This window comes from Apis cerana, linkage group LG6 (genome assembly GCF_029169275.1).
Source record: "Apis cerana isolate GH-2021 linkage group LG6, AcerK_1.0, whole genome shotgun sequence".
Classification (NCBI taxonomy): Eukaryota; Metazoa; Arthropoda; class Insecta; order Hymenoptera; family Apidae; genus Apis; species Apis cerana.
This window is the reverse complement of record NC_083857.1, coordinates 11262822-12416254: the sequence shown is the minus strand read 5'-3', so window position 1 is coordinate 12416254 and position 1153433 is coordinate 11262822. Positions and strand designations below refer to the sequence as shown.

Below are 1153433 nucleotides of genomic sequence, written 5' to 3'. Positions count from 1 at the left end.
CCAAAGGCGCGGGAAACCGCGAAAGTGACGAAAAGCCGGGTACAAAAGAATCGGTCCGGCCATGTTGGTACTAGGGGAAACTGTGTAACCGACCGAGAGCAAAAAGAGTACAATTCGATGGAAAGTGGCAACGATTCTCAACTTCTCGCGTCTTCGTTTTCTTCCTGTTTTGTACTATTTTATTAATGTTATAGTTGATTATTGAAATTCAAATGTTTAAAAGATAAGAGGAGTTTCAAGTTGTATAAAGATTGATTAAGTAAAGTGAAGAAAAAGAGATTAGAATTTGCATCAACAAGTGCGCGTTGATCAATAAATAATTATTGGAATTCAAGTTAATTATTATGAATTCTTCGAAGAATTACTTACAGTGACACGTCAGACTGGTGGTCAGAATCTGTTTATTGGGATCCGCGTACTCGGTAGAACTGAAAATAAAAATAAACACGTTACATAACATGCCTGTTGTTACAAAATATTCAATCGTGTACTTATTTTCAATTCATATTAATTCATTTCGTACAAAGGAAATCTTCCTATACTAATACTTATCTTTCGCATTACGTCATTATTAGTTCAAAAGTTTTTTTAAAAAATTCTTCGTTATATTTTTTTTCCAATTACATGCAGTGTGTACCTAACGTAAATAACCAATAACGCTCTATAATCGAAACCAAATTGACAAATCTACGAATCTTCTCTTCTCGAGTCAACAAAACGGACCTTCGTTAAATTTATATCCCGAGCTTAACAAATTTACGAACGGTATCGCCTCACCGGATATCCAAGCCTCGCGTATCTGCTTGCACGAACCACTCTGTTGGCGCTCGGTTAATGAAGAATTAAAGTCGGCCTCCGTGTACCTATTACGGAACGGGGGGTGGAACGATACACGGCCAAGCCGTGCAGGAGACTCCGTGGATTCCGAGGATCCGCGAGCGGTGCATGTTTGATGCCGGAAGTGCTTCGAGGCCCGGGCCTACCATCCTCTGGCTGCGGTTTCCGCAACCTCCGTAGGGTCATTAGCCAACCATTCATTATGCAAGTGCGAGGCAGTATTGCGTCAATATAGGGGGGAGAGGAAGAGGGGCAGATTGTTGGCCCAATCGATAACAATGCTCCCTGTTTACCGGACGGATAATCAACAAACGCAGTTTCTGCTGCCTCTGAAGACCAAGCAAGTGGGAATTACCCAGTCTGCCTCGTTCCCAATGATATTGCGTCCCGGAAGTATTCGGTGTCCCCGCCATCCCCCTTGCCACCCTGCTGTCGTCCCGTTCGTGTCTCTGTGTGCATTCGTCAACATCCCTCGATTTTGACGCTATATGCGTGACATACGCGGTGTTAGGTGGAGATTTGGGAACCGGAGGGTGTTTTTGGCGATTCGCGATTAATTTGGATGATTATAGAGGGGATGGAGAGCGGTGTTTGGATGGTGGTTTCGGGAACAATTGTCTTTGGAGCTTGTGGTCTTGTTAGAGGGTGTGAATGTTGTACATGCTACAAGTTGTCAATATTAGTGGTAAGAGTGTCGCTTGCCATCTTCTCACGAAAGAACGATAATTTCTCATGCATCGAGGACAATGGATACTTATAAATCTAGTACGTTTCGAATAAAAAACTTCAGCAAAGGAATACCCGCAATTTTGGTATTCACATATTCTATATTCTTCTTCTATATTCCCCATTTTGAATAATTGTCTTCTTGTTAAAGGATGTTATGCGAATGTTCTACATACTATTCGCCCACGAATTATATGTTTAAGCATTATATCGATACCAATAATAAGATAAAATTATAGTATATTCTTTCTTTCATTTCACTTGCCACCTTTTCACGAAAAAAAAAAAGAGAACAACACGTCAATGAATACTTATAAAACACCCTCCCTTCGAATAAAAACCTTAGAAGAAATACCCGCAATCTCGATTTTCCTTTCTCCTCCCTCCAATCCAAACTTCCAAAAAATAACAAAGATATCACGCATATCGTAACGATACCGTGCACCAACCAGATTTCCCTCGACCACCTGATATCGTCCCACAAACCTTAGTCACGCAACAAAAACAGTCGGCCAACCCTCCAATCCTATCCTTCCCCAACCGAAACAAGGGTTGCGTAACCTGTTACTCAGCCTGCTGCTGCATCGAAACCCCGCCTCATCCCATTCCAGATGGGCCACGTACGTTCGTAGACACGTAGGAAGGGAGAAGGGGGGAGGTTAAGGAGCACACTAGCCACCGGTCACGCAGCCAGAATTCGATATTCGTCGGGTGCGACAGACAGGGCGGAAGTATGAAACGCGGGGATGAAAGGGGCGATATTTCGAAACAGGGGGCGCGGGGAAGGGGCCAGCGGCGTTTGGTTGGTGAGGAAGGGATGGTGGAAGGGAAAATGGCCGTCCCTTTGATCTAAGTTTCTGGGAATGCAGGCCGAAGGGACACCGTGCGTGGAGGTGGCGCCCAGGAAGTTGCCGGTAATTTGCTTAGTTGAATTAGATTGGTGAATTTTGCACCACAGTGTTTGAGACCATCGCGTTCGTCTTCCCTCGGCCACTGCAACCCCCTCCCTCCCCCTCGCGCCGTTTTCGCCGCCGACCTTATAATTACTGTTCCATCTTCAGAGAGAAGTTTGCCAATTCGTTGCCGGCGACGGCGGGGATTCGCGCTTTGATCCGCCAAGAAGCGGGCGCCTCCTCTCCCTCCTCCACCCGCTCGCTGGTCGGGGAGAGGGGGAGGGGGAAGGGGACACTCGCGGGCGGCGATTATGCCGGCGTGATTTCCGTCGCTTTGATCCGCTGAAACGGGAAAGATGATCTCGAAACCGGGGGATGAAATTATCCGGCGTGAACCGAGCCGATGGGATCGCACTTGTGTCGCACGAGTGTGCCTCTTTGCCTCACGGATCTCGCTACGCCGCTTTGATGATTCATAATTCCTCGGATAAATACGAGAATCCCTGAAGAGAGGGGAGGGAGGAAGAAGAAGGGATAGAAAATGTGTACAAAATACGCGATGATAGTTTTCCGTTTGATGTCGCGTTTCATTTATAATCGCCGCTAATGAGAAAATCCCTTCAAATCGATCCCCTCTCCTGTACAAACGAGTAAGGAGATCTAGATCGTTGCCAATGGGTTCACAAGGCAGCCATTACCATCGAGTCGAAATCTTTCCTTATCTTCTCGAGTTCATCGCTACACCCTACATCTACTTGCTCTACCGACAAAATAAACCGAAACCAAAACCCAAGGAGATTAGGAAACAGAATAAAAAAGGAAAGAAAGGAAAGAAAAGAAACGAAAGAGAGAAGATATGACCCAAATTCCATGGTCGAATACACGGAGGCCTCGGTGATTCGCGTGCGGATCGCGATATTGGCAGACGCGGCTGCATACCGGGAGAAGGAAGACGTAGGGGAGGGGGTAAATATGTATATACACACGTATACACGCGGGTATATCGTTGCACGCACCGGTCGTACGGGATATAATCCCGTGGAAAGCAAGGCCGGGGTGTGTGCACGGGTTGCGTGCACGTGTGCGGGAGGGGGCCACGCGGCGTGCGAATCCTATACGGTGGGTTTCAGGCACGAATGGGGGATCAATGTTTTATCGATATTGCAGCAGACGCGCCGCTGATACGTCTCGAGTCGGCCGTCGCGCATATATAGCGCGTGCTTTCTCCCGTTTGCTCCAGGATTTATGGATTAGCGTGTGTTTATCGCCGAGCCTCTCGTGCCCCGCTCCCGTGCCCCAGGGATCATTTTTCTACGGAGGACTGCCGCGAGGGGACGCGTCGAGGCGAGGCGGGTGAGGAGGTGAAAGAAAGAGATTTTTTTTCGACTTTTCTCTTTCGCTTTTGCTGTGCGACCCGGCAGTTTAATTGGGGAGGTGAATATATATTGGTTGCAGTGGCTTGTTGTTGGAAGGTATTTTTTTGAAGGTAATTTAATATCTCGTTGAGTGACTTCAATGATTACAATCTCAAGAAAGTTGTATTGCTCGAGAATCAAACAACGAGCGGAATATCTAACGATGAAAATTCTTCAGCAATCGTGAAGATGCGTGATTTTAATCTCAAGAAACTTTGAATCTCTAACATATTTATCTGTCTCATCTTAAAAATAAAATAAATAATAAAATAATAAAATAAAAATAAAATATAATAATTTGTTAATTAATAATAAAGAAGCATGGTACTTTTAAAAAATGTATGCAATTTTAATTTTAATCAAGAAACTTGCATTGCTCAAAAACAAAACAATAAAAATTTTACAACAATAAAAATCCTTAAAACAGTATAATAAACAATAAACCGATTCCAAGAAGCGTGATACTTTTCAAAAATATTTGTGCAAATGTGACGCCACTTGCGTTGCCAAATTTTATGGCTTCTGTTCCACGGAATATCTAACGATGAAAATTCTTCAACAATCGTGAAGATGCGTGATTTTAATCTCAAGAGACCTTCCATATGGACCTCTAACATACCTATCTGTATCATTAAAAATAAAATAAATAATAAAATGAAAATAAAATATAATAATTTGTTAATTAATAATAAAGAAGCATGATATTTTTCAAAAATATGCAATTTTAATCAAGAAATTTGCATTGCTCAAAAACAAAACAATAGATTTTACACAAAAATCCGTAAAAAACAGTATAATAAACAATAAACCGATTCCAAGAAGCGTGATACTTTTCAAAAATACTTATGCAAATTCCGAATTTCTAATTTTTACGGCTTCTGTTCTATGAAACGTCTGTTTAAGGACAAAAAATTCTCCAACCACGCGCGTTTCTTTCAAGCGGAATCGTCGAAACGCCTCTGCATAAAGCATCGATCAACGCGTCTGACTAAGCGCCGCCTAAACGCTCAAAGGAGCATCCTCGCGAAGCCTTGGTCTCCCCGGAGGCAGATTTAAAAGACGAGCGCAATTTTATCGCTTGGCCGGCGTATCGAACACCTCGTGGAAGCGGCGAAAAAATTCCAGCGATTAGGGGATGAGGTTGTAAACAAAATAGCGTTGTAGAGGAGACTTTGCTGCTCCCCGACGCGAAGCTAAAGAATCCGCGATGTCGACCGCGCGAAACGAAAAGAAAAAAGGAAGGAAGGAAGGAAGGAAGAAAGGAAGGAAGGAAGGAAAATGATGGTGTAATTCGAGGGAGGAATAGAGGGGCGAGATATGGAAAATGGGGTGAAAGAGGGGGATGGAGGGGAGAGGAAAAGAAAGCAGAGAGATTGCCGCCGTCAGGAAACTTTTGTTTAAAATTGGAATTCCTTTGCGGCTCGTTGGGACTAGGAATGCAGATAGGAGGCGGAGGCGACGAAAACGGTGAGAGTGGATGAGAGGCGAGAAGGGGTGGCTTTTGGGAAGGGAAAAGGCGAACGCGAGGCGAGGGTATCCAAAAAAGAAGAAGAAAAAAAAATGGCAACGATACGATATCCCGTTCCGTCATAAAGGGAAGATTCTTACCAGGATACGAGTATGAGCATGATCGAAGAGTAGAGAGACTAGATATAAACGTTTATATATTCTGATTTTATAAAGGATTTTATAAAAGAACATTTTTAGAGGTTGTCAAGTATTCGCGTTTAAATAAGTGATCCCGTCATTTTAAAATACTTTTCTAATTTAAACTTCCTCCTCCTCCTCTTTTCTCTACGTTTCAAGTATCGACAATCCGACTCAAAGAAACGAGATACTTTTTTAAACACTTATATTTATATATTTTATAGTTCATTGTGCAATATTTTGCACAAAATTTCGCTGAAAAATTTGAAGTTTCCTTAATTCTCCTCCTAAGGTTATTTCTTCTCAAGAAAAATATATATATAAAGGGGAGGGAGGGGGAAATCTTTCGTAACGTCAATTTGTTGGGATATGTGGCGCAATTACTAACATGCGGACGGTTCACGAAACTGTCGAGCAGCCAGGAACGCCGATAAATTCCGCGGGCCGCAATGTTCTTCGACTAGAGGCAAGATCTACATGCCGAGGCTCGAGCCACCGATAAACACATACTATTCGGCAAACCATGGCAGCCGCTTAATTAATTTGCAGCTATCTTACGAGGAGGTTGGATTCGTGGTACATATGTAGCCGCAGCTAAACGCATTAACCCGTAATTATCCGAAATTACAGAATCGCCATGTCATCTCCAAGACGTTTCCCGTCTTCCTCTCTCCCTTTGCATTTATCTTTCTCTCATTCGGTCGCGTCATCTCGCGACCTACTGCGAACAAGCGTTCTTTCATCTTGCTAATTATTCGAACGTGGCCAATCCGTTGGCCCTGCTCTCCTCGTGACCAGACCTCGAAGATCGAGATCGAGAAATGAAATCGGTTTTAAAAAATTGAAATTCGATCCGATCTGGAGAGTTAATTAATAAAGTATTAATAATTTAATTGATAATCTGAAGAATTTGTGAAAATATCAATGGAAAAATACATTCTGGGAAATCGTGAATGGCGGAGATCTTATTTTTTTGAAAAATTTGATCACGTTAAATTTTTTTTGAATAAATAAATGTGATTACTTGAATTTGAATTGAAATAGATATATTTTCGGGAATATTTTTAATAAAGGATTGAATTAAGTGAAAGATTTAACTTGTTCGAAGATTATTGCGATAAGTTTAGGATTGTCGCAATGGCAATTAAGAAAAAAATGGAATTCAAAACCGAAAGGAAAAGAAAGATGAAATAAAAATTATGAAATGGGAACAAAAGACGGGGGAGTAAAATAGAACAAAGGATAGTTATGGACACTTTCCAGGGAAAATGGCACCACGCGGTGGAATCTTCTTTAATTTGTAGTGGGAGTGGCGAGTGAACAGGCTCGGAATCTCGTATCGGGATTGATCGTCCGGAACTATGAAATATCGTCGCAACCGATGACGTATTTCATTTCGCCCGTCACTCATTTTTTCCTTCCCTCGTTTTTTCTTTCCACCCTTTTTTTAAGACACCCATCACGAATATCGATCGGCTTTCAATCGGCTAACAGATGTCCGTGAAGAAAAATCTATGCGAGCCGTCAATTCTCAACGTTTAATCGAATGATTCTTAACTCAAAATAATGTTCATTTTCATCATTTTCTCTTCGCACACAGCGCGAGAAAAATATTCGTCTTCGTAATTAATTATGATTCTTTTGGGATTCGAAATTTTTTCATTTTTAATCCAGGGAAAAAAAATGTTTTTCATCAAAAAGAGTCAATCGAAACTTATTCGTTAAGTTATGAATAATTTAGATTATAATAGATACGAGAATTTGAACAGATATAAACAGATAATATAAATTTTACATAGATACATTTCGATCAAAAATTCCAAGGATTCAAAGGACGAGAGAATCTTGAATAGAAAAATTCATTTTTCGCGTATTAACAAAATGAAATAGAAACAGAGACGAGTTAATTTTTATCTATATTTCCAATGGAATCCATTTAACCATTTCTGTCTTCCCGCACTTTTATCCTGATGAGTTCTAGACAGGGTGTGGCTGATTCTGTCAAGAAAATTTAGTGGCGATTCTGGAGACCAGCAATTAGAGAAAGTAGGTGCGCATAAAGTTCGTTCGACTGGTAATGGAGCGGGGAAGGCTTTACGATCGCCGTTTATCCGCCTGTATAGCGAAGGTTAGAGAAACTGTCTTAATTTGAAACGTTCGAGCTTCATTTACGGTGAATTTCAATTCGAACATGGGAAACGGGCTTCCCCTTAATCGGGCGATAAACTTAGCACGCACCAATTATTTGCACAAAAACCACGCGACGATCTTGCATCGTTGTATCGCAACACGTGGAATTTCCATATCAAGTTGGCCAAAAACCATTTAATTTCCACTGAATTTTATGTTTTACAGTATATTTTACGAGCCCATTAATAAGCACAGCACACTTTTTCTTGTTCTATCACTTTCTATCAAACTCTTTTCCGATTATTTCAATACTTCCAAAGCTGCTAACCTAACCTCTTTCTATTCATCGATTATTATCAGAAAATATAAACAGAAAAAAAAGAACGTCTAAAAACAATAATATCCCAAAATAAACGAAAAATATATCGTTACATTCGAAATGAGCCATTTCCCAAGCACCAATTTAATATTTCACGAGACACGATCGACCTTCTGTTTCCAGCTGCAGATTTGCGAACAGTAACCTGCAACACGAACGGAATACAAGGAGAGAACGGATTCGAACACAGCAGGAGGGAATCGATTACACGACCTCGTCCCCGATCATTCGGGCAATTAAAGCGAGGATCGAGCAGATAGTCGCGTGCATTATTTGTACGCTAATGCTCGACTCGATAGGAACGATCAAGCTCCAAGCCGACAATAATAACCTCGGCTCGGGGTCTGCTCGAAGCAGATTACGCAGGAAGGCACGCGATGGCGCTCGTGTGCGTGCACGTGTAGACATGCGGCCTGTCTGCTACGACGACGACGACGACGACGAAGTTGTTCACGACGAGAACGAAGCCAAGGGGTTTGGCTGGTGCCCTGGCGTCACAACTCATCCTAATTACATCTACCCTCGTTTCCGGATTCGGGAGAGAGCTTTCCCATCAACACAGAGGGTACACTAGGCACTTAATTAGTATTGCCAACCGGACTTGGCGGCGCGGAGATCGCTGCAATTGAGACGTTTAACTATATTTCCGCTTCCAAACACTATTACACACTTTGATTTACGAGCTAACAGCGAAGAAAGAGAGAAAAAGAAGGAAAATGAAGGTTTCTTCTTAGCTAGGGTTAATTGTATCGCGAGGACAATCGTGACGTTTTAATCTGTTCGATTTAAAAGACTTGGTGTTTTCCATTGTGCTAGGTTGATGTGCTGCCCTCAAGTTGCGCGAATGCGAATTTGCGGTCCAGTAATCCGATAAGAGAAGGAAACGTGATCTCGTGAACGGAGAAAAAGGAAAGTTTTTTTTAAAATAAGCTCCAAAATGTTTTGAATGATTTTTAGTTTGATACAGATTATTGATAAATTTTTATCAATGGCCCCAATCAATAGGTGATAGGAATAATTTTATGAAATTGCATTTTTAGGTTAATTGATATTCATCGATTAACAGACGCAGTTTAATTTATCGAAATTAGAAAGAAATTTTAACGATTTCTATAAAAGGAAATGTTCTCTTTCAAGAAATTTTTCCCAAACCATTCGCACTGTTAATGAAGCATCGGGAAGAGTGATTTAATTGAAACGAATTCAACGTGACTAATGAGGCGATGGTTGGCGTAGTTCTTGCGATGTGGATATACACGACAGTTTAAAGTGGGGCGCTCCGGTTTCGCGAATCATTTATAACCGGGCTCGGCTAAAAGATCTTAACGCTCGCATGGCGTAAAAAATGAATCAGTCCACCAACTCGAGCCCACCGGCGATTTCATCCCGCTGCTACATTATTTCTAATTACCAGAGATTTATTAACGCGGTCCCCATGAGATCTCCGCTTCTTTCTGGTAGCCGTGCCACGTACAAAACCTATCATGTTTTGTATCGCGAAACAATCTTTCTCGAGCGTGTATTTCGCGCGTGTAATCCCATTTGGCGCCACTTCTCGATCCTTCGAATAGCCGTTGTGACAGTGATGAGAAAAATGGCGTGTAGAAATGAATGTACCGTGATGTTAAATGGTTTGTCCGTATTTTTACCTGTTGCTATGTGAATGAATTGTCGAAAGATATTATTAGCGATAATATATTTTACTTTCCTTTGTAAATATAATTTTATAAAGTAAAATATACTCTTCATCTTCGTTTTTATACCTGCATACGCACCTTTCTTTCTTTGATAAATAAGTACAGTTTTGTAAATATTTTTAAAAAGAATTGTTAATTTTCATCAATCAAAATTTCTATCGATTCTTACGTATAATATATATCTAACCTAACTTAATCCAGACTTTTTCTCTTCGATTATAAAAAGTAATAGAAAGTTCCATTATTTATTCGAACTTCGTGACAACAATGATTTCCCCACTATATTTTCATTTTGTTTTTTGCTGCGCTACTTCAGGGTCTCGTAAATTCAAATTATCCGCGCATTTATTGCTTTCTCCACGACCAACTTCGCACCGAGCAAATAGTTGAGAGTAACGCTTATAAGGAATACCAGAGTGCGTGGCGATCGCGTATAAAGGAAGCCTCCTACAATTTGTCGCACGCATGAACGAATTCTGTGCAAATAAATTCCACGTTATAACGCGTTTCCCATAATAACATTCGCGGACTCCTCTGTCCAATGGCGGTCCACAATACGCGTTGATGATGAAACATCTCTCTGTTATCGTGACCGTCGAAAATGAGATACATTCAAATGCTTACCTCGCGTGTCCAAAATTACCAGTGAAATTGCAAACAAGCGGCTTGTTATTCTACGTACGGTGCCTACGGTGATGCAAATCATTACTTAGGTTAAGGTATCAACGGATGGTGTTAGAAAATGTTGGATAAATATTTACGAAAAGATATCAATCTCGATGATTTTTTTAATGTATCGTCGAGATCGTTAGATTGAATATTATAAACAATTTTACTTGGCATTGTTTGTTATAAATTCAAATTTTTGCATTGTATTTGAATCTAATCTAAATTATTTCGAAGTAAAATCTTCATAATGATACTACTTCATAATGATCTTGATATAGTATTAAAATTATTTATTCTAATCTTATAAATATTTTCTGTTTATTTATCGCATAAAATATATATTTTAGTTTTAACGTGTGATTCCATCCTGACAATTTAATAACTATTTTCACGATGTGGATCCTGAACATTTAGAATTTCAATAATTTTTAATAATTTCGAGGCATTTTAGTGCTCGTTCATGCTCCAGTTTATTACGCTTCGTCACCGACCCCGTTCCTCAAAAATAAAAGAGAATTCTTTGCATCATCGAGCTCGAAGTTTATACTCGTGGCTGGATATAGGGTTGGCTCAAATGACGGAGAAGAACGAGCTGTAATTCAGGGGGCAGTTGTCAAAGGAGGGATAAATGGAAAGTAAGAAAGTCGAATTGTTGAGCTCGATCTTGAAAATTAGGGATGAATCGAAGCCGAACAACGAGGAGAAATTCGTCGAGAGCAAGAAGAAGATGTCCTCTGTGACGGTTCGCTGTATTGCGAATCGAAATAACAAGTTCATTGAATTAATTTCACTCGAATTTTAATCCAAATATACTACGTGTAAACGATATATTATACGTGTTAACTATAACACGTGAAACTGATTAATTAATTTAATATGCTTGCGCGCATCCGATAATCCTTTCATCTGATGAATAATTTTCCGAGTTCATTCGATTCATTTTCGAGATTTATTTCACGAATCGAGTTCCCGCATATTTTCTAATATTAATATTAATCTCGATTCGATCAATAATTTCGTTTCAATAATCATTCCACATATTGGAGATAATTACTTCTCCGAAGAAAAAATGGTTCCTTTCGGTTTCACAGTTAATCTATTCGTGAAAAGATTTTATATATCCTGGGATAGATGTATTCGGAACAATAAAAGATATTTTAGAAATTCTCGACGAGTCAACAATCGCTTTTTCCAATTCTGTCCAAAAAATTATGATTAAAATTTTCACAACTTGGTTTTTGTGAACTTATCCAGGAAATTTTAATTATCTGTTATAAAATATATATATATATATAAAACTCGGCATTCGAGCAAATTGGCGGATGAAATTCGCAGATAGCAGCCTTCAATGATTAAAAAATTACCTGTCAGTCTCACTTGCGCGATTCATTTCGCGTTTCAACTTATTTCTCGTCCGCTTCACTCCATTGGATCCCATGTCCTCTTCATCCCTCGCTTACTACCCCTATCTTAGAAGGTGACTGATTAAAGAAATCCACGTCAGATGTTCTCATCTCGAGGCGGGACGTCTGTCAAAAGGTCGCGTTAATTGCAACGTGCCTGATTGATTAAGGTCTCAATCCTATTAACAACCGAAGAAGATTAGGCCACCTGTATTTGAAGCAGAGATCGAGGATCTGATAATGACGTTGAACGAATTTACCCCTTGTCTCATACTTTCATCTTATCGATAAATCCTCCCTCCTCCAACTTTTTAATTTTCAACGTTAACTCGCACGACAATTTTGTCCCGATTGTAAAGAAACTTAGTAAGTACAGAATAACGGGTTACGTTTTGAAAACAATTTTTTTTATTAACGAAATAACATATCTATTCCAATGAAACGTAATATTCTTTCGTGTAAAAACAAAACTCGAATTATATTATATATTTTCACTAATTCTGGATTAGAAAAAAAATAAATCTTTTCTAGTTACATTTAAAACACGAAAAAAAAATGTTAAAACTTTGATGAGGTAAACTTCTTTTTCTTAGAGGAAAAATTTTCCATCCAAAAAAAAATTGTATCCCACATACCTACTTAAAAATTTTCATTAGAACGAGAATTTTCGAGTTAGGTGAATTTCCTCGCGGAACAATGCGCGAAGAATTTTCAGCTGACCGAGCTGCCACGTGTGCGCCACGATGAATAATCACGGGCACAGTTGGAAAGATACGGGAAGACGCAAAACGGCGCGCAATAACAATTACACGGAGGACGCCGTAATTGGAGATATAGAGGGAAGCCCAGGGGCATAATGGGCGACATATTTTGCATGAGAATACAATCAGCGCGATTCAGTGGCCGCAAATACGGAGCGTATCAGTGTGAAATGTGTCCCCTGCATACGTAACGATAAGTCAAACCTGTGATCGAGAGGCAAGCCCTGCGCATGCGCACACGCTCCTGCGGAAGAGCAACCGCGGTTGAATAGGGCTAATTTATCTTATTAATGCGCGTGCCTCCTCTCCCTTCCCCAATCACGGTTATTAGCGGCTTCCTTTCTTTTTTTTTTCAGATGGACCTGAAAGTCGCGCCCACGCCTCGACACACAACCTTCTTTTCATTGCGGGTTGATGGACCGGAATGAATCCGCCATTTGTGACGGGTTGAAAAAAACGCGAACGGCGCCCTCTCGACCCACTTACGACCGTTTCCTTTTCAACCGGCTCCTACGACGCTCGTGTAGATTCCTCGAATAATTGGACGAAGATTTATCCAAGCTGTGACGAGATTTTGAAATGTTTGCGACGAACGATTCTCTTTGAATTAAAAAATTTATTATTATTCCAAGATTTGATTGATAGTGCATTTTTGTACAATTAAATTTTTATTGTAATTAAATTATTGTCACATTCCAGAGAGATATTAATATTAATCAACTCACTACTAGCGATTAATTTTTAAAATTTTCTTTAAACGTGTAACATCAACAAATTACCAAATAAAAACCGTAGCAAAACTCTATTTTTAAAATATTCGATACTCCGATTATTTATTTCGCTTCATCATTTATCGTTACCACTTCATTATTTATTCCATCCATCGAATACCCACTCAATCGTTGTTTATTCCCGATCCACTCTCAAAATTGCATTGCATAAAATAAAACAAAATAAAAAAAAAGAGAAAGGAAAAACCTACCCTCCCTTTATCGCGGACCGTTTATGGAATAATTTTCAACCGAAAAACTAAAGCGGCGCGCATTTACGGCCCGCCGTGGACAGTTTTAAGCCCCGTTGTAAAATATCGATGGCGGTGGCGTCGAAACTCGAGCATCGTTGAAAAACGTTTTTACATCGTCGATATTAACGGCGAATATTGTTGCCGGTAATCCACGTATTAATAGACATGGGCAATTAAAACTTGGCCAACGGAACGCCCGTTGACGCGAGAGAAGGAGGGAGGAACTTGTGTCTGTCTCCGTGTGTCTAACCTCGAATTCGCTTGCGTATCGCGCCAGTTATGCGAATTGATACCGGCAATTAAAACTTTCGCCCCGATCGTGCCATGATTTCGCCCCGTAATTACGGCCCCGCGTTCTGAAGGGACATTGGCCAGGTTGAAGGGGCATCTTCGTTAATTCCTCTGCGTGATTTCGACGGTTTTAATCCTTCCGATCCCAATACTGCGAACATTCTGATTCCGACGTGAATGGTAATTGAACGAGAAGGCACGAACGAGGATATTTAAATAATTCAGCGAGTTGAAAATATATTTTCGAGGAAAGTAACGAGCGATTGAAGAAATAATATAAATGGATAGATAAACGTATATTTTATTTTTACTAGTGCTAGCTAATAGTCGCGTCGTTGTTCGCGTTAAAACGATTAATGCTATAAATATCAAAATCGTTAAAAGTTGTTTTTTTTTATAAGCTAATAATAATATTCTAAAGTAAATAATGTGTGGTATTTTTACGTTCATTTCACTTTTCATAAGTGAACTTACGATTTACGTGTATATTTATAGTTAATAGTCACGTGGCGCTAGTGTCACGTCACTGATCGTTAAAAATAGTAAAGCCATAAATATAAAAATATTAAAAGTTGTTTTTTTATAGCGTAAGATGTCAAATAAGTTAATAATAATACTCTAAAGTAAATAATGTATGGTATTTTTATGTTCATTTCACTTTTCATAAGTGAACTTACGATTTACGTGTATATTTATAGTTAATAGTCATGTGGCGCTAGTGTCGCGTCACTGATCGTTAAAAATAAAGCCATAAATATCAAAATCGTTAAAAGTTGTTTTTTTATAGCGTAAGATTTCAAATAAGTTAATAATAATACCCTAAAGTAAATAATGTATAATATTTTTACGTTTATTTCACTTTTCATGAGTGAACTAATTCGTTAAAATTTATATATTTTATAGTAATTTTCAAATAAGTTAATAATAATATTCTAATTTATTTTTATCTTTTTCTTTCACTTTTCATGAATGAACTAACTACGAAGAAGGATTTACGCGTATATTATTACGAATCGCGGTAGGTTACGCCATCTGTCGCGTTCCTATCTCCCCAAAGCCAAACCTAAAACGCTGTCAACAAGTAGCCGTAACCTTTTCGCGAGCAACCTCTCGCGATAACCGCGTGTCGACACTTTGACGTGTCGCTCTGCTTAAGTATCCACGACAAAAGAATACTTGTGAAAAGGGACGAAGGGAAAGGCAGGCAGTGACTGGGTAAGTGTGAAACGAGGGAAATCATTCTTCCAGAAGGGTGTTACTTGCTCGTTTCAAAGAGAGTGAGAGGGTGAGAGATGAAGGGAAATGGATTGATAGACTGCGATGTGGACAATGATAATTGTTTCGCGGTAAACACACGTAACAATAATATTATCACGTGATAAATTGAAGAACATAGCTTCCTTTTTTTTTATACAAATCGAAGCATCGTGCAAATTATCGTGAGATCTATAATATCATTTTCTCTTAAATATATATATATAAATGGAATTTTTGTCCAAGATCATTTAGTCAATATATATTATATATTCTATCCTGTGCATGAGAACCACAGGGGAAATCACGATGGAATTTTTTTTCCAGGAAAACATTTTTAAAATTCAATACGTTTTCAACCAATCTCGTATTTTCAACTCCGTATTTTCATGTTATAATTTCAAGATTGAACAACTTATGTATCTTCGTGTCAAAAATTCAAGGAAAATCACGCTCATCGCTTTCACTAATAAAAGTAAAATCAACAGCATATCGAAATGAAAATTCTCTCGAGAATAAATAGCACAATACTTCTTCTTAGGCGTTCGTTCCGTCCGAATTTCGAACATTCGATTATAACGGCCATTATAACGGGACAGTGCGTCGATAGGGGAAAAAATGGCCACGCGTTATACACGCGGCGGAATCGGCAAGCGTATAAAGTATAATCGGTCCGGTTATTAAAGCGAGCGACGAATACTTCATTAAAGTGCTCATCGAAATTATCATATTAGAGTGGACTTAATTACGGGATCACGGGGGAACGCAATTAACGCACCATCGGTGACGATCGCGATTCCCACTCCCACCACTTTCCACCACTTTCGTCCCCAATGGCCAGCGGGATCTCGAAAATTATTTCCCCGATAGATCAAGCGTTGATCACGTCGCTCCCCCTCGTTCGTGGGCAAAAATGGGATGGCGTTAGCCCAGAGAGAGAGAGAGAGAGAGAGAAATACAAAACGGTCGATGGCACGAAATATCGCAAATTGGTATTAGCGGGCAATCGAGCACGAAATAAACAATCGCGTTTTAAACGTAGATCTCTGCCACGAGTCGCCATCGTCCATTTGTCAGGGAATATCACATTTTTCTCCACACCCATCCCACTTATACACAGAGCGAAATAAATCGCGGCGAATAAAGAAACCACCAAGGTATGGCTTTTCTCTACCATTCCAGCCTCGTCTAGCCTTCCTCCCCTTTCCTCCTCCTCCTCCTCCTCCTCCTTCTCTTTTATCGCTCACCGCCTCGACTATTTCTTTCTCCACCATTTTATTTTACTTTCTCCCCACCTTCGACGCCTTCGCTCTTCTAAGAACGCTCTTCCGCTCCTCGCCGAGACTCCTCTCGTTGTCTCTCCGCAGGAAAGCCTACACCTCTCGCTGCAGGATGCCGGGCCACGACGGGTGAAACGACGACGTCGAGGAGGGTTCGAGGAATGAGGGTGAACCTACCTACCTACCTACCTACCTACCTACCTACCGTACCTCCGCGTCCTTACTTCTTTTACTTCTCGAGCTAGCTGGTATTGTACTCTCTTTTGGTATTTCTAATAACTTCTTCTCTTCCTCCTCCTTCTTTCTCCCCCTCCTCTTCCTTCCCTGCCGCCCCTTCGTCCTTACCCCCTCGGGCCACCTCCGAGAAGTCTTCCAACCTTTCCCATCCTGGGGAACCACACCGACGTCGCAGACGTTTTCTTCTTTCTTCCCTATCTACCTTACCCCCTCCCCTCCGCGTCTCGACTTCACAATACCGGCAGTAATCCGACACTATCGGACCTTCTTCCTTCTCTCTCTCTCTCTCTCTCTCTCTCCTCAAGCTTCACCGGTCCTACCCTCGACTCTACCCTCTGAACAACAATTACTCCGCCATATTGTCCGCTCTCCTATATCGTAAACGAAAGAAGGCGGCCTTTCGCTGGAAGTCGAAAGACGAAGAGGGCGGATGGACGGGCGTATAAAGATGGAGGCGCGGTGGGATCAAGTTTTTAATCACTCTCCAATGTCAGTGGGAAAAAAGAAATGCGAGAGATGCAGCAGCAGCAGGGAAGAGGCCTCCTGGCTGCCCGTTTTCTTTTCTCTTCTTCTTCTTTTTCTTTTTTTTCTTTCTTCCCCTACTTTTCTCCTCTCTCTACTTCTTTTTCTTTCTCGTATGTCAGCGAAGGCGTAAGTGTCACCGCCTCTGGATGGAGGGCTTTCTCTTTCTCTCCCTGTTTCTTCTTCTTTTTTTTTTTTTCTCCACGTGGAAGTCTCCCTTTCCCGCGTTTTGTGCACGCAGTACTGGGGAAAGAAGGCGTTTATGCAGATGAAACAAGTTTGCGCCCGCGGGTCAATGACGCGCTAACGATCGTCACCTGCGCTTCGAAACTTTCCACGTGCTGATAATCGACGGCTATATATATATATATATATATACTTGTTACTAGATGCGATGAGATTGCATGATTTATCGGTGTTGTATTTTGGTTCTTTTTTCTTTTTTGGAATCAAAACGATCACTTTTGTAACGCTTAAAGTATTCTTGAAAGTTTTTTTAAAGAGTATTTACTCTGAACTTGAATAGAAGAATAGTAAGAATATATGTTAGGAATTATAAAAGAAAATATGAAAAAAGGGTATAAATTTTGTTAATTTATATTCTATTATGAAATGCTTTTGTAAATGGCAGACTATTATTGAATTTATCGTAATTATTTTCTTTTTCGAATCAAAGTCTTCGTTTTTTTAAAGAATATCTACTCTGAATTTAGATAGAAGAATATATGTTAGGAATTATAAGAGAAAAATATGAAAAAAGGGTATAAATTTTGTTAATTTATATTCTATTATGAAATGCTTTTGTAAATACGAGTTCAATATGGCAGACTATTATTGAATTTATCGTAATTATTTTTTTTTTCGAATCAAAGTCTTCGTTTTTTTAAAGGGTATTTACTCTGAACTTAAATAGATGAATTGTAAGAATATGTGTTAGGAGTTATAAGAGAAAATATGAAAAAAGGGTATAAAGTTAATATTTCTATTATGAAATGCCTTTATAAATACGAGTTCAATATGGCGGATTATTATTGAATTTATCGTAATTATTCAACGAGGAATATAATATTACGTGTGCTTTATTTTTAAATCGATGTCTTAACATTTTTAATAAAATGTGCATATGAACATTTTGTTACATGATGTTGTAAAGAAAAATATTCTTTCAGTCGATCACAAATGTTTTTCAAATGTTTTCTGTCGCATGAAAATGAATTTTCGAGTAATTATTTTCATTTTTAATGAGAGAGAGAAAAAGGGGACTCTCGGATGAAACGTTTTAAACAAGAAATATTGATTCTCAGCCAAAGATGTACAGATTAACGTGTACATATGCATTGTATCAATTAATATAATCGCACAAGAAGTTGCGTTTAATCCACGACCGAGACGAGCCAATTTTTTCCCTCCAACCTTATACATCGTTAAATATCGTAATTTTTACAACATAATAACAACAATAACGTTAACTTCATTGTGAGTTCTATGCATTGCGACAATAACGATCGTTTAACGCCACATTTATGCTGTAACGAACTAATAACTTACGACCGACGTTATCGCTTTATTCGCCTGATTAACTTCATGCTTGAGCCCAATTCTCCGCTAAACTGTTACACCTTCCATCGTGTTTACATCCTATTACTTGAAATAGAAGATCCTTGTATTATTCTTCAATCAAAAAGTGTCGATGATCGTAAAAAAAATCAATGTCTTATCATGATTTTGATTTTCGTAAATCGGTTCACGAAAAGGATCACGAAGAAATTATAATTAATGATTTTTATTATTCTTTTCGGAAATATCAGGATAATTCTAGTCTCTGGTTAATTCAAAAGCGATCATTCCATGATGAGAAAATTAATTTGTTGAATTTCTTATATTGAAATAATCCAAAAATATAATATATTAATATATATAGTTACGTTTTTGGAAATGATTAAAATTTAAAGTATTTAAAGTATTTTTTTATAATACATATAAATATTTTACATATACAATACGTGTATAAAAATCATGGGGTTAAATTCGAAAACGAAGTTGGAAACGGGGAATTGATCGAATCACCATCAGATGTCACTAGTGATCAGACTGCAGCGGCTTGATTGCTAGCCCATTGCTAGCGCACGTTTCCCGTTTCTGTGTACGAAAGGAATGCAAGATATTTTTCCATCGTGTTTAGATTTCAAAACAATTTGAGCAAATCGTTCGGGTGAAATATTCATTTGTCACATTCATACGTAAATAAAATATGAAAAATTTATCATAAGTATTGTGATATTGTTATTGCTTACACTTAAACAAAGTTTCACATTTATATTCCACGTGACAATATGGTCGAATAAGTTGATACTGGTCGGGCAGATTAATCTCTCTATAGGGATTTCGTGATACGTAGATTCGATTTTGAAATATTTCATCTGCAAAAATGATTTTTGCACAATTTGTATAAAAAACTTTATCGATATCAATTATTTATTATTTATTAAAATTTTCCAAATGAGTTTAGATGAAAGATTAGAAATAATTTTTGCTGTCACAGAACTTCTTTTTTTTTTTTTTATAAAAAATAAAAGCAAACGTAAATATAAATGAAAAATCCAATTTTCTCTAGACTTTCGTTTCAACCGGCTCTCGCAATCAATGATACAATTATGCAAATTCCTTAAAATAGATTTACATTCGCATCCTCCACTGCAAGTCCTCGGCTAATTTGCTCTTCAACGACTGCTAGAGGCCAAGCGCTTTCGTCGTTCGATCCTCGGCTTGTCCGTTTAATCCGGAATGACTTCGTTAGTATTTCTCTCTTTCTCTCTCTCTCTCTCTCTCTCTCTCTCTCTCTCTTCACGAGCAAGATCAAGTGGCGGGGAATATGATTTTCATCGTGGACTCGACGTAGCCAAGGCCTCTTTACACGAGTGGTATGTAATTACAATTCCTTAAGAGCACCAACTTTTTAATAACTACTTTTACGTTCCACGTTGCTTGTCATTTCGTCAAATGAAACGAACCGGCGGATAATAATACAAACTAGGAAATATGAAACAGTTGACGATTAAACGCGAATGAAATGGAGAGTTACGCGAAAGCTGGAGAAAAATGTTAAGGGTTTTCTTTATTTTTATTCTTTTATTGAAGGTAATACTCGAGTCATTAACGATGCTTGCTTTCTCGTTGTAACAAGTGAGATCAGAGATTGCAACGATTGCAAAAATTGTAGAATTTTAATAAATGTATTATTTCAACGATCCGGTATCTTTCGTAATATCTTGCTTTGCCACACAGAGATATGAGAGAAAGAATTGAGTACATTTTTAATTTTGAGAAACATACATAAGTATAACTTCTAGCACATTTTTTTTCATTATGATAATATCCAATATTAACGAAGATTCATAATAGAATACACGAATTAAAAATTCGTAAAATTAATTTTGTAGAAAAGAAATAAGAGAAATTCGATAAAAATGGCGAAGAATATATTAAAAGACAATCATTTTCACGGTATATCGTCTTCCATTACGTAGAGGTGGGTACGCGAACAGTGTGTCCTCGAGCATCGATGACAATCCCATCGATCACTTGACGAGAATCCCCCTGCCTCATCGACGCACAACTTTTCATACCGTGTTCAAACTATCCGACGTCCCCCCCCTTCCCTCTCGTCGATTGTCGCATGCATATTCTATCCTACGTTTACGTCGAGACGCGGCAAAGATAGCCACGACTCAACGACTGTTCGTCGTCGCCGGCGACGCCGTCCGCCCTATAGATAATTCAGAACGTAGGTGAAGACAGAACGATAATGATAATGCAAGGGCAAGGTACAAACAGGATTCGCCTATAGACAGCTACATTCCGTGTTTGTTGCGGCCACACTTGTCAGCGCCATCGATTTCTATTATATTTCCCTCACACTTTGTTTTATACGTCTACCTTTCCAATTATTATTATTATTATTATTCAAAAATATTGAAATTTCCTATTAATTTTTGCATTGTAAATTTTTGTGAACATTTATCACTTCGTTCTTATTGTCATGATAATATTGATTTTATGATATCAATAGTTATACCGATTATTATATTATTGTCATATTATGGTATTAAAGTTTTCAATTATATTTTTAACTCTATGTAATTTATGTTTCCTCGATTACACAAGATTTCAAAGAGAGAAAAGCGTAAAAAAAAATTTCAAAGAAAGAATTGGAAGTTTCTATGATGATAGAAAAGAAACAAGTAGAAGAGGGAGAACATAACCAGACCTATGTCTGACTCGACGCTGGTTGCTTCCACTACGAGCCGCGTTTACGACGCGAGACACGTGCAAGAATATCTGCAACCGCGAACGAGATCGATACCGCGGAACGACGGTGTTCGTATTCAAGCTCCTTTATGACCACACTAAAAGGCACCACGTGAAATCAGCCCCGTTGACTTTCACCGTGGCTCCACTGATCCGGTTACGTTGCACACTATCGCTTTATCGATACGGAAGAGAATCCGAGCTGCTATCTACTTCGCTGGTTAAACGCAAACGTGTTCTTTCAACGGGAAAGTATGTCGTATTTTGTGCTGCTTTTAAAGCAAAATTTCGAGAAAAAACAAAGTATCTCTATTTCTTTTTATTTAGTATAAATAGATAGAAAAAAAAATGTTACGTTTTTGTTGTTTTGTTACTATTTGTTTTCAATTCTCTGTCTTATTTGTACATTATTTTTCCTTTATATTAGAAAATTAATCCTCGTCCAATAAACTTCTGTTTTTTATCGAATATCGTAGATACTATTAATTTACAAATATTATAAAAGCATTATTACCATATTAATTAATTCTATTTATTGTATAAATATATAAGCAAGATATATTTCTATTCTTAGTACCACCAGCCCCATCCTGTGACCATTTTTAATCCTTCGAAATGCCTTTCAAAGTTCTCGATCGATAATAATAGTGTTCCCTATACCTTTCCCTTCCTTACCGACTATATTCATCAAAACTACCCTCTGCAATATCAACCCTCGCTCGGCAACTCATCAACAGCTTTTTCTCTGTTTTACCCTCTCAGTTTACCATGCAATAATAAAAAGATATCCTTCCTAGACTGATATACATAAAAAAAAATTCTATTTCAACAAAATATTTCACACTTTTTAATAAAATTATTAGTTTCTTTCGTCTCAATTATTCAAAATGATCTACTTTCTAAATGTTATAAAACAGTTTAATAGAAAGCAAGCTTATTTAAATAAAATAATATAAATAATCTTAACTTTTTTTGAAAATTATTTTACAGAGATTCAGAAACATAAATCACGATTGACGACATTAAAAACGTAAATGCGCAGCAAAGCTGCAAATAAATTACACTCGTATGACATGTTTCGTAATCACACGTACCGTACGAAGTGCCGTTTTGAACTTTCCAGGTCAAGAAAACTCGATGCCAAGCTAGAGTGGCCAATTCAACTGCTGATGAGCTGCTACGTGAGATGGGCCTCTAATACCACGAATTTCACCCAGTTGTAGGCCAAACCCACCCCTTTATCGAAGATCTATCCGGCAAGCCTTTGATTGCTGTCCATGTAATTCTAATTCGAAGCTATCGAGAGAAATTTACCGTGTCTTTTATTCTAGACAATGATCTATGCCTCAAGTATCGTACCAATTGCATCAATTTTACTTGACCTGATAAATTTAATATGATATTCTAAATTTCTTAAAAGTAAAGAAGGAACTTCAAAATCATTTGAAATTCATGTCAAACTTCGATTCAATCGCTTTAAAAACGTTTGAATATTTACTCAAAAATATCATATAGTCTCGATTTATATATATATTTCTTTTCAATGAAAATTTTAACTTGAATATCAATATTACAAGAGCAAAATATATTTTTAATTAATTATTAAACGTTTATAATATGGCAATATTAACGATACAAACACACTGTGGAATTGTGTAAATAAAAATTGTAATTAAAATTTATTGATTTCATAATAATGCAATCGATATTTGCTATCCGATTAAATTAAACCTGTAATATTTAACTTTTTAAATAACTTGACAAACGTAATAAAAATATTTCCTTCACATTATAACGTCAACAATATAACGTACATAAAATTGACGTTAAAATACTCGCACACACAAAAATTCCAATTTATATTTTATCCTTAAATCAACCAATTTTAATACAGATTTTTCTTCCTCCTCGCATAAATTAAATACACACAAAATTATCACTCCTACATTGAATCTTTATTGATTATTTCTCAATTATTCTCTTTATTTCTCTAAACAAAATACACCGATTTTATTTTAATAATTTTATATCTAGTTACATAAAATATTCTAAAACCACTTGAATTATCCATTTCGTCCGTTTATCAATCACAAATACACGACTGTATTTTTATCTCTCCCGACTGTATCCCTTATTTCCCATCCCTTAAAACCATTCCGTTCCCAACACAGCTACAACCCAATAACGGTCGAACAGTCATATTAAATCCCTATTACCCTTTTTTTCAACTACCATATTCTTGCAAATACAGAGGGTACGTAGATCGTTCGAAAACGAGAATTTGAATTCTTCGAAGCGTACGCCATAACCGTTAGTGAAAAACGGCTGAACACGGTGGGCCATGGCCCCACGTGATATTTACGGGGCGGGGGGGCAAAAGTCGAACGTGGTTTTTCACCACGCGGCTTCGCTGTAATGGGCGAATTATTTGCATACTCGCGCCGAGTACACACCGCCCACGTGGATTTACGGGGTATGCGCGGGCATTAAAGAGTTATTATCTCTTTCGCGACCGTGGCATTCCTCGCCTCGCCCTTTACAAATGTGACGTTATTTATCACCAATTTAGAGGGATGTATCGCGGATCGTTTGTACAACGAACGAGTACTATTACCGGTTTTGCCACATCCCAATCTCGTCCTTGTTTAACAATTGCTGTGCCGACGAAATTGTGCCATTTATAAATTAATGGCCCGCGTTAAGAGCATCCTTGCTACATGAAAATTTCGTAGAGATTCTTCCGCCATTTCCGTTTTGGCTATCCTTCTCTTTTTTCGCTTCCTCTTCTCCTCCTCTTTTTTTTGAATTTTTTATCCTCCCCCCTCCCCTCCCCTCTCCTTTTCTTCTTCAATTTTTTATTTTCCCAGGCTACCTTCGTGCTTTCGCTCGGTTCGTTTACGCTGGAAAAACACGGTTGCGGTTTAAGCGTGTTTCTGTGCGAATGCTTTGGGAAATAAGGAGAGATTTATCTGTTTAGCGTGTTTGCGCGAAAAACAGTGGAGGAGAGGGGGGAGAGAGCAGAAAAAGGAATTATTTAAAAAATTCAACTTTTTTTTTATTATTTATGCAATACTGTACTGATAACGATAGTCTCGAATTATAACCCAAGACGAAGAAAAAAAAGACAAATTAATTTTAAATTTCTCTCTTAGGTAAAAATAATTCCGTCGAAATCTTTCTCTCTTCGCTTTCTTTGAAACAATTATATTCTTGCTAAAAAATAAAAAAAATAAAAAAAGAAAGGCATTCCAATTAAATCACGTTCTCCTTACATCGCTCGATCGCGTTTCAATCCTTTTCCCAGTCCTCATTATCCTCATCTCGAGCATCAAGACGCCTCGGCAACAGACAGGAATTTTTTCCTTTAAAAGCATCTCCTTCCATCACGTTCCTTCCTGATCTATAACGAATCGTTCATCGATGTGAAGACGTTCGTAAACATCCTCACGGTTCTCTTCTAGATTTCGTTCTCCGGTCCAACTCTCCAGAATTGTTTTTATCCGTCCTCGTGATCCAATGGAAAAGGCGCGCAGACTCGACACACGGTCGTGCGCGCCATATTGAAATTTCCATAGGTATCAGTTGCGTGTAGTTGTACGGGTTACGTACACTCGGACGCGGCCCCATACACGTATACACACGTGTGCAACGACGATGGGACGGGAAAGGTCTTAGGGTCTCTATTGGATTACAGAACAAGCGGCTAGCACTCAAGCCTCCGTAACCCCTGCCACGCTCGGGGCAAAGTAGTTTAGCTTTCGAGTATAGCCTTACCTATCTAGCCTTAGCTTGCCTGTCCATCCGTTACGTTATGTATCCAGGATACAACCTAACCTCGCCTTACCTCGAGACGTTGGGTCTCGCGTTATCCCCCACTCCCATCTATTCTTCGCTCTCTTTCTTTTCGGCTGCGTCGCCGTCCCACGCGCAGCTAAAAGAAAAATAAAGGAGTGGTTCCACCTTTCGGCCCAATCTGCAACCTCGCGATTTATGCGTGTGTATTAGGGTTAGGGAAGGCGAGACGCGACGCCACCCACTTTTTCATTTATCTTCCTCTCCGATGTGTCGTCTTTGCGGGATCGATTGGTACAGAGTGGATTCGAAGAGTGGAGCGGAAAACGTACGTACGAGGAGGACTGTGGATTGAATTCATTCGATGTAGCAGCTATATTAAATGTGGTTCTGTGTGTATGTGGGGGAAGGGGTTTGTCGAGTATGAGTTAATGTTGATGGATTAGTCGGGAAGATGGAAGATAAATTGTAGTGATGTAATATAAAGACATCCTTTGTTCCTTTTTCCTATTCATTTATATCTGTGTAATTTTAGATCTTACAATTTCATTGACATTCACATGTTCCTCACTTGAGGAATATGTTCAAATTATATTCTCATTAGTATTTTTGTTTCAACGTCCGGGTTATTATTCTGAATAATCTTATTTCTATACATTCATACCATACCCATTCAAGCTTAAATTAAATTCGATTCTCATTTGTCTCTTTAACGTTACTGAACATTCGTTGGAAAATGGACAGTGTGCATCGACCTTTTAAATTAACGGGATGGACATATCGAGATAGATATGATAATAATAGAATAATTTCATAGGATTGACTTCCCAATTAAAATGCCAATAATAAACAAACAAAATTTCTTTGATTAATTATATCAATTCTAATAATAAAGTCGTCCTTCTATTTTACTTTATTTATTTATAGTCTTCTTGATCTTTATCTGTCTTGAATCGATACAGTGGAGAAAAAGAAATTGAAATAGAGTGAAAGCGCATATGTTCTGCCTAGCCATCTTCTTTTACAAGACGAACGCATTGTAACAATAGTTTTCTGTCATCGGAAGTCAGTCGCCAGTTGTATATCGCAAAACGCCATCCAGAAAGCAATTGTGTTGTGCCTGAAGAAATATCATTAGCACCGGTTGGAATGACACGTATCATATTACACTGTTAAATTAGCACTGTTACTTTCCCGGCATATATACCTCGCGGATTTACGTCTCGCGCATGCGCACACACAGACACAACAAGCAACTTGACCCAAATACACGAAATCGTTTCTGTTTGTCGGACACTGGCTGTTGGCAAGTTGTAGGAGCGCGCGTCGCGTGGCCACCTATGCATAAGAGTGTAACGTGTGTTGCACACCCGGAAGACCATGTTATTAAAGTAGTAAATTTCAACGCTGCTATGATATGGATTAGACTTTGTCGACTCGAAAACTTTGTGTAATCGAAGCGGGAGTTGTGTCACCGGCTGAATTTCGTCTTACGAGTGAAATTGCTGGTGTGATTTTGGGGAGTTCGAGAATGTCTATTCATGATCTAACAACGTTCTATGTACGTTGTAATTGAGATAGTACTTAGAGACTTAGGTTTGCTGATTATTTTAACGATTTGATTTAATCTTCTTGTTTTAACGTAACGTTTTTTGTTTTCATTATTGTTGTAGATTGTTTAAAATCTCGACAAAATTATATTCTTCTTGAGAATGAAAAGAATTGATAGATAAGAGAAAAAAGCTTGAAATTGGAATTTTTATAAAAGAAAATTTTCATTCTCATTATAACGTAAGATCAATTTTGTCTAATTTTATGACTCAACTAGCTAGGAATTTGTAAGAAGAAAAATAATATTATGTTTTTTCGAGGATAAATTTATGTAGTAAGGGAATATTGAATTCAGAGCATAGTATGAAAGTAGTAAATTCTATTCGCCCTAGGTTACAATATGGGTTGCAAGTGACCCACTTTAACGTATTCTAACTAATTTAAAAAGTGTAAAATTAAAATACCTTCTTGTGTTACAAAGTGTAGAATAATTTGTCATTAAAGACTGAAATTATTGACAAAATCGCTTTACAAAGAATTTTAGCGTGAAATTATTAATCTATTAACAAGGATATTTCTTGATTAAAAACTCCTTTGAACTCAAAATTAAGAAGTTGTATATATAATTAAAACAAAGACTCACTGCTTAAATCTCTTAATTATCTTATTAAATGTATCAAAATAAATATCTTAATATATGATACAATGCAGGACCATACTTACAAAAATATTAAAATTTATTCAGAAAACATTTAGAGAAAAATTTATATAATACATCAAACTCTATCAAATCTCTGTGTCGAAGTCAAGAAAACTTTATTAACACAGTAAAATCGGCTGTGGCATGTCGGTTAGACTTGCACTTGTTATGCGCTTGTTAGCGTAAAGCGACAGGATTAAAGTTAGTTTCAATTCACTATATCAGGGTCTTCCATGAGAACTGAAACTATGTCATGCGCAGTTCAACGTCGAACGAAAACTTTCGAAAAATATTTTTAATCCATTATTCAAACAGGAATAGAATTCAATTTCAACTTTTATCATATACGAATATAAATCTGTATGAATTAAAGTCAGCAACGATTTGGAATTTTTATCGTGTGCTCGCTAACCTAGAATAGCGATATCTCGAGTAAAAGGGTCATTCCTAACCTTGCTATAGTTGTGTCAGCTGTGACGTACTGTTCAGTTCCGGAACAGTGTGAAATATCTGTAATCTGTCGTCAGAAATGGGTTAAGTTTAACACGAAGTTATTGTAGCAGTTAAATATCATCTTGATATAATAATAAATTTAGCATCTCTTGCTGCGTTAGCTATATAATGACAAGAATCACAATAAACTTTTTACTCCATCATAATATGATTCTCAAAGTTAACAAATCAACGTAACATAATTCTATTTTTTAAAATAATTTTAAAATATGAATTGACAGTTGGAGATTGTCAAAATCGCAATTAAAGTCGCGAAGAGAGATTTCATAGCGATTGAAGAAGTCACGATTCGTCATGAGAATTGTATTAAGTTCACCACGACGTTATTAAACCAGTAAATTTCGTTCTCTCGTGGGACAAGGATTAGACTGTAGCTGGCTCAAAACTTCGAGGATGCCAAAGCTGCATCCCTTGTCTGTTTCACGAGACAAATGAGTTATCTTCTCTATCAATATAACTGTTTTGCCATTCTCAAAAATCTTCGATCTTCGAATGAACGTGTCGAAAGTATCGAATCGTGTATCGAATACTATTTCAATTTGCACATTCTATTCTTTCATACAATCTTCTTCTTTTATTTTACATTATTCTTTTTCTCAACACACATTATAACCTTATTTAAAGATTACACTTCTCGACTACGTCAATTTTTTTCAAAAATTCGGCTTTTCCAACGTGAAAAGTGATCTCTGAACTCCTCTTCACCGATTTAAGTCTTCTACAATAAAATACTCGATTAATAATTATTATCGAGGAACAACTCCACGTGCGTGCGTGTATCGAGGCGCAAAACATTCCCTCTGCCTTAGAATCCGGAGAAACGGTCAAAGAAACGTGTTAACGAGATACACGAACGGAAAACTTTTTCGAGTCCGCACAGAAAGCACGAAAATCGGAATTTCCACTGGCGGATCGTCACAGCTGGAGCCTGGATCGCGGTTAGAGACAATTTCGAGGTGAGGGAGGGGAGGAGGAGGGCAGAGAGCCGCCAGTCGTTACCCTGGAAATAAGCGGAAATCGAAATTGACGCAGAGAATTTGCCCGCGGACCAAGTTGCCCCGGCAAATGGAACGCGAGGCGGAACCATGTTGACGAAATAAAACGCGGAATAAAGTTACGCCCCTCCCCTCCTTCCTTCCTCTTCCTGAAACCAGATTTATGGGTTCCGCCCTCGATTTGATTTACAATTGATTCTATCCGAGCCTTCTCGCTCAACCGAACTTGTCCTCGTAATGGACATCGCTCGTCGATCCGTGAATTATTAAGATGATTTATTGCTCCCGATTTGCCACGTTGCGCTCGATTGATTTTTTTAATTTTTTTCTTTCTTTTTTCCCAAAAATTCTCTCTTTTTTTTTTCGATCGATGCGTTCGATTCGAATATATATATGGTTTATAAACGAACGAAATTTTATTTTGGAAAAAATGATGGAAGGAAAGAAATATGGCGTATTATATTTTACATATTTATATGGGTAACAAATATTTTATATATATATGTACATTTTTTTAGCTGAAAATTATATAATATCATGAATCGATGAGTACGTATGCAGATGCAATTTATATGGAGAAGGTTAGGTTAATATGGGTTAGCAAATTAATTTTGGAAATTAATTTTCCGTTGTTAATATTACATGAATAGTATGAAAATTCTCTAAATGCGATTCAATGAATTATCGAAATTATTGTAGAATGATGTATCTAATTAATTGAATAACAATTTAATCTAATTTGATCTGTAATTCGAAATATATACTTCTCGCGAAATTTGGGAAAAAATATGTTCAGTTTCGACTTTACGAATGAATTTTTAATTTTCCGATCTCGCAGTAAACGCTAATGCATTTGAGATTTAAAATTTTAAGTGAGTACCAAAATAGTTTCCTAATAAGTGCTAAACTTATATTTCCTTAAATTTCGATCTTTTTCCTCTTTCTTCAATGGATAACTTCACAATACATTGAAACGAAAGCAATGAATGAACAGATTGAAGAAATAGAACGGTGTCACGAGTTGGGAAAACTGTTAACGAGGAGCTGGCAGTCGGCCAGTTAATTAAAACCAACATGTTTCTTAACTAGATTCTCCGAAGTATTATTTTAATCCACTCTGGATATATTTAAACTCGTAATCGCATCTACTATAACTGCATCCTATACTTTTCGAAAAGAATGAAAAATTCAATCAGCTTAAATTTAAAAACAAAGAAAAAGTAACTTTGTTTAATTTTTATTAATCTAAATTTATTGATTTAATTTTTTATAGTATCAACCTTTCAGTATCTTCTAAATATTATTTTTCCCACTTCATTCTCTTTTAAATACTCTTTGTATCATTTACAATTCTTGAAATATCAAATGCAACAGACATAGTCGTTTATTAATTTTAGGCATGTGTCGCCCTCTATTCTATGTTTCACTACTCAAGGGAAACGTGCAAGTGCAAAAATTGCACTCCCGAATTTCCAGCGACACGTAGAACAGTCTTCTGGGTGTCTCTCTCCCATTCTCGTCGACCATCATGCAATACTTGACTCAATGTACGTGGACAGCCTAAAGGTACGTCGTGAAAGAAACAAAAGGAACGAGCAATAAAAGTTGACCTCATCGCGGCCGCATCGTCGATTCTCAAGGTAAGATTAACGTGAATCTTTCAATAGGCCAAGCTTATCAAACTTTCAATGCGAATTCACTCTAGCGTCTTTCAATGGAAATAAATTCAAAAATCTTTAAATTAAACATCATTTAATCCTGGCTCGTTCTATTTTCCCGATTCATTGTTCGATCAAATGCGACTTTTAAAAGAATCTGATCTGAAGTTTTCACTAATAGGTATTCGGTGTACGAAGGTAATAACTGTTTATTGGAACCTATTTTTATTTTTAGTTTTATAAAATTCTCGACAAAGGTAATATCGCGCGAAAGGGAGTTACTTCCGGTAGATTGACGATCGAGGAAGAGAAAGGTTCTAAAACGAAAGCATTCCAGTTGGGGCAGTGTTAAAGGCGGTTGGAAGTTGTTCGTTCGATTTCATCGTTATCGCGAGTTGACTTCACTTTGCTTAATGAACCAAAGAGACCTCGGATCGGTGTTAGTGACTCGCCGTGGGTGACGCCGGTAGCGATCCATTATGCTGAACTTGTAACGCGTTTAAAGTACACTTACTAGGTGAACTGTGAATCATCTATGTCTCGAGTTCGAGTTATGGCTCAAATATTCGCTTTTGACTTTAATTCCTCGATTGTTAATATGCGAAGTTAATTGCGGTTAAAATATCCCATCAATAATAAAGTTGAACAAAATAGAGCGTAAATATTGTAGAATGATTGAAATAATAGAAAAATTTACGAAAATTTTTAAATACATATTTTCAGAAATAATCGAAATACTTAAACACAATAAATCGTCCCAAAAGAAAATAATCACGGTCAAAAGCGCTATTAAAATCGAAAATCTTAACAATCATATCACGTTACCTCGATCTTCAAGAGGAATACGTTTCCAAACTTCCACAAGAGTATATACTTAACGCCAAACAAGGACAGCTAGTTGCACAGAGTTTAGGAGAAGAGCTAGGACTCGGTTGGGGCGTTACTCGTAATTGGAAACTGGCGCATAATTATCCTCGCAGCTGGCTGCCGCTCTTCTTGTCCGGTTCGTACACACACGCCTAACGGATTCTCGCACGGCTGCCGGCAAAACACCGTCATTAACGTGCCTCGGCTCGTCAGTGAACGATGCTTCAAGTGTCTTCGCCCCACTTGTCGGCCGAAACTCACCGCGGTTAGATGCATTTGGGCCAAAGCGCCTTTGCGGTCCGGACACAGCATAATCGTTGCCGCGAAATCCGATTGCGGTTGTTCCGTTGGATTAAATGGCGTCTGAATGCTGCACGATCGTCGTCGAATCCACCGTCAGGGGCGGTGTAATCGCCGCGTTCTTAAACACGCTTCGAAGCGTCGCAAAAATATTCGGCCGCGTGCACATGTGAATTCGTTTGTTCGGGCATTGTTAGCGCGGTGGCGCGAGAAACCGATTCTTGCTGACTCGAGAGAGAGATTTCGATCTATGCCATTGAATCTTTGTACTCGTTTTTAATTTAGGTTATGCTAGTGCTTTAAATTCATGGTTGAATATTTTTTTATTTTTTTAAGATTAATGGAGGAAAAGGAAAAGAAAGAAATGGAATATTTGTGTAAGTTTATACGAGTATTGTTTTGTGCGATGTTTAAATAAAAAGAATATATTTGTGGAATCGTTAGGTATGATTTTATTCTCATGCTACACGTTTCGCTGATTAATTAAGTTAGTTTATGGCTCTGTACCTATTCTCTTTTGTATTTTTTTCGAAATAATAGTGAATATTAGACCTTTAAACTTTCAACTTCGATGTTATAAGAGTACTTTGGATGTATTATGTGACATTTATTTATATACTCGACCTACTTTAAAAGTTCCATTACCTTCGTCAATAAACTTTTCCTCTTATTCGAACTTCTGGACAGAAAAAGAGATTCGATTGTACTGCTATTGAATTTAGCTTCTTTATTAATCAAGATTTTCTTCTTTAATTGGTCTAAAATTAACGCCTCATTACACGATTGGAAATTCATCGATAATCCATATATTTGAAACGAAACACCGTTTCCATATAAAACGTGTAATTTCAGTCTTCATTCATTTCACACTCGTGTGTCAAGTGAAAAAGAGAAAATAAAAAAAAAATCCATTTATTAAAATGTCATCGAATTGAACGAACGAATGTGAGATTCGCTATTAATGATACAATTTTTTCTTAAATTAATTAACATTATTCATTGGATCAAATTTCTTGATTTATTTGATAATAATCCACGTTGAAACAGAATAAAATTCTCCATCATATATGATTACTGCTAAACGATTCATTTGAACGCATAAATTGAAAGAAAACGAGGAAACTTTTATCTTTCTTCCGCTGTTCATCGACCGTTTTTTTTTTCAACATATGTCACTGATATTTCTCCAACTTCCTCGATTCTCTCGTCAAATCAACATTATTTATCGCTATTCCTTTTCTCTTGGTTTATCTTTTTATCGTCGTAATGGTGAACGTGACAAGGAATCAAGCACGTTTCAATTGATCGTTGGAAAATTTTTTCCGATTGTGGATACAGAGTCGTTAACGAGTTCTTTAACATTTCAAATGTTTTGAAGATAAAATCTCTGCGAGGTTAAAGATGAAATTATTTACATGAATTCACGATGGGACGAAATAATTATAATTCTATAAATTTTTTACAATTGTGACAACGTGAATTATTATTGTATAATTTAAATATTGTTTTTTTGTTTTTTTTATAATTCAGCAATTTAATCCTTCGATATTGTTTCTATGCAGAAATAATATTATTATATTAATGCAAATTATTAATTTAATTACAAATAGCAAGAATCACATGTAGAAAATTGATACAACACCATAGTGTCAATAAAATTATTAATACCACTGTTGTTTAATTAAAATAAATTTAACAAGATATTATCACTCTAGTGTAATAACTATATAATTGTATTCCTAAATTATTCAATAATTTACATCGTATATGATTGTATATTTTATTTCCCATATAATATTTTTAGATTCACCAACTTTACAAAATATCTATCTTTTACTTATAAAGAATACTAACTTATCATCCTTCCAAGAAAGACTCTGACTTGCTACAATGCAAACGATGGAATCAAGTTTTTGCGACTCGGAATCAAATTTACCATCGCATAGATCGCTGAAACGAACTTTTGTTACAAATATACCACGATTTCCATTTTAGATGTAAATGTAACCAGAGCTATGCACCGTCTCCCTCTGGCTGAGAAGCTACAGACTATATGTATAAGCGGTTCACTGCTAAATGGATAGAATGGGAAGGACCAATTGCTTGGGCTGCGCAATCCCCGGATCTGAATCCATTCCATTATTAATTACGGAGGCATCTAAAATCCATCGTTTACGCAACATCCATTAATAGTGGCGAAATGCTTCGCGAAAGCGCGGACTATAGTTGCCAATAAATTTGAACAGTGGTTGCATAGCGGGATCGTGTGCACGGCAAGTTTCTAATCCCGCCATTACTTAGAGAATATACCCAGTGCTGTTCGAAAGATTATAGGTTAGGTTTTCTAAAATTTTACATCGGACTGTTTCTTTTCTTTCTCTCTCTCTCTCTCTCTCTCTCTCTCTCTCTCTCTCTCTCTCTCTCTCTCTCTCTCTCTCTTTGCTTGACGGAAGCAAAAGTACGAAAAGTTCTTCTGAGGGCAAGAAAACACTATATACATTTTGCACAGTTATTGTTCACTGCATCGAAGTTTTCTTTTCGTTCTAGTTTCGAAACTCTTCTTATTTCGACATGGCGCTATATATGAAAAATAAAATGCAGCGAGAGAGCACGCGAGGAAAATCAGGAAAGTCGTGGGAAAAGGCGAGATGGGCGAAAATTAAGAAAAAAAATCAATCTTTGCAAATTTGAAAGATATTTCATCGATCATTTTTATTTCATACCATCGATCGTAAACCTGAAACTGAAAAAAATTTATTTCTCGTATTTTTCTTTTTTTTTTTTTTCCTTTACAACGGTTCGACTATTATCCATCGGACGTGACTCGACATTGCAAGACAAGGGGCCACACAAACGAATAACGACTTTCATCCCCATCTTGTACGCAGTCCAGACCACGCACCTGTTTCTAATAGTACCGTCCACCCTTCTCCATTCGCAGTCTCTTCACGTAACAGACACGACATCCTCCCTCGTCCCAAGTTTTCGCTCGTTTGCACGATCTGTCCAACGATCAACTTCACATAACCTTACATCAAACCTTCTTCTCGCTTCACTGCCCTCGCTATCCTTCGAACCGAGCTTCCATTCGAGCTCGTCGAATGGACCCCTTATCGAGATCACTTGACGCCCTGTATCTTCGAGGAAGCTTTTTAATATTAAATCGCATCAATCTTTTCCTCCCGTATCAACCCTCCGTCACTTCGCGTTCTTCAACAATGCGAGGAAGAAGGAATCTAGGGAAAAACGGGGCCACGCCGTGTTTGCATCTCCACGATGTTGTAAGTTGTGATCTCTCAACGAAACAAGTGTAATGACGCGTTTTATTTCGTAATTTTTACGCAATTATCTTTTTTTTTTTATCTTTTATGTAGATCTATTTAATATAAAGGTATAAAAGTTAATAAAAGATATTGGGATCTGTTTCTTCGGTTATAGGCAATTTCTCGATTCCTTGTACAAATTCGTATCAACTTCGATTTCTTATAATTTAATAAATAAATCCGTTAATATCGAAGAATTATTTACCGTATCGAGGAATATTTCATTTTTTCCACGAAATAATTCTAACTCAATCTCTCGTGAAATCCACGGAAGGGAGTTTAATATCGGTTATTAGAAGCGGCAATTTTCGAACCAGGCCAATATTGCTTTTCCTGATCGTCCGTTCCCTTTGTTCCCTTCCCGCTCGATAAATACGTAGGCGGCGCTAGTGAGTTATTTCTCAAGAGAAGACAGGACAAGCGGAAAAATTCTCTTCTCCGACCGTTAATTCCATTATCTTTCCGATCATGGGATATATCTTCTTTGTTTCCCCCCAGAGAAGAATCTTCGAATCTTCGAGCCTCGACCCGTGCATCAAATTAGTCGTTGAATTCTGCTTCGCTCGACCAATGTTAACGAATATGACCAGAAATTGCAAGAATCTCGTAAATACTGCATCCTACTCGAGCAAATGTGGTTGCCGCATGTTGACCCTAATTTTACACCCAGATTTCTAACCCACTCGGTCTCTGTCGCTGCTCTTCGAAAGCACCGAGAAACGGATCGTAAAATTTAAAAATTAATTTGAAGGAAAAAAAAGGCTGTTACTTTTGGGCTATTATTAAGGAATGTATAATAGTGCTTCGAACACTTTAATCTCGAACAGCAGGGTTATCGAACAAGCTCTGCGTTACCCTCGATTTCCTCTTTTCGAAAGTTATACCGATTCTCATGGCGGCCCCATTTGAATAATAAGGAAGGGAACGACCGTCTTCATTCTTCTCAATTAAGCCGATTTAGACGGTATAGGAATCGAGAAGGGGTCGAAAGGAATTCTTCCACGTTACTTCGAAGAATTCTTTTAAGGTCCTTTAAATATTGACTGAGCACAATCGAAGGGATCTAAAAGATGGAGGAGCCACTTAATTCTATCGCGTGATCTTTTGCGTTTTCATATATTCTTATTAAGCTTCTTTAATTAACTATTAATTATTATAAATAATTAATTGTTCCTTTAATTAATATGTTTTTCTTGGTCGAAAGTTTGTCAGAATGTCTTATTATTAAACGCACGTCGATTCTAAAATTATTAAGTTTGAATCATTGTAATTAATTTGTTATCAGGATATTACGTTATATCTGTGCATCGTACATTTAATTTTGCGACTTTTATTTTTTTCTGCTCAGATTTATTTTCAATCATTGATTTCCAGATTTCAAAGATCTGAATTATAAAATGTCCGAGTTTTTTAAATTTCTTTTATAAATATAAATATATCTCTAATTTGTTACAATCTTTATCGTTCTCATAGAAATTCATTCGTAAAAAGATAACTGACAAGAAAATAATTTTTGATTTTTACTTAGATATATAATAAAATATAATATTCGCTTCGTATCTTATTTTACTCTTCTTCAACAAGCATCAAATTTTCTGAATCTTTTCGAAACAAAAATACACGAATTCATGAATTATTGCAACGAAATAATTTGGCTTATTAAGTCATGATTTATCATAACCATTTTAAAAAATGCTTAAAAAAAATTAGACGAGTCATACCATGCCTCCACACGATTCTCTCCCTCTATCAATCCTTACTCAACCAGGGTTTATAATGAACTTTTTTCCGTTCTACCATTTACGCGCCCCCTTTGTCTCCCACCGCCCTTGAATATTTATCGAAGTTAAACCGAGACGAATTTAATAAATACGTTATGATTTAATCGGGAGGAACCCGAGTCAAGGGGCTCGAGATTACGCGCCCAAGGGATTGGACGAGGGGTGGGAGAGAGGGTGGAACAACCGTGGCATATAAAAAAAAGAGAGAGAGAGAGAGAGAAAAAAAAGAACGAAAGGAATCCCGGTTAAAAGGCTGATGAAGGATCCTGTTGCCCCGTGGGATATGGACGTAATGCAAGGAGAGAGAGAAAGAAAGAGAAAGAGAGGGGAAGGGGTGTTATGATATCGTTTAAATATTAATCGTGTCGCGGGTGAAATTTGTCCCTTGACGTGTTGAATTAAAAGAAATTTCGCGTACAAATTTATGGTATTAAACAGTGACGAGATATTTTTATGATGTCGTCCACAATTTTCTTTCTTTCTTTTCTTTTTTTCGTTAGAATGAAAAATAAAAAGGTCTTATTTTAAGTCGAATCGCGAGAAACAAGGGGATAATCTAGCAATATAAGCAAATCTGGTAAATCGTTATTATAGATTTCTTTCTCAACGTATAGATGAGAAGATACTCCTCGTTAGTTTGTTTTTGAATATAAAATTATTTATTCGTAACGCAATCGCTGATCGGAATCGTTTCATTTTTTTCAATTTTTCAATTTTTCATTGTTTTTCGTAGAACGTAGAAGACGAATAAATTATAATGGACGGAGGAGATATTTACGAGCGAATCGGAATTGGAAAGCATTGAATTAACTTGCTTTCGACAAGTTTCCAAGCTTCATTAGTAAATTACACTAATCCGGGACAAGCATATCTCTTGGCTTTTTTAGTATTCCGTGTTCCTATTTCTTTTTTTCTTTTTTCTTTTTTTAACAGGTATTTGCATTGCAAATTAACCTTTATTTGCCACGATTCGTTCTGTCCGTAATCCATTTTCTTTGATTCTTTTACACGGTTTTACAGATGTACTCCCATTACCACGGGGGACTGCATTTGTTTAACACTGCTTGAGAGCAGCGCCATTGAATTAACGAAACTTTCGTTCCATCGTACCCACGAGTCAATCCCCTAATTCGCGCCAATTTTATCCCCCCCCTCCCTCCCCCTTTCCCAATTTTCCCCACCCTCCTCGAATTGTCCGACGGAATTTTCGAAACAAACAACGAATCCGTTCCGAAATCCAACTCATCTCTGCGAAACTTGCAATCGAGATAACGAGTCAAAAAATCGTCGAGGTTTGAGGGAGAGAGAAAGGACAACGATAAAAAAAAGGGGAGGAAAAAATAAATAAATAAATAAATATAACAGAATCTAATAAAGAGTTTGTAAAACTCCACTTTACAAACTTCATCCTTAGATATTCAAGCAAACGAGCATAGAAACTTTCGCCGACTCGTTTAAAAACGCCCCACTCCCCTTCTCCCCCTCCCCTCCGCCGAAGAAACAAGTAACCTCAAATGTGTTCACACACCGACACCGATCCCCCTAATTAGACCACCTCGAAGCTAAAAACACCAGGACTCCGAATCCCGATATAACCTCCCGCGTGGGCAACCCTTAAGCCTGGAACTACCACCAAGAATCGCGGCCTCTGAACACTCCAGATCTCCAGGTCGAAACGATAATTGCTCAAAGTGAGACGAGCCAGGTTCGGATTTCTCTCTGGTCGCGGGGCTACTACTACCCCCTTATCTCTCGTCGTTCCGCCGGGTTATCAGGGAAAACTGGCGCGCGGTTAACTGGCGGTGTTCCCGGGCGAATCCCTAGGCCGAGTCGGAGGAGAATGGCCGCCTCGAAAGAAGGGCGGCGCTGCGGTCGACGCGCTCCAAGAGATAATGTTAATATCCCCGGCTCCGGTTTTCTAATTGCCAATTATTTCGGTTTGTTCGAGTCTTTGTTCGGCCACCTTATCCTGGACACGAGTGCCAGGACGCCAGGATCCAAGATCATTGGCTTGGTTACGCTTGGTTTTACGCGATAGCCCTGGGAAGGGAGCTCGGGGGAGAGCTGGTTCTGTGTCTGACATTTTTTTCGTAATTGTGTTTTCCACGGTTTCGGAGAGGATTGGAGAAATGAATCAATTTATCGAGAAATCGGTGTTTCTGGAAATTTCAGACAGGAATATTATCAATTTCTATTTTTAATTTTATTAATAGACGAATAACATCATCTTTTTCATTTGTTCGAATATGATTTCTTTTTGAATTCGGAGAATTGCATTTTTAGAATTAGAAGATTAATTCGTCGCTGCATTGCATGATGAATGATTTTCCGTGATTAATAAGATGTTTCGAATTAAATTCTTCCTTATATATACGTTGAAACATTTATGTTGATTAAATCAATAATGGATTGGAAATATTCGATGAAAATTATAAAAAAATATTTTGAGTAATCCTGCTCTATTCCATTTCTTCCGAAATTTCATTTAACGCTCGCTTTCTCGATACACGATTCACCGATACTATGATACTCTAACAAGACTTCGCGCGTTCGTTCGAAAATAGTCGTTAATCATTAACAACACGCTTCGTGTATCCGGCCAATCTATCAGACAACAGTACCACGTCGTATCCCATCGAGCATTCTCGAGCGGAAGACAGGCCTTTTTTAAAATTCTCCGCCAATTTTCAACCGAACTGTGTACATTTTTGTCCGGTCACGCGATATCACGACCGCCACTTTTTACCATGTTAAAGAATAATCGCTCGCTCGAGGTCTCGCGTACCAGTTCGGCCGAGCTAGAAAAGGAAGGGAGACCACGTGAAACGGTGGGCGGGATTGGAGAGTAAAAATCCCTGGATGGAGGGCATAGGGCCTAGATTAAACGCGATAATACACCGTCCTGATACCTTTTTGGCCCCGACGCAGCAAGCCTCGTTATCCGCTTTCCCTCGGCAACGTTCGCCACGCCACTCGCAAGCGGTGGCTCCACAAATTTTGCAAAACACCGATATAAATCGTTTGATAACGCGTCTGGCCCTGGGCGTCGATATATACGCTTGGAAAAAGGCTGGCGCGCGGGCAGAGGAAGGGGACGGGGGGAAGGGAGAAAGGGAAACAGAGATAGGAGTGGGATGGAGGAGGTGGCGCGGTGGAAATTTGGCGAAACGCCAACCCGAAGCCGTTTCGAAGGCGAGTATAAACAACGATCAACGACGCGTCGGGCTGATATCGTTAATTGCAAAAACTATACGCTCTTGGTCGGCTATCGTCCTCTGCCTGTTGTTGGCGAAACGGGTTGGAGAGAGTGATTGGAGAGAGTAGAAGTTTGATCTTGTAGTGGACGTGTGATGGTGACGTAATAGTATTTGCAAGCCAAACATTGAGATTAGTCAATTTGAATTCAAGTTTTTGGTTTATACGTGATGTTAATACATATTTTGAGAATCGAATTTAGAGATCAATGCAAGTACAAAAATTGGTAGATTATTTATTACGTTATAAGAAGTCGAAGTTTATGTTGGATGAGACGGAGATAGAGCGAGATAGCTCTAGCTTCCTCACATGGCGGCGCCACTGTTTCAATGTCTCCGTTTCATTTCTAGCGGAAATTTAATTTACTTATAACTTCTTAAATATATAGCAACCGACACTTTTATAGTGCCAATTTTGTTTCGATTTCTAGAATCGATTTTTCGAAAGTAATGCATATTGGATTGAAAAAGTAAATCGAGTTACTATAATTCGTAATTTTTTTCCTATTTTAACCTATACACAAAAAAACAATCTACATTACTCTGTTGAAATTATTAATTTCAAAATAAAACGTAGAATCGAAAAAACGCTAAACTGTTGACAAATATTTGAATATTTGTCACCTGTTGTATAGTGGAGTTATTTTTTTCAACTAAATGAATATTTAACAAGCTGGAAGCTGCAATATGTCGTACGTGTCGGACATTTCTTTTGTCCAGAGTTATATTTGCTCATTACATTATTCAAAGCCTTTGTTCTCCTAATCGTTTTTGATCTTGACCAACGAAACTATATTATGTTTCAAAGAATATAAATGATCTTGATACCTCGATCTTAAATTAATAGATATATTATACGCAAATTCTGATGGATAATTTATGTAATTCGTTAACTGCTTCACTCGCAATCAACGATTCACCGCAAATATTCCACGTCAACCTTTCGCTAACTACTTTCTCTTAAGACCGGAAAGACGATACTTTAGGCCGGGTAACAACACGCTTAAAGTTCCCTTTCCCGAAACTCATGAATTAAACACACACGAAATTTCACGATATTGCATAATGAAGAACCTAACTACCCCTTTGGGATTTTTCAGGACTGACGTGAGTCATGCGGCGTGACCTTGCGGTGTTTTAATATCAGGTTGACGCATATAAAATGATGTTCCCTCAAATGGAACTTTGAGGGAGCACGTGTACCTTCTAAGAATTGTTATATTGTTATAAATGGCCGAGAATTAAAGAATGATTAATAAAATTAGATATAGTAGATATACAAAATTTCATAATGAAACAATTTTTACAATATTGTAATTTGAATATTTCACAAATATCTGATTTGGATTTCAATTTTCACATGCTTCGATTCATTTTACTGTGGTTTACTGTGATTAAAAAGCGAGATAATAAATTAAACAATTGAAATCGAATCAACTCTATTCCCTTTTAAAATTTCCAAATCCTTACCCGATTCCAACTCTCTAAAAGCCTTGATTCGCGTTATTATTATTTCAAATTCGATTGATTTTACAATCTCGTCGTCTGGCGAAGATCTAAAAATCTAACCTCTTCTCCCTGAGAAAATATTTTTACACACAGAACTTTTAAATCGAACAATTAAAACTCGATATCGACTCGTACGACATCAATCGCTATAAATATAAAAAAAATTCGCAAAATCTTTGACAAAAATCCTCTACGTTATCATCATCATCGTTATTATTATTATTATTTCAAATTCGATTTCACGATATCTCGCAAATATTGGGCAAAAAATCGAGGCGCAATCTCCTCCTCGAGGAAATATTTTTAAAAGGCGGGCAACGATGCGCGGGTAATTAAGCATCTCTGCGTTGCACGGCCGCTCCACAAACCGGGCAGTAAAAACTAAATAAATAGGGGACGTCCGGCGTAGAGTCTGGCCACGGCGAAACACGCCCGGCTGGATCAGCCCTGGAGTCTGCACGCGGGCAGAGAGCTTGCGCAAACACAAAAGCTCACGAGAGAGGAAGGGGAGGGGGGGAGGTGAAGAACAAACAGCAGTGACTGTAAGCTGCAACGTGGCCCGGGGCGCTGCGGCCTGTGTGCTGTTGAGAAAGGAAGGAAGGAAGGAAGGAAGGAAAAGACGAGCAGGTGGGGGGGCATGGAGTGGAAAGGAGGGGACGGCGGACAAAGACGGGGAAACTTGGCCGCGACGGAGTGAAAAGGTGAGACAGAGGCAGGTGCGGAACTGGTCGGAACGCCGTATACCCCCGAGTAGCTTCCTCTTTTCGAAGGCATGACCTCATCGCGTTGCTGAACGCTGCCGTTCTCGAAGATGTCGGCCCCCGATAGCGGGATGAGCGCATGTGGGGAACGCATGAAGATCCGCGGACGTATGCGAATGAAAATGAAAAGTTTCACAACGTTTTATCACTGTGCTACAATAATTTTGTTGAAGTTGGATAACGAATCGGTATCCATTCATCAGATGCAGATGATAATATTGCGTTAAGAGGGGAAAATTAAGATTGGTGGAACAATAATTGAGAGGTATTATGATTGGATAGAAAAGTGATGGAAGTTTCTTTCAACTTCGAAAGTGCATTACTACACGTATATCCATAATGAAAACAGAGCTCCCTCGGTCACATTGGTTCAACGTCACGAGTTATACGCGTTTCCAACTTTCCAGTCATGTCGGTTCCATCGATATTTTTCCAACTTTCCAGTCATGTCGGTTCGCGGTGTCTAAACACAGATCTTACCTCGTTTCTTTCGAAACAGAAACTTTCCGCTTCTCTCTCTCTCTCTCTCTCTTCTCCCCGAACTCTACGATTCATCCCGAATAATTACTTTCGACCGCACGCAATCGATTTCGTATCAAGCCTTAAAACCACAACGTAAGTTCGCATAATTGTCCAAAAACAATGGAAGCGGATATATTATTCCGAGCAGCCAAGTGTGCAACTTTCGCGCTTATCTATTACCAAGTATGCGAGGCTCGAAACATGTGCTCGTTCGCAAACGGATTGTACGCTCGTGGCGCCTCTATTTCGAGCGCGTTCCGCGACAAAATGTCGGAGCCCGTGTAAACCCGCCCTAACAGCCTACGTCACTTTCCTGAACTGTACTGAACTGAACCGTGCATGCCGGTTTTAATACACCGAGTTGCACCGCGGCGGTTTCTCTGCAGTATAGGTGGGTACACATTATTTTCGACGGAGGGAAGATCCTCTCTACGTTTCAAGCCGGAAATACATTCCACGGTGCAAGAAATCGGTCGGATCTTGAAATCCTTTCAGGCGTAGACGATGCTCTCTCCGTTTGAATACCGTTTCTACGGAGGCTCGACTCCTCGAGCATTTGAAGCATTCCATGGCAATTCTCGATTCGATAAACTGGAGATCATCCCGGGATCGGAATTATTTTGTATTTCTACCTAAATTTCAACCGTGGTTTTAATTGGTTTCTGGATGAGGATAAAATGCCACTCTTGTTGCAACAGTTTTGTTGGAAATTTATAATTTTTTAAATAATTCTTCTTATATCTATAATTCCATAAATTCTCAGTCTCGATTAATTAATGATAAATTGAATAAAATCTTTGTCGTTTGATAAAAATTCTGTTTTTTTTTGTGATTTTTCATCACCGATATTTATTATCAAATTTTCTTACATCGAAAGTTATACGTGAGTCTTGCCGTGATGCAGATGGCGCAAAGAGCAGCGTTTGAGAAGTAACGACGATGGATGAAAATTTCAGGATTTTAGATTGATTTTCCAGCATCTATATATAATGGTCTACGTCTTGGAAATGCTTTTCAACTTCTGAAAGTATTATATTTAATTACATAATAAACCACATTGTAACTTCATTCTCTCCCGAGATATATTTTCATAACTTCAAAAAGTGTATTAACTTTTTTAAGAAAATTACACTGGACTCTGATAATATCCCACGCCATTATAATATTCTCTTAGCCTTTTGTCTATCAAGAGATAAATTTAATATAAATTTCTTTTTCAAAGTTTTCATTCATCATACTTAAATATTTTGTCAACAATAGTTTGTCAATCATCTACGATTCACATATTTTGATCTGATTGATCGAAGTAAAAAAATGTTTTATATTTCTTTCCCATATCGAACAATTTATGATATAATTAATTTAAAGAGAAGAATTCCAACAGGCAATTCATGTCACAATTATTATCACGTTGCTGCTGAACGAAATAAAAAAAAAAAATCCTTAATTGCGAATGAACCGATTTTTGCATTTTAGAAAATCCCGAGATTTTTCACGGTTTGCGTTGAACTTTAAGCGCTTTGATCGTTCAACGTTGATAGTTGCAATGGCGGCGATATCAGCGATATTCGATTTTCCGGGGCAGCGGTCGTCGGGTCGTTTCCGGTCGTTTCTAAAAAAAATATACGCCGCATGATGGAGCGCGATTTTTGTTCGAAGCGGGAGCGAACAGGTGGCCTGTGTCTCGAAAGCTAATCGAAACGCTGGTTTTCGAAACGTGTAAAAAAAAAAAAAAAAAAAAAAAATATCGTCACTGTGTACACATAGTATAGAAGAGCACGATTGATTTTTCAAATTTATTTGCATCAATTATTGCGAAGATTATTTGTTATTTGTATTTTCGTTTAAAAAAAATGGATTTGAAATTGAACTAACTGAAAGTAATATTTCAATATTCTTTTTTTTTTTCTCCCCCTATCTTTGGTGATGGTTCGATTATAACTATGTTAGAATTTGTATGATAGATTAATGGAGTTCAGTGGAGGTTAACTCACCTATTATTTTTGGCGTTGGAGAGGTCAGCGATCGTTCTGTAACAAAAATACATACATTCGGTTTTAACTTCTTTTTTAACTTCTTCATAATTATTGTAACGTATGATATTACGATTTATTTATTGAATTTTATATTTCTTTTATAAATGTAAAGAGAAGTAACTATCTATATCAGCGACAATTAAATACGCCATATATTATATTAAATTATTAATTTATCCTCTAATTAATTATATAATCAATGTTTCAAATTATTGTCAATTCCATTTCATAATAATCGATAATATTAATTTTCATTATATTTTCATTCGCTGTAATATTTATTTATTTTTAGTATCTAATGTATATATGATAACGAGCAAATAAACATAATAATAATAATAATAATAATTATAAAAACAATTTTATATCGATACAATATTTATTTATTTATTTTTTATTTCGTTAAAATATTTCAAAATTTATCTAATTATCGCGAGTATCAATTATTTCTACCAGATCAGAATAGTTCAAAGCTGGCCAAGTATAACTTATTGCATCTAATCTAGCTTCATCACTTAGCTTGCAACTAGGTTAGTGGACGCGAGCTCATCATCCACAGGAAGCCTTGTACTTTCCAACTACGTGGGGGTAACTTAATTTGCGATATTTCCATCCCGAAAACCAATGTGTCCGATAATGAACGAACGGGCGAATGTTGCGTATCCAGTGTTCGTTCCAAAGATACTGGAATGCTGAGAATAGTTGTATAATAGATCGAGTGGCGGCGCTGTCATCGTTGACAAAAATCGAACACACGTATTATACGAAACGATTTCGATCTTGAATTTTTGTTGTCTGAATTGGATAGCAATGTACGTAGCAATTAATATTCTTTAGTGATTACACAACGATAAAATTAGGTGTTTATCGATGAAACGTTGTAAGAGATAATAACGGGTTTAATTGTTTCCAATTTGGCAAATTGAAACTGAAGTTGAGATTAAAATGAAATTTCATGGCGCACGAGGCCAATACGTGTTTGTTGTTGTCCAACTATTGTTTGTATTTTAACTCGATATTGCAAGACAGTAAAGTGATTGTTTCACGATGTAGTGGCACGATCAATTATCTGGTCGAATGTAACGATTGAATTAATAAATTGATACATTTACGAAAGTTTTTTTTTTATGATTAATTTCAGATTCAGATGTAAAATTAATTTGAATCGTTGAATTAAATATCTCGAATTAAAAAATTCTATCTTTCCTCCTTTGGATAATATTTAAACCAAATTTTAATCACGAAAATAAATTATTATATAATGTAAATATTTCGAGAGAGAAAGGATATTTAATATGGATTAAAGATTCTAAAAATTTCATGATAAATTTCAATTTGAATTCAATGTTTAAACAACCAATGTTCTTTTTATACGTTTCAGAATTATTTGAATAATAATTTTGTCCAGCATCTAACGCTTTATTCGTGGCCTGTCCCAAGGTTCGTTAACTCGTGGTCTCGTTTTAAGACGTTATTACTACGATGATCGAATACCGCCTTATTACTGACTCGTACCACTTCACGTCGTCTTCCATCAAAATGGAGTCGAGTCTAACGTAAGCTACACGTTAAGGAGGGGAAGATGGACGAGTGTTTCACTTGCATTTTATTAACGTCACATTTTAGACCGTTCATTACTTAATATGCCCTTCCTTTCTCTCTCTCTCTCTCTCTCTATATATATATATATATTATTTTTATAATATAAACACGCATGTATTAAATTTCAAGAGTTCAAATTCAGAATTGAAGTTCTTCAAAATAACACACAAGAATTAAATACACGATACATTGTATAGAATTATGCCATGACATTATTTAGTTACACGGTATTATACCCGCATCACTTCATCTAACGTAAACTTAAATTGCTCATAACTCATCCATAAATAATCCGACCAAATAATCTACCTTCAAAGCCACGGACATAAAGCTTTGAACCCGTATATACGTAACTTTCAACTATTTACACGTCGCGTCATCTCTTCCATAATGGAATTCTCCGAATTCTCGTGCAACCTGCATAAATCGAAAAATTGACGCGTTCTTTCAGAACGAAAGGCGAGAAAAAGAAATAAATAAACGAATAAAGAAAGAGGATGAAAAATGGTACGGTTGTTGTTTCGTGGTGTGCGTGTACACGGGACACGCAACAGAGCGTTAACGTATGGCCGTGTGCTTTTTTATGCGTCTGAGGATGAACGGCATTTTTCGCCAAGTGACGATAAATTACAGCGGTCGTGGCGACGTGTGCAGTCATCCGCGCGAGATATGCGCGCGATAAATTCGATGGATAATCGGTCGGAATGGCGCCGTCCTGGAGGAGGGGGGAGGCACAGTCGAAGGAATTATCCAGTCCCTCTTGTTCGATCGTGGTCTCCATCCATTTCGAAGCGAATCGGATGAATGGGGGGAAAAAATGCGTTTTCGTTCGTGGCATTCTAATTATTATTAATATCTGATTCATTATATTTGATATTTCGTCTCGAGTGATCTGTTAAAGTCGAAACTGAACTGACTTTTGAATATTGCACGATGTGATGCCTGACTGATGCTGCTGCTCGAAGCGCCACCTACTGCCGTACGAGTGTATAATCGTTTGTATTACGGGAAAAGAGGAGTTTGCTTCTCGTTCGTGGCATTCTAATTATTATTAATATTCGTTCATTATATTTGCTATTTCGAATTGTATAATCTGTTAAAGTCGAAACTGAACTGACTTTTGAATATTGCACAAATTGGTGGTGCTTGAACTAATGCTATTGCTCGAAACGCCATCTATTGTCGTACGACGTAATCGTTTATATTACGAGCTTCGAGCGAACGAATGGTGATATTTCAACTGCTTTGCAGTCAACTGTAATGATTCTAAGTATATTTCTTAAGCAAATTGTATCGCGGAATTCTATCTCTGTATTTTATTTCTATTCTAACTGATCTAGAAGACTGTCGTTTGATTTTTCTTCCAATCCTTATTTTTCATGAAAATACTAAAAGAAAAGGAAGTTATTTCTCATTCTCTGATTCGTAGACATAGAAGTGTGACTTATGAGATAGTACATCTCTATCTAATTCGAGGGTTAGGAAACTATACTCTTGTGAATTATTATTAGTCCATTGAAGACACTCGAGTTGTTAAAAAGTAAAGCCTTTAACCTCTCCTTCATAAACAAATCTTCAAAATCTTTGCATATATATATTAAATTTGAAGGAAATTAGGGGAAAAAACCTGTATCTAAAGAATAGAAAAAAAAAAATAGAATACTTGCAATACATAATCCAAATCTAAAGATTAAATATCAGTGATCTCTCTATATCTTCTTCTAAATTGACTTCCAACTTACAGGTTGGAAAAGACCTATTCTAATAAATCAAGGCTTCTAGAGCAGACAACGAGCTCCCTGTCTTATAAGACGAGAAATTTCTTCGTTCTCTTGAGAGACGAGAGTGCGGATCGATTTTATATCGCTCGATTGTCCGAGCAATCGTTTCCTTCGAATCTCTTCACCGTGATAACGTATTGCTCCTCGCGCAAAAGTATCCTTGGCCGCAAAAAAAGATCGAGAGGAGGGGGAAAGAGAGAGAAAGAGAGCGAGAAAGGGACGAGAAGGACGGAAGTCGCGGCGAGATAACGGTCTACCGTAAGTTCCGGACAATGTGTTCGATAGACGGACGCTTTTGTCGTAGATTAGCAGCACGATTCGAGTCCTTGAAAATCTAAAGAAAGACGGAGGGACGGGATATTGTTTTCTCGCTATCTAAACGGCATTGACCGTCAGGAAAGGGTGAAAAAAAGGAAGGAATCATGGAAATTGATCAGTCTTTACGTTGGATCGTCGATTCGATGAAATGGTTTTTGACTTTTTCGTGAAGCTGAAGGAAACCCAATTCGAAAGAGTGTATTTTCGTTTCGTTTGGAGGGAGAATCGATCCCGTTTCTGCGATTTCGTTCGTTCATTTTATCATCTTTCCGTCAATTATTTCCTTTTTCGTAATTTTTTCACGATTTTTATTGGACAAAAGAATACGTAAAAATAAGAAAAGATTATACGTAGCTCTGCAAAAGGTTTATAAAATAGTTGTAATAAAAGGTAATATGAAATGTATCCTTCAATTCATCTTTCAATTCAATAAAAAAATTAATAGAATTAATAATGCATTCATTGGATTAAAAATAAAGGTGAAATTTAAAGAAGAATAAATAAATTTCTCTAAGATATCAAGCATGAATTTCTTTTCAATGTAATGAAGCATGATAATAAAAGACCTATATTTATAGAAATATATTCTTTTTTATTTTTACTGATCCTTATTCGATCCTGTATAAGTGTAATGTGTAATAATGGAGTGATTGGAATTTAAGACAGGTGGAAACTTAAAAAATCTCGCGTTTTCCTTTCGATCCTTTGAAAATCGTTTAAGAAAAAAGAACCAATCGGATTAGAAAAAAAGGCAAAAGCCTGTAATCGCAATCGAAACTTGCGTTTCATTTAAAATAAATACCGATCCCCTCCACTTCCAGTAGTTTCACCCATTTAGAGAGTTAAATATATTTGACAATATCATGGAAAGTAGCAAAGTAAGACTTTTTTCCACATTTTCGGCCGAGTATAAAGCTATTTACGTATCCCATTTTTCGCAAAAGGTTTCTTTCCCCCTTTTTCTTCTTTTCGCTTCTATTCCTACCCGAACAGTCCGCCCTTTCCATCGCCCTTCTGTCGTGTATATAACAGGATGAGCCGCTTTCAACGTGAGTCGAAAGACGTTCGAGAAATTCGCGATGCTCGACTCACAATGAAATGGTTGGCCACGGACGTAGTTGAAGTTCCACGGCAATGAGATTAAGGCCTGATGCAACTACGCCATCGCGATTTCGTGGAGCTGACTTGTGCTATTTTAACCGGCTCGTGTTTTTAATGAAAACAATATGCATAATTATAGTATCCCAGTTATGTATATAGTTATATATATATATATATATATAAAATATAAAGTTTCTTTGAAACGAAAGTCTTAATTTTATTTTTTCGAGATTTGATTGTCGAATGAATGATTATCTTTTTTATATCGTTTTATTCGATTATAAATTTTTGAAAAAGTATTTCCCAGATAAATTCTGACCCCGTTATGTTAATATTAATGGTATTCGACGAATATCGAAAACGAAAATCAACAAATATATCGTTTTTGGCAAAATTTCATTCGGGTTAAATAAATTTTATGATTTTTCTTTTTTTTTTTTTTTAGCATACAAATTGTAATAAATTTTGATGAACTGCTTGTTCAAATATTATGAATGAAAAATCAATTGCAAAATCATATTTTAACGATAACCGATAATTATGAGTTTAATTTTATAAATGAATATATAACAGGTAATATAAAATTTTCGATAAAATTAATATCGTATTATTTAATATTTTACGTAATCTACCATCATTTTCAATATATTAAATTAATAATTTTTAATAACAGCTCAAATCCGCACGAGTTATTAATGTAAATGTAATAACTCGAAAAAGAAAAAAAAAATATTTGCATAACGATATTGCTCAAATCGCGATTGTTTTTTTTAAAAGTATAATAATTTTTATAATAACTCTGACGAGGAGAAAAATTGTCATGTCGAGATGGAACGAGAAGAATGTCTATAAATATTTTTTCTATTTTACAAAGAGTTTCAAACATTTAATCAGTTATACAAATATTATTAAAAATATATATTTATCAATGTTCAACAAAATTTTTTTCTTTAAAATTTACTTTGAAAATAAGCGATTCATAATATTATTTTCCCACCGATTATTTAACGAAATTTTAAACAATTGAAATACGATCGCAATGCGTGTAATTATGTTACCACGGTCGATAAAATATTATTAGATAATGTGGGAATATTTCACAATGAGAAAGAAAAAGAAGTTGAATTATTTTCACTCGAAATAAAAATCAAAACATTATGAATTATCACGAAACAGATTTCACGCATACAAATATAAAATTAATTTTAAATTTTTAATTTGGAAAATGGACAAAAATTGTACTATTTATATTTCGCTCTTAATTTAATGAGCGACCTCAATTTCAAGCGAATTTATTAATTTTGTACAAAAGTTCTCGAAATTTCGTATGGAAATAATAAAATTGCGAAAAAAAAATCGTAAAAAAAAAAACTTAGAAATGCGACCTACTTTTTAACACGCGAATACATAATCGAGCATATAATAATATATTCCCTTTTGCATTTTTCGATATATCATCCCCTTTCGCAACCCCCTGGCGCAAAAATTATTTCAAAGAAATATTAATAAACGTTATTAACGAAGCGCCTCGTTTAATTTCCACATGCGAAGATTTCATTACAACAAGCTTTGTTGACTCGCAAACAAAAACCCTACAACTTGAGAATTATGAATGATAGATCGAGGCAGCAATTGTAAAAATGCATTTTTCAAATTTTTCTCTTTTTTTTTTTTTCTAACTGATGCAAATTGGACGTTCTAATGAATAATCGACAGGATTTTGTCACAGTGGCCTGAGAGGTTGTTCACTAACAAGATGTCAATGCTTCGAATATATACGTTCTCATATACAATGCAATTTTGCATGTATGCATACGTGTATGTATATGGACAAGTTGTATCAGAAACAGAAGACGAAACAAGTTTTCTAATTTTTCTTCAATAGTAATTCGATAGAATTACGAGAGAAAAATAGTAGGATGGGGATACATAGTCCCATAAATATCAATCTGAATTGATTTAAGTATCGTGTCGGATTATACGTAAAATGTGGGAACAGTGAAATTTTGTTTAAGCATCGATGAAATATCGAAACACATTTGCTTGCATAATGCTCCAAAAGATAGATACACGTACAAGTTAGATACGTTGGAAACTAATTATACAGGATTAAAGTAAATGTATGATGTAAATTTTTATGAACACCCACATATCGTGTTTATATGTGTTTATATTCGTGTATGTTTTATATGGATATATATGTATCTATAAAACAAGCTATCCTTGTGACAAGTGGAGATTATTTCAGAGGCAGATTTAAAGTGAATATCTTGTTTATTGGTATCGCAAAAAATTTAATAAATATTTACAAAAAGTTATCACTCCGAAGAAAAATAGAATTACGAAGATTTTACTTCGGCGATCGTTGTTGTTACCAAACAAAAAAAGTTTGACGTTAAAATTTTTGTTTAATCGTCAATTGATTTACGTTAATTAATTAATTTTAAGTTTGTCTTTAAAGCGTAAAAATTGATTAAAAAATAACTTGATTTAAACCGACCTTGCTTCGAAGAAAATTAAAATTTGTTGATAACTTTTCAACGAACGCCAAATAAAAACAAGAGGATAACGATCTCGATAATATATTTGAAAAAATCAACAGCCTCGAATATCTTCCTTTTCTTCCTTTTTTTTTTCTCTTGCAAATAATTACTAAGAATTTTTACAAATTTCAAAATTAAAAATATTTACACATGTTATATTTTATTTTAAAATATTACGTAATCTTTTAATTACCATTTTTCGCGAATGTAAATTTTATTTATCTCTGTACGTATTTATACTTCTGTAAGCCACACAGGCAGTCACAGTGTTATTTAAGACTGCGCCCACAGCTAAGGAAACTCCGGACTAAACTTATTTCTAAAGAACGGCGCACTTTAAAACCTTTTTCCCAGAGCCTATGTCTCTAGACCGGGCAGCAATAAAGCCCCACGATAGTGCACGAGCGCTTTATAATTACTGGTTTTAATCTCGCAACATTATTTCTGAGGAAAAATACACCAGGAGAAATTTTGCCACCGAAACAGGGGAAGGGAGGGGAGGGGGGGGGGTTAACAAGAGTTATTCATCGCGAGGCATTCTTTTTGTTTATTCCATTTTACGCTTGAACTCACTCTCGTATACTTGGACAAAAAAAAAAAAAGAAAAACAAAACAGAAGGAATGCAACAGTCTACATTTATTAAATCTTCAAGATTGTAAAAAATTGACATTGAAACTTGGATAATGTAATTTCTTTCTCATTTTGTTTTTTTTTTTTCAGTATTATAAGAATATTTTTGAACGAATATTTTTGAAAGTTTTCAGAGATTCGTTTTTGAAATTTAGGACAAAATTCCACAATGGATTGTAGTTTATCATTGTTGGTCGCTAATTGGCATAGAATTGGGGAGCGAACAGTTAAATGGAAAACAGATATTACCTTCAAAAGATGATGACTTCACTTTGACTTTTTGATTCTCGGATATTTAATCCTTAACGAAATAGTTAACAGACATCAGTTAACAATTGGCGATCAAGTCAGCAAATAGAATACGTTTGTGTTAATTGAAACAGTTCAGAAATAGAGATGTCTAATTAACGCGACATTGGCGAATTTCTCTTCCAGGAATTCTCGTCCAGGAATAGATCTTATCGTCCAACATGATATCAACAGCATTGACTTTAATTGCAAAAAGTAGCCGAGATGACTTTGCTTAAATTAACGAGATACTTTACTGTGTAATTAATATAATAGTGGTAACATAATAATTATATAACTAATAATCAGTTATCCAATTATGAATATGAAAAAAAGAACAACATATTCCTGATATTAAAAAAAATAAGTTTAATTTTAACAATAAAAAGAGAAAGAAACAGAACGATATTTATTTATTATCTCAGAAATAACCGAGATCATAATTACGATCAAAATTAGATAATTCATAATTAAAACTGAAATGAATTCCCAAGACATAAACTAAACCTGTTGTGATTAAACGATTGTGATTATTCTTCCACATCATTAAAACCAAAATTCAAGAAATGCGTTAAAAAGTACAAAAGTTAAGATTAAACAACCTCACTTTTCGATCACAATCAATATTATTTCAAAATATCGACTCGTTGCCTAAACAATCGTTCCATCTTCTTTCCAAATATTCGACCTCTCACAAGATGAACCCGTTCTTTTTCCATTGACGTGGCAGCGTAATGGCGGTAAAGCACGAAAAGCCGAATTAATTGGGTCAAAATCATTATCAGCCCTTCTCGCTGGTTTAATGATCTCGACCCTGGCCGTTCAACTTGAATTACATGTACCATGCATCCAGTACCATGCATTCGTTGTCTCGCGGATATCTGCGCGCATGCACGAACACGAAACGTCCGTGTGTGGATGCGAGAGTGAGCGGAGAGGTGATCGTGTTCGAAGCTAGGACGCGTCGTTCCAGATAATACGTCAACAAGATCGAGTCGAATTGATATAGGACGCGCCAGGACCGTTAATTCCGCGTGAAACGGCAGGAAGATACGAAAGGAAGGAAGCATAATCCAATATCCGATTAAGGCGACTTCGGTGAATACGATCGAGCCACTCGTACATCTTCCAACAACTCGCAAAACTGTGCGCTTCTAGAATTTGGATAACATCGTTGTCGTCTTTGCATCGCGTTGTTTTCGCCATTTATTTTTATTCCTCGAATACAATTGCAAATTTATCGACCGCGTCGCTTCTCCGCTCGCTGTTCTCTATTTTGTGTTTCGAAAGTCCATTTCTAATCTTTAAAAAGAATATTCGTGTATATATTGTCATATATTCATCTGATTATTTTAATTGTCATGATTATCCTATCCTAGTATTTCTGATTAAGATTGAAATACTCGGGGAGTATAATAAGAAAAATGACGTTCCAGCATCGTGTTCTATATCTAACGTTGATCAACTAAACATTAGACTAGTGACATTTTTCTCATACATCAAACGACATCGGTAACATTCCACGCGTCACGGAAAAAACGGTTCGAACAGCTCTCGTTTAAAAGCCTGACAATCATCTCGTTTCCACGAAAACGTCTCACCAGCCCATTAAACGTGAAAAACGAACTTTCCACTTCTTCCTAACCTATCTATCAATCATACACCTTACCCACCGCCAACAATTCAAACCTCATCACCGTTCACGATCCAATAAATATTAAAATCGAGCCGCACGCGCAACGACTTCGAGCCACGCTCATTAATGATTCATTTTTTACGGACAATACGTCGACGAATAATTTCGCACGCCACTAAATCGTCATTTGTCCCCTCGTTTTTCGCCTCTCGTTTCCACCATGCGTACAAGCGCGCCATCTACCCGCACCGGCGTTAATCGGTCGGAATTTTTTCTCGCGAGCCACCACGCGTGGCCATAACGCTCGTCACGAAACATCCGCTCAGCGATCCGTTCAATTTCTGTTGAGCGTAATAATAGCCGGCCAGTATTAGTTAGGTTCACAGGCATTGGACCGCGACCACCGTACGTTTCCAGGGACAAACGATCGTCGGATCCGGCATCGACGGGACAAAAGACACGCGTAAATAGGCGGATATCGATGCGTGCACCGAGCAGATTTACCAGCGGTAATCGGCCGTGCGTATTAATGAAAGTGTCGAGGTTATTGTTTCGAGCGGTGAGGCGCGAGCGTATTCAGCGATGGAGTAGGTGGCGCTGGTGTGTCATTCGAATTAATTCGGTTTATCGGGAAACCGTAACACGCACCAAACGACACGGCGGGCTGCACTTTGGAAAAAATTGCCCGGCTACCAACTACCGTAAAAGTGATCATGCGTGTATTCGATGAGGGAGAATAATCTGCGAATGGTCGGTGCCCGATGCGATGTCTGTTTCGGAATTGGAACGGCGAATCGTGCGGTAAAATTGTATCGAATGATTGTTTGTTCGATAGAAAATAGAAGACTTTTTTTCCATAGATTTATATTATCGATGTTACAACGTAAATTATGTCTACAAAAGGATAAAAATGTAAAATTTAAAAATAGATAAAAGTACAACCATATCTTGTTTCTAACAATTACTTGTAACTTTATAAATAAATTTTTGTATTCGTTTCAGCCTCTCCTATTTGACAAATTTTATTGGTATTGTACATTCATTTTAATTATTATTTAAAGTAAAATGATAGAATTTCTTTTATGACATATCTATGTAGACATGGTAAACCAAACCACGGTTATATTTCGCGAGTGTGATTTCACAGGATGGGGAGGGGAAGAAGACACAGGGACAAGTCGGTGCCGGGTTCCAACAACTTGAACAAGTTCGCAATGCCCGCTACCTTTTGCATGAAATAAACTTCCATCCGCCGTAAGTTTAAAATTGATGATCTTGGTCGTCTTACACGTAAGCCTATACGGTTGCACACGAACTCACCTGTCGAGGTTTATCGTGGCCCAGGGAGATGCTGCTTGCCCCGCCAAAGAATTTATTTCGATTGGCCGTTTAGCCGCACGGTAATTATGCCTCGTGGGGTGGGGAGGAGAGAAACGTTCGCGTGTCACGCATCCACGCTATTGAAATATTACCGAGAAACGTGCAACCGGGATGTATCTTGGTGAAATAGAACTCTACGTTCACGTTATTTACAGTCAGGTGGAATTTGAATTTTTTCTTGTCTATATTATTTTATTTAAATCAAACAACAGAAGAGAAGAGTACAGATTCATTTTTGACAAGTATGATAGAATTGGGACTATGATAGAATCGTAAATTTGCACATTATATTCAAAGTTGTATATATAAACATTTTAAAAATTCAAGCAATAATATAACTCGAATTCGCGATATTTCACTTATCTACGTGACATCCAATCTTCGAGAATAAATAATCTCGACGTACACAATATGACACACGTAATCCACACAAACTGTCAACACAATAATATCTAAACATCATCCGGGAACACTTGTGAGATAAGAGCTGGACAAAGTATCGTATTCGCAAGTCAGTTGCCATCAACAAGAGATAAGCCTGTGTACATGGCGGGTTGTCGGGACGTCAAATCGGCGAGTAATCTCCATTATCGTGGTCTCTCGTATATGAGAATCTTCAGCTGGACGTCCGCGAGGATAATGTTTACAAGGCTCGAAATGCTCGCGTGTACAGGTTAAGAGAAACGAACGATCGTCCAATTATTATCGATCGGAAATTCTCTAGTGCGCGACTGTAAATTCGCGTATGTAGCTACGATAGAAAAATTCCACATCTTGTGGAAATCGTCCGGTATTCGAGTGTAACGTGGCGAAAGTCGATACGAGAACACTTCGTTTACGGACCACTGGCTTGTCCAATCGAACAGTGAACTTCTAACCTAAGTTTCCCATTTACTGAAATATTCTGATGGTGGACTGCGCTTGGTCGTCGAATTTCTCTTTTCGATCGATGTACGTGGGCAAATAATCTTGAGATTTATTTAGAAAAAAAATTCTTCGGATATGTGTTCATCTCTGAATTGATTAAAATTATAGAGTAGTATCAGTCGGAAATAAATAACCTTAAAAAAAGAGGAATCAGTCATTCATGGTGAAATAAGTGTAGATATAAGAAAAATATAGTTGAACAGCTAGAATATGATATTATTGTTCAGATAAATAGAGGAAATTATTATAATTATAGTATTGAAGAATACAAGAAAAAAAAAGGAAGAGAAAAACGCAATCAAAAGAGCATACGTAATTAAATCTGTATCGTTGTAAAACGCGTTGGAAGTAAAGATGGAAGTAAATTAAAGAGTTGTCGCATAATAAAACAAAGCATCCGGCTTAATTTCGCTTTTGTCCTCAATTTCTCTGCTTCACGTGCATCGCCCTAGACTGTTGAAAATATCGGGTATAAAAAAACATTCGTAGCTAGCACGTCGCAATTACGCCGCAATTCCATTCAGCGTACGAGAGATCGTAGTCAAAGATAGTGGTGTTCGATTGAAATTACACGTTCAAAGCTTACGACCATTTTTACACTGCAAGTGTTGGGATTTATAGCGACGAGCTATTACACGAGCTTATCCACTAGCAATTATGGGAGCAATTAACGAACGAATTTTGCCCATTTATTTAAATTAACCTACCATCGGTTGATAATTTAATTCGTGCAAAAACTTCATTGTTGTTCCACGATCCAAAGGGTGAAGGAAACAAAAAGACGCATAAACGCGTTGTTATTTCATTGAATCTCCGATTGAAATGATTAAAAACGGGGAAATAATTACGAAGGGATACAAAATATCAATTCGAAAATGGAGGGGAAGAAAATTAACGAGAACATGGGACCATCGTTCTAACTTAATATTCCTAATGGAGTTCGAAAATTAACGAAATATCATGGACGATCGATCAAAGCGGCGTGCGTATGTGTTTACTTCCTTTTTTTTTTTTTTTTTTATTAATACGAGATTATTTTGTATCTTTCGCGTTTAAATTTTACCAGAAATCAACATCGCACCGATTTACAGGTGTAATTTCAAACAGAATTTTGATTGGAAATGAAAGTGTTTACGCTTTGGTTATATATCCTTGGCGAGATAAAATAATTTTATTAGCTTTTAGTAGTTTATATTGCTTTAATAAATAGCTCGATAAATTTTCGCGTAAAATATCAGCTTGGATACACATCCGTTAATTGTGCAAATTATTATTCCTTTCGTTTATTGATATTATTCAAACTTTTGCATTTACCATAAAAATAAAATTTCACCTCACTCATTCAGAAATTCATTTCTTTTTATTACACTTCTCACATTAAATTAACACGCATATTTTTGTTTCCCGGAACTATTCACAAATAATCCTTTCGAGGAGCTAATCCTCCACCCTGGTGACTCATCAGAATCGCAAAGAAATCTCTTGTCGCGATTCAAATTAATTTCCAAGATTAAAGCTGCCGGTATCCCGCGTGGTGCGCGCCTCGTAAACAAGATGGTGCACGCGGGAACTCGACTCGAACACGCGCGCGCGCGCTCACTTGCAAGAAAATCCAACGACGTTGTAACACTGCGTCGCAAGTTGACCTCGTCCCAAGTTTGCCTCGAGACCGAGATAATTGTCGGTGAGTAACGTCAGCCTCGCCTAAGTAAGATTTAACTCGGCGCAACACGGTATGATTCGGTTATAACTCGATATTAACTGTAACGAAGCACGTCTTGCCTCACTCCAACGGGGCTTAAGCGCCATCGTGTTAACGAAGAACCTATGTGCGTCTATATCGAGTCATGCTCGACCCGCTAACTGACCTACACGCGTACACTTCTGTATAAACGTATATAGGCTGGTCCATAGTATCTATACTTTGAAAGAGTGAATCTGATTTAATTGAAATAAGTAAAACTTTCAAGAGTTACCGATGGTCGAAGAAATATCTGTGTTGAAGCGTTATTATTATTGACGTTGAAGTTCATTTTGTAAAATTCTTTTCTTATTAATCAAGGGGTAATGGAATAAAACAAAAGTGACAAGCAGAATAAAAAAATCATAGACAAAGTGGAATAATTTAATTACCAATAGATAAAATAAACCAGGCATAAGACGATCATTATCAATCGAATAAGATAAATAGAATAAGGAAACCAAAGTATGATAATTCAATCATGAACAGGCAGAGAATCATTAGGATAATGACAAAGAGAATAAAAAGAGAAGATAATCGTGGCGAGATTAAAGAGAAATAGAAATGATCAAAATAAATAAATAATTAGAGATAAAAATAGGCCATACGTTTTATATAACACTTTTTACTCAGTTTTATTTCATTCAGATTCATCCTTTCAAGCGTGCATATATGAATCGTCCTGTACACCGCACACAAGAGCGCATACATAGAGACACAGCTTGATTCAAACACTTACACACGAACACGTGTCAGAGGATGGACGATATAGACAACAAACGGGGGAGGGCGTAGAGAGAGAGTAACAGTTACGGCATACGGTAACGCGCCAGTATTGACAAACATCTTCATTAGCTGCCGCTGCTGCTTGTGCGCTATCTGCCTACAAACGACCTATATATACCCCCGCGCCGCTACTCCACCTGCGTCGTTGGCCGCATACCACCAATACCTTCAGACACGCTACCGATTCCGAGCCAAGATTGCCGTTTCATTCGAATTAAAACGACACGTTCAGGTGATGGCCACGTATGCGCTCATTGTCGAACTTAGTTTGGATACGGTTCGTTTCTCTCTGTTGTCGTGGGAAAAGTTCGACCTATGTTTGGATACGAGAGATGAGTTACGAAATTTCTGCGTTTCGTGCATGGTACGGTGATTACTTGGCCGTGGAGTTTCCTAAATACTTGTCATTCACACTTAATGCTTAGGGGGGCGCTCGCATCGGACGTGTTTAGTGGAAAGTTTAGTTCTAGAGAATCTGGGGATATGCATTGTTGGTATGAATTGAATTATTAAGTTATCGCTTTTCCACAGCTTAGAGAAAAATTAAAAAGACGATATTTAATGAAGTATAATTTAAATTATTAATTTACCGTGAGATGTATGATTATATAATTAGAAAGTTTTATTAATGGATTAATAAAATTCAAAAATAATAAGATTCTTTAAAATTAACAAGATTGTAGAAGTAAAATTTTTCAGAAAAAAAAAAATATTCAAAAGGAAACTTGATTGTGAAAACAATACGTATTTTAAAGAACAATTTGCTTTAACGATGGATTGACAAGAACAATAAAGAGTCACAAATGTTCTATAGCTTGAAATATGTAGAAAATATGTCCCGAATAATTATTAACGAAAAGAAGATATTTAAATCCATTCGTGTTATTAAATTTTCCATTATCGAAACAACTTCCGTTCGAAAATTTTCCATGCACGTCGATAATTTCGTTCGAACATCTCGAATAATGATGCATCTGACAAACCTGTCTCCTGTAAAATTTATCCAGGTATTCGACGATAAAGTGGAAATAGTATAGTAGAATCCATAGATTTTTCCCCAGGCAAAAAAAGATACAAGAATGAGTTCGATTGCAATTCGGCGAGTTAGTTTACGAACACAGATTAAATGGACGAATCGTTCACATCCAAAAGAGAGAGAGAGAGAGAGAGAGGATTAGTATACGCGGCCAAGTAATGAGCGAAAAGCCGTAGTATTTAACGAGTTCTTAATTCGTGGACTTTGTGACTCTGAATTTCTCTTCGAAGCGAAACAATCACGCTTGAATCGGATAAGCTAATGAAGTTTCGATATTCTTGTAAAGCGAGAATATCGTTTCACTCGCCTGTTCGAAAAATAGAGAGAAGACTTTTCAAAGAGATGTTCCTTCAACTAAAGAAAGCTGAACTCTATCGCCATTAAAAAACGTGGCTTCTTTTCCCAACCGAGACGATGTTTTTCCGTTTTCTTCATTTTTTCTTCCCCTTCGTTTTTACGCTCTTTCTCTTCGCGTTCATTCAAATTATAAATACTCTCTCGGCGAAAATCCGCTCGTTGGAATATCGAAAATTCGTTAATTAAACTGCATGCCTAAAAGGCGAATATTTCGTTGACTGTGAAATATGATACGAAGCGCGGGAAAATTGAAAGGTAGAGCGAGTTTAACGTCATGCGTGTACCTACGCTTTGAAAATGTAATTCTTTTTTTCAGAATATATATTAAAAATTGTTCAATCTGACTTTTTTTCTTTTTTCTTTTTTTTTTTTTAAGGAAAGTTAAAATTTACATATGCGAATTTTTAGAGGAAAACTGACGACGTCAGATAAATACGATACACTCGAAGCGATTACGAGAACCGGTAAATCAATTTGTTGCGCGAGCATCGTGTCGAAACATGGTAAATGGTTTTCTGTATATTTTGTACAGGGTACTTATTCGCGAATCCTTGCGATGATTTATGAATGAAAATTTACTTTGTAAGCTAAACGATGTGTGAGCGATTATATTCGAGCTATAATAAGGAAATAAAACGAGGTATTCCGTGCTACGAGATGAAATATTTACGTTTATTATATTTTATACTTAACCTATTTAGGAAGATTATTTATAGTAGCAAGATTTGTTGCTTCACGTACAATATTTTTCTAATTTTAATTTTTATAACAATGATATCGAACACTATATTATTTTACATATTATCGTACAATTTATCCACGAATTTTCCTCTTAAAAAAGTTAAGTGCAAGCGTAACCTAAAAACAATACTCTTGAAGCAATTCATTTAAACCAACTTTCACTTCGCAACGAATAACATATTCTTATCTATCGTTCATTAAAAAATAAAAAACATAATCTCACTCACTAGCAAAGAGAATTTTCTGAAGTAAAAGAAATTATAACGAAATTATTTAAAATCGAGTTGACAACGATCATTCACTGCGTCGAACGTACAAAGAACGGTAGCGACAGTGGCGACAGATGCAATAACGGCGACATTAACAGAAAGCAAGCGACGCACGAGCGACAAGGCAACGGTGTTGCGATGCAAAGAGGTAATGGTCATAATCCTGTTACCAATTCCATTTGTCGAAACAAACGAACTCCGACCAGTACGTGCCGCCATCCAGCATATCTACCCCATTGTGACTAATACAGTTTCTATCCTTCTTCAAATTGGTCCCCTCTCTATTGTCGATAATTAGAATGCCGGTGCAATAGGGCGCGCCACTGTCAGACTTCACCAACCTTTCACGTCAAAGCAGACGTGTATCAGACGTGACCGAACAACGGTGATTGGGTCAGTTTCGTTCGACCAACTACTGCTTTTATATTTGTCGAAACTGTACGGCTACGTGTGGATATATAGAGGTGGCTTATTTTGATCACGTGCTATTAGCTTTGATATTATGTCCCCAGAGAGAGGAGTTTAGCGTGATTAGGGCGCCTGGAGGTTAGGGCTTTGATTTATCGCCATAGCGGCATTTGTTGAGAATATATGGGTCACCAGTGATATTTGGTGCTGGTTGAAATTAATTGAGTAAATTTCGCGGTATAATTGAGAAGGTATGCATGATATTATGAAAAGAGTATTTTTCTCATAATTTCGAAGACGTTAAAACGATGAGTGATATTTAATTATTTATTTTGTTATATCAAAAAGGCTATATGAAAATACACAATTCCAATTAAATCACAATAGATATAAAAAATATTATAATTAATTTAGATATAATAATTCTCCAAGTATTTATCTTGATAAAGTTGTAGCACTCTGATAAATTTTCTTGTATCTCCAACAATCTACGGGAACGAATCACTATGTTCAGTGCAAAGAAACATACAGTACAAGCGCATAATAGGTGACGTTATCACTTTCCAGTGATATGAAGACACGACCACTTGAACGACCGTACCAGGAAACAATGTTGCTTAATGTGTTTCTTTCTTGGAAAGGTGGATCCACGAGTAATTGTCGTTAAAAGTGTACGTCGAGGCTGAAAGTTGGCGACGCCCTACGATTGGATGGTAGGAAACGCGCGACTGTGCCATTATTTCCGAGAATAGAATCATTTTCGATGCTATTATCCTGAGTATAGCCGCACTGCAGTTCAACAGATAGACACAATGGCGATGTTTGCACCGTACGGGCATGCATATAGCCAGGCAAGTAGATTAGCTTGATAGGTGGTACAGGCTAGGACTGCTCAGCCACGATATGCTTACTAGATTGATAATACTGGCACGGCGGGGATCGAACGGCCGATAGATAAGTAGAAGCTTCCCCGTATAGATGATGTTCCTGCTTGGCTATATACTACTCGGTTCATCTAATTGCTCGTAAATGACGGATCGTGGTGTCAGCTAGAGAGCTGAGGAATCGACTTGACGATCCCTCGGTCTAACTTGTAACTGTCAGTTGGATTATATTTTACGATGATGTTTTGGGAATGTTGGATTTGCCAATTTACGACAGTCGATTTATTTTATTAATGGATATTGATTTTTTTGGTGGGGGAAGGAAGAAGAAAAGGAGTTTGAATGTTTTTTAATCCGATCGATTTAAGATTTATATCCGTCTGTGCCAGGTATGCTGATTTACAACATTTGAAGTTTCTAACCTGCAAATATTTTTATTTTGGAAAATATTATAAAGTTGTTCGTTGCTTGTATCGTGTTCCCATAAAATGTTTCGCGTATAATTTATGTTTAAACTACGTCAAGAGAATTTTCTTCCTAATAACACTATGCTAAAACACGGCGCTCGATATTAATCACTAGCCGAGAAAATACGGGAACGAAAGTTAGTGGAACAACAGAGGACGCCGATTCCGTGCTCATGGCCCCTAAATTTCACGGGGACGCGATTTTATCCGGTATTAATCCCGTGGATGGCAAGCTGTCGCACTCTTCACGCAGCTTCCCGCGCTCCGTTTGCAACATATTGCAAATCCATTACGAGCGGCGTGCTTCGGCTCGTAAAGTTTATCGCGTTATCCATGGTCAGCCGTGTCCGAAATGCACGCGCAATATTCCTGTCGTGGAGTGCATTTCTATGCAGTCGTCCGCCATAAAAGTGAAAAACTTCCCTTTCAAAGTATCCGTAAAATTCTACGGCCATTATATACTGGCCGGTGAACAAGCGATGGCCAGCGCCATCGCCGATTTTGTTTCGCTTCGTTGCCGCCAGAGGTCTCGATTGTCCACTTTTTACATAAATTACGTAGCCATCCATATTTAACTCGATTCCGTTGGATATAAATTTCAACGATTCGTCGTAATTTTAATTAAAAAATAATGATCTTATTCAGGCTTTAATAAAAAAAAATTATTTTTTAATTCTTTGTTTAAAAATTCTGAAAAAAAATATATATATATATATAAATCGCAAAAATACGATTTAACTTCGCGAGTTAAAAAAAAAGACATCTTAACAATATCTCATTGTTCGGCTTCGATCTGGAACGCGCGATAAACGCGCTCGATCTAATCCATTAGCGGCAACGTGAAACTAGTACGCGCATTCGTAAAATAAGACTGTCTTTCCAGTCGAGCGTTACTGGGTCGAATTCGGTTTTCTTCTCTCTCTCTCTCTTTTTCTATTTACTTTTTTCCTCTTTCTTTTTTCTTCTTCGGTCTTTCTTTTTTTTTTTCGAGCCTCGGGAAAGACCGATCTGCGGTGATTCGGTTGACCTACTTCTAAATCCCAGTTACGACAGTGACAGAGAGATACGGAATCGTCAAAGAGCATCGGGAATATCCGAAGATTTGAAATCCAGATGGATGGACACGCAGATAGGCGGATCGAACGCGATGGATCACAAAGAGAGAGATCGCGTTGACCGGCTGATGGAGAGAGAGAGAGAGAGAGAGTAGTGGACAGAAGGAAGAGGGAAGACAAAGGAGGAGAAAGAAGAAAGAGTAGGGATCGTTGGGATATGGGAGCAGGGAGAAGGTGTTCTGAATTTTGTCTCGATAGATGGAGTGGCTTAGGATGGAGGAAGATACTTGAGTGGTCGGTCGGTGAGTATCAGCATAAAAAATAAAGTGAAGATTTTGTAGAAAATAAAGTAGAAGTTTTTTCACGCGGAGAAACAAGAATTTTAATGGATTGATTCTGTAACAATGATTCTAAATTTTATTGGAGAGAAGTGATTCTACGAGCAGTTTTTAATTTTTAAAATATTAATTGTTTTTGAATTTTAAACGTTTTTTTTAAATACGTTTATTTTAAAAAATATAGATATACAATATAGATTTTCTTACGAACTATTTTAGGGAACTGAAGGTTTTCCAATATTTCTGACAATGTAATCTACCACGGAAACATTTCTCTAGGGTGAACTGTAGTTAGGCGTTCCTAGACCTTTGAGGTCATTCGTATTACGCTGTCTACACTCCATGAGTTCTGTCCGCGAACGATGAAGCGAACAATTTAACGGCATACCGACAGATCTTGATTCAGGAAATTCCAAACTATTAATCCACGAACTATTAAAGTTATTCTTGCCTGTCCATTAAAAATAATTGCCATTCGCCGGGAAATTGTCAAATTTCTCATAATTATTCCTCCTCGAATTAATATTCCGAATGAATAATATTATTATTCGCCTATTCAAAAATTTTCCGTGTTTTTAATAATCATATCATTACTTTAGCACAAACAATTACATCGTGTCACGAGCGTACATTTCCTATTTTCGCGCCAACTAAAATTGTGTTAATTAAACCTTTGTAAAATTTTCACCCCGCGTCCAAAGTTTCTGATATAATGTATTTCGCGTCGAACTTTCAAGTCGCATATTTTCCATTTAATCCCGCGTAAAATATTTCGTGATACCAATTACACAAAATATTCCATTTTAATTCTTATGTAATAAAATTCTCTACGTAATAAAATTATCTTTCAAACTCGATATTAAAATTAAAATTGCATGATATATTTTTCACTACACTGTGAGACAAAAAATAAATTTTATGCATTTTATCGCGAAAAATATAAATTTTATAAAATTGTCCTCCAAATATCACAAACTGATTTAGTATAATTTGCACGACCAGTCGTATATCATACACATACAAGCTGCGAGATCGATACGTTTGATCGATACATCGCAAGATTATGAACGTTTTATGCGTTTATCGTGATGCCCACCAAATTTCGAGACCCTTCCACCGCCATTCTCACGCGGCCATTGAATTGAATCCATCTATCAAGTTCAACCATCGCGATTGGTGCTTAAGGTCGGTTTGTATCCCAGCTTAGAACAAGATACGTTGATTGAATAGCGGTTGATGTACGAGCGGGGCGATATCGAGAAAGGAGACCGTATCAATCCGCTCGTGCGGCCGCGCCATCTGGCAAAAAATAAAAAAAAAAAAAACTTCAACGGATAAATAACCTTTAACGAGGCGCCTCCTCCTCCACAGGATGCCGTCTTTAATTCGACGCTGTACGTTTCGAGAATTTTCACATTTTCGAATATTTATTTTTTATTTTTTTTTTTTATTTGGTTTTATTAGATCGGTTTAATTCGTTCTTAACGTTCGATTTAATTAAAGAGGCTTTAAAGTATATAACTCTAACTAAGTTTTTTTCTATTCTGTAATTTTACAATGTTGTAACTTGTAGATCATCAAAACACAATTGAATTATACGTTTAGTCCGTACTCCGTGGCACCTTTTCCGATGAGCGTTTGCCAAGTTCAATTAAAATCTTCATCTAAGACAATTATAAAGCGATAATATTATCTGCTGATGACCATTGACCACCCACCACGTTTACCGTTCAAGAGGGTTAATATGGGTAATAAACCATTGATTATAGGATGAATTCAATGCGCCGTTATTGATTGATCTCTAATACCGGTAATTCAACACGTAGGCGATCGATCGATCGACCGATCGATAATATCCACGTTCGTAAATTACTTATCGCAGCCGGTGATGATTCGATATTCATATCAATTCGGGATGAAATAGTCGAATTACGTACCTAAGTCTGATTAATTTCGTTACTTAATACCTGCCACTCTCTTTCTCTCTCTCTCTCTCTCTCTCTTCTCCGTGAATTAAACTCGATCCCGCTCTTCCTCCTCCTCCTCCATCATCTTCTTCCCGGCTGCAGCGTCGAGCTCATCGAGAGATGAATTATTGAAAACAAATTTTAAATGAATCGAAGAGAGGGGGGAGAGGTCTCTGTTCCACGACCCTGTCAAGAAGATCTCATTTCAGCAAAGTAATTGACGAACGAATTTTTTCTCCTTTCTTTTTTTTTTTGTAATTAATAATTCCAAGTTTCAAATCGAATTTGTTCGAAAAAAAATTCTTCTTTATTAACAATACACGTGAAATAATGCGAAAGTTACAGACGGCGGATCTCTAATTTTCAATTTTGTAACAGGATTCGACGACTCCTTTCCCCTCTCCCCTCTAGAGACGACTGTATAATTTCAAAATTGATATCTACCTCAGAGGCAGTTACCATTTTAGAGAGAGAGAGAGATTGGGGAAGACTATCTTCTTCCTATCTTCTCTTTGTGAATGGTACGGATCCTTGTACCATCTACTTGAAAAGAACCGCCATTGTGCCAAAGAATATTCAATTGGTACGTAGAATTCGCGGGGAAGAGGGCTTAATTTGATTTCTCTGCAATAAAAGATTATGGAGCCCCTCCTACCTCCCCTCCTCCTCGTGGAAAGAACCCACAGTTTTAACTGTTTTATCGCTCTATTACCTTCCTTTATGACGAGAGCACGATAAAACTTGCACTACAAATTTAAAAACTTTCTTTCTGGATACTGTGATGAAACGAAACTAACGATTTATAAATGAGATACCGATAAATTTTTTTTAAATCGTCACAATTTTATTATACAAATGGGATTAATCATCAAGAATTGATTTACGTTACAACCGATGGAAGGATTATTATGTATGTGCGATTTGAAGTGATTCGAATATCTCCTGCGAATATTGATATTAGAATTATATCATGTTTATGATCGTCGAATCTATTATTTCGTTATTTTAGTTAAAATAATCGTTCAAGATTGGAATTTGAAATATTTTCAAAACTATTAATTATTTTGATGTAACATTAACATATCCTAACTTGTGAGTCCAACTGAATTTAGAATTGTATCATAATTTCACGTTATTTTTAGATTAAATGATTCTCAGTCCCCCATATAAATATAAAATATTATATATTAAATAGACTATTAACTCTAGCATCGACGAGCTCGAACAATACATAGAGTAACAATTGCCTCTTTCCAATCTAAATTAAAAAAAAAAAAAACTCGCCTGAATATCTCCCTTTTCGCATTTACACGAGAATCAAGCTGAATTAAAATAATTCGACATTTTTGCCCAACCCGGACCGACAACAAAGTACGGCATTTGTTTTCTGCATTTTCGATCGGGTATTTTCAGTGACGGAGGCCGGTTAAATCGAAAATTTCGACGCGTTTAAAAATTCTTGCCGGCGATTGGCCTCCACTTTCAAAGCGTAACAAACTCGAAAAAAAAAAAAGCGAAACGGAGAAATCGGGGAAATTGTTGCATCGACAATTAAACCCATCGCGCATTCGCGAACGGCTTCAATTAATACCACCGTTTCGGTTTCGCCCATTTGAAAAGCGGCACGCGGTAATTATCGAAAACCGAAATCCCGATGTCAAAACTGCCACCATCCCCCTCGAGCTTCCTCCCGCGCAGGGGGAGCTAAAAATTAAAAACCGGGGAACCGTTTCGACAGCTGCGAATCATAATCGGAATCATCCTTGGAAACAATTCGTCCCGTTCCATGTTTTATTTAGACACTGGGAAATTGTTTTATATTCTGAAAGTTTAAAATGGAGTTAGAAAGAGAAAATAAGAGAATCGATAACCGGGAAACTGGTAACGTTCGAAAATTCGAGTTGATGTTTTCAGTGGATAATTCTTCTCTTTTTATTTCGGCGAATTTATGAATTTTAATGTCGAGCCTGTTCTTTTGCATAATTGATATTGTTGGTGAAATTTTATAATTGTTACGATAGTGATCAAATTTTAGAAAAATATCTACAAGTGATTCGAAATTGGAAAGCTCGGTATTGCAACTTGGATATAATTGTGAAAAGTATATAAACGATAGATTTCTTAGCACGGCGAAATTAGTCAACGAACTCGTCGAGAATCTGTCAAATGTTTAAATGTTAATATCAATCTCACCGTTAAGTTATGCCCCATTATTTCTCACACGGGTAATTTTCATTTGCTTTCTATGAAAAACGAAGCGCGTTAGAAGAATTACGTTGAAAAATTACAGATACACGAGACATAAATTTCGAGTTTTTATAAATACTCCTCATTATTCAACGTCACTCAATTTCCTTAACCTCATCTACGCTCTGCCATTTCTGAAATCACGTAGACCATCTGTGGCGGTACACATTTACCTTGCTTGAGAACGCCCTTTAAAATACTTCGCCACTTTGTATACGTGTATACAATCTACGGTTTCCAAAACCATTGTCGAAACTTTCACGAATCGGTGATGGAATATCGTTGCAAGAAATTCGCCATTAATCTAACGCCAGCTATGTACAACTATATACAGTCACGAGGTTAATTCATTCGTGATATTAACGACAGGTAACGGTCCAAAACTTCATAATTTATTAATAAAATGATTTTAATATTCATTAATCTTGTATCTCACCAAGTATTTATTCTTCGATCGAACAGTTTTAATCAAAACATTTCACAAAATCAAGACTGTTTCTAACATTCATATTTATACATTTTATTTTATAAAAAATTAAGACACCAGTTTGATCTAAAAAAAAAAAAAAAAAATAATGAAAGTAACATTAAATACAATTTTCATTAAACTAGATATCCTATTCGATAAGTGAAATATAAAAGCAAAATTAGACAAATACAGCAGCTGTAGTAAGAAGTTTTATCCATCGAAAAATAATTATTTTATATTTATTTTAAAAAACTATATTCTCCAAATCGAATTTCTTCAATCTTAAGCTAAAATTATTATTCTCTGTCCCATGTTAAAATAAATGATAAATTTTATCTATCGAAAAATTCTCGAATCTTAAACTGAGATATAATTCGTCTAAACGAAGCAACGAGCCACAATCGTTTCGTCCTATTGATCTTATTTACAACGAGAATTATTTTCTCTTTCGCGTTAGAATAAATATTATCTATCGAAAAAGTTCTCGAATCCTAAGCTAAAATTCATATGGAAACGATTGCGAGTTATTGTTTGTCTCGCGTTAAAATAAATAACAAGTTTTTATCCATCCAGAAAATTCTCCAAATCGAGTGAATTAAAACCCACTCGCGTCGAAAGGAAACAACGTCCTCTTGCGACGTTAGCGACGCATGCGCGTAGCATTATCCTTTGTCCCGCGTTAGAATACGGTGATCTCTCGGCGGCGGGCCGAGGTGCTGCATACGTCATTGTCCAGCCGGCGTTCTGCGGTGGTAATTGTCATTTGATCCCTGCTAACTCCCCACCTAGTAGTACATACATGTAGCGTCCGCGGGTTCCAGGCCCGCCTTCGGGACATTCATCATTTACAGACAATTGCCTCAACTTGCCTCGCGCGACGCGTTTCCTCATCCTTGCCCCGCCGTGCCCGTACTCCGCTCGCTGTTCATCGACGCCATATATATTCCGCACACAACGAGCGCTAAGTACACGCGTCACGCGAGGCTAAGACGGGCCGGATGCTTGCCCGATAGATGCGAGATTAAACGTGGCGAGCTCTTCTTCGAGTTCTCCTCTCTACACGCGTTTCACATTTTTGGAATTCGTTTCGTATGGAGAGAGGAGGGAGAATCATTTTTTAAGAACTTTATGCGGTAATTGAATAATTTTTATATTTTTAATATTCTTGTTATAACTTGTTTATTCCGTGTTAGCTCAAAGATTGTATATTGGATATAGGTTTGACATTCGATTTAACGGTGTTTGTGATCGGGAAGAAAATTTAAAGGAGATATGCAAGAGAATGTAATTTTCATTTCAAGAAATGGAATTTTGATGGATGAGATGATTGTTATAGACCCGTGTTGGTACGATTTTACATTACAGTGGAACGAATCGTTTTATAACTGGACAAGTGAAATAGCAAGTGGAATAGGCCTGTCGGGTAAATGGAATAAAAGGTACAATCTGTGTAATAAGCTTAACCATGTAGCTGAAACGAACGAGAGTAATCAAACCCAATGGAACGAGACAATCGTTGAACAACACAGAATAAACAACGGGATCAGTTAAAATTATAATTTCGATCGAGATCACGATTAACGAGAAAACGATTAACGAAAATGTTAAGATAATTTTATAGAAGATATCTTTATTAAAGAATCTGTTTAATAAATTGAAAAAAAAGAAAAAAATATTCGAGTGAACATCTCCATCCGTGTAATATTATATACATCGTACAATAACGTGGAGGGATTGGTTGGAAACGCTGTCTGTCGCGCTCTATCGATTATTCATGGTGCAAAATCTCGTAAGTCGTTTCGTTGCGTTCGCAATATTCGGCCGGAGCCGCGATATTCATGAGGCGGGGGGAGGTGGGGAAGGTGGCTGAAAATTTTCTCGGCGCAGGTTGCGATAGTTTTAGAATATTAGGCTTACGGAGAAGTATTCGTCGATGGCCTGGATAGATCCGGCTTTGTAACCCGGTCAGGCAATCTGATAGGCGGATTCTTCCTCCCTCTTTCCCCTCCCGTAAAATCTGTTTCAAGCAGCTCGATTTTAATACCGTGAAATTGTTTCCGATTTTGAAAATTCCTAATTCGTTGTCAGCTTAGGTTTTACGAGGTTTTCTTTTATTGGGTTTTAAAAACGATAAAAAAACATTACACTCGACGAATCAATCGAAACGAATCTGTGAAACAAAAACGATACGCGAAACAATCGTTAAATATTCCATGAATTTAAAATGATTTTTTTTTAAATATCTCGTCGAGATATTTTGTTATACGGTAACAATAAAAAACAAAAAAAAAAGGAAAAAATGCATTTTCATGCATTGTCGGATCGGTCGATATCCCATTTTTCAAGGATCAATAGCGAAATTCGTAATTCGAAATTGTCCTTTCGTTGACACGAATTATTTTATTATTCGACGCGAATCGTTCCCTTCCATTTTCATTTATTTATTTATTTATTAATTTTCCAGTATTTTCTCATCGCGCTCCGAAACGAAAACAATCAAAATCCGAAACGATCGTTCCGATCTCATAATCGTCATTATTTTTACACAAATCGAATGGAAATCGTAGATGAAAAAGGGGAAAAAAAAAAAAAAAAAGAAAAAATGAAAGAATCATTTCGAAGGTCTCGATTGGTCCCCCAACGTCGAACTCGGATTATTTGACTTCCGATCGAAACGATACAAAGGGATATGAACATTTCAATTCATATCTGGGTCATATCGTTTTGTTTAATTACAAGCCTGAATTCTTTATCGGGAGGGTTGCACGTGAAAATTACGAAAATTACAAGTACTTGTTCTCAGATCGATAACTCGAGCTCATGCTCGATTAAAAATAAAAATAACAACTATACATATATGCATATACGTGTATGCGACGTGCTCTTTCCGCTGGATACGATTTTTATTGCGGAAAAAAAAAATGATTTTTATGACGCGAACAATGCTATCTTTCGATAAAATACTGCCGATAAAACGACCAAGAGTGAAATAAATTTTCTCATCATCGAATATTGTTATGCATTTTTTTTTATATTTTTATTTTTTTTATTTATTTTTTTTTTCCACTCTGCATCCACACCATTTGTTCCTACGTTGCGAAAAATAAAAATCACAAATTTCCTCGTGGAATCCGGTTTTACGAAGCACCGATTTTTTATTAACTCTTTCGATAATATGAAACGGTTTTCGTATCATTGAATTGTCATAAACATTTTTGCACGAACATTATAATCGTTCGTCATCAAAATTGTTGCACGCAATAAATTTCGTTTAATAATTGTTGAAACGAACGATCAGTCTGATTTTTGTTTAATTCATTGCGAGTTTAAACTGTGACGAGCTTAAAAATTGAACTTAAAAGGAAAAAATGGATTTTTCTTTATTAAAAAAAAAAAAAAATTGCATATTTTAACATCAATAGCAGTATTAATATGTAGAGGCAAAATGGAATTGATATAACGATAATGACAATCAATGATGTAATGACAATCGTACAATAGCATAGTCGATGATATTGTAGGTATCCTAAATATAGAATCTCGATTATACATAACCTCTCGTATCTCCTTGCCATTCGATAATATTATCCAAATTTAAAGAAGTTGATCTTATACATGTTATACAATTTTATACGTATTATAAATTAAAATTTCATCTATGTTAAACTTATTCGTTATCACATCCACTAATTAACAAAACATTCTCCATCAAAAATCCGAATCCATCTAAATCTATATCTTTCATCGTCGATACATTTTTCAGTTTGTTTCGTGCAACAAAAATTTTATTTTTAAAAAATCTCCCAAGTATCGTGGATTATTTATCCAATACGAGTGTTGAAAAAAAAGGAAAAGGGAAAAAAAGAAATAAAGAAAACAGTCCCACGAGTACAGATGGCGCGCAACGTCATCGATAATGTTTGTTCTTTAATTCCAGGTTATAACACCTCGTGCCGCGTCGCCATGGTCGCGATTCTGGCTAGCCATAACAAGGTTGGCATACTACGTTAATTAATTCATCGTTACATAAATAAATAAGCCATCCATTATTCATGCGAACCCGAGCCAGGCCCAAGCGCCTTTATTATTCAAAATCGAAGCAACAACTTTGTTTTTATCGAGTTCTATTCTGTGCTCCGGGAATAATAAAGTATCGGGCATTTTCGAAGTGTACGTTGGTTAATCGCACGTAAAAGTGCGGGGAGGGAGAGGTTGAAAATATGAGGCGAAAACTTCCTCCCTCCTTGTTAAAATTTAACGTCTTCCGGCCAATTTCGAAGTTTTGTTGATCATCAATATTGATACAGATTGCGGCGAGCAAAATGGCGGACGTTGCAACAAGATATCGTTGAGGGAATTTTTGTTATTGTTTGTTCTGGATGAAAATAATTATTTAAATGGGAAACGAACCGATAAAGTTTTCCTTTTCCTCTCTTTCCTCTCTTTCTTAGTGGAAATATATTTCTGGATAATTTTAACGGATTAATCATGAATTTCTTCCTTTTTCCGAGAACAGAAAAATATTTATCATCATACGTGTCGATCATTAACGTAACCTTGTTTTATGAGATAAAAGTTTTTAGAAATATTTATTCGTATAAAACGCGATATCAAAATTCGAGCAAAAATCTGAGGAACATGCGTGAAAATTTGTTTAAAAGAAAACTAAAATCAAAAGCTGTAACTCCATATCGTGAAAATACTCGTGGCATAATAAAAATTCTACGAGTACTCTTAAAACGCAGAATATATATCATGTTTACATTGAGCGAAGCGAAAGAAATTCAGGGAAAATGTTTTTTGAATTTGCACGAAAATCTAACGCAAACTCTCGATTGATATCTATATTTAATAAAAACGGATAGAGAGAGCACGAACAATAAAAATGTTCTATTTATGAGATTGAACTTTTAAAAAATTCAACATCGCGATGAAAAATTAAAGCGAACTTTTTTTTTTTTCAAAAAAAACAAACATACAAAAATCGTTTCCATAGATTGCATCATTTTTTTTTTTGCACTTATTTAAATCGAAGAAATGTGCAATCATCCTTTATAAATTGGTCAAATTTAACGTATTTCAATAAAATAATAGAAAATAAAAGAATATACATATTACGTGCTTCCACGAAAATTTTTTTTGTAATTGATCGAAAAATTTTCATATTAAGGACGAATTTTTACACTTTTGAATTTTTAATAACGTTAAAAACGGGTGAACTATGCGAATCGGCAGAGTTTCGAAACTATAGGGACTTTTGAATTACGCTGATTGAAATGCCTGAACTTTGAAACTGGACCTTCCCGGGGAAAAGTTCGGGACTTTAGAACTAGCAACGTGAGAAACATTTAATCCCTATACGCTCTTCAACTTTTGAATTCAACTATACAGCATATAGAACTCTTCTCCCCGCCAATGAATGACCAATGAATTTTCTCCCAAAATCACCGAACTAAATTTACCCAATTTAACCTTTTCTTTTTCGAAACTTTTATAAAGATATAAATCTTTTAAATGGTTGAAATATTAAATAGAACTAAATAATTTAACGATATTAAATCGGGATTCCTGAATAGAATCAGAAATTTAGAATCGATTAAAAATTAATACGATGAAAATTAATTATATAACCATTAATATTAAAGAATTTTAAATATCCTTGAATGAAATTAAAATAATTCCTCTTTTTTACTTTTTTCTAAAACTCAAAACTTATTAATTTCTTCGATCAAGCAAACCTCTCAATTTCCATTCAAATTATTTTTCAACATTCTTTTTAATCGAAAGTCGAGAGAAAATATCTCTCTTTAAATAAGAAAAAAAAAAAAAGAAAAGAATCAAAAAATCACCTCAAACATTTTACAAACACAATTACGTTATTGCAATATTATCTCCATTAATTTTTTCAACTTCTACTCGATTAACAGACTTGCAACGACTCATCCTCTCCAACCCAACAGAGAAATAGAGAGAGAGAGACACGAGAGAACAATTAGCATGGCAGGAGATTCGGCGCGCCATCAAAGATAATTACAGCGTCGAGGGGTCGTGGGTACGAATGCCGCGATAGCATACATTTCAACGGTGGATCCGGCTTATGAGATGTCGGACATCCGTGCCAATTTCGAACCGGGGATGCAAGCATTTCACCGGAGGGGGAGTTCGATTCGATCGTTTGGCATTTCTAGTATTAATCCCGGTATCGGGGTCTCCAGAGTTCGATAGCTATGCACTCGAAAACGATCCTTACCCTCCTTACTCCCTCCCCCCTCTCCCTATCCTCCTTCGCCATGGACAAAAGCTAACTAATTTTCCCGGCCCATATTTCACGGTTCGCTTATGCCAGTCGCTTATATGCCAATCGTGAAACGATACCTTTTGTTGGCTCAAAACGACGTCAGTCGAGTCTCGAATCCGGTTCGAGAAATTCGTGAGAATGTTCGCGATACCGCGTGATCTGTGTGGAATTGTACAGGTTATAGGTTATGAATAGGTTAGATAATAATTAAATTAGAGTTTGTGTTTTTGTGTAGATCGTTGGAAAGGGAATAAATTCTACGAATCGATTGATGATCGTTGTTCGATGATATTTCTTTGTCACTGTAGCAACGATATCCTTGCTGTCCGTTTTGCGAATCTGTTAATTAAGGACAAGGTTGATGATCGGCGTTAACGCTGGATACCTCGAAACGGATTATGAATATTTATCGGCCTGCTACGGGAAGATGATAATTATTTGAAAACTTGTTACGTATAATTTATCCCTTCGTTTGTAATAATATGTTGATAAAAATATCGCCATCAATGATCCATAAACCATGTAATAAAATCGATTTAAGAAATAAAATATATATTAAGTTACCTAACCTAACCTAAAATTCAATTTTAGAATTTAAAAATTTTTCTTTTTCTTTTCTTTAAAATCAAAATTTATTTGGAACCAAATTTATTTGTCACGAGTCATTTTATACACAGTGGAAAAACACACATAATGTGCATAAACTAGGCAGTCACACGAGAGTTCGAGCCGGAGAGTGGAAGTACTCCGGAAGGCGACACGCTGAATCTATTGCGGTTCCGCCATGAATCTTCGAGGTAACAAACCGAGAAACTCTGTTTACGGCTTCGAGGATCGCGAAATTCAGAATTCTCATTTCCTTCAGATCGGGCGCGACGGGTGATTTAATGAATTCCCTAGATCTAGGGGAAATGTGGCATGGTTCGACGGTTGAGTCATTGCACGAGATCGACAGAGAAACCTGCGGTTCCCTAATGTACAGGCTTGTAATTGGTGGTGAAAAAACGAGATGGCAGATTTTATGATTCCAAGTACGGTAAAATTAAAATTACTGTTTGAAATTATTGATTCTTTTTTTTTTCATAAAAAAATAGAAATCGAGATAAATTGAGATTGCACTGTTATCATAAATTTTCTTTGAAACGAATTGTCAGAGATAATATTTGACTAGGATGAATTGGAAGGTAAAAAAATACGGTAAATTTAAATTTTCGAATTAAACGATATATATGTACATAAATGGATAAAATAGAGAAGGAATATTTAATGTCTAAAAGATGGATAACGATCTTTTCAAATAAAAGTATGAAACTCAATAAAGGAAACTTATTTTTAAATCGATATCTGTAAATATCTCGTTTTCGTTATAAAATTATACATTTATAAATTATCATAAATTACGCGATTACGCGTTATTTCGAGGAGCGTTTAACGATATGTATGAAGCGTATCTTGGAGGAATAAACTCATCAGACATCTTTATGCATATCACCCATTTTGAAAATTGTAATTACCTTATTTGTTTGCGCAAATTCTTGGCTAATTAATACCGAAACTTGCAAATTAAAAACGGTATATCTGCTATAGTGGCGGCCGATGAAGCGGATGATACATGTAAAATTAAATTAATTTCGGATTCAAATAATTATTCATTAGATGCATAAACAATCAACCGGTGGATGATAAACTCCCTCCCCCTACGCGTGATCAATAAACAAATTGACCTGCTGATATATTCCATTAGCGAAATCTTCTCTTCCCCCCCTCCTCCATTGTGTGGACGGCCGAATTTATTTTGCTGCACGTTGCGAAAAATAGGTTAAGTAAAAAAAAAAAAAAAAAAAAATTATTCAAGTTAATATAAAAATTGATTCTACATTCCGAAAGAAAAAATATTAATATAGATAATTAATGTTAGATAAGTAATGTTAAAGATATTTTTGGAGGTTGAAACAAATACAAAAATTGATATGCAAAAATATTTAATTAGCAGAGAAGCTAATTTTATGTACCAACGTGATTATTTACAGATCAAAATGAACAATGATGCTTTCGAATCACATTTCTACGTCATCTTCAGAAAATGTTGTTCCTTTCGGTTCGTTTGAGATGAAAGGGGGGATAAGAGAAATTTTTCCAACTATTTTATCCGATGTTTAAATCATTTCCCAAGATATATTCGAGTTTAAATGGATCATTGGAACGATGAGAATAATCCCGAATCCGGGATTGCTGATCCAGTATTCCCGAGCCATGATATTCGGCTTGGAAGACTGAGCTATTTCAGACCATCGACAAATTCTTTCTCCCCCATCCCTGAACACTCGAGAAATGGGCAGCTATATAATTTCCCGGAGATAGTTGCATAAATCTAACTGCTATAGAGTCGGCGATTATGCGAATGAAACATCGCTCGCATTAAAAAACAATCCCTCCCTCTACGCCATACCAACCCTCTCTCTATATCAACTCCCATTATATCGACATCAAACCTATCCACAATGCAAATCTTTTATATATATATAAAAATACAATCTTCAATAAAACAGAACCATCACTTTTAAAGATCCTGCATAGACCAATTTAAAAATCCTCTATCCAAAATTTCTATCATTCTTTTCTCAATTTCCTTCTTCTTTTCTTCTATCCTTCGTATATCCAAGTCAAAAAATATTCGATTTCGTTAATCGCAGCCCTCTCCTCCTCCCAAAGAGTCCAAGGATCGAAGCAAGAAGGACAAAAAGGGAGGGACGATTTGTCACTGGATCGCGCATTGTTGCACGGACAACGCGTTACAATTAACGCGTTATTCGACCACTTAACGCGGCCTGTTCGCTCTGTCGCGGCCGGCTCCCGCCAAATGAAGTTTCAACGCAATTACGGGCGACGCGGAGGATAGCCAAGGATTCCGGTGGAAGGATTCTCGTTCTCATACATTTACGCTTGGTTTCATTTCGCGTTACCGCGACGTTATCGTTTCCCCGACGATTCTCGCCGACCTCTCTCTCTCTCTCTCGCTTTTTTCCTCTTTCGCCCGTCGCGCCATGAAATAAACATAAAATTAAATTGGACCCGAGGCCGACAGGGATTTCTTGGACCTGGAGAGTAAAAGAGAAAGGGGGAAGGAAGGAAGCCACGATAACAATTTCAACACGGACGCGACCGCGAAAAATTATCGCGACGATCAAATTTCTGGGACGATTTACTCGTTAATTGGCGGAGGAGCTGGATGGAGGAGCGAGGGAAATGTGTATGGCGAGGGATTTCTCAGGTGAAAAGGAGTTAGTCACGTTTTTCTTGTTGGGATTGTTCGAAATTGTTGCTTCTCGTTGGGGATTATTAATTATTAATCCTATATATATATAGGACTGATGAAATTGCAATAATAGATGTATTATTAAATTATCATACTGAGATAAACATATTAACCTTAAAATTAAAATTCAAAATGAATTAATTATAATTAAAATTTTTTGTATAAAAATAAATTCATTGTTAAGAATTGTTATCAATCATAATATTCCATATCCTCTTAATTTCAATATAATTGAAGCTAAAATTATTAATCCATAATAAGATGCTTCAATATGAGTCTTTATAATCATGATGAATTTTTTGAAGAAGGGGGAGAGGAGAATGTGTAACAAACGTGTGGCGAGATGAAAATTTGATTGGGGGAGGAGGGAAGGGTGAGGATGAGAAATGATTAGATTATTTTATATGCGGGAAAATTTGGTTATAAAATTGGATATAAATGAAATATGAGAGGTATCTTCGAAAGGAGGGACGAATTATAAAATTTTGGATATTCGTAATTTATAGGTGGTTGATCAAGTTGAGAAGATAGTTGAGAAAACTCGTTGGATTTGGAATTAGAGTGAAATTAGAGCGATCGAGAGAGTATAATTTTATTAATAATAATATGTTCATAATAGGATAGAATGATAGAAATCTAGCAATGCTAGATTATCAGATTAAACAGTAATCTGAATTTACAATTTTTCCACTATGATTAAAAAAAAAATTTTTGCTCGGTTTATTAAACAAATGTAATATAAGTTTGGCGAAAAATGCAATTAGTTAACTGTATTTTACTGTTCGTATCAACTTTTCTGATTACTTCACAATTCACTTACCAACGAACTCGATTTCATCTTCGTCGTACGATAACTTGCATAGAGTACAAAAATTGATGTACATTACTACGTGAATTAATTATCTAAATAATACCCTGAATAATTTTGAAAATTGATTAAAAATATACACTTACTGTATCGAATTAAAAATCTCACTGTATTCACATGAATCTCTAGCTTATCCTTATTCCTTTTCTCTCCTCTCCACGATCTTTATTGTATCACAATAGTACAATATAATACAACATAGTATATATATATATATCGTACAGTATTTCAAATAATTGTGAATTACTTAATAAAAAAGTTCAATTTCACAAAGAGTTTGAAAAAAAAATTTTCACACAAGTTTCTCTTTTTATCTGCCCAACAAACAAGTATCAAAGCTGCTAAACAATACGTATATCTGCCGATTGATTCGAAACGAGAAAACGTTCTAAAACTTTTCGATACCTCTCGTTCTTCTCGTTTCCAAGGCGGAAAACTCGAAGATTGAAATTCCGTCTGCGCGTTGTTGTTTGAACGATATCGAGGCCGTTGAAACGGCTGACTTATGACTTCGTGGGCTGTACACACGATCCGGGCACACGTTTCAAGATATTCCCCGACACGGTCCGTCGTTGTTTACACTTTGGCTAGGAAATTTGAAACATTCCAACTGGACCGAGGAGAAACACATGTACGATACCGTTTCATACCGATGCTCTTTCTTTCTTTCTTTTCATTTCTTTTCTTTCTTTATTTTTTTTCACGTCGAAGGCCACATCTCGATCTGTCAAAGTCGTATTTACGCCCGAGCAATCCTCCAAAACAAAGGATTCCAACGTTAGCTTGTTTAGCTTTCGCTTTATTAGATATATGGTGGACACGGGCGAGATGAATATGAGAGTTGGTTGACGAACAATTTTATAGAAAATAGTCTCATAAATTGATCGAGTTCTTTTTTTTTTTACAATAATTATATTTTCTATGAAATATTTGTGGCTCACCGTTATAAAATAACGTGTTAAGTGACCACGTGTGAAAAGATGAAAAGATCGTGAAATCGTTTATTTCTTATATTCTAAATATTTTGAAACTTGAACAACGAAAATATTTTCTAAAAATATGTTTTGCCATAATGTTGGTCCGATCGATAGCGAGTCAACATTAATAACTAGTCGTCTAAAAATCGTTGACCGCATCAAAGAAACTCTCTTTATCTCTCTCTCTCTCTTTCTCTCTCTTGTTCTTTACAAACCATTATTTCGATCGCAAGTAAATACGAAGAGGGAAGGTCGCGAACAAAAGCCGGCAGGCTGCCTATCCTCGTTTCTTATTAAACTCGGTGGCTGCACGAAAGAAAGCGGGAGGTTATTGCGCCCCTCCCCCTCCCATACTTCCGCGTACGAAACTAATAAATTGCATCAAAGGGGGCGAAATTAATTTCTTTCCAGAACGAGAAACTTTTTCGCGTTCATTTTGATTACCACTTTGAGCCCCGCTATCTCAAAGGTGGAACTGCATTGTTTCTTCAGTTTCACCTTCCCCCACTCTCTGGTGTCCAAAAAGGTGGATGGAGAAGAAAAAATAACAAGGATGGAAGAGAAGATAGTGGAGGAGGCATCCTAACGAGCACTTTAATCTTCGTGGAATCCTGAATAAATAACTGAAGCAAAATTCGTTAGTCGAATTAAAAATGTTGTTATTGCTTTTCCAGCGGGCTATGCCCTGGAGGGGGCACAAAACGGTCCATTTTCTTCTATTCCCTTCGTTCGTACCATTTCCTTCCGTTTCCTCTGGCTGGACAGAGGACAGAGTCTTCCCCTTCCTTTTGCGATCCTTCGTTCTGCTGTTCGCGGATGTGGTTGGTCATCTAAATCAATGCGCGAACAAAACTTTGAATAAAAGAGATTTTTTTCATTCTTGTATTTCCTTCTTTTTTCTTTTCTTTTTTTTTTAAAGAGGAAAAGAAAGGAATAATATGAAAAAATTCACTCTTCAATTTACCGTTAGTTTGTGACATGAAAATTTTTTTAAAAATGTGTAAAAATTCTTCGATCAAATTTTGTGAATTTTATTAATTTTTATGAATTGAAACTTTTTGATTACTTTTTAATTCGGTCGTGAATGTAGATACGTGTTTACAGTTGTTATATGTATATAGTTGCATTCAGAATGTATTGAAACCGTCCGTGCGTGTGGACCCTGTTTCGTGTCTACGGGGTCTACCACGCTTAGAACAAGGAAATGCACTTGTATATTAGAATTTTACATAAGAAATTCTTTTCGAAGAATATAAATCGCGCTCCAAAATCGAATAAAATTTTTATTTTGTCAAATAAAAATAATTACGATTATTTGAGCATCTATATGGAAAAAAATTCTAGAAGTGAAATTAATTTGAATCTTTAAATGTATAAATGACACAGAATCATAGAGTAAAACCAACCATTTTCCTGCGAAATAAGCATACAACGACACAGGGACACTAACTTTTCGGCCAACAGTAACACACGACTCTTCCAATTGCATTCTTCTAATATTTATCGCTGAAAGGGATTCCAATACCGAATCCGCCCTACACAACGTGCATTCAGACACGGTTGTCGCGTGTTTAAAATATTTCAAGCGCACGCGAGATCGAAAGAGAGAGTGAGAGTGTGCATCGTCGAGGAAGGGGAAGTGTAACGTTGAAGAATTTACGCGGCCGCGAAAGCGGCATTCATTTTGCCGCATTGTAAAGGAGATAGTGGGTCTCCAGCGCGAAAATATGAATTCCAGCGTTAACAACTTGCCGCCTTCTGTACTTCGTAAATCTTTGAAAAATGTCCAAAAGAAATGAACCGACCGTTGTTACGCGCCTTTCCAACGACAGCAATTTTCGTTTATTTTTCGGACGTGTCTTTGGTCGAATTATTGTTAACTTTAATTTAACAGAGGTAAAAATAATTCGGGAAATTCTTATCCATCGAAAATTTCAATTGATGCATTAAAAATTTGATACGATTCGATCAGCAAAAATATAGTTGTAGAAATAATGGCATTTATTCCATCGCAATTTAGTAATTATTTCCATGAGTTACGATAAATATAAGCCGATAGATTTTGCACGGTTTTAAATATTTGAGAGCAATGGAGAGCGTGTGGAAAAATAGTGATCCGGGAATTTATAGTATCTATTATATTAATCAGCGAGATCAAATTAAAAATGCAAGATGAGCTTAAAAATAAGCGAACGAACTTAAAGAAAAACTTAAATAAAAAAATATAATATTTATATAATAACAATAAAAAACAAAATACAAATAAACAAATCATTCCACGAAGTCACGATATTTCGATTTAATTTTACCCCGCTAATCTCCACGCGATTTCCTCCCCTTCCTTCTCCTTTTCCTCCTACCAAACGAGAGAGAGAAAAGAAGAAGAACACAAAAAGGAAGGCGGAAGGAGAAGGGAGGGAGAGAACGGCGCGGATGGAGGAGCTCGATGAAAAAGCATCGAATTTCAGCGAGCGACGCAAAAGGATCTTAGCAGCGGGTCCCGGCGGAGCGTATTCTCGAGTCGGGTCGCCAGGCAAAATCGATTATGCCCGAGCTTGAGGTGGGAGGAGGGGGAGGAGAGGTGGTCGGACACTCGTTTCCGGGGGAGCAAACAAAAAAAAAGAAAAAGTCGCTGAAACCGTCGGCGGTGGGCTTCTGTCTCTCTGATATGCAAACGTAAGCTTCGCCCAGGTGTACGTGTACGTATTATGCATGTATGTGTGTATAATAAGAGGGTCCAGGGTCGGATGCTGGATTATTGTGCCGCCTGCACCCGGCCCTCAGTCACCCAAACTGTATACACACGTACGTGGCGTGGACGTACGCGTGTGGATAGGGATGCGGGAAGGAGGGAGGGGAGGGGAGGGGTGTGCAGTTCCGAAAACGGTTCGGTTCGTGGAACAGAGCCGCGAGTGAGTGTGGGGTAGTTTCAAGGGAGGAAGAAGCAGAAGAGAAGGAGGAAAGTGGAGAGTACGAGTTTCACCCGAATGCATCGATAGCACTGTGCCCCAGTTTCTCTCCCTCTTTCTCTCGCTTTTCTCATCACCCTCCGCCAGCAGCCCTTCCGCCCTCCAGCCCTTCTCCCCTCCTTCTTCCTCCTCTCTTTTTCCTGGGTCGCGATCCACCTCCACGCGCCCTTCCTCCATCCGTCCATCCCTCCCCCTCCAGTCCTCGCCTCGTCTCCCCTCGTCTCGCGGATTTATAGGCAGCCTTATCGCTGCATCCGTATCCCTCGATAGACTTACCACGTATGTGGACGCGATTTTCAAAATCCTTCGAAATACGTGTCCATGTGTGGTAAGGAGAGACGATGATCAGGGAGACGAGCTTCTTCTGGGTCTGATGGTTCTCGAGATAGGATTCGTGAGAGATGTGCGAGGTGGTGGATTGATACTATTTTTTTTCTTTCTCTCTTTCTCTTGTTGGAAGGTATAGAAAAATAATACTGGGAGGATAGATATGTGTGTACATTTGAATTTCGTTTCTTCTAATTCCGTTGATAAATTTGCATATCTGTCTATTATTTTCGTGCATTTTATCGTTATTAATGTATTATGTGCCATTATAACTCGGGTCCTTTGGTGACCCCATTTCGGTGTATTTTAGGGTTGAAACATTAACGCGTTCATAATGGCCACAGTGAACTTTCCTTTTGAAGCTGTTGATGTTTCCAGGGCGTATAATAGAGGTGTGCAACCAATGTCAGAATATCTTCTGGAAATCTCTGTATCGAGTGAAGGGGATAGAAAGGGATATAGGGAGGGAAAGAGACAGAGGAATCGTATATGCTCGAGTAGTTGAGTTGAGGTCAGAGTTCAGAATTCGAAGAGGTGGAAGTGAGCAATTGAGAAAGTCAAAGTTTTGGGATTAGAAAGATGGAAATCGATAATGGAATTATTTTTAATTCTTTTAATCGAAAGGTGCAATTTAAAAGATTCTATACTTTTTCCATTCAAGTATTTTTTTTTATTAAATTCATAATATAAATATGTAATTGAATTAAATAATTAAATATTAATAATATATTTATTTTTGGATTAGTTAGAATATAAATGAAAATTGAGATGAGATGCCAAAGTGAAATGAGTTTGGAATATTTAAGTTATTGAAGCAGGTTAGAAACAGGTTTAAAATGTTTGAAGTTTAAGTCTCTGAAACAGAAGAGGTCTCGAAACTTTTTGCAGACCTCTGTGACTAGTAGTCTCGTACAAGCCTGCAAATTTTGCCAAGTCTCGAAGGTGTCGAAAGTTTGAAATTTTTTGGCCCGCAACTTTCAAGATTTTGAAACTCCTTTCAGCTTTGAGACAAGTTTAACTTGCCTGTGAACTCTATTTATTTATCGTACGACGCTAAAATTTATCATTTCTTGTTCGAAAATAACTTGCCCATCTTTGATAAATAATAAAATAAATTAAATTCCAAAGGATAACAATTTCTTCTTTCAATTTTCTTTAAAAGATCCTTTTTTAAATCGTTCAATATCATATCTCAACTTATCCACCGAGAAATAAATAAAAACAAATCAAAGTATACCCGACCTAACTCATCGAATCGATATAACCTCAACTTTTATGGAAGGGAACCGAGTACCGACTTGAAGATTTCAGCCACTCTGAAATTCAAATAACTTTCGTTAACCCCGGATTCATTTTATCCATATTGCGTTTCGTCGTCGACTTATAGCGCAATTTGCATTGTAGCACTTGGCTTCGCTTATCAACGATCTGGCGAACACACTAAACCTGTCACAGTGGCGGTAACGAGTTCTCGAATCCGAAGCCGAGAAGTTCGCACCTTAACCTCAAGAAATAATCCGCGCTCGAGACGCCATCTCTCGACGCGATTCTGCCGCGATAATTGGGACATATAACGATTCTTGTTAAATCGGTTATAACGATTGAATGAATTTTTATTTAATTTTAACCTAACGTGAGATTAAACTCGTGAGATTAAATTCATTGACGTCAAGCAAAAATTTATTTAATTTCTTCTAATACTTTTAATATTGAGTTTAGATTTTTTTTTTGTTAATAAACCAGTATAAATAAAATCTTTTTAATGCGATGATCTTATGACAGCTATATTAAAAAATCGTTGAGATCAGAGGTGTCTTTTTTTGTAATATTCGTCTTTTTTCTATTTCGTTTGTAAAAAATCATTAATAATAGGCAAAGTTAATATCCACGAGCCGTATCTGAACAGTGTTTCAGTGTACGGACACCGGTTTCAAACGACTGACATTTATAGGAGATCTCACTATGGACGACAGTTCAAACTGCCCGATTTCGTCGCGCAATTAAAGGAATTCCGTGACCGTTTTCCGATGCGAGAACCAAATCGATTCCTCAGGTATTCTGCGCGCCACCTGACCAAATATAACGCGCACATCCAACCGAACTGCCCGATTACAATGAACTAATAGCATTTGTGATTAAAGCGCGGATCACTCGGTGTTACGTAAACACGGGCCAAGTGATTACTGGATTGGTCAACAATTAATTTCTTGCTACGTTTGCCCGACAATCTCCGTCGCGTTATCGAGTATTCTTATTGGTGAAAATATCCTCATTATCAATATTTGATAGAATTCGCTAGTATGAATTAGCGTGGAAATTAATTATTTGATTGAATTTGGGAAATTATATTAAATTCTGATAGAATATTTGCAATGATTTGAGAATTTTATATGAATTGGGAATAAATTATATAGGTATAATTCTTGATATTTCAGATTATTATTGGTTTTGTAGAAAGAAACATGTGAATCGAGTTCAATTATTTTAAAAAAGTTTGTATTGTTTATAGGTTTCAGATTCTATTCTTATATTTATGCTTATTTTTTAATAAAATTCGATTAAGAATTTATGAAAGTGTGATTATTAAAATACATCATAATTTACATAGAAAATATTATACTAGTTTTAAATTATTTTAATCAAGTTAGTAAAGTCTATTTCGATAAAAATTACATTATTTTTCGTTGGATCCGACATAAATGAGGGAAAAAAAGGGAGTTTTATTATTCTATGATAATTATCTCGTTCTATGTCGGTGTTCTAGTTTAACGATAATATCAGTTTCAATTCGAATAATTCTTGGAGAAAAAAGATTCTTTGAAGGAAAAAAAAAATCTTGTTAACTCGACATCAGATAATATAATGTAATAAATTAAATTAAAACATTTTCAACTATTTTCAGTTATTATTTCACACAAGAAAGACAATATTAATATTAAAATATAAAAATATCTCAATTTCAAGCTCATAAATTATTCTTCATAAGACTTATCTTTAAAATAGCATCCAAATCCCACTGTCACAACCATTAATTTTTCTTTGCAATGCATTCAATCTCTAAATAATTTTATGCGGAAAGATCTTCTGTAGCTAGAGTATCGCTATAATTAACCATCGTGAGGACTAGACTCCCCGATATATTTTCCGTCAAAAGGGATCGTCTCGAGAAGCTGCATTAAACTACTAAAACGAGATAAAAAGGATCTCTATATGCAATGCAAAAATGGATAATTCCTTTGGACAGTCCTATAATCTGTTTCTGTTAATACTTATTTCAACAAGTACTCGTTTCATAAAAGTCTCAAGAGCGAACGAGGGTCATCCATCGTGTTACGAGAAATGCCATTTTACTTCTGTTTGACAAAAATGTCCCTGGTGTAACTTCAAAGCTGCCTACTGTAATAAAATAAAGAAAATTGTACGTATTCTGCTCAACTAACGCTTTTTATATTAATGTCACGTCTCGAATACTTTTAGTCGTCTCTTAAATATTATTTTCTCTTTGCTTCCTCCTCCGTCTAGGGTTCCCTAGAATTGAAGAATTTCGAGAGAATCGGAATACATGTCGACTAAATAAAAAAAAACGAAAGGACAAAAACAAGAAACAATGTTCTTATATTATAAATGTACTTCCTGATATAGATAAAAGATTTTTATAGATAGAAGATATATAAAGTAGTTGTGAGAATCGTAGCCCTCTGTTGGTGATAAAACAAAGTACTAGCAATCTACATATCCGAGAACGTAATTAGAACGTAATTGTGCAGATTTACATTTTCAATTTACATTTTCTAGTCGTTCTATATTTACCACCAGAGAAATATACTTGTACAAAAGAACATACTAGCGTTTCTTTTACATTATCTATTAAATCTTAATGTATTATTCAACACGCGATAATAAAATGCTCTTTTCTTCAATGAGATTAGTCACTGAAGAGGAATAAAATTATTTCAGAAAATTATTTCGTTTTCAAATGAAAATTATACTGTGGAATCATTTTTGTTAAAATTTAGAAAGATATCTATCGGAAAAATACACGACTTAAAGATCGATAAGTCTAGCATCTCTTTGACATCGATCTACATTGGATGCATTCGAGATTCGCAGCATGCAAATCGCTTCCAATTATCATGAGTGGTGCTCTCTTTAGTCACCGAGCAGGACAAGCTTTCATTTTGGTATCGTTTCCGAATCACCATCGTGACGATCGATCAACGTTCATTATGAGCTGATCGCGACATTAACGAGGCATTAATTAAAAATCGACTGAAGACTTCTGAAGAATTGAAGAGATAATTATTTTCTTTATTTTTTTTTAATATTGAATTTATAAAATTGTCAATATCGAAACGTGATTCTGTCTTGTCTCATCACTTTTATTACCCTCGATAGATGGTGCATTGTATTCAATGAATTCTCGAGTATCTGATTGAATGTTGAAAATTTATATACATGTTTTCATCTGAAAGTTTGGAACCCGGAAATTTCAAGAAAAATGTCACACTGGATTATGAGTATAAAGGATTTATTATAGGAAATACAATAAAATAGGAAATAAAATAAATAAAATAGGAATAAAATAAACAATTTTCCAAATAATGTTTCAATGAAACAAGCAAACAATTTATTATATTTAACCAAAATATTGATCTGTTTTCATTTATATTCCATTACATTGCAAACAATAATAGTAACTCATTATACGTTAATAATATATTCAACTGCCATCAAATTGTTGATCATTTCCAGACAGGTCAAGAATACATTTGTATAATAGAACTAGAAATTCAAGAGAGTCTATACTTCTCTCTAATACTAGGTTATGTAGGAATAACAAGTGATTCAGCCTCAATTTGCGAACTATAATCGCGCCAAACCCGACATTCGTCACAGACAAGTGCAATTAATGTGCAATGTATTCATGCGACACCGTTTTTTCCATCGATCAACAGCCCCTTTCTTAAACTGGAACGACTCAAAAATCATATGCATTCAAATTGATTTCTTCTCCTTGTTCGATTCGCGAGAAAGCAATCTTTATAATTGTCACTGTTCTATCGTTTCTTTTATTCTAGGTTAATTAAATTTAACTTCTTCAGGAACACTATGAGATATCAAAGACATCGTTACGATTATTTTCAATTATTTCACTAATAATTCTCAAATAAAATAAAATATCATCCGTGCTTCGAGTTTTTTGTTTTTATTATTAAATTCTGCAATGAAAAATTTTTCAACAAATTTTAATTTTTTTCTCTCTCTTTTAGAATAATTTTAATTTTAATAAAAAAAACTAAACGTATACAATGCATATACATGTGCATTGTCTTTCAAAAGGTTCTCGATGATCAGCAATTCTCTGTTTGAACAACCTATTTTCGATTCGTGATAATCGCACGATAGAAAAGAAGAGATGGAAAGGAAAGAGAAAACATCTGTACAGAAAGAGTGGGGGAAATGAAGCGTCGTATTTCCTGGCGCGCGACATCGAGCACCATAGAACGAATCGGCTGGGGCTCGTAGCGCATCCTGAGGAAAGTAAAGCTTTACCTGGTGTCGAGTTTAATGGTTGTACCGAGTGAAGTTGCTGGTCGACCCGAAGAAACGACCCGCTTTACTATAAATTCCAGATAAGCCAAGGTTTACGGTAGCGGCGTATAGTTAAGACGTAGTTGCATCGTGGAAAATAAACAGTCCGCGAAATTACTATCTTCCTTTTGTTTGTCAATGCCGGATTAAAATCGTGCACCTATCGATCTGTTTATAGAGAAGGTTAGATTGTATAAGTCGAGATGAAAATACGATACGAAGAAGTGAAATTTGATGTGCGATTGGCGCAAACGATGAAGTGAGGTTATGAAATGGTTCAGGTGTTCGAGTTTATATATTTCGGAACGCGAGTAATTTATAAGTCTGAATAAAAAGTTCACCACGTATAATCCAATATATCATATGTTGATGTTGAAAACTATAACTTTATTACGTGACATTCTACGTGCATGTTCGTTAAAGATATGTTCTTTATCTGATTTATAATGCAAAGATTGTCATATCGAATGTGTCATCAAAACGCATTATTAATTTTTTTTTTTACGACTATTTCGTGTGAATAGATCTTTAAGGAACAATATCTATCTTTCTAAAACTATCTGTAATATTATATGATTGCATTATATGATCAATTATGTGGTTAATTATGAACTATGTTTTAAAATTAAAATTATACTGATAAATATGAGTGTGGAAAGTTTTTTTCACTTCACTTTTACATTCGTTATTACAGATTAGTATCTTATCTGCAATCTACAACTGTACACTTGTCAAATAAACCTCTCGACTGACGTTCCAGAGATATTAATGCAAGCAGGTAGGTACTAGTGCTCTGCATAAAGGCAACTCGACGTTGTGATTACAGTTGAATAGCGGCATCGTGATCGTCACATGGAATATCTTAGCAAACTCGAATGAACCTACACACCGAGTAATCCACGAATTTAGTAACTGTTCCATTTGCCATACTAAGCAGCTACCGATGGTTGTCAGAATTTCGATACGTAGAAATGAAAGTCAATAGATGCAGAGATAAAGATATTGTAAAGATATACATAACCATTATTTTACATATATATCCACTAGCGACACTAGCGCCAAGATGTAAATCCAACAAAGTAAAAAAAGGAATTTTAAAAACAACGTAGAAATCGATTCGTTCATCATTCACGAATAATTAATATTTTTCATACATCATTAATAATTTTTTCCATCATTAATATATCAGTAGAAGATCAAATATATATCTCCATGCGACAAAAAATGAATATAAGAAAAAAAAAAAGAAAAAGAGACTCTATTATCATTATAAAAAAAAAGTATCAATAACCTTATCTTCGAAGTTCGATAAGAAGCAAGCATATGATTTTTCGCATGTAATCGAATGGCGTCGAAGATAAAGTCATGGCCTGCCTGCTAAGATCACGACGATAAAAATAAACGGGCCGCGTGTGTTATTAGATGAAATTTAACGCGGCGAAAATACGGAACGATTCGTGTGAGTTCGCTCGTAACTAATTCGGCTTAAATGAGACAAGGATAATGATATACGAGCGGCGGAGTGTGACATCAAGGTCGGCGGCAACCGACCGTGAAATATCACTGGGATGAAAGTATTTTGTTGCTTCTCTTTGTGGATACTATTTTTTGGAAAGGAATAGCGCACGTGTATAAATGCGCGCATATGAATGCGTGGATAGATGCGGTACACATGCGTGAACGTTGTGAAGATATTGAATGGATAAGAGTTTATAGGACATACACAGTGTTGCCGCTTTGTTGTGTTTCAGAATACGGAGATTTACGAGGATATAAAGAGAACTATGCATCGGAACAATGGATAAGGAAGAAATATTTTTGAAAATTTTTCTTTCTTCGTAATAACGATTCGCGTTTCACGCTTTGAGTTTTGAAATAGTTAGATTTCCAATCGTAAGAACAATAACAGAGTTACATTGTATCATCGTTATTAATTTTCTTTAACATGTAATTATAGATTCAAGGATATCAATTAAAACTTTTGCTTTTATGATATTTTATCATAATATTGTAAATCGTATACTGTAGATCTTTCGATGCAATTTCGTTGAGAAACCTAAAGCAAACTTAAAGCTGCAAACGAAGAATCTTCGTTCCCAGATATCTGAGATATCTTCGTTAAAATAACCAACAATTTTGGAGATAATTTTGTGGTGTGAATAAGTGCACTTTCTTATATAGTTATATATACACATATATACATATATACAGAATTACTATTATGGCAGAAGTCCACGTTCCATAAAACGTGACCCAAATTTAATCCAAGAAAACAGTTGTTCCCTGGATATACGGTAATATAAAATACGGAATTATCAATTATGTAAATGATAAATATGTACAACGAAGAAATAACATTCTTTTTAAAATATAAATTTACAATATAAAATTAATATTATATCAAGCAAAGAATATTATAATTATCATATACCTTATATATAATAACAATAATATACGAGTATAAAAAATATTTATTCGATGTTGATAAACATTTATCATAGATGACAACAATTATTGAAGAAAAAAAATGCAAGAAGAGAGTTGGAAATACTTTTCTCGTGTCTATATTCCACATTCATCAATCCAGCCGTAACATCTTCGACAGATTTTCATCAGTGACATTTTGCAATTCCAGAGTTCAATTTTTCGCTGAATATCAAACGGGACGAGGCAATTTCTACGAAGATTAAACATTAGGAAAGGAACGAGGCGAGCAACTAACGGATAAGTTCTGCTAAGAGACGAATGGTTGTAGAGAGAAGAAACACGATACTCGACGAGGAAAAGCGTTTAGAGAGTTAGGGTAGTTCTACCAGCGAAAGTGATGATTTACTGGACGATATAAATAATTATTTTACGAGATAAAGAAAGTTACAACAATTATCGAACTCGTTATGTTTCAAATGTTCTGTGAAAAATGATTGAATTTATTGAAATGTATAATATAATACGATTCAATGTTAATTTATTTTATATTTATACTTTTGTCTCATATAAATTTTTGTTTTGTCTACAGTTGTTTATGCAAATTTTCGTATACTTTATAAAAAGTATACTTTTATTGAAGTTATTTGGTACGTATGAGTTATGTAGTGGCGCTAGTGTCGATGAACCGTCTAATACACGATAGCTATAAGTGGTTAATTTTAAACGAAGTTGAAATTTAATTTTTATTCATTATTTTTTTTATTCATTCTTTTAAACTCTGTATCTAAATAGATAATAAAGTGTGGAAAAATCTTTAAAATTAATAATTTCACATTTTGTTTTTTCACAATCTTTTTTTCTTTTTCATACCATTTTTTGATCGTAAAACTTAAATTTACACCATTTTCTTTAAAAAAGAAAAAAAATAACTTTCGGATCTATTTGGAAAAATAAATATAGATATGTAATATATGATAATTTCGTGCATCTAGGTCGTGAGACGTCCAGAATTGATCACATAAAGACTCGATTAATTAAACCGGTTCAATGGTACATATTTCATGGCCACGTATTTCCTGTCAGTCGTGTCCATTAATTTACAAGCTGGCCTGCATTGTTTTTGCTGACACGCGGTCATTCATCAACTTTTATTGAAAATTTTTCACCCTCGCGTGAAAAACTTAACGACGAATATCGTGTTTCAGATTACAAGATCACGAATCGGTCAACGAATCCGTAATAAAACGTTGACAAGTTTTCATAAATTCAATAATTGAAAGAATCTAATATCATCTGTGAAGATTTTCTTCTTAGATAATTTCAAAGTTTTTTGCTCATCGAGTTTATAAAAGAGTCAACTTGTTACGAAAAGAAGTATTATTAAAATCAGATATTAGAAAGTTTTGCAAGCTTGTTTACAAATTTTATTAAATATCGAGGTCAAGATAATAAAGTACAATTCACTTGAGTTTAACTCAGTTCCTCGTGAAATAATACATTTAACTATACGTAATATTAAAAACAGGATGAAATCAAAGTTTCATTTCATTTAAAATTATAAAATTTATAAGATTGTTGCATTAAGTTCAGAAACTTCATCTGATGCTTAAAATAATAATTTTCATAAAAATTTAAAAAAAATTTTTTTACTATTAAATTGTTCCATATTTGAATCTATTCATGAATTGTGAACAATACTACCATTCAACTGTTACTAAATACCATTGTTTTTTCAATATGGTTCATAGTTCTCTTCCATAGTATTTTTGCGAATGATCAATGAGAGCTAGAAAAGTCATGCTCGTTTAATGTACGGTTCCGCCTCGAAATCGAATTGCAAAACGAAAACCATTATTCCAATGCGCATGGGATAATGCAAACGATTTTGTTTATATATCGAGAATTGATTCAATAAATCGCCGCTTTGCGACACTTTATAGTTCCTATCTACAACAAATTACGAGCATCAAAATGGTCGAATAAAACTAAATAACATTGTTTAACGTATAATTAATGAGCATGAGGATTTTATATTAGAAAATTTTTACTAGTCAAATTTAACTGACGAAATATTTGTCACGTAAAATATTTAAGTGAAATTGTCGATTTGATAATATAGTGCAAGTTAAAAATTTAAAAGAGATTAAAAAATTATTGGAATTCTATTTTATAAATTTAATATTCTATTGTATTCGTAATACAAATATTTCTAAATTATTTTCGAATAACGTATGTTAATGGCCCATTAACATATTGATTAGTCAATAAATCGTTTACTAGTGCAGCCAAAATTGGATACTATCAAATTCGAAGCAAATGCTAAACTAACCTCTAATTTCCCATTACCACTCCCTCTAATCTACCCAACTTCACCTAAATCACGTATACCTAATCGTTTGTCCAAACAAATTCCATCAAAACCACCGAATCTTCCACTTCATCTAACCTCGAACCGTACTACACAGTTTAATATTTCACCACTTCTCTGAACATTCGGAATTTACAATACGTCACAGTGAATTTCAACGAAATTTTCTTCCAAATAATAAATCAACATTCTCTTTTTATCCTAGAACAGTAAAGTATAGAAGAGCTAACAAAATGAAAATACTTAATTCTTTCTTTTGTAATTTATCCACTTATCATAACATAACGTAACATAACCTCAAACTAAAACTATTAATTATTTCACCACTTTTGAATCCGCAAATCATCACACACGAGTCACATCGAAATAGGAGCCAACGAATCATCGTGCACGAGTGTGTTTCAGTCACGCAGAACGGTGGCGCTCACGTCGTAAAACGAAAAGAAAAAAGTCGGGACCCGTCGTTGTGCCACTCGAACGGAGGGATAGTGTGTGGGTGCGCGAAGCATCGATAAATCGGCGGCGAAAATCGGTGTGGGCCGAAGTTGACCGAGATTGCACCCGGCGGAGCACAATAACTCGCTGCATCAGGCGGCAGGATTTTTGCCGGCGAATAACTCGTGTATGCGCAAATACCGTCCACGAGCGTTTTCACGCTCCGGTAAACTCTGTCCTATTGAGTCGAGAGGAGACCGTACGCTGCTGGCCCGTTCTCGCCGCGTAAATGCGCGCGATCGTTCGATAACGCGAGTGTGCCGTATGCTCTCCCTCTCTCTCTCTTTCTCTCTGTCTGTTTCTCTCTCTCTTTCTGCATTTCTGTCCGTAATTATAGCGGCTCCTGCAATACACGCCTGGATCAGTATAGCTGGCCTCCTTCCATTTGCCTTTTCCCGCGCTTATTTGATCAGAGGTAACATGGCAGAGGTATTTGAAAGCGGATATAGGGACATGGTGGATATAGAATGATATCTAACTTAAAGTGATCTAATTAATGATTTAATTAATATAGTTACTAATGGATCGATTTTTTTTTATGAACGATGGAATATAGAAGTTGAAGATTACACAGAGTGATGATATTTGACTTTTTTTTTTTTTAATTAGAAAAAATGGAATGTTAGCGAATTGGACGATGAAATAAAAATTGGACGATCGAAAATCGAATTATAAATACATATTTGAAAAGGGATTGACAAAGACGAAAAGATATTCTCAGTAACGTATGAGATTGAAAAATTAAAAAAAAAAAAAAAACGATGTATAAAAAAAAAGGAAAAACGACGGGGAAGCAAAAATGTAGCAAGTGTAAGCGGCAGCAGTTATTTGTACTGGGTGGAGATGGATCAATACATTTTTCGAATAGAAAGGCGAAAGATATTAAATTCCTGAAACGTTGTGTCCTTATCCAATATCGTGCAAAAAAAAAAAAATGTTCGTATTATACGAGAAAAAAATCGTGTAATTTTACAGACACCGTCCTCTTGGAAATTTCAATCGATTCTGATTTTGTTATTGCATAAAAAATATTGTTTAACATTTCGAAATGTTTTTCAGAAGAAAAAAAAGTATCGGTATCGATCCAATTTTTTGTTGAAGTTATTTAAATATATAATAAAGGAAGTGGTTCGGGCATAATTGCTTTTGATTTCAATTAAGTTCATCGAGAGTGGATTGCTTATGAATAATATTTGTCCGTTTGATACGAATCCGTGTTTTCAATATCGTTGCTCCCAGAGAGAAGCAGTTTTATTAATTCTGTTAAAAGAATCTGATCGCAAGAATATTAATAATATCGATATGATCTTTTCAATTTGTTAAATATCACTGCACGAGGAAATACTTGATTTTTATGCAAAAAAAAAAAATTTTACACGTGTTGGAAATATCAATTTATTCAAAAATTCGCAATTATTGTAAAAAAAAAAAGGGAAGAAATAATTTTTAATTGCTTCTCAATTGTTTGAAGAACAATTCAAACAGTGTTTTAAGATAATTATACAACATTCTCGAACAAATGACAAAACTCGATCTAAGTTTAATTACCATAGTTTTAAGTTAATTAATTCGCAACTAGTAATTACGAACTTCTGATCTCATTTCCCAAGGAATAAACATTGACGAATGATCTTTATTTTTCGCTTTCGAAAATTACCATGTCCTTAATCTCATCTTTAAAACACGGAAATATTATGGGTTGTGAAAAGAAGTGGAACAGAAAAGTGGAATAACACATCACGGTCAAACAAGTGGATCAACCAGTTTAAAGATCGACACATGTATTATATTATAATAATATCTCGAAATTAGTTTTAGAATAATCGATAATGATTAAATATATCAATATAAACTCGTGAATGCAGTTAATTTCTATGCATTTCCATGTACATATAAATAATTCCTGAGATAAAATTAATATTCGACGATGATTTACTTTTTTGAAAAAATTTGCTTAAAAATATGGGAATATCTATGAAAACATGCACGATAAATATTAATTCTCAGAGTTTTTAATAGTCTGTGGAAATAGTCTAGGAAAAAGAATAAATGCTAATAGAAATTTTGTCCATTCAGGGACGAGATGCATAAAGATAATATCCATAGAAGAATAATAAAAAATTATTCCCGACACCTACCGCTTTTGATGAAGAGTTGCTGAAGCGTAGGGTCATAAACTTTTATTAACAGAGGATTCGGAATAAATAAGAATTTTTTAGGAGCAATTTCATTCGAAACGTGTACAATGAGTAATAAAGTTAATTTGTGCAATAAAAAAAAGTGAAAATTGTTAAATAAATACAACATTTTTATAAAAATAAATTAAAATAAATTGAACAGAATTTCCTGTATTTATTTTTAAAATTAAACATCTTAAATTGAATTTTGGACTTGGTGTTTATTTATCAAAAAAAAAAAAAAATGATAAAAATTATCACGATAATAGCAGAAAAATAAGAAAGAAACCACTTTTTTTTTACTTCTAGATCTTAAATCCTTTAGTTCTTAAATCAATTCGGACACTTTTATGGTTAACCTCGAGAGTTATCCTAGCCACATTCGTAAAAAGAGGTTGGGCTTCAACGACTCTATCGTTGAAAAAGACTCGAAAGCTAGAAATCGTATTTAACGAAATTAAAGCGATAAATTCGAAGAATTCAACGATACAAAGCCTCTGTATAAAAAAATAACGTAAATTTTTCTATAAAACGATTAAATTATCAAATTTTGAGAACAGAATCGCCTAACCTTCTAACGAAGTTGGATAAAATTATTTTTGAGGTTAGGTTGTCCCAACTTTTCCATGTTGCAAAATCACGATATTTCTAAAACTGGAATTCAAACGTTATCGAACGTTACAAAGCTCGGCGAAATTTTCGCAAAATAATGGCGCGCATGTTCCAATTTCCCTGCTTCGTTTGAGCATAATGGCGGAATTTGGTTCGCATCATTATCGGTTCCGCTCCTACGCGGTTAATCGCGCTTTTTAATTTTCCACTGATTCTTTCGATACTGTCAATGGTCAATGGATATATCTGTTGATATTTTAATAGCCAGAGCTCCGGTTTCGATTTTACAGATTGTTTTCGAGTCGCGATTGAAAAGCACGAGTTGCGTTATCCAGTTGGATCACTTTATACGCTTGCTGCGCGTTTAATCAACAATCTCTTTTTTATTTTTATTCTTTTTTGTTTTTCTTTTTGTTTTGTTTTTTTTATCTTTTCTGCATCGAACATCTGCAACGATCCGTTCGCTTTGACGGTTCGATTCCGCTATCTAATAACAAAGTGAGCAAGCGAATAATAATCGAGGTTAATAATCGATGTTTGATCGATCATTTCCCTTTGTAAAAAAGATCTATCGTCGTTTCACAATGCTTTTCGTACTCGAAACTGCGGTTTTCCTCCGTTTTTGTTTCCTTTCCTTTAAAAAAAAAATAAGACGATTTCAAATTGATTGCTTTTATTTCAATCGTCCAACTATAGGTCTTACTTAAACAAGAACGAAGAACGAAGAAACAAATCAAATTCTATACAACAAAGAAGAATATTTTTTAAAACACATTCGCTCGAAAATCTGGTTAAACGGATTATAAAAGTTCCCTAAAAAAAATTGGATCATCGAAATATGCTTTCTAAATTAAATACTCCTTTCTTTCGTAACGCATTTTATCGAAATACGCAACACTGTATACTTCCTATCCCGAAACCCGAAAAGACACAAAATTGAATTAGATGCACGCCACTCGTGTGCGCATAGTGGGAAGAGGTAACAAACTCTGGAAAACTGGATGGACTTTGTTCGTGAAACGAGTGACGATCGGTCACCCAGCGATAAATCACCAGATATCTGTATTAGGTATGAAGGTACGCGTGGAAACGACAAATCCACGTTGAGCACGTGGGCCGAGCAGATGGCGATCGACGTGCACAAGCTTCATTGGTTGGTCACCGTTCAAGAGTGTATGTGTATTGGAAGGGATACTCGGCTGAAAACGCGCTATAAATTCGTCGAGTTTCGTCGTCATCCGAGCCGAGACCGTGCACCGACTGATGATGAAAAGCATGCTCTCGAGGAATATAGGTCGCTAGAGAAAAAGAGAGAGAGAAAGAGAGAGAAAGAAAGATAGGAGAAAAAGGATAAACTCGACTACGTATACAAATAGAAAGCGGAATTCCTCTGGTTTTTCTTTCTTTCTTTCTTTCTTTCTTTTTTCCTCGATTTCTTTTTAACCTTACGGTACGGTAGGGAATGTAATTCGTGATAATGAAAGAGAAATCTGGGAGATTTCTTTTATCGATATTTTTTTTGCGGGTAAATTCTCTGCGTAGATTAATACACTCGTTTCAATTGGACAGACGCAGAATTGTATTCGGGGAAAATGGGAAGTAATTTGGAAATTTTCGCGCCGATAAAGTATTATTCGCAATTTCTTTTCCCTTTTCGATTGGTGAAGAAATAGGGAGAAAAGGATATCGAAGAAATATTTCTCCGCTTTATGTTTCATATTTTTCTCTCTCTCTCTCTTTTTTTTTCATATCTATCTCTATTTGAGGATATATTCCCTGCGCGAGAATCAACGAGATTCCTCTCCGAGGGGGTTGAACTCCTCGTCGTGCATTCTTTGCACTTAAAAGACGTGTATCCTAGTCACGAAAAGACACGTACACTTTTCCTATATCCAATCTACTTTGGATCTCGTGCATTCCACGAATTCATTCTCACATTCCAATTCCAGTGCGTCTTCGATTTTAAATAATCAAAATTCACGCTTGAAGGGAAAGGAGGGGAGTGGGGGGTGGAGGAACGATCGATAAATCCCCACCACTTCGCGTTGAAAAATAAATTCGTACACCAACAACGAAATAAAAGCAATATTTTCTACGGTTGTTCGTTATCGAGATTATCGAATCATATCGAATCATATCAGTTATTAAATTCTAGAGCGTGTTAATCGACTGCGTATAACTTTAACAAATCGAATTTAAATAGCGCTTCATTCGACAAATATTCGAATACGTGGTCTTCAACTTTTGTCCGATAACATGTACCCAAAATATTTTCCAAAACAACTATCCAATCCAAGATTACAACAATTCAAATTTTCCAAACGCGTTGTTATTTATTCATTTATTTCAATACCGAGTCTCAAAAATAAAATAAAGTTTCAATTTCGTCGAGGATCTCGAAAAAATTTCGAGTACAATCGAAAAAACCTAAAATAAGACAGATATAAAGAGGAATATTTTCAGAGACACGAAAGAAAAATCGCGTAGCCGTTAAATTAAATAAGATTAAGACGAAAGAAATTTCCTCCTCTCTCTCTCTCTCTCCCCCCTTTTTATTCGAAATTTGTTGGAACTGACAGATTATACCAAAACCATTACGTAGTCTGGAAGAAATTTTCGGTGACCTGAACGTTAAACTTTAATAAATGATGAAGAGTGGAAGACAGGGGCCGGCCGACTTGGCGGGCAGAGATAATTCCGGACGATTTTTCACACGAAGGGGGTTAAAAAGCGGCGGGACGTGTCAAAAGTGGGTAGAAAAGCGGAAGGAGGAAAGGTCGCTCGGTCGCATTCTTCATCAAGTGTCAAAACCACGAGGACAGCTCGAAGAGGAGGAGGATCACTTTGTTATCCGACTTACATCCGATTAATTAGCAACAAAGAAATCCCCCATACCCCGCCATTCTAATACCCGCTTCATCATTTCGGCCTCGGTTTATAAACCGCCTCCCTCAAATCGTCCCATAAAACCGTTTAATAGAACGTTTACTCCCCCTCTTATTCTCCCCCACTTTCCACTTTCTCCCACGAATTTTCACGCATTGCCATTGCGTGATAATAAAAACTCTGAATAGAAACGTTCTTCGTTTCTACAATTTTTCAAAAAAATTATAAAAATTCGCCTCGTGAATGCACGTACGTGCACGCACACCAAAATACGAGTTCACGTTTTAACGAGCATCGAAGCGGAACGAGGGAGAGAGAGAGAGAGAAAGAGAGAGTAAAAAGAAGGAGAAAAGAGGAGGAAAAGCGAGAGGAGGAGAGGATGCGCGCAGCGCAGCGACACAATTTACCATGGCTCGCCATGGAACGATCTATTCGCCAGAGGCAGCAACATTTTTTCGAATATCCACTACGACATCCGGGACCATGATCGCTTCACCTAAGCACACATACACACACACATACACACACATACATATACACATGCTCGCGAAACGTTTTTCCAGGGAGTCGTTTCTCTCTATCGTGGAACGAACGAAGTTCCAGCGCCATCGGCCGGACGAAAGAAGGATAACGGGCGAAAGGAGTGGGGATCGATCAGCTGATTCCTCCAGGGTGTGCTAAACTGCCGCTTACCCGTGTTGGCGGCGCACCACCGCGGCGGCGTGTATGCGCCGCGTGTTCCGTTAACGTGTGTGCCCGGCCCGCAACAGGCAATATAACTTTCTCGTCGATTAATTTCTGGCCGAGCGAGCGAGTGTGCGAAGCGATCTCAACGCGCATCCGGAAAACGATAATGAGGTTGGACGGGGCGGGGAAAAGGGAGAGGAGCATTAAGAGTTCTGGGGAGCGGTGGGGAAGGATGGAGAAGTTTTTGCGCTTGGGAGATGTACACGGTTGGAGGGAGGGGAGTGTTGGGCGTGTGTTGAAGTTTGGATCGCTAGACGGTTGACGATGGATGTATAATAGAGGAGAGGAGAGTTAAATATTTTAGACGTTGGGGATTAGTGATAGGGAGGAAGGGATGATCGATTAAGAAGGGATATGAGAGTGAATATTTTAGGTATTAGAAGAGGATTTTAAGGATTGGGATTAGGGTGTAAGATTTAGGGTTTATCGTTTTGAACGCTTTGAAGATTTAGATTTTGCGGTTAGGGGATTGTTCGCGATGCGATGGGGATTGCCGTGCGGATTAATAGATAGATAATACTCTGTCAGAGGGAATATTTTAAATATTGAGGATCTGCTATACTCGATTGCGGTATATTGTGAGCCAGTAGTGTAAAATAACAGTGTAGGAGTCGAGTGATCGGGAAATAATCGATGAGGGATAGTTATAATCGACAAAATCATTTCCGCGCTCGCCTTGAATGGAAGAATAAAATTCGTGAAACGGAATGATCGAAGAGATCAAAGTGGAGATCTCAAACGATTAATTAAGCGGAAACGAGTTCCTTTACGCTTTAAATGCTTGCGGAAAAACGCTTGTAGAGAAAGTTTCAAAGAAACTGGGAATCTTCTCAAAGCTTATAAAACTTAAAACGTACGTATTGTGACATTGTAATTACCTTTTATGCGACTCTTAAACATAATTACAATTAATCAAAGAGACTCGTTCACCCGCCAAACACTCGTACAATGCGACGCCTTGCCTTTCTCCTACATCTTTCTCCCTTTCTCGCCAACTTCTCTTGCTCTCTTTTTTCCTTTCTTTCTTTCTTTCCTTCTTTTCTTTTTTCAAATCACCCTACCTCCCCCTCCTCGCAACGTTTCCACAACCGTCGAGCTTTTGTTCTACCCTTTTTCTCTCTTTCTGTTCGCCCGACTGGTTACCGGTGCTCGGCGCTTTTACCTCGCTACTCCGCCCGCTTCATACTTTCTGTCGTCCAGACCTACTTTCGGACTCATCGCCATTCCAACCACTCCCCCTCCCCTCCTTTCCCCTTTACCTAACCAACGGCCGTGCTGCTGTGTTCCATTAATCAACTCGCACAACCCCTTCCTTACAAAGAAACGTTACGAGTTTAAGGAAGCAAAAGTTGGCGGTGCATCCGTTTCTCGATACGATTCCGTATTTCCCTTTATCGACGCTTGTATCGTTCGAGCAAATTTTGTGAACAATTCAAAAGTGTTTCTTTCATTATAGGGAACGGATTGTGAAATGGAAATGATTTGTTCAAAATAAAGAATGTATTTAGAACAAAGGAATAAACTATGTTATACAGATGTGGGTCGTGCCTTTGTTCTCGTTCCGCCGTGTCGCATGGCACACAGTGGTTCGAATAATGTATATTAATGTATATATTAAATAATGGAGAAAATTTATTTTTAAATATTTTTGTAAATTTAAAAGCTAAGTAATCACTTTGCAGAATGTATTAATGATTTGCGAGTAAGAGTCGAGTGTACGAAAAATAGAAATTTTCTACTTTTTCCTTTTTTAATTTAACGAATAAAAATTGATATTTTTAACCTTGATGGATGGAAGCAATATTATATTCGAACAATGATCTATAAATAACAAAAATAAAGATTTTATTAAAAAAGAAAAACCAATTCAATATTCTAGAAAAAATTGAAAACATATAAATTTAACTTAATTCGGTATTTTTTAATTTCTCTCATATTTCGTGTAATAATTCAAATAAAGAATATTAAAAAAAAAAAAAAAGAGCAAATACAAGAAGTGGAAACTATTCGTCATTCTCATCAGATTTATTACCCTCCCCTTTAACGTATATTTCACCGCCACTTTCTCTTCCTTTCGAGGTCACACAGTCTTCCCCCCATTTCGTAAAAACGTGAAATTCGCTGGAAACTTTTCCCGCAGTCGACGACGCACGTTTCGAAAATTCATAGGACGCAGGATTGGTTTACCGGTTTATCACGCAGGCGACCGGATAACCGGGACACGAATTGGGAGAAAGGTCGAGGGATGAAGGTGAAAGGGCATTGACATTAGGGGGAGGAAGAGGGAGGAACGTTTGAGGGAGCGAATTTAAGGGAACAGTCCTCGGGAAAGGAATTATAATCGCGGGTAAAATGCTCGAATTACAGAGATAGTTGAATAGATTAAAAGAGATTAACGAAACTCCGAGATAGATGTTGGACACGTGTATTTGGAAGCGCGTTCTTGCATATATGGCCCACTTTCGACCGCTTACTTTTGACTGTGAAATAGAAAATGTTAAACTTTTTAATGGAGTTTCCTGGTATCGTTATAAAAAAGTTTAAATTCGAATTTATAAATTATGATGAAATAGAAAATTTCAACTTTCCAACGAGGTATCGTTGTAAAATAATTTTTGAAATTAAATTTGCAAGTTATAATTATGGGATCTAATTGAAAAACGTCGAAATGGCATTGTTTATAATGTGGACAGAAACGTAACGGTTCAAAAGTTCAACGGGTTTAAATTTCAATTAATGTTAGAAATTATATAGTATCAAGTGGATTAAGTGTTGCGAGTTACGGAGTTAAGTATTCTTGCGTATCTGTGTCCAATTATTTTTTTTTTTGTAATTAAGTTCTTGAATCATTTTATCACGAGCGATTAAATATCACGTTTCTTTTGGTTATTGTGCATTATTTTGTATATCGAAATTGCGCATGAAATTAACAAATGTTTAATTGTTACATATAGTATGCAAGTTATTCGAGCTATTGATAAACATGGTTCTAAAAGCACCGATCGTAACAGCTTTCAATTTAGTCCTTTGATGGTATCACGATCGCTATTATCGTAGTTACACGCTGCTATTATCGCTATTTTACACTGCTTTTACTAACAAAATTATTGTTAGTGTTACCACTATTCCTATTATTGTTATTGTTATTACACTATTTAACTTATTATCGAGATTTATTCATTTCCATTATCGTGTGTACTTTGCCGTCCCGAAACTGCTACTGCGTCCTTAGAAGAAATATTATTATCACATTTTGCATAACATTAAAATTAGCGTTACGTTATTTTTATGCTTTTAAATTTTATTTCGAAATTTAAACGACTTATAAATTCAAAACAGTAGTTTTGTTAAAATAAAAATCAGGACTAAATAAATATTTTATGATATATGTTCAATGGATTAAACACGAGGGAAAAACTTTTATAATAATTCATTTATGCGTGTGCATATAGATTTTCAATGGAAAATGGAAATAAATTTCGTCCGAACGTTATTTATTATACGATAAAGATAATAAAAATTTTGATCAGCGTGTTAAATTAATCACTTTCAAACACGTCAATCACGTAATTTTTATAGACAAGTAAAAAAAGTGCAGGATTTATCATAAAGGAATCAAAATTTAACACGTTCGCGTTGTACAAAAATTTTTAATTATTTTCCACGAGTCGATTTTAATTTTAATTTTAATTTACGAAACTTTAATTTCATTAAAATTAAATTTAAAAACCGATATTATTAAGGAATAATGTAATTTCCTTCCTTCTTCATCTTTCTTCCAATACGCTTTTAAATTAAAGATTAAAGATATTTCTGATTCGAATTAATTAATTAATTTAGGTATATTGGATATGTTTAACTTAGATTTCTCTTAGAATAATGAAAAGAAATAGCTTTGATCATCATTATCTTCAATAACTAAAAAAAAAAAAACTATTCGCTATAAAATTATCACATCTTTTTCCAAACATTCAAAAACTTTATTTCTCCACTTTCTTCGCCTCAATAAAAATCCAAAACAATCAGAAAAATAAAAAAGCAATTTCAAGAAAGATCCTAACGAACGTTATACTGTTTACTGCTAGAAAGTCTCGCAGGCACAAGAAGCACAAGAGGAGTCCTTCGCTAAAACTTATCGTTTATCTTCAGACGCTTTGTTGACATCACACATTACGTAATAATAGAATACTTATAATTTGAATATTTAAAATCGTGAAAATTATTTTCGTTTATAAAATTGGAATAATCATTTAAAACTGCAATATTTTCAAAACTATTAATTATTCTATATTTATATATACATAAATATGCTTAGCTTATTCGTATACATATAATTATTATCTTAATTATTACATTAAAAAATTACATTTACAGATTAAACTATCGTTAAAAATCATAATCAGCCTACGCATACTACGAGAGGTAAAAAAATTTTATATTAGAATTTTCTGGATTCTACTGATGCATCGAGGTTTAGATACAAATTACCGTTTTGAATTAGTATACGTGAAAAATACCGTGGTAGAAAGAAAATTGCGTGTGAAAATAGCCGTTTCCTTCCAATTCAACCTGCATTTCTTCTGCGAGACTTTTTTCCACCAGAGATCAACATCGTACGACAAAAAACCACGCGTGTCTCTATCCGCCGCATCTCAACGTTCACGCTCTCTGCTCTCTCCTCGCTCCCCCATCGCGAAAACTGTTCGGCCTCGAATAGCGTTGCTAACGCGTTGCTCGGTCGGTAAAAAAGAAAAAGAAGAAAGAGAGCGAGAAAGAGGGATAAAAAAGAGAGAAATCCTTTTAAACCGCGCGAAGCGGAAGCGGCTGGCGGAGGAAATTGGCCAAGCACACGAGGTCAGCGTGAAACGATCCCTGAGAGCTGTTCGCGAGGGGACGACGATCAAAGCTCAAGCTCGGTCAAAGTTATCTGCGGGAAATTATCTTCGCCTGCCCGACCGAGTTCCCACTCACGCTTTTTTCGCGCGCGCCTCGTGCTCGTTGAAAAAAACGCTGGCGCTGCAATCACGCGCTTAGCGTTTCTTTATTTTTATACACTTAAGAATAGAAAGGAAACGTTTGTTATTTATTTTTCTTTTTTTCTTTTCTTTTTTGCACTTTTTTCGAAGCACAACTTTTCCCTTGATTAGCCTTAACTGATTTTTAGTTTCAAATTATTCGATTTATGTCTTCGAAGATGAGCGATGTTCAAGCTACGTTTTAATTGGCATACGTTAAGAAACGAATAATTATATTTCTATCTCAGCAAAAGTGTATTGTATTCTCGATGTATGGAATGTTATATATAAATAAATTCGCAAATTCTTAAAATTTGTTTTTTCTCTAGAAAAAATCAATATTATATTTACAACTACCTTTACCACATAATACATAAGACCTTTTTTCACAAAAATCGACACCGCAGCACATATTCCCTCTCTCGACCCAATAAAACAGAAATTTCAAGATCGCAGCAGGGTCAATAATCCCTTGTCTTTCATCGACGTGGGCAGAAAAAAAGGTTAACAATCCTCCCAGTATCCTCCAAATCCGGAAAGATATTCTCGCGTTTTATCGCGACATCGATCGTGGACCTTGCGATGTAAAAAGGCGAGAGAAGGGAGGGAAAAAGAAGAAGGAGAAGAAGGACGAAAGACCGAAGACATTTTTATGCATGTATTCACACGACTCCCTCGATGCGCCATCTTCCTTCTTGAATGGGTGCAAGCGCGCGCACCCACCAGGCTGATGCTCAAGTGTGCCGCATCTCTGGTTGCACGCACACCAAGCTTGTCAGCTTGCACGGGCCTCGATACTCCCCGATAAATATTTGCACATGGGGCTACAGGGAAATTTCTTGAAAACGCGCCGCCCATCCCTTCTTCCCACGCTTTCTCGATCAGATCCCGTTATCTCGTTCTCGTATATTGGTACTCTATGGTGTATGTATAACCCCTTTCGTTCGAATGTGCGCCTGGGGATCGTATAATCGGGGGAGGGGGAGAGGGATGTTGGAGTATTTGCGTTGGCCAAGGAAAATTTGATATTCGGGAGGGGGAATCGTAGGGATGGTCTTTGACCGGAATTTTACTGAAACTAATGCAAGTTGGGTAGGTGAGAGGGGGTTAATTGCACAGATGGGGAAAATTTGAGATAAGTTGGAACGAATTGGTTGGAGAAGTGAATTATTGGGCGAATGGATGCGGAGGAGACGTTAAAGTTCGTTTTTTTTATAATATGATCGCTATTTTTATTTAGTTTATTATTTAGTTTCGTTCGATTGGAAAGCAAGCAGAGGAGAAGATGGTTGATTAATTTTAAACTTGAAAATAGATGGTATCTTTATGGTTGATTTGGATTGAAATTTTTTTTAACTTCTTTCTCTGATATCAAATTAATTTCTTGCTTCGAAGAAATACTCGTCACGATTTTCTGAACCTAAAAAGGGATTTTTAATTTCGATTAGATGTAGAAATCTTATTAATAACAGTGGATACGCGAGAAATCTATGTGTAAGTCGAAAAAAATCGATCGCCTCGCTCAATAATTCGTTCATTAAATACACGATTAATCTTTTCGCAGAACGAAAAGCTGTACCGTTGGTCGCGACTGCATCATATTAGCATTGCGATCAATATTGCCATTTAAAAACGTTTCAACGTTGCAAATGCAGGTAAAAGCAATTAAAGCATAAAGGGAGAAACAAAGAATATCGCGAAACAATTTTATTGAAAATAGAGGGAAAAAAATCAATTTTAAATTCTTTACTCCATTGTATTTAAAAAACAAAAAAACAAAAACACAAAGTTCGATGAATTCACTTCTATTGTTCACGACGCGAGGTCCGTGCTATTATACGATTAATTATTTTAATTTTTTTGTTCCTATACAAGATGAAAAATATTTACTCTTATTTAAGATTAATAATTCTTTTTATTAATTTTAAATTCAGATATTTCGAACCTTATCACAGATTTTTATCCCAAATGGAATAGAATTTTCCTTCGAAATTATTTGAAAGCAAAGTAACGAAAATAGAAAATTATAAGTTTAATTTATAATTTATAAATAAAATTTCCAATAAGAAACCAGAATTAGAAATGATACAGACACAGAAACAAAGCAGAAGTAGATTGCAAATTCAATGAATAGACTACCAACAAAATAATATTCGTTTAATTCTCACTATTTCCTTCAACAAGAAGGCGTCGTCTGGTAAACGGAAAAGGAAGATTAAAAATTGTTTCAACGACACTTCCATCGGCACATTGGATCATAGTGGGAAAAAATGGATGTCTCTGATGCTCAGAGAGGGGGAACGACGTTTCTTTTCGCGCATAAACGCGAGTGCATGTCGTCTCCGCGACAACTTGGGAAAATACGTGCAAGCGAGCACGGGTTTCCACGATGGGATTCTTGGAAATTCGAAACGAACGTTCCCCTTCGACACGCGATTGCGCCGACTTTCGATATAATTTTCCCCCTTCGACGAAATCAATGGATTCGAATGCGGAATATTCCCATTTTCTATTCTTCAAATTCTCGAATAGAAAAGCTACAATACAGAATCTTAAATTTATCTTAAATTTTCATTCTTCTTCCAACAGAACCTTTACCTTTAGAGCAGAATTTTCTTTCTAATTCTTTTCTCTCTATAATCCGTAAAATACTCACGTCGAAAATTGCGCAAAATTTTTCCCACGAAATTTCACGACTTTCGTGAAACCAACGAAACGATTGCTTCAACGAATGAAAATATTCTGAATCTTCCCTTCGCCTAAAATAAAATCAATCGAACGTTGCGCCGATTGTCCATCTCGATTCACGATAAGACCCATGGATCGGATATAAATAATTGTACAAAACGGTGGCGCGCGAATCGGTATGGCGGCGTGGCGCGATAAGTGAAAGTCACGCAATAAAATCATTCACCGGCGAGAAATAATTTTCGCGGAACTTGTTGATCGCGTAGATGCACGAATTGGAGATAAAAAGGGGGAGCGGGGCGAGGGAAACACGCTAATTACCATAATGTTATTTATATATTTCTTTAATGCTCGATAACAGGCGACTTTCGCGCCCCTTGTTGAACACCCGAGAACGAGCCACCATTCTCCTCCTCCTTCTCTCGTTTGCAAATGGAATTGCGAGGACAGCGAACGAATATGAAAGCGGATGGTCTAAGTTGTCGATGTTATTTCTTAAACTTTAAGATTTTCTGAATTGAAAAATTCGTAAATAATTATTTTTGATTCATTTAGATTCCCAAATGAGATAATTTTAATTCTCAATAATAGGACAATAGTTGGAGATGTTACGTTTATTGAATATATCGCGAGTAACTTGTTTTAGGGGAAGAAATTAATACGAAAATTAGTGAAAAGATAGGTTTCAAGGATAATTTTTCGAAAACGAGATACGTTGATTCCGTGTGACGCGCATTAACAATGATTGCGCCAATGAACTGCGACGTTATACAAAATGCAGCGTAATCATTATAAGTGGGTTAACAGATGACAACGGACAAACCGCTGGAAAATTGCATTACAGTGGTTCGTCGCATTCGATTCAATTGAATGGGTCGAAACTACTGTTGCAAAGTGTCAACCCGTGGACGTCAATTTATTCATAAAGAGGGGGGCAAAGTTTCGATCCAATTACTTTCCGCGCCGTCTTTCAGGCCGCGAGTCAATAATACAATTCAACTTACAGAGAATTTGCAGAATCGATCTCGAAAACTTAACTTACGAATCGACAGGTTAAAGGTACCGGGTATTTATTCATCTCCTCCCCCTCTCTCAACCTTCCCCTCCCCAAAAAATTAAAAAGTTTTGGGAATATCAGATAATTCTAAAAAAGATCCTCGAAAAGTAAAATAACAATATATATTTCGATCCTCTCTTCAGCTTTCCATACCAACTTTACAAACTTCCTCCCATTTATTCCACGATCAATTCTCCAAAAATAACATTAATCCCTCCGTAACACTATCCATAATGCCATTTAAAGAAAGAAGATAAAATTGCAAAATAAATCGAATATTGAAAACAATATATACGAACCACTCCGAAAAAAGAAAAAGAAAAATTAAAATACGACTCGAGTCACAAAATTATAAATCAATCAATTGTAGCTACGCGCACGCGCAACACGAAAAAACCCTCTTCTCCATTATTAAATCCCTCTTCTCTCGTTCGTCGACCGCCATCAATCGGCCGACCGCGCAATAATTCGCGTCCAGTAGTAATAACGGGGCCGGACAGAGATTTTACAAAAACGGTGTATCGAGGAAGCCGCAGAATGGAATGGAATCCGGCGGTGGCGAACTTTTAAAATGACACATGCACCCGTATTCGATGCACGTGACCCACGTGCAACGGCTCGAATCGGGGGGCGGGGAGGGAAACCGATCGGGAAACGATCCACGCGCGCGTTACGTATTGACCCACTTCCCGATATGAATCTTGTTCTTTGCTCTCGGAATCAACGCCACGTCGAGGCGATAAACTTCTTTGGTAAACCGACGAATCGTCACCGTCACAAATTGTGCGTCAGGGTATTTTTTGCTCCATTGGAGAAGAAATTTTTGGGTGGAATTTTTAAACGATTTTTCGGAACGGGGAATAGAGGAAGTGTTATTATTACGATGGAATTGGAAAAATTGTGCCAAGATTTAATAGAAATTAATTGCTTGGTTTGTATGGTTTATATTGTTTTAAATTTTTATAGAAGATAGAAGGGGAAGAGAAATTCTGGGTTAAGCGAGTGATAGAAAATATAATTGAAAATAGGAAAATTATCAAAAGATGGAATTAAAATTGTTCGAATTTATAGGAACAATTTTAATAATCTTCGTAAAAAGAAAAGGGAGAGAGTGTAATTAATGGAAAATGTGAAAAGAATGTGATTAAAAGAATAGAAGTATTATTAGAAAGATCAAATTAAAAAGCTATTCGCGATGAGCACTATGCGTATTATGCTTTAGGTTCTTTATAAAAAGAGAGAAATAAGATGAAGATCTAGCTACGTAATAAGAGAAAAAAAATAAGGGAATCATTATAAGGATGAAAAATTAAAAAATAATTATTCAAGAAAAAGTTTAAAAGCATTCAACGAAGCATCTAGCAAACAGTAGGCAATAGTAGATATGCCAGCTACGTGAACAATACCGTTCCATCAGCGTTAAATTAAGAAGACGTAGAACTTTCTATCGAGTAGAAGCTTTTGTTCGCGGCAGAATGGAGAAATCATATCGTCGAACGAATTGCGACATCCCATAAATCCAACTTGCGCGACGCAATAACATCTAATTGCATCCGAATTAGGGCAGGGACGAAATTAGCTAAGGTTACGAGGAATCCCAAGGAACGTACGAGGGATCTAGGTTAAACGCTTGATTGCTCTTCATCTTTGTATTCTCTTATCACCGATCCCTACGAAATATTGGATTTTCCCTTGTTTCGAATTTTCACGATTGACTTCAAACATCAGTGGCTGACGCGTATTGCGCGATCCATCCTCTTAAAAAAAATCTCTTTGGGAATTTTAGAACGTTGAAAGGGTAAATGACTATCGTAAATTACTCCATTGCAATTATTTTTCCCATCTTCTTAAATTTTAACATCGATCGAATAAATAACAACATGTTATTTACGCCAATTTTAATTTTAACTTTACAATTTTTTATCGAATTAAATTCTTCCTTATAAAATTCGTACCAAAAATAGTTTTCGATATGGATTAAGCCTATCGAACTGACAGACCAGCACCATCTAGCGGTTTGAAAATTAGAGTTATTATTCGGTCTGTGCGCAATATAGGAGAATGCACTCGGTTCACTTTGCCCGATCTTGCTTACCAGCAACGCGAGCTTTAGTGGGATTAAAGCGTATCGAGGGATCGTATCTATGAACGGGCCGGATGTAGTATATGACATTGTGGCACAGTTGAGACCATTTGTTTTGAGCCGCAAGTTGTTCGAGGCGCTAGCGATAAGGCTGTACCTACATAAGTCAATTTCAAGTTTCCACGGCGCCTCGATCGACTTCCCCTCCCTTCCCCCCTTGCCTTTCTTCTCCGCCCACTTCAGTCGCCGTCGCAACAAGGAACTGCAAATCACGCGTTTACGTTTACGAGAAACTTCGACATCGATCGCGCGAAATTCGATGAGCTCGATCAAAGGTGAACGATCGACGCGATGATCGATAAATACGCGAATTAAAATAACTTTTCTTCGGCGGAAAGGGGAATTGTGTTTTCCCAGAGATGGAAAAGTGAGGTTACGCGATTATTCACAGAATTGTAATTTTATTATCGTTCGAAATTTCATATTGAAATTTCGTATTGAATATTTATATACATAAAACTGTAAAATTATACACTTATTCGTAATCGTATTATATTTCGGATCGAATATTTTTAGAACGTAATAACTCGAGTTCAAAAATGTTGATTCGGTTGTTTCAACAATTTTTTTTAAAATAAAAAGGACTTCACGTAGCATTTCAATTAATAACTAAAATTACAAACTCTGTTCATTTTCTCGTAAAGAATAACCAACATTATTTCTCGGCGTTCAATTTTACAAGTAAACTCAAACTCATAATATTATCTTAATAAATAATGTTGTTATAAACCATCGTTTGAGAGCGATCCATTACATTCCATTCACTCGTAACTTTATCAACTTTCCTCGCAGCATGAAATTTATTTTTGAGAGGAATACGTTTAACGGGTAAATCGATGATACAACGTATCCAATTTCTTGTATTTCCTATTAATAACTTGGCGAGTATCTGACTCGCGAATAACGACGCTAATTTGAGGGTGGTGCGCGGTCTGTAACGATAAATTGAATCGTAAGCCGCACTCGGGAGTCATAAATCATTCATCGTCGGTGTAACTCGAATCGATAATTTCTGGCCGTCCTCAGGCCTAAACGTATTGTTTCTTTTTCATACATTTTCCAAATGGCGATCGATAAACCCATAATTTGAATATTCGAAAAAATAAAAACGGCAAATAATTAAAGAAGAATTAAAGAAATTCATAAATAAGCACATTGGATAGTTAATAGTTACGTGGCGCTAGTGTCGCGTCATAACTGTATTATTAACACATTGTGACAATCAAATTTTTACGATTCTTTAGTAAAATTTAATAATAATACAATCATTTTTTTTTTAATTTCAATAAATTCAATTTCAATTCAATTATTTCCCAGAGAAAATGGAATCTATAGAGCCCTTAACGAAACCTCTTTTGTATCGAAGCAGGAACGTTAACGTATCTTGTTCGTCTCGTAAGAATATTTGCGGTACGCGTATTGGAAATCGCTTTTAACCCTCGAGCTTTCACTTGAAGCAAGAAAGGCGCGTTTTCGAGGCCGGCTGCCTTCTTTTCCCATCCCTTGTTTAGTTCTTCACACCCGCTTCATCCCTGAACTCCTGACACGGTCGAGACGCGATCGATAACTCTCGATGCCTTATACGCAAACATTTTAATTCATCGAGCACGGTTCAACAGCAACGCCGGCTTGTAAATTTCAATTTGAATTTCACGAGGTTCGCGAAAACCTTTGTGCGCGATTCGTGACTACTTTAAAGGAAACGTTATCCGATTTCAATTTGAATGAAAGGTGGATTCGTTGCGGTAACGAGTTGAAACGGAGTTTCGTGTAATAAGAAACGTACACCGTTATACTTATTAACTGCGCGAACCTCTCTCTCTCCTCGAAATTTAAAGAGAAATATATAATTTAAACAGAGAATCCTATCGAGATCTCGAGCGAATTGAGAATAGTGCAAATCGAATTGAGTGTGCAACAATCACTGTCTACGTCTCGTCCCAAAATTGAGATCTGAATTTGAAGGTGACGAACAAAAGGCATTTTATTTGCACGAATTTTATTAAACTTGCAATTATGTATTATGCGTGTCAATACAATACACATATGTATCAACTTTCTTTTTCTTCTTCGTCGAATAGTTGGCAAGCGAAGAAAATTTATAATAATATGATTCAATTTATAAAATCATCAACAATTGGCAAGAAAAAAATGTATAATTCAATTTTTAAAATGAAGATATTTATTTTAAATTACGCTGTGAAAATTTATATTGAACAATGTCTGAATTAAATTGCACGTTTCCAGAATATATTCTTTGTTGTTGCGCGAGGACTGTTTCTAGTTGAAGCGGCTTCTAGGAAAAATCTGTTTGCAAAAGGTCGGCGAGTGCCGAAGCACTTCCTCTTAATTAACTCGAGTCGTTAATGAAAGTCGAAAAGTTACCGCCTTGAGTGGCGAGCACACATCTCATAAACTCGCGGCGGAAATCCTTTTAGATAAGGCTGACGCCTCGAACTTTCCTCTTTGTTTGGGAAACGAGCGTAGCGAAATTTGTACAACCTTGCACCGCCGGCTAAATTGTTTGGACGTGTATTATACGCAATTTGGCGCAATAACGTATATTACGTCCACCATTTTGCCATATATTTATCGCTCTTTTGGAAAATGTTTCGTTGAACAACCGGTTGAAATGAATATCGTGTTTTCTTACGCTTAATTGATAATAATTTTGAAAGTTTCATCGATAATCAAGAAAATAGATCGTAAAATTTGCAAGTGTAGCAACGTGAAGCAACAGGAGGAGGGATATATTGTATTGGATTTAAGTAATTTTTCGTATTTCGTAATAAAAAAGTTTTTTCAATATTCAACAATTTCTTTTTTGTTCATAATTCCAAAGTTTTAACTCGTTTGATCTCGATGTTTGATAATCTTTTCATTTTTGCAAAAAGTACGTGAAATTTCATTAAAATATTTCAAGCAAATCTTTTAATAATTCTGTAATGAAACTTCTTTTATCAAAGTAAAGTTTAAATTCTTTTAAAAATTTCAATTATAAATATAATGCATGCCAGTTTCAAAGAACTCTTCTGAATTGTTCAATTGTATTACAATCTTATAAATATTATAATATTATTTCTAAATCAGAATTTTTCTTTTAACAATTTAAAGAATATTAAACTATTGAATATAACGATATCTAAATTTATAATAAAATCAACATTAAATTCCTTCAATTGTGTTGAATATGTCTTACTTATTTTTCAAAACATCAATTTATAGTGAATAATATTAATTTATTCACTATAATTTCATCGCGAAAACGTGTATCGAGAAGAGAACGTGAAACTATGTCTGAAAGAACAAAGCAGGGAGCAAGCATAAAGTTGAACGAGTTCAAATTGAAGTCAAATAACATGATCTAAGTAAATATTCCGGTATCCTCTGCGTTCTTCATCACAAGCTTCCCATCGTTCTCTCTAAATCTTTGTTTTTCAAATGCTTTTTTTCTTTATTTATTTATTTTTCCCTTTCCAATGAAACGGAAAATTGCATTTCTTTTCTTGGAAATAATGTTGGTCGTTAGAAAAACAGAATAACACGCGATAATTCTATAAAATTATGCGCACTTAAAATTTAATATTTCGATATAATAATATTATTTAATTTACTCTTGCTAATTAATCCCAGGTTCGAATAGCGAGGTTCTTTTGTGTCCAAGCAAATATACATTGAATCGAGGAGAGACTGTATAAATTTCTTTTTTGTCCCGTATCGTAGCTTTGTCGAAGAATATATTTCACAATGAGAAAATCCACCTTTCTTCCTTCCACCGCGAAGGTAATGCGTGTCAGCTGTCATCGCGCGACGAAACTTTCGAAATGATCGAACGTTTTCTCTCTTCCTCTCTCTCTATATATATGAACGGATCTGTCCGGCTATTTTTCTTCTATCCCTCGTCAAATTTTATCCTCGCGAGAAGCACGTGGTTCCATGTCGAACAAATGTTGAACGAATGTTGAACGAGAGTTTGGGACCGACTTTCGGCCGAGATGAAGACGATCGTGGTTTCCTTTCGAAAAAGAATCTTTGTCACGAGTTTGTTTCGACTTGGATCAGTGAAATAAAAATTTACTGATATCTTTTTTCTGGAATAAAAGTTGCAAATTACGAATAGAATGCTTTTACAGTCATCGAGTCGTTAAATTTATATGAATAAATAACAAGGAGAATATTCGCAAATATCTAATTTAATGCATGTTACGGCTTATTGGGATATCGTTATGAAACACACAGAGGAATAAACAAACAAGTAGACGCGCTGAGTTATCTAACAACAAACGGATAATCGAAACATCAACAGACGGAGGGAAGCGCGTTCTCGGTTCATCAGGTGAATAACAAATTTGTGGAAAGCCGTCGAACTCATCCGCCTAAGAGAATCTGGTATGCGTATCGCGATCGTAACAATGATATTCGTGGGAATAATAGAAAATGAAGCATTTTCCAATAACAACGAGCACGCTAATGCCCCGTTCCCTTTAATGGGCAATGCTCTCTTTATACTATTCCTTTGTCCTGTCCGCCAGGACGACACAAAGCATTAACATCCGGCGACACGAGCAGCGGAAGGAGGACGGTTAAAGTTGATACGCTTCGTTCTCCGTAATTGGTTCTATCCAGCGGATTCGCTTTGTCTCGGTTGTAAGAAGAAGAGAAACTGGGAAAGAAAAGAACAAAGAAAGAAAGGAAGGGAAGGAAAGAAGAGAGAGAGACAAACGAAGCATGCTGTTTATTCCCCGTTATAAGCTTTCCGTTCCGGAGAACGCGCGAGAAACGCCGCGGAAAACGCGAGTCGCGAAAACTGCAAGGTAAATACTTAAAGAAATGTAATATCTACGAGAGCGTGCCGATGTAAGAGTCGACGTTGAAATAACGAAAACGCAGCCAGCGAATACCAACGTTTTATGCCTCGGGCTATGCTTTGCAGAAGCACACACATATAGGTATGTATACACAGGTGTGTGTACGTATACACTATGTATGCGTGACTGGCGCAAGCGCATGCGCATGAATCCATTACGTTGCTTTCTATGGCCTGCTTTGATTCAAAGTAGCTAAACCTCACAGCGCCACCGTCACGGTTAATAACCGTAACGTGGTGATTAAAACCATAAAATATATTAGAAACGGACGGTAGACTCTCCTTTCTGAAAATTCACGGTCAACCTCATTCTTTCGAGTGAAAATAATCGTTTCAAACGAAATAACATGTTTTTCATGCGTCGCTTCTCTGAGAAAGAAGTAGCGAGATTAATTTTCTTTTTCTTTTTTTTCGGGAATATTTTCGCGACGAATCTGATCTGTTTTCGATCAAACCCGATATAGGGTTAGAAAGGGCAACAGAAAAATATTCGGCCATTGTTCTGCTTGAGGAGAAAGTGGAAACAATTCAGCTTGCTTTCGACACTGAATCTACATATATGTCGATTTTTATAGCTTTATATGGAGAGATTAAGCGGAATAATATACGGATGAGTTCTAATTGATTGGTTAAATGATTATGCGATTATAGTTACTGTTATTCGTGGCAACGTATGTAATAGGATTGTAAATTGAGGTTAGAAATAATTTAATCGGATGTTTAGAAGATTTCATGATTTGTATCGATTCTAATTTATTGACCAAATGATTATATGGTTTGCCATTTATTGGGACAAACAATGGAGACTGTGATCACGAATTAAGATTAGGTAATTGAGACGGAGAATTTTTAAAAAAATTTGATTCACAATTATCTTTATGTTGAAGAGTAAATAATTTTAAGAGGGAGATTTATAAGGTGATTTAAACGAAATCCTTTGTGTCAAAATATATCGGTAGTTATAATTCAACAATCCTGTTATCTTATCAGTTATAACGATCGTTATGTATCATTTTAATCGTTTACAATTAGAATTAAAATTTAGTTGAGCGTGATATTTTACATAGAAAATAACTCATTGTAAGTTTTAATACAATCGTAAACTTTTCTGACGTATAACAGCAATACATATTTTACAACTTTTTTCTTTTTACGACTGATACGTACTCATCTGCGATAAATTATCCTTCAACGTAACATTATTGCCTTAAAATATATTTAACGTAAAACACACGAATATACAAAATATAACCTCAAAATAAACAATAGTTGCGCTTTAAAATTTAAAAAAAATTTAAAAAAAGTTCATTACTTTTAATTTTCCTGATATTAATACAATCTTCATCGAGCTATAAATCATAATGTTCAATAGATAATTAATGTACTTAATAATGCTGTGAACACGTCACGCCGTATTGCCGATTCGTGGCATAATGCGTGAATCGACCCGATAAATTTACAATGGAAACGAGCATTCACGGAGAGGGCAGCACTGTAGCTTCGAAACAGTCGGCCATGACGTTTAGCTTCGAAACGTGTCGCATTATAATGGAACTTTAATATCAATTTATGGTAAGCGTTCCGTGATGGCTTAATCTCTAGTTATACCGGGCCACACGGTCTACCTAAGGGGCTTACAGTTGCTTCGCTTTATTACTGATGTATGCGTGTTCACGATCGCTGTTGCGCAGAGGGCGCTTATAGACAGTCCGAAGGGGGCGCCATAGCCATGTGCCAACCACGTTTCATCCATTTTGCCGAGAATTTCCGTATAAACAGCATCGATATTTATTCCGAGCATCGTTCATGGTTTTAAACGGTGCTACTCCTCGCTCTCTAACATTTTTCACTAGTTTTGTTTCGCAACCGACGACCATTTAGAGTCATTTGTCACTCCGGACCCGATCTCTTCGGAAGACACCACTTAGCCGAGTAGATTCAATAATGAAAGCACACCTTAACGCTATTTATTCATTCGACGTACTTTTTTCTCTCTTTCTTTTTCTCTCTCTCTCTTTCTCTCTCTTCTTTTGCTTCCCCGACGTAATTAAAATAACGACGAAAGCAACGCCTCCCATAAATTGAATTCCAACGAGGAGCCGATAACAATTTCTCGCCTCAATTAATAAAAATTGCTCTGTATCGATGCGCTACGAGATTTTATTGGATACTCAGGTTTTTCTGTTTTATGCCCTTATCGATCTTGCATATACTCGTGGTCAGCAAGTGATGAAACTTTACCGTGGGATTTCCAGATATCGATGTATCATATGAATCGTACTACACGTGAGCTTTAATCTTGTTTCACGTATTTTTTTCCAAATAATATCTTTATTTCGCGAGAATTGATGAATAAAATTAAGAAGATTCTCATTCTAACCTATATCCATTAACATTATAAAATTATTTACTCGTTTATTTCTATAAATTAAAACAACATTGTAATAATTAAATAAAGTCACTATCATCATTAATCCAAATTTCAATATTCATTTCAATAACAGGCACGTAACGTAATCACGATCTAACCTATATATATATATATCTCTCTCTCACCATCATATTTCTTTTACCGGTGACCAGTGGTTTCCAGTGACATAAATAACACGTTCACACGGCTTGTATTCAAGTTTTAACAGAAGGCACAATTGCGAACAATGGAATTACATATCTCTACCCTTCCCCGTGGTTAACGGTGTATGGCACGGTGGGGAACACACGTACGTACATTGTTAATAGATACTGGCGTACGAGTGTGTGGAACCGGTATAATTCGTCGGCAGACCCTCTAGACCAAGCTCACGGCCCCGTTCCGCTTTTTGTCGGCGAATTTATTCGTCGCCAGCTACAAATTAGTCATCAGCGGGAACAATGTTATCGGGGACGCGCGACATAGATGGCGTTGCGAAATTCGGTCGGCGGGGAGGAAAAAAAAGAGGGAAATTGAATCGTGGAGAGGAATGAACGTCCTCGTTGAAGAGTAGATTGTGCATGTGGCAAGTAGTTTCGCCCTCTCTTCGTATATTAGATATTTGATTTTTGAGATTATTATCTTCTTTCATTGTAATTTTTTTTTTGTATTATAAATTTTTGTTGATTCCCTTTTTTTTTTTAAGTTTGAAAAAAATTATGAATTAACGCTACGTGACGTAATTTACTGTTATCAAAACATCGAAAGATACGACGTTTGTATTTTAAGTGAATTATAATCCTTTTCTACGAATCGCGACATTTATGTCTTTATTCCGTTAATTTTTCGAGACACGGAAAAAGTGATGAAATCATAAAAAAAAATAAATAAATGAATAAAAAAAGAAACGTTGACAAATTCAGCGTTACCGTCGACACGGCTTATCAACGAATCGAACATTACCGGCAATCAGAAAATTAAATCAAGCCGCATGACCACCATCAATAAACACGAACTTCCGCTCGCGTTGCACGTTTTACGTCTATATTTTTCCGCCGAGTGCATTAAAATAAAAAACAAAAGATAAAATAATTTGTATCATATTTGATTCTTGTTTTCAAATAAAATTTCATTTACACCCTTTATCTCGATTAACTGACGCATCCTTTCAATTATATTCTACTCAACCATGACGCTCTCACATATTACAATTTTAACTCGTAATATTTTTTTTTCTTCTTTAGACGCTTTTTGAAAGTTTCTTTATTTGTTAAAAAAACAAGAGCAAAACTTGGGGCGAAAAAGTCACAGCGTGGCGGGTTAAATTATTGACCGACCCTCGTGTATTACACCTTGGATGCTCGTTTCGTTCTGTTTTTGTTACCATCGCGAGTAAAAGGTAAGGTTAAAAAAAAAAAAAAAAAAAAAAAAAAAGAAGAAGAAAAGAAAAAGGAAAGGAAAAAAAAAAAAATTTCTTAAGGGCGTGTCATCTACTCGACTCGAATCCGGCGACACTCGTAACTCGTGCGAAGTTTTTTTCATTCACCTTAATTCCTGTAAGTTTCATACGTTCCTTTAGGGCCTTTCTCATGTTTAGTTAAAGTAAATAGAGGGAAATGCCGTCTGAAAATTGCTGGAGGGCCGGGGTGTACAGATAAAAATGTCACACTCGTGTCTCCGGGGAATAAGTGAACCCAAGAGTAACCTGTGAGCGAGATGTAGATAGAAATAGGAGAGGAGAGAGGTGTGCTCGCGTGTTACTCGAGAAAACTGTACACGTTCTTTGCTCGCCGGCGCTCGCATCGGTGTTAGCTTTATCCTTCATCTATCTCCTGCTCCTCTCTGTTGCTCTCCACGGGCTTCGGTCTGTCAACTGTTTTCAAATTAGCGGCCACCACAGACAGGAAGCTAATGCCATCTCCCTTTCTCGTTCAACAATTTTTAAAGAGTTAAAGAATTTCAATTTCGCGTGATATAATTTTCTTTTTCTGAATAGAGCAATATTATTTTTTCTAGTTGTTTGATTATAGGTTATTATTTTTAAGTTAGAAAAAAGTCATCTTGCTTGTGTTTTTATTAAAAAAAAAAAAAGAAGAAAACGAATCGAAGAATTTAAGATCTGAAAGATAGGAAAGAATCAAATATTATGAAATATTTTTAATTTTTTTTTTTCTGAATGGAGATTATTTTCAGGTTATGAATTTTTATTGCTCTCTTATGGTTATATTTTTGTTTTATATTTTCATCTAAGTCTCTAACAAAAAGTTAAAAAGGATGAGATTTATGGGAATATTTAGTTATATATTTTTTCTTTCTTCTTGATATTTTTTGAATAGAGATCGTTATATATATTATTTCATTGAAACAATCATTGATAGGAGCTAAAAAATAAATTTGTAAAAAATATATTTGTAAAAAATTTCAACTCTCTCTGTATTGTTCAAGTAAATTTTTATGTTTAAAAAAAAATTGTTGCATATATATATATATATATCGTTTCCTATCGACCAATTGAAAATATGAATTTTCCATTCGAATCAACTTGAGTTTTCCATTTACGAGCTTTTAGCTTTTCGAAACAGATTTTTGACGATTTTTAGATCATTTTGGATTGTAGTTGCATTTCCTACAATTTATTGTAACTTTCAAATTACATGGACCAAACGTGTGAAGAAAAAAATTTTCACATTAAAAAAAATAACAAAAATACTATGCGATCTCAAAATTGAATAAGAAGATTAAGAGCAAATAATTTCACTTAATACAATTTACATTCAATCTCTCTCGCAGTCTTACAAACGAGCGACGAAAAGTAAAATTACGAACTAAAACTATTTTTCAGAATTTAAAATAATCGAATTTAATTTAAGATCACGTTAAATCTGTTGTCCTTCATTAACTTTCATTAGAGAATGGAAATTATTCGGAGTGTGACAATTTCGAACAGATCGCGAAATTCTTTTTATCGTTAAACAACAACTCTTAAAGATCAACTCGCGAAGAGGCAAGAAAATAATTGGGTTGAAAAATTGAAGGGATCCGGCACTTGGATAACGTGGCATATTAAACGACGCGCATCTTATTATCGGCCATTATCCGCATTTTATTATCGGTTCAACCAGAGCGTCAAAATATACAATTATCGAAATATCGATTATCGTCGATAATTGCAGCCGTATAACGACGATCTCGTTAACGACTGCCGTCCCTCGTTGTCGTTTTATATCTATTTTACGTTTCTACCATTAAAATCGAGACGCCACAAAAAAAAATGGAAAGAGGAAAAAGAGATAGGAGGGAAAAAAATTAAAAAGAAAAAAAAAGAGAAGACGAGAGAGAGAAAGAGAAAGAGAAAGAGAGAGAGGAGAAATAGGGAGAGAAAAAATAAAAGGGGAGAAAGAAGAGAGAAGTGGTGATCACTGGTCGCGAGATAATCCGTGGATAACAAGATCAAATGGCGCGCCATATTCATTTTCAAGTCTATTCAATCGAACAAACGAATAACCCGACCCATTGTATTCGACTCGCTAAACTTAATTGCAGCATCGCCCAAGGGGCAGGGGAAAAAACGTGGTTTTTCATTCGGTTTACAACTGGCGGAACTCCAGATTAAAATCGGCTCCTCTTTGCACGCATTACGTCAAAGGTTAATTAGATTAGTTCGTTTCCGGAACATTTCGTATCGCGGAGGCAACGCATTATCACTACATTTTTCCGTAATTAAACGAGAGAATGGGAAAGGAATAAAATAAATTCAAAAATAAAATCTTCTAAATATTGATAAAATAATATCGAATTTTTTATATTAGAATTGTAATATGTAAAAATTGAATGAATAAAAATGATAATTTGATTTTGAATATTTTCTATGTGATAAATGTCTAATAATACGAGTATTTCGTAACAATTTAATTTATTAATTAGAATTAAAATGGATTAAATTAAGAATTTAATGATTTATATTTGAGAAATTGTGATTTGGCAGGTATATCAATTGATCAAGATATGTCGTAAATTACTATCACGTCGACCTCGTAATTTATCGTATTAATACATATTAATACACCACATAAATTTATACATCAATCATTATTGCGAAACTGGTTTAAACTACTAGTTCTAATTAGAATTTGCTGAATTCTCTACACGTATGTATATATATATATATATATATACCAAATGTTTAGTTATTCTCTCCTTCTCAATGAGAGGAGAATTTTAAACGATATATCTATTGACTTTAAAATTGATTCGTATTAAAATTACAAAGTATTTAGAATGAATAATACGATTAAATATAATAGCACTCAAACTAAAAATTTCTTTTCCTACACAACACATTTACTTTACTTTTACTACTGTATCGAGACTAGTGCTCTCTCGCGGTCACTTTTGTTATTTCAACAGTATTAAAACGTTCGTTTCGCGAGACAAGGTTAATTCCCAATGAACGAGCAAATATCCGAAAGAGGTTAGACATTATATCGGCCTATAAGACGGGGAGAAGGTGTGAAAAGTAACTTAAGAGCTTTCATGACGAACGAATCCACGCTCGACAGAGTTTCGAAGAAGGAGAATCGCGTGTCGAGACGACCCCTCTCACTTCTCGTTCCGACTTGCACTTCGGTAATCCCCTCTCCGATCCATGAATGCTGGCCACGAATGCGCCTCCTGTTCGGTGTATTACCGTTCATGAAGGCTGTAATTACCGATAATACCCGAAGAAGTGGATACCATCCGACCACTGATCCCTATATGCCTCTTTTCTTCGCGATTTTTACGTGCGTGAAATATCAAGCTCGATAATTTCGGCTGTAACGAGAAAAAGAACGAGATTACTTTCTTGTTTGCCATGCGATACGTTCGAGCGGAAAAATATGATTCCTGGGGGGGAATAATTTTCAAGATAATTCTCGATTATTTTTTCTTTTTCAATTTTTTGAGAAATTTTGATTTGAATTTAATCATATATAAAAGTATATTCGTAATTAACTTTGCATGATTCTGAATGTCTGTTCTGAATTTGTATAAAATTCTGTGAATTTTTAGAATGAAGTTTTTATAGCGATTTAACAGAAGAGGGGAGTGGAAAAAAGGAAAAGAAAGTGAGCGTGACGAAATTTTAAGTTAAATTTGAAAAAAAAAAGTGTAAATTACTGTAAGTGTAAGTGTAAATTTTTTATGAATAAAATCAAATTTAGATTGACATTATTACGTACAAATAGTATTTGAATTTGAATAATTAAAAATTTCTTATTGTGAGTATTGATCGAAGTAAGAAATTGATTAATAAGTAGCAAGAAAAATTTTTTTTACTGGCAAAATTATATCAATCGACTCAAAGATTTTCCACACAAAAGGATAATTAATTACCTCTTAGTGAGAGGAATTATAGCGAACAACGACATCGTTGCTCGAGATTTTCAGATACTTTCAAGCACGTCACAGTAAAATGGCTTACAAGTTGGTACTTGTTCAACAACCTCGGTCGTTAAAATATTTATTGGTTCTTTAAGGCTTCCAGTTGTTCAACAACCTTGGTTGTTAGAATATTTATTGCTTCTTTAAGCTGATTGCGTCTTACATCTCAGACTTCTTTGACCCGTGAATTTTTCTTTGTAAATAACATATAAGCTCCCTATTCTATTAAAAAATTCAAGGAAAGAAGATGCAAGAAGATGCAGATAAGAATTTTTTATAAGTATAGGGATCAGTTTTTAGCCTATTGAAATATATTATATGAAAACAACTTCACTTTGGATTCCAAATGGAATAACTTGGATCCTGCACGAAATGAATATTTTACAGTCATTTTTTTATGTAAATATATCGACAATTTCATTTCTCCGTTTCCGTTATTTATCAATTTTTTGTTCAAGATTCATTGATCTCACTATAGTTTTTTTAAGTATTTTTGGTTCATCAAAAATTCTAAATCTTAGAATGGAACAAAAAATAGAGAAATTTTAAACAATTCTTAAGAGTTTAGGGATTTTGTCTGGGGATCCCTAGTGTCTCCGCTTGACTACTTACGTAGATTTCCCTAAGGATTAAATGAACAAAATTTAGATTTCTTTTTACAATCGATAAGAAAACGCATTTTCACATTTTCAACATTTTTATTCCGTAAATAATAATATTCTTAGTTATTCCCTAAATAAAGAGGAGGCACGAATCTTATGACAAGGAATAAATCATATTTGATGTCCATCGTGGTTCGAATTTTGAGACAGGTGGGGCAGTAGGGACAATAGAAACCGTGTATCGGTCCAGTTGTTTTCAACTTGGAAGTTGCAACTGTCGCGGAAAAGCGACGCGCGACAATTGTTTCCATACTCGGTGGCGCCACGTACCTCGCGAGACCTTTAAATCTAACTAGATTAATTGTTGCTTGAATACCTCGTTCATTACGGATACCGTAACATTGCGCTGAATTCGTATCGAGTTCTCAGCCTGTTACATTTAGAGCTGCAATTGCAACGTGGCCTTCCTATCCGAGGATAGCATAACCCCGTGTGTTTAATTACACGTGCCAGATCGTACAGGTTAAATAATACAAATGGGTTTCGAGATAGACCGAGTTCAAACGACGTGAATTTCCAGTGGCTTGATATTTTTTTCTCAATCGTGCGTGCAATTTAACGATGCTCATATTTATTTAAAGAGACTCTTCGATAACTTTAGAAACATAACCTAAAAATAAAAATATTCTACACTTTTTAGAATTTGATTAACCCCGGTTTCTGAGAATCGATTTATTGCATAACTGGTTAAAAATACGGAATGGAATAGATTCGGGTAATTTTCAGAACTTTTCACGTTTCTTTTCTCTTGTTTTATGTACGAGACAGGTGTATTTACGTGTTTATTTGCCCCAATTCGAGATAACTTTCGAACTATTTTTTAGTTCTCGATATCAGTTATACGTATATATCTTAAGTTTTACAACAGTTTATTTCGAAACTACATTTTCATTCATTCTTAAACAGATTGCCTGTGCAGAAAGAATGAAATTGAACGACAGTGTAACAAGTTCGTCGAAATCGATCGCGGGGCCAGAAATTAATTACGAATATGAATTTCCCAGAAGCAAACCGATCTCTCGAATACGTCAATCTCTTCGCTATTACCGGAACACGTTTTCTCCTTCGATTAATTACCATAGATACCTGCATAGGGTTTGACTAACATACACGCATAGAGATCAATCACCGTCGAGAGTATAACTGTGATCGTTTGGCGCTGTTGTAGAGAATTTCGCAAAATGGGAAACGTTTTCGATCGCCTTGTCGTTGTAAATCATACGGATCCGGTATCTAGTCTCCTTATCACGCTCGTTCCGCTGGTCGCAGCGTAAAAATTTCCAGTCATTCGCTAATAAAACGCTTGGCCAGATGGCGTTGCTGCTCGCTCAGGCGAGAAATGGTCGTCCTTCGTGCCTCTGTTTTTTCGGGGGATCGGAACATGAATTAAATACTCGAGATACGTACGTGTTTACGACGAGCAAAATATCCCAATGTTGGATAAAATATTATTTTATTCAGTTAAAAGAACATGAAAAATATATATTAACTAGAAGATGAATATCTATTAAAAATATAAACAAGTTTTAACTCGATGTTTAATTGCTTCTTCTTCTCAATTTCTTTTTTTCGCCTCAATGAAGTTCTACTCGAGAAAAAAAAAATAGATATACTATTCTCGCAACTGCAGCATCTTTTGATCCCTGATGAAGTGAATTGAGGCAATTCTCGTTGGAAACAGACGTACGTCCAAAAAGAAGAAAAGAAAAAAAAATAAAAGGCATCAATGCCATCAAAGAATCACTCAAAGTATTCCATCCGTGTATTATAACCAACACTGGTATAAAGGTCAAAAGTAACTGGCTGGCGTAACGAGCGCCATTGTGCGTCCTATAACAACAGTCCTCGGCCGTTCTTGCATTTCCATCTTCCCTTAAAAATACATACACCGACCTTCTGAAATAACGTTCACCTCGTACGAGGCTCAACTTCTCGTGATAGCGTGTTAACGGATGGTTAACGCATTCTCCCATATCTGAACGACAGATCGGAGGAGAAAGAGAGGGGGAAAGAGAAAGAGAGAGAGAGAGAGAGAGACGGCGGTGCCTTTCTATTCTTGGAAAGCCTTCGGTGGGGGAGAAGGGGGCAGGTAAAGCCGTGGAAACCTTTCCCCCTTCCCTCTCCCCTCTCCCTCGTTGATTCTATCGACGAATCGTAATTTTCCAAAGGTGTTATTCACGTAAACGTGATGGCCGTCCGAATACGTTGGCCGTTAAAAAGTTATGAAAAATAGTGGGTCCGGGAATGGCGCTTTGCCATGCTCGGATGAAAAACCGGGAACTGGGCTATAACTTACGAGTTAAAGCGATTTCGAAATCTAGTGGAGCTAGGTTTTTGCCGTGTTTTTTCTTCTCTCTAGTTTTCTTTTTTTTTTTTTTTTGCGAAAAAGATGAAAATGGAACTGGTGGAAAAGTTTCGGTAGATTTTGTTCGATTCGTGGCGATGAATTTTTGAAAGGAAACGAATAAAAATGGAATGAACATTTATATACCAATAATATAACGATTAAATGTATATATATATATTTGTATTATATTTCTTTTTTATCAAATGAAGCAACTGCGCTTGAAATATAATATAAGACTACGAATTCGTTGACTCACCATAAGAAACGTAAAATGTGATGAAAATAAAATTGGTGTCGTTTGTGACTCACCTGAAACAGAAAAAGTTTATTTTCGTTTTTTTTCACTGCAGGAGGAAACAGGATATATTCATGAAGAATTATGCAGAAACGGTTTGACACGCGTTATATAATGGATATTCTTGAAACGAAATTCAGATGCACGATATATGGAAGGGTGATGTTGCTCAAGGTCCGCATTTGCATGGCCGTGTCTCGTGGGTCAATTTTCCGAAGCTCTCTCTATGTTTCACGGTTCACTTCCAACCTTTTCAGAAATGCATACCGTCACCTATCCTAGCCAGCATGCACGCACGCGCGTACGCGTTTAAAATTAAACACGCGTCCTGGATGCCTGGAGGGCGTGAAACTTCAATTTGCAAAAATAACGCGATCCGTACGCTTATTTTTAAATTTACACCCCGCCACGCGAAGAAGAAAGCCGTTGTTTTTGCCGTGGGAGTGATAATTTGTTTCGTGGAAAGATTATTAGCCGTGAAAAAAAAAAAAATAAAAAACTCTCCGCTTTGATTAAATCGCCCTGTGACCAATGCGGCGTCGATAATCAACAGAGTGGAAGTTTTTATAAAATTTAACTAATAAAATTACCACCGTTTAATAATTTTCCAAAATTTTCCCAAAAAACGATCAGACGAACAAAAATTTCTTCTTTCTCGTCACGAATTCTCCAAATTAGACAGCAATGATTAAAATTAAAACAGCTCCAATTCTTCCATTGTTATATTTCTCGTTCATCACGAGTCCCGCATCGAATACAATTCCGAATCGCGAGAATCATTGATATCTCAAAGAATCCCCCTCCTCTTGTAAACCGGATGGAATAATAATCGACGTCGGTCTCGAAGATTAAAAAAAAGAGTCTCTTCTTTTCTTTTTCTTTCTTCCTTTTTTATCCACCGAAATAATACAACTCGATCGTCGTTCGTCGAGGCGTAATTTAATATTTTCACGGAACGAGAGGAGATATCGGCATCCCACCTCTCCCCTCCCCCTTATCCAAGCGGCATTCGACGCAGAGGATTTTTCTGCTCGGTGCCGCGCGGCGACGAACCGAAAGCACGTCAAAATACATCGGGGCTCGGGCACGAACGAGCACCCTTCGAACGTTTCATCAAATTCTAACGCGATACAAGAACGTGACAGAATTCCCGGCCCAACTTCCACTCACGTTGCTCCTCCGTACGTACGTACGTACGTACGTACTCACCCCAACCCTGTTCACCAACGAATCGCGTCGAGCATAAAAATATTTCTCTAACCGTTCCGCGGCAACGACGAAGGGGCGAGAACCTATCAAGACAAAATACACTTGTCAGTTGTGACCGATGTGTGCCACTGCCATCCGCTTTGCCGATCGCGGAATATTCCTCCAAGGCAACGAGAGACAGAGAGAGAGATTTGGATCGATAAAAATATTAGGCGATCTCTCATTTCTGGAGAGATATAATATAAAGTATAGCAAGAAAATCGGAATTATTGGACAAAAGATTCGTTATTGTATACACTATTTTTTTGGAGGGCTGGAAAATGCTTCGAGGCGATAAAACAATTTTATTACATTTTTCGATGATGAATTTAATTCAGAAGATCACCCCAAAACTCAAAATTTGGTTAATTTATGAAGATTTAAATGTTCTTAGGTATTTTAAGAAAATAGAGAATGGAAAAATTTGGAAACACGATTGCTTTTGAATTTTTGATTAATTTAAAGAGGGTTAAAATTAAATAAAAGAGATTTATTGACTTGGGATAGAATTTTAAAGATTATTTCTTATCTCGGATTAATTTTCAACATTCTCTCTGGAATTAAAAATGAGATACTCGATATTCCGGATAGAAAAAAGAAAAAAAAAAAAGAAGGAAAGAAGAAAATTTCCCGAAAAATCCTAATAAATCTGCTCATTCGCGTAAAGTAAAAATTTTAATCCATCTCGAATCCCTCTATCAACCAACGCTTATAATCGAACCAAATCCTTTCACCACCGCGCCCAAAAGAAGATTATATTTTAATCCCCCCCTCCCCTGTTTTTTAAAACAATATTACTTCATCGAGCACTGCGATTCCCCTCACCGAATCGATCAAAACCCTGACCTATCCAAAATTCCATCTCGATCCCCCACCCTTTCCATCCCTATCTTCACCCACTTAACGACCCGACATCGACCCCCAAATTATCCCAAATATTCGTTCCAATCCTTTCGAAACAAGGCCTCCGCGTCCTCTCTCGAGTCACGATTCATCCCAACGCCGAAGGGATTACACACGCCTTCGCTCGTGTCGTGGTCCAGCACGGAACGAAGTCACGTTCGACAGCAGAGCGACGGGATAAAGTGTATCCCGGTTTCCGTATTCTGAATGGGATTGAAAAAATTAATCGGTCGGAAAATTTGGAAGAGAGAGAGAGAGAGAGAGTTGGAGTCAAATAACTTAAAACGAACTCGAGCTTTCGTTCGAAATAAACGTTTACTCGACGCTGCTCTTCCGTATAATACGAATTGTTAGGTAATGGTGAATAATCCTGGCGAGTAACGAATCATTCGACGTAAGAATTATCGATTTCGATTATATTCTATTAACTTGGACCGAACGAAGTTTCAATATCGATTCGCCAACTGGCGAAGAAGCCTTGACTCGAAGACCGTGGACCGTGCCATCCAAGAGAGTAGGGCATGAAACGGACGACTGTCGAGGGAGGGGGAAACACGTGGGAGAAGCTTAGCCGCCCTACTTGCCGCCACTAATGTCTCCTCATACTAACTACCTTCTTATCCTCGATGGCGAGGGCACCGGCTAACGGAATGGAGTCAGGTCGGGCTGAGTCGAGAGAAACCATCACGGATAAGATAAGATGGATCCTGTTCTTAGTCTCGATTTTTCTATCTCCTTGAACCATCTTCCGTGACACTCGCGATTAACCTGTTCTGGTATTATACTGGCAATAACTGCTAGTGGTAACATTGGCTTCGTTTCTTCGATGAAATCTTCTTTGAAATCTTTATTTTAAAAAATTTTATCTTTCTTTGTTGGATTAATTTCCGATTTTATCGATTCTTATATACAAACTCTTTCTCTTCGATCGAATCAAAATAATTAAAAAAAGAAAAAATCATTTCTCATATTCTTTCTTCATCTCTCTTCATTCGCATATTCAACTCAAATTCAAATTTGAGAACAAACAAATCTCGATCGAATTTAATTTTCCAAAAATCCTTTTTTACATCCAAAGTACAACCCTCTCATCCCCTTATTCATGAACGTTAAGTACGGGTTAATTTCAGGACACGAACAAACAAAAACAAAAGAAAAAAGAAAAGAAGGGGAAAAGAAATCCGCGCGGCAAATTTCTTCCAGGTCGAAGGAACCTGGAAGATAAGCGAGTAGAATGGGAAAAACAGCTGCATGATGAAGATTGGTCGGAGTCCGGATAATCAAGCTTGGCTATCTCCTGTTCCGTGTCCCCTCCCCTCCTCTTTTCCGCCCCATAACGTTCCCTCTCCGTCCCTCTTCGCATCCTTAAGCCCCCTCTCCCCCTCAAATGCAGCCCGCGGATCAGCTCGTGGCAAATTGCTCCACTTTGCCGTTTATAATACTTTATACTCCCCTAATCTTTATCGGCTGGCCGACTGGACTGAAGAGAGAGAGGCTAATGGATAATAATCTCGTGATATCTTATTCCAGGAGGGTGATATCGTCGCCAAGTCGAGGCCAAGGAACAGAATAATGGCGGCGAGGCGAGGGGCAGACAGAGGGACACCGAGACACACTCGTAAAGGGAAGTTACGCGGATTCTTCGAGCTGTATCCCGGCCGAGTGCACGCCAACTCTCCCGCAACTTCAACCCAGTGTAACTTTATCCAGAGGTGAGGCGGCGCTCCTCTCCCGCACTTCCGTCCAAAGTTTATCGCCCGGTGTGTATATTAGTTTTAGAGCGTCCGGCTGGAATTTGATATTAGGATTCCTTCCTATTTAAGGGGGCGGCTGGCAAGGGTGGATCAAGGGTGATCGGTGTTTTGGTATGCGAGCAATGGATCTCTTTCCAAGTATTTGTCAAGGGGCACTTGTTGATAAAGGGTGGGAGAGGGAAGGGAATTTTGAGATTGGTTTTTCTAAATTTGAATAATTTGGAAGAAGTTTCGCAAGCAAGTTAATCCTTTGCACTCGATCGTATTGTTATTGGGAAATAATAATAATAATTGTTGACCGAGCAGTGAAAACAATAAATGTAAACGTACGAATTTTGCTGAAGGAATATGTAATTATATATGATTGCTCGTACACAAAACGATTGATCTATAACGTATCTAAGAAAAACAAAAAAAAGGTGCCAACTATGAAGTAATGGCGTTGCTAGCAACGTTGAATAATAAAACCAATAAATAAAGTTTCAGTCAACTTTAAATTCTATAAGAATAATGATGATGATCGTGGAAGGAGACGGAGGTTACATGAAAAGCGGATCAATTATATAATAATTATTGCGAATACGTAACTGGTTATTCGAGCATTTTAACATTTAAGTACGATTACTTTTGAAGTAATGAGCAACTTTCGAAATTTTTAACGCGTTCCCCCAACACTGTTCCATTCTATTTTTGACTAGATTTCAGAAATATGAGATTGAGGTATAATATATGCACAAGCGTTATTAGGGTGAAAGGGTGAAGGGATCTAAGGAAATCTTCGATTTGGAAATAAATGAAAACGCATATTGTGTGTCGATGTTACGCATCGATTCTCATATTACGTATTTCGCATTACGAGGAATCGTATTTCGATCGGGGCAGAGCTCGAAACGAACACCTTTCAGCGGGTGAAAAAGGAATAACGGGACAAATAATCGATACGAGTTTGATCTACCGCCTGTTATAAATGCATAACAGCAACGTACGAGAGGCTTGCACTTTTAATATGTCGCGAAACCGTTAAATCGAACCGCTTTATGTTGTACGTACACAGTGTCTCTCCATCTTTTTCGAGTTACGACCTCCTTTCATAAAAATATTCAAATAACCTGAATCTGTATAAGATGATGGAAAATTTAAAACGAAAATTTATTTTATGCGTATGAAAGAATATTTATTATATTTTCTCAGCCATTGTTATTTTCCAAGTAGTACTTTTCAAATTATTTTTCATGCCTTCAAATTTCTAAAAGTTAAATAACTGCGCGAAAATCGAGCTTTGGATGTAAAGTAGTGGATATAGATTGAAAAAAACTCGGAATTTCCTTCGTCAATTTTGCCGAACATAGAGAAGAATAGAAAGAGAACTTTCAACGTATCAAGAAAAATCGTATGACTTGCTCGACCGACGAATAAATACAAAAAAGAAACCATCGAAAAAAGCAACGAAATCTCTGAAGAAAAATTTCGCGACTTAAAATTCGCGGATCCACCGGTTGAGAAGCACTGTTCGATGGAAACCGTATGCATACAGAAGAGAGATAGAATTATTCGATCAACGAAACGCATTAACCCGATCGGTTAGAATTTCATCCGTTAAATCGCGTTAACGATATCCCTTGTTTTTATTATATCGTTGCAATTAGATTAAAAGGATTCGATTACTTATTATTCAACGTGAAATCGGTCGGAGAGATCGAGCGGGGGTTGAGTGGTTCCTATCCCGATTCCTTCCTTCCTTCCGCGGGATCCCGGCGAAATTGATTTCAATAAGACCGACCGATCAAGCAGATTAATCACATTTCCATGCTGGCTTGCTTGAGTCGACTTCTTTGGCATTTTAAGGTCGGTGAGCAAAGATCGGGTATATCTGCTTCTTCTTCTCTCTCCCCCTCTCTCTCTTTCTTTTGCGAGTTAACCCCTGCGCGAATTGATTCGAAGAATGGGGCATTACCGATTGTGGAGATGTTTAACGTTGACATTTTTAGGAAATGGGGGTGAATCGGGATTGTTTGAGATATCGAATGGGTATATCGAGTGGATCGAATTGATAAAAGGAGAGATTCGAGAGAAATGGAACCTTAGGATTGGATAGATTGAATTGATTGCGTCACAAGTGTTTATACGAAGATTTTTGAGGTATTTGTTTATATTAATTATAATTGAATTATTTTTTGTTTTCGATTTTTTCTTTTCGATCGTTAATTTATTCCAAGAGAATATTTTATTTATTTCTCTATCGAAATTTTGACAATTTCCTATTAACTATATGGATCATGAATAATTTATAAAATTCTAGTGCGAAATTCGATGAATAATGCATTGCGCAAAATTAATTCTATCCTAAATAAAAGTAAGAAAAGAGAGGAGAGTATATTTTTATTAAACTTGAAAAGTGATGCTACTATTTTTGTCACTTTTCAAAGATGTATGTTTTTATTTCTCGTTTGAATAAATATTTGTACCAACATTTTGCAAATACAAGCAGAAATTTTATCTTTATATAAAAAAAAAAAAAACGAAAAAAAAAAAAGGAGAGGAAGGATGCTCCACGATAATAACAAATATCAACTCAATCAAGGTAATGGTATAAAATGAAGGAAGGGAAAAAAATGAAAAACGAACAAAAAGTGCAAACAGAAAAATGCAGTGCGTCAGCAAAAAGCCTATCGATTCCCAATACAGTATTACGTATCAAGCCTCGAGTAATCCCCCCCCGCATTTCCATTTATCAAAATCTAAATATCAAATATCTTCGCAAATAATTCATTTCCATACAAACCGTTCGAATATTACACTTGTTATTCGAATTTTTGACCCAAATTGGCCATAAAAATATTCCGTTGAAATTTGAACGAATATATCCGGGTCGAAAATTTAACGAAGGTTAAAAAGAGAAATTTGAATTTAAAGCCTATTTATATTCAATTTAATCATGTCGAAATCGATAGTGCGAGCGTACGAAGAGAATTCTATTTTTTGAGAATTTTTTTATCGTAATATATAATAAAAAAGTAGTTTAAAGAGGATTTTCGAAACAAATATTATTTAATTTCGAATATTATTTAATATAATTTTTAACTTGCAAAAAAGTGTGTAAATTTTTTAATTTTTTGTTACTTTTTTTTTATTTTTGCAAAATGATAATTTAAATATAGATATAAAAAGAAAATTGAAAAAATAACACGCGATACGCGACAGAACCGTATATATTTACGATCGGTAAAGTTCGTGTGTTATCGTACGACCTTCCGAAGCCGGCGGTCCCCATTTATATAAGGACGATGAAATCGCAACGGAAGCTCATTTACCGCTCTGATCTTGTATCGGACGGATCTAGAATTTAACGGAGTGGTTTCGTAAATAGTACAAGGACTCTCCACCAATGTTCTCGACGTCTTTTAAACATTGCTTCGTTAAATATCATTTCGTGTTTAAAATTCTACATTTAAAAAAATTTTTTTTTTTATTTTTTTTTTTAATCGTCTAATTTGAATTATACATACATACATCTCACTGTAGAAATCTTCTTGAAACATCAAGAAATATTTTCCTTCGACGAACAATGTTATTAAATTAGATTTAAATTAGACAATTATTATTAAATTTCTTTCATTCTCAAAATTGATTTTAAATATCCGAATCGAATAATTTCCCCTAATATTTACTCAATCTTACAGCTCTCTCTCTCTCTCCTTTCGTTCGCTGAAACTCTATCCACAAATAAGGGTAATTAAAAGTAATAAAGGTAATTAAATTTATTATACACGCCCTATCCAACGTCAACTTCTCAACGTTGAGCGATTACAATCAGAGGAGAGGTACATACAATATAGCGAACGCTGTGTACCACGCGACTATAGCACTCGTCCACACCCATTATATGCCATTATATCGTCGTAAACAAAACACACGCGCACAAAGTACTGCAGCGGGCCAACAAACTGTAGACACGGCGCAGAGAAGAAGGATCGAGGCAGCGGCGGGGAATAATTTCGCGTTATAGTTCATTTATGAAATCATACGTTTCACGCGTTCATTGGTAATTCGCCACGCATACCGGTCATGTTACGCTCGTCGCGGCCTAAATGCCGCATTGTAAGCCCGCCACCTACGCAATTCCGTTTAAGTGGCGAATAATTGATCCGTACAATGTGACCGTGGCGTGTTCCATTGTGCTGCGCCGAGCTGCCCTACTTTCGATCAACAATGCTCTGCCCGCTATTGGAAACACAGAACAATTTCGCGGTGTTGATTATCGAGACTTACGCGCTTGCACACATATGTGCGTTGTCGTAACACGGCTGTACCCAAGCGAAGGCATCTAATAATAGTTAGCCCAGAATCCTTATAATACCGCGGCAATCGTGGCCCGTGCGTTAATTAACAATACAAGCCCGAGGCACCCTGCGTGGACCGTGCTTAAAGCGTGATATTTCGTTTTATCGAGCCCGTACAAATTCCCTCTAATTGTTGCACAATGCTGAATTCGGTGGTATTAAGTGGCGCGGAGAGACTACGGCCGTTAAGGGTTGTTCTGTTTAACCAGTGTGTTTTTGGGAACTGATGTTGGGCTTTCGAGTACCTTGGTTCACGATGGAAATTATCAAGTTCGATATTATACAATAGAGAACGAAATACAGGATCAACATGCCCTTTTATTTTGTTCGTGACGTGTAATAACGGACAATTGTTGCTTTCTACGAAGTATTCACGGTTTTCGATCGCCGATGAGTGATGGGGAATTTGATTTTAAACGAAATTAATTAATGAAATTAATTAACGAAGTAATCCAAATTCTTGTACGATATTTACCCTTCAAACGTGCGAATTCCATGATTTAACGAAGATTTATGAAAGAAACTATGATTCAAGAATTCTTTATCATTTGTTTTCTTCTATAAAACGTTTTATGTATGTTATCTTTCTTCTTAAAATTCTATGCGACAAGAAATTGGTTATCAGCCGATTTGTCGTCCGACATAGTTCGAAAACGAGAACACGTTTCAGTCCGAACGGGAAGATTGAAAGGAGAAAATAGGGGCAACTCGCACCAGAAGAATGAATAGTCTTCTGCGTCGTCTTCGTTCCTCTCTCTCTCTCTTTCTCTCAACTGTTATCCGAGAAGCGACCACAAAGCAGAGAACTAACGACGAACAATTACCGTTTGAAATTCTCTCGAAATAAGGTCAGCCTCGACAATATCCTAGGAGCAATGTCGCTGTGTTTTTCCGCCTCTGGATTTATTGAATATCGTCGGCTGGATGTATTTTTGTCTTCGAAAGAACCGCGATATATATTCGAGTTGTTTCGAATCGCGTATATTTTCATTGTACTCTTATTCCTCTAATCCTTCTTCTCCAGTTTCCTTCTTTTTATCTTTTAAATCTTATGAATCTATGTCACAATACGAGGCTTTAATTTCTTAGTTAGAACCGAGTATTAATATGTCAACATTTGGTTTGAACGATGCTTTAGATTTGCTTTGGATTACGCTTAAAATATTAGGTTAATTTTAAGTATTAAAACGAGAGATTAAATTATACTTGCGAGAAAATTTTTAAATTAGAAATATATTATTTTTGAAATTAAAAAATTTAATATGATGTTAACAGGCATTGTGTATGAAAAATTGAGAAGCCATATTCTATAATCCATCGAAGAATGAAATTTTCTTCGCACAATATTTGAAGGATATCCAATTGACAAAGTGAAGCACGATCGTCGCGCCTCATCGCGGTCTCGACTTAAGAATTCCATAACCTAAAAGCTGTAGCAAAAACACACCATGTTTGTCGCGACAGTTTATGGTTCCATCATGCATTTAACGTAGAGGATCTTCGAGTCGAAGATCCCAAGGGTGTGTGCCTTTCTTATATTTCAAAATCAACGCCACCCAAGACCAAGGTATGACAAATAGAATAAATTATATCGTTGTCTATTAACTCTCTGTTCGAACCGTGTTTGAAATTTTATCGTGATCAGTTTTGTTACTCCTAGCAAATGTTAAGAAAAATATTTAATGAAACTTGTTTCCACGAAAATGTGCTATATTTATGAACTTTAACTAGAAAATTAAATTCGCTTTCTTTAAATTAAAAAATTTAATATAATCTAGTATTATTTTTTAAGTGTACAGTCACATTTAATTTAATTCAATAACTTAACAACTTCAAAAAAAAAAAAATAAAATTAACTAATAAATTTCGATTTTATGAAAATGATGCTCTATAAATTTTTACCTCACTTTTCAAATTTTTTAATGTAAAAAAATTTAACGTAATCTAGTAATATTTTACCTATGTTCTCCTAGAGTTTGACCACGTGATTCATTTGCATCATATGATTCAATTGAATTAATATTCCTCAATAGGATATATATATATCCTTCAAAAAAAATATTTCAAGAATTTTTATCTTTTTTTCTAAGTGCATTTTTTCGATGCACAGTCATGTTTCCTCTAGAGATTACTAGAGATCACGCACTTTTATTTACATCGCGTGACTCAACTTGTCGAATCATTTCGCGAAGCAGACAGAAGGCAACGAAGTCTCTTTTTCCTTACCGATTGTAACCATGTATCGAAAACCGCATCGCTAGGTCTTTGCGCGTCGCTCGTAGACAAACGAAGCAATTTAATTAGCATTATCAATGCAATTTCCGCGGCGGCGTCGGAACTAATATTGGAGGCGACGAGGCTCGCCAATGTACGTACGTAATGTACACGATATTGGACAGAACGAGAGACGAACGGCCAGGGCATGTAGTAATTCTGTAATATTGCGGGTGACGGTGGTTAGCCTTAGGGAATGGGCAAACAATGACGTCCGACCGCTGTGGCTCGATTGCCGCGCCGTTTCCCACTGTCGAACGATGACAACGTAAATACGTTGTAGGGAATTATTTGACCGACGCTTTGCAAATTATCGCCGCATCTAATGTCGATGCGCGTTTCCGCCATAGTGAACGGGGCGAAGAAAAGTTGGCAGCAAGTTGGATTGCGATCGAGAAGGTTAGCGATGCGTTTCCTAACCTCTTTTGAGATGCGACCTCTTTTCGTAAGTTGAGAATGACTTATTATATAGGAATATATTTTCGATAGATACAAAGGTATTAGATATTATTTTTAAAATTAAAAATTTTGGTAGGAATAGGATAATATGAGAATGGATATGGACGAAAAAAGCAAGTTTATAAAATTGAAATATTTTTTTCAGAAAAATTAAAAAATTCGATCTCGATAAATTTCGTATAACTTCATACTCTCGTTGGAAAAAAATTGAATTCGTATAAAGTAGAAATATGGATTCTCTTTCTGAAAAATTGTTGAAATTTTTAAATTTCGATAAATGTATGTCAACATCATCATGTTGGCATATATTATTTTGAGTAAACATGTACCTATTCAATTTTATTTTCGTTTATAAACGTAATGGAAAGATTCTACGGATTCAATGGAAGATTGTCTATTGTCATTGTCTCGAATGGAGTTGGTTTCGTTTTATGAAGGCAGTTGTAATACAGGGTGCATCCGCATCAAAACGAATACACAGTCGCATCTATATAACTGCGGAAATAGGAGCGGTACACGAGCCATAATATATTGTAAACATTTACTTTACTCCATGCTGTCGCTCATATTTGTCAACAGCTCAGCAACGCTAAGTAGCAATATCTAATTCGTTCTACGTTCGATCTCTCTCTCTCTCTCTCTCTCTCGAATTTTCTTCGACAATGTGATCTAATATGAAGAGTGAATATAAAAAAGATATACATTCCTTGGTATAAAAATTTAACTAAAATTTTATAAGAAAATATTTATATATAAGCAAATATACAACGTAGATATTTATTTTAATATTTATCTTTTAACAAAAATAGAAAGATTCGTTTCGATTCTCAATTGTTATTGCTTACAAAGTGAAATTTGTTTGGTCGTAAAATCAGAATTTCATTGGATCTATTACATCATATTTCTGTATTATTGAAAATGAATTTCAAGACGAATGTACGTCGAAAAATTTAATTGTATATTCCGCGATGAATTAATACCCTTCGTTCGATAGTATTATGAATCAATATATATCATCGATTTATGAAATGTCGATAATAGATAAAGTATAACATCCATTCGTTTGTCCGCGAAACAATAATAATTTAAAAGGATTTAACACTTTTCAAAAAATGAAACCACCTCCTATAATTTTCCTCAAAAATCATATCCCATCCAACGAATAATAAAAATCAAACAAACAAAAAGAGAGAGAGAGAGAAAATTAACACACACATTGATCACCTAATCAATATTAATCACGATCTAGAAAAGAAGAGAAAAAAGTCTGATCTTGAAATGAAACTTTAACGAAACTGATCGATCTTCAAAGGTCCCCTTGTTTCTTGCCACTTGGCCGGCTGGATTAATCTTCATAGGAAAAATCTCAAATATTAAATTTCATTCGGTGGCCGCGGCCAAAGGGATGGCCGGTGCACAATCGACGAAACCAATACCGACGTTTCTCGTCGAGCGGGCGAAAAAAAAGGAATGCGTATGACGTTACACTCGAATAAACTAATTTTGCCCGAGCATACCGCCAATTTATCGAGAGAGAGAGAGACAAAGAGAACGAAGAAAAGAAGGAGCCAGAAATCCGGGCGATTCTCAGCGCGTGGTGTGCAGAGAGGTGGAGTGGTTGCATACAGAGGAGGAAGGGCGGTGGAAGTCCGCTGACCACGGTTTTAATTTCCTTTCGATATCCACAGCTCCCGAAGGTTTTTCCCCTCTCTTGCTCTATTAATTCTGGATACCCTTGCGGCCGCGTTATTTTATACCTGGAGATTCTTCGATTCGGCTCGCATATGTATACTCTTACACCCGTGTGTGTGTGTGTGTGTGTGTGTGTGTGGATGATCTCGTAGATGGACGAAAAAAAAGAGGAGGGGGAAAAAAAATGAATTCATCGAAACGAACCAGGTCCGACAGATTTCGGGGAATCGAACTTTTGTACCCCCCATCCCTCCGTTCGTTGATTTTGGTTTCAAATGTATTTTTATATTTTTCATTAGGGGCGAGCTATATCTCGCGCGAGAGCTCGGATCGAGTCACGTTGTGATCGAGCATGTGTTCTCTTGTTGCACCGATTATATAACCGGTTAATGTTTGCGCTTACGTATTAATATTTACCTTTGTAATTTCGCCAATACATACGGGAAAAATAAAATCAACGAATTTCGACGAACGAGAATCATATTGGAGGGTATCTGTCTCGGCTCGAGAGTGGAAATTTTTTTTTTTTTTTTTTGGAACAAGGGAGAAAAATAACCGGAGAAAAATGATATCTCTCTTCTTTGACGATGTTCGACGATAGATGAAAGAGATGAAAGATTTTTCCGCGTGGTTAGGTATGGAAGAATATGTATGGAGGAATATTGAATCGAATTCGGTTTATGATTTTTGTCTCGCGCTCCAATATCACTTTCTTTGAAACGAGAAAATTTCTGAAAGTTTCGTGGAAGATGGTGTGACGTTGAAATTGGTGTGCAGGTCGAATAAAGTTTATCATTATTATTGTAAAGTGTTTTCGAAAATGATTTTGCGCGTATCATTAAATATCATCTCGAAGAAGAAATAAACATGGAAGGAAGTGAAGTCGATACGCAAGATAAACAAGATGATCGTCGACAGAGTTTTGTTGAAGGGAGGGAGACATGAATATGCGCGTTGCGGTCGAAGATCGAGATTAAATCGATCGATCGGATGCGTTACGTAGGAGAAATCGCCACGTAGGTTAGGTTAATGCAAACGTTTACACAAGAGTCCGTCGTAGAAAGGAAGGGTTGCATGCGCCTCAAGTGTTTGAGGGAGGGTGAATGTCTGAGAGTATGATAACTAATACATAACCTCGACGTCGCTTGATCAGATGAAAAGTTAGTACACGGGAAATATTCGACAATCGCGTCAATTTGGCGCGTCTTCTTTCTTGGAAATGGAACGTGTCAATCTATACCTGGCATACCGGATGTCTTTGCGTAAAGTGGATGAACTTATGCATAATATTCGATAGATCATTCCTTTGAAAGAATTTTTCGGTTATGGATGATTCTTTCTTGTAGATGTTGATTTTTTTGTAAAAACAAATAATCTACTTTTTCATTCTTATTCGATCGGTCAAAGATATTGATATTTTTATTAAGTTAAACTAAGGATTTTAATACGATACGAAACAATGTGGTAATAACGAAAAGATTTAATATATCGATAAAATGTCGCGTTGAAATATTAGAAGGCGGAATGGATGCAGACATGAATTTTAATTGCTCATCTAAAAAAAAAAATGAGCAAACTTTTCAAGATAAAATGATTGAGAGAAGGTAAGCATTATGATGATAAATTTTTATTTTTAAATCGAATTACAATTCAATTTCAATTCAAATTTCGATTGGTTAAATATTAAATAAATATTCCGCTGTTATCATTAAAATATTATTTTTATTATTTCTAATAATAAACTTTGATGTGTACAAATCTCTTGATTGTTGGAATTCTCGCAATTAATATGGATTTTTTTCCATCCAAGATTTTCAGCTCGGAATTTACAATTTTCGAGCGAACTGGAATAAGCATGATTATTCCTTCGAATATCTAATTCTCGAGTTAATTTTATCATCGAGTCGAAAATACAAAATTTATTCCAGATAAAATATTTATATCGTGAACAATCGAATCAAGTTAAAATACTTTCTTAAAGTTGAGCGACGAAATTAGAAATAAATGAATGATACTGTCGATAATTGACATTTAATCGACAGATGTTACGCGGATATCTCATTTTTAACGAAATAGATTTTTTGGAAAATAAATTAATTTTAAATCTAAATCTTGAAATTTTTTATTAATTTCAAAAGATTCATGTAACATTAAGAATAGTGGAAATATTATTGAAAATTATCGAAAATATTATTAAATTACTCACAATATGCATATATATTTAAATTTTACTATACTTTTTTAATAATTTTTATTAATCATTATTTATATCTTTTTTTCAAATTTTATTCAAAAAAGAAAGCTCTACTCCCAATAAACTTTTCAAAATTCGAATTCAAGATTTAGAAAAATCAACAAAAGTATAAAAACTAATGTCTCGCAAAGCGAAGCCTCAATTCCCCAAGAAACGTGCAAGGAATATCCATTAGAAAAATACATTACAACACTTTCGTACAAAATTCATCTCGAATCGAATCAAGAAACTAGCGCACGAAGAAATAACAAAATTCCCTCCCAAAAAATATCTAAATTCTTTGTAGAAACGTAGCAAAACTTTTTAAAAATCTAATGTCCAAAAACTGGAATTCAGGATATAAAAAGAAGATACAAGAATCAAACCAACAATAGACAAAGCCTCAATTCGCTCAAGAAACGTGCAACGTATATCCATTACTTAAAGAAGCCACTGTCCCGTACATAATTCATCCCCAACCAGACAATCGGCCAAAGATCAAGAGAACCAGAGAGCGAAAGAACAAAATAAAAAGAAATATTAACAAAAATTTCTATATTCCTCGCAGAAACGCAGCCATATTCTCACAATTCTCATATTTCCAAAACTTTTTTAAAAATCTAATATCGGAATTTAGGAATTCTAAAAAGATATAAAGCGAATATACAAGAATTCAATTCCTCGAGAACGAATATATCCACTATACATTCCAAACCGTACACAATCGGACAAAGATCAAGAGAACTAGAGCGCGAAGGAACAACGAAAAAAAAAAAAAAAGAAAAGAAAGCCCGTTAACAAAGTTCCCTTAAAAAAAAAAATCTTCAAATTCCCCGCAGAAACGCAACCGAGCCAGCGTATCCGGTTGCGCGAGGGCGTTCGCCCCACCAAAAGTTTCACTTTACCTGTCCGCCGGAACAAACGCATAATTTCGGGTCAGGGGTGGAAGTGGCGTTATACGAAAAGTTTCCTGGGGAATAAAGGGGCTGGAAGGTGCAGCTGGCCCACCGTGCAACATTCCACCAGCAATAATTCCCGTTTCACCCGATTATTCGCGAGGTGTTTACGAGGTAACCGAACCGAGGTGCCACGCGCGCACAATAATGAAACGGGAAAGGAATTTCTTCTCTCTCTCTCTTTCCCTCTCTCTCTACGACTATTCGTTACATTCATTTACACCAGGGTGCACCAGTAAGTTGTAAGTTCTTTTTTTCGCCGATAGGGGCACGAGCTCGCGCTTAGCCGCGAGGAAAGGGATCGAGGAGGAGGTAAAAGGCTGGTCACGTGCACTTTGAGGACCCTCGAGCCATGGAAACGAGCGACAGACCATAACAAATTGCCAATCTCGAGGTATGGATTCGTTTCATTCTACTTTCCACGAGACTATTTCGATATTTCGAGGATCGTGTCAGATTTTATGTATGCGAATTATAAGAGCGGTTAGAAGATACGGAAGTGGCTTTGAATGTTTTAGGAGAAACTAGATTTTTCTCGAAATTTCGAGGAATTGGATTTGAAGAATTTTTTTCGAGATTGAATGCGTTGATAAAGTTAAAAGGTTGAGGATAAGTATCTTTTTGGTAATTTTTGTTCGATAAATTTCAATTTTCTTTAAAAAGTAAGAAAAATAGTGAAATTGAATCTTGGAAAGTAAAAAAAATAAGACGAATATTAATAAAAGAGATACTTTGATTGCATTAGACGCGAGTGTAAAAATGTAATGAAAAAATATAATTAGCCATTTTTAATTAATACGCAACACGATAAAATTTCCAAAAATTAATAATCAGTCATAAAGGCTAAGATATCGTTACAGCGAACGTTATGTTAATTAAGAAAGATAGAATAGATATTATGAATAATATTCATATTTAACTTCTGTACGGTTCATTTATGATAAATTTTTTTCTACAATTTTTTTTTTTTTTAATGCCCAGTTATCGGTTAAGTCAAGCTGTCCTCCAACTCGTTCCTCAGGAGGGTAAGAATGGAATTGAATCAGGAACGTGGTAGAGAGGAAATCACAGAGGAGCAAGGTAAACGGTCGCAAGAACCTGGGAAGAATTTAATCGAGAAGCCTGTAATGAATACGGCGTGCTGCCGATGCAGAATTTAAGAGGTAATTAAGTGAGAGCTATGGAGAAGGAAGAGGCTGCGAAAGCGATAGGAATGTTGTCGATATCGATGACTAAAGGAACTATTTATTGCAATACATCGCCTGTAATGGAGATTTCGGTTCATCTTACAATTAATTAATAAAATACTAGTTCTAATATGATATACCATGCAATATAATATTTTAATTAGTATCACGTAACAAGCAAATTTAATTAAATTAATTACAATAGTTAAGTACATTGCAAAATTTTATTAAAATTGCAAGCTTGAAGTAAACAAAGATGAGAAAGAATAAAGCATAAGATAAAATCAATTGTTAATGATTTATCAAATTATCTTTAAAATTTTTGTCGTATATTATTTATATATAAAATATTGAAGATCTATAATAAAAAAATGGAATTTTAATAGATATCCCCAATTACGATTCGTTGTCACTTCACGATATTAAATGATCGTAGAGCATTTTTAAGATTTTTATGTCTGCGTTTATTTCGCTAATTTTCATTTAAGCGTGCTCGAAATGAACGACAGAATCGATCGAGATCTATAAATGTGGAAAACACGGAACCACGAGGCGACAGGGGAATATTTTTTGATCACGAATCATATCTTTCAAATATTACAAATAAAGTAGCAGTAATTGTGCCGCGTAGAGGCTCGATGGAGGTGAATTTTCAACTGTGCGGCAATAAAACGCATTTTACAATGCTCCATACACCAAATAGAATTTCACCGATTGTCTCGCCAAGCGGGGACAACGATTCGAATGCAGAGGCTAATAATTCAAAAAATGTTTCGGGCAATATCGAGCGGCAAACGATACGGGGAGCTTACGGTTTGTTTTTGCCAATGTAAGTGATCTAGCCATTCTGTCGATTCTTTATTGCTTTTTTCATATTGCCGCGTGAACTTTTATTGCCACGGATGTTACGATTATCCTTATTTACGATAATCCCTTTGTTTGTCCAACCATACATTTTCCCCCAAAATTATATCGAATCATCGTCGAATCTCGTTTGTTTAAAAAATTATATAATAAGAATTTTAAATCTCTCTCTCATAATATTATATGATTTTGTATCGATACATTTCATTTATCTGAGAACGAAAAAGATAATTTCGATTTGGAAAAAGAAAAATGCCAGATGATCATATAACAAATTTTTAAATTAATTCACAATTATAAGAAGCAAGCATTATCCGCTTAAATAAATTTAAATCCCAAAAGTAATCGACTAGATCAGACACTGTCTCTTTCAAAAAATTTCAAAGTCTCTGGTGGTCGACGATCAATTTTTCAACGGCGTCCTCGATCGTGATTTTCCAGCCAGTCCAGTATCCGGTCATCGGCCCTTCGCTTGAAAGCACAAGCACCCACCCCTCTTTCCACACGCGAGTTGGCCGGACTTGTATTCAGATTGAAATGTATGTAAAAGGGCCTATAGGTACATAGTCGAGGATCCTACGTCTTGGCCACCTTTTACTTTCCCCGGTGGTCCATCTTCTCCGTTAAGTAGAGTGTCCACTATCCAACCAGATGCTTTCAGCGCTCGAGAGTCGGAAGGAGGACAAGTGTAGACACACCGTGGCACGCGGACGAGCTACGTTATATATCCATGTTGACTATCGATTACCACTACGTTCTATTTCTCTTCGCAGCCTCTCTTTCCCTTACAAAGACGCGAAATTTGATGCGCGCTCGTGAAACAATCGCGGAAAAGCGATTGTTTGCGATGGATCTTCGCGAAATGCTTTCAATATAACGTTCCAGCGAAAGAAGATTTTGTGGGTGTTTGTTAACGAAATGTGGAACGAGTATGTGATCGTTTAAAGAAGGATTATTATTAATTGTAACATTGATTCGATAATTTTGCAAGGGTGGATTCTTTTAGCGAGTAAGAGCATTGACGTAAAATTTAAATAATATCCTTAGCTTTGACAAATGTAACAATAATCCGAAATCCAAGTGCACAAGACCGAAACAATTACAATACAATTACTATACAACTAATCAACGTATCTTTATTAGCATTTTGCATCCCCTTGATAAATTAAATGCACAATTAAATTTCTCCGTAGCGAAGCAATAGCGAAGTGAAAAAGATCAGGAACGTTTAATCGCGTTCTGCACGACTCACGACCATTACACGAGAATCCACAAGTGAGAAAAAACAGTTAGCAAGAAATTGGCGGTGGCGCCATCGTAGCCGATTCACGCGTAATTGACAATCGTGAGAAAATTTTGGAATAATTCAAGAACAACGAAGCGCGGAAAATTCAAACGATAAGCCGTAATTGCATTTTTTCCTATCTCCGTATTTCTGTGTCTGTCTACTCACTATTTCCCTATCTCCGTTGTAACTGTCATCACCACCAACTTTCTTTTCTTTCTCGACGGATTTCACTGAATAGCAACGATGAAACATGCTCGCGCGAATTTGACACATTTTCATTGCACGAAAAGCACGCTGACAACATATTTCCACATTTTTTTCCCTCCTCTTATAGCTCGCTCCCTCTCTCTCGTTTTCTATTTCTTTCTCTTTCTCTCGAGCTTTTCACTTCGTTACAACAGTTTGTCCTTTGCCAGTTATTTCCCTTTCCACCATTTCTCTCGGTATTCGTTCTTTCTCTCGTCCCAGTATCTCTTTCTCCTTTTCTATCTTTATACGCACGTACATTCGCGCGTATCCCATCCAGTATATCCCCACTCCTCTTCGTGTCCCTTTATTCTTGTCCCTCAATTTCCTCTCTCTCCGTCCACTCGATATGTTTGGTCCATTCGCAAACAATGCCGCGACCGTTCTCGCGCCTCCGCGCTATTTTCGCTGAATAAATTTAATTTAAATTTTCCTGCCGTTCGGAGCGTTTATTAAGTAAATATATCACGCAGGACAGCGGTTTATACACTCGGATATTTTCCGCGGGACGCGGCCGTTCTACGCCTTTTCATCTCTTTCCCTCTAACCTACAATATATATATATATCTCGCGTCCTGTTGCAACTGGCACGCGTACGCATGCGCGAGCGCGTTCCACCGCGTGACATATGGCTCGGGCGAAACGTCGAAACAGGCTGGTCTCGATGTTTACGCTATTAATTTATTAAGTTTCGTTCTGTCGCTTCCGACTTTCCCCCAAGCGGGTTCCCCGTGCGACGTGCAACGGTGACTCGTAAAAATCGTTGGTTAAATTCATTGCCCCGCGTGACCATACTTCTCTGCTCGCTCTGTGACTAATCGAGGATCTCGGTGTGACGTTTTGCGGGATAAATCTTGTTGTTTCTCTTTTGCTCCCTTTTTCGTTCCATTAATGAAACGAACGGACGAAGGTAATCGAGCAAATGTATATTATGTTATATCTCCTGAAAAATATTATCACGCAACGGATAAGGCGAATTAATTGAGAGGCCAGTTTATGGAATAATCTAATCTTTGAGGTTATGATGCGTTTGTACGTTGAAATTAATAAATTTATTTGTCGAGAGTAAAAGTATTAATCTTTTTAATACTTTTACCATATATCATGTATCTTATATACACTATATATGTTTTTCAATACCAAATATATATTAATTTGGTAATGGATAACTTTAAAAATATGATTATATTCTGTACTATCTGTCTGTTATCGATGATTAATCTGTTTTACTCGATGTCTAGCTTAAATATAATATCGTTATCATCATCATACAATATTTTTCGAGAAAATTTTTCGAAACAACTGTAGCAAATATTCTTTAATTCCAATCTTGATTAATGCGATGTCGATCTCAAAGAAACGTATCCTTTCCACAAACAAGCGACGAATGATTTATACGTCAAAGGATAACGCATCGACAAGAAAATGGATTTGCGACGTTGCAAAACCAAGGCAACGATTGTCGATCGGCAACATGCGGCTGTTGATCGGTTTGTCTACTGTACAACATAATACCGCCATTAAGCTGTTAGGCGAGGCATCGAACGTTGGTGAAATGGCGCAATGTTAGAAGCCGTGTGCAGACAGACGGACAAAGGGAAGGGAGGGCGAGAGGTAATATTTGCAGCCATTAGGAAGCAATTAGCCAAACGTGAGCAGCCCTTTCATCTTCAACGAGCTAAATCCGATACTTACGGGTAGAATGTTTAACGTAATACGAGCCCTGGACTTTCACCGTGGTTAGAGAAAACGAAACGACGAGCGGACACGAGAATGAACTATCCTCTCTTCCTCTCTCCGCTGAATTCGAATTCTGTACGTTAATTTCGAATAAACGTTCGATCAAAATTAAGCGTTTCGTGTTACGGTTAATTTAGTGAATTTCGTTGATGGAACTTCACTTTGGTTATAGTTCAGGGAGGAAAAATTTTCGTAATTTGGATGAAACGAATTTTAAATAAATTTATCTCTTCTTTTTATAAGAGATAATTCGACAATTTCGAATTTCCAAATGATCATTTGGATAATTTTCGAGGTAATAAATAAATGGTAAATGGAAAAGGCGAAGCAATATTCAGATTCATCGTACGATTTTTTATTAAACTTTTTTAAAGGTATTGTGGAAAAATCCCCAATTTGAATAAAATTTCGGTATTATTCCATTACGTGTCAAATAAAGTCCTGTTTAAGGATAATCTTCGTTTAAAAATACTTTCAATATTCCGAGGATAAAAATTCTAACAATTCTTCGAACGAAAGGATATTCCATCCTTCGAAGAGTATCTTTCAAATTCTCCAAAAAAAAAACTCGAAATCCACGAATATGAAGGAACGAAAATTTAAACTCGACGACACCCGATCCACGTGAATAAATTCGATCGAATCGATATTAAACGTTCGTCCAAAATTAATCGTCTCCTCCTCGAAACGACGTAAAAATTTCATCGTGAAAATATCCTCGGTCCGAATTCTATATCTTCTGTATAATTCCGAGATCCTCTCTCGTGCTCGAATTTCACCGACCCATCTCCTCTCTCTGCCCCTCTTCGCCCATCGACCGCTCCTACAGCTACTATTTGCCCATTAAAAGCTCCAAGATCCGCGGACGCCGGTATGGGGGCACTTTTAAAATTCCGTTTGTAACAGTGGACCGGCGTTAACTCGTCGTCGCACAGGTGCAAGCTGCTCGAAAACTCTAGGACACGTTCACCGATGTCACAGTCTTCTCCCTCCCCCCTTCTCTCTCTTTCTCTTTATCCACTCGATCCTTTCTCGTTGACGAAAAAAAAGATTGGTCACGGTGCAACAAAAAGAGCGAAAAGGAGGGAGGAAAGAGAGAAGAAAGGATGGAATAAAAAGAGAGAGAGAGAAGTGGGAGGGATTAAAAGCGAAGTGGGGAGTGGTACGAAATAAAAAGAAAGAAGAGAAGGGCTAGATACGCGTGGACAAAAGAGCGATCCGATAGAAATTGCCTCATCATCGGACACCTGGCGAAACAGTAGCCGGGGAAGATTGCACGTCGACCTTGGATTTAAACTATTGCAGAATGAATTTTTAACCGTTGCGGTATAGCGAATAGTTAGAAAAAGAGAGAGAGAGAGAGGGCCACTCTCTTCCATCGAGGCGGTCGACCCTTTTGATTTGAATGTAAGAGCGACTTTCCGTGCAAGAAGCTTGAAAATGTAAAAGCCATCCGCTCGAGAGTTACCGAGCCGAGAGAAGAAAAGGATGGAAAGAGCGAGAGCGGCTGGGGATGGAAGAAGAGAGGAAGGGAGGAGTGATGGAACGCGGCGGATGAGAAGGAAGAGAAAGAGAGAGAGAGAAAGAGAAACGTATTGCCAGGAAGAGGAATAGCGAGGAGATAAGCGAAGGAGAGAGGGAGAAAGAGAAGGAGAGAGAGAAAAAGAGAGGGGCAGAGTAGGAGTAACATAATTGCTTTTGCAAAGGAGGTCGCAAATTTACCGTTCACAGTCGGTCAGCGCGGCTGAAAGTGTCTTCTCGAGCGTAAGCTTTTTAATACGAATCCGGGAACTACTTCTGGTTTTGAAAGCGTCGAAGAAGATCGCTTCCAATCCTCCCTTCCTCCCCTCTCCCCCAACCTATCCCTACGTTTAGCCCCACGTTCCTTCTCACTTCCATTTTTTCTCTCTCTTTTTCACTCTCTATTCCCCTCTCTTCTTCCCTTCTCTTTCTTCCTCCTCTTCCTCCTCCTGCTCCTCCTCCATCGAGCAGAATCGGTACGACGGTATACCAATCGCTTTCTTCTCCCATCCGGTTATCGATTATCGATATTTATTGCCACCCGGTCAGCCCTTTTCACCTATATATCCCTTCCCTCCCTCCCCCTCCCCTCTGCCAAGTTTCGAAGCCGATCGAACACACCATGGACCGGTGCACACGATTTTCTAAACGGCTTACAAATCGGCCGGGTATCCCCCGCCCAGAGCCGTGGAAACGAGCTTTTCGAGCCGTCCAGCTCGCGTGTGATGGAAAGAGAGGGGGGACAGACAGAGAGAGAGAGATATCGCGTTATGATCGTCGCGATAGACTGAAGACAAGTGACGGAGGTGTCGTTAGAATAGAATCCGTGTTCACGAATTTTGCATTTTACGTCACGTTTGCACGTTCACAGCTGATGTTGGATATCTGTAAGGTAAGAACGGAACGGCTACTCTTCTCGAGCGTGATGTATTAATGTATTCGAATAGAAATTAATTAATTTCTTTTGCTCGAACTTTTAGTTCCTTTTAGTTCCTTTCATTCGTAGATGCTCGACAAATTTGTATTCGCCTGACTAACGATTGATCTGTGTTCTATCCTCTGTTTGACCTACAGTGGGTAAATAGGAAAGTATTCGTATTAGTTTGCATTTGCAATTTTCGATGAACGAAATGTATATACGTTATTTATGCAATATTATTTAACATTGATATCTTGTTGGACCACTTTCGTCGATGGTGGTAATAATTTCTCTCAGTTCCATACACAGTGATTCTGTAAAATTGCGTGCTAATTTTAAACATCCGACAAAAATTCAACGACTCTTGCACGTACAATTTTTTTCAATTGTTGTGACTGGCAAGGATCCACCATTTGAAGATGTTAACGTTAGCAACAACGTGTTGAGCAACGTGATTTCGGAAGGGAGGGGATGGAGGAGCGAATTTAATTACACGATTGCGCATTTATCGGGAAAAGGTTATTATTTTCCATGGATTATAATCTTGTAATTAAATTTGTTGCCGCGTTGCCTCACTCGTTTGTTGTTCTCCCGTTGATTATTTTCGAGCATTATTACGCGGCCACGCGTTTGTCATTAATCGGCAGGATTATTATTTTATATCTCGGAATCGAGTTTCCGTTTATTTATCCATCGTGGAAGAGTAAATTTTGGGTAATTGTTCGTAGTAGGTGGATTGCCAGCTACGGGGTGATGTAACGCGTGTTGGCAAAGTTTCTCGAGGAGGTTTAAAACATAGTTTAGCAGGATATCTTTCTATTTAAACAGGTTTAGTTCCCCGGAGTTTCTTTGGTCTCCCCGTGTTGGAAAGTTTAGTTTCGCCTAGAAGAGCTACGTATGTGTATGTGTGTGTGTCTTAAGAATACTTTAGTTTGAAAGCAGAGGAGGAAGGGTGATCCGGAGACCGTTGCAGTTGTAGCTCTCGAGATGTAAAAGGCCCTGTTTCGAGGAAATTAACCTATTAATGTGCGAATAATTTTCTTCTTATTCCATCGCTCTTGCTCCTCGAAATTTCTCGTCGATGGAAACGTTTCTAATAAAATGGTCGACTTCAGGAAAGCAAGTGTATACGTTTCTAATTGAATTCCAATTCGATCCTTCTCCCTTCGAAAATAAGGAGAAGGGGAACCTGGAAAATTAATTCCTGAAGAGAATCCAGAGACAAACTGTTCTCGTTCATCTCGAAACCGTTCACGCGGGAAAATTCGTCGAGCGTGACGACGAACGTACGCACGTAAATCGACCCTCTGAAACTATAAACAATCCCCTCAACGACCCCGGAAAAAAAGAAAAGAGACGAACGAGGAGAAAGAAGAAGAGGGAAGAAAGAAAACCTTAACTCCGGGCGCATAAATACCAAGACTAAGACCAGAAACCTTTAAAGGAGAAGGAAGTCAGTCGCGAATCGATGGACAAACGGGAGCAGCGGCGCAGATTTTTCATCGCTTCCGCTTCCAAAGAAGAGGATACGAATGTTTACGAGCGGCCACAAATGTAAGAAGCGATAAGATTTACCGTGTTCGCGTGTTCCGTGGTCTGGAAACAGTTCTTCTTGCGGGAAAAAATATATATATATATATATACACGAATACGTTTTCCATTCGCTTTTCCATCCATTCGTGGTTGACGCGTTCGAAAATGTTCGAAAAATGGCGGCTGAGGTCGCGGTGAACGTAATATTCGGGTTATGGAAAGGAGTGGGGGGAAGGGGGGGGGGGAAGATCGTTAGAAGTGGCGCGATAATCGTAAGCTTCGACAGAGCTGACGCTTCTTTTAGGGGTGGAAAGTTGGAAGGGTGAGTTCTACGTGTTATTCGCGAACTTTCTCAACCTCGTTTCAGAGGTGTCTCCTCTCTCTCTCTCTCTCTCTCTCTCTCTCTCTCTCTCTCTCTCTCTCTCTCCTCTCTCTCTCTCTCTCTCTCTCTCTCTCTCTCTCGTCCTGATATTTAATCAGGGAGTTTGAAACTCGATAATAATGATTGCGTTAGTCGCGACGATTTTATCTCTCCACGGTGAGGAGAGGGAGGAGAGTTTTGCTGGATAAGGGGACGATGGAAGTTATAGGAGAAGGATTTAAAGGATGTGTGGTTGTTCGGGAGTTGGATGGTAAATTTAATTCGTTGTGGAAGGGGGCGATTATTTTTTTTAATTTTTATCCTTCGTTGATAAATTTCGATTAAGTTATTTATATATATATATATGTTTGGTTATGATATAAAATTAGTCTATAAAATTAGTCGAATTCTTTCTTTCGATTTTTCGTTCGTTGGATGGAAAAGAATTAATAATTAATTGCGATCCTTTCTCATTGGATGGACGGAGAAAAATAACGGGCGACGAATATTAGTGGAATAAAATAAATTGTAATTACATATTAAATTCGATAATATCGATAAAATAATTTTCCATCGCATTCAACAAGTATTTTACCACGAACACGCGTCTAATTATCCGGATGTAATTATTTCGTAATTTAAAATATAGCGGGATATAAAAGTAGGATGTATTTGAAGAACGAGTTTATAAACGGAAAAAAAGCGTTCCCTGTTGTAACAGCATGATAATTTACATCGTACGTGTACATTCTCGGAACAAATATCGCGATAAATACGGGCGCGCATTTGATATGCAAGAAGAACACTTCAAACACTTGGCTATGCGCGTTTCCGCAATGATATCTTTTAACCGATTTCGCTAACGTTTCGTTCACGTTTCCTCGCGTGAAGAAAGACGATGAATGAAGAAGAATAACCGTGTTTTCTCGTCCCCGATGTATCCATAAACACGAAATAAATACGCCCTCCTACCTTGATTTAAATAAATTGCACCATTCGAAATTTTATTCCTTTCTCGCGTGAGCAAATTCTTCCATTTTCCATTTGCTTAGCTCAGGATTGATCGTGACATCGGAACGTTGCGAATTTTCGAATCGATGAAGTGACAACCATCGATAATAAGACGGACGAGTATAATACTTGAGCTGACAAGTAGAATAAAACGGTCCTGATCAGACAGATTATTCATTTTATATCGATATAAATCAATGATTCACAATAGTGATTCACTGATTAAAAAAAAATGATCATAATCACAAAAGTAACATTCGCGTTCAAACGAATGGAGTAGGTCAATCATAAATCAGACAAGTACTTATTATATTATAATACACGTTTAAAAACCATTGAAATTTTTAAATTAAATATATATATACTTAGAAGGAGCGAAGTACTCAATTCGATTCACAACAATGATTCACTGATTAAAAAAAAAATCATAATCAATCAGAAGTAACAATTGAATCGAAGTTCAAACGAATGGAGTAGGTCAATCATAAATCAGACAAGTAGCTATTATATTATAATACACGTTTAAAAAACAAATCATTGAAATTTTTAAATTAAATATATATATACTTAAAAGAATATACTTAAAAGAAGCGAAGTATTCAATTCGATTCACAACAATGATTCACTGATTGAAAAAAAAAATCATAATCAATCAGAAGTAACAATCGCGTTCAAACGAATGGAGTGGGTCAATCATAAATCAGTCAAGTACCTATTATATTATAATACACGTTTAAAAAACAAATCATTGAAATTTTTAAATTAAATATATATATACTTAAAAGAATATACTTAAAAGAAGCGAAGTACTCAATTCGATTCACAACAATGATTCATTGATTAAAAAAAAAATGATCATAATCACAAAAGTAACAGTCGCGTTCAAACGAATGGTGTGGGTCAGTCATAAATCAGACAAGTAGTGTAGCTATTATATTATAATACACGTTTAAGAAACAAACCATTGAAATTTTTATAACCATTGAAATATATGTATGTATATGTACATAGAACTTAAAAGGGGCAAAGTTTAAGTACCCAATTCGAGCAGTACAGCACAGCAGGGCGGACAATTTGCAAACATTTCGCAAGAAAGCATGCGCACCGGTTCCCCAGGCGCTCACAACGAAACCGCACACCGTTTCTATGGCATTAGAGAGTAACCAAACACTATTCCGGCCAGTATCCCGCAACATGAACGAACCGCAATTAAAAAGGACGACCCAAAGGAGACTCACGGATAGACCGCTCGAGGAGATGTGGTTAACCGAATCTCGCCTCGGAGAGGCGCATCTCGTTATTCGTTTATTCGGCCACTCGCTTCTTCTCGGGAAACGAACACCGTGTCGAGGCGTTCGAAAACGCATCCGGTAAGACGTTGGTCCCTCGAGGGACCGATGGGGAGGGGAGGAGGGGAGGAGAGTCCTCGATAATTGACTCTGTCCTCGGCTCTCCAGCCTCGTTTCCAATCCACCTAATTTATTTCCCCTACGTGGATCTGTATTTTTCGCGCTTGCCTCGCTTGTCGACAAACAACCGAGAAGGAGGACACGGGAGTTGTAAATTGGACCAACCGATTCAGGTATCGCGTGTGTTGCTCTCTTTCTCTTTCCCTCCCCTCTTCTCCCTCTTTTTCAAGGAACAAGGAAATTTTGGAAATTGAATTTTATCGAATCTGTGTGCGACTGAGTAATAATATATTCGTTATTTTTATTTTTCATTAAGAAATTGAATTAAGTTGCAAAAAAATTGGACCAATCTATATGCAAGTGTATATTATATATTTCTCTCTTTTTTCAAGGAATAAGTAAATATATTCGTTATTCTTGTTTTTATTATCGTGGATTAAGAAATTATATTGAATTAATAAAAATTGCAATTTCGATATTGAATTCGACACAGTTTCTGTTGCGTGTTTTCATACGGTCACGGTTTGTTTCGATGTGTGTGTGTGTGTGTGCCATCAAATTTTCGTTATTTCGGAAAAAAATGAATGGAGGTATGTCCCGCGGATTTCTATCGCGGTATATCGATATTATCAAGCGCGGGGGCGAACGAGATCCTCCTGAAACGACTCGTCTGAGGAGGCCCCATTGACCGCAGATGCCTTTAGAATCGGTTTTCAGAGAAAACCGGAATCGCCGACGAAACCGACGATTTAAGGGGTCGAAACGCTCGACAAAATCCAAGTTATCTATCGAATTTCATTGATCGGTGGTCGATCGTAACCACTCGTTTGAGTGTAACCAGAGATGTAGCCAGATGCGATGTCAAAGTGGCATGGAAGAAACAAAAGTATCGTGTTATTTTTCTTTTTTTTTCTTTTCTTTCTTCAATATATATATATCCACGATTGAACAGTCGAGAAAAAGAATAAGAGAAGGAAAAAGAAGAAGCAATACATTATTCTACTTATCTCGTTGTTAAATTAATTGCGAATCGTGATACGTATAGCATTCCATTCATCTGTGGATAATAATAATTGATTCGAACTACTTATTCGAACCGCTTGAAAAATATCTCTTCAAAATTTTATTTAACGAGAGAAAGAAAAATTAATTTTCACGTAATAACGACGCGTTTACAACGAAAAGTTTACAGTTGATTAATAATTAACAATTACCGATGTCGCTTCGTCAATATATCCGAATCAAAAAACGGATAAAAACAACAAAGTGAAATATTTTCATCTCTACCTAATGAACAAACATATCGCGCGTTACAGCCGTACACGGCAGTTTCATCTGCAAGATTACATAAACATCTTGTTTGCCGAATCGATATCGCGCTAAAACCACGGTCCAACTTCGCAATCAGCACGAGGAGGAGGGGGAAAGGGGGGGGGGGCTGCGCGCAACTGTAAAGCATTCGTTAACGATTAACGCGCGGTGTGGGGTTATCCACGGGTCACGGCGAGTTAAGGCGATATAAATTAAATTTATCAAGGAAAAAGCGTTTCCGTGTCGAAGTCGAGAGTGCAGTTGCGCGGAGTAATCGGGGCTGAAAGAATGCGCTTTGATAGAATCTCTATTCGTGTACTCGAATCAATCTCGGGGAGATCGCTCCCCTTTCGTCCTTGTTTACCTCGATCTCTGTTTCCTCTATCATCATCTGTATCTGTTGTTTTTATATCGTGCGCCATATTTTTAATTTATTATACGAAATTTTTAATATCGTATATAATAGTGTTACATAGCACATCTGTACCGACATCTGTACCGTAGATCAATAATTGGTCAGACGAGTGCATTGATCAAACAAGTGTAATTAATAAACTGCAAATTGATGTATTAAAGGGATTAATGTACCAAGCGATTCAGTCGATAAATTAACAATGGAGTAACAACAAATTTTTCTTCAAATTTCCTTTTTACGGATGAATCATTAATGTGTTAATTCGAGCATTCTTCACGCCACTACGTATACCAATCGTATTCTGCGCAGTGATTCCCTAGTGAATTCTTTTAGATTACGAAAATCACCTACGGGATTCGCTCATGGCAGCGAACTGACCCGTGTAACGAAACGGTCTACGAAATCGGATAAGGAGCGAGTTGATCGGTGGCCTACTTTACCGACCCACTGTTTGCATAGCAGTAGAGATGCGCTTTAAATATATAATACCATCACCTGGAGGCTAAACTGTCATGGCCACGTGTTGTAACTAGCCTGCAGAGTGCGCTGCTTAAACGCCTTGTTATTTTTCCACGTGTCGTTTCGAGAATTCCGCTTCGGGAGAAGACGGCGCAAGTGTATGTATATGTGTGTGTTGGGTGATGATTATTTAAATTAAGGAATATGATTAACCGAGATGAGTAAGAGAGATAAGGGGAAGGTCAAGTAGCTGCTGTTGTCGCTGCGTAATTTCCTTCCTGCGAAACAAGGTTAAGTATAGGGCGGACTTGTGAGAAAATAACATGGTGGCAACATGAGCATAACCTATTAATCCACAAATATTTGTAATTGCAGTAGGATTTTCTTTTTTATATATATTCGATATATATAAAAAGTGAAAATATAAGTACGAAGGATAAAATGTATGAGCATAAAGGTTAGAAAAATGGTGTAGGCCAATTATTAATCGGACATTGTTGGAACAAGCAGAACGACGAGACGAATAATACGAAATAATTCATGGATCATTTAATCGCACCCTAAACTATTATTAATGCATATGGTTTTTAAAAAAAAATGTATCAACGATTTTAAAATGGAAATCCAATTTCATCGATTGTTAAACCGATTCAACGAATTAATTTCTTTTTCTCTCGCTCGTATGAAATTGATGCATATCGTTGTACCACACACTTCTGACCAGTTTTTTTTTAACGAGCCAAATCGTTACGTAAGCGACTATTAACGTAAACGATGAATTATATTTAAATTTAATATTTAATACGAGATATAATACGTTCATTCCATTCAATAGCGTTAAAATAATATTAAAACACAAACGCGCACGATATTACATTCATATTTAATACGAAACGTAATACGGTGGCGTGTCATAATTATCGTCGCTCGAGCGACACAACTATCGGCGCGACACATTTACAATCCATAAAGCGTTCATTCCATGGAACGCTTTCAAACGATTATTCAAACGATTTTGATAAAAAGACGATAGACGAGGGAGGAATTTTAACAATCTTTGTTCCCACGAAAATGTAAAACAATAAGCCAAATAATATGGAAAATGTTAACGCCTTCAATCTTCGAAGGCCAATAACGCTATCACGAAACGAAACAGCGTTTGTGCTTCTCGAATCGTTTAAAGACTCGATTTGCTGAAACATTCGTTGTCACATGTAGCGATTCGCGATGTTTTATGCTTTTTTATAACACTCTTACAGCTCACCTGTACTTTATTCTTCCTGTAAATTCACTTCACGTTGCAATTTATTCTTTTTTATCGTACACTTTTTATACACGGTTTATTCAAAAAGTACTTCGATCATCCACCAACTGTATTGAAAATACGGAAAAACGTAGAAACTTGGAGAAAAAAAAAACATTTTAAATTCGTGAATACGTAGAGAAATTTTATTTCTTTAAAAGTTAGATTACTCAAATTTGTGAGAATGATCAATTTATCGATGATGAAATAAGACTTAAAAATAATACTCTACTGGTGTATTTTCTAATTTTCTTTTTCAATCCAAGAACGAAGATCCCGGCAAAAAATCAGAATCGCGTAAAGTTTGATATTCTATTCTAATTTAATAGTCGAAACGGTGCACAGGGATTAGGTCAAGAATTTAAATCCTCGAAACAACTAGGACCATCTGCGGACCGTTTCTCTTCGATCGTACGTACCATTCTCGGCGACCAAGTGATACATTTTTCAGCGCGCGCGAAGGCAAAAAGAAAAAGGGAGTTAATTGGTTCCTTTGGAACGTTGTATATTTCACGTGGAGGCTCGAATAAATGTGTATCGCGGAGAGTGTAACATGTGAGGGTAATAACCGTTTCGCCGCGACTGGCGGAGCGTTGCCCGTTGGCGAATCGGGAATTGAAAATAATTTCCACCATAAGGCCGGGAAACACGATTTAATTAGCTGTGAAATGACATTTTTTTAGGTTCATTAAGCGGTAATTGGCAGGGGCTGCGTCCCAGGGGTTCGAACCCTGGAGACTTTTTTTTTTTTTTCTTTCCAAGGAACCTATCTCTTCCGGTGTGAACAGGCCTGTTGAACTACGATCACGGCGTACGACTACACGGCGTAGTGTGTCACGTAAATTAGCGTGTGTCGTAACAACCGAGATAACGAATTGCGATTACGAACGAAGGAAGTTGGTAATAATGGTCGCAAGCTAATTTCTACTCATAAACAATTTGAGTTAATTTTCAGAAATTTTCATTCATAAAAAATAATATAGGAGATTTAAGCGGGATGTGATAATTCCTCTTTTCGATCGAAAGTTCGTTTTACGTATTAAAAATTAACGCGGGAAGTATGAACGACGGAAAATAAACACCGAGATCGACGAAGCAAAATATCATCGATTATTCCATCTCGTCCATTACGATGTATCCCCTCGCACGCTATAAAACAAAGGCCCAACTACCTCTCCCTCACCCAGCCTAACCCCAATTTCTAACTCCAACTTTATAACTCGCCTTACTTGACGCATCTCTCCCTTCCGTGTTTACCACGATACACGGCGCTTGTTAATGCGCGATCGACGCGGCCTGTTTTCGTTTCGCGGAAACTTTCACGATTCTACCGGTCCCCCTCCGTCGGTAAATCAGAAAATAACCGCGATACGGGTGCGCCGGCGATGGCAACACACCGTTTAACCGTGCAATTACCCTCGTAGCTTCCCCTCCTCCTTCCTTCCCCCTCCCTCTCCCATCATCGCCGCGTATCCGTCTCACGACCGAACTCACGCCCGTCGTTTTATGCTATCCGTTCCGCGGCTTTTACGCCAGTTTTCAAAACAGGAAGCACAAAGTTTTCATAATAACGCATCCTCTTCGCTAGATAGGGAGACCCAATTGCTTCAGGATGCACACAAGAAGGGTGCTCTGCCTACAAAGGTTCGATCTTTTTTTCCTGCCTCGGTCGCATCAACACGGAACAACGAACACACCGTGCAGCCGTGGAGAGCGAGCATGCGATGTACGGTGTCGCGCATGCGCAATCGGGAAACCTTTCCCCGAGTTGAGAGGTTAATTTTAGAGATTTCCTCGTTCAAAGGATACGGTGGATACATGGGGGAGGGGAGGAGGGAGTTTGGACACACTTTTCGATGGGGGAGAAAGGGGTAACTATCGTATTCGCTGTAGAATAGTACGCGTAACTGGTTTTAGAGCGAGTTACGATCGCGTGGCGTCGCCCCTCACTTTGAATCGAATCGTGTTCCAGTTTCTTCTTTTTCCCCGTTTTTCTGTTTCGACCTCCTACCACCGGGGGACGCTCGAACTTTGGAGGGTGTGCGTTTATCAAACGGGATAAACGGTGTTGGGGAAAATAAATTTTAAATCGCGGTGATACGATTTAAGGGAGCGTGAACCCGATGGTTTCTGGTGAGAAGAATTGTGAGATAGAGCGTTAAATTGAAAAGGATGGAATAATAGTATTCCGGTATTTCTTTCGGATTATAATATTAACGTTTGATTAATAAAATAATAATATTACAATTCTATGAGAGTAGAAAGAAACAAAAAATTTTATCCAAAAGTTTAAATTATAAGATTTTCTATATTTCGTGGCAACAACTTTATCCTTTGATTAACTTTTTTCCTCTCGTTTAACGCTCTCGTAAACGAAAACTTTTCTCGTTTATCGCGAACCGCGACATATCTCGTGCATTTAATTCGTCTCATTTCGCATCTCGTGCATGCGCGCCAAAATTAAATACCGGAAAAGCGGACCAAGTATCAGCTTCGAGAAAAATCTTTTCAAAATAGCGCATGTTATTTTCTGCGCTTAAAAATCCACGCGTATACCGAGTTATACCTATATTTAAATCGATCCTCGAACATTTCGAAAAAACTACAGGCCGTAAACGATATTGAAAAATATCTTGGAAAAAAGTCGAAAGATTTGAAAAAGCGTGCCATTTATTCTAAAAAATTTTTCCCTATATCAATGCATAATTAAAATTTGTAAATCAACTTCAAGAGTGGCAAGTAATAGCGGAATAGCATTGAATGGACAAGTAGTGTAATTCAGTTATGGTCAGGCAAGTAGAATAGATCGAAAAAGTGGAGTGGAAGAATTAATTTACGAAACTTTTCAACTTTTGGTCAATTTATCGTATCAAAAAAAATAAAAACCTACACTTGAAGAAATTTTTTACATTAAATTTATATTATTTCTCGCCCAAAATATTTTTTCACTTCCATCGATAATTTCCAATATTTAAATATTTAAATATAATATTTATATAATATATAAATATATATAATATTTAAATAGATCAAACGAAGCGTCCTGCGCATTTCTCATAGATCGTTCACGCAAAATCTCGCGATATCTAGATGGAAAACGCGCGTTGATTGTAAAAATCTTGGACAATCGAGCTAACTCCTGTTTTTACAGGAGCGTAAGCTAGCCCAGCCGAGGGAGGAAAGCATGGCTGTTAGGGTTTGCCTCTGTTTGCCATCAAATACTCGATCTGCACAGGCCGTAAACGATTAATGGCTTCCCGGACCGTGTCCTGTCCTCCATCGATTCCGCGAAAAAAAAAAAAAGAACAACAGAGCGTTTTTTCGTCGCCACACGCGGCTACGAATTTTTGGCCATACGCCCGTCGAGTTATGGGAGTAATCCATCGGTGGAAATTATTCAATTTTCTGGGTTATTTGATGGTCATAAAATGGCGTTCGATCGTGGCTACCAGTTTGAAAAGAATGATCGAAATTCGGGGCGTGAAAACGTTGATATCATATTTCTGTGATTTGTTACTGTCCGTTTTTTTTTCCTCCTCCTCCCCTCCCTGTGACCAAATGTATCGAAATTTGTTTTATTTTCACGCGTTCGATATTTATTGATGAACGATGGTACAGAAGAATACAACGTAACAATTTTTCGTGTTTTTAAGTACGATGATTAATGAAATTCTTTTTTTTTTTTTTTTTTTAGTAAGCAGTAATTTATTTCACAAATTACTTTTTTCAAAATTTTTTCAAAGATTCTTTTTCTAGCCAACCTTTTATTATTTTCCGGTTCTTGAAATATTGAAATTGTTAAGTTATCGATTACGTTATCGTAAATTAACTCACGTTAATATAGATCAAATTCGAATTAACACTTTGGCAACACCGCCGAAATATATTTGAACTGGATTTAGTTTATGTAAACGATAGATCGCACTAGATTGAACTCACATTTACATTAAGTTTGCATTAGGTCGAATTAGCTCGAACGTAGTATTCGATTATGTACAGATTTAGGTTAGGTCTGAGCGAGGTTTGATTTAGGTCAAAACTAGATTGAATTATGTTTGACTTATATCTTGCATTACGTTTGGATTGGATCGAGCTGGTTTACGTTAAGTATTCGGTAATGTGTGGATTAAATTTTCGTGTGATTCAGAACCATCTCCAATTAGAATCGAAATATACGAATATCGCCCAATATTCCTCCTCCTTCCATTATTATTATTATTATTATTGTTGTTATCATATATACACTTTATTTCTCAAAGATTTATAATCATCCCTAAAAATTTTCACTATCGCATGCTATCTGCTTACTATTATTATTATTATTATTAATCCCGAAAATTTCCACTATCGAATCAATATTCTTTTAATCATCGAAGGCACAATCGATCCTTTCATCTTTGACAAGTTGTACGCCTAATTAAATTGCTCCTCGAGACAAAGTTCAAAGATTTACTAATTCATTCTTCTCTCCAAATGCAAGAAGGTGGAGGACGGATCATAATTCGATTCGTAAAAGTAGATAGGATGGATCCAGGCCAACGTAGATTTTCGTTCGCGATTTTCACTCAAGATTGAAATTCTTCTTTGTGACTTTCGAATTTTTACTTTTCGAGTTTTCACCGCAACTCCACTCGGGAACTCGATCAGCTGTTTCCTTTTTCCCTTTGATTTCATCCAATGGTCCTTTCATCCGAAGAACAATGGGAAACATTGTTTTTGACACGACAATTTTTCCAAACGTGTCACGTCCCCCCGTAGAGAGTCACTAGGAGCGTTGAAAATTCGTTTGCTCTCGTATCAGTCAGTTTTATTTATTATTTTTTTATTTTTTTTTTTTTTTTATTTTTTACCGTGTCCCGTTTATAACACAGAGGCGACGAGCCTGGAGGAATTTTACTTTCGCCAAACGATTCGAATTCTCGCTTTCGAAAACCGAGGGGAAAACCGGTTTTATATAAACGAGATAATTTTATTCGGCCAATTGCGCTTCCAATTAATATAAATAAATTTCGTTTTAATAAGAGGAACTCGAAGTGGAACTCGATACAAACTAGTGGAAAACGGTGCGTCGTTTTTATAAATAAAGTTTAATTTCTATGAATTTATTCATTTTGTGTTTTCCTCGTGACGAGTTATTATGGGACTTTTCGTTCTTTTTTTCTTTTTTTTTTCAACATCAAAGAGGTTAAAAGCACGAATGAGACACGGTTAACGAACTCTAATGGCTAATTGATAATTATTTATTTATGATAAGCGGATTTTTATTTCATGAAAAGAAGAGATCACGAAATATATAGACAGATGTTACGTATAACGTTTAAAATGATTTTCACGTTAAACGTAATATTTAGAGGATAGGAACAAATCGAATCGAGCTTTGTTTCGATTAAAATGCTTACATTTGCGAGAATAATTAAAGACTTACTAAATTTTTTCAAAGATTTGTAAAGCGAAAATGAAAATATATCGATACCTATTCGAATCGGCAACAAATTCTAATATTTGCCAATCTACGTTATCAACAGTAGCTATTGCAGTTTCGCTGCTGCATTTTCTGGACGAGATTTGCAAATTTTCTTCCATAAAAAGAGAAAAAGAGAAGAAATACCATCGTTCTTTTTTAAAAGCGACGAAACGAAAGTCTGGCCCTCCGAATCGAGCCGAGCCACGATGTTTACCCCGATGGTGGCACGTTCCACTTGCATAATGTTCGCAGAAAAGTAGCAGAAAAAGAATCGAGAAAAACAACGTGGTGTACAGCGCAGGAAGGAACAGTTTGCAGGAACTGGAAAACATCCAGTTGATGGAAAAAGAATCGAGCACGGTTGTACTACTCATGTATACTATTCGACAGATTATGCTAATAATCCGGCCAGTTTCGTGGATTATCAGCTTCGAAATATTCAACATCGAGATGCCAGGGAAAATATTCGATGCGATATATTCGTTGGAATTGTTCAGGTAGTAATAATTTTAAACGAGAATTTATATAATAAATTTTCCTTCCATATTTCCAATTTTACACTCTTATTTAGATTAGAAAAAAATCAATTATCGAATATCACCAAAAACTCACCAGTGCAAGTATATATAATATATCTATACACCTTTTCATTCCTTTCATCCTGATGAATTAATCTTTGTGCATCGATGAAACACAGATATCACCCCTCCTTTCTATCCTATGAATGTTAATCAGGAGTGACAAGTAACGAGAAAAAAGAAAAAAGTTAATCAATCCATTTTATTAGTAGCAACAAGTGCGATCCTCAACGGCGTAACTATTACCGACGAGCGTTTCAATCCGAAGCATGCACTAACGCCGAGCCTTTAATCGTAGAATTTCGCGGTAAATCCAATAAGGGGGATCCTTCTCGCATATTACACCGTTCGACCAGCTAAATCTCGTTACCGATATATTCCCATAAACCGTGGAAGCACAGGTAAGACTCTTTATGCACCGCTGCTAATCACAGTTCGACAGAATGGGTTGTCGATAGAATTATACCGCGAATTATACCGCGTCTTCGATCGATCCTGCGATAGATAGGGGCGATATCCGAGCTTGAACCAAAGACCGTTTCGACCGTGTTACGCTCTCTCTCTGTTATTCGTAGATTATTTAGTATGCGGTATCGATAATGTTTATCGTAATGAATTAATTAAATATCATTTAAAACATTGTTAAAAAAGATGAAAAATCGTATAAAAATTTGTTCGTACGTTCATATTCCTGAGGAGGATTTTAGAGGGTAAAATGAGATTGAAGATCAATTTTTTATCCATATCTGAATTAAATATCACTGCTAAAAAGACGAGGGTTAATTTAATAAGCTAATTGTAACGGGTTGAAATGATATAAATATCGAATGCGATCGAATGATGAGACGATAAAGTTCTTCGTTTACCTATTTACTTTTAATCGTGCACGTGGAGAGAAGTAATAGTTTTTACAAATTGAAACTGGAACGCGATCAACGCGATAATCGATTCGTATCCCGTGGAATGCGCGGGATTAATTAAACGATCCGCAGCGTTTATTATTCGGTTCGCGGGAAATTATTGCGAGAACGTAAATTGGGAGGATGGGGTAAAGGTAAAGAACGAAACTTGCTGAAATAATCCATGAAAAATGGCATTCGGCCGAAACGATAAACACGTGACAAAAACATAATTTTGTTTGTCATAATGCTAAGGATATATATATATGTATATTCCCAACAGCTTGAAAACACACCGTCGTCCTTGCGCATACGTTGTTTGTAAACAGACAAAATTAGTCAAATACTCGCGAGTTTATAAGCTCTCCCTCGAATATCTGTTGTCCATCGTGTTACATTGTAATTGTAACCTGCACAGATATTAAAACGCACGGATGATAATACAGTTACACGAAGAGAAAAAAAAAATTTGATCGAATTGTCCCGAAAAGTGGCCATTAGCAGCTGTCGGGCGTACAATGAAGCATTGTATCGCGCTGTGGAAAGAATTGCCAACTATATCCGTCCATCTGAAAATAAACGAATTGTTCGAAAAAGACCGTGACTTTTATCGAAGAGGAGGAGGGGGATTTAACACGATATTTTTATCGTTGAGTCGAAATGAAATTTTATTCGTTACGTTCTTTTGGCGTTATTAAAAAAAGGACGATTATTATTTTCTATCCTCTCTTTTTTTTCTTCTTTTCCTTAATTTTCTTCTGTCTCGATTCTTTTCCTCTGTCTCGATTTCGAGATTTCCAATCGAAAACGGTTGCATCGTGGAAATAATCGATTAAAATGGACGGAGATGTAAGCGTTTCAAAAAGGAAACGATCGACAAACGTCGCGATAAACGTTATCCGTTTCGTCGTTTGATCGAGTTTCGTGCAACTTGATCGATAGATTTATGATATTATGGACAATATCGCCAAGTCCAGATTTTCGATACGACATTGAACGTGTTAATACTCGAGGGACCCTTACAAGCCGTAGTATTTGCTCGATCCTCGATTCAGTGTGTACTTGGGAAACTGGGTTGAAGGAAGTGAAAAACTTGAAACAGAAGGAAATTATACGAGTTGTGGCGTAAAAACTTGAAATTTTTAACTTTCTTAACATAGTTTCCAACGCGATATTGGTTTAAAAAACACAGAGAGAAGTTCTCGATTTCTCTCTCTCTCTCTCTCTCTCTTTCTCTCTCTCTCTCTCTCTCTTTCTCTCTCTCTCTCTCTCTCTCTCTCTCTCTTTCTCTCCTCCCTCCCCTTCATAAATTTGCATTTTCGAATAGTAATAGTAGTAGTGCAAGTTTCGTGGAATTTTGAGGAGAAGAAAGCGAAAACTTCGTGATTTTTTAAATGTGCCAAACGCGTCGCGAAACAGGATCATTTTTAATCTTTTGTGTAAGTTTTGTCAAGATAGAGATAACTCGCCGACGAAAGAATTTTCTCCAATGAGATCTTTTTTGTACGTGTATAATGGATATGATGTAGTAATGGAGAATTTTTCAAGTTTTATAAGAAACTTTTAACGATGTCTCTACGTGGATGTCTCTCTGTTGCGTAATAACTAATTAAATATCCTTTATAATATCTTTGAAAAAGAATTTTATTTGACGAATCGATCTTGAAAACAAGTTAACTAATTTGTATTATCATTTCTTTATTTTAATAATATCTTTGAAAATGTGATGCCAAATAATTGATTTAAGATTAATTATTGTATACTACTGTACCATAAATTAATTAATTAATACAAATGATAGAAAAGGACAACGCTTTTGTTCAATAAATAAATATATATATATATGTGAACGTCATTTGGTTTCATTTTCTTTAATAACACAGATTTGAAGATGTAGACTTGGACTCCTGCCAACAAGCTTTTCCCTGCATTGTCTAGTCTTCTAATATTATTCCTCCATCTAGTTAACTCTCTTTCTCTCTCTCTCTCTTTTTCACAAAAGTTAAATTCCAAAAGTTCTCAAAATGCATTTTTTCATATAAATTCTTCAAAATCTTTCGGTATTGTTAATACTTTAATTGTTTAAACGTGTAATATTGAAGAATGAATTAAATTTCCACATATAACTCAATTAAAGGAAACGAATTATCTTGTTATCCAGCTTATTTGTTATTTTAAACGACAATCGACAATTTATTTATAATCTTCAACACGATTGTACAAGCACCAAAAACACACTTTTAAAATTGAAAGGATTAATACGAACAAATCCCCTTTTCGTCAATCTTTAACTCGACCGAAATATTCCAGAAATAAGAAAAGTGCAGGAGAACATTTTTCGCCAAGTAATTTCAAGCAGTCCATTTCTACTTCCACACTTCCACCATCACGAGCTTGTTATCATAACTGGAGTCCTACATTGCTGAAAAGAAAAGATCGACGAAATTCCGAAGATTCGCCACACTGAAGGAACTGAAGGAATACTGGCAGTGAAATTATTTTCAATAAAAGACGAAACTTGGCTCCCATTTCCTTCGTGCCATCCCCTCTCTCTGTCTAAATCACTTTGCCACTTTACAAGTGTCAACAATACCTAGAATACCTAGATTTTCCAAAAACAAAACAAAAATTCGTATCAAAAGAAACATCAACAAGGAAGAAATCTCCGAAAAAACGAGCAAAGATCTTAACGTTCGACAACGGCGGAGTCGAAAGTAAAGAAACTATGGAAGACAAGAAGGAAGACCACGGCTCAAAATGTGGAAGGCTACGGCTTCGGTTGCCTCGATGATCGATAGATGTCACGTTGTATAACGTTCGAGTGCCACGCGTTCCACGCGTTCCATTCTTCATATTTCTCTTGCTCGAAGGAAGGAGGGAGGGATAACGCGGGGGTTTCATTGAATCCACGACGGTCCGCGATAATTTCCGGCGAAAGAAGCCGGGAGACGAAGCGTAACCGACCGAGATAAGTACGCGACGACGTGCTGTGTGTAGGAGGATGATGGTGGTGGTCAGAGCTGGCAACGCCGTGGCGATGACAGGGCGATATGTCAAACCATTGTCCCTCGTTGCTTCTCCCGCCGCCGGTTCCTTCTCTCTCGCCACCTTGCTTTTTGTCTACGCCGCGCAAAAACCGGCCGACGGCCAACGGCGGTCGATGCATAAAACAGCCGCCAGTCCTTTTCAAAGGATCTTTCACGGAGGGGGGAGTCAAGCTGTGCGTGAACTGGGCGGAGAGGCCTCTTCCCCTCCTACCCGTGAAATTGTATATTTCAACCTGTGTTTCGCTTACCGCTTCGGTTTTATATTGCTCTGTTTGCACTTTTGACTTTTGAAGATGTTCAATGCCTGGTATTTTTACTTTTATTGGAATTAAAGAGAAGAGAGAAAGGAATATGGAAAGCTGTGAAAAAAGAATTGAGAGTATTTTGTAGCTGCGTTTGATGTTGCTTTGTATTTGGAGGTTGGATTTTGAAGATGTTTGACGCTATATTTTTATTATGGGAGAAGAAGGATATATAGTTCTGGAAAATGGAAAGAAGAGCAAGAATTGAATATATTTAGTATAGAAGAAGAAGAATATAAAAGCTTTGAGAAATAGAGAGAAGAGGAAGAATTGAGATTATTTTGTAACTGCATTTTGGTAATTTGAGTTACATTTGGATGTTGGTCTGGGATATTTTTTTTATTAGAATTATGGAAGAAGAAGGATATAGAAAGCTGTGAAAAAAGAATTGAGAGTATTTTGAAAGCTGCCTTTGATATCGCTTTGAATTACATTTGGACATGAGTTTTGAAAGTATTCGTTTGATATACTTTTATTAGAATTATGAGAGAAGAAGAATATAGAAAGCTCTGAAAAGAATTGAGAATAGAAAAATTTTCTAGCTGCATTTTGTAATTTGAATTACATTTAAACATGTGTTTTCAAGATATTCAGTTTGATATATTTTTTATTGGAATTATGGGATTTTTGCTGGTGTTGTATGTTGCGAGAGAAGAAAAATATTCGGAAGTTCTGAAAAAGTTAAATAGAAAGAAGAAAAAGAAATTTAGGTAGAATTGAAACTATCTCGTGCTGAATTTTGTTAATACTTTTTGCTTCGGATTTACATTCGGATATGAGATTTATTTGCGGTGTACTTTTATTGAAATTCTAGATGGTATTGTATTTTCTGTTGCAGGCGGGAAAAAAAAATATATATATATGGAACTCCGAAGAAGTTGAATAGAAAAAAGATTGACAATAAATTTTGTCCTTATCTTTTTGAACCAAAGGCAAAATTTTTGAAAATATTTATTTCCAATCCGTGTATTGAATTTCACCCGATACAACAGAAAAATAAGAGAAGATGGAGAAAATTTTTCATCGACGATAAATATATTTACTCTTATTTTATTTATATCGTTAATTAACCCTCTAATTAATCTTCAATCTTTTAACAATAATATTTTTAACAAATAAAATTGCTCCACTCCCCAAAGTCGCCAGATATTGCACCGTTGATATTAAACGACGAAAAAGACACGCAAGGATCGTCCCCTAAACTCAATCCTTTAATCGTTTATGAACGTCGGGAACCGTCTTGTTCAGTTGTAAGGATGGACCAAGTTCTAGCCGGCCACGTCCTGACAAGTCTCGAGCCAGGGAAAAGAAAAAAAAAAAAAAAAATATTGTAATTTTAACGAGGGCGGGCCCGTGCACTCGAAAACACGGTATTTAATCGACTACACCCGAGACCGTAAAAGTCGGTGGCGATCCCCCGTCGGTTGGAAACAAAAGTTGGATCGAACAAAGCAATTATAGTCTTGAAGTTGCTTCCGCGCTACCTGAAACTTCTAACCGCATCTGGTATTCATCCGAGGGACTGTAATAAAGGAGAGGACAAGACGGAAAGCGTGCTCCAAAGAGTTGGGAGAAACTTTCCAACACCCCACCATCGGCCAGATTCGAAAAGTCGTCCATTGACGAAATCCAATTTATCGTTTTCACGTTCGATAATTTTTACTTCGACAAAAAAAAAAAAATACTTGATCTTTCGAATGAGAAATTTTTAAATTTTATGAAACAGATCGATTGATGGAAATTATTCGAGTTATCTCAAGTAAAACAATTAATGGATCATTTTTGGATTGGCTGCAAACGAAATTTTTCCGAAAACTTCTGATCCGATCACGCTTTATTAATCTTTATCGATGGAAGGTAAATGTATTTTATTTGAAAAAAAAAAAAAAGAAAAAAAAACGTTCAACAATCCTATAAATCCGAGCACCTCGTCACCGTGTACGTGGCCAAACACCGTTAAACGGGATCCCGTCGAAGCATCCCGACGAAATCTCGTCGCAATATGTTTAAGTGCTCCGCTACAAGCACTTGCGTTTATTTCCCAAACCGCCAACCTCTGGATATATATATATATATATATATATATATATATATATATATATACACCTTCAGTGCCTTCTAATTATATTTTCCATCGGTAACCTCAAAGTAAATGAAACTCGAATCAAAGTCTTGGCCCGGGTGCGGCGTAGAACACAGAAGAAGAAGAGAGACGGAGAGAGAGAAAAAGAGAAGAAGAAGGGAGGCCATGCACCTTCACGAAGACCCATGTTTGCGTATATTGGTGGCGAAGTAATCTGAAAGAAATCGGGGCAAGAAGAGGGGAGGCTTCAACTTTTTCCTCGATAAAAGCAATTATTGCGCGAGCATCGTTGTTCGAACAATAGTACGAGAAACTTGCACGCGTAGGAAATATATATATAGAGAGTTTTCTTGAGCGTTCTACGTACGTTGTTAAATTAGTTGTGTGGACAAAATGCACGAGGAGAGCAAGTTTTCAGAATGAGAGAGGGGAGGGGGACTCTTGATGGAAATATTTGATGCGTTTGTTTGACGAATAAGTGGAAGTTTCTCGTATTTTCCTACGTAGTGCTTTTGTAGTTCCTTTGATTTCAAGTTTATAGGAAACGTGATTCGATCTTTGGATTCTTGTTTGTCTCCCTAACCTGCTCGATTAAATGACCTACTTAACAGTATCTCGATCTCTTCAGTTTCTTCCAATGGAAGTTTCGAACATGGAATTGTCGATGATTCGTAGAATAGAAATAGTTTTTTATTTATTTGGAATCGATATTCCAATCGTTGATTTCTTGGTATGGATTTTTCAATTTTGTTTCTCTTTGTCGAGGTTGATAAAAAAAAAACATGCTTCGAAATAACTTTTATATAGCTTGTATAATTTTTCTCGTATTGTAAGAAAATTTTTTAAACGTGTAGAAAAACTTTGGCAAAGAAATCGGTGTTATAAAAGAATACATTTTTACCGTGATAATGATTGAGCATACATAGTGAGAAGAGAAAGTTAAACAATGTAACTTAAAATTCTCTTGACTTTGCACCAACGGATTATCATCTACATCGTTCATTAATAGAACTTTCTCAAAGGGTAAAAATGATAAAAGAATATATCGTTTAAAATTAACATTAAATCAGTTTTTAATTAAAGAGATAAAACGTACATATTTTTGAAAAATGATTCTCCGTTACCAATTATCTATCAATATCCTTAAACCTAACCAAACATTCTATATCAACGCATACACTCATTTTTCAAAAGGAGTTGATCAAACAGAAAGGAAATCGTTAGCTCCCCTTTTAATCCAAATTTCGGTGGACAAAATTCCCGACATCGGCAAAATTTCAACATAGACATCTTTATAAACACTCGACAAACGAACGGAACAAGCAACGCTGATTAAAAACGACGCGCGCCCGGAACACTACTACTACTTCTCGTTGAAATTCAGAAAAAAAAAAAAAACCAAAAAACGGAATTTATTTCACTACCAACTCGTTCCATCCACCTTTAACATCACCATTCCAGTCATGTTCCACACGTACACGTATACACACTCGAAGTGACTACAAGCCCCCCTCTCTTCTCTCCTAGGCGCTAGGCAGGTCGGTGATAAATTCTCGAGCAAACTGCGGCATGACATCGAAGGAGACGTGGTATAATATCGGTATAAATACAAAACTGCGGCCCCTAAACGTTGCAAGAAATCTCCACCCGTGTCTCGCGAAGGCTTGGTCCCCTAAGAAGGCCTCGACAAGGAAGGCGTGAAGGTGGTCGGTGGAGGAAGGCGGAAGCAACGGATAAAAGAGGTTGTTTGTTACAATTAGGGCCACTCTTGCGGACAACTCGACGCCTCCGTGCTCTAACCTCACCGACCACTTCTCGCGCGAGCGCCCTCAGGATACGTTCAGTCATCAGCGCCACCTAGACCGGCATTATGCGTAATGGCGGTCGCAATGTTCGAGGGATCTACCGCGTCCTTGTTCCGTGAAGCGAGACAGGCCTATTGTGCGTGATTACCGAGGTAGCTCGTCTAAGTGCTGGTACGAGTACGTGCGCGTAATTGTAAACTGGGAACACCCAAAGCTATTGTGTCTCTGGATGGAACCGTTTTGTTAATTCGATCGGTGTAAAGTGTTGAGGGATCGATCTTAAAGGCGAAAATGTATCGGTATCGCGTTACGTTTTAATATTAGAACGTGTTCGATATCGTTTATTCTAAATATTTTATCCTGTTTTTAGTGTAGTGCAAGAATTTTTGATATATATATATAAATTTATGTTTATTGATTCTCTAAGCGAGAAATATTTTATTTCTATTCTATGTACATTGGAAGATATTTATTATAGCTTTTGGTTTTATTAATTCTCGATTACTCAAACAAATTTCCTCCCGCTATGCACACAATCGTTAATCTCAAAGACAATTTTTTACTTTAATAACTCAATTTTAATAAACTTCCCTCTAAACGATCTTGAAAATAATTTCTTCTCTTCATTACACGTATAATCTAACTAGTCTCGAAGATAATTTCATTATTCTGATCCTTTAACTCGATTAACTCTCTATATCTTTCTAAAAAAAAAAAAAAAAAAAAAGATATCTTCCTTCCACTGTGCACACAACCACTTTATCTCATTACTCTCTAATTTTATTACCTCTTCCTCGCTTTATTCATACCATCCGGATCAAAACGAAACCGGTTTTATCACCTAAAACCGAAACATCCACGTCTCGTACTAAATTCAACTCGCTTACACCGAGTAACCGAGAAACACTGGTTGGTAATACAATCCCCCTAAGCCGGTACATTGGCCATCAACTCGACAAAGAAGCAGATACGAATATATATATATATATATACGAAACAATATTCAAGATATTCTGGAGAGAGAGAGAGAATAGCCAATAACACGGCGGGATTCCTCGAAACAAAGGCGGTAGAGATCGCGTGTATCCAAAAGTCCCTTTCATCGATGGCAGGTCATCGAGGTGAGTGGACACCTTTCTGATGACGAAGGCATATTGACTCCACGGCACAAAGGACGATGCTAACGCCAAAGCATTCCGAGACGGGGATCATATCTGTCTATATTCATGAGCAATACGTATACCGGGGACGGTGCGCGGAGGGGGTGGTGGAAATGCAAATGTCGTGCCTTTCCGGCCGAAGATCCGGGTACAATTTTCACGGAACCCAAGGGAGGACATACGTTTCCCGCTCGCTCCACGTCCGAATATATATTATAATAGAACGTAAAGAACGATTCCCCAGTTCCACGGATTGCTTTCCTTCACGGCCCTGCTATTTTATCCGCTCCCTGTTTTTGGCCAACTTATATTCTTCCAAATAACTACTCTCTCTCTTTCTCTCTTTTTATATACATATACATATATACATATGTTTCGTCGTTATGGATTTTTCGGGATGAGATATTGAATCGAGACTCAAAATTTTCAAGATTTTTCATGGTTTTTGGTGAAATTTGATTCTTCCCTTTATGGCTTACCTTATTTTATTCCCTCCCTATTTTTCGGTCAAGTTATATTCTTCAGATAGCTGTATTCTTTATATATATGTATATCAAAATTTTACCAAGGAAATATAAAATAATATATAATTTATCTCTTTAGAAAAATATAGATGAATATCAATAATTTGTCTTTCGATTAACCTGATTACAGCTTGGAATAATGATTTTCATTACAATCTATTTTAGAATAATTTGTACACTCTACTAACTGTAACATTCGAAAGTTATTTTTATGGTAATCAACGATCAGTAAAAATTAGATGATTCAATAGCGGTTAATAATACATAATTTTTTCACGACGTAGAATTACAACGAGAGAAATGAAACGTTTTGTACGTGGTTGTAATTCAATGGCCGGTGACTATAGTTGATCGACTGACGAGAAATTCGTTTCAATTATAACGGTTGAAGATCGACGTCCGTGCAAATATGAGGATGGGTTTGGAACTGAAGGGATAGTTGGAAACGAGGCGATGGAGTAGAAAATATAGGTCGCGTGGAAGAATAGGTTGGCCAGGTTTTACTTTGGAAAGTTAAGATCGAAATTGGATATTTAATTGGGATCGATTGTGGCTTCTACGAATAAACGTCTCCCTTCTTTTAAAGATTTTCTTTTTGATTTTTTTTTTTTTTACGTGATTGACGAAAGAATTTTAGTAATATACGATATGATTTAAAAAAATTTATCAGCATTTTTTCCCTTCAATTTTGCATATAAAAATATCGCGATAAAAAAAGTATCAATTTACTCATCGAAACTTCGTATTCGTTTCAATATTTTCATACGTTCCTTTTCCCAATAACAAGCTTTCTATCTTTTCAATCTAATTCTATTTTTTTCTTTCTTTCTTTCTTTCTTTCTTTTTTACCAACTGTGTAGATCTAATTAATTTCCGAGAGGCGCTCTACATCATACCACTAGAGAATTTAAGTCTCCAATAAAAACTGTGATCCCATACACGAAGAAAATACTTATTTCCCCAGAATCAGGTCATCTGATTACCTGTTTTTATTACCTCGCCAATACGAAAAAACATATCTCTCGTTGAATATATTCTTCGAAACGAAGAAAGAAGGAATTTCTTTCGAAATTCTTCGCAGAAAAATTCGTGGGATAGGAAAGAAGGAAGAGGAAAAAATAACAAATCGGAAATCCTCGTTTTCGAATATATCGATTTCGAATATGGCGGCTTTCCTATGCATTCGCTATTTCAATAACAATTCTAACGATCATCTTTTAATTCCTTTTTGGAGATAAAAATCTTCCCCCTTTTTCCACCGACGATAATAATCAGTCTGCAGGTTTTTATACACTATCCTTCCATGTATTTGAATATTTGGGGATTCGACAACGATCGAAAAGTCATCGCGGAGAAAATGTGACGCTCTTTCGAAAATTTCGAAAATTCTCGCGATAATTCATCGCGTTCGGGATAAGGAGGAGGGGGGCTCGAGATATGGAATAAGATTCTCGATACGGGTTATTCGAAAATTGAAAAATCAACAGAACGATTGGGGGGATCGATACCGGGTGGCAAGGAGGCACGCAAATAGAAGTTAGCCTCCGGTGTTTGTTGGCCGTTTGTGTGTGCTCCACGCTCGATAGATTGGAACACACGATGGAATGGCTCACGGGATTCGAGCTCACGGTGAATCGTTTCTCTCGAGTACGTTTGGCAATGACACCGAGAAGAAGGCTAGACGTCGTCGCCGGGAAAAATATCCGGTTCCGCTGATGCAGCAGAGTCGAGGAAAAAATAAGCTAAAAATTTCGAATAATATTACTTTAAGTAGATTAAGTAACTTTATGTGACAAGTGTGACAATTATCTACGATTATTGTTGAGAAGTTTATCCTTAACTTGATTAAATTTCCCTCATCACCTGGACCATGCCTCTTTGTAATTTTCGTGATTATTTTTCCAATTAAGAATTAAGAGGGTTCGAAGGTACTTTATTTAGCGTTTCAATTGTTACAGTTCGAGATATAACACGTATATCTTTGGATAACGAATCTAAATTTCACTTCATAGATGTTAATACGTAAGTCGAGGTTAATAATATTTCGCTCCTTAAATGTCAATGTGTCAATACACTTGATATCTATCGTTGCGAATAAACGATAATTTAATGGGTATCGAATCGGAAGACGCATCTACCCAGCTGTTATTTTCCAATACTTTTCATAGAACAATCGATAAGGACACGCTCGATCGATTTACTTTCGTCGGGAAAGAATTTACCTATTTTTTTTTTTTACCTCACGAATTTATATCACATTTACATATATATTTAACTATTACCAAATCCTTCGATTTTTCGAACTTTGCACGCTAAAAAAATCCTCTCTAAATCGAGGAGATAATAGAACTTGTGGAGGATATTTCCATCCAAAGGGAATGAAATATAAATTGTTGACTGGACAGTGAAAACAATAAATAAAATGTATTGGTATATTTAATTATATAATTGTGTTTATAAAGAACGAATGGCAACATCGAGTGGTGAAAACCGCAAATAAAATTGAACTTTAAATTCTGTAACATAAATATATCTAAAAGAACGAGAGAGCAGCAAGAGATGACGTTTGAGAAGATGTTTTCACACGCGTGATGGAAACGTGTGAGGCCGCCACGACAGGCCGGTGTCGGCCATTATAGCCTCGAGAAGTGGAAACTGGTATCGGGGGTGGTAATCTCCTGTTCGGGAAATTTATCCGCCATCCAGCCAGCTTCCGGCTACATCGCTCTTTCCAACTCCTCGTTTCGACCTTCTCCACGATTAATATCCCACCCAAGATTCGCTACTAGGATAAGCTTGTTCCCGCGCGCTCTCTTTCGGCCTCATCCCCTTTCAGGATTTAAACTGTAATCCTTGGCGCATCCGCGAAAGAGGTTCCTCTCAATTTTTTTCTAGGGATCGAGAATACTTATTTGTTGTGTATGCAAATTGTGCGAACATTAGAACTATTTTCAATTTCATTCTTTTTGGTAAAAAGAGAATCTGAACGGGTTCAAAACGATTAATAATAATAACTGCATAATTATTAAAAGAACGGCCGTGTAATAGCATTTTAAATTGCTCGAAGTGATCGTTTTGATTGAGTTAATAACCTGATTCTCGCCTTCGATGAGCTCGATAATTGAGGCAGGTACAATCGTGACAATGTTCGAACGATCTCGAAACCTTTGTGTATCAATTTTTTTTCTCTGATCCAACTCGAGATTTTTCACAAGTTAAACGGAACAAAATATCGTTGGAGTGGAATCGGGGAGTGGACGTCGACTTTCAAATGGTGCGCAGCCTCGTCGAGCGCAAAAAAAAGGGCGTCGATTCGAAGAACGATCTGGGGGAGGGAAAAAAAACTTGGACAAGTGTCACTTTCAAAAACTTGACTTCGAAAAAAAAATCGGATCGATGTGTCTTTCGAGAGAGAGAGAGAGAGAGGGAGAATAGATTTGTTTCGAACGACCGCCAAACTACTTTCCAAGGTCTTTTTTAACGAGGAAAATTCAATTGACGAGCCGATTCATCGAAATCTATGTCGCGCTTTAATAGAAGCGAACAAGTGAAAACGGAGGAGGGACGTACGTGCACACAGCGCGTATTGCATGTACGGCAAAGCCTTTTGAAAACGTTTCGCCACCGAAAAGTCTGTTTCAACGAGGGAAAAAAGTGCAATTAGTTGGAGGGTAATCGAATGGAGAATGGAAATAACACTTTCTGATAAAAACGGCCGTCCAACTTGGGTTGAAAAAAAGGGGTGATTTTTATTTTCATCGAGTTTCACAAGAACAACCCTCTCTCTCGATGCGCAAAAGGGGAAATATGTTGCCAACGTGAAAAAAAAAATATATATATATATAAAAAGCCATCCTTAAAATTGTTGGTTCGTCCCCCTTTCTACAATCGATCCAGTGACGATTCCAGAGCGATCCGTAAAAGTTTTAGGAAGCACTCCGATAAACTGCATTATTCAGTTAAAGAAACTATCGGTAACCTTTCGCGGCACGAAACCCCTCGAGTTTAATTAAAACCTGATCCTTTTCCCGCGCGAAGGATGAACCGATCACGAAACTCTTTCTTTCCTTTTTTTACTTTCTCCCCCTCATAAAAATGTGACGAAACGTATACAAATGATGGCAATGCAACGCACGAATAAATTAAGAAAAAACCTTGAGAACGAGTGAACTTCGAATTTTTCCTGGAAAAGCGTCGAAATAATCGAGTGTCATTTTTAAAAAACTTGTAGCGTTAAACGACGAAAATTATTTATCCCCTTGGAAAAATAACCGTTCGGTTATTCTTACGCGAGAGATAAGAAGAAAGAAAAATTCTCGTAATGTGTAACTTATCCACTGTTTACCAAGCAACGATTTTATTTAGAGCAAACGGTGGAACCGCTAAAACAAATTTCACCAGCGGTCACCGAAACAAGTGGAGAAGAGCTGCGCGGTATCGCGGAAATAGTGGCGATCGTTGGGGCAATCAAAGCGACGAAAAAGGGGAGCACGATCGGCCATTTTTCCCATCGTAACGACGAAACTTCGAAAACACGTTAACTGGTTTCGAATAGCATCACCGTTTTCGGGGTTAACGACACGATCGTGTCTCGCAACGCGGATTATGTTAATGCGATATTGGGACAGAGAACCAAACACTGATTTGCTTGATTTCATCAGAATTGTAACTTTTGCATATTGAATCGATGGTGATACGCTTTTGATGTTAATTAGGAAAAGAACGTTCATTGGGGAGAGGTCGTTTTGAGTTGGAAAACATTTGGTCGATTCTAAGGGAAAAGGAAGGAGAAAAAATTGTGGAATGAAATTTATTGGCAAGTTGTAAAATTGTTCCGTTGGAATTTAGACAGAGGGAAGGGAATTTTAGAAATTTACGCAAAATGAGATGAAAATTTAAATATTATGGAGGGAAGGTGAAGCAGCTTTGAGAGCACCTTTCTCGAAGGAAGAAATTATGTGGTGGAACTATGTTCGAAACATATTTTGAAGGGAATAGCTGCGAAGAGAAATTGAACTCTTCGAAATTATCGGCTCTTAGAAGGATCGAATGGTTCCCTTTAGAATTTTCTTTTTCCTTTTTTTTCTCTCCACTTTTTTTTTTTTGATATTGGAAATTAATAGATGTCGAAGAATTATCGAGGGAGAAATCGACGAGAGAGAGCCAACTTTTTTTGAATAATTTTAGAATTAATATTCCGAAAATATTAAAAAATTGGAGGAAAGAGTCCTCCAGATCCGAGTCTGAAACGTTGTTCGATTAGCAATCGGAAACTCTTGTCGAACACCTTTAATTTAATCGAGAGTTAAAGAGAGAGAGAGGATCGAAGGCAAATAAATAAAAAAAGTAAGGGAATGAGATTTAAAATGCTGGCAAAAATTACAACGAAATTCTTTTTCTTGTTAACATTGATCAACAATGATTAAATTTTTGATTAAGAAAAATTTTTTTATTAAAACTCGTATTTTAACATTTTCTAAAATTTTCTTTCTACGATGCATCATCACACATCATCTTATCAATTCAACCTTCTCTATTTATGACAATTATCACCAAGACACGATAAATTTTCTACCAGAATTCTTCCTTCAAGACATCGATTAAAACACCGTGTTCCTTATATTAATATAAACATTCCTTTTATATTTTCTCGTTCGTTTATTTTAAAGCGTCGAGTTATAATGAACCAAACCTTTTTTGATCCGTTTTACGTAACGTTAGTTCCCCTCTTTCCCAATAGATTCATCAGCTTTAAAATCCGCTTACCGCTTTATAATCCACTCCTGCGAGAGAAATTTCTTTTTATTCCAAAATCATCGGCATCTTGTTTACATTTTACATACGTCTATATATGTAATACGGAATTAGAGCTTGAAACTTAGCTTCTTCCGAACAAATTTACCTGAACGCGAAAAACTCCTTCCAGTTCCACCGAGTCGTTAACAACGGGTCACCCGCCGAACTAATGAATTCGTAATGGAGGGGAGGAAGAAAGCAGGGACGGTTATTTCAATCCGTTCGACCGTTTTTGCGGCGGAGAGAAGGGGATGGGTTTGAAGAATTTCTAAATGTGCACGAAATTCCATTCGTCTCGATCCTTTCGTCTCTCGACCTCTGAAAAATCTTGTGCGAGCGAATATATATATATAAAGCGAGTATGTAAAGGAGAGAGATAAAAGGGAAGAAAGGAAAGTTGCAATTTTTTGATAAATAGCGTCTATCGTTTTTTATTTATTTATTTTCTTAAATTTCACTCGTTGAAGGGAAGTAAACCTAAACATAAAGAGAGAATGTGAAAATATAATTGAAAGGAGTAAAGCTAGTATATATGTGTCCAATGTGCAAACAAACTGAAAATGTATAATAAATAGAGAAATCGAAGAGATATAAATCGACAAGGGATATGGATAAGGTGGAGATGATAAATAAATAAGCTAGACGATCTAAATAACGGAAAATCCAATTATGTTTCGATTTTCTAATCTGAAAATATAATTTAGCATTAAGTGTATTCGAAATTCCTTAAATAGATATAAAATTATCATGTACAATATTGTATACACGTTTGGAATAAGCTAAGCTTCAGAGCAAGTAGTGCGGATCAGTGATTGAATATCCAGTGGCATAAGTCAACGTTTGTTCAGACAAATGGAACGAGACATCATCATGATCGTATTGGTATTATAATATCACGTCATTCATCACACAAATAGAACGAATCAGTCATATCCAAATGCTAAATCAGCGATTGCTCGGTCGAATAAGAGAGAAATGAACGGGAATTTTAATGGCTCTGGACTTAAGAATAAAGTTACTTCGAATAATTTATTATTCAAAGCATCGAATAACCGCAGTTAACTGTATTTGGCGAACAATTCGAGAAAAGCGATCAACTATAGTAACGAATAAATACTCGAGCGTATTTAAATAAACTTACTATTTAAAGTAACTACTTCGATATTTCAATTTAATTTCTCATCACATTGATTAATCCTTCAATCCGGATCATATATAAATCACACCGATTATTGATATTACAGTTCGTTTAATTTAAAACGAACTATTTTTCAAAAAAGTAAAGCCTTTTAAAGACACGAGGATCTTACGAATACACATATTCTTCGTATGCAAACTCGACATCCCTTTAATTCCTTTTTTTTTCGTCGATAACCACTCCGCTGTTAGAGCGCGATTAACGCAGATCTGAAAGACCTAATCCAGGCATTCCGCTTATCCATATAGAAGGAAGACGCATAGGCCAACATAAGAACAACCTATCCTCCTCTGAAAGCGATCCACCGAAACATCGCATTAACATAATCCCGGTGTATCCTGTAAAGTCGTTAACTTCCAAATCGTCCGCTGCTGCTCGGTTATCTACTCTCGAGGTGGCGAAGAAACGAGAGAGAGAGAGAGAGAAAGAGAGGAAAAAAAATCTGGCGGCGTATCCGCGGCTCTAAGCCACTCGCGTTCGCGTTAACGCTCACTGCCGCGCTTTTTGCGACCGACTATAGTCTCACCATGCCGGTGATATTTAACCGTTAATCCGCTTGCTGCGCAGTTAGGTCGGAGAAATCGTAATTCCTCGGCCGTGGAACGAAGTTGGCCGAAGACGGAGGAGAAGAATGGAGATCCGTCTGTGCGGATGCGATGTGAGTTGAGATAAGAGCATCGGTTAAAATTTTATTCAAAATTGCTCTTCCGTGCTTTGTATAGTACACGGAGAAAAAGTTAAAGTTAAAGTTTCGATCACTTTAGTTATGTAATTTTATAACGAGCCGCGATAAAGAAAGTATCAGAAAGTGGATTTTAAAGAGGATGCAGCCATAAAAACATTCGATCGATTTCGAATTGTAACCGAGTTATATAGTTTCGTTAGCACGCATAATCGATGTATATATATATATATATTCGCTCGAAAAAGATTCTCATTTATGAAGGCACGGTCGGTAACGATGCGATTTGTTTTGCGGTGATTACCATCGATCGATACGCCCGGTTCGAAGGATCGATACTTTTACGGAATCCGTGAATATCCGTGGATTCGTCGTTTTTCGGATTGTCGAGCGCGTGATTAATGGGCCGTGGGTCCCTATTATCGGTGGACACGGTGTGCTCGTTTCCGCGCGTCACACACGGCCGACATAAGTACCGTTCTGACAGGATAACTCATTTCGGCCCTAGCCGCTACGTTAGGGGAGCCGTGTCCGCTAACGAACATTCATCCCAATATCCACGTACCGAGCCAAACATTGGCAATTAATTCTAACCGTGTGCCACGAATGCGCAGTATCTGTCCACTATCAGTTCCCAGCTCCGGGGAGTACGTGTATGTGACAGCCGAACCCATTTCCCTACCGTACTCCCGCCTCCTCCATCCTCCTGATATTTCCCTCTGTCCCTCAACGTTGCTACCGCCGATCCTCTTTCCCCTCTGTGTACTGTCCCTCTGTCTCTTTGTCCCTTCCTACCTCACTCCCAATAGCTCTGTGACTCTATCAAGTTTGATCCCAGCGACCGGTCCGTTTGGCGCAACGTCATTGCCTCTCTCTCTCTCTCTCTCTCTCTTTCTTGCACACACATTCTATCCTTGCTCGAGATTTCCATGTCTGGAAGTTGCGCCGTACCGGTTTACCGGTAGATCAGTATCGGTACAGGTATTACTCGAGGGTGAAACGAGTGTCCCTTATTTATTCCGGTATTATTTTCGATGATGGAGGTCGAAGAAGAGGTATGTTTTATATATATATATCTGAATTTATTGGAGTCTCTTTTTTTCTTGTTATTCTATTTTAAAGGTATTCTTTCGAGATGCTACGTGGTAGAATTTGCGAGGACGAAATGGAAATGAGAAACTTAATAGAAAAATTGTAATTTGGATTCGTAAGAGTTAATTAGGAAGTTTATTGAGTTGTTTATTGAGTTGTTACTCGATAGTTTAATCGTGAGAATATTCATAAGGGAAGAGATGTTGTAAAATCATTGTAGCTGTGGATAAGATAAGGTTGGAGAAATAAGATTCTTTACGATTTGATTTTTATTAGAAATTCGATAAATATATTCAACGATATTAAAAAAATAGAAGCGTTTCTCCCCCTTGATATTCTCTATCTCTCTACCAACTTTTATCGAACTGATATGGAACGAGGGAGAATAAAAAAGCTCCCTTTACGCATTATTCGCAAGTGTTACGATCAACGACCCAGAGTTAATGATCTATCCGGATACGTATAGCAGATTAATGCAAAGAGGATCTTTAATATTGCCAGTCGTGCGAATATTTCTGGGTCTAAACTGCGATTTAGATTCGTTGATAAAATAATTTATCTCGTATTTTAAAAATCGACGAAAAATGAGAGAAATTTATAATAAATAAATTCGCGATTTTTGTTCTTCGATTAATTTTTTTTATCCGATAACATCCGATTGATAGTAACACGAAGATACACGCGTTCGTTAAAAGGATATCATCTTTAAATAAAAAGTTACAACATAAAATTTAAGTACTTCTTAATAAATTTATCAAATACTTCTCGACTATTGAAATATGATCGATTATCGATTAATTCTCTATATGCCTATATACGCATCTCTTGTTTACTCTTGTTAAATATTTAAAAAAAGGATTTAAAATTTAACACATAAGATCATATTAATGATTATGATTATTATACATTGAAACAATTCTCTTTTATACATTTTGTCCAATCATTTATCGTGGGTCATAACATCTCATCCACTTTTACATTTACTTTAAAAGTATAAAATTAAGTCCAATTATGCGTAAGTCTAACAACTTACAATGTGGCAACGTGGCTCGTCTATCCCCAGCCTCGTCACACCGTTTTATCTCTCGATATTTTTATTTTTACTCGATAGTCTTTTTTTTTTTTTTTTTTTTTTAGTTTTTCACGCGATTCACGCGAGGCACGAGGTTAAAAGTCGTTGTATCGCCCACGATTATGACACTGGGGGAAGGGAGGGGGGATGATCGAAGAGTGGGACGGTTACAGCGTTTCGCAGTGTAAATTGAAAAGAATGGCGGGCGCGGATCCATCGATCGCTCCGCGCCCTGTCGCGTTTTTCGACGGGTCGCGTTTTGCCAGCCGTTAGAAAGGATGGGTTTCGTTAGCAGAGTTTATGATTGATCAGCCGGGGCCACTTGACTCCAATGAAAGTGGATGAAGAAGCGTGGGAAATTGATGGGTGAAATGTTCTGTCCCCGTGAACGTTGCACCACCGGTGATTCATGCCGTGAGGTGTGAGCTGTAATTTTGTGACCTCTTTTTTTTCTTTTTTTTTTTTTTTTTCAGAGAAAAATGCGTCTGTTTCGGAAACATCGCGATGGTATATGGCTACTATACGAGTATAGTATTATTGCTCGTAACAGGTTCCCATTTTTTACGAAAAAGCCACGCTACGCGTAATTTTATTAAAAACTCATTTTACGCTCGACATTACATTTTCCGTTAAGTAAAAAATAAAAGTGAGGATGGAGTGACGAAAAGGAGATAAATGTTTCAGATTGTTCGGCTGAAATTTATTACACGAATTATTACGCGTCGTTTTATTATTGTCGTTATAAATCTTTGAGCAAAATTAAATGGTATCTCTAATGGTCCGTTTCAAAGTGAAAAATAAAAAATTGAAAAAAAAATATTTAGAGTAGAAAACTTTCGATTGGCAATCACGTTTCAGATTGTTCAGTTCAAATTGGAAAATTTATTACACCCCGCAAAAGTATCATTTTACCGTTGTCATAAAAGTCGGGAAATATTTGAGCAAAATTAAATAACATTTCTTGGTCCGCTTCAAAAATAATAATTCAAAAATAAAAAATCGAGAGAAAGAAATAATTAGATTTCAAAAATCTTCGATTAGTCTCTTTGGCAATAGTACACCCTTTCTTTCTTATTAAATGCATTAAATGCAGACAGTTAACAGTAGCATAGAAGAGATCGTATCTAATTTTATTATTCATTCATTTTACTATTTCTCAGCTTGTCAAATTAAAAATATTTATTATATTTAACATTAACTCTAATAAACTTTCGAATGTCCAGTTTAGCTTTTATATAATAATCAAATTAACAGTTGCACGATAAAAGATAAGAGAAGCAAAGGAAAAAATAATAAGATCCATAAATAATAACGTAACGTTTTTCACGAAATTCAAAGACGAAGCCAAGAAACTTGAGCCATGAAACTGCTTCTCCCTCCCTCCTTCCCCCCTCCCCGATTATTATGCGCGGATTACGCCGCAATTAGCGCAGGAGAACGTCCAAGGAGGGTCGCGTGGTGAGAGCACTCTCTCTCTCTCTCTCGTCAAACACACACCTTTAACCGGGGATCACGTAACAAGAAATCACATTGCGCCTGTGGCGGCTTTATTTTAAAACAGGCGGTTGCCCCCTTGTTGGACTTCATTCACTTACCATTATCCCCCTCGGGGTTTCGGGTAGGGTGACTACAACAAAACTGTCGCGCTTTGCGGAAGGAAGTAGTTACGTTTTATAACCCCGCGCAATAATCGTTTCCACGGTCTAGAGGGCGCTCGATGTGCTCGCGTATCGCACGTGCATATCCATTTCATGGGTGTACGTACACCACGGTGCCAAACGATACAACGTGTCTCCTGCTGGATAATATTTGCGGACAATTTCGTAATCGTCGAGGCGTCGATTATCGGATTATTCGAAATTTCGATGATTTCAATTTTTTTTCACCTGATTTTCTCTCAAAATTTGATGTTTTGAATTTGGTGCTGTTAGATTTCTTTTCTTTTCCTTCAATACAAATTCTGGAATGAGAAACCATTCGTTTGAAAATAAGAAGTGAAATGTGTATAACTTCGGTATTATTTCAATGTATATATTTGGAGAAAGATAGAAGAAATACACGCGTCTCTGTTTGAGGCTTGCTCGTATCAAGTTACAGGCAATTAAGATCCGCGTCAACTTTGTATTTTCGTCTTGAGAGAATCAATCCTCTTGAGAAATTCTACCGAAATATACACCGACCTGTTGTACATATTTCTATAATTTCCAATCTACCAAATTCTCTCTTTTAATAAACTACACATTTTCCTGACCCCTATAGAGCGAGTAAGATAGAACTATCTCGCTCAAATAACAATTTCTTTGTTTCCAATCTTCGCAATCAATTTCTTTCACTTCTTTTTCCTTTTCTAAATTAAATTAAATTTCCTTTTTGTACATTCTTCTCTACTTTTCTTCAAACACTAGCATCGCTTATACAAAATCTTTGCATTACCTTGCGCAGAAAGAAAAAAGAACCCTCTTTCTTCCGATATTCATTACACATTCTTTCACCGGTGTTCAACAATTATTATCTATCCGTGTGCAACGATGAAAGGGATCAAAGGGAGCGACACGCGAATCGAAATTACCTTTTTGCCGTTCCTTTGTTTCGCTTCGATCATCGGTCGATGCTCAATCAGAAATATATCGAGTGCCTCTCTCCTTCGAAACGCCCCCGTCAGCCCCGGGGAACAACGAGCCGGGGTGCACCTTCTGATCCTTACGCGATCCAATTGCCAGTTTGCCCTGTTATCCCGCGGTGCTGTCAAAACAATACGCGCCTCTCGCCGCCTGTTTGCGAATAAACCGCGAGCACGCGCCTTTATTTCACCCCCGGGAGGCAACCCCTTCCCCCTCTTCGTTCAAAGCTCTCGATCGAAAGCTTTCAAGGTTATCTCTGTGAATTGGCGCGAAAAAAATTGGCCCATTGTCGACGATACGATAGGCCTCGTATCGACGGTGGGTACGGTTTATCGACCAGGTTCACGATCGCGGAACCGGTCGCGGAATCGGTTACGCGGAAATTGCGCCGTCACTGTTCGGGGATGATGGACTTAATGGGAAGCGGTTCGATATTAAAGGGATAAAATTTAATCGTAAGAACAATATTATCACTTTCATTCTATATTCTTTAATAATATATATATATATTGGTAGTAATTAAAATTATTTTATAATAAATTTAATTTATGTAAAAGTGGATTTTATTTAAAGATGTGAGAATATTAATTGTAATGATTTTTAAGAATAATTTATTAAAAGAATTAATATTTGATAAATTTTTTTAATTTGTATGGTTTAAATTATTTTGGTTTATAAATTATAGGTTATATAATTTTTTTAATTATATATCAAGAAATAATAAATTTGGAGTTTAAATTTGGAATTTTTTGGCGTTGATAAATAAAATATTCAGAGATTAATTTTTTTAATACTAATTGGAAAGTCGTATAGTTTTTCAAAACGTTAATCTTTTATTATTCGAAGCAACAATACGATTGTTCAGTGAATTTCTCACGACTAATCTAAAATTTTTTGTGATTCTTCTAAAAGCTTAGGAATTTATTCATAAATAATATCAGAAAATACAACTTTTATCATCGTTGCAAGTTTGAATCAACAGGATCGATCTAACCTAACCTCATCAAAATTCATAAAAAGCATCTAAAAAGCAGCTCGAATTAACTGCTATCGCTTTCACGTTCGTTCGATAAACAAATGGCATGGGTTAAGGGCATCTCGAACATCTTATGTTACGAGAAATTCCATTAAAGCGGCCCATAAACGTGGAAAATTCATTTTTGCATGGGGAGTGTGACGGGTATTCGAGGCTATTCTCCAAGAATAAAAGCAACCCCCCCTCCTTCACGGGCTTGAGACGCCACCTAGAAGGAAGCAGAACGTCACGTATTACGGGGAGACGGCCGTGCACGATAGCCAATAGACCGGCGTCGTAAACCCATAGAGCACAGAAGTATGTGTATGTGTGTATAAGCGACAATCTCATTGGATAAATGCACAATGCACGATAGGTGGGTCCTTACGAACTTTATCGATGCCTGCAGCGGTATCAATTTCTCGAGTATCCTATTCGTCCTCTCTCCCCTTCTCTTCCCATTATGGAAATATTTCGAACGAAGGGAGAGGTATGATCCAGGCTGGGAGGACCAATCGATGGTAATTGTATCTTGTGCATTGTGATACCTCGATAAGTGTTAAGGAAAAAATTTTTTTCGAGTCGTTTCCTATTCGAAAAGATTAGACCAATTTGTTAACCGTGAAATTTTCAGGATATTGGAACTATCGTTTCGTTCTACCTTTCGAACGATCATCCGTCATTAAAGAAAAAAGGAACAAAGGGCCAATTTTCTCTTCGATCCACTCCAAGAAGAAGAGTTGAAACGATAGAATTTTGAGCATGAAAAAATACTAATAATCGACGTGTCTTTGTTGGTTTTGTAACGGGTTCGATCGAGAAAATGCGAAGAAATGAATAAATAAGTAAGAAAAAAAGGAAATAAACGAGTTGTTCGACCCAGTCATGGTAAAAATTGAATAGAGAGGGAAGTTGGAAGATAGGTAGATGTGGAAAAACGTGGATAATATAATAATAATAATAACAATAAAACCGAGCAAAGTGTGAAAGAGCAGCCGTAAAGATGTCGCGAATAATGGTCGGAAATAAATTCAGTTGCGGCGCGGCGTCAAAGAGGTGGAAGGAAGAATGGACGAAACGATACAACCGAATGACTGGCTTGGATATTCCCAGTTATCGTGAAAAGTACGAGGATAATTTTTAAACTTGCACATTTTTCTTCGAACAAGTTACTATAAATTCATATATATATTAAATGTATATATATTAAATGTATAAATCAAACTTGAAAAATTTAAATCGATGGACGAGTTATTAAGAGTTATAATATTTCTTTAAAACTCGATCAAATATACATATTTGCATATGTATTTAAAATTAATTCGAGGCTTATCGAGGAACGTTCGAAACTTTATATTATTTCTACTTTTACATCCCGAAGTCTTTGAAACTCCTTAAACTCCGATTCCCTCGAGACGTCTCTTTCCTCCTTCAACAATTTCCCTCCTTATTCTTTCACTTTGTTTGACTTTGAACAGTTAATTCGCTCCTCGACTCTGACGTATTTATATTTTATATCGCGAAATATAATAGTATTCCGATAACACAATTGCACCGTATCGATATATCCATGCGTTGCATCTTTCATCCTATTCTACACGCGAGAATCATATTGTAATATATATATATATATATTGTATATTAATTTCAGAATAAAAGGGAATTTTGATAGTTCGCGATTAATCCAATTGACGGCCAATTCCATCTATTTTAATCGTTAATTGCGAATTTGCGGTCTACGATTAAATGCAACGTTTCAATTATGATCGCTACTGGTTAATTACATTTCATGTGATCTCTCTTTCTCTCTCTCTCTCTCTTGTTATTTTCCCAATAAAGTTAAATTCGATGTAGAATATCCAAATTCTGCACTCTCTATATTCGCGACTTCTCTGGCAACAACGCAACGCGTTTAAGAGTTGCATCAAGTTCCCTTCCCTTCTCTCCGCCCCCCACTCCTCCACGCAGATGAATTTTGCCGACCTCCGCCTCCTCCAGGAGGAGGAAACGAGGAGATTTTCGACTAATGCCCGAAGGGAGACGAAGTTGGAGCGCAAACTTGCCGCCACTTGAATTTTGATCGTGTTTACGGAACACCCTTTGTTCCCATAGATTCGAGAGACGAATATTCGTCGGACGGACGAATTGGCGGCGATCTAACGCGTTGTAAAAGTGGAAGGAGAGGGAGAGAAACGGAAAGAAGGCGACAAATACGATGATACGCGAGGTGGGGGGGATGGCTTGCCGCTTAAAACTTGGCCTGTGTTCAGTTTATTGAGATCAAAGCCGAGGTTAGGAGGCGAGTGTTGCCATCTAGTAGCGATAATGATGAATTTGTAATTTGTCAGCTTTGCGTTTTAGATGTAACTGGTCAAATTTATCGAGATATTATAAGAAATTTGTACTAAAGATCGACATAACACTGAATTTATAATTAGATTAATAGATACACGAGGTTTTATATTTTTAATCGAAGAAGAAACAAAAAGATATGAAATAAATATTTCTCATATTTTTCATTTCAATTTTCGAGTATGTTTTGCACGAGGATTAAACAATACGATATTCATGAACGTGAATAGATAAAAATTGCTCGATATGTAATTGAGGATCTTAAAGCCAATAAATAACGATGTATATATCAATGTGCGATCGTCTCGTGTGTACCTTATGTTTGCATAGGATCGTAAACTGAACTTACGTAACTTTGAACAAACCCATCCCAGTTGGCGAATTAGACGCCTCCAAACTTTCGTTTAAACACCATGGTTCCATTCGCACCAAGTTTAATCGTCACGTGCAGTGCACACAAATAAAAGTTGCACGCGTAATATTTTCCACTAATATAATAATCAATCTCGCTTACTTACACGAATTGCGTTTATATCACGAGGGACACAGGCTTACCTGAAACAGAAATTAATCACTTTGAATCTTTCCCATTCTACCATCCTTCTAACTACAAAAAACTACTACAAAAAAAAAGTGTCAAATCATTTCTGTCAAATTTCGTGTTAAAGAGATACATTTTTCATCTAGGAATTTTTAACATATATAACGAAGTCGATAAAATGAATTACTGAAGGAACTTCCTTCGTCCCAAAGCGGCATTTCCGAAACAATAACACCTTGTAAAGCGAACAACTGGAGCGCAGGGGCATAAAATCGAGCAAGAGGAACCAGGAAAAGAACGTCAAACGTCAAAAGAGGAAAGTTACGATCCGGCAAGAGACAAAGAGGCCTTCGATATATATATATATATATATATATAGAGAGAGAGAGAGACTCGTAGGCAAAGAGCGAATCGCTTAATGCCGGTGAAATTCGCAGTATTCAGTGGCGCCGCTTCCGCCGGCGGCGCTTCCGTCGCGGTTATGACGTCGTCGTCGAAGCGACAGAGAATTGAAAGGTGGTATGTACGGTTACACGGCTGAAATACGCTCTCGCTCTCTCTCTCTCTCTTGTCGGTTTTCATCCGGCCGCGGAAGAAAAGGGGGGCTCGAGCGCAAACTGCACGGAGATACTACCGTGGAATCTATTTCAAATTACTTGGACGAGAGTTCTCTCCCCTGATGGACTTATGGAGGCCATTTGTTTTATCACTGTTGAAAAGAGCTGGAGCGCGGACAATGGGGCCAAAAGGTTCAATGAATACTCCCCTCTGTCCCCTCTCCAGCAAGCGCAATCATGGATGGAATAATAATAAGAGAGATTGGCGCGGATATTTTCAAATTTCGCGCCATTTTCTCGCGAAAAAAGAAATAAGAAATTGGAACGAGCGTTTATCCTGTTCCGCGTTTCAGAAAACGTTCAAATATCTTTTTTTATGTTCAATCTTTTTCGCCGGCTGTATTCTTAAATTCGAGTTGATTAAAAATAAAGATCGAATCATAGGTATTTATAATCATCTTGTGTGAGTGGTTCGACGATTGAACGATATATTTTTTCGGGTATTAATTAGAAATCAAAGAGCATGGAATGTAAATAACGATTGAAATTTGTAAAATAAGAGGATTGAATTAAGCGTTTATTCATTTGGTATACAAATTGTACGATCATTGACAACAAGTCGATCTTCATTTATTTTTCTTTCTGCTTTCCTAAGGATTCTTTTTCTAGATCTAACAAGTTATCGCACAGAATGTTTTGTGATGTTTTGAACAATTCTTATTTAAATAAAACTCGAAATTTTCTCTTGTCAACAAAAAAAATTGTACATAAAAATTTCTCGGTGTCTATCAACGTATAGAATTAAAGAATTTTTAGAATTTCCGCAAAATTTAAAATAACACGCGACTACATCAAAGCAAACACGAGCAAAAGTACAACTGGACGGTACAAAACAAACAATTTCAAGAATACCATTTTCTTAAAAAAAAAAAAAATAGGAAAAAACCGATCTGACAGAATCTTCGACAACTTCTTCCAAACTCTCATCCCTCGACAAAACCCAAAAACACACGCTGGCCCATCAAGCGAGCGCAAGCAAACCGACGGGATTACACAACGCCAAACAAACTCGAAAACAAACACATCAAGAAGAAGAAAAGCAAACCGTGACCGAGCACAACTCTCTATTCCTCCCTGTCGCCTTTCCGCGCCTCTTTGTTCCCCCAATATTTTCACTTTGAAAAGTAAACCCAACTCCCAATCCTCAAAGAACCAAAAACCTAAAAAGAGAGGGAAGAAGAAATAAAAAAAAAGCGGAATCGAAAATAAAGGGGAAAAAGGAGAAGAGAGGAAAAAAGGAAGAGAGAAGTATAGATCGGTAATACACTCGTTAGGCAGGCGGCAACGTTCATTCGGAGAGCAAATTGCCGGCCACCGTCCCGAACTGGTGTTCAATCGGAGAAAAAGCGACAGCCGAAAATTGGCATCGATGAAAGAGAGGAGGGTCGCCCTCCTCCTCCGTCTCTCTTTTCGCTTCTCTCGCCAGCGATCGGCCTAATTAGTCGGACACGCGCAGCTTGTCGTTTCGCCGATTCTGGTTGCTCGTTTCAGGGGCGCTGGTGTTAACTCGTATCGCCGCCAGAGCGCGCACGCGAGTACTGACGCGTACACGTGGCATAATTGGAAGGCTTATCCGACCAATTTCTCGCATCTTTTTATTATCTTCCCTTGCGCCATGTCATCGATCGTTCTCGAAAACTTTGATCGTTGAAGATATTTGAAGATTCGGGGTAATTTTATAATTTTGTAATTTTATTATATTCGATATTGCGAATTGGGAAATGACAAAGTTGAATATTCGAATGTATTGTGAAAATATCTTTCTTATTTACTAAAATGCTAATCTTTGGAGGATCAAACATCTTTGAAATGTCGTTTTTTATCAATAATTTCAGTAATTTCGATAATCCTTGAATATTCCCAACAATTTTAGCTTCTTAAATATTTTGTATTTCTTTTCTACTTTAACGATAGAAGAAATAAAAATATTCGACACAACTGTAGCGACGTGTATGTCAAATAAAACTTTTGGAAAATTTTGAACTAGATTGTTGAACCAGAGTCCACAGTCTGGAATTCAACGCGCGAAACCATCACTTTCTGTGTGACACAGAACTTTCGCGAAGAATTGTGAGAGAAAGAGGAACACGATACGAAATAAATTATAAGTCTAATTCAATCTTCCCTCCATGTCACGAAACGTTTTTATGTCACGATAATTACTACCATTGTTGTCACTTGGTTATTTATGAGTAATTTCCCGGATCTCTCTACGAGTTGGAAATATAAACGGGCCAATGGTTACGTTTGTAAGTTTGCAGTAGAATGAATCTTGCATGAAATGCATTCTGAACATTCCCCTCCTCTCCCTCCCCCAAAGATAGGCAAACAGAAGTTACCGTGTGGCGTAAAACTTTTTTACAATTCGCAGGTGAGATTAAACCAGACAGTTGTGTAAACTTATTTCATCGGAGTCCGGTCTTATTTCTTTTATTTAGATTAGGTTAGGTTTGCGTTGAGAATTAATTTATATTAGCATACTAAGCTACGAGTGCAAAATTTTTTTCTATTATTGTCTTATCTTATCGTTCTAAGAAACCGAATAGGTTTCTTGCATTTAGGTTAAGTTTAGAATAATATTTTTCGTTTCATCGTCTATTCTCAAAGGAGCAAATCAGTTTCTTGAATTTAGATTAGCTTTAATTCTAACCTAAGTTACGACCTAAGTTACAACAAGTTATCCGTTGGAATCTCTAATTTCATGTAACCCTTTACATCACACCCTGATGGAAGGGTTAATATATTATTGGAAAGGATCTAATCCAACGTGGATAAATCGTGGACCGTGAAGGTAGGTGTGAATTTCACTGCACGCGACCACGGCCGTGTTATAATTCCTGTAAATTGGGCGGAGCCACGACGGCGATAAAAATGCAAATTGTGGCCACGTGTCCGGTCAACGGGGGCGGCATCTTGCTTTGCGATCGTCGCTCGCAACGCAGGGAACGCTTGATACAATTTGAATAACGAAATTAAGAGGATTATAAATAATTTGAATTCATTAAATTATAAATAAGAAACTCGTAGCTTTACGACGAATAACGTTGATAGATTAATCTTAAATCTATCAAATCGAATAATTTTTTGAGAATAGATCGTGATAGAGATATTATATGGATGAAGAATTAATCAAATTTATCGAATCGAACAATTGCGATATTATATGGATAGAGCATAGATAATTGGTTCAATGCTAAATCGTGATTTATTTTCTAACTCCATGATCTTTAACTTTTAATCCATCTAAATAAGAAACTTATAGCTCGACGAATAACATTAATTATAACCTCAAATTTATCGAATCGAACAGATTCCGATACAAATATTACATGGATAGATAATTGGTTCAATGCTGATTTGTTTTCTAAATCCATGATCTTTAATTTTTAATCCATCTAAATAAGAAACTTGTAACTCGACGAATAACGTTAATCATAACCTCAAATTTATCGAATCGAACAGATTGCGATACAAATATTATATGGATAGATCATAGATAATTGGTTCAATGCTGATTTTCTAAATCCATGATCTTTAATTTTTAATCCATCTAAATAAGAAACTTTTAACTCAACGAATAACGTTAATCATAACCTCAAATTTGTCGAATCGAACAATTCCTCGAGGACGAATTACGATACAAATATTATATGGATGGAGCAGATAATTCATAAATCAATCGCAATAAGAGGTATGATTTGCTCTTTAAATCCATGGTATCGTTATAGAAAAAAATCTTTAACTCATCTCTTCTATAAGCGCGTTTGCGTCGTAGCAATTTCCACTCGGCTTCCTTTCACCCTCGAGTCACCCCATTGACCCGAGAGGGTATTCCCTCCGGTGTTGCCTCGTGCTGACCGACTCGTGTTTTTTCCCACCCTTAACCCGAGCCAGGCGTGAGGTTAACCATAGGGGTGGGCGGGGAACGGCAAAAGGGGGATGATCGGCCGAGGCGTAAATTCGGAAAAGAATTGAAGGTAACGCCGGAAAAATACCTCTATCACGATCGAGGCGAAAATTCCATCGATTCACGGGAGCCGCCTGTCTGGCGAGATGATAAGAAATACACCGGTTTTTGATTCTCTTCTTCTCCATTTTTTAGAAATAGAAATCGCTATTACGTGTTTTTATCTCGCCCCCCCCCTCTCTCTCTCTCTCTCTATTTAAACCGTTGGCTCAAAATTTTGCTTACGTATTATTAACGACACCATCAAAGAGGCTTATTTTTAGCGGGTCGTTGATTTCATTTTTAAAGTGATTATCGGATATCGATAAAGAAAATATAGGATCGCTCGAGAGAAGAAAAAGAAGTTGACCTTCGTATCTCATTAACCTTACGAGAAGGATAAATTCTATTCTCGCGATCGTGCCGCAAAATTGCGCAATTTTTATAGGAAATATTTTTATGAAACTTTATACGTGGCAGTGGTGATATTAAAATATCATTATTCTCTCTCTCTCTCTCTCTCTCTACAATAAAGTTATATCGCAACATTTTGTATAACGGTATAAAAAGTAATTCTTCAAAATGTAGATCTCCTTGTCGTTCGTTTTCCCAGAAATTTAACCAAGCATTTAACCAAGCGTTTGATAAACATTCAACGGGAAAATATAGGAAAAAGTTGAAAAACACGGCGGACAGTGCACATTTTTCTTTATTCCACGTGTCCGACTTAAGCTTAAGCGATGATTTATCGTCACGCGTAATTTCGTCAACTTCTTTCTCCCTGTTTCCCTGTGGCGAAAAATGTGACGCAATGTGCATACAAGTTGATGCTTTGCAATATTGCAATTTTTGCTCGTACATTAGCGGCCGGATTAGAAAATCGCCGTTTTCACTGATCTCTTTCAAAATATCTTTTCTTTTATATCCGTTTATATACAAAAGAATTTGTCTTAAAAAATAAAAATTAATTAACCTCTAAAAAGAAAAAAGAAAATAATTACTTTGCCCCTGAATTGCACTTTTTAAAAAGTTTAAACACACTTATTGTTTAAATTAAATAAAAACTAAATACACTGTGCTTCTCTCAAAACGCACACCTATATGAATACAAATATACGAATTCAAGATTAAATTCAATCAAAATATCTCTCGTGTTGCGTGTCATTTCTTCTTCCATCCTATCCCATTTACGCGGAGTATCTTACATAACCTCAACAACGATTCGTTGTTCGAGAAATGATCGAAACCAATGTGATCCAACGATCGAGCAGGATACATTGGTCGAGAGAATTTTGTTTGTGACAGCCGCTCGAGGGGAACAGCTTTTATCCAAGCCAAGAATGATTAGCCATTACGCTAATACGTTGGCGATCGCTTTAATACGGATAAACCTTCCGAGCGTTTCGATCGAATTGATACCCGTTGACAAATACGTTTAAGAAACCGGTCTGCTCCGCTCCAATCGAGCCATTAATTTATTCCTCGCCCCCTTCCCTCCTCCCTTCCCTCCTTCCTACGTCGAACGACGATTTTCCGGCAAGGTGAATTTTCAAATAAAAATACTACGCGAACTGGAAAAAAAAATAGAGAGGAACGAAGAGAACGGGAAAAGAGGAAGAGAGGAAAGAGGAGAAAAAAGAAGGAAGGGAAGGAGAGGAAAAATAGGAAAGGAAAATACGCGGGACAAAACGTCCATTGTGCCGTATGAATGTACATGTACGTTGCGTCGTGCATCGATTACTTTTTACACGTACGCGTACCTTCTGCATAACATTTCGCGTATAGCGCACGCGAAACCATTTAAAAGCGAATGCAAATAAAAACCGGGCTTGATTGTAGCGCGAAACCGTTTCGCCCCCGTGTTTTCTTTACACCCCTCCCCCTTCCTCTCCCTTTGTTGCAAACCTTGCTTTGCGACACAACGGGGGAGCGACGCGAACTTGGAGGTGGAGCAGGTTTTTTTCAAAATGGCCGCTGCTCCTGCCGATCATTTCCATTTCTAATCACCACCAACTATGATAAAAGAAACTGACGATTCCACGGAGATTTGAATTTTAAACCGCCGAGTTGCGCTCGGGATGAAAGAGATGTATTGTTTGCGATCGAAGGGTTTGATCAATTTTTTTTGGAGGAAGAGGAGGAGGAGGAGGAGGAGGATGGTTGTGAGAGAGTATTTTTTTTTTAATTAAGGGAGTATCTGATTTCGGTAAAGATCGATAGTTGCGTAAAATAATATTAATGAAAAATGTTGGAAAATTATCGAAAATTGTTAAGCGATTAGCGTGTAAAATATTTTTACCAGATTCTTTTTTTTTCAACAAATTTTAGTAGAAATAGTAGAATTTCGTCGGGAACGTATGAAATATAAAATTGGAAAAATTGTCGAGAGGATTGTTGAACTGAAATACGAATTTCGGGGATTAAACCTTGAACTATCGGGTTTAGGAATGAATTTTTCTTTTTTTGGATATATGGAGTGTATTTTTATATCATATATATGTGTGTATATATACTTATATATTTATTTTGTAATTTTATAACATCGGAATCGAGCGAGACCTGAGCAAGCACGATAATTCCACGCCATATGCGATGTTTGAAATAAAAGGATTTGAAATAAACTGGAAATAAAATCCTCTCATCGTATTCATAAAAACGGGATTTATATATTGACAATCGACTGATCTTTGCAAATCCGCTATTTGAAAATGAAAGTTTCAATTAGCCTGTCAAACGTAAACATGCGCGTATGGATTTCACAAACATGAAACCGTTTTATGTAACTTCAATTGCACAACTGAACAATCAACGTCACATATATCCAAATATTTCAAGACATTTATTATTATACCTGCAAAAATTAAATAGCTATTAACAGATATCTATCAATTTTATATTTTAAAATTCCATTAAAATTCCAAGTTCCAAGAAAACCAAAAAAAAAAAAAGAAAAGAAAAGAAGAGAAACAGCCACATTTATAGATACCGAGCCATACGTACAAGAAACCAATAAAACAAGGGAAACGAGAAAGAAACGAGACCCAACAACCCTCGTCGCCGTCCAAAAGCAATGACGTTTCCATTCCTTCGACCATAAGTACCCCGGTATCGTTTCGCATCCAACTTTCGTCCGCATAATGATATCTGGCCGTTTTTCTCCCTCGGCGAAATTTATAGCGTGGTAATAGAGGGTAAATTAGAACCACATGACTGGCCCCGCGCCATCAATCTCCTAGCCGCGACCACTCTGCCCCCTTCCGGCCAATAAACCGAACTTGTCGCGTGCCTATAACGCGCGACACACGGCGAATTCCTCCGCGGCCAAGATTAAAATCTTCCTCCCGGCAACCCTTCGTTATCTAATTATCCTGCCAACGTTATCTACACGCCCGTGGAAATCACCGCCTGTACCTCATAACTGCGCGATGTAATATTTTTCTTTTTTTTTCGCGGCTTACTTCCGCGAGATTTATCGTTTCTTCGACGAGGAACGCGCCCTTCGTTGTTTATTACTCGCAATTTCTTCCTTTCTACGTCCTTCGTTTCTTTCTTTCTTTCTCTTTTTCGAATAATATTATTATTAAAATTGTAACAATGGTGTAACAATGTGAAGATCGTTGAAAGTAATCCGTTGTGATGATCAAGGTTATCATGGATGTGTCTCAAGGCTGCGTCAAGTTTGAGACAGATTTTAATACTCCATTGAATTATTAAGTGTCCTCTTTGCACGGATTGATCGTATTGGAGGCACGTATACGGGGAGAGGGGTAAGTAGTTATCTACCGTATAGATTCTGCCTGTTGAGCGCTGTTATCGAGGTACAATATCGATATAGAACGAGTCAATTGTTCGGCCAAGTTCGCAATGACGAGGATCAAAGTTAAGGCCGCCAACCCAAATAAAGGACTTAACCGATTTACATTGTTTCCATCGTATTCTTATTTTCAATACGATTCAATTTGTGACTCGAATCGTTTTTTTTTTCCACGAATCAAAAATCAATCTCATTTCGCAAGGAAATATACACGGAACGTGTTCGAGATAGGACACACGTGGTTGTTGCCACATCCCGGCACCACGAAATCCGATTACGAGCGGGCTTAACTGGCTCACGCGTGGAAAAACTAATTTCACGGTTCGTTAGGTATGCGCAAAAATTGCGATGCACCACACAGAGACGCGTCGCCGCGTAAGCAGTAATTCACTCCTTACCGCGGCGGCGTGACGGGCCGCAAGAAAGAATACGCAACAACGAGACGAAAAAAGATAGGTGGAAAGAGAGAGAGAGAGAAGAAAAAAGAAGAAACATCTAACAAGGCATGCGGTTCCAGACGAACGCCAGAAGCGAAGCGAGAGGGCGCATTGTCCCGAGTCGAAACGGTCATAACGAATCGGCCAAAGAAAATCGTGAAAATGTTCTAAGAGCAAGATGTCTTTCGACCGCAAGATTCCTCTCTTCCGCTGGCCGCGAGACAGGGCAAAAAGATCCAAAGCGCGAGAGATGGAAACGGGCCGTGCCGGAAGAAAACAGAACAGAACGGCCGGAAACCGGCCACAAAGACCATGGTTGCTAATTAGCAAGATTACAGCGGCGCCGTGCCCTCGCCACGGCTTACTTTTTTAAATTCCAGATGCGCCCGTACGAAAATTTCGAGACGTCTGGCTCTCTAACAGAGAAAGGAACAAAAAAGGAAGGATCCGAAAAAACGTTGTTCGCGATCGATGGAACGGTTAGCTATTACGTACAATCGTGTCGTTTACTTGCTAACAACAGCGTGGTTGCTTATACGTGAGTAGGAGTTTCGGTTTTTACGTGAGAATCCAGCGTACACGTGTTTCTACTGTGGTATACTGCTGCTGGTAGACTGACCGCATATATATGAAAACGGGGTCTACACGCACGGACGTTTCGTAAACTGGCCGCCTGGACGCGAAAAAGGGGTTTACACGCACGGACGTCCCGCAGAATGTAAATCCAGAGTGCAACGATGCTCGTGTACTTCGTGCATCGTACGAGCGTGTATTTTTTTAACAATGAATTATTTAAATTTTTCGACATACGTATTTAATGCGACAAGTTGCAAATTATTTTATTATTACACGCCTCGTGTAATCTCGTTCGCAATCTATTCGATACATCACGTTCGCAGAAACAAATAGACGTCGAGGCTTCGATAGAAGGAACGATCGTAGTTTCTCTCGGTCGAGCGTATCGACTATGGAAATCTTGAGATAGATGGGCGACCATTTCTCGAAAGTTTCATGGTGACAAGACACGATGAGAAAGTGAGTGGAAGGAAGGAGTTTATCGGTCGGAGGGATCTGAACGGTACGAGGACGAATTTTAACTTCGCCGATGACGGAAGTGGCAAACGTTACGCGGGGAACAATCCTGTAATCCCATGCAAATGGTCGAGACTGATAAGCAAGCGGAGAGTTGACGGGTCCCCTCGAAACAATCGTTGCTCCGTTTACTTATCCTATTTAACGAACTTGAGTCTTTCTTGGTACAATTTTTTTTTCTTTTTCACCAATTTCAACGACTGTTAACTTGTTTCTCGTTAATTTTATCGTAAATCAAAAATTGATTTAACGATAATTTTACTTAATGATAATTTTAATCGATCTTTGACGAAAGTTTAAAAATCGAAAATAAGTAAGCAAGACATCTAAAACAAATTATAAATAATATCGTAAATAAATCCTATAGGAAACTGCATTTGTGTATGTCTATTAACACTTTTCGATCGATTAAAACACGAGTTTATTACTTTATGCGAAATTTCTTTATAAACTAAAATTGTGTACGTGCGCGCAATATTTTTTAATTCCTCGATTTTTAAATGTTCGTAGTTCTTTTTTAAACTTCCATTTTGTTTATACACAAAACAAATGAACTAGTCAGCCATTCTGTTTCCTTCTTTTTTTTTTTTTTTTTTTTTTTTTTTATTCCATTGATTTGCCATCGAACCTTGTTAACGCGGGTTTTAACCGAGGCTCGTATAATTCCTCGTTTCGGTTACAAAAGAGCTAGCCGTACTTTTACTGTAAAAATAAAGGTTTTCGGTTATAAATTACCGGTACCCGTGTATATTTTGTGTATAAAACACGATAGAGATGTGTAGAGAGATCCATTGAACCGTGTTCCAGTCAAGTGCGCGCGCACCCGCACGTACGTATATTTCAAAATCGATTTTCACGAGAGAGCAATGGCTCGCATGGAAAAAATTGCATTCGGCATTTTTCGATTGAATTTTTTAAAAACAGTTCAACCTGTTTCAAATTTTAACACGCATTTAATAACGCACGCAATTTCGATTCGTCGTAAACTATTGGCCGTTTTCAATACCATTTTATCATTATAAACATTATTTTTCCAAATGTTTGTACATATATCGTTGATGATTCGTACGCGTGATTTAAAATTTAATTTTAAAATTGCAAACGCAAAACGGATTTTGTATTATTAAAATATTTCACGATATAATATCGCATATTTTTTCCCCTTTATTCAAATTAAAATAGATATAGTTTTTTCAATCGAAATAAATTAAAATAAAAGACAAAAAATAATTATGCATTAATTTGACAAGAAAGAATTTACGTATATACGTATATCTCATCTCAACGAATTTGTCATTATTTTGACACACTCTGAATTTTCCACTCAATTCCCACTCTTTTATTAACTTAATTTTAATAAAAAGAGGCGAGCTAATTAACCAATGTACAATTCGTATCCGGTTGATCAATCCGCTCGAAAGCGGTTCGAATCCATCGCTACCTTCTACTGTAAACCTTCATTTACCAAAGCGAATATTCGACGAAACCGGAGAACGCGACTTAAATTAGCGATAACACCGCACTTCCGGAAATCTAATGCAGCCGCGTGCTTCGTATTTATTAACGGAGGCATTCCACTCTAACCGTGAAGAGTGAACGAAACCATCACAACACGCACACCAACGTTACAAGCGGACGAACGCTGCGTTCCACTGCTCCTATTTTTCTACGATACTTCGTTTTATCCGAACTGACTGCACCACAGATTTGGCCACGAGAACCGTACGCGAAAACACCACATTTCCCTTCGCGCCTGCTTCGTGTGATGACAGACCAGTGTGGATTAATGTAGGTTAGGATACGACCCTGCCTCGAAAGTATCAAAGACGAGAAAGCTGGATGAACTCGTATTTCCTTCGTAATCGCGTCACTATGGTGTTCGTGGCGAAAGAGAAGGTGGTGTATGTGGTGACATGGGACACGGAGGAATATAAATTTTCTCGAAATTTGGAACTATGGTTTTTGAAACCGAGAGAGAGAGAGAAAGGAAAGAGTTGCAGTGCGACGGAATTGTAACGTGAAATGGGTCAAGATTTGAAATGTCGCGAGGAACGTTTTCAATGTGTTCGTGGTCGTGGATGAATGTACGATGAAAGTAAAAGTTTCTCGTGGATTTTTTGAAAAAGAAGAATGGAAAATACGTAATACAATCTCTGATCAAAAAAATTAGGATCAATACTTTTCTTAGTGCTTTTCAATATTTTCTTTTTAATCAAATTTAAATTTAAGTTTATTTTGAATGTTAATATATTTCATACGTACTTATAAATAATATGTTATTACTATAAATAAAGCGTGAATGACTGTGACAAGCGATTGAGTGAATGTTTATGTTACTTATATAAAACACTTTATATATATATCATCGAAGAAAAAAATAAAACAATGCAATAATAATTAATGAAAAAAAATAACCTAATAAAGTACAATAATAAAAAAGAAACTTTTAAATTTGACCGAAAATTGGAAACGCGAAAATCGCTGACAGAAAATGTACGATGATATCGCATGAACGCAAAATATCATGTTGAAAGAAAATCACCAAACACGATACTCGCGTCTTTCTTCCACTGCAATTTACGATCACTAATACCCGTGACAATCCCGCCCCCTAGACCTTATTCCGAGACAAGACAGACCAATGTTTATGCTCTTCCACGATGGCGCCACCGTCGCGGCACGCGAAACCGGAAATCTGCATGATATTTGACGATTCATAAATTCCCATGCGGAACGACTGTGTCGTACAAAGCACTTATTTCCACGTGACGGTATCACGTTTAAGCGGTTCCCGTGAAATTTCGAGGCCCTGCCGCGCGTGCATGCACGCGTGCCCACGCCAACAACTGAGTAATGAAATATGCTTTCCCGATATTCCAATATTGCCGAGGAACAATTTATCTCCTTACGAGTGGCCAAAACGAGTTGGATCGTAATACGATAATGAAAAAAATCCTCCGAATAACTGCTGAATATTGTTTTCCGTCTGAACGGGTACCCGCCTAGCGGGCTGGTAATTGAAAGTCTAAGGCTGATTTATCGATACATCCTGAACACCGATGTAAATAACATTTGGAATAACTCTCCTCCTCCTCCTCCTCCTCTTCTTCCTTCGTTTTCTTGCCTATTCGATGAATTCGAGGAATAATTTTTAGTCGTCGCGACACGGCACGATGAACCTTTTAGAAATTCGCGTTTCTCTGGATTTAATCCAGTGGTTCTCAATCGCACGTGTTATTTTTTTCGAGTATTATTTTATTATGTTTATGTATCGTGATATGATGAGATTTTTAGAATTTTTCTGGATTTAATAAATGGTTTTCAATCGCAGGTGATATTTTTTTTCGATTTTACGCGACACGATGAGGCTTTTAGAATTCGCATTTCTTTGGATTTTATCCAGTGGTTCTCAATTGCATATTGTGATATTTTTCTCGAGTATTATTTTATTATATTTATCGTGGTATGATAAAAGTTTTTAGAATTTCTCTGGATTTAATTAGTCCAGTGATTCTCAATCTATGGATCGTGGCCTCGAAATATCGCAAATGATATTTTTTTCTCGAATATATGACGATATTGTTTTTTAAAAATTAATGAAATGCTGGAATCGATTGAATTTTTTCATTTTCTTCAATGAAATCTAATTATAAAACGCTTAATCCGCTTGGAACGATTATGGCCAATAATTAAATATATCTTTCAATTTCTTAATCGAGGATTATTTGGAGAAATTTCAACGAGGATTACAGAAGAATTTTAAATGAAAGTATCGCGAGTATTTAAAATTAATTATTCTAAGTAATCTGAGGAAAGGAATCATGAATTTTGATTATTTATTTATTTATTTTTGATAGTTGATTAAATACGAGAATTATATCGAAAAGCTTGTTTACTTTACTCGTAATTTTTTTGTAAATTCGATACGAATTTAAAATCATAAATCAATTTCGTTTCAATTATTTTCGATGTAATAATTTCATTTCATATTTTATTTTATTTTAATTTTTCTTTTTTTTTTTTATTTGATTACATTTGAATATTTCGATTATGTACGAGCATTGCATAATATTCAGTTCCAATTAAACATCAACGATACGACTTTCGATGACAACGTCGCCAATTACGATCATAGTTGAATCAATTACTACTATTGACAAAGAGACATTAATTATTCCGCTAATGTCAATAGATTAAAATAGATTAATATTACTCATATCTGCGAGTAATTATATTATTCAATGGAATTTCACACTTTATAACCCAACAAAGAATCTTGTTTCGAATCGAGGAGAAGATTCAATTTAAAATCAACTCACAAATATACAAAAATTATACAATTTCAACGATTTTTTTTTCAATTACATTAACACATTCCCTAACACTAATAATAAATTTAAAAATATTTAATAACCGATCACCAACCTAACAATCTAACCCGAAAATAGACAAATTTTTCTATTTTTTAAAATCGGTCAAAAATTAATAAATAAAATAATTTTGATTTTATAATAAAATTAACTTGATATCTTTATTTCTATAATAAAAACTAATTCAATTGTAACACTAATATTTTTCATTTCATCCCTTACGGATATTACGGATCGGAAATAATTAAATAATTAAATAAGCATGGAAAAGTTGCACGATCTCATTGTTTCAAAATATATTTCAAATATGTTCCGCGCACGAAAATTTCATTTTCTGAAAATATTAAATTCCAATTTCAATCTATTCTCGCGCAAGTATTATCCCCTCCTTTCCCCCTCCTTCTGCGCTCCTTCCATTTTCACCGAAACCAAGAATAAATTTTCGAACTCGACGCTTTATCGTATCCCCCCTCCCCCCTCCAAAAATATCTCTCATATATCGGCGAAATTACTTCTCTTAAAATAAAAAGAAAGGAAACCGAACTCGGCGAACGAACGAGAAATAATTCGATCCGTCTCGTTTCTATAACTAATCCACGACAAATGCACGAATGTCGGCCTCGAATAAAGCCTCGCCTTTAAATAAGAATTTTGGAGAAGGATTTTGAAGAAAATTTATAACGATGTGGTTGCCACGTATCTTTCGAACGAATCGTCACGATTATTTTATACCTTTTCTTTCAATCTCAATTTCAATTACTTTCGAAAGTAGCCTCGTTGTGGAAAAATTCATTACAAAGATTCTTTTTTTATTAAATCTCATATAGCTATTCATTTATTTTGAAATATACAAGGGTATATCGTGGAACAGATTTTTTAGAGGCTCGATTCTCGAGATAAATATACAATTTTCGTACAAGAATGCAATTGAGATCATTTTCAACGAGATTAATTATTATTTCTTCCAACTATATATATATATAATGAGATCATGCTTCGAGAAAGAAATGAAAAATAAAAAAAATTGGTATTACTCGAGTGGTACGCCATCTCAGAAATTCCATCAATTTCATTATTAACGCACAAAAAAAAAAAAAAGAAAACATCGTTTCACGAAGAGCGACACGAAGAGACACAAATATGATCGATAACAGAACGTGAAACAAAAGTACGTAAAAAAATGATCATAAAAAGAAGGATATTATATAACGTTTAAAGAAATCAAGCAAGAGAAAGAAAGAAAAAAAAGGGAGAAAGTATTCTCTCGAGAATAAATGGACATGGAAAAGAAGAGAAAGAAATTGAGAAACCGTGTTCGAAACGAGGCGCCCCGTTTCGAGGAAGAAGTTCGTTTCAAAAGCTCTTGGCAACGATTCTCCCGATGAAGGATCCACTTCATCCATTCTCGACGTGAAGAATTTTTCGAATTCTATCGATCCCGAAAGTGGGACGAATAGGTGAGGAGAAGAGGAGGCGAGGATTCCATTAAGAAAGAAAAAAAATATATATATATATATATATTTCTAAGAGATAAATGTTTTGGATTTCGGAACGGGATGGCTTTTTCCTTGTTGGTGTATCGATATCAAGTTTCACAACGTTGGAAGAGAAAGTCGTGAGAGGGGGGATGGGTGGAACGGCGGGCCAAGGACACGCGAGGGAGGAAGGGGCATCCAACGACGAAGGCATCCAAGGAGTGGAACAGACGAGCGCACTCAGCAAGGGATACCTAGCTGTCTCCGATCTGACACGTCGGGATTACCGACGAAAGAGGAAAAACGCGTACCACTCATCCACCACGAATAGAGCAAAAATAGGGTCTCTCTAGACTCTCCTCGCGCCGGACGCGAGAAGAAAATGGTGTAGGTACGTAAGTAGGCGTGTGTTATAAAGTTGTAAGGATTGATATTTTTCTGTTTTGGATAATTTGGAATGTTATTCAAGTGGAAATTTGTTTTCAATGATCTCAAAGATGATTTTATCGGTGTTTAAAATATAATATATACAATGTCTTTGGTTAATAATTTCTGGAAATTTGTCGAAGATGACTAATATAATTAGAATTGAATTGAAATGAAAAAATACTTATTGCGAAGCGTGGATTTAACAAATATGAAATTAAGTTATCAATGACTATGTTAAATAATTTATACCAGAGGATATCAGTAGGATCAAATTGTACCAATATATATAAACATTTTTGTGAAATATCGTTTGGCTCTCCAGATTTTTGGGACAAGAACTAATAGAAAGGATTAATAACACGTTCAATGAACTGAAGCATGACAAAGAACGAGACTCGAACAACGATCAATTCAATTATCAACCGATTTAACGTAACATCCTTTCCTTATTATTTCACTATTCATCCAATTCGTTTAATCCAAGGGGGACACTTTCCCGTGTGAAAACTTTCCATTCTCGTTCATCGTCGCATCTCAATGATATCACAGCTAATAATTAATTCCCGAATGAATTCGAAGAATTTTAACGAATAATAACGAATCTTCTTCTTCCTCGAGACTCGTCAGATCAAAACTCGTAGAATCATTTTTATAAAATTTTAGGGAAATATATACATAAATAATAATAAACAATGATAAAATAATACAAAGAGCAATCGTAAGAGATAATTCCAAGTTACGCGCCAGTCCCAGATTGGAATAAGAAAAATAAGCGCGGTCGAAATTATTCAATTATCGTCGGCCATATTTGAAGAGGTTGCCCTCCTCCGTTCCCGGATGTATACAATACGCGAGATCGAATACGAGGCGAAATACGTTTCTGCCGTTCTTCCGTGGCGGATTAATACTCGGGATTAATTAACCGTGATTTATAAAAGTCCCCTCCACCCTGGTGGACGTGTATGTGGGATCGACAACGCGAGAGAAAGAGAGGGAAGGAGGGGCAGGAGATGGCGAGAAAGAGAAAGAGAGAGATTTCGGGCTAAATTAACCTATTAAATCGTTTGCGAAACGGGTTTCGTCGGATTTCCGATTGAATCCGGCCCCGCCGCGGTTTAATTACCCGGCCATTATCTTCTCCTCATTATCCGGATTAATCGGCTATCTGTAGATTACACGTGACAGGCGCAGCGTTGTTGAAAAGTTTTTTCCCCCGCGGAGAAGACTCTCCTTTATTCGATCTCTTTCCTTCTTTCTTTCTTTTTTTCTTTCTTTCTTTCTTCGCCGAAGTGAAATGATAAAAATGAGAGAACTAACGGAGTCAATCGGCGACTTTGGCGCTTTGGCGTCCGCTTATCTCCCTTCCTCTCCTCTCCCTGCACGAGTGGGCTGCTTTTGATCAAAGTTCCGCGGGTGGAAAAAAAAATTTTCAATTAAACGTATCCCGTATCCCTTCTTCCGATGAAAGAGGGGAAAACGGAGGAAAATGAGGGATAGAGAGTGCGTAAGCGTTCTAAGTTATTCCCTTTGAAATCCGTTCGAGAATATAATATGTATCTCTCAACTATCAGTGATTCGAGAAAAGAGGGTAGTCGATGATTCGAAACTATGTGGCTAATTTGTGCGAAATTTCTGTTATATTCAACGAAAAATCGTATGGATTATATACACGATAAATTTCGTTGATAATTATTTGAAAAGAAAGTCGTTCACATAATAATGATACGTTTAAATCTATTTGTAACTACTTGACCGATTGCTACACGGATAAAGAAGCTTTTAATTGTTCCTAGAAATGAAGAGATGATATTGGAAAAAAAAGAAAGATTGGACAAATCTTGTCGAATGTTAAAAGAACGTAACGGATAATTCGTATACCTTTCGTACCCACGCGACAAAAGTTTTAAATATCCCAATTTACACGATCGAGAAGGGGAATGGACTCGTTTAACTGCCAAAAAAAAAAAGAAGGAAAAAAAATCCTATTAACATCCAGCTGTTGCGTCGGTCTCGCCTTTGATTTCATTATTCCTCCCATTCCCGGCCTCCAATAATAAGCTTCTCGCGAGCAAGCCTCTCCACAAGCAGGAGAACCACATGACCACACGCACGTGCGGTCGAACGAGAGAGTTACAGAGGTGGCCGATCGTTAATAGGGAATATACGAAACGGGCCAACTTTTTATTGAGATCGCGTGCTAAACCCGGGCGCCATCTGTGCCATCCGAGCGTAAAGTAAAATACGGTGTTTAATATAAAATGGCGGCGCAAACAGGCGGCCGTGTTAAGCCGCGTTTAAAACCCGCGTTTGTCCCCGCAACCTTTTCCCCCCCGCCCCCCCTCTTCACGTTTAATATTCGATGCAATTTAACCAGCGACTGATTAATCCGTGACTTTTTCAATAATTCACGCTTAATAATCACCGCGCGCGACTAATCCCCGTTACCCATGTGTTATCGATTATTAATTGCTAATTATTCCCTCATTATTACCACGTTACCCGAGGCGTTACCGACCGACCGCGTATAAATCACTCCTCCTTCCCACTCCGGGTTCCGTGTTCTTCTCCTCTTTCTTTCTTTCTTTCTTTTTCTTTTTCTCGAAAGAAATAGCATCAAAATTGGAGAGGGAGGGGGAAGAGCAGGAGTAAATCTCGTGGAAGGGAACGGATTGGATTAACAAATCGATGCGGCTCGAAACTCTCGAATCTCGTTGTTCCACGCTGGTAAGTCGAAAATCCGGAAAGCAGCGGCGTACGCGTGCAAATCGACCTCGTTTTCGCGAATGAAAATTATAGCGGGTTCGCCGGTTTCGTTTATTCGATGTGGGTGGTCGCTGGGAACGGGAGCATAAAGTGGGCCGCTTTAATCTCGAACGTCGATAACAACCGTGTTGAAAATAAGAGAGGGAGGGAAAGGGAAAAAAGAAAAAGAAAAGAGAATAAAACTCGAAGCGGGGATCATTGGTGTGGGCTGGTACTTGGCTTGTGAACAACTAGCGCCACCACCATGGTTCCGTACTCCGAGGACCAATTAGAGGTAATAATTTCGTGGCGACGTCTGCTTACTTCGTGTCGTAAAACATAACCGCGTTTAGTGACTCGTAAATGTCGCGTAGATATTGCACACAAACGCGCGATAAGGGTTATGTGTCGTTTGGCAAACTGTATCTTAGTCGTAACTGCTTGCATACGTGGGATATTTAAACTTATAGAGAAGACTAACATGAAAAGTAAAGATATTTTATTTTTCTTTTAGGAATAGTCATATTATATTTTAATCTTAGATCTTTATTTTATATATATTTTATATATATATATTAAAATTGCAATTTGGTTTTGTACCTAACAATTAACCTAAAATGACTACCTCCTTATCACAAATATTTTTTATTATTCCATCAAAAATCTTTCCTACCATTTTTGGATATAAGACAACAACTATCCAAAATAACTAGATAATTTCTCAATAACCTTATCTTGGCTTTGAAATTAAAAAATTTTTCACAAAGAGAACTTAAATCTTTTTACTATTTCATCAAAAATCTCTCCCATCTCTTTTGTTCGACGATACAACGTAAACATACGGCAACAACTATCGTACACAAAATAACTAGATAATTTCTCAAAAACCCTATATTTTGACTCTTAGAAGTTAGAAGATTTTTCACGAGGAAAAACTTTCTTCTTGCCGCAAACAAATATGTTAGTCCAATTTCTGACTCGCACAGGTTGGAGGAGAAGGACGATCTTAACGGATCGTCGCCTCCTCGAAATTTGTCAGGGAGGCCACCTTTTGTCACGAGAAACTCTATTCTCCTCTTTCCACCGCCGTTCGCCATTCGCCGCAACAAGGTTTAATCTGCTTAGTCGCATTTAGACTGCGTGGGAAACTGCACTCGTGTAACTAGATCTAGTGAAATCTAGTATGTCCCTAAAATCGAGGCCGTGTTCCTGTCCGCGGTGAACTATGGCGGGCCACCCGCCCACGGTGTGTCTACAAGCCCGCGTTACAGATTTAAATAGTTCTCTCGCGCGTCCTGTACACGCGAGCGAGGGGACGGCTGCCGTCCCCCCACCCTGACCCCTCGACCACCACCCCTCCACCGAGCCTGTGATCGGAAGCTTTTGTAATTTCATGGTCCCGCGCGCGCCGCGTGTTTTTGCCCCGATAAAGATTATTGGAGGGGACTCGACGTTAATCGAACGACGACGACGACGGCGACGACTCGGGTCTAATGAAACGATTCGCTGAATTCCAGAGCTTAATCGTGCTTATTCCAACCAATCCACGTGTATTTTAAAAACGTTTTTGCGATATATTTCTGTACTTTTTTGTTCGAAAAATTCTTCGTGGAATTACATCGATGAAATTTTCAATCTCGAATGGATACGTTTTTTTAGTTGCATTTTCAGTGTTGGAAATTCTCAAGGATAAATAATATTTCTCGTCCAATCAGATAAAAGGTCATAGAGGTTTTGTCGAATGAAAAAAAATTATTCTATTTTTCGAACTTATTCTGTTTCTGTTTTTTTTTTTTTTTTGAAAGTCTTGTAATGGATAAATAACTTGAAACGAATTTCTCCTCGTGTCAGGATGAAGGAAAGATAATATTTTATTTCTAGGAAGTGTATGTGTGTGTGTGAGCCAATGAAGAAGAAATGTCATAAGCGTGATAGAAAATATGAAAGGAATATATATATTTGATCAAGATGTGGAATAAAATTCGAGAGATATTTCGTTGAAAACGAATAATATATTTCATATATTGACTACGTTATTTTTAATATCATTCACATTATTTTGGATTGCTGGATTTGACATAGTCATTCACCGTTTCTTTGCGACGCTTGCCCCCGAAACGTGGCTAAAAATGTGACACCATCGTGTTCTGAGTATTCATCGGGAGACATTTGTTAGGTAACGGTCTCTAAATCTGCAGCTTCATATATAAACTGCATATTTTATCGACAGAAAGAGGTCGTGTTGATACGGCGCAAGATGTTCCAGTAGATATTCCGATAAATGCTGTTCGTTTCCTAGAAAATCTGTCAAGAAAACTCTTCTATCCGTCTTAAAAGAAGATACGATCTCGAGGATAACTTATAACCCTATATAAGAAAATATATATATATCGAAAACGAATAAAATTTTCGAAAATCGTTTAGGATATTACATTAGAATGATTCATCATTCGTTTTTAAATTATTCTCTTCGAAATATTTCAGCTTTCATTCTTTTATCATCTCGAAACAACCATTTCTTTCTTTTAAAGTTCAACAAAATAACCTTTTTCTCAATTTAAATATCACGAAAATATATCCGTTGACTTGCATGAGATGATACAGTAAACGGTCACGTCCATTCTCGTATCCAATCCACTCTAAAACACCACGTCTCACATATCCCGAATATTTCATTCACATCCATCGCTCGCGAATCCATTCACGTTCCAAAGTAGCCTGCCCCTCTCTCCAAATTCTGATCGTCATTCCTCGAATTCCCTTCTTGAAATATCCCCCCATTTCAACACGAAGTGCGAAAATACTTATATCGATGTCATATCAATATCACTAATCCATTTGATAAAGCCATTCATTTTTTTCATCGTTAAATACGTACGTATTACAACAAATTCCACCAATTTAATCAATGCAAAACATGGTGATATTATAACCAAATTCAAACTCGAAAGAATGACATTCAATATGTACCGATCTGATATTATTATTGTTGCATCGACGTTAATGACTTGCATAACTCTACTTAATAATTATAAAAATTAAAAGAAAAATTAGGATAAAAGAAATACAATAATCTTAACAATCGTGTCCAACTGCAAAATCATATTTATTCTACAATTCTGACGAATAAAAACTAACCTAAAAGCACTAACGAGTTCTCTAGATGACATATACATTTTTGAAGATTTTAAGACACTTGAAATCTAAACGTATCTCCAAAAGCTTCGATTGCTCGAAGCCATGACATAAGTAATATATATTCCGATCGATTCGATATCAATCGCGTATCCGTTTGAAAATTCGTTAAAGCAACACGATGGTAGATAGCGAGCAACATGTTGTGTCGCCTCCTATCGGCTGTTTCCCGTCTTCTCCATTTCCCTTCCTCCCCACCCCTTCATTCCTTGGTCGCTTTGGTCGATTGCAGTTTTTTTACACGAGGCAAAACCACGATGTTGGCAACGTAGAAAGAGAAACATAATACCGGATACAGCTTATCCGAATGCTGATAGAGCCCATGAGAATCCGGCGTAAGCGCGGCCCTAGTAGGCTTACCACGGCTTAAGGCTCGCTTCTCTTCGTCGCTCTTTCGCGTTCGTTTCTCCTTTTTCCTCCATTTCTCGTTGGTAAGCTATCGTCTGAGCGGGCCTCGCCTCTTCTCTCGTGAAATACGCCGCATTCAGAAAGGTTATCCGAAGGCAGAAAAATGTTTTTCCAGATTATGAAATAATACCCTCTTCGAGCTTCCCTCTCCCGATGTTTCACTTTTGTCTCTTTCCGTTTATTGGCTCTGCTTCGAAGAAATATCGCTTATTTTCACTTAGAATTGAATAAGCTTGTGAGCTTTAAGGTTTTTGAGGAAAGTGTCGATGCGTTTTTTAATATTGTGAATTTTATCGCGAAAACCACGGAAGAATGTTGTTATCGATCTCAATTTCGAAGTGTTTGTATTTTATACGAACGGATGATAAATTTTTGAAATATTTTCGTACTTGGATCCTGATTAATTTGGATTATTATTTACGGATTATTATTATTTGATAATAAATAATCAAAGTTTCTTTCGTATTTAAAACTAGTGACCATACGTTGTGAATTATTTTCACTGTAACTAATATATGGCATCTGGCATATTTATGCCATAATATATGTAAACATATGTGTGTTACGTTAATGTTTTTATATCGATTGTTTATCATAACGTTATTGTTAATTAATGCATGAGATGATTTGTCAAAAAATATATATTGGCATAATATGTTGACGGAATTCAAAATATTTATTCTAAATTTATTCTAATATAAAATATCTATTCTTGTTCTTTTATTGTCACTGAAATGTAAAATGGAAGGGTAAATTGAATCGGAAAAATCGAACGCCCGATGATTGAAGGGTTACACAAAGAAAAAGCAGTAGGAGGAGATGCTAAAAATGCCATTTTATTTTTACTCTATAAGACGAGTTCAAACACCTATCACATAAGGTTATTCAAGTTCGTATCGAAACGAAATAATCTATAACGTAAAAATTATATTAATTTCTTTCTGATCCATCGATACAATCAATATATAATTTCGTAATTTTATTTTATTTCCAATTGTTTGTATTGCACCAAAAAAAAAAAAAAGAAAAAATAATTTTACACTGAAAATTAAATTGACTTTGAAATAAATTCAACGTATCCACTCGTTTATCTACGAAATAAATCGTCAATTATCTTTCTTTCCGTACAGCTTTAATGAATCTGTTGTCCCACTTCGAGCTCTATATTTTCTTATAGATTAAAACAAGACATACATTCGTATATCTAAACTAAATTAACATATAGAGACGTGTAAAATATGTTCCGTTTTATTTTGCAATGTTGTGCAAATATCTACTATGAATGGGCTCGTACTTTAATTTCACGAGATTTATAAATATTCAAGATAGAAACAGTAATAATATTTTTCATTCTGATAATACTATGATTTAGTAATTTTACTATGGAAACAAAAAAAACTTAATCTAACCTAAATACAATCCAATCACAAACAACAAACTAGCACAGGCAAAAACCCTAGGAAGAGAAGTTCCTTACACCAATCGAGCGCCCCCTTTAGAACTCTGTCTCTATATACATAAAGATTAATTATATTTAGTCTCGTTTCCTTCTCGTACAGTTCGAGAATTTCAACGAATCTTCGACTTAAAGGATCTCAACGAAATCCGTCTTCCCAACAAAATTCGTTTATGATCGACTCGGAAGATTCAAACATGGAGTGCGGTTAAAAATCAATTACAGGAACGCAGAGAACGCACGGTGGCGTAACTGTTTCCATTAAGACCCGGTACGCGTCACGTTGATTGTGTTATTTCTGTTTCGAATGGAAATGGCGTAACGCGGCCGATTAACGACGCATTTAAACGAAGTTGAGAACCGAACATAGAAACATTGAAAGAAAAAACATAGTTCACGGATGCGTTGCACATTCAAAAGAATCAGAGGAAGGGAGAAAGATTATAAAGATTGATTGCCGTTTCTTGGTCGTTCGTGATGGTTTACGATGTACAGTGTCTGATAAAAATCTTAAATCTCGAAAATACAGGAATTAAAGAAATGAAAATCGTGAAAGTTGATCACGGAATCCTTTCTGTTACGAATAATAAAATGGTTTGTGATACAGTGCAATATCATGCAAGAGTTTTTCAAACCTCGAAAATATAAGAATGTCCATCTTTCATTCGATGACGATATTCTTTCGAGATCGAGGCGAGGAACGAATGGGAGACGAACGAGCGCGAAACTGGCACACGTTTGCCGTCGAATTCGTCGCAGATCAACCCCAGAAAGGAAAGATTAATGACCGGAAGAAACACGCGCTTTAGCAGCTCGAGTTCACACTCGATAAAATTTGCAAAGCTTCGTCGATTCGTAGTGAAAATATAACGCGATACACACACCGTGGTAAATACGTATGCATATATCCAACCACGATATTGGAAAGCATCTTTGGGAGGGGATTTTCCATTTCCATCGAAGAATCGGCGCAGACGGGACATCTTTCGCGGAAATCGTAAAATTCCTCTTTCAAAAAAAGTCCTCTTTCAACACCTCTTGCACACGATCACAGATTTATCGACCAAACCTTAACTGAGACTTAAAGCCTCACAATCGATTTACAGTAGATTTTAAATTCTATTTTTTCAAATTGCCAAAGCAAAGAAATGTACATTTTCTTATCAATTGATCCTAATCCAATTATAATTTTTTAGCATTAACCTTAATTGGTTTGCTCAAGACTTGTTATACATCTATTATCTTTAATCTTTATCCAATATATGGTGTCGAGACACCAACTATGATTGGTATTTCCATGAAGCGTAAATAGCGACCTCTAATTCTAAGGAACGCCAAGTTTTTATGTATGCGCCGAGTTATGCCGATTGCGGAACGTGAAACATTGCGCGCCCCCACACGTCCGCTGATCGTGAATTTCTCCGTTGAGCACAAGAGGAATTTCAAGAATGCTCGATCAGATTTGGACGCAGCGGATGTGCCGTCGTATCGTATCGTCCTTCTTTATACGAATTCCATAAAATTGCCGACGATATTCTTCGGTGTAAAACAGAGGGTCGAAGATATTTCTGTAATATTACGACGATTTGCGGACATTCGTAAATCCTAGAGAGCGACACTTGCACTTTACGACACTCTGTGTTTAATTTCATTTTACGTTGTTTCATTATTCGGGGTTCGAGAAATTGGAAACATCATTGAAAGGTACAGAAAAATTCCAGATTTCTAGATAAAGTGGTGAAAAATATTGATACTCAATGGCAATATTACTATTTTAAGATGAGCGTATAATATTTTATAGTTTTTGAAAAAAAAAAGGGAACTTTTTACGGTAGAGATATAATTCCTTTATGAGTATCGTTAAATTTTAAATCTTTAATATTTTTTTATGTTTTTACATTTTAAAATAATCGTAAAGTAAGTGTGCATATTTTACATATAAAATATAATTCCTCAACTTATTTCCTCCAAATATCTCTGAGAAGCGACTTGTTTCAGAAGCGACTTGTGTCAGATGTCTATCCCATAAACTGGACTTTCAAAAGTCCCGACAACTTTCAAGCACAGAAATCACAACTAGTTCTCGTATTGTCGCTAACAACTCTCATACCATCTAACAAATTTACGTTCGCATCGAATCAAGTTGATATTATCAACGTGAAATAAAATGGATATTTTAAAGAATATCCCCACTTTTTCTATAATATAAATAATCAAGACTACTTGACGAACAAGTTGATCAAAGCATTCACAATCTCCTAATTATATTTGTATCATATATCTTAATAAATTTCATAAAAGAAAGAATAACGTCTACTAAGAAGAAAAATGTCATACTTTCTCAACTACACCGTATCCATATTCTAACCTAACCTAAGCCATATCAAACTCGCCTATCGATTACACTTTCCGTATAATCGTCCTCTCTTCTATGTCACCAACATTCCACAAAGTCACGACACGCCAGGACCGATAATCATGAAGAATGGAGGAAAGTTTAAAGTGAGGAATCCATGAATGATCACCGACAACCCAGCTTTTCATGGTTCCCTTTAAAATCTGCGTCACGTAGACCGTAACACGCGGCACTGTACTTGCAAGCTCGGTTAATGGCCGTATTATTAGCGACAATCGCATTAAGGATAATTGCGAGCGTCATAGCGCGCATAGAAATCTATACCGATTCGTTGTGAGCACACCGGTTGCGCCACCAAACTACACGAAACACGTTTAATATGCCTTCTTGAGCACAGAAACTTATGGCAGTTTGGCAATAGTATGCTCGTTCGAAGATTTAGCAGCGCCCTTTGCTCGGATACCGTGAACGATTAAACGGTTCTGTCGGTAAAATAGTTGGCAGCTTATTCGGGAATGGCTGTCGCGAGTTTTTACTCGGTTTCCATCGTTCGCTCAAGTTTTCAAACGACTCGTGGCGAATCGGTACTTGGCTAAGCTTTCAAGGAGTAATGTGGTTCGCGCGTAAAAGACAATGTTCTCGTCGCCAATGTACTGGAACGACTGCTTGCTACAGAGTTTCGCCCTGCCATGCCGTTTCCTTTTTCGCCCATGTACACGACCGGCGTAACGGTTATTCTACGTTGTATCGAGACGATGAGGTTAAGCGTAATGTGGTATTTTACTCGAGTTGATGAGTCGAAGTCTGGTGCGTGGAAATTTTAGACGATGTGTTCTTCGTGATAATGAATTTCAAGGGGAACGAGGGGATGATGTTGCCATAAACGGTTAAGAGGTTATGTTACTCGGATGATTAAGGATATATATCGGAACTTATATAATAGGGAGGAGGGAGGGAAGGATTGATTTTTTAAATATTAAGTAAACTTGTAAATTAAGTATGTAAAGATAAAGATGATGCGAGAATCGAAGGTACAATAGAGAAGCAAAGAAGATATGAAATGTGACACGATAATGGCGAATGGTTCGACAAAATTTCCAATAGAAGATCCATCTTAACAACTTTATAACCTTTCTAAAACACAAATTACGAAAAGGAATTGGTTTTTAAAATATAATCTGGTTAATACTACTGAAAGAAAATAGTTTATTTCTACTAAGAAACAAATAAATCGAAAGAGGAAAAAAAACATTTGGATGATAATTTCCGTTATTTATTGCCAAGCACTCTCGAGGGATCCAATCGACACGAGGAACGATGAAAAGACGAATATATATTTTTCCGTGAGTTCAGTGCCGATAATCGAATTGTCAGAATAATTGTAGCGGCAGCGATCCAATCACTCAATTAGAGAATAATAATACATGCCTATATATATATATGCACATATGTATGTGTATGTGCGTGTGTATTGGCATAGGCAGCGACGAGCAGCGACAGTTTTCTGTCAGTTTGTTTGTGAAAGCCTCCAACATCGAACAAAGGATGCCGTTTTGCGAAAGCTACCGATAACAGGACAAAAGATCGAATAGGATACAGATGTCGGCCGAATGAATACTCTTGCAAACAGTTGTTTGTCCTGCACGACGATTGAAGTATAATTATACATGAAGGAAAGTAATTGACGAATGCTGTCCTCTTTGATATTCGTTACGCAACGATGATCTTCTCTTTTTCTTTTTTTTTTTTTTGTGATCGTTAAATTAATTAACGCTATATTCTTCCGTCCCGTTTCTTTTATCCTTTTCCTTTTATCTATTCCATTATGATAGAGATCGTAATTTTACGGAATTTTTAGAAAAATTCATTGTTGAATATTATAAATAATAATCTATTGTCAGACACGTTATAAAGCTCGGTAATAATAACCGATATATAATATTTTCCCAAGATTAAGTGACATATTTTAAATGAAAAATAATGTGCGTGTGTGTCATTGTCTTCAAAATAAGACACTTTCGTTCGGGGAGAGGGTGGGGGGAATCGTACAATGACAATTAAACTAAAACCTTTTTAGAGAAGATTCCGCCAACGTAATCCTATGCTCATTTTTCTTCCCGTAGCGATTCACTTCTTCTTTTTTTCCCGTCCTCCTCCTTTCATTTTTATATTTACTTTTCTTCCCGGGGAAAAATTTTTATTCTCCCCGTGTCGTGGCCAAGGTAAATTAAACACAGAGCGAATATACGAAAGAGGAGTATACAAGAAAATATCGATCGGTATACCGGAGGATTGAGAATATCACCTTATATATAAACCATATTCACCCGCCTTATATCCCAAGCTTTTCAAATAAACCTCCGCTAATGAAGTTCACTAATGAAGTTACACCCTAATGATCCTCAAACCCTTCGAAAATCTCGAACTTTATGGATCCAAATACCGGAACGGTATGTGTTCCATAAAGCTTATAACGTATTACTGTCTAAACCCATCCAAAATATCTTTTCAATCGCCACGCTCGATCGTACAATTCTCTCGTTCAATGATACGAAGTAATTACGAAGATACGAAGGAAAAATCGACTCGCCATCGCGATACGATTTTACCGACCGGGCAATTATATTATCAAACCGTGTTATTAAATTTGAAATTACCATCCGCGACACACGACACGATAATCGATGAGTTGCTAGGCGTTCCATTTCGCTCGTTGCCCCCCGTTAACATCCTGAAAGACTATCCTCCCTCCCCCTCCTTCATTTTCCAATCCTTGAAATTCAACGCGAATTCCTGGCAAGGAAAGTAGAAATACGGCACCGCGTGTATTTCTTATTCGAGATCGAATATGTATATATGTATGTATATATGTATATAGAATATTCGAGACGCGAGCACGGTTTCCTTTGACTTCACGTTTATTAGAGGCGCGCTCGTCGATCTGTTACGCGCGTCGCGATAATCCACGATGTCACAATCTGGCTTAATATCCAATGCGACTGTATTGTAACTGTATCTGGAAACACAGTGGAAACACAGGGGCGAATTATTTGGGATTCGTTGGATCGGCGAAAAATATTTATTCCGATTGTGATGTATATGGATTGTATATAAGCCTATAATGTAATTTAATTTGAACTTTTGAATAAAATATTCTCTTATATAGAAATAATAAATATATATATATATTTTCAAGAGTTTTGTATCATCAATGAAATGATAATTTCGATTGAATATTTTTAATATTGAAACGGTGATATTTAAGTTATGTAAATATTGTGATTATTCGTGAGACAGGAGAGGTTTTAATCTTTTTATCGATTCATAAATATTTCGTCATTTTGATATAGCACTTGTTAATATGACGATCGTAAGACGAGGTTATAACAGTAGCTCGTGTAATTTTGAAAAAAAAATATTTCACGTCAATTTTTCGTTTTCGAGCAATTCTTTACGATTTACGTAGTCCGATCCCTTTGGAAATTTGGAGCCGAATTACTATAATTTATTAAAATGCGCTTACAGTTAGCCGGATATTAATGAAAACCGCGAGAGTGAGCGTGAGATTTGCATTGGTTAGCGTGTGACGCTAATTAAAAGAGACTTACCTGCACGTTGCATTAAAATGTAAATCAGTTCTCGAGGTTTGCGCCCGTTGCGTTCGGGCTGACCGATTTCAACCAGTGGAAACTTGTGATTTCGTGATTGTGTAGGGGTTAGATATATTTGCATATTTCGGCCAATTTTATTCACAAGTTATTTTCTCTACTAAACGTGATTTAAACTTTGATAAATGATACGATATTTCTAAATAATACTTCAAAACCTCGCCTCGCTTTGATTAAAATCGAATAAAAATTTAAGTTACTTAAAAAATTACGCGATTTCGAATTTTAAGCGTTTAAAATTCTAATATTTAAATTTTTAATTCAAAAAAATCTCGAATTTCGCGTTTAAACTTATACCAATAATTTCTGATTAATTTCTAATTCGCAAATTGGAATTATATTGATGATAAATATCGAATATGCGAAATTAATTCTCGTATCTGAGATAAAGGTGTCTTTTTAAATTATCCAACTCAAAATTCGAGACGAATCAAATTAATCCATGAACGGAATTGAAAGAATTAAATAATGAGGACGAGATTGAAGTGATCCACGTATCATTAAAATCTGTTTCCTGTTTCCAACCGTCAAATCATCGAATTGGAACACGGAGAATTACGCGCTTTTCAAAAAAAAAAAGAAAAATGAAATTCGTCATAGAGATCCATTGAAGTGACACACTGGTAAAGAAACCCTTTTCGCTTTGGTTCAAAGGAAAAATTATAATGCGAAAACATAGAGACTATCTAACGAGGTATAATTTTTATCTGAAAAATAATTTACCAGGAAAAACGAAAACGAATGGGTCGGTTGATCTGGCTCTTTATCCGTGATCCGTTCTCTGTGAAATTCGAAATTTTTTTCCAAGAAAATGACATTTTTAGCCATGGAAACTTCTCTTTTCTGTATTATAATCCTGAACGAGTGAAAATGTTACGAATAGCGATTTGAAAGAGTGATGAGTTTTACGGAAATAAAAATATGAAAATTAAAAAAAAATGTTATCACGCAATTTTTGTTATCTTGCAGATAGAAAAATATCTTGTAATTGAAGAAGTTTAAAAATTTATTTATTTATTTAGAAAGAGAGAAAAAACTCGAAATATTTCATCACTTATATATTTCTACATTTTTTGCAATAATTACCACAACTCATCATTCAATACTGTATTCCTCCTTTGCTAAAATTTTCATCAAAAGCTACGATATTACTAAAACAAATATCATATAAACAACTACAACTCGCTTACTAAATATCTTTTTATCCCCAAACAATTTTCAAATTTATTAAAACCCTTCTTATTCAAAAATTTCTGTAACTCAAAGAATACAGAAATTAAACTTCTATCATTCACCTTTATTCTTTTCATTTTTTGCCGCACTTTATTTTTTATTTCTCCTTAAAAAAATTCGAGTCACCCAAATTCCACTATTTACAAACGATATCGCTCGGTATTTGTAAAAAAAAAAAAAAATAAAACCACCTGTACAACAACCTATCCATAAAATCAGAACAAACAGAAAAAAAGGATCGTTCTATCAATTAAACAAAATCCAGGCTCGCGTAAACTGATGCAAATATTTTCGTGAACGCGTGTACATTATACTTTCGCACGAAGCCAGGTTTGCGCGCAATATTGTCCTTCGAACAAACGAGATACCGATCTCGAAACCGCGATTAACCCGCCCCACTTTGCTGTAACGTTATCATTATGGCTTCGTGTACGCGAGCAATGTATTGTGCTCGTCCCAAAGTTTTTTTTTTTTTTTTTGAATATCGCGGGGAGAGTATGAAAAATATCCCCCACGGGCTACTCCGCACAACCGTCGAGGATTCATCGTATTTTATAAAGCATCCCCTTTTTTGATTAATATCGAATAAAAATTTAAGTTATTTAAAAATTGCGCGATCTCGAATTTTAAGCGTTTCTAATATTTAAATTTTTAATTTAAAATCTCGAATTTCTAAATTTTGGCCAATAATTAGTTTCGTTATATATATATATATGTATATATATATTTGTTACTTTTTTTTCGATAATTAATAAATTGTTATTTCGATTCTCTTTTTTTTCTTGATTCTTTCATTCCTGGTTATTTTATTATTCTTCTATTTGTTTAATCGATCAGTCAATAGTAGCACGCGACTGTCATTAAATACAATAGCTTGTTGAATGAAATTTAGTGTAATGGCACTAGTTTACAATTTAGTGTAGTTTATTATCGATTGGAAAACTGGTAAGATTGTTTTTTTTTTCTTTTTCTTTGATGTAACGAAAAAAAGAGACAAACGTTAGAGAAAATCGCCATCTTTCGATTCAAAAAAAAAAAGTCGCTCTTCTAAAAAAAAATCCAAATTTCGAATGTTCGTCTTCCATCAAACGTACAACCTGCTAAATTTATTATCGAAGCGATAGTTGCAATTTATTCGCCCTTCGTAACGAAAGGGTTGAACAGCGACGAGGGGACACAAGGAATAGGTGGATATAAAAGGTCGTCGTAGCGGAACGAAATATTCGCAATAAGTCGTCCGATAAAATGAAATATTTTCGTAACATGCGTCGAGGGCGCATTAATTCGTTCCGCCTGGGGAGGGGGAGGGGGAGGAGGAAGAAATTAATTAGAGCCGGCCGAATAAATTAAAAGCTGCACTCGCCGCGGCCGTGACGAAAATTTATTTATCGAATGAAAATTTATGAAAATTTATTCCGATACTTAATGAACGGAAATTTCTTCGCGATTTAGCATCGCTAATATTTGTCGGCCGATAATTCCGTGATCGTGTTGTTCCGTCCCTCGTCGTGTCGTCCCTTCCTCCTCCTCCTTTCCACCCCCTCCCTTTCCCTTTCCCTAAATGACGAAACAGAAAAATCAAATTCGCTTGTTTATTCCCGCCTCTTCTTCCATCGAATCTCTGTCTCCAAAGGCGGGGAGGGGAGAGAAAAAGAAGAGAAACTTTTAATATTCAACGCCCGACAGGAAATCCGATTTTTTCCTTTATTTCTTTTCAATGAAAGGATTCTCCAATGAGTCTGTGTACACGGGGAAAGGGGAAAGGGGAGGAGATACATACGTATATATATATACATACATGAGATTCCCTCCATCCCTTTTCGCGAAATACGCGAGGGATCAGGAAGAGAGTAAGAAGAGAGTAAGAGAAAGAAAGGGAAAGAGAGAGAAGATAACTTGCTTGATCGGAATTCGATTAAGATTGTTCGATTATTCGATCAAGAGAACGACACAATTTCTGACGACGAAAAGTGTTTATTTTCTTTGGACCATGCAAGCTTCGCTCAAGTTTATTCCGAGGCAACTGGCGAGAGCACTGATTTGATTTCGAATAAACTCGTAGATGCAGCGTTGCATCGAATCGATCATTGTTGTCTTAAACTTTCTAGATAGAGTGAGTACGCAAGGAAGATGGGGAATATATATAAATTTTCGCGAACGTTTAAAACTCCTCGACTCTATCTGCGAAATTATAATCTCTTTGATACATCGAATGTATATATTTGCTCCATTGAGTCAAAAATTTTTCGTCCGCCATTTTCAAGAAAAGAATAGAAAATTATCCCCGTTAATTCTCTTGAAAATCAACTTTCTTGGATATTCGAAAGTCAAACTTCAACCTTAAACTTCTATCTCGGCCGAGCTATTGTGCTCGGGCTCTATTTGGATCGGATATTCATGGATTGGGTATAATCGCCCTTCAAACTTAATTCGAGACAGATCGAGTCTCAAAATCCGGCGTCTAAATGAAGCGATCCGACGAGCAATCTTGCATACATTCGTTACTCTCTTGATACTTTTAGTTCGAAATATCGTCGATAGATGGCGAGCGTGAGTTGTTGCCAAACTAAGACCTTGACAATTATTTTTAAATCGTTTGAACTTTGCATTAATTTTCTATTTTATATATGACTCGTGAGCAAAAGAGAATTAAAAATTCGAATAATCCATTCGACATGAAATAATTAAATATACAAACAAGGCACAAATACTCCAGAGAAAGAAAATAAGAAAATAAATATCACCGGTATATCGGCTCATTAATTTCAAGAGCATCGCGAACGATTTCGAGGATCTTCTCTTCGAAACAGCAAAGGAGAAAGGAGGAGGATAGAGAGAAATTATCGTTCCAATTGACGTTAAAAATTCCGAATAAGAATTCGATCGTGAAGAACGACAAGAAAATGGCCACCGGTGCAAAGTTTTTAGGGAGGTTTTCGCGATTTTATACTTGGTGTGCCGGTTTATTCCCTGGTGGATCGAGATAAAACGGGGCGCTCGTTGGAATTTCCGGGACAAAAAGCCCAAGTTGTCCCAATGCAAACACCCCTTATATCCCTCCTTCCCGTTTCGATGATTTTCTTTCTCCAGTTTTCCAGTAACCAACAACGTAAACTCCGGTGTTATTACGTCCGTGCATGCGGGGTTTCTATCGCGTCATGGGTTGAATGGGCGAGCGCCGACAAGGGCTAATGAAAATTTGCACCGCGCTCGGTTGAAACGTTGAATTGAATTAGTTATGAGTTTGCGATACGGCCGCTCACATAACTCGGCTGTTTTTTGGAGCTCGTGAAACTTTATGCGTTTAAAAAAAAATAATTATCGTCCTTACAATAAGACTTTGCTCCCTCAACAACCGATGAAATTTGATTCCTCGTTTTTCCCTCTTAGTTTGTTGTGGTCCTTTGAAATTTTTTCTTCACAATTTTTTATTAGGATTTTTTTTTTATTATATAATAAAATTATACGTTTCCAAAAATTATCAGATACATACGATCAGAGTCAAATCCGGAGATGAACGTTGAAAATTCTAAATTGCATCACGTTTCTGAATTAAAATTCACTTGCAACAAGACTTTACTGTCTCGAATCAGCTCGAAATTCGACTCTTCGTTTCTTTCGATTCTTGGAAATTTTATTATTTTCACGTACCACGATTTTTTGTTAGAAGATTAAGACTCGCTAATAAAATTGTACGTTCCAGTTCAAAAATTATACACATACAAGATTGCAACCAGAATGAAATTTAATCAAATCCTGAATCGAACGTTGAAAATCCTAAACCGACGATTGCGTACTGCATCACGTTTCTCCACGATCTCGACGAGGCAGATGTTTGCGGTTTAAGAGTTAAAAAAGAAAAAAAAAAAAACAGATAACTCGATTGCAGTGAAAAGCGAATTTATCGCAAACTCGACGCTCCGGTTCAGACCAACTGTGAAAAATAGCGACGGTGATTGATCCACCAGGCCGCCCCATCCACCGGTCGTTTCGTAATTATGCAAATCTGCTTTCCTCCCCTCCCCTCTCCAACCCTCTCCCGCGCTCGCATTTTTCTTCGTTGCACAGAAACGCGGGCATTCGCGGTGTCCGCGTTTCCCAATGCCTCTGATTGTCCCTCTGAATCGCAAAAACAAAAAGAGAGAGAGAGAGAGAGAGAGGAAAAAATGGCCGAGACCGAGATGAATCAACGCATGAATATATGCGTCATCGATGCTGCCTGAAAAATGGATCGAAAAAATATCCAACTGTCGAATGTTTTCGATGTTAACGCTTGAAGAATCGAAAGTTCAGAAGGCGTTGGATCGTGGTTGCTATATTTTCAGTTGGAAAACGAACTGGGAAAACTTTATGGAAAATATTAATTCTCCAACGGAGCTTATACGTAAAGCGTAAGTTGAAATAGTCGTGACAAAATTTCGTGAAATTAATTGGACGGAAGTAACGGAAGTATAATTGTTGGAAATTACTGGAAAAGAAGACTTTATCCAGGATAGATATATAGATGTTGATTATTAGATGTTAATTAAAGTTTCGAGTGCTTTAAAAAGTATCTATCGGTAATATTTTTTTCTTAAATGTAATTTCTATATTAATTCAAATGGAATTATTTCTTGGATGCAACAAAAGTGCGTCCAACGCGTCGATATTTCTATAAAGAGAGAGAGAGAGAGAGAGAGAAAACAATTATTTCGAGAAGAATTGGGAAATTTCGCCTGGGGACGGAGATAAATCCAGCCCAGTCATCGCACGTTTTTAATTAACACGTCCAGCGTGGCGTGGCTTGGCGGTAGGTCACGACATCGCGTTGCCACGAACCGTGTAACTCATCGATGATTGAAAACAGCTTCACGCCGACTGGTCGCAACTATTCAACCAACTATCGCTATGCTCTTTTGTTTAATTTGCACGTCGATACCAGAATTTTGCATTCCGGTTATAATTTCATATTCTTTTTTTTTTTTTTTTTTTTTTTTCTACTAGCGTAATCGTCGAAAATAAAGGTAATGACGCGTGATAACGTGGATATCGCAAACTCTCGTGTAGTCCATCATTGAATAGAATATTCATGTATTCATACAGTATCAAAAACATATGTCGAATTGAATATATCGGGTATGAAATATGTATACGTACAATTCGAATGAAATATTTTATCAGTTTTGGAGACGAAGGATGATCGAAACTAACCTGGAATAAAATGAACGCGGATAAAGTTTTCGTTTGGTATTTTAGTTTCGATTAATCTACAATCTTAAATAATAATGATCGTTATTTGGATTAGTTTTAGGTTAAGTTTCGTTTTAAAAAATAACAATTCGAAATTCATTTGATGAAACAGTCAAGTTGGAAAAAAAAAACTAGAAATCGATTCCACGAATTGATTCTCCGCATAGAGTACAGGCACTCTACCACAGAGATCTAAATAAAATTCGTTTCCATCGAACATTTGCATTTCTTTTTCCCGACCAGTTTAAAAAATTTTAAATTTTTATTACGCTAAATATTGTTTCCTCAAACTAATTTCCATACACGTTCGTCATTCCATGGAAGTTCTGGAATTTAAAAAATTCTTTATTCGTTAGAAATTGCCCTTATCGCCTGGACTGTTCAATTGTATTTTTATCTCGAAAAAAAAAATAATAATACTTCACATAGCGTACAACCTGCTAATTTCCAAACGCCCTATCACAGATCTAAACACCTCTAATTGCATCGAGCAATACATTTGCAGCATATTTCTTCCTCGCCACTTATCCTCGAGAACAGGCAACACGCATTTCCTCGCCAATTGGCTACAACCTGTAATCCACAGCTCGACCGGTCATAATTTTCCTCGGATGAGGCCGAAGTAGATGGCGTTGGCGGTGTGACGAAATAGTCTTAACGTTTCCTCGCCTAACCTCGCGTATCTCCGAGCTCGATCTCCGAAATGAATGAATTTCAATTTAAAACGCAACGGCTTCCTTTAAAGGAGAAACGTTCGAAGTGATTAAAATTTTCAAAGTCGAGAACGAGTCCAGTTTTCTCGATTCAATCATATGACGCGATGACTTGACTCGAGGACCGTAATTCGAAACTTCGTTTCTCGAAAAACGTCCGGGAATCGTGCGTTACCGACGTGAACTTAACGTTTAACCGGCCGAGCACGAAACTCAATTTACGAGCTCAAGCTTTGTCTTGGCGCGTATTTATGAATATGGAGAGATATCATAGAGGATCTTCGCAACTCGAAGATCATTTTGTTGGCGGCAGATTCGAAATGCATTTGTCTGGATGTTTTATTTTTCGAACTTATTAATTCGTTACGTCGATAAAGTGTTTGTCAATTTCTAAATAAAAGACGATAAACGATTTCTTCTAAGGAAATCATTTAAGTAGTTAATTTGATAATAGAAATGACAGAATATCGATAATGGCGTAATCGTAGAGTGATAAATGCGACAGATTGCTATTTCTCGAGAACATTGTTCGTGAGATTTCCGCGCTGCCGGCGCTTACAAGGGGAAACTTATAAATGGCGGGCAGATAAACAACACAAATCTCGATGACCAAACATATTAGTATCTTTTGCTTGGAAGATTGCATTATATCGGTCCAAATATATTTTCCTTTGTCGATTCGCCGATTGCTTTTCCTCGAGGACGGGATAAAATGAAATTGCGTGATAAAGTAAGAATAATGAAAAGAAATAGATGTTGATACGAAACATCTGTGATGAGTAGATAAGAAAAAAGTAGACGCTCGAATCAGATCATTTCGATAGAAATTTCATATATTTCTTCGTCCAACGAATCTCTGATGATTAAATGGCAATCTTTGTCGTAAAAAGTTTATTTAAAATTCGAAAAGTATGACGTCGATTTTCGTTTGGAAGGATAATTCAGAGATCTAATTTATAAAAAGTAATAACTGGAATGAAAAATTATGGTTAACAAAACATTTTGCAGGTAATCAAAGTTAACGAGGATATAAAACCAGATGAGAATATGCAAGAAGGAATCTAGCGCAACTCACGATTTAATAAACCAACAACCAACTCAAGATCGAAATTATTCTGTATCTCCATCCCATCCAAAATTCAAACTCGGCTCTGCAACATTAATTTGAAATAGATATAGCATAACAGATACGGGAGCCGTCTTATAACTACGATCCAGGGCGAAAACGAATTTACAACTCGTTAGTCTAAATGGCACGCCCAACGATCCTTTGCCAACTTGTTCATAATACCATTCTCTATTAAATATCCTTGCCGATAGAAACTGATTAAATTGTAAAATTAAATTTAATTCAACTTTCTACTTTTCGTACAACGATTCAGTTATTATTCGGGGAAATTTAATTGCGGTTTTTGACCCCGAGTAAAATAATTTAATCGAAATAAACACTTTTGCGATTCTTAATTTCAATTACACTCTAAACTACTACTAAATCCCTAATATATATCGAAAACAAAATTTTATTTCCAAAGCAAAATATTATACAGAGAATCGAATTTTAAAACGATTATTATAAACATCGCACCGATATTTATCAAAACGTTTCTCGCACAAGCCCCAACAAGATTCTGCCATAAATAACGAGAGGTCAACAATAAACAACCTTCCACGACCTTCCATCACAAGAATCGGGCCGCCACACTTCCGCCACAGCGTGTCATGCATCTTCACCTTCTCGTGGCAAGGCGGATTGTACAACAAGAGTCGTAATTAATTGATCGGCGCTGGCGGTTCTAATGTTAATGGCGCGAAACACACCGGTGTCGTGTATTTTCAGTTTGCCCCTAATGCATTCGCACGGACGGTTCATGCGTATCTTTTGATCTCGCCAACCGCTCACCACCGCCATCTGTGTGCACGCGTATCCGTGTGCACAGAGGTACGTATACCGTCTCTGTGAGCACGGTTCGGTATAAAGGATTGTTATTTACGGCACGGTTTATATTTCATCGGAATATAATGGAAAATGGACCCAACGTTATGCGCGGCGTATAGTCTATACGCTCCCCATTCCCCCTCTCCTTCCCTCTCTCCCCGCGCATATACTATATCCTTGCCGTCCTCGCTTTGGCGCGCGCCCAGCGATGCATTTTGACATTTGTTCAACGTTGAAATATGCACCTATAAGCATCTCTGTAATTATTCGAACGGTTATATTCACGCCGTGACTATCTGAAATTATTAATCCATCCGAGGAGGGTGGGAAAGAGGGGAAAGAGAGAGAGAGAGAGAGTCGATTTACGTGCCACCGATTACGGCCTGTTAGTGGCCTGGCGCGTTTTAAGTTGAAACCAGTTAACTGGACACTGTTTCATTTTTCGATCGGGATTTTATTTTGATAGGCGTGTTTTTGACTATTATTTTTCTTTTTTTTTTTTTTTTTGAGCAAATATAAAATGCGGATCGAAAACACGAGAATACTCGATATATGCACAAATATTTTAGGAGAAATTATTTATATATTCAATACGTGTTGAAAATCGAGCGATTAGCGGTGATGATTCGGAAAACGAGAAGTTTTGGAGGATATTTTAATTTTTTTTTTTTTTTTCCTGAGAAACTCGCTCGGATTATATTATCCAAAAAGTTGCCAACCTCGCCGCGCGAGCTGGATCCTCCAACTTAAAACTTTCTCAAACTTCAAAAATTGACGAGATTCAAACGAGCTACCGCTCGCTTTTCCGTGCAAAAAACGAAATCCTGCCCAAGAACATCCTTTGAAATTTCCGCCACAATTACAGAATGAAAAAGAAGAGGAAAAATCATGGCGTCTATACGAGCTTTCAAGAGAAATTTCCCGGGAAAAAAACGCGATGTTGCGGAGACGAAGGAGCGCGCATTTCCGGACTCGCTCGTTTCTTTTTCTCTCTAGGCTCGCACGCGACTATCAAAGAGCGCAATTTCCCAGTCGTGGCGAGAGGGCGCCACGGAAGTTCCGCCAGAGACGCGCTCTGACGGCGTGCACGCGCGTGAACACTTCGCATGTTCCAACTCAACTTTCTCGTTTCCCTTTCCTCTGCCGCGCAGTTCGCGTGTCCGACCGCAACGCTCGTTGCTTTTCATCTTACGATACTTTCGACGAAGTTGCGACCGGTTGGTGATGCGGAGAAGGCTGGCAGGAAACGGAACGGAAGACGGAGAGGCGAGGGCGAGACGGAGATGGAAACGAGGAGAGCAACGGATTGTTCCAACCGGGTTTACGAGGTCCCTGTGGACAGGAAAGCGAGGGGACACGTCGCGAGGAAGAGGGGGAAAGGCGTTATCTTACCGTGTGTGACTCGAATAACGAGGGCAGCCTTGAAGTCCACTCGACGGACGTTTTATCGTGGGCAAAGTTAATGCGATTCCTGTTTCTACAATTTCGGTGCTTCGTGCTCGATCCCGTTCTTACCTCGTCTCCTTGAACGCCGAAAGTAACTTTTCTTTTTGTGACAGAAATAACGGAGGAGAATATTGAATGCATGTGTGGCTAAAAATGAATGGTTTTTAAAGGAAGAAGAAAAGTCGATTTGACAGAAGCGGATCATCGTTGCTTTCGATTATCGTCAGGCGTGGAGATTTTTGGTATATTTATCGTATTTCTACGATTTCGTCTTTGCCTCGCCTCGTCCTTGATCGACAAAAGTAATTTTTTTTTGTGGCAGGAATGACGGAGAAGAATGTTGAATGCATACTGGTTATTCGGTAAAAAATGAATGGTTTTTAAAGGAAGAAGAAAAGTCGATTTGACAGAAGCGGATCATCGTTGCTTTCGATTATCGTCAGACGTGGAGATTTTTGGAGTATTTATGGTAGCCACGTAGTCTTGATATACGGTGGCCCTTGGGGCAATGGAATTCGCGAAAGTAGGTTAATATATAGGTTGCCTCATAAATCAGCCTCAAGTATGCCAAACCCTTACGATAGAATTCGCTCCTTATAAATCAATAGCTCACTCGTTGAAGAGGATCCTCCTCCGATTCTTCGGTTCTTCCTTCCTCCCAAACATTTTCCGACTCATCGATAAATTTGATCGACGAGGCGACGTATATCATCGTATATCTCTTCTCTAAGAAAAAAGCCAACACTTTCCATTTCTATTACACCATTTTTATATATAAAACATCGTACCTCAATATACAGAAAATTTCCATCGATCGAGATCGCGCGATTCGACGCCGTCAACGAAAATAAAAATTCGGGATGCTCGCTTCGCCGACAATAATAATAATAATAATAAAGTTACACGAGGATGGAAGAATATCGGAATCAAATGAGCGGAACTTAATTGGGAAGGAACGTAATTGGATCGGGCGGATATCGAGGACGAGGAATGTCGAGGATGACACGGTGAACCGTCACGGTGGAGAACGTCAGAAATGAGAAAGTTTTGGCCGGGGTAAATCTTCCGTTCCGGGCCGACTCGCGTTCCCAATAGGCGTTATATAGTCTCTCGACCACGTTGGACAGGCTCGCCCATTAATTCAAACTCTAATCTCCAACGTAGTTTCCATACTTTTACACTGATCCTCAATTTGGCGATTACTTCCCGCCGTGTACACCAATGGTGGTGGCGGCGGTGGTGGTGGTGGCGCGCCGTTTATACCGCGAGATTCGCCCTGCGGAACGCGAATTTGTCACGACATCTATTTTATATCATGGCTCGCCGTTACGGGCCACCGTTTAAAAATCATCTATAAATTATGCAGGCGGGGGAGGTGAGCACGTGATATTAAAACGCCCGTTCGCCGGCATAATGTCTTCATACATATGCAACGGGCATGGAAAAATTCTGAAACAGAGAGGAGGAGGAGGAGAAGGGGGGGCCCGGTCCTTAAGGATGCGCCAACAAACCATCGAGAAGTAGACGTTTGATGGCGCTCTCTCGAAACGTAGACGCGTCTCGAGAACATGATAATGGGTTCGAGAGATATCCGAAGGGTTGCGACGAGGATGTATTCGAAAGAAAAAGTGAATTATAAATTTGTAATACACTTTTTGAAAACAGTACGATTATTTGAGCGTAAAGAAGAATTTAGTGCAAGATCACGTTCGATTTTCCTCTGACGATTTACATATCCTCTAATCTATTATTCAAAGATGCTTAAAAAATCTTCAAGGTAATCCTCGAAAACGATACGTTTCGAGCCGAAGCAAATACATTCTCCCTCGCAATTATCGATAAATAAAACTGTCAAACTATTGAAAAAAATCAATCAAGCGCTATTTTGTGTACGTAGAATAAAATCTATAAAGCAGTTCCCCGTCGAAAACGTTTCGAATATCCCCGAATCGTGCGCCGATAATTAGCCCGCGTTTTAATTTTTGCCTAAAACCCGATCCCGTTTTCCCCGATAAACAGATTTTGCCGCGCCCCCCTACAATCAACGCAATTTATACAAGAAAATCGACAGCTAACCGATAATTAACAACCACGATTACACGTTGGGTATACTAATCAACGCGGTATAGGGGGAACACGGTGATCCCACTGAATAAACTGGGTAACAGTATTACCGGTGTGTACACAACAAGCAACGACGAATGCGCCCAGACAACTAATGCCAAATCGAAATAAATTACCCCTGCGTGTCTTCAGTTGGCCCGCGATTAATCGTTATTGAATAGTTGCGCTTCGAAAAATGGCGGCGATTGAAAAATTGGCCACGTTTCGAAGGGATTCGTCAACACTTGTCTCGTCGGAGGGCGGAAGCACAACTCTGAATTCCATGCTCAAAACGAAGGAAAATTGTAATGGAATTGACGATTCACTCGATTAATACACCGTGTATCAAAAATTTGTTCCATTCAAAAATCGTATTAAGCTCGTATACACGATTTGATATACGAGTTCCTCTGAGCTCAAAATGGAGGAAAATTGTACGGGCCCGTCGTGGAATCGATAATGGGGTCGCGACGACGATTCACTCGACGATTAATACGCCGTGTATCTGGGAAAAATTTATTCGATTCGAAAATTGTGTATTAAGCTGTTTCGTTTATGGGAACGCAGCGTCGTAATTAAACGCTGTTTTGCGGATTCAATATCTTTTCGACGTTCGGTAAAATGAACAGCGGTTAATATTATATATATGTATATGTATATTTTTTTTTGGGTGTGGGAGATGGTTGTTAAGAGAATTTGTGGGAAATATTCGCGAACCATTGTCCGGGATATTATGCTATCGCGCAAACTGTTATGGATGACAATGGTTGGTCGGTGTTGTAATTTGCGTGCAGATTTTGCAGAGTGAACGAAGAACATTTGAACGTTTATTATGCGATATTTCGATGATATAAAATTATTGAAAGGGGAAATGGTTGATAATCAACTATCTCGTTCCCTATGCTCGACGCCATTAGAATTTTTCTCTCTGAATCGTTTAATATTATCGTTTTTAATATATAATAAAAATATATAATTTAACATCGAATACTACGAAGAAAGAGGCTCTTATAATTATTACATCATCTTTCATTATCTTTCCACTCGAAATATAAAATCTATATTGATCTATAAATCTATACATGTCATTTCAATATATTTCGTTATCGATGTAGAATACAGAGCAAACAATCTTCGTATATGTATATATGTACATATATATATATATATACACGCAAATATTTACAATACACGTAACTACATACCAATCACGTGACTTAATCACACTCATCGATCCATCAATCCCCAAAAGGGTTAAACTACATTACCAAGTCCCAAATTACAACGCCTATTAGACGCCCCTAACCCGATCGAGAATCACGAAGCGAGCACAAATCTTCTTCGAAAGGAACCTTCCATCCCCCCTTTCCTCCCTTATCCCCCCCTCGAATCGATCAGGTGCCGATAACGGTGGCCAAATACGAGAAAAATGGGTCGACCGCCGCCACTTCGAAAATGAGTCGAAAACTATTCGGCCATTTTACGGATGGATGCGAGCACCGGTTTTTGGTCTTATCGCGCGCATCGAGCGGTGATTTATCCCTCCGGAAGCGTTCCTCGTCGTACACACACGTTGCCCTACATACATATGAATAGGAAGGAGAGTTATGCCTCGTGGAGCGCGGTGTCATACGGGTAAACAGGCGACGTGCGAGGATATAGGAGCATCACCTTCCTACCGAGTATCGGCGGAAATATCTCGGACAAGATCGGACAACGGCCGAGGCAATCGATCGATCCAAGGCTCGACGATAAAATTCGCCCTCTGATAAAGTGCTCGACGACGTCAACTCGGCGATTCATCCGGGTTTTACGATCGGGAGAATTTTTCCTTTTTTTTTTCTCTGTTTTTAGGGGTACGTTCGAGGAGATTTCCGAGACGAGAAGGTGAAAAGTAAAGACGCGATCATAGTGGGGAGAAGTTGAAAAATGTGCTTTGGGAAATATTGTATAATCGACGATAAATAGATAGATCATGGAATTGGGGACGTACGAATCGAGGAAAAAGTGATAGTTTCGATCCAATTTTAATATTCGAAGGATCGATCGAGCTAGGCGACCCTTTTCTTCGAAGAAAAGAAACTATGCGTTCCTGTGGACGGAGGGCGAGTAGCTCGATTTGCTGGTGGATTTGGATATTGAAAAATGAGTTGATAATTCGCTAATGAGATTCGAGTACAGTCGTTGGACACGAGAGAGTTGTTAAGTTGAAGAATTTACCCTTAAAAATTTCAAACGTGCTAGATTTTTTTTTTTTTTGAGAAGAAGGGGCGAATTTGAAAATAATCATAGATCTAGAATTATACGCTTTCGTATAATGTGCAGAATTCAGAGTTCGCTTATAGTTATTCGAGGCATGCTTGCATGCCAGATAACTTTGATTAAGGGTGGCAATATTAATGCCGTAAGGGAAATTTACGATCGTGTTCTTTTTTTTTCTTTTTTTCTTTTTTTCTTTTCGTCTGATATCAAGATATTTAACGTGACAAAATATATCTAGCACAAGTTATAGAAAGGAGAGAGAAGTAGAATTACGATATTTACGTACAATATTTCAATAATTCTTCATAATTTCTCGTACGCGACATTTATTTGCATTTCGCTCAACGTTCGACTCTTCAGATTCTTGAGGCGAGTAAAAAAGAAAAAAGAGGAAAGAAAAAACAGTAAGAAGGAAATTGAAATAGACATTGATCGAGAATCGAAGTGGAAATATCGGCGGTTTCCTCGAGAAAATGCGTCGAGCATTTAAGGTCATCAAGCGGAAAAGGAAGGATAATAAGTTAGAACGAAAATATACGAGATAATTCGGGTCACTGGCTCGGTCCCACAAAAGCCAGTGTAATCCTTTTCACGAGCATTGCGAGGTAAATGACTAGAGCAACGGTCGATCGAGTCCAAGACCGTCTGTTTATCTCCTCGCTAGGTGAGGCAAGGTTTTCCACCACTTGCTTCTGCTACCTTGGTGAATCTAATCTACCAAGTTTGCTTTAGACAGCCAAGTTATACAGGTCTCTCTACATTAGCTGGTTTTAAATAGGGTTTTTAATTCACGTTACATTTAAATTCTAACCTAAACTTAACATTAACTTTGTAGCCTGAATACCAAATTCCACGTATCAATTCTCTATAAATACAATTAATAAATCTTGTTACACGTAAGTGTATCAATTTATTATTATAATTTAATATGAAAAATTATGATTTACTTGATAAAAATACCTAACTTGACTTAAACTCAATAATGACTTCATAATCTGGATACCAAATGCCATATATAAATTCTCCACAAATAATAAATCTTGTTACATGTAAGTGTATCAATTTATTATTATAATTTAACATGAAAAAATATGAAAAGGCGATTTACTTGATAAAAATATCCCTAACTTAACCTAACCTAAACTCAATATTAATTTCATAACCTGGATACCAAATTCCACAATTCTGCAGCTAATAAATTTAATTAATTTAATAATTAATAAATAATTATAATTATAATAAATAAAATTAATTAATAAATTTTATTACATGTATTTATTATTATAATTTATTATTATAATTTATTATTATAATTTCCCATCAAGAAAATTAGAAAAAAGCGATTTACTTGATAAAAATATCGACTTAACCTAACCTAAACTCAATATTAATTTCATAATCTACCAAATTCCACATATAAATTCTCTACAAATACAATTAATAAATCTTGTTACATATAAGTACGTCAATTTATTATTATAATTTAACATGAAAAATTATGAAATGGTGATTTATTTGATAAAAATACCGATCTAACTTAACCTAAATTCAATATTAACTTCATAATCTGGATATCAAATTTCACATATAAATTCCCCACAAATATAATTAATAAATCTTGTTACATGTCAATTTATTATTATAATTTAACATGAAAAATTATGAAAAGGCGATTTACTTAATAAAAATATCGACCTAACTTAACCTAACTTAATATTAACTTCATAATCTGGATACCAAATTCCACATATAAATTCTTTACAAATACAATTAATAAATTTTATATGTGAACATATCAATTATTATAATTTTAAAAAATTAGAAACGATTCACTTGATAAATATCGATGCCCTTTTCGACTTAAAACAACCATATAATCTCATATAAATCAAAACGATTTTCATTTCCAAATATTTGACAACTAAAAAAGGATTGATACCAATACAAACTTCAAACGATACCAAACGATTCGACTGTTCATCTCGTAAAATATTTATCGCAATCTTTCTCATTAATAATTAAACTTAAACGTGCAAAACTTATTCCGAAATAAAAAAAAAACTTACTCAAAATTCAAATTCCAAAGTATCGAGAAATGGAAACGTTCGATTCGTGGAATCCATCCAAAAAAGAAAACAAAAAATCGCATACGCACACAGGCAAACAGACGAACTTCCTTCCGCCACATCCACGGGATTATAATACAATTCGTGGAACTTTAACAATCCGGGGCGCAACTAGCTAAACTAAACAGATTTCGTTGTACGTCGGAAAACGTCAATTCTGACGTATGCGTTTGATTTTAACAACTTGTATACACACCGATACCACAGGTACCCGTGACTTGCTCGTAACTGACGGCTTGACGTTTGCACGCTGATGTGTACTGATTTTGGATTTCCATCCCGGCCTGGGCGGGGATAAAAGGGTATTACGTGTATTCGCCGCGCCACGGGTAATGAGGAAATCATCCCCTATACAATTAATCCCGGTCGAGTTGAAATCGTTTCTGCCGAGCATCTCCTACCGAAGACAATCGAAGCTACATCCTTAACACGATCTTGTAATCTAAAGAAGATTCAAATACATATTTATAATGGGATAAATTGGATCTGAAAATTATTTCGGAAAAATCGTGTTAAAGATACCCTTCTATACTTTAAGTTGGGGGCGTAATTCATATCGTTTCGATTCTTTATTATTTCGAAATCATAATGCGTAATGTAAAATAATTGGAAACTTTATAGAAACGCGGTATTCGAGTATAATTTTTCTTAGTACAAAAAAAATATACAATCTTGGTCAAACATCGGACGTGTCGCTTGCAATTGATCTCGAAAAAAAGAAGCTTCATCGAGTAAAATTAAAATAGGATACGATGCAAAAGTAAGGTAAACGAAATGAAGAAGAAAAAAAGAAATTGTGTCCCCATTGACCGGATAACAGGGGGTTGTATCCTGATCGCGCATCAGAACGATATCGCGTTTCCTAACTGCAATAACGTGCATGTGTATGTGTATGTGCACGGATGTAACGCAAAGAAGGGAGGCGGGTGGATAGGCAGCCGGGGGTGTAACAAATAACGCCCGCACTTATCTGAGTCATGCACTTTTCAGTGACAAGGGCGTATGATTTATTGCCTACAACCTTGCTACAATGAGTCCAGGACGTGTTAAACTGACCGCGTTCATCATTAAAATTAATGGGTATTGGATACCAACGGCACGCCTGTAGGCGAAAGGGAGGCAGGGGATAAGCGAGACAGATAGAGAGGATCCAGCGAATAAAAAGTATCCTCTCGCGATTATTTAGTTGTTCTCAATTGTATCTCCCGCAAAAATAGGATAGTACAATTTGAATCGATGCGGGATTAAGATTAAAAGAGAAATTTAACATTAGAATTTGTAAACTATAGAGAAAGGGGAAGGGTTCGTGCGTTTCGAGCTTTTGAAGGGTGAGTTGGCAAATTAAGGGTCGGGGAATAAATTGAGGGGAGCCTCTTGTATTGGTAACGGAGGGTTTGAACAGTATTTGATAATAAAGTTTGTAATTAGGTTGTAATTAGGTTGTAACGCTTAAATGATAAATATTTTTTTAAAAAACGTGGAACTTCCAAGAAGCGTTTTATAAGATAAACGTCTTCAATTTTACTGATAAAAAAAAACAGTAACAATCGTAATCCATGAAAAAATTAATTTAGAAAAATTTCCATCGCAGACAATAAACGAATAAAATTCGAATTTAAAAAAAAGAAAGAAGGAAAGAAAAAAAAAACGAAAGAGGCGGCGAATTGAAATTCGTAATACACGGCGGCGGATGTAAAACCCGTGGAAGGTTCGCGTAAAAAGCACTTCCGGGCGCTGAAGTCGTGGAATGCGCCGGCAATTTGCGCGGAGAAGGGCGTCGCCACGAATTCCGCCACACGACTGATCCAATCGTACGTACCTACGAGTGCACACGCACTCGTCTCAGGTGTTTAACCGTTCACCGTCGGCGAAATTGTCCCGGAAGCGGCAGACGTCCATTGTGCGGGGCGAATATGAAACGTGTTAAACTAACCGCCAACATCCATTAAAATTAATGGGTATTGAATAGCGGAGATGGTCCGCGCGAGATGGGGCGCGCCGGGAAGTCGAATGAAGTGGTGCCATCGTCCCTGGCCAGACGCCTGGCTAGATGGCGAATCGTTGAAACCTTTCAGTCGGCGATCACCGAGCTAGCTGTGATCGGAGAAAAAAACTTCGCTGCCAGGATCGTGAAAGAGAAAAGTTGAGAGACTCTAGGAATTATGGATTTTTTCAGTTGTTTTCTTCTCTCTCTTATTATTGCGTAGTTATTATCGAAGATATCGTCTGAATTGACGTAGAAATAAATTCTTGTTTCTTGAAATTACGTATAAATATATCAAATTGAAAGGAATTAATCTCTCTTATTTCGAGCAATTAAATCGTAATTATTATTTCGATGAAGTTAAATTAGTCAAAATTAGTTGATCCCAAAAAAAAAAAAAAAAGAAACAACGACTACCGAGAGAATCTATATTTCCGTCGATTCGTTGAATTACATGTATGTAATGCGCACGGTTCACCCGTGTGTTATCGCATCGATTCGCATTAATTGACACGCGATTAAGGATCGCCGCGTTATGTCCGCGCGGCTTATCTATCCGAATACAGAATCACCGCTTGTATCGAAGAGATTTCTCCCCGTTAATAACGGCGATAATAAACGCGGTACAAAAACATCCGTAAATTCCCCGCTACGATTCGAGAGAGGCGGAATTCCATTTGAATAATAAAAGAACGCTGAGGGGGAGAGGGGGTGGGATATGCGAACGGGAGAATCCCTCGAAAGAGAACGCTAATTCAAGGGAGAAAAGAAATCCCCGCCCCACGGTTAACAACCGCTTTCGCGTTTCGCTTCGAGTTATACTTGACCCAGTGGCACCGGGTAATCACTTTTCTTTTCCGATGAATTCCATCCTCGATATTCCCGGAAGTTATGCCGCGACATCGGGACAGTAGAACGTCCCGCCTTGTACGAAACTTCCGAGAAACGGAAGCTCGATAATATAACAAAGCGGTCGATCGTGCGAAAAAAAAACGAACGGCTGATTCTGTATAACAAGAGAGGAATTTATCAATTTTGTAACGCCGTTCTAACCCGTGTTCTTTGCGAAAAAGATTTTATAGATTTCCTTTCTCCTTTTACGCTTTGACGTTCAATGAATTCGTTTGTATTTGATATATAGGTATATAGTTCGTGCAACTGGGTCAAGTTGGCTTTGAAACCATAGAAGATGGAAAATTGAAATTTTGTTAGGTCACGTTGAACGGTTTATGAATACGATTTCGTATTGCACGTGTTGCGGAAGCGGGAAGGAGAAATTATTTTAATTTCACGGAATGAAATTTATCCGTATCTTTTATCGTTTCAAAAGCTTCGTGCTGTTACGCGAGGCCATATCGATTAATAAATATGAGAAATTTGGAAGTCGAAATTCAAAAAATATGTTTTTTGGTATTTTTTATCAAAAATATATTATACCTGTTTTATATGTACTGATGCAGCTTATTTAACAATGATTGCGCATTTTATTCACTTTTATATTTATTTCCCTATTGTGCGCGTTGGAATTCGCTCGATAAGCTGCGTAAAATGTGTAAATGAGAAAGCAATATCGTTTAAAGTCAGAAGTTTCTGTTTCCAATTCAACTTCCATAAATTTCGTTACAAAACCAACTAACGAGCCCCGCGGAATACGCAGCGAATTTCCTGGATTAAAAGGGAGGCGTTGTTTCGTTAAAAATTTTGATGCAAAAAACGATACCTACATTGTTTTCCAAGTACAAAGATTCCAATGATTATGTTACGTATAGCGAGAAATAATGTTATTCAATGTGGGAATCCCTGCCAGCTTTTTAACGAAGCTAATTGCAATACTGTGGAAATTTATTCGTATATTATAAATAATACGAGTAATATAAACATTACAATGCAAAACTGTATATTTAAATGGTCAACGAAACACGTAGAAAAGAATAACGAACTTTCGCATAAACATATTTCATCGCTAATATTATACATTTTAAATTAATTTCATGTTTTTTCAATATAATTTTCCTTGAATCATGAATTTAATATTTCTAAACGTTCATTTCACTTTAGCAACGTTATAAATTTAAGTCAAAAATATTATTATGATTGTTATTGTTGTTATTAATATTTTTAATAATTTTACTTGTATACTGTATATATTTTTATAATATTCTCTCGAGGAGAAATGCGAAAAAGAATAAATTATGCTTACTATATGATTTGCATTTATCCAAACAAGATAGAAAGATTATATTTTAAATTTCTATGCATATATTTTGAATGTAAATTTTTTTGGTTACATCCTTTCTTTCAAATTGATTGTGAATTGAGCAAATTATTATCTTTTATGTTATGTCATATAAGTTTCAAAAACATTAAAAATTGCCTCGATCGTTACGAAAAACAATTACCAGATAAAAAAAACAGAGAACATTTTCACTATATGTCACTACGTGAATGATTGCATATAACGTTTTAGCGAAAACGAATTCAATCTATTAAACAAACCATAGTGTGATCGTTCAAACGAATCCAGTGAATAAGAAAAAAAAATGAACCGAGCATCAAAAAATATATCACAATATATCATCTAATGCGAACTAGGTGAACTCTCAATATAATTCAGAAACAAGAACATTCCATTTCGTAATATCAACATAACAAAACATACCTTTATTTCAAACACATCATGTTTCGAACCATTTTCATTATCACACATTCATCCACACATACATATAGTCCACTGCATACATCAATGTGAAACTAGAAAGAAAACAAATCGTTGAATCAATCAAATTCTTTTAACGAATTCTAATATATAGATATTCCTTCTTCTAAAATTAACCTTGCACTCGAAACACATTTAATGGTTGCCATTAACACACGCGCATCATTTCAAATCTTTCTTGCATAACCTCACAAACGAATTCGACGAACGAGAAAAGAAATATACCGCACAAACATCGAAAAGTCTCTAAACATCTCTCGAAAGCAAGTATCCCATCTCGTAATACGAACTCTTTACCGAAATCTTCCTTAAAACCTTTCCATTAGCGCGCATACTCCTCGAAATTCGTCTCCATCGCTAATGATCCACGTTGCAACAATGAAATTTCGCGGACAGGTCGGAGATCGTAGCGCTCAAGCGGGAACGACAGCAAACCAGAGAAACACAGTGGTGAAGAAGGATAGAGAGTGGGACAAGAGGAAAGGCAAAGCGCGGCGAGGAGGTAGCACAGGTAAATCGATCTGTCGGCGCACGTAACACGCGGTTAAGTAGCGCGTTAAAACTCCGCGAACGTTCCGGGTATGCTTTCAGCATATTTGCATAGGACTCTACTTTGTGGCGCGTACACGCACATATACGGTTGCATTGCATTCATGGTTACAAGAATGGATGTTTGTGTGGTCATACGAAACGACAAGGGAATCGAGATGCACAGAATCAGTCGAAAAATTGTTTATACTTACTGAATATTACTCTTTGAAAAAAACAGATTTTATAATTATTGATTATCTCGTTAACGATCAACGATGATCACGTATTCCGCGAAATGAAATTAAAAATTTGTGTTGAAATGACTTGCTTCCTTTTACTAATTTCGAGTAATCGATGCGTCACACCGCAGCGTTCGATTATAAAAATCGATATGAGATAAATGTATAGCAAAGCGACAGAGGGCAGTGATAGTTACATTACGAAGTAATATCGCTTTTCGACTTTAATGGAGGATTTTCTTTTTTACAGAGTGATATGTGAATAATTTAATGTGTCAAGTTTTTTGTGTTTTGTTGTCAACGTTATGTAAGATGAGAATATGATGACTGAGAGAAAATATTGGAGAATCGAAAATATGTGAGTACAGGTTATAAATATCAGAAACATTGCATTCCACAATGATTTTGAAGGAAACTTTCAATTATTAGTTTCTATATAATAAAATTTATTGTAATTGTTATTTATTGATAGATATTAAATATTTTCAATATTTAAAAATATTTCATATATGATTAATAAAAAAGATGGGAAAAAAAGTCAAATTAATTTTACGACTTGTAAGAGGTTAGAAAATGTTATGGAAATGTTATTTTCTTGTTCGTATAATATTCTTATCTCTTTTCCATAATTTTCTTTTCACAAAATCTAATTATATACTTATATACGTATATAATCAGCAAAAGAAATCGAAACAGAAACAATCTTCATTAAAAAAGATATTAAGAAAATATTTAGAACATTTAAAACGGAATATTCTACTTTTCTTTCCGTTTCTCTTTATCTCTCTAATACTTGCTCGCGATTCGCTGGCAATTTAAAATAGTGCTGTTTGCATTTCCCTTTCAATTATGGAAATATCAGCAGAAACGCCGAGAACTTCAAGTATCCTGAGCATAGTTAATTTCTATTACATTTGTATATTTAATCTTCTCTCCCGAAGGAATAATCGCCTCGACGGGGCAGAGATTCCGAAACTTTTGATAAAACTGTAAATAACGATGACGCGGTCGGAGTTTGAACTTCGACAAGAGTTCTCTAACCTCTTCAATTAGCGACATTTGTTGAAAAAATTATCAAAATCGAATCAAAAGTGTATTAATAGTCCACACAATATTATATAAACTCGAATATATTTTCGTTTATTTTTTAGAATAGAAAATTAGAATATCACGACTATTAATAAATTCATCATTTAAAATAATATGAAAAATTTGTTCTTTAGATTATTCAATTCTTTTTAGCGAATTTTAATTTCGCATTTCGATAAAATTCGCTACAAAAATACAGAGAAGAGAAAGCAGAACAATTTTGGTTATACTCTAAATTAATTCGAGCGATTCGAATTCTCGATCCCGAATATTTCTCATTTTCTACGAATTATTTTCCATATTATAATCTTAAAAACAAAACGTCGTCCGATTTCTTGCGTCTCTTGTTACAGCAACATGAAGGAATCGGGAGATAAATAAAACGCAGTGAAACGCAGCATTAAAAACCCGTTTCCTCTTTCTAAACATCGCTTTCAACATTGCACGACCTCAAAAAAAAAAAAAAAGAAAGGAAGGAAAAAAAGAAAAAAATGAGAGAGGAGATGGAAGAAAAAAATAGAGTTCGCCTTTTTGCAGAGCACAAGTCAAGCAATAAAGCGACGTATCGTTCCACATTTTTCTTTCTTTTTTCTTTTTTTTTTTTTTTCCCCTCCCCTACATCACCGTCAGCTTCTAGATCACTGTTAATGTTATATATCGGGCCGCAGTACCAAGAAGAATTATGCGTTCTCTCTCCCTCTCTCTCTCTCTCTCTCTCTCTCTCTCTCTCTCTCTTCTACCCGCCATTTAAAAACGTCATCGAGTCGATATTAATAGTAGTTAAAAGCGAGGGTGCGCTTGTAATCGCGTGAAATCGAGTTATGCCGCGAAAATTGGCCGCATACGCTGTAATAAAAGCGATTACTCGAATAACTCGCGGTTACCGGCATTGTCACGTGACCGGATCATTTATGACCGGATCATTGGCGATGCGCGGATAAAAGTTCGTGTAACGAGCGGGCTCCGTGGCGGTTCGCCGCTTTGTAAAAGCGACCAACTTAATTTAATCGGCTACCTTCGGCCTCGGAAACGCGCACGCGCATACTATCCATCGATTTAATCGGCAATTAAGCTTAACGAATATCGCGCCGCGGTATTGGCGGGTTTTCCAAAACGCGGATCACGCGGTCCTGTTTGACAAACTATTTACGAGGGTTAGTGACAAACATTATTTTCATTTATTATTTTCGAACCATTGGAGTGAATGAATATATAATAAAATCATTCTATACAGGTGGCAATTGTTTCTATTTTTTTCCCTTTTCGAAAACGAAGGGTTTGTATCGCTGCTTCGGCATTGATAAAATGACGCAAAAAATGTAAATTTCAAAAGAGAAGAGAGTGTTTTTACTTATTTTTTAGTATTTTTGAAAATGCTAAATAATTATTGTATAAATTTATAGAATATTTTTATAAAAATAATATCTTATTTTTTATTCTCGATTGTATCACTCTCGCGCAATTTTGTGGTAAAATAGATGAAAGCACTTTAGCATTACAAATAAGGCATATAAAATTCGTACGACGGTCGACGTGTTAAGGGAAGATTTTTCTTCGATATACACTTTTGATTAAGTAAAATGGATGTAGAACAGAGTCAAAGTTTTTTTGTCATTCTACTAAAGTAAATATAATGGTATAGAGCGGCAAAGTTGAACGTCATTTGAATTAAAAATTGCAGTGTAAGAAAGTAAGAGAAAAGTGTCAGACACGTTGAACATATCTTATGCTTTTCCAGATATTTTAAATATTTGCCATGGGCAAAGATCTTTTTTATCACGTCGTTAATAATACAAGATTTTTACTATGAGTTTTTCCTCAATCGAAATATTTTCCACGATATTATGGAGTCTTGCATTACCTTTCTACTCAGTTTTAGAAGCTTTATCGCGGGAAATGGATATTACTTTCGCGAGTAACGAAATTATCGATGAATATTTAAACGTCTTCAAAGATTATAAACTGCTTTCCTCTTAATGAATACTTTCCTAGAAAATTTCCTCGTTCGAGAATGGATATGTATAACTGCTTAAAATATCGTTACTTTCAATTTCATTCTAATTTCTTAATCGTTTCAAAAACAAAAACCGATTCATTGATATAATACGAATTTATAAGAGTAATCCATAATCTAATTACAAAATATATTACAAAGCATATTACAAATACTTTTTACAAAAACCATCTTCTTATTGCATCCCAGAAATAACATTAATAAAATTAACATTCAAAAGCGAATGATCTTCGTTACGTGATTTTTAATATCGCTTTATTCTAATTTTTTCTATTGCTGCACGTGCATGAAACACGGTTGCAAAAATCTCTATCCGCGAGAGACTCGTAGAATAATCGTTGAAAAATGTTTGCGCGCGAAACGAATAAATTAGGCCGCGAAATACCGAGATTTATCCGCGAGAAAAGGGTGAGAAACGAGGAGGGCTGTACCTCGTATCGGTACAGCCGCGTGGGAAAGTTCGCGCAATTTCCGAAGAATTCGCAAGAAGAGAGAGAGAAAGAGAAAGAGAGAGCATCCCTCCTTTAGTTTCGAGGTTGTAAGAATGCGGGAGGATGATCTGAAAAATGGGTCGAATCGTTTTAAAACTGTATAACGCTCGTAAAAATAGACAAGCCGGGTGGAAGGGGAGGAGGGAGACGGGTTAACGTAAGTCCACGAATCTGTTTTAATATACTTTGCAGACATTGAGAAATAACTTTATTTGCGAGGAGGGATTCCGAAAGATACAACGGAACATTTTTCTAAATCGCGAAAGATTCGGCATAAGCAATTTTTAAAAATGGAAATAATCCCACGTATCGAATCGTAGTTCCAATCTTTATTTTCAAGGGATATATGAACACGTAGAAACTTTATCGCGAAAACGATCCGATGTTTAAGTAGCGTGGTCTTAAATTGTTCCGATACCTCGAATAATTGCGTAAGATTATTTCTTGTCGTGAAAATATTTTTTTCAAAATTCGAATATCACTGTACAATTGAACGTATTTTTGAATTTATTTTAAAGGAGTAAATGAATACGTAGAAAGTTTATTGTGAAAACGATCCGATGTTTAAGTAGCGTGGCCTTAAATTGTTCCGACACTTCGTGCAATGTTGCGTAAGATTATTTCTTATTGCGAAAAGATCTTTTCGAAATTCGAATATCACTGTACAATTAAACGTGTTTTTGAATTTATTTTAAAGGGGTAGATGAACACATAGAAACTTTATCGCGAAAAATGACGATCCGATGTTTAAGTAGCGTGGCCTTAAATTGTTCCGACACTTCGTGCAATGTTGCGTAAGATTATTTCTTATTGCGAAAAGATCTTTTCGAAATTCGAATATCACTGTACAATTGAACGTGTTTTTGAATTTATTTTAAAAGAGTAGATGCACACGTAGAAACTTTATCGCGAAAAGTGACGATCCGATGTTTAAGTAGCGTGGCCTTAAATTGTTCGGGCACTTCGAGTATCGTGCAATGTTGCGTAAGATTATTTCTTATCGCGAAAAGATCTTTTCGAAATTCGAATATCTTTGTACGATTGAACGTGTTGTCGGAATTAGTTTGAAGTAATAGATAGAAAGTTTAACGAGAATGTAAACGAAACACGTTGTAGCGTTAATTCCACTACTGGCTGAACCCTTTAAGTAGAATACTCTTAAATAGGGTAGACGCTTATAACGCTTCGCAGCGTACAGTTGCGTTTCGAAACGAACGACAACAAAGAAAAGACTCAAATATATATTTTTAATATCAATTTTTAATTTGCAACGTGTAAAATTCAATCGAATTCGATGTCTTATTATATCCAATATCGAGAGATTAATAATTTTTTATTAATAAAAAATACTTCTTCCCGCTTATTCCATCTACAAACGTATATAATTTCTCCGGAATCATCCTTCCAATCCCCTTTTGAAACAAGTCTTCTTGCACTCTCTACCTTCCACGATTGAGATGTTTCGAAACGATTCAACCGACCGTGTGAAAAAGCGCACATCCACGCGTGCACATCCACGGTTCGTAGGCAGAAATAGAAGAAACACAGGAAATATAAAGATCATAACGAGCATCGCTTCTCCCCTTTTAATACGCGATTCAGATACCCATGATGTTCAAAGCACTCCGTCGTTTAATTAAACGGAACGTTTACAGGAGCGAACGTCCCGCTCCTTCGCGCGGCAATGAACACGAAGAGGATTAATCGACGTCGAAAAACATTTTCCCAAGAACACCGAGTGCACGTGTGTATGCACGCGCGTTAGATACACGTAGTGTGAAAATCCACCAGCGCAAAGGGGAACAAAAGAAGCGGAGAACAATCGAGCACGATCGTATAAGCTCGTCTAATTCACGATAGTATAACTCTCTCTCTCTCTCTCTTTGATCGTAATTTCATTCTCCGAAATTTCTGCCGATTAATACCCGTATGTATACCTAATTCTCTCTCTCTCTCTCTCTCTCTATAATTAAATAGGAGCCACGAATAGAAGCACGAATAATTCACGTATGCCGGAATCAATCGAATCCTCGCGACAAAGAGATCGCCATCCATCGGTATCCATCCACGTACGCGAGTTAACAAGCACGAGAGAGAGGACTCACCTCAGTTCGATGCTCTGATTCCGTTTATCATTGATGCTGACGATCACGTCGCGAGGCTGTATGGTGTTGTCGTCGTTGCACTTTGAGGAGGTCACTTTGCCGCACAACGGTTCACCAAAAAAAACGAATCGGATCTCCCCTCCCTCACGCGACGATGCTCGCCGTGTCGCGCGCGCTACCACGACGAGTCGTTAACGATGGCATTTAGCGCGCGCCACCACGCCGGACGAAGGAGGACAAAGGTGTCCCGTTCTTGGACGGACGCGCGGTTCCAATCCTGCGGGAGGGAGCGGCGCGCACACTTTGGTCGTTCGAGGAAGATCGAGGCTCAGAAAGACGGGCGGACAGTCTTTCTCATTTCACCGCACTCGAATCGAACAAGATACGAAATGAATTCGTATAAATTTGAACTTTCTTCGCACACGCGAGGAGCAAGTGTTGCCTTCTTCACGTTGTTTGAACACGATTAAACGCGGGGAAAGGAAAAAAAATCTGATTGATTCACTGATTAACGAGACATTCACGCCGAGACTACGATTACGTAGGTGTCGCGTGTTAGACACGAGGTTAGACACAGTTCGAAACGCAGCACAGAATATCACCCAGCTGGTCACCAGCTTAACCGATAACCTGTTACCGATCGATCGGCAGGGGATCGAGGAACAAACGCGCGGCAACGCGAGAGAGAGAACGAACGAAGCGAAGACGAAGACGAATATATATATATTTATATATAATAATCGACGATAAACGAATACGATGTCGATACGAGGGAAGCGCACGAAGTAAGAAGTAGAAGCACACGAAAAACGGGGACAGCGAGCAACGTGTATGTTTGGCCGCGCGACGAAGTAAACACTTCGCACGAAAGCTCTCGACTGGCAGGGATGACCGAGCGGCACAGTTCAGTGGTTCGCGCAAGTAGCTCGGTAACGCGGCGTAACAGTGCGCAAGCTGTGCTTTTGTGCGCCAGATGCAGCAGCCCCCCGTACAATCGGTAAGCTGACAATTACTCTCTCCCTTTCCGCCTGGCTGCAACCAACCTCGCCTCTCCCGCCTTTCTTCTTCACTCGACGCCTCCGATATCCTTGTTTCCCCTTCTCCCGTTTCCAACCAGTCGCATTAACGATAAATATCACGCGACCATGTCGTCGCTCGATCCTTCCTTCCCGCGTTGCGTCGATCCGAGCAAGATATACGCGAGGCAAATTCTCGGGAGAGAGCGAGAGAGATATAAAGAGAGAGAGAGAGCGGATGGTACGAGAGATCGCGCGAACACTGCGTTCTCCCCCTTTGCCAATCCGTGGTCGGACTGACGAACTCCGTGGCGAGACTGACCGCCCGACCTGTGTGTACCTGCGCCGCGGCAGAGCGGCCACGGTGGATCGCGAAAAGTAACTGGCGAGCCGACCGACCCCGATTGCCTCGAGTCTGCGCCCTGGCGACATTTCTCGTGTACCGGATATAAAATATAGACGCCAAGCTACCGTGTACGTGTACCCTACGCGTCCCGTTCTGCTCCATTCTGCCTTCACTCTAGCCTCATCCACTCCTCTCCTTTCCACTCTTTCCACTCGTTCTCTCTCCATCTTTTTCTTCTCCTCTGTTCTACGTAGTATTCGCTTCTCTCGCTCTTTCGTTCGTTCGTTTTACCACGCGTGCCTTCCACTATCTCGTCGACTACGGCTTGAAAAGGAAGAAATCTTCCTTTCTCGTGCTCTTTCCCTCTCCGTTGCACACCTTTCGCACTCCTTCCCGCCAACACTCTCCACTTTGTTTGCCTGTTTTCCGCTTTCTTTCTATCGCTTTCTATCCCTTCCTCGCCATCTGATCTCGCGCCACATGCTCGCGTGTCCGTCACATGGATGCCTTATCTTTTTTTTTCTTCTTTCATCGCTTCGCTTTGCTGCAGTTTCGATTACTAACGGCGCTAGTGAGTTTTATATATATATATATATATATCGAAGCGTCGCCAGTGATAGGAACGGTTCAAGCTTTCTCTCGCGTGTCGGATCAACTTTCTCAATTGATTCGCGGTTTGGTCCCGGGTCGATCTGGTTAAGTAGAATCCCTGGTTTCGAGGTGCAGTTCGAATCGAAGTCGTTGTTTCTTCTGAAAATCAAAGTGGATCGAGTTTGAAACAAAAGTTGAGCTGGAACGTATCGGGAGTTTGCATCACGAGAGAGGTTATATTATTTGTATTAATCTCAAAAATAGAATCTTAAATTTTCGTCGAGTTTTATTACATTTATTACATTTCGATAAAATATTTTTCTTCAACGATAGTATTATCGATTTCTGTGTAGTATATCGATTTCTAAGTTCTAAATTTGTCCTAAGTTTTTGAATTATTATTCGCCCGAATTTCAGGTGAATTTCTATAGATAAAATCCACGGTTCAAACGTTTCATCCCCCTGATACGTCAGCCAAGTTTCTCAGTTGTCGCCGGTCGTTAGGCCTGAATTGGATCTGATTTAGGAGCTCGCTAGGTCGAGGTTAGACGTAGTCTACCTGCCTGGGCCCGGACTGGGTTAGGCTCGGATGAAATACTGCTCCCGTACACGTTGCCAGGATCCCCCCCTCCCCGAAATAGAGTTGTCATTTCCTTAGGAGGCAGAGTTTGAGTTATGTCTAGATTAGGTCCCGGGTTAAGCAAACTTCCCCGTGAAGCTCGTCGAAGTTTCTTTTCGAATTCAACCCGGTCATTTTCCCCGGGATCAGGAAACTCGTCGAGTTTTCACAAAGTGATTCTCGATCGTGGAGAATCTGCGATATCGACGTTTTAAATTAAAAAAAAAATCGAAAATTCGGCCTCTCTTTCGACTCGAAGTCGAAAATTAATCTTCTTTCCTTTTCGACAGTTTCCAAATTAATTCAAAATCCTCCTTTCTTGACTCGAGTTAAATCAGGGAACGTGCTTTTTTCGTAATACCATTAATTTTTTTGTTCACGGTTGAAATTAAAAATTCCATTTTTCGGCTCGAATTAAATTTAGGAAACGCCATTTGAAACTTACGTTTTAACCTCTCTTCGCGGAATTATTCTATAACTTTTATTTTTTTCTCTTTTCTTCTTCCTTTTCTTCTTCTTTCGAACCGAGCACACGCTAATTTTTCAAATTTCCGAGGACGCTGGTTTCGCGGAATATTTTTTTTTTTTTGTGAACGATTTTACCCGACATGGTTATGCGAAATTTCACCACGTTAACCGTCTAACGCGATGAAATATTTTAACATCGTTTGCACACGAACTAATTCCACGGCCATTTTTTCCCCCCCTCTTTCCCTGTTTCGCGTGCATCAATTTCTTGCGAATATTATGAATTCGCCCACGCTTTACCCACGAAAAAGGGGCGGTCCTGATGTAATTATGTTTATCACTGACTTTAATACGCGTATTTATCAGCGCGTTTTAAAGGGTGATTCAGAAGGGGGTAAACGTTTTAGCAAAGAGATACGAATATGAATCGAACGTGTTCTCTTCCTTTTCTTCTCCTTTCTTCGCCGACCTCTAACGTGCAAGAGAAAAACGACATATAAACGAGCTGTAGAATTAACATTAACGTTTCTCGTGTAAATTGGTCCCGTTTCCTTTTTCTGTTTCTCGTTTCGCGTAGATAGCGCATTGAAAAGATGAAATTACCATGTCACGTAGATTAAACACGTAGATTCGCTCGTTTCATATTCTTTTATTTGGCGAAACCGTTTCTTTTTTCTTCTTAATCATCGTCAATTTAATAAACCAAGCTGATCTTAATTACACGTTATATATTTCTTCTCCTCGGATAGCCCCGATTAATTTTAACCAATCACCCCTTTCATTTTCGTTCCTTATTCGATTAATATGCAACGATTTTCGGAGAATATACAGAACATACACTCGCCACCTTTCCGCGAAATAAAATAAAAGCTTTTCTCGGGGGCTCGTTAATTCAACACCGTTGTCCAATTAACGAGGGTCCACACAGGTAACGATACTCGAAACGTGAAAACGAGATTTCCAGCGTTTCGATAAAACACCGGCCACATACTTGCACAAATTTCCACGCTACACGCGTCTCCGTTATCAACCGTGATACGGAAGGGTTGACGCGCGGCAACGACGCCGTCTTTCTCCCTCTCCCTGCCGCCGAAACGTCCGAGCAAGCAAGAGCAAGCAATGGATACGAACAGCGTAACAAGCCACGCCTGCGTGGAATACATTAACGCATCGGACGTTTGTTTCTTTCGGGGCCGGGGCAAACAACGGCGTGTAGTGCACGCTCAACGCAAACACGATCCAACGCGTCCAATTTGCAAGCGTTACCTTGAACATCGCGCGTATTAGCGAGACAGTAGGTCAAATAAAGTTGGCTGGGCGGGAGGGGGAGGAGGCTCCCGTGGCTTAATTTCCTGTCGTTAACGGGGATGATTTAAATCTCGCTTTGTTCGCAGTTTCAACTTCGTAACAATCCCGCTTCGTGCCGCCGATTACGAAATTTCGAACGAATTTTAGAACGAATTCGAAGGATTACAACGGTCGCGAATTTTAAACGGTTAAGGTTGGATTATTATTATATTCTTTTTTTAAAATTTTATATTTCATTCGAATACTTTCGAACGAGAAACGCGCTGAATGCTGCACGTGTTTTAAGTAGTCTTTTTTTAATCTTGTGATGTAACGTACCGTTTGTATAACTGATAATCGAGTTTACTCGAGGAAGAAAGCGAAATCGATAGTCGATACTGATAAATAAAAGAAAAGAAATCTGTTCTCGTAAATTGAAATAGCTTTCTGTGATAATTAATAATATATCCACTCGTTTAAATATCACGCGATTTAAAAATCAATCAAAATTATATTAATCTTTCCCAAAAGATATATATATATATATATATGTTCCGAACCGTTAACGTTCGACGATATTATGTTTACACGATGTTTATCCAATATCATTTCCTCCATCGACAAATAAATTTTCTCCATACACACGCCATGAAACACACATACTCTAAGTACATAAACCGCCGCTCACGGGTGAATTTTGATGGACTCCTCTTGAATCTATACCCCCTCGAATGCTCTCTCGATGCTCTCTCTGATTTCGTCTAAATTATTCGGCATATTATATCGACCGAGTTGGCATTACACAGTTTGTTGGAGGACAAAGTGAATGCGAGATACCATTTCTGTCGGGTCATTACATTTCGTTAATGCACGAGACCCCTCCCCTCATTGCGGAATTCATAGCTCGACGGATTCATGGATTTACGTCCTATACTCTTTCCTCTACACTCTATTCATATCTCTCTCTCTCTCTCTTTCTCGTTTTCTCTTCGTGCCACGAGAACACATAACCTGTAATTCGACGTCGAATTTCACACTGCCATCGTCTTTTTAAACATTGATCGTCGGTCACTTATCCTATGGTCGCGCAGATTCGTCGGAATTCAGAGGAAAAATATCTTGCGAATCGAAACGGCGAGCATTTCGAACATATCTCTACTCGGAACGTTTCATCGTACGAAACTCGAAGCTACATTTTCGTTGCTTCGCGTTTTAAACATTATTAAACATAAGCAGTTTAATAGAGGGCGTCGGTCATTAGCTTAGCAATTACTTAATTAGCACGACAAAACAAAACGCGTCAAAGGTATATGATTTACAATACAGATCGTTAGTTAAATTTCTCTCTGTAGATGGCACTGAATACGCTCCGCGTAACGCGTATAGGTTAATTGGAACGCGTCGCGTCGCGTCGTGCACACGTGTTAACGAACGCTTCGTGACTTTCGCGGAATCATGTTGTATTTCGCGTTATATGCACCCTGTATAATATATTTCATGTTATTTCACCACTGTCGTGGAAAACAAAGTTCTAATTCGGGAAATTCCACGTTTATATATATTTATCGCGGTGCGTTAGATGGTAAAGTGACAAAAGTGTCGTGAGTGGGGAAAGGGAAGGGGGGGCCGTGCTCGTTCCCTGCTCGAAAGTTGACAATTTTAGATCTTAAAGTTCGAGAGTAAATCTTAACTTCGAGGGGTTGAAAGTGGAATCAAAGTTTTAAGTTTTGCCTACAAGTTTTATCTTACTAGCGTCATTTACACGCCGCGCGGCAAGAAAAAAGGAGAACGCGCAAACAACGGGACTGATTTTACCGTTTCACTTGATATCCACGTGATTGTATTTGTTACTTTTTTTCTGGATGTATGTAACATGTGAGAAAGTAACTCGAATTTTATGGGACAGATTTTACGAAATAACGAATATTGTAAAAATAATAAAATTGGATTGGATGCGATATATTATCATCATTTTTTCCTCGTTTTCTTATCAAATATCTTTTTATAAAATTCTGCTATATTTTCTAGTTCCATTTCTAACCGTAAATTTTCAACTACTATGCCATATTTCTGACTTCTAGATCGTTCTCAGAATTTCTCAAAGTTACATACTACGTTTTGGACTTGCTGCCAAGAATGTATGAATAATGTAAGGAAGTAGGCGAAGTCCATTCAAATGAGCAGTGGGGAAATATGATTATTATTACAATACAAATGACGAAGAAGAAAATTTTCCCGTTTCTTCGTGGCACATCTTTCTTTACTTTGTACGCGTTACTTTTCTACCTCTAATTCCGCTAAAAGCTAAACTCACTGAACACATGTCTTTCTAAAGTACCGAAACTTCTTGTGTTTCTTCACGTTGCGAAACTCGAGGGTTCAAAAAGTCCCTAGAAGTTGCTAAACAGTTATCACATATCACCAACACACAAGACTATATATATATACATATATATATACATATATTCAAGAAATTATTTAAAATTGATCCTATAATTTTCCTTAATAATGAAAAAAAAAGTTCTAGAATATTATATTACACATGAAGTAAAACTTCATTAATCGTGCAACGTCCAAAACTTTAAGAAGTTTGTTACTTCAATCAACTTTCATCAAAATTCTCACATATCAAAATTATTCAAACCAAAATTAGATCTAAAAATTTTCAAAGAAATCCGATTAACTATCAAAACTACGTATAAAATACGTACCAATTCTTCGTCTGACAAATTACAAACCTTGACTACTTACTACTTACTACTCTTCCAATAATTATATTCTTCTTTATTCCGGCACGATTCGTCAAACAAACGTCTATCTATATATAATCACGAGATAAAGACGAATCACGTATCAAGATTAAACAACGTCTCTCAAAAAAAAAACGCTTTCATGTTTGCCATATGTAACGAAAGAGCATTACAAGTTTTAATAATCGCGAGCAGAAAAGTGAAAATGAAATCGTCACCGATGAAACGGTGTGGAAATTAATCAACGATTAACGTTCTTGGACGCGTATCTGATGGCGCGTGCATGACGTAACGTGGAAACGTTAATTCCTGCCGGATGTACACGTCGAGAGATATGTGTCTGTGTATATATGTGCGTGCGTGTGTGCACCTTCGCCGTTTCACCAAACCGTGGCACGCTTCGGAATGGAGGGCAGCAAAGGGGGAGGGCCTGGCATCATTCTAATGCATCAAGCCACGTGCACGTGTATCGAACAGACTTCGTGCGTAACGAGACAGCCACGTTCATCGTGATAATCTGGCTTCGAGTTGCAAGGAATTGTTCCGTGGAGTCACGTAGCCCGGTTCAAACCCCCGGTAATTTTCTGGAAAGAAAAGAATTCACGGTTAATTGGTGAATCGATCTGTGCGATCGATCTTCGATTTCATCGAAAAGAGGAAAAATCGAGAATCGATGATTTTTAGAAACAGTAGATAGAAGATAATTTTATTCGAGATAGAGATTCTTTTTTTTTTTTTAAAGAATTGGAACGACAAGAAGCGATTATCTGGGGGAAATTAAGAGCTTCTGTTACTTCGTAAGAGAAATCGTGTACGGTGTTGATGAATCGTGTAGTCAAAGTTTACCAGAATGCTTAGGTAAATTGTATCGTTGCAGATACGAAAGCGAAGAGTTCTGGTTAAAAAAAAGTGTGAGTGAAGTTCTTCTGGGAAGATTTATGGTTGAAAGTTTATCTTCTATGAATACGGAAATCTTCTAATGAAATGAACTCGTAAGTGTTTGAAAATTGCATCGCGTACGCAAAAAAAGAAGTTTAAAATTTAAAAACGAATTAAAATTAACATTTCGTTTGAGGGGGGGGGAGGAATTCAAGGAATAAACGTAAAACATAAGAAAAGAAGAAAAAGTATTCTAGATTTAAAAAGGTCTAATTACTTTATACATATTTTACTACCTCTTTGTCACATTTCATAGACTATAACCACGGTACGGATTTAACAAGTACGCTTTATATACCAGGAAACAAAAAAACTATGTCAAAAAATGCAGGAACTCGTGAAACGCAAACCCCTTGAAAGTGCAAAGCCCCTTTGAAAGCTAAAAAGCAACCAACGAGAACATTTTCACTACAATTAATTGGTCGAAAAGTAAGCGCAGCTTCATCCGTTCCTGTCACAAAATTTACAAACTTATATTGATAACGCTTTACAATTTACAAGAAAAAAAATAATGAAAAATCCTCAAAAATATTTTATTTACCTAGCCTTATTTACCTTCGAAAGCAAATTCAACGTTTCGTCATAACAAACCGGTCTTAACCTCAAACCTCCGCATCTTCTTCTATCCGTTACCTCTTAACTCCCGACAAGCGTTCCCAAAGTCGCGTCCTAAGTCACCAGGATTAACCGCGATTGGCCGGTGGCCGATACGACTTCGACGAACGAAGATGGCCGACGCCGAACTTGGATTCCCATCGGGAATCGGCCAGACCAACACAAATCGGGCGGAACAGTCTCCGATACCGGTCAGATAGGCGAAACTCGGGGCTAAAGCAGGCTGGCTGGGTGAACAGGCGTCCATATTGGTAGGTCGACCATCTCTGGATTCGATCGATGCTTATCCTCCCAACCGGGATCTCGATACGATCTCGATACTCGTTGGATGTTGTTGGCCGACAGTTTCAATGAGTCGGTTCGAACATCGATTCGAAATAGATTCCTGCGATTCAGCCACGTTTAATCATGTATTCGATCAACGTCCAAACGATTCGATGACTGACAGTAATTGATCAGACGCTAAAATAAGATCAATCAGTTCTGTTCGTCGAATAGACGAACGTCTGGTTATGTTAAATTCGATCGTTCCGTGTTAAATCGTATCGTATCGAGCAACATATTTCGAGAGGAAATATGGCGAGTTTATTCCTAAATTTCTCTCTGCGTCGTATATTTGCTGAGGAGAATGGAAAATTTGTGTTAAAAAATTTCCTACATCCTAGGTTGATATTACGGTAGAATTGAGTGTTGGGTTTCCTAGGGTTAACTAGGATATCTAGGGATTCCTAGAATCTTATTATCAGAGTTTGAATTTCTTTCGTTTGAAATATTTTGGCTACAAACCGAATCTCTAACCTCCATTTTCCTCTTTACACAAATTCTGGAAGCTCGAATCCTCGAGGATTAAGCAAGATAAAAGTAGTTACATTCATATAATCGCGGATCCAAGCCGAACAGGCAGCCAAGTAATAATTGTCGCGCCGTTTAATGGTGCAGCTTGTCGAGTGAAATTGCCAGTCGTAAATAACGCTCATCTACGCTCTCTTTCTTCCCACTTTCCTGTCTTCGGGTTCTTGAACGTTTATCGTCTGCCAAAGCGATATTTTCAAGCAAAGCGGTCCCAGAACGAGGCATTGATACAGAAAAATTGGCCTCGCCAAAAGAGAACCAGTTTTTCTAATATAAGAGATATCTTCATGTAAGAAATATGATTCTGATTGTGTCTGCGCGGATAACATCCCTTAGACAGCTCGTGCATGGCATGCAGTCAGCCTAGTCACTTGTTATGCATGATATATTGCGGCGTGCTTTCTACGTGTCTTCGTTATACCGCTGTTCATATCTCATCATCCCGTGATAGCTGGCTCTATTATGCGAATTTTCAAAATAACGTGCCAATTATCCGCGCAGAATCCGTAACGCCCTCCACGTATCAAATTGAACGTCGGCGTTACGCAATACCGTATGAAAGGATGTGTAAAAGATGTAACAAGAAATCGAAACGATACACGTATACGTTTGCACTCCTTCGAACGAATGATTTAACAGGAAGAAACTTCTAATGATAATTTCTTTCTTTTTTTTTTTAATACGTGAAGATAAATTTATCCAAGATTATTAACAATTATAACAATTATTTTTTATTTTCACTTGAAAAGGAATGGATTCACGAATCGATTTCATTCGTGTTACAGTTCCTGATCGATCATCGGTAAATTATTTTTAATTCATCTTTTATTTGATTTGAGTAGAAGGATTAACAACTATTGTCGAAATAGTTCGACAGACACTTTTCCATCTAATTTCGTCTTCCAGATGTCTTCACGAAAAATTATAGAGAGAAACAAATGAAAGGTAAGCTCGCGAAATATATAATATTGATAATTCAATTTCATCGAAAATTATTAATCTTCCTCCTTTATCTCGTCTAATGAACGATTATAAGCTTCGATATAATATCGAGAAATTATATCGGGCATCAGAAAGTCCCGTTAGTGAAATAACCTGTATTAAAGTTTCATACGAAGTAGCAAGATAACAAGCTTTTAATTCCTTTTCGATAACAGGTACGTTTATGAATAAATAAATAAATAAATGGAATAATATAAAATATTTCGTAGCGCATTTAATGAATTCACAAAAATCCACGATATTAAAGTGTTTAAATAGAATTGAAATATGCCAATCTTAATTACAGGGATTAAAATCTTTAAACGAAGTGGATAGGCTTTAATCAACTTTTTAATCAAAATAAAATCCATTTTGCAAATCGAATAAAAATTTCTAAAATTACATATCCACTCTGATTCAACGGAAAAAATTGTGCGTTTATTATTATTACAAATACGAAAGAAAAATATTTTTATCCTTCTCAATCTTTATAATTTTTCCTTTATTTGTATTTATTATTCCTCTCCCGAGATATTTATTACATGTGTACATTCAAAGAGAATCGACTTCAATTTAAACCGTCGAAAACATCGATCCACATATTACACCGTGAATGAATACTCGTGTTTCATTGGCTTTTTTTTTTTTTCATCACGCCGGTAATAAAATCGTCGCGATAACTGTGGAGTGGCAACCACTTATTGCTACTCGGGTAACATCGATATATTTAAATGCTGAAACGCTTCGTTTCACGCTTCTTCTCCAGCCTGTACAACTAGAGGCTGGAGTTGCCTCGTTATCAACCCTTATCCTTCTTCTCTCTTTCATTGTTTTTTTTTTCTGGCTCTGGATAAGCTCGTTTTTAGGTATAGATAGAACAGTTATGAAAGTTGTAATGAATTGACAAAGGTCCACGGTGATTTTTAGAATACTTTATATAAAAGTTCGTGTATAAAACTTGTGAAATTGTGATCCATGGAAAATACGTTGTTCGAATCGTTGCTCGATGTTAAAGAATGTGTTACGAAAATCTGTGTCGTTATATTAAATTGTTGGTTATCAAGTTATATATATAATAATTTTACAGTTTTGGGAAGAAACAATGGAGAGAGTCAAACGAAAGAGGAAAAAAATAATACGCTTCCATAATTTTATAGGAATAGGATATATATGTGTATAATAATGTGTTTTAATTATTTATTTAAATTTTATCATTTTAATTTGTGTACAGGTTGTGCGAAGAAAATTTAATATTCCCCAAATTAATATTTTAGGATAATTCAGGAGAGTAGAGAATGTTGTAGGGTGATGGAGGGATTAAATGGAAGAGCTGTGGCGGGGATTTATTTTTAAATTGTGGTCATTTTCAAAAAAAAAAAAAAAAGTAAAATGAAAATAAACGTGTTAACAAAAGAGGAGGGATTAAACGATGAAAATTTAGCAATTGTTGCAATTGTTACATCGATACGATCATTATTGAATTTTGTTCATATACGTAATATAATACTTTCAGGAGGAGCATTTTTATTTTATTAATTCATTGATTAATAAATTGAATTTCGTGAACAAAACTGCCTAAGAAGTAATATGCAAGTTGTAAAAAAACGACTGTAATGAAAATTTTTTCATACCTTCAAGTTGATTTATCCGATTCATCACTTCATTCCTCTATCGTTACACTTCACTAAATTTTAATATACGGCATAAACATTGCAGTACAGCCTTTTAAATTCTACGGCTATACAGGTTGGGAACAGGTTGTTAAAACGTAGTAAATTCTTTTAATTATACACAGTACACATTTTATGTTCCGCTTCCTTTTTCTTTAAAGTATTACGATTATAATAAAATATAAAAGGGGGCAGCGCGGTTTCCATAAAGCCCCGGGTTTTTTGTTCCAACGTGTGTGTATCAAGCGTATGCAACTTGAAAATTAAAATAAAAAAGAAAAAAACGTTAACGTAAAAAAGAAAAAAAACAAACGGGTCTATAAATATTTTATGCGAAATTTTACTTACTACCACAACGCGAACCGCAAATCGATAATTAAACATCCAATAAATTAGAAAAGAAAATATGAAATGAAATATAAATGGAGGATAAAAGTGAACGGATCACGGAATTCGTTCAACACTGTGAATTAATTCTGAATCGTTTAAAAAATAACTCCTTCCTTCCTTTCTTCTCTATTTTTTTTTAAATTAAATTTCTTTATACACGAGCATCAATTATTACACAAAATCTAATCCGAATTTCAAAATCTACTATAACGATACTATTATTATCGATATCACTGATTGTTTTTTTTAAAATTCTATTTGCTTTCGTTCAAGCAAAGCGAACCGTGGAATATTTTCACTTATAAACATTTTCGTTTATCATAGAAAATTATCAGGATTCAATGGAACGTTCATTAGATTTTCCCGGGCTGATGATTTTGCTCCATCTTCCAGGATTGAGGAAAGAGGGGGAGCTCCACCCTTCCCCCTCCGCTCTCTATTTCTCCGCGGAGTTTGAAGTTTATGTTTACCCTAACTTCGGCAAAGAATGTATCAAGTGTGTACTATCCGTCTCGAGAGTTTTACAGTTGCCATGAAGCCACCGGCGCGCACGAAATATTCCTGATTAAACGCCGGGCAGAACGACGCGGCAACTCTCTCTCTCTCTCTCCTCCGACTGCAAACAATAAACATTTCCGACTTGATGAAAATTCTATTGTACGATGAATATCTTCCGCGGTTTCGCCTCTCCGCAAAATTATTATACCATAATTAAAAAGGACAAGAATGCGACGATGCGGCTCGCGACATAAACGAACGGCGCACGCCCAGATAAAATTAAATATTTCGCGAAATATTTAGCACGGATGCGTGTATAAATCCCTCGTTTTGATAAGTCGTTTTTGATTCAACGGAAGATCGATCCACGGTGAATCGAATAAATAAACGACAGGGGGAGGGTTAAGCGGTTAAGCTACTTTATTTTTTGCGGATATTATCGTGCAATTTTTCGCAAGACGAAATATTTGTCGATGTGAAAAAGTAGAAGAAAAGTAGATTCAAAATTATTGTAAAAATTAAGGAATATTAATGAAATATTCGTTTATTTTTGAAAAGGAATTGGTTAATATCTTGGTGTATAATCGAAACGTGTTTAGGAAGAAAAATTATTATTTGTACAAAATTATGGAAAGGAATAAAGGAGATTTTATATATATATATAAGATCCTTCCTTGTCCAATAATCTTAAACGTCGACAGGACAACGGGGGGATACTTTTTACTCGTCGATAAGAGGAGGGAGTAACTCCTTTCATATTCAATAATAACGTCACGCCGCAACGTAGAGACGCAACTTTGAATACGTATATAACAAAAGTTGGAAACTTATAAGATGTCAAGAACTTTCTAAGATAATACAACAAGACGTGAACGCGTTCTGGCAGCGGAACCATCCCTCCCTCCCTTCCGCCGCCGGCCTCCAACAACTTTCCCAATTTGCTATCTATGACTGCGGCTACAGATTCTAACTCGATACTCGCGGCTCTCCTTTTAATATTCATTAAATCTTAGCCGGCTGTCTTCCAGGAGGAGTCGACACTTCGTTGTCGGATTAACTCGTCCGCGTTGCCCGAGTTGAAAACGACGAAAGCAGCGTGTCTCTCCCCCTCACCTCTCCTTCGAAACGACGAAATAAACGATCAAAAGGTGTTCGCCGTTTTTTAAAGCGATACGCAATCATCAACTAGGTAAATAGAGGGGGAGGAGAAGGAGGAGGAAGATCTTTTTTTCGAGAAGAAGATTTATGAAACGTTTACCCGAGGCCGAGGAAAAAGGGCGAAGAGAAATAATTTTGTAACGGTGCTCGTTGGAAAATATTTTCTTCGGCGGCGTTTTCTTTTTAAAATTATCTTTCTCTCTCTCTCTCTCTTTCTCTCTCTCTTTTAAGTTGTTTTTGAAATTAAAAATTGCACGCGTATTTTTCGAAATAGTTTTATATCGGGAGATATATCGTTGAAAAGTATTTACGAAATTTTCGAGTGATTTTTGAACGATGTATTTAAGGGATTGACGAAAAATCGATTTCCCATCCCTCCCCTCCTCTTAGTAAGTAAACAATTGATGGACGTGTTTATTTTCGTATCGAAAAAATAAAAAATACGCGAGTTTTTCTAGTTAATTTTTTTAGTACCCTCGATCCTTCCAATGATAAAAATTTTTTATTCAAAAAAATAAATATTTGGAAGATATACTGGTAAAAACTATTCCCGCGTTCAACACTCAATTTTCCATCCGACCATTCATTTTCTTTAAATCCAATAACAAGATTCTTCCCTCGTTTAATAACAAAATACAAATTATTCGCTGATATTTTGTGAGAATAAAAAAAATATGAGTGAAACTGGTAACACAGAAATTAATAGAAAAATTTTAATAAGGGTAGAGAAATAATCAGAGAAGATAAGTGAATTTTCGATTCGACTTCCATAGTGGGAGGATTCCAAGTAAAGGGATGTTCGTTAAGGCCTCGACTGAAAGAAAGCAAGCACGCGTTTTTAACACACTATTGCGGGGCACACTATGAATGCATAAAGCGGGCCGGTTCTACCATGAAATTTTCATAACTCACGCCACTTACCGTGAATTTATGCTCGGTCTGGCCGCATTGCCGACATTACCCTTCGCTTTGCGCGACATTTTATCCAACATTTATGATCGCTATAAGCTAAGATCGTTACCCCTGTTACTCGTATTTTTCACCATTATCGACTAATAGGGCCATAAGTCTCGGTACGACACAAATGAAAAACCGCGCCGACCACGCATCCTTATAATGATCCACACCGTCGCGATACGTCGGACAATTTGGCTTAAAAGGCAGCGTATCGAATGACACGCCGTTGATGAAACGAGTTTCGAAGAAAATCAATTTATCGATGAAAAAATTAGATCATTAAAAATATGCCTTCTTTGGAAAGGATTGTGAACATTCTCGTTGGATGTAAATGTCGTGATTTACCGTGATATTAACAATATTAGCGTTGATTTATTTATTGTAAAGATACAAGCCACACGATTTTCATATTCAAAACACGGTAAAGATGTAAGCCACAAAATTCACAATGATTTCTCTCCATAAATCCTGGTGTATACGGTAAATTTCGCATAATTCATATTCACAATTCAAATCCCCCTTCACGGCACAAACATCCACCGTCTACCACCAACTCCCCCAAGAAAAATCCAACGACGTAACGAAACACGCTCCCTCTGAATAAAATTAAGATTTAGAAGAGAAATCCCCCCGTTGCCTCAACCATCGACAATATCTTTAGCATATCGCGGGCGTAACAACCGCGCGAAAATAATATAAGCAGCTTAATCCCACTCCCCCCTTCCTCGTGCGATCTTGATCGTTGTCGATCGTAACGGATCGCAGATAGAGGACCGCGTGCTTTGTCCCGTAAATAGGAGAACCACGAACCACGTTGCTCCGGGCCAATGGCGCGGGATTCTGCGCGTAGCAGCCCGCTCTGACAAGTTTACGGCGTTTAACGGCGATGCAAATGCCGTGGGGCCGACTGTATACGCGCGCGGCCACCGCCGAACCGGCGATAAAGAGTAGAATACACGGACGTAATTACACAGCGCACGGTAATCCTCGTATAACAGGACAACGGGGAGTGGAAAGAGCAAGGGGAGGGGAGGAACGTGGACACTCGAAACCGGGTGTCGACCACGGGACTGGCTGCATGCCAGCTGCTATAGACGTTAGGAAGTGCCGTTTTCGAACCAGTCGTCTGCGCGCCCCTCCCTCCTCGCGAGACTCGATGCGTGTGCACGCCATCCCCTCCTTTCCCCGTGTAGACGCGCGAACATAAGTACTAACGGCCACCAGTTGCCTGCTCTTTATGTCGACAGGGGTGTGTACGCGTGTGTATAAAGGGGGAGAGTATGTATAGGGAGGAGGTTGATAGAAGGGCGATTTTGATTATTTGTTGAATTGGAGGGAGTTCCAGGCATTGGTGATACGATTTAGATATCAGTCGTTTCAATGTTTCGTAATGATGTATAGAGCGAGGATTGTTGAATCTTCAGATTTCAAAGATTTGTATTGTTGGAGGTAAATGTAATTCCACAAACAGATTCATTTTATTTACCAGTTGTCGGTATTTTGTTTTAATCACGTCGTGGCGCTGTAGTCGATCGTACAATGAGCTCAGAGACGATATTGTTTTAACCTTTTCGAACTTTGAGATTTATAATCATTAAGTTTGCTCTTCTTGACGTTTTCGTCTTTTCCATTAATCTAGAGTCTAAAAAATTCGTTCCTTCCGTATTTTAGCAAAAAAAAAAAATCAACGATATAAATCTTTTTATTATAAAATCATTGTCAAAAACAACTCATCGGTGTTCTTCGTAGACTGCTCGTCGTCGAAGTAGAATAAAGCTCGAAACTTTTAGCGAAAGATTGTTGATGGTGCAGCGAAGCAATACGGATGAAAATTGCCCGAAGCGCATCATCCACGACGTTTTGATGGATCTACATTGAGCTCGTGGCGAGTTGACGCGACTCCTTGATCGATTAAGTTGCTGCCAATTCGACGTAATCTTTCTCCCTTTTTAATTTTCCTATCTCCATCATCCGTGCATGAGTTGTCAAGAGTTTCACTCTTTAAAATTTTCGAACGAAGCCCTTCAACCGAACGACTTGGATAATGCGGCTTTAACGAGTTAACGAGCAGTGTCATCATCACTATATTAAACTTTTAATTATTGCAAATTTTCATAAAACATATGTATTTTTATTGTGTGTGTATATATATATACGAAATATGATAATATCAATTTATTTAATTTATAATTTGTAAGTTACTTCATATTTGTTTTAATAAAAAATTACGAGCATAAAATTAGCGTAAAAATAACAGTAAGATATTAATATAAGATAAGAACCTTGAAAGAAAAAGAGATACCTTCTTCTTCACCTTGTATATTAATAAAATTCTCCACACTTTTCTATTTGTGACTTAATCTTAAAGTTTAAAAATAATAATAGCTATTATACGTAAATAACAACTACGCAATCACAGTAAAAATTATATATTTCATATAAACATCTTTCAACTTATATATAGATAAATAACTTCCCTTTAAACTTTATCTTTATTGATGGATCAAAATTTACGTAATATCAATAAAAATAAATAAGCAATGAAATCTTTCTAAAAAAAATTATTTCATCATCAGTTTCAAACGTACATTCAATTTTCTTTTTCCGATTTCACTTTGATTTTTCACAATGCTTAAATACAATCACATTCTAACCTAACAAAAAGATCATAAAAGAACAATGTTTCGTCTTATACATTAACACCTTACAAAAGCATTATCGTAATTCAATGATCTTCCTTTCACCATCACGATACAACCCCATTCCTGTTTTATCAAAATGAAAAAACAGAAAAGAGAAAAACGATCACTTTTTTTCGCACACGCATCACACGCTAGTTTTCCCCGTAGCGAAACGAAATTTAAGTGCGTTCTCGCATGTTTATTCGTCGTTATACGGTTACGCCGCGGGAATAATTGCTCGAAGTGTAATTTTTAGAAACGGTAGCAGCGCTGGCAATAGATATCTAGCCCGTATAAATTGAAACGGCGGCATGCCGCGGCCGGCAACGACGGGGAAAAATTTTAATTTCGTTTCTGCGAGCGGAGAATTATTCTCTCTTCTGTGTACATATATTTGCCTAGATGGCGCCCGTGTATGTGAGCCCGCTTGTCTGCGGGCGCCATGATCGCGCGGACCAACTGTAAATTACGATCAGGTTTCAACTTGGTTAGACATCCAAGAGAGATAAGATGGCCACGGTATACACGGAGATTCGAAAGATCTATCTAGTGGCTTAATGAGAAGTGAAACGCGACACTTACCAGTAATGAAATCAATGTTCGTACCTGTAAGTACTTAATAAAAATCATACAATTCATTTAACAGATAAATTGATTCTCGTAAATTGATTCTCTCAAAGGTATTCTGCCGGTAATTGCCAAATTCTTTTTATATTTACGCGAACAATATCGTGAATTTACATTTGTATTTTATAGATTATATATATTATAGTTTTCTCTAAAAGTAGATAAAATAAATATTAATTAAAATTGTTATATAATTATTTCAATAAGTTTATAAGTTAATAGAATACTCACTTATTTTATTAATTAATTTTATATTTCGTCTCGACATAAAAGTATATATATAAAATATAAAATTCCTTAACTAATACATAATTAAAAAATAATTTCAAGAGTTTAGCATTGACATCGCAACTATTGCGTAAAAAAAAAAAGAAAAAAATAAAAAAGAACTAATTCTACACCATCCGTAATACATAACTACACGATCGAAAATTCGTTCGATACTATCCAAAGAGGGAACCGATATCCCTCTATTTCCATTTTTGCTCGATACAACTAGCATTATCCTATTTGCATGGTGGAAAGCGGCGAGCATAAAACGGGCCGAATTCGGGGGAAAATCGAGCAACTTGTCGCCAATTTCCAACAACCGATAATTGTCTTCGAAGTCGAACCTTCTCGTCCCTCGTACACTCGACTATCGATTATCTATATATATATATATACACACACACATACATACACGTCCCGCCAATTCGATCCCCTTCTATTTTGAAATTACGATTATCATCGTAAACGAGCAGATGGCGCGATATACACTGGTATATGGAAGATTACAATTTCGCTTGCACGGCCAGTCGCGAGGACTAGTAGTCCCGTTTTTATTTCCATCGTAGCTTCTAACGAGATATTGATACAGTCGGATGGGCCGAATACAGCTGTAACTTTCTACTTCTCTCTAGATCTCTCTCTCTTTCTCTCTCTTTCTTTTTCTCGAGTATAGACTCGTCCGCAGTGAGTCGTCGTTACGCGGCAGGATGGGCTCGATAAATCCACGTTAGTATGTGCGGAGGGTTGCCTGTGTGTAACCACCCTTCTTGTTCTCGAGCATCGTCCATAACATCGTTCCAGAGTTCCACGACGCCGGCGGACGACTCGAAAATTTATTATCGAGTTGCGGAGGGGAAAAAGGTGAACACACAGACGTAGACGAATCTCGGCCCGGTGTCCTCGACTCTCGAGTCGAATTCCTTTTTCCGGTACGGGACGAGCGGCGACTTCTGATCACGCGTTACCGCCGAACCAATCGATTTAAAGGGAACGGATTCGAAGCGATTTCCGACGATAAAACTAGTCGTCCAAGCGATGAAAAATTATTGTATTGTGAATTAATGGTGGATATGTTTTGTTCGATATATCAATTAGAAAAGAATACATTTCAGTGAAAAATCGTGAAATACGATTTAAGCTACGATATTGAAAATTTTTAATAAAAATATTCTGAAATAGATGAACTAATAGATGTCTGAGGTTTCAAAATGCTTTGTGCGATTATTTAGAAATTATTTTTTATACAGAAAATATTTCGAGAAGAATATAGAATAATATTTAATAAAATGTGTTAAATGATTTGAAGCAGAAAATGTTAAAAGGGATAATGGATGAAAGTAAGAAGCTTGTCTGAAAATAACGTATTACAAAATGAGTTGTAAGAAGGATCGATATTAACGCAATATTGCTGTATACACGATACGCGCATATTCATCTTTGATCTTGACCAATCGAGCAATATGGAAATAATACATTATTTCAAACTAAAAAGTCGTATTTAATTTATTATATGCAATTATTTGTATTCCGTTTGTTTTATAATCCTGAACGAAAATGATTTGACAGAAATTGAATTTTCAGTAAATGTTTAATCGAATTTATTATTTGTTAAACGAAATTTGACGATATTTTTCGTAAATTAATCTCGTTAATTCAGAATACAATATTTATTTTTGTTCTATGTAACAAGCGTTCATCTTAACCTTATGGTTTCCTGTTATTTTTATATAAAATAATTTAATATTTTATTATTTTAATTTAAAAACTTCTTTAATATGTCACATAAATTTCGAATCCTACAAACATTTATTCTGGAATCTGAAGTCAATTATTTGTAGAATTCAAATCGGAATATAAAATAAATCTTATATTAGATTTACATTGAAAATAATCCCATCTCTAATTTCATGTATCAAATACATCACTCTTTATCAAGAATTTATCATTTACCAAAAAATCTCTCTTTTTTTTTCATCATTATCAGATCATATCAAACACGTTTAATTTTTTTCTATGGCGCTCGACGCCGCATCAGAAGCAACGCCGACGAGGCAAGCAGAAGCCATATTCGTATAATAATTCGAGATTTGAGAGTTCACCGCTGGTGAAGAGAATTATTTTTCACATGAACGTTACCCACACAAGGAAGTCACGATCAGTGATAATATCACGTGCAACGAGAGCCTTGAAATTTTTAACATCGCAGTAACGTAATGATATCTCGAAAACACGGTTGAACTTCATTGTCTTCGTTGACACGCGAGCATTAATTAAACGAACTTATGTCGATATTTGTTCAAAAAAGAAAAAAAGAAAAAGGAGAAAAAATAAGAGGAATCATAGGATATATATAAATAAAAAGAAAGAGAAAAAAAAAATCGTTGGCGGAACAGCTGAATTCCTAACGAGTACACGTTTTACGGCTGGTACGCAATATCGCTGAGAATATAATAAATACCTCTCTGAAAATACGTTCATACACGGTGAACAAATAAAATTGTCCATAAAACCTCGTCGTTACGTTGGAGAATTCGCTGTGCCGTCTCAATGCGTACCTGGAAAAATTTCGTTCTTATGCGGTGCACGCAACCGAGCCGTTCGCAAAGCCAACTTGTATATGACGTCGCTTAAATGTACCATCGTGCAAGGCCATCCATCCATCTTAGGATCGTCGATCCCCGATTTTCGCGTGCAAATGTGGGAAAGGTTTCGTCGGTGCGCGAGAAATAATTCTGTGGAAAGTGTTCAAACGAGATCGATGGAGTGCAGACAATGGCGATCGAAACGCGGGAATAGAGAGAGCGGAAGGATGTGAACGCAAATAGCGTCGAAGGAAATCAAACATGGCCGATGCGCGTAATGGCGTGACGTGACAAACGAGAGAGAGAGGCGAAGGAACTACATACAGGAAATTTACATATCGTTATTTACGCAGACCTTATTCACACACGATTAGAGCGCACTTTGAGGTGTGCTCGGCTCTCTGTATACGTAGAGGAGTATAACGATTTTCGTAGAAATTGATTTATGTACAAAATAAAGGATTTTACGTACGTAAGTATTTGTTTTCCTTTTGGCCGTAGTTTAATCTGTACTTATTGCACGTTGTAGACCATTTGCGTGGTCAAATGGATTTATGATAATTTTGAAAGTTTGAGGATAATAAGGAAAAAGCTATAAATTCTGGCGGATTCATTGGTTTAATTGAATAACGACAAAGGGGAGGAAGTGCTGCCTCCAAAGGAGCGGAAGTTGCAAATCAAAGTATGAAACTTTATGGATAGAAGTGAAATATTTTTTTTTATAAAATATCTAATACGCGTTTTAATTCAAAAAAATAATTAATCGATCGAAAATATCGTTATTTTTATGAATTTTTAAAATCATTTACGATTGTCGACGATATAAAAATATAAAATTATGATAGTAAAATTTTATTTTCATTTTTTACAGTATCATTTTTTTTATTGTCAGTAGATCATAAAATTAATAAATTATTAATATAATAATGAAAATTTTTAACATTTAAATATTATGATATATTAAAATATTCAGTGAAATCTGTAGGTAATTGTTTCTTTATGATATCAATGCGCGTGATCTTCTATGCCGAGTTACGGTTACCAAATGAGAAAAGATAAAGTTAATTTCGTTTCTATTGTCATACTGTTTAGATGTGTCGAAGCTACGCACATTTAATTTTAATATATAATTTAAAATTGCGAATTTTATAATTAATTACATTTTTTATTCACGAGTAAAAAAAATACGTACATTTTATTTGTAACTGTCGGTACATTTCATCTATTATGGAAAAAGTTTGCTTATTGGTGTATTATCTACGAATGATAAGTTATATACTTTTTAATTCAGGTGATTGGTTTATTTTTTAAATAAAATAAATAAATCAACAAATCAACTATAAAGCTTGAACTAAATTTTAAAAATATGAAAAATAAATTTTAAACATTTATTCGCTAATAATATTAATTCTAAATTATTTATATTTAATTGTTATAAATATTATTACTCTACAAAAAAGTATTGCAAATTATTATTATTCAATTTTTATACGCTTTTAAACAATAATATAAATACGATATAAAAATCATTATTCATCCTATCAATAAAGATTGTGTATTGATCATTATATTTTTTATTAGTCTAATAAATTATAAAATAAATTAACAATAAAAATCTAAAAATTGGTAAATTATTTTCACTATAAATTTATTTTATAATCATTTCTCATTTAAGATAGCAATTAGAATATTTTATTAACACATATATAAGTTAAAAACTAATAAAACAGTAAATCTAATTATTATTTTAATTTAATTTGTAAAAATATATATTATATATATATTTACTTTTATAATAAATAATAAAACATAATAATTAATAATAAAAGTCTAAAAAATATAAAATTACTAACAATTTATTCCCAAAAATTAATTTTGAAGCAATCTACAAAGTACATATATATTCGCCAGCGATCGTCTATAAATGCAAGGAAAGATGCGAGAGAACGAACAGTTTTTCACTTAAGCTTGACATAATAGATAGTTTGAAATTATAATATTTTAATTAAATTCTGGCTAATTATTTATTTTTTATCATTTATTCTTAAAATATTTAATATTATTGTATATAATATATTATTTATTCATTTTATTTTTTAATTAGTATTTATTTTCTCTTACACTTACTTTTTCATTTATATATTCATTTATTTATTTTTTTATTTATTCATACACTTATTTATTCATATATTTATATTTTTATTTTTTTATTCATTTACACTTTTATTTATACATTTATTTCTTTTTATTTATATATTTAATTTTATATTTATTTATTTATTTATATATTTTATATATTTCATTATACATATTTTTAATTTTTTTTTAATTTTTATTTTTTAATTTTTATTCATTTATTAATTTATATTATAATTTATTTATTTATAGATTTATTTATTCATTCTAATATAAATAATAAAATAACTTTAATAATTTATTTATATTATATATTTTATTTTATGTGGGTCTCGATGCGTAGTCACCTCCTCGTCGGTGAGACTCGGTAATTGACATCTCTTCCCAAATTTTTTTTTTCAATTTAAAAAATATTATTACAAATATTTCACTAGAAAATTTTCAAAATATTTTAATATAAAATATATTTCATTAATAATTTTCGGAAAGTGATAGCAAGCCAAGAACTATGCACACCTGCAATCCAATCTAAACATTTGCATTTTTCGTTTGATTTCGTTCAATTATTTATATATTTCCCTATCAATCATATAGACTGGATTGCAGATATTAATATAATAAGATATTAATAAATCATATCATTTAGATTAAATTTTAAGTGCATTTCGTATCAAGATACACTCTCTAACTTAAAGCGAAAAATAAATATTCTCAATTCTTTTATTCTCTCTTTCGTTATTTTTCATCTCGAGTTTCTTATAATTATTCGATTCGTTTCTTACTTTCTTCCTCAATTCATTATATATTTATTTTTTAGTTTAATTTGTCATTTCTTTGTCACTTATTTCAACTCACCGTCAACCATTTGTCACGCAACGGTGGCAGAAGTGATCGGACTGCTGCTCTACTTCCGGTGGCCAATCGAGAATCCACGCTCTGATTGCTGGCTTTTGATGCTTGATTAAAGTTAGATCTTGCGGTTGAATTCGGTTATTCTCGGCTAAATCGGCTCCAGTGATCGAAGATCTAGTATCTCTTGCTCCTTCTGAACCGTAAGTCCAGATTGTAAGTCATTCTTCTACCAGACCATTGTCGTAATCCTCGATTGATCACGATTGATAAGCATCTTCTCCAGCGATACTTATAAATTCATTGACTTGAGTCGTAATAAAATGATGACATGAATTTTCGTTTTCTTTATTTTTTCTTTCTTTTTTATATTTTTTCGTTTCTTCTTCGCCTTTTATTTATTCCCTTTCTTTTCGAACTCTTCTTTAATAGTTTTAATGGTTAGAAGTATTAATTGGAAATATAAAAAATTGAATGATTAGCTGTTTTTTTTTTTTTAGTTTTTTTTATTTTGCTTTAAGCGAAACGAGCATATGTTTGATAGTACTAGTAAGTTGTTATGTTAGATTTTAGTTCTGATATTAAGATCTAGATTAAGTTAGTTAAAAACCTCATCGTTGAACGACGTTGAACAACATTGGACGATCTAGAATATAATTTTAAGGCGTAAAATATTTGTTATTTGTATTTTATATTTTGGTATAATATTTTCATTAAATTTTTTTCCTATATTCTATTGCTTCTTAAATTATTTAACATTTGTATTAAATTTCTTTTCTAAATTTCTGATTTTTTTAATTTATATATATTGAATTGCATTCAATTGCAGATCATTTTATTAAATTTTTTATGTTATTTATGTTTTTTACATTTTATGTTTTTTACAGGTTTCGATGCATAATCATCTCTTCGTGATAAGATCTGTTAAATAGTTTAATCTTTGAAAAATTCTCAAATATATTTCGTTTGAAAATTTTCCAAAAATTATTATTTAGCTTGATATTAAATAATATCAAGCTAAGAATTACACAATCCTTTAGATTTTTGAATTTCAAATACTATTATATTTCACTTATCGTGAGATATCAAGAGATTGATTGACATGATCATTTTCTTATAGTAAAACTTAATAATTGGTATTGCTTTCCAAAACATAATTTTGATTGAAATTTTCTGATCAAAAAATTTTTAATAAAAAATTAAAAAATATTAATAAAAATAAAAATTTAAAAAAAAATAATTAATTATAAGCTAAAAATAAATATTCTTAATACGAGAAATAATGTCTCTATTTTTTTTACATTAAAAATCAAAATATATTTTTATGTACTTTTGACATAAAAACGGTGAATATGTTCAATTGACATTTCGACCTCTATGATTGTATACTAAAAGTATTGTAACAGAAAAAAATAGTGTAAAAAGACAATAAAAATTTGAAAATTAGAGCCATCTCAGAATGTCACAAATAAAATAGACACAAAGAAAGAATAACAAAAAAAAAATAAAGATATAATAAGAATTGATTGTTAATCATTTTTTAAATATTTTGATTTTTTAGAGATATTTTTACTCAAGAAATGACGCTGACAATTACTTCTCTTACTCTATCCTTCTCTTATTGTTTCTTGTCTTTTTTGTATCATTTGCAAAATTTAACAAATAATGCTGATTTTAATATTTTTTAATCTTTCTCTGTTTATTTCTAATTATTTATTTTTTTTATTTTGAAATAAAAAAAAATATGAAAATATAAAAAATATTATTTATTAAAACAATATATATTTTTATAATACACTTGTAACAAAAATACAAGTAACATAAAAATTATATGGATTGAAGTTTAATTTTATTTGTTATATGAATATACATGTTATATTGTTATATTTAAATATAAGTTGCAAGATAGGAATCTTTAATATATCGTCGAACATCATGAAATCTTTATAAAATATTATAGATATCATATTCTTCCATTTGATTTCTTTTTCTAAATCATACAACTTATTTTACTTATCCGAGCATGGTCATTTTGTTATTTACATACCCATAATCAATTTATTCTACTTTTCTGAACAAAACTATTGTAGATTTTTTAAAAGAATTTAATTTATTATTATTCGCGCTATTATTTTAACAATAATAAATAAATCCCCTTCGTTATCAATGCCTATTTTAAAAAATTATTTTTGATTTAAGAATTATTCATCTATTTATATTTAAATTTCAAACAATTTCTTAATAATTACATAATAATTAAATCTAAGATTTTATTTTGAATAAATATTTTGTTTGTGAAAATTTCATTTGTTAATTGCATAAAACTTCAGAATTATTAAAAAAAAATTTATACACATTATTTAATTCTGCCAAAGTCGCAAAATCTTATCCTTTCCACCTGATACGACACGGCATCCATCTGGAGACCAATCCACTGCATAAATTTCGTCTGCATGACCAGGTAAATCTTGACAAAGTTTTTTCGTTTTTAAACTCCATACTATAACAAGAATAAAAAATAATTTTATTATAAAATGATTCTAATTAAATTATGTAATGATTATGTTTATACTATCATTAATCTATTTTTTTAAAAATTAATTTAGAGATTCATTAGAAATAGAATACAATAAATAATAATAATAATATTTTATCAAATTTTTTATCAAATAAAATCTTCATTTGTATCATCTAATTATTTTTTATAAAATAAAATAAAAATATATTGATACATATTTATATATATTAAAATAATATAAAAATATTTATTATTTTTATTTACCTTTTAAAGTAGAATCTGCACTGCCACTAACAAGTAAACGAGAATCTGCACTCCATGAAATTGAATATACAGCTTGTACATGGCCTCTTAATGAAGTTATATATTTTCCTGTATTTGATTCCCATAATTTTATTGATTTATCAAATGAAGCAGATGCAATTATACGACCATTTGGCGAGAATTTTACATCGTTAATCAATTGCTGATGTCCTGTCAATCTTGCTAAAAATTTAGAGAGAAAAATATTTATATTTTTATTTTATGAAAATACTTATATCTACTTATATACTTGTGTGTGTGTTATAATAAATAATACCAATGAATTTTTTTTCCTTTTCTGGTCTCCATAGATATAATGTAAAATCATCAGAACCAGAAACAAGTATTTCTTCGCCTACAGATTCATAACATTTTTTTGCATATTCTACACGAGTTTCAGTTTTATTTTGCTCTGTTCCAAAATGAAAAGGACCAGTTCTGAGTACATAGTCGACATTTAATGCTAAAGTATTCACCCAATGTGCATGACCTTCTAAAGTTCTACATAAAATTCCCTATATATATTCAATTAATTTAATTATATGAATATCTTATAATGAATTTTATATATATATTTGCTGTTTTTTAATAATTTAATATATATTTGCTGTTTTTTATCTAGTATGTTTTTTCTATTATAACTTACATCTTCAGCTCTCCACACTTTTATAGTTCTATCTTGTGAAGCAGAATAGATAAGATCATTTCCACCCCATTTAACACATGTTACACTTTTTGTATGACCAGAAAGAATACGAACTGTTTGTGAACGTATTGTGTCCCATATTCTTAAATCACAATCTTTTGAAGCACTAACTAAATACTGGCATTCGGAATTTTTGTGATATGGTTCCCAACATAGAGAAGTAATCCACATTTTGTGACCTAACATAGCTTTTCCTAAAAATGCATAAATATAAATTATATTATTTGTATTTTAAAAAATTAGTTTATTTTTCATTTTTTTATGAGTAAATTTAAATTTTTCTAATAGTTACCTATCTGTTTTCCTGTTTTTGGATTCCATAATAATATGGTACCATTTTTACATGCAGATGCTAGTTTAGTTCCACATGGAGACCATGATATACATAATACCCAATGTTTATGTCCTTCACATGTATAATATGGAGTTTGTGTATATATATCCCAAAATCTAACTGTTGTATCTCCAGAACCACTAGCTAAACATGTTCCATTAGGTGAAAAAGCAACTGATATTACTGCCTCTTTATGTCCTATGTTTCAATAAATGTTTGTTTTTATTTAATATATATAAAATTTTATAATTGTATATAATAAAATATAAACCTTCTAAAGATCCAGTACATCGTGTAATTGCTTTCACTTTAAAAATTGCTTGTGGTTGATATATAACTTCAATTATATCCTCACTAACACTAAAATTTTCTTTGATATTATTTTCCAAACTATCTGTGATCTCAATATTATTTACATAAAAAGCAAAAGGTATAGGTTCTTCATTTTGTAAAAGTGTATTACAAATTGTTTGTAATTTATCAACTGTAATATTTATAGGTAAGTCTAATAAACCACCAGGTAATATTTCACCCTTATCTGATTTAAAACGTGATAAAATCCGTTTAACTTTTATTGTTTCTGTTGAAGAATTTCCATTATTTTGTTTATTTTCATTTTCCTCTTCAAATTTTCTTTTATTCATGTTTGAATAATTATTATTTAGATATTTCTTAAAACGATAACAGTATAAGAATTTATATAAATTATATTTGCATTAATAAAATCGTATTAATTTTAATATTATTCATATTAGAAAATAAAAAAAAACTTTTAAATTCATATAAAAATAATTAATTATTTATATAAAAAAATTTTATGCACGTGATCAGAAAAAAATTCACAAACAAAACTTAAAAGTTATGATTTTGATTATAATATGTGATTCTAACCTATTTATTTATAAATGAAATAAAAATTGGTCAAATTTTCAATGAAAATTTGAATTTAATTTAATCGTTGAAAAACTTTTTAATGCAAAATATTTGTTTTAATTATCAAGATTTTTTAATATATTTTATTAAATAATTATAATGTATTTATTTAATATTTATGTTTTATCTATTATATTTTATCTAATATTTTTTAATAAATATTCATTAATAAGAATTTATTTTTGTATTTCTTTTATTTTTATAAAAAAAATATAATTTATATAATATAATATAATATAAAAGTATATAAAAGTATAATTTATATAATAAAAATATCAATAATCAAATCAAAAATATAATAACAATAAATAAAAAGTTATATAAAATTTATTTATAATTATTATTCTTTGATATTGATAATTTTAGAAATATACAATTTCAATTTAATTAAAAATTATTTTTTTAAAGCCGCTCTTTCATGTAAATATATGTATATCTAATTTCTTTATAGGATTAAAAAAAAGAGTTATGCCTCTTACTTATCTACTATTCATAGATGTAAAAATACGTTGACAACTATAATAATAAAATGGCGAGTTAATATGTGTTGATGGTTATTTTAAGATTATTTATAATCTGAGTGTAGGAAGATTTTTAATTTAACAAATTAATAATTCATACGTGTTATTTGGTTTTTACATTTATATGCCATGAATTCATTTGATTCGATTGAATTTACTCAATGTGTTTCTAAACTTCCCGATGAAGATCGCAATTGTACTGCTATTGATGAAACTACCGGGGAATTTTGCGGTGAAACTGAGACTTTAAAAATTATCGATGAATTTCAAAAATTGTATGAGACACGTATTGAAAATGTTGATCGCGAATTTGAAAATAAATTTGATCAAGTTTGCGTAAGTTCTTTCTAATATAAAGTTAATTTAATATATTGTCATTCTATTTGTATAATTTAATTATTATTTATTTAAATTTAAAAAAATTAATATATATATTTTTAAAATAATAAATACAATTATATTCTTCTAACATTGAGTAATTTAAATATAAATTTTTCAAAGTTTTTTTTTTTGTATATTTTTTGTATTTAACAATTTCAAATTCAACTTAATAAATAATAAGTTATATTATTTATTAATAAAAACAATTAAAGTTATATCAAACTATATACTAGAATATCTTTAAAAGATTTTATTTTTTTTAATATACATTAAAAATATTAAGAATTTTGAAATTAATATTAAGAATATTAAAAAATTTATAATTTTATAGAAAATTTTTAATTATATAAAAAATATATTTTATATATTATATTTAATGAAAGAAACAGAAATAAATTAATTGTTAATATGGAAAAATATATGTTTATATTTTAATTTTTATTAATATTTAATAATTTATAGATGAAATTAGAAATTTCAAAAGAATGGATTAAAAATTTAAAAGAACAAAACATTATGCTAGTACAAGTAGTAGAGGATTTAGAACAAGCTGCTTGTAACAGAGTTAAATTATTAGAAGAAAAATTGAAACATTCATCAATGCTAGTTTCTGGAAATATGAAAAAGTCAACGAATACAGAAAAGGTATGTTATTTAAAATCTTTTTTCTCAAATTATTAAAATAGTATAATGTAAATTTATAATATAAGACAATTGTTATTATAGACTATAAGTACACTTTTAAATCGTGTAAGTAATTTAGAAAAAGATGAGGAATGTATGCAACAAAAAATTGAGTTTCTTCAAAGTGATATTAGAGGATTATTAGAATTAATACGGCGTGCTGCACAAGAAAATCATTGGACTTTAGATGATATAAAATTCTTTGAAATTCAACCTAGTGATATACCTGTTCCTACTAAGTAAGTTCTCTTAATCAAATATCTTTCATATTATATGTATATTTTTCATATAACTTATTATTAATGATTATTTTTAATATTTGTAAATTTGTATGAATTTGAAAATTTTTTCTTATTAAAATTAAGTAACAGTTTCTTTTATACTTTTGCAGTTGTACCTGTGATCAGGTAAATATAAACATAGATGGTGATAAGAAATTCAAACTTAGAATACAAATTAGTCATGACTTCATGAATAAATCAAATTATCCATTAGACAGAAGTATTTGCATGATACATCCTTCCTATTCAACAACTCTTTAATTAAGCTTTTATTTTTTGCTATATATGTACATATATATTTTATATTTTTATTTTATATTTTAATTTCCTACACTCTTTTTATTAAATCCTTTGTTACATATACTATATAATTTTTATGCAAAATAAATGGTGGGTATGTAACATAATTATGTATAAATTGTCGTTTTTATTATATTTGAATTTTCTATAATATATATTAATAATAGTATATTAATTTTTTGAAATTAATTTTCTGATTTTAAAATTAGGAAGATATAAATCACAAAAAAGTACAATCTTTAAAATTGCAAATAAAAAATTTTGAAGAAAATGAAAAAAAAATGATTGTGTAAGTAAAAATGAAAAACGAATTTAAATATTGAGAATTTGATATCATACATATAATTATAAATAATAAATTTTTTATTTTTCTAGACACCAAAAAGAATTAGAGGATAAATTAATTGATCTTAATGCAAAATTACAAATAAAGGAAGATACCATTAAAACATATGCTTTTCAGTTTCAAAATCTTAGTGATAATCTTAGAAGACGTGTTAAATTTACAGATCAAATTGCATGCAGTACATTTGTAGAAAATAATCAAGAAACTTTTGATGTAAGTTAACATCTTTTAAGTAAAATAATTAATATAGATTGAAATTTAGAATATCTATCCATATATGCATCTGTGCATAATTTTAATAAAATAAAATAATTAAATATTAAATATATATTAAATAATAAATAATAAGGCAATCATATTGAAATATTTTCAAATATATGAGATTTTCTAAATTGATAATGATAAATTATTTTTTAAATTTTTATTGCCATCCAGATTATGTTAATGGCTGATATTGTGGAAAATCTATTGCTTGAAAAAGATGTAGAAATAAAAATTTTGCACGAACGTTTACGCGACGCGAAATCTAATTTGGCAATAACAGTTCGCGATAGCGATATAAATTTGAATAATTTAAAGATTCAGTTGAGTGAAAAATACAAGACAGTTCAAGACATAGAGCAACAGATGGCTAATCTTCAAAAAGTTTGTGTTAAAACTTTTTGCTTGCGTGTGTATTTTATTTCAAAATAACAATTTAGTTATAATTTTATTTGTATTAACTATCAGGAATCAGTAGAGAAGCAAAGTGTTTTAACAGCTGAAGTGATGGAAAAAAATGAAATAGTAACTTCTCTTCAAAAAAAAATGACTATATTGCAAGAGCAATGTCATTATGCAAATATGCAAATTCATTTTAAAGAGGGCATCATTAAAAAAATGCGAAAAGAACTAAGACGAATAGCTAAGGTATAAATTATAAATCGTGCATTTGTACATGAATAATAATGATACTTTTTATTTTCAGTGTCTATATTCTAGTTTCTTTTCTTCTACTCATAATTGTTATAACAAAATTACTATTGATAATCAAGAGATGGAATTTTTTTGTAAATTATGTGAAAAAATTATTGTATCAAAAATGATGCAAACATCTGCAAAGCATAAAAATAATTCTATTTTACAAACTTATATTGAAAATATTTTGGATTGTAATAAATTAACAAAAAATATACCTACAATGAAAACAAAAGAAAATAATTTAGCAAATAAAACAATAGATTATTGTGCAAACACTGAGTTTAGTAAAATTAATATGTATACAAAATTTCATAACATTGATAAAAAAATTTTGAAATACAGCAAAAAATTGCCACCTTTTAATATATGTAAACAATCTTTGGACAACAAAAATGTTTTTATTTCTGAAAATTAAAATATATTGTATATACATATATACTAATCAATTGATATAATAATGAAAATATTAAGTTCTTATATTAATATTAAATATATATATAATTTATAAATTTAAAATCTTCAATATTATATTTCAATATGATTGCCATTTATATAAAAATATATATATATTTCATTTATTTAACATAAAAATATATATATTTCATTCTTTTAACATGCACATTGAAATCAATACTTTATTCATATATTTATTATTTAACATATTTTTTGTTTATATTTCAAAATAAAATTTCAGGAAATTCATAATATATAGATTGATTATGTTGATATAAGAAACTTTATATAAACTTTTCAAGAGGTTGGTAAAATTATATATATAATAATTTTATTTCTTTTTTCTTATATCTAAAAAAAATGATATTTTAATAAAATAATAAAAATAGTATTTCTAAATTTCATATATAACTTAAATTTAAAAATTTAAAAATAACTATAATTTAAAAATTTTAAATTTAATTTAAATTTAAAATTTTATTTTTCCTTAGGATATTAAAAATCCAAGGAATTCTATAAATCAACAGGTAATATAGATATTGTAAATTTCAATATTTAATAATTTATAATTGCTATTACATGTTATTATATAGATTATAATTTTTAGAATCAAATTGTATCATATTTGAATAAAGTAAAATCATTGATGGAACAAGAAAAGGAAGATCTTTCTAAGTTAAAAGTAGAACTGGAAAAAACTGTAGAAAAATTATGCTGTGAGAAAGATGAAGTTGGTAACTTTAAATATAATTAATATTTTAATTAAATTTCAAAATTATATATTTGTATAAATTTCTATGAAATATTCAGTTAAAAATTTTGAATAAAATGGTGTATAATTTTTTAATTCAGCAATTAGAAAAAACAGTTTATTCAAATGCTTGATATGCATTATATGTCTTGTAAAGTATGCATACATGGAACTGTTTTTAATTTGGAATCTTATTGATAAACATTTTTCAATTATTTGTACTATTGATTATAAAAAAAATTGTAAAATATAATTAAATTTAATAGAAATTTCAGTATTTATAGAAACAGGAACGATTCTTGTCAATTAATTCTAAATTTATTTTTCAATTGTAACAAAATATAAAATAAAAATTGTATATTATTAGTTTAATTGTGTTGACAGTGATATTCTCTGAAAAATGTTTATTAATATTAATTTTATAAATAGTTATTTTAATATTTATAAATTTATTGTAAAATTAATTTTTTGTAAAATAATTCTTTTTAACAATAGTATTAAAAATTTTATATAATTACTATATTATTAAAAAATAATATATATACATATTTTGATATTTTTAATTGAACAGGAATATAAAATTAATAATGAATCTAATATGGATAACATAAAATATAAATTAGCTAGAAATATTGAATATGTAAACAAAATATACTCAAAAAAGGATGAATTAATTGAAATAATTAATTCTTTAGTATGTATAATTATTTATTTATTTATTTATTAAACAATCATATATAAATATTGATTATTTATTAAATTTTATTTTATATTGCTATAGCTTCAAATAGAAAATGATGATCTTTTTCATACAGAAAATTTAAATTTATTAGTAAGTATTAGCTAATATTTAAATTTTATTTTACTTTAAAAAATAATATATTTTAAGGAAAATAAATTTTTATTTAAATGTAAATCAAATAATTAAAATGTAAATTTTATATAATATTTTATAAAATAATAAATTAATTATATATTATAGCCAAATACAGATATTAATCAATTTAAGTTAATGGATATATTTAGAGAATGTGCTGTTGAAGCACAAATTACTATGGAAGATATCAAAGATGAAATAAATATGATTGTTTCTTCCTTTAAATGTAGACATCAAAAGGTATATTATATGTTAATATATATATATATATATAATTTTATATTATTAATAACATTAATCATATTAATATTATATAATATAATATAATAATAATATTTTATTATTATTTTATTATATATATTTTATTATATGTTAATAATATTAAAAATATTTTTATAGTATATCGATTTAAATAAAGAAGTTTTGAATGTACAAAATCAATTAATAAAATGTCGAGAAAAGATAGCAAATGTGGTTAATAAATTACAATTACAAGTAAGAATGATTAAATATAATTATATTTAATATTATCATTTATTATATCATTTTATAATTGATACATATTTTTTTTTATCATAGGAAGAAGAAAGAGTAAGACATAATGATAGAATTATTTCAGGAGAGAATAAATTGAAAGATATAAAAAATGAAATAAATATTACTCAATCTCAATTAAGTCATGTCAATGAAATGCAGTCTAATGTATGATTCATATTTTTTTTTAATTATTTTATTTTATTAATCATGATTTAAAAATATTATTTAAAAATCATGATATTATAATTTTATGATTATTTCAAAATTTTAGGAAAATATGTCATATTATGTAGAAGACATATCTAACTGTACAAATATATCTAATTATGACTTATTATGTTCAATAATTGAAGAAATAGAACAAACATCATCTAGTTTGCAAATATTTCAAGTTCAAGTAATTTTTAAATTTCTTTGTTATTTAAATGGTGTTAAAATATTAATATTAAATAAATAATATTTAAATTATTTCAGGGGTGTTGTATAGTAAAAGATCTTGAGAAATTGAAGAATCAATTTTGTGAAGTAGATTTATCCACAAAAAAGTTACATGACAAAATAGATGAAACAGTTAGTATAGTAATTGTTATAAATTTGATTAATTATTATTTATTAATTTCAATTCATTAGTTAGTAAATAAATAATTATTTATTTCCATATCATTACTTAATTTGTGCGTTATTATTTATAGTTGACAGAACATGATATAGTAGAAATAACATTATCACAAAAAGAACAAAAATTACAAAAATTAGAGGAAGAGGTTGATACAATTCATTTAAAAGTACAAGATGTATTAGAAACATTCTTTTCTTCAAAAGAACATGTATGTATTTATTTATATTTCAATTAAATAAAATTTTATTTAATTTTTAATACTATAATATAGATATATTTTTTAATATAAATATATGTATTTTTTTTATTTTAGATTTTGCATGAGGTGTTGCAAACTAAACAAAGTGTGAACAAATTAAGAAAAGAATATGATGATTTAAAATATAAACTATCACAAGTAAGAAATTTATATACATATATATATATATATTTATAATATATATAAAAATTATTTTATAATATATATTATAAAATAATTTTTTTATTTATAATAATTGTTTTACAGAAATCACTTAATTCAGAATGCGATAAAAAAACATGTTTATGGAAATATAGAGTAACTGATTTACAAGATCAAGTTAAAATATTACAACATGAGGTATTTAATAGATTATTATTAGATATTTAATGTTTATTACTTATTAATTTATCAGCTTATTATATTTATTTTTATATTTGTCTCTTGTAGGCCAAATGCAATGAAGAAGCAAATAATTTTTTAAGAAATAATATTCAGTCATTAGAAGAAGAGCTTCATATAATACATGGAAAAGCAGACAATTATAGACGATCTCATTCTATAAACAATATGAAATTAAAAAAAAAAATTATAGAATTAGAAAATACTGTAAATATTACTTACATACAATATTTATTTAATATTATTAAATAAAATTATTTATACATATCTATAATTTTAGCTTAAATTTCAAAAAGAAATTGAATGTACTCTTAGACGTGAATTAAACGATATCGAAATTGAATTAAAAAAATCTAAGGAATTATTAAATTCTTCTGTAAGTTTATTTTTTATGAATCATTTTTTTTTTTAATATAATATAATGTTAATAATAGAAATTTAAAATTATAAGGTATATATGTAAATTAATATAAGTTATATTTTTCATATTCTTTATGTCTAAATAAAAGCACAATGAATATAATATGGAAGAAACTTTGTTGCAATGTAATTGTTATCAATTTAGACATGATACAATGGTAAATATTATTGATAATTTATATAAAATAAATATAATTACATTAAATTAAAATTAATAAATTTATTTGTTTTTATAGACTGCACATCAGTTATTTAAAAAATTAAAAAATAGCATAAAATGTACAAAAATTGGTCTTCAAGAACTTAAAACAGAACTTAAAAAATTGGTTTGTATAAATTTCTTATTTTATTTAATTTTACGTTTATAATGAATGTATAAAATTTTAAATAAAAATTATATATTATAATATAAATGCATGAATTATAAATTTCATTTATTTTAAAATAATCTTACAGATTTGTGAAGATTCTAATTGTTGTTCCTCTGCAAGATCATTAATGAATTTATTGGAAATATTACAAAAACATGAAAGTGAATTAGACAATTGCTTTCAAGAAATTGAAGAACTCAAAAATGCATTATATTCCAAAGATAAACTTGTAAGTATTATTGAATTTTGAACAAAATTTAAATATGAATAAAAATATTAATAATATATAATCACAATTATATTTATAGATAGAAAATATGAAGGAAATTATTGGTATTCAAAAAGATTCTATTGTAATGACACAAACTGAATTGAAAGAACTTCACCAAAAGTATCAGGAAAAGGTATGTTGATATTAAGTCTTCTATTTCAAAAAGGAATTATTTTATAATATTTAATATTAATAATTCATTGTATAAAATATTTAAAATTATAAAAAAAACAATCTTCATAACAAAAGAAATTAAAAATTTTTTTTTATTTTATAATTTGGAATTTTAAAAATTTCACTTTTTTAACTTATAAGATAAATTGCTCAATTTTTTAATATTCAAATAATAAAAAATAATAAGAAAATATAAAAAAGAAATAATATATATATATATATATCCAAAGATATATGCAATTCTCATATTTCAAAAACAAATCTAGATCTATATAAAATACTAATAAAAACACGGATCTTTTTTGTTATGAAAAATTAACAATTTTATTATTGTATAATTATATTATTTATCCCAAGAAATTTAAAATTAGAATTTAGAACAAAAGATTATAACATTAATATAATGTTTATGTTATTTATTTAATTCTTAAACTATATAATTTGTTAAAATATTTATTACTTCAATAATCTTTCTAAATTGTTTCATCAAAAATGTGATTATTAATTTAAAACTATCAAGATTAGTCAAAGGTATGTCAGTTACAAATATTTTAATATATCATATAATGTATATATTTTTAGATCGATAATCAAAATCAAATAATTTCTCAATATGAGAAGGAAAAAAAAGATTTATCAAAACAGGTTTGTATTAATTTTATATAAATAAAAATTATATAAGAAATTTTTATTTTTATATATGAAATGTTATTTGTTTCTATCAAATAATAAAAATATACTTTGTTCTTTAGAATGAACTTCAAATTCAAACTATTGGTCACTTACAAAATGCTGTAGTGGAAGCTAAAAAATGTATAGATCAAATGGGAAATAGAACAGTGAGTGATATGAGTGAACAGTGGTCTGCAATTCCGTCTGTAACATTCAATCAAAGGAATGTGCATGATGTTTAAACATTAATTTATAATAATTAAATATGTGCAATTAACTTATATAGATTATTTATATAAAATAATTATTCAATATATAAATAAGATAGTAATCTATAATGTAATTTTTATATTTTAATAGTTTCTAATATATAAAATAATTGAATTTTTTTTTAATTTTTTTACATTATATTTTATATTTTTAGATTCACAATAATTATATATTATATATTATATATTATATATTATATATTATATATTATCTAAAATATTTAAAATTCTGTAAATTTGTATACAATATTTAAAATTTTATTTTTATAATTATTGTTGACAATTAAAATTGTTAAAAATGTTTATTAAGAAAATCTATTTTATCGTTTTAAGATAAAAATAAATATATTTCTTTAAAAAAAAATCATTTCTAAATAATAAATTTTATTATCATTGTTATAATAAATAATTTAATAAATAACATGCATGTATTTGTTCCATTTTAATTAATGTTTTAATTAAATATCAATAATTATAAATTAATTAAATTAATATTACTTTTTTAATTTCAAATATATAGTATAAAAATTAAGTGTGATAAAATTTTATACATAAAAACAATGTTTGTGTAAGTGGTGTTATCGTTATTATATAAATATTATTTTTAAATATTATTTCTAGAAAAAAATCTAACTACCTATTATTTGCAGTCTGAAGGAAAAATTGAAACTATTCGCTTATTGATGATATATGTAGAAGAAATTCAAAGTCAATATAATGAATGTTTTGCAGAGGTATTATAAATCTTTTCTTTATAATTAATTTGATAGACATTCTAATATAAATGATATTAGTTGTTTATAAAATTTTTATTATTATATTTATAATAATAATATAATTCAATTTATATAGGCAGCTAAACAGGACAAATTATTAGAGCTTCAACGAAATGCAATTCAAGATCTTCAACAAAAAATTATTTTCATGGAATACAATAATTTCTTAGCTATTAATTTTATTCATATTACACATTATTTCATTTTAAAAACAATACAGGTAGAGAAATATAAAATATTGTAACAAATAATGTGGTGGAAATGTTTGATTTATTTGTTTTGATAATAAAAAATATTTATTTTCATCAAAGTTTTATTATATTTTGAGTTAAAATTTATATTAGTTATTAAAATAATTATAAAAATAATTATTGTTAAATATCATAAATATAGTATAAAATATTAAAAATTAATTTTAAAAATTAAAGATATTTTTTTTATTAATATATTAATAATTGGATATTTTCTAGGAACAATTGGAAATTCGTGTAAATGATATTCAATCTCTAAAAAATGAGGTATAACAATTATTATAGTAAATTATACATTATATATATATATTTTTTTTACTATTTATATCATATAAAATATATTAATTTCATTTCAGATAGATACTCTGATACAATCAAAATGCTATTTGGAGAATAAGTATTTAAATACAAAAAAACTATGGCAAGAAGCAGAAGAAAAATTACAAGAATTAAGGTATTTTAATATAAAATTTTATTCATAAAAATATATAAAATATTTTAAAAATTATTATTAATTGACTTAGAAAACAAACATTAAAAACTGAATATAAAATAAAGATTGGAGAAGATAAAGAATGTCAATATAAAATAGAAGTTAAAGATAAAAGCTGTATTACTCAAAATATATTTGATTGTGAAAATATAACATATGACAATAGGAAACAATGTACAAATTATTCATATGAACATGATTTACAAACAGAAATTGAAATTTTAATTAGAGAAAATGAAGATATGAAAAAGCAACTACAAAAATATAAATTAGATTTTGACATAATTGACAAGGAATTGAAAACAGAAAGAGAAAACGATATTTATATTCAACAAATTTCATTTGAATTACAGAAATTAAGAGATACAGAGTGTTGTTTACAATATGAAAATGAACAACTTAAATCTGACTTAAAAAAACAAACAAAAAATACAGAAGATTTATTGGAAAAGTTACAGTCTACTCAAGAAAGTAGCACGAAATTTGAAAAGTTATTAAAAAAATTAGAAGACAAACAAATACAGGTTTTTTTATTCTATTATATTTTAATAAAATAATTAAGTAATTTTTAAAATTATAATTAAATAATAATTTATAAAAATGTTTTTATTTCATTATATTTAGATTAATGATTTATGCAGTCAAATTTCGAATAATGAAATTGTTATAAAAAAACAAACAGAAATTATTGAAGAATTTGAAAAAAAACTAGATGTAAAGAATCAACAGATCAAAGCATATTTATCTGAATTAAATGAAGCAGAAGAAGAAATGTCAACTTTACATGAAAGAATACAATCTCTAAAAACAATGTTAAAAGAAAAATCTGATAATATGGCTAAACTTCAAGCAGATTATGAAGTGATAAAGGTACGTTTTAATATTTTAGATGATTTCTTATAAAATAAATTATAATTTTTATTATATTATGTAAAAATATAATATTAAAAATGTAATTATAAATAATTATAGAATGATAATTCTATATTGAAAATGGAGAATAGCAACTTTGAAGATAAAACTAAAGAAGATATTTGTCAATTAAAAATCATGGTAAATATTTTAAAATATCTTAATGTACATATGTCCTTTCTCTCTCTCTCTCTCTCTCTCTCTCTCTCTCTCTCTCTCTCTCTCTCTCTCTCTCTCTCTCTCTCTTTCTATATATATATATATATATATATATTTATGCATACTTATATATATCTAATATTATCTATATTTAATTATTATTATAATTTCAAAATTATAAATTCTTTAAGATAACACCTATATTATCTTTTTTTTTCAGTTAAAAGACCTTCAAATGCAATTATGCTTTACTGAAAATAATTATTGTAGAGTTACAGAAGACTTTAATAAAGCACAAGAACAATTAATCATAATGACAAAACGAGAAGCTGATTTACAAGAATGTTTAACAAATATGGTATAGTATTATTATTTTTAAATGTTTTAACATTATTTATTTATTTTAAATGTTTAATTTATATAATTTAATAATAAGAATATTTTTTTATCTTTTTATTTAATTATTTTAGGAAAGAGATTATTGTTTAAAATTATCAAGTATAGAGAAAGAAAAAGTTATGCTTGGAAATTGTTTAGATAAGCTCAGAGATGAATTAGAAGAAATTCAAACAAGTTATTCATCAAAAAGTACTGAACATTGCAATCTGCAAGATATTTGCAAATCTTATGTAGAACAATTAGATATTTTACAACAACAGGTGAAATTAATTTAATTTTTGTTTTTATTTTTTTTTTACGTTTTTATTTTTTAAATAATATTAATTTCAAATGTTTTTTATATTTTTAGATTGAAAAAGAAAGAGAAAAATTTAAACAAATAGAAGAATCAAATCGCTGTATAATACAGCAATTACAAGAATACAAAGAACAAAATAATGATCTTGTTAAGGAAAAATCTATAATAGAACAAAATAATTGTGAAATTATTTCAGAGGTGAATATTAAATTATTTTTAAAACAAAATATTTTAATATATAATTTCAATAAAAATTATTTATAAATTTTCTTTAGTTACGAGAGACGCACAAATCTTTATTGGAATTAAAAAGGGAATGTCAATTGAAAAATAAATCTTTGGCTTGTATATCAGCAGAATTAACAGAAACAGCAATGAGTAGATCAGAACTTTGTAATCAATCGCAATATGTTGTTTCTTGTATACGTATTTGGATGGAAGAACAACGAGAATATGTAAACAAACTTAGTGCAAAATTAAAATCTCAACAACAGGAATTAGTTCAAGTTGGATTTGAGAAAAAGTATGTATTTTCAGAATTCTCAAAATCAGATTAATATATATTTTTAAAGCTTTATAGTTACTAAAGTTTATAGTTATTAAAAAATTGTGAATAAATAATTTACAGAGTATTAATAGATGAAACAAAGCGCCTAAGACATATCAATCATGTATTAATGCAAAGATTAAAAAGAGTATATCGATATAGTAATAAGAATGTTAGAAATGTTTGTGTAGGATGTCAAATATTACCAAAAAATATTGATACACGTTTTCCTGTAAACTCCAAATATTTATCATCACAGAAGGTAATTAACATTAAAAAAAATATGATCTTTTACTTTTCTTTTTTATTACATTTTTATTATAGTACATTTAATATTCAATACTTTTGATTTATTCATATTTGAAAAAAAACTAAAACTATTAAGAATAATTCGATTTTTAATTTTAAATATTTTATGATTCATATTGTTAAAGATTTTATAATTCATGATATAATTAAGAAAAACAATATTTACCTATATATTTAATTTTAACTTATAAAAAATATTAAATATTAATAAATTAATTCCTAATAATTTAATTTTTTTTATATTCATTTTCTAAAACTATTTATATTGATATTCAATCATTCATTTAATTATTATACTAAAAATTCAATTATTAAAATATTTTTTTAAATATTTAATAAAATTATATTTTGATTTATGATTGGATTTATATATATATATTATGAATTATAAGTTCTTTTTATGTATTTTTCATTATCTCTAATTAAAATATTTTTTTTATTTAGAAATTAAATTTCATGAAGGCAACACGACGTATTTCAGTGTGCAATAATGGTTGGTTATTTCCTAAAATGAAATATTTAGTAAATGAATTACAAAAAAATAATATAGAATGTAGTGAAAACTGTTTTAACAGGATGAATACAGATGTAAGATTAGAAGAAAATCATGATTGCGGTTATCAATCATCTACGAGTAAATGATATGTAGAATTGCTATTATATCTATTAAAATGAAAAAGAATTGTATTTTGTAATACACATACAAATGATTAAATTATTAATTTATCAGACTATTTTATACTATTTTCTATACAATAGAATTTCTTTTTATTTATCGATTCGAATCAATTCGAAAATGTAAATATATATTGAGTAAATAATATCATTATTAAATGCTTTTGTGTTTTAATTTTTTATAATTAAATTTTTTTTGAAGCATTTAATTTTATAGTAAAGTGATAATTTGTATGACAAAGAATATGGATTAATACAAGATTTTTAATATATAATTTATGAAATAATTTAAGCAAAAGTTTGCATTCTGTTATGGTAAATACTTCCAGTCCTTTTGGAGGATACTAAAAATGACATATTGTAAATTTTAAAAACGTTTACTTATTAAATAATATTACGATAAAAATGAAAATACAAATATACAATACAAAAATACAAACATTATCTAATTCATATGCATTGATAAATTGCATATAAATTTCACTTAAATGTTATTTCTTTCTTTTAAATGATAATTTTTTTTAAACTTTTTATTTTTTTATATTAGTATTTGCTATTTTATACTACATAAACTATATAAACTATATAAATTTGCTTTTTAATTACAATATATTATTTAAAAACATAAAATAGAATTATACATTTGTTCATGTAAGTAAGATTCATTATTTTTTAACATATGTATTTAGTTACAATTTTTTGATAGGTATATTATAGGAATATTATAAGAAAATAATTATATTATTTAATAAATAAAAATTAATCAAAAATTTAAATATAATTTTATCTTTTATTTATATCTAAAAAAAGAATATAATGCAAATTATCAAAAATTATTAAATTAAGAAAATGCATATGAAAAGAATTTGTTTGTATGTTTCCAAAAATCATAGCATTCATTGAAAAACAAATTAAAAATATAAAACTGAATAATTTGATAAAAATTTGATAATATACAAACCAAAACAACATGTAATAAAATAGTTTTATTAAAAAATTGATAGACTTCTTGAATTGTCAACCATGGATGTGAAAGAAAAAATAAATGTGTTAAATATACAATACCCAAACATGCAGAAATGCTTTTCTCAGTGAATAAATTTAATCTAAAATATAATTTATAAATATTGATTTATAGATCATGATTAATTTTTTAAATATTTAATTAAAAAAAGAAGATATATAATATAAATATGAAACTATTATATAAATTAAAAAAATAAAGTTTTTATTTTCAATCTATAATTTATATTATATACCAGTGACATTATTATATACCAATAACAACTTTTAAATAAAATAAATTTTTTATAACTTTAATATTCAAATACCTAGCAAATTTAAAGAATTCCCATAATACATTTGAAACAACAGTATTATTTTTTACTGTAGTTTCATTTAACAATTTATTCTCTGGAAAAAAAATTATATTAATTTATTTTACATACATATTTATCAAAGAAATATATATATTTATTTACCAAAAAAAGAAATTATCATATTTTTATTTTCTTGATTTTTTTTTAGATAAGTTATGTCCTCTTCTGTAAAATATTTCCAAATACACAAACTTGGACACGGTATATCATTATACTGACTATAAAGAGGATTTTTTGGGTATATCCACGGTCCGCACAAATCGTCATAATTTACATCTGAAACGATTTGAATTTCTGAACAGATTTTTCGTGAAATTGTTCGAATATGTGATATTGCATATTCTGATAAAGTTGAGCGTTTAATATTTATAATCGGTTTTAATTGCTCTTTTTGATCATTAATTTCGATATGATCTTTTATTGTAAATTGATTTGACATTATTAAATATTTTCTATTAAAGAACAAGCTATATATATATATATATATATTTAAAAATTAGATATATGTAAAGATTAAATTGTGGACATTCAAATTGATACAGAAAATGGAATAATAATTAACGGTTTGTGTTGATCGTGTTTTTTAAAATATATTAATATATATATATATATATATATTAACATATTTTAGCATAAAATATATACAATATATAGAATAATACATATAAATGTTGATATCTATAATTTCAGGTAATATTTTTAATATTGTTAAAATATTGTTAAAATATCGGTGCAAACGCCATTAAGCTTCATATACATTTTTTACGATAGAATGAAATAGCATAGAAATTATTTTCACATACACTTAATTAATGTAATAGAGAATATTATTATAATTTTCGAAATCATAATTATATTTACTATGAGAATTAGTATAATTATAAAATATTAATATATCATTATTAAATATTATATTTAAAACTAAAAATATGAAATAAAATATTACATTATTCGCTTTTTGAATTATATAAAGATTATAAAATGCATAATTTATATTATTTAAAAAGATATAATATTTCGATAAAAATTTAAAACTCTTTACAATTCAAAAGGCAAAATAAATAAAATTTCAAATTTTTTTAATTTCTTCGAATTTAAATGCATATTTTCTGAACATATAATATATCTTTCAAATATTGTACAATGATGAAATATGAACAAATTCATATTTACAGAAATGCAAATATTTTGTTTATTGTATTTTACATAATAATTTAATAATGATTTTTATACAAATATCAAATTTTATTTTCGTTATTCTATCTCAGTTTAAAAATTCAGATTTATTTTTATTTCAGTTTATATAATGATATTTGATAGTATTTAGATAAATTTTTAAAAATTATTTTAATTTAATAAAATGCATAATTTATATTTATATTTATAATTTTTAATGTAGATTATTTATTAAACAAATTTTTATTTAAAATATTATTTGAAAATAAAAATCTAAAATCAAATATAAAGATCACAGAAATATTTTGTATGTATGAAAAAACATAATTTAAAGAAAACATAATTTTTAATAATTTAATGAATTTAAAAAATACTAATATTATTATTAAAAACAATTTCCATTTTTTGCTATTATTTCACGACAAATATTAAATAATTTTGGATGAAATTAAATTAATTGGTGAATTTGACGAAATCCTTAGTAATATTCACAAGTTTATTTTTTCTTGCGTAATCATTTATAATTTATCATGAATTATTATATAATAAAATTAATATACAATATATTTCGGAGCAAAAATTTGTTATACATGTTTACAAACTAAGAAAGTAAATACATAGGTAATCATAGCAGCAGGAATGGCCTACTATCTTACAAGATGTTTCGCGTGCCAAAATTTCATCATACATTGTATGTTTTAAATGTATATTATTATTACTAATATTAATGTTATTATTATTTATATATCAATATTACCATTAATATTATTATTACTTATTACCATTAACATTACTTATTACATAAATCATATTTATTATATATGATTTATATTATAATTGTATTTATATATGAATATATATATAAATACAATTTATATATATATATTTATATATTTATAACGAACACCGCCCATTACTACTAGCATTACAAATGGGAGCTTCATCTGTTTCTGTCTTTCTCTTTTTCTTCTTTTTTGATAGATCTGATACTCAAAATAGATGATATATCGTCGAATGTAATGTGATACACGCATTTTTTATTAATCACTCAAGAAAAATGTTTATCTTGCACAGTTCACCTCCCATTCCATTATAGTGGTATTTTCCATTGTTTTATTTTCCATTCAAATATATATTCATTGCAGACACACTCATGGTGTATTTATATTTGTAGATTATAGTACAGATCTGTAAGCAAAAAATGTGTTTTCTACAATAATTCAGAAAAATTTCAGAAAAATTACAAATTTCATAAATAAAGATAAATACTTTTTTAAATTAATATATTAATACAATATTAATACAAAAATATATTTATTTTAAAACATTTATTTTATCTTATATATTATATTATCCTCTTACTTATTTTATCCTTTATATTATATATAATATGAAACTAATATCAATTGAATATTTAATTCTTTATAATTTGAACTTAATCATTTAAAAAAAAATTAATATATATTAAATTAAATGAATAAATTAATATATTTAATAAATATTAAAAATATTTGTAATTTAAATAAAAATAATTTAAAATATATTAATATACATTTTATGATTTTTTTTATATTTATAGATTATTTAATTATCTTGTGGATAACTTATACTATAAAGATTACTGATAATTTTGTTTATCTTCAATTCAAATATTATAAAGAATTATTTTTATAATTTATATTAATTATAATATTAATATCAGAATATTTTAATATAAAATAATAATTATATAATATTTAATACAAATATAAAACAAAATATAGAAATAGAAGATATTTTAAATAATTTTATTTTTAAGATATTTTTAATTAAATATTTTATAAAAAAATATTTTGAACATTTATTTTTACAAAATAAATTAATTAATACTACTATTATAATAATAATTATAATAATATAATTATAATTAAATAATTATATTATAATAATACTATAATAATAATAAATAATTTTTTTAGATAAACAATAAAATTAACAATAATTAATATTTGAGTAAAAATATTTATTAAATTTATTTATTGTTGTGTTGATTAAATTAATAAATTCAATTTTTAAATAAAAAATTAATATTTTCTTTAATGTCATTTTATGATTTACAGTAAATCTACAACAAGATTGTAAATATATTACAAGATTATTCTCTCTTGTATATAACAATATAATTAATATTGTAAAATATATCATTCACATTATTAATTAAATAATAAATATAAAAATAAACGAAATAAGAATAATATATAACACTATTAATGATTCTATATGTAACATTATATAATAGAATTTGTAAAATTCAACAAGAAATATATAAAAATTACTTTCAATTAAATGTAATATATATATGCATATTCTGTAATGCAACTAAAAAGCAACAGATTCATTAGAAATATAGCAAAAAGAGAAAAAAATATAACATTTAGATAGATTGCGCATTATTACTTTTTTCAATATTAAATCTACAAAATTATATATAATACATAAAAATTATGCAAAAATATATTTATATAAGTACAATTTTATGTTCTAAAGTAGTTATTTATTAAATGCCAAAATATTTGGAATTTATAAGTATTTATCTCAAAATAAATATAAAGATAATGAAAATTTATAGTAGATAAAAATATTAATGTAAAAAAAATTATGGTTAAACAATTTTTAATTTTTGATAAAATTAACATAAAATTCATTTACTATGCATTAAAAATTCTGGTTTTATGTAAGAAAACACTTTTTTAATGTAAAACATCGATTATTTTATGCAATGATTCAAATAAGGGAATATTAATTTAGATTTTTATATTTGCGTGTCTTTTTTACTTATTTAATAAATATTAAAAATAAGTCAAAGTACATGCAATGAAAATATTAAACATAACAAAAAATATGTTGTGACAATGTGTACTCAAATAAGACTAATACAAAATTTTGTATAGAACATGTAAATTTTGCATAAAATATTTAAATTTTAACTTAATTGATATCTAATTATTTTTATCATTGAAAAATGATCTATCAATATCTCAATTCATTATATATTTTAACATTACAAAAATATATAAACATAATATACTACTATATCAAATGCTAAATCCATATCTGATGCATATATCAATTATTTTATGATTTTTTTAGATATATTCTTTCATCATTGATGACAATAAGTGTCAAATTTTAATTAACGTAAAAATATATACCAACATAATATTTGACACGTACAGATTTGGATAATCACTTGCAACAATTGCCAGTTGCTGCCTTTTGTCCTTCTGTTTCAACCAATCGACGACCTTGACCACTTGTACTTGCACTTCCTGATTGTTCATTCTTTGGAAGTTTTTTAGCTGTAATATGATAATTTTAATTTAATAATTTTAATTTAGATTAAAATATTATATATTATATATATAATAAATTCAAAGAGATTTTAGAAATTAATATACATTTTATTTTATGAATATAAAATATATATATGCTATATAATATTAGCTTAATAATAAACATATTTTATTTACATTCGGAATTGTATTGCATTTAATAGCAAAAATTTAGGCATTTGAAAATAATTGATTAATATTACTTTTTGATTTGTGATTCATTCTTTAAATATCTTAAAGGGAATAATGAAAACCAGAATGAAATAGAAAAAGATTTGATTATTATGTGACCATATATCACAAAGATACATTTACATAATTTACATAATTATAATAAATAATTAAATAGATGATAAAAAATGATGATTTTAAATTTACTATTGAGATAAAAATCATATTTTTATCAAGGCAATATTATATATGATTATTATACTGTATAAAATTTAATAAGAGATGTTATTTCAGATTATTTTTCTTTATTAATTATAAATAGATTATAAATAAAATAATTAAATATAATTAAATATAAAATATAAATACTATAAATTTATGTAAAACTTATTTGTCAGATTTCATTCATTAATATCATTAATAAATATTTAATATTAAAAATATTAAATATTTCATAATAAAAAATATAATCTTACCAATTGCCAAAAATATATCATTAACATTCATTGCTGTTTTAGCTGAAGTTTCCATGAAAAGAAGGCCATTTTCATCAGCATAAGTTTGAGCTTCATCAAATTCTACAATTCTTTTATTTGCAAGATCAGCTTTATTTCCAGCTAATGCTATAACTATACTTGGACTGGCTTGTCGTTGCAATTCCTTCACCCACGTTTGGGCACGTACAAATGTGTCCTGCAATTTTATATAATTAAAAAATATATAAATTTAAGAATAAATATAAAAATTAGAAAATAATTCATAATAATTATCAGAAAAATAATGATAGATATCATATTAATATTTTTATTATTATTACAATTGATTTGAATTTTTTTTGACATTTTTTATTATTTTATGGTTTATAAATATTGTTTTTAGAAATATTGTTAACTCTTTAAAGTCGTAAGTTACAACAAAATATTTTTATAAAAAAAAATTAGGCTAATATGACATTTTTATCAGAAATTATTTCAAAAATTCTATTCTATTAAAACAAAATTCGAAACATAAATTTAAAATATATCATAAAATTGAATGTAATTATTTGCTAATCTTTTAATCATATATTTTATAATTATATATAATATTATATATAGTTTTTAACATATATGAAATTATATTTATACTTATAATTTATATATTTAAATACTAAATTTGATAAATCCATACTCACTTGATTTGTTATATCATATACAACAATAGCTGCTTGTGCACCACGATAATACATTGGTGCAAGACTATGATAACGTTCCTGCCCTGCTGTATCCCAAATCTCAAATTTTACAGTTGTATCATCCAAACATACAGTTTGTGTTAAAAAAGCAGCTAAAATATTATAATATAAATATTAATATAATATAATATATATAATTATTATAATATATAATATATATAATTATTATATATCATTCAATTAGATGCTCATTAATTATAATTTATTTTATTTTTATGTGATTAATATTATAATTAATATTTAAAAATATTGAAATTCATACCTCCAATAGTACTTTCTTGATATTCATGAAACTGTCCTTTAACAAACCTCAAAACAAGACTCGATTTTCCCACAGCAGATTCTCCAAGTAATACCAGCTTAAATTGACAAATCTTTCCTTGTGTCGAACCATTCGGCCTCTGGGCTGTACCCCGATTAGCCATGATCACCTATGTAAAAAATTTACAAAAACAATAAAAAAAAATAACTTAATAAAATTAAATGTAAATTTCTTAATATTGATCTCATTTTAAATATTAAAAGATTAAAAAATTTCTGTTTATAGTTCTGTTTAAAAATTTGTTTATATACAATATATATATATATATATATATATATGTATAATATATTATATATTATATTATATATATATTATATATAATTCTCTTTGCAACATTTGTAATAAGGCTAAAATTATATTATAATAATTTAAAAATAATTAAAATATTAATTTTATTATTTTTAATAATTTCCATTATGCTCCATAAACAAACAGCAACACAAATTATATTATTTTTTTTCATTTTATTTTCTTTTTTTTTACAATATAAAAAATTTTCTATAAAATATTTAAAATTTATTCACAGCTTTGTTACAATTTTCAAAAATATTAAAAACACAGTTCTATATTCACAAAAATCCTAATATCTATATGAATATAAAATTTATATTATTTTATATATATTTAATTGTTTATGATTTTTTATGATAATAAAATTTTGTATAAATTGTTAGAATAATTTTCAAATTAGATTTTAAATTATAATATTATTTAATTTTAAAATAATTTATAATTTTTAATATTTAAATAAACTCTAAATCAGTAGATAAATGTCTAATTATAGTGAAAGTCCATATAAATAGATAAGACTTTCATTTATATACTCAGTAATCAACATTTAACTAAATCTTTTAAGTTGAATAATATGAATTGACAAATGTGTAATAAATCATGAATTTCTTTTATAAAATTTAAAATTTTCAATGAAATATATAAAAATTTATAAAATTTTTTTAATATAAAATTTACATATAAAGTTTTTAAAAAATTAAATTTATATTTATAAAAAATAAAAATTTTAAGAATATAGATATTAATATAATATTTTCATAAGAATAAAAAATTAAAAAAAAATTATATTATAAAAAAAGAAAATAAAAAATATATTTTTATAATTGTAAAACTGATCAGATTTTTAAGACAAATATCAGAAATATTAAATAGTAAAATTTTTTGTATTATAAAAAAGGAAATTATTGTTAAAATAAAGCATAAATAAATTAAATACTTCATCAATTTCTAATTTTGTAATTTAACTTCCTATTATTCTATATAAAACAATTTAAAATTATTCAAAAGAATTGATATAAATTATAAAAAATTAACTTTATATGTATTACACATAAATTCGTTTAAAAAAAACTCAAAGAAGAAACGCTAAAATAAAATAAAAAAAATAATATTTTATAATGAAAATAAATTATATATTTTGTAATGAAAATAAATTGATAAGTATTAAGTCGCGATCACATTGTGTGAAACATATGAAACTTTGATGAATTTAATAAAAAGTAGATAATTGACTTGCAGAAATGCGTATGTAAAATTTGATAGCTACTCTATTGCAATTATTTTCTATGAGTCACTTACAAACGAAAAACACAATAAGTAAACCAACGAAAAATAATAGTATATGTAGTTTAACCCATTAAAACGAAGACTTTGTTAATTACATTATCCAATTAGTCGCGAAGCGAGTTTTGACGAATTAAACAGTCTGGTGTTGTTTTGCGATAATGTTACGATTGATAAAACCAAATAAACTCTCTAAATGATAATGTGTAGTCTGTTTTAATGAAGAATGAACAGTGAGAATTGGTAACACGATGACTAAACGCAGCAACTTCACGGTAATCATGAGATTCGCGTAACTTGCGGCGATGAAAAGGAAACAGGTCCGCATCGCGCGAGCCCGTCCGGGTACAGGCTATCAAAAAAATGTTCTTAGAACAAACTAAATGAAAAAGCATATACATATATACACAATGTATTCTTATACTTAAAACAAAATGAAGCTACGTCAAACTTGCATACTTACAAACTCACCCCAAACTTATCTACGTAACCAACACCTCATAACCTTCGACAAAATAGCATTATTGAAAAATCACAAGAAACCGTTAAAGCGGTGCATAGGGACTGAGAAAGAAAGAAACCAATAAGGACAGACAGAATTCTGTGTACGCGCGCGCAAATTCTCTTTCTCTTTTTCTCTCATGGACACACATGTAGATGTTCACATAGATGTCTCTTTCTTTGTTGCGCTTATTAATACTCTATCTTTTTTTCTCTTATTTACTTATTTGCTTAATTTACGTTTCGTTAGTTCGCTTACCACTATCCCACCCTCTTACTCTATCTCTTTCTCATTCATTTATTCATTTGCATTTATTTCTTTCACTCACTCTTACTTTATCTTTCTCTCTTGAACTCGTTCATTCATACTATATCTTTTTCTTTCCCTTTGCCTCTCTCTTCAGATAGATGGAGAGAGAGGGAGGGGAAGAGAAGCAAATAAAGGGTGTAAGCGATGCGCCACGATAGTTACAGTTCTGAGTACTTGTCACCGCCCGTGAAACGTCAGCAAGATCTGAAATATCAAGAAGCCAAAGCAATCTACGAACTGAATAAAACGACAAAAAGAATGCACAGTTTAAAAGAATTGCATGTCCTAGCATATCAAAAATTTTGTCATTATTCGTGCAATAAAATACACGAGAGAAAACGAATAATATAGACACAGCATTAAGCACATTCTGCGCTTCTCTAGATGACACTATTCATAAACATAATTCTTTCACCCGCGACGGGTTATAAAAAAGAACATTAAAAATGCGTTTCAGCGGTAGCAAGGAAAGGGACACTTGGCAAGATTGAAAACTCAAATTTTCAATGCTTAACCTGCTACGTAAGGAAGCTCGCCGTCGAATAAGAATGCGGCACTAGCTCTTTAGACGGTCGATGAGCGCACAACACCGCGCGACGATGATTAATGTCAATTCACTGCCGCGCGTCAAATACGATCACTTGTCTTCAGTAAATCGGCCCACTAACCGAGCATAGATCGTGCAATCTATATAGAATGTGTACATTTATGACAGCTCCGGTTGGTACACACAGGCAGATACACGACTCTACGAAGCTTGTTGATTTTTTCACATTCCCCTTTTTTCTGTTTAAAGAATATATTTTTACCACTTTTCGTAAAATAATAACTGTTCCAAATGACACTTTTTTTGATAAAATGAATGGTATTAATGTTTTTGTAACCTAATATAACTAAATTTTAAATTAAAGTTGATCGCACTAAAAAGAATTAAGATTTAGATCCGAATCACGCACACGGTACACACAGTACTGCGACACTTTCTTTTACAACGTCAAATCCAACAGTCACGATCACGCAAAACTTTACCACTGATCAATCAATGAGTCAGTCAATTACCAGCTATCGTACGTGAAATTAAGAAGAAATGTTGAACAGATTTCAATCTCAGAAGATCCTTTGAGAGTACCTTTCTTCAATGTCGTTTTCTTTTTCCTCGAATCGGAAATGGCGCATTTCAATGAACACTACAAGAGAACGGCGCCACTGCTGACCAATAATTTTATTTTAATTTTATAATACATTCTTCTATATATAGTTAAAAAAAGCACTTATTTATAATTTTAATAATGTGATAATTCTTTGTTTTATTACGATAAATCTTAATAAAATAATATGTATATTATTTTTAAAATAATTTTTATTTCAAATTTTATGCATTATAATATTTAAAATATTTAATTATTAAAAATTAATAAATATCATTTATCAAATTATTGAACATTCAATACAGAAAATAATTTATAAATTTATAAAATTTTATAAAAAATTTAAATATACTATAAGAAATATATTTTTCAATTTGACGTTATATTTAAGATTGTTTGGTTAAATTGTCATAAAAATTTGTTATAGATCTAGTAGATTTCTATATATCTAGTAAATTTTTATGTCTAATAAATTTATTATTTCTATTTTTTACAATTATGCATAATATTCATTTGTATAAATTTTTTTATAAATAATTATTAAATATAGAATAAATTTTAATTATATAAGTTTTAAATAATACAGTTTAATTATAATATTAATAAATTTTTAAATAAAAAATATAAGTATAGGAATTTTATATATAACTATTAGCTACTCTGATTAACTCTCATATAATTGGTTAATTTTGAATATAAAGTTTAGAAATGGCCGCCAAATACTGGTTTTTCGTGAAATGCTATTTCTTATTTATAACTTTGTGAATGTGTTTATATGTGTCAAAAAAACGTGTATGCTTAATATTTTTGGGATGTACGAATAAGAATTATTTACATTGCATATGTATACATATATACATTATTTTATTTTATAAAATATTTCATTGATAAGATAATAAATTAAAATTATATTTGTAATTTACATATAAAAATTTCCTTTTTTTGTCAATTTTAATGTTAATTAGATTTATATTAAAATTCAAAATTATACAATTATTAAATTAAATTAAATACAATGGACAAGTATCAACATATAAGAACATTTATATCGGCGGTTTTGGAATATACTAAACATCCTAGTGAAACAACAGCTTCAATTTTACAAAGAAATCTTGGTGTAAGTAATTATTATAAATTATTATTTTAAATTTTAAAATTCTGTTTTTCATATTTCTAATCTGTATGATAAAAATAAATTTTAATTATTAAATAAAATAGTAAATTTTAATAATTTTGATAAAATATTTTAATATATTTAATATTACATAAAATATTGGAACAAAAAGATTTAATTAATGTAAAATATTTTTTTACAAAATTTATTTGAAAGGTAATAAGCACATCATTAGATTTGAGTATCTTTGATCCTGGAACCAGCATAGCAGCAGAATTTTATGTTAGTTTGCATGAGCTTATGAATTCTTTAGTATCTAGAACTACTTTAATTTGGAGTACTGTTGATGTTTTACAAAATGCTTGTCGCAATGCTGCAGCAAGACAAGCTCTTATTCATACATATAAATTTGCACCTATATTGGCAAGATTATTAGAGGTATATATTTTTATTTATATATTAAATGATAAATGAAATATAATACAATAATATAATAGAAAATATAGAAATATATTTATTTTATTTTTTTTATTTGAGGTTCATATTTTTCATTTATAAAATTTTTTTATTTCAATAATTAGAAATATTAAATTTTTTTTAATTTTTATATTTTAAATATTTTATTTTATGAAATTCTAATATAAAACATCAAAATTTTAAACATATTAATATCTTAATATTTATATAATATATTTTTGTATAATAATTTTATAGGCAAATTTAACAAGTGAAAAAAGAATACGAGTATTAAAATTACTTCAAGAATTAACATATGGTATAAAAATTTCATGGCAAGAAGCTCATTTACCTTATTTGATATCAATATTAACACAATGGGTGACACAATCTAAAGAAGAAAATATTATTGCACTTTCATTAGGTGTATTAGTGAATCTTTGTTATAAAAATCTTCCAGCTGTATATGTACTAATGAGAACAATTGATACAAAAGCATTTATACGTACTTTGTTAAAATTGCAACATTGTAATGTTAATACGAGTGTACAATGTTGTAAACTATTAATTATATTAGAACATACAAATACAAATATTTCAGAAAAATATATTTTGGATTTTGCTGCTGTCACATTCAGCAGTCTTATTACTGCAATGAAACAAAAAGATGTTTTATTGCTAAAACACATTATAGACTTTTTTGATGATGTTGGACAAAATGAGCATTCTCATGCTGTATTACTTACATATTCACAGTAAGTTATTTTATAATTTTCAATTCAATATTATTTGATATAAAATATTTCATTCAATAATTTCATTTCATTTTTTTATTGTGTTAATTAGTTATGACAGAGATGTAGAAAATGTATTGGCTACATTAGAAGATAATGCAGATCCTGAATGTGTTGCTCTCATGATGGAATTTTTATCATCTCTAGTAAAATTAAAATTATCTGCTTTAGTGTCTTTGTATCCTTTATGTGTAAAAACTGCTATGACCTGGGTTCCTGTAGAACAGGTATATTTTCATTTGAAATAAAGATAAGAATTATTATAGATTGTAATAATTATTTCTAAATTAGGTATGTTCTAAAGCATTAGCTTTGATAAGAGTTACTGTAATTGATGCACGACGCACTAAATCATCCTCTGAGGTCTTAGCAGAATTAGATGCTTCTGTTTTAATGCTTATAATAAATTCAGAAAATGATGAAGTTCAGGAAAAATGTGAATTAACTTTAGAAAGAGAAATAAAATTAGCAGAATTAATGCAATTATTTCAAGAAATGGTTAAAACTTCTACACTAAGGACAAAAGTAATGCAGTCCTTGAATGAACAAATGATACGTAAATTATTAAGTGCAATGTTAGATTCTGAAACATACGCAACTAATGATTGGCCAGGGAATTTTATTCAAGTATTAAATTTTTAATTCTTAAATTATAACTATAATTTTTTAATAAACATAATATGGTATTATGTTTTCTAGAATCCTACTACAAGTTTATGTATTCATGCATTAGCATTGACTGCTGATTTAGCAGCTCATAATTCAAATTGGTTAACATTATATTCTGAGTTGCTTAGAAAAAAACAAATTCAAATGATTATGGCTCATGCATTATTTATTGGTGATGCAGATGTTAAACAAAAAGTCCTACAATTGACATCTACTGTAGGATTTCCTCAGGAATGGTAAGTTTCTACCATACTTTTTAATCACTTATCAAAGCACAAAGATTTTAACAGATACTGTCACTCAAATAAAACATTACTCTGTCTTCACTATTAAAATTAAATACTTTAGCAACATATTATTTTAATTTTTATTGATGACAACTCTAGACAAATTCACTATCACACGCAAATTGTATCCCATGTTTTTGTGTGACAAGTGTTTCCGCGGTGGCGCTTTGTATGAAGCAACTGGAGCCTTTGATATTGGTACAAAGTACTCCTGGAATGGTAACAAATATTGGAAGTAAAATGACTATAAATGCAAATAATGAAATGGCTCCACTGTTTTCTTTCGCACAAGAAGAACGGCTTGATGCATTTTTAGCAAAATTGAAAAGAACTTATGAATCAAATCAAATCAATGATATTACTACATCAGCAGTAATGGAATTATATGAATATAAGGTATATTTTTGTTATAATATATTTTATTATAAGCATAAAATAATAAATAATTTTATATTTTTATAAAATAAAAGTTAGCAGCTATGAGACATGCAGAACGGGCTATGCAATCTAGTTTAGAAGCAGCAAGTAATCATGGAACCAGTTTACAGCATAGATTGGCACAAGTAGTAGCTGAATCAAGCCGTTTACATCAAATGCTATTTGACACACAACAATGTTTAGAAGGAGTAAAATCTACATTAACTGTAAAACTTGCTGAAGCAGAAGAGCAAAGTAAAAAAGCAGTTGCTATAAAAAAACAGGTTAATATCATAATGAATTTATAAAATAAAAATTTAAATTAAAACTTCAAAATAGAAAAATTATGTTCATAGGAAATCGAAGGTTTAAAAAAGATAGTAACAGAAAAATCTGCTAATATTGATCATTTAAATGTAGTGCTTGTGCAACATAAACATGAATTAGAAAGTAGTATTAATAGAATTGAAATATTAACTAAAAAAATAAAGGAATTGGAAGTTGAATGTTCAAATGCAGATGCAAAAACTACAGAAATGACTAATAAAAATCATGAATTAAGTAAATTACTTCTTAAAATGCAAGATCAATTAAATAAAAAAGATCAGGTATGTTCATAAAGATTTGATTCTTATAATAGAATTGCTAATATATAACATATTCAATATCAAATAGGTAATAGAACTAAAAACTGCGGAAATTCAATCGAATCAAAAAGATATATCTGCACTCAAACAAGAAACTCAACAATTATCACAATTAGTAAATACATATGAAAAGAATATTGCTGAAAAGGAGGAAACAATTAAAAAAATGAAAGCAGAATTGATGGATTTAAGTCGCATGCGAGATATGATTTTTGAACTTACTGCTAAAAAAAAAGAAGATTTAAGCACAAGCTAATATTATATTTTTATATTATAAAATTCATTTTCAAATTATCAAACAATTTGATAGTAATTTTAAAAAAATTTTGTTATTTAAAATTTTGTTATACTTTTTTCTTACATTTTTAATAAGTAATTGAAAAATAAATAACATACATGCACATATACATTAAGGACCAACTAGATTGCATAATTTATTTTGTAAATATAATTTTGTTCTTTATTATCATTATTTAAATATTTTACATTTCTATATGTGTGTGTGTATATCTGTAAAATTCAAAAAGTAAGATATTTTTCATTCATTTTTAACATGAATTATCATAATGCATGCATTAATCATTTTATTTTTGACGTGAAAAATAATTAAAACTAAAAATACAAAAATTAATGCTTATATAAATTAAATAGTTATTGTTGCTTTTTTTTTTTTTTTTTTGCTTGTCAAATATGATATAATAATCATTACATGCATATCAAATATGAACAAATTTTGTATAAATTTTTTACTTTTCTTTTTTAATTAAATATTATTTGTGTAAACATTTTTATCGAATAATTTCTATAATTAATTTATATGTATTACAAAACTAGTTACAATATGATACATAGTAACATAGTATTTTATATCAAAAATTATTTGCAATAATTATTTTTTTTATGACATTTTATGTATAAATAAATATATTTATGATTTACTTTAAATTTTATTAATTTTTGTAAAGAAAATAACAATGTCTAAATTACTATATTATTATCTTATCGTGTCATAAGAATTAGATTAGGATTACATTATAATTATATATAATTTAAAATCCAATAAAATAGATAAAAACAATTTAGAATATCAAAAATATTCTGTCCATTTCTCCGTTTTATAAATTTTCATCTATATATATCGAAGTAATCAAATTGCAATGATACATTTAAGGAAATAAAGATCAATATTTAATATCTCAAACTTTTTCAATTTAATTTAATTCAGTGAACTAAAATTCTTTATAATAATTTATACTGCTTTGATCTCTATGTAATCCTAATTATATTCGTATTCAGACACAACAATTTTTTAATTATATTTATTATTTTACTAATAAATTTTACTAATAAATCTAATTATAAAAATTATCTTTATAAAGCTTTTTGTATTCTTAATATAGAAGATTTTATTATAGATATAATATTATTTTTGTTAATATTTTTATAATTTTCATATCGAAATTTGTTTTTTATTTATAAATTTTTTTATTTATAAATCATTTTATCATTACACTATCATAAGAAATATAAAGACAATTTACATCTTGCATTTTGATTGCACAAAAGTTGTGCATGTTTATCATTTTTTTAATTATAAAATAAAAATTCAATTATCCATTTAAAAATTATTAAATCCTGTTCTATATCATATATTCTCTATATCAATCATTTTAAATGAATGATTGTTTTTATGTACATATAAAACTCTTACATATAAACAAGAATATAGACTCTTCAATATTTTTCATTTTATAAATATAAAAAATATTTTGATAATTTACATTTTTTGATGAGATTAAAATAAATTAAATTATTTCTAAATTAGAAATAAATTTTAGATTATATCCATTTTTTTTTAAACCTAGTTATTATTATATTAAATTAAAAATCAAAAATAAAAGCTTTAAAAGTCATATTGTCATGTGAACAGTTTCATTGGAATGATACACAAAGTTCAATATTTGAACTTCATTAATATAATATTTAATACTGATGCAAATAAATTTTTACTAATTACTAATTTAGCTAATGTAATATATTATTTTGCCAAAATAATATAATAACTCATTGATTGAAATATTTCATTCAATAAGAAATTATTAATATATCAAACTTGAAATTAAAAAAAAAACTTTGTGCCTAAATGACAGAAGCAGTCAATATTATAAAAATTAACTAAAATGAACTAAGCGCAATTCGATCCAATGATAAATTATTTTCCATATTAAATATTTCGTGTGTAACGAAATTTTGTCATCAACTACTACCTCTACTCCATGGTTGTTCTGTGGCAGATGCAAAAATTAAATAAAAACAATTAGTTGCCATGTTTATTCCTGCTGCTAACCAGAATACTGTATGCCAACGTGCCAATGTTTCCTGTAATACATATCAAATATACATATAAATCAAATATATATATAATATATATAATAAATTTAATATTTTTATAACACAAAAATATATAAATATATAATCACATATACTTATACTAACATGTCCTTGAACAATCATTCCAATAACATATGGAGCTAAAAATCCACAAGCATTTGCAGCAGCATTTGTAAGTCCATAAAGAGTTCCCGCAAATCGAGGTGCTAATGCAATATGATTCATTTGATTTCCTGCATAAACTGCACCTTGTAGAGATCCTAATCCAGCAAGCATCATCATAACCATCATACGATCACATTCAGCCCAAATAGCACCAATAAAACTGAGACTGGGTCCTAATGAAGCCACTGTGTTCCATAACTTGAACGATGTTAAAGGAGATAAAAGCTGACGGGCAAGGAGAGCATCTGCGAAACTTGAAATACCGAGACCGACTAACCAAGAACTTAAATAAGGCAGTGCTGAAAAGAATGCATCCTGTTGTACATCGAAATGCAAAATTTTATCCATATATGTTGGTAATTCTGTCAAAAGTGTATAAAATGCCCATGATTGTCCACATTGTGTAATAGCTATAGCCCACATGGGCAATGATGTAAATATTGATAACCAAGGAACTCCTGTATCATTCTCCTGTTATAAAATATATTAATTTAAATTTTATCCATTATAATAAAAGTATAAATTTAATTTATTAAAATTGAAATAAACCTCATCCTTCTTTTCTACAGTAGCTTCAATATATGCTCTTTCTAAAGGATCAATTTTTGTATGTTGTGCAGGTGTATCAAACACAAAAATTAGCCAAAATGCATACCATATAATACCAAGCCCTCCAAATAAATAAAATGCAAGAGGCCATCCACCCCAAAATTCTAATGAACAAAGCCATCCACTTACTGGTAAAGATATGACAGTTCCAAAATTTGCACCTACATAAAACAAATATGATAAATCAAATTTATTATATAATAAAAAAAGAAATAATTACCTGCATATACTACAGCAGCAAATTTGCTTCTTTCTAAAGGAGGTACCCAGCATGCTAACATGCTATGCATTGCAGGGAATGTAACACCCTATTTATAAAAAAAAAACAAAATTTTTAAGTTTTTCAAATGTATTAATTTATAATATAGTTACCTCTGTAAATCCTTCTGCTACCCGTACAGCTAAGAATGGTATCAATCCTAAATAAGCTGCAAAAGGACTAATTACAGTCAATACAGCAGTCAGAAATACTCCTAATCCATATATGAGTTTTCCACCAAATTTTTCCGCCATTCTACCACCAGGAACATTTGTAGTTACATAACCAATGAAAAAAGCACCCAATATAATACCTTGTATTTTTTCATCCCAATTAAATTCTCCTGCACTCTTTGAAAATTTATATTACTTTTTAACATAATTGCAATTATCAACTTTCTTTTTTAAAATTCAAAATTAATTTTGTTTATATTAGATTCTTATAAAATTTTTATAAATTAAAATATTATTTTCAAAATATATTAGAAACATATAATATTAAAATATCTTGACAAAATATTTAAAGAATATAGTACATAATAAGATAAAAGCAAAAAATGTAGGCGTTAAAAAACATGTTGATCTGTTTAGGTCATACTAAAAATGATAAGTTTGTATGAATAATATGATGATAAAGGCAAAACTAATGTTAACATTTGATTTGCATCAGTATTATGTATATAGAATATTATACATATTACATATATAGAATATATCAAATTATAACTTAGTACTTATTTAATAATCATTTAATTTTATTATATTATATATATTATTATTTATATTATATATATAGAATATATGTTTAAATACTATGTTAAAAATATATTTGATATGAATAATATTAAAAATATGATTAATATAAATAAAAAAATATTGTAACATATTAAAATACTAGCTAAAAATAATTTTTTAATTAAAGTTATAAACCAATAAATTTATTAAATAAACTTACTGGTATAAATGTTCCATTAATTGGTTTTTCTTTAGGACAAACATCTGTGGTATCATTATCATCATTATGTGGTACTGCTGTTTGATTAACCATTGAAACAATAGCCACAGATAAATTCACTCTCATGGCATACACAAGTGCAAATCCTAGAAATCCTAAAAAACCTAATGTATGCCTTGCTTTTATGCATGATTTTGTATCAGGTGGAATATCTGGTGTAGTAACTAAAAATAAAATTTTATATAATTAAATTTATTAAGATTTTGATTATTTGATAATTGAAAATATACAAAATTTATATTTTTTCATAAATTCTTAATTATTTTAAATTTAAAAATCTAAATAAATTTTAAAATCTATATAATATTTTAATCATTATCTTTTTTTGTAACTGTTAATTCAATTTTTACATAATATAACTTTCTTTCTTTTTTAAAATATGATTAAAATTATAATATTATATATATTTATATAATATATATATTTTTTAATATTAAATAATATATGTTTATATTAAAATATTTAGAAATTTATGAATGCTAACAAACTTGTAGAATTAAATTTTTCAAATATTTAAGATTTAAATATCCTTTTCTGTATTCTATTTTAAATAGTAAAATTTAACTTAATTTTTAACAATTATAATGCTATTTTGAGTTAACCTGGTATATCTTCTGATAATTTTTTATAAAATTTTTGATTCTTTCTCTTTCTTGACATTTGTTATTATGTGTTTTTAGTATATTTGTATACTTAATTGCAAAATTTTTATTTATATATTATAAATATATTAAAAATAAATAAAAATTTAAAGCATAATCATAACATACATTCTTAAAAGAAAAATAATCATTAAAAAGTTTTCAGAATATCCGATCTATGATCCACATAAAATAACATTTAAAAATTGCTTGACAGCTGACAGTATTTACAGACGAATAATTTATGTGCCACCCTATCAATTCTTTGTTTCCAAACAATGCCTTCCCACGCTACGAGGTCTTTGGAAATCTTAAATATCTTCAAAATACAATAATATAAACATACTCATTAAAAAAAAATATTTATATATAAATGAAAATAAATTGTACAATTAATATAATAGTAAAATATTAAAAACATACCTTTTTCCAAAAAATCATTAACACACAAAGGCTGATCATCTCTCGAGATACTGGGATCTAATACTTCCATGTTGTGCGCTTTTTTTTAACACTTAATACTTTCACAAAGAATTTGTCAAATTTTAACCATTAAAGATATATTTTATTTATATATAATTATGTTTTTTTTCATTTATAGCATTGATATGATAGCAGAATGATATGTAATTTAATAATGAAATTGTGTAAAATTTTAACAGTGATATGATGCGTATCAAGTAAATTGTCGTCTGCTGTCATCATCGCTGGCGCGAATTGCTGCGCGCTCACGTCATTTAATACATACATACTTAATACATACATACTTAAACTAGATTGTATATAAGTATTTACTTATATGATACTTGCGCAAGCGCTTTCCTTTTGTAAAACTTTTCATGCTTAATAAAATTAATTAAAATATAAATTAAAATGTAATTATTATGTTAGATGTTAAAATGTATTCAATTGTAATAAAATTATATTGTATAAAAATTGTAAATTTTGCTATATTTTAGTAAATAAAATATAATTTTATCTATATATTGCAATGTATTTTGTACAACTACAAAATTACAATAAATTTTTGTAACTGCAATAGAAAAAATTGATTACGTAAGTAACTTATTATCTACAATAACTTAATTTATTATCTATAATACTTATTATATAAATCGCATTATTGATATTAAATTATTTAATAAAATTTATTATATATACTTCAGAGAAAATTAGATAAAAAGAATTATTTTATAAATGATGTTGATATGATTGTAATATTTTATTATATTCAATTATTGAAATAAACTTATTTTTTCTATTTGATTTCATTATAAGATAAATTAACATATATTATTATAGGATATATAATAGAAAGAATTTATTAAATTGTTCAGAATTTTATAAAAAAAATTATTTATAATTTAATTAAAATAATTGTTTATATGCAAAATATAATATTGCAATAATAATTATAAATCCAGTAATTTTATAAATTAACTAAAATTAATAGATATTTTTCTTCAAAAAAAAAATAGTACTGATTATAATATAATCACATTTTTCTTATTAATTGTTATGCTTCAAGATTACTATGACAGCATGTGTATTTAGAATATTTGAAAAAATATAAAAAAATATGAAGATCAATCACAATTCAAGAATTTCAACGATAATATTAATTCATGAAAAACATATACAAGAATTTTAGTAAATTGCAATTTCCATTCCAATAATGAAAGATTAAAAAAGTTTATGTTTAATGCTATTTTCGTTAGCTAAGATTAACAATTATATATAATATTTAATAAATTTTTTTCATACATTTTATAATTATGTGAACTCTAATTTTTAAAAATTATGTTGTTTGGCATAATACTATTCTATTATTATATCATTTCACTACTTAGTTAGTAATTTTTCTTATTTATTGGAATTTTATAAACATGAAAAATATATAAATATAAATTATAATTATATTAATTATACAAATAATTAATACCCTGCAATAAGAATAATATACTATTATGTATTGTAATTTCTAATATTGTAAAAATTTTGTCTTTCCTAAATAATAAATTTTTTATTATTTCTAAATTCAAAATATTTAAAATTACATATAAGTATATTATTTTTCTTAAATATAATATAATATACATATGTATACATATGTGTGAAATATCTACATATACTGATTTTTTTTTATTAAATATTATATACATAATTATAATAATTAAAAATTATATTATAAATTATAAATTTTTTTATATTTAATAATTTTCAAATTAAAAAAAAAAATAAATTGCAGAAAATAAATATACTGAATTATTTTATAATAATCATTTAAGTACTGTTTTATATTTCATGTCACATATTTAATATATTATATATTATAAACAAAATATTATTTATATATAATAAAATAATATAAATAAATTGAAATTATAAACTTTTAATACCTAATACCACAGCACTTATAAATTTATAAATTTATAACATTTCATTATTCTTATTTTACATATAAATAAATAAAATAAAATAATTACATTTAATTTGTGATTTATCCAATAATATTTCTATAATATAACGCATAAATTTTAATTGATAATATTAAAAACAATAATTAAAATTTTTGCATTTTAAGAAAAAAATACTTTATAATTTATCCTTATATAATAGAATTCTTAATTCATACATGATTACTTTGATCAATTAATATAGTAAAGTATTTATCATTCAAATATATAATTAGAAATAAGTAATAATCATTAATTTTTATTGAGTTATATGGAAAATAAATAAAAATAAATATAAATTTAAATTATTTCACTTGTTTATATATATTATATTAATAAGAGAACATAAATAAAAAAAATGTAGATAGAAAACAAATAAAAAAAAAATTTTAATGTAAAACTATATATTGATTCATTAAAAAATAAAATAATATTTAAAAAATAGAATAAAAATGTTCCACTTAACTCAATATAACAATTGCTTTTAACATTAAAAACTGGTATTTTTTTAATATAATAATATTAAAAATTTTATAAATTGGCTATTTTTTAATTATATATAAATAATAATCAATATTAATTAGTTAATTAATTGATCAATATTAATTAATTAAAGAATAATTAATAACTAATGCTAATCTAATACTATTTCAAATATCTATATACAAATACATAGATATAGTATGATGAAAGGAACATCATACCATAATAATGTATATTTTATTATTTTATAATGTATTTTCTTTGGTAAATAAAATAAATAATTCATTAAAATAATAAAATTGGATACATAAAATAATTAAAGTTAACAATTTTAAATTCATTTATATTTTCTTGAAAACAAAAAATTAAAATCTAATAAAAAAAGAATTATTATAGTATTCTAAAAAATCACAGGAAATATGATAAACCTAATTTTTAATTATTTCATGTTTAATTAATTCAATAAAAAATTATTAGAAAAAATCCAGAAATAGATTGACATAATTAATTAGTAAAATATTTAATAAATGACAATAAGTCTCAGATCTTGTATTAATATACAAGATTTTATTTTGCATAAAATATGCTAGGTAAAATTTATTTTTCTAAATTAATATATTTTAATATTAATGTTATATTTAATGTTAATATTAATGTTTCCAGAACGAAATTTCATTTATAAAAACGAAATTTATTAAAAATGCTACCAGAGCATTAAATGAGATATTCTAATATATATATAGAACTAGTTTTTACATTAATGATTATTTAAATATATTTTTATTACCAACTCACTGTAGAAGGAACATGAGAACCAACTGTAAAATCTTTGTATTGGGAAAAAACACAAATCTAAAAAATATGATAAATAAGAAGATTTAATATTATATCAAAAAACATAAATAAACTAACCTTATCTTTTAATCGTTGGCAAAGTTGTAATGCTATAGTAAGCAATACTAAAGCATCATTTAACCATGGAACACTACATTCTGCTTGCTGTGTTTCATATTTAACACTTCCATGTGCATTTTCCAATTGATATATTGCTAAAACTAATTTATAACTTTGGATATAAAAACTAATAGCCAAATTCTCTGGAAGATTAGGATTTAATGATTTCTGCAATAAAAAAATTCAATTTATGATATATGAATTATATAAATATCTTATAATTAAAATTAATATTGAGTATAATTTTTTGAAAATTTTGAAATAAAATTTGTATTTTATTTGTTCCAAATGTTTTATATTATTTAATCATTTTTATGTATTTAAAAATGATAATAAATACTTGAAATATCACACTGTAATTAATCATTATAATATTTACTAAAAACATTCACTCACCATATTACGACTTTTAATCAGATCATCAATGGTTTTCTTTCTAGGAACAATTAAACTAGTACGACTGCGTTGAAGACAACCAAGAATATTTCCTAATACATGCATAACTTCATCAGATGTTTTAAAAGGATAATGTCGATCAACATTATCTATGTGAGCAATTGCTTGTTGTAAATGATTAGCAGCATCTTGTATTTGTTGTAATTTCCAAGGATGTTCTGTTTGTATACTTGTCCTCATATTAATATTTTGCTGACGTTGTATTTTAAAATTAACTTCCTATAAATATATTTTTTTAAATTATGAAATATAATTAATTGTATTAATTAATTACTATACAATATAATAATAATTATATTAATATTAAATAATATTAGTTACAAAATAGAAAAATAATTTATACTTACTGCATTTGTAATACTGTCACCGGTTAAAACAGCTACACATTTTACTTGATCATGTGGTGCAGCAAATACAAATCTGTCCGTTTTATTATGTTGATCATTGCCAAATAATGCTAATGGAAATCTTTGTGCACATTCCTGCAGTATCAAATAAAATAATTAATAAAAAATATAAATTGTTTAATTATTTTATTAATAATTCCAGTTATATTTCTTTAACATACCATTAAAATATTTCTTAATTGCGATAATGAAGAATGAACTTCTTCATGAAGTACCCATTCAAATTCCATTTGCTAAAAAATTATATATTTTATATATAAGATGACATAAACATTAATTCAGTAAATTAATTAACATTTAATTTATGTAATTTATGTATTAATTTATGTACATATATTATAAAGAATATATCATGTATATAAATTTTAAATTATTAGTTTTTTTTATTTGTTATTATAAGATGATAAGATAAATTTAAAAATTATATAAATGTTAATACAATTGTCATTTATGATAATAATATAAATAATTTATATTTTATTAATAAATATTCTTTAATTATTATATATGAAAATATTATAAGAATTAATATTTTATTTTATACTTTCTTTTATACTTCAAGTTTTCATTTAAATTTTGTGTGTTATAAAATTTATCTTGCAAATATCTATATGTTTGAGTAAATTAATATTTTGTAAAAATTTTGATATTTTATAATTATGTAATTTATTAAAATATATTTATTATATATATTATGTTATATATATATATATATAACTTTTAAATTTTTGAAATAGAACTATTAAATTACATATTTATATATGTAAATAAGAAATAAACGTGATATTAAAATTCATTGGCACGAACATAACCACAAACAGCATGTTTTAACAAGAACAGCAAGAATAAATTGATTAGTTCGACGATAGATAAGGTAACACTATTATCACAAACCGCGAGACGATGAGGTCGTCTAAGTGATTAGATAAACGGTAGACAAAGGCAAATAGCTTACGAGATTGTGAGCCTCCTCCTTCTCGCAGTCAGCCATTTTCTCTATCGGATGATAGTTCCAGTTGTTTCCTAGTTACAAATTACAACGTTCTAAGTACATATGTGCCTAATCTTTAAGTTTTTTTCATTAATTTCTATTTTTTTCTTCATGTATTTCATTTGTCACTCATTCCGCAATCAAAGATTATCGTCACATTAAAGACAGGAGATAAATCTGATCATCTACTCTGATGTGAAATTTTGCAATCTGAAATAGATAAATCGTTATCATTATAAGATATTTTTTCATTCTAGAATTAGTAATTAAAGAAATTGACTTATTGATAAATAAATATCAACGAATATAAATAAAACACCTGTATCACTTTACATAAAAAATATCTTGTTATATAACTTTTTATATATCTTATAATCAAGTTCATAATATATGATTTTTAAATATGTAAATCAGTATCAAAATCAATTATATTATTTTTTATACACTTAATATATTAATATATTTTATATATTCATATTTATATATTCATATTATATATTCATATTTCTATATATTTATATATTTATATAGTATAAAAATTTTATTATATTAAAAGAATATTTTAAAATTATAAATATATGTATAATATGAGTATAGAAATATTAAATATATATAACTGATATATATTAACAATCTTAAATTTCAAATAAGATATATATTTTATAAAATAATAAAATTTATTAAATAGGAAAAAAGAATATTTTTTTATTTATTATGTATATTTATTATATTATATTTATTATAAGTAAAATTTATATAAAATAATTTTTTTGACAAAGTTTTATATAAATATTTGAATTTTTATATCATTTTCAGGAATTTATTTTATTTTATTCAGTTTTATAATATTTTTTATATAATTATAAAATTATCTTTATAAATTTAATTTTCTACAAAGAATCATGAGTCTTAAATTGTATTATGATTTATTATCACAACCAAGTAGAACACTTTATATATTTTTAAAAATTTGTGATATACCATTTGAAGCAAAATTAATAAATTTAGCAAAAGGTGAACAATTTATATCAAAGTATCAAAATATTCATCCCTTTCAAAAAGTACCAGCTATTGAACACAATGATTTTAATATGATAGAAAGGTATAATTATTTTATATAATATATATTATAATTAATAACAAATTATAATAAAAATTATTATAAATAAATTTAATTCTTAGTTAAATATAAATTATAATTCATAATTATATATTTGTATATATTTATACAAATATAATGGCTTATTTTATTTTTTATTAAGATTATCATTATTATTGTATTAAAAGAAATATAAATTATGTTTAATATTTTAAAAAGTATGAAAATAAATTAAACTTAATAAAATAAATTAAAATTATAAATTAATATTTCTAGCTTACATAAGAAATAGAATTACTATTTTATAATTTTTATATTATATATATTATTATTATGCTGATAACTTATTATTAATATTTTATGATAATTTTTTATCTTTAATTTTTGAGTAATGAAATAAATAATAATAGAATATTATAGAATAGAATATAAAATAATTTTTTAAAAATAAAATATTAGCATTAACATTATAAAAAATATTATTTATAATAAAATTTATTTATATATCAATATCATATAAAATTAATTTTTTATTATAATACTTTATTTTAATTTTATTTTTTAATTTTATTTGTTTTTATTTTAATTTTTATAAAACCATTAATTATTTTTAAATTATAATTAAAAAAATTTATAAATTATAAATTTAAATAATTTTATAATTTATTTTAAAATTTAAAAAAATATTGAATTTTACAGTGTTGCAATTTTGAGATATATCTGTAGAGAATTTAAGGTAGCTGATCATTGGTATCCTAAAGACTCAAAACTTCAACTTAGAGTTGATGAATATCTTGAATGGCATCATTTAAATACCAGACTACATTGTAGTATGTATTTTTCTATGAAGGTAAGAATATTTTTATATATATATATATAAGTAATATATAAAATGATGTTAGAAATTTTATATTCTTTCAAATTTAAATAATTATATATATTAGTTTAAGTATACAAATTTTATGCTAGTATTTTTTCATTGAAAATTAATTTTTTTTTATAGTATTTGATGCCAAAATTAAATGGACAACCAGTGACACAAGAAAAAATTATGAAATATGAAAAAAATATGATTGAAATACTTGATGTTTTAGAAAATGTTTGGTTAAAAGACAAAATTTTTTTAACTGGTTCTGAAATTAGTATTGCTGATATTCTTGGAGCATGTGAATTGGAGCAAGTTCGTAAGTAATAATACATATATTTGTTAAAAGTAATAGTAAAAATAGAAAAGATTATCTGAGATAATGTTTAATTAATTTATATATACATTATTATAGATTGTAAATAAAAAAATTCATACATTATATATATAATATTTCAATATTTCATCATTTATTATAATGTAAAGAAATAATAATTGTTAAAAAAAAAATTTTTAAATACAATATAAATTTAAGAAATAATTGTTGATTATAGGAATAGTTGGATATAATCCTCAAGAAAATCGACCTCGTATAGCTGCATGGATGAAATGTGTTGAAAATAAAACAAGTCCTTATTATCAAGAAGCACATATATTTTTAAACAAACTTGCAACTAAGACAAAACAAGATATATTAAAGAGCAAGATTTAAGATTTTAATCATCATATATGTATAAGATGGGTATAAGAATTTAATTGATTTTATACAATATAATATTTTTAATATTTTCATTTTTTTTATTTATATTTTATATTTTTATATTTTATATTTTTTTATATTTAATTTATATTTCATTTAACAGTATCATTTACATAAAGATTTATATCATTTGAGTATAATGATATATAAAATATTATATATAAATATAATAACTAATAATATAATATAATATAATATAATATAATATAACTAAAAATATAATAACTAATACTGATTCTGATACGTGAAATGAATACAGCACAATTATATATAAATGAACTTTAATTTTATAAATTTTTATATATATATATATATGTTTGTAATAATTGTTTTTATTTGTGCTTAAGAAGTTATTATATTATACTATATTCATATGATCGTTTAAATTTTAAATTTGTATACATATATAGTGAAAAGATAAGGGTTTTAAACAATAGAACGGATATGATGATTTATATTTTATTTTAAATTCATTTATATTTTTATTTATTATGCAATTATATTTTTAAATAATTATATAAATAAATAACAATATTTTTTTTTTAATTGAAATTTAATTCAATCAAGTTGTATAGATTGTTAAATACATAAAAAAATATAAATATAATGTAAATAATTAAATAAATAATTTTTACATAATAATATAAATATAATATAAAAATGTATTAATAAGAAGTTTTGCAAAATGGTAAAAATACAAAAAGAGAACTTTGTTTATCATTTTTAATTATTAATAAGTGAAAATTTATTAAATTTTCATATTTATATAAATAGTTTCAAAAAAAGTTTTGGTTACGCAATTGTTCTTCGAGCAATTTATTACAAAAGTAAAATCTTGAACATTCATATCTTTTTTTGTTAAACATATTATTAAAGCTAAAATCACAATAATATTATTGTCATTAATTAATATTTATTATCTATAGTCTTTAATATTATATTTAATATTATAAACTTAGTATTATAAAATATTTTTTATGCTAAATAATAATTTTAAGTGAGTTTTTTTAATTTTGGCATTTTTTTGGGACATCTTTGAACGTGAATATACCAATGTTTTTCTTGGCATCGTTCATCACAATAAAATGCCATTTCACATCCTAAGCATTTAAATTTTGGCCCGATAATACCACAATTCGAACACGTAAAATTATGCAAACTATTTGGACTACGATTCATTTTACCAAGATGTGGTGTTTCGCAATCTCTAGGTTCATTTGTTGATACATTTTTTGATAATTGAGCATGTGATGAGATTAATGGCATCCGATACGATGCTGGAGGAATAATAGACGTCATTGTTTGAGAATCAATAGCTGAATTTGTTTGTGCAAAATTGTCTGTATTTTTTACGAGTCCTAATCGATCAAATAGAAAATTTTGCATTTGTTGATACTTTGTATTTTCATGATTTTCTTCGTTAAAATTATTATCTTGAGTTTGATTAGTCACATCGCGATTAATTGATTTGGCGCCATTTGATACGTGAGGCGATTCTGTATCAATTATATTTGTAATGCCAGCAGTCGATAATGTATCTGTATCAGTTCTATTGTAAGTTAATGTATCGCGTTGTCTATCAAAAGAAGCAGCAGCGGCAACAGCAGCGGCTGCAGCAGCAGCAACAACATCCGGGATCATTCTATTACGAGAAAATTGATTATTTGTTGAATATCCGATTAGAGGATTTCGAGCCAGAGTCTGATGCGAAGAAGATAAAGATGGTGATGATAAAAACAACGATGGTAAACAGGTTGAAGTGGCAATGTTATTAGTAGTAGAGTTTCCTCGAAGACGATCAAATTCCAAATTATTCGAATGTTGTAAAGTGTTTGTCGATGGAGAGGAATATCTCACAATTGGATCTTGTATCAAAGGAAAACGTTTATCCATATGTTGCATTGATCGTAGATTTTCTTGTATAGGAAAATGATACCCTGGTAAAGAACTCGAATGTAAACGCGGATGATATGGATAAGTACCATAAGGACAAATTGTTGGTTGATAACTTAAGGTAGCAGTATTGTAAGGATCAATCTATAATTAAAAAATTTATATAATTATATAATTATATAGTGTTATAAAAATACTTATTTAATTCTTTTTAATGAATATTTATAAACTGTATCAATTTACAAACAATTATATATATTTTAATCTATTAATTATATAATTTAAAAGATTTGAAAGATTTTTAATTTGTCAAAAAATAATTAAAATGCATTTATTTTAATTTTACTTACTGTATAATTGTTTGGATAAAATTGTGTCATAGAAATTGGCGGACAAATACCAGGGCGTAAAGGTGGAACTGCTGCGATAGGTTGTGAAAGAGTTACAGATGTTCCAATATGTAATTGTTGTGGTTGATGATGGCATTGCAATTTTTCTGCATTACGTTGAGATGCTACATTCATTATATTGTTATTTATATTAGGACCTATCATTTTTGGTATTTCGGTCCCAGAAACTTGCTACGGTATGTTATAAAATTATGAGAATAAATTCGAAAAATTTCAAAGAATATTAAAAAATTATAATAAAATAAATGATAAAAAAAAAATAATTCTTACTCTTGTAGTATTCTCTGCTGTTGTAAATGAGGCATTTCCTGAGGTTTGTAATTTGGATTTGCTTATTGAAGCTTGTTTTTTTGATATTCGGGCCAACCAGTTACCAAGAGTCGGAAACTGTTCAGTTATAGAATGATTTCCGCCATTCCTTTGTACAGAATCAATCGGAATTTCTTCTCCTTTATAATTTTGTCGTAATCTGCTATTCATATAAATATTCATATATGTAAAATATAAAAGTTTGCATAATAAAATATTTTTTTTTTTTTAATAAACTTACGTAGAATATTTCTGATTTAATACTGTCCGTGGAATATCAAATTGAGTTTGTTGAACGGAACTTGATGAAACCTGAAACAAATTCAAACAACATTTTTTTTTTTCAAAATTTCTTTCTCTTCATTGTGTTATTATGTGTATTAATATGATTATTTTTTACAAACCTTTTGCGCATTTAGAGGACCTTGACGGATTTTCGAAAATAAAACTTCCTCTTGATTGGATTCATAAAAATTAGATTGTAATATATGCTTTCTTGATGGAGAAGGTTGTTTGTCAGGCATTATCTCGAACGTCTCATTCTCTTGAACAGATGTCGGTACATCTACACAACTGGTTATCGAACTTATTATCGGTCCGGTATCAGAAAATTCAAGACATTTGATCTTTTCTGATTCCTGTGTTACAAGACGACATTGAGAGAATCCTTCCATCGATTTACTCCTTTCGTCTTTTTTTTCTTGAGTCACACGATTATTCTTTGGAAATTGAGGAATGTTTTTACAATTATTTAATGTTTTTTTATCGACATCACGATCTGAATTTTCAATATCAACGTTGATATTGTTCCCCATAGGCGGAGTTCGTGCGTGTTTTTCAAGATCCGAAGGATCTTTGTCTACAGAATCAGCCTGAAGAGGATCCATAGAAAACGTTGGCTTCATCAACTCTTCGTCAATAGGCCAAACTTTCTTCTCTGCGACTTGTAGCTCCTCCTCCACCGAATCTTGATTCGATGGTACAGTTAGACACACCCTCGGCAAAATTGGTGGGCTATTTCGAATTTCTTCCGGCAATATACAATCCAAAGATGATCGTGGTGACAATTTTGGCGGCTCGGGTGACGACGTTGGAGAAATGTTGTTCACTGAAATATCCATGTCTGAACTTCTCTCGTTCAAATTCATACACGGATATTTGTTATCACTAGTATTAATACTATCCTCATTTACATCGATCACTTCCCTCGAAACTGAAAGCGCTGCGGACAGTTTGCCATGCAACTTCGACAGATTTTCTATTTGCTTCTCGTAACGATTCATCACCTGCCTCAGTCTGGTACTTTGCTGATTATTCGAGTCGTTTGCCATTTCCTTGGCTAACTCCGAGGCTTTGCCACGTAGTTCGCGAAGCTTCTGTTTCAATCTATTCCGCCGATATTTCAGCTTGTAGCTATCGCTACTTAAAGATGCTAGATTTGTGTCTTTTTCATAAAGCATATCATTCCAATTAGGATTTGGACTTGTTGGCGATTCAGATGTCGTGTCTGTGATGATTCTATAATTTGACTCGCGTTCTGATCCCGGAATGATTCGAGAATTGTCGTATCCCTCCATCTCTGTTGCCAGATATGTAATATTTACTTATTTCAATTTTAATGTGTTTATATAAGATCATGAATAGTATAATAAAAAAAAAAAGAAGAAAAAAAAATTACAATTTTACAACAACATTATTGTGAATTTTAATATATCAAATTAAAAGTGATTTTCAATTTTTATTTTTAAAATTGTTTTTCTTTTTTAATGAAATTATACGAAAGATCGTAAAATATAAAAGTTTTCTAATCGTTATCAATCACTGTTATGTTACCTGTATGCACAACTTTTTTCAGTCTCAATGGAGGCACTTTATTACCACTATTTTCTTTCGTCGTCGAAGTAGCTTTGACACATTTATCGGTGCATAAATTCTGTATTCCTTCAGCCGCGTTCGATCCGCAGAAATTAGTCAAAAACTCTTTGATCGAACTTTCCACATTATCCTCTCCACCTTGGCTAGAATTCCCTCCTTGCGATCTCTTCTTCTTTCTATTTTCTTTAACATTATCCTTCTCGTGTTCCATGTCGTTATTATTTCTCCTCGTTATCATACTCAGACTTCCAACACTTGAAATTTGAGGAACAACGTAATTCATTGAGCTCACATAATCTTTCGATGCTATTCGCTCTTCGCAATTAATATTTCCTTCCTTATGAAGTTCCTCGTTTAACAACGTACCGATTGGTTTTACAGATTCTATTTCCTCTATGTCTGCGCTGCTAGATTTTGGTAACACGAACGATGACGAATAATCCTTACGAAAGAATCTCGTAGGCACTGATGGTGCTGGACGAATAGGTAATGAACGATTCGGTTGTACTGGTATCATACATGGTCCACGATCTCGTAAAGCAGTTGCTAAGCTGCCATTTCCATTGTAATTTAATTTACTTGAACTATCTGCTATTATAATTCGAGGTTCTGGAATACAATGAGAAGTAGTGCAAGGGAAGCAAAACTTTCTGATATCTAATAATTAATAAAAGAAGTGCAAGGAAAGAAAAATAAAATGTTTATAATATGCAGGTATTCTATGATTTCATAAGAAATTTAAATAAATTTTGATTCGTAAAGAAATTAGATCAATAAACGTGTGAAGATTAAAAATATAAATAATAATTTATTTATTTTTTATAATAAATTTTTTAAATTTCGTATAGTGTTTATTATTATTAATATTATTACTAAGAAATAATAATTACGATATTTAAATATATATTTAGTAAGGGAAGACATTTATTTATCGATTTTATGAAGAAACTTAAACTTAATTATTCATTATCATTATTCATTATATTAATTTTTAATTTTCAAATTGCAATGTTTTATATCCACGTATCTTCATTTTTTTTTAAAAAAACAAATTGAAAATAAGCTTTTGCATCTTCATTTTAATATCTCTCGGATAGTAAATGCATATTTGAAATGTTCAGAAAAATTTATTGATATTCATCACGTATAATATATATTAAATTTTAAAAAAGATATTATATTTCATAAATAAAACAATTTTTTTTAAATAAGTATCTCCCTCTTTAAAGTAGATTTAATTATCGTCAAATTAATCAAATAATTGATCAATTAATAAATTCTTCAATCTGATTGATATTACTAATCTTTTGTACCTAGCACAACGCCTGTAGAACACTTCTCGTTTCCGTTTTCCATTTCATTAAATGTGCTCGTCTTCACATCGCAGAATTGCTTCAAAATTGTTTGTTTCCACGTGTTCTTCTCATCGGTCGTTAGATCAACGAAAATGGGCCTCTGCTGATCATACTTATCTCTCGGCAAACAACCGAATTCACTTTCGATCAATCCATCAGGTTTCGAATTCTTTCTGATTTTTCTCAAAATATCACGTAGTTCGAAACTTTTTTGAATTTCGCTGGAACTACTAATTAGACAAACATCTTGTTCCTCCTCGAAATTCGTCCCGTTTTCGCAATACAAATGTTCACAGCTGTTTTTTTCTTCTTTGCCACGGGAATCACTCGAAGATTCTTCGATAAATGACAAACTTGAACTTCTGGAGGAATCTTTGATCTTCTTGTAAACGATATTATCGCGAGATATCATTACCTTTGGCCAGCAGTCCTTTGTGAATAATTTATACGTAGATTTCTGCTTCTTCGATCTTTCTCTTTGTTTTTTCGGTGAGTTATTCGATTGATAACTATCAAGTTCTTTCATTTTCTTTCTTCAAAGTATAGTGGAAGTAATAGTGGTTTGTTCGTGACAGAACAAGAGGGATACGTCCTTCGTATCGATTATTTAAGTCGATATGAGACAGATTAATGATTACTTTTTAAATATATTCGACTCTTGGATGAGTATGTTTTATATGAATAAAATGATGTTCTTATTTAATGTGATTTTGATGGTATTATGAAATTAATAATGTGAAATAATAATGTAAAATAATGAAACAAATAAACTGATAGTCGAGTTTAATGATAAAGAATAAATAAATTGCATCCATTTTCAATGAATCTTGTAAAAGTTTCTTGAAAACATCAATATATTTATAATGTATGTTTTGTATAATATTAAATATTTATCAAAATTGAGGAATAATTATAAAGTTATAAATTTTAAATAAAAAGCAATTAAAATTTAAATTAAAACTTAATATTTTAAATTAATATGTCTAATTTTCTGATTCATTATAAATCATCATTCGTTTTTTTTCCACTATTTTTGCATGATAAATTTGTCATCTTAAATCAAATTGTTTTAAGAATCATTTATCACATGAAAAATGTAAATATTACATATTATGTGCTTTTTTTTCTCATTTCTTCATACATTCATTATATTAGATTTATAATATTTAACATGAACCATTATTATATTTTATTTTATGTAGATAAAGAATAAAGAAAAAGTTCATAAAAATTATAAATTATAAAAAATTTTTATAATTTATAACAAGCTAATTCAAAATAAACAAGTATATTATATTTGTTTTTTTATTTTGTTTTGTATAATTTTAAGAAATATTATTCAAAAAATAAAAAATATCTTCCGAAAAATATTTTCTATTATATAATTCTTTTTTTTTGGAACGATTATATTGAAATCAATTTTTTATTTATATCAAAATAAAATTTTAAATATTTTTAATAGTTTTAATTCAATAAGATATCAATTAAATATCAATTATATAAATTTTTTGTTCAATAATTAATTTTTATCATAGCACATGGTTTAATATTGTGTGTGTTTATTTACATATTATTTACATATTATTTTTCATGTGTAATTCTTAATTTTCTTCATACTCACGATTCACCAAATATATGTACATATCATATAATTAAATAACGTATTATTTAATTATTTCATCTTCATCTATTCATCATTTCTAATCCTGTGAAATAATTTTTTTTTTTTATGTAAAACACGCGCGCACTAATATTAAATATCACAGTAATATCATTCGCAATTCACAAAATTGTATAATATATTATATTTCACAATTTTTAATCACATATTCAAAGAATTAAATTAAAGAATGAAAATATAAAAAAAGATACAATGATACTCAAAGATACAAATTTATTATAATTTAATGAATTATTAATTCAATTTTTTATAAACGAATAATTCAAAATGAAAAGAAAACGGATGCAATTTGATTCTTTTATTTCTTTAAATTCAAACTCATATTCGATTAAAAATGAAAAAAAAACACACAAGAAAGAACACTCTTGTGTGCGTTTTAATGCAAACAAAATGCAATAATTCTGAAAAAGTTAAAAATCGAATAAATTGTTAATTGAAAAATAAATATTATCGTGCAATTGAAAAGAAAAATTGTATTTTCTTCAATGAGAATGTGATTTTATCTAATAATAAGTATAATAAAATCATTAAATTGAACTAATTCAGGTGGCACGTGTATCAAAGTAGAGCGAGACGATGTCGCGCGAAAAGTGAAGGCAGAAAGCATGGAATCTTACACGTACGCTCATGTTTCCCACTTCTAGAAAAATTCTTATTAGGGAAACCCTTCGCAATTGGTCGACTAGAACGCAATCGTTTGGCGCAGCTTGGAAATATAATGTTTACTGGCAAGACATGCAGGAAAAAGGACAATAAATATTTCTCTGCCCTTACTTCGAAAGCTATTTTTCGTTCTTAGATACATATGTACTATCTTTGTTCATCACAGATTGAAGAGTGGTTGGAACTTGATGCACGTGGTAGTTACAGATTGGTTTACTTTTCCCTCTTCTTTCTTTTTTGTATAATACATACATACAAGAATGTACATTTACCAAAAGGAAAGATTTAAACATGATACGTGATTCAAAAAAAAAAAATATTTTATAACAGCAACATGTGCTATAATATATACTACTTTGAAATTATAATACCAGTTTTGATATATTTCTTAAAAAGTTAGTTCGTTTTATCATCTTATTTTTAGCCTATTATCATTAATTATTTTATATGACTATCTCTTGTTGTTATTATCAAATTATTAGAGTCATTTAATTTTTTTTAACAAAAATTATTTCTTAAATTAAATATTTTTTTTTTATTACTTTTTGTACACATAATACATATAAAAATTTTACGATACACATATAAATATATTATGTTATTTATTATAATAAATAAATTTTAGTATTAATTATACAATCATACATATATATATTTACAATTAAAAGAAAAATATATTCGTTGAAAGTTTTCATCGAATATCATATCATTATTATTGAATCCGAAAATAAAATAACTCAGCGCTATATACTATATAGTGTAATTATTGCATTTCTATAGTTGCAAGTTCATCGGTTACATACTTACTATATATAGTCTAACCATTAACATTGTTGCTATATTTACTGTATTTCTTATTATAAATAACGCGTCTAAGATACGAATTGAAAAAAAATATCTTTTTTGATTATATCGAGATAGTATCATCTCAATACGTGTAACTTGCTACGTGTAAAATGATCATTGTATGATATTGATCGACTTTTTTTATTCTTCAGACACTATTTAATGCTTAAATGTAAAAGTTCCCCTTGCAAAATCGATTCGCCAAATAATCGTGTGTTGTATATTTCCCACGAGAACTCATCGGAGGACAGTTATTACTAACTATATAAAACATGATAACGCTTTGCTTTAAAAGGTTTTACTTTTAAAAGTATGAAATAGAAATATTGAATAATATTTCAAAACTTATATTATATGTAATATATAAAGTGTTTGTTTTTATCATAATGCAGAATATATTTTATTTGATATTTTTGATTATTATAATTCTTTAATATTTGTAATAAATTTATTATTAATTAATATTCTTTCGATTTGAAAATTTAATTAATAATAAATTACAAAGATCAATTTATATTGTGATATTAATTATATTCATTATTAACATTGATCTTTTAAAAATCCTCAGATTTTAAATACGTAAAAAGTAAATTTTCTTTTATCGATGAAACTTTATTTCAAGCTGTATTTCAAAATCCAATAAATAATAAATATCCTTTATATTTCGAATATTCTAAAAATATAAATTGTATATTTTGTCTGCAATATGAACACTTAACAAACGACATGTAGTCATATGTGCATTTTCCCACCTAGAGGAAAGTCGACGACATAGGGAAACTCGGCAACGAATATATATATGAATAAAAGGGGTGAATCACCCCATCATACTTCTTCTTGTGGGTTTTCTATTTTTTTATTCGAGTAATAAAATCAAATCAATGCAAATTGAATATGCCATTCATGAAACTAATCTTACGTTAAAATAAAAATTTACGATTTTTTGCTTTTTCTTTTTTTTGTATTTTATTTTGTTATCTTTCTTGTCTTCTTTTTATATTATTACACTATTCGAAATATTATTATTTACTATTTAACTTTTTTTTTTAGCATTTAGATAAATATAATTATTGTAATAACTATATTATATTTATTATATATATATATATATATACACTAAAATAAAAAAAGTTTTTTTAAAAATAAAATTAAATCAGTTTATATAAAATTTTCTTCTTTTATATCAATCAAAATTTTATTTGATCATTTTGATAAAATTAATTACATTTTAATAAAAAAAAGAAAAGATATTCTTTGTGTAACAAAATTGAATTATGTTGTCATATTACTATTGATCAAACAAACGATGCAATCGTCAGTTTACCATTTGTAAACAATGAAGAAACTTGTTTCATATCAATCCTTGGAATCAATTCTTTCTGGTTAATCTATTTCTATTTTTATTTGATCAATATTTGTAACAATAATATAAATATCTTCAGTTATAAATCATTGAAATAAACTGCAAGAATATTTCAAATTGATACTTTGTGATAATTATTTGTTCAAAGAAAAAACGGGAAGAAGATTTACATATTTTATCACAAGAATAAATCAATATTTGGTTAAAAAATTGTCTTTAATAATATTTAAGAATTAATTTTTTTCTAACTTTTTAAACAACGAGTGCAGAAGATATTATTTTAACAAAATAAAAAAGAAATTTCAAAAATTTAAAATGGTACAAAGAGTGGGAAATAATGCGTCAAAAACAACTTATACACAATCATTTGGAAATCCAACAAATCGAAATAAATCGAAATTTAACGTTCAAGTTTGTTCAAATCGCAGTCCTTGTGCGAAAACTGCAGAATGTAGGGATTCAGTAGAAGAGGAGAAGGTAAATTTTTCTTTTGAACTTAATATGTTATTTGTGTCTTTTTCGTTACTTTCTTTTTTTTTTATAACTGAATTATAAGTTAAATTTATTACTAAATTTAATTACTAAATTTAAATACTATGTATATTAATAAATTATGTATATATATAATACTAATTATGTACAATATATAATATATATATAATATTAAATAAATTAAGTAAAATTAAATTAAAATATCATAAAATATATAAAAATTGTTATATTTCAACAATAATAATGTATTTATGAATATTTTAATAATTAATAATAATTTACAATTAATATTTTGATCGTATATATTATAATAATTTGTAATAATAATAAACTATTGTATTTAGTTAGGTAAAGAAAAAACTAAAGTTAAAATGAAAATACAAGTTCATGCTATGAAGAAAAAAAGACCAGCACCTGCAAAAACTTTGACACAAAAAGAGTATGACGAATATCAAAAATATAATCGTTTGACAAAGGAAGAACAAGAAGCAGCTCTTAAAGCAGAAAAAGAAGAAAAGGAAAGACTTATAAAAGAAAGTATAGAGAGAAAAGAAGAATTTCGTAAATTAGATCAAGAAAGGCCTCGAGAAAAATGTCCGCAATTGATCGAAATTGAAGAAGAAGCCAGAAGAAGAGCGAAGTATGTTCTTGAAAGAGCAGAAAACATGAGACTTGAACAGGAGGAAGAAATTCAAAAATGCAATAGAATCATCTTAGAAACTAAATGTCGAGCCATTCGAGATGCCCAGGTAAAACTTATAATTTTATTTGAAAAAAATTGATAAAAAAGTATAATAATTTTCTAATTATTTAATTATTAAAACATATTATAGAGAAATAAAAAATATATTATAATAAATTCTGATAAATTAAATATATTTATTAAATTATTGAAACAATTATTATGTTCGTATAACAAACAGATTTATTTGTATAAATTTTTGCATAATGTTTATTTAATAATTTTTTAGATAGAAGAAAAGAAGTTAATTAAACATGAGATGGAGGAGGAAGAAAAACGCCTAAACGATATGATGGAAAACGAAAGAAGATGGGCGATTAAAGAAGAAATTAGAAAGGAGCAAGAAGAAGCAATAAAACGACAAAAATTTGCTAGTAGTTTAATGGATCAAATAAAAGAAAATGAAGAAAATAGGATATTAGAATTTGAAAAAAAGCAAGAAGAAAGTCGATTAATTAATTTAAGCAATATTAATTGGCAACAAGAAGAAATTTCAAAACTACGAAATAAAGAAATTGAAAACGCGCTAATTCGACAACAACTTGCTGAAGGGAATGAGCAATTGAAACACTTGAAAGCTATGGAAGAACAAGAAAATAAAATCATTGATCTTAGGTAAAATTAGGTATATTAAATTATTAAGTTTTTAATTAACTGTTAATAATATTATTATAGTATAATATATATACATGTAATATCATTATATATCATTTTATAGAATAAAAGAATATCAACGCTATAAAGATGAAAGAGAAGCAAAACTGAAAGAAGAACAAAGATTGGAAAAGTTAAAAAAAGAAAAAACCAAAGAAACTCTTGCAACACAAAAGTTGCAAGAAAAAGATATTCAAGTATATAATAATTTAATTTTTAAATATGATTATTTAATTATTTAATTATCTTTCTATTTTTTTAACTATCTTTCTTTCTATCTAAACTATCTTTTAATTTTACAATTTATGTTATATAGTTCTTACCCCTATTTTGATATTAAAATTTAAGACAATTTTTTTTAAATTATTAAATATATGTAGTAGAATTATTGTTTCCATTTGAGTAAAAGTTTGCTATGTTTAACATTTTATTTTTTACTTATAACATGAACAAATATATATATAATATTATATATATAAATTTATTTATATTTATTATATTTATATATTATATATATAAATTTATTTAAAATATTTTTATTGTATTTTAAATATTAGTAATTTCAAATTTAAATATTTACATTAAAATATTATTATATTAATAAATAATTATATTTATATATAATTATATAATTATTTATTAATAAATAAAAAATTCTATGTATAATTCTATTTAAACTTTAATAATAATTTTTTTTATTTTTAGGAACGACTCGATGAGTTAACTGCTGCAAGAATTCAAGAAGAAGTGGAGAGACGATGGAGACAAAAAGAAAAAGAAGAAGCTTTAAAAAAAGCAGAAGCACAGAAATTACTTATCAAAGAAAGAGAGAAACAAATAAATAATAAACGAACAATGGAAGCAATTGAACTCGAGAGGGAACGACGTGAATTTGAAAAAATTGTACGCGTTCAAAGGGAAGCTTTCTGTCGAGAACAAAAAGAACTTGAAAAAAAACAGAGACAAGCATTAATTCATAGAAGCGAAATACTAAAACAGGTTTGTATGTAAACATGATTAATTTATTTTTATTTTTGTATATTTTATAATAAAACAAATAAATTTAAATATGCTTGCGTTAGAATTTAAAATTAATAAATATATTATATTATATTATTATATTATTATTATTATTATTAGGTAAATAATAAAGAAAGAGAACGTATCGAAGCAAGACAAAGAATGTTTGAAGAAGGTTTAGCAATTCGTACAGAAGCCGAGATGCGTAAGAAAAAATTGCGCGAAACAATGGATAAAAAATGTGATGAAATGAGAAAGAACAAAGTGCCTGAAATGTATATCAGTGAAGTGAAACGATTGATCAGTAATATACAATAAATTTACAACTATAACTATTTATAACTATTTATCTATCATTGATTATAAATTATATATATATATCCTGCATGTTATCATATTTCTGCTTATATGAATGAATTTTATTACATTAAAATTATAAAAATCAAATTTCACAAAATACTCTTCTTAAATATTACTTCCATAACATAATAACATTTGGATCGCGTTCAACAATATCTTCAAGTTGCGCAGCTGATTGACCTGTACTGCAGCAAATTTCATCAAGACTATATGCTCCTGTAAAGTATTTATAAACTGGATTGTTCTTCGTTTCTTCATTACAAGGAGAGCCTGATAAATATATTGGATACTACAAATTAAAAAAATTGTATGTAGTAATTAAAGATAAATAATTTTTAAAATTGACATAAAGATTTCAAAGAACAGAAATAAGAATAGTTTTAACCAACCTTATATACTCTACGAATAAAACCTTCAATAAGACCAAATTGTACTAATCGCCTTTCATTAATTCTTAAATTCTGAGGATTAAGACGTTGACACAAATCTCTCATACTGCTACCATGTGTCATACTTGCATACATTCGATATATATCTCTAAGATATGCAGGTTGTCTAGCTAAAAATAAATTTTTGTAAAATATTTTTTTTATTATAAATTTATTATAAAACTTACGAAATTTTGAAGTATAAGTTATACATCGTTCTTGTAACTTCGTATTTTCGGCTAATTCTCTTAATTTTGGAGTAGCAGCATAAACATTGCTATATTGAAATATTGGAATTAAAGTTACAACACCATAATAACTAAAAATTGAAATAATATTAATATTGAAAATATATCATTTAAAAAAATAAAATTTTATATTTATATATTTACATAAGATTCTGTACACAGCTTTTAACCAGATTGTTTTCAACATCTGCTTCAGCTGCTATTCGTGCAACATGATTGAATCCATCTATATATGGCAATACTTGTTGAGTAGTTAAATCCCACTGATCAGTCTGAAATGTTTCTCGGCCTTCCAAAAATATTGGTACCTGATGATCAAGAACTGGTTTCGGTTCAGGTGCTAATTTTATAACTTTCAAATGAGATGTCATTGTCCCTTCTATTAAAATAATTTATTCTATTTAATTCATTTTATATTATAATGTTTTTATTTAAAACTATTATTTATAACACATTTTAACTTACCTGTTAATGTACACATCTTATGTAAATTTAAATCGTGCATTACCTGTTGTAGCATTTCTGCTAACCTTGTTTTATCCTCTGAAGCAGATAAAAAACAATTTTCCTCTTCAAGAGCCATCTAAAAAATTGAGTTAACTTCAAAAAAATTAATAAAAATAATTATTATCTAGATGTAAAATCTTACTAGAAAATCAGACATTTTTTTTACAACAGGTTCATAATGCACAGTACGTGCTTCTGCATCACATACAAAGCATAAATTAAAATAAAATGCATTTCTTGCATATTTTTTGTCATCAATTTTCACTGGAAATCCTAGTATTTTATAATCTTTTAATGTTCTGTAAAAATATAAATAACTTAATGACTTAAATAATTATATACTTTTTGAATTAAACTTACACTGTAATAGTACTGCGTTGTAACTTTGCTTTTGGTATTATATAAACACTGACAGTATCAAATATATCCTTTGAAATAAAATTATCTGGAACCTAATTAAGAAAATATCATTATAAATAATAATTTTAATAAATTATAGATAAAAGAATAATTTAAAACAAAAAAAAAAAAAATACCCAAATAATATTTAAAATTATAGATTATATGTAGCATCTGTTAACCTGACAAGTAATCATTGGACCCACAATATGATGAAATTCCGAAAAGAATATACATCTAATTGGATCTTCTTGTCCCTTGTCCTTTGTATTTTCTGTTACTGATGTCATTTTTATTTATCAAATTTATTAACCTATTGTAATGAAACAGATAAAAAACTATTAACCTATTATAATGAAACAAATAAAGAAAGTATGTTATTGTAATATATATTTATATTATCGATTAATAACCTAATTTATTTTTTATTTTATAATTTTATAGAATTTGATAATATTTTCATGTTGAATAATAAAATTGAACAATGAATACTTTAATCTCAATGTTTATGTCCATATTTATTACTTCTTGAAATTTTAAATTAAAAAATTTTTTGTATTAAATATTTTGAATTTATATAAATGAAGAATAGATTATTAATTTATAATTTATTTATTAATCAATGTAACAGATACGTCAAAATACATTTCATTTCAAATAACATGTACAATAAATTTTTATAGATTCATATTTATAGAAGTAAATATTCTCTAAATTACAATTTTACAAAACTTCATTATTATATAATATTTATATATATCATATATATTTGTATTTATATATACATACTAAAAAAAAAAGATGTTCATATCATAAAAAGAAATAAAAACATGAATGAAAAAAAGAAAAAATAGATATAAATGTATTTCTTAATAAATTGATAAAAGATAAGTTCAAATAATGATAATTATATAAGTGAATAAAAAAAATAAATAAAAATAAAGATTAGATTAATGATAGAAACATATAATATATAACGAATGAAGTAGAAAATGAAGGAGAAGTACTAAGAAAAATAGAAAGAGAAAGAGAGAGAGAGAGAGAGCGCAATTCAATGAATAGGTAAGAACAAGTGCCTGTGTAACAAAGAGAGGAAGAATATTGAACCTTCTTTGTTATAATATTGGTATGTAATACTATAGACATTTAATTAAAAATTTATAAATTCTTTCATTATATTTATCATATTTTACTTTTAATATATTAATACTTTAATAATACATAAATTAAAATCTATAACCATATGTTTCTATTTGAATTTTTTATGTACAATATGTATATATATATTTTTTAAATACAATATTTAATATATATTGTAATTTTATAAATATATCTTAAAAAGTCAATTTTATTGTAAATATATTCTTCTAGAATTATATTACAATAATAAAATATATTTTATTTATAATATTATTAATATATTTTTTCTAGATTTTTAAAAAATTATTAATAATTATAAATTGTTAATTTATATTTTAGAATTATTATTACTATTATAAAATATATCTAAATGATACTTGTCAAATTTTGGGTCTTTTAATACAATATATTTCCAATATAAGATTTCACCTATTAAAATCATAAAAGCTAATAAATAACCAGAAATAATAGCAAAAAATGCACCTTGTAACTTATGAAGATTAACTAATGCTTTTTCTGATTCTGCCTCTTGTCTTATTTCCATAATTTTTGGCCATTCCATAACATCATTTAACCATTTTTGAACTAATCCAATTTCTATCATGCGCCTTATCTAAGAACATACATATTATATAAGATATATTATTATGAGATGTCTTTTTTTAATAGCTTAATAATAATTTATAAAAAACAATATGTACCAAAATATCAACTTTTGGCTTCAATGGTGAATTTTTTTCCATACCAAGAGCTATTGGCATATTTATAATACATTCCTCCATGATGTGTAAATTATGTTTTGATGATATATTGTTTGCAGTTTCATTTCTTTTTTTTTCTTTTTCGAATATCTGTCTTTTCACACGGGCATATTGAAGAAAATAAGAATTCTCATAATAACAAAAAGAACCATTTGCCACTTTTTCAATAGCTTCATCTTCATGTTTAATTATTATAAATTTATTACCAATTTCTTGGCTGCTGAGATCTGATGATTTCAAGAAAAAATTTTTGCTTTCTTCATTCAATCCCCCAACTTCCATAGAACTTTTTGCCAATTGTGCTAATGTATCAATAGTAACTCTATATTCAAATTATATAAATAATATAATATAAAATATAATAGAAATATTTCAATATATAAAATACTAAATTTTATAATTATAATTTTAATAAATATTAAAGTATTAAATATTTATAATGAAATATATTAATAATAAGTTGTTAAAATTTAAATACAAATTAAATTATATGCATATTATATTTATATATGAATTAATTCTATTAAATAATATTATTAATTTTTACCTGGCAACTGGATTTGCTAGAGTTGCAGTCATGCTAGCTCGATAAGCAACTGCAACTAAAATACTATAAATCCACCACCATCCAATTAATATTCGTACAGCCCAAGGGCTTGGTAAATGTGGCAATGAAACTTGAAATAACATACTATAAGTATATAAAATACTATTTCCTATTTCAGTAAATAAATATAATCCTTTCGTTTCATTTTTTATAGATGTATTTTGACTTTTATATGAACTTATGTGCTTCTTATAAGATAATGATAAAAAATAAAATACACTACTTCCTAGAATCAAAGTGAGAATAAGTGCAATCCAAGTATAAAATCTAAAAACAAAAATATATATATATTATTTACTTGTTAATTATGTTTCTTGATTTATTTATTGTGAATTATATTTTTTTATTTTATACTTGCTTAAATGGAAGTATTAACAACTTCCATGAATTCTCAGTTAATGATTCTGGTGTCAAAAAAGTAAGACATTCAATATTATATGGAATAGTGAGATCAAGATAATTCAGATTTTGCAATGTATAATGTAAATCACCCAAATAAAATGCAGCATTTTGTTCTATGGCTTTGCTTATTAGCCCAGTATCAGTTTGATTACTTCCTTCAATGTCCTTTTGTTTCAATGGAATATTTTGATGTATATAATATTTTGGTTTGAAATTCATTGCTTTTGATATGATTTGTATTAACTGAAAGAATGAAATAATACAAATATAAAATAATGTATTTTATATATATCTTATTTTGTATATATATGTATATATGTTATACTATATTTTGTACATAATACATACTTCAAATTCTATTCCTAAACCTTGTATTATGTTATTTGGTTGTTTGTTATAATATAGTTTTGATTTTTCTGTTACTGCTGGAATATGTTCAAATACAGCAATTCTAAAATATATCAGAATTGTTATTAAAATGTTTTAAAAGTAATAAGTATAATTATAGTCATATATAATTTTTTTATACAAACTGTAAGTGCTTTTTTTGTAAATTATTAGTTTTTTCTGTAAAATGATTGGTACCATAACGCAATTTGCCTTGATACCACGTATCTATATATCTTGTCGCAGTAAGCCTTCTTTTACGAGGAGGAAAATAGACGGTATTCAAATCAATTCTTTCTTTGAATGATATTTCACCAGAACGATGTTTGTATGCATTATATTGACGGATAAAAACTACATTAATTATTTTTTTCCAAAGATAATACAAATTTAATTGGAATAAACGTAAATCATATAACAATAAAAATAAACCACGAGTATTAATTAGACGTTTTCTAAAAATAAAAAATTAGAAATATTTTAGATGTTTTGAAATATAAAATTTATGAATAAAATATAAAATATATGAATATGAATGAAAAAAATAGATAAAAATTATTAATGTTAATATATTTATGGTAATTATAATAATAATGTATAAATTCATAATTGAAGAGATATAATATTTAAAATATATATTATTAGCACATTATCAGCATACATTAATACATATTGATATATATTAATATATATATATATTTGTAAAAAACTATGATGGAAGCATAAGCAAAGTTTAGTTGAATGTTCCCTACTGTTACGTTCCGTTGTTCCATATTATTTATTTTTAATATTTTATTTATTTGCTAGTATTTTATATTAAAAAAAAATTATGAAGATAATTGATGCCAATTAGTGCAAAAAGTGAAAAAATTACAACAGAAGAATAAAACAATTATAATTAAATTCTATTCAGATGATATATCACTTCGTGAAATTGAATATACGGTAGGTATATAATATAGATAGAAGATATTGTTTAATACATCATAAAAGAGTATATTATTGTAAATAATTATTCGAACTCAAAATGTAAATTAAAGAAAAATTTCAATTCATTTATTCAAATTTAAATTTAATTATTTAATTAGACATAAAATATATGCCATTTCTAACTATACATTTAACACTTTGACATAATTATGTTTATTAAAAATATTCGTAATCTAAATAACATGCTATTGATAACTCTTTAAAATGATGATTTCTTAATTTTTTTTTTTACAATTATTCTTATCATCAACTTATATATAATTATAGTAATAATTATAGTAATTATAGTAATTATAGTAATAATTTAAAAAGCATTACAATGATGCAATTATTCAATGTTAATTATTGAACAACTAAATAATATAATTTCAAAAAGTTTAAAAAAAATAAAAAATGTTTAAAATATAAAAATGAATTTGAATATCTATTTTAAATTTTCAAAAATGAAATATCTTATAATGTAAAAATAATTCAAAGAATCAATTTATACATAAAACTCATATGGTTATATTTAAAAAAAAATATATTTACACAAGATAATAGAGGTTGTTTCACAATTTTAATTTACGAGATTTTCTAATTAGATTTGTCTGAGACAAAAATATAATTTAATCAAATTTATAGATTTAATTTATATTAGAAAGTTCGCAAAATTTTCGAATATCATATTATTCAAATATATTTTTCAATTACTTAAAAATAATCAGAAAAAAAGATTAGAATTTACAATGAAAGTGAACATAATGTAATATATACATATTTCTGTATAAAATTTGTAAAAAATATTGCATAAAATTATTTTAACAATATTTTAAGTAATATTTATTTATTATAATTTTATTTATATATTTACCTTTCTGTATATTGTAAAAATTCTGCTGTCAAATAACCATTACTGATTAGCATAATATATGCGTTACAGTCAACTGTTCTACCGTCGACTAAAATTCTTTGTATTCGTCGTCTTGGCCGTGAAAATTGTTCGTTATCACGTAATAGGATCTGCAATGCATATAATGAATAATTATATGAAAATAACTAAAAATAAATTTGAATCTTTATATTACCTCATATTTTGACACATTCGAAGAACCTTTAATATTTTTAATATCTATAAGATTTTGATAAATTGAATCGGTAATAAAAATAATGCAATTTGTTTGTTCAATGATTTCCTCCACGATTTCTTCAGCAAGAGATTTTAAATTTGCTTCATTATTCTCGCATTGATGTAATTTATAAAATACTCTATGCATTTTTATTAATATTTGATGATTAATTATTCCTCACAAATTATAAATTGATTAATTTAAATTGAAATTAAATTAAATAAAAATTAGTTTAAATAAAAATATCAATACCTTTTACTGGATACTAATATGATTTGAAGAAACAACGTAACAAGTAACATTGCTTGACGATTCTACTATCGAAATGGAAATGTTATATGCTGATTTAACTCTATCGGTCTTTTTAATTTGCTCTTTCGATCACAAGAAATCAAATATTTAGAGACCTCATTTACTAAGGAATTAAGTTGGATAAACAATGCAATCGATAATGCAAATGCAAGTTAGCAAACGGCAATTTTGAATAAGGTCACGGTGGATTCAGTTTATTTTTATTTTAAGTCAGAAAATAATTGTGTAATTGTACATGTATAGAATATATAGTTACAATACACTACAATAGCTACAGTTGTAATTTATATTATAAAAATTTTTTCTAACGATGTAAAATATTTTTTACTTAATTATATATATGATTAATTATTTGTATTAAATTCATATAAATTAATTATAAAATTTAAATGTAAATATCTAAATATATATATATATATATATACATATAATTATATATATATATATATATCATTAAACTATGTAATTTTAATCTACTTAATCTATTATTTTTTCATGAAAAAATTTTTTTTAATTATATTGATTATTTTTAAGTTATATTAATACAATATTTATCATTACAATGTAACTGATATTCATTACTAAATAAATTAAGTATTATGTATATGATGTTCTATATATATGATAATTTTTTCATTCCTTAAAAATTTATCTACTATTTAATTTAATCGAGAATTTTTGCGAATTCTTCGACCAACTTAGTTGATATTTTCCCATTTGAAAGTTAATGAAATCATATTTTACATATTATTAATATACAAGTAGGCCTCTATTACAATATAAATCAACGTTCGCAAAATATATTAAGTTTTTCGATGAATTGTTGATTACAATTTCTACTTGTTTTTTGTGAAAAAAATGTATTATATGTATTATATTTCTTAATGCAAACGTAAATTTTGTTAATTAGAAATTTTTGTTTATAAGAAAATATAACAAAATAATAATAATGATAAGTTCATATTTAAATAATGTATATACAATAATATAAAGAGTGTTTATAAAATTATTATCTATGATTATTTTTGTAAATGGTAAGTATATAGATAAAATAAAAAAAAAATTTTATTATTTTTTATATAATTTTTATAATACCGATGTGTATATATCAATTTTTTGCTTGAATTTTTTTCGAAAAATAAATATAAATATTTTATTATATATTTTGTATGAAAAACAAATTCAATTACATTTGAAATTATAATTTTTAAAGTCATATAAAATCGATTGTAGACAACATTTTAGAATTCATAATTAATTTTTGCTATAATGTTTATTTCTATTTTTAACATTCGATGAATATATTTATGCAATGTATATTCAATAAAGCACTAAAAATAAAAAATGCATCAATTTAAATTCGGCAGAATATTCAAACAAAGTATAATGATATGGGAACAAAATATAAAAAAAGAAAACAATAAAACATCGAAAGCTAATGAAAAATATGCACATACTAGTAAATATTTAATTATTTCTTTTATTCTTGGCTCTATAATTATATAATTTTCAAGATTATTGCATCTTAAATAATGAAAATCGTTTCGATATATAGCTTTATGCAACAAAATATATAGCATTTTATTTAAAAAAATTAAATGTCACATATTAACATTATGTAAATGAAATGTAAATCATAAAAACTTATCGATAAAACTTTTTTTTTAATTTTTTTTATATACTTACCATTTAAAGAAAAAAGTAATTATTAAAGATGATATTAATGGATTTTCTTTCGATTAAAAATAAATTCAAATTTACATTAATAATATATTAATATTATGTTAATATAATAATATGTTATATATTATAGATAATTATAGATATAAATGTTTGTTAATTGATTAATTATTAATTACAAAAGCTAATTCGATTTGCATTGTATTTTTCATATTAATTTCCTTCATTTAATCGAAAGAATCTTGACAATCCATTGTACTATCTTTAAAAAAGTATAAATTATAAAAAGTGAAATTTTCTTTATTGCATTATTACTTTTTTTTCGTGACATTCTTTTTAACTACTTTACGTTTTGCATCTATGTATCTTGCTTGCTCTAATTATGTCTATTCTCTTATTTTATCGAATTGTGTCAGCATTGAAACTTGAAACATTAATAATGAATGGCGGGAGAAGAGTGAAGATAAGTTGCAGATTTTAATGAAATATATTTGAGCATTATTAATGTTAAATCTTTTTATCTTATCTGCCCTAGTATCTTCTTGTACTATTTCCATTCTCGTTTATTTCTAAATTTGATATGCTTGTTAATATATTTTCGGTTATAATTTGAATATTTTTTAATAACTTAGAACAAAACATTGAATTAAAAAAATTTAAGTATCTTATAGAATAATTAAAATTTTCTGTAAAAAAGTAAATAAGATTCATAATTTTAAATTGAAATGATTAAATGATATATTCTTCACTATAAAAAAAATTTCTCTTGTTCTGTGTTAATAAAAAAATAATTGTAAAATTGTAAAATCGTGTATACGTTTATATTAATAATAATGTATCGATACTATTAAATATTTTTGCACGAATTTATTGATATTATTCATGAATTATATAGCATCCGCAAAAATTTATGTCGCTTCTTTATCATGGTGACATGTTAATAAATAAAACAGTGTTGAATCATTCTTTTATCATATAGGTATTTTAATTAAAAAGTTAAAATGAAGGATATAATAGCTGACTTACCAAAAGGACCTTTAGATCCTTATAGAAAATGTGCAACTTTCGATTGGAAATTATTGAAATTCAACTTAGAAGGAGAGGATTTTGTAAAGTTTCAGGTATTTGGGAAGAAATTTCATTATAGTAATATATTTAATAATTTATCTTTGAATTTTCATATAAGAAAGATATAAATAGTGCTTTTCAAATATTTTTATCATTTCAGAAAACTTTGTGGGATTTTATAAAAACGTCACCAGTGTTTCAAAACCATGTCTGTGATACATTAGATGAACAACGAAAACTTTGTAATTCTCGTGTTCGGGCATTAAAGGATAATAATATTGCAGTATATATTATTAACAATGAAAAATAGAAAAAAGAAATTAAGTTTTACCTATATGTCACCTATAATTTTTTTATAGAATCCATTAATCCATAGACATTGGTTTACTATAATATATCAATATGAAGCTTCTATACCAATAAAAATGGGTGTGATGGATGGTATGGTTCCAATTACAATTCTTGCTTTAGGCACAGAAGATCATTATGACACAGTAACAAAAATTCAAAATGGACAAGTAAGTATTTTATGAGATATGTTTTATACTTTTAAATATTTAATTATTTAAATTTTTAAAATTTAATACCGATTTTAACAAAGGATTCAATCAATACAATTTAAAAATATATAAAATTGTATTTTAGTTATAATTTGAATTTCTATTAAGAATTTTAAAATATTTTGCTTAGAAACATTATTCATATAGCATAATTTTTTAGTACACATGTTGTTTTGCACTGACGGAAATATCGCATGGGACAAATGCGAAAGGAATAAGAACTACAGCTACGTATGATGTGAAATCGAAGAGTTTCGTCTTGAATACTCCCGACTTTGAAGCTGCAAAATGTTGGGTTGGTGGTTTAGGTAATGTAGTAAAAAATATATACCTTATAAATTATAAATTAAAATTCTTAAATAAAATAAAATAAATATTTATGCTCTTTTAGGAAAAACTGCAACTCATGCTATTGTATTTGCTCAATTAATTACACCAGATAGACAAAATCATGGACTTCATACATTTATCGTACCCATCAGAGATCCAGATACTCATATACCTTACCCAAATATTAACGTTGGAGACATGGGCGAAAAAATTGCGTTAAATGGAGTAGACAATGGATTTATGATATTTCATAATTATTACATTTCTCGAACATGTTTATTAAATAAAACAGCAAATGTTACTGAAGATGGAAATTATACGGCATCTGTAAAGGATAAAAGCAAACGATTTGGTGAGAGTTTAAAAAAATAATACTTTTAATTCGATTTCAATAATAATTTGAATACTAATTGTATATTTGAATTTGCGTAGGTGCATCCTTGGGTGCATTATCTTCGGGACGTATTACTATTACATCATTATGCTCAAACTTTACATCTGTTGCAATAACCATTGCTATACGATATTGTGCCGTAAGAAAACAATTCGGACCATCGGAATTTGAGGAATGGCCAGTTATAGAATATCAAGCGCAGGTATTTAAATGAGTCGAATGAAAATCTACAAAATATAAAATTGTCGTACAATTAAAATTTAACATAAACATGTAGCAATGGCGATTGTTTCCTCACTTGGCAGCAACATATGCTATAAAAATATTTTCTGTTGCATTTGTAAATCAAATGTTCGAATTTAATTTGAAACTTATTACAATAAATGCAAAAAATCAAGATAATATCGATAGTGAAGGTATGGAAATACATGCACTATCTTCTGCAACAAAGCCGGTGTGTTCATGGACTAGTCGAGATATTATTCAGGATTGTAGAGAATCTTGTGGGGGACACGGTTATCTTAAAAGTATGCTTTAATTATAATGAAATCATTTTTATTTCACTTTTGTATTATTTAATTTTTATTTTCAATTATTAGTTTCTCGTTTGGGTGATCTAAGAGCTGAGAATGACGTAACTTGTACATTTGAGGGCGAAAATAATGTACTAATTCAGCAAGCAAGCAATTGGTTATTAAATCAATGGTCAAATGTACTCAGTGGAAAATCTATTAATTCTCCATTAAAAACGGCAGATTTCATGAAAGATGCCAATAATATTTTAATACAAAAATTTTCTTATACAACAGTTGATGATATATTAAAACCAGAAAGTATGAAGATAATTTAAATACAATTCAAAATTTACGATTTATGATTTTATTTGACACTTACTTTTTACAGATTTATTTTTATGCTTTACATGGTTATTATGTTATTACTTAAAAAGAACATATGAACAAACACAAAACTTAAAACGTAAAGGTTGTGATGATTTTGATATAAGAAATAATACACAAGTATTTTTTGCACAAACATTATCTATATTGTATGGACAGGTAATATTTTATTTTTAATGATTGCAAAATAATTATTGAAATATTAAATAAAAATTAAATTAATTTTGTTAATATTTTTATATAGCATGTGATAATGAAGTATTTTATAGAATGTATACAAAATCCTTTGTGGAGATCAGAAGAACGTAATGTATTGACAAAATTATGTTCGCTTTATGGAGCAGTTATTTTAGAAAAAAGATTAGGAGACTTTTACGCTGGTGGTTATGCATCGACTAAAAGTAATATGGATAGATTATTACGAGAAGGTATTATAATTTTATGTAAGCAATTAGTTCGAGAAGCAGTAGCGTTAGTCGATGTTTTAGCACCGCCGGATTTTATCTTAAAGTCTCCATTAGGAATGGCTGATGGTCAAGTATGTTTATTTTATTTTTAGAATCCAATCTATAATATTTTATTATTATTTATATTATTATTATTATTTTCTATATATGTGTACATAGGTATACAAACATATTAAAGAAGAAATATTCAAGCATAAAGAAAACTTCGAACGACCATCATGGTGGAGAGAAATAGTGCGATCAAAATTATGATATGTACATAGCATGTAATTAATTTTATTGTTATATTTTTAATATTTTCTATTATGAAAATTATACATTTCCGGACAATAAAAATTTATTATAAAATTTATACAAAATGTATCTATATTCAATTAATTTTATTCTAAAAAAAATTCTATCGAAATTCTAAATCGAAAAAATTCATTGTATCTTTATAATTTTTTTTAATTTAAATTATATGTAAGATGTCCCATAATTGATACAATCAAATAATTCAATATAAAAAAATTAATCGAAAATATAAAATAAAATTTTTAATAAAATATAAAATGAAATTTCATTTTCAAATAAATTAAGTTTTTAAAAGTTTGAAAACTTTTTAAGTATAAATAAAAAGTTTTTTGATTATTTCCTAATTAGATACGAATAAATTATTGATAGAAAATAATTTAATATGTAATAATAAGAAAAAATATAAATATAAAATTTTTTTTTCATTTAAAAATTAGTTTTTGAAAAATATATTTTCAAAAAATATTATTCTTTACTATATATAAATCTTTTTGTTTCTAATTAATTACTATGCAGAATAAATATAATAAATATATTTTTTTAAATAAAAATTTGGATACTAACATATTATAATATTACATTAACTAATTTTTTTTTATCATTAATAAATATTTATGAACTGAGTATAAGTTATAATAATGTTATAATTCCATATGTTTTTTAACTGTAATTAATGACTTGTCTGCTTCTGCAAACCATTCATCATAAACTAGTTGAGGATCAATCATCCAAAATTTATGGAATGATATGGGATCTTGTGAAGCAAGATATGCGGTAGCATAATCCATAGGTCGTGCCTATAATAAAAACATTATATTTTAAAATTATACTCATCTTCATGTAAATAATATTTAAAATTATATACCCTTTAAATTAATAATTAAATTAAATATTAATAATTAAATATATTTAAATTAATACAAATTTTATCAATCATTTTCTTAGTTAATAACGAAAAATTTTTTTATTTTGCTATATTATTTTTTTCTAATATTATTTATATTTTCTAAATAATTCTTGAAAATTTCTTACTTTGGAACATTTAGAATATTTTTAAACATCGTAAAAATAAATAATTCTATATGAAATCTCTATATTTTTTTTATAAAATATTGACAAAATATTCTATATATATATATATATATATATATATATATATATATATATATACAAAAAGAGTAAATCAAAAAAAGACATAAATTAAACAAAAAAAAAAAAATAAATCAAAGAAAAGACAAAGAGACCAATATTGTTTGAGAAGAAATATATTATTAATGCTTTAACAGTCATCAGAATCTAAATATCTATGAAATAGCACTATGAATAAATTTTTCAATTTGTTTTCTTTGTATAACTTATAAACAAAAACTTTGTTTTTATATATAATATTAAATTATATATATTTTTATATCATATATATGTATAATTCATATGACATCTCAAAAATCTAAGAAAAATTGTAAATTGTATATGTATCAAGAATGGAGATTTTTAAATCTTATTAATATCTTATTAATACATGTTATATATATTTCATATAATATATATTTAAAATCACTAATTTAACTGTTGAAACACTTTGGATTTTATTTTTAATATATTTTTATATAAATTCCATATATAAATTAGAAATTATATTTAAAAATCTTCTAAAATAAATTTTTCTAATATTAAAAATAAATAATTTAATATAACATACTTGATGAAACATTGATGAATGTATAGGTTGTATTCCAATTCGTGCTAGACATATACCAAAAAGATACATGTCGTCGGGAGTTGTAGGTGATGGACAATCACATTTACCCAATTTTATCATTTCATGTACTAAAGGCGCAGATAAGGCAACACCAGCTCCACCAGTTAAGTATTCATATCCGTGAAAACTGTTCCACAATTGAAAACCATATCGTTCTCCAATAGCAAGTGGAATATTTGGATTGTAGCATGTTAAGAAACGTATTAAACGTGCCACGCTTTAAATAATAATATATTAATATTTCTTATATTTTAAATTATACATAATATATTACATGTAACAAATAGAAATATACCTAAAAAGTGTATCATCATCACTAATAATTAGCCAATTTAGATTTTTTTTTTTTAAAATTTTACTTGCTTCAACTAAAATATTATAGGTCTTCGCACAATGTCCTTGTGTTGTATTTGATACAATAAAAGCATCAGTTAAATATTTATCTATACTAAAAAAAATATGCTACTTCACTAATATTTAATATATATATATATATATATAGTAATTAATTAATTAATTATATAAAATGATCATACCAGCAATATCACTAAAGTAACCAATATTTATAGCATACTTTGCCCATGTTTTTTTAATTACAGGAATTCTTTCAATATGAAATTTTGCACAAGTTTTTACAGCAAAGTATATATTTTTAGAAGTTATAGATGAATCCTTTATTATTTAAAATTATGTAAGTACAAATAAAAATATAATAAATAAAACAAAATAGTACAAATAATATAAATATAAATAATATACACTTACACATGGATGAAAAAATCTTGGATATGTAGCACATTCAGAACTAGATATGACACATATTTGAGGTACATGTGTTAATCGTATTCCTTTATCAATCTTTAAAACAAAAGATGCAAATTCATATGATGCATCAATTGAAAAATCATCCTTTGGTCCTTCATCTTTAATAATTTTATGTACCAAACTAAGAAAACAAAAATTATATAATAAGAAATAATAAAATTTATATAAATTAAATAAAATTATATTTTGAAATAAAATCTTCTTAACAAAATTAAGTTATATATTTAAATAATACCTTGTTAACAAAACTGATGTTATTGCAAAACCTGAAGCTATGTGTGGATATTTAAATTTCTTATTATGTTCTGCAAAATGATGTATAATAGTTGGTTCATGATCATATAATGCATGACCAATCCATGTATTCTAAAACAAACACTTATTAACAAACATATAATATATTTTTTAATAATAGAAATACATACTTTATTTTCTTTGAATTTGGAAAGAATACTTAATAGTTTATTTAATTTAATTACAGTATTTTCTAGACAAAAAAAAAACCATTTTGAAGTAGTATATGTATTTGATAAATAATTTAGAAGTGGTATTATTGTCCAAGATCCATTAATATTTAATTTATGAGATAAAACAATTTTGGGAGGATCCTAAAAAAAAAATTGATTATATATTATTATATTAACATTATAGAATAATAATTCTTAAATATATAGCAGTATTTAATTATAAATATACTTTATCAAGAGCATCTGCTTGTTCAAAAATGTTTTCTTCTAACATTTTAGCATGTGCTATATGATAGCCTTCTTTTTGATCTAATATTACGATAACTATTTCATTGGGATCTGTAAATATATTTCATTTATATTTTGTATTTTCATGTGAGAAAAAACTATTGTTTTATTATTATTATATAACTATTATTTATATATAACTTACCTATACTATTTACATTAGCCTTATTCAAGAATAATAATAAAAATATCAAATACATGGAATATATGAAAAACATTATGATTTTTAACAATTTAAATTAATTGATCCACTCCTTAAAGAAAAAAATTAAATATTTTAAAATATAAAAATATTAAAATTTATATTTAATCGAAAATTTATATAATTTTATATATAAATATAAAAAATATATAAAAAAATTTATTGAATTTCAAAACAGTATTAATTATATACATTAATGTTTTTTTATTCTATAATTTTTAAATTTAAAATTATAGAAACTTATAAATAGTATATAATATTTAATGAATTTAAAAATATTATAAAAAATAATATCTTTAACATTAACACGATTAGTAAAAGATACAAAATATTTAATTTTGAATAGAATATATATTTTATATTTTAACTTATTTATATATATAATTTAGAACGTATATAATATCTAATATCTTTCTAAAATATAAAAAGTAAAAAATATTTTTTATAATATAAAAAATGATTTTTATTATATTAAATATTAAATAAATAAAAATTTTTCATGTGTATTATACATACATATATATCCTTAAATAAAGTTTACTATTGAATTTTTTTTATTTGAATATTTTTCATTATGAAATTTATATACTTATATAGATATACATTTATATATATAGTCTTGTATAGGGTTTTTAATTTTAATAGGAATAAAAAATAAATTACTAAAGAATATAAGAATTTTATTTTAAATTTTAAATATTTTTTTTAAGATACAAAATTTTGCAAATATTATGATTATATTTCAAGTTTATAGACTATATGAATTACATATAAATATTTTTATAATATAACCTTAAAATAAAAATTTTATGCTTTCGATTTTTTTTGATAAAATGTTTTTATTATCATATTTGATCACAAATTTAATAAAAAATAATTACTTGAGCAATTTAATATTACAAAAATCAATATATATTTTGAATATTTTTAAATTTTTGTATTATTTTAAAATCACTCTCTCTATCCCTTTCTAAATATATTTCTTTTTAAAAAATAAAAATTTATTTTTTTATAAAAATCTTTTTGTACCATAATACCATTATATATAAAAATATTATATCGCCATTTATTAAAAAAAGTTTTTTATTATTTAGTGAAAAAAAATAATATTTACTAAGAAAAAATACTTTAATTAAATATAAAATAATATTTTATTTAATGATATAGTAATATTCTTTTTTATAATTAATATCAATCTATTTTAATTATCAAGGACAATTTATTTTCGCAATTTTTATATTATTTATCATAATACAATGTTCTTTTTGGATAAAACAATTACATTGTTTTTTATTTACAATTCTAAATATTTATAAAATTTATATGCACTAAAAATTATTTTAGTATTTTTAATAAAGTTTTATTATATTTTTCATTTTTCTTTGATATTATATAAATTTTTTAAATGATCAATTTTATATTTGAAGTTGCTTTATATGTGTATATATTTAATATTAAGAAATTATATTTAATATTATAAATAATTTAATATTTAATATTACAAATAATATTACAAACATATAAACATTAAATTTCTAAATTTCTAAATAATAATGTTAGATTTATTATTATACAAACTTTAAATATAAAATATAATAATAAATACTCAGGATGATAAATATTTTCTGCCATATAATTGTGCCTTTTTCTCAAAACCAATAGATTTAATAGGTGTGTTTAATTTATAAAATGGATTCATAGAATACTACAAAGAAAATAAAACATAATTATTAAATAATTTTATAAAAATATCAAATATTTAAGTAATCTTTCTTACCTTTATATACATTTCATACATTTCATTAAAAAAATTTTTTATACCATCTTCATTTTTACTATCATGTACCATAACAAATCGTATATGAGTTGCAGTAACAAAAGCACTTACAAACCATTGATTAAATTTATCTACAACTTTTAAATGCATATTTGTTGTTTTCCAAGTATGTTCATCTACAAGATCTAGAGCAGCATGTGCAATAAATTGATTTAAATGTGTATAATCTTCTTTCTATAAAAAACGCAAAAATATAAATGTTATTCTTGTTAATTATTATATATTGCTTAAACATAACCTTTAAAAAAATGAACCTTCGTATCTTTTCCAGAATTATTGAATTCAATTTCAAATAAAGGATTGTCCGTATGTCCGACAATTGCAAAATAATAATTCGCTGTCATTGTGTTGATGTAATATATTTTAATTTTGACATTGATATTTTAATTACAATATCTATCTTTCTATCAAGCGTCATATACTTACAAATGTATCATACTATACGTAACTAATAGTTATATATAAGAAAAACAATTTGGATATATAATAAACTTCAAAATAGATGTAATGTTTTATTTATAATTATATGTACATAAGACAGCTTCGAATTATCGTATTTATATAATATATTAATTATTAAAAAATATTTGAATTTTAATAAAATTTGAATTTTACTTTATGCCCATTGGTGATTTTATCAATCGAATTAAATAAAAAATGTAATAAAAATGCATATAAATAATTTTTGCAATTGATAATTAAAATTTTAATTTTGGTCAAAATGAAAATACAACATTTTTTTTAAAATTTTAATATCTAAATTAAAATTTAATAAGATTTTTAATTTCGCTTTATTTATTAAAGTATTTGCAAATAATTAAATAATTAAACACTGCAAAAATATTAATTCTTTATAAAATATAAAACTTTCCAACATATTCATAATAACTAAATATAATTTTATAATTTCTTATTTATTTATTTAAAATAATTCGATATTCGTATTTGCAAAAATCAAACAATATTTTTACTCATATATATATTTCATATTTTAATAACGAATAATAATTAAAATTCTAGCAATAAATTTTAAAAATTAAAATTTTTAGTTATATATATAGTATATATATATATATATATATATATATAAATTTTTTTTATGATAATTTATATAGAATATTCAGTTATAAAACAAATTATATAAATTACTGACAAACTATATTATATTTATAAAAAAATGATTCAAATAAAAATACTTTCAAAAAAGACATGATATTATTAGCTTTTTATATATGATTAGATAGAAATCATATTTTTATAAACATTTATAATATATTGAAGTTGTATGAAATTATGTTTTGAATAATTAATTTTTAAATAATCGATCAACATTTTCTATTAAAAAATCTATTTATGCTATAATTAAAAATTATTAAATCAATCAAATTAAAAATCATCAAATTAAAAAATTAAAAAATATTCTAATTTAAAGTTTGCATAATATGGAAAATAAAAAAAGTGAAATGATATTTCATTATGTTTTCTATGATTTTATGTAACAAAGTTTGACACAATTAAAATTACAATATCTTTTAAACTAATAATTTTTCAATATAAGTATATACTTTTGTACGATTTGTATTTTTTAAAAAATGTCAAGACAGATTGATTATTATATTTAAAAATATAAACTATTTACTATTTTAAAAATATGACTTCTTTTTATTCATTTACAAAAAAATTAACTGCAACAAATTATGTTATTTGAAATCATTTTTTATTTAAACTTTTTCACACAAATAATTAAATAATTTTTTGATAATTTGCATATTTTATTTATAACCAGATAAATGTACGTTATAAATCATTGTAAAAATTATAAATATATTTGAATATCCTAATAATAAAACTATATTTTATTCTAAATTTATTATAAATTTATGTTATATTTATAATAAATATTATTAAATGTAATAAATATGTATTATATTTATAATACATATTTGCTGATACAAATAAAGTTAGGTTGTGTAGAAATTTGCAATATATCTATATATGTATACTGAGTTGAGTAAAAGATTTAGTTATTATTGAATTATTAGAACACAAAAAAAATATCATGTGAATTAGAATTTTCTTGAAATATTTAAATCAACTTTTTTGCAAAATATCATTTTATTCTGAGATTATCATAATCATGAATTCTTTCGCGTTATCTGGCACGTGCGAAATTTTTTACGTATTTGCTGATGTAAGTAGATAAAAAGAATATGTGAATATATATAAAATGTATAAAAAATGATATAGATAAAATATTTATAAGATATAAAATAAATAAAATTTATAAAATTGTAATATTTTTTTATATAGTTTATATAGATATAGATAATCTTTTTCAGTGTTAATTGTAATTTATTATTAAACATATCTTTAAAATTACTTAAATATAAATATAAATAATAATTTGTTAATTAATACTATTATTTAGAATTATAATCTAAATATTAAATATTATTTTGTGTTAATAAATTGATATTATAATTGATAATATAATCAGAAGAATTTTTTATATTAATATAATTAATTGAAAATATAATATAATATAATTTATTTAAATATAAAACTTTTTCATCAGTTTATAAATCCTAATTTTTTTCTTGATATACTTTTGTTTTCATATTATGTCTTTATATTATATGTATATTTTTTAATATTATTTTATATTTTTTCTTGTACAATAAATCTAATTATTGTAATTTTTATATATTATTTTTTAATAATATATTAAATATATATAAAGTATATTTGTTTTATATAAATCTAAAATCATTAATTGTAAACATAAAAGTAAAAATATTTTTTACGCTGTGAAAATAAGTTAAAGATATAAAATATTTTATTTATTAACATGATAATAATAAATATTTTTATAAAATAATATTCTTATAAATGAAATAAATAAAAAATTTTTTTTCAGAAGCAATATTTTAAATTAAAAAAAATATTAATATAAGGAATTTTAAATTGATAAATAATGTTTGATTACATAATAAATAGTTCATTTTAAAAATGACTAAAATAATTTTAAATTTTTATTTATATCTACAAAAATTTATAGGTATGTATGTATTTATAGGTATGTTGATATAATTATAATATTATTATTAAAGATATGATAAAAATTTTTAAAAATTTATAGTATCTTAACTTTGATTTATTTATAACTTCTTTTATTTCATTTAAATATATAAGAAAGTAATCCTTTTTAATTAATAAAAATCATTAATAAGCTAAAAAAATACATTTTATTACAATAATTTGATATAATTAAATCTTTTAGCTGGATTAAAGTTGTTTACTTTTATATATCATGATTCAAAGGTTTTTAAATGTTAATGATAAATTAATATTTTAAAATGATTGATTTTCATTATTAAATTATAAATTATAAATAATGTAACATTAGCTATATATCTTTTTATTAGTAAATTTTATTTTTTATATAGGTATTAGAAGTGGTAAGCATTTTATATTAACTCTTCTTACTGGTATAATTTTTGGATTTATCTCAGCATGCCTTTTAATAACTTCTACAAGAAATGTGCCATATATGTTTAATTGGTTTTCTGGTGGTTTTACACTTTCAAGAGATCCACATCACTATTCAGAATTGGAATCAGAAGTAATTATTTTATATTATTTGTTTGTAATCTCTTTATATTCAATTTTGTTATCTTATTAATAAATGTAATAGATTGGTCCTGAAATAGAGGTAAAATTTCATAGTGCAGATGAGGATTTTCATAAAGATGAAGATAAAGTTGCACAAGATCTTGCAAAAAAAGTACGTATCTTGTGTTGGATCATGACTGGTCCAAAAAATCACCAAAGTAAAGCTCAACATGTGAAAGCAACATGGGGTAAACGTTGCAATATTCTTTTATTTATGAGTTCTGCTGAAGGTAAAATATTATAATAATAAATAATAATTTAAATTATTATTTTAAAATATACTATTAAATTTCCAGATACAAATTTGCCTACAGTTGTTTTATCAGTAAAAGAAGGAAGAGATAATTTATGGGCAAAAACCAAAGAAGCTTTTAAATATGCTTATGAAAAGTACAAAGATAAAGTTGATTGGTTTATGAAAGCTGATGATGATACGTAAATAATTTATTGCAATTACAAATTTTAAATAATAAGATTTAATAAGGAAGATTTAAAATTCAAAGTTTTTTTTTTAATATAAGTATTTTTATTTTATGATTAATATTATTTAAAAATTATTAAATTTTCAGATATGTGGTGGTAGAAAATTTACGATATATGTTATCATCTTATGACTCAAATTCGCCATTATATTTTGGCTGTAGATTTAAACCATTTGTGAAACAAGGATACATGAGTGGTGGTGCAGGATATGTACTTAGTAAAGAAGCTTTGCGTAAATTTGTGGAAGAGGCTTTGCCTGATAAAACAAAGTGTCGTTCAGACAATGGAGGTGCAGAAGATGTAGAAATGGGAAAGTGCCTGGAAAAAGTAAATGTCAAAGCGATGGATACTCGAGATCCGCATGGTCGTGGAAGATTTTTCCCCTTTGTACCAGAACATCATTTAATTCCTAATCATATGGATAAAAATTTCTGGTACTGGAAGTATATTTATTATGATACCAAAGATGGTCTCAATTGTTGTTCCGATAGTGCGATTTCATTTCACTATGTGTCACCTAATATGATGTATGTTCTTGAGTACTTAATTTATCACTTAAGACCGTATGGTATCACACATAGTATAGAAAAACTTACTACAGATCAGTCAATTACTGTATTGACTGAATACTAGTCTTTATACTTATCACATTTTAATCTATAATGAATCTTTGTTTTTTATAAATTTTTAAGCAAATATAGAAATTAAAAAAAAATATTTTGAAATTTAATAATTAAAATAAAAATAAAAATTTTGCAACTGATGAAATTTGCAATTAAGCTTTTTCCTTTTTAAATTATTTTTTGTATAAATTGTTTTATATATATATATTATAATTATATATATATAAATAATTTTAATTATTCAAAAATAATTTTTTTTTTATTTTCATGAATATAACTAGTCCATTCAGGTCAATGAATTAGATGTTAACATCACTGAAAAATAAAAATTTGTCATATATGTGATATTTGTGTCATTTTCTCTTATATCCGTAATAGATATATATGATGTTTATACGTACCTATATGTGAATGATGAAAAATTTATAAATTCATCATAAGAATAAAACAAGGTATGCACTCTTATAAATGTTACAAGCATATTAGAATATTATTAATTATTAATTATAAATTATTATTTAGTAATTTTTATTAATTATTTTTAATAATTGTATTGTACATATATAAATTTATACAATAAAATTTAATTTTTTCATCAAATATTTAATCGAAATTATTCTTGAAGTATGAAAATACAATTTAAAGATATATTTTGATAAACTTTTATTATAAATTATTTATTTTTTAAGTTATTTTTTTAATTTTAAGTTTTTTTGTAATTAATCATTTTTTAAAAAAGAAAAAAATTATTCTGTAGTGATTTGATCTATTATCATTAATTTGCAGCAATTTATATTTTCTTTTTCTGTACATATTGAGATTTTTTATTTCTTTAAATGATATGATATATGATTAATTTTACATTAATAATAAGTTTTGCAGAAATAAAGACATTATACCATTTCTATTATGCTTGCAACATCAAAGCTGTAAGATACACACATATTTTGTGTGAAATGAGGTATGTAATTATATATACACATAAAACTGTATTTCGTAATATTAATATAATAATGGTAATGGTAATAATAATAATAATAATAATTAATAATAATAATCCCAATAATGATGTTCTACCCAGATAATAAATACTATAGATACAGTGTGAGTGTGGTGTGTGAGTAAATTAACCAATTAACTTTATAAGGGGGAGAGGATTAGGGATTGCTATGTACAAGTCATATTTGTACTATGCGACTGACGCAATTAGCCACCATTGGCTTCCATTCAGACGCGCCCTGTATTCTCTTCTCTTGTCTTTTTATTTATTTCTTATATATCTTTTTCGCTTTGTTTGCGCGCTCATTTATTTGTTTATGAAATCATTTTTTTTTCCTAAATTTCAGGGAACAAACCTCTCTGTGCCCTTTTTTCATTTTCTTTTATTCTTGCTCTTTTTCCGCTCATTTTCAATTATCTAATATCTCGGCGATGTTTCTCACTTCATAAATTATTTAAAAACAATATTTTACACTATTAATGTATGTATAATATATAGAGGTCACCTAATTTGAATAAAATTTGTCAAACAGCATCGAAAAATTGCGCTAATGGGTCCAGGAAACATGATAACAGTGACCCAGTGCCGCGCGAGCATAATATAATATAATATATAATTGTCGTACTTATCTCACACCAGGGGCTTGTACGAGGCATTTTACTTGTAAAAAAGAAGTATCACCTCCCTTTCCGTTCTTCTTTTTTTCATTTATATCATCTATATAAAATTAAAAAACAACGTAATATTATTTATATTACTTCGTCGTTATTAATAATAAAAGCTTTGTACAAAATTCAATTTACAATTAAAAACGTTTTGGTTATGAAATTTTCTAGAGATTCTGATTTGTAATTGAACTATCTACCGACAGAGAGGCAATTGTTTAACTTCTTATGGCGCGTTCTCTTTTTTTCCTCTTTTCTTCCATTTATACACGCGCACTCGTTCTTCCCTCTTTCCTCTCTTTCACACTTTCTTGTATTCATTCTCTTTCGTTCTCTTACAAGTTCATTCGTTCTATCAATCTCTCGCACACATAAAATTCTACCTTCCATTCATTAGATTCCATTTGGTATACGGCAATATACGGTCATCATAATATTTCGTGTTATCTTATTTTCGTTTGTCGCGATTATTGAAAAACATAAAATACATTCTATTTATTTTTTTCGGATATCGAATTACACGAATAGAAAAATGTTAAAAAGAATTACTGTGCATTGATAATCATCAAGTTTACGCTACAATCACGATGTATTATCGCATTAATTTAAAAAAGAATCGAGTACAAAAAAAAGTCGGTTTCGCATTGGAGATTCGACTAATGGTCGAAAGATCGTTCTCCCAGTTATCCAGAAGAATCTCAAAGTCTCTAAAAAACAGTTGAAGACGGACGTAGGAAACCAGTTGCTCTCGTAAAGCCCCAAGTGACGGTATGGTAAAGAAGTGCATGAAAGAGGTGCACATACTGCACTACGAAGGGAGAGGGTGTGGGTCAGACGAGAGCTGCTGCTGCATGGTAGAGCTGCATGAGCGCTTGTACGTGCACTGGCAGGCAGGATAGACGATCTTTCGTATTCGCATCCACTGCGAGCCATGATAGGGCATTATATCCCTCCAGTACATATCTGAAATATATTGGTAATAATAATAAATATATTATTAAGAATTTAGCAAATATATAGATTGTTGATATATAAATATATTATATTTTAAATTAAATTTTAATAAAATATATATATATGTATATATATCATAAATTGTAAGTTATTAAATTAAGTATTAAATAAAATCTTAAAATACTATAGTAAAATTTTTTGATTTAAAATATATAATACTGTCTTTGACGTAATTAAAAGTCATTTTCAGAATATTTAAATTATTAATCATAATAATATTTCTAATAATTTTAAATAATTAAAAGAAAAAATATATAATCAATAAAAACAATAATATTAACCTGAGCACATCGGTGGTATATTGTGAATCTAATGGATGAGCAGTGAGTGCACTTTGTTGTTGTAACAGATCATCACTATTCTGCTGAATTGCTGGACTATGCAAGTGTAAGGCATTCTTTAAAAATACTGGGCAAACTCCCTCTAGATGGGGACAAGCTGACCAAAACCATGGTGGCATTCGACCAGTTGGTGCAGTAGATACCAAATAACCAAGAGCAAGAGGTTGTTGTAATAGTGTTCCTACTTCTTCTGCTTGTTCAGCAACTGCAACCTATCAAATGTGAATTAATTTTTTTTTGTTAATTTCACATATAAATAATTACATATAATTTATGTACATATTTATTATATATAATTTAATTATAATTAAAATATTTATTTTGTTATATTTATTTCAATTAAAATTTTAGTTAAAATATTAGTAATCTTATTATTTTATTTAATTTCTTTATGATAAAATTATTTTTTATAATATAATAAATAATAAATATATAAAATATTATAAATAAAAAATTATTATATATTATATATCATATTCAACAATATTCATAAATATAATTATATTTATTAACATCAAAAGTTTAAATAAAAATGAATTGAATCTTTTAAACTATATTTAATTTTTGAAATTTGAATAATCTATATTAACTTACTCTTGGTGTGTTACTACATGGAAATGGACTACCAGGCCCATCATGATTCCCTAAACCTGAACCACCACCGTCTCCACCCATTGGAGATCCTTCAGGACGATGTGGACTACCTCCAGGACTTTGCCCTCCACCAGCACCAGCTTCTGGCCATACATTGAAAATATCATTGAAATCTCCCATGCCTTCCATACCTTCTGGCATATCATCATTTAGTGCAGAAAATAGTTCATCATCTCCTAATTCTGGTCCATTAATATGTTGCTCTTGAAATGCAGTCTGTGACGACTATAGCAAAAAAATTATCATTCTTAGATATTTAAAAATTATAAATATTGAATAAAAGAGAATTTTATTGAAATTTTATAAAAAATAATTTTTGATAAATATATTAATTTTTAAAAATATATTTATTTTTTAATTTATATAAAAATGTATAAGATATGATGCAGAATATACTTTATTTATTATTTTTATTTATTAATATATTTTAAAATTATATAGAATATAATTTCCAAAGAATAATAAATTGAAAGTTTTTTTTAAGTAAATTCATGAAAAAATTCTATTATTAAATTAATGTTTTGAAAAAAATATGTTTTCTTTTAATAAAAAAAAATTGTAATTCTATGTATTTTTTTTAATGAATATTCAAATGATTTTTGTTAATGAATTTTTCAAATGATTTTTTTTTAATGTTTTATTTATATTTTAAAATAAAATTTAAACAAAAAGTTACCTGTGTAGTAGCAGATGTAGGAAAGACGAGAATATGAGTGCACGTAACATCTTGTGGTGTAGACAATTGGCAGTTTACCGATGCTTGACTAAATCTTTCATCAGGTGTAAACTGATCAGCCATAAGCCTGAGAGTCGAATCTGGTTCAAGGGAGACTAAACAGGCGCTGAGCACACAAGGTGCTGCTGACGGATATAGAAGACTGCATTGACCACATATTTCTTTAAGATGTTTAGAGGCTTTAAGAAGCGCTTTTCTCGATAATAACCAACTCCAACCTTTTAATTCACCGTGTCCAATACGGCCTACACGACCTACTACTAATCTCCAAGGTTGTACCTAAATGAATGAATATAGAAGTATTTATTTTAATAAAATATTTATAATTATTTAAATATTAAATATAATAATTTATTGCTATTTTTCGTTTCTTATCATTAATTATATTTTAATTACTTTTTTTGATATTTTAAAATAACTGAATATTAATATTAAATGATTTTATTTTTCTATTGAATGAATTTATTACTTTTTAAATATATTTAAAAATATTTTTATAGCTTTTCCATTAAACTTATTGACTAAAATTATATATAGTATATAATCATAAGTGTTTTATGAATACAAAATAAAAATTAAATATAAAAAAATTTGTTTAATTTTTTTATGTTATATAAATTACTTACACCTTGAGACATTACACTCAGTATAAAATCCATCAATTTTTGTAATCCAATTCGTCTGGCTGAGGCGCGTTTTCTTCTTTTCCTATTGGGTATATCAATATTGATAGTAGCTGTTTCAAATATTTCGCCACGATCATCAGTTGCAACCGCAAGTAGCCAAGATTGATCTTCGCTTAGGCAGTAACTAAGGTACAGAACTGCACACTCTTCTGGTCCAGCAATGCCAAAAGACTCCGGTGCTTCACTTTTCGCCCGTAGAGGAGCCAGGACGTAGGCTGGTGAGTATAACCGGTACGGAGCTCTGTTTCGTTCCTGATGTATAGTTGCAAGAGTATTACTATAAGACTGAAAATGATCGAGTCATGGCCTGTTTATCTTTTACTATTTTTATCATTTTAATAGGCACACGGGCAACACAATTGATTTATTTTAAAAAATTAACATAATTAAACACAAGATATATAAAATAGGCTCTTACATCTTTACTTTTAAGGAAAAGATCTGCTGCCGCAGCAGTACCGAATCCAGTGAGACTTTTTACTGTGGAATTATGATTTAATAATCGACGACCTTGTAGAAATACATTTAATGCTAAAGCTCTCATCTCATCTTGTATCTTGCGCCTTTCTCTAGCTCGTCCTAATTCCATTATACTTTCCAAAGATATTATCTGAAGAAAACATAAATTACAAATTAATTATTTACAATTAGTTATTTATATGCAATTATATGCAACGCATCATTACATATTAAAATATATTGGAAATATATATATTGGATTAAATATTGATCTTTTGATATATAAATCTAATTTTTATTTATTTTTTATCTTTTTTTAAATTAATCAAATTATTTAAATATAAGAAAAATTATAATTTAATCTCACCTGAACATTTATATTAGATCTAATGTTTTCAGGCATGCTATTAATTGCTGTTGAATATGCACGTAACAAAGCTAAAATAGCAAGTCTTCGACGATCAGAATCTTCAGGACCTCCCAATGAGAAAGGTTCTACTAAATAAACAACTATAGCTGGAGGCTCAACTTCCTCTTCATCTGGACCCGATGTGGTACTAGAGTGTACTGTGGCAGTTTGTGAAGTTGGTGTTGTATTACCAGTATTAGAATTAGTATTTGTTGTGTTTGACGATGGAGTTTCACTTCTAGGATTTTCTCCCTCTAAAAATTTACAAATTTTATATAATTTTTTTATAAACAAATATATAAAATACATTAAATTTTAGTAATATATTTCGATTAAAAAAAAAAGTTTAATGGCATTATTCGTATATAAAATGTTAATATATTTATGGAGATTCTTATATCTTATACAATTTTGTATACTAACTTTTGTATTTATTTTGATCTCTAGAATCGTTCTTTAAAAATATATTTCAATGAATATAAATATATATATATTATATATTGTGCAATGAAATTCGAAGATGATCAAGAAAAATATTAAAACATACCAATAGATTCAGGTTTACTTGACATTACATCAGGCGTAGCTGGCATTGTATCGGTAACGGGAATAGTTGTTTGTGGCTGCTGTTGCTGTTGTTGCTTATTAGATTGCGAATCTCCGGGATCTAATAAACTTCGATCTTGAATAACTTGCGTTAAATATGGAGCTAATCGATGATTACAAACTTGGGCATATAATCTTAACAATTCTCCTAATTGGTTCTCTCCTAAAAGTTTAAACCAATCGTCTATTGGTTGTTTGATTTGTTTCTGTACAGACGATTTTCCAACTCGAAGAATACCATCACGCAATGCTTTTGAAATAGGTGTATGCCTTCCTAGCCGACAAATCTGATAAAAAATTATAATTTTATAATCTAAAATAAAAATATGTTTAATGAAAAATATGTTAAATATGAAAAATCTATTTACTTACTTCATATGTAGTTGATAATTCACGGAAAAATGATTTTACTTTATTAACAACACAATCGCTATCAGGTGCTACCACTACATAGGCAACATCTCTCGGTCCAGCATATGGTTCCAATAGCAATTTTTCCCAGTAACTTAAAGCATAAGGTGACAAAGATAGCCAATCTCGATCATATCCAACAACAAGTGCAGGTATTGGTTGAGGTTCACAACGATCATCTGTTCCACGACCAGCTAAACGATGAAATTGTCTCCAAGTTAAAGGACCTGCGACAGTATATGGTGCTTCCCACATTCGAGTGGTACATTTTTTTTGTACTGCATCTTGTAATAATGGTTGTAAAGCTCTCATCATTCGCACAATATCACCACTGCATTGAGGACCTTTTGCTCTAAGAAACACCCATCGATGCACTCCAATTATACGATTAGTCCTTTCATTGTGCGTACCGTTAATTTTACCCTGATCAAGAGCTGCTAGCGAAACTTCGTTTCCATCATTAAATTCCAACATATTTATGGTAGGCGTGAGCATTGGATAACTCTTCATTGTAGCATAGATCCTCGATGCTCTGTAAAGACTACTTGCAGAACTCTGTATGATCAGGCACTGTTCTCTAAGCAATTCTAACACACTAGGTGGTATCACATCTAAACCTTCTGTTGGTTTACTCCCTCCACAGGCTACAGCAACCAAAGACGCTTTTTTCTTTTCCGCTGGATCTTCTGCAATACCAGTGATTTCCATTTCATCTTCATAGAACAAACCAGCTTGATGAGCCAATCGCCGATTTACAACTGCACTAAAACCACAACTACACCTGATCTGATCATCATCTTGAAACAGAGCTCCGCTTGACCATGAGTGTGTAAGATACACACCAGCATCTGCACCTTTAATATTACCAACAACTTTTGGACCTGCATTGCACACGCAGAGACTGCAACTGTCGAAATTATGATCACGAAAGATATTAAGCACAGTGTCACCTAAAAGGATGTTCACTATGAGAGAGTTCGATTCTGGTGCACGAGTAGGACCTGGTGTATCCGCCTCGATACTATTCAAATTTTTGTTTAGATACGATGAAGTAGTAGATGTGGCAGGACTCGGTTGATCATATGGTGGCGGTGGTGGTCTTCCGGAAATAGTTGCTGAGCGATATGGTGCTCCCAATGGTGCTGGACTTGGAGGACAAGGTTGTTGTTGGACTGAACCAGGTCTAGTTGGTGGAAGTGGTTTATCTGGGTTGTTGGAAGTAGGATTGCACTGCCAAGAAGGTCTATATACGCAGTGCGATGGCAGTGTAACAGGAGGTAATGATTGGCTGGGCAGATTTGTGAGTGGAGCATATTTGGAAGAACCAACCATCTTACAGATGGGCGCAGGTTTGAACACGTAAGACCAATCATCGATTGGCTCTTCTTGAGGAGATCCCATATTTGGATATATATCAGGTAGATGCCTAAGTGGTCGTTGAGGTACAGAGAGTTCCGTCTGGTCCATTAAAGAGTCATTTAACTGACAAGGAGAAGCAACTGGATTATGCTCTAAGGATGGTGGTGTTGGAAACATTTTGGAAAGTTCTTCTGGTCGTAACACACCTACTCCTCTATTACTATGTCTGTTATTGGCATCTACTCTGGTTTCTTCATGAAGTCCACCAGATCTATTTGATTCTGGTGGAGTTTGTACTTGAAGCTGGTTCAAATTCTATAAGAAGTGTTATATAATTTATTTTAATTACAAAAATTATTAAATAATAATAAAAAAAAAGAAAAATAAAAACTTACGGTTTCATCACTGGAAGTATCTGGATCAGAATTATCAAAAATTTGGTCTAAATCTTTATAAGATGCTTGAAGACCTTCGCTAGTAAATAAGGATCCTGGTTTAGAAGGATCATCTCTTTGCCGTCGAAGTCCGTCAACGCTTGTACCGTTTTCTTCACCTGCTGCATCAAACTCATACGGATCTGTTCTTCTTCCAATGCAATCTCCCTATTAAACATTAATAGATATAATTTATAATTTATAATGTAATAATATTACATATAACTGGAAAAAATCACTTACAACATTGACATTTGGTTCTTGTTTAATTTCTATTTTGGGTGTTTGAGATTGAGGAATTTGAGAATTTATTGGTGGATATAATGTGTTATTCCGCACATTAACTGGACTATTAGTAGACTCCTTAAAACGTTTTACAGGATGATTGAGCCATGCTTCTTGTATTGAATAATCATAGAGACAACGTAATGACTGTTCGTTTTCTAAATAAATCTCCTCACATTCTCTAGAAACTAGGACTGGTCGTTTTAATGTTGGTCCAGGAACTGGACTATGTACTTGATTATTGCATGCAGAGGAAGTTGATTTTGGGCCTTGAGAAGGAGTTAGTGGTGGGGCAGTGTTTGCATGACTTGGTGGTGGTTGAGGGCTGAGTGTAGGCATTGTCGGTTCTGCTGGTGGAACTGATGCTGGCTCGGAATGTGGAGTTGGAAGAGGTGAAGGTGCAGGAGATCCTGGTGAGCCAACAGATGGAACTGGTAAACAATCTCCTCCTGTTGGTGGTCCTCTTGAATAAGAAGGAGGTCCGCCTGGTGGTGTACTCGGCGCTTCTGTTCTGTTCAATACAGACCTATTCCAATTAAGGAACATAATCATAAATTAAGATTCTTTTAGAAGATAAATGTTATATAAAGATTAATAATATATTTAATATTTTAAGTGTAATGATTTATAAGTAATGTTGAAAAAAGCTGATTCATGCGAAATAAAAAATGATGATTTTTTAAAATAAATATTTATATGAACAAAATTTTACAATAAAATTATAATCATTCCATTAAAAATTATTGTAAAAAAATAAATTTAAAATTGTTAAGAATACAAGTATATTTTTAAATATAATCAAAAATAAAATTATAAATTCAATTAATATAATATTAATATAATAAATATAGCAAAAGAAATATAATAAATACAAAAATCATGCTGAAATTGTGAACAATACTGCAAAGCATTCTTTAACAACAACATACATGCAAAGCATCCTTTAACAATAATTACCCGAAATAAAAAAAGCAAAATTTCAAAAAGAAAGAAAAAGAAAAACAAAACATAAATATTTAAATAATATTTTATAAGAATATGTATTTTTCTCTATTAAATTATTGTAATATTTTATACAATTTTAAAAATAGAAATTAATTGTATAATAACACATGAAATAAGAAATAAAAAAATTAATTTTATTTAAGAGAAATATATTTATGTAAGGTTTTTAGTTTTATGATATATCTCAGCACTATTTATATTATAACATCATATATACAATATATATTGATTTACCAATTTTGCATGAATATACTTATATATAATATTTATAATACTTACTTATAATATTTATAAATATATATAAAACAGCTTTCATTTAAAGTATATATAAAATGTGTATATTAAATGTGTATATACAAAATATATTATTTTTCTTTAATAATATCAAAGATAAGATTTATACTATATAATATATCTTGTATGTTATTTATTATAATATATAATTATAATAATAAATGATTTTTCTTGTTTATACTTTATCACAATTAATATTTATAATTCTTTCAGAAATGAGACTTCCCACATACAAAAAGAAAACATGATATAATATTGATTAATGCATTATTCGTGCAATTAGGTTTAGTTACTCCTGATTAAATAAGTAGCGGAGCTTTCATAAGCAATGTGAATTAAAAGATGACGTTATGGTATTATAACGATCAAACGATATTTGCATTATTGCGGTGATTAATTAAGATATGAAAAAAAAAAAATGATTTTTTCATTGATATCGGGGCAGAAATTACCCACCTGGGGGCATTAGCAGGGACAGAGGGACAAGCATCCCACTGGGTGGTAGAGCGTCGATGAAACGGTACGACCCTCCGTCCACCTTTATCCCTCTGAACCTGAGAGGAGGCCAGGCTCTTCCAACCCCCGGGGGTGGCAGACCTGCAACCGATGTATTTAATATCTTGTTTTTTATATTTCTATTTGTATTATTTATTGGACAGCAATATATGGAGCAAAAATAGATACAGTAATGTCTTGCATTCTGATTGCATTTTGTTCTCCAAATTGACCATTGCTATCATCATTTCTTAGTCATATCTTCGTGAATAAAACTATTAAATAAATCTTTTAATGGGCCTATCTAACTAAAACATAAATAATACCGTCTCACTTTATTCCTTATTCATTCCTGGTACAAATTTTCCTTACAAGTTACCCAGTTTTAGTTCCAACCTGTAGTCAAAATGCAAAGTATTACTGTAAACTAATATCAACTTTTAATTATTTTTACAATTTTTCAAACCTTTTACTTTTGATGTAAAAATATATATAACATTTTTTTTAGAATTTAAAAATATACATATTTTTTATTTTAAAATTATGAGACTTTTAATTATTTATTTAAAATATGAAGAAAATAAATAAAATTTTAGTAATGATAGTATTTTTAGCCTCACATTTATTATTTTATTTAGTTTTTATAATTTTTTATTTTAATATTTAATATTTTGATTTCTATTTACTATTATTCAGTTTTATTATAGTATAGATTTTATAATTTAAAAAAAATAAAAAATTTATAATATTCTTTACTAAACTTTTTGATACAGGATAGTTTTGTTGTCATAAAGAGTACTAATTTAAAGAAATAATTGCACTTTAGCCATTCTCAAGAACTAAATTTACATGCATATATTGCAGCAGCCATTAAAAAAATTATCTATATTGTAATATTTTAAATAATCTACATTTTATAAATTGTGCTAAAACATGCAGACAGAATCAATAACAACATTACGAACATTATACTATATATTTTAAATATTATCAGATAAACATAGAATGCAGTCAAAAGAAGTATATGTTTATTGCTACACATAATAAATATGCAAAGAAAATAATAGTTAAAAATCTAACAATAATTTCATAAATGCATTCTTTACATGTACTTTCATATAATATTATAAATTGAATAAAAGTTATTATTATTACAATTACTGTTACCGCATTGTAATTTTTAATTATATTGGATATATAACACAAAACAATTAAATTTTAATACTATTTAATGAAATTTCTGAGATAAACATTTTTTGAGTGAAATTTTTAAAAAATTTTTAATCTTTTAAATTACAAATAAAATTATGAAATATATTAATTTTACAATGCAGTAAAATTTAAATTCATAATTTAAAATATTATGAAAATTACTTACTTTGAACAGATACAGGAAGACTTTTGTGTTGGATCAATAAAGGTCCAAGTTCCAAGTTCTGTGGAAGATTCTGTCTTGGAAGCAGAAATTGGTGAACTCAAAGTACATTCTGCCCATACACGTTCTGGTAATTCTGTAGCTGCTTGTAATTCCTGCTGACTCAAGAGAGGATGTTCACAACTAGCAGGACTACTTGGTGGAGAAAGAGGAGTATCAGGTGGACTATCATCCATATCTGTGACCAGGACATAACAAGAAGGATAACGCATGCGGACACCACCAACAAGTACTTCTACTAGAGGTGGAAGTCCTGCTTCTATGTTACTGCTATTGATTGGATAAAAATGTTTCCACTCTTCAAGAAGTTGACTATCTATACGTCCCACTGGACCAATTAATGTGCCTGCTAGTCCGTAAGGAGCTAGAATCACTGCAATAGAATTAGTAAATATATCAAATAATTATATAATCATAATTTATATTAATTATATACAAAATATAATTTATACTAATTATTATATACTATATATATATATATATATATATATATATATATATATAATATATACTATATATTATATTAAGTTGAATAATTTATTATACCTTTAACACCAGATTGGGAAGTTTGGGTACGTTGTAAGCAAGTCCTTGTAAGATGTCGCACAGCAGGATGCTGCCTGACATCCACACTTGCACATACAGTGCTTTCTCCATGCACAAAGAATGCAAATGAGAATGACAAGTGACTACTGTAAATAATAAAATTATTTAAATTAGATTTTATAAGGAAGTTAATATTTAATTATTTCATAATAGTAGAAGATTGTTTATTTTAATATAATAAAAGATATTACTAATAATAATATAAGAACATACCTACTGCAACGGTGTTTTTCGAATCCATCATAAGGTTGTACAAACCACTTTCCTAGGCGAACAAAATCACGAGATAGTAAGCACCGTTCAATCAAGTTATGCAAAGCTTTGAAAAGAAGTGATCGACACTCGTATGATAATCCGCTTTCCCAAGAACCTTGCTCACTTTCTGTAATAATAATAAGTGTTTATATTATAAAACAATTAATCTTATTTATTATAATGTAATAATTCTTATTATTTTATATAATATTTAAAGATTTATAATTTTAATACAATTGATATATATCGATTGTTGAATATCTTAAATAATAATTAAAAAATATTATTAAATAATTTTATATGCAATTTGTTATAACAATTACGTGTTTATATATAATTGAGATTATTAAAAAAATTAAATTAAATATATGATTCATCGTAATTTTTTTTCGTAGATAGCGAAATTTTGTTTTAGAAACAAATACGTTTTGTTATTTTTCTGTGATCTACTTTCCTCTATGATCTACAATTCTTACTGGCGGAAAGAAACGGCTGATTCCACTGTGAAAGTAATGCAATTCGTGTATAAAATTACAGCGAGTCACGTCGACACTGAGCAATTCATGGAAAACAAAAGAGAGTTTGACCAAGAAAATAAAATTCTAGAATTTTATATTGATAAATTAAAATCAAATTGTTTCCTTTTTATATTTTTGTTTTTGTATGATAGATCTAATTTTTTCGCGTTTCGCGTTTTAACATATTTTTACTTTACTCGTGAAATAGTAATGAACTTTACGCTTTATGAACATCAATTCTGTAAATGTGATTGTGAAGGTATATTCTCTTTCACTTTCTAAAACGAATTAAAATTATAATAATAATACAAATTATAATACAAATTACATATTATCTTGCAATATAATTTTTATGCAAATTATAAGGTAATCTTTATCTTAAAATCTTTACACATTTAAAATATTGTTTAAAACTGTAAAAAATAAAAATAATATAAATAAAAAAAATAATTATAAAAATCTATCAAAATTATTCTAATCTTAAGAATTGTGTATATTTTGCAACAATATTAATCAATATAAAAAAAATAATTTTATTCTTGATAATTTTTAAAACACATTTTTAAAACAATTTTTAATTTTTAATTTTTTCAAATTTTACTTTCTTATCATATTTTTTAAAAAGATATTAATTATTGAGAATATATTTTTATCTATCTATGTTTATCAATGATTCATTCAAATCTTTAATACAACATATATGTTTTCTGGTCCATGATACTCAAAAATTGGATTCATCCAAGACTAACGGTTTATCAGTTCGTTCCGCAATTGGTGTACTTCTTGCGATATACAATAATGGAACCTTGCGTTGCATCGCACTGAGTTGCAGACAAGTACATGGTTCAGCGACCCTATGCAGAGAAACACGGTCTAGCCAACATTACCGCTTCGCTCGCTTTGCACACCTTCTTTCTTCGAAACAAAAGCATACGGGATTTCCTACAATAATGTCCACTAGAATTTGCGATGTACTACTTTTGAAGTATTATTGTTTTTCATAAAACTATTTAATCATTATTTTCTTTTCCGTAACAAATATATTTATATTTTTTCATTTTTTGAATTGAATTTCTAGTATCGAATCTTAGAATAATTTAAAAATAAATACATATATAAAGAATACATATGAATACATATGTAAAAAAACATACATATTAATATTCTTGAGATTAATATTAATTAGAAATAGAATAAATAAAGATATTTTTTCATTTTGTTTCATGATGAATATTCATTATTTTTAAACAATATTTTTTCATTAAATCTTGAAATAATAAAATTTTATCGATATTTTATTTTAATTTGAAAATTCTTTCTTTTTATATTTTACTGTTATGAAATCATATCAATATTATATCTATTACAATCTGATTTAACACAAAAATTAGATGGACATAAAATTAAATAGTCATTTAAATATATTTTTATTGTATATAAATTTATTTTTAATTATAGATTTCAATCTGCTTTAATAAATAAAATTTAATAAAGAAAATAGAAATATCTATGTCTTTGTTACGAATAAATCCGATTTAATCCATATTACTTATTCATACCATATTGATGAAACCATTATTTGATCACACGAATACGTTTTGCCACAACATATTGCAATAATTCCAGAAAATTCTTGAAATTGCAGAATATCAGAAGATATACAATCTAACGAAGAATATTTAAAATACGAAATTTGGTTATTTATTATGCCATTTAATATCGAATCATTAAAGAATAAATATTATATTAAATTATATTCTGAATTTTAGCTAATACTCTTATGAGGAAAATATTGTTTTTAAAACTTATTAACACCTTGTTTTATCATTAATTATTTATATACATAAAGCCTATCCGATGGAAAGATAAACATCCAATCCCTGTGTCTATTGAGAATCGAAGTGATCCATAGGAGAATACATAATACACAGGAGCTTCATTACTCACCACATGCGATGAGTTCCGGTGACACGAGACCAGAGAGATCAGGTTCCTCGCCATACCAGAAAATCCAGAGTTCCTTGGCGGCGGTAAGGGAGAGGGGTGGTGGTGCGGGCGAGGGTGCGATGCCCAGGTCGAAGATGCCAGCTCCGGTTGCCGAGGCGGTTGCCGGGCCGGAGGTGGCCGGCGTAGCGGCGACCCGCCGCCACACGCAGAGAATGTCACCCGCGAGGCACCGCGAGAAGCTCGACAACACCGGGTCCTCGAGGGGAGTACCCCCGAAATCGCCGGCTACTTCGCCCCACACGAGCTTCTTCCATTTGATACCGCAGAGGTCCGTCTACCAATAAAACGATAATGAAATCATCTGTTATCTTTATAATTTCAACTAATTTTTTTGCATATAAAATTTATCTTATATATCTCATTACAGATTAGTTTGATTATATTCGATTTTTTAAATTTATTTTATAAATTTTGTTGGATATATTTGTTTGCAATAATAAAAGTTATATTCAATATAGATTGAACAAGATGTTTTAATTATAAATTTAAAAAAAAAAGAATGCACGAGATGAATATCATAAGTGTTTTCATTTTGCATCGATTAATGTTATGTCAAAGTTGCACGTCAAATTATACTGTTATTTACTTATGAAGTGAATATATTTGCTAATTAAAAAATTAAAATTATTGATTTATTAATATATAATCTAATTATGAAGAAGAAATATCTTTTTTTATTGCATCGAACATTGAAGAAAAATGGATTTATTGACATTTTTATATCATTAATTATTTTGTATTGAATATTGTATTCATATATTTATAAAAATTTATATAATGAAATTTATTAAATCAAATAAATATTTATAGTGAAAAATGTATTTTAAATTAATATTTTTGATTATAAATATTAGAATAATTAAAATATTGTTATCATTAGTTATATGTTAACAATTGTTATTTATGTATTAACAATAATTAAATATATAATTCATGTGAATAATATGACACTTGCGCAAACTTCCCCAATTAGCGAAGATAAGTTAGAGATTATAGGGAATATATCGGAACATTGGTTGACTGTTGAGAAAGGTCGGTCCTTGAACTTTCGCCGCATTCTATTTCCATTTGTCACGCAACGTAACAAATCGTTGATTTAACCGTGAACAATAAGATTCTCCTTTAATGTACACATATAAATACACATCGAATATGAATTTAAAAATATATTGTAAATATAACAAATAATAATAATGAAATTATACCAAAATCATCTATTAAAAGACATTAGATAAAAAATAAAAACGATGAATAAAACATAAATATTCATATAAATATTCATAATCAAATGTATAATTCTCTACATTAAATTTGTATTAAATTTTCCGAAAATATTAATGAATTTGTATTGTCTGATAGAAACAAAAAAAATGATAAATAATACATTAGCTAAAATTTAATTATATTCAAAGTCGATATTTAAAATAAAATATCTTATCATTGTTAGTTAGAGTTCATTCACTGATCCGATAACTAATACACCTGATTCATACACTTTTTATTGACTTACATATATATGACTAATTAATATTTTTGTAAATTACTGATATCCAGTTTACACAGTTAATTGTATACATTTACTTTAACTATATTATAATTGGTGTATGCATGATATTTATAAATTAATTACATTCAATAACAAAAATATAGCAAAAATAATTATATAAGTATTTTACATATAAAATTATGTTATATTGAAACAATTTTATATATTTATTATATAATTTCATTTATATTTAAAATTTATTATAATTTAAATATAGCTTGTAAGTAATATTTTCTTTTTATTTCAAGCATTAGAAATTAGCAAATGAATTAATATTATTGTAATTATAAAATACATAATTGACATATTTAAGAGATTATTAATTTATAAATCTTTTGCATATTTTATTATTTAAAAGTTTTAATTGAATATTATGTTTTAATAAAATTTAATTTATTTAAAAAGTTATCAGTTTTAGATTGTTATTATTTATTTAGCAATTATGTGTCATCATTTTTGATATATTAACACAAAACGAAAAAGAATTTCTCACAAAATTTTCTCATTATTTACTATAATCTATCTATATAAATCCTGATGATCGTAAACATGTCTTTTTATCGTGGCGCCACAACCAAGTGATAAAGGCACGCGCAGTCGCAAGCAGGTCGCGCGCTTCTCAACCAATCAAATGCGTGCCTTTTCTTACGTCACATTGTCAGCTGACATAATCGGAATAATTCAAATAAGAGTGGAAATTTATTTTAAATAAGATAAGATATTTTAATAAGATATAAATTTAATAATTTTTAATTATTTCTCATTAATATTGTATATTATATTATTGTGTATTATAAAAATTATTTTTTTATTTTATACTTAAAATTGTAAATTTTTTTATTGCATATACAAATCAAATAATTTCACAAACACTAATTTAAAAATTTATGGATATATTGATAAATTAGATAAATATAGTTTATATATATATATATATATATATATATATATATATATATATATATATATATATATATATGATATTATAAACATATATATGATATAAGAAATGTTTATAATTGTAAATGAAGAAATAATACATCAATTATTAAAAAAATTATTATGAAACATGTTAAAAAAAATAATTAATAAATTTCTCAAAATTTTCATTTTAATTAGAATAGTATTAACATCTTGCATTGACATTTATTTTTTATCGATGATAGTATTAAATTAATTTTAATATTAATTTAAATATTTCAATATATTTTATAATAACATAAATATAATAATGATATAAATGATATTTTCTTATAATAGATCTAATTCTATTATGTTTTAAAGAAAAAATATTAAAAAAAGATCGATTCGGAAGTTAAGAGCGCGCAGTGGCGCCTATCGTGTCGACGCGACGAAATAATCGGTAAGCAAAGGCGCCCATCGTAACGCTACGGGACTGTCAAGCTTACTGATCAATACAAGCAAGGCGACGTGCAAGGCCGCCCGCGTGGATTCAACTCGCGAGTCTGCCACATTCCCTCGTTCCATTCTGCCATACGCGCCTCTATTCGTATTCCTTTTCTCCCACGGTATCATTTCACAGCCTCTTTCCCTCTTTTTTCTTTTTGATTTTTTTTTACATATAAAAAAAATTTTTTTTTTAAGAATTAGTCTAATTTTTTGTTATAATTTTTAAAATAATGTATAATATAATGATAGTTTTTAAATTTATATTAATTATTTATATATTATTTAAATTTATATTAATATTATATTAATATTAATTCAATATTCTTAAAACTGAAATGTTTATGTATTAAAATTTTAATAATTTTATATTTTTATAGAATCTTTATTAGATTTGATAAACACTACAATTAATTGTAATTTTTTTTAATAATTTTAAAAAAATTGAAATTTTGTATAAAATTTTAAATATTTACATTTGAAAATGATATCTAAATGAATAAAAATGAAATTTATCTTTCAAAAAAAATAAAAATGATTTTAAATAATTCTCATCTTTTACTGTTAAGTAATACATTTAAAAACCGGTTTAAAAATGATCTTATATCAAAGATACTTTAATGTTTCGTTGTATCATCAAAATATCTTTAAACATTGATAATTTATAATATTTGACTTTAATTTTATTTGATTCGTTAATTAAAATATTAAAAACAACGTATGGAATATACGACAATAGAACAATCATGGACAATTTACTAATACAGCCTTCGTCGATTATAATTTCCAATGCAACCGATTGCAATCCACGTACTTCGAGTCAAAAATACACAGTAGCATATCGAATTATTGATCGTGTAGTGAGGGGAATAATGCCGAATATCAATGAAGATATAGAAGAAACTATACAATCTTATTTTTATAGCAATAGAGAATGTTTTGGTGCGCATAGAACGCAGCTACAGCTGTAAATTCCCATTTACTGCCCTCCTTATACGCTTGCCGTTAAAGCAGCACGAACATTACATTCACGTGCGTAACGAAGCGGAATTCTCTTGCGTACAAGCCACTCGAAAGTGGATAGAGTATACATATACCCTACGATGCCACTGACGTTCGTCTTTCTTTTTTCTATGAAATCGTACTTCCTGCGTCAATTCTTTTAATTTTATTTGAATTATTATTTTAATAATAATATATATAATTATTTTTTTAATATTTCAATTTTTTTAAGATTATAAATAATATTTATTAAATTTTAAATTTTAATATTTATAAAATTTTAATAAATAATATTTATTAAAATCTTAACTAAGTAAAATTTATGAAGATTTATAAATATTATTCGAAAATATTTATTAGTTTTTTTAAATAAAAAAAATTTTTTAAAATATAAAAATATTATTTAAGAATAATTTTTTATCGATATTTTATACTCATTTTAAAATAAATTTTTTTTGGATGTTGAATTTGATTGTGAGTGTCATCCAAGATAAAATTAAATATATATTCATAATTATATGCATTATGATTTATAATTATTAATTATTCATTACAATTTTTTTAAACTAAAATAAAGATTTACAAGTATAATTAAAAAATTTGTCTTTTTGAAATTTTAATAAAATATAATATAATTCTTAAAGAAAAATCTATATCTTCTTATATATATATATAGGACAAGTAAAGAAAATCTTAAAAAAAAAAAATAGAATTTCATTGTTTAAACGATTTTTTATAAATATTCAATGTGCAATTAAAATTGCAAATATGTTATTTAAAAAAGTTATTTCGTAATTGTATGTATAATCAATTAGCTTAATATGATAAGTATCTAATATAAAACATAATATTAAAGAATCTCTGATAATGAATGCAATGAATGCAATGTTCAATATATATTTCAATTAGTAAACATATGATTGCAAATTCAATATCTCACCAAAATAGTAACGAAAAATCAATTCAATAATTTTTCAGAAAAATCTTTAAAATAATATTATATATTATATAGTACAAAAAATGCAAACTTATTTTTATCTAACTATTTATGGCAAAAATTATCAATTACTAATTATCAATTTTATTAAAACTAAAGATAACAACAATAATTTTTTTAATTTTCATGGATTCATAGATTATAGAATATTTCATATATGTTTAATTCGTTGTGATTATATAAAACATATTTTGATATATATGAACAAAATACATACATTATATATTAGAATAATTGATTTTATTATATGTATAAAAAAAAGAAAGAAATAATAATTATTTATTAATCAAACAAAATGTAAAAATAAAATAACATGCTTAAGATTATGTTATGTACTTTTATCATTAAAAGAATTAATTATTTTAATTGTTTCTTTGTAAAAAATTATATATTCCATTATTTAAATTTATTATAATACATTTCTATGATTAAAAATATGAGATTCTTTCCATTGAGATTCTATGTCTTACCACGATTTAATATCTTCTATTTCTTCGTTCTTTTTTATTATTTTTTTTTACTTGTTATTTTCATATATTTTACAATTTTCATATATTTATTTATAAATAAATAGCGAATTAATTATCAATTTTGAAATAGATAATATAAATGAATAGGAATTTATATTAAATTTAAATATATCTAAATTAATTAAATACAATATTATGTTATAATTTAAAATTTTTTAAATCGTACTTTAAATATTTAACTTATTTTCTATTACAAAAAAATCAATATCGATAAATATTATAATCTAATATTGATTTGTTTTATAACACAACTCTGTTTTTAAAATTAGTATGTAAGTCTAATAAATATTTAATTAAACTTGTCTCATTGACAAATTAACCAGCAAGTTTTATACTATCAATCGCACTATCATCCTTGTTATTTTTTTTTCGCTCATTTTTCTATTATAATTCTTTAAAAAAATTGAAAATATGTATAATTTGATTTCTTTTTCTATTTCTAAATTTTTTTGTTCATTTCAAAAATAGTTTATTATTTTGAATTTAATTTAATAATACATGTAAAAAATATTTAATACTATGAATTCCGAAATCCATAAATTAATTATTCATTATTTTATAATATTTATATTATGACATGATTCACAAATAATTGTTTAAAAATTAAAAAAAAATGGACAAAATATTTGTAATCTATAATGAACATAAATAAAAAATTAATCAAATTCAGTACTTAAATTATATTTAACTGTTCATTTACATTCCTTTTATTTTGCATATTCTGAATAAAATCAGACAAGAAAAAATGTTCACATTCAGAGAAGAATTAGAGAGTCACTGGGTATTCTCTATTTCAGTGTTTCCCAACTTGTGACCTCTGAGAAAAGGCCGTCAAGTGATTTTTAGAAGATTACAATAATTATTTATTTGCTATTATTTATATAAAAAATTTTATAATAAAAATTTTCAGCATTTATTTATTTCAATATAGTTATCTGATAATAAATTATATTATAATATATAATGATAGTGAATACTAAAAATAATATTAAAAATTTATCGCAATTATATAATAATAAATAATTAAATATTTCAATTTGCTATATAGATTTTCAATATTAATTTAATATGTACTTAATTATTTAATTATACTTAATTAAATAATTAAATAATTATATTTAATTATACTTAATAGATGTGATTCACTCGTAAAAATGAAATATTATATTTATTTTATCCTATTTAAATATGTATTTTTATGTAATTTTGAAAAAAGATAAGAATAGCAGGTTATTTGACTATTACAACAAAGGGATATATTCCAAAAATGTTGGGAAACACTGCTCTATTATATATCAGTCCGTTCTGGTGATTTCTCGAGCGAGATACGCGAGGCACGCGGCTTCTTCGTCGACGAAGTCACTCGGCTAGATTATGCTGAAACTGGTGCTCCGTGGAGAGAAACAGGAGAAGCCGAAGGGGGCTTGACCAGCCTAGGTGAAAGCCTTGCACCGCGAGGACGTCACGTGTTAAGACTACAAGAGAGTTTACACATCGCCCGATTTTGAGCTCGCCACTTTTGTTTCGTGCTGACCTCGGAATACCGTTTTTTCCCCTCATTTTTCGAACCCTCATTTTTAAATGAATAAAATTTGATGTAATTAAAGTTCAACGATCACATATAAAACTTGTATACTATATTTTATATAATATAATAAACTAATACGTGCGTGCGTGTGTAAACAGTAAATTTTAAATTATTTATTTAATTCAGAATATTTAAAAATAAAAAAAAAATAATAATAAGAGCAGTTATAATAATCATTTCTAGAATTCTAATATTAATTTTCAATTGGTTTTGTTGAGCTGAGATACTAAACTAATGATCATAACAGTTTAGTTATTTAACCTTTCAATACCTAAATTATGAAAACAAAAATTTCACGATAGAGGTGAAAAATATAGCTAAATAAAAAAAAAAAATATTTGTAACAAATATATAATAAAATTTTACTTGAACGTAATATATAAATATTATATGAATATGATACAATTGTTAGTTAGGATTACAAATTATTTAAAAATTTTTTACAAAGTAGATATTATCAATTTTAATATATTTCATTGTAATTGTATTCTACATTTTAAATAATAATATTATTAAGTAATCTAATCAAAATCTAACTCAAACTGTTGTGGTAATTTATAATACCAATTTAAAAAAATTCTAATTATTTTGATTTGATGGCAGATGAAGATCTTACAATTATCGGAAAATTTGTGTTAACAAAGATAGATTTTAAGATTTTGATTTACTTTTTGTAATAAATTATCAATATGAAAATTATCATTTTCATTTATTCCTTGTTTCAAAATGATATTGCAAATAAAGATTAAATTAGATTAAAATTAAAAAATAATAATTAATAAGTACTTTTTAAATATTTTTAATTAATTGCCAATCATAACTGAGAAATTATTGATTTTTTTCTTTCATCCGTGCAATTTATAACGGTAATGAAAAATTTTGACACAATTAAATATATGTTAAATATAAAATAATTTGTATTTATCTACTTTCATTCAATTAAAAGTTTTTTTTTAAATATTTATATACACAAAATAATAAATTTAATCATAAAATAAATTTATGATCATATTTGAATCTATTTTTGTTTTTAAAAATTTATTTTTAATTATATTATTATTATTTCTGATATATTTAATTATGTTTATTATATATTAAAATTATTATATAAATTATTATATAATATTTAATATATTAAAATTGTTTTTTAACGAAAAATATATATTAAATATATTTTAGTTTTTTTTACTAATATTTATATAAAAAGTATATTCTATTGTATTTTCCATCGAAAATATATATTAATAATTTACTAAAATAATTTACTAATAAATAATTATATATAAATAATATTTTTTAATAAATTTATAATTCATTCAAATAAATAACCTTTTATAACTATTTGAATAATAATTAACAATTAAAATATTAAAATTTTAACCGTTTTAACAACGAAGAAGTAAATTCACGCTCTTGTTATTTTATTAATACAAGTCCTATAATCTGTATTAATGATTTTTCAAGTAATATACACATTTTATTTGTGTAACAAAAAAAAGTATTTATTTTATTTAAAAATTATTAATAAGTACAATTTTTGTGTAATAAAGCAAATAAAATTATTAAATAAATATAATCTTATATACAACTACGTTTTGATATATATTTTTATTGATAAAAATCAATGCTTATCAATGTTTCAGATTAATTATATTGTACATTCGAATAATCTCTTTAGATAATAAAGATGAACGCGCTTCTATATATTTTTGATTGAGAACCACTGTCTCGAGCATTGCTCCTATCTGACCGTTGCAGTTCAAATTTTACTATGAATACAAATTATAAAATTGTATATATACAAAAGTCGTCTTAAAGTTATTTTGTTTGAAACATCTCAAAATTTCTCCAAACAAAATATTATATATATTACATTATTCGAAGTATTTATGTAACTTTTGATAAATCTTAAACACATTATAAAAATTAATAAATTAATTTTTCAATTAAAATATATTTAAAATAATTTATAATTTATTTAATATCTAAAAATTTTTTAAACTTTATAAAAATAATTAAAAATTCAACGATATCACAATCATGATATTTCGTAATATTGATAAAAATACTGCGTGAATATACTGTACTTCGAAATCATGCCACGTTACGAAGTTGTTTGAAAAAAATTTCGAAATAATTTCTTAAATCGAATTCATGCGGAACAGTGAAGGGCGACGAACTGTCGTTAGAAGTAAACGAATTTCATCGGGGAAAGCTACGAGGGGAGTCAAAACGAAAGCATAGTTCTTGCAACCGACAGAGATAGAAATGACACGACACTAAACTTCCTCAAATTTTAATGCAACTCAATAAAAACGTATCATGAAATGTAAAAGAAAATATAAAAATAATCAAAATTATGACTGAAATATTAATGATTTGATGAATTTTTTGAATTTCAATTTCTTTAGATTTTGTTTCGATATCTCTTATCGCGATTTTTGTTATATGTGTTATTTCAATGATACTTTAGATGAAAAATTGTTTAAAATAATTTTCAAAAAAATTTTTCAATTTATATTTACGAAAACATAACCATAAATTTAACGGAATAAGAAAAAAAGAAGAGAATAAATGAAACGATCTACAATCTCATTTAAAGGTAGATGTTTTGATCGACTGTTCATGGGAATGCGGTGCGCTACGAATGTAACAGAAAAATGTGTCTGTCTCGCCGTTATACGCGCGATAAGTATGTGTATACACGAGTCGCGCGCATACTGCATGGTCAAAATGGAAAGAGAAAGAGGAAGAGACAGCCTAGAGGCCTTGCATACAGGCCGTTTCTAAAATAGGTGGTTAAACTTTAGACACGTATACTGCCAGTCTTACAAATAAAAGATATTTTAACTATAATGATGTTTTGTTTTGTTAAATTACTAGCTATTCTTTTACTTGTAATTCCTTAAATTAATATATTATATCATCATACATTCAATATATTATGCATTTTAAAATTTCTTGAACATAAACGAAGATTAAAAATATTTTTTTATATTATAAAATTTTCAATAATTTTATTGATGTATATAAATTATTATCATATTGATATATTTAAATATTTATATATTGTGTCGTTTAATAGAATCTATACACTCAAAATATTTTTATTATTAATATTTATTCATAATTTAAAAACGAATTATAGAAAATTCTTTTACCATATGTTTGAAAAATAACTATATTAAAAACCAATAAAAAGAAAAAATTTATTAAAACGCAAAATTTTTTTTAATAATATACATGTAATTTATTATCTTAATATAATAATAATGATTATATATTATATTAAAAAAAAATTAAATTGATTTGAATCATAAGTCATAAAAAAGAAAATATTTCATTAAAAATATAAATTTGATTCTATCTTCATTTTTCAACTCAAGATAAAATATATCATCATCGGTAATATAAGAATAAAATATAATTAAATTTCGTCATATATGAATTATGTTTAATCACATATAATCACGTATCACCACCAAAAACAATATTTAATCGCAATAATCACAGATTGTCAAATATTTTTAAGAACTTTAAAAAAACAAACTAAATCAATTGTAATTCGAGAAAAAACTATTTTCACAAAAATTATTCTATTCACAAAAGGAAAAGGAGCAATATACACTCCTGATATTGGAGCACCTATTTTCGAAACGTCCTGTAGACAAGTAGAAGTATACGAAGAATCCATATACATCAATAGATTGGTATGTATCACATAAGCACGTTTGAGGTTCGTCGAGTTCAACGAAAAGGAGTTCCTAGACTCGCCGGACCAGAGCAGACGAGGACTTTCAAGTGGTGCAAACAATGTCTGACACAGTTTTGTGGCTTTGTTGAAAGGCGAAAGGAATGTTACGAGAGACGATCTTGTTATCTGTTGTAAAAAGATCGCGTTTTCGACCACAAGTTTATCGAAAGATCACTAATAGAACACCAACTACACAGCACAACAAATTAACAATATTCACTGCGATAACCAAAGGATACATGCAACAGTCTTCGGACAGCCCTGCTGCAACCTCCTTAATTCTTTCACGAGTGGAAAACTCAGGGCCGACATGAATCAGGCATGACATTGGGTCGCATAAACTTCAAATCCCACTGACGCGCACATACACGCTTGCGCATATATATAACTACTTATGTATGTACATATGTACATATATAGATGTATATATAGGCATATGTACATGCAACTATGTACGTATATGTATGTATACACACATATATATATATATATATTATATACACAGTAATGGAAGGGAGGGGAGGGGAGTGCCGCGATACACAACACCGACGTCGACACGAACGATCGAGTACTGCCCACGGGAATACTCCAATATATAGGTTAACCCGGACGACTTCTGCTCGCAACATTACACGGTACCGTTAAACAGCCGTTGGACAACTGGTTTCCGTCCTGTGAAGCCAAAGTCTCGTTCTTCCGAATCTCCAAACACAGAGTAGATATGTGCTCCGACTCTTACGAAGAGTGGGCTCACTGATCACTCACCAGTGCGAAGAAATTCGTGTGGCAGTCCTCCAGGCTAGCGCCGTTTGTTTGATGCGACGGATGCGTCATGGCTTCTCCATCGTACGCCGTACACTCATTAGCAACACTTCTCGCGGCGGCGCGCCTCTCTCAGCCCCGAAAATCACACGGCGAGGCCGCTATTATTCGAGAACATTTAGGAGGGTTTTCACTTCTCAATGGCGACCGTAAAATGGCGGACGATGGGAAACAACAAGCGCAGCCGCCCGAGGCGCCCCCTACTGCTCACTCGTGCAGTTCGGTTCGACGACGAGGAAGAAGATGGCGGCGCTCATCAGGCATGGTTTTAATTCCTTAAAAAGTTCATCCACTTTTCTTGCCGTAAACACGGTTAGTATAAACACTTCACGTACACTTTTTAATCACCATCATCACACAGTACTCCCAACAGGGAGTGAACAAATTTAATTTGTATACTACGTGCACTAACGAAACCACCGTCATTTTACAGACGAGTCTACGATATGATATAACTCGTTTTAAGAGCAAGAAACGTCCCCAAGTGAAGACTAACAGACTTGAAGATGAAAAGACGTCTCTCTCTTGCAAAGGGTAAGAATTTAATCAATTTATACACAATTTAATCGAAATATTCGCGTTACGTCGCGCTGCTGGCTAACAGGCAAAGGACACACTGTGGCCATATTGCCGTTTACCACCTCTCTTTTACACACCAACCAATAAACTGCTGGATTTGACAGCTTCTCAGGGCAGACGAACGTATGCTTAGCACCCTTGCATTTCACTAGTTCTTGTGTAATTTCTTTTTATACACACGTGTGACATGAAATGACATTAAAATTGAACATTATTAAAATTTAACAAAATATATTTCATTTTTATTATTATTTGATTTATGATATTTTGATAAATGAAATTAATTTTAATAAAATATATCAAAATTTTTTATTTTAATTTGTCGAAAAAATATTTAGATTTGAAGAAATTATATTCTTAAAAATTTTATAAATATAACGAAAGAAATTATATTTTATAAATAATAGGATATAAAATTTGAACATATATAAATTGCTAAAAGATAGATATATAATTATAAATACGTCAAAATCATAAATTTTAAAAAATGACTAAGATTAATAATTGAATTATTCAATTGAAATATTCAATTTAAAATAGTATTCTTATGTTATATGCAAATATTTCGATGTAAATTTATACGTAAATTTTCATATCGATTATATCTTATTAAATATTATGTATGTATATTAAATAAAATATAAATCTTTTCGGAATATCACAAATTTAAATTAAATAATGTTTTAATATATTAAATTGATTCAGATTCATAGATATCTATATCTATAAGCAAGCTGAATTTGTTTCCACTTTTATATGTGACGTAACAACTATAGTGATATACCCTTTTATGCCTTACTACAAGAAGTTTACAGTTAATTATAAGAATTCTAATTCATTGTGATAATTTAGGATGTATACATTTTTTAATTGTTTTTTTTTAAATATATCAATATTAAATTATATTTGTTTATTCATTATAATTTGTTAAACGAAAAAATTTTTTATAAACATATATAATATAAGATTTTTAAATTATTGTTTTTTAGAAAATATACATATATATATAATATGACATCAATATTTATATTTAATAAGTGACAACATACTTAAAGTGACAAAAAAAAAATGAAAAACAGTTTACATAGTTCTGGATATTTTAGTTCTCTGGATATGCCAGTTTTTATTGAGAACACCTGTTTCGAAGACCAAGTTTCTCCGTCCTTGTAATTAACATTGACGAACTATTGTCCGTCTCCTGCTACATAGATCAAGATTTATGAGTAACAAAAGAAGATTGAAATTGCTTTTTATTTTCCGTGAACAAATAATTTTAATAGTTATTAAAAATGATATGTATAAAATTAAAATACATATTATTAATTTATGCGCATAAACTAATTGTAATAATAGTTATAGAATTAATCAGTTTTTAAATTTAATTAAATAATTGTGATAATTGTGAAATCTTGATATAAACTATATTTTTAGTCGAATACAAAAAATTTTCCTTGTCACAGGGTTTTTCCATATTTTGTTTCGTTCCTGGCCAATATTAGCCATAACTATATTCTGAGAAAATACAACTGAGGGCACCACTGTACGGTAGTTGGACATCGATCTTGTCCCCTCTCCTCCTCCATCGCTCCATTGCCCACTTCTTCTAAGGGAAACCTCCCTTACCGCGCTTCGTCCGGTAACCAAACTCTTTTGCACAATACGAAAAGTTTGGCGCGAGTCGTGTCGGGATAATCTAGAAGAGACGATATTGATTTTTAACATGCGAAATCAATGGCTATTGGCAACGATAATCTTTGCAAAAATATGTGTGGTACCATAGGTTTATGTTTGAGAAGAAAAATGTGAAATACAAATTGTGTTACTCATAATATACTTTCTATTATTAAGATGTGAATTCATTTACATTTTCATTTACATTTTAAGAGTAATACTTTTACGAGTTATTTTTTTGCAAGTATATTGAAAGTGTTATCTGAGAGTAATTGTCGCTTTCAATATAATGTTCATTCGAGAATCTAACGAGAAATGATTTTCAAGACTAATTTTCAAAAATTCTCAAATTCGCATTCTTAGACATAATTTTTAACAAATTATTTTTTAACAAATATTACAAATATAATAAAAAATTAATTCAACATTAATTAAATATCTATCGATTTTTCTTATATGAAATTTATTTTATAATAAGATACATAATATGATTGTGTGAATAACAACAAAATTATTTTGACGTTTGATTTTAAACTTGATTCATGACTGATTCATATTTATTATTTATTAATAAATTATATTAATATGAACAATAAATTAATTATTTGTTCGAATTCTAATGTAACAAAAAAGGAAGAAGAAAGAATCAGAAAATATATTGAAATTTTTTCGAGAAAAAAATAATTCATTGATTAGAATCATTTATCGAGAGAAGATTGCTCATAGCTTTCAATTTGTTTCATTTTGTTGCTTTTGCATCATATCTATTAGGGAAAGAAATAGTGTATGGAGAAATAAAGCACTTCGAAATTAGCTTATGTAACGATTTGATTTACTAGAGCACTTTTACAAATTGTGAGAGCATTGTTTAGTATCCTTGAGGTAATTAATTGAACTCAATAAAATCGGCAACAATAACAAATCTTAAATTTCGCAAACAGCTATATATAAATACAATGGGTGATAAAATAAATTTTATATGACTTTCAAATAGATATCGTTCTATTTTTTTAGACATTAAATCTATTAAAAACTGTTGGAAAAATTTTTTATTTTTAAATATTTTAATTTTAATATATTACACAATACATTATATTTTATTAAAAAAAATATTTTTCTAAATAAATAATTTTTTTAAATAATCCTTGATAAAGGACGTAAGTTATGTTTTTTATTTCCCTTATTTATTCCTCAATCCTTTATATTATGATTTACAAAACAAAGTATCTGTATTCAAAATTTCATATAATTATATAAATATATATCCACTGCGATAATCACTTAATTATAGTATAAATGAAATCGAAATTTATATTAAATAAAAAAAGAGCAATAATATCGAAAAAAGAAAGAAGCATTTTAGTGAAAGATATAAATCTGTTACCAAATTTTCGATTTGGGAATTCCAGATTTAAATTTAGTATAAGATTTTCCTATATTTTTCTTAGTTTATACATTTGTTTATCAAAAGTCTATCCAATAATTTTTAAAATTGGTTTAATTTTTAAAATAATTTGTTTTAAAAATAAAGTTAGATAACTAAAAGTTGGAATTGATTGATTTTTATTAATTCTTTAATATTTTAAAAGTTTAATAAAGGTTTGAATGATAATTTTTAATCTAAAATGTAAATATAATATAATATTCAAATATCTATCTTTGAATACCTATTCATTAATATTTTTATATTTTACTATAAAAAATTGATCCAATTATTACAGATATTTGATTGTTACAGATTTTTGAGATATCAGAAGGAATATAATCCGCCAGAAGATGTATGTAATAGGATAAATAAAATTTGTGAAAAACAACAAATTTCAACGGTTGATGAAACAAAAATCGAGGATCCATTACAACGTTTCAATCTTTTTTTAGCATGTGAAGAAGAACTTCAACATCCAATAACGAATGCTGTATTATGTCACATTGAAACAATCGGTAAATTTTAGATAAAAAATTTTAATAGTATAAATTATAATTAAATTATAATTAATAAACTTTTTTCACTAAATTACAAAGGTATATTATGTTTCAGGTGATTTGAAGAATTACTATAAAACCCCAGTCGGTAATGTAACTCCATTAGATGCTATGCGTTCAATGGATTTACCAAAGAATTTACATATTAATTATGAATATATTCGATTCCATCCTGGTAAGTAATTTTTATAATTCTTTAATTAAATTATCGATATGATTGATATATTCATTTAACAATACAACTTGTTTCATTTGTGTATTTTTCATCATTTTATAAATTTATGCATATAAGCTGTAAAAGAAAATTTTAAATCTGAATGAAACTTTAATATAAAAAAATTCTTAATCTTAAAAATCTTAATACAAAAATCTAAATAATGTTTCGTATTTTTTAATAATTAATTTAAATAATATAAATACGTATATTTGAGAAAGAAAGAAAGAAAAAAAATAAAAAAATTCTTAATTCTTATAATTATATAATGGGAATTTATATTTCTTATGATATTTTATTGTTTATTTTTTATTGAAATATAAAATTTTGTATAAATTAAAACAATATTATTTCAGATACGGATACATTGTTCAATGGTCAGACAGCATTCCCGAAGAGTTCTACTCTTGTAACTGGATTAAAATATAAGAAAAAATATCCTGGACATTATCAAGATAATCCTTTCTTAGATAATATGCTTAAAGTTTAAATTGTTAATATTTTACAATTAGACTATACAAGAAATAAATAATTGTTTAACAATGACCAATTATCTAATATTATTGTAATATTAAATATTTTTCAATTTGATTTCATATTATTTAATAATTTATTATAAGTATTTAGTAATAAAAAATTTTCATATTGTTTCATTATTGTTTACAAGTTTGAATAGATCTTTTTAAATACTATTCTCTAGATTAATTAATAAAAATTATTATATAATTGTATTATTAGAAAAATTAGAATAAAAGGAAAACTTAATATATTGAGAATATTTTTTTTATAATGCAATCTTTAATTTTATTTATTAATAAAATGTATCATTTTCTTTTTTATTAATAATAAAATAAATTTAAAAATGTAAATTAAGATTCAAATACAGAAATTTTTAAACACTTGCATGTATAATATTTGCCATAAAATTAAACCTAATAGAATAATAATTTTAAGAATTTTTGAACCGTAAACGATTCAGATAACAATTTTTGTGGAACTTTTCTTCTTTATATAATAATTAACGAAATGTTAAAAATAAAAAAGTAATCTAATATTTTCTTCATTAATCGATCCATCAAACTCACGTTAGCAACGGACCTCCAAGGTGATCAACTACTGATTTGTTATCGCCTTGATAAAGAATCCTATGATACTGTGTTATTATAACAATCTAATATAAAATAATGCCAGGAATCGCAAGTGCAACAGGACTTTTAGAAGCACGTATTCGACCAACTTATCGACCTAAATCGAAGGTATTTATTGAAAAAAATTGGTAATAAATTAACGAATTAATTACAATGAAATACAGTTTAGCATAAATGCAAGTATAAATAACGATATGAGTCAATTATAATTTTTCGTAATATAATATTTTACAGAATATAGAATTATATGTCGCTGAATATAATACTGAATTACTGTTTACAAAAAAAATTAAATTATAATATAATATTAAAATTTCATTGTAATCATAATCGTATTTTATGATTATGTATGTAAAAATGAATAATCAAATTACGAATATTTTATTTATTGTAGAATATAGAACTTACAGGTTTTATTAAACCAGCACCTTTTATTCTTCGTCCTTTTTCTGGTCTCTTTAATCCTTATCCTTATGGCTGTTCTATACTGTGTAATCATCCAGCAGATTGTGAAGCAAGAGAAGTTCTCAGACGAGCTAAAGAATCATGGGTAAAGTTTGTTTCTTTAATGCATTATTAAAAAAAAAAAATTCTTGCATCTGGACAAACAAGAAATTTTTAAAAACTTCGATACATCGAAATGTTCTAAACAGAGATAATGAGAGATAATAAAAAATAATTTTAATAATTTTTCTTCTATATATTAGGCAAATGAAGGAAAGACATTATTATTACCAGAAGAAATGGAAATGATTAGAGCGAATTTAGTAACTGTAGGCAATACTGCCGATGTAAGTGGAAACACTGGAGCTGAAATAACTAATGATTCTAATACCGTTCCCGAGGAATTATTTCGAAAATATACTGAGACTGATTCGAGACCTTTGACTCCTGCACCCACACTCGCTAGCGGTCCTCCTCTGACAAATAGAGCGACTCAGGAAGAATTTCCGGTGGCTTGCAATTTACGAGAACGAACTACGTTGATTCTAGATCTTAGAACGAATCCACAAAAACGGATGGTTTGTAATTTTCCTTAATTCTGTTGAATTAAAAATTTTAAGTTTTTTTATGATTATTAATTTTTCTTTAGTCGTTAATTATATAATTGTGTGTTATATTATTAATATTTAAAAAAAGTAAAATTCGTTTACTTATAGGAAAATGAAACTTTTAGTTGGCATGCATTGACTTTAGAACCACCGCCAACCCATCGAAAAAATGAGATTGTTATATCTAAACCGATTTCAAGACGTGCGATAGAAAATTCGATTCATACTGCAGATTCGACGATCGATATTCAAAATGTAGATGCTTCTAATGAATCGGTAATTAAATCAATTTAATATGCATAAAAAAATTCAATATTAAATATTTTGTAGAATAACATAGAAAATGTTAATAAACATGTATGCTAATAAACATTTAATATAGTTTTGAAATGATTTTTTAAAATTTTATTAAAGATTATAAAAAAATATGTATAACGTTTATGATATAAAATATCATTTTTTAAAAACATTAAATACTTGTATATTAAGGAGAAAAAAAATCACATTGTATAATATACCATCTTAAAAAAAATTTGTTCCAATTATTCTAACTAATAACTTTGAAAATTATCGTTTGAAATTATAATTTATTAAATAATATTAATGATAATAAATATTTTCGTATTTACATGCTATATAATTCTGAAAACTCATCATATTTTAAAATCTTTTTTAGAATTCTAATAGAAACGTGACAGAAGAAGAAACAGAAAAATCAAATAAGGAAGTGACAATTGTACGTAGAAGAGGAAAACGATTACGAAAAAGAAAGCATAGAAGAGGATCAGGGTATGGACAACAAACAGAAGTTCGTGACTTATTTGAAACAACAGAAACTCAAATTTCACATATAGGAGATGGATCTAGAAGAACATCGTTAGTAAAAATAATTTACTATGATATTTTAAATTGTATCTTTTTTATTTACATAATTTATGAAATTTAATTGTATGTATTCTTTTTTTTCTATTTTTTTTTTTTTTTTTTTTTTATAATAGAATTCATACAAATAACGATGATGTGGAAAATGTAACAAGCACTCCTAAGAAAACTTCTCCAATAAATAATAAATTTTCTACAATGCTTCCTAGTTTTATTGATACAGATATCTTAAAGCATTTATGCAGAGAATTAGACAGCGATAAAGTGGAAGCAGAGTTTTCAATTCGAGTGAGATATTAAATTAAATTTTAATTTTCTAATATTTTAATTTATACTATATTTGAATTTTATAATTTTAGAGAAAAATTGCATATGAGGAAGCTTTGCGTGTAAAAGGTGAAAATTATTTACATTCAAAACAATCTCAAATATTTTTAAATCCTGTACTAATAAATACACCACGAGCATTTTCGCGCCAAACAGCTCGATTTGAAATTCTTGATAGTGAAAGCTTACGTGGTAAGTAATTATAATATTTTTTTTTTAAATTATTATTAATAATTTTTTTAATCTAAATCTCGCACAATATATTTAAAATTAGGTGTAACAATCTTGGAATATCTTAGCAGACATGTATTTGTTTCCTCGGGAAGAAAACTTATTTTTGCTAGAGTTTTCAACAAATTTCAAAAAGATATGATACAAAATAATAAATATGTTTTACCAAATGACATCCATGAAGCTCTTCAAGATATAATTGGAAAACCTATAACTCAAGAACAAGAAACATATTTAAAACTTATAATTGGCGAAATTAAAAAACCCTTAAATTTTAGAAGTTGGTGTGGTTTGTGTGCCGCGGTGGAACGATTATTATGTTCTCTTCCTCTGAAAGAAATCGATCCACCTACATGGCTTGAAAGAGTGGATTTTGAAACATTAGAACGAAGACTTAAGGCTATTAATGTAGATCCTAAATTAGCACAATTTTTAAGAGAGATTCGTGACAAATAAAATGTTGAAATGAAATTTTAATTGAATGTTTTACATATTTTTGATTTAATATTAATTAATGCACTTTTAATTTATTATAAATATTTCATATCATGAATCAGTATTATATTCGATTTTAATTATATTCGAGTCAATTTTATATTTATTCTATAATTATTTTTCTCATAAAAATGGCATTTAAAATATTTTAACAAAAAATATTTTAACAAAAAATAAATCGTAATTAATACTAGAACTATAAATCTGATTTTAATTTGAAAAGATCAATTATTAATTAAAATAAAATTAATAAAAATAAATTATAGAAAGTTGAGAAATTTAAAAAATTATAAATCATAAATTAATATATTATATCAATAAATTATTTAAATTATTAATAAAAGTGTTAATAACAAATAAAGTATTGATATAATATTAAACATTTCATATTTTCAAATATTCGTTTGTAATGTAAATAGAGTCAATACTTTCTCCGCGTTTGACTTTGTCCTCAAATTATGGTTACCAAATGGAGATAAGTCATTTATGTTTCGACTGCCGTATCGATAAGACGCGTCAAAGTTTGTTCGATTTTAAATATAATTTAAATATAGATAAGGTACAGAAAAAATTTTAATATTATAAATTTTAATATTATAACTTTAATGTTACATGCTAATAGCAATTATAGACAAGTAACAAACAAATTGTGGAAAAAGATAAAGTAAAAATTAGAAAATCAGCGCCATCTTTAGAGTATCATAAATGAAACATATATAAATAAGAAAATCAAATAATAGAAGAAGGATAAAGATAAAATAAGAATAAACTATCATCGCCATTTCTTAATTTTTCAAAGAAATTTCTTTAAAAACAGAAGAATTGAAAATTAGTTCTATCTTAAATATTTTTAATATTTTTATTTTTATCATTCAAAAGATGGAGTTGATAGTCAATTCTTATCCTATTTCTATTTTTCTCCTATTATTTTATGTACTCTTCTTGATTGAATTTTTACTTTTTGTCTTTATTCCACTATTCTCTTTTTATTTTATTCTCTCTTTTTACTTGCTTTGCAAAATATATTAAAAAATGATTTTGATATGTAATTAACTTTATTTTTTTTTGTTTAATCTATTAATTAAAAATCTTAACTAATCTATTACATGTTATATATATATTTTATAATATATATGTATATATATTTATATAATATATATTTATATATATATATATATTTCAATATATGGTAATTAATATTTATTTGCAAAATATTAAAAAAAAATATAGAAAAAATTATTCTTTTAGAAACGATATTAAATATATCTATAACTCAATTATATTTTGCAAGATTTCTTTTGAATATTTTGATTAATTTAAACTGTAAATTCCATTATATACACACTCATGGTGGGATATAATGAAAGAAAATTAAATACAGATTATGGCATATAAATTTGTTTATTATTATTATCTGTATAATATATTTGAAACAATATCATTCTACAACATTGCATAAAAATATACAAAGACATGACAAAATGTCTTGACTCTCATTCGATAAAACATGTTTATGAGTAATTTGATCAGCGTTGCACCGCTATCAGTTTTAACTAAATTTATTCAATAGGTCACTTTCGAATTACGTTATATTAAAACGCTATTTATTTATTTATTTTTTTCTTTTTTTAATGTCCTCGCACAAAGAATTCATTAAAGGGATTGAGACAAAAATTAAGTAATTACTCATTTTTGAATCTTGGAGTGTATTAACAGAAAAATAATAAAAATGGGAGTTTTCAATTTTTAAATAAACATGTTTCTTATCTATCTGATAAAAACTTATAAAAAACTTTATGTAAACGGGATTTATATCGATACAATAGCTATTTATCCTGTTCATGTTCTTTCTTATGCAATGAAAGAATGCATGGTTCGATAAAAAAAAGGAACGTTCATTCTTTGATGCGTTCATTTAACACGTTCCTGAAGCCAGAAGAAGTCTGAGTGATTCAAAACATATTGAAACGAAGAAAAGAATATAAAAATCGCACGTTTGCCACTTTTTCGAATACGCGCGTATGAGAAATGTAACGAAATTCATAACCGGAAACAAAGCGCAACTGTAGACGAAGAATTCGTTTCGAGTGCGTCATAAACATGTTTAGAGAGTACATAGGCCAGAAATAAAAATAAAAAGAAGGAAGGAATGAACATATAAAGAAAAGGAAAAACGGAAATAATGAAAATAGAAAAAGAGAAAACGATGAAAAAGTAAAATTTATGTTGAATATATGAAACGATAATAATTTTTCCATTGTGGCCTTTGATAAAAATTGAAATCGGCTCAGATTTAGTAACACTCTTATCCAAACACAATTACTATCTTTCTTTTGAGATCATTGGCCGAAGAATAACAATGATAATTATAATATTAAGCCTCCAATGGCATACTATTCTTTCGGTTCATTGATATTAAGATCTTTCAAATTTAGCAAGTCTTTTACTCTATATCAAAAAATTATAAAGAAAATTCATTCATATAATTTTAAATATATATTTTTAAATTATATAAATATTAAAAAAAAATTATATAAAATTTATATTTGCAACAATTTTGCGATATAATAGAGAAAATGCGTATTCTATTAAAATAACAAAAAATCTTGGTATGCCATTGCAAGATTAATAATGACAATAATAATAAGTAATAATAATAATAGCAATAGCAATAATAATAATAATAAGAAGAAGAAGAAGAAAAGAATAAGAATAATAATAATAAAAATAAGAATAATATTAATAATAATAATAATAATGATAATAACATTAATAATAATAATAATAATAATAATAATAATAATAATAGTAATAATAATAGTAATAATAATAATAGTAGTAATAGTAATAGTAGTAGTAATAGTAGTAGTAGTAGTGGTAGTAATAGTAATAGTAGTAGTAATAGTTGCAATAGTAGTAATAATAATAGTAGTAGTAGTAGTAATAATAATAATAATAATAATAATGACAATAATAATAATATAATAATAATAATAGTTACTTAGAAATAATAATAATAATAATTACTTAGAAATAATAATAATAATAATAATAATAATAATAATAATAATTGTAATAAAAATAACTATTCGTAAACTATCCTTTACCAAGGGAGATATTACCCATTAGCTTATGTACATAATCTGTGTATATGATTTCTCATTTCCCTTCCTCCGTACTTCGTGTTAAATTACGAATTATTACAATAATTCACTCTCGAATTCGCTTCGATTTGAACATAAATAATTATAACGCAACATTGTTTTCTTTCTTTCATTTTTTTCCGTTTTGTTCGTTTATTTACAGGCATTATTTCCCTCGCGTCTCTATCCAATCAACGTATGTCACTCATTCTATCACTATCTCTATCTCTTTTTATTTCTTTTTTTCTTCTCTTTCCTTTGTTTCACTATTATTTTATTGCTTGCTCATCTCGTCTTTCTCGGTGACCCGATCTGCTTTCATGTATTCGCGAACGGAAAGAAACGGCGAGGCGTAAGTTTCACGGCACGGATCATCGAAAATCATATCGGCGAGCTCGCGAAAAATCCGTTTCATTTGAGTCTCCGGGATGACTGCTTGCTGCGCCCCCTTTTTGACTAAAACGTCCGCGCGACGAACAATGCGCCCTCTATATGTACGCGCTCTAATTATCGTTATAGCGTTAACAATATATATATCACAATCTCGTTGAGAACAATAGCATGAAGGGAGTATTGATTCTGCGTCGATGGATCTGCGATGAAGGCGCTAGCATGCTTATCCCGTTCACATACGTTTCTTCTTTGTTTTTTTTTTCTGTTCCTTAATTTCGTAATTCGAAAGATCGATTTTAATTGAAATCGATATTATTTGTTTTTAATTGTATATTTTTTTCTTATTGTTTATATCAATTTGATCATTCATAAGATGGAAAACTTTAACAATGTAACTAATTTTCGAATTGTATGAATATCTAATTACTTCATTTTTTTTTTATTTTTTCAAGATTGTCACTGTGCACGCCCGTTACGTATCGCCACAGACCGTATCCTATGACCTGTTCGAAGCGATTTCTCGCCGAGAAGGGAGAGAAACGGCTTTCGTTTGCATTCTCAATCCCCTCTCGTCCGCAATTCGGTCGAAGAAGAAAACATCAAGACTCCGTGGCACGGCGATGTTCGCCGATTATCCGTCAGCCGCAAAAATTACAGTCACGTGCTTCGCTCGCTTTCTCTTTGTCTCTATCTACTTCTTTCCAACCGTACTCTGCTTACACACACTATACGCTATTTACAATATACGACGAAGGAAAAAAGAAACCGATACGTTGCTATGCTTCTGTCGCCGTGATTCTGAATTGTCGTCGTAGTCATCGTGTTGGTCAAATATTATTTTTATTTATTTATCGAAACCTCTTCACGTTGTTATAAATACTGATCCCATAAGCGTTGTTCTGAACTTTAATATAATAATACTAATTATATCGATAAAAATTATCGATTAATGTCACAATGGGAAGAATCATCGAGAAAAAGATACTATATATATATATATATAATTATTACATTTTCAAAGTTGAGTTATATTCTGTCTTTTCTCGTTTCTTCCTATTGTAGAATTTATTTCATTTATCCAAAGGCGATCTATTTTAATTAAAAATTCGTGAAAGACTACTAAAAAAAAGAGTTTTTAATAATTAAATATTTGTTTTTAAATTGCAATATAATTTTTAAAAAGTGTACAAAATAATAGATAAAAGTCGATTTTTTTCAAAATATAAATCAAAAAAAAAAAGTAAAATTTTCAAAAATTAAAAACTATTTTTACAGATCGGCCTTGGAAGAAACGAAATTCACCAGACGACGCTATATGAGTAAGGTGTTTCAAAAGAGGTTTTGATTTCATGTTCGCGACGACCTCGACGATTGTTTTTCGTATTCTTGTAAAGAGAGGATCAGTAGAAAATCATCTAGTCGACGCTCTACACACAAGGCAAGCGAGTATAAAATAAACTGGATACAAGAACCACGAGTTTGGTTTTATATAACCTTGAAATATATATCGCCCAATTTTTCGTATTTTTATTTTCTTTTTTCATTTTTTTTCATTTTTTTTATTTATTTATTTATTTAATTTTTTTTTTTTTAGTTTCACGCAGGAGAATGAAATTTTATGTGTGTGTATATATTCTTTGTCGAACAAGAGCTTAGAAAAGATCTCGCTGACCTTTACGACAAAGGATGATTGACATTTCAAATCCGTTGTTGTTTTAGGAAAAAAATATTTGTGAATTACGAAATATATTCATAATACATTTCTATTATTTTATTAAAAATATATTTCTATTAATAAATATTAATCAAAATATTATCTTGTAAACAAAAATTATATTTCTCGTTTATTTTAACAAATAATTCAAGAGATATTTATTATTTAATGTTTTTTTTTATTGTATTTAAAATTTCTACATAATTTAAGATTTAAATAATTTGTAGAAGCTAGAAATTGTAATTTTAAAATAAGAATAAATTCTAATTAAAAATGATTACGTCTTTTTCTATCGCAAAGGTCAGTTAATGGTTTTATAACGGATTTTCATGAGCCATTTTCGGTGTTGTGTTTATAGTGGAATATTGTATGCTTAGTCGATGTCGGTCGCTGGTGGATCGCCATTGTGCTTTATAGTTTTGTCAATTAAATTTTTGAACTAGAAAAAAGAAATATTATTTCATTTCAAATTTCTCAGTTATTTTTAGTTGTTGTTATAACCTATTATCATGAAAAATATAACGATGAGATTATAATAATTTAATTTTCTTTTATCATTTATTATACAACATGTTATCAACGAATTTTTAACAAAGAATATTAGTGAAAAATAATCGATTTATTTAAAATTGCATAAAAGAATAGATTTTTTTTAATCACAATGCAAAATGCATGATCTTTAATCAAAAAAATTATCATTAAAACAATCAGATTATAAATTAAATAATCTTGATTATGTAAAATATGTATAACTTTTATTGTATACTAATGTTATGGGACTCTAAATTGATTCGAACATTTTAAACATTATGCGTATATAACGCACGATGAATTTTTTTATAAGAATTTCTTTTTATAAAACTTTGGTTAACAAATTTTGATAAGATTCAAATCAATTAAAGATTCTAGATCAAATTATCAAATTGACATGATAAGATAAAAAATCGATAAAATTATATAAAAAAATATAAAATATATAAATTATAAAATTTCGAATTAACAAAATAATATTGAAAAATCAAGAGTACAATTATATTAATCATCACGATTATATATAAATGCGATCGTATATATAATCGTATATATAATCGTAATTCTATGAGAAATTTAAATCGATCAACGAAAAAATACGATTTAAAAACAAATTGTGAATTTTCACATCTATGATCCTTCTTAACCTAAAATTCAATTTTGAATTAAAATAATATTCAGAAAAATATTTCTTCATCATCATAAATATTTGTTCTACGGACTAAAATTTTCCAGTAAAACAATAAGAGCCTATTTAAATCGGCCACGAGCCATCCTTGTCACAATTGTAATTTTACGAAGAATCAAGGCCGACGAATTGACATTTTCGGGTTGGCTTCTCTCCTTTTTTCTTCTCCCTCTCCTCTTGTAATCCTTATCCCTCATCGCTGCTTTTACACTCGCTCCTATTTTCAGTCTGGTCTCTCCCTAACCATGATATTGATCCTCCTCCCCTTCCCGCGCGCGCGTTCGTCGCGACTATATACGTTAGACCACCACTGTTCGACCTAGTGCTGGAACATCGTAGCGCAGATGCTATCTTTCTGCGACTGTGTATCAAATTTTCGCGTCAACTAGTTGATTCACGAGAAAACACCAAGAGATTTCTTCGCATGAAGCCTAATACCATGTATTATGATTAATAGAAATATTCGATGAAGAATAGAGATTAGCACAAAGCGCGAATCCGCTTAGCAACAACAACTTCGAAGGAATCGATAATGAACAAAGTTTCATTACGATTATCGCGCGAGCAATGTGGATACACTTTGCGTGCGCCATCATTTCATCGCCTAGAGTTCGCTCTTTTCGCTTCTCTTTCTCTTTTTCGCCGTGTTAATCGATGGGCGCTACTGTAAATTCTACACGATTGCCATATTCTCAAACAGAGATCTACTTGCAAAAAGAATCGATAAAAATGTATTTCGAAAATCAAATTCAATTAAAAGGAATAGCTGTGAAAATAGTTTAATATGAGAAATGTGTAAAGATTAGGAAGTATTTATGTATATATATATATATATATATATATACCGTGAAAGTGAATGGAAGATACCATCATGGACAAATCAATGAAACTGGTTGGTCCTATTCTCTCTCTTTCTAACAATTGTTCTGCGAAATTATGTTTTGATTAGTTTTGTCGTGTAAATAATCGACGTTAAAACACATTGAACGATTTGTTGCGAGTTTAATGCGAGTCGACAATTAGCGAAATTACGAGATTCGACAAACAGCAACGTGGCCGATTCGACGTTTTATGGTGTGTTCTATATGTATTGTTTATCATTCACTTGAACGAATGAAAATATAATCTCGACGAGTTGCACGATCAATTTTTCTCTTTATTTTTCTTTGGTTTTTTTATTGCATGGAAAATGGAAAATCGATTTGGAAACTTTCAATTTGTGATATGAGACAATAATTATCCAGAAGCGAAGTAAAGAAACCATTGTAGGAACTCAACGCTTTTTATTAATAACAGTTCGAAATTCAACATGAAATTTATTCTATGCGAAATGCCCGTGTATCATATAAAGTTATAAATATTATAAATAATTAGATATATTTATCCAGCACGAGACTCCTCGATAAAGATGATTTACACGAGAGCCTTTTTTTTTTTTTATATCTTTTTCGGCTGAATATCGTTTAACCATCATTGACTGTCGACAGTGCAAGAAAGAAACAGCACGATTGTTATTTATTTTTCAATTTTTATACCCATTTCTCTCTTTTTTTTTTTTTAAAAAAAGCATGGAAGATCGAATATTCGCGAAAACCGAAAACGACATGTTTTATACATATCGCATGATGTTCCCGTAAGAATGATACAGGTTAAGTTATTAATTCGGTATTCGGTCGCGAAATAAGTCGAGGCACTGATGTCTCACTTTCTCCATTGTTTTTTTTTTTTGTTTTAATGTGTATATAAAAAAGAAAAACGATCCACCGCGACAATCGACACCATTGCACGCCATTTTTTTCTCTCTTTTTGGTTGGTCCCTAATGCTCTCTCTTTCTCTCTCTCTCATTCTCTCTCATTCTCTCTCATTCTCTCTCTTTCGCTCTCTCTCTCTCACAACAAATTATCTCGTTTCTGTTTTTCGTGCTTGATTTTATTTCAATTTCTTAATTTCGCTCACACTTCCTTTCTTGCAATCCTCTTCTCTTTCACTTTCGTTCATTCATAAAAAAACATATGTAAACATATGTATGTATATTATAATTCTATTAAGAATTTAAAAAAAAAAAAAAAACAAAGAAAACAGAACAATCACCGTGGCGACTGATATCTCATCATCTCATCACCATACTTGATTCTCTCGATTTACATTATACGTTCTTAAATCAACGTAATACGATCAGAGCAACTGTCTTCTTCATTCCCTCCTCTTTTAAATTATTATTCTTTCTTCCCTTCTTTTATTTTTTTTATGTCGTTTTTTCATTCTTTAGATTATGTTTCGTGGCCCCAATATTTTACAAGACAATAATAACATCATTCCGATCGATTTAAGGAATTTCTTTTCTTTCTTTTTTTATTTTTTTATTTTTTATTTATTTATTTATTTATTACTTTTTTTTTTTTTACTTCTTTACTTTAGTTAGTAGTTTAAAAAAACGACTCATATTTTATTTTTGTTGCTAATTTTCGTGACACGTGGAACACTCGACATATGGTACACTCAAGATCGGAAATATGATCTCTTTTGGAGCGTCGAGTATAACTATGAGTAACGAGCGAAACTCCGATCGGAAGGTGCGCATTTCTTGGCGAACGGTCGAGGATTACTTTTCTTTCATTACTATTTTTTTCTCTAGTTTCTACCGGGTGTGTTCATTATATTCACTCGGTGTTCTTGAATTCTCGCGCGTCTATCTTATCTCGATGTTTCCTCGTTAATTTCGTTTTTATCTATTTCGACCTCTCTCTTTTTTTTTTTTTTTAGAAACAATAGTTTTGATTAGACGAACTGTGAATTTCTATTCAATTTCCTTTATCTATGGAATGTATCACTATTTGGAAGATTAGTCACGAATCCGCCATCTGATCACGATGAACTGTAGCTCAATGTATCTCATAAATTATTTTCTCGATATTTTCGTAAGAATTCCGACTAAAAATAATGAAATTATATCGAACAATAAATATTAATGTTGCCTTGTAATAACTTCTCCGTGTATGCAGAGACGTGAGCCGAAAAGAAACGGGGAAATTCGCGAAGAGAGCATTCGGTTCATCGTACCAAGAACGGTGGTCGTAGCTGACCGTGATTATTTCATGTGCAACTTGAATTCGGCGACACAGCACATTCTGTGGAACTAAAACTCAATAAATATGCTCGAATTGAGGAAATGTGCTTTATCGCCGCGCGAACACATATACACTATTCACATGACATCTCATTCTTCCTCTTTGATTCATCCGTCTCACTTTTTCATTTCACTAATATTCACCTTTCTTTCGTTTCTTCAAACTTTCTATCTTTTTCTAACTTTTTATTTTTCTTTCTTTCTCTCCCCCTCATTCGCTCTCAACTCACATACCATCATCATCAATTACTATTATCTCATTATATTTGTTTATATATATATATATATATTGTTTATATATATATATTATATATATATATATATATAATATTCACCTATATCGTAGGGCTCTTATATTTTAATCGGCTAAAGTTTGCGAACTTATCGTCCTGAATTTTCTTCTAACTCTTACATGTATCTGTGTATGTATGTGTGTATGTGTATATGTTGCGTTTACGTGGCTGTATATGTTTATGTACAGTCAAGATTGTAATTTATTCTGTAGCAACACTAACACTGCGTTCTTAGGAAAGATTTCTTCATTCTCTCTTTCTCTTCCATTCTAACTCGCTCCTTCTCTTTTTCTTCTCATTATCAAACGCGATGCGAACCCTGCGAGACGTGGACCGAAACATTAGCCCGTCGTCGCAGGCAACGATGAATTCATCGTGAATCGAATAATATATCTCATAATTGACTTTCTGTTAATTGTAGAATACGCGACGTCATTCGCGGCATCATTCGTTTAAATACGCTACTAACTCTAGCAATTATCATTATCATAATAATGCAATTAACTGTAAATTGAAATTCAGCGACGGTCGAATGCCGATTTGCCCGAGAAAACCAGCGGCCAAAAGTCTTTTCAATCGTTGATCCAAGGAATGGATATTCAATTACCGATTGTTGTAATTAAAAATTACAAAATGATCGATCGTGAATAGACGATGTAACAGTGTGATTTCTTTTGTCTGTTTAACGGTTGATAATTCTCGATCGCGAATCGTTACATGAAAAATCAAGAGAAAAAAATTTTATTTTATCATTGGTCGTTTCGCGTGGAGTGCGCGTCGAAGTCATCGTGCAGTGTCGTCGACGCGTGCACTCGAGAGAGAAAGATCGATCGATCCTCATTCTCAAGTCAAAACGGAGCGACCGTTTTAACTTTAAAAGAAAATACGGCGAGGAACGAAATAAAGGATACGAATGATCGAATACACGGCGACTAAATGTGTTATTGCGTATATAATATAAAACGTTCGCGGAGCAACGAAACGAATATTACGGATCCCTCTTGATTTCCCACGCTGTCGACCGTCCACTGGTTTTATCTTGCTCTATTTACCTCTTGTCTCTGTTGCTTCTTCGCGTTATTATTTAAGAAATAAAATTTTACTAAAAGATGATTGCCTAGAAGAATAGTCGCCAGCCAGAAGGTTAGCTGCCGAAAATACACTATGACCGGTTTCCATGCACGCGACGTCGAACCGGATGCCATCTGACGAACGAATTTTTAAACTCGCGCATCCTTTACCATCTATAAGCCGAACAACCCGAGGAAATTTACTATACGTATGTATAGTATCATATACACATATCATATACGCGAGATTTTCGTCCGGTTCGACTAGATCAAATCACCCCGTGCGTTTGAGGTTATATCAATCGATGAACGGATCATTAGGACGCGCGTTTCAGGGAAACGTGATCGTCGCGGTTCGAGTGCTCCGAGTCACAACACGGAAATCAATAATTTTATTCTCGTTGCCCCTTCACTTCATTTGGTTTACTTTCGACTAATTTATAGTCCATTCACCGCGCTCTTATAATTCCTTTCTTACCATAGAAAGTAAGAAATGACACACGATCAGATTCCACGAATCGGCGAGTTTGCTAACCTTTGCTAATTATTTTTTCTTCCTTTCAACGCGACGATTACGTCCCATCGTTATTCATCGATCTCGAGGAACTGTTAATCGAATCATCGGCACAGCACGCGACGAAGATTATAGCTGCACTGACACGAAGCGAGTCTGTTTATGGACGTTGTATCTGTTTTCGAGGGGGTGATCGATCCTAAAGCGTGAACGAATCATCGTTATTGTTTCATTTTCACTTTTTTTTCCTTTTTTTCATTTTTTATGTTTCAAACCGGTCTCTGAGTGAATAAAAATCCGATTTTCCGAATAGACCGCGATAGGCGTGGTCTTACAGAATATCGAGGTTGAAGCCCCCCGTGGAGTCAAGGGAATTCAGCAGTTCCTGAGCGCTGAAGTTCGACGTGTCTCCGGTCGGAAGATTCTCTAGAAATTCGAGGCTAAAGTCCGCCGCGGTTACGGATGGATCCGTGGTAGTGGTGACTGGCGGTTGCGCATGCTGCTGCTGCTGTTGTGGCAAACTGCGCACTCCTGGACTGCCAGCGCCGTATTGTTGATGCGGGTGTAGAGGGGAACCTGGAAGGAATTAATTCGAACATGATTGATGACAACATAAGGATTTTGTGATACGTGTAATGAGAGCGAATGTAATAATATATTAATAGGAAAGAGTAATATTTTTATAGTTTAATAAAAAAAATGGAGAATGTAAATGATAACAAAGGAGATAGTTTAAAATATTTGTATCATATTGAAGTGCTATTTTCCATATATAATGGATATAATTAAGCATCTTTGATAGGAAAAATATATCATATTCTATTGTAATTATTGTAAAATTCTATTGTAAAATCGTAAGTATTTAATAATAAATAAATTTTAATTATTCATCAATGTTTTAATTGGGACAAGGAATTTTATTGACTGCTTTTATTCAATTACATACATACTTGATTAAGAATCAGCGATATTAAGAAATTTAAATATAGAGTAATAAAATATTATACGCAAATATTGATATATTATTAGAATACGATTAAAATCAAATATTTCTCAACAATAGAAATTCGATTTCTAAAAACATTATTAAAATGATTAATTATATTATTGTGTACATATATATCTTGATTATTACAAAATCATTAACAAATCAGTAACACTATAATTATTATTTGTAATTATAGATAATCATTATTATATATTTTATAATTCATCATCTAAATTTTTACAATATTTCGCGGTAAACTTATTTAATTAAAATAAAATCATTTAAATAAATCATACTATCATTAAATTATTATCAATATTAGTAATATTATTATTATTGATGTAATTATCAGTTGATATTAACTCATAAAATTATCAAGTTGATCGATCGAATTATCAAGATGATTGAAATAAATTAAATTGGGATAACTTTTTTTTACTCGTTATCCCTCGATTATTATTTCTCACATTATGAGAATCAGGGAATGATCATCGTCCAAGACTCACCAGTTCCAGTACTGCTGACAGAGTTGACTGATGAGGACTGCGACATTTGCATCTGCAGTGACATCTGATTATTACTCTGCTGCATGGCTAATGTCTGCTGCTGGTGTTGCTGCGACAGTAGCTGCTGCATTTGAGTGCTGTTGCCCATACCGGATCCGGCGATACCTCCACTCTGTGAGCGAATCAACTGTTGATGCTGCATTTGCGCGGCGTTCATCTGCATGCCACCCGTTCCACCCATACCGAATCCACCTGGAAGATAAGGATAAGTGAAACGATTTAACACAATTATTTATACGCTTATTTCATAATAACTAGTTAAAGAAAAATAATAATTCAATTTCCATTTGTCATAAACAAGTTTCTTACGTCTGAATTTTTAAACCATAATTAACCACATTCCTATTAAATCTTTTCTAAGAAAAGATACAACTATAAATTTCATAAAATTTAACTCGCATTCTACGCAATATCGTCAATATCTCGTCGTAACATTCAACTACAAACGGAAATAACATCCATTTCGTACGATCCTTCCAATATTCCATTTTCCGTGGAAATTAATTCTTAAACTCGAAGATAATAAAATAATCTAATAACCGATTAACTAAACAAAAAAAAAGATATCCACTAATTATTGCTTAGAACCGCGATTCCTCGAGTTTACGAGTAATGTTACTGGTTTACCGGGGAGAAGCTTACCTTGGTGACCTTGCTGATTAAATTGCGATCGCATTTGCGCCTGAAAGCCCTGCTGCTGCATGAGAACGTGTCGCCACTCCTGCTGCGCGCCACGGCCAGCGATGCTATTTCCAAGGCCATCGGGCGGGCCAACGCTGACGTTAGGCGGCCGTTGATTGTTGGTCCTAGGATATCCAAGACGCTGATGCATTTGATGCATGCCGCCAATCGCCGCCATACTACCACCGCCCATGTACATATTGCCACCGGCAGCGTGCAATGCCTGTTGTTGTTGCTGCGCCATTTGCGGCCTCATCATCGGACCTACGGTGAAAACAAGAGATAAAAATTATATTGTTAATAATTTCAAAAATTATTTCTGCGAAGAGATAATTTTCCTTCTTTTTCTTCTTTTATTTTATTATCGTCGAACAGCATCGATTTCCATTTCGCGAGAGTTTTGTTTATTACGAATTTGCTCTTCCAAATTGGAATTCAAAAAAATTATGGAAATAAATGGCCGCACGAACGATTCTGTATTTATAGTCCGCGTCGAATGGAAAGGAAGAATATCCTTCTCGTTAAATTTAGTTTGTATGGAAAAATTTTATGCAAGTTTAACGGGAATCGAAAACACACGAAGAGGAGGAGAGTGTGTGATCGATCTCGGAGAAACGTCTCTTCTTTCTGGCCCAGCCAGATACGTAACGAAGATTACACGTATTGCGATGGAAACGTGGAGCCTTAATGCTCCGTGGATTTTCGTTTGGATAGAATCTTATGAAAGTAGCTTCGAGCCGGATCGATAGAGGGAACCTCGGTACGTGTATAAGAATATTTACGATCCCCCTTTCCACCCCCATCTTCGCCACTATCTCGTTTTTTTTAGCCTGGAGCGGAAAGATCAGGTTCATTTTCCACGAATACTTATCTAATGGCTTACCAAGAAGTAAGTGTAAATATTATTCGAATGGACGCCTCGGATTAATCGAATATTTTTCCGCCATTATTTTCACCGTTTAATTTTTACCCATGCTTCTGTGTAATCGAAATAATTCGGTTGATCGAGAGAAAGAGAAAAAAATTGCAAGTTTTTATTACGTTTTGTTCCGCTTTATATATTTTTTTTTAATACATGATTGCCGCTAGTTGTCTTTTCTTAGTTCACAACTGAGAAATGTCATCGTAAATATATATATTTTTCGTCGAATATTTTTAAATTAAATTTCACGATTCTAAAAACTTTCATTACAATTTAATTTTCTTTCCACAGTTTAAAGTTTTTAAACATATTTTATTATATACCGTAATTTTCATACTTCTGTAATTTATGTTATTTTATTTCAAAATAGTTTTATAGTTTTCGGTATTGCAATTTGCAATAAAGATAAAATAGAAAGGTAAATGTGTACACACGCGTATCTTTCTTTCTTTCTTTCTTTTTTTTCTTTTTTATTTTTTTTCAATAAAATTTCGAAAGTAAATGAAAATCCACCGCTGAATAATTCCACGCATCGAAAGAACATTCGCCGTTTCGACGAAAAGAATCGATACTAAGCGCCCAGATTCTCATTACCCTAAGTGCCTTCCGACTTCCAGTGCATATGAAAATGACGTAACCGTCACTACTGTCAGCGTAAAAAAATTAACAGAGGAGCGGATCTTGCCGATGTGGTTGATTTCCACTTCTACGAACATACATATACTAGTTACTCCCTCGATCGTTTATACTCGTCGCGCATTTTTTGCGTTGTTATTTCTTTCATTTCTTTTTTTTCCTCCTTTCGTCACTTAACGCGGATATATATATATATTTTTTTCTATTTCAATATACCGATGTAATTATCCAATAATTTGTCCAATATTTAACAATCGGTACGAACAGCTTTTCTATATTTAGATTTTTAGTTGGAGTTTCTTTAAGAAATTTTTATTGATCGATGCTAATGAAACTATTTCAATTTCAATTTTCCACTCACCTGAAGGTGGCATAGGTTGTTGCGTAACCCTGCGCATAGGGCCGGTATTGGGAAACCTAGCCTGTTGAGCCATACCGATACCAGCGTGCATCATTTGGGCCTGAGCCGCTTTGTATTCGGGTGGTGGCGGTCTCACGCCACCCATTCCTCCGGCCATGTGTTGTTGTTGTTGCATCACCTGAAAGACCAACCAAACAATGGATTTCAATTACATTATTAAATCACGTGTTTCTGGATACTTGTGACTTTGAAACTCGACGCTGTATCTCCATTGTATTATTATAACAATAACGCCTAACCTTAGGGTTACACGTATTTTCGTAAACAGTAGTGATGGAATTACTCTCCATACGAGAGTTAAAAAATTGTAAAAGATTAATAACAATCGTTAATAACAATATTCCTATTTTTTTAAAGTATATCTTTACTCCTTAAGCAGGATTAGAATTAACATCAAAAAGGATTACAAGATTTCCATCGTAAATAAAAATATTCGAATTTGTACACGTAGAAATTAAAATTCACTTGCGAGAAAGCGACGAGAGACATCTGACGGCAAAGAAAGGAAACATCGCCATGCTAGCTCAAGTATACCAAATCGTTCGAACGATAATTTTAATGTTCGATTGGAATACATCTTACATGTAAGGATTATAAAAGATATTCGTACCATCGTAACACTATTCTCAACGATTTTCACGACGATTCACTGATTGTGAACGTATAACATCAAAATATTGGAATCAGCGAGCGAAATGGAAATTCGACGATTCGAACAACGATGCTTTGACCAACGATACAACGAACGAGTTAGAAAGCTGGCCGACAGATTCCACGAGGGAATAATTGCGAGTCCGCTCACGGCACGCATCGATGACTCGTTACGAGTCGTATTGTCGTCGAGGCTGGTTAGCACGGAAGTTGCTAGCATCGGTGTCGTTGCACAAGCCCTCGTGGATTGCGTTTCCACTTCCTGGTGTTACGCCGTGGCCGCCGACGACGAAAGCTCTCGCGTACACGAGCGACGACAATGAAGACAGAAAGGCGACCAGAGACAGTGTGGCCGCGCATTTTCCTCGTTACCAACCGAGATATACATTCACTGTATATGTTTCTCGACATTTTCTCCTCGCCTTTCTCCCTTTATGCTCTTTTCTGTCCGCATTTTTCCATTTCTTTTGACACATGGCGAGCCAGAAGTGAGAACATTATCTATCTTAATTGTTAATCCTCCGAGGTGAGCTTCCATTTTACGTTGAATTCTCGTTTCCTTTCTTTTTTTTTTTTTTTGATAATACCATGAATTGAAAGTATATGGAATTATTCTTTCTCGTAGAAAATAGTTCAATTAACGTAAATTTTTTCCATTTGTCGTTATTTTTAAAAAAATATATTTTGCAACGTGTTTAATAGTTTTCATTTCGTTCCCAAACTTTCTATCTACGCTGTGTACAGATACACAAATGTGCAAAAATGGAGCACTCTCTCCGACAGATAGAAGCATTTATTCGACGTGCACAACCTACGATTAGTCGAGCACCGCCCTCATGCTCTCACAAACAGTTTTCTGGTGAACGGAGGAAGTGTTCTTAAAATCAGCATGTAACAATTTCACGCGTGTTTACCCGATCGACTGGAAAGAAGGAAGTGAAATGCTTCTCTCGTAAATTAATTTCAAACTAGATCAACATTTCAATAATCAATATTTTTTTCAAAAATTGAAAAGCATTAAAAATTCGTATTTCGAGCTCGATATCGAAGATCTCTTGAAATATGGAATAGAAATGATTAAAAATTTTTTGAACATCTTTAAAAATCGATACGATATTACGCGTATAATAAATTTACGATTCATTAACAATTATCGTTAACCCCCTTAAGACTCCTATCTCGAGGTGACTCGACGTTATATACGAGCTTCTAAAATAATTTAAAATATTTTCTTTTTCTTCAAATACTTTGCATTACTTTACACTTTGTAATATTTTATCTCGAGACCCTCTTTCTAAATCCCTTTTTTATAAATAAATTAAAGATTAGAAAACATAGAATCTCTCGAGAAACGTTCATTCTTCGACAAAATCTTTCAAATTGGATCGATCGAGGAAACGAAATGCCACACCATGGTCGTTCTCACGGTAATTAGAAACTCGATTGCTCTTCGATTGTGTAGAAAGTATAGACGTCTGCAATCTCAAAAACTCCCTTTCTTTTTCTCTCGTAACTCTCAATTTCAATCGAGCCTCGATCGAAACGATCCGGTGTTTATCTTATCAAACCGTTTGTTTTATCGTGCGAGGAGGAAGAGGTAAGCTGCGTTCTTCATCAGGCTTTCTTTATCGAGAGAGGAGAGGGAAGGGATGACTAACCAATTGCGTGAAACCTGCAATTAGTAACTGGAGCACGATCGAAGAGTCGCCTTCGATATCTTAACATCGTCGATTGCTCGGTATTACAAACTGAGTCATCCGTTAATAAATCGTGTCCACGAGTGGAAAACGTGAGAACTCGAACAGAACTCTGAATTTCATTTCGAATCGATTTATTATCAATATTTTTCAATTAATGTTTTATCACTCTATCGATATTTTCGATATTTATTTGCTCTGAACCTAACTTTTCCCTTTCTCTTTTCTAGTTAGAAATTGAATTCTTTTGAAGGAAATTTGAATCACCGTTATGGGAGTAAATATAAGACGAGAAGAATAAAATCGTGAAAAATTCAAAAGTTTGTAAATTTAATCTTAAAGAACGATAAACGCGATCCCATCGGGCTCAAATTTGCGTTAAATAATCCTGGAATCGACAGAGTGGGTTAAAGCTTGGACAGGTGTCGTGACAACAACGTGCAATTTTACATTCAATGTTTTAGCGATTTTTCAATAGGCCGAGCGTTCAAGCAAGGATAATCTCTTGGTGGAAGAATAAGAATAAGAAGAGGGAGAAGAAGACGATTCAGTGACAGTAATTGAGCTCGTGGACACAGTTTCTTCGGATGCAAATTGGAAATGCATAAAAGATGAAGAACACGGTGCCGGACAAGATGTAAATGACTGCATGCAAATGTTGTCTGATTGCAAACTTGCCGACGTTATATTATACCCGTACGTGTAACTAGAACAGACGACCCGATACAGTCGAGCACTGTCTCTCTCTCTCTCTCTCTCTCCCCCATCCCCTTTCCCTTCTCTTCTTTTTCTTTCTTTCCTCCTTTCTTTGTCTCCCCTTTGCCACACAAAGAGCAATAACTTAACGGATACGGATAAAAATTGCAAATTGTAAACAGTCAGCTTAACGGCTCGAAATCATGTTAAACTAACGCGTTTACTTGTAATTTAAATCCTCTAATAAGGCGTAAGGTAATAACGTGTGCATTTATTATACCCGAAGAACTCATTATTACGACGTATGTATCTTTACGACAATCGTCATTTTTTTCTTTTTCTTTTTTTTCATCCATTATACTTCGTTTATACTTAGACTGACTAAATAAGCGTCTCTCTCTCTCTCTGTCTCTGAGAGAAGAGGAATTGACGCGCGAGACATTTCGTTCATTTTAGGGGGGGAAAAGTGGAATCGAATGTTTCCAAAAAGAGAGAAAAGAAAAGATAAATAAATCGCGAAGCGTGTGTTTTGGCACGATGATACATAGAGACGTTATATCTCGAATCGAAAGGCGTATCGTCAAAAGAAAGGGGAGCCGCGCGAATATAAAACGAAAAGGAAAACAATGAATAAGAAACCGCAACAATTTTACTTGGATCGGACTCCCTCGAGCAAGGCAAACCGCATCCGTAAACATCCATAAGAAAGGCAAGAGATCTCGTTTGGTCACGATAACACCGGGCATTACTACTACGTTTTCTCCAGGAAGTGCGCGTGAACGCAGATTTCCCGGTTACGGAAAAAGTTTCTATTCATTGTTCCGTGGCTTCCAAGACGGTTGTCCTATTTGCGCCGTTTCTTTCAACAACAGTTGGAGAATGGAGAGGAGTTAGTCGCGAAGAACCTGGCGGTACCTGTTGCACGAACGCCATCCCCGGATGCGAACTTAATGTTTCGAATAACGCGCCACGTCACGGCTTCCCTTCCACTTAAAAGGAAAAAGTTTGCAAGATAACGACTCGAGAGAGAGAGTTTTTATCGATTTGTATCCCATTTATAACGTCTCAATTTACATCTCATTTGCATTTATATTTTAATTCTAACGTTTCTAACGTGTCTCTCCGTCGAATTTCAAAATTTGCTTACACTCTTCGTCTCCTCCCCCCTCGTTCAATCTTTCGAAAAATTACATCACCGACGAAAATTAAAACCCTCAGATCAAACTAAACCTCCATCGAATTATCTCCCTCTCCTACTGGTAACACCGTTTCTATTACCATAGATAAACATCGCGAGTTGCCATTAGATAATTAAACCATAAACCAGTCTACGAGGTTTCACACCCTTCCAGGTTATCGCTATCGCGCGATAATCCTCGGAAATCCTTGGATCGATCGAAGAGGGAGAGGGAGGGAGGGACGCACGTACCTGCTGGGCGCGCATCAGCTGCTGCTGTTGAAGAATTTTCGCGTGTTGGTGCTGGTCCACCTGATTGGGTTGCACTTGCTGGGGATGGCTGCGTGCCGGCGCAGCGCCGGCAGGTTGGGGGACGCCGCCCGCAGCCGCGGCCGCAGCCCTCTGTCTCAGGCTCTGCTGCGTGAAGTTGATCGTCTGGGACTGCGACACCGAGCAGTAGGTGTCCGTCTGACCGGCCGACTGATTTTGCGTTTGCTGCTGGCTGAAGTACATGCCTTGCTGCGCCGCCACCGATACCCCCGGCTTCAGGTCGCCTGTTAGCTGCATGTGCTGACCCGCGGACACCTGTGACAGAGATCCGGAAATTTATCATTATCTAGTTATTCCGGCGATCATTTCTTTTCTACTTCGAGCTTTTAAATCTAAGAGTTTTTTGGACTCTTGATGAGTGAATAAATGTTTATATTAAAAGTTATATTAGATCGACTTATTGAAATGTGAATGTTCTGTTTATTTGTTATATAGATTTAATATTTCGACTCTTCTTTCTTGAAAGTATATAATTCGATTGCAATAGAAATTGGGGAATTTAGAAAAATATTCTTATTCGTAAACAAGTGTCTCGATGCCTATTTTACGGAAATCGAACAATTTTTCAATTTATTTTCTCATTGCAGAAATAAATCTCACGCTGATTTGGATCCACGATCGGATCGAGAGAGGAAGAAAGAGGCACAAACAAGAGGCTTCGCCACAGGCGGGCTGGAATTTGATTTTTAGCAAAAAAGCTAAGGTGGACAAGTGGCGACGACTATTGTCCTGTCTCGTTGCTAGGTCAATGATACAAAATGGCTACCGTTCTTCAATATCTCATCCACATCCGGACATGGATAAAGGATCGAGAGAGAGAGAAAGAGAGAGAGACAAGTATAAGGCACGAGCGTTGTCCTGTTCGATTGACCCTTGACCCCGACAATCGAGTCGTGTTAATCTAGTCCAACTTCGAACTTCTCTTCCCCCCTGGTGCACTTGTGATAACGAAACAACTATCGTTTCTCAAGTAAATACTTTATAAATATTCTTCTATCGATCTTATAAATTAGAAATTAGTAACAACCAATTTTTGTTTTATTAATTTTAACTAATTTTATAATTATCGCAATGAGTGTAATAAATTACGTATTCGTAGATCCAATTTTTATCTCTATTCAAAGCCTGGATATTGCAAATTTTTAGGAATATATTTGAAAATATATGCACGATGCGCAGGCGTCGCCGAACGGATTGCGCGCGAATTTCAAACGCGAGTGATCGAACAAAGAGGATAATAACATTTCTCTTTGGTTTCGAGACGTTTGTTGTTTGTTGACCGATCAATATGTAAATTGCTCCCTCTCGATATCTCGTCACAGTATATTTTATTATAGCGTGACTAACGTGATCTGTGACACAAGGTCTTGGACACGTGTACGTATAATCGAACCAAGCCTCGATCGTCCTCTACAGATATCAAATTTTCACTTAATAATAATTCTATTCTGAATAACATATGTGAGAGAATCTAAATTTTTGTTTTTTTAAAATCTCCAAACAACTACCTCGATATATTTTCGATATTCTAATTGCTTCGAGTATTATTGGATATCGAGTATATATTTGAACGTATATTCCTTCTTTTTTTTAAATAAATCTCATTGGATGGTGGACAGATTAAATTTATCAATGCAGTCATTTTTAACATTTGGATAATATATTGTTAAGAATGTTTTCTTACTTTTGTTGGTATCTTGAAAAGTATACCATGAAATAAACAGATGCGATAAAAACATTCTTCGCCATTGCTGATATGACAATTATCGCGTTTAGTTGCTATATAAACAAGTAATTTTTGGAAACTCTGATAATTTAATAGTCTATGAATATACATACACGACCGAATGTTTATATACCGTTGTTGTCGAGTGATTTAAAATAATTAAAATTTTCTTTAAATTATTGTTGAAAAAAAATATACGCACATATAATATATAATCCAAAAAAGAAAAATAATATATTATTCAAATTAGAAAACGAGAAAGGGGAATTCTAATTTGCCTTTTTTTTTTTTTTTTTTGATAAAATCCTTAGCCAGCCAGAATTGATAGATATTATAGAGAAATAAAGTTCGTTTTTACTATGATTCAAAAATTGAAATTTGAATAAAGGAATATAAATTGAATCGAGCGAATCAATTATGCATACGTAATTAAATGAATAAAAATATATGTGTTTATATAATTCTCTCATAATTGCGATGTTTCCTTAATTCTAACGATTAAACGACTCTTGTTTATAATCCTTCATTGTAAAGTCATGAACGACTTTTTTTCATTTTCTACACGACACGTATTATTCTCAATACGTGTATCTAATTTATATTCTTAGAATCGATGTTTATTATTCTGGAATATTTAATATTTAATACTCGTTGTGCGTGTGTACGTGTACACGTGTAATCCTTTTCACACACACCGACCGTGCGCATACATTATTCCGTTCGGATCTTAACTTTTATTACACGTTTCTTTAATTAAAAAAAAAAAAAAAGGAAAAAAAACCTGCAAAAGTTCTCTCCTTCTCTTTTAATTCGAGATCGATCGAGAGGAGACCGGCATCAATTTTAAAGAAAAATTCCACTTGACATTTGTGTATCGCTAATTCTCGTAACTCGGCAAAATATTTGTAAATCAAAAGATGGGAGGAGCTATTGTAACTGAATTTCTGCACGGCCGTTTTACCGAGACAACGGCGCACCCTTTTACGCGAACCGCGCTGCGAATAATCTTCATTATGGCAATTAACAACGGGCCGACGTGCACGGTCCTCCTCTGTTTTCGACGCGCTCTGCTCGTGCTACTACTAACCACCATTGTGTCGGGTGGCAGATAAATTCGTAAATAATTCGAGAGGAATTTCTCCAGTAATTGGATAAGTTGCCTTCTTTTTCTGTTCCATTTCGTCGATCGGTTAATTTTCGTTTAATAATTCTAAAAAAGAGAGAATAGAGGAGGAAAACTTATCGGGGGAATTCAATTGTTGATTATTGGAATTTTAGTTTGGTTAGAAATTTGAGAAAGTTTTTGGGAAAAAGCTTATATGAAATTTATTAAGCAATTCATTTCGTGTAGAGAAAAATTGGTTATGGACGGAATGTATGGATATTGAGATATATAAATATATCGACAATAAGCCATCTAAAAGCCACAATTCAAACGGACTGTTGTTCTCGTGATGATCATGGCGAGCAGGTCGACTATCTCAAGGTCGACAGGCCAACCTGTTTCAGCAGACTATTTTATTACACTCGCCATTCTCGTTCCTAATTATAGACCAGCCTTTATCCCGATCGATTAAATCTCCCTCGTATGATCTATACCCCGACCTATCGATTCTCCAAACAGCCACAAATCATCAGCCGTCTGCGTATCTGTCTGCGCGTGAAGCATCGTATACCATCTTTCCAGATCTTCCAGATTGGGATCTGGGGCTGAGCACAAGTAATAACGAAAATATCGGTATCGATGATCATATTTCGACGTATATTTTATTATTATGGATTATCCTTATTATGTTATTTCACAAAGAAGTTTGAGAGATTGCAAAAGGATTGTTGATTCTAATATTTCCTCGCGATAAAAAAACTGCAAACGTTTAAAAATTCTTCCTATTTTTACGTTATTACCAAACTATCCAATTTTCCAAAACGAACATTCTTTATTTACCATGAATCGTTCTTCATCTATGGAAAGAAAGACGTGGCAAAGGAGTGTTTAAATTTCTCGAAACCACAGTGTGATCCAGATTCTGGCGAAAAATTAATAAAAATATTCTTATAATTATGTTATGCGTTTCACTTGAGGAGAAAATGATATAAAGATAAAGTCTTTTCGAACAATATCCCCCATTTACCATTACACAATCGTAATGGTAAAAATTAGAAAGATGCGGCAAAGGAGTATTTAAATTCCTCGAGAGATCACAGATTCTAGCCTGGAAACTAAAATATTATTATAGTTAGATAGTAAGATAATTCCAACATTTAAAAATTCCAATTCTTCCTAATACTATCAAACTATCCAATTATTAATTTTAACTTTTCGAGCAACGAACATCACACAATCGTAATGGAAAGAAAAGTGACAAAAGGGTGTTTAAATTCCTCGAGAGATCACAGATTCTAGCCTGGAAACTAAAATATTATTATTTCACAAAGAATTTGAGAAAAAAATAATAAAGTTAATTCCAATTAAAGTTTAAAAATTCCTAATACTATCCAATTATTAATTTTAACTTTTCGAGCAACGAACATCCCCCATTTACCATCACACAATCGTAATGGAAAGAAAAGTGACAAAAGGGTGTTTAAATTCCTCGAGAGATCACAGATTCTAGCCTGGAAACTAAAATATTATTATTCACAAAGAATTTGAGAAAAAAATAATAAAGATAATTCCAACATTTAAAAATTCCAATTCTTCCTAATACTATCAAACTATCCAATTATTAATTTTAACTTTTCGAGCAACGAACATCCCCCATTTACCATCACACAATCGTAATGGTAAAAATCGTAATGGAAAGAAAGACGTGTTTCAAAGAGGTGTTTAAATTCCTCGAGAGACCACCGCGTACGTAATCCAGATTCAACGAGCGGCCGTGGCTGGGCGGAACCACCGTAGGCTTTTAGTTATAACGCCATAGAGGAGGAACACCTCCCCTCCCTACTACTGCTCTAGGGTCGCGCATAATTAGCCTAAATCACGACGGGGTGTCCCGACGGGATCTGCTGGCCGCGACATCTGCATAGCACGTGTCTTGTTATCCTCCGCTTACCGGGGAGGAATTTTGGTTGGAAACTGTCGTATAGCTTCCGTGGACAAGAACGAGCAGACCATTCAGAATACTATACACGGTGAGGAAGAGTTTAAGGGCACAGGACACATTTGGACACCTTAAATCTGCTCGAGGTATAAGGATGCCTAGTCTCGTTCTATCTACGATTATCGTTGGAAGATCGAGGCTTGACAGCTTCGTGTCGTTCGGGCAAATAATTGTTTGGACTATTTCCTTTGCATAGTGGTGATCTGAATAAGAGCATCTATTTTTGTTGTTTATCCTGGATTCAAAATTTGGAATTTTCTTCTTTTCTGTCTCTTTGGAAAATTTGGTAAATAAATTATTATTCTACTTCATCCGTATTTTTTGCAACAAGAACAATTATATGATCGTTGGAAAATATCTTAAGAAAAGATAAATTATCGATTCGTTCGAAAAATTGCCCCCCTTTTCGATCCCTTCATAAAATTGTCAATGAAAATCCTCACGTGTTTCCGTTCCATCCGGATGATGAAATGGCACTGTGGTGGTCGGTGCTCGATGCGCTCGATGGTGGTGGAGATCGAGAGGGATCGAAAGAGAGTTTAATGGTGTTGAAACGGGTTGATGAATGTGGCGTGAAATTGATGCGATGAAGTAGCGATGAGAGAGGTTTGATTTCGAATTCGAGGGAGGGAGAGTGTTGTTTAGAGATTCTGCGCCGAAGAAACAATTAATCTCACGTTTCGGTCGATCGTTCGCCGAAAAAGACATATATAATCGATCCTAGATATTTGCCCCTCCCTTTCCACACACACACACTCTTTCAATCTTTCCCTGAAAAAAAAATTCCTAAACACAGTTCCATTTTCCTCCTCCATTAACACACCCTTTATAAAATACGATTTTAAAAACAATCGGATTACAGAGCGATTATTACATATTCACGCTGCTCGAGCAATCAGAGAACGAATATAATAGACGCAGAGACACAAGAAGAGAAAAAAAGAAGACGTGTATACATATATCATACCATTTTCCAATCCTCGCTAGAACCGAACGCGATCGAGCAACCGTCGTTTAACGACGATGCCCAGTGGTTTAACCATTAACGATCCACGGCATCGTTCCTCGAATCCACTTTGGTGCATACCCAACACGCCGAACGTGTTTATCGATCGATGGATGGGCTTCGTGGAGGGGATAGCCATAAGCAACGGTTGCATACGTACAAGCGCGGACCGTACGTACTTCTTCCATTTCTGTTTCGCGTAATCGACGTCGTCTTCTAATGCCTGTCCCGTATATTATTACCACCGTCGCGCTGCTTCGTATACGCCGTGTATATCCGTGACTCGCGGGTGGAGGGGGAAGGAGGGAGTCAAGTGACGATCGACGAGGGAGGGGGAACTATGCTCGCGCTCACACACGTCGCAAAGGGGCGCAAGGTATCCCGAGTATCCCGAAATTAGAGGTTGTCCCCGCTATTAGTTATTAATTACGGCGAACGGTTAGCGCCGTCTCGTGTAATTAATAATATCCATTCGAGCCGGTGATTGCGACTGAGTGAGCGGCGCGTTATCGATCTGAGGAACGCGCGTGTGTGTATATATATATATATATATATATATATATGTATATATATATATAGGGTTCGCCTGATATTGGGGACAGTCGAGAGAAAGAAAGAAAGAGGATGAAGTTTTGGATTTTAGAGATTTAAGAATTTTTATTCTTTTTGAGATTTGAATTTGGTTTGATTGCAGATACACGAGTGAATGCTCTTGTCAGATGATTATGGAAGAAGATGCGGAGAGAGAGAAAGAGAGAGAGTTTCGAAATTCGTTTCGAGGCTACCGTATTTTGCAAGATTTCAAGGTTATCGATGTTATTTTAACCGGGATTATAAATTTTTATCGTCGTGACTGGACCACGGCTTCTATCGTGACCTTTACCTGACATCCAGAGAAGTTTCCTTGAGAAATGATCGAGAAGTTGTTTCAACAAGTGTTCGAATTAATTCTAACGAAATTCTAACGCGTTGAATATAAATATCGAGATAAGAACAATATTTCATCTCGATGAGAGAAAATCATTGGGAAGATCATATTGAGAGCGCGTTAAAGCGGGTAATATGAAAATCTGTCGAGTCTAGCGTTAAATAACTCCAATTATCCCCTCAGAATCGTATCACACAATTGAAAATACTGAAGCTGATTTGCGACGCGAGAGAAAATCATCAAACAAACGATGTTAATCACGATTATGGAGCACAAATAACATAGAAATAACACAGATTTGGGCAGATCCCTTCATCGTGGATGGATTTACACGGGTGATACATGATCTGTCATCGTTTCATGGAACTTTTGAACTTATCATCGAGTGATTCACGATTGAATCACGAATAAGAATCGTCTTTTCATATGCTTATCAATGCTTATCAATTGCTAATCGTAGCAAGTTTCTTGGATCTACGATTTACGATTTCGAAATGAATTAGATCTTTCTTTTATGCTTGCACGATTTGATTCATCATTTACGATCAATGGAAATTGTAGATCTCGTCGAGGTGAATAATTTTTTCGTATTGGAACGATTGTTGAACGTTTTCAATCAATTTTGATAATTAAACCTCTCGTTGTAAATGGAAATGTTATATATTGAAGATTATTGTTTATTTTAAAAAAACGATACTCTAATACATCTTTGTCATCATCACGATCGTGTTAACGATCTCATGTTGCGCTCTCAACAATATATTTATCGAAAAGAACTCCATTTACAATGGACAGCGCCATCTGGATAGAGCTAAACAGCAAGTCGATCGCCGCGAAAACATGGCGTCACCGGAAACTAAACATCCCGCTGCGAGAAAACACTTGGCAAGCTCAACACTCAAAGCAACCAGTCCACAGGAATCCGAGTGCTAACAACAAACACCGATGTCTAATGATCCAACAAAACCATAATAAGAGCTACGCAAAGGAAATTCTATATATCTTGCTGTAAAACACCTCACATTAAAACTCGCAATTTATCATTCTCAAAAAAAATATCAGAGAAATATTTCCTTATCTTGATATTCTGGAGAATTCCGCTCTACAATAAATCTTTGAAGAGGAATAATCACAAAGTGAAAACAACTCGAAATAACTTCCACCTAATACTTGATGCCGCGCATTCGTCTCGACTTTCGTAACGGGGAATCCCTGGTCACAACGAAAAATCCAAACTGCGCTCGAGTGCTAGGAGTAATCCTCCGCTTACGCCGGCGGAGGCGCGCTGGAACTGGCCATTCGAGAAGATAGAGGAAGGAAAGAGGATCCCAATGACCTCCAGCAACCACCGTGCATCCAGCGTGATGATCCATCTATCAGATCGAGAATCCGACGGACAATTTGTCGAGGCTCGATTCGAAAACAGATCGTGAACTGGCGATAAGACCGCTTTAGGGGAGGAAAGAATATTTTTTTTCTCGATAATTTTTTTCTCGAGAATTCGGGCGAAATTATTTTACGATTACTCGCTTTTTTACTGTTATGAAAATTTGCAACGCACAATTAAAAAAACATTTCGAAGCGTCGTGACCCGAAATTATCGAGCTCAGTCGATAAAAAGGTTCGATTTTTATCGAACCGCATCTCGACACGGGTGAAATAATTGATCCGGGGGATTAAGGCGAAACTGAAATACAGCGTGGGGCAAATTGAAACGGGGCCAGAGCGTGCAATTTGTGGGCCGCGGATTCGTGAAAACGTGCCGCAACCACGGCGCGCTCTCCTCGCGCGCTTTTCCACCACCTACCTCTGGATTAAACTCGAATCGATTTTATCGATTAGGCATCATTTGCGTTTGTTATCGGGTTTCTATTATACCCAACAGGGTATATACTTTTCTCTGTTTATCCTTTAATTAACTGCTCACAGAATCGTATATATATACATGTATTTATACATATTTATCTCTCGACTTAATCTTCCCTTCATATCATATCGATAGACTATATAAGATTATATTGTGTACCAAATTGAACATACAAAAATATATCAATTTGATAACTTTCCACATTTATAATTTTCGCATCGAAAGCTGAATTCTTTCGAGCAAATCTATCTTCCGGTTTTCTTTTTTCTCCATCATTGAGAGGATATCTTCGTTCGCGAGAAGTTAATAACGCGTTGGTCATATTTGTACGGTTAAAAGGAGCGGCGGAAGCCGTATTAGAAAAGGGCCGGTTGTTAAACTCGTGGTGGCTGATAAAGAGGATCCTTCTGGTCGCAGTTTCTTTCCACGAGAGGGATTACGTAGAAACCTCCATTGTTCCACGGTGTTAACTTTTTCGACCGGATTATTCTTACCACCATGTTTTCCCTCCTCCATCCTCGCCGTCAGGGCGGCCATTTTGACCGTCTGCGAAATTTTCAACGAAACACCAATATTTTCGTTCCTTCATTATTTGCAGATATATATACTTGAAAAATATTGATTATTTTTGTTATTATTGTTATTGGCAATATCGGTGATAATTAAAAAAACGAGTGGAGAAGCTTCTCTTCACGAACATATGAAGAGTTAAGAAAGTATCGTAGAGATGTATAGTCGAGAGATTTGTGTGATAATTTCTTTTTTTAGGAGAAAGAACGAAGAAGGGAATAAACGAATATAGGTTTCTTTTATTTTTCACCATAGATATATCATGGTAGATCGTGTTTGAAGCAAATATTTCATTGACTTGCAAAATTCCTTCCATTTCCTCGCATATTTGCTTCCTTTTCATTATCTTCATTGTTTTCATTAATCTCTTTACACGAAACACGAGACTTTCGTCCTCTTTAAAATTGAATTTATAATTCTTTCATCTTTTTATTCTCTCGTTCCAAAATTTAATCAATACGTCTATAATTAATTCGATATTACTTCACTGTAACATGCACGCATTAAACTTACGAATTAACTCTATGTACATTCACATATGTTAAAACAATACTTTTACCCAAATATTATAAATATACATTAAGATTTCCATATTTTCATATATAATCTTAGATACAACGTATTTACCTTACAAATCGATCCAAATTGCCCTGCGTTTCCTTCGAGAAAGTAAAATCTCAAACCTTCCCCCTCCCCACTCCTCGTGTCTCGATTTCTTCGATTCGTCTTTCCTTTAAATCGGCGAGCACAGATCGGTAGAATAGCAGCCGAAGTACACGAGAGGAGGCTTTTCAGTAGTACAAGCGTACCTATTGTCGGACAGACCTTTCTCCTAACCGGGCTGGCTACTTGATAATCCAGATCGGTTCTGCTCTGCTAAACGATCGGCGAGAGAAAGAAGGAGGAAGCTCGCTTTTATCCTCCACCGTTTACAAATTGGAATTAAACCGATCGCTTTGCCGTATTTTTGAAGCTATAAGTATATACAATTGCAAATAATATTCACGATCAATTATAATACTCCAATATATGAAATTATAACGCGTTATAACGCTTGGGATGAAGTATAAAAGTATAAAAGTGGTATTAAAGTGATTTGTGCTAGATTTCGTTATCTCCTATTAATAAGAGAGTATTAAATTGGTTTCTTAGATCTTTATTACTTCTTTGTTTAGAATCGTTTTATATCGAGATACTTGCCACATATGCGAGAAATTATCTCGAGTCGAAAACACTTTTATTTTAACAACGGTAACAACTTTATAACACGATCAAATGCCGCTTCAATTTTAAATTGCCATATAAGAACCGTACTTTTAATTTTAGGCGTGTCCTTCTATGGTGGGGAATAAACGTTGCCGTAACAGGTGTGCCTGGCATCGATCTAACCATTATTTAACACTTCTATTTCGTCATCAGCTGGGCGAAAAGACGAACGAGCCACCGACGCGATAAAAATGTTTCAACACCGCGGTTAGGAAGAAATTACATCGATTCCGGAGAGAAACGGAAGAAGGAAACGCGTAAACGACAGCCGCGAGCGGTTGAAAGGTGAAATACAGTGGGGTGTTTTCCGGCACACGCAAGGGTGTGGTCACGTGACTGTGACAGAGCCGCTGGATAAAACGAGTAGAGGGAGGGGGGTGTGCGAGCCAAGTTCCGTGAAGAATTCGAAGGCCACACGCGACTCGAGAGCCTCCGCACACGAAACTTGAACTTTTTCTTTCTCTATCTTTTTCTTCTCCCCCCTCCATAGCTACAGCATTCACCAATCTACTATTTCCTCCTCCTCCTCCTCCTCCTCCTCTTGGGTGCGTTCCACACCCAACTCTGCTATCTCTCTCTCTCTCTCTCTTTCTTGTTTCACCTTCTCCCTCCAGTCGTCTTCCTTCCTCTCGTATATACTATATTCCCTTCGTTCCCTTTGCCACTCGAACGGAGTACACGTTCGGATTGCACACGGTTGATTCGAGGAACTGCCATTCCCGCCGCCTCTGGAACTCGCCCTCTCTCTCTCTCTCTCGCGAGAGAGCGCGCGCGCAAGAGAACCAACAGGCGAACGCATCGACGTTCCCGATATAACCTCTTGAATACGTCGGGGAAATCACCGGGATGCTGATAAATTTATGTACCGCGAGATGTACTCAGGCATGCCCTCTCGCGGACTAGTGCAATCGAGCTGGATCGATCCGCTTAATCGGTAGCATGCTACTATTGATCCACACGGCCTCTTTGCAAATATTTCGAACACATATTTGAAATATTGTAGGAAATTTTGTGGAAAAATTTTTTCTCTCAACAACTCTTTAAATACAATCATCTTCATTGATATTTCTATTTAAATAATTATAGCGTTAGATGCTTCGATCGTCGGTTTCTAATATTTGATAATATTGGATATTTTAGGAAAAACAAGTATTCGTCGGTTAATAGTGATTTATAAAACGTATTTTGAATAGCGAAGTAATTCGTACGATATTTAAAAAATCGAAATTATTTCTATAAGAAACTCGAAAGCAGCGCCATCTACGTGTAATGCGATACGTATTGTCACAGAGTCGGACTTTCTCGTCGATTCTATCGCTGCAATTTTTGTTGGAGTGCTCGTTATCGCGGATCCACGTTAGTGCAGCATCCAAAGCGACGAAATGCCGTCGGAGACGCGATAATTTTAATTTCGCTGCGCTCGATCCGTCGCCGCATCTGCGCATCGCGGATGGAAACGAGCAACGAGAATACACGGGAGAGTATGCGGAGGCGAAAGAGTGGGGAAGAAACGCATTACGCGTTCACGTGCTGGGAAGAATGCGATTCATCGAGCGGCCGTGGTGGCGCCACCCTGAAGGACGAGAAACGCACGTTTCAAGTGGCTAATTATCGCGCGGGACGATGCTTGGTAAAAAACGAAACCGACTGCTACACCGCTGTTGAAGGGAGTTTGTAGTAGCTGTTATTAAATGACGTAAAAATATCAAATAATATTTTCTTCTCTCGGAGATTTAAAGAAGCAAACAATTTCGAATATTCTACCGTATTTTAATAATATAAAGACAAAATAACTTACAAATCCATATCGTACAAATATTTTACTTTCGAAACTTTACACCTTACGTATAATTTTGTTGTAAACCCAAACTCGACCACATTTTCTCTCCGATTCCTTCGCAGCGTCCGTCGAGGTAAAAATACCACGAAACGACCATTTAAGTAGAACCAGTCGGAGGTTCGAAAACGTTCGAAACGTTTACACGCGCGCGGCCAGCACTTGTTCTATTATTATGATTCACACTGCGCACGATCGCCGGTGTTAAACGGCCATGCTCGTGAACCCTTACAGCGGTCAATTAGTCGCCGTGCATTAACCGGCTCACGTTGTCCGGCACTTTCGAGCGGAAGGTAATTAAGCTGATTACCAGCAGGAATCTTTCGCGTATGTCTGTCGCTCTCTGCATTCCATCATCATCGCTGTACGAGGGCTTCCTACCGCTTCCTGTACAAGCCTTCTCGAAACTGCTCTCTCGGTCCGCGAGACTCCTAGTCTCCTACTGCAATTAATTTTTGGAAATACAATTTTATCTCAACCATGGATTTCGATGCGCGCGATCGAAAGCGTGCGATGCAAATATAAAAATTGATCGCAAAGCCCTCGTGTACCGTATTACGTCGAGACCTCCCCTTCCAGGGGATAGTTGTGACAAAAGGGGCGGCCATCTCCCCGAAAAAATTCACCGCGCTGAATCCTCCGCTCCTCCCTCCGGATATTTTACGCACAACTCGATCGTGAAAAAGCCGGTATGCACATGGAAGCGGTATCGAATCGATTTGCACACGCTCTCGTGATGGCGGTCAACAAACCTGCTCGAGGGTGGTGGTGACAAATTTTCGGCCAGCTCGGAGAGCGTGTACGCGCGATAGAGAGAGAGGGTAGAATTTAACGCGTGGTTAATGACTCGTGGAAAGGGCGAGCAAGAATGTAGCGAAGCGAGGAGGAAGGAGAGAGAGAGAGAGAGGAAGATAGAGGTCGGGTTACGTGAAAGGGAAACGGTTGAACACGGTTCAAGCGGGGGGTGGCGCGTATAAGCCGAGAAGTCGAGGGCCCCGGTTCGCAATATTCTCGGACACTTTCCGCGTAGGTTGAGCCGCACACACGGCTTCCTGGGTCGATATCGGGTGCACCGTCGACGCGGATATCGCGTAACTCGATGATCAACCAACCCCCGGGACAAACCGACGTGCCGAAGGGCCCGTGTACGCGTCCAAAGCTCCTGACCCACCACGGATAGACACGGTTCAACCCGGCTGCGATCACACGGGGCGCATACTCCGCCCGGATCGATCCGGGGATATAGTGTGTACCCTTTAAATTTCGCAGTGACGCCTCGCGCGACTAATTGGTCGACGGATCGATCCTGAGTCGCCACCGTTGATAAGGACGTATACGTAACGTGGATTATGGCGTTTTAATAAGCAGCTCGATAATTTCGAAAACGGTTTATCTGAGCTGGTAGCGATTTTGAGATTATTTTCTTTTTCGGATTGTTAGGAAGGGTCAACCTTGAGTAATCACAAGGAGTAGAGTTATTTTTAGAGTTGTATTAGGTCATGTATTAGGCGTGAATAAAACTGAGTCAGAGTTAGAGTTATTTTGACAAGGTGAAGTCGAGAGTTGTCCGAATTAAGGTGTAATCTTTTTAGTCAACTCTTGAGTTGGAGTTATTATTAGGTTTCGGGTGACTCGAGAGTACTGATTTCGAGACTCTTTTGACATTACTTGTTTTGGATTATTAGGAAGAATTAAATCTCTTACAAATTATCATAAGGATTAATAAAACTTAGAATTAAAGTTATTTTTATAAAGTGAAGTTGAGAGTTGTCGAATTGTTAAGAAGGATCGATCTCTTGAATTAGAGTTATTTTTAAAAGTATAAGTTTGACTTGAGAGTACTGATTTGGATTATTAGGAAGAATTAAACCTCTTACAAATAATCACAAGCATTAATAAAACTTAGAATTAAAGTTATTTTTATAAGGTGAAGTTGAGAGTTGTCGAATTGTTAAGGATCGATCTCTTGAATTAGAGTTATTTTTAAAAGTATAAGTTTGACTTGAGAGTACTGATTTGGATTATTAGGAAGAATTAAACCTCTTACAAATAATCACAAGCATTAAACTTATTTTTATAAGGTGAAGTTGAGAGTTGTCGAATTGTTAAGAAGGATCGATCTCTTGAATTAGAGTTATTTTTAAAAGTATTAGGTTTGACTTGAGAATACTGCTTTGGATTATTAGGAAGAATTAAACCTCTTACAAATAATCACAAGCATTAAACTTATTTTTATAAGGTGAAGTTGAGAGTTGTCGAATTGTTAAGAAGGATCGATCTCTTGAATTAGAGTTATTTTTAAAAGTATTAGGTTTGAGGTGTCTGAATTAAAGTTATTTTTATAACTCGTCAAATTGTTAAGTTGTAATCTCTTTAGTTAACTCTTGAGTTAGAGTTATATCATTAGATTCGGTTGCCTTCTGAGCTGAAGATAATGATTCCTTCGACGTTACTTTCTCTCGAATCGTTACGAAGAATTAACCTCTTCGTCTTACAAATAATAATAATCGCGGGGAAGATGCTTAATAAAACTGAAATAAAATTTATAAACTGAAGTTACTTTGTTTCAGAGAGTACACATATCTCGCCGAGTGGGCACGGTTGATAAGGAGATACCGTGGACTATGGTGTTTTAATAAGGCGGCCCAATTGGGAGAGGATAAGGAAGAAAAGCGAAACGAAATAATTTAACGAAATGAATCCCTATAGGGAGTTTCTTTCCTCCCGCGGATAGAGCTACGTACCCGCAGCGATGCAAAGTTTAGTTACGAAATTAATGCATCCTAATTTTAGCGAGCGGGGGGAGGGAGGAAGCCCGGTTTAATCGAATTTAGTTGCGCAAGGATACATAAATAACCGCCGCGAAAACTTCCCCGCTTTCTGTCACGCGAACCATAAATTGCACGGTTCAAAGGAAGGCGGTTAGCGCTTTGAGAGGCATGGCGACGAATCGTAGAGAGAGAGAGAGAGTATTGTAGCCGCGTGGACATTGCGGAATGGGACACGCGCGGGACGTGATCGACATCTCCCTTCCTGCTTTCGAACAAACGGATATTAACACGTTGCAAAAACTGTGGGTGAATGCGCGGGAAATGCTTCGCTCGAAGCAAACTTTCCACCCGCTCCTCCTCCGTTCCTCATTTCTGAATTAAAAATGACACGTCATCGCCCCTCAAATTTTTCTGAAACGCGTTATGCATCTAATTTTATTGTTACTGATTACGATGTATTGATAATGATGTATAAGTGTAAAAAATGATACGTAATCGTCCCTCAAATGTATCTAATTTTATTGATTACGATATATTGATAATGATTTATTTATCTATGACAGTAAAAATGATACGTGATCGTATCTAATTTTATTGTTACTGATTATAATACGTTGATCGTCCCTCAAATTTTTCTAAAATGATACGCGTTATGTATCTAATTTTATTGATTACGATATATTGATAACGATTCAACGTAATCTATAAGGAAATCTGTAAGGAAATTTTAATAAATGCTCCCTGGATGATAAAAGAGAAGGTGTACCGAAGTGAAGAGTAAGTTTCGAACGTTCTTTTTTATTAATTTCGTCATTGTTAATGGAAATTTATATACAAAAATGGGAAAACTATGATTCCATTCACTTTTAGATAATTATCACCGAGTCATGTATGACTGAAGGAAGAGGGAAAATTATGGTGGATCAAAAATATATAATTTATCATATTTTCCCCTCACAGGGGATGATCAAAGGTGAATCCGGCTGGAACGATTAATTAAGTAAGTTTCTTTCGCTGTAAATTCGTATTAATTTCGCGCGTGTTTATCTTCGCGAGCGAAATCCACTCGTCGCTCGATACAGTAATTCAGTTTTTTTTTCTTTCTTTTTTTTTTTTTTAAATTCGACGGGAATCCGCAAAAGTTGCAAGCTTTTTAATTAGAACCGTGTGTTCTCGCGCGATGGGCATTTAAATCTCCGCGCGGTCGCGAATCTATTTGCGTTTTCCATCGTTTCTGAAGTGTTGGTTAATTAAATTTGATCATTTTATCCAAGTGGAACGTAGCGATTCCAAGCGTATTGGATGCGCCACGTGGAGGTCGAGGAGAAAACGGATCTTCCCCTCTGCTGGTGATGCGAATAAATTCTTTCTTTCACATCACTCAAAGAAATATCCCATTCTTTTCGGTTACTCGATTATTAAACTACGATTATTCGTATATTTGTATGAGAAAATTCGATAAGTTAATTTCCATCTGCTTGCCTGCCTGTTTGGATAACCTGTTTCGACGATCTCGTTCTCGAAGTTATAAGGAAGTTCGTAGATTTGCATCTTTTATCCTCGAGGAGGCTAACAATGAGAATAGAAAAGGTGAAATAGCAGTGGAACAATCGTTGACAGTCTTTGTCTTTCGAGAATGTAATTCACTTCTGCCACGATATCAATCATCATCGCCATTTTTCTCCTTCGATTATTAAAATCATCACTCCACGCGTATAAAATTATACAAAATCGATCAAAATTTAAATCTTGCTCCCAATGTACTCTTCCGGAAATAAGTCTTCATTGGACATCGATAATTTAATTACGTTTCATCCTACGAAACTGCGGCAAGATCTTCCGCGAACTGGAAGGAAGTAAATAATTTTATTCGAAATTTTTATCCACTCTTCCGAAGAATTACGTTACGAAAGAGGCGAGGAAAAATTCGAAACATTCTTTAAATCGAGGAGGATTCGCGCCAAGTGCGATCGCCCAGGAATTAAAAAGCTCGGCCGGGCGAAATTCGCGTCTCAAAGCGCGTTACACCGCGTTACTCCGTTTAATGTAACAGGAGGAACACGCGTCTGCACCCTATTTTCTCTGTGATTTTGAGCTCTCCAACCCTCGTTTCCCATACAACGACGCGCCACCCTCCTCCTCCTCCATTTCTCTTTACCTTTGAGACCCTTTTTCATACGCGAGCACACGCGAAAATAAGCGTTTACCGAGAAGAAGGGTTGCGCTCTCTCTCTCCTCCGGTTGTGATCGATACACTGTTTAACTAAGTATTCGTGGAGGATTTCTTAATCCCACGAAGAAAAAGGATGAAAGTATGCTCGAGATTAAATTATTGCCAATGATTAGATTAACTCCTAACGTTTGGAATAAATGAATAAGTAGATTCGGAATGGAAAGGAATATTTTTTGAAAAAATTGAACCGTCGAAAGAGAGGGGAGAATCCGAGAAATACGATAACGAGCGTCGTGAGCGCACGGTTGGTTTCGAGCCGTTTGAAAAATTCCGGCCGAAAATTCGGAGTAAAGGGTGAGGAGGCCGTGGAAAGTAAGGCGACCTAATGAAATTGCGAGGAAAAGAAGAAAGGAGGGAGATGGGTCGTAGGTGGAAGGAAAGTGAAAGAGGGGCTCGAGAGGAGAGGGACTATGCGAAGAGTGGCTGCTGCCTGTGGCTCCTACGATATCGATTTCCGATACCGGCATTTAGTGCTCCGTATATTCTGTCTACTCCCATACGTGTCTGATATGGGGACGATGCGGAGGCCATCACAGGTATACGCTGTGATGAGCGGTGCTGCTACTACTGGAGGGTGCGCCTCTGGCCGATGTTGGCCGATGCGAGATACAGAGAAAGAGAGGGAGAGAGAGAGAACGTCGAGACGAAGTTTGACGTTTTGCTACTTTGACCCGGGTAAACCGGCTCTCTTTGCGCGCTTATCCAAGTGACGAGTGAAAAGGTATCGTTGACCATTCGAGTACAATAGGATGCGTGAGAATGGATATGGAAAATCGAGAGAGGTGGTGGGTTGAGTTTGATAGAGTTATTGATATCCAATTAATAAAAGAAACTTCAAATTCGGTAAAAGGAATAGTTGTTCGCTAGAAGAGCTCGAAAAATGGTAAATGGTGTACCATTGATAGAAGGAAAATCCAGAGATCGAGTTTGGTTAAATTATTGTTGCATTGATAAAGGGATTGGTAGATCAGATTGTTGAAATAATTCTTATTAGAAAATGGTACCATTGGTGTACCATTGATAGAAGGAAAATCCAGAGATCGAGTTTGGTTAAATTATTGTTGCATTGATAAAGGGATTGGTAGATCAGATTAAAGTAATTCTTATTAGAAGAATGGTAAATTGTGTACCATTGATACAAGGAAAATCCAGAGATCGAGTTTGGTTAAATTATTGCATTGATTGTAGATCAGATTAAAGTAATTCTTATTAGAAAAGCTCGTAAAATGGTAAATGGTGTACCATTGACACAAAGAAAATCCAGAAATCGAGTTTGGTTAAATTATTGCATTGATAAAGGGATTGATAAATCAGATCGTTGAAATAATTCTTATTAGAAAATGGTAAATGGTGTACCATTGATACAAGGAAAATCCAGAAATCGAATTTGGTTAAATTATTGTTGCATTGATAAAAGGATTGGTAAATCAGATCGTTGAAATAATTCTTATTAGAAAATGGTACCATTGGTGTACCATTCATACAAGGAAAATCCAGAGATCGAGTTTGGTTAAATTATTGCATTGATAAAAGGATTGGTAAATCAGATCGTTGAAATAATTCTTATTAGAAAATGGTAAATGGTGTACCATTGATAGAAGGAAAATCCAGAAATCGAGTTTGGTTAAATTATTGCATTGATAAAGGGATTGATAGATCAAATTAAAGTAATTCTTATTAGAAGAGCTCGAAAAAGAGAACGATAGATTTGATCAAGTTACCGTTGCATTGACAAAGCGATTGATATTAAATCGTTAAAGTAATCGTTTATTGCAACAACTCGAAAAAGGTAAATGGTGTACCATTGATCATTGGAGTGATCGATGCAATAGGATATGGATATGGAAAATTTAGAGTTTGATAAAATTATTGTTGCATCGATAAAACGATCGATATCATATCGTTAAGGTAATCCTTCTTTATTAAAACAGCTCCAAATCCATTGTCACCCTAATTACACCCTGTAAATCAATTCGAACGATCAAAAAACGATCTTCTTCTTCGAAAAAAAACAAACAAACAAACAAAAGTGACGAGACGAGTTTTAAATGCTAGTCATTTCTTAATGGCCTCGTATCCCAGAGTTCATTTGCGTCCATAGGTTTCCACACGGAGAGGGTTTCTGACCGTTCGATAGGAACATAATTAGTCGGCACAATGGCTGGAAGAAGGCCGGTAAACTCGTCATTAATCACTCGGTTTCCACCTCGGCCATCTTCGACCGCGTATTAATTATCGCGTAGAGGCGTTGCTGTTGCTCTCTGCGCTTTCGCGGCAGCCACCCTCTCCACGCTTTCGCCTGTGCTAGCCCCCTCGATATCGATGATTTTTTTCCACGGCGCAGTCTTCGAGCGCAGAATCTCTTCACTCTCGGAGCGGATCACGATCACGAATAAGAAAGTCGCCTCGTTCCGGCTTCAACCGCATCTATCTCGCTCCGAGTAACCCTCTAACGACTGCAGTCTCGATGGGCGGGCAAACTTGTCCCAGTTTTGACGCCTGTCACCCTCCCACCCCTCCCCAGCGCGACAATGAAGCCGAGATGAAGCGTATTTCTGGGTGCACAGGGCAGGTAACTGGCTTCGTAACCAGTTTCTTGAGAACATCGTAGGTAAAAAAAACCTCGTATCACGGCAAAATTTCAAGACGAGTACGAGATATCGAATGAGAGAAGCAAATTTTCAGAGATTTATAGATTAATCGTTGACCGGGCGGTGAAAGCAATAAATAAAATGTACGGGTTGAATGAATATATTTAATTATCCTGTTTTGAAGTATGTGTATCGGAGAAGAAAGTGTTATCGACAACCACAAGTAAAATTTCAACGAACTTTAAATTCTGCAAAATTAATAAATCACCACACAGGCTTCTTATCGATCTTCTTTTCGGGGAGGGAAAATTTCCCCGAACGAGAGAAAGCAAATTTCTCGTCTAATCAATTGAACGAGCGTATCTCCTCTTATTCTCTCCACAACCTGGAAATGTCCAAAACCGTGTCTACAAAACACAAACGTATTACGTAACGGAATGGAAATCGATCGAGTCAGAAATTGTCCTTCCTCCTCCTCCTCCTCCTCCTCCTCCTCTGTTCACCAAACCACTCCGCGTGATTGCATACACGTAACGATAATATTCGAAAAGGATTTTTACGAAGCGGCACGTATCCTTAAAACAAGTATTACCGATATTATCGATTGTTATTCAACAAGATATTATCCGTATGGCGAGCATAGCATAAGGGCGAGGAGGCGCAGGAAGGTGGATAAGGAATATGGCCGAGAAATTGAAGAGGGAACGCGGTGCATCGACACGGGAGGAGACGGCGAGGGGGAAAGGTGGTTGGTAATCGATGCTCAGCACCAATTAGTAAAACCACCCTGCGTCGAACTGCTTTAAACCGGTTCACGGAGCGACGCACGGCGGAGGAGGGACGGGGAGGCCTGATCGATTTTCTGAAACTCCTTCGAGCCGATCCTCCCGTGATTCCTCCTAGCGCGGATTAACGAGTCCTGAAACGATCACCGCCTGGAATTAACGCTGTCTATACGAGATCTATCTTGTCCCCCTCGATCTGGGTCTGTCACCAGCCTAGCCAGGCTACGTAGACTACTCTTTATCTTGGCAAAAAATTGGATCTAGGATCTCAAAATAAGGAATTCTAATTCAAAATTTCCTTTCTTCCTTCTTGGATCAGTTGTTTGTTCAAAAGTCTCATCTTTCGTTTGCTCTCGAGTCGTTCGTTTTATGTAACGAAGGATAAAAGGTTTGTGCAACTTGTGTAATTCAATTTTGTACTGCAAAAAAAAATATGCGAATTTTGATTTATTTAGATGCCGCGCCAAATGAGCATTTCGTCGAATTCGCGAATATAAACACGGGGGAATTAATTAATCGCGTTACATCACGGAATCGGGTGTCGGAGGAGGATCGATTCGATTGAAACAATGGAGCGGCGATACGTCGAAGCGATTTTAATTTATTCGTTAAGCGTAGCACGGTTCCAATAATGCGAGACTTCATCGCGAATGGAAACGTTGGCGTGTTCTTTTCCGACTCTGACGTTGGAAAAATCCACGCCGCCTTCCCTCTGCCCTGTCTCGCTCGCGGCGAGAATCCTTCTTCGCTGTCCTACTTTGGAGAGACTGGTAGAGAGTAGGGTAGGCCGAATGAGATTTCTACCTTACCGAGTAGATCAAAAACCAATATGAAACTGATATTCTATCTCTCATAAAGCTTCCTAGTATGGTAGTAGAACATTGGTGAAGTGAAGAGACTATTCAACTAAATTCACTCACCTCAACTTGCTCCTGGGTACTGTCTGGACGGGATCTCTACGAAAGAACGAGTCGAGTCAAAAATTTGATCCACTTTGAAAAGGTGCTTTACCGCCAAAATTATATTTTCCAGATGATTAAACCTCAACGAAGACAATTACGTAACCAACGAAATTCTCGGTGCGATTTGTAATAAAAAATCTTGTAGAACGATTTTTCATAATTCAAATGTGAATTTTCGTGTGAATTTTCTTCTTGCGAAGTCAAAAAAAAATTTTAGAATTCACGAGATGCGAATAATTTATCATCGAATCCAATTACCATCTCCTGTACGATAAATCCCCGAAATTCTTAAATTCAATCGTCAATTTCGAAGAATGAATGCATTGCGAGTCTCGGTATTCGTGAGTGTGTTTCGCATTAATTGTCTTACTCTTTGGAATTACACGTGTATATGCATGGAGATGGCAGAGATGCGCGCGCGCGCGCTACGCAGCACATGCGGAAAATGTATCCTTGGTAAGTTTCGTCGTCCTCCTGGTCAACGTTCTTCCATCGGGCAGAGAGTTGGATATCGACCGGTAGCCCGGAGGATGAGACGCGATTTAATCCTACGGGAGAGGAACGAGTGCACGGAAGGGGCAAGCAAGTCTGTCTAACGGTCGCTATCGGTTCGCGCGAAAGCGGATTGCCTCGTGAAATAGTCAGGCGACGGATGAAAAAGCCGGCAGAGCCCGACTCGCTTTTAAGCAAATAGACAGATTCATTTTTGAAGAGGAACGATCAAGCGAGGCCTCCTCCTCTTTCGTGGGGCCGTGTTTTCGTTGGCCGAGTAAAGGAATAATTTCTTTCTTTTTTACCGATGGTTTCATATCGGGTGTAGGGAAAATATATGTCTCGAATTTTTACCATCCGAGTTATTTAAAATTTAAACCGTTCGATTGTAATATTTTTGCAAAAGAGGAGCGAACTTTGTTTCGTGAATCGATATTTTGAGTTATTTCGTGGCTTCGAGTAGAGAGAAAGATAGAGATTTGATGGGATTGCTTCGTGTTCACGGTTTTATTTTTCCGGAAATACTTATCGATCGGTGCTTTACTTAACTCCGAAGTCACCGAACCGGCCTCATTACGTTTATACCGTTAACTATATGGCGAATTGATTAATCGAAATCAATTTATTTTTACCTTACTAAATATTGAAGAAGAAAAGAGATCTTAAAAAAATTTTCCGCGTCATTTTGTATCGTTTTCTATTTTAAGTAAGAAACCCAAGCGTTTCCTCGATCCAGCAACGTGACTTTGAATTCTTTCGAATCTCTCCAATTCATATGCTTTAGTATTCAATTTCATAGATTCGCCGCGACTTGGTTCGCCACGAAATAATCCTCTCAGGAATATTTCTACCGGCTGGTAGCCGTAGTCGGCGTCGTCGTTATCGCGGTACGGTAACGATCGTTGGCGTTAAAGTTGCTAGAACGAAAAGGATAGAGCGAGAGCGAGACAGAACGCTAGAGATGGAAAGCGAAAGATGTATATAGAATGAGAGAGAGAGAGAGAGAGAGAGAGGAACAGGAGCGAGAGTAGTAGCAGTGGAGAGTAAGTACGCCGGTGTAAGTTGATCGCGTTTGAGGGAAAGAGACAACTATATGCAATCCAAGAGAAACGGTATACGAAGGCAAAAGGGGCAAGAAGGGAAGGGAGAATAGCGCTAACCGTGGCAGAACGAAGAGAAAGGGCGCTTTCCTCTCTCGCGTATAGGTGTGTCTACCAGAGACCTCTTCCGCGAGGGAATGTTAATTAATTAGCGTTGCGGCATTGATCACGCCGTTACTTTGCACCGGTGCGCCCTACGCCGACGCCGGCAGCATCGTTCTCGTCGTCGACACCGGTGCCGCCTTCATTACCCGAGAGGCAGTGCGGTAATGGCAGACTATTCGGCACTACTCTGACTCCTCGTCGCAAAACCACTCGTCTTCGAGGACTCTGCTTCCTCTTTCCCCCACTCTTCATTCTCGTTTCGCTTGTTTCTCGCTGTGCACACCGTGTCGCTTGTATCGACGAAACTGGTGCGCGCGTACACGTGGTCGTTTGCACCTGTGGTGTAAAACTTCGTGGATTTTGGCAAACGAGAGCTTGTTAAAAACAGAGAATTCAATTGTTGACACTGGAGATTGAGTGGATTCTCGGTATTTCGTGAAAATCTACGTTGTTTTAAGAGTTTGGATATCAGTGGTTGCACATTTACGAGGTTAGGTTAGATTGAATTATTTCGGATTAAAAGAACAATGGAAAAATGAATAGCCGTGATTCTAAACTCTCGAGATTTGATTAAATGTATTCACATTCTACAATGAATTTTTCAATCGGAAGTCTGTGAAATTACGATTATCTTTTTCGTTGGGAGAAAGAATCAGTTTGCTAAAAATTTCATAGTATATCGATTATCTATACGGAGAATAGAATACGGATTAGTTTTCCGATTTTATCTACTCGTTCAGCTTTGCTGAAATCAGTTCGCGATATCACGTATAATGCTGCTATCGGAAAAGATTTGAATTTCGAAATTTGGAAGTATAAAATTACAGCACGATGGATTAGTCATGCTATCTAAATCGTCAAAAAAGAATTTGAAACATCTTTATTCTATTATTCTTACTTGTTGATTTATTTCATTTTTCGACACTTAACCTAAAAACTAAAAAACCTTAAACTATCCAAAATTTCGCTCGTGCAAATATCATCCTTCGCTATTCGCTTCGAACTGAACATCATCGATTTATGAAGAGGTATACCTATTTGGAAGATTGAACGTGGAGCACTGTTACCTTCGAGAAGTAGGTAGGTAACTTGTTTAACGACCACCCTTAACGGTAATCGATAAGCAACGCTATCGCGACTACGGATCCCAGGTCATCCAGAAGCCTGGCAGACGATCGATTCTACCTTTTCCTCTCTCTTTCTCCCTCGTCCCATTAATGGCAAAAGGAATACACCGATAATCTCGAAGGTGCATAACGAACGGGGACGCAACCAACTTATCGATTCTGCAACTACGGGGCGGTATCGATGGATTCTGTAACCGTCGAATGGTATCGAAGTTCCGAACGTTCTGTTAGGTTAGAATTCTAAATACGCCGTATGGACGAAATAATTGGCGGATTTCCCGTACAAACGGATCGGTATTTCCCTGAGAATCCGTTCCCTTAAACGGGAATATGGCGGTAATAGTGAACGAGACCTATAACTAACTTTCCAAATGATAATTTCTAACTTTTTAGTCGTTTTTTCTGTAAATATTTTTAATAAGAAATTATTTTAACTCTAACTCTTTTTCTATCGCGTTAAGACCACCCGTTAGCATCCAACAGTTGAAAAGTACCTTTTTTTCCAGGAGTTTCTCAAGGACCTCACCTTGGCAATATCCAAAGCGAAGAGGAGTTAAGGTCAAGAGAGCATCCTCAGCGGGAAAGAGAATGAGATATTAGTCCTTCGAGTCCCTCGAAATTACAAACGAGAAGGCTGCGTCTGGAATAGGTCGGGCCTTCGACTAGAAGAATCGTTTTTTCCCGCGGAGAGATTTGTGTCGGCCAAGAGTTTGGTATCTGGGACTCGAAGCTACCCACGTCTTATCCTATCCGCCTACACGTAAAACACTCCCCTTCCGTATCTGCGTTTCGAGATCCTGCACACCAAGGCTGGAAACCATCTAACCTCTTGGACGAGACGAGGCTGTTACGGGAGAGAAGAAGGGTAGGCAGAGTCCTTCCTCACCAGAGACAGGTCTCGTGGTATCCAAGAGTGGTAATATCTTAAGGAAAGTCAATAGCTTCGGGCCAAGATCGCACTTTTTTCCATCGCCTATCACTTCGTTTTTCCATCCTATTCTTCCCCCCAAGCTTGACAGATTCGTTCTTCCAAGCGCTTTTGTGGCGTCGAATAAAAATTCAGATTAGGGGATCCTCTCCTCCTGAGTCTGTTTCTCTTTTTGAGTATCTAATCGAATATTTTATTCGCACAATTTGACGACAATCAATTATTTAACTCTATCGTTTTGATTCTATGAAAGAGAGATTAGTCGAATTGAAGATGGCTTTAATTAATCAGGATAAATAATTCATATATAATTAGAAAATTGTTTAATAACAATTTCTAACGAATCAAATTGATTACGACTGTATATTCCGACTATGACTCGAGTTAAGAGATGGGTTATTACGATGCAAGATTGAATCGATGTCAAAAGTGATAGAAGAGGTTATGTTATTTGCGCAAGTGAGACACATGGTTGATTTGCAATGTAGAATATACGATGTTTGCGAAACAGTTGCAGGTAAACCGTGAATTTTTCAAAACGTCCATGGTTCTTTCCATACACAAATACGAAATTTACATCGAAATAGAGAAACTGGAATAGAATACGTATCTTCTGTACATCATTGAAGCGAAACTTCAAAATTTGAATTTTACGTTCCCGTTTACATTTAAAAATCTTGAAAAACACTCTTGAAACGAAATTATTCATTCCGAAATTTTGTCAAAAATATGATAAATGTCTCAAGACTTGATTTGCAACGTGAAAATACGTGTAATTTGATATATCTAACGTTTCTTAATTATCCTATTTTTATAATTTAATTTCAAGCCTCTCTTTCCAAACTTGCAATCTTTCTTTGTTAAACAAGTAGCTCCTTGCAAGCACATATTTCGAAATGTATCGAAATACGAGCTGCTCAGGATCAATATTTGAAGATATTCTAGCCTCTCTAGCAACACTAGAAGACAATAATATTAAAAATCAGAACCCTCGACATCATTTGACTCTCTTTTGAATCTCGACTTCTCCCTCTCTTTACAGATCAAAAAATCCCTTAAACACATACACATTTTCCATTTCATCCAAGATTATTCATCGAAATACTCTCGACCATCGATACCAATCATCATCCTAAGGCGAAACGAAAATTTAAACGAATTATTGCAAATGAAAAATCTTGAACTCGTTTTAAATTAATTCCTCCCCCAACGGTAGACAATCTTCCAAGGAAAGAAGGGGGCAGAACGAGAAAACGAGAGAGAGAGAGAAGTGGACAAATATAAGCCGGACGAAATCCCGGAATAAACGCGGGGAGAAAATCGATCAGGCCGGAAATACCGAGCGCAGACGGTTTAAGGATGAAAAGGAAAGGGGGTTGGTGCGAAGGGGTTGGCGCGCGAACGAGGCCTTCGAGCGAAGCAGAGCGAAACGCGGTTACAGAAGTAGAACGAAGGACGCGTGCATATAGGGCGAGGGGGAGGAGTTCGAGGCGGGGGAAACGGGTCGTCGGGGGACGGCACAGGACGTGGAAATGGAAGAAGCCCCGAGGACGATGGCGTGTGCCGCCTCGCCGCCTCTCTAATGCAACATGACGCGATACCGGACTTATGCTTCTGCTGAAGGCTTGGAAAACTGGGAAGAGGTTCCTGAAACGATCGATCGATCCATTTTCCTTTCCAAATAATCGCGATCGTCGAGGAGATACTGCAAAATCGGATCGAAGCTTGATTTAAAAGTGTATATATATACTGAAAATTCGAAGTTCAACGCGTCCTTGTCCGTGGCTCAAAGGTAACTAGTTGGGAAGGTGGAGGGACTGCAAGCTCCGCTATTAGGTAGATCAAAAACCAATATGGAACGTTCTACTTTCGAGTACAGAGCCACTTGTCCATTAGCGGCGAAAAGGAATCTATCTATCGGTAAAGTCTTGGATTACCAATTTCTGACTAATAAAATCACCCGAGAGCTAAGATTTGAAAATGGCTCTTGAATTACCTCCTTTATTCGTTAATGAACTACTCCTAGATAGCTCGAAGGCCCGATTAACCGATTAAAAGATATCGTTGTTCTCTCGAGAACAACCCTGATCGCCCCTTCCCCGACCTTCTCAACACCCAAATCCTCGAGGAGAGGAAAGCAATCGACTTTAAATTACGCGCGATGAAATTTACCGCAGGATTCGCAGGAAAACGTCGCGCGCTTCCCTCTCCTCCCGTCGTGTCGCGTTTCCACGAGGGATACGAAGGAGAAGGGGAGGAGAGGGGGCGAGGAAGAGGCGAAGATGAGAAGAACAGGAGAGAAGGACGAGGGATAAACGCGGGAGGAGCTCGGCTGGGGGAGGGTGATCACGTGAGGGATGGCGTGTTGCCTCTGTGCGCCGCTGGTTATATCGCGGACCCTGGATCCAGGGGCGAGGGAGGGCAAAGAATTATACTACGTGCCTGGAGTGTCAAGTCGCGGGGGTGCTTTATGGTGGAACCAGCCGTTCGAGCTTGTGCATCCACCGCCATCGCGAATTGCTCCGTCTCTCCCTCTCTCTCTCCTGCGTCTTCGAGCCTGTTAATGGCCGCCTACCCCTTTGAATACATCGCTTCAGGTATTCGAACGATTTTCGAATTCCCTTCTACTTTTCCCCAGATTTGTTGTAACGTGTCGCGTGCAAAGAGAAAAGTAACCGTAAAAGATGAATAAGAAATGATTTTTCTTCCGAGGGTAAATTCGAATTATTATTAGGAATTTAATTTAAAGCTATCCCGACGAATAACCTTCCAATGATCTTCAACTCCTCCTTTCTTGTATTTTTGGAATTTTCCGGTGAAGGGAGGGCACGATTGAACGGAGCGAGGTAGAAAACGTTCGCTAATTAAAATTCGATTCTTCGCCGGTGTTTTCTCTTTCTCTTTTTTTCTTTTCGCGAATAATAAAGCAAAGGGGGGGGGGATCTATAATGAATCGAGGCAAGCTTGCGACGTGTTTGGTTTTGCTTTAGAAGGAGTGCGGAAATATACCGCATCCTCGCGGGGCAAAGAAAAACAATGAGGAGCCGAGCGCGTTGGAAAAGGTAAACTGAAAACTAAACTTGAAAAGCTATTGCCTGTATACCCTCTCAAACACGGCTTCGGGATCGGTGTCAAGTGTCCGTGGACAAATATTTACAGGCTACGTTTGCCCTAATCTTTGAACCTTTTAAATCGCCGTACGGGAAGGACAAAGATTCCTCCTCGACGATGATGGAAAATCCTTAAACTCTTTCTCTCTTTTTTTTTTTTTCTTCACTCGCGTTATTTCATCAAACTGTCCACCTTCTTGACAGTTTCGTTCTATCGATTGGAATTTAACTTTTGTACAACTGCCTGCCAATCAACTTCCTTCTTCCTCATCGATCTTAACGAGCTCGATACGAGATAATATGATCGTTCTTTGGAAAAAAAAATAATATCTCACGAGCCTGTAGATATTAATCTCTCGACTCGTGCTCGAATATATTTTTTTTTTTATGTCTAGGATACATCTTTAAAAACGAATCGCATGATTCCAAGTAGAAAAACGTGTCAATGACCAATTTTGTTTCAAAAATTACTAAATACAAATACTTCTCCTTCGTCTTCTCCTCCCAAAATCCCGATCAATATTCTCATTCGCATTCCTTCGAGACGACCCTTTAACCAAGATTACGCCTTATCCAGATTATCTAATTGGCAAAAAGGGGTTGATCCGCGTAAGGGTAAATTAACCGCGCTATCGTGATTCCGTGGAATGGAAACCGTGGAGAGAAACGTCACCGTCGTTTGATCGAAACGTTTCGTACACACCGTCGAAGGGAACCCCGTTCTATTTTCAGCAAAAACACGAATCGTAAGCAAAGGGAGGAAACGGAGACAGAGAGGGAGGGAGGGAAAGAGAGAGAGAGACAGGGAATGCGCTTTCGTGCACAGCAAACGTTGAAACAATGGAGGAAGAATAGGGACCAGGACGAGGGATATGATGAAAATGGATGGCAAATTTTTTTTTTTTTTTTTTGACGAGCGAAACACACGGTGCAGTGTGTAGTTTTAAAAGCGTGTTTCTATTAGACGCCGGCCACCCCCAAAGCTTGGAGCAGCATTTTGCGCGCAACCTTCACCGGAAGTAAATGGAAAATTCCATGAAGGCAAAGCCAGCTCTACTTAACCGGGGACAAAATGAGAGGGGGAGGGAAAAATTTTCGCCAACACGCGGGGGGGGATTTTTAATTTGAATTTCCACGGTTTAAATCGCGTTAATTGCGTGTGTCCGTTACGCGCCATTTTTAATAAAAATTCAAAATTTATTTACAGGATCGGATCATTAATTCCATTGTTGGAACAAGCTTCGTTAAAGGGAGAGGGAGGGGAAGAAAGAAAGGAAACTTCGTAGAATTTATTTTGCGTTTATGAATCTTTCAGAATGTCGGGTTACGTGTAAATTGTTGTATTAATATTAATGATAATGCGCACAGCAGTTTGGTAAAACGATATCGTACATGCAACACCCGTGCAAATAAATCTTTCGTGGCACATTATCCGTTATAGGAAGGAATTTTTTCGATCGTCGAATCGAAAGTAAAAATAATGGAAATGGAAAAACATTTCGACTCGAGAGAATAATCATTTTTCTATAGAATAAAAAATGATAATCCTCCCCTCGAATTACTCTTTCGATGACACGACCAGCCTCCTTAAAACCGTTAAATTTATTCACCTCTCATTTCGTGCTCCGTTCAAAATCCTTATTTCGAAAGTTCTCGAGCCTGATTTCACACCCAATCCTTCTTCTTCATCCCTCGTGAACGTGTCATCCCCCGCCAACTTGCCCCCTCCTCTCAAAACATAAATCCAACGTGACCCTAACTCCAACAGTGCCAAAGTTGTAAAATCTCGAGACTCACCGCTACATCGATGATCGCCAACTTTATCATTCTAATCGAGAAGAGGGGGCTACGATCAATGACGACAATTTAATTGCGTAAATGACGCTTTTAATTCCAGATAAATCAGGATATTTCTTCTTCCATGTCGCATAATTCTTCGTGGACGATCGGAGTGTCGTTTGTTTCTTAAGAATATTCTTAAGAGATGCTCAAAAGTCTCTGCTTTTAACGAAATAATAATTATAAGGTTTATAAAACGAAAATCTCTTTGAAGGGATAAAATTTTACTCTTAGACGCAAACAGAGGGACGCAGAGAGTATTAATAAACGCATCTCATTTCATCAGAGCTCGTGTTAATTTCTTTGATTTTTCTTATTAATTTATATATATATAAAAAAAAATTACTCGAATATCGCGAACAAATATCAAAAACAATTGAAGAAAAAAAGAAAAAAAGGAAGTAAACGAGAACGCAAATCTTCGAATTCGAAACTTTCCACTTCGATGATGCACTCGCTTCCCAAGTCGAAATCAGTTTCGCGCGAAAATACACCCAGATCGTAACTTAACGTTTAGCATTCCGATTCCACGGAATATTGGATTACGATATAGTGTGGTGATATCAGGGTTTGATTCGATCTTCGATCAACTTCAATTCTGGAACTCGTTTGTCCTTTGATGGCGAGTTCCGGTTGCCGGATCGATCCAGCCGGGAGGGGAACGAACGCGATATCGTTGGATTTTGGCCGTTTATGAATTTTCTTGTTAAAGGGAGTGTGGGTATTTGGTCTGGTTTGCGAATTGAATGAATAATCGATATGGCGAGGGGTGTTGGTGTTTCCACGGGAAATGGAAGTTTGAAGTGGCGATCGGTTGGCAAAACCTTACTATTGCTGTTCGTGGTGGATGGGCATTTGAAAAAGCTTGTTGTTTTTCAAATTAAGGAACGTTTTGACTTGTAAATGAAATAAAACGGAGATGTTTTTAAAAAAATAATAAGTTTGAAACTATTATATCCCCTAGCGTGTCATTTAGGGACCCCTAGAATTCGGGATTTGTAACGAAAAAGTAAAATCCTCGCAGGAACATAATTTCACGTGATCATTAATACAAGATCTTTTGCATTCTTTCAGAGTTTCCATGAAAACGTGAAAGACTCGTTAAAGTTGACGATAGATAGATAGAAAGATCGAAGAAATACAAAATGAAATCTGTAACGATTGGATTAAATTTCTATCACCGAGAAAAAGGCCAGATAAAAGTTGTTGCTGTTGCTTTTAAGTTGGAATTGTAAATAGAAATGTTTTTAAAAAATAATTTTGGGCGTGAAACTACTTGATTATATCCTTAACGATCTAGGGATCCCTAGAATTCGAGATTTGAAACGAAAATGCAGAATCTCCGTAGGAACATAATTTCACGTGATCATTAACGTAAGATCCTTTGCATTTCTCTTTCAGAGTTTCCGTGAACGACTCATTAAAGTTGACGATAGATAGAAATACAAAATGAAATCTGTAACGATTCGATTAAATTTTTATCATCAAGAAGAAAAGCCACGTGAGAGTTGCTTTTAAGTTGGAATTGTAAATAGAAATGTTTTTAAAAAATAATTTTGGGCGTGAAACTACTTGATTATATCCTTAACGATCTAGGGATCCCTAGAATTCGAGATTTGAAACGAAAATGCAAAATTTCCGTAAGGAACATAATTTCACGCGATCATTAACAGATCCTTTGCACTCTTTCAGAGTTTTAGACGTTTCCATGAAAACGTGAACGACTCGTTAAAATTGCCTAGATAGATAGGAAGGTAGTGACAAGATCGGAGGGATGCAAAGTGGGATCCGCGGTGATTCGATATTCGCGGAGACGATGCCGCGATTCGATTAAACTTTTATCACCGAGGGCGAGAAGAAGGGCCACGTGAGAATTCCAATCGAGGAATCTACAGCGCTCTCATTTAGCTCTCTTAGAGCGCGAGAATTATCTTCCGATAGATTGTTCCAGGCCTGAATCTGAAGAGACACGAATAACGATCGATTTGTTCGATTCGATTTTCATTATCATGAACGTGTAAACGTTGGATTTTTAAATTCTCGCTCTTTCGAATGTTTACAATACGCTTTTCGAAAATTTGAAAGTTTTTAAATTTTTCGCCATCGAAAAGTCCAATCGAAAATTTACAAACATATGGGCAATTTCGTTAATTAGTGATAAAGGAATATAGGTAATATGGATGCGGAGGGGGGACGACGACGCGAGGATTTCGACCCCACGAGAGTTATTTTTCGGGTCAAATCGAACCGCTTATATTCGTGAAATCGGGTGGAAAAAAATGGCATCAATGTTTAAACACTTGTTTGTCAGTGACAAGTGTCAACTGGTATACCGTCTTCAACTTTCATAACGATTCCGATGATTGGATACGACATTTATTTGTCCACCATGTCGAAAACACTCGTATCGTTCATCTATTTCCGTCTCAACGAAAAGAAGCATAGAACACAATTTTTTTTTAAATCTCGATCCCTATTTATCAAGATTTCCCTAAATCGATACAAAAAATCTCCAAAATTCCCAAATTCGCCCATGAGATTTAACCATATTCCGCTTTCCCATGAATTCCCACGAATCCAAAAATCCTCTTTCTCTCCCAGCCTCGAGAGCGACAACGATCCATCCTCCCTCGAATCCAAAAAAAAAGAAAAAAAAGGAAACTTCAAAAGACCCCTTTCTCTCTCTCTCTTCGTTAAATCCGAAGAACAAAGCCCAAAGAAATAGAAAGAAAAAAAAAAGAAATAAAATAAAAACTACAAATACAAAAAGGGAGGGCAAAGAGGCAAAAGAATTTAGAATCTCTCCCAGGAACGCGTCCAGGTGCCCATGAACATCGCCGATGAAAAGAGACCAGGGACCTCAGCTCCCCCTCAGCTCCAACGTGGGCAATATTCGAGGGTGGTAATAAAATAGAGAAAAAAAAAAGAGAGAAAACAGTGACTGTGGGCACGGATATGGGATCGGTAGATGGGAGGAGGGTGCAGGTCGGTAAAAAAGGACGCGGCGCGATGAAGACGGGAAAGCGGATAAACGCGGCGGCGTGCGGTTCGCGTGGGCCGGCCACGTTGTGCACATAACGCGCGCGACGCCGACGCCGACGCCGACGCCGACTGCTGCAATGCGGCGATGTCGGCATTTTAATTGAAAACGCCGCCTCGGCTCGCGATACCTCCTCCTCGCCCCCCCTCCCTCCTTCTCCGCCAACCGACACCCCCAGCAGCTTCTCGCTTCCTTCGCTCATCCATTCGTGGTTTATTAATGAACGTTAATGTCGTGTAGGTGCACGCCGCGGCTCTCGTTCCTTTTAATTGCGCCCCTAAATTATTCACCGTTGGACGTTGTTACCGTAGGCGTCGCGGTGTGACGTGGTCTCGAATATCTTTGCCGATTCCTCGCGGGGAAAAAGAGGGAAAATTCAAATTCGAGGAGGGGAAGCAGGGAGGCGAGTGTAAAAATCGTTCTCCAAATTTCCACCGTTTGCCTTTCGTTTCGTTTGCTCGAAACAATCGAGACAAGCGGGTGTATAAATTTTGTTACGATGCACTCCTACTCGACGACGCCTACTCGCTGTTCATTATCATTGGACACTGTAAATTCCCTTTATACTCCGTCATAATCCGTCCCACGTATATATTAAAGGTCAAGCGAAGTTTACATATACACCCACCCATCCACCTTCTGCCCCTGGAGATCGTGACACGTGTCAAATTCGAAGATCAATTCTCCGCGATTAAGAGATATCCGATCGAAAGAGAGAAAAATTAAAAAGTCCGTTTCGAGTAACAAATAACCTAAAAAAATATATCGTAAAACCAAATCACGAAGATCCAGAGTCGTAAAGATTGCCTGTAAAATCTCCAAAGGTAGTTTTAAAAAGAGCCTCTCCTCTGCTGGAGATGGTTACTCTCTGAAATGCGTATACCGGTGTCGAATGATAACCGAGCTCGGTGGATCGGGCAGACGAGATGGAATGGCGTCGACTGACGAGCGAACGAGAGAAAAAGAGAGACAGAAAGAGAGAGTGAGAGGCCGGACGCAAAGGGAGACGCATTGTTTACAGTAATGAAGGCGTAAATAAGTGATGAGCCGCGCGACGCATCGATCTCGGCCGGGCCAGGCATTCGTTTGATACGGCACTGCACCCGAGGGTGGCCATCCCCGCTCCTCCACCCACTCCCCACCCGCCCTCCAACTCCGCGCAGATGTCGACCAGCTCTTTTCCCGCCTGCTCCACCTTTCTTTCTCGTACTCTTACTCTCTCTCTCTCGCTCGCTCGCTCGCTCTCCCTTCAACGTTCTCAACCCGTATCTCTTTTCTCCGTCTCGCTCCTAGGCACTACTAGGTTTAATAACCTCATTCCGCGAAGGGAGAGAGCGATGCAAGCGAGATCGCGCCGTTTCGCGGATCATCGAAAATCGAGAGATGGTAATTAATGATTGAAAATTTTTTAAAGCGAAAAAGTATGAGTGTTTATTTAAAAAAAAAAGAGAGAATGGGAATTAGTGACTGTATTGGATCAATTAAAGAGACGAAACTGATGCTTCCCACTATGATGATTAATTTGTTCGACTACTTCCGCTCAAGTTTTTTTCGATTCGATTTTCTTCCCGTTGATCCGATTTTATTATTTCTTTTCAACGTTCCAATTTTGTATAATTATTGGATTTTTAATGATTTTCGTAATATCTTAATTATCGATATACATTCTCTTTTATTATATCTTTGCGGATGATGTTTTCACGAAACTGAGACCGTTCTGGCGAATCGATGGTAAAATACGATATGCCCAATCACAATCGCTCCTCGTCTTCCGTTTTCCTTTCTAGGATTCATGTTAATAGGAAACGTTTATTATATGTTTATTGTACGAGCATCCGGTGTGCTATTTTTTCCACTAGCTTGATTCCTATCGTATCATATTCCATTTAAACCAACGATTTACCGAGCGGTGAGTCTGCATTATCTGATCAAAGAAGAAGAACGCATAGGAAGAGATAATAAACGTTGACTAATAACGGACATGTTTATATTAATTTGCAATATTAAGCGTGACCATGAACAACGATACAAATTCACGAATGTCTTTTCGATATTCGCGATCCTTACTCGATAAACCGTAAAATAAAATAATCGATCCAAATTTTTTTTTCATAAATTTTATTTATTTGCAAAAAAAAAGAACACACAAAAAAAATAGAATAATAAAAAAGTTATATATTTTTCGATACGAAACCATATATATATATATACGAAACTTTTTCAAACGTGATCAGAGATCGACGGCGAATAAACGAAGCGATTAAATAACGGATGTATCTAGTACGAGAATATCAGATATTATATTTCACCAATCTCTAATTTCTATATAAATTCATTTGCTCTGGACACAGGCGACACGAAATTCTCTTCGAAAACAACTTTAATTACCCATACGTGCACGTATGCATACGTATATATCGTTCCACATCTCTGCTTACGGATAAACGTCGAACGTGGATGAATCGTTCCATTCAGTTCAACAACGAAACGTACGACAAAAACGTAAATCACAATTTCCATTCATCACTTCACACATCCTAATCGGTTTCCACACGAAAAAATCGATCCCATTTTCGAGAATCCACCTTTCCCTCGATTAATTAATTAATTGGTTAATTAGGGAGACGAGAAGGGGAAAAATTCGATAAGAGTCGAAACGAGAGGCCGTTATTACGCAATATCGACGCAACTGTACACCTCGAGATAACGTGCAATCGACCTTGCCCATACGTTTCAGAAAGCGGCGACAAACAGCGTGTCAGGTTTCGCGTTGGGCTGCTAGACGAGTAACCTAATTATTCAAGAAGTGGACTAATTTGGATGGTGCCGCGGACGTGGATTAATTTCTGCGGCTCGAACAAGGAAGAGCGCAATTATGAATCGCGTTTCTAGAGGATGTTGGCTTGGGTTTCGAAGCGTTTCGCGTTGCTTGGAAACAGGCCGCGTTGTTGGAAAATCGAGCGGTTCCTCGAAAGTGAAAATTTGAAATGAGAAACGAAAAGAAGAAAAGAAAATTGGGATAATTTTTATCTCGGTCCATAAATTATATCGCGGATTCGAATTTTATTGCTAGTTTCAATTTCTGTAAATTTTAACGTAATATTCTTCGGAATGAAACTTGTTTAAATTAATACAGAGAAAACGTGAAAAATGGACATCCACATACATATATATCTTTCAATTATTATTATTCTGTTATTTTATTATTCTTTATTAGATAAAAAGAATATTTAAATTCGCATATAAATTTTTAAATAAAACTTTGATCGATATAAAAAGATCGTTCAACGATAGCTAAAAACTTCATGAAATCTTTTTATTTTAAGAATCGTAACAAATTCAAATAGGTGGAAAATTATTTAATAAAGGGAGATAATTGTATTAAAGTTTCGAATGGTGGAGCGAGAAATAATTCGGATATGTTAAAATTCTCTAAAATATTAGATTTTCATACAGTTATACGTTCAATTAAAATATGGAACGGAAGCGTCTAAGAAAAGAAGAATTATTCGATGCAACGAAACTTTTTCCTTCCCATCCATCTCTGATCGCAAATTAAGAGTTCCTTTTTATGCAAATTAACGCATTACGTTTTTATGCAAGTTAACACAATAAGAAATTGTGTATCGAATAATAATCCTGAACCCTCTGCGCAATTTTCTGAATTGAAATTCGAATCCGCGTATCGCGATTTTTCGCCTGTTGCCGTTTCATAAAAATTTTGTCGAATTCGAAATAAAAATTTTCGAACTTTCAGAAACGCGATAAATCGATTTTCGTTGAAAAGTTGAAAACGCGCGCTGAATACAGAAGATTAAAAAAAAAAAAAAAGAAAGAAAAACGGAAACGAAATTAAATGTCACGATTAGATTAATGATTAATGATTAATCGACTCGATGATACGACGGCTTTCAATAATACTGACTCGAACAAATCGATTTGATCAACAACATGTTTATGCGCGTACGATTAAATTACGATTAAAGAAAAAAAAAAAAAAAAAAAAAGTCCGTTCTAATAATATTTCATATTTCTGGAAATTAAATCCTCTTTCTTATTTAAATCTCTGCTAAATGTCAAATTAATTTGCGAATCGAAAATTGCATTTCTTAATATTTATTATAATTATTCGAATCAATAATTTTCGTATTAATTTATAATTAATGGTCGATGAAACAAATACAATCTATCCTCTTCTACATCAAGTGACGTCATTCGTTCGTAACTAATCAACAACACGCTATCTATACAGATACGAGACAAAAGAAGCTCAATTGACGTTCAATCCTTTCCTCTCCAACAGATTACCGTTTATAATAATCTGTCATTTTTATTTTAATAATTCCAAAACAATTACGTCAAAATCACGTCAAATAAATCGTAATTATAAACAATCATTTTTCACATCCTTCATTGACATATATATATATATATATATAAGCTCAACGTCATGCTTTCATTGAATTTACTTTTCAATGAAAGATTAATTCGATCTCGTTACTTTATTCATTCAACTTCCTGTTATAACGTACAACGCTTAACACTCTAACACAGCCTTTGGTTCATTAAATTTTCTTTCCCTCGTCCACGCGTATTTATAATCCCTTCACGAAGCTCTTTAATTTTTTAATAAAACTCCTTTTACACAAACAAACGACTTTTTCACATATTTTTCCGATTCGTGAAACATGGTGGGAAAAATTTTCCAAATAAGCGACATTCATCGCGTATAAAAATATCGGGCACAATATCTATCCGATTCGCGAGGAGTTTTCGAAAAAACGCCCGTCTGGACCACACCCTTGGGCGATTCCGTCCGCTTTAATCGAGCAATGCAATAAATCACGAGTCGGTGAACTCGAAGGGGATCACGCTTACGTCATCGCGCGTACGAGAAGAAGACACCGATTCGATGTATCGTTAGAAACAACTCTTCTTCGTCACTTCTCGCCGCCACTCTAATTATCATTCCTCGCGCACGAGCGAGCGAGGGATATCTGTTCGGTTATCGGCTCGAACGGTGATTTTCCTCCGCCATTTTTTTCTTTAATCCAATCCGAAAACATCTTTTATCGTAATTTTCCTTGAAAGTATTCTCTCCGCTGGAAAGGGATCAAAGGGAGAAAAGGGAGAAGAGGAAGGAAAGAGGTTCGTTCGAACGTTTCGAAAATAATGGAAGAGTGTATTAGCACTTGGCGGTGGAGAAATGACACTGTGCGCTAAATTCGTGATTTACAAGTGGAACGGAAGTGGCTATCGCACAAAGCCGTGCACGCGGACCTAATACACTCGTAAACGAATTTTATTGTCGCGTGGTTGCGCAAACAAGTAGCCAGAGGTTGGAAAATATAGAGCGATACACGGCTAACAAGCTATAACCAACTTGTCGAGAGCTCGTTAGAATCCGAATTTCGACTCGAATTTTTCTTCCCCCTTTTTAAATTCCACCACTCGAAGAATTCTTCCCGTCCCATTTTACCAAGTTCTCGAGCAAGATATATAAGCTTATTTGATTGAAAAATTATATTATATATTATCCACGGTGAGAAAAAAGAAAAGGGATTTCATAGACTTAACGATGAAACAATAATAACAATATCCAAAAATTAGTGTATCAAGCATGGATATTCCTTTATAAAATTATTTGCAGAAATTTCTCCAAGGTAGAAATGCCAGAGAGCGTTCTTCAACCGTTCGAGATCGAACGAGATGGGATTTATCGTGAACAAGCAAGAGGCAAGAGAAGCTTCCGTTCGATTCGAGGAGTGTGTTTACAGCTTCGTCGCGTCCCACGTCGGCCAGAAGCCGAGTTATTTGCAGTTGCGCGATTGCACCCGGATCATGGTCTGTTTTTGCGCCAAAATGCGTAGAGGGAGAGGGGAGAAGGAAAGAGGAGAGAGAGAGAAACGGTTGAGCAGCGTGTCGAGGACCAGATTATCGTATACTTTATGTCACACGTTTTATAATTCTGTGTTCAATGTCGCGGCAAAAACATGGAACAACGAGGCAGCGCTTCAAAATGACGCACTTTAGATTTATATTATTATTATTATTATATTATTCTTGTTACTATAATACCGTCAAATTTCTTCGTGAATCGAATATGCAATATGAGATAATTTCTAAGCTTGTAAATAAATTGTGCCTTGTCTCTCTCTCAGTTCTTACCTCCCCATACTGATGATGGAAGGGTGCGAAGAAATGCATGGAGGAGGAGGAGGAAGAAGGAGAAGAGGAAGAAGAGAACCTTTTAGAGGCCAAAAATAATCGGACGCCGGCCGGTTTATCGATAATGGCGGCATAATACGAAACGCGTGTAGAACAAACCGCCTCTATCTTTAGAGGCGAGCCATCTCGGCCCGTGGAAAGAAACGCACGAAGAGATCGAACGAGCAGATGAGAGATTTCGAGCGCATGACCCGCCTGCAACTTCGCCAGCTAACAAGAGCCTGGCTGGAGCACGTGGAGCTGCTTTTTTAATCTCTCCATCTTGAAATTTAAAAAATTTGCTATATTTCCAGGAAAGAAGAAATGTTCAAATGGAATCTTGATAAAATAATCAATTAATAATAAATTATCGTGGCGACGAGTTAATTGGAATCAGAGAAACGTGGGTTATATTAACTCGAGAGAAAAGAACGAAATCGAGTGAATATTCTAGCAAAGAAGTTAAACCGTGTTGGTAAATTTTGGATAGCGGTAGACCGAAGCGATGCAACAATGAGATTCGAAGCGAGTTTAAATCTCCATAATCGATGCGAAATTCTGGCGTGTCGCCGAACCACGCAAAATCCAATCCTCCTCTCTCTCTCTCTCAGAAGACAAGTGCGACTAAGCGTATTTTTGGTCGGTCCTCCGCGTAAGCCCTGCTAATAATGACCGGTTCGAGGAACTATCGACCGCCTTCTGGAACTCATAACTATATATTTGATCCGGGCCAGATAAACATTGCTCTCGAAAATAGTAACCGCGTGCTTGTACCCGTGTTCACCGGCCCGATACATCTTTCTATAAGTGGTTTGTCGCATCCTTCCACGCTTTTTTTGGTCTTTCTCTTTTTTTCGCGAGGAAAAATTTGCCGGCGCAACTTTTCGAGAGAAGAAGAAGAAGAAGAAGAAGAAAAAAAGAGAGAATTATTTTAAGAATTATTTCAAGAATTGCGTATATTTAATTATCGACTTCTCTCTTTCTCCCGAGAGAGGATCGGGCAAATAAAAATATTGCAAAATATTCAAAGCGGTCGAAGATGAAATTGTAAAACGCCGAAACGACTATAAAAGTTTTCAAAGAAAATTGTGTAACAGGATTTAACATTTGAAATTCATTTGTCAATGTATTTTTCCCTTGTTGCTCCATCTGATCGTAAAGTTAACATTTATGAAGCAATTGAAAAAAAAAAAAAAAAAAAAGAAACGAACCCACTTTGCATCTCGCACGCACAGCGGGTTATATTTACGTGTCTTAAACGTGAATTAAAGAATTACTATAAACGCTACCGTGTATACTCTTACCTAATACCAACACGAGATAATCAAATCAAAAACTATGCCTTCCTCCCTCCCTTCCTCACCACTCCCCTTCCAACATTCCAGAACGAGATTTGTTGCAATAGAGTCGGTGCCAATAGATTTCTTAAGAAACGTCCTTCTTTGTTTTTCAACGTAATGATCGTAACATCAGTTGCGAAATTCTTCATACCTTTCCTGTACTTCAACTGAGAAATTGATTACTCATTTCGAACATTCGTTATGAATTAATTCGTTGTGAATAAACGACTTGTTGTTATCGAGAACAATTTTTTTAATAGGAGAAATATTATCATCATGATCATATCGATATGTATTTACATTGTACGAAAGAGTAGAATACTTTTTTTTTTAAATTTTACAAGACAAATTAGAGGAAATTGCGAGTATATTAAAAAAACAAATTCACAAATTAACTTAATATCAATATTAAATTTAAATTTAATTTATTATTTATTGACAAGTCGATAAACTTACGTTTAAAATTAGACCGAGTCCGTACACGTACAATCAATTCTAAATATATCGTCCAACTCCACTACTAACTCGGCCATTTTTACCATGTCTCTAAACTTAAAAGCTCTAAACACCATCCAACACTCTTTATGAACTATAAAAAAAAAAAAAGAAAAAGAAAAAAGAAAACACAAACATTAAATAAACAAAATCTCCGCAACCAGACAGCACGTGGCCGAAACGAGAAAATCGCGGTACAACGAAAATCGACCGGTAATTTCCGCGAGAGAGGTTCTAAAATTCGTGCGAGCACCATGGAAACGTGGGCCGGAAAAATGAGCCGGTTAAAGGTTTGATATTTGTTGCATGTCCCGCCTCGTCGCCAGACAAACAATATCCCCCCCCCTCCTCTCGATTGCACGCGTTGTTTGTATCGCCTCGATTAATTACGATTGTCACCCCGGTCTGCGCATTCTCGCGTTCCAATTACAATTTTCGCCGAATGTACCGAAAACTTCTCTTCTCGCACGGTAAAGTAGATGCGCAGGCGCGTTAACCGGCCGACAACATCGCTAGATAATTAACCGACAGGTTTAATTAACCTCAAATTTTTCTTCTTTTTCTTCTTTTTTCGTTTTTTTTTCTTTTTTTCTTTCGTTACGCGTTTGAAAATCGCGAATATAGGAGAAAACCGCATTGGCTCTCTTCGCACGATGTCACGGTCGAGTTAAAATTAGCGAGTGAATCGGATTCTGGGAGATGTGCAGCCCGATGCGAATTCGACAAAACTGGTATGCGCGCTCGCCTTGTTCCTTGGCTATTGTTTTCCCTCGAATATCGACGAGATGAAACTAAATGAGTGTTTTTTAGCGAATCAAGTTTTTTCAAGTAGGGGATTCGATAAATGTAAAATTCGATAGAGAGATCGATCGTGTTTGGTTTTCCTATCCGTCCTAACCTTTCGAAATACAGATATCTTGGAATGCAATTAATAACCTCTATATATATATATATATATATATATCAAAATTGTCGATATCTTTTGATTTCATTACAATTCTAAATTCGAACATCGAATATCGAAACGTAACTGAAACAATTATCTTTAAATGATAAATTTTGAAATATAACGTAAGAATTCCATCGTCGGTGTTCTGCGGAAGAGCACCATCCTCGAACGTTCCTCCACGATTCCCAACGGGAACCCGGTCGACGGAACCGTGTCCACGAGGCGTGTTTCCCAGGAAAGGACCGTGTTCGCGGTTTTGCCAGGCAGGCCGCGACGAACGTTAGAAGGTGTGCATTCCACAACGGTGCCGCATACCGCGCTGAAATCGATACTCGCGTCTCTCTCCGTTCGTAACCTACATCGTGTCGTGTGTCGAGGCTCTCGTACAGTCGATGGCAAAACGCATTGTCTCGCGGCTCGTCCATTCCTCCGAATCGGGCGTCGCTCGCTATCAGTGGCACGGATGAAGCCGGCATACATTCGATTTGTCCTCACGCCGCTTCCAATTTCGAGGCCATCGCGTTTGCGGCGCTCGCGATATATAACCATTTCGAACCGCTCGATTCTGGACTCGCGGTTCTTACTCCTATTTTTTTCTCTCTCTTTCTTTTCGGTCTTTTTTTTTTTTCATCCTTTTTCACTTGCGGTGAAATGGAAGTCTCTCTCTCTCTCTCTCTCTGTCTCTCCCGGTTTTTTCATCAGCGGTCCGTTGTTAGTGGATGGAACGCGTTGTCTGGTTCTTTTATGGATTTTTGAAGACTCGTGGTATCGAAGAATTTCTAGTTTTCAATGGAAGATTTTGGGAAGAATTATCGTTCCCATACGCGAATTTGGAAATTTTATAACGCAGTATTTTAAATAACAGATTAGGGAAAGATCGGTATCGATTCGGTTGACGGCAATTATCAATTTAAAGTTATTTGATATTCTTGATAATTAAAAATCAGCATTTCGATCGAGACAAGAATAATAATCGAATTGTCCTTGAGAATCCCAACGTTCTCAACGTTACTTTACGAATATATATATATATATATTTTTTAATAAAATTTCGACGAAATCTTCGCGACAAAACCTCGTCGATTATGATTAAGAAACGTGATGATCGTTCGTTTTTTTTCCCCGGATCATCGAAATCACCGATAATTAACCGACGATTATATTTTCGAGCGATAAAATGGTTCGTTTCATTTTCGAGGGGGTCGACGAGCGCCAACTTAAAACCCGTATCGATTACGCGAGTTTTCGCGCTTGTTGTGCGTACGCACGCACACCGACCGCCATTCATTACCCGGTTTTATACCCGATACAATATAAATCACGCATGGGCCGCTTGAATTTTTACGCTGGCGCAGTGACACCTCCCCGCCCCTCCTTTTCTTTCTTCCTTTTTTCGCCTCCTTTCCCTCCCTCTCCCGCCGCCAGCCAACCCCCCGACGCTTTCAACCATCGTGCGTATTTGCATGTAAAACACCAACGGTGCGTGCAGTGTAACGCATAAATATTAACCGCGAGCAAAGTATGCGCGCGTAACTAGTTTCATCGAGAGCTTTTGGAAGAAAACTGTCTTTCTTCAAACTTGTTAAGATTTCCTCTCTCTCTCTCTCCTTTTAAGAAGATATTGGCAACGGTTTAAAATACGGGCAATTTTTTGTCGTCGTTCTAGCGTTCGTTATTCACTTAAATACAATTTATGAATGATTTTGTCCGCAAAGAGAGAAGAGTAAAGTTTGCAAAAAAGTTGCGGGTGACGTTTTTATTAAAAAAAAAAAAATACTGGCCAATCATAGAGCGCGTAGTCTACAGTAGTCGACAGTAGCGTTGGCTACGTGCCGTTGACGAGCACGAACAAATTCAAGTATACGAATACGTCGAATACAGATATCTTATCGAGTTATACCACTCGAAAGAAATTATAATGTTCAACACACCTTCTACGATATATATTCCTTGTATTTGTTAACAAAGGAAATGTTGCTTGAAATTACCCCATACGTTCTCAGTTTACCAAATATCTTTAAAATCTTTATTATCTCGTGTTTCTCGTTCGAATGAAAATGAATGAAAATGTTTAAAATGTTTATTATGCGAGAGACACCATCTCGACTCGTACTATACCGTGTACAATTTTATCTTTATTCTATTCCAGCGTATTTGATACACATCTATTCTCCCCCATCCCTCAACCAACCATGCTTCGACACGACAGGTTTATTAAAATATCGCGTAAAACGGTTTAAAATAACTGTTCAATAAATCGAGGAAACACGTGGAGAAGCGCAATATGGAAAATTACTACTCGGGATAAATATAAGAATCTCCAATTTGCACGTTAAGATACTTGATCATCGAGCAATTTCTTGCGAGAGCACAACGAAGAGAGTGATTAATCGAAAACACTGTCAAGCAGCTTCTCGTGCTTCACGAGAGGCTGTCGCGAACGGCCCGCGTTAATATCTGGACCACACACCATTCCCTGACGTTTGGAAAACAGTTCTCTCTCTCTCTCGAACGAACGAAAGTGTTCAGCTCGACGAGTGTTGTTCCATTATCAAATCGTGCTTCGAGTGGTGTACGAGCGACAGAAGAGGTGAACGGAGCGTTAAAACGCAGAGTTACGAATCAAACATGCCAGAGAATAAACCATCCGTTGGATAAATGAATTTTTTTTTCCCCTTTTTCTTTTTTACTCTACAGAAAGGAGAAAAATTAAAAAAGCATTTACGACTTTAATCGAAATGCAATCTCGACTGAAAATTTATGTATATATATATATATATAAGTGTATGCAGTATAGAAAATTAACATTAAAAAAGACGTGTCTCAAGATGATTATACATGGGATGGTAGAAAACGATAATCGATAAATATTTGATTGATTGTAAACAAGATAATCAAGTGTTTAATCAAAATATATAATCCATGAAATACCATCGAAGAAAGTATTGTGAATAAGAACGGAACGCCAAAATTCCTCCATCCAAAGGAACAAAGAGCAGAAACCAGTTCAAAGGTCAAGCTCTTTCAAACCGAGTTTCCTGCTCGCTCCGCGTAACAATAATAATTCCAAGCAATTTATATTTAACACGAGACCACGTGTATAGATCTCGCCACGAAGGGGTCAAGATGAAGGTCACTCGAAAAGGAAACGCGTCCTTGTTGGCCGCCATTACGAATATGTAGATCGACGGCTCGGGTCGATCGATAACCCTTCGACGTGAAACACGTACCTCACAAACGATCACTGCTATGCATATCTTCGTCAAATCTAAAACCAACGCTCTCTCTCCTGTACGTTTCAGAAATCTCCCCCTCCTTCTTATATCTCTTACATCTTCTATATCCTCTAAATTCTCTCCTCGTGCAAACAAAAACAATAGAAACACGATTCGTCGAACATTTCGAATAAAACTCTTCACTTACTCATCACTTTTTGCACCGCGAAGAAAGTGTCAACTGGCAAGATCCATCGAGCGATCTTTTCGTTAAAAGGAAAGAAGACAAAATGGGGGAAAATTTATCTAAGCCACCCTGTATACGCGCCAACAGCCTCCAAAGGGAAGAGGGAACGGAAGAGAGAGAAGAAAGAGAGAAGGTTAGGCGAAAGGATGGAAAAGCTCTCGGCGAAGGAGCTTAGTCATTATCATTCGAATGCTCGAAGCATCCCGACGATTTGAATATTTCGTCAATTAAGCCGGTTGCCCGATTTGCATAGGTGAGGACAGGGTCGCCAACCGACGATTTATTTCCATGCGTGAAACGTGGCGGCCGATCGATACCGATTCTCCGCCAAGAGGAGAGAAAGAGAGAGAGAGAGAGAGAGATAACATCTCTGGACGGATGGAAGAAACCATCTCCTTTTCCTTTCCCCCCTCCCTCCCCGTTAACCTCGATTTTTCGACCGCGGAAATTGCTTCGAGGCCGAAAGAAAAAAGGGGGAGGGGTGGAAAAAAGGCATCCCCCCTCCTCGAGGGATGCCTAGTGACACGGATAAAATTGCAGAGGAGCGTTCGAAAACGGGAAACTCGTTCCTGTTAGTTAATTCCAGGCTCTGAATCCATATTCGTGGTTAAGTTGGGAAATTATCGATCCTTTTTTTTAATCGGAGATAGCCAGAATTTTTAAAATTTGTCGTGGAACGCAGGCAAGATTTTTGATTCGATCGTTCGAGGCCGAATACGAATTTTAATAGGATTAGAAACGTTTAATATTTTAAAATGAAATTAGATTTGGCGACCAATTGAATACAAATTCAACGTGGTTACGAAATAGCGGTCTAATTTCTATGCGCTTGTATTAACGCATTCGATTCGAACGCGGCGTTGTAATCGTAACGTTTGATACCTTAACACGCGACGGAGATGTAACGTTGAAAGCCCTCAGCAACGATGAAAAGCATTTATCGCTCGAAACGACATTAATGTTCGATGAATCGCGCTCGATTTCTCAATGGCCAAATATCGGTATTCATTTTCGGGAAATTATTTAACCGTTCGAAATTAAATCGATCTTTGACGAATTATTTCATTATTCGGTAAATATTATTCCACGACTTTACACGCCGAAATATAATATATACTACTTCGTACCACTATTTACAAATTCTTCCAGCAAGAAACAACAACTCGACACACTTGATAAAAATTTATGCGTTAATTCTTCGTAAAATATCTGCTATCGACCGAACTCATTGCGTTCTTTTTTTGCAAAAACTTCATAAGAATTCAAACGACCACCAAGTGTAACGCTTCTATTGGAGAAGGAGAAAAAAAAATTGCTCATCGTTTTAAATTTCCTCGTAAAATAAATAAATAAATAAAAACTACTTCTCCGCAAAGAAAGGAAGAGACGCGACAAAACAACGAAGTGTGATAAAAATAAAAGTAAAAATAAAAAAAAATGGAAGGAAAATAACGCGTCTCTAAATATAGTATCAATGACACCGCATGCGTGTCGCGTGCGTTCGAAACGCGTACACGATCGAACGTTTACGTAACCTTTGAACCCGAACGGTAGGCGCATGCGCGCACGCTCAATTTCCGGTAATACTCGAGTGTCCGCTTATTAACGCGGCCGACGTGGAAAACACTCGTACTTGGATATACCGACGCGACGACGACGGGCGGTGGTTGGAAACGGTCCAAGAGAGCGGAGAGGTGAGAGGAGGAAGGGAGGGGAGGAGGGGATCAGGGAAAACGTCCAACGAGAACTCTCCTTATTTCGTAACTCCCCGTTTGGATCGTTCGAGAATAAAATACCAATCGCACGCACGATTTGATACGAGAGGTTACGATCGATGCACGTTGTTCGCTCGTCTAATTCTTGCGAGCAAGAATTTTGCGTAACGCGAATCGTTTAATACGTTCTTTTTCAATTTTCAGTTCAATGTAATTATATATATATATATATCTACGATTTGGAAATATTAATTATTTATATAATGGTTTATTCGTGTCTTTTTCCATAAAAGATTTAAATTCTGGAAAAAATTCCGGAATAAATACGGAATAATATCGTGTAATTACGTAAGTAAATGTTATTCATCAAACAGGAAGAAACGTGGATCGGAAGATTATATATAGGAGATTATACTAACGAGGGACATACGTATCTATAATTATTCCCGGGTTAATTATTTCTCATATTAATATTTAACAGAATTCAAGCAGGATACATAATTTCTTTTGACATTCTCCGGCGGAATCCTCTTCACTTTCCCTCCCAAAAAAAAAAAAAAACTCGTTTCCACCGTGAAATCACCCGTGAACACCGCACTCCGGCGGAACCTCCAACTGTGACCCAAATTAAATCATTTAAATTCCGCGCGTTACAACTTCGATAACGTTTCATTACGTTCTTTTTATTTACATATCCCCGCTGCGTTTTATCACGTTGAACGTTTTACGCATCGAGCTCGATAAACGCTGCGACGAAGAAGGAGCCAACGAGGAAAGGCAGCAAGGACTCGAACGAGATAACAGAGCGTTAGAGAGGAACGGCGTTTCGGCACCTTTTCCGCCGTGATAAATGGGCGTCCGATTCCTGGCCCGGAAAAAGGGGGGAAACGGTTAGTTTCTTGGGTGCCACGAGGAAATGTATATGTAAATTCGAGGAGAGATAACATTCTTCGATATCGTTGTTTTGAAATTTTCAACGTGTCCCGCGGAGCGGACGCGTGCGGGCGCTTTGACCGAGCGCATACAAATTGCCTTTCTCGTGTCTTCGATAGGTTCGAGAATCGTGAGATTCTGGTTAAAAATTCAAGGAAGCATTTTCACTTCCTTTTTTCCTTTTTCAACGTTTGAAAATTTATAGCTGTATGCGCCGCGGATAGATCCAAGTTGATCGGAATATATTTTTCCGATTATGTTTTGAAATAACAATGGATTCGAATTAACTTATCTTTCGAATAATATCTTTCGAAATATTAATGCGTGTAAATACGTATAAATAGCTACGTTTAGCAGAGGTTGGATTAAATTTTACCAGATTTCGATCGATAATACAGGGTGCAAAATTCAAGAAAGAATTTTTACTTGCTTTTTTTGAAAATTGACCAAAAATATTTTTCCGTCATATTTCCGTTAGATTTATAATAACGGATATTCTTAGAATTGACTTATTTTTCAAAGTGCTGCTAATATGTATCAAAATGTATTTAAAATTTAAATTTCTCAAAGCGTTATATATTTAGCAAGAGAAAGAGAAATAAGATTATATTTTACTTACAGACTTGGATCGATAATAGAAAAATTTAATTAAAAAACTTGACGATCTTTTCTACAAAATTTTTTTTTCGCCACGAATCTTAAACGGTGAAAATCTGCGAGTCGACGAAAGATCGTAGTGTAACGAAAGTACATCAAGAAATAATAACGATAAATAGACAAGATGGGGATGGAAGAAGTTGAGGTGGTTGTGGAGAAAAACACGGAAGACGGGAATGAAAAAGGGCCGAGAAGGCATCGTTCGCATTGAGATGCAAATGCGCGCGGTGGCTCGCGTGATTTACGAAGGGCAGACGTGTCCATACGCGATCGGGACGAGGAGAAGACGTTCGAGGGAAACAAGCAAGATAAGATCTGCTCGAGCGAGACGTCTACAATGGACATAGCGGAGCGTTTCGAAAAAGATTTGTTTAAGGCTGTCGAAAAATTGATGGCATTCCTTCTTTCACGTATCTCGTAAATAATGAATGAATTGGATCAAAGCGACGCGTAAAACAAATAAAATTAGAAATATGTGGAATACGTGATAAACCATAGAAATGAAACGTGGCACAGCACGTTGTTATCGCCATTTCAATTACTTCTACGCGAATTCTTTAAAAAAAAAAGTTATTTGCCCATTCATCTCGTTCGTTTCGAAACGAACGACAGTTGTTCAACGCAATTTCTTCAAAAATTCCACGCTCGTAAAGTAAGTACTTCGCTTCTCCGCAATGGATCAATAAAATAAATCTATTAGCGCGTAAAAGGGATCCAAGACCACCTGCAGAGGTTAGACTAACAGTGAACGAGATCGAGCGAGGATCGTTGGACGGAAGATTTATACAGGCAATATCACAATTCCTTTTTCCCTTTTTTTTACATCCCCACAAATATTCCGCATCAGCCTATCATTGAATCCAACGAAACCCCTCCTACTTACTCGATCGATAATAATCATAAAATCGTCGACTTTCGATCCCATATTTCATCGATTCACGAATCGAGAGAATCGTTCCTCCTTCGATGCTCTTTAAAAAAAGAAAAAGAAAAAACAGGACCGCTCGTACAACGAAATCCAATTCCCCCGCAAAAAATCGTACGAGCTCGCCCGTCGCGTGCACTCTCGCGACTACCAAGCCGCGGTGCGTATTGACGCGGATTGCAGGCGCGGCTTAAATCGAGCAGACGGTGGTGGCGTCGCGACGTCGGCTGCGCACGGCCATGCAGCCCTCCCTCCCTCCCCGCCGCCCGAGGGTGGGGGTAAACGGCGAGGGGGAAAATTTACAAAGAGGGAAACGGTGGGGGTAGACTACTTGTTGCGCTTCGGGCCGCCCTCGTGACGCCGACGTACCCCTTTTCCTCGACTACTACTACTATTACTACTACTACTACTACTACTACTACTAGTACTACTACTACTACTATTACTACCGATGGCGGTGCACAACGTTGAGCGCCCCTTCGCTGGCGACGCCAGCGACGACGACGTCGCTACCACCACCACCACCTCCACCACCACTACCGTCGCCACCACCGACTCGTGATGCCGCCGACAAAAATAGACGTGTCGTCGCGACGCAACAGATATCATTCGGCCGAGGTTGACGCGCGCGCGAGATACTTTGTTGACTCGTTCTCCGTCGCGATCTTTTTATTATTATTGTTGTTGTTGTTGTTGTTTTATCGGCGATATTTTTAATTTAGATCGTTGCGCGATCGATCTGCGGTGAGTAATTTTTGGGGCAATTTTAGTTTCTTTCTTTTTTTTTTTAATCGTTTACGTAGGTAGGATAATTTGTATTTCGGGAATAACGGAATTTCGTTGGGAAATTGGACGCGAAGTACGTTGAAATTTTGAATCTACGGAAGAAAAGTTACTTTCGACAATACGGTAGTTGCGTTAAATACATCGGCGGTATCCGATTTCGGTATTGTACACCGATAATCGTTACAATAATACCGTAAACAATATTAATCGCGATTGGTCACGAATTTAATATAATCGGGCGAGCGATACACAGGAACAGTAACAATTTATCGAAAGCATTTGTCACACAATTACCGTAATTGATAATGCAGAATCACAACGTCACCGCGAACAGCGAGAATGTCGAAACGTGAAGCAAACGCGGGACAAAGAGATAAAAGAAAGAGGATCCACTAACCTGAATCTGATGGCCGGGGTTGTTAATATGCAACTGCTGCGCCTGGTTGATCTGCAAGGTGGACGTTCCGGGTCCCGAGGGAGGCCTCGGCGGCGTGGAGCTGGTGAAGGATCCCTGGGATCCGGTTTGATTGGGTCCGCCGCCCTGGGATCCCCTGGGCGGAAGCGGATAACCAGGGCTGCCGTGATTCGGCATCGATCCCGGGCTGCCGTACGGCGAATACTGCTGCTTGTAACCGGCGCTCGGCCCGAGCATGCTCGGCTTCCCGCCGCTGCTCGGCTGCGGTCTCTTCATGTCCGCAAGCCCGGCGGCGAACTGCGTCTGAGATCCTACGAACATGTCGCCCGCCTGCTGCCCCTGGAACCCGCCCGCCCCGTTGTTCTTGTGATACGACCCCGTCCCGGCCGCCCCCTGGCCCTGTGCGCCCGGCCCGGGGCCGGCGCCGCTCCCGGGGCTGCCCAGGTAGTCCGACGTGCCGCCGAACTGGGGGAACTCGGCGTAGGGCGAGCGGGCGGCGGGCCCCCTGGCCGCGGCGGCCGCCGCCCCCGGGTTGAACCCGCCCAGGCCCAGCTGCTGGCTCTTGTGCTGGTGCTGCTCGGCCATCTGCTTCAGCGTTTGGGCGGCGGGGCTCATCTCCGACTTGAAGTCGAGGCCGGAGTAGGGCAGCCTGGCGGGGGAGTACTGGGCGGAGGCGAGGGCGCCGGGGCTCGAGTTGGCAGCCACGCTCCCCGCGCCGTTGTTCGCGCCCCCCGCCTGCCCGTTGTTCACCACGCCGTTCCCGTTGTTCACGCTCCCGTGTTGCTGAGCTTGCTGCTGCTGCTGCTGCTGCTGGTGTAGCCCGTCCTTGTCGTCCTCGATCTTGATCTGGCCGTTGTTGGTCCCGGCGCTGGTGCCGTTGGTGGTGGCGACGGCGGCGGCGGCGGCCGCGGCCGCCGCCACGGCCGCGTTGCTCGCCGCCAACGCCTCGACCGGGATCTTCTCCTCGAAATCGAAATCCTTCATGAACTCGGGGTGCAGGTCGGATATCTCGGAGATGAGGTCCTTGAACGCGTCCGAGGTGATGATCTCGTCGCCGGTGTCGTCCCCCATGAAGTCGGAGAAGCCCGGGAACCCGGCGCCGTTCGCCGCCGCGTCCTTCTCCAGGGCAGCGGCGCACTGCTCCAGGTCGACGAACTCGTTGTCCGGCTCCTGCTTGCACTCCACCAGGTTCCCTATGTCCACGCACCCGATCCCCCCGCCGGCGGCGGGCCCCGCGCCTGGGCCTGCGCCGCCCGCCCCGCCCCCGCCCCCAGCGTTGCCGGCGCCCGGCCTCGACCCGGCCGGCGCAGGGCCGGCGTCCGGCCCCGACTTCGGGGACGAGGACGCGTTCAACAGGTCGCTCTTCACCGAGGCGTTGGTCAGCGCCTTCACGGTCACGTTGGTCGAGATCTGCTGGGCCTGCGAGTTGGCCGCCGACGTGGTGAACTCGAGCTGCTGCACTATCTCCACCGAGAACTTGGTCAACCCCTCGTTACCCGCGCCGCCCCCGCCGCCCCCGCCCGCCGGCCCCGTCGCGCTCGCCCCGTTCCCGGCCGGGTGCTGCCCGTGCCCGTGGTGGGGCCCGCCCCCGCCGCCGGCCCCCGGCCCCTGCTGGTGCTGATGCTGCGCCTGCGTGCATTGCAGCTTCACGGGGGGCTCGCCGAAGCCACCGTCTCCGCTACCGCCGCCGGCTGGCTCCAACTCCTCGGCCGTCCTCTTCACGAATTTTTGCTGCTGAAACGAGAAAGAGAGCACGATCGTTGGATTGCTGTTTTGCGTCGTGGATTAACCTCCCGCCACTCTCCCGATTCTTGGCAAAATGATTTCGATTGTCTTAACGAATAGGAGTAATTTAACGGGAAAAATCGAACTCGTTCCACTCTCTCAGAACTCGGAAATTTTTAAAATAACATTTGGACTAACGCCGAAAGTTCGATCGCGGGCTAATTCGATGGATTATTCTTTAGAAGTCTTTCGATATTTTAGATGCTTCTCAGAAGCTTTACATCAAATCGTGAATATCGAGCTGCTTCGATAAAAAGGTTTCTCTATTTCTTCGTTGCGTGTAAAATCATTTTACGCACGCGCAGAGGGTGAAAAGTGGCTCGATATGGAAGCGCGTCGAACGAAGGAAACGTTGGAGAAGAGAAGAGGAGAATATGCGTCCCGTTTTTCCCCGATCTCTCTCGACAGGCTAACCGGTACCGCAGGATATTTAACGTGGTGGCACGGCCGTTTCTTTCGCAATTAACCCGGCAATTTCTCACCGTGCCTGTCAATACGCGTCGACACGCTTTTTCTCCCGAAACATCTACGGCACAGGATCGTGGAATCTGCTGCCTCGGGTTCGTCGTCGACAATATAAATCTCCGTGTACAATCGAAAGAAATCGTATCGTTTACGCGGTTCTGATTCGAAACGTTGGTGGAGAAATTTCGATTGAAATGGAAGCGCGATTCTGGTAAATAGTGGACTGATTGCGTTATTCGAGAACGATGGGATGATTATTCGCTGCGCGTCATCATTTTATGGATACGTAAACCAGACTTTTCAATGGATTCGTGGATGGGTTACTTTGGAGTTAAATAACTCAATCGACTCATTCCTTTTTTTCTTTCTTAACAAAATAAAGTTTTCGTAAATAAAAAAGATTTTCTAAAACAGATTTTATATAATTATCTGTAACGTAAAAATGACATTACAAGGTATTTCCAGACCGTTCTTAATAACGAAAGAAATCTACGTGTCTTCGAACGATTCCAAAGCGCGCGAATAGATTTAAAATAAAATAAATTGGATCGAACGAGGAGGGACGAGAGCAACCGATCCTGGAATCAAGATCTCGTGTAACGCGCGAGTTACACGATGGGAGGGAAAGGAGTGGAAAAAGTTTTTCCAGGGTGAGGCACACGCGCCGCATTTGTCACGATTTGAACCGGGGGATAACCCGCGTTTCGTTTCAAAATCGATAATAGGTATTATCCCTCTAATGGGGACCGCACGCTCATCCTTCCAGTTTCCTTTCTCTCTCTTTCTCTCTTTGCCTTCGCCTCTTTTGCTAGGATCCACGTCTCTGCAACGAGATATCGCGTTGAATTCGCGGTTGATCCGGGCAGGAAATGGTTTCTCGAGGAGATCAATCGAGGAAGATCGCTCTTTCTTCTCCTTTGTTTGTTTCTTTCTTTTTTTTCGTTTGTTGTTATTGCGACGCTGCTCGATTAAAAACGAAAGTTTTTGATGGAAAATTTTTATTCGAACTCGAATTTCGTGGAAATTGGCTGGAAATGTTGTTTTCATACTTTTTTTTTATCGTTATTCCAAGTGAAAAAGTACGTATGGCATTGATTTGAATCGAATATTAACACGTTTCTACTTTTTAAAGCATCGATTCTTAAAGATTGAAGCAAACACAAAATTGATGTGATTCTTCATCTAACCTCAATTACACGTAACTGAGCAACTGACACTTTTGTATTTTGACTTTTAAAATTGGCTCTCCCGTATATATTAAAGTTAAATATCTATTTCAATTAGATCCCTCCAATTTGAATCAAAAAATCAATTTCCTCCAATTTTTCTCCACATTCCCGAATCGAGGTAAAAACTCAACAAAAAGGTAGCCATTTTAGTATCAGCGGATTCATAATATATAATCTCATTAAAATACATTTTAATCGAACTTTTCCCAATTTGAATCTTTTCTTCCAAAATAATTGCGAATTCTCGAATTAAGATTTGAAAAAGAGCCATTTTAAAATGAATTCGATCTATATCCTTTGCATTGATCTTTAAAATCGAACTATATATCTCACATAATCCTCACAAAATAGCAGCCAATCCTCGTAACAACTGCCAATTCTCGAATTAAAACTCAAAAAAGAGAGTCATTTTGGTATTAAAATGAATTCGATCTATATTCTTTGCATTGCATTTAAAATCGAACTATATATCTCACATAATCCTCACAAAATAGCTGCCAACTCTCGAATTAAAACTCAAAAAAAAGGTAGCCATTTTGACATTAAAATAGCTGCCAATTCTCGAATTAAAATTCGAAAAAGAGATAATCATTTTGATATTAAAATAGCTGCCAATTCTTGAATAAAAATTCGAAAAGAAGTAGCCATTTTGGTATCAAAATGAATTAAACATATATCCTTTGCATCGATTTCTAAAATCGAGCTATATATCTCACATAATCCTCACAAAATAGCTGCCAATTCTCGAATAAAAATTCGAAAAGAAGTAGCCATTTTGGTATCAAAATGAATTAAACATATATACTTTGCATCGATTTCTAAAATCGACATATATCTCTCGATAATATATATCTCACACAATCCTCACAAAATAATTGCCAATTCTGAAATTAAAACTCAAAAAAGAGATAGCCATTTTGGTATCAAAATGAATTAAACATATATCCTTTGCATCGATTTCTAAAATCGAGCTATATATCTCACATAATCCTCACAAAATAGCTACCAACTCTCGAATTAAAACTCGAAAAAGAGGTAGCCATTTTATCAAAATAGCTATCATTTCTCGAATTAAGACGCGAAAAAGAGGTAGCCATTTTGGTATCCAAACGAATTAAACATATATCCTTTGCATCGATTTCTAAAATCAACATATATCTCTCCATAATATATATCTCACACAATCCTCACAAAATAATTGCCAATTCTGAAATTGAAACTCAAAAAAGAGATAGTCATTTTGATATTCGAAAAAGAGATATCACTATTTCGCTCGTTAATACAATCCCTCAAACCCCTCCAAACTCGAAGAAACTCGATTTCCCTTAACCGATTCACTAATTCTCGAGTCTCTCATAACTCAAAAAAAAAAAGGTGATAACCTAGAGTATTTTGTTATCGAGGCGCGTTGCGATAAATCTGGACGTAACACGGTCCTTTCCCGGCCGTGGCCCCAAGCGGCTGATGGCGGCCCGCGAGGAAATTGCGGAGAAAGCGCGCGGTAATGCAGACATTTCCGTCGCGTAGCGGAACCGGAACGCCCGTATTTTTCGCCCGGGAAAAACGAGAAAGCCCCGGGTCGAGCGCACGAACCTGTAATAGACGCGAGAGGCGGGGGGAGCGGTAGTTTCGCCGCCTTCAACGGGACCAATTTCACGAGGCGAAAAGTGCACGGATAACGCGGGGATCCGAGGGCGTCGATATTCGTCGGTGCGGTCGGAGAGGAGGATTTTAAATATTCTTCTTCTTCTTCTTCTTCTTCTTGTTTGTCTTGTATTGTTTGATTTCCGTGTTCGTTCGTGTTATAATTGTGCGCTCTGCTGGATTTGGTTTACTTACTCGAATATTGGAATTCTTTTTTGCGCAGCGTCGAAATCATAAATTCGAGATCGAATTGAAAAGTAATGGATATGGGATTATTGCGGATGGAATGTGAAGAAGGTTAATATTTTAACAAGATTATATATCCTTGGACAATTTGTTGTTGAAGAAAGAAATTTCTTTTTATTGTATGCTTTCTACGATTTTTTCCCCTTTCTTCCTTTTTTCCCCCTCTTTCGAGCAATTCTTTCGAGACTTTCCAACCGTCGCAAATCATTTCGATACAGAAGTTGGCGGGAAACGGGAGATGGATTAGAAAAATCTAAGAGTCCATTATCGGCCTCCTTATATTAGATACATTCGGTCCATAAGTTCTCGGAACGGGAAATGGAAGTTTCAACCGTCGCTTCGAACTTCCAGGAAAGCGATTCTTTAAGCCGCGCGCAAAGAATTCGTAGAATCTTTCTTCGATCGATCTTTCCGCGTCCTACCTCTTCCTCGAAACTTACCTCCACCGTTTCTAATTAACTCGCGTTATAATAAGGCGCGTGTCCCCCAATGTCGAACCTTCAACAAACTTTGCCCGACTATCTCCTCTGCATACGCAATTCTCGATTAATTTTTTTGAAAGAAAATACCCTCTTTTTCAAATTGTGAACAGACCAATCGTTGAATACGAAAAAAGTTTAAAAAGAGAACGATAATAATAACAATGATAAATAATTTCACGAGAAAGTATATCCTCGTATCAGGGACGAACAATATACAACTATATAATTCATTCGAAAGCACGAGCAACGACAATACACGTCCCATGTTCGTCAAACTTGTTCAAATTGCTCGCTTTCCTCGCATTAGTCTGAGAAAAATGGTTAATGATAATCTCGGCCGCGTAGAACGCTGCTGTAAGAAGGAGACACACTTTCGAAGCGAGAAAGTAAAAAAAAAAAAGGAGGAACACGATCGATATCCCGCGAAACTTGATTATTAAAACGGGCATAAATCTTGGCTTTCGTTTCATCAACCTCCACTCGCCACCTCTTCCTGTGTCAAAAGCTGTATCCATATACTTTATTAACCTTCGAGGAATTTCCACGAGTGATTTTCTTTTTATATTTTACTTTATTTAAATCGTAACAAGACGTGAAGTTTCGAATTATTTATTGTTAGTATTATTATTATGGAATGTTCCAATGTCAATGAAAATTTTCGTATCATCTGATGAAACGAAAAATATATATATATATATAGATTCAGAAAGTAGGAAATCGGTAAACGATTGCATCCTCGGCAAGTTTACTGAAATTGAGGGCCGTGTTATGCCACTTCGACTGGAAGTAACAGTTTACTACCAGTTTGTGCACAAAACAGTAACTTGTAACGTGTAATCGAGTATATTAAAGTGAAAAACTTTATTCGAGATTATTGAATCATTTCCAAAAAAAAAAAAAAAAAATTGCTTCGAAAGTTTATGGGAAAGATTTCTCAAGTTGAGTTCGTTCGGCCTTAAGAAAAGATTATTTCGAAAAGATAAAATAGTTTTAAAGGATGATAGAAGGAAAATAAAAAAAAAAAAAGAGAGAAAAAAAAACTTTACGCCAATGAAATTTATTATTATTAACTCTTTCTCTCGGTATATTTTTATTTCTATTTTATTTTACCATCGTTGCACACGTTTTCACGTTTTTCTTCCTCCGTTGGGTATTTACACATCGATAATTTAACGACCGATATTAAAAAAAACAATTATTAATCAGAGTCGAGAGGAGGAATCGATTAAGAAAAATCGATCTTTTCGAGAAAATGAAAAATCCCCTTTTGCGGATGCGATGGAGACGACATTTGAAGCGCGACTATATTTTCCACCCGATTGTATCTCCCTTCATTCTCGATGTATCCGATAATAATAATAAAAGAAACCGTTCGAGCAATCGAGCAATCTGTTGAATCTCGAGCAACGTGTTCCGCCGAGTGAACGAAAAGATAAGAAGCGTGTCAGCGAGTAACCTTGAGGAGTGTGCGCGCGCGCGTGATCGAGTTCCCTCCTGCGTGGGAGGATACACCACGTCTATTGAGCGTTACACGTTTCGTTAACGACGCCAGCACTTCGTTGGCGAAACTGTTAACACGACCTAAATATCACTCGACCCAATGCCCGTCTCCCCGCGAGTACTTCGATCGTCGAAATACGACCGGGATTCCTTTTCTTTTTCTTCTTTTTCCTGAAAGCGAAAATGAAATTTTCCGCCTCTCTCGTATCTTTTACGCCACAGGTATTGTTGTCGGGAGGAGAATAAAGGACAGGGTGTATTTTTTTTGGAATAATACGGAATAATTATTGTAAATTGTAATAATATTGTTGATGAATACGTGGGGATAATTTTAAAGCGAATATATTATAGGAAATATTTTTAAAATGTGTTTGGAGCGTAAAGAGAATATCTTTTTTGAAACGTTTCCACGTGAATAGAATTTTAGGAGAAAATTAGTGGAAACTAGTTGTAGTATTCTAGAGGCTGAGAGAGTAGACTATTATTATTGGAGCATTAACTTGTTCCCTGTGAGGAGAGCGTGTCTGTGACTACAGAGAGAATGAATCTAGTTATCTGCCATGACGGAACGATTTTGAGAATCGCTGTCGTTGTTGTTGTTTCTGTGCAATACATATACTTGGCGTCGAAAAAACGACTTGTACGTATATAATATACTTCTTCTCTGAATCGTATCTCGCCATTCGAACTGGCAACAAGAGCAACAATTATAATATTGAATTAGACGAAATTATGTATATTGACGGTAACTATACGCGTGACGTCACAGACGCGAATAGAGCAAGCGTTTCATCGACTAATGACCATCATCGTCGTCGTTCGCAATAGAAACGGAGCTAAAAGCTGGTTAACCGTGCGCTTTCCAGCCTTTATGGGGGAGCCATCTATTCTTATGGGGAAACAAATTGCAACAAACAATTCCCTAGAAAGTTTTACTTATCCTTACGAACGAAAGTTGAGGAATTATTACAAGCCTGAATATCGTATTATTTCTACCATTTTTCAATCAGAATACATACAATAGTAAAATCCTTTCTTTTCCAAGGAGAATCGGTATCGAAACACAAAGGAAATCAAATTTCAAGTATCGTTCGAAGAGGGGAGAGAGAAACACTTGTTCAATTTCCCTCCCCGATATTATAACGTAACTCTTCTTGTTTATTCACCAAACTCGACATCTCTAACGTTTATATACATATTCAGAGTGGAAATCGGCTAGTTCCTGGCCGAGGAACGTGACACGCGGGGATCGTAATCTTCTTAACCGATGATCGCCTCTCGTGCAAGGACGAGACGCGTTTCCGTTATCCTTGTTATCGCCATAATCCACCCTCACAATTTATTCGATGCTCCATATTGGATATCTCACTATCCAATTTTCTCGAATTGTCTCGAATTTTTATTATTTCATCAGAGATGACGAGAGAACAATAATTCGAAAATGAATATCGAAGAATAATAATTTAGAAGCGACTGAGTAAACTTTTAACGTTTCTTCCAGATAAAAATATATAGTAGAATTTTTATTACTTCATCCAACAGTGATAACAATGATTCGAAAATGATATGAATTTATTAATATAATAAATAAGTTAAAAATTAATAAATATATAAAATAAATTATGAATCATTTTATTGGTATTATTTGAGGAATAAAATTTCATTAGAAGCATATTATATACTTATATTTGATTTTTAAAAGATCAACTCTTAAAATTTAGACGTCTAATGAAATTTTAAAAAATAATTTATATAAATTTATTTTAGTTCGACAAACTAATGTTATATATTATTAACTAATTTTTTTTAATAATTAATTATTTCGTTTATTACTCAATTTAGAAAATGTTTAAACGATGTAGATTATAATTGGTATAAATCTATGATTTATTCCACAAATTTCTGAACATTGTCCAAAAAAAATTCCTTTTCTAATTAAATTTAATTGATTAATCCGTCCTGGAACTGCATCAACTTTAATTCCTAAAGATGGAACAGTTCATGAATGTATATATATATTATAATAATAATTTAGAAGCGACTGAATAAACTTTTAATCTTTCTCCAATATAAAATATATATATATATAATTAGAATTGAAATTTATTCGATGCTCCATATCTCACTATCCAATTTTCTCGAATTTTTATTATTTTATTCAACAATGATGACGAAAGAATAATTCGAAAATGATATCGAACAATAATAATTAAGAAGCGACTGAGTAAACTTTTAATGTTTCTTCCATATATAATATATATAATATATATAATATTATATATAATATATATAATATTAGAATTTTTATTATTTCATCCAACAGTGATAACGTAATAATAATTCGAAAATGATATCGAACAATAATAATTTAAAAATGACTGAGTAAACTTTTAATGTTTCTTCCATATAAAAATATATACAATTATATATATATATATATATATATATATATATAATATTAGAATTATTATCGAATTTTTATTATTTCATCCAACAGTGATAACGCAACAATAATTCGAAAATGATATCGAACAATAATAATTAAGGAGCGACTGAGTAAACTTTTAATGTTTCTTCCATATAAAAATATATATAATAATATATATATAATATTAGAATTTTTATTATTTCATCCAACAGTGATGACGTAATAATAATTCGAAAGTGATATCGAACAATAATAATTTAAAAATGACTGAATAAACTTTTAATGTTTCTTTCATATAAAAATATATATAATTATATATATATACATATATATAATATTAGAATTATTATCGAATTTTTATTATTTCATCCAACAGTGATAACGTAACAATAATTCGAAAATGATATCGAACAATAATAATTTAAAAATGACTGAGTAAACTTTTAATGTTTCTTCTATATATAAAAATATATATAATAATATATATAATATTAGAATTATTATCGAATTTTTATTATTTCATCCAACAGTGATAACGCAACAATAATTCGAAAATGATATCGAACAATAATAATTAAGGAGCGACTGAGTAAACTTTTAATGTTTCTTCTATATATAAAAATATATATAATCAGAATTGAAATTTATTCGATGTCCCGTATCTCACTATCCAATTTTCTTCTCAATTTTTATTATTTTATGCAATAACAGAGATGACGTAACAAAGTAAATTCGAAAATGATAAATAGACGAAATCCACTTGCAATTAATAATTTGGAAGCGACTGAGTAATCTTTCGATATTTTTTCCATATAAAAATATATATAATCAGAATTGAAACAATCATTCGTTAATTCGTTGGAATTAATGAATTTTTTTAAGGCGATGAAATTGTAGGCGGATCTCTCGTTTAACGAGTTTCTAAAATTTCAACCGATACACGTTTCAGAGGAGAGGGTTTAAATTGGAAAAGCGTATATAACGACGAATTCTGTTCGTTATATTTCAAAGGGTAAACAGTAAATAATAAACAGCGGCAGGAGTATGAAGTGCATCTCATGTGGTTGCACGTGTCGTGATGCCACGCTATTTGCGGCCCGGATATTTATAAGCCGTTCTAATTCGGTCGCAGACGTATAAATATCAATTTAGCATGCGGTCGGTGTATGCGATTACGTTACAATTAACCGTTAAAACGCTTTTAACCAAATCGATCGATTTACGTTTAATTTGTTTTCATCGGGGGAGCCATGTTCAAAATCGTTCTCGTTCAATGATCATTTTGTTGTCATTGGGATAGACTTTCGCGCGAGATGACGATTATTTATACAAATTCGACTTTTCCTTTCTCTCCTTCGTCACATGATCTTTCGAATGAGAAATTTAAGCGGAAATTTTGGAAAAATTAGAGGAAATTTGAATTCTTAAAAAGGTATATACGCAATAAATAGAGTCAAGTTTATTTCTCGTTCGGCACACGTAACGAAAACTCGAGTGTTTTACAAGAAATATTTAGAAACAAATATCTGACCCATAAAACGATATAACGAGTGGAATTTTCCCGGAGAAATAACGGTCATCAACAAGATATTCGGTTGGCGGGGCAACGTTTAACAAAATAAATTTCCAATACGTAAGGAAGAGAACAACAAAATTCACGCGTGTATTCGTTATTCACACGGTGGACACACGTGTGTTATTCAAATTCAACGTAGCGTTGCATCAACCGTCGATAAACAGTTGTTACGTTCGAAACGGAACACCATCGTGGATCGAAATAGCGGCAACTACACGAAATAATAAAAATAGCCGGACTAACAGAATGTTACAGAATGCGTTTCAATCAATTTTTATCATTCGTGTATCACGGGGGATCGGATTTATCGACCTTTTTTTCTTTTTTTTTACACGAAACGACGAGGCGGTGATTTCACAAAATTTCGATATCGCATCCTCCGAATGATAAATAATGATTAAAGTAATTCGTGACGCAAACGTATCGGTTTCCGATGCTTTTCGATCCCAGCAGAATCGTTAACGACATTCGAACGATTAATCGACGATTCCATTTAAGGATCAAACGAATAATTTCGAGAATCGAAAAACTCACGAATAATTTCTGATCAACGAATAAAATCATCGTTACGATTCCACGAAAATTGTCGATGAATTCCAGGTATCCTAGCAAACATCGTCCAACCTCGTTACGCTAATAAACGATCGCTGTTTCCGATCGATGAAACAAATCCTTCCTATTCTCAGAGCCGCCACTCGACGAGAATACACTTGAGAATATCTCTTGGATCTCTTCCATTCCGATAATTAACCCTTTCGTGATATTCCATCACGTTGCTCCTTCGATCATAGACCGATTCCTCGACTATATTAAAATCCTCTGGCGAAATTTTTCCAATTTTAAAAAAACGTTCTTTTCGAAAAGATTGGAAAATTACTCCAAGGGTTCTACTAACTTTACATTACAACTATCCACGATTTTTCTCTCGGGGACCACGTTGTTGCACGAACAAAGGACGTCGAGAGATGGTTGTTGATCCGGCAGGAAGAGGCGAACTAGGTGCATCGACTACCCGTGTAAGTTTATTATCAGTGCCTAGTAATATCGTGTCAAGCCACGAGTGTACGAAGGCGTACTGTAATTGCGGTTAGAAGCGGTGCGGTTAATAGGGTGTGGCAGCCCCTGCTTCCCAACTTATTACGCCCCTATATTATTGATACAACTCCATTACGAAAGTCCTTGGAGAGTTGGAGGATAGGACACGTCGTCGTCGACATCGACTTTTCCACGAAAACTTTTCGCGATTATCATCATCTCGTGTACCATCCATTATCCAAGTCTTTCTTTACGACGCGTAGGTTTCGTTTTTTTTAATAATCTTTAGGAAATTCAATTTTCAATACAATTCTCTTATTGCCAGAGACAAATTATCGACATTAATTACGCACGTAAGCAATAAAACTACGCGTCCAATGCACGTTTACCACCAATTCGAGAGTCATTTCAACGGTCATCATTTCCTTTTACGAAATTCCATAAATTCACACTTTCCACTCAAATCGTCTCGAGTCGACGACCTTTTTACCGATGACTTTCAAAAACCTGCCCTTCCTCGCACACCAAACTGGATCGAATTCTCCAATTCTCCGCTGGTTTCACGAAAAATTCTTCTCGATTCTGGAGCCATCGACGAACCCTGTCGCCCCGTGAAGGGATGGGGACGATGCCAAGTCTCGTCGAATTGGCAGAAACCGAGTCTTCCTCTTCCTCGCGAAACTGGGCCTCCAACTTTTTGACCCGATTCCCTCTTTTTCCTCCCCGCCATGATTCCTATATCCACCTCTGTTTAACCTCTCTCTTTTTTAGAAATTGAAAAGAATCGAAAATCGAATTTCATCGAAGTGGACCGATCGAAAATTCGTTTCTCCTCGAGATAAGACTGTGAATTTAGATTTCGAGTGGAGGAGGAGGAGGAGGTGGAAAGGGAGGAACGCAGAAGGCTTCGAAACGCGTTCAACAAAGGCCAACGCACAAGCAAATCCATATTTAGACCGGGATATCGGTCCGGTTACTTTTAGACCGGGTGGATGTTTTGGCGTGGGCGTGCACGGTTACCCATCGAAAATCCCGATTTGTCCGGTAGTGATGCGCTCATTGTGCAAGGGGAGGGGAGGAGGAAAAGGATCGTTCGTTCCTTCGCTCGATTGGTCGATAAAAAGCCGTATCGTTTTCTTGGACAGTGACCAGAATCGGTAAATAAGAAGCGACGGGGAAGCATCGTTGCTTTTCTTCTTCTTCTTCTTCTTCTGCCTCGGAATATCGGTGCCACAATTTTAGAATTTAATTTGGAAACTTTTGCTTCGCACTTCGAAATCCGTAGTTAAATATATTCGGAACGATCAAGGAGGAATTTCCCTTTTTTCGACGACTCGATATCTAATCAAGATTTTCTTATCTTCGAATTAAAGCACACTTTTTAGATAATCTCGCGGGAGTTAGAACGAAGAGGGAGACCACTCGAGAGGTTAATCCAATTGAAGCTCTAAATAATACGGAAATAATACCCTCCTCGTCATCTGCGTTACACTTCCTATATATACTCAGATTCCATTGCGAATTCTAAATTCCGGTCGTTCGATCTAAAACTTGTTTCTTCTCTTTCGAGGAAAAGAAATTAAAGAAAAGAAAAAGGGAGGAAAGAAATTTACAGCGCGACGAAATATCGGATTGTTCGAAAACTGGATGTATTTCTTATTCATGCGGGATAAGAAACGATTAATTTCCTCTCTCTCTTCCCTTTTCCATCGAAGATCGGTTTCGTGCAACACCGTTTGATTATATCGCGCGTCAACTATTACGGTGCACGATAGATCCGCGTGTCACGATACAAAGCACAACCACGGCCATAGACTTTCGTCGCTTGATATGCAGATTCCAGTAATTACAATAACAAATCGCGCGCAGGCAGACATAATGGAATCACGTGATTGTAACGTGCGTAACCGGCACATACGCGATACGCGGACCAACCAGCGTACTGATTCGCCACCTCTCCCTCCCTCTCTCTCTCTCTTTCTCTCCATCTCTCCTCGTCCCTCGTTAGTACGTACGTATATGCACGCTGGAGATCCCCGTAAATTTACGCCACGTGAAAAGCAGGCTTTTCTCCAAACATTTCTCTTCGATGTTTTCGAAGGTTGATCGATATTTTTTTTTATCGGCGAGAAGCAACTTTTTTTAAGTAGCTGAGAGTAAAATATAATATTAAGCGCGTTAAATGACGATGCCAGGTCCCCATGAAAATGAAGTTATATAAAGGTTAGGATTAAAGGTTTTTTTGAACGACGAGTAACTCGATCTGATTACTGTCGCAGCAAATTGCGTAGATATATATATAGGACTTTTCGCGATTAATGGTTCACCTGCCGTTAAATTTTCGTTTTTACGGCGTAATTTTTTATCGTCTACATTTTAACGAATATATATTCTCTCTCTCTCGAGACTATAAATCGAACATATTGTCTTGTACATACATATACATTTGCGTATTCCTTCGAAAGGAATCGATAAATCTTATACTTGGCTGAAAATAACGAAATTTATAGCAATCGCGCTAACAGCAAGAATTAACAAAAGAATTAATTTAAAAAAAAAATAAGAAAAATTTGGAACAACCCTTATTCCTCGAGGATCGTTTATCCGTATTTTCCGGTTTACAGAGAAGTTATCCGAGTGAAAAAACGAGATATCACTTTCCTTCCTCTCGGAGAATCCAAAGACAAGTTGTCTTTCGAAAACAATGGAACGCGGCTAGCGTAAGGACTCCTTCTCGTGCTGAACATCGCGAGAAATTACACGGCCGCCTTTAACCTTTTCCTCATCGTTGATGAACACACGCGTTTCACCTTTGACGGGACAAGAGGGGGAGGGAGGTGGTATTCGCACGTGGAAGTAAATGTGAGAGGAGCAGAGAGAAGGCGTTATGCAATCTCATTGCTCACACTCGTGGGTAATTAATTATTTATAACTATACCTGTTATTCTCACATTCTTTTTTTTTTTTTCCATTTTCGAGGAAAAAAGATTCGCCCCCCCTCCAAAAATTCGTACGCAGGAAATTTGAACAGCAGAGGGAAAAGGAGTAGAAACAAAATGTGATCGGGAAAATTTCGATTTCTCGGGTGGAAGGTCAAAAATTCTTCTCGAAGGGGAGGAGAAAGCGGTCGGAAGAAGAAACGGACGAATGTTTATTCAGAGCGCGACGTCAACACTCGATAATACATTAATTTCGCGTCGGCCAATCGCTGTACCAGTGTCCCCGTATAATAATTCACCGCGATGATACTGAAATTATTCACCATAAGCGTGGCTACTGCACGCACAACCCTTTAAACGCGAATACAGCGATCCGCGAAAAACCTTCCTCCATTGTACAGTTACGTCCAAAAATAAAATTCGTGTAAGGAAATTTCCGTGTGATATTCTGTAACAGGGTAGCAATGTGATCGAATGTAACGAAAAAAAAAAAATATTAACGTAAAATGAAATACTTGGAAGGTATTTATTAAACATTTATTTGGGAAGATTAATTATTCCATTTGTAGAAATCGAAATTACACGTGTATACACGATATATATATATCGCTTCTCCTTTTCTTTTCAAATGAGAGACTCGATTACACGAATACAAACGTTCTAACTAAATCGCCTAGTTGATTTACCACGTGGTATTAACGCTTTTGAGGTAAAGTATTTACACGGAAGAGAAAATTAACGAGTGACATCGATATTACGATATATATAAATATACGTATACTTTATTGTTTACTTCGTACACGAAATCAGTAGAAATTATTCTATCCGCGTGACGTACGTTTCAACGACTCTCGCGTTCGTGTTTTGCCAACGCGTTTATTGGGTCCGCGGCAATGGAGTATTTATCGCCTAGTTGCCTTGACCTCGAGCCGCTCGCTGAACGAGAAAGAAAAACGGGGAAAGAGGAAAATAAAAAGGGTCGCGCGCAATGCCGACTCATATTGTTGCTCGCGTGGGCAACCGAAAGTCGAAGAGCGACGACTCGCTCACTTAGCAAATCAACTTCGGTTCCAGGCTTCTTCCTGGGACGGGCAGAATGGAGATTTTTATATATATCGAAGCACTTGGCGGGCGAAGCAAGTAGAGACCGGTGTACAATCAATTAAGTTGGAATCGATCTAACGAGCCATGAAGATCAACGAGTTAACCTGCAGTTTTTCTATGTAAATACGATTATATATACTCGACGGTGTTGTGCTTACTCGAAAACGTAAGTGCAACTACCTCGGTCCTTTGTGTTTCCTTTTCAAGATTTAATGTTCTTTAGTATTTTAAGAACACTGGAGAGTAAAATAATTAGTGGATTACTTTTGAGTTTCTAATGTTAAACATGTTCAAAGTAAACAAGATAACCTTCGACAAGATCAATTTATCCTATCGATCTTAAATTCGAAAGACGTCCACCAAATTCTTCCAACTTTATACAATACTTACACAAGAATTCATTCGACTCTCATTTCCACCTGGCGGAGAAAGATTCTATTCCTACCTAACCGTGACAATTTTTCAGGGGGGAGAACGAGGAGGCAGGTTGGAGAAAGCTTGCGGATCGATCGGTCCGGAGCTGCGCCGCTTCTCGCCGATGAATTTCTGGCGGGAGTGTACTGGCTCGCGAAAGCTCTCTCTCCCTCTCTCTGGAAGGAGAGGAGGCCGGCGCGGTGGCTTTTTCCTCTGAAAAATATTTCACCGCCTTGCCACCACTCCCATCGGGGCGTCGAATTGATTATTGAACAAACAGCGTGATACCTGACTTACGTCCACCGACTGTTTCCTAGCGCAGAGAGAGAGGATCGGGCCGCGCCTAGGCCACCCCGCCGTTTCGCGCGCGAGAACAGCCACGAGGAGGAAATTTATAACTCTCGAGCCTTCTTACGGGATAACACTTGCAATTTACAGCTTATTATTGGCTAAGGTTGCGAGAGATATCGATCTTTCTGAGAGACAATTTGCATCGTGATTTATTCTTACGCGTGATTAACGGACAATGAGGAGAATCTGAACTCTCGAAATATGAGAATGGATTAATTTTACGAGAGAAGTTTACTTAATTTGTTTTCTTATCGATGAAAAGTGTTATTTTTTGTTCGACAATCGAAAGATCCTCGAGGATATCAGCTAGCTCCATCCTCTGTGTACGATATGTCCTTAATATTCCGCGATGAAATAGTATTATGGGAGGGAAAAACAAGTTTCAGAGGAAGTTCGCCGAGAATTTCCCGAGGTTGGACCGAAGTAAGATGTGGCTTCGAAAGACCGCTAAAATTTATGCACCTGTGTCGACAAATGACAATCTCGAGACAAATTCCGGTTATTTTCCGAGCGAACTTCAAGGTGCTATCGCAATTGTTTTTGCAAATCGATTTTAGATATTTCGAAAATTCATAGACGTGGAAATTTAAAAAAAAAAGAATACGAAAGAATCGAAAACAATCGACAGCCCAGCAAACCTTTTCGCCTCGTGCTAAATATCGATTTCCTCTCATCAGAACCTCGCGTTCTTAGGGTAAAGCTTTGCGTGAAAATTACCCAGCCGGGAAGAAGAAAATCGAATCCGAAGAGGAAACGCGTTTTTGTTAAAGAAAGATCGAATAATAAATAGAGAAACGTGCGAGTTTTTCTCCTTTCGAGCACAGGTGATCGAGAAAATTTGCCAGTGGAGGGCCGATATTTTTATCTATCTTTACCCTATCTTTACTGCCCCTATGTAACGAAATGGATCAGAATTTAAATTCAACATAGCGCCGTGCGTGTTATTTTGTATAGGGTGACTGTCCCTTCATTATCGCGATTTTCATTATCCCTGAAATTGATTTACAATAATATGAGGTTATATACGCTTTGCCGACCGGAAGCCTATTAATCGGCTATTTTCCCGTTTAACTTTAGCATCGAGTCGATACTGTGTGTGTGTGTGTGGGTGGGAGGGTGTCAGTGCTTAAATGAACCGGTAAATAGTGTGTCAAAGGGTTTACCTTGGTACAATAAGATGAGCAAAATATATACGTGTTTCGTTGCGCGAAAATTTTAAAATGTTGGTTCCTTTTTCTTAATGAAAAAATTTCCAATTCTCAAAATTTCACGATCTTTTAAAGTAAGTCGATGTAACGTATGTATACGGTAGAAAAAAGGAAGGGGAAAAATTATAGTAAGATAATTTTCAATTTTTATCGTTCTCTCTCCTCCGAAATTTAATCTCTGAAAAAGCAATCATTATTGGAAGCGACAATCGAACGCGAGCGCGTTTTGTTTCGTTCCAACGCTTGATCTCCGAAGAATGAATTTCTCGCGAGGAATACCGACATATTGAAATGTATGCTAATCGGGTGTTATCAAATTTCTACGTATTCGTATCGAGATAATGCAAACTTGTCTATTAAAATATCGCGAACGTAAGAGTGTACGTATGCATCGGTAAAGTGATTCTCGTGTGCGTAATCGGTATATATTGAATGAAAAGCGAGCGTCCTTTATTCCGTCCAGTGGAGCTTCAAATTACTTTGAACTTTTCAAACGAACTGAACAGGAAATTGCTATATTGTGAGCATACATGAATGCACAATTAACGAGCAATTATAATTTAACTCTCTTACGTCTAATTGTTTGCAAATATTCTCAATAACCAGTTTAACCATGCTTCTTTCGAAAAAAAAAAAAAAACAAACAGTCCTATTTAATAAAAAGTTGAAGAAAAATTTCAAATTAGAGTAAAAAAGATACCTAAATAAACACTTTCGCTCAATCCATTGAAAATATTAATAGGTCTCTAATTTATCAAAGATTTATTAAAGATCCGTAGGGAAAAAAACTAAACTAAAACTCCGTAATTCCAAAAAAAGAAAGAAGACGTATAAAGAAAAATTTCAATCGTCGAGCAGAAATTTCAATATCGATCGTTGACGCGTGTGTAATCCCCGGCGCTCGTCCTCTCGAATTTCTTAACTGTCAGAAGGGGGTTATACACGAGCGATGAAAGCACGGGCCCCGCTCGACGAGCTTTATTAACCGTTTTGTGATTTACAGCGACCCTCGCGGCTGATATGTTTCCCTTCAAAATGAGCTCGCGAGCGGCCGCGCGATTTAATTGCAAAAGAGTACAGCCGGATGATTTACGGCTGTTCCGTTATGGCGTCGTTCCCGATACGGCTCGTTACAAATCCTCCGTTACCGTTCCCAATGTAATGCGAAACGTAACGTTTCGATCGAAAAAGCGAGAATATATCGGCAGGGCTCGCTCTTCCGCATTTCCGCTATTCCGCTTTTTCGTGTTCTCCATCTTCCTTCCTCCCCCTTATATCTATTTTCGTTTTACAACGTCGCGTCGTGAATGCCGAAGCGCGATAATTCTTCTTCTTTTTAATCGATGGAAAACGAACGTTTATAATAGGAATGATTTGTAACGAATGAATAAATGGAAAAAATCGATCTTTGCTCGATTAATAGGAATTTAATAAAGAGATTCTGAGATTTTTTATTATTCGTAAAAAATTGAAATTATATTCATTTATAAAGTTTTATAGGAAAATCTTGAATTTTCGCTCCGTGGAGGAGGAGGAGGAAGAAAAAGAAGTTAAGAACATTCTTGGAACGAAGCAATAAAAGGCTGGGTAAATAATTCAGGAGAAGCAAAAAGATCGATGCTATACGAGCTTACAACAGTACGGCGCTAATTAATGCGATCCACGGTTAATCGTTGATTGTAATCTCGCAAGCCGTGGGTTCCTAAGAGCACGTCGCGAGCCGATTTACGATTGGCGCGAGTTTATTGATTTCGAGTCCGGTAAATTTTTAAAGAACGGAAAGTTTCGCGAGGTCAGCTCAATTTTTTTTTTCCTTTTTACGAATTCGTAGTGATTTTTCAAGAATTAAAATAAGCTTCGTAATGTAAATTAAAATTATCATAATTAAGTCATTCTTCTAACTTATTTCTCGCATATATTGATAAATTGGATAAACGATTTATCAATGAACGATAAAAAGTTTCCTTTAAATTCGATCGCTGATATTTCTTTAATTTCGTTTATTAATCGTATTTAAATTATATTTTTAATTTTAATCAGTTCGGTAAAGTACAAACTCAATGATCAGTGACGATTTCTAATTAAGTTGGTTATTTAATTCGTTGGTTAAAAATTAATCTATAATTAGCGATAAATTAGATCTAATTTTATTCGCGATACATTTGTAGGTATAATCAGTTTAGTTGCGTTTCACGTACGACTTGTATACGTGCAGCGTTGTATACACATCAGTTCGAGCTGAATACGCGCGATTGCTTCCGGAGAACGGTGGCGGACTTGGCTGTTTCACGGTCGTTACACGTCGTCTATGTTCGACATCTCTCGGCTTGGTCGCGATTTCGTTCTGCATCTGCATCGCTCGCATTATATTCGTTTTTGTTCGGTCACAATCGGGACACTTCGTTTACGCGGTGAAACAACTTGCCGAGCGTTCCTTATTCGAAGAAGCACTTTTACTTTCGACACTTGCGAATATCCAAGTTTTGAATCTCGTTACTTGTTAAACTTTTATACGTTTCAATTTTGCAATCTATAATTTAAAATCATCTCGACGAAAATAACGAAAGTAATTTCTCGTCGTAAAATTTTTGAGAGCAATTGTAAAATGCACTGTTTCGATTGTTTAAATTTGTAAAACGAATCAAAAAAAAAAAAAAAAAAAATCTTCGTTTTACCGACGCGAAATATTTACTAAAATAAAGTGCAAACAAAGTATAGCTACGTATACTTGCGAAGAAACGCTAAAACTTTCCAATGTTAATCAAGAACGTGTCCGAATAAAAAAAAAACATGGAAAGACGAAATCGTAAAAGTCGATACGGAATACCGTAATTACATTTGTTTCGCCATTTTATTTCTGATGGCCCTTCGTAAATATATATTTATCGTCATATTTATCTCTTCGCCATATATCATTATCCCTTCACGCTTTCTGTACCTACACATGGATAAACACGACACAGATACATTCCGATTTAAAGTTCGTACGATACACAATCTAATACATATTTTGTCGGTCGCGCTACGTCGCTAATTAAAGATACTTGTCGCGATATATCCGACAGGTCGTGTTCTATGCACGTATACGGCTTCCGTAATACTTGATCGATAACGCCGCATTTGTAACGAAGCGAGAGACCGCTTTGCGCCACGTGCTCTGCGATTCTCCGCGAATTTTTTCCCCAAATTCTGCCCATAAATTCTCTCCGTCGAAACGAAATTTCTGAACGAATAAAATCATTTTTCGAAAAATCTATATCCAACAACGAATAGAAATTCGCGTGACGTATCTCTTGACGAAACAATTTCGAATTAGATTTTACACACTTTCGATATTTATCGAATTATGTCATGATTCTCTTTGATGCTTTATCGACGACTTATTAAAATTTTTTTCTACTTTTGCACCAACGTACGTGCAATTCGTTCGCAAAACAATAATGCTCGAGATCACTATCGGAAATATCGTCATCGTCGCGTTTTCCACGCGACGCATTCCGCGAGAATATAAATTAGCCACGGTCGAACTCTGGCTAACGAATCGAGCGAGCGAATTCCGATTTAAAAATACACGGTGAGCGTCGCCACGAGGAGATAGATAAACGCGCGCCGATTATTTCGTCGGCAATGAAAACATTAGAGATATACCCTCCCCGATGCTAAGAGAGCCTCTCGGCCGACGTTAAGCGCCAGAATTCCCACAACACGTTTTGTCACCGATAAACCGCTTGACTCCTCGTCACCCCTGTCCACGTACGAGATAATGTCGTTTCAATAAAATCACTTTAACCGCGGAACAGATAATGCTACCTAAGTAAGAAAAAGCGAATCACCTTTTATTCCTTCTTTTTCCAAGAACTTTTTTTTTTATTCATATATCGAGATATGTATCCGCTTTTCATCGCGTATCGTGACGTACGTCAAGCGTAATCGATCTCGAAAGTCAGCAGTTGCAGTTTCTTAACTGCAAGAGAAAAATTCTAACTGCGTCTTGCCCGATCGTGGAATGGAAAGCGATTACGCGAGGCATAGCTCGATTTTCCAAATCATCTCTCTGTCGGCCGGTGCGCGCGACACGAGCACAGCAAAGGTTGGCTACGTAATCGCGAGTTCGGGCCAAAGTCTAACAGACACGACACTCCTCCGACCTTCCCTATCGATCTGCGGCCGGAGGTTTTACCACCCTCCTCGTCGACCCTTTCCCTCTCTCTCTCTCTCTCCACCATGCTGCTCTCTCGAATCCTCGCGAGAAGGAAAATCAAGCTTTCGTGCGAACGTTTCTCGGCCACCTCTCTACCACCAGCTCCCTATCAACCGTTCCCTCACGTTCACCCTTCGTTCGCCGTCCCTGTCGCTCCATCGGTAACCTGCCGTGCTCCGTTTACCCCTTCGAGGGAAAACGGAGGAGCCAATGAAGCGTCCTGCACGAGCGCGAGACACCTACGCGAGACGATGGTGTGATCGAAGAGCGCGCACGTTTCACTCCTCGTGAAAGCGATATCAGTGTTTGATTTCGATGGATTATTGGTATTTATGTTGGGTGTGGAGTGGTGTTTATAGGGTGAGGTGAAATTCGAGGTTTGCTCGATGATTGAATTCATTCTGGTCAAAGATATTTTTGAAGTCTATTGTTTGTTCGATATAAATATAGATTGTTAGAAGGCTATGCCATTCTCGAAGGATTAAGATGATTATGTTATGTTGCAATATTCGTCGATTAAAATATCATTTACGTAGATACATCATATTGGTAAATAGAATATTCGTATAATATATACGATTCTGTCGATCGTGAAATTTTACGTTTTCAAAATAGGAGAAAAATAAGATTAAATGTCATCGATAATCGACATCGTCGTAAAATTTTCGTTGACAAAAGAAAATTTCGAGTTACTGCGGCTGTAAAGTTTTTAAGATCGAAGTACGATCGTTACAAGAGAGAGGTTAGGATTCTAAGAGAACGAAGCTACTCCGCAAAAATTGAGTCACTACCCAGGGAACGTGTGTATAGGTTAAGAATTTTTAAGGGTAAATTATATATGAGTGAGTAAAATGGTAAAACTCGTATTCTTGAAACTCGAAAGCCTCTTACGAATGAAAAAAATTTCTATACTTGTTATATACTACATATTTTAATACACAATTCGAACATTTTTGACAATTTCAACTAATTAAAATAAAATGATCGATAAATCAATCAATTACGAACGATATTGTAATGCTATAATTTAATTCCAAATTTTATTCTTTTATGAGAAAATTTATTCCCACTTTCAAGAAAAATTTTATTTGGAAAAAAATAAAAAAGAAAAATTAATAAGATTTATAGCTTCATTTTTATTTGAGTATCAACAAATCTAAATAAAAATACACTCCTACTAGCTCACAATATAATATTTATTGTTAAAGACGTTCATCGTATATTAGTCGTAACAACGAAGATCTTACAACTGCTAAAAATCGCCCTTTAAGCTTCAGTCATTAACTTATGCAACATTATATTCTTTATCTTTACTTCTTCATTTTATATCTCTTTGAATTTATCCATAATAAAAAGCTATTAATGTAAAAAATCATAAAAATCACTATATACTTTCAGCATCTATATTTAAAATAAATATAAAAAAAATAAAACGAATAAAATATAAAATATAATTTCATTTCCATTTCTTTCCAAAAATGTAACTAACTCATCGTTCTAATGTAATTCTAATGTGATCTTTAAAGATCTCTAAAGATACAATTAATTCACAATTCTTCGTGATATTTTTCGAATATTTTCGCGAAGATTATTAGGGGAACTGACAGACAAAAGAAAGTGCTGGAATTTTAGCGATATTTCTGTATGACTCGGAGGAGGTTCATTGCCGGAACGACTTTTCGTCACAGTGGAAATTAGCTGAGAAACATGCTGGTTTATCGCGTCGTAAAGTGCGCGGCCGCGTCCCAAAGAACAGCGCGCGCAGTTCATCGGATGGTAACACGACGAAATCGGAGAGGGGATGGGAGAGACCGAGTGACCAGGAGAGACCATTCTAAATGACGCTAACGCGAATTACGGGCCGCGGTTCAGACGCGTGCATCGCGAATAATATGAATATTTACGAATGAAACGATACGAGCTAAAATAATAACAAGTTAAAATTACTTCTAATAGCCATATTCGAAAGATACGAATCTATCTGAGAATAAAATCTTAGAGAGTCGCTCTCAAGAGTTATTTTTCATTAGTTTTCACAGCGTTAAAAATAATTGTCTGATAGTAACTTTCACTGGAGAATGCGCTAACCTTCTCGCTGTAATAAATTCCCTCGAAAGATTACAGAAATTGAGAAATATTTGATTACAAGTTTTGTACATCAAAATAAGGAAAAGTTTATATAGACATGAATCATTTCCATTGATGAGTCAGCAAGCGTTTCCTAATTTTAAAGATTAACTATATAGTAATAGTAAATATAGATAAAATATCACTTAATTTTATTGAGGTGAAAATTTTTATATGAACTTTAATATATCGTGACAATTATGATCTTTTTTAAGATAAAAATTAGGATAAAGATTATATTGGATAAATGATAAAAGAAAAAATAATATTATTTCTTAATTGTAAACTAAAAAAAAAAATCATATGATTCAAATCACTTTTTCGCAATATCACTGGACAATTTTCAAAATGAATTAAACAAACTTTTTTTTATCAAATACAATAATAAAAAAAAAACTTTATTATAACCTTGTCATCAAATTATTTTGAAACCTTCTAGATAAAAACCTCTGAGCGATTATCCGAAATAATAAATTATAAATATAGAAAAAAAGAATGTATAATCGTATGAATGATTTATATCAGTTTTTCAAAATTCCATATATCTCTGATGAAAGTGCTGAAGTTATAAAAATATACTGCGAAATGTCAATAATTCATAACTATAAGAATCGTATTTATGACGTTGAAAGAAATCAGAAAAAATAAGAAAATTATTTCAAAAATAAAAAAAAACCGATTCTAACGTTGCCTGTTCATCCTGTTCATCTATCGCCTTTTGAGAGTCTGATTCGTCTTTCTACATCGTCGATCTGCGATACCCTGTTACAAAGCTAAATATATCGCTACAGACACGGGAGCTATCGACAGAACAGCAAGACGCTGAAATCTCGTTTAAAGCGTAGCCTAATAACGCGGCAAGGTCGACCAGGCGTATTTCGGTGCTTCGAATCGAGAATTACAGGGACTCCGCACGTACCAACGGAATTAATAGTCTTCGAATCTCTACCGATCTCATTCCGACATATTTGTCGAAAATATATTTAAAAAATATTCAAAAAAGTATTAAATATTTTTAAAGGAAAAATCAAATGTATAAAATGACAATAATTTTTACTATTATTGTACGAATTAGAATAATTTTAATTAAAATTAGATCAAGAAACTATATTGATCATACGAATTATATTATGTGAGTTTCTAGTAATACTCTTACATTATTAGAACTTTATTAGATAATTTTTATTATGTAGATGGATATTTACTATATAGATGAACATTATTTGACACATTATTAACGCAAAACAAGCGTGAAGAAAGAGAAACGTGCGAGTTGGCATAGATTATTATTTTTCTATATTCAACTATTCCAATATAATTTCTCGATCTAGTTCCAAGGTCCCACACAGAAACCTTGATCTTCGCATAATACAGAAATTGTTACTTACAGAAATACATTCAACTTTTCTAAATTCATCCTTTTGTCGATGAAGAGGATTAAATCGTAAAATATCTTCTTTATCTTCCTACAACTTCCAATTGTGCCCACCATTGATGACCACAAATAGTAAATGTCACGAGAAACAAGTCGAAAATAAATTCGAGCAAAAATTATATATACTAAACGTGAAGAAATTATCAAAGATTTCGGCGTTTATCAATTTCTTTTCAATTTAACGAAACAAATTCGTTTCCTCTATATATATATATATAACTATCCACGTGTTTCTAAAATAAATTATGCCACAACCGGCAAACAAATTTATTACTGGTCGCGCATTCGCAAACTGGAACATTCGAGACGAAAACTCTCATGTGTTCATAAATATTAAAATGTCCTTAAAGCTTTATTTAGGCGATACTGTTTCCTCGTGAGGGCGCGCATGTTTTACTTTCGCGAATCAACGCAACGAACGATGTCGTTCGTAAACTGTGACAGCCAATCAAATTCGTGTACATGAAAAGAGCCATCTTACGTCACGTTTTTCAATTAAGATGTATACTATTCTTAGGACCATTTGAAAGTTCTTTTTAAAATAAGTATACATAACACCAGATATGGAAATTCAATCCCAGTCAACTGTTAGCTATGTTTGGATCATAACTTGAGTAGTTAGTCATTTGTTGTATTCTCTATTATTATAAGCAATAATGATTATTATAGTCTTTACAAATGAAATATAATTTATGGATTATATATTCTAACCTAAACTATTGTGAATACCTATGATCCAACTAGTAAGAGCGTACATGTATTGTATTATGTATAGAAATAGCTGATTTGTTGATATGAAGATAAGAGAATATAACGTATGAAGTAATTAGTAAGCTTTCATAAGTTCGGTTCGATATATTATCTCTTGTCATGAATCATATTTTATATATTATATATAATTTGAATAGTTTATCGAGTTAAAGTAAGAAATTTGAAATTTATTTTAAATATTTTTTGATGAAAATAAAAAACTTTGAAATTGTTCATTATTAAAATATATATATTTTTTTCTATCAATCTGAATCTATAATGTTTTTCCCAAATACAAATTAAACTTTGTACGCTACTTTTATATAATCTAATTAAAATAGTAAAATAAATTAAAATAAATTTTTTATTTTTTTTAAATTTATTCTTTAATAAAAGTTGCTTGAACATCACAGTTATAAAAGCTTACAGATTATACATATACATATACATATAAAACGATCACGAAACGAGAAAATCTAACTTGAAAAAAGACAACCTCATTTCCTTCGTCCCTTATTTCTTTCATTCCCGATGTATACCTCGTTCTCGTTATCGTCCGCTCGATATCGCGAAGGAGGGCAAAGTATGTCGGATTCCTCGCATCGATGCTCGATAGAGCGATGCGTGCGCGATTGTACAGCAAGCGTGGCTCGCACAGAGAGCCGAGGAGCAAGCTTTCGGCCATTTCCGCCGTGAGCTCGGTTCGGTTCGGCGCAACGCGTGTAATCAAGTGGTATAAATAATTCCGTGGCGCAGCCATGAGCTGGCCACCCGAGCGAAGAGCTTATTCCCCTGTTATGACACGCCGGAATCGGGACGCCTAGCCGCGCGCGCGACAACGGCCCATCGTGCAACCCCTTCGCTAGAGAAAACACGCGACTATAGCTCTTACGGATTGGCTAATCGCCATTTGTTTCGAAACGGGTATGAAAATTATTTTCCTTTCGAACGTCTTACATTTTAGAAGAAATAAGATAATAAAATTTAAGATTATTATAAATAGATTGTTGATATTTTTTTGCATTTAAAATTTTTAGCGTAAGAAAATTGAATTTATACGTTGTTGTCAAAATTTAATTTCATATATTACATATGTCACTTATATGATTATATCAATATTACGTTTTAAAGATTCTAATTTTAATTATGTATATTCATATACTGGCACAACTTCGCTTATTATATGAATATACATTATAAAATAAATACGGACTATGGATAAAATATGGACTAGCTGGAATGTAGCTATATAAATAGATTGGAACGATTAATTATTCATATATTACTCATTAAATAATTTCACTCTTATTTTCTAATTTAATTTAATTATGTATATTGTATATAACAAAAACTTTCTCAATAAAATAAGAAATGATTACTCTCGATACATATTCAACAATCTTTATACTCGAACTAAATAATTTGCATTCTAAATTTAAATCAAACAACCACAAAATATATATATATACATATTTTATTTACTTTCGCCTACTAATTAATAATAAAAATAACTACTAATTAATAATGAATTAATGATTAAAAGTAATAAAAAATGAATTTTCAATAAAAAAAATATTTTAAAGGATCAAATATACGAAAATCGGGCCGGGTTTAAAATGCTTTAAAGAATCGAGAAATCGCGTTGTTTACAGTGGGCCGATTCTCGACTAACGCCCCGGATCGCGAAGCGGTCATTAGTGCAACGGAACCGGTGCGCCTGGGACAGGAAAACGCGGAATGTCCGCGAGCCACAGCCGCTCGCGCTGGATGCCCCTATTATCGGTCGTCCGACCGCTAGAATGCCGTTAGACGATAGTCAATCTATTGTTCTACGTGCGTGTATGCGATCTTGACGCTCCTCAGCCGGAGAGCGAAGCCAATGGCCTAACTGTGAGTGAATCAATAACGACAGCACCGCTCTCCGGATTTTTCTTTGATTTTGTTTGCCGCGCATTCTATTTTGTAAATTTCTCGACTCGATATAGAATTTAAAATTGAGAGGTTCCAGTCGAAGCAAAATAACTATACGTGAGAATCGAAATTGATATAGATGTGACATGTGCCCGTTCCTTACTGGACCTGGAATTATTTTTCATAATAGGAAATTTAATAAAAAATAATTTCTAAAATATATTAAATAAAAAAAGAACGAGTAAAATGAGATTTTAAAACCATCGAAACTCGACAGATAAAAATCCATAAATTTTTTTTCACTAAATCTTTGTACATCGTTTTCATTCCATCGTCGACAAGTACCGTGTCACGGTATAATAAATAGGCTTGTGTTGTGCTCCAAAAGACACGCACCGCAATTTCAATACAAACAACCGGTGTACGTGGTGCAATACAGTTACGACGGTCAGACGTTTCCGGTTTCTTTGAATTTTCCAGTGCAACCAACGCATAGGTAAGACGTGTAATAGATTCAAGTTAGATGTCGTTTGAAAAGGAATAGGAACGAATGTATAGATTGTAGAAACATGAACGTCGTTTCGATCAAATAAACGCGACTTTTCGTCCATTTTTCGAAGCTGAATCATTTTTATCGTTCCGGAACTTCCGTTATCTGGTGACATTTCGTGCGCGCTCCAAGTTACCGCGGGCAGGGAAAAAGATAAACAAAAAAATTCACGAATCGATATCTTTTATCTACGTTGCTGTTGGAAGCCAATACAAAAACCTCTTATAAGTTGCCATTTTTTAGAAGTAAATCTCGTATCTTTTGATAGCAACTATTTATTGTAAATTTTGTATTTTAAACTATAACACTTTTTAGTTCATATCGATGAATAATTATAATTTTGAGAAAAAAATAATTGTAATTTTATTGTTAAATTCAGTTTTAGTTGATTAATTTTCTGAAGAATGTTATTTTTATTTTTGAATATTTTCGATTGTATTGAAAAAGCTTTTTAATTGTTAACTTTTGATTTTTATATTGAAAGAGGAATAATTGAAATGAATTTCAGATATAAAATAAAATATAATGAAAAATATGAAAAATTGATGAATATTTCCTTCTTTTCATAAAAAAATTTCCAAAAATTTATGCCTATATTTTAATAATAAAGATAATAATAAGATAAATCAAAATAAAAATATATATTTTTTTTTTATATAGATATAAATATTTTAGAAATGTCACTTTTATCGAAAGTATAAAAAAAATTATTTTCATTTACAATTTTTTAAAATGTTTATGAAAATCATTTAAATTTAAATTTAATTTAATCAATTTCCTTAAATCAGATACATACGAACTCGTATACTTTTTATTCTTTGAATTATAAAATATATAAAATACAATTATATTAATTTTAATAAAAATCCAAAAATTTTTTCCAATTTTCCGAAATAATAATCACATTTTTACATCAAATGTTCTATACATGTTATTAACGGAGTAAAATCTTCCTAACGTCATCCTTAAAAAATTAAATAAAAAAACATTTAAATTATATTCTTTTTAATCTTTGAAAACAAATGAAACTTCGTCACGATTGACCTTTATCATCAATCGTCCATCACGTAAAAGAAAATCGTTAAAAAAAGTAATGTTTCGATGTGTCAATAAAAACGCGAAATACGAGCGTAATACTCTGACTGAATACACTTAAAAGTTACTTGTGCTAGTCGCAAAACAAATTATGACACATACGCGCGCCACGCCACGTCGGTAGATAAGATATATTATTTTCAAAGACATACCATCATTCCAGGCAATGTAATGGAGCACGAGCGGCACGATAGCGAGAGATTTCCTCGTTACAGGGGGGCCACCCGGGCCTGTGGCCCTGGTTGGTGGGGTCCCACCATGCCCCTCCTCCGATGGCTTCTTCTCGTTGCTAGAATATCTGCACTAATACACTGTTAATCTGCGAATATTTTCTTTCATACGACGATAATACGTTTTGACAGGTCGCTGTTACAGATCCATGTTTTTTTTTTCCAATCGAGTCATGTAAGATTCTCAGCAGAATTTAAAGGTCATTTTCTGGAACGCGCCAACGCAATCGTCGTACTTTCGCTTTCGTCGTGTCTTCCGTGCTTTTCCAGAGATGCTCGAACCACCGCCAATACGCCACCACCGATGATAACTTTCTTTCGTGCGTAACTAAATCGAAGATCCAAGTCTCGTAACGATGCATACACAATAAATAACAAGAAAAGTTACAATTTATTTGAAATAGTTTTTTCGCAATGATGAGACTCGATCATCGCAACACGGATTTCTAGTCAAGTGACAATGGTCCAATCGTCGTTATCATTATTTCGTTATCAAACGTGTTTTATAAAAAGGATATACATACACGATATATCCTTGATTTTTTCTTCTACTGTACAACTTAAACACTTTATAATGAAGCCTCTCTTTTTCTACTATGTTATTTTTATTGTACACAATATAACCAATCCGATGCCCGTATAATAAACTTAATGCCCTTCCGATCACTTTGACTAGTTATCACACTAGAAGCCGAGGTTAGCGTTCGCGTGCACTCGAGAACTTCGCCGCGTACGGTGTATAATACTCTGTTCTCGCCGCCAGTCGAACGTCATGCAACCGGCGAGAAAAAGACGCCGGGAATAGAATCGACGCTCCCGTGTCCCTCGACCAGCATATCACTGTTTTACGCTGCTATTGGCGTTTGGACGACGCGAGCGCGCCGCTTGAATCCGCGGGCCGAAATTCTCAGCTCGTCGAAATGAGTTTGCGTGCCGCATATCGTCCAACGGTTCCGTGACCTCCGAACTCTGTTGAGTCTCTTTTTTCTTTTTTCTCTGTCACTCCGACGATGCGAGCGACAGATAAGACGTATAGTAACAACGTTTCGATAACATTCACTCCGAAAAACACTCGACGCACGGCATCGCCAACGAAAGTTTCACTAGTCGCATATTTGTCTTCTTTTAATAACAATACTCTTCAAATTTCCATGAATTCTTGCACATTAATGATCTTCGACCGATATCATACACGTCCGTGCGACCGATTCTACACTGTTCCCGCGAAATGTTATTGAACACATGGTAACAACGATTCCTGCAATTTGCTCGTGTCTTTCGGTTCTTGTAGTTACTAACACATCGACTGATACGAAGGGAGCGTTAAATGATTTTATGCAATGTCACAAAGGTACCATCGAATTATCCGTTTCGAATGAATTCTTGAATAAATAATGAGAACCGAGTTCTGCCCACTTTACTTTGAATAATAGTACGATAGTAAAATTATGTCAAAATAGACCACATCGATTTTCCCTCGTAAATCGTCAACAGGTGGTTCGCGCGTGCGAGAATGTTGACTTGAAACACGAATATAAGAAACATAGTCCATCATAATCGAGTCTAATCGATTAGATATCGATTAATATCGTGTCAAAAATTCACATCAGAATACAATCGATCGAGCGAAAGAGGATAGTTAAGTTGCAGTTTCGAACAGCTGATTGCATACGCAGCACTCTTTCACTATTAATACTACAAAGAAGAAAATCAGATTTTATTCGTTCAAAATAATTCTTTTTTTTTTTTCTTTCTTTCTTTCGTCTCGTTTGCTTCACTCGATTCAGGCCTCAAATTTATCTCCGTTTTATTTTGGCTCGTGACGAATCTCGATCGTTCTCGTTTCGTGTTTATCTCGAAAGTACCCTTCTCTTGTTCGTCTGTACTATCGAATGCGTCACCATCACACGAAAGTTGCACTTAACTACAGCTGCTATAATACGTAGCTCCTCACGCTGGTAACCAGCGAAGTCACACGTGTGCATGTATATATTACGATAACTCGATATTCCTCCTCTTTCTCTGGCGCTACTATCTTCCTTCTCGTTTCATTGGCTGTCTGTCTCTTCTCCACCGCGAAGACTGAACTATTTTTGTTGCGATGGAAGTAACGACGGTAGTAGCACGCGTCAGTCCCCCACTCTTTATTTTTCTCGTTCGCTTTCCTTCCTCCTTCTTACATTCTTCCCTTCCCACGTTCTTCTTCTCCCCGTCGTTCTCGTCGTTCTCGCCGTCCTCGTTCCTCGTCTTCCTCGTCGTCGTCGTCTTCGTCGTCGTTGGTGTCACCGTTGACCCTTTGTTCTTTTTGTTTACAATGCACCGATCGACCGGAACGTTGCCCCCCTGCCAGCAGACGAACGCCGGAAAGAAGAGGAGGAAGAGGTGAAAGAGGACGACCGGATTTTTTCATACGCAAACATCGGCCAGCAGCTCTTCGCAGACGGCTCGCCTTTTTCTTGCCTCTGTCACTGAGTTACAATCACGCCGTCGTAATGAAGCGATCGTGAAAATTCACTGCGAACTTTGACCAGACTTTTATCTATTCGAAAATACTCGCGCTTCACGACGACGGCCACGCGCCGTTTCATCAAGAATGAATTTTTTTTGATTATGTCCTTGCCTCTTTTTTTTTTTCTTTACGCCACTATGAATAGTTTACACAAGCGGCAGTATTATATTGTGTTCCAAAACTTTCCAATTTTAATATCCAATTAAAAAGAAACTTTTTTTTCTAAGGAATAGAAGAAACAAAAGAAACGAAATGAAAAAAGAAATGACCAGAAGAAGCAAAATTAATAGAAGAACACGAAAAGCACACGAGACCGTAGCACGAGGCGCGAAGAACGCGCTCGGACAGAAAAGTGTACAAGAGAGGAGGAAGAGCAAGGACCTATGGTGTTCGTCCTATCGAAGTCCGCGAGCGATTGACTCCCGCGCGTCCCGGTCTCGGAACCGTGGCACGCGCGAGGGGAGCACGGGAGGGGATTCCCGCGGGAGGAGAAGAGGTACCACGGAACGAGGAGAGATCGAGCGGGTATGTCGGGTAGTCGGACGAGGGGTGGGGGTCGCAAGAGGGAAGAGGAGGTGGGAAGAATCGGTGGCGGTGGCGGTGGCGGTGGCGGCGACGGCCGCGGTAGAACCAGGAGGTAACGCCAAAGAGAGACTGCGGTGTGAGGCGGGAAGCGACGCTGGCGGAGGGGGACAGAACGTCCACGGCAGCGGAGGGGGTGGATATGGCGCGTGCCACTACACGCTAGCAGGTGGAGTGCGCGTGCCCAGAAATCTTCTCTCTCTTTACTCCCTTCCCTCGTCCAAACAGATCGTTCTTTCCTTTCTTCGTTCTCGTTTTCTCTAACTCGTTCCTTCTCTTATTCTTTCTCTTTCTTTCATACGTTTTCTCTATCTTTATTCGTAATCTTCATCTGTGCTATCCTATGTTGTATTACGACTATGTCACTTCTTCTCTGTTCTTCTATCACGCCGCAGTGGTTGAGTAGATATACTTCGCAAATAAGAATACACCCTCCCCTCCTACTGTTTCTTCTTCTCTCGTTTCCTCGTTCTTCCGGCCACAGTCGTTATTATTCCGTTTCTTGTCGCAGACGTAACTAATTTACACGCCTTATGATCTTATCTCTGTCTTACTGACTCAATCATACACTCACAGAGTTATTATTGCTTATTTAATTCATTTTGTTTTATAATTTTTATTTATAGTTCTAATTTGAAAGAAATATGTCTAATGAGCTTTAATTTTTAGAAATTTTATTTGTCCTTGGCGCCATTTCTATCCGAACAAGATTGACAATGTTTTGGCCACGATTAGTACGCACTGTAATTTTAACTCATCGCACGATTTGAAAATTCTTGCATTCATAATATTTATGCTATGCGTGGTTGTCGCAAATACGATAAGAGTTGCTAACAAAAGTCTTGATAACCGTCGAAGGCACGTAATAAAGTTGTCATGATAAAATTTTAAATAATATCTATGAATTTCTAAAGAATACTCCGAACATATTCTTTATCCTTGCTTTTCATAAATTACGAAGAAATATTTTATTTATATTAATATCGAAAAAAAATTCTATGTCGAATCAAATATCAATAACATCACGTATCCGTAATATCGTTTGTGCTTCACTCGATAATTTTTAAAATTTTGACATAAACTTTATGATAATACGTAGAAAATAAGCATTATAATTATAATGTAATTTATATTATTTAATTTCAATTTTTTTTAATGTTCGAAAAATTTGATTCGAATTATCTTTTTTTTTTAAAAAACGTCACCAATTAAAAAGCTTAATTACGATAAATATGACGTTTCTTCGTGTAATAATACCGTATACTCTGAATTATGTTAGAGTAGAGCTGTCACGGGGCTGCGCACGTGGTTTGCAAGGAGCGCGAAAGAACAACAAACCCCACATAACGAACTTGACGCCCCGAGGAGTCGCCAGCCACTGACTCTCTTTCCGATTCGACTCGACTCGACTTGACTCGGCTTGGTTCGACTGGCCTCGCCTCGCTTCGCCTTGTCTCCCTCACCACATGTTGTCCCGCTTCGTCTCGTGTCGTCTCGTCTCGTCTCGTCTCATATCGTCTCGTCTCGTGTCGCCTCGTTCGTTCCGTCCGCTGCGGTACGTCGCACCGCGCCACGGTGAAGCGCGCACGTAGGCACGCGTTCGGCTATGCTCGTCCCGAAGCCGATTCGATCCGAAGCGACTCGCCACGATTCTGACTTCAATTTCGACTCCGATTCGCGCTCCACTCGTTCCAATCAGAGTTTTATCTTCTTGCGTGTTTTATACCATCCGTATAATGCCATCAACTACCATAAAGATTCACAAGTCTAAATCTCCACAACTATTCGAACGGTAACTATACAGGAATATCTATCATCTATAGTTTCGATAATCCTACATACGCTGTCAGTATGGCGTCAGTCGAAGGAAGCCGAGTCGATATAATATACCGTGAATTATGAAAATGGCAAGACAGCGTGAGTGACGATGAATCGACGGGTATTATTACGTGCCATGACTGTGATATTTATATTAACAGAAGAGAATTTTCAGAAAGAGAAAATTATACAATATTTAAATCTTATAATGTTAATATTGTTTTTTTTTACTAGGAATATTTTTTATTTAAATAGTAATTTTTTAAATAGAAAATTTTTCAATTCTTATAGTGACTTTGTTACACATATTCATATGATATTTGGATATGTACTTATTGAATATAAAGACGATGATTCCGAATTATAGAAATTTCTTTTCATCCTTAAGTCACGAGCGCGACTTAAGTGACTGCCGTGCAGCTGGCAGCCAAGCTTTTACTACACAGACGCATTCGCGACACGTCGCCCGCACTCCCAACCTCCACCAACACTTCGTTGCGTCATCACAGTTTCACGGTGTGCCGGGATTCGACGGGAGGAGAACGCGCGCTCGCGCGCAAACGGGACCACTGCGAGAGCGACGCATCTGTATCGCTCCGCTTACACTTATTACAAATCCGCCAGTGATACTCAACCTAATTTAAACTTCATGCAAGCGTGACGCATCGGTACAACGGTATAGTTCAAACTTAAACGTTATAATATTTTCGCGATTTATTTCTTATTTCTTTTTTTTTATATATATAATATTAATTTTATGTTTTTTTACATAATTTGATAGATTTTTTTTTATATCAGATTTACGAAATTCTACATGTAAAGTAATAATATTTAATATACTAAGATCGAATTTTAATATTATAAAATAAATTAAAATAAATCGTATCAATCATATGTTTTAAATAATATGTATATTTAAATGTATTAATATTTCATTCTATTGATAACATTTGATAGAATAATAATACGTAATATTAATATAATATTAAAATATTAATATATTATAATACACGATTAATAAATCCTAAAACGTATCTAGTATCTGCTAACTTTTTACATAAAAAAACTTGTTTATAGTATTTTCAATTTCAACGCAAGAAAGGAAATCGCAAATTATTCTCACCAAAGTCATTTACTATTATTAATCTGAACTTGGAAATATGAGCAGTCATATGAGTGGACTTCTCATTACGCCTAGACACATTAAGATCAAGTACGCTAACGTTCCACATCCTCGAAAGCGATAATTCGTGTTCAACTTCGGCCCACGTACAAAGTAATTACCGTAGTTGAATCGGTCGCGAACTAAGCACTATAATTAAAGATCAAAGATTCACCAAAGCGTTTGTCAACTAATGGTAACCACCGATATGCATCTTTGAAACGAGAGGCAATATTAACAACGTGGATGTCGCGTGCAGATATTATAGGAATATCACGACACGGTAGAATAGTGGGATGCCGTTTGTAATTAAATGTCCGACACGGTATCATAAAGACGAACCTCGTATCGCGACATCATCCGCGCAATTGATGTTCATCCATCGTACATTCTTTGCATACTGAATGACACGTGTTATGTTTCAATTAATATGGACGACAAACCTGGCAAAAATTTTAACGATACTCAATGATTTAAATCTTTGAATATAAATTGATGTTTATATTGGCTTGATTAATAAAATAGTAAAAAAAAACAATTAATCTTGAAATTAATGATTGAATATGTATATGAATATTTATATATTCATATATTATATTTAAATGATTACGATTAAAAATAGTAAACATAAAGAAATAAAATGATAAAATTCGCGATACGTAAGTAGGAATAAAACGATTTTTTTTCTCATAATAAATAGATCATTATTGAATAAATTTTTTGTATCTTTGTTTCGAAAAAAAATATTTAAAAAAATTTTTATTTAATGATTTAATTTATAAATTGATCCATATTCCACACGATATTCTATCCTTTCCAAGAAATGAATAAACCGAAAATTTTTCGTCGAATCGTAAAGTAATCTCGATTAATCTTTAAAATAAACTGAAAGATTAATAAAGAGATTGTAAACATTTTAGTCGATGTGTTATTTCGATATCAGTGTAACTGATATGCTCTAACTCAATAATTCTAATACCACGAAAAATATGGACCAATATGGAAGTATAATAAAGATAAGAAAAGAAAGATAAAGAGAATAGAAGAAACGAAAAACACAAGGGGACAAACTGAAATGAAACGATGGAGTGATGTGCTTCATAATTTTCATACTATAAGTTATTTAATTATTTGATTAAATTGTTTATTTACAATTTATTCGTTGCTATATTATCCATTTTAATATTTCGTTTTTATATAAATATTTTTCCATAATTTATGCGATAGCGCACCGTCACTTTAATTCTAAATTCAATGATACCGTTACAACAAGGCGCGATGTCAACGCGAAAAATAAACTGGTTTATAAGGATTACAGAGAATTTGCAATCAAAAAACAGCGGTTGATCGTGAAACTGAAAAAGTTAACAGGTTCGTGAAACAGTTTGAAAATAATTAAACTATTACTCGGTGTTTTATTTTATTAATTTTTCCTACTGAAACGTAATCGTCCGATTATTTGAAAAAAAATCAACCGTTCGAAAAACGTATCGCTCAATTATTCGAATAATCGAGATTCTGCCGTATATAACTTTTGCAAACATCAACCAACATTTATCTGTTTTGATTTTTAATAATTATTAATAAACAACGTAAAAAAAAAAAAATTAACCATCATATATACAATTATACATAATTCGTGATAATGCAAAAAACAAATTCTTCTAAATCAAAATTTTATAAATCGTTATAACCAAAGCTAAAACTCGACCGAAGAAAATAATCTCACGTGATTCGATTTCGATTAATTCGATTCGATCATCTAGAAGCGAGTCCGAGTTATCGATAAATCCAATTAACGACACCCACCTTCCTCTCGAGATGGTGAGTTATTAAAAGTTGTCAGCCACCGATAACTCTCGGTATCGAGATAGAACCGCAAAATCTTGAACCGACTTCTCTACCAAACGAACGAAAGAAGTTCTTCTCCATTGGTTTCACCACGCCTCCAGTTCTCGCATATGTATTTTTAGGTTAGACTATTTTCGAAAGTGCACGGAAGAAATAGGGGAGTGGGAAGAAAGAAAAGAGAAACAGAGAGAAAGAGAGAGAGAGCGGGGAGAAATAAAAGAGGAGGATAGAGAAAATGGGGAAGAATACCGATCGTTCCTTCCTTTTTTTCTTTCGCGGTATCTGCTGGCTCGTTTTCGCCTACAGTCACGTAAAAGAAGCCAGCACCGGTATTATCCGCACAATGCACACACAGAAGAAAAGACTCCGTGAGTGGAGCAAGAGGGGAAGGGAGGGAAACCGAGATGGAATAGAAACGGGGCGAAGGTGAGCGTCGTTGGAGTAACAAAGATGGCGGAAAGAAGAGGTCGATGCCGCCTTCCTACTGATTTGCGAGATCACTCTCTCCCTCTTTCTTTCCTTTTTTCACTTCTTTTTTTCCTTTCTATCCTCGTCTTTTTCCCTTGCAATCCCTCCTCACGACTTGTCACCCTGCCAGTCCCTCCTGTTTCTGGGTTTGCCGTTCATTGGAATGCGAGAGTAATCATTCCATCCTTCTTCATCGACCTCTTTCGCGACACGGCCGTAGCCAGAACCGACTGATTTTCTGTTCCATTGCTTTTGCCCCGATGCACGCGCCTATTTATCGCTACAATTATTGCCTCGGATGCCTTTCCTTCCATCGACCATCAAAATACTCTACCTCTTCGTGGTTTCTCACGGTTCGCGTGCTTCAGATTAACCTTCCATAAACGCACGTGACTTGCAAGTTTGTTATATACATATATGCATTTCCATGTATCTATCATTGTGTTACCACAAGTATTATTTCACTTATGTTAAATGTCAATCTTTAATTTTTATAAATAAATGATTGATAAATTTAATTAGATTAGAATTAAATTAATATTTTATATCATTAATCTCTTAATATATGGATTTTTAAATTTCGTTTATCTTTCATCTTGGAATTATGAAATTAATTCATAAGATTAATACTAATAAAGATAGAATCATTTCGATTGTTAGTTCGAGTTGAATCTGTATCAGAAAGCTATGTTAAATTTGGATTAAGATTCGATTAGAGGGGATATTAGACGAGACTAAGGATTTTGAATTCGTATTAAGCATTCTGATGAGCTACGACATAAATTACAAATACATTCTCTTTCACATCAATAAAGCATAGAACATTATTTCTTCACTAGCGAGCTAAAATATTAGAGCTTCGTTTCCATGCTAAAAATATTTCGAGTAGAATTCGTTATTCTTTTTTCTTATTCTTAAATTCAAAACTCACCAAAAAAATCCCTTCATCCAAGCAAGATCAAACGCGACACACGTATCTCGTGAATTTAAGCTGTATCCTCAACATGAAAACCGCCGCATCACGCAAAGGGTTAAATAAACGGGTCTCCAAAAGGAAGCAACGAAGAGGAACTGAAATAACGCGAAACATTTTTACATTCGCGTCCTTTCCTCTTTCCAACCTATGCACGAGCATACGCGCTAACGAGCCAACCGTTCCATACGGTTCGTCGCAAAAAGCCTCTTAAGGTTGACAAATTTCAATTACGCGCGCTCGCTCGCTTGCCACCATGCCGATTTATCTCGAGGCGTGCACGATTCCAGCGAAACCTGTCGTCAGCGAATTCCTACGGCGAACAAAGAAGTCGGCCGGTCGAGATTTCCTCGCGACTTAACCGGCGCATAACTAAAAAGTAAAAGCGTCAAAGGATTCTGGCTCGATTACGTCTTCGCGTACAGCGGCACCTAAAGTCGCGTTTGTTTAAACGAGGCACCGAGCATGCGCACAAAAACCATAAGCTCGTAACGGACATCGCTGGGGTGGGAAACGTGCGGGACGAGAAACATGGCGTGAAGATTACGCGTATATAACGATACAGTGACGCAATAGAGGAAGTTTTCGTATACGATTGCGTTTGAACGTTTCACGTTTTTGTTAAAACAAGAGGCTAAGAAAAACAAGTAATTATTTAATCCATGATTAAATTCTTCCTTTCTTATTTTCTCTAATAGCAATTGTCACGTATAACAATGAAATTATTTATATTATATATAAATCTTTTTCAAACAAAAAAAATAAAATATTACGACGAACAGAAGGAAATGCTATCGAAACTCGCAACAATCGAAGACAGTATCAAAACAACTCATATGATAGGATACTCGAAACTACGATACGACATGGATCGAATCAAAAAGACATTTGCGTGCTGGACAATTTAAATAGCCAATAGCCTGCCTCGACCATACCCTCCGGCTACGAGAGAACATTTACTTATTTCGTAACTCGACCAACTGGATAATAACAATTTCCACGGATGCCGTGGTAAACAAGCCGAGTTCTCCGTCCTAATTGTCAGCTTTTCTCCCGATTCCCAAACGTCACAATTACCCGAACGATCGGTGCGTCGTCTTCCATGTTATCCAAGGGAAGAAAGAGGATCGGTTAATTACGCCATTCGTTCCAGCCTATTAATGAGAATCACTGCCGTGGAATGACATCTACTACCTACTTGTTTTCATTAGAGCCTTAGAAGTGCGCACGAACCGATGGCGTGTTTGTACAACTATGCCTCCTCTCGGCCAGCCCGGTATCGCGCATCCACGTAATTGAATCACGCTCGTCGCACGGCTAAACAGATCCGTTCTCGGTAAATGAGATTCTATGGAAATAAGCGGCCAGGATTGATCATGAATGAGAAAGGCGATCAGAAATTTTGGCGAAAAAATGAAATTGATTCAAATGACGATTTGATTAACTCACCCACCCGGGATTACGTTTACTTGGATTAGAAAATCTGTCGGTGCACTTACCTGAAACAGAAAAAATTCGATCATTAGTTTGTGTGCGTGATACGATAATTTTATCGCGCGTGTTAAGTTGATAAAATGATTTTACTAGATTTTTTTTTTGGAATTGAAATTTATCGGAATGTTTATAAGAATTTATTTATTCGATATAATAGATCTCGTTGAGAATAATTTGAGACTTTGATTATTGGAATCAAATCGAGATGACGTATGATGCTGTTACCGAGAATGTTTAAGTAATCACTGCAGTTATCTTCTTGGAATTTTGTGTATTTTATCTCAAGTAATATTAATGAGTTTCGAACGGAAATAAAATGCGAGAAAAAAAAAATTATCATAAAAGCAAATTACTTATTTTATTTAAAAATTATTATATAATAAATTATTTAAAAAATTAAACACGGATAATATATACCTGGTTTAATATATATATATATCTTTATTTTTACAAATATAAATTTTTAATAATAATCCACGTAAATAAGATACATAAAATAATTTTTTCTAAGAAGTTAATGTTTAGCAAAATGTGTTATTCGAAATGTAATACGAAACATTGAGATATAATTTTTTAGATCCATTTGTTTCTTTTGTTTATATTTCTTAATACTTAGCGACTTCTTCTCTTCATAGAATCGATCGCTTGAAATATTTTATATTTCTTTATCATACATTGGATCAAAGATTATTTTCAAAAATTCGAAATGAATTCTTACCATAATCCTTTTTACAACATGCTTCATCATACTCTCAAATGTTGCTCTACAATTTTTATTCTAGAAAATAATAAAATTCGTAAATTAATATAAACGAGTACAATAAATAACTAAAAAAAAAAAAACTATAAATAAATAAAAAATTTGCTAAGAAACAAGAAGAATTCACCGTGTTTGTTAAACGGTTGATATAAATGGTGCAAGAACAACGAATTAACATCCGCAAACATCGTCGAAACAAGATACTAGTAGAGAATGTAACTTGTCGAAGTTGTTCTAAAGCCCAAGAATGGCGCGACCAATCCGTTCTCTCGTTATCGACGCTTTTTATGCCAGTCCGATAACGAAACTGCAGAGAGACACTTACGTCAGCACGGTGTACAACCAAGCCTTCGACGAACTTGCTTGATACAATGTCGATATCTTGTTCAAGTGCAATGTCGCCGCAAAATCTCGTTTTCATCGTTGCGTCTACATCCCTCGATTCAAAATCTTAGGACAAGGTTTCGATCCTTTTTCTCGTTTCGATCAACGTATATTTTACGATTTGGAATTTGAACAATCGATTCTAAACAGCAACGAAAGAAACAGTTGATGTTCGTTTTTATGATACAATGTAATTTTTATTAGAAACGTTTTTAATAAATAGGTAAAAATATCGAATAAAGAAGAATATTTGAGAAAAAATAGAGGAGTTAGCGAGAAATTTGTTAAAATCAATTGTTAAGATATTCGATTCAAGATATAGTAAGAATTATTAGAATTAATTTAATTGTGATGTTTAGTTTCTTTTTTTTTTTTTGGTTTGAAAATTAATTTATTTTCAACTTCTCAAGATCACTGATACACAAGTTTTATTTTTATTTTTACATTGCATAATTGACATTAAAAATACACGTATAACAACGTGACTTTAAAACGTCCTCTGGAATTAGAATTAAAACGTAAAATTTACTTTTACCAAGGTCACAGATGTCGGAAAACAACCTGTGAATACAAACATGTTTACCATCGCGTGACTGATATCAGACACGTATTCGTCAGCGCAATGATAAACTACTGACAATGCGTTATTCCAACGAAAAGAGAATTAATATAATCTTCATTTATAGTGAAAGTGTCTAATCGGATAGTTATTCCAACGAGGACTTCGAAGTATGCACTTATATCATTACCTATTACCTTTCACGTATACAAATTTAATTAAAAACAAAATTATTAATTAAAGACAAAATGTACAAAATGAATATAATAAAAATTAAATTATAAAAAAGGACACTAATTCTCAATTCTCGTCACAAAAATTATTTAATTTTTGGAATATCTACAATTTGGACAGTTCATCATTAAATTCTTTATCCAGTTTGCAATTTCTTTTATATACACCAAGTAAATTTATCCCTCTATTCTCACTCGCAAGGAGCTGAACTCCGAGCTTGGACAATGTTTACGATTTCCAGGATGACTCCTTCAAACATTGAATCATCGATCTTCACACAACAACGTTTCGAAGTCGGGCGTGTACTTCGCGTGACGGTAAAAAAAAAAAAGGAAAAAAAATGAGGAAAGGCGGTGGATACACCGGTGGCCTGGTTTCTTAGGATCATGAAAGGTGTTCTCCTCGGCTGGCGAGTGTAAACACTGTTGCTTGCTTGAATCTTCCTTAGTGCCGGGCTCTCGAGCATCGTCTCTCGTCATCTCTCCTCTTTTCCCGCCGGTTTTCCTTCGCCCGGCTGCGGCGATCCTTCTCCTCCTCTCTTTCCCCTCCCTCTCCCCTCACCCAACGGTTTTACTCCGTTGAAAGGGCCAGCAACCATCGGTGAAAGAAAGTATTTTCGGTCGGAGGAGCTTTACACCGATGTGAAACGAAAGGATATGTATTGTAAGTATTGCAATTAATGGAGAAGGATGCCTTTTTGCGCGCCTTTAACTGGTAACTGGTTTCTTCGATTCGGGATTCATCCTTCACATTAAATATCTTAGTTGAATTTTTTTTAATCGAAGAATTAAGAGTCTAACGACACAATGAGAAAAATATTCTCGCATAAGGAAAAGATTATTATAATTTTCCAAGAACTCGAGGTTAAAGATCGAGTAATTATAATTGATTATTTCGAAAATTGTTATTCATTGATAAAGATAAATATTTTCCTAGTATCTTTTTTTCGAAAGACTTAATTCACGTTATTAGATCCTTTTTTAATACGTATTATCCAAGGAAAAATAAGTATTTACAAGACAAGAGTCTTAAACCCCAGTGAAAAAGTTACGTGGAAATATTTAAGTTTAAGGAAAATATTGCGTTTGCCTGCATTTCTGACACTTTCGTTTTCTCCTGTGTTTGAATAACATAACAAGAATACATTCTTTTCGTTAAAGGAAAATGTTTGGAAAAAATCTTCTTCCGATAAAACATCTTTCGTCTAATTAAACCTCCTGTTTCTTTTATCTTTTAAAATTCACACGAACACTCTCGAATAAATTTCCAATAAAATCGAAGATAAATAGCAAATAATTAGCAAAAAAAAAAAAAGGAAAAATTTAGCATCATCATCATTTATCACATTATATTTCGAAATATATCGATGTTTAAAATTTTTTAAAATTCTTTAAAATTCTTTCGGCATAAAATTTTTTTGCATCCATCTACGCGTACCACGTAACAATGTCCGTGGAGCGTTCGTTAAGGCCGCGATGTTAATTAGCTTCGTCGAATAAACGAACGAGAATGTAGAATGAGACGATCAGACGATCACCTTTTTCTCGAACGAATCACAGCGACGATCGATGTTTTTTCGACGATGGGCCGTAGGAATTGTGGCGTGTAATCGTTCAATCGCATCGGGTTATTGTTCTTACCAGTCGCGGTGATTTTTGCTTCCTTGAAAAATCGCAACGTTATATTATATAACGAAGTTCGAAGTATTGTTATGTAAATGAATTACGAAGCGAGAAAAGCGTGCTACGGTCGCCAGTCGAGCAAGTTTCAGACGCTTTTGTTCGTTCACCGATTATATTTAACTTTGTCACGGAATTTGTTTTAGAGCGAGGCGGAAAGAGAAAGAATTCGATGGAAAATCGAACGATTTGGATCGGTTGGAAAGAATTTTTTTCCAAATTTTTCCTTTAATTCTTTCGAATGGAAAGGAAAAAAAGAAAAAAGAAAATGGAAATAAGAGTGTCCTCGTTCGGGGAGAGCACAGTTGGAAATTTTCTCAAGTATCTAGGAATTTAATTTAGAGGAAAGACAGTGAAGTGAGAATGGAAGGTATGGACGCGTATAATACAGAGTGATATTAATCCTTCAAATTATAATTTTCATCTAAGAAGAGGATTAAAATGGCAGCACTCCTTCGTATAACAATATCGAGGTGTATTCGATATTTCCTCAATTTTTCGAAGAAATTTAATCGAAAAACTAATCGAAATTTCTTACGAAACCCTTCTTTCTCGAAAATTTATTTCCAAAGAATAAAATATAAAAAAATTCCTTCCTCCCCAAAATTAAATCTTCTCGAACGGGTGTTTGAAACGGGCCGCGGCCGATTGATTCCGAGGAAAAATCTCGCGAAAATCCCACGATCACCGAAACATCAAAACATCCGCTCGACTTTCTCTCCTCGCGCCAAGAAGATCTCTCTCTCTCTCTCTCTCCTCTCCCTCGGAGAGAGAGACCTCTCTCGATTCGTTCCTCCGCTATCGGCTTCGTACGGTACACGGTTCGATTTATCGACGAGCGAAGGGATGAATCGTGGCGCTATCGGGGAGTGGGGAACGCGTGCAAACGGGCAGGAGGGCGACGCTTGCATAAAGTGGTGGAAAATTCGGGTTGAAACCTGTGAAAGCGGGGAAAGAAGATCAATAAAGTGGTATGCCATACTGTCGGTGCCGCTGGTGTGCTGTTGTAGTAGCGGCTGGCTGGCTGGTGTGTATTATTAAGCGGAGGTGTGGAGTCGGAGAACGAGAGAGAGAGAGGGAGAGGGAGAGGGAGAGGGACAAGTGGAGTGACGAGAGAGGAGCAGCGCGGGTGAACATTGGTCAGGGATGAAGGAAGATATAAAGTGTTGAGGTATGAGGAAAACGAGAGAGAGTCGAAAAGGGGGTATGAATCGAGGGAGAAGTGGGAGGAGATGGAAAGGCGGTGAGCAGGAAATATGGAACAAGATAATAAAAACTCACGAGAGTAGGAAGAAACCGGTGCGAGCTGTTTCTCGAGAAATCGCTCGTAGAACGTGGATATTAGCGGAGGGTTGGAAAGGTAATTTTTGATAATGTAGACGTACGAACGGGTATGATGGGAAGTTTGACGTAAGGTGAATTCAAAGGAAATTAGTTATCCTGATCTTGTTTCTGGACAGAGCTCGAGTTTTCTTTTTCTTTTATATGATGTTTTATATGATGTAAAAAGTTACTTCGTAATTTTGTAATTTCGATGACGATGACGGGGAGAAATAAGATGGAGAAATTGGGGGAAACGGTAAGATCGAGAAAAGGATTTTCGAAAAGGAACGAAAACGCGTGTAAAATGGTCGATTTAGTGGAGCGGGAAGACGAAAAGTGAGCATCGTGTGCCATACCCGCGTCGGTTGCAACACGGTCTAGTTAGCAGAGTGCAGTTTTCTGCATGGTTTACACGTGGAATGGACGGTGCAACGGGAAAAGGTGAATTAGAAATTTGTTCTACATACTTATACCGGTGTGAAGCCGGAAAGGTTGATCTCTTGTCATTCGACTTGCTTCGTTTTCCACCTAAATCTAAAACCGATCTCTTCGAATATGGTTGTGAATTTCTGAAGTAGGCGAAAAAAATCAAAATATTGGTTCGGAAAATATTTACGCTACAAGTTCGGCCGAAATTTATCATTTGCGCGTCGCGATTAATTTTAAAGGATTTTGCTAAAAGATTGAAGCTGCTACCACGAGGAGGCACGTGGTTGAACGAACCACCGGGCATCGATATTCGAGTTTCCCCTTTAAGCCTGATTCATAAGTACGCCTTCCGCGGCTCCACGATTACTTTTTGAAATTTATCGTTACTGAAAATTTTTTCTCCGTTTCCTTTGCCTCTTTTCTTTTTTTAATCATCATTAAATTCAAATTGATCGAAGAGCATAAATTCCATCGAAACGAAAGATCACGAAACGATTAAAATCAGCGATCAAAAATCCTGAGAAAAAAGTTTCGCTAAGCTAAGAAATATTTTTAATCATTTTATACAAATATATATAATAACAACATTTTATATATTCCGATATAAAAACGAATTTAACCCGATTCGTACTTTAGATCCAATTTTTGCGTTAAAAAAATTGAAAAAAATTTTTTTTCTCGTTAAAAGTGTCAAGAATAACCGTTCGAAAACAAAAAGGAAAAAGTCAATTCACACGTTTTTCACATTTGACAAAACCATTTTACCATTTAACCTAATATCGTAAACAGGCAATTCGCGACTGATATTTCAAAATTTCGAATCGGTTCGATAATTAATATCGAATTCACACAAAGTGGTCCATTGTGGATCAAAACTAATAAAAGAGACATTTAAAAAAATTTATTTCCTACCCTGTTTATTCTCGTTTCTTTTCCTTTTCCCGCCAAGCTTTCGAAAAGCGAGCGGAATGGTGTTCGTCGCGCCAATAGAAAAAGCAACGAAACCGACCCCTGCGCGATCGACTTTGCGTTTTCCTTCGCCCTCTCGAGCGTTCGAGGGTTAGAGCTGCTCGGCTTACCTTCGCGCATCCCCCTTTTTCCCTCTGTGCTTCCCTCCAACCTGCCTTCGAGCATCTTCCACCGGTCGCGTGTTTTATTTTTACTTTTCTTCCTCTCTCTCTCTCTCTCTTTCTCCTTGCTGCTTAGAACCCCCTCCCCCATGATCAACCCCTTCTTCTCTCCACCAATGATTTTCCACGAGTATTTTATCCTGCTATCCCGAGCAGATTTATTATAGGTGCGTAACGTGTTTTAAGAGAAAGGCGAGTAATCTTGTTAACGTTTAATTTAGGGGATAGATAAGATTCGACGAAGAAACGAATTATTTTGGAATTGAAGTCGCGAGGACCAACGATAAAGTTGTAGTAGTCATCGAAATAAAATTGTATATCGAGGTGAAAATGTACTTTTTCTCTTTTTTTTTTTTCCTAATTGCGCGCATTATTCGTTTGAAACATCAGTATAGATTTGTCCTTGGATCGATTTGAATCGTTCCTGTTTCACGGCCTACCTATTCGTTTCCCCGCGTTCGATCATCGGTTTCGCGTCTCGATCTCCCAGGTGATCCGCTCCACCAGGGGATGAAAAATGCCCGTGTGTCGGATGTTTATTCGGCAACCGAGAATACTCGGATTAATTGCGCCACTGTGAAACATATAACATCGTTACAACGCTGTTCTACCATGAGTGGATCGAGGTTTGCCAATTGGAGGTTTGCTCGTTGGATTTTAAATGTTTCTGGAGGGGGGAATTTTTGGATCATAATAGAAATTAACTTTGGAATCTAATATTCGCTCTGAAAAAAATAAAATATTCACTTCCAGCTTGCCGAAAGGATGCCCAAATTATCAAAAGGATATTCACCCTTCTTAACTCTATCCACCAAAAAGATATCTCGAGATTCATCCTCATTTAACCCTTCCTCCTCCTCCAATTATCCCCGAACACCAGAGTTGCAAAAATGGAAAAGAAAGAAGCGCGAATAAGGCGTATCATCGCGTTACTCTTTGAATATCCCTCTTTCAATCACGTTTCCGCGCGAAGATCAACATTTGTGCCAGTCGCCGCTCAACCGAAATATCCCCCCTCCACTATGGGATAAAGATTCGAGGAGGAGGGACTCCTTCCCTTCTCACAAAGGCAGGACCCCTCTTGCGAAACCGCGAGCAAAAGGGTCGAAGGGTCGAAGAAAATACATCCCTAAACAGCTTTCCGCTTTTTTCCTTCGATACCGTCGAAGGCTCGTTTCCGGCCTCTATCCAACCACGTTGCCCTTCTCTCTCAGAGAGATGCGTTTCTCCAATTCGGTTAATAGGCGTATCTGATTTATCGGCCACCATCTCTTGTTCTTCTTGATACTTGCCTTCGTGCAATGGAGGATACACAGCTCTCCGAGAGAGTTTTTCTCCCCTCTGAGTTCTTGGGGAACGAGTTCTTTCCCATCTTGGTTTCGATTTTGGACGATAGTGATTGATATTGGATCTTGGACAAATGGTTTGCTGGTGGTTGTTGACGTTGGATTTGATTGAGTTTAGATTAATCTATTTGATATTTTTATATCGAATTAATATTTGGTTTGTCCGGAATATCATATTTTATTTAATTTTAATCAGATCGGTATAAGATTCTACGTTTATACCGATTTACGATATCGTAACATTCGTACTGGAGCCTCTGTATCGAATCTCTACGAGGTTGACCCAAAATGTCTAATATCTTTAGCCACCATAAAATCTTGGGATATAGGACACATCGAAATTCGAATTGGTTCACGGAAGAAAATCGATCGGTAAAAGAGCTGCACGAATATATATAAATTACGCGAGCTGAACTTATTATAAGTGGATTGGATTTCCCAGATTTCTAACAATATCTGAAATTGTAATTCGAGAACTAATTATTTTAGAAAATTTACATGATTCTCGATTCTAAAATCTATGGAGAAATCAACATTTACGAAAATTAATGAGAGATTCGATGCATTAATAAACGATTAGATGCACCGAAGATGATTTCAAGTTCCTAGAAGGTATTCAGTCATATGAAAAATGGAAGAAAACTTCAGATTTCTAGAAAATGTCTGGAACCAGAATTTTATATTTTAACTTAAAGTGAAATCCGTGGAAATTAATATCTATAAAAATTAACAACAAATTGATTCCAAGATTCCTAGCACATCCACTTATACAAAAAAAGACACAAAGAAAATTCAAGTTTCTCGATCCTAGAAACCGGAATATTTTAACTTAACAAGTCCACCCGAAATTGATATCTAGAAAAATTGATCCAATTGATTAAATCCAACAAAAGTGATTCCAAGATTCATATCATATATCCATTTATCATATAAAGGGCACAAAGAAAACTTCAGATTTTCTTAAATTCTAGAATTGAAATATTTTAAGAAGAACATATATATATATATTTATACACAATTCCGATATTTCGATCCAAAAACGTCGCGCCTACCACGAAGAGAGGGTTATCCCGTTCTTCGCTCGTCCTTTCGTCCCCCGCTTTGGATGGTGGCGGGCAGGCGACGCGCCGGTAGAGGCACAAAAGAGAGAGAAAAAGAGAAAGAAAGAGAGCGCGAAAGAGAGAGAGAGAGAGAGAGGGAGGGAGTAGGCGGCGGGCGAAGGCACTAGGTGCCTCCATGTTATGCAGCCCCACCACCGCCTCTATCCTGACCAACCGGCTGTTTACTGTTTGGCCTCCCGGGATATCGATCCCAGTAGCGTAAGAACCGGCAGCCTAGGGCCACCGAGAGATCGGCACACGTCGAGCATTTCGTCGCGTCGACGGTTGCCAACCGAGAGACACCGAACCGAATCTCCCTCTCTCCCTTCCTCTTTCCCCCATCCGCTATCTCACTCTTTCTCTCTCCAACTTCTCCCCTCTTTTTTCTTGTTTTTTTTTATCACGCTGTATTCACAGACTAGACTGTCCGCGAATCGACGACTTCTCATCTTAATTGGGGATACCGTTAGTCCATCGAGAAGAGGGCCACTTGACCCCGCGAGATCGATTCGCGACTTTGAATTACGCGTTTTTCAGCGCCTAAGAAGGGACGATACGATACGTACGTAACGTCCGACGAGAAGAGCGCGCCAGATGGTTTGTGGGGGAATGAACGAGACTTGCAACATCGGGAAATTAGATACCTCGGAGAGCGAAACTGGTTTTTGGGGGATGTGCGTGAGGAGGTCAGGTGGATGGGAGGTGGATACCTGGGATTGGGAAGGGAATAATCGTTTATGAGAGCGATGGAACGATGCTGGTGTATTTTTGGGAAGATTGAAGTTACGTATTCGTTAGACGAATATTTTGATACAGGATAATGAAGAAGGGGGAGATCGTTGTTTTATGGAGATTATCGTTTGTAATATTTTTCTTCCGTGGAAGGATATTGATTTGGTTAAAAATATTGAGACACGAGAAAAATGTAACAGACAGGATTTTGATATACCGATTATACAGATCCTTCGTATAAATATAACACGCATAAATATAAAAAGCCATAATTTTCACGCAGTATGTAAAAATTTTCAATTATCTGCTAGGAGAGACGATCCGAGAATCGTGTACGGGTTACCGAGTCGTTAATTAAAGCGTATAATCATAGGAAGGCATAGAAGCAGGATCAGAGATGAAGAAGGAAGAGGCGTTTATCGAGAGGATCGTGGAACGGGATGATATGTTCAGAAACGGAAGCAGGAGCAGCCATTGTTGTGCTAAGAGGGTCGAAGAATGAATCTTGCCGCGAATAGATTTCGGCTGGGATTAAGCCGTCCCACTTTCGATTCCATTCGATGGCATCGTCGCTGCCGCGACTTTATTGTGCCCACCACTTCGAATAACCTTCGTTGCCAGACCTCGCAATTTCCGCACGTGCAAATTTTCGAATATCCAGACGGATCACAAGGCGCGGCACAATATTTTAACGTTTTAAAACGAACTTTTCCTACGTCACCGCGAGTCGAGGGTTGCGATATCTCCACTCCTACATCCACCACTCGTCGCGACAAAGGGAGACCTACATTCCGAGAAATAAAAATGGAACGGTTCGTCTTGATCTTTCATTGTCCGGGCTATTGTTTCGTTGGATTTCTAATCGTTCGTTTTTTGATTCGAAGAAAATAATAATGGGATTACTTTAATCGATATTTAATTGAGATATAAAAGATAAATTTAAAAAAATTTAAAAATATATATATAGAAGAATTATTATTAATCTTTTTTGCTCGTAAAACTAAAGTTATTAATTTTTCTAATTACTTTTAAAATTAATAAACGGATTACTATTTCTTTTAAAATCTACAATTCATTTAATTAATTTGTTTCGTTTAATTACTATAAAATTAAAATTTTAATATAATCGAAAATTCGAAACCCGGGTGATTTTGCAATTTACACGGCGCATGCCCAAAAAGATGTCCTATGCGGATGATCTTCGACTTGTATCGGTACACGTGTTCCGCACCGTGTCGAACACGCGGTATCAGCGATGCAATCTTTCGATCCTTCGCATCCGCGCCCAATTCTCTTCGCTCGTCTCATGTTCCCTGGACGATACCTCAAGTACGATACGCAATTATTATTTCACATGGATCAAACTCAAATCGATGATATCAAATCACCGATTATTGATATATGATTATTCATTGACTATATATATATGAAAGAAAATCATTTTTTATTGGAATTAAAAAAGAAGATTAGAGACGTGTAAATCTTCAACATTTATCCAAAAACGTTGGTCACTGAACCGCGAAACTGGGTCATTCGACCATCAAACGTCACGGCTGGTTAATTCAACGCGAAAAAACAAAGGCGACTTATTGTTTTCCTTAGTTCTTTAAAGTCCGTCCGAAAATTAGTTTAATTGATCTCAAGATAAAAAAAAGCGTAGGATAATTATAAGTAGCATAAAATATATTGCGTCATTTATAAATTTAAATGAAAATTATGAAATTTCTTATTAATATAATTATGAAATCTAATAATATTTCAGTGGAAATTATTTTAAAAAAAAGTAAATAAATGAAGACATATAAATTTTCTAAGATGTTTGATATCATCGAATGAATCACAGATTAAGATTTAAGAGTACACATGTGCAGTTGCGTATAATCACGCTCGTTTATTAATAAATCGACGCAACTGTTACTTAAGTATCGCTATTCCTTCTGTACAGGATAACTGTGCAGTCGTGTTTTGTAACTTAATCTTATAAGTATTTACAAATTGTACGTACTAGTATAATTAAAGAAAATTGTAGACAGACATATTATAACGACAAAAAAAAAATAAAATGCTTAGAAAAAAGCGGAATAAGTTAAAATTTTCGTTACCGTTATAAAAATCCAGAACAGTATACAGTAAATGTATTTTCTTTCGCAATTTAATTATTAAATTGCGAAAGAAAATCAAATTACAAAATAAAAAATAAATGTACAGTAATAGCTATTTTCTAACCTAATATTAACACCTTCCGCTATTGAAAGCTATATGTAAACTGATATACTTTTTATTACAAGCAAAATTTTACACATGAAATCGTTTCATATATACAATTAAGACAACATTAAATAATATAATTAGAATATCTTATAACTATGTATACCTTTTATTGTATATTTCTTTTTCCAAGATTAAACTTTCATACTAAAACATTCTCTTTTCTTAAGAGGCAATCCAATCGATTTTAATCGATTCATCTATTTACTTACGATTTATGTAGCTCCTGATCCTAACCTCAAATCATCTATTTATTCAGTTACATAGTCACATACAATACACCATCACTGAACACACATACGACTCATATTTTATTTAGAAATAATTCACAATCTACAAAACAAATAAATCACGATCTTCCTGTGATCAATAATGTTGTTAAAATATCCTCGTGGCAATTGCACAAAGGAAAGCACTGGAAAGAGAGAGTGAAAGTATTATTCGACATCGTTGTGAAGCGATTCTGAAGAAGAGGACCAATAGTAAAGAGATTCTCCTTTCTCCTCAGAAAAGATCGAAGGAAGCCGTGTCAGGTTAGGAAAAGAAGCCACTATTACACGGCACGGTACGAAAAGGCAATCTGTCGACTAAGCCGCTTCTTATTACTTTGCCACCATCAACGACTACCGGTGGAATCGGCGTGAAAACGTATACCTTCGTATACTATGTAAATGCGCGCCATCTCGTGGCTCTCTAACCTGTTCCTCTATAAGTTTATATACAAGGGTGAATGTGTACGTATACAGAGAATACCTAGAGCGTTTATGCGACGCGTATCAGCGTGACTGCATTGTACGTTCAAATGGTCCATGCCACCCACGACCAAGTCGTGACTTTCCTCTTTGGAAATACGCGACGCGTACAAGCTTCATGCGAAGTTTCTTCGCGCAGGTGCATGCGCAGATCTGCAATTTATGAACTGAATAAGTATCGTTTATGTTTTTCGTGAGACGATTTTCGTTTCGATGAAATTGATGTTAACATTTTAACAAGTTACTGAATTGTTATATATAGAATATTAATATAGATTTAAATGGAGTTTTCTTCTTTTTCTCGATTGTATAGATTAATGAAATGAGAAATTATATAAGAGTAAGAATACAATTAGAGTCTTGCTAATTGAATAGGTTATGTCAAATTAACAATTCTAAGAAATTGTCTTTGTTTGTTAATCAAAATTAATTATATAAATATTATAAGAATAAAATATTATATAAAAAGAATAAATTTGAGTTAATTTTAAAAATTTAGAAAATTATTTCAAAATGGTAAATTTATTTAAAATAAAATTAGTCAAATTTGACTATACTTACATTTATATTTATGCATCTATTTTATGTATTGAATTATAATATAATTCTTAAAATATAAAGACATGTGGAATGAAATGAAATTTTGAATAAAGTTTACTTCATAATCGAAATCACGGAACGATAGCTCTCATAGAATCTATGCGAATGTAAGTACATCCGGTACTTCTAGTCAATGAGTACTAGTCGCTTTCACCATGCAAAATTTTCATTGTTTTGTTGAGTCTGACAAACGTACGGGAGTAATTGTAATCATTGCTACATGAAGCAACAGTTTACTAATTTCCGGTTTTCATGTATGAAAGGATAGCCCGCTTAGACTTTCTCTTGTCTAGAAATACTATATGCAAAAATAGTGCATATTCTTTAAAAATATTCTATATCAAAATATTTTTGAAAATATATAAATTATATTTAAAAATAAAGAAATAAAAGAAAAAGGAACATTTTAAATTTGATAGAATATTAATTTAAAAAAATTTCTTTAATATTTCTCAAATAAGATTTTCTCAATATCAATATATTATTATTTTTTTATTATTTTCATGAGGCATTCATCAAAAATTTAAACAAATTTAATATAATTAAGATAAAAATTTAATTTTTTCTTTAAAAAATGTAGTAAAATTATAAGAACAATATTCATAAAATGTTTCCTCTGCATTTCATATCAAACTCTATAACTTTCTGAAAACAACACTGGTCAACAAAGCAACTAAACATGACAAGTGAAAAATTGTACAAGTACGATCCAAGGGACGTGTCGTGTAAGAAAAATCAATTCTTCCGGTAATTCGGAATGATTTTGAATTCACCAGAGAAAAAGATGAAGAAAAATAAAGAAAAAAAAATTGCAATCGAGACGACGAGTCGATTATAACGAGATTCAATATTATCGAATGTACAATGGAACTTGAATGGATTAATAGGGATCATAGATAGGCTAAATATTTGGATTTTCGATCGTTCTCTAATTATCATCGTTTTATGCTCGTTATAATCAATCGAATAGCTGATTAACATTTGACAAAAAAAAAATTCCATGTGAAGATCGCTGATATCGTTTCTATTAGGATTCCCTTGACCGATTTCCGGGTACAGGAGGAAAGGAATTTTCTTTTCTTCATTTCACCACGTATCTAACGAGAATTCCATGCGATCGGAAGTTCAGGATGCGGAAGTGGATATTTCCTTTTTGTTTACTCGATAATACTTTCAATTAGAGCTTGTTCTGGTTCAATTATGAATGATTTGAAAGTGAAGAGAAAGTTGATGCACCATTATTATTTCGTCGCCAACTGAAATAAGATATAATATAAGATTCGGGCAAATCGTTAATATAATTAATATAGTATACAATCATTACATGTGTAATATATAATTGATAATAATATTCATTTAACATTTTACTTGTATATCTTAAACAGATGATTAAATATTATTAACGAGATTACGTCGTAATTTATCAGATTAAATCAGACCAATGAGTTTCACGATATATAAGGATGCATCTTTAATTTTTACCGGTGATGCAAATGAGTTAATCGAATCACCGAAATGAAATGAAAATGTTAAACGAAAGGCAGCCACGGAGGAAAAGCCGTAGGCATGGGATAAAATCGATCGGGGTCGATGTACTTATACCTGTTCCCAACCGTGTCCATCTATCTGGGAATCTGGTGCTGCGGCGGACCACTCTTCGTGGCGTTGTCGATAAATCACCGATGGTCGTTATTAAAGGACCTCGGGAATCGTCGATCGAGGACAAAGAGGAAACGGGCAAAGAGAGGTTCTACACCAGGAATCATGACGACGACAACTACGACGACGACTACGACGCCGACGACGACGACGAGCACGGTGACGACAACGCGAAAGTGAACAAGGATCGTAGATTGCACAATGGGCACCGACCAACATGATTTTCCATTTAATCTGGGATAAAATATTTATCGGCGTCGCCAGTTGAACGTAATTTTTTAACCGGAACCATTGTCGAATTCCTGCGGCAAACGTGCTTTTGTCTCGAATAAAGGAAGCTGAAAAAAAAATGAAAATGAGAGCAGATTCTTTTTGCAAAATGACATCTAGTTTTTCGATGAAATATCGCGTAATTGGAACGGTTATTTTTATCTTTTAGTTTGTTAATTGCTTTGATAAGATTATCTGAAGAGATCAAAAATTTTGAAAGAGAATCGTATATGCGATATTAAATTAAAATTATGTAACTTTGCAAATTTTTGTAAAAGTTTATTACATATATTATTAAATACTTTTCAATGTTCGAACAATTTAATTCTAAAAAAATTATTATATGAAAAAAAGATTACGATACATCTGATTATATCATCCTACTTGAGGATTCAGGATCAAGCTAGGGAATCAAAGCTAGGAAATTGAGACGTTGATTAGTGTTTAAACACTCGAACGATCCCAATTCGATTTAACTCGATATCGAAACAAGTCGAACTGTCCGGGAAAATCGTTCTCTTTGACCGAAGTAAAAGCAGAAATTGCACAGTGAAAGGAGCAAAGGGATGACGCCTCATGTAGTCGGTTACCAAAAGTACAGTCGAGCTTTGTTAGCTTCATATTGCTGATGAGAGATCGTATCATCGCGCCAGCTATCGTCAAGTCCTCTTTTCTTTTCTTCCATGCTAGCCCATTTCACCTTCTTTCGTAGATATTCCTGTTCTTTCTTCCGAGACACAAACACGATACGGCACATCATTGACCTATCTTTGTGTAAAGCAAAATCTCGATTTTCTTGCGTCTGATAAATATTATGCTAGTGCAGATATGGAAAAAAAAATTCTGATACGTACTCGGTTTAAAAGAGTTTCGTGAATATAGCTGACTTTGATTTTAATATTGTACGTCTCGATCCTCTTATTAATATGCCTTATATGTTTGTTGTAAAGTTGATGCTTTTGAATTTCTTTGCGGTTAAATTATTTGCAACTAAAAAACGATACGTTTATGAGAAGGTTAACGAAAGAAAAAAATAATCAAAACTAACATACCATACTAAACTGATCCAACAGAGATTCGCATAATTGACATACGATGACAGGACTAAATAGAGGCGACGTTTTCGATCCTGTCTTCCGGAGAAATCACGGTTAATTCTGGTACATGGTCGAGTCATTGGTCCCAGAAAAGACAAAGAGGTCGGGGCACAGGGAGGAAAAGAACGCGGGAGATGATTCATCCGCGGCGTGTTCCTTTCCAGCGCGCAATTGTCATCAATTTCGGGCCTGGCCGTTAGGTGTGGTGTAACAATAAACGGCGCTCGTGCAACGAATACATAAAACATCCTCCTCTTCTCTTTCCCTCATTCCTTTCTTGATCGTAAACTCACCGTGCATGACCATCCTCGGAGAGAGAAGGCTACTGTCGGTTCTGTCGTACAACACCCAAGGAACCAACTGCGATTTTCTTGGAACGTAGCGATTAACTCTTGCGATTTTGTGGTTACTTTCGCCTTGGATTTCAAATATTTCTCGATTTAATTTTAAAATTAAAGTTTTCGTTTATGTATGCGATTTATTAGTTCTTGTTAAAAGAATTATTGAATTGAAAAATGAAATAAATGTAAAAATAAGAGAAACTTTCGTATTTACATCGATACGAACTAACCTAAAAATTTATCCGCTAACTGAATTATTACCAAATAATCTGAAAATAAACTTTATTCGAAAATAAGTTTCTCCCAAAATTCTAAGTAAATTTTTCCTACAATTCAAAGTAGTTGAACATTGCACAAGCACATTCGTTCGAGCATAGCCACCCATTGGCTTTTTCAAACGCTACGTATCTCGAGTTACAGCGATTAACCACCTCGACAAAGCATCAAAGCGTTACGAAGACTTTCGCGCAAAACGTGTGCCAGGTGAGTACGAGAGACGATATCCGAAAATAACGTAACTTTCCCTCTCGAAACGAACCACGCATACAAAGTGGCGGTGTGTCCCGTACTAATAATCGTTTTCCGGGCTGAAGTGGCACCGGTTTCGCGAAACTTCGTTCTTCTACACACATATTTGCGCATGCGTATTGCGTTCTCGTATAATCGGACTAATGCCACCAGAGGGATCGGAAGTTCATGTAAAACTGTGAATTTTATGCGTAATCATAATTACAAAATAAAGAATGTATTTAGAAATAATAAACAATTCGTTATTTGAATAATTTGATTTGAAATTTTGAATTTTAAAATTATGAGAATCGAAAAAAGATATCGAAAAAAATAAACGATCTTCTTTAAAAAGAGAATAGGAAAAGAAACGGATTACGGAATAAACTATAATTCAAACTCGTCGTAACGTCTTTTTCGATCGAACAGTTTTATCGATAGAGTTAAAGAATACAAAACCCGGGTACGATGAACGTAGATGATGAGCGGATCCGAATGGCCGTAGTGTAATTAAGGAGAGGAACCATGCGATTCATCGTGGGTAGATCAATTATTCTATACGAGTTCGCGAATTAATGCGATACTCTGCTGAACAATGGAAACGATTTCTCGCGTGGGCGGTTAATATGAAGATACGTCTCAACTTCGATATATCGGAAACGTTGTCGTCACCTAGGCTGCCGTGGGCGTTGATACAAGCACGCAAACCTTACAACGTTCACGAGCAACCAATAAACCGACAACATTACAACGCACCGGTTGTCGTTTTCGATCTCTTTTTATCGACGCGACAGATCAGCGACGAGCGGCTCGAAATATCGAAGAATTTGAATGTGTTCTTTTGTTGCTCCTGGATGAATATGGAGATTTGCGTGGAAGATTTCGAAAATTCTGTTTTTTTTATTTTTCTTCACTTTTTTTATTCTATTTCTTTTTTTTTATTCTTCTTTTTTTTGAGAAGAAGGTAAGAGGAATATTTTGAAATACAATAGGTGACTATATTATCTTGGTCGAATATTTTATTGCTATTATATATTTGGTTCTATATGCAAGGTGTTAAGATATATGTAGAACATTTTTTAAGAATTAATTCTTGATACTAAATTTTTTTAATATATATGTTTATATGTAATATGTTTATTTAATGTCATATTTATGTTTGCAACTTAATATAAAAATCTTTTCATTTTTCTATTGGCAAACAATTAAAGATACATAGAATAAAGAAACTTTTGAATCTATATATAATATGAAAATATTTCAATATTATGCATCGTGGCCATGATTTTTTATAAATAATAAAATATCAAAAAATATAGTTCTCAGATAATAAAAGAGCTGTCAAAATTATTGTACAAGTCCTATGAAATTCCATTTTATTGCAATTTTAAAACTACTTTTTCAGTTTGGTTGAATGAGGAAGATATGAAAAGTACAGTAGATAGAAAAGAAAGTTTTATTGTTCTTTCCTATGGAACAAAATTTTTTTTAATATGTAGATAATAGCGCTGTTATTAGTAACAATGTGGCACACTTTAAATGGTATCATTTTACGTGCACTGAAAAAATTTTACATTTTCGTGCTCTCGTGGAATAAATCCAATATGTGTAAACCATGGTTTTACAAAACAAATGCAGAACGAAACGCGTATAAACAATAAAAATTTTTTGAAAGCCAACTCGACCGATTCTTAATTCACATATTTCACTAAATTTTGTACCAATCTTTTTCCACCAATAGGTTTATTGAATAACAATTAAGAAATTTTTATCAAAATAAAAAAGAAATAAATTTTTTCGAAATAATATTTGAAGCAGTTTTCGTAAATAACAAGTACGTATCTTACGCATTGAATGCATAAGAATATTATATTTTCATCGTCGAAGGTAGCAAGCTTTCCACAGAGTCTCGCTACGGATTCAAGTTACTACATAAATTACATAAAAATATACACGTTGCGCTGTTCTCGCTGTTACAATGTTCCAACGGCGCATTGTACGTCGAAAAAAAGAGGAAATGAAAAATAAAAATTAAAAAAAAAAAAGCAGAAAACGCTGGCAGGAAGAGGCTCTGAAGGATCCCAAAAGAGAAAAACGAGCGTTTGAACTTTCATGAAAATCCAGCATGTCCTGACCATATGGCCGGCGTATCCATCAACCGCAAAAGGCAAGCGAAAAATTAACGCGGTCGTTTCGTTGGGGCCGAGGATACCGCAATAAAATAAAAAAAAAAAAAAAATAGAAAAAACAAAATTTGTCGCCCTCTGAATAGCAATTTTCGCGCATCATACGAAATTCTACATGCATAGGATATTACACTTAACGTTTGGTATCGACCGGTTCGTGTTTTCGCGAATATCCCAGAATAATCAAACAGATGACTATTTTTTCGCTGTTGTCATCATGCTACGCATGTATTATTCAGATAGAATACAAATTCATTGGAACACATGTTGTTCGTTCGAACGATTTTGATTTGTCATTCGAGTTCGCGTGAATTGTTGTTATTTTTGATATTGAAATATTAGCAAGTTTATTCGCCTGTTTAAAAATGTGAATCATTTTTGAAGTCATTTTTTGAAAAATTCTTTATTTTAACGCCGAAATATATCATATCGTTCAAAATAGATCGTATATAACAAAGAGTGTGTATCAATGTTAAATATTCAATTTGGAAATTCTATTAAAATTCTTTCTTTCCCTCTTAAAATATATTGGAGAATGATTGACGTGAATAACGGGATTGATAAAAACGGAACAGATGATTCATTTTAAGAAAACAATGATACTTTCTTCTTGTTCCGAAAAAGTATTAACATCATGCACAAAATGGTGACGTATAGGTTTTGTTAAATCTACATTCAAATATTTCGGCTACTTTACGTTTAACATCAATTCTTCAACCAAGGCCACTTACCAATAGTGAATGACGTCATAGGTGACCTCTTATTTCGTAATCCAATGTAAGAGGCGACTTTGACTTTTACCTGATATGTTGCAGACTCATACATGAACAATACGGAATACGAAGAAACGAGACAAATTATTCCATTCAAATTTTATTTAAATTTTATCTTTCAAAAGTTTTAACAAAATCTTTCAAAAGTTTTTAACAACAATCATATCTTGTATAAATCATTTGTATTTTTTTTCTTTTATCCTTTCATTATGTTTGAAATCAATTTTTTTACTAATTTTATTGTTGGCGTTAAAATTGACAATTTTCCAGGAAATGAAGTACATCTGTTCAATCTCTTACTGTTTCAAATTTTCCATTCGCATCTCTGGCGAGCAACGATATATCGAACGAAAAATTCGTTCTCATCTCAACCATATAACATACACGCGTAGGATGTATAAGAAGTCATTACTCTGGAGGTTTCTAGTGTGCGTAGGTGGAGATTTAATAATCTAGTAATTACCCATCCCTGACCGTCTAAAACCCTAATCACGACGTCTTACGATCAATTCGATTTTTCAACGAGAACCCAAGTTGAACCGCGGCCAAGGAAGCCGCCAATAATCTTAATAACAGTAATAACAATACATGAATTATGCATCGTCACATCGATGTAACACGCATAAATGGCGAGAATGTTTCGCGATCTCGCCGCCTGGATCGTTGTTCGTTGTCTCGTTGTTGCATCAGGTTAGGAGAGTAACGATTAGTCGCGATTAACCGACGCTAAATTAACGGACTTTACGTGGCGGTTTCACAATAGGCTTCTCAGTCTCTTCGGGAACACGATCGTGAAAATAGGTTGTGTTACCATCACTGTGTTTAACGCCTGCTTTACCAAGGTGTTCATCGAATCGTCCGCGTTAAGATATAACAATAAGATGGAATAAGATGGAATGGATTACGCGTTTGCGGTAAGGATTTTGGTACGTAAATAGGATATTGACTTTTATGTATATTCGTGATGGAATAATTGTGTAAATGAAAGAGTTTTAACATTTTAATGTACAAATTTCAATTGTATATAAGATGTTTCATGTTGGAAAGAAACGTGATCTATCAGCCTTTTTGAGGTTATGTAACGAAAAGAAAGTTATTAACCTCAGTAAGTTATAAAATTTATCTATTTTTGTGCATTATAAATAACGATAATATATCTTTGTAAAAAATTAAAAATTAAAAAACATGTTAGTAATTATTTATATAAAGATGATTAGATTAAAATTGTTTATCATTCCATCACAATTTCTGTATATTTTTACAAAATCTTTTCTATAAATATATCAAAAAATCGCAAATATTCAATAAGAGACTAGTGTAATACAAAGTGAGGAATCGTTAAATCACGAAATAAGTCATCGGTGCGTTTCGTTGACGTTAAAGCTTTTGCTGATAGTACGATAGACTGATTGCGAGACAAACGAATCGACTTCACGGGCTGGAAAGCTTATATTCTGCTTTTCTTGTGGCTGGTTAACATTGCGTAAGCGTGACACCGTACTGAACTCATCGACATCGTTTTACCATCGTTTCAACGTTATTCTAACACCTCGATCGGCAAGTATAATAGCCCTGAGCGCCGTGACGAGAGCCGGCCGGTGCATGTTTATTGAACAAACGACCGTCCCGTATCGCTCGCGATTCTCTTTCGCCCTGGGGACGCGCGATTACACGCCTAGCATACTTATACATTGTGCAAAAGTCGCGTTGTGCCTTTGTGCCGCTATCCGGCCCATTGAAATTTCCCGCGTTCACGGTTAACTTTCTATGTTCCACGGTATAGTCTATGGACGAGATACAGTGGGGTCGTAAAATCGGTCTAGAAGATAAAGTTGGCGTACTTTTAGGATTCTGAAACAGGTACAATAATATCACGGTAAATAAATTATCTTTTCGATTTATTTTTTCAGCTCTTCGAAGAATTGAATATAAATGAGATAGATTTTTAATTGGATAAATAATTCATTCAAATGCGACTGCGTAGTTTTGATGCAAAAAATTTCAATAAAAAGCATACAATTCTTATTTATTTATTTATTTTCATTTTTGTAACTTTATTTCTTGCCCTTCTATAAACGTTCGACGTAAATCTGTTTTTTTATTATAGAATCTAAGCACCGGCAATAATTCTGAAGTGCAGCGTAATAATTCTCAACTATTTCATTTCATCGCGATAGGATAATCAAACTGCGTGCATTATCCTGTCGCGAAAGAAGGCACGTATCGGTCGGAAGCTTGTACATTCGATAATGTTCAGCCGGGTTCAATTAAGTTCCGTCCCAGTTCGGCGTCCGCCGTAAAAGCTAGCGTGGAGCGAAGAGAGGGCTTTGCAGCAAGGCGTCTCTATGCGCGTACTACATCGACAAGATTACCGCAGACCACACCAGTCTACGTACTTTGATACGAGCGTGAATATTTCAGGGTGTGAGGATCGATTTATCTCGACCCGGCATTACTCCAGTCACGGGTTATAATCGCCGCGAAAATCGACACCGAAATCATCATCTTTCTTCTCTCGTCACATTTCCACAATGCTCTGTGAATCATCGAAATCACCTTCATGTCATTCTTAATTAAAAAAATTACGATAATCAATATAAGGATTTTTCAGTTTAAATAGCAATCAATATTGATACATTTTCCATTTGAAATTTAGATGAACATCATCTATATAATTTATTCTTTTTAAAATATCCGTCTTATTAGGATTAATCCAACGGGAGAATAATTAGGAATGTTATTTTATACGAGGTACGTATGGTATGTTAAAATAATTTTGATCGGTTCGATGCTTATCTTCAGTTTTTGAGGTCGAGCCGTTCGTCATTATAAATTGTCCATATCCCATTGTCGACGCGGTACATTTTCACGTTGTTTTATTTTGTCTCGCTACAGAAACTCTCGCATTTCACTTTCTCCAGGGGACGAATTCCAAATGGAATTCCAGCGAAAAGGGCGCGGACCGTGAACGCCCTCCTACGACACGCTCGAATCTCAACAAATCAAACATCACGACGCGATATTCCCTTTTTTTAGCAATGTTTATTATATAAATTAAAAATTCATAAGATAAAATATCGAAAATCTTCAATCACACGTTCAAATATTAAAATGAGAAATTTAGATTTCAAATATAAAATATAAAAATTCGACAGTCGAATTTGAATTAAAAAATTATAAAATAGATATATAAATCTTCTTCTTTTTCAAATTGATTTCGTAATTCGTAAAATTTTTCGTCTCTCCGATGATTCATCGTGAGTTGAATCATCATCTACGTAAGTTACTGACAATCACGGTTATCTTCCTGAGTTTATCTTCGCGTGGAATCAGTTTTAAGATACATTGGAAACAAGTCTACGGATATTTAACGGGATAATGTGCAACAATATTTCACGCGTAGCTCGTCGCCATTAAAAGCTGTCGCCAATGGCCGATGCATTACGCGCGAAAATCCAATTGTTCGATTCTGGTTCTAAAACAAGATAAATGCGCGAATGCGAATGCGAAATTTGAAAACGGGGTGTGTGATCCGCGCGTCAAGCGGACATAAAACATTGTTTTTGAATTAAGCCGACTGTATTTTTAGGGAATAACCGGGTTGAATTTGACCTGGAATCTGTTTGCTTCCAGCAAACAATGGAATGGCTTTAGCAATTTAATTTTTTTTAACAATTAAACAAATTTGCTATATGTGGCGGCAATTAGTCGAAAATTTTGGTAATAAAAAAGCGTGGAATAATCGAAACATTGAATTAACTGTGACAACCGAAAGTGTCTTTTTACCAAATTATGTTAGTAATTTTCTTTATCAAATTTTTTACATCAAAAATGGCGATCATAAATGAAACGAATAGATACATAGAATTGTTAAGATTTAACGACGAACCTTTGATAATTAAAAAATAAAATATTTCGACCGTGCCATCGCCAGATGAGTAATCAATGCAATAAATAACACGCGATATAACGTACGTTCCCGATTCGTCAACCCTGTCTCCAGGAATCGCGAGTTTTTCTTCCCCCTTGGAGCAATTGCACATAATGCTTTCATCCATCTCCCATATAGAAACGATTGCGTCGAATCGCGCCGCTCGTATCGTACATCGGCTTGACTTTCCCGCGGCTCTAACAAATGGAAAGTATTTATCAACAACAGAGCGGGCTTATTGTGGCCGCGAGTCCACGATTCCCTCTGGCTCGGGGATGATTCTGTATAAAAACACGTTGCTGGTATCGAGGTATGTGAGCAAAATAAAAGGCGAGATCTTGGAAGAAGTTATTGAACAATAGTGAAAGGCAAGGATGGACAAAGGACAGTTACCAAGAATCACATGACAATCATTGAATAATGATGAATGTTATTTTTCAAGCTTCCCAGTTAGTTGCCAATTGGCATACTAACAGTTATGATATTTTATATTCTAATCAATCCTTCGCTATATTTTGACACGGGTAGTGCAGAAATTAGTTTCCAGAGGTCTCTGGAGCGTTCAAATACATCGAAATTTTTTCCTTTCGATGTAAGTTTATTGTATATCTTTTTTCTGAAGATTTTTATTTCTCGATCAATCTGTTATTATGCAATATCAAAAAAGGGGAGAAGCATTCTTAATTGTGAAAGTTTTCAAAGTAAATTATTAGTTACAAAAAATAAACACTTCAACATTCCTCTTTCAGCATCGAATAACAAAAAAAGACTTACTTCACAAAAATTCCCCATTAATTTTCCTTCAATAATCCGCATAAACGCGTGTTAAAGAAGCGTCACGAGTGTAAAATCTTCTTGAAGAAGGAGAAGAAGAAGCTCGAGGACCGGGCACAAGATCACCTCATCCTCGTTTCATTTTCAGTCACGGCCGTTCTGTTTGTTCTGCGATGATTTTGCAACGGCGTGTCGCTTTCTTTCGACGCAGACAGGAAGTGAAAGATCGTCGCGTTCAAAGAAAGGCGTTCCTTTATTTCCACGATAATCCGCCTCTCGGCCGATAACGAATCGCCAGAGAAAGTGAGATTCCTCGTGATCCTCTCTCTCTCGTCTCTTCTCCTCCCCTTGGACACGTTCCTGGAACTTTGTCGAACTTGTTTTCGAGACGAAACACCCGCTGTGTTTTCCTATCCACGTGCGCTTATGCGGAGACACACCTGCAACGACTGTTTATCCACGGATTTTACGATTGCAGTTGTAGTATTTAATTCTCAGTTGGATCTGAATCGATCCTGATCACGGATGCAGCCGGAAGGAATGGTGATTGGAACGGAAAGCGAGAGGGTGAAAGCGTTTGGAAAGGTACGAGGAACAATCGGCGAAGAACGAGATTGGCACCGGGATCGTAATCGCGCGCATTAGATCATTGTCGTTTGAGAAGTAGTGTTGTTGATTTGATTGAAAAACTTGACGACTTTGTTTTTGTTCTTCCTTTTTTTAGAAACGAATGAAAGAGGAAGTAACGAAGAAATTTATCACGATACAAATCCTATCGGAGAATTCTATTCTCTTTCATTTAAATAATAGTGTTAATAAAAATCACGTTGTTGTGATCGAAAATTTTTTAATTAAATTTATCCACATATCACATTTTATCTTTTATTTTTACGAGAAATTCTGTAATATTCTGTAAATAATACGTGGCGAGAGACAATTCTCGGTATAGTTTCTAGGTGACCCGCGTATTGCACAAGAATTTTTGTAACACCGTGTGTAGTAGACGTAGCGGGGATTGCAAATGCGTGACGAAGGCCCAAAGAGCAGCTACGCAACGGTGACACGAGAACCGCTGCCTCTCTACGTAGAGATCAAAAGCTGCGTGCAACGGCACACGCCTCTCACTATTGCGAAAGTTGCTCGGCGCACGAGCAATTCCCAGATATATGAAACGCTCTGTCGAAGCAGATGATTTAACGTGTAGGAACGTATCGTCCACCTATGTATTCCTTTCCTGGCAAATCCCTCGATCCACCTCGCCTCGATGCCCGTGACAGTTTAATTGGCCCATTCAATTTATTACGATAAACGTCGAAAATTATCATCGTTCCCTTTAACGGTTCACGGTGACACACTTGCAAGTGTACTACGCGCGGTTTATGATGCCGAGCGTATATTGTTCCACGCACGTAATTAGAGGTTAGGTTTTGGTGATTTTATTGCAAACGAGGGAAGATGGTGGGTGGTGTTGATTGGCTACTTGAGAAACATCGTCTCTTCGAAAGTAATTGGCATTGAACGGATAATTATAGTGATACACAAATTGGTTACGAACATGGTGGTCAATTAAAGCAAATTAGATTTTTTAATAAACATGATTATAAATTCCGACGAGACGTTTAAAACTATTAAGGAGTATAAAACTTATAGATAAATTTGGAGAGTAGTTTTATGAGATTCATATTGTGTACTCATCTGCAATAAATAAAAAAAAAAAATTTCTCATTAGATTTTCTACTTATTAAAATTTTAACGATATTTAAAATTTGTAATAAATCAACACGAGTTCAAACAATTCTACGCAAAACTTTCCATGTTCCATCAAACGTAACCTAAAATTCTACTTTTCCTTCCTTTTTTTTTTATTGTTAATTAAAACATCGAAATAGAAACATACAAATAAAAAAATAATCTCTTCCCATTATAAAAAATTCAGTGACCAAGTTATCAAAAGACTTTTCGAGAAGCGAACGATTTCTCCGCGCATGCGCCATCGATCACTTTTCGTGTCGCCGCTCAGTAACGGTATTGGGGACCGGAAAGGAAAGCTTCGATCTTGATTTCGGTTCGGTCAGCTAGGAGATCGCGATTCCACAGACGGTATTGTTCGTCAGTCGGACAGGTCTCTCATTTCCATGAGTTTCGTCACCTTCGCTGCCTCTGCCCACTTTCTATCGTCGATTAAACGATTACATTACTAAACAGGGACGAGTTAAATAGTCGTGGACGACTTTATTTGCGTTTAATAAACGTGTTTTGTCCTCCTTCGATTTGACGCATCAGATTCGCATGAATCGATTATGCAAACACGATTAGAGAATACTTGAAACCGTGGCCCGGATTACATCACCCCGGAACAAGGGAGAAAAGAACATGTTCCAGCCGTTTGAACAGCCGATTGATTGCCAACTACGAAACGTCCCTGGTTAGGTGGCTAGGCTTCTCGATCGATGGCGAAGGCACGATTTCCTTGGCTCGATAGAATCGTTCAGGTGGACTCGTCCTGCCCTTTCGTTTTGCCGAGAGAAAGTTTCGTTCGCTCGCTTTCGAGGAATCGTCTCGATTTGTAGACGAAATAGTGATCCATACATAAGATCTAGCATATATGTTGCATCTTTCGAAATATAAAACAAGTGTTCACGAATAATGAGTAAATACATTATACTTGGTTCAAAATCAAAAATCTATACTACTAGTGATAAACGGAATAAATTTTCTTTCATCGAAATTCTGAATTAAGATACATAAATAATCAAAACGGATTAATGGTATCTATTCAATAGTATATTAAATCTAATTATATTAAATTGATATCACATTAATAATTTTTTCCACAAAAAGCGTGCAAATTTCCATTTCAATAGCATTACAAATTTCTAACAATAGTTTACTCAAGTTCCGCCAGATTAGCGCTAGTATCGCGGCCTCTACATCAGGCGCTTACGGGTGGGGTCCCTCACACAGTTCATTTTATTTTCAACGTACAAGGATATTACTTAAAAAATAGAAGATAGAATTTTGATTAAATAAATTTGAAGTAGTATAATACTACTATGAATTTATATTATTTTACCGATTGGTAAAATTAATCTATGGTTTTAATTTGATGGTTTAGGCTACGGTATATCGTGAAGACTACCAGACGCGGTAATGTCGCTTTGACACAGAATCGCGCAGCCAGTTTCCAGGCGACCCGGAGATGCAGAGGCTTACTCTGGCTGGCTGGCTGGCTGCCGTTTCTAGCGTCTATCGATCCTATCGGCGAGGCTTTGGCGACGGCCACGCCGAATACATTTTCACACTGGCTGCTAGCGAAAATGTCTGTATACACGGTGCAAAATCGACATTCGAGTCTGTGAAATTACGAAATATATATCGATTGTGAAGTTCCAGTTAATCATTCTGATACGAGAATTATTGATCGTAAGATTTCTTCTTTTTTTTTTTTGTGATGACATTTATAATGATCATTCGATGACAATAATGCAGAGAAATTAGTCATTTCCTCTTCAAATATTGTCGAAGAATATTGAAATTTAACATGTAGGTTGATACATTTCCATTTCCATATATTAAAATTAAAATCAAGATTGAAATTCAATTTTATCGTGAATCAATTTATTATATTCGTATTATAATTTCAGATACCAATATCGTCCAATATCATGAAGGCTTAGATTAATATTTTTATTCTTTTTTTCCAGTATATGTTTCCTACGATCTACAAAAGAAACAATGCAAAAACATATGTTAATTTTATCACGATTCAAAATCAGAAAAAATAATATAAATTATTATATTGTTAGATATGATATTAGATAATACTTATTTTTCTCTAAAAATGTGGAACTATGTCCGGTATTATTACCATGCAGCAAACAAACGGACGATCGTTGTCCATTTGAAGATATAATTCGACTCTCGATCGAATGATGCACGGCGCGTGTAAGAAACATTCGCGGCATCCAATGGTATGCGGGCAAGAATGCTACCGCGATGGGATACAATAGTGATCTAGAATGCGGAAGCGCTGAATTACATACTGGCAACCAATTAATTAACGGGTTAAGTACGTCAATCGAAATTCTCTGGTTAATCGATGCCGGCTGCTATAACTCGCGTATCGAATTGTTCCTTGTTCGATACGCAAACAAAATTTTTTAGATTAAGAACTTAACCTAATTTTTATAATTTTTTTGTTATGCAAAATATAAAAATATAATAAAAAAGAAAAATAAAAAGAGAAAGACATTGAATTGTTCAATAATAATAATAAAAATAATTTTAAGATTAAAGGTTTCTTAGTTTTTTTTATTCCAATTTTTTTTTTTTAATATTTAAAGTAATAGAAAATAATATAGATACAATGAGGAAAATAAAAAATAATAGAATATTTAGATGTATTTTAAATTATAATTAAATGAAGTTTTAAACGTTTCTCGAAATTTTTGATTTACACGTATGTAAAATTAAATTTTTCAACAAACGAGGAAATCACGAATTTTGAATTGAATTTTTGAAACCAATCAGTTTGTATGAAAATCATAATTATATTATGGAATCATTTGCAATGAAATACGTTTACCTTTTAGCTATTCTTTGCGGTGTATATTTTATTTATCATATATATGTGCTTTAAATTGTTGAAAATATATGTATAACTTGGTTTATTTTACGCATTTATTTTTGAGGTAAATACATTATTTCACAGATGAAGAACAAACAGTTAAAATATAAAAATATTTTACAATGTAATATTCGTGTATAAATCTCGTGAAATGAATCGAAGTTTTATATTCACAATGTTTATATTATTTACATAATATATTTAGAGTTTATATTATTTTTATTTATATGATATTATATTACACTTCAACTTTAAAAATTTTTAATTTTCACCTGTAAGTTACAATTAATCTCTTATAACTTTATTGCAATTATCCATAACATTGAGATGTATAATAAATAATAATTTTTCCCATTCAAAATTATATTTATATAATTTAAAAAACATATATTCAAAATTTTCGTACAATATTATATTAAAATTTTGATTGTAAATGATATAATTTTTATATGATCTCTATTTTAAGAAAAAAATAATTACATCATATTATTTTCCTTAAAATTATTCAATTTTTATATGAAATATTTTAAAAATTTCAAAAAATGAGATATTCCAAAATAAAATTAATTACACGAGACAAAATAAAATATAAATTACAATTCTTAGACAAAATTCCAATGATTGAAGTTACAATGATAGTAATATTAACCTTATACTTAGTATTTATTATTTTCTCTGTGTATATACATCACAAAAGAATTCTTTAAAAAAAAGTTAAGTTTCGAAAGTATCGGTGTCTCGACAAAGGAATGAAGAAAATCACGGTCATATAAAAAAAAATAGCTGACAATCGCTAGCAAGTTGGCTGGTTGTCGTATTATTTCGTGCGAGCGGGAAATTACCATGACAAAGCCGAAATTGCCTGAGCCGTAGCGAGCAACCCTAAGCAGGACGATATACCGACGGAGCACTGGTCCGGCGGCGTGTGAGCGCGCATGCGCACTGGTATGTTGTTGTGTGGCGACCGTCCGCCTAATTGCAGGTGACGGCCGCTGCAAATTCGCCCTTTGGATCGGCCCGTCTGTCTTCCTCTCACTCTTTCTTTCGCTTTCGTCTCTCTATCTATCCTCTGTCTTTTCTCCCTATCCTTGTCTTCGTATCTCTCTTTCTCTGCTATATCGAGTTTTCGAACCGAGAATTGCTACGTTGTTGGTTGGAATACGATCCTTCTATTACCGCTTTGTTACAAACAAAGCCTTCATTGTGTATACTTTGTATTACGAGGACACAGGTAGTCTTATATTTCTTTTGCGAATTGTTGGAAAAATTTAAATGTTTATAGAATTATAAAATTGTTATGATAATAAAGAGGAAGAAGAAAGTAATGAATTAATTCATTGATAACCTAAACATAAACTGCATAATTTTATTTCTATTAATATATTATAGATACATAACATAACGACACATTTTTGAAATTAATGAAATTTAAAAAATATTTTTAAAAAAGGATGTATAAAGATACATGGAAGTTCCAAACAAGTTAATTTACGTTACACTTCTTCGATCGGACCATTAATTTTACGATACACAATATAGCATCGAATTTATCACGCCATGTGCAAAAAAAGGGTTCTTAATTTTAACGATTAGTCTCCAAATGCAATTAAAGAGATGGTATATAGGCGTGGTTTTTAATTTAGATACTGTAATAGATTAAGAAGGATTATACGCTTATAATAAACCGTAAAATTTAATTGTAACGAGAAACCGACTTAACTCGAATCTATTTCATTAAAAACAAACCAGAAAAAATTATATACGTGACACGTAAAATTTGTTTACGTACTGAAAAATAATCAAATATAAAGTAAAATTGTTTATATTAATTTCGGATTATTAATATTAATTCGAAAATTGAAATTATAATATCTGAAATTTTAGAATTATGATAATAAAGATAATGTGTCTTTTCTATAAATATTTCGTAGAAATGTTACATCAAAAAAAATACAAAAAATGTATCAAAATATTCATAAAATATTAATTTATATAAAAAAAATTCTGACAATTTGTAATAGTAAGTTTGAAAAAATCTAAATGTTAAGGAATTGTTAATAGTCAAGAGAGATGATAATTGTAGAAATTATATCAACAAAGCATCGAGGAAAGGCAGGAAAAAAAAGCGGAAATTCTTCGAAAGATTCGACGTTCCGTACGGTTCTAATTCGACGCGAGGTTTCGCCTCGGCGTAATTTGCTCTCGACTTTCACGGAGATCAGCGAAGAAAGTGCATCGAAGAAATGGGAGCGCAAAAGGCGTCGCCTGAGAGGATCTAAGTGCCAAGTTTCTCGAATAATCGAGAACCTTTCGAAGCTGCTCTCTCGCTGTTGATTCATTTCATCGTGTGGCATGGTCTTTAAACAGTATTAACAAAAAAAAATATATATATATTTTTTCTTTACGATAAACGTATGAATTTTGTGGTTTAAAAATTTTTTAAAACAAATGGAATATTTAAATTAAATAAAATTGTTAATAAATATTGATCTGTATTGTTATATACATGTTAAATTTGTTGTTATAATAGTAGAAATTATTTTGTTTTATAGAGATCATATTATCTATGATATAAGAAGAAAATTAACGATGATTATATGATATATTTACAAAATATATGTTATAATACCTGATAAATTTTGGAAAATTTTTTATAAAAATTGAAACCTGTTTATAAATAATAAATAGATATTTCATTTTAATATTTTAGAAAAATATATTATTTTATAAACGGCCTGTGTATTTAATTTAAATAAAAAAATTAACATTATTACATTGTATAAAAATACTTGACACAAAATCAATTTTTGAGTCTTCTTTTGATACGAATTAAACGTCTCTTGCAAATTCACAAATACTGGAAATTTTAAAAATTATTTTATTTTACACAAGATCTATTTTTTTGTTTCATGTTTCAATTTTTTTTTTTTAAGAAATTACTTTGTCCGATAAAAACTGCGCTAGTTGTATTTTAAATAGATTAAAAAATCAAGATCAATTATCACACAAAGATGAATTATATATATATCACTTACTGAAATTGAATTCGTCGATTAAAATTTGCAATATCTACTTATTTAAATGATATGTATGTTTGAATAAGCACTGATTACGTTTAATATCGGCCGCTCGTTGAATTGAATATCAATTGTGACGAATGTGAATAAACAATTATATTATGTAATCTTAGTTACACATAATTATATTAGATTAAAGTTATAAATACGTGATTTGATTTTGTACAAATCATTCCATTTTTCTATCGAATATAAAAAAATATCAAGTAATAAATTTTATCGATATAATTATAATCTCGTATTTTTTATTATTATTTATTTTCTAAATTTCTTTTTTCTATAAAATATTTTATTTTCAAACTGAATCGAACTTGAATTTATATAATATATGAATATAGAAACAGATAAAAGAGATAAAGTTTGGATAAAAGAGAAATTGATGCTGCTAAAAGAACATTAACAACATTGATATATACTCTGAAATATATTAAATAGAAAACCCAAATTGCCACATAAATTGTAAATATCACACGATAATTTATATCTTTCGTATTTCTTATTTCTTCAAGACTGAAAAAAATGATACAATTAACCCTTTGAAAAATTTTGCAAATTTTTACATAATTTTAAAAATATAACAGCACTGTATCTCTTCGTGACTCAACCGAATATCATTCACCCGAAAAATTTCTATTATGTTTCATTATCTTCATCGTAAAATCCATGAACAAAACACACTAACCCTCCTCCTTACTTTAAACACGTTCAGGATCCATTATCGATGTCCATTTCTCGTTCATATCCATACGTGTCCACGCCTCTCAAAGGGTTAACAGGTTAAATCTCCTTCATTCGACGCGTTTCGTACCTTCATACTCCTCTTTTTCTTTGTCTCACCAAAAAACCCGTTTGCTCTCGGTCGAAAAAAAATATAAACAAAAAAAAAAAAAATCTCTTACTCCTCCATTCCAGTACTTCGCAACCATCTCATCCAACACAGTCGAAACGAAATCGAAACGCAATGGAACACGACCGTTCGAAAATCCCTGAAAATCGTGGAAGGCACAGGTGACGTGGGCCAGAAACAAATCGCGGTAATGAAAATTGAACGGCGGATTACACCGAATCGGTTCGAGACAAACAGCAGGGCGAGGAAGCTTCGTAACAGTTCGTCGGTGAAATTGGGCACGCTCCCTTCCTATTCTCCTTTTCTTTCTCTCTCTTTCTCTCTCTCTCTCTCTCTTTATTTTCTTCTTTTATTTCCGTACGTTGCCCGTTTCCAGGGACGCGTACACCAACTTCCTCTCCTTCTCTTCTCTTCGAGACTGTCCTTCTCCCTTCTCCTCCTTTTTTTTTCGTACGCCAGTTTCGTTACTCCTCCCCTCCTACTTGCTCTTCGGCCGAGAGCACCATCGCTGGTCGATGCTCTTTTTTCCTGCAAACGAGCACCGAGAGAGCGCAAGCTCGCGGATTTGCGTGCTCCCTCTGCCCACGCTCGTTCGGAAGCATACCGGCCGGAAATGTTAACACTTTGTCGACTGCGGCCAAAGTTGTTGCTAGCTACTGTATCGCGCACGTTTTACGGGTACGTTATCGCAATCTTTACAAATCACTTGGAACATTAATTGAGATTATACGAATTTGGATAGTTGCGATATCATATCTTACTATTATTTAAGAATTAAATAATTCTAATCCTTGCCATGGGAGGGAGCCTCATCTGCATGGGAATGAAATTTTTATATCCTTGAGGATTCGAGATCAGATTTTGGAACAGATATCGAGTTGCTATTTCTTATCGTTTTATCTCGTGTTATTTCTTTTCGCCGACCTCTGTCACGCGATTCGTTTGTAGATGCGATCGTCTCGATATGGCGTAGCAGTAATACGTGCGACTCTATATTGTAACTTGCGTTTCTCAATTTCGAAACTTTCTCGATTCGAAAAGTTAATTATCTTCGAAGATAAAATATATAAAGGGGTCTCGACTATTTCGGTATCGTAGGTTGATTGGAATAAATTGAGTTATTAACTGTTAAGCTAAATGGATGAGTAATGCAGGAGACAAAGAGGGATAATAGTTTCTCCACCGATATATAGAACATTGATAGTTGATCTTGATGATGGATTTAGTAGGGGAAAGTAGCAGTGAAAGGTGGCGTCGTCTTTGATTTATTTAGCGGAAGATTGTAATTATATATCCACTGACTACTAAGGAGTAACTAAGTAAAGAGAGATTATGTTATCAAGTACGAAATATAACTTCCTGTTTACTTTACACGTTATAACTTTTACACGCAATCCATACAAATAATAACTTGTGCGTTGTACCAAAAAATTGCACTATTCGGCGATCATCTCGAGTATTTTAGCTATTAAATGTGGCTATAGTCTCTCGCCGCGATATGTGCTTTGTGTACCACAGTTTATAGTGATAAAAGATTCAAAAAGAAAAGAGACTTTAAAAGCTTGTAAAACTCACCGAGAGAAATTTAAAATGTTTAACCATCATTAACCGAAATAAAAACAGCGGATCTTCTGAAAGCTTTTGAACGTATCAACATTAACTGTTACTACGGCTCCACGCGCTATCTTCCACGCAATCAATTCTAAATATAATTTAACCTAACCTAATTCGTGTTCTTGAAAACCCTTTCTCCCAAAAAATCCAAACACGGATATTTAATCGAAATAAAAACAGTTCTCAGTTATTATCAATCCACGTGTCATCTAACCTAACCTAACCTAACTCAATTCCTTTTTCCCTATTCAATTAATCTGAATCAGTCTTTCTTCCAGAATTTTTGAGAATATCTGCCTATTAAATTCGTTCAAGGGGAATTCGTTTAACCTAACCTAATTCGTGTTCTTGAAAACCCTTTCTCCCAAAAATCCAAACACGGATATTTAATCGAAATAAAAACAGTTCTCAGTTATTATCAATCCACGTGTCATCTAACCTAACCTAACTTAATTCAATTAATCTGAATCAGTCTTTCTTCCAGAATTTTTGAGAATATCTGCCTATTAAATTCGTTCAAGGGGAATTCGTTTAACCTAACCTAATTCGTGTTCTTGAAAACCCTTTCTCCCAAAAAATCCAAACACGGATATTTAATCGAAATAAAAACAGTTCTCAGTTATTATCAATCCACGTGTCATCTAACCTAACCTAACTTAATTCAATTAATCTGAATCAGTCTTTCTTCCAGAATTTTTGAGAATATCTGCCTATTAAATTCGTTCAAGGGGAATTCGTTTAACGTTTAACGTTATTCGTTTAACCTAACCTAATTCGTGTTCTTGAAAACCCTTTCTCCCAAAAAATCCAAACACGGATATTTAATCGAAATAAAAACAGTTCTCAGTTATTATCAATCCACGTGTCATCTAACCTAACCTAACTTAATTCAATTAATCTGAATCAGTCTTTCTTCCAGAATTTTTGAGAATATCTGCCTATTAAATTCGTTCAAGGGGCATAATCGCGAGTCCTGCTGCCTCGACCCGAGCGTGCATCTTTCGGCCGACCGTTAACGAGAGTTTCTAACGATGCAATTAAGGCGCATCGGCAGGTGAATCGAGAATAGGCAGGATCGTTCGGTTGACCCTTGTACCCTGACTCCTTTTAACCCGCGTTTCGGCGACGAGTGTGCAAGTTACATGCCTTCATAAAATCCCGTTTACGACGGGCTAGATTTCCGGGATGTTGATAATGAGGCGGCTGCACGCATCACCAGTCCTGAATACTGTATATCCCTCGCGAGTTCATCCGCATCGCGAAAATGTTCGTAAATTACGATCGTTAAGAAGCGCCGTTTCCCTTTCTCGCGTTCCTTCTTTTTATTTTTTTCTTTTTCAACGCACGTAGTCGATCGAACGAAAAAGTAAAAGTCACGTTTTTACGTTCAGGGTTTCGCGATTTTCTTTTTCATGATTATTAACTCTCGTCGCGAGTGCAATTTTTTATTTGACAATATTATTTTATCGATTATGATTTAGGCAAGAATAATTTGTTGAGAAATCTTGTCGAAGTAAAGAAAGAAAATGATCGTTCGTTAAGAGAATATCGAAAATAAGATGACAGTAGAGCTTACAAGGTTTGGTTAGTCAAGGATCCTGACGAGGATAACTCTCGCGCGACTCTCTTAACTTCGCGCAAGTCCAAGTAACGTTACCTCATCATGTATCCCTTGAAACTTACTTAACTTTAGGCAAAGTTGCTCGCAAAATTTGAAAAATAGAGTTCAATTTGAAAATTAAGGAATTAACAATAAATTTATTTATCTTAATTTATTGAAATTAAAAATATATAAGTATTATTACTATTTTTTTTATAAAAATTATGCTTGTAAAATGATATTATGGGATGACTTAATACTCCCAGCAACTTCTTTTTATTTTCCGATCTGAATTTCCATGATATTTTAATTACCACATTTTTTCTTGCGAATAATCAAAAAATAACACGACTAAATCATCATTTAAATATCGAAATATTATCTTTTCCCTTCAATTTATCAAGATATCGCATTAATAACAGACCGAAGAAAAATGTAAAAAAGACAACGATAAATAAAAATAAATATTGCGATCATTAGAAATGGAGTGAATAAAATTTCTTTGATCGATCTCTCTGAAAAAAAGTAGCCTGATTGTTCCCAGTCGTCGAAAAGACGATCACCACGCGGGACCAACAAGCAGAAAAATGGCCGCCCTCCTGCAGGGCCAACAGTCGGATACGGTTCGTTCCCTGGATAATTTGGCACGGGGACGACGATAGTGAAAACCGAAATGGTGAGTAATGAATCGACGCTAATGCGCGTCGCTTGCAATAATTTCTCTATATTAACATCGTCACCAACGTTGGACTCGTTGCACCTGCATTATCAGATTACACGTGCAGCTGCCTCTGGAATCGCGCCGCCACATTTTACGAGCAGTTTATGCGCAACGCACCGTGCCTCCACCGCTAAATTATTGAATCTAAGACGACGTGAAAGCTTCGATCCGTATCATACCACAAGGATGATTTGCACTCCGCCGAGACTCGTCTATCTATTCTGATTCTGTGTCTGTGTATATGTAAAATGTATCATAAACTCTATTATTTTCGGGATTGGTTGTCATTTGAATGAAGGAATAAACGCGCGTATAGAAATATACGAAAGAAAGGATAGAAAGAGTCGAAGAGAATTTTTTCAAAAATGGGATTTTAATGGGGTTTCAAAGTAAGGGCTTCTTGCCAGTAACAAGAAGCATTATAAGGGAAACGTTTCCCAATTTTTGCCCCATAAATTTTAAAAAAAGTCCTTGTGAGATTGTAATACGATATTCATAGAGTAGATCACAAGATCTGATTGTTCAGAGGTTATCTCTTCTACTTTATTTTAAGATAAGCTGCTACTTTGTTATTGAATCTATTCTACCTTTTTTCTTTTTTTTTTTTTCGTCTGTTCCATGTAAATACGACGATAAGATCTCCTTAAATTTCCATAATTCGAATCTCTGCTTTTGCTTTTTTCCTGCAATTTTTATTTATTACCTTCTCGATTTCTTCCAAATTCTTTTTTTTTTTTGAGATATTGACTTTTTGTCAAATTCAAAGAATTCATTAATAATAATAATAGAAAGTCGAGGACTGGGTCGAAAAATGATCCGAAAAAAGGAAAGAAAAGGTAATAACTCGAATTACTTTTGCTTCACCGAAACGCAAGACGAGAAAATGCGAGAATTTATCCCCGCGAAAGCACAATCAACAACGAGGCTTGCATAGAAAAATGCAACGGTGCGAACCTTTTTGGGTCACGGAAGCTGCAGCGAGAAATTCACGCTTACAAAGTGCACCGGCCAACTGAAAAACCCTGAGCGGTTCCATAAAATATCTAACGAATGGTGCACCGTCCCGAGTCCCTCTCTATCCATCCATCCATCCACCCACTTTTCCTCGCTCTCTCTTACTTGGCTGAGGACCGCATTATGAAAATGCATCCGTCAAGCCTGATATTTCACGAACGCGATATCCGTACGAGTTCGAGATCCTGCGACTTCGAGATACGATAAACTTTGGACATCAGCTACTACGCGAATCGATTACCATTTTTAAACCTTTGAAAAACATTGTCTTCTTGGGAGAAACGAGTCAGAAACGATACAAAATCAATCGAAAGAGAAAATTTTAAATACGAATAGGATAAAATTAAAATTATAACCTCTACAATTTTTTGATTTTAAGATTATACTTTTACAGAGAACAATAATTATTTCGCATTATACATCTCTGAAAATATTTGAAAATATCAACACGGATAATATTCGTTTCCTTTTTTTAATCGCGATCAAATTTCGCAAAAAACCTACTACGCGAATCAATTACCATTTTTAAACCTTTGAAAAACATTGTCTTCTTGGGAGAAACGAGTCAGAAACGATACAAAATACAAAATCAATCGAAAGAGAAAATTTTAAATACGAATAGAAAAAAATTAAAATTATAACCTCTACAATTTTTTGATTTTAAGATTATACTTTTACAGAGAACAATAATTATTTCGCATTATACATCTCTGAAAATATTTGAAAATATCAACACGGATAATATTCGTTTCCTTTTTTTAATCGCGATCAAATTTCGCAAAAAACCTACTACGCGAATCAATTACCATTTTTAAACCTTTGAAAAACATTGTCTTCTTGGGAGAAACGAGTCAGAAACGATACAAAATACAAAATCAATCGAAAGAGAAAATTTTAAATACGAATAGGATAAAATTAAAATTATAACCTCTACAATTTTTTGATTTTAAGATTATACTTTTACAGAGAACAATAATTATTTCGCATTATACATCTCTGAAAATATTTGAAAATATCAACACGGATAATATTCGTTTCCTTCTTTTAATCGCAATCAAATTTCGCAAAAAACCTACTACGCGAATCAATTACCATTTTTAAACCTTTGAAAAACATTGTCTTCTTGGGAGAAACGAGTCAGAAACGATATAAAATACAAAATCAATCGAAAGAGAAAATTTTAAATGCGAATAGGATAAAATTAAAATTATAACCTCTACAATTTTTCGATTTTAAGATTATACTTTTACGGAGAACAATAATTATTTCGCATTATACATCTCTGAAAATATTTGAAAATATCAACACGGATAATATTCATTTTCTTCTTTTAATCGCGATCAAATTTCGCGCTGTAAATTGCGCAAAAACCTACTACGCGAATCAATTACCATTTTTAAACCTTTGAAAAACATTGTCTTCTTGGGAGAAACGATACAAAATATAAAATCAATCGAAAGAGAAAATTTTAAATGCGAATAGGATAAAATTAAAATTATATCCTCTACAATTTGTGGATTTTAAGATTATACTTTTACAGAGAACAATAATTATTTCGCATTATACATCTCTGAAAATATTTGAAAATATCAACACGGATAATATTCGTTTTCTTCTTTTAATCGCGATCAAATTTCGCGCTGTAAATTGCGCAAAAAACCGATCCAGCAACTCTTAATCACCGTCGCGCGGCAAGATTTAACGGAGGAGAGAATCCTCGTTGACACGTTCTCGGATAAATGTCGAGGAAGGGAAGGAAAGCAGCGTAACGGAGTATTTCCAAATCCCCTGACGTCCCCTAGCCGAGTATCGACAGGAGAGCGATGCCGATGATAGGGCCTGGCCGTAGATGTAGCACGAATTTCGTGACCTGGATAGCGAGCAGAAATGGAGGAAAGCTTCTCTCGCACAGCTCGCGTTAACTATTCGCTTCGACAAAAAATTTCTCTCTTTTTTTTTTATTTAATCTTTTTCCCCCTTTTTTTTTCTTTTTTTTCGTTCGATATATGCGGAAACGAGCGAATTTCGCATGTCTTGCGAGGCACAATGCTATTTCATACATCATTCTTTTGAAAAAATTAATTTCAACCCCTCGGTTGATTAAATGGTGTTTAATTTTATCATACTTTAGAGAGAATTTTTTCTCGGTAAAAAAATTCGATCAATCTGTTTACGATTTTTTAGGAAAAAATTCCGCGAAGGGTTGACAAAAATGAATACATCATGGGCTCTGCTTAATTTCAAATAACTCTTTCTCGAATCACGATGATCGCCTATAAGATTTTTTAAAGTTCTTCTCTATTAGAGTTTAAACAAACGATAGAATAAAAAATATCGAGACAAGATATCGTGTAAGGAATAAACGTAAGTTGATTTACATATCGATAGCATAATTTTCAAAATGCTTAGCATCGTGCTTATCTTTTGACTTTTTTCCCCACATTTTGCTTCGCAAAATCCTCGCGAAATGATGTTCGACGCGTTAACGTTCTACAAATTGGAGAGTACATTGTCGAACGACAAAGTTTTATCGACGTGTATTCGTAATTCGCGAATAATCGCGCGATGTATCAACGATAATATCGGGTCGTGCTATTGGGGAGTCGGCAAGATTAACTGGAAATTATGAGAATATATTCACGTGGCGAACGGCTTCGTAAATTAATTTGCATCTAACTCGACGTTACCGGTGCAATAAAACACGACAGCGCCATGCGGCCAACTCGTGGGAATCATTAAAACGGACATGCATAATGCGAAATTTAATTGGAATAGGTTCGACGAGAAATTAAAATATTATTAGCGGAGAGAAGATGCCTGTGGAAAGATGGCGAAGAAAAAAATCTTCTCGATTACATCGATTAGCTCCCCAGTTTCTTATTAATTATTTTCTAGAGAATTTAAAGGACTGTTAATAAGAAAATAAATTGAGAGAAAATTGCATATAAATATCATATTATACTCTCTACGAATAGACATGTTCATTTTCGTTCGTTTCGTTTGATATATTTTTCGCTAATGCGTTAAGAAAAAGATCACTCAACTTTATTTTAATATTTCGCGATTGTCCTCGATTTTCTTTAATCGACGCGATAGATTCTGATCGCGTTAGAACTTGGCAATTTTACGAGGATCGACAGTACCTAATGAGCATCGAAGGAAGGAAGGAAAGGACGACGGGAAAAGTCGACTAATTTGCATGTCTATCAGTTTTGTTCCACCGTTGTTCGATCGTCTCGGGTTTTTATATATAAAATCACTTTAATTTTTCATCGCGTGATTTTACTTTCGAAATATGTTCGATAAATATCATTAAATCATTAAATGAAAATCTTTCAATTAATAATATCAACCTAAAAACCAAAAAAAAATAAATTAATTTCAAATGAAATTATAGTTGAAACTAAACGTATTGAACCCAAAATAGCATAATTACAATTAGAAATTCATCCAACAAATAAAACTGGATAAACACTTAGTCCTAAAACTAATAACATAAATAAAATTCTAAATTCTAAATTATATATACATCTAATTCAAGGATATAAAATTCATATAACCAATGATAGAAAAAATATCATTATTGGTCTATAAATATAAAGATTAGAATAATTAAAAAAATCAATTCGATGATATATATATATATAATTTATATACACGTATAAAATAATTAAGACAGAAACATTTACAACGGGAAAAAGAATGTACACCGTGTATAAGAATATTTGATATCTCGAACACAAGTTTCATTTCAGAAACTATCAAGGACGGAATTACGAACGTTCGAACGAATATCCGCCATCGTGAGTACCGAACGATCATCCTTAAAAGCAGGTAAGTAGAATCGGCGGTGTACCGAAACGTTGCGTGCGAGCAACGTTCCATCGTTGCTCCACAATGGCCAGGATATTACGACAAAATGGGCAAGTCGAGGTTTCTTTCTCAACCGCCTTTCCAGCCGTGTCGCCAGTTGCAAACGAGGTCAATGTTTACCACGACGAAACATCCGAGTGAGGAGGCGCGGTTAAACCGCTATATATGTATATATCATACGCTTCTCGAGAAATACGATAAATATCACAAGATAAGGAATTAATTCAATTAGTTTAAATAGACGCTCTTTTCATTACGCAGATAGACCGTTAATTAAAACGTATGCCTTTCTCGAATAATCACAAATCTATTTAATTTCAATCCTTCGTTCGAAACTAAATCTCTGTATCTAATTCACGAGCCAATTCGAACCGATCTACAAAGCGAAAACTCGGCAGAATCCTGGTTATCTTGCGCGTCAAGTAGAAAGCTCGACGATTGTTCAGCCGGCGACAAGCGTTGCTCGATGGCGCACACCATCAAGATCGCCACAAATCTGCGACAAATCGTGCTTCGAGCACCGACCATTCCAACGTTCGATCTGGCTTTCGCGAGAGAACGCGGCTGGCTCGCGACAAAAATAAAATAATTGCGAGTCTCCCGTGGTAGGCTTCGTGGACCAACTCTATCTCTCGTTTCCATCCATCCTGGCTCCCGTTGTTCCTCTTTTTCGTTCTTTTTTCGTCTCTCTGTCCCGTTTGTTCGAAGGGTTGGTGGAGAGCACAGGGAAAACCCGCAACGACGGTACAGTTCGAGCGTGGAACAACGGGGATAGGTAGATGGCGGATGATGGCCTCTCTCTATACGCGCGTTCGCTATTTCTAATACGTCTGGACGTAACTGGACGTCATAGGCACGTGAATGGAAGCCATCGTTAGAGTAACTCGATCTCAAATTCTATGGATACGAGTGGAGAAACGAAAAGAATGATTGTTCGAATTTCAGGTTATGCGATGATTTGGCCAATGCATTGTGACTTTTAAAAAAACTCGATCCGTGTGAATTCTTATTTTTTTTATTTGAAATTAATTGTACAAACTTTGCGTAATGCAAAGTATAACGGAGAAAGAGAAATAAATTGCAGTACGGGGAATTATTGACAAGTTTGATAAACCGATTTGGCGAACAGTATCGCGTTAATTGCGCTAAAATGATCAATCCTTAATACGAGTGGCCAATTGGCGAACGGCGCATACGCTATTAAGTGCGCAGCGTGAAAATGGCAGTTTGTAAAATAGGTAAAGCATAAATATTCGCCATTGACCTGTGGCGAAGGTAAAACAACGTTATTGGGCACACTCCCAATATCTGGATATCGGACTATAATTAAGCTCTATTCTTTGCGGGAATTAACTTCTACCATCCGCGAAAATTCACCTGCAGATGTCGCGAAACAACGTTCTCTATAGCCTCTACTAATAAAGAAAGAATAAAAAGTATTCATAAAGTTTCTAAATCGTATTAATTATAAGCATTTCTTTCGAACAAATAGAATCTATATTATTTGTAATATAAAAAATGAGATATTAAACTATTCGTTAAAAAGTAATCCTTTTTACAAAAAAGATTTTAATAAAAATAATAATAATAATTGAAAGCAAACCAAATTTTCTCACATTTCAAAATATTTAACCTTCAAATCTACTTATTTCACACATTAGTTTTATCTTAACGCATTAACGCGCTTGCGCGCGTTCAGAGAAAGTCTTCAACAATTTTGCGCGGTCAGTTTAAATTTTGCAATTGGAATCGATAATTCCAAGCTCCTAAAATTTAACGATTCGTCGCTCCACCATACGTACGTAGGACTTTCAACCGTGTCTATATCTTCCGAATAAAAAGTCGAGGATCGTGGAAAATTCGCGACGATGGTTTCGCATCAACTCGGCCAACATAGCCGAAGCGTAGCATACTCGCCATACCGAAAATATCAATATGCACGGAATGACTCGACCGGTGATACAGGAAGCTGACTCACACGCGAGAGACGCGTGCATACAGCCATACACAGCCGAGCCATGGCGTGCTCTAACAGTATTGCACACGCATTTACACGTTTCGAGTTCCCCCTCCTCCTCGTTTCGGGCTTCCAATTCTCCCACCACTGCCCAACACACTGCAACCCTCCTGCCATCCCCACCAACACAACCCCTCTCTAACGCTGCAACCACCACCACCACCGACTCCCACCCCTCCAACATCCACCGCTTTCTCCCCACCACTCGACTCTATCTTCTACACTTTTCTCGCTTCGACGACATCGCTCTCGCTCTTTCGACAGTCCCACCTGCGGTGAACAACACCGAGTCCTTGTCTATGAACTCGTGAGTTCGTCGACAGGAAAGGACCGTAAGAGGGAAGGGAGCAGAGAGGCAGACGAAGGGCGAAGATGAGGGAAAAAGGAGCGAGAAGAGATGGCGTGGTGGGGAGAGAACGACGAAGCGGAGCGCAGGATATGCAGACTCGACGTGTGTTAGAGAATCTACCGCTACCTTTCCGCATATCCTTTCTCCGTGCAGGCAGCGTGCGCGCGTACAGTCCGCGCCGATTTACCGGGGAGGAAAGGCGGCCGCGGCCTATCTTGTAGAGTACCTACCACTCTCGACTCGCGGCCGCTGTACTTATCGCGTTGTTACGCTGCGATGCCAGCACACAGAGAAGGCGTGCACGCGCGCGTGCGCGCTCGAGTGCGCGCTCGTAGTGTCCTAAGCATAAGCCTCGGGGCATTCCTCGACTCGGCCTCGCTTGGCCTGACTCGCCGTGGCGTGGTCTGGCCTGGCGTTGCTTCGATCGTTCGCCACTGTTCCGAAGGCGTACTGCGCTGAGAACATGTTATGAAAAATGTAGACGAAATTATACTTATGGAGATTCGCTTTCGGATTCTTGGAATATTACTTTATGGACTTCGTTGAATTTGTGAATTTTTTTTGGTTTCACCCTTTTCTTATGAAAGATGATATGATTTTATGGACGACACTTTTCTCGCTTCTTTCTCGTTTTTATTTTAAGTATTATCTTCGAGTTTTTACGAATTATTTTTCATCTTGTTTCGATAAAAAATTTTAAAATGCAATAAAGTTGAGTAGCAAAATTAAATTCGTTGGACAAAATTAATAAATTATAACTACATTTATTTGATATAATTGTAATGATCGATTATATGTATAATAATAATAATATGATATTGGGCATTTTTTTTTAATATTTTGATTACCGTACATTTTCCATAATTCTGAGTGTTACTATCCGTAGGCATCATTTTTTATGACGATAGATATATGGAAGGTTCGATCAGCCCGAAGCAGGATACGATTAAACGATAATTGGATCACCGGCGGACAGGAGAATTCGATTTTTTGTCCCTTTCATTTTAATTGGATGCGATATAATAGAAGGTAGGCGCGTGCCAAAACACGTTCGCGAAAATATTCCGCGTTCCGTTGGCAATCGGTCCTGCCGTTCATTGGCTCGCGATCAATCCGCTCAGTCGTGGATGTTCGATGAATTTTCGGCCGAGATTTGATTTTTTATTGGCTGGTTATCACATTATCCCGTTGAAATAGCCATTTTCGAGACCTTGGAAAAAATTGAAACAAGCACAAGAACTGAAAATTTATTTTCATGAACTCTTGTAGACTATTGTATATAGATGAAGATTATATAACGACAGAAGTTTTATATATATATATAATAAAAAAATGTAAAATTTCTCTGAATTATTCTAAAGAAACTAAATCTGATTATTGAAAAAGATAAAATATAAATCTTTAATCAGTTTCTGTTAGTACTGAGAGGAAATAAGAATAAGAGAAATAGGAAAGGAACGATGAATAGGCAATTAACTTTTCCATGTTTACTAAAAATAGTATAAAAATGTTTTTACAGAATGGGCCTGACAAAATATTAGTATCTCTCTTTTAACGAAGTTTTTCATAAATATAAGGGGTTTTCATAAATGTATAATGACGTAAGGAATAATACTTCCTATTTACAATTTTTAAAATTTTCAAACAACTTCTAATTGGAACAAAATTTTTTATTATTTTATACAATTTTTTTACATAAAAATTTATTTTACCTTGTAAAAACGAATTTTTTTCGTCTCCTCGAAAAAAATATTATCTTAAGCTGAATACACTTTTAACATAATATCAGCGAGTCAAAACGGTACATTATACTTAGCCACTAAGAATGCTAAGAAAACACAAAATCCTCTGGCTACGAATTTATGCAAAAGTGAACTACGTTCTTTTTTTTTTATCGACGAACAAAAGAGAAACTTGCAAGTCGAAGACGAAATCAAGGAAATATTCCTCACGAAATATTTGCAACACATTGTTACCCGCATTGCGTGGTTCTTAACATTGACTCTCCTTTCGAGATACGGGAACATTTGCACGGATTGCAGTTGCTCGCGAATGAGCGCCTCGCGGCGGCACCATGGACACGCGGCATTTTTCGATCCAACGGTGCATGCTTCTCGACTTCTCTACTCGGTCATTACGCTATTTACATAAAAGTTGGTGCAATTGTCGGGAACGGTGATTAGCCGGGATTACAGAAATCAGAAATGACGAGGCGCGAGAGGTGGAATGCAGGCGAGAAACTGGGTGATGTTGGGTAGCTGGCCATTACCTGTCTCCACTTTTTTACGTTTATTCTTGGGGATGGCAAGAACAACTGTTCTGGAGATGAGATACAGATTGTCGAGTATCGTTGAAATAGCATTTCAAGTGCAGCAGCAACGGTAGCAGCGATCGTTCTAATTGGAATTCAAAGATCACGCATCGAATGCGTGTATTATTGAAGGTATTTTCGCGATTGACGAGAGGGTACCGATTATGGAAAGAGCCATGGAGGATCAAGGCTAATTTTATCGTGATGTGCGGAAAAAGATACTTCAGAAAGTATGTATGGTTATTATTTTATAACGATCAAACAGCCTTTTCTAATATTTGTGTAAAAGGAAGGAAATGGGGATCTTTTAGATTCAGGAAATGTTGTAAGATTTTGAAATTTGTCTAATAATAAATTTTAAGAAAGTAAATAATCTGAAAATTTATCAAGATGAAATTTTCTATAGAAATAATTGTAAATAAGAATATTCGTGATGACTCAATTTAACCAGGAAATTCCCCTACAGGAATCCGTGATGTAGTAAATAGTTGTTGTGGGATCAGTTTTTGTAATGACAATGCAACAAGACTTTCACTTTTGAAGTGCAACTTTGCGGCGACAACTTCAGGTTTTTGTTGAAGCTCAATTGTTGAAGAACAAGTTTGACATAGCTATTTTAAGTTAATTGATCAATTTATAGAGCAATCACTTTACTTTTTTGAAAAATTCAAATTCCTTATTGTTATTTTCTTGTGTATTCAAAAGAAAAAAAAGAAAAAAGTATAGAAATATTATCCTACTATTCTTAATCTTTGGATCTAATTAGAATTTAATTAAAGATCTAAGAAAAAGATAAAAAAAATCAATAGAAAAGATATTCTGGAAACGAATCAAACAAGTACAAAATTAATACGATCGAAATCTCCAAAACGTAGACAGCAGACATTCATTATCGAGCAATCGTGGTTGCCCAAGAATTTGCGCTTATACCTCTAAGTCGCGTTTGCAACGAGCGAAGAGATTATTATCTGGTAGTCGTTGCCAGCTTGTCCTTGATCGATAAAACTCGTATAATTATCCTGAAACTCGAAGAGATATTCCATTCCGCCAAAAATTCTTGGATTATACATATTTGAAAAATATTTTAAAATTTTTTGAAATATAACAAAATCGACGATGCTGTTTTATAATATTAACTGAAAAAAATATTAACTAAAATCCAACAATATGATTTTTCTCTGTTCTTCATTTCGAGAAATAAGAATAATAATCATAGAATACGAGCAACATTGAATATTGAATAAAGTAAATAATAAAATAAAATAGTACAATGAGAAAGAATAGAATATCTTGTATATTTTAATGGAATTTTTTCATTCGATATGAACATTCTAGCAGAGAATTTACTCTTCCCAGAGCAGAGAATGTATTAAATATAATCATGAGGAGGAGAAGGTGGGTGGTTATGCAGGAGAAGGTCGATTCCTTGTTATTACGTGACACCATTACGCAATGCACGTGGCTGGCGACGATCGAAAACGCTCGATTTCGTCTATCGGCATGGTAACAGAGAGGCCGCGATCCCATGCTGTCGCCGCCACAATTCGCGAGAAATTTGCCTTGGAAACATGCTGGCGAGTGACAGGCAAGCCGCTGCACCACTTTCCAACGATCATTCGTTCGATTATATTCGATCGGAATATTTGTTCATATTACTAGTTTATTACTTCAATCATTGTACAAAATTTTTAAAGATTTTAAAGCATTAAATATATTAGACAAATTTTTAATATAATATACAGACATGCATAGAATTAATTAATAAAAATCAAAAGTAAAGATATCAGATTTAAGAATTGATTATTTTCGTTAAAATAAATAAATAAGATCCAAACTTATATTTCCATTCTTTAAGAACTAACTTTCATCGATTTTTCTAACTCAAACAAAGATATTTAACCTCAAAATTAATAAAGAATCTCAAATCTTTATTTTATTTGCTGACCGTAAAGTAGATAGAAATGTGAGCAAGGAAACAAACGAGGGCGAAAAAGTCGGTATCAATGGAAAGGGTCGCAAAGCGAAAGAGCTAGACAAAGAGATACAGTAAGTAGCGAAGAAAGCTTGGTAAGAGGGGTAGCGACTATCGGGAATACAAGTCGTGAAGCAAGAGGGAGAGGAAATAATAGAAGGAGGGCGCGGCGGTCGGTCACTTGTTGCGATCCTGTTAGTTCACCTCTTCGCAGCCATCTCAACGTCGTATCGTTGTCTTCTTTCATGTTCCCATGGTGTTCGTTCGCGCCACGATGAGACATGCGAGAAACGAAAACGCCGCCAAGCGGCGTCAAGAAGAATGAAATGAGAAAGCTTATTTTGTGTATTTATAAAGTTTTTATAGTGAATAAAAAAACACACATAATAGAGAAATTTTAACTAGAAGACGAATTCTGATTTTGTTGGGAAAAAATGTCTTCAAAAATTATGAATTTAGTTCGTAATTTTACTAAAAATATATCTTAAGATGGACTATTTTTAGAGGTTAGAACAATCAATAAATAATACTAATGATTAATATAATGATATTTAAGGATATGCTATTCTACATTTATTGGTGGTTGATAACAAGCTATAAATTTGTCCTAATCCGCTGTCTCTGGTACACGAGGATGTAATAAATAGACTACAGATGTATATAGAAGCTTGTAAAGGCAATGACGAAAATAAATACATATAGTGCACATTTGTACCATCATTACACTAATAATACATACATCCTATGTTTAAATTCTATTATAAATAATAAATAATACTAGTATATTCTATTATAAATAAAGCTAAAATATTCAGATGCATGTACTCCTAAGTTTTAAAAAATTCATCGAGTCCATTTACATCTGGCTATGGTCCTAACATTCAGGAAGCTACTGTTCCAACGTATATTGCACAAGTTCACCATATGAAGTGTATGTACTCACTATAATCGGTTACCGAGATAGGCTGTAGCAATGGTGTACCGTTACGTTTAGACTTACCTGAAACAAAAAGGAATGTATGCATTAGAAACAGACCTCTATACTGAAAAATCGCGTACCGTTTTACATTCTAGAAAAGAATAAATCAAGATTTTATACAATTTATATTTAGTAAAATAGAACACATGCTTATGCATAAATGTAATAAAATTAAGTTTTTAAATAAACTTGAAAAGTATTGAATAATATTTAGAGACATTTGTATTTGATTCTTACTTTGAATAATTTTGTTTGCATTTATTATGCATTTGTTATTCAACCACTCATGTAATTAAGAAGTCTCATTACGAGTAGCGAAATGGTTAATACGCGTGTCACAGTTAACACGCATACGTACTAATTATAACTGGTGCTTGTTCTTTATCATTCTAAATGAAGACACGAGCAGACCTCGCTATAATAGTATCTGTTTCAAGCAGCTGATAAAGACGTGCCACCTGTCGCTCATCAAGATTATCAATAATCGAAAGGAAAACAATGTTACATCTGAGAGAACGAATCGTTGAGAGAGATTTGTGCGTTGCCAATAGCGAAATTATTTCTGATTGCTATCTATTTAATAGGTAAACGGGAGTTATTTTTAGTATCATCGTAATTGTCTTATCATGTACTTGAAATTTCAAGTTATTGATATCTTATACTTTTTTTATATCGTATAGTTCTTTAAAATATAAGTACAAATTTTTTTAAAATTATTAAAAAAAATTTAGATACGATTTCTACTAATTTCTATTAATAAATATATTATCTACCGTTCTCCTTCCTATATTTTACTGTTTTTATTTAAAAAATTAAAAGAAATTATACAGAAAATTATTTTATTAAATTTTGATATGATATCAAACCATTATTCTATAAACCATTATCCTTGCATCCTAAACGCTACAAGAATTCATCAATGAATTTACTAATAGTCCATTCTCGATCCAATGCCGATCATAAACCTTATCATATACCAGCATCCACGATATTGTTCTCTCTTCAACGTTACCGCCGTTAATTATTAATGGCGAACGTGTAATGTATCTTACAGCGGAGATTCGGCGTTCACTCTATAGTCCGTCAACGTCGTTGCGCATCGAGAACGACCAAACGCGACCAGGCGGCCTCTCATTCTCCGTTCGTCCACACCAACACTCGCGCACACGTATTTATCCAACCAAACGAACGAACGAGCGCGTTTCCCGCTCGCAAAGCTCTCAAGCAGCCGCGAAACTATTGGCCAATCAAATGGCTGTGATCATCGTACACGTGACACAGCCACACGGTCAATACAAACGCGACCTAACATGACTATGAACTATTGACACGACCTGCCAGAGCTTGTATTGACCCAAACAGTGCGCATCCATACGGTTTAAACGGGGACAATAAATTCGCCGCACAGGTTATAGTGGCCTCGCGAGTGGCGCTGTAGTAGTCGGGGATCTAATGTAGGCCGTATAATTATTGCGTAATTAGCAAATTTGAGCACCACGGTTGGATCGATAATCGTAAATTATTGGGATTGGTCAGCCGAAGCTGATGCATTGCTTACGGCGATGCACGCTCTACGCCGACCGCGATATTGTTGCTGGAACCTGTGCGCGCATCTCAGCGCGCATATATCCACGTATTGTACGGTGTTATGGGGACCGCCTTTGTTTCCAGCGTGGAAAATTCGTTAGATAGAAAAATATCCTGTGCTCTTGACAAGAATTTTTTTTTTTCTTTCTCTTTGTTTCTGGTTTGGTTTTATGGAGGTCGAATTGTTGGGAAAATTGAGTTGAAGAGCGATGCGGAGATTGGAACTAGTTTAGCAAGAGTCAGCGATTATATCATCAATTATTATACTAAAACTATTACGGTATGAAGTTAAATTTCAATTATTCGTTTATTTAATAATGAATTAATGGATTAATTTTGTAAAAAATAATTTTTAATTTTTTTTTGTTTCTATGAGATGAGCATTAGTGATTGGATTAAATATATAGATTAAATATATTATATATATATAACTGTAATTTAACAAAAATTGTACGAGTATGATTATAAAATTAAAAGATAAATGTTCCAGAATCTTTAGAATTTCTTAATATTTTATAATCAATATTCAATTTAAAAAATATTTAAAATTAAGAGACAATAGTAAAAGATATATTTACGTTAATATTAATAGCATTATAATTCATACGTGACACGTAGAATATTGAAATCATTAGATAGAAAATATTTGATTTATGTTTAATATACTACAGCAGGTATTTGCCATTCAATCAGTGAGTGTCGAAAGATTTTATTTTCTAAGTTACAAAATAAAATATCTGCAATTGTATTATTCTCGAATAGAAGTCGACGATTTGCTGGTATATAATAGAATTCATAATCATGCATTCTTGAAGAACTATGATTTGTTTCGAAAAATATTCCTGACGTCACGTATACACACTATCTTTATACTATATAAATACTAGGAAAATTGCATTAGTAGTTAAAGTATTGCACAGTTCATTTCTTAGTCACGCATTAGTACATCGAAAGATAATAGAATAGCTGTATAAACACCGAGTGTTTTTTACTTTAAAACTAACGAGAAAAATTATATAAAAACCACCTCGTACCAAGATCTGACTTAATTCGATATTGCCAATCATACGATTCCCCTTTCTTTATTACCGTTATAAAGTGTTACGCACTCCAAGATCAATTATCTTCCATTATACCGCGCCATGACTCTTCTTTCACTCGAAACAAGTCAACAAATACAACCGCAAATAACTAACATTTTCTCTAACATGTTATAATTAAAAAAAATATTTTTAAGAAAATCCTCTTTTTCCACTTCCTCCTTTAAATCCACCCCTTAAAACAACAACGTACAATCAACAACCATTTGAACCCCCTCTTAAAATACAGGTAACAGGTATCACGAATTACCGTGGTATATGCTTTATAAAGGTATCATCATGCTTACGACAATCAATACCTTGATGATTTTATAATGCTCGTAAATGTTTTCACGTACTCATCTCGAAAATCTTAAAACACTTATACAACCTCTACCCTACCCTACGATCCATCTCGTAAAAGTACCTGACTACAAGTAGTGTAATTTACTTCGAGAAAGAAAAAAATCATTTGATTTCAACTCACGGGAATCTAAATAATACCGCGCACTTATCGATTCGCTAAAAACAATTTCTACACTCCTTTTGAACCACATTGATCTTCGACTAAGATAACGCGTCGCGCAACGTCTTCTTACATCGAGCACCGAACGAAACGGAATCGAACAAGAAAAGTAAACAGAAACGGGGGGGAAAAAACGCGAGAAAGAGAGAAGAAGAAATGGGATGGGAAGTGGAGAAGAAGCGGGCAGCGATGGGGAACGCGAAATTATTGTGAAACGAGTCAGTGACACGCGGCGCAACACGCTCGATATCACGCGGCGGGGGTGGATGACGATGTTCTCCGGCAGCGGGGCCGAATTTTTATCGGCCAAACAAGTGAATTCGGGTTTTGCCAATTCGGTGACCACGGATGGCTACGCGGCACGGGGCAATGATTCCGCGTCCAGTTAATATCCATGATCGAAAGGCTGGACGGGATGGCCATCGATGTCCCGAATACATACATACAGAAGAACCTGCTACGTACACAAGCGCAAACGGCGAGATCGTTCCGTAAACGCGAACGAGCGGAGTAGCTCCGCGGATAATAATTATTTTCGTCATTTCCTGGCATTCCACGCGGCGAGCCCATCAATCCGAAAATCGTATAAACCAACTGTCACATTCACGCCCAAATTCAAAACAGGAAAAGGGAGGGGAGAGAATGGGCCGAGGGGTGGGGAGGAGAGGGGAGTGGGATGGTGGTCCTCGACCGCGCGTATCCCCGTGCCTCGTGAAATACCATTTAATCCCCCGTGAAATCCGGTTTAATTTCACCCGGCACAATACACCCGCAGCTTCGTTCGTGTTGAGTGTTTCCTTGGTACATGTTCGCCAATGATCGAAATTACATCTGCAAAGGTTGATCGTCGAAAAGGGAAACAGCCGATTCGTCGATCGTCTTATTATCGTCGATGAAATATATACGATGGAACGTTTGTCAAGGAATTGAAGTATTTCGATCTGACAGTGGAGGAAATGATTTAGGCTTGGAAAAAATTTGGACGTTGGGACCGAGTTTGTTCCGAGACGAAGGATCGGAAAAATAAGTAGTATCTGATATGAATACTTGTGGAGAATGAAATCTGAATGTAAGATATAAACTGATGAATAAATATTGTTTGAGTATTTTTGATAAAATGGAACGTTAAAAAGTTATTAAGTGATTAATACGATACGATGTTATTTGCATAGAATTGAAATGCACATTTGTTATTTTGTACCACCGTTTGAAGATATTTATTCAAACAAATCTTATATACCTCATCATTTATACTCTTTTCAACGAGTGATCTCTAACCTCGAATTTTTTTCATTCCTATTAGAATAGATTTCATAAACATTTTGATGAAATTTTCAAAAATTCTCTCAGAATTTGATCGGTAAATTTATATAAAAATATTAGTATATTGAATATTATAGTATACATATTATTTTATTAGGATTAAAAAGCAAATTAAAATTCTTTTTTAATATTTGAATAAATAATTCAACTTAAATTTTTTATTGAATTGAATCATATCGATTCCAACCAAAAATTATGGTATATATAATAATAAAAACAAAGAAGAAAAATGAAAGACAAGTAAAATTCAGAAAATTTATTCTTTTGAAAGTACTTATTGCAAGATAAAAAGCTATTGAAAAGGGGTCCTTTTGTTAAAGGCAGTCATTGCTTGAGCAGCTTTCGCCCTTTTCATTCTTCTACTTTTCGATAGGCCGACAATTTATCCACACGGGGTTACTATTCGAGCCCCCTGTGTTTGCTTATGCTAACATCCAACAAGCAGTGATATTAAGCCGCGAGCTGGATCCTGTGAATCGAACTGTAGTGGATGCCGGGCTCGGTGGATCGGTCTCTGGGCTTGATATTGGAAATTCACCATGAGAACGTTCTCTGGACATGGCATCTCAACGTGACCACTAAATAGAGATGGACCGGCTACGGTTTTATTTTTGTTTATATCTGTCGATTCTCAATTAAAGGTATGTCAATTAAATGTGACGGGGATAAAAAGGAAAAATATACACGAACGATCTTCATTATTTTCTTGTTCGTTCCTTTGTCATTAATTATTTTTTTACACTTTTTTCACGATTAGAATTATAAAAAAAAATATGATAAGTAATCAGAATCCAGAAATTATTTTGTAAAGCTTAAATAAATAATGATTCTAAAATTAATCATATCCTATTATAAGGAGCATTTATTTTTATTTATTTTTATCTACTTATTCACTAATTAATGAAAATTTGTAACATTAACTGCATGAAAAAATACTAGTTGGTTTCTTACGAAACTGATAATTTTTAAAAAATTATAGCTAAAATTTTATTTTCGTTATCAAATATCTTATTACTTTGACTATAAACTTGTTTTAAACAGGTAAATTTTTATGTGTGCATTTCTTCTTGTAAGTTATTTATGCATAGACTATTCGTGTTTGAGTTGAAGGATACAAGATACGAAATAAAGATACCGGCAATGAGATTCTAAAATTGTAATTATATTCAATGACCGATGCGATTAGGGTAGAAAATCTAGAAATATGATATTTTACAAAGAATTAATGAAATATTATTTAATGAAATAAAATATCAATAAACCAAGAAATTTTTTATATTAATTTAAATTTTTATAAATTCACGATGAATAAATTTATAAGGAAAAAATATAGTAAAATTATTTTTATAAAGAAGAAATCATGAAATAAAAATATTATAAATAATAATAACAATAGAATAATAAATTTTAAGTTATTTTAAGTTATGAATGATCATATAATATTCATAAACATCAAGTAAACATTAAGACTTGAAAAGCGATGATGATTAATTTAATAATCTTGTTTTCAAATGTTTCCAACAAGAGAATCTTAAGTCAAATTCATCCCTTGTTTGACAAGATTCAGTTGTTCACTCAACATCACTTGTAGGTGGTAATTAATGTTATACGTGTAAACTCTGATAATTCGCACCATTGAAGAGCTTCATTTTACAGGGAGAAATAAACACATTACTACTTCCAAATATTTACATAACAAATAGACATAAAAATTCCAAAATCAAGATATTGAATCTTCTAATATGGTGTAGTATTATTATAACAATATACGAAAAGAGACCAAATTTATTTTGAATACCAACGATAAAATTTACTAGTAAAGATTTATAAAGCAAACATGAATACATTCGATGCGTTCGTAAATCGCATTTAAAGAAAACAAGCTTTAATCTGCTTTTCATGTTAATGCGTGACCTCATATCGCAAACGAAGGTGGCGACGACAGTGCACTGCCGCGCGTTTGCAATGGCGCGACAGTATTGCGCACAGCGACGCCACTAGCGCATGTATCGCGTAACAAAGACAGATCAAGTAAACGAATGGACGCGAGGAAGAGAGTTAGACGGAACCACTGGAGTGGAGGAGTAGCAGCAAGTACAGGAGGGAAGAGGGGAAGCGTGGATTTGCGACGTTGCCGGCATGCGCATACTAGTGGCGACAGGTCAATCCCGTGTAATCGTAATCGTAATCGTAATTGTAATTGTATTCGTACTCCGGTTTGTGCTGCAAGAACAAATACGAGGACACAGGATCGTTGAAGGACTTGTAACCAAAGCAGGGGATATAACTTGAAATAGAAACAGAAAGAGATAGAGAAGGAACGAGAAGACGAAGGAAAACGAGAAGGGTGGGGTAAAGTGGGTGCTCACGAAGATTGAGAGAAAGGTAATGGAGGGCAGAGGGTGCTGGTGTGCGGTACGTTACACCTGCACGAATGCAGTTGCCACTATATTGGATCGTGTGGGCGCGGTGGTGTCATCTCTCGGCGATCTCTCGAGTGACCTCCCTTCCCTCTATCTTTCTCTCTCTTCAGACCAGTTCCGCTCTTCTTCGGAGGCACGTCTAACCTAAACTAACCTAACCTCACCGCATTTGCCCCTTCCCTTTTCTTTTCTCATCGGCATACCCACTGTCTACGGTACCACGAACTTCCCCTCTGCATCACGTCCGCCCCACCATCGTTTTACCTAGTGTCCACTTCGCTTACAGTGAGAACTATGGGTGGGGTAGGCATGGGGAAACACAACGTGGTATAGGGAGGAGGTAGAGGGCGAGGATAGAGATACTGCTCCACAACGTTGTCTTGCTTTCCTGCCTCTTCGTTCACGGTCACACCCGCAGTGACACTCAATTAGCGGCAAACAAGCAATTCAATGATTCACTCGAATACAATTACCACTCAAGATATAGAAATGTAACATGACCTTAATGCTATATGAATTTCTCACGTACAATTAATATTTTTGTTGCGAAATTGCAACAAATAAATTCATGAAATATAATTAATTGCTTACGTTATTACAAATATCTACAAATTAATAATTAAATTGGTTTCAATCATTTAATGATGCATATTGTATAATGTAATAATTATACAGTTTTTTACAATAGAACATATATATATATACAATTACAAATTTTATTTTTTTTATATGTCTAAAATTAAAAAATATTCAAAATGCATCTTTAAAAGTTTGTATTTTATAAATATTGATCATCAAATATCATAATTTTATTTATATTAACAAATACAAATTTTAATTAAAACTTTATATAATCATGTCTGCAAAACACGAAGGATCATTATTTAAAAAAATTGCAATACAAATATAAATAATTACATCGTATCTTTATTTCATATATAATTCAAAAAACTCATACGATAGTAATGGTCGACATTTTCGGCGCCGTGAGTTGAGAGCCACTGAGGGTACAGTATCAGACCGGCTCCACCTAGCATAGGGTGAACGGGTCGGAGGCCGTTGGTTCCTCATAGAGTTGCTCTCTTCTTATTATTATTACACGAACGCTCGCGCACCAGCGCACACGGTCAGCGCTCGCACGCACGCATCCGGCGCACGCATGCGCGAGCACCGTGCTTTACCGGGAGGGGAGACTGTATGATCGCCTGGTGGGGATGAAAATACAGCGAAGGGGAAGTAGTCCATCGTGACACGTGGTGGGGTGGAAAACAGGTTGAATCGCGGGCGAGGCATCACGCTGACCGAACCTGCCTAGAGGAAGTGGCAGGGGAAGATATTATAGTTGAGTAGTAGGGGAAAATCACAACGTCGAATAGTGGAGGTGGGGTGAATGTTGCATGAGTGGGGGTACGCGGCAAGTATCGAGGGATGTCTAGGAGGTTGCCGCACTTACTCGTCTTACTGTGGATTACCATTATCATTATTCCTACTTGTCGGGCGCCACTGATAGGTACGTGTCAGGGCGACCGTTATGATCGGGATATTATGTACAAACTCGTCATCAATATTTTTCATATATTTACGCAATTTGTACATCATAATTTTCCTTTATCCTTATTAAAGCATATTTTTCCCGCGTTTTTTTTTTTTTATTTTTTACTAATAAAAATTATTCCTATTTTCTATTTTCTTTTTTTAATTTCCATTGAATAAAGTTTAAAATGTTTCTGTAAATATTTTTATGAATATAAATATGGAGATTTCACTTTGATCAATGTGTTTACTGGAAAGTTCGTCTGCGAGACTACGCAATTGGAAGGAGCACTTCCTTCTTCTGGATTATGTAGTATAACTTTCTTTTGTCTTTTACTCGTTTCCTGAACATTATCATATTATTTTTTATGCATTTATTTTTATTCATTTTATAATTGAAAATTACAAATATAATTATAATTTAAAAAAACTTATATAAATTAAATTTTCTTCAATTACCATTGATTTATAATTACATTTTTTATTAATATCAAACTAGAACAATAATTATTTTTGGTAAAATGTCAATTTCTTTCTCATTTCTGTTTGCATATTATACGATCATGCTCCATAAATATTCATTTGTTGTTTTCTGCACAAAATGTATTATGAATTATCCTTAATGCATTTTCATGAATTTTCATTCATAAGAAAGTACTATTTCTTCTCCTTTAAAAGAATTTCTATTTTCGACAGACGTAATAATCTTCGCGAATATCTCGCCAACGCAAAGGAATATATATTATGATATCCATGCAAAAGGAAGTATAAAAATAACAAATTGAAAGGTAATAAATGCGAATTATGGAAGATAGTTAAAAAATAATGATAAAACTATACTTGATTAGATCGCAAATCTGACATAGCTATCAATTCAATTCTGCATAACATCAAATACTATTAGTTACTGTTCCAAGTTACATCATAGTAGATATATAGATAATTCTTAGGATATGTAGTAGATAAACCAGTTAAGAAAAGCATAGGTTATAATCCTAATTGAAAAATTGTTTCTGACTTGAAATCAATTGAAATTCTTTTATTGATGACGATGAAGAATTGTTTATTTGTTATTGTTTGCTTTCCTTTTTGCATTTGACAATATATATAGTAGTAATTTCTTTGTTTCCTTTATTAAATTCGAAATTATTTTTAAGATTGATTTAATTGGGAAATTTAAAATTTATAATTCTAAAATATTTATAAACATCAAATATTGAATATTATTTCCAAATATTATATAAAATAACGATACAGACAATAATAATATTCATTTTCTCTATATAATGTACTAAGAATTCTTTTGAATTACCCACTTTCCAAAAATATCAACATCATTGAGACTTGTTCCATTCTATTACATCGTGTAAACTCGTAAACACAGTTATTTACGTACGTATAAGCTAGCACGATAGCAAGCAGACATACTTTCCAGAGCTATTATGTACCAGTCACTGGAGAAGAATCTAATGATCAACTCATGAATCAACTCCCATAAATCAACCGAACTCGTTCACAAATAATTCAACAAATGTACGCATAATACGCGAGTGCGCAAAAATCGCCGCCATTAAGCGCGTAGCTGCGCGCGCAGGTCCCGATCACACCCCGTAACGCGCTAAAGGATTTTATTGCCATGGCCTACGCGCGTGCGCGCGGCAACTTGGCGATTTTAAATAAGGATCGTAAGTCAGCCGTCTACCTCGTAAGTCAGAGCGTCGCGTCCCGACGTGCCATTCCGAACAAAGTGGATTTACGCAGTTGGGTTGTATTTATCGACTGGTCCTCAATGGCCACGGCTCGTACCATTAGTATTAGCTGGTAGTCGATTATGCTCTCCGCGTTTCTTTCTTTTTTTCTTGTTGGGGGGACCGTGATAGAGGGAGGACACGGAAAAAGAGAGGAGAAGATATAGAACGTGAGTTTCGCGGCACGAATCTCCACCGATAGGAAGGTTGGATGCCATATTCGTTAAATCATTCTCAGCTCGGTCATATAGAACGAGGCAAATGCAAGCGCGCAATTATCGTCCATTCTGAACGAAACCCATCGTTGAATATCTTTTTCCGTTCATCTCTTTTTCTCTTTGCACTTTCTTTTCTCCCGTTTCACGTTCTCCTTACTCTCGCCTCTGGTGGCGCATATATACCTTCGAGAGACGCTGCTTGCTCGACCTTCGAAGAATTCGTCCTTGAGTCGGCAGACGTAGGTAGGCTGAGTAGCGACTCCGATCGTGCCCTCTGACCGAACGCGTTCGACTAAGCCAGCTTTCAATTAGGTCGAATTAGTGGGCCATCAAATTGTTTAAAACTCTGTTGTTATAAACATATGAACGATGCTCATTTATATGCATTTATAATCAGATTTATATTAATATTATCCATTTCATAACATATTTGAATAACATATTTTATTGATTTAAAAAGGGAGAATTTTTTTTATAATTTTAATTAATTTTATACATTATCTTTATCATAGAATAGATCAGAAATGACGAAATGACTTGAATCGTTACACGATGTTTGTACATTTTCGCATCGGAATAATTCGATACTCTCTTGCGTCAGCAACATAGATTTATTGCTCAATTGCTTAACTAGAGAAACACGAATATTTTGTAAGAATTTAAATATACCTATAATAGTCCAATCTGTTTTATAGACAAACTAGCAATGCTAAACCAACAAGCATGTTGAAATTGTTTTTAATTTTAATTTTATGATAAAGATTCAAATAGATAGAGATTTTTATTATGCATTGATCTTCGAATTTTGTAAATTTGTAATAAAACAAAACTGTCATTTTCGATTAACATCGAATAAAAATATCTTTAAATAATATTCTCGCGCTAATTAACAGTTTTAATATGACCCACTTTTATATAATAATTGCAATACTTGAACACTTATTAGAAAAACGCTTACAAGATGAAAGACATCGAGTTCTACGAAATTCTACGATTGTTTCTATCATCGTAGGCTCTATATAACCGGTCTATATACATAATTAATCTCATCAACTATACAAAAGGAATTTTTAAACACGCAAATAAGAAGATAACCTAAAAATAACCTAATTAATAAACATACCTTAATAAATTTCACTTAAACTGAATTTTTCTAATAATCTATTTCCTACAAAAATTTTCTAAAAAAAAAAAAACTTGTCAGAAAAGTTAAACTCGCTGAAATCCAACGCCATGTCAGTTCAACGGCATATTTTTCTTTTTGTCTTCAACTAATTTACGTAACAATTAACGCGAACAAGGAACCCGGAATTTCAGGCCTCGGCGGCGCACGCACGATATTACTCTTAAACGAGCCGATTAAGAAGCGGGTAAGGAAGAAATTTCGAGTCCGAGGCGAAGTTTGCGTAACAGACGATAAACAGGGTAATGAGATTGACGTAAGGCAGGCGCAGACCGCGAAAGCGGAAGGATTAATAAAGTTAATTGGAGCAGATCGGAGAGAAGTCCCAGCGACAAACGGCACTGCTGGTGCTCTCGTAACGCTTAGATTATCCCTTGTATACGAACCGCGACCTGTCATGTCGAAGTGCATCCGGTGCTCGCCTTAATGGACACGTCGCGCATGCCACGTATGTACGTATAATGCGACGTAATAACGCGACACGATTTTCCATCCGATGGACGATCAGCAGTGTTGCTTGCCTGGACGAGCAACAATCGAATGGTACTCGAGAGCTTTGACTGATCAGGGACGAACATCTTACCTGAACACGTATCTTACCGCGATATACACACATCGCTATTTGTCATCGATACGATCTTTGTCCAAGGTTGAATTTTTTACTTCGTTATTATACATCTTGTAATATTACGTGTAAAGATATCATTGCATAATTGCTTGATCATGGTGGGAAATATTTAAATTTTCCTTATTGAGATGCTATCAACAAAATTGAATCACAGAGGCTTCGAAATTTCAAATTGCAGTGTTAGCTTTATTATACCTTGGTATATGTCAACTTTTTTCAATTTCTAAGCATAGTGAAATTTATGAGATTTAGAAAATCAAGGTCAGAGAAAGAATTGATTAGGTATATATTGTTTCGCCGTCATCAATTTTGAATCTAGCGCAAGAATGTTTCGTTATATACACTTCTCGAAAGTCATGCAATTCTACGAGATATATGTTGTAATATCTATATATATATATAGAATATATATTATACGTGAAATTCAAGATATGCGATCCATTACTTGTAAATTGTGCTCGAAGAATGGACAATCGAAGTTGAAAAAATTGTTGATAAAAAAATTTTGAGGGACAACTTGGTTCGAGTAGTAACAACCGGTTCTATGAAAAGTTTTGTGAAATACTGTCGCTTTTTGATTGCGCGACACTGAAGAATTGCGAGGAATGTATGGAAGTTGTTGGACGAGTTCGAGCGAGCTAGCTTTCTCTATGCTAGAAAAACTCGTGTTTCGTCACTTCAGAGATTAATTAACTTCAAGAAATTGATAGCCAATGTTCGGCAGTACTTATATCAACGAATTTCTCTTGCGCGAGATAACGCGATAAATATGTCCGATCCTATCCTGCGCTTATTTGACTTTAAGCAAAACATTTCAAACGATCATTTCCTATTATTTTTTTCCTTCGATTTCTTATTTATAAATTAAATGTTAAATTATTAGAACGAAAAAAAAAAAATACATTAAGAGAAAAAAAGCAGGACACGTTGAAGTGGTCAGTGTGAAGCGTTCTTTAATAACACGGAAAAGCAAACATCGGATCGATTCTTCGAACGCGTTACGAGCGATCACTGTGTGCAGCCACCTATGTCCACCTAGCTTCTGCACGCGTAGCATTCCACTCGGCCGGTACTTTCGGTGCACACGTGGAATTAACCACCATTAACGCCGGGCCACGGGATTGTCCCTCGTGTCTCTACGATTACCTAGAACGCGGTAAACGCTCGCTGCGTTACCAACAGGTAAAACGTTCCCGCTCGTTTACCGTGCCGAGCCAGCCGGGTACACACGGATAATTGCCACTTAACCGTGGATTGTGTATAAAACGCGATAAGAAAAATAAAAAACGAAACGGTTTAACAAGTCTCGCCGTGAACGACGATGAGTCATTTAAACGGCGGCTCGTGTTCAACGTCGCGTGAATCGTTTCCCCGAAGGGTACACGTTAGGATGTTTTCTAGGGGAAAAATACGGGTGATCCGTGAGCAACGCGGATCAAAAACTTAGATGCATATTTTCTTCCTTTCTGTTTAATTATTTTTTTTTTTTAAGCAGATCTCACATGCGTTTATTTTCTCGAATTAATTTATTCTTAATCTTATCTCTCTATCCGATTATAATGTCTAATTCATACGTCTTGCGACTCTTAAAGAGATCATTACAATTATTTTTTATTAAAATTATTATTGATTGAAATTTTTTTCGAAAAAATTTTAGATATTTATTTATTCAATATGATTATTAGATTGACTGTAATATTCTATTATTGACTGTAATACTGATTTATATGCAAATTTGAAAAGAAGTCTTACAAGTTATTTGCCTATCGTAAAAAAGGTTAGATTGTATTATCGAAGCAAAAACGGCACGTGTCAATAACAATCCATTAAGAAATAAATTGTGCATATTTATAACAATATAATGACTAAACAATATAGATAAACAATGTAGGTAAAAAAATATAATAAATATAAATAAATAAAATCAATAAAAGAATAACATAGTCAATAAAAAAGAAAAAATTAAATTACTTAAAAACGGATTGCAATTTTGATTTTCATATTAATTGTAGTTTATATGGAAATGAAATTCTATAAATAAATCTATGTATTAATAAGTATGCCAATGATGTAAGATTGTTATAAGACGATGATGAAGCACAACGTGAACAAGAATGATATAAAAAAGAAAAGAATCAATTTATATAGTTTATTCTTAGATAATTGATTTTTTAATTATTTCGTTAATGCTATATTTCCTCGTTCATAATTATGTAAAAAAAAGAGACTAATGACGATTATAAAATTTACATTTTTCTATTTATAATTTTCTGTATTCGTATTTGGTGATTTACAAAATCAATTAAATTTGTAAAAAAAAAAAATAACAAACAAATTGATTATGAAACGAAATACAAATATTTATCTATCATTCCATTTTAACTACTTTTACAATTTAAACTCTTCATTTTCCATCAAATTTCTTCAACGATCGACCCTCTCCTAAAAAAAATCATTTAAAATACTATTCCATCCTATCTAATCACTATCTGATCACTATCTAATCAACACCAGTCGTTTAAAATCCGTTACTTAGCTATTTACCGACCAATCTACATCGATTTAATCCTTGGAAAAAATATATTCGCGTTAAAAAACATCGTGTACACAAAATTATCCATTCGTTATATCCACAATTTTCATGGATAAGATCATTTACCTTTTACTTGTCAACCACGACTAATAATCTCGTAAAGACACGCTGTATGGTGGATAGGTTATGAGTGCAGGGAGAAGACCTTTGTGGAAGAGGACGCAGAAGAAAAGGAGGAAGAAAAATAAGAAGAAAGGGGGAAGAGAGACAAAGAGGGAATATGGCAAAGAATTAGAAGAAGAAGAAGAAGAAGAAGAAGTGAAGAAGATGGTGGAAGAAAGAAGAAAGAGAAGAAGAAAGGATCAACAACCTGCGGGCACTCCTCTGCATCGAAGGTGGAATCCTCCTCCAGTGAAACCAATGAACTATACTGACAACGGCAGATCTATCCGCGTCTACGCTACGCGGCGGCATAGAGCTGCGGTGCACGTATCTTCAACCATAGAAAGAGAGAGAAAGAGTGGAAGAGAAAGAGAGAGAGAGAGAGAGAGAGCTTCCATACCTAACGGTCGCAAGAAACTTCGACCATTATTGCGGTGATTGCCTGGTACCTGTTAACGCGTAGCCACGCAGATATTCGCTGGACGCCGAGGATCGCCAAGGTCAATGCCACCGAGACACACCGATGGGGATCGAACCAACTCGAATCCTAGTTATCGGCCACACCCGATTTCTACGAGAGATGCAACGTTGCGAGAGATCGACTGTCCCTATTTCGATTGTTTGTAATAAGTTAAATTTACGAGGAAGAGGCGGGGATTTGAGATTTTTCTGATTTATGAAATAATGAGAATTATAGAAAGTACCAAGTTATTTATTTTGATCGTGAATAATTTTCTCCGGTGGGGAATGGATATTTAGAGGTTAGAATTTAATTTTTTCTTTTTGCTTAAAATGGATCGATAAATGCAATTATTTATTAGGTCACGTTTCTTCATCTAGTAGTAGTATAATATAACTCTTATAGAAGAAATTATTTTTTTATATTAAATTACCTATATAAAATATCCAAGAGAATTCTCAAATATCTTAATTAATATCTATTCGTATTTAATTCATTTCAAAGACGTCATTGAAATGTTTATCTTATTGTATGAAGTTGTTAATCAAGGAAAATTTCTTGCTTGAAAATCATTTTTTTTTTTTAATTTATTCGTCTCGTTAGATGTTACGATCGGCAGTGAACAAGATATGAAAAATTGATAGAAGAAAAAATTGAGAATACGTAATAAATTCTCCGAAGTTTCTATTGCTTGGTCTTTTGCTACTACTAATTAATTTCTAAGAATTAATTCCAAAAAAAAAAAAAAAAAACTAACCCTCGGGAAGCTTTTCAGTAGGTCGAGAACAACAAAAGAAAAATTGCTTTCTTCTTTTTTTTCTTTTTCTTTTTCATAAACGTTAAATTTCTTTCGCGGTTCGCACGAGTCGCACCGCGAAACCGAAGTGTTATTCACCGACTAATATTAGAATCACGGTGTTCACCGTGAAAGTCGGTCCTGCGGAGAACGAGCCTTTGAAGAAATGGAGCAACGCATTTCAACTGGTGGATTGCGTTACCCACAATGCCGCGTATTAATTAACGGTGCAATCTTTCGTCTTTTTATCTGGCCTAGTTTTCGTTACGAACAACACGAAAGATAGATTAAAACAAATAATAGAAATAATGAAATCGCACAAGAGATAATATTTATATAGTGTTTCCTAAGCGTTCTTTGTTTGCTTCTTAATTTCGATCCGATGATATAATGAACGATGTGAATTCTCAATTCGCATATTGTTTTTTTTTTTTTTTTTAGAAAATTATAGACTTGTATTCGACAAAAATTTTTACAATTTTTTTCTATATTCTTAATCTATTTTTTATCTCACTAAACGACTACATAATCGACATAAAATTTGTATAAAATTGTATAAAAATTGCATAAGAACATTTCTCCACTTATCTTCGATTTTCCCTATTTTTAATGCAATATAAAAATTCTTGCTCATTTTCAATTCAATAATAAAAATGGGATGTCCAGAAGCTACGGTCATAATATAAACATACTAAAAAATAATCTCGCAAGGCAGAGATGATAAAACGAGTATAAACCATAAAACTATATGAGAAACATCGAGTTTTCAGGGTATACTCTTTCCACATTTCCATTTAAAATCTAATATAAAAATTGAGAACCCCTGCGAAGGGTGCATAACTTCGCCACGGTATTACACGCTATGCCCGCACGAGTCTGTTATATCCAAGACTTGTCTCCACGGGACTAGCACAGCTGTTTCGTATCTTTCTCTCTCGGTCGTTTAGCCGACTTTCATCCCTTGCCATCAATCTGTTCCCTTCTATTTCATCTCGCTCACCCATCGACCCTTTCTGCGTGTGCACACACAGATTCTGTTCCCCGTATGTCTTCCTCTCTTCCGCTTAGAATAGGAAAATCATAATACGCCCGACTCGAGATGCGTGTTCGACACATAATCTTACGCATAACCGATCTTCGAATTATTCGTTTAAAATAAAAATATTGCCCGGAGAATGTGATTGTCATTCCACGTGCATTACTTCACGTTGAACTTCATGTTGAATATATATATTGTTTGAAATGATCGAGAAGTTTCTAGAGTTTCTGACCTTGAATGAACGATTATGGAATGGAAATACATATATGTATATCTATTTTTAATAAAATAACGTCCTAATATTAATAATTTGAAAATATAATAGTTTAATATATTAATACTAAATTAAATATTTAACTTTTTGGATTAAAAAATTTTTAAGATTCTTTTAAATTTTTCTTATTAATTTGATATGTTTGAATATAAAATTCAAATTTTTAAAATAAAATTTAAATTCAAAGTTAGTTTATTTTAGAAACTATAGAATATGTAGAATTATTTCCTTTCTCACATATATTTTTGTAATTAATTCTCTAAATCTATTTTCAATTTATTACTTACGTTAACTATATAAATAACTTCATTAAGATAATTATTTAATTAATTGTTTGAGTGTATTTTTAATTTATGACGATAAGTATATAAATAACTTCATCAAATAATGAAGTAATAAACCTATATACATAAATATTTCTTATATTTGAATATTTTCATACTTTCATACTTTCATACTTTCAGAAAGTCTCTTTCTAAAAACCGGATGTATACGTATACTATATAATTTCACATCGATTCAGTAAAGCTTCGTGAATGCTTCGCAACACGAAGCCACATCGATTCGATTAAATTTTCTCCATCCTCTTACCGGTATACCTGTTGCTCGCTATAGAATCAATTCATTTATTCCACCCCGCATATACATCTAAAATATTAACAAAAATTCACGCTTTATTCCCTATAAAATATTATTTTTAAAATCATCAAACAATTCTTTTATTTAAATTTCAATTTCAATTTTTAACAAAATTTTTATTATCTTGTCTTTATAATTAAAAATCTTTCCAAATTTTCTTTCATGACTTTTTATTCAGCTTTTGCAAATCTTTATTCTGAGATATTTTATTTTCAAACCATCAAAACTGGTGAGATCCGTGTAATTTTCAAATTCTGTTTTCGAAACGGTAATTTTTCATGCAGACTTCCATAAGAAAAGAAAAAGAATCCCTGTAATGCCAGTTTTACATTACGCGCAGATACGCTCAGGTCTGCTCACCGTAGGATGCGATCTACCTGCGAACGTGTAATTCGCTTAATAGCGTTCTCTCTTTCTGCCACTCCTCCATCTTTTTTCCCTTGCCCCGGCGTGCAGCGCTCCACGCAAGAACTAATTACCTGTTACACACTCCGCAGAGTAGAAAATGTCAGATTCTAATTCCCGCGCGCACGCAGAAACGGAAGCTCGCATGGAAGCCGTATCAAAAAGCTGGACGCGCGCGCCACCTGAGAAACGATTAAATCGTTTGAAAAACATTTAAGCTTCCTATAATAGACGCGTGTGTCGTGCGTCTTTTTCATAAAAAAAGATAATATATATGTTTTTAAAATAATAAATTATTTGTTGGTATTATTTATATTATGTTCTAATCTCATAAATTTATATTTGTGTAAAAATAAAATTAATAAGTAGTAATGGAATAACAAAAACAATCTAATGAAATATAATAATAATTAATATAATTAAAAAAAAAAAATTAAGAAAGTAAGAATAACAAAAGAATAAACGTAATAAAACATAAAATATTTTTAAATTTCAAATATTTATCGTAGGATTTATACAGATACGATTCAAGAAGCTATAAAATAAGAACATAATTGAAATAAAAAATAAAATGAAATTAAAATATAAAATATTCATAAAAAAATTTAAGATATTAAGAAAAAAACATTTAATAAAGAAACAATTTTCAAATTAATTTAAATTACTTTAATAATTTTTAAATAATTTTATTTTTATTAATTCTAATTTTGTTTTATAATAAAACTTATATTTTTCAATTTACTTAAATATACTTGTTAAAATCCCATTAATTTATCTATGAAAAACATTCATATAAATATTTTACGAAGTTGTATTTATTATATCTCTTATTTCTATTTATCATCTATATATTTTTACCACGGATTGAACACCACTGCGCACAGGAAACGTTTGTAGTGTGATTAGTACGGAGAGGCGTGTACTACCTCGATCGCGTACGTTTGCTGTCAGCTGTCGGTGAAGAGGGTCCAAAGCATCAGCGAGCGACCGACGACCTTGCCGACCAGTTGTCTTCGCTCGAATCGACTAATTAATACCGTAACGCTGGCCACGGTATGTCACGGGAATGGCGCTGATAATCTTTGCGCCCGAAACATTTTGCACAGAAGTGAAACGCGCGCATACGAACTCGATGTAACGCGTCGTTTTCGTGGTCCTCTCCCCACTCCTTCTTCCCCATGCTTCGTACACAGTCAACTCTCGACTTACACAAACACAATTACAGCACGGGATTCGGTTAATCGAGTCCATGTAATTTAATCAATGTAATCTAAAGTAATTTCGCTTAATTGCCTTAGTATTTAATTGTTCTTTTAATTTGATTGCGGCAACGATTGAAGAAGTGAAACAACAAGATTTTGACTGAGAGAAAATCGAATGTATTTAAATTTATAATAGTTGGCACTTTATATGATTTTGCACATGCGTCGAAAAACATTTTAATTTTTAAATGAATATTTGAAAATAATCATTTGAGGAATATAATCTTCGTTAACGCATTCTCGATAACGCATTTTCTATAATAATGATACTGACGTGATATCGATCAGATAAATTTTCCTGAATTTTCATGTATGATTTCGTGCTGTATATAACTATATATATTCTATATACCAAAAATAATATATATTATATCGAATAACTATAATATTATAATTTAAATATTATAATAGATAATAAATTTATAAATATAATAATTATATGAAAGATTATAATTGATAATAATGATAATATTTGATAAAAAATTGATAATAATAATGATAACAATAAATTTGATAAACGATTGCACGTATATCATTATACCATTAAACTTCCTTATGATGTTTAATTACTTCCTTTTAAATTTTTTTTTTTACGAAAATTTGTTGAAAAATAAAAAAAAAGTTCAGAAAGTTTCTTCTTCTGTTCATCAATATATTTATACATGGATTTAATAATAATAGCCTAATATCAATGTTTTCTTTTAACGTTGATTTTGACCTTAATCTGACTGCAAGTCATGAACGCTTTATTCCAACGTGATATGAATAACTCACCGAGAGCAAAAGTTTTCTCGAGGCTGCATTCGCGTTATTTTAAATTGCTTATATACAGCGACATTTACGAATTCGTTAAAAATAAGTATAATAAATAAGTTTTTTTTTTCTCGTCTGTCTTTTTGTTCGTGAAATCATCAGGTGTAAATGACAAAGTTATTTACAGGAAAATTACATCATGGAAAAACGATACGAGAGTATCGTTTTTTTAATTAAATCCCGCAAATCGAGCATACAACTATGCGCGTTTTTATCATTCTGCTAATATAACTTACGTTACCGGTTTCATGGGCTATATCGATTACCGAGAAACGTCGCATATCTTTTGCCGACATCGAACCTCCATTTTCTTTGCATTTCTACTTACCTGCCTTGGCAAGTTACGTATCAACTACTAAATATAAACTGAAATGAAATTTTCAATCATGATTTATGTATTACGTGATATTGGATTTATAAATAAATATGTTGTAGACATCATAATTGTATATAGAATATTCAACATACTCGTTAAGAAATTAAAATTGATAATAATATCTTTAAGATATAAAAAAGAGAATATTAGTTAGAATATCAGTTAGAATATTAGGAAAAAAATTGGTTACTTATATTGAATATTTCTCAAATCATAAAGATTCTTTAATAAATAATTTTTTAATTAAAAAAAAAAAAAGATTTAATTCATAACTTAAATATATTTTTTGGTGTCACTGCTTTCCAGTTCTCTAGTGAAAGAATCTTTTGTACTTTCACACAAAGGCTAAGAAAAGTCTAACTAACTAAACTTGAAAACGTAAGTGATACGAGGAGAAAATGTGAAGTGGTTTCAAAGAGGATTTGTGTACATTCCAACATGAATTGTATGCGTATCGTGTAAATAAATCAGTCTTATCTGTAACCCTGAACTCGTGTTTTAAAAACACTAGTGGGATATGATCACTCATACAGAATACAAGGACTACTAAGAATCATAATTTTGTGAGAAGCTTCTTAACATTTCTTGTTAAAATTTTTTTTCATGGAATATAATATTATCTATAATACAATTGAAATTATTATTAATACTTCTGATAAAATATCAAATTATTCAATTAAGCTTAATTGAAATATTGTACGAATGTAATCAAATTAAAATTATAAACTTTATTGTAAAATTTATACTATTCAAGAGAGACAATATTATTAAAAAAAAAAAAAAAGAAAAGAAAAACCAATAATTTCAATGCAATATCGAATATAGAAGCGAATGAAATAGGAAGTGGGAGAGGATTTAGGTATATCAACAGACGAACACCTAATTTCAGTCTGTTTCAAGGATAGCCATGTCTTCATTGACTGTCCGTCACCTTGAATTAGCCGTCTCGACGAGCGACCGACACTGCCGCCGGCTCATTCGCAGGAATGAAAGAGTTCGAAGAAGGGATGAAGAGCGGGAGGGTCTGCGGAGAGAGCAAAACGAAAGGCGAAGAGCATCGAGTGTGTATATCCGTCTGAATCTGTGACGCGACATTCGTGATAACGCGATCGAGGTTTTTCTCAAGTGGAATAATATTTTATTAATCGTAAAAGTTAAGAAAAGGGGAAATTTATAAATTTAGATCTCGATTGGATCAAATTCTACAAATCACACGTTATCGTACGTGTTATAATAATATTTTCTCGAAGAATGGTAATAAAGTAAATAAAACAGATTGTAAAATTGTTAAATGGAAGATTATAATTTACTACTTATAACTTATCATGTATATGAATTACGTAAGACACTGCTAATAAATTATTTTGAAATTTGATAAAACATTTATAAGCGAATTTTATGGATCAGTCAGCTAAAATTCTGTGATTAAGTTATATAATAATAATTGTTTGTGGAAAAAATACATTCTATCTATAATCTATAATTTGTTGTAATATCAACATTTATTAACAGTTTTGACGTGTACTTACGTCTGTCAGTTTTTTCAATAATTCTGATGACGTAACTGTCGCACAGTTTTTTCCATTGCTGTCGCATCTTCATATTTGAATAAAAGAATAATATTAATATCACATGATAGTTGCCTATTGTTTTCACTAACTAAGACTTTATAATTTATTCGAATAATGGTTGATAATAAAATTAAGTACAAAACATGCTACTGAGAAAGGAAAATAAAATTTTAACAATGACACGAATGCTAATAGAATTGACTAATAAATCATTGCGTAAAAAAAAAAAAAAAAAAAGAAAAAAATCAATAATTGGTATGACGAGAAATTTTGTTGCGTGAAAAATTGCAATGATATGAGATAACGTTAACAACGCAGAAGTAAGAAATATGTGGACTAATATAATACAAGAAATGTTCGAACACGCAATTCGAGCTAATTGAAATCAATGCCAAACGTTCCCTGATTTTACATAATCTCGTATTAAACTTTAAGTTGCATCAAGATGGATTTCATAAATTTATATTGAACACATTTCATCGTGACAGTTAAATTCTCCATCAAGTTTTGATATAAAAGATTAGCTGAATTATCCATTTCAATGGTTAGGACCATTGAGAGAAGGAAAAGTGGGAAAAGAAGAGCAAAAAAATGAAGGTGGGGTGATATGAGAAAGCAAGGCACGCGAGTTGATCCTCGTGATAACACCTAGGGACAAGCGACCCGGGTCACTCACGATCTCCGGGTGAAATTGACGCTTCCTGTCCTCTCTTCGTGAACAACCGACACTTTCACCGTAGACGGTGAAAATAGTCCATTTAATGGTTACAATGAACGCGGAAGAATCACTCTTAACAGATCCGTGAATAAGAACGAGATGCTTGGTAAATTTGATATCGTTTTTGGATAAAGATCAAGAGACATTGAAACGCTATAAAAATTATTAACATATTTTAATATTCAGAATCGCGTGTCTTTCTATTCAAATTTGACTTCATCCATAAAATGAAAAATTTTTTCACACTGCCTTTCTTCTCTCTTCATTCTATTATCTATGATTTTTAATAATTTAATTCTAATAAATGGGTTTCTATCATTTTCCAATATTCTATCTTTTTCCAACTCGTCAAAAGTACAGTTGCGAGGCGAAATTCGCAGACTCATCAGGATCCCAAGATAATCCATCGATGGTGCATATTAAATACGAGGATTGGCGTTACGCAATTCGTAGGTTACTCGGTTACTTTCTAGTTGATCAGCAACTCCCTCCCTCTTTCACTTCTCCGTTCACAGTTTGTATAGACACAAGGTTACGAGTTTGTTTCGCGAACGACAGTACTTCTCTTCATAGACCACCGATGGCAATTGTTGCACCTGTGATTCAATAACTATCGACCGATCCTGCTATCTACTTCCATAGAGAGGATAAAGTGTGAGGGCTAATTTCCGCCTATGAACCGGATCCCCGATCGATCTTTCAATAAAGATGCGGTTATTTTCATCGTTTGCTTAGGTAGAATAAGTATTTTCGCGGGGAAGAAAAGAAAAGCGATTCTTTTGTTCGCGGCAAGGAAAGCAAAAGAAATATAAGTTTTACGAATGACAAATTCTAGATTTGAAGTGACATCCATTATTATCTATGCATGATATATTATTTAGAAAGTTTGGAATCTTTGTATGATGAGCAATTTGAGATTATAATGTTTGTTTAAAAAATAAAGATATATATAATTCCTAAGAATTTAGTCATGGGGTGAAAAAGTCGATTTTCTGAAGATAAAAGAATTGTCATTGCATTTATCTTAGAACTGTTAAGGAACAACAAACATTAGCAAATATTTAGAATTTCTAATGAATATTTGGAATGAAAAAAATTGTTGATAATTTTCTTTATGTTTTATAAACTTAATTCTAAAATCAAATTATTTCTAACATGGTTGCGTAAAAATATTTGTTGACTGTACATCGACAATGCGTTATTCCAATCGACGTTTCATCGACACACCATTGTACGATCATTTGGTCAATAAATCCCTAGTGGATAAATTAAAAAACTTTCCGGAAGTTCGAAAACGTAGAACGTCCGTGGCTCGAGATCACTCGAGCAGTAATTGGGGAAAAAGGTTTCATTGTCGAGTGGCAGGAAGTATAGGTGCAGGTAGTTTATAGGTTCAGTGCAAGCAGCACAACAGTGCAGAGACAAAGCAAGAAAGAATAAGAAAACGAAGAAAAGAATGAGAAAGTGAGAAAGAGAGAAAAGAGATCCACTGGTGCTCTCTTCATAATGAACGGATCTCAATAACAAAGTCGTAGATTTTTGAAGAATAATATTAATTTTTTATATTTCATTTGAATTTGAAATACATGTTTCTCCAAATTAAAAAATGATTTACGTTATTTTTGTTATTAATTATCGTCAATTGAAAATTATTACTAACAATAAAAACTATATTAAAATAAATATTATTTTTCGGCATTAATTAATGTATTAAGAAAATATGTAAAATAAAAAATATAAGATTATTTGTAATCAATAAGAAAAACTATTATTTTTGCTTCTAAAAAAAAGCTGAACTACTGTGCGACGTGCCGCTGGCTCGAGTCTACTGTACACTGAGTCGATTGTATACTGTCGTCCTGCAATAACCGTTCGCTCTTTGTCCGCTCTGCCTGCTGTTTGCCAGTGGTTCTCGATCGAGATTTGTCGATCAGCTTGTGCGACCCGTGCTCGTGCGCGGGCCTTTCCAATGCAACCTATATCCTTTATGGATAAAGGAGTCTACCAGTCCTTGAAAAGGAGTCGATGCTTACATCGATATATAAATTTCATAAAGACGCTAAATATCATTAGTTAAAATTAATAATAAAATAATTGTATTTTCTATTATTTTCTAAAATATTTTTATAGATTGTAATAGAACAATATCCTATAAAAATTTTATCAATATTCTAATTTCTGTTAAATAGAAATACGAAAGAAAAAGAAATAACAGAATATAGAACATAAAACATAAAACATAAAACATCGATAGGGTCAATATTTCTATCTATAGAGATAAAGTTACGGTTTACATAATAGCTGATAAAATTGGTATTTGTTATATAATAGTATAGTACATGGAAGATTCAAAAAGGAATAAAATGTAAAAGAGATAATAATAAAGATAGAACTTTTAAACCACGCTTTATTCATGATACAAAAAAAGCGGGTATAAATTTCACGATTAACACGAACTTACGTTACACAGCATTTTTCTATTCTGATAAAATATTCCATTATATCGTACAAACTTTTTTAAACGCAAGGATTCTTAGCAAAAATATATAATAAATGTAAACAGCGTAAAATTACAAAGATCAACAGAATTTTTTGATCAAATTCCTAGTTAATTAGATTAGAAAATCAACAAAATATTTATGTACTTTTTAATTTCTCACCTTTGTTAAACCATTATGTTCTAACAGTAAACAGAATAAATGGAAATTTTAAAGAAATAACAAAAAGAACACAAAACTCATTCCTAGATAATTATCTTTTACTGTAATTTTCATCGAAATCATAACGATGCGAATATAATTTGAGAGTGAAATTCTCCTCAGTTGTTCTCAAGAGTTAGACGCTACGTTGAAAATTATTCTCGGACAATCACTCTCAATGTAGTTCTCCACTTGCGAAAAATACTCTCGAGAACAACTCTCGAGAGTTAAGTCTCAAATGTATTCGCACCTTTGGACAAGAGAATGAAGAAAAGTAATGTAGAAAAGGGAAAAAATGGTGACATAATGCGAAAAATAACGCAAAGATGGAGGCAGATGGAGGCATGGAAGAGACAGAGAGACTCCTCGTAGGTGTGAGGTGGTCAGTATCGAGCGACCTGCTCCGATGCACCATCCTTGGCTCTTTTCTCGGCTCCTCAACCCTCTTCCACCTTTTCATCAACGTTATAATCCCGTCGAGCACCTTATAATTACTATTAACCGTCAATGGCCGTTATAAGCGAAACTTAATTACCGGTATGACTGATTATATACAAATACAATTAGTGGAAAAAGAAAAAAAACGACGAAAAAAAAAACGATTGTTAATTATTTAAAATCGTTGTTTGAACGATCAAAATCGTATTATACGAGGGCAAAATCGAAGAGAAAAAAATTATAGATCGATTAGATTTCAAAGAATTGAAATCAATGTACTTTGTTCCGAATAACTAAGTTGCAAAGTTAATTCTCGTGTTCTATTTTAGATATAGATTTTTTTTATGCAAATTTGTACACTAAATATAGATACAAGTATATATAGATATGCAGATTAATGATTTAAATAACTACACGTGGCAATGAAACGTTTACACTTGCTAGACTAGAGGAGACGTTCTATAGTTTTGTAGCGGTTGATCACGTGATATCTGCAGTACACGTGACACTATAATATGTATAATTTATTAATATATCGCAAAGTTATTTTTAATATTATTAAATTTTTATTATTTTTACATACACGTATACTATTAATATTTAGTTCGATACAACTTACGTACATACATATATTTAAAAAGAAATAATTCACGACTGCAATACAGTTATTAACATATCATCAAGATAACCTCAAAATTTTCATAATGTATACGTTGAATGTAAAAAAAAATATTTCCACATCGTTCTCCTTATGTTTCCCTATTTATATACACTTATTAATTAACTTGGAAACATATAATTAGATATATTATGCAATGATATATAAATACTTTTTGTATTTCTACTTTAAATCGATAAACGATTAACTTATACCAAGAATCAATGCTGTTTTGTTGTATTTCTCAAAGTATGAAAGTACGTTTCGAAAATACGATGCTTGAGAAAGATAAAAAGGAAAAGATCACAATGAATAAAATAGATTCCCGTTACGTTCAACAAATCGTGCAAATTATTTGTAAATGACGGGCAGGCATTAAAAATAGCGGTCATCAGAACGTTATGTATTCCCCGGATGAATCGTTATAAGGGGCAACATTGCCTCCGTGTGTTCCGTTTCCATAAACAAGCCAGGACACGTTCCAGCTAATTATCCCTAGCCGTTGATAATTATTCCGGCTAAGGCGAGCGGAGACATTGTACCGCCTTCGGCCAATAAATAATCCGGTTGTTGCTAATTAGCGCATAAATCAACCGTAGGTAGCGCAACGCGGGGCTGACAGAAATTCAAGCTCGCGATTACCATGATATAATTCGCACGATAATTCGTGCATGCGCGGGATATACGAATGTGATACAATCTTTGATTTAATTTAATTTCGATTAAATATTCCATCGAGAAAATTACGATTTTGAAAATTATGGCTGCCACTGTTAAGCAAATAGTGTTTCGAATTTAACGATTTCTATCAGTCTTATTGTCAATCTTTAAAACCAATTCCCCAAATGCGATTTTAAAATATAAAATTGTTGATTCTATTTGTTATATTCTATTCTAAATTTTCAACATTCTGAATTAGCATCTCTATAATTTATATAGAGATTTTGTTCAAAATGGATGGCTCAATTATAGATAAACGTTAATTGATTATTTACCAATTGTTGTCTACATCCGTCTACACAGTGACGAACAATGGCTTATTACGTCCGCACGGTTGTCCGAGTTAGGAGGAAGCTTATTGTTTATCGACAAGTGTGCAAACGATTGACTAAACCCATCGACAATAATTTCCTTCTCTCTACAAAGACGGATCTATATTCTTCTCTGTACATAATGGTTAAGCATATTGTGTGTGTATCTTTATATGTATCGGTTTATAAACGTAGTTACCACTTAGAACGACACTGTTCAAGACAAAAGGCATAACCGTGATGCCTATAAAGAAAAAAAAAATGGAATTCTCTCGAACTACTATTTCTTTGTTTGCGTTTAATAATCGTCGTAGAAAAAGAATGAATTCTTCCTATCCGTTCAATGTCGAAAAATTGGCCGAAAATTCTCATTAACAGAGACTATTGAGAAAACCAGATGTGAAAAACGTGATGAAAAAGATGAGATAACATTGAAAAAGAAAAACTCGTGAAAACGGTAAAATACTTGGCGAAATTTGAAAGCATTGTTAACACATGTCACGGTTGCTACCTAGATGACCTAGAAAATCTACCAGAAGCGGAAATTTCCGCTGGACGGTGATATTCTTCAAGGTTTAATATCGAGCCAACAGAGAGAAAATGAAAGTATGAAGAATTCAATGGAATTGGTTGATTCCCTCTCTTCCAAATTGAAATCGTCAGAGGTACGTATCGCAAAAATGCTTGTTTCGCTACTTTTTACATTCGTATCTGATTAATTGTATTAATCGAGGAAAAATTCATTGTTGTTTTTTTTATAATTTTAATAAAAGACATTTTGTTGCGATGAATTTCGGTAAAAAAAAAAAAAAAAGAATTAAAAATCGATCGAGAGTAAATTTACAAACAATCGAGCAGAATGTTTCCTCTCTGCGGGACTTGTTGGCGTAATCATCTTAGCCACCTTCAACCCTATCGTCTCTTCTAACAAGCGAACCCTCTGCCCGGTTCTAGAGTTACATCACAGTACCTAACTATAGGCATACTGCTACCATTGAATCAATAAATACCTACCTGGCCATGTTGAGGACACTTGGCAGCTGTATTCGGTCCTTCAATTCACTCAAAGGTGCACCGCACAACGAGATTTTTGAAAGTTCTACCTACGAAGCAAGCAAGACACCTGTCCGACTGTACGCATTTTCGAAATGGCAATGGTTTTGCTAAAATTACACTGTTAATATTATACGAGAAAATAATTCAAAAATCAAAGAATCTATAATTTGTATAATTCTAAAAATAAAATAAAATAAAATAAATTTAAAGATGTTAGAAATAGTTAGAAGGTTAAAGTATTAAAATAATTAATACTTTAACGAGAAATTACATGGCTTGTATAGAATTTTTCATCAATCGATATTTATTCCATTCCTGTTACGTGGTTAGTTCTACGCTTTATTATTATTGTTTTTAATCTTGTTTTTAATTTTTTTCAAAGTTTACTCAATATTACCTTCATTATCAATACAATTATTTTTCTATTAAAATAAAAAAATTTCTAGTTAACCGTTAAGTTATATAACGTTAAATAGTTAAGTATTTTTCACACTACACGTAAAGAAAATGTTGATATACGCAACAGTATGTAATATTGCGAATGCAATAAACACAAGTTGTTTTAATTACATTGCAGTAATAAAACACAGGAGAAAGAACAATACAGCATAAATTACATACTTTCCTCTATTCCTCGTTCAAGTCTGAAACGCAGCTCGAAATAGCAAAGTTCATTGACACCATTAGACACTAATATTTATGTTACATGAAAAATTTGAGGATCGCTGTACACTATCCATCTCTTTTTCATCAAAGCCATCGTTGCCACTCTCTTCGACCATCCCCTCGTTTACTACCTTTTCCATAGACAGGATGCTATGGGGTCGAAGCGGCGGGTTCGCTACCATGTGGACCATACGTATCACGCTGCAACCCTTCTCGTATAAAACATTGCCACAGACACCATATGGTTATGAATGTAACTTTCTATGGTGGTTTAACCTCGTTTCACCGGTGTAACTTAGTCGGTGATCTTAATTTTACCACGACACTTGATATTTCGCGAATCGATATTTCCTTTTAATCTTTTCAATCGAATTCAATTTTATAATTTGATAATTAATTAATAACACAAATATATTCGTATAATTGGTTGGAACAGTATACTAAGAATATGTAAAGTTATTATTCTTTTATATAAAAATGAATTTAAAAAATTGATTAATAATTCCTATAAATAAAAATATTATAGTATACGATATAGTATAGAAATTTATATAAATGTATAGAACACAATAGAACTAACATAAGCAAACAAAACATGACTCATAAAATACAGATACCTACATGGATACGTAAGTAGTATTATAAGGCATATGGCCTTATGGAGGTTGGATTAATTCTAAACGGTTAAACACGTTGTATCTTTCGCCAGGGAAAAGAAAAATCAACTAACGATTTACGCAAGCACCATCACTTTTTTTCCTCAAAGAAATGTAATCGCAAATGCTAGTCCAAGTTCCGCAATCTTTTTTTAAAGTGATTCTCACAGGAATCCAATGCAATAATAAAACAAAAATAGAAAGAACGAGATGGTTACGCAAATGGTTACTGGATCATGTAAATCGTACATACAATAAATAATTGTGAAATCACTCATTATGCTTTTTAACGGCGGACCTCGACCAAGCAAATCTTTTCCATTTTCGCAATACATTCGTTTCGAAAACTCTTAATATCATGATAACAGAAAGCAAATTTAGTATCGAGAATTTCTCCTAACAATGAAAAAATTAATCATAAAATATAATCATTTATAATTATTAACGATGGATAACGATAGAAAACTTTTCGTTAATTAAATAATACGTTAAATTGTTAATCAGAGAAATAAAATGTGTAATATATCTATGATTACTCGGTTACAAAGACTAATTATTAAACATTAATATATCTCATAATCAATTCATCGGATAATCCTTTTCATGTTAAACGTTCCCGGTAACGCGACAAGGCGGCTGAAAAGCCGAATTAAAATCGCCAATTGAAAGCAGAGGCCCGGTTACGACGAAATCCTTCTTCCTCTCTGAGAGACGAAGGAAGGAAACCGGCCCGTAACGTGGCTCTCCGCAACTCTGTTTCCCCTTCGTTACTATATTGCCAAATAAATGAACGGCGGTTGAGCACCGTTGGGGAACGCTCAGCTGGAGCTCCAATACGAAGTACAGAAGGTGAGGAGAAGAGAGGCGAAGAGGTGGCAACAGCGCGGCGCTCGACGGACGGGTGGCACTGGTTCATACATAGGCGCAAGCGCGCGCCTTCCGACAGAAAAAGAGAGGAAGAACAAGACGTTCGTTCAGGAGAGAACAGTCGAGAAGGACGGACGCAAATGCACAGGCCGACGATACGGCGACGAACGTGCGTAACTTGCGTGCGTTCGGATTGTATGCATCGCGTGAAATGCGCCGCGCTCTCAGCGTGGCACGACGCGTGCATCTACACAAATAAGACCGCGAGCGCAGAGATCTCCCTTATCCCCACTCCAAGCTGACTGTGTTTTTACGCACACACAGTACGAATTGGTAAACCATCCAACGACACCTACAACTCGTATCTGAACACCGAGATCGTGCCGTTTTTAAGGTTATCGCACACAATTCGATTTTTCGTTGGACTTTAGAGATGATTACATAAATCGTTCAAATTGTAATAGATTGTTTATTATAATATAATAAAATAATCAACGATTTAAGCATACATTTTTTGTCGTGAGTTTTATCGTTGGATCTAAAGATGAATCTGACGATATATCGTACTGTGTGTGAGACTCTTTATATAGTCTATCCCACTCTCTTACGGCGCACTCTTTTGCGTCCATTGGCATTGAATCGACGCTTCTGTTGGGCTGATTCAAAAGTTCCAAGAATGGCACTGATTAATCGATATAGAATAACGAGATTTAATGGATTTGAAATTATTTTGATTGAAAGGTTTGAAAGTTTTTATGAAAGATAAAAATATATGGATTAATAAGTTACGACAATTTTTATTAATAAAAAGAACATACGTATAAATCTATAAAGTATTTTGTTAATTTTGTTAATTAAAAATAATTGTGCTATGAAATAGAAAAATGTAAATTTAAATTATAGGAAAATATTTTTATCCGATAGTAGTTGTAATCAATAATTTCATAATATTTTCAATATTTTAATTTTTTATTAGTATGCATCAAATTTAAATTTATACGGAAAAAACGTTCTTGGAATGACGTACGAAGGCGTCAGGGTCTGCGGTACAACCAAATTATGTCGAATGGAGAAAGTTTCTCGAGCGTGTCATACTGAAACTAGTGGGAGTCTAAAGACGTCGCGCGCGCATATCTGTGTATAAACGCGTTGGGCAATATCCGTTTCGTCCATTATAAAGGGAAAGGTAATCGTGACTAAAGATTTTGCTCAACTTATTGCTGATAATGTACACGATCATTATTTCAAATTTTTTCTCTCAGAGATGTCCGTATTTACACACGTAATTGCTATAATTTATTCTACTATTTAAAACAAACCTCAAATCGAATACGTATTTCGAAAATAATATATATTAAAAAAAAAAAAATCATAAAATTCTAAAATGGAAATATTCAAAATTCTGTGATTTCTTTATATCTACAAATTTTAATCCAAAGCGTCCCTTAATTTCGCCAACACCGAGACGGAAATTAATCGACGAAAGGAGGAAGCTGGGGACGTTCTCGAGGAAAAGGGCGCGAAGAAGTCACACCCAAAACAACATTTATCCACCTCTCGTTTCCACACAATTAATCGTAACGTTGCACGAGGTTACTCGAACATCATTGTGTACGAAGCGAAAGATCGATAATTTATCCGCGTGCGCGCCGATTAATCCAGAACGGAAGTGAGCACGCGGGATCGTCCGGTGGTGAATTATTCGAAGACGCGAGCGTGTCCCCGTATACCAATAAGCGAAATGGAGGACCTTATTTATTATTCAGCCAGTAGGATTGTTGCCGGTGGTATATTCGTCTATCTCTCGACACGCATGCGAAATTATTAACATCGTTGATAAATGTTCGACGCGTGTACGTGAGCCGTGTTGCGAGCGACGACAACAATTTCCATGTAGACCATGGTGCTCTGACGATCAGAGGCAACGTCTAAATAGGAATAAATAGCCCATTGTCGTAATGAACGTATTCTGCGTTACGTCAATACGTTGGAATATATTACGTTCGATATGTATAAACAAGATGGCGGACGATGCATTAAGCCGAAGTAACGATATGTTAATACCTCGTGTCTTATGCAGGCACACACGTTAGAAGACACGTTTCTTTTAAGATTCTCTAACGAAATTGAACGAAATTGTATCGATGCTGTATATTATTTATAAAATATCCTGTTTTATAATCGTACGACGTATCAAGATATAAATTTCTCAGGGGCAAATTTCTATACAAGATAAATTTTTGCATTACACACGATGGTGTATTAAGACCGTAATGGACACGCAACGACACGCGGCAAGGCTTGCAGTTTATAAATGACGGACGAGGGAAGAATGTATTCGGCATTCAGTACGACAATTGCATTATTATTCCGACAGTAGCCCCCACAATGGCGATACTCTTCCTTCCTTTCTTCGATTCTGCCACGGGTTCACCGTTGCCACGCACGACAAAGAACCCATACGGGGCAACTCGACTTTGAGGGAGCGCTTTTTTTTTTTGCATTCATTAATGCTACTTTTCATGATACAATGGAAATCAATGGATACTGAAATCTAAACTTTGATCAAAGGGTCGATTTATTCGCTATGTTTGTAATATCGTTTATATGACTATCGATATTCAGTATCCATGTGTTTCAAATACTCGAAAGATTTAATAATTTATATCTCAGATGCAGTATTTATAAAAATTTTTTTTTTCTTTTTAAATATATAATATATATCGCAGTTTTGTAAGCGTAAATATATCTTGCTGAAATTTATTTCACCGTAAAACTTATGAGAAATAAACACTTTCACTTTTGAAACACGAATTCTATTGGTCTTGAAATAAATACGCAGGAATTTCATAACGTAAAAAACAGTTTATTTAGAAACTAATATTTAATGCAATCTTGCCGTTAGATCTGTTTAAACATTTACTAGATTCAACTTTCTTTCGAAAGAAAAATTTTCTCCCGTTTCTTATCCTAAACCTAAAACTTTCTACGTTCTAAAATATTTTAAAATAAATCAATCAAAGTTTTTCAAATGCAAAAATGCATTTCACTTCAACGAGAAATACTTCTCCCATTAATTCCTACATTCCAATTATCTTGAAATTGAAATTTTATTTCAAGAGAGAAAGAGAGTATTTATTGTATAACATATAATATATAAATATTTCAAGAGAAATTTCATTATATATGATATAAATTATTTTACAATATTTGTTATCACTTGTAATCAGTGCTCAAAGTCGATAGAGCGGAGCGTTCTCGCGCGCGCGAAATCATCCTTCGATGCTCTTTATCGATATCATTTCCGGTCGAGTAATAATACCGATGTGTTTATCCATTAACGAAGCCGCGGTTCCAGAATTATCATCGTACCAATCTCGGTGGCGACACGCAACGAGGGAAGGCTCGAGAAGCCAGTGGAATCCTCCACTGGTTCGCTATATTTCAAACAATAACCGAGCGAGAAGTAAATTTTCCGGGGATAGCGTATTCACGGGGCACGGCCCATCTAAGTGAAACGTGACTGGCGACTAAAATGTCGCTCATTACATACGGCTCCAAAAGCGAGTCATACGTGTCCATGAACGATACCAAGGGGAGGAGAGAGCAAGAACCACGATGCGATCTGCTCAGATTCGAGAGACAGACGAGAGCGGGCCGTCGTCGTTCGAGGAAACCAGAGGAGAAGAAAGGAGCTGTTGCTGATAGTAATCGGCCGAGCACTTTCACGGGCAACGCTATCTTTCAGAGTTGTGTGCGCCCGACGTTAAAAACCGAGCTTTACTCTCGTTCGTGCCGCGTCAACGACACGATTATGATCCTCGTCGCGACCAATTCCTGCTCGGTGACAACGTACGAAAAGAGTTGATAAAATTATATCAAGTCTTTTACAAGATCAAACTTTTGTTAAAAAAAAAAAGAAACGTTTATGTACGTTGAAAATAATTCGTATTTTAGAATTCCATCTCTATTTCTACATCTTCTGACGATCGTTAAAAATTAATTTATTGCCATTTTGTTCAAACATCCACTTGCTAATCCGTCGATGGATTATTTTTAATTTGTCTTTCTAGTGGATTCGTATATTCATCCATAAACCTACCATTGGAATGGTTGTGAAAACAGATATCCATTCACAGGTTCACCAGACTTGCTGGTTAAGCTGTTCTCCTTCGGTTCTCGATAGAGCGAACCGAATGCAGGCCTCGAGGGACTAGAGAAAAGGAATCGTAGCGAGCGTCCGTAGCATGCGTCATACGTCCGGAATGTAACACCCTATGTCTCGTCGCGGTGCAACCGCAAAGGGGACAACGTCTGGAGCATTTTCGAGGCGAGTACTACGATACGTAAGAGGAGAAGAACCGTTCAAAAGAGTTACACAGGCTTTCCATAACTTCCCGACGTTTATTGCGTGACTGGAAAGAACCTATTGCCACGATGGACGTAGTTTGTTTTTACTGACAATGAAAACCAATAGATTTAACGGCTGGTAACAAGATATCTTTCAACGTTTCGGTTTTAGAAGAGAAACGATCTGAACAGTGTCTGCGATCATTGAATTTTATGAGTGATCTTTGTGTGACTTTTCTAAGCAATCATTGTTTTTTCTGTTTAATATTATAATTTAAATTGGATAGATTCTTTTTTAGGGAGGAAAGCAATTTCTTCAATTCGAATAAAATAGATATTTAAGAATATAAAGTTATCAAAATTGACTTCGAATTGGATTGGTATTTTTATGCTATTATATGTTTAAGTATTCTGATTTACTTTTTTTTATTACAATTCCATATATCCTCCAATCAATTTCGTTACTATATTATTGAAATCATGAAATATAAATCAACACAGTTATTTATCCACATTCGTGCATCTGCACTATCTATAATATATCAGCCACCAAAATAAAAGTGATCATTTATTAACACTTTAAATATATATTAGTTCAAATCACATTTCACCGCGTAAATATAATACCGTATACCAAGTAATCTCTAATCCATTTCCTAATTTTTATAAGAATTAAAAATTCAATGTTAATAAATTTTATTTATAAACAATTTACATAAAATGTCCGGTTAATTTTAAAAAAAAGTTAATCCATCTTAATTAACAGCCAATCGATAAAATAATTACTAAAAGTTACGTAACGTTGACCTTTTGAACTCGAAGTTTTTCCCCAAATTCACCATTAACCTAAGCATCTAAAATTCCTAAAAACTTCCTAATCGTTTTACGCCTCCAAAAATAGAACGACATTCTAACTACGTCCTTGGTCTCTTGTCGGAAGACGCGTACACGTAGCCGCGTTTATTATACCGCTGTCGAAGTGGCCTGGCCAGCACCGACGCGAAGGTCACCGCACGAAACGCACGAATTCGGCGGCACTCACCCACATACGCTTCCTGTGGGCGCGCGCGCGCCCACAAGTCACACGCACCGGCCCAGACACGCACGCTCCACCAACGACCGGCCGAACGACCGTTTATTGGGATCTCGAGAAACGACTGCCACGGGTAGACGAACGATTCTTGGAACGGTGGCTGCATCTCGAGGCTTTTGTTGCCGCGTTTCGGCCATGGGAGAAACGATAGGCTCGAAAAGTAAGAAGAACTATGAACGGAGAAAAGAGGCGAGGAGAGAATATCTCGGTGATTTTTGAGGATCAGCATAAATGTCTTTCGACGAAGAGTCGAAGACGAGCACGAGCTCTTTTTTTTGTGAATATGCGCGGGTTTGGTCAAGCAATATTAAAACCTCTGACAGTTAGACACGCGCAGTTTTACAGCTACGATGAGTAATGCGTAGAGCTGTTTTATTTTTACGGGTGAAAGTGGTCTTTGATGTTGATATCGATATTTTTGGAATGAGATACGCGAGAGATGTGGATACTTGACGAGTATGGACTGCCAGTGTTTGATTTAATGAAAAGTAGAGCATGAGGATTAATGATGTTGATATGGATTGTAAAAGATAGAGTACAAGTATTAATGATGATTGATGATATGAACAATAAATGAAATTTGATTTGAAAAATAAAGATTTATGAAATGAAAAGATATGTTTGTGCAATTAAGTTTAATATTAACATATATATATATATATATATTATATGTAAAGTAGAATTACAATAATAATCCGACGTGCTATAAATATGTATAAAACAGTAATTGTGATTATGATTGTGATTATGCTAACAGACATTGAATGCAAGATTATTAAAAACAATTTTACATATAGAATATATATAAATATTAAAACTTATTTGCTAAAAAATACGAATTAAAAGATTTCAAAATATGTATACTCGTATTAAATCAACCAATCTATATATGTGTATATTGTTACATAAATCTTGATTCCACTCATTCCATTGTTCATAGTGCTAAGAACTAAAACGCTCTATCCAAACATCTTCCATTCCAATATAAACATACTTAACTCCTTCCACATGATATCACTTCAGACCATGTCAACAAACATCAATCAGTTACAGAACTTAATATGTCTTTTTGTGAGCAGCCAAACATCGATAATCATCAGAAAACACAACACACTTGCCTCCAATTCTTCACGCATTAAAAAACAAATGCCAAAACTTCCACGTTTCCATAATATATGATACCTTTTTTTTCTCTTCGAACAGATTCACTATATAACACTTATAAACGTGCAATTAAACGTCAGATTGCATACAAGCTCCGAATAATTACAAATTTGTATCGTAAAAATTATTCGAGACATGTAATAACGTGCGCGCCATCATACTGATTTGCGCAACCATACATGCGCAGATAAGAGAGGGCGCTTTTATAATAGGAAAGCATATGCTTTTAAGCAATACGCACACAGAAAATGCTACGTATAATAATAATTCAAATTTTACTTGTGAATTAAAATAATATAAAAATAATATACTTTTGTCATACTAATTTCGTTTTTTCAATCCTTGATTCTCAAGTTCCGAATATACATAGTTCCAATGAATCTTAAATTCGACGATTGTGTGGTGTTGCTACCCACTGAATATAAACTTTTCATCCAACTTAAACTCGTCGAGAAACTTTAAAACTTCGAGTAGATGAAGTTTATGATCCGATAGTATCTAATTGCTTTTGAATATTATAAATAACGATCTGACAAAATGAAAAATTAAACACCATGGCAACTCGTGTTGATGTAACTATCGAGGCTCGTATCGAAAGACACGGTGTCTAAACAGTTATCCATAAAGTATAGAACGATTCACATCACGCGGTATATGTCATATACCGCTTTTACCATTTCGTCTCAGTATGAACCGTACCTTACTCGTTCAGTTGTAGTTAAGCCGCATCGAATCGGGACATGTATCTTCGATATCATCTTCACATCCACCGCACACTGTTCCGTTTATGACCGACGCGTCGATAAACTTTATCATAAATGCACTCGTGAACGGCTCGTAAACATAATCGAGCCAGAAAGGCACGCAACGATTTAAGCCAACCGCCAACCCGTTCGAGACGTATAACGTATAAAGTTGGTTCGAGGCGTGCTCTCTCTCAAGGAATAAAGTGAAGAGCACTCTCTCCGGCTCTCCTTGGGTGGTCAGGACATAGCGAATTCCAACCCTTCAGAATTCCAGGAAGGACCGTTACATATATTGCCACATGAGTGTTCGTTTGATGCGTTCTCGCCACTTTGCTCGAAAGTCCAGTGGACATGGTTTGGCCTCGTACATTCAGTAGTGGAGGGTATGATCTTTAAAGCTATCGACGATGAAAATTGGTAGGAAAGAGATTGGTTTCGTTTCAGATTTTGATAAGATTAAAATTGTAAAATTAACTATCAAGATTTACAAACAATAATTACAAATAATAATTCGAAATAATAATTCGATACTTTGGAGAGTACTTTCGTATTGTAAATACAATAAAAAAGAGATTTTTGTTAATCCTTTGTTATTATCTCACATCTATATTCCTTAGCGGCAAATGATACCAGAAGACAAAAATTAATTTTTTAAAATTATTATTACATAGATTTTTACAAATTCTTAAGATAAATAAATATTAAAAAATGTTTCTGTAAAAACATATTCAAATGTCACATTTGGGACATACGATATTCGCAAAGGGTTTCTGAAATTAATATAATTTCTTTTCATGCTGATGGCATTAATAAATATATTCGATGTGTCCTGAAATTATCTTCGGTTATACCGTTATGACAGCATTACAAGGTGTGTACAAATCGAAGTGGCTCGTGTAAGCATCACGCCGACGACGCAGCCTTGAGATTCTGCGAATCGAATACAAGGCAATCTGCATTTCACGAAGATAACACCTTTGAGCGGCCGTGTATATTGTTGCAACTTAACGACATTGGGATGCAAGATTTTGATCGTTTTCATCTACGAGCATTTGTCTTTTTTTATCCACAATTTCAAGCAAATTGTAGAAGATTATGGAAATTTTAGACTTTATAATCCTTTTAAGCGATTGGTTTGTAATTTAATTTTTTTAATAGGCAAAATTGCCTGGATAGATGTTTAATAATATTCGGTTTTAGAAGACGATAATCAGATACCTACATGCGTTGCATGTGGGATTCGTGTTGGTCCTGTTTGAATAGTAAGCTGTATTACGAGTATAAATCGTATGTTAGAAGGCAAAAAGACAAGAGGATAATGCTAGTGTTGAAAACAAAATGTGTAGCCACGACGTTGCGAATAAAAGTGATAAAAATTCATGAGGAAATATTTAACCAAATTAGGGAGTCAAAGACCGATACTTTTCAAAGATCAGTCATAATATATTTCGTAATTTTATTCGATAAATTTTTATATATTTAGAAATGAGATCGCACTAGAAAATAATTATTTAAAAACAAGTATTACAATTAATATACAAACAATACGATGTCAATTCAATGTTAAATATATTAATTTTCCTTAACAGAAATATTAAATGATCATGCACTATACAATCATTTATCTCAGTAACTGAGTGATAAATATAAATATACATATATCAAATCTTCAAGCATTAACTTTAATCTAAAATATAAAAAGAAATATACGAAAGAAATCACGAGGAAACAAAACGACGGATCACGTGAGACCCCTAGATCAGATCTGGCCAATCGGTGAACTCGGTGCGTGACACGTGATGCAAATCATGCGCATAGAAAGACGCGTCAACCTCCACCTCCTGTCTGTGGTCCAGTATCCTTCTGTACCTTTTCTCTCGGTGTCCTGTCAACTTGTCGTCCAAGGTGAGCAGACCTATTTGGTGGAGGTGCTTCAGTCACGACCAGACCAGACCAGACCAGACCAGACCAGACGTCGACTACGAACCAGGTTCTGTGCTCGTAGGTGGAACAAAGTTCAGTCCACGCGCCTTCTCTCTCTCTCTTTCTCTCTCTCTTTCTCTCTCTCTCTCCAGCCTTTCGCTTCTACGTTTCTACTTCATTGTTACTCGTCACACCGACGCACGGAGAGCACGAAGCTCGTTTCCAAGTCATTCTTTCTCTCCAAGGCATCGAGTCGATCGTCTCATTGGTAGGAATTGGAAACCGGCCCGTCAATGAAGCTTTCCAGACAATTTACGATCTATCAGAATCGCGCTTCTATCCGCTCGTTTCGATTCAAGATTGATTTATTATTATCTGTTCGGACACGAGACGATAGGGACACAGTTCCGACAAATATAGAAACAAGTACAATAAATTAACCTAACCTAACTTAATCTAGTTTATTACTGACTTATAACTTGCTACTTGTAATATCGTTAGTTAATAAATTATACAATTATGCAAGATTGTTATCTAGAATATAAATGGATATATTATGTTTTATTTTTTGAATGGAAATATGATGATAAAATGTTCTTTTTTTAATAAAAACAATGCTTTTTTGCTATTTACTTTTGAACTTTTCAACAATTGTATCAAATGTTGATTATAAAATATTGGTACAAATATACTGGTATAAATATGGTAAATTATTATGTAAAATCATGGAAAACGGATAATAGTCGCAGGATTGATGTTCGCGGCTTGATTTTATGTACGACGAAGGGAAAGGAGCGATGCAGACGACCGATACCATGCTTCTAAATTGTCAGTGGGCGTTTAACTAATAGATTGTAATAAGAGTTGTCGAGCCACTATAATGAATGTTGAGTTCTCGATCGCTCATGAAGGAAGAAGAGATCTGAAACCGCGGTGGTAAAGAATCATTAGCTGATATCTCCCTCATCGAGCTGATTGTATCATCTCATCGTTAATCTTTTTCATATAAGTCGACTTAGTGCAATATAATGTTATATATTTTATATTAGATACATTTATACATGATATATGTTTCTAATGAACGAAGCTTAAATAATTCAGATTAATTTGAAATAAGAAAAAAAATGATATATGATACTGGCAATATAACTTCAGTAACAAAGAAATGTGTGACTATAAAAATATTTTAGAAAATTGAATTTTTGTATTATATTAAATTATGATTCATTTACATTAGCTTGTACAAATTGCTCTTTTTAGCTTTTATTACCAAAGAGATCAAAAAATGAAATAAAGAGAAAAAAATGAATAAATAATCCTGATTAAAAAAAAAAATGACCTAATTTAACGATCCTATATAAAATGTGGCGTGAATTAAATATTGCATCTAATCTTGTCAAGCCCTATTCAGTATTCAACAACTGAGTCACTGAAAAGGTGCACTGAGGAGTGCCGGATAAGTACAAATGCGAACATATAACCTTGAATTTATTATTAACTAACCGAGGACGACGCTGAAGAATGACCAACGAAAATTGTTTTGGTTGAGTACCACTATCGCCGATTCGAAATTTATTATCGAAATATATGCTCTGACACGTGTCGCTAGATGAGTTTCAATAAGAATAAACGTGGACAAATAACGATAAAGTGATTTCATCGACGTAAACAGAGAGAGGTAAAAATACATAGAATAAAATGAATAATTTAATTTCTTTGTTTTTATCTCTTCTGAAACAAAATTAATTTGTTATGAAATTGTTTTGTTATTTAAAATTCTTAGAAAGGATAATTTTTTGATAGAAAAAACTGGCAAATAAACCGACAATTATAATATATTATAATGATAAGTATTTTCAGCCGATAAATAATTTAAATTTATAATTTAATTTCATAAAGTTATAATAAATATTACTTTCAATAATTAATTCCTCATTGATTTATATAATTTTACTAATATTCAAATACTTATTTTTAATCGTTATTTACAAGCAATAAAGTACATCAATATTATAATTAATTAATTATGTAAAATGAAAAATTAATATTACATTAAAATTATAAATATATAAAAACAAGAAAGTAAACATAATTAATTCCTAATAATTTTCAATAAAAACTTCAGAAAAATTCGATGATAAAAACAAGTTCTAAGTGTTTACAAATATCTCTTTATCTTTATTATATTAATAACTTCCTTATCAAAATTTTCCGTAATTTTTCTCTTTACTACGATTTTACATAATGAAAAAGAAAAGATATAATTACATAAAATTAAACAAATCGTAAATTTCGTGAAATCACATATCTGTGACAAACGATCTAAACGTGAAATCGATTAATTTAATCGAAGATAACATCCGTTTTAAAGTAATTTCTCAGGAATGCATTACTTCAATAAAGTTCGTAATTCGTCACTTTCGCATAAGTATCGTTGCAATGTCTAAATTTGTCGAGCAAATCGGAAACACGTGGATAGGAAGAGGAACGAAGAGAAGGAAAAACAGAAAAGGACGACGATGGCCCGCGAAGAATCTGGTTCACCGCAGTCAACATCCCAACGGAAATCGCGATTCCCACAGCTTTCCCCACGTTGTGGTTTGCGAGTATGGGCCGTTCATGCTACTCATTGTTCGCAGCAAGTACAGTCGCGTCGCCATCATTATGAATGAGTGAAACAACCACGTTTGCTATATATACTATAAACTTGTACAATACTGTTTCTAAATTGAGGGTCAAATATAGAGTAAGGATAAAAACATTTTTATTTAATTTGATATTAAGTATTGCGGAAAAAAAATCTTTTGAATTATTTACGATTTATGAGAGAGAGAGAGAAAGTTATAGAAAAAAAATTATTTTCATGATAAATTGCCATAAAAATATGTATAGATATTCTAATTTCAATATTAATTCAAGCACAAAAAAGATAAAAATATAAAGTAATTTTTTTTTATAAATATCATAGTATGTTTATTTCATCGATAATTTTATTCTATCTATCAATTGAAATCGTAGAAAAATAAATCAAAAAGCGAAGCAAAATCTTGACTTTTCTAATAGCTCATACAATTTATCGATGAAAAGATGAGAAAATTCAATGAAAGGAACAGAAAAATGTATATATATATTAATAAAATTAAAAGTTGTGTAGAAAACAGACTAATAATACGCAATAATAATAATAATAATTCGCGATAATATAACACAGCCGATAAAAGAATGATTAATTTCAGCTGAAAATCGTGAATGTGACCTGATAACAGAAGAAAGACCCATCGTAATCTACATCGCGAACATTATCAACATCCTATGATGAACGTACACGTATATTACAATAAAATTCTACATATAGAAATAGTCTTTGATCAGCATAAAATCAATATTTAATGACTTTTTACAAATAAGTTGTAATATAATGTTTATGCTATTAAATCTTATTTATATTTCTATACTTATAATCATCCGCATATATGAATTTTACGCATATTTAAAATTCCCGCCTTAAATTAAAATTCCTCAAGTTGGCAAACTTCTTTATTTATCTCGCTATAAATAATAGTTTGCTTTCACGTTTTACACGGACTAACTTCGTTTAATTAACGAATAACATATATACACTCGTTGTTACGAACTTTCACAAGTCGACGTGCAGTTTTTCTCTTTACCTTTCCCACTCCCCTCCTCTGCCTCTCTCTTTCTCCTTTAATTTAGTCTATCATCCAACTAATCGACCAATTACACACGAAGCTAATAAAAGTTTCGCGCGACGACAATTTTAACCGTTACCTTTTTCCCTCGATAAGATCAGTTTGGATGAGGCGTGTGTCACATAATATGTGCATGTATATGCGCGACAACCAACCGATTTACTAAAAGAAACAAGGAACGTATTTGTATGTTAGGTTATATGCTTTTTCACGCCATGAAATTCTACCCGTTTCGAACGCCCTCTATGAGATTTAGACAAGTAACCTTGACATGCGGTTATTCTTTGGTTAGGTTAGAATTGATTAAAATGACTCGAGAGTGAGAAACTGTATTTATACAAAAAAATTTGGAGACTGAAACATTGCTTTTTTTTTTTTCATGAGGATAAGAAATAAAGTTGCGTCAATGAGCATTTGTATAAATATCCTCCAGACATTTATCGTTGCTTATCATCTCTGCAAATAGCGTGTCGGTGCATTATTTTTATGATTTCGTTTTTATTATAATGTGAAATAATTTGTATTTGCTAATTCAGATTTTTTATTTGATAGGATCTCTGTTACGTGGGCATGGAATATTACGTGAGGAATATATGTTAAGACTTTTTTACATGAATATTCTATTTGTTATTACTATTTTTATTTTGAATAAAATATTTATAACATATGTTTTTATTATCAATATTATATTTTATATCCGTACAAAACTTTAAGTTATACTTTTTTTTAAAGAGTATTTTAAGAAATTTTCAAATAAAAAATTATATAACTAGTTATATATATTATATTATATATTAATCAATTGCTTGTCGAAAATTTGAAAAAAAAATTCGAAATAATTAATAAAATAAAATTTGATTTTATATGACAAATCGTATATAAGATATTCTTGTTTGGATATACAAATGCTCGACTATCCTAATACTTAAAAATCGATACGAGCAGAGCTTATTTTATCAGACTCGAGCACACGATTACTTTGATTACTGCTGTGATTAGCTCGAACGATCTGAACGAGTTCGAAGAAATTTAAAATTATTTTATTCGTTATTAAATAAAATCGAATATCCAAGTTTTTAGGATTTTTACGTTAGAACAAAATTATTTTTAAGTAAAATACAAATAAAATTATTAAATTTTATTATAAAATAAAATATATACTGAAATAAAATCATAGATTTATATGATGATCATTCGATTTATGATATTTAATGCTCGTTTAACTGACATTAAATTTCTTATATTTAATTTTTGTAATAACATCGACATACAAAGTATAAAAGGACAACGAAATGAAATTCATTGAAATAAAATTCAATAGGCTTCTCGATTGGTGGTGTACAAAGGTTAATAATCAATTAATTAATATTATATAAATTTCTTCTGTTTAATTTCTGCAACGAAATCAATGAACAAAGTATAAGAGAATTAATGAAACAAAATATACATTTGGAATAAAATTCTGTAAATTTATATCAGACATCCTTTGACGTTAAATAAATATTTTGAATATAATGATAAAAAGAAGCTAATTATATAAAATTTCATAATCTATAATAGAACATAATTTCATAAGTAATCAGCCAAGATTTATAGGCAATCTCGTATCTATCCAACTAACGAGATGTTACTTTTAATATTAATATAGCTATTAAGTACTGATAATCAATGTACTGATAATCAAATAGTGAATCAAATACTTGCTAATATTTCAACAAGAATAACTCGAATGAAAATTCAAATTTATTCATTCGATTATAATCATTAAAATCGAACGATATATGAACGATAAATTCATCATAATATTCTAACCTCAAAGAATTACAATTCTTTCTACAATTTTATTTTTATTCAAATCAAATCTTAACATATATATGTAAAAAATGAATAGAATAGCGTAGAATAGCATAAAAGAATAGCATAACATTGTAGTTTATACAATAGTAAAAAAAGGGAAGATGAAAAAAATGAAAATGTAGAAGAGGGAAAAAAAGATGAAGGAAATATATTTACACCTCGTTGCAGCAAAGGTTGTCAGCAAGCTTCACGAAGGTCGGAATAAACGCATCGCGTATAAGTTCGTGACAATGACGTTACACGTACCAGTGTAGAACGCCCCTGCATTGACGTAAATCCAAGGTTAATATGGAACGTCTCGAATCGAACGCCTACAGGTAAACCAACGTAGGTAGAGAGCCCACGACTCTACGACTTAACGATACCACCAGTGCACATCCACCTGTTTTGAATCGCTTTTTGAACGATACAAATCGATATCGGGATGGAAAATAAAGCATATACGACAATTTTCCGGGGGGAAAAAAATGAATCCATAATATATAATATTGTCTTCATGCATGTTATATTTTTATACGAATTGTAATATTCGAATTAAAATATAGATGCTGTTTCTGTGCTTATATTTGAAATTGAATGTAAGCATATTTCTATTGAATGAAAAATATTATCAATTTGAAATAGATAAATTAATGCATATAACAGAAAATATTCATGCCTTAATCCTAATGTTTTATCATTATATGCATACATTTTTTTTTCTAACAAAACTATAACTTTTGTAAATTAAAAGCAAAAAATAACTTCAAAGACGTACACTATCGACTATACAGAAATAAAACAACTTATCATTTTAAAATAAAAAATATTATTTTACTTTTTTAGATAACTGAAAAATATTATATATTTATTTGTCAACCCACGCAATGTTGGAAAAAAGCTGTTAAAGGAAGGTCAAGTTTTATCGACGTGGGATAGTATAACATTTTAGTTGCACTTCATAAAACAAAGCTTGTAAGATTTACTTTTTATTAGATATAACTTTTTTATGATATAACTGTATCATTTTTAAACATATGTTACATGGAAAATGATTTTAAAAATAAATGTAATAATATTCAAATGAAGTAATATTTTTTTCAAGATAATATTTAAAAAAATATAGGACTTTTTTGCTTGATAAGTATTGTATCATACTTCGCAAGAATAATTTAAAGATTTTTTATCGAATATTTCTTAAGTTGATTATACTTTTTTAAAATGAGATAAAATGTTAAAAATAATATCACAAAAAAAGAAAAAAAAAATATCTAACTTCAAGATTATGCAATATGCAAATTTTGAAAATTCTTTTGATGGAAATTTTGTCATTTTTTAAATATTACTTCAATTTTTTAGTATTCTAAAATCAATATCATTAAATATACTATATATTTTATAATACAAAGTTCAAAATCATGCATAAAATATTTTTAATGAAAATTTTATCGTAAATTTTTTTTTTAAACTTTAATTTTTTATCTTTTAATATTTTTATTATTTATATATTATAATTAAAGAGTGTACTTTGTATAATAAAAATTTTAAGAAAAACATATATAATTTGAAAACAATTAATGTTTTCTATAGTACAAAAAAATTCAAAATATGTTAATTAAAATTATGAAGAATTAATGCTGGATAATTTACAATAATGAATTAAATTTCATATATGATTGGCATTTGCATATGACTGCATGCATTGCACATAGTTGCTAAATTATGCGTTTAATTGGATGACTCATGTGTTCGAAACTTCATATATAGAGCAACAACGATAATCTACACTAAATCGAATATTTTCTAATATGAATGTATCTTAAAATCAACTTCTACGTGTATAATAATTAGTATGATAATAGAGTATATGATAATAAAAACTGTAACAGTAATTTTCTTCTTAGAGAAATTTATTTTAAAATGATTAAAAGAAAAAGTTTGAAAGTATATCAACCGCATGAGAATTTGTATAAAAAAAAAAGAGTATTAAATATACGAAAAGAAATTTTTTTAATATATTATATTAAAGAAATATATATTACAATGTTAAACTTTTTATTCTTTACTTGAAAAATGAAACGTTTTTAAAAAATATATTGATTATTTTATTTTCATTTTATAATATTATGCTTCTATTTAAACAAAAATAAGAAATAATTTACAACATTCAAAACTATTCCAGATCTTGAAACATTATCTGCTTAATATTTGTTAAATTTTCATGGAAATTTAGACAAAAGATGCTATCAATATGAGATAACAGTCTATCGAGCTCTTTGTAAATGAAACTCGGTAGTTAGGTGTAAAGAGCGTGGTATTTCATTACGCCCGCGCTTCGATTCCAAACCTGTGTAGTAGAATCTTGACCCGGCAAGTTGCCGAGTGCCGCTTACTCGCTATATATGTACTTACTACACTGTTTAGATGTTCTCAATCGCATGACGCAATGATCGCGTTTCTAGATCGTGCGCGCGCGCGCGCGCATGCACGTTTACACAATACTTATTCTGCTTCACGATCATAAATGCACGATCATAAGTTTGGTTTATTTTCAACAGGAAAATTTGTAACATATATCATCGATAATTTACGTTCATCGTTAAAACTTGATTATCGTAATATTTCGAGTAGAACTCGATCGTTCCGGACGAGCAAACACAATAGCAATAACGATACAATTCATCGTTGTCGTCATATTGTTCGCGAAATATCATTAATCTTCTCTCGGAAGCGAATGCACGAAATAACAAGGTCGTGCGTGAAAGAGAAGACACGTGATAAGAAATTTGGTAGAAAAGGAAGGTTGACGACCGGCATATGCGCGCGCGCAAACGAGCGTGATCACCTACGCCGACTATAAGCGTGGTATTGTGACGAGGAACGCCAACGAGAGACAGACGCGAAAGCCAACAAGTAGAGTAAATGACTCACCACGTGAACGCTGGAGAGACCGACCGGCTCGCTTTGCTTCTTGTCCGTTTTCTTGGCCTGCCGTTTTGCCTTACTTTCGAGAAAACGTTGCTTCAGCACTAATGTGTCTTGAATATTTTGTTCGCATAGACCGTTGAAGCTTTGATCGAATCTTGGTATACAATCGGTTTGTCTACGTCGATAACTTTCTATCCTTCTTCTTAGACGATCGACGACCGCCTGCCTCTTGGGGGTGAGTACCTCACCCATGCCAGGTGCTTGACCCATTTGTTGCTGCAATTGCAGCTGTTGACTGGTTATGTTCAACTGGCCGGCTGCGTTTAGATCGTGAATCCCGGCTGATTGAGCTAGGACGCTATTCTGCAGGTTGTTTACGTTGTTGTTATTAGTATTGGTATTAGGAGCCTGGCCCACGCAGACCGAAATCGGGCCAGGCGCGGTGCCGGGGGGGCCTTGCGGGGGCTGGCGGGGCAGGAGCCCCCCGGCCTCCATACAGCCCCCTAAATCCACCGCAGGGTAAGCCAGCTCAGTGAGAACCTCTGCTACCGAAGCGCCTGACGCACGCTACTGCTACTGCTACAACCTCGTCTCCCGCCGCTGCCCTCGAGCCGGGCATCCTCTGCCACCCTGCCAATGCGACTCTCAACTTCCGGTCAAGACGCATTTGGAATATTCGCGCGTCGACACTTCTTGTACCACGCTTGCTTTTGTCCGATAATCACACTAGTGCCGATTAATTTTCAACAATACACCACGCTTTGCACAATCGTTTCGTAGTTTCATTCAATTTTTATTCGATGTCTATATGTAATATATGCGTACGACATATATAAGAATACGATATTACTTGTGAAAATCCTTGTTAATATTATTGTATTTATGGTTCTTTGTCACTTTTCGTTTTACTGGAACAATAAATTGCTAGACCAATCATGACACGAGACACTGTAAACAATGTTCGTCGTCTTTTATCACACCAGGCACGCACCAATGTCACGTTTAGGCACTGTTTTGCCTGTCCGGTTGTTGACATCGCGACATACCGTCGATATTATACTTCGTGTTTTATTCTCGAAGCCACGTGACTGGACGGTATACCGTGAAGTCCGTGTCGTTCCAACGCAACGAGTCACCGCTGTTTAGCCTCCACGCGAATGCATTTCGCTCGAGATTGCTACGATATTTATTGAATCAGTAATGAGAACACAATGTTTCCTTGAAGTACCCGCAGAAATTGTTCGCATTCCATTAATTTAATGCCAATGTAACGATATTCATGAGTCGAACGATAGCATTTGTCTTCCGTGTAAAAGAAGTTTTCGAACTGTCACTCTCGACGAGACGCGCGCGAAGATTCGACAGTAGGACGGAACGTTCACCGCGCGCGACTAAGTTCAGGGCCTGGAAACTCCGTGTATACAAGAGGCGCCCAAATTGCCACGCCATCTGATAGTGATCTTTATAACTAAACAGAGTTGGCGCCATATATAAAATTTTTCTTTCTTTAAATTTCATTTATTATAATTAATTAATATTTGTCTATTATAAAATTTTATTTTTTATTTTTAATATACTATTTTTTTTATTATAAATGTATTTTAAGAAGAAAATAATAGAAATTGATAAATTAAAATTAAATATATATAATTAATATATAATTAAGATTAAATTATTATTATAATTAAAATAAAATATTAATGATAATGATCATTTATTTTCTTTTATATAAAATTTATTTATAAAAAAATATGATATATAATTATTATTTAATTAATGGATAAACTTATATTATTTTATAAATAATTAATAATAAATGAATATTCTGATATGTTCAAAAATTTAAAACAAGATCTATTTTTGAAATAAGATCTAGTTTAAAATAAATCGTAATTAATTTATAAATTAATTATTATTTTGTGTAATTTTTTAAAAAAATAATAAGAAAATTTTTATATAAATTATCATAATTAGAAAAATATATAAGCTATTTACAAAAAAAGCATATTAAGATTTATCAGTACAAATCAATGTTAATATTATTATATATATATATATATATATATATTGAAGTTAATATTTTTTTTCATGTATTTTAAAATATGTCTCCAATGCCCTCTTTAGTCATTAAAGTCTAACTTCTCAACTGAAAGTACAACTTCTCAATAAGAGCCTCTCTATAATATTCGTCTTCTCTTTCTATTCTTGGCCTTTTTCACTCCCTCTCATTACGGCGCACGTCTGCATGAGAGTTGGGAAGAGAAATTGTAGTGGGAGTACGCGACAAACGACAAGGTTTTCGTGGATTAATATCAATTCTACTTTGCTGGTTAATATCAAATCAAACAAAAGAATTTTTTTTATGCAAATGACAATATATGAATATTATAATACAGTATATACACGAAAACTGTAGCGCATGCCGCGTGCGCTGAATCTCTCGATTGTCCCAATGTGTCGTCGAGTGTACGTTGGACGTCACAACAGGTAGTTGAGCGAGGGCAGCGTGCTCCGGCCTGTAGAAAGAAAGGAAAGGACTAGAAGAGCGAGCGAGAGATCAATATATTGGCACGATTGTGTTGGAAGAAGAAAACATGTCAGTAGTAGGGGAACAGTGGGAGAAGTAAAGGAGGAAGGTGACCGTGTAGAATATACTAGAAAGGGAGAAAAATAGGATAGAAACAGGGAGGAGTTTCACTGTGTCGGATACCTGCACATCGTGCCTGTGCACAACTGCTCGTACACAGCTTTAAATCTAACATATACAAGACGGGTTACTCACGCGTTCCCTTTGCTCCTTATCTGCTTTGCAGACTATATCTCTCTTTCTTTCTCTCGCACTTTCCTATTTAGGGGGAAATGAAATACAGCGTTTCCCCTGTCTCTAACGCCTGGCCACGTTTCTGTAGACTGCCGTTAAATCTTTTTTAAAAGTAATGTATGTAACTCTTATATAGAAATTATTTTATATGATACAAATATATTTAAGGAATTTTTGATAATATTTATATATTTATATTTAAATATTCCTTTTTAAATATGACTTTTTCAAATCATATGAATAAAAAGAAAGATTCTTATATGAATTTTTTATTAATTTATAATAATATTGAGTTTTGTGTTGAGTAATAAGAAAATGTATATATTTATATATGTATAAATGTATATTGAATATGTAGAATTATATTTAATAAATAAATTGAAATAGTTTCAACATTTTAATAAATTTATATGGACAATATATAATATATATAATATATATAAATAATTGCTAAATTATAATTATAGATATAGATAAAATTTATTTTAGCTAAATTACAAATTATGAGAGTTACTTTTAAGCAGCTTCAAGTGTTGCCATCTTTCGTTTATTTAACGTAATGAAAAAATATATTCTAATCGATAAATCATGTAACTATTTCGTGAATTTTTAAATATTTTTATAAATTGATTATATATGTTTCAATTATTTATATATTTGTTATGTATTATATGTATTATATTGTAAAAATAATCTAATCTCTATAAATATAACATAACCTCTGAATGTAAACTATAAATTGATTGTTGTGATACATGAGTCAAGATTCATTATCAATAAATCATTTTTAAATAAAAATTTTAGTAAAATAAAGTAATATATATTGTATTACAATTTTATATTGTTACTTCGTGTGTAGTATTATTACTTGCGTGTATTATTTAATGTTATATTAGAAAGTTAGAAAGTATTCTTTAAAAAAATAAGATTTTAATTCATAATAATTAAATAATAAGTAAATAATTCCATCATTATTTTTTGTTTAAAAATATCCTAAAAAATCATTTTAATTTTAAAAAATAATGGATTTATTAAGTGCAAAAAATAGTAGAATTCCTTTTATATCAGGAACAAAACCTTCATTAAAAAATTCACAACTACTTATTTCAAGTGGAATTCCTTCTTTAGATTATATAATAGGTTTGAATATAATTTTTTAAATTTATAAATAAACAATTTTAATTATAATTTTTTATTATATTATTATATATTGTTTTAGGTGGTGGATTACCTATTGGTTCTTTATTTCTTATCGGTTCGTAATAAATATATAAAACTTATAAGAATTAATATATAAATAATATATATTAAATATATATAATTTTTATTTTTAGAGGAAGATCGATATGGTACATATGCAAAAGTTATGTTACAATATTTTATGGCTGAAAGTGTAGTTACTGCACAACCATTATTAATTGGATCTAAAGATATTAAAACATCTCATCTTGTGTCAGAGATGCCAGCTGTTATAACAGATACTAAATTAATTGATGAACCTCCTAATTCTGATGAACAAATGAAAATTGCTTGGAGATATCAAAATATGAAAGTAATTGATCCTTCTCCAATTGGAGGACAATTTTTTGGTCATTTTTATGATCTTACAAAAACAATGGAAAAAGAAGTAATTGAAAAAGCAGATATAACACAATGGTACGATGATAGTTGTCCTATAAAAGATAAAATCTTTAACAATACAACATATACAAATTTATTAAAGTGTATCCAAGAGACTCTGAAGAAAGGACAATACTCAGTTTTAGAAACCCCTGAAAAAAGACAAGTTTTAAGAATTGCAATTCATTCATTAGGATCTAGATTATGGTGGAGTGATTCTGAAGATGAATCGCATCAAGACTTGTTAAAATTTTTATATTATTTTAGAGCAATCTTAAGATATTCTTATGCAGTTGGTGTGATAACAGTACCTACAGAATATTTTGATAAATCCGTATGTTTTATTTATGTACATTATATATTAAACTTTCGTAATTTTGATATAAGTTGGAAAATATTGATTATTTCATTTTTAGGATAGTATTGTGCAACAAGTTGAACATTTATCGGATATTGCAATTAGATTAGAATCATTTGCGGGCTCACAAAAGGAAACGAATCCACTTTTTAAAGACTATCATGGTTTACTACATCTTCAAAAAATGCTTACTTTAAATACCATAGCACCACATAATCCAGATTCACGAGATCTTGCATTTAAATTACGCCGTAAAAAATTTGTTATTGAAGTAAATAGCTATATAAATAACGTTATTGAATTAATGTTTATTAATGTACTATATGTATGTAATTTTTCTTGCTAATTTTTATTGTAGGTATTACATTTACCACCTGAATTGGGAGATACTACTCAACGGGAACAAGATGAAACAATACCCCAATTTGGATGTTCGAGTCAATCAAATAAGAATTTAGACTTTTAAAAAAAATATGATATACATTTAACAAATTTTTATTTTTTATGTAATTTATTAAATCTTAAATTACATATTTTTAAAATAATATTAAAACTTTTCTTTTTTTACTTTTCTTTTGAAATTTATCTAAAAATAAAAATTAGTAGTAATATCTTACAGGTGAACGTCATATGTATTATTTGAATTAGAACTGCATACTATATCGCGTGAATTAATGTAGACGAGAGGAGATAGGCTTCGTGAACACACAATAATACATATAACACGCCTACCTGTTCTATACTGATATTATTTACATTTTATTATAAATAATAAAAATACTAAACAAGATTATTTAAAGCTATTTGTTTAAGTTTTATTCTATTACAATATCATTTAATTTCAATAGAAAAAAAAAAAAAGAATAGAAATATTCAAATTTCTGGTCGATATTTTAATTTTTTATTATAATATTATATCATTTAAACTGACTTCAATATTTTTAAAAAATGGAATGAAATAAAATAGATGTTTCAAAAAACCCTAATTAATATTATTTATAGAATTATATATAATCATAATTAAATTGTTAATTAATTTATTTATAGTTAATTATTTATAGTAATTTTTCTTATAAATCGAGCGTATATTGGAAATTTTCACGAACGTGAACGAAAATAAATAAATCGAGTATTACTCATCCATGACGATTACGCCGATTAGCTGTTAACTTCCCCTGTATGAACTTCGACATGCATCTGTTATATCTGTAACAATCGTATAAATACATATGTACATACGAACATTTCATCCCCTCTTATACTTTTTTTTGTTTCGTGCCTTTCTATTTCCTTCCGGTTCCATCCGGTCGGTCGCGCATGAGGGCACGTAACGCAAGCGCACCTACGGATGCTAGTATTCGTACGGCACTGTAAACCATCTATCACGCGGTAGCTTTTCAGTGTTCAAGTTAACGCGGGCAAGTACACTTCAAAATTGATAGAGTGAAAAAAAAAAAAAGAAAAAGGAATAAAAAGGAATCAATGATACGATCTTAAAAAAATATATATATATATATATATATATTTGAAATGAATTTTATTCGTCCCGTTAAAATTCTTGTTTATCCTGGCCATTAATGGAGTGTCATCGCGAAGGATTGACGTGACGAATAGTCACCGGCTTCTTGTTGTCGCGCACGCGTTAATGCAGAGGAATTTTAAGAATTCGACGAATTAAGATGGAAAGAAAAAACTTTGGCATGTCTCAAATTTTCGTGTGTTGTTCGAACATCATTTTTCTGGTGAGTTGTTAATAAATCAAATTATTTTTAATGCAGAATTATAGATCGCTGTTTTAACGCATAAACAAATTTATTCTTAAAATTAAAAATTAGTAAAGTTTTATTTCAAGGATAGTAGTAATTCGATGAAAAGAATTAATGAATGTCAAAATTTAAGAATGTTACTTTTTTTTCAGATATCGGGTTTTACGTTGATGTCACTAGGAGCATTGTTATTAGCTGATGATGAACGTATTTTACTGTCGCGTTTATTGGGACCAGGTGATATACATCCCGATCAACCACTTTTTTATTACTTAGCATTTGCACTCGTTGGACTCGGATTTCTGATCACGTTAACTGGTCTACTTGGATGTTGGGCAATTTGTCTTTATAATCGATGCATCACAATTTCAGTAAGAATCTATAAATTTTTGCTATTGTATGTTAGAACACTTCGAATAGTTTCCGAATATTTATAATTTTCTATTATTTTTCAATACATTTCTATGCAATTCATGTTTAAATAAATTGAGGATTAAGATTAGAATTATGAATTGGAATAGTAAACATGTAACGGAATTACAAATAATCGTGTATTTGCAAAAAAAATATCCATAGTGTAAAATAGTGCTAGAATCTCGCAATTTCTATTCAAATATCGTATATTTAAAGAGAAACAAATTGCAATAAGACTTTCTAATTTCACATTTCACATTTCAAAAATTAGATCAACACAATAAAATTTGAAATTCATGACGGAACGTTTTAAAAATTTTTCGAACAGATTTAAAAACGGATATCTATTATTGATGTTTCGTATTATACAGTTTATTTTATACTTGTGAACTGAATCGTTACATATTCTAATCGTGTAAAAGTCAAAATCTGTACGATTTCACTCGTTGAGTTTATTCGAACTAAACTAAAACCAGATTTCCCGCTTTGTCGGTCTACTCGTCATGCGTCGTTGCTCGAAAACGGATCTATATAAATCAAGGCACGCGTGCTTACAGAAGGAGGACGAAGTGCATCATTTAAACGCAGTAATTATTTCATAGAGCTTATTAGATGAACAAAAAAAAAATAATTACTCCATGAAGATGTTTTGATATGTTTCATTATATATAACGTTCACAATTGTGATGTAAAATTTTGATAAGTAACATATAATAATTTTAAATATAGCCATGAATGTCTAGAATTCTAACTTTTTATTAGTAACAGTCTATTTGTAAGATGTACCGTCCGAGTCAACGAACGAGATATCGTTCTCGTATTTTACTTCTGGACAGTGCTGAGATATATATATATATATATATATATTGATATATAGATAATACTAGGTAGTTTTTATCTTTAATATTTTTTTTTTTTATAAATTTATTACGATCATAAAATCATAGAAGTATTCGTTATTATTTACAAATTCGATGTAACGAGCGTAATATTTTCTAAAATCATAATGATAATTTAATTAAATTAATTTTTCACATATGATATGATAAACCAAAGGAATATAATTACAAATTATACAATTAATTTAAACAATCCGTTAATCCAATAAATGCATACGTATAATTCGTAATTATATTTACACATTTAAAATACATTGAATCAAAATAAAAACTTATCTTTGTATTTTATAAAAACGATTCGAACATTAAACATTCAATAACAAACGAATAACGTTCGAACAAGAGTTTCTTAATTACTTCGCTCATTATATTTTATCTCACAGTTCTATCCTCGATATTCTTCATAATCCCCTTTTTCTTTAATTACTTTACTCATTACTTCACTTTATTTTATTTACTTTTACTTCCAGTATTTCATCACGATAATCCTGCTATTACTAGGCGAATGTACCGTATGCGTTCTCGTCGTGTTCTGGCCTCACGTTTTAGGCATCGATGTCAGACCGGCGCGATTGATACGAGCTTTGCAGCGAAGCTACGCCGTACCCGGTCGAGAGCAATTCACGGCAGCCCTTGATCTCGCACAAACAACGGTACGTTGCTAAATACAGAATCTCGAAACGAAAGTATTCGACAAAAATAGACTGCGAGATGATAAACAGGGTTTATTTATTCAGTTCCACGAAATCGATGATCAAAAGAAAAGAAAAAAAAAGTAGGACGCACACCCATTTCAATCTATGAAAAACCTCGATCTTTTCAGTTTGCTTGCTGCGGCATAAACGGAAGCAGCAATTACGGCACCTCATGGTGGCGGCTGCAGGAAGTCGGCCGAAGAGAATTAGTGGTGCCTCTCAGTTGCTGCACCCTGAATAATGTAAACCAGACCGATTCCTTCCTCAATCCTGAACCTGCCAATCTTACTCTCTGCCAGGCTTTGAATCCCGCCGAACATCAATATGCCCGGCACACTACGGTACGTATCATTAATGAGGATGTTGTTAAACGTGTGCGGAAGAAATAAACATTTTGACTGAGTGACACGTTCCATTAATATAACAATATAATAATTGTAATTGCAAATCGTCCTCACTTATTGGCTGGTGGAAATCATTTTTGACATTCGTACATCATCAGTAGAATAAAGTTACGTGCTTCATTTCTCTTATAATACGATTATTATCTTTCGATTACATTTGTTAATCGATTTTTATATATTATCTGTGATTGTAATATACATCGCAAAATTACTCACTTTTTTTCCACCAATTATTATTACGATTATCTATAATAATATCGTGATCGTAATATATATCGCGATATATGGATTTTACTTACTCACTCTTTTTCCGCAATAACGTCGAAAATCGAGGGCGAAATGAAAACGTTCTGCTATCTTTGCTGTCACACACGCACGCGTTCAATAATGACCCGCATGCGAGTATCACACGCCTAAGGGAAATTCAGTCGGATGCGGGTTGCATAAAAACGGGAGCGAACGTTGATGTATCGTTCAATCTGTATCTGTATCTGGAAACGGGCGCGTCCGTCGGTAAACAGGGAACGGAAAAAGGACGATGGTGAAGTTCGTCTATTGTGGCAGAAAGTTTTCTTATCTTCTTCTCCCCCTCCTCTTCCCGACGCGTATTTAATTTCGCACCGTAGAACTTGAATGCAGATTGAAATGTCATGTGACGATTGTGTTGACGATTGTCCACAAATGATGACATTATCTCTCAGCGCATATAGAACGTTTATACGTTTACAAGAGTCTTATGAAACGTTGTACGTTTTATCTGAATGAATGAAACGTACCTCGTGTCTGCTTTGAAATTTAAAGAATTTATCGAGTTGAAAAAATTGATTGGACGGAAGAAGGAAAATTAAAAATTAAATTTGAAACTATATATTTTTAATCTATCGATTTATTCCTTTTTTTTTCGCATTTTTAATATCTTTTATTTTTTCATAAAACATTTTCTTCTTTAATTTTTTTATCCATATTTATATTCCATGGGATTAGAGTTTCATTTTCAGTTTTTGTCTCTCTTTGTGAGGATCAGTTGAAATAATCAATCTCTAAAGAATTTATTTATCTCAATCAATCCAGATCATATCCAGATTTAATAGATGCGATAATAATCGCTATTTTTTGTCTTACATCTTATTTTTTTATTTTATAAAGAAAGGGATTAAATAATATTTGTTACGTAGGGTTGTTTGGAGATGTTGGAGAAATGGACTCAAGACCAAGCGTTGATATTGCTCGTGATCGGACTTGCTATTATTTTCGTGGAGGTAAGCGCACTTCTAAGCACATTCTTCGCCTGTTCAAAAGGGACTAAGAGAACTAAATCACAAGCATCAACGTTTACATCCACGCAAACGCTCAGCCCATTTAACGAGAGCGATCACGATTTTGGTAACAAGTTTTCCTTTCTTTTTTAACCAATTTTTTTTTTTTTACGAAAACGAATCATCATTGATATGGCATTTATAGGATTAGATATTGAGAACAGAATGCACGCGACTGGAACAACGTTTGGCGCTAAATCATGAAGATGGCTAGAGGGCAGTGAGGGTAAATCGTCGATCGATATCAAGAATACGAAAACTGTGTCGAACTTGTCCAGGCTAGGGGATGTAAGAAGATTTAGTAAGAGTATAATCGAAGAATGGAAAAATTCTCCAGAATTTGATGAGAACGAAGTGTTGCGAAGTGATCAATTGTACGAAGAGCGTGCAATAGATGTCGTGCCAGATTGTCCAAATAAAACTTGGTCAATAGAGAAAAATCTCGACAAAAGTCGCGATGATAAAAGTAACGCGATGATGAAATCAAAATTGCATAGCAGCGCCGCCACTGTCAGAAGTATTCCAATAAAGAATTATCAGGCGTCGATAGCCCATAACATTGGAACGTTGAGGCGGTCAGAGATACCTCAACTCCAATTTGAATCCTCGATGTCCGAACCCGATAAGAGTCTCCGTTTAACTAAATACAAAACCATATCTTCTCCACAAAACGAAGTTAAATCTCAAATTCGACGATCGACCATGGCCTCGAAGCATTCGGAAATTTTAAACCCATCTAGGAGATCTTGTCATTCTTGCGACTACCAACGCGAAATTCAAAATGAAAAGCGTAAGGTCAATTCGAAGATAAAAACGTTGGATAGAAGAGTTATCAAAAGTGAACATAACATTTCGAGTCAAAGGGATGATCTTAGCGATTTTGGTGACGATTATTTTCATAAATCTCCCCCTCAAAAATATAATTTCAGCCATCGAAGATCAAAAGAAGACGCGAGAATTCAAGATCAGTCGAACGAGGAATCGATAGAAAATAAAGATTTGAAACGTTTGAGAAACGAAGAAACGCGGATCAAGAGTAAATGGGGAACCATTGATTTCAAACGTGGACACGTGGGTCAAAAAATATCGGCGTACGAGGAAAATGCCAAGCGCGGTAATCGTAATTGGACGTCTCTCGACGCGTATCAAATATTTCCCGAAATAAAGAAACATCGAGCGATCGGTGTACCATTAGTAGGTATGCATAACGCGTGCGGTTTGCCCGTAGTGGCTTCGTGGCACGATCATGAACTATTGGAACCTCTGAGAGTCAAAGGAGGTAGAGTTTTAGGAACGTTAAGGCCGATTGTCAAAGGATCATCGCGCGCTTCGATTAATTTCCGTCATCGAACTCATCCTAAAAGGAGAATGGTCGAAACGAATCAGAGCATTTCTAAAAGGAGCCAAGTTTTAGATTTAAAAGAGTCTGATAAGAAAATTGATTATCCATCGATAAAGTCGTTAGTTTCTTTGCAAGCAGATGGGCTAAGAAAAAAAAGGAGACATCAATCTTCATTTAAGGCAAAAAGAGCTGGTACATTTTCGAAAAATACTATGAAACGAAAGAGTAGATTGGATGAAAGAAAAGATAAAGAGAATTGTCTGATTGGCAGTCTTTATAAAAAATCGTTCGAACCTGGAAACACAAAAAGACAAACTTTATATGCAAGAGATGATGGAGAAGACGCTGTGCAAGTTCTTAAGAGTTTATGTTTAAATCCTCTGGCACGAACGAAATCTGATACTGATATGATATGGTAAAATTAACGAGACGTGAAATAATTGGAATAAACATTTTGATTAAACAATCAATGATATTTATATCATTCATTTTTCTCTAGATGTCTTATTTGCATGCATAATTGTAATTAAGTCTGATTTATCCCATATATTGGATGATTTTGTAAACTGCAGTTCTTCCAGTTTTTTAATTATTTACTTTCAAGTAATACAAAAAAATAACGTATTCCGCTAAATTTTTATTTATATTGAACGTTATTATTATTTATATTGAACATTATTAAATATCCAATATACATTAATGATATAATTTAAAAGTATTTAAATAAATTATAAAAATACAGATTTCTAAAATGAAAAAGTTTACAGATATTATTTTTGAACTTTTTCTATTTCAGAATCTTATTCTGATTCTTGCTTTATTCAACTATTGAAATATTATTACATAAGTAATTAATTAAGATCTTATAAATAATATTGTATTAAAATATTATTGAAATATGTCAATAACATTTATTGTCATATTAAGATAACAATAATAATAACAAAAATCACATGGTATAATCTTTTTGATAGAATTTTTAATTTTTTATTTACAATATAAACTATGTTATTAAATTGATTAATTATTTATGATTAAATTTTAATATACAATAATGGATACGTTATGCTTTGTAAATATGCATTATTAATTGTGTTGTATTCTTGAATATTATAATAAAACGGAAACCCTTACTACCCTCGTTAGAAGTAATCGAGTATTTTTACAAAATCCTTAGAAGAATATTATAATAGAAGAAATTTTAGGAATTTTAAATATGTTAAATATCTATTCATTAAAATATTCATAATTGTACATGTACTTATAATTGCGGAACAAGTAAATAAATAAAAAGAATAATAATGAGAAAAGGACAGAGATAAAATAAAAATTCGAGAATTAGCGCCATCTCTAGATTGCCATAAATGAATAAATACATATAAAAAAAATAAATAGTAGGAGACGAATAGAAATAAAATACGAATTGATCATCAAGTGACATCTCTTGAGTATTAAAGATATTTTCAAAAGTAGACTATGATAGAATAGAATTGAGAATCAACGCCATTTCTTCAATATCTTATTTTATCTTTAGAGATTTTATCCTTTATCCTTTTAATCTTAAAAGATGACATTGGTGATCAATTCTTATTCTATTTATTCTTTTCTTTTCCTATTTATATTCATATTTTATTTGCGACATTATAGAGATGGCGTTGATTTTTAAATTTTTATACTATTTCTTCTATTAATTGCTATTTATTTCATTTTCTCTTTTTCTCTGTTATGTGAGATATATTTGATGATAGAGATTAGATTTAAATAAATTAAAAAAAAAACTTGATCCAAAAGGTAACATTGAGATTGATAACCAAAATGAGATTCTAAAAAATACATTGAATGGTCTGTTCATTAAATAGTCTATTTCGTTCTTTCGATTTGTAATCACGTGTAGACGCGCGTGGCAATTTTCTAGTTATTTCGAAAGCATGGCTACCGTTCATAAATTGCGGCTTGCAATTAAATTTGGAAAAAATCTTTCAAGACCATTGAGTCGAAGCTTTGAAAGAAAAATTTTAGAAAAACAATGTCAACGATCTTTAGGTTTGTATATCATATTATTTTAATTTTATTTTTTAATTACTTAGATTTTAAGGTTATTTACTTTCTTAAATTAAATTAAATTATTTATTAAATTATTAGTTCATATGATATAATATAATATTTGAATAATATTTAATATTATTAATATAATATTATTCTTATTTAATATTAATTTAATATTCAATTTCCAAATTTAATGATTTATTTAATTTTAATATTTTAATATTTCTTTTGAATATATAGCTATAAATACAAATATCTTGGCGCAAAATTTTTCATCTCAAACAGCAACTCAAACCACTGAACTTCACAATATTATAAAAGATGTTGAGAAACCTACAGGTAATTATAAAATATTTTTTTATATATTTTCAAAAATATATATTATTATTTTATATGGTGTAACACAGTGGATTTAATTTTTTTAGAGGAAGGTGTTAAACATGAATTTCGATCAGAAACACAGATGCTTTTACAAATTGTAGCCAAATCCTTATATTCAAATAAAGAGGTAAGATTTTATCATATAATTTTTATAATATTATATATTTATAATATATAAATATTATTAAGCAAAACTTCTTTTCTTGATTATATAATTTTTTTGTATTTTAAGGTATTTCTTCGTGAATTAATTTCTAATGCGAGTGATGCACTTGAAAAATTAAGATATATGCGTTTAAGTGATTCCAAAGCTGCAGAAGTTATTGGTGACCGAAGTTTAGAAATTCACATTGGAACTGATAAACAAAATAGAACTCTTGTAATTCAAGATACAGGAATTGGTATGACTCGTGAAGAATTAATATCAAATTTAGGAACAATAGCTCGGTCTGGTTCCAGAGTAAGTGAAATTAAAATTATAAATAATATATTTTTTTTAAAATATATATTTTATAATATATAATATATATAATATATTAATTTCAAAATATTATAATTTAAATGAGAAAATATCTTATTTTTCACAATAACATTTATATTGTAAATAATATAAATAATTTTTATTATATAAACAATTTGGAATTTTTTTTTTCTTAATATAGGCTTTCATAGAGAAATTAAAAGAAAAGCAAAATATTGGGGACTCATCTAATATTATTGGACAATTTGGAGTTGGTTTCTATAGTGCTTTTATGGTTGCTGATAAAGTAGAAGTCTTTACAAAATCATATGCAAAAGATGCTGAAGATCTTTGTTGGGTTTCTGATGGGTAAAATATTATAAAAAATATTTTATAATTTATAGATATTTCTAAACTTATATAATAAAAATGTACAAGAATCTCGAAATATTGAGCAGAATTGAATTCTAGAATATTTTTTCTTTTAGTTCTAATACATTTAACATCTCAAAAGCTGAAGAAGTTCAACCTGGAACAAAAATTGTTATACATTTAAATATGGAATGCCGACAATTTAGCGATGAAGATACAATTAATCGTACGTTAAAATTATAATATTATTATTTTTATTTATTTTTAATATTTTTTATTTCTTGATGATTAATTGATATTTATTAATATCTAGGTCTTATTACTAAGTATAGCAACTTTATCAATAGTCCTATTTATGTTAATGGCAAAAGAATTAATACTGTACAGGTAAGATTTGATTATTTATTATATTTTTATTATATTTTTCTATGGATATTGATTATGGATATGAATACTTTATTATTATTATATTATTATACATTTTCTTCCAGCCATTATGGATGCTTGATCCAAAAGATATTACATCTCTACAACATAAGGAATTTTATAGATTTATTGGAAATTGTTTTGATTCTCCACGATTTATATTACAATACTCAACCGATGTTCCACTTAATATAAGAGCTATATTATATTTTCCGGAACAGAAACCACCGTTATTTGATTTTTCTAAAAATGAAACGAGCGGTATCTCATTATACAGCCGTAAAGTTTTAATAAAAAATAAAGTGGAAAATATTTTACCAAATTGGATGCGTTTTATTGTTGGAGTAGTCGATTCTGAAGATATTCCTCTTAATTTAAGTCGCGAGTTACTACAAAATAGTACTTTAATTGGGTAAGATGTAATAAAAATAATCAAAAATATTATAAATAATATACAATATATATTATATATTATTATATATAGATACTGACAATCATTTTAATTTTGTTCAATTGTTTTAATTATAGAAAATTACGTAATGTTTTAACTACACGAATTTTAAAGTTTCTGAATGAAAAATCTCAGAAACAGATTGAAGATTATAATAAATTTTATAAAGATTACAATATTTTTTTAAAAGAGGGTATTGTGAGTACTGATGTTCAGGAAGAAAAGGTAATTAATATATATGTCATTTTTATTTCTTATTTCCATGATGGTTTAATTAAATTTTTATATTTTTATAGGAAGCAATAGCCAATCTTTTACGATTTGAATCTTCTGCAATGGCACCAGGTGAATCAATAAGTCTTGAAGATTATTCTAAACGTATGCCTCCCGATCAGAAAAAAATCTATTATTTGTTAGCACCAAGGTAAAAATTAATTGTTTTTATGTAAAAATATAAATATAAATAATTGGAAAATATTTACAATTATTACATTTTAATTATAGCCGCCAATTAGCTGAACAGTCACCATATTATGAATCTCTAAAAAAACGTAACGTTGAAGTACTCTTTTGTTATGAGGCATATGATGATGTTATTTTCTTAAATTTAAAAAAATTTAAGTCTTATGCTTTAGTTTCTGTTGAAGAAAATTTATGCGAATCAGATTCAAAATCTGATAGTCCTCGTAAGTACTCGATGATTTTCAAATTTTTAATAATTAAGATATTTAATAATTAAATATTTTAGTTTTTAATATGTATTTGTTTAGATATTATTAATCAAGGTGAAATTAATAATCTTATGACTTATATGAGAAAAGTATTATCTGGAAAAGCATATGATATTAAGATAACAACTCGACTTGAGTCACATCCGTGTATAGTTACAGTCCAAGAAATGGCAACTGCAAGACATTTTGCCCGTATACAACAACGTCAATTCGGAGATGAAATGTTATATTCTCTGCTTCGACCATGTCTTGAAATAAATCCTAATCATTCTCTTATCAAAAAACTTTGTGAATTAATAAATAACAATACAAAATTAGCAGATCTTCTTATAAAACAGGTATATTACTTTAAATTTATTTTTTTTTGTATAATTATTTATCTACAATAATTATAATTATTTATATAATTATTTATCTACAAAAATATTATGTATATAATATTATTTATGTACATTGTATTTAGAAAATTCTTAAATTTTCTATATTCTAATTTCTATATTTTAATTTTTTTTAATTTGTTTCAGTTATTCACTAATAGTATGGTAGAAGCTGGTTTAATTGATAATCCACGTGTACTATTAGCATCAATGAATGAATTATTGACTTTAGCATTAGAAAAAAAATAAATTAGCTTTGTAATTTAAAAAAAATTTGCAACAATATTTTTTTTATAAGTTATAGATTTATTGTATATAATACAATCATTTTAAATAAAATAATTATTTGATAATTGTAAAATTATTTTTTATAATTAAAAATTTTATTTAGTAAAAAAATGCAATTAATTACTAAATAATTATTATCATTACTTTTATAATTTGTAAAATAAATTATTTGATATATTTAATTAATTCAAACATTCATTATTTTACTAATCTTAACTAATAAATTCATATATAAATGGAAAACAATTATAACATAACGGTTTTAGAATTAGTACAATAATACAAAATATAGGCAAGATTGTATTCTTTATTACAATAGGTTGATCTTGTACAAATTAATTATAGCCTTCTAATTATAACAAGTCAAGTTCCTCATTGTTTGAAGGATTTCATGATATCGATATGTATCCTATTAGCAGGGCTAAATGTTGCGGTGAATTTGGAAGTTGTACCCACATTTTTTTCATGTTTAACTTTTTCTACGTTCGTCATCATCCTACAATTATGGCAAGTTACAATAAAGTAAGAAATAAATGGAACTATTTATTAGTTTGTAAGTTATCAAGTACACAAATTAATAATAAATAGTTTGAAAAATAAAAAAGTAAACGCATATAAATAAAATTTACTTATTTTGATCAATTCCAATTGCTTAAATTATTAATTATACTGAATTAATTAATTCTATTTTATGTTTCATTTAAAACTTAATATTGTTATTTGATCAAAAATTCCATAAAATATTGCGTTTCTTCTTTTTTATCTTTAAAACGAAATACTTCATAATGTCCACGTGATACAAACTGATTGATATAATATTTATAAATGGATGATCGTTTAATCCGCATCGCTTTTACCACAGTCTTTAACCAATATTTTTTCACTGTTAATTCATAAGATATAAAAACTAATCTTAATAGTTAAGAATTTGCTGTGCTTCGACGCAAACTGAAATTTTCATTGCGCGTTGATGTTGATTCCGATACAATTTGTTAAGTTAAAACTGTACAATATCCTTATTTCATTCTAATATAGAATAAATTGTCATGTTCATTGTATCCATGTAAGTAGTTGCATTGAAATTTCAGAGAGGAGAGGCACAGCTATTTCAAACTTACACAAAAAGAAGACAATAATTTCTTTTTCTCTCGGTTAAACACAAAAAAGTCACCCTGTTTCATATTATTAACGTCGTTTACTCGTTTATCGTACTAAATGTAGAAAAAGATGGCTAACATCAGAGAACAGGAACATAAATAGCGAATTTGTCAGTAGAATTCTACATATAAACAGAACGTGTACACCTCTCCCAATTAAGCTGCTGCTAAATATTTGTTCAACGGAAAAAGAAGTATCTTGCGTGGAAGTACACGGTATTTAAAAGACATTAGGCACAGAAATAACAGTTTCTTGACTCTTTGTGTGTCACGCTTAACTACACAAATTAATCAAGGGGAATGCCTTTGTTCGTACGGCATTATTATTAAGTTGGCAGTTCAAAAAATGTTTCATTATCGTTATTTGGACAGATTTTCATGATGAAAATAACGGTATGAGAACTATGAATAATTTATGAAGAGCGTTGATGAATTGCGAATGATCCACATTGCTGAGCAGTCTTATCGAGTAGATAAAAATGTTAAAGCGTGATGTAAGTAATAGCACCATATATGCAGTTATGTTTGTTGAACTGATGGTGACTAATGGAAGAAGAAATGAAGTAAAAAATATATATATATATAAAAAAAAGAGAGAGAGAAAAAAAAATGAAATTAAACGAACGGAACGTTGACTTAGTATTACGTACGCACGGAATTGGAGTACTATTTTCCGCGATTTCTTAATCTTTTTTCTCTTAAAAAACGTTGGATAGTTAATATTACAATCATTATCATACAAGTCATAGTATTTGATCATTGTATAAACATTATTATCATCACAGTAAAAATATTTCATATCTTTTTAACTATTGTGCTTTGCTGCAGTAAACGTCAGCAGACATGCACATATATTCGCCCTAGAAGCAGAGCACTGTTTTTTTTTTTTTCACTAGAGTCAATTTATTTACTCACTAGACTATATGTATGCTGTACTTATATCTATATTATTAAGTAGTCCTTCTGTTTACTTCGTACGTAACCAAAATAAAGTCGGTTAGCAAATAGTAAAAATACATAAATGTACCTATGTACTTTTTTTTGCAGTGGAATTATAGTTGCGGATAACATTTAAGTTTAAACGATAGATTATTAAACAATAGTCATTGGTCTGACAACGCGGTCGTGATTAAATTTACTTCTCTCAAGTAACAAATTTATTCTTAATCAAGATAACTTCTTACTCATAATAGTTGCGTATAGTTGCCACGATATATATGTATACATATATTTTTCATATTGTATACATATACATACATACATATATATATATATATTTTTTTTTTTTTTACTAAACCTCATCCCCTTTGGTAGAATGGAAAGATGTTTTATCTTTAAAAAGAAACAAAACTTTTAATAATCCATATATCATAAAATTGTCAAAATGTTAATTAAATAAAATCATCTGATAAAATGCAATCTTCTAAGTTACCAATTCGTCAAATGGTCCTATTTCAATTATTATTAAATATATAAAAGAAGTTATATGAAAACAAGAATTGCTCCCGGATACGTCATTTTCATACCCAATTTTTTCGAGGATTTCGCGGAATTAAGTACGTGAGAGTACCTAAGCTCTACCTACATAGGAGATTTGAGGTACGATGCGTAAACAAGGCGCATCGTTAGCTCAGTATGCGAATTTTTATACCGTGTTTATTAATTATCTCGTGTTTATCAGTTTTTTATATTCATAGCTGCCTCTGTACACACTTTTTATCATTTTTTTCTCTACCTCTGATTCGATAATACGTATGTACAATATTTTTTTTTTTATATTCACATAACATTCGCACTGTCTTTATTCAATAAGCACAGAAAAACACGATTATGTTCAATTTGTTTTTAAGTCGTGGCACCACTGTTTGTCACACCGAGGTCTGCGTGATACCATTCCCCGACAACCACAAACGGCCGTTACTCTTTTGATCGGTGATCTCGTACTCGGAATCATCAATCTCGCACAAATTCGTGGATAAATCGCTGTTACTCGTCGCACCGCCTAACAACGAATTCCTTTCTTCGAGAGTGGTGATCACCGAACCGATTTCATCGACCTCGTCTCCTTTGTGGCATCGGTTTCGTCGGGTGCTTGGGAAACCATAAGGCACTACGTCGTCTTCCTCCTCGTCGGATTCTAAAGTACTAAGACGTCCATTCAACGGATTCGTTTCGTTCTCTGTGTCCGTGTGGATATTGTAATGCGGTAGATAAGAATTCGGATGGCGAAGATAACTTTCGGAACCTTTATACTTGTATTCTCCTTCGCCGCCACTGTCCAGGGGATTCAAACGCTGTGTTTCTGCGCATTGATATTGCTCAGAGAATTCAGTCCCGCATTCCGAGTCGCCGACGTATTCTGATTCTTGATCTTCGTTCAACGTCTCGATGTCTCTCGCTGGATCTACAGAGCCGTGCACTGTAATCAATATAATCCATGATTTTATGCACTTTGGAGAGTTGCTTCAATTCTCAATTTAATAATTAAATTAGATACTAAAAGCAGCTTTTTCTTGTAAAAAAAAATTGTATGAAAAAATTTGTCATTTTCAACTTAGAAGATTTTTTAGTGTTACTAATTTCATATTCTGTCAAATCAATATTAAAATAATACTAACTTATTAAACTTAAAATGCGAACCATCGAGTCTACCTTAATATTTCACATGCATCCCTCATTATTATTATTATTATTATTTATATAAAATAATATAAAGTACTCGAAGGGAAACAAGATTCGATACCTTCCTTTAAAATTATTTTACGCAAAAAATCTCTATAAACGTAAATGAATTAGAGAAGACCGTTCCATGTGAACAATAATTTATTCTAATAGCTGCGAAAGAAAGCAACGTACTGCGAGCATGCAGTCGCATACTCACCTGACGGTAACTGATGAGTGTTTGATTCGTTACTCTCATTGCTGTGGAAGCTGGACGAGTCTGGTACTTCGCTTCCAGGCACCTCCGTGATATTAGGCAAGGGGTTTTGGCTTGGTCTGACCCAGTCTGAACAATCCCAGTGATACCCTAAAAGCATTGCAGACAACAACTGTACTCCGACACGCTACATGCGACGATCTAGCGCCGCGATACGGAGTTGAAAAGGAAAAAAAGAGAGAAGAAGAGAAAGAGAAATAGAAAGAAAAGCAGTGTATCGTTAAGTAAATAAAGGAAGTAAAAAAAAGAAGTCTAGCCGATAGAGAGATAGATAGCGATAAGCGAAGCGTCCCAAATATCAAATGTATCCTTACGTATTCGTTTCATTTCTTTTCAGGCATTACTATCTCGACTTACCACCGACTATACGAGGATCATCCTCGATGGACGTCATGGAGGCAACGGAGGTCCCACCTCCATGAGGCACGCGTCGAGAAGAATTTAGTAGAAGTCCTCCAGTGGTCAGCTCTGGTACCACTGGGCTCGCTCGTTTCAGGTCTGTTAGCGCACACAATACGATACACCAATGTTAATTCGATTCACTACACGCCCAAGTCAGCATACGTTTCCGGACATTCGTATTAAAAAGAGGAAAAGTAGAGGAATAGACAGAGAAGTAGAGAAATATAAATCATAACGAAAAAGGAAGTGAGAAAAATTCGATGATTGAACGAAAAGAACGAAGAAGAAACGATGAAGGGAAGGATGAGAGAAAGAGAGAGAGAGAGAGAGAGATCGAGTAAAGGATCAAGCTATAAATTCCACCCATGATGCATGCCACAAGCAAAAACAAAAGTAAGAAGCTACGATGAATCGGGGGAATCAGCGACGCATACTACTCACCATTCTTTATCTTTGTCGTGTCCGTGATGAAGGAAGCTAGTTGCATCTGCTCTTGCCAGCTCGGCTTATGAAGGCTATCCGTGTCACTGCCTGTAGCGTTTCCACCGACTGGATTAGCGAGGGTTAAGGATGGAGGGGGCACGGGGGTACTGCGGTTCAGATTTCTCAAATAATCAGGAGGGAAATTTTCCAACTCGTCACCGGCGCTGCCGTAACTACGCAACGTATCTAAATTATTTAGCGCCACAGCTGCAGAGTTACCGTATGCGGCCGGCTCGTTGTTCGAGCTTGGAGTGTAGGAAGCGGGTCTAGGAGGGCATTGGGGAGGTTCTCTCTGCAAAAAAGAATCACACGAAAAACCTTAAACTCAATGCACGCATCACTCGCAAGGGAAGGGAATACTAGCTGATGACGGCAAATTAAGAAAAAAAACGGCGTTAAAGAAATAAATAAGTAAAATGACAAATTGTCTATCACTGGCGTTACGATCAATCGAAATATAATAATCAAAAGCATGCAAAAAATTATTCGTTTTTAAAATGCTGGCAAATCAAAGAAGTAACACGTAACGAATATGCGTTATACCTGTATCACTTCCAAGTTGCTCAATTTTGAGCTACGTTTGAACTCGTGTTCGTGAGGCCGTGCCGAGTTCAACACGATTTGTTTCCTGGTCTCGTTGTTGATATTGTTCGCTCGTGCTCTCGTCCGTTTCATTCTGATTCGACGGAAGGTGAGGAATATGATGATCAGAAATACGTTCAGTACCACTGCGATACCAATCCACATCAGCTGCTCCCACGTGATGTTAAAATGGCTAGATATGATCGGCGTGGAATATGCCGGGTTGCCACAATTTAGTCCTGTCATATTGGGAGGACAGATACATCTGTACGTTCCTATTTCATTCACGCAAGTACCTCCGTTCGTGCATGGATTAGCGTCGCATTCATTTATATCCGTCTCGCAACGATCGCCCATGAATCCTTGACATTTGCATATAGGTCCATTATTTCCTTCCTCGCATACTCCACCGTGGATACAAGGATTTGGACTACAATATCTCCCGAATTCGCAACGTTTTCCGCTTAAGCTTGGCCCAACACAGTCACAAGTAAAGTCACCTCCTTCCGGCACGATTTTGCAACGGCCGCCATAGAGACAGGGCGAGGATGCGCAGGGATCGGTATCGATTTCGCAAGCATGTCCTTTAAATCTGGTGTGGCATTGGCATTCGTAATTGTCGCCACCAGAATCCTTGCATGTACCACCATTTTGACAAGGTTGTGAGCCGCAAATTCCTGGGGACACGAGAACTGTAGCAGCGTCGCAACTAAATTCGACATTTGCAAAGCGTTTTAAAACAGCAACGCTACTTGCTCCACTCATGTGCAGTGGCACCGATACTCTGGCGATTCTGACATCATCCATGCACCCTATGAAACCACGTTGAACATCTTCAAAGCCCAGAATCGATGGATGCTGTCTAACTTCGGCGCCCAGATATAGATCATCCGATTGAAGATTTAGAATATCGTTTATACCGGGCGCTGATCCGTGAGCCACGTGTTTTCCATCTACAGTTAGCTTAGCGCTGTTACTTTCTCGTTCTAATTGGATTTCGTGCCATTGTCTGTCGCTCACGTATACGCTGCTCACGCGAACCAAACCTTCTCCACTACCCAGATCGAACCTGTATTGTACGACTCCATTCATAACTTCTAAAATATTGTAATCAACCTTGCCAGCCGCGTACATTAAATTTCCAGTTAATTGTACCGTTCTGATTCGTAAAGATAAGCTAAGACGATCCTCGATGGTCTGTCTGATGTGGGCTTTGTCGATTCTGTAACGAGCGTAACTCTTGCCACTGAATGATATTGGATTCCGTGGAATGTAACAAGATTCGTCGTGGCACTTTGAGATGTCAATATCACAGGTTTGTCCAGCGAAGCCTTCCGGACATTGGCAGAAATATCCTTGAACAGAAGAATCAGGAATGCAAACTTTAAACATGGGACAAGGATCTCTAGCACATTCGTTCACGACCAGTTCGCAATGATTGCCGGCATATCCTTCTTTACAACTACATTCCATCTTGTGTTTGTGACGTGGCGAAACGAAACTCATCACATCAGTAGCTACAGGCGTTATTTGTGTAACATCGAGAACAACTTTGTCTTGACAATCTCCATAAACGCAGTATTCTTTGTTGCATTTAAATCTGACGATTTCTTCCACTACCAATTTCGTCGATTCCTCCAGTTCTTCGATACGCTGATTCAATGCTTCCCGTATACTTTCAGAAGCGTAAAATCCTAAAGGTGTAGAACTTTTCTTTACTGCGAATAAAAGATCCAGATCATTGTGTACGGTTTGTCGAATAGTGCGAGATTTAATTAAATTTATTTCATCGGTGGAAGGTTGAACGCTTATAATAACGACGTCTTTTAACCTACAATTCATCGCGTTTCGTACAGTCTTGATAAATCCTTTACGATGGCTTAATATGAAATTTTCCGGGCTAACCTCTCTGAATCTTACGATTACAGAATTCTCCAACATTTTATCGGTTATTAAATCGACGTTTACTTTTACTATAGAATGGGTGCTAAATTTTCCATCTGTTACACTGACATTTACTTTGTATTCGCCGACATCGAGTCGTGGAAGAGCTACCAAAGTGCCATCGATTTTGTCAATTTGGAAAAGATCGTTTGGAATAGGAGACGATGGATTCAAATTGTACGAAAGCGTGTCATATTGATCCTGATCCGTTGCATGAACTTTTCCAATAATTCCACCAGGATATTCATCCATGTACGAATTAATAACCACTTCTAGGGGCGTAATTACCGGAGGATATTGAGATTCCTCGATTACTTTGATCAACACCCAAGCATCGGAATATAAAGGTGGACTTCCATTGTCGAAGACGCGTATATGCAGCATATATTTATCCTTCACTCTATTGTTGAATTTAGTCGCAGTTCGCAATGTTCCATCCTGTTCCAATCTGAACGCGTCACCCTCATTTCCAGATCGAAAATCAAAAGTATATGGGGCGGCATTTGGCTCGATATCTGCGTCTGTGACCACGAATTGTAATACAGTGTGACCCAAGGGCTTGTCTTCTTGTACTACTGCGGTATAATTTGAAAGGGAGAACAGCGGCGAGTTGTCATTTGCATCTAGAACCTCGATGTTTACCATTACGAAGCTGGAAAGTACGGGTATACCGCTATCGCGGGCGTGAACCTCTAGCACGTAATTACCAATCTGGAATCATGAAATATTACATTGTAGATTACATTGCAAATGCATATATATAATGAAATAGTAATAAATGCATAATGAAATAGTGCATATGATTTATACTGACTTCCTCGCGATCCAACGGAGCGGCGACGATAATTTGTCCTGTTTTCTGATCGATCGAGAATTGCTTTTGCCTGTCACCTCGTTCTATATAATAAGATACATTTCCGTTTTCTTCGCTATCCAAGTCATTTGCGAATACCTGATACGTTAATTATAACATAGAATTAGAGTTGTACATTAGTCATTTGAAATAATGTATAGAATTTAATTTTTAAAAAATATCACACGCTATAATATAAAACTTCGCTTGCCTGTATAACTTTCTCTCCAATCTTTGCGTCCTCCCTTATAGAAGCTCTGTACGAAACTTCACTGAATATCGGCGCGTTATCGTTGCTATCAATCACAGTAATATTCACAGTGGCATGATTACTCAAAGGCGGAATTCCTCCATCCACAGCCTGAATAGTCAAAAAATAATCTCTTGCACGCTCAAAATCCAATTGTTCCGCAATTATAATGACACCGGTACGCGCATCGATTTGGAATTTTTTGTGTTCATTCCCGCCAACGATTGAGTAATAAACATCGGCATTAACCCCGGTATCTTTAGACGTTGCGAGAACTCTTGCCACTTCCGTGCCAACCGCATAGATTTCAGGAACTTTAGAGAAGTAAATCTTGGACGCAAATTCTGGTGGATTATCATTGATATCTTGAACGTTGACGATTAACGAAGTCATGCTCATCAATTGAGGAGTTCCTTGATCCAATGCCTGGATAGTCACGTTATACATCGCCTTCGTTTCTCTGTCCAATGGTTTGCCGAGCGTAACGATGCCGCTGTCCGTTGCGATGAGAAAATGGCCATCGGCGGAATCGATAAACTCGTATCTGATCTTGCGATTAATGCCGATATCATCATCCGTGGCATGCACTTTTGTTACCAAAGTACCAACTTCTACATCTTCCGGCAGTGTTGCACTGTATGTTTGCATGGTGAATTTAGGCGCGTTGTCGTTCAAATCCGAGATCAGAATTTCTAACTGAGATGAACATTCCCAAGATGGTTTGTCTCTATCCTGCACATGAGCCGTGAGTGAATACTTCGCTTGAGTTTCTCGATCCAACTGACCAATCGTCTTCAACACGCCTGTCTCCTTGTCCAATGAGAACTTGTCGTTGTTGTCGCCGGTTAAATAGAAACGCAGTTTGGCGTTCGGTTCGTCATCGTAATCAGTGGCGAGCACAGTTAATACGTAAGTGCCTGGATGAGAACCCTCGGATAGAATTTCTCTATAACGATACCTCAGACAATATGGCGGATTGTCGTTCACATCGAGTATCTGTACCGTTACTCGTGTTTTGAAAACGTATTTACCATCGGTGCCGACTATTTCGAGTTCATAACGATCGATCGTTTCCCGATCCAGAGATTTTGCCACGTACACCTCGCCAGTCGATCTAATCTGAAACTGGGATCTCGGATCACCGGATGTTATATAGAATTCTATAGGCGTGTTCACGTCCGAATCCTTGTCGACGGTGATCAACTTGACCACGACTGTTCCTGGTAGTGCGTCTTCGTTTACAGTTGCTTCGTAACGATCATCTACGAACGCGGGAGGATTGTCGTTATAGTCTTTTAGTTTGACGTGCACAGAAGTTCTTGCGAAATGCTTTGGATTTCCATTGTCGGTGGCGACTACCTAAACACGGTGAAGATTTATATTTAATAATTAAATTTTATAAACAATATATAAAATTAAAACATATGGAATAATGAAAATTATACAAGAAAAAGAATTAAAAGGAAAAAAAGAAAATTTGAATTATTAATAAATTATCAAAAATTTATTTTATTAAATATTCAAATGTAGTTAATTTTTAATTGAACGTACTTGAAATTTATATTCGGGCTGTTTTTCCTTATCAAGTTGAACCAATGTCGATATCCAGCCAGTATATGCATCCACCGTGAATACATTCGCTAATTCGCCTATATCCGAGCCGAAAGAATATCGAACTTCTCCATTGCTACCTAAATCATCATCGTGCGCGATAATTTTCAAAATCGATGTTCCTTCCTCCACGTTCTCCGCCACGCTGATACCATAAGGATTGCTTTCGAATTTAGGAGCGTGATCATTTTCATCTAACACTTGAAGCGATATTTCTGCAAGAGCTGTCAATGGAGGACTGGAATCCGTTTCGGCGAGAACTCCGATCAAGTGATTGTCCTTGTTCTCTCGGTCCAAAGGTTTGATTAAAGTAATTTGTCCATAACCATCAATCATGAAATACGGGGAATCTTCGTCTCCAGAAACTATTCTATAAGTGACCGTGCTATTGGTTACGATTTTGAGCCTGGTTATTGGTGTACCGACAGGAGATGCTTCAGATATGAAGAATTTGTCCTCTTTTCGTTCAAATAGAGGTGGAATATCTTGTGGACCCATTATATAGATGCTGAGAGGAACATCAGCGTGATGAGTTGTAGCTCCACCTTTGTCTTCGGCACGAATAAAGAGCTCAAATAACTGATTTTCTAGAATGTTAAAAAGAAGAAAGAAAAATTAAGTATAATAAAATATTTTGATTTAAATATTACATAATACTACTATATATATTAATGGTATTAAATTTCAACATCTATAATAATACAGAACTTATAAATTAACTTCTTACCCCACGATATCGCACTTTTCTGCAGGAACAAAGCTCCAGTATTAGGATTTATTCCAAATAATGCCTTAGCTTCCGAAGTCTGTGGTTCATAGATCGAGTAAACGATCCTCGCAGCGTCGTCCTCATCAGCATCCTTAGCCTTCACTTTCAAGAATGACGTATTTATGGTCAAATTCCCATGGATACTAGCTTTATATTCCCTCAGAAGGAACACGGGTGAATTGTCGTTCTCATCCCCAACTTTAACCCTAACCATCACGAAACCTGACTTACCACCTCCATCGGTAGCCATCACAGGTATTTCATACAATTTCTGCTCTTCCCGATTCAATTTCTTCCTAGTTACAATCTCTCCTGTCAATCTATTTATATCGAAAATCTCTTTCATAAGTTCAGAAGGTATGCTGTATATGACCGTTCCATATTCTCCGAAGTCATCGTCAGTGGCTATCACGCTGGTGACCAATCTACCAGGCAACTGATTCTCGAATACCGTTACTTCGACCACCGGATTGGGAAACTTAGGATTGTGTCTGTTGGCAGGTAGTATCTCGATCTTGACACGTGCGAAGCTCGTATAGACATTATCGGTGACAGAGACATTTAGCATGCTCAACTTTTTTTCTCCAAAGTTCTGCATGTTGATCAGCGAAATAATGCCGGTTGATTGATCGATGTTGTACGTTTGTTGCTCGTTGCCGCCGACTATCGTGTACGTTAGTTTCTCGTCAACGTAGTCCGGATCACTGGCGGATACCACGGTCACGAATTGACCCCGTTCCGCGTGTTCGGACAGTGAGCAGGTGTACGAGGGTTGCTCGAACTTGGGTGGGTTGTCGTTCATATCGATCACCGTCACCCAAACGTGGGCAGTGCTCGAAAGACTCGGTACGCCGCGATCTATGGCTATTACGGTGAAGTGATGAGACTCGTGGGCTTCGTGATCCAGAGATCTCTTCAAAAAGATCACACCTTCTTCCGGGTCTATGTGAAACAGATCCGTGCTGTTTTCCGTGTCGTTTTGAATCGCATAGCGTACTTGCTGATTTATGTCTAAATGGAAAGGGGGGAATTAATGATTTCCTTGTGTTGGAATATTTGGAATATTTCTAATACATCATTATAGATTAATAAAATCTATAATGATTAATGGAAAGTTAAAATTCTATTTAATTAATCGAAATTATATATCAATTTTATTCACTGTTTTCAATAATAAATTATTTAGATAAAATCATTTTATTAGATAAAATTATTAGATAAAAACGAGAAACACGAGTTTCTATTCATCCTTTTCTCGTTTCTTTTTCATTCTCGTACAATCATGTAACAAGCTCAAGGTATATTTCATCGCGATAATCCGACTTTGATATCCGCTAAGAGCATCCTTCACAATAATTACAATAACATTAATCTTGCTGCAACAAGAGTGTCTCTCGTTATTTATGAGCATAGCCAGAGAGCTAGAATCTCTACTTCCTTAATTCAGTAATTCAAAATTTAAACAGAGTTTCGTGAAGAATTCGATTCCAATTTCTTTAATTCGTATTCAAATATATCTTACTGTATTTAAGATTAATCAAATTGGTAGAAATAATGAACATTAATTCTTATATAACTTAATATTTTATATATTAATGAGAATGCAAAACAATCTATGTTAGATTTAATAAAAGTTTAGAATAGAAAATGATATAAATGAAAAAATTTTAATTGATCATATAAATTAATAAAATTGAATTATTGCAAGATTTTAATTTTTTCAATCTGTTATAAATAAGGATAAGAGAAAATTTCAAATAGAAAATCAATATCAAAATTAACATCAAGAAATTACACGTATCATTCTTCAACTTAACAAACTTTTTAGGATGAAAACAAGATTTATACGAAGAAGAAAGATTGAAAGGACGTAACAGGATTTCTACTACGTTGGAGCCGGACTTAATAACCACTTACCCGTGTCGTTATCTCTGGAGCTGACTCTCAACACGGAAGTGCCGAACGGCGCTGCCTCGGATACCGAGATGTTGTACGAGTCTTGAGTGAATTCGGGCGGGCAATCGTTCACGTCCAGTACCAGAATGCTAACGAGCACCTCCGCGTAGACGCCTGATACGCTGTCCGTCGCGCGGACGGTCAGTTCGTACTGTTTCTTCTGCTCGTAATCCAACTCGTCCACCACGTAGATTACACCTGATTTATCGAAGAGAAGATTGTAGACCCAAAAGCATTCTATGCAGCGGTAGCGTCCACAAAGCCGAGAAACTTTTCCTTTATGTTCGTGATGCTGAATAATAGCGTGGAGGATTCGTGTGTCTGTCTAATTTGTGTCGCGTGTATTTTTTTAGATTTTTTTCGTATACACTTCTTTCTATCCTCTCTATTTTATTATACTTTTTTCCCGGACGAACGTGTCGATGTGCTACATCTTTTGAATTCTTTGTTATGATGTACGTGTATATAATAAGAAAAATAATAATAGTAACAATCGTTAAATTTAATTTAATTTTAATACAAAGGATTAATCTAATCTCTGTGAAATTTTTCTTTATTTCTTTTTAAAATTATCGAGATGCAACAAAGTTTTTTAATTGTTTACAAAATAGTTACAAAAAAAAAAATTATTGGAATTGAATGAGAAGACTAAACTTTGCATAAGATTTCTTATCTATTTATTTTTTTAAATCATTAAAGTTAGATATAATATTATTATTTATTATTTATATATCATAAAAAAAGATTTAAAGGAAGTCTCATTTAAATCTATTTAGAGATTGCACATCGACAGGTTGACTTTTTCCTTTTGGAGAGTAGCATGAAAAGCAGCATAGTTTATCGATGCTTAAACTTAATGCAGATATCATTAATAGAATTTAATGAGGTGTAGAGATGCGGTTCTCATTGTCTTTTTTTTTTTCCCAGTAATGATGACTCGGATAATTGAAGGAGTTGCTCGGTTTCGCGGACACCAAGAAGAGACACTGAATGCAAGTCACGTGGTAAACACGTTTATACAAGACGGTTGGATACCGTGAATGAATTTGCGGATGCTACCAGAAATGTCTGCACCTTTGAACATGTTGTGCAACTTAACAGGTTGACTCCATTCATTTGATTGATCTTTTTCTTTGGAATATTATGGAAAAAAATTATGTGAGATTATTTCTTGAGATCTCCATATATAATATTTTTAATAGGATTGAAATATTAATTATTTAGAAAATTTTTTAGAAATTTTTTTATCACATAAATATTTTTAAACAAAAAAAAATTTGTAGATCATTTTCCATTCTTAATAATAAAACTTTAGTATTTAATGTAGATTATAAATTTTTTATTATTATCAGTATATCTTATATTTTTATTATTCCAATTGTGAAAAATATCAAACATCTCACAATTTTTTAAAAATATCTTTTTCAAATCAATTATTTTACCAATCTTCAGGAAGATAATTTTTAATTTCAATACTTCAGTAAGAATTCTAATTAAAAAATATCGAAGTAAGATCAGAAAATGTTGCAAAACGAAGGAAACGCAATTTTGCAAGCAGGATAGAACTCCGTTATTTCTTGATCGATCTCGAGAAGTGAATAAGCGAATATTTCGTCACGTATCGCAGTCAACCTGTTACAAACGAGTTGCCTGTTCCCTTTCTCGCCATACACATTGTAGCTCGTTTAAGGTACAAGCACCGTATCTTTTTTCGATTCTGCACGCGACGTAAGGTGCAGGCACGCCATGCGAAAAAATAAGAGTAAAAGCCGCGAGAATCACGGTGCTTATAAGTAAAAAAAATAAAAAAAAAAAATCAGAAAAAAGGAACTAGGTAGAGAAAAAGTAGTGTACCGATGTTAAGCTCAGCATCTAGACGCGATCTAGATTATACAGTGGCTGCAAAAAGTATTTGCACATATTAAGTGCATTAAACTACCTTATTTTCCAAATAAAATACTTTTTCCTCGTTTTTCATTTCCATACTATCAAATTTTTACAATTATAATGAAAATATTATTAAATTATACGTCTGGAGCAGGAGTTCATTCCTGAATTTTTTTATTTTTAAAATTTTTTTAAAGTATAAGAATAATAAAAAAAGAAATAGTCGAATAATAAACAATCTATATTGTCCATGAAAAATGAGAAACATACAGATATTTGTCTACAGTAAATATAACTATATAGCGAGTATAATAGTGTGCAAATACTTTTTGCAGCGACTACATGTCACCGCGAGGAGTGTGGTCTTCGTTAACCACGTTGACCACGTATTGACGTTTAAAAGCAATAATGTGCTCCAAACCCGTTTTTCACGCGGCTTCGTTGCTTCTATATATGAGATAATAGGACCGGTTGGATGGGAGACGGTGAGTAAAAGTAAGTGCAAAAATGTACGATCAAAAGCGATCTTCTTTTACTTTGGGAAAGGGGATTAACATGCCACGTTGAGCCTTACTTTTTCTTGGATTTAATCTTTTTTTTTTTTTTCTTTTTGTTTTTTATACAGAATCGTGCATAGTCATTGACAAGCAGTTAGTTGTCGTGAAAAATGACGGACATCGTGCACGAGCCGTGCAATTATGGAAGCTGTGTATGGCGGACGAAAGCCTCGACCGCCCAAGCGGTCGATTCCGATTTATATTTCGTATAATTTGATTTAACTGATTCTGGTAAGAACTCTTCGTATCTTTGATAATTTTTAGATAAAGTATTACGATAATACAAGTATATTTTAAATTTAAAAAATATGGCGATTAAAAAATTTTCAAACATTTTTCAGAAATTATTACTCAATGATTCAAGAATGATATATAATTTAATACAATAGAAATACATATGTTTATCATTTACAATTAAATATCTATACCGACGATTTTCTTGCTATCGGCTTGAATTCGACAATCGATATCTCGCGTGAAATCCGGATCGTTATTCTAATTTACTCTTTGACGTGATGCACAGGATTGATATTAATCCAATAGATAACCGACAGGATGTGGATTTATCGCGAGAATCGGATCCTTTTCGTGCATGAAAATCATCATAGAAAGAGAGAGAAAAAAAAAGAGAGAAAGAGAGCAGTGCAGTAGCGTGATACAGTGCAACACAGCAGACCGATAGAACTAGTATTTTTTATACTCACAAGGACCATTGTTACTGTCGGGGGCTGCGAAACAGGGAGATACAACAACACTTTAATTTCTAGTTTAATCAGATAAGCATTCGTAAAGAATAAATTATAAGGGAGGGATTGGTAAAGAGAGGAGAATTAATTGATTAAAATAAATAAATAAATAAATAAATAAATAAACTACTACAAATAAATATAAATAAATAGTAATAATAGCGGAACGTACGTAAATTTGAATTATCGTGGGGCGGAATTAAATTGAGATATAAATATAATTATTTATGATTAATTCACGTATACGACAACAAATTAACCGTATAATTGTAACTGCAGCTTGTGTTACGTGCGATACATTCCAACATCCCCAATTTGCTACTGTTGTCTCACCACTACACCGTGACTTGATTAGAATTTAGTCACCGAATACCATGTATACAGCGGAGCCAACGCGTCATTCGTTAAAGTGGAAAGCGCGGTTGTTTGTGTATCGAGGTTATCGAGATAAATCATTTATATTTAACCCTTTCATTGCTGTTGCCGTTTTCACAAGTGGAAACGATTTTCTTCGTCGTGTCATTATATACACATATAAAATTGATAAATTGTTACGATAAAAAAAATAGAAACGACAAATCGCCTTACAGCCATAAACGATTTAAAAATTATCGTTACAAAAGATACGTATCTTAAGTAAATTATTTCGCGTTGTTGGATCGATTATCGCTGTAAACTGTGAGAGAGAAACTCGGTCTCGTCAGTAGAACATTTCCAGTAATGAAAAGGTCGAAAGTTATTATTATTATTATTATTATTATGTGTCCCACAGCCGAGTTGGAATGAGAATCCTCAGGAGACGTTTCATTCGGGACTGGGGATTTAGGACGCAACGTATTCCGTATTTCGCTATTCGTTTCGAATGTAACACACGTTCGCCGCTGTCGTGACGTAATTGGAAAAAAAAAATATTTCTCGTGAAAAAAAAAAAGATAAAACAACTATCGAGAGAAATCTCACTCGTGAAACGCGTATGTACATATCTACGATTCGACTGTATCGTATCTTGCATGGAACGATGAAAAAAATGAAAAAAAAATAAAAAAAAAAAGAGAAAAAAGGAAGAAGAAGAAAGAAGACTAACGTGAGAGAAAGAGAGAGAGAAAGAGAGAATCGAAAACGTGGCAGTTTTTTAAATCTTAACGTGCGTGTTGTCGAAAGATACATTGTTTGTGTTGCAACTTCATCGTTCCGTGCCTGGTCGCTGCGCGTTTAATTCAATCTTCGTTTCATTGTTCATCCACGGTTTTTTTTTTTTTTTTTTTTTGAAAAACTGTTCTGCCATGCGACTAACGAAAGCTCGCTCACCTGTGTTGAAATCCAGAGCGAATTCCTCGAAATCGTTCCCTTTTGTTATACTGTATATCAACTTGCGATTCAACGGCGACTCGGCCTGTATAGACAAAGTTAGAGGCGAATGTATCTCAATACTTTCCAGCACGCTGTCCGTGTAAAATTGCTTGTCAAACACTGGCATCGATCGATCTATCACCTTTACGTTCACCGGCACCTCGATAGAGCACGGTGTAATGCCTGGAATCAAGTTTAAACCGTGTCGAATGCTGTTTAAACTTTGATCAAAATGTAAATTCTGAAAATTGCCCGTCTACCTCCATCGTATGCGGCAATAGTGAGTTGATATTCGCGATTGTGACCCTCCAGATTCTGTTTCAGAGATATCTCGCCCGTTTTTCTGCACACCTTGAACAACTCTCCGTGGCCCTTCTTCAGCTCGTACCTAACTTCTCCGTTGTCGCCGCTGTCCATGTCTATTGCATGCACCTGGGAACCGATCGAGCAACAGCTTTGAAGAACTTAAACATTATAATTTGTGGAATACAATTAAGCCACTCGATATAATCGGATAAACCAGTTTATCATATCTCCTCCGACCAGTTAACTATTCCTAATTCCTACGGTCGATCCTTTGACCGTACTAATCCATTTACCTTGGTAATAATGTCGCCCTTCTGCGCCTCCACAGACACGACGGCGTAATAGGGCAAGTTAACAAACATTGGACAGTTGTCGTTGATGTCCAATATAGTGACGTTCACGATCACGTGCGCCACCCTCGGCTTCTCCCTGCCCGGCATCTGACTCCTCGCCTCCACTATCAATTCGTAATGGTCGCAAACCTCCCGATCGAATCTAATCCCGGTGGTTCGGATCGCGCCGGACGTGGATCCAATTACAAACATGTCGGTCGGGTTCAGAATGCTGAAGACAATGTGCTCGTTCAACGCGCTCCCCAAAACGTTCACGACCGCGACAGTGGTGATTCGAGTCGAGTTCTCCGGTATGGTGCCCTCGTAGACGTCCTTCTGGAACATCAGCCCAGAGTTCTCCGACTTCTCCACGATCACGTTCACCTGGCACACGCTCGAGTACTTTCCGTCCGACACGCGGACCCGTAACAGATAGCTTTTCTTCATGCGTTCCGGGTTATACACGGTGATCACACCGGTTTGGGAGTCTATGTCGAACGTGTGCGCCTTGTTCCCATCGATGATGTCGTATCTGAAAATAGGGATATTTAGAATCGAAGAAACGATTTTCTAATTCAACCGGGATCGATATTCAAATTTTATATATCGGGCAAAAATCTCAGTGGAATAATTATTTTATTCTCGAATTAAAGCATGTAATAGAAATACCTGAGCGGGACGCCTTCAGAACTGTCTGGATCGACGGCGCTGACTCGGACCACGGCGACATTCTTGTACGTGGGTAACAGCACGGTGGTGTTGTAGTCGTTTTCGAGGAACTTGGGCGGACAATCGTTCACGTCCGTGACGAGGATCATCACTTTGGCAGTGGTCTCGGAGGACAGTTTCGGTTTCCCCAGATCGGAGACTTTCACGTGGAAGGTGAACTTAGGAACGGTCTCGTGATCCAGAACCATTACCGTCCTAATTGCGCCCGTGCTCGAGTCTATGTGGAAGTATTTTCGCGGCAAGTCCTCCACTATGTCGTAATTCAAAAGGGCGTTCAGCTCGGAGTCGGCGTCCTCCGCCTTTATGACCAATGGCGTGCTCGTGTTGGTGAGCACCAAGGAGCCTATGGTGGCGCCCTCGCTTATCTCCCCGCTGTACACGGCTTGCAGGAATCTTGGCGCGTTGTCGTTTCGATCCAGAACGTGGACGATCACGTTGCAATGCGCCTTCGCGCTGGCCATGTTGGTCGCGGCTATCGTCAAGTTGTAAAATTTCGTCTTCTCGTAATCCAGCTCGTTCTTGATCACTATGACGCCCGTGCTCGGATTTACGAAGAACGTGTCGTCCTTGTTCCCCTGAACGATCTCGAACTGCAAGGAGGACGTGCTCCTTGCTTCCACGTGCTTCACGTAAGTGCCCACCTGTTGATTCTCGTAAATTTCGGCCGATAATTCTTTTTGGATGAATCTAGGTGGCGCATTGTCGGCCATGGTTACCATCACGTGTACAGGCACCGTATTGGCCAACGCCGGGGAACCGTGGTCCGTGGCCTTTACCAACAATATGTACTCCGAGGAGGCGCTCAGATCTAATTCTCGGGCTACTCGAATCACGCCCAGATTCGGATCTATCGTGAACATGTTACCCACGTTCCCAGAAGTAATCGAATAAGTGATCTTGGCATTGTCTCCTTTGTCCCTGTCTATGGCGTACACTTGGACCACGGCAGCGCCGATGGGAGACGTCTCGTACACCTTTCCCTGGATGATCTCGCTAATGAACTCCGGGGCATGATCATTGTGATCGTGTACCGTTACTATAACTCTGGCGTAGTTTCGTTTCGCCGGTGTCCCCTGATCTTTAACCATCACGGTGAGTACGTGCTCCTCGATCGCCTCTCGATCGAGGACCTCGTTCAACGTAACGGCACCCGTCACCGAATCTACGTGGAAGATCTCCAACGAGGCTTGATTCTGGGCTGCGTGAAGGCTGTAGAACACTTTCTTGTCCTCGTCCTCGTCGGTCGCGTGCAGCTGAAGGATCCTCTCCCCTTTTTCCACGTTCTCCGAGATGTCCACGCGATAAACACTCTCGGTGAATTCAGGCCTGTGATCGTTGATGTCGATCACGTTGACCAGAAGTTGGGTCACGGCAGATTCCACGCTGTCCGTCACGCGGATCGTCAGGTTGTAAAAGTTTTGCGTTTCCCAATCGAGTTTCTTCGCGAGCAGCACGTTTCCGTTGTCTCGGCCGATGAAGAACTCGTCCCTTTTGTCGCCGTCTGGAAAATTCCACGTTTTTCTCGTTTCATCATAAAAAAAGTATTATTCGTGTACAAGTTTATTAAAAAAACCAATATTGACTGTTTAATTCTTTCTTCCCCCCCCTCTTATTACCTTTCAGATGGATTAATTTTGGGAAAGGAGATCGATCTTACTCACCAATGATATCGTACCACAAATAATCGCCATCTTTGTCGGTGGCCTGGACCAGTGCCACGAGAAACCCGACCTTGTCGCTCTCCGTAACCTCGACACTCTGATTGTTCGTTTTGAAGACTGGTGGGTTCTCGGATTCCTTTGGTACCTCGACAACTTGCACGGACACCCGTGTTTGATGGCTGCGCTGCGGTTCCCCGCAGTCTGCCGCCCTTATCTAACGAATGGAGGCCAAGGTGGCCAAGTTAAACTCCGACTTAAATTGTTATTAAGGGTTACTGTTTCCCCGATTATGACCATGATATATGACTTTTCGAACGTGTCGGATTTCCATACCGTGTATTCGTAACGTGATCCTTTGCGGGGGACGATTATGCATCCTGGACCTAATGTTTTCGTTTAATTCTCGAACGGGTTGATGACTCCATCCGATTTATGGTTTTTGCGTTTTGAAATGTGTTACACGCTCGAGAAGTGGATTTAATTTAATTTAACGAGGAACGGTGTAAATATCGTTATTAAACGGATTTATGGTTAAACGTCAGGAATAGAACGTTTTAAAGGAAGCTCACCATCATCTCGTATTCCTGTCCAGCTTCGAATCCGCGTTGAGAGTACACCATTCCAGTGGTGGGGTGAATTTTGAACTTGCCCTTGCCTCGCCCACCCTTGATACTGTACTGAATTTTTCCATTATCTCCGATGTCTTTATCCTTCGCGAGTACCTATTGAGTGGACACGAATATAAAATAAAAAAAAAAAAAAAAAAAAAAGATGCAAAAGGATCGTAATCGTGCGCAATTCCTTTCATTCCCATTCTCCACTAACATAGCCAGTACACGACACAGAAACGAAGACATCGATATCTGCCATCGGTTGTATCGAAAGAAAAGGAATCCTGTACGATTCAAGCTGCATCTAATTTATAAATATGCTATTTCTGAAAATAATTGCGACCGCAAGTTTTTTCTCCGAGGGAAAAAAAAAAAAAAAAAGAAAAGAAAAAGCTTCGAAACACCCTGTGTATGTGTATGTAATCATTAATCTTAATAATTGATGATTGTTCGAGATGATTGTTAAATGGTTGACGTTTCAAATGCTCTTTTTATCGTTTTTTTTTATCAATTCGAAGAAAAAAATTATTGTGTTTAGAAATATAAAAATAAAGATGGAGTACAATACTTTTTTTCTCGTAAAAATGAACGCTACTTGATAATGGCTTTTACTTTTTTCATTCGTATCGAAAATACGAAGTTCCATTAAAGAAAGAAAAAAAAAACCTTTGAATGAAACATATTTTTTTCAACAAAGAAATAGGATAATGACAACAAGAGTTTTTTTTTTCCTCCCATCAACCGTTTATCAATTATTTCAAAGGATAGTTATCGATGATACATCCGAGTGAACAAACGCAGGGTGTAAAGTGCGAACGAATTTGAAAAGAAAGAGGAAAAAGCGACACGCGTCTAGAACGATCGACGAATTAAATCTATATACGTATATATTATATACAAAACACGCAAATCTCTCAATTACGACCAGGAAGAAAGAAAGAAAGAAAGAAACAAATTATAAAACAATAAAAAAAAAAAGACAATTCATTCTTTCTAAAACATTTCGTTCACGGTCTACAATTTTTCAATTCGCCCGCCCTTTTTCTCCCTCTTCCTCTCTCTTTCCATCTCTCTCTCCCACATCCATATTTCACCCATCTCTCCTTCGTTTCCTTCGTTTTCTGGATCCATCGCAAAAACATTGCGCTCGTGGCCTCGAAGCGTTGCATTCGCGCAGTCATCATGCGGTACGCGGCACGAATAAAAAGAGAAAAGAGAAAAGAGAGAGGAAGGAAGGAAGGAAGGAAAAGAAAAAAGAAGAAAGAGGAAAAAATAAAGGGAAAAAGGCAAAAATCCTTTGCGGCTGTCAAATATCGATCTGCATTAAAGCGTATTAAAACACAGGCCTCTTTTCGCGAATAGATCGCGAATAGATGGTTGAACGAAAGGAGAAAGAGAGAGAGAGAGGAGGCTCCAGTGTTTTCTCGAGCCGATGCACACGGAAAAATGTATCGTCGCCTGTTCATTAAACGGCGCGAGGGTTTCTGCACCGATTTTGCGCCTTTTCCCCCCCCGCAACGAACACATCTCTCCTCGGCGGAGCTCATTATCGGGTTCCCGGTTTTCTCTGACCCACGATTTTTTTTCGTGCTCAACCGCGGAAGAGAATCTTCCCCTTTGACCGGGGGCCTCGTTCGATTTGATTAAAGGACTTTGAGTCCTATCGTATCCCATCGTTATATATGCGTTACCGATTGATCGAGCTTGTAAAAGAGCTTTATTTGGTTTAATTGGTTCAATTTGGGCCAAGTGGAGGATTTTCTTTTTCGGATTCGTGGAGTGGGGTAATAATACGGTTGGATGGGGGGGAGTTGAATGGGTAGTTGGATGAGAAGAATGAATGATATATTCGAAATATTGGAATATCTGTTCTGGATTTAATTTTTGATCGAAAAGATTGAAATTCTTCGACGAAAGTTGTATTCCGCGTTCAATTGTAATTGATGCAATTGTCGAGTGACCCGGGGCGATTTTCATTCCCGAGGCGGCGGCGCACTGTTCAATTCGTGGGAAAGAAAACTGGTTTGTTACGAGCATTCCCATTTCATTCCATTCTTTATCATTTCATGCTCTCGTATTTATAGCGGTCTAATTCGGCGCCTTTCGTTAATTACGAAGGGAAAACAGGATCAGGCTGCAGCCCCAGATGCAACAAATGCAAACATTCATAAAGAACATATATATATGATACAATGATACGAGCAAAACTGAAAAAAAACGCGGAGAAATTCGAATTGGACGCATACATAGGAGAAAGATAGCAACACATGGCGTGATGCGACTCTGAGCGAACGTGTTGAACATTCATAAAAAAGTTATTTGCCAAATAGCGTTTATTATATGTTAAATACGATATTTAAAGTTTTCTATTGAAAATTCACTTTATCCATTTCATTACGAAACTCGATACTGTTATAGAAAAAAAAAAAAGAATTTAATATAATCAGGTTCTCTAGAGGCTTCTTTGATTATATATACTTCAATTTTCTCGCGAATTGTTCCAAGTAATTATAAAAATCAGAAGAGAAGTTTTCGAAGTTATTCGAGGTATTTAGTAATTAAAATCGTCGTAAAAATAGATATATATCGTAAGAACGGAGAAGAAACAATTACTTCTCAAAGAAACGCAGGTTATAGCTTTACATCTGGAACGAACAATTTAGCTAAAAGACCGTGGTATAATTAAGTCTTCGAGTTTTTCCTTCGAAAACATTAGAAATAACCGAGATATATCGAATTCTTCGGCCTTCCCTCCGAGAAAAAGGGAGCATTGAACTCTGAATGCAATTAAGAAGCCGGTAGGCACTTGATACTTAATAACTCGGGGAGATAAATTCCACTCTCGACCCAAATCCCCGGACAGCTACGAACGAGCCTCAATTACCCAGGGTTCAGCGTACGAAGTAGCAGCAGCGTGGTCCGCGTTCATTGAAAATCAACCTTTTCTCCCCTCCATCGCAATTTTACATAAAGTTTGCTCAGAGTCGCGTGTTGCGCCAGTTTAAGAGTTCTCTTCGTGTATAGTACAAGAGGAAGGGTTGCATCGGGCAAAAGTGGACAAAAGACGATCGATCAAGTAGTAGACGAGATGCATGATTCCTATTATTTAAGAAAAAAAAATAAATAAATAAACAAAAAAGAAATATAGGCATAGAGTTGCATGAAAATGCAGCGTCATAATTAGAACGTTAACAGTCGATGTACAATACGTATAGATATACATATATATATATATATGTACATAAAAGCGGGTCATAAATCAATGCACAAGAGCTCGCGTTAACTATCCGAGACCAATTCCGCGTTTCACGCGGGAATCATTTATGCTCCCGTGCCACGAAGTGGCGTCTTTAGTTTCTTTTACGTGCCAGCGTTGTCCTTACCCTGAATATAGGATCCCCTGACAAGCTGTCGAGGCTAAATGTCTCCCAAGTTCCATTCTCTAGTAACGTATCGATCGAAAGGTCGAACTCCCGCGAGCGGTTCCTCGATTTCTGTCGAGAACGAGAGAAGGAAGCCTTTTAACTTTCGCATTATCTTCCGCTAATTCGCTTTTATCCCTTCCACCGCGTATCTCTCTTTTCCTACCTTACCGAGCGGACGCGTGGTTTCGATTGGTCGGTTTTCTTTCTTTATTCTCGAAATGATAAATCGTTCGATACCATGTTTTCGTCGCGAAACACATGTAATTGCGATTTTACAAACCAATTTAAAAAGTTTGAACAACGTGGATGAAATCATTTTAGCTTTATCGAATGCTCGGTCGAATTAAAGCGTATTGAAAATACAAGTTTGTTTCCAAATTTTGATCCATAATCGGCAACTTGTACGTATAAATTTTTTTCTTTCGAGATATATAAATACAGAGAATACGAGAAATTTTATACGATTGCAAATTGAATATATAAATTTTGCGAGAACGAAGATTGATAATATATAATATACAGTGACCGACCGAAAATTACGAAAACGACCGACGCGTAATTCGATATCCGACGAAATCGAATCTGGCTTCGACGAAATTCGACGCTGACAGGAAAATTATATTAAATATTCTCGGGTATATTATGAAAGTTATTGTCACTGTGACGTCGGATTAATCATTTCTCTCTCTACTGCTCTTTGTCGATAATATTATTTATTAAATTATTTCATCCGTCGATTTTCGAAATTTGCAAATATTTGGATATTACGCGTAATATCTGCGATTAAGATCATATAAAATAGGTCTGATCGCTGAAAACTGTTACGGTTTTATACGATTAAATAAAAGTTACGATTAAATAAAAATTTTCGTTATAACGATCGAGGAAATATTTTACTTCCTGTAAATAAATATTACGATACGTTAATTTTAAACTTGCAAAATGATATTTGGAATTATTAATATACCAAAATTTATATTTGGCAAATTTCTACGAATTTTAAAATATACATTGCAATTATTAAAATTATGCATATTATAATTTTATATCATAAAATTTACGAAACTCGCAACATGTAAACTACAGAACATTTTTAAACAACACAGAAAATTCTTTACAATTATTGACGAATACCTCATAGTATAGTATCAACTACAACTACGACAATTATTACAAAGTTTATTAACACATTATTTTCTTGTACGAATCCATTTTTAAATCATTAAAAAAAAAATTGAAAATACAATTACAAGGTTTCAAAAAAAAAAACAACTCTCAATACTATTTAATCTTTTTCCAACAAGCAGTAACAGTTTACGAACATAACCTAACACACTTAATGGCGCCTAAATTATTCGTTCCCAAACAAACAATTCGCGTAACTCGAAGTCATCGAGGCCAGGATCGATCATCGATTCAAAAGATAACAGTGGACAACCCAGGGGTCGTCTCGAAGAAAACGTTAACCGCGATTTCCGTTGTCAGAATGCTCGAGAAACTGCCGATGCGTGAAACGTTAACCAGGACTGTGTCTTCTCGCCGTAAATCCGAAGAATTCCACGGGAGGATCCCGTGCGAGGGCGTTCGTGTGCTAAATCTAACCTTTCGCGATGCGATCGACCTTCTTTTTCTTATCTTCGTGCGCTTATGTACATCAGATTTTTCCTTTTTTAAATCTTGATATAGACTAGATTTGTGCTACGTTTGCGGCTTAGCCGTCAAGGCGAACAAGGCGTACAATAAAGACAGACTCCAAGCAATTATCAGCAAATAATACGTGAGATTTGGGAGACGTTGTTTCGGTATCTATACAGTTAAGGTCTTTTGGAAGATTTTTGGCAATTATTACGGAAGAGTGTGAGGTTCTGAGACTATTTTCAAACCGATTTGACCGAGTAAAGTGTGAACTGGTTCGTTTGAGAAATGAACGCTAGTGGTTTGAAAAGTATATATATATATTTTTTTGGAAGTTAAATCAATTAATTTGGGATTCTTTGAATTTAAAATTTCACTTGTCTGAAAAAAAACTATTTATACAACAATGATTGAAAAATTAAAAGAAAAAATAACGACTAGATACTAATATATTAAACCTAAATATAATTACCAATAAAATCAGATTGTAACATTCAGGAGAGCGCGATAAATATCTAAAAATTTTATAATAATTCAGAAATTGAATTATATTGGATAACTTTCACCTTTAAAAACCGTTAAACTAGAACCCATGCTCTCTACTTCGCCAATTGTATCGCACATCACTTGGCAGCGTTCACTTCCGCCCAGCTTGCCGTCGACTTAAGGGAAGTGCAGGAATCGACATTATCGAATGATAAAACTCCATAAAAAATTCGAATCGTCGAATCTTCAAAATTTCAACTTTCCAAGGATCAAAGATCCTTCCACGATACTTTTCGACTCGCGCACAACTCCCTTCAGTTTTAGTATACGTACGTACATTTTTGGTACAATTTGGTACACTCCTTCTGCGTTTTACGTTTCTTCACGAACGAACGGACAATATATACAACAAGATACTTGGGGGAGGGGGGAGGGGAGGGACTTTTACTTCTACTTGGCGTACAAAGGAGACAAATAGAGAAACGAAACGGGATAGAAACACGAACGGTCCGTTTCTCCGGCAACATGGTGAAGAAGAAAATGGTGCGATGCCAGCCCCTAATTCTCAACTAGACAAGGTCGGATAGAATTACGAAGATCGATCGACGGTTGTTTGGAAAGTGATGGCTTACCTGGAACAACGGTTTATCGGTGGACGGGGATGCTGGTATCTGAACGGTGTAGAACTTTTGCTCGAATTCGGGCCCGTGGTCGTTTATGTCCGCCACTGCGATCACGACGCGGGTCGTCGAGGAGAGAGACGGCCATCCGTCGTCCCTGACCGTCACCTAAAAACGAAGATCAAATTTTTAAGAAATTTTTAAGAAAATTAAGGATGGAAACTTATTTTTTGCCATTTCGAAAATTTTCTCACGGTGTTTATCGATACTTTTGAAATTCTTACGTTGGATCTTACTTTGGAGATTTATCGATCGAGGGAAGGATCGAGGAGAATTTTCATTCGAAAATTTTTGCACGAGAAAAAATGCGATGACAGGTGCAGTAATCTTTGTAAAGATTAACAAACCAATTTTCTCGAGTTAGGGCGAAGAGAAGTTTCACTAATTACTCCTGTGAACATCTATTAGTGAGCTTTTGCAAGTCAACCGTTGCCAATCAGTGTCCAGAATCACTTCAGGAAGTTTGCACAAACTAATTCTACTAATCCCTAGATAGACAAGTTATCTTACCGTGATATACATTTGCTTCAGGTTTGGTGAGCACGTTTCAAAATTGACGCGTATAAAATAAATATAGAAAAGACACGTAACGTGTAAAATATTAAATCATTTCGAGACTAATTACAACATATATAACGAGGCATATCCCAATCGTTTCGTAACCAATTGTAAACTCGACTGCAATTTTTTTTTCAAAATAAAATCTCGTAAGAAACGAGACTAAACATACGAGATTTTACCAAACGTACTCTTTTCTTCCAATTTTGCGATAATAATATCGAGCTGAAAGAAAAATACGTGTCCCAACTTTATCGCAAGATGGAATATATTCCTATATATACGGTGTAGCAGTTTCAAATATCACAATATCTCGAAACGTTCCCTGACAATATAACTTTCCCAGTATAGGCTGGCACGATTTTACCTTTTCTTTTATTCCACTTATCGCGGTCGTTACCCTCATTCCGCACACCTTCCACCTCCATCGCTGTTCGTACCGCGGAATCACGGCTTTTCATTCGCGAATATCGCGTGCGACGATCTGCACAATCGGCACGGCTGACCGGTTCCTTTCCACAATCGTAAATGCAAGGAACAAAATCTCTAGGAGAGAGAAACTTATTTCTTCAACATGGAAACATACTTTCCTTCTTCCAGGAAGATAAGGAACTTCTGCAATTTCTGCCCAAGGCTTGTTAAGCGCCTCTACACGGAACTGATTATCTATTTCATTTCCGAAACTGAATTCTCAAGAAAAATTTATTAATTATCCTTTACGTTAGGTGAAACTCTTTTCTTCAAGTTTTCCTTTTTTCCCATGATTCTCCATTTGCAAGACCGCACGTTTTCTGTTTTGTAAAGAATAATTCCGAATCAATAAAAATTGTATTACGATCATCCTTTAAGATGAAACGAATTCAGAAAGTTTAGTTGTTTCTTATTTAATTTCTTTCCTTTTTCTGAATTAATTTTGATTTTACACAATTCACGAAATATTATATTTCTCCGACAATTTATCCAAGGATTAAATCTACGCAAACGTTTCCCTCTCGACACTCGATAACACCGGTTCAAAATATATAAAAGTTGTAGCAAGAAGTTTGAAAAATTTCCTGGGAACTCTTTACATCGACCAATTCTCCATCCACGGAAGCGGGGGCCCATTTTATTGTCGCGTTATTGGAACGAGCCGGAAACGACGTGAAGAGGTGGGAGAAGAAAACGAGCCCGTATCGAGAGGAGCACGAATCCCGTGTCATGGAAGGGGTAAAAGTTTTATCGAATTTACCGAAATGCGCTCGATCGAGGGCCTGTCACGGACATTCCTCCTGTCGGCCAGAGGTACAATTTAATTATTTGCCCGGTAATTTGTCTTACATTTTCCTTTATGCGGTCGCTTTCCAATGATTTAAAAAGGAAAAAAAAAATAGCAGAAAAGAAAATTGTTACCGGTAAGGGAAAAAATTTATCCTTCCCTGAGACCAACCGATATTGGATTACATTGGTATATCGATTAACCAATATTGGTCGAAATGAAATTATCGCTTTATTTAATTAAATATCGTTTCGATGGAAATTTAAACGTTGATACGAATTTTTCTATTCCATCGAAAGGAAATCATGGCCGTATCGTGGGTTCAGAGAATTTTATCAATGAGTTCGTGCACCATATCCTATTAATATTAATAAAGTAAAAGATAAAGTAGAAATTATTAATAAAGTACCGCATATCCTTTTAAAAATTGCAGAAAAATTATCATCAGATGTCGGATGATATCGATTAAAAATTATGCTTTTTTCAAATTAATTACAGGTTCTTTCCATTCTTCGTTGCATCATGGTTTTTTCAACTAACAACTTCAATTATGTCGTTCACGAAGCATTTTTCGCGAAATTATTCACACAGAGTCCAGCTTATTCCCTCAGATCGATATTTAATCACACCTGTCGGCAAGGAATGCACAAAGTCAGCTTGTAAGCTTGGAAGCTCGAGACATCTAGAATCCCAGAGGCTTCCATTCGACCGCTTCTCCCCGTGTTCAATAATCGCGAAAAGTGACTTTTATAAAATCGGAAAAATTGCTATCTCCTTATCGTATCAATAAGAAAAAAAGAAAAATGAAAAAGAGATTCCACCCGAAAGTATGTTTTCGAGAAATTGAATTTATTAAATTTTGAAAAAATTGATTATAAAGTTTTTATTTTTATTTTTTGCGTGCAATCAATAATAAAGAATGAAATGAAAGATCAATTGGTAACAAAACTTAAAAATTTATTAAACGATAAATGAATATAACAGCTAAGTGCAGGAACAGGCTCAATCGATTCCATCTCTCAAGCGCTTCATAAAATCTTAATTGATTTCCTCGAGAAAAAGTTCTCCCAATTATCCTTCTACTTATTCTTCGCCACGTTTCGTACCACCATTTTTCGTACATTTTGTATAATTTCCTCTTTTCCTTCGTTTTTTGAAGTCGTTGGGGAGGACCTGGAAATAAAGGGAGAGATCTTTGCAAGCATAAATTGGTCAGAGAGATCTCCCGGGGAAGTCCGTTTAATTCGACGCAGAAGCCTCGAAAAATCCCCCAAATAACGTGGAATTAGAACGTTCTCCCCCTGGACGGGGGACGTAACAATTTTCATTAATTTGGCTGGAAAGGACAGGATCCTTTTTCGAGGAAACGAGTAAATATACTCGATATCGTGGCTACGAAGTTATCGAGTCTTAATTAAGGCATCGAGTCTGAACTGAAGTAGAATTATTTAAGGATGAAGTTAACGTAAACGAAAAATAATACGTGTTTCTCTTAATGTTGATAACTATAGTCATTAAATATAAATGTGAACCTCTGATCGTGTCCACGTGTTAATTTCGTCAAGATATTTCCTCGAATCATATCCTTTGACAAGTATTAAAAAAAGGAAAAGAAAGAATTATCATCCACTTTTGAAACTTTTCAAACTTCAGACTATTCCACAGCGAACAAATAACAAAAACGGATTTCCTTGAGTCCTTCAATCATCCGTTGTGGAAAAAAAGAATTCTCATCCACTTATTCCCGCTTTTCAGACTGTTTCACGCGAATAACAAAAATCGAAGGAGTTAAATAAAACTAGATATAAATGAAAATAATCAGACGCGGGACACGAATTCAGCCACTTCTGGCGTAAATCCGTGATCCCTCGTGACGAGGGTTCACGAGGGTTTGGCATCCGTATGGCAACACCTGCACTAAATTACTACTACGACTACGAAACTCCTGTTTTATCCGGCAAATGGAGGGGGATAGGGTTCGGTGGTTACTACCCTCGCAACGATACGGTTGATACGAGGGTTTCGTGTGTCCCGGAAACTCTGACCAACGACGCTTCCGTGTGGGTGTACAGGTGTGTGCGCAGTTACGTAGCCATTCCCCGTATGTATGCAGCCATGTATACACCGTTTGCGTGCGTGACGGGGGTAGTTAAGTGTGAATTGGAACGAAATCCTCCACTAAATTTCAATGTACTGATTTAAGCAGCTTGTGATACCTGTGTTAATTCGTTTCTATCGGATATCCTCGCACGATTAATCGCTCCAAACTTTACCATTTTTACGAAACCTTCTCAAGGAATTAGATTCGTTTCAACGTACGATGAGGTAAACTTAAATTATAGAATCTAGATAAAAAAAACAGAGCCTACTTATTGTTAAAAAATATTTATAAAATCCCGAAAATTATTAAAATTCATATAAATTGATGTAAATTGGCTCGAAAAGAAAAATCGTGAGAGGAATCCTTATAACGCGAAATTAACAATAGGAATATCTTTCGTAGCATGGAATTGTAGCTTCATATTCCCAAGGTAGTTTCGTTGTTCAACATCGTGACGGAAGGTGGGACGTTTTAATATCGGCCACGATCTCCGCTCCAACGGCGAGACACGAATGCGGTGGCCAGCTTCTACGAAGGCAATTTGCGGGAGCAAATACCTACGCGAAATTCCACGTAGGGATCGTTAGTGTGGCGAGACACTTATGGCGGTTGATCGTACGTTCCGCTGTTTTCCACCGACCGATCCGCACTTGCATTACACCCGTATCAGATGGTATTGTAAGGGAGCCGCGTTACCGATACAGCCTGATCTTTTTCGTCCTTCTCCTCCTTGTTATTCGCTACAAGATGAAGAGAATCCGCGCGAATTCCTGATAACGTTTGATAACATCGCGTTTCGCAGCCGTCCTATTACCGATACGGTTAATTGCAGTCGCTGGTATCGTTCGATTCGAAGATTATAAGGATTTGTGTTAAATTGTGTGGAAATTTTGTTTCCTCTTTAAATCTATATTTAATCTTTCTTATCGCGGTTACTAATTAGTAATCCTATAATATCGGGAATTTTTATAAAAAAGATTTTATTATAAAATTTTAAATTCGATCTAAATCGTTGTAACGACTTCTTTAAGGACACGACGTGTTAAAGGATCTTCCACGTGATTGAGTAGTAAGAACGCGTCTTTTCTTTCCTTGATTGAAATCCTCCTCTCCTTCTTCTCACGAACGCAATAATGGTCTTTAGTGATTTCGTTGTGCCCACTTGAAGTCTAGCTTGACAGCGTGATGGAGTAGAAATGAAAAAGAAAAAAGGAAATAAAGTATCGTGGTAATAAACTTCGATTCGGGGAGGAATATCGTTTAACTGAAACACGCGATCGACATCACTTCTCGTTTCTCTGAAACTGGTGAAATACGGGCGAAACGAGAAAGGGTACGATTGCAACGGCTGTAATTCGGTATACGATCGTGTTTGCAGTGTTTGCAGCTAACCTTTGACCTAGGTGGATCGCTAAAACTGTTTCGTCAACGAAACATTTCCTATTATTCTCTTTTAATGGAAATGAAAACTCCGTTGTTTTGTTTTCTTTTTGGCAAGAATAAAGGAGCATGAAATGTACTGGAACAAGATTCGAAGAGTAAACTAGATCGCTTTTGTTCAATTGTGGAAGATGTTTGATGGAAATTGCGTAATTGTGAAACGATCCGTAACGATTTTCTCTTCATTGAAATTCTCTCCTTCTTCCCAAAATTTATTCTTTTTCAAATTACATTAATAATTAATAACGAACTTTAAAACACTTTATCTCGTACTTTTTTTATTAATTTTAATAATTAATCCTGCATTAAAATTTATCTTGACAATTAATGGACGAGAAAGTTATTATCGTATCTTATTCAAGTACGTATCCAATATCGAAATCCCGACAAACAAATAAGATAGCCTATAATAATATTTCGATCATACCTTATACGCTTATCGCTACCTTGCCTCGTATCGTTCCCTTAATTTCCTCGTGCACTTTGCGCCTCAACCTTGCACAAGCCCGGCCAATATACCACTCCACAATATACCCAGATACCCGTGGAACTCGCCACAGATAAGACTCTCCTTTGGAAGCAACGCTCGAACCGAGCAACCTGTCCGTAAAAGATGTGGAGGGTTCCACATACGTAAGAAAGCGGCACTCCGGGGGCGACAAGACTTATTCCAAGGACTGTATAAATCGTGAATGGCGCCCGGTAGGCGGCACTAGCCGCGCTTTTCCAAATTGTCTTCTTCGACGACAAAAGCTTGTATTTTTACGATCTTTTTTTTATCGATACTCGATCGTGGATACTCGTCGTGTGAACGTGATTGGCGAGAGGAAGAGACAGGAAATTCTGATTTTTATACAGAGGAAACAAAAGTCGGGCTTTCGGTGAGCTCTATAATCGAGTCAGAGGAGAGGACGACGACATTGTGAATCGGGCTCCGATATTTTTAGCTAAAAAACATTTTGGAGACAAATTTTGAATGGCGGTAGATTGAAAACAATTTTTTTCTCTCTCTATTGGAGTTGGGGATTTGATCATAGTTAATATTTAAGACTCGTGTTTTGAAAATATAAATGATTATGTAAATAAGTGCGTTTTGCAAATTGTTTCCTGAGAAGATTGATAAGAGTGTTAATAATAATAAAGCTCTTTGATTCGCTATCATTTATGCGCATGAATAAATATTTATTTACGTTTGAAGGGGCAATGAATCTTTTGAACGAGTTTGGCTGGCGAATAAAGTGCCACCGCAGATCTTTGTAACAACTTCCTCTGTTTGTAACTTATCAACGAGTATAAAAGCGACGTAATATGGTGGCGAAAAGCAGTTTATTTAAAAGGTTTCTCGAACGCAATTACCATTACCATTGATTTTATTTCTGGATATTCTTTCAAATAGAATAGAATAAAGAATCTTTCTTTTTATTTTTCCCTTTCCTTTTCCACTTTTTTTTCGACTGTTTCTTTTTTTTTTTTTATTTTGACCAGCATCGTGACCAGCTCCAATTTACGAGGATCAGCCTTCCTTTGGTAAATTCAATTCTTGCCATTTTGCAGAAGAGAAACATCAGCAAATGTTCGAATCTTGTGAAAAGTTTATGCTCGCTCCTCTTCTTTCTTGGATTCATGGAAACCGTCTTAGGAATCTTATTACAATTTTATCAGAGGGCTTTTAAGAAGTTTATTTTTTATTACGATAGATTCTTTTATATCCTCCAAAATTTTCTTCAAGTTTTAAAAACACGTTGTAGATAAATATCATTTATTATTATTCCAATCACTTTAAAAGATAGCACAAGCACCTCGTTTCTCAAATTTTGCGAGGAGGATCGATGAAAAAAATCACAATTTAATTTCAAAATATAATTTCCAACTTTTATTCTCTTCGCAAATCTCGAACCAACGGCGTAGAGAAAAATTTAAATTTAAATTCCAAGACTCACATTTCATTATCGATTTCAGAGAAAATACAAATTCCTCGATAAACAAGATTAAATACAAAAGGGAAGAAGACCTTTCGCAAGTTCGAATAAAATAGAAGAGAAATCGAATCGGCCATTGGTCAAGCCATCCTTTTTTCATCCTCGTTTCACCCTTTGTTTTCCAACACCGATAGATAATCATTAATCGAGTATCGATCGAACGCCATTTTTCAGAACGATTTAAATTTTTAAACGCGAGTGGAAACACGAGTAACTCTATCTTGGAACCACGTTAAGTGAAGTTTCCAAAATGACCAATAATTTCTTCAACTTTAATCTAATCAATCCTCCCCTTATTTCTTCCCCCTTCCAACCGATTTATTTTTCGTTAGATTTCCTTCGTTTCGGGAATGGGAATTCGCGGTTAAAAAAAAATTCTTTTCCCGATTCTATTCAACGAGGTATCGTGTTTTTATTCCATTATAGATCTGGGCAAAGGATAGCGGGATATGAATTATTTTCACGGGGTGGAAGCTCGAGAAAGAGCATCGGAGAGCGGGTGTCCACGTTCATACGAAATTTCCACGCACGGATTCGTTAAAATTATTTATGGCATAATTCGAGGTTGTGCATTGGTCTTTTTCCCATTCGCGACTTAACGATTTAATTTCGTTTCAGAAATTTTTAAACTTATTCATTTGACCAGTTTCGAACGTTTGAAAGGTATTTTCATTTCATTCGTTTCTTTCGTACAGCAAAGTATTTCCTAATCTTTTTCTAAAGTTGCTAGTTTTTTGAAAAAGTAATATCTTGATTCAGTAAAATCATTTTGATGTCTCGATAATTTTTATTATAAAAATTGCCAAGGCTAATATCAAAGAAAATTTTTAATCGTGTTAAAATCTCTCGTGTAGATTCAATAAAAATCACTCGCCAAGAAAGACATTCAAAATTTTTCATTTATTATTATTAAAATTAAAAGAAACGATTAAGAGGCTATTTCCTTTTTTTTAAATCAAATTATTAAAATATGTCGTGCATAAAATAATAATGCAAGAAATGTAAAAAGGATCGATGGTCGGCCAGATTCGATCATGGACAGGCTTTTGGCGACTATGGATCGAAATAGGGTTAAAGGATTGGAAGGATACGTCTCGTTTAGCTCGCGGCTATGCATTGGAAAACGCTTAAGCTAGCACACAAGACGGTTAAGTGACTAGATAAACGTCATCCTTTTCGGGCAACGTGTCTTTGGTTTCGAAACCGCCAAGCTTCTGCGCGAGACGTTTGAAAACGTGAGCGAATAATAAATATTTTATGGATACGGAAATTCGATACGATTCCACGGTTTCTTTTGGTGAAAAATCTTCGTTATTGCTTTCCTTGTAACAAAAGAATCGTCATATTTTTATTTTTCCATCCCAAAAGGACTTTTTTGCAATACCAATTGTTCTTTTATCTTGCTGGGAAATTATACAAAATCAATAGAAACGAATTGTTCTAATATCCGTGAAATGAATAAATATAATTCATTCGAAAAATAATAATCCTGGTAAAGAATCGCTTTTCGATATTGCATCAAAATCAAAACAAAACAAATTATTCGTAGCAAACGATATTAATATCTTTCAAATAAAATCATTATTCGATCTTATAATCCTCAACTCTTCTTTAAACAAAAAAAAAAAAAGTAAAAAAACTTATTCCATCCTAAACAAACAGTACCTCCACCAAATCAAAACAAAGACTCATAAGAAATTCAATCTCCTTAGTCAAAGAAGAGGACGAAAAAGAAAAATCCAAATTATTCGTCATCGTCACGTACAGGGCGCAGGCAAGAATTTCTCGACAGAAATCGAAAGGCGGGGGGAAGTAACATCTTGGCATCCGACTATACAGTTTATCGAGAACGTCAAAAATAGCCGAGGGATATAGGAATTCCAGTTCGTCGCCGGTATTTCAGGCGGGGAGGACTCCGCTCGAGGGTAGCTTCCCTCGTCTGAACGTTGTTCATCAACGTTGTTCCATTTACAAAAAACCTCCCTCTCCCTTCTAGCTACAGGGAGTAGTTATCGAGCTCGATAAATCGTCTTGCAAGAAAAAAGAAAAAATTCTTTTTCATCTCGCGATGGAGGAAGGTTCACACGGTTCATCAATTACGTATGCTGTTCGTCGATCGAAGAGAAAGAAGCAGAAGCAAGCGGGCGATTAAGAGAAATAACGCTTTGGCGGGAACTGCAGTCAGTACACATCCCTTCGACACCCTTCTATGGGTATGGTTCTAAATTATTAATGATCGCAATTAGTGGGGTGTTTCCTGTGGTAATATCTTTCAACCCTCGTTCGCCCCTCGTTGTTTCTCTTGTACGCGGTTATGCTCGATTAGGAAACGGTTAGTTTATTGGATGGATATTGGAGGGCAGCCGGATGTCCAATGTTTCATCTTATCGTCGTAAGTTAAGTGAAATGTGTGTAGGTGAAATAAAGTGATCAAGATAGAGATATTTTGTTGTGTTTTATAAACTATTTCTTTTTTTAATGGAAGAATTTTAGAGATTTTTTTTTTAAATTTTCTCACAAGATTTATTTGTAGGATATACAAATTTCTTTCTTGCAAGAGAATTATTCTTATTTAAATTTGAAATGAGAAATAGAAATTGTTATATTTCTCATTCATTTTTATATATTTTTACTCGAAGCGTCAAAAATCCATCCACGAAACGAAAGAAGCAAGATTATCGAGATATTCGATTTCATACAAATCGTACGTGCGTCCTTTTGCAATCAAAATTCTACACAAAAAGCGTGGACGGGAAAGATGAGGATGAGAAAGGGCAAATGGTCGAAATCATTGGTCGGAATACCGCGAAAAATCGTGCCACGAAAATCGCGGATACGTGGCCCGCTTTAGAATTCGAGACAATGGCACGTTCACGCATTCTCCGTGTCCCTTTGTGCCGGGGCCATTTTTCCACGGCTGTTTTCTCTCGATGCTAACGCTCTTCGATGCTGGAACGCTCGCAGCCAAAACGTTTTCCACCATCGAGATTTTGAATCCATCCCAATCCTGATTAGCTCTCCCCTCCCTTTCCATCTTGCCATTTTCTTCCTCTCCTCCTCCTCCTCCATTTTCGAAACCCTTTCCTTTCTTCTTTCTTACCTCTTCTCCACCGTTTTGTGTTTTCAAGCTTCCACGTGTTTCGATATCATTGTGAATCTTCTTCGTGCACGGCTTCCAGCTTCTTTTTCTCTGTATAATTCTCTCTCTTCCTTCATCATCTTTCCAATCTTTTAATCTTAAAATTAATTTTTCTTTTCTTTTTTTTAGATATTATTTTAGACTGTATAATTACAAGAGTCTTTCGCAATAAATGTCCATGTCGTTCCTTTTCAATTCAATTTATCTCGTAATAATTCTCAATAATCTTTCCCACCTTCCTATATATTCGATTCGTTAAATTTTTTCCTCGCCACCCAATCTCCATCTATCAAAATAATTTCGCGAAACAATCTGTCCAATAACACAAACTCCTCCTATCTCTCTCTCTCTCTCGTTCTCACCTCCATCGTCCAAAGGCGACACCCGAGATCAAAGGGAAAAATTCGCTCGCGTCTTATAGCGCAGAGGAGAAAAGGCAACAAACGTATTGTCGAGGGCATCAATTCGCACCGTGCCAGTTTCTCTCTTTCGAGCAGCGCGTTTTTCACCCATTTCCCATTCTACGAAAGAGAGAAACAGAGAGAGAGAGAAATACAACACGTAACGAGACGAAAATCAAGGGAGCCGGATATCCTCTGGCGACACACGAACAACCGAGCGGTTCTTCTCGAAAAGAGAAAGAGAAAAGAGAGAGGAAAAAAAGAAAGGAAAATAAAAAAAAAAAAAATACATATGCGTGGCAAGTGTGTTATCCGTGTTGGAAGAACAACTGGTATTACAAGGTCTGGCGAACAACGAGCCGGAAATACAACGGAAAAAGAAAAAACCAGGGTTTAATTACGCTTTATACCACCGGAACAAGACAAACTTGGATACCTACAAGAGTGACGTAACTACAAACGACGTTTTTTTAAGGATAAGGATGAAGCTGAGTCAGCTCGCGTGATGAGAAAATCACGCGGTGATTTTTAAACGAAGGATATATATATTTTTTTTTTTTTTTTGTAAAAGGGAAAAATTGTTTTGGTGCAGTTTTGACGGAACCGAAGCCAGTGGCGAGGTCGTAAAATCGGTCAGACGTTGAGGGGACGACGTGTCGACGCAGCGATTTAAGTAAAATAAAGGGGAAAAGCCGTGTATATAGGAGGACAACTCGGGATCGATGTTTCTTCTGTGGTGTGCCTTTCTCTCTTTTTAGTTAAAGTTATTTTGAAACGTAATTTTAAGAAAGAAATTCAGAGAGAAATTCGTATAGAGATTTAATAATAAAAATAAAACGGATAAATGTTTGAAACAATTGTTAAATGTATTGAATGTGTTGTTGATCAATAGCAACCATTTCACTTTTTTTTACGTAAATTCAATACCATAGGTTATTATAGATTGTATGTTTAAATGAAGCAATTCCAAAAAGTTCATTCAGCGAATCAAGTAAAATTTAATAATAAAGTTACTTCGATAATTTATTGTTCAAAAAAAAATTAAAATCGAAGTCATACGAAAAATGGATTCAATTATAATAATTACTTAAAGTAACTTTATTCGAAATTTTTAATTACCTTTTTAACGAATTAAGACTGTTTACTCCCACTTCAGACAGACTTTATCGACAATCCTGACATCTAGTAGAAAAACTAAATGTTTGAATATTCCAAATCGTAAAAATTTTCATTTATAAAAAAAAAAGAAATTTATTATTAGGATAATCATCTAAAATTGGATTAATATCAATCAGCTATCCAAATATAAAAATTAAACTATCGTTACAATAATCATAATCAGCTTATTTTGATTATGATAATAAAAAAAATTTTTGCATTACGTTAGAATACTTTGAAATGTCTAATGCATCGAAGTTTAAATACAAATTTTTATTGCCTCTCTCTGTCACAATCGGATGAATGACCAAGCTAAGAACAAAAATTCCTTCCAACGATGCATCTATCAGAAACGTTTTATATTAAACCTGTCCAACATTTAAAAAATATTTATTAAACCATTCTTCTATCGTCAGCCGCGATTTCAAATTCGAGAGAAGCGTGTCAACGATGTTCCCTCGAAAAATCGTCTCTCGTATCCTCCTTCCTCCGTTCGAGGTGTTCGTGCCGTCACGAAAAGCGGAGCTTTTTTCATTACGAGAGAAGATCGGAAATAAAGTCGGGTATCGGGACGCGAAGAATGTCAATTAATTCCACCGACCACTCTGACTGTCCACGTAAAAAGGGTTTCTCGAGGAGAGGGGCGGGCGGGGAGAAAATGATGAAAAATGGCGAGGAAAAAGAAAAGAAAGAAAGAAAGAAAGGAGGAGTCCACCAACCTTTGCTGAACGAGCCCTTTTCTTTCCTCGGTCTCTCACGATCGGTTCTTCTCTCCTCTCTTTCTCCTCCCCTTCCTTCCACCCTTTCCCCTTTTTGCCCCGATACGCGGGCCACACCGGCCTTTGGTTAGCCACCTTCGGCGGAGAGAAGACGCTGAACACGCGCGATATTTTTCCGTGATGGAGCATCCGTGACCGGAAATTGGCGGCCATCGATGCAGCCTCACGGAAAGAGAATCGTAAGATTACTCCTGTAATCTCGAGCCGTGGAAAATCGGGGTAACCGAGGAGTTGGATCTTTTTTTTAAATCGAATTTCATACACGAAGTCGCGAAGATATCGTTACGTTGAATTCGACGTAGGGTAATGGCAGGAGTGTCGGTCGAAATTGGTCAGACGCGGTGGCGTCCTTTCCAATTTATCGCAATATTTGTTTCTTACGAATTTACTTTCGTTTGTCACTCAATGCCATGGATGAAACGGAATCGGAGATAAGCATCCAAATTTTGTCCTTCCCGATAAACTTAACGCTTAAAAGCAAAAACAAACGAGTTCCAGTTTGTGAAATCTTTTATTTTGTTCCTTTACCATCTTCTTATATCTATCTTCTTAGTATTTTAAAGCGTGTAAGGTATAATTCTCGATGATCTCGAGTTTTGTCGATCAAAATTTGGAGATTGAATAATTAATAGAGATATTAACGCATCGTTTTAATATTTTTTTCGATCGAATTAATAAAAGCAATAAACAGGAGAGGAAATTCTCGACAAAAAAAGTCTGTTTGTCGAATGGAAAAGCAGATGTCATACTCCGAAAACATTATTCGAATATTTAAAATAAATAATAACCGATTTAATTCTATTTATAACAGTTAAAATGTAAAAAAGCTTACGCAATACTTTATAAATCGAGTTAAAAAGTGCATATACACTTTCTTTCTCCTTAATGTGTCAATAGAGAAAAACAAATCTACCAATTCCACATATATATATAAAAGAAATAAAGACAAGGATAAAAAGAAGAGGCCAGGCGAGAAAATAATTCAGCGTGAACGTCGATTAACGACACGAAAGTTACCTTCTTCGAGACTGGTGCAATAATCTTCGAATCACTTTGCCGCAACGTTCGTCGCGGCCATCGTTAATTATGCCTCTAATTGACCGTCCAACCGAAGTAACGCTCGGTGAAAAACACACAGGTGAAGGATGGAGGGAACCGGCGTCCTTATTAATGCACTCGCCTTTATATTCCGGAAAAGGTTCAGCCGCGACGCCGTTGAAATATATGTGCATGTATATGTACACGTATATTTTGCGCGTATCGCTCGAGAAAAGGAGGAGGCGAGGGAAAAAGCGTGAAAAATCGCGTCTATTAATAAAGTCGCGGCAAAAAGCTTTGGCCGCGTTAAGCGGATAGCTTCCAACGCTTATGCGCTTCCACGATGCAATATCCTCCGGTTGTTGGCTGCGAGTAATTTTCCAAGGAGAGGAAGAGGGAAGGCTACGTCCGGACAAATCTTCTTTGTCACGTGTATTTATTTATCGAGGAGACCAGATGTCTTTTCCGATTGATTGAGATCCCTTCGAAGGAAGATGCATTGGAAATATCGATCCGAACAGGGACGAGATTTTACAATGGCGGTTTCGAGATGATAATTTTGTGGAAAATGGTTTCGAATCAATAACTTTTTAACAAACGGCGATCACGAAGGAAAAAATAATCGAAAACGTACAAATTCCCGCCCGCTGGTGCAAATTACATTTCGATGCGAGGAAAATGATCGATGAAAACTTGGAAATTGGAACGGTGGACAGCGGACGCGTGACTGGCAGGATCGTTTCATCACTTCGCAACATTTTCATCCCGACCCCTAGCTGTCACGAACCATTCGCATTTCCACCAACCTTTCCCTTAAATTTCCCCTTCCAAAATCTCCTAACCACAGCCTTCGATGAACGAACAAAGCAAACAAAAATTCAAACGCAAGTATTTCAACCAATCTTCATTAACTTTTGTGGACTCGAAAAGGAGGATATTACGTCGCGATGCGTGCAACGTTCAAACATTTTCGCAAGGTATTAAGCGCGATACTCGATCGAAGTATCGGCGTCGATGAAATTCTCTCCCGCGGGGAGGGGAAGACGGGGCGAAATTCGTTCAATTAACGAAGAATTCGGTGTGGAAAGGCTTTCGAATAAGGGGAGGAGGAGGAGGTTCAGCCTCTCGTGGTAGTCGATCATAAATTTCACCGGATTACGCGGGAGTAGGTGCTCGAAACTGTATCCGGCAGACACTCACCTCATCGTCCCTCACGATGGTAAGCAAGTTTCAAGCCTACTTCGAATACCTTTGCTCGAGTGTCTGCAACCGTGCCTCGTGAATAAGATAGGCGAGGCGACGACGACCTCCGAAAAAGCTGCAACCATTGAAATCCCCTCTTCTCTTCCGGAAACCGGAAACTCTGTCGCCCGAATTCACGATTCCCTTCTTCTCTTTGTTTTTCTTTGGACATTGTCTTGCATTGTCGAGCTCGAGATGATTTGATGGTCGAGGAAGGGGGGAGAAATTGCCACTCGATATTTTTAGGCAAGTTTATCGTCGTTAAACTTCGTCAATAATTTAGATTATTGTTATACGATGAGAGAGATACAGTTTTCTATATAGGAGGATGGCTTTGATAATTTTTGATAAACGATTTCTTTCTTTCTTAAGAAAAGGGGGAAATTATCGTTGTTGAATAATCGTTAAGAAATTTTATAAAAATATAACTCGATTACTTTTAAGCTGAGTATAAATAAAAATGGATTCATAGTTTTAGCCGATAGATAAATTCTGTTAACCCTTTCCTTAGTCGCTTTGCAATAAGATATCGAAATACAGGATCGGTATTTTTATCGTTTGTTTCTCTCGATGATAAAAATCATGAAAAAAAAAGATCTTTCTCGAGTACTGTGCACATTTTTGACATGCGACGAGACGACTCAAGTCCAAAACGGAAATAATATTAATCATCCCCGCAAGAGTATAATAAACAAGAGAATTTTATTCGCAGAGCAGTTGCAATATTAATAAGAGCGAATATCAACATCTTTCCCTGGACGGATTAAGAGGGGAGGGCTTTAATAAAATTTCTTCTCTTGGAAAGAAGAACGTTTGACATTTTAATCTCGAAAAAAACTTTCTCAACTATTCTTTCCCGCCACGAAGAAAACTAATGCACTTTGCTCAGCTCTCTCACTGTTCCAGCCAATAATTGTGTACCGAAACGATCTAATTTTTAAAGGATTCTTCGTACAACTGTTTATTATTAATTCTTATTCCTTAGTTCCTTATCTCTTATCCCTAAAAATGAATTGTAAATCGTGTTTCGATGTGGCAAGCATCCGCTGTACTCACGCGTGTCACGTAAAACGATCGAATTTATTTAGTCGATAGAATAGGGGTTGATGAGATACACAGCCTCGCGCAGCAGCCACGGATTTCGAAACGTCGGGTTTAAAAATGACGGGGGTTTTGCACCACAGTGCAAAATTGCAGGATTTAGAACGGCGAATAAACAGTTCTTTCTAGGTGAGGACGTATTTTAAACCAGATTTCGGTGCTTTTGGAAGGAAAGACGGCGGCGGCCCTCGTTCGAATAAAAACGCCGGGTGAACATTTTTCTCGACATATTTTTTTATCCGGGAACGAGAATTTTTTCCGAACAAAAATTTTGTTTCGACGATTGCGCGACTAAATTATGTAAATTATGCGGGATAATTTTTTATTTATTCCACGCGAGTTTTCGAATTAGAATTATAATAATTTTGATACAGTCGAGTATGCGATGGACGGTATTGTAAATAGTTTGGATAACGAAGTGATTTAATCGCAGTTGTTTTCAAATTCATCTCTAGGATTTAGATTCGTAAAAGATTTCGTTGGTCGAGATCAACGCTGCGAAGTGAAGTCGTTAAATGCGATAATCTAAAGCGAGAAATTAATATTAATCATTGCATCTGGAACAGTTTGCGTTGATTTTTAAATACGCGTTTGTTCCCTTGCATCAGCGTAATATTAATTCGTGGTCATTAAATCTTTCGAATAAAACGCGAAAGAACAGAGGATATTAATTTTGAATTTGATAACGATGATCGGAACGATTAACGCATGATTTATTTAACTCGATTATCCGTGAATACGTTAATCAAATCTCTCTAATTGCGCATTATTAACGTTCTATTTAAATCATCTTTATGGTATCAATTTCTAATTAATATAACACGACAGGATTGAGATAATTTCGCGATTATATTCAATATCAACAAAATTCCATTCCATTAAGTAATTATCCCTTCGAAATAAATATATATATAAAATTTCAAATAATATTCGGAGAATCAAAGATGGCCGCCATATCTTCGCGGAGAAGAATTCGAAATTCGAATAAATAAATTTCTGAGAAATTTTGGAATCGAATATTTCCAAAAGAGATAGAGTGAGAGAGAGAGAGAGAGAGAGAGAGAGAGAAAAGGAAAGAATGTTTCGAAGATTTATAGCGGCCAAAAAGCGGTCGACAGTTCGAGTCGTACTTCCGTTGCGGAGGAAAAGCGGTTTCTAGTTTCCTGCGTGCCTACGAATGCAGCAGCCGAGCCTCGTAAATTATGAGGCGGAATTATGAAAAAAAAAAAAAAAGAAAGAAAGGGATGAACTCCGCCGACGTTTTCTGTAAAAATTCCGCGACGCACGAATCTCCCACGCACGACTCTGTATTTTTGCCCGAATAAACGAAATCTGAAACAACAAGGGAGGAGGAACAAAGATGGAGCTTGAAATATTAAATAATTCCATAAGTTGCATTCCTGAAATTCTTCGAGTATTATTTGTTCTTTTTTTTTTAGAAACACTACGTTTCACAAAATCATATCACCCTACTTGAAGAATTTAATAAATAATAATTATCGCTTCTAAAAATTACACATATCTTTCAGATGCGTCTTGCGAAAAAAGAAAATCACACATGCGCCGTTCGAAAACTAAGAGAAACGCGATTTTATTATTAAGAAATCAAGATGATTTATCTTCCTTGTTTATTAATTCGAATAAAAATACGGCTCTCTCTCTCTCTCTTCGCGGAAGCAAGCTCGATCAATTATCACGGCTCGTTTACGGAAAAATAACGTAACGGCCGACATTGCGACAATAATTGGGTTAATTTTACACGGAATAACGCCGAGTCACTCGTACAATAATTAATTATCGCTTCAACGAGCGCCCATCCTCCCTTCTTCCACCACTTCCTTTTACTTCTTCCCTCTCTTTCTCTAGATTTCCTGCGCCCGATTCATTAACGCCATTGTAACCACGCTAACGATGCTAATAAAATTTGTATTCCCAATATTAAATATCCTTCAGCATGGATCATTATTTCGCTGGATTAATCCCAAAGTATATATATATATTGGATAAGAGGATGGGGCCATTTGCATTGCAAAACGTAATCTCCAAAATGTAATCTCGAACGAATCGTCGAGAAACGTTTCTCCACAGGATATATCCTATTATTGCCTATTAAATGGAACGTCGACTTAAGGTGTAATTATTCGTTTCACTGCGTTTTGTAATCAATTAAGATTTGTTATCTTCGACGAGTATGAAAATGGATAAGGATTGGATTGGATACCAATGGAACTTTTGAAAATTTCGTGGCTCGAATTGTTGTTGTTGTTCAACGGAGCTCGACAACAATGAACATTTTGCAAACATCTTGAACGTATTGCATTCGAGTATTTTAATATATACAATTGATACATCAGATATCATTTTATTATATTGTGATAAGAGGAAGAAATTGAAGATAAGTAGAAGATGGTAGAATTTTTGAATCGAATTTTACTTTTCATTCCTTGGAAAATGTTCTCTTCGAGAAAGAGAAGTTTATGCGAATTAATTTCACTTCATTGGTGCGAATATTTAATCATTCGATATCAAATTTCTTAATTTGACGTGTTCTACACGGTTAATATTTATTTTTATCAGCTTTAAAAAAGAGAAATATCGATATTTTGGCTACGAGATGGGACGTGGTTAAGTGAAACAATTCGAAACGATATCTCGACTGCGATGGTAATGCGGGAAGGGGTGTATTTTTTAAATTTAGAAAGTTTGGACGCATATGGGAAAGTTGAGTGAGTGAAACTGACACTGAATATGCGCATGCTATTATACGTACGGCCACCAGATGGTTTTACTTTGTGGTAACAGTGGTTTCAGACAAAATGCTTTATAGAGCGGAAGGCGCCGTGAACAGAGAGGATGCTTTTAAAATCGAGCCCCCTAGAGGCAATTTTCAAGATCAAAATTTGATTTGGAGAAAAAAAAAATATTGATGCAAATTTGTAAAATGATATTTTACGAATATTATTAATCCAATGTGTGATTACTTGATTTAATAAATACGAATAAAAAATGTAATTTTCCTATCCGAAAGAGAAAGAAGTTTTAATGAAAAAGTAAAATACGTTTAGTTTGAGTATATTTAGAAGATGCGGACGTTTCTTCGCCGTAATCTGGTTTATTCTGGGGAAGGAGGAGGAGAGTGGAAAAGCAATTAATATAAAACGTGAAGCGTGAAGCGAAATGGAAAAATTATAAGTTTCGTTGGAGTGTTCGCTTAAATCTGTAAAGATGTTGAAAATTGTACCCCGGTTGTGAAGATGAAAAGTTAATCTCGTTACTCGTTGGCTTCTTTGGATTTATTACACGGTTGATATGACTTTTCTTCAGATCATTTTTGAAACTGATTTTTCAGAGAAGGGGGAGAAATGTTTAAAAGTGTTTCACAGGGAGAAAAATTAATAAAGAAGTCGAAAATTGATATCGCCTTGCTTTGATTATATCGTCATAGAATGTTGACTGATGTTACTTTATTACGTGAAAGACTATGATTTTGAATTTTATTCAAATTCGAGTAATGTTGGACACGATAGCACACTGTTATGTAGATAAAACATTTTCAAACATAAAAAAAAAGTTCAATAAAAAGAAGAAAAACAAAATTAACGACACGAACATTTTTATTTCGATTTTATTATCTTTATTTTTACGAAGAGTAATAAATATTGAATATCGTAAGTACATATGTAAAATCGAGAGCATGGAATACTTTATTAAGTTATACGATTTTTCATAGGACATCATTCTTACTTTATAGTAAGAATCACTTTACGATAAGGTTAAAAGATTAAATGAAATAATCGTAATCTGAAACAAGAAAAAATATAAAAGAGTTTTTGAGGACATGAAAAAATATTTATCCAATTCTATTCTACTAACAACTATTCTTTCCCCCAAATAATCTTCATTGATTAAATTATAAATAAGCACGAATGACACCATTCTCGAAATTTAAATAATAAAAAAAATATCTAAACTATCCCAGAATCAAAACAAAATTCACAAGATCGAGTCGAACCAAAAACCTGCTAAAACTAAATGAAACGAAAATTCCAAATAGATCTCGACTCGTATTACGTCGCTATCATAAATAGCGCATCCGATTTTAACCAGTCCGAGTTTCGAATCGTTCAATCGACCGATTCGCGTGGCACAGATAAATTCCTCTTCATCCCCTGGAATTGTCCACTCGATCCATCGACACGCAAAAGCTCGTTAAGTGTTTTGGAAAGTAAGCAGCCTCCCTCCACTAGGTCTATTTATTCGTAAACCCTCCTCTCCAGCTTCGTGGCCGACGAAGCTTTTCCCGAGATTGCTACACCACCTACCCTTTGCTCTTTCCATTGTAACGAAATTCTGGCGTTTCTTGTCACACACACACGCACAAACACACGGCAGCGCGAAAGGTGCTCTTCCTTTAATCCAAACGCGAAGAGGAAGCCCCGAGAGGGCAGGGTGACGCACAGAGAAATGCCTCGTTCCCTCCTCCATCCACTCTCGCTGGCCCACACTTTGTTTTTTCTCCTTTCTTTCTTTACCTCGCTCCTCGTTTCAGCATCTTCCTTCTCTCACGAGAGGGAGAAAGAGGGAGAGGGTGGTGTTTTTTCGAGGGAACGACACCCTTAAAGCTGGCCCTCTCGGTTTCACGGGCCTCAGAGACAGGAGGTTCCTCCTCATTTTACTTTTCAATCTTCGGGAGGATGCGATTTTCCTCCTCATTTCCAGTCTGACAATATTAGGGGATGGAGGGGGAGCAATGGCTGGAGAGAGTTTGAGACTAAGAGGTGGAAAGGATGCATCGGTAATCGACCTATCACCTGTTTGCGTTAGTACACAGTTAGGAAATTCGATTTACCGTAACGACACTCCCCCCTCCCTCTCCATCGATCCGATGCTTCTGCAAGATTTCCACTGCGAATGGCTTTAATCCCCAACGAATCACGTTTCGTCGAGCTTTGTAATCTTCCTCCCGGTGTTTTTCAAAAGTTAAATGATCCGAGTGGAGTCGAAAATTCGAAACGAATTGAAAGAATTTATTTTTTAATGTACGAAATTTGATATATTCCGTCTGAAAATCTTTTTAATATCGATAAGTTTATGTTATTACTGGGCAGTGAAAACAATAAATATAAATGTAGTTTAGCTGAATGAATATATTTTGATTATACGTGATTTGCGCGTATTTGTTTACAAAACAATTGAATTATCGAAGAAAAACAAATAGATGACAACTATGAAGCAATGGTATTGCTAGCAACATTGAATAATACAATTTCCATAAATAAAATTTCAGTGGACTTTAAATTCTATAACAATTATTTACATTTATATCGACGTTAAAAATTTGTCAGGAACGTTGTTTTAAAAATTCTGAGAAATTTCTATTATGTTCGAAATAACGGAATTTTACCCAACAATCGCCGTATGAAAATGTATAATAATACAACACCTCGTAATCATCTCGGATAACATAGCCTCTACTCCATTATGCGGTGTCGCAATATATTCATGAATGTATTACGTTCCACGCTAACGAATGATAAAAGAGGATTACGAGCAATTAGTTGCTACGCCCTATCGTTAATTACTAAATTATGAAAATTTGCAAATGGTCGATTCAATGCTTCTTTCATATCTTTAATCATAAAGATCCATTTATTTTGCTGTAAAACGTCGGAAGATTATATTATATATATATATATACAACGAGCAACGTATTCAAATTCACAATCCTGTCGCATATTTGCAAATTCTCTAATCCAAAACGTTGAAAATATCAATCTCTCATGTATCACTTTTGCAATTATTTGTATCGATTCTTTATTCTCGGTTTTAACTCTCTCAGTTTCAACGTGGCATTGTATTTCTGAATAAGTGATTTTTACTTTTTGATAATCCTTGTTATAATTGGGATTATCATTTTTTATTCCAATGATATTTCATTTGTTTCATTTATAAGCGTTTTATGTAGAGCAATATTATTAAAATAAATAATATTCATTACCCTTGTTTTGTACAAATTATATACAGAATACAAAAACATCTAACAGTATTGAAATATTTATTTGGAATATAAATAAATATTAATCGTTGAGATTCAAAAACGAACTCCTCAACTTATAATATTAATCAGAAACATTAGAGATTCACAAATACAGCGATCGAAATAATTTCCACGATTACGAGAACTGTTCTAAGCTGAAAAAGGATCTAAGATGGCGGCGTTTTGCCGCGAAATTTAACTTTATCATCTTCAAAATTCGGCAATCGAGGTTCTCGTTGCAAAGTGGTATCAACGTATGATTATACTCGGCGTAAGATGATTATTTTGAAACTAACTTGGAGCAAGGAGCGCTGCTAAGCTCTCATATCGAAACTCTCTCAAAGACCGGGAATTGTGTTAGAAAATAAACGATTACTAACGTGTCACGAGTCGAAATACAACGTGTGGAAACTAGGTGGATTGTCGTTTCCAAAGTGTGTTTAGCCAAGTTTGGGATTTGATCCAATCGTTGAAAGGGATTAAGTTTCTCGAGACAAGGAATGTAATACGAAATAGATACGAATGGGAAGAGTTTGAGAACGTTTGAGAGCAGATATTCGAAAATATATTTGTGAGAAATCTTACTTTAATCGATATTGATTGAATTTATAAATGATTATTATTATTAATATTCTTCGATTCTTTTCTAATATTTCACGTATTATTCGTCAACTTAAATTTTTAATTTCAATTGTTTTCTCTCATCTCTTCTCTTACTTTAACTATTTAAAACTCCATTAATAATTTTTCCGCAACACGTTGAAAACACTTCTGTTGAATAATATCATTGAATAAATTAAACTTTTATCTCACAATATTTTTTCAACAAATAGATTGCGACCAACAAGTTTGCACGAAAGTTCAAAAGAATTTCCAGAATTATCGCTTGAAAATTAATTCAATAATGCATACGTACATATTTTTCCATTTACGAACGAGTGATCATTCGCGTGCAAGTCACTCACCTCCAAAACGTGTTCCGCCTGGTTCTCCCGATCGAGCTTCCGCCCGCTGGTCGTGATCAAACCTGAAACATAATCGAGTAGAGAATTAGAGCAACGGCCTTAATAAATCCCCGATTAAACGGTGTTTCAATTAAGGTTTCTGGGCTGACGTTTTATCGTAGGCCACGATCGGGTAAACCGACGAGCACACAGAGCAAAACCGGAGGAGGAACAATTCTCGGTGGCAATTTACGGAGAAATGAAAAGGCCTCGATTAGCGGGGACAAGGATTAGCTCGATGCCCACGAAATTATAGCGCTCAGATTTCAACGGGTCCAACTCTCGAAGTCTCTCTCGTCCCTCCATTCTTTCACCATTCTTCGCTTTTCTCTTGCTTTCATCCCCTTTTTCCTTCGATCAAAAGTGTAAAAATAAAGTTTCGTATATTTGAATCGAGCTATTTGAATCTTGATCGAACGATAAAATGATAAAATTTAAAACTGTTTGTAAGAATTTGCAGCAAATGGATTTAACTCGAAGGAAACGAGTCACAACCCAAAACGAATCTTTTCAAATAATTCGTGGTGGTCATCTGGATTCATTTGTTGCATTTGTTTCTTCAACAGTTTCTTCTCAAAAAATAAACGGATGGCGAATGAGAGAGAGTTTCTGCAGAGCTACTCGAGGTGGTATCGGGGGCCTCTATTCGTCGCAGAGGCCGTAACAATTCCGCGGCAAATTGTTCTCGTTCTTCCGGCGAAGCCGTGAAAATCGGAAGGAATTTCGTTATAGATGGAAACTGGGATTTCTCTGGATCGATTCGAAGACGAAAGGAAATTAATTATTTTAGCGGAAATATGGATAAGAGAGATCAAGTTGTTAAGAATAATTTAATTGTCGACGAATTAAATTTAAAAATTATCGAATATTGATGACACGCGAGCTTAGATTTTTAGACAACGAACCATTTTGCGATCATAATTTCGATAAAATTTTGATCTAACGTCTATCTTTTCGATACCTTGGAAAGAGAGATTGATCAGATTGAAACTGAGGACGAGGAGGAAGACAAATTATTTTGGATAAAGAAAGATCTGGGTAACGAATGGACTATGAATGAAATTAGAAATTATCGAATATTTCTATATATAAAAGTTCCATTACAATTTCGAGAAAATTTCGATAATATCCAACTTTTCGAAATAGAATGGCGGAAGGAAGGCGGATGTTTCCTGGCTACTCGTCGACGGAACAAGAACGAAGCCTATGAAAATATGCCTGTCATACGTTGTAAACCGCACTCGTGCTCTTTTTTCTTTTTTTGCACTCCATCTAGTTTGTACGGTTTCTGTTAACAACAGCGGACGACACAGATTTTATATTCCAACCGGATGTATTAATCAGGTTAGAAGGAAACCGCGTTGTGTTGTTTTTGCTCCGACACGAAATTTCTCGAACTTCTCGAATCCGTTAGACTCGTTGTGGACAGCAGAGAATGGTTGAATTTCACGGATACGAAACAAATGTGAAAGATTAAGTAAAAAGTACTGGTTGCGAAGAATTGTTTTATGAAATTTTATTCCAATTGAATAGCTGTTTAAATTAATAAGAATATTCTATTATTGGAAGAAATGTTAAATATCAAAGTTAATACGATATACAAATGAATACTTATGCTCGATTTAATTTTAGATTAATTGAAATTTATTACACGTTATATAGGCTCGATCGAGAGGAGAGATTAATCGATACAGTAGTTTCAATTATAAATTAAATCGAACGGAATGATAATAAAAGAAGGCAATCAAGCGTGATGATCAATCGAATCATCAATCGAAATGATCAATTAGCCTTATACAGCGTAAAGTATATCAATTATAAATACTTAAAATTTATCATAAGATTAAAATTTCCAATAATGCAGGATCTATTATTAACATATCGAAGTAATTAACGAATTTCCATCATTTCAATATTCTCCAATTATACACGATTCAATACTCACAATGCTAATTCAACCCATCCATATTTCAAAATGAAATCAAATTGTACCGATAATAAAAATTCAATATTTTTTTTCTTTATCACAAATTATTTACATTATTTATCCATTCCTCTCACAACTACTTTTCTCGTACATAAATCGAGCGAGATAAACAAAATTACCTTCAAAATTCAAATGAAATCTGAAAGAAAAAGATAAAAGTTAGAAATAATTTTCATCACCCCTCTCCCACCCCTCCCCCATATTTTACGTAACAAATAACGATAGAACATTTATGTATTACAAACGAATCGATAAATTGTTCCTATATGCTATATTATAATCGCAATGTCACTTTTACCCGATCCCGTCTGATTCAAGTCGCACAAAGCAAGCAAGGGGAAATCGAAGGGGGAAAATTTACAAGGATCGACGCCACGCTCGTCAACGTTGCAACGTCATTGTTCGACGTCAACCTGTTCGACGTGCACTTCTCCAATCCAAATGATTCGAGAGTCACGGTAATAAAAGCCGATGTTCTGTCGGGCGCTTGCTTTTCCCTTTTCTGCCACGGAGCTACGAAATGAGAAAAAGGAGCGATGGTTTCGAGGGGGAGGCGCGAATTGACGCGGGTCTAACAGGATGGGTCTAAAAGGGTGATGTAAAATTTACGAGCACGATGCGATGTCAAAGCTAAGATATGTAAAAACGACGAAGTGGGTGCCACGATGGAATCTTTCTTTTCTTCTCCTTTTTTCTTTTTAATTGCAGTCGATATCCTTGTATCGTGGATAGGATTCAGAGGAATTGCTCGAACGACGGCGTGAAAATTTGTTAAATTGGGAATAGAGATGATTGGTATATTTTTGTATTGTTGTATTGGAATTTAAATTTGTCTCGAAATGGATATATATTTTGTGATTGTTAACTTAGTTGAAGCGTTGAATAGTAAAATTTGATGACTGAAAGATCGAGAATTGGTACTATTTTTTTCCTTCTTTCTCATCGCATTTTTTAGAATTTAAAGTTGTTCGTAGAAATAGATATTTTGCGACTATCCCGTTTTTATTTTCACGATGACATTATAAAAGATATATATAATGTACCATGTATATTTTATTATAAATTGCAGATGATTACGCAAATTCATATATTTACGTTTATAACACAAATAGAATTTAAATGAATAATTTACTTGGGATATATTTTGTATATTTCTGCATATTTTATACGCGTATTTCTATATCTTTCGTATATATTTAAATTATCCATAAATTTTGCATAAGTACATCTGCATAATATAATTATAATTAAAGTTTCCAAAGAAATGAATTTTTTATGAAATGTACTGTTAAAAGAATGTATGTATTTTTCAATAAGAAAGACCTTAGCGTGGAATTAAAATAAAATTTCTCTCGTATTATTCTCAATTTTATAAGCAATTTATTAATAGCAAAGGAAAATTTTCTGTTTGATACGCAAATTCGAACAATAACCAACAGCTTACACCGAAAACAAGTTATAATCCTCTTTCAACCTCCATATACATAACACATACCCTCTAGATTTTGCGAAAGGAAGGAGCGGCCACGAAAAATGGGAGGTCGTCGTACAGCGAGAAATAAAACCGAGAAGATGAAATGAGAGAAAAATAAAACAAAAAAAAAAGAGAGAAAAAAACTTAACAAACACATAACAATGAAATGGAGAGAGAGAGAGAGAGAAAGGTTCGCGACGTGGAACGCATTTAAATAATTGCTTTTGATTTTCATTCCTCCCTCCTCCTCATCAAGTTGACGACATCCGATTCATTCACCCGAACGAGCGTTATTCTCGCGCATGGACACACACACATACACATACACACTCTCTCTTTTTCCCTGGAAAATCCCATATTATCCGGAATCAAAACTATTCGCGATATTACCGACAGTAGGTAAGAAACGCATATATTTTTCGCCCTCCCCGAGGACGATCTCCTCGCGTTCATCCTCGAGATCTCGAAGCCCGTCGGGAGCTTGCATTATGACGATGCTAGGTGAAAAATGCTAGATGCGAAACCGTGGAACCGACCATCTCCTTCACGAGGAGAAAATTCTTTGCCTGCACGCGGATCGCGTCGTCGTCGAGCGCGATTCCCGGTGCAAGAAAGGTTTTTCTTGCCGTGGTGACTCGAATTTTTGCGTGCATTTGCCTTATGGCGTGAAAATATTTGCTCTGCCAACGAACGGTGTTGCGTATATAAGTTACGTATGGGTATAGGTGAAGGGAAGGATTTTTCAGGGGCGAGTCGAGTGGTAGTGAAAAACTAGGGAAATTTTGGTGAAATTTGAAACACATACCCTCGTGGGGATATTTCCAAATATCGATTGAATTACTTTTATCAAATTTTCGATAATCACTCAATTTGTAAGATTCATACATACTTGATTATACTGTTTTTAAATTGTAATTTTATTATAGCTACTCTATTGAAATAAATTAAAGGTTTCAATTTATATAATATCCAATCATCATATCTAACGATATTTAATTTTATTCGAATAAATCGTAATTTATTTCTTATTTCTTATTCAAGCGATTTATTTCGATTTTTTTATGTTTATTTAAACACATAAATCAAACTTGTTGTTCTATTAAGCCAAAGAAGTTATGGAACGAGTGCAATCAGGAGTCGCCATTAATGGCCGCGTATGAAGAATCCAAACTACTGCTATCTATAGACCAGTATGTTTTGAATTGCAAATGCCTCTCGTGATCTTAAAATTCGCCTCTGTTTTTCGGTTGCCTCTGGTTATTGACCTTATTCCTTCCGATCGAATAAACTCGAATATACTCGCGAATATGATTCTCGATCGAGTTCTGCGACGTAGGACTTCCATAATGAGTTTCCACGTGAACAGGTGTTAAACGAAGGAGCGAGATAAAAATAAAAGAATGAAATTGTAAAGGTGAACGAACTGCGAAAGAAGTTTCGTATTGGATATGTGTGACGAGAGTTGGAAGGGAAAAAAGAAGGGAGATGAAATACACGTGTGTTCAAGCCAAATTCAAGGAACAAAAGTACGTAAAATTTTGAGTGTCAGAAATATTGGATGTAAATTTATTGAGATTGCACGACAAATTTTCGAGTATTGTGAATTCGGATAAAGAATATATCTTCAGTAACGAAGAGTACAGTCAAGAAAAATTGCGTGAAGATAATTTTAACAATTTTGATAATTTAAAAAAATATATTCTTTGCATAGCAACAGCATGTACAAGTAAATGTATCTTAGTTGTCAGGAAATGAGAAAATTTGAAAATTGTTCAAAAAAAGAAAAATCTATCAAAGTTCAGTTTGACAAAGCATTTTCTAAAAAAACGTAAATAATAATGTTGCTATTTAAAAAGTAAAAAAAAAGAAAATAAAACAATAGCTTTGCTCGTTTTTATTTCGAACTTGTTTGTACGGATCGAAAATTGCCGAAGGAACGAACCGGAGAAGGGTTTTGTTACGTGCGCGTAATTGCGTTAACGAAGAGAGAGTTATGTGGCGCTATATGCGTGCGATTCTCGACCCTATTTCCGAGTTGGTTGTTTCGAATGTTTTATGACTGCAATCATGATGTGTAATTTATAACGTGATAACGAAGCGATTTATGCAGAAATAACATTTTGTTGAAAAATTGATCTGTATTTCAATTTATAAATCAATTTCTTAAAGATAATACCACATATGTTTATTTCACTCTGTCCAATCAGTTATAATTAACGAATTTTATCATAAATTTAATTATTTAATTATATATATATATATATAAATTTCAGAATTCCATAATAATATTAATTTGAAACGAAATAAAAACTTTTCCATTTCATATTAAAAAAATGATTGATCAAATTATAAATTCTAATTATGTCTTATCACTCAATATTCCATACTCATTAACGATCAGATAATTCTTTGTGACGTATCGTAACGCACACTATTCCTCAAACTGGAAACTATCGCTTCGGATCGACTTTCCTTTCTCTCATCGATAATTCATGCGATCAAGAATTCATCTCGCATTTTCCGATTCCCATAAAACTCGTATCGGTTCCTGAATTGCCGATTATGCTATACACACGTGCATGCGAATCTTCCTAATCGTGGCGATCAATTTTGCGTCCACGAGACGGAGAAAGTACTTACACGTGAAAACATACGCCCGTATCTTGGAAAATAGCCAGGGATTCACAGACAGCAATCACATATACGTTTCACTACGCACGATCCTTGTAGTTACCGTGATCATCTCTACGGGATTTATTTCGAATCTCCTCGGCTCGTTTCTAAATCTGCGTATTCACCGACCGAGCAAAATTACACGCGTCAATTCGTGAGCATTTCGAGATGCCGATAAGTGTTTCTGACATGCGATTCTTGATCATTCTCACGAAGTAGTTGATCGTTTCACTTTCGATCATTTTCAAACTGCATATCCTGCGATCAGATAAATTGATAAAAGAAAAATATTGATAAAAAAATATTTCAATAAATTTATAATACGATTTTGTTTATATTCTTATTAGATGTATATATATATATGTACATATAAAATATATTTCGTGTAGATATTTATGGAAATCATAGCTGATTATTATTTTAAAGAAGATAGTTGGGTAAATTTAATTACAATCTCAATTATGCATTGTTTGTTATAAAATATTGGTTATCTTAGAAGCATTAAAAAAAATTATTCAAGCGAGGCAACATTGATTAAAAACGAATTTACTTATTTATATTAATGATATATTGATGATATTCGATGGTTGAAACACATTTTTATTTCAATTCCAATTATATCATTTCATTCATAATTTTAATTCGCACAAATATCCCAAATATATAGTCTAATAACATCTCTTTCAATATCAATTAATACAATCATACTACAATAAAAATATCATCTACCAATAAATCTCGTTCCATCGTTATCGCTATTAAAAGAGTTAAGAGATGCACAAATCCCAATGATCTACTTCTCTCTTTCCCCCTCTCCTTCCTTCCTTATTCCATCAAGATCCAAGCGTCAGAGAATTCCATTAATTCGTCACTCGGCAACCCGTACAACTGTCAATCCCGGCCAAGATCGAAATTCATTTCCGATGATCCCGCGGATATATCCCGGGTTAAACCGCGGAAGCCCAAAAGCGCTTAGCTTTCAGCCCTATACCCATTCGATCCACCATGTTCGACGCATCGAATTCCCCGGTTGGGACTTGGAAATCGGTTTATCGTGAATGCTTCCATTCCGTATCCACGCAACGTTTTACGCGACTCCTGAGTATTTACCCCAGATTATTACGCTTTGTCACAGACGATCCAACGGATGAACAGCTTAGAGGAAAAGAACCGACTCGAGCGGGATCGTATTTCACTTAACCGCTTTTGTTTACGTTCTGCTGCGTGTATACGCTCTGTTTTGGTCTCGTGGTGCGCGTGACTTTTGAACAGAAGATCGTTATTAACACTGTTATTGTAAACATATGGCGACCAAAGTATCGTAACGATTGTAAAATTATTAAAAAATGATAAAACGTATAATTAGAGTAGAGATAACATTACGATATTTGTACAAGATGTGTGGAAGATATATATTATTGTCACTAATGAATATAGATCATTATTGCGAAAAGTAACTACGAATATTTAGTTTTTAACTTCTTCGATAGGAAGAATAAAAATTTTGTGGCTATTTTCTTTTCATTGCCAAAGATTTTTTTGCCTTTTATTCGTTTCTTTTCGTTTAAAAAATATCGTATCTTTTTGCGATGTGTATCTTTGCTATAAAATCACTCGGTTCATCGTTCTCGCTTTTGTTTTACGTTGAATCTCGTTTCGGTTGACCGAATGGCTCGGAAATAAATCGCCGCCTCGTGATTTACGAAGTTTCTTGTACTTTCTCTATATCGCGTGTCTCGATGCACGTACCAACGATTCCAAGAGATTGTTCCTTGACTGGGATTAAAGTAGAGTACGAGAAGAGTAGAGCACGTTTTTTTGCTAGGTGGATAACTCGATGCGTGAAGCGGATCCCGAGTTATACGATCTTTATTTACGAGAAATCGAGATTGAAACGATGATGAAGATGTCGAGGAACGATCGTTGGAGATCTAGTTTAGATAGATGCTTTTTTTTTTAATTTATATCTCGATTTCTTTGATTTTCGTATATTCCATCAACTACTTGCCTGGTCTAAATTTTTTATGAAATTTTCCAATATTCCATTCCATCTCTCCTTAATATCACAACGTATTACTTTCTCTTCGAGAACAAGAAGCTCAGTGCAATTTTTTCAATAAAAAGAAACATGCAACTTTTTTGTCTAATAACAAAATTAAATATAACATTATTACATTAAAAAATCAATATATGATGGAAGAAAATCTATCTGACTTTCTTTTATTCCTTATTCATTCGAACAAATTTCACAAAAACAAAATCAGGAGAGCCATATTTAATCAAAAATCTTCTACATGAAAAAGTAAAAAATATATAAAAGAAGAATGGATACCTATATCATACTCTCGAGTGAACAAACACACAAACAGATGACAAAAAAAAGTAAACCAAAACCAAGAAACCAAGAAATCTGGATTGGGATTTGGATCGTTCCACAACCCATCGACACTCGACGAGATACTCTCTCATTGACCGGCATTTCCGCTCCCACGAGCATCGAAATCTTTGATCGCGCTTTTTCGTTTCCAGTTTTCCATCGCCGCGCACACATTTTTCTTTCCTTATCGGTGGGAGGTGGAGGAGGAAAATAGGGGAAATTTCTCCTAGCAATTTCTCGACCGACGATCAACCAACCCTTCTCCCCCCCCCGAGATGGAGAAGTTCTTCGCCAAGGCACGGAAAGACCGATGAATACGAATCAGCGGGGCGGCCGACTTTTTAATTACAAGCCGTCTTCTACCGATGTAAGCAATTTTCCGCGCCGCCTCCCATCGATCTTTGCGACGGCTGGCGGGGAGAGGAGGGGGAGGGGGGGCATAAATGACCGCTTACGAAACTTCTCGGGCAAAGTAAGAAGAGTAAGCACACACAGGGATGAATGGACGGTGTGTAATTCCGATTGCGGAGAGAGTTTTTCGTTCCGCGCACGCCTGTTTTGTAATCAGGCGATGAGAGATCCCCGCGTGGAGGAAATTGGGATGGGAGAGAAAAGGGCGAAACGATTCGCTGATTTTTCATTTTTTGGCGGGACTTGTTTTTTTTTAATTTCTATTTCTCTTTTCTATCATATTTTGCGAATATTTTGTTGTTTCTTTTTTGGAATTTACGCAAATCTGTTCACGTATTTCAATAATTAACGCGATGAACGCGTTTATATTAATTTTATACAGTATGGAAAATATAAAAGGAAATGTGAATAAATTGTTTAATTATTTTTTGTAATGTACATATACGTATAACGGCGGATGTTGTTAAGGTAATTTATATTTTAAATCGAACGAAAAATTGATGATTTTGTAGAAGAATTAGATTCGAATTAAGTTTCATTTTTTATCTGTGTTAAACACAATTTTTTTTCCATGATCCTATGTAACGATGTTCATAATTACCAATTATGAAATATTACATGATAATTGGAAAATTAATTGGATGTACGATCGCGATCAGAATACCTTCGATGTTGTCATTTATAATTAACGATTGGAATGGGAATAATTAACCGTCAAACAGTTACATAATTACGTAATAAAAATCGATACGCTCAAATCTATCTCCTCTCTATATTTAATATCTTTTAGAAAAATATACTAATCATATGTATATTTACAATTTATAATCTCAATTTTAACTTGCAATCTTTATCAAAATGTTGAAAGTTCATTTGATATATGGAACGATTATTAATATAACTGGATCATAACAAAGTTCTCCTCGACCAATAATATTTTTATTTTATTACATTCAATATAAAATTTACTATTAAGAAAGAAAGTCTAGAATAGGACACAAAATCTACAATTGGACATTCCATTTATACGATTATAATTAGAAATATACATTGTATCTAGAATACAAAATAAATAAAAAAGATTAATTCATTGAGTATCACTTATCAAGCTTGTAAAATTGTTTCTAGATTAATAATATTCGATATATTATTGCGTATTTTATATAGAAAGTGTTTAGTAAATTTCTCATGGATTCTTCCCCAACAGGTTCATATAAATTCAAACTTCCTATTCCTCCCCTCCTTCCTTTTAATTAAACATCATAAATATGATAACCACAGATGGAATAAACTAAATTCGGACACGGCGAATTATCAACTGCTGAACGCGCCGTTATTAACGCTTAAGGTAACCGAGAAGAACCCTTCCAATAACATCCCAATAAACAAGATTTATTCGGCTGGACTCGATATTTCCATATCTCTTAACGGTGAATTAGAAGATTCGACTTAACGAAGACCGACAATAACCGTCTTCGGGCCACTTGTAGCCCGAGTTCCAAATTAAAAGTCCAATTTCACCCCTACCATCGACTCTCATTTGAAAGTCTGATTTAATCGGCCCGCCAAGATTATTCACCAAGGGTCGGATCGAATTTGTATCGCAAATTGTCCCGCATTAAAATTGATTCTCGCTCGTCTCTCGCCGTACGCGTGCCTATTTACGCGCAATATCCTCTCTCTCTCTCTCTCTTTCTCTCTCCCCTCCAATTCCCCTCTCTCCTCCGCGCCTCTAATATAACCGTGTCGCGATAATCGGATTTCTTTCCATCTCTCTTTCTCGATAACGAGTTCCTGATTTTTCATCGTTTCGTAATTTCGCGGGCTGACGCGAGACTTCCGCCAGGGGCGGATGAATAAATGAATGTGACGGGAGATTCGATCCTGAATTTGTATATTTTATTAACGCGAGTGAAACAATGACGGAAACGATGATTCCTCCGCTTCTGGTTCTGTTTCGCACGGGTTTTATTAATTATCGACGAAATTGATCGGAGAGGAGAGAGAAAGTGGGTTTATATTTTTGGAACGATTAATATCGAGGGTTTAAATTTATGTTGTTTTTAAATTTATATAAAATTTTCTTTTCTTTGATTTTAAGAAAATTTTATTATATCTAGTGAATATGTATGCGTTAATGAGATGTGCAAACGATTTCTCCATTTAATAATATAATTTAATAATTCCACTTTCGCTTTCTGCAGAGATAATTGTTTTTGAGAGGTAAATAATTTTATATGCGTGTGTAAATTTATTTCTATTTATATTTTAAATTTAAATACTTTTCTCTTTTCGATTTTGAAAGAAAATTCTATCCATGTTGTAATAATAATTGCACGAATTGTAAATAGTTTTGAATGAATTAATAGTTCAAAGAAGAAGGAATCTATGTTAACACAGAATTGCAGATAGGAATTTTATTAGATTGAAAATGATAATAAAGACAGTTCAATGTGGCCTGATGTCAATTCATTCATTCAACTAATTCCTATCTTCTTAATTTATCCTAAAAAATTGTTAAAAGTTCTGTCAATCTCTGTGTTATTAACTAGACTGAGGGCAAAACTATCACCTATTATGCTTAGATCTATGATTGAAAGATTTATTAGGATTTCTTTTTCTTTAAAATAGAAATTATTTATCTTTAATCTATATCATCTTTTTTATTTTGTCAACACTGCAGAGTTATTTATTCTATACACTTATCTCTACTGAAAATATGCTTAACCTTCAATTCAATTCATCATTGATCCAAATAACACATTATTTTTCAATTCTAAATGTTCAATTCCAACATCTCCCATCCTTCGATTACCACTGACAATGCTCTCCGCACCTTAAACGAAATCCACTTTCTCAATTGGAATTTAAGGAAGCCTGTACTCCTATTCGAAAACTTATTTTCGAATCGTCGCCATTAAAAACCTTGTTCATGGAGGGTGGCCAAATTGATCTCGTTACAATCGGAGACCGTGTAGCCAATCTATTTCGATTCCACGGCTCCGAGATATTGGCTCTCTTTCTCTCTCTCCTCCCAGTGACCATGTGGAACTTACCCGTGGTGGAATTGATGAGAAAATAACCCTCCGGATTGCCGCTCGTGATGGAGAAGGTGAATCGTTGAGGCGAGACGTCGCGATCGAACGCCCGTATCTGAAGAACGCTCACGCCTGCCGGTGAGTTCTCGAGGACCGATGGATAATAGACCGGAACCTCGGTCAATGGTGTGTTGTCGTTCTTGTCGAGCACCTCCACGTACACCTGCACGAAAACCGGCTGCCGATTATTTACGAGACGTGGATATCGTATCCGCGATTGCTTCTTTGCCAAATAATGCAAAAAAATTTGGCGTTTGGCCGTGCAATTTGCTCGTTTATAGGATCTTTTGTATAGGGAGATTCTCTGGTAAGTGGAATCGAAACCAGTGCTGCCATCTAACTATAGCGGTGGTATAGATGGATAACCTAGTTTTTATTATTTGCTTTTGTAACATTTATGATTTGTCGACAAAGAAATTTTATTCTGTCATCGATTGATCGATAAAGATAATTGTATTTGTGAGATTTGTAAATATGAATGTATCATTGTAATCATTCAACAAGATGGCAGTACTGTTTTTGAATTCACTGGCAAGAGAGATATTTAATGTACAATGTAGTACTTTGAAATTTGAGCATATATTTAGAGAAAAAATTTTTAATTTCTTAGGAACTTGCTTTTCGATAAATTTTCATGAAATTATTTTGAGTCTATTTGTTTTCTGATATGAAATTTTATTACGACGTAGATTTTTATTGAGAATGTATGTACAAGTTAACAAGCGAATAAAAATAAATTTTACTTAACGAAAAAGTCATAAATATTGAAATTGATTTTAACGTGAAATCAAGCGGAAAGAGCAGGAATATTTGAAGCTTAAATTATAGTAATTAGTACATATCACATCCTGTGTATTTAATTTTCTAGAATTGCTACAAGCAATTGGAAGTGAATATCATTGAATATATTTTTGTATAGTTTGTTAATAATCCCATTTCATATAATGCATCATTAATAACGTATCATTAGTAAATTCTCATTTCCTTATCTCGATAACTTTCTACATGATCATTGATAGAATAAAAAAATGCAATATCGATTATAGAATTTTAATGTACACGATGAAATTTTAACGTTCATGCTTAAATTATTCAGTGAAACTTTCATCGGTCCATGTAATTATAAGAGTGTTATAAATTAATCGTTTCTTTTCCTGATTAATGGAAAGCCTTTTCCCAATACTGTTAGGTATATTGGCAACATAGTGGCAAGAGATAAGTGATACAAAAAAATTTTCCTAGGACTAACATAGTGGTAGGATAGAGAAAATTGGTTTCTCAATTCACCATCGGTTCCGTTAAGAGCTTATATAAATAGGAAGTGCAAAATAAGTGGTTGATATTTTTCCAATATAATGACAAAACTTTGACAGGAGTGTTTATGACCCAATATACACTATATCATACAGCAGTAATTTTCTAACGAAGTGCGGTTCTCCTACTGCATCGTGAAATTTTAAAACGACTATCAAAGGATAAATAACAAACTTGTGAAATTTATTAAATTACATTAAATGATTATATTAAAACTTATATGAATAATTTTTTAATAATAATAGATTTGATATTTATTATAATTAGTGAAAGTAATATTCTGTTCAATATTTCTGTTCAAAGTTCTACTGTACATCTGATATAATATTTTAAAGATATAAAAAATTTGAATAAATATTATTATTTCCTTTGAACGTTGCTGAATTTCTGTTATAAAAAAATATATTTATTAATATAGTAATAATTAATTTTATACATCTATTTATTTTAACAGCATCAATTTTCTGTTATTTTATTCTTAATAATATAGAAAGCTACTTTTTTCACTCTATTTTTTCTCATGTAACATTAAATTGCTCCTTTAATTGCATTCTATTGAACAAGAAATTAACAAGTCCAACTAAACTCATAAACATTGCAAACGTACACAATGACAATAACATCTGAAAAACCATTTTCAGTTATTTACTTTTATATAAGAGTTTCCTAAAAATGCTAACTTTTATTAACATAACACAGATCATTTGTTTGTATTTTTATTGCTCGCAATATCTTAACAAAACTTACGAAACGCGTAATATTTTTCTGAATAATATAATACATTATATATGTAATTTATCTTCTTGATACAAACCTGTAAACTGGAACTCAAAGGAACTACACCGTGATCCTGCGCGTATACCGTTAACCAGTATCCTCTCTTCGATTCCACGTCGAGCACGGCCTTTGTCTTGATGTTACCTGAAATAAGAAAATATTTTCATTAGAATAAAAGATAATAAACATATTAAAAAAGTAAAGAAAAGCAAATGGCACAAATCTTAAGATAGAATTGATTACAATTATATTTGGATTATAGAAATTAATTTCGAATTTTACAAAAGATTTTGCAATTTAAATAAAATTTCCTTTAAATAAATACTTTAATAAATCGAATAGAAAAACGAATTATATATCTAATTTCACTTAGAATAGAATAGAAAACTATCATTTCGATCAAAATATAAAAAAATATTCGAATCGATTTAGATTCTCAGTTCTAGCTTAACCTAACCTAATTCACTGTTACATTTTATCTCTTTTATCTCGAAAAAAGCTGAAAAATCAATTTGATCTTTCATCACCAATCAAAATAAAACTAAACTACCTCCAATCACGGGCAAACGTGGTTTCCATACCAAAATATTTAAAAATCGCCACGTTATCGCGAAACATTTTCACCTTTTCGATATTTCCGTGGGACACGAGGTGAATAGAAACATGTTCAACGACAGTAATAAGAAGGGAAAAGGAAAAAAAGGAGGCGAAAGAAGAGCGAATAAGAAAAATACAGGTTACGAAAGATAAGGAAGGATTCAGTATTACCTTGCAAGATAGTCAGGCAACAAGGAGCCAATATGAAATGACGTGCACGTACATGGCGGCTTGCCAGCGACTAGCACCCGCGCGGCTAGAGCAAAAATTGGACCGCATTCCTTGTGTTAACACATCCTGCACACGGTGTTCCGCGATGTTCTTCGATCGTTTTTGTGAGATTCCATTGCCTTACGGGTTTTTACACCGTCCAATGAACGCTCGTTTGGTTTATTACGGTATTAACGTAAAAGATAACATATCCGATACTTGGCGAGCAACGATCAGGAACGAATAAGCGCGAAGGTGGCCGAAAGATGGCGAAGAGAGAGACGGTAGAGAAGGGGATTTCGATTAATTAGCAATCCAAGATGTTGCATTACGAGAGCAGATGTAGATGGTAATCAAGATTATCCCTGATTTGTTCTGCCGGTAAATTGTGCCTTCGGATTTTGCGACCAGCATCTTCATTAATCCTGATCTTTCGAATGTTTCGATTCAATCTTATTTGTTACGCGTACTGTGCACGTAATATGAGTGTATCGATATCGAACTCGTAATTTTGCGATATCGATTAATTATCGTAGGCGAATTCAGTTCAGTGGGATGTGCACGTTGTTCGTGTTCGCGTTTCATGTAGAATTGTGATTTTATGTTAAATTTTCTTGTGCAGAAGATAGAAAATAGAAAATAGAAAAAGAACGAGTGATTTGAGGTAATGATATTTAATTTATTCTATTATGTGGTCTAGGAAATATTTAAAAAAGAAAAAATTTCAATAGTCGAGAATAGAACTATTTGCACACAACGTATTCTACAATATTCAAAGCATTGTCATAATATTTCGAACAGCGATTGATTCAAAACTTTTTCTTTATCAAAATTAAAGATTATCGTGAACGAAATTTATTATAGCTAAAAATTTTCAAAAATTCATCATATCAAATTTCAAGAATTTAAATTGCGATTAATCGTGTACAAAGAATATACCCTGCACGATCGCGTAACCAAGGAACACGCATTATATGTTTTCGTTGCTCGTTCAATCGTGACAAGTTCAGAATGTAGACACATGCTGTACGTTTAATGGCGACCGATGGAAAAGGAAAGAATAAATTAAATTCGCTATCCGTGAACGTAATTTGTACAAGGAGGAAGAGTGGTAAATACCAAGCTAAGCAATATTCGCTTTTCATGCCTTAGTTTTTCATTTAAATAACATTACAAATTTAATTTTTTTCGGGATTGGGAGGGAGGAAAGGAGGAACGTTGCCTTCTGTTGCAAGAAAAGCAACAGAAATAGAGAGTAAATGAATAAGACAGAGAAGGTAGCTAACGGAAAAAGTTGAAAGCGAAATGATTTCGTTTCGATTGTACATTCGAGGATATAATGGATTACAATTATAATTATTTGGATGAGAAAATTTAATTTTGGACAATACGCTAGTTTTCTTAATCGTCGATTTGATAATATTAATCTTTAATTGATGTGATGGATTTTTGAAAAGAAGAATAGAATTTATATATCTAATACTAAATATAATTTAATATATCTAAAGAAAATTCGGAAAAAGGAAAATTCGTCGAGAAAAATATATAACAGTGATCTGATCAACAATTGAGTCAAATAACTTTGAAATTTCAAAAAATATTTCGAAAAATCTTCAAAATTTACCAAGTTTCCCATTTCTATCTGTATCTGAATATATTTCACAAAACTTTCGACATGCTTTAAGAAAATTGGAAGGAAAGATAAAGTCAGAAAGATTTTTTTATAGAATACAATTTTCTTACGTAGAATATCTCGAAGCAAAGTCAGAATCTCAATTCCCATTTCCAAATCTTCCAAATCCAAGAGAGATTTAGCTTTTGCGAGGACGGATTCTTCTCCCTATTTTCGCTCGACTCTCCTCGACTATTGGATTAAATAATAAAGCAAATTATCGAGTTATTCGAGATCTGATCCGGTTGTCGGTCACAATCATTAGAATCATCATTCCACGGATCGAAATAGGTCGGGCAACTTGGAAATTACGTGCACTCGTCTCGATTCGAGTTTGAAACTCGATCTAACATTGATTATTCGAAAGTTGCGAATTTGCGGCGGTTGGTACGCGTCGATTTATTCGCTGGATGCCGCGGAATGCATCGGGACGAAGTTGACATTTGCAATTACAGGAACGTCGATAGGGTTGTTGCAAAATTAATTTACGGGTTAAAACGCGGGCCAACCTCCACTACCATTCGCGATTATTATGCACGATAAAACACGCGATAAACTAGATTTTCCATAATTCAATTCGAGATTTACTCTTTATTTACCACTTTAAGCGAGCGTAGTAATCTCGTTTTATTCGTGGACGGATATTTTAGTATTTTAATATTTATATATACTATTAAAATGCGAGAATTTTTTTACTATCCAAACTTGAAATATTGTGTTGCATTAATGCGAAATAGATATCGTATGTGCGTGTAATCACATCAAATGCGAAACATGGATATCCTATTAGAAATCCTAATGGATTTATAGAAGTTGGTAACTGAATTAATTAACGTAGAAAGTAAAACGATCAACTATGTAAAATTTTAACGGTATACGTGTGATTGGTATTTAATTTTATGGATATCAAATTTTTTTTTCACATTTCTCTAAATAATTAATCATTGCGAATTTTTATACAAAATAAAATTCGTATGAACACGACTAAAGAAATTAAGATTAAATAAAAATTTGCCTCATTCTTCTCATGTGTCATATACTTCATCGTACTTTATTTCGCGTTCTTTTTTTTTTGCAATAAACTTTTGTATATTCCAATTTTGCATAAATCCATAAATATTCTCAGTCATAGTTTACGTTTATTTGAAATTCATCTACCTGTTATCACGAATCGTTAGGTCGGAATTATTAAGCTGGCTTACAGATAATCGTTGTCAATATGAACGAGGAAAAAAGGATTTGTGGCCGATTTGTGAGGAGTTTAATCGATTGAAGCACTCGGCCGGCAAATGACAGATAGGAGAGTTTGAATCTCGACCAGCAATTCGATTTGCCAGCAATAAACAATAAATCACTTCGATCAGACGAATTAACCTCTTCGAGTTCCCAACCGTTTCACATCATTGTCCATTTAGAAAGCTAATGGCGATTGAAATCGTAACCAATTAATATAACTATGCCAATCACCGGCGTATTATACAGAGTATTATGTCAAATACCACGTTTCAAAGATGAATGCGCTAGATACGATTTTGCAGTTCCCATAATCTGATCCTGACATCGGAGGATATTTATGTTCCGATTCTACTATGATTAATATTCTAATATAGTATTGGGCGTGTTGTGGAATGCGAATCATGAATGTTTTGATTGAATGGGCGAATGTGATGAGATATACACGACGTTGCTTCTAAGAATATCCGTAGTAACTTTATGCAAAGGAAAATTCAATGGAATGGAAATAAATATTCATTGCATTCTACACTTACGAATTAATATTCATTCGAACTTTCTATATTTTTCTTATTACTCACTGTTAATGACATCATCAGGCAATTATTACTTAATGAATACAAATGTATACCGTCAATATCCAGTATTGTAGACTTCAAACGTTTTTTCTTTTAATAATTAAAAATTTGAAATATTAAAATTTAAATATTAAAGTAATATTAAAATCTTTTAAATTTCTTTTTTTCTTTCAAGATTTTTTTTTGAAAAATCACCAATCTATACTGACTCTAAGAAGGAGGTAGAAAAAGAAATCTTTAAAATTTTTATCGCTAAATAGTTTTTATTCGTTTCCTTGCAAGAAATTCAACTGGAATTGAATGAGAAAAATTTTAATTTCCATTCCAAGAGAAGATATTCGCGACATTCTCATCCGTTCAGCACTCTTCTTTCCATCGTTAAAACTTACGGAGACGATTTTACGCGACGGACAACAGGAAACAATTACCATTATCAATAATTGTATCATCCATATTCAGCCATAGTCGTCGCGAAACACGCGTGTAGTTTTACGACCATTAAATTTACCGGTTATAAAACGACTTGTTGGAATAACAGTGAAGTATTTTTGGATCAAATCTCGATTTTATCCAACAGTCAATCGATATTCGTGTATACAGACTGTTTCCTTTGAAACGCAACTATCGAAAAATATCACAGTATTGTTTTTTAATGAAAAAATTTCTTTGTCATACTTATTATAGTTATTTTATTTTCGTTGTTTAAATTTTTATAGACGTGTGAAAGTATTAGTAAATGATATCAAATCTAATATATCTAATTGATTTATATAAATGTTATACAAATTTTTTTTAAATAACTTAATACCTTTTTTATAACATAATATATAAATATATATAATTGAAATAAGATAAAGATTAAAAATTCTATGATTCAATTTAAAGAAATCTTCAGTCACGCCATTTATTTTATTTATTTATTCAATTTTTATACAATTATTTTTTTTTTTATAATTTCACTTATTGTCGAGCAACAGTTTATAAAAACGTTAGAAATATTTTATAAAAATATTTTTTATATTTCCTTCATTCTCTTAAAAGATATTCCATCATTGTTCGGAGAAAGCATTTACATATACAAATATTATTACAATATCATAGCATTATTATTGTATACAACACATTTTATGGAAATATCTTTTTTTTTATATCTCAATCTCTCGAAAGATATTTTACTGCTATCAAGAGAAAGCATTACATGCGTACGCATATAAATATAAAATGTTAAAAACATTTCGTTAAAACATCTTTTTTATCAGCCTATCCTCTCGAAACATATTCCGTCATTTCTTCTTTTTTTATTTTGTAAATAAATTCTATTTAAAGAAAAAAAACATCTTCGTCCTTTCGAAAGGATACGATCTCAGCATCGTTAAAAGGAAAACACACGCGAAGAGGAATATCAGGATTCGTTTCGACCAATTTGACGCGTTTCTAACGAGCCGCCGCACGAATTCGACGACCGTGTCGTAAACCATTCGCGCTGCTCGACCGTTACGCCACGTTCGATCCACGATTAAAGTGTGACAAAATCGAGATCACGATCCACGATCCGGAATGAGTATAACACGGGATCGAGCGTGAAGCGTGGCAAATAATTTAATAATTCCGCGATCGATAACTTCTTTAGTTGATTCGGATGAGATAAAAACGAGTTGCTTTGCGAATCGTGATAGCACTCGAAGCGGTTGCTAGCCGGTCGAATTGGATCTCAAGACAAGGGAAGAATTTTTTTTTTTTGAATATAATAGATCGATATAAAGTAAAGTAAAGTAAGTTATAAAAATGGGTCGAACAAGTTTGGATATTTTATCGATAGAATACGAATTTGAAATAATAAGTTGGCGCGAGTTATGTGGAGGAATCGTATTTGGTAATTTTGTTTTCAGAAGAGAATAGTATGGAAATAATGGGTCGAAGAATATTTGGATATTCTATGTAAATTTGAAAAATATTTAACATTTAATATTTAATTAAACGGAGGAAATTTGTCATGTTTCGAAGAACGATGATTTTATCGAATGAAGTGAAATTGAATTATTTTTAAAGGAATTTCGAGAAGGGAGGTAATTTTAAATATTCACACGTTCTATGGAGCACATTGCATGCATATAAGCATTGTGCTCGTGATAATCCTAGAGAGGATTACATTGCCAACTTCTGCAAAGTTAATGTTATCGCTCGATACTCGACCAGTAATACAACTTTGAACTTTTACAATTTTACCGAGAACGGTCTGATACCTGAACTAAAAAAAAAAAAAAAATATCATCAAGGAAGCAAGAATAAATACCACGAGTTGGAAACTGGAGCGAAGAAAAACTTTCGAAGCAAAGTAGATCGAAAACACCAACCAGTTTGTTTTCCCTACATCGTCCAATTTGTCAAACGTAATTTATCCTCCTCTTATTCGTGATTATAGAATGATTGCATGTTTATATTTGCCAAGTAAAATTGCGAATAACTTTATCGCAAATTTTGCACATTCATTGGGAAATTTGAAGATACGCAAAATGCGCGTAATACATAACGTAACGTAAACAAGTTTCTATTTAGACTTCGTGTTTTTAATTTTATTCATAAAAATACGATGAATACGCGTAAATAAGGAGTGATTCTTAACGTTTCACGCTTCTATTAAAAAATTCTATCTTTTTTGCAAAATTTTAGCTTAGATTTTCTATAATTTTTTATATAACATATACTCATGTATTCATGCATTTTCGTTATTAATTTTACAAATCTTTTTTACAACCGACACATTTTTACATCCCACCACTCTGAAAAGATTGAGAGAAATTTCATTTTATTCGAAGAAAATCCTTCCAAATGAAAAAGAAAAGAGATATTCATCAATGAATAATTTACACTGCTCATAAAAGAGATCGAAAAAAAGTCTTTTAATCAACATGAAAATTGATTAAAAGTATCTTCGCAACTTATCTCAACTTTTACCACTATAAAAAAAATGTTCTTAAAAAGAAAGAAATTATCTCGCGGAGAGAGGGAGACCTTGGACAACTTTGGAAGGCGTTAAAAACTGCTCGAATCTCGAGAATCTCGTCGTTTTTAATTCCAACCCCGGACCTATCCCATTCCATAAACGGCTGATACCACTCTGCGTCTCCTCGTAAGAGAAGACAGGGAATTCGTTTTCGCGGGGCATTTCGCTCTTTGTAACGCCCCCCTCCTTCTCCAGAAACACCGATCGATTCCTCGAATCCTGCCTTCGAACGGAAAACGCGCAATCTTATGGTCGAAAGACCCTTCTTCACCCTCCACTCCCATTCTTTCATCGAATTCTATTCCGTCTCTCCCTCTCTCTCCCCCTCTCCCTCTCTTTCTTTCTCTCTCTCTCGAGTTTCGAGGCACGGAACGGTGAACTATGGAACGATCGTTAACCCAGATTTAACCGCGCGACACTTTAAACTCTCTCGCGTCGCAAATAGACTGCGAGTGTATATCGTGCGACTTGCCCTCTACGGGGAGGGGAAGCCTCGTTGATCTTTGTTCCGGACTTTATTCGGTGGATCGATGGATTCGTAGATCGGAGGGAGGGAGGGGTGAAGATCGGCGCTCGACATTTTTTCCTTGGCCGTTTCCATCCGAGGGGAACGAAGCGGAATATGATTGAATCGTGGAGGATGAGGTATCCGAGGTCGAGCGTTCAATCAAGAGTAACAAGCGAAATGGAAGGGTTTGCGTATCATTGCGTTCATTATAATATTTAACCCGTTTGGCCGCTAATATTGTCCCCCTGTTAAGGAGGAACGCTGAAGAGAGGAAGATTACAAGGGGAAAGGATTAGAAAAAATTGGCGGGGAGGAAGTCTGATATTTTCCTAAACTATTCTACGGATCTTTTATAAAGTATTCTCGCCTCGTATTCGTCGATATTCGAAAGCAGAAAGATTCGAATAAAACCTGCAAAGATTTCTTCGATACGTGTTTCCACGGTTAAAGCACGCATCGATTCCCAATCACTATAAATAAAATTCTCTCCGGTCATTCCATTTTCCTTCGAAAGCCGCGCCCATACGTTCGGATATTACCATCTTTCGACTTCTACCTACGACTCGAAGAAAGGAAATGTATATATTCGACTTACTCCTCTCGTCACTCGTTTCAACGTCTATTCGACACCCGATATATCTTCGCTCGAAATCGTACGATAATCTCTCTCCCTCGACGACCATGCTCCTCTTAATAGATTTCTGCTTAATAACCTGGAAACACCTTTCGAACGTTTCTAAAGAAGAAGAGATGTTTCTCGAATGCAGGCTCATTTGTTGGAAGGGGAGGGGGTCGAGAGGGAGGGGTGGCGAAAGCCTCTTACGCACGGTAAGGCGATTGATTCCGCCCGTTACGAGGTGGCCGCATCGATTAAATTACCAATGAGGAAAATTAAGCGTGAGAAAATTTGTTCCAGACGATTGGAGGATGCGCGGGAAAAGGAATGGTGTAGGAACATCGGACCTCGTGAAACAGGCTTTCTTTCTCTTCGGTCTCTAATCGCGTTTCTCTTCTCTTCTTGGCAATTTTTGTTTTTTTAATTCGAAGGAGAATGATCTCGATGAATGCATTTTAAAAAAATAAGTTCTTTCTGTTCTCATATATTCTCCCTTTGCTTCCTTTTCTTATTTTTCTTTACGAAAACAGTTAGAAGAGAAAGAAGTTGGAGGAGTGTGATAGAATTAAAATAAAGTAATATAAGTTGGGATAATACGTGTAATAATCTTAGGTTCACAAGCGTGGCACTGTATAAGGAGAACATTATCGAGCATTCTGTGCATGTTTGGAATACGTTACAGGCGGAACGTAATAACGTACGTGCGTAATTCCTGTTCACGCGCTTAGTCGTTACACCCTATCCGCGGAATTTACATTCAAGATGGTTGGATGGGCAATGGAACGCTGTAAAAGTACCCTCTTTGCTCGCCATATTTCTCCCAAGGAATTTACGATTACGATCCGTGAAGAAACGTCGCGCTAGAACTTCGTAAAGGAGGTTTTTACTTCGAAAAATAATATTGGTTTAGAAAAATCATCGATATAAAATTAACCGGTCGAGATCATTTCAGACGATCGAGATCACGGTAAGAGGATAATAAAAAAGATCGCTCGAAGAGTACTCGACGAACGGTTAAAGCCGCTTAAGGCGGATCGAGGATCAAAATCATTTAGCCGAAAGTCGTACGGGAAGATCGTAGCGGTCAAAGTTGTTTGAAGATCGTTTTAAGGATCCAAATATCCTTAATAAATAATAAATATCCTAAATAAATCAAGGATCAAATGAGTTATCTCAAGTATCTCGTAGCGGGGAATCACGATGGAGATGATATTTGCATCGTAAATAACTCTAAAATATATTTAATCTGTCCCTTGTTAATTTATCGTGGATGAATACACGCGAAAGCACGAACACCGATTCTCAATTGCTCGTAAGCAAATAACGCGGTATGCGATTTCACTTGGAACCGAATGTTCATTTGCGGCGGGCTATTTACGACTTAAAGCCAGGCGGAAATTCGACAGCGTGAAATGGAGAGAAAAGAGTAACGAGTACGGGGCAAATCGTTGGCGAGATAAAAGCATCAACCGGTGCAGAACGAAACGGACGAGGTGGCGTCTGTTCGGGCGAATTCTTCGACGCGTTCCTGATTCAAATCGCCACGGGCAAATTGTCGCCGAGCCCGATCGAAAACGCGTTTTCACGAAATGCTTTTAACGAGTAAAAAACGCCCACCCGACGAAGGCGCCACGGTCGCGTACGTGTCGTTTTAAAACGTGACGCGTGGTGGCGCTTGGTCTGCGCTAAAATATCAATTTCTCTGGAATTTGAAATCGGATAAATATCTAATGAAATACCATCGTCGAAGACAAATTTTAAAAAAGATTTTTCCTCGATCACTCGTTGATTACTCGAATTAAAATTGATTTAAATTTGTTTTTAGGATTGTCAATTGACATTTAGAATATCTTGTTTAATTTTATTGATCGTTTGCACAAAAGATTTCGTAGTATTGATTAATTTCTAATTAAATGAAAAAAAAACCCTTTCCTGTAGATTCGAGATTTTGAAAAAATGAAAAAATTTTTATTTTTCTATTTTTTTAACACCGTATTGGTATTCGATTCGATATCCAATAAATTTCCAATCTATTATTACGAAATTAATAAGTAGAAAATTAATACGTTCTCTCGATTAGTTTTATGTGATCGATCGATCAAAATTAAATTCTCACGAATCGCATTTGTCATAGCTTACAAATAATGAACGTAACGATATTCAAGCAAAGAGATCTTACGTTATAAGAAATAGATTGTTTCTACTTATTTCAAGATCGATGATTAAAATTATAATTGGGAAGAAAAAAATCTTGGCTGCATCGTTAAAATCATCTCGGTTAAAAATTAATTTCTCTCTCTGACACACACAAAGTATTCCACGGCGATATTATTGTTTTTCACGAATAATTAGTTTCGTATCCGGTCGGATAAATCTGGGATCGAGAAACACCAAAGAGGTGCACGCGTTTTCCCGTTTCTTCTGTCGCGTCATGTAAATCGGGTTTAACGACCCCGTCCGTCGAGCGCTCGCATTCTTGAGAATATAATCAATACCGACTTCCCTTTCGGAATTTCTCGAATAGTGGGACTCTTTTCAGCGATCATTGGTCGCTCGAATATCTTATGAATCGTGAAATTCCCGCGTCAGCAATTTTCTTCCCTTCATATCGAAATTATATGTATATGAAAAATAGATAAAACAAAAACGAGAGAAGGAAAACTACGAGAACAAGAGAAGAGAAGAGGGAAGAGAAAAGAAACTGTAAGTTCATCGTTATGACGATTATGGATGAACGAAAAAAAAAAATTAAAATAAAATAAAATAAAATTAAAGGAAGAAGAGGGAAAAAGAAGAAAAACCAGTTTTGAGTTCATTGTTTTGACGAATTTAATATTATGGACGAAGCAAACAAACATAGAACGATAAAAATAAAAGAAGAAGAAGAAGAAGAAGAAGAAAGAAGGAATAAGTTCATCGTTATTACGAGTTTAAAATGGACGAAGCAAAGGGGAAAATAAAATAAAAGAGAAAAGAGAGGGAAGAACCATAAGTTCATCGTTATGACGAGTTTAAAATGGACAAAGCAAACAAAATAAAATAAAATAAAATAAAAGAAGAAGAAGAAGAAGAAGAAGAAAAAGGGAAAACCATAAGTTCATCGTTGTGACCCGATCTTCTTTGTCTACAGTATGCGCAGGAGTGACGAGGAAGGGGGATGCGAAAGTTTTAATTTAACGAGTCTGTACACGTACCCGTCGTCACCATTATTTTCACCGGTGTACGTAAACTCATTATATTCTTGGTTTTCCATCGTGGCCCATTACAGCCGCGCAAAATAACTCTACCAGTCGCCACGAACCTCTTCAACGTTATTGAACTTTCATTGAACAGCTTTTCGTTCGATTCCTTTGCGTTCCTTTGTATTATACTTTGTTATACTTTTTCTAAACGACAGTGTCGTTGAAGTTTCACCCTGATTCTACGATTCTTTGCATTCTTGCACTGGCATCTGACGTACAGAGGATAAAAAAGAAATAAACGAAATAAATCTCTCCCTCTTCTTTTCTTTCTATCTCTCTCTTTTTTTTAAATTCTTTCGTGCGAGATTATTCTATTTTCAAAGATTGAAAATTGATTTTTCGTGAACCCATTTTGTGAAATTTTGTACTCGGAATTGATTTATAAAAAATTCCTCGAATTTTTTAATTACAATTACGTTTAAATTTTTAAATTATTTCAAGCTAGATTGAGAAATATCGAGGCGTGAAGATTCTCAGACGTTAAAAATTTTCTCGAAAAACAATTTTATGGAACAATTTTCATCGAATAATTATCTCGATAGAATCGACGATTCTACAAACGAACCCAACGACGAGAAAAGTAAAATTAACAGGTGGCGAAATAAGGTCTTGCTATCCCATCGGAAGAAGTACGTTCGACCTTTCTTCGTTAAATCTAAATTACTCCGGCGCCGTGGTACCGGTGTAAATCGAGGGAAGAACCACGATTCTCATAAAAATCCCTCGTTTCCTCGTTCGTTCCTTTAATTAGATCGGTGAACGTTCGAATCCAATGAGGTATGAAGTCATTGTCGATCTCGTTCCGCTGTTTATTCGCTCGTAAACGGCAACGCTCTAATGATATAACGATAAACGTTAGAAAAATTACTATTACTTATTCGAGAAAACAATGGAGAGATTATTGTGTATAGATATTTATTAATACCATCTCGATCGAAGATCTTCGATACACGCAACGAGTTTGGATTCACAGGTGAGAAAATCGATGGAGGAAGAGGATGAACTGTTCCAACTGGTCGATAGTTGCAAGTTGAAACTGATCAGAGTGCAACAATGCGAATTAAGACTGATCGAAATGGGAGCTGGCATATTGAAACGCGATTGGACGGTGCACGTGAATCGTTGCAAACGGAATTGGCGCCGTTTCGAGCGGAAAAGCACTAGCCGAGGCTGATAAGAGCGGGAAAGCACGATTGAAACAAGAATCAATCGAAACACGGGGTTTGACGGTGGAAAAATATGGAAATATTGGAATTAATGTATGTTTACTCGAGTGTTCAGATACAAGTTTTAAATTAAGATCAAGTTATTTTCTTTTTCCTTGAATTTTTATAATTTTTGATCTGATCGTCTAAAGAGATTGATATTTTAAATGATAGACGATGATTTAACGATAATTGTTGGTATCGTAAATCTCTCCGTGCCATTGTACGGATAGATGGATCACAAGGAGTTTTATTTATGATCAGAGACAATAGGACAATTGCACGTGAGAGCAAAGACAATAAAAGAATTTTCAGAAATTATTTTATATTTGGATTGAGATATCAGGATGGAACAAGAAAGAAAGAATATTTCAAGAACATGGTTTCTCTCATTTTTTGAAACGAACGAGTTTATTTATTTATTTTTACGTGATTGCAATTGTTTGATGTAAATTCGGAGACTCAAATTTAATTTTACAGTGCGAGCAAATAATTAACGTTGCAATCTATATTCGTTACACGATAGATTGGATTGAATATTGTTAGAGGTTATGCCATGTCCAAGAAATAATTAATATACTGTATTATATATTTTTTACTTCGTCTAAATATCGTTGAAACACACGAATATTGTTGAAATTCAATTAAGATCGAACGAACGAATACTCGTTCGAAAAAAAAAAAGAACAAAAAGTGACTAATAACCTCTATTTCCGATCACGTTCGAAAAGTTTCCAGAGGTAACGAAAGGAAAACGAGCGCCACGCTATGAAAATAACTATAAGAATGACTTCAAAGAACGTCGTTATTTCCTTTTAATACTAGAAAGCTTTTCTGTCGACGACGTACAAAGTCGGTTACAGGGAATTACGACTATAATGCGCGAGATGCAACCTTGTACTTCCTTGTCCTTCTTCTTTGCTCCCTTTTTAAGCCAATACCATTTCATCGATCGCAGTAAGAAGTTACCGTTCACCAGCCAGACACTCATTTCTCGATCAAAAAACAAATATTAAGAGTACACGAAGTTTCACGAACGTTTTACGATATGGACGAGTCAAATCTACCATCAGAGCTTCCACGAGAGGTCTCCAGAGGGCAGAGCAGAGTTGTCGCGCTTTACGCGCTATTCACTTTATATTGCTCCGCTGGCTAAACGATTTACGAATCTCTTTAACCACTTTTTTGATATTTCTGATCATTCCAAGGCAGATTTCATCCGCGTATATACAGGATATCCTAAACGTGTGAAAACATAGATTAATATAGTTAAATATTGCTTAAGCAATATATAGTTCAATGGATATGTTGAGTTTTGCATGTTCGAAGAGAACCGTTTAGAGGATGAAAAAAAAATTTGGATCGATCGTATAATTTCCCAATAATTAACGTCCACGTCTCGAAAAAAGATAAAAATTAATTTCAACCGCCGATAAATTCAGAAACTTATCTCTCGTCCCATAAAAATAGAGTGATAATTCTTAGTTACACGCATGTACAATTCCGTCCGCTATAAAATTATCCTTGGGAAAAAATTTCAAAAATCGTAATAGCCACCATCCGACCAATTACCAACTCTCGATTCCTCGTATTTCCCCCGCGAATCTCTTTTATCCGCTTTACCGAACGAAGATCGAGGAACTCGTTTGCACCACGAAATAAAACGAGAACAAGAACAGAACGAGAGGAAAAAGAAGAATCACGAATACCTCGAGTACGTTTAAAAGGGACTTACAATCTTATTACAACCATTTATAACTTATTTTCTTTACATTGCGAAAAACGATATGACACACGCTTATATTTCGAAAACGGAAACGCAAGGATAAAAAGGATACGGTATTAAAACCGCTCCCTCAAACGGTTCTACCCTTCTTATTGTCGATGGTTAAAGACGATAATACCGATAAATCGATACCCATCCATACGTTATAACCACGGCCATCGATCGGGGCGAAGATAAATGGAAGAACTGGATGGAAAGCGTTACAGCTTCACCTATCGACCGACGATTGATAGAGTTTTACGTCGGGAATAAAACGTCCGGTTGATCAATCCTTCCGTATAATAGGCGTCGAGGTAATTGAGGTGGAGCGATACTTAGGAGGATGGTCGAGGAGGAAAGGAAGAAATAAAGGTGTCGATAACAGGCAGCCAGGAGTTACGTTAGGGAACGGGACAGAGAGAAAATTGTCCGATTACGACAGCAAAAAAGGGGTTCCCCTCCTCCTTCTCTCTGTTAAAAGTTGAATAGAAAATGCTCCGGTTCGTCGAGCTACAATTGCACAACCTGTCGCCGAAATTTCCTTCTCTCATGATCGAATTATTTCTCCCTATTCTTCTCGTTTTCTTATTGTTTTCTTTTTTTCTTTTTTTGAAAAAAAAAGTTGAAATTTTTGCCATGATGCTTAAGGAAATATCAGTTTTTCACGGGGAAAATATTCTCTTCTATTCCGAGAGCAAGAAAAGAAAAGAAAAGAATCAAAAGGAGATTGAATTTCATCGAAATTCGGATCGTCGTCGATTTTTTCTAAATTTTTAGCGCTACGTTCGTTTAAAAGATATATTCACTTAAACGAAAAAATCGAAATATTATATTTTTATTATTATCATACTTGCTTTAATTTCGAAACTTAAATTTATCTTATCTTATCTTTAAGTTTAATTAAAGAATGGAAAATTTTCTATTCATATCGTTCGGAACATTCGATAAAAATTCCTCGGTCATGCAACGATGAATAACGAACGGAATTGAGTGGCGGGGATTATTTTTCGCGAAACGGCGAAGAGTTGCCGTTCCTTGCACGCGATATATTCATATCGTGGCTAGGAAAAAGAAGGGAGGAGGGGGGATGGGCGAGAAATCGTCGGATACGAATACGTTTTACAAGTATTCAAGAGCGCCTCCTCCAGGTCCCGGGAGGAAAACTCGTTATGCATGCAATCACGTGACGGGGAGGAACATCCGGATGCGGCGGAGGTGTGGTTCCTTACGAAAGAGGGCGCGTTTTATCGCTTGAATACGATAAAAATTACCGATGGTGGGGTGCAGTGATCGAAGTCGCGGTGTCGTAAACGCGGTGGAAAAAAAAAAAAAAAAAGGAAAAGCGTTGTATGGAAAGCAGAGTGGCAGTTTTCAAAGGACAAAGGAACGAGAGAAGTTCCGAGAGAACAATGGAACCGATTTTATTTCCCCATGATATCCGCCACCCTGTTTGGCTTTTTACGCCCGTTTTGATCGACCCGTCCGTTTCCTGGTCACGTTTCCACCAGATCAGTGGAACATTTTCGCGGGGAAGTGTTCTTTTTTTTTAACCAAATTTCGTCGAAATTCCTCCTCCATTTTTCCAGGAATAATGGTAGAGTAGGAAAAATCGGAAACGATTATTCTTCTTGTATGAAATCTCGTACGATGACGAGGTTCGAGTTGGAGAAGAGATTCAATTTCGAAGAAAGTTTTGGGTTTTGTTGTTTCACTATTTATTGGGAATCAGATTAATAACGAAAGGGGGGATAAGAGTCGATTTTAGAGAGTGATTTTTAAAGGAAGAGGGCGAAAGTGATTTACCGGATCGAATCTTAATTATCTCGAGAGCTTAATCGCTTTTGTTTTTCTTCGTCTATTAATCAAGAGGTTAATTAAGAAAGTGTGTATATACATAAAACGGAAACCTTTGTAAAAGATGGTTATGGCAATTTTAATCAACGTTATTCGATAATTAATCCGAGTTTTTGAATATTAATAAAATGTCAAGTTTCAAGTAAATTCACGGGCAAAAAAGGTGATTTAAAAATAATAATGACGATAATAATACGATAAATTGATACGTCGATTAAATTACTTCCCTCGAACAAACAAAGGAAATACGAAATCGTGGGAACAATTCGAGCGGTGGCAAGTAAAATCGCTCGCTATTTTGCGTTTTAAAAAATATTAACCGGTGTTTTTCAAAGAAGAATTTCAATAAAGATGAGGAATGACTTCAATAAACCATCAAGACCCTCCAACCTTCTCTTTCTCTTTCTCTCTCTTTTTCTTAAGAGCCACTTAATTCCTTTACATTTTAATGCTTGCAAATTGAATCGTAAAATATTCCCTGTACATTGAATCGAGCGCAAAAAAAATTTTTTTTTTTTACCGACAAGTTGTTTCAACTTCGAGATTCCTTGTCGATTTATGGGGAGTGTGAGAAAGAAATCCGAAGAATTTCAAGATTTGATATCGAATATTATTTGAATAAATTTCATAATGCAAATTCGATAGGTTTTCTTTAGAAGGTTTTATGAAATTCAGAGTTAACATGAAGTTAGGTGTAAATATAGAATTTTTATCAATCCGAGGTGCTTAATTTAACGTCTATATTGTTTTTATACAGATCTCGATTTTGACAGCGATTATTTATTTGAAAAGATGCAACGAGCATAACATTTCATGACATTTCTTTGAAAATATATAAAATAATAGCGTAACTTTGTTTAATCCTTGATGCAACATTTTCCAAGAAACAAATTACATTTCCATCTATGTTTCGATAGAAATCTTGGTTACATAGTTGTTTTGATCGAGAAGATATGATGAAACCAACTTGACATTTAAATGTTTAAACAACGTTTAAATAAGAGACATTATTACTATTAAAAAAGAAGAATGGAATTTCTCGAGAGAAAACTAATATTTAAGAACGACGAAGTATCTCGGTGAGAAAAGAACAGATGTTACAAATCAAGGAAAAAAATTTTCATCATTCTACCATTATTCCATATTTATTGATATCAACGTTTTATTGTCCGATATTCGTCACTTATTTATTCTAATCCAACTTACATTAATAATAAATCAAATTAAGCATTCGTTCATTTAATTGTTCAACAACTCGATTACAATTCATCTTATTTCCACTTTCTTATTCTTAAAAGTTCAATATCGCCTTTCCTACTTCCACATTAACTTCCATTAACTTTGTCTGGCAATAAAGCACTTTCCAGCATCCACTTATGTATACTTTTCTATATTTCCACTCCTTTAAAATTCCATATAATAATAATAATAATAATAATAAAAATAGTGCATTCTTCGACGCGATACCAATACTTACACACATAACCTCAAATAATCATCATACGTACCGTAATACCATAAAACTATAAAAACTGGCAATCGGCCAATTTCTCTTCGATATCGCGTGCAAGCCAGCCTGTATGAAAAATTTCAAGCTTCTCGCGGTGGACACGAGAATGCGCCACAAGCTTCCGAGAAACACGTTTCTCGCGTGTGATTGATAGTACACGTCTCACGTGACACGTGCTACACGGTACCGCCATCTTTTGCAGCCCCGGGAACCGGTCGAAACCGCGGCCGCCGGTCTTCGCGTGTAATTTCGCCGGACACGGCCAATTGTCTTCAGGGAGCCCTTGAAGAGAAGGTGGTCAAAAGGGCCGAGAGGAAGAGATGTGGTTACGACACGGACGGAACCGGCCGAGATCATATCGTGACACGACAGCGAGGGGACTGGTTCCGCGGTTGTCGCGGAAAACTTATGTAATTGTACGGAGGAGTCGGTCCAATGTGCTTTAACCGAGACTCAAGTTGCTCTCTGCGTTGCTTTTCGAGACGAGGATCTAAAACGTGGAATTGTTGATTGTGATATTTTTTTTAGAGGAGAGGAGGTTTTCGATTTTTCATTAGCTTTCTATATATTTTATTATCAGGTTTTCTCTTCGTTTTTCAGACGTTTTTATTTACAGATGAATTGGTTTGTTTACTAGAGCGTGGATATTTGCGCGTATAAAGGAGAATGTGCGTAGAAAGATATTATTAGCATTCGAAGATTATTTAAGACGGAGGATCTTTCGAATTAAACATATTCGACGTGTATCGAGTATTGGAATTTTCGTTTTATTGAAATTCAGAAATTTTAAAACGATTGGAATCGATGGATTTAACGTATATAAAATTGTTCGAACAAATTAATTTTCCCTTAAAATTCAATATTTTTATAAATCACTATAAAAATTAACATAATATCGATAAAATCACTGGACGTAAATTCTTTTGAAAATTAAAAAATTCATAGAAAAATTCCAACTAAATTTCCTTTTTTCCCGCGTCTCATAAATCTCGTAAAGAACTCGTTTAAACTAACAATGCCAAAAATCCGATCAATTGCCGGCTAAGGATAAACGATATCTGGACGAAAGATTATCGATCCTACGTGGCTATAAAACAACATCGTTTCGAAAGGCGATAATTCCTTCTCGAATCGCTTGTCTCTTCTTTTGCATTCCCGGATAATCGATTTTCTCCCTGGATCGAAAAAAGGAAGAAGAAGAAAAAAAAAATAGGCGCAAATAGAGCTATTAACGGTTCGTGGGAGGGCAAACGAGAAGCAGGGAGAAGCAGATCGAGTCGGAAAATCGAACGAGGTCCGCCTTCCAATTTTCCAGACGTTCACTGTCTGTCCGTCCACTGGCCGGCTCTCCACTCGCTTCCTCCTTTCCAAGCATACTACAGTGATTGTTCGTTGGACGAGGAGGAAATTATGGAAGAAAGACGGAGAAAAGGATGGATCGCGCGTGCGAGACAAACTAGGAGAGACGCAGAAAAGGATGGATCGTGTGTGAGAAGGATAAATATATATATATAGGGAGAGAGAAAGAGAGAGAGATGGAGAGTGAAAAATCGAGCAAGCTCTGCCTCGACAAAGCAATCATCGCGAGCGAAAGGCATCGAGGAGCGGAAATGTACCAATGTGAACGAAATAACAAAATTTTTTCTTCTTTTTTTTCTTTCTTCGTGGAATTGTGCCCGTAAACTCTGTTATCAAAGGTTAATTTACACTTGTTCGAGAAATGTTAGATGAAAACAGAGTGGAGGATGAAAGTGAAAGGTTTGATCAAACGCATTGGTATGAAAAATGTCACTTTTTTTTTTTTGTATTTTGTTGTAATGTTGTTCAACTTGCAAATTATATTGGACACGTGATATGATATAATACCGTAGAGTCAGTAGATCGATTCGTAGAATTCGTATTATGATAATATGAACTGTAATCAATCATAATTCTCTTCTCGTAAAGCGGGAATAAAATTCTGGATAAATTCTTTAAACGTTATTACACGATGAATCTCGTGTTACGAGATTGTAATCGATCATAATTTCTTTCTCGTAAGTAAATAGAATTTCGGTTAACAGTTCCTTTATTATTATCATCATTGACTTCAACCCATAAGTTGTGCATCATCTATAAATCCTAAAAATTTGTAATTGATTCGAAACTCGTTAATCCATCTTTTATGAAATTTTTCAATTTCAATATCGGATATAATAATAATAATAGTTAATTATCAATCAAAGACAAAAATTAAAAAAAAAAAAAATGAATTTAAACGGAATTGATCGACTTTTGCATATGCTCGATTCTTCATGGTAAATCAAACGAGCAATTTTCAAATAATTTCATACATCTTTCACGAGTGCACTGTGTTACGAATCAATCGGTGGAAATGTTTCCAGAACGAGGCCATTTTCACCGAGCCGCTTGTTTCATTCGCTAATTAGGAAAAGTCGTTCTCTTCTGGCCGACTTCGACCCAATTAACCAACGGAAAATGTAACCCGGTATATTTTTATGTTTCTCGTTATGTCCCGATTGAGACCGTTTTAAACGCGGAAATTTCACGCTCGTTAATTATGCATGCGAAATTAATTTTCATTCGAGAGATCCCGGCTCGCCCTGTTCAATGCATTGTTAAGGGTTAAATATTCGAATTCTCTTACAAAGGGTAATAAAGTGAAATAACAAATTTTCCAAACGAGAATTAAAGGTATAATTTAAAATAAATGATAGATAGACTTTTGTTATAAACGTTTAAAAAAATTTCTTGAACGAATCACAATAACAAAGGAAAGACTTTGATAAGTGTCTCTATTTTTAAATTTTTCGAAAGAATAGGAGAAAAAAGAAAATCTAGATCGAAAGAATTTATTGCCATTAAAAATTTCTTAAATATTCAACCGGATTATTTACAACGGTAATTATAAAGTAAAAATTTCCAAACAAAATATTCCCGAATTTTATTCAAATATTCTCGAAAGTTTACATATAATGATAGATAACAATCTAAACGTGAAAAAGAACTTTTCTTTTTTTTAAAATAAATAATCATTGATAAAAAATATCACGTAAAAATATCGTTCCAACTATCATCTTTCCATGATTAAAACTTCGGCGGAGCCAGTCAACCAAAGAAATGGCCACGCTTTTGTCAGGCACGTGTTTTTCCGAAGAAATTTTTGCGGAGAGACGGCACCTTTTATAATTCGCTGATCTTAGCACCGTTCACCGGCTACATTCAGCCCGGATGTATTACTTATAAGGAGATGAAACATGAAAGGTGGTTAAGCTGACAGATGAAGAGGATCGTGTTCGGCTAAGAAGCTACTGTTAGGACCACTCCTATTCCTTGGGTGGCCCCTTTAAAGTGGCCCGTCCGATCTTTCAACGGTGCATCGCCGCCTGCTTCTGCTTCTTTCGAAAAAGAATCTGCGCGAGAAAAGATTTTTGCACGAGAGGTAAGGAGTTCCGTCGGAATGAAAGCTGTAGGAAAAGTAAGAGGAATTGTGAATATCGTAATATTAGGAATATAGAGTTATCGGATATTTATTCTTTTTTTTTTTTTTTTTAGAAAATAATCGAATTTTTTTTCAATTTTTATTTGTTCAATTCTACGAAATTAAATTTCGTCGAATTTCGAAAACCAAAAAGATGTTATAAATTGTGATATATTTGTTTATTTTTTGATTTGATTAAAATTTTTTTTCGAAAAGGTAACAAATAAAAATGTTCATTCGTCGAATTCTTGGAATATTTTTTGGTTTTATTTATTTTTTGATTCGATTAAAATTTTTTTTTGAAAAGGCAACAAATAAAAATCGTTCGTTCTAAAAAATTTTTTGAAATTAAATTTCATCAAATTCGCGTCAAAATGAAAAACCAAAAAGATATAAAACGTGATAAATCGTAATATTAAAAATGTTAACGTTGATCGAGATTTTTTTTTTCTTATTGAATAAATAAAAACGTTTATTCGAAATTAAATTTTCCTAAATTTCAACGTATAATTTATTCGCCAAGATATCAAAGCGCGGAAGCTGGATAGTTGTCGTATTAAGCAATTAACTGCAACGCGTACGATGTTTCGATCGGTTTCAATAAAAATTGCAGTAAAAAATTTGAAAATACGGTCATAGGTAATACTCATGCATAATTCCCATAGATTTTTAGCTCGCCACGAGCGGTTCATTGGAATGCATGCATAAAAATTCACACACGCGAAAGAGTTTTTTGAAAGCTTTATAGAGAGTCGTGCTTTATATCGCGTACGCCTGAAACTTTTACCTCCTTCGAGGGAGGATAATTCTTTCGGAAACTTTCAAAGTGAATGGCCCATTATTCCACGGAATGCCATTCTTAACCGAATGGCAGGAACAACTTGAGGCTCGAGGCCCGTTAAAATAAATACTGTCAGACCGGTCACCGAAAAAAAAAAAAAGGACCCTCCTTTTTTCTCGATAGCTGAAAAATTCAAAACAAAACAATTCGAGAGCTGGTTCAGAAAGAGATAGGAAATAAAGTATATAACGAAGTGTTGGCGAACGGCCAACGAATTTGCGAACATCTGTCGCGTTCGAGCGGAGTTTTTTTTTCACGTGTCGTTGAACATCACAGCCGCGCCACGTTAAAATATCCTCCAACTATGCGGATATAACGACACGTCGAATAGTTTGACCATCGATTAATTACGAGCAGCACGCCATGGAAATTTGATTCGTGGACGAGATTCCACGTTCAAAAGCGCCCGATGATTCTCCTGATTCGCCGTGTAACCAAATGATCCCCATTTTCCATACAAGTTTCGTGTTTGCTGTAAACGTTTGATTGATTTATTAAGTGTGTGTGTATGCGCGCGCGCGCGTGTGCAAATTGGTCCTTCAAACGTAATATCGACTTTTAACTTGTACATAGGAATTTCAATTTCTTCAATTTTAATGCGAATCTTTAGTTATCTTTATTTATGAGAAATATGGTCACGAAATATGGTGTTGTAGGTTGGATTGATGATGTACGTTTTTTTTTTTAGAAATAAAAATTCAGATCTTAAGATAGATTTGTACCAGTGATATATTTTAATGGGAATTTTTCGAACACGAGAAAGAACTTTCTTCTTCATTAACGAATCGTGTACAACAATTTTTGATTTTTCCTTCCATTTTTCCTCGGTATTTCACGTCTATCTTTCGTGCTTATCGAAAATCAACATTCGCCAAGTTTCTGAAATAAGATAAAAATCCTTTTGGGGGAAAAAAAACATTTTCCTTCGCATCCATGTTTATCAGATTCCGTGTCTATCTATTTTCTTTAGTATAGAAGTATACTGCAAAGATTCAGATTTTTTTTTTACCAAGATCTCCCTGTTCTTTTCCCTTCTTTTCATTTTCGATTCTAGAGATTAAACGACTATCCCTCCCCCTCTCTCTCGAGCAAACTCGAACCGAAACATAGGGGAAAATAAAAGGGATAGAATCGAATCTAGTTGCTCGGATTTCGAGAGTCTGAGAGGGATTTATCCTGTGGAATAAGTCGCACGATGACACGTCCTTTGGATTTGCGTAAAGAGAAAGGATGGGGAGGGGAAGGGGGAGGGCTCTTTGTCCCTGTCTGTTCACCAGCCTCGCCGAAACGATGTTTCCTTGGTCATCTTTCACTGTGAAGGATGACGAATAGCCTGGGATTTTTTTTTTTTTTTAATCATGAAAAACAGAAGAAGGGAATAAAATATGGAGCGGGAGTGCTGCTTGTAGATTTTTTAATAAAAAAAATATATTTGCGCGATTTAGTGAACGAAAAATGATAAAGATCGTCGGGATTTTAGCTTGCTGGCCCCTTCGACGATAATTTCAAGATTATTAAAGACAGTATCCTTATAAAGATTATTAGATATCGTCTCGCTGTATATTTTTAATAATTTTTCTTTATTTCATTCGTTCACGATAAATTGGTTAATTTGAGACAATTCGATTTCTTCGATTCAGTAAGATTCGGAAAAGAAGATTTGTTTCTTCAAGAATTAATTACATTTCGTTCTGATCGAATAAATACGAAAAAATAATTTTCATATCATATTTGTCAAGAAAATCAATTCAAACACACATACACAGAGATATGTATTTTAATTTCTGTTCCATGGAAATTATATTTCGAGCCGGATATAGCCCGAGAAAAAAGAAATATCGAACTAAACGGTTCTTTCGGTAGAATTTCTTTCAAGAGTATCCTCGAGTGTAACGGCTTTTCCACGCTAGAATTTTCCCGAATTCCCTGGAAGTTGGTTGAAAAACTGTTCTGTACCGAAACCCATGCAATCCGGCATGCCAGCTACACACACGCGTATGTATTTATCGTGCCATTGGAACTTTGGAGAATTTCTTTTCGAGGATTTTTCGCGATTCCTGGCACCGAATCGACGATCAAATAGTAAATCGAGCTTTTAAAAAAACCCGAATACGCTTGGGATTGAAATATTCAAGGAGTGTATTGCTCTCGAGTGTTATTTTTTATTTTTTATCTTTCTTTTTCGTTCTAATAATTACGAATGATCGAAAGCCATTCTCGGTGTAATATTCATCAATTGCAGTTCACATTCATCTTTGTTCACAAATAAAAATTATTATTTTCGATGTGTTCACCAGCGAAAGACAAGGAAGAAAAATTTTACTCGCGAAATTCTATTCGTGCGAAGGAAACGAGAAATTTCAAATTTCGAATGAATTTTTTTAGATCCTTACTCTTTAAATTTCCTCACAGAAAATTTTAGAAAGAATTGGATTTATACATTCGATGTTTATACATTGATGTTGGGAGAGATTGAACAATTTTTGCTGAATTGCAATGGCTTTGCAATCTTCTGTTATCGTTTAATGTGATAAAAAAAGTATAATAAAAAATTTAATATAGGATTGTTTCAGTATATATACTTTTTTCTATTTTTTTTTATTTCATGAGAAAATATTTTCTGGAATTTTTATCGAGGCATTTAATAAAAAAAATAATTGATTTCGTATCAATTCTGTCCATTCTTTCATTCTAAATTTATGATATAAAACGTATATGAACAAGCATATAGTAGCTTTGTATGAATCTATCATTCGTATGTAGCTTCAAACAGATGTTGACACATGACACTGCTTGTGATGCATTATGCAATATGCAATATTCCCATTCCTATGTACATAGGAATTATCGAAACGTGAATTAACATCGTATATATACGTGTATGTGATATATTTAATAATATCTAAGAATAAATTGAGAGAGAATCTTGCGATATTTTTTGAAATATTTCGAACCAGAAGTAGACTAGATTCAAAATTAAAATATCAAGTACATCAATCCCAAATCAATATCAGAAAAGAAAATTTTACTAGCACATTAAAAAATAAAACCACTTTAATAATTGATCAATCCATTCGAATCCTAGTCTGGACAAATTTCATCAAGATAAAATATTTCAAAAAATAAAAGCAAGAAAAAAGAAAGAAAGAATACAAAGAAAAGGAATCAGAGACATTGAAAGAATATTAAATTAAATTGTCGATCGAGTTTCATGAGAATCAAATTATAAATTAAATTCAAAATTAAAATATCAAGTACATCAATCCCAATCGATATCAGAAAAGAAAATTTTACTAGCATATTAAAAAATAAAACCACTTTAATAATTGATCAATCCATTCGAATCCTAGTCTGGACAAATTTCATCAAGATAAAATATTTCAAAAAATAAAAGCAAGAAAAAAGAAAGAAAGAATAGAGAGAAAAGGAATCAGAGACATTGAAAGAATATTAAATTAAATTGTCGATCGAGTTTCATAAGAACCAAATTATAAATTAAATTCAAAATTAAAATATCAAGTACATCAATCCCAATCGATATCAGAAAAGAAAATTTTAGTATATTAAAAAATAAAACCACTTTAATAATTCATTTGATCAATCCATTCTCGAATGCTAATCCGAAACAAATTCCATCAAGTTAAAAAAATAAAAGTGAGAAAATTAATTGATGAAATGAAGAGACTGAAAGAATATTAATCTTCAAGTTCGAACTACATATAAACCAAAAAAGATTCTTCACGATGTTAAAACGTCCCTCGATAATTCATCCTAATTTTCAAACCTACTCTATTAAAATCTACTCGTTCCAACCAATCCATCCAAATCCTGGTCCCACATCAAGTCAAATCGCATCTCCGGGAAGGAAACGCGAGAAAAAAGATAGAGAGGAAAGAGAAGAAGAGAACACAGAGGCAGAGAGAGAGTAGTAGGGGGGGCAGTCACTCGATGGAGTGGAAATTTATTCATGCGAATCTGTTTCACGAGGACCAGTGTGTTTCACCGGTTTCTTTCCTTTCCTTCTTTCCTTCCTTCCTCTCCAGCAAAGGGGAAGAAAGAAACTGGAATTTCTTCCGACTTCGTTGACACCCTCACGTCCATATGCCTCACGTACACGTTTGCCACGTTGCGTGTGCGTGCAACGAATAAATCTCTCGCCTCCCCCCCCTCCCTCTTTTCCAAGTCCTCTCTCCACGAGCCGAGGATAAGATGGGATCATCGCGACGACGTTGAAGTACTTATCTAAATATGATTTTCTTATTTGAAAGAAATTCAATATTGGCGAGGAGGAGGGACTTTTATACACAGTAAGAATCCGGACGAGCGTGTGACGATATTGTGCCGAGCGAATTCGTCGATATTGCAAATTTTTTTAATGCGAGAGCGAGGAAGATTTACACGAGTTTTCGGATTTTGATTTTTATTTCGATCGGGATTGCTTTTTTTCTTTTTATTTCTAATATTGCACTTTTCTTTATAATTGAATTAATTTTAATTTCGTAAGAAATTTTATTGCATTTTGGGAATATTGAGTAGACGAATGTTTTTTAATTTGGACACAGCGGAGAGAAAATATACTTTGCTATTATAATTCTTACTAATAATCGACGAGAGAAACGCGAGAATGAAAATAAGGCAAGACTCGGTTGTCAAGTTTCAAACTTTACAAATTACATTGAGACCGATAATAAATATAAAAGTCTCGAAGATAAACACTTTTTACAACATTTCATTGGTAAACAAGAATTTCCCGCGCCATATTTCAAGCCGAGCGAGATCAAAGGGGGGCGAAATTGAAAAAAAAAAAAGTAATCGAAGGATCGATTCACCATAAAACCAACAAGCGGAACAACCGATCGCGTATCAAAACGCAGTTTGAGCGGAAGGGCGTTCGACGAGATCCTTTGTTAAATGTTGGCCAAGTCTGGCGTATTTGTGACACGCAACGATGAAATTGGAAAACTTTGCCGGTATTGCTTTCCCGCACCAGCCCCATTAGTCATACCTAGGCAAACCGGCGGCAAGCGTATTTATTTTTGCACGGTTGCTTTCTCATTTTACGCGCGCCATTTTGTCCATCCGCCGCCATCGAAACACGAGAGTTAATTAAACGAAAATTCGAGACAGGAAAAAAGCATTCGCCCGAAAAGAACCGTAGGATCGCGTAGGTTAAATTGGATTAATCAGATTCCTTTGTCGTTTTCATTGCTCCATCCAGCTGAACAGTGAAAAAAGCTAAACTGTGAAAAGTCATGGATTAATCGACCCCCTGCGTTCTCCTCTCAAAAGTCGAATTCCTCGACTTGGCGAACGTTGGTTGGCCATTAAAAGGAAAACATCGAAAGAGAAGAGAAATTAGAAATTTAGATTTCTAGCTCTCTTTCTCGAAGCCTGTTCGCGAATCAATAAAGGGAAAATTAGCGGGCAGACAACGAGAAAACTTTCTCCCTGAGAAATCTAAAATTGTAAATTTCCCGACTTGAACGAGTTACCTTTTTTCCTCCCTTCGCGCCTCTGTCCGGCTAAAGAGCATTAAAGTTAACAGATTGTTAGAAATCCTCCCTGATGCTAAGTGGAACTCGTCGGGAAAGAGAGAAAGAGAGAGAGAGAAACTTTAAATTCCGATTTATAAAATTGTCGAGATGATTCTGAGATTATTTTTCTCTCTTTTTCGACATTGGTTTCTCTGAAAGTTTCTTATTTTTATATTTAATTGGAAAGTAAACGGAGTAATTGTAATAGTTATATCAGTTAAAAAATGTATAACAAAAAATTATCTGTCTGCAATTCCTCTGAAAATCACTTTACAGGAGTCGCCATCCAATCCATGGTAGAATTTCAAACACAACAAAGTAAACTTTAGTATAAACTGACGGATCTCGATTTGCATGGTTTACAGCAAGTTACAGGATTCGACGTATTATCTGTGCACAGAATCTCGACCACCATAATCTTGTACGACACGTTATATAATCGAGGGAACGAAACACGAGAGAGAGGATAAGGAGGGAAAAAGTAAATACCGTTGAATTTGTTGAAAATTTTGTTAAAAAACCTTTCGGCAACAGAAAGATCGATCGCTATTTTTCCAAAGAAAGTTTGGAACCACGAAAAAGTTTTCGATTCGACGAAGTTTTTTCTTTGGATTTGGAAACAGGATATTCGTAAGTTTGGAATTTTTAGAAGTGAAAAAAAAAAAAAGATTTCGAGAAACTTTGATTTTTCGAATTTTAAATTTCGCAAATATATCACCTCGCGAAGAATACGAAACAATCTAAACTTTGACTCAACAATGCGAGTCGCATCGTGGATTTTCTTCTTTCAAAAAATGTAAAAAAACTTTCCAAATGTTCGCACACAACAATCGTATGCACCAACATATACGTATTTTCAATTTCATTTGTATTTCTCCTTCCACTTTTATCTTCCGATCGAAATTTTGTGTCGAAAAATCGGCCATTCCCGCCAATGAATATATCAAACTGAATATATTACGAATTAAAGGAATTAAAAAAAAAAAAAATAAATTTATCGCTTATTAAACACTCTTCTCCTGAAATCGAATCGGCTCGAAAATAGAAGAAACTAATCCAACGCTCGTAACAAATCCTCATGAATAACTATCCGCAAAACGTGCACGTTATTTAATCGATATTCGAAGCCTTCCCCCCCTCCAGGCAATTAATCGACGAAGCGAGGAGGAAAGAACAAGGGAGGGGGATCGAAAGTTTTTCCTTTGAAACGTGGTGATGATATCGAAGTGCCGGTCACGTGCAACTGATGGCGGCTGCGTACTAAAAATGAAATTACTTCGTTGGCCTCGGGCTAGAGAGAGGAGGAGGAGGAGGGGGCGAGATTGTTCGAGGGAAGGGAAGGAAAATAGAAAAGTTGTCCTACGATTATCGGGCTGGGCAAGGTGCGTCCCTCGGCCAAGAGCTCATTTCCGATTTAACGATCGGAAGCGAAGAGGAGGAAGCGCGGATGTTTCGAGCGGATCAGCTTCTTCCAACTTTATTATCGGGATCGGTAAAAAACGAGGTGGAATCCGTGGATAAGGAAACTTTGCCGATGGGAATAAAATGTTTTCCAAAATGATGTTGTAGGATGGTGCATTCGTGAAGTTTGTGGTTCAAAGACGCGCGATAATTATGAGTTATAGAGTTATAGTTTACGTTTACGTTTGATCGCAGCGGGGATAGGAATTGTTGAAGGGAATAATAGGAATCGTACGTGAAGTAAGATTTTCAAATATTCTTAAAGTTTTGGTATTGTGAAAAGTGTTTAAGTTTTAAAAAAGAATTATATATATATATAGATTATTTATACAGTTAGTTTTGGTAACCAAAGTTATCGTAGATTAAATTGAAAAAATTTTTGTGACTGACTGTATATATATATATACGTACAAGTTTCGAGTCACTTGAATGAATCGAATGTGCTCACGAACTGGATAAAATGGACTATAAAATGATAATGGGATTTCAAGTTTTAGCATGTATAAAGATTTTGATCTTGTCCCCAGATCTTCTAGGTTTGAAATAAAATCCAAGATGTTTATGTGTGTATGTGTGTGAATTAAGCGAGTAATAAAGTTCTGGATCGTAAATTTTAGGCAACGATTGGGAAGTTTATGTTGACACGGTGACTGCGTATTTAAAATTCTTTAAAAGTCGACATTCCTCCGATTTTTTTTCCCTCTTCTCCCTTCTCAGACGGCAACAAAATCGTATATTTCAAATGGATACCGGTCAATTTTCTCCTTTTGAAATTTTTGCAACATAAATTTTCCCAGAAAAAATTAAAAAAAAAAAAGAGAGAAACCTACCTACCAGATATATTTTTATTCCCTTCTCCAAAAACCTTCCAACGAATCGCATATAAAATATACAATATTACAATATCTTTCTAAAACGAAATTTATACCCAAAAATCCAAGAACTTTAGTTCGGATCCTAAAAAAAAAAAAATCCAAAAAATACTCGACTCCGTTTTAAGATCCTGTTTTAAGACCGGAATTACAAAAAGAAAAACTCGTCGTAAAACTAACTCGATTCTTAAAAAAAAAAAAAAAAAAGAGAGAGAGAACAAACAATTTCATCTCAACTTCTAACGCTTCCCTTATCAAAGGATCTTTCACGAATCGTAACTGAACTTTTTGCACAGAGTCACAAACCTTTATTACGCTTTTCGCAATAGTCTTATCACACGAGGCGAGGATCGATCATCGAGGTTGTTCGCCTTCGGCGTAATTATTTCTTTTCGCCGCGCGATCTTTTCGCCGCGATCGAGAGAGGAGCGCTTGCTGACTGATTTATCGCGCGAAATTGCACGGCTCCGTCCAAATTACAAACCGAAGCCGCGATAATCGCGCGCAGAATTTCCGGTTACGTAAGGAGCCCGACCAGGCGGTTTCCCTCCCTTCGAATCTCCCGCCCTCTCTCCCTCCTCCTCCTCCTATCCGCCAGCCGGCTTACATAACCTCGTCTCTATGAATCGATAATGGCTTCGCCTTAACTAGGCACGCCTTAAACGCGCCTGGACCTCTCCGGATTTCCATTTTTCCTTCAACAATGAACGAGTGAAAAGTTACGACGAGTGGGAGAAGCAAGAGCGGAAAATTGGGCGAGCTTGATCTTCGATTGGAACGATTGGCCAGTGTTGTGTGGACGTAATATCGCATATATAGCGGGGTAGAGGAAGTGGAAGAGAGAAATAGAGTGATTTGTTTTTTAAAAATATCGTGACAACTCTTTTGGGATTGATTTCCTTGTTTAGCAGTGAATATCGTAATATCGTGAGAAAAGGAAATAGGAGAGATATTAAACGAGTTGTTGTAATCATGTTTTTAATAAAATTTTATATAGATAGAGAAATTGTAATGATTCTTCGTAAAAATTGTATCGATAATGGTGATGATTTCGGAGGAATTGAACGTTGAATATTTCTGGATATATTTGTGGAATATAATAATAATAATAAAGAAATATTTATACGATTGAAGAAACACAATTCTAGAAACAAAATATTCTTTTTAAAGGAATTTATTATTTTAGCAACGTGTACGGCTTTTGATCGATATGAACTGTTTTAGCAGAAAGGATGCTCTTTTAACGGGGCTTGTTCACTTTGATGAATGGTGCGAAATATGCAATTATATGTTAACGTGGATAATATCCGACACGAAATACAGTTTAACAAGTAACAAATAGGAATGCACGATTTTCGACATGCGAGTTTCTATTTACATTTCAATGGAATATAATATTGAAATATTATGCTAAAATATGATGATTTATAGGTATTCCAATGTTCCCCATCTATCACGAACCTCTCAAATAATTAACCGGGCGAACGACAAGAAAATATTATAATTAAAATGATCGATAATGGTGTAACGTCGTATTAATGGCTCGCTCTTAATATTAATGTAAGTTTTCTCTCTAATTAACCGTTCCGTGTATTGTGAACGAGCGCGGTTTTTACTCGTTTTTAAACGAGCGCGCTGGGCGTGTCCGATTTTTTACGTCCGAGTGAAAGTTCTACTTTCCTCTCTAAATTATTCCCCAGCTTCTTGGGCAACCAATTTTCGAAGAAGAATTCCAATCTGTGATAAGCAATTTAATAAAACGCGTGACAAACCATTCCATCATTTCGACGCTTAAAAATTTAAAAAGAAATCACAAAGGGAACTGCGCAATGGGATCGATTTTAATTCCCCCTTAAAAACGATTTACAATCCATTCGAAGAAGGAATATACCCATATGCCTTCGAAGCATTCAACGATGTTCAAAATTATATTTTGGCCGATAAAACAGACACAACAGACGCCAATAATGGAACCAATATTCGGAAAATGGGTCGCGGAGAATAAATAAAGGAAAATAGCCAAGTTTTTGGCAAAGGTATCCAGTGAACCTCTCACCTTGCGGCAGCAAGCATTATATTATCCCTTACGTACAACTTGGCAATGTCGAAAAAGGTTGCTCGTTACAACGGAACGGCCGAGGCCCAACATCGTGTACGACGTTCAGACGCAATTTTCGACGATGATTTACGCTGGTGCGTTATGCTTGTCGACTTAATTGCTCGTGAAACATTGGTCAAGCGGCGAATAAACATCGGCGCGCAGAGCAAACAAGAATATAAAATAACGGATCCGGCGATGGGTCGCGCCTAATTGATCGAGAGAGGGTGAATCGCATTTCTTTCTCAGTCGATATTTCTCCTGGCCATGGCGTTTCTCCTATTTGCGCGCATTTTTTTTCCCCTCCTTTCTGTGTATTTATGCGCATCGTTTCTTTGAATGAGAGAGTTGGATGATTATAACAACCGGGTTGTTGGTGCACGTGGTATTGTTGTGATCGAGAATAATCATTAGATAAAATAGCATGGAAGTTATTTTGAGAAATTGATTTGTTTATTTATTTAAAGAGATTGTTGAGAAATTTAGTGGGGAAAAAATGTAATGTTATTGTATTTTCATAACAAATTTGGGAAATGTTAATTATACATCGATATTATTAAACAAAGATATTTAACGTAGGTAAGTATTTTTGTATTTTGTTTCGTATGGAGTAACGTTTCGTATGGTTGTGACACACGCTTATCTCGACAGGAAACGGGAAGTTGTAAGAAAATACCATCCCATTTCTGCCACCTAATTTGCAAACCACAATCTGTCATCAACATGTACCAAGGTATGTATCTCGTTTAGCGCGGATCTCCATTTCTCGTGTTATTAGATATATCTATCTCTGGAACGAATCTAAAGAGACAAGACTGTGAAAATTATTGTACAAACAATTGCACCTATATTAATTAACTTCAAAATTTTTTTCATATACTTTGGATATCTTTGGAAACCTGATTCTATGGATCAAAATAAAAATTGTTGCACCTATACTAATTAACTTTGGATATCTTTGGAAACGATTCTATGGGTCAAAATAAAAATTGTTGCACCTATACTAATTAATTTTGAATATCTTTGTAAACCTGATTCTATGGTAAAATAAAAATTGTTGCACTTATACTAATTAACTTTAAAATTCCATATACTTTGGATATCTTTGGAAACTTCTATGGGTCAAAATAAAAATTGTTGCACCTATACTAATTAACTTTAAAATTTCATATACTTTGGATATCTGATTCCAAGCATCAAAATAAAAATTGTTGTACAAAAATATCGATCGACCACTTATTAATTAATCCAATTTAACTCTCCATATCTCCACAATTCTCCCACCGATGTACATTAAAAATCTACATTAAATCATGCCTACCTAAAAAGAAAAATTCCTACTACTGAACTCACAACAAGAATCTTTTGCTCTAAATTCCCGAAATCCAATCCACTCGTGCCGACCAATAAGAAACTATCTTTTCCACTAATTCAAAACTTTCCATCCCCGATCGATCGATCCCCCTTTCGGTGAACAGGAGGGGAATCAGTTGGAAAACAATCATCGTAGCTCACGGGACAATCTAACGCGGATCGATATCGTTTCGGAACGCGGGCCGCGTGCAAACGTACGCGTCGTCCATCAACACGAAATATCACCTCTAAAATCGACGTAATCCCGATAACCCGTGTCCCCGGCCGAACTCAATTTCCACCTTCGAGGAAATCCATTTTCCCGTTGAAAGATGAACTTCCGGGAAGCGAGGGAGAAGACATCCATCGACTTTGCTACGATACTTGTTGGCCTTCCGGAAGTGGAGAGAAAGAAAGAGAGAGAGAAAAAAGAGAGGAAGAAGAAAAGCAGTGGATGCATTCTCGATTTCTCGATCGGCTAATTGGAACGACGGTGACGGAGGGCCGAGCGGAAGTGGCGACCGGTCTTGGCTTGTTATCTCGCGGTTTTCGTTTATCTGGGATTACTTCTCGGGAAGAATTGGCGCGTGGGTAACGAGATAAAATGGCGGGGCGGAGAATGGGGCGCGAGGAGGAGAAGTGGAAATAAGTTGGTTGCGGATCGAGCGGGAATAAGGATCGAGGTGGCGTATAGAAAGATAAGGGGTGGATGGGGGAGAGAGAGGAAAAACATAAAGCGAGGGAGCAGATATATGGGAGTTTCTCGAGGAAGGGAAGAGGGAGGGATACGGTTTCTTTCTTTTTCTTCTTTTTTTAAGCGTGGAAAAGAGGGAGGCGGAAGAAGAGCATTCGATCGGCAGGCAAGAAAAAAGGGTTGTTTTAAGTTGTTGACAAATTAGGGAATTGAACGGGAATAAAGAAGTATCGTTCTATCGTGAAGCGGGATGGAAAAATAGTGGGAAGAGAGAAAGGAAGATGGAAAAAAAGCAAAGATGGATTCTTTTAGAAAGAAAGAAAGGGAGGAAAAAGAGTTAAAGAGAAAACTATCTGTAAGAAGGAACAAAGAGTTAAATTGTCGATGGTGGATAGAGGAGAAGAAAAGATGAGGGTTAAAAGGGTGAAACTACCTGATGAGAAAGAGGCAACAAAGAGTTAAATTGTTGAAAAGGAGGAATATAGAATAGGGAAGAATGGAGGGGAAACTGTTAAGTATCGTTCGTAAATCTTCTCAAAGGGTTTCCTTCTCTCTTTAATGGCTGCAATAAAAGCTACGATAATTATTGTTAATTGCGTTTGAAAGAAATTCCAAACCTTCTTCTCCTTTGAAACTAACTCGCGAGTTAACGCCTTTAATACGTCGATTCTTCCTCGCCCGCGTTTAACCCGATTTCGTTGTTTCATGTGTACAGAATGAGAAAGAGAGAGATAAAAGGAGGAAAAGATTCCAGCGAGTCTTATTCTTCCGTTCGAATCTTTCGGTCCTGGCCCTGGAGCGAAAAAAACGGGGTCGTAATTTAAAATGGCTTTAAGAAGAAATACGTTCGACGATAGTTAACCGACCTGGCCCGTAAGCCTTAGCATCAGAAACGAGGTTGCGCGTGGATGAGGAGAGGAGGAGGAGGAGGATCGATCTGTCAATTCGAGTCGAAGATTCTCTGGGAGCGTCGTTCACTTTTAGATCGTCTGAAATCAATGAACCCCTTAAAAGGCATTTGCCCTGGAGCGACCGTGAGGAGATAAAGAAGACGTACGGGGATCACGTAGGAAATCAATCAGTGCGATTTATCCGTTTGGAAATCTTTACTTTTTCCCCGGAGGAACTTTTTATATATATATTCTTTTCTCCTCTTCTTCGTGATAATTATTAAATCGTAATATTCATCTTGGAGAAGGAATTTTATGATTTATCGACGAATAATAATTGTGAGAATGATAAATATATTCGAAAAGAGAAATTATATATTATCGACAGTTTCTTTTTTAAGTTTCCTGTAACAAATTCGTTCACAAAGAAAAAAAAAAGAAGTGAAGGGAAAAATAATAATTCGATTTACGAATTATCGAAACGTGAGGTTCATCATCAAGGCAGATTTCCCGTGGCGACGATACGCGTCATCTCGTGCCTCGATTCCGGTTCCATCGTGCGAAAAAAATTGCGGAAAGCAATCCAGAGTATATTTCGTAGCGGCTTTTGATTATCGCGAGGTTTGCAGCCATCGAAAGCGCGTGGATAAATCATCGGTCGCCGCGATCGCGAAGCAAAAGTCGGTCACAAACGGTTGCACGCCGATATTAGAACGTTGGGTACAGTTTCTGCAACAATTTTTGGGATTCGAATCCGGTTCTCTATCGGTTTATTTATCAAAATTAGGCAGCAACGGAGTTTTAGAGAGGGAATTTATTGAGTTTGATATTTCTTCTGGTAACTTTTAGAAGCTTTTAGAGTTGAAAAAAAATTGTGATGACGACGTATTTTATATTCTAGATAATTTAACGACAAGTAGAGAATAATTTTCGGCAATCGGAATTACACGCGACCCTCAACGGAGTCAATGCACCTTCTATTATACGATCCAACCGCCATCTGGCGTTCCCTGTCCTACATTATACGTAGAGATTATGTGGGATTATTGTTCAGCAGGTGGCAAGCTTGTATCGTGCGATTGAATTCGAGAAATGTCCCTTGATTTCTAAAGCTCGATGGTTTAGATTATTAGAGATTTGAAATGCAAGAGGATAGGTTATTTTTTTGAAAATAAATTGAAATACTCACGTAGAGAGAATTTGATTGGAATGACAGAGAAATCGAAGTTTTTTCCGATGATTGCTCATTTTGTGCAAGTATATTGCTTCGCGTAAAAATTCTAACGATTCTTTTTCTTTTCGTGCAATTAAGTAAACTCGGAGTTTAATTCACATGAATCATTGGTTTCGTTTAATCGGTTATTCATTGGTCTTTTGGAAAAATTACGATACAGGAAACAGAGAGAATCGAGTTGTTAGTAATAACGACGAGAAAATAATGGTTATGCAGTAATTCATCAACCAAATTTATACGATTGTTTGTCCAATAAAATAATTACTAAAATTATTCATAGATAACAAGGTCTTAAATTAATCATCTTTGAACACATTAACTGCACACAGATAATAAATTTACAATTACTTAACACCTGCATGCCTTGCACAACCCCTACAACCCATAAACCCTGTCTAGTGGCCATCGTGACAACCACTCGAATAAAAGTCTTTCACCATCTGGACGCGCATCATAAATTTCCCTTGCGGTAGTAAAAACGTAATAAACCATTCTTCGCACTTAACTAGCGACCACTGAAAAATTTTCGAACTTCGTTCCACCGTGGCAAATCGTTGAAAAAAAAAAACGTGCCCTTTGAGAAACCACAATGAAGTCAGATCATCGAACCAACCGTGAACTCGGGTTTCAGTACACTTGCGCTAAATTTAACTTTAATTAAATTATGCGATTATACGTCATAAATTTAAATCCCGTTTTAGAAATTTCAGATTGAAACAACGATCGAAACATTTTATATATTAAAAAAATTTCAAAGTTTTGTTGCCAAAGTTCCAAGTCATCGTACGTACCCATTTTTCTCACGATCCCTTTGTTCCGATTAGTTTCACTGCCGCCCAAAGTTTTACGACTTCACGCGATAATTCCATCCAACGGGTTGCTACGATCGTTTTAATTATCGCGAGTGAAAAACTGTTCGAGCTTTCCTCGCGAATTACTCGAATCTGAAAAACCATAATACGATATAATATGACGACGATGATGAATACTTTCTTCCGATTCAAAGAGAGAAAAAGTTCTGTCGATCCGCCGCCATCTTCAGAACGGGAGAAATCGAAACGGCCACGGTGCTCCACGGTCTTTTACGGCTGTTTTGTAACGCGACTCGGGAGTGTAATTCGGTATACCGGCGCGCTCGATAAGGCAATTAAGCGGGAAACAATCGGGAGAACGAACCGTGGGGGGATTACACGGCCGTATTTCCACCGGCCTCTAATGAACCGAGCGTGCATAAGTGTTTCTGAGCGCCGTGGCCGCGGCCGAACACGCCCACGTGAACGCAGCCCAGGTGTTTTAGGAGATGGTGGAATGTTGGCCGCACGTGTTTCGTGATCCATATGGACACCCAATGGACAGCCTCACCCTCCCCTCCCCCGAAAACTACGTAGATTCGTCGTGGATATCGGATGCTGCCTCTTCGCGGCCTCGGTTTGATGCATTGGATGCAGTGGAAATATACGATTCTAGAAATAACCGTTATATAGAGATCTATCTCTTTGAAGGGCTGCTTGGTTAGGTTAGGTTGCACCGATGCTTTGAGAGTTTATTTGTGTAGTAGTAGTTGTCTAATCTGCTTAGACAAGAGTGTAAACGAATAGATGGAACGGTTGGTATTATTCTTCGAGAGAGAATACATACGAAAGTATTGGTATTGAGTTCCATTATTAAAGAAGACACTGTTCTATGTATATGGAGAGAAGGATAAAAAGTGCAAGCTTCGAGGAGGCTTTTGAAATAACGCCATTGAAAAATTTACCACAAACTCCACTTATCCTCTCCATCACCCGACACGAAACTCTTCAAATATAAACCACCGACTAATTCCCCGAGCGACGAAAGTACACAAGTTACTTTCGTTGCTCGCCAATCGACTCTCGATTTTCCTTCTCTATTCCCTTTCTACGCCCGTTTTACGTCCGTTTCCATTAACCATCCACGCTCCCCTAACTATTTCTATCGAGATCGAGGCCGTTTAAATCAGCCTCGCGTTCTCCTTCTATTCCCACGTCTATAATTAATAAACGATCTCGATGTCGAGGCCAGTGATTAGGGGATTCGTTGAAACAAAGATGGCGGAGGAAGAGGAGGGCGCCACTAAGCAGACGACTCGCGGTTTGCACGCGATCCGCCGCGCTTATCGGCTTTCCTCGCAAGCCAAGGAGGAGTCGAGAGAAAGGAAGTTTCTACTCGCGACGTAATGAACGTAATGGCTTAACGCAATGGGGTCGGTTGCAAAGAATTCCTGGGAATCTCTCTCTCTCTATAGTGGATCGCAAATGGCCGGCTATTAGTTTCACCTTTGCCGTCTTCCAAGAATCACGAATCAATTTCATGCTCGTACAATTGCCAGGAAGGATATTGCCTTCGTTCGGGAGCTTTCCTTAGCTCCGCCGCGAGGAATCGCTGACCTTTGCGTCCAATTGGTGGAACGTCGATGGATTTAGGAGAAAATTTTATAATATTTGAAAAAAGAATTTTACGGTGTTGAATCGTCTGTTTCGAAGGGACGAAACTAAAGTGGAAGAAAAACGAACAATGTTGCAACGTTCACTAACCGTTACACGTGACGTATTAAAGATACATCAAACGATGCTGGGAGAGCAACGTTTATTTCAATTAAACGATAATTTATTACCACCGATCGTTTAAGACGAAATTTATCGCCGATACACATGTTGAGGAGGCTATCATTAACAATCATAATAAATAAAGAGATCCGGATAATAGAAGTACGCGGGTCGATATCGATATCTAATTAACCTTGGTCAGAATAAAGCTCAATAATATATTCATGAATAAGAAGGAATTTTAATATATAACAGGAAAAAGATATTCTCTTACGAGATTCGTTAATTCGAGTTAAATAATTAAAAGAGTATATTATTCAACAAATTGCATAGTCATTATGGAGGTTGAAAATTACAGGAGACATTCCAAAAAAGTCGAAATACGCTGCTGACGCCTCCGTGGCGCGCCGGAATTTCCTCGCGCCAACTTATTTACCACGTTCCATCAGCCTTCTTAATTGGTCGCTGCTAGATAGCTCGCGTTTCCTTTACGGGGCACATATTCCATCCCTATAATCATGCCGAGGTATATACGTGCCTGCGTCGACGTTGCGAGCGAAAAGGAACGTGTTAGAGAGCCTTGGAAAAATTTACCATCTATCTGTTGCACTCAGGATGTTTCTTCAAAGAAGGAAACGCAAGATTTTTTTTTTATTCGCTGCACGATATTGTGAACAACAATAGTTCATTTAACGATTCAATTGCAAATTATTTTTGGTCATGGTTTGTCATCTCATTTCTTTTAAATAGTAGGGAAAATGGCAACAGTATATGGAAGCAATAGATGTTGAATCTATAGATATGGCGCGTGATTCAAAAATTTCCAACAAGTTTTTTGAATTTACATCGTTGTAAATTTATGAAATTTAAAAAATTAAAATTGCTAATGAAAAAATGTAGTAGGGAAAGCAGGATACGATATAATTATATTTTCATTTTGTTACACGAGACACATATAATTTAGTTAATTGCAGTAAATTTATATAGCGGATTTTTATATCATATGTTTAAAATTCTCTCTGTCATGTGCAAAATATGAATTCTATATATCTCAAACGCATGCTTTTTATTTTGTTTTCTCTAACAATATATAAAAATATCATGAAAAAATTCAGGAAAATACACGCAAAAAAAAAATGTATTAAAATAAATCGAATAATAAATATGAAACGTCAACTCTGATCACGAATGTGTCTTATTTATCCGATTGCAAACTTTAATCAAAATAATACAATGAGAAAATCTCTGATTGTTTTTCCCTTTTCGTTTCCAAATCGGATTTTAGTTTGGAACTCCACGCATCGAAACCATCGGACTTCTTTCGTTTTACTTTTTCCTCGTATTTCGAATTCGAGTTAATGCGCGCAATAATTCAAATGGTGAGCAAGAACAATCAATTCGACAAATCATTGCGATATCCGATTCGCTGATTCTTTGTTACAGATTTCATCTCCGTGATTAATTTGTTGTATATTATTCGAAATACATTCGAAAGAATTTCGATAAAAATTTTAAAACAAAAGTTAAGAAAGATTTATTGAATAATTATTAATTGATCTTTAGATTGAATATTATTGGTTATCTACAAATATCTCAATAATACTCATCACGAAATAACATCACGAAACAGTGTTATTCTAATGCTGGTCTAACTACTTTAACTACTGTTACTATCACCTTATCATGGCAATACTACCCTAACCACAATACTCCAATACAATGCTACAACAATGCTATCCTAACTACCTAACACAAACTACGTTAGAAGAACTTTAAGGTACGTACAATTTCAACATTCTATAACGATTCTATCTTTGGATCTTTTTACTATTATCTATTTTTTTATTACTGCATAATAATAATAAATTATGTTTTAATTACTTTTTACTATAGATGCTCCATAAAATTCTTTCAAATTGTACCAAACAATATTATCCTAATATCTAAATTTTTAAAAATAATTAGAATTCTATAATCTAATTCATTATTCGAAGTAAAATTTCAAAATTCTAAACAATATTTACATAATTTTAATACAATAAAATTACTTGATATCTCTAATATAATACAAACGTGCAAATTATACGCGTATAGTAACGATTCGATCTTCGAGAAAGACGATAGGATCTTTGGTTAGAAATTCACAGTCAAGATTGTCATACGTTAGATCTATGATTCTCACGGCCGGTCGAGAGATTGATGACGCATAATCAATTAGCATGCATTTACAATTGCGACATATTTCGGAGACGCGGATGACTTCGTGACAATCGTTCGAATCAATGAGATACGAAAAGTGACCGATAATCGTTTCAATTAATTGTAGAATCTGATGAATATAATGTACATTTACATGCAAACATGAGTTATACTGTTCATAGTCGTATTCGTTAAACATTTTTGATTCGATGATTCAAGATGAGATTTAGTAAAAATTAAACGTTCACAAGAGATGCATTATTCATTGGACGAGGCTTATCGCAACTATGAAGACTCATCGCATATTCAACATCGAATATATGTGCTGGATTGATATGAATTATCCTGTGTGAAATGTGAAATATCGTATAGAAAGATAAGGTGCAGAAAATTGACCGGAAATTGGACAGAAATATATGTGCATATCTTCACAAAATCAAATAGATTTTTTCGTTACGATAAATAATATAATAAAAAAAATAAAAAATTCAACTGTTGACAAAGTTTCAGTTACAAACAGAATAATAAACCAATTATCCCAACAATCTAAAACTAATCTAAAACCCCCGTCCAAAGAATAATTAACCGTCTCCAAACTCTCCCTCCCCCCTTCCAAAACCACCTAAGTAATCAATCCAATCCCCTTTGCAACCCAATCAGCGCACCGGCCAATCAATCCGCCGCAACTCTAAGAAATTCATCGAGCAAAAGCCACGTTTCTCTCTCCCCAAAGTTCGCCAATTCTCCGATAAACCGCCACGGTGTTTCAACCTATTATATACCTCCCCCCTTGAAAACCACGTGGTTCCACGATACACTCGAGGGGAGTCTCGAGGGGGTTTCCAGGCACGCGAATTAACCTGATAACGCGGGATAGTATCCGTGACTCGTAAGGTTGGACGAGTTATGAAAGGCTGCCGAATTCCATGGGTCACGATATCGTTCGAACGACTCGGGCGGATGCGGAAACGAGGCGAGTTCGTTTGCGGTCTCCCGGGCACAGTAAACATCAAACGTCGTTGAATGAAATTAGGTAGGCCCTTTGCTGCCGGTTGTTCGTGTGCGAACGCGTAATATCGTTTTCCTTGGTCCAAGAATTGTGCAGCGGCTTCGTTTTCGCGAGCATCCAGTGCTTCGAGGAATTCTTGTTCAGAGCGAGTTTCTTTTTTCTTCCTTCACTCGGTTGGAAAGAATGCGGGAATTGGCCGAGGCTGGCTGTGAGCTGTAAGTGGAATTCGAGAGTCTTTTTTAGTGGAAGGGTTCTTTAAGCAATTACCTTGTTATCGGTGGATTCTATTGTCTTAATGGATCAAAGGGCTGTTGTGTAGTTTTGTTGGTTCCTAAGGACGTTGATGAATTGTGTTTTTGTGAAATCGAGAATTGGTACATTGGTAATAATTAGAATAAGTTATCCTTTCCATTTTCCATTACTTTATAACCTTAAAATTCTCATAAAGATAAAAGGTTTATTCTATTTTTGAAAAATAATTAGACTATTAAAATCTCCCATCATTCAGAATTTTCCAAATTAAAATGGTTGCCACTTACGTTTACTCACAGAAGTAAGAAATGATAGAAACGTCATTGGCAGTCAAGTGCAGGAAGGGGAGAACAACGTTATAAGCCACAAGCAAATTCTTTTCTTTGCAATTGCATTACGTGACGACGAAAGGCAGGACCCTCTAATATTAACGATAAAAAGCCCGGAGTGAATAGGGGAGGGAAGAAGCTTTTGTACTCGCAACCCCTATGGTTTCGTTACAAAGTACGAATCGTACAGGGAATCGAGGTAAATATGAGCTTTTCCCTCTCGTGTGTATGTACCTGCAATTGAAAAAGAGAATTGTTCCGTGGTAGTGAATTTGAATGTCTCTGTTAAATGTCGAGAATAATGTACCTTCGTTTCTTCTCTATTTTTATTAATGTTTCTTGTGAATAGACGCTGACACGAAAGATTGTTGCATTACAGTACGAATGAAATCGAAGTCTTCCTAAAGAAGCCATCCTATAGATTAAGAGAAATCATGAAATAATAACATTCGAAATTTAATTATAAAAATTAATTAAATTGTTCGCGATATATAATTGTATCGTGTTACTCATAATCATTATATTACTACTTAAAAATATTTTGAATGTAAGGTTAAAACGAAATCATAACACGAATCAAATAACATCAAAGTTTTAATTTTTCGAAATAATATTTTGAAAAATGACTGAATTCTCAATAATACTTCCATTTCAAAAATGTTTTATACGCATCTGTAATTCTATACACAAATTCTATCACATCCACAAAATCGAGGTTATGTGTTCTCATGTAACCTCGCACAAAAGCCTAACAAATCGGTGTTCACGCGTCGCGAGGCACTATCAAACGGGATAAAGTGAAAGAACCTTCATCGACCTATCAAAGGATAACGGTAATCAAGCGATCTAGTCGGGCCATGGACGTCTATTTCGATCAAGAGGTCAAACGTCGTCGAACGAGAGACACAGACAATATCGTCTTATCGATCATTTAACAAACAGAGCCACTCACGGCAATCCCACGAGGTTTGACTATTCCGATTCTGACGTTAACAGCCACGATCAATGGTGGCGCTCGATTCGCGATCGAAGCGCCTCCATTCCAAAAGCGGAAGTCTTTTGCGCTTCAATTACGCGATATGTTTCGTCTTGATTCTGTTGCGAATTCGCGTGCAAACGCTTCATCCCCTTGCCAACGGAGTTCCACACGATCGGATATTCTGACGATTATTTACTGTCCGTATAGTTGCGTGCTTCCACGTGAACGGGGCAATTTTTCTTCATTAGGAACGATAAGAACCGCTGACCGAACTTGATCTCGTTTGCATTATCGACTTCCGCTGCGTGACTGGCTTTCGCGATATCGTTGCGTTCTTCGATCAATTACGACATCTTGGTGTATCCTCGTGAAAAGACGAATCGAAAATATCGAAGAAAAAAAACTGGATTCCGGTTCAAGTTTTTGCGAAGAAGTTTTGGAATTTTACAGATTTTATTGAATCACGGTGCAATGAAGTTTTTAAGGTATGATTTATTGACTTTTTGAGGTTATACTTTGAATGAAATTATATTTTAATGATTAGAAGTAAGAGAATGGGAATTTTTATATTTTAAAAAATGCATTTTCGTTAGATATATATAGCAATTAAAAATGAATAATACGAAAAAAGATAATCATACGCGTAAGAATATCGAATCAATAGATTATGTGTTTATTACTTTTTTGTGCATGTTAAAAAATACATAAGATTACTTTAGAAAGATGGTATTAAAGATTTGTTATAATAACAAAAAAACAGAAATAAAGTAATCGTAATATAAAATCGTTTAAATTGACTTCTGGTGAAATGAGAATCATATCGCTGAATGTACGTGGAATGAATTATAAGAAAAATTTTCCGATAGAAGGATTTTTTATCGTCTATCAATATAAGAAAAGTAATATATTCGTATATTCGGTTGATTACAATTGATCGCAACTGAGTTTTCTTGAAAATACGATCCCATTCTTTCTATGCGTCTTTGCGATACAGCTATCCATTTCCATTATACTTTCGACATTTCCTGAAAAATTGCGAGTCAAAACTACTCAATGAATTTACAGCTAACAAAAATCTAAAGCCTTAAATATCACACATACTCTAAGAATGAGAAAATATGAGGAAAGCAAATCTATGAAAAATAAAAAATATAAGAAAGAAAAGAAAAAAATTGAAGAATTAGTTAGAAATATACGTATAAAAAAAAATGTAGCGTATTAGGTTATAAATCTTCGCAATTTTCTATTTAATTAACGTAGGAAATCTTGTAGTAAACAAATTGAAAACGAGAAATTTTATTTGCACGTGAAGATTCACCATGATGAATTTTTGATGAAAGAACCCTGTGGAACGATGATGGCTTGCGTTTAATTAAATTGTTTTAATTAATTCGACGTTTAATTAAAAACGTATTACGGTAAAATTGCACGATATACTTTTAAGAAAACGCGTTAAATAGAGACTTATAGTTCATAGATAGTATAGTGTAGGTTTTTCTATATAAACTTGTTAGAATATTTGTAATATATTTTGACTTTGTGATATTTTAGTTTCGCTATTTCTCATTTTAATTAACATTTAAATCTACTTTTTATTATATTGTGTTTCTGCACACAATAATTTAAAATTCCATCTCTGTAATACTATGTACGCCGCTAAATATTTTTAATTTTATCTCTTTCATATTTGAAATATAAAAATGTTATATTTAATTATATATTATTATAAATGTAAATTGTATTTCATTTTTAATACAAAGACAGAAATTTTTTTTAAAAATTATATTAATAAAATAATATTAATTTACAAATATGTAAAATTAATGATAAAACAGCAGGATCCTGAAATTATATCGATAATTTCATGATTGCTTTAATTCGCAAGTTCAACATACGATATTAATTTCAATAACGATCTCACTTTAAAATTTTCGCATCGAGAATCGTATTTACGCAGATGATAAAATTTAACGATTGACGAATTAAATTATATCCTCGAAAAGGAATGATAACAGATGCACAGGATACACGAAATTTTATTCAAGTGAGAAAAAGAATAATTCCGTTAAAGCCTCGTCCATTGTAAACCGCCATTTCGTTTAAATCGTGATTATAATATAAAAGCCTGCGATATAAGCTACAATCCGTGATTATTTCAATTTCCGGATTAAATGAAATTTTATCTCGGTATGTATGGAATCACATTCACGAAATATCGCGAATATATATATATATATATTCTCTAATGGACACGAAAAAAAAAAAATAATAAAACTGAGATGAAAAAATATCCTTCGTCCACGGTATCGTGTTAACGTTTCCGGTTTCATGAAACGAGATCTCTCGATAGTTTATCTTCCCTCACAAACGAAAAATTTCATTGAAAACTGACGGATGGTGGTTCGACATTTGAAGAATATTTTACACACTCGATAAAGATGAATTTAATTTTATTATAAAAATATTTCGTTCGGATGTATATTTTCTTCTTTGTTTTCTTTTTTTTTTTTTGTTTCTTTTCGGCCAAAGAAAATTGTGAAAGGAGTGGGATAAAGAGGATTATGAATTAGAGAAATTGCAAACATCCTCCGAGTAAGTTTTATTATCGTCATGGAGATGCTTAATCTTTATTTTCACGACTGTGTCTAATCTTAAATCTTAAGTAGAATTCACCGCTCTTCTCTAAGAGTGTACAGCTTAGCTGATTCAGTAGTTAGAATCCTTGGAGGACTGAACTCGTTCCTGAAATGGTACCAACTAAGATTAATATTTAAGAAATGATGCTTTGAATTTACGCGAGATAGAATTACACGTAAGCTTCTTAGTTTTCATTATAAAATTTTAATCCCCACGCTTAAATAAATAATATTCTTCAATCTTTGATAATCCCTTTCGTTTCATTAATAATTTATACGCATCATCATCCTAAATATTGAAATATTCCACGCTATTTCCAACATTTAATAAATTGAATAACCGGTACGGATAAAATTTGCTCGCAGAATTAAAATAATAAATCACAAGATACATATCTCGATGGTATAAATCAAATTCGGAAAATGTATACGTGATGCATAAAATCACTAGAAATATCATACGGAAGTAGTTTAGGTTAGATTCCTAGTAATTTTCCTATAAAAGATGTTCCTAGTAACTTTTTATCGCGCGCACCATCAAACCTGATTGAAATCTCCCGCGAGAGAGGTCGCATTGGTCCTTCGACGCCGTTCATTTTGATCGTCCAAGATCACTTTCACTACCTATTACCAAGAAAATACCGCACGATAATGCACGATTCTCGATCCAAGCCAGAAAACTATCCCCTATTTCCCCCTCCCTCTTCCATCTCCTCTCCTCGTATCGGGTTTCGAGGATCGGCCAAAGTGTATAAGTAGTTTCGGAAGTAGTTATACGAGATACTGGAGAAAATTATAGATATGAAGGCAGTTGCGAGCCTCTATTGGACCCGTACACGCCCCGTCGTGTCGTGCTTTCGAAACATCGTGCCTCGCATACGAACGCGTGCGCTCCTTTCTTCGATTTTTCGTTTTCGAATTGTTGGATATTTAGAAAAACGACCAACCGCCGTCGGCCAATCAATTTTTCCCAATTATGCGCCACGAGCGGCGCCACTGGCGTTGCGCTTTTTAAAACGAATTTTCTTTTTTGCCGGCCCGTGTCGTCGCGAATTAACCAGGCTCTCGAATGCAAAGCAGTTTCGAGGAAAGCAGGTGAATTTCTCTCCGGAACGATCGATTTTGTTCCTTTTTTTCTGCCGAACCATGTAATGAGTTTGCTTCACGAAATTGAGGAATTGGGTCTAACGATGATGAGCTTCTGAGTTTTGAGCTGGCAGGTGTACTTTAAACCTGTTTTGGATTTATTTTTCCTGCTTTTTATAATAAATTAATTACACGTTTCAAGAAAACAGAGAGAGAGAGAATCGTTATTTTAGAACAGTGTGTACAGGAATTTTTAATTTTAAGTGTAGCATAGTAACAGTTTCATCCTTTTAAATCGTTAGATCGTATCGAATGCTTTTAAATAGTAAATTGGAAAATGATCTTGCATCAGGTTAGAAACTAAGAGCTGTAATAAAATGGGTGGGACGTTTCATACGTCATGTTCATAATCTGATTCTAACGTCGCATTTACTATTAATGGAATGCTATATTTATACAATATATACGTATTGAAATTAATTGCCGTGCGGAAATGATAAAAAGATGAAATGACCAGGTATATTAATGCGATAAAAACACGAATAGCGGTACCATTATCCATTTCCTTCAATTCCTCGCAATTAGATTTTAGATAAAATCTGATAATTTCTCTTAATAGAATCTCGATCATTAATCTAATTTTTTGATTAATGAGAATCAAAGGTTATTCGATATATGTATTTAAAATATTTTTCTCGACGTGAGAGAAATTTTCAAACGAATGTAATCTTCCAATTACCACAAAATTTTACCACTGTAAAGGATATTTTCAAAGTATTACTCTACACAATTCTCTTTCCCTTCAAAGCTTCCAATTAAAATCGCAATAAAACAATTATAACATCCACATCGACCAATATTCTTTTTTAAATTTACGAAATATTATTTCACACAATCCTTCCTTCGCAAAGCTTCCAATCCTAACAAGTCCACGTCGATTGTATTCTTCCAATAGAGTTTAAAAATATCGATTGTCGAGGAAGAGGCGCGGATGACGAAATCAAAAAAGAAATCCTGCGGCTATGGCTGAACGTTGGAAGATCTGGGTCGAAAATTGGCCTACAATTCTTTCTCGGGGGGCATTTCCACGAGGAAGCATAATCAATGGCTCGCGGTCGCTCGCGTGCAACTTCTGTCCACGAGATACACGTGTGATTAAATTCACGTGTATCGTTCGAGAAAGAGAAAAAAGAAAGAAAAAATGGAGGGGAAAAAAGGAAGAGGAATACGAAACATGAAAATTCTGATTTAATTATGACCGAGCGACACGTGAATCAACAAGATCTGTTTAATTAAACTTAATTAAATTAATAAACAGGCGACAGGAATCTTTCGCATCACGCGATACCAACACGGACAATTATCCATAAAAGGAAAAAGAAATAAAGGAAATCTTGATTAACGATATTTTACGTTTGTATGTTTCTTGTCATTGCGGTAAGATGATCGAAACAAAAGGAAAGCAAAATATCAACGAGTGGAAATGTATAATTAACGCACGACGGATCGTAGTTTATAATTTATTCTTTCTCATTGTCAATTCGAACGTTGATCAATTTGAGCGCAACACGTTGCCACGGATGTATCTTTCCACGAGTGAATCAATCGACGCATGGTTTGTTTTCGTTGGCTGGTGATATTTATTTTGTAATCGAATATACATCTCCATAAAATGGATTAAAATAAGATAAAAACTAGTGAATGAAACGTTGTAGGCAAACTTTGCAGGCGAAACGGAAAAAAAAAAAAAAAATAAATTGTATAAAGTTTGTATTTATTCGGAAAGATATTACAACTAAAATATTTGCGTTTGATAGTGATATTGATCTTATAATTGGGAATGCGTTTATTCGAGTGAAATTTGTTGAAATAATACAGAATCGAGATGGTAAAAATTGGCCAACTTTGTTGAATTTTGACAACGGCGAAAAATTTATACAAGAAGATTATTTATTTATAAAGGGATATCGAATTTGCATTCGTATTTATTTTATAATTTATCTCGATATAAAATTGATTGATTGAATAAAAATCACCGATTATCGGTGTTGAACTTTGAAAACGATAAAAAAAAAAAAAAGAAAAATTTGTGCAAAGAGATTGTGTCATGCGATTATTTATCCGAGAAGATATTCGATATTTGTATTGGATACGCGAGTGATATTTATTTTGCAATTTTATCCCGATAAAATTTATCCAAAAAAAAAATAGAGTCGAGAGATTAAATGATAAAAATCTTAAAACTTGCACGGAGGAGGAAAAGTTCGCCGAAACAAAGATTTGTTACGTAATTATTTATCCGGAAAAGTATTTATTTAACTGATATCAACATTTGTCTTTATCCGAGGATAAACTCGAGGCAGACCACCAGCCGCCATGTTGACGAGGATAATGAATCATCGTCCCAGAGTTGCTAAATAAACGTTTACCAACGTACTGCCAACGGTTAATCCGCGAAACGAGAGCACAGGAAGACGCGAAACGAGTAAATATAATATGCGGAGAATCGCAAAAACATCCGGATGATTGGGCACATTAATAATTACGTATCAAAACTTGTTATAAATATCATTGGATTCATTATTAGATCACGGAGGAGATGATTTTTATATCACGAAAAATGAATCACCGCAAGATCAATTTCTAATTTAACCGTGATTATCGATGAAGAAATAAACGAAACGAGTTCAAATTCGATTTTTAATTAAATTGATCTTGTTGACTGGAACATATAATTACGTGCCAATATATCTGATCCTTCCTCTTATCATTTATCGTGCAAATTGAAAATCCAAGGGGACAGGTTCAAAGCGTTACGCTCGAACAATGAGACAGATCTCTTTTGTGCCGATGCATCTCCAAGAACGTGCTCTAGAAACCAAGTGCTCTCAGAGAATCCGTCTTATGCATATTATAAAATCTTTTTATAAAGTCATTTTCAAATCTGAGTAAAAAAAAAAAAAGAAATACACGCCGAACAATGGATTCTTTCGAGTTAATTCTACCATCAATTGATGCAAAAAATTATCTTGAATAATTTACGTTCATTCGCGATTCGATTCATTGAAATATAAAATCGCACGATTCTTATAATTACTTTTAATTAACCAAAAATTTAAAAAATTACTGTACGATCAATTAATTTTCAATTGCACGTAGTATAAAATTACACAACCACGACATTGTCTCCTCCAAATTTCGCAAATTTCCGCTACGCACTTTTTCGCCAAATTTTATTCCAACAATAAGAATAAAATTCGACCCAGAAATACACGTTCCAGATCAAAAATTCGGCCCAATAATCGCAGCGACGTTCCACCTCGTGCGGAACACGCGCGTATCCATCAATCTCCTCCGACCCCCGCCAAGCACGCGTCCCGAATCCTCCTCCCATCGATCAGACGACACTCCGCGCCAGGTGGAAATCTGCGAAAAAACCCTTGTTTCGCCCGAGCGGATCTAGAAGCCAAGAGAGCACACAGGCGTTTCCAGCCCATTTGATCGACGCCGGGTGTTGGACGATGCGCGGGAGGAGAAAAAAAGGAGAAGAAGAGGACACGCAGCGCCGCCACGAGATTAAAAGTCGAGGGACGAGGCCATTGTCCGCCAACCTTTCACCCTTTCCCCTTTCCAAGTCGCGACAATATCGATAAACGATACCTCTCCGCCAACCTGCCGGACAAACTGTCAACGTCCTTCCTCCGTGCTCCTCTCCATCCGCGGGGAAACCTCCAATTCCTCTCTTTTGTGGCCGTGTTCACCTTGGCCAAGGAACGTGTTTGACGGCCGATCGATAACAGGCCACGTCGATCCCCGTGTTATCTCGTCCTGGGATCGATCTCGAGCGGATTAGAAAGCGGCGACCGAGAGAGATCGAGCCTCGATAATGGGATAAATCGTGGATAGGAGGAGGCGTGATTTCTGTGATTTTCGCGCTGGGTCTTCCTCCTAATTAAAAACGTGTATTGGAGAAAAGAATTTTGGAAGGAACGTAAGCAAGACGGAATTGGAATTCTGGAAATTTAACGCAGGAAGGAAGAAAAAGAAGAAGAAAAGAAGAGAGATCAAGCTCAGGGGGGTGATTAAAGAGGCGTAGAAAATAAAAGGAGGAGATAACTGACTCTGCAGAGCAACATCTGCCGCAAAAATCCATCCATTGAAAATCTATTACCCGCTAATACCCGTCCACCTTTCCAACTGCTCCAAAAAACCATCCCTACCTAACGTCGTATGGGACCGAATTAATGATAACCCCTCGATAATAACCGATCCTCGTGATCGGCCATTGGGCGGTGTGCACACGCCGTGGTCCACTTAATTAACAGGTTTTTTATCCCGCTTTTTTATCCCAGGCGGGAATAAAAGGAGGGACAGAGTGAGTGAGTGAGTGAGAGAGAGAGGAAAAAGGAGGAGGGAAGGAAAGGTGACGGCTCGGTGGAACAACGAGCGATCGAGTTAATTGCGGGGAAAGCAGTGTGGACCGGTTTAATTGATTCGTCGGCGCACGATCCCGGCCGAATTTACAACGCCGTACAAGGAGGAGACACGAGAGCCGTACGATAGTCGAGACGGCTACCTGTATTTCACTGTCGGTTACGACACATGACAGGCCACCGGGGCGAATTATTCCGCGGGATTAAGGCGGGCCAACCGAGCGACATGCGAGAGACACCGTAATTGGATATACCGGGATCGCTTGGGAGCTAATCAGAATTAGTCGCTTTGACTGTGCCTAAGCTCTCTCTCCTCCTCTCTCTCTCACGAATAGAATCTCTCGAGACGTGTTTTTGACGAGGCTATCTTCCACGACTTGGGAAATACGTCTCCAATATGTCCAGCGCCCATATTCTTGTCGTCGGGGGATCAAGTTGTGATGGAGATTTTTTTTTAAAGGAGGAAGGAAGGATTTGATTTTGATTGGTGTTCAGCCTATTTCTATACGAAAGCAAAGATAATACGTTTAACGTGTTTTTAAACTTGTTCGTTGTACATTTTCACATGGGTGCAAAATCAACGGTATAAATTTCTCGATAAAATTCTAATGTGAACTTCCGCCTATTTAATGTTCAATGATACGTGAGAATTATAAGAATCGTAAAAGTTTACGCAGTTTTAATTCACCAATCATCGAATTCTCGTGTGTCATTAAACAAACGGCTCGTACGTGTCTATTTTCCGGCGAACGAACTAGAAAACGAGCGCGCAAGCAATTTTCACGCCCACGTATCACTGGCTACCCGTATAAACGCGCGTGGCACACGCAATAACAGATCGATTTACGGGGGATCCGTTATATTTATATCCTTTTTCCACGTTCATTATTCAGTGATCGACGCGGTTCCAAAGTAGTTGGGAAACTCGCGCTTAAAATTAACGCCGCCGTAAACGGCAATTTCAAATTTCCTGGGATCGTAAATCCCGCTTAACGTCGACGATGAATCGTGATTCAAACTCATGTGAAATTAATTGCAGCGAAAACTTGGTCGGGAAATGGATTCGGGAGTAACTTTTTTTTATTTTTTAAAGGATGAATGAATTCTCGTGTTTTATACGAAATTGTCGATTAATAAATTATAAATTTTCTAAAAGAGTATTATTAAAAATTATCGTTACGAATACACGACGAAGGTGTAAATAAGAAACTTTTTCTATCCAATTTAATTTCTAATTTAATTCTTAATCGATATATCGTACGTTTCATTCGTAAATTGTACGTATAAATACAAAACGGCAACAATATAGTTATAAACCTCGAGCCATCATCGCACGAATTCAATATCACGATGAAAACGCGACAATCTGCTAATTTACTCGCTAAACTATCCGATTACCATCACCTTCTATCTATCCCACCGATCAAACAATCGCATACGTGAATCACGACGATTCACCTCGCGCCATTCCCCTCTTCCCCCTTAATCTCATCTCATCGAAAGGACGAAGAGGAAACGTACACATCGAGAGAAGAAAGAAACCGAGTCCGGCATAAAGATGTCTTTATCTGATGAACCGATCATCGGAATCGTTATTACCGATCGATGGTATCCTTACACGAGCATTGAACACACACACACGCATATGTATATATATATATATACACGTCCAATTGGGAATCACGATACAAAGCCACCCTACGAACAGGCGTGATTCAATAAGGCTCAATCTGTCGTCCGTTAATCGAATTTGCTTTCGAGGGTCTCGATAAAAGGTCGAAGGTTTTTAAACGGCGATCCCGAAAGAAAATGGCTGCTTCTCGAGGATGAAAAGAAGGGAGACCTTCCATCCCTCCTTCGAAGACGTCGAAATTAAAGTTGCGCGACAGTTCTTTCGCGTTTTAAATTTGATTTCCGCTATCGGTTTGCCCTCCGTCTGCCGTGAAGATACGGAAGCACGGTATCGATGCTTTCCATCGGGCGAACATCAAACGGGTGATGCAAAGAAACGGGGGACGAGGAAAAGAAGGAGGAAATTCTTTGTAGAAATGGAGGAAAGAAAGAGAGAGCTGCGATTATGAAATGTTGGTTGCGATTCAAATATGCACAGAGGTATGGATTTCAATGGATTCGAATATCTGTTAAATGCTTGAAAAATTTTCAATAAGAGAAAGATTCGAAAGATTCTATTACACTGAAAAGCTAACAATTTAATTTATATATGCTTCACATTTGATATCGTGATATTATCACTAGAATTATATTCTGACAATATTAATCCTTGGTTTTTATCCGACGTATAAATATAAAATATCCTCTATCCAGATATTCCGATAATTAAGAATAACAAAAATTAACGACCACTGATCTCGTATATTCGCCTCAAAGAAAAAAAAAAAACATTCATCACTCACAGAAATGCCAAATCCAACTCGATATTCCCCTTCAAAAATAAAAAAGCTCGAGGATCCATCTCTGTTTCCATTTTCCATTCAACTCCAATCGAATCAGCCTTCCATCAAACCCTCCCCCCATACTTCTTCCTTTCCGAGGAAGGATCTCGCATCCTCTCCTTCTCCTTATCCATTTCCAAACTTTCCCAAGAACTGGATGAAAGAACGGATGAAAAAAAGGAGAGAGAGAGGAAGAGGAGGTCGCGATGTAACGAGCTTGTCACGCACTGTTGCTTAAGAGTTTCGCGTGGACGTATATCGGGATGGAAAGAAGCGTGAAAAATGATGAGCGCGCGTAAAGCGAGCGGAGGATATCGTCGAGCTCGCAAAACGCATGATCGATGATCGTTGGACGGAGAGAAAGTCCCTTTGGAAACCTACGAATAAGAGTTTGAGCGTCCTTGCGCCCTGGCTTGCCCTTTGACTCCTAACTTTCTCTCTCTTCCCCCTGCTATCTCGTCGAAATCTCGATTCGAGCCAGCCTGGGCCGCACGCGAGAAGTCGTTCAACTTCTTCCTCGGCTATCTTACATGCCGGATAAAGAAGAGGAGGAGGAGGAGGAGGAGGAGGAAAATAAGAAAGAAGGAGTAGAGATCCTCTTTGAGAATGTTTACGAGTCACCACGCACAATCGGATGATAAATCGTGATGCGTTAACGGGAGAGGGTGTGGAGGGTAACGAGGGAGGATTGGATTTTATTTCGCGATTTTATTTCCACCGGGAATGGTAGAAAGTTCGAGGATTGTTTCCAATTCTTTTCCATTGAAATGAACGTTAAGATGAATGATTGGCTTGCACTGGTGATCAATTTCGTAAAATAAATAATATTTTTTTAATTCATTTTTGCGAAACTTATATGTAATCTTTCATTGCGAATATTTATTAATTCACGTCAGGAGGAAATTAATATGAAAGATGTTTACTCTATCATCCTGTGTTCTGTAACATGTAAGGAATATAAAAGTGAAGGGATTGTGGATACCTAGAGAAGAAGTAAGGAAAATGATGAAAGATTTATAAATGATGGATACACTGGTCTTGTTAAAGTTGAAATCACGGTGCGATCTTGGTACAGATTTTTAATAGAAATGTTGTTTATAAAGGATAAAACTGACTGGTGTTTTGCCCACCGATGGAACGATTACGTGTCACGTCAAAGCAGCACGTAATGAAATATGGTAATTTTATGCTGCTCTTTGTACTCGCTCTGTTTAAAATGCCCCTCTTCTTGTTGATAGCACGATTTCCAGCGAATGTAATCCATAACATTTTCGCAAAATGAGATTCTCCATTCTCATTTACGAACTAATTAATGATAGTTGCTATTTTTAAGATGCTGGTGTTTTTCTTTTCTTTTTTCACCGTGTCAAATTATCACACATATAAAATTTCTGAACGTAATTTACAAAGTTTTTTAAAATATTTTTAATTTCGAATTCTAATTTAATTAAGAATTGAGATTTTTATATCCTCGCTTTTGAAAATAATTAACAATTCTTAATGATAAATTATTCCTTTAAAAAGAAATATTTTAAAAGAGAAGTATAATTTTTCCTTTTTTAAGAAAATTAATTAAATGTTCCAATTTGTATACAGTAATAGTCGAGATTCTTCTTCTTTTTCTTTTTCAATTTTTTATTCTAAAAATTTCAAAAAATGTTCATTTATATCATCTGTCACATACATCAGAGAATTTTCAAAATTCGAAAAATACTTCAATCTTGTCCAAAACTCCAAAAAAAAAAAATATATATATATCTTCGTCGCTACTCTTAAAAATATTAATAAATTTCAGAAATATCGATACGATTCGAATTTACTCTTGCCGCAATCTATGTCGTTAACAAGACAAATTGGAGGAGGGCCGTGGACCGAAGTTTTCTCGTTCTGAATCTGAGTGAAAGAGGAAGGGACGTGCAACTTCTCAAAGGCCTTATTCCACCGAGCATTCTCGAACGAAAACATCGTGCGACAGGCCAACGGAATAATTAATTGGCCCATTTGAAGCGGCCTGCTGCAAATTTCATCCCTTCTTCTTCGAGGAAGCGAGAGAGGTCGCGTGTCTGGTTAAGAGAGAGAGAGAGAAAGGGAGAGAAGTTGCGGATAAGAGTTGTAATGAAAAACGGCGAATTCGAGGCATTTGATTGAAATGGACGCCTGCCCTCTAATGAAAACTTTCCCTCCATCCTTTTTTTGCATTCGAGGAACACAGCCAGGACGCGTAATCAGCCTTGATTCGAAAGGATGTCGCTAATTTGTTTGACGAGGCGAATTGGAAGGGTGGAATCGAACTAGATTCGAGTCGTGAATCTAAATTTTTTTCCCTCCCCTTTGCTCGCAGACTTACTTTGAAGAATAATCGAAGCAACCGAGAATATAAAAATTTCGAAACGAGTATTATCAAATATCGCCAATAATAATTCTTATGATTGATCGACGAAGGGATCGAAAACTGTATAAAAAAAAAAGCATAAAATATTCAATACAAATCTTTGTTTCACTCACTCGTGCAACGAACGGTCATTTAATTAAATCGTCTTTCGCCACTTCTACTAGTATCTCTCCTATTATTCTCGCTTCTGAACGAAAGAGAACCACCCTATACATACATATACCGTTCGAGTAGACAGAGAAGTTGTTCTTTCTTTCGAAGGGGGCGATCGAGGCGAAGATTAAAGGAAAGGAGGGGGCGCTCGCGTCGTGTGGAACGGTTGGAAAGTTCGTTTGACTAATGCCAACGGGGGATCCCCGCGATTTCCCAGGGAACTAGCCATCCCCCTCCCATTCACGCGAAATAAATGAAGTTTCTTGGTAAAGAGATAGCGGCTAGAGAAGAGAGGACTGGGGCAAGGAGTTCGCTCGTTTGAACTTTAGTCGATTCGGTAAATACGATAGAGGGTGGAAACCTTCTTTCCATTCATCTTTTTTTAAAAGGAATAGCAACCCCCGAGAGAAAGAAGTCCGGTAATCGAAGCGACATTATTCAACGTCTAATCGATAGAAGCTTCGTTCCACAGCTTCTGAAACGAAATTGTTTCCTCCTCCGGTTTTCTCTCTTTCCCTGTTCTTCTCTTGCTGGATGCTGGATGGCCGAGAGAGGAGGAGAAGAGGATGTTTCAGAGGGGTTCTCGTCAGATGACGCGGGTGATCCACGTAGGTGGAGTTTGCAAGGGGAGGGGACGTGTGACGAGAGAATGGTCAGTCTGGGGAATCTTGTTTACTTGAACGGCAATGACGGGGCGATTGGCGGGTGTGCAGAGATCGGTCCAATTCCTAAAGCGGCGACTCGCTCGTTCCTGGCATCGTTGCTTACCAATGGAGCCAAGATTTGATTAACGGTGGAACCGGCCAGCTCGCCAGTATGCGAGTAAACGTTTCGTGATTAAATTTTACCCCGTGAGAAGACGAGAAGCTGTGATGCCTCGATTTGCATCGATTGAAATATCGTTGTTTACCTCTCACGGTGATGCTTGTTCATTCTCATATCTTCGATTAAATTCGTTAGACAAATTTTACTTTAAATTTTACTAAATATATCGTTATATTTTAACTTTTGAAATTTTGAAAATATTATATAAATTTGATTTTTAATTTCAATGTTTCTCCATGCTTTGGTATCGGCCCCTATCAAAAATAATAATTTCTGATTAATTTTAAAAATACAATGGCATGTAATACTATTTAAATTCTCATCACTGCGTATGTTGTTTACCGTTAAAGTGCATTAATCGCTATAAGGATGAAGAAAAATTTCAACTGAAACAAAAAAGGAGAAAAAATGGATACAAATTAAGTAAAAATTCAAGGTTCATTACCCCCGGAAATTACTCGGGTAAAACGGTTGCAATAATATTGCACGATCTGAAAGATCTCTCCTCTCTCTCGGTTCTTCGAGCCAAAGATGGAAGAAAAATCGAGTAAAAAAGAGAAGATCGTTCGAAGAGATCGAATAAACGCGAGAACGGGCGGAAGATCTAGAGAAGATCTGTTCCGATAACGCGAATGAAAGACGCAATGAGTGTGATTAATGAGGTACGTAAGAGGGAAGTAGGAGAGCCGGAAGGGAAGAAAAGAAAAATCTCCCCCTCCCCTTGTGAACGCTCAACTAAGGAACTCGAATGAAAGGAGTTCTGGCCGGCTTGATAAATCTAAAAAGAGGAAAAAGAAGAAGAAAAGTAAAAAAAAGAAACGCACTACTTCGTTCCTTGGCCACGCAAAAATCATTGGCGGATTATAAATTTCTAAGCGGGGAAATATCAGGTTTCAATTATCTTCGGAATAATCGACGCGTTTATTCGCGATTCGCGGGCTGGAAACGATCATTGATATCGTTGGCGGCGATCGAAGGGAACCCATTACCGTAACGGTGTTCCAGAAACAAAGATATGTAAATTCGAGTCCGATTTTTTCGAGTTCCTTCGAACCACGAGATAAGATCTCGATAGAAACCTGTACGAATTGAATTTTAATTTTCGGCCGCCAATTTCCGGTATATAACTGCTCCACTGCATCAGTCGAAACATTACACTGAAGTTAAGGATTGCACATTATGTATAATCTTTCTTTGCTCCGTCGTTTCGATACAATTGGAATAAAATTGAAGATAAAAATTGAAACGAGACGTTTAATCTTAAGTGACAATTATCGAACGAATTAAATTAAATATTAATATTTATTGTTTGAATAACGATGTAGAACAAGTTTTTGTAAATTTTAAAAATCGACGTAACGCGTTTACAATTAGTTTCTTTTTTTTTTTTTTTTACAATTTGATAGTAAAACAGTATTGGCAATCGAATCATGGTGCCTACAACATTTACTTTTACGTTTATTGCGACGCGAAGCGCGCCAATAAATATCCTTTCTTTCATTGCTCGTTTTCTACGATCGAACAGAGTTCCATGGGAGAGGGAGAGGGAGAGGGAGAGGAGGGGTGGGCGAAAGTCTGGGTCCGCGAATTTACGAATGTGCGCGTTGCGAATCCGCATCGTCATAACCATAAGTCAAAGATTATTAGATCGTTTGCTTTGTGCCCGCCATTTCGGGGACGTCGATTCGAACGTTTACAGGCCCCTGTAATGGATTTCGAGGAAGGGAGAGAGGTTGGCTGCTTTCATTGTACACGGTCGAGGTAAAGATTTGTTGGAGAGCGGATCGTCCTCCAATTAAAAAATTCCTAGCGATTCTCTGCTCGTCACTCACGAAAATAAATTTGACAACAGAATTTTAGAATCAGACGCGTTTAAATTTTAAGAAGAAGAAACTAATCGTATATAATTTATCCATGCACTGGTACTTACTTACTTAATCATTCTATCTATATAATAAGATTAATAAATGTCAGGATAAAATTAATCGATTCCAAAAATTATAATAACTGCATCTCTGCAACAACCTCACATATTCCATCAAACATTAAAGTTACCCTAAAAATCCTATTGTCCTTTTGCAAAAACCGAAAGGAACCACCGGAAAGATAGAGAGAAAGGAAAAGGACGATAAGAACGAACGAGGACGCTCGGTGCACGCCAAAAAAAAAAAAGAGAAAGAGCAAACGCGAACAAAGTTTTTTGTCGTTAGTTCCAGGACGAAAGGAGGCCGGTCCATAACCATCCGTAGGTATCCGCGACGGAACAACGTCAGCTGGCCAAAAAGAGAAAACGTTTAATGGCCGCGTCGTGGACAGAAAGCGGAAGAAGAGAGGGGTGGTACGTGCCGCCGCCACTCTTTAATTACGCCGTGGACTGTCGTACGCTGCCAACATTATTACCGAGGCGGGGTTAAGACCGGCCTACGACGCGTGCACGTGGCTTCCTTCGCCAGCAACGAACCCTCGATAAAACTTTCGCGAAATTACACGCTCGGTAACAAGCTCTTTCCATGCAAATAATCTCGCCGAGGAGACGCCTACCGATACGTGGAGGGAGGAAGGGAGAGGTTAACCATCACCGGCCAAGACGAATGTTATCGTGTTCTCGGTGGATCATTCTCGGTTGGATATGCGCGCGACAAAACGTGGTAATAAATAAGATTGGCCACTATGGATCCCCCTCCTCCTTTCTCTATTATATCGCGAAGATGCAATAGGTTTTCGTCGAACCCTTGATTACTTCCTCTTCGAATTATTGGCTAGTTGGAAGAGGGAACAGATCGGAGAGATTGGAGAGAGGTGGTATGTGAAACTTTGTATTTCGTAATTGTAATCATAGATCGATTTTTCTCCGATTTCGAATAGGATTGGAAGCCTTCGAATTTGATAAATGGAGGAAGATATGATAATATCGTCGGGTTGAATAGTTGAAGCTATTCCCGCGCAACGTGAATTGACAGCGGATTGGAACGAATCGAAGGATGCAAATGATTGAAAATAAATTCACTTCGGATAAATTATTGTGGAAATAATTGTTGGAATGAAAATCTGCGAGAGAGAGATATCCCTGCCGAAACTAATATATTTCATCGGAATATCGTATGTAAAACATCTATAAATACGTTTGAAAACTACCAATGCACGACCTCGTTTTCAGCTCCCATCGATTCCCCGAACGCGCTCGTGATATTTATTATTCGAGCACGCTCCTACATTAAAGAATACGTATACGCAAAATGGCCGGCCCGTGAAACTAGATTTTCCACCGTGCCTCGATTTCAAACGTGATTCATGATTGCAACACGGGCGAACACCGACTCGTTACAAAATTACACCGATTCGGTGACACGATAAATATATATATACACGCGAGAGATGGAAAGGAGGAGGATCGAGGGGGAGAGAGAGTTGTTGATCGTTTTCACACCGCGTTTCGAAGGTTTTTCGAGCGATTCACGACACGTTCCCTCGTTTAATGGAGGCGCGTGTATCGGTTAATCGCGAAATTATGCGACGAGACGGGGCCCCCTCTCGTTCAAAGTGCGCGTCGACGCGGGCCGGCCGGTTCCCGTTCACGCAACGTTGATAATTTTGGCGAGGATCGAATAAATCGTCGCACGCGCTAAAAGGAGAGCATTTTCAGGCTGGGTGGATGTTGGGAAGGCAAGGGTGTTGGGAATGGCTGATTTGAAAGTATTATGAGCCCGTTCCTTGCGCTGCACACCGGTGTGCAAACGCGTATAGCTGGCAGCAATTACGGGGCAAATAAAGGCGAACGAAAGTGGAAAAATTATTCTAAACGCGATTTAAAGCGTCGTATTTCTCTCCTGATGGCCGCCTCTTCCCCCTCGTGGCAGGAAATGAAAAAGAGAAAGGTGGTTTGGGGTTGGGAAGGGGGAGGGACAGAGTTTGAAAGGACAGAGGATCGTGTTTTGCAGTTAAGTGTTTCTTGCGCAAGCTGCTTCCAAACTCTCATTTACGTTATACCGATATTTTTAAAATTTGTTATTAACCTACAGTTCCACGCTATTTTTCATCGTCCATTGAATTTTTTAAATCATCCAATCGCTCGTTTTATTTTTACGTAAATGATAATTTTACGGATACATTTGCCTCGTAATATAACTTAGCTTGATGAGTATTTAAAAATTAATTCTCTTTGGTTAACTTATATTTATTCGTCGCGAAAGATGTCATGATAATCCGCACAGTGATGAATATATATGTATTACAGAATTCACGAAAGCTTGCAATTCCCGTATAATATTTAAATAAAATATTAAATGTATGTATCTCTCGCGAGAGCTTGTGATCCTTCAACAAGAAAACTCGAAGAAATTTTTAACCATTTCACGTATCAAATTGAAACACCACCACATATACCACATATCGAATATAAAAGTTTCTCCCGCGTTTTATTCGAAATTTTTAACAACCACGAGATGACGATTAACGTTATATATCAAAAAGGATTCTTTCAAATTTTCATTTTTTTTCTCCCTTTTTCCTCGAGCAAATACCATCGCACATATTCCACTCGCGATCCGCTCCAAACTTCGTATTTTTATTCGGCAGATGGTTGTCTAATAACTATCAACTCTTTATCTACCGCCCTCGAGGGGCTGTGCAACGCATAAAACCCGATTCTCGGCCTCTCGATGCGCGTCGCGGCTGCCCCCCTCCCCCTCCCTTCAACGGACAATTGAATGCGCTGTAAATCTCGCCACACCGATAAAACTGGAACGAGCGCGCCGCGAAAACGGATTAATGGACAGAAGTGACCCGTTTATCCTACTCCAGGGGGTTGGGGGAAGAGAGGAAAAAAGGAAAAAAAGGGGAAAAAGGAGGGGGAGAGAAAAATTTGATCGCTCGCCGCGCCATAAATTTCCAACACTGTCGGTGACTCAGCTACGCGATCGAAGACTCGCGCAAAACGAATAGAAGCGAGTGTGTGTGTGTGTGTCACGAGGAAGGGCTGTTATACAGAACAACGGTGTCGTAAAACTAGCCACCGCGAAATTAGATGGTACACATGACCAGACGGTGCATTCCTCGTTTGCGTAATTCTTTATATTCTCTTTTTTTGTTTTTTCTTTTTTTTTTTTTTTTTGTTCTGTTCTTTCTTTGTCGCGCGTGCAGCCAGCCCCTTGAATTCTCCACTATCCTTTTATTAGGTTCGCTCGAGCTCCACTTTTATTCGCCGTAGGGATTAAAATGTTTCCCAGTTTCGCGAGAGGAAGATTTCGAAGGGTGGCGCCACTGTGCGATGGTTTTTAATTATCGAAATAATAAAAATACATGGAATATCGAGAATTCGTGATTTGGACAGTTTTCGTTTAGGGGGAATTTTAAAATGGGTTTACTTTTGGTAGTTGAAGTTTCTCTTTTAAGATTTCTTTCTCCATATTTGATTGGATAAACGAACTTTTAAATGCACACTTTTTGCAATAATATCACGAGATCAATCTTTCTGGAAAAACAGAAAATTCCAAGAAAGGTAACGAAGTAACTCTTGACGAAAGCATAAAAATTAATTCACGCAAACAAAAAGAGGAGGGAAAAGAATTAAATCTTCCTTAATCCTACAATTTCTTTTCTCACTTATTTACGACAGTCTCTTCTGTGATAAATATCTATACACACCAGTCACCGCGTTAATCCTCCTTCTTACTCTCGGAGAAAGGGTTAAGACAACGCAGTTACGAAGAAATTAATTTGGCAATCTCGGCGGAAATTTTGCGCCTCCCTCGCCGCGCTATTCGGCGATTTCTCCGCGGAAATAGCCGAAAGAAGGGCAAGGCACGAACGAGACGAGGCGAGGCGAGGCACACGCTCGATATGACGCAGCGGATACGCGACACATCTGTCGGCGCTGACAGGTTTCTTGGCTCTGACATTTCGCCGGAACCAACCGACGAAGAGAGCCAACAACCACACGCGTGACACACGGTTTAAAGTAATACGCGCGGTGGAAGAAACTGCCAAACAAGTCGTCGCCCCGCTTCCAAGTTTTGCGACAAGAAGTGAGAAATGTCGGAATCGCACAATCCTTGGATATCTTTTGATAAATGTTTTTTGCTTCCTTAGAATTTATTTTCTTTTCTTTTTTTTTTTTACAATTTTATAAATACGCTGTCTTTTCGAATTTGAGATCGACAAGTGTTCGGTTTTTTCTTTTTTTTTCAAACGAAGGCGAAGAGACAAAAATAGAAATTCATATAGAGAGGAGAGAATAAGTCGATCCTTTTTTGATACCTAATAGTGTAATAGTTGCACACGTTAGTATTATTAACGTCGAAGCCGCAACAAGAGGATGCACGCGACTTCGCACGCTCGATCGGTAACGAGTTATCCGGTAAGCTCGTTAACCTAAGCGTCGGACCACCGTGAACGATTCCCGAGTGTCTGATCCTCTCTCCTCTCCGCCAAGTCTAACGACCGTTTCTATTTACTCCTGGGCGAGGTCACCGTGCATCAGGATATCTCGCGATCTATCGATCCTCGCCGGTGTATCGCGCCCTTCCGATCGATCGAATTCGGTCTCTCTCTCTCTCTCTCTCTTTCTCTCCCTCGGTCTATAAAATCCGAACGAATCGAACACTGATGAATATTCATCGAAACAAAGGGAGCCGAGCAATCCGGATTTCCTGTCCGATATTATATCGCGCTTCACTTCTTGCCATCGTTGCAGAGAAGTAATTTATTCTAATTGTCGGTGGAGGGAAAAAGGAGAGGGACGAATGGAATTTCTAAAACTTAATCCCTCTTTGTTCTTGTTCTTCTTTATCGACGGATGCACACGATTGATATTTCCTTTGCATTTCCAAGGGATAAGAATGAAGTTTTTTTTTCGAGAGAAAGTTTAATATATTCTCGAGGATTTTGGAAGATGGCGATGGACGATCGGTAATTTATAACGTATCCTCCGCACGTGGACAGTTTTTTTCTTTTTAAAAAAACTCTCCTGCACCCTAATTACTCTTTATAACTCGTTAACAGGCGTCGCGACTGTCGCATAGATTTTCTCTTAACGATCCTCCGCCCGAGTTGAAATATATATTACGGGTACGTGGTTCTATAAATTTTTCTCGAAGTTTATTAACCGTTGATTAAAGTATAATTTTACACGTTCTAGTCGAGTTCCCCCGCGCAGGAGAGACACGACTTGTTAATTATGGCAATCGAATATGATCACCGTTCAACACCAAATGCAAATATATGCATTCGAATTGAATTGATATATCTAGAATTGGTTGGAAGATATTTTATTACGACGTGATTAGTTTCTAATGTGACGTTTAATTTGACGTTATTTTATGGATATATATCGGTATATATTATTAATAAATTTGATCGAATAATATCTATATATTCACGATTATTTATTCATGACAAAACTCGTTTATAGTTGCAGTCACAGAAGCGTGTTTATTGTTGAAAAATTTGGTCTTTTTTTTTTTTTTTTCCTTTTTTTTTTCAAAATCCACCGAAATATTGCGGCGCAACACGAACCTTCCGTAACTTCCTCGCCCTCGACTGCCTAAGCGTTTGCCCAAGTAGTTTATTAGGCAGTTTATTATCCAAGGTAGTTGGTTAAGCACTTTAACGTAGTTTGAGACAAATTATATACACGTCAGGAATATAAAACGGAAAAATTATTATCATAAATGCACGGTGCACAGATAGCGCGGAGGAGACTATAGGGGTTAATGATATTTAATAATAAAGAAAGAAACTACTGATTTCAACCTCTCGCATATCAAAATGGATCGATAAAACGGATTCTTAAGGGATATAACACAGTTTTTCATAAGGAATTTTATCAAGAATTTGTCATACAAATTTTAAACGTATATATATTCAAAATCCCTGGAAGTTTTCAATTCTTCTGCCACCAATTCCTTCTCTCTAATTTCTCGTCATCAGGAGACACATCTCTTTCTCTTCATCTTTTTATCAATTAAAAAAAAATATACTTTCCAATCTATCCTTTTTTTTTCTTATTAAAAATACAATAATAAAAATACTTCGCCCGCCAACTCGAACGAATTCCAAAATCACAAATCAATGCTCACCAATCCCCAAAGAAAAATCCCAATATATATATATATATATATCCTCCTCTTGCACCGATTCGAAAGTTGATCGAACACGTACGTAGAGCCACCTAGGATTTTCGCAATACCCAATTTTCCCAATCGAGAGTCGGCTGGTACACGCGGATGATGGAACATGGAAATGGCCGCCGTTCCTGGCTTTGCAGGGGGGAGGGGGCCAGCAATTGTTGTGCCGGTCCGGCGCGCGAATTATGTCGTCGAATTTTGATGAAGAAATTATTGCCCTCGACACCGTGCTGCCCTGCCAGTTTTCACCATCGACTTTTTTCCGTCGACGATCGTGCAATCCTCGATCGATCCTCCCCCCTTTTTCCCCTTTTCTTTTTTTCCACCAAACCATAAATAGACGCGCATCGAACTCGACCGATTTTAAGCGGCCGATTTCACGCCTCGAGCCACCCGATCCGTGCTTTTGCTTCGATCTCGTCTTCGAGATTTTATATCGAATACCGATAATTGACGAGATCGAGTTCGGTACAATACGTGTATTTATTATCGTGTGATTCCTACGAATATTTTGAAACGAAACTTCTATTCAATTTCAGAGTCATTCATATTTATTATGGGTAGTTGGATCTAGTTACGGCAGATGGCGTAGCGTAGATAAGTAAGTTGTTCAAGTCTACGTGTGAATTATATACATTAATCCAATAAAATTACGCACAAAGAGATAGAGAGAGAGAGAGAGGAATCGTCGAAACGACGAAAAGTTTAATTTCGAAAGTTCAATCCCTCCTTAAGGTAGATTTTACGTAGCGTCATTCGAAAAGCATCAATTCGTCCCCGTTAAATTTTCTTTACTACCGTCGCGTTTCGAGGTAGTACTACAGAAGCGGCGATGATCGTGGAGGGAAAAACGGGTCGTTTTTCAATGAAAGGCCCATTTACTCGTTCACGGAACGTCGTGAATCGGTTTAGTGCGTGCGATCGTAGCGAGCCGGCAGTAAAATTAAAGAGAGGCATAAAAGAGATTCCGTGGCGAGTGAATGAACGTGTCCCTTTTACGGCCGACCGTAAAAGAGAAGGAGAACGGGGGGGGACGTCCCGTCCAACGAAGGCGGAAACAGAAGAAACGGAAGAAGAGGAACGAGTGAAACGAGCAACCGCGCTCGTCAAACATAATTATTTTTCCTCAACGCGCGCTAGAACAACCCGTCCCTCCCCTCCCCGTCCTCTAATTAGCTTGTATCGTGCGTGCAAAAATTAAAAAAAAAAAAAAAAGAAGAAGAAAAGTGTAAAACGAAAATAAAGATAGAGAAATAAAAAGAAAGAAATACCGCTGCAAACAATTTTCCGCATCGGTGAAGGTTCCACGACGATTCCCTGGGATTCGATTGTTCGGTTATTTCATTCGAGTTGGCTTGTTCCCTCTCTCATTTTTTCCCTCCCCCTCCTTCCTTCCGTCTCTCTCTTTCTCTCGTTGCACTTTCTCTTTTTTCCCCCTCCTCTTCCCCTTTTTTTCATCGGTGATTGTCAGACACGATGAGCGTATTCTGCTCCGTGCGCCCGCATTTAAACTGGCCGCCTGTGTCCTGCGAGCCAACTGTCCGTGAAACGTTACTGTACCCGTAACTCGTACCCTTTCGGGAGCAATCATTGGACGAATGTTATTACGAAAATGAATGGGAAATTCGATATTTTATTTGGAACTGTCCGATTCCATCGGATTTTACGATATAACTCTTTTTTTTTTTCTCCTCCCCCCTCCTCGTTTTCGAACTTTCTCATCCTTACTCTCCACTTACTCAGATTAGAATTCCAATTCCTATAACAGGATTAATTTTCATTTAACCACAAGATTGTAAGATTTCGAATCTTGCAATAAAATAAAGAATTAAAAAAGAATCTTCGCCAGACGAATGTACTAATTCCCTTTCCCGCAACAATAACAAAATTCAATCGAGAAAATGAATGGGAAATAGGATATTTTATTTGGAACTGTTCCATCGAATTTTACAATATAGCTCCTTTTCCCCTCTCTTTCTCATTTCAGCTTGTTAGGCGCGTCACACCCTTCTCATTCTTACTCTCCACTTACTCAGATTAGAATTCCTATAACAATATTAATTTTAATTTGAGATCAAAATTACGCAAGATTATAAGATTTAGAATCTTATGATAAAAGAAAGAACTTTTGACGAATCTTCATTCCCTTTCGCGCAGCAATAATAAAATCCACGAACGAGTCGAATCGAATACCATTCCGACCCATTCATCGCCATTCCAAACCACTTAGCGGCCACTTCTCCCCCTCCCCCATTTTCTAACTTCCTAACAACCTCCTCTTCGGCCTCCACACGTTTCGCAAGGAATCCTCCCTCCCTCTCTTCCTTCCCCCGATCCGTGTTTTACACGGGTGCCCGTGGATTCCGCGGCCGGTGTTAAGTTTCGCGGTCGTCCCGTTCCCCTTTGTTTCAGAGCCGAGGCAAAACTCGCGCCGTTCCCACGAGCCTTCCAAACCCTCTTTCCTCCCCTTCCCTTTTCCTTCCGCCCCGCCCCGTTTTTGCGCGGCATTGCAAAATTCCCGGCGGATCAAGAGGAGAATCTTCTGCTCTCTTCTCGTCCTTGGATCCGTCTTTTCTTCTTCGCGACTACTCGATGTGTTGTACACTTTTATATCGGTTGTTGTTGTGGAAACGGTCGAGAAGCTTTATGTTAGTTGCGATTTCGGGCTATCTTTATGGAAAAATTGCTTTACAGTATGGCGACGAATTCTCTTTTTTTATCACGGGAATTTTATCTTGCGTTAAACATAAATATATCCTGATCCTCGCTGACGAGAACAAAAATTGAATCGTTTAATCCGTTTCTTTTCGTCTCGAAAAATTTGTTGCTTCGAGAAAACGAAGAAAGAAAGAGAGAAAGAGAGAGAAAATAAAACAAAATGACGAGGCGAACGAGCATGCCTATATTTCGAACCTCCCCCGCGTTTATTTTTCCACGATTTATTCCCAGCCCTGTGTTTACACGTCCGTCAAACCGGACGTTTTGTTTGATTAAAAGCTGTGATCGTTAACGACTCTCCACGTCCGAGCGTGTCGAAAGGATTTCGCGCGAAAAAAATATTCGATTACAGGCGACAATTTTCGCGTTGCTTGGCAGCGGCCATCGCGACGCGTGACGCGGTCTTGAAACTGTTTGAGGTTTGCCTTCTTGCGTGCGATTCGCAGCGCCCCCGTTCGATTTGGAAACATTTGGAAATTGAAGCTTCCCCTTGTTATTTCCTCCTTCTCTGTAACACGTTTGTTTGTCGTAACGCGAACGTGGTTAATCGTTAAAATATATTTCTGGAAAGAATGATGGGATATTTTAATTAAGAATGGCGAAAATGAGAAACGAGACTTTTTTATTTTTCCATCTCGCGCAACTATAAAGAATTTATTGCTTAATCAATGCGCGAAGTCTCATGTATCTCTTTCTTCATTGCGTGAAATAAAAAAATCAAAAAATCTAAGGAATTTGTTGCTGCTCCTTAAAATAATGACAATGAGAGAGAAAATGTATCCAATCGAACAAACAGCTTGCAATATTCAAGTATTCATGATCTACGATAATATATACGAATACACAGGTATTTACTTTGTATAATCTTTCTAAAAGATTAAAAAAAGAAAAGTTAGAAATATTCCTATGAAAAATAAATGTAACGAAAGAGGTCCCCCCGCGATATCTTCCTCCGGAAAGTAATCCAATTCCATAAGTGAAATAAGTCAGTCTGTGATCCAACGACTTATCGTTGGACGACGCGAAAAAAGAAAAGGAACAATAAAAGAATGTTTCGTTAAAAATCGTGCACGAGTCTCATTCCTAATTTTTTTCTCCGCGTGTAGAAAGCACTATCCTTCGAAAACGCGCCTGGACGAGAGTTTAATTTGATCGTCGTCAAAAGGGAAGAAAGACGCGGAGAACTCCGAGGAAAGAAAAGAAAAGAAAAGAGAAAAGGGAGGAATGGAAAAAAGTTTCGCGTCGTATAACCGGAAAGGCAATTTTAGGGGATAACTTTGGGATCGTTGCGACGAACGCCTTGGTCCTCTACGTGTGCGGTTGGCTGCGGATGGAGAAAGGGTTTGTGACGCCACCACGCCTGTTACCGAGTTACCTAACGGCGCGGATAGCGAAGAAAATACAGTATAAGAAGGAAGAAATGGTGATTACGTTAAAATCTTTCCCTAAACAAGCTTGCGAAACTTGCGATAGCTTTTGGGGGAACAACGAGAGGGAATCCTTGATTAGCAAGTAGAGATTGGCTAAGAGAGGAAGAAGATTTTTTTTATTCTGTACGTGCTTGTTAATTGAAAGCTGCACGTTTCGACGTTTAATTCTCTTGATGAACTATCGTTATTGGTGGAATTTCTAGATCTAATAAATAAGGACGTAAGGTTTTTTTTAGAAAATTAATTCCGAATTTTTGTTGAAATGAAAAAGCGAAAGTGTGTTATACATTTTCTTCGAAAGAGAAATTATATTGTTTTTTTTCAATCGTTATTTAGATCAGTTCAATTTCGATAATTCGAACCGTGCTTGGAATAATTGGTTTTAACAATCGTACATTTGTCCGTATCCAGTGGTAGAATGTAACAAGATCCATCGTTCCAACATCGTAAATATTTTGGGATATTATTCCTGTAAATTTAAATGCGAAATATATAACGTTGGCAAGCCGGGTTCTATGTTATAATTTCCCTTTTTCCGACCCTTTCGCGGAATCGCTGTCAAACCACCACTCGAAACCGCAGACCTTCGGAAAGCGTGCAAATTTGGAATACACCAAATACACACGATCCTGGAATCTTTCCAATGCACGCGAATCTGGGATCTGTCAAACACACGCGAATTAGCATTCTAAACGAGCGTTAGTTCCGAAGCTTTCCAGGCCACCAACCCCCAAATTTATTATTACAACTCAAACGCATACGTGGCACACTCCGATCCTTTAAATCTCCAAGTATAATTGCACGAAATATTATATTCCAGCCGGAAACCTTTTCGAGAATAATATTCACGAAAGAAAGCAAAAATATGATCGAGACAATTGTTTGAAATAATCGAAAATACCGAAACGTTATATTTTCCAGTTAGCGGAACAAAGAAAACTCACGAAGGAAAATAAAAAACGCAATTGTTATTTATTTGAAACAATCCCAATATCGGAAGTCTGTATAGTTCCAACAAAATCCATTGTATTTTCCAGCCAAAAAATTTCTCAAAAAAAAAAAAAAACTCACGAAAAGAATCAAAAATAAAAACAATTATCGATTCTTCAAAACCGAATCGATTGTTCGAAAACGATAAAAGATCCGAGACTCAAATTTCCCGCCAGTTTTCTGACCAAAATAATACAACGAAGAAAAATCACGAAAGGAAGCAAAAGCAGAACGAAAATTATCGATTATTTCGGAACCATCGCAATCCGAGATTCAAATTTCCCGCCATAATGAAACGACCGCCTTTGTGGCAATTATCCCGCGTGAAATATCAAAGAGTGTGTAACGTCGATTAACTTAATTTCCTCAATTTGTGCATACCTCCACACGGAAAAATTGGCGAAGCCATTGTCGCAGCTCACAATCGGGCGACACAGCCGAGTTAATAATCCAAGTTACGCGGTTGCTTTGATAATTTAAACGCAAACGATGCTCCTGGAATTTCCGCTGACGAGTGGACGGTTCCATTCAATTTCGGTTCGTTAATTCGAGAAATTGTTTTATCAAGTTTCGGGATAATGGGATAGATTTACTTCACGATTTACATTTCACGTTTCCTATTTGAATTTATCGTGTAAAACGCACTAGGTATCTCGAGTTAAAGACGTTTAAATGGGAGGATTTTTAAGCGGCTTAAATTTTATGGAATTACATTCCCGTTTTGTGGACGATGTGGAAGCGAAAAGATAGAGATGAATTATAATTTATACATTTTGAATATTATCATTTAATCGAATTAAAATTTGTTCACATTTGCACGTATTATTAATATCAATAATTCCAAAGCATTTCTGATTTTTCGAATTCCAAATTTTGCTTCTAATGTACAATCTTCGCGATAAAAAAGAATATTCTAAAATATTTCTGGTCAAAACAAAACAAAAGAAAGAATAAATCAAATTTCTATCGTTACATCCGTAACAATTATACAAAACGTTCCTTTGACGCATTTGGAATAATTACCGATCCGTTCAATATAAACGGACTAATGCTATTTAATCAATCGATAATGACGGTCACGGTGAGAAGAACATTCGTTTCAATCGACGGGCACATTGTGTTCGCGTTCATAGAAAAAAAAAAAAAAAAAGAAAGAAAGAAAAAAAACAGTGACAGCGAACGTATTTCGAAGGATTCAACAATATCGGTAATCAATGTTTTGTATCACACCGTTAACGTGTTGCGAACGAAACTGGGTTTTCCAATTAAAACTGACAAAAAAAAAAAAAAAAGGAAGAGAAACGAGGACCATTCGATGTAAATGAAAATGCATCAGCTGTCAAAAGCTAATGGTTTACAGATTGTTATTTTTGTTGTTGTTGTTGTTGCGATAATGTTTTAAAAAGCAACAACTTTTCATTTGATCGAATGTTAATGTAAAATGTGACTAATTAACGATTAATTCCTTTTCATCGAGTATCGAGATAAATTCGGAAAATTGCGATATCCATATCGAAAGTGAAGGGAGAGATATACCTCGGGGTATTCAAAATGCTGTGAATCCGAACCGACAGAAATATCGTTCGCGTCTCACCAGAGTAAACACGTAAGCGTGGTGTAACAAACTCGATGGCACCGCAAATGTTGCTTCACTGCTTGATTTCCACTCGAGTGGACGACACGCCACGGACAAACCGTAATCCGAATGTACCTCGACAAACACCGTGGCTCGAGATGCCATCCCACAGGAACCCCGTTTCCACCATAAAGCCAAGTTTCGCTTATCTGGATCATCATCATCAGCTCTGACCGAACTAGGGGACGTCGAAAAGCGAGAATCCTCCATTTTGTGGCGCTCTCTCCTCTGTGCACAAAATGGCGTTCGTGCAGATAACCGACACCTGTTATTCATATATATATATATACAAAAATTAAAAAATTACATCTAGATATAATTTTGATACAATTGTAAAATTCCTCCCAAATTTTTCTCATTCCCTTACCCAGATTTATATATATATATATATCATTTTCGTAATATTATTAATCGTTTGACGAAGGTTATTCCAAGTTTCTGACCTGGCGAACATTTAACGAATACGAATACTACGACAAGCAGTAGATGTGTATATAATATATCTATATACCCAAAATGGAGTCGGCCAAAGACCACCTAGGTATAACAATTCAAACACACCACGGACCGTAACCGTTTCGAGGCAATAAACGAAATTTGGGTGGTAGGTCCGGATGGCGGCTCGCTTTGAAATTCTCATTCGATTCGGAAGCGTATATTCGAAGGACTAGTTAATGAACTTTTGCATTCTTCCTCTTCTTTTTTTCCCCTCTCTTCCTCTCTCTTTTCTTTTCTTCGTTCGCAGAAGGGAAACTATGGCGCGAAGTCACGAACCACGCGCGCCTCGACCGAAAGAGAGGGAGGGAGGGGGTTAAAGGAACTCGTTGACACACCGGAAGGGAAAAAGAGAGATTTGGGATCCATCTGCGATCACGCACTCCCATGAAATTCGCGGGATCCACGCGAGTCGGTGAAGAGATAAAAGTGAAATAGATACGGATGATGTTATTTAGATTGTATCACGAGCTTTTTGGATGGAAACAAGAGAATTTTGTGCGCGATAAGGGAGAGGGAGATTGTTTGAGAGTTTTCTTACCTTTCCTCTTTTTCTTTTTTATGTATATATATAGGGTATTGCGAGAAGCACGTGACGAGAGTATAAAATTTTAACAATTTTAGTAAATTTCTTTCAAGTATTTAGATAATGATGCGGATACGGGGATTTTGATGATAGTAATATAAGTTTTCGACGATGCTATGCAATTTACCATTTTCCTTTATCGCCAAACCGCAACGAGCGTCACGAAATCGCTTGAAACGAAGCATTATCCCGAATTTCCTCAGGTCTCATCCCCAGGGATAATCAAAATCCTTTTCTCGCATTACGTAACAACAATCCTGCAAAATCGTTTAAACCTTTATACTCTTCTGAAAAGACTACAACAAATTGCGTCGAAACGATTCCCTGTGTTCCATCTTCCTTGATGCCGGCGAAAGGCGCACGCATCCAAGGGTAATTCACCGTTGAATCTCTCGTCCCTGAGGATCGTGGTCGGTTAACCGACGTTGTCATCGGCAACGTGGCGAAGATGGACGAGCATTTTTGCTGGGGGAGGGCAGAAGGACGACGTGATTATCGTCCTTGGAGGATAGACAGATCGGGGGGAGGCGAAATTAATTTTTACCTTTATAACGTTTGCCATTAAAAGTGTCCCAAACGGGCGAATTAATTGGGCAAAATTCACATAATGACGAATGAAGAATGAAAAAAAATTTTTCAATTTGTTTCACAATAGTATGCAACTATTCGCTTCGAATTCATTTAAAATATACAGAGTGTGGCCGATGAACAAATCGTTAAACGAAGAATTAATAATTAATCTTCCGTCAACCAATTTTTGCTTTACTTTACAATTATTTTCGAAACACCTACAAAGATCCTATCCCGCGAATTAATTTTAATGAAAGAGTACAGCTACGAAGAATTTAGTATATTAAAAAAAAAAAGCTTTTGTTCACAAAAATAAATACGATTAAATTATCTTACGAGTTCAATGTACGTGTTTTACCTAAGAAAAAATAAACGAAAATTTGCGAAAAGAGTGAATAATTTTATTTATATTAATTCACGTAAAACATGCATGTTATGGGTGTAATATAAAGTAGAAGATCGCATGGAACGACGCATGGAATCACAATATACGCGGTTAACCGTCGGCGGTATTGTTTAAGAGTGGTTCGTTCCTCCTCTGAAAGGGGGTAACCGAAAGGGAGCATATATCGCGTGCTGCATCAGCTCGGTAAATATTAGCCCGTCCTGGATATTACAATTCTGAAACTGGTTCAACGGGAACCGTCGTTCCCCTTTATCCCTGGAAAACGAACGTACCGACGATTACGGAAGTTTGCAGAATATCTCTGTGAAAGATTTATCCGAATTCCAACTTTTTCTCTCCTTCTTCGTTTTTTCCTCCTTTCAACGATAGATTAAAAAAAAAAAAAAAAAGATATCGACACAATCCTTGAAACAATTCTCTTGGAAATACATTTTCCAATTTCTTTTTTGCGTTGGAAATTTATACATCGGAAACTCGAATGTTATATCAAGTTTCGATCCAGTTTTCATTCATAATTATAAATAAATCAATCGATTTTCCTTCAAATTCTATCGAGAATTACATCGGGGACGAGATAATCTTCGACGAGAAGGGAATCACTGTCACAATGATGATGAAGCTCTCCAGAAAATTTACTCGACAAAATTCGCGGTTATAAATAATAGCCGAGAATCCGATACCGTGGTATTTATAAAGCGTCTTGCAGGGTTAGAGTTTCAAAGCTCCTGCTGTTAAAGTGAAAGGTGCATCTTTGTACTTGGGGGGAGAAATACGTGGCCCGACCTTGCAACGACGTTCTAAAATGCGGCTGGCTCTCTCTCTCTCTCTTTCTCTCTCTCTCTGTGTGTTCACGCGGAGAAACGGCAAGGAAATCGGGAACGAAGTAACGAGGATGTTGTTTCGTACATTCGATCCACGGTTTATGAGCCGGGAATGGTGCTACGTAGTAAAAAGCGGCGAATAAAGTTTCTTTGTAATTGAGGAAGTGCAATAATCAAGAGATATAAAGATACTTACGGGTTAATTGGACAGGTACGCGGGAACTTGTGAACTTACAATTTGTACAAAAAAAAAATTCTCTTTACACATTCGATTATTTATTTAATTAAATATATACATATAGAGTTAGAGGATTGGGGAGATTATTCAGAATTTTTGAAATTTAGCATTGTCGCAGCAATGACACGATCGATAATAATCCAAGCATCGATCCAATACTTGTGAAGGAGTCAAACGAAGAAAATAGTTTTTTAATAGAAATAGAAGAGACATCTTGTAGAAATTTAGAGAATAGAAATAACAATATATCGAAATAAATATCTAGAGAATCGATCGATAAAAAGATAGTTTTTAATATAGATACACAATTTTAAAGATCCTAGAACCACGGATATAAAGAATCGAATTGAAATAAATGATACATATATACATATAGAAATGTTTAAAGATCTGAGGGCGAAATAACTGGAGCAATAACGCGATAATTCCGATGATTCGAAGGAACGGAATTAAACGATCCGGGCGCGGATTGGAGGCACGAAACCGCGTCGAGGAAATTGGGTCGGGGTTCCCGCGGGAATTTCAGATCTTATTATTACGGAATTGGAGCGGGCGGATATATAGCGGGACCGGTTCTCGAGATTTCCTTGGCAAATAAAAGGCGAATGGATCGGCGTAACACACGTCCCGGGCTACCTTTATTACGTTCTGCCCCCGTGCTGTCACATTTAGATGGGCCGAGGATAATTAAACGCGGTGGATCGAATCCGCGATTTAAATTTCGCCCCGGGCGAGCCACCTGAGATGGAGATGAGATCGTTTCCCTTTTATAATCCTCTTAGGAACGTGGAATCTTCTTTTTTGTGGAGGAATATAACGCGAAGCTGTAAAAAGTCTTTGGAAACTAACTGGCTGAACCGTTTCAATCCTTGGCGGCTCGTCTTTCCCATTCTAGTAGAATTTAATATACGGGATTGCGGTGAGATTTAATTCTTTAGATCTCGAGCTATGATCAATTTTACAAATTTCGTGACGATTGATCAATTGAATGTTTTCTAGTGAATTCTAGTGAAATGAGATAAACTCTTGCAAGATGGTTACGTTTGGTTCTATGGAAATGTCACTTTTTTAGAAATAAATTTTTATTTAAATTTCTTCGCTTCTCAAAGTGTATTCGTAAAAAGTTTGAACGAGCACAATCACCTATGATACGGAGCAACGGGAACAGTTTTGGCGGAAAAATTCCAGTTATAATACGAAGTTTGTCCAAGTCTATTAAGCCATGCCGTGTAGAAGTCTCGTTATAAGCAGAACTATCGCAGAATTTCTGCATTTTTGATGTCGTATAGAAACGAATATATTTTAAAGTTATAAGAGGATATCGAGTGCACCCATTTTTACTTCAACTTCCTGCGTCCTAGCCTGCAAAACAACTTTATTGTCTCAAAACGTGATTTCGGAAACTCGGTCGAAATTCAGTCCGAACCGGTGCCGATCCTAAAACTTTCACAAGATACTCCATGACACGAAACGTAGTCAAAGTTTCCAAGCTCGAGCTTAATTTTGCTCTTCTTTTTACGATAGTTAGCTGTATAAATCAGAGTTCGTGAGTCGGGATAAGAGGTATGCACCTGCGTACAATATTCCAACCCCTTCCTTCGATGAAATTTGACAGTTTTCAGGGAGGAGAGTGTCTTGGATTAAATAAGCGATTTTATCGAACCCTTGTATCGAAATATAAAGCGATGGTGGTAATCTACTGGTAGTGGCGTCTAATATTCACTTTTACATCTTTTATCCAAAGAAATACACTGAACATCGCGAGTGTTTCTGTTTTTTTTTTGTCTCACGATCATTACTCACGCTTGTGATCCCTTTAAAATCGAAATCGAGAATTGTTAGGTTTGAATATATAGCTTTTCAGACTTGGAATAATGTGGAAAATGATTTTGTAAGAGATCCTTTGTGTTGAAACTTCTTATTCAATGGAATCTAATTTATCAAAGATAGAAAAAAAAAGATGGAAAAGAAGGCATTTTTATTAATAATATCGATAGTAAGGACAGTTTTGAAAATCTTTCCACAAAACTATTTCCTAATGAAGAAAATAATAAGATTAATGCATTAATCGCAAACTTGGAAGTTTCATATTGCTATTTCCTTTTGCAAAATCGATCATAAATCTTAATTGAAAGTACAATTTCGATGTAAAGTGAATCGAGTCTTGTCATATATCTCAAAAAAATTACATAATCGTGACATAAAAATCCTTACAGAGTCGAGGAGCAGTAAAAAGGCGAGTTCATGAAGCGATCGCGACAGAACAGGACAACTAACCGCTTTTATTAAATCTCGAAGGATCGAGGAAATGGCGAAAGTTCGCCAAGATCGTGCTCGTATTTAACCCACAGACTTGTTTCGAGGAATAAAGCCACAGATGGCGGCATACTTTCACCTCGGTATCAATTCGAGCTATCACAGTTCGAAGAATGAAAGATAACCGTATCGAATCTGATTGTAAATGCATCGACCCAATAACATCGAGTGTGTGTCGTCTGGCCGATGTTAATTTTATCGAGAATCTCTCTGTGCACGTTACCGTCCAACGTCGCTCTTATTTGTCGTTTCATAAGTTTTCTCGATAGCGTCACTTCTAGCAAGTTCGATTTCTCTATTCACGTTCGATGCGTTTATATTTTACGAGTGAAAATTTCGAACGATCGACGTCCAGCTGCGGAAGCTATTCTTGAGAATTTTATGCGTCAAGTTGTAGAGTTTTCCAAGAGGGATCTCTAAAGCTTATTTGGATCTAGATATAAAAATTTAAGTGCTGTTTTTATGTACATGATATATTGAAGTAGTGATCGTTGTACAAATATGAAGAATTTTATTAAAATTATTACTATAATTTATGTTCCACGAGGAACTTCAATTTCTATAACAGAATATCGGATTTTAAAATTTTCCAATTTTTACTCACTGAATTACTAATAAATACTATAAATACTTCTAGCAAAATTATCAAAATATATTTAAGCACGAGTCACAGATCGCTATAAGCAACACGTACATAACCATTTCTCCTCCGTCGCAAGACTTAAAATCTTCCCATTCCCGCAAAAAGCTCATTTCCTTAGTCAGCTCCATACTCTGCAACGTCATGTCGGAGGAACTCGTGGCGCCATCACGTTTAATACGCACTTAACTTTGCATGCGGCGTTGTTTCATGCGCCGTCATTAATTATCCGCAAAAAGTTTCAATCCAAAGGAAGTGGATAGGGTCTACTTTTGTCGGTCTGTCTCGACTTCCGGTCGATGCAGCCGGCGTGCCCTAACCTGTACAGACTCGTGACACTTTACTTGCGCCAGGCGAAAGATTAATGACACTTACTTGGGTAACTCTGCCGCTGCATCCCATTAATACATTACACGATGTCCATCTCTCTCTTTCTCGCGCTTCTCGATCATTGACATCGTCGACTCATCGTCGACATTGTCGTCGTTGCCGTTCAAAAACGAGTAGATGTCGCTCTCGGAGATTCGATGCTCGATGCTCTTCTCGAGTGTTATATCTCGTAAATTTCATTCCATGGCCAATCAACGAGCCAAGGCGAATCGAACGACGACGTTTCTCGACGCTAGGCGTCGCCTCTCTCGGCATACACCGCGCCGTTTCCTTCTGTTTAATCTCGTTAAGTCGACTGATTGTGCTAATTGCTCTTTGCGAATTACTTGTGTTCCACGACGTGTTCGTAAGTAAGACATCCGTTCCGAAGGATGTTTCTTGCTGACCTGGCACCCGTGCAATTGGAAGAGGATTCGAGACGATTGAAATACGATATGACGCTTAGTTTTACGAGATAAAAAGAGACGCGTGTGTGAAAACAATTGGAAAAAGAAATAACAGTTGAAATTAGGAATACTTTACTTTATGTACTTTTTCAAGAATTATGTATGTACTTTTGAGATATAAAAGATATTTCGTTCATAAATATATTGCACCAAAAGTAAAATTTGAAATTCAGATCAACATAACCTAATCTGCGATCTCATATGCAATAACTGTTATCTAATCTAATTTCCATTTTCTTTACATCTAATCGTACGAACAAATTTCTGCAGGTATAAAAATATAAAATATATATATAATAAACTGACTATGATATTCGAAATTAACCTCGTATATCGTCCAATTGAAGAGCTTTGACAGATGAAATAACATCGGTTGCCCAACATCGTCTTTCAAACGAAGCAGCAAATGTCAATTCCTGCGGAAAGGTTCATCGTGCATCCGACTGCAACGGCACGAAATTGCGACGTATCTGTCTCCGAGGACCAAGCTCGGGAACAATGCGACGATCACGCATCAATTTGCTCGTGCAACCGTTTCGAATAACCCCCTTACGCCGCGTACAGAATCGGCAACTAATCCAGCATTGTGTGTTGAGCATGATGCGATTATCGCGTTATATCATGGGGGAACGTCGAGCTGTGAAAGCGTCGTTGAACCTTCGACCAGAACTACACACGGTTCAAAAATAAGCTGTAAGCCAAACTTTCATTCCAACGTTTATCGTCTATAAATGAAATCCAATATTTTGAGAGGTTTCAATTTTCAACGTGGACTAATAATGTAAAGTGTATAATGTGCAATAAATTGTGATTTTGTTCGTTAATCGTTTTATTGCCGACTTCGTAAAAATGAATTCGAGGTTAGGAATTTTCTGCGTTTGTGTTGTATTTCGAACAGTTTACAAGTAAACTTTTGTTGTAAATAAATACAATAAATATGCAAATTATGATTTTGTTCAATATTATTCGATAATTTTTGATTTCGATAAGTTTAATTTGTAAGAGCGAATTCGAGGTTAGGATTTTTCTTCGTACTATACGGAGGAGACGAATGATGTCGAAACATTTCTTGTTTATTATAATTCAGGATTGATATTATGTAAATTCTAGAGTAACGGAATTCTGAATGAGAAAAAAAAAAGGTAACGTTCTCCTTAAGGCGTGTTTCTGTACACATATTCGTGCAAAGTTAGACTCTTGTTCTGTGTCAAAATTATATTCTTACGTGCATGTAGTTAGAAAACAGGGTAACGGTTCGTTGAAATCGTACGTGTAAGAATGCGGTCTAAGCCTGCGAAAAATGTACCTTTAAGGCATGTTTCTACAAGTGTAGCGTACAACGTTGGGACGCAGCGAGAATGGAATGCACGTTATTCTGGATCAAAATCTGGTACGTGCAACTGGAAGATAGGATGAGGAGCATTCATACGCTATATGTATTTTACATGGTGCATTGCGCACATGGGAACGAGACCTAAAGATTTCTACGAAGAATAGCCGGGTGCAATTCATTTTTCAAAGAAAAGAGCGACTCTCCTCCCCCTCGTCGCATTATCATCGCGTAACACACATTTTACGCGTGTTATCATAACGAGTTTCCATTGAGATTATGTGGCGGAACAAAGTTACAGAAGCAATATGCATACGCTTTGATATTTATCAATACTCGTCTATAATTTATGCGTTTGGTGGTACACACGATACGCGAGATAGTTTCGATAAAAGTATAAGAAATATTTGATTATTTATCATTTCTAAGAAATGGATTTATATACGCGTTTTAAACGTGGAATGCGGTATCATCATACACATTCATAAAACTTGAAGAGCAAGGTACTTTTTAGATCTGGGAGCGGCTTTCGAATACGATTTCTATCTTCGTTCCCTTCATTTACCATACTAAGAACATAAAATATCGGCCTAATTAAATATCTAAATTGTTTTAATCCTACAGATAAAACAATCTCACAGGAATTCCAACTTCGTAGAATCTCGCCAATGAAAACTTTTTAAAGATTCGAAAAACTTTTCACTTTACATAAAAATGAAATCTATAAAAACACGCGAGAAATCTCAATGAATCGTCATTCAATTCAAAAACAAATATCCTTATCCACGTTAGTCGGATACACATTTATTCAAATGTTACTCGCACGCACAACCCGACTCGAATTCATTTCCTGTTACCAAGCGATCCCCATCGTTTGCCATGCTGGTTTTCATTAGGAACACTTTCTTGCACTCGTGCAACCCCTAGAGAGAGAGACGCCTCGATTGGCACCGATTGTCACCGCGTCATCGGTGGACGATGATCGATGAATTTCCACCGCTCGGATGGATTTCTCGACTTCTCTCGCGAGAGAAATCGATAACGGATTCCCCTCGCCATCCTTTCGCCCGCGCTGCTCGCGATTCATCGCGCGTCCAAAGTAATTTCATTCGAAAGTTCGTGTCGGGTAGGGGTCAGCCACGATTCTCGTGAATTTCAATGAAACTCGTTAGAAGTGTTCCGCTTCCGCGGTCTCGCTGTTTGGTCCATTTATAGGATCGTTAAGGTATATAACGGGCCATGACGAATGAAATACGCCCAACGTCGTTGGATTACGACTTTTCGAAACTTGCTATCACTCTGATAATAATAACAACAATAATAATAATAATAATAGTAAGTGGGTTGCCGCGCGTAAAAAGAAACTTCAACGAACATCGCCCTATATTCCAATGGAAAACCGTTCTCTGCTATTTTAAACTGGTGGAGCGCCCGTTTTAGTGACGATATTGTTTTCGAAGTAGATAATAATATAATATCGAACTCTCTAATGTTAGAGAAAAAATATTTTAAAAAACTATATTTATATCGAAAACTCGGATCAATCTATACTATTATTTAGGACGATTCTCGAAGCTGAAGATCGAATTTATTAGATTAAGGTAATTTTTTTGAAGAAAATAATTTTATTTCCCTTTTTTTTTTTTTATTTTGTCATGTATAAACTCAGAGTTGAAAAAGTATCCGCATACTACGATATCAATATTGCGCAGAGCCAGGTCCTCGAAAGCCGTTTTTTAGAGCTTGAAAAACTGAGCCTCCAACGGCCTCCGCATATTTTTCGCAATGTCGGTTTCGCAGGCCGGAGGAAAAAAAGTGGTATGAGTACAGGAAATTGAGCACGAAAATGCTGTCGGATACACGTGGTTTAATGATGGGTAGTTTCTTTATAACCGTCTCGTTTCATATCAAAGACGTATGAGGCCATTCTTTATTAATTCATCCATGCGGATCGATCGCCGCGAATTAGAATAATTTCCCCTCCTCCCTTTCGAGTCGGACAGGATCGATCGAAATGGCGGATTAATTAATCGCTCGTCCAGATTCGAAATCCAAAGATGCAACTCTGAAGTAGAAGAGAAAAGAAATCCTCCACACTGAGCACTAGCGTCGAGATTATAAAACAATCGGGAAGGGAGGGAAAGGAAAGGAGAGAAGAAGCGAAAACGAAGAAGAGGAATGGATGGATGGATGGATGGAAGAAATTCTTGATCCGCGCAGATTGGGCACCATCTTTCCCCGTGATTTAAATTCCCCGTTTCATATCGACTTTGAATTATTTAATTTATCTTGGGCGAACGAATTTCGGAGCTCCCCGCAAAAAATAAAGAAGAGGAGAAATTAATGAAAATAAGCAGAACGAGGAATTGATAAAAATAAAGACGAGAAATTGATAAAAATAATGAGGAGATGGAATTGATAAAAAATAAGGAGGAGGAGGAATTGATAAAAATAAGGAGGAGGAGGAATTGATAAAAATAAGAAAGAGAAGGAATTGATAAAAATAAAGAAGTGGAGCCGACTACTTAGTCGTTTCCTATGTGAAAAGTTTAAGATTCTTGGTTGGTTGTATCGGTCAACCGAGGCAACAGGAAATTAATAGTTACCGTGCGTGTTAACGAGGATTATGGATCGAGGAATTCGTCGAAGAGAACTAATTACACATCACTCGTTACTCGGCCTGTAATGTTCTTGTTTTCTTTCTGGGAGGGGAAGGGAAGTTTATTTTTAATCCGGCTTACTTAAGGTTTTCTTAATGAATCTGCGATGTGCTTACATATAAAAATCAGGAGGAAGAAATCTTCCTTTCCATCTCTTCTCATGATTTAAAGAACAATTACATTACGAACTTGTTACGATGATGTGAGATTGTAAGAAATTCATTTTTATAATTTATAATATTACTCAATTAGTGAATTTGTATAAATTTAAACAATTAGAATACTTTAAAAATGTGTTAAAAATAATATATTAAAAAATTTATATTATCCAAAATTAATCTATTATTATTATTATTATTATTATTATTATTATTATTATTATTATTATTATTATTATTATTATTATTATTATTATCCAATGTTACACGGTAATCAACAATCCGATCGTTTGCCTTTTCCTTTCAAATTTATTTCAAGGATAAAATATTCTTCGTTGCATCGTTTATCGCGATCCAAACCGAAGTGAAATCAATTCTTTTCTCCGGGAGAATATTCCTCGGAGCAAGGAAGAAACGTTGGGAAGAGCGTGATTTGTTTCGACGAGAATCGATTCGATATCTCTGCCGTGCGATTCTTACGCTGATACACAATACACGGTCCGATCACAGCGCATATTTCCCAAGTGCCTGCAGGCTTTCGAGACACCGATAGTTGTCGACGAAAGTGTTTGCCTCTCTTTTCCTTCCTTCTTTTCCTCCTATCTCTATCCCACTCTCTCGAAAGTCCACTCGAAATCTTTTTCCTTCTTTTCCTTCTACTTTTCCTCATTTCGTTTCTCTCTTTCTTGTTCTCTCTTCCCCTATTTCTTTTCTTTTTCTTTTTAACCAACCTCCTTTTCTTACTCAACCATCCTCCCCTTTGCCCCAATACCTTACTGTCTCCACTTTCCTTTTTTCAACTTTCTTTATCTTGCCGTTTATTGCCTCGTACTTTTGCTTCTTCCTTTCAACCTCCTTTCACATAACCTCCCCGCGAAATTCTAACTTTTGAACATCGTTCGGATCATTCGACGATCCTTGAATATGGCGTCGAGGACACCTGCGCCCTCCGCCCTATGGAACTACAATTCGTGCAACTTCGTGGAATCTGGAATACTTGCATAAAAATTCGTTTCATAAATATTCAATCTAATATCTAAAATTTGAGTTAATTTCAAAGAGGATAGAAGAGGGTCTTTTGTGATAATTTAACAACACTTTGATACGCAGATTGAACAAAAAATAAATAATTTTTATTACGAGATAATATTAGTCCATCCGAACGAGTGTTCGACCATTCATTTACGTTCATTTCAGATTCATTTGGGTTGAAAAATTAATAGAAAATTATTACCTGGAAAATAGGAACACGCGTCGTACATCATCTAGAAGCTAACCGTTTTAACATTCTAACAGTCTGATTTTATATTCATCCTGTTATAAGTAGTAAATCGTTAGGCAGGTTGTAACATCACACGGGGCAATAAAGTTACTTTACTCGCCTATTAATTATTCGGTGCACTATAACTTAGTTCTGTACACGTAACTATCCTTGTGCACCTTTACCGTTTTCTGCTTACAATTAACGAAGGATTACACGTAAGAGCAGAAATTTCATAATTTTCCGAGCTGAAACAACGGCGTGAATAGAATCTCAACCGTCCAACAGGATTATTTTTGAGACTTCTAAAAATTCGAAAGATTAAACGAAACCAAGGAGGACTTCAACTTTTCAGAAATTCTCCTCTTTTTAATGGAAAAATATGAAAACCAAAATAAAGTATGATATAATATAACACCCGCAGAATATTATTTCTTAATAAATATTAATGAAAATTTATCGAAACAATCTCTATTCCAGAACAATCAACGCGCGATCATTTCTTCTTTCTTCGAGTGTTCAAATCTTTCCACATACCGGGTGTTTCAAAACTACAATAAAATTTTAATAAAACCACCGATATATTAATTCGCTATATTATAAGTTTCTTCATAAAATACCGAATCAAAAGAAATCCATTGGTTTATTTGTAACGACACACCATTCTCCCAAGACCTTTCGACACGAAAGTCCACAAAAATTTCCCTCCTCTTCCACAAACTTGAACTCCGAGCAAAAACAAGCCGATAATCTCGAAACACTCTGTAGACCAATTTCAAACTCCATTCCAGAGAAAGCCTCGGTTTAAAGGGTTTCGCGTGACCCTTGGAAAAGTACAGGCTCTTAAACAAAGTAGTTTCTCGAAACGGTCCTCCCTCCTCTTACGTTTTTCACTTCGACCCGCGCGGCACACAGAGCCGAGCCGGTTGTTTCACCGTCCCTTAAAACATCTTTTCAACCGAGCATGGAAAAGAAACGGAGCGTTATTTTACGGAGCTGTTCCTCCCCCCTCCGCCCCTCCCCCATGAAAACCGATGCCCGACTAACCATAGTAATCAGCCAGTTCAGCCTCGGCACCCGGTAAACGTCCCGTTTTTTACCTTAATTATCGTTTTAGTCGTCCGATGGATCGCGCCGCCATCACAATTTCAACGAGAAGAAGTCGAGCACGACGCGTCCAGAGATGGGTGGAAAGCGGATTGAACCGCTCGGCTCGTAACCGACCTATCCTACGGGGATAACGACGATCGGAACGAGGATCGTTCGTTCTTCGATGGATCGTTGAAAGGGTGGAATGGATCATCGAATATGGTCTTGGAATAAGTGTTTATTCGTGCTTGGTGATTACGGATATCGCGATTTTCATAAGGGAGGTGTAATTAATATTGCGCGTGGACGCGATGGAATTAAAAATAGTAGCGCGTAATGGATATCGTCCGTGATTAACATATAAATATGCTTTCATAATGGCTTATTATACGTACGTGAAGAGGCGAGGAATGATAGAGTGGGGTAATAAATTGGGAAATTGTGGGGTGAGGAGTCGAGGAAATTGGTATGAATCTTTGTTAAATTTTGTGTTTAATTTTTTAGATCTTGTAATAAAAATTCAATCGGGCAAGGAGGATCATTTCTCTTCGATGCTCAATCCAAATTTATCATTAAAAATCCTTATTATCAAGGTATTATTTATCCAAGAATATATTTGATCCATTGGTACAGTGAACGAATTTTTATTAAATTTTGTGTTTTAGTAAAAGTAAAAAATTTTTGCTCAATGATATAAACGCTAATGGAATATAATTTTTTAGATCTTGTGATAAAGATTGATCATTTCTCTTCAATTGCATCAAAGTATTATTTATCCAAGAATATATTTGATCTATTGATTACATAAACGAATCCCTATTAAATTTTGCGTTTTAGTAAAAGTAAAAAATTTTTGCTCAATGATATAAACGCTAATGGAATATAATTTTTTAGATCTTGTAATAAAAATTGATCATTTCTCTTCAATTGCATCAAAGTATTATTTATCCAAGAATATATTTGATCCATTGATTACATAAACGAATCTATTAAATTTTGTGTTTTAGTAAAAGTAAAAAATTTTTGCTCAATGATATAAACGCTAATGGAATATGATTTTTTGGATCTTGAGATAAAAATTGACCAGGCAAGGATCATTCATCGATAATTGCCAAAATATATTCTATCCAAATTTATGATTAAAAATCAAGATATCATTTATGCAAGTGTCAATATCGCTGCAACATTAAATCAAAGTTAACGTTCGAATCAAGCAAAAGCGTGAGAACCACGATCGCCATAAGGGAATATATATCATTTAAGCAGAAAGATATTACCGCGCCTAACACGTGGATGATATAGCGGGGGCCCATGAATTTCAATCGAATATGGGAAACGAAATACACGTCGGACAGCGCGTAACCATCTATCAGAAACAAATTTCGAGATGAATTTGACGCAACGTTCGCAAAGAAGAATCGAATTCCACCCCTTTCTCGGTTATCTATTAACGCACAGCTTTTGCGAATATTATGAAATCGGGTAAATAAATGAGATTAGAGGAAATGGAATCCTTGGACTCACCCAGTTGCTCTATTTTCGCGCCGATTGATCGATTGGTTTCGAGAGCTGCACGATTCTTACCTGTAAGCAGAGAGGAAAACGATTTAATCAGTTTGATCGATTTGTTACCGCATGAAATATAAATTTGGCAGATATTAATTGTGACGAGGATATGAAATATTAGATTTTATTTATTTTGAATAATAGCTCGGTATCGTTTAATTAATTGATTTCTTGCGGTGTTAAATATTCACACGTGTAGAATGAAATTTGGGACGGGTGGAAAATGCGTTTTGTTAATTTACCGAATATTAATTGTGTTTGCGATACAATGGTTTGATTGGCATTTGATAAATTAATTTCGTCAAATATTATAATGAAATATGCAATATTGTAAAGCGCGTTCCATCCGTTCGGTAAATATTAATTTTGCTCGCCGACAAATAGATATTAGATTTCATTGAGAAACTTTATGAATAATCCTACTAGTGGCAAAACATCTCTTTGCGTTATTTAAAGAAAAAAAAAAAATCTCTTTAACACAATGAGCCAGGCATACGAGAAATAGGCTGCGAGGAGACGTTCGTACGTCAACAGTTCCAAGATGCTTCGTTGCAAAGCATGAAAAGGATAATTGATGGAGCGATTTTAATGGGGAAAAAAATACCACAATAACAAAACAACAAAACAATGTAAATAAAATCCACGCTTCCATCACCGTGCCATTAATATTTACGACGTAAAGTGTAAAATGAAGTGGACGAACAATGCAAATGGCACAGGTTTAAAAAAAAATAATCGGAGACGATAGAAAATAACCGAATAGCCTTTTGACAAAAATATCTCCTCTCTTTCTCGTTAAGACCATTTTCTCAGGCGGCGGGTTTTAAGAGGCGGTTCGAGGAGGCAATGAGGTTTTACCAGTCATTATCCACTTTGCGAGAGACCTTCTCGGAATACAATAATTACCGGGCCTCGTGGCGGGGCCGTGCGTGCGTGCATCGACGCCAGATTAGACTATTTTAATGCACGCTTGCGGCCCTTTCTCCCGGCTGTTATTACCACCACGCGACCCCCGTTCTGTGTATCAACGCGTTATTATGTGTGATCTGTCCATAAGTCACCGACAGGTTAATGGCGTACTTCCGCGCGTGACCCGCCGAGGAACACCGAAGCGGAAAAAACTACTTGCATTAGATTGGATCGCGCTCGTCGCACGCGTTCCACTGCGAATGCCGCTTACAACGATATCCTCCGTTGATAAATCGGCCGTTTTTACTTTAAATTTCTAATTACGATTGGATTTTTCTATTTAAGGAGGAAAGTTCACCATCTCCTCTTCGTTCTTAATCCTTTGCGCTCGAATGACACCATTCGATCGTTTGATGCGATAATTTCAAACGGCGATAACATTTTTGTTAAAATTTTTTCTTAAAATATCAAGAATAGATTCCTGAGGTCTTAAGTTTTATAAATCGTGGAATAATATATCGGTTGGATTTTCTTCTACCTCAAATTAGATCGAATTATATCTGATTGGACAGTTTTTGTAAGAATTGTAAGATTTGAAACGTGATATCGCACGATATAAATAAAGTTTTATACGTAATTTAATTTATTATTGTCAAATTCGACCACGATCCAATTTGAGAGACAAGAAAATCCTAAAAAGCTTAGGAAAGCTATTCATGGTCACCATTCGAGTGGCAAAGGGTGGCGATACGAAGCATTTATCAATTACTTGGGGATCACCTCTACCATTTAACCCCTCGCTTCGCCGATTTTATTTCCAATAGCGCGTGCCATAAACGACCATAACGTCACACACTGGCCGAGCCGTTCGAAATACGCCCCTAACCAATTATATTTCACAATAATTACTAATAACCAAGTGATGATTGAACGAATCGTAACAAAAAAAAAAAAATCGTCTTGGTAAAATTTGCAAAAATTTAATAATCTTGTTCACAATCGTTTACGTGTCTCTCCTACGCGATATTAAGGGATTAATAAAACGCTCGCAATGCGCTGTGAATGTAAAGAGAGAGAGAGAGAGAGAAGATCCATGAAAGGAGGGTAAAAGGAGGGAGGAGGCTCTCTCTAAAACGAGCCCTCTCGAGTACTCCACGTACCACGTGAATGCCGTGTCACGAGCAGCGTTAATAATAATAATAATAACGCGAAGGGTGCGAAAACCTGGTCCAATGGCATCCACGGTTCGACGGGAGGGTGGCACAAGAGATTGGACGAGGAGACGCAGGGGTGCGTTTGGCGCGGCCTTTATGCGGATATTGGTGCGCCGGGGCAATTTAGGAAGATAATGGCCTGCGATCAAGCCCACTCTTCCTTCGAAAAACCTTTGCCAACCTTCCCCTCCTTTTTTCCCCTCCCCTTCCGTCTCCTCCGAGTACTTTACACGCTCGCAGCGACATCTATCCCTTAAATACTTTCTTCGTAAAGATTCGATCAAAGTTTCGAAGAAGAAAAGGGTAAAAATTATTTGTAACTTTTATTTATTAAGTGAGTCTTATGTACACTTCGTAAAAAGTCGAACTTTTTGTTGTAGAATTTCAAAAGTTCACTGAAATTTTATTTGTGCTTTTATTATTCAACGTTGCTGGCAATACCACTGCTTCATAATTGGCATCTATTTGTTTTTCTTCGATACGCGCAATCACGTATAATCGAAATATATTCATTCAGCTAAACTCGTACGTTTATATTTATTGTTTTCGCTCAACACTTTTAAACGCTGCAAAATAATTCAACAGTTGAAGTTGCTTCGGTAATTTATCGAGATAAATGATAATTTGCAAATAATTGCCGAGGTTTGAAGTTTATCTAAGCGATCACTCGACTCCATTTTTAACTATTTTTACCTGGCTCGAGAAGCATCTCGTCGCTACTAGCCTCTCCCTCGAACGAGAGTGGAAAGGACGTTATTGATGACGCGCCTACAGCGACGAGAATGAGAGAGATGGCGCGAGTTCTCTCCCCTCCCGCTCGTTTTCACGGCGTGAAAAATTCCTTCGCCCTTTTCACCAGGGCCTCGGCCTTAATCACGCCGCAATGGGAACACAAAGGAACGCGTGCGGACGCTTTGTTTATCGGATCGATCGAAAGTAGCCCCCGGGGCGGGCCATTCCGTTTAATGATTCATTCAACGACTAACGAAGCGATAATGCGGGGATATGGATCCCCGTGGATCGGGATCTTGGGGATCCTTGCGGCCGAATTTTATGGTTATGCGCTCCGCGATTCAAAATTAATTGACTGTGTGGGGTCGTGGGGTCGTGAGGGTCTTTGAAAGGGAACCACTTTGAAGTGGTTTCTTTTCTTTTTCTTTTTTTTTCTTTTTTTTTTGGAAGAATGGATGTACAAAAGCAAATCTCTCTGTTCTATTCGAGATCTTCGTTTCTTCGGTTTATAAAAATTATAAAGATTTCATGCAAAAATCCAAGTACGATATTTATCGATCGGATTAAAATTTGCAATCATTCGTTTGTAAATATAAAATCTTTCAATGACGCTCTTAAATAAAATTATGTACAATTCCATTTTCTATCTAACAATATTTTATTTTAATCCACAGTAACGAGATCATTCGGTACAGATTCGTATTATTTGAATTTTATCGGATCCAGTTAGTTTCTAGGTTTTCCATCACCCCTTGCCGATACCGATCGATAAGAATCATTCAAAGATTTTACGTGCACGCAATTGATTCATCGAAAAACAAAGCAGGAAGATATCCGCCTGTGAACAGGATCGAATGGAAAACGAAACGAGGGGGTGTTTGTATCGCAATAACGATAAGGGAGCGACGACAGTGGCAACGTGTGCGACGTATCGCGTTGATAAACGAGAATAAAAACTACGGATGGGTGGGAGGCCCGGTTAAAGCTTCATTTTTCTCGCAAACAGTCGCGTTCGACGTTTGCACGTGTTTAGTATATGGAGTTGTCGATGCGCGTGTTTGAATTATTCCCGCCAGATAAAAACGGTAGCACGTCGGTTGAAAATTATTGATCCCGTAGCCGATTCTTCCAAGAGTGGTGGAAAGAAAGGACGAATAAAATAAAACGTGTCAGAGAACAGTGTGAAATTTTAAGGATGGGAAAGTGTTTTTTTTTTGGATCAGTAATCATTCGATGTAATAAATTTTCGATGGAGAAAGGATGGAATTGCAAAAAAAGTGATCATGTTATTGATTCGTTCCATGTGGTTTTGATTATTAATCTTGTGAACAAATTTTCATAATTGATTCTTTCATCCTCGACGAATGGGTTGAACGAGGTATGGGGAATATTTTTGACAGGTAATTGATAAGCGTGATTTTAATTTAAATGACAATTTCGAGTTACAATTGACTTTAATTAGAGGAAATGGAGGAAATTGATATTTACACAGGAACCACTATCTCGTTAAAAACTTGTAAGGATACGAAAGAAGAAAGGAGGAGAAGGATCTATTCAAAGTGTTAGAACAAAAGTTTAGTTTCCGCGTCGATGGATGTTTCTCTGATAGAGTGCTTAATCGATTTTATCTCGAGGCTGTCCAATGCAAATATTTGCGGAGCGGATCTCTTCTTGGTGAGAAGGAAAGTCCGATTGTGGTTTTCTATGAGTTTCTCGAAAGAACACGAATATAGAAATCGTTAAGCTCAATAATGAATTTTTAGATACTCTTTCTGATCTAAAAAATAGATCAGATGATATTAGAGCATTATGTGCTTTTTGCAACAGACATCTCTGAACCGATAATTATCTATTCATTACGCATTAATATTATCAAGGAAATAAATTCTAGGAAATTTTATATCTTCTGCTCGAGTGAAAATCAATATTAATGGTTAATTAATCGAGTATCCGCAATTTTAAATCGGCTCTTCGTTATTAATAATAAAATATCGTCCAATATCGTAATATAAATTATGCTTCGACGGAAATTGATACCTTTCCCGCACAGAATCAGCACAGTCGGCGATAAATGGAACGAGATTCTTCAACTTTATGAATTATAATTCGTTTAAATGTTTAAATGTGGCCTCGGAAATGCAAGGAAAAGCAACGAGAGTAAGGAAATGATAGGGCGCTGAAGACTAATAATCTCAAGATTCTTGATTATTAAAAAAGCAGAGTGCTGTGGAAAATGAAATGGGGGAAAAAAAAGAAATTTCCATGAAATAATTTTTCACTGCCCAAGAGGATACAATAAAACTATATAATTTTTTTTTATCAATATCAATCTACTGTATTAATTCACTTGATTCCATTTAATATCCATTCACATCCATTTCCCATCAAACTTCACAATTCGCTTAAAATTAATTTAAAATTTCAACACCTTCAAAACGATTCCATCATCCATCCATCCATCCATTATTCTTTCTTGGGAATAGAGACATCGACGATCAATTTTCAAATTTTTCTTAACGTCCCACGAAGGAAGGAAGGAATGGATCACGTTTGCAGAACCGCAGCATTCGATCGGCACGAATATCTCGGCACGAGGTACAATCGCGCACGAATACGCGCGATGTTCCGCAAAGTGGACGGAGGTGAGTCGAAGAGAGGGCAAATAAATAAAGAAGGGAACGGTTCCTCTCTCTCTTCTTTATTTATCATACAACGAGCACATATACGCTTGTTTCCGTGTAGCAATCGCTTGCCAGCGTTACATCGGTTCATTGTAGTCCAGCTGGAAAGTATTACCGGACACGCCCGCCCGTATTCTAATTTTTTCCGCCAGCCATCTCGAGCTGAAACGCTCCTCTCATATTCTCACTGACATCCCTCTCCTCCTGACGAAATACATGCAGCGATTATAGATCGAGGGAAGGGAGGGGAGAGAGAGAGAGATTCGTTGTTTCGATAGAAGCAAACGGCGTTGCAACTTTATCCAATGCAATGGCGATCGATATTGGCATCCGGTTTGATCATCGTAGGAATGTTTCGTTTGATGTAACGTCGAATTTCGACGAATTTATTAGATTAGCCTCGATATAAGTGAAATTTCAAATTTCTTTCATTTTTGCCTCGTCTAATATGTAAAGATGGATGTGTGAAGGAACGTGATTTTTTCGAAATTTATTAAAGGGAATTGTTGTAATTAGACAAATGGAGATCGTCCTTTGATGAGAACTTTTAAAATCCCGTTGAATTAAACCTGACATACGTTCTACTTTTACAAAAACACTTTTCCACTTGGTAGATATTAAAGCATATTCGAAAGTTTTTTAACCTAAATCCATCCGCAGGAATAAATGTGGATAAATGTAACCGAGATGTTGCGAGACTTCGATATTTTCGAATATTTCGCATTGCGAATAATTATTTCGCTCTTGGTTGTTTTTAATTCGTACAATTGGCAGCCCTGGCTAGGACTCGTCAGTCAGCGCCACCTCTGCCAAGTTCTAGCCTAGTTATTTCCATGATTTCGTCGACAGACTCTTCGAGAGAAGGGGACATCTTTCGTGTACAAAGTTTTGCTCGTATTTTGAAACTTGCTGCCACCAGAGAGAAATTTATTCGAAACATAGTTCCTACGACTTTTCTTACGTGGTTGGACGTGCGGCTCGTTGTTTCGAAGATTAATTGAGATAGAAGGATAGGATAGTAAAAGGTGTACGCGTTCGTGGAAGTATCGTTCGAGATTGTTGGTTAGGGAGAGTGTTTGGTTAGGAAATCGACGAGAATTGTGAGCGCGTTGTCTCTAATTGCATTTTCTCGTAACGGAGAATGTAATTATTAAGAGAACTGTTTGGAAATGGATTTGATATGACGGAAGTTTAGCGGAGTGGCGGTGTTAGAGATCTCCAACTTAAGCGCGGAAACTGCCTAACTTGTCGGAATGAATTTTAAAAGTTTTATAATCATCGAGGATGCTTTTATTAATCAAAATTAGTAATCGTAGATATTTATTTCTTTTCGCTTGTACGATATAATTAATTAAATCTAGTGGAAAAATTGTTTCGATTAAAATTCGAATTTACTTGTAAATTTAAAGATTAAAAATTAATGATAATATTATTAAAACGAATGGGCGAGGTTAGATAGGATTTCAGGAGATTAGTAAGAAAACAGAATTTATCGTTGCGCAATAATTGATAATTGAATTAATCGAAACTCGAGGCTTGTTCAGCAATAAAAAAATATTGTTGTATTATTCGGATATCGAATATATTACATCTATTTTCGAATATGTTGAGCATAGTAACGTAAGACGTACAACTCTGCTCTATCATTCCTGCTGTATCGTTATACGCTTTAACAAGGAAGTTGAATGCAATATATATAGTTCTGTTAGTCCTTGTCTCGAGAGGAACCGGTACTTGAGCCGCGTTATAATTTGACGCCTGCTCGAATTTATGACTTGCTTTATGGCTCTTCTACCGACTAGCGTGTTGCGCCCAAAATCAATTAGCTGCTCAAAACAGTTGCGAAATATTATAGCCATATTCCAGCGTGTAATACAACCGTAATGCAAACGCAATTTAGGAAATAATGTAGCTATTTTATTATTCCGGATTCTCGATCTTTTGTAAAAGTTTTTTAACTTGACGAAATACATATATGCATCTTGTATTTTCTCTACGTGCTACCAATAACCGTGCTCTTTATCCGCATAGTTGTACGATGACAGAGATGATAATGATAAAAATATCAAATTACACGATAAATCGTATAAAATACGATTCTCGTATATAAACGCGCAAATATTTTATATTAACAAAGCATGCTTCCAATTTGACGCTTTTCGAATTACTGAGATTTTAATTGAGAACGCAATTAAATCCAAATATAATTGAAAATCCGCGTATCATCCGCATGTTTTTTACACTCGGGCGAAAAATATCTGAACCGGAACATTCATTTATCCCATCAACGTGCAACGTTCGTTTCCGGCCCGAATGTATCAAAGCGAGAATTCCCTTCGGCGAATTATTTTCAAAAATCACACGGGATTCACGGGAAAAGATCAATCGCTGTAAAACGAAAAATATTATTTATCACCTCGAACATTTTGCAAATATTTCTATTTCAAAATTTCCATTTCGCTATAATCTCCGCTCTTTTTAAATTTCCCCGATACGGTACAATCCCTCGTATAATTTTCATTATTAAAACGGACAAAAAAAAAAAAGAAAAAATATTCAAAGAGATTCGCATTACAAAGCTCGACTCGTTCCTCCTCCATAAATGTAAAATTAATTTCACGTTTTTAAAACTTGAAAACTAGAAATTATGTTTGAAAATATCTTATAAGATCGCTATACCTTTATTATCCAATATCCAATGTTATCCAATACGCAATAACTCGAGAAATAACTGGCTCGAGTTCGGCCAACTTCTAAATCGAATGGAAACGATTAACGAAACTCGACGAGCGAGAAAGAAAGCTTTAAATAAACAAAACTTTCAGTCTGAAATTTTAATCTGAACAATCTCGATAAATAAATAAATACAATAAGGCCTGTAACTTTGAAATCGCGTGGCATTAGACGGAGGATTAAAAGACGATCGGTATAATTGCTTGAAGGTAGAGATTCGCGGTAGCTGTCATTGCACAAAGTTTGCATGTTACGCCCGCGTTAAAGACCGCGCAATGACATTTGAAAGCGAGCTGCGGGAGGGGAGGGGAGGTAAGCACGATGGGAAGGCTGCTCATTTCGCGATCCTAACGGCCATTAAACTCGAAACCTCGTGCGAGGCTTCCGTTTCCATAATCCTCGACTGTTCGACGTCAACCGTAAATTTTCAATTCGCGTTCGTTTTATACACGAAAGACGTCCCCCCCCCTCTCTCTCTCTCTCGTGCCACACCATTAATGAAACGTAATATAATCTCGCGCTCTCTTTCGATACGATATCTTTGTGCACGTTTTCTCTACTTTTCTTCCGTTTTCTTCTACTTTACGAAGCACACCGCTCGAACTTACGATCCCACGGCAATTTCTCTGCTCTAGGCGAAGCGAGTTTTTAAAGGAGCCACGGATTATCGTTATTAAGAACGATTTTATGGGAGGGGGAGGGTGGCTCGACGCGTAAATAAATATGGCCGACGCGATAGGCGCGCCACGCTCGATTCACAGGCTTGGTTCGGTGCTCCTGCGAGTGTATGCCGCGTTAAATCAACGTTAATGGCCGTGTTTTACATCGGTATTGATTTACATAGGCCGTGCGGCGAACTCGAGGTGAAAAGTTCAATGTTTTCTCTCTCTCTTCGTTCGAGTATCGTTGTCAGAGGTTAGAGGTTTTTTAGATACCACCATAGGCGGTGCGATGAGATGGAGACGATATATATATGAGAAGTGTGATTCCACTTTTTCCCCCCCCTCTTTAATCATGTAATGAATTTTGCAACGTGTTTTTCCATAAATTAAATTAATGGAATATATAAATTAAAGCGAGGAATTACAGATATTAAAAAATGTGCAAATGTTTACGTGCAAAAGTAGGTAAAAAGTGTATACACGGTATGCAAAAATATGCAAAGTATTCCCCCCCATTAGTGGAACGCACTCTTTATACTTTCTATTTATATTCCACTTCTTCGGTTGTGTTTACGAAAAAAAATAAAAGGAAGAAGGGAAAAATTACATTTACATAAAAATCCACAATATACTTATCGCTATTTGCGAATCAATTCTCTCTCCCTCTTTCTTTCTCTCTCTTTACTTTTCAATCGTCTTACGGCACACGACTCACAAACGTGCACACGAAAAGAGAACAAGTGCAGCCGAGGAACGAGAATCACGCGGATCGAAAAGGATCGTAAAAGGGGCACGAGAATCAATTCGTGTGGCAAGTGCCGTGTAATTCCGTTTTATGCGGCCACGAATAAAACCGTGCGCATTTTTGGTCCACGCTCGAAATCTAGGAATCATTCTTCCGTGACTCTTTATGTAAATGGGAGCGCGCCGTTCGAACATATGATTGGCGGTCGTTGGAGCGAGGAGAAACGGCTCGTCAACCGGACGTTTCCGCATGGAGAACATTTTATAAAAGGAGGGACTCGCGATATCACGTTAATTTCGACGCCGTTTATCCCCTCATTTTTCTTGCGTCTCGAGAAGGAAATCCTCCAGACTATTATTACACATGGCAAGAGTTTTTCCAGGAAGTACTTCACTGTAAACATTGTTTGTAAGACGATTAAGAGGCGGCTCGAGTTCGAGGAGCAAATATCGATAAATTCGTTAAGTCATTGGAGAGTGGAAAGATTTCATTCGAGGAACGATAGCGAGGTAACATTAAATCCGTAATAAATCATTTTATTTTACGTTCGATATAAACTAAATTTTTCGATGACGAAATATTGTTGCTTTCCACAAGCGACCCACAACGAGATACTGAAAATTAATTCAAGGATGCTTGCCAACAATTTCTCGACGAAACTCGAGTTTCAACTGCACGATCATCCGTAGAATTTAAAACGCGACATGGAAACGTCTCCACGATCTCGAAAGGAACTTATGAGCCCCTTCTTCGCATCGTCTAAGCATGGCTGCGAACTTATATGGCAAGTTCGATTTTCCGTGGAACGAAATATTCTTTTCTCCTCTATGCCTGCGTTCCTCACGCATCACCGTGCAACCGTGCCGACGTACCGTGCACTTCAAGAGGCTTCTTTCACTCCACCCTTTAACCATCTTCACAGTTTTCAGACTCGTCATTAGCACTACTCGCCACTCCAGACGGTTGTTAAAGCGCCACTCGCCACCGCCGCCGATGGATAATTTTAACCTGTCTAAGGCCTCGCCTGACTTCGCGCGATGATATTCGACACCCGGGAACTCGAACGGAAAGACAGGGGGAAATGGATCGACGAGGAATTTACTTTCGACGGGGCTGAAATTATAGTAATTATTACCCCATCATATTCCCAAAGTTGTTTAACGAACATTCTTTCTCTTTTTTCCAATTTTCACTCGTTGAAACGCTCCCTTCTCGTGGAAATAAAATGGTTATTTAACGCGTTACAGAGAATCGCTCTTTTGATTGAAAAGAATTTTTTCCAAATTCGAAAGATCCGCTTGTGTCGTTTTGTGAGGTTCATTCGTGAGAGAAATAAAAAGTTCGACGAATTAAAAAACACCCGAAGCAATAATAGGGAAAGGCAAGAAGAAATTGAACGTGACGAAAGCAGATATAATCGCAAATTATTGCTTCGCCAGATATCGTATTCTGAAGCATTATTCAAGTTTGTAAAGTAAATAATAATTGATCGATTTATTTATACGAGAAATAATAGTTAAAAATGTAAAAAGGTCTACGCAATAAGTAGACTCCTAAGAAATATACAATAATATCTAAGAATACTTTATAAACGTGAATTGAAAAGTGCACGTTATATTTTTTTTAAAACAAAAAATGTGGAAGCGCGTTAAGCAATGCTGCATCAGGATTATGCAGAACACGTTGAGGTGGAGAACAAATTTTATTAATTATACATATATATATATATTTGAAAACGATTTATCCCAGAGTTTCGCAAAATTGTCGACCAGTGTTAAAGCTTAAGAGAAAGAACACACGCGCATAAAGAATCCGTTGGTCCACCTGTGGGAATTTTAAATTTTAAAATCCCTTTCACAAATCCCTTCGCAACACAAATCCTGTTAAGAAGGGGTGCGCGATAACTGAACGACTAATACGATGGATCCCTGTTCAGCTGTTGAACAGGCGAACGGGACACGTCCTTCCTAACCGAAACGAGTTAATATTCATACACGGCTAATGAACACGGCATTATCTACCCATCACGTATACGAAGGTATCTCCAAGCGATATTTAAGCCGTGTAATACCACCTACGCGTGCCCTCCCCCACGATCATTTTCTCTGAATATTCCTCGAACGAATCCGCGACCGAATAATCGATCGACAGAAGCGACAAAGCGACGTTCGATTAGTTTCGAGTTCTTAATAAAATAAAAAAAAATGAAATTACATTTCCCTTTTCTCTCGAGCACTTTTAGATTGGTGCGACTTTAGATCGTCAGATGGAAAAGTTCAAGCATCTTTGATTTGAACGATAAGAAAGCAAAATCGAAGATTCATTATCATCCACGACTCGAAAACTGAACGAGGAGTAAGAGAAGTATCCCGCGGATAAGATGTATAATAAGAATAATCGATGACGATACTCGAATTAGTCGGAGTAGTAGGATAAATTTCCTGTTTCTAAAATGATATCCCGAGTGTGTGTGCGTCGTTTGTACGTGTTCCGAAGTGGGGCACGGTTGAAATTCGCAAGAGGATTACGCAAGGAGGAGGATTACCAGGGCTCCGTTGTCCTTTCCAGTTTCCTGATTTTCGCTCTGCGACGTCCTCTCCCCCTTCTCCTTATTGGGGGGGCGGGGCTGGTGGAGAAGATTCTACTACTTTAGGGATGTTCTGTCACGGTTCAGCGATTGCGCGGGGATTAACGGAAGTTAGAGGGGGGTAGATTTCGTTTCTTGTGGTGGGGGACGAGAATGTGGCTCGGTTTTCGAGAATGAAATTAAGTGGGATTCCAGATATGAAAGTTTACGTTAAGCAGTGGGGGAGAGGGGATTATAGGAGTTTCATACAAGATTTGGATCTGGAAGCCGTATATATGTATAGGAAGGCAATAAAGTTTGGCGGAGAATTTGATTTCGAAACCGTAGATAGAAAGAAAGGATCTAGCAAATTTTCTTCTTGATCAAAAGAAATAAATAAATATTCCTGTAAATTAGAAATTGCCGGATATAATTTATCGCGTATTTTCTCTTTTAAGCAAACGTTTCTACTTTTACCATAGCCACATCTGAAATTCTAATCGCGCTTTAATTATGATATCGCTTCAGAGACTTGTTCTCGTTACCACCGCTTTTATTATCTTTACCCAAGTCCTTCCCTTGTGTAAACCCGATAAAACCCGCTCCCTTTATTCGCCCAACAAGCGGAGTATGCCATTCTTCATCTCTTGGCGCTAATAGCACATCGACAACATCGATCAATCGCCATTTTTCAACGTTCTAAATCAAACTCTAAATGGAGAAAAAATTATTAATTCTTTATATTTTTATAATTTTATGAGCATAAAGTTTCTCAAAAAAAAAAGAAATATCGTGTGGGGATACATAATAAAAATTAACTACGAGGCGAGATACGATAAAAGGTTCGTTAAACTTTGAGAGATAAACCTCGAGGAGGTTGCATTATGCATCTATCGGGCAGACTTGCACGTAACCCCCACGAAAGTGCTCGCGCTTGACCAGGAAGACGGGGTTCATCGGTGGAGGAAAGGCGCTAATCGTTGATAGCTTATCGCCGAGCTCGACGTTTTTCGCCGACGACATTAAGTACACCGAAGTGCACTCTCTTCGGTTTGAGAAGACGCTCGATTTACGGGTTAACGAGGCACTCACGGTGCGCCAAACCGTTTCACGAAGCAGCGGTTAACCGTCGTCCCCCGAAGCTTGCTCGCCGGGGATGATGGTTGGAAAAAGATTCTAAAGAATTTTGCTTAAAACTTAAAGATTGAGAATGTAAAGTATTCGATATTCGAGTATATACTAAGACGAATTCAAACTCGAAAATTAGTAAGAGATAAGGTGGAAGGTAAGGTGAAAGATCTATATATATATATATAGTCGAGTCACGTTTGTACACGCCTTATTAATTAAGATTAGCTTTATTGATAAAATCTTATCAGGGTAATAGAATATCACTAAACGATGACAAGTTTCTCAAAAGTTCAACACCGACAAAAACTTGATTGATTCTTAATGGGTTACTTACTTGCGCTTCCTCCCTGGAACAAGCTCCAAATGACAAAAGTCGTAAACTCGAGGGACAAGTAGCTCGATCCTCTCCTATACAGCGAGAGATAACGTGTATTTTTCGGGACAATCTACAGAGCCTAATTTTCTTCCGAGCAAAACCCTCGTAATAACTTCAAATGAACATCAACAAATTACTCTTTAGAAGAAGGAAAGAGGAAAGTAAAGTATACGAAGGTGTTTTATTGCCAGACGTGTGTGTATTAAGGATATTTTCGGCGCGAAAATTACCAAGATCAAGTGTAGGTGCACTTTTTGCGTTTAAAATTCCCGCCAATTTCTTTTTTTGGCGCGAACCGAGAAGCCTTTTTAAACCGATTCACCTGCGTTTAATGATATCTTCGATTTTGACAAAAAAAAAGGAAAAATTATTAATACAATCGTAATATACGTATGAAAGAATGTGTATGTATAAATTTATCATTGGTTCATAATAATAATTTTCGCCAATTCTATAGGAGGAATTTGAAGAAAATTTATTATGTTCGATCGGGAACGAGATACATGTCGAAAGAATTTGACTGGTTCTCGTAAGAATCGGGATGAATACGTTGGTCGCGTCGGACGAAACGCATAACTGCGCAACACGCGTTCATCAGGGGGAGCGAAAGGATTGACGTGACACTCGCATTGGTGCAGACCATTCATCAACGCGAGCGACGGTGCATTTCGAAGCCGGATCATTCGTTTGCTGAACGACAGCTTCGACCAATTGAGCTATCCACCTAGATTTCCGCCTTCCCTACTCTCCAAACCACCTACGTGCTTCTGGACGAGATTCCTTCGCCTGCGATAATTTTCGCGATATTTCGAATATTAATAGCAATGCTTGATAGCGTGTGTACGAAATATACAATATACATTTTTTGCAATATACAGTTATCAAAATCAGAAATTCCTCACAATGATTCGATTCGTCGCAATTATAATTTCCTCGTCATTAAGTTGTCATTAACTTGGAGAGAAAGCTCATCAACCCCCAAGAGAAACGATTTATAGAAATCAGACAGAAGCACTTATCGAAATCAGAAACTTTCGCAATAATTCAATTCGTCGTAACTATAATCTTTCCTTGTCATTAACATTCATTTCGAAGCAACCCCAAGAAAAAAAAAGAAAAACCATTCCAGCGTAGAAATCATTTGCAATACAGAAACGCTTATCAAAATCAAAAACTTGCACAATAATACTCGATTATAATTACAATCTTTCCTTCTTCCCCGTTAACTTTCGAGAGAAAGCTCATCAACTCCCAAGAGAAACGATTCCAAATCGAGTACAGAAACACTTCTAAAAATCTCTGAAACACCCTGCTGCAAATCTTCCCCTCTCAACAATCCCCCCCAAGAAAAAGAGACTGCACAACGTCCTCCCGTATCCCTGAACACCCCTTAGCAAAGCAGTATCGTTTCCACGGCGAGGAGGGAGGACGAGGTATCGGCGATCTTGCGAGGGGGTGAAGCCACGAAGCAGTCGGCGCTCGATTCAGGAAGGTCGGGGAGGAAGAGAAGCGGAGGAATGTGGAGGAAGAATGCGCGAGGGGAGGGGATGGTGTGGGCGCGCTCGCTCGCTCGCTCGCAAGGCACGCTGCGGCCGACACGGCCGCAGACAGAGACATTGCACGGAGGTTAAACGGGTGAACCCTGTGAGGGCCGTTGGGGTCAAATGCCTAAATTGCCGCGTCACAGTCCGCAAGACAGCGCGCCGTTTATGCGAGTTTGGTATTAAAGAGGCGAGGGAATGGCGGAGGAACGAGGCCGGCGTTCTAAGTCCCCGCGTTATCCGGCCAATTCTATCCCGTCCCGTCTATTCGCGTGTTCCGTGTCGCAGGTGAGAGACGCGTGGGCGAGATGGACGATTGGCAGAGAGGAGTGCATGTTTAATGACTCGTTTTATGATTCATAGCGGATTCTCGATTGCCTTCGACACGCTTCGCCACGCGTTTCGCTTTGAATGCGTTTTTGCGCTTCGTTTAACGGCCTCTTAAGAAGAAGATGAAGAAGAAGAGGTGGCGCGGCTCCGCTTCGATCCTCTTTGAATTTGGACGAAACGCCATTGGGGAAGGATCGAAGTTCAGAGAACATTTACGATACTATTGACTCGTGATACGAAAACTGTAAACAAATATATATGGGCCAGAGTAATAATAATCCCAATACTTTTTAAAGTGGACTTCGCAATGCCTCGTTTCGTCATCCACGATTAAACGCACGGGATTGGAGGATTAATTTTGTCGAGTTGAAATTTTTCAGAAGCCAGCAGTTTTTCGAGGTGATACTTTGGGGTCGTCAATTTCGTAATGGACGGAATTGTGCAACGGGGGCGGCCGCGAGTTCGCGCGGATCGACTCGTTTACCGAGAACAGACGATGACGCGGATGGCTACGACGCGAATTGGACGATATTAAGAGTGGCGGTCGTTGACACTGGTGACACGCAACACGCCCGTAATCGATGATCCGTGAGAAAATCTGAACGCGAATTAAACCTCGCCATTTCTCTCCTGTTCGACTCTCGCACCGAACACTGGAATCATTCAACGCTACTTTCTACAAAAATTTTCTCTTCATTAAAATTAACGAAAAAAGGATATTGACCAAGCGATTAGATCAGGTTACAGAATTGATGAAAATTTTATCACTTTTGGAATTATTTGTAATAAATAAATAAAATATATATAAATATATATATATTGTTGAGTTTATGTATATAAAAGTACGATATTATATCTTGTATATTTATTGCGTGAATCGAATGTCATTAAACGCGATTCTGTTTCGATTCTGTTTTGTTTTGTTTTCGTTAACCTTGCGACGCGGCGTAGTCGAGCCGAGTTTAGTACGAGAAAGGCATCGGCACGATTCACATCTATACGGTATAATTTATTCCTATTTTCTTATTAAATAAGGAATTCTTTTTTACTGTATATTTTTTACTTTAATCAAATCGTCTCACAACCAGTTTTATTCTCTCTTTCTTTCTCTCTCTCTCTCTCTCTCTCTCTCTCTCTCTATATATATATATATATATATATATATATATATATATATATATATATGAACAAAATAAGTAATAGTATAAAATTTATACATGTATATTTTATCAAAATATTTCTTTTATCATACATATTACTTTTTAAAATTAATATAAATTAGATATAATATTTTTATTAATTTTTAAATGCAATTTAAATGTTATTTAATTAACTAATATCCAATTTATTAATTTAATTAATACTATAAAATTCAAAATTTTATGTGCTTAAACACTAAAATAAATTTTATTATAAATTTATTAAACATATATTATTTTATTATTTTTATTGAGTTATTATTATTATTATTATATTTATTATTATTATTGTTATTATTATTACAATTGATTATTATCCAATAGTTTCTTAATTTTTTTTTGTTTTTTTTTTAGAAAATTTACAGGGATATTTAAATTAATAAATAGATTATTGATAGATGATAGACCCAAAATAAATTATAAAATTTTTATATAATTATATAAAAATTTTTAATTTATCGACAGGGTATGAACCTGTAAGCTTTATTTAGCTTATTATATAATTATATAAATGGATTTTTATATAATTTATTTTTAATTTATAAATTGAAATTAATTAATTTTATATTGAAAATATAATGTTTTATTTAAACTATATAAATTGGAGAAATATAGATTTATTTTAAATCTTTTTATAAAGTTAGAAGCTTTATTTTTGATATTTATATATATATAAATATATATAAATATATATATATTGTTGAGTTTATGTATATAAAAGTACGACATTATATCTTGTATATTTATTGCGTGAATCGAATGTCATTAAACGCGATTCTGTTTCGATTCTGTTTTGTTTTGTTTTCGTTAACCTTGCGACGCGGCGTAGTCGAGCCGAGTTTAGTACGAGAAAGGCATCGGCACGATTCACATCTATACGATATAATTTATTCCTATTTTCTTATTAAATAAGGAATTCTTTTTTACTGTATATTTTTTTACTTTAAACAAATCGTCTCACAACCAGTTTTATTCTCTCTCTCTCTCTATATATATATTATATATTATTTATTATTTAATTTACATTGTTTATTACACAGTTTGTTATTTAATCACACTTTTCTTCGCGAGACAACGAAAGAATGAAATCGTACGTAAAAACGAATTTGCAACGGCAAAAGATTTGATCGGAATTTACATGTACATCGTCCACGGTGTATTGCGGCGGCGGATCGATTCCCGGGCCACATTTTTACAACCTCATTCACGATTCGTAATCCCAATAAACCTTTAATATCCGCGGCGGGTCGGCCGCCATTTAAGATTCGCCACGGGAGCAACGCGGGGCCATCAATAACACGGCTGACCCTTACGAAACGGCTCATTCGAAACGCCATCTTGCGCCCAGTGACAAGCGTGTTAAATGCGACTTCGATATCCATTCGAGAGAGGGAACGTCTCGGTGATTCGAACTCGGCCACAGACTTCCAACGCTTCCTCCCCTTTGCAAGAAGATAATATCTCTACGAGGAATCATCCCTCGAAAGTTGTCGGGGATGAAAGCTCACTTCTTTTCCGACAAGTATATCAAATTCGACGAGAAATTTCGTATTTCCCCATACTTTGATAATAATGATGGAAAAACTGAAAGCAAAGATAATAATAATTGAAACGTTCGACAGTTTATCAAGAGGCAATTGAATATCGGAATACGATTGTATAAAAGTAAAAAGATGCTTGATACGTTGACTCTTTGTTGAAAAATTTTCATCTCAACTTGCAAGAACATCACAGTTAAACTTAATCAAAATACTGTAATTATAAAACGACAAATAATTCCATCGCTAAATCACGCTTCAAAAATACCAATAAAATCAATATTTTTCCTTGCACCTTTGCCAAACAAGACTCGCCAATAACATTAACCGTTAAGGGAAAGGTAAAATGGTAACGGTCAATTTTGCACCGATTCGCGATTACCGAAGAGTCGTGAGAAGAGTCGCGGAGGGTGGGTTTCCTCTAATGAGCGGCTCGTGCGTGCCGAGCTGGATATCCCGAACCCTTTGTTCATCCCTGCCGCATCAGGAACAATCCCAGCACTCATTAGGCTTGCATCAAGATGAATCCACCGGGTCACCCATGAAATTGAAATAATGGCACACCGCGCCATGTTCAACACCGAACCGTTACGGCGTGCCATCGAGGAGACGTATCTCGAAGGAGAGGCTTTTGTCCGACCCGAGAAAATGGCCGCGCACAATGGCGTTCGAAGAATATCTCGTTCGCTTTCAAAGTGTTACACGAGGCAATTCAGAACGATTATTAATCGCGTTTCGATCGCGACTCCTCGTTTAACTGTGGAAAAATGGAGTCGAGAGGGGGTGGAAACGAATAGGATTCGTGAGAATCGGTGGAAATCGTGGGTTTTTTTTCGATTTCTCGCAATGGAACGGATGATTCGGATATTTGGAAACATTTCTCAGAGAAAAGGGGGAAAGAAAGAAAGATATCGAGGTATCTCTCGATGGTTCCTCGGGATGGAATGCGAACCTCCTGGAGGTTCAATAACGTTGCGGTCGATAGATTGGATATTAAGAAAATTTAATAGCGATTTAACAGGAACAAGATCGATCTGGCAAATTCAAATTTTCAAATTTACTTTCGAAATTTCTAAAAATTACCCGATTTCGTTGAACGTTCCTCGAAACGCGTCGTGCCGTTCTGATTTAATTTAATCGTAATTTTCGTAATCGATCGCGTGGATCCTAATTTGCGGATCCTAATCGCACTCGTGCGAATATCTGTGCAATCCGGAAGTTAACGATCGCGAGGCGTTTCCGGGGAGGGCAAGATTTGATAGCCGGAAAATTACGGGGATGGCGATTATTCGGTCGACCGCAGGCCAATTCGGCGTGACAAGAACCAACGTTTCTCGTTGGGGAACGTAACGCGTTTAGCAGCGTTAACATTAATCGCGCGTCGAATTACTATCATCATTATTCCCCGCGTGGCGCGGGGGAGAAAAAAGGCGTCGAAAACCGCGCTCGTATTTTAATACGATTGTTCACGCGACCGCAAGATTTCCACCCTCGCGAATGGAGCGCATTGTGCGCGCTGCGAGCAGCTCTGATTCGGCTACCACGAACACTTTTTCACGCGAATAGAGTGCACGTGAAATTAAACGATGGCGAATAGCCAAAATAGTAAGAATATTTATTCCTTCTCATCTTTTTTACATACGAGAAAAAGAAACGAAAGAAGAAGATAATCAAAATGTAATATCGTATCGATATTCTTGGAGATAAAGCAGTTTGATGGAATTATAACGTAAACGAGGAATAATAAGAAGCTTATGAAAAAAAGAGCAAGGAGATTTGAACGAATTTCATGGAAAGTAATGGAAGAATAAAAAACAAAAAATTGCATTTCGATCGTCATCCCCTTCGTCGGAACAAAGATCCACCTGTTCCATTTAAACAACCAGTTGGCAAGACGCGGTTCTAAAATTACTGGATGCGTGTTAACCGTGTATCAAGTAGGAGACGGTTGGCTGGCAGGAATCGGCTGACGTTCTACTTCTCGACTATGGAGCACACTGTTGGCCGCGAAATCCTCCTCTATTTTGCTTGTCGTGGCGCGCTCTGCCTTCTCCACGCCAGACTCCTTTTGTTCCCGAAGTTTGCGAAACTGCACGCGATTACGGCCGCGTCACGTAACTCCTAGCCTGCTTCAAGTCGCGTCACTGAACTCGTGGCGAAGTTAACACGGCCGACCCTATTGTTTCCTCCCTTCTCGTGTCCCTCGTTTCCTCCTTCTTGCTTCTTGCTTCACTCGTGTCCCGATTGACTCGCGAAAAGAGACGAGCAAGAATTCGTCGTTGAGTCGAAATATCGACGGTGACGATTTAAATTGGTTTCTAAAAATTTTCGATATCCTAGAAATTCGACGATTCGTTTCGACTCGTGTATTCTTTCGATAAATGGGACGATTTGTAACCAAGTTTTTCGATTATTTTGTAAGAAAGAAATTGAATCTTGGAGAATATCGTTCTTTTAGAATTAAACTTATTCTTATTTCTCTTTTCATCGATACATATTTTCAATTTGTATTTTTTTTTATTATATTAAATTCGTATATATTTCACTAAAAAATAGATTTTTCTTTGAATTTTTTATCGTTTCCACGATCATTTCTATCGTTTCCATTGTATCGACGAAAACGACTTTTCACTTTATCAAAATCAAAAATATTTCACTTCGATTGAGATTTCCTGAAGCTCACTTACCCACAAGCCACAAAGTCGGAAAGAAACGAGCGAAGAAGCATCTCGACGAGAGAAAAAAAATACGACGAGAAAGCAAATACTCGAGTAACTGGTCGAAAGAAGAATTATTTGCGGTACAACGACAGTTTCAAGGATCGTTCTTCTTCTGATGAAACGGTGGCGCCTCCCAGTGACAATCAGGAAACCCAATGGAACGAAACGAGCCACCTTTTCTATCTTCCAGATCCACTCCACTTTCCCCCCCTTCCTCCCCTTTCATCGAATTTCACTCTCCCCCTCCGCTTGTCCTCGACTCGATCGTGCTGTCCCCCTCATGGACTGTCCTTCCCCCCTCAGCCACCCTCCACGATCAACGTGGAACAAGCTCGATGGAACCATATTCGAGGCCGGTGAACACGGCCGTGGTTTTCGAGAGCGAATCCAGGAGAATCGTGTCCCCGTAAGATATCGATTTGCTCGATCGATAAACGTCTATGGTAATAGACAAGGGTGAAAGAGAAAAAGTAGGAGAATTCTTCGAATTCTCTCTGTCTTTCGAGAGAGGATTAAACAACACCTCCTCGAAATTCTCGAATAAATTTTATCACGGATCGTTTGTTTCGCGCGATACGATACGATACGAAAGGCTGATATCGGAAGGTTTAATGGAAGGATATTACGGAAATGGGGGATTGGATATGGAATTTTTGGGACGATATCGAAATGGGTCGAAATCGGGCCCATTATGGTTCTCCCGGTGGACAGGTCTAAGCTGATATCGGGTGATTAATATTATCATACGACGATCTCTAATAGCTGGGATACAGCGTGGATCCAAGCTTTGGATTGTAATTACGCGCCAACGAGAAAGGTAAAAATGAAACGATCCGTGGACTATTTAAACCATTATTGCGGCTCTTTTTTATAACTCGGAGATTTGTAATTGCGAGGTAAGGCGGGAAATTGAATTCTTCCTTCGTGAAAAATTTATCGAAATAAATTCTTTATAATTTCGAATCGTGCTAGAATTGAAATTCTTTATCATCATCGTCGATATCGAATAAATTTATTAAAGTAAACTAAATGAAATTTTGTATCAGGAGATTGAATTTTCGAACAATGGTTTTGGATAAAACCATTTTGCAATTTTGTATATATTGAACGTAGAGGTTCGATCTTTCTTGGAATGTGTGAGTGAATTTCTTCGAATTTTATTACGATTTTGAAGTCGTTATATACATATTAGGTTACATTACAATGATGTATAACGTATAGCAACGTAATCTGGGATGATTGATGATGATAGGCACGGTAGGGATCATATCTTAATTTACAATAAATTGCCACTGCAATCAACTGTTTTTATCGTTGCCGACAAACCGCTATCCTATCGAATACGTACTTGCTTTATCAAGCGGAATTTAATGTACGATGCCACGCGAACGTGTTAAATAATTTCATTTCGGGACTCTTTTGCTTGCAAATAAATACGCGATAAGTACGCGAAAGTTAGACAATCGATAAATCAATTTATGCAACGCGCGTTCCCATTTAACCAACCGATTGTATTTGATTTATGCTCATTTATCTCGACAGCATTACGTCAATTTATGCAACGCATTTCCTTAATCCATTAAAAGAAAAAAAATCCCAAAATTATTCTCTCCCTTTTCAATCCTATAAACATATATTCTACCCCTTCCTCGATACCAATATATCCCAAATATGATAAAACAAGCTCGCATAAACATCGTATTAAAAAAAAATCTACCATATTTACAATATCTAAACTCAATATAAAAGTCCCATTTATATTAATTCGAATAGCAAAAAATACCACACTCCATCCCCTATCTCAATATCCAAACCCCTATCCTATTCCTTCGATATTAATATACCTCAACGACAAAACGAATTCTCGTCCGCATTAACGAATATCTCCACGGCACGGCCACGCGTTATAGCCATCCCCTCGTAATTAGTGGAAAGAGGCATCGAAGAGGAGATAGATAGATAGATAGATAGATAGAGAGAGGACGAAAATCGAAAGCAACGCCATTATCGGATACGCCATTATGAAGTACCGTCTGCGGTGCATCATGGGAATTCTCTCGGGGCCGGTAGCGCGTCAAGACGAGCACTCCCGCGGTCCCCTGGAATTGGAATCCTCGCGTCCATCCCCCCCATGCAAACGAGTTTACATGCAAATACGTTTATCTGCCATAAACCAAACGCTGCTAGCCGGGACACGCGGTCACGCGCCACTCCATCTTCCGCTTCGGGTAACAACGCGGGCTGGAATGTTTCGCTCGCAGCGCTCACCACGATTCAACTACTACCGCACAACAACAGGAGTCGTGGCGAATCGTTTTGAATCGCGTTAAATGTACGCCTGTAAAATGTATTTTTTTTTAATTTTCCTTTAGAATAATTGTGTTCGCGATTTCGAAAATGGGCAGGGAGGAATGCGAGTCGATCGTTTTTTCTCGTTTCGATCGAAATAAGATTTTTTGTGAGAATCGATGTAACATTCGCGAGGCGATCCGATTGCTTCCGGCTTCCGGCTTCCGGTGAAGCCACGCGCGCTATCAACTTTCCGATACGGGATTTCTGGCCCGAAATTTCATCTCTGGATCTTCTTACTTGTCGATCCCTCGTCCGATCCACGCCGTTCAACTTGCAAGGTGAAGATTATTTATTTATTTGAAAAACGATTATTTTCTCTATCTTTTATACCACATGACTCGATAATAACTTTCATCAGAAAAAGAAAAGTCCGTTTTCTCGTTTGAATATAAACTTTTAAAAAATCTTTTTAATAATTTATCTTGAGACTCGTTATCCAAAAAAAAAGATAAGAACATGGCGTAATATCGGCTCGTTCTCACGTCAGAGAGAAAACAGACGGATCGATTATCCCCCCCAAAGTGAAAAGTACCATTGAATCGTTCTCGTTACCATTGTTGCAACGATTCCTTTGCGCCTAATATGACGAAATGTACGTATCACGCGAAGAGGGGAGGGAGGGGGGGAATGATATTGAGATGTAGGAGTTTCAATTGACGTTGATTTAACAGATACGTATCGTGACAAATGCGGACATGCTCGGGCGCGCAAGCTGAAAAGAAAATTGTTACAAATGCTCTTAATGCACCGCATGTGGCATTGCTTTGTGCACCGTGTTAAAAGAAATCGACGTTAAAAAGTAATATTGGAGGGAAGAGAGGGAAACATTCCAAGCTTGTTCCTTAAGCTCTCACTTGATCGTCGACAAATTAAATCCATGTTCTTAAGCGTGTGGATTGCAATCTTTTCTAATTCAAGTGGAAGGATTTTGTTGAATATCGGAGAGAAAAAAGTTTCAATCGTTATTTCGAAAAGTTTTCGGGATTGATAGAGGAAATATAGTTTTGTCAAGAAATTTATCTTCGTGATTGATCCATTCGTCTATCGTCGATCTCCATTCGAAGTTATCACATTAATTGTAATAAACTGTTAAAAAATCTGTTAAAGCTCCTCCCTAAATTAACTTTGTTATTTTCAAAATTATAGGGAATAACTCGAGGAGAAATATTCTGGGGCAAAGTCATTTTTGCAACGTACAATGTTTTAATCTACTTCGTGGAAAGTCGTAGATCGATACTTTTGCATGTCGACCTAGAGACACTCGATTCTAGGAATCTACCATTTGCGATTCAAGAAACATACTATCTTTTTCTTTTAGTTTCAGGAATACAGGGCGGATAACTTTTACATATTCCTTGATAAGTTCAAGTTTTTTTTTTACATGTTATATTGCCGCCAATTTATATTTTAACAGATTCGACAATTCTAATATTCGAATTTCGATTAATATGATTACATATAATTGTAATTTAAGGCGAGAATATACATATATGAGAGTAAAGCTTTCGAGAATTGTCGAGATGCAACTCATCAAGAATATACTTTTTCCTGTATCCTCCTTGTAAGTTTTTATAAATATTCGCAATCAAATTGGCAAAAACGCCGAGTTTATTATTGTGCTTGTTTCAGTTACGATAAATCGTAAAAGTCACGACACGTGCGACCTAAACTTACGTGGAGAAAAGAGAATCGAAAGGGAGGGGAAAACATTTTCAGATTGCACAATGGAACGAGGCTTTATGACAACTTTCATTTGCTGGCCATCTTTCCGCTGGACTGCACACGCGCAATTAAAGACAAAAGAATCGTTAAAAGAACGCAATCAACATTCCGCGTAACGTTTGTCCAGTTTCGAGTTAAAAGTTGAGCGCTGTTAAATCGTTCTCTCGTCGCGAAAAGGAGACGTTAAAAAAAAAAAGAAAACGGAATAATCCCATCGTCGAGGAAAATTAATTATATCCGAGTGAAATGTCTTGTCTTCGTTCGAGAGATCTTTAACGAGTTTTTCCCCGCTGGGGAAAATTAAAACTTTCGTCGTCGGCTCTAAACTGGTGAATCGACGATTCAAATATTTGATAAATTTACACCAAGTATCGTCGTTTTCACCAAAATAATTTCTCTCGAAAGAAAGAATGAAATAAGAAAAAAATTGTTGTTACGTTTTAATTTAGTTGCGCTGTACACTTCTTGTATTCAAATTCTGAAGCGAAATTTGTAAAATTTCCCAAAGAAGCCAAATACAATAAAACACTGTCGTCAAAGTATGATCGATCGTAGAGGAAAATAAACGAAAATTATGGGAAAGGAAGGATCGAAAGGAAGGAAGGAAGGAAGGAAGAAAAAAAGGGGAAGCGGTATCGCATGACGAAACGCTAATGCAGATATCGGATCAACGTTACATAAATAACGATTACCGTGGAACGAAGGGGCCACCAAACTCTTCTTGCTTGCATCTCTTGCTGCCGTTGTTGGTCTTATGCTGATTTATCGTGGCTGGTAAAACGCGTTCGCGAATATTACGTTGTGAAAATTTATCCCAGGCATCGGATAAGAAGCGTGGCTCGAGTGCTTGCTTTCCAAAGTGCCTTTCACGCCTCGGAATACGACCGAATCTTTATTGTTTCGGTTATGGTGGCGCTGCAAACGCTCTATCGTTCGCATCCCCATCGATTCACATCTAACCTCGTTAATATCGCAAATGTTCGCGATCAAGATGATTTAATTTAGGAAATTATATCGCAATCGACGAAGTTTTTAATGAAAAAAGAAAATAATAATTTAAAATATCGCTTCTTTTGTTCCCCAGCGTGATTCGATCAATCGGTTGAAATATCAAACTTATTTTACAGTTCACACCGATCGTAAGCACGATATAAAATATTAATTACTCCGACGAGTAATTACAAGGCTCATCCGGGACAGGAGTTACGAGTACACGATACAATATAGTGATAACGATTATTGCGAATACAATACGTAAATCGTTATTATCCGAGTCCAAGGTAAATATTAATAATATTCCCGTTAAACGCGATCAAATAAAGCAACGCACTGTTAAATTTGTGACGCGTGAAGACAAATGTAAATCATTTACGTGGATAATTATTATTATATAATCTCTGTATGGATTCTTATTTACATATTTATGAAGACATTGATATTCTTTGCTTATCCCACATTTCCCCGATATTCACACCTTGATAATAACCAATTGCTGCATAATAACCAACGCTTTGATCGTATAATGTTATATAACCGCTGGTTAGGTTTCGCAAACCGAATAGTAATCGGTAATATCGTAATTATTTCGATTCGCCACGAGACTCGTTATTTCTCAGTAATATTCCAATTGCGTCGCGAGATGATTTAAGAGTACAATTTATAGAATTTCGTGATTATGTAAAATTGAAATAATTTATCGTTGAAATAATTTATTGCGCGCCAAAAATTGACGAAACATTTAATTCGAAGAAAAGAGCGCTGGTTTATCGAAATACAAAATTTTCCATTCTGGAAAGGAATTTTACTTTTCACAGATCATTAATGCGAAAAAAATAGAAACTTAATTCCACCATTTACGAACGAAATCGTTGCAATAAAAGCAACTAACTCGGATTAATTAAACACGCCTCGATCTCCTCGATCAATTAATTTCACCGAACGCAATTTAATTCGTTATTTATCGAGCTGTTGATCTCAATAATGAACAATTCAAGAGGATCAAAAGGATCCCTTTCGGCAAACTTGTCCCTCTTTCACCCGCTGGATAATCGGCGGAAGCATACTTTTGACAACTGGAACGCTCGAAGCCTTTTAGAAACAGGACGCAATTTTACTGCGAAAGATACCCGTGTGTGGGTGGGAAACTTATCGTCGAAAGTCGGGCCAGTTCCTGCCAACTTGGCGTACACACACCCTCTCTTGTTTACACGGACTTCCGTTAAAAGGATTAATTATCGCGCTCGTCTCCTGACGAGATATCCGAGGATCGTGGAGAGGACGAGAAAAAGAGGAAATATTCCTTGGGAAGAAAAGTCTCCCTGGCAAACGATGTAAAAAAAAAGAAGTAAAGATTTCCAAGCGAGTTTCTTCTTTTTTTTTATGTTACGAGAAGAGAATATCGTAAGTATTTCTTCCTTAAATTATTTTATTTCAATAAATTGTCGAAATTTAGCCGAGATCTTCTCGTTTTTTATTATTTAATATTTGTAATTCTTTGCTTGTTTCTTTATAGATGATAAATTTTCGATTAACAAAACTATTCTTTAATCTTAATTTATTACGTGTAATGATATGGAATACACCTTCGCGTATTAACTATTTATCATTCTTTATTTGTTACTTTACAAACAGATGATGCTTATATTGTCTCTAAACTCTACAATGGAACTCTCAAATGATTACCTTTCTCGATTACCTTACCAACATCTAATCTTCATTATTTCAAAAAACGTAAATATAAATTTCCTTTAAATTTATCTCAAATTTCTACTCAACCGCTAATGAAGAACTAAAATCCCCCCTCGAAGAGGAATAGCCATAATTTCTCGCGATTCATCATCGTAAAAAATCTAAAACGAACGTCAGAAATGAGCGCTACCTGTTAACAGATTGGCCGGTAAAAGAATATAAATTACCCGTCTCCGATCTCTCCGAAACCGTGGAAGTTAAGTGGTTCGAGGAGAGCGAGAGAGAGAGAGAGAGAGAGGGAAAAAAGGAAGGGAAAAAAATCCGAGGAGCGAAGTTGAACGAAGGAGTTGCGGCGAAAAATCCAGGGAAATGGCTCCCTCTTTCGAATCGTTTGCGTAAATTGCGCGAAAACCATTGTGCCGTAACATCGTTCTTCGAGGACAATCGATGGAACCGTGTCTAATTAGGATCCGCTACGAGAAAAATCAACGACAAGCTCTTTCTCTTGGCCAAACTCTCGCCACATTGAATTAACCCTATCGAAGGGTCGATCTTGATTAGACTTTCGGCGCATAGTTTGCTAATTTTGAGAACTAACGCACGATACGTTAAAGGAGGATTTCTAAACGTTTAAATAAATTTTTTAACTCAACTAACTGTCCTTTTGATGATAAATTAAATTGGGATACAGTCATCACAAAAATCAGTAGTATAATTAAGTTAAGCACTAATTTTTACACTTTCAAACAAAAATTAAGACGTCAGACGTTCATCCAGTGTTTCTAAATCCTGATCTCCATAATAATACTCGTCTCGTGACGAAAATACCATCGTCCAATAACTTCGTCATCGAATTCCCGTAAAAAGAGGACGAATTGTCGAATTAGCCAAACAGCCCTTCCTTTCGAGGAGAAACGAATATCGATGGATCTTTGCTCTCGTTGGAAACGCAACTTCATCCCTCTGAAACGAGTCCACCATCGTGTAACTCGTAATTAAATTCCATTAAGATAATCTTGCTCACCGCGTTGATCGTGTCGTCATCCAGCACCTTTTCTCTCCACGCCATCCGCGATTATTATCGGTCGATTTTTCGCGATCCTTCTTGAGTGAAAGCAGAGCCGAAAAACGAGCTTCTGTTTCAGAAAGGAGAGGACGACGTACCCGCAGCGGTTCGAGTTGGACGGAATAATTGTTTGTAAATTATCATCGTGGTAGAACAACAGTGGAAGGAGAGGGCAGGTTCTCAGACGCAGCTGCCACCCGTCGAGCCCGAGATGCTTTTAGCGGCGGAGTGAATATAGAAACTTGGTCGAAATATCAAACCCTTCTTGCCTTTCTCGTCATTTTACGCATCTCTCTCTCTTTCTCTGCGAGTCTGCGTCGGATCATGGATGTTTGTTTTCTTTCTGGGTTTCTGGATTTGAATACTTTTTATTATATTTATATTCGTTCTCGTCCATGTTATGAATAACGCTGCAATTCGTTATTATAGTGTGAATTTACGAATCGTTGCAGCAATGAGAGTAATTTTGAGAAAACTTGTAATTGAGGAATTTTGAAATTCTTGAAGAAGAAGAGGAAGATAAAGTGAAATCTCTAAGATGGTTAATTCACTTGCGTATTATTGTACGTAAATTTGCCAATAATTATCCAATCCAACGGTTTATTTCGGTTAATTTCATCCGAGTTTATTCCCGAATATGATGATATGATGATGCCACGTATTTTTGCCGACGATCTAATTGCTGTCGATGAGATCAGCTCGTCGACGATCACCCACTGTGTCATATTTTTCTTTTTCTTTTTTTTTTCGCGAACGTACGTGCCAATGAATGATGAGCTCATAGATCGAATCTGTGAGCATTGACGATTTTCAATATATCAAAATCCTCGCCTGATTATTATGAAAAGAAGCTTATTTGCGGTGGACAAAGTTCTCTCAACAAGTTTTCTTTTTTTAAATATCCACGTAACGTGTTTCCACGAAATATCATCAATTGTTATACTTCAAGTATCGGATGCTCCATTCTAAATTTAAATTGAAGCAAAAGCAAACCTAAGTTTCTTCGAATCATATTCATTGATTTTGCCCAAAAATCCAATTTTTTCCCCTAATTCGATCAAAACAATGAAATATCCTCCCCTTTCTTAAAACTCGTCGATATCAAATATTTATTTACTCATTTTGCTTTTTAATTAAGGAGAGACTTGTCCAACGTCACGCCAACCGTACAAACGCCAAAAATTGGCGAATATTTAAACATTTTTCCAACTCCTGTTGGGAAAAGTTGGGAAAAAGCTTAAGTAAGTTTCGTTGCTGCGAAATCTCGAAACTGTGACTCGCGACGAGGTTGTTTTTTAAGGAACGGGGGGGATTTTAATTTTCTTTTTATTTGTATTATATACCGAATTTTTTTTTTTATTCTACGCTATCTTAACTATTTCGACGGCAAACTTGCTATTTTCGCTATGGCTTACCACGGATTTTAACAATTTATTTGCTATGCAGGTCGTGTTTGAAGTTCCTGCCGGTATTATACAGAATTAAATAGTCATGTTAAGCCCCCTCCCTCCCCCTCCCTGTGCCGGGAACATGAATATGTACCGAGCAGTATTTACATGGCTCCGCTACTCCGTCGTGAACGTCAATTTGCTTTTGAGGTCGGCCAGATTGAATTAAAATTACTCGTTCTCGAAACGTGGTCGAAATTAATGTCAAAAAAAAAAAAAAAAAGAAAAAAAACGGAACGAAACAACTTTGCGCGTCATTGTTGAAAACTCACCGTTCCTCCCCCTCGATTAATGTAATCTCAACTGCCCGACTCTACTTTTCTCGTGTAACAATAAGGTAATTAAAGAATAAAAAACGTTATTACAACCTCGTTCCAAGATTCTTCCAAGAAATTGAAATAATTAGAATAACAAATAGTAAAATCGTTTCCATCGACCCGAGACAAGGTGAAAAATTCTCAGACTCGTTCACGTACGAAAAATTGTTGTTATGCAGAAAAAGAGAGAGGAAAGGGGGGAGGTAGAGGGCTTTCCCTTAGTGTATCGTTTCATTTCCCTGTTCATCGACCCACAATAAAAGCTCGTTCCCGGTACGTGGGCGGAGGAAACAGAGTTTCGCCTCTTTTCAAACTCCTCCACTTTCCTCCCCCTCCACGCGTGCAGTCGCGCGATGGAAAGAAGGAAAATGGACGAATCGCGAAGTGAAAATAGGAAACGGCAAAGGAGGGGGATCGAAAAGCTCGTTTCGTTTCGTCAGAAATTCGCCTCTTTCAGGGAGAATTGGGAAAGGGTGGAGGAGCAACGATCCACCGCCGAGTAACAGGCGGTGGTCATCCTCCACCGTTGAATCGTGAGAATCGAATGACGAACGTAACATATACGGTGGTCGCCCTGCAAAAGATGCGAATTCGATCACTTTTTGGGAGGAGGGAGGTATTTTGATTACAAATGGATCGAGAAATTAAATATTTGTTTGGGTACAGCGTTTCGTAATTCCATGTGATAGGTTTTTATTTTTATTTTTTTCAAGACTCGTTCGGAATTAAAGCTTTATGTTATACTAAGAGTATTGGGAATATTAGAGAATATTTTTACAAGTTTCTCTAAATTCATTGAGAAGTTATCTGAAAATTATTCGTACGGTCGTCGAGATCATTTGTAGAATGGAGGATAAGATGAATGTTATTTGGATATCTTTTTTCTTGTTAATAGATGTACAAGTCGAAAAGTGTTACGAAGTTACAGCGATTAGGAAACGGCAGCAAAGTTTGAAAATTTTATATCTGTAGATGGTTTATAACTTGACAAAGAGGGTGTGGAGTTCTCACGGCAACGTTACTCGTTCCACTGGCGGGATCTCGAGGGTCTTTTTTTAAATAAAAGTACAGCGATGCCAGAAGTCGAAAAGTCGAGCGCTTTAAAACTTGGTCCGCGGTGCATTTTCAGCCAGCGGCGTGAAACAAACAAAATTTTGTTACGTTTCGGACGTGTTCAATCCTTGTACTTTTATCGCGTATTTTTAATTTTACGTTTCGCTTTTTCTTTTCTTCTTGTTATTAAATAAAACTGGACTCAGTGTTAAAAAACTTGAATATGAAAAATATCAGTGTTCGGTGATTTTTATAGGATATATTCTTGTGGACGAGTAAAAATAGATATCATAGATAGAGGTAATATATAATTAGTATGCAAATATAATCGATGTGCAATTTTTTTGGAAAATCGATCGATGAAAATTGACATGGTTAAATTAAAAATGGCTCGATTTATATTTAAATATTTGCTATTTTCTCTCGAATTTACTTTTCACATTTTCCCTCCAATATTCTTTCTTTCTCAATTCGCAAACTTTATGAAATTTGACAATTTCATCTTATTAAGAATTCTATTTGTTTTAACGTCTCTGTTAATTTCTCAGATCCAAGATTAAAAAATTATCTTCCAAACATAAAAAAAATGGAGAACCTCCACCATAAATATTCACGTTATTCGTCATTCTAAAAAATCAAGATAAATCAACAAAATCGACTCGCGCGCGTCCCAGTTTAATCGAATAGCGTCCCAATTTCAAGACCGTGGTCGCAGTCGAATAAAAATGCGCAAACGCGATCTAAAAAAAAAAAAAAATAGGAAGAAGACACATTCATTGGCACGAGGAACGACAACACAACGATCGTCTCGATAATTCTCGAACTGCAAAACTAACTACAGTTTAACCGTTGCAATATGTGTGTTAACCAGCACGCTTATGATTTATTCAGCTGTTTGCACCTGTTTCTTCGTCGTTGAATAAAGGGCCGAGAGCCCGCCCGGATGTATCCGCATTCGCGTGGAAAACGTTACGCATTCTCGCCACTTTTACGCCGCGTTAACCCTCTCCCCTCTATCCAATTTTTGCTCTCTCGACGCCGTATGAAATCGAATAAACTGCGACAAATCCAATTCGAATGATGAACTTGCATCGAGAGATCATGCGATAAGTAGATCGAGTATGTATTTCTATCCTTGTATTCTTTTCTTTTAATATGAAATTCGAACGAAGCGTTAAAAGTATAGATTAATTTCGTGTATTCGAATATTTTTCGGTAGGCAATTTATGCGTATAATTACACGTACAATCGAGAGGAAGAAACATTCATTGAAACGTATTCCAAGCATGGAAATAATTAAATTTCAACTTTCAATCTCTGGAAAAATATTCGCGATCGGTTATTCGTAACCCGAGGCTGAAAGGGTTAAAGTGTATTCAAAGTTGGTCTGACTGCTCTTATTTTTATTCGACGGTGATGGCTCGTGGAAATCTTACCGCGAGAAAGAAAAGCAAAGAGAAAATATTGGGGAGATAGGGGAATATCGATTCTGGGAATATTTTCAGGGTGGGGGAGATAGATTTTTCTTGGCCCCGTGTATCCAACGGCGGGGAATGAATATTCATAACTTCACTTTCGTTCGAATAGGTTACCATGAAAATTTTTACGGCGAGCGAATTATCGCCGCTGTAAATTCGGGATCTTTCGTTTCCTAGAGAATAGAAAATTCATGGGATAAAATTATCCAAGTTCGAGGCGATCGTGCACCGCCATCGAATGATCCGTCTATGCGATACCAATTTTAGGGGATGAAATAGTGATATATTCTTGTATGTTCATCTTATAAAATTTTTGATTCGATCTTCTAGAATTTGAATATTTAATTTCGATTCAATTATCCTCGGATCTACAGTAAAAAATTCAATTTCGTAAATTTCATTTCTTCTTTTCGTTTTCTTTTCAAATTTTTAACGAACTACTAATTACTAGCTTAAAAATTCCATCTTGTTTTTCCGTTAAAGGATAAAATAAATTTTCATCGGAGTATTTAAATATTCATGCAAAAAACAAAAGCTGTTTAACTTTTTAACGAGCTAAACATTGAATTACAGTAACATTATTTCTCAATTAATATCAATAATAAATTTCCAACTTGCATACACGATACATTCAATTTCAAAAAAAAAAAGAAAAAAAAAATACACAAACTCGAAGAATCGCACGAAAATTCGCAGAAACCCTTTCTTACATCTTCTCTTTTATAATATTGCCCTAAAGCATCCTGTCACTCATTCTCGTTTTCACATCGATTCATCCACCTCCATAAATGTCAATCACTCATCGTCAGTCATCGTCGAAAAGCTTTTTTCCCGCGCGCTTCAAACCGCATTCATCCTCAAAACCACCCCACCACTTCCACCTCTAAGACGAATTCGAGAAAGTCGAGCTTTTTGCTTTATGAAAGACTTTTCTCGAAATCGAGCCTCCCTCCCCAATAAATAAAATATCAATTCGAATAAAAGTAAGAAAGATACCCGTTTATTCTTAAAGAGAGACGTCTCCACAAAAATCTGTTGCGATAAATGATAAATAATTTGAATAATTTGAACAAGTATTTCGAACTTTCTAAAAAAAAATAATCAATCGATTACTCAATTACATTGTTAAAATTTTACCTTGCCGATCTTTCATCTCAAATTATTACGATCGACAATTGCAAGATCTAAAGAAGAAAGAAGACAAGGTAACGATCCTTAAAATAAGTTAAAATATCATCGCGCATAGATGTTAACAGCCGCGTTACAAGAAGAATATCTGCAGAGAGAGTGACGCGCTCTAGAATGGAGGAACGTCTTTTCGAGATCGCCTTTCGGCGGTTTTTCGTCACGCTCGCGAAGCCCCATTGTCGCGCGGCGACCCAATTCCCTTAATGAGGCCGTGTTTCGAACTCCTCCACTTCTCCCCCCCTCCTCCCCTCATTGAAAAGTGTTCACCAGCGAAGTGTGCCGGGGAACAGGTGCTTTTTCCACCTTCTCTCGGGCCGAAAGTTAAATCGCTCGTGAAACGACCGATCGGTCCGGCCTTTTGGAGGAGGATCAAGAGGGTGGTGACACGAAGAGGCTTTCGCTTTTAAGGAAAGTGGAGGGGAGGGGCGAGAGAGAGGCTTTTGTTTTCGCGCGTTCCTTTGTGGTTTTCTTTTTCTTTATTTTTTCTCAACTCTGGGTGAAACGCGGGAAGATCGAGAGGAAGGAAGGAATGGAATGGAATGGAATGGAACGAAGAGACGCGTGTTTGGGGGAGAGGGGAGGCGAGTTGCGACGATTGAATTCGTGAAATGGATTAGTTCGTGGAGAACCGTCTCTCTGATCTTCTTTCTTTTCATGGAAATGAAAAAATTTGTGTTTCATTTAATTTGATATTATTACCGTCAGCTTCTATTTTCTTGAATTTCCCGGAAATTTGGTGCTTTTTGGTGATACAATCGTTCGATGAAATAAATTCTTGGATACGTGAAAAATTGACTCGTCTCGCAAAATTCTTCTCAAACGAGACAAAGAACGAGAAAGAAATTTGTCACCGAATCACAGTCACAATCAAGATCGCAAGAACCAAGAATCCCAGCGTTAAAATTCGTAGCGTTTCAGGGGAATATCGGGAAACGGCGAGTTGTTCTTTCAAAAATTTTTCCCAGAATTTCTTTCGAAACAAATGAATCTCGCCGCGAGAGCAAAGACTCGTAAATTTTTCAGGGAAGCATCCGATTCCAGTCCAAAAAAAAAGCGAGAAATAGGTTTTTCACCATCCAGGGGGGGAAGTTTCGAACGTGTTACGGACGGGGATGTACGGAAATGTGACGTGTTACGTCTCTGTGACGCGAGAGACACCTCGTTATCCCGAAACTTAACGCTCCGGATGACGGACGCGTATAAATATCGGATGATAATGATCTTCGTTAAAAACTGTCGACCCCCTTTTTCTTTGCTCATGGTTAACGCGAGTTGACGCGTAAAAATCCCTCTCTCTCTCTTTCTCTCTTCGCTTTCTTCTGCGTTTTTCCTTTTTTCTTTTCTCTTAAATTCGTTTATAACGAATTTAATCGTGAACGAAGCTCCTGCAAATATCGTTTAGCACGCTCGACGTGAGAATTGTTAATAGGCAATGATCAAAAATTCGTATATACAACAGAAGCAAAATTAGTTTTCCCAGGGTCTCCCAATTACTTGGAAAATTTAAAAATTGAGAAAGACCTCTTTTAATCCAGAAATTTTATCTAGAAACACTTAAGATTAACAATTCCAAATTTAAACTCGTCATGGTTAACTCGTCAATCAAAATCGAAGAGCGTATCCGAAAAGAAAAGAAACTACCACCTCCACGAATTAAACACGTTCCCATATAAACCTGGAAACGCTTAACCTGGTTCCAACCCCGTCGATGCCCGGCCATTCCACCGACTGAGTCGATCCCCCTCCGGTACACGCGGTATAAATTACCATAGATCCTTCATCGCGATCCATTTTCTATTCACCAGGAAGCGGAATCAGCAGCCGAAACTGCGGAGAGACAGCGATATCGATTTGACTGTGTATTTCGTGAGGGGGAGGGGGCGGCACTAATCGGGGACGAGCGAACAAGAGAACGGGCCGTTGAAAGGGCAGCGGGCATTTGGCATGCGAGATTACGCGCGCGATATCGCGACGATCGCGCTAAACACCGAAAACTGCCCCTCCGGTGTCTGCAAGCGTCTGGACACCGGCCAACTTTCTTGTGAAACGTTCCACGCGAAAATCGGGGAATTGCCGGCGGCAAATCCCGCCAGTTGGCGCTGCGAGCTCCAGTTTTTGTCGCATCGCGTGATGAATAAGGTCGGAAAATTGGGAGGATTGTAGTGAAAATCGGGGAATTAGGGATGATTGCTAGTCGTTCGCCGGTTGAAGTCGATTATGAATTTTTTTTACGTATATGTACACGCGAATAAAAAGGATTGGGAAGAATAATTCGCTTAGGGTGGTGGAAATCCGAGGTGGATAGTCGTTCAACGAACCGTCAGTTGGCGCTCGAGTCGAGTTGAAAAATTGGGAGAATAATCGCGGGTGATTGGTTGCAGGTGAAATCAACGATGGGGATAGCGAAGAACGAATATATAAATAAGATTAGAGAATCGTAAGTATGTTATTTGGCATATTAATACAATTGAATTCAATTTTTTTCTTTAATAGACACTATTCATTTATTAAATCTATTTTACAGATCAGAAATCAACGGATACTAATTGCTAATTACCAACCACTCGATCGATGAATTTTTATAATAAGGCTAGAATCGCACAAAGCAAACGAGAAGAATAATCTCCAGGTTTGACTCAATTGGAAAATTCGAAATGGGATGGTTTATTGACCCGGTATATTTATAGAGAAGGCAGTTTCCGATGCTATGCGAATGTTGTTTCACCGGGAATCGAGAGACTGTAAATTGAGTGGAACCGGATGAGACGATTAAGAGACGATTCTCTACGATCGACGAAACTGGAATGAAATATACATGGTTAGGTTCGTAAAGTTGGATCGGATACGAAACGTGGAAACGCCGTTTCGATGGGCGAGAGCCATTTTGTTTTGGAAAATGGGCAGTTGTATAACTCGGGCTGTTAAGGAGTTAGCGGATAAACTGTTTACGATCTCTGTGATAGTATTTAACTGGAAAAGCTGGACCGCCGTGTTTCTATCGTGTTTGTCAATAGAGAATACAGCTCTATAATTCCAGGTTAGGCGAATCGGATTAATCTTATTTGAATAAATATGAGATGTCTACGAAAGAATCAAGGATCGATACATTTCAAGGAAATATTATGTATTTTAAAATTTATTTACCATGTATATTTTAAGGTATAAATCAAAAAGGTTGTAGCATAAAATATTAATATTCATAAATCATTGAAGGGATGTAAAAGTCATATTTTATTCTCGCGTCGGAATATTTTTATAATATAAAAGCCAGATGTTATTTTGTTTAATATTTATACAACCACGATGGATCAGCGTAATAAATAATATCCTTTAACTCTATAGTGAATGATTAATCAGAAAAAATCGGAATCCGTTCGTTTCCATAAATAAAATTGGAATATCGGATCGATTTATTCCAACGTATTTTTTTTTTAATATTTCCGAAATATTCCCGATATTCGTTTTGTCATATTATTACGCGACATTATCGACGATACGCGCATCTCAAACAATGTTTAATTTGATTTAAATTATACCTAGTCCTTTTCATCCGGTATATTATCATTTCGTTTCTAACCCATTATACATCATTGCCCTTTTTCAGACATCGCAAAATGAAAAATACAATTATCTATAGAAAGAAAAAGTGAAAAAAATTTTAATCCAGCCATCGAGTATTCAAATAAAATATCTCGAATATCCAAATAAGATAAAAGAAAAAGAAAAGAGACGAACGTCAAGCCAGACTATTTCGCAATCGAGATAAAGAAGAAGCGTCCGCAGGGGGAGAAGAAAGGGAGGAAACGAAGGGAAAAGAATCCAATTAGAGGAAAGCGACATCGAGGACCGTTGCAGACCCAATCGGACACGGTCTTAACTAGATTTCGTCGTAGTAGACCTCGTCGTAGTAGAAACAAGGACCATTCCACCTGCCTCGAAAACACTGTGCCTCAATCTCTGAAAAGAGTCAATTAGAAGTTAATCGATCATTGTTGAAGACCAAAATAATAAAAAAAAAGGGAAAAAAGAGATGCTCCACGACCAAGATCCCTTTCCAGATGATTTGTCATTGGTTCGAAAAATGTGGGGAGGGAAACCGTTGTCCACGATAATAACACGAAGCGACTCCGTTAGCGGCTCCCTATAAATAAAGCCGGATGCCTTGGAGGAGTTAATAAACGAGGCAATTAGGCGGAATTATGATTGCCGTGGGTGGCTGCACCACGACGGGGGCTTACGTCACGTCGATATTGTCTCGCATTGGAAAAAATTAAAAGGGACGGCCGCAGCAATTAGAAGCGTCGATGTACAGGTTCCTGACCGTGTCAGGCCATCCCTTTTAATCGCCCTTTGCGGCCACGTCGACGGGGGCTCGAGCGTGCTCGTGGTCTTTGTCGATTAAGCTGAACGGCGAGGGAGGAGCTCGGTTTGGCCAGAGCATTATGATTATTTGGAAACGGCGCAATACTGTTATCGACTTTGTACACGAAAAAACTTTTTTTTCTTTCATATACACAATTAAAATGAAAAAAGGAGAATCAAAGGGGGTTTCAGGCGACGGATATTGATTTTCGACTATGAGTAGAGTGAAAACCGCGAGTATATATATATATATATGAAAATTCTTTTTCATTTTTTGGAAAAGTACGAAGCAAAAATAGAATAGGAAATCCCAATGACATTGAACGCGTTAATTTCTGGAGAATTTTTCTAAAAATTGAACGAAACAGAGATAAAATGAAAACTTTTCTAAATAATTTTTTCCATTAAAATTTTTTTATCGCTTTATATATATATATAAAAAATACAAAACGCTTGCCGCTACAATAAACGTTTCCAATTCCAATATCCTGCAGCATAAATGAAACGTAACGAAAAATAAAATTCTATAGAAGAATCGAATTCGCGAAAAATTGATCGACGGTTGGAGGGGACGACGCCGTTTTAAATCGTTAGTGGGGCCGTCATGGTCAGAAAAAAAATTGCACGTATTCGTATGCAAATGAATCGGCGTAGACGGAAGTTCGATCTTGGAAAATTTTCCCGGTTAATAAAATATGGCGGGCGTTGCGAGAGAAAAACCGCTCGGCCCTGTTTATTTCCGCGGCGAGGTAGGCGCGGCAAGGTGCATTTGCATCGATAACGCGTGTCCTCGAGGTGAAATGTTATTTATTGCGAGGCCTCTCTCTCGTCCTGCCTCGACGCGGGAAGAATATCATAAATCTTGGCGGCATCGTATTGCGTGGCCAATACCCCGATCGGAACAAAACGATACGCGTAACACTTTCGTCCCTACCTTACCCATCGAGTTCACCGCCGATGAACTCCTCTCCACTCGTTCTTCTTAGTAGACACAGGTGTGAAATGGATGAGAGAATTGATTCGAATTTCAAAGTGTGAAAATTCGTAAGAAGAAAATTTGGGAGATTGAGAAAATGAAAAATTGTACGAATAAGGAGGGAAATATTAAAGAAACCAAAGGTGGAATTAAAATAGAAGATTAAACTATATTGCTAATTTCATAATTTCGCGAAACTTTTATGAATTTCTTCATTTTTGTGAAAATTAAACGATGCGTCAAACAGGTAATAATAATATTCGATGTCACGTTGCTTTTTTAAGAGATTCCTTCCGGTGAATGGAGTATGTTAGATGTGGAATAATAATACAATCGAAAAAGCAATCCGATATGAAGTGGATACGACAATAATAAAATTTCAACGGTTCGCTAGTATCCGGGCCGGGGAGGATTATTGGACGGTTTGAACCGACTATTCCGCGATATTATGTAATACTTTTTGGCCGTGGATACCCACGTATGCAATACGTATCCGTTGCCTCCGATATTACAAACCATTATCAACTATTACCCTTGCTATTTCCATGCTCGATTACTTTTCGTTATCGTCGAAATCGAATCGCGAATTTGTCCCCTCCATTTACAAATTTCATGTATCATCTGTTATTAATAATTCTGCAAGCTCGTGTAAATATTCTTCTCTTGCATTTCTCTTTATACGGATAATCGTTTATTCGTCTCTGTAAATTTTTCTTCCCTTTCTCGAAAGAGGAAAAGGAGAAGACTACGTTCGAGATATTTTCGCTCGGAAAAAATTTTTCGAAAAATTTTTCGAAGCGAAAAAAATATGGAAATATTCTTTTATTCGAAGGTGGTCGAGGCCAGAACGAATAAAAAAAAGGATGAAATAGAGGAACACTCTTCTGGGAGGGGGGAAAAAAAAATACAGAGGAAGTTGCACAAGCCTTGTTTGAAGTATCCTTCTATTATTTTGATCTGACTGGCGGAGCGGTGATGCGTAACGAGAATACAGTTACTCTAAACAGATAAAAGATAGAAAACTGGAACCGATAACCGAGCGCGGAACCTTGATAAAGATCTTTGCAATGCTAGAAAATATATCGAGGCATGTTCCATTATCTATTAAAAATCGGAAACAAATTCAAATCTGCATTTAAAATCGAAAATTTCATTTTTATCAATTCTTCGTTTCGAATTCCGCGACGGTCGGAATCACAATTCCAGAAAAGAATTAATAGTCAATTTTGAATAAATCATTAACAGGAGAAGATCTTAACGAATTCTCAAATATATATTTTCTACGCCAAAATTGAGTTCCACGATGGAATATCAATTTCACAAATAACATTCAAATATCGATAATTGATTAAAAAGAAAGAAATTATTCGTATAATTAAATTTCACGGAATTTCACAGTATCGGATCTCGAAGGTATGTTTTCCAATTGTGCTCGACGATAACTTTCGGCAAATTGCTAATCGACGCTCGAGATAGAGGCAAGTTATCGATGGAAGGATACGATATTAGAGTCACGGAACAACGGTGCCTGGCCGACGATGCGGAGAACGATACAAATATCGAACACGTCACCGGCCATTAATCTCGTGGCTTTATCGTCCCCGTCTAATAGCGGCTATCGCCGCCATATCCGCTCCCCGACGTCTTTTCCTTTCTCCCTCGATCAACGCAGTTTAATTCGCCACCTGCCGTCGCACCTGAATATCTCGAAACGTCACAAACGTCTCCAAAATGAATCCTCTTCCATCGATCCAACGATAGCCTCGTTCGATCGATCATCGAATGCGAATGAGAAGAAAAAAGCGGATATTATTTTTAACTATTAATTTTTAAGTTTCCAAAACTGCAGGATTTTGAACGACTAGAATCGAAGAAGAAAACGAAGAATACCGTTAGGACAAACATTACATTTCTTCTTCATAAATTTCCTCCAAGTGTCATCATCAAGATCAAACAACATTTTTACCCAAAATCTTTCAAAGAAAGATTTCTTGACAAAGAAATTAATTTTTAAACGGAAAATCGACACAGTATCATCATAGATTTACTGTAATTGGATTCTAAACGCGGCGAAAGCACGCGATATTAATTAATATTACAATTGAATATAATATTGAATATAATATACACGCAAAGTTTAACCATTCTCCTTGCGATACTGATAAACACGTTATACGCACACACGGATCGGCAAAATATAACATCACTTACAATAACGTTTTTGGTTACCACGATTTTGCGAATCGTTGTAACAAACACGTTGCTTGGCAGACCGTTCGTCGAATACAAAGGCGAGCGCCGCCATTGTGAAGGGGAAAAAAAAAGAAAAAGGATACCGCGCAACTTACCGTCAATCGGTAACAAACTCTCGGTAATTGGATACGATCAGGCTGAAAACGGAAATGGGAACAATGTTTAACCACAATGCGTGTAATCGCATGAAATACGCTCATCGGGTTGCACAAGTATTGTTTTCGAGCGGTGCTAAATTATTTCAATGTTTTCTCGAGCGAGGAGAGAACGATTTGGGGAGGAAAGAAGAAAAAAAGGGAAACACATTTGCCGCTGGAAAAGCGCACGACACATTGTTCTTTGAGTTTCGATTGTTAAAGTGCACGGTTGGAAATGAAGAGAAATTGGAAAGCATGGTGTAAGATAAATTTTTATTTCGTTATTTTGGAAACGATAGATTTAGATTTATTATTTCTAAATTTCCTTTCATTCGAAAATCCTCGCGCGCAAAGAACAATATACTTCCATATGAAAAGGAATAATATCGATTCGTCGATCGATTACTAAAAATCAAATGAAAAGTTTCATCCGATAAGTGCGAGGACCAACGTCCAAGTTACACTGCCTCGTTACGACAAAATTGACGTATTGTGGAAAGAGGAACAGGTCGATCTTTTGATCCCGTGACATCCTTGGGTGACTGGGACAGTACAATACGTTTCGTTAATCAAATACCTTCGATTTACATCCAGCCTCTTTAAGATCTTTCTCGTTTCGAATTCCTGTCTATTGTCGAATCTTGGAACGAATCTCGCCTTGATCCACTTTCATCCTTCGCCGAAGAACATTTCTTCTGATGTAGTGGAAATGGTGTCGTTGATGAAACGACGATGATTGCAAGAAAGGGAAATGTAGGCCATATTTTTTTTTTCAATCCTTCTAGATAAGATCGTAAGATTGTGAATCATTACACGTATGATTGTACGATTGCCGCACTCTCTTTGTAGCCTTGTTCTTTCTTTCACTCTTGTTCTTATAAAAAAGAATTGGAAAGAATTGTCTGACTGTAAATTTTATTCCTGTAAGAGAAACGAGACGACTTATTCCACTCGTCTTGTTGTTGAAAAGATAGGGAAAAATTTTGTTTAAAATTTAACTTTTAAACAGTAAACACGAATTCAAATGTAAATATGTGCAACAATGAGCATGAATTTATAAGAAAGTAACGTAGATTATGGTAACGAATGGGCAAGGAAAATGTTTCTAGTATTTGGTAGTAGAAGATATTTAAAGTAATAGATTTTCCAGAGAGGAGTTTAAAAAAAAAGTTTCTCGTAATTCAGGAAAGAAGTTTCTTTTGCCTTCTATTTGATTACTATCGTAATCATCTATCTCGAGTTCTAGGTAAAAGTATCCACTAGGTACAGTCTTTTAAAGTTTTTCCCAAGTGTTGAACTTTTAAAATTCATCGGGCCGATAGAGCGAAGCGATAATGAACGTATTCTCTCTTTGATTCAACGAGATTAACGAAGATTCTATTCATCGCGCCTTTCATTGCGCGTTGTAACCTGAAATTTAATTTAACACTTTCAAATAATTTTTTCATAAATACTTAAACGGAACACGATATACTAAATTTAAATTTCATCTTCCAAATCTTCTGTCAAAAACAGAAGGAAAATATACACGCGAGAATCATAAATTTCCAAATTGTCAATTTTCATCATCTCCTTTATCCTTCTCGATCAAACTTCACTTCAAATTCTTCAATTCTCTCGCTCACGATCACTTCGTTCTCTCACCCTTTCGCTCTCTTCCCCAGTGTTTTTCTCCCCCGTCTTTGTGGAAGAGAATAAGCAGCCCGTTTTCTCTCCCTGGCCTCGTATTGTCAGCGTGCGTGTCGCGGCGGAACGCGCAGAGGTGGTCCCATTATAATCGCGGAGACGAGAACAGATGCAAAGGGTTATGTCGCGGGTTATAAGCGTGGAAATGCGCCGCATAAGGCAAGACAGACCATCTCGCGTGCGTGCGCTCGTCCCGTTGGTGGGCGTTGCTGTGGGACGACACACGATTCCCTTTTCTTGCGAACACCGACCGTCCTCATCATTGCGCGATGCGAGATGCTTTGTTCCTTTTCTCTCCTCATTACTGACCTGAGTGAAAAACTCACCAATCCTGACTTTTCATACGATTTTCTTGACCGATCTTTCGTGGATGAATCGGTTTTGAATAAGAAGTGATGGAAGAGATTTGAGCCTTGGTGGATTTAATTTTTTTTTTTTTACAGAGATGTGAAAAATTCTACTTTGGATTTTGATTAGATAGATATATTTATGACGCGAATTATGGTATCTTTAAGATGAAATCGATATTACCAGGTGTACTAGAGGGCGCTAGGATTGTTGAGAATAATAGGGATCCCTAGAATTTATTGTACATGTTATTTTATTATGTATTTTATTAAGTATGAGGTAATATATGTGTTTCTTGTAGATAGATTTCGATTTTGTTTTTTTTTTTTTTTTAACAATTGTTCATAGAATATCTAAATGAACGCTTTTTGTAATTAACTTTGCCGTATATAGGTATGCCGTTACGCTCGATTGGCCGGGTTAATAATAAAGGTTTCGAAAGAATAAATTTTGACGGAGGATCGATTTTTCGAAATCTCCATTATTAAAATTCTTTTCTTAATTGAATGGTCAAAGTGATTATCTCGTTATACATAGGTGTAACGATTTCGTTTTTGCGACTATAACGAAATTCAAAATTCATTTTGCATAAACGGGAGCATTAAATGTTGATGAAACATTAAGATATGTAGGCAAGTTTAATTATAGAATAAATTGAAACGTAAATCGAACAATAGGCGAGGTTCGCCATTTCCGGTGATATTGTTTCGTAGTTAAAACAATAAATAAATTTTTAAGTTAACATTTTATTATTTTACACGAATTTGCTTTTACAGCCGCTATTTTTTTAACCTCGAATATACACTAAAATTCGACCTTTTCAAAATTTATTTATATATAGAAACAACGAGGAAGAAAACTATATTATTAAACGATGGAAAAATATTTCTCCTTTTTTTTTTTTATAAAATTTCGAATCTAATCTCAATCGTTCGACAAAATTCAGTATCCGAAATATACATGTATTTATATTATTTAATTACCCAAAAAACAACAAATTGAAATGTTACATCGCACGATTAATAGCGAGAGATTTGAAATGGAACGACATTAACCATGAAACATTCGTGAAATAGAGCGTCGAAAAGGAAACATCGTGTGCGCCAAAATTGCTCGAAAATTCCGGTGGAAGAGGGGACACGTTATCGCGTGCGTTAGCCGGACGTGTGTCAGAGCGACCGATAAATCGGTCGGTCAAAGATGATCGCGATCACTGGCTACTCACACTTCATCCCTTATCTTATTTTTCATCTGTTTATCAGCCGACGTGACCCGTGAATTCTGGCACACACAGCCTCCCCTCTCCACCTCTTCTGATACCGATTACCCATAAACCGGTCAATTTTAAACCGACGCCCCCTTCTCTCTCTGGGTCTCTGGGTCTTTGGGAATGGAGGAATTTATCGTCATGTCACGAATGGAGGAAGAGGAGGAGGAGGGATTCGCAGAATATTCGCGGGCTATAAATAAAACGAAGCGTTTATTCGCCGGATAAAGACGTTTAACGTATTGTTGACGCTGATATAAATGAGAATTACGCGAAACATAGAAACATTCGTCGAACGATTGTTAATGGGGATTGATTTTGTGTGGAGGATCGCTTGTGTTTCCTCTGTGAAGAGATTGAAATTGAAATTTGTTCAGCGAAGATTCTTAAAGATATATTTTTAGAAGGAGTTTTTTTTTAACAAATTTAGGAGGAATTATAAATTTTCTGTGTAAAATAATAAATATTTACAGATACTTCTTCATTTAAAGAACGAATCGATAAAGTTTGATTTAATAAACATGATGGAATAAATAAAGAGGAAATTACGGCAATTCTTGTCAGGATAAATAAACGCGAAAAATTGGATTAATCCTGCAATTTTCACAAACTCTCTAAACCCTTAATTTAAGATTCGTCAATCCAATCGCGATCAGAGAGATAAGTTTCCTTTCTAAAATTCCCCCGTTCGAATGCCCGATATTCATCGAATGTCGAATCCCATCAAACCGAAGAATATCCAATTTCGTTAAATTGCCTCTCAACCTGAATAAACGCGATGAGATTCGTCATTTCGAATCCTCCCGCCATCTCTCAAGTGTTTGAAAAAATTTTGTTTAAAAACAAATCAATAAGATTTGACTATTTTAAAAATTTGGATAGTCCAAGATTCGAGTATTTTGTCATAAAATTTGGAAAAAAATTGTCAATTGCAATTATAACTAAATAAAAACTATCCCGGAAGATTGGTCACCAAAGATAAATACATATTATTACGATCTTACCAACAAGAGGGTTTTAATCACCAACTCAAATTCCATGAAATCTCAGCCGGTCGAACAAAGCGACCGAAACTGCACTCCACAAAACCCTCTCTCTTCCATCCAATCCAGCCGACTAGGAGTGGCAATTACCAGCCGGTTTAATCCCGCCCGTTGATTTATGATCGATATAATTATTCGATTACCGGGCCGGTCGAGCAACGTCAAGCAACTGGTTTTATTGGGTCCCGAACGATGCTCCATCCTCGATACGCGTAATTAGGCTAGAGACGGTGGCCATTTTAATTGGCTTACGACCATTGGCTCATTCGGGATCAGGAATCCTCTACATAACGAGATTAGGCGAAAAAACGGCGGCACGCGTTAAACGTTAGAAACGAGAGAACGTTGCATCGTCTTGCCACGATTTTAATTTTGCTCGTAAATATGGAAGAGTTTCTCGTTTCCCTGATTCGCGCTGATTGATCCCAATTAGTCGCGATTTCGCCATTTGTCGAGCTATTATTAGCGAGATTAGGGCCATTTTTGTAGACAATGGTATAATTAGAAAATCACGTTCACGTGGAAATTCATATTATACGAACGGTTGTAGAATTGAACGAGGATACGAAAATTTGTTTCGAATTGAAAATTTCAATCTATGATACGCAACAAATTACGCATAGATTTTATCGACGAAAAGTAATAGGAGTGACAGTGATCTACCAATTTTTCTCTATCGATAGTCGAAAAATTGTGGCAAACGCATCTACGTAAGTTTTCGTATAAAAATCCTGTACGAATGAAAGCAGAATTAAAGCTAACGAATATTATTTGGGTTACAGGGTGAACGTGGAGAGAGGAGGAGCAGGGGCGGGGGGTAAGAAGAGGAAACCGGTCCTACGCGGAATTCCAAATACAGAAGGGTGGAAACAGGATGATAAAGAGGGAAACGAGACGTAGTACCACGGCCCACGCGGCCCATTCTCCTTTTATCGATTCATTCACTGTCCCCCCTCCCCCTCGTGGCGCGACTCGAATGCGGTTTTCAGGTGAATATCGAATTCGTGGAGGATGTGCTCGACAACGTGGTATTTTTTACGACGTCGTTTCGCTTCGGGACCTGGAAGATCTGGAATTTCGAAGCTATTTCTTATTATCATTATTATTATTATTATTATTATTATTATTAAGGGAAGATGGACATAAAAATGTGTGTTAATACACACATGGAGCGTGTATAGTACACGTAAAAATTCTTTTATTTTTCCAGTTTTATCGGTCGACGTCGCAAGTTTGTTGAAACGTTTTTAGATAGTGCATTAACCCAATTTGCCCGGCAATTTAAACGAGAGATTAATATTTAATTTCAAAAAAAAAAAAAAAGTTTACTCAGGAATTGGCCGAAAATAAAATTCTAAATTTAAATAAAACTCTAAAAAATTGTAGGTACATTCTTCGAAGTGATAAAATTGGATGAAAATTTATTCAAATAGGACACGCTTCTTTCTCTTCACACGAATGGATCGTAGAACGCTTAAAACTAAGAAATACTAGAAATACTACAGAACAAGTGCGCAAATATCTTTCTCACGTAACTCTATTATTCCACCGCAGATCGCGAGTTGTTATCCGTACAAATATCCTCCGTTTTTCTCCTTCGCAAATTTCGCTTCCACGAAAAATTTCCACGTCCCGCCCCGCGTCTAAAAAATCAATCACACACACACACACACACACACACTCCAGTATTCCCCAATCTTCCTCGAAACGAGACAAGAACGGATAATGAACGAATTATCCCCGATTCATAAAAATTTAATTACACGCGTTAAACGAGTCGGAAACAACACAAAAGGAGGAAGAAGGGGGGAGAGGAGGGTTAACACACCGGCGAATGCAACGACGGTGTTCTTACGGCCGAGAAATTTATGATTTAATTACGGTTAAAGCGTAGAGGATGCTTGTAATCCGTTTTGCCCCGGCAACCGTTTGTAATTTTCCCCCGGCGAGCGGTATAAATAATTTATTTACGAATCGTACGCCGCCGTTTTACGCGATTTTACAGCCTCGCCCCGAGCCTCGTTAATTTACCTTTGCAACAAATTTCCTTCGATCCCCGCCAAAATTATTATTTTGTCCCTCGACAGTATGTATGTACACACACATGCGTGGCCCGTCAGTCAGTTAAATTAATCGATGACTTTCACCCGTTTCGTAAATTGGGATCCCGATCGAGAACGAGGTTATTAAAATTATTTATTTTTTTTTTTTCTTTCTTTCTTCCGCTCGAAAGAACGAGACGCCCGTGAAATCTTTCCGATTCGTTCCGATCGAAATTAATTAACGAGACGGCGGCCATGGAACGAGATGTTTACGTTGAAACGGGGGACAAGGTTAACGAAACGTGTCGTTAAGACGAGTACTCCGGTCGATTACGAAGATGTATCTGATTTTCTTGCAAAATCTTGCTGCTCTGGAATTTTTTCTCTTTTCCTTTTCTGGCATTGATGATTTACGACCACGTCGGGGGGAATTCGCGTGGATATCGAAGTTAATAAACTCGCGTTTCTTGGTTTTTCAGAAATCCGAGGGAATACGGTTTATCAGCGATTCTCGTTTTAATCCGAACGACGTGTTGGAGTTAAACGGCTCGATCATTCAGCTTCTCGAAATATTAATTATCATTGACTTGAATATAATTTCGCCGTCGAGGTTGACGGGATTTATTGGAATTTCTTTTAACGAGGGAGAAGCTGAGAGAGAGAGAGAGAGAGAGAGTTGGTTTAATTAATATTTTGGAATCAATCGGGGTAAAAAGTGGCAATAAAGAGACAAGTGTTGTTGATCAATTTCAATTATATCTCGTTGATAATTTTTGTAATTATATAAAGTTTTATATATGAAATTAATGAACTTTTATTTAATAGGAAAGAATTACATGACGGGCGAACAGGCGACAGATTTTTTTAACTGCCTGTAAATCTTGTTTGGTGAAATCAACGCGATCAACGTGGCAGTTGTAATAACTCTATTTACCGTGCGTGAAATACCGAAAAAAAAAAAAAAAGAGAGAAAAAACGTTTATCCAACGATGAGCGGATGAATTGTGACGGGCTCGATACGTTTCGACGGTTGATTGCCATCCTTAACGCGGTCGATGGCCGGTGACGCATTGCGTGAAAGATCGAGCATGGCGTGGAAAATAATATAATTCGTCCTTTTATCCCTTCGAGCTCTCGTTCAACTCTTCTCCAACACATCGAGTATTAACCTCGTTAACCGGAAACTTTCTATTCTAATTCTTTCGCAAATTTTACTACAACTGTTTCACTTTCTTTGCGGATCCTCTAACTTTCTCTCTAACTCAAAATTATCCGATTCCTCGAACAAAAATTTTCACAAAATTATATATAAAAAAATCTTCTTCGCGTCAATCCTCGCGAAATATCATCAACTTTATTACCCTCGAGCGTGTTATTCCACTTCGACACCGCTTCACCATCTCTTCACGGTAGCAAGCCGTTCGTGTCAAAACCGATGTCCGTTTCCTTTTAAACGAGTGGAACGAAAATCGGTTGGACGCCCGTCAACCCTTTCGAACCGTCAACTTTCCGGATGACGTCGCGTGCATAAGCGTGACACGAGTCCCATCCAATAACGTGGCCAATAACGCGAGTCCTCTCCCGATCTTATCTCGCCGTTGAAACGATCCCTCGGATGTCGTTCGATCTGTATATGTACATATATATATATTATATATTGCATATCGGGTATATATTTCGAGATAAAGCGAAGCTCGAAGCTCGAACAATCGCCCACGCGACAGATTCACCGTGAAATGTGGACGAGAGTGAATTTTCAGTGATCCTACATCGAGGGATTCAATTATCAGGATGTCCGGTGGATTAATTAAATTTTAATGTCTTGGGTCAAAAAGCGCTGTCGTTTCGGTGAAACGATTTATTCAGGAGGAGAAAGAATTGATTGTAAAGCGTGATTGTTGATCGATCTTCGTGATGACAAAGTGTAACGTAAAAGGAGTGAAAGGTTAGAGTCGAAGAGGCATTTTTGTATTTTGAAGCGACTGAAAATGTCTGGTATTGTAATTATTCTTTGCACGATAAGAGTCGAATAAGTGCACGAAAAATTGAAACTCGAGTGATTCGAGGATCGATGAGAATAATTTAGAACATTATACGTGGGATAAGGATCTGAAAACGAGGCAGTTGGTGAATAAGATTGTAATTAATTGAGAAAATTGAAATGAAAATTGAGAGATAATAAATTTTTTCCCTAGAAAAAAATGAAATAAGAAGTTTCTGGGGAACTGTAGGAGAAGCAAGAAGAGATTAAAATTGAGACTCGTCGGAACTTTCTCTTGTTTAGTAAGTCGACTTAATCAATCAAGCTATGGAAAAAGTAGCTGAATAATTCTCTTTCTTTCTTTCTGTAAAATTATCGGATACTTTATTTCTGTTTCATCGTGTTATCAACGTCATATTAATATCATAACATTTTGTTACATCGAGGAACAAAAGAAAGCAAGCATTGAACGTTGAAAAATTAAAAAAAAATCTTATTAAATTTTTATAAAATTACTTTATATACAAAAAGAGAAGAAAAATGAATGAATTATTCATCTGAGAAAAATCTATAGGATGTAAATGTCTCAAAAATATAGAAACACTTAAATTCTTTTTACGAATTCTTTTCTTTCAATGTTATTTTTATAATTTTAATTAATTTATTAATCATTGCCTTTTCTTTTATTCAAGGATATTCATATATTGTATTATTATTACTTTTTCGAAATTCATCAACTTTGCAACAATATCAATTATCAAAAATTAAATCATCACTATTCAAGTTCGACCGATTTTCCGCAATGATTTTGATGAACAACGAAGCAGAGATATCGAGTTAATAATTATTTTCAACTTATCTTCTACATAATATAACATCTACCGTACTCCCTATATTCGAACAACAAATATCAAATTAACGAAAATTGATCATCATCGAATTGAAATTTTAACGAAGTTTTAACACAGATATTGAGAAAGTGGAAATCTAATTTCGCGTTTAGCACTTACGCTAATTATTTTCAATTTACATAACGTAACTTCTATTCCCAAATTCGAACAACAATATCAATCATCGAAAATATGATCATCGTTGAAGTTTGACCGATTTCCCGTGCCGATTTCGTACATAACTAACGAAATATCGAGTAGAAAGAATTGAAATTTGATCTCACTCGCGCCAATTATTTTTAATTTGTACAAAATATCGATCATCGACAATTGTTCATCGATCTTTGAAATTCGACCGATTTTTCATACCGATTTCGTACATAAGCAACGAAACATCGAGTAAGAAAAATTGAACTTTGATCTTACTCGTGCCAATTATTTTTAATTTATACGAAATATCGATCATCGACAATTGTTCATCGATCTTTGGAATTCGACCGATTTTTCATACCGATTTCGTACAAAAGCAACAAAATAAGCAAATATCGAATAGGAAGAATTGAACTTTGATCTTACTCGTGCCAATTATTTTTAATTTATACGAAATATCGACAATTGTTCATCGATCTTTGGAATTCGACCGATTTTTCATACCGATTTCGTACAAAAGCAACGAAACATCGAGTAAGAAAAATTGAACTTCGATCTCACTCGCGCCAATTATTACCAATTTGTATAAATATCGATCATCGAGATTTGATGATCGATCGTTGAAATCGTTTCGACCGTTTTATTTAAATCGCATCGCCGATTTCGTGATACGAGGAATGGTTACTTACGAGAAGGAGAGATACCAAGGACGAGGGCAAAGTCTGATTCCACGACAAGGCAACACTGTGCATAATAAACGCGACACGCATAGCGTTTTATCGATCCCCGTGTACGGCTAATGTCTGTATCCGCATACTAGATCGCCGCCGGTCTGGTAACACACGCGCCGAGCCGAGACGTGTTACCCGCCTTTCGGCCCTCCCCCTCTGCCCGCCAGAAGCCAGAAACGCGCTCTTTCGAGAACCGTGTTCTTTCCGCCTACGTCCAAGGATCAACGTCCTCGTCCCTCGTTTCGTAATGTAACGTATCGGTCGAACAAAGATTTAACGAGAACGAGATAGAGATCTTTGTTTGTGGAGCGAAAATAGATGGAAAATAATTGGGCGATCGGATATGTAAATTCCTCAAGTTGAAGATTTATTTATTTATTTTGTTTTTAACCATGTCGCCCATTTTATTTTGTTTTTTTATAGGATGGAAAGTGACTTGTCGTTTAAAAATTTGTTATTTCAAATATCGTTAGTCACAAATTTATATATAACATGGATAAATACATCTTCCTATTGACTCGTACTACTTGATTTATTAATACAACAGGCTAACCGCATCAATTGATCATCAACGAAATAAACCAATTTCAAATTGATCCAAATACTTTAGAATTGGTATATTTAAGTGAAAAATTCTTGCCAAAGCATCTCGATCGAATTCGTTATTCATATTCCGCAACACGAATTACGACACGAATCCTCAATTTCGAAGGCAATTACGAGAAATCCATTTCATTCCATTTCCAAATTCCAATCCCTCCTGTTTTTAAACGATTCCTCAAATTTCAATAGCGAGCAAAGCACAGTTGGCGCTTAGTAATATATCCTTCCCCCTCCTTCAATTATTCGGCCTCATCCATAATTGATTGTTACGCAGCCTCCACTTAAATAAACAATGGCCGGGCAAGAGGTCGGTTCTCTCCAAGGAGGGGTGGATGCAAGAAGTATCCACCGTTGGAGGGATAGCGGGTGTCGTCGGGTGTTGCATTTTATGCACGGTGCCCGATTTGAATTGTTGATCGAAGCATTAAGTTATGCGAGAATAACAATTGCCCGCCCAGCACCTTCGATTGGATGAGCTCGCGGGTTTGAAACAAGACGACGGGTGCCGTTTCCATTCGTAACGATCGCTCGCCGATCGAAGAAAAACTGGTGGAAACATTTTACTATGGATCCTTTAAAACGTGATATTTTTGTAGAAAATAATGATAATGGAATATCATTGATTTGTGAAATCAGATATGTAATAAACATAAACACTGTATACCGATTTTATATATGGAAAATTGTGGGATTAACAGGATTAAAGTGATTTTTGGCAACCGCCATTTTCCTTCTCTGCCGATTTCGAGACGAGAGAAACGAAAATTTGGATTTCATGACAATTATTCGACGAATGAAAGCGTTCGTTGAGAATCGAAAAAGTAGTGAAAAAGTATAAATAGTCATATATTTTCTTCATCGCTATAATTTAAATTAAGAATAAATTTTGAAAAAAGAACTTATCGCACGAGAGAAAGTGTCGAATAAAAAGGATAAAACGATTGATTCTTGTACTCTTTGAGGGAATAATAAAATTTCAAAGAGCCAAGAACGAGTGATGATCAGTGGTTACAAGCGGGGATATGGAAGGTTCCGCTTCAACGCTCTTATTTGTATTTGTCGTTAAATACTCACGAGTTACGTCGATTCGTGTATGGAAAACGAATTACCACGGGCTTACCTGGAACATAAAAAAATTATGGTCATTACGTGTCGGCCGAATAAGAGAACGAGAGACACTGGTTCGAGCAAGCTCCGTTCAAAAGAACTCGTTTTAATGTGCACAGTGCGGTAATTTGCTTCGGTTTTATACGTGGAAGAAAGAAAGAATTTGCAGGATCACGTGCCTTTTTTGAGACACTAATAAGATAAAAACTTTATGCTGGTTATTATTTTACGAACGGGGATCCGATCGATCTTTTATAGATACTTGTGCAAGAGTTATTATCGACAAATATTTTAATGATTGTACTACGCGTGGACAATGTTGACTCGAAGTATCCATTTATTCTTTATGATCCTTTAAATCGCATTTACATCTTATCTTCAAATACTTTGAAAACTTAAAAATATCTGACTGAATATACATACGCATCTCCAAGAATCAAGATTCGTAAGTTATATTCTCCTTTAATTTCAATATTCATCCTTCACAATTAAATTAATTTATTTACAATTTCGTTCCACCGTAAAATATATTCTCATTCTGTCAGATACTCAAAAAATACCTCTTCTTCTTTTCCTTTTCAAAGATCGTCAAATTCCTGACAGACAAGATTCCAAACGTGCACCGATCATCCCCCATTCTTTCTCATGAAATTTGTCTTTCCACGAGTCGATCCACGTCTCGTCGGGGAGCGCTAACGACACCTCTTTCTCTCTCCCTCGTTAAAACCGTGAGACATTCCCTCCCTCGAAACCCTCCTAGACAAGAGCCTCCATTGTCTTGGCGCGGAACGGGCAAGTTAGCGGGCAGAACTTGGCTGCCTTCTCGCCTCTCTTTGACTCGAGCTGACACCAGGACTTCCTTCGATAGAGTCCCTCTTTCCTGTCGAGACGAATCGAGGACGGGAGCCGCCGATAATTTCTGCTCGAACTTTCATCCACCGACAGGTTTTTCACGAACACGAGTTTCCGTGTCTCTGAGGAGAGACTCTCTCTGCTGTTCTCGGTGTTCCCTCGTGTTTTCTAGAGGAACTGGCCGCGGCGAGAATGGCAAGCGTGCCGAATAAACACAGCGAGAGATCGCGCGGACCGGTTTGACCGGACGCGGCGGTGCATTGAATGGGCCATTCACTAACTTTGACGTTTCCTCCCACGCGAGTTTCCAGACGTTTTACGAGCTCGGCGCTCCGCGGATGTAACGACCTTCGTTTCCGCCATTTTCGGATACCTCGTCTCCTGTGTGCATTTTTCGCGCGGTTGGTGGTCCGGTTTTCGAGAGGATTGTTAATTCTCGAATCGTTGAAAGATTGACGCGAGATCGACGAGCTGTTGACGAGTCCGTTTTAAAGGGTGAGATTGATTTTTGAATTGGAAAGATTGCGGCGTATAAAGATCAGTTTGAACGTCGAGAATGGAGACGAGTATAAAGTTCTGATTTTTAAGAAAAATCTTTTTCTACTCCATATTGTAACATTCAACGAGGAATAAATATTTCATACATAAGTGCTCGTAACGATTATCGTGTTACCGTGTAATAGAGGCGATTTACATTCCTCCTCTCCTCTCAACGCGAAATTAAGTAGAAAAGAAAAAAGAAACATCAACAAAATTTTATATATATCCGAACGACTAATTTATTCGCGAAACTTTCACCGACGAGTTTCACTAAAAACCTAGATCATTTTTCTCGATTCAACACCCACGATTTGCGTGCAGACTTTCTTCCAAGCGACCAGGTCCCCTCTCTCTCCCTCTCTCTTCTTCGACGATTCACCATCTTTAATCGAGCGAACGAGTATTGATAGACAATTATGGATATCGGTCTGATTATTCAGAAACCACCGCCGCGATATTACATGTAGACATTTTTCGCCTCGTAAATCTCGCGCAAACGAAACTGGATATACAACTAATTAATCGGGACACGTTGTGGCGAGTACTTTTCTTTTCCACCCGAACGAAACTCGCCCCGTGAATTGTTCGACTATGGCTGGAAGTCGGTTTGGATGCGAGGGGAACACGGTTGACGCGAGAAACTCGAGGAGCAAGTTGTCCGAGGTGTAAGTTTCCCCCTTTCTCGGTGTCTTTCGAGGGTGAAGAAAGAACTTCCGGTGTAAGTAACTCGTTACTTCGAAGTAGGATCGAAATCGATAGGAATTGAGAGGCTTGCTTGGATGAAAATAAAAAAAGCTGAATTTTGAAACTCCTCGAATCTCTGCCTCTTATTACCGTCTTTTGACTTTTTAATTACAGGTGGAAAGAGGCCTGATTGGTTAACCTATTCACAAATCGATGCTGCGCTCTCTTGTTAATTGGAGATTATGGAATTGGAAATCTAAATCCCCTCTCGAGCGCAGAGAGTTGAATTTTTGAATTGTTGCATCTCGCGAATATATTTTTTGACTTTTAATTCCTGCTGGAAAGAAATCCGATTGGTTAATAAGTGGGAGGAAATGCGTATTATTGTTTCTACCATCGAAAGTGTCATCGATGTGAAAATACTTCTCATTTCTCATAATACGCTAACTTCGAATATCCAAGTTACCCTTATCACCTAAATTTCAAAAAAATGAAAAGAGAATCCTCATTTTTTTATTATCCATCTTTCGGCAAAATTTTCTTCTGCGAGCAAGATACGCGAAATACGAAATTACAAGGGCGGACGAAGTTGGATAGAAATAAAAGGATTCCACTTCGAGAACACACGATGGGGTTGAGGGTTTGCATGCGTCAAGTGCATACTTCAAATAGGGTTGGCGGAGTCTATCCTCGCTCGTGAGGGGTATGCGTGGCCGGTTTCATCGGGATAGGGGCTGCAATTTCCCTCGCGAAATTAAGGAAATTTTCACCGGCCGATATAATATATTTTCGGCTGGCCGCGGACGATTAAATCTCCCCTCGCGAGGAGAGTGTTGCAGTTATATACTCGTGCTTATTTTAACGATCAAAGATAGATCGCGCCTGCTCGAAATTTTCGAAAACCGACGCTTTCTTGTTCCTTTTGTTCCGAGATAATTTCGTTTCGAGATATATATATATATATATATCGTTTTAATTGTTTAAATTGCGATTGCAGTTCCTTTTTTCTCCTTTTAAATAATTGGAAATTAATTGGTAAGATAAGAATTTAAAAATTGGACTTTTGTCGTAAACATTTTGAACAAGTTGTTTATATGCAGGATTTGTTAATTGTGATAAGGGGATCAGGTATCGGCTCGAATCAGTTTAAACTGACGAAACTTTTGAAAAGTCTGGAAGAAAAAGTCTGTAGATTGTTTCCGCGATTAATAATGGCGACTCGCGAGAAAAAGGTCATCAAAGTCATTGTTCCGTGATAAAAAGTGTTCCAAGTAAAGACGAGCCTTTTTGCGGAATTTTAAATAAAAATGGCACAAAATATTATCGAGGACGAAGGAGTAAGTGACACTTTCGCAAATGAAAATTGCATTACACGAAATTTATCTAATATCTTATTATTTGTTTATATATATAGGATATATATATAGGAATAATATATTTAATATATTTATGGAATATCATTACTAGAGAAAATAAGAATTTCAAGCGAAATGGGATTATTAACCTTTCACAATTATGTTCCACGTATATACTTTTTCCATTTTGCAACACTGGTTATTCCACGATATCCAATAATGAATATCTCCGTTTAATTTTTTCTCTCTCTCTCTCTTTCTCTCTCTCTTTCGTTTTACGATTTAGAAATATTGAAAATATTATTTGACTTAATCATCGTGCCCGTAAATGGGGAAAAAAAACGAGGAAAAAAAATTGAAAAAAAGAAAATTACATATTCAACGAACGAAAATTCTTATTCGATATTCAACACACGCATCTCCTTCAAATAATTTCTATTTAAACAAGCAATCTGCAATCGTATCGAATCCAACCTATAAACGAACTACGTATTTCTCAAGATTAACAAACTGGACTGTTATCCCATTAAAAATTGAAGACACGTCCGCGCGATTGATTCCTCCCCGTGCCACGATTCTTCTTCCCTGATATTTAAATCTAGACAGAGAGAGAGAGAGTTTATTGGTCCCGCATGCCGGGCTACGAGTGTATTATGCCTTCAGCACACATTGCATTGAATTCCAAATGCTATTTACCGAACTGTACATCTTTATTGCATGACAGTTTCCTCGTAAACTTGTCCCCACGGGCCCAGCGTTACTGCACACCGGATATCCGATAACGTTGTAACGACGTTACGTCACCGCGCGTCCGTGATTTTTCCCCAATTTCCAATTTTTGCAACGCGGTTAATATACAAATATACGAATCTCGATGCGTTTCGTAAATATTTGTACAACATCTACTCGATTCAAATAAAGAGAGTAAAAATACTCAAACTTCGATAAAAAAAAATGGTTATGGTTCTTGAAATTTTATTTTCCCGCCGGTGTTTTAACAAATGAATTAATAATAAGAAAGTGGAAAAATTAAGGAATACTACAGTAGTTGATTTTCTTTGATCAACGCATTCTGAAAAATACGATTTCCTTTATGTAGAAACATTTAGCTTAATAAACTTTATCGTTAACTCACACGATTTCGACGATTATTCTTTCAAATTTCAAGAAGTATTATCACGATTAACGAAAATCAAGCAAAGACTACCACATCGAAAATAAGATAATTAGAATATTTCCGTGAAATATCGAACGCATCGAAATAACAGTATATCGAGAATTTTAATGCAACTCGATATTTTTATTACGTAAAATAGCAGAAAATATATTCAGACTGTAAATGGAAGACGGCTCTTTGAATTTTCACTACGAGATTTTAACGAGTGCGTTATTTAGAGAGGATCGTCACGTCCTTTCGCGACAACATTTTTTTTCCAAAGGCGTAAAGCGTCCTCGGCCACATAAAATTCTAAGCCTAAAAAAAAACGGAACTTCCTTCCGTGAAAAGCGTAAAGCCTGAATCGTAAAATTGTCTCGGCACGCGACAATTTAAAACTAACCAACTCGGATCAATCCAAACGTCCACTGGCCTCTTAATAACCGTTGATCGTCGCAATGGCTTAATTAACGTGTGATATAACGTCCGATGATATCATCGGCACATGTCGTAAACTTCTCTCTCTCTCTCTCTCTTTCTTCCGCGGTTCGCGACTACTGGCGCACCAATTAGCATAATTGCCTTAACTTCTTTTCCATCGAGGCTGGAGTAGCCGTTCCAGGAACGATTTATACAGTATAAACATTGTAACAGGTTGTCAATTTATAAATAGCGTCCAAGCGATATATTACATTTACTATAAACTAATACGACGGGTATAACGATGAAATTTGATGTTCATTCACCTAACTGTCGACCTCTGAATTAACGTTTTTTTTCTTTATAGGAGAGGAGAGGAAGGAATATTACTCGAAAAGGAATTTGAACGGAAAATTGAACATAATTGTTTTGGATAAATTATTATATATATATATTTTATGTTTGTATTTTATCGCTACCAATTAAAAACTTGGATTATTTGTATAAAATATTATACATCTGTTTGCGAAGTAGTCATAAACAATTATGCAACAATTTACGACGCGTCATTAAAAACTTTGCACAAAAAAGGGTAGGAATTTGACGGTAATTTTAACCCTTCTTCCTCCCAGACAGAACATAAATCGATTTAAAATAATAATAAATATCAACCCAATCGAGACCTCGATTTCTCAACAGTTTCTCAACGATCGAATCCGAGAGATAAGATTAATTTGGCGCGACGAAAACGATTTAAACTCCCGTGGACAAGGATCGGCGCGAAACACCATGGACAACACCTGTGTTGTGCACGTTGCGCGCACAGTTTCCAACGGAGGCGACACACACAGGCCCTGCAGTAATTAATGCGGGAATTAACCCCCGGGGTTAATGATAAGCATTAACGACTAATCACCGAGAACGTGGCCGAGTGGCCACGATACCATTTCCGAGAGACTCGTCGGGTTCATTAGCGTTTCGCTTTACCGGGAGGCCCGACAGCCGAGAGCCCTCCTCTATTTGTCTTATACCTGCCTGGACGTAGCCCTGCTGACTTTATCTGAACCGAGGGGGAAAAGCGTGATCCGTTCGACCGAGTATCCGCGACACCTAGTTCACTGTGCCAGCTCGTTTCACGAATAATGTAACGCGGTGTCTGACTCGTTCGTCGGGGAAAGCTTTTAATTATTCGTCTCGTAATTCCCCTCGAAAATCGAATTTTTTAAATTTCAAAATGGATGGATGGATAATTTTACGTTTGATTTGTCTTCAATTTAACAGCAGCTAATATTTTGTGCGCGTGTGTCATGGACAGTTGTGTATCAATGGGTATTATGGATATAATTGTGAATCGTTGACCTGGAAACTGTTCTGTTTAGTTTAGATGTACAATGGGACGCGAAGAGGCTTGGCTAAGGTATCCGAGGATTTATGGCGTTTCGCGACAATAAGAAGTCTAGGAAGAAGCTGAACGTAACTGGCATTGTATCGTCATAATTGATGGCATTTATAATCGATACGATCTTCATTCACCCCAGAACGGATCTTTGATAAATAAACCCATCGACTTTTAAAATATTCCACGTTCCTCGCCTAAGTAAAGCTAAACGACGATCCTCGGTTTCGTGGAATTGTGGGCGTGCTGTGGGCAGTTGAAGTCAATTAAGTTACTAGGAAGAAGAAGATTTCTGCTGATTGTCGTAATAGTTTGATCAAAGCGAAAGATTGATGCGTCCCTCCGCCGTGATTCTTAATACCAATTTTCACGCCGACCAAAAATTTTCTGTTTCTCCGCGCGATACTAGCGCCACGTGATAACTCCATCGATATCCAACTTATATATATACTCGTACATCTCTATCATAATCACTCTTTCCATTTTAATCCATTTGGTTCGACAAACGCCCAACTATTCGAACTATATTTATCAAAAATCTCATCGTCCTGGAGATATTGGAGAGAGAAGAAATAAACGCTCGTCTCTCTCCAATCCACCTAATCGTCCCTCCAGCTTCGCACAAGTTCCAGGGGGGCGAGCAAACGACTTTCCCCGTCCAAAAGGGAAGAAAGAAAGGGGAAAAAAAGAAAGTGCGAGAAAAGAAGGCGCAATAAGAAGGCGAGCGATTAGTTGGTATAAATCTCGGCCTTGGTGGATAGATTTATAGCACGCCCTTCCGACTCGCTGAGCAATACATTTTCTTTTCGCGGATACGCGATACCTCTCCCCCTCCTCCCTCCCGATTAACAAACCCTGGCACCACCACGCCCACGCGGCCGAGTTACGATATTAAGAGCGCCGGAATACGATTCATTTACGCCCACAAGTTCGGTTTATGAATGAACCGTTTAAAGATCGAACGAGTGGGACGAAGGGGTCAATGGGTGGCTGGGCCCGGTAGCCGCCATGTTGACGCTATCTCGAGCTACGTTGAAATATTGCCCCTTCGTCCCAACACGGCCGACGAACGTACCGACACGAGTCGTGCGGGCAAAGGTCATAAGCTAAATATTTGCATCGTGGAAAACAGACGAAAGATTGACCCCTTCGTTTTTTTTTTTTTTTTGGATCTTGAAAGGTAAATTACGTCGAGATAAATGCCAAACTCGTGCCCGTGGAAGAATTACGTGTAATCGTTCGTGATGATTCGATTGTTAGCGGCAAAAGTATGAAAAATAAATTTTTGTCTCGAAACTAGAAATTCGTAATACTTGAAAAAAGTGTAAAATTCTTCTAATTCCTTTTAAATTCTTTTCTTCCAATTTTACGTAATTATCCTACTTTTATAAATTATACGACATAAAATTAATTCAATTATGAATCTGGAATGATCTTCCTCCGACAGAAATATATGAAAAAAGAAAAATGGGCCTTTGTCTGCTTAATGCACTCTCGATTATAACGTATTAATTTGATGAATTCGCTTCGAGAAATTAATTACCTTTTACGAGAACGATATCGATGAAAGTTGTTCGACGAAACGGTATTGGAGAGAGAGAGAGAGAAGCATATATAACTGTATACAACTGTACAGCAAGCGACGTGCTTTAAATGCAACTGTACCTGACGTACGGATAGGCGATTTGCGCCAAGTGATTGATTGTTAACTTGAAACTTGAGGAAACTAATGTTTCATAATAGAAACAGCTTTCGCGTGGTATAGTTAGCGGGGTGGCTAGATCTTGTTCGCGAAGCGATCACGAGAATCCAGTGCCAACATTAATGAAGTAATTTACAGTGGATACAGTTGGCGCTTGGATGGAACTGGAGTGAAAAGGATTGAGGAGAATTCGGAGAAGAATGGATGATGGTTATTCACCTATTCGATTCCATCCATATATTTTTAAAAATTCTCCATTTATATCGCTTATTTGAAATTGCTTAATTGCGATTCTTACGACTCTTGACTCTTCGTTCAATCGTTGTTCACACGAGGAATATATATTTTTTCTAAAAACCAAGATTGAAAAGGCATCAATTATATATATTCCTATCTTTCAAAAGTAAAGAGGAGCGAAACGAGAGAATACGAGGCAAATAATCCGACCAATTTTAACAATATTTCTCAACGGTCCGCCAAGTTAATCCGTTCAAACGAGACTTCACGTTTCAATTACTCCCCTCGAAGCACCATCCGAGGGAAAAAAAAGAAAAGGAAAAAGAAATTACCGAGGAAAAAGTCTGGCGAAGAAGTCGTAAGAACTCGCGAAGAAGAAGAAGAAGAAGGAGTCTCAATCGATAATATTCGGCCGAGAAAATAAGAAGAAACGGGCCGATAGGGACGGGGTATCTTGGTTTCCGCATCGTTTCACGTTTGCACGTTGGAAGATAATAAAAGGAGGACACCGATTCCAAGTACAAAAGTCCCATATACAGATATGACCATTAAGAAAAATAAGATATGGTCGAGGAGAAGAGAGAAGATTTCTTCTTCTTCTTCTTCTTCTTCTTCTACTGTTCGGGACGTCCCGTCTTGGTATATAAATTAAAAGTTTTTTTTCCTCCACTGTCCACGGAAGAATCGTTAATCCATCGCGTCGTATCTGTTCATAACTTTCGTTCGTCCAACTGCGGCCTCTTAACAACTTCGCCTTTATATCTCTGGAAAAATGGCCTATGGAACCGCTCTCGCGATTTCTCTTCTCCTGGTAAGGTATTTAAAGTTCGAATTTTCGTGAATTAATCTAGCATTCGACTCGTACGAATTTCCATTTATCTTTCGACTTGTAACTGTTCGTAGTACCGACACGATACACTACAAGCGCGAATGAATGTTTTCGAACGTGAACACGAGATAAGACAAGGGTAATGTAACAGTGACGAAACTCGAGCCGTGTAAATGGATTAGATCGTGATACGTACATCATCGATCATGCGCAATAATATATAGATTCGAGACCATGTCTATTCATCGGCTGACGAATTCCATTGATTCCAAGGATAATTTTAGATTCGATCGTGATGAATGCGATACAAAATTTAAAAGAAACAGCTTCTTATTTGACAAGAAGTTGATCCCGAGTAGAAAACTTCCACGATTACAATTATACATGTTTTCATCCAGAAATAAATTTATATAATCCATGTGGTTAATTTGAGGTTAATTATCGTATCTTCATTGCCTTTCATATCGATCTCGAATAAGGCTCGCCCAATTGATATGGAAGTTATCGTATTCCAAATTTGCTGACACTCGATCAACGTTTCTCCAGTTATAATAATAATTTCGCTTGTGACGCTTTTGACGTATCCCGCGGGCTAGGATTGCGTATCGTGTTAGGCAGACTTTAATTATCGATCTCGTATCGAATTCGATGATCCCGGATATAAGCAAAAGCTATATCAATTTCTACAAATCCAAAATTATCCGTGTTGGACGTCACTCGCTTAGTAATAGTTCTCGTGTTTGACAGGCCATCGTCGAACTGTACTGGTTTTCGGGTCGAGATTGTCTTTGCTATGGAAAATCCAATAACAACATCTAAACCGAGTTTACCTCCCCAATTGACGTCCGAAACTTTTAAAATTTCACAAGTTTCACGGCTTTTATTATTACATTAGATTGAAGTGTTTGAATATCAAAATCGTTATTTTTCGAAAAAAACGCTGGAAAAATTCTTTCCGATATTCCGGAAAAATTGTAGAAAAATACGCTGCAACAACAGGCATCGTATCCATCTCGCAATTACAATAGAAATAAATAATATCCTGGGACGGATCGTCGTAAGAACCGCAGATAAATCACTTCAATCTATCTTATACTCGTGAGAATCCTCTCTCCGCCAAGTATCATAAACTTGCCTCTCCTCTCATTCTTATGCAATCTGCAATAATGCAACTGTTTTGCCCGCCTTCGTCTTTGTAAATACCATCCACGAAAACAAAGGTCTTCTTTATCAAATTAAATTATTTATCCTCGTAAAGAAAGATTGGAGGGAACGGTGATGATCGATCCATCCACCGAGGCCGAGCTGCTGCCGAGCGAAATCGATATTATCTCGGTGAAAGCGAGAAATGAGATTCTTCGCCATTTAATCAAAATGCGTATATTGCACGTGGATCGATCGTGGTTTTAATAATAATTAATGAAAGCCTCGTTTTCGTCCTGGTATCGCACGACAATCATTCACAAATCGTGACCAATTGTTTCGAGCAACAATAATATGAAATATTCGTCCTCGTAATTCTGTTGCTCTTTACACGTTTCTTTGAAAGGATATTAAAAAAACGCCTCTATAAAAATGAAATCTATCGATTGAGAGAATTCATCCGAGGTATATGAATTTTCATCAATTTTTAAAGCGCTGCTAAATGAATCTCGATACATTTCGATCATTAGTGTGTACAAAGTTTGATATCTTATCTCTTAAAATCAATTAAACAAATCGAATCCTTTGTTACAACTCAATCATACTCTCGTTCGATCACAAGAGAAGAAGAAAAGTTATTCCTTCTGGAAGAGTGAGAGATGGATAAGTAAGAAACAGGCGGGACGAGGCGTGAAAAGGCGAGGAAAATAACGCGTGGAACAGGGGAGGAAAAAAGAGGAAGGCTAATTAGCGATTCTTTAAGCAAAGCGAGAGGGGAGGAGGAGGGTGGCGACCAATCCCTTTTCATTCGAGTGCCACGTTTGCTTACGATTCACAGGCAGATGTAATTAATCTCTCATTCACCGTTGACGCCGTTCTTTTGGAAGAAGAGAAAGGGCTTGGCGAAGACGAAGTTGTACACATGCTGCGTATGAATACAGTTTCGCAGCGATTACGATGGTCCGTGATCGATGAAACGCTCGAAAGGATGACTCGTGTTTTTCTCGCGAGATGGAATCGTTGAAGGTGGAATTTTTGATAAATTTAGAGAGGTTGTTTTAACAAGGCGAAGGAAGAAGTGAAATTTCGAGGATAGTTTTGAGTTTTGCTCGTTAAAAAGGGATAAGTTTAGTTTTATTCGTTATTTTTCAACGCTGTTTTATTTCGTGAGAACGTGACGATGCTCGACGGTAAATAAAACGTCTTGGAGGACGATCGTACTTACGGACGCATTAAACTTCCAGCAATCCTGCCAAAAATTTAAAACAGTGCTCGAGCGGTGAACCTCGCCGAGCAGCAGAATGAAAGTGCGCAAAAAAAAAACGGATGGAAAGAAGGTTGAAGAGAAAAACAGGAGAGGAAAGGATAAAGAAGAGCTCACTTAACGAAAAAAAGGAAAACGACAAACTTGTTTAACTGATAAACTTCCAATAAAAATTCCATGATCGCTCGAAACTACTGAAAATTGTAATCGATGAAATATATTTCGAATGTTAAACGTTTATCATCCTGCAAATATACTTTCTTTCAACTTTTTATAATTCATAAGAAGAAATACATCGAGCTTCTCAAGCTTCTTCAAATTCCTCTAATTTCAAAGCAAAGAATCAAAGATCGATGCTTGTTTGCAAAGGAACGTCAAATTCTAAGCCTTTGCGCGATAACGGCGACTTCGACGCTTGGTGAAAGGCTTTATTCAAGCGTGGCTTTTCGAGATAAAGCCACTCTCCATCTCTCTCTCTCTCTCTTTCTCTTTCTGTCCGCGGGCGCGTAACAAGAAGTCGACCGGTCTTGAAAGGAGCTCGCACAACGCCATTGGATACGATATATCGAACAATGCGAGCGCGATGCTCCCGGGCTAACTTATGCGTGTGACGTCGCAGCTTTATGAATTTTTTTTACGCCGATCTGTTGACGTCGTCGACGAGTACGATGTTCCTGGATGGACGTAAATTTTACTCAACGATTTGGGTATTTCGTTCGTTATTTCGATTTATTTAACATTGTATTGTATGTACAGAGGATGTCAATATGTATTCCTGGATATATTTTTTGAGGATCGAAGGTTAGATGAATGTATGATATACAGGTTGAGGATTATTTAGTTACAGAGGGTTTAAATTTTAGGTTAGAATTTTAAATTATCTTAAGTGAATAGGTATTTTCGCCTCTCCACTTTTTTTGCTAATGGATTTATCATGGCGCCAATTAAGTTTTAATACGAACAGGCATTTAAATCATTGCTCACGCGTTATGTATGATTTCAATTATGGCTAACAGCACGTCTATTTCCAACGAATTATCAAAATACCCTCTAACGAATCTCCCGTTTCTCGTTGAAACACGTTTTATTCTGTCGACGCTTTTTATAAAAATCATTAAAAAAAAAAAAAAGAGAATCTTGCAGTAAATTTTCACTTTTTCCAAATTTGTATACGTTTATTATTTCGACTTAGTTCCAAAAATCATCGAATCTTAAATTTCTTTTAAAATTCTAAAAAACAAATTCCAAATCTTCGAATTACTTTCTCAATCATCGAGGAACCCGATCGTTGAAAATAAATTTCCAACTTTTTCCAAATTTCAGTCATCGCCAAGTTTCCCTCGAAACTTTCTTCCAATCACCCCTTCCCCCTCCGAATCTCTACACATCGGTGAGCAGATTTCGAGTTAATTCTCTTCCCCATTATTCGCGCGAGAGATCATTGTTCACTTCTCTCATTGTCGTCCGGCAGTGAGTAGTTTGGGATGAAACCCATGAATTCGTTTTGGCCCATCGATGAGGCGCACTTGATAACAGCATAGTCGATATCTCGAAACTATCCCCTCTCCGTTGTTTCGATCCATGGATCTCGGTATAATCGGCGATTCGAAATTGCGACTCGATAGAGGGTGGGGCGAAACGATATTCCTTTTTTTTCCCACGGGATGGATGGAAGGGAAAATAAGAGGTGGAAAAATAGACACGGGTATTTTCCGTTCTATTTTAATTTTGTCACTCGCTTCGTGAAAAAGTACATACCGTACGATAAAGCCCACTCTTGTCGGGGGAGGGGAATGAAATTTGAACGCGTAGCCGTAGTGTAAAAATTTTACCACGTTCGTCTGCGAATGCATGGAAAAATTTGACACGCGCTTTGTCCTCCCTTTCTTTCTTTCTTTCGTTCTTTCTTTTCGTCATTTCGAATCGTGGATTTTCACGGCAGCTCGCTCTCGGAAATTGTCTCTCCGCCGAAGGGAATCTATAAGGTGAAATTTTTATGTAGAGTTGTTCCATTTTCCCCGATGTTCGTGTAAATAATATGGAGATTCGTTTAGTTAAATGAGACAAAGATATTGTACGAATATTCGTATATTTTCGATCATTGATTTAATCATAAAATAGACCAAGTTGCTTAATTTAAATCGAATCGATTCTTGCTCAAATTTTTTTAAAATTCTCTTCTTACTCTTTTTATTTACTTTACACGAAACAAAACCTTTCGAGTTTCCACATCGCCTTGCCCAACACAATGCCCCTACAAATCCTAAGTAATCCGATCCACTTTTACGGTAACCTTTACCGAGTCAAAAATCGGCACAACAATAAACCGGTTAAATACTTGGGATCTCGCATTCTCCCCCCATCATTCCCATAGAGAAGTCGTGGAAGGAGGCGAGCCTTTCACGCTCGTTTGCCCTCGGTTCGAGCATCACGCGAAACGAAATCTCGCGATAAATAAATTTGATTTGTCAGCCGATCGTTAATCCACGTGATCGCCGGCCCGTGTTTATGCGCGTGTGCCCACACGTATCCTGAGATATCGTGGATCGAGTGGCTCGCCATACTCTTAATCGGATGATCTTTCGGCTCTTGTGCTCGCATTACAACCTGCACGCAAGGTGTGTGTGCAACAAGAGAATTCGTAGTCCGAGTCGTGGTTGAGATTAACATTGCTTTCGTTAAGAGTTGGTCGATGTTAAATGTCGTTAAATGTCGGTAAATGGAAAAATTGATGCTTCCTCTCACTCGAGTCGAGTTGTGGAAGAGAGGAGAAGAGAAGTTGTTGGAGAAAACGATTTATGGCGGCGATTGAAACTTTTTAATGATAGGAAGAGCAACAATCTTATTTAGAGATATTTTTGTAAAATCTATTTTTGTAAATATCCCTTGAAATGATCAAGGATAGAATGATTCGAGGGAGGATTCGTTCGAATTTCGAATTTTCTTAAGCGAAAATATTTTTGGACAATTTTTCAATGAACGAATTTAACTGTTTTAAATTTTCTTTTTTACGAAATTACGGCGTATTTAAATCGAAGAAGATGCGAATGCTTTCCTCCATAATTTTCATTAAATTTTAATCCCAACAGCATTGATCCTAAATCTCGGAGGATTCGATTTTCACCATTTAGATAGACGCGTCTAGATAGATGGTGCCGTACGGAATAAGATTTCTCTGCTACGTTAGAGAAACTGTAAATTGGGGAAGTTAAGATAGATACGGATATCGGAAATGGGAAGATATTCACTTCTGTCACTGGTTGCCAGACGCATCGATAATCGATAAAGGTAGAAGCAATGGTAGAATACCAGATCTTCTTTGAAAAATTTTATGTAAAGGAACAGACAGAGAGAGAAAGAGTGTATAATCGCAAACTTACTTGATTAAAATTTTACGAAATATTAAAAGAATTTTCGAGAATTTTAAATCGATGAATCTTCGTTTCTTGATGCATGTTTTATATGTATAAAAATCGTTTCTTCTAGGAAGGTTGTAACTCAACAACTTTCTGCACACAAAAGTCACTGGAAGCGTGAAAGATAAAGGAAAAGGAAAGGAGAAAGAAAGAATTTGAAAAATGTCTTTGGTACAAGACTAGCTCCAAGATTTATCAGCAAGATTATCTAGCTGATCCATAACTCAGAGGTAAATCTAAGGATGGTGTAAGAAGGAAAAATTTATGTAAGTTCGACTCGAGGTGCAAATAACGAATAATTCAAGTTTCCATTCGTACAAATTATTGCCGTATTCTGTTAAATATGTTATTCTCTAACAAAAAAAAACATAATTAACTAATACATAATTTTTAAACTAATTCTCAAAGTCGGAACAAAATTTATCTCTCAAAGCCTTTCATCCTCAATTTAAAATTTTATAATTCAGACCACAAATTTTTCGTTCTTAACGTAACAATTAAACTAAACTATCAGAATCAGGATAAACATTACTATTATTTACTTCACGAATTTCTCACCCTCGAACATTTCATTCCAGAAAATATTCTTCAGCAACCTTGAATCGCGAATTTCGAAGGATTTTAATTCTCGCAGAGGTTGTCGAACCCAAACGGAAGTCGTATCCGGCGCAATAAGAAATTTCTCAATCGCAGGAAGTTGGGAGACGTATCTAGGACGTATCGGTGGCGTAAGAAAACCGGGCTGGACGAACGTGAAAAACGGCTTGGTTAATGAAACTAAATGAAAGTATCGCAATTTAATGGAAATCGACGAAACGAAGGTGTACAGTTTGTATTAAAACTTATGAATAATTCAGGAAATTAGAGGGACACGAGTGTGCCCTTTTTTGCATTCAACGCCTTTTTGAGCTTCGCTGGTGATGAAAACTCGCCAGATTTCTTTTTTTTTGTCTTTTTTTAGTAATAAATCGTTTCAATCTTTTTACAGTCATACAATATTTAATCGCTGATGATTGATAACATTCGACGAGGTTGTCTATTCGTAACTTCATTTATACCCAACTTCTATCTTATATCATTTCCTCTTTTCTATAAATTAGGCAAAATGTAAATACCACGAATCATTGTTTATCGCGTGGTAAGAATCATCAGATCGTCAAGCGTATCTATTATTATATATATAAAAATAAAATTATTTTATATTGCCTATAGATTCACTGTACACTGTACTTCGATCGAAAAATATTTCTACAATCTTGGAGTAAAAAAAAGAAAAGAAATCGAAAATCCAATAATCCAGAATAATGAAAACGGAGAAAGAAGAAAGAGGGAAGAAGCGAAAAAAAAAGAGAGAAATTACGAAAGCATGGAACCAAGAGTCGGTGTAAGTATCGATATAACGAGTCTCACCCCGGACAAGCGATATATCATGCATGTAATTATAAGTGCAACAGTGTTATTCGACCCGGAGGGACCAGTTTTTTCAATGGGCATTTTAATTTTGCATTTTAAATTACACACCTGAATCGAGAGTTTTTAAGAGGAGGGAGGGATCGACCTCTTCGATTCAAAGAGAAACCAAACAGCGAGCGCTTGTCATCGAATTAAGCCTCTCTCTAACGCGAATTAATATCGATTAGAGATAACGTTAGATGTAAAGAGATACGATAAATCAATATTGGAACAGGGAGTAGTTGGATGATTTTGCGAGTTAATAATTATATCGATAACTAATAATCTTATCGATTGATCGATAAATCTTGATCGAGCCCCTGAATAAATTTTAATTAGCAGCTTAAAAACATTTATTGAATTGAATAATTCAATTGTATAAGCAATTTAATTAACAGGTATGAGAAATTCACACCATTTGTTCATCTCGTTCTTCGAGTACATTACAATAATTATAAATTATTTATTATATAATATATTTTATACTTGTCGATCGTCGATTTGACGGACGTAAAAATCCAATTATCCGTCAATATCTCGATTATAATTCTCGACATTTGAAAATATTTACACGAAATTTCCAAAAAAAAAAAAAATAACAACCCCGATACGCGAACACGATAAATATTTGCGCAAGGGACGTGTCGTGCAACAATAACGGTATCATCAGATTCGGGCCTGAATTCGTGAAAAAAAAAAAATTGAAAATCAAAAAAAAACTAGGCAAAACAAAAATTCATAGGAATAAAAATTCCAACATTGGCAAACATCACGCGAAAGTAGCGATGTTCAGATCCCCGGATTTGAAACCGATCCTTCCATCAACCGAGCGTCCATAACTCATTCGGGATTCATTTCGACCGTGGAACGAGCGCCGAAACGTTTGCACTGAAAACTAAATTGCACCGACACGGGGTGAGGGGAGGAGGGAGCGGTAACCCTGTTTTGCAAGGAACAGTCTCGGGAAGAAACGATTTAAGTGGCACGTCTCGGTGATAAATCATTCCACGCGAGGGGTAAATACGCGATCCTGTCCTTCCTCGAGTCGAATCTCACCTGATCTCGAGGGGAAGAAAAAAAATATTTCGCTCGAGACAAATTGGCACCCTCCATTACATCCATTTGTATACATCGCGCGATATTATATCGACTACTCGAAAAGGAAACTGATTTTTGGGAAAATTTCTATCCAAATTCTTGTGCCTGATTTTCCAGAGAGCGAGTGATTCGTTATAAAACTATAATGCACGGTCGTAATTATCTATTATATCGTATAATAGAGAGACAAGTTTTTGATAAAAGAAATCAAGACTTCTCGAGACTAACGACTCTTTATTAATTTGATCACGTTGAATACGTGCAATAATTTCTCGATTCTTTAATCTCGCTTCATTCGTTCGATCGAGAAACGGAACGAGGGAAAGGGACTGAGTCGAAGGAAGAAAAATAAAAAAAAAAAAGCAAAAAGGAAAAGAAAAATCGGTGGAGGCGAAATGTCATCAATTCCGTACTGAATTACGCGCCACTTAAACCGAGCTTCGCACACGAGATTTGCATACCACGCGACGTGCGCAAACTGCTGGCAAGAAAATCGAGAGAGGCCCGACACGATAGGCCTATCAGAAACTTATGCTCATGGACACGTGAATGGTAACATGCGCTTTTAGTCGTCGCATTTACGTTATCGGCTCGTGGTGTCGTTTTTCTTTTTCTTTTTTTCTTTTTTCGATCCTCTCGAGAAAATAGAGAGGGCGGAAGGGGCTCTCTCTCTCTGTCTCTCTCTCTAAGAGTAAACCTTTGGAGCAAAGTGACGAGCGAAAGTTGGTCGCGAGTTTTTAGTGCCTCGTTTATTGGTGTTTTTTTTCTTTTTCTTTTTTTTTTTTAATAATTATTTTTATATTGGACAACACGTGTTTAATATTTAACGATTCGCGATGAGATTTTTTTTTTAGCGATCGTTTGAGAAAATTGGCATTAATATCTTGTAAATTATACTAGGGTACTATTTTTAAATTGGGTTTAATAATTATCTGGGTTTAGTACAATTATTGGGGTCCGAGTATATATATATTTTTTTTTTTTACGAGTAACTTTGAGTCTTTTTATGATCACACTTAACAAAGTTAATTAAAGCGAAATGTAAAAAAGACCATTCATTTTTACAATTTCAATATAATTTTCTACCACTTACTCGGTTCCCGTTAAAATTATAAAAGTCATTAAAGTTACCGTATATTCTAAGAATTTTAATGGGAGAGATATAAATCCACTAAGAAGAAACAGGAAATATTACATACAAATATTACATGGGCAATTAACGTTTACTGTTCATTATTACTTTTCATATAATAAATTTATTATAATTATCTTATTTCGCGGTAACTATCATACCCGTACCAATAATATACAACCGAAATCAATTTATGAAAGCAAAGATAAGACCGGATTGAATTAACTTTCTCTCCGAGACACGTCATTCATGTATTAACTTCGTAATTCCCTGGCATAAAACCCTACCAGAGAAATTACATAAAGCTCAAAAGTTTTCCCCCTTTCGTGTATATCTTTCAAATGCCGCTTAACGCTAATAATATCTCAAAGATCCATTATATAAAATTACCCATTCCTTAACGATATTTATATTACTATACCTTTCGTCGGCTAAAACTTACACGACCTGGCTCCACGCGTTACTTAACAACCTCGTGTAATAATTAATGCTCCGTTTTCACGTAACACGCATTTACGCGCGTTTATTATATATTCCTATTTGAGAACGTGAAACGCGGCGAGAGGGAAATAAACGGAGAAAAACGTTACTCTTTCTCCCTTCGAGTGGAACGCAAGACGACAATTCCCCGTAAATAGACGGTTGTAAACGCGCCACGAGGGAACGGGAGTGACTTGTAAAACGTAAAATCGTTTAAAAGTGTGACCGAGCCGGTGACGGGAATCGAGATAACAGGGGAACAAACTTCATCGTATATCACGCCCGGCCCATTTATCAGCGCGATTTACATAAACTGATGGCGGTTCGCGACCAGGAGGATTTTAATTAAAACGATGATGCCCCTTAATTTCGTCCGGGCTAAGTGCATATCCACCGCGTGGTGGTCCAGTATGCGCTTGCATAACTTCCCGTGCTTCATTACGCCTACGTTAAACGGTGGTAAAATCAACAACTATCGGTGACAAACTCGCCCTGGGAGTTGTATTATTGAGGCGTGAGTCGGAAACGTTATAATAACGATCGAGCGAGGATGATTCATCCGAATGAATGTATCTATTAAAATTATAAAAAACTTTGAATCGCTATAACTCCGAGAATAGCGACTTCCGGTCAACGAGTGAACGCTCGTTGGAAGCGCGGAACTTTACTCTTTAGAACGCTTTTTTATTTATCCCGATACGACTTCCGGTTCCCGAGATATCGTCGTGCAAAGAAAGGAGAATTTTTAATCGTTCGCCTCGAATCCGATCAAACTATTAAAATTGGAAAAACTTTGAATCGCTCTAACTCCGGGAATAGCGACTTCCGGTCAACGAGCGAACGCTCGTTGGAAGCGCGGAATCTTACTCTTTGAAACGCTTTTTCATTTATTCCGATAGGACTTCCGGTTGCCGAGATATCGTCGTGCAAAGAAAAGGGTAATTTTTAGTCGTTTACTATCTCCGTGCTCGTCGCTTACTCGGACCTCTCGCTCGCACCTCGTCTCACTGACCTATCCCAAACTCCAGACAAGCGACAGACGCGATTCCTGGAAAAAAACGTAGTACGCATTTCCAAGAAAAATAAAGACGCGCTCCCATTCATAACTCTCACGTTTTAGTGGACACTTTGAGTCTTTATATCTTGGCAACGGATCGAGATATCGGAATGAAACAAAAAAGACTTCTAGGGTACGATTTTCTTTATATCCTAAATAGGTTTTGATGGTAAAATTTTTAGTTTCTCTCCATGTTTTTTTTTATATGAAAATTTGAAGATTCATTTGTGATTTCATATAATTGTAATGGTAATAGTTTTCGTTCAATTTAAATTTACTTAATTTCACGTTTTTATTATTATATATCGTATCGTTATCGTAAATAAAAAACGAAATTTAAAAGAAAAATCTGAAAGTAACGGCGGAGGGCAGAAATCGAGTGCTCGATTCGTCTGTAGAAAATGGAAGAAACGCTTTACTTGCTCTCTATAAATCAAGCTTTTGTTTTCACCCTTTGAATTTTGGACGGTCGTTGGAAGATAAATTAAACTCTGGACAATGTCTCTCGTCTCTGTAGTCCCTCGCGATTTCGTAAAAGCATAATACACGATGGATTAGAAATGTCTCCCGAAATGTCGAGTTAATCTCGATTTATGTCGTTCATTGCATCCATAACTTTTGATCCAGGCATCAATATATACATACAATTATTATTACATAAAATATAGAAAACTGTATATCGTTACGAAATAAAGATGTTTAATGCACTTTTGCAATATATTAAACAGCAAGCTTCGTTGCTTTTGCTATGCTTCGTTGCTTTGTAACTTTATCACAAGTGCTGCAACGTTAAAGTATACAATAGTACCGCGTTAATTACACGCTTCACAAATTTCGCGTATTTAACAGAAGTTGGATCGAATAAAAGGAAGAGAGAGAGAGAGAGAAGTAGTAACGAGAAGTAAAATCGTAGAAAGAAGTTGTAAATAAATTTTTACTCGTGAAATTCTGAATAAAATAATAATTGTTCTATTACAATTGAAAAGAAAAAAAAAATATATAAATTTTCTCCATCTTTAAAGGCCCTTCACTTTTCCATTTCTCTAATTTCTTTCATTATTCGTGAGCAAACCTTGTCAATCCTCGACTCAATGTTTGAAATATTCTCACAATATTATATTAATTCCCTCGAATTCTCACAAACATCCAAAATTACAGATCCTGTAACCGCAATCAGCTTGGCGGTATATACGGTTCCCATAATTTCATTTGTGACAATTTTCTGACAATTTCGTTCCATCACGTGCACGCATTATCCTTATCAACCATCCCCAGAAAAATGGCACTCCGACCGTGCTGTTGACGAGGTCATCGTGGAGGAAAACGACGTTTAGCGTACAATCTGCGGTCAACCGAGTGGCGGCCCACCCCATTTCGTCCACTGTTTATCACTGTTGCTCCGCTCGCTCGTTTCTTCGTGTTTTTCCTCGAGCTTTTTCGCGGTGAGATTTTATTCACAGCCGTACGTGCGCCATTTCGGTGAGAAAATATTTCCTGGAGCTCGAAAGATCTCCATCTACGTACATTAATATTCACCTATAAATATATATAAAATTTCATCGTATCTTTTCTTCTTCATCTTTTAAATCGACAGGCTAGTTTCATATATATTTAATCGAGAAATAAATGTTGAACATTATTCAAAAATCGTATCATACGTTATTAATTATTTTCATCAGAAACTTCTTGAAATTATTACATTGATCAAATTTTTCAAGTGTTTCACAGATCGACACAATCGCCAGAACAACCGGTTTTTATTTTCCAATTTCGTAATCTTAAAAAATCAACGATTTCGTTATCGCATGTTATTACTCGTCTCTTTAATTTGCTTGCAAATTATCCAATGCAACGAAATCGCGCTTTGTCGCGACACGGTTTATCCGAGAGTGGATATTTTACAACGAACGTGAACTCCGCAGGAATTCGCATCGACGGATGGAATTCGAACACCGCGAACGGGTTTTCCAACTCCATCGCCACCCGAAATCCTCCGCTTCCGGCGAGCGGAACCGCGATAGTCTTCTCGATTCGATTCGGTCGTCTCGTTTTATCGTTTTCATCCCCGATTCATCCTCCATCGAGCGGGCGATTTTGACAATTCATGCTGCGTGAAACACGTAGTGGAACATATTGCGTTTCGATTATCTGTTTACCGAATATTCGGTCGGTAAATCGAGAGGGATGATCTTATCAGGAAGAGGATTTTCCTTTTTTTTTGGAATTTTCACGAATCCCATCCGTGGATTGGAAATCTATTTTGACAAAGTATTAAATATTTCGTCGTTTAATCGACGAAAGTTTTGAACAGGAAGGTTTATTAAATTGAAAAACATTTGAATATTATAAGCTGAGAAATATATGGGAATTAGGAATTGGAATATTTCTAATAATGCTTCTTTTTTGGAATATAAAGTCGGCAAAGTTCGGGATAATGGTAAAATATTCAAACACAGTCTGTAGTAACAGTCCGAGGGAGAAGAAAATAAAAACTCGTGGAAAACTTTAAAGGAAGAACGGTTACCGTGAAAATGTCCGGTATTAGAAAACTTTTCGAGCTTCGAAATCGATTTAGAAACATTGTTGTCATCGTGTTCACCATTATTATTCCTTCTATTTGTATTCCTTCCATGGATAGTTGCATTACGAATTTTCAACGGATAAACAAAAATTACAACAAAATTTTGTACATCCACGATCGCAACACAACTATTTCGCTTATACAATTTCTTTCCTCTTCTTCTTTTTTACTCCAATCGAATATATCGCTCGATCGGCCACGGAAAATTCTCGAGAGAGAAAACAATCCCAAGGTCCGTCCACGATCTCGGATTCGAGGGCAAGTTTTCATTACACGCTCAGCTTAAACCACGAATTGAGTTTCCTCCTCTCGCGGAACGATTTATTTCAACGATCCCATCCTTAATTATCAGAGAGCGTCAGAGTGTGCCGAACTAAACTGCGATTACTCGCTTTGACACCAGCCCCTCGACAAGCCGTCTTTCTAATTCCACGGTGGCCGACGTTACATCGCCCATTCCGTCCTTTCGTCTCACGGGATTTCATTGCAAGTTTAGCAAACAGGACATTGTGCTTAGACGACGATCATGCTTAAGAGGGAGCTGTTACTGAACCGAACGACACGAATGGCCGAGTCCCTCTCTCTCTCTATTCTTCAGAGGCGAGTTTAAGCATCCGGTGAGAGGCAAGATGGGGAGGGTTGATCTTAGAGTATCTCTCGATGGAGCAGTTCGTCATAGCTCGTCGACGGGCACGTTACGTAAAGCCGATAAGCGAACCGTCTCGAAAACCTGGACGCCTTCTCCCCTGCGGGATCCTGATCATCCTTGGTGGGACGGAGGGGAGGGGAGTGGTGCACGCTGCGGAAGGAAGGCGAAAGTGGAGAAGTGGCGATGCTTGTAGGGCATTAACGGATCGAAGAGCGCGTGGCAAACTCGAGTGAAATTGAAAGAAAATAGGACGGTGATATCGATTTCGTTTTGTGGACACGTATTCCGGATTTTCTCTATGTTTTTATCTTTAAAAAATGAGTGAATTGCAAATTTCTTGATTGATAATTTGAAATTTCGTGAGACGATAACGTTCGATTATTCTTTTATATAAACACTTTCTTAAAAATCTTTTATCTTAAAAATTGCGAATTGTAAATTTCTTTTAAACATTTTGAAATATTTACATTAAGATTAAATAAGTCTATATTTCTCAATTTAACAAATTATTTATACCTAATTTTATATAGTTACGTAAACATTATATTTCCAATATAAAGATTTATATAATAATATAAAAATAAATACTTTCACGAGAAAGTTTTTACATATTCGATATATAATTCAAAATTTATATAAAGAAAATCGCGAATGAAGGAAGGAAAAGGCAAGGTAAAAAAAGTAGATTCCCAAAGGGGGTGCGAGATCCTCTTCTTTCCCCCTTTCCATTTAACTCGCGACAAGTTAACCCGCTGTCGAACGAATGATCGATGACACAAACTGCATCGTATCGAGATGCATAAATGGATGGAGGGGGGAAAGAGAGGGAAAGATAGGGCTTGGACGAAATTGGATACAAGTTTCGATGGAATTTCCATCGAAAGTTGGACGATGGATGCATCATAGGCGGATGTTTACGGACAGTGGGCGAAACAAGGGGCTCGAATTTTCCATAAAGCGGCGTAAATCGGGAAGGGGCAAGTTTTCGCCCCCTCGGGAGAAGAATCCAATCCCGTTCTCGTGGTTCGAACAAATCACGAGATATTTCGACGAATATTTTTCGATCTCGTGTTTCCATATCCTTCTTTTTTTCTTGTGTACGAGATTCGTTTTCGACACGTCTAGCCTCTAAACGTAATCCCGAATATAAAATAAGAAATGTTTGAAATTTTCTATTCGTAGTTTCTTGCACTTGGAGAACGGAAGTCGATGAAATTTCGTCCAACACGTTGGTGGATTTCAATTTTTCTCTTCACGAGTGAATCGTATGAATCGAAAGGTTCAGAAAAACAAGTTGTAATATGAAATCTAGAGCGAGTTCCGTTCTTGATATCGTCGAAGTGTAACGATAAGATTGAATTCAATCTGCTCCTTCTAGCGTCAAGTTCTAGTAAGAGGACGACGTTGGAAATAATATAAACTTCTCCTCGATGTAATAAAGCAGATCTATATTCGCAACATTCTTTTCTACTCGTAGAACGTACTGGCGATCTAGGGACACCCTGTATAACGGAAACAAAAGAAACTTCATCGATCGAAAGACTATCGTGCAGTAAGTCAAAATTTTAATATTAAAAATGTATTATAAAAATATGCTGAGACGTTCAAGTATCAAAATCAGTAATCAAAATGATGAACAGTAAACAACATACTATATATACATATAGACGGAACAGGATCGAGATAAAGAGGGCAACGGTGACGAGGGTTGAGAAACGAACAGGCGGAGAGAAAGAAGCGATGTACCGGGTGTAAATTCATTCATGGAAAAAAAGCAAGGCAGACAGAAAGGAAAGAGAGAGAGAGTTGGAGCATGCACGCTTGGGCCATGGACGTCCGCCCACGGTTTCTCGCTCGCCATTCACGAGTGGCGGAGTGGCGTGAATGAAAACGCGCTTGCGTAGGTCCGAGTGCGTGCGTGTGCACGTGTTGTCGAGCCTTGGAACACGCGCGCCGATGTATGAAAGCCTCTCCACGCTTGCTTTCGATTTCGAGCCCGAGAAAGGAATAATGGAATGCGCCGAGTCCACAGCCGAGTTTCTTCCTCCTCCTCTTCCGAGTTTCGTCGGGAGAATTTATTGCACTGTTGCTCCTTTTTATCGCTTGTTTATCGATTTTCAATTTGTTCGTTTTTTCATTTAATTATTGGAAAGAAACTCGCCTTGTAAGGCACACAAATCCTTCTTCTTATTATTTCCCTGAAAAAATTCATTCCTTTATCCACGGAATATATTATTTTCGAAACACTTTTCAATCTGCATTCACAGAAAGGCCCCCTTATTTATTCAGACCCTCTCAAACTCTTCTTAACCTTCCCCTTCGATTCGAAATAGCATCCAAAATTCTCGAATCGACAACGAACACAAATCATCCCCACTTGTAAGAAAACCTTTTCTCTTCGCTGCAACATCAAACACACCTTCGCCACTTCCTGTTCCAAGGCAAAGCCACCCCCCACGAGATGTCCAGATAAACAAGCACCCGCCAAAACGCACACGCACGCATCGAGAATCGCAGCACGATTCGGTTTCTCCGCTCATTGTTCGAGTTCCCGGTTTCCGTGGAACGGGTTTTCGTGCGTAAAAAAAAGAAAAAACAAAGAGAGAGAAAAAAAACAGGGAGAGAAGAGACCAAGAGCCCTGACAGGCCACGGCACGACGGCGAGATATTTGCATATCCGCTGTCAACTCTCGTCACGCTGGCGAGCAATAAGCGGCAAGGTCATTCACACTGGCGCGCCGTTTGTTCAATGAGCCCCTCCCCCCTTCCCACTCTCTTCCACTCGTTTAATCCTACGCGTCAGCTGTCGAAGACGCGTGCTCCTTTTACCGAAGAAGAATCGTCATTGTTTCCACCGCCACGGTGGTGTAACGGCCTGCGCCAGAGAATTCGTTTCGCATTGTTCAATGTCCAATCACGTAACGATGATTTTGCCGCCGGTTTCATGCCTGGTTTAACGTGAATGTCCCGCGTTTTTATTACGGCGCGTAATACGCGGAAGGGGGGAGAGGAGGAAGAGGAGGAGGAGGAGGAGGATGGGCGAAAAATGGTAATTGCGCTTATGAATGAGAGTCGGAGAGAGAGAAAGAGAGAGAGAGAGGAAGGGAGGGTGATTGGCTTAGTGAGCGGAGATGCACGTGAAAAACACGTTTCTTCGGCGGAGGAAGAAGCTTTTGGTGAAATTTTCCTTCTCCTTTTTTTCTTCCATCGACGAGAAAAATATTCCTCGTTGATTGTACGAGATTCTTTCTTTTAGGCGTGATTGAGATTTGGATTTTTGATATGTGATACGATGCCCTATTCTACATCTAATAATCGGGGATGAAGAAAGATTCGTATAGTTATTTTTAACATTTAGTTCGAGTAGAAAATATCGTACGTAACTCTCTATCCTTTCGTTCGTACAGCATGGTTAGAACGACGCTGCAACAGTTCAGATGATAAGAACGACTCGACTAGGCGGCTTCGCTCGTTATCGAGGCGGAAAAAAAAAAAGAAAAAATGAAATTCAGTTAAATAAAGTTTCAACTGCATTGTATTTGGAAAAAAGCAATATATTTTACACCGCGTAAAAAAACGTATATTTTTCAAAGGCAAGGAGGAAAATAAGAAAGATAAAATTGCTCGTTAAAAAAGACAAAAGACAAAAGAGCCGCGCATAATAGAAGCGAAAAAAGAATGCGATTTTCATCACTCCATCAACATATCCGAGAATAAAATACAAAAAGGCAAAATATCTAAATCGCCTGAAGCGATAATGCATATTATTGCGCAATTACGCAACAAATACCTACGAATCCATCCTTCCCTCTCTCTCTCTCTCTCTGCAAGTATTCTGGCAGTATCAATCGTCGCGAAACGAGGGGAAATCGGTCGTGGATAAAATATTCCACGGGAAGAAGCAACACGTAGGCCGCAACGTTTACTGTTATCTGATCTTTAACCCCTTTCGACTCGAAGCGGCGATACGTGTCTCCCTTTCCCCCCTTTAAAAGTCGAGACTCTGCCATCCAGTTTACGAACAGTTTTAAACGACAGAGGGCCAGACTTAACGCCAGGACTCGCCTCTTGAAAAATCCGGTCGTTTTTCGTGGAAATCGTGGGGGTCGTGGAAACGTGTAATTTTCTTCGTGAAGGGTAAACCAAAGCCGGTCGATGAGGGGCTCTACTGGCGGGGAATCAAGAGTTTTTCGAGAGTTTTCTTGCTTATCAACTAGCGAACCATGATTTCGTTCTTCGAGGTCAAAAAGAAAGAGAGACAGAGAGAGAGAATTCATCGATTCTGTATCCACTACATTTTTTCCATTATTATTATTATTATTATTGTTATTATTCGTGTCCAACTTTTTTTTATTCTACTAAATTGGAGAATAAAATTTTCCAGGATAGAAATTAAGAGGTAAGAGAAATATATATTTTATTTCAATAATATCGCCATCTTTCTTTTCTTGCATTTCTCAACTGCCAATTAAGAACGAGCAATTGATTTGTAAATCCGGCTGCAAGCAATTCTATTGCTAAATAATAGAACGTCGATTTTCCTCGTCGTTTTTCGCGTGTCCTCCCTTCTCTTTCCCTCTCTTTCCCCGCCGAGTTTTCACGGAGGATACCCCGTGAAGGTAAAAGGAGAAACGAGTTCGAGAAAAAAATACGACCGGTCCCAAGTTCGTTTAACGGTGCCGAGAACTTTTTCTTTCTCCTCTTCTTTTTTCTTCTCGCTTCCGCCCTTTTTTCTCTCTCTCTCTCTTCTTTTTCTTTAACTATTCGTGTCCACCTCTCCCCCTGCACTTCGTTCGTCGCTGGAAAAGAATCGGTCTGACTAATTTCCGCCCGACTCCCCGTTTAATTGCTATCTGATTTATCGGCGCAAATAAGATCTGTATCGGTGTGAGATTCTGATTCCAAGTGGAACAAGAAATTCGTGTAAAAAAAATTTATGGCGAGTCGATGATGATTGAGATTAGCTTTTCACGATTGGTTTCTGTTTTGAGTTCGATTTTTGATAATTTATATCGCGCTTTTATTACACAAAATGAGAATGAAATCGTTACGGACCGTATAAATTTAATTTTATTAATAAAGCTCGAAACTGTATTATTTCTTTTTTCGAAAGTAGAGAAAAATATAAAATGAGAGGCCAAGGTTAAATATTGGATTCATTTATTTCCTTTCTTCTTCGAGATGTATTCCAAGAAAAATAATGAATCCTAATTTTAACTCTGGTAACAATGGACCAAGACATCGTATTATTTCACTTTTAGACGACGATTCTTACACTGCTCAATTATTCACTTTTTAAACTGTTCTCCCTTCTCACAATTGACCTTGACCTAAGCAGAAACTCTTTCAATTATTAAACCGTTTCCAGTTCAAGCACTACGTATTCTAAAAAAAGAAAAAAAACTCTATAACAAAATGTATTCATCCAAATCTGAAATTTAACCTGAAAGATAAAACGGAATATTATGAAGCGACGAAAAGGAAGAATTTTTTTAACGATATTAATTCAACAAATTTTACGATGACTGAACGCATAAATACAATTCAACGAATCATTTATACCATTTGTATGCACATACACACACGAAGCATAAATTCCCTCTCGGAACAATTTGAACGCTTAGAAAAATGAACACGTTCCATAATATACGTACATATACATAACACATATTTCTAGGCAGTATTTAAACGCTGATGAAAGGATAAATGCTAGGTGCAACGAAGATTGATCAACTCGATAGCTTCCTAGCCAACCGATCGCGTAGGTTTCGCTCGAAATTTATGGGCCACCGATATACGCCGTGGCGTTGCTAAACTTTAGAAAGGGAGATCGAGGGTACGAGATATTCGCGAATGAGTGATTTTCCTGGGCAGGTGATTTGTCCGCGGTTATCCCCCGTGAAAATATGGGGCAAGTAAGAAAAGTCGTTTGCGAGTCGAATCATGGAAAAATTCATCGATGAAATGAAATAAAATCGCTTGATTTCCTTGGTTGTACATCATCTGCGGAGAAAAGAGTATTTTAATTTTGGAGAAGGAGAAACCATCGTTGTATTTATTTACAAAATGGAAGCAAGACCTTTCAACATATATTACTAGCAAAAAAGGGGACTATTTTAGGGATATAAATTTTAAAAGGAGCAAAAAAAACTAGTGTAGAACATTGTGGGAGAATTTTGGAACGTTGTATTTATAACAAAGTGGAAATAAGACCTTTCAACATACATTATTCGCAAAAAAAGAGAATATTTTAGGAGTATAAATTTTAAAGGGAACAAAAAAAACCAGTCTGGATTATTATGGGAGAATTGTGGAATTGTGTTGTATTTATAACAAAGTGGAAAGAAGATTTAATTTTATTTTCCAAAAAGGGAGAATATTTAAAAAATATAAATTTTGAAGAAAAAAAAAATCAGTTTGTGTCCAGATCATTGTGACAGAATTGTGGAACGTTGTATTTATAACAAAGTGGAAAGAAGATTTAATTTTATTATTTCCAAAAAGGGAGAATATTTAAGGAGTGTAAATCTGAAGAAAAAAAAACCAGTTCGTGTCTGAATCATTGTGACAGAATTGTGGAATGTTGTATTTATAACAAAGTGGAAAGAAGACTTAATTTTATTTTCCAAAAAGGGAGAATATTTAAAAAATATAAATTTTTAAGAAAAAAAATCAGTTTGTGTCTGGATCATTGTGACAGAATTGTGGAACGTTGTATTTATAACAAAGTGGAAAGAAGAGCATTAATTTTATTATTCGCAAAAAGAGAGAATATTTAAGGAGTGTAAATTTTGGGAAAAAAATTGTGGAGCATTGTGAAAAGTGTTAAGGCGATACGTGATATAGTGGTGAGTCACGTTAAGTGGAACGTGTTAAATGGACAGAAATCGAACCTCTTAACGAATGAATACCTTCTCGTAAATCTAATGTCAACCTCTACACCTTTATACAACGGAAGTTTACGATTGGTATACGTGACTGTGGTGAGATCTGACCGATTCGTCATACTTGACCTATTTGAGCGTGTAAGTAAGTGGCCTTTCTTGAAAGCTCTTTAAGAGGTACATATTTACGCCACAATCAAAATATGTTTGGTCAAATTTTCGAGAGAAACGATCCGTAATTGTGTAATCCTTAAAATTCTTGTCAATCTGTGACAAATATACGATGTTTTAAAAAGATTAAATCCTTCTTCCAAAATGAAGAAGAAGAAGAAGAAATATACATCTGTAATTATTTATGACGAAAATACGATGAGATTCGAGGTTAACAACAAATAAAATTTCGAAATATGATATTTCTTTTTTAAGAAAAAAAAACGAAACGAAAATTACAAATCTCATCAGGCAATAACAACAACATTCTCAAATCGTCGAATTAAAAGTTTCTCCTTTTTATTATTCTTATATCATCGTCCAGAAGTTTTATGGTTCGACCCCGCGAGACCATCATTAATACAAAATGACACGTCCCATTGCATCCGTCATCGCTGTAAAAGACACAAAAAGAGGAAGAAGAAAAGGAAGAAAAATATAGAGAGGAGAAAGGTCCACGTCGAGGATGGAAGGAACGATTTGAGCCCAGGGGTTATTATCTGGGTCGACGTGGAGGAGGGGGTGTATTCCATTACACGTTGAGGAAGTTTATTTGCGTCGACGGGGCGCATTTTTCAACAGGACGACCCAGGACATGGGCCAGCCAGGTCCTCCACTCCATCCGCCGGACAATGGTGTCACGTTGCACAGTTTCGTGCTCGTCGACCTGGTTTATTTTTCGTCGCTGGCATTCGATCGTGCCGCGCGTGTCCCACAGCCTCCCTTCCTCAAGCCCCTATTATGTCGTGGAAAATCAACGGGCCAAGAACGATCCGTAACGAAACACAGACGAAACAATTATTTTATTTTATTCCCGAACCGATAGAATTGATTCCGTGATTCCATTTTTGACGGAGCGGGTCGACAATTGTTTGATAAGCGTTGCGAAAATTGTGACTTCGAAGGCAACTGGAAGGATTAAATTTACGCAATTTGTGAAATTACGAGAGAAGTAAGTGAAAAGGGGAAAAAAGTTGAAATATATGAATCACGAGTGGCGGGTTTTGACGAAAATGTATTATTTTTCTTCGATGGACAGATGGAATGTGCTGTTAAAGTTAATTCAGATCAAATATTAATTTCGCGATTAAGAGAATTTTAATGATCGACCGAATTTTAATCGATAATTCAGTAACTAATTTTAACCATTAATTCATTATAATCGATCTATTCTACTAATCGTAAATTTAATTATCAATCTAATTTATTAATAATCTAATATTTGAATTATAATCGTCAATTATTAACTGATATCCAACACTATTCCTATATATATATATATTAATCCATTCCATAATTAAATTCACAAATTCAATCGTTCAAATCAAGAAACGAAGACCTAAAAAAAAACCCCTTTATTCAGAAAGCGAAAAACCCTTTCCATCGATTCGAAAAGCAAACAACGCACGCAGCTACGTACATTTTCACATTTATCGAAAATGTGATCAAATATCACAGGACGGGAAACGCGCGAGCAAGAATTAACGTAACGTAAACAGGGGGAGAAAAAAAAAAAAAAAAGAAGAACGACGGAAAACATCGACCCTAATTGATCGAAGATATAATTGCATTTTACAATGGAATTAAGACTGGTTAATGCAATAATGCGAAACAACGGTTCTGCACTGCAGAGCAAATCAAACATAATAATTTTGGGAACCCGTGCACCTGACACATCCCGCCAAATGTTATTTTTTTACATCGATCGAAACGTGTTCACGTGATGATACGGAAAATCGTGCGAGGCTTTTCCTCGATCCCACCGCCGCGGTATCTCCCTTCCATTTTAAAACATTTACGAACTACGTGCTCGCGTTCCAATGGAAATGAATACCGAGCCCCGTTACACCGATTGCTCTTTTATCCCCTTCCACCCTTCGGTGTCGTCATTCGAGTTTAATGCATTCGGCCCAACGTGAAATTCACTCGATTTCACTTCGAAACGCTGCGCGATTTTCTCGCGCGCCGCTCTTTGTGACTGGAGGGAGGGAGAAATAGATTCGCAAATTGGTGGTATGAGATTTAAAGCGTTGATTCAAACCGCTCTCGTGGACGAAAGTCTCGTGGATATAAATAATTTTTGGAATTTTGTTCTAAGGAAGGGAGTTGGAGGAACTCACTTTTGTGAGTTTTGTGAACATCGTATGCTTTTCACGAAGTTTTAAACTCGCCCCGTTTGAATGAGCGAACTATTAATAATCCTCGATCAATGGGATAATTGTTATGAAAAAAAATTGGTTCGATTCGTTTTCGAGGAGATTTTCAAACAATATCGCATCGTGGAAAAATATTTCCAACTTGATCGATTACACTCCCTGGAAAACTTTGACAACCATTTACACGCTTATCGAGCACGGTTGATGATATTTTTCACAATGGTCCCGCGGCAACACAGTTTGCATAGACTCGTCAGTCAAGTGGTGACCGAAGGCGTCAAAAGTTTCGCGCTTTCACCGCCGCAAAATTTATCGTGGAACACGGATTTCTCCGTGGAAACTGCGCAGCATCGCCTCTTCTTCACTGGCGAGAAAGAGAGGAAAAGAAAAATTCACGCGCGTATCTGTGCGACGATTCTACGATTCTTGCGATGCAAATGAAGCGGAATGGTGGATGAAAAATTCGTAAGAGTGGATAATTTTGAAAAGATTCGTTATTTGGTGCAAATCTTAAGTGCAGTTCTCGGTCAAGAAAGAATATTTGAAATTCTCTATGTGGGTCACTTGTGGCAGGAAATTTAATTAAAGATCAAGAGGATGAAGAAGAATTTTAATTAGATTTGTTACTATTAAATTATGGATATATTTAAAATTTATATTTTACGTAATACGGAAAATTGCTTCAATTTTTAAATATTTGAATTATTTTAGATGAATATTTTACGATATGCGTTTGATTTATATTTTTACATGAAAAAAAAAAGATGCTATAAATAAGTATTAAAATATTACAATGTTTCAAATGTTTTTTGCGAAAAATCTATTAATTTCGTACTAAAAGCTTCGAAACTTATTACGCAACATTATGTATTAATGTTTGAAAAGGAAGCTCGAAATATTTTTTCATCGTCAATACTTCATCAATATTCATCAAATAAACAGGAAGAAAATGAAATGCCTCGAAACAAACATCCTTACGTATACGAAGAACTTTTTTAAAAATTCAACGATAACGATCGTTGCAACAATTAACAATTAAATTTCCGAGAATAAAATACGATTTAATACCAAAATAAACCGTAAGAGAATAAGAGAATCGATCCAACAAGAGATGAAACGTGTTAATATTAATCTTACGTACCTCAAATATTGATTTCCTCTCTCAAATCTGATCCTAATCAAACGAGCTAAAGACGGTTAATTTCGACATCGGTGGGACGTGACACCGCAGTCGAGGCTTATTTATAGAGTCACCCCATGACACGAGAAGGCCTCGTGTACATCGTTTATCGAGTAAGGAGATTCATCAACGTCCACATCGACTCGATCGATCGCGCATTACCAACATCGTTCATTCTATCTCTCTCACCTTATCGGCCTTTCGTAACGCTTTCTGCCATGAAAAAAAACACACGCACACATACATATACAAACTCTGCAAATAACGAGTTCGAGAGAAGTACATACCAACGAGCAAGGGGTGAGAGGACAAATCCGACGAAGCTTTTTCCACTCTGCGAGTGATTAAAGGGTACGAGAGGAACGATAGAATGGCGTGGAGTGTGATGAACCGTATATACCAGGCCGAATGAAACTAAATTTCGCAAATCGAGAGAAGATGACCGACCAAAGTGTTTACCGCGATTAAATTATTATATGTGTGAATCGAAAGAAGATGATTACAGTGTTCGACTTAAAAGTAAAAATTTTCTTTACAATTTTTTGAAAATATTCCAACCAATTAAGATTAAGCTCTTGTTGAGGGTGAGTAAATTATAAATATCGAAAGTAGTTTGCAAAAGTGTTTACCAGGATTAAATTATGTGAATCGAAAAATGATTAATATTCTTGTGAAATTATAATTATAGATGAGTCGGTTGTAAATGTTCAAATTACAATTGGAAACTATTGAGAGTAAAAATTTTAAAAAATATTCCAACCAATTAAGATTAAGATTAATCTTCCTTCGAGAATTCTTGGATAAATTATAAATATCGAAAGTGGTTTAATTCTCCAATAATTTCACGGTAAGCAACATTAACATTGTTGCTCGCGAAAACAATAATCGTATTATTAGTGTAACACAATAAGCATAATGCCAATCGAATGCCCTTTCAACGATTGTTTCCCCGCAGAACGGAGAGCAGGATTTGCAATAGGTCGACGAAACGTACGTACGATCGACAATGGGCCACGGTAGTTCGACTACCGTGCAGTAAACGAATTTAATTACCAGCCTTTCGATGACGTCACGTCGTTTAAATTATTTCACCAACGGCTTCGTGATCCTGTTCAACGATTAGCTATCGGCCCTGGTGATTGGCTAAGGATTCGCGATCCCACGAATTCGTGATCGTGAAACATCGGGATAAAGAATAGTGGGTGGAGAGAGAGATGAGTCATTCGTATTTTACATATATATATATATATATGTATTGAAAGGTGATTAAAGGGGTTAGTTCGTGATTCCTATTTGATTTCCATGAGAAACTACGTGTCGCGCTACGTGATTTGCCTAGTTAGACTACTTGGAATAACACCAATGCGAGGAGAAGAACATAATTGGAAATTTGAAAGTGTATACATTTCGATATAAGCGCACGGGATTAAAGTGGACGAGGATGGAAAAGAAGAATTTCAGCAACAGGTGTTACGTTTGTCTAATTCTTGTCAAACAATATAATACACCCCCCTTTTACGCGCGCGTTTACTTAAATAGAAACTTCAACTTCATCACGGAAATGTAACTCTCTAAATTTACGAAATGTCAAAAATAACGAAGATGATCGTATCGAAAAACCACCACAATACTCACCCAACTCCTTCCCTTCCTCCAATTTTCAACCCAACAAAATTCTCCTCAGCAAAATTTTTCCCTTAAACAGGTAAACATCGCCGCTCATCAAAGCCTGAGTTTACACCGTGAATAAATTCCGCTCTCGCGTGCGTCGACTCCGCTCGAGACTCTGCAAGTGGGGACGACGAGGGGAAAAAAGAAAGAAGGAGAAAGGCGAAAGAAAAAGGAGAAGAAAAAGTAAAAAAAGAGGGACCACGTTTTTCCTCTTTTTTTTTTTTTTTTTTCCTTTTACGAGGTTTTATTTCACGAGAATCTTATTTCCTCGCATTAACGAGCGTATCAAGTGAATCGTGCTAATTGCTTATCCGATTTAGCCCGATTATGCCGACAATTTAACCGCGCGCTTACACGCCGGGGGTTCGTTTGTTTTGTCACCTGCCAGGGTCCACTTGCAAGAGGACGAGAGGAAGAGAGGGAGAAACGTTGTGCACGTGACGATAAACGCTGATTGCATTTTCTCGAGGGCCGGTAATTAACGTCGTTACGCGCCCGTGAGTCGACCAATTTCGCCCCCGGCGCGAGAGGCTTGGCCCCGCTGGAATCGCGTGGAAAACGTCACTTCCTCTACCTACCTGTTAGCTGGGATGGCTGGGAATCGTGCTCGGTATTAATTACTCGTTAATCACATTGGGATATGAATTTTTTCTTTAATTTACCCGCAATTCGGGATCAGTTGGTATCGACGAATTAACGGCGATTGCGAGAATATGAAACTTTGATCTGTCCTGGATTTGTTGTTGTTGCAACATCCTAACTTGTTACAAGTTAAATTCTAGTGAGCGGATTTTGTAAAATTGTATGTACAATCTCCAATTACAAAATCTATTCTACAGAGGATCGTTAAAGATTTCAAGATAGATTGTAAGATGAATTTGTTTTTAGAAGAAACATTATCTACGAGATATCGCTCAAATTAAAATATATTTTTCCAAATTTAAATGGGATTAATCACGAGAAGAGTAAAACTCGTAAACGGAGTCAAAATCAAGAAGATATCACGTTTATCCGAAACAACTGTCGGAGAAGATAAGGAAAATTGCCATTGAATCCCTCTTAGGAAAACGAAGAGAATCAATTCGTCAGGATCCAGGCTATCCATAAACACCGTTAACGACGATCGCATTAACCCTGCACAGAGCCAGAGGAGTTCCAAAGCGGACTTCACGCCCTTATAACCAGCGAGTCGATAAACCAGGCGGATAATAAGGGTGGCTCGTACACAGCGATAAGCATCTCGACGGAGGAGGAGGGGTGGAAAACGAGCCATCTCGCCCCGGGAATGGCGCACTTTCGAAAAGTAATGCAACCAAGAATGGGCCTCTTAGGGGCCGCGTATCACGGGGGGACGATGATGCATAAAGGCCGCCAACAAGGTCCGATATCCGCTCTGTTATCGTTCTTCGCTTCGCCCTCTTTGAAGAACGATCCGCGGACAATAACTTTCCAGACGTTCACGTTACCTGGGAACAAGGTAACCCGGTTCCCTGGACTCCGATCCGTAACAGTGTTTTCTCAAAGGGGGGAGCGAGGGAAGGGGTTGTTTGTTCTCCCTTCGATTACGCCTCTTACGCGGGATTTATTAAAATTTCAAGGGAGAGGGAAGAGAGGGAGGATGCTCTTTACGGAAACACGCGATTCTTCAACTTTTTCCAAGTTCGCAGCTCGTTTCTCATCCTCGAATCCCAGATTTTCCCGGGCAAAATTTCTTTTGTGATCTTTTTTTCATATAAATGGGTTCAATTTTGACGATTGATATTCGTACGATGAGATGTTTAAATTTTGCTTGATTTCTATACGAAATGTAATGGTTGGAATTGTAATAATGTTAATACAATTTCATAAAGACGATGCTCGATAAAACCGATCTTGATCACAAGAATCGTTCTTGTGAAGAAATTGATCGAAAGATTATCACGCAAGTATCTATAATATCGTAAAGCAAATAACACGTAATTTTCATAAATAATTCAAAAAAGAAATAGCAAAATCGTGTTTAAAAAAGCATCAATTTTATATTAAACTATATTTTAAGGTACTAAATAATTTATATCTTATATAAATTATCTCGCAATGCAGTGAAACGCGATATTTCAATTCTATTATCTTCCATTCATATTCTCACACCCGGCAACCAAATAATCCACCGATTTTAATTATTTTCTATTCCCAATCGATGATCCCAATTCCCTCGCAAAATGTAAAAAAAATATTAAACGTTCAACAACGAAATATTTACGATCATTATCGCGACGAGCCCGCGTTTCCCCCCGAAAATAAATCCCTCTCCCCCCGCGAAAGGGGACGAAATTAAACGACGTTTATCGGCGCAAAGCCGATCGTAAAAAAAGTACTACTCCCCCTCAATAAAAATCTATCTATCTATCCACGGAATCTCGGATATTTCGTCGTTCAATTTCAAAAAAAAAAAAAAAAAAAACTAACGTGCACCGAAATCCCTCCTCCGCCACCAGTCAATATTTTCCACGTCAATTTTCTGTTCGCCAAACATTTGCATGAAACCAATCGCGACACATGAACGGAATATAAAGAAGAGAGAGAGAGAAAGAGAGAAGAACAAAAAAAAAGATCATGCATTTATGATCGACGCAAGCGTGGATCGCGCGCCGTGATTTTTTTTTAAACGGGGAACAAGAGGAGGGCAAGAACAGCTGAGCGGGGCAATCGGTCATAACAGCAAATAGATGCAATTACGCGATGGAGAGTTGAAATCAGCACGTGCGTTTCGATTGAATGAACGGTGGCGCGCGACGGTTCGATAATTAGATCAAGTTTGGCCGTTTATTAGCGCTTACGCTTGCCACGCTCACGTCAATTGGCTGCATGCTAATCACCTTTATGTAAATATCCCGCCGGTTTTTGGAAACCCTTCCACGAACGGATCATCGGGAGCGCCTTTGCTTCGTATGAACTGACGCGTTCGCAACAAATACGTTCGAATATTTTGTTTCGTTCGCTGAAAAATTATATCGTACAACTTAAAAGAAAATGTCTTTATTGTTCGAAACTCGATGATAAAATTGTCGAAATGATTAAGTTGGTCGGTTTGTTAATTAAGAAAGAATTACATAAGATATTTTCAAACGGTCGGTCGACTGTAATCGATCTCCATAAAATTCCACTGATATACGATTGGAGTTATCGTATCATCGAGTGTCTTCCTCTGGAAATCGAGATTTCGTTTTCATCATTTGTTTCCCATTCCTCAATGATAAAAATCGGCAAACGAAAAAATCTTTCTCGAGTGCTGTGCACATTTTTGGCGGAGAAATCGTAGCGAGATACAAAATTCTCGAGCAAACGGCGCGGATAACCAAAGATAACGAATTATTATTAGCGAACGAAAGGACTAAACAAACCAATATGATCGGCTTTCAACAAGCAACGCTATTAAATACCCTCGTAAAGCAATCGCGTTAATTGACTTATTCCCTCCGTGTCGACGACGTTAAGTGGAGGCATATTATCTATGCATAAACACGATATCATCCGTACAACCGGTAGCGGTCGACGTTCGAACGATTCTCGTTCGATATGCAAAGAAGATTAATAGAGTTCGAGAGAACTTGCCCCGTTCCCCGGATACAGGGGACTGTTGCTCGATTTCCAACGGTTGAAGGATCCCTGGTTACCGGGTTATTTCATTCCTCGAAACTGGTTCTGGCAGCTAAGAGATAAGCTCGTCGGGAAAACGACGTTTTCTCATCAACTCGAAGACGAATCGCCCGTTTGCTGCCTCTTTCTGTTAGACACACACACGTTTCCACACGCGAGCGAAAGCAATTTCGTGAACGAGACAAAAGAATCGCGACAGTGTCGTCGGTTCAACGAATTATCCCGATTCTCCTTCACGAAATTTCACCAGCCAGCCCGATGAAAAATTGAAAAATTCCGATTAAACCGATCTTGGAGGACACCGTTGTCCTTAAGTTTCCTTGATCTTTAATTATTTTTCATACGATTTTTTCGTTTAATTCTTTAATTGGCGAATCGGTCGTCTTACGAAAATATTGTATTTAAATGTTGCTTCGAACGTAGCGATTAAAGAACACGGTAAATAATTGAGAATCAATCAGAACGAATTGTGTAATGAGAAATTAATGAATAATATAAGTTTTTGCCAGGAGAAAAAATTATTGCTGTTAAATTGTTACGTATTTTCTTCTGTGATTGTTAATAATAATGGACTTTTTTTCGAGAATATAGAAAATAGAGGGTAGCCTGAAAGTGTTATCGCGTTTCTTAATGCTTTTGACTGAATTTACGACGAGAATTCGTGAGCTATTAGATACCATCTAGGAAAAATATGTATATGCTTGTTATATCGCTGCAACAATGTCATAAACTTGGAAAAAAAACAAGGATTTTATGGAGAACGTACTACAAGATTCTCGTGTTAATAAGAAAAGTTCTCTCTCCGCAAGTTTAAGTTTAAATCCAACAATTATTCGAAGATTTATGGAACATCGAATTTAACGAAAATCACTACGATTTTTAACTCGCTCGAGTTGTGACAACGCGAAATTCAATCGTTATCATCGCAACAAAATATGAACAACGCGACACTTGTTTCCCCTTAATCGATTTAACAGTGTTGAAAACGCTGTCATGGCGTCAATTACGGGATCGAAATTCATTTCGATTAAAAAATATCGGGAAAATCCAATTGAAAAAGAAAAAAGGAGAAGAAATAATACGTGTATCTATTGAAAAAAATCAAGTATCGCATTGAAATAAATCGTAAATATTCTATCGTCACGATAACACGATGTTGCAAATTTCCAATGAACTCGAATCATCGAGTTACGCAACATTATCGCGCGATCTCGTTAAAACGATCCCTCGATTTTCGTACGTGTACCTTGATTATTATTTCTAGAGTTTCGTCGTGGAGAAAAAAATTGGGACGCGATCTCGAACAAGAGTGAAAGCGCTTAAAATTCGGCTCGAAAGGAACGGCCTATTACGTCACACAAGCGGCGGAACGAAAATTACCTCGTTATTTTTTTATATTACAGAGAAGGGCAGAGAAAGAGGGAAGAAAAAGAAAGGATGTTCAAATATTACGTTATTGAATAAACGGTATTAATTTAACGATTAATATTCCAAGTATCGAGTTGAAATATCTTCAGAGATTTTCCAGAGACTACTGATGGTAATAGAAAAATATTAATTGGAGAATCTTTTTATTTCCTGAATATCGAAATAATCGAGTATAGAATCAATTTTGATTTTTGAACGCTAAGAAAAGGAATAATTCTCGAATCTTAAATAGATAAAATTTTAAACAGAAATTTAATCTTTATAGAAAAACCGGGACGGCAAAAATCAATAAATCGCGCTCATAAGAAAGTTTCGACGATGATTATTGGATTTTTGCACGAATATCGAATATCATCTTCTTGTTCGTCTTCTTTAAAATAAGGATATTGGAACGAGTATAAATTATTCCAACGAATATAAAAGTGTAAAATAAAAGGGCAATATTTGTTTAATAAGAGATTTTAAATTTTTCGAGTTTTAATTTCAAAGAAGAGCCAATCTATTTTATAAATCATCATGGTAACTTTTTTACATAATAAAAATTCACATATTGCGAACGAATACACTCTCGAGTCTAATTCTCGAAGATATTTTCTACATGGAGATTATAAATTAAAGATCGAAAATATTGGGAACAAAGAGAAATATATTTGATTCGTTTAATTTTATTTTTAACTTTCTTTCGTCACAGTGATGACATTCGTTCGCAACAGGTTAAAAATTGATCGATTGAAATTAAATCGTTTCACACGTATATCCAAATTGATTTCTTCCAAATTGTTATTCGAAATTTTGTCTCTCTATTAATTCAGACGATCGACGACGTTCCATCATAAACGTAGACGAGAAAAACGCGTGTGCAACCGATAAAATCACGATCAATCTTGCGTGCAACGGGGCAAAAAATCGATCGATTTTTCGCATAATGCACGAATCGACGAAACGTTCTGAAGAAAGCTGACTCTTTTTCCATCGAACAGGGATTAATAATCTCGCGAGATGATTAACCGAAGTGGCGCGTGATCCCCGAATGAAAGGAGAGCACAAAGAAATCCGGCGACGAGAAAATCGAACTGCCGATCGATGAATATATTACCAGATTTCTCCCTGTATTAATTCGCTAATGGACTGGGCCGAGTGAGTCGAAACGAGATTCTCGAAGGAGAGTATCCACGACATCGGCTGCTCTTCTTTTCGATCCTCGTCTTTTTTTACCCTTTCCCCCTTATTTTTCTTTTTCTTCTCCTTCTTTTACTTTTTCTTCTCTCGTCGATCAACTCTCGACGAAGTGTCTCGTGGTGATTTTTTTCCTGGTTAATTATTTTTATTATTTAATTGGGCACCGGTTAATGGGGCCGGTGTTAAAATGATTTACACCGAATCTTTACGATACTCGATTGGGCCCGATCGCATCTACCAAGTCCATTTCAACGCTCCATTTACGTTATCTGAAAGTATTATCTGCAGATTATTATGGCTCGCATTATGCGACGATCCGTTTTCTCGTTGCATTTCTTTTTTTTTTTTTTTCGAAAAATTCGCGATCGTCGCGAGATAGCAGGATTAAGCGTAGCGCGTTTTTTTTTTCTTTCTTTTTTGGTAATGTCTCAATTCGAAATTTAAATTTCGGTCACGTTGAAAAATTTAATCAATTAATGTCATTAACTGAAATTCGACATACAGATTACGTTATAATTTATTCAATTTCCATTTACATACACGTGAATTCATTAACGAACAAAGAACCGAAAGTTATATATTTTGTTTACGAATTCTTTACATCGAGGAACGAGAAAAAAAAAATAACATCACGTCCCTCGTCTCTCTTTATCCCTTTATTACCATTCTCAAAAACATCAAAGACGATTAAATAAAGAAATCCCACTTTTATCTCTGACAATGATTTCTAATCCCTGACCGAACGAGTCTCGCCTATCCTTTAACTTCGATGCGAAAATCAAAGAAGGAAGAGGAGAGACGAAAATAAAAAGAAAATAATAATAAAACCAGAGCGGCTTTAGCAAGTGGCTTTGGGAAGGGAAATCACATCCGGTTGATCGGTTTTGGCGTGGAACCACCGTGTGTCGGGCCTCCACAAAGTGACGAGGATATCCATTACTCGCCTATGAGGCCGACGCCGGCCGGGTCATAGGTGTCAATTAAATCGAAATGGTACGCTAATGAACAAAAGCTCCGCGTAATCCGGTGCACGAGGACCTATTATTATCGTGTCACGTAAGTGGTTTTCTTTCGCCTGGCATCCGGCCCACAGGAGATAATAATTGGCCGCTGGAAACCAGTGGGAATAACTCGACACCCCAGGCTGCCGGCCAAGAGAGCCGATTATTCTCAGAATTTTTCATCCGCGCCGTTTCGAGATTTCCTTTTCTTTTCTTTTCTTTTTTTTTTGAGCGTTATTAATCGAAATATCTTGCGATATTTCAGTTACATCCAGGCGATATTCTAGGTGAAGTTATTGCAGTCGTTTGAATTTGGCGCGGTTTCCAATTGGCGCTCTGCTTGGCGGCGAGTGACTCAACGGTAAATGGAAAATTGAAACAGCGTAGTTTTTTTGTAGTTTTTGCTCATTTTTTTACGTTTAATAACTCCATTTCTTTTTTACGCGTTTCGAATAAAGTAAATAATATTCCGCGCGAGTATTTCTACCCTCGAAAAGTTAAATGGGGAAAATAGAAAGTTGAGTGAAAATGTAATAACGATCGAGATAAATTAATATTATATTTGAATGAAGTGTTTGTATTTAATCTGTAATCGTGAATATAAAATTGTTTCAGAGAAAGGTCATTTTTATAATCTATTGCTAATCTCTTTCGAAGCCACATAATAATCTTCAACCTCTTTTCCAGTTGCATAATGTTATGATCGAGAAGAATTCCAAAAAGAACGGTCGAGCAATCCGAAAAACTTCAAAAATTACGTACACGACTTTTTCCACGCGACGCGATCCACTTTATTATCTCCGAAAAGAAAAGAAAAAAATATACACCGTTATTACCCGACCACGAAACCGTGCACGAGAGAAGATATTTCAAGAGAGGAGGGGAAATAACAGAGTGTCCTTCCACGATAAAAGCCGATTACCCAAGCTAGCGTGCAATTACCGTTTAAAAAGGTAAACAGGGCCGAAAAGAGGTTGGCTGGAAAAGAATGGATATTTTAGAAATCGTTGGAGGGAGAAGAACGCCGCCTACGAGCGCTTTCTCCGCTTCCTCGTAATGTTCCCATGCAAAGTCGATGGTAATCGATGAACACGCGATTCGTCGATCCCGACAGGCCACGGGCGAACAATTTATTTCTGCGGTGGCGGCGCACGCGAAATGAAGACGTCACGAGTAGAAAATTTTAAACCGGGACGTGTTTGTTTTCTTCCATCTGTCCCGATCAAGAATTATTACGTCTGCGATGTGAGAGGTATGCAGGAGGGGAGAAAGAAGGGGAGGGAGAAAATAAAGAAGATGGCGAGGGGATCGACGATAGTAGTTTTCCTTCTCATCGAGGGGGATACTCTCGATCGAAACTTTCTTCCCTTTGGGCGGGTTCGTGGAGAAATCTGTCAGAATTGGATCAATGGACGATAATGCTCCACGATGGTTTATTCGTAGATGGAATATCGTTATAGGGATGTTGTGAGAGCAAACAGTGTAGCGATGATTTATATAATAATTTTTGATCGTGAAATATTACGAGTTTACGAGAATTAAAATAAAAAGTCGGGTTTGGGAAAAAATCGATGAGATATTTCATTAAAATTTTCTAAAAAAATTTTTAATTAAAAATTGTACAAAAAGGGAGAGTGAGAAAGAGAGAGCACAAAAAGAGAGATAACAAAATTGAAATGAATGAAGGTTGAAAAATCTCGAGATGAAATTTTTTATAAAAGTTTTTTGAAAAAAATTGTCAATTAAATATAATAATTTAATAAAAATGTAATTTAAATTGGAAAAATATCAGGAGGTAAAGAGTTGGATAACTTATTGAATCGCGAAAACAATTTTATAAAGTAAAGATGAGTATGTTGTGGTTCGAATAGAGGAGAGACTTTTAATCCTGTAGAAAAATATGCAAACTGATTTCACGTAAGCTAGATATTTATTGATAGATTCGTATTATTTTTCTTAATTCTAATAAAACATAAATCGTATTATATATTATATATCATTATATAAAACGCATATTTTTTTTTTTTCAAATTTTATTTCCTTTACTTATTTCTAGGTTACCACGCTTTATTATAAAAAATATATACAGAAAAAGAGAAGAATATTTGATCGAAGATATTAATAAATTGAACGAAAATAATACAAACAAAGAGAGAGAAATAGAATAAAATATGGAGGATTTAAATGACAATTAAATATCGAAACCTTTGTTATCATTTCAAGATTGAAGATTTTATATGCCTGCGATGTATATGATGAAAGCTTTAGTGCGATCAATTGCACGGTATAACAAATAACGCACTCATACGCGATGCACGCAAGCAAATATTCGTTTCTATTTATTGCATTGATTATACTACAGATTGGAGTGTTCTTTCGTGTATTTCAATTCTATCCCAAACTTGAAAATCCTGAATTCTACCCTTAGGATCCTATTTCAACGATATGCATCGAAAAATTCATCATCAATATCTCTTTCCACTTAAAAAAAAAAAAAAAAAAAGAATTTACAAATAGCATGCTTTTATTGGAAATTTAAAATAGAATATATTTTTTTTAAATTTTTTTGACACGAATTATTTAGGAATAAATAAAAATATAATATTAATAATTTTTTTTATTTAATTTTAATTTATATAAATATTGGCTCTACTATTTTACTATTTCCCATACAAACAAAAATTTATTTTGCTATTCATATTGGAAAATAATTGTTTTAAAATATTTATTTAAAATATTTCAATTTTGATTTTATAGAACTTTATAGAAAAAAACAAAAGCAAATTATTTTATATTTTTTCTCCTGCTGCAAAATCAAACTCAATAATGCCACTTAAATTAATAGCTTCTTAACATCTTAATAAAAAAAATCACAAGATTCCATTTAAAGAAACATGCACTTCATATAACATCCACACATTCATTTAATTTTCCTTCGAGCAATATCTCAACAAATAATTCACAACTAATTAGAGATTAAAATCAGGCAATCTACATAAATAAGTACGATTCTCAATAAACGATCAGTCCTAAAAAAATAAAATTGATAAAATACCAAAAGGTAAAGAAACGTATCAAAACACGCGAGATGGAGATCAAGAATAAGTAAATTCTTCGTGGACCTAAATTACGTATACAACACATCCTCGAGAGTATACATACGTATGAATACGTACACAATCGCATTAAGCAAGAGACGAAAGTGGTATACCGTGTTTTGCATACCGTTGAAAATTTTCGATCCGATCGCGTGACAAACCGCGAAAGCTGCGCCCAACACCGCGATCCGATCGACATTCATTATCCACGTTCTCTCGATCCTGATAATTACACATTCGCCCCCTTTTTCTTCGCCATCCCGCAATCCCGTCGACCCTTGAACCTCGAGCCAGAGTACCGTTCTTTGATTACCAAACGGCGCCTTCGATACCGAATCTTGCTTTCAACCGAATGGCGGCGCCTCCTTCTTTGAAAGACGATTGTACAACGACACGAGAAAAATGAATATCGAACAGAGACAAAAAACGGTAAGATGGTTGAAATAATTGAATAAAATTAGAGATATAAGAGATATAATTTGTTTTGTAGAATTTTGATCGATGTTGATTATGGATTAGAACAGAAAATTTTATCGATGTTGAGTTTTTAATCGAGTAATGAAATTGGATAAGTCGCATGGATGGAAAAATATTAATCTGAAATTGTAATTATTGATGAACTCTGAAGTAAATAAAGATAATATTTTTATAATAAGAATACTCAAGAAAATATACGATCTCTTTCCAGAATAAGTTAATAAAGTTTCTTTATGGTGTCATAATGCATCAACCTAACCTTGAAAGATACACGATATTTTATTATACGCAATATCTTTAAAAGGAATTTCATATAACGCTACTATAAACTCACGATAAATATCATATACAGCAGTTAAAAGTTTCAATCTATTATCATTAAAATTATACGACAAAATGTATAAACATTACATTTCATTATTCGTCCATAACCTCGAACAGTCTCGTGCAACGAATCATCAAAAATGAATCATAATAATATTTTATACTCACATTATTCCTTCGTCACCTTGATAAAATTCGTATAATCTTCTCAAACAAAAATTATCAACGAATATTTTAAAATTAAATTAAAAAAAAAAAGTAATGGAATCGGTACTACTTTTCTCACTGTTATTCCAAAAATAAAACACTTCCACTCTCGACCACTCTAATCAAATTTACCCAGAAAACCCTTCATTAACGAACCAATCTTCTCCCCAACTAATTTCCAAAGAACTATTTATTTTTAGTCAACAGGAACGTGTCGCGACGCTGAATCACGATCCTTCAAGACACCGACTCTTAACAAGTTTCCTCGCGTCTCGTCAAGCCAAAATGCTTAATTACACCGGCAGATAGCGCGCTGTTCAACTATTCACTGGTAGGCAAGTTTCATTCGTTACGCCGCGTTTACATTAACTATCGATGAGCAGAGAAAAACAGCAGGGATGGAAGAGTTGGAAATGAAGGAAAATTTGGTGGAAGCCTCTCTTGCACGATCCTCGTTTATGACTTCTCTCCATCGTGGACGATTCGTACATAAATGCGCGTATAAATAACTACGATTGGCCATTACGAAAAATTAAGTGCGTTCCTTTAAATGTCGGCGGGAATTAAGAGTGAGCAATTTTTCACTGTGAACTCGAGCCTCCTCGGGGATAACTCGACCGCGTAACATTTATATCGGAAAGCATGATTTATCGGTTTCGAGATATTTTAACGGATACGGTTAATTTTTTTTCTTTTTCTTTTTTTTGTTTGTTTTACGATCTTAATACTGTTAATACGATCGATTTAGTTTTATTCTTTTTATCGTTGGGGAGAGTAGGAAATGAGTACCGTTTCGATCTACCGTTCGTCCAATTTGTGGTAAGTTACGTCTCTCGTAATTATCGCGTGTATTGAGATGATATGTGATTTACTCGATCACCGAGTATGAAGTGGGTCGTAAAACATCTTTTTTCTTCTTCATTTTGTTTTCAATTAATGCCGTATAACAAATATATGTTCAATGCATCGGTTGCATAAAGTGGAATAAAGTGATGCAATATTATTAGGAATTCGCAAGCGACATTTATCCTTAAAAAAATATATTTCGATATTCAAATAGAGAGGAAGAGATCGACATTCAACATTATCCACCTGCCACAAAATATTTCACGATCGCAATCTCTAAACCGGTCAAAACGCGAAAAGCACGATCCTTTAAATCAAAACGTGTTCCTTGCATCTCGGCTCGCTCGCAACCTTCGACGAAAATTTCCAAGCATTTTCAAAACCTCCCCGCACCGCTCCTCCTCCGACAATTTATCGCCGCGTACACCGCAAAAACCTGAGTTACTCGCTGCCATCCGACATCCGGTGACAAAAACCCGGGCTCGACATCTCGTGAAACGTTTGTTCATAAAATAAATCAAACGACTCGATAAATTCCATCGCCTTTCATCGATACGCGAAAATTTCTCGCGAAAATAACATTCTCCGCTCTTCGGATGATGGAAAAGGAGAGAAGATTCGCGAAAAAAAAGGAGAGGCGAGCACACACGGATAAAATACACGTGACGCTCGGCGTATAACGTTCGCGACCCGAACGTTCTCGCTGCGAGATGAAGTCGTTAATCGAAGGGGTCGAATTAAAGGTCCCGTTGTAATAGTTGTAATGACTGGGCGAATCGAAGTCCGCAGAATCGTCGATGTCTTGTAGCACGGGCCCCGGGGTCTTGTTAGCCTGCCACCAGGGTCACGGATAAAGCAAACAGACGGGGTATCCTCGTCGTGACAGCGGCATGAGTGTAATCGGCGTGAGTGTAAGCGGCGAATCGCGGACGAGCTAGGTTTGATGATACGAATGACACGGTATATTGTTGCCGCTCGAGAATGAAATGTATTATTGTATTCTTAGCCAAGAGTTGTCTATTGTATTTTTGTTTTATTGATTTGATCGAGTCGGTAAGTTGGCTGCTTTTGTATAGCGGTATTCTCGCGGATAGAAGATTTATTTCGTCGCTAAAGATTGGCTGTGAACATTGTGATTTTTATTACTCGTCGAAGGATCGATACAGAAAGGAATAAGGGTTATTGAAGTATGAGAATGATTTGCTTATCGATAAAATTCTTGTATTACCAACTTTCACGCTGATTACACTAATGTATTTATATATACTCATATATTTATCTATTTTCAAATTATTATATCTTTCCAAACAAACATAAACACTTAAAATTAGTCAATCTAGAATTAACATTCTGTGAATACTTCAAACTTCTCTTATTATTATTTTGCAACTTTGTCAAATAGAAGATCTGACCGAACAAAAATCGTTCTCTTTTTAAACGCAATAGCTAGTCAAGTGCCATGTTCCTGCTTACAGATTCCTATAAGATAACCAGAGATCGGTTTATGAATTTTTGAACACGATCCAACGTTTACCTCGCGCCCAACCGCGAGACACCTCGAGACACCGGATAATGAATAATTCATGCCTGTTTATTATCGTCGCGCTGTTACGTCGTCTACGTCGTAAGAGGAGTAACTCTATCTTGGCGCGCGGAAGGGATCCCGGCTTCCTTCCAATTCAATATGGATTCCGTTCTCCGGTGACGTAGCGGTCTAAGGTTTCGCTTGGCTTTCCATCGACGGACCAGGCTTCGTTCTCGGCTGGACCGGTCCAATCGATCCGAGATTTCGAACGTGATGCCAGATAAGGTTATGTAATCGAAATATCGATGGCACGGCAAGAAGACGTTCGAGTTTAGTTATGAATCCCGATCTTTCAATCTTTGTTGGAACTCGGTGTTGCGGGAGGCAACTCGGTCTTCTCTATCTCTCTTTGTGGATTTATCGATTCATGGAGATTGGAATCTTTCGACTCGATTCGAAATCTGTTTTATACATAGGCGTGCGAATTAGAAAATTTAGAAAATATGGAAAAAATATTATTGTCAGTTCTAATTTATATTGCTTGAACTTCGGTCTTATCTTAAATTTATCTGAATATCCGAGGAATACATTTAAGTATTAAAAATTAACTCGTGATTTTAGATTTTATTTTAAACTTCGATAATTTTCAAGATTACTAAATCCATTAAATAAGTGGAAATTATTTTATGACGATTCATGGATAAAATTTTATAATTTTATATTTTATTCGTGGTTGTGTAAAACAGTTTCACGATGATGATATTGATAATCATTGATATTGTTTAAAGATAAAAATTGAAGATAACTCGGATATCACGGAAATAGGAATATTATTTGAAATATATAATTCCGATTCACGTCAAATTACCAACCAGAAGCGATATAACTAGTTTACCTTGATAGTCATTTATAATTTATGAATGCCACGCGGTGCCATTGGGGAATATAGAGTTGGACATATAGGATGAATCTATGTCCAATGATATATATAATACGCTTGCAGAGTTTGTCTCTTCGTAAATATGCAACAATTGTTACTCCAAATACTCGATGTTGTGATATCGTCCTAAACGAATATATTTGAATTATATAATTGAATATAACGAACATCGTTAACATTTGATGTATGTAATTACCGTTCGATACGATTACGATTCTCACCAACGGGTTCGTGGAAAATTATTCAAATCGATCATTATCCTTTCGCACCTTTTAAAAAATTATTTGATACGATTAATTTAAGACAAATATATACATTAACTCCAACGTAATAAGAACATTCGATATAAATTTATGAGGATATTTTCAAGGAAGATATCGCAATAAAAATAATAATTTATTTTCGTATGTTTCACCATCAAACTTGCTATTATATAAAAGATTTTTTGATTTATAAAATTTCATTAATAACATTACCATTAAATAATCAAACATGAGACTCCCTTTCCTTTGCATTGATTAACTTTTGCACACTTTTTTCTTAATTAAAAACATTTATTTAAAAACAAATATTTGAAATTCATCTTTCCTTCTATTCTATCATGCGATGTATATTTTTCTCACGTATACTCATCCCATCGAAACTTCATCGAACGGAATCTCGCAAAATTATTAAGAATCGATCGATTCGATTGATTACGTATTGATACGATATTATTGGCGCATACAACGTTTACCAAAATCGGCTTCATTTTCTCTTCATATTTCACGGGTAATTCAGGAGAAGAGGGGGCGAATAACTAATTTGAACCGTGAACCAGAAACGTGCGCGTTTAAATCACCGGGCAACGGAGATAGTCTATCAAAATCTCCCAGTCTTATTTCACTTTATATCAGCATTTACTCTCCGCGTGGCCACGAACGTTAACCGGGGTAATTGTTCATCTAACCATCGGATATCTCTCGAAATATTCCTAGTGTGTAAATAGAAGATGAGTGAAATATCGAACTGTGGATCAAGGTAGAAAAATCAGTGAATAAAGTAGAAAATTAAACCGTGAATCAAATCAGGAAGAATGATCGAACAGCAATCGAATCGATGTGAAAAAATTAATGCTTCTGATGAATCTGATTGCATAAATTGAAGCGTTGGAAGAGTTATTACAAGAGTGATCGACGAATTTTGAGAGATTTGAGAGACTTGAGAAGAAAATAGAGAAGAGGGATTAGTGGCTTGTGACTCGATGATAAGATTATTTAGCTTAGTATAAATGGGGCATAACGATACCAATGACGAAGTAATTCATTTTTATTGAGATAACTCTGCTCGAATTATAAACAGTGTTTGCGTAGATATATAGATAATAGAATATGGATAATAGAAGATAACTTTTGAAAAATTTGACAAATGTTAATGGTTACGAATATTAGGAAAACGGAATGTAGATACACGAAGATGAATGATAAATAATGCGATGATAAATTTGGGAAATTACGAGAATTTAATGATAAATAAATATTATCATTTTCAATTTGAACCGATTAATAAGATTCACGATTTCAAATTAATCAATATATATGTAACGAACTTGCTGTATGAATTTAATAACTCGAGTAAATAAAACAATTTTCAATTAAATAAAGTAAAAAAAAAAAGGAAACAAGAAAATTTCTTTCGTTTGATCCGATCGATCGACAAATTATCCTCAACAAACTGAGCGGCAAGAAAACAAAAATGATAAGTGAAAACGCGTCGTCGTTCGTTACTCGTTCGTTAAAATGTGATGTGTCGAGCCGTGAACGAAATTGCAGACAGCCGTCCATCAGCCTATCCCCGGACAAATGTCGAGCATAGAGGTGCGACGCCGCGCGAGAATTGGCGCCATTCGAGGATCCCAATTTTCTCCGCCATTGGCTCACCGAAGGAAAAAAAGAATTACAATCGAAGAGGGCGGCTGCCATTGTTCTACGCATTCTCGAAGCGGCGGTCAGCAGATGTCGAATCGGGAATCTTCGGCAGCTGTTTCGCCAAATGGCACCGTGAAACAGATTCGAGGGATAAAAGGACGAGAGAGAGAGAGGGGGGAGGGACGCTTTAAGAGGGTACCTCCATAAATTCGTAATCTCGACTCGTCGAAGGGCTTCCACCGTTCGCGATCTCGATGGAAGCCGGAATCCTCGGGTTTCCACGACTTGGAGGCGTGTATCGGGCGGCGAGGAATTTCGTCCGGCCGATTTATGCTCGAGCAGCTGGGCCCTTTTGTGCCGTGCCGCCTCGGGCATTGCGCGCATAATTTCAATATCGTCCCGGGCGAACTTCGCGTCGAGGAAAGAGGTAAGGTTCGAGTAAAAAGGTTTCACTTTTAGACAGAAATAGGTTCGTTTGGTTTCTCGCGTGCCTCGCACGCACAGGATGGATGGAGAAGGTTTGTTGGGGCGAAAAATAATCTGGTTGGAATTCGATATATTTATTATTTTCTATAATAAATATGATAATCGTTCGAGAATGAATAGAGGATTTTTCAGTTGATGGTTTCAATTGATTTTGGAAAATTTCGTTTTGTTGATAATTAAAAATTTGAAAGATCTTTTTTTAATTTATATTATCGATGGATTGTACGCGAGTAAGTGCTTAATTATTCGTAAAAGATTGACTTACTTTTTAAAAGTATTCAAGGATTATGATAGGAATATTGTTTTCGAAACTCGATCAAGAGTAACTCGAAGAAGATGGATATACTGGTTTTCATTACCTGAAACAAACAAGAAACAGAACAATTAATTATCAAAGTTTACGAGTTTAGGAAAATCTTAACTTCTATTCTAATTGGTTCTATTTGATCGGTAATCAGATGATAATCTGGATTCTAAGTATTTAACTTTTCACCGTGTCAGCCAATTTCTTCAAGTGCCTTTCGTTAACAATTGATAGACTCGTAATTAAAATCGCTAATTAAACGGTTTATCGAACATCATTGTAATCGATAGAACGTTGAATTTTTAGTCTGACACGCCGTTTGCTTGGAATCTAATCTCTCGGAACTAATCTATGGATTTACTTTCTAGAACTAGATATATTTATCACGCGTGTATTAGAAAAAGAATGAAACTTTTAAATCTCTCTGCTCGTTAAGCTCTTAACATTCTCCAATACGTTCAATTTTATATTACTCAACTGCTAATTGTAAATCAAATGCCTGAAACGATAATTGTTAGTTATAATACCGATTGCCCTGGAAAATAAAATACCTATTAAATCAAAAAATTGGAGAATTGAAATGTCAAAAATTCTATTCTACCAAATATAATTTATTTCTACTATTAAATCTTCATTAAATCCAAATAAAAAGAATTAATCTTTCAATTGAAAAAATAAAACAGAGAAAAATTGTTTCAAAGTGGAATTCGTGCGAAACAGAATTCGAAGAAAGGCCGCTATTTCGAGCCTGCAAATTAGAGGCGTGTTCCCCCGAGACTCATATTCTCAGACGATCTTCGAGATCGCGTGAATAACTTCCGGAAGAGGGGTTGAGCGGCATTGCATGACAAGGGCATGTGAAAGTTCGCGGGTGTCACGGCGGAAATGGAGCATTCCGGCAAACTTGGAAAATAAAATTTCGAGGAAATCGAAATCCTTGTTAACGACACGCGAGGAAGACGTATTTCGACGTATTTGTCTACAGGTTGAAACGTTGACGCTTTTGTCGGCGAAAATTGTGACTGCAACATGCCCGACCGTTTCACATCGCGAATCGAATTCGAATGAATTTCATAATTCTCGAATTTAATTTTCGCGCGGAGTAATCTGTCAACTTGTGTTAAGATTTTATATTTTATAGTTATATTTTTTAAATAAAAATTATCCATATTCCGTTCATTTCTTATCTGATTTAATTGTTAATTTTCTGTCTGAAATTTTTTTCTGTTGAAGCAATTTGTAAATTCGTATTGAAAACCCGATAAATTTATACAATATCGATCCTTTTTTGAAGTATTTCATTCTTTCAATTCTGACTTATATTTTTAAATTGTTATATTAAGATTATTATTTAATCCTGCTTCTACGAGTACGAGTTTTAAATCGTATTTTACGTTTTCTAATGGAATCCTGTGGAATCAATAAAGCGCAATCAAGCAACAAGATTGGACGAAATTGAAATAATCTAGCGCTAAATTTACTTTTCATGAAAGTGAAATATACGCTCGAACTGGGTTGCGGTTTCACAGGGCAGGTTGAGCAGTAAATTGGTTCCTTCACATATCTCGTTGCTTATAGCCCACCCAGGGAACGCTTCCTTTTGTCGTAATACGAGCCACGAATTTCTCTCACTGTGCCGTTGTCAGCATTTTTTATGCCTGCCATTATTGTGAACATGGGATTAAATTAAATCTTCGGAAGGTTTTTTTATCGCTCGGTAATATTTAATTCTCTACCCTAAATTCTGCGTTCTTATATCTGAATGGTATTCTCGTTTGCTACACCTCTGTAAATATTTATTCTATCAACGAAATTCTCCTGCAATTTTAACCCAATATATCATTAGTTAAATATTCTTTCAGACTGATGAACATATTCATCAATCGTGTAATTTAGCTTGAAATTCCATTAAACTCTATTAAAAATTAGAAAAAATTTAAACCGCTATAACTTTGAAGATAATAATTCCCGGTCAATGGATGAAAGATCGTCGGAAGCGTTAAACTTTTCTCTTTAAAACGCCTTTTTATTTATCCCGATACGACTTCCGGTTCCCGAGATATCATCGTGCAAAGAAAAGAGAATTTTTAATCGTTCGCCTCGAATCCGATCAAACTCTATTAAAATTGGAAAAACTTTGAATAGCTCTAACTCCGGGAATAGCGACTTCCGGTCAACGAGTGAACGATCGTTAGAAGCGCGGAATCTTACTCTTTGAAACGCTTTTTCATTTATTCCGATAGGACTTCCGGTTCCCGAGATATCGTCGTGTAAAGAAAAGGGTAATTTTTAGTCGTTTACTATCTCCGTGCTCGTCGCTTACTCGGACCTCTCGCTCGCACCTCACTGACCTATCCCAAACTCCAGACAAGCGACAGACGCGATTCCTGGAAAAAAACGTAGTACGCATTTCCAAGAAAAATAAAGTCGCCCTTCCATTCATAAACTCTGCACCGTTTTAACTTCTTTATATCTTCGCAACGGATCGAGATATCGGGATGAAACAAAAAGCGATTTTAAAGGCATGGTTTCCTCTATGTTCTAATAGATTTTTGACGACAAAATTTTTAATTTCTTCTCGCATTTCCTATACGATTTTACGTTATATAAAGTATATAGGAACGTAATTTAATTTATCAATTGCGTTTCAATTACATAAAAATCCACACTTTTCCTTCTTTATATATATATATACAATCAAAATTCGATTCAAAATCACTTCTCAACGTAAAACCCTATGCTCTTTTTCTGCTCCAACGTTCAGACAAAAATCGAAATAGCGTCATAGTCAGATCCATTGATCTCCACCCTTTCTTCCCCTTCCAGATAGACCACTCGAAAGGTCTACTCTACCCGGTGAACCGGTTCCGAAAAGTTCCACTGTGATGTGAGCGTGTGCTTGTGCGTGTCCCCTTGGAGGCAACGATAAACAGACAGCTGCAAGGCCGAGGTGGACACAGCGATAAAGCCGCAGCCTATGCAGGCGAGCGGGCACGGTGGTTGGCGCGCACAACCTGCCGTAGTGGTTTTCCTAAGCGGTATGGCCGGTCGAGCGTTGGGAAAAAGGCGGTCTCGCCTCTCTCGGGGTTGCTTTTTGCCGAGGCCGACCGGCAAAACCGCGTTACAAATTATCCAGCCGCGTACCAGAGGTCAAGCATGCGCCGAGGCCGTGTACGCTCGCGGCTCCTTTTCGAACCAGCTGCGCGGTTAACGCGAAAGGCGACGAGAGGACAGGAGGAGGAGGAGGAGGAGGAGGAGAATTACAAATACACAGCGTGTACGTAATACGTGTGTTTGTACAAGCGCTCGTTTATGCAAGTGTGCAGGAAAGGAACGCGCTTAATGGCGATTTAATTTAATAAGGAGAAAGATTTTTGCTCAACGATCAACGTAATGTAATTTTATCTGGCTGGAGGGCGCGTGAAGGTAAGAGAGTGGTTGATTTTCTGAATGAAGAGGGGAAAAGATCTTTAATGTATTTTGAAGAAGATGGAACCTCGTGTTTTTGTCAAAAGCTTTAGAAAGAAGTTTTTTTAGAAGGGGGAAAAGTAATAAAGCATCATTGAGAATTTATTAAAATAAAAAGAATCGGTCGATGAAATGTATCGGCGAAATGTTGCAATGTTACAAAAATGTTACAAAGGGCGGACGAAATCGAGACGAAATCCCGTCGATATAAACTTTCACTTTTCCCTTTTCTTTTTTCTCCGTGTTAATTATAGACGATTATGATTAGTGGAGTATACTCCATAATAGAGCGACTAATTAAAGGGTGGTCGAGAACACAGCGTCGCTTGGTCGAGTAACCAGCAGATGGTCGTCAATTTTATCTACGATGAGTTCAAGGGCCGTTCCTGTTCGGAAACTGCATTTCCTTTGATCCAAGAATAATCTCTCGATGAGCCCCGATGATAAAGCTGTAATACGGTTGAAGCGTTATTTCGAATCGAAATAGTTTCCGTGGGAAATGGCGCCAAAGTTTCCGGTATCGCGAGTTTCGATTAAAACGTCGGTAAAACGTTGATACTGCGCTCTGCTCGATGCCAATTACGCGGAGATGGCGGCCACTGGACCCGATAGGGAGGAATAAAAACGCGTTTTCGTGAAAGAGAAACTCGTCAAAGGGAAAATTTTATTCTTCCAAGGTTGATTGTTTGCTCGAATTACGATTCAATAATGGGATCGATCGATTGAGAGAATTTTATAACCTAGAAATAGTTGATTCACTTGTTGATTGATAAAAATTGTCATTATGCTCAGAGGATGATAGTTTCTTCTTTTATCGTTCGAAGAAAATGTAACAGGATATAACTTGGGAGTGAAATTCTTTCAAATTGCTCTTCGAGAGTGTCTTAATTATATATTTCAAAATTCGTCACCTAACTTTTTTAATGTATCATTGTTAGAATTGTTTTTGTTGAAAAAGAAGGAAAAAGGAAATTTTAAATAAAAATTAATGAACTTTGTATATTATTACGCTCAGAGGATCATATAGTTTCTTCTTTTATCATTCGAAGAAAATATAATATATTAATTTAGGGAGTCATTGTCATTTCCAAAATTAATATCACGAATCCTTGTTATTACTTCACCAACAATGTTACCAATTTTTTCGAATTATCGATCATACGTTTCAAAATTCGTTCTCCAGCTTTTATAATATCTATCCTTGTTTTATCGTAATTCGAATTTATCCGAAAAGAATAATTAAAAATTAAAAATATTCACGCCCCTATCGTTTAAAAGAATTATCGAAACACGTCGTTCCTTCGTTCATTTCAACCGCGGGGGAAAAAATCGGTCACTGATATCCTCGAGAAAATTCTTCGATTCATCCCTCACGGATTATCACCTTTTTTCCCTCTTCTCCTTTCGAATAGCCTGACAAGTTGTGCACCCATTTGAATTTCGCGCCGCGTCTCAATATACACTTTCGAAAGCTCGAGCTTTTCTTTCTTCCTTCGCTCTCGAACTTCTTTCTCGCTGATCGTTAAAGCAAGAATTCAACTCCAGGTCGAAATATAAATATATATATTTACCTGTACTTTTGATTTGGTGGTTGGGTTTTAGAAATTTGAATTTGTTTTCATATTTATACTTGTGAAGAAACGTAACCAATCTATCTAATATTCGTTTATTCGATTACTTACGAAGGATCTTCATTTGGAAGTATTTGGAAAAATACTGCACAGGATAATACAAAAGTGGTTTATTGAAAAAATCAGAATGTAAAATTTTAAAGTATTATATACAAAGGTGAGGTTGACACAACTCTTCCATTTTTCTTATGGAACGAATTTTGGGCCAGAAGTTTTAACAGTTGCACCCCTCGACAAAAGCTGTAAAGGACCTCAGCAATGTAACGATGGAAACAAATGATGTCACAAGCGACTCGAATTGATCTAAAATATCGGGCAGAGTACAACTTTGCGCGTAACATCGTCAGCGTGTTAAAATTTCACGGGTCTCCAAAATACACTTCGATTACACGCGATAAAATATAGGAAAACTTGGAAATTTCGACGAGCGTTCTTCAAACCCGTCTCCTTTCATCGGTCTCCGTGAAAACCGCGTGTTTGACACGCGAGATTTAAGGTATCCGTCCGCTACAATTGTGGAATAATAATGTTTCCACATGGAAGTGAGCCACGAGGCAGACGTGTCTGGCGCAGATCTGCCACGTACGATCGCACACGGCCGCCACATATTGAAAGCCAGGGAGGGCTTTGCGGATATTCCCGTTTCTCGGTTCGCTTTCTGCTCGCGTCGCAGCCGGACCGGTCGCAAGGTGAGCCGCGCGAATGGAAGTGAATGGAAAATTGATGGACAAATAATAATCGTTGCCCGGGGGAACGAGTGGAAACGTTGACTCGTGGAAAGTTTATTACGGGCGCGTGTTTGGCGTCCACGTTTGTTTGTCGACCCGGGACGAGAGGCCTGCGTAGCATAAACACAACCGCGTGGTGTAAAAAAGTGAGCCGCCTAATTTCGATGATAAGTTTTGAATTCGAATTGAAATATTCTGATAATATATCTTCGACGGTTTTTCGATTAGAGAAGGCGCCATCGGTTGAAAAATGTGCATTTTTGCGGGATATTTCACTCGAAATATTATTTCTCGCGATAATATTCAGGATGTAACACAATATGATGTTAAATACGGGGAGGAATAATGGAAAATTAATTGAAATATAACGATTTATATTCGATCCGATACTCGATTCGATCTGCAAAAGTTCGATACGCTGCGGCACGATTTATTAAAACTATTCATAGAGGAGCTCGGGGTCGAATCCGGGGGGAGGAAAAAAGGTTGTTTATCGACGTCAAGTCGATAATGGCACTCGATACGGTGTTGTTCGCTGCAAAATGGTACCCCCGCTTGTTTGACGTCCAAACATCGTCGCGAGATCGAAACGATCCTCCGAGATCGCTTTGTTTTTCAATTTATGGATCGCGTATATGAATCGAAACACGATCACAATGGCGCGCATATACGGTTATATCGACTATATGGCCACGATTCGACCATTGCTCGCTCTTTCCCCTTCTTTCTTAATCGCGGCAAATCTGTGTGAAATCGTTAACGTTGCGCTAATTTTACGATCCGTTATTCTCATATCAATCGAATATTTTACGCTAATCTTTATTTATTTTATCGGTCAAAGAAAATTGAATTTGCATAAAATATTATTTATCGCGAAAAGTAGATCCTTATCCTTGATTCTCTTTTTCTCTGATTTTATTAAAATGCTTTAATAATTTAAATAAGGAAGACGTTCGATCAAGGGACCAAGAATTGTTACTTAATTTGCGAAAATTATTAAATATTCCATATATATTTCAAAACTGTCGATATTTTAATTGAATTAAATTTATAATACAAGGATCAAAAGGAAGAAAAGAATCTTGAAAATTGTGGTAGAACAAACATAATTTCCCATATACTTCGTGATGTTTAAAAAAAAAGAAATCCAATAATTCTCCAAAGCTTTGGCTTCGCGAATTCGGTATCACGTGTCGGCACACAGCGGCAGCAGAGTTGCGATTCGTGGAAAATTCGAAAATACTCCATGTATCCACTTCGAAACGAAGGATCGGCTGGCGGAATACTCGCCTCGACAACAGTGCATTACGTGTCTCGATTCACCAACTGTTTCACGTACATGCATCCCTGATCGGTATGTGACAGAGAGTGAATTCGATAAGAAACAAATTTCGAATTCCCTGTGGAGGATTCAGCCCTCCTCCGATGCGATAAGACAGCTTCGAGAGATCGGCCGGGAGCCGATTTTCCTTCGACGAGGAAGAAGATATTTCCCGCGTCTGCCGCACGTTCGATTCCTTTTTACGTGATTACCGTGTATTTTTAAACAAATTCGCACAAGGGCAGTAATCGTATTTTCTTGTTTTCTTAATATTATGCCAATGGAGCTTTTCATCTCATTTTTCTGTTTTTTTTTTTTTGTATTTCGTTGGGAAGAGGGGATTTTGATAATTCTCCGTGGAAACGGAGATTAAGGTTATTTTTGAGAAATAAAACAGGAATGGGATACCAGAGGATTTTTAACGAGAGAAGAGAAGAAAAAAGAGAAACCTTCGGTGTTTTCTTTTGGAAATAGAGACGTTGGATTTTTTAAAAAAAAAATTACATTAAAACATTTATTAAAGGGAATGTATGAAGAATTCTAACAGGAATTGGAGTGAAACGAAAGAAGCAAAATTTTTGTAGGTAGTTTCCTCTAAGAAAATAATAGAAAGGTAAATTTTTTTAAAATTTTTCCAAGAACAGAGAGATACATCGAGGTTTTCAAGAAACTATATATGTTCCAAAATTATATCAATACCCAAAGTCGATCGCAATTTATCAAAAGTGCACCAAGTTTCGTTCGCATCGATGAAATCGTTTATCGTCCAATAATTACTTTTTAATTAACCGTCCGCAAATTTATCGACGCGTGCACACCCACGTGTGAACCCACGTTTCGAATTAGTCTCCTTTACAATACCCGGAGCTACCGATAAACTTGCGTTTAATTAACGATCGCATTATTGCACGATAATGGTACACTTGTTCGAACCGCCTGCATTCCTCCTCTCCTAATTTTTCAGCGCGAAAGAACCATCGGGACCATTGTGAAAATAGATGTGAAAATAAAGGAGGAAGGGAGAGGAATTATTCCCCAATTTGATGACTCGAAATCGGGAAACAACGTGACGCCTCTTGTATCTATCATCGAAACGCGGTTCAATTCGAAAAGTGACTCGCTGTGACATTTCACCGCTCTGTTATCCGTGATTGGTCGTCGTTTCGCGCCACGTGCAAACTGTTCGGGACAAACCGGTCTCGTTAAAAATGATCGACGTTAACCGATTGCGACGATCGTCGAGGAACAGAGATCTAGAAGATGATTGGAAAGATTAACGGTATCGCTCGATTAAAAATATCGTGACAGAGAGACGAGAAACGAATCTATATTATATTTCGTGGCAAAATTATTTTATTACAGGAATTACAGTAAAACTATTTTAAAAATATTCTAAAACACGGATAATTAAAATTATTCTATTTATACATGCGAAGACTCGTATCTATATTTACGTCTAAATTTTGTAAATACCCCACATTACGATCTTCCATTATTCAAAATCTCGATCATATCTTCATGATATAAACTGAACTCCGCACAATGCGAAAGAGATAGATAGATAGATAGATAGATAGAGAGAGAGAGAGTTTGGATTAATCGGAGGTGAAATTTTTCGAAACGATTCTGTGACGTTTCGATCGATTATTATCAGTGGCAATGACGTAATTAACGCGGTGCCGTTCGGAAATAACAAACGCAGCGGCTACAGGGAGTCCGATTCCGTATTCGACGAATGTCAAATTAACGAGCCGATTCAAGCGTCAACCGCTTAATCAGATGCGCATTTATGCCACGGCCCTGCTTTAATTACGAGCTATCCGCGCGTGCACGGGATAACGCCATTCCACACCCATTCCCATCGTGTAATTTTCCATGATTTTTCTCAAATCGCTTGGCTATTCGAATCAAAGGCTATTCTGGAAAAACTAGTCGCAAAACGTTATATCATACGTTTCAATTATAATTCTCTTTTTTCTTTTTCTATTAAAATATTGAGAAATATTTCTATATTTTAATTTTGTTGACCAGAGGGTTCGTTCACGAAAAATTTTCTGAAATGTGGAAAGAAAAAAAAAACGAATGAAAGTTATACTGGGCAAAAAGCGCGAATTTGATGAATATGGAGTGAGCGGAATGAAATTTTTAATTATAATTCTCTCGCGTTAAAGAGTACGGGATACGTATTTTTTTTTTAATCGTTATTTCATTACAATCACAATTTTCTTAATGACGATAACGATAATAAAACGTAATATCACAGGAGGGGAAATTTTCCACGAAATCTTGTTACACGATATCTCGTTCCAACATTATCTTCATTTTTCTTTCCTCGACATTCAACATTTTTCATCCTTCTACCCCAAATTTTTTTTCCCACGTGAACCACCATCATTCACGATATTCAGTCTTATATAAGCATCATAACCTCTTCAATCGCCGGCCTCATTTTTCCAGTCGATACTAAAATGAATATTAAATTTTTACTGTCCCTGATACCAGTGTCAGCTGATGTAATACCATATGAGATATTGTACATAAATCATCCTATGGATAATAATGTTCTTTTAATCACGATTAAAAAAGGAAAAATTTAATAATTTCTAAAGAATCCAAAAACTTGTTAAAATCAAAATTGTTGACGAGATTAAAACCTCGGAAATCCTTAGAAGATATAATTAAATAAATTTACAGAACATTTATTTTTTGAATCCCAGCCCAATAACTGCAATTCAGAAACTCGAGCAAATCGCCAATCAAACGAAAATTAATTTTCAATTCTAAATATATTTCTAATGTCTATGTCTATATTTAAAAAACCGTAATAATTTTGTTTTATTCTTTCCATTCTTATCCGAGTATTATTTATTTTACTTCAACTTACATTATATAATTTATTTTTCTATATATTTATATATTTTTACGTTGCATTTAACGAAATAATGAATTACAATAAAAAGCAATATATTTTCTAAAAATTAAATCTTCCTATAAAATCGGAAAGAAATAATAATCCTCCAAATTAGCCTCCATTACTCGAACCACTGATATAAATCGACGACCACACATTTCAAAACACGATCGAAAACTACTTGATCTATCCACTCGAAAGAGAATCTATAACAACAAGAATCTCGATTTCTAATATACACGAGGTTTATCCGTTTAAATTCATCGGGGGAATTTTTCGATTCGTTCCGAGAGGAAGAATTCCGCGCGAATTCTGATCAGAACGTTAGAAACTCTTCTGGAATCGATCGTATCGTCGGATCTTTGTATTCAAATTACGAAGAGGGAAGCCGATCGATCCGGCCACGTCAGGATATCGCCACGAAATTGTTTCCGCGGACCGCACGTCGTGTCTTGTTGCCGAAGAGGATCACTTACAATGTTATTGATGCGCTCCTCTCCTCCTCGCGTGTGGTTATCGGTCGTGTTGATTTAGAGGCAATTATTGGATGAGATACGTGGACTTAGTTTGGACAGATGCCGGCCGATTTTAAAGGGGACAAAGACACGAATATTCGATAAGGTCTTTCGAAATTTTTGAAAGAATACTGCAAAAGTTCTGAAATCTCGATTGGACTTGAGAATATCAGTTTGAATGGATAACACGTGGCTTTGAGGTAAAGAAATTTTGGAAATTTTGGAAGAAATTCTAGAACGCTGCAAAAGTTTAGAACCAAATTTTGATGGACTGAGAACATCACAGTTTGGATGGATAGCACGTGGCTTTGAGGTAAAGAAATTTTGGAATTTTTGGAAGAAATTCTAGAACGTTAGGAAAATTTAAAACCAAATTTTGATGGACTTGAGAACATCGCAGTTTGGATAGATAGCAAAGACACGAAAATTTTGAAATTTTATTAGTATTAAAAATTTGGAAACCAAGAACATTAGTTAGTTTTGATAAAAAGAAAAAAGGAACGAAAGATTTTGAAATATCTTTTATTTCTCTTTGCACGCGCTGTGAATTCTGAATATCTGAATTTCTCAAATAGATAATTCACGAACAATTTAGGATAGCGGAAAGGAAGTCCTCTCTTTTTCAGCGAACAAACAAAATTTTCCTTTCATCGTTTCCACGTTTTGAAAATAAACTGCGGGGAAAAGGATTGCTGGCGGTCGATGAATGAAATACAAGGTGTACGTATAATATTTATAGGTTGGTACGTCATCGATTTGCGTGGATACGCGAAATACACGTTGGATTTCGATACCCGAAAGACGAGGCGGATGTCGAGAGAATATCGAACGTGAGAAATCGTAACGTATTTCGTGACGGTTACAATTACAATTTATACAACTGAGACTATTTACTTGTCGTAAGAGACGTATGGAAACAAGAGAAATTCGAATCGTGGAAAAAAATGAACACGTCGTGATGCAAGATTTCACCGATGCAAGGATTGCGGGACGAGCGTAAATCACCGGTGATCTATTATGGTTATTGGCGATTAAAGTTAATTAAGAAATACCTACTGAATTGTATAAATTTTAAACTTTTAACCTTTCCGAAGAAAAGTTTAATCTTCGTGTGCGATATATATGGAATATGTTAATCTCTTATGTGCAATTCTGTTATTTCTATCGTGCATCCGTCTCCGTACATCCATATTTATATATTCCACATTGCGAGAATAAACATTGGAATTGGAAATGGAAATATTAAATTAATGAACGTTACGTCCATAAGAATATTAAATATAAAATTATATTTTTCTCCTATGCGTATTAAGGACATTCGACATTAACAAAGAAAAACAATTTCTTCGAATTGATTAAATCTTTAAACGTCCATCTATTTATTTATTCGATACTCAATTTCTATTACTGCCAATAGAAATTATTCAATCCATTTGCTCTTTCCATTTAATTCTAAAATATATGCTTTCCTTCCTTAGGAATAAATATCACAGAGGACATCTTTCCTTATCCTTTTATATACAAATTACTGTAAACAAACCGAATATTCCACCGATTCATCCCATCGCTCGAATTGAGAACAAGAAGCGGACGATGTCGTCTCGCGTAGCAAAATCAGCGAATAGCGAAACGTGGAAGCAGCACGAAGAACGAACGATCCTCCGTTAAAGGAGACGTAAGAAGGAGTCGCGACGATATTGGCCGCCATCGCGATTTATCACAAGCCAAGTAGCGACGGAAACGAATCGTTCTCCGTCGAACACCAGGGCCAATAGCAGCCCCGTATATATCCGTATTCCTTCGACACTCGCCGCAAAACGCATTGGTATTTCGACGCGCAAAAACAATTTCCAACTCGAATTTCCAATCGCGATTATACGATCTTCGATTTCCCTCCAAGATCTTCGATTCTTCTTCTATCCACTTGTTTTCAAGTCTTCTGAGATTGAGCGTTGCATAATAATCAATTCAATTCCAGATATATTCTGTAGTGGTAATTCGAAAAAGGATTTGATAAAAATGATAAATATATTTCTCTTGCGAGAAAGAGATTGAGATTGCAATAAACATTAAAAATATCTCAAACCTCAAGTTATACAAGATCATTGTCGCTCGAGAAACGAAAAACCTTTCAAGAAACTCTTTTAAATTTCTAAAAACGACGAAACGAACGTAAAGGAGGCTTCTCCCATTCGCAATAAACGAGGAAAGAGGATTGTCCTCGTTGTGGAACAATCTCGTATAAGGTTACAGCACGTTGACGAAGCGAGTGACGGGAATTCGTAGGAAACAGCTATTAGTCAATCAAAGCGTGCCACGACACGTAGCTAAGAGGTAGAGCAGAGAGAGAGAGAGAGAGGCAGAGAGAAAAGGAGAGCCAGGAAGCGCGTTAATGGTTCTCATTCTCTTGCGAAATGCAACGAGCATTCACAGCCGCCTCGACGCCCGTCGATGGCGCCTCACCTGCATATCAATGCACCTTCGCCTGCACCCTTCATTTGCATACTCGACCTCTCTCGGTCGGAGACAAGAGCCTCGCGCTTAGACACCTTCTTCCTCGACGAGTACTTCTTGCCATCCAGCCACATCCACCTCTCTCTCTTTCTCTCTTTCAAGGATTTCCCAACGACGAAGACGATCCCACTCTCGCCGCCATCCTCTTGGAACGAAGACCAGAGAGAGAAAGAGAGAGAATCCAAATGGCGATAAAAAGAGACAAGAGCACACGCAGCGATTTCGATCCTCTCCTTTTCGCTTTCTCCGGGTAGATAAGTAGCAGTCTCTGTCGCAATCTCGCCCTCTTCTCGCGTTCCAAAGACGACGGAAATCCGGAAATGGCCACGCCCGTTCCTCGTTGATTCGAATTGGTTACGGCGAGACGAGGAAATTAATTAGATGGAATTTCCCTCTGTTCCCTCTCGCCTCGAGCGAGAAACGGTAAAAGAGGCATGAAGGCAGAGATTGTAAACCCGAGGAGATTGAAGATTGTGCGATATCTCTGATTGAAGAATTATTGTTGCCGTCTTTGAATCTGTGCCTATCTGTGATGTACAGAGAATTTGTTGGTACGCCTGTTATTTATTACGCATTAAATCTGTATAAATTTATTTGTTTATTCCGAGAAGTTGTATAACGTATTTCTGTATATTTATAGGAAAGAAATTTCTATGTTTCGAGTAATATTAGCGGCGATTGAGATATTATTTTTAGAATAATAAATCTTCGTTTTCGATGTCTCCTATTCTGTACCGCTTCGTTCATTCCATTCATTTCCCTTTGATTATATTATTATTATATGTAAACACCAGTAAATCGGGAACAATCGAAATTATTCCAAAACTTATTTCGGCCCATTGACTCTCAAGTTTAAGTGCAATTCCGTTTGAGAGAGGCACTCGTGAGAATCCCCCCACCACGCAGCCGAAACAACACGCGAGGAGGGGGAAATATGCTCTCGAATGGCCTCGAGCAGCCAATTGATTTCAGACGGGCTATAGTCAACCGTCTCGTCGAGCAACGTCGAAAAGCTTAACTGTAAAGCTTATGAGACTCGCTCCTTTCATTCTTTGTCGAGAGAGTTTTCAGGTTGGTTCAACGTGAATCCTTGTAAATAGGACGAAACGTCTCTTTAATTTCGACGAATCTTCTTCTTCTCGACGAAAAAAGAAAAAAACAAAAACAAAAAGAAAAGAAATATAAAGAAAAGTGGGAAGAGGAGGTTTTTTGGAGGAGGTCTTTCTTCCGGTACGCTTCGGTTACCACCTCGACGATTTTTGGGTGTCTCAACCCCTTCTTCCACCCGGCCTTTCTTTCGTCCTCCGTCCCAGCTTTATTTCCGCGCGGAGAAACGTCGAGGATAATGCAGAACAGTATCGCCTGACCGACTATGATTCAATCTTCCGGGCTACTCGTTTTCAACTTGATTCTACCTACCACCCTCTCTTGACTCAGGGTCTCTGGTAGAGAAAAAATGCTCGCTCGTCCGTGCTCGCGTTAAGATTTTGCCACTCCGCCAAGTGGAACGAAACAGGTTATTATCCTCTTGCGTTGTGTCTATTTTATTTCACGTTTCCTGATAAAATTTCTCGAAAAATGGGTTTCGTCTGCGCCTCGAAGATTTCAAAGAGATCAAAGGTATCCGCGAATTCTTGTTTCTTTTGTTACGGAAAGGAGAAATGCAGGGAGAGGAAGAAAATTTTGAAAAGCAAGTGAATTTGCATTTTCTTGATCCAATTATGTTCGATAGATGTAATTGTATACGGGATATCTTCAGAAGAGATTAGAGTTGTTTCAATCGATAGGTTGAACGAAGATTCAAATTTCTGTTGAAAAATGTATGGATATAATTTTTCTTACGATTTTAAAAAACTTATCCAAACGATAAAATAGAAGCAGAAAAACAATATATATAAAATCCATTGATTTTTGCTTTTACACGAAGAAAAAATTTAAAAAAATCCTCGAACGATTTTCTTAATTTTGCCAATAAGTGCTCGCACCGATAAAAATATTCGAACGACTTTCGACGGCTAAAGTAATGTTTGGTAACTGGAAAAGATAGCAAATAGATAGGTAACTATTGGTCAAATTTCAGACACGCTTTCGGAGGAACTCTGGCGAGGTATCTCGTTAAGAAGTTGGCCGAGTCCTCGATCCCCAAAGTTGGGATGTACGTAACGTCCATAAATCCAAATAAGAATTATTTATAGAAGTCGACGGGATGCTCCCGGGGCCGAAAGTTTCGGTCGACGAGCTGACAAACTTGATCTCCGCGGTTATATCCTTCCCCGTTTGCCTACGGTATTATTTTTCGAATTGCAAACTGGCCGACACGGTGGAAACTTTGGATCGAGTTCTAAAAGTGAATAAACGTTAAAGGTATCAGGAACAATTGCCAGCAGTGAAAACTACCCGAAGAATTTCTTGTTGAACATTTTCTCATTTTCCTCTCCGTCCCTTCTCATCTCGACCCCCTTCTATAAAGAAAATTGTCAAGAAAAGGGATAGGTATCCTCGTTCGAAGATAAATGGAATAATAAAATAAATTTTGGTGGATCTTTCTGAAAAATATCGTGTCGTTGGGCGACGAAGAAAATTTGAAAATTGAAAAAGAGAAAAAGATAAATTTATGAATATTTCTACTATCTATGAAATGGATAAAAATTATTCTTCTTTCCCTGAAATTTTCTCTCAACGTATATATCGATGTATAAAATATATTTATCAATCGTTGTCTTCGATTAGGAAATTTTTCGGGTTACTCTTTTTACGATGTCATCGTGGAAGGCACCAGAGTCTCTTACAAAATTCATAAATCTCTGCTCGAACATTTCGTAAAGATGAAAGTATCCTGTTTAATGGACGTTTCTTCGAACGAAGTTTCCTTTTAAGAAGCTTCGATAAATATTCCATTAGAAACCGAAATAAAAATTCCACGATGAATTTTCTTCAAAACTAAAGAACTGATTCGTGAAATTTAAATTCCCTGACAAACAATTGCCTCGTTCAAAAACGATCCATTAACGTCACGTTAAATCGAACGTAAATTCCGTTGTTCAAAAAATCTCTCCTAGCACATATAATATCCAGAACACCGACACCTTTCACCGTCTAAACTTCCCGATCATCCTCCTCTCCCCTCCAAGTATCCTCCAATTCACGTGACATCGCGCATTCCAAATTTTTCTCCCGGTTTTTCCCTCCGAGTAATAAACAAGCTCACCGCCTCGCAACGAAAGCAGTTTTTCCTGGCCTCCTTCTGACCCAGCGAACTTGGAAAATATCTGGCACGCTCGTGCCGCCAGAGATGAACGATCTCGCGTAATTAAGCGACGCCAGAGGGGGCGGCGGCGATTGCTCTTCCGGAACGAGTCGCCGCCGGAAGTAACGTCGATCTTTCTCGCGTGATTTTACTTCTCCCCCTCCTCCTCTCTCTATTTCTCTCCAGTTTCAATCCCCAGCTCTCTCTCTCTCTCTTTTTTTTTTGTTTCGACGAATCCTGTTTAATGGACGAGAGATCGGTAAGGAGAGGGAAAGAGAAGAAGAAAAGAGGAGGAGAAGAGAAGAGGGGATGCAGACACGTTGAAAAATATTTTTCATGAAAATAAATTTGTTTTTCCTATTTTTCCACGGATTGAAAAGTCGTCTGGATCAGGGAGGGGGAGGGGGAGCCTTGGAAGGCACTCGGGTCCCGTGAATTGGATCCGGACCAACTTTGATCCTTTCAGTCTCGTCCTGAACTCCCTTCAGAAATCATGCTCCCCGTGAAAAGAAAAGTCCAGCCACTCCTCCCTCCCCCTTCCTTCCGACGAAATTCATTTATTAATTCCCTTCCTCTCCCTCTTCCCATCCACTTCCGCCCTGTTTGTCTCTCTAACTTGCTCCGATTGCTGTTTGCCTTTTCGTAGAGCTTCCATTAATTTATTCGATAGAGCTGGAATTTTATTATACTTGTCCCTGTGATGGATATAATATCAAAGGGCAAGGTTGAGAATAGGCGATAAAGTGGAATAATTGAAAAGAAAAACAAGAATTTTTTTCATCATTGGATCATCGTTGTAATATTACATAGGTGGCACGATGGTAGATATCTCGTTGAAAAATTTTCATCCCTGTGCAACAATGAGAAACTATTTGACACCAGATAGATAAATTTATAATTCGGTCTTTCAAACTTATTCTTCGAGAGGTAAATCTGTTCGATGATTTAATTTAAGAGAAAAAAAGAGAAGAGATTACACCATTATAAACACGCGTAAAAAAAGATTGGACATATTGAAGGCTTCATCTCGTTCCTTTTTATTTCCACCGCCTCGTTCCAGCCAAGAACACCATCCTCGGATACGCGACACGTGCCTCGGCTTGATGAAGGCAACTGGTACTCGCCCAAGATCGAAAGTTATTCCAGCTATTCGGGTTGTACGATCATCATCCATGCTTGATCGGCCGCACTTTCGGTCTGACGGATGAGGAGATATTCGCCGAGACCCTCCTTTAATGGAACTCTTAAATCATGATTTAACGATTTAACATAGGAGAAATATTCGTAATGTTTTCGTAATGGATGATAAATCGAATTTTTCAAATTTTCTCACTTTTCTGTCGCTCGTCGTCTCCTTTCCTTTTTTTCTTTTTTTTTTTTCAATTATTCGCATCTTTTTCCATTACAAAATTCGCAACCCATGCAAACATACGTAACAACGTATCTTTCACTTTATTCGACAAAAAGTTCACAGACTTTTCTTACCTTAATAAATAATAATTTGTCACGTTTTTGTCTTTCGCATTGCATTTCCATGATCGTACAACAAACCACGCCTTCCCCCATCGGGAATGTAGACTGTCGATGCTGGCTACATACGTATCAAGAAGGATAAACCGTATGCAAATACGTGGTATAATATATCCTCCATTTGTTCCCACACGGATCTTTCTTTAATAAATAATAATTTGTTTTCTTTCCCGCTTATTACACATTCTCATAACAATAAGTAACGAATCACAAATTTCACAGGAGGAATGGAGATGGCCAATAAACCGATTTCCCCAGGGGGGAGGAGAAAAATTCAAATGGCTTCACGGAACGATTACTTCCATTATTTGATTTAAGATCGAGGGGCGTCCTTGGTCCTTGGTGTACCCCAGCCAAGGGCTGTACTTACGTAACGACGTCATTTGCGATCGAAAGGAGGGGGGCATGAATCTCGTAACACCTGACGCAACACCAGGGGTCAGGTCAACGTTCCCTGTTTCGCCTCCTCCTCCTGTTCTTTTTGCTCGACCGACCTCATCCATCCTGAGTCCGCCGCTCCTATCGAGCCCCATTTGTTCCTTCCATGACGCGGAGGGGGGGAAGAACGTTTTCGTTACAAAAGTTCGGGGATCGAAAAGCCGCTTATCGTAGCCTGCCCGTCTTTTTTTCCAACTCTCGCAAATATTTCTTTTCTCTCTCTCTCTTTTATTCGTGAGTTTTAAAATTTTGTATCGATTTGGTGGAGATTATACAGGAAGGGGAAAGGTAAGTGGTTTTCCTGGTTTTTTATTTTTGTCACATGTCGGATTTGGATGTTGTTTCTTGGTTGTTGGATTCATTCGCGTGGAAAGTTAAGATTAAGGGGGAAATTCAACGATAGAGTAGAAACTATTGGAAAAGGAATCGGAAGTTACTACGACAAGCTAGTGGACAATAATTTAATGATCAGGAGATCTTTAAAGATTTATCTGGAAAAATGATTTGGAATACGGAGAACGATTTATTTACTATTGTTTCTTTCTTCTGTACAAAATATTGTTATTCTTTTTTAAATAACAGATTAGAAAATTAAAATTTATATCGTGAAAATAGCCTGCTCCAATTTTGCAACATTGTTAATTGTGTCAATAACTCGTTAATATATATATATATATATATATTCTCGATCGAGAGTCGTGATGTTTCATGAAAGGAAGGAACATTCTATGTTATTTAAATATTCATGAGAAGAAGTAAATAAATAAAGGAACGGAGGAGATTCAACGTTTCTTTTCTTTTACGATCAAGGCCAAGAATTAATATACAATATGGACAAAACGTTTCGATTTCGATTCTCCTCAAGCACAATAACATCGTTACTCTGTTGATCCTCCCCTCTCGAGTGATCTAAACAGTTCGATATTCCGGTTTACGAATTATGTTGGAACCGGATGCGACGTCACATTCGTGGGTCACCACATTGGACTGATACGGTTTAATGCAGCTTACCTATCCACGTTCGTAAACATTTACGCGAACTGAAATTATTGGTTTGCCGATTCGCTCGATTTGGAACCGACTCTACGTCTCTCTCACTCTCTCTCTCTCCCTCTCCCTCTCTCGCTTTCTGTGTTCCAAACCGATACATTGTGTCCAATGTTATGTAACATCACGTCATTGTCTTATGTCTCTCTCTCTGTTCCCCTCTTTCTCTCTGTCTGTATGAGAAAATTCAATTACGGGACGAAACAAGCGGGAAAAATCGGGATCCCATCGACGAGCGTTATTGACCGAGGAAATGAATCTTCCTGATTCTATTTCGATTCGACGAATCATTGTCTCTTTCATTATTTTTTTTTTTTTTTTTTTGCGAATGTGAACGTCGAATTTCAATTTCAGAAAGGTTTCGATCTTCGGAGATTGATCTTTCAATTGCGTGCCGTCGCTTCGTGTCGACGTTTAAAATGGAATAGAAAAGAGAAAACTTGGAAAATTAAGTTAACGTCGAATAAAGGACAAGCAATGATATATGTTCGTGTAGGTCAATTTTTCGTTCTAAATAAAAGGAGAAATTTTATAGAAGAGAGAGTTTAAAATTAGTTTCGATATTGGATATTCGCATTATTGTTCGGTAATTTTAACCAAATTTAATGGATAATCGAAAAACCGAAGGAGAATTAGTTAAATCGTTGTTCAAAATGATAACGATACCGATCCCCTCGTTCGAAATAATGCGAGCAAATCCGGAACGAATCGAAATCCATCGAAATTTCACAAATTACCCACCATTTTTTCCCCTTCGATTCGAAACCATTCCATTCATCTCGAACCAACCAACTAATATAGCTAACTGCTACTCTGTGCGCATATAATCGAAACCGAAAAACCGTATATTTCCGCGCCAACGACACATTAATGCAAAATTAACGCGATTGATCGCGGCCACCTGCAAAGCGCAAAACGAGAGGAAAATCGTGCGCTAATTGAATTTCAATTCGGCACCGATAATGACGCCGATACGCGCGAAATAAAACGCAGCACCGACCTCCTCCTGTCAACTCTCGATCGAACAGATGAACCGGAAAAGAAGGAAAGGAAAAGAAGGATATATATATATATAAGTAAGGCAAAATAAATTTTTATCCCTTTTCTGAGAGAGATGATAACGAAATAAACAAATTGGAGAACGAGAGAGGTGGAAGAAGAAGAAGAATATACAAGAGATAGTAAATTATCATTCACAAAAGCCATAGATTGTCCAAATTGATCATTTTCAATTGTCCACAGATAAGAAGAAGATCGCCACGAGTTTCGAGTAAATAATTTAATACGTCGAATTTCGTCAAATCATGGAAGAAGCGAGTTTCGAGTAAATAATTTAATACGTCGAATTTCGTCAAATCATGGAAGAAGCTTCTTATCTAGCGAAAGGAGCAAGATAAAGAGAGAAAGAGGTGGAAGGATGGAGGGAGGGGAGCAAAAGGGCGTCGCAAATTCCTCTTTGGCGTGCAAGTTTCGAAGGCATCCATCCGGCTCTCTCTCCCCTTTTGCTCGGCTCACGGTAGTCGGCGGGAGTGGCTCGAGTCGAATTCAACGGTGGCAATCGGAGGAACAATTTTCTCGGCTGCCGGCCTCGACGGAAAGGCAAAAGGAAACGGCCACTCCACCGATGGGAAATAAACGTGAAAGTTCTGGCTTTGTGACCCCCGTGCCGCGAAACTCGTGTGATTTACACGCGAGAGGATGCGCTCTCCGAGGCTTTGCTCCAACACGGCCAAAGTCCTTCGCCTTTCCATTTCATATACCTTTGTTTCCGGTTAGACGACGTTAGACTCACCAATGGAATTCACATGGGTTCGGCAAAGTGCGAGCTTCTCGCATTTTTCTCGGTTGATTTCGTGTCGCCAGTTAACAGATGATCGTTCTTCTTTATCAATGTAGTGGAAAGTTTTTTCTTTTTCGTGAAAATTAGTTGGAACCGAAAATTTGCAATATGTTTATTTGCAAAATTTAATATTTTCCTAGTGAATTTAAACAATTGGTAAGTAATTAGATATATAAAGATAATCGTAATTGTAGTAGAAAAGGGAAAGTGATATGAATAATATATTTTTCCAAAAATCGATGATTTTACGGATAATTCAATTAATCGATCAATTTCCACAATATGATATCAGAGGGGAATTACATCAAAATGTCAAAATCATATCGTCGAATATCGAATGCCAATCTTGACAATCAATTCCATTTCAATTGCTAAATGATTCAATTGCGATCCGTTCCTTTCTTTGAACAAATAATATCTTGTGTCTCGACGTCATGTTAATATCATAACGAAACGAATAAGTATAATAAAAAAATAAATAAATAAATAACAAAGGATTCGACAAATTTAAACAAATATTTTTTTTTTCAACGAGCTTATCAATTCAGACAGAGAAAACAAATCGATCCCATTAAACGAAAAATCGTAACTTTAAAATGATTTTATAAAATGTCGAATTCCGATAACAGTTTAATTAACATCATACATAATTCGGTATTTCTCTATAGACTCTATTGCTCTCATTTATCACGAGAAGAGTTCTAGTTCTCTAGATTATTAATATATATCGCGAAGCTGTTGGAAAGAAGAAAGGACATGGATCGAAACATCGATTGCATTTTAGTAATTGCACGAGAGACAATGAATGCAAATTGAAGAGCAAAGGGAAGAGGAATCGGCAGGTATACGCCAACGCTAGAGCATAGTTTCCGCTTCGTGGAGGCTGATTTATTCGAGCTGATGATGACTTGAAATTGCTTATTGTTCGACGAAGCCCTCGAAACAATAAATTTAAGATATCAACTTTTTCCTTTTAGGGAGAAATGAATTATACGATTTCAAGGAATATCGAAAAATATCTTTGGGACGATATTTATATTTACCTATGCTCTACAATTAATACCATTATTAAACTCTTTCGTTAAAATTTTTTTACCTACGAACAAAAATGAAGATATAATCTTCCTTCTAAATTAATTTTTTACTTTCTAACATTCTTATCTTATCTTTGCCAATCGTTCAAACGATATTTACACGTACTGACGAATCGTAAGAAACGATCTAATTTTAAAACGAGAATTTCTTTATATTTTCCATTCTCTGAATATTATTGAAACTAAATAATAATACAGGGAAGAATCCCTGTACATCGATGCAACAAACAAAAACTTTTTTCGAATGTGCAGGAAGAGTAAAAATAAAGAAAATATGAAGAAATTTTCTGACTCGCAATTTGAAAAATTGGAAAAATAAATTAGACAGTTTCAGGAAACGAATATCTATATTTTCTCCACAATTCTTCCTTTGCCAATAGATAAACGTATTTTTATCGAATTTTCCATTTAAACATGCTCAGAATCGACCGATTACCGGCCCAGGATTCCTGCTTTAATTGAATTTTCCTCCTTAATTATCTCGAAATCTTTTCTTTTTTTTTTTTCACCCACTCTTCCAATCAAATAGCGAGCTTAGCCCTCCTGTGTCGCGCGACGTGGTTTCACCCTGTTAAACGAGGAACAAGGGTAAAAAAGAGGCGAATTCGGTAATGATCGATCCCATGCACGACGAAAAATTCAATCCAACGACGCTACTTTATCCAATCCAACCGTTACTTTACACATATTAATCGTGAAATTTAACCGTGACTTAAATTCGTCGATGGAATAATTTATAATTCCGGCATCCGTGCGTCGATTTTAATCCTCTTTGGGATCCTCTCCTCAAGGCGATACGTGTGAACGAATAAAGAGAGAGATTGATCCATGACGGAGAGATTTACAAGGATTCCTGAGAAGGGAAGACTGAGAAATATAAGAAAAAAAAAAAAAAAAGAAAAGATCGAAGAAAAATGAAGATTCTTTAAAACGTGACAATCGTTCGATATATATTATAAATGTATTATTGATCTCGCAAAATGATTAAAATTACATGTATATGAGATGAACATGGAGAAAAAATAAGCATGATCGAAGTTAGATTACGATCAAATGTAATGCCCGGATTCGAGGAGAAAAAGTGGATATGACAGCGATCGAAGCGTGCATGCGGGTCGATTCGAGCAGAAAGAAACGTATAACAATCTCCCTTACAATAATAACAATAATAATAATAATAATAATAATAATAATAATAATAATAATAATAATAATAATAATAATAATAATAATAATACGACGTCATCCTGTAATTTCTTTGCGGTACAAGGGCGGTTTTACCGATTTACAAATTGATTAAAGCCGAAAGTAACAGGTGAGCAGAAACACATGGAAAATATGATAATTCGGGGAAGAGGGGGATCGCAAATAATAAAGCGGTCGGTTCGGTTATCTCGATGGTCCGAGGGACGGTTGGTTGGAACGGTCGATCGACTCGCGGGAACAACAATTTTATTCCCATTAGCCTGGATAATAGCGCATTTATTCGCCAGTGCTCTCAGTCCTAATGCTCTCGAATGATTGCGCCCTGATAACCGGATCCGACCGATCGACCCGTTTCCTAATTAATTATTGCTGATCCGCGTCCCTCGCGCCGTTTCCCAGATTCGAATTATTCGATCGCGGCTCAAAAGATTAGCGATTCATCGAACGTTGCGCTCGAAATACAGAAGGATTCGATGTTTACTTTGAGCAATGCCTGGAAGATATTGCGGCAGGATTTCGAAAACGAGTTGGAAAACCTCGAAACGACTTTAAGAATCGGAGTAACGAAATGATTGTGAAGTGAAAGTATGATTTGGAATAACATTTGAAACTCTTTGATACGATTTTTAAAAAGTGTTGGAATGATCTTGAAGCGAATGGAAATCTCGAAATGATCCTAAAGTGATCCGAAAAATCTGAAATAACATTTGAAACTCTTCAATAAAATTTTGAAACTGTTCGAATGACTTTGAATGGCCTTGAAAAGATGTTAAAATGATCTTGAAGTAAACTCGAATGAAATGATTTTTAAAAGTTTAAGAAACGATGCGAAATGATCCTCGAGATCGTTCGATTTTAAAGTGACTTGGAGTGAAATCTCGAAACGACGTTCAAAAATTGTCGTTTTCAACGTTTGAATAATATTACTCGCAATGATCAAAGAAAAAAGAAGAAGAAGAAGAAAAAGAACTTCTCACGACCAATTACGAAAAACTCCGGCGAATCTAGCTTTCCGTGACAACAGTAGAGAACTTCCAATTCATTATCCGTACGCGAATAAAAGGCACGTGCCCTATTGACTTCGAAATCTCGAAACATCGAGCTAACGAACCCGAGTCACGAACTCCAACCCGCTCCAACTTCGTCTCCGTCGATCATGCTCTCCTCCTCCTCCTCCTCCTTCTCCTGCTTCTTCTTCTCCTCGCAGCCTTTTCCAAAACGAGATTACGGCATAAAAGGGCCCGGTGATCGTGGACCAGAAATTTACCAAAGTATTTTCAATCCGTGCCACGAATCCTCGAAGCTGTTCTCAAATTCTCAAATTCATCTACCGATCAACAATGTGCGATTGTTCCATCTTCGATCGCCTCACGCGCGAGGGGAGAGCTCGTTAATTAACTTGCGACTCGATATTAAGCATTCCTAGAGCTCTTGCTCTCTCTCCACCTTTCCAGTACGTGTGAAAAAATATATATATATATATATACAGGGCGCATCCTGTCGAGGCGAGCCGCAACGATAGCTCGAACCCGATGAAAAGTTGAGGGCTCGTCGATTCCTGTTGACACGGAAGCTGCGAACCGTGCTGGATAAATCAGGAACTTGCTACTGCTTCGATAAATTCGGGCTCGCAAAGTTTTCTCCCCCTTGCATTTGGGTCAAACTTGGATCAACGTTCGAGGGAATCGGTCTGACGTGCAATTCGAACAGTATCTTCAAATATTTTTTGTAATAATTTAAATAAAACTCGTGTATCAAATACTCTGTTCGACTTACGATTTAAGATATTAATATTTCGAGGGAAGGAATGAATTGGATGAAATAAATTTTCCCACGGAAGAGAAATTTTTTGTTTCTCCCCTCCCTCTCTTAAGTGTCGTTTCGTGTAAAGCGTGCAATGAAAACACGGTGACGAGTTGTTACGAGATACACTGGACGTTGATTAAAAGATAAACCGTTTCTCCGCGCATAAAGGGCGCGGACACTTGAAATTTCTCGGAGGAATTGAATTGTTGGAAAGTTTTCCAACAACGAGTGGAATGAAAAACGAAAGGAACGGAGTGGGTGGTGGAGCGATGGGAGTAAACTGCAATTGCGCTTCTTCTTTTGCGCGTGTTTCATCACCCGTTTAACAAGTAGTAGTCGGGCTACCGTTGGGGGAGAGGGAGAGAGGGAGGGTTCCGTTTACAAAGTTGCTCTCACCTTCAAAGCTGGTTAAAAAAAAAAGAAAAAAAGAAGAAATGTTGGCGAGCGAACAATCCAGTCGTCATGAAAAATGCAGTTAATTAAGAAAACTCGGTGAACGCGTTAGGTTTATTATTATTTGATGAGAAGTATTCGCTGGGAACTGGGGACGAGACGCGTTTGTATAACCATTTATTCGAAGGAAATTTCATCGTAATTGTTGGATAATTTTTAATTAATTATGGATTCAACGGCATGGCGAATATACGGTTTTTTTCTTTATTTAGAAAGTTTCTCTCTTTGAGATTAAGATAAAGAATTAACGTAATAACAATTTCAATGTTATTCTTGCGACATAATTGGAAAAAAATTAATCCTTCTGCGTTTATCCTGTTTCGATTAGTTATTAACAATAATATATAAACTTTTTAATGAAATATTTAAGAAAGAAATTATCGCAACAAACACAGCGTTCAATTTTTAAAAGCGTAAATTGAAGAACAAATCGCTCGAATTGTAATTAATTAATTCCGCGATATTAAAGATCATCGAAAGACATCTGAGAGAAATGAATGTCTAAAAAGCGGAAGAAATTTTTGCCGAATGAAACATTTATTAATCGAGTTTTATTGGATTCGTTTTAATTCAAGCCTTAACGAACGTTCTTCCGGGCGAATTGAATTTCGTGCCGGCGATGGGATTCCGTGATTTCTTCCAGGCTTGTCCGGAATTAAACGCGACAAAAGCGAGTGAAATTATTTAGAAATCGCGAGGACGAGGAGCAGCCAGCATTTCGCGATTTGCCCTTTCTCGTTCAATCGCTTTCGTTTTAATTGCGAGCGTCCAGGGATGGTTTATAAGCTACGAGTCGAAGTAAAATAGCTCGACTCGTCCGTGAAATATCGCGCGCTTCTTCGAATTTGATTGAAATATTTCTAAAGTTTCGTAAGATAATTCTTGGATCGAGAAAAATTTAAAATTTTAGCAGAAATAATTCGGAAATAAATTTTAAAATTCTTTATTTATAGGAGAGTACACGTATATTTCTTTGCTTTACAATTTAAAATCGTTGGATTCGAAGAGGAAGAAATAATATTTAATTTCGTTCAAAATTTCATGTATCATATAATCATAATAGAAAATTGCAAACAGATGAAAATATTCGGAACGGAGTACAGATATCGAATATTTAACAAAAATGAAACAAAATTTACTATACAAACAATACAATACAATTTCCAATTGATTATTTAAAGATAAAAATTTAATCATTTTTCTATTCTCGTCGTATCAAAATTTCACGAACTTCATAAAGAAATAGTATTTTATATATTTTATCATCATCGATATGGTATTTCGCAGTATTATATCTCCTTTATACGACGAAATACACGAAACATTCCCGTTCACGGAAAAAGAGAAGCTGGAAACAAGGTCATTGTTGACCGCATCGCTCGATGATCGCGATCGAAACGGGTGGATGGCGATCTCGAGGACGTGCCGTGGCTCTCGATCGAGGTATACCATCCTGACGCGCCGCGATGATGACCAACTTCCATTAAAGTTATTCGCCATTGATAGTTGGCGAGGAAAGCGAAAAGTCCCGTGAAGAAGAAAGAATCGGATCGAAAGATAGAATTCTTGCCACGGGTATTTTATAAAAGGAAATATTGGGGAACTTTCACGGGAAATGCGAACCCGTGTACAACGCAATCGAAGGAAATGAAATTTATTTTAAATAAATTTCGAAGAATCGCGAAATATTTTTGCATTTTCGCGCAAAAATTGAAATATCGAAATATCTCTTAATCTAAAATTACGACGAATTAAATATTTCGAATATTTCTGACGCACGAAACTATGGTTTATTTATGAAATAAATAATAAAAAAATCGATATCAAAATATCTATATCATTTCCATTAATTTTAACGTTCTTCTATTATTATTATTTCTGTTTTTCTCATCCTTAATCATCCTCAATCATCAACATAACCAGATAATTAAAAATTAACAAATCGCAAGGAGTCCGATAATAAATTAAAAGATTTCATTTTCCTCCCTCTTCTTATCCCCGCGAGAATTCTCGCAACGAAAAGAGATCACGAATGTGCTATTCCACGTGGTATAAATTATAAAAACAAAATTGTAACAAGAAAATCGGAAGTCGCAACGGGCGGAAGGCTCGTATCGCTGGTATTCCACGTACGGAGGAGGTCGGTCGGAAAAAGGAGACGAGGGAATATGGCCGGAGCTTTCAACCACGGCCATGAATGTACGCATTGAAACGAATAACTTTCACGGCACGACGCTATCATCCACGGATGATGTATATAACTCCCGGCGATTTCTGAATGTCGCACACTTTTCTCACGCGTTCATGCGGCAAAACGAGCGAAACTCGACCCCCTCTTCCCTTCGTTTATCGAGCCGAGGCCTCGAATATTCGATATTTTTCCATCACTTTGCCCACGATTTTCACGAATCCTCGATCGAATCTCGACTTGACGCGTGCCGCAACGCTCTTTTGTTCCGCGACAACGATTCTTTTCATCCCCCTCGTGGTTTAAAGAGATCGCGAAAGTTTATGCGTTTGTTGCGTTACTTTCATGTGGCACGAATAATTTTTCATAGTTTAGTGTTTTTTTTTTTTGGATGTATAAATTGACGAAGTTGAAAAATTATTAAAAGAAATAAAAGAAAAGTTACTTTTCAAAAGAACGAATGTTCGTTTAAATTTTATATTGTAAAGTTAATACTTAAATAGTCTGTCTCTGAATTTAATTTTTACCTCGCTCGATATCAAAACTCGATATCTTACAACATTTTTCATCACGGATAGGAGGATAGGTAGCATTAAAAATTCTTCGCAAAAATTTCGGCCAAGATGAGAGTAATTAAGGCCAATGATTTTTCATTTGATCGAAGAAACAAAGATTATTTTACTCGAAAGGATAATCGAACGTGCGAACGTTTATTGCTAATAATTGGGGGGGGAATTTCGTCCCCGGATGCATCATTACGCGGTTATCGATTTTTCCGTTCCCCTGATTTCCACATGCCCGTATTATTTAGCGTAATTACACGTTTTCGAGGGCGCGGACGACACACACGACCTTCGCTCGTGAATGATCTCGAACGACTTTGGCCGTGAACGAGATCCGAGTCGAGTTGAAACGAAATTTAAAAAAATGGTAATTGTTAATCGCTGATCGCGTCCATGAAGAAAAATATTTAGTATCCCGATTACCGTGAAAGTAATCGCCTCGATCGTTTGGCGGTTAAAAATTTATTATAATATCGTTTCACGGGAGGATCAATGTGTTTCGATGTGTTCTTGGAGCGAATTGTGTTTAAGAGAAGGTGAAGAATGATTCAATCGTCAAGTCGGATGTAATATTCATTTTCCTTCGAAACATTTTTTTATATATACTTTTCGAGATTCTTTTCCTACTTTTAATAAAATTCGATATTTAGTATAGTTTATGGATTTTATTATCTCTCCGATTATTTCCAATTCGAAAGAAAGCGTTCCAAATCGTTCCAAGACTCAATATCATCGTCCACGTATATTACTAATATATCTTTCCAATTTACAGATTTGGAATCAAGCGGCATCCACACGTGAAGGATCCTAATTAAACAAAAATGGCCCAATCTAAACTATCCCCTATCCTAAATCGAATCGAATCGAATACATCCATTTAGATGGATTGGCGCAATTTTGGTACATCATGATTAAGTGGATGACGCGATCAAGGGATCAAGATTCTAATTCCTCGATATAACAACCCGTTCGTTCCATCCAGCCTGTTTGAAATCCTACGCGGTGTAATTCGCGGTGGACACGGAAAATTTATCTGCCGTTGGTAAGTTCGCGCGTCGTGGAAGAAATTGCACGTGTCGTTGGAGGCGGTGAGTTGGTGACACGTGCGTTGAATTAGTGTCTCCACGTGTTTCCATTCGGTTTCGTATGCGAGTCGCGCGTCCCCTCGCATTATGCGCCGACAGCTTTCGCGAATGATGAGAAACGAATGGAAGACAACAAATGGAGGGACACCCCTTGACTCGTTTTCGATAGCTTGGAAATATCTTTTTGACGTGATAAGAGTGTCAAACGAAATAAAAGACTCGGGGATTATTTTTTCTTGCAATTAGTAAGGTAAACACACTGGAGAGTTAATTTTAAATGGTGAGTTTCGTAAAGTAAAATTGGCTCTGCGAGATAAAGTGTTTTTTTTTTTCAAGAATTAATTTCGAATTTATGGAATTTTGCCGACAGAACGTTTTGTAACGAAAAATTACGAGTCATTACGAGCATTCGTGGTGGTTGTTGACCGCTATAGAAAAGGGTTTTCGAAAGAATTAATTTTGAATATTGAATTATAAAATTTCGCTCGTGGAATGTTGTTATGCTAAAGATTAAACTATTCGTGAAAGTGTTGGTAAATTATCATGGACAAATAATTCAGGACGAAATAAAATATGAAAAATATAATAAACGCGAAATCCAAATTTAAATTAAAACTTTGGGGAAAATGGTTTAATTTCCGTTTGTACAAAAGAAAATCTTTTCTATTTTTTTTTTTTTGTAATTCTTCCCGCTGGAAAACCGCTTTTTCTCGTCGTTTAATTACAGCGTTCGACGGAATTCCTTCACTCGTCACGCGCCTCCGTAGCGTCGCGACGCTTAATTAAAAATAATAATTACCCAAGAGGATGTATTTATTATTCGCCTTGGAGCTGGTTTTACTACTAGAAAAGTTTACAGATAAACTCGAGTTTATAGCTAATTTCCCGGGCCAGCGTACTTCAAAGTGGAAGTTAACTACCTCGAACTCGTGGTAAATTACACGCCGGACATTAAGTGCCAAAGAACGTTTGCCACAGTTTTATCGCCGTTCTATATTTTCCCTCCGCTTATCTCGTTGGATATTAATTTTTCTCCCCTGCAGCACGAGGCCGGCCATGTTGGTTAGCTAATAGCGTCGGCTGTGCGGCACTTGATTTGCACGGGATTTTCGAAGCAAAACCATTCAAAGTTCGACAAGAAGAATTTCTCATCTCTGAATTAGATTAAAAGATTAGAAAAATTAAAACGAGATCATTTCTTATTTATTCCTTATCAAATTGAATGAGAGAGAACGCGCGCAACGGGGATAAAGTAATTAAACCGATGATTTCGAAAAAGAGGGAGAGAAAAAGAAAACATCGAGCTTTGATTCGAAATGCGAAGCTGATTTCAAAAGGAAGGAAGGTATCTTTTCAAGTGCTATCCCTTCAAAGCTCCTTTCACGACTTAAAAGCTGATGCGTAAAGTATAATTTTCCAATATCCAGTATAAAAGGAAATCATCTTTTATTTACAACATACCGTTACGAAAAATTGTATATAACAATTTCTCGTAACAACAAAATTTTAATTCAAATTGTTCGATCCGTTTTCTTTTCCTCCGTATACCAACACACAATTTATTACAGATGATCTCGAGAAAGGAAAGGAATGCTATCGTATTTTCCCTTTTTTTTTGAAAGAAAAATTTTATTCCATCCGATCCTCTTTAAAACTATGCAAAACTTTTTATCTGACCCATTTTCCTTGGCGCAGACGGGAACACCGATATAAATCAAAGCGGCAACCTCCAGTGGCACGGAACACAGGTAAAAGATACAGGAATTGAAATCCCTGCTATGCAACATTTCTCAAAACTTATCATCGACCGAAACTCCGTTTCCGTTCCGGTGGAAATGGAAATTTATTATTCGCGGTTTCTTTCTTTCTTTCTTCCTTTCTTTTTTTTCAGCTTCTTCCATACATCGCGACAGACGGTATGATACGTCGTAAAGGTTTTTGCCAGAGACGAAAGCAGAGATTGGTTCTATCGGAGATTTCGTTTTTGGGACGCGTTGGTTCTCGCATCACGATTTGCCCTCTATCGATTTAGTCGGTGAACTTTTTAGACGGAAATTGAGAGATCAAAAGATCGATGTAAGCTTTATCGCGAATAAACGTAAACTGGTTCGATTTAATAATTGATCGTTCTTTACAGGCTTCTTCAGGCTTGAATTAAAAATCTTAAATATTCTTTAAAATTGTACTTTGAAATGGAAATATATATAGAGAATAATAGTTTGGAATGTGGATTCGAAAGAAGAAAAGTTGAATCGAAGTTGGAAATATTTATTATCCGTTTGTAATTACAACTCTTAATATTAAAATTTTTCATCGACGTGTTCGCGCATGATACGAGTGTTAAATGAAACGAGTTACCTTTGATACGATCGGCGAATGATTTGATCAAGGAACGCTCAAGGTTTTCAAGTTAATTGAATAACGAGCGACACGAGTTAATTTTCGATCAATAAAATCTACGCATAAAGTTTAATAGTTATTTGTCAGATCGACCAATTTGTTTTTATTAGCATCGGTCTAAGTAACGAGTGATTTCTACCAAGTAAGAAATTCTACGTACGATTAATTATGTACAATTCCCAATCATTTCGAATTTATCTCTCAAGGACGATCTATCTACACAATTCAAAATATTTTAAATCAGCGATCGGAATCATATAAATATATGTCGAAAGAGTTTATTACATTTCCTTGTTTTAATGACCCATGACTATCATTATCGAGAATAAAATTCTTATTAATTAAGCTTACACGAAATTTTTCCTGATACGTTATTGCACACAACTATTTTAACTTCTAATATATTCTGAAATTTTTAATAAAATTCCAATAAACGAGAATAATATAACTTTTTTTCAACGCGGTATAGAATAACTGGTTACACAAGTCGAGAAGTGTAGAATTAAATTTTCATGTCTCTGTAAAAAAAAAAATTTGCCTTACGAAACTGAACAACCACTTTCTACGGCAAACAGCATAACAGTCATCTCGCATTCTCCTTGTTGACAATAATTAAACTATTATGAATGTATTCAAGCTTCAAGCAATAGCATTTCGATACGTTTAAAAAAATTCACGATATTAATATAAGGAATATTCCTCCTCGAATGAAAATCAAATTTATATTATTTTGCTAATAAAATTTTTACTTGATACACCCTTGCACCGTAATTCGACGCAGGAATCAATTTGGAATTAAATTTATATATTTATCACTAATAAAAATTTTCCAAAATATAATAGATATATCGTGGAAAAGACTATCCAAGCAAATGAAAATCGAATCTACCTTATTTCATAAAATTTCTACAACCGTAACAATACATCACGAACCCCCGAGCTGTCGATCGAGAAACCATCGAACCATCAAATTTACGAAAATCATCTTTTCTTATACACTATAATCCACAAACACCGATCGTTTGAAAAGAACGCGACGATCCACCGCGTAACGCTTTCGAGCCTACGCAACCCGATGCGTAGAAGCCGAGAAATGGGTCTGGCTGGGATGAGTCATCACCCCTGTCGCGACCAGAAGACCACCGATCCAGAGAAACCATCTTTTCCCTCCTTCCCCCACCACTGCCCCGTCTCGACGAGGCAGAGACGTGTCCGAGACAGGGAGCCTTCCAAGCTCACGGGGAGATCGAATTCTAGCCGCGTCTGCGGATTATTACGCGGAGATCCCCTTCCACCGTGGAAAAAAAGAGACGAGAGGCACGGTCGGCGGACAGCTCTTCCGTCCATTATCGACGATCCAGCGTGCATATACGGCGCGAAACACGTCCTAAAACCGGTTCCACCGATCGGTTCCGCGAACCGCATGCGCCATCGGATCCGGGTACCCACACGACTGCCTGTCTCTCTCTTTCCTTCCCTCCCCACTCTTCGCCTCGTCCCTCTCTTCGTCTTTCGCCGCGGTGTCGCTCGCTCCAATGTGCGTTTCCTCCAAGGCATCGCGCCTCGAAGGTATCGGTACCTCTTTCCTGCCGGTTGGAAGCGGCGACTTCCGCGACTCGGCCACGAGATCCACGGATGTGGGCCGGAGTCTTTGCTTACCTACGCCATATTTCAGGCGTGGGATGCGTCATCTCGGTATGCATCATCGCGCATCAACGTTATCACCGGTGAAATATTATACCGAACGGAATATACTGTTGAAGGATTGAAGTCGATTCGATTTTTTTTTTTTAAAGCAATGAGAAAGTTTAGAGAAACGAACGTGTCGCGATGGATGATCCAAGTTCGCTTATCATCGTTCAGATGTTAATATAACGATTTCGATTTCGGTGGAAAGGGAGAAGGATTGTCGAATTCGATTTGAGTTCGGGGAATGAGTTCAGAGAATCGATCGAAGATCGGAATTTTTGAATTTGGGTTTAAGAATTATTATAATTTATATTTGTTTCATCTTCTTTTGTAATTTCGTGTAATTTATACTTTCCAATTGAAACTTGGGGTTTTACTTTCTTAATTATCTCGTAAATTCGAAAAAGCAAAATCAATTTCAATCTCGACGAGGATATTAATTCGACGCACATTTTCGATGAAACATCAGCTTTACGATGGTAAACTTTCGTAGAAAGTATTCTCAGACATTTCTTAAATCACCCTCGCTTAAACACGATTCCCCAAACTTTGCAAACTCACCACCGCTCCGAAGAAGGAGAAATATCCCTTATTAAACCGAGCAATTATTTCGTTAAACTCGACATCCATCTTCTTCCGTAAAATTTCAATTAAATTTCCGCCATTCCTCTACCCTTTGTAATTTTCGCGATTTATTGCAATTTTTCTTGTAAAAAAAAAAAAAAAAATTTCAATTGAAGAAGAAACGTCACAAATAAAATAATAAATTTCAAACATCTTCATTATTCTTTACTCCTTAAAATTTTTACAGTTAATTGCAATTTTGTTTGTGAAAAACTTTTTAAGCTACAAAAGAATGCCTCTCTCTCTCTCTCTCTCTCTCTATAATTTTAGAATTAATTCTCTCGTATAAGATTGTCAATTATAAAACTAATTAATTAATCCTCACCGTTTTTCCTAACTTTTTACAATTTTACGATTTATCGCAATTTTTCTCTTCAAAAAAATTTCGAATTACCACTCTTCTTTTACGATCAATTTCAATTTTTCCTCTGTAAAAAAATTTCAATTATATCTTTTAATTAACCTTCATCGTTCCTCGCTTTCTCTATTTAATTTTACGACTTGTCACGATTCTTTTTTCATAAAAAGTTTCAATTAAATAAAAACAGTTCCAAACCGTTGATCTCCATCGGTTTCCTTCTCGCTTTTAAATTTCAAACACGTGCAAATTATCGCAATTTTTCCCTCCCCCCCCTTTATATTGTTTCGTTTTCTGATCGAGGAAAGTTGTTGGCGAGGAGAGGCGGAAGTTTGCACCGCACGGTGCACGGTTACACCGCCATCCATCACTGGGGGGGGCTGATCGTCGGCATGCACCGCGTATTTTTCATTGCTCCGTTAAGTCTGAAGCGCGTTGCGCCACTCGACGCGCGGTTTTATCGCGAGCATTAGTTCCGACTGTCTCTCGTATACGTGACTCGACAGGAATCAGTCAAGTAACTTCGAACCTGTGCAACCGGGGAGGGGGGAAAGAGTCGTGATTGATCGCGGCTCTTGTTCGAACAATTTTTCCTTTTAATTTTTGGAAACTTGTTTCTTCGATAATTTGCGTTTCCTTTTTTGTTTCAACGAATATAAATGCAAGAGACGAATCTTTGTTTCGACGATGCGTTTGAAATTTTGTACTTATATTTTTTCACGAAACGTTTAATTGTAAATATAAATGACAGAAATTTATACAATGTTAGAATGCTTGTTTGTTTATTGTTTCTTTTAAAATTCGCTGAATTTTATATTTTGTGCAATGGAGAGCCTCTAAAGTGTATCCCAAAAAAAGAAATTTATCGAATAATTTTATTAAAAAAATAAGATACTTTGAAATTAAATGACGAGTTGAATGATAAAAAAAAAAATAAAGGAATAAATAGTTTCATTTGGAATTTTATCCGTGAAATTTCCTTTAATTTTAGAGGAAAATTAATTAAATATCGTTCATCCCGTTGTCTATAATGTAAAATTGCAATCAAAATAACTTTTTATAGAACTTTGCGCACTCGGACGAGAGAATAAAACGTAAATCCGAAAATTTAGAGAAAATTCTCGCGATCGGAGAATTTTTCTATCTCCGTCTTGTTTTTCCCACGGCTCTGTTTTCGTTCTTTTATTAAAACTTTTAATAAAACTCCTAAAGCTAGCTAACAACGGTTACCGGTTATTTACGAATATATAGAGTTTATAAAATGGCATCAATCTAGTATTTTAACGAATGCCTTTTCACGGGGCTTGCTCATCGATCTCGAACGTTGTAACTTTTTATATTATTAAACGAAACGTTCTAGATCGAATCTCTAAAAACTTCACACATTATTACAAGGAAATCCATCTGTCTTTAATAATTTGATTTCAATAAAAAAAAAAATTGCGTATAGAATATGATTATAACAGATATAACAATTTATACAACTTGAAATCGGTTTCAAAAAGTTTGGTTTCGCCACAAGAAACGAAAATAAATTGAAATTAATTTATTATTAAGAGAGCTAATGTCCCAATATCAAAGGGACGGTTTTCTGAAATGGATGAATACGTTTTGCGGAGTCGTGGATTCCTCGAGTCGAGCCATCGATCGAAGGGAGCCGGTGAGGTGAAATTTGTTCCCGAGGAAATATTTTATCGAGGTATTTCGAATGTCTAAACGGTCTGAACTCGGTAAATCGTTCCCTTAGAATACCTTGGAATCTCTGGATCAAAGGAATATATCGTGGAACGGTTTCGTGCGATTTGTTCCAGGTTGAGAAAATAATGCGTTTGTATTTCGTTACGGAGCGGAGCACGCGTAAAAAAATATAATTCTTTTGTTAAAAAAGAATCGTAAATAGTTTTGTTTCAGTTAGAAATTTTTCTCTCTTAAAGATATAATTATATCAAATCTTTAATCAATATTATTCGAAGTTGCGTTATCACTGTTGATGAGATATTAATGTTTCAGAGGGGGTGGAAAGATATAGATCTGGTATAATAATATCGTCGTGTACTTTTGATACAAAAGAATTACGGTATAACAAGTGAATGTAAAAAACAATATTTAATTTAAGTCACGCCTAACTTTTATATGGCACGGTACTTGGAGGATACAAGTTTGATATAAGAAGGTAAGAAAATTGTGGAAGCTTTGCATAATATGGTACTTTGGAAACACTGTTTTGATAAAACACCTTTAGAAAATTGCTTTCACGCTTTGGACGCCTGTAGACATTTTTGAAATATAATCTTCTTTCTATTCCCCTTAAAAGCGCAATCTCTTATATTTATTTATGTTACAATAGTTTCGTACAATAACCAAATATATTATATCTGTTTAAATAAAAAATTGAACATCTTTACGAGCGATCATTTGAATCACTTTACCATTGTAAATAGAATTCACAGTGCTCGATCTCTTCGACGATACTCAATTCCCAATTTTCTTTCTAACTTCCTCTCGAATACACTTTCATTACAATTTCTTGAAATTGGATATTAAATTCCTTTCAAGAATAATTCCGATTCCACTTTAATATCGCGGTTGACGATTCTCTAATTCAACCTGTCGAGAAGCTCGGCCGCACGTCCTCCGAGCGAATTTAAAAATGTCCAAAACAGCAGGGAATCCCGATCGGGCCAAATTTTCGTGGAAATTAATTTCTAGGATTGATAATAAAGCGGAATAACGGGGAGGGTTTGAGGCGAGAGTTGCTCAAAGGGAAGGACGCGTGGAAAAGGAGGGTAAACCGAATTTCCCGCGCTCTCCGGATTCGCCCCGCCCTAAACCCGGCGAATGTTAACAATGTGAACGGGGTGTACGTTACTTGTAGCCTGCAAGACAACGTGTATCATTAACCACAAAAGACCAAAGGCTTAACAGTGCAAAACGCGTGCAGGTGCGCCCAGGGCGAATTTGGGTTAATCGTTGTGGATGTACCGCGCCAATTTTGCCGTTCAAAGTGTTCTCTCGTGCTACGATTCGCCTCTTTGTTTCAATTGAAATTGCGAAACGTCGTCCCTGCGTGGATCCCGAATTTGCTTTATCTTCAATATCAACGTACGTATCAAGGTGGTTATCGATTAATGTTTTTCAAATTTTCTCTCATCTTGTCTAAAATGCATAGTATAATTATTTTAATTATCGTGTTTACAAGTTGATAATTTAAATATTATCGAAAATAATGTTGTTGTATCTAAGAAGATTAAGGAGTCTTTTTCATCTTTTCATTGCCATATCATGTAATTATATTACGTACGTAAAGATTTTTTTACCGATATTATATGGAAAAAAAAGAATTCTTTGTATGATAAACGATGGGAAGGATTTATCCTCATTTTCTTTAATACCGTGTTCAATATTGTAGGTATATCAAAGACATTCGACATTTATCGGATCCAAATGTTGATGTTTAAATTATCCGAGGGGGGGTAGAGATGTTTAATCAAGCTCTAATGTATCGTAAAGAAGGATGGAGATTCTCGTTATCCGAGAAACGGAAGTACAGACGCCTACAAATTGGCCTTGGCTCGAGGAAAGATTAAAGAAAGTGGACGCGGAGCGTCACAAATAGGATTTCCCCCGGCATGCGACGATAACGACCATTTCCAAAGGAATTCTCCCCAAGAAGAGATTTAATATGTCGATCGAGCTTCGATTGCCCTCGTGTCTCTCTCTCTCTCTCTCGTCCGTTTCGGGGAAAAGATATCGATGCTTTCGATATCGATGAACATTGAAGCTTTTTACGTAACTCGATGAGAATATTGTGGATGCTGAGTTATTAAAAACTGACTTGTCGTCGATAATTTTAATCCGAATTTAATAATTCTTTTTCTTCTCGTTTTCTTTCTTAAATTAACGTTAATAATAATTTTTATACGATCTCTCTAAAAATTATTGAAATACTTTATCTTTAATATAAAAAGTTTTCAATTTTTATGTACAGAAGCATATTCCACAAGGGGATAAATTAAATCTGGAAGTCAGCGAGTGTGCAACACCAGAAGGGCGGAACATCGATCCAACGCGATATCCGCAATTTCTTATTCAATCTCGTAATAACATAATTACGTAATACGAATATCATTACGCGTCTTCCTTGCTCCACGATCAATTACTATATGAAATGCCATTCAAGTTACAATTCCCATTATTACTTATTACTTTATTCTTTTACGATCAAATCTTTCCTCTCATCGTTAAGCGCATACATTATTCTATCGTCCCCATTTTTTCCTTTTTCTTAAACAACTCACACGAATTCATCTCATCCATAAAGAATCACAAATTGAAAATTTTATCTGGCGCAAAAACTTCGAGCTCGAAAACAAACGTTTAATGGACACGAAGCATAAAGTTCGAGGGAGAAAAATTTGATCGAAAGCCGAAATACCGAGGTCGAGTTGACACTCGGTCGGTAATAAACGGTAAATCGTGGAATCCGTCCAGGCGATCGTGGGCTATTTGCCGGTTTTGAGGTTGAACCGATATCAGGGCGCATACGGGCCAAGTGAAAATTGATGGTTCCGAATCGGACGGGAAGATTTTTCCACGGTCGGCCGGTTATCGAGTCGAAGTGATAAGCAACGAAGGGTACGTAGGGGATAGCGCCGCCGGCCCGCGCGCCCACCGGACCGTGTAATTTTCATCCAACCGTGCCATTTCCACGTAGCCGATCCTCGCCAATGCATGGAGCCACGTCCACGCGCTTATTACCACTGTGTACGAATGGGCGCGGCGCGACTCCTTCGCGGCTTTCGAGATGACTTACGTCAGATCGATCCGTGGGTGGAAGGTGAAAATATTTTTGGGCCGAGGGTATTTTTGGTGGAAATAACGATATCGAGATTATTCGCCACGTTGTTTAGATATTTCATCCTCTCGCAACGGATTGCTTCGACTTTCGTAAGTCAATTTTATATATGTACTTTTACGTACATCGAAGTAATTATGATACTTGTGAATCTCTTTCGGCCTCCTTTCACACGGGAATTCGAATTATTCGTTTTTTTCATACGGTTGTTAACAGTGAATTAACAAAGCTTCCAATTATAAGATGCATTCATCCATACGTACAATTTTGAATAACACTTATCGAAACTATTGCAAATAAACAAAATTCTGATTGATATTCATGCGTGTGAAAAATAATAATTTGGTGGAAAATTTTATCAAATGTATGTATTTTGCAAAATATTTTGAAAAATCGCGTATCGATGTTTATGAAAGTACATTGAAAAAAACGGAGATTTATCGATTGTGAAAAAATACGACTGTAACGATTAAAACAGGCAAAGCAATAATTCGTCAGGCAGGATTACATTGCGGATATTTATGTAATAAACACGTGGCAATCGCGATGGATTTATTAACGCGATTTCCAAAATTATGTTTCGCGTGTACGTACATAAATATCGTTTTCTTTTTTTTTTTTTTTTAGGAACAACAGGGCAGGATTCTAAGAAAAGTCTGCGTCGTATTTCCCAAATTCTATTTTTTTTCTTTCTTTTTTTGCCGCGGTACATCCACCCCCTGCAACGTATCCGGACGTCGCGGGATTTATAGCGTGCGCGTTCCGTTTATCAGCGTGGAGGTATCGCCGTAACGCGGCACGTAATGCATCGATGCCTCGATACCATTAATTGCCCGAAAGATCGCTACCCGTAATTTATCGGTTTGCTCGGATTAACCCGCGACGAGACACCGTATCTCCGTTTACATAAACCAATTTACACTCATCAATGTGCCCCCAACTATATCCCAAGTCTAATTGCGATCCTCGAAGTAAATGAAAACGGCCTACGCGCGGTGAACGAGAACGCGTGTAACGACGCGTGTATCGACTTCTACGTATATTACGCGATACAAATTGCAACGTCCCGTAGAACGATACCGATATTTCTCTACATCGCGTACGTACGGTATATACATTTTTTGACGATCAAAAGGCCAAGATTTTTATCTTATAGAAAATAATATCGGCGTGTATATTACGTTATCCAAGCTCCTTTTTGTTTCATCGCGATATCTCAATCGGTTGCTTAAATACAAGGATTTCAAGTTTTCGTGCAGTGCAATGTACTTATATATTTTTCTTAGAAATACGTTTTTTCCAGGAATCGCGTCTGGAGTTTGGGATAGGTCGGTGAGACGAGTGCGAGCGAGAGGTCCGAGAAGGTAAGCGACGAGCACGGAGATAATAAACGATTAAAAATTACCCTTTTCTTCACACGACGATATCTCGGCAACCGGAAGTTCTATCGGAATAAATGAAAAAGCGTTTCAAAGAGTAAGATTCCGCGCTTCTAACGATCGTTCGCTCGTTGACCGGAAGTCGCTATTCCCGGAGTTAGAGCGATTCAAAGTTTTTCCAATTTTAATAGAGTTTAATCGGGTTCGAGGCGAACGATTAAAAATTCTCTTTTCTTTGCACGATGATATCTCGGGAACCGGAAGTCGTATCGAGATAAATGAAAAAGCGTTTTAAAGGGGAATATTCCGCGCTTCTAACGATCGCTCACTCATTGACCGGAAGTCGCTATCCTAGGAGTTATAACGGTTCAAAGTTTTTCCAATTTTAATACGCTTTCGATCGAATTTTAAGCTAAAATTACGTTACTTTTAAGAACGTTTTACTTCTTCGAATAAATAAACTTCTCGATGGTTTCGCAAAGCCTACGTATCGCCGCCCGTAATCCTGATGTTTTCCAACACGCGTAGCCTGCCGTTTAACGCGGAAGAAAAAAAATTCTTCCGTGATGGGAGGCGATAAAGAGGAGGAGAAAGAGGGAGAGGAACAGAGAATAGAAAAATCGATGATCCCGCTTCTGTAACGTGGCGCGATTCCGATTTACTTAGAGGTACACGTATAGGGATAAATCGTTGATCTTTTCACCGCGTTCACCCGCCGCTACATGTTCCAGGAAACGAGAGCTCAGCACTTACGTGCTCGTAATGCAGGGGATAAGGGGATGAGACGTGCGAGAGAGAGAGAGAGAGCACGACTGGTATGCGCTTCTTCGTGAATCTAATCCCCCAAGCGCTGAAACACCGCCCACGCGAGGAGAGGCGAGTTGCATCGAGATTTTCTCTCGCGAGCGCGCGCATACACTCCTCTGTCCCTTTCCTATCGACGAATCAGCGAATGGTAGAAACGAAGAGAAAGAGAGAGAGAGAGACATCGAGAGGAGCAAGTTAAATAGTAAAGTGGAAGGAAAGGGGAGAGAGAGAGAGAGAGAAAGGCGAAGCGGAGGGAAGGAAAAGACTAGAGCGATGGTATACCGGTTCTGAAGGAGGCTGGGGGCGGCGGAAGTGACGTCACATAGGGGCCACACGCGCATATCGCAGCGTGCACAGACTCTCTCGAGACAATGACCCATCCTGCCTTCCTCTTCCCTCTCTCTCTCTCCCTTTTCGATCTTCCTCCATTGCGTTCTCCAAAAACCTACTCGCGCGTCTTTCCACCGCGTCGTTCAAACGCATCCAAGTTCGCTTAGTGGAACAGTTGTTGGATTTGATTTCAGGAGACAGTCAATTACGAGACGCTTTATCCCGGTTAAACTTCCTCCTTTTCGTTTTCTCTCGTCAAAAGAGCGCAAAAGCGTTTCGTTCGTGGCTTTGTTTCTCGCCGAGGAGAGGAATACTCCCTCGCTTTGTCCGTCTCGTCTGGCGCGCGTAAGAGGAATAATCCCAAAGGGAATCCGTTTAATCGGTTATGAAATTCGCACACACCTCGAGAAACTCGGTCTCGATCGAGAATTACTTCGTTTCCGGTGAATTTTATTAGAAAACTTTGCCTCCGCTTCTTTCCTTTTTTTACTCACTTCCCTTGTTGACTCGAATCAGGAGCAGGAGAGGGATGGAAGGAGAGAAGGAAAGGGAGGAAGAGGGGAGGCGAAAGAAAAATTGCCATTACCGGGAATGGAAGTGGAAAGAATCGTCTTAGACGACAGGATAGCGTAGTGATTGCACGTCCTCCAGGATTGATGGACAACTCGCGGGAGAAAATTCTTGGACTTTAAAGATCGCAAGCACCCGGAAAATCTACGTAAAAATCCAATAGTAAATGTGGAGTCTTCTGGATTTTTTGGATTTCAGGTTTAACACTAAATATTTAAAGAAAATTCATTGGAAAAACTTTTATCTTGCTTTATCTTAAATTGCGATGGAGTTTCAAATTCGCTTCGAAATTTCGAATGTGAAACGGAGTTTTAATTATTATTCTATTTTTTTTCTTTTTTTTTGCAACAAAGAATTTCAACGATCGCAATAATATTCTCGCAACGCTCATCCAATCTTCGACAATCGTCACGCCTCGAACTCTCTTCTTGCGATGGTTAATAAGACACCATCGCGAAGAAGAACTCGAACAATGCACTCCGTGCATCGTGTTATAGTGGAAACGAAATGAAAACCGACTGGCGAGGAGGCAAAGGAGGCGTTCCTTTATTATATTCACCGGGCAAATTGCACTTCATCGTTTAAAATACCCTCGGCGCGGGGAAACGTTGTACAAAGGGAAACTTACGGACAATTGGCTTGTTACTCCGGAATTAAATATTCGACTCGGTGGAGCGAGCAGTAGTTGGATAATAGTTGATAATAACCTTCAGAGTTAGTTGTCTGTCGACCGGTGATTTGACCGGCGAGTTTCGAGCTTCTTCGAGCATTGATGGAATGCTGACGTTTCTGCAAGCGCGTCGTTTCCATAACACCGTGTTGTACGTTGGGCTGAAGTGAAAGGAGGATTCGAATTCCATCCACACGCAACGAGCAGACTTCGTATAATTATTGGCACATTGTGTCGCCCTCAGTGTGCTCCTTTCTTTCCTTTTTCTTTTTTCTTTTTTTCCCCTTCGAAGGCACGGACTCGTGTCTGTACTTTCCCTTGATACTTTCAGCAAGCTCGTTAGCGTACAACTCGTATCCGTGGAAACACGCAAGCGTCGCTTTGTGTCAATGCCACAGACGGAAATGGTGTACGGGTTTAAGTTGTGTCCTGGGAACTTGAACGATCGAATGTTGTTATTATCACGAGCGACTCGTCTTTGGCGCCGTTTCAACGATGGTTGGTAAATTTCGTGAACAGTTTTGAGAACTAATTATTAATAATTATTGGAACAATTGCTTTTTTAAAATGGGAATTTTATTTAAATGGAAATCGGGGTATGTATATTATTTTAGCAATTATTATAATTCGTTTCCAATGAAACGTTAAAAATATCAATGATATTTAAAAAATAATATTTTTCTTTTGAAACTATTAATATTTTTTATATCGAATAAAAAACGAAAAAGATGTATTTTCAACTGATTCTATATTTAAAACTAATATTAATTTAATATTATAGAACAAAAAGAAGAAAAAAGAGGTTCGTAATAAAAATTAAAAATGTGTTAAACGATTTGCATATGTCAAAACATCTTTTTCATTGTACACTGAATTATTGTTAAACTTTCTGATTGATTAAATATCCTTTGTAATAACGATAATGACAAACAGAGATACCAGGATTAAGTTTATCCACTCGACAATTCACAATGTAACAATCCTATTAAATATAAACTGTTCCGCTCTTGTAATTTCTGTAATTTCTGTACCATTTGATTGCTTGCTTTAGAATATGCATAGATATAATTGAAAGTGACAACAAAGCCAACCTCACAGATTCCATTCTTTGCTATCGTATAGTAATATTAATTTATTCGATGATATATGAACATTCATTTCTCAGTTCATACGATGTGTCATACCATTTTCACGAAATAATGATAATACGTTGTAAACGTGATTATAAAATTTAAATGGCATTTAACAAATATTTAATTAATATAACATAATAAGTATAATTTCTATTGTCATTTAACAGCTCACAAGATTGAACGCTAATTGTTCATCCAATATAAAATTCTAATAATTCTAATAAAAAAGATTCGAATACTTTTAAAATTTTAAATATTCCATCGAATAAACACATGTTATATCTTCAACGCTAAAACGATCGAAAAAGAAATTTGCCAAAAAGTTTATCTGCAATTCTATCCTCGCTTGTAACATCGATATAACGAATATTCCTCAACATTGAACCAATTTAATCGCCCCCTAAAAAGATATCTCGAAAACTTGTTCGTAACCTACACGAATCATCCCCTATGAAATCCTACGTTCACAAATCAGATAAAACCGATAAAAATTTACTTATCGAGAACGAACTTTCATCGTTCAATTTTATTAGCCATATTTTATCGCGCGATCGTTTTATTTCACCTCCTCCCGAAATTCGTCGTAGAAGAGGGAGCCACCCTTTGATTCAGAGTTCCTCGAACGCACGGATTGTGATCCAACATTGCCCCATTGCTCTACGAAGAGGCTTAATGACTCGAGTAAGGTGACGTGATGACGCGTAAGATTCACGAACGAACGGACGAGAATTCGTATGCGGGTCACGCACACACACCCGTCGAAAACGTGTTTTACACTCGTCGCCCGGAATCTTGACGCTTCGCTTAATACGTGACTTGTAATTATAATATGTCGAACGTGACATTCGTCATTTCGTGTCGACGTCCATTACATTGGGGTTACGGCAAATTGAAAATTCCCGCGCTTTCGATGTTGATACGTCGACGAAAGTTGTATAAGGATATGTTTCGATGCTTGGTTTTGATTTTTCTCAGTTTTTTCCGAGTATTTGAATAACGTATTAACAGAAGGACTCGTTTTATATATAGTTCATAACGAAATTATCAGATACGTTTGATCCTTAAATACGAATAAATTATACAAAATCATGGAGGAAGATTATTATGACAAATGTAAGAAAAATGGAGGAACACGTTCGATGATTCTAATAATAGGTCGAAAACTGGGACGAAAATACGAAAAAGAACGTCCCATCGGAACAAACTTTAAACCGATAAATATCGACATTTCCCGACTGTTGCCCAAACCGTGTCTTTCTATATCAGAATTGGATTATATATGAACGTATATACACGTGAAAATATCGTAAACTAAACGTCACAAATGTATCTCGTTTCAGAAATAACTCGACTATGTTTCGAACATAGTCACAAAAATAGGAAAGGTGAGATATTTTAACACTGAACCGGACGGGAAATGTTATCGTTATCGTCACAGAACTAAAAGAGTGGAAGAAATAATTTCTGTTGCGCTTTGATGTTCTCGAAAAAAAATAAAAAAGAATAAAAAAGCAAAAAAACTACCTACTATTGCTCGACTATTTACTCCCTCGATTTCGCTACTGCGTTACACACGTGCACTGAAATTGGTGGTAAATAATCAAGTTTATAAATTCGAAAAAAAAAGTCCTTTCGAACCGATTCTCTCGACGATAACGTTTGGCATCTGGTTACCCGATCACGGTTTCTCGATTTCGAACACGTTTCCGCAGGATACGTGGTGTTGCAACAACAACTTCCAAACTTGATTTTATTTTCTCCCGCTCGGTGGAAACTTTGCGTTTCCACTTTGGTGTGTGTCCTTTCATTTTCATATCTATCTCTATCTATTTTCATTCCAATTTTACGATGGATTATAAAAATTTCGCCTCGAAAGTTCTCTAACTATCCTAAGTCTAAATTCCTAATTCTACCGTGAACATCTAACCTCAAAGTATCACTAGATTATTTTTTCCTAAATCTAACATATGAAAAAGGACGAAATGCCTTCAATTATGAATTACCTCGAGTGATGTAGATTATAAATTATCATTTCTAAATCTTTCTTTTCCAAATATATGGAAAAAGAGAAAATATCTTCCATTCTAAACACCTAACCTAAAAGTACACGAACGCTAGATTATAAATTACCGTTTCTTCTTCTTCTTTTTTTTTTCTAACATATGGAAAAAGACATAACACGGGAAAAAAATCACGAGCATATTTCTTCCACGTGCAATGACGAGACATTATATTCGCATTACACACGGATACACACATAAAATCTCGATTTCATAAATAATATCCGTGTCGCATCGAAACGCTCGGCTCGCGATTTAATGTGGCATTTAAATCAAACACCGCGCCGATTGTTTTTCTTCTTCCTTCGTTCGGTTCCTACTACGCGGCAGCAAAAATTCGTATTTGCATATTTATTGCTCCGGGAGGGGTATTACGTTAATGGGGATTTGATTTTATTGTTCGTCGATTGAGCTTCCATTAGCGAGGGGGAGGGGGGATCGTATGGAACCGACGTTGATTTACTTTGGCTAACCGCGTTCAATGCTTAAATACGAAAGGTTTTTCCATCACGCGCCCCAAAATGAAACATTATTCGCGGATCGAGCGCGCGCCAGGGATGCTTTAAACAGATCGTAAATTCCCTCTTCCTCCTCGAGGTTAACTCTCGATGACAAATAACTTTTGAATAGGATACATTTTTTTATAACGAATATACGTTAAAAGTTTCGTTTTAATCATTAAGGGTGATCGATCGACTCGAGTTTCGATTCAATTATCCCAATTAAGTTTTCACTTCTTTCAAGATTTCAGAGTAAAACGGGTGTTTTTGGTTAACGCGTTTAACTAATTAACCGTTATTATACGAGATCGATCTCTCGTTTGCCACGGCTTTGAAATTAACGAATGTACGTGAAAGCGAATTCGCGGACCTTTGACGAAACGTCGAGGCATTTTTCGCCGGGGCGAAACGAAATAACCCGAAAAGAAGTTAAAGCGGGAAAAGAAAATTCTCGTTCCAGGTTTGTGGGTAATCTTATAAAGGAAGAGGGAATATTGAAAATTCAATTAGCGCCGGGAAAATTAAAATTAATTGAAAAACGTGCAAAATGGCAGCTATCTCACACGAGAAAATTTTCATCTTATATTCTTCTATTTGCAATCAAATAGCACCGCTCCTCTCTCAGAAATAGAATTACCATATAATAACAATTAAAAGCAAATCAAGGTGAGAACGATTCCGTCTTATTCTTTCAACAAAACGTATACACTTCGAAATAAAAAAAATCGATAAGAAAAGAAAAGAGAAAAATAATAATATTTAAAGTCACGGTGATCAAGGTACGCAACAAAGAATCCAAGTGTTTCGAATCATATCGTCCAGTTGCAAGTTGTTCCAATTGTGCCTCGTTCCGGTTCGTTGTCGCTCGACGCGGCCCTGTTAATTCTAGCACAATATTTAAGCAGGGCTTAGCAGACGCATGCAACACGCGTCCACCGGGCGAATCTTGTCCAGTCTCCCCACTCAAAGAATGTTTTTTACCGTCTCTACTAATTTGCCTGCAGTACCACTTCTCCCGCGGAGTCAAAGGGATCTCCATTAAACGATCATTAACGTTTCAAAGGGGAAATTAAAAAGAAACTTTTTCGTAGCTCGCAAAAATCTACAAACGAATTTTCGTCCTTGCGAATTGCCAAGTTTCATATTTCGAGGGTAGCTAGCTCTTAATCCAAGATTTTCAGGAATTTCGATCGCTTATATTTTACAGAAAGAAGTTGAACAATTTTTAAAAAAACAATCTCTCCCGAGAATTAATTAATGATATCAGAATTTTCTTCTCCGTAGAAATACGAGAAATCCCTTTATACAAGAGGCTTATGCACAGAACTTATACGAAGCGTGCAGAAGAAACACAGAAAAAAGAAATTAATCGAAAGAAGAAAAAAATCTTCCTAACAAGCGTTCTAAATCCCGGAACCGAATGTTAAAAATTAAAGTAGGAAAGGGGAGGAAAGAGCAAGAGGGCGAAACACGAATAAAATGTATCGTTCGTCGCGCTAAGTCGTTCGTTTTCTTGGGAACAGGAGCGGATAGATCGTCCAATATCAGGGAATAACGCGGTCGTACATCGAACGGGAACGACTTTCGAGGGGGAATAAAAACATCCCGTTTGTCGATAGGGATAATTTAGGGCGGGTACGCGTACGATCGTTATGCCTGGTATAATTCACGAGCCACTGCTGCTGCTACGAATATATATATATATACATATCCTGTGCCTTGTTCGCCACTCGTCGATTAAATTGGATTTTTGCCGCATCGATGGAGGAGAGGGGGAGAAGACTTCTTTCTCTCTCGACATCACAGTCGATAATTATTATTCGTCGAGTATTAATTAATTCGAGTTGGAGATTTCACCCTTTCGACGACGAGACGAAGATTTTTTTTTTAATTCGCTTCGTGTAATTCTTTCTTCTCATTGTCAGACACTTTTTCCTTTTTTCCAGACGCGTACTAGCCATTGTCTCTTTTTATAATTATCTAGGTAAAAGGTATAAGGCATATTTTTGAACTCGTTCATAAAGTATTTTTAAATATTATTTATTATATAAATAAAATTGAGGCGATTAATTATTATTTATACTGTGCAAACTTGATTAATGTCTTCAGAGTATGATATCTGGTGAAGCATTCTTCTTTGTGCAATGGTATTCGTTCCAGTGTTAATATTATAGTTTAAGAAACAAATAATTAGGACGAGCAACAAAATGTACAACTTCTTCCTTTTCTTCAGAATCATTTTCTCTTTCAATGATAAAAACTCGAAGCAATGACAACCACTGCTTCGTATTGTTCCTTTGAAAAATTGAAAATCCGTAATTTGAGGAAAAGGGATTTTTAAAACGCAGACTCCACCAAAAAATTAAACTACTCTTCAATTAAATATTCCTGAATCTCCCGTAAGAATAACTCGAATAAAATCATCTCTTTTTCGCAAAGACGGATACCCTCGTTAAAACATAATTTCAAAGAAACGTGTTTTATAGTCTCGATCCGAAGGAGAAGGTTTGTCGCGGCGTAATTTCAACCAGATGAATCGGTATCCGGAAACGGTTGACCTATCCACCTCTCGCCCAGCCGCGGGGGGACGTGTTCTCTTTTTCTCGAGCCGCGGCAAGTTACCGTCTCGGAGGCAAAAGGTCCGCCACGATTCGCACCGCTCGCCACGATAAGACCCCGGTGATCCATTACACACGGGCATTCGAAGAATTCCCGTGGACAACGCCGCTGGAACGCGGTCCTTCGCTTTCCTCCTTTCCGTGCACCAACGTTACGAAAGGCCGAATACGAAAGCACGCTCTTCGAGTTAACGAGAATGCGTAACACTGTCGACAATCCCTCTCCTTTGTTGTTATCATCATTTCTTTATTCGTATATTGATATAGGATTTATGGCATTGTCCGAAATTTCAAAATTTAAAGCCTCGATTTGTGCACGAATAAAAAAGAAAGAATTAATTCGATCGTTGAATAGTAAATCTTGTTTCAAGCCACTTGATTGACGTTATTTATAAAGGAAATAATCTCGTATTTCATATAAATGGAATAATATAATTCTAATTTATATCAAGCTTAAAAGGAAAATTGATCTTTAGTTTGATTGAATTTGTCAATTCCCTGTTCTTCTTGGAAAAGCTCGGACAAACGTGCAAAATTTCTGAAAGAACGATTTCAAATAACTCTTGGCTCGTATATACCGAGTGGATCGCCAATTCCACGCGGAAGATTACACCGCGGTGGACACCAGCGCGTAGACACGAAAGCTCGTTAGTCGGGGTTCGTTTGAACGGTTCGTTGATAGCGAACGACGTCACCCTGCCTACGATACGTTAAATTTGCCGTGACGCGGTTCACCCGGTCACCACCGCGAGGAAAATGCGGTTAAACTCGGATCGCCATAGAAAACTACCCCAGCCAGGTTTTCCGGCAAACGAGCTAACGCGCCGTTCCGCTGTCCACTTTGTCGCCCGTGCCTCGACCGTTAGTCCATTAATAAAGCGCCCTATACACGTGCGTGGCCCGAATACGATTACGCCAAGTACTCGCCGTGTTGGAGCAAACAGAACCCTCCACCCTTATTGAGAGACGCATCCTTTCGAGAAACGAGGAATTCCTATGTATCGTCCTTTCTTTTTCTTTAATACGCATTATTACGATATAATTGCGACGATACATTTTTTATTTTCTTGTTAGTGTCGTGATCTGTTGCACATTTTTTTGACTAAAGTATAAAGTTATTCGAAAAATAAGATAATCAACGACTTCGATTTAAAACGGAGGAACGAAATATGGAAAAACTTCTGTATTGATCCTCGATTCTGGGGTTTAATCAACACTCGCGCCGTATGGTTTGCTCAGGAATAGAAAACGAACTTCCCTCACTCGTGTATACCTCTCTTCTCCCGCTCAAAAAGAGACAGATTCGAAAAATCGAGCGATAATTTTTCGAAAGAAAGATCGGGAATTCTAGGTTTTCAGCTGCCGCGATCGCGAGATTCGTCCAGTCGAGGAGGAACAGTGCGCTCACCAATACTGGTCGAACACGGGGGCAACACACCGAGGAGACTTATGAATATTTACACAGGTTGAATATGCATACCACTGACAATGTATTATTTTTGCTCGACGGGGGATCGATACAATCCCCGCGCGCGGCACACATTCGACCGCGCACGAACTCCGGATACAGCGCGCCAAAACCTCCACGCGAATACTTAGCCGACTTGGATACGTACACAGGGTGAACGAACTTACGTGAAATTGGCATTTTTCGAGTCAAAGCTAATTTTCGAAGATTCTCAAGAAATTATTGTCCTGTTTTCCGTAATTATGCCTTCTAAGTATTACGTGTGGATTATTTTTGTCGAGGCTAAGATGGCTTGCAAAAATTTTCAATCACTCAAGCGAATGAAATAATTTGGAAGGATCTTAGAATATTTTATTTCAATTTGTAACGTACGCCTTCTCAAATATAATTTTATACATAAATTGACAAATCTTGCTGAGAATTTCAAACGAACTATTATTATATGAAAATACATCTTCCTTTCGAAAATAAACGGCGACAGCGTTTGAATGACACGTCGAATATTTAAATTTTCCAATACCAATATCAACGTCGTTCCACTTTATTATACGGATCATTGGAACAACCTTACACGCAAAGGGAGCTCAAGAGCCACGGGGTGCGCTCAAAGAGAGAGAGAGAACGATGGAAACTCGTGGATCGTGACTAAAGCACGGGACGATGCCCACTGCATTTTTCCCCAACTTCCAATCTGTGTATATTTTATCGCGCGAAATGTACGACTGGAATCGAAACGTCACGCCGCCCGATTTATAGCCGTGCAACCGACAATCGTTCCCCGCCAATCTGACCGCCAACTGGCCACCATTAGCAAATAGATCATGACGGAGGGTAGAAAAGAAAAAGGGAATAGGTGTACACCAATAAATGTTTTTCTAACTCTTAATAAATTCTTTCTAATTTCTTTTTTTTTTTTTTCGAATTCAGAATATTGGAAAATTTTAAATTATTTCTTGTTAAGGAGGAAAGTTGAGAAAAATTGTTTGTGATATCCGCTCTCAGAATTTATAATATTTTTCTTCTTTAAAGAACATACATAACATTCAACTAAAGCGTAATCAAATATTTTTCGAATAATATCTCGAATTTTAGTCACGTTTATTCAACGTGGTGAATAAACCGTAGCTCTTGTTTAATATTTACTGGCCTAACAGATCGAAATGTTGGAAACAGGATTCGAAAGAATATGTATATAGGAATAATCTCGTTTCTCCTTTATCTAAAATCCATCCGTTTTCATCTACCTTCTCGCTCGCCAATTACCAAGAGAACTGCAAAAACGTGCAAAAATGACCGACGGTACATACTCCTGTTCCCTTTCTTTCGAACCTAACCGACAAAACGAGAATAATAATAATAATAATAAAAAAGGAACGAGGCAAAAGTTACTCCGCGCGGTTAAAGCGACTCGAACAAGCTCGATCCAATCGAGAAGAGATCAACTATTAAACGGGATGACGCGCCATTTCTCGAGTCGGTTTTCGCGGCGAAAGGAGAACGCGATTGGAATTTAATGCGCGGTCAGATCCTGGAATGAAAAAAAAAAAAAAAAAAGAAGAAAAAGGAAAACAAAAAAGAGGGAAAAAAAAGAAATCGTCGCGAGTCCCCCATAATTCAATTAAACCCGCTGCGTCGGTATTTAATGGGCCGCGACGATGTAACTTCGTTTTGGACCTGTGCCACGAACCATCGACGCTTCACTGTCGGATGTAAAAAGCGGCGAACAACTCGCGTTTATTTTTTTTTCCTTTCTTTCTTTCCTTCTTTCTCTCCTTTCCACTCTCTCTCTCTCTCTCTCTCTGGCTTCTTTCTTTTCATTCATCTCGCTCGTTCATTTTCCTTTTTCCGCCTTTGTTTTTCGTTTCCCTTTTTTTTCTTTTTTTTTTTGATCGATCGACGGCGACACAGAGGGCGGAAAACGAGCAAAGAGGAGAAGGAGGGGAAAAAAGGAGAGCGCCGAGGAATAAATTGGTGCCGTTGTCACGGCCCCTGGACTCTGATTTTAAAGTATCGTTTTTAGGGACTCGACGCTACTTTTAAGCGAAGCCGAGCAGGAAATGGCGGGGTCGTTTCGAGAAGAAGACCGATTTTTTAGGGGGGAAGGGAGATAGTGGGAGGAAGGGGGGTTAACCACCGATTGACCTGTTGAATTAGCCGTATTTGTTCTTTTCTCTATCAGTGATTGAACGTCGAGTATCGAGGGAAATAGGTGTAGTTTGGTTAATTTACGCGAATCTCGTTTTCCTTATTTTCTTTCAGGATTCAACCTTTAATTAATATCGTCGAGTGGCGACAGTCTTCGAGAGAATTTATACGATTTTGCTTTAATTTTCGATCAATGTTTCTTCCCCTCGTTTTTAAAACTTTTATGACCACTCGTGATTTAACTATAAGTCGCGAAAATGAATTTTTATTATACACTGCGTATAAATATTACGTAATCTATAAAAATGATTAACATTTTCTTACATTCCTTTACCTTTTTCGCATTGCACGATAAAGATACGTAACTTGTTCCCGCTCGAGAGAACTTTAACGTGGATTCTAGCAGGAATAAAAAAATCCGTATTTTACATTTTAATTGAAAAATTTTGAAAGAAATCTCGAAAGGAAAAAAATTTGATACCAAACATCCGCAGCTGCATTACAAACCTTACATATACAGCGGGAAGAGAAAATATCCCCGAACAAGGGACTTAGCATTTATACTAGCACGGTCCAACAAGCACAAAGAAACACCATTACAAGTTTCTTTTCCCGAACCGGTATTCTCACAAACTCTGCACAACCGTGAAACTGTCAAAATCAGAACCGAGAGAAACTTTCGAGAACTTTCTAACCGAATTCAACGCATTATACAAAAGTTGGTGTCTAAAAGCGCGCGGAACTCGAGTTACATTTTCATGCAAGTGTTCGAACCGGGCTATCGACCATTTCCGGTCGAGAAGCAGGGGAGGGAGAGCGAGAGATAAAAAGAGGAGTTTTAAAGTCGGGAAGAATTTAATTTTTAACCATTGACGCCAAGAAATTGACGATTGAAAAAGATTAACATGCAAACGACAGATCCAATATCTGGATGGATCCCCTTCAAAAGGCGCGCTCTTTAAAAACGAAGCATTCCTTACATCTTGCCTTGTTGCGAACAAAGCTTCTCGCTCTTTCCATTAAATGAATGCTAATTGAGAATTTTTATCTTTCGCACCGTAATTTTATTTATTCTTCTTCCAACGAAATCGCTAATTTTATTAAACAGCCCGTAACTGTTACTACCGACTCGGCCAAATCAATTAGGATGATAATTTTTATACAATTAATTGGTGAAAATAATTGGAATAATTATAGGGAAGAGATATTTATCGCGAGTCTGATTATTAATTCATGGAAATTAATTAATTCGATAAAAATAATTCCCCGTTCGGATTCATTGTTATTTTCACAGTCATTTATCTCAAAAAAAAAAAGAAAAGTTGCAAACACGTGCAAATCGAGTCTAACACGGGGGGTGGATGGAGGTAAACGCGAGAATAAAACGGGTGGAAGAATATTAACGACGAGCAGCAGCAGCGGCAGCAATAGCAGCATGGCGCGACAATATTTAACTTTTTCATCCGATTACCTTTAATCCCGCGCAATAATGGAAATTTATTGGTATCGCGAAATTGTTGGTGGACAGGGAGCGGACAGCTTTCAGCAACAGGGTTCTCCCCGTAAACCCATAAATTAACCGTACTCAATTAAACTCGATACTATTCATAAGCGGGACATAACCTCTGTGTTCCACCCTTTTGTACAATATTCCACGGATAAACGCGAGGAATACGATTAAACCGATCTCTCCCCCCCTCTTTTTTCTTTATTAGTTTTATCCACGCATTAGAAAGTTTCGTTTCCTCTAATTTTTAATACACGGTAAGTTTCCTTATTAACTAATCCACTCGACAAGGTAAATAGAGAAAAAGAAGAAGAGTTGGCTCACCTTCGTTGTCGATGGAGAAAATCCCGATCCCGTCCCCTCCACGTATGGTATATCCGATCCTCGAGTCCCCGCCGAGGGGATCGGCGTCCTTGGCGCGGACGGTGGTTACCAGAGTGCCCACAGCTTGATTCTCGAACACGCTCGCGGAAACGACGAAGTCGTCGAAAAGTGGCGGGTGCACGTTCTCGTTCACGTCCACCACGTCTATGATAACCATGGTCTCGGAGGACAAGGACGGCTCGCCCCTGTCCCTCGCCACTATCGTCAACGTGTGCATCTGTCGTTCCTCGAAGTCCAAGCTCTGAGTGATCCTGATGGTGCCGGACACCTTGTCGACCTTGAAGTAGCCCTCGCTCTCCATGGCGTCGGACAGGAAGTACTCGACGTCGCCGCCGCCCCCCTCGTCCGGGTCCGTGGCGTCCACGACTGCGACCACCGTCCACACGGGCACGTCCTCGCGAATCTTCACCGTGTAACTGGACAACGCGAAGCTGGGCGCGTTGTCGTTCACGTCGTCCACCATCACCCTGACCAAAGCGTCCGAGTACAAGGGGGGCGCGTCCGTCCCCCTGCCCCCGTTGTCCTGCGCCCGTATCCTCAGCTCGTACACCTCCTGCCGTTCCCTGTCCAACCTGCCGAAAACGGTAAGCACGCCTGTGACGGGATCCACCCGGAAGTCGTTCGTCTCGGTCACCAGGGAGTACGTGACCCGGGCGTTCTCGCCGAGATCGGCGTCGGTCGCGTTCGCCCGCCACACGTTCGTCCCGTTCAAAGCCGTCTCGGAGACGCGAAAGCTCGCCAGAGACTTGTCGAACTTGGGCGCGTTGTCGTTCACGTCGAGGATCGTGACGGGGAGCATCCTCGAGGCAGACTTCTGCGGCTTGCCCAAGTCGTACACGCTGATGTTGAGGAAGTACTCGCTCTCCCGCTCCCTGTCCAGGTGACCGATCACGTTCAGGTCGCCCGTGTCGGGGTCGATCTTGAACACGGAGTCCCGGTCCCCGGCCGAGACGCAGAACACCAGTTTCCCGTTGTAGTCCAAGTCCTTGTCCCTGGCGCGGATCCTGACCAGGGTCGTGCCTATCCCCACCGACTCGTTCGCTTTTATCTCGCTGGGGAAATCGACGAACTCTGGGGCGTGCACGTTCTCGCCGTATCTGCTCGGCGTCAGCGCGTACTCGTCGTCCTTCGAGGGCATGTTGTTCCTCTCGGCGGCGGCGATCGCCTCGGTCAGACGGCGGGCGACGCCCGTGTCCCGGCACTCGAACGCTCCGCTCTGATCCGACAGTATCCTCCCCTGCGAGCCCAAGTTCCTCTTCGCGTTCACCAGGTGCATGTGGACGGGGTTCACGTCCGCGAAATGCGAGCCGTCCGTTGCGGTGACGTTGACCACGCGCTCGGCCACCTTGACGTCGGACAGGTCGCAGGCGACGGACAGCACCCCGCTCGCCGAGTCCAGGGCGAAGCAGCCGTCCTCGTTCCCGGAGACGATGCGATAACTGATGATGTTGCCCGCGTCGAAGTCGATGGCCGAGACGGTGATGATCTCGGAGCCGATCGACACGTATCTCGGCACGTGGCCGGAGCAATCGATCCTCTCGAACTGGGGCCGGTTGTCGTTCACGTCGCGCACCTTCACGTGCAGCCGCATCTCGGCCTGCCGTCTGAAGGGCATGCCCCAGTCGCTCACCCGCACGTGCAGCAAGTACTCTCGCTTCATGGTCTCGTAGTCGAGCACCTGTTTCGTCTTCACTATACCCGAGAAGTGGTCGATCTCGAACGGCACCTTCTGGATGTTGTCGATGCTGTACGAGATGTACGCGTTCTCGCCCGAGTCACGATCCTTCGCGGTTATCTTCACGACCGACGTGCCCGCCGGCTCGTTCTCGTCGATCCATACCTCCATCTCCGACTGCTCGAACGTCGGGTCGTTGTCGTTCGTGTCGACCACGTTTATCTTCACCTTGGCCGACGATTGCTTCCTGGTCCCCGCGTTCCCTTGATCGACCGCCGACACGGTCAGCGTGTAGAACGCCTTCTTCTCGGCGTCCAGGCTCACGGCCGTGTACAACATCCCCGTCTCCGCGTTCACGTAGAACTCGCCGCCCTCGTTCCCGCCCACGATCTCCAGAAACACCAACGCGTTCTTCCCCTCGTCCGCGTCCGTCACCTTCAGCTGGATCACCGGCGTGTTGACGGGCGCCGTCTCGGCCACCCTCACCTCGTATATCTCCCGGCTGAACACGGGGGCGTTGTCGTTCAGATCGGCCAGGTGGACGGGCACGAATTTGTAGCTGAAGCGTTGCGGGACGCCGCGATCCGTCGCGCGTAGCGTCAAGTTGTAGCCCTGTACCGCCGTCTCCCTGTCCAACAGGTGTAACACCTCGATGTTGTATTCCCCCGAGTGCGGCCCACCGGCTGGACGAACCCTGAAGTGGCCGGCCGGGTCGCCGCCCACGATGTCCAGGCTCGCGATCTGCCCGTGTATGCCCTCGTCGTTGTCGATCACCCGCACGATCGCGTAGATGTCCGCGTTCGAGTGCTCCACGATGTCGGGCAGGTGGTGCACGTAGATCTCGGGCGAGTGAAGGTTCACCTGCCGCACCTTGATCGTCACCTTCGCCGTGCTAGCCCTGCTGCTTCCCCGGAACAACGCACCCCGGTCCTTTGCGAGCACCACTAGTTCGTGGATCGCTCGCTCCGTGTATCTGGATCATCGATCGAAACGAGAGGATTACGAAAAAGGACTATATTCTCATCGAACGGGACAAAATTTAAAAAAAGAAACCGAAAAAGAGAATTATATACACGTGTTTGGAGGACGAGAATTTTATCGTTGGTAGTAATCTTTTCACACGAGTCGAATCTTTATCCAAATTCGTTCTAAACCGTGTTGTTATTATTATATTTTTAGAATTTGGCGTTTATTTATAAGAAAATGTTATCCAGCCAATTTTATTTTAAACCGTTGTTATTATTATATTTTTAGAACTTGGCATTTCGTGGCGTTTATTTATAAGAAAATGTTATCCAGCCAATTTTATTTTAAACCGTTGTTATTATTATATTTTTAGAATTTGGAGTTTTGTGGTTTATTTATAAGAAAAGTCAACTCTATTTTAAACCGCTGTTATTATTATATTTTGAGAACTTGGCATTTCATGGTTTATTTATAAGAAAAATGGAATGTTATCCAGCCAACTTTATTCTAAACCGTGTTGTTATTATTATACTTTGAGAATTTGGCGTTTCATATTTATTTATAAGAAAAGTCAACTTGATTCTAAACCGTGTTGTTACTATTATATTTTGATAATTTCGGGGCATTCATTTATAAGAAAATTTCGTTTCCACGATTTTGGCATTAAAGATGGAAGAGCACTCGACTCGACGTCGACCGAAGCGGATGACAACTCGAGAAACTGTCGACTGGATCGAATTCGACTGTTGACTGTTCGACGTTTCACGAAAAAAGAGAAAAAGAAGGAAATTACTTTCCAATATCTCTCGCGAGGAGACCTACCTGAGCGGCCTGGTGAGCGTTATTACCCCGCTGACCGGGTGAACGGCGAACTGATCCGTTTCCTCGGCGAAGCTGTAATAAATCTCCCCGTTCCTGCCGAGATCGGCGTCCTCGGCGATTACCCTGAGTATGCTTCGATGCATAGGCGTGTCCTCCGTGATGGTGGCCTCGTACTCGGTCGGGTAGAAGAGGGGGTTCAGGTCGTTCGTGTCCAAGATCGTGACAACTACGGTGGTGTCCGCCTCGAGTATCGTAACCAGATTTCTCCCGTCGTTCTTGTTCAAGGTGGCGCGCACCTCGAGCACGTAATGATCCTTCCTCTCCCGGTTCAACACGTCCACGTTACCCGTACGAGTCCGAATCAATAGGAAGCAAAAATCACCGACGGTCCGCTCCTCGGCCTTGAAGAATCGGTCGCGGTCACCGCTCATTATGCGGAAACGGATGTCGAGGTTGGCGTCCGGTGACGGGAGCTTTATACCCATCCTCTCGTCCACGTAAGGGACCACGTACGTCTTGCCGATCGAGTTCTCGGGTATCGACACGTTGTAGAGCGGAAGGGTGAAACGGAACTCGTTGTCAGGTTGTCGGGGGTACGCTGGCTGTTGTTGGTCGTGGTTGTTCGTCCCCTCGCTCGCGTACGAGGAGGAGGCGGAGGTGGACGTGGGGATGGTGGGCGAGAACGACCTCGTCACGGGGCCTGTGCTCGCCGCCGCCGACGACGACGAGAGCGTGGTCGACGGGGAAGCGTCGGAAGACGGGGAACCCGCCGTGGCCGCGAGCAGCCACAGCCACAACCATGGCCAGGCGAGCAGCGCTCGCTGCTTCATCCTCCTCATCGTCGTGTCGCTAGCTCATCGTCACCGATTTCCGCGAGTGAGATCCGTCGTTTCCCCGATCGGGCGAGAGAACCACCGTGGCTACGTGGCTTCTCGTCCTTCCCGTCCTTGTCCAAGTGGCCGGACCTGCAACACGTACGCGTATGAGGGCACAGTGGGATGATGGGTTTATACGGAGGGGTGAAGATCGCTTCACCATGATTTTCCAGAAAGGGGAACGAAGTCGTTACGTTAAGGCAGGCTTATCCTTGACGACAGCCACCGGATTACGCCCGATCGAGCGTGACGAGTGGAGCGGTTTAACCGTGAGGGTTAAGGGAAAGGGATGACGTCTGAGATTCCAGGATTGACAGGTTCGACTCGATGCACGAAATGTAAATTTTATACAAATGTTATTCTTACGTGTATACGTAATTGTTTAGTATCGAATTCGTATGGTGTCAGAATCAGAGTTCCATCTTTCTATTCCTTTTTCCCTCTAAATGAGTTTTGATTTATTTTTTGACAAATACTTAGGATAATAGGATAATATTCAATTGCATTTAAAGGATTTGGAAAATTAGAAAAATATTTCTTAATCACACAAATAATAAAATTTTGAGACAATTCATATCCTGATCACTCGTAATCACTTGCAATAAGATTCTAATTAATATTGAAGGTATCTATATTTCACATTTAACTAATTTAATATTTGGAAACGATTATCCGCAACTCTTTAACTTCATAGATCATTTAATTCGAGACTGTCAAAATTGTTTTGTGAGAATTTTATCGAAAATATTAAATATTTCGTAATTCGTGGTAAAAATTCAGAATTAGATAAGATTAATACGAGTTTGATTAATGTTCGTGCAGATCGTTGACACGATTATCGATCTATCGTGTTATTCGATGAATTTATAGGGGTTGGATGTAACTGGACGATGATTTTTCGAAAATTTATGGCGCGACACGGATTTACGAATTCAATAGTCGAAGGATAATTGACATTGACCGGAAAATTCGTATCGTAAAATTGTTAAACGCGCGGAAAATAATGTTTAATTTTGAACGATCATCAGCTACGGATGGAGAAAAATTTGCTGCAATATCAAAACAAACGATTGTACGATTACGAGATGAACAATCTCATTCGTATTTCAATTATTATTGTTTTTTTTTATTATTTGATAAAGATAAGAGCAACGATACAATTATTTTAAATTCGTTTAGATTTGTGAAATATCATTTCTTTCTTTCGAACGAATTTCTCAGAATTTCTCATCGTCGAAACTTTTTAATTGGAACAATCGTTCAGTAATATCTAACCACCTATTTTACATATAAATGATTGTAATTATAAATAATGTCACGAAAGTAAGTATATATAATTACATTTCTATATCAAAAATAAATTGTAATAATTTAATTTCGTCGAAAACATTTTCGCTCATTTTCAATAATCGTGAAACAAGGAATAGGATAATTAAAAAATTCGTACGCCACGAACGTAGTTTAAAGTTTGAGTCGGTGGATCCCAATGAAGCGTCATAGCACAAACGTTTGTACAAGTGGTTCCAGAATCCAGCCAGGCGAATGGTGAATATTTCAACCGTGATAGTTGCGGCAGTCAGGATTAATAAACGATGCAAAACGTTGGATCCGATAACGCGCGACGCGATTTTGCCTATCTTCGAGCGGTTCCAGCCTATCGATCGCCAGCCCCCCGATCTTCTCGTCGAGGTATCCAGCAACGTGAATTCCATCGATCGACGCTTTCGACGAGGATGGGAAATGCGGTATCGACGCATCGACCGAGGAAAAAACAGCCAGATTCGTTCTATTTCGAATAGAGGATAAACAAGTGAAGTAGATTCCCGTGTCAGTGGTTATCTTCATTCGTGGAATTTTTGGGAATTTTTGATTAAACGAAAAACTTTTCTACGTAAGACTCGAGGTACAAAGTTCTTAAATTTTCTCCGAGTTTCCATCTTTCTGATTTTAAAAATTTTAAATTTCCAGAAATATTCTCAAACTTTTTATGCTCTTCTCTCTAATTTCGCCAGATTTCTTCGAGTAAGGAAATTTAGTTTTCAAAAATTTGTGAATTTTTCCACGCTTCGTAAATTTCGATTTATCCTTCGAGACACACCCCCGTTTCAATTAACACGAGCCATTTATTTCATCCTCAGTCAGCCACGAAGAGCGACCGTTTAATTCACGATCGCGGAATATAACTAGCTATGAGATATAGTTTTCTTAGAACGCTTCAAAGAGCGCAATCTTATCAACTTATGCTTTCGAGAGACGCCGCCACCGAACTTTTTTCTCTCTTGTTTCTTCGCTCAACTTCCCAACAGGCTTTTAACCGACATTTTCCACGATGGAACGTAAAAATCGTAGCTGCTAACGGTGCGTTTAGCCTAGTCTTAGAGGAAAAACGTCCGAGACAAACCGGCTAATTATCGCCGGACATTTTCAAGTTTCTTGCTCCTCTCTGTTTCTTTCTCTCTCTCCCTCTCTCTGTGTAAAATCGACGAGATCATCGATACAGTTACTGCGATAAACAACGTTTTGCCGCGCGCTGACACCGTTTAAGCCGTGTACACACTCCACTTCGATGGAACGTTTGAAAACGCGAGCGATGAAAAGTTTTAATTTCTTTGTTACGTGTATATATATATATATTTGAATCGAGAGAACGATTAAATCGTTGCACTTTCATTCGTGTAGAACTTTTTTGTCTCTTGTGTCCTCGAGGAATTGAATGATTTTCATTTTCTTTCGTACTTCTTTCCACATTAAAATAATTCATTAATTCATTAAGAATCAATGTGTGATAGATATCGATACTCGACGACGAGGTTGTAAAATGGAAGGAAAACCAAGATGGCCGTTCATACATAAGACAACACTTGTATATGCAAAAGAAAAGTTAAATATATATACACATATATACACATAGTATTCTCAACCATCCATGACGCATACATTTACGTCATCCGCATTGCTAATACCTCGCAAAAGCGTAGCCATTCTCGAGGCGAAGAATATAAATTTGAGAAACGAATTTGTAAAATTTACCTCGCTTTCTAAACACTTCTCGATCTTCGATTCGACGAGAAACAAAAAAAAAATACTCTATGGGATACGTGGATATATAACGCTTTATGCACACTCGCGAAACGAGCATGCTAAACTCCCGCAGAGATGTTCACGTGGCGTTCCACGGAGGAAACGAGCCCACAAACAGACCACGATACGAGTTGTTTCGAGATAAAAATCAAACGGACGATGCGATATTTTTAGTTTGTTCTCGCGATTTCCACGGTGCAAGAGAGGAGAGCGTGGAGCAGCGAGCGCCGCCAGGTTGGCGCCACTGCCAGTGTTTCGTTCCCTGGAACGGCCAACCAACCTTGAACCAACCTTTCGAGACAACCTTGCTCGCCCGTTTTCCACACCTGCTCATGGGAATGGGTTGTACCGGGAACGAACATTTCGCGCCGTTCATTTCGATTCGTCAAACAGGCACCGTACGTGCCGTCGATACGAAATGTTCACACGAGGGGGAGGGGAACGCGTTAAAGGTGGTGCGGATAGAGGGCGTGGTTGAGTTAGCACGCCGGCAAAATACACGGTTGATACTCGTTATTATACACGTTGCCTCTGTCTGGAAAATTGAAAATCACGAAATTCGAAATTGTGAAATTTACGCTTCCGATAATTTCAACTCGACGAATTGCCAGTGGTTAGGTTTCGTTTCTAATAAAAGGATCAATTTGTGATAATAACGTTATTACAGGAATTGCGCGAGATGGTTTTATACTTTTAAGACTCTTTTAACTCTACCCTCTCTCGACTTGTCCCGATACAAAAATTCCTGCGAAACGCCACGTATCAAATTAAACAGCAGGACGACAAACGCTTCATGGACGGTCTCCAAGAGACAACTTCTCCGCAAGAGAAGTTGATCCACTGGGTTTATTTATCAAACGACTATTTATCAAACGACGTTGGCGTGTAGCAATTCGTAGACGTGGGATCGGGGAGGAGCGATAAGACGGTTCCGATGAGACGGACAATGCTTTTAGCAGGGCGTCGAAAAACGGGGAGACAGGTCCCGCGGGGCGTCAACTGGAGAAATAAATTTTCGCGTCACGTTTCTGGGGAAGAAGAAAACCGGAGACGCGTGCAACCGGTCCCGATACATCAGAGCCAGCCCGGAGAGAAGCAACTCGAAATCGTAGAAACGACGATAAGTGGATAACCTTTCGCCCCTTCCTGCTGTAAAAATATTCGCCAGCCAAGGTTTTAGACGAGGGCTTGCAGATTATTTATACCTAGATTTGTGGATTAAAAGTCCGTTTAGATTTTCCTTCGAGCCGGATTTCGACGAGAATGCATCTACAATGCAATGGTATTCGTAAATTCGATTTGGGTCGTTTGCCTGTATAAATGGACACGTAGATTTGACTTATTACGCGAATTATTTTTAACCTAGATCGAGTTGAAATCTAAGAAACAATTTATGGATTATCGACTTGTTACGCGAAATTTTTCCATTCCATAGAATGAAAATATCGATAGCGACGATTCGTTGGATTCGTTCGAAAGGATGATGACCTTTGATCCATGTGTGAAGTTAAGTTGGAAATCGTGCCTATCCGGAGAATGGTAACTACTGGATTTCCGTGAGAATGATGGAGAAATGTTCGACGAGGGAAAAGGAAATAAAAAGTGGCGGAGATAGGATAGATATTGTGGTTAACGATCGTGTTAGTTAAATCGAGCGTGAATCGCGACATTGATCTACGAGCGGAAAGAAGGTGAGCGAGATCCATTACATCTTTTCCAATCAAAAAATATATAACACACGCACACGCGCATGCTTTTACCTTCGATCGATTTCGTTTCTTCGATAATCGAGATCTTCTCTCCATTCCTTATATATGAATATAGATGAAAAAACGAAAGGGCAATTTAAAGACAAATACTCCGAAAGCGTTCGAAATGCATTCAATCAGAGGCACACGGATCGAAGAACGAACGAGAACGATGTTAAGATCCGTATTTTATTCCGGGGATCGTTAACGGAACGACGAGGTTTCGGTGGAGAGTGGAATAAATTTCTCTTCGTGAAAAAAGAAAAAAAAAGAACACCATTTCGCGAGAGCCACGCGTACATGACTCGAGATAAATCCGATTAACAGGTGAACGCCTGTACACCTAGTTGTATGCGAACGATCACGCTCACGTCAGATTAACGCGACAACGCTTTCGTTGATACTTTTCGTGAGTGGCACGATGTGTTCCAAGAGATGGATGCGACTCGCTTCGACGTGCAGTCTCCGGGGATCTTGTTTCTTAATACAACCTTTTCCTTTTTTTCTTCTTTCTTTTATACCTATAATCCTTTTCTCACGAATGCTTATTGAACATTTGGATCTCGAATAACTTGTAACGATATGCGAAAGATATTTATTCATCGAAAACAAATGTGCATTGGACTCGTATATATATACATATACACAAAAAGGGAAATGAGATGTCAAATTTTCCCCATGATAAAACGATCATATTGTTCGAGTCAACGTTTTCGTCGACGATATAAAATATATATAATCTGTTTAAATACAATTTCAATTCAAAGAAGAGCGATCGACACGAAATACCCGTTCCTTCCTGCTTCCAAGAGACGGCAGCGCTTATTTTTCCTTTCGCCTCCGAAGAAGTGGTCGCGTTTCCTGGTATTTAATAATCACACGCGGGTGGCGGTTTTTATCAAAGCGGCGCCGAAGCGGCTTTTATCTGGCGAGCCTCGAGGCGGGGTCTCGGCCGGCCACCCGGCCGGAAAACCCATTATTTCGCCATCTGTCTGCGCCGGTGTATCACCAACTTCGCCGTGGATCTCGCGTAAATGCTCTTCATAAAAAATTTTCTCTCCAAAGCTGTGGCTGCTTTTTATCAAAAATCCCCCTGTTTGTGTTTTTCGCCCGATTATCGCTCGTTTCGAGGATGGCGCATGGAAATCGTGTCTGCTTTCCGGCAAGACGAGGATGGTAGAGGAGTGGCACTTGTGCGCGACTTGTTCTCACGGTTGGTTTTCGAGATAAATATGCAAATCCAAATTTAACCCTCCGCGCTCGAATGGTGACTCTAAGACACGTTAAAAATATCGAATAGATTCTTAAGCTCTTTATAGTGTAATCTTATAAAGCGTGGAACGATATACTTACTCGTTAGATTGGTTGGATTTTTTTATCTCAAATTAGCGATCGCACATCCAACTATATTTTAGTCCGAGTTTGAAAGTGGGATTAAATAACGAAATTATTTCTATTCGTTAGAGAGACGGTAGAGAGAAGAAAAAAAAACGACAAATTTTCTTTCTTTATACGTAAAGCTTCATAAAATATAAAAGTTTTCATTCGTGCGGAATTGTTGAGAAAAAAGGTTAAAATTTTTTAACGGGAATTTTTACACAATATTTTCAACAGCAACGGAAGAAATATATATATATATTTTATATTTCGGAATTTATATATATAAATCTATCAAATAAATGTTGATGCACGAGTGTCGCGGCAACTCTTCTCGACAACAATCTCTCCTCTCAAGGCGGTGGCAAGGTAATATCGCTGCCAAAGATCCAGTTCCACGTTCCCACGCCACGCCAATCGTCGAGGAGTTCTGTATTCGACGCGACCTTTCCAGACACGTTACTCGATTAACGATTGCTATCGACGAGTTGGCGCGACTGGCAGGTGTTAAGCAGCCGCCGATAGGAAGTTGCATTCTGGCAGCCCTTATCGAATCGAAGTTGCTGGCTATCATTCAATGAAATGATGTTTCATTCATGAACAACGGGATAGAGGAACAAGGGGTGAAAGGATCTTGGAATTTTCGGGATGGATGAATTCGTCGACGATTCATCCACGGGTTGGGAGGATGATTGATTTATTAACTCTTACACGTGTAGCCTCGAGGTGGTAATCCGTAATTGCGATGATGATTAAAGGACGAAAGAAGGGAGAATAAAAAGTAATGCGAGGAAGAACGTGAACGATATACAGCTAGTGAGTGGATCACCTTGGTTGAAATAATTACATAAAAGTAATTTAGAGTCGAAGAAGGAATTAAAAGATTTCGTGAGTAAAATCGTGGAGTAAAATAAGACGAAATTGATTTACGAAACGGAAAAGAAAAAAAAATATGCAAATTGCAGAAAAAGGAAACGTACAATCAAACGTACTTGGTTTGAATATTTAAATTAGTTTGTGTGTACGTATATATAGTAAACAGAGCATTTAGAATCGAGTCTTGATCGAGTAAATCACTCACAGAGATAATATCGAGTCAACATCGGTAAACCAAACCGAGAATGATATCGTTAATCGACATATACCGCAACCCATTACTCCAGTCACCGCGATCGATCTTCATGTTCATCGTCCCAGTAATTGTACACAATCCCTCAAGTCTTTACGGCCTTGTAAACCTCGCTTCGACACGATTATTCACCATAATAACAATACTCGTTTCCACATAAGTACCATATATCCCTCTCTCTTGTCCTTCACGGAACGATCGACTTCCACAACCAAATCTTTCACAAACCATGAGCCACCTTTCACATGGAAGAAGATCTTTCATGAAAGAGACATATCACGACAACTGAAAAATCGCGAAAAATCCTTGTACATGTGCGCACATTTCTACAATTATTTTTCTCTAATAAAAAATATCTGTCCATCGTCTTAAAGCTCGAGTGAAAGTTATTAAAATCAGGAAAAATTTGAATCGCTGTAACTTTGAGGATAGTAATTTCCGGGTGAACGATCGTTGGAAAGGCGGAATCTTGCTCTTCGAAACCCTTTTTTATTTATCCCGATACGACTTCCGGTTCCCGAGATATCATCGCGCAAAGAAAATGGTAATTTTTAAACCTATCTCAAACTTCGGACAAGCGTTAGATTCATTTAAGTATCGTATCGTAGTCTTATGCATTATGGAAACTTTATATCTCGGCGAGATATCGAGATGAAATAAAAAAGGAATTCGATGGGGAAGTTGAATTTCTTTTCACGTGAATAATGCAAAACAATATATCAAGTATATTTAATTATTCTATAATTCACGATTTTGAGTTTGAGTTAATCGTCTTTTAAATTAAGAAGTTATTCAATTAAGAGGAGAATATTTATGGACTCGATACGTATTTTAACACGACAACTTTTTCAACTAGTTCGCATCGAAGCTTTGTCGAAGCCTTTCATCGACGCGTCGATCCGCTTGGCCGAATTTTCAATATTTCTAGTAACTGTGCTCTCGCCTCTGTCTGGCTTGATAATTAAACAGAAGTTATGACCTCCTTCCAATCCTGCCACGAGCTGGAACAATCGTCTTCGCGCCTCGTCGAACGCATTGTGCGTCGCTTTATCTCGCGCGCGAACCTTCGAATGCGATGACAGTTGGAATATTGCATGGCCGAGATGAGCGTTTTCACGCTTTGCAATATAGTATTCGCACAAACATCTCTCAAACAGAACTACGTATTGCCACGTATTATAATTCTGAATTTGAACTCGTGAAATATTATAATTACTCTATAATTATTCTGAATCGTATTCGTGAGATATTTCTTCGATCATTTTATATATATGAAAAGAATTATTTGTCGATAAAATTATACCAATTATTTAAAGTTGTTCGAGAAGATAATTTTACCAAAGTTTCGCTTTCTTATCGGGATTAAAGAATTTTATTTTCTTATTTCTTATTGTAGCAAAAGTTTATATATTGTGTAATTTTTCCATAAAGTAAGTCGAAACTTTTAATTAAAATTTTTATATTTTCCCGTGTTATATTTTTCAGAGTAAACGAGATCAAGAAATTTGATATCGGTAAAGTTCAATACAAGAAGATTACATTAATCTGAAAATAAAATTGAGTATACCACGAGGAGCACGATAGGAGAGTTAATAGGAAATTCGATATTCCATTTCAAGAAGAAGCAAGACGATATTTGCAAAAAAAGACCAAATAAAATAAAATAATTTCTTAAAAAATATTCACGTTTTGAAACATTTTTAACATTCACAATGAAATATACATCTTTCTATTGTATTAAAAACTTTTTCCAATTTTTCCCGAATAATAGTTTAAAAGCGTCAACCGATAAATTCTTCATTCCCAGTAAAATGTACGATCACAACAAGGATTGGAGTGGCGGTGCGGAGCGATCGTGTTGACAAACTAGCTATAAGTAGCCTAATCGTGTCTCAGCCTCCCCAGAATAGGGAAGGGTGTATTTCGCACGAGAAGGATAGAGTGGAAAGGGTGACAGCCAACCCACACTTTCGAACGTCGCCCTTGATAAACGGTCTCCGACGATTAAATCAATCCAAAGAATAATAGATGCTCCGTCTACTTTCGTGTGCTCGTTAAATTTCCAAGTTATAAACATATTAACAAATTATAGATATTCCGTTCACCGAAATAATCGAGAAGATTGGAAAGAATCGAATAAAATAGAACAGATATCGATTTGATTTTTGTATAAATAATTAATACTAAAAAAAATGCATACAATTAAAATTCATGCAAAAATGAATCGGAATAGAAATAAATGTTGCAAGATTTTTTAACCTTTCGAACACACGAGTGAGATATTCCGTCGCAATGTACACCACTTCGAGTACTCCAAGTAAAAAAAAAAAAAAAGAAAAATCTAGAAATCCGATCCACGAACAAGACAAACTCTTCGTTACACGCGAGCATATTTTTATAAATATGGAATAAGGACAGGAATAAATGCCACCACACCGATCATTAACTTCGATCGCACGTATTCCTACCTACACTACTATAACTTTTATCTTAACGACCAGAAATTTAGACGAACGTAACGTTTCTCGATCTTTAAAAAAAGGTATCAGATAACGTCCAGAGAACACGTTCCATTCCTCGACACGATAAAAAAGAAACGTAGCGAAGAACGAAACGACGCGCAATTGCAATTGATTTTCGACGTGTGTGTGTGTATATATATATTTTATATATATATATATATACGCGCGTTTTCGATCTTTCTTTCTTTTTCCGCCGAATGAAGATCTATTAAACTAGAAACATAAACGGTCAAACGATACGACATCGAATTACGTTCGCTTTACGTTTAAATTGCTTTCGGCGAAATCGACGCTCGTTCGATCCGATCGATTAACCGGTTGTGCATCTTCCTTAAGGCTGTTAATTATACGGGAAACCAACCTTCCTCCTTTCCGTTAATCGTCCGTCGAAAGAAGAAACTGCTCGAAGGACTTCGCGTTGCTTTCCCAAACTCCTCTCCTCGGATCGCAAGCTATCGGATCATAAAGCGATCCAACGAGCTTCGCCTTGAATACAGCTACCGGGTAATTAGCCGTGTGGCGGGCGTTCGAATCGAGCAAGGGACTTTAATCTACCATTGAGTGACCGGTCTTCCCTTGAGACTTAATTGCACGTCGCGGCCAACACCTAATGGGACTCCAAATAAATTTCTTCTTTCAAGTATTTTTACACCAGTAGTTTTGAATTGTTGGCCCTGTTCTCCGTTTTTTAAACGGAAAATTATGGAGAGAAAATTACGGGTTGGCTTATTTTGTCGACACGTGGGCGGCACAAACAAGGATCGCGAGTTTTTGCGATATTTATACGTGTCTTTCCCCTTTCTGCGTGCACATTCGAACGTCGTTCTTCGATGTGCACGGCCATTTTTGAATTTCGTTGCAACGATTAATATCGATATAATACGTTTCTGCTCTCAGGGAAATCTCTTATTTTTAAACGTGGAAAATTACGAATACGTATTTAGTTATGACAAATTGGAAATAAAATTAAACGGACAAGTAGGATTAAATATGTATAACGATGGATAATTATATCGCAAAGCATTGATCACAAAGATCAATTTCACGTCGTTTGCGCACGATCGATAAGATTTAAAACGGTTGGTCGCGGTTTAATGCAGATATCATGTATTAACGATGAATGGGGGAAGGCATCGATACGGAGAGTATCCGATTAATGGAGATCATTGTTTGGCCCGATGATTTTTGATCCATCGTAATTCAACTCGAAATGAAACGTCGCTTTTCGCGCGACTTATCCTGATATGATTAAAACTAGCCAGAATTATTATTAGAGATCTCATTATCTGTACACGTATGCAAGAATTTTGATTCGAAGCAATAATTTTTAGGCATGTTCTATCTTTTTTTTTTTTTATGAAAGTCGATGAAAGATTAAATACAACTCAAAATTTAATTTATCATCGAAAGGATTTTTAAAAGGGGATTCAGATTTCTACTTTTTGAAGCAATAATAGTCATATACATAAAAAATATAACTCAAGAATTTTACGATTAATATTGTATTAATTAATTATCTGAATTGAATTTATAAACTTTAAAGTATTTTATCTAATTTACTTATTAAAAGAATTTTCAACGTTAAAAAGGGAATTCAAGTTTCTAATTAGATGCACGAACACGAGAACTTTGATACCTGATCTTGTTACATCAGAATGGATACTGCATTAACGCGTATCAGGATTGATGTAATTTTCTAAATGATCCTAATTAACCGGATATTATTAAAGATATCGAAACCAAAAATTTCCTCAGAACTCTGAATAAAATAATCGAACAAGACGTTATATTAGCTACGCGTAATATAACAATCCGATAAAAATATTTTCCACGAAACCCAAAAAACTCGAGAAACATCTACGCAATATAGGAAAACGATCCTTTAACTAAGAAAAATTTTCCGATTTTTCAAAGATTTTTATAAATTTCACAACGCGGTTCCGAGATTCTACACAGTTTTTCTTTCGAAGAACCTGATTCGATTACCATGTTTCGAGGCGGATATAATTTGTATAATTCAATCGATTAGAACGAAATCTGAAGAAAAGAAAAAAAAAATTCATCGCAATTTTAATTTCGCCAAATGGATCCTATCTATTTCTAAAAAGAAAAAAAAATAGATACGTAAAAATAAATACATATTTCCATCCATGATTCACCCGCATAATCCTCCAACCTCCCCAAACACCGGACGAGCGACGTACAAAAATAACTGTTTCATTCTCTCGCGGGCTCGTAAAGCAATCCACGAGCCGATCCATCCTCCTCGATTCAACCCCTCTCGAATCACGTGCAAAGGCTAAAGGGAATGTCGATCTTTATCTCGTTTTCTCGAACGTGGACAAATCCTCGAGTCGCAGAGAAAAGAGGAGCAGAGGTTGTTCGCCTTCCTCCTCATCGCGGCCAAATTCCGGTTAAGACACGCCGCAAAGGGCTTCGCTCCAGTTTAAACGATACCCGGGGGCAAGGGTGAGCAGACGTGTCTGGCTTCGCGTCTACTCGACCCCTCCCGCCTCGTTCAATCGATATCGTGTTTGGTTCGCTTCCTTCTTCACCCGTCGAACGAAAAATGACTCGATAATTGGGACGACAAGCCGTGTAAAGAAACTATTTCTTTTTTCGTCGATGGAATTTTATTCTCGTTTGTTGTTGTTATTTATAAATCTTCCGATCTTTATTCGTCATCGCGGGACACGTGAATAATAAGTGAATGAGTCGTGAAAGACAATGGATAAGACAAGTAAGCGATGGAAAAACACGTCGAAAGAATGATTTCGATCGTATATCCTGCACATAAAATAAGGGGGAAAAGTAAGGATTCTGAAAACAAAGGTATTTCACCGGTGGAAGGGGAGTTTTACCGCTCCATTTGCCATTTCGCTCGATGCAATTACATCGATGCAATATTTGAATTCCATAAGATCGAAATGGAACGAATATTTTCTAACGAAAAAGAGTCGGACAAAGAGAGGATCGATACGCGAGCTCTCTTTCGAGAAGCCCTCGACATTCGATTCGACGTCGAGGATTATCCGCAAATTTCTACTCTTGTCCCAACCAATGAACTTTTTCTAAACTTTCCATCGTATCGTCGCGACACGAGCGAGGCTGAACTACCTCTTTTTCCCCTTTCTTTTTTTTCCTTTCACGTACGAATTTTCGAAGTCAAGTTTTATAGGCTAAACACGGATACAAAAAGCGTCCACAGGATCACTGCCGAGATATAATATCATTCAATAAAGCAAACCGCGAAAAAATTCCATTCGAAACCGCTCATCCGAGTTCGCCTGAGAATTCCTTCTTTTTCCGCGATCTACTCGATCTATCGAGTAGATCATGTCGCGAAAAAATTGTTAATTTTCTTGGAATTGGAAAGAATAGAAGAGGTTCAGTTTCGAGATTATTTCGAGAATATTCGTGCAATCATATATCATTTTCTGTTTATTTATTTATTCATTTTTTTTTTGGAAAGAGAAAATGATCTCGATATTTGTTTAAATTTTTCGCAAGAAAGATATATTCAAATTAGGTGAAAAAAAAAAAAATAAAAGAAACAGTCAGGATAATTTATGAACGTATATTCAAACTGAAAACTAGCAAAACATTTATCTCTTCGCGGACGATGAATCGAATATTTATACAATCCGAACGGAAACCTATTAAATAGTAACCCCCTATATAGCGCAATCAATCTACGTTCTCGCATACAAAATTAGAGAATCTACATCGAAACGAATAAAAAAAAATAAATATCCTCGAAAATCGACCGATCACCTTTCTGCAATCCACAGCTCGATCCATTTTACTTCCAAATTCAAAATTTCGATTCCCAACACGCGGATTAATCCACTTTGGTATATAGAATGCAAAGAAGAAAGGAAACGAGGCGAGCAAAGAAAGATCGACCCGTCCACGTATTAAAGCAAAAGCGGCGTAACAAAGCTTTTGAAAAGGAACTTTTGGAACGATGAGAAAATAAAATCGGAAAATCCGACGAAACGAATTCCCTCCTCAACGGGTAAGGAGACGAATAACTTTCGAAATTTCGATTGGATCGAGGCCAGTGTTGTAACGCAACAAAATTTGAGCGGCAATGGACCGGAAACACGAAAGCTTTAATTACTTTCCCGCGCACAGAGCACGGGCCGGGAACTTGGCCGACCGGATACATTGCAATTTCCGGAACGAGGTTTCGGCCGCGGAGCCGTTCTCGGCGTGCGCGCGATTGGAAAGCCCCGGCCACGAACAACGAGCTGTAATTTGCACGTAAATCGACGCGTATTTCCCTGGCAACCGGAATTGAAAAAGAGCGTCCCCTCGAAAATGTCCACCGAACATCGGCACGCGCGCCATCGTCGTCTCATCGACGAATGTCGCCAAGATAATCTTAGTGACTTGGAAAAATCGAACGATTTCTAAAAAAATTGCCAACGAAAGCGTGCAAGCGGAACAAGTTGGAAGTTTGAATTTTAATTAATAAATAAGAGATTGGAAGAATTGAGAAGAATATGGTAATCTTCCTCTTTCCATCGATGATTTCACTATGTGCACAAAAATCGTGGAATAGTTTAGAGGCATTTATTTTCGAGATTCGAGAGAATCATTATTTGGATGGCGCGAGGGGGATCCCCTGTTTCTCACTCCATGTTTCAATCGGTATATCTGAATTAGATCGGAAACGAGCTAGTTTACGAACTACCAAGAGCGTGCTTCTTTGTGCAGAGGGCGATAAGAATACGCGATTCGATGGAGGAGGATGAATAAAATATTGGAACGGGTGAAAATTTGTTGAAGCAGTGTGATCGAGACTTTGTATGTTCTTATTTTATTTTTCATACAAAATCACGAGATGCTTCACCTATTAATTTTGTTACTTATTTTGTTACAACGTGCTTATTTTGGTTTTTTTTTTTATTTAAAATTTAATCGTAGAATGTATGGGTAAAGAATTTTATGGTATCGCGAAATTGGCAATTTCAAAATGTTTTGAAATTCTTATGCGTTTGAAGATTAAATAAAATATTTCACGATTGGATGAAAATAAACGATGTTTTATTTTTCGTTTTCGTGTAAAGATTTGTACGAAATATCTCTCAACGGGTACACGATAGATGTGTTATTTGAAACAACGATAATACGAATGGCCGAAAAAAATATGCGAATTTTTATCCCTCAATTTGATTCATCGTTTGACGAAATAATCTCTTTAGTGTATTTATTCTATGAAGAGGGCGCCGTGTAATAAATTAACGTGTCCTCCTTTTTATTATTCCATTTTTTTTTCATGACACTGCAACGTGTCTGTTATAATATTCTATTTGAAGTTACAAAAAACAAGCTTTAATGATTAAAAGCGACGAGAAACGCGTTAAAAATGGAAGCACCCCATGAGCATCAATTTTTTTTTCTTCTTTTTTTTTTTTTTTTGCGTTTCTACAAGCACTCTAGAAACCTTGCGGCAAAAAATATAAAAAAATTATTGGAAAAAGTATTTAATAATCTACCACATTGCATCTACCTCGCAATGTACGCAATGCAATGTAACGCAAACTCTATGAAAATGACGGCTCGTTTTTTTACAAATACACATAAAATTCCAATTTAAAGTATCATACTCGTCTACATTTCTAGATTTAATAATCGTTAAACAGATTCAATTAAAACTTTCGAACTGCAAGAAAAAAAAAGACATAAAATAAATCAAACACAAAATACTCTACTTAATATCTCCATTGTAGAATTTTCAAGCGAACAAAAATTTTCCCATTAAAAATTATTTAACATCTACATTTTATGAATAAAAAAAAATATTGATATTTGTAAAATTACAATTTTTAGATGTCAATATCACGAACGCTAATAACACACAGAAACCGATAAAATAAATGAAAAAGATGATGAAATATTTCTTTTTGAATAACAGAACCGGGCAAATATTATTGTTTCACGCGTTCTGCTTTAAAATACACACACACAAAAAAAAAGATATATAAAATCTCGGTTTCCAGACATTTGCTCACGCATGGACGAATACATGTACATATCAGAGAGGCACAGGTATATGTCGACACAGTCGTTCTTCGTCATCCGTTACAGGTCTTTTGTCAGAAAATAAACCTTCCCGTCTCTTTTAAGGCGTTTTTCCCTGACTTTTAATGAAAAAAAAAAAAAAAAGAAAGAAAGATTTAAGCAAAAACGACATTATGAATATTTCGTTATTCGTGTGATTAAATTGATACATTTCAACAATGTTTAACGATCGTATATTAAAAAATATTTATACTTAATTTCAATCGATGATATTATTATTTTCGCCAAGATAACTCGTGATGATATAATTGAATTTTATCCCTCAATTCCGAAAAATTACCAAGTCCAAAGTCTCTCGTTCGGTGCAACATCCTCCTTTGGGCAAAGTATACAAAGATGGCCTGGAAGGAACACATTTGAAGCCAAACTCGGGCTACGATTAAATTTACTTAATCAGAAGTGGAAACACTGTCGATGCATATTCAATTCCCCCGCCGCACAGACTCGCAAGAATCGAGATGAATTCCCCGCTACGAATACCGCAGACAGACACCGTAAGTATACAACTCGAGGGTAATTATATTCCAACGAAGTTACCATCTCTACCAACTTTTTCTCCAACACGCTCCATTATACGTTTTAAACGTCGAGTCAATTAATCTTCGCCAACTTCATTAGCCCCTGTCCGGAATAATTAAATTCGGCCACGGAATTCTCCGAGTCCTTTGTGCCACCGGGGATCTCCCCCCTCCGATAGTTAACCAACAGATAGAATAAACCTGACATTTGGAGCAAACATGGCGGAATTGAAGGATCGAAAAGGATATTTTTTCCCTTTTTTTTTTTTAATCGCCCCTCGATTTTCGAGCTCGAGCCTCAAGTTTGCCGTGCCGTGAAAGTTTCCCCGTAAAATATGGCTCCGCTCGATGAATTATATTGAAAGGAGCAAGTTCTCGGAATGTAAAGATTTGATAATTCAGACACCCTGAATAGAAGAGAACCGACGCTCTTTGACTTTTTCAATGGACAGAACTTTGTAACAGAGAGTTTAATTTCACTCGAATTCTTAAACCTCCCTTCCTCCCTATTCAAAAACCTCCTCCATGATTTAAATGTTTTCAATTAACCATAAGTTTGCCTTTCCTTTATATATTTCATCGAGCACGACGATGAAGTGTCTCTCGAACGAAAATCTTTCAACGCAGCTTTCTAACAAGAATTTCCTCTCTCGCGTTATTTCCTTCCTCCTCAAAAACCTCCAGAAAAACCTAAATTATTCACTCGTTCCACGGAAATTCCGGAGAACACAACGGAATCCGAATCGAATCGAATTTCGATCTTGAACCATGTAAATCTTGCGCGATTCCCCCGTCCCGTTCGATCCGATTGGCCGAGGTAGATGGCGCGGCCGAGTTGAGTCATTGGTCGCACGGTCCACGGGCTCTCGTTCACGATTTTCCGTACGGGTTGCTCGCCAAAGCGCTTAATAACGGGGCTTGGATTCGCTGGGACACGCGGCCTTCTCTCTCCCTCTCTCTCTCTCCCTCGTTCTCCGTGGTTCAACGCATTGTCCGTGGCCCCTGTACATTACCCGATTCGTTCCTGTTCGTTGGAAATAACGCTCCTTTAACCGAACGGCCGATCTCTGGCCCCTTTCGCGCGGCTTTTTATTATTACCCGGTTATTTATCGCGGCCGTTTCCACCGCGAGCGAAGCCCCCATTGTGTTACAGCGACGTCGCTGTCGGCTAAGTTATTTATAATGATTGCCATCCTGCGCTCGCGCGCCTACGGCCGCGTTACACGCACGTTACACGCGAAGAGAAAGTGATCGTGTAGGGCTAGTAAGCCGTTTGGGAATGGACCACTGATGGAGCACCTGCCACGCGACCAAATGTAAGTTGGACGGCGTGTAAGGGCTCGGATATTAAATTCCTGGGGGACACGGCTTCCGGTCGGGGGAAGCTCGTTTTGATCGGTCCGCTCGGATTTTCGGATTATTTCTTCTTGGTCTTCCTTTTTTCCTTTCTTTTTAATTAGGTTGGGAGTAATTAATTAAGAATAGTAGCTAGGAAATTGTTGTGAATATTTTTCGTGGACGGATTTCGATTGGTCGGAGTTTGTGTTTGTATTATTTCTTTCGTTTTTGGATTAAATATTAATACATCATATGCTGGCCGTGCAATTATGCAACGTACGGAGACTAGGGAAACGTGAAATGTAAATTTCGTAGATCTATCTCGGGTAAATGGAGCGGGAGATAAACGTGAGATAAATACTCGCGACATAAATTAAAGAAAACGGCGAGAACTTTAAACGGACAATCAAACGGAGCACGAATATAAAATTGCATTTTAATACAATTTCGGCCTTCTTGCTTCTTCTCCTCTTTTAAACTCCGTTTATTCAGCCGTCGTAGACTGGTAATCCAAATTTTAATGTTACTTCCAAGACGATAGCATAACCCCCCGCAGGCACAATTGAATCCCAGCGAGAATTAAATCTCAGCAATGCACGCGAGCAATGAAATATTCTTACCGATTCCTCTCTCGCGATATTCAATTTTGCATTATATAAATATATCTTTCCATCGCACAATTGTTCTTTCTTCTTCTTCTTTTTTTATTCCATTCTTTGAATTCTGAGATAAAATACATTCGGTCAAATTCTTAAACGGAGTTCATCGACGGAGATAAAAATTCTTTCGAAGAGAAATTTTTCTTTTCTACCCGCGAATAATTTAATCTGAATCGATTAAATTTTAATTCACGCTCTTTACTTCTTCTCGGCAAAATTAACCTTAATTACGAACGAAACGGCAAGAAAGAGTTGTTCCAATTATTATTAATATATAGGGAAGCGTTCGAGTACCGTTCCTTCGATACCCGGTAATAAGAAACGTTGCATCACGTTAAAACGCAAAAAGTATCGAAACCACAGTTATTCCTCGGTTTCCAGTTGAAATTAACGTGCACGCCACTACTACCTTTCTTTCGTTACACCTTCAATCAAGAAAAATAAAAAAGACAAAGAGGAAGAAACGTGGCGGAGAGAAAAGCAGAGAGAGAGAGAGAGGGGGGGAGAGAGAGCCGGTTCAAAGGTGTTTCGATAAAAGCCACGGCTGTTGCTTCCGGTCCAGAAACATTTACGAGGTTACAATTATACACGTTTAATCGAAAATGGCCGCCGCGGGCAACGGCTTTTAAACTTCGCATGCGAACGTTAATAAATTAGGAGCGATGAATATTATTTTTGCGAGTTTCAATTTAACCGTCGATCAGAATCGAACCGCGTTGGTTGACCGGTTAATTCATCCGGATGGCTTAATGCAACTTGGTCAAAGTTGTTCCACGGTTGGATTTCAGGTATAGCCACGTTAATTACATTTGAGGAGGAATTCGTGGTAATTTGGCGGAAGTTATGTAGGTGTAGATACTTGGCGGGTAGTTGGAATGTGAAAGTAAAATATAGGAGAACTTGTTGTGGAATTATTATAATGTTTGTAACCATACTATCGTCCACTTCTATCATCTTTTTATTATTATTTATTTCGTCAATCCTCGTTCTATAATCGAGTTCTTTCATACGTCCGCTTCATTAACACTTTTCGGGATAAAAGCCAGGAATAATTCAATAATTTTACGCATCGAAATATTTCGAAATATGCATATGGAAATTTTTCTCCCCCGTCGAATCAATATTTGAGCTTAAATAATAAATAAATTATCATCGTTCAAATTATATATTTCTAATACACTCCACTTTGGCGCAGATTTCTCGAAACGATCGATATACGATTTTCCATCATTTCCCAAAGAAACGACGGGAGTAATGAATTTTTCATCCGCGGCAATATGGCGAAAGAAAAACTTTGATAGAAGGGTCGAGGAATCGCATCTGGAATCCGGGAGACAGATACGACAGATGCTAGGAGCATGCCAAAGTAACAAGAAACATCGATCAAAAAAGGGGCTGCCATGCAAAGATAAAGCGTCTTCCGATATAAAATATCACGAAAAGGAATTTCCAAATTTTTATTCGAAAAATTTCAATGAAAACTTTGACTTTACGAATAAAAAAAAAAAAAAAAAGAATAAATAATTTTCACCGTTCGTTTTCACGCCGAGAGAAAAATGAAACGCGTGGAGCGCATTATCGGAAGTAAAAAGCCAACTGGAAATCCATCCGGAAGGATGCGTTATCGAGAGATACAGAGCGGTGTCGAGGCGTGCCATTTTCCATTTCGGGTAAATAGGTCGGCTGGATTTTTGCAGTTTTGCAGTTGATCCAACACGACCGATATTCTCGGCCGTAATTATTCCTCGATAAAGGGGATTTAATCGACGATCGCAAAACTCGTCGGCCTGGCGTCGAAAACCGAGCCACGACGCATTCGTTTCGCGTTTCCACGGAATTCGAAGAACGCGCGATATATAATAATTTCCTTATCCATGGAATCCTCGTAATTTTTGGATCATCCAAAGTTTTCGAATATTCAATTCGCAGAATATCGTTTCTGTTTGAGAGTTTATCTTCAGGACTAATTCATTTCCTCAAATGAAAATGAACATCGAGTTGGTCGAAACTGTTTCGAATTTTCTCCTTTGTTTAGTGTTACTTGGAATATTTTTGTACAATTTCCAGTACGCTTATTTTTCTGCGATATTATAAATTTTTTTTTTTTTTTGAAAAATTAATTATCTATGACCTGGATATATATTAGTTCAAATCTGTAAAATACATACATCGAAATAATCAAAGAAATTCTTCCTTCACGAATTAATCGAGTTATCGACGCTCGCGTCCAATCCATTTTAGAATATTTAAATTCGCGGATCGAGCAGAGAACGGTCATCGAACACGGCCACGAGTAATTACGTACATTAAAACGTTTTTGTCGCGCTGGGCTTTGTCGCCTCGGCGAGGATCCCCAGCTAAATACACGAGAGATTTCGCCGCTCCGGATTACGACCTATCATTACGTTAACAGCATCGTTATTAGCCGTTTTAAACCGTGTATATAACGTCATTGTAATCGTCATTGTGACTTGCTTTTCCATTATTCCTCTACAGACACTTTCGAAAGTAACGAAATCGATTTGAAAAAATATTCTCACCCATCCATTCACCAACTTAATCCTAACTTACTTGGTTTAAATTCCATAAATGACAAGAAATGTCACACGTCGAGCCATTTCACGATTTGGTCGAGATATCATCTTTTATAACCAATATAGGAAGTAAAATTATTACTGTCATTATCGTTATTTAAAAAACTTTCATCAACAACGCTTAACATCCTTTTTGATGACATTTTTAAAGCTACTTTTCTAATTTTTTTTTAATATTTTTCAAGGAAATATATATTGCGGCCAAGAAAATTAGTAAGTGTTTGTCACACACACATGTTACTTATATTTGATCGACGCACGAATTGTAAATTGAGGGGTTAAAAGGTTCAGTGAAACAGGATATGACGTTTCGTAGATATGGACTTCCGTCTATCCTTCGTTTTCTGAAAAATTAAAGGCTACTCGGAGAGAAACTCGCTCCATTTTCCACTCCAATACGAGAGGTAATGAAAATTCAATGAAAACGCCACTCGTTGTTGTGCGAAAGACGCGCAAGTTAGATTATGTTCGTTGGAAGAATATCAATTAAAACGAAGAAGTTGGAGAATCATTGGCTGAACCATTTCATTACCGGTAATGCTGGAGCCTTCCCTCCCTTCTCCTCGTGCATCGAGACACATTTTCGAGGTTAGAATTTTCGCCGGTGCTTCCCTCGATGATGTCTTATTGTTAGGCCGAGTCGAGCTAGCCGATACTTCCACCCCGAAGAGAACGAGCTCGTGCTTTATCACGATGACCCCGATAATATAACCCGTTAGAAGGTGAACAAACGGCTCGCTTGTTATGTTAATCGACTTCTCATCGGCCGCGTAAACCTATCCGACGTATGAATGAAGGAAAATGTTATGCAACATGGAGATACGGGCTCCACCGTGTTATTAAAGGGGGCGGAAATAGCGGTTTCTGAAAGGTTTACGAGTGTCCCTTTCCTTCGCGGGGGAGTTATTTAAATGTTGGGATGTGATTTAAACGTGTTGGGGGTTGGTCGAGTGTCGTGTCGCAGCGTTGGTTCCGTTAGCTCTTCCTCTGTTTCCAATTTCTCAATATCCTTCTCCAAATAATTCGAAACGGAAACGAAACGAAATAGAAACGATTTAATAGAAATTTGAATATCGTTTCTTTGATTTTTAAACGATTTCGAAGTGACGTTTAACTTTTAATAAATTCTTTAAAAATTGAATTAAATTTGAATATGGGATAGTGTTATTTGAAAGAAGATTGTAATTTTTAGGAGACGATTCTTATCTAATTTGTCGTTTAACGTTTCGTATTGGAAACACGGCCAGACAAATCGGCTATCGATTTTACAACCAGGCTCCCGAAGCGTTTTTCTGCATTCTGATGCAGAGCGGCTGGAAACAGTTCATTGGAATGCCGAAGAAAGTTTCAACACTTTCGAAGCGATTACTCGATACGAAACAGCTTTTATTTTTCTACAGTTCGACGGCCAAGTGTTTGGCGAACAGCGCGAACCGAAATAAACAGCCTACGTGGTTCTGCCTCGTGAGGAACAAGCTTGCTTGCTCTGCCTTAAGAATTTATCCTCCGACCTCTTTTTTCTCCTCTGTTTTTCAAATTTAAATCTCATTTAAAAATTACTCGAAATAAATATTGTCGAAATATTCTTTCTTCACTTAACTTTATATAACGTAACTCATCCGTTATCCGTTCAAGCTCAAGGTTGGTTGAAAAGTGTTCTCGTTCTGCTTAAATTAAATGAAAAACGAACTAACCGCGTCAAGTTTCACCAGAAACCTCACAACGACTCCTCCTCTCCGTGATCAGGAATTAAAAATCCATGCAACGATCCTCTCATATTATTATAGAGTTATGTATCTCCTCCACTATTGAAAATATTCACGAATACAAAGATCCATTCTCCCCTTTCTTCCTCCTTTCCTCACTCTGTTCAAAGCGCAAAGTAATTTTCCAAAACAGAAGAAACAGAAAATTAACCCTCCCCAAAATTAAGGATACCTCGTTACACGGCCACGTGTAATCCTGAAAGGATCAACTATCCACTAACCCGACAACTATGCACGGTTCCGCCATAATTCGGTAACCACCAAAATCCTATTAGCTCCTCTCTAACACCGGACCAGCAGCCCTCTCCTTCCATTAGTTCGAGCACTAGCATCGATTACGTCCTCGTCAACGACACGATCAAGCAATTTTTGCATCGAGCCAAGAAGTTCGATCCCTCGATTTCTGGAAAAATTTCGAGGGAGGGTGGTGCGACGACTCCATCGAATTGCGTTTTCAGGGGTTGGAAGACGTAAGTACGCGTAAGCGCACGAATGGCAGCAGCTGCGCGTGCCTCGAATGTTTAAGCCGCTTAAGGGCCCTGCACGAATCGTGTCCAACGAGGAGGAGGAGGAGGGATGGTCGTGCGACCACCACGAATTGGGTTAAACGGGGTCCATATTTAATCGAGGACCTCCTCTAGTTTTCCACGCTGGGAATTCGCTTTTCACGATCACGTTCTCTCCGAACTCTCCTCGCGTCGGATACGGTTTGAATACGACGGGGAAATAGAAGTTTTTTTTTTCTTCTTCTTTGCGAACCAGGAGGAGAGATTAAAAAAAGCTGCGAGTTTGGAAATTGGCGGTGGATGGATAGATTTATTGTTTTCGAGCGTTTGATGAAGAATTAACTTGGATCGTGGAAATAATGAAGATTTATTACGGGGATTTATTACGCGAAAGAGGGGGGGATATAATGATAAAAATGAAAATTGATGTGTTTCTGATGTGTAATGATAATGATGATAATCGATGCGGATGAAATTGAATATGTATTATATTTATCGTTGTTAATATAAAATATTTTAGAGTTCGGCTTTTCGGTTATTATTATTATTTCTTTTTTTTTTTCGAGTACGGAGATATTAATATTGAAATGGCGTATCTTAAATCAAACAATCGACTCTCCAAACAAGTGGGCCCATTATCGGGCGAAAAATCTTGCGAACCGGTCAAATTGGTATCCGCCTTGCGCGCGAAAAAAATTATCATTAAAGAGGGATCGTAATTCAGAGAAATGAAAGGCGTGAAGCGGAGGTATCAATTTCATCATAAATTAATATTCAGCGACACGGGTCCAAACATTTCGATGCCGTGATGGGGCCCAGCTTCGTTATGTAAATTTCATCTTCGGAAGATGTCAGCCCCGATAAATCCTTCCGGGCAAAAAATCCTCCTCGCGCTGTAACTCGTGTTGTTCACCTCGAAATAAATACTCTCGATCGATGTTGGCCACGAACGAAGTTGAAATTATCTTACTTGCTTTGCTTACGTAAAGGAGCTCTTGGAAATGAAATTCAAGAAGGATGAAGATAAATACGTAAAGAATTGCTCTCAAAAAATTATGTCGAATAATAATGGAGGAGATCTATTTTAAAATAAAAAGTTTTCTTTATCGTTTCCCTTAAAAATTTTATCGATATTTTAAAAAAGCAAAAGTTAAGATTATTAATTATAGGTATACGTATAAAATATATAAGTCTCAATAATTTTTTTTACCAAAAAAAATTGATGGTATAGATTTTGACAAATTTTGTTTCTTTAAAACTAGTGGAAACGATTTCGCTTGCAACTATACGGAACGAATTAATTCATGAATTAATTAGAATAGTTGGATAATTATCGAAAGAGCTTGAAGATCCTTTCACAATGGGATTCATTTGTTCATTTAAACAGCGTTGAAAAGTTTATTGGTTAGAAGCAAGCCTATCCTTTCGCTACTCTTCATTCTCTTAACGAAGATAATGAGATTAAAATTGTAACAAGCGGTCTCTTTGTCTCTTGCTAGAAAAAAAAAAATAAAACGAATGTACACTGATTAACGAAAGAAAAACGATTGCAAAACATTTACACGCGTAACACGTTCAAACTATTATTTCGATTCCATTTCTCTTCTTTTTTGAAAAATATTCCATTTTTACTTTAAAGTTATCTGCGATGCACAGAGCTAAAAAAGTTGTTTTTTTTCTCGTTACTGAATCCCGATACAAACGATATTTTTTAGATTTTTGAAAATTTGATTTTTTTTTTTTTGTTTATCTCGACCAGTCAGTCATTGTATCCTGACCAATCCGTTTCGAGAATCGACGGATTTACGCGAAAACTTAAGCTTTAATGCGGCGTGAACGAGTCTTTTCTTGAATATATTTATAGTTTTTAATCCAGATGTATAAACACTGGATAAAAATTCGTAACAATGGAAACAGTATTCCACCAACAGGATTTATTTATCGATTGTATACAATACCACCAATTGTACACTACTACCGTGGAAAAAATATTTTTCTATATTCGAATCGGTAATTTTGTTCTGGGAAACAAAAAAAAAAAAAAAAGGAAAAAAAAAACTTTTTATTATCGAATTGCATATTATCGAACGACAAACTTTTTCAATTGTTAAATATCGATCCCGAAATTTGCACCAAAATTCAGAAGAGAAGAGAAATTTTTGTAGAATAGCACACGATTGTTACATCGTTTGCTTGTTTCCCTTTATTTCATTTTCTTCTTTATATCAAAATATAATCATTGTAAATTAAAAATGGACAATTTGAATAATTTGTCGGAAATATCGCGAATTGAAATCGTAAAAATATTTTTGAAATATCAATTGTAACCAAAATGATTGTACCAGTTATTGTTCAAAGTTGTGAATAATATTTCAATTAGAATTTATTTCCTTTACCATTTTGCAATTTGCCGTGATAAAATTATTTCTACCGATTAAAAAACATCAAAATATTTTTAATGGTTCATTAAAAATTATAAATCGTTACAATAATTTTTCCAAATTAAATCAATACATATTTCTTCGATCAACTAAAAATTTTTCAGGTGAAAAATGTTTGAAATTTGTGAAATTTTTTTTTTTTTTGCGACAATAGAGGAAATTGAATTGAAAATCCATCCACGTGAACGTTTTCACTTGTCATCTATGAATAGAGAAAATTGTATCATTCTCGAAAATTCTCTTTGAGCCTACCTCGATATTCTCCTTTCTTTTTATATTTATCCCCCTTTGAATTTAATTTTTATCAACTCGTTTCTGATTAATAAAATTCGGGTCGACATTCACTTACCCAACAAAGTATTTCGAATTTTCAACCGTGGTGTACTCCTCGATGAAAGTCGGCCACGGTTAAAAGCAAAGTTCTCGAACCACCAAGAAGTTAGACTCGAAGAGAGATTCGTTGAAAGTCGCCAAAAATTTGTCAAAATCGCAACTTGCTAAATTCGCTGAGTCTATCGAGTTACTTGAGAGTTAAGTGGTTTATCAATACGAGTTGAACGAGTTTCTCGTAAATTCTCGATCAATTCGATAAACATTCGTCATGAAATAAACTCGATGAAAATTATCAAAATCATATAACAATAAAAATTTAATTTAATTTAATTTAATTTAAAAAAATTTAATATATTCGATATAGACTTTGATCCATTTCACATTTAATTTTTCTTTATATTCTATTCCTTTCGATCGATCCGATAAAATATTCGAATTCACAGATATCTTGGATCTTTCGAATTATTAAGAGTAAAAGAGAGATATCGAATTGAACGATCTATAAATAAACCGGCTTGATGGGAAGAAAATTTTGCGAAAACAATCGGATCCACTTTTCGATCGCGAGATAGACGAAACAAATACAAATATCGCGTGGCTACATTAACGGTAATATTTATAGAAAAAGTTCCAAGCAAAATTCCACGAATTTTTCTGCGAACGAGAACCTCTATTATACTTTCTCCCTTCTCGCAAAACGCGGCGTTTCTACCGTCGAATAAATATATTCGCGATGATCGTGATTCATTAGAGGGACAAACAGCCTTGTTTATACGTACAAGCGGAATCAAAGGCCAGGAGAAATGAACCATCCCTCTAAATCACGCGTGAGTCCAGGTTATTGCATGCAAATAGGTATTGCAGTCGAATAAACATATCCAGAGGAGATCGCGAACGGAATTCCCTGGCGAAATCAAGATATCGGTTCGGAGAGGAAATGCGGAAATTCGAGGCGAGTCGCGTATCGAGTATAGGCAAAATCGATCTAGAGGAAGTGGGCTACCTTTTGGAAGAGTGTCGTCCAATTGAAATGGTTCACTTTGATGAGGCTGTTTACAAGTTTGCTTGTAATTTGGCCGGTTTACCTGCAACAGAAGAGGAGATTATCGATTGATGATTAATCTCGGTCAAAGGTCGCCTTGGAAAAGGAAAGATAAAAATGTCACTGGTGCTTCGATTTAACTTTTCACACGTAGTAAGAGAGAATTTTTAAGAGAATATTTCATCTATTCCTTCCGCACTTGATATTTATGGTTTGAAAAAAGTGTCATATTTTTGCAAATATGCGTACAATTATTATTAACTTTAATTCTGTTATTATAACAATTATTCGAGTACTCTTCATCCATCCTTAAATACTAACAGATTAAATATAAAATCCATTCTCTGTATTCTCCGTAATATCACCAAAAAAATTCTCCCTCCGTTCAAATTCCCCAATTTACGAGATCCATCTCTCAACTCGATCCGTGTCCCAAAGACGTGTTCCCTCCCGTCCGGAGGGAAGAAATATCATTAAAATCCTATTTCACGCGCATGCAGCCTAATCTAATCCGTTCCAGCCAGTTGGAAACGTGAAAACTCGGAAATGGTGTTCGCATTAAAACAGAGGAAACGGCGGTGTCGCGTGAATATTCTGAATAGACACCACGCCTCTCTCTGCGAGCCACCTCCTCGGCACAAGTTATCTTGGAAATATGGGGTGTTCGCGCCTCTCCTCCACTGTAACAGGAATTGTTTATCGTGGTCCCTTTTGTTCGATGTTTCGCACAATACGCGATCCGCGTCTCCCTCGCCGTTTCCACGCGCCATCAATATCCCCCTCCTCTCCCTGCCGGCCGTTTTACACGTCGCGACGTCACGGAACGCGCGACATTCACCGGGACAATCGGGGGACCCAAAGCAAAAGGAAACGGAACGGCGCGCTTTCGAATTAAATTATTTTCACTTTCGTACCCGCAGCGCCAGCCTTTTTGTCCCGCGAACGGTATTCATTGGGATGCAGTTGCCACGAGGAGGGTTGGTTTCCGGCCACGGCTGTCGGCCGTGTATCCGTCTCTCTCTCTCTATGACTGAGAAAGAGGCAATGGAAGAGAGGAGAAGGATTCGAGGTGGTTTTCGTTCGAGGTGGCGTGAATCGGCGGAGGCCTTTCAGGTGTCGCTGCCCTTTATCGTTTCATGCCTCGTTTCGTCTCGGGTTGATATTTTCATATTTTGAAATTATCATGTACGGTTTTTTAAATTAATTTCAAAGAACCTGCCGATGAAAAGTTTTAACGTCGACGAAGAAACTCGAAGCAACCATGATATTTTATTTTCCAATTAATAGGTTGAAAGTATAACAATGCTTTTATAAATGTCTTTCAACGAACGGTTAAATTCGTTAAGGTACGAAGCGTGCAGAATTTTGGAGGAATCTTTTATTTAAAAATATAACATTCAACGTTTAATTCGCTAATAATTAAAATAATTATTCTCGCATTAAAGAATCCCTTAATTTCTCGATGAATTTGTTAAGATTTTGGAAAATGCTTAAAAAATATTCGCAACAAAGTTTTTACTTGGAAACGCATCCTCGCCTTGCAATAATTCCGCCCGATTTTCAATTAAACTCGCAAAATTCCATTACCCTTCTCTCTCTCCGTTCAGTTCCCAAGAAACGAACAATCCAATTCAAAGAATCCGAGCTCGAAACAGGAGCATCTCGAGGCGACTTTGCCGCCATTTCCATTCCCCGCCACGGCTCGCGTTCGTCGATCCGTTTAGATCCGGCAGATTTGCGGAACAAAATCTCAGGCTGAACACACATCTTTGTCTCGGTTGGTTGGCGTTCATTGTTCGCCCCCTCAATTCATCGGGTACGTAGTAGTGCTCATAATCCGCGGCGGGCTACCGTAAGCCGCGTCGTGCGTTTCAACGTCGCGGCCTCGCGTTTTGTTCCGCGCTTTGACACGCGTGCACCGGTTCGTCGTGCATTATTCGCGCGCGTTTCGACGAAAACGCTTTGCAACGCCCGGTGTTTTGAAGGAGAAACCGAGCGCCAATTGAGCTTGTGAAAAAAAAAAAAAAAGTGGAAAGGATTTGTTTCTCAAGGATCAAAATATCTTTTCGATTAATTTCCCAATATTGGTTTAATGTTGTTTCGTTTCGTATTTTTCTCTCTTTCTCTCTCTCTCTCTGCGTAAGACATTTTCATTTCATTCATTTAATTTGGCAGAGAGAGATATCCTTTAAATTCTTTATTGTGTTCTTTTTTGTGTAAATATAAAAAAAATTGTTATTTCTATCGAATTTAATAAATATTCGTTTTGCTGCAAAATTTTTGCCTTCGATCGATATACCTGGATATTTCCTGAAAGCAGGGCAAATATTCGAGGAAAGAATATATAGAGACGCGGTATCCAAATATTTGCTGTATCAACACACACCCGTAATAATTAATCATGGCCGTATTATGGGAAAGCACGCGATATTTACTTGCTTCATCGTTATACATCGATGTTGGAAAAACTGTTCCTAACTACCTACCATCAGGAAGGCGTCGAGGCTATCTATGGATAACGCTTATGAGAGAAGCACCATGCATTATTCATCCGTGATATCGTAATACAGAATATTTATTGTCAAGCACCAATCGCATCAATCGAGAGTCAAATGCTGTAATCACGATGATATCACGAACCCATTATCTTTTCATCGACCACGTAATACGTAATATATTATAATCATTAAAATTTTATTAATATTTCGATAAAACACATTTTAGACTCATCAAAATTTATTATCGAATTTTCTTAAATCCCTTATTCAGTTATTTCTTTTAATTCTTTTTTAATTAGCATTCAAATAGAACCATCTTATTTTTAATCGATACATACACTCACTCTTCTCCAAATTATTATTCTCGATCAAAAATAGTCAAAGGATACGTGCCTTGCGGGCATTCATACGTATAAATTCTCTCTACGAGCCGTCAGTATAGTATTTCCTCACAGGCTTTACAAAACTCGACGAGCGTCCATTGTCGAGAGTCCATTGATCACCGAATACAATTAGGTCGAAACATTTTTTTTTCTTGCTTTTTATCCGAATATTTTCATTGATTAAAATTGATTATACACATACGTGCGCGTTTATTTATTATTCAAATAACAGGACGAACAATTTAGAGATTTTTACCTCGTTCGTTTAATTGTGAATTTTTTAAATTTTAAAAATTATTTTTATAAATCAAACAATGCTAATTAACAAATTATCAAAAAAAATTGATAACGTAGAATAATATAATTTGTCAAGCTGCTATACGAATATTGCATTTAATAATTTATTTATACTCTTCCATATTTCATATTCCATATTCGCAACGATCGCGTTTACAAGTTGCCGAATCTACAAGTTACGCCACTCCGCGAAATCTCTAAACACCGTGCATCAGTAACGTCGGAAATACCCCGGAAGAGGGAGCGCATCGATCTTGGTAAAACCAACTATCGTCAGGGGTCGGCGGCTGCAGCTGGAGTTCATCCAACCTCCAACTTTCCTCCAACTCTCTCGTCCAACTCGCGCGCATCGCTACGCGAGGAAAGTGTCGAGACACGAACTGGGGATGAGAACCAAACAGGAAGGAAATCCTGGCCTGAACGAGAAACCGGTCCAACCGTTTTACCGATCCGAAATACGAGACCATATTGCGCTCGTTGTAACTTCTGCTTCCTTCTTTTTTTACGATTCGTTTACATATAGATAGACACGTGGCACCCGGAAAAAACATTCGATCCGGTCATAAAACCGAAAATATGGAACAGAAGAGAATCGCTGGGGAATCGTTGCATCGTTGTTGAAGAGAAAAAAAAAAGTGAGGCGAATATAATTATGGAAAAAAATATCAGATAAGATTCAATAATTTTCTAATAATTTCTTCGAATATCATATAACTGGTAGTAGAAAGCAAACAAATCCGTTCGATATTAATATTCATTTCCTTCTAACGAGATTCCTAAAACAATATCTGTAGAAACAGTACAATGTTCCCAGGGTTAACCTCAACTCTCGGCTCGATCGATAAACGATTAATGCCAACCATCGATATATCTAGGTCGCTCTCAAAATATCCTTACTCGAGTGCTCTCATAAATATTCTATTCAATAGGGTGATGACACCGACTTAGCATAACTCCTCGTTCACCAATTTCGCTACACCAACACTACACACCGTAATATATATATTTGCAAACAACAGTTTCGAAACATAACCCTATTAAAATGCAATTCAACAACAACTCTCGATTTCTCTCAACTCCTCGGGCAAAATCACTATTTCCATTCCCCGAAACTCGACCGTAATATAATTTTAATAATTTTAATAATTTCAAAAAATTACGAATATATTAAAAGTATTACCTCAATCCTTAATAGAATATCCTTTTTCTGACGCTCCATTTTATACGCACGATTCGACAATACTGACCAATTAACGGATACACACATAACGTCTATACAAACATGCCTTCATACTGTGTTTACACAATGTGTTCACAGTAAACCATCTTACGAATCGTCCATCGTTGCGAACGACATCTGTCGATCGTTAGAACGAATCAACGGCGACCAATCACAGAGGGCGAAATTCGATGGAATCGAATAGAGAGGGCCAATAAAATCGAAGCGAAGCTTGGCCAGAAATATATTTCAATTTTCGCGCGAGAGGGAGAAGGGTCGGCGATAAATCGAATGGCTGTGTAAATATTCCCGACCGGTAGTAGCGGGTACATGCGCTTCGCCACGAGCTTGCCACCGCGTGCACGCCGATATTTATCGCCGAGATAGGTCGAATAATACGGAACACCCAGGAGCACGGTTTTTCACGGAAGCCTGGTGCTCGAATAGGGACTTTGAATTAGTTTCCGGGTACGGATTGACCGGTTCGAGATCTCGAGTGGATGGATCCCGTCATGTTGAGGTTATGTCACGTGCTCGTTAACCTTTTCGGTGATTGTTATACGATTGTTATACGCGTGTACACGCGAATATTTAATTTTCCGTACTTTTAAATTATTAACTTGATATAGAGGGATAAATTATTGTGTAAAGTGAATCTCTTCGTTTTATAGAATAACTCTTTAAGTATATTTTTAAAAACTTTGCGTATAAACTTTGTATATTATTAATTGAATTAGAAGAAAGAATTTTTTTATTTATAACCTCACAAAAATTAAATCATTGAAATAGAGATTTATTAGATTGTTAAAAAAGTGAAGATTTATATTTCACATTCGTATAGATACGAATTTCGCATAAATATATAAACGTACATGATACGTAAACAACAATGAGAATTAAAAGAAAAAATTGCGTGTATTCTAAAAATTCTTAGCTGTTTTTGCATATTTTGCATTCGAACACTGATATGAATAGCTTACCTACATAAAAAGTGACTTTGAGCTTCTTAAACATCATTGCACAATTTTTTCTCTCCCGCTATAATTCAATAGCGGGCGCGTATAATCTATCACGAAGTTAGTGGTCTCAAAGTTCCACCCGCTACTGTATATATCTTCCCCCGCCTCGCAATTCAACTTTCACTATCTCGCTCCTTTTCCAAGCCAACCATGTAAGTCACCTTCCGGAGTCACGACGCATAGATCAATCCACGCTATATCCTTTACACGCTTACTACACTCAAACTCCGCCACGCGTTCGATTACTCGAAGAAGATCGAACCGGCCTTACATCCTCGTAAAATATGAATTACACCCGGATTATCCGTTATTTACGACTCTCCGGGACAAGTTTTCCCCTTCGTTTCCCGGTAAATCCTACGCCAACTTCCTTCTTCGCCTCTAACTCTATTTTCCCCTCTCTCAGGTTCTCGATAACGATCAGATACGCCTCGAAAAAAGAAAAAAGAAAATTGGATCGTGACGCAACAAGTATATCGATCGACAAAGCCCCGATTGACAATTTCTTATATTTCTTTGGAGAAATAAAGAATTCGTGACATTTTTTATATTTATAAACACGCAACAGTGGAAACGTGGAATCTAATCAAGTGTTTTCTTTGTTTTTTTTTTTCAAAAAAAGGACTTGCCGATACGATTACCTTTGACTCTGAAAAATCGGAGATTGGACTCGCCCGTTGATTCCCGAGATATATCCCCAAATCTCGTTTGCAGTGGAGAAAAGACGCGAGCCTTCCTTTGTTCCTTCCACCCTCCCTCGAGCCGATAGTTTAACGGGGTGTATTCATCGAATCCGCTCGAGATCTTCGGCTTAGCGATCGAGACTCGGCGAGATTTCAGGTGAACGATCCTGATGAATCGGTGAAAGCTCGAGGGAGAGGGGATTTAGAAGCTTTGAAGACGGTCTGGCTGTCGAAGGTGCGCATTGGCAGTTCGTTAGCATTTCTGGGACAAACAGAATCGCGGCGGCGATTTGGCATTCAGCTTGGCCACCGTTCGTAATGGAATCCAGTCGGACGCTGGATGGATTCCGTTTCATCTCGAGCAATCAATCCTCTGATTGGGGAAAGACTTTTGATCAAAGGGAGGGAAAAAGATCACGACTGTTGGAGACAACCTGGAGGCCTGGCAACCGGAAAGACGGAATTTTCCACGAGACTCTCCCTCTTTCTTTCTCCCTTTCTCTATCTTTTGGAAATACTGACACGTCAAATCTTTTTTTGATAAAGCGAGGATTATTTATTTATTTCTGTTCGATGCAGATATTTATTTCGTTGGGAATGTTAACCCTTTGCGCTCCAAATCTTTTTCTGCATGGCCGAACCAACAATTCTACACGATTTCACCCGTTCGGTGAATTTCTTGGCTAACTTAAAATGATTTCACGCACGAATTAACGTATAAAACTTTTATATTCTAATATTTCAATAGTAACATAATTACCAAGATATATCCTCGATAAAATATCATATGATCTTATTTTATTGAGAGCAAATCCTAATAATGTTCTCTCATTTTTATCATTTTTCTATTATTTTTCATTCATTCTATATATCTATATCGCTATTTTCCTTCTCTTCCTTATCAATTTCTTAATAAACAGAAATAATTTCGTTATTTATAATAACGAAAAATTAAATCATCTTTGCTCGAACTAATTTCATTACCGTATTCCATACAAACATAAATAAATATTAATCGCCGTTCGAATTGCTGAATCATCATTCGAGGTTCGTTGATCCTGAATAGCAGATAAAGCTGATCTTTCTTCATAAACTTCTTCCATCATCCTTGATAATTTGATTCGTTTAATTACGATGAAATCTTCTGTCTAAACATCCGATCTTCGATTCTTGTTCAACTTACGATTTCTAGTTCCAACTACAAATTAATCTCCAATAAAATCCTGTAACACCCATTCCTCGATTGCTTACAAAATCTCCATCCCCGTCATTTCGAATCACTGTGAGGGCGACGTCGGTTTCGTAAACCAGTGATTGCGAGAGAAATCGAGCGAGAATCGACCGGGAGCAATCCGTATTCAAAGGGTCTAAAATCGGTCTATTTCCAATTCGGCGTGAAACGCGGTTCCGCCTTATCCATCGTTTCAATAAGGGAGAATTGAATTTCGATGCTCGGAGAAAGATGTTGCGAGCATCGTAGGGTTTGAAAGGGCACGAGCACAAATCAACGAGTCCTCGACAACCTTGATCGCGATGAGGTGAAAGGGGTCGCGACTTCCCCGCGAGATCCGGGACGCGTTTTGATATACGATCCGGTTATTCTCAACGCGTCACGGTTAACAACAATGTAATCACCTTTGCGCCACCTGCGTGAGTGGATATCGAGAGACGGGCGTGATTACCGTTGTGCGACGACTTTTGTGCTTGCGATTTGTGACTTGAAAAGGATGTATATTGGAGTCCAGTTTTTGAATTTATGGGATAGAATTGAAAATACGCGTTTCGTGGATTTAACTTTTGTCCTCGAATGATGATTCTCCGTTACTTGGATTCGAACGGCGACAATATTTATTTATGTTTGATTTTTTTTAAATATCACGAACAGATTCCTCAAGTCTACATTTTCGACGTTAGTCCGAGTTCATGGAAATAAAGATATTATTTTTAAAGTTTTGCAAGCATGGAATACGGTAATGAAATTAGTTCGAGCGAAGATGAGCTTGATTTTTCGTTATTAAATGACGAAATTATTTCTATTTATTAAGAAATTGAGATATAAAAAGATGAAAAATAAGAATAATAGATAGTGAGAACACGTTATTAGGATCGCAAGGTTTATTCTCAATGAAATAAGAAAGGTGAAAGATACTGACAAACTTAGGATGCATTCTGATAATTACTAGTTATTATTAAAATATCACACAAAACAATATATATATATATAGACTTTAATATTCAACATTTTACGTAAAGATATATAAAATATCAGAAATATAAAAGTTTTATAAATATAAAGTTTTATAGTTAATTCGTACGTGAAATTATTTTAAGTTTGGCCTGGAGTGCAAAGGGTAGATAAAATGGAAATGGGGAAACCAGTGTCCTCTTTTCTAACACCCAAGATTCCAAGATTTTCATTTCCACGCCGTGGAACGAAGGAATTGATAGATGGATCGGTTTATTGGCAAGCGATATAATTCCAATAATTTGGGTTTCATCTTTTTCCCGGGAGGGGAGTGATGTGCACGTTTCATTGGGAACATAAATCATAGGGGAGCACGTTCCTCGGCGAGGAACTGGCGCTATTGGCCTTGCCTTTCAAACGTTCTCCACGTTCAATCCGACGTGCAATTATCATAAAATCAACGTCTGGTATCCAGCTAGCTGGAATGAATCGAGGGATACATTGGTGGTGGATGCTCGAGTGGTTCCACGGTATTCCGGAACGAAAGTCGGGGCTCGTTGGGAAATCGAGACACTCGAATTAATTAACCTTTAAACCCCAAGCCGTTTCTGGCCTCACGTTGTTGCAACATTTAATTTTACTGTTATACACGGAGATGGAAAGAGAGCAAATCGGACATTTTGATTCGATATTATTTCGTGTGGATCTGAGTCTTAGATTTCTTCGAGGATGGCATTAATGCTTCGTACATTCGACGAAGCTCATGAAACAATTCCCCAAATTTTGGAAATTTTGGAAATATTTACGTGTCACGAGATAATCCGACCCAATAATTTTTTACTATCATCTTAACATCACGGTGATGGGCAAAATTTAACAATTAAAGTTACTAATTTATCTTTCAAAACATAATAATAATAAACGAAAATATTTTTAACTTAATTTTACTTTCTCAACGAGCTAATAAACTCCGCTAAACGCGAATCACACTGACATTCGGCAAGTGATATTTATCATCAGATTATCTCAATAACAACAAGACAGAACCTCGTCTTTATCTTCCCAAGTATCTTCTCTTCTCATCTGTGCCCGTATCGAGAATCTGTGAATAGAACAAACAAACAGAGACTCGAATGCGAGGTATTACATTCGAAAACACACCATGTTTTCAAAGAAAAGTCGCCCTTCTGGCGCCTTTTTTCAAAGGATCCGATCCTCGAAGAGATTTTTTTTAACTCGAGTGGTGGAGGCACTCGATCGAGAATCGTCGAGCATCCTCGTACGGGATTGTGCAACGATTGGAAACGATTCCGCGGGAGGAGGAATGGATCGGTTAGTTTGGATCGGCCGTGGTGAAATATTTTCGCACCCTTGCAACTGTGAGTCACGAACCTAGCCAATGTGATCGTTGCACAATCGATGAAATCAATACTCGACGCCTCTCTGCTGCTCTGAAATGTCAATTGATCTTTTCGTCGTTGGAGCAAATGCCACGTTAACTTTTACTCGCTCTTTCTTTTATTCCCCTTTCAGAATCGATATATTTTTATGTTATATTTAGAACATTGGTTACTTGATAGATAGATGGATTTTTTATAAGAATTGTGCGTGAACGATTATTTTGGGTCGAGGACGAGCGTTAATGTCTTTGGAAGATAGATGGATTCGAGAGAACTTAACGTTTGGAATATGGAACGCAGCAAAGTGCGAATAGTTACAAGGGTAACGAGATATAAGAATAATGAACAATGTCGTTGAAGCGTAAAGATATAGATATCGACGTATTTACTTCATCTACGAAACTTTACAATAATTGTACATGGTTCTCGATTAAATGGAACGAAATTGATATACGAAGAAGTAATATACACAATACAAGTAATACGTACTACATACGATATCTCACGACGAAAACTTACCGTTATCTTCTATTATAACAGTTGTCTTTCTTCGATAGAATACTAGAATAATCGATCATTCACCTTCGTCGCTGTTCGCCACGAACAAAAAAAAAGTATTTCTGGAACTTGGGGGAAAAAATAATAACTCGAACGTTGAAATAGATCGATGGAAACCGCCTTTATATAAACTGCTCGCTACAACAACAATAACAACAACTCGACCAACTTTGACCGGTTCAACATTATCCGTTATTAGATTTTATACGAATGCGGCATCGTATTCGTTTCGATGAATTATCGCGCGTCCCATTAGCGCAGACAATGGCCCCCGTTGCGTACAACACTCGGGACCGTTACCCGAGAAGAAAAACGATCAAACCGTCCTTCTCCAGACGATCCAACTCTCCCCGTGACGCTGCGCGATATCATCTGCGCGCGGCTATCTCGCCTGATGAAATAATTATTCATTCGGACGCGAGTCATGTCGTATATTAGCGAACGGATATCGATGTACCGATCCTATCTGGGTAGGTGCAGGTACGAAAAACACGATAGCGCAGCGTCTAGATTCTAAGATTCGTAGAATTCAAGGATTTTCTTCGAGTCGAGTATTACGAATTTCGTAACATGTAATACATTCGTGGCGCTCAGCTCTGGACTTTTCTTTGCTCAAATTGTTCGAACGTGATCTTCAGGTGTTTCATTTAATCGCGTCAGAATTCGAGAATTTCTACCGATCTTATCTGGATAGGTACAGGTACGAAAAACGCGATAGCGCAGATAGTCTAGATTCTAGGATTCGTAGAATTCAAGGATTCGAGTTCTTTTTTTTTTTTTTAAGTAAAAATTTAATCGCATCGAGAATTACCAATTCGCTCAAATTGTTCATGATTAAGGATCTTTAGGTGCTTCATTTAATGGCGTCACAGGATTCGAGAATTAAAAATTTTGTAATATATACTTAATAAATTTTTTGTGGCGTTCAATTCGGGATTTTTTTTCGAGTCATATATTATCGAACGGATTCATGTATCGATCTTATCTGGATAGATGCAGGTACGAAAAATATGCATAAGTCTAGATTCTAAGATTCGTAGAATTCAAGGATTCGACTTTTCTTCTTTAAGTAAAAATTTAATCGCATCGAGAATTACGAATTTCGTAATATACGATATATTTTAACTCTGGACTCTTGTTCGAATTAAATTGTTCGTGATTAAGGATCTTTAAATGTTTCATTTAATGGCGTCACAGAATTCGAGAATTAAAAATTTCGTAATATATACTTAATATGTTTGTGGCGTTCAATTCTGGAGTTCAACTCTTTTTCTTCGAGTTCTTCGAGTTCCCTCAAATTGGAAAAAAAAATATAATATAAATATAATATCGAAATTAAATTTTAACTTAATAATTTAAACAACGTCGGTTATATAATAATGAAATAAATATCCGAAATTTTAACGGCATCGCGAAATCTCACCTCCAAAACATGTTCCAATTTTTCACCCATAACAGATTACACGTATCGCGCAAAATTCAGTCTTCTCCCTGCCCTCCCTCTTCTTTGTAAAATTACACAGCGGAGCACAGTTTTTAACCCAATCCCTAATCCAAATGCCGAAAAACAAGGAATATGTTCAACGATTTCGAAATGATACGGCATCGATTCCCAGAAGAGGAGTTCTTACGCGTAATACCATCCTGCAGCGGAATTAAAATCTTTCGGTGGGAAGGGAGAGGCAAGAGAGCAGAAAGAGAGGCAAGGAAAAGGACGAGGAGGAGGGGAGAATAATCGCGGTTTTTTCTGACCGCCATAAATCTCATTATAGCGACAATTTTCACCCCGCGATGGTGTTGCACCACCGATCATTTTTCTCCACCCCTCCTCTCCACAAGCGTCGAAAACCTCTCAGAAATTCGTCTTTCTCCGCGGCTATCGCATTATCTTTCCGTGTCCTTCGGCTGTTCTCGCGGGTTTCGCAGGCGGCGTGGCTTTGTGGCGGCCGGTAATTACCGAAAACTTCTTCCTCCTCTTGTGTCGGCGCGGCGGTGATCGCGGGGCCGCAAGAAGCGGCGAGAGTGGCTGCGATTCCCCGTGGCAAAAAAACGGGGAATCGGCTTTAAATTTTGCTCGGCCGTGTAATCGGTGGCCATCTCTCTCGTGTAACGGCGCGATTGGTGGAAATGCCGGGGATTTCTCGCGAGAGGGGGAGACTTGTCGGGTTCTGGGAAAAATATCCCAGAGTGAGAGAAGTTAATTTAAAGAAATTTAAAGAAGAGCGTCAAAAATTTTTCGGATCCTTCGTTAATCGGCATTTAAGCTTGAAGCGCTAGCTTGAATTGAATTTTTATCACCGTCTTATTATACCTGGCGTTTGGCATTTCTCGCAAGAGTGAAAAATGTTTGCCGCGATAAAAATTGATTTGGCCAACGGAGATATAAAAGGTATAAAACTTGCTTTAAAACTCGATGTCGAGCTCAACTCGATAAAGGATCTCGCAAGGGGATTAATTTTTTACGGATTTGTTGATAAGTCGACGTGTAAATATGCGATACCGTTTCTTTTTTTTTTTTTTTTGCAGAGGGAATTTTTTTTATCATCGCGAAAAAGACAGTCGGATTCGACGGTATTTTCGTACCGTACATCAAAAAATACAACTTTCCACGATAAATCAACGTCAGTTTAACGAAATGAACATTTTTTTCCCCTCCCAGCAATTCTTATCGTATTTACCAATAATAAAAATACATGTACATATGTTTCATCCAATAAACACAGAGGATATTTATATTTTTTTTTTACACGTTTTTCAAATAAAAAAAAAATTTGTTTTTCCTTCTCCATAAAACTCGTATTCGAAATTTGTCCGTGATATCCTGGAATTTTTTGAGAAATACGTCATCATTCAAAAGTGCAGGATCAAAAGTTTAGCTATCTGAAAAAAAATTTGTAAATTTTTCATTCGTGGTATGCGAAGTCAGGACACTTCCAGCCATGTATATTTGATGCGGCCGTGTACGATACGGTGAAAGATAAAGGCAATACACGTCTGTATATTATTTTTGATGAATATTTATACAAATATATGGCTCCATTCTGTTTCGAGTATTCTTCCCATTTCTCCAAGGCAAGCTTTCATGGAATCTTCTCCATTTTCCTTACCACTCGTTCCTCAAGAACATTTCTCAAGGATTATCGCGAAATACGCATTATCCAATTTCGAAGAATAGTAGTAGTACGATAACAAAATATTTTTCTATCCGTTCAATGTTAAACACGTTTAGTTAAATAAACAGATCGAAGAGATGTAAGTAAATTATTTTTCACGTAGTTTTTGCGTCACGTTTAAACATATAATAATTCAATAGTGATTGCAAACTCTTGAATAACAACCTGTATTATCGATCTATTCGTATTATTAATACTTTTTCCATCCATCGTAATTCGAATTAATTATGAAAATATTTTCAAATTTCGTTCTTTAATAATAACACAATAATTGAAATACGAAAAATATAACACGTGAATTATCCAAATCGACAAAATCTACGCAATAATCTTCAACATTCAAACATCCCTCGAACACACTGGATTTTGCTCAAAATAAAAGAAAATATCGATCAATTTTCATCGTAACTTGCACATCCAAAGAAATAGAAATTATCAACATCATACTTCTCAAAAAATAGAATTACTCGGACAGAACGAAAAATAAAAAACAGCAACCAACAATATTTCATTCATAACGCAATATCTTGAACCAAACATGCCTTAAAAATCGAACGAAACGAAACAAAACAAGAAAAAAAAGGTCAACAACTGGTTGGAAAATTCCATTTCTCGACTTGCCCCGACCATCACACGCGCATCGCACGGGGGTGGCACACGGATCCCCGTCTGGAAAAAGCGAACGCATCGCCAGCGCGGCGCTATTGTACGCGAAACCGTGAAAGATTATCCATCCGCGCTGCGCCCTGCATTGTTCTCCATTTGTTGCGACACCGAGACCCAACCCTCTCTGCTTTCCCCCGCCGCGATGAAAATTCCGCGCGAACGAGGGACAAGCGGCGATCAAAGGGCCGCAATTGAAAAGACGTGCGTGCAACGTTAAGCAACCGTGTGCGCCGATTGTTCTCCACCAATTCGTTTCTCCGTTTATCCCCCTCCGTTTCACCATTCTTTTTTATTTCCTTTCTTTTCGGGAAAATTTGGAAAATTTGTTGCTTGTGATTGTTCCAGACTTAAGAATTAGTGGATTAGAATTATACACTTTTTTTATCGCATTTTCTTTCGCGATCCTCGATCCTGAACTTTGAATTTACAACGGTTACTTTTTCGAGAAAAAAGGGAGGGAAAGGAAAAACTTTCCAATAGTTTCTATTTTTCCTTTCCCAACGATTGGAAATATTTGGGTCGCGTGTTTCGCTTTTGTTCGACGGCGACATCGCGGATGAATAGGTACGGGCACAGATGGTAATCGTGTCATGGAGATAACGAGACGCGTCGTGAAAATGGATAATTATTGCGCGAATAGGAGCCAAAAAACCGCGAAACGGGTCACGGGAAAAGTTAATGAATCGTTGCGATGGTATTATATGTTCGTTTGAGAGGGAACTCGAGAGGGATGTTGATTGGGCAAGCATCGATTGCTGTTTCGTTTCAATCTATTCCCTCTGTACATTGCATATACACCCTTCCTCGCCTCTTTCCTTTTTTCTTTATCTTCTATAAATAAATCGAAGAGATATTTTAATCAACCATTTAATAGAAACGGTGTTTCTTCGAATATAATAAAAACAAGGGGATGAACTTTCGAAAATTTCCAAAGTATTTCTAAAAGAGTAAACAGAAACAACGAAACGATAAACAAAAATTTCGAACAAATGTTCCTCCCTCCTCACGACCAAACCGATTAGGTCACTCCCTCCCTACCTGTTGCATATCAAAGCAGCATTTCCGTGCTATGGAAACGAACAAACGCAACAACGAACGTATCGTATTCCCTCAAGTAATCGCACCAAGTAAATATCACATTTCTCGAGAACTCCCCCTATTTCAATCCTCCCAAGTAAACCAGGGGAACGCGCATCGATCCTGGTTAATCGGCGATTGATTAATTCTCCCTTCTTCGTTTCGACTCGTGTCATCTTACTCGCGTGTTCAATCGGAGGGGGAGGGGACACCGGTGGTCCTTGGAATTTCGCATCGATCCCCCGAACTGGGAAGGGAATTGGGACGCGTGGTGATGGTGTCCTTTGATCCAGATGGAATCCGTCAGAATGGTTGATCGACGTGGAGGGCGGACACTCCTTCAATGTTCCTGACGTGTAAACGGAACCCTCGAGGACCCTCCTCGAGGAAGGAGCGTCATTCGCGATTGACGATCCCGTTTGATTCGACGACGATGCGCCGAAGGGGGTCGCGATCCAGGAATCGACCCTCCGGAGGATCGGACGACGAAGCTCCCTGGAAACGTGGATGTTTCGCGATCGAAGTTTCGGTGCTGTGGAGTAGGGATTGAAAGGATTGGCTCGATGAAAAGCGAGCGGTGAGGTTTTCGCGAGATTTTTCCATTTAATTTCGACGACGGAGAGTTAACGGGAGATTGATTTAATAGAAACGATTAAATGGACGTTTAAAGTTCCGAGAATTTGTTTCGAAGTGTTTTCAACGACACCAATGAGATCCAATATATCGAGGCCGACATAAATCCGTTCATAGAAAACGTATAACAGTTATTGACCCCCCTATAACGAAAGTTCACAACGAAAATTCGACTAATTTAAACTCTGTTGCTAAAAATTAATCAAAATTATCGAATCATCGAAGTTTCACAGTAGTATCTATATTATTGCTACGATTAAAAGGGGGAATTTAATTTTCCAATTAAACTCTTCGGAAATGGATATTGATTAAAATTTCGAAGTTTTATAATCTTCAATTACAATTGACTTTTGAACGAGTTTGAATAATTATTCGAGTAATTTTTATACTTCTAGCTTGAATTTCGTCCATCCCTTCGTTCCCAAGATCGTTTCCAATTCCGATGATATTAACAAACCTGTTACCAGGCCCGAGAAAATCCAAAGCACAAACAGCCACACCATCCCTTCAATCAACATAAAAGCGTTCCACCGTTCTCAATTTCATCGAGAACTCCACGTCGAAAGATTCTTCTTCTTCTTCTTCTTCTTCTTCTTTAACCACGTCGAACCACACGGTCTTCGTCCGAGGAGAGGGTCATCATCCACCACTACCTCTCGCTCTCACGATCGACGTCTCAAAGACGGATCCCTCTTCAGTTGGCGCGCCTGTCCTTTTCAACAAGTTCGCTCGTTCAGCTGCTCACGTACTCTCTCTCTCTCTGGACGAGGTTAATCGCTATTTGACCCAATTTTCATCTCGCGCCTTTAAACGCGCGAATACGGAGAACAATGGAGACTTTCACGTCATATCTGCCTATTCCGATGATTCTACTTCTGCGGCCTAATGCTCCTTCGCTCAACGATTTTCAGGATAATGAGCGCGTGAATGACAATTAAGGATCGCCCTCTCGTCGCCATTGGAACCGCCCTAATTGCAATTAGCCGACCCCGTGATTCCACGTGGGGAGTGGAACAGTTTTGCACTGCCTGTTGTTGACTCGCAGACGCGTCGAAAATTGAGACGAGCCGAGTTTTCGAAAGTTTTTCGATGTGATATCGAGATACCTTTCCGAGTTGAAAATTTCTAAGTTGAAACTTTCCGTTCCAACTTGGAAATAAATTTTTCAAACTTCTCCCATTTCTCCTCTTTTCTTTAAGACGAAGTTCGTTCAAATTAAGAATTGAGATTTTCGGATTCTCAAATTTTCTCCTTTGCGCTCCACACCGAACCAACAATTCCGCACGATTTCCCGGTGAATTTCTTAAAATGTTAACTTAGAATGATTTTTGAATTTTATGTATCTTTGCGTGTAAAGAAAGAATTTCAATATTTTAATAATAATTGCCAAGATGCATCCTCGATTGATATCTTTCTTAATTCAGTAAGAACAAACCTTAAAATCCTAATAACGTATTCTCACTGTTTATTATTCTCATTTTTCATCTTCTTATACTACGTCTCTATTTTCATCACTATTTTCCCTCTCTCTCGCCAATTTCTTAACGAATAAAAGTAATTTCGTCATTTAATAACAAAAATTCGTTCAGCTAACGCTGAAAATGTAGTTTTATCCGATAGCACATTATTCCACGCTTTTTAACACTTTAGGAATCTATTCGATATTTCAAAAAATCAAACGAAGACGATGCCCGAGCCGCAAAGAGTTAATCCACTGCAGAGATTTAAATTGTTCTCTACACTCGTACAAATTTCAAATTTATTTCCCTCCCCCAAAGCAAACAAAAGTTACGATACAGAAGCGAAAGAGAAAAGGAAACAAGAAACTTGAAGATATCCTATCCACAAACAGGAACAAGAAACGAACTTTGAAGCATGGAAGCTCGATCGACAGGCTCGATATCAATTTATTCATATCCCTCCCCGCTTTATAAACGCATCAAACTCTCCTATAACCCTAAGATATACGCCACATTCCCCCGATTCTCTGCCCGGCGAGGCTTGGAACGATCGTATTCGGGGGTAGGCTCGTTTTCGAGGCCGGCCAATTAATTTCTCCACACGGCTTATCGAGATTCCACACCGATGGCCCGGAGCGAGAGCCGCTCGAGTCGAGGCTCTCTTCGTTGGTTTATTCCTGGCGGCGTTCAACGCGCGAGGCCCAAGAAAATAGAAGCACTCTCTAGAGAGAGAGAGAGAGAAGAGAAAGAAGAGGAAGGAGCATCCGAGGAAGAGACACACACACACACACAGGAGGCCGAGCGAGGAGGTCAACGTTCGTTCGGAGGTGCATTGCCTCGGGGGCAAGAAGGCAGGAGGGAGGGGGCAGGAGAGAGAAGAGGTTTATACTTGGAGGAGGGAGCGCAAGGGCGAAAGGAAGACGGCGAGCGGCGGAGGACGATAGGCAAAAACGAAGGAGCGGGCAGGAGAGGAGGGAGAGAGGGGCGCAGGATGGAGCAAGAGATAAACAAGAAGAAGAAGAGGAGGAGGAGGAAGAATGGAGGAGTGGTTGGGGGAGAGAAACCAGCCTGGCTGGAGCGGCAGGTGCAACGGGCGAAGGATGCAACGTTACGAGGACGTGGATATTCACGTAATTGCGGCTGGATCCATCGACTTACCCCGCTAAGATTTCGTGCCGCTTCCTCTCTCCACGAGGAATGGATCTTTCTTATCCTCGGGAGAGGATATTTAAACTCTCTATTGTGAATCTCTCCCCTTCTTGGTTCCACTCCCTCGCAGGAAGCGTGGCTGAGCCTCCATGTTGTGCTTTCGAAGATCGTAATCGCGAGTGTCGTATCGAGTGGGGATCGAGAAAGTTTTGGGGAGAAGCGAAGGAAAGTTTCTAGCAGGAGGGATGGACGAAACTCCTCGTGGTGTCACTTATGACCGTTGCTGCATCCTTTGGAACTTCTGCTAGTGACAATTTCTCTAATTGGACGTCGTTGGAGAGACGCGTTCTATACGGGGATAGATGAATCACGATTCCCCAAAGTGGATTACAAAAGAGGACTTGTTGAAATTTCGAATCTCGTGGCCGAGAGGGATTCAAACTAGCGTTTATTAGTAATAAAGTAAATTAATTGTGATCTTGATTGAAGAAGAAAAACGGTTGAATTACGGTTCCATTAGCGCGATACCGAAGCCCCTCGGAGGTTGTTCGTTTATTTTCTATGCTTTAACTAAGTATCCCTTAGAAATCATCTGTACAGTTTATATTCATTGATGAAACGAGCATATACCGTAATAAAACGCGATGAGACAGAAGCGGAAAGGGAGTTTATGGCCACTTGGAGGCACCCGGAACTTCCACTGTAAGAAACCTACCGTAACCTCGCCATCCGCTCCGTGTCCTAGCCGAGTGACTAACCTCCGGGTGAAAGTAGAAGCCGGGTATCCCAATTACAACGAATACACCTCCCACGCTTTATTATCGAGCAGAGGATTTTATTAGTCCGAATCTTCATTCGCGTGGACACGTGTCCAAACTTATTATACTCGAGTCGTTGCGAATAATTGCGATCGTTACATTACGGATTATTTGTTCAAGATTAACGAAATTGATTTAACAAAAAAAAAAATTCTCTCTCACAATCGTTACTTAATTCCTCTCTCCTCTAATATCGTAATGGGATAAAGAGATTCGTTCTGGAATCACGAATTAATCGACGGTAAATGCAATTGGAAGAGAAACGCACAAGACGTGGAAAAGAAGAATCGTTCGACGATTCGAGACCAAAAGTTGTGCAGTTTGGAACGATGAAGGTAATTCGAGCGCGACGATGGCCGCGCACAAAGGCTGTGCACGCGTCGACGAGCGATCGATTAAAAAAAGATCATCCTGAATCGGAGCATAAATCAGCATTACACAAATTAACGGCACGCTCGCTTTCTCTTCTCTGCGTTGCACAGACACCCACACTTTCGCGCAAACCGGCTTATATCGAGTAAACGTGTGTGTGTGCGCGTGCGCGCGCGCGAGGATAGATCTGTGAAATCACGTGGGTCCTCGCATCAATTGGCACGCAGTTGTTTGAGTTATGGTGTATCGAATGCGCCTCGATCCGCCGTAATTCGATCGAGTTTTGTTTGCGTCTCGAGATATCGTGATTTTTCGTGTACGGATCCTGAGTGATTTAAGTGGTTTGTGTTTTTTATTTATAGAGTAGCTGGATTTTTTCTTTCGTCGCTTCGTTTCAGTTGAAAGATTTATCTAAGGGGAGAGTGTACTTTATTGCGTGATTCGTGTTTACTTAATGTTTCAGGGTGAACGTGTTTGTAATGCGTTATACGTCTCTCTCTCTCTTTCTCTTGTTTTTTCGAAGCTTCGTTTAAGAAAAGAAACATATTTTTTCTCCTTTTTTTTTTTAAATTTTATTACCATCCCGCGTGATTATCGTATAGTATACTTAAAAAAAAAAGGAAAGTTTATATTATATGAATATTAGATAGAAAAATTATGACGTAGTTGTAAATTTACCCGCGTATTTTTAACCTGTTGCATTTTAACAACCGTGTTCACATTGTGCGTTAAAAGCACAATTAATATTCAATTGATAATAACAGTTTATTTTCCGACTTGATATTTTTACGACTATGAAACAATTGTTACAATACACATTTCTTATTATTAACTACTCCATTAAAAATAAAACAGTAAATTGAAAATTTAAAATTCTGAAAATTCAATCAAAATTTTATATCGTTTTATAAAGAAAAGAATAATTTATTCTCAAACGTGACGCGATCATAAAAAATAATATTTTCGTAATGTACAGGTACGAAGCCGATCGATCGAAAAGCTTAATCGTTAAAATTTTTACAGATCTCCGGCAATAATAATACTCTGACGCGATCCTCGAATCACTTATTTCGTAATCTTTCTCTTCGGTTCTTGAAAACAAAGAAGGAAGGTGTCTGAAAATGGTCAATTTAACTTTATGAAATCGTTCGTTCATTCGATAATTCGATCACTGGGATATAATCGCGTTAACGTATCGTGGTACCGTATGAAAATTTATCGCGTTCCGTAAAAGGAACAGTCTGCCTCAACCCCCTCTCGACCTCGTTCAATTAAACGATCGAAACTTGGATCGTTTCTCAATTACATCCCCCACGGTAATACGAACGGCTTACTCGATAAATTTCCACGCTTGGCCTGTTTTCGTCTTACTTGGCCGCGTTTACTTTGTCGTGACCCTGTATCCCCCCATCGCGGAACGGGTGATTTCCCACCCCTAGAGAAAAATGATAGCCTACTCGGTCGCCTGCTAATTGGATTATAAAGGAAATTCTAACTTGAAGAGGATAAACTTATAAATCCGCCCATTTTATCCCCGTTAAGAGAAGACTTTTCCTCCTTTTCCTCTTTGCTTTTCTTCCAATTGATCAATTAATCCGTAAACCTTTCAGATTTATCCATGGAGATTTATATATTGGAACGTTTTGGACGGGATCTAGATGAAATTTTCTCTTTCGCGAATTATCTTTAAACAATATAAAGCTCGCAACGCGATCGCGATAAAGAAAAGAATTAACGATTAAAGAAAGAAAACATGGAGCAGGCGAATTCGCGGAAAATTGAAGGAAAACGGTCTCAATGTGTTATTAACGACTAATTAATATCGCTACCTATCGTTGAACCGAGCGTTAAAGTCGAACCCGAGAGACACGGTTCTCTGGAAACGGGTTGCACAACCCGCGGCATTCCTTGTGCCAGCCGCAATTATGATTAATTTTATCGATTGGATCGCGGCGCGGGATAGTAAATCAACGGTATAGACGGTGGGCGGTCGAATTCAATCGAATTTCCCCTTTTTCCAACCGCGCGGAAATCACGCGCGCTCCTCACACGGGTTTAACCAGCGTCGAATAGCGTTTTCACCTGGTCGTTATCGCGTCGACAAAACGGGATTCGAGACGGTTCCTCCTCTTTGGAATCGTACAGTTTATCTCTAATTCAACGAGATAAACCTACCTGGCCCCGAAATGCTTTATCGGACCTGATCAAACAGTGAAAAAGGGAGAGAATAAGAGAGAGATGGTGGTGAAAAGGTGTGAATCATTGGCGAAGGAAAATTGATTGACGCGACCTGCGATACGATTTCGAAATTCGTCTACACACGTGCTTCTTTATTGGCTGTGTTGATAAATCTTTTAGGCCAGTGCGATATTCAGAGTGTGACTGTTTACTGGTCCGCCAGCCGGAAAAGAAGAAAAATATATATCGTACGTGACACGTGTTGTTAAATTATAGGCTGTGCGGTGCGCGTTATAAATTGTGTTACGCGTGATGTATTTATTAAGATTGGCCAGCAATAGCTGTGGTAAGGACGAATACGACTGTGAGAAATCCTCTTCCTCGTCCTATTATTCCCACTGAATAACACGACGACGCGCACGATTACGCCGCGAAATTTTCAAATTATCATTGCTTATTACAAATCCAATCCCATCGTTCTACTTCTATATCCCTGTGTTAATGATACAAACGATCCTGCTACGAAAATTGCGAGATTTCAGCGCTAATTTCTAACGTATTATTGGTAATGACACAGCACACATGTATGATCCTGGTAAAAAATTAAAAATTCTAAATCGATTAAAAACTTTTCTTAAACTTTCATTGCTAACGATCTTAGATCCAATCTCATTTCAAATCTTATTCTTCGTCGCTCTTCCTTTACATCATTTATTAATAATGTGCGTGATTTTGTTAAATTTCTACTTTTCATCGCTATTTTTCGTATACGAAACTACAAATTCTGAATCGTGTAAAAACTTTTCTTGAACCTTCCTCGCTAATGAAATTCTTCGTCATTCTCTCTTTACATCATTTATCAACAATAGAACGTGCATGATTTTGTCAAATTTCTACACTACTTTTCCTATATTGCTGTGACACAACACAATCATACATGATCCTAGTAAATGAAATTAAGAATTCTAGATCGATTAAAAAAATTTTCTTAAACTTTCATTCTTAAGTGATCTTAAATTTTATTTCAAATCTTACTCGTCGTTCTTTCTATACATCATTTAACGATGATGCCAATAATTCTGCGATGAAAATTAGAAAAGTTTCAAACAACAATCCGTGTATTGCATCTATATTTAATAGCCGAGGAATAAAAATAACGTCAAGTCTGATAAATACGATTGTATTGGTAACACGATCGTTTTAAATGGAAGAATGGAACAGCTGATGCATCTTTCGCATGCGTTTCTCCAACGCGCAAAACGCTCGAATTACAAGACGCGGCGATCGTGTTCGGGTAATTTGGCTCGATCCTCCCGAACGACGTTTGGGTGGAGTGTCGTTTCTTTTATTTCCTGCTGTTTGAAGGATTGCGTGGTTGGGTCTCGAGGGCAAGGATGACGATGGTTTTTTAGATGGAAATTATATTTGTTGTGCTGTTATTGGAACGAAAAGAATACGAAATATTCATAAAGGATGGTTTACATTGATTATTAAGTGAGAGGAAGTCAGGAGGAAATAAATAGTTGAATGGAGCGGGTTGTAAATTGAAGATATCGAGGAGGAAGAATATTAATTATTAACGAAGTTGCGAGGATTAAATAATTTCAAAGGGGTTGTAAAAATTAGAGGACGTTGGGGGTCGAGATTGCGTTAATATTCTCGCAAGATATTTTCACGCTTATCTCGTCCAACGCAATTACGAGAATTAATAAAAGATTCGAAAGTTGTTATTGTTCTTCTATCGAGCGTGAAATCTCGGTTATTATTACAACAATGAGCTCGAACATGTTGATTCGAAACTTTGCACGGCTGTAAATCTTATTTGAGCTAATTTACAACGAGAGATCCGAATGGAAGTGTGAATCGGCAGAGCGAAGCAAACAATTGAAGACAATATTCAACGGAGCATTGACTTGGTCTCAAATTGGACAAATTGCGATTTAATGAAAAGAGATTATAACGGAGACAAAATTATTAATATCGTGTGTGCAAACGCTCGATAAAATTTGAATCAAATACGCGTGTTGACACGAGCGATGAAAAAAAAATTAACAAACTGTGTTAAAAAATTTGTGAATTTCTCTTTCGTATTCGCACACATCGTACAACAATGATATAAAGCATAAACAGAGTTTCAACAGTTTTCACTGTTAGTTATTATTTTCAGGAAACATCGTGTTTAATTTAGTTGTTTTCATTAATTATTTCAGTAACAGTTGGCTACAAAATAATTTACGGGACAAAATTATTACTGTACACCATGCGTGTAGTTGTTAACAGTAACGAGGCATAAATAAATCGCGAGAGAAAGGTGTGTGCGCATATACATAGCAACGGCCATGCGATATAATGTTAATAATAAAAATTTCAATTTCCGCCTGATTTTTCCTCAGCAAAGTGAAAAATAACGAAACTTTGTAACGTTTTTTTGAATTGCGAAAATAAAAATTTTCACTAGATCACGCTAATTTTGTATTCTAGGAAAATTAAAGTAAATGGTATCTCTTATGCGACGCCATTTACAATTCTGTCGAGTCTCCATTATTAAATTATCAAATTATAATAATTAACGAATCAATAAAAATTAATCTACCTTAATCATACTCGACATAAAAGAACCTCTCAATTTCTCCCATCTCCTCGATTCAAAGATCGTCCCTCTTCTTTCCTCGATCGAACTTGAAATACCCAATAAAAGATAGAGCCGTAATTACCCATAATTATTATGGATGCCGCATTAAAGCAGTCACGAGAGCTGTGGTATAAAGCCAAGGCCGAGAAAGAAAATAACTAAGAAAATAAATTGCCTTCTTTTTGCATTCAATTATCAAATTACGAATACACGAATGATCACTAAAAATCCAAATACTCCAAATACAAAGTTTATTAACCTCGATCACGCCCTAATACCTTACCCATCTCCTCAATTCAAAGATAAAATTTCCTTCGATCGAGCTAAAAGCATCCAGTGAAAGAAAGAACAAGTCATGGTCGCAACAAAGCAGTCCTACTCACGAGAAAGAAAAATGAATTGTATTACAAAATCATTAAAAATACTCCACTTTCATCAATCTTCTTACTTTATTCAACCCTTTATTCAACTCGATGACCAAATTTTCCTCGATCGAACTCGAGGCAACCAATGAAAGAAAGAGTAAGTTATGATCGCGTTAGAGCGGTTTTCTGGGTTGCGAGGATTGTAGCGCCAAGGCCAAGGAAAAAAAAAAGAAGAAGAAGAAGAAGAAGAGAAGAGGGAAAGGAGGAAAATAACGAAGGTACAAGTGGAATCCGAAACGAGAGCTTTCGACGTGGTCGGGCCAGCGAGGAGAAGGTAAACTCGTTGTGTCCCCCGCGAGAGAAGGAGGAGGACGACCTATAAACCTACTTCCCGTTGAAATAATGCCGGCCCTCTCTTTCCATCGCATCAGGAAAAGTTGGTGGTGGTGGTGGTGGTGCACCGAAACGTCGAAAGGAGTAACTGGAGCGTCTCTGGAGTGACAGTAATCTGAAGCGACAGGCTTCCAATTAAACCTCTTTAAGGGTAGGTCGTGCGTTGAAGAGGGGGAGGGGGAAGAAGTCTTCATCTCCTGGATGCGAACAATGTCAAATTCAACGGCGAATCAAGCTCGAGGATTTACATATTACGCTTTATTACGACCGCGCGCTCGAATTCAATTTACCCTCCTCCCCCTCCAAGGGGTAGCAACCGCGTTAACATGGATGTTATTACGCCTACCCGAAGGGGATGACACATCCTTGCTTCGAGCGTAATCGAGTTCCCTCCCCGCGTTTCCTCTCCTTTGTCGATTTGGATACATTGGATACATCCGCGTGCAAAGCTTCACTTTGGATTTCAAACTTTGGAATTTAAACTTTTACGAAAAACAATTATGAGAATGATACGTTTTTGCATATTTCGATGTTACGGGCATTGGATTAACGTTTAAATTTCTCATTGTAAAGTGTTCTAACGAGGGAGGATCATGTTGTCGCTCCATCATTTTCTGAAACTTTGTTGCAAACGTATGAAACAGTTAGTTTTCGAGATAAAGTTAATATATTTAATTAATAACGGAGGTAATCGAGTAGAAAAAAATTTCTAATGGAATCAACGTTCCTCTCTTGTTGGAAATTATCGATTGTTCGTTCCTAAAGTAAATCTAATCACCATAATTTTTCTATCGCGTTTATTATCGCGTCTATACGCATTTATATACAATTCTCCGTCGAGTTTTTCTTCTCGAATGGAACAGACGAAAGTTAATCGATTCACGCTCAAAGATACTAAAATCTATTTATGAAGCGCACGAGCGTCGTAACAAATGTCCAATCCAAGGATTTAATGCAAAGTTTAACGCCTGGCGTCAGGCGTTCGAGGCGAGCGAAGCAACGCACGCTCGAAGGAGAACGGCCGTTTGTAGATAATAAACTAACCAAATATTAGCTATTACGTAACAACAACGGAACTTCGCCCTGAAAAATTCTCAAGCAAACGCGAATGATTACGTAAATAAGCTGGCCATCGTAGCGATTGTGTAAACTATTGACATTAATCTTCCTCCGATAATATCGCTTTATATTTCTTCTCCCGATTTATGATTTTTTTATACAATGCGACGATTCGAACAAATCGTAAATTACTCGCATAAGAAAAATTTTCATAAAACTCAATTTCTTCTGGTTCCGTAGATAATTTTATAAATAATTTTTTCGATGGGTGGGGAAAATAGTATTCGATTTTAGAGATTGAGAATAAATGTACCATGATTGAAACCTTCGTTCAACAAGTTACAGGCCTCAACTTTCGTTTCAACCTCTAAAATCAACTATCCTTATCAAGGTATCGATATCCTTTCAAAAATCATTCGATTTACAGCGAAAGAATTATTAGTTAAATGTTTCAACTTTGGATATTTCTTCGAAGGGAATCACCTTCGAAGGGAGGAGGGAACACAACTCCATCACTTTCCGAAACTTTGTTACAAATAAACGAAACAGTTAGTTTTCGAGATAAAGTTAAACGTCAAGTTTTCAAGCCTTGCAACGTTCTTCCTTTTTCCTTTTTTCCTTTATAACTCTCGGATGAAGTATGTACACCCGGGTAATGCGATATACGTGTATGAGATTTGCATAATGGTTTCGGTGGAAGAATATACCGAGCCCATTACCACCGGGCCCGTAATCTCTACACGCATCTCGAATTAATCCTCATCCGTCAATTTTGTGTCGATTTGACACGGTGCGATAAATGTGAAAAACTTGTATTCCTCTTCTCCCCTCTCCGCGTATCGCAAAGGATGTTGAATATTCTTACGGTTGGACGTACGATTTGTATTATTATTTCCAGGGGGAGGGAAGAAATTAAGAAAATCTAAATTTTCTAAAACAAACACGATAACTTTACTAGCCATCGACTCTTAATCGAGCAAATACAAAGAACGTGGAGCGAGAATTGAATCAGTGGAGGAACAATTTATTAGCCTAACGACCGTTCCTCACGAAAATGTCTGGCAACGGTACGAGGTGCTCGTTAGGTTGAATTAGGGAGGAGAGGGAGAAGGGTTAGTCTTTAAACTAATAAGCAGTGACTGGCGGTGTCAAAGTGTCGGGGCGAGATATTCATCGGGATCGTGGATGATTTATCTCGACGAACCAACGGCCGAGTATCCACGAGATCTATTTCCGCCCCTTGTACATTTGTAATTTCAACGCGGTCTCGTAACGAGACGTGGCTAATAACTCTTACGTTGACAAATTGTACGAAGGAAGAAACGAGGGGAAGAGACTCCAATTGCGTATTCAAATTGCATTTTTTTTTTTTTTGCACCAACTTTCTTACTTAGTTGGGAAAAAAGATTCTGAGAATCTATATCTAGCATTTACAATGCGATTGTATTAGGGGTAGATCGTGTATAACAGAGAGATATTTGTTCGGTTCAAAGCACGATAATGAAATAATTCTATTAATATCGATCATCTAAGTAGATTGCCACTGAATTTAATGAAAAAGTGAAAATAAATCCGGTAAGGAAAATAAAATGGAATAATGGAATGGTGAAAGTGACATAAATATGCAACGTTCGTGCATAAATATGAAAAATTCGAAACGGGGATCGGATATTTTTAGATTCTCTATTTATACACGAAGTTTATCGTAACCGATATAACGCGTTTCGTATGAATCTTCTTTCAAACATGACCGATAACGTCGCTCTTCCAACGCTGCTCCTAACAATAAGATAACTTCGTATTTTTAAACTCGCATGGTCTCCCTTCTAAGATAATTTCTCGTTGAATATTCACTTACATGAGTGTAAATGTTGAGCGGCATGGACAGGAGTCAAATTGATTCGAGCATAGAAAAGGAATTATTTGGACGAATGTGTAATATTGTAAAATGATGACACGTGACTTCGTACAATGACTTCATAAAATTGTTTGTTTGAATAATGGTCGTGCAAATTACTATCGATTAGACAAGAACGATTTTATATCTCTATTTTCTAACGATATTGTATAAATTAATTAGACGTGTTATAGGTGAGTTTAATCTAATGTCGTAATTGAAATAAAGACGTTATAAAGATATATAAAAATTATAATCACAGGAGAAATATAAAAGGTCAAGAGCATATAAGAAAGCGTTTATCATAATATCGATTACAGTAGCTAAAAAAAAAAAAATTAACGTCTATCTTTAATAATAATTATTTAGATATATATTTAATATCAATCAAGTTTTACTTGATTAAAAAAAATGTATACTTATTAACATTTCTATGTAATTCCTAAACGTTAAAAAAGAAAACCTATAAAACCTACGATTAGCGTCACCGAACAAATAATTAGAAACCGACTAGGTAAACAAAAAATAAAAATTCAAGACGGATAAAGTCGGAAAATTGTTAAAAAAAACCTCTCTTACCATTTTAATTATGCGGCATAATATCCAGGCCGACCACTCCTCCCACCTCGCTTAAAACAATATTTTACTTTCACTCGAATAAAACCGAACGCCGGTGTAGAAACTTTATAAAAAAAAAAAAAAAAAAGGAAAGAAAATAAATAAACGAACGAAAGGAATAAAAATCCATACGTACGCATGGCTCGCCATACGTGTAAAGGATATTGCAGGTTGTATGGTCGCGAGAAAGCAGCCGCGATTCACTTAGATTAATGGCCGAAGAGATAGAAACGCGGCCAACTATAACGAGCCCAACTCCTACTTCTCCTTTGATAATCGCTAGATTAACCGATGGAGCCACAGTTTCGGTGGAAGAAAAGGTCGAATATCGCGTTGAATGGAAGATCGGACGATTAGATAGGATCTATCGCGTGTAATTTTGTTTCGAACGAATATTTCCAATATTCGAAAAAAGGAGAAAGAAATAATCTTAATCCCCCTTTCAGAAAATGATTCGTTATATATATATAAATTAAATACAAAACTTCGAAACTTTATGTTATTATATATCGTAAATTAGTAAATTAATTCTCTGCGAACCGAGTGAAACTTTATTTATAAGAATAAATTTATAGAAGAAGGAAAGTTGAAGCAAAGAATGGGGCTTATCCAAAAAAGGAAAGGATAAGGGAAGGAAATTTCGTGGCAGGAAGAAAGGATCCTCGAAAGCGTCCAATTATCGGAATTTCGATAAATCCGTTAAATACTGAAACGAGCGAAACGTGTGGTAATAGGTCGCGAGATAACGAGCGGATCAAGATTAAGAATTGACAGCGGCGGAACTCGAGCTACACCCCTCCCTGCTCCCTCTTTTTTCGTCCTGGTTTTGGTGCCGGTTATAAACACCGCGTACGGTACGCGATAAGCGGGCGATTTTCTTTTTCCCCCTTTTTTTCTTCCTCTTTATTTTTCAAAGCACAAACCCGGACCAAGTTCCAAGGCAAGTTTAGATTTTAATTAGAAAGTTAAACCGTAAACCGGGGTCAAAGTGGCGAAGGCTCGACGAAGTTCCAACCTCGGCCGGCATTTCAGCCCTCGTACGCTATTTACAAGGTTCCACGGCGTTAGGTTAAATTTATTACGTCGCTGTTTGATCGGCGAGCGAGGGAAATTGCTGCGGATAACCATAAATTGCCGTACAAAACTGCGTCTTCGAATCGGCGAGAACAGGTTTCCATTCGATAATAATTCGCTGGCGAGTCGGATTGGATGATTTGCCTCGAGAGAAGGTACAATAGGATTGCGAATATATATATACGAGGCAAATAATAATCGTCCATTGTTGATCTAAATTCAGAGATAGATTATTATGTATTAAAAATGGAGCCAGATTGGATTATTCGTTTATTCGAACGCGAGACGGGCCACTATTTTTAATCGAAGATTCGGATAATTGGATATCAATGATATATTTATATCCCGATTTTACGTTCTCATTCGTAGTAAATAATTCGTGTAATCGAAGCGATGATTAGTTCAAGTAACAAGAGATTAGTTACAATTTATCGAATTAGATATTGAAAAATATCGTTTCAATGAATTTCACTCGCATATGAGGATATACAATAGCTGTGACAAAGCTTCGAAACAGAATATTGAAACGTTCACCACAATGCATTTATAACTTATTACATTCCGTAAATAAAACAGATAATATTCCACAGATAATATTCATTTTCTTTTTTCTTTTCTTTTTTTTTTTTTTTTCCATTGAAAAGTTCTGCAAAATCAATAACCGGTACACTATCAATTATCCAGTTGTCTGCCAGCTTTCCCAACAAACAATCATTCTATTACAGAAACGCGCGCTGTCGTGCCACTTTCCGCGCCAACTTTTAGAAACCTCGCGCACCGGATGTGTCACCATCATCTATTAGAAAACTCGAACGATACGTCAGTCTGAAGTCCTCTGACCGTTTCCTTGACCGTTTCCAACCACATCCCGCACATAAATCCTTGCCACTTGCATTCCTACGGGCACAGTTTAGAAAAAAAGATCCCCCCTTTCAGTGAAACGTCAACCACGGGATCGATTGACACGTTCCACCGTTCATCGATCAAATATCCAACCTGGCCAACTAGAAACCTGTGGAATTCGAATAGAAGTCAACCTCTCTGCCGATATATACGTATACACTGTACCGTTTCGCCGATGGACTGAAAAGGCGCCGATCAGCCAATAGAAATTTCGATTTCTTCCACGGAACGGATCATTGTGCACAAAAAGTAAAATCGCGGCAATGTTTAGATTGCGACACTTTGACTTCTTTAAACTTGCACGCAATCCTCTCTCTTTTGAGCATCGTCGATGAAATAAAAATAAGCATTAATTTTGACAAGTCACCGCAAACGAGTTGCGGTTTGATCGAAGAGAAAATTACATTCTATATGTTGCTTCGTAGCCTGTACGAATGTTAAAGAAAATATATAGTTCCCTCGCTGTAATAATCATCGACGACCAACCAATGACAAAATATCGACTTTAGATAACTATATGTAAAAATAGGTTAACCGCCGTAGCGTTTAAACGACAGGACTTTGGAGTCCATTAGAGAGTAAATTACCCTATACACTGCGTCACTCTTGGTGTACGAACATTTACGTTAAACGCCATTATAATAATCGTATTTCCAATATAATAATCGTTATCATCGAGGGACAATCGATGACGGAATATAAATATTATATTTCCCCTCTTTGTGCACCTTTTTATGAAAATGTAGCAATAACATCGTTCCATCAAAATGAAAATTGGATATATATATATATATATAAGTTATAATGTGAGTGAACTGTTCGGATGATTTTGAACAATTATCAGGACAGGCAAACACTCGTTTCGCCCGATCAGAGTAGGAAAAACCTGATATTGTCCCGATTGTTTAAATACAGCCGTATGGCGATACGGTTTCCCATCGATACTTGTATATTCCTGGTGTAAAAGCTTAATTACAAGCTTAACACGCAAAACCGCGCGCTGCTTTCGACAACATCCCTGGGAATCCATACTGGCGAGCTGCGCAAACATCGAGCATCTCTCTGTTTCATTAATTGGGAACGCGGCGAGGGGCGAAGTCAACGCGACAATCGTGTCGATTGTTCCAACCCAACACCGTCGACGAAATGCCGATCCATACGGGCTTTATTTACGTTTATTTGCATTCGGTTAATTTATGACCAGTTTTTCTTCTTTGCCTCGTTTCGTGGGTAATCGTTCTTTCCTTCAAAAGGAATGCGACTCTCTGGTAATTTTTACCTAGGATAAGTGATTTGTTTTCTTTTTCGTGAAGAAATTTTACTTGTTCTTTCCTCACGTTTATATATATGGAACAATTTAATCGAGTAATTATTGCGATGATTAAATATTGATTCGTATTAAAATATCGAACGAATTAATTTATACGGGTAATTTAGTTTTGTTTAAGAAGAAATAGTCAGATCATTCTTCGAGAACTAAATAAATACATTTTTAATTAAAAAATAATAATTGATTAATTATAATTTATTACAGCTTGTTATTATTATAACGTCAGCTTTCTACCCATTTCAAATATTAATCACAGATTTCGAAATTCGATCCCATCCTTCTGAGCCGTGTTAAAATCAGCTTAATTAGATTCAACAGTCAGCCCAAGTACCTAATTAAAACTTTTCCTAACTGCCCAATCAAATTCTCAACCCTTCCCTCCGAAACATTTCCCAGAGAACCAGCCATACCATCTTCTGTCATAAATCCAACATCCCAACAAGAATCCCTCGTCCAACACGCCGATCCACAACGATCCCGCAATCCCTCGGCTATAAGATCGTTCCACTTTATTACTCGATCGTTTTACTCTCTTCGATGTCCTCTAAAAATCATTATTTTTTCTTTCCTTTCTTTCCTTTTGTCTCATCCACCTATATATTCGTCTAGTTGCAATTTCAATCTCTTAATTAACCCATTCACATCTATATATATATATATATATTATATACAATTTTAACACTCGATGAATTACGTTTCAATACCGAACCCCGCTCGACGGATCGTCGAGAAATTCCTCGATTTCTCCTACCTTTTGCCCTTTCATCCTTCTTCGAAATTCGCTCGGCTTTGTCCCCTCGTTGTGCTTCGTCGTTTCGAAGACATTACCGAACCTGTTCCAGACGCGAGCTGCACGTGAAACCGAGGCCGCGGTCGCGACACACGCGCCTTCTTCTTCTTCTTCTTCTCCATCTCCGATCCGCGGAATGCACAATTGCTCAAGAAGGATCTCCGGATGTCTGCGCGATGACTCATTGTTGGCGGGCGAGCCGAGATACCGAGGGGACCGGTTCCCCCGCGACTCGCCCCTTTTACGATCAAGGTCGGAAATGTGGAACATTTTTAAAGGGACGGACGTGGACAATGAAGAGAAGAATTACGCGTGAAATTCGGAGGGGAATCGAGCGAGTGATAATTTTACTCCTTCTATCCGTTTTATGTAAACATAATTTCGTTTTCTTTCGAGGCGATACAATTTGCGAAAGGAAAGAAAGAAAAGGAAAGGAGAATTGCGCGACGTGTCGAGAGACGTGGAAATTGACACATTGCGATTTTGAAGCGGGGTGAAGGAAATAGTTTGGGGAAACTATTCGAAGCATTTCACGGCGCTGTTATAGTTGAGCGATCGGGACGGTTGATGGATGGATGATGATTGCGAATAATTTGAGGACGGGAGAATTTGACGAGGAGGAGGATAGATTTGAATGGGAGAGAGAAAGAGGGGGGGCAAGAATAGGGTTCTGTAACCGATCAGTGTCCTAGATACCGGGCTATAGGATGTTGGAAAGAGGATCTATGCGATAGAATGGAAAGGTTAGACCCTCAGAGAGTCTTATGGACGGAGTGGAAATTGATGTAGAGGTTCCTGATACGACAGGTGAACGGAATTTGGGTAAGAAGAGGAATTTGGCGGTGAATTTCTCTCGAAAAATTTATTGCACACCATATTTCAATGTAGATGTATTCCTATGATCTATCGTGATACGCGAATATATATCATCTTCGTTTATATTTCTCGAACAAAATGGAGATACCAAAAAGAGATCGGACGGATTGTTTAATAAAACTTGAGAATAAGTCTCGTATCAAAATATCGCTGACTATAACGACTAAAACAGTAGTTTGAACGAAATTTATTTGAACGTTATATAAAGTTTGTATATAAAATTTATATTGAAAAATCTTTTTAAGAAATTAACCTCCAAAATTTCTTTCAATTTTTCAACATAATTTTCCCTGCCAATTTTTCTTCATAATATGAACGCTAAAATTTTGCTCCATTTCGTTACAAACCATTATGTTTAAAAAACTTTAAAATTTCATCTTTCTAAATCATATTCTGATTAAAAAAAGTGCTTACGTGTACGGCTTGATGATACTTTGCATATCAAAATTTCATGAAAAAAAATATTCAATTTCTTCGGCACAATAATTTATCGAAGAGCGCGTCTAAGAGCGTTCTCCATTCACAGATCGAAGAAAGAGACGAAGACTCTTAATTCACTCGTGTCTTCTAGCCTGTATCGATTATTAACGCGGTCCATCAGTTTACTTATTCAATCATCCCCGCGTAACAGTGCGTGCCAAATAATCATTCACAGACGCGCGCAGGGCCCGGTTCAATTGGCGCGTACATGTATAATCCGAGCGCATAAATGCGGCCACGTAGCGAGACGCATGAGCGTGCACGTATATCACGTTTCGACACAGTAGCTCATAATTGATAATCCCGTGGCGCTCGAAACGCTTATTCGACACTACGAGCCTCCCTCTCTCTCTTTCTCGTCAAGGCTTATCTATCCGGTTAATCGTAATTTCTATTTACGCTTCGATCCGCTCGTTAATTAACCGGCTGGTGAAACGTTCGGGTTTGAAGAAAATTGTATCCGACGTTTGACGCTCATTAGCCTCCACCAGAAAGGAAGGAAGGAAGGAAGGAAGGAAGGAATTCTCCGTTCTTGTCGAGAATGTGATATTATAATGCGTGTACAAACTGTCGTTATAAATACGATCGTCGAGCAATAACATTTAACGAATTTTAATAATAGGATGGGAATGGAGATTTGCTTGATTTAAAATTTACGCGCACTTGAGAGACTTATCCTAGGATTATTGGAACGGATATACCGGATGAATCAGATATACAAAAATTAGAAAACTTTGGATGATATCCGTTCCAGGCTTACGAAGCAGAAGAATAAACACTGAAGCAAAATACGAGATAAAGAAGATAAACAACAAAGACGGTTCAACTTTCCTCGATCCGAGCAGACCGTGATCTCTTTTTCTTCTCCCCCCTCCCCTTCTCCAATAAAAGAAAGAAACCACCGCCGTTCACATTGTAGCGAACGAAAACAGACGGTGGGTGTCTTCGAGGCTGAATATCGTTCTACCTGCCCATCCCGGAGGAAATAGCCGATAAAACTGGTTTGACGAGTAGCGGCCTCCTCTCGTCCAGTTACTCGGTAGGACGTCTTCGCGTTTACCTCGCCTCTCTCTCTCTTTCTCTCGACCCTTCTGCTTCTCCACTGCCCCTGCTCGAAGCCACCACCATCGATATCGCCACTGCCAACCGTGAGGACCGACCGTGAAGACTTCCACGCCACGCCGTAGCAAGAAGGAACGAGCCACGCTTGGATCCCACCACTCATCGCTGGATCAGGCCATCATTGTTACAAATATTGCCATCGCCATTCATCGGGGAGGACCAAGTCGGTGTCGTCGAGATATAGCTGTCGCGAACAGGTTTTTTTTAAAACTCCGACTCACGCCGTCGTGTTCGCTCTCGGTCGTGCTTACTCAACGATATCGAGCGCCCCTGCCACGCCACCGCGTTAACAGCGACTCAAGCCGCTCTTCTTCTTCTTTCTTTCTTCTTTTTTTTGTCGAACCCGAATCGCGAATCAGTTTTGCCGTTTTTGGCGACCATCGCCAAAAGGAGGAGAAGGGTTGGATCCCATTGATTTTTGTAATTGCGGAGCGCCGGTCGAGAATCTGACCGAGTTTTTGCCAATGAAACGAATCCTTCGCGATTCGTTTTTCTCTTCTTTTTCTTTTCTGCAACTGGGTGTTTCGGTTTGGATTATCATTATCGTCCCCCTCGTCGCGAGCAGACGATTTCCAGTCTATGTTATATTTATGGAGCAGATTTAATGGGATGGACTTCTTGGAGAGTAACTGATAAGAAGCTTAAGCAATTTAACGAAACCACCAGTCAGCGTTTCCCTCGGTAACCTCGGTGATTTGCAAACTTGACTCGGAATTTTCAATCTATTTACTCTGTTAATCTAGTTATTAGTCCGGTTACATGGGAGAAGGGTGGGATTACCCGGTTCGGGTAATTACATTTTCGTTTGGAAATGGAGAAGAAGACGCGGAGGGAACGAGTGTTTATCCAATTTTCTATTTTTCTCTATTTCTTTTTCTCTTCTTCTCCTTTTCCTCCAGCTATGAATCTCGATGAATCTCATCGTTGCAAGGATTTATAACACTGGTTAAGTGTCACTTCGTGTAAGAGTTGTAACAACCGTGTGAATGACAGGACGCGATAGGAGGCACGATAATACCGGGCAAGTTTTTGCGTACGCGTGACGTTTACTTTGTAAGCAATTTTAGAACAAGCCTACCAGTATATATTATCGGCTGATTAATTTTCAAGAGAGAGAGAGAGAGAGGATTAAAAAATAAACTCGTTCCTCGAGATCGTTTCTTCCACCGCGAAATATCGTAGAAGATTTTCCTTCTTAATAATAGAAAATATTACGCGATCAATGACGATGATGGAAGATTATTATCGATTAATAAATCAGAAATTAGAATGACATACGAGATAAGATACATCGATTATTCGTTTACGAAGCAGAAAGGAAATCATCCATTTCTGTCCTGATTCACAATCACTTTCGAACGACAGACAGTTGTTGTCAGGTATTGCAAAATACTCTCCTTAAATAACCATCGACGACTATCCCTCTTCTCTTCTTTAATAAATTCTCGTGTTGTGGCTGCACGTATCCATCCATGAAAAACACGCAACACCATCGAACGTTTTCTCAGCGTGGAATCGATAATTACCAACGCATCTATCTTCCATTAGCCCCGTCCTCTTCCTCCACTACATCTGACCCCTTGTTCACCCATCTTTCACACGGACAGCTAAGGTAAAACACACGCGCGCACGCGCGTATTTCGAACTGGGTTGTTGCTGATTATCGTGCAATGGCGAAAGTTATAATGACGCCTACTAGTCGCGCGTTAATCACGCTTCAAAGAATGGAGCGAGGCTGGTCTCCGATATCAATCGAAACGTCGATTCCTCCTCATCGTGATATCTTATATCGCGAGTTTCGTCCTGTGATTTACAGCCAAAATGAAATCGAACGGGGGAATTGATGTGCGAAATGTCTTTTAAATTGTTTTGCAAATCGATACGTTCGCGTTTTATTACTTAGAGATTGATATTTTTTATAGAGAATCCTATAGAGATGGTAATCGTTCTGCTTGGAATAATTCTTTGGAGTTGAAAAATTGTTAAATCGTGGAAAAATGATATTATACGAAAATCGGTTATAGGAAAATATTTGATAATTCATGATATAGTTGTTCAAAGTACAAGAGAACAAGTATACCGTTTTCATTCGTTCAGTTTCGTAAATCTGATCTATCTGGTCTGATCTTTGTTCGATGTTTTTACAATTCAATTTTTCGTGACTTATGTATCTAATAAAAGGAAACCGAGTGTAACTTGAAAAAAAAATGATTCGATATTTATCTAGAACCGCAGTCGACGTTATTATACAATGATTATGAGATACTCGAGGAGCTGCTGTTTAGTTTGATTTGCAAGAGGATAATGCCGAAGATAATACACTTAAGGGGACGAAATCTGCGGAGCGTGACGGGTTTACCACGATTGAAATCGAAGATTTTAATCGCTTAAAGCTACTCGTTCAAGTATAACTCTGATTGAATACGTGTTCCACGTTTATAGTCACATCACGTGCTTCGACTCGTGTACTACATACAAATGACGCGGATACTTTCGAACAATATACCCAACAATATACAAAGTTTCGTACCTCTCCTTGTTATCCTTTATACTAATAATCCCTTTTCTTTGTTGCTACATCTTATCCACCGCGTTTTCACCTTGTTAACATATTATTCTTCAATCAAAAACTCGATCATTTCAAAAATTAATTCAAAATTACCTCGCAATCTCTCGAGATTGGCAATAATCGGAAAAGTTCGGCCAAGATCGGAAGCTTTCGATACTCTTTTCTTTCCGAAAGGACCCGATCTCTCCCGATCTCACTCGAATATTTCCGACTCTGTCCGAAGTTTCAACTTTCAAATTATCCCTCTCAATTTTCGATTCTTCTAATCGACACAACGTGCAGATCGCGCAGAGAATTGATTCGCCGTTATTATTATACATTTCGTCGTGTTTTTTTTGTACGAATCATTTAATGGATATATAAAAAGAATTGAAATGAAAGAGGAGATATTAGAATATGGAACTCGCCACGCGTACATCAGCGTGACGTACGTGCTCGAATGTCAGAAATACCTCGAAGCGTATAATTCGTGAGCATAGGAGAAAGTTCGCTGCTCCGAGACCACCTCGACGAAGCGCCAAAGGGATCAACGGACCGAAGACAGTAAAGGTCAGGGATCGTTGACGTTCGCGGATGATTTTAGCTGAATTCATCGTTAAACGATTTGCACGCCTGTTGCACGAACTGTTGTATTTAACGGTTGAGAAAGAGAAATATTTCTTTTCTTCTCTATATTTATGAATAGCATTTAAACTCGAATATAATGGAGTTCGGAGGATATAATAATGTTGTGTCAGGCTATGAAATGCATGGTAAAAAATAAAAAATCGGTTTATTATAGAAAATAATAGTTTTAAACTGTTTAAACTCGATTATATCGGATGTCATTATGCTTGAATTTTATTGCAAAAAAAAAAGCTTAAAAAATATAGACTCTCTTAGGCACCTATTTACTCTGTTAACTGGGCAATGAAAACAATAAGTAAAAATGTACGGCTGAATGAATATATTTGGTTATACTTAATTGTGCGTAAATGTTTACAAAACATTTGAAGTATGCGTATCGAAGAAAAACAAATAGGTGCCAACTACGAAGTAGTTTTACTAGCAACAGTGAATAATAAAACCACAAATAAAATTTCAATGAACTTTAAATTCTATAACACATTTCTTCATCTTATTTACTCCTATTCTACGTTAATTATAATAACTATCGAACAAATACGAATAAATATTTGAAAAGTTTACGATCTTAGTTTAAGACCATCGGCCATAATTTATCGAATGTATTTATACCGAAAAGTCTATTTTCTGAACCTGTAAGAAAAACACTGACGACGAAATAAAAAGCACATATAAATAGAAATTTTCCAATCATTTTAAAACGTCGTATCACGTATATAACCGGATAACAGGATTAATCGAAAAGAATTTTCAATCCGATAAATCAAATTTCATCTTAATCAACTCATAAAACCAAGCGGCGAGGGAACAAATCGTTGATCGAAGAGGATCGATCAAAAGCGATTATTCGCAGCCCCGTTCGACGGAACAAAAGTTTGCCCAGTCACGGTTAGACTCTACGATCTCTACGAAGCGTAAATGAAACCGTAACCCTTTGGAATGCGCGCAACAATGCATCTTTTGGCCGGTTGACTAGAAACGATAACGGTCGGGCAACCGGTCCACATCAAGTTGATGTCGGAGGAGAAACGATGAGACGTCTCTCGTTCTCTCTCTTCGGCCACGGAGGGACGAGAGGATGCCACACGGTGCAAATTCGCGACGCGGCAATGCACGCGAGTGCCTGCTAACAGCTTATCTCTAACCGTTGTTGCATCCTTCGACTGTTATTCACGGTCGTGTGGAGGAAGAGTCATTTGCAGAAACTGTGAAATAAACCGGCTGTGAACTCTCGTCATAAAATAATATTGGACGAAAAGGCAATTGTTTCTAAACACTTATATACCGTTGTGTAAATGACGATGAGTGAAGTTCGTGTTTCCTCGAGTCATCGTGGAATGTTAGTCGCGCGTAAATACGGAATGGATTGAATATATCAAAGATGTTTGTAACGTCGTGGAACGTTATGCATGGAATTATTGCCAATCTACGAGTCACGAAAAACCATTAATCGATTCGATCGATTTAATCGAATTATGGATAACGCTTTCTGGAAACGTCATATTCTCCTCTCTCTCTTTCTTTCTTTTCTTTAATAATATTTCTCTGGTTAAATATAATTTTCGCAGAATTTATCATCGATATTTATTAATCGTCACGATTATTATTATTATTATTATTATTATTCGAATGTGAATGCGCGCAACTTTTGGAAATACTCGAGTTTCAACCTTTGTGAAAAATACGGGGAACGTATCGATCCATAGAATAGGGACAAACGCGGGACACATTCGAACAAAGGACGCGTCACAAAGCGAGGGACGTCGTGACGTCGTGACACCTGGAAACCTGGAAGGTTGTCGCGAATAATGCGCAGCACGGTCTTTTAAAAATTGAAGCCTCCTTTTGTCAGGCCACTTTTCAGAAACTATGCTCCTCTCGCGTCCAATGCGATTCAGCTTTAATCCCCCGCGAGGCAGCTTTATAATATTCGAATTCTCGTTAAACGAGTCCAGGCATCGCGTCGCGTATATCAACGAATGACAAATCATTTTATCGAGGATGCCCACCTTCTCGACTCCGCTACTGTTTCCCCAAAACGGTAGGGACGCTGTCTAATTACATGGCAACAACCGGCACATGCACAACTGTAAACGCAATTAAGAACGAACAAAGGATCGTCCGGTGTTCGCTCAAGTTATTCTTCGCCGCGGCTCGACGCCAACTCTTCTCATAAACAGAGTCGAAACAGCGGATTGTTTTCCAACTCCGAGCCTGGGGTGGTTGCGCTATTCTCTCTCGCGAGAAACAGGTGGAAAAAATGTTCGATCCTCCACGCTCGAGAATTCGAGGAATCGAAATAACTTTTCCGACATAACTGTTACGTGCCGTTATCTCAATGTCGGTGAAGTGTCTCGTCACAGAGAAATAATTGGATCGCCTCCTCCAGAATCGAACACGATCTAACGTTTAAGTTTAGAAATTGATCGTAATAACAGTAATCTGGTAAAATAAAAATAATAACTTGGGCCGAGAAAAGACCAAAATCCAATGTTCATTCGATACGTAAATAATTAAAATGTAGATCGAAATGTTGATAATCTTATTATCTTAAAGAACCTCGAGATCTTTGAGATGTCCGGACCCGTGGATCCGTGTATAATACTCGCTTAAATACATCGGTGGTTTTATTAAGGCGATGCTCAGCCTGTCCCCATTCATCGCGTTATAGCTGCCCTCCTCGAGGAGAGAGAACGACGTGAAAGACGTTCTCATTGATATTATCTCTGAAAGAAAATCTTTTTTCTACGAGATTCTAGGGAAAACACTCTTGACCCGGGGAGCGAGGGTGGAGCTGCGAGTGCACACACGAGGTTTCGCCCTCGAAAAGGCGGAGAGACAAAGTCGCAAACCGGCGCGAAGGCCGGGAAGAAACTGGTAAATCACGAGACGGTTCTCCGCATCTAGGTCAGTGGACCATTGTTACGTGGCGAATATTAAAGGCCTGGCCTTTACGTGGGACAACGACGCGCAACGCGGTTGCCAGACCCACGTGAAAGTTGGTGCCGCCAACCGCTTTAATTCGTCCGTATGTACGCACGACTGTGGAGGAAGAGTTCCCTCGGCTTTGCTTTTCGACGATCCTCGAAAATTGTGAGGCGGAAACCGGCATGGGTACAGAGGGAATGAGAGAGAGAAGTCTGGAATTGAGAAAAAAAGATCGCCTCCGGTTGGTATTTTTGCACCGTACTGTGCAATCTTCGTGGAAGAGAGAAGAGGGAAGGAGTATGACGAATCTTATCGTTGCGATATTTCCTATACGGTACTTGGCATTTTATTAGATGAAAATTGTTTGAAAATATTGGATAAGAATTGTTTTTAATTTTATTTAATTAAATGCTTCGATTGTCGCGAAGGAATTAATTGATTTTTTTTTTTTTTTTGATTTATATTTGTTCAATTGGCAATATCGTGTGTGAGCGTGTGTACAAGAATATGAGTATTCTTGATCATGGTGACAAAATGGTCTTGAAAATGTTTATGCCCGCTCGTAAACTTTCAATCTTATTGTCTGTGAAAAGTCGTAAAATCCGACAATATGCTTTAGAAACTTAGAGTGGAAGTGTATACTCTTCCCATTCTTGAAGAAAATGAACAATTACTCGAAAACTATCTTATACGTATATCCTCTATATAGCAAACGATCATACTCATTATAAACTCAGATCCATAATGGCGTAACCAATTTTACATACAAAATATTAAACTATGTTCCTATTCATATTGAACAATTACTTGAAAAGTATCTTATATGTACATTCTCAATAGCAAACGATCATACTCATTATAAACTCGGATCCATAATGGCGTAATCAATTTTAACAAAATAATTTACATACAAGATTAAATTAAACTGCGTTCCTATTCATTTCACATTACATTAATGAAAATAAAAGCAATTGGAGTTTGCAGCATTACAAAGGGACAAGATTTAATGAAAATTCCTAAAGTTAAAGTCTCACGAAGTGAAGTAAAACGATAAAAATAAATTGAATCTGATAAATAAATAAATAAACACAATAGGGAGGGGGAGGAGAGAAACTGAAGCTCACTCACAAGAAAAAATTTGCTAAAATACATCATTATTTGAAATAACTTCAAAAAAAAAAAAAGAAATCCAGAACTAACTACCAAGATATCGATATCGAGTAATAATAATAAAAGATCGGGAGAGGATGAGGGTAAGTGGTTATTTCCCTCTTCCGGTGATTAATGCCCCGTTGATTAATCTCGTATCGCGTCAAAAAGTTGAACACACGGGGTTTAATGGAGCCAAGTTGTTTTAAGCGGGCAACATCCAGGGTGAAAAGGTGAAAAGGTGAAAGGCTACGCCATCATCGGACGAGCCCTGTGTGTCTGGGGAACGAAGAACGAAGAGAGATCTTTACGAGGTTATATCGGGCCGGTCGTGGCCCGATGATGATCCCTCGCCGAGAACGGAAGTTAAAAGTAGCTGACCGTCGCCCGACTGACATCGAGATTACCTCAAGCATAAAAGTTCACTCCGGCTTAATATTTATAGTGTACGGTTCAAGATACGGAAACTTTGGTTTTAATATCGCTCGAGAGACGTCGTCAAAGCGGAATTAAGTTTGAAACGTTAATAAAGCGGTATGAGAAAATTTTATTACGGATTCTAAATGATCGAGATGTACATGTATATATATATATATTTTTCACGAGGGATCATTTTACTTTATGAATTTCAATTACATTCGAATATAATTTTATATTCTATAAATGAATTAATTAATTATTCATGTATTAAAGAAGTTTGCAATATTCAATTTAATAAAAACACAGACGCTATTTTATATACATATATATATATATACATTTTTCAGAATTATCGAATGAGTCACAGTTAATATAACTTCGTATAAAAACACGTTTCGTATAACAATTTTATTTTTTTCTCCATTTATTTATATTTCCTTTTATTATGATAAATATAATTATAATTTCACAATTTATATTCATAATTCTTTTTCATTCATTCTCATTTTCATTCGTCACCATTTTCAATAAACCATTTTTATGCGACGATTAGCGGTTGTGATAATCAAATATACGAATCTACCCATCATCGTTATTCCCCACAAACTTGCTCAAATACATCAAAAAAGAAAGAGAATCTTGAAAACAGATTCTCAATCATATTTCGGTCGATTCGATGATTTCCACATACCGGACAGGCAACAAGCGCAACCGGGTGAAAAGGTTACAGCCGATTTAATTCACTTTACGCCGCGGCATAATTTGCGGAAGGCTCGAGCAGACAGCGGGCGAGCGTATCAAAGCCATTTCCGCCGCGCGTCCAACCGAAGACGTATGGAGGAGATACGTGCCGTTGTTCGCACAATATTATCCACCTATTTATCACGAGGCTCGTTCGGACAGAGAGAGAGGGAGAGAGAGACTTCGTTTTAATTCGCGTGATCGTTCTCGCTATCCGGTGGGACACGACGATTTATCGCGGAAAAAGCCGCGATGTCAACATCCCTGTCGCGGCCGAGGGAAGAAATACTGAAAGTTGGAACGCGGCACGTTGGGTCGAGGGGGACAGGAAATTCCAAGAGCGGAGCGCGGCAACGAACCGCGTTGATAGCAGCAGCTCGAGGAACCGTTAGATGCCCTTAGAGCCAGATTTCTGGTTCCACGTGCACGAATACCGATCCTGCCAATTCGTGGCGGCGCCGATCGTGAGAGGAGGAGGAAAGAAGGAATCGATCAGAGAGATTTTACTGGATTTTTTTTGCAATAAATTCCTTATACGAATAAGATTGCGGCTCGGTTTTCTTATTAGGTGATGTTGAATAACGAAATTACTTTTATTCATAAAGAAATTGACGATAGTGAGAAGGAAAGCATGATGAAATAAGGTAAAGAGTTTGATGAAATAATGAAAAACATCCAACAATATAAAGTTTAATGGTCAAATTTTCCTTTCTCTATACGAAAAGGTAAGATATTGAAAATATTAAAAAGTTTAAATGATTTTAAAGTTTAAGCTTAAGAAATTCATGGATAATATATGTGATGAGAAGAGCGAGGAAATTGTCTTGGTGGATGGAAAAACGTATTCGAGCATGACCGATGCATCGAGACAAACGGAATTTAATCTCTCACGAGTTGGACATGCTCTGATACACTTGGAAACGTTTCAATGTAAAGCATCAATCCTTCCCTCGGATTCAATGCTGACGAGTTACGCGTAAGAGTATCCGCTTGATAAGCACGTGCGTGCGACGTGTGCGGTGTCCAATAATTTAAGAAATCTATTACGCCTGCCGGAAGACACACGTGTGTGATAATGGAATCGTGATAAACTCTTTGTTACGAGAGTCAATTCTTAAGATGCCCTAAAGACGGATAAATGGGATGGGTTGATAGAGAGTGTCGAGGATAAAAGGAAAGAATGCGCGCAAGAATCGTTTTAACGCGATAACAGGCGATATAATTTCATTTAATCAAGCGTTCCTCGCTCGATGCGATTTAAAATTTATTCTAAATTTAAGAGTGTCCGTTTTCTTTCGAGGCTATAATTATTATTTTCAATCGACGTTATCGTCGTGTTTGGACATACATTAATTCCCTCGATTCGAAGTTCGATCGTGATCGATAACAACGATACCGGTTAGTCACCCTTGTTATTATTTTGCAATTACGGTGCTTCCGCCGTTGACCTGAATTCATTTATTTAACCGCTCAACAGCGTAGAACGTGTGCACGCGCTTTCCACCCTCCTCGGTTTCGAAGGGAGGAGAGAGCCAGCGCTTCCCTTTCGCGCCTAAAGGCCAGAAACTCTATCCGGCAACCGAGTAATCGGTGAACCGTGCGGCCGGCTACCCTCTTGCGCGTCAGCGATTCACCTCAAACATGAATGAGGGAAAAAATTGGAAGAAAAACTGGAGAGAGAGAGAGAGAGAGGAAATCGACGGTTCATCGATTCGATAATTATTACGTATATTTGTATTTATGCATTATCTTTCGACTCGAAAATTTGAATCTTTTTCGGATATCGTTTCTTTTCGGATATTCCGAATAAAAAATCGTACATTTGATCGTTTTTTTTTCCCGCGGAGAATCTCGAATTCGAATGAACACGATTATTCAAATTGTAAAATAACAACAGGTCGGTTGAAACGTTTGGGCGAATTTATTTATTAACAATACGAAATTGCATCGGAGAAATGAAAAACTGCAACGCGTTTTCTTTCGCAAGTTCAGAAATTACATCGGTTTTTAAATGCCGGGAGTAATTAGAATTCAGGCGGGAAGAAGTGGAGCGTTGGAAGGGTGAATTTAAATTTCGCGGAGAAAAAATTTTTTCCGACTTCCTCCCCGAAAAAAGCCACGCCTTTTCGCGTGTATTACGTCGATATGGATTTCATCATGATTCTCGATTCACGATTTCGATGGGAACAAAAAAAATCGAATTCGTTTCAACACGAAAAGTTTCATGAAACTTTTTTTCTTTCCAATAATTTTTTCCCCTTTTTTTTCGACCAATACGACTTTTAAAATATTCCGATATTAATAAAAAAAGAGATAACATCCAACTTGAAAATACAAATTTTTTAAATTAGATATATTTTTTTAATTAAATCCATATTCGCGGTCCATGAAATTCTCAAAATAAGAAATGAAAAATATATTTCAACAAATATAGTATATTGGAATATAAAAATTAATGAAAATATGAAAAAAATTTCGATATAAAAGTAGTACGAGCGAGATTTTTAACAAAATACCGAATAGCACCGTTTTTTTTCATCAAAATTTTCATTAAATATTCATCTTTGAAACTTCATCGATTGAAAGTATTAAAAAAAAAAAAATATTCGAAAAGAATTACACTATATATAAATACGCGAAGCGCAAAGCGCACGAGCAAATTCCTTTTCCATAAATACGAGCTGAAAATTCTCACCAACGACTCACCACAATTTTCATACGCATCATCGTAAACTCTGCTCTCTCAAAGGGAACTACATCTGCGAAAAACTGCATTTTTCAATGCAGCAAATGCAAGCGCATTTTAACGTTAACAAACGTCACGTATTGAGATGTTCGCCATACCGAGAACACACCGTTATTCCCTCCCTGTTTTCTTCCACGTACACATGTACGTCGTTCCCCCGTTTATATAGAACGCGACCTCCATGTTATATTTGACTCCCGTTCAATATTTATCGAACATTGTTCTCGCATTACGATCAAACCGATTTATAAATCCGCACTGTTCTAAAAATATATCGCCACTTGCTTCTTACTCCCGATTAGAACCGCCCTCGGCGATCCCCAAGCTTCGAGCAACGTCTCGTGGGAACAAACTGCGTTTCATTCGAAACAAGGATCGGCGCAAGTTTCAGTAAAATGGTCGGCCGAGTTATGAAACCGAAACTGGAAAAGCGTTGCCGTGAAAAGATCGTAATTACGATCGCAAGTGTGACTCAATTTAATCTGGAATCACGGTTATTCAACTTGAAAATATCGGCCCTGTTCAACCGTATCTGCGATCTGGTTAAAACGTTATACGCATACCACCATTTCCTTTCGAAACGCCGTTTTATGCTCCTATCTGACGCGTGTAATGTTATATTAAACTGCGAATTCGATTCAGTTCGATCTTATCGGTCGGGCTATGATATACCGAAGAATTTTAATAAGCAAATAATATTACAAAAAAAAAAATAAAAAATAAATAAAAATAAAATAACGTTATATGTTTTCTGTAAGCGTGAACGGGGACAGAGGTGAAGGGCGCGTCAAAAGTTCTGGTCTCGACACTTTTTTGAGATAATATTGGTGGAATATTAGTGGAGAGAGGAAATTTTAATCGTTTCGAGAATTTTGAATATATGGGAATGAAGTCTCGACATAAGATATGAGAAGATACACAAAATCTTAATAATGTACAACAAATTTTATGTTTTTTTAATTATTGAAAACTAGATATTAAATGTAATTTTTAAAATTTAGATAGAAATATTATTATGCAATTATTTTTATAACGACGCTTTAATTTTAACCACCGTTAATAAACGAGATCTTATCTCGTCGTGGAATTGATATTATTATTAGAAATACCGTTAGAATCGAAGCAGACAAACCGTTTTCTTCGTGTAAATTCTATAAAGCTATGAATATTTACAAATCTGGAAAATTAAATTAGATGAGCTCGATAACCATTCAATGATCCCTACTTTACAAATTTAACTGTATTAATTATTCATATTTTAATCAAAAAAAAAAACTCGAATATTATCTAAATATACAATCTCTCCGTCACTAAATACGTTAATTTTTTTCAAAATTTTTAAAAATCTGGAGAATTGAAATAGACTCTGAAAAAGACACAGTTCACGATAAAGAATTTTGATTACAAAATCATAATAATTTCTCCAAGAAATATATAAAAATTCCACGTCTTCGAATCGCTTTCCCCTTTTTTTTTAAAAAAAATCACTGCGCGAATTAAATCACGAGAAATCGGCCGATCGGTTAACGAGCGTATCGCGATAGAATTTCATCCGGATGTTAAATTCTGAAGCGTGAAAAACGGGAGTGGAGTGGGGAAAAAAGTGAGTGAGGACATTGCGTGATACACCCGTAACGCGATATCTCCCCGTTCTCCAACTGGATTAACGTTGTTGAATACGCCGTGATAAGGAGGAATCACGGATCCGCGAGTTTATCCAAACGATTTCCGTATACACGTACATATGTATAACGACACGTTGGAAATACGCGCGAACAGATATTGGGAACCAGATACCAGATTCGTATGCAAATAATTTCAAAGAGTAAGAGTTTTAGATTCCGTACGAACAGGAGGGTGTTCGTTACTTTTTTTTCTACAACACGCTTTCTATCACCGCAAAAAACATATATCTCACGAACGTTCTGTATTAACCAGAATGTAACAATAAAGAAAAATTTCGAAATAACTATATACATTCTCTCTATTTCTCTTTCCCCTTTGAGCAATCAGAAAAAGGATTCCATAACAAGCTCTTTTTAAATACTCTGATTCCCTTTGAAAGAAAGAAAGAAAGAAAGAAATGGTTGATAAAATAACAGGATACTTATCATTCGCGTTTTGACGAGATTTCGAATTCTCGCGATTTATGAAGCGGGATAGGCGAAGATCGAGTGGGAGTGTATCGTGCGCCGCATCCATTACGATGCACTTCCGGCGTGGGCGCGTGTATGCGTGGCCACGTGCACGAGAAACGACCGACTCGTGGCGTATCCACGTCATATATATATATATATACGTACATTTGAATAACGCCGCACGCATCGAACCTGGCCTGGACGAGACGTACGGCCTCGATCCGAGTGATTTACGGTTATCCTTACTTATCGTTCATCGGTGCTCTTCCGGTTGGAACACTGGACGTGGCGGAAAATTCAATTCTCGTTAATAATACGCACCTGTAACATAACGATATGATTATGTTAATTAGAGAGGGAATGGAGACGAGAGAAGCGAGAGAGCAAGATTATACTTTTTCTTTTTTTGTAATTTTGTATTCGTATTAAATCTATTTACATTTTTTCAATTTTACAGATTAATACAAAGCTATGCGAGGCTAGCAAGAGGCAAATTGTAATATACTTCTCAAGAAGTCGTGGAGCATGATAACGAAGAGCATAAAGTGAGCTGTAAGAGCATCGGAGCACGAGAATAAGTTCGAATTATGCAATCTATGTGGAACCATTCCGGAAAACCATGAAGATCCCGCGAATCGAGAAAGCACCTGAAACCCTCTTATAATAGTCGAGATAACATTTAACCTGATCCAACATAGAATTTGAAAGAGTTGAGAGGGAGAAATTTTCAAAGTTCAAAATAAATTGGAAAATATCCAAAGTATGCACGATTCATCCTGGTCAATAATGAACTTTAAAGTCTCGAACTTCCAAATTTTACGAAATCTCTAAATATATATATATAGAGCTTATCGCGAAGCTCGTCCCAAGAATCATGGATCGCCAAATATCGAATTAACATCTAAGAATCGTAGAATTTGAAAGAGTTTGAAATTTCCAAAGAATATTCCATCTTTTCCATGGAAGACGGGTATCAATCTTCGCCCCAAGAACCATGGATCGCCAAATATCAGTGGAATTAAAGTGAAACATTGCACGGTGGAAATTATACGTACGACTAACCTTGCGCGTGTCGGAGTGGAGCATGATCGATGGCGGGCCAGAGATCGATCACAGGTCATAATCGCAATTATCCATTGGCCGCGATCCAGCCCCGCGTCTGTTTCGAATTAATTCTCACGGTACGACAGGGGAATGCCGGCCGGGCCGTGTTTCGATCGACACGCAAGAATTCACGCGAGCGCGTTGAATCAATTTCGTACACGAATCACGCCGCCTCCGATTATGATCGATCATGAAAGGGATCGTCCTCCCTTTCTTCCCTTTTCGCGTCGATCGCATCCGACGTGCACCGACTTTTTCCCGAATTTCTTTTTCAATCGACATCTTATATCTGTATATATATTTTTAAATTTTTCTTAGATTTCGTATACTTTGATATCGTATAAAAATTTGAACTTTAATGCAAATATATATATATATTATTTTCTATTATTCTTATTTCCTATTTGGATAAAACATGCCCTCCTTTTCCACCCCGTTTTAATCAACCGCGCGAACGTTGATTAAACGCGTCAATTTTTGGTCACCGCCAGAATGCGTATATTACCTGTATTACTCCTAATTGGGATTAGTCGGTCGACGGTCGAAATTAATTTTCACGGGGCGCAAGGTTTATCAAAAGCCTGTTTCCCCCATCGACACGCGCGAGAATCCGCGCACAGTGTAATTAATCTTAATGCTAGGAGTAGCACCCTCCCCACGATCATCGCCGATACGAATTGCGCCTGGCGTTGATTGAAATCGATTTACCGATTTACCGCGTCGAGAGCTCGCGCGTGAACGTGATTTTCTTGTGTACACGCACACGCGAGGGACCGATCTCAATGATTTGTTTGGAGAATTCTCTAAGTTTCTAAAAATATTATTGGTCAAGAACACTTTGGAACAATTCTTAATTAATTCTAATAAGAGAAATACACGCAAGATATTTGTATATCTAACATGTTGCACTGTAAACATGTCTTATTAATAACACGATGTCGCGTTGTGTAAATTTTGAAACGTCACAATATTTTAATAACGACTGGTAGAAAAGCGTAGGATAGTTTCTGGTGACAACTGATTATTTTTCAGGGGGAGAGGAGGAGGGGGAAAAATACGAATAATTTGTGGAAAATGATCGCAATAGAAGTTCGCAAGAGTACGTGTAGGAGTATGATCGATCGATACTTGTCCCGATACTTGGCACGCTACTAAAGACAGGGTCGTGTATTTTCAAGAAATACCGATAAGATCTATTTTATTTCGCAAACGCCGGTTATTTCTATGCCAAGAAGAAAAAAGAAAAAGGAAAAAAAGAAAAGAAAACGAAAAAGGGAACCGTGGCGATAAGAGGCCGATAAAGTGAAACAGTGTAACCGAATACTATATCTAATTACATTTTATCGTGCATAAACATAGTAAAACTGTCTCTCGACCGGCATTTCATACATTGACACGTAATAATTATAATCCGAAGATATCGGTTGATCGTGAAACGAAATGACAGAGAATATTGTAACGTGTCAAACTCATTAAAAAACACTCCTTACTTCGTATCTGTAAGATAAACGCGATGGAGGTGAAATCGACACAACGACTCTTTCTTCTCATCTCATTGATTCGACGATAAAAGAAAAGAGTACATCGACGAACGAATTAAAATGAAAATAATGCGTTAAAAATAAGAATTTTCTGTCGCACAGTAGACAGAGGGAAATTAAAGGCGATTTCTTTAGAAAATATAAGTTTCATTATTAATAATTATTAATAATAATAATAATAATTGGTAATTCCAAATTTAGAATTATCAAAAAATTATTAAAATCAATAGGAATATTCTTGAGCATCGAATAAAATCTTTCTAAAAATTGTTGTCTATATTTCAGCTGCACTGGTACATACACTTTGCTCGACAATAATGTAACGCACACGGTTGTAATAACGATCGTTCGCTACCTCGAAAACTTTAGCACAAATATAGAAATGGCACACGATATCGATCCTTGCAAGATTTAGGCTGGAAAACAAACATCGCGGAAATGGAACTGTCCATTATCCAACGGTAATTCAATCCAATTGATTTCTAAAATTGCATCTCGAAAGTTCGAAGATCTCTGGTTCCGGTTAATAACTTGGTTCCTTATATACACACGCCAAATCTTTTCGAAATGGATATCAAGATACAGAGAAACGGATCTATATTTTATTTTTATCCTTTCGCTGTATTATTGCCATCATAATGTTGCATTCGTGAAAGAAACTCTCGTCCCAAAATCATTTTCATTCATCGCAAGGAGAGAAAGAAAAAGATCATTGCAACAAAGTTATCAGATACGCCCGTATTATGGAGACTTCATCGTTCCCGAGTATTATTACAGTATACATCCACGATTATTATTCCCAGAAGAGATGGCGACATCCGTGGCCATCCGTCTTCGCAATGACCCGGTTATAGGGGATGACCCTAATTTTTGGACACTCGTCCGCGACTCGGTAGTCATAAACTGGGACGTAGAGCCGTGCAACTTGGACAGATCCGAGATAAAATGGCCAGAACCGAGTGTTCTCAACCCGGGGTTATCAACGCGGCCTAACCCATTCCAACGGCCGGACGTCCAATAATTTATTTATTTAGCCTATCTTATCGCGCGGTGCAATGCTCGCGCGAATCCGCTACACCGTGTCGTGTATTAGCTTTGCCTCCATTCTCCTTCTCTCACCGAGTGCGGAATAAACCATTGAATATCGAACGCGTTGCCTTGATTTAAGTATCAACTGTCCAAAGATGCTCTCTTCGATCGAGAATAAATTGAAAGGATCAAAAAGATTATTCGAGATGATTTGCAATTTGGAAAAGTAAAATATTATTCCACAATTTCTTCATAAAATTCCTTCTCTTTCCACATATACATCGCTGCTAGAAAAGAAAAAAGGAAAAGAATCGTCTGGATTTCGCGCCAAGTTTTTCAAATATTCTTCAAAATGTACACCGATAATCCCGACCGAGATAAAGTGGGCCAGGCTCTCCTCTTAATAAGATTAGAGAAGCGCGTTTACGTTAACCTCTGCCTTCGTTATGCAAAAGCAATAGTTATCGATTTGAACGGGAAAAATGATATTTATGGATACATGACACGCTGTTGGATAAATATTGAACGTACAAGGCAGGCGAACGGTATCGCGGTTTTATTTATTCTAGCCTCCACCGTACCTTTCGGGCCAATGAGCGAAGTTTCGAGCGAAGTAAATACCGATCCGGATCGGCCGTGCATAACGTTTCCTTGTGTCGCGACGGCCGCCATTGATTCTATCCTCCCCGTCTGCCAATAAACCCTTTTGTCACGGCCAATGTATTCCGTTTCTAACGGGTCTCGAGGTGTTATCTTTCCCAAATGTTCCAGCGAGTTGTCGTTGGCGCGAGATGCATGCGAGAAAAGGGTTCCCACCAGGACGCGGGGAAGGAGAGAAGAGATCGTTGAGAGGAAATTGGCGGATTTCGGGGAACAAATTTGCGATCTGAATTTTTCAAGAGAGAGGTGTCAACATTTCTATGATAATGGGGAATAACACTTTTCTTTCTCTCTTTCTTTCTTTTCCGTCGCGAAGTGAAATTTTCTTTCCCGAGAAATTATTTTCATCCGAGTGAAATAGAATACCGAATGAAACAATTCAATTCGAACTTTAGATTCAAGCTGATAAAAATAAACGAATAATCGTATGCATCTATTATATTATGGATTATGGATTATTAGAAAGATTAGAGACAAAGTTGGAAAAACGATCTGCTGTTCGCCAATAATAGTACCATTAAATGAAACATAAATTTAATACGAAGCCTGTGTTCAACACTTTCCAGAATATGCATTTTGAAAAGCCTCTCTCTCCTTCTCTCTCCCAAAACTTACATTCACATTTTCTTTCTCTAAATTGCGCCGTTATCAATGTCGAGCAGCAGGTAAGAAAAGGAAGGAAAAAAGCAAATTGACCAAAGCAGCGTTTCACTAAAGATAGCGACAAGAGGATCACGTAGCGCGGAACCGGGTTGACAAAACAAAAACCCAACCTTCCCACACAGTCGGACAGGAGGTTCGTTCTAGAAACGACTACCGCTAATAAGGCCACGAGTTGTTACGTAAAAACGAAAGGTATTCCTTTTCTCTCTTTCTCTCTTGCCCAGAAAGCGAAAGCGGTCATCACACTCGAAAGCGGCAAACGAAGATCTCTCGCGAGGGAGCGTGGCGATACGCGGCGTGGATCGCTAACGACGTCGGCCGAGCTGCACGTCCGGTAGTTCTCGGGCCTCGTTTCTCTTTCTCCGTGGCTAACGCTCGCCGGGGGGTCGCGCTTAACGATCTCGAGAACGTACGCGGGGCGACGTGATGCCCGTTTTACACCCGTCGCTCTGCCCTTATGCGAAACACGAGCGTGGGTGATCCAACGCGAAAGCCTATCCGCGAGTTCGAATTCCATCCCACGAACCGGATTCTCCCTCGAGATCGAGCGCCTCGTGGCGCCTGTCCACCTATGGGCAGATCGATCCACGGTTATGGATTTCATTGGACACTGGTCATCAGGCTCAATCTTGGGGTAAATCGAGTTGTTGAGTTGGGTTTGGAGGGATGTGTGTTTATTCGAAGTTGGGCGATGTATTTTGGTGGAATTTTAATCTTCGTACGTTTTCTGAATTAGTAATTCTAGACCATCTTCTTTTTTGTAAGTCAGGAGCATTAAGTTTGTTTGATTCATATAAAGGTAAATTTTAGTGAGATATTTGGACAATCGTGTATTATTATTATTTTAATCTCCATACATTTTTTGAATTAATAATTCTAGATTATCTTCTTTTTTGTAAGTCAGGAGGATTAAGTTGATGGTTGATGTTTGGTGTGATTGAAATAAAAGTAAATTTTAGTAAGACATTATGGCAATTATGTATTAGAAATTTTCATAAATTTTTTGAATTAATAATTCTAGATTATCTTCTTTTTTGTAAGTTAGGAGGATTAAGTTGATGGTTGATGTTTGGTGTGATTGAAATAAAAATTTTAGTGAGACATTTGGTGGTAATTACGTATTAGAAATTTTCATAAGTTTTTTGAATTAGTAATTCTAGACCATCTTCTTTTTTGTAAGTCAGGAAGATCAAGTTAATAGTTGATGTTTGGTTGAGATAAAAGTAAATTTTACTGAGATATTTGGACAATAGTGTATTAGGAATTTTAATTTCCACACATTTTTTGAATTAGTAATTCTTTTTTGCAAATTTTTGTATCATGATTTTTATACACGAATTTTAAATTTCACTGTGACTCCCAAGCGAAATTCTTCGCGACGATATTCAATCTAAATTAAAACCGGAAAAGAAAAGAAAAAAAGACTCCCGCTTTAATTTCTTCAAATTATTTTTCGTAGGTATTAAATTTAATATTTTTCCATATATTATATTTTACATATAAAAGAGAAATATATATGCATATAATATTCGTATAATTTATTTATATTACGATATCGTCAAACTAAAACAAAATTAACCTGCCAATCATTTATCCAGTCAAATAGAATCATCAAGAATTATTTCCATCAAGAATTGATCCTCCAAGAGATTCGATGATTGATTCTGCTACAAAGTGTATTCTACGTGCAAAAGGCACGAAGAAGAGCAGGAAAGTTAATCTAAACGAAACGGAACTGTTTGGAAGTAGCCTGGGGCGGGCAGAGAAGAGACCCGTGTCAGGATTCGGGATGAAATTTCAATAAAGCAACGCTCGCTTAACTTCGTCCTGAACTTGGTGGCTGAAAGTGGTGGATGCTCGCCGCGTATTCGGCTCGACTGATTATGAATCGCGTTGGTTCGAAACTTCGTCCTCCTATGCCACTTTTGTCGCCGACCGTATAATGGATTATAAATTCACGATTCCTTTAAATACACATCACCACGGTTTGTAACACGGAACTCGGCGCGGAAACGGCGCAAGTTTCGCGGCCAATTGAATTCGGTTCGCTCCTCTTGTTCGATTCGTGCCACATTTACATACGTACGTACGTGTGTTTCACGACTTTTGGGGGAATCGAGGGAGATCCATCGATTCCCCAAGATTTCGTTTGTTTTCGATGTTTGAAAGCGAATTATCGAAGAAATGTAATAAGTAGCGATAAATTTAAATTTGAATTGAAATGAACATAATTAATTTCTAAGTCAATACGCTGCAATTAACGAACTTAATTAGTGTAATTAGAACATTCACAAGATTATCAATATATACCGTTTAAACGTTCGTTGAATATTTAAATTGATCTTTAATTAAACATTGCCTGTATGAATTATCGATCGTATTCTAACGATTATTAATTCTGTATGTTCAATAACGTGGGGACAGAGAAAGAGAGAGAAAGGAAGTGAAATATCTCGTAATTCGTAAAAATTACGAATCAAATTAAAATCCACGAATTTATTAATTTGTTTTTTTCCCCTCCAACAAAAAGATATTAACGATTTACGGGTGATCAACGATACTTCTCGTTTATTATCTACCAAAGGTGATCCAATTATTACGTTGATCGCGAAAGGAAACGTTTCTCGAACAATTGGCTTGGAGAAAGGTAGGAAAAAAAGAAAGAAAGAAAAAAAAGGAAGAGAATCAGAAAATGTGAAAATGGTTCTGGGGAAAAAGTCTTTTGTCTCGGTCGAGAACATGATTGCAGGATTTATTCGGGAGATTTGCGCGCTCCCTGCTTTTATGAATATACAGAGAAAACGATGGGTAATACGAAACTCCTACGGTCGTATGAAGCGTCTTCGAGTCAAGTGGGCCGATGCAGAAGAAAGATGGCGTGGAGAGGAAATGTTAGGATAAAATGGGGGGTAATAAAGGGACTCTCTCGTACTTTTCGAGCGGAAAACTTCTCGAACGCTGTGGGATATCTGTTTGAAAAGTACAAATAGACCGACCACCTTTTTACCCAAACGAATTCTAAAATTCCTTCGAATAGATTTTGACGAGGCGGTCGATCCTTAGCGAGAAATCGTTTCGCAATAATTCACTTAGACACTTATAATAAACTTCTTCTTATTATTGAAATCATACTACTTTCCATATTGCAAGAAAATAACCCAGCAAGAAAATAGAAAATCATTTCCATTCTCGATCTCACGCAAGAAATACAATCCTCGACAAAGCGTGGTTGATCGTGCATCGAGTATAGAACTCGTGGAATTTGTAGAAGCGTGTCCTTGGAAGCAAATTTTACGATGAGCGACACGAGTCGAGTCGTGTCGATGCTTGCGGCCTCGTGGTTGAAATCTGGGCTGTCTAGAAATTTTACGGACAACACGGAGGACTAGCTTCTCGACTTTATATATACGAAAATACGTTGAAAACGGTTGAGAGAAAGGGGGTGGTAGGGGGTGGGTCTCGTCTTCCTCTCGAAGAGCGCGAGCGTTCTTTACGTAGGGAACGCTCGAGTGAAAAATTGAAAAGACCGTCAACACAGAGAGAGAGAGAGAGAGAGAGAGAGATTTCCATCGTAATTTATTTATCGAGTTCGAGTCGTTTCTAGGCGTCTCTTGGATCGTTTACCATCCGCTTTGAACGAGGAGGAAGATCAGCGAGGAGACGAGGAAGTTTGAGAAGGGAAACAGTCGCGAAACAGGTTAGGGATGGGATCAAGTGTATTGCTCGTGTTGGCCCGAATCTGTCTGTTGATTCGAATCTTTCATGAGTATTTGGAAGAGTTGGAGAAATGCTCTTCGAAATCCTTGTTAATACTTTCGCGAAAGAATAAATAAGAACGGAAGATTTTATTGAATATATTTATCCGTATCGAATAATCGAGATTTAAATTTAAATTAGTGAATAGAGAAATTGGAACTTTTCACAATCTCAATTTTCGATATTTGATTTAAAAATTGATTCTACAAATTTTATCACTATCATTTTGTTAATACTTTTACAAAAGAATCAGATGGAATAAGAAATAGATTTTACATCGACATCAATTTCCCATTACTCGCTAAACCTAGCTATAAATTTTCGAAACTCGCAAACGCTTATCCGTCTTATGAATAATTAATTAATCAGATTTAAATTTAGATTCGAAATACACGCTTGATCCCATCACCAGTCACAATTCTCTCTCTCAAAATGTTCCCATCCCTGTTTCCCCTCGTTTCGTCTTTCTTCTCCTTCTAAAACGCTGCCTCGTGAATGGAATATGTGAAAGTTTTCCTCCCTGCGACGCGGAAAACTCGGTCTCTCCCCGGCCGGGTGGAGCAACGATGAGACGCGCTCATCCCGAGAAGTTTTCGAGCCTAGATCTCGGGGCGGCACGGGCATCTTGAGAGATATTGTTCAAGTTAGTGAGCCAGTGGCCTGGCCTCTTTCATCCTGCTCGCCGTTTTCCACAGAACCGTCCCGGCTCTCCTCCCTCCAAACTTTTCCTCCGTTCGTTCCTCCTTATTTGCTCGCTTTCTTTTTCGCCTGCATGGCCCGCGGTTATACGCCCTTCCTCTCCCCCTCGACTCTTCAAGACCCTCTCTCTCATACCCGCCGGCGCTCACCCTTTCTCTCTCTCTCTCTCTCTACTTTCTTGTTCCATCCCCTTTAAAGAGAGCGGAATGAAGCACGCGAGCGAAACTGCGTTTTATTTAAAAAAGAAAAAAACGAATCGTCGTCGAAACTGATCGTCGACTATAATTCAAAGAAAAAAAAAGAGAAACATCTCTCTCTTTTGGTTATATTACTTTTTCCTCGATGACACGTCAACCTGTTCAAATTCGTACGATTCAAAAGTGAGCAAAGAAGCGTTTTAGGTGATGTTCCTTCCTTTTTTTGGACATATTGGACACGTACTGATAAAGTTCGATTGCTCGAACGGACGGAATGAAATTTTTTAACAATTTTTGCTTTGTTTCTTTCCTTCTTTTTCCCAGTTTTAAACTTTGAAATTATTATTCGGGAAAGAGGAAGCATTTAGTTTATCTCAATTTTTTTTTTTTGAAATACACACAGAACGAGATTCGTGAAAGGGACGTCAGAGAACGTTTCGAAGAACGTTTTAATTGAAACGACGATAGCTTTATATCGTACGCAAAGATAAATCGTACGTATCGTGCATCTGTGAAAAGCATTCTAAGAAAAGCATCGAATATTTCTGTACAGATAAAACGTTTTTAAATAAACGAGGGTAGACGGAGAAAATGTAAGCAAACAGACTGTCCCAGACAGTACTCCTCATTGATAATCCGCAAAATTCCGAAAGAAACATCGAATATTACAAAATATTATCCATTTTAACTCGAGAATGGCAGCAGCCCGCCCCGCGACGTTTTAAAACGCATCAAACACAGGAGGAATCGTGGCGTAAATCCAGCGAATCCATAATCTCGAGAAAGGGACGCCGTTATTTTCTTTCCAGTTTCTCGATGTATATCCTTTGATTCGAAGCCGTTCCTCGGGGGAGGGATTCCGAATGGAATTTCGTTACGAAACACGTCGGCTCGGGACGAAGCTAAGCGAATTATCGTCCGTTAAGCGACAACTTTGCATGGGATACGGATCTCTCCATTATTTGTCTCGAACGAGGACAAAGGCTCTTCCTTTCGACGCCCCGTGTTCGATCGACTTCCGCCAGTCGCGAGACAATGAGGGCCATTGTTGCGTGTAATTCATCAAGGATAACTGGAGGATCGGGTTATAAAGAGGAAGGAACGATTCGTTTAGAACTTTGAAATTTAGTTTGTCACGTTTTGGAAAATATCTTGTACATTTTGAAGATGTTGGTTGAGGAATGGAGATCGATTGCTCGATCGAGGGATTTAGTTCGGAGAGGTTAGATATTGGACGAATTTGAGGATGGTAGAAATGGAGGAATGGATGATTTGGGGATGAATATATGATAGTCAGGATTTTGTATTGGGATTTTCGGGAGATTTAATTTTTTTGCAGTTTCAATTCGAGATATTCGATGCTCGTTCATTTCCTCGCGCGTTAAACATATTTTCGTGTTAAAAGGGAAGCGAAATTGAAAATTAATTTATCGTTATCTATATTCTATCCTTCATTTGATCGGAAATTCGATTGATTTGGACAGAATTTTCGTTATACATCGTTAGTTCCGAACAAAAAGCCGAAATTTTTCGACTTTTGTTGTTTTCGCATTGAATTGAAATATTCGAAAAATTTATTTCGAATAAAGGAGGGGAAAGAAAAACATTTCACCAAATTTAATCGATGATGTTTCGATAAATTCGTTCTTTTCCAGCAAGTTTTTTTTTCACATTTTTGCACATTTTTAATCAGAAAATATAATATCCAACGCTTTCGTTCTACCTCCTTCTTTAAAAAGGATATATGATGGATCGAATAAACGAACACGTATCCGCGCATATTAAATCGGGTAAAGATTAATTGATAAATAAACAATTGATTGATGATGAAAGATCCGGCAAATCTCCAAATGAGAAATTTCAAAATGCTTCATTAATTTTGAATAAACGGATTTATTTGTGAATATTAACAGTTATTAATGAACGTTATGCTGTGATGAAATAATAATAATGCGAAGAAAAAATTTTGTAGAAAATTTTTAAGTCATTTTTTCTTCAAAATTTATTAGAATATTTATACGAATGTTTTTAACGATCAACGATATATATATATATATTTAATTTTTATTGGAAGACAATTTATCGTTTCATTTTTATACAAATATCATGGTATATATGTTAAGTGCAGTTACGTGTAAACGGTTAAATTGCTGTCCATGTTTATTGGCTATTGCCAGCAATAAATTTCTATCCGGCAACAAACTCGAGATTCTTCCTTATTGCCTGGAAGATCACTATAACCTGTTGGCGGAAACAGCGTAAATACTATTTTACCCATTTTTATTGCCGCTTTAAGATTCTTCGCTAATTTTTGAATTCAACGCTACGTTAAACCATGCATAAGTTTTTATATGCAAAAAAAAAAAAAATTTTTTTTATAAGATTCAGAGATTATAACTACCAATATACCATTAATTTTCAAATTAAATTCCATATTTTTTTTTTCACCTGAAAATGAATCATCGATTTCTCTTTTTTTTTTTTTATTTCCTTTATTTAGAAATTATTCCATATTTCGTTAAGAATTCGTTATGAAGGGATAAAAAGAAGGTTTGGTTCTCAACGTGATAATAACGAGGGAAACGAGAGCGAGCAAGGAGAAAGATTTTTTTCGATTTTATATTTTCGATATAAATATCCTTTGAAATTAACGTTTATAAACGATAACAATACGAACCGTGGGCGGGCTATAAGAGCAGATATGCAATCTCGAGACGAGATATATACGTGTCTTGCTTACTTTAACTAGGATAAATAAATTGGTGGTAAAAGCGTATCAAGCGGTGCCCGAGTAAACACCAGCTCGAACGTTAAGGAGTTTAAAGTAAGTACACCATCTGCGTAAGAGGACTTGAAAAGTATAATACTTATTTACTTATATTCGAGGAGATCGGCAAAGTAGTAAGTTACAACTGTTTTTCTTTCTTTTTTTTCTCTCTCTCTCTTTTTCCCCCCTTTTTTTTCAAACATAATAACCTCCAGTACCTTTCCAAAGACAAGAGATTACAGTCGAGAGCCTCAAAGGGTATTAACTGCGAAACGTGGGGTCTGTAAAGATCTCGAGATCCTCACGTTTCCTAGATCTCTTAAAATTTCAAAGGTAATCCTATCTGTCACTTCATAAGATCTCAAAGACTTCACTGACATCTCTCCACCTCCCTCTCCTCTGGATATCGCGTAATTCTGCGTTATTACTTTATATCGTGGAAACTCTTGGTCTTGGGCTTAATACAACTTTAATAAAACATTACTCCGAGTATCTTGTTTACAAGCGAAATCCATAAAACTGTATTAACCTTAAGGATTCAACGTCGTAAAAATATACGAAACGATCGTTTATTTACTTTTAAAATCCTTCCATGTACGTTTCGTTTTGTTTCACGTTTACTGCTCCGCGTATAATTTCATACATACGTTTGCAAACATCGTGTATTCACCGTATTTTTCCAAAATAATTTCCATTGTTAACTATTGCGTTCGAAATAATATAGGTCGAATCACAAATTCAGACAATTTTATAGTTTCGCCGGTTTATAAAAATATTCTTTATACACATTTATACTCGTGTTATTGTATAAAAATCGAGAAAATTTCACCTACTCCTCCGTAAATATCGTCGTCGTATCCTAAAATAAAATTCAGAAACTATTCTTTATATAACGAAAATATAGGTTGAAACACAATTTCACGGTCGCTAGTTTCGAAACTATTCTTTCATACGTGTATAAAAATCGAGAAGATTTCAAAAATTCCCTCCATAAATATCGTTAAAATAAAATTCAGAGAAATCTCATACTGCCATTACTCTCACCAAAATTTCCCCGTACATCACATTTGAAAAATCCTATCGTCTACCACCACTTTCAAACGTATCATCCGTCTCGCCCAAGTGCATCCGCGAGCTCGAGAAATATTTCACACGCTCCCTTTCCAAAGAGAATCCCTCCTACATCCCAAAACACACTCGCATACAATTAAAAAAAAAAAAATATCGCACATCTGTTTTTCAGGAAGGCGAGAAAAACCGGTCGCGTCGAGAGGAATCGCCCTTATCCACGCTTTTCGCCATCGCCATCCAAGGAGAGCCGCCCATCCATCCTTGGACGTCCGAGTCGGACATCGTTCGACGATTGGCCGGTGCAATCTCGACACTGTCGCGTTCTTACGGCGACTGGTCGACAAACGCGGTTAATTTACGGCTTCCTCGCGGTGTCCACATTCGTGTTCACGGTCCCCGTTCGTTAACGCGCGAGCTTTTCGAAGTCACGGTTGGAAAAGGGACAGATTTACTCCCGGTTTATTACACGACGACGACGACGACGCGCTTTAACGAGGCGAGAAACACTGTATCGCGGCGGATATTAAATTGCGGCCGGTGGAGAGCTGGCGCGCGCCTCTCGTGTTACGTTATAGAGCAAGGGAGGAGAGGGGGATATATCGTTAATCCTACAATGTTTCACTCTCGTCGCTTGTTGTCGTAGCACGGTTGCGGCGGGTAATTGTCCCCGTGAATTTTGATTTCGATCCGTGTTTACCGGACGCGTGAACGGTGTTATTTCGCGGCCGTCGAAGATGGATCATCGTGTCGATTAGGCGTCGACGCCTATCCTGCGTGTCCACCGATCAATTTGACTTCGCAAAACAACACTCGCACGGTTGTAAACGGTGTTTAATTTGATCCGGTGGCGAAAAGAAAAACGGTTGAATTTTTCTGAATCAATGTACTAAATCGCGAAATACGGGGAAATATTATTAAAAGTATCTGTTCGTTAAGGATACTACGTTACAATAATTAATATGTAAGATTCTCTAGAGTTTCTAGGTCTCGATAAATGCACAAATAAAGGAATAAAATTTCACGTTTTAACGTTAGAGGTAAGCAGGAATGCAACGTGTAAAAGGAGCGCGTGCTCTCGGCAAATGGAATTGAACAGCGTTATCACGCATCAAAGAGCGACGACAATACAAGAACGGTGAATTGACAATCGTACGTGGAGCGGCGATGCGCGTCATGCTCGTGGTCACTTTGATGCCCCCTCATAGTGTGCGCGCATCGAAAAGATGGATAGGCTGTACGGCAACCGCGGTGCGAATAGATATACGTTTAAAAACGATTGTATCCGCCGCAATTGTGGGCGAGCAACGTTTCCTAATCATTTGTAACAGTGGAAATTCGTTCGTCGTTTATTTACGCGGAAATTAAGGTTATAAGGATATTATGAAACACACTCTCGATACGGAAATATTCGTGGCAGTACAAGTGTGCCAATCGGAGGAGGAGATTCATCCAATCACAGTTTCCACCTGGTGGAAAAAACCTTATAAATGTGATATCGACAATGTATCGAGGAATATAGCTATCTAGTAGGTCGTCGAGAGGCAATCGATGCATCGTATTCGGTGAAAATGTTTGAGAGATTATTACCGTGTATTTTATTGCAGATAACGTTTACGTGTTATTTATTTAACCGTACGAGTTCAACGAATTGTAATTATAATTATAATTACTGTATGTACAGGATATATTTGTTCGTGAAATGGGTTCGTTTTAACAAGCTCTGCCAACAAAAGCTCTTCCATTTCTTTTTTTTTAAATTCGAATAGACGAACGAAGCGCAAAAAGGACACGCGTGGGTCGTTATTATTCCAGGACATTACGTTTGGAATTGACGCGAGAGCGAAGGCGCATGGAGCGTGTAACGAGCCCATCCCACGATTCGTGCGCGATCTTGGACCAGGGGAAGACTAATGTCTCGCCAGAACGACGGGCGGACGTTTTCTTTGGCTGGCAGAGAAACGTGTTCCCGCGTTTACACGGGAACCGCCACGGTAAAATCTTGCTGGCTCGACGAGAATCTTCTTGGAACACGTTCATTCCTTGTATCCTGCGGTTTCCACGAGAGAAAGATTGTGACTTAAAGAAAATATCGGAGAAATCGAGATGAAATACGAGAAGAAAGATTCTAATTTTTCTGATTCTAAATCGATTTAAGCAAACGAATGTCGCGACGATCTGTCAAATATGTCGAAGCAAAAATTAAAAAAGAAGGGAGGATCTTAACTTACTTTTTCTTAAAGTTCAGAAAACAAGATGAGTACGATTCCTCGCATTTATATTCTTCTTCTTCTAATTTTTATACAAATGGATTTAAGCGAATAAATGTCGAAGCAAAGATCGAAAACGCTTCGAGGAAGTGAAAAGAAAAGAAAAAAAATCCATCCTAGAAGCTGGATAGTTACACTAATGCCAAGAGTCAATCGCGAAGAGAGCGAATACCTGATCGATCACGCTTTCATTTCGCCAACGATGACAACGAACGCCAACCAGCAAACGTTGTAACATTCCCGTGTAATAATATCTCGACTAACAACCCGCTTCCCCGCTGCTAAACTCTCGTAACCCCTCCCTCTCTGCATCCTCTTTCTCCACGCCATCGACGCAGCCTGACCCATACCCTTCGCTCTCTCCGTGAATATTACAACTCAAGGCCCGAATATATGCGGTATCGTATAGCTTTATGACTTTAACCTCGAGTATCCGCAAATATTTACGAATCAGCGTCGATTAATTACATGAGCGGAGCTATTGCGCTCTTTGCCCTTAATGCGGCTTTGTAAACCCCATCACACGACACACACACGCGCGCGCAGACCGCAGATATTCGGACTAATTAGTAGCATAAATTTAATGAAGTTTACCCTGTGGTAGTCCACGACTTCGCTCGCCCTTCCCCTAAATTTGTTTGCGCTCGACGGGCCAGCATTCTCCGATTAGAATTTGCCGATACTCTTCTTGCCACCTCGATGTCGTTCAAACGATACTAATAATTTTAATAATAATTTTCTGGCGAGCCGTAATAAACAACATTATCGAAATTTCGTGAATTGTATCGCAATTGGAATTGTTGTCGCAGACTATTTCTGTGTCTCGATTTTTAACTTGTGTAAAAATGTAAGAACGCGCAAGAAAAAATATATATAAAAATAAAAATAAAATAAAAAAAGGAGAGGAAAAATTCATTTCATTTCGGGTCTCCGCGTGGAATCTCTTATTCAGCTTCATCGCGCAATATAACTAAGCCTCTGTAGCCGGCCTAATTGTACGATAAGTGGCATTTAATAAGCGCGCGAGTACATCGTCGAGATTCATTTCACTCTATCGGGCTTCTAAATCAGCGCCAGCCAAGCATGCACGCTGTATTTGGTGGATAAGCTCAAAGGGGATACTTTTTCCCCATCGTGGAGGGAAGTGGAACAAGCGTTATTGTCGTCGATCGACGAATATAATGAGAAAAAAAAGAAGGAAAGGAGGAAATGTTCGAAAATGGAGTGAAAATAGGAGGAATAGAGGTAAAACAAGCTCTCTTTAATTCAATTCGAGGATCGAAATTCGCAGGAAGGAATATCACGGAGGATACAGCCAGTTGAATAGCCTTTTAAACTCGTTTGCCCGTGATAACGTTCCGATAGTCATAATAGAATCAACGATGCGTATTCCGCGATATCGGGAACGCAACACGCAACCGTAACCGGCCTTATTAATTGCGGCAGACTGATTACCAATTAACACGTCGAGGGGGGGATAAAACGGAGCTATGATTTCACTCCTCGAGATAGATTCGAATGGGTACAGGATTCGGTGTACAGTTGGCTGCAAAAATATCTAAAAATTCGTTTTTGTTTTATAGATTACAAATACAACAGATATATTTCTTACCGATCGTTTGTAATTTATAATTACGAAATGTAGGAATATTTCTCGAATATTTAACACATAGATTTACATTCCCACGAACAGATTCGGTTTCCATCTTTTTATACAACGTAGGATGAAATATATTCAATTTATATTATAAGTATTCTTATGATATATCATGTATGTTTGCATGGTTCATCGAATTCGATATTCCGGAAATTCTTCAATTTCTAGTGACACTAATGCATCGCGAAGTTTCTCACTTCACTCGTTGGAAAACGTGACTGAAAAGATAATACGTTTTCGGGGTAAGTCATTCATTTGTACATAAGATTCGTACAGCTTTATTTTAAAATTCGAAGCAAATATTCGTTCTTCAACAATGATAGATGAATAAAAATATTCGGGCAATCAGTCGTACTTTTGTGACCAACTGTATGCATTAATGTAGAGAACAGAGATAAACTTAATAACGTATCAGTAAATCGAATTACCGTTGAAATAACGTAATTACACCGATGAAACCTTGAGGCGACGAAGATCATGATACCGTGTATAATACACGATAAAGCTAATATATCGAAAGGTCTGTGAACGTTAAACCGGTCACATATCACAATTTTCTTCTGTTTATGAAAAAAAAAAAAAAAAACAAAGAAACAAAAAACGCGATAATGAATATGCGTGCAATGTGCAAAATGGATAATTTATTACGACGATAAAACGCAAGATAAAAAGTGATTGATCGATTAAACCGGGGAGCAAGATTAATACATCTGTGATTTTATTTATTGAAAAATAGTAGCTGCGTACTCTCTTTCATAATTATCGTAGAAAAAAATTTAAATACCTTTAACCGTTCCACGCTGCTACGAATTTTTTCACAGAATTGAAATATCCGTTCTTCATTGCGTAACGATTTCGAAACCAACTTAACGATTAATAATATAAATAAATTTTTCTCCTCTCTCCTCGTGATATTTCTCCGATCTTCAGCGTTGAAGACAATCGTGCGAAAGAAAACAAAAACCTTGGCGGCAAGTACAAACAGATTTGATCGCCGCGATAGGGAGAGCACAAGAAACAGAGCCTCTCCATACCGTTGGTCCAACGAACAACGAGATATTTCCTACGCGGAATACGGAATTAAATCGCGAGATTGACGGTATTTATCCTTGTATCACCGCCAACTTGTATAGAATATAGAATATTAAATCATATCCTCGTGGTGGCGATAAATCATGATAAAATCGCGCCTCGAGCGAACACAAGCTACCTATTAATTACCGGGATACACACCGTGAATCATCTTCGAGCGATGGAATAACACCTTGAATCCCGCTTTATTGGCCAAGAAATATTATATCTCGTTCGAATTGCAAATCTTTTTTTACATGCTACGTGTAGCGTAGAGAATCGTGATTGGAAAAAAAAGAAGAAAAAAAAGGGAGAAGGAAGAAGAAGAAGAAAAAATAGAAGGGGAAAAACGTATACGAGTAAATTTCAGACAGAAATTCAGTAAGAATCAATATTCGATATGTTTCCAAAAGGATGGCCATTTATATCGTTCCGGCTCGACTCGTGGGCATCTCGTTTTCTATCGCGATAAATGCTCGCCACGCCTCGTCTATACTCATTTATTCTCCCCCTTACCGAGAGTTATTGAAAATGTTCGTCAATGCGTCGTTCAACGTACACGGCTGGAATATTAATCCATCGAGAGATACGATTTTTAATCAACTCTTCTTCGATTCTTGGAATCGAAAGTCTCGCGTATAAATAAATTTCTCGATTCGTTGCAACACCAACGAGATCTTCTTCTCCTTGCTTCGATTTGCTCGGGTATAATGGAACAGATTCTCGAAACGTTGACCGAATTAAATCCCGTTTCCGGAATATTCGTTATTGAGAAAAAGAAGAAGAAGAAGAAGAAGAAAAGATACATGGAAAAATATTTCTATCTAGTTAAATTTCTCCTCGCCCAAAGCTTCAATATTTACGAAATACCGTTCCACGCGGTGCGCATAATGAATCATTAAATTCTCATTCATTATCGCCACCGTATTTCGCGTATTACCGGCTCGATAAACAACACAGTGACCATTACTAAACGCGAATTCGTTAATCGTTCAACCGCGATAAACCCCCTCCCATAACTCTGGCGTACTGCGCGAAATTCCCTGAAATTCCTCGAAATCCGCTCGTTCCCGCCATTTTTCCCCCCACAAATTATGTTTTCCAGCCACATTAGAGAGACTGTGTAACCGATAACAACGTCGCAACAGCGGAACGTGTCGCGTTTCGCACGTTTCCACGGAGAGGACGCGAGATTAAAACGGGTGTGTGGTCCTAGCATTTTCACGCGCTTACACTCTACCATACACCGGTCGTTTTAAACACTGATCTCGCTTGGTTACCAGGGGCTTCAAGCTTAAATTCGTCACGTAAAGAGGATGGATTTTCACTCGCTTTCACAATTCACCGCTCGATTCTGGCCACGAAGAAGGAAAGATAAATACTTACGAATTACACTTATTTTCTTTAAACGTTCCAAGTCTAGAATGAAAGATCTGATAGTGAGATTACATTTCTCGTCGTACAGGCTCGAAGAGTTTGATCGAATCCTACATAGCGTGAATTCGTCAAAGTACGGTTCAATGACGTATACGAAATGGACGTATGATCCGTGATTTATCGATCGATACATCGATCGGAGAGCAGACACGATTCAGGTGGTTGTTATCGTTAGACGCGCGTTGACCTTTAATCGGGCATCGCAGTCAATGATGAACTATTCTACGCGGTCACGTGGAGGCGTGGCCGTCGTTCTTTTCTTTCCTCCTTTTTCTTTTTTTCTTTTTCCTTTTGTTTATTCATTCATCAGTCGACGGTTTATCGATTCTGGAAGAGAGCCAATAGGCCGGTTGACTGCTAACAACCTCCTTGCCTTGCCTCGCCTTGCTCGCCTCTATCCGCAACGTACCGTACATTCGTGTAACGCGAAAATGTATTACATATGTGCAATGTGAACGAGGTACATGCGTGATATAAGCGTCCAACATACACGTACATATATATACATATATAATCATTACGTGAGCCACGCGAAACTTAAATACTCTTGCGTGTGTACAGGATGTGCCATATCTCCTTTAAGGGTGTATCTCGTATTGAAATTATAAAATTGTAAAATTAATTTATCTTATAACCGATATATTTGAGACGTGAAATAGGTTTTTCTTAGCGAAATGACGAATGGTCCGTCGATGGAGTCGACGAGGGATTAAAAATTAAGAAAGAAAAAAGGAATAATTAGCAGATATCGATTAACCTACGTGTATGCAAATTTTTTTCATCGGATGTATCGATATGGATGGAAAATATTTATAGTCGTGGAGCGGTCGAAAATACGAAAGCGATTTACTTTAGCACGAAGATTGCTTTTAATGTTGGCCGCGAATTGTTTCCCTTTTCGTTTCCCCCCTTTTGTTTCATCCATGAATGGCAAAACAGGAAAAGCAAAAGGAACACGAAAATGGATATTCCGATGGATCGATTTTTACGCGGCCATCGACTTCCGGTCCGATGGGTAAAATATGCGGAGGAGAATCACGGAATTGTAATTCGTTTGTAACGTTTTGTGCAACATTTATCTTAGTACTGGTTTTTAATTTAATTAAAAATTATTGCGGAATAAAACGCATATTATAACGTCTAAATAGAAATGGAAGAATCTAACGAATTATTGAATTGTCAAAATAAATCGCATTTCCAACGTTTTTCAAGAAAATAATAACTCTGTCTCCACGTACACGTTATATTTAAATATAATGGATTCTTTTTATACGTTTAAAACATGTTTCCTTCTTTCTTCCTTTTTCCTCCTTTTTATTTTCATTTCCACAGTTGTTAAAAGCGGTTTTCTTGAAAACAGTCGCGGATATTATGCATTTCTCATACACGTAACGCCGTGTCAAGTGCAGTTTCTATGCTCGGATGATGGGGGCAGAGAGGGAGAAGTAATTTGCTTCTCGAGCTAACCAAGAACGGAACTGATATAGCTTCCAATGTCCTAATGTCCCTGTATCCAGGACAATTGTGCCGGATAACCTTACTGATGACTCTATTAACAAGCTTCGGATGAAACGCCATACTCCCTCGGATCATCCATACATCATCTTGCTCTATTGCAATCGCTTGCTAAAACGAAATTCTGATTTAATCACTTGGAGAAAGAATTCTTTCCCTTTCGAAAAATTGATTACTCTCATAAACTCAATTTCTAAATTTATTTTAAAAGATTATTTTAAAAGAAATCCTTATTTGATTCGCTTCTTCTTCTAATTCTTCCTTACAGAAACATCAAAAGAGAATGCGTTCCATTAACGAATGCGTTCGAAAAAACATCTCGATTAATCTCGATCCATAATCGTCGCAAAAAGATAATCTGAATCTTGTCTTCTCCTCTTGACAAACCCTCAAACCCCAAGCGAGCAGCGAAATTAACCAGAAGATTCTTCTCTGAATTAAACGTTTCAGAGAGCAATTTCAACCGAGCGAAAGGAAAAAAAAAAAAAAGAAATACTTTTTCAAACACACGCAAAAAGAAGACAGAAAGAGAGAGAGAGAAAAATAGAGAAAAAGACGGACATTTGTTAATTTCAATTTCATAGTCGAAAATAAAACGTCCATCTCCTATCCAGAGATACGGAAGGACAGAGAGAAGAGAGAGAGAAAAAAAAGAAAAGAAAAAAAGAAAAAAAGAGCAACGATAACCAACAGGAGGTATATACGGTATACATTTGTATAAAATAACAGCGCTCGAAACGGAAAATAAATCCGGCGCATCAAACAGTGGCCGGATCATTGTTCACGATTCTTCTCTCTCTTTTCGACGGCCGCGTTGAAACTACGATAAAATTCGCGGAAAACAAGTTGCCGGGTTATCCGCGCGAATTTGTACGTATAAAAGGGAGGGGGATCCGTCCGGCAATCGTTGGATTCCCGCGTTGGATTCAATTCTAGCGCTGCGTGTCTCCTCTTCCTAATAAATTGATTGACGCGCCCCTCTTCCCAAACACCGTGTGTGTACAAATTCGATTCCACAGCCTCCCCCTCTCCCCCCGGTTAATCCCACCGCCGACGTTTTATCGATAGGAGAGAGAAAGAGAAAAAAAATAGAAACGAGACAAGTGTATCGAAGCTCGATCGAATTTAAAGACGCGATAACAATACTGCACGATATACGATACGGTGTATAAGTATATATATATGTGTGCGTGTATATATATGTATATATGTATGGGTTTTGTGAGGTTGAAAGGCGCGTAACACAAATCCGACTTGTAAAAGCGCGGAGGCAATGGAATGAAGTTTTATTGTACGCGTACTTCGTTCAGCCACGATGGAATATATGGGGAGGAGGGGGAGGAAAGGGGAGATCGAAGATATTTAACCGTAATCTTCTTAAGGGATCGGATATGGAGGGGGATAATTCGTCGGAATTTAATAAATCGTCTCGATACGATTCTCTTTTCGGCGCAAAACGTTCTCGATGATGAAAAAGATAATGCGCGTCGAATTTTGTCCAATCCGGATATTTCCAGCTTAAATTAATGCTCCATTATTGAATTATACCGATATTGCGAGTGCGTTAATCAGTAACACGCCCATACGGTAATTTATTCAAAAACGAGTCGTTCGAGTCTACAATCGTCGAGTAAAAAGTATTATTTAGCATACGAGCGAGGCATCTTTCAGCAACTTAACAAAAATATACAACGAATAACTTTCTGATCTCTCGAATCTTTTCGAACGATACTCCTCTTACTCCTCGCATTCCCATCCACTCTCCTCTCCTCTCGGTTAGAAAGTGGATCGATTTATCTGTTTACACGAAATAGACGAGGATTAAAGTTTATTGCGCGAGTCTGATGACGGCAACTAGCGCGTGAACACAACGCGACAAAGCATCGTCCGCGGCGATGATCCGGAAAGCGAGAGAGACGCAGTTTCTCCGTTCGATGGAGAAACTCCGCTCGACGTTAAATGAATTGTATTCGGTCGCGTTCGAATAAATGTCCACACCGTCCGGGGGGAAAGAGGGAACTGAGTTCGAAACTGGGAAATGCCGCAAGGCGCGATTGCAAAACTCGAGAGAGCGAATCGCGTTACAGTCGTTGTGCCGGATGCACGAATTTGATTTGAACCGTGAGTGGGATCCGCGGGTTTCACGCTTTCTGAATCCAGCTACTCCCAACAGCTTCCCTTTTGCATCCCTCTGATGACTCTGGCCGGTGAACAACTGCCGGTCACGCGTTGTAATTGTTCGCGTTTAACGTGGAAATCGAGGGGCGTGAAGAGAAAAAAAGAAATGACGAATCGATAGAAGCGATTTTATTCTTCTTTGTCCGCCGGATGTCCAAAATCCGCGTATTTCATCCTTCGTTACTCCATTTTTACCGATCTCAGTCTTCGGTTTCCGAGTTGGTAATATTCTCTCTCAGCCATTCCAAGCCATCCCTCAAACAGGCGGTCGATATTCTTACTCCTCCTGGTCTCTTCACTGCCGAATTTACATCCCTTTTCATCGAATAAATTCGATGGAACTCGAGGAAATTCCATAGCACACCTCTAGCCGCTCCTAACCTCCTTCATCCACCCTAAAAACCATCCCCGTCCCGAGTAGAAAGCAACAAGTATCCACCCTCCTCGTATCTATCATCCTCTTGTTCCGCGGTTGTTGTAGATAGTATTCACCACGCATGATTTCTGGAACGATCCAGAGGGAGCACGAGGATGCCGTTGGAGAAACCTCTCATTCTTATGCAAATGAGGGAAGGAGGGAGGCTCGTCTCTCGACAAAGGCGCACCTGTGCGACCAAGAGACTCGCTGGAGGGGGATGGCGTTGATATAAGATGCGGCGCGTCTCGAGAAGGGCGTGGAATATCGGCGAGGAGGGATGAAGAGATTCATTAAGCGGGTAGATTACCGCTATCTAGCGATATACTGCTCGCTTCAGCGGCGTGGGCAAACACAAGTGTATCCCGTTCCATTCGTGCAAAAGCGTCGCGAGCGCGCTATGACATCATCGCCCGTGTTATTTCAACGAGTCCGGATATATACATGTGCTGGTAAGTAAGTAGATGCATTAGCCTCGGTGGCGTGACGTTCCAAGCCGAGATAAGCGATTTGAATCGAGGTATGGAAAACACCTACGTCTCGCCGAGAGAAGGAGAGAGAAAGAGAGCTTTGATCCTTGTCGAACGAGAGATGCCGAAAACATCGAGACGAGAAACGATTGTAGTCTAGATTCCGAGACGCGTTAAAATGAAGAGTAAACGAAACGATTTTTTAATGGAATAATAATTCCATTAATGGAGAAGGTCGTTAGATTCGGTTCGTTAGAGGCGAAGCGATAATCGCTTCGTTTGCTAATTAACGCGCTACGAGCGAATTATCACGGGTGTCTCGTGATTTTTTTCTTTGGAGAGTTAAGTTAAGAAAGATTAAGAGTTAATCGTGTGAATCGGTTTAATTTTCAAAGTAAATAAGTTTCTTTTTTTTTTGAATATTTTAAGAAAAGTAAGAAAAGTTCGAGGATAAACTCATTAACTTTTAATCCTCGATTAAGAACAAAACGAATCAATAAATCAGGTAAACTGGATTAAAACATGCAAATTATATTAATTTCTAGGACTCATCGCACAAAGGCGTGATCCATGCTCTAATAAGATTCTCTCCACCAGTTAAGAGGGAGGAAAAAATCTTTTAACTCGTGTGCTCTAGGATAAAGTTGTATGGATATGTATTCGAGGAACACGCGAATCACCCTATATATAGTTGTAACGCTGTCAAGTTTAAAAGTTACCTAACACGAGTGTAAAACGAAAGTTAACTGTTAGGTTAATTAAAATTCGCGATTTCCGATAGAAGCCGGCCATTTAATTATAGGTGACTAGAAATTGCGTTGAATAATTCATAACTTTATTTTATCTCCACTTTTACCCCATCGAAATCCGAAATACGCCCCCCTCTCCCCATACAATGGAGAACTTTCGTACCAATCTGGTAAATATCATTGGTCACCGATTGGCCAGCACTTTATTACCAACTAAATTTCGGCTACACACAACCCGATATATTGCGCGATACTTGAATCGTGGAAAAACGGTAAGTTTGGTCAGATTATAGCGAAAAGCCTGGTGTAAAGAGAACACGATGAAAGAATTACAGTAGATAACACGCGCGACGATAAATTTTCAAATGCAGCTTTAAATCGAGCCATCGAGCGCGAATTTTTTTTTTTAATATATATCGTTTCAAAAGCGAAGCGGTGGCGTAGAAAAAATTCAGGTTTTATTAAACCATTATTGCAGCGAGCGAGCTGAAAATGACGTTATTGGACGATGTAAATAAAATACCTTGCAAATTGTTTTAAACGCTTTTCGAAGAAGAAAAAAAAACCACCTGAAACTCTGCATCAATAATACCTTATTGACCTTTCGCGTGCGACTGCGAAATTATCTAATCTTGTATAAAAATTATACGAAACTGAATTTATCGATGCTTATGATCAGTGTCTTTCCACGAATATTTCTAATTTCTAAGACTCATCTCACAAAGGTGTACTCTAACAAGATTCTCTCCACCAGTTAAGAGAGAAGGAAAAAATCTTTTTTTCGACTCGAAGCATTTTCGAGGCTCCATCGAATGGAAAAAAGGAAAGGTTTTGCCTCCCCTTTTCTTCTCATTTATTCGAAATTCCATAAAAAGAAAGAAAAATCTTAAAAAAAAAAACCAATCAGGGGAAGAGCGATTTCAACAAAGTCCGCGTAAATCTCGTTTCGATCCTCTTTCGAGGAAGGCAATAACCATAATTCCAATCGCACGGATCAACATAGAAAGCGTCGTAATTGGCCGTGCAATTACTGGGCGCGAAATGATCGTCCCGATCCTCGAAACTCTTTTTCTGCCGATCCGAGAAGGAGGAGGAGGGGGTTTCCATGGTACGGTCGATTTCTCGAGAAAATCGAGCAGCAGGCTGCAACTGAACGTCGGCGTGCATCGAGGCAGGCTGATTGACCAATTGGCCACGTTGCGCCACACGATCGGTCGGCGAGCAACGGAAACTGGTTATGCTCAATCCTCGCGCTCCTAGGCTTCCTCGTACCACTCGCTACTATTTCTATTCACCGTGTTACACACCACGCACACACGCACGTGTCGACTTAGCGATGGGATCAAGTTCAATACAACTATTCCGATGAATCCGGAGTTGATATTCGATACGAAAGATTTACTCCTCGGCGGGGATTCGATTGCTATTCCTAGTGGATGTTCGAATATCTCGGAGAATCGAAGATTCGAATTTCGATAAGAGTTTTTTGCCTACCAAAAATACATTTGGATAAAGAAGAGTATATTTTCGTAAGAAGGGAAAAAATCTGGCGAAATAAAATTATCCTCTCGAATCGACTCGGTGGCTGGAAAAAATACTTGCTCCCTTTGTCCAAGAATTGCCTCGAATCCTGCGAGTACCCTTGCTCGATCCCATCGCTGGCGTGCAGCATATGTACCGGGGAGCGTAGCAAGCAAGTGGATACACACTTATTGGAGAAGCATCATCGATTGCGCGCGTGTGCGTCGCACAGATACGTGCGATTCTATGGCCGGGCGACATGCTCTCTCTGGACACCCGTCTAATCGACTAGCTGCACACAATCCGCACACCTGTTCCTCGGACGGCCACATTTTGCATCCGCAATCGACCCGGTGCGGATCTGCCGGTTACACCATTCAGGATATCGAAACAAAACACGGGGATGGCTCCAAGGGTGCCTCGTTTCCCTTTATGTGCATTGATAATCGATGGCAATCCTATTGGCCGACCCAGTGCAACCAGATTCATCAAAGACTTCATTAGGCAGTGGCTGCAGTCGGGAATCTATTTCGCATCAGGAATTGGGACACTAATTCATCGTTGTGGCCCTACTCGACCGGACGGTATTGTGTACTTTTTCTCTTTTCTTTCCTCCCTTTTTTTTTTCTGCTGATTATAGTGATTGTAGTTGCTTTTTAAGAGAGATATTGTACGTGCAAGTATTTATATAAAATATCTGGAATAGAAACACGAAGTGTCATTGATTAAAACTATCTATGAGGAGCGAGATAATTGGATAAATTGGACAATCCAACGAAGAAATTTGGAAAAATGTGAAAAATACCATATATGCGTATATATGTACGAGTCACGCGCGATAAAAATCTTCCCTCTTCAAGATAAAAATGCTCGTATATACCTGAAATACCCGTATATCGGTAAATATTGTCACCCAGCTTGCTGTGCAACATTCACGGTTCCGCGAATTTTCCGATGGATACCGTGAAATCTTTCGAGCTGTTTTCCTTCTTTTCCTTTGTATTTTTTTTCGCATCGAGGAAAACTGTCAAAGGGGTGTATCTCGATCCATCCGACGCTGCGTTTCCCCGTAGGTGTCCCGATAAACCGTCGCGAATCGTATCGACATTTCAAGCCCGTGACGTAATCCCGATACTCGGACGTTGCGTTTGCCAGAGTAAGCACTTTCGTAACTTCATCCGATGCGCCTTTAATTATCCGTGATCTTGTGTGCGTGTTTCGAGGATGAAAGGCCCCGAATGGAATATTGATACGCTATACGTGAGCCGAGTCGAAAGATTTAATGCGCCTCTAATGGGTACAGCTCTATATATATATATATATATACGGAGAGAACACGCGAAGAGTGAGAGTTTGAATGTTTAATTGAACGATTTCGAAGAGCAAAATGTTACATAAATATATATATATCTTTGGAAATTGAAATATATTTTCTAGAAATTATATCCGTGAATTTTTAACGACTTCCACAAACGAATGTTTCACGGTACATTCTCGAAACATAATAGGAAGTGAAGCGCGTCGTGTATTTCAGATATTCCAACAGCCGGAAATCGATGGTATGTTAATTAATTCTTTGCGCTCGAGGCCTTTTTATTTCGATTTTTCGGTGAATTTCTAACTTTAAAGTGATTTCACGCAGGAATTAACTGTACAAAACTTTTATATTTTAATATATTACGTATCTTTGTATACAGGGAAAAGAAATTTGTTGAATATTAAACTCTATGTGCTATTTCGTTCTTTCATTTCATCCACCTTTCCTTCTCTCTGTCGTCAATTTTACGAACGGAACTGCACGTTCCACTGCTTACAAAATTCAAAAATTTTATCGCCACGATCGACCAATGATGCAACGAAACCTACCAATGTATTTAAAAAAAAAAAATAATTCGAGTGCAAAGATTACACCGATTGATTGTATCGCGAGCAGCTTACGCGAAAACGGGGTTAGACTTTTGCTCGCGGAGCGTATAAATTCACCACCTCGAGTCGGCCGACAACGTGCCCCGTCCATTCCCATCCTCCTCTCTCTCTCTCTCTCTCTCTCTCAAGAGAGGATACCGCCGCCACGAGCGCTAAACTCGGCTAATCCGATGCTAATTCGATGCGGCGGCCGTCTGTTCCGTTTTACAAAGGATTTATGCGAGCGAGCCGACCACGATTCACGACACACGCGCGCACAAACGATACGCCTAATCGCGCGATGCCTGGCACCAGTGGATTTTCTCGGCCATTCCAGCGCACTGCCGCACTCCTCGAACTTGCAACTTGGCCGGTTTAGAAGCGAGCGATGCATCTACGCGAGACTGAGGCTAATAACGGCGCGCGCAGCCTCGATAATGGCTTTATTGCCCTCTCCCAACACCACGTCCGTCCACCATGTCGAAATCAAGATCATCGATGTGCAATCGCGTTTATTTATCGCCGCGGTGTGGACAAATTTTGGTTTATCGAATCGAACGCCTCGGGTTTGGATATCTCGGATCGAGGATTTATTATTTTAAGAATGAAAAATTTAAATCCGGATGGATTGATGTTATTAATCGTCGTGAAAGTGTTTGGAGAGGGTTTGGAGAGGGGATTATTTATTTTGGAATTATGTCGCGAAGAGGAGGCTTGCTATCGTGGCCAGGTAAACAATTGAAAAAGGTCGAGCCTTTTGAGAAGAAAATTTGTCGGATAGTTTAATATTTCCTTAAGTTTCGATAAGGAGTGCTTTTTTTTGAATATTTCTGCACAGTCAGAATTAATTGTTATACGTTCTCGCCTAGTATTTCCAAGGTTTCATTCGTTAATTTCATTCCGCTTGTAAGAAATTGCTATAATTGGCCATTTTCCGTGGCGCAAGATCCAAGATTAGCCTTAACGCTGGTATCCACTTGGTTGGCAGTTTGAGTTAACCTTAATAGCCGGTTAACCTCGCTTAAGAGACGATAATGAGGTTAAAAGTGCAATAGGGATAGCGGTGACGATACACAAATAATATTGCAAGCTACGTGAGTGCAACTAGAGACTCGTAAAAGCTTCGTCAACGCTAGGAAACCGAGGCCCGTCTCGGCTTCCAGCCACTTTATTATCACGAGCAACACTCTTCTCTTCTCATTGAAATAAGTGTAATCGTAACTTATGCTTTTCACGAACCTTGCAATTTTTCCACGCGGCTTTCTCGCGCGTAAAGAAAGCCAATTTTATGAAATTGGATCATCACGTTTCTTCCTATTCGCATATTTGCATTCCAATGAACGATACAATTTTCACTTACTGACGAAGTTTGGACGGAATTAATTTGCGGAATAACAATAAGGGAATAATATTTGCAAAGTATGTTGTGGTACGCGTAATTAGAGAATTAAGAGATTTGCGCGATATGCCAAAATATTCTTGGTATATATCCATTCCATTCAAACAGTGAATACATAATTTTAAAATACTATTTCGTCACAATTTTACAAATCATGATCGATGGTGGATCTTTTTGAATCTATCTTTAAACGGGATAATCGTTTTTGAAGAAAAGGTGGAGAGAAAATGTGTTAATAATTCGTGGTTAGAAGATTAGAAGACACGGAATACGAGATGTAATATGTGATGGGAAAACATATTGAAACTTCGAATATATATTCGAATCCGTCTTGTTAATTGACAGATTTTAACGATGGCAGAGGGATCAACCTACATTCATGAATTCGAAACCGGGGAGAAAGCAGAGTACCCTAATAATCCTAATCCAAGGAAAGAAAAAAGAACGTATTCATTATTCAAAATATATTCGAAGAATTTTACTTGCCACAATCGTTGAAACACCACAGGGGAGGGATTGATCTGTTCGAACGAGCGTTCGATTTCAAATACGTGAAACGGATGGGAACCGATAAAATATCGTCAAACATTTGCGGGAAGAAATTACAGTTGTCCAGAAAGGGCCGTTGTAATTTTTCAACCGAATCTTCGTCCTCTTTCGACGTTTGCGTTAGAACGTCGCCATCGCGTTTCCATTTCGTCGAAACCACGTTCCTCCCTCTGCGATCGGTGTGGTCTCCTGTGGTCATGTCGAGTTTCTTTGTTATCGTTCAATTACGTCAGAAAACTGGCCCGCCCCTCCCCGCCTACGCGTGCCTTTTGTCGCGTTAATTGCCACCACGGCCGAGAAAAAAAGGTAAAATATAATAGTAAACGAGTGTTTCGTTCAAGGCGGTTATTATAAACGGAAGATTGTCGACTCGATCGTAATTCGTTTCGAAAATTAACACGACATTAGTGGGATTATCGCGTATAGATAATTAATTTCTCCATCACAATCGGCGATCACAATGTGCGTTTTTTAAATTCTATTTTCGTCCCATCGATCGAGACCGATTTAATACCCCGTTTTAATAACGAATGCGTGCTGGATGTATTTATGCTCTCGAATTTGAATCAATGCGGCTCGTGATAAATTGATAACAAAGGATGGGGAGGATAATAATTTAATTTTAACGATGGACTTGATTTCTAATATAAACAAACTCCTCTATTTAACGAAAATCTGTTTGCCGATTAATAGAAGATGGATTACTCTGATCTTGCCGATATTATCGATTTATTGAGCAAAATAACGCAGAAGTTCAAGAAGAAAATTAATATTTTCTTGACCGTTGTCGCGGCGATAAGAACGGCCTTCTCTCGACGGCGAGACTACGAAACTACGCGAATTAGCCAGTAAGATTTGACGGCGAATGTTAGGCGAGCTTTCATTAAAAGTTTCGTGACAAGCCCAATCTTCAGAGCCTCCTGTCACGGGGAACGGGACGCGAGCTAAGGTAGCCAAAAAGTTTTACACGCCGAGATCTTCCGTGCGCAACTTTCCCTCTTTCTTCCTGCCAATTTCCAGTTTCCATCGTAATTACGAACCGTAGCCCTAGCGTCCTGTTACACCACCAACTCCATTAAACTCCCCTTTCTCATCGTTTCCGTACACGATCGACAAGGGGCGTCCAATCGAAGATACACCAACGCGAAAGGAAGACGTAGAAATCCCCTTCACATCGTGAAAATCGCGATCGCAATACGGAAGAAAATACACGTCGGATACGCATTATTATTATTAAACGAAAAATCCCCCCCGTGTACAATCATTAACGACGATTCGTTCGATAAAAGCCGTCTGGCAAATCAAACCCGTACCGATTTCCAATATATATTCGTTTCAATCACGGACAAAAGCGCTCGGCAAATCTCGCGAGTCGCGCATGTGCCGATACGCTAAACCCACGTACGTGTGCACACACGCACGCTCGAATATTATATTTTCATCTGCCAATAAAATACGCCGCTCGTTACCGTTTTACCTGACATCGCCTCCTTTTTCCTCCCCCGCCGGGTAAAAAGTCCTCGGATACACGATACACCTGCGAGCGCGAATATTTTTTTCCACGCCACGCCCACGCATCCTCCCGTACCATAAAGGAACCGAAATCGCGAGACCTCTCACACACGCAACGATCACCGGTCGGGTAGCTGGCTCCGTTTCGTCCATCGCCCCTCCGCTATCCCATCTTCGCGATTCGAGTCTGTGTTGCGCGAGCTAATGGCACGGCCGATAATACTTCATCCTGATCGCGATAATGATCGCGTCGGGGGTTCATTCAGAGCCGCGCACGAGCTCTCTCTCACTCTTTGCCTCGCGCTAATTTTAATTACACCCATGAATAAATGCATTAATATTATCGCTCGTTTCACGCCTACGCGGCTCACGAGCAACGGAGGAGGAGGGGGGGAAGTAAAAGAGAAGAAGGAGGCAGAAAATCATGTAAAACCACATCGTGACACCTGCAACCGGAGTCGTTGTCGGCTGCCAGCGAGGCTTAACCCGGGATGTGTGTTACCTGAGGGCATTGTCGGATGCCAAGACGTACGATCCACGCTGCGGATCCCAGTTTCGTACCAAGTTGGAGGAGTTTGGGTTGGGTTGCAAGGATGGCGAAGGAAATTTACGTTTCGCGTATAACTGCGACATTTCGTGACGAGGATCGATCCGGTGTAAATATTACGGGGGCAAACAGAGCGGTTCCGTGGAGAGAAGAAGGATGAGACAGGATGAGAAAGAAATTTAGCAACGACTGTAAATAATACGGAGAGAAGATTTTTTGCAACGCTTATCTCAATTCGAACGGAACACTTCGAAGAATTCCGAAAATTTTAAGCATCGGATCGTATGCAGTTTCAGTATGCAGGAGGAGTTTGGGCTCCTGTAAGAGCGGCGGAGAGATCATTTAAAGTAAGGATAAAGAAGAATTTGCTCGAGATCCTGTAATTTGACTTCGTATCAGTTCGGTAATAATCGGTTGCGATCGACTAGACTCGGAACCGATCGCGTCCGACTACGCCCGAACTTATCCGAAGTTACACGGTGCCATCCGTGGTCGAATTCTCGAATCGATTCTTGGAATTTCAAAAGTTTCGAGATCTCGCCCGACGCTCGCCGAACTTTCCCGACTTTTGCCGAGCTCGTAATTTCGCGCACGTCTAGTTTGCACACAAAGGTGAACCGACGCGACGAAAAGAGAAATACGATCCATTGTAATCGATGTTAAACGTGCGTATCAAGAACGGAAGAGTATTAGCAGGGGATTTAGTCGGGAAGGTGGTAAATAACTCCGTATGGGCGGGTACGTTACGATGGGAAAAGAGATCGTTTGCATGCTATCGGCAATAGCATTGTCAATGTTCGCCGCGCGTGAAGAGACAAGAAGAATAAAGAGAATAGTCATAATTGCCGAACCGACTTCTTAACGGTCACCCACTAGTCTCCGGCTGAATGGCAAGCGCGTAATTCCCAAGGGAAACGGCAATTAAGACTATGCCCCTGGAATACTTTCAGCCAGATAGATGCCTGTGAATCGGGTATTTGTGAATCGACGATAGAATAATCTTGGCTCTTGGAAGCATGAAGCGTTTAATTTGTCGGAATTAATTATCCGTTGATAACCGTTCTTCTACGAACATGAAATGTATAGGTTAAGTCTGGTTAATTAAATCGTTCGTAGAATTTTGTTTTATACTTGATATAAACGTTGAAAATTTGAATAAGAAATTTTAACGATCGGGAAAATTAGAAAATATTGTAAATGTAAAATTATGTAAATAAGTAAGTATAAAAAATCTAAGTATATGTATAAATAGTAGTAAATATTTATGTTAAATATTACGTTAAATAAGCGTTTTATTTTATTATACTCTTAAACGAAATGATGTTTACAAAATTCCTTAGTTAAGCCTTTTCCCATAGAACGAATCATTAATAAGATGTCTTTGATTTTGAAATCAACCAGAGACGTATAACGCGGAATTTTTTTGCAAAATCTCTTCACTTGCACTTTAAATAGAAACATATCTTACAAATCAAGGAAAGAGATAGCTTTTTTCCTTGAGTAAAAAGTAACGTAAGATGGAATGTTGAGAATGTGAAAGTTCTACGAATAAACAGGCATCTTACTCGAATCATAGGACATCTTGAGATAAGAGTCGTTTTTAAAAATCCTGATATAAGATTTACAAAGAGAAAAAAAAAAAATACAATGAAAGGCTTCCAAATCGATATATGATTATTCGTTTTCATTAATTTATTTATTAAATTTCCCTCGTGATTACAGAATATTAATATCGGATAAATGCGAGAAAGGTTAATCTCAATATTTATAGCATCATCTGACTATTTATAGCTATGATACATCAAGATATTAATCCGTTCAAGGTAAGACATATTGCGAGTTTTAATCGGCATTAGATATATCGAGCTATATATCTTAACACATCGTGGCTTAACAATAATCCAAGTTACATGGAAACTTTCGAAAGATTTCTCGAGAATTTGAAAATCATAGGATTCTTTTTAATACGAACATGTAATCCTCTAATTTTTAATTCTTATTTCGATTCAACGTATTACACATTATACATATTTAACGATCCCATCGAGATTCTGTTTGCTTCAAATATTTCCAACGTTCCAAATTTTCAAATATTCAAAGTTAAAAGAATTAAAAGAATCATCCCTAGAATCGGATCCCATCGATATTTTACCCAAATACCTTCAACTGCACTAAACTTACTAAACTTTCCCTTTCAAAAAAAATATTACACTCACGCTAAACGCAAACACAAACGAAATTATATAACACTTGCAAAGTGAAGAAGACGAATGGTGAACAAAAAATACAACGATAAAATTAAGAAAGAGAGAAAGGAAAAAATCCATTACTGTAATAATTGAAACACGGTCGCAAAATCGTATCGGATGCCCGATCGAATCGGCAATTTCTCAGAATTTAAACGTTGGTTTCGAGCTCTGTACGATTCGCAAATAACGTCGGTTCGCCCGACGATTGAAAAAGGACCGGTGCCGGTTTATTCCGGTCACGTAACCACGGCCACGGGTGCAAGAAGCGGTCGCGTCGACTCGTCAGACTCGTAGGACGTTCGGCCGGCGTTAATCGATTCTGGAATGTCGAATACCCGGTAAATCCAATGTTTTCCGCGAACACACGGCTTAGTCACCTTTTCGTCCCCGTCTCGCGCCCCTCCGCTTCTCGAATCGCAAACGAGGAACAGGCATTGTACATCTCGAGCCTCTCGGGCACAGCCGAGGAGAGGAAATGGCGCTGGTTGGGAGCCGTTGCCCAACGTATCTTCCCCGGGATTACAATCGCAAATTCCGACCCGCATAAAATGTAGATTAGGATACGCGTCTCCGCATTAACATAGATCGCTTTGACAGACGTCCACTGGCCCCTCCTCCCCTCCCCCCGCGCATGCAACCGGCTACGTTGACTCTTTTTAACGTGACGTGAGTGCGTCTTCTCGATGAACCAGGCGGAGACGGAGTTACTTGGAGAACGGATGGCCCGTGTGTGGTTACGGTATCGATACCACCGGGAACCGTCGATGCTCGAAACCGTCGGCATTGTATGCTGATCGCACTGGGTAGGCAGGCAAGAAAAGAAAATGATGGTGATTTTCCTACGTTTAAGCGCTGAGAAGGTATGCCGATTGGTTGTTACGTTCGATCAAGTAACGGGATGAGTTAGTTGTCGGTGACGAAAGAAGAATTGGACGGAAACTCTGTTCGAGATTGTACTTATTTACAAGTTATTTTGTCGTTATCTTTAAATTGAGATTTAACTTTTATCGCAGTCGTTGCTTCGGAATAAATGTTGCTTAAAAAAGGGAATTTTTCTCAAAATCGAGGCATTCCATAGGAACGCGAGTTCGAAAAAAATTTGGTGAACGATCCACCATTCGGAAGAATCAGAGGGAAAGAGGAAAAATGTGTTATTTCTTTGGAATAAATCTTCTTTAGGACAAAAAGAAAAGAATTTTTCTCAAAATCTAAGAATTCTTTTGCAAGATTATTGCATTATTTCATTATTGGAATTATTTTTGCGATTATTCGTACTTCATATAATAAACAGAGCAAGATTTGCGCGATATTTTAGAACGGTAACGTTCGCAAAATTTAACCCAGCGTTAATCATCGGCGAACTTGGGGCAAATACTTGGGTAATTAAACTAATGTTATCCAACCATCGCCGACTATATCGACTCAAGTATTCCAATATGAGCCATCACCGGAGAGACGCCATCTTGAGTATACGCGGGAGGACGGAATTCCCAGGCATGTGCAAATTCGGAATCTTCCAAACACGTGCTAATCCGAGGCATTCCATAGGAACGCGAGTTCGAAACTTGGCTGGGTGAACGACCCACCATTCGGAATATCAGGGGATGAATTTGTACGTTAAACCTCTCGACAGGGTCGATGCGAAAAAGAAGAAAAGAAGAAAAATTTAATTCTTTTGCTGATGACTATCTAACTGACAGGATCAAGATCGACGTGTTAATTCAGAACGAAATTAAAGTGAAACAATTTTTATAATTTTCTCACGAATTTAAACTCGAACAAAACGTGTCGCAAAATTATATGTCACGTATAATTCATTGAATTTTACCAACGCGTTGTACGAATTCGAATAGATAAATCGCCGATTAAAAATTCACAACTCTTAATCCATACAGTGTTCCTTCTTCTCCAACTGGATACCATTTCTTCACCTTTAAACGGGACCCGTCCCGGACGAAGGGTTAAAAGAGTACAAAAGGGACGGCGAGAGAAAACGAGACAAGATCGTCTACCTGTGCGTGTGAAGTGGGCCCCTTTTGTGCCCAGACACAATGACCACCGGATTTCGTTAATTTCAATGAGCCCTTTGTCAGTCTCACCTGCGACAGAGGAAGAAGAAGAAGAAGAAAAAGAAGAAAGGGTTAAAGGCATTGATCATTACACACGTCTCGTCAAAGTGAACGCGTGATTAGTGGTACGCAAAACCGTACGTATTATGTATACCTGTATTATATATACGCCCCCGCACACGCCACAATCACGGACGGCTCATTACACTTTACGCCTCGGTGGTCGGCCGGGGGGTCAAAGCGGAATTTCATTCGTCGTTCGTTTCCGGATAATCGGGCAAAGTATGCGCGAGAAGGCTGCGACGAGCGAAGCGAAATCCTCTCCCTCGTATTACCCTACTTACGAAATGCCCTGTATCTCAACTTTGGAACACCGAATTGAATTATGCACGTATGTTGAAATATCTGTCGAGCTTTTAATGGAGGAGTAGGGATTTTTTAATCAGCTATTATAGGAGAGAAATACGAGGTGAAATGCGAGGATTCGAACGGGGGATTTACTAATTAGTATTATTTTTTTGTTTTATAACGAACCCGATTTTCTCTTCCCCATTTGCGAACGAGTTGTTATTTTTTTTTCAAATATCCATTGATTTGAATTAAAATTACGTGGAGAAATCTTAAAGGAACGGGGAGTGGAGAAATAACAAAGCAATTGGCGTTCAATCTCCGTTGTTTTCGATAAAACAACATCCGTTTCCCTAAATTAAACACGGAGTGGAATCAACGTTAATTGAATGCCCCCGAGAGTTTTGCCAGAATCAAAGCGCGGTTAACTATCGGGGTCGTTTGAGAAAACAAAGACTCGCTTCCGAAATTTTCAAAACTGTAATTTCGAAACTTTGCCATTCTCTCTCGCGGCTATCGCGGTTACATCTAGGTTGGAAATACCTGGGTCTAAAAAAAACTTGCTCCCTATTCCACGAACAAGTGGCGGATATCAGGCGATTACTCGAAACGATTTGATCCACACTTTTGCTGCCCGAGAGAATCCGTGTTGGGAAAGGAGAAGAAAAGGTTGCGCCTTATTATCCGTAAGGGCGAACCTGCGAAATAGAAATTTTGCCGATGCCAAGTTCTTATCCCCAATTACTCGAAACTCTCTAGTTGCTCGCGCCACCATTTCCTCGATTATCCGCTCGTTTACTCGTTCGAGCCGGATCACCAGGAAATTCAATAACAATGCGGTCTCGTAGCGTTTGATGAACTTTTAAACTAACGCAAACCGTGCTCTCGTTGCGCCCATTCCAATCTCTTTTTTTAATTCTTCTTTTCAGTTCCCGTCTCTCTCATTATATCTATCTATTCGATCAATGTTAGATCGCAAAGGTGCGATAATTCGAAAAGCTTCTCGAGGGATATTTTTAAGAAGCTATTCATTTCGAATCGCAAACACTTTCAATTCGTATTGTTGGGATAGATTTGAAGAATCCAATCCTTTCGCTCTGAAAGCAAAAGTCTAGGACGACGAGGAGGAGGAAAAGGCAAACGGAAGCGGTGTAAAGTGGAGCGGTTGGTGTTCGATAAGGCTAAGACGGTCGAAAGGGGATCGATATCGAGCAGTAGGCGCTCCGACAAGACACGACACGGCCGATGCTCGCCAGATTAATGACCTCGTCGCGATTACCGACGGCCCACTACTCACGACCGTATTAAAGTCGCTCCCTCTCTCTCTGTCGAGGAATCGAGATCGCTGGATTCTCGATGGAATTGATTTTCCGCAACGCTCGATAAATCCACGATCGACGGTGATAACCACGCATCGAGAAAACCGAGGGGGCTGTTATTTGGTATTTATCATACACTGACAATTCCCTCGAACTCGTTCCCGAGAGAAAATTGAACCGAGCCGTGCACGCAATTAGAGGAGAAAGGGGCGAGGAGGAAACGGAACGAGCTCGACGAGATACATCGTTTTATCGTTTATTCAGAACAGATTCGAGAAACTCTGTCGATGATGCGCAACTGGCTCTGTTTTACGATTAATAAAATCATTATATTGACCATTCTCGTGTTTGTGGGAAGAATGATGATGCAAATTGTCTATGACGATTCTTTTAGATACAATTATTATACTCCAGCGTTTCCGATGGATACTTTATTGCTTCTAAAAGATTGGATTTTTTTTTAAATAAGTCAATTTTCGTGCAAACATAGTTCTATCGATGAGTATTTCGACAATATCGTCAAAAGTATCGTTCACGTATGAACTGTTTTATGCTGTGATACCTTAGAATTACAATTCTCGATTCTCCATCTTTCAATTGAGATTATCACTTCAGCATTTGTGCAACCGATGTATATTTCATTGATTCTAAGAGGTTGACAAATTTGGCGGAACATTATCAATATTATCGTCAATATCGTTCGTTGTATCAACTTTTACAATTACTGTGATATCTTAAAATTACAATTCTCGATTCTCGAACTTTCGATCGAGGTTACAAGATTTCGTGGGAATGGTTTTGTTCGTCGATGTAAAAAACTACGAAAAACACCGTTGCATTTGGCGACTTTTTTTTTTCCAAATGAACAGTTTCCACTCTGTCCCCTTTTCAATCAACTTTGGTAGATGGTATTGACAGCGGCAATGTTTTTCAGCGGTAACCAAAAATCTCGAAGCTTTGTGTCTGGCAAACCTGTCCTGCATTTGACACTTTTCTGCTTAAAAAACGCTCGAGATACCTGCTTCCGCTCCGATACCTATTTCACTCGCGCGTATTCGGATCTCTTATAAGCGCGAGTATCTCATCTTTAAAGATTGGATTCGTTCGAGGGAGGGGGGGATAAAAGCGGGGCACGTTCAGTTTTAAAAGACGCGAATCCCTTTTCTTCCCTTCTTCCCCATTTCCCCCCCCTCGTTTCATCCTTTAGGAAAATATTCTACACAATCCGTTCCATTATGCTCGCGCAACGAGACTCGATTGGAATTTCAACTGCAATAGCTTGCCTGGAACGAGAATGTTGGTGCAAAAGGGCCTCTAATAAATGGATCGTCTCGCGTTACAATCGCGATCGAAGTGCCATCTCGTTCATTCTTCTTCGCTTCAAGTTGCGTTGTGCAGCCTCTTTTCCAGTTCGAGGCAATCTTCAAACTAGCGGAAAACTTGTGCTCGTGAGGGAGGGAGGAGGGGGGAATGGGATCCGCGAACAATTCGAAAACTCCATTCCAAACCGGATAAATTGCTTCCCGTTTCGCCCAAACGATATGTAAATATTTTTTATCGCCAATTTTTTTAACGCCCATTGCTCGACTTCGCCTCCGTCATTTCCTCCTCCTCTTCTTTTTCCGACATCAAACGTGAAAAATGTTACGAAACATCGATACACGTTGACATCATTAAAACGGTAACGTTTTATAAATATTTGAAACAAGCATCGTTCACGATTCCTTTCAATAGCTAGATGCGCTTGCCGTTGAAAAAAATATACATATTCACTAAGGATCCATATATATTTTTCAACAACCGCTTAAAAATAATAATAATTTCAAATGATTCTCGCTAACCCGCGTCCCAATAATAGATTTCCCAATTTTCCCGAAAAACCTGGAAGGGGGGGAGTCTAATTAGCGTCTGAACACACTGCACACCAGGCTATTAATTCAATCTCAACGAGCGATCCATCTTTCTCCCCGGCTCCTCTAATTATGGAAACGCGGAGCGCGTAACGTCAACATTGGACGTTAAAATTGCATCTGCGCGCTCGCGATCTCGGGTTGGAAAGTGGCGGGCAAATCTTCTCCCGTGACGGATCAGGAATAGAATCCCCGCCCGTATCGTGGGGACCGCTACGTTGACCGTTAACGTCACGTGTGAATTGAATGCTTGGGAACACGACGTCGCGTTTGCAACGGCAATGTCAAGGGGAGATGCACAAACGAGATATTCGTCGTCGACGAGTCATCGTTACCGGGGAAAATTTATTTCTCGTTCCGTCCGTCTCCTCCTCGATCGAGCAGTATTGGTGCTAATCGAGAGAATTCGTGGGTTGAAAAGTTTATTGCAACGTTTATTTAACGTCAAAGCTTTTTCCAAAGATTTTCTGCGAAAAGGTAGAGTGGAAGGAGAGGTAAAGTGTATATATCGTGGTGAATCGAAGAAAAGTATTTTCTTTTTTTATCAGTTGGATAATTCGCCGGCTATTTTCCCTTTAGAATTTCGCAATCATCCAGAGAGAAAGTAACGCAACCTGCGCGGTCAATCGCAATTTAATTTTTCCCGAACAAATTCAACTTCGTCATCGCACCGAAAAAAAATAGAATAGATCCTTCGATCACGTACTCCAGCTTCACTTTCACCCTCCCTCCCCTCGAATTCGCAAAATCATGCATCGCTACGTTTCGACATTCCCATTTCCATTCCTGGAGCCGGGTCGATACTCGATAGCTAATACGCCCGTGAACGAGCAAAGGTACACACATCCGCGATCCTCGATTATTAAACTGCGCCGGTGCTCCCAGCCATTCGAGTAGATTCGTCTGTAAAGTTTCTAACTTCAGCCGGACCAACGTTCCCAGGATGATGAAATACGCCGATTTTAATGTTCATTACAACGTTATTACCGATTTCGTACAATTTACCGATGAACTTAATTAATATATTTTGGATACTCCAAGTACAGCAGGGATAATCCAATTTCTGAACGAAGGCTGCTTCATTTCTGGATTTTTCTAAAATTTAACGTTCGTAGGTATATCCTGATTATTTTTCTGGAATTTTTACGAAATATTCAATTAACAATTATCTTAAGAAATTTTAAATAAAAAGATGAGAGTTACGAATGATTACGAGCGTTGCAATGTCTCGATTTACTTTCGAAAATGATTCGTAGCAATTAAATTTTAACGATCAATTTTGGTGATCTCCATCCGCGATCGACGAAGATCGATGGAGCGATTAAGGCCGATTACCACGTTTGAGCTTTGCTCCGGCTGGTAGCACAACCGAGCAGCGTTGCATAATTAATGAACACCCGGTGAAATATTCAAATAACTGTTACACCTTTATCGTGCGTTCGCGCGGCAATTCGTTGAAATTGAACGAGGCCGACACCCGGGGCTGGCGCAATTATCAATCGAGAGATGCTCGGTAAAAACAGCTGTTTTGACTTGCAAAAAACGTTCCTCGTCCGTCGTGACGGGGTCGGGAAAAACCGATGGACACCGTAATTAGAAAGTATCGGACGCGTTAATTGGCGCGATCAATTAGGGATAAATTCCTCTCCACTTGTGCGGGAAGGGATTTTTCCAAACTTTCGTCACTCGCCATTCGCGCAATAAAATCTTTGTCGCGTGTGCTTTCGTTGTTAATTTCGTTACTATAATTCGATGTGGCAGAAATAAGTAATCCAAAAATTCCAAAATTAATTAAAAAATTTAGAAGCGGATAATTGGAATATAAAAAGTACTAATAAAATATAAATTCCAAAAAAAAAACTTCAGGATAATACTGAATTATTGCAAAAAATTTTGTTCCGAAACTTCATTAGATCCCACTTTATCGATTAATATTGTTTTTAATTAAGATGATAGATGCACGCATACCATGCTCTCGTTTAAAAATATCGTTAGACTCTCGCGATGAATATCCGACAGATTGATGACCCGTATTTAATTATCATCTTGCAATAATTATTATCTTCGATATTGATAAATTGTTGCAAATTCAATATATTTTCCGACGCGTATATTCGTATTATGGATTCCGTACAATTTTAACGACGGTATGCATCCGAAGAATTCGATAGAAATTTTCTCGTTGTAATTCCTATTGCTTTATTCCTGTTGCAGCCACCACGCTCGATTTGCATAACGAAAATGCTGAATTCTTCGATACGTTAGAATGATCTTTCTTTTTTTTTAATATCTTTAAAGTATTTCTACGCGCCTTTTAATCGCTCCGTTACAAAACTTCATACGAATGAAGCAATTTTAAAACAATTATTCGCAAAATAAATTCCAATCACACTTGTGAATACTTGTGAAGATTCAAACGATTCAAAAACTACTCGCTCTAATTTTCCATTTCTAACCCTGTAACAGTATTTCTTCGACGATTCTCATTCACATCGAATTTTCAGACACGTTACATTATTAAAAAATCAAACCTGGTTCACAAGATTTTATCCCTTTTTACCGTTCACCGTTTTTCGAAAAAAAAAAAGGTGCAGCGTGGTGATGGAATATCGACGAGGCGAGTTGGAGGGGAAAGGTCAACGCGTTCCAAAGTAACTCGAAATCAGGTTTTTCCTATCCGTGGCGCGATACGTACGCACAGAGGGCGCGGGCGCATTTTATCCAGGCAATTAAAATACTCGGAATAAGAGGGTCGCGCGGGGGGCTCGTGCGTGTTCGACAATAAATAAATCAATGGGGCGCGTGCATTTCTTCGCTCGGTCGAGCGTGACGTCCCACTGAACAGGCTGACGGTAATCACGGTCTGATCCAGAGAAAGGATCAGAGAGGACGATAGAAAAATGCGAAATCTCCTCTTCTCGAACGGACGCCATTCCCATTTACCTTTTCGTTGTCGGCTTGTTACAACAACGGATTCCCTCTTATTTCATCATTTTTTTTCTTCGCGTCTATTATGATAATGCGACGTATGAATTCGATGAAATTCGCGATAATTTCAAAAAAATGAGTAACCAAGTGTTGAATTGATTCTTTAAATTTATATTTACGGAATTCCTTTTTCTCCTTTCTTTTTTTTGGGGGATATGAGAAAGGGATGATACACTCGAGTAAGGATGATTTAAAGGATGATTTCTTATTTTTTTGCCGAGTATCCTAATATTTTCTCGGGGCGATCTCGTATCCCCCCGTTTTATGTTCCCGTTGAAAATTGTCGTGCACAGCTCGAAACAATGGAAACTCGGACACTGCTTTTAGATTAGATTAAATTGGAATTTACATTCAGACGAGTCATGCGACGAGTATAAATTTATGCTGTATTTACGTCTAAACTAGACGGGAGATTTCACCCCGGTGGAACATTAATGTTTCGTTGTCTAGATTGTAGCTGGCATTTTGTTTCACCGGTTTCCAGAAACATTTTATCGTTTTCAACGTGTTCCGCGTTTTACGGAACAACAACGTTTTCGACCATATTTGCATTCATATTGTCCGCATTAACGAATGCTTTACGCGCTGATGATGGAAAAGAAGAACAAGAAAGAACGCGATGCAAGTTATTCTTCAGTTAAGTTTAAAATATTTATATATTTTTCACACGTTTATCTAACGTATTAAAAACGTTAAAAAAATTTTAAGGATAATTCTTGAAATTAGAACAAGACTCTTCTCTAATATTATTTCTTTTTTCTAATACTACTATAAATTACTTTACAAAATTCGATTGAAAGTGTATTAAAATTAGGAAAACGCTTTTTACGTATACGACTTTCAATTTCTAATATATATCATCGTGTAAAGAAAAACTTTTCGATGGACACAAATCAACCCACAATTTCCTCTATTACCTGAATTCCAATTCGATCAAATTTCACCAAAATACAATTCTTCTCTTCTCTGAAAAAAGCTCCTCTGAAAGCCTCTCCCCCTCCCATATTCGAATTATTCACGAATTTCCCTGAAAATACCGCAATATCTTCGTCGTGTCGGTAGCACCTTCGCTCATAATGGCGACCAAGCAAAGATACGGTATGCTACCGATTACCTGCAATGGTAATGCCGTGTACAAGTACGGAGGCTGGAGCACGGTTTACGTGCACACACACACACACATATATATTGTCCGGCATACCGCGTAACAAGCAACGGAACCGCCGCCTCTATTCTACCCTTTCGCCACCGTGCACGGCCGAGCCACCTTTGTTCACCGAGCCACGGCCACTGAAAAAGCAGTCCCCGCGGCCTACCTTTTCGTAAGAAACGGCGGGGTGCATACCTGCGAGGAAAAACCGAAAGACGATCTCGTATTCTCGTCGTAGAGGAGAAATGGTTTTGATAATATTTTTGTTTCGAGGGAAACGAGAGATGAGATTTCTAATTTCGTATCCCACGAGATAATATATTCCAAACATATCGATATCGATGTGCAAGGAGTTCCATTATTTGAACTAAATCCAGTCGTCTGCAAAAGGAATCACGCAGGATGTAATTGCGTTAAATTAAAAATTCTCAGAAACGTTAAACCAAAGACAAATTTACCAGATTCGATACACGCGAATCGGGTGAACGTAGAATACGGTGAATAAAGAAAATCTTCTCAAAGGGACCCGCTATAAACCGATTACGAGACTACTCGACAAACACTCTCTCGCATGAACTCTCCGCACAACTTCCGTCCATTACTCCATTCCCTCCATCCCGAAACCCTTCTTGACCCTTCCCAACTGTTGCTAGGTCGAAGAATGTCTGTCCGGCGGATCCAAACAAGCGGCGAAACGGATCGAGGTCGGAACTAATTCAAACGGTTGGACACGAGAGAGAGGGAGGAAACCGAGGGCCGAGGTCGAGGCGGGATCAAGAGGTTTCGGATTACACCGGCAAATCAAAGCCGGGAGGGGCCCAGTTCAAATATTTGGCCGAAAGTCTAAACACTCGTGAAGTTTCCGACCGAGCCTCCTAGTTCCTCGAGACGTTCCACGTCCCTTCTGGGGAGAGAGAAAAAAGAAAGAGAAATATATATATATATAGAGAGAGCATGCACGCTCTGATAATGGCTGACACCGGGGTCAGAAGGGAACGGCGCAAAGGTTGGAGAACGCTGTTGGCCGTCATTCGCGACCTGCGAAGGGGAAGGTCAGAGAACCCCTGCGGATCCGTTCGCGTCACCAGCCTCTGTTACATCGGTGGCGTGCACGGGGTTGGAGAAGAATATATATAGGGGAGCAGCTCTGACATCGTGGGTCACGTCGCAACTACTATCTATTTAACCACCCGGCCCCCTCTGTTAAGATAACTAAGGTTCTGTTAAGCGTACAAGAGAAGGTTGCCGCGCATTCCACCTGCTCCAGTACCGGTCCAGTGAAACGTTCCAGTCTGCGTGCACGGAACATGCGTAAGTTGGCGGAACAGATGTGAGCCTCGAGTAAACGAGAGGGATTCGTTCGGATATCCATTTTCGCGTTATTGCAACGAGGAAAGAGACATTTCCGCGATTGCAATTGTGAATATTGTTAGGGTTTAAATTTGGGCAATGCGTATGAGATGCATTCCTGTGAACGTGGGTTTGGGAGGAAAGAGCTCAACGTGTGCGTAGAGAGCACGCGACTCGCCCGCCTTTGTTCCATGAATGTTGAGCACGAGGAGAAAGGAAATTATTAGCTGCCGTGTCAACAAATCGGGTTTGTTAAACAGCCTTTGTGCCCGGCCCTATGCGTTAAATCCATCCGGAATGGAACGCAAGCCATTCTTTATTGCTTCTCGTTGATATTTCAGGAATAAAAAAGGAGAAATTTTAATTTTAAAAAAGGATCGTGTTCGAGCTCATTGAAGCTAAACCTTCATCTCGCGAACAACCGTGATAGAAGATCGAAATTTAATAGTTCAAGTCACCTTCCATAAATTAAACACGTAACAATAATTGCAAATAATAAACGATTCGAGAATTTTTGACCCATTACTTAAACCATTACTTTATTAAACGCCTTGTACGCGATGATCAGATTCTAATCGACAAACAGCCGACGAGCTATCAATTCTCATCGATCCATCCATCATAAGTCTTTCCCTCCAAATATCTGCAGCGCTCGCGTGTCACCGTTTGCGGCTCCATTTGTACAGAGGGGGAGGAGGGAGGGGAGGGTTGTTATTAGCGCAACGTTTCCCTGGAAATTTTCGGGATAACTCGCGAGCCGAATTCGCATGGCATTTCCCGCCATTTCTCGTTTAATTAACATCGAGACCGGGGGCCGATTCTGTATCTTTTATGAAGGCGAAAGCTTCGAATTGGGATCCGGCCTGGTTAATTGGTTCGATAATTGGGCATCATTTTAAACGCACGGGATTATAGGGGTCTCGCCGCGGCTATCCACTGTTCTATAACGAAAACGCGACTTAATCAACCGTTCGTTGTATGCCGTTGTAATTTCGTGCACCTGCCTTTTACGACAAAAACCGGTGACGCGGATTAGAGTCGGTTATTACGGTCTGTTTTGTGTAATTATCTGTAGAAAGAGAGAGAAAGAGAGAGGTTAAACGAATTCTCTTCTGGTAGAGGGATTAGACGAATAAGAAAGAATAATAGAAATAAACTAACGTTTGGTGTTTGTGATATAATTTTGTAAAATTGAACGAATGGCGGGAAAAAGAACTGGTACTAAGCAGTAAGAACAGCTCTAAATACAGATTCAAAAAAGAATGGAAACGATGAAAAGGTTTTTCCATCGTTGGTTTACGAATCAACGTTTAATTTTCCAATAATTAACTGACGCAGTTGCACGCGGAACGAAAGAGTGAAAACATTCGAAAGATTCGATGCAACGAACAATATATAATTTTTCTCTTTTTAATGTGTAACAATCTGGCGGATTAAAGTCTCTTTCTCTTTCCTCTCGATCACGCGAAAACAAACTCTTTTTCGCGCTTAATTTAAACGTGATTGAAAAGATAAAAGAAAGGTGAAAAATTGTAGATGAGACAGAAATTGTATAATGCAATTTCTTTCTCGCGAAGGAAACCCGTTAATTAACCGTGATTTTTTTAATTTTCCTCCGATGATGACAGTGCAAATACGGGCCGTTTAATATGGAATTATCGAAATTACGCGGCAACACGTTCAATTAGGTCAGATATCGCGTAATTAATCAGTGTAAATCAGGACGTTTGCACTTGCGGTGTCTCCATAATTCCTTGGATCAATACGGATAGGATTGCTTACGACCATTGTAACGGGTGCAACATATCGATACGTTTCGATCCTTCGAGGATAATAAACGATAATTAATTCGGCCGTTCTCGCCCGCGTTTTTGGAAAACGTTCCTTATTTATTTATCAATCGTTCGTCGAATCATCCCCCAAGAATTCGAATTGAAAATTGTCCCCTTTGAAGCCTCACGATTTCACGAAAACCGAGTTTCCACAATTTGTCGACTACGTTTGTTCGGAATTGGCATCGACAACTTCCATTCGAAACTCGATTTTCTCGAAAACGAAACCTCAAACGGAAGAAAGAAAGAAAAAATTTCGTTTCCGATTTACCTAAACGCGCGTAACTAGAATTCTATTCTAATTTTGAATTTCACAATTTAAAATTTCCAAAATAAATTAAGAAAAAGTTAATTAATACTACGACTCACTAGTCACCCACTCCAATTCGTAAACATTTTCATCGAACACTTGGAGTTAAAAAGAACGGCTCGCGATAGAAAGTTGAAACGGTACAAATTCCCCGGCAATTATTTGTCGGTCAGTGTATCTATGTACCTGATGCCGAGTACATCGTGTGTGCCACTTGGAGGCAACCGTTGCCAATTGCGCCCTGTACCGAACATCCTTTGCAATGCAAATCTTCCTCCGTACACGTAATACCTAACATTCGTCATTGTTAACGTGAACGGGTGCCGTTCCTCCGCTACTAATCGCGATTTAAACGTAGGAGCAAGATCAAACGATAACTGGTTACGATCGTATTTACAGAGAGTAGAATATTACGGGAAATATTTCGCGGGAGGAAAGGAATCACACGACTTTTGCCAGTCGATTTTATCCCAAATGTTACGGAACATAATCATTTTCTACTCGTTCGAATAATTTTCCAGTTGCTTTGGATTTAGTTTTATTTCCTTTGCATTTATCGAAGATATTTAACGATTTAACGCGTTTGTCGATTATCGCAGAGAATTCGATGAGTATTTTCTCAATTCAGGAGACGTACAGGCGACGACACGCGTGGAAATACGTCGAAAAGGAGCTAGAAGATCGCGTAAAACCGTCTCTAATTTCGGTGATCGAGCAGAATCTCGAAACGACTTGGCTGGCGCGTTCCGCAACGAGCGGCGTTTAATTACGCGCGAAAGAAGCAGAAAACCTGACGCATCGCGTACGAAAGAAATCTCTTTAACGGCATTAATTTTCTCGAGAGGAGGGGAAATTTTTATTTACCCTCGAAGGAGGGAACAATTGGAGATGGACGTTTCGAGGGAGGAGTGGATCGATGGAAAGAAAACGAGCGAGCACGATCACTATCTCCCTGTTTCCCGTGCTCGAGGAACGAGAAAGTGCGCAATTGGGCGCAAGAAACGTTTTCTCCTTTCCCCCCGCTCCCTTATCTCACAGATATATACGTGTACGTACGAGGCTTAATGAGGGCCCGCAGTAGTTCAACCAGACATTAAATCGGTGTCTGGCAGTCTCCTTTTTTTCCAGCTCCTGCACCTCGACTAATTTCCTTGCCAAGTGCGCGAGACCCTCGGCCCAGCGACCTTATTAAGTAAGGTAAGTGGAATATTTGCTTTGATCGCGTATATTATTATTCCGAGGATATTACCTTCGATGAACACTTTTTTACTTTACGTCTGGTTAAAAATTGTACGATTCCTATTGGATTAGTTGCGTCTGATGTGACGTTACGATTATTATTATTCGATGAATATTATTAAAACAAAGAATCCAATTCCCCTTATTTATTATTCAAGAATTAATTAGTAATTTTATCGAAGATACAATTTTTTCTGCAACATTTCTACAAGTAAAATAAATTTGTGAAAAATTCACGCGTACGAGATTATTTTTGCGAACGTGGATAATAGGATAATAATTTCAAAAAATCGTGGACGAGTACAGTCGTTTTAATAATAAAAAAAAAAAAAAAGAGTAATACTCGTGGAGGAAGGTTGTTACGTCGAGAGACAATTCCTAAGATTTACAACACGCGCGCGCTTTCGTCTCGAACGACTTCCCCTCGCGGGGAACGTATTTCCTAGAGTACACTTTGTTCCGTTAATGTTTGCTCCGTTTCATCCCCCCTAAGCCCCGGTTACGACCCCGTGCACCGCCGTCTCCCCACGCAGAATTTCTTAATGAAGTGCTCGTTCGCCGACTTTACTCCGTGAAATTATATTTGAAGTTATATTGTAAGTCTGGTCGAGCAAAGTAGCCGTCGCGCTCCAACTTGGACCGCTGAAATTCCTTTGTTACGACCCAACTCGAACAGGAATTGACCCAACAGCAACGACGAAGGATTTCCGCTGCTAAAATTCCGATATAACATGCTCTTACTGTTACAATAACACGACGACGAATTGATTTGCATTTCTTTTCGAAGGAGAGCAAGAAATTCTATTTCTACCAAGTGAGTACCAATCGAGAGATACAATTTTCAAGGAACGATATACTTTCTTTACATATCCAAGCCTTTAGTTTATAATATTCGCTCTCCGTGGAGAATATATCCAGCACTGTTTCGACGCTTCCCAATACAATATATCCCTCCACAAAAATTTATTATTAATATTCCATTTTTGCCCAATCGATTATTGCGCGCGTTTCATTAAAATTACGATTCCGTATGCGATACAATAAATAAAATGCATATTCGCAAAAGGGAGGATGCGCGGGGAGGAGGGAGGATAATTTCACTGTTAAATATTTGTTGATTATAACGCGCCGATCGATCCAATTTAAAACCGAAACTGCGTGAACTGGGGAATAAAACGAAACGAGAGCCGTGGCACGCGACGAAAAGAGAGCGAAGGGGTTGAATGGGGAAGTGGTGACACGGTGTACCGATAGCGCTTTCCCGAACTCGCGGGTCATGTTGCGGTCGAACGTTAATATTAATCGGCATTCAACCCAGCGCGCATTTCCTTCTGTAAATACGCGGCCACGATCACCGCAAATAGCTGAATTTTCCATAGAGCATCGACGAAAGGACCCCTCGTTAATGCACGGACACTCGTTCGATCTCACGGTTAAGCAAAATTACCCAACGAATAATATTTAATTAATTCGATCGAAGGCGGTTTAAACGCGGAAAGAATTTACGCGCCGCTCGATTGGCCGCGACAAAATGGTAAATTTTAATATCCTGTACACACGGGATGTATATGTAATTATTTTCTATGGAATCGAAATTTCGCGAAAGATCGGAAAGCAACGCCTCCTTTTATTCATCGAATTCCATCCTCGACGCGAGTTGCATAAATTGATAATCTGATACGGTTCGTTAAATTGCTTTTTTTCTCTCTCTCTCTCCTGCAAATTTTTCTCCATTGACCGGGATTGGCCGGGAACAATGGGCGAATTTATTTATATCGAAAATATTTCACGCTCGACAATTCTCAAATTGGACTTATGATACGAAATGATCGGATAATTCGATTGCGGAGCGATCGCTTGAATTATTGATTTTTCTATTATCCCGGCAAATATTTTTTAATCCCGTAATTAACGCCATTATCGCCCGCCAATTTTTGCCAGATTCCCACCACGATTATCCCCGAAAGAGAAAAAAGAGGGATAAAAAAGATATAATTCTTCCAAACTGTTCAATATTCGATAAATAATTCTTTACTTGTAATATTTCTAATTTTGTGAAACTTTAATGTTGGTAATAGTACGAAATTTCGAACGAAATTATCGTAGATTAAATTTAAACAGTATACATGAATAACAAATAATAAAATGTACTAAAATTACGTTAATTAAAACTTGCTTTTCTCCTTGTCGAGATAATTCTTTTTCGCACAAAAATATAACCGTTCTCAAATTTGTGAATTTATTAACTAATTTATGATTAATTAACGAAGAATAAACGACAATTACAAAACGGATCACCGAAATTTGTTTACGACGTATTACCGAGCAATAACGACATCGTTCCTCGTTAACATTAACCATCGAAAACACGCTCGTAACATCCCTCCGCAAATTCTCTTCAGAGAGACCACCAACCACGATCGAATTCGGAGAGGCTCGTTCCCAAAGCGTTAATGTCTCGTGCGTCTTATGAAAAGATGGCTCGACACGCCTCCGCCACGACAAATTCCTACCCATTTCTGGCCAAACACTCGAAACAACTCTCCGAGTGCAGCAACTGTAAATCTCGCGGAACGATTACTTTTACAAAAGCCACGCTTTTTCTCCCCGCGTGTCTGCCGAATCGTCGCCAAGTTTTTGGAAAGGAAGGAAAGTTTCCAGAAAAATGTAGTGGATATAAAAATGGACGCGTTTGGAGCGAGTTGTCAACAACGTAGAGAGGAGCAACAATTCAGTTTCCTAAGTTAAGTTGTTGAGTTGAGATTTACGTGGCTTCCTCTTAATTACTTCTCCACCTCGTTCCTCGAAGGCTGCGATCGTCAACCGGGGTTTGGTTACGTTGTAAACGATGTTGTGGAATGTTGCGAGAAATTGCAACAAGAATTTCAGTGTAACGAGGATTGATGCTAATTTTCCTAATTAAATCTTTGAAAAAGAGGTAACTCGATCAGTAGATAAGACTTTTCCTCGCATTTATTTATTTATCAATTTCGATAAACTTGAGTACGAAAATTCCTTACGACACAATCTCTCGATCTGCGAGCTTGTAACGATGCACAAACAACGTCAACCTGTTGTAACACGTCGGTTTCAACGATTACGGATGATCGATACACGTGTCTCAATCTTCACTTCGACTTACAGTTAAAGTCGATAAAGTATCAACGTTTTTTAGGGAAATACTGAATGTATATCAAGGTGTAAAACGTATAATGGAATTTCGATTGATTGATTAATCGCGTGAAAAATGTTGTATATAAAATAATTTTAAAAGAAGCATTGAAAAAAATAATTCGAAACTAGGATAAAAAGAGAAAAGGTAAAAAAGATCGATTTGTTGATATTTCGCAATCTGGCTTGGCAAAGTAACGGAACGTGCTATTTAATTATCAGGAACGAGAAGAGACGAAAAAAGTTATCTCGTTCGACTAAACCTCCATCATCTCCTTCGTTTTTATTATTGCTTCGCGTCACAATAAATTCCACGCAACAGCACTTACGCTTCGACAGATAAGGTGGCCTCGATACATATTGTATGGATTCGAGGAAAATTGCTTGCGTTTAGATTGATGAACCAAATGCCTCGTAATATACACACAATGGCCGCAATAACAAATGTAGAAAGGAGAGAGAGAACACGAGCAGTCGATCACGTAAATCCTTGTATTCATCTCTGTCCTGAGCCGATCGACAAATCAGCTCGATGCGAACTGCTCGATGATCGATCGAGATAGAAAGAATTACACGGATATATATATATATACCATCGATCGTTTCTCTTTTCTAATAGAAGTGATTCGAGCAACTGTGCTATTAAACCCGTTGAAAGAGGTACGAGCTGCTATTATTCGGTAGTAAACAAGCTATCCTTATGCAAAGTGGCGGAGTTGGAAAGGGTTGGCGATAGGAATGGCGCTATTCTCGCGAAATTCTGGCACGTCGATATCAATTAATTTAGCCACGTTTCCGGGCCCGGACGACTGGCGCATCGCCAATTCTGCCTCCTATATACCTCCTTTCCAAATATTCCTGACCTTAGTTCGTTGTGAATATAGGGGGCAGTGGAGGGGAGGGGAGAATTATTCCAGTTTTACTTGGTGCTTGGTCGATTCGACGCGTTGAAATAATTCTTTTACGAGCACGAGTTGCGGCCGAGTGATACTGGGAACCGTTTTTATAGATCCACTATGTTAATCAGCCCGAAGAATTTAAAGTTCCCTCTTTCGAGCATTTGCTCTATTTCTTATTTAACCGTGAGAGTGATCTATACTTAGCAGTGACTCTTTGACTCGTAACTTTACTTGCTTTAATCTTTGTGCAAGCGCGTATGTACGTGTTTCGATTTAATATATATTTGTATTTGTATCATAAAAATTCATAAGTTGCAATAGCACGCCTTGAAAGAATTAGATCTTAATTACAGAGATAATAGCTCGCTAGCTTTTAACAGTTTTACAGATGCTTTACTCGTATCGTTTAATGGTATCTCCGATACGATGGAATTAACGTAAAAATAATGGGATGATGTTCCACGCCATTTCCACGCGCTTAAATATCCAACCACCATTAAAATTTCTTTTCCCAATTAATCCTATTGTATTCGATTCCGCGCAATCTTTAAAATCTAACATAAATAAATAATTCATAAATAATTTCTTTGTCGAGGAAATTTCGCAAATTCCTCGTTATTTTTACGCAGTTTGCTATATCGATCGAAAGTCAAATTGCTAAAAGATCTTGAAAGATTCCATTATCGCTTCATTTTCGAGTAGAGAGAGAAAAAGAGAGAACCAATAACAACGAAATCAGACTCTCCGAAGCCTCTTCCTATCCATTTACTTTCCATCTCCCGCGAAAACATTGGTTCCCGACCACATAAATCAAATCGTCGCGTCGGATCGCCAGTTTTATTCCTTCCAGACGACGCATCTGTCGTCTCTCGAAAGCGGCGAGAATCGGAGCGAGGAGAAGGAATGCGTGCCGCGTATTACAATAAACGTGGGGTGGGATTTTGCGCGGCGATCGAACAAAACGCTTTTGTCGCGATTGCGGACAAAGCGGTACAGCGATGCAATGCGTGGGGGAGAGAGAGAGAGAGAGAGAGAGAAGGGGTGAAAGCACGAGCGACGTTTTGCAATCGCAGAATTTATATATATAGGGCGTCTGATGGAGCCGAAAGAAAAGTAAATGGAAAACTTGAGAAATACTCAACTACTGAATTTTGTGAGCTTGTATACAGTTGATAGGGAGAATTGATTATTGTACATTGCGAGAAAGTTACGTTGGAAAATTAATCCTTCGATTTGGTTTAAATCGAGATGAAAAATCGTTTTTTATATATTTTTGCGCAGTTAATTAAAATTATCCATAAAGTATAAATGCCACGCTTCACATTTCAGATCTCTGTTTCTCCCGGGGATAAATACATTTGTCATTTAATTCTCTGGATTAAACTCGATCTTCTTAAAATACCGATTTCCATATTTTCCGCTTATTTTTGTCCCCGGAATAAATTTGCTTCTAATGTTACCACCGGTTTCGAGACTCCCCTAGACGCCTATATAAAACGGGAACCGTGCACCATTCACTGGAATCACATTGCCGCAGCTCATGCACGCTACCTTAATACTAGCAACCATGAATTACAGCCATAACGTTGCTTCTCCCGAATTTTTCGCGTGAAAGGATCAAGGTTGACGTTGAGGATTGAGAAAACGCGATTGATGGAGGGATTTAAATATCTGATTTAAATATCCTTTAGGACGAAAGTTTTTCTCGATCCTTGACGTTCCTTCCATCGAGGCGATGGATTTAAATTGCCAGGTTCGAGGGGGAAGGGAGGAGGGAAACGTTCGTTAAACCGACGCAGGAATCCGTAGGCGGTAGCTAATTTTCAAATGTCAGACTTACGAAGGAAGAATCTGTCGTTGACCCAGATAGCTTAATTGGTGAGATAGTCGGTTGATGGACGAGCCAAAGTTGAGGTACCGATTTAGCAATCCGATTCACGAATCTCATTAAAGTTTCACATCCTTACAATTTGTTTCACAGAGATATATTTTTAGAGAAATATTATTCCATTAATTTTTACGAGATGTTAAATAAGCTTTAAGTCTTTCTTTTTGTCTCAAATCCTTCATCTATTCATATTCTACAAAATCACCGAAGTCATCCTTTAACGCGAAATCGATGGATTTAAAAAATTCACCGATTTTCCTCAAAATTATACTTTTCCACCCTCGAATATAATACCTAATCCTCTCCACTCGAATTCTAAAATTACCTAAAACAAAAAGCCTCCCCGAAATCAAAAATAAACGAAAAGAAGGAGAGAGAAAAATAAACTTACGATCGAAACAAGTAACCCGGCCACCCGAAAAAAGCCCCAAATTCAAATGCGATTCGACCACCCAAGCATCTCCGCCACGTGGCGATATCCAGTTCCAGAGATAGAGGGGATTTGGCGATAGAGGGGAGCATCATGAACGACGCAAAAGCGGAGGGTCAAGAGAAGATCGGCCAGAGGGTGGGTCCGAGGGGTAACTTTCGCAGCAATTTCCTTTCGTTTTGTTGCTCAAGCTGATGGGAGCTGCACTCGTATATATATATATAAACGCAGCCTTCGCCTACTCGCCCCTTGTCCTGGAGGGGGTGGTCGATGCACGAGTGAATCATCGTCCTGGGGGGTCGGTGGTCCCTTAACAAGATACGCCGTTTCGAGAAGGGTGCACACACGGTGATAAACACCGTCGAGGTCCGGCACATTCGGGAACAATAAAGAAACGCCACCCTCGTTTCAGGGGTGCCTCCTCCGACTCGCGAATATTGCCTCGACTCGTCTCAACGGAGGAGGGTGTATCCGTGGCTCGAAATCTTCGTGAAACGTGAACGATAGATCCGCCTGTTAATTGTAAATAGAGAAGCAAGCTCCGGATGCTCGATGACGATTAAATTGCTCGCACGAGAATAGTGTATGTATATGCGGGTGAATCAGTTACGTTGTGTTCATTTCGGTGCGGAATTACGCCGGTTGTTAATCTCTTCGGCATGAATTTCGTATTTTTTTCTGCTCGTCATCCTCGTCGAGGGTAGAAACCTGATATCGATCGATTCCTCTTTATATAATTAATTATTGCGATTGTTTCTTCTTTTATATTTTATACTCCTCGTTTTTTTGGAGGAAAAGTTTTGTAAGGTAATTTGTACATCGGGTAAAAATACTATGGCACACTTGTGATTTCTGGTTTTCAAGCGGTGGAATAAATTTCGTGCTCCGTGAAACGAGGAAAAAGCGTTTGTAAATGGTATTCCGGGATTTCTCTTTGAAAACGCGAGTTGAAGGATAATTTTTGTGAAAATTCTTGTTAATTTTAACGAGCTGAATTCTTATTTGCGAATTTTATTCACATAATAAAACGATATCATAAGAAATATATTCCCGTGTAAAAAATTTGCAATTTTGCAATCAAGCATCGCCGGTGATGAAGATAAAAAAGAAAGAAGATTGAGACAGTCTCTTAAACACCCACGTATAAATAAGTTCCTTGTGCGCATCGTCGTCGCCAATTGGTTAAAGTATCGCCTAATTTAAACGTAAACGGGGAACGACATCGAACCAGAGAATTCGAGAGAAACAGCCCGAAAATTTCCTACGTTTACTAATTTCACTCTGTTTGCGTGTCGAGTTGCCGAATTGTTCTGTGAAATCGGTATCCAGCCAACGTTCTATCAATTATAGCTGCATCAGGCCCTGGGGAAATCCGAAGCAGATAGCGAGCGAAGAGAACAGGGAGAGAACGCGTGTACAATCGTGTGAAATAATCAAAGTGCGTGCACGCTCCTGCAAACGTTCCCTGCGACAGATCTCACCATATATATTTCGTGTATATTTCCAAAACATATATATATATATAAACTCGAACAAGTTACATTACAACATTACAGAATCGATGAAACTCCATACGAATTTCTTATGATTCGACAAACGAGACAATCTATCAAATAAATCCTTCGAAAATATAACCACGAATGTATATCTGTCGAATAACAATACTGAAATTTTACAATCCTTCGACTCGTATTCACGAATTTCATCATCCCTTAATTTTGAATAATAAAAATACCTACAATTCATCGCACGAAAAGTTTCAAATCAAATTCCTCCGGAATGGAATTCCATCAAGTGCATCGACGATTCTCCCTCCTCCTCCTCCTCCTCGCAATTAACACGATTTCGGATCCCCGGTTGACCGATGCCAGCGACAAACAAGGCGAGGGAGAGACGCGATTGTTTCGTTAAAAGCGTGCACTACCAGCCGGGTGGAAAGTTTATACGCGAGACGTGAAGAGCGTACGGAAGCGGGGCACTGTACTTCGTCGGCTGGGCTCGAAGGAGAGACGAGAGCAAACGATAGCGGCGCGGGACAGACGGGCAAAACTTCCTCGTCTACTTCGCGGGCATAAGTCGTACTCGAGCAACGTGAATATAAATGAGACTAACGAGCTCTCTGTGATGCCGGTAATGACGGTAGATTGCTGTCGGAACAAGCGGTCAGCCGGATTCCACGTTGCCGTTGTCACGACTCGAACGGGCCCCGCGTTGCTATTATATCGGTATCGATGAATGTGTATATTAGCAAATGGGACCTTGGCAATGAGAGCACGCTTCCTTTATAGATTGTATTGGGGAAAGGGAGTAGCTTATCGTAGTCCCTTTTCATTTCATCGAATTTTTATTTTGAAAAAAATAAAAATGACGAGCGATTTTTTCCTTTATTTCGAAGCAGCGAGAGGTGTTTTACGGAATGTGAAAAACAATGTGAATTTTTTTTTTTTATTATTATTTTTCATACATGTAACGTGATAATTTAATCCGTAAAAGCTATTATGGATGAAATTTCATACCGACAGATATTGGTTTAACGGTGATATCCTTTGACGATAAATTTTCGAGAGTTAAAAGATCAATTTAGCAGCTATTTCATACGATATAATATTGACTCAATTTGCTATTAATAAATTCCTTGTTTACATAATAGAAATTGACGTACGGATAGATTTAATATCGATTTCAATAAGTAGAGTTATTGAATGTTAATAATATTTCCTTTTAGAAAACGTTATTATATATTCCTTTTTGAAAGTGTTTCGAGATCTTGGAATAATTTAGAATAATTTCATGGATATCTATTCATATCTCGATTGATTGAATTAACAGTGGGAAATGTGTGTGTATCCGCAAGTTTCGAACGATATCGGACATCCCGATCGTGGACCACGATTTCGAATAGAGAACGTGACACTGACATATGATTGGTAATCGCTGTGACTTTGCCTATCCAAAACTCTATTTCGAATTGATCACATTTGTGTTATCATTAGCCAGGTATCTCGCGGCATAAATTCGTGCAATCTCTTAAATAAGAAAAAAGTGTATCTGTCGATACACTTTTATAAATAAAATTCGTACATAACCTACGTACGTATACGTATAATAATCTTTCAAAGAACATATTCTAAATTAAACAACATTCGAATCGATTCGAATAGAAATCTGAAATACCTTCTTCTCGATACGAAAAATACGAGATGCAACGAATCAATATCAATACGTAATACATAACGAGGAGAAGGACAAGCGAGGTAAATCGAAGTTTCGCGCAGCAACGTAACGTCATATCATTAATCATCATCCATCGGTGAGCAGCAACACGAACATGAATAATTGGCTGCCCTTCCTCTTGGACCAATTACCAAGGGGAGCGGCTCTTCTACAGCGGAAGATCCGTGTAAAAGATTATCAAAGAAATTGTTTCGGGGATAAAAGCGGTAATGGGACAAGGAGGGAGAGTGGAGTGTGGGGTGGCAGCATCTTAGGGGCGATATTGATGGACTTTCGAGCGGAGACGTCGCGATGCCCGATAAGAAAACTCGAGGATCAAACGGGCATCGCGTTTTGCAACGTTGCAAGAGAGAGGGGAGAAGGAAGAGGAGAGGATAGAACGAAAAGCAATCGTGGAAGATAAAGGCGAGGGGTACATGGAAACAGAGACTCTTTATCTTTGATAAATCTGAGAAAAATTAAAAACAGAGAGGTGGAAAAAAACAGTCGATACCGTATTCGTGGAAGACGGCATAGAACATCAAAGAATAACCGACTGTTATTTCAGAGAATCGTTATTGACAATGTAATATCGGGATAATATTGCTTCGAGGAATGTGTGCAATAAAATGTAACTGAATAGCAATATACACGCCTCTAATTATACGGTTACGACTTTTAATGACGTCGAAGTATAAATTAAAATTTATACTATGCTCGATACTCGAGAAATGATGGGGGGAAAAAAAAAAAGAAGAAAGAAGAAGAAGAAAAAAATTGAGCGTGTAGTAAATTATTCTAGCTTCGCCTTCCAAGTGTGACGAATTGGAAAACAAGCGAGATCTACCTATACATCGATGGTATCTCTCGTATACAAGCTTATTTTCTTCCTTGGACATTTGAAACCTGCTCTGTATACCGCATACATGTAGACTAATGACATCCATTTACTCGCGCGGTGAACGATACTACGATGAATTTTTAAAAGTGGCGAGAACGAGCGTTGTTATTTTACAAAACTATTGCGATATTCACGCGGTTTTAACACTCCGTTTAATTTGTTTCCCCCTTGTAAACTGAATCCTTTCCAATTTATCATTCCAGAAACTCGTACGAACATTTGTTGCATTTAATCTCGAGATTTTGAGTTATGGAGATATATATATATGTGCAGCAGTTTGCAACGGTTTTCGCATAAACCGAACGAACGTTTTAAGAATTCTCCATTTCCGAAGAAAATATTAAAAGTTGCGAACGCGTTAAATCTCCAACTTATTCGAAAATCTAAGCATTATTCTACTATCGTTTGTTATTTCACTATATTTTGCCCATCTCTAACGAAAAATCCAACGAAACTGGGGAACAAAAGTTAGGTAACAAAACTTTCTTTCTTCCTCATCTTTTCTACATCCTTAACGAGAAAAATTATTAGATAAAGATCAGCTCCGTTATTAATCTCCATAGAAACTTAATTAATTTTCTTCGCAGCAAAGATAAGATAAACTTTATCACGAGTCTACGCAAAAAAAAAAAAAGGAAAAAAGAAAAAAAATTAATTAATCAATAATCAGATTCAAACAACTTGTATAAAATATTTTATCATCTGAAAATCGTCGGAAAGATAAAATCAACCGTTATTAATTCGTACGGAAATTTCACGAAATTTCACGATTATGCAATTAACCGTACACCCCGGCCGAGTTTCATCACGCACGAAATTCAACCGAGATTCAACGTAAGCTACTGGCCTACACGGTGTGTCTCTCGATTCGTGCGTACAAGTTGGCTCGAGAAGCACGCGAGACCTGGTATCGCCCCGCGTGTTTCCGTACACGGGACCTCATATCGCGTGTATTCCAGAAATAACGCGAAACTTCTTTGCGAGGCACGTAACTCGACTAGTAGGGAACAATGCCGTCGAGTCGAGGTAGGTCTCGCGCGTATATACAAGGTGATCCAGGAATAACTACGCGATGAAAATGCACAAAGAAAATTGAACATAGACATTTCAGGAAATCATCGTTCTTTCATTATCGAAAGTTTTGAAAAGTTCTGATATCAGACGAGTGGATCCAGACTCACTTTAGTAGATTAACTGTGAATTTTTATAATGAAATGAAATTTTGATGATTAAAGAAGTGTTAATATATTTTGTATATAATTTCAAATTTTTATAATCGAGTTATGGGATTTGATATGAAAATATAACGTGCTCAGCGTTAATATATTTTTTTTCTTTTTTGCGTATTTAGATTTATTTTATGAAGAATTTTTGAATCGGACTATATACACACACGCGTGACGCGCGTGTGCATACGCGGGAAGCAAGGTAGCTGGAGCCTTTCGTTCCACTCGTGTCGTTACACTCGTATCCTTTGCTTTTATACCGAGGCTTTATGGCCGGTGATAAAATTCGCGAGCTGCCTCGACAAACAAAAGCGGGCATGACGAGCTGAACGTTTCAAAGAAACCGATAAAGTGGATTTCCCCTGTGGTGCCCTTTATCGATTCCTTGAGACAATCGTCGAGAACTCGATCGTGAAAATTCACGTACGAGGATTCAAGTAAGGGTTTAGAAATATTTCGATCTGTAAATAAAAGTTGTAAATAAAATCTATTGTACGAAAGAAAGGAAAAAGATATTTCATCTTACGTTCCGAATTCCGTGAATACGTAATAACTTGAAATTAATGGCGCGTTATTAAACGGGAGCGTTTAAAAAATTCGGAAAATAAATAATAAGATAGCAAAGCGTTCATAAATCTGAGATCATAAAAGGAGCCGTAAATGTCTTTCGAGGATCTTTTATCGATCACGTCCTCCGAGCTACTTTATACATCATACCTTCCTATTTTCCACGATAAAAAAAAGGAAAGAACAGTGACAATTCCCTTCGCGTATTGTTATCGCTACAGGTTCATAGAAACCCGACAATTTTATCGCAAGGATCGAATCGTACCCTCCAACACATTTCTCTTGCCATCACCCGTCGTTTTTGACCTACGATAATAGAGACAAAATGGGGAAAGACCCTCTAAGCCGGCCGGCTTAGCCCAGCAAGCGTCGAATTGAGCCGTTCAACCTACCGACAAATTCTTTTCTTCCGTACACTAGAAACGCCACCCTGCTACACTCTATCCAGCGGTCGGTGTACCAAGTACATCATCGTTCCGTGATTTACTCGCAAAAAGCTAGTCGTAAAACGAATCGTAAACGATCGTAAGCCGCTTTGGTAGATACCAAAGCGCACTTCTCGAAAGCCTGACAAAAAACGGAGCCAACGAAACGATCGCTCGTTTAAAACCGAGAAACGCCGACGACAACCGATGAGGTTCGTTTACGTAAGACGATCCACCGGTATAAAAACAAGCGCGGGTGGGGTGGGGGGAGAAGATTAGCGATATACCCGTGGCGCACCCTGCTCGAGCGGCGTGTTTTCGAATTAGAGGAGGGGGGCTTATTATCGTGAACGCAGCTGTGCACTCTATAATCCAACCGCGCTTTCCACGACTGCAGACAACTACATAAGAAAGCGGAGTGCACCCTGTGCGCACGCCTCCCACCGATCCAACACACGGTTATTGTTTCTAATTTAAAACAACGATTTCCTGTCGCGCCATCGTAGAAACTAGACGCCACCGCTCAAAGTCGTGCGTACAGCGAGCGAGTATATAGTAGACTGGCTCGGCTCATTCATTCGTTTCCTCGTTTGGAACGAGGTTACATGGGGTCAGCTATGCGTGCGGAATACGCGTAGGCTTCCTTCGAGTGTCGGTCAACGACATTGTCGCCTCGGTTGCCCGAGTCGAAATAAAGATATATCGCGTGGACATGGATCAAACGTCGGGAAAGGAATCGCGAATTTAACACCGCGATTATTTCACAAGATTAACGACCGTACGCTTGTATAATGGAAAACATATCCCATCTGGATTGGGTATGTAAAAGTGAGCAACACTTATATGAAATCATAGGGATAAATAAGAAAGATATACGAGATGGAGTATTGGGTGTGAACGATGGAAAGGATAGGTAGAACGATTTGTTGATTTGGAGTAATTTAAGGGGTATTTTGAAATTTGTTATTTCCATTGTAGAAATCTTGTACAATTCTCGCGCATATTTGATAATACATCCAATGATAATTCTTGAAAAATTTTCGATTCATTCCAAAATGAATTAAAATTTTTCTGTAATTTTTATTTAAAAATTAGTATACAAAAGAAGTTACGTACTAAAACCAAGTAGAAATTATGTTTCGTTTTCCTTGACATACTTAATTTATCGATGATGCTCATAAAAATTTAAAAGGCAAGAAAAATATGGCAAGGATGTTTTTAAAGCGACAATTTCAATAGAACTTCTTCGTCTCCCCAAAAAACTCGAATGACAAACCTGTGCTGCGAATGTGTGCGAGACGCCAAAAGAATGAAACGTGACGAACGTTACTTTTCCCGGTATATAATTGAATATATAGTTATATGTAATACGTGTTTCAAGTGAAATTCGCAGGCGGCAATAATTTCAAGAAGTTTCTCTCGAATCGACAAACGAAAATTAGCGACACGTTGAAAGAGCGCCGATTCCATCTTGACCTCGGTGGTCGCGCACCGTTTGAATGACAATGAACTTACATTTGAATACCCCCGCGAAAACTTAAACGAACACCGATGTTCTTTTTCTTTTTTACGAATATTCCTCTTCTTGCCGTTTGAACGAAGGAAAAGGCTCTCCTCTTCATTACGAGGATCTCACGAGCGCCTCGTAATAACGCGTTATTCGAGGCGAAACTGGTCGGAGCTATTAATTTTTTTTTTATTTTTACGACGCGATTACCGCCACCTCCAACTCAATTGATCCATCCACCAAGCTACCCGCACTCGCGCTTTTTACCTTATCTTTATTGCAGACCAATTTTCAACGATCCGATTTCGTTGCGAAAAAGATGTAAGAACAAAGAGGGGAGACGCGTCGAGCGAGTGGAAGATGGGGAAAGAAGGAGAGGAGTACAGAAGGAGGCAGGAAGAGATAGATAATGGAGGGGAGGTGGGGGGGGAAGGACGAAGACGGAGACAGGTCTACGTAATTTCCACGTTATTAATCAGCTGCCGAGTTCTTCTGGGGCATTCTCATTCGCGCTCGTTTCGTGGTCTCGCATCCCGTGGTCTTTGCTTAATAATCGCAAACCCGCGCCGTGCTCAGATTACTCTAAGTGGTTCAACATTTATCTGAAACTTACTTTTGCAAAATTCTCGCTCTCGGGAGTGAGGCTCTATCTTGCAGGGAAAATAACGGTGAAATTAGTAGTTGATAACGTAAACGATCTAGCCGGCTTTGTAAATGCTGTTATATTTAATTGTGAACAGCAGGAGATTAAAGATAGAGAAATGAAAAGAACGAGGGATATGCAGTAGTTTACCAAACCCAAATGGAATAAATGGCTTACGGTGTTTCCTCGTAAATTCTATTTCGTTTGATTGAACGATTATATACGTCTTTTATTTTTTCTAACTACATATATATATATATATATATACATATGTATGTATGTATATAAATATCGGTGTAAATAATAATCGGTGAAACCGTGTTTAATTTGTATGTTGCATTACAAATGACAAATTAATTAACACGATTCGGGTTTAATTATATGCCATTAATTTTGTATACATTATAGGGAATTACATTTAATTATCATATGTTACTGCGCGCTTCTCAGAACATCGCAATAAATTATATGATAGCTAATTAAACTTACGAAATTACTGTCAACTTCGAACCGAAGAAAAATGCCTTTTGACACAATTATAGACCGCAGTAATTTATAGTTCGTAATATTTATAGTTATTGTAAATTATACGATTTTTTAAATTATTTACAAGCTTATTTAAAAAGTTATGAACGGGAGAGTAAAAGAGAAATATATTTCCCGTCTCGAAATGGATAATGTCAACATTCCGTGCGCAACGACGGCGCGGAAAAAGACGAAGAAAACGAAGAAAAGACGGAAGTAATGTACGCGCATCTTATAGAAAAATCTATCTTTTACGTTACAATATCCTTTAAGAGCTTTCTACACACTCTCGGCACCATATAATACGCAAGAGTTTGCGAAATGCATGTTTGATGCAAAATATTCCATCTCGTATCTTCAATTTGTACGAGTTTCTTATGAAGAAGCCGGCAAAACGATTTCATATTTCACTCGCGTCGATGCGCATTTTACGTCCCGATTTTTCGATCAATTTTTCAGAGCAAAAAAAAAAAAAAACATTATCGACCGTATTTCTTTTTTCTTTCGCAGCTCATGTATAAAAAAAAAGGAATAAACGCATAGAAATTTCAACACCTTCTTCTCGATACCTGTTGCAAAAACAGGTACAAAGCTGCGATATCATTCAACCGAAACGTATTCTATTCTTTGAAATGAATATTATCGAAACGAGATTGCTCTGAGGATACGCGAAATGCATACGTATATTTGTAAGATACTTATACGTTATTGGAGAATTTTATTTTATTCAAACTGTTGAATAAAATACAAAGAAGAAAACAGAAAGAAACTTTTCAATAAGAAAAATAAACGATCGGTATAAATATAAATCATTCACCGCACTTTTCACATATTTTACGAATCAATAATAAAATTCTAATAGAATTATTCAATTCGTTCTTAAATAATATATATATATATATATATATATATATATATATATATATATATATATATATATATACAAATTATATTATCGAGATAAGAAGCTAATCCTAGCTAATGCGAGATAGTTTATGAATGTTAACGAGAATGGCAAAGTGGCGACTTTCTCTTGGCGTAAACCATGCATATAATCGTCATATTGCACACCATGAATTTCCACATTTTCCGCGGCGCTATTAAACCCGGTAATACGGCGAGTAATATTTCATTTCCGGCAGTTTCCTCGATTATGGTCATGCACAGATAAGGTTCAAATATTTATTATTTCTTCCTGTTTAAAGAGGAAACACGTTCGACCATTACTGGCAAATCTTTTAATTCTTAATTAATTAGAGACGTGCATTCTCACGCGCAATGCATTTTAATTTCTTGAGTAATAATATTTCCTTCTTTTTTTTTAATTTCATGCGTGGCATATTTATCCTCGAAATGAGAAATAAAAGTGTGAAACACGAGTATGATTCACGCGATTGCAATTTGATTTAAACTATACACCATGTGTCCATCTCATTATTCTCGGTTATGATGATGGCAATGACATAAATGAATTACCGATTGAAAGCATTCCTAGTTTAATTCGCAAAAATTATTGCACTACGTATTACTAACGAGCCAATCCAATAAAAAATAATAAATTAATTTCATTATGAAATTGTCGATATTCGAATGGAAGAAAAATATGTTAAATATATTGTTAAAATACAATTTTAACAACATATGACACGTCGTTTGCATTTGTCCATTGCGTTTACCGTTTAAATTCTATAAATATTCGGCTCGTGTTACATTCGCCAGTTTTTTTTCCCCAATAATTTTTACTGCATTCGAAGCAAATAAAAATTTAAAATATCTGATTGCATCCGATATTCAACGCGAGAATTCAAAAAATTAAATGAATCAACATGAAGCACATTAAACAAATTATTATTACAAAATTGCTCTAACACTGATATGGTATAACAATTAAAATTCCCAATTTATATTAAGTAGCAAAAGCTCCAAGTTCGATTGCGTTACACGAAAAATAAGATTGGAAGGAATGAAACTTCGTTAGAATAAAATAAACGGAAGGTCCGCAGAATCGAAGTCGTTGAACCATAAAAGCGTGTAACATATCGATCGCGACAGGGTTCTTAATCTAACGAAAACTTCGTTAGATATCGAATGAACGTTTTCGAACAATTCGTGGAACACTGGGCGCGTCAGACTATTTCTCTCATTGCAATGGGCATTTTGCGAAAAATTGTCTTTTCTTCGCCGGTGCACGTGTCGCTGTTTAGTCCTCGCCTTTTTCATGCTCTGGTTACGATACGGAGTGGAGGCGAGTTTTACATCAGATTGCACCGGCCTCTTACACGCGTTTAAAAGACAGCTAACGAGACAGTTCGACAACGAACTGCAATACGATTGATTTTCATCCCTTAAAGGCGTTACGATTCGTTTAAATTGATATTAAAAAATATTAATGATGGTAAAAATATAGTTAATCGTTCTTTATATATTATACGCGATCGTTTTTATCGAATGCGAACATTTTCTTATGAAAAGTACAAACAAACAGATTGCGGATTTTTATGTAAAATTTTGAACAACACGAAAAAAGGAATTAAAAATTTGCTTTCTTAAATATCTTAAATTTGTTGACAAAATTCAAGTTTTGGAATTTTGCATAAATATCCGCAGTTTGTTAATAAGTTGGTTATAAAGAAGTTGGGATATGACGTACACACGAAGTAGCGAATGCATTAATGCATTAATTAAAAAGGATTAATTTTTCACCGTAGAAAAAATGGAAGGGAGAATCTTTTTCCCGTTCATAACAAACGGGGTAGAGAATAGAGGCGAATACAAAAACGAGGATAACAGTAGCAGCAGATCGATAATTCGACGTCGTAAAAGAATATATTACTCCAATAAAAATCGACATCTCGGACGATTAAGACGGGTAGAGAATAAAGTAGCCTAGAATTCGAGCGGGGCCGTTTATACCACTAGTGTTTCTCTCCTTCATAAAATTAGCCTTTGTCACTTTGGGATCAGCACTCTCAGCGAGGTTGAATTAAGAACGTGCCAGCTGTTCCCGTGTATTAGAGCCCGGCCCATCGTTGTCGCCTTTATACACCGAACGATCTTTTACCAAGCATTTATTGCCCTGTTCGAATTTACGATATCCTTGCTCGCCGATTCCCATTCGAAATTTTACGAGTGCAACCATTTCAACTATTTTTCAATTCTCGATACGATTGTAACTTCTTCGATGGGCAAACTTGCGTTTTTGGAATCTTGGAAGATGGGATCGTTAACGAAAGTGGCATAAAAGAATTATCCTTCGATGGGAAAGAGATTCAATTGATGATCTCAATAGAGAAAACAGATGAAATACTCTCAAAAATTTTTTAAAGAGGAAATTTTTTTCAAGAAGCAATTGAACTAATGGACTAATTACGAAAGTGGCATTAATATCCGAAGAAGAATTAATTATTCTCCTATGGCCCGGGATCGAGCGTTCATTCGCGGATCATTTATCATGATAAAGAACAGACGACAAATCCAAAATTTATTAAGAGAGAAATCCATATAATTCAATGAATATATATCATTTAGTTGAATCTTTAAAATCGAAATAGAGGGATTAAACGAAAACGAATGAATTATCCCGTGGAAAAAAATCCAAAATTTTTCAAAGAAAGAAAATCGAATCCGATAAGCGCCTTCGAAGATCAATTGTGCCAGTTTGGGAAACGTCAGGACAAAAAAATCGAGATCATAAAATATCTGTCCTCGCCAGTTTTTCACTCGGCATTGTCGGTTAAATCATGACTGGGTCAATTGGACATCGATTCCGTCGTCACGAATAGAGTGTATTAATCAGTGGTTATCTCTGATGCTTGGTTGTATCCGTTCGAGCAACGTTTCTAGAACGGATAATGGATAATCGTCGGCCACCTGTCCCTGTCGTAATCTCACGAGGTGTAATTAACGAAGCCTCGTTAACATGCGGACTAAGACAAGAGGTCAAAGCACCCGTGGAAACTACGCGCATAAGCCTTTAACAACGTATCGTCTCTGCCTACCTAATAGTTCGACTCGAAACGACTCGATATACGGATCGTGGCGGTCGTGGATGGACCTTTTACACGTTCAAATCTTATCGATGGGACAAATTTGGGTGGTCCCTGTTTGCACGCGACTATATATCGACCGGTTTCACAGAAATAATAATAAATGAATACTGTAAAAGAAGATTACGAAAACGCGATAAGTCAATTCCTGTCCATCTTTTTGATTTTTTGCTGTTTTTACTTATTGATTTTTAATTAGGCGGTGCGATATGGAGAATGAGAGAGAGAGAGAACGAGAGAACAACCTGTTAGAGCAAAAGATACGAGTTAAAATTAAAGAAAAAGGTGGAAGATTTATACTCATCTCGAAAATTTTGTTAGATATATATTTCTAAAAGGTGGAAGCATACAGATTATTTTTTTTATTGTAAATTTGTTATAATTTCAATTGGTATTTTTGAAATGTTCAAAAGGACTAGGAAAAATTAAATTTAAATAGAACAGATTCGGTAAAATTGTGTATATATTTTCCCCTTCAAAAGTGATTCTCAAATAAGATTAAAAAAAAAGAAGAAAAAATATTAAAGTATTTCAATGCATCGAATTTTATAGTTAATTTAATAGATGGTAAAATGTCCATATACGTCACTTATCCGTCAATTCATTCGTTTAAAAAAAAAACAATGATATGCAAATTTTGGTTAGATACATAAATTTCTATTCTAATTCAATGTTAGTATTACTACGAACTTAATACGAACGAGTTTATCAGGAATTAATTGCAAACAAGAAATTATGTTCTTTGTCAAAACATATTGCTTGATAGCAATTAGAAAATTGCTCAATAAAATAAAACAAAATAGTCAATGATCGATTGTATTATACAAGCTAGAGAGAATTTATAGAAGTATTAGAATTTTAACGACATGATATTTCTTTATTTTTGACATTTATCGTCCTTTTAAATTATTCAGAAATGCTATTTAGCTATTTCGATTAAAATAATTATTATCCAGATGAATTCATAAATAATATAATAATTATGACTTTATAACAGCATATTGAAATACAAAAATATATTTATTATACACCAAAATACTGACTGTATGAAATTCAAAAAAGTATGAAATAAACAAATAGAATAAAATGAAAAATGGAAAAAAATATTGTTCATATTTAAGAGTTTGAAATATCGTTCAAATATTTGTATTCATCGTAGTTTTATAATCTTTCGTAATTAAAGAAAAATATTTCCATATTCATTTTTCCATATTCGATTTCATATTTTAAAATAAAGAACTGTGGAAATAACTTTGAATAAAATTCTCTTTTGGAATTCTCCTTTCGCTAAATTCAATTTTTTAAAATTAAACCATCTTTTGTTATCTTATATCTATCTTATATCGTTTATAAGTACCATTTATTTGATATTTACGCTATGTATCAAATAAAAGTGTGTAATATATATTTCCGTTCCTATATATTCATGTAATTTCTGAATACGTTTATCTATTTAGAAAAAAAAAAAATAGAAAAAAATTATTTCTTTCAACGTCAAAATGCTAGGACAATTTATCCCTAGAATACCCAATGATACGATCTATCTATCTAAAATAATATGATCGAGAAACATGCGCGTTTAAAGGGTAATGAAATATGGGATTCTTTTAACGCTACGATCTATCCACTTTAAACGTCGCAGTTGTGAGCGAAAGAAAAAGTTTGCCCATCGCCTGACGAATTCCAATGTTTCTTCTCTGGGCAACGCGTTACACGGTGAAAAAAATTTTTCGAGAACTGGTTTTTGAAACTAAGAAACTCGTTCCGACATAATAGAGTGGCCCGAAGGATTTCAACGTACATACGTGGAAAGGTGCACATTCGTTAAGCCACGACACGGATCGGTCTCGTTGCCATTAATTTAATGCGAATAAATATCGCATCTATCATTTTCTCCCCTTCTCGCCTTTCCCGTTCTCGCGATGAAAAAATAACATTCTTGATAGTAAAACAGCAAGCACTGTGAAATAACATTTTAATCCCAAAGAAATTTTGCATGTATTCGTTTCGCATTCTTCCGACTATGTCAACGTTAAATTTTTATTCTCATCCTATATTTTCTTATTCGAATATAAGAAAAGACGTTATTAAAAATTTCTCCGTACCTCTCCCTCTTTTTATGCTTTCATCTCTTTTTTTCTTTACTTTTACGAGTTACTTGACAACACAAAGCAATGAACAAAGAAACCGAATAATCGAGTTTGTTGACATTGCTTGCGAGACGAGCACGTTCATGATACCCTCAGTAAAAACATCGCATTGCTAAGGTTCGTCAGGCTAAACAAACGGTTCAGGTGTATCTGTAAATCTAAAATTCCCAGAATCGCCAAACACCATCTGCGCCACAAAACGGAATTTCGTTTATTGTTATAGAATATACTACCAGATCAATTTAAAAAAAAAATTCACAACAAACGTACATGTTTATATTCGATATCGTATTGCGGTTCGAATGCGAAGAATCGATGTTTTTCCCTTTGATACGGTTTAACCGAAGATATAAATATAACGCAAGTTTTGATCGGTCATTCAAAGTTGTCAATTATATAAAGAAACCGTTTTTCGAGATTTCATTATCATATCGCGAATTTCAATATTTTCGATATCCGTAATAAATTTAAAGATAGGGAACACAGATTATACGAAAACGGATATCTTACGTTAAATTTTTTTCTTAAATCGATAATTTTCTTTCTCGCGCCATAAAACCATGATGCTTTGGATCAACGACGCCATTTTGTGTCTTACGCGATCGAAACATTCGGTCGATAAATTTGAAAATTCTGCATCGGATTAACGATAATTATGACCTCATACGTTGAAATCCAACATCGATCACGTGAACTGAGCATCTTATATCGAATATTTTTCATGAAAAACGGGTATAAATTATATATATATCCTCGACTATCTCACATTCAAATGTTTCGAGACACTTGTATGAATACGGGACGCACCTTTTTGAATGTCGAGCTTCACTCCGGCTCCCCTTTCCCTCACGGTTCCCGTCGTCCGTTGCTTTAGATTCACGTAATCCAAATCGAGGTAGTTGATGGCGTAGATTCGAATAAACACTGTGTCCAAGTCTCACAACGCTTCGTTTCGAGTAACGCTCACTGAACTCAATCGAAGTACATACACGCGACAGAAACGAAACCACCGAATTGTAATTCGCTTATTTTCCACTGTCACACCGAATATTCCACTGTATATCGAGCCCGTACACACGAATTCACACGCGATCAAAACAAAGAAAAGCACGACACACCGGAGAAGGCCGCTTCCACGTGTAAGCCGGCGTCCACTGGAAAAGAGCGTCCGTCACGTCGGAGCGGCAAGCCGAAACTAGCGCGCCGCGCGGCAGTCAAGGAAGGCGAGCCTAGCAGGCCTCTCTACCATCTCTCTCTCGCACGCCACCTTTCCCTCTCTCTCTCTCTCTTTCTCTCCCTTTCTCTCGTTCCCCTCTCTCTTTCTCCCTTTCGCGACGCTTCTCTCTCTCTCTCTCCCCTCTCTCTTTTTCTCGCTACTTCGTTTCTCTATCTACCCGGTGTCCTCCTCCCCTCTGCGGACCCAGGGTTCCCCTTCACGCGCAATCCCTTCCTCTCTGCACGGTGTTCCACGGCCGACGACAATCCCTTCTCCATGAACGATCTCTTACACAGTCCAGCCAACCCGGTCCCTTTTCCAGCCGAGTCTCTCTAGTCCGGCACGAATATCCATCGTGTGTACCGTGCTCTTTCGCTCTCCCCACTTGGAAGAAGCTCGGCCACGATATGCACCACTGTACAAGAGTGCACGCAACTTCGGGAATGATGCTCTATGGTGTATACGCGGACGTCGATTACCGTCATATTTCGAGTTTTGATGAATAGACGGCCTCCGTGTGAACATACAGAATTTAAATTGATCTATATAAATATGATTCGTAATTACAAGGTGAAACATGAATGAGCGGCTTGAATTTAAGTCTATGTTTTCGTTCGTTTATTCCGATTCAGTTTCACACTTCGAAACGAAAGTCTGTCGTACAAATTTTAAATATAATTTCGTTTTAATCTAGATTTACAGAAAATTTTAATTGTCGATTTTAAATCGATTTGTAACATGTGCATGGTTATTAAAAAAATATTCGATAAAAGAAACGATTGCGCATAAAGGATGAAATAAAAGTATAGATTTTATTTAGTTTATATTATTGCGTACAATTTGAAGAAAAACAAGTTTGAATGTGAAATTTCTACGATAAAATTTAATACGATTTTATATCGATGTCCATTTTTTTGAACTGACAACACTGTAGTGATGTCGCAATGTGTTATTTATAGAGATCTATTAGAGATTTTAAGAATGCCTTGGCTATCAGTACGGCGCCTCAAAAGATGACTCTTTATGTAGCTTCATATCAGTGTTTGCGATTACAATATCTTGCCATTTCGAGAAATTGTCGATGACTAATATCTACATCTGCTCACGATATTATAAGATTCTTTGTTATTCTCCAAGATATATTTTAAACTATCCTTTACTTATATTTATCCATAAAAAATTAATTTTTTACACATTATACTATGATTTACCGAGGTAAAATTTTTACATAAGTTCTATCATTCGATGAAAAGAAAACTCGAAGCAAGAAACATTTGCATAAACGCAATTTATAGATAGCGTAATAAAGAAATATATGCCGAACAAATATAAATTGGAAATAGATGTAATAAGTATAAATTGGTAATAAGTTTATTTGTCAAGATATTTTATGCAAATTTCATATTTTTAAAATTATTACCTTCCGGAATTTTTGCTTTTGCGTATTTCTTACATGACTAAGAAAAATCTTCTTAGTGTCTCTTACCCTCGGGCATTTCAGAATCAGTAAGCCTCTAGGATCGGTTTTAAACTCTTCGCTTATTTTTTGGACAGCCAATTTGTAAGCGAAAAGATCTCCAGAATTAACCAAGGTCCGCTTCTCTCTCTTCTTTCTCTCTCTCTCTCTCTCTCTCTCCTAGTCATAACCATTATTTATAATCTCAATTTTCTTTTTATTACTGTCTCATGTTTCCACAGTTTTCTCTTATTTACTGCCTCGTTAGAACTGTCTCGTAACGAACTTATCGTATTAACAAAAGTCACGCGATTCATCGACCGATATATTAAGACGACACTCATTGTTGATTGCGTTAACGTTCTAAAATTGATAAAACGGAAATTAAAACATCGAAACGTCAATCTTCTCTTTTCTTTTTTCAAAAATTTTCGTTTCCGTATTTTAATAACTTTAGCTTTAATAAGTATTTGATATATCATCCCTTTAAAATATTCTTGAAGAAAATTCTAGAAAATTCATATCAAATTTTTTTTTTATTTATTTTCAATATTTTTCTCAAATAGTTTTTCCTTTGTTTCGAATATTACTTATATTAATACTTATGTCTCTTTGATAGAATTGATAAATAATTTTGAAGAACAAGAGCAAAATATCCAATTATATATTTCTTCTTCGAGAAGATACAATCTCGATTTTCAAAATGCCTGTTCCACCGGTGTTCTTCACACCGATCATAGCAACACCTATCGCAAACGCTAGTTATAGACACCGCCAACGATGGTAAATTGCGTCCGGATCTGAACAAACACGTGACCACACTACTATTTACTCCAGTAGTTGGTAGTGACTAGAGGTAACGGGCCGGCCATGTACCAGGAACTTGCAGGAAGGGTGTACAGATCAAAGACCCCTATATATTTCTCTCGTTTCCTCCTGCTCCCGGTTCTCAAGTATCCTCTCTCATTGGTTTGAAATCGTGTTGGGATAACGTTGCCTGCTTGGCCACATCCAAGTTTTCCCGGACGTGTTCACGCTTAAGCGTTTTCTTAAAGCGAATTTCCGTTAATTTAATCCGTCCTAACAAGAGATACAAAAACGGTTGCTCGCATTCTTCGCTTACAAACTTAATTATTTCATCGTTGACACACAGGCGGCAAACCTGTAATTTAGCACGTTATAATTAGAAGAAACATCACAGGAAACGCGTAAGTGGAAAATACAGGATGAAATTCTCGCCGATAGATAGATTGAAAAGTTGGATCGATAATAATTTCGTACGGTTTTCAACACGTGTGAACATTACGTTATAATCGTTCCAATTATAACAGTAGTCGTCGTGATGATGATAACGGAAACACAATCGACACACGCACCCACATCTTTTCGGATAACTGTAAACTGAGAATCGTCGCGATATTTTGAATTCACCAGCGAGAGGAATTCATTCCCTGGTAGAATGCTCATTAAGATAACAGCGCTACGAGCCACTAGGATTTTCAATGCATCCTGCGTCCCTCTAGCGGCCGACTCGTTATCCAACCAATTTGGCAAGCGAAAACCTTCTGTTTACGTCGAGGCTTCGAGTCGGTCCCTGCACCATCAACATCCGGAGTGAGGGAGGAGAGGGGGGAATCACGGCGAGGATGGCCTGGAAAAGGAGCGAGGCGGAGAAATAGGGATGGAATGGGACGGACAGCTGGCTGAGGAGGGTAAGAGAGGCGGCTGGATTTCTAGAGGTAAAGAGCGGTCAAGTCGGACGAGCCCAAGAGAGAGAGTCGAAGAATCGGTCGGCCATGGCACGACCAACCGCGGTACATACTCAAGGCTATCAACCTCTAAGCTTCCATTAACTGCTCCTCGCCACCGATGTGTGCGACCCCGTGTCCGTGTATGCACGTCCAAAGGGTCATACCCATTCCGTACCATTTTACATTCGATGCCCGCAATTTTGCGGTCCTAAGCAACCCGACTGATTGCATTGCGAGAATTTTTATCGCGCCCTCCCCGCCTTCCTCGTTCGACGTGGGCTATATATGCAGATATATACACTCACGTCGAGCCAACGATTATTAATTCGATGAGAACCTGCGTCTTAATGGACCGATTAAATTGTTCGATTCGTTCCTCTTAAAATCGATCGTTTCGATCGATCATCGAAACCGAATACGAGCGTCCTTTTTCGAGTTGCATTATACGAGGCTATATATATATATATATGTATTTTTGGAGAATGTTGAAGATCATTTTTAATACCAATCAGTTAGTTTCTTTTTTGTTTTAATGAACAAAGATGCGGTGGCGGGATACACCGGTTCGACGCAGAGGGTGGCGCTAACAGGTTCATCCGAGGCGCACAATGAGTCATGCTCGGAATGTAAAAACTAGTCCAGGCAAGGCAGCGGGAACGAAATGTGTTAAGGTGTATCCACAGATTCAGATTCGTCTCCGAGAACAAGCCTTTTTCTCCCCCTACAAGAAACTCAATATTCGGCTCGATAAATTCTCCTGTTTTATATATACATATTCTCGACATTTTTATGCAAGGGTTTCAGTTGGAAAAGAATCTTGTCGAAAGCAAGTCAACCGTGGAAAACTAATAACGAGTGGACTTTTCTGGTTTGCGCGCAACAGTGTAGCTCGGCCGGTATGGCTCGATCCCCGATCGAGAAGATCTCGTCGAGATCGTGACCTTCGTTCGGTCATTATGGCCGTCATAAATCATTTGGTGAAATTACATCGCAAGCTTGCGTGATGAGAGAATTACTCGTCGGTGTATAAGAGAATATTCTCCGTGGAGATGTACGAAACAGTTTCCTTGCCTGTACTGTAAGCAGAGATTGTACGAAGCCCCGAAAGATTGCCCCATCGAGACTATCGATACGCTCGTGTATAAGATAAATACTTGTGTGTATTTCGGGAAACTTAAGCAACTGACTCCTCTCGTAATCGTCCACGTCGAATTCGAACACGCGATGCACATTCCGATGGAGATGGAGACAAGAGAAAAAAACCGTGATGAAACATCAAAGTCCAAAGTGATTTTACTATAAATAAATAATATCTTCGTTGCACTTTAAAAAAAAAAATACGTATCTGATACGTTGGCGCTTGTATAAAAAGATGAAGATGATTAATCGTTAATTTATCGTTGATTAGATATTCGTGTGTACTGATTAAAATGGCAATACAATCGATGCGAAATATTATTATTATTATTGCGTTAAGAATTTCGTGTTGAACGATATATAAGAAGAAAAGAGAGAGATTTTGAAATTATTGACGATTAAAGTTTTTAAACAAGAGTTTGAAAGAGATTATCATATCAGGGTTGATATAATTTAAATAATATCGAATATTTTGTTCCTATTCGTTCTTTAAATAACAATTTAATTGAGATGCATGTATGCATGGTACAATATTATCCAGGATCTTGGAATTATGTTACATTAAGTCTCTTTGACAATACACGAAAATCGAGCAGCTGCGCTTACCTTGCTATGGAATCAAGATTGCAATTTAATATCACCTTTGTATCACATAACATCAAAGTGGCTAATATCGATCAGACGAAATTGTTGTCAACAGCAGTGGAGAACTTCGAACTCTATGATTCTTGTTTACGAGATTTGCTATGATCAACGCCAGAACCTTGCTCCTTATAGAACCTTGATCATTTCGAATTCTGGGTCATAGAATCCGGTTTTGATCGAATCCGAATCTATACGATATTGAATATTTTACCATCGATAAGATACCTTTTATTACGTTACAAACCTTTCTCCAGAGATATTACAATTGCCAACATAATTCAAAACTAGAATTCTAATCATAAAATAAGATACCCCGGAATCGAAGTCTCAGATTTCAAATTTTAATCACCTAGAACCTTGGATCTCCAGATTCTCCACAATTCGATATTCTTCTAGATCTTTATCCGTTTAAGGATCTTAAATTGATAAATTAAAAATTACTTAAGGAATATTATTACGAAAATTATTTTTATTATTCTCCGTCCCGAAAGTTATGATCCCAAGAACTCGGCGTTTCCATTGCAACGGAGAGTCTGAAGTTTGAGGTTTACTCTCGCCGTGGAATTCTCGTTCCAACTCTTACGGCGTAGGATCATTGAGTTTGGCCTTGTAGTAGTCCGTGAGTCTCATGGATTTCGAAGTGCCGCTGACCCCAAGCCTTCCCAAGCAGTCGCTCTTTCAGCGCAGGAGTAATGGATTTCGTGGTTTCGCGAGATTACGATGATCCGGAACGAGCCTCGGCGATTTTCGGTTCCTGATTCTACGACGCTGATTAAAATTTTTACGGCTTATTTCGAACGGCTCTTACCTTTTCAAACTTATCGCGCATACTTCGAAATCATAATTTTTATATAATACGTATTTGCACCATTTGATTTTATCTCTTTCTTCCTTCTCTTTCTTCATTTTATTCTAATAACGTTATATAAGCGAGACAGTTAAAAATCCTCTAACAAACAAACATTTTACACGACTCGGATGGTAGACAGCAATGTAATATCATCAATTTGTGCACAGTCAGTTCTCTATGTAACAAGTTTTCCATTCCCGTTAAAAACAACGCACGTCCCGGCTATTTTCGTGTACCTCGTTACAACGCATATTTGATTACATTATTATCCATTATCAAGAATCGATTGGCACTCTCGACGAGCGCAACGAGAGGTAGCAAGCGGCTGCACGCGCTCTTTTTTCTTTTTTTCTCGCCCCTTTATACGACAATTTGTTCGGCCAGCCTTCCGATTTCGAATCGAATTAATTCCTCCCATTTTCCATCCATGGTTTACAATCAATGCGATTATCGAAGGTCAAGGTGGCGCACAAGTGACGTGAATCGGCAACTCGTTTCAAGAGAGAGATAACAAAACGAGCATCGTTTGATTAAAACTGCAATCATAGCGCGTGACCGCAGAATCCGATAAAAGCCGAAAACATCTTTCCGATTCCGGTGTAGGACAAATGACTCGTTGACGATTGCGGTTCCCTGTCTCTCTGTCTCCGCGAGTCGGTTTGTTTCCGATAAAAATTCGTTGAAAACGTACCTAAGGAAGATTTCCGATTTTCGTTTCGTTTTCAGCTGGTAGGTGCTCTGGTTTCAGTGGAAAGGAATTTGGTACAATTACACGCTTCACCGATCGAGAGTCCTTCGAGAATGATCTCACTGCCATCTCATTATACGGCCGATAATTTATTTGCGGTGCGATTATTGAAATTTGTCCGAGCCAATAAGTGTGTTTATCTTGTGGATAAACGAGAGATAAGTTCTTTCTCTGTTCAATTTTTCAACGTTTAACAATCACCGAAGAAAAATAAAATAAGCCCAACCCCGTTCCTATTACGGAGTAAAACATTCCTTTAACATACGTATATTGCATAATTGCATTTTCGAGATTTTTCTCGAACACGATGCGCTTGAAATAAAGCGTCATAGATTAGCATTCGACGCGTTTGACATTTTCGAACGAGATAAGCTAGCCAGGAGAAGAGAGAGAAAGAGAAGAAAAAGGAAATGTCGTTGGAAAAGAGTGTGGGGGAGGTGGGCTTAGAGATATTCCGGAGCTCCGTGTCTCGGGGTGCGTACAGGTGGAAAATACCGATAAAAAGTTTCGTGAAAGAATTATGAATCCCAGTGGGGCCAGAGGAGGGCGTGGGCGCGAGTGTAAACCGGTCGGCCCGTCCATTCATTCTCTTCGTATCCTAGCTACCTTTTACCAGGGGATTCAATCGCAAAATATTTCAATACACGGCGGGATGGTGGCTCGTGGGACGACCTTGCCCCCCTCGTCCACTATTCCCTCCTCCTCCCTCGTTCGTTCCCATCATTTCCATCGTATACGCGTCTGCCACGTACATTCCACCCCCTCGTAGCCCCTCTCGCCCACCCTTTCACGAAAAGGAATCCGCGGCCGTGCGAATGATCACAGGGATACAAATCAAGGCGAGGCTCGTTCGCTCGTGATCGATCGTCCGCCAGAGACGTTCTTTTCTTCTTCTTCTTCGTTCGAAGCAAACGTTCGAACCACGTTTGATCCGGTAATGATTTTAGAGAGCCGCGCTTTTCCCTCCGTCCCTTCAAGTTCAAAGAAGATTTTTTTTACAGGTTTTTTTCTTTATCTTTTCTTACAACGTTATCGAGGGGGTCGAGTGACAAAGAAAGCGCGGTTAATTTTCAGTGGCTCCTCTGCGATTCTAATTTACCGTTGCAGGGAAGGAATCTTTCGCCAAAGGGGATGCTTCTCTTTCAGGAGAATAAGACAAACGGAGAGTACGATATTTATCGTCTGTATGATTATTTTTTTAACGGAGAGGACCTCGTTAAAGAGGACCCCTCTCCTTTTTTTCCCGTCTCTCGGCAATATTTGAAGATAGATAATTTCGAACGATCGTTGGAAAGTATCGCAAACCCGATTAAACGTATCCTGCACACGATCATCTTATTAACGTGGCGATACCCGACGACGATGACGACGAATGGGATGAGGTTGTAAATAATCGAATCGTAACGTTTATCGAGTTGGAAAATGATTAGTGAAAGGTGAAGCAATAAATAGCTGTCTCAAAAGTTAGTGCTTGTGGCGAATAGTAATCGGCCACAGCTAGTCATCGGCGATGTTATTTTATATTCATTTCTTGTGTCGTAACTTAGGGAAACTTTAGCTTTAATGCCCGTCTAACCTTCAATTACCGAGTTTTAATACACGATTACGCTTAAAACTTTTTACTTGATAAAGAAACGAACGGATCGTTCTTTTTTCTTTTCCTTTTCTTTTCTTTTCTTTTCTCTCTTTTTTTGCGCGGGACGATGTAATAACCGCTCGTGGAAAATCGTAATTGGCCATGATTTAACGAGCTTTCCAGTTGTTACAACGAAGGTAAATTAAAACTGCCACTAACAGTTACGATTAAAGTCTCTCCTCCCTTCTCCCTCCCCTCACCACCGCCGACCGAGACCGAGTTTTGTTTTGTCCCACGCGAAATTAAGATCGAATTAGGGTCACGCGCGAAAATTTCTCCGAATCGAACGAAAAATTTAAATCATTTAATTTTCACCGGCCATCAATTATCTCGGGATAAGCGCAAGCGAGTATCGTGAAAGAAAAAAAAACGGATAATTAATAATACGTCGATTTTTTGATGTTCGTAAAGTGTAAAGTTAACGATCGTTCTCAACGGAGTGCAAATTAAAGTGAAAGTAGAACCGAAAGTACTCTTAAAATTCCAAATTTTTCTTTTCTTCAATTCTCTCGATCGAATCCTAGAATTCCGATTCGTCGAGGTTTGTTTCTCCCAACTTCGAACAGGATAAGGAAAGGATAAGTCGCGAGGCGGATCGGCACAATGGGAGGCTGGAAAGGAAAGGTGAAAGCCAACAGATCGCGCACAAATCAAATCGTGTCCGGCCAACATTTAACCAGGTAGTTCCCAGTGGTGGTGGTAGTAGTAATCCAGCCCCGGCTCACCTCTCCAAGTTAGTTGCAATATTAATCAAGGTGTTACACTTTCTGTAATCCGCGGACCAAATTTCAAACAAATTATTCCGGGATCCGGACGGACACGCAGCCAGTGGCGTTTTATAAATGGTCCCCGGTGAATAAGGAATTACGGGCATTAGTAAGGGGTTGTCAACGTCTCAACCTGCTGCACCAGCTGCATCGGTGCCGCTTCCCGAGCCAAAGCGAATTAAGCGGTCTTAAACGCTCTTTGATAATGCCGTCGACGGATTGAATTATTTTTCAGCCCGGCCGCATCGACGCCTTAATTTTTAACGGCGTTTCGAACGACCGTAATAAAAATCTCACTCTCCGCCGTTGCGGCCATTGCCGCCGTCGCCGCCGCCGTCTTTACGAGAAAAGAGAAAAGAAAACGCATCCGTTTGTTTGGAAAAAAAAAAAAAGAAACGTTTCGCGCAATATTTTTCCTCCGCGATGATCTGTTATATCTCCCCTTATTAACCAACCGGCAGACTTGTCGGGACAAGAGTGTGTGTTGCCCGTCCACTTTAATCCAGTTCGTTTTCTACTTCGATACCTCTCCTCACCGATAATTCCTCGCGATAAAGAATAATTACCGGTAGCTTCGTTGCTGTTTAGCTGCTTGGTATAAAAAAAAATTTCCTTTAACGCGGTTAATAGCACGCTGATGGGTTATTATCGTTCGTGTAAATCTTGTCAATTTTAATAATGCCGCGGAACGTGCGATTAACTCCGTCTTCTTCTTGGTAAGTTGCCAATATATATATATATATAAAACGTATCGGTACATGTCCTCTCGTTGCACGTACGCGCGACGATTTCGCACTTATTTCGCGCTTAGTACGCGTCAATTCGCGAGTCCGATCCCCTGCGCCGAACGCGTAATTAGAATGGCGGTATGCGAAGGAGCGAGACGCCGCGAGATTCCTCGGATCTCTCGTAGTTAGACGGTGGCCGTGGGGCAGCCATTACCTCACCGTTGGAACGTTGAAATTGAACGTTGCTCGATGCCAGCCGGTTTATACCCTGTAACGGTTATTCGCGAGTCGCCGCCTTAGCGTATCCTGCGGAAACGCTAACCGCTCGTATCAAGCTCAACGAGCAAGCAGCCGGTAGCCTCGGTTTCGATCCCTCCAACCAGAGATTCTCTCGTTTCTTTCTCTTTTACCACTTCCTCCTCCGCCGCTTTCCCTCCCTCCCCGTCTTTCTTCGTTTCCTCTTAGGCCGCCTCTATCCTCCCTTCATTTTATTTCTATTTATTTCGTAGCGGTATCGGCTATCGATAATAATCAAGCCGGTCCCGTGTACCCGGCAAACACCAGTTTCCTCCGAAGTCGGCCATTTTCGAAAGCTGTCGTTTTCCACACGTATGCCGCCACTCGGACGGTCCCTGCCGCCTAGTTTGCTCGGCAAACACGCGCACCGTGTCAATACGTGTAGCGCAAGTATTCATTATCGAAATTCTCGCGTATACATAGAAATATAAATACATTGGATAAATGGCGATTCGTACCGCGATCCTGGCATTTGGATTCCACTCGGAAAGAGGATGGGCGGAAAGAAAAGAAAAGAGGAGAAAGGAGAAGAAGAAGCTCGCTGAAGGGGAGGGGATTCGCGATCGACGTATTAATTACACGGGCGGTGAGGAGTAACGAGCGAGGCGGATGTAATCGAGGAAGGCCGATCGTCCGGCCCAGCTCGTAAACCGTGGGCCGAGTTTAGCGCAGGATACTCGAAGGCGTACTCGGGATTACGAGACGGAAAACGGGATACACGATCGTGTAAACGCGTACACACGATTCCTCGCCCGGTGTACGCGTTGGCACACATATCGGCCAATAGTATTCAGAAGTAGTATATCGGGAGGGAGAGAGAAAGAGTGGCAGAGAGTGGATGGGCCTACGTGATCGGAGTGGCCGATAATGTGGCCAGACTTATGGCGAGCCCTCGCGAATCGCAACCCGTGCAATAAATGTTGTAAACGTGTATATATATATATATATACAGAGGAGAGCTCGGGTTTATACGTGCTCGGGCCGGTGACGTCGCGGCTGATACCGGGAGCCGGACTTTATTTAATTAATGTAACCGATACGTTAGCCCGTGTAAATGCAACTGCCCGCTTGTTTCGATCGTTCATTTGCGTCCCCTGCCTACCATCGCCGTACCGAATTCGAGCAACGTGCGAGTCGGTCCACGGCTTTTTCTTCACGTACGTTCGCGACGCTTCACACGCGTGCATCCTCGAGGTATATCGGATCGGGTTATCGATCGGGGCGAAGCTTCTGAAAAAGAGAAAGGTAAACGACGACCGGGAGAAAAATGTCCATGCGAATTATTCGTTCATCCTCCGAAGCGAAACGGAACGGACTCGAATTAAACGAATCTCTCGAAACTCGAGCTACGCTACGAGATATACGCAGGGCAGCATAAATGCATATTTCGTGTACGACACGAAGGCGAGGAATTCGCCACTTATCTCGCGCCAAGTCGGAGCTGCTCCTCGTGCCGCGATTATCGTCCTCGAGCGTATTCGCGGACGCCTCAACGACAATGCAACGTTTACAATCCTCCTCTTTCTTATCCTCGCCCCGGAGCGAGGGATGGAGCGAGCATCAGCGGCAAAAGTTGGCACTCGTAATGGCATTCCACATTCCGTCCCCGCCGATTTCGGACGTTAATTGGGCTCCTACGCAACAAAGCATCCCTACCAAATTCGGAGCGTAATCAGATACCGGGGCACGCCGCGGGTTTCTCTACGCGGGACCGGTTGGTTTCGAGTGCCGACCGGTTCCCTCGTCCCCGCTCCGACTCCCCTCGGGGATAGACGGGAGGAGGGATTCGAAACCGCGAAGTCCCGCCAAGGCTCGCGGCGAGGCGACCCGTTTTTCCCCCGACCGTGGGACAGGAATTCCTAGGATCCGTGATCGTTCGCGGGAATTCGCTTTAGCGCGAGCTCGCCGCTTTAATAGACACCGGCCATCTCCCCTTCTCTCTTTTCGATTCCTTCCCTCGGACGGAATTCGTCATCGACCCGAGCTTTGCACCCCGCATAGTTCGGCGAATCCTTGCGACGAAGGGCTGCCTCTTCGGCTTACCAGGAAAAGTATTAGAGAGAAAGAGAGTTTCCTCGATTTAACTCGTTAAAATCGTGCGAAAGCGATCGTTTCCCTCTCTCGTGAAATTTGAAAGTTTCGATCCGTAGGCTTCCCGTGTAATACGACGGTGAGTTTATCTTAAATGAAAATTCGAGATAAAGGAAGGAAGATATCGTAAATACCGTAAGTCGCACGGCTTAATTAACGACTTGCGGGAATTCGAATGTGCACCCTTTCGTGGGTGCAATTTATACCTCTCTTACGATTGTAACACTTATGCAAAGAGAGCGATATTAAGAACTTTGTGCCGCTCGTTCGAGAAATATTAACGCCATTCGTTACCTTAATAAACGACCTTAATATTTATAAGACACCGAAATAACAGAATAATCAGAGGAGCTCACTTTCATCTCTCGTGGAAATGCGTCGAAGAAAATAATACGTGCATCTCATCGTGCATTGCCGCAATTCTTGACAAACGTCAACATTTCGACGGTCCGACAACATTTTATCATCCCCTCCCCGAATTATCGCCGCTCGAATCTTACCCCTCCTCGTCTCGGGACGAGTCATCGCGTTTTGCACAGTAATAAAAAGCAATCTGCAAACGCTCGTATAATTCGTTTCGAGCGTGCTACGACGTGGCGAAATAACCATCGATAAAAGAGCAAGGAGGAACGGGACCAAGAGGTATCCACCTCCTGAAGCCAGGATTAAAATTAACTCGAGAGGTTCGTCGTTCTCGTTGCACCGATCGACGCGATGGAGAGAGAGAGAGAGAGAGAGAAGGAAAGGAGAAGAGTACAACAACTCTCTCTCTCTTTCTTCCTCTCTCTCACGGCCGCGATTAAATTATCCGAATCACTTGTCAACTACTACTTGGCGATTCAAGCTTATCAACAGTGCCTTTTGAATAGTATCCAATCTAAGGGCATGTACGGGCTGTGTAATAACATGTAGTCACGAACCGGCGTTTATGCTTACGCTTGTAATGCATTACGTAATAAATGCACAACACAGGGCACAAGAAACTCCAACTGTCCTTGTGCCTGTTGCTCGTTGCTTTATGGAATATGCCCGTCCCTCCCCTTTTCTATTTCTTTTCTTCCTCTTCTCCCTCTCTCTCTCCTTCTCTCCTCGAGTACGTTTATGCACGCGTAACTCGACGAAGCGAATACGAGGCGAGATCCCGAATTCGAAAGAGCGGTACACGCGTTCTATTTTAGCCCGTTAACGGAACATCGGCTCGATTGAATTGAATGCAGACGAGGGAGAGGGTGATAAATGCGAGAAACGAGGGGAAGAGATAACGTAACGATTCTGAGGTTAACTGAGGTCTTATCTGGACGCGTAAACCTGGCAAGGTGTTCCCACTTGGCGCCATTTCTCCTCTCCTCTCCTCTGAGAATGGACGACTCACGGTAGGCGGCGAAAGTTTTCGATATCGCGGCGAATTTTTATCTCCGTGTTTCCTTCGATTAACCGTATCCCCCCTTTATCGCGTCAACCATCTATCTAAATTTCGTGGTAAAAGTGGAAAGAAAATGGCGAGGATCGTTAAGAAATTCAGTGGAGTTTGCGATCTCGAAAGATCGAAATAGTAGTGGAGCCAAGTTCATTTCGAGGCGATGAAAAGTGAAACACCGTGGAACTGGAATCGTGGAATTGAAATTTATTCGCACCGATTTCTATTGGGTTACGCGTTGTTGGAATGCAGGGGACGGGTATTAGCGCAACCGGCGTGTAATACGTATTAAACTTTTGCCCTGGCCCCTTCCTCCCCTCTCCCTTAAATTTCCATAAATTCCATATGCAACATTGTCATAATACGCGAACGAACGATTAATCCCGGAACAGATGGCGACAATGTTCGGAGATCTTGCTTCCTACGAGAAATTGGTTTCACGTGCGCTATTCGTGTTGCGGCCGTGGCGACATTATCCTGGTCTCTGTTCAGGTGTGTTACCTTACTTGTAACATTTATGTATAGAAATCGAGGGTGCGCGTACAAGCGAGTCTCTCGCGTGGATATATTAAAACGGGTATAATAGCGTATAAGGATCGTCCCTGAAGGATGGTTATTTGCAATTCACCGAGGTGCGATCACCACCCGTTATAATCCTAACTCGACGTCGTAAAGGTCGTGGAGATGGCTGGATCGCCCCTCTAAACAAGCAAACTTTTAAATGGCATCGAATAATAATCGTATTAAGTCGCGAGTTCCAACAAATATCGAATCAATTTCGTTTCCTTTCTGTCTTTTTCGAGACTCCATATATATTTCGATCCCTATAATATCTTTTCTCTCCTGCAAAAATTGGATTCTCAAACGTACTCTCAAGTATCTATGTAATCCTTATCTCCGTTCGTTATCGCGCTTCACCTACTGGAACCTATTCTCCATCGTATATCTCGCAATATACGCGGTGACGAGGAAGATACATCGATTCCGTGTCCTCGTTAAAATTCGTTCATCGGATAACTAGCCAGCCGATAATAACTCGAGAGGAATCCAAATCAGATTTCCTCGCGTTGGAAGGAAGATGGGCGGGATAAACATTTCCAAGGTCCAAGGAAAGGGACGACGAAGGAAAGAGAGAGGATGGAGCGTTATACCGTGGCTGGTTGCCAACCCACATACATCATACCGTGACATAATCATCCTATATTCGCACCCCACTCGTTCGACTTCCCATGCTACTCTCCCCTCCCTTCACTCCCGTATTACGCTCTGCGGATAGTCTCATCCGTAGTATTACGTTGCGCTATCATAGCTACGATGCAGCGCTTGTGTTAAACGACATCCTACTTCCGCTACAGGCGGCTAAGCGAACGCCGCATCGTGGCTGTGAAATTTCGACACTCGTGTCCTGTCGGCGAAAGGGGTTGCGATCATCATCGTGTAATTACGCAGGTAACGAACAACCGAGGGGAAAAGGGGAAATGCACATTCGCACATTTATGCACATTTTCAATCGTGGATGAAATGAACAAATAATAAAGATTTGGATGATATCATTCGTTGTACGAATAAGTACGTTGCTTTTGATCTATATCGAGATAATAATATGCAAATAAACGGGACAGTCGAATATCCCTTCTCCTCTGGCTGGGTAATTAGAAACGAAATTTGAATTCGCTATATGTATTTTTATTACCGTAAGCATTTCGAATAAATTTTTTAATTTATTACGAGGAACTGTAATAAGAGGAGGAATTTAAACCGTTTGAAACGACGGTCATCTTGGTTAATAAAATTGTACGAAATAACAGACGTAGTTGGGCGAATTTCTCCTCTCAAAGTATTCTCGTCCGTGGTATTATGCAGCGCTATCGTTCCTGTGATGCAACGTTCATACTAAACGAGCTGCCTTTACGTTCTACTTCCGCGCATGGTATTCTGATATCTGGTTACGCCCACGCCAGCCATGGCAAAACTCGTCAGTTAAAAGTGTAAATTTTGCTGGAAAATCCTTGCATAAACGCCTTTGTAATAACATATTATTAACGTTCACGTTTACTTTTTTTTTTACAAAAAAAGGGAACGATTTTATTCACTTTATAATTTTATATCAAAATAGAATTGATGAAACAATTTCATTAATCCTCTCGAGTTGTATTTATATTCATTAACATCGACGGCATTAAAATGGCAACCTCGACTGAATGGCAGCTCGAGATGGCAATGTTTACCACGGTATGTCTGTTTTATTCATCCTCCGTAGTTTAAGCTATAATTTCACGTCTCTGAGCACGTGCTGAGCCCAGTCAGCTTGAGCAACTCCGTTAATCGCGGAGAGTTACATTGTTTTAGTACCGCATGTCCTCTTGTTTCTTAAATTCTTCCATAATAACTGGCAAGAACTTTATCTCCGTGTATTAAGACTCCGAAGGAGCTTAAGTATCAGCGCGAGAAAATCTTCGAATAAACGCGAAGACTCTTCTTTTCGCTCGATTTCCTTCTTTTAAAGCGAGAAGAATTAATTTTGTAATTATATTTATTAAAAAAAAAAATAGTAACGATTTAACTTCTTTTCCTGTTCGATTTCAATTTTTCTCGATATTAAAAAATGATTATCTCGATATTTCGCGTTACCAAATTTTAATCTCTGAAGCAACGTCCAAGCTCCAAAACATATTTACATAGTAATTCACTCGTATACACGGGCGCAAACTTTATCAAATAAAACGTCGAGTGTGTCATCCAGTGTCTAACCGTATAATCGCTTTTACTAACCGAAACACGCCATATTTCATCGTAATCGAGCGTAACGTTGCGCGGCGATTAAAGTTTCAACTGTTCACCAACGGAACGATCATCGTGCAACTTTTAGTCGCGCGTTATATCCGAATTCCACTCTCCTCCCTTTCTCTCTCTCTCTCTCTCTGTCTCGTCGCGTGCAAAACTCGTTTAATATCAAACACTCGCTTAATAACATAGTTCCAACCGACGAAAATACGTTTAATTGAACGTCCTTCGTACACACGTTCGCGAGTTTTTCCCTGTTAATCGCGCTTATTTAGTACAAAAAATTAAAATTAAAAATATATATAACGCAAGTAAAATTTATTACATTCTTTCTGCTTTTTCAATCAATCCCTTCAAGGATTCTCAGGCTTCGAGATTTTTCTTAAATATTTATCAACTAATAAAAATTCTGTATTTAAAGTAATTTTCTCGAACGGATTAATATCGTTTCCTTTTGATAATTTACTAAATAATAATAATAATAATAATAACGCAATCTGACGAATCCTATGAAAAAAAATGTTAAAAAATGTACTTTCAAGAAATCGAAATACTAAATGATCCGTCAAATGAGTCCGTTTAACACACCCTAAGCGTTTCGGAATAAAATCCGGTTTACGTGACACGCACAGGTTTGGAGAGAGGAATGGGGTGAGGTCGAAACGTATTTCACTATCACGAAAGCGTGAGCGATAAAACTAGCGGTGAGTGGTGGGTCGAAATGCGATATCGGTACTTTGACAAAGCTTAATACGAATTTATTAGTCGCCCTGATCCGCCTGATCTTACCTCCTTCCCTCCTCCCCTCGTAACGTTTTGACGAACAATGCTTCTCGGACGATAGGCAACGTTTAAATGCGATTCGTTTATACGAATGGATTGGATGGAGTTGCGCGGAATACAACGACGGTGGTGGATGAATGAATGAATTAAACGGATATTTACCGTTCCTTTTGAGCCGCGAGTGTCAGTGTCAAGTGACTGAAAGGAAGGATTCTATAGTGGAAGGATGTTCGAGTCACCACTATTTACCATTCATCGGTTTCCTTCTAGGTTTCAGGGATTTGCTAATTTTCCTTGTCACGGTTTCGTGGAACATATGGTATTCGATACCGAATTACGAAGAAATTTCTTTATTTAGTGAAATAAGAATTTTACTCCACAAATATTACAAGCTTCTAAAAGTTCGAGGAATAATTTCTCGAACCAAAATATTCAATTTGTAGCGTAATTTACCTAAAATTCACCTCGAATATAACAATTTCCAATCATTGAATAAGAGATTATTAGAAGCTTACCTTATAAAAGTTTTATTTTCACTGTTTCTAAGTTATTCAGTTTCTATAAGATTCCTTTTCATTTATTCGTTTCCAAATTCCAGGCAAATACTTGGAAAAATACATTTCCACCAAAATCACGGATCCCTTTCATAATTTCTGCATCGTGGCCATGTCATATATCATCAAATATTATAAAATAATTCAAAACTAAAATATTCTTTCACGTATTCTCCACACCGTTGTGTTGCGCTTATCTGTCCATCTTCATTACACGGTACACCAGGATCGAACGAACCTCACTTTTCCCCCGCACGGGACCATGAATATGCATATCATCGTGGTGAAAACATTTTGCCCCGCACGCACGAGGGAGAAGAGGCGACTTTCGATATCGAGATTCGGATATAAAATATTCCCGATCGATGGACTCGAGAAACGTGCACCAATGATCCATAATCACGACACCAAGTTGACATCCAACAGGTCGTGGCAAGTTTTGATTTCGTACCGGAGCTATTAAATCAAAATTATTGTATCTTTATCTCTAAATGACGCAATAACTCTTCTTTCATTGAAAGGGCACTCCGTTCCGCGGTTAACAAGTTTGCACAATTCATCTTGCTCATCTCGTTCACGATCCCTTAATGAATCGTTTCTTTTTTACCCAAGCTCGATCGTGAAGTATCATAGGTGTCCATCTTTTTAATCAACGAATTTACGCGACGAAAAATGGAGAAGGACGAGAAAAATATTTCAAACGTACTCTTTTTTCAATTGCTTATTCGAATCGTTAGGATCTTCTCCACTCGAGAAGATTTGTTCGAAATAATCGAGCCGTTTTTACGCCGTTATATACGGCCGGCTCGTTATTCGTAGAACTATGGGAAAAGTTGCTTGGGCGAAAAAGACGAATTCGGAAAATTGCTTTCTCCGCGGGGGAACTGCAGAGGGGAGCTGCAATTTCGCGCAGCCTCTCAGGAACGGCAACAATTTCTTCTGGATGGAACCTTTCTTTTTTCCCTTTCTTTTCCGGCCAACAGCTTCCCCCCAATTTCATATTAGAAATCTCGTTCAAGTTCGTAGGGCAAGAAACAAAAGGGGATTAACGACGGACCTCGTTTTGTGCGGATCGAAATCGCATTTTCTCGTTAAACTTTGCGACCGTTCGATAATTGCAATGCAACATCAAACACGATCCGCGAGCGTTTGCCCTGGTTAATTGATCGGCCGATGTTAAGTAAGCATTACGTAAACTGTGTACCGGGTGGATCGATAAAAATGATTACGTCGGTGATTTTTAATTAATTAATCTTGTCTCGAACTGGTAAGATGAATTTTTACAAATAAAGTTTGTTGCAACGATTGCGACGATTTTGATGATATATATATATATATTCTTTTTTTCTTTCCAGAGAGATGTTCAAGTTTAATTTATCGTTAAATTATATTTCAAGTTTTTGCAATGCTTTACAATTACACAAATCCGAATGTAATTTATCTCTACTACTTCTATGCGGTATGCCGGTGGAGATAAAAGCAAAGTTGTAGATTACGTAAAACAATTTCTAATTGGATGGCTTTTTAAAGTATTTGGACATTACAAACGAAGTTTCGTCCGCGCAGTATAACGCGGAGAATCATTTAAAGGCTTGAGAGTTCTTCGTCGCATTGTTACGGGAAGCAAACAATAAGATTGGACAAACGATAATGAAACTCTATGTTTAAAACGACTATTTAGCGTTTGTTTAATGATAGAGAATTGCCGCAATTTTATTATCCATCCCGTCGTTAGTATTCCTTACACGTCCAGTCAGTAAGTACTTAAGTTAGAAAGTTGACTTTGAGCTACTTAAACATCTCCTATAGGCACCTACCGTATAAATCTTTATATTACGATCCTCGCGTCTCTAAAATGTAAATAACTCTTTGCACGAGACTGTAAGATACATTGTAAGATTATAGAAATCATTTTCCACGTCGATCGCGCGCTTATTATTAAAGATCTTATCTCACAGATTCCCTCCGATAAGAATTTATCCATATTTTATAAATTCGTAATCCGTCCACGTACAGATCGTAGATCATTGTATTTCGCTTGTATCAACTGAAGGAACAGATTTCGACGAAAAGTTCAATTACCTGAGAACAGCCGCCGATCTAGTTTACACCCCCGTGTTTATTCGCGGGTTGGCAACTCGTAGGAAGGATAGGATTGATAATTGCACGCGCGATCATCGTGTAAACGCGTCCACCAATTTTTGACGCGATCGCGTATATCGCGTTTCAACGTTTGCCAACGCTCCTCTGTCTATTGACCGTCCTTGATGCGCGGAACAAACGATCGCAACGGTTAATTGGCATCGCATTTAGGGGCGCACGGGACAATTATAAATAGATTAGCAACCCATGTTTGTAATCGGTGCTAATGCCAGCCGGCAATTCTCATTTGTCTCTATGATTGCGGACGAAATTGCAGGACGGGCGTTGCGCATGCATCCCAGTTGGAAAACTGCGCCGATTCCAACCGGCCAGCTCTGTTGGCCCTAATGCGCCAAACCCGTTCGATCGCATCTTGAACGGGTCGAGGCTCGAGGCGTTCGATTAAATTTCCGCCGTGTCAATAATTATCACCTATTCGAGTGATAAAATAAAACGACGAGGAAGAAATGATCGGGAGATAAACGACGGTGGGAATAAAGATAACAAGTCGAGGTAAAAGTCTGATGCTGTCGCCAGCTTTCTTCCCCTTTCGACTAAGATTTTCCAACTCGTCTCGGTCGAGTAACGAATTACGTGGGATGCTAATTACGAGTTCAGCGCGCCGCAAACGGACGAGTTGTTCCATGTTCTATCTCTGCATATCGGCGGTATCGCAGCGAGCAATACCACCAGAAACTCGTAATTTACTGTTTAGAATCCATTAGAGGACTTTAATTACCGTAATCATTGCCGTTTATTTCCAATCGATCTTTCCTTGCCTTCGGATCGATATATAAACCTGCATCTTAACCTCTTAGTAACTCGAGTTAAGTCGGATTTAAAAATCACGATTTTGTAGCTGCAATTACCTTAGTCTTTTTCTTCAAGATTTCAAATTCATAAGATATTTTAAGAAAATAGAGAATGAAAAAGTCGCTTTTGATTTCTCAATCTTTGATTTCTCAACTTTCAGATTCTGCACGAAAACTATTAATTATTAAAAAAAAAAAAGAAGAATGGATCTATCGAATCAAAATATAAAAAAACAAATAAATCGTTCAACGAGCCAAAGTCGTGGACGCAAGGGAAAAGATTAAAACGAAACGGAAAAAAGGAAAGAATGTCCCCGCACAGTTTAACATTGCTCACCAGTTGCAACCTCGATTATTCGTCTAGCACACGCGACGCAAAAATGCTAATTCTCGGCAACCCTTCGGTTAAGCTGAATCCTCGGTACGCGTGCAAAAACGCTCGTACCCTCGGCGACTACCTATGAATACCTATGATTTCTTTTCGTGGACGTGCGAAGAGAGAGAGAGAGAGACAACCGGGTTTACGACGCTGCAGGAAACTCGAAATAATCGTCGGCCATCGCGCATAAAGCAGCGACTCGATAAAAAGGGTGATTCAAAGGGGGGACCAAACGTACGTACGCACGTATGTACGGTAATTGTGCGTTTTTTATCGAGGCGGTCTTCACAAATCTGTCGAGTTGTTAAGGTAAAGTGCCTACCACATCCTCCCCCTCCCCCGTAAATAAACCGTATTCCTCAACGGTGGAGTTAAAAGGTCGCCCCTGCCCCTCCTCGCCTCTTCGACGCGTCCCTTCCTCCTCCCCCTCCAAGATGAAAAGCGAACACGTGGCCACGCGTAACTTATCCTCGCGATCCTCCGCCTCGAGATAAGATAAAAGCTTATAATAGTCCGCTAATTAAAGACCCCCGCTGGCCCGTTCGAGTCACTGCCACCCTGAAACGCAACGGGGAGGGAAGAAAAACGAAGGGCGTTCCTTACAGCGCGGTATATATCACTTCGGTTTCCGCTCGTGGTATTTCTGTTATTGCGCGCAGGCCAACCGAATTCCTGCCTTTTGCTCGGCTATTAGGAGCAGTATCGGGGACTCGTCTCAATGGGAATCCAATTTCTAATTAAATTTTATCCCCGCGCGCCTCAATGGGAGGATAAATTTTATGAATTTCTGTTCGTGGCCTGGTCGTTGGAGGATCAAAGGGCGTTCCGTCAAGGGAACTCGAATTATCTCTCTTATCTATGTTTACATACGTAGAGCGATTTATATTACTTCCGTTCAACCAATGGATCGGATAAAGGATTGCGTATTCACGTAAGGGAAGGGGCGAAGAGAAGTTAAATAAAAGTAGAAGTTTTATTATTGTTTATCTTTGATCCAAATTTCACGTGGTGTAAGTAAAAGTAAAATTACGTTTTTATGAAATTTGTAATAGTAAGAAATATTGGGATGTATTCTATTTCGGGAGAAGTTGAGTAAAAATTCAGTTACGAGGAAGCAAATTTTTTTCGTCCAATCGACTTATCTTCTTCTTCGTCGAGCAAAGAAATCTTTGAACAGCAGATCGTCAGATGGCAAGACGGAGGGAGAAGAATCGAACGATCCGAGTTAAATGCAGGACAAATCCAGGTTGTTAAAATCGACACGATTGGAATCGTTGAAGAGAAGGGTTCGAGGCCGATTTCAACGAAGAGCGTAAACGGATCCAAACAGACGGGCCGGTGTCTGGAGAGATTTGAACGAGTCTAACGAGCCACGATGCGCCGCGAGGAAGAGAGATAGGTTAGAAGGGACGGATCCAGAAACCGGTTGCGACCAGTCAGCGTACGCTGAAAACGATTTTCAGCCGGATTATGATGAGTTCAGACGTTTTCGGTGTGGGTCGTGACAAGTCGAGACAAGTTGACACGGATCGAGGAGATAACTTCAACGCCTTTGTTCCCTCGTCGAGTCGATAACGTTACCCGTGGGCCGGTTTTTGCTACCTCGCCGAACATTATCGATAAAACGCGGTGATCGCGCGTCAATCTTCCAAGTTCCAGCGATAAAGAAGGCAACGTCGTTTGTCCTCCTTCAAACGCCAAGAATTTTATTTATATATCGTAATCGATTACGAATATTTCACAATGAATCCACGACCCTCGTTCGAATTTTCTATTCGATGTTAAGATCGGAGAAATTTATCATTGATCTCTTTGCGGTGTCCTCGTTGGAATGAATGTTTCCGAGACTCTAAGGAAAATAAAGGAAAAAGTAATAGGATAGTTCATTTTCTATTTTGATCGCGCGCTTCAACTTGATTACATCGGTAGTTATTGTGATGCAGTAATCACCAGGGAATATAAGAGAATAAATTGAATCTATTGAAAATATATGCGAGCAAGATTTTAATGAATCTGTTAATGAACGGTGATCAATATCTTTGAGCGCGGCTCACTATCGCTCTCCATGGTAATTTTTATCATTTAAATTCGTTCCATTGGTTACACGTTCTTTCCCCGGTTATCGGCTGTAACGTGTGACTAATGATCGTGGAACACTACTAACGAGCTTCGACATTTTCATTATCAAAGAGGTTTATGCCCCGCTAATTAATCGGGGATAGAAGATTAATGCCACCGTGAAAATCGTTCGTTTGCACTTGTTATTTCAATTAGCCCGGTCGAAAGTGCGCCGCGGGCGGCTCGTTTGCCTGATATTTCACAGCCGAATAACAATCTCGAAGATCGTCCGCGCGAACTTACCGTTTAATACACCGCGTAATATGTTTTAATATTTCGCGCGTGACTTGTTACCAGACCCGTACCCGATGTACCGTGACTTGTGCATGCTCGATTTAATCGAATGACGTTCCTTCGTTTCGACTCCCTCTCCCCACCTTTAACAGTCACGTGACTGATGCTATTGGCCGACGGAATATCGACGAATCGATGCATTTTCGACGGTAATGATTCCGAAAATTAAATTTCGATTTTCGATTAACAAGTAAGAACAAAATTGATCTTAAAATCTTTGATATATCTGAATACACCTCTTGGCATCGTATCTTGGTCTCTTTGAATAGGGGAATAGTGGGATTTCTATTGATTTTTAATCGCTCAATTCCTCTTATTTCTCGATCTAAAGTGGCTCTTACATCACTCAGCGATTCGAACGATGCATCATTAGCGAAATCTTATACAGGGTATCTTGATTCTTCTATTTATATTCGATTAACTCGAGTAATTTCGTCGAACGATGCACGCATAATTTCCTAAATTTTTTATCATCGTTCGGTTTTATTTTTTTCGATAATATAGCCATTACTGAAAACAGGGAAGGTTAAATTCGCAATCCGATAATTCAATCTTGAAACACCACTAGGGAGGTCTCCAGTCTTGTCTCTGGGAATTTCGTCGATGGACGATATCGAAATACCAGGCCAACTTTATCTCTTCGTTCGTAGCCTCGTAGATTTCAGAAACGTTCATCTTTCCTCTCTCTCTCTCTCTACGGACTTTCTTCTTTGCACTTTTTCCACTATCTCCACTGATGCTCGATACTTGAACTCGTACTACGCATAAGCCTGACTCGAGTGTGGACTGGTTCCCCTCCAAACTACTCGTTCCTCGCTTCAAATTTCCCCATTGGCGACGAGGCCAGACAGGTAGCTGTTAGCTTATGTAGATTAAATTGTTTCGAAGAAGCTTCTCTGCTGTTTATTCATCCCGGGACGACGCTGCTCGAGATAAACGAAAACGATTCGAGGACCGTCTCCATACCCGACTCGACTCGAACGTTGGACAATTTCTCTTGGCCGGCTGCTCGTGCCATACCTCCGTGTTTGAAGACCAGTTACTCGTGTCGCGCGTTTCGTTACGCGCATTCCGTTATCTTTTCCTTTTTCTTTTTTTCTTGCGTGCAAAGATACGTATTTATAAATACGAGTATCGATACCGGCTAACATTCGATCGATCGAAATATTTTTTCATAAATATTCTTCTGATTGTTACTCTTCTGGCGACTTATATGTACATATACGCTTATGAACGATACGCCGATTCTTTTGCAATGTTGCATAAGAGAGAGACTGGATCGGTTATAGCTTCGTATATTTATCATTTTCCTCGTGGCACGCGTCGTTTATATCTGGTTTTTTTCTTTTAGATTTTTTTATTACAAAAACGAGACTTTTTTACATATATTTTTCTTTTCTTGGTTATTTTATTGCGTCGCGAAATGTGAACGATGAATAAACCGATACCCTTTATCTTTTATTCTCGTGTTAATTACGGATTCGTAATTAATGATGGATCGTGTTTTTAAATATTTAACTCTCTGACGACCAGAACATTAATTTCTTCGGACTCTTAGAATGCGTTAACACGAACGGCGACAATATTTATTTATAATTTCTCTAAATATTAATATTGGAATGTCATCGATAAATTCCTAACGCGTAAGAAATTAAAAATCGTATCGCCTTGATTTTCCACACTTTGTACGATGGTTAAAAAAATTTTGGTAGAAATTTTGTAACCGTACCGAAAGAATTGTTGTCACGGAATACATATTTTATGCGTGAAATTATTTCAAATTCGCAAGGAATTCAGCGAGCAAGAAAGGATTAAACATTATACTCTTCCATAATACGCGCGATATCAAATTCAAGCATTATATATTACGTTTCGAGGAATGGCAAAATCTAAAAACTAACATGTAATAAGAAGAAGAGGAAGAGGAAGAAAAAACAAGGAGCCACTTTACTTTCACCCGTAAAGATCGTCATCAGACCACCAGAAGAAACGTTAGATTTTTACAACGCCGCGTATTTCATCATCAATTACCCGCCCCGTTACACTTGTCCAGGTGAATGTGGTGGCTCGAGCGACTCCTCGCAGGCGTTCGTCCACGGTTGAAAACGCGGTGAGAAACGACCGGTCGACCGTCATCTTCCTCCGTGGCAAGCGGACGTGGGGAAAGCTGGAGGAGAGGCAAAGAGGACGATTAAAGTATCGTAAAAAAGTTTTTACGCGCTCGCGAAATTACTCCTGGGTGGTAATCCCAGTCTCTCTCTCTCTCTCTCTCTTTCTCTCTCCTTTGCATTGTTCCGAGCGCGAGCAGAAGGCGCCTCCGAATTTCGCCCCTCTTCCCTTCCCTTCGTTCTCTTAATTTACCGTTAACCGACTCGTGTAAGAAATTCCCGGCCGAGAGTATAAAATTCGTTGGATCGAGCCCGCCTAATGACTGTCCCCGCCGGAACGAAAACAATAAATGCACACGTGCAACACGTGGATATTTCTCTCCGAGGAGGGTAACGCCCCCTCGATTCCGTTTTCTCCGAGTGAAATTTTATTTTTCCGATGGATTAGTTCGAATTTACGCGATACGATTGTGCGATCTCCACTCTCTTTCTCCGTCTTGATTTGATATTATGCGAAATTGGAAGTTTTTTGAAAAGATTATACACATTTTTTGTGTGGAGAGAAGTGTGGTCGTAATAAGTGTTTTATTAATTATTTCTCGCGGAAGACGGGATTCAATGTAATACAAGTGGGATAACGCGAGAGGTAATTGATGTTTCGGTATTTTTCTCTGAATCGAATAAATATTTCCTTTAAGTTAATTCACCTTTGTTAGGATAAACACGTACGGATAAAATCTTCTTTGGATTGTCAATATCCTGTCCTACTCTTCAGCCGCTTATTTATAAACTCTTTACAACTCTGTACGCGTCATTTGTCACGAAACAGTTTGTTAGCGGGAAAACTTGAATCCTGCACGATCATCTTGCCTCTCGGTTCCTAATCATTCTCGAGTGGATGAGAGGAAATAAATGCAATATCCTACTTCTCGATAATGAACCGTACTCGTGCGAAAAAAACGACACGTACAAAAATTTATACACGTCGATCGTACATCGTCTCGTTCCTTTTTTGTCGCAATTATTATATTAACGCTTAACAACGATACATCGTATTTATATTATCGTCCCTTGAAAACTGATCAGACCATTGAAAGCTATTCGCCAGAGCGTCGAACAGAGTGTACACGAAGCGCATTAAACGGCAGCTGGTTATTCCGAGGTAGTCGTTAGTCTTTCACAGACTTCTAGTCACTGTCTAATCGAATCGACGACAGTTCCCTCCTCCCGGAGGAAGATACAACCGTCCAGTTGAATCTTTTATGGGGGCGATTAGACAAGTTTTCAAGGTCGGTTCTTTTCATTACCGGTTTGATCGGCGACATTTATAATGCACGATCGTTTCAACGCCGTTCACGCTTCGATATACGTTTCTTGCCATGATACACGTCGCGTAGAGAATGAATTATGAAGAACCGTATCGGCGGATATTGCGATGCGCCTCTCCTTCTCTCACAGGGAAAAATCTTCTTCGGCCATTTTGTTCGACGAATCACGCTCGTTCGATTTGCGGTTAATTTTTGCTCCTTTTCTTTCTTAACACTTTCTGTCGATTCGTTTCGCTCTCCTTTGTTTCTCTCTCGTCCTCTTCTCCTCTTTCTTTCCTTTTTTCTTTCTTTTTCTTTTTTTCCTTTATTCAAATTAAACTGTAACATGTTTGTTTTCTCTCCGAATGTTTCTCACGATGCTCTCTGCGCCATTTTCAATACCGTTCGACGTGAAAGCGACTAAATGCTCGATTCTTCTTCAACGCGTATCGAAGTTTAATAAAGTTCAATTTACGCCTCACGACGTAAGTTTCGCGTATACTTTCACTTGTCAGCCGCATTTGTTCCGCGGCAATTAGTTTCGTGTCTCGATCGAGCGGCGAAATAAATGCGGCCCGTCTTTAAATTATCCCAGAACGGGGAGAATTATTACATATCCTCTTTTCCAATAAAATCGCGATCATGAAAAAATAAAACCTGCGGATAATGCTTTCTCGATCTGCCTTTCCTGAACACCATCGCGCGAAGTTCACAATTTTGTAAAAAAGATCCATCCTCGATTTTAAACCCTTGCAAATCCTTTCCAATCGTTTCTTTTTAAACAAAATTTAATTTTAACAAGAAGAAACAACTCGACTCGACATTTCTTTCGACTCCTCTCGACCGTGACGCATAAATCGTACCGGAATATCGTTGATCGCCAATTTTAATCGGCGCGATGCCGCCGTTTGTCTCCGCATATACACGCGTTGTGCCCTCGAGGGACGAATCGACAACACTTGAACGTCTTCTTAACGCCTCGACTTACGATCGAAGCCGCGGAAATCGCATCTTTGTCCTCCCTCCCCCGATGACTGGTCGCCGTGGAACGAGGACGGAGACGCGGTGGTGGCAAATCCCGAGAATCGGATGCGTTTATCATCCCGATTAATTAGAGGGGCGGTAAATCCTCGTTCCTCATCGAGGAATCGTACGAGGACGAAAATCTCATACGAATTCATTTTGCGACGAGTAGAGAGAGAGAGGGAGGGGGGTAGAAGCGGCGGTTTTGATTAAATGAGTGTTTTTTCTCGACGCAGTTTTGAAGGTAGAGGCGATTGAGAGGGTCGAGAGGGGCCGTGTTCATTTGGCGGGCGGTGACAGGCGAATGCACGTTTGGCGGGAAACGATTATCATGTTGAAAACGATGGCGACGGCGGTGGCGGCGGCGAGTGAATCGAGGAACAAGCGTCGCCGTCGTCGAAATGCCGGTTGAATGCCGACATTGTCGAAAGTCGCAACGGCACACGGTGAAAGCTATTGAACCCGGCTCGGCTATCTGTTTTCCATTGCGCGCAGGAAACTTCTCTCGTCCCACTCCGTGTCGTTCGTTATTGAAACGAAACGTAAAAACAATGCCGCGCCCGCGATACGCGAATCGCGATTCAACGCGTTTCAGTTCATTAGTTATAACAAACCCGCGCTTTCCACGGATCCCTTTTGCCGGGGATAAATTAATAGCCGTGTCGATAATAGCGTCAAAACGCGTTATACTCGCGGCCTGTATCAATTGTATCTTTACCAGCTTTAAAGCGTTTCTACCCGCTTTAGAAGTCTGCTTCGCGAATATCGGATGGAAACGTTGGATAAGCCGTGTTATAATATATACTCGTGTGGGAGAAAGAAAATTCTATATGTTCGAATGAAACGTTCGAGACGAAAGAAATCGTTGTCGCGATCAATTTCAATTAGGATAAATGGAAATGCTGGAAATATCGGAATATTCGTGTTCCAAATGGCACGGCTCGATTTGATACAAGCTTATCTGCAATATATACTTTAAAAATTGGATCAAATCCCTGTTAAAATTAAGAAAAACTTTGAATGTAGCTCCTTGAGATCGCTTATCTCCATTCTTACTTAGACTTCTTGCTTCTCGTCTCCTTAACTTTTTCCCAGCTCTAGACACGTAGATTCCTAGAAAAACATAGCACGAGATATTCCAAAGAAAAAATTGACGTAACTTCCGCGAATCCTTTCAATTTCTTTATTCGATACGAAATAGAAAGGAGACCATTCTTAAATACAATCGATATTATTCACGTTTTCTCAAATATAGTACACATCCCAATACATTCACGTCAGAGTGAATCGTGGAAATCGTGCTCGACCGCTTTTCCTTCCGGGGCTCGATTGGCCGCGGAAAAGTCACGTGGCCGGTGAAACGCAAGTGCGCAAAGTTCACGAGTTCCGATAATACATCGAACGAAGGGGCGCGCGACCAACGGCGAGCTTTTACGCTTTCGCGCGATTCAAAGAGATATACCCATTGTGAATTATGCCTTGCTTCCCCGTACGATGACGAGCATCTCGTGTCCAGTATTTACGGCCATTGTCTTCGTTCTTCCCCGCTCCGGGCTAAAGCCGCGACCGCGATCGTGATCGTTATTGAGGCGCGTGGGTCGTCTTCCTCCTCCTCCTCCTCCTCCCTCCCGTCAGATGTGCTTTCAACTTCGCCTGCATGTACGTATTACTCGGATCAATGGTTCCCACGTGTTTCGATAAGACGACCTCACCGCAACTTTTTTTTTAACCCTCGCCTCTCTACCCTACGGCTCCGCTTAGGAGCTAAGAAACGGACTAGGCTCCATTCTTCACCATTGGAATTTCGAGTGCAAATTTTCCGCTTCGAGACTACTTATTTTTCGGCGGAAGGGGGATATATGTATTCATATTCATCGCGAAGCGTAGCTTTATAAATATGATATGGCGGTGAATCACTCCGTACGTTTCACCGGCTTTTCCGTCGCGCTTAAAATTTTAATCTCGGGCTAAATCTCGCCGCGATTCTCGCCGGTGACGGTGAAATTCGCCGTTCATTGCTCGAAATGGCTTACCGGATTACCGGTATAAATCTTCGCGATTTACATTTAAGTTCTGGTTAAAGCAAACGAGTTAGTTCCGCTTCGTGCGAACGAATGAATATTAACCTTGATAATTGTAATAGGCTCGCTACCCTCTCGCGAGGAAGAGGATAAAGATTTCCAAATCGAAACTCTAAGTCTAAGATACGCTTTCTTCCTTCTTCGCCCTTTGTAGTGAAAAAGAGTAGGAAGGGGAGACTGCTTCGATTCGCGAGATTTATACGAAGAAGTCGGATCCCAGCGGAAAATGGAAGAGAAGAGAGAATCCAGAGATTGGATAGTAATATTCCATTCAGCCCGATCCGAGTGCGTGGCTCGACCCGAGCGAGTCATAATAAAAGTGAGCACGCGGAGGGTTCAACGAATGCAAAACGAATGCTGGTTAACCGGTCGTTAAGCGGACGTCGCCGAAGCAACAAGGTGTGACGCGATCGGTGGATTTGTGGGGAACACATTCGCGTGCAACACCGATAACCCTGCCTCGAGCTGCATCACCGCTCGTGTGTGTACAGTTATAATTGCCGCGATTCCAAGACACGGTTGCGAGTCTACGATTACCCATTACCCGGATGAATATCTCGGATTACGGCACGCCGGCTAAATAAATTACCAAACTATCTCTCTTTCTCTCTTTCTTCTTGGTCACACCCCTCTCCTCCCCGTACACACGCTCCATTCGCCGGCTTGCATATTAACAACGCAGTAATAAGTGTGTACCGGTATAAATCTCGAGCGTCGCGCCGACCGGTCGTGATCCTCCGTCCGTGATTTTTGCAAATTTTCCACGTTTAATCGGTTATCTATTTAACATCTCAGGTTGGCCGTTATTATTTTTGATCGATCACACAGGGACGCTAGGAAGAGGATTCGAGAAGGGTAACGACAAACCCTCCAACTTTTGTTTCTTCGAAAATTCTCTTCGAAGTAAGTTAAACGAGTGATGTTTTTCATTGAAGAAATGATCTCGTTTCCTAAGCCTAAGATTAGCTAAGATTCAAAATTCTTCTTTAATTATACATACATTTATTCAACGAGCGATCCGTCGCCGTTTCTTGAAGAAAGAGTCCTCGTTGCGAGGAAGAAAAAAGGGAGAGAAACGATTCTCGGTCTCCGAGCGTTACCTTCACAAACGCGCTCGTCCCCTTCTAGCCCAGAATGGGGGGAAAAGGCACGCGGCTGGGGCCAATTTATGCGCCGCGGCGCGCGTAAATTTTGCGCGCGGCTGTACTTTTGCGATCCTCTGGTCCCCGTGTACGCGAAGCTAGTTATACGGTAACGTTCGCCTCGTTATGAAAGGTTTATTAATTCGAGCTCCCCCTTCCATCGTCCGCTCTCCTCTCTCGATTCGAAAATCTTTCGGGCCCATCGTCTACCGATCCCGCTTCCACCCGACGCAACTTCGACCGAGCGTTTGCAAAGAAACGTTTGAAGAGATTACTTAGATTATCGAACGAAACAAATTTTTATTATATATTTTCAGAAATTCTTCGATTATTAATTTAATGTAATATAAATTAAATCCCCTATATTTATGAATAAGCATATATCGGCTGTTTATCATTTAAATTACGATCAAATATCCTTATCCACGTTCTCTGTGTCTGCTAATCGGGCCAAATTAACCCTGATGCGAGCAAGTTAACGGATAATTAACGGATATTTCAACTATCGGTCGGATCAAGTCAAACATTATTAACGAAAATCAAATCGGTATATACGTACACAGATCGATTTCCGGTTCGCCATAACCGCCTTCCCGAATTATTATTACCTCCTCTCTGATCCACGAGGGAGGGGTTTCGATCGTGTACACCCTCCCCTCCCCTCAGATCCGAACTCGGACAAGATACAATGACTTTTTATCGAACGGCCGTAATCTTTAGTGGAAACAAAACCTTTCCTCGCTCGAGATTTATCGGCCGCTGTCCGCTCAACACACTAACCAGCGCGCAGCGTAGAGATAACTTTCTCCCTCGTGATAAGCCGTAAGGTATAAATCTGAATTGTTTTTATAATTCTCGTGGAAGAGATGAGGTATCGAGATAACGGGGGATTCTAACGAAGTCTGTAATTTGCAGGCCGCCAGCGAAGCGCGATCCACCGCGAGTGTTGGCGGCCCACCGCGAGATGGATTTAAACGATTTAAACGAATCGACGACGCTCGATAAACTCGAGGAAAAAAAACGCCGTCCTCGTTGCATCCGCAGTTAGCGGATTATTAAGCTAAGACTAAGAAGTCGAATCGACATTTCCTCCGTAATTGACACGCACGTTCGATGTTTCGAAACGAAACGGATTTTAGAATTCGCGTATATTTTAATAGTATCTAATTCTAGCGTTACAGTCTACTAATCTATTAATCGAAGGTTTCGAAAGAATCGCTTGAAATATAGATATATTAGAAAAGTAAGGATTTCTCTGTTAAATTTATATTCGTGGAATGTTCTCATTTATTGTCTGATTACATTACGTGAAGTCGTATTCGTACGTGGAAGAAAGATATTTGTCGTTAGAAAGGAGAGAAAGGATTCTGGATATCGCACAATGTATTTCGAGTTGACATTTTAAAGTGGAGCGTGTTTTTTAAAGAATGTGCTGCCATTTTCTCGCAATGGTAACAATGTATCAATGGACAGGTTGCGTCAGTGGCCCTCATATTTCCGATGATTTATATCCGGAGACGCGTAATTGGACGCCGCTGTTGAACTTCCTACATGCTGCGCAACGCTCGCATTCAATATAGATCATCCGCAATTGCAGCTGGTAACGTTTCCGCATTTTCTCACTCGCGATGCTTCGATGAACACGAGAATCGAAAAGTGAAACTTGGGATTAAACGTCGAATCCAAAAATATTTTTCACCATATATAATAACAGATAAGTATATCGAGAATGCTTTACGAACAAAAGAATAGATAACGATAAAAATCTATGGATACAAAAATACAGTGGATATATTTTGAGCTCTGCAGAATTGTTTTTAATTAATATACGAATATTCTTCAAAGGAATACGTTAAGCAATAAAAAAGATAGTATATAAATATATTTAAAATAAATAAAACAGTGAATATGATATGGGTTAAGCAAGATTAAGAAATAATAATAATAATAAAAAAAAATAGCCGGATTAATAATACGCATCCTCACAGTTCTAACGATCGTTAATATGAGTATACATCGTCGATACTATAAAGGTAAATAGTCAATACTGACGGATCAATAATTGTGCAAATGATCCCATAATTACTCGTTCATCTCGAATAGCCATAATTAGTTAATTTCTTTCTATACGCATTTGCGCTTGGCGCATACGCTTCAAGATCCTTCACGATCGTTCGACACGAATGCAATCGCTTACTCATCAATTCTTCGAGCCGATGCGTAAGAAATCTTGATATCTCCTTTCTTCTTCGCGACGAGTATCGATTGATAATTTAAAACTATTTTCGAAGCATTATGTTTTTGCACGATTTAGTTCATGCGCTTGAAGATATTTTGATGATCGTTTTTTTTCTTTTTTTTCTACGTTTTCGCTTAGAAATTCCATTTATTGATTTAAAATTGTGCGCGTAATCATCTTTTTCCCTCGCCGGATGCTGCGTCATCAATTTCCTTCAATTATATTCCGTCGTGATTGTCATCTTTCTCGTTTTGTTTATTCATGATATTCTCAAGAATAGATCGATCGTTGCGTGACAAAGGATGATTCTTTTATCAATTTCGATGAAAGAGCCATCCTTCTATCGTAACATGCTCTTTTATGCTCCAACATTCTATTCGTGATCATTTTCTTTTTCTTAGCCAGTTTCATCAACGTTGTCTTTGTCAGCGTTTTTTTATGCTTCTTTTTTAGCTATTTTTCCCGACAATTTCATCTTTTCACGATGTCCGATACCTCTTTATTTCTCTTTTCTCTTTACGTTTTTTTTTCTTCTCTATAAATTATTTTCTTTTTTTTTTCCTTTTAATTTCAAATATCCTTTTACACATTGCTATTACCAGATCCTCTTCAGCTTGGCCCCCAAACTAATCCTTCTTCTTTTTTCTTTTATCTTCCTCCTTCTCCTCTCCCTCTTTAACCTCCTTCTTTTCCTTTCTCTCCCTCGTTTCCTCCTTTTCCCCTTCGACCTCCTTCTCCTTTTCCGTTTTTTCACCGACTTTATCCTTTCCCTCTTTTTCTTCCTTTTTAACCTTATCTCTCTTCCCTTCTGCATCAACTTTCTCCTTCGCTTTCTTCCCCTCCTCTTTAACCTCGATCGATTCGCGAGCAACCTTATCCTTCACCTCCTCGGAACCTCCCCTCCTCTTCTCGTCAACATTTGTCGATCTTCGAGAACTCTCTTCTTTCGAGCTGGTTAACGAGTTTTTCTCAATTCCTTGGGAGGAATGACTCCAGCTTTTTGCCTCCCCCCCGAGTTCCGTTGATACCGCGGGCCCATCCGACCGTTTTCTCTCGCCGCCACCTGTTTTTGCATCATCCCCATCCAAAGCGGTCGAGTGAATAGCGCGTTTCTCGCCATCAACTTCTTTCGCGCCTTCTGTTGATTCCCGATAACCGACCCTCCGACCTCCTTCTTTCACGCTCGCCTCCCTTGATTCGTATCGTTTCGAGTGGCCAGAATCACTTTTGTCCGCGTCTACTTTGGAAAGCGTAATAGTTTTCTCCTTTCATTTGCCCGCCTCGTGAAACATATATATTAGATTGTCCCCAAAATTTGTTTTCGTAATTAATATATCATTTCTTTTTGGAATAGTGATCATTTGCGATTTATTTTTCGTCCTAGTTTCCTTAACTTTTCAAAATAAGGGAAATCGAAGATGAAGAATAAACTGCATCAGGTATTTTTTTAAATTAAAGAATGCGATAAGAATTTTTTTTGGGAAAATCTAATATTTTCAATAGCCTTTTAATTTTTTAATTTTCTTTCTATTTTACCTGTTGGTATTTCTCTGTTTGGGAAAAAAGGTAATCCTATCCCTGGAAAATATAAAATACTATGAAAAATTGATTTCATCTTTCGCACCCTATCCGTTTCATCGATTGCGCTATTATTTTTATTTTATAATCCGCTCTACTTTTTTTCTTTTTCTTTTTTTTTTATTGTTATTTTTTGTCGTTTTACTCTTACAGAGCATTGATAATTCGCTCGTGTTACCGATGCGTTTTTTTTTTATTGGTTTTTCAAATATTCAGGTTTACCTACAGCAAAATATTTACCAAATATTTTATAGAAAAAAAAATACCGTGCGCAAATACCAAAATATTTACCAATTATATACGAATTACCTTTTTGAACGTTGCTCGCGATACCTTCTATCGCTTTTCCAATTGTGCCGATAACGTTCGAGATCATCGAGGCGAATATATTATCCTTGCCAAAAATTTTCTCTAACGGGGACGTCGCAATACGCTCGCCTTTTTCTTTTCAAATTAAACAAAATTAAACAAACGTCACAATTTTTATCCGAGGCAAACGAGAAACAAATCGAAACGATTCTGTCGCGGTTAATAGTTTGAATTTTTACAAGTCAAATTCAACGATACGATACAATCCATTACCGTTATATTCCTTCTGTGCGTCGAGCCTCTTCGAGTCTTCCACTTTTTCGTTCCCGTTCAAAAATTGAAACGGAAAAATTTTATTGCTCCACGCCGTTACGCTTTCGAATAATCCCAACGGTTCCCTCTTTGCTTCCTCCTGTTAATTGTCAAACATATAAATATATAAATCTAATTATAAATTAACGTAACAAATCGAAACAAATTCTAAATAGTAATGTTCGAATCGTGCTATCTAAAAATTCAGATATACCCATTTCTCGCCGATCGCTGGCCCGGCAATCACCCACGGCACCGACGTCACAAGTAGTATCGCGGCTACGTTCATCTTCCTCGTTGTCTCGACTACGGATGGCCACGGAGTATCACCGATTATATATATACTCGGTTTGACAATTGCAAAAACATCTCGTTAGATGGAAGCGTGTAGCAAGAGTATAAATTATGGCTTCCTGAAACCTGGTTTGCCGGGTTTTACGATAACAGTGTTTAATATGCTTATCGTGTTGCTCATTGGCGCAAATCAATTTTCAGGCTTGACATTCGAGGGCATGTTCGTTTCGAGCAATCGTGCGTTACAGATGCTATACCTTCTTACAGTATGTTTTCGCGTATTTGTATTGTTAATTAAGCGGAATGGCTCGATAAAACGAATGGGTTTAATCGTTCCGTTTCGTGTTAATGATACGATAAACATATGATAACGTTCACCCGAACCAATAATTGCAAATTTGATATTGGACGGAATATCCGGCAGATAGTACAAGGTAAACGTAAAATAATTTTAATAAAACACTTTTAAAAACTGTTTCTTCTTTTTTTCCATCAGAAAATTCCAGACTTGCCGCGCAATGAACGGTGAAGAGCGATAGTCGTTCTCTGGAATAAAACACAAACTGGTAGGCGAAGCTCATCTCCAGCACGATGTCGCCCATGATCTTGGAATATTACCTATTTTCCGCTTGGCCGAGCTGGATGAACCAACACGCTCTTCCTTTTTTCACTCTTCCTTCTCGCGCTCTCCTTCTCGTGTCTCGTGTCGTACTGTCTCCGTCATAGAAGGAAAAAGTAAGGCAAGAGGAGGAAATTTGTTTCGTTACGCGCGAGCCATGGGATGTTCTCCCATCCGTTCGTCCCCATCCATCGAGGGGAAAAATTTAAAAATTGTTCGAACTGATATTCGACTCACGTCCCGGTTTCGTTCCCATCGATTCGTCGCAATTTCTCCGCGTCGAGAGTGAAACGTTTCTCCATAAAACCGCCATCTTCCTTAACGGTAGCGTCTCGGAGGGCGCCACCGTCGTAGAGGAGGGAACATTTTTCGCCGAGATACCCTGGTTAAATCAGATCTAATGCGTTTAGAGGCAACGATACCGATCGAAATGAAATTTCAGCGAAAGCTCGAGCGGCAAAACGTAGGTAATCGCGTTAAGCCGAAAGTGGCGGTTCCTCCTCCGCTGTTTCGTTCGCGAGGGAAGAACCTCGATCGGTAATTTAATATCGACCTGCCAGGTAAAGAAAACGAGGTAAAGAAAAAAAAAGAAAAAAAAAATTAGCTTTCGAAGCGGGGTGTTTTAGTGGTCGCCAAGGCGGATAGCGGAGGAGGGTAGGATAAAAAGCTCACGATGAAAGCTGCTGCTGCTGCTGCTGCGGCCAAGATAATAAGGTAGAGATCGGTTTCGACCACGACGAAGCGAAATTGCGAGCGATGCCGTAGACGCGATCGATCGACGATAATAAAGCAACTATTCTCCTAACGAGTAAATAATCTTCTCGATGAAAGTCGATTGAGTTGTTTCGAGATATTAAACCCTCTTGTGAGAGAGGGAGAGGGGGTTAAGTTCGATCGAGACGATACACCACTCCCTTTTTTTCTTCAAACGAACCGCCAATCCTTATTTACTTAATCAGCGAAATAATGTTTCGGATCGTGGAACGTTTAGAACGATTCTCGATTGTATTAACGTGGCAACGATCGAGTTGAAGCATTGATTAGATTTCAAGAGAAGATAAGTTCGAGGTTCGAGCCACGTAGGAACCATCGATCGAACTTCTCATCACGCCGATATAGTTATTCAACGCGATTAGAGCAGCACATGAATCATCTTAATATCGATCTTCGAGGGAATTCGAGTCAATGCGTCATTAACGTTTACAGAACGCGAAATGGCGAAATCTTGATCCTCACAATGGCGAATTTATCGTGGGGAGGAATTTCGCTGAAATTTCGTTTGCCTCCGATTATATCTTTCATCCATTCTCGCATGCGCTTCGTGGCCAATTATATTTCAAGTTGCTGAGAGACGACCATTCAAAAATCTAAATTATTATTATGGTAGAATCTATCGAGACAGATATTTCAATTGGGATACACGAGTTCGCGTTGCACGAGTATATTTATGAATTTTTCGAGGAACGTTACGTTTCGTGGATTGTATTTTATAAAGAGACGGAAGGCAGGTATTAAACTAAATTTTCCGTTTCTGTTTTGAAACTTGCGTAATTATCTAACAATAAGAGAATAATAATTTTGATACATTTTTTCTTTCCAATGGATTTTTTATCGTTTTATCGAAAAAGCAATACTTTTTTTTTTTAAACATTGATATCGATCAATGGAATCTGTAATTGATTCGTGTGAACTCTGCGAAATATCCCTATATAGGGAAAAATAAAACGTTATTTATTTGCCGTTCCCGATTTTTCGCCGATGAGATAATATTATGAAATATCGTTTTACGATTTGTTTGCGCTTTCGAGAGGGAAATTTCTGTTTCATATTTTGTGCTAGATTTTTGTTATGTTAACGTTTCGTTTTTTCTTTTTTTTTTTTGGTAAAGAGTTTGTAAAGTGAAAATTTAATCAAAAGCGAGATTGAATTCCTGCGTGTATGCGCGTAAATAGATACAGAAAAAAAGAAAATAGCATTTGCATATTACATTCAATTATTCCATGTAACGATAATGATTAAGTAAAATTATCAAGTAAATCGAATTCATTCATTTACAAATTTCGTTCATAATTTGCGTTGTTCACTTGTTTGATAATATCTATTATAATTATTCACGTACTGGCTGTTCATTGTAATACGGGTGAAAACACAACTTGATGACACATGACACGTCTCTCACGACTTTATATTAGCAAGAAACGTGTTAAAAGTATTGATTCTTATGGATGTCACGCATCACTCTCGCTTCTTCTTCTTCCTCCTCTTCTTCAGTCTCTTTTTTATTATCCGTGATAGAACGTAAAGACAAGCTGGAAAACTTCTTAAGGAAAAAATTCGTTTTTTGGCATTTTTTAAAAAAAAATCTGTAGATCAAGTAATTAATTACAACGATCTTGAAACAACTTTTGATCATCATCCACCCTATAATGTTGTAAATGTTCAACGAGTAATTATAGCATAAAAAGATTGGCATAAAAAGAAAGGAAGAAAGTAACGTGTTATAAATTTTGACATAAAATAATTCAAGGAAATTAGGAACCTTTGACAAATTAATCGACCACAAAATCAACGATTTTTCTCTCGTCTGGATGGAATTATCTAAAATCTTGGAATTTTACAAGTTTTTGCAAAGTTTCGTGCAAAATAGGAATCGTTGGAGTAGCTAGATAAAAGTAATTAGAACGCCATCGTGTTCGAGCGTGAAAGAAAGGTAGGTCCCTGCGCATCGCGTAGAGAAGAAATTCCTTTCGATGATTCGTATGCAAAGTGATGCGTTTCAGTCTTCCGGATGGAACGAGATCTTTCGTGGAAATTAATATAGCGAGCGATAAGCCATGCAGATGAAAGGAGAAAAAAAATTCTGCCTCTCGTCGATTTGCATATACTTTCATCGCAAATTAACCCTTCCGCTACCAGTATCGAATAATAATTTCAATATTCGAAACTGTTCGAATTAAATTGTCCGCGCAACAAATATTATAATAGAGAAAAGGAAAAAAAATAAAGAAGATAGATCGAGAGAAAAAACTTCTAAAGTGATAAAATAAAGGTAATAAATAAATAAACGATATCGATGTTGAGATGTATAATAAGCAAATAATAATCGTGTCCACGTTTCACGTCGAACAATCACGCAGAATATTTATATGGCTCGTGTTCCTTAGAAGATATTTCGTTATCTTCGTCATGTCGAATTGGAAATATTGTTGAGAAAAATACGTTAATTAAGAAGAATTTCAAGCGTGTCGGACAACGAGAGGTATCATCCGCGTATCGAAGAAACGAGAAAGCCGAAAAGTCCCGTGTAATTTCTTCCCGTGACGCGGAGAAAATTAATTTCGCGCGAAAACGCCCGTTTTGACGCAAATGAATTTTTCGTATGATGAATTACTGGTTTACGATCGATGGAATGTGGATAGGAGACGCGTAGCGTCTGGAAAGGTGTTGCAAAATCGTCTCGTCATCGAACACCTGGGATAACATTATGAGTGTCGAGCAATTAAAGACTGACAAACAGACATCGTTTTACAGCATTAACATAAAATGTTAATTCAAACTGTTATAATTGATCTAAGGAAAGTTGTGTTGTATACATACAAGTTGCATAATCTTTCGTTCGAGAAATTTGTTTCAATTGAAATTAAAATCAAAATTAAATGATTCAATAATTAATTCTGCGTGTTCTTAAGCGTTAACACGTTCTTTTCTTTTTTTTTTAATTTTTATTTTATCGTAAAAGCTTGGAAAGTTCGTATCTATCCATCTGCGTAGATAAATATACGTTTAATACGTCCAATTCCTCGATCGATGATTTCTTTTGCTCTGTTGAACGAAAAAGAATTGAAATTTTCCCGGCCAGGATAATTCACGGTGAAAATTTTCCGAATCGAAGTAAAGTATAAAGATAAAGAAGATATATCGGCAATAAATTTTTAAATAGATTCAACAGATGGAGGCCACTTTTTTCTTTTTTTCCATTTCCGACACGCTCGCAGAAGATGTCTCTCGTATCGGGCAAAAGGATCTCGCGATAAAATGTTCTTTTTGTCGTATAAAACAAGCAATATGGCGCGTTTTTAGGGCGCGACATAAAGATTCTATCGCGGCTCCTTACTTCCACGCTATCAAGATTCAAAAATTTTCTCTTGGCGGCATCGAGAAGTCGAGCCGGCAATTATGGCGAACTTCGGTGGGAACCATCTCGAAAAAATTATTGAAACAACCTTATCTACAACGAAAGAATCTTCGCTAAATTCGATCTTTTAAACATCTATCCCTTCCTCCCCCTTAACATTTCGTTCTCTCGCAATTCTCTTATACGCGCTTTCTCGCGATTGTGATCGTAATTGCGATGTCGTTGCAACCGATCAACATCGGCAAAAGAAAAAAAAAAAAGAAAAAAGAAATTTCCCCGACGATTAACGTTTCATTGATTACGTGAATTCGCGTCGAAATCCGCGACTCCATTGCTAAGAAATTAGAGAACCGAGAATTGGTGGCGGTGTGCCTCGAATCGAGTCGAGAGAAGTTACGTGGAAATTTCTGAAAATTTATTAATCCGTTTTAACGAACGATTCGCCATCCCCGAGGGCGATCCAAATTCGACGAGCGATTCTCGAGTTGTTATCGGAGGAGGCGCGATCGATATTTATGAAAGTTCGGGATAATTCGCGGTTTTCCGTTGTGTCGCGCACCCGGCGACACAAATGAAATATTCATGCTTTAGGTTTATGGCAGGGTAATGTATGGGGAGTTATTACGAGACAACGTGTAATCGCCACGCCGAGCATCTGTAATTAGCCTAAGGATAATTTTTTTCTCAACGAGGATGGATGCTTCTTCTTCCGGATTTATGCGTGGCCACGGATGCCACTCGGTTTCTATTGCACAACGTGTATATTATCGTGACGTTGTCCAGAGAGAGGAGGAGGTTACAAAGAGGCGTCGTTTCTCGTCTTCCAGCGATCGATCATCGCCCCTGTAGTGATTTAAACCTCGGTTATCCGCTTCAGCCTCGAAGAAGTCGAAGAGGATAATGTATGAGTTTGCCTATTACAGGGGGGAGGAGTAATTATAGCGTCGAACGAGTTTGGAAGCGTATTCATATTGACCAATGTGATTAGACCAGTAAGTAAATGCAGCATTAGCATTAAGTACATAACGCCAACCGAACGGTTAAGTCGTGTTTACGTTAAGTCGGTAAATATTGTTCGCGAGTTGGCCGCTAGGGGCGTTCGTGAGTAATGCAAGTAAACACGATGGCGATATTAAAATACCGCATAACTGTTTTATACGTGCGTTTTATTTGAAATGATGTATTGCTGTTTCGATGTTTCGATATATGGAAGAAATATTTGGTCAATCGACGTATATATTTGGCAGTTAATTACCGATGGATGATAAATATTCTATGGAAGTTAAACGGAGAATGCAATATTTATATATTTAAGAGTGGCTTGGACTTTATGAAGCTTTTGGAGTAGGTTTTGTTTCTTGGAAACCAAAGTCGTTGAAATACGAATGAGACGGAATAAACGAAAAGAACATCTGTATAATAATTCTAGAAGATAAAGTATTAGTTTATTTTGTTTCTTTCTTTTTTTTTTTTACTAAAAATTGCTTTAAATAGCATTTTATAAAAATATTAAATTAAAAGTGAAATTTATGATTGTAGAATATTAAATTATTCTGTTATGAATTCGATATATTGCGTATTTTTATTAAAAAGAACTGTATTTTCCCTGAATAAATCTGATTTATTTTAAAGTGCTCTCCACGAGAGAGGTCGATCCCACCGTCCTGACGAGCCATTAAAAGCCTTGCCACGGTAAATTTATAATTTGAGTCAAATAATATAGACATAATATCGTATTTTAAAATGATACATCAACAATATAAAATTTGATTAATCATTTAATGATATAATGTCGGAATTATCCACTGTATAGCAAGTTAATTTAGATTTATTACTAGAAATGAAAGTACTCTTGACAAACGAGAATGAAGTTGATTGCTTTTTTCTTATTTTATTTCAAACGAAAGTTACGTTCTTCAAACGAAAATAAAATAAAGTTTAATCCTTCGAGACGAAGATTTATTCCGAAAACCATGGTAAAATAAGAAATAAGAAAATGTACACGATCGAAAGATAAGAGTCTGTTCTGGTAAAATCGATGTTTTGAAATCTTGTCAATTCTTGTCTCTCCACAAGATTTATGATTTTCGTCAACAAACGTCAACGAAGAATTTTATCATGTACTATAAAATATTTGAACGTCTTTTAAGAAAAAACATTAAAATTTGAATATTATCGTGTGCATAGCTTTTTTATTTTTTTAACACGCAAAATATCACTCGTAATATTACTGAAAAATAAAAATGTACCAATGTATATATAAATAATTAACGCGAAACAAGCTCTCAAACGATGCATTAATGTTATATTTCATTTTAATACTACAGTTTAAAAATGAATTTTATTTTTTAATTCCTTTAATTAATTTGTCCAAACGTGTTATATCGCTTGGAAAAATAAACTGAAAATAAAACGGTCAAAAACTACGAGATACAGGATGCCTTATTAATTAACCCACGTTATCGTTCCCATTTTCTTGCCATCCCACCACGGCAAATTTATGTAAAATATTCAACGTGCGAGCTTTACAAAAGGGATTCCATCCAATCGCACGAGTAGGAATTTAATTTCTCCCGTTTTCTATTAATTTCCCTTTAACGTTATTTGCGCGTGCACAGCCGCTGCGAATTATACGTTAAACGCACGCGATTAGCTCGCGGCCTTTCGCGATGAATCGAGGATAATCGAGGATAAACAGAAAAACGAGGGGGAAAAAAGAACAAAGAAAAAAATACCAGGTTGAGAAGAATAATTGATGGCGACGACAATATCGAAATGCGAAATTTAGTGTCCCCGGGTATTTAATTTATTTTAAACGCACAGCTCTATCGTTGTTCAGAATTCAACGATTAAATCAACGTTAAATTTGCACCGCGCACGGCTCGCATACCGGTTTCAAAATATATATATATATATATGTATGTATATATATATATATGGTGGAGTACGGTACGCGCACCATGAATTATGATATCGCGACACATTAGTTTTAAATGATGCTTTTCAACGTCACACGCGGATTTATGAATAAGGATAACCGGGGCCACGGGTAAATTACTAGATCGCTGTTTCCGTATCAATCATGTATGTAAGCCCGAACGACCAAGAGTTAGTCAGCGTGCACGTTGGATATTTTGACATACGACATGTATTTTTAATCGTGGATACAGAGTTATCGTGGCGTGTAAAATAATTCAATGCGTTCAGATTTTCAACTCTTTTTGTATTGCACTCTGTATTTTAGAAACTGTACTTAATCTGACTTAAAAAAAAAATTAATTCCGTTTAAAATTACACAAGATGATTAGACATTAAGAGTCAGAAAGATTTTTGAAGTTGAGATTACGCGAAAAGATATTTCAACGTGCCTAAATTTGATATCCGTAATAATTCCAAGTTGAGCTCGGCGTATCATTCAATCCATTTAAACTTTGAACGCGTGTACAGTTACCTGCATCGTTTCTCAATTACCAAACCGTGCGCATCGGCTCCCTTCTATTCGATTCCCGTGTCTGAAAATATGCGCACCACGACCTATATCGCAACAGCATGACTAATTGATCGCAATAACGGCGGCCATCCATCGCCATTGCATAGGCCTAACCTGCGCACACAACACCATCCCAAGATTTACAGCGACGATTCGATTTCGTGCGCGTATCGATTGCACTCCGTCCGCCATCGCGGATGGAAAGATTTACATGGAGGCATATGGGTGTTTGTCGCGAAGTTAATAAAAGTCACGTGGCATTTTTTCGCTGCGTTATTCCAAGATAACGTCCTTCAAGCGCAAGTGACCTTTTAACGCGTGCTAAAACGTGTAGATCATTGTAAAGGTCACTCAGGATCGACTCGTAATTTAATATACATTTGTACGTAATTTACAAGATCCAGATGATGGTGACGAATATCGAGACAACCTCGTATTCCGTGTATTTTATTTATATTTAAGAATAATTGTCGTATGGGATATCTATACAGAGTTGCGGAGAAAGAAAGGAAAAGAGAATTTACAAGGATCGTACAATATTGCGAGATAACTTTGTTTCAACAAGTTTAAAAGGAATCGCAAGAAATACAGCATTTATATTATAACAAACGTTATTTCGCGTTATATTTCACAACAAAAAAAACACACGCGTACAAAATCGAGGGAAAAATTCGGTCAACTCTCCAAACAAATCGATCCACAGACACTGGTGTGTGTATATTTCGGTCCAAGGTAATTCATAAACCAGCTTCATCCCCCTTAAATCTTCAAGGTAAACACACACGGTGGATGGAATAAGAATAAAGTCGAATCCGTGATATTAAATTATCCGGGAGAGAGGGGGGGAAACACGTGGCTACATCTGTTTCCGTCACCGAGCAACGTGTTACAATCTTTTCCCTGACTCAACGACCGAGGGGACGGATTACCAAGGCGCATCATCATCATCCCGCGTATCACGATATGAAATACAGCGCGTTGTCTATTTCCAGCCTTGTTAATCCACGATACCGGGATAGATAGGAACCGAGAGAGAGCTTAATAAACCGAGCTTCCGTTCCGTCACAGATCCGGGTTTCGTGAACGTAGGATGGAAAATCCAGCTCGAGCTGGATGGATCTCTTTCTTCGTTCCAAGATGCGCGTAACGGCTGGATTTCCGTCCCCCCTCGTGGAAAGATGTTTCGTAAGTAAGAGGGAAGAGAGGGAGGAGAGGAGTGTAACGATGGAGCTATCGCTCGGCCGGCAGATTGCCAAGAGGACGGTTTCGGAGGCCATCGCGCCAACTGCAACCTCGTGGGCGGAATTTAAAGAAGGCCGTTACAAGTCTCCTTCCTTCTCGGCGGCACAGAGAAGACACCCTGCCCCTCGCATTAATCGCAAAGATAATTATTACGAGACGAGCGGATTGGACCGGCCCGGAGGCCCGAGAGTGTTAATGATGAAAGGGAGTGGAGGATCGAGTGCACGCGTTCCCTCGTGGAAAAGAAGGTGGATGAACTTCCACGTTGAATTATAATTGTTCTTTTAACTGCGAGCAGTGGTAAAGTAAAAGGATGATCCGTGCTGATTGAAAGTTAGACGAAAGATCGAATCGATCCTTCCTTTATTTTTATTTATAACGGGTTGTTGAATTTACGAATACATTCTGCAATTACAAAATTTCCTCTCTCGAAACGAAGATTCGTCGGAAGCGTTTAAAACGCGTCATCGAAAGGACCAGAACGCCTCTCGCAAGGGAAAAATTACAGGAAAGCCGGCTACCGGCGGGGTCATTATCATTTTTCAAAATCACCATCTGCGCGAACACGTGACACTCGTTCGTCCGTAAAATTCGAATCGTAAATTTCGAGTAAAAGGAGGGAGGGAGAGGGAGAGAGAGAGAGCCATCCTGTTCGCTACTCTTCAAAGTAGAATCGTGGCGAAGAAAAATTACGCTCGCGTAATTTTCATCGCGCTAACTACCGTGTTCGAGATGGTGTTGCGCGTATATACGTATATACACGAATATCACACGCTCCCCCGTGCGATAAATAAAACTCGGTACGGCTTGTTGTTGATATCGCAAGTGCGACACGTAATTAACGTCGGCTCGTACACGCGCATAAAGAACACGTGTCGCTGCGTTTATACCCGGACCCGGTCATTATGCGCGGCGCTAATTTCGAAAGTTTCATTTTTTACCCTTAATTATGTTATACACTCTGTTCAATTTAAAAGCATCCTCTGTTCAGTTTCGCTTCGGCTTTGTCGTTTCCACCAACGTGTATACGTATATATATATATATGTGTGTACGTGTATTTTGCGATCGTCGGTGAAACTCTCGACGCTTATCACGTTGAATAACAGTCACGTACTGTCGCTTTCGCGATTTTAATCACGAAGTGGAAAAAGGAAAGGAGGGAGGAGAAGAAGAGGAAGAAATTCAAGGGAAACGATCTTCGATCTTATTTTAATTCTCGGTTAACTCTCGAAAAAAGAATAAATAGGTCTCTCGTTGTCACGATCCTTTGTTTTTTCCGTTGCCAAGATCAAGACGTTTCGTCATTGGGACAGTTTATTAATTCATGGCGATGGGAAGAAAATTGGAAAACCGTTCTGGAAAACGAAATTCATTCGGTCAGGTTAAAACGCGACGCTTTAACCACGATCCCCCGTAATAGATCCGTTAACGGGGCAATTATGTCAATTAGGTTAACTCGAAGTGGCTGGTTTCTAGATTACTTAAATAGTCATTACACCGGTAGATCCTGAGAACGTCTCTAATATCCTTGCTTTACGGGGGACTGTTAGGTTGTTCTCGCGAAACGAGACGCGACAACCACTCGTAAAACGATCCATCCTCGAGAAGAATCGTCTTCCAATCTCACGACGAGCTTCTTCTTCATTTTTCGTAATTGAGATTTCTCTATTTATGATGTATCTATGGTCTTTGCTATCATTTTGATCATTCGTTCGATTTTTCGAATTTTTTTCATTATATCATTCAACAGTATCGATGTTTGAAGCAAAATTCGTTTGTGATTAAATGGGAAAGAAAAAGGATTTATTCGAGAGAATTGATATCTCTATCATGGACCAATTATAATTACAAGTTTGATGTAAGTAAATGTATTCTCTAAATAAACTCCAGTTACATCCATATATCTGAGAATTTTTAGAGAAAGTAAGTATCATATAATTTTTATCATCTTTGAAACTTTTCCTTTCATTTTTTTTTTATTTTTATTTTTACAAGATAAAAGTTAATAGCAGCGAAATTCTTTCTTGAATATTATATATACCTTGTACGTACCTCGATTACAATCTCTTTTCTCTTTTCTCCTTTCTCCTCGATTCTCTTTGATAACATGTTTTGATATATATTTTTTTGTATTTTTATCCATATCTCTCTCTATATATATGTATTCAGTAATGAAATCATCAACCGTTTCTTACGTTAATGTCTCCAACGGAAACGACATACGACAAACACTCGTCTCGAATGTTTACAAACGTCTGCGATTCTACACGGCCAGCGGATACACCGGTTTACAATTCCATGAGTTTCGCTCTTTGGATCAAGATTCGCGCGAAAGGGAAGCTTGTTACTCGAGACCGAGAGTTGCGAGAGCGCGAGAACACGTGATTGCAAAATGCTCGTGCGCGCTCCTTTTTCACGTTCAAGTGATTCTCGAGCTGCTTATAGCATCATTCCGTTGATTAAAATTGAAAGTTACGAGCTGTTTCAGTTTCCAAATTGTTCACGAGTTGTTAAATCAAGCTTCGCCGATGTACATATTTGCGTGGTTTCGTTCGGGCAAAGTTTCAAGATAGAAACTGGAACAAATGTCCTGAAAATGTCACAAAGTATCGCGAACGATGTTTCGTTTCGTGAAAATTAAAGTTTGTCTTCTAGATGGAAATGATTCCAAAGTAGAAAGTAGTTTTGTATCATTATAAAGCAGAATCAATTCTATCCATTTTAAATTGAAATTAGAGGGGAAGAATAATGTGTCAAAAGTTTGAAACTAATAAGCAAACCACGTTCATTTCTCTATCGATTCACACTTTTACGATCGTAGATATAATTAATATTCCTCCACGAATATCTATACATCGTCGTACGTTCTCTTTATTCATCTTCTTTATATAATTGGCCATAAAGTATTCGGTATGTACTTTCTTAACGAAATTACATAAATATGTATATCAGGAGGAGATAAATCAAAATTGAACAAATATTTATTACTTTAGCTATAATAATTTAATTTTGTTCAGAAACTGAACTAGAGATATATCATTATGAAACTATATCTACCTTTCCCCTACCTTTCTTTAGGAAGAATTTAAGTTTTCTTAATTGATTCCATTGGCTGTCAAAATGAATTTGCACGGATCTTGAATATACCCGAAATTTACAACACTATCAATGATAGTTAAAGAAACATCTATCTCGATCGCAGCCAAACAAATTTCCGCGTTAAACAAACAAGCGAAACCAGCAATTCCTTTCTCCGCTGAAATCATTGTCGAACATTCAATTACGCTCTCATTATCAGCCCCACGATCTCCAGTGCTAGAGAAACTCTATCGAACCCTTCCATAGATCTCGCGCTCGTTCTTTCAGCAGATAAATTATCAAACGGCACTATCTAGGGGGGGTCGATTACGCGCAATGAAACATTTACGAGTCGGCCGTTTCAGAACCTTCGTGAACGTACCCTTTGCTCCTCCGCGCCTGCGTAAATTGTTCTTTACGCTCTCTGTCGAGGGCGTCCACGCGAAGATCATTGCGCAGATATCGTTACGTATTCTCTCGCGCCTTGATCGCGCCGGCTTGGAGCAATATTCGTGAAGTTACGCAAACACGTGTCGCGATACGTGTTCCGTGCCGGTATAATCCGCTCGTAAACATTTTATCCCGTGGCGCAGCTGTGCCTCGAGGAAGAACTCTTTCCAATGACAGACTTTCCTCGTCCATGTCGGTTCTGGCGAGCAGATTTTATCTGCAACCACCGCTTCTTTGCGAAATATTCTAGGCCCAACCGTTGTGAAATCGAACGAGGAGAAATTAATGGATCAGTCGGGCGCGCATAAATAATATCGTAGAAAAAGATGTAGTTTTAGAGATCGCGGAGAGCACGATTAATTGCGAAATTGGCCGCGTGATGCGCTACGATCTAATTCTGAAAATGGCGGATGAATAGAGAGATTATACGTACAATTGTCGAGAGTTGCTTTCTTTTAGATTGTTTCGGGAATAATTATTGAGAATAATTTTCATTCTGAACGCGATATATTGATGAATGGAAAATAACTGTCATGAATAATTTTACCTTTACAAATGTAGTTCCATCCAGTTAGCTTTGTTCGCGCCTCGATATTTTCAAGTACAGGATGCGTAACTTGGCTTCCAGTTTTTCTCGATTCGTTCTCACCATATCGATGATTAATAGCAATCCTGGCGATCGATAACATTAATCCAATGAATTAATTATCGCGCTATGACGCTGCGAAACGTTTTCGTCGTCGCGTAAATACGTGGTTCCTCGACGATGTTGGACGATCGTCGGCCAATTACCTGGATCAAAAAGTTCGTTAGTCGCGGTTGTTGCAGCGTTCGCGGTAACGCGTGTCGAATCGTGGAAAACTTGGTATGAAATGTTGTTACGTGGATGGAATGGCGAAGCACGGAGGTCTTTGAATTCTTCCAGAGAGTTTATAAATATACACCACGAGAAGATGTTTGATCTTCTGCGAAGACTAAATTGATGTTATAGTTGTGATGTTATAATTTATCTTCCGAAAGAATTTATATATTTTCTGTACCTGCTATTTATCTCAATAATTTTACCGAATAAGTACGTAGTTTTACAGATGTACCTTTACGACAGTCTATATTAAGCAAAAATTTTGCAAAAACTAGTTGAACTTGTTGGTAATACTGGTTGTCACATGCCGAGGATTAATGACATCGCGCGTTTAAAAATTTTGGCTTAATGGCTATAAAGTTTCTTCCTGTATTATGATAGTTTTTTCGAATCGTATTTATGACTGGTATTCGTTAATGAGTTACGAAATTAATATTTTATGACGATCAAAAAATTAGAAGAATTCCGTTGTAGAATACAACGTTGGTCGGAAATGATTTATCTTAAGATATTCAATTTTCTGAGATGCTTTTGCTGCGATATTTCTTATATGATGATTGGATATTGTGTAACTTAAGAGTTATTTTCTTTAAAGCGTGACTTTCAATTTTTAAATTTGGCTCTACATTTATTATCAAGCGGGAACAGTTATTAATGTGTGTGTGTTTTTTTTTTTTCTTCACTCTTGATTGCCGAGAACGTTCGACGTTTCTCTTTCGCAAAGAACGAGCGATGATAGACGCGCTTGAATTTGCTCACAGACTTGACAATTTTTGATAAATTTTCGAATGAAATAAAAGAGATTGCTTTAATTTCGAAATTTAATTTCTGACAAAGAGTATCTAAAGCTGGGTGAAATTGATATCCCAGGCGGGCTCTGCTTCTGCGAGCAATTAAAAAAGGATTGATTGATAAAAGATTACATGAAATAATTACAACATGTAGCAAAAGATCGTGTTTAATTCGATTACTTTCAGACAAAATTACTTTTTGTATTCACGAACGAACATTCGCGATGTAATTATTTAAAAAATGCAATTATAAAAGTCGCTTTAACGATATTTTTTCCCTTTTTAAAGCATATGATAAAATAAATTAAAAAATAAAAAGAAGGAAAAAGACAATAAGCGAAGGGTGCACGTAAATAAATCAAAATTCGAATTTTTCAATATTACATAATTTTTTTCATCGCGCTTCTGTTTCGTTCGTAGATCGAGTACAACGGGATCGTTGTTCCAATGTTGTATCTTTAATAACGCCCGTATTCAATTTATGTGCACGGTTTCTCCCGAACACGCCTTCGAGGCAATTAAATTTCCATAAAATATATTTCACAGTCATGAATAATTATAATCTACATCGATACGAAACATTCTTTCGTTTTCCTCTCTATGAGAATGAAATAATTAAGATAATTGATATTATTTTGCGTCACCAGTTGCACCGATAAAACGTATCCATGCAACTCGTATTTCTTTTAATAAGAGACACATTCATTTAAAAATATAACCTCTTTTCGAATCGGTGAGTTTACACGCATGCAGAATTTAATTTCTGGCGTTAATCGAGCTATCTGGGTGGCGAACAGCTCATCTCAACGTTATCCTAAAATAATAATTAAAATTTATTTTTAACAACTTGCGAAATTTCGTACGCTTTTCTTAATTCGAAATTTCCTTCATCTCGTCGAATATTTCCTCAGCAAGATAAAAACGATCGGAGGTTTGGTACATTTTGAGATATTTAAATAAAAATATTAATATAGCGCTGCAATTAGAAATACATTTGACCAATTTCGATACGAGCGCCACGTAAATTGTAGGTTAGGTTATGCGAATAATGCGCTTCTTTGAACCTGCTCGAGAGCAAAAACCGGCTGGAGCTTCGTCGTACGGGCGGAGTTTGAATTATTGCGCCTTGCACCTATCGTTCGGCTATTCGCCACTCGAAACGTATGTTTACCGACTTAATTAATGTTACTGTGTTGTGGAACGTGACCAATCTGCCGGACTTCGTGAAGTTATCGTGCTTGCATGCTTTATTAAGTGGACGATACATCGGACGGAACGCGATTCTTGTGACGAAAAAACGCGATTTACTTTCTCCACGTGTGACGAATGGTGAGAAGTATCAGGTAATTAGTTGCCGTTTGTAATCTTCAATCGACTCGATCGATCAGTGCAGGAATCTCGATATAATAACGATCTAGGTTCACTGTGAAATTTTACTTTGAATATTAATCAATGGTTTGATCACATTTCTTCTGACAATCGAATGAATAAATCGTGTAAGTATGATAAAAAATATGATTAATATTTTCGCATATTCGATATTGGTAATATATCAGTGTACAACATATGTTTAATGTAATTCTCTGTTCATTACAGTCAATTTTCAAATATAGACATGAATACCAATCCGCGTGCATTAATATCAGTTGAGATTATACAAAATCGAAATCAATTTTCCTTACCTGTCTAAAGACGTTTCACGAATGCAAATCTGAAAATGTAACACGTTTCAGGAAGCATCGCATCAAACGTGTTTTCAGTGTTGATTGAATTTCAAGAAAGCTCTCTCAAGTTATATATATATACTCGACAAAGTGCTATTGGAATACATCCATTATAATTCTAATAGACAGCATACCTAAGTACACGTAAGAATTCACCAAAGTAAACTAAACCTTTAGCGATTCATCGTTCTACTTATTGTTAACGTACACTATCATTTGTTTATTAATAACAAGAATTAAACACTACATTTTGTTAACGATTTGAAAATTCAAGTTTAAGTTGATAATTAAATCAGCACTTTCTTTTTCCAAAATTCAATCACCTAATTTCTCTCTCATTTTCCATCCATTAACCTCAAAACACAAGTCGCAAGTTACACCATTCAAAGACGACTGCGAAAACGGCCGATAGCGTAGCGCCACTGTCGCGCGTGACAAATGATCACGTGTAATCGCGGAACACGACGTTTACTCGATCCAAAACGCGCGTTTTCTTTGCGATCGTAATTAAGACGCGTTTGCAATTACCGTGCGGGCCGGCCTTATAAATCGTCCCTCGTATCTCGTTTGCACGGCGAAATCGTGGAACTCGAGGAATCCACGAGCGGGAAGCATGGAATCCGGCGACGAACGCGCCTTCTTCTCTTCATATTTTCGCTTACGATGAAACTCGAGAGGGCGCTGGACGCGCGTCGACAGCTCCCGGAGTAGCACGAGCCCGCCGCCGTTCACGGAATCTATAAAATGGCCGAGCTATTCAAAGAGGAGAAGTTATAATGTTACTGAGAATTCCCTCGTGAGAGATCGTTATCGGGCATGGCAACGTCCGCGCCCCTCACACGGTACCACGACCACGTAACGTTTCTTCGGGCTGGATGGACGCTCCTCTCTCTTTCACCGCGATACACAACACGCGGGCTCCAGGACTAAGGAGGCCGCGGAGCCGGCTGATAAATGGACCTGGCTGAAATTTCAACGATAACTCCGTATACGATTTCTCATGAGGCCGCCGGTGGAGGAAACGCCTCCTCGTTTTTGCCAGTGGCCGTTCCACCCAGTGGTCGACCCTGGATTCCGTCTTCGGGGAAGAAATTTTAAGCACGCGCCACGGATCGTGTTTTCTCGGCCATCTCAGCTGAAATTGATTTTTCAGTTGATCCATTCGAGGATGTATCAGCGGATGCATATGACGCGGATGGTGGAGATATGGAACGAGGGATTGATTTTTCCCAAGTTTCTATGTATTGTTTTAGTCGTGGAATTTAAGGATGAGTATAGAGGAGAGGATTAATACAGGTTTAAAAGGGGAGGTTTCGCTGTGTTTGTCGATAAGGTGGTTGGATAAATGATTATTGAAACGATACGATGAGTGTTTCTCGTCTTTGGTAATTTGTTGGTTACGATGATAAAACGATGTCGTTAGAAGAGATCGCGGGATCCTTTTATGATAATGGCGGTTGAGGTTAAGTATGTTTGGTTATGTACGTATGAATTTTTTAAAATACGACAAGAATGAAGAAAAATATTTGGAACGGATATGAAAAGAATACCTTTGAAGAATATCAAATTACGTTGAATGGTGCATAACGTCGGAAGTATGTCAGGTAATGTGAGGCATTTTATCGTACTCTATCCTTGGCAGATATAAGGAAAAATACTTGAATTATTAAGAAGATTAAAGTTTATTATTAGTTGCAATAACACTTTTATTAGATAAAGTGGTATTGCGATTTCTACTTTATTTATTAAGTTTTTTTTTTTCTGCATTCTATTTCGGATAATTATTCTTTGTCTTTTACTGCTTGAATTAAATGCGAACGCATCGCTAATTCCATGAGAGATATAATTAAGAGTGGCAACCTTCGTTTAATAAGTAACTAGGGAAAGGAGAGAAACACGTGCAAGTGGTATTGGAAACTGAGAAACTATACCGAGGCATATTGTATTTCTCCATATTTCCAAACAAGGAAATATTCCAACTAAACCAACTTGGATGAGTTATGTTTTATGCATCGTCCCTTTCTTTCGCGCGACTGAATCTCGAAAATTATAATAGAAGGTTTATTAACAAAAACTTCATAATTTAAAGTTTTTCAATCTCCTTTGAAATAAGCGGAGATATACTAAAATATTTTGCGTACTTAAATTTTAATATCACGAAACTTTTGTTGTTTTATCTTTACGATAAAAAATTCGATTATTCGTTCGCAATGTCATCTACAACTACAATTAAAATATAAATAAATGATATTTCAGAAAAAGATAATTATTTTATCGTATTGATTACTTACAAATTTCCTTCCATATTAAATATTCATAAATATTAACCCAATTACAAATTAACCAATCAATCGTATTTCCACACAATCGCACTCCAAATTGAAAAAAAAGGAACCAAGCTGCATGTATCAAAACCAAAAAAACACTAGTAGCTTACGAAGCACTTTCCAGAGTTATTCCATCGATTGATCCAAAAAGAAAAAAGAAAAAAAATAAAAATTCCTACGCTTTCACGTGGCGTTTCACGGTCGAATTTTTGGATGACTCCCGTGACAGTGAACGTGAGCGATTTCATTCGACGGTATGCGTACGCATAACTACACACGCGGTCGCGCATCATACGTGCCTACGAGATGTGTATTGTGTTTCGAAATGCAACGGGCAATGCACCGCAGTCACGGCAACAAGAGAGGGACGATTGGATCACGTTCCACTTCTGCGGTTATACTAACGAAGTACAGTGCCGTTCTCAAATGTTCTGAAATGCGGCTGTAGATTTCGGAGTGATACTTTTGCGGTATTCAACTGTGAAGGGCGTCCCTCATGCAAACATCCAACAGGGAATGAACCATGCACGTTCGACGATCCTTCGATCGAGTTACGATCCAGAGATCCTTCTTCTCACCCTCTGCGACATGAACATCGCCAAAAGTGAAAAGGACTGACAGCGCGATAAAACATGCTCCCTTGATTTTTCTTCCTCCAGAATTTTCTTCTATCCCGTAAAATTTTAATCTGGTTCTTTTTTCACGCTTTTGTTTTTGTACGATTGGAAGGTTTAGAAGCAGGCTGATTATTTATTCGTGTTAAAAAATGAGACGTTTTAGACAATATTGTAGAATTTTTTTAATTGGATTATTGAATTGTATTTTTTAAATGTTACGTGTACAGTCGTATTTATTTCAAAATGAGGCAGAAAAAAGTTTCTCATTATTACGCAAACTACATTTTTTTTTAAATAAACAACTTTTCGAGGCAATCGTTTTTTTTGTTGAATAGCTCATACGATCTCGATATCACAAATCTCGGTGTTAAAAAAACACGCGACACTCGACAAATAAATCAGTGTCACGTTATACAGCAAGAAAAACATTGCCAAGTATATAAGAAGTGGCGTTATTCGAGTGGCGTTTAATATCATATTCGATATCGATATCGACACACGTTCCAATAATATTTAACCAACACACCGCGCTCATCCCGCTTTCTTATAGCGAGACGAAAAATGATTATCGAGCAATATAAACACGAGCCATAAGACGAAGAAGATTTCTCGTGTCCTCTCTATAGACAAACCGTGGAGCATTGACGTAACGAGAAAGTTAAACGCGCGAAAAAAATGCTCGTTCGAGTGTATCGGCAAATATGGCGGGGGAGAGAATCGTGGATGGAAAGCTCATCGGGCTAATCGACTGTCATCTTGAGAAATGTTTTCGCAAATGCCGACTGATGCAGCTGTTGCACTCGGGCTACGTATCGGGAGAAATGATTACGAGGCAGATGCCGTGGGAGATAGCATCGAGCAGACGTAGTGAATAGAGAACAATCGTTCGGTACAGGTGCGCCCTCGTCTTATTCCGTTACATTGAATTGTTTTCAGTGGCGCTCACCGCGCTCTCGTCGCTCGGGCTTGGTAAATGGTATCCCCTATCTCGTTCGAGAGTCGAAGGTGCCTATTAAGGCACCCATTAACTCTCCAACATCTTGCCGCTAAAATATCATCCTCGGCCGAAATTGGGTTAAGAGTGAAGAACGTGTCACCGTGCGTTCAACCGTGAAAAGTTCCGTGTCTGCCCACCAGGTGGTGGTAAAGGCCGATATTTATCGTTTTATTTATTCGCACGTTATCGCGAATTCGAGTTAATTTTAAATTCGTTGTTGCCGATTGATTCGATTCTTAATTAAAATATCGTTTAGTAAAAGGAATCGATACAATGTGGAAATGGAAAAGAAGAAAAGTTAATATTCGGTAATTTGAGATTTTCGAGAATTTGAGAATCGTATACTTGATCGAGATGGTGGACGATTGAAAACGAGGCTGGTACAGAAATTCGAAAGTTTTATTACGTACGGTTTAATGCAGTATTATTCGTGACTGGATATCGTCGTGTCGTGAACGAACGAGTCGACGCATCTTTGCGAGAAATATTTATCCCTGACGTAAGTTTCTCCACGCGTTGTTATTGACATTTATACCATAGTTGGAACGAGATTAGATATTCGTTTAAATCTAATATTTCCCTTACGTGACATTTACACTCGATATAATATTGACTTTGGTTAATTTCCAAATTTAAAATACTCATCTTTCTGTTACTTGACTTGTTATCATTACGTCATCGTCAGGGAGCAAGTTAAATTGAAAGATAGAAGGTTAAGGGACGAGAGTTCAACTCGCATGATACCAGATGATCGAGAGATTAATAAGAGAGGATCTCTAAGGATAACGTTCGCGATTTGACGAGTGTTCGCAAATAATATTAATATAAACTCGAGCCAAACCTAATTGTTTCAGCTTGATAATTAAATGTAAACAACAAATCAAAATTTATTATAGGGGATTAAAGATCGGACAGATCCCTCTTCCAAGATTGAATTTTCTTATACTTCACGAAACTAGTTTAACTCGATAAAATACGGAATAAATATGGCAGGTTATTAATCCGCATAATAAATTTCAAATATCTCCAATATCGATTTCCAATCGACTAACCACGAAACGAGTACGGTTTTATATATCTCTGCTTGCCGCATAAATCTACACGCGTCTCCGCTTTAAATCGGCGATAATCCGCAATTGCTCATTCTCGAAACAAAATGGAGAAAAAACGAGGGTAAACGAAGCGATCTCCGAAAGAAATCGATCATGCTATTTTCTGGCTGGTTAGCTATTCAATCGGGAGGCATCGGTGTGGCAACGTAATTCAACCGTCGATCGAAACGGAAAACAGAATTTGCCGCGTGGCCAGATATCGGCGCTCGATCGCCGTTCCGGATTGCGCGTACTCGTTTTTAAAAGTAACTGGCGCGTTACCACGGTAATAAGAGCGGACAATTACGCGGCATTACTCGGTTCGTGAAATCAGATTTCCTTCGTCGTACGTAGGCTTAAGCTCCTAATATAAAATATCGATGCCCGTTTGATCCCTTAAACCTGCTGCTCCAGCTTTCTCTCGCAGAGCCAGCTTCGACTCGTCGTTACGCGCGTTCTTCGATTTCTCGTTATTCGTCGCTTACAGCGCGATTCAGCAACAAGAGTGTCGTGAAAGGAGGGAATCTATAGTAATTAGGAGTGTTGTACTAAAGTATGGACGAGAATTAAAGAGAATTTTCTGATTGAATTTTACACTCTCTCGAACGTATCTTCTTGAATAGTTTTAAGTTCATTTTGTGTGTATTCTTTTCGATTTGTACGCGTTTGCATCAAATGCATAGTGGTAAATTTTAAATATTTCGAAAGTAAAAATTTAATTTATCGAAAGTTTAGGAAATTGGAGTTAGGTATCTTTTCTTTCTTTCTTTTTTCTTTTTAATGTTCATCCCCCGAAGCATCTAGATGTAGTTCTGAATCAGCCTGTATTCGTTCTCGAGATTCGAAACGGGACCAAGCAGCGTATAAATCGAGGAGAAAGTCAGACTCGGGTTGTCTAATAACGTGAATAATTGCGTTACGTTTTAACGGAAATGTGGATTGTTCGGCCATTGAATCGGCCGTGTGGCCCGATAGAGGATATCGGAGGAGAAAGGATTGGTTAAACTGGGTAAGTTTATCGGGGGTCTGTTGAAAACATTAAACGTGGCTTCTTTAAGATCAATGATAATCGTAAAGTTGGTTAATTGCGTTGCAGGAGGAGGCAGTTTTATCGGGAAACGGTTTTACTCCAATTGCAATTCTGTGTTGTTCTAAGATTCTGTTTAGGTTAAGATTCTGTTTAGGTTAAGATTCTGTTAGGTATACCTTTATGAATCATACGAACAGAAGTTAATGATACATTCGATAAATGTGTTTAATCGATAATTTGATTGTCGACCAAATTATTATTATTTATTTCCACGCGTAGACTTTAATATTTTACACTTTTGTTTACAAGTCTCTGGGCTAACTTTATTACGTAGAATCTCCGAGGCTTAATGTATTATTTAATTTTCGTTATTGTACATCCTATAATATTAAATGTACATATGTATAAAAATTTTATCCCATCGTTTAAAATTCATTTTATTTGAATTGAACAAGGAAACCCCGATGAATATCGAAATACCTCTAAAAATGATGATCGAACATGCAATTTATGCAAGAATTTCACTTCTGCTATTTTGCATCGTAATGAAATTTCGCATTCTCTATCGGTTATTACATAACGTATATACATATATATATATACATATATATATATACTCAGAGCTATCAATTGTGAGATTTCAGCGTCATCATTTTTTCCCCGTGGATCTCAACGGGAACACGCGGTTGGAACACATAAATTTTTGCTTCGATACGCATCATTTTATTCCTCTCTACCGGGAAAAAGAGATGCACCTTTGCATCCCGTTCAATGGTCTTTGTACTCGTAGCGGAGGGAAGGCAAGTCTGCTTCTCAATTTCTCTCTCTTTTTCTCTCTCTTTCTCGATCTGATACCGTGGAACCGGTTTATAAGACGGGAAAAGAACAACGGGATCGTAAAGCTGGACGCGAGAACTTCAATTTCGGTGGAGTATCGCTTATCGTCGAACCTCATCCGACCGAGGGCATTCGATAACGTGATTATCCGAATACTTTTACGGCCAATATCGCGCGGCTTTACAATGTGCAATTAAATGAATTTCAACTTGGACATGATCGTTTCGCGGGCAAACGCTGTAAAAGCGTAAATGGAAAGATAGGGGTGCGTGTGAAGCGCGATTTTCGATGATCGGCAAACCCTGTTTCCGTAACAGTTTCGAGGTTACATTATCTCGCCATTTTGAACGATCTCGATTTATTTCCTTTCGTTCGTCGACAAGATTATTTATTTCGTCCCGTTTTTATCCGCTATATGAATTTTTCCTTATTTTTGTTCGTTGAAATTGCTCGAAATTATGGAAAGGCGGCATTCGTTTTCCTATATTTTTTCCTCCGATATCAAACTCTCTTCTTATATTCTAGATTCCTTAAGAGAAGAGTAGATAAACAAAAAGGAAGCGTTAAAAGTATACAGTAAAATACATCGTTTTTAAAGTATATATATATATATCTTGATGGATTTCAAATCCAAGGAAGGATATCATTAGTCCTGGGAAATTGGAAGGTTCGATCAGTTCGCGCCTCTCCCCAAGTTTAATCCTTTGGAATCACGGTTGAGCCTAAACTGGTTTCTCACCGAGTTAGAGCAACAACAAACTTTCCACGAACAATTCGAACGAACTCGACGAGAGAGGCAGCCCTTTGGCCTTTCCCTGCCTCGCGAACGCGGTCAGATTTCAGACTTCCGGCTACCTCGATCCTGTCCTCCTCCATCCTCCGTTTCAACCAGGCATCGCAGTTACCCACGTTTACCGCGAACTTCCATCCTCTTTCTCTCTCTCTCTCCTTTGTATCGGCGCTAAAAGCTCGCCCCGTCGACTTTCCAGGGCTGTTTAAAGAAAGTTTCTCGACGCGCGATAACACAGAAGGAGGGAGAGGGCCGTCTCGTGACGGGAGGACAATGAGAGAAGAGTCGAACCGTTGCCAACATTTTCCCCTCCCTCGCACCACGCGTGCCACGCGATTTTATCCACTTGAAATGGCCCTCGTTAAATCCGTTCCTCCTCCTCCTCCTCTTCTTCTCTTCTCTACTTTTCCACGGTTCGATTCCGTCCGTCCAAGAAAGGATCTCTCTTCGAAATCAAATTCTGAGGTTCGTAAAATTAATTAATTAATTAAACTTATTAATTATTTAAGATTCAGAAGAAATGGAAATTGTTATAAAAACGATTGGATCGAGAACCTGTAAATATAAATTCACAAGCATTAAAATTTTGTTCTCAATCGTTCTCTGGAGAATTAAATATAATACGATCCTATCCCAAAACTGGATAGAGCCGCAATAGAGTAGAATATCCTACAGTATCTCGTCATATTTCGCATCACGTCACGGAATTTCGAGTGACCCGGATCCGCGGTCGCCCTCGCGACGAAATATTAATTTCCTCCCCCCTCCTCCATGCAAATTATCAATAATGCAATAATGCAACGTAACGCGCCTTGTAAACTTGCTTATAATTTATACGATAGGCGAGGGTTTTAATTTATTCCCCCCCCTGATCCCGTTTGAACGGCGTTTTATCGCGTCGTCGGCATCGATCCCTCCCCACACACCGCGGAATCATTAAATCATTGCGATGCAAATAGATGTAAACAATTTTGAAGGTGGAAAACGTGTATTGGCCGGCGATAACGCGAATGACGAGCGGACGAGATTTAAAATGAGATTGGTGGGGTTCGATAATTCATACCGAGGAATTGCGATAATCGGGCAAGCAAAAACTGGTTTGATAAATCTTTTGTGCCCGTCCTTCCACGCCGCGCGACTAGACAGGCAATATCGTACGTGAGCCGCGGAAACCCGCAAGGGTTAATTTGGTCGTGGAAAAATAAAAATTATCCAGACATAATTATCATAACGAGCTATAAATAAATATATCCACACTTAAATCAGCAATAATATATTATTCTAATATCTACACGTCTTTCTTTATCTCCGAACGAATTAAGAAAAAGAGTGAGCTCGATTATTATCGAAAAAAATATTGTTGCGAGGAAGGTTTGGACATTTGAAATCGGTTTCACGACGCATGAATTTTCTTGGTGTTCGCTTTCTGTTCTCGCTTGTCGTGGATGGTTTGTTCAGACAGGATGGTATTTATTCGGTTGGTCGAAAATGGAGTGTTCGCGTTTATTAGATTTGATATCAGAGAGAGGGAAAGAGAATTGGAGAGGATTGTTCAAATATGCCGTTGTCCGATTGAATCAACCGCCATGCGTCACGTGCAATATTAATTGCGTTTAACATTGCGTTTATATATTATTTCACGTTAG

At 35.8% G+C, this 1153433-nt stretch overlaps 26 protein-coding genes and 15 long non-coding RNA genes across 92 annotated transcripts in view; 21 read left to right on the top strand and 20 right to left on the bottom strand.

The window, feature by feature from the left end:
- The window catches only part of LOC107993946 (teneurin-a), a 628759-nt gene extending 376531 nt beyond the window's left edge, over positions 1-252228 (bottom strand). For 3 of the 5 annotated variants that reach the window (XM_062076384.1, XM_062076386.1, XM_062076385.1), the window contains exons 1-3: positions 250851-252228; positions 44994-45029; positions 370-428 (exon numbers count right to left, since the gene is read on the bottom strand). The gene's annotated coding sequence lies outside the window, so the exon portion shown is untranslated. The remainder of the gene's footprint in view (positions 1-369; positions 429-44993; positions 45030-250850) is intronic. The other 2 variants (XM_062076387.1, XM_062076388.1) reach the window with 1 other exon arrangement.
- A 24651-nt stretch (positions 252229-276879) lies between these two features.
- LOC107994085 (notchless protein homolog 1) lies at positions 276880-280274 on the bottom strand. The gene is made up of 6 exons (XM_017050844.3): positions 279265-280274; positions 278952-279191; positions 278600-278853; positions 278231-278468; positions 277915-278136; positions 276880-277632 (listed from the first exon to the last, which is right to left on the bottom strand). Exons 1-6 carry the CDS (start codon positions 279635-279637, stop codon positions 277493-277495), a joined length of 1467 nt encoding a protein of 488 aa, XP_016906333.2. The 5' UTR covers positions 279638-280274; the 3' UTR covers positions 276880-277492.
- A 302-nt stretch (positions 280275-280576) lies between these two features.
- LOC107994069 (putative autophagy-related protein 11) lies at positions 280577-294331 on the top strand. 4 transcript variants are annotated; one of them, XM_062076356.1, is made up of 39 exons: positions 280577-280783; positions 281291-281473; positions 281555-281751; positions 281904-281919; positions 282303-282382; positions 282469-282652; positions 284344-284379; positions 284460-284582; positions 285175-285297; positions 285385-285435; positions 285586-285720; positions 285880-285975; positions 286060-286182; positions 286289-286414; positions 286492-286587; positions 286710-286844; positions 286950-287033; positions 287142-287234; positions 287325-287483; positions 287557-287652; positions 287786-287854; positions 287933-288022; positions 288153-288296; positions 288376-288471; positions 289095-289157; positions 289265-289351; positions 290104-290187; positions 290306-290449; positions 290700-290747; positions 290837-290934; positions 291005-291497; positions 291598-291843; positions 291946-292026; positions 292265-292402; positions 292515-292703; positions 292793-292939; positions 293017-293264; positions 293370-293550; positions 294042-294331. In XM_062076356.1, the coding sequence occupies exons 1-39, from the start codon at positions 280577-280579 to the stop codon at positions 294237-294239; spliced, it is 5187 nt and encodes a 1728-aa protein (XP_061932340.1). In that variant the 3' UTR covers positions 294240-294331. The 4 variants fall into 4 exon arrangements, with proteins under 4 accessions (XP_061932340.1, XP_061932341.1, XP_061932342.1 ...); XM_062076357.1 differs by lacking the exon at positions 284344-284379; XM_062076358.1 differs by lacking the exons at positions 280577-280783; positions 281291-281473; positions 281555-281751; ... (1 more) ...; positions 282303-282382; positions 282469-282652 and adding an exon at positions 284113-284156.
- Positions 283136-284085, top strand: LOC133666275 (uncharacterized). The gene is made up of 2 exons (XM_062076383.1): positions 283136-283348; positions 283407-284085. The coding sequence occupies exons 1-2, from the start codon at positions 283208-283210 to the stop codon at positions 283812-283814; spliced, it is 549 nt and encodes a 182-aa protein (XP_061932367.1). The 5' UTR covers positions 283136-283207; the 3' UTR covers positions 283815-284085.
- A 2978-nt stretch (positions 294332-297309) lies between the features above and the next one.
- On the bottom strand, positions 297310-305521 carry LOC133666274 (ras-related protein Rab-5C). 8 transcript variants are annotated; one of them, XM_062076374.1, is made up of 6 exons: positions 304827-305521; positions 301866-302034; positions 301544-301695; positions 300846-301062; positions 300041-300165; positions 297310-298015 (listed from the first exon to the last, which is right to left on the bottom strand). In XM_062076374.1, exons 2-5 carry the CDS (start codon positions 302026-302028, stop codon positions 300053-300055), a joined length of 645 nt encoding a protein of 214 aa, XP_061932358.1. In that variant the 5' UTR covers positions 302029-302034; positions 304827-305521; the 3' UTR covers positions 297310-298015; positions 300041-300052. The 8 variants fall into 8 exon arrangements, with proteins under 8 accessions (XP_061932358.1, XP_061932366.1, XP_061932360.1 ...); XM_062076382.1 differs by having other exon boundaries at positions 305441-305521; XM_062076376.1 differs by having other exon boundaries at positions 303516-305511.
- A 632-nt stretch (positions 305522-306153) lies between these two features.
- Positions 306154-310921, top strand: LOC107994180 (uncharacterized). 2 transcript variants are annotated; one of them, XM_017050968.3, is made up of 10 exons: positions 306156-306576; positions 306790-307011; positions 307288-307784; positions 307876-308050; positions 308115-308450; positions 308523-308728; positions 308929-309175; positions 309250-309480; positions 309553-309804; positions 309872-310921. In XM_017050968.3, the coding sequence occupies exons 1-10, from the start codon at positions 306475-306477 to the stop codon at positions 310097-310099; spliced, it is 2496 nt and encodes an 831-aa protein (XP_016906457.1). In that variant the 5' UTR covers positions 306156-306474; the 3' UTR covers positions 310100-310921. The 2 variants fall into 2 exon arrangements, with proteins under 2 accessions (XP_061932344.1, XP_016906457.1); XM_062076360.1 differs by lacking the exon at positions 309872-310921 and having other exon boundaries at positions 306154-306576; positions 309536-309668.
- On the bottom strand, positions 306290-307916 carry LOC133666276 (uncharacterized). Its single transcript, XR_009830215.1, has 3 exons — positions 307776-307916; positions 307539-307678; positions 306290-307420 (listed from the first exon to the last, which is right to left on the bottom strand). It is a non-coding gene; the product is annotated as an uncharacterized LOC133666276 (long non-coding RNA).
- LOC108003865 (sialin) lies at positions 310277-318388 on the bottom strand. 2 transcript variants are annotated; one of them, XM_017066407.3, is made up of 7 exons: positions 315346-318388; positions 314222-314445; positions 313381-313617; positions 313229-313316; positions 312949-313169; positions 312340-312870; positions 310277-312222 (listed from the first exon to the last, which is right to left on the bottom strand). In XM_017066407.3, exons 1-7 carry the CDS (start codon positions 315413-315415, stop codon positions 312100-312102), a joined length of 1494 nt encoding a protein of 497 aa, XP_016921896.1. In that variant the 5' UTR covers positions 315416-318388; the 3' UTR covers positions 310277-312099. The 2 variants fall into 2 exon arrangements, with proteins under 2 accessions (XP_016921896.1, XP_061932350.1); XM_062076366.1 differs by lacking the exon at positions 315346-318388 and adding an exon at positions 315052-315251.
- A 143-nt stretch (positions 318389-318531) lies between these two features.
- LOC107994090 (protein rogdi) lies at positions 318532-320775 on the bottom strand. 2 transcript variants are annotated; one of them, XM_017050851.3, is made up of 6 exons: positions 320634-320775; positions 319840-319911; positions 319619-319753; positions 319212-319490; positions 318774-318983; positions 318532-318713 (listed from the first exon to the last, which is right to left on the bottom strand). In XM_017050851.3, the coding sequence occupies exons 1-6, from the start codon at positions 320667-320669 to the stop codon at positions 318645-318647; spliced, it is 801 nt and encodes a 266-aa protein (XP_016906340.1). In that variant the 5' UTR covers positions 320670-320775; the 3' UTR covers positions 318532-318644. The 2 variants fall into 2 exon arrangements, with proteins under 2 accessions (XP_016906340.1, XP_028520768.1); XM_028664967.2 differs by lacking the exon at positions 320634-320775 and adding an exon at positions 320430-320481.
- On the top strand, positions 320454-323425 carry LOC114577014 (glutathione S-transferase theta-3-like). 2 transcript variants are annotated; one of them, XM_062076373.1, is made up of 5 exons: positions 320454-320552; positions 321486-321771; positions 322468-322618; positions 322772-322952; positions 323188-323425. In XM_062076373.1, the coding sequence occupies exons 2-5, from the start codon at positions 321572-321574 to the stop codon at positions 323343-323345; spliced, it is 690 nt and encodes a 229-aa protein (XP_061932357.1). In that variant the 5' UTR covers positions 320454-320552; positions 321486-321571; the 3' UTR covers positions 323346-323425. The 2 variants fall into 2 exon arrangements, with proteins under 2 accessions (XP_061932357.1, XP_061932356.1); XM_062076372.1 differs by lacking the exon at positions 320454-320552 and adding an exon at positions 320590-320726.
- A 413-nt stretch (positions 323426-323838) lies between these two features.
- LOC107994183 (uncharacterized) lies at positions 323839-329761 on the bottom strand. Its single transcript, XM_017050970.3, has 7 exons — positions 329194-329761; positions 327839-328489; positions 326410-327584; positions 326247-326317; positions 325967-326165; positions 325637-325867; positions 323839-325430 (listed from the first exon to the last, which is right to left on the bottom strand). The coding sequence occupies exons 1-7, from the start codon at positions 329759-329761 to the stop codon at positions 324387-324389; spliced, it is 3939 nt and encodes a 1312-aa protein (XP_016906459.2). The 3' UTR covers positions 323839-324386.
- Positions 329762-330437: 676 nt separating this feature from the next.
- Positions 330438-337153, top strand: LOC107994068 (cilia- and flagella-associated protein 45-like). Its single transcript, XM_062076365.1, has 6 exons — positions 330438-334265; positions 334625-335029; positions 335252-335637; positions 335741-335873; positions 336382-336675; positions 336817-337153. The coding sequence occupies exons 1-6, from the start codon at positions 334104-334106 to the stop codon at positions 337012-337014; spliced, it is 1578 nt and encodes a 525-aa protein (XP_061932349.1). The 5' UTR covers positions 330438-334103; the 3' UTR covers positions 337015-337153.
- Positions 337028-340376, bottom strand: LOC107994107 (GATOR complex protein NPRL2). Of its 3 annotated transcripts, none has more exons than XM_017050874.3 (9): positions 340262-340376; positions 338821-338951; positions 338600-338691; positions 338382-338538; positions 338198-338315; positions 337877-338111; positions 337673-337803; positions 337446-337615; positions 337028-337345 (listed from the first exon to the last, which is right to left on the bottom strand). In XM_017050874.3, exons 2-9 carry the CDS (start codon positions 338926-338928, stop codon positions 337169-337171), a joined length of 1188 nt encoding a protein of 395 aa, XP_016906363.1. In that variant the 5' UTR covers positions 338929-338951; positions 340262-340376; the 3' UTR covers positions 337028-337168. The 3 variants fall into 3 exon arrangements, with proteins under 3 accessions (XP_016906363.1, XP_028520762.1, XP_016906364.1); XM_028664961.2 differs by lacking the exon at positions 340262-340376 and adding an exon at positions 339131-339263; XM_017050875.3 differs by lacking the exon at positions 340262-340376 and having other exon boundaries at positions 337673-337761; positions 338821-339021.
- On the top strand, positions 339632-350103 carry LOC107994105 (peroxisomal acyl-coenzyme A oxidase 3-like). Of its 4 annotated transcripts, none has more exons than XM_062076362.1 (12): positions 339632-339764; positions 347006-347147; positions 347255-347377; positions 347454-347612; positions 347815-347962; positions 348046-348336; positions 348417-348580; positions 348656-348905; positions 348978-349211; positions 349282-349436; positions 349522-349815; positions 349904-350103. In XM_062076362.1, exons 2-12 carry the CDS (start codon positions 347028-347030, stop codon positions 349994-349996), a joined length of 2031 nt encoding a protein of 676 aa, XP_061932346.1. In that variant the 5' UTR covers positions 339632-339764; positions 347006-347027; the 3' UTR covers positions 349997-350103. The 4 variants fall into 4 exon arrangements, with proteins under 4 accessions (XP_061932346.1, XP_061932347.1, XP_016906359.1 ...); XM_062076363.1 differs by having other exon boundaries at positions 339641-339700; XM_017050870.3 differs by lacking the exon at positions 339632-339764 and adding an exon at positions 342534-342880.
- LOC107994104 (ionotropic receptor 21a) lies at positions 339812-344670 on the bottom strand. 4 transcript variants are annotated; one of them, XM_028664959.2, is made up of 10 exons: positions 344287-344670; positions 343993-344173; positions 343779-343927; positions 342082-342390; positions 341897-341999; positions 341638-341791; positions 341505-341550; positions 341087-341413; positions 340480-340861; positions 339812-340391 (listed from the first exon to the last, which is right to left on the bottom strand). In XM_028664959.2, the coding sequence occupies exons 1-10, from the start codon at positions 344334-344336 to the stop codon at positions 340107-340109; spliced, it is 1986 nt and encodes a 661-aa protein (XP_028520760.1). In that variant the 5' UTR covers positions 344337-344670; the 3' UTR covers positions 339812-340106. The 4 variants fall into 4 exon arrangements, with proteins under 4 accessions (XP_028520760.1, XP_061932345.1, XP_016906358.1 ...); XM_062076361.1 differs by having other exon boundaries at positions 341505-341791; positions 343993-344210; XM_017050869.3 differs by having other exon boundaries at positions 341505-341791.
- Positions 350104-350556: 453 nt separating the features above from the next.
- LOC107994106 (beta-1,3-glucosyltransferase) lies at positions 350557-354201 on the bottom strand. 2 transcript variants are annotated; one of them, XM_062076367.1, is made up of 10 exons: positions 354096-354201; positions 353523-353631; positions 353319-353428; positions 353048-353230; positions 352858-352988; positions 352563-352743; positions 352334-352469; positions 352093-352240; positions 351738-352014; positions 350557-350835 (listed from the first exon to the last, which is right to left on the bottom strand). In XM_062076367.1, the coding sequence occupies exons 2-10, from the start codon at positions 353593-353595 to the stop codon at positions 350680-350682; spliced, it is 1395 nt and encodes a 464-aa protein (XP_061932351.1). In that variant the 5' UTR covers positions 353596-353631; positions 354096-354201; the 3' UTR covers positions 350557-350679. The 2 variants fall into 2 exon arrangements, with proteins under 2 accessions (XP_061932351.1, XP_061932352.1); XM_062076368.1 differs by having other exon boundaries at positions 352093-352195.
- Positions 354202-354711: 510 nt separating this feature from the next.
- Positions 354712-356084, bottom strand: LOC107994111 (probable trafficking protein particle complex subunit 2). The gene is made up of 3 exons (XM_017050879.3): positions 355671-356084; positions 355357-355590; positions 354712-355284 (listed from the first exon to the last, which is right to left on the bottom strand). The coding sequence occupies exons 1-3, from the start codon at positions 355758-355760 to the stop codon at positions 355186-355188; spliced, it is 423 nt and encodes a 140-aa protein (XP_016906368.1). The 5' UTR covers positions 355761-356084; the 3' UTR covers positions 354712-355185.
- A 1102-nt stretch (positions 356085-357186) lies between these two features.
- On the top strand, positions 357187-360539 carry LOC107994108 (glycoprotein-N-acetylgalactosamine 3-beta-galactosyltransferase 1). 5 transcript variants are annotated; one of them, XM_028664962.2, is made up of 6 exons: positions 357187-357607; positions 358334-358492; positions 358863-359038; positions 359111-359318; positions 359385-359523; positions 359658-360539. In XM_028664962.2, exons 2-6 carry the CDS (start codon positions 358426-358428, stop codon positions 360202-360204), a joined length of 1137 nt encoding a protein of 378 aa, XP_028520763.2. In that variant the 5' UTR covers positions 357187-357607; positions 358334-358425; the 3' UTR covers positions 360205-360539. The 5 variants fall into 5 exon arrangements, with proteins under 5 accessions (XP_028520763.2, XP_016906365.1, XP_061932355.1 ...); XM_017050876.3 differs by having other exon boundaries at positions 357365-357607; positions 358334-358474; XM_062076370.1 differs by lacking the exon at positions 357187-357607 and adding an exon at positions 357614-357707 and having other exon boundaries at positions 358334-358474.
- Positions 360540-361163: 624 nt separating this feature from the next.
- On the bottom strand, positions 361164-387600 carry LOC107994103 (mediator of RNA polymerase II transcription subunit 13). Of its 4 annotated transcripts, none has more exons than XM_017050865.3 (17): positions 387458-387600; positions 375809-376142; positions 373302-373470; positions 373029-373174; positions 372426-372855; positions 371009-371149; positions 369212-369779; positions 368930-369136; positions 367137-368849; positions 366706-367051; positions 366117-366412; positions 365709-365900; positions 365231-365575; positions 364545-364883; positions 363809-364093; positions 363155-363426; positions 361164-362822 (listed from the first exon to the last, which is right to left on the bottom strand). In XM_017050865.3, the coding sequence occupies exons 1-17, from the start codon at positions 387524-387526 to the stop codon at positions 362690-362692; spliced, it is 5985 nt and encodes a 1994-aa protein (XP_016906354.1). In that variant the 5' UTR covers positions 387527-387600; the 3' UTR covers positions 361164-362689. The 4 variants fall into 4 exon arrangements, with proteins under 4 accessions (XP_016906354.1, XP_016906355.1, XP_016906356.1 ...); XM_017050866.3 differs by having other exon boundaries at positions 365231-365542; XM_017050867.3 differs by lacking the exon at positions 371009-371149.
- Positions 387601-387690: 90 nt separating this feature from the next.
- On the top strand, positions 387691-392728 carry LOC107994110 (large ribosomal subunit protein mL50). The gene is made up of 5 exons (XM_017050878.3): positions 387691-387826; positions 387948-388048; positions 391503-391705; positions 391803-391922; positions 392318-392728. The coding sequence occupies exons 1-5, from the start codon at positions 387758-387760 to the stop codon at positions 392449-392451; spliced, it is 627 nt and encodes a 208-aa protein (XP_016906367.1). The 5' UTR covers positions 387691-387757; the 3' UTR covers positions 392452-392728.
- LOC114577020 (uncharacterized) lies at positions 389177-393963 on the bottom strand. The gene is made up of 3 exons (XR_009830216.1): positions 393845-393963; positions 393518-393645; positions 389177-389786 (listed from the first exon to the last, which is right to left on the bottom strand). It is a non-coding gene; the product is annotated as an uncharacterized LOC114577020 (long non-coding RNA).
- LOC107994098 (uncharacterized) lies at positions 393013-396078 on the top strand. The gene is made up of 8 exons (XM_017050861.3): positions 393013-393217; positions 393504-393659; positions 393817-394131; positions 394270-394437; positions 394838-395037; positions 395160-395331; positions 395403-395562; positions 395645-396078. The coding sequence occupies exons 1-8, from the start codon at positions 393146-393148 to the stop codon at positions 396055-396057; spliced, it is 1656 nt and encodes a 551-aa protein (XP_016906350.1). The 5' UTR covers positions 393013-393145; the 3' UTR covers positions 396058-396078.
- A 1400-nt stretch (positions 396079-397478) lies between these two features.
- Positions 397479-609524, bottom strand: LOC107994179 (neurogenic protein mastermind). Of its 6 annotated transcripts, XM_062076351.1 has the most exons (8): positions 510056-510364; positions 509887-509946; positions 467589-469340; positions 416258-416590; positions 411725-411902; positions 409767-410069; positions 409065-409316; positions 397479-408146 (listed from the first exon to the last, which is right to left on the bottom strand). In XM_062076351.1, the coding sequence occupies exons 1-8, from the start codon at positions 510347-510349 to the stop codon at positions 407902-407904; spliced, it is 3417 nt and encodes a 1138-aa protein (XP_061932335.1). In that variant the 5' UTR covers positions 510350-510364; the 3' UTR covers positions 397479-407901. The 6 variants fall into 6 exon arrangements, with proteins under 6 accessions (XP_061932335.1, XP_061932333.1, XP_061932334.1 ...); XM_062076349.1 differs by lacking the exons at positions 509887-509946; positions 510056-510364 and adding an exon at positions 608124-609523; XM_062076350.1 differs by lacking the exons at positions 509887-509946; positions 510056-510364 and adding an exon at positions 608124-609523 and having other exon boundaries at positions 467589-469337.
- Positions 439963-448178, top strand: LOC114577021 (uncharacterized). Of its 2 annotated transcripts, XR_009830214.1 has the most exons (3): positions 439972-440758; positions 441312-441670; positions 447757-447808. It is a non-coding gene; the product is annotated as an uncharacterized LOC114577021 (long non-coding RNA). The 2 variants fall into 2 exon arrangements; XR_009830213.1 differs by having other exon boundaries at positions 439963-440758; positions 441312-448178.
- Positions 494801-496720, top strand: LOC133666273 (uncharacterized). The gene is made up of 2 exons (XR_009830212.1): positions 494801-495449; positions 496178-496720. It is a non-coding gene; the product is annotated as an uncharacterized LOC133666273 (long non-coding RNA).
- On the top strand, positions 502917-504126 carry LOC133666271 (uncharacterized). Its single transcript, XR_009830206.1, has 2 exons — positions 502917-503430; positions 503512-504126. It is a non-coding gene; the product is annotated as an uncharacterized LOC133666271 (long non-coding RNA).
- Positions 522268-560857, bottom strand: LOC107994189 (uncharacterized). Of its 4 annotated transcripts, XR_009830209.1 has the most exons (6): positions 559241-560857; positions 558968-559024; positions 525446-525906; positions 525248-525383; positions 524067-525161; positions 522268-523720 (listed from the first exon to the last, which is right to left on the bottom strand). It is a non-coding gene; the product is annotated as an uncharacterized LOC107994189 (long non-coding RNA). The 4 variants fall into 4 exon arrangements; XR_009830210.1 differs by lacking the exons at positions 558968-559024; positions 559241-560857 and having other exon boundaries at positions 525446-525679; positions 525784-538328; XR_009830208.1 differs by lacking the exons at positions 558968-559024; positions 559241-560857 and adding an exon at positions 526062-538328.
- Positions 597826-599217, top strand: LOC133666272 (uncharacterized). Its single transcript, XR_009830211.1, has 3 exons — positions 597826-598106; positions 598586-598856; positions 598924-599217. It is a non-coding gene; the product is annotated as an uncharacterized LOC133666272 (long non-coding RNA).
- A 1204-nt stretch (positions 609525-610728) lies between the features above and the next one.
- LOC107994089 (elongator complex protein 4) lies at positions 610729-613464 on the top strand. Of its 2 annotated transcripts, none has more exons than XM_017050850.3 (5): positions 610729-611058; positions 612161-612196; positions 612276-612895; positions 612978-613190; positions 613278-613464. In XM_017050850.3, exons 3-5 carry the CDS (start codon positions 612308-612310, stop codon positions 613383-613385), a joined length of 909 nt encoding a protein of 302 aa, XP_016906339.1. In that variant the 5' UTR covers positions 610729-611058; positions 612161-612196; positions 612276-612307; the 3' UTR covers positions 613386-613464. The 2 variants fall into 2 exon arrangements, with proteins under 2 accessions (XP_016906339.1, XP_016906338.1); XM_017050849.3 differs by lacking the exon at positions 610729-611058 and adding an exon at positions 611449-612081.
- An 825-nt stretch (positions 613465-614289) lies between these two features.
- LOC107994091 (tetraspanin-9-like) lies at positions 614290-620225 on the top strand. Its single transcript, XM_017050853.3, has 6 exons — positions 614290-614661; positions 614838-615056; positions 616469-616651; positions 616822-617034; positions 618273-618480; positions 618559-620225. The coding sequence occupies exons 1-6, from the start codon at positions 614599-614601 to the stop codon at positions 618615-618617; spliced, it is 945 nt and encodes a 314-aa protein (XP_016906342.1). The 5' UTR covers positions 614290-614598; the 3' UTR covers positions 618618-620225.
- Positions 615991-617585, bottom strand: LOC133666270 (uncharacterized). Its single transcript, XR_009830205.1, has 2 exons — positions 617397-617585; positions 615991-617279 (listed from the first exon to the last, which is right to left on the bottom strand). It is a non-coding gene; the product is annotated as an uncharacterized LOC133666270 (long non-coding RNA).
- A 1229-nt stretch (positions 620226-621454) lies between the features above and the next one.
- Positions 621455-625360, top strand: LOC107994135 (heat shock protein 75 kDa, mitochondrial). The gene is made up of 13 exons (XM_062076348.1): positions 621455-621798; positions 622042-622140; positions 622227-622309; positions 622415-622642; positions 622845-623011; positions 623131-623240; positions 623328-623401; positions 623506-623852; positions 623969-624116; positions 624188-624315; positions 624396-624577; positions 624662-624960; positions 625147-625360. Exons 1-13 carry the CDS (start codon positions 621684-621686, stop codon positions 625246-625248), a joined length of 2082 nt encoding a protein of 693 aa, XP_061932332.1. The 5' UTR covers positions 621455-621683; the 3' UTR covers positions 625249-625360.
- Positions 625361-625576: 216 nt separating this feature from the next.
- Positions 625577-1091910, bottom strand: LOC107994067 (fat-like cadherin-related tumor suppressor homolog). Of its 2 annotated transcripts, XM_062076345.1 has the most exons (28): positions 1091516-1091910; positions 1019840-1019995; positions 971014-971095; positions 943033-943997; positions 939510-942217; positions 777576-777635; positions 690021-690127; positions 687851-688055; positions 675834-675895; positions 652590-652745; positions 649795-649905; positions 646370-646522; positions 645801-646014; positions 644080-645640; positions 643372-643942; positions 643033-643204; positions 642731-642955; positions 641381-641404; positions 638194-638430; positions 636235-637287; positions 635448-636094; positions 633858-635255; positions 633608-633745; positions 630811-633504; positions 630226-630559; positions 629740-629880; positions 629326-629472; positions 625577-628863 (listed from the first exon to the last, which is right to left on the bottom strand). In XM_062076345.1, exons 4-28 carry the CDS (start codon positions 943869-943871, stop codon positions 628313-628315), a joined length of 14508 nt encoding a protein of 4835 aa, XP_061932329.1. In that variant the 5' UTR covers positions 943872-943997; positions 971014-971095; positions 1019840-1019995; positions 1091516-1091910; the 3' UTR covers positions 625577-628312. The 2 variants fall into 2 exon arrangements, with proteins under 2 accessions (XP_061932329.1, XP_061932331.1); XM_062076347.1 differs by lacking the exons at positions 777576-777635; positions 971014-971095; positions 1019840-1019995.
- LOC133666265 (uncharacterized) lies at positions 636390-641888 on the top strand. 3 transcript variants are annotated; one of them, XR_009830196.1, is made up of 5 exons: positions 636390-636531; positions 636631-636777; positions 638105-640614; positions 640745-640907; positions 641018-641888. It is a non-coding gene; the product is annotated as an uncharacterized LOC133666265 (long non-coding RNA). The 3 variants fall into 3 exon arrangements; XR_009830198.1 differs by having other exon boundaries at positions 638105-640907; positions 641200-641888; XR_009830197.1 differs by having other exon boundaries at positions 638105-640907.
- On the top strand, positions 690949-815220 carry LOC133666267 (uncharacterized). Of its 2 annotated transcripts, XR_009830202.1 has the most exons (4): positions 690949-691454; positions 814388-814443; positions 814531-814635; positions 814694-815220. It is a non-coding gene; the product is annotated as an uncharacterized LOC133666267 (long non-coding RNA). The 2 variants fall into 2 exon arrangements; XR_009830201.1 differs by having other exon boundaries at positions 814531-815220.
- Positions 720549-723486, top strand: LOC133666268 (uncharacterized). The gene is made up of 2 exons (XR_009830203.1): positions 720549-722843; positions 722916-723486. It is a non-coding gene; the product is annotated as an uncharacterized LOC133666268 (long non-coding RNA).
- Positions 730056-735394, bottom strand: LOC107994133 (uncharacterized). Its single transcript, XR_009830199.1, has 3 exons — positions 733099-735394; positions 732750-733025; positions 730056-732423 (listed from the first exon to the last, which is right to left on the bottom strand). It is a non-coding gene; the product is annotated as an uncharacterized LOC107994133 (long non-coding RNA).
- LOC133666269 (uncharacterized) lies at positions 763690-769203 on the bottom strand. Its single transcript, XR_009830204.1, has 2 exons — positions 769093-769203; positions 763690-769037 (listed from the first exon to the last, which is right to left on the bottom strand). It is a non-coding gene; the product is annotated as an uncharacterized LOC133666269 (long non-coding RNA).
- LOC107994132 (uncharacterized) lies at positions 769570-770500 on the top strand. The gene is made up of 2 exons (XR_003696715.2): positions 769570-769708; positions 769824-770500. It is a non-coding gene; the product is annotated as an uncharacterized LOC107994132 (long non-coding RNA).
- LOC133666266 (uncharacterized) lies at positions 846647-847979 on the top strand. Its single transcript, XR_009830200.1, has 3 exons — positions 846647-846842; positions 847155-847714; positions 847789-847979. It is a non-coding gene; the product is annotated as an uncharacterized LOC133666266 (long non-coding RNA).
- Positions 1091911-1124224: 32314 nt separating the features above from the next.
- LOC107994187 (uncharacterized) lies at positions 1124225-1127802 on the bottom strand. Of its 4 annotated transcripts, XM_062076887.1 has the most exons (6): positions 1127627-1127796; positions 1127374-1127512; positions 1127101-1127235; positions 1126750-1126791; positions 1125894-1126453; positions 1124225-1125845 (listed from the first exon to the last, which is right to left on the bottom strand). In XM_062076887.1, the coding sequence occupies exons 1-6, from the start codon at positions 1127699-1127701 to the stop codon at positions 1125840-1125842; spliced, it is 957 nt and encodes a 318-aa protein (XP_061932871.1). In that variant the 5' UTR covers positions 1127702-1127796; the 3' UTR covers positions 1124225-1125839. The 4 variants fall into 4 exon arrangements, with proteins under 4 accessions (XP_061932871.1, XP_028520748.2, XP_028520749.2 ...); XM_028664947.2 differs by having other exon boundaries at positions 1124225-1126453; positions 1127627-1127797; XM_028664948.2 differs by having other exon boundaries at positions 1124225-1126450; positions 1127627-1127789.
- Positions 1127803-1153433: the final 25631 nt, after the last annotated feature.

Bases quoted from the DNA above. Each gene is read 5' to 3' on its own strand.
- LOC107994091 (XM_017050853.3), top strand. From the start codon at position 614,599: ATGGAAAGAAAAAACTTTGGCATGTCTCAAATTTTCGTGTGTTGTTCG. The intron at 616,652-616,821 runs GTACGTTGCTAA...CGATCTTTTCAG, and splicing joins TTGATCTCGCACAAACAACG to TTTGCTTGCTGCGGCATAAA. The intron at 618,481-618,558 runs GTAACAAGTTTT...TGGCATTTATAG, and splicing joins CGAGAGCGATCACGATTTTG to GATTAGATATTGAGAACAGA.
- LOC114577014 (XM_062076373.1), top strand. From the start codon at position 321,572: ATGAGTCTTAAATTGTATTATGATTTATTATCACAACCAAGTAGAACA. The intron at 321,772-322,467 runs GTATAATTATTT...TGAATTTTACAG, and splicing joins GATTTTAATATGATAGAAAG to TGTTGCAATTTTGAGATATA. The intron at 322,953-323,187 runs GTAAGTAATAAT...TGTTGATTATAG, and splicing joins ATGTGAATTGGAGCAAGTTC to GAATAGTTGGATATAATCCT.
- LOC107994106 (XM_062076367.1), bottom strand. From the start codon at position 353,595: ATGTTTTTCATATATTCCATGTATTTGATATTTTTATTATTATTCTTG. The intron at 353,231-353,318 runs GTATATTTATAA...TTTTTTTTTTAG, and splicing joins AAGCAGATGCTCTTGATAAA to GATCCTCCCAAAATTGTTTT. The intron at 352,989-353,047 runs GTATGTATTTCT...TGTTTGTTTTAG, and splicing joins CCAAATTCAAAGAAAATAAA to AATACATGGATTGGTCATGC.
- LOC107994069 (XM_062076356.1), top strand. From the start codon at position 280,577: ATGAATTCATTTGATTCGATTGAATTTACTCAATGTGTTTCTAAACTT. The intron at 287,484-287,556 runs GTAAATATTACT...CTATAATTTTAG, and splicing joins TTATAGAATTAGAAAATACT to CTTAAATTTCAAAAAGAAAT. The intron at 292,704-292,792 runs GTGAAATTAATT...TTATATTTTTAG, and splicing joins TAGATATTTTACAACAACAG to ATTGAAAAAGAAAGAGAAAA.
- LOC107994067 (XM_062076345.1), bottom strand. From the start codon at position 943,871: ATGAGGAGGATGAAGCAGCGAGCGCTGCTCGCCTGGCCATGGTTGTGG. The intron at 777,636-939,509 runs GTGAGCCAACTC...CTCTGCTTACAG, and splicing joins TTTCTCCATCGACAACGAAG to GTAAGAATCGTGCAGCTCTC. The intron at 690,128-777,575 runs GTGAGTCCAAGG...TTCTTATTTCAG, and splicing joins CGCGAAAATAGAGCAACTGG to GTAACATCAAGACAAAGGCC.
- LOC133666274 (XM_062076374.1), bottom strand. From the start codon at position 302,028: ATGGCTAATCGGGGTACAGCCCAGAGGCCGAATGGTTCGACACAAGGA. The intron at 301,063-301,543 runs GTGAGTATGGAT...ATAAAATTGCAG, and splicing joins TATATGATATAACAAATCAA to GACACATTTGTACGTGCCCA. The intron at 300,166-300,845 runs GTAAGATTATAT...ATCATATTACAG, and splicing joins TGATATATTTTTGGCAATTG to CTAAAAAACTTCCAAAGAAT.
- LOC107994090 (XM_017050851.3), bottom strand. From the start codon at position 320,669: ATGGCTGACTGCGAGAAGGAGGAGGCTCACAATCTC. The intron at 319,491-319,618 runs GTAAGTATAAAT...ATATATTTATAG, and splicing joins GTGACAGTATTACAAATGCA to GAAGTTAATTTTAAAATACA. The intron at 318,984-319,211 runs GTGAGTGAATGT...TTTTTATTGCAG, and splicing joins TGATTAAAAGTCGTAATATG to AAATCATTAAATCCTAATCT.
- LOC107994180 (XM_017050968.3), top strand. From the start codon at position 306,475: ATGGACAAGTATCAACATATAAGAACATTTATATCGGCGGTTTTGGAA. The intron at 306,577-306,789 runs GTAAGTAATTAT...TTTATTTGAAAG, and splicing joins TTTTACAAAGAAATCTTGGT to GTAATAAGCACATCATTAGA. The intron at 308,051-308,114 runs GTATATTTTCAT...TTTCTAAATTAG, and splicing joins CCTGGGTTCCTGTAGAACAG to GTATGTTCTAAAGCATTAGC.
- LOC133666275 (XM_062076383.1), top strand. From the start codon at position 283,208: ATGGAAAAAAATGAAATAGTAACTTCTCTTCAAAAAAAAATGACTATA. The intron at 283,349-283,406 runs GTATAAATTATA...TTTTATTTTCAG, and splicing joins AACTAAGACGAATAGCTAAG to TGTCTATATTCTAGTTTCTT.
- LOC107994110 (XM_017050878.3), top strand. From the start codon at position 387,758: ATGGCGGCGCTCATCAGGCATGGTTTTAATTCCTTAAAAAGTTCATCC. The intron at 388,049-391,502 runs GTAAGAATTTAA...TGATTGTTACAG, and splicing joins ACGTCTCTCTCTTGCAAAGG to ATTTTTGAGATATCAGAAGG. The intron at 391,923-392,317 runs GTAAGTAATTTT...ATATTATTTCAG, and splicing joins ATATATTCGATTCCATCCTG to ATACGGATACATTGTTCAAT.
- LOC107994068 (XM_062076365.1), top strand. From the start codon at position 334,104: ATGGTACAAAGAGTGGGAAATAATGCGTCAAAAACAACTTATACACAA. The intron at 334,266-334,624 runs GTAAATTTTTCT...TATTGTATTTAG, and splicing joins ATTCAGTAGAAGAGGAGAAG to TTAGGTAAAGAAAAAACTAA. The intron at 335,638-335,740 runs GTAAAATTAGGT...ATCATTTTATAG, and splicing joins AATAAAATCATTGATCTTAG to AATAAAAGAATATCAACGCT.
- LOC107994089 (XM_017050849.3), top strand. From the start codon at position 611,964: ATGGATTTATTAAGTGCAAAAAATAGTAGAATTCCTTTTATATCAGGA. The intron at 612,082-612,160 runs GTTTGAATATAA...ATATTGTTTTAG, and splicing joins TTCTTTAGATTATATAATAG to GTGGTGGATTACCTATTGGT. The intron at 612,896-612,977 runs GTATGTTTTATT...TTTCATTTTTAG, and splicing joins CAGAATATTTTGATAAATCC to GATAGTATTGTGCAACAAGT.
- LOC107994104 (XM_017050869.3), bottom strand. From the start codon at position 344,336: ATGTTACTTGTTACGTTGTTTCTTCAAATCATATTAGTATCCAGTAAA. The intron at 341,792-341,896 runs GTATGTATTATG...TCATTCTTTCAG, and splicing joins GTTTAGGAATAGAATTTGAA to TTAATACAAATCATATCAAA. The intron at 341,414-341,504 runs GCAAGTATAAAA...TTTTGTTTTTAG, and splicing joins TTGTTAATACTTCCATTTAA to ATTTTATACTTGGATTGCAC.
- LOC107994187 (XM_028664947.2), bottom strand. From the start codon at position 1,127,701: ATGAACGTAGCCGCGATACTACTTGTGACGTCGGTGCCGTGGGTGATT. The intron at 1,127,236-1,127,373 runs GTAATGGATTGT...TAATTTGAAAAG, and splicing joins CGCACAGAAGGAATATAACG to AAAAAGGCGAGCGTATTGCG. The intron at 1,126,792-1,127,100 runs GTAATTCGTATA...TATATTTTCCAG, and splicing joins CGCGAGCAACGTTCAAAAAG to GGATAGGATTACCTTTTTTC.
- LOC107994111 (XM_017050879.3), bottom strand. From the start codon at position 355,760: ATGACAGCGAATTATTATTTTGCAATTGTCGGACATACGGACAATCCT. The intron at 355,591-355,670 runs GTTCATTTTTTT...CGTTTTTTATAG, and splicing joins ATTCTGGAAAAGATACGAAG to AAAGAAGATTATACACATTT. The intron at 355,285-355,356 runs GTAAGAAAGATT...TTTTCTTTGTAG, and splicing joins TGTATGAAATGTATATAAAG to TATTCTATGAATCCATTTTA.
- LOC107994108 (XM_028664962.2), top strand. From the start codon at position 358,426: ATGACTAAAATAATTTTAAATTTTTATTTATATCTACAAAAATTTATA. The intron at 358,493-358,862 runs GTATGTTGATAT...TTTTTTATATAG, and splicing joins AGGTATGTATGTATTTATAG to GTATTAGAAGTGGTAAGCAT. The intron at 359,039-359,110 runs GTAATTATTTTA...TAAATGTAATAG, and splicing joins ATTCAGAATTGGAATCAGAA to ATTGGTCCTGAAATAGAGGT.
- LOC108003865 (XM_017066407.3), bottom strand. From the start codon at position 315,415: ATGGAAGTATTAGATCCCAGTATCTCGAGAGATGATCAGCCTTTGTGT. The intron at 313,170-313,228 runs GTAATTATTTCT...TGTTTTATGTAG, and splicing joins TGCTGCTGTAGTATATGCAG to GTGCAAATTTTGGAACTGTC. The intron at 312,223-312,339 runs GTTAGTATAAGT...TATGTATTACAG, and splicing joins GAATGATTGTTCAAGGACAT to GAAACATTGGCACGTTGGCA.
- LOC107994085 (XM_017050844.3), bottom strand. From the start codon at position 279,637: ATGAATAAAAGAAAATTTGAAGAGGAAAATGAAAATAAACAAAATAAT. The intron at 278,854-278,951 runs GTAACTATTAGA...ATGCATTTTTAG, and splicing joins AAAAACAGGAAAACAGATAG to GAAAAGCTATGTTAGGTCAC. The intron at 278,469-278,599 runs GTAAGTTATAAT...GAATATATATAG, and splicing joins AAGTGTGGAGAGCTGAAGAT to GGAATTTTATGTAGAACTTT.
- LOC107994105 (XM_062076362.1), top strand. From the start codon at position 347,028: ATGAAGGATATAATAGCTGACTTACCAAAAGGACCTTTAGATCCTTAT. The intron at 348,906-348,977 runs GTATGCTTTAAT...TTCAATTATTAG, and splicing joins GGGACACGGTTATCTTAAAA to TTTCTCGTTTGGGTGATCTA. The intron at 349,437-349,521 runs GTAATATTTTAT...ATTTTTATATAG, and splicing joins TATCTATATTGTATGGACAG to CATGTGATAATGAAGTATTT.
- LOC107994107 (XM_017050874.3), bottom strand. From the start codon at position 338,928: ATGACATCAGTAACAGAAAATACAAAGGACAAGGGACAAGAAGATCCA. The intron at 338,539-338,599 runs GTAAGTTTAATT...ATATTTTTACAG, and splicing joins CAACGCAGTACTATTACAGT to AACATTAAAAGATTATAAAA. The intron at 337,804-337,876 runs GTAAATATATAA...TTCAATTTTTAG, and splicing joins AGCTGTGTACAGAATCTTAT to TTATTATGGTGTTGTAACTT.
- LOC107994179 (XM_062076349.1), bottom strand. From the start codon at position 608,615: ATGGAGGCCGGGGGGCTCCTGCCCCGCCAGCCCCCGCAAGGCCCCCCC. The intron at 469,341-608,123 runs GTGAGTCATTTA...TTCTCGTTTCAG, and splicing joins GTCTCTCCAGCGTTCACGTG to CAGCAAAAATTCGTGAAGAG. The intron at 410,070-411,724 runs GTGAGTGGAAAA...TTTTCACCGTAG, and splicing joins ACAACCTATGCCACCTTCAG to GTCCGATGATGAGGCCGCAA.
- LOC107994183 (XM_017050970.3), bottom strand. From the start codon at position 329,761: ATGAAAGAACTTGATAGTTATCAATCGAATAACTCACCGAAAAAACAA. The intron at 326,318-326,409 runs GTTTGTAAAAAA...AATTTGTTTCAG, and splicing joins GTCCTCTAAATGCGCAAAAG to GTTTCATCAAGTTCCGTTCA. The intron at 325,868-325,966 runs GTAAGAATTATT...AACATACCGTAG, and splicing joins CAGCAGAGAATACTACAAGA to CAAGTTTCTGGGACCGAAAT.
- LOC107994135 (XM_062076348.1), top strand. From the start codon at position 621,684: ATGGCTACCGTTCATAAATTGCGGCTTGCAATTAAATTTGGAAAAAAT. The intron at 622,643-622,844 runs GTAAGTGAAATT...TTCTTAATATAG, and splicing joins TAGCTCGGTCTGGTTCCAGA to GCTTTCATAGAGAAATTAAA. The intron at 623,402-623,505 runs GTAAGATTTGAT...ATTTTCTTCCAG, and splicing joins AAAGAATTAATACTGTACAG to CCATTATGGATGCTTGATCC.
- LOC107994098 (XM_017050861.3), top strand. From the start codon at position 393,146: ATGCCAGGAATCGCAAGTGCAACAGGACTTTTAGAAGCACGTATTCGA. The intron at 393,660-393,816 runs GTAAAGTTTGTT...TCTATATATTAG, and splicing joins GACGAGCTAAAGAATCATGG to GCAAATGAAGGAAAGACATT. The intron at 394,132-394,269 runs GTTTGTAATTTT...GTTTACTTATAG, and splicing joins CGAATCCACAAAAACGGATG to GAAAATGAAACTTTTAGTTG.
- LOC107994103 (XM_017050865.3), bottom strand. From the start codon at position 387,526: ATGACGCATCCGTCGCATCAAACAAACGGCGCTAGCCTGGAGGACTGC. The intron at 369,137-369,211 runs GTAAGTGATTTT...AATGTTTAATAG, and splicing joins AAGAACCAAATGTCAATGTT to GGAGATTGCATTGGAAGAAG. The intron at 368,850-368,929 runs GTAAGTTTTTAT...CACTTCTTATAG, and splicing joins ATACTTCCAGTGATGAAACC to AATTTGAACCAGCTTCAAGT.